This window comes from Asterias amurensis, chromosome 9, assembly GCF_032118995.1.
Source record: "Asterias amurensis chromosome 9, ASM3211899v1".
Classification (NCBI taxonomy): Eukaryota; Metazoa; Echinodermata; class Asteroidea; order Forcipulatida; family Asteriidae; genus Asterias; species Asterias amurensis.
This window is the reverse complement of record NC_092656.1, coordinates 20141300-21236185: the sequence shown is the minus strand read 5'-3', so window position 1 is coordinate 21236185 and position 1094886 is coordinate 20141300. Positions and strand designations below refer to the sequence as shown.

The 1094886-nt window shown below is 38.8% G+C and overlaps 39 protein-coding genes and 3 non-coding genes across 72 annotated transcripts; 22 read left to right on the top strand and 20 right to left on the bottom strand.

Annotated features, from left to right (window-relative positions):
* The first annotated feature begins 31775 nt into the window (after positions 1 to 31775).
* LOC139941856 (myotubularin-related protein 10-B-like) lies at positions 31776 to 85979 on the top strand. Of its 3 annotated transcripts, XM_071938486.1 has the most exons (15): positions 31776 to 32044; positions 32782 to 32826; positions 35963 to 36059; positions 40929 to 41068; positions 43997 to 44072; positions 45648 to 45784; positions 48500 to 48691; positions 49862 to 50070; positions 50563 to 50650; positions 65986 to 66074; positions 66484 to 66614; positions 74753 to 74831; positions 75354 to 75424; positions 79319 to 79491; positions 80363 to 85979. In XM_071938486.1, exons 1-15 carry the CDS (start codon positions 31985 to 31987, stop codon positions 81320 to 81322), a joined length of 2547 nt encoding a protein of 848 aa, XP_071794587.1. In that variant the 5' UTR covers positions 31776 to 31984; the 3' UTR covers positions 81323 to 85979. The 3 variants fall into 3 exon arrangements, with proteins under 3 accessions (XP_071794587.1, XP_071794588.1, XP_071794589.1); XM_071938487.1 differs by lacking the exon at positions 32782 to 32826 and having other exon boundaries at positions 80363 to 85978; XM_071938488.1 differs by lacking the exons at positions 31776 to 32044; positions 32782 to 32826; positions 35963 to 36059 and adding an exon at positions 37219 to 38353.
* A 2788-nt stretch (positions 85980 to 88767) lies between these two features.
* LOC139942249 (eukaryotic translation initiation factor 3 subunit J-A-like) lies at positions 88768 to 96228 on the bottom strand. The gene is made up of 8 exons (XM_071939040.1): positions 96204 to 96228; positions 95982 to 96070; positions 95046 to 95106; positions 93822 to 93919; positions 93083 to 93185; positions 92015 to 92182; positions 91207 to 91280; positions 88768 to 90410 (listed from the first exon to the last, which is right to left on the bottom strand). The coding sequence occupies exons 1-8, from the start codon at positions 96214 to 96216 to the stop codon at positions 90288 to 90290; spliced, it is 729 nt and encodes a 242-aa protein (XP_071795141.1). The 5' UTR covers positions 96217 to 96228; the 3' UTR covers positions 88768 to 90287.
* Positions 96229 to 96649: 421 nt separating this feature from the next.
* LOC139941599 (threonine--tRNA ligase 1, cytoplasmic-like) lies at positions 96650 to 110144 on the bottom strand. Its single transcript, XM_071938168.1, has 19 exons — positions 110013 to 110144; positions 108630 to 108722; positions 108028 to 108109; positions 107258 to 107357; positions 106913 to 107158; positions 106649 to 106766; positions 106413 to 106477; positions 106070 to 106148; positions 104815 to 104961; positions 104105 to 104203; positions 103643 to 103738; positions 102813 to 102883; positions 102173 to 102335; positions 101508 to 101645; positions 101215 to 101292; positions 100541 to 100641; positions 99952 to 100053; positions 99348 to 99535; positions 96650 to 98750 (listed from the first exon to the last, which is right to left on the bottom strand). Exons 1-19 carry the CDS (start codon positions 110085 to 110087, stop codon positions 98602 to 98604), a joined length of 2190 nt encoding a protein of 729 aa, XP_071794269.1. The 5' UTR covers positions 110088 to 110144; the 3' UTR covers positions 96650 to 98601.
* Positions 110145 to 212010: 101866 nt separating this feature from the next.
* Positions 212011 to 213051, top strand: LOC139942317 (vasopressin V1b receptor-like). The gene has a single exon (XM_071939140.1). It carries the CDS (start codon positions 212011 to 212013, stop codon positions 213049 to 213051), a length of 1041 nt encoding a protein of 346 aa, XP_071795241.1.
* A 25564-nt stretch (positions 213052 to 238615) lies between these two features.
* Positions 238616 to 278072, top strand: LOC139942210 (UDP-glucuronosyltransferase 2B20-like). Of its 2 annotated transcripts, none has more exons than XM_071938987.1 (6): positions 238616 to 238730; positions 270417 to 271062; positions 271512 to 271827; positions 273075 to 273306; positions 274221 to 274440; positions 274641 to 278072. In XM_071938987.1, exons 2-6 carry the CDS (start codon positions 270461 to 270463, stop codon positions 274927 to 274929), a joined length of 1659 nt encoding a protein of 552 aa, XP_071795088.1. In that variant the 5' UTR covers positions 238616 to 238730; positions 270417 to 270460; the 3' UTR covers positions 274930 to 278072. The 2 variants fall into 2 exon arrangements, with proteins under 2 accessions (XP_071795088.1, XP_071795087.1); XM_071938986.1 differs by lacking the exon at positions 238616 to 238730 and adding an exon at positions 255188 to 255368.
* Positions 245126 to 245200, top strand: Trnam-cau (transfer RNA methionine (anticodon CAU)). The gene has a single exon. It is a non-coding gene; the product is annotated as a tRNA-Met (tRNA).
* Positions 245267 to 245339, top strand: Trnam-cau (transfer RNA methionine (anticodon CAU)). Its single transcript has one exon. It is a non-coding gene; the product is annotated as a tRNA-Met (tRNA).
* On the top strand, positions 250583 to 250655 carry Trnam-cau (transfer RNA methionine (anticodon CAU)). The gene has a single exon. It is a non-coding gene; the product is annotated as a tRNA-Met (tRNA).
* Positions 278073 to 281482: 3410 nt separating the features above from the next.
* On the top strand, positions 281483 to 358713 carry LOC139941321 (scavenger receptor cysteine-rich type 1 protein M130-like). 3 transcript variants are annotated; one of them, XM_071937752.1, is made up of 31 exons: positions 281483 to 281716; positions 282141 to 282307; positions 286735 to 286957; positions 291484 to 291671; positions 292209 to 292376; positions 293078 to 293490; positions 294754 to 294889; positions 295739 to 295876; positions 299799 to 299840; positions 302663 to 302814; positions 314264 to 314416; positions 322436 to 322624; positions 328773 to 328907; positions 329463 to 329550; positions 335650 to 335826; positions 339995 to 340297; positions 340702 to 340921; positions 341683 to 341807; positions 342565 to 342814; positions 343512 to 343686; positions 344151 to 344458; positions 345134 to 345393; positions 346298 to 346479; positions 346654 to 346849; positions 347779 to 347961; positions 348341 to 348643; positions 349065 to 349331; positions 349676 to 349820; positions 350373 to 350500; positions 350671 to 350937; positions 351567 to 358713. In XM_071937752.1, exons 2-31 carry the CDS (start codon positions 282241 to 282243, stop codon positions 351866 to 351868), a joined length of 5883 nt encoding a protein of 1960 aa, XP_071793853.1. In that variant the 5' UTR covers positions 281483 to 281716; positions 282141 to 282240; the 3' UTR covers positions 351869 to 358713. The 3 variants fall into 3 exon arrangements, with proteins under 3 accessions (XP_071793853.1, XP_071793854.1, XP_071793855.1); XM_071937753.1 differs by lacking the exon at positions 299799 to 299840; XM_071937754.1 differs by lacking the exons at positions 281483 to 281716; positions 282141 to 282307; positions 286735 to 286957 and adding an exon at positions 290041 to 290120.
* A 1079-nt stretch (positions 358714 to 359792) lies between these two features.
* On the top strand, positions 359793 to 366086 carry LOC139942307 (flavin-containing monooxygenase 5-like). Its single transcript, XM_071939127.1, has 3 exons — positions 359793 to 359931; positions 362882 to 363517; positions 363714 to 366086. The coding sequence occupies exons 2-3, from the start codon at positions 362882 to 362884 to the stop codon at positions 364674 to 364676; spliced, it is 1599 nt and encodes a 532-aa protein (XP_071795228.1). The 5' UTR covers positions 359793 to 359931; the 3' UTR covers positions 364677 to 366086.
* Positions 366087 to 374633: 8547 nt separating this feature from the next.
* On the top strand, positions 374634 to 381047 carry LOC139942291 (flavin-containing monooxygenase 5-like). Its single transcript, XM_071939104.1, has 3 exons — positions 374634 to 374891; positions 378359 to 378994; positions 379635 to 381047. Exons 2-3 carry the CDS (start codon positions 378359 to 378361, stop codon positions 380595 to 380597), a joined length of 1599 nt encoding a protein of 532 aa, XP_071795205.1. The 5' UTR covers positions 374634 to 374891; the 3' UTR covers positions 380598 to 381047.
* A 2144-nt stretch (positions 381048 to 383191) lies between these two features.
* On the top strand, positions 383192 to 392359 carry LOC139941402 (maspardin-like). Its single transcript, XM_071937875.1, has 9 exons — positions 383192 to 383375; positions 384511 to 384659; positions 385558 to 385719; positions 386301 to 386381; positions 387409 to 387554; positions 387941 to 388049; positions 388402 to 388509; positions 389673 to 389813; positions 390515 to 392359. The coding sequence occupies exons 2-9, from the start codon at positions 384594 to 384596 to the stop codon at positions 390680 to 390682; spliced, it is 981 nt and encodes a 326-aa protein (XP_071793976.1). The 5' UTR covers positions 383192 to 383375; positions 384511 to 384593; the 3' UTR covers positions 390683 to 392359.
* A 212-nt stretch (positions 392360 to 392571) lies between these two features.
* On the bottom strand, positions 392572 to 396752 carry LOC139941403 (uncharacterized). Its single transcript, XM_071937876.1, has 3 exons — positions 396684 to 396752; positions 395803 to 395966; positions 392572 to 395669 (listed from the first exon to the last, which is right to left on the bottom strand). Exons 2-3 carry the CDS (start codon positions 395907 to 395909, stop codon positions 395357 to 395359), a joined length of 420 nt encoding a protein of 139 aa, XP_071793977.1. The 5' UTR covers positions 395910 to 395966; positions 396684 to 396752; the 3' UTR covers positions 392572 to 395356.
* A 28-nt stretch (positions 396753 to 396780) lies between these two features.
* On the top strand, positions 396781 to 405085 carry LOC139941401 (protein ABHD8-like). Its single transcript, XM_071937874.1, has 5 exons — positions 396781 to 396981; positions 398071 to 398950; positions 399371 to 399541; positions 400247 to 400457; positions 400963 to 405085. Exons 2-5 carry the CDS (start codon positions 398220 to 398222, stop codon positions 401170 to 401172), a joined length of 1323 nt encoding a protein of 440 aa, XP_071793975.1. The 5' UTR covers positions 396781 to 396981; positions 398071 to 398219; the 3' UTR covers positions 401173 to 405085.
* Positions 405086 to 406178: 1093 nt separating this feature from the next.
* Positions 406179 to 413549, top strand: LOC139942106 (DET1- and DDB1-associated protein 1-like). The gene is made up of 5 exons (XM_071938806.1): positions 406179 to 406587; positions 407982 to 408065; positions 409056 to 409107; positions 410192 to 410253; positions 411643 to 413549. Exons 1-5 carry the CDS (start codon positions 406585 to 406587, stop codon positions 411745 to 411747), a joined length of 306 nt encoding a protein of 101 aa, XP_071794907.1. The 5' UTR covers positions 406179 to 406584; the 3' UTR covers positions 411748 to 413549.
* A 2539-nt stretch (positions 413550 to 416088) lies between these two features.
* LOC139942104 (protein unc-13 homolog B-like) lies at positions 416089 to 586988 on the bottom strand. Of its 9 annotated transcripts, none has more exons than XM_071938798.1 (38): positions 586675 to 586988; positions 577840 to 577869; positions 540225 to 540324; positions 499912 to 500029; positions 497970 to 498093; positions 472522 to 472650; positions 468887 to 469194; positions 466106 to 466464; positions 461151 to 461334; positions 460547 to 460623; positions 458355 to 458415; positions 454695 to 454709; positions 452339 to 452413; positions 451479 to 451698; positions 450607 to 450627; positions 448493 to 448699; positions 442905 to 443025; positions 440981 to 441271; positions 439983 to 440110; positions 439124 to 439242; positions 437991 to 438151; positions 437228 to 437378; positions 436567 to 436635; positions 435974 to 436063; positions 435348 to 435616; positions 434082 to 434170; positions 433513 to 433639; positions 432896 to 433136; positions 432422 to 432499; positions 431880 to 432055; positions 431329 to 431490; positions 430575 to 430698; positions 428409 to 428477; positions 426850 to 426927; positions 426187 to 426334; positions 425381 to 425476; positions 424364 to 424523; positions 416089 to 423991 (listed from the first exon to the last, which is right to left on the bottom strand). In XM_071938798.1, the coding sequence occupies exons 1-38, from the start codon at positions 586694 to 586696 to the stop codon at positions 423706 to 423708; spliced, it is 5283 nt and encodes a 1760-aa protein (XP_071794899.1). In that variant the 5' UTR covers positions 586697 to 586988; the 3' UTR covers positions 416089 to 423705. The 9 variants fall into 9 exon arrangements, with proteins under 9 accessions (XP_071794899.1, XP_071794898.1, XP_071794897.1 ...); XM_071938797.1 differs by lacking the exon at positions 454695 to 454709 and adding an exon at positions 453830 to 453856; XM_071938796.1 differs by lacking the exons at positions 454695 to 454709; positions 458355 to 458415 and adding an exon at positions 459712 to 459835.
* Positions 586989 to 591656: 4668 nt separating this feature from the next.
* Positions 591657 to 655060, bottom strand: LOC139942353 (probable E3 ubiquitin-protein ligase HERC1). 4 transcript variants are annotated; one of them, XM_071939195.1, is made up of 74 exons: positions 654764 to 655060; positions 652842 to 653803; positions 651985 to 652080; positions 651437 to 651628; positions 651028 to 651195; positions 650198 to 650435; positions 649635 to 649778; positions 649297 to 649424; positions 648707 to 648851; positions 648338 to 648509; positions 647753 to 647887; positions 647182 to 647347; positions 646601 to 646726; positions 645962 to 646162; positions 645140 to 645292; positions 644210 to 644348; positions 643725 to 643916; positions 643046 to 643270; positions 641923 to 642096; positions 641121 to 641232; positions 640740 to 640999; positions 638878 to 639123; positions 637442 to 637521; positions 636816 to 636996; positions 636079 to 636233; positions 635329 to 635562; positions 633943 to 634063; positions 633498 to 633741; positions 632325 to 632527; positions 631695 to 631862; positions 630971 to 631080; positions 630159 to 630491; positions 629403 to 629642; positions 628923 to 629006; positions 627653 to 628298; positions 627057 to 627258; positions 625441 to 626654; positions 624691 to 624972; positions 623694 to 623789; positions 622837 to 623089; positions 621968 to 622110; positions 621024 to 621199; positions 619500 to 619797; positions 618106 to 618303; positions 617378 to 617552; positions 616598 to 616877; positions 615728 to 615926; positions 614915 to 615245; positions 614041 to 614252; positions 613152 to 613355; positions 612855 to 612985; positions 611827 to 612026; positions 610729 to 610852; positions 610365 to 610523; positions 609755 to 610027; positions 608589 to 608960; positions 607994 to 608119; positions 607146 to 607284; positions 606511 to 606692; positions 605756 to 605911; positions 605093 to 605215; positions 604334 to 604436; positions 603501 to 603670; positions 602660 to 602734; positions 602227 to 602314; positions 601292 to 601434; positions 599683 to 599855; positions 598649 to 598891; positions 597918 to 598089; positions 597074 to 597154; positions 596689 to 596841; positions 595996 to 596129; positions 594982 to 595153; positions 591657 to 594476 (listed from the first exon to the last, which is right to left on the bottom strand). In XM_071939195.1, the coding sequence occupies exons 2-74, from the start codon at positions 653781 to 653783 to the stop codon at positions 594288 to 594290; spliced, it is 15297 nt and encodes a 5098-aa protein (XP_071795296.1). In that variant the 5' UTR covers positions 653784 to 653803; positions 654764 to 655060; the 3' UTR covers positions 591657 to 594287. The 4 variants fall into 4 exon arrangements, with proteins under 4 accessions (XP_071795296.1, XP_071795297.1, XP_071795298.1 ...); XM_071939196.1 differs by having other exon boundaries at positions 621024 to 621196; XM_071939197.1 differs by having other exon boundaries at positions 623694 to 623786.
* A 27-nt stretch (positions 655061 to 655087) lies between these two features.
* On the bottom strand, positions 655088 to 659936 carry LOC139942354 (uncharacterized). Its single transcript, XM_071939199.1, has 2 exons — positions 659792 to 659936; positions 655088 to 658568 (listed from the first exon to the last, which is right to left on the bottom strand). Exons 1-2 carry the CDS (start codon positions 659813 to 659815, stop codon positions 657318 to 657320), a joined length of 1275 nt encoding a protein of 424 aa, XP_071795300.1. The 5' UTR covers positions 659816 to 659936; the 3' UTR covers positions 655088 to 657317.
* Positions 659937 to 660091: 155 nt separating this feature from the next.
* On the top strand, positions 660092 to 666178 carry LOC139941557 (uncharacterized). The gene is made up of 10 exons (XM_071938113.1): positions 660092 to 660262; positions 660568 to 660619; positions 660767 to 660825; positions 661254 to 661333; positions 661964 to 662040; positions 662216 to 662286; positions 662796 to 662902; positions 663605 to 663669; positions 664233 to 664324; positions 664535 to 666178. The coding sequence occupies exons 1-10, from the start codon at positions 660199 to 660201 to the stop codon at positions 664693 to 664695; spliced, it is 828 nt and encodes a 275-aa protein (XP_071794214.1). The 5' UTR covers positions 660092 to 660198; the 3' UTR covers positions 664696 to 666178.
* A 43-nt stretch (positions 666179 to 666221) lies between these two features.
* On the bottom strand, positions 666222 to 675187 carry LOC139941556 (BTB/POZ domain-containing protein 1-like). Of its 2 annotated transcripts, none has more exons than XM_071938111.1 (5): positions 675107 to 675187; positions 672974 to 674199; positions 672727 to 672814; positions 670829 to 670975; positions 666222 to 670407 (listed from the first exon to the last, which is right to left on the bottom strand). In XM_071938111.1, exons 2-5 carry the CDS (start codon positions 674161 to 674163, stop codon positions 670249 to 670251), a joined length of 1584 nt encoding a protein of 527 aa, XP_071794212.1. In that variant the 5' UTR covers positions 674164 to 674199; positions 675107 to 675187; the 3' UTR covers positions 666222 to 670248. The 2 variants fall into 2 exon arrangements, with proteins under 2 accessions (XP_071794212.1, XP_071794213.1); XM_071938112.1 differs by having other exon boundaries at positions 672974 to 674196; positions 675107 to 675183.
* A 1177-nt stretch (positions 675188 to 676364) lies between these two features.
* Positions 676365 to 684329, bottom strand: LOC139941688 (long-chain fatty acid transport protein 2-like). The gene is made up of 9 exons (XM_071938286.1): positions 683630 to 684329; positions 682756 to 682974; positions 681814 to 681972; positions 681022 to 681143; positions 680287 to 680487; positions 679688 to 679781; positions 678897 to 679095; positions 678341 to 678438; positions 676365 to 677822 (listed from the first exon to the last, which is right to left on the bottom strand). Exons 1-9 carry the CDS (start codon positions 684132 to 684134, stop codon positions 677515 to 677517), a joined length of 1905 nt encoding a protein of 634 aa, XP_071794387.1. The 5' UTR covers positions 684135 to 684329; the 3' UTR covers positions 676365 to 677514.
* A 630-nt stretch (positions 684330 to 684959) lies between these two features.
* Positions 684960 to 694614, bottom strand: LOC139942143 (peptidyl-prolyl cis-trans isomerase FKBP8-like). Of its 2 annotated transcripts, none has more exons than XM_071938871.1 (11): positions 694480 to 694614; positions 693218 to 693728; positions 691859 to 691946; positions 691587 to 691697; positions 690839 to 690913; positions 690412 to 690439; positions 689381 to 689464; positions 689014 to 689103; positions 688573 to 688650; positions 687970 to 688098; positions 684960 to 687227 (listed from the first exon to the last, which is right to left on the bottom strand). In XM_071938871.1, exons 2-11 carry the CDS (start codon positions 693708 to 693710, stop codon positions 687132 to 687134), a joined length of 1272 nt encoding a protein of 423 aa, XP_071794972.1. In that variant the 5' UTR covers positions 693711 to 693728; positions 694480 to 694614; the 3' UTR covers positions 684960 to 687131. The 2 variants fall into 2 exon arrangements, with proteins under 2 accessions (XP_071794972.1, XP_071794971.1); XM_071938870.1 differs by having other exon boundaries at positions 694494 to 694614.
* Positions 694615 to 694859: 245 nt separating this feature from the next.
* LOC139941982 (protein JTB-like) lies at positions 694860 to 702616 on the top strand. Of its 3 annotated transcripts, XR_011786638.1 has the most exons (6): positions 694860 to 694960; positions 695654 to 695815; positions 696672 to 696852; positions 697648 to 697730; positions 698155 to 698651; positions 700107 to 702616. XR_011786638.1 is itself a non-coding variant. In XM_071938637.1 (5 exons), exons 2-5 carry the CDS (start codon positions 695697 to 695699, stop codon positions 698315 to 698317), a joined length of 546 nt encoding a protein of 181 aa, XP_071794738.1. In that variant the 5' UTR covers positions 694860 to 694960; positions 695654 to 695696; the 3' UTR covers positions 698318 to 699709. The 3 variants fall into 3 exon arrangements, 2 of the variants coding, with proteins under 2 accessions (XP_071794738.1, XP_071794739.1); XM_071938637.1 differs by lacking the exon at positions 700107 to 702616 and having other exon boundaries at positions 698155 to 699709; XM_071938638.1 differs by lacking the exon at positions 700107 to 702616 and having other exon boundaries at positions 694860 to 695000; positions 698155 to 699709.
* LOC139941983 (small ribosomal subunit protein eS17-like) lies at positions 702442 to 705719 on the bottom strand. The gene is made up of 4 exons (XM_071938639.1): positions 705632 to 705719; positions 704241 to 704392; positions 703197 to 703368; positions 702442 to 702710 (listed from the first exon to the last, which is right to left on the bottom strand). The coding sequence occupies exons 1-4, from the start codon at positions 705632 to 705634 to the stop codon at positions 702633 to 702635; spliced, it is 405 nt and encodes a 134-aa protein (XP_071794740.1). The 5' UTR covers positions 705635 to 705719; the 3' UTR covers positions 702442 to 702632.
* A 1225-nt stretch (positions 705720 to 706944) lies between these two features.
* On the bottom strand, positions 706945 to 771041 carry LOC139941387 (uncharacterized). Of its 4 annotated transcripts, XM_071937853.1 has the most exons (5): positions 771032 to 771041; positions 716469 to 716499; positions 713747 to 713829; positions 712030 to 712163; positions 706945 to 710511 (listed from the first exon to the last, which is right to left on the bottom strand). In XM_071937853.1, the coding sequence occupies exons 3-5, from the start codon at positions 713790 to 713792 to the stop codon at positions 710272 to 710274; spliced, it is 420 nt and encodes a 139-aa protein (XP_071793954.1). In that variant the 5' UTR covers positions 713793 to 713829; positions 716469 to 716499; positions 771032 to 771041; the 3' UTR covers positions 706945 to 710271. The 4 variants fall into 4 exon arrangements, with proteins under 4 accessions (XP_071793954.1, XP_071793953.1, XP_071793955.1 ...); XM_071937852.1 differs by lacking the exon at positions 771032 to 771041 and having other exon boundaries at positions 713747 to 713842; positions 716469 to 716602; XM_071937854.1 differs by lacking the exon at positions 771032 to 771041 and having other exon boundaries at positions 713747 to 713842; positions 716480 to 716589.
* On the top strand, positions 717547 to 726798 carry LOC139941386 (lysosomal acid glucosylceramidase-like). 2 transcript variants are annotated; one of them, XM_071937851.1, is made up of 11 exons: positions 717547 to 717833; positions 718769 to 718908; positions 719774 to 719968; positions 720728 to 720880; positions 722083 to 722216; positions 723055 to 723227; positions 723684 to 723918; positions 724349 to 724573; positions 724754 to 724917; positions 725069 to 725188; positions 725631 to 726798. In XM_071937851.1, the coding sequence occupies exons 2-11, from the start codon at positions 718806 to 718808 to the stop codon at positions 725728 to 725730; spliced, it is 1602 nt and encodes a 533-aa protein (XP_071793952.1). In that variant the 5' UTR covers positions 717547 to 717833; positions 718769 to 718805; the 3' UTR covers positions 725731 to 726798. The 2 variants fall into 2 exon arrangements, with proteins under 2 accessions (XP_071793952.1, XP_071793951.1); XM_071937850.1 differs by having other exon boundaries at positions 717548 to 717810.
* On the bottom strand, positions 733027 to 754509 carry LOC139941384 (long-chain-fatty-acid--CoA ligase ACSBG2-like). Its single transcript, XM_071937848.1, has 17 exons — positions 754368 to 754509; positions 749388 to 749511; positions 748539 to 748774; positions 748111 to 748349; positions 747211 to 747299; positions 746373 to 746574; positions 745358 to 745507; positions 744448 to 744615; positions 742281 to 742462; positions 741672 to 741722; positions 740587 to 740638; positions 739991 to 740126; positions 739296 to 739405; positions 738438 to 738588; positions 735948 to 736087; positions 735305 to 735545; positions 733027 to 734094 (listed from the first exon to the last, which is right to left on the bottom strand). The coding sequence occupies exons 2-17, from the start codon at positions 749495 to 749497 to the stop codon at positions 734015 to 734017; spliced, it is 2337 nt and encodes a 778-aa protein (XP_071793949.1). The 5' UTR covers positions 749498 to 749511; positions 754368 to 754509; the 3' UTR covers positions 733027 to 734014.
* Positions 755393 to 759244, bottom strand: LOC139941385 (uncharacterized). Its single transcript, XM_071937849.1, has 2 exons — positions 758832 to 759244; positions 755393 to 758231 (listed from the first exon to the last, which is right to left on the bottom strand). Exons 1-2 carry the CDS (start codon positions 759051 to 759053, stop codon positions 756162 to 756164), a joined length of 2292 nt encoding a protein of 763 aa, XP_071793950.1. The 5' UTR covers positions 759054 to 759244; the 3' UTR covers positions 755393 to 756161.
* LOC139941383 (cartilage oligomeric matrix protein-like) lies at positions 759663 to 781893 on the bottom strand. The gene is made up of 24 exons (XM_071937847.1): positions 781659 to 781893; positions 781362 to 781452; positions 775866 to 776180; positions 775241 to 775512; positions 773599 to 773698; positions 773018 to 773100; positions 772675 to 772741; positions 771903 to 772045; positions 771229 to 771369; positions 770808 to 770882; positions 770072 to 770224; positions 769509 to 769613; positions 768923 to 769030; positions 768435 to 768597; positions 767713 to 767831; positions 767287 to 767339; positions 766520 to 766605; positions 766031 to 766126; positions 765581 to 765756; positions 764960 to 765205; positions 764255 to 764329; positions 764033 to 764130; positions 763667 to 763806; positions 759663 to 762492 (listed from the first exon to the last, which is right to left on the bottom strand). Exons 2-24 carry the CDS (start codon positions 781450 to 781452, stop codon positions 762452 to 762454), a joined length of 2946 nt encoding a protein of 981 aa, XP_071793948.1. The 5' UTR covers positions 781659 to 781893; the 3' UTR covers positions 759663 to 762451.
* A 10528-nt stretch (positions 781894 to 792421) lies between these two features.
* LOC139941579 (arrestin domain-containing protein 3-like) lies at positions 792422 to 814884 on the bottom strand. The gene is made up of 7 exons (XM_071938145.1): positions 814276 to 814884; positions 801128 to 801262; positions 798866 to 799101; positions 797521 to 797703; positions 795692 to 795892; positions 795353 to 795479; positions 792422 to 794715 (listed from the first exon to the last, which is right to left on the bottom strand). Exons 1-7 carry the CDS (start codon positions 814391 to 814393, stop codon positions 794540 to 794542), a joined length of 1176 nt encoding a protein of 391 aa, XP_071794246.1. The 5' UTR covers positions 814394 to 814884; the 3' UTR covers positions 792422 to 794539.
* A 2969-nt stretch (positions 814885 to 817853) lies between these two features.
* Positions 817854 to 823359, top strand: LOC139941570 (rhodopsin, GQ-coupled-like). The gene is made up of 2 exons (XM_071938131.1): positions 817854 to 817975; positions 820423 to 823359. Exon 2 carries the CDS (start codon positions 820546 to 820548, stop codon positions 821743 to 821745), a length of 1200 nt encoding a protein of 399 aa, XP_071794232.1. The 5' UTR covers positions 817854 to 817975; positions 820423 to 820545; the 3' UTR covers positions 821746 to 823359.
* A 7173-nt stretch (positions 823360 to 830532) lies between these two features.
* On the bottom strand, positions 830533 to 839177 carry LOC139942189 (cyclic AMP-responsive element-binding protein 3-like protein 3). The gene is made up of 9 exons (XM_071938956.1): positions 839045 to 839177; positions 838174 to 838369; positions 837422 to 837722; positions 835766 to 835896; positions 835415 to 835504; positions 834747 to 834922; positions 833855 to 833939; positions 833275 to 833371; positions 830533 to 832870 (listed from the first exon to the last, which is right to left on the bottom strand). The coding sequence occupies exons 2-9, from the start codon at positions 838312 to 838314 to the stop codon at positions 832515 to 832517; spliced, it is 1377 nt and encodes a 458-aa protein (XP_071795057.1). The 5' UTR covers positions 838315 to 838369; positions 839045 to 839177; the 3' UTR covers positions 830533 to 832514.
* A 162-nt stretch (positions 839178 to 839339) lies between these two features.
* LOC139942378 (ribosome biogenesis protein NSA2 homolog) lies at positions 839340 to 843606 on the top strand. The gene is made up of 9 exons (XM_071939245.1): positions 839340 to 839450; positions 840161 to 840228; positions 840609 to 840674; positions 840981 to 841034; positions 841208 to 841443; positions 841610 to 841704; positions 841920 to 842060; positions 842475 to 842526; positions 842891 to 843606. The coding sequence occupies exons 1-9, from the start codon at positions 839448 to 839450 to the stop codon at positions 842956 to 842958; spliced, it is 783 nt and encodes a 260-aa protein (XP_071795346.1). The 5' UTR covers positions 839340 to 839447; the 3' UTR covers positions 842959 to 843606.
* Positions 843607 to 843640: 34 nt separating this feature from the next.
* LOC139942377 (GON-4-like protein) lies at positions 843641 to 867150 on the bottom strand. 2 transcript variants are annotated; one of them, XM_071939243.1, is made up of 27 exons: positions 867037 to 867150; positions 865026 to 866206; positions 864316 to 864420; positions 863053 to 863115; positions 862726 to 862848; positions 861961 to 862272; positions 860969 to 861143; positions 860255 to 860374; positions 859958 to 859998; positions 859199 to 859420; positions 858198 to 858284; positions 857159 to 857321; positions 856373 to 856583; positions 855697 to 855859; positions 855259 to 855381; positions 853309 to 854709; positions 852789 to 852839; positions 852292 to 852381; positions 851344 to 851442; positions 850982 to 851125; positions 850161 to 850304; positions 849450 to 849671; positions 849126 to 849266; positions 848271 to 848904; positions 847041 to 847875; positions 845746 to 845848; positions 843641 to 845442 (listed from the first exon to the last, which is right to left on the bottom strand). In XM_071939243.1, exons 2-27 carry the CDS (start codon positions 866190 to 866192, stop codon positions 845293 to 845295), a joined length of 7089 nt encoding a protein of 2362 aa, XP_071795344.1. In that variant the 5' UTR covers positions 866193 to 866206; positions 867037 to 867150; the 3' UTR covers positions 843641 to 845292. The 2 variants fall into 2 exon arrangements, with proteins under 2 accessions (XP_071795344.1, XP_071795345.1); XM_071939244.1 differs by having other exon boundaries at positions 860969 to 861140.
* A 125-nt stretch (positions 867151 to 867275) lies between these two features.
* LOC139942375 (lysM and putative peptidoglycan-binding domain-containing protein 3-like) lies at positions 867276 to 872605 on the top strand. The gene is made up of 2 exons (XM_071939240.1): positions 867276 to 867874; positions 868382 to 872605. Exons 1-2 carry the CDS (start codon positions 867491 to 867493, stop codon positions 868973 to 868975), a joined length of 978 nt encoding a protein of 325 aa, XP_071795341.1. The 5' UTR covers positions 867276 to 867490; the 3' UTR covers positions 868976 to 872605.
* Positions 872606 to 872743: 138 nt separating this feature from the next.
* LOC139942376 (uncharacterized) lies at positions 872744 to 876323 on the bottom strand. Its single transcript, XM_071939241.1, has 4 exons — positions 876197 to 876323; positions 875384 to 875527; positions 874645 to 874801; positions 872744 to 874522 (listed from the first exon to the last, which is right to left on the bottom strand). The coding sequence occupies exons 1-4, from the start codon at positions 876201 to 876203 to the stop codon at positions 874438 to 874440; spliced, it is 393 nt and encodes a 130-aa protein (XP_071795342.1). The 5' UTR covers positions 876204 to 876323; the 3' UTR covers positions 872744 to 874437.
* Positions 876324 to 905101: 28778 nt separating this feature from the next.
* LOC139942161 (sodium/potassium/calcium exchanger 5-like) lies at positions 905102 to 920396 on the top strand. 3 transcript variants are annotated; one of them, XM_071938897.1, is made up of 11 exons: positions 905102 to 905278; positions 906334 to 906439; positions 908726 to 909103; positions 910811 to 911008; positions 912079 to 912162; positions 912526 to 912629; positions 914846 to 914946; positions 915139 to 915395; positions 916424 to 916645; positions 917443 to 917544; positions 918220 to 920396. In XM_071938897.1, the coding sequence occupies exons 3-11, from the start codon at positions 908851 to 908853 to the stop codon at positions 918561 to 918563; spliced, it is 1665 nt and encodes a 554-aa protein (XP_071794998.1). In that variant the 5' UTR covers positions 905102 to 905278; positions 906334 to 906439; positions 908726 to 908850; the 3' UTR covers positions 918564 to 920396. The 3 variants fall into 3 exon arrangements, with proteins under 3 accessions (XP_071794998.1, XP_071794999.1, XP_071794996.1); XM_071938898.1 differs by lacking the exon at positions 906334 to 906439 and having other exon boundaries at positions 905102 to 905293; XM_071938895.1 differs by lacking the exon at positions 905102 to 905278 and having other exon boundaries at positions 905347 to 906439.
* A 970-nt stretch (positions 920397 to 921366) lies between these two features.
* LOC139941930 (uncharacterized) lies at positions 921367 to 945204 on the top strand. The gene is made up of 27 exons (XM_071938575.1): positions 921367 to 921381; positions 922756 to 922830; positions 926072 to 926242; positions 926737 to 926859; positions 927327 to 927533; positions 928539 to 928718; positions 929019 to 929125; positions 929493 to 929656; positions 929980 to 930206; positions 930542 to 930727; positions 931227 to 931400; positions 931832 to 931951; positions 932460 to 932901; positions 933457 to 933730; positions 934036 to 934240; positions 934436 to 937595; positions 938409 to 938535; positions 938984 to 939130; positions 939816 to 940026; positions 940393 to 940578; positions 941023 to 941087; positions 941515 to 941583; positions 942059 to 942211; positions 942878 to 942985; positions 943539 to 943650; positions 944229 to 944371; positions 944764 to 945204. Exons 1-27 carry the CDS (start codon positions 921367 to 921369, stop codon positions 944987 to 944989), a joined length of 7377 nt encoding a protein of 2458 aa, XP_071794676.1. The 3' UTR covers positions 944990 to 945204.
* Positions 945205 to 945423: 219 nt separating this feature from the next.
* LOC139942163 (MFS-type efflux pump MSMEG_3705-like) lies at positions 945424 to 954854 on the bottom strand. Of its 2 annotated transcripts, none has more exons than XM_071938899.1 (11): positions 954781 to 954854; positions 953545 to 953626; positions 952932 to 953163; positions 952473 to 952570; positions 951677 to 951877; positions 950753 to 950852; positions 950156 to 950334; positions 949220 to 949437; positions 948686 to 948863; positions 948213 to 948302; positions 945424 to 947542 (listed from the first exon to the last, which is right to left on the bottom strand). In XM_071938899.1, exons 3-11 carry the CDS (start codon positions 953107 to 953109, stop codon positions 947294 to 947296), a joined length of 1491 nt encoding a protein of 496 aa, XP_071795000.1. In that variant the 5' UTR covers positions 953110 to 953163; positions 953545 to 953626; positions 954781 to 954854; the 3' UTR covers positions 945424 to 947293. The 2 variants fall into 2 exon arrangements, with proteins under 2 accessions (XP_071795000.1, XP_071795001.1); XM_071938900.1 differs by lacking the exon at positions 954781 to 954854 and adding an exon at positions 953731 to 953820.
* A 544-nt stretch (positions 954855 to 955398) lies between these two features.
* Positions 955399 to 960360, bottom strand: LOC139942289 (F-box only protein 33-like). 2 transcript variants are annotated; one of them, XM_071939098.1, is made up of 4 exons: positions 960309 to 960360; positions 958809 to 959321; positions 957745 to 958436; positions 955399 to 957386 (listed from the first exon to the last, which is right to left on the bottom strand). In XM_071939098.1, exons 2-4 carry the CDS (start codon positions 959309 to 959311, stop codon positions 957094 to 957096), a joined length of 1488 nt encoding a protein of 495 aa, XP_071795199.1. In that variant the 5' UTR covers positions 959312 to 959321; positions 960309 to 960360; the 3' UTR covers positions 955399 to 957093. The 2 variants fall into 2 exon arrangements, with proteins under 2 accessions (XP_071795199.1, XP_071795198.1); XM_071939097.1 differs by lacking the exon at positions 960309 to 960360 and adding an exon at positions 959994 to 960296.
* Positions 960361 to 961424: 1064 nt separating this feature from the next.
* Positions 961425 to 1018183, top strand: LOC139941463 (CREB-regulated transcription coactivator 1-like). Of its 2 annotated transcripts, none has more exons than XM_071937978.1 (13): positions 961425 to 961548; positions 961738 to 961866; positions 966885 to 966995; positions 984327 to 984385; positions 1003285 to 1003379; positions 1005766 to 1005824; positions 1006557 to 1006600; positions 1008793 to 1009036; positions 1010622 to 1010930; positions 1011038 to 1011175; positions 1011662 to 1011919; positions 1012980 to 1013202; positions 1016482 to 1018183. In XM_071937978.1, exons 1-13 carry the CDS (start codon positions 961438 to 961440, stop codon positions 1016691 to 1016693), a joined length of 1992 nt encoding a protein of 663 aa, XP_071794079.1. In that variant the 5' UTR covers positions 961425 to 961437; the 3' UTR covers positions 1016694 to 1018183. The 2 variants fall into 2 exon arrangements, with proteins under 2 accessions (XP_071794079.1, XP_071794078.1); XM_071937977.1 differs by having other exon boundaries at positions 1012980 to 1013217.
* Positions 1018184 to 1031607: 13424 nt separating this feature from the next.
* On the top strand, positions 1031608 to 1093866 carry LOC139941462 (ras GTPase-activating-like protein IQGAP1). Its single transcript, XM_071937976.1, has 43 exons — positions 1031608 to 1032095; positions 1036412 to 1036517; positions 1041695 to 1041851; positions 1051481 to 1051558; positions 1053537 to 1053613; positions 1054436 to 1054503; positions 1057919 to 1058010; positions 1058789 to 1058810; positions 1059615 to 1059793; positions 1060547 to 1060640; positions 1061021 to 1061184; positions 1061849 to 1061939; positions 1062184 to 1062347; positions 1062597 to 1062633; positions 1062988 to 1063157; positions 1063620 to 1063701; positions 1063868 to 1064031; positions 1064369 to 1064459; positions 1064817 to 1064981; positions 1065270 to 1065412; positions 1065885 to 1066055; positions 1066646 to 1066729; positions 1066936 to 1067007; positions 1067482 to 1067551; positions 1067909 to 1067995; positions 1068105 to 1068226; positions 1069383 to 1069675; positions 1076665 to 1076739; positions 1078827 to 1078976; positions 1079878 to 1080018; positions 1080494 to 1080578; positions 1080757 to 1080921; positions 1081586 to 1081653; positions 1082483 to 1082615; positions 1083692 to 1083794; positions 1085352 to 1085493; positions 1086009 to 1086096; positions 1086395 to 1086498; positions 1086973 to 1087087; positions 1087219 to 1087379; positions 1088005 to 1088121; positions 1089067 to 1089175; positions 1089611 to 1093866. Exons 1-43 carry the CDS (start codon positions 1032011 to 1032013, stop codon positions 1089722 to 1089724), a joined length of 4998 nt encoding a protein of 1665 aa, XP_071794077.1. The 5' UTR covers positions 1031608 to 1032010; the 3' UTR covers positions 1089725 to 1093866.
* The last annotated feature ends 1020 nt before the right edge of the window (positions 1093867 to 1094886 follow it).

Genomic DNA, 1094886 nt, shown 5'->3' with positions numbered 1-1094886 from the left:
ATCATTGTATTCTACTTTTACAACATCTTTCTAACCATACCGATTTTATAAGAAACGGTTACAGAACGCTTTTCAAAGACCAACTCGACTGATCCAAGGCAACGTGTTCCTTTAATCAGGGGTGGATTTCCAGAGAGTTAAGACTAGTCTTGTCTCGAGTTAGGACGAGTTCTAACTTAGGACTAGCCTTAACTTGTAATAATTATCTCCTAATTCTTTGTGAAAGCGACCCCTGGTTTGTGATAGGGTTGTACCATCTGCAGAAGATATAACCCTATCACATGTCGTTATTTTTTCTGGTTTTATTAATTGCCTTTAAACGGTGACATGAGCCGTGAAATTGGGAAACATTACTCCAGCAACCTGTGGCCGGAAGAAGCGAATGTTCAGTTCGTGCAACCTATGTGTGCGTGTGTCGCACTCTGGACGTTCGTTGCTACGCCTCACTTGAGTCATTTCATTTAAAACATAGTTGCAAAACAGTACCAGTAAAATGAATCAAATGGGTCCAGTTTTATGGCTCTGCTTACCGCAGAAATATGCGCTTACGATCACCATTCTCCGCTGAAAATCACAGAGCAATGTTTTCATAAGAGTCGCGTAAATCTGTTTTACATTTTAAAATAATTTTCGTGAAATTGTTTTACCAGTTTCTCAAAAACTACAACACCTCAGCAAATAATATTTGAAGAGAAGCTTTCTACCATCATTATCTTTGTAAGTCTAATGTAAATTTGTGGGCATCTGTGTCCTTGTGTCATACACATAATTACCCAAACCCTTTAAGGGATTTGGGTACATTTTTGTAACACAAAACACAATGTCCACAGATTTACATTAAACTTACACCGTTTGAAGATAATGATAGCAGAAAGTATACCTTAACATATTAGTTGCTGAGGTGCTGTAGTTTTTGAGAAATGAGTAAACAATGTCATGAAAATACATGCTAAAATATTTTTCGTCGTCTCATGATCACTGAGACGAAAATTATTTTCATGACACTGTTTTACTCATTTCTCAAAAACTACAGCACCTCAGCAACTAATATTTTCAGGGAAGCTTTCTACCATCAAACGGTGTAAGTTTAGTGTAAATCTGTAGACATTGTGTGTTTTTTTTTTGTCCTACAAAAAGTACATAGACCCTTTAAAGACAAGTCTACGGCCGTGATTTCTGGGAATCTGAAAATCATAGCGGTAAAACAAACCGTGCCCTGTCCATTTGAGTAATCGTCTAATTCATTACCGGTTGAAACTATTAACAGGTATTACCTAGACTCTGTGGAGAGATCGAGGTTGCTTTACGGTAGATCGTCACAGAGTGAAACCGAGAAAACAATGGGTGCGTTCGTTTAGCTTCCCTGGGTCGACCCCGATGTGGCGTATTTTATTTTTTTCCAGGACGAACGTGGGCACACATACCCCACGCTCGTCCTCGAACCTGGAAAAAAAACCCAGACACATCATCACGTGAGCCTTCCCTTGGTGACGTCGGTGCACCTCGGGTCAGCCCCAAGTGACCCAATTCACATGCGGGGCTCTTGGGGCTGGCCCGAGGTGCACCGACGTCACCACGGGAAGGCTCACGTGATGATGTGTCTGTGGGTTTTTCCAGGTTCGAAGACGAACGTGGGGTAATTGTGTGCCCACGTTCGTCCTGGAAAAAAATAAAATACGCCACATCGGGGTCGACCCAGGGAAGCTAAACGAACGCGCCCAATAAGCTTAGGCTCGGGAAACTCTGTCTCGCACGCATTACTTGGCCCACTGCTCGTACGGCGCGGAATGTAGACTTGTGGACAAGTCGTAAATGGTCTGTCGCGGTGAGTTAGTCAAGTCGTAGACTTGATAAGAATAGTTAGGCGCTGCCTATTTTGTTACTAACACACATTCTGCCATTCCCGCAACAGTCACAGTGCGATTATACACATGCAACGGTCACATGGTAGCGCGTGCTCACACACACATACTGGGATCGAGGATGAGTGTACCGTCCCCGTTACTACACCGCGCTATAACTACACCGCGCTTAACAATTACCGTCTTGACTTCAAGACTAGTCGTGGTGTTGGCGTAATGATTCAGGTTTTTTCGAGATGAAATACTGCTCTCGCGAGATCATTGCTCTCGCAAGATCACTGCTCTTGCGCAAAGCTGCTGGCTACTGCCCCCAATACTCTATTTGGACCGTAGTTTTGAGAGCAGGTCTACGGGCAGCAGTTTCGCGAGAATATCGCGATTGTCGCAGGAATCGCGCCGAGAGAGTCAGAAGTAACGCTATCATCGTGACACGTGACAGACATTTAACGACTTGCCAAGAGTCTATGCGGGCTGAGGGAGTCTAATTGGGTGTGAAATGGGGAATAAGTGTGTGGGATAATACACATCAAGTTAAATAATCTATGGTTTGTTACATTTAGTATTGTCTACGGGGGGATTGTGTGACGTTGTCCTGGTTGCCTCCTGACATTTCATCCATCTAGAGATCATCACTTGTCAAGGGGGGGGGGGGAGGTGGCTGGTGATCTTTAACATGACTGTAGCTCGGCCTGACGGGCCCCGTTTCATCGGATGCGTGCTGAGGCGTTTTTGACGATTACTTGTGCTCGATCTCTTTGGAGATAAGAAGTCAAGGAAGGCGCACAGTGCGATCATTTTTTTGTTTTGCATTATAAGTCGTTGATGATCTGATATTAATGTCGACGCGTCATTGTACGAACTTGAGATCTCGATTTTGCAACAACGTCTTTGTTTCTTCGCACGAAAATAACTCCGTGCAAAATAATTGTCGTATCTCGGAGCATGCTTTGTTTGTGTGTAAATCTGGGTTAACATGACCCACTTTCAAGTTTGAATGTAATGAGGTTGAGTGATTATCACCCAAAATCCTCGACCTACTCTGAGTCTAACCCATGTTTCGTGGTCAACAACAAGTTCCCGAATCGGATAATGAATGGTTCTGACTCAAAATGTGTCAAACTGACCCGGTAATGTGTCACAGTGCCACATGATATGGATCGGTAACCGCAGGAAAAAATGGCGTTTTTGAAGCATTGGTTATTAAGTTTTCGTTAGTCTGACAACATCGAATGATGTAGACATAAAATACAAAGACAGTACTTTAGTGTAAACACACGTCATAATAACATATTATGTCTTTCGTACCAAATGAAGGTTTTTAAAATAGGTTATTCTGAGTTGTTCAAACCTGTGTGCCGATATCAGTCTTATTATTTTGTTCTCTCTTGGCCACATTGTATTGATCAGTCATTGGGTGTTAAAGGAACACGTTGCCTTTGATCGGACGAGTTGGTATATAAAAGGCGTTGTAACCGTTTATTATAAAATGCACATGGCCGACCGTGTTATTTGACGAGGTCAAAGGAAAACCGTGCAATTTCGAGGCATGTTTGTGTGGATCATTGTATTCTACTTTTACAACATCATTCTACCCATATGCATTTTATAACACTGTTAAAAACACTTTTCAAAGACCAACTCGACTGATCCAAGACAACGTGTTCCTTTAACAATGAAGGTTCTTGGCGTGTCCCTTCCCATGAAAGACAATTCGGTTAGCGAAATGTCAGAACATCTTTTATTCAAGCCGCAAATCTCAGTGGGATGAACAAATAATAACAAATACAAAATCTCGGACTGTTTGTTTTCTTGATGTAAAGTGTTCTTTTGTAATGTGTTTTTTTAAAAGCATAACAAAAGAACACTATACAGAAAACTGGATGAAAACTGGTTTTCTTAAAAGAAACCAGTTTCTGCCGACGCTACTTAACACGGTTTTTGCCATGTGTCACGGTTGAAGCTTATAAATAGGTCTCTTCTTTAATAACAATTAAAGATACATTGGCGTATTGGGCCCTAATTTTATCGCGCTGCTTACGGTAAGCAAATTCCGTGCATAATGTAAATCATCAATGTACATCATGGCAACTCATGATTTCCATTTCATCACAATGAGATATGGAGATTGAGCCAGCAAAGATCAACTCCTGCAATGGTACAACTTTCCCAACTGCAAAGCGTAGTTTGCTAAACGTCCCCTGGGAGAAACTACAAAGCCTTGCAAGGCTATCTCTGCCATGCCTTGCGAGGCAATCTCTACCATCTCTGACCCATTTACTAAGGCCTTGCCTCTATCAGAACATCTAGGGGAAAACCAGGCATACGTCTTCATTTGCAAATCACAACGTCTGAATTGAATTCATTTATTTATTGACGACCACCTTTCTGTAATATCGAGAGAAAAAAAATCACTGTATAGCTTGGGTGGCCTAGATAACCATAACTTGCTCCTGTTTGATAGAGAAGTAAAAAGGAACATTCGCCAAATTATGCTGAGGGCGTGATACACTGTGAAAAAGCGTAATGTCTGAAGGAGCTTGAGTTTACGTTTAGATAAACAACTAGATAGGGCACCAATGTGGACCCACCTGACGCCATCAGTTCACGGGGGAAATATGAGGTCCCACTTGTCGTCACATTGCCATCTCCCTTCGGGTATAAAGAAGGAGAGATGGGGGTTTCTGGTGTCGCTTTGCGTCGGTTAAAGTGAAGGGTTGGGAGATTTAATATTAATGATATGTTACTGGGTGTCTCTATCGCTCGTAGCAGGGGGAGATCGTGCACACGGTGGCAAGTCGGATAGTCACAATTTCAAGTTTGGTGTTGTAATAAAAAATGTTCAAGAGTCTCGAAATGTTTACATGGCGGTTGTCAGAATGGACTCATTCGGTTGCTGTTGTTGTTGTTGTTGTTGTTAATGGTTGGTTGTGGTGTTGTTTAAAGAGTTGTTGTCTTTAAGTGACATGATTATAGTAAGTTGATTAAGTTAATTTGTGAAGAAAACGAATTGAACTAGTTAGATTGTAGTGTTCAAACAGTTCATGATATTAAAGGTGACTTCGATGACGAGTAAATATTTTCACAGATTTGTTATTTATTGCATATGTTGGGATACACGAGTGAAATTACTGATCTTTGACAATTACCAAAGTCGTCCAGTGCCTCTTTAAGTCACCTCCAGTTTATCTTATGTTACTCGATTATTGTTACCCTCAGATCACACACCTGTCGCGAATCTTTTGCCCCAATTGTCCCACCGTCCGCGTATTTCCCCGATGAGCGGCCGTTCACTCCTCCCCATCAATACATCCTCTTCCCGGTGTTATTCTGTCTCCTCTCCCCCTGGATCCAAAGAGAGCTCAGATGAGTCTCCTTTGCAAGGAGATTCAACGAGGAGTCTTTAAGACAGAAATTGGATTCGGCGTGAAGCAGTCGCTTCAGGCGCCGACTCCTAGACCAAGCTTGTTCTCCTCCTTCGGCCCTTTTAGTTTATTAATCAGTAAAACTACCAAATGCAACTGGTCGGTATCATGTTTTCGTTTTCTTCCAACGCCGCCAAGATATCCAACCTTGTTCCCAGGTGTGACAATCGGAATTGAAATCTGTAAGAACTTAATTACGGAACGTTTGTCACCGTGGTCTCGATTTCGCCGTTGATAGTCAGGGAGATGTGTATGTTCGTGTTTACGGTTGTTTGCTGTACAAATTGGAAAGCTATGTATACTTTTTTTTTTGGGGGGGGGGGGTGGTGATGTTACAAGACATACCGCTTATGGAACTACGCTGGGGTAAATGACCGCTATATATGAAAAGTATGAGCCTGGAGTTGTTTTTGACTCCCCTCTCTCTCTCTCGATAGACAGTGTATAACTTTCTTGAGGTAAACAAGGTATTGGTTAGGAATAATTGAAAATGAAGATCTTGGAAACGTGACCGTGGTTGTTGCGAAAACATTCGGATGTGCGGTGCCTTACAAGTAGTGTATACTCGCTACTCAGATGTATCTGAAACCGTACACAGATAAATGTTGTGAAATAGTATAAAAGGAACAATACAGAATTTGTAAGAAACCAAAATCGCGAAGATCACAGATTTACATAAAACTTACACGGTCTGATGGTGATGATAGTAGAAAACATCCCTTGAAATATTTCTGTCTGAAATGTCATATTTGATGAGAAATAAATAATCTAATTTCTCTTTTGGAGTCTATCGCTAAGTGAACGTTTTATTCGTTTTTGTTTTGGCATCGATGCAATGCAAAATTTGTAATCGGTTTTTCACTATTTTCTCGTGACCCAGATGGCCGATCGATCTCGAACTTCTACAGGTCTGTCAGTTTATGTTTATGGTGGATTACATAAAGTGCTTACACTGCCAGCAGCCTTTTGGCTAGCAAAACCAATTATGTAATGTTCCTTTAATAAAGGTAGCGCTGATACGATTAGTTGCAGAGTGTACATTTCTTTTGTGGAATTTGACACCTTTGATAATTGTCAAAGACCACAGATATTCCAATATTAATGCACACAATAACAAATCTTTGAAAAGGTGAATTAATTGGTCATCGCAGTTGTAAGAGATTACTGAAAGAACACACACAATATTTTGTGTGCTTCTAGATACATACTAAAAGGCTTCAGGTCAGAAGTCCTTTAATTGAGTGAGACATTTTCTCTTTCTCAAAAACTACGCCACATCACATGGAACCGTTTCTCACAATGTGTTATACTATCAACAGCTCTTTATTGATCGTTACCAAGTAAGGTTTTATGCTAAAAGTCATTATGAGTAAATATCAGTGCCTTTAAAGTCACCTGGAAACAGAAGTTTTTTTCTTTCAAACATAAGAGTATATGCTTACGAAAAATAAAACAATTTTTTTAGTAATTGTTTGTCACGATTTATATGTTTAAAAAATATATAAAGTTGTTTGGGGGCTGACTCCGCCTACCCCTTTTGTGACGTAAATCGAGGCAGACTTTGCCTGCAATGCGCGTATAGTAAACACACGTGCAAAGTACATGTACGTCCAAGTCGTGAGTTGGTACATTTCAAAAAGTGTTTTTCTGCATTCAGCAGCAATACACCTGGTCGGCATTGCCGGAAAAAAAACTTTTTTTTTTGAAACGTACCAACTCACGACTTGGTCCGTACATGTACTTTGCAATTGTGTTTACTCTACGCATTACAGGCAAAGTCTGCCTCGATTGACGTCACGAACAGCGCCCTCTCGGGTCGGGGTCTACTAAATAACAAAAGAACTGATTTTTTAAAACCTTAGTTAACTGTTTATTCACATTCCACTCATCAAAACACATATATTAGTGACAAAATCTTATTTTGAAAAAATATCACTTCCAGGTGACTTTAAAGGTATATCTGGATTGATATATGGAGCTGAAACAATTGTCACAGACAGTATTTATGTCTTGTCTGATCTAGCGTAAACACATGGCTCAATAAAGCTGTGAAAAAAATGTAGGTTAATCCGCTGTGTGACTCAAGAGAACTATAAAATAAAACTTTGACAAATATCCAGATTGTAAACCTTATTTTAGTTGTAACGACCAAAAACAGAAGCGTTGTTTAGGTCTTCTAATGCAGTTTTCTCGAATAATGCTCACGACTTCATTTCAGAGGGAAATATTTCACAGAAAATGTGGTTCTGAACTTCATAATCAGTAAGATTAAAACACTGTTGGTTTTTTTTTTTTTTTTTTTGGGGGGGGGGTTTGCTTATCCTGTAAAATACCTTTAAGATCAGACACAGAACTGTCACATGTTATGACGTCAGTCGCTTATTGTACCACAAAAGCTAAGACTTTTCGAAGGATATTCGCGGAAACTTCATCCTCCCTAAAGCTTTAGCCGATACCTAAGATGTTATTTTGTTTTTTCAATTTGAAACTCAAGAGAGACTGTACAAGTTCACCTGGATATTATAGTTTTTTTCAATTTCTCTCAGCATGAGGCCCTAATTCCCGAGAGAATATCTATTTACCATCGCGCCTCATCTTTCAAAATCAATGATGTTCACCCCGCTCTATCTATTCAAGAAAGAGTAATTATTTTCACTTGACAGCGATGACAGTGGTGGCACAAGAAAAAGGAAAACGATCTTGAAGGCCGGTTGTCGTGACGCGACCTCCCAGGTATCGCTGTTTGACTGAAATCAACACCCCCACGCCGGCATCAAAATGATATCATTTATTTCGGTATTTCGATGAGTTGGTTTCGAGGTCACTGCAAGATGATTTATATAGGTAAATGCGTTCACCAATTTCTCATCATGTCGTGTCGTCTTTCTTTACGTAAAGAGAGAGCGAATAAAGGAATACACAAATCGAACGGTTTATTCAGGGTGGGCGGCTCCCAACGACTGTCAAGAGTGCCATACAGCTGGGTTTTTAAAGGATTTGGGTACTTTTTCAAAATGTCCATAGATTTACATTAAACTTACAGGGTTCGAAGATAATGATAGTGGGAAGCTTCCCTTAAAATATTACTTACTGGGGTGCTGTAGTATTTGAGAAATGAGTAAAAAAATGTCATGAAAATACGTTTGTAAATGATTAAAATAATCGTCTCATGAGATGAAAATTATTTTCATGACATTGTTTTACTAATTTCCCAAAAACTACAGCACCTCAGCACGTAAGATTTTCAGGGAAGCATCTACTATCATAATCTTCAAACTGTGTAAGTTTAGTGTAAATCTGTGGACATTGTGTTTTTTTTGTCCCACAAAAGTTACATAGACCCTTTAAACGTGTAATGCGTCAATAGGAAAATATACCAAAATGTCATGAGCCGCATTCGACAGGTTTGATTCATACTTGGTAAGACACAGAAAGTTTCTAATTACAAAATTATAGCAACAATGACATGAATAAATAAATAAACATAAACCGGTATCAATCAGTTTGAAAAGGACAAATAAACCCGACCCAGACCTAAATGAAGTCCCAACCCAGTACCTAAATGTAACTGTAGGCCCACCCCTGCACCTAATTATATAGCCAATACCCAAATATAGCACAAACCCAATACCGAAAAAGAGCCGAGACCACAGTTTAGCTCCAGCCAACTCCGTATCTAGATTTAAACCAGACGGGATTGTAGTCCAACCCTGAAGCTATAGATGAAGCTCTGACCTTAAAGTAGCCCAAAATAATGTGCTTAAGTATAGACGATGTGACCTGTGACATCACGTGTTAACAAAGGAGCCACACAGAGCCTGGACATAAAATCTTATATTTCGCTGGAGATTGCACTGTCTAATTCCTGAACTTTGGATATGATCAGAGGGGGCACATCTCAAAACTTGTCCAGCTTTTACTTTTCATAACTCTTGGATTTAAGTGAAAATTATGACATCCCCCTATCTAAATTTAACCCAGGCGTAACTGAAGCCTAAACCTGGTAACAAAGTGGAGTCCAGACCTAAATACAGCTCTAGTATGTATCCCGATCTAGCTATAGCCCAACTCTGACATTGATGTAGCCATAGAGTAAAGAGTCAGGTTAAGGTCGGGCTACATTTAGGTACAATGTGGCTACATTTGGGTCGGGGCTAAGTTTGAGGCTCGACTGCTTAAAAAGTGGCGCATTGGTGTGACAATTCCCTACACGTTTTAACGTAAAAGAACTACAGCATTCGGTATTAACTTGTGTTTGTTATAGAATCAGTCAGAAAGACATATTCTTACTGTACGGGTAAGTATCTCACATTCCAAAGCGTTAAAAGATGAGAAATTGTGCACGCTAGATCATAATCATAATAGCTATACATTGGGGGAGTGTTATCTCACACCATTTTCAGGACGACGACCGGGATTTAACGGACCTGTGTAAGGAGAATCGCAGAAACCATGTCGAGTATAGTAGCTTTAGCTGTTGACACTCGCTGCCTGATAACTTGTCTCTAATGTACCACAATTCTATAGGCAGTTTCATTAAAGCAATCGCACAACATAGGTAAACAGTATTTTCCAAAGGCCCACACTTCGTGTATCAGACTTATATAAAATAACAAACCTGTGAAAATTTAGGCTCAATCGGTCATCGGAGTCGGGAGAAAATAACGGGAAAACCCACCCTTGTTTCCGCACGTTTCGCCGTGTCATGACATGTGTTTAAATAAATCCGTTATTCTCGATATCGATAATTTATATTGCTTTACTGTTTTCTCAAAAAGTAAAGCATTTCATGGAATAATATTTCAAGGGAAGTCTTTCACCATTACATTCTGTAAACCCTGTAATTAATTTGTAAATCTGTGAACTTTTAATTTTTTTTTTCTGTTCAGAAAGTGTCCAATGGCTTTAACGGCAGCAAGATTGCGTATAATAATGGGAAACTACGTTTAACTCTTTGTGCATTTGAAATTTAGTTATGACATGACGTACGGAAGCTGCAAGCGGGTATCCACATGCAAACGCTTTCGAACTTTAAAGCCATTGACCCTTTCGGTACAGAAAAAAAAAAAAAAGTTCACAGATTTACAAATAATTTACAGGGTTTACAGAAGGTAATAATGAAAGACTTCTCTTGAAATATTAGTCCATGAAATGCTTTACTTTTTGAGAAAACGGTAAAACAATATGAATTCTCGTTAACGAGAATTACGGAGTTGTTATAAACACATGTCATGACACGGCGAAACGCGCGAAAACAGGAGTGGGTTTTCCCGTTATTTTCTCCCGACTCCGATGTCCGATTGAGCCTAAATTTCCTCAGGATTGTTATTTTATATATAAGTTGTGATACACGAAGTGTGGGACTTGGACAATACTGTTTACCGAAAGTGTATAATGGCTTTAAAGTAGAGATACGTATAATAGTTATGACATCTCTCCAAGATTTCATCCCCCATTTCAACCGGAGTCCACAAAATATTGATTCGAAGCAATTAAATATATTTCCGTTTTTACAACATCAACAACAAACATCATTGGACAACCAATATATCGTAGGTAACTTCAATACAAGCGAAGCGATTGGAATCAAATTCAATTTAAAAAAAAAAATAACAATGAATTCTGCAACAATTATGTTAACAAACATTATTTGTTTGTGACCTTTACGTTATTTTGAATGATATGTGTTAGTGTCCAATATATTGAACACCCATCAATTTGAGCAGGTATAAGAGCAAATTCACACGCGATATGTCAATCAACCTGTCAATTAACATCAAAGATACGCCGCACCTGCACGCCTAAAGGGGATGATTATACGATTAAATGCAACAAATAAATAAAAAAAAAAAAAAAATGACACCTCCAGTTGAGAAGTGTTGTAAACATGAATAATAACTACCAAACTCCGGCGCCAGTTAAAAAAAAAACCTAACAACTTCTGATCAACAACACAACAGCAGCAGTAACACAAACACAAACGTGTGACTGATTTGTTAAAAACTATTGTTATTATTATATGTTTCAGGAGCACATTCGTTTAAACTGTATGAAGTTCTGAAAATACACTAACTATGACATTGTCCATGAGTTCTTGATAAAGTTTCTGACGTGTTTTGATGAGCATTGTAGCAAAGGGTAACACATTTTTTGGGGGTGTCTTATTTTGAACAACATTATATTAAGTACGATCGCAAAACCTTACCAGATTGTATCTCCAGCATGCAAGGTTTTGCTGAAAACCTTGTAGATTATAACTTTGAAATCCTACTTTATACACAAAGTGTTACCGCAAATCATATTAACTGAACGTTTGACAAATCCTTACATTTGTCACAAATATACAACCTATCGGCTGCATGTACACGATGAATAAGGTGACAGTAAATACAACATTTTGACTAAGATGCTTGCTTACACTAACTTACCTTCAAACTTTACTTGAGCATAGCAAGAGGCTGTTGACAGCTGAGAGTCATTCTTACGCTGTCGCCAGCTCACGTCAACTAGAAAAACTGTCTAAACGTCCTCCTAGATACGTAAAATCAACCTATCCCGCCAAATTACGTGCACAAAGCAACACCCGCTAATCGAATGAGAAACACCACGCGGTGAAACAAGCGATATCATTGGTTTACACACGGCGGTAATGAATATTCATGAGACGCGCTCTTCACCAATCAGAGCTCGTCATCTCAGTGGATTCTTTCCTTCTCAGTGCGTAATCCTTTAGGATCATAGAAGGGAAATGTTTTTAGCATAAGTAAAGCGATGGATACACACAAAAAGGCAGAATTCATCTCTGTAAATATTGCCATTGTTTAATGAAGGTGACAGTCTTCAATCAATAGAGTGTGCTATATTCTTCTGTTTGTTAACCCTCTCGCAAACTGCTCAAGGAGAATTATCGGAAAAGGGCTGAGCATCGTTCCCTGTGGAACCTGTTGTCATTTACACAACTACGTTGACGACCCCAAGTCGGTTTAAAGTGGACTCAGCCTCGGATTATTTAAACAGCATCCATACACGCTAAATTCTACTGATGCTTTTCTTTATCGATGGGCACATCTACTCTTTGCTTGTATATATTTTATAACAAATTTTTGATCAATAATTCTGCCTTTCGTTGCTGCGAGTACGGAAATAAATGTTTTTTGATTGGAGTGGATCTGAGACCGTGTCAATCAGGAAAATCTTCGTTTAATGCGACCAGTCCTCGATAAAAGTAAGATACGCACTGGGAATATCTATGAACACAGACCAAATTCAGACTGTTGCTTGATTTTCTAAGAATTTGCGGAGAAAACATACTCCACATCAAAAACTTTCGTATGAGGTCGTCTAAAAGTATCTTTTTTTTTTTTTTTTTTTTTTCTTACAAAAAAGGGGCGGCCTCTAAAAATTAGTTTTTCCTTTTTTTGTTATTAGGGGGGACGGGCCTTTAACGAAAATTAATTGGGGGATCAGCAGCTGAATACATACAACAAGTTTGCATCAAGTCTTCTTCTAATAAATGCAAGTGTCTCGACAGGAAGACTGTAACAATAGTAAAGGTATTCATGAGAGATATCAACAATCACAACGTCATCAAGGTGTCAAACATCGAGGTATCCCAAAAGATAAAAAACAGAGAAAAAAGGCGTCAGTTGTCTTTTTGTTGCTTTAGTGTACTGTATTTTGATGATGTTGATTTTGCTGTTAAGACACACACCGTTAACACAACTGCTTAAAACCTTCCTTGCAAAATACCTTCAACCGCAATTCAAACCAATTAATAATTGTGTTGTCTGAGAGCTTTAACGTATGTCAAGGGAAGTGAAAACAACAATCGTCTTTCTCGCTTTTAGGTCCTCCTGGGAGTTCCATGCCCAGCCGCTGACCCCCCTCTCATTGTTTGTTTTACAGCTACTTGAATGACTGACTCTACATTGAAACCTCTGCGGATCCTATTGAATAGGCCTACATCTCTCCCACTCTTTAGTCTCTTGACGATGACTAGAGCAAACTAGTCGAAACGTTGAAACCAACAGTTTGGAACTCACTCCGCGGTAGTGAAGTTTAAAACGAAAAGTCCACTCATCAATCCACTAAATATAAGTTGCTGAGGTGTTGTGGTTTTTGATAATGTATTTTAGCATAAACAACAGATTTACCTGTACTGGTATAACAAGAACTGGTAAATACAAAAAAAAAATACCGTGTACGCCCCTCTCCTGAAAATATCGCTCTGTAATTTTCACTTGGACAGAAACAAGAGGTATCAAAACCCGTTATTGCCCGCATATTTCAGTGTATCCGTACGTCTTATGTTAGCCGGAACGAACACTTTGCGCCTTTTGCCGCTTTTTCTTGACAATCCCTTTCTTCAAAGTGTCAAGGTACGTTTCCAGGAGTTTCTCCACAGCAAACTACGTCATTCCGCACAAACAAAAGCCCGCGAAAATTGGAACATCTGCCGCGAGATATATTTCCTGAAAACTGATAGCTCTTTTAGCATCTCACTGTAATATCTATGGGGCTATATATCCAACCGTTATGACCAACAAATCAAGCAATGGTTGACCCTGTGTTGACATTAAAGGCCCTGGACACGTTTGGTAATGGTCCAGTATTCTCACTAATAGTTGTTTCCCAGCAGCATACGCATGAAATAGCAAACCTGTGAAAACTTGGGCTTAATTGGTCATCAATTTGCAAAGTGTTTAATAATATCAACAGCTCTCCTTTGCTCATACCAATTTTTATGATAACAATTATTTTGAGTAATTACCAATAGTGTCCGGTGCTTTTAAAGTTCCTTTCAAACTTGTGATAAACGGGATGTGTCTTGTTCCACTTCGCACAGCATTTGTCTAAACTGCTTTGATGGTTAATTATAAATACATGGGCTCCAATAATAATGTCAGTGTTTAGTTTACGTACATCGAGGGAGGATTTCGGAATGTCTCCTGTGTAGGGAAAGCGTATAATAATGAACAGCGTGGTGTTGAGGGGCTGCCCACGCGAGATGAACGCCGTGGGTGAGAGCCTGGCAGGGGTGGTTTGTGTTGGAGAGGGAGGGACGAGTTGATCCTGTTTGTCCATTGGGACGAGTGTGTAGATTGGTCTTGGGTAAACGTCAAAGCCGCAAGTTTTGCCAACCTTGGCTGGCAAAGGGCAGGCGGCTATCGTCGCTTAATCACTACAACATACTTTTGAAATTAACCATTTCATTGACAGTTCGTACGTTTGTTTTGGGTTAAAACGTGTAAACAGAATGCAATGTTGTTGGTTTTTATCATAACAAAATTGGACTTTTGAAATTGAAAATGAAATGTTTCTTTTTTTTTGGGGGGGGGGGAGTTAAGGATTACACTTCAAAGCTGGAAAAGTTATTAAGCTATTATTAAGCTATAAAATCTTTTGTTGCACACAAACAAAAGTGAGAGATTATGGTTCTGAGTGAAAAAAATCGAATACTTCTAGCTCTGTGTACTAATGATGGGTACTGAGGGCCGTAAGAGATTCAGAATTGTTGATACCTAGGTAAGGTTCATTTTATTTGCAACCACATACGGTTGGATTCATTATAAAAAATACTAAAACTTACAAAATACATCACAGAAACTTTAAAATAAGGAGCGGCACCAAAGCAATAAGGATCACCAAAGTAACTTCACAAGAGGCTGCTGCTCTCTGGGACCGTCTTTCAATTCTTATTATATTGTAACAAATAGAGTGAACATTTTCCAATGATTAGTTTTCTCGTTTTCTTGTTTTATTGTCACAGTAATGTATAAGCGCTTTAGTTATTTTGGGGGGAAAGCGCAATATAAATGCCTACCGTAAATGTTGTTGAAATTCAAAAATGTCGGTTGGAGAATTGAGTATCCACCGCACATATCAAATGTGACACACATCAAATGATTTCCAGGAGTCAATTTACAATTCGGCCGGGTGAAGTTGTCCGTCGATTGTCCGAACGTATTCCGCATGTTGCAACATTATTGTCACCCGAATCTAAACCCTAACAAAATGCTTGTACAAAATGCATCTGTTATTCCTTATGAATATGTATTTTAATCAAAAAGTATCCTGGCTGTAAAGATTGCTTCCTAAAGAAAAAAGGGTGAATTCAAAATAATGTGTCTTTCCAGAAGTGCAGTTATGGGTCAGTGAAATAGTGTATCAACCAGTTGTATATGTATACTCCACGTATATTAATTTCCATCCTGCGTACAGCACGGTTCTATTTAGTATTCGGTGACAGCCCCAGCAAACACATTTCAACAATAATTTTAAAGAAACAGGAGTTTCGTGTGTTTGGACAAAAAATCCCCTCTCTGCTAGGAGGTGTCGTCGATACCTCCTTAAAAAGTGCAGTGGTGCTCTCTGGTAAACATCGCTGATTGTAGATTACCATGGCAACGCATCCCAAACGACTAGGAATATAACTGAGAAAGTAGCAGAGAGAGATGATGACGCCAGGGGCAGACGTTTTGCTGGCTCATTTCTTAAAGAATCGTATTAAACACGTGTCTGGGTTTGTCTCAAGTTTTAGTAATAATTCCTGGTGTAGAGTCTGACATCTCTTAATCTTGTTTTGATAGTACAACATACAAATCGAAAGCTAATGGTTGTAATGCTCCTTTGGACAAATATTATGACTGAATCACTTTCAAATGAAGAAAGACTCTCTTTGTAGAGGTTCAAGGGATAGGTTTACTTCGGGTTACCAAAGGTCAGAGTCATAACTGGGTCAGACTGAGATTTTGATTCGGAGTCTGCGTTAGATTTACATAGATTTAGGGTCAGTTTGACACAAGTACCGGGTCAGGTAGGCATTCTGACCCTATACGAGGTCGGGGGCCATTTTATTGTTGTTGTTGTTTTTGGTTTTTGGGTTTTTTTTTTTTTTTTTTTTTTTTTTGGGGGGGGGGAGTGTTGTTTCTGATGCTGTTGTTGTTGTTGTTGTTCTCATTGTTGTTGTTGTCGTTGTTATTTGCATCATTGTTAATGGTAGTTTTGTCTGTGTCTTATCTTGTTCGTTACTTCCCTTTTATTTTTTGACACGGCTAAAAATGGAAGACTCTAATTAAATAAAAAAAAAAATGTCTATCCGACCAAACACCTTTCTATTTTCATTGGCAGACATATGGATTTTAGACCTGGTCGTTGCGATTGGTCTTGAACCTCAGAAAAGAAAAACCGCTAGAGGGGGACAGATGTGTCGCTAATGCACGAGGGACAATTTCATTTCAGTCACTTTGTAAGATATAAGATGCATATAGGGGGTATTTTCCCCAATATTCATGTATATGAGACTCATTTTTAAAGTGTTTACGTAAGTTTTGTACGACAAAAAACAAAATGTCCACAGATTTACACTAAACTTACACAGTTTGAAGATAATGATAGTAGAAAGCTTCCCTGAAAATATTACGTGCTGAGGTGCTGTAATTTTTGGGGAAATGAGTAGAACAATGTCACGAAAATAATTTTCGTCTGATGAGACGAGATTATTTTAATAATTTACAAACGTATTTTCATGACCAATTTTTACTTATTTCTCAAAAACTACAGCACCCCAGTCAGTTATATTCTAAGGGAAGCTTTCCACTATCATTATCTTCAAACCCTGTAAGTTTAATGTAAATCTATGGACATTTTGAAAAAGTACCAAAAGTCCTTTAAGGGTTACTGCATTATAACGATTTGTTACATTCCTTAAAGACACTATAGACACCTTTGGTAATTACTCAAAATATTTGTTAGCATAATCGCTTACTTAGTAAACGGGCAAAGGAGAGTTGTTGATAGTAACATTGTCAGAAACGGCCTCCTCTGAAGTATCAGACATTTTGAGAAAGGAGAAGTTTCTTACTCAAATTTTAAAAGACTTCAGGCCTGAACCCTTTTATTAGCACCTGAAAGCACGCAATTTTGTGCACCAAGTGTGTTTTTCTTTCACTATTTTCTCACAACTTAGATGTCGAGCCCAAATGTTCACAGATTTGTTATTTTATGCATACTTTGGGAAACACCAAGTTAGAATAGTGGTGCTTTAACCATTACCAGAGTTGAAATCACCCCAACAATTAATAAATCCAATAATTATTCGTGAAACGAGAGAGCCCCCTCTATCACCATTTACGTGGCTTGCACAGTCACATTTACAATGGTATCCACCTCGTTACTTACTCCCAATCAAATTAAGCACGCTATTAAGCGAGCGTACAGCGGTCTCTATTAATATCCACACTGATTGCTGGCATTTCCAATTACAAAACCAATTATAAAGTTCTTACCGTTATTCTCAAGAGAACAAATGTTTAATTAACATTTCCAAATCCTAAACCATCGTCTCTTGTTTTGAATGCCGCGATCGACACAAGCACGTAACCGGGCACACGCCCATGACGTGGAGCAGTCAGGGTCACTAGACTCACGCTTCGGTGTTTCTGATCAACAGAGTGTGGGTTCCAGTCCCGGTCTTGACACTGTATCCTTAAGCAAGAAACTTAACAATTAAATCGTCCGTCGGATGGGACGTAAAGCCGTTGGTTCCGTGTGGTTGGTTCCGTCACACGAAGTTGCGTGCCTTCAGGCTTGATATCAAGACCTGAAATTCTAAATCTGAGGTATCGAAATCAAATTCGTCAAAAACTACTTCTTTCTTTAAAAATTCATTACTTCAGAGGGAGCCGTTTCTCACAAAGTTTTATATTATCAACCTCTCCCCATTACTCGTTAGCAAGAAAGGTTGTATGCCAATAACTATTTTGAGTAACTACCAATAGTGTCCACTGCCTTTAACAACTTTATGAAATTGGCTCCGTGGGTCAAGCTGTGACAGCCATTGTGTTATGTGCTCTACTGTTTGCAACAAGACAAAAACCCGCAAGTTCCCTCTTCCCATGTTTTTGTTTCAGTGCTGTTTGTTAGGTTGTTGGGGTGTTTGTTGGTGCGTTTTTCGTTTTTCTCCTCCCCCTTCCGCCTTGCACACTGAATGAAAATTCAGTGAAAACTTAGGCTCAATCGGTCATCGGAGTCGGGAGAAAATAACGGGAAAACCCACCCTTGTATCCGCGCGTTTCGCCGTGTCATGACATGTGTTTAAACTAAATCCGTAATTCTCACTATCGAGAATTGATATTGTTTTAATGTTTATCGAGAATTGATATTGTTTTACTGATTTCTCAAAAAGCAAAGCATTTCATGGAATAATATTTCAAGAGAAGTCTTTCACCACTACCTTCTGTAAACCCTGTAAGTTATTTGTAAATCTGTGAACTTTTTTTTTCTGTACCGAAAAGGTCCAATGGTTGTAATGAGATCTGGTGAGAAGTATATTGGGAATTAATAATCTAATTTAATTTCAAAAGGAAAGTGCAGACTAGATGAAAATTCTCATCCTTCTCCAATGTACAATTGCAGACCATTCGGGAAATGACCCTTTATATGTATTTGCTCGCTTTCTTTTGTCAAAAGAAAAACCAATCGGACAAAATTTACAGTATACAACATCCAAAGCTCTGCAACTCTTTTATTATGAACCAAAAATAAAACATATTCCACACAACTGTAAACAAATTTAGAAATCTAATAAAAAACATGAAAAACATACTGTTGACAGTGTAAATTCCACGTTAAATTTCTTTACCTTTTTATGTGGGGACTTCTGTTGGTGTCTGATCAACACTTTGTAAGTATTGCTTAAAGGCACGACACTATTGGTAATTTTTCAAAATATTTGATAGCATAAAAAACATACTTGGTAACGAGCAATGGGAGACTTTAGAACGCTAGGTGGCAGCAGACTTACCAGGTAACCTTATGTTGCTTACGTAGTTCTGAGCGTGCGCACATGATCGAGAACAATGGATTTTACCTGTTAAGTCTGCTGCCATCAAGCGTCCCAAAAGTCTCCCATAGAGAGCTGTTGATAGTATAATACATTGTGAGACTGAGAAACAACTCCCCTTAAAGTTACATATTTTTTGAAGATGGGCTGCCTATATGATATAACACACGTGGCAACTCAAACACTATCTCCGACCCCAGTGACGACGACAACCACAACAAAAACACACGCAGACAATCAAACAAAGAACAGCGAACAGACGAGCCACTAGAAGCAGACAGACACACGGTAGAAATTAGGGTAAAGCAATTCAGTTTAAGTTACAAAGATGATTTTAAGTTCACGAAGTAATGTTTTATGCTAATAAATATATTGAGTATGGTCTATAATTGCCAATAGTGTCCACCGCCTTAAATGTATCTCTGCGAGCAAACAGGTGATGAAACGTAAGAATTAGGACAATCGAACGATTCTAAAAACCAAAAGCATTAAAAGACACCCAGGTGTGTTTGTTTTTAAATAGATGGCCTGCATGGATACACATACGTCAGTCATTCAACTATCTGTAAAGATGACCAATCACCCAGAGTTTAGCATGAAACACGACTCTGTTTCAGCTGGAATTATAGCAGACTAGTAAAATAGCATTAAAGCCATTGGACACTTTCGGTAAAGAGTATTGTCCAATGCCTACATTTCGTGTATTACAACTTATGTATAAAATATAAACCTGTGAAATTTAGGCTCAATCTGTCATCGGAGTCGGGAGAAAATAACTGGAAACCCCACCCTTGTTGACGCACGTTTCGCCGTGTCATGACATGTGTTTAAAATAAGTCCGCAATTCTCGATATCGAGAATTTATATTGTTTTAATAATTTCTCAAAAAGTAAAGCATTTCATGTAATAATATTTCAAGAGAAGTCTTTCAACATTACCTGCTGTAAACACTGTAATTTAAAATTCTGTTCCGAAAGTGTCCAATGGCTTTAAACCTTATGTTGATGCTTCTGTGCACAGCATTGGCACACGCTGATGTGACACACCAAATTACTTAACAGAATTAACTTCCCATTTTTGTGCCCGAAGCTTTGTAATAAGTACGGCTTTAGTTCGCTGTAAATAGAGGCTTTAAAAAATGATGCCCAGACCTCGGTTTTTTCAGATGCATTACAATCAAATCAAAGCGATGCAATTTTAAAAACACGTTGCCTCAATCGCCAAGACACCGTTATAATAAAGGCTTCCGGAACTCGCTGTATAGAGCCCGCTTGGTTCACAGCTTAATGCCACGAGGGGTAACATACAGTTTCAATTATTGGGTGAAAAACTTGTTTATTTCGGGGGGGGGGGGGGTATCAGAAAACGGTACAGTAATTCTTACAAGTGAAACGAAAACAATTTGATGAATTTGGGTGAGACACGTTCCGTCTGTGAAATGATGGTGTTCGTAAATATCTCCAAGAGATAAGGAACATTTCTGAAGCACAGTTAGTTGTTATTGAAAAACTTGAGTAAAATACTTTTTTAACGGAATGTTGTCTTTCAAAACACAAGATGCATTTTTTCCTTCTGTTATTGAAGTCCGTACATGTTTCTTCAAGCGCTTCTATTAAGTTATTATAAATCTTGTCTCAAAACGATGGAAGTTGCCGTTTCTTGTTTAAGTACAGCCGTTTAAAGCATTTTGGGGCTAAGTGGAACATCTTGCAGACTCACTTAGTGTTTAAATACGTAAGTATTAGAATTGTGTATAATTATTATCATGTTGTGGTAGAATGTCACAACTCATTTCTCACTATCAATAACCAATAACTATAATAACTCATAACTCGTAACTCTTAACTCAGAACTCGTAACTCGTAACTCGTTGCTCGTAACTCGTAACTCGTTGCTCGTAACTCGAAAAACTAAAAACTCAGAACTTAAAACTAAAAACTCGTCTCTCAAAATGTGTAACTCGTAAAATTCGTAAACTACAACTCGTATGGTAACCAACTACTCGTTACTCATAGCTCGTAATTTAAAACTCGAAACGTAACTAACTCGTATCTCAGAACTGTAAAGATTCCCTTCTCGTAACTAGTAACTCGCATCTGCTTACTCGTGAATCGTAGCTCGTGACTCGAAACTCATATCTCATAGTTGCTTACTCAGTACTGGGAACTATTAAATCCTTACTTGTAACTCGTTACAACTCTCCATTAAAATAACTCTTATTCGCAACTCGTAGCTTATATGCCCGCCATTATTTCACCTTAATACGTCTTTTATACACCCCAAGAACTCTAGTTTTCGTCAGGCAGTCGACAAACAGAACTGTCTCGCGCGTGTGGCAGATAAAAGAAAGTGGAGGCTGGCTTACGGTAAATATTGCCTCGGAACAATGTTCCCTTTTCCCCTGTCGTGCACATTATATGTCCAGCTAATTTGTTTTCATCTCTTCTTTGGCGTTTGAATCGGTGTCGTGGACCAAAGGTAATGTTAAAGACACTGCCACGGAATTTACAAAGAGTTAAAACTAGTCTTATTTTGAGTAAGTACGAGTTACTCGTTCTCACTTTGGAGTTTTAATATTTCCTAGGACTATTCCTAAGTTAGGACTAATCCTAAATTCTTTGCAAACTCGACACCTGGACACATTTGGTAATTGTCAAACACCAGTTTTCTCACTTGGTATCCCTACATGTATAATATAACAAACCTTGTAAAATTTGAACTCAATTGGTCATCAAATTTGCAAGAGAACAATGAACGACAAAACATCCTTGTTCCACAAAATAAGTTGTGTGCTTTCAGATGCCTAATAAAGGGCTTCAGCTGTAGTACTTTTTATAATTGCGTGAGAAATTATCTATTTCTGAAAAACTATACTTCACAGGGAACCAATTCTTACAATGTTTTATACTATCGACAGCTCTCCATTGCTCGTTATATCAAGTAAGTTTTTATGCTTAAAAATATTTTGAGTAATTACCAAAAGTGTCCATCACAAAGGTAGTCCTAACTTAAGACTAGTCCTAGGCAATGCTAAGAGATCCTAACTCATCCTAACTTAGGACTGGTTCTATCTCTTAGCATTACCTAGGACTAGTCCTAAGTTAGGACTACCTTTGTGTGAAATCCATCCCAGTGCCTCTAAGGATAATTTACCACGATGGTAGTTCAGGACCTTTGTTAAAATCAAAGGTTGACAACAAGACAACATGAATTGATGTTCTGCAGCCGATTACACGAAACGCTATTAGGTTTAATCCTATCTCGAGTTAGGACGAGTAACCCGTCCTACTTTAGGATGGGTTCAATGCGTACTAACGTCTTCGAACACGGAATTTAACTCGTCCTAAGTCCTCAGATTAATCCGAAGTTAAAAAGAGTTTGGTGAAATCGACGGCTGGAGTCTAAGTGAACAACAAAATGGATGGTCCCTTGGGATGCAACAAAACAACTAAATGGATTCTTTAAAGAGAAACACAAACTAAGGTCCGCCACTGCGTGTTCTCATCCCGGTCATCGGGGTCAACTCTCCCGGGTACCAGTCTCTTTACACCTGGGTGCAGAGAAGCAATTACGGCAAAGTGGTCTTGCCTTCGGACATGCGTTAACCACACGGTCTCCCTCCGGTCAGAGTTTTATTAAAACCCACAAGCTCGCGGTGACGTCACTTCCCTTATAACACACGTACATTGCATCCGACTTTATTCATTTTCCTATGGTTTATTTTAAATTTACAAATCACGGCATCAGCCGAGTTGCAAGTAAAAGTACATTTAAAAAAGAAAAATTATATAATTAAGAAGGCTCATCACAATGGGAAAACAACAGTGAGTTAAAAACAAAGCACAACGACGATGTTGGTACTTTAATTACTCAAAATAATTATGAGCATACAAAACCTGTTAATGAGCATTGAAGAGCTGTTGGTAGAATAAAACACTGTGAGAAACGGCTCCCTCTGAAACTGTGTGCAAGGGGGTGTTTTGCTGTCATGTTTTCTTGCAACTTCGATGTCTTTCGAATTTAATGCATAATGATGAGATACACCTGATAATAGTCACACTGTCACTTGGACAATAAAGGTATACGGTGCCTTGAAATAACATTGAATAATGTATGCGACTCAGTCTATCATTGCGTATAACATCCGGTAAATATTACATTTCAAGATTTTATAAGTGCCGTGGAATGTTTTCATATGATGCCGCCTGAATAAAGTGCTTGCATAATTTTGTTAAAATTGAAAATACAGTTGGTTACAGATCTGCACATAAAATGCCCTATTAGTGAAAGTAGTAATTTAGAGCAGTTTTATGCATGCTTGGTTGGCCATTTGTGGCCGGTTGAGGGCGCACACTGCCCGCGAAGTACAAGAGGGATGATTTAGAACCTTCTTAACAGCATGGTTATAACGGTGCTATTATTTTATTTTAGCAACTCAAGACATGTACTTCTTGGTGCGTTGAGATTATTTCTATCGGTCAAGTGTACACGCCTAGTTTCTTTTCAAGACGTTATTTCATTGCCCTATTTTTTTTATTTTTTTTTCGCCGATAGAGGGTGTATTTTGAATTGAAGGTTCTATCCTAGTCTGGGCCCCTGTCTTTATCCGAGCATCGAAGAATGATGTCAGGCATTCAGGCTATCTATCCCGTGTTTACCAGCACTCACTACACCATGCCATCTCTGGCTGCAGTTCGTGTCAGCAGGGGGCGCTGTTTAATAAAAAATAAATATTAATGCCAATACTAGATTCCCATTGCCACGTAACATTGCTAAAGCCGATTCTGAGTACATTAGGCCAAGTCCGAAGTACCCTTGGCCGAGTCTAAGTAACTAAAGTCCGAGTCCGATTACCTGAGGCCGAGTCTGATAGAGCGTACAATAAATCTATACACATGACTTCTTTCAATTACAATTATTAGATCTTCTTTAAAGGCAGTGGACACTATTGGTAATTGTCAAGATCTAGCCTTCACAGTTGGTGTATCTCAACATACACATAAAATAACAAACCTGTGAAAATTTGAGCTCAATCGGTCAACAAAGTTGCGAGATAATAATGAAAGAAAAAACACCCTTGTCACACGAAGTTGGGTGCGTTTATTAGATGGTTGATTTCGAGACCTCAAGTTCTAAACTTGAGGTCTCGAAATCAAATTCGTGGAAAATTACTTCTTTCTCCAAAACTATGGCACTTCAGAGGGAGCTGTTTCTCACAATGTTTTATACCATCAACCTCTCCCCATTACTTGTCACCACGGTTTTATGCTAATAATTATTTTGAGTAATTACCAATAGTGTCCACTGCCTTTAATTATATACATTCATAACAATAAATGGATCGAAGTAATATAATTTCTTATTTTCTCTAGGTATTATACCATTATTTGGATCATTGACACCTCGTCTGAGGTTGGTCCTTTTGCCCCGCTTTCTTCTGCAGATAAATTAAATACAATCGAGGCATGTTTTTTTTTTTTTTTTTTTTTTTTTATTACTTATACCAGGCTTCATATTTTATGCATAATGTTGCGAAACATCAAGTGACGATACTGGTTTCTGACAGCTAAGGCATACATACCTTGCCTGTAAACAAATAATAGTTTGCAGTATAATTTTTCCTAATCTTGATGAGCGAAATGCGCAATCCTTGCTTTGCTATACGAGCGCGTAAGCGTCGCGGGTCGCTGAGTCTTTACTTCTGGCAAAATCTGTACACATTAATTAGAACAATGGTTGCCATATGTACCGCACTCTTTTCTAAGCACTTGCGAATTTAGCCATCAGTTTATTAAGCGTGACCCATTAATTAACGGCTTAATCGGCTCTGAGGGTCTCACTCGTTAACAACTTCCGGACGCCGGACGCATTTATGTATTTTGTTACTTCGCAGCGAGGGGTTTGTAAAGCCCTATTCACACGGCAGCATTTCAACAGGGATCCTTTGCTTCATCGTATAGCATGGCTGTAAAATGTACCATTATTTGTCAAGAAATTGTCATCATTTCACACGAGAAACATTTTTGTAAAAATTTACAACCATGCTTCAGTTAAGCAGGGGGCCATTGCCTTTATTGATGTATTGTATAACATTGTTATTTGTTTGTTCATTAATATTATATTTACAAACAATATTATTTTTGTATGATTGAAACAGCCGTATGTTTCAAAAAACAAAGATATGCTTTGGCTTGAAACACCTCGCATTCTTTATCGAAAAAAACTTTGCGCTCCATGATACACAGAGCTATTATAAAAAGATATTGACAACAATGTGATATGTTTGTAATGGTTTTATCTTATTATTTTTGCAAAGTTGTTAAGTCGCCATTTCTCAAGAATGCAAACACAAAAAAGAAGTTCCTTACCAGCACGGCATTTTTGTTTGAATGCAGAGATGGTTTTCTTGAGAAGCGAAGCTCCGTCATCCTTACCATCATTAATGGTCAAAACTCCACACGCATCTCCCTTCGCTTGAAGGAAACAAACCACGATCACTAAACCCAATACCGAGACCATGATCAGAATAATAACCGAGCTCTCTGTGTTGCAAATCGAGAACCTCAAGTAATGAATCTCTAATAACAGATAGTTTTAAAATCTCTAATGTTTGATCCAAAATCTGCAAATACTTCGACATGGAGACCTTTCGTTGTCTTTACAGGTCACCAGCAACTATTCATATTATCCGACAATCGTGTATACGCGCTTTACCGTAAGTGATGGTCAGCGTGGCCAGATTGTTTTCCAGCGAACTATTTAAAAAAAAAATCCCATTTTCGGTAACCAAGGTAACCTATAATGCTTGGTTTTTTTTGTATCGGGTAAAAACCCCGCTGCTTTTTTTTTTCTCTCTTTTTTTTTTTTTTTTTGTTGTTAATGATGGGTGTATTTTTGTTGCATGTCTTCAGTAAATTATTGCCTATTAATGAAGCAGGATGAGCACAATACAAATTATCTTAATGCTACCAAATAAAACAATGGGCACATTTAAAAGTGTATGAGCTTTTTGTGACTAGGTCTGTAGTCTGGTACAGAAATTGTCTTTGGTGGGAAACAAACAAACAAACAATCAAACAAACAAAACCAACAGATTTGTATTTTAACTACTTCGTCGAGTATTACATGAATGGACCATAGAGGTTTTAGCAGAAAAAAAACCCACAGGCACCTGTTGGTAATGCTAAGAATAAGACAATAAAGGTCGAAAATCTGTAACTATTTTAAAATTGTGAAAATAACAGCAGGGGGCGCTGTTAAAAAAGGATTTCACAGATAATGCCGATACTAGATTCGCAACTATGAACTATTGCTGTAACAAGACAGTCCAACTGTACCCAAACGTATCACTTTTGTATTACTTAATAGTGATTATTTAAAGCCATTGGACCCTTTCGGTAAACAGTATTGTCCAAGGCCCACACTTCGTGTATCACAGCTTCTAAATAAAATAACAAACCTGTGAAAATGTAGGGTCAATCGGCCATCGGAGTCGGGAGAAAACAACGGGAAAACCCACCCTTGTATCCGCACGTTTCGCCGTGTCATGACATGTGTTTAAAATAAATCCGTAAATTCTCGTTACCGAGAATGAGATTGTTTTATCGTGTTCTCAAAAAGTAAAGCATTTTATGGAATAATATTTCAAGAGAAGTCTTTCACCACTACCTTCTGTAAACCCTGTAAGTTATTTGTAAATCTGTGATTTTTTTTTTTTGATTTTTTTTCTGTATACCCGAAAGGGTCCAATGGCTATAAGTCCCACTGTATTTCAATAGGAACCTCTGACTCCCACGTAGTGAGTGTGCTAGCCTCTTGTATTCTTGTTGACTCATAAAGCTGACTTATGTATTCTTGACCATAGCTACATATACAATCACTTTGCAAGTTTTAAATGCTTTTACATTTATACTAACTATATATTAACGGGAATCAAGCGTAGACTGCCGGTGTGGCAGGAGATTCTGTCCCCGGAATTTCTGTCCCCTCATACGGCGAACTGTGCTCAAACTTCTAGATCTGATAGACCCTATTTGAATCCTTCTCCTCCAGCTCAAGTTAACTTTCCAGATATGGGGGAAAGAATCTCAGGCGGACCTGTTTCCCCGGGACACTGGTGTGGCAGAGGATTCTGTCCCCCGGAGATGCTAACGTACAAGTTTCCTCTGATAGCGCCCTCTATTGAATCCTCCTCCTCCCAGCCCATATCGTCCATGGGTGGACAGGATCTTCTGAAGACAAATTATTCCCTATACAGTTCACCCGCTATCTGTCCCTGGCTCCTCATTTTGTGTGTAAAGCCACGGGAGGGTCGTATCTAAATGCCTCGAGGCCGAGTCCGAGTACCTAAGACCAAATCCAAGCCCGAGTCAAATCATCTAGTGCCGAGTCTAAAGTGCCCAATGCCGAGTCTAAAGTGCCTAAGACCTAGTCTGGGTACCTCAAGCCGAGTTCGAGTACTTAAAGGGGGAGGCTGAGACACAAAGTCCAAGTGCCTTGGGGGGGGGGGGGGGGGGGTCAGAGAACCTGCCTTCAGGCCGAGTCCGAGTATAAGGTGGCGTTTGAGTACCTTACAGGAAGTCCGAGAGTTGAACACAATAAGTTATCTGTACGCAGTCTTATTTCAATTATACAACATAAAGTTTAAATTATATACGTTCATAATAATACACAAAATCAATGATTATGATTATTTCTTCTTCTTTTTTCATTGAGGTATTCTACCATTATTTGGGACATTGACCCCTTTTTTTGTCTGAGATTGTTTTATTTACCCTGCTTTCTACAACAGCAGATAACTTAAATACAATCGATAGGCCTACATGTTGTTGTTGTTATTGTTTTTTTGTTGTTTTTTTTTACATTGAGCAATATTTTACAGGCTTTATATTTTATGCATACTGTTGCGATACATCAAGTGACGATACATTTTTCTTGTATTAAATACCAAAGGTATATAACCTTGCCTTTAAAATAATAATTTTCAGTATTCATAATCTTGGTTCATGAAATGCGCAACACCCAGTGCATGGCTATACGAGCGTGTAATTGAATTGCACTGCGGTTCGCTGATGAGTGGTTTTTGTATGTCTGGCATACTCTAGACAATAATTAGAATACTTCTTAATGGTTGCCATAGGCACCGCACGAACTTCTGAGCACGTGCGAAATTCGCCATTTAAGCGTGACCCATTAGTTAACGTCTAATTTGGCTCTGAGGGTCTCTTTGGTGTTAAAAGAACTTCCCGGCGCATTTATTTTTTAATATCGACACCACAGCAAGGGGTTTTGTACTGAATACTACCAATTCCTGCTTTGAAATGAGACTACGTTTCTAATAACACCGTTATGCACATGTTACGTAACAACGCAGCAAATTATTCGCATTAAAACGTGTTCAACTTCTGTGAAACATTCGCAGCGAAAACAGGGCTATGATGTCAAAATCCGCATTTTGCGTTCGTAGGAAGTATGAACCAGGCTATACACAGAAGTGACTGGCAAATAATAGTACTGGGGTCCCCGAAAAAAAAAAATCAATAAACAAATAATATTGGGCGCTTGTGGCTTTAAAAAGTGATTGCTATGCTACGAATGGTTGTAATGATGGTAAAATGATGTTCAAATAAATATGCATCTAAATTTTATGGTTTTCCTTTCTACTTCGTGAACGTGACACGGTCCACCATTTTGATAGAACCAACAACATGGCGGACTGTATTAATTCGCGAAGTAAAAGAAAAAACGCACACATGTTTTGAAATGTTAAACCATAATTGAAGCATGGGAACTAAATTAACAGGAAACAGCAATCACAAAATATATAATTAAACACTTAATCATAGTAACTTAGAAATATAATAAATGTTCTATTTCAGTGCGACAAAAGTTCGTTCAGTTTTTGAAGATCGTGAAAGTTATAATCCCGGGAACGTTGGCTCCAATCTATGAAATACAAAATAAGACACACAAATTGTTATTTATGCATTATGTTGATATACACCAAGTAAGAAGACTGGTCTTTGACGATTACAAAGTGTCCAGCCGTCGATTTCGCCAAACTCTTTCTAACTTATGACTAATCTTAGGACTTAGGACGAGTCCCAACCATGCGCTGAAGCATGCAGAAAGTTAGGAGGAGTCCTAACTCGAGATAAGACGAGTCCTAAATCTTTGTGAAATCGACCCCTGTGCCTTAAACTTACAGGTCGAAGAGTCCGTGCCAATAGCACAGCAATGGTATTTATCGAACAGAACGGCTCAATCGGATGCCAACGAGTCACCCACATCCTTCACACAGTCGACAGCAGCGCACGATGGACCAACGGTCGTACAAATGCACTCGTCACAATTCTCCTCCAGCCATTTCTCATTCAAAGCGCGGGAGTTGTTTGCCGAGTCCACACAGTACCCTGTAAAAGAAGAAAAAAAAAAAAAAAAAGTATCATCGTACCAAGGTGTACATGTAAAAACAAATCTTGAAGGCCACCAATAATTTTTCAGATGGAAACAACAAATTATAATGATGGCATAAGTAGGACATAGAGAGCATATTCCACACGAATAAGAACTAATAAAAATAAAATTATAAAAAAAGGTTTCATTTTTGTGATTTGTTTTCTACAAAGTAACGGTTTTTATAATTTACAATTACAGCAATAACCTCTTAGTCTTACTGTCTTAGCCACTGAACAAGAAACTACATGTCATGTCATGTCATACTCTTATAATCTTATTTGCTATGCCCACTTTGGTCCATAAATTAATGCGGATTTCCACTGAAGTTTCTGTTTACGTTTGGTAATGTTGAGGAAACTAGTTGCAATTAAAACCTACGTAGCCTAAAAAGTACAGCAGCATTGGATAGTTGTATAGTTGCTTTGAAAGATTTCACTTCGAAGTACTGCAGTTTTGTAAAAAAAAAAAAAAAAAAAAAAATACTAATCGTTTTATCCCAAAATGATAAGAACCTTACCTTGGTGACGTTTCTAAGAAGACGGAGATTTCAGTTTATTATTTTTCATAGGTACACATAATTTATTTGCATATTATTTTCGGCGATATCTCAAACACGCGACCATGAAATTTCCTTTAATTTTTTTATTTATTAATATCTACATTTATTTATGATTGAAACATTCGTACGGTAATAAAAGATGTACGTTGCCGTTCGACATACGTTTGACTACTAAATTTGCATTTATCTAATAATGTATTAGCTCTCCATGAAAAATAAAGCTAATATTATAAAATAAATGCGATATTTGTATTGATTTATTTTGGTTTGTGCAAACAATTGCCCCTTTCACTTAAAATTTCACCATGATAAACAAAGCTATAAAATAAAAAAAAATATAAAAAAAGTGATACATTTGTGTTGATTTGTTTTGGTTTATGTGCAAAGATGTTTAGTTGCCCCTTTCGCTTTACTATAGCAATGACTGCAAAACAAAATAAAAACAAAACAATTTCCTTACCTGCCCGGCATTTTTGTTTGAACGCAGAGATGGTTTTCCTGAGAAGCGAGGCTCCGTCATCCTTACCATCATTAATGGTCAAAACTCCACACGCATCTCCCTTCGCTTGAAGGAAACAAACCACGATCACTAAACCCAATACCGAGACCATGGTCAGAATATAACCGAGCTCTCTGTGATGCAAGTCGAGCACCTCAAAATTTGATTTTTAATAATCAAAAATATCTAGTGTTAAATCCAAAAACTGACAATAATTCAACAACTATTGCGACTTTTCGTTGTCGTTATACGTCAACAGCAACTATTCCTACATCAGACAATTGTGTATACGCGCTTTACCGACAGATGTTCAGCATAGGCATATTTTTTTTCGAGCGAACTATTATTATTATTTTATTTATTTTATAATCTTTGGAAGTCTTTGGTAACCAGGGTAACCTTATGCCTTTTTTTTAATCGGTTAAAACCCCTGCTACTGTTTGTTTGCTTGTTTGTTCGCTTGGTAATTTGGGTTGAGTGGGTCTATTTTGTATAGCTTGGATGAAGCAGGCGGAGGGGGGGGGGTTACAATATAAAATAATATCTTATCTAAAATAAAAAATAAAAAATACATCTGGAATGTATCTGGAAACATAAAAAAAAGGTGGATTTCACAAAGAATTAAGACTAGTCTTATTTCGAGATGGGACGAGTTACTCGTCCTAACTTTGGACCAGTCTTAAGTTTTAATAATTTCTAATTAGTCCTTAGTTAGGACAATCTTTGTGAAATCGACCCTTGGACGGGAAACTTAAAATGTTTTATGTGGCCACGACGTCACTTTAGGTCCTCGTTATTAATCAAACAATAAGTTTTTATTGTTTTACCAAATCTGTGATATGCTTCAAATATAACAATATTGGTTTATCCAACCCGCTAAAATTATACGGTTTACTCTGGGTGGATAGACCTACACCCCCAAAATAATGTTTGACTAATAAAAAAATGTTTGCAAATCATCGCTTTCCTCTAACTTCCCACAAGGGGGCGCTGTGTTTTTATCCTTGAACAACATTCCACCACCCACAGAATGAGTTGATTAACACTTGTTATGTTTGTGTATGCACTGCTGCTGCTGCGGCACCCAGTGGGCAGTGTCACATTATCAAAAGTAAACACCGCTTGACTAGGAGCAAGTCTATTATTTGAAGTCTGGTTTCCCCTTTGCTTCGGTTTTATTCGCGTACATTTGTGTACGTTAGTCTGGTTCTCTAGAGGATCGGCCTTTTGTAAACGAGTATTATCTGAACATGGCGGTGCCCGATAAAGTAGCCTGATGTTGAAAATCTTGGCTCTGATAAGGTTTTCCGCTGTAAATTGACTGACTTCCTGGATACTGTCATGTCCAAGGGGACATTTAAGTCCTACTTAAACAGTAGCGTCTTCGTGAATGAAAAGAAGGTGAGAGCTTCAAGTTGTGTTGATCTAAATACGTGGGTTTATTTTGAAGGGTGCGGTATTATTTTGGTTTTCTTGGAAAAAAAACAATTTCACGATTGTGTAGTCGTCGGTCGTCGTGTGTACAAATCGCTACCGGTATACCGCGGCGTTTATTGGCCCGGGTGAATATCAGATCAAAGATGTTGGCTCTGATGCTGTCTGCTTTCCGAAAAAGTTGTGTGTTTTTTCAAGACTTTGAGAATTTTCTATAACATTACGCTATTTACCGTGTGTTTATTTGTTTAAATAATTGTGTATGGTATGACAGTACATCATGACTACAATTACAAATACAATTTATTTACAAATTACAATGTTTACAGTAATAGGCTAATAAAAATGAGTTTGTAAATTGGGTAAACAGAAGCTAGAAATTTGCTAGATGCTGAACTATCTTTCCTTTGCCAGAAGTAGCTGAACACTGAATATACGTAGATGTAGTTTAGTAGATGTATGTAAAGCAGTTTTAAGAAGTGCAGATAATTTGATGTTAGAATCCTCTTTTTAGAGTTTACATGTGTATGTTAAGAATAATACAAACCATTCAGTTTGATGAAAGAAATCAGTTCTTTATTTTTATATTATTTTTTTATGAACAAATCTCCCCCATTTTTTTTTTTTTTTTAAATTTGTGATAGTTTTTAAAAATTAAGTAGTCCCCCACCAGTGTTTGTTGTTTTGTTTATTGTCATTGGTAGTCTATATCACTGCAAGACCAATGTTCAGCAACAGAGGAGATAATGGTAAGACTTTTTTGTATGCTATCAACAAAAGCAATAAATTCATCATGACGTTAAGTTTCATTGCAATAATCCTGACCATGTATCCTATTTATTGTTTTGATGATTTTGACAAGGGCATTTGTAGACCTCTTGAAGGTTATGACGAACATTGGTTAAAATTTTGCAAATTTGTGTGCCCGTTTCTACATGTATACTGATATTTTGTAAATAGTTGCGATAACGTAACCCTCCTGCCATCGGCAGGAGGGTTACGTTATCGCAATTATTTTGTAACAAGACCAAGAGCTACGGTTACGTGTCAGCTTCAGTAGGCATTGTCACCACTAGGCGTTGTCATAACACAGTCATCATATATCATACATGTCAATGTCATTTATACGCCAATCGCATCTACAATAGCAATTGAGCCCAATTGATAGACCTTTACTTCATGCCATTGCGAAGCGAATTTGACATCACAATTTCACAACAAAAAATTTGCTAGAGTGCTCAACCCTTGCCCAAAAATCGCAGCTTAAAACAGAGTAGTGACGTCGAGCTTGGTTAAAATTCCTATTCACAGAAAGTATGATCCGAGCTTCAGACCTACTAAAACATGATCAATTACTCTGGAGAAAAAAAGGGAATGTCGGATGACAGTGACACTCAATTCCATCGTAGAAACTATGCTTTTTGCATCCACCTGTAGTGAATCATCACGTAGCTTTTGATAAAATGTTAATAAAACTATTGAAACCTGTCCTGCACATAATACATGTAGAAATGAACTTGACCTTTTTGTGAGGGTGATCAACTGCAATGACCTCATGTTTAGTTTCATTTCATGTGTTTATTGATTTCATGCAAGCATCATCACATTTTTTGTTGCCCTAAAAATGTATTCAGAGGAAAGGTCATGTCCTCCATTGCCCTGGTATTGGCCTTAGTGCCCCATCACTTTGAAATTGTCCAATTGGGGTGTGCCTTTACAAAATGGAAAACATGAACTTCAAAGCCCGCTTGTCACCTTCCATCCAGTTTCTGGCAATGCTCTCCCCACCTCCAATAATAGTCCGTTATACGTAGTATTAATTTGTGGAAGTTCCTCAACAAAAAGCCAAATCAACAGTTCAGCAATACATTATGCATGAAATTTCTGATGATCTTTTGTTGAAACATGGAGGAAGGAAAGAACAGATGCAGTCCTCATAACATTTAACTCCCATGGATAGCAACCTTGGAATGCAAATGCTAAATTATTCAACAAAACTCAACAAAATATTTTGATGTGTTCATCCTCTAAAAAACCTATCAATTATGTTTTCAGACAACTGTAAACCTCAGATTTCTTTTAATTTTTTGGGCAGGTCAGCCACCTCTATTGCATTTTGGCTTGTAACCCTAGAATCCCCTCCTCCACCAAAAGAAAATGGTCCCAAAGTTTCATAAACCACTCCTCCACTTCCCAAGCAAATTACCACATAGGACCAAATTTAGAGCCCTAAATCTATCAAGTGTCCTCAAAAGTTGAAGGTAGAATCACCAGGTTGTGACTATCAATCACACGACCCAAAACATTAGTTTAAAAAAAAAAATTGAGGGTATGTATAATGGTAGATCTATAGTCTTGCACACATTTTGTCTTTGCCCATAAATGTCAGTGTAGTCTGTGGTAGAATTTACATCCTTAATATTAGAAACATTATAGCGCCCTCAAGTGTTCATGCAACAGTCAACTTTCTTATTCATCCGCACTCATCATCAAATGAAAACAGTTTAATGCTTGCTTAACTGTGTCAGCAAGTTTTTTTTTCTTCTTATTTTGAAAGATCTGGTAAGATTGAAAACAAAACACAAAACTCTGGTTTGTAATTAAATTGAGCTACAAGCCCATGCGGTCTTATGGACCCCCCCCCCAAAGCTCTATAAATGCAGTAGAATGCACTCAGTTTATAATGTACGTAGAACAATACCCACCATGCTAATTGTAGACAACCCTCCACTGCACATACTACATGTAAATATAATCCAAATTTTAAGTTTTTGTTCTTCTGCTGAGCCCCACCCCGTTTTTAAATTCAGAACATGTACATGTAGTTCATGTAATGTAATCTACGTAGATCCATGAAACAACATTTTCACTTGTGTTCATCGTTTGACATTGTAGCATTTTAAAATTGTAGTTTTAACACATAGTTGATTTGATGTCATTGTGGCTACTCAATTATAAAATGGCTGTCAGTTTGGACTATGGAAAGGGAAAGTAGCCTACAGTGAGGAAAGAGTTCCTGGGAATCGTGTTTACTTGCAAAATGCATGCATTTTGACTCTAATTTGACTCATTGTTCAGGTTTTTTTAAATAAAAAGCAATACAATTTTACATGGGCAATATCAGTTTTCTAATCATAATATTTTTGAATGCAGGTTTGTTTACTTGACACAAACAGAACATCACAAAAAAACTTTAAAAACAACAAATAAATTGTGGATGACAGTTTGATATTCTGCACAGCTTCCTGCATTGAGCAGTGTTTATGGTTGAAAAAGTCCTGTGTGTTGGGAGCCTCAAGGCAAGTGTCCTGAAATGACACAGGCAATGGTCTCGGCTGCCCTTGTATTGGCCTTGGTGCTCTTTCACAACATTTCCAATGGATTAGAAGTGCCCTTTGCATGGCCTTGCCCAGCTCTCAATTGAAGATGAAATTCCATGCATGGTGCAGCAATACAGTGTACATGTAGTTTCCTTTATGTATTAAGCATTTAAAGATTCTCTAATGGGTGCCCTTTGTGAATTGAAAATGGCCTTGCTCTCTTAAAGATGAAGATCCAGGCCTCCCCCTTTGCTTTCCGAATCCATCTCATGGAGGATTCTCCATGGTTGCTCGTTGATCCAATAACTAAAGCAGAACCATGACAACATTGAAAAGCCACAGTTGATTTGATACGTATCAGGTAAAAAGAGTATTACTCATTGGTTTTACCCTTACACGGATGTGTAGCACTGTGTTCACAGTACTTTTCAGAGTTCTGTGAAAACAATCCCAGGCATACATGTACATTGTACTATTCGGGTTGGATTCAAACCCACAAACTTTACACAGTTGACTTGGTTCAGGCGTTGTTCCAATTCAAGCATTTCGGTCTTTGTTATTGCAGGAAGAGAAACCCAACCAGCCGACAGCGTTCAAATTGCATGTTACTGTTGATGGGACTGAAGATGATGTCAAGAACCCAGAGGCTCATGTACATGAAGGTAACTCAAAACTAGGATTTTATCCTAATCAACCATCCGTATTTCCCTTCCACTTCCACTACCCCTACCTCTTCCCTATCCCACCCAAGCCATAGACCCATTTCATCAACCCTTAACCCAGACCTTACCTACATTAGCCCACAACAACTCTAATCCCAAACCTAATCGCTAATCACATACCTTTAACCTGTTATCTCTTACCCTAATCCTTTGTTCGTGCTGCCGGCCCTGCTTTACCTGAAACCCCTATCCCTATCCCAACCTAGCCCTTGGCCCAATTTCATAAAGCTGCTAAGCACACAAATTTGCTTAGCATGAAATTAGTTCCTTGATAAAAACAAAAGTGCTAACCTCATTTCCACGTGATTTTCAGAATAAGCAAACAACAGCTGAATACCAGTAACAAGCAAAATGCATTAAATGGAAACTTTTGTTTATCCTGTTTTTATGAAGGAAGAAATTTCATGCTAAGCAAATTGTTGTGCTTAGCAGCTCTATCATGTCTATGAAGTTGGGCCCTGATCACAAACCTCTTGCCCATTATTCCTTATCCCTTACCAACAGCCTCTTGGACCACCCTGCATCTGGTCCCACCCACCTTAGCCCTTATCACTAGCCCCTTACCCCTTAAAGCCGTTGGACACTTTCGGTAAACAGTATTGTCCAAGGCCCACACTTTGTGTATCACAACTTATTATAAAATAACAAACCTGTGAAAATTGGTCATCGGAGTCGGGAGAAAATAACGAGAAAACCAACCCTTGTTTCCGCACGTTTCGCCGTGTCATGACAGTGTTTAAATTAAATCTGTAATTCTCGATTTATATCGAGAACTTATATTGCTTTAATGTTTTCTCAAAAAGTAAAGCATTTCATGGAATAATATTTCAAGAGAAGTCTTTCACCATTACCTTTTGTAAACCTTGAAAGTAATTTGTAAATCTGTGATTTTTTATTTTTTTTTTTCTGTTCCGAAAGTGTATAATGGCTTTAAAAATCATAATGTACTATTAGCCATTTCTGTGAAATATCATATATAATTGCTCATGGAGTCCATATTCAACCCTGTTCCGGAAGTGTGGATAGGAAGTAATAAGAAATGACGGTGGGTGGCTGGTGCCGGACTCACCATGTGAAAAGGAAGAGGATGTACTACTTATCAACGTTGTAGACCGGTATGACGAAGTCTAGTGTGTAATTTGTACGTAAAGACATTGGGCATTATTAGTCTGGTCCCACAGGGTGGCCTGTTTTTGTATTACTTTGCAGCGTTCAGAACAGCACTTTCCTTATTAGGTTTTACTACGCTGTGCGACTGTCTGGATAAAAGGGGTCGTCGATTGCTTGGTACAGTGCCACTCTGACTTGGAGCTTTGGTGCGGGGTGGCGTTTGTGGGTAGTAATCGTCTTCCCTTGGCTGGATGCAAATTTGAGGGTTTCGTTTCATATTCTTTTCTGATCATTCCTTTATCACACACCTGTTACCTGAAAAGAAAGTTGACCATTTCTGTGACCAGTGGCTGAAGTTTCGCCGAGTAACTTTCACTTTCAAGTTTGAGTGTAAAGTTTCTGATTGATGTTCGAGTAACTTGATTCTTCCGATTTGGATGCTTTGGGAGCGGAGTTAGGCTAATATTCTAATCTGGATGTCTTGGATTTTTACTCATGACTGGAATATTATTTGAGGAGTTTTGCTGGTCTACTTGAAGGAACAAAGTTACTACTTTTGTATTGCTCGGAAGGGAGAAACTAATGTACCTACTGTAGAATACAAGTCTAAACAGTAGTTTTGTAGTGGATACACTTCACTGTTGGAGGCCCTAGTGCACTGCAGTATCTTACACAGTGTGTGGTAGGAGTACGTTTATATAGTACACGTGTGCTGACTGGGGTGTTTTTTGCAAGTCTAAATCTACTCTGGTCGTGATGTCATTTCTGAGGCCATGGAATTAACATGTGGAAAGTGAATCACCATCAGAAACCATCATGCAGTCATCTGATCCCACTCACTGTTGCAAATCCATCTGCTGTGTGAATTAAACCACACCACACAAAAATAGGACTTTGTCATATTTCCTAAATTGGTCACGAGTAGTTGGTTTTCATCGTACAGCCCTGCAACAGCTGAACAAGGCCGTTGATAATAATGTGGTCGATTATAAAGGACCCCGCTTTTCGGACAAAGAGCGATGTTAGTTTGTTCGGCGCAGCTGGCATGGATTTGATGAATAATAATGACTATAACCATGGTAACAGGCTGAATATTGACATCAATGAACTAACCACGTATCCAGGTGAGTTTTTGATGCGGGAAATTCTTTTCAGTTGATTGGTCGAAGATTTTAATGCTTGAAAATCCTTTATGACTTGATTGGTTGAAGATTTGAAACTTTGAAAATCCTCTGATTTGATTGGTTAAAGTTTGTTTTTAATGATTTGGCAGGAACTGACTTACCGTAGGGCGAACACTAATTATTATTGTGTTTAAAAAACCCACACAATGAGATGCCCAATTTTGCAACAGAGTTGGCACTGTTTGGTGCATGTGTTTTAAATGCCCTGAAAAAGTGAATGCCCATTTCAACTCTTACATATGTACACAGGCCCGTATGCTTCGTTTTTGAAAGGGCAAGGGCACTAAGGCATTTTCTCTTTGGCAAAGGGCACCCTATGAGGAAATTGTAAATTTCTACTGGAGCATTTTAAGGGCACCAAGGCAATGACAAGGGGCAACGGAGGCAATCGCCTCCTTTGCCTCCGTGAAGTGTCAGGCCTGTGTACATGTAGCAGAGTCTTTCTCAAACAAAATAATGTTAAATTGTTTAGAAGACCTTGTTCCACATTGCATTGTAGGTTCAATGGTACACAATGGTACATGTACGTGTGTATACCACGCCCGGTTGGGGTAGACAGTCCCCCCCCCCCATGTTTCGATACTTTACCACACTATTTCCCTCTTCCACAGAAGTACCCCCCCTTGGACATGCCTGTCTTTATTCAGAATACAATGCACACTCTATGTATTTATAAACTTTGTTTCATTTTCAATCCTGTTCGCAGTGCAGTGTTGACATAAAGTACTCCTTGAATATTATTATCTTCAAGTTACTTTGCACACTACATTATGTGATACATTGTTCAATTATTATGACATGAGAAAGTTTCATAATTTTTGTTGAAAGCAACAACAAATGGAAAAAAAAAATTCTGAAAAAAAAATAAAAAATAAGAAGCAGCAAAAAGAAAGTAACTACCCAAACACCAACAACAAAACAATGAAAACCCAAAACAAAATTGTATTTACTTTGCTCATCTATGTGTCAGTATGGTCTGATTTATAATCTGTGAGATTGTAAATTGACTTTGGACAGTACTGTACATGTTTTAGTCTACTGTACAATGTACATAATTATCAAATCTTTTATGGCATGTTTGTTTTTGTCAAAACTCCTTGATATAAATGTACCCACATTTGTTTTGTGTATTACATTGCGCTAAATTTCATTGCATTTGTCTCTTGTCTGTTCAAGTGTGCATTAACAAAGTGGTTTGTATAATTTCTTATGACCATGATCGAAAACTGTGTACTTGTTTACTGACCATTACATACGTACACATGACACAAAACACTGCTTTGTGGCAATACAACAATGTCTGAAGCTGTAATGGCAATTTGCAACTTTATCAATGGCTGATTTGATCTTGGCGTTAATCAGACAGGTGCCTGGATTTCCTTTGGACAACTAGGCTGTCTTTAATTGCAATCGTTATTTTATCTCTCATTTACATGGAAAAGTATTTGAAGTGAGCAATTCAGATGTCCGTCGTTGAATATTACAGGAACTTTTATGTTGAAAGCATTCTATTTGTACCTCCATGATTCCATGGTCTCGATTTAGTGGGCCTACTTGCCTGTTCGGAAATTCCCTTTTGCACCAGGAAGTATTTTAAATAAAAGTAATAAACTAAAATGTAAATCAGCCATTTTTGTCAGCAACACTTTAAAAACTACATTTATAAATAATGCAGTCATGCGAGACCTGATTATGACTGCATTTAATGGAGTAAATTACTCTATGAAAATGTCAACTCCCTACATTTGTGCAGGTTGTGAATGGGTGTTTTTGTTTCACACTATGGCTAGACATTTGACCTATGACCTCACCTGTTGATAAGGAGGTCATTTCCCTTTAAAGTGACCTCTTTCAGTCAAGATTGCAATGACTGGACACTCTATGGCCTTAAAGATAAATCTGATGTAGATTATTAAGTAAGGTTTCACAAATTTATATTGAGGCACTGGACAATAAATTGGTAATTACTCAAAATAATTATTAGCATAAAACCTTATTTGGTAACGAGTAATGGGAAGCTGTTGATAGTATAAAACATTATGAGAAACGGCTCCCTCTGAAGTAACGTAGTTTTCGAGAAAGAAGTAATTTTCCACAAATTGATTTTGAGACAGGCCTCAGAATTAGATTCTGAGGTCTCAAAATCAAGCATCTGAAAGCACACAACTTTGTGTGACAAGGATGTTTTTTTCTTTCGTTATTTTGTCGCAACTTCAACCAATTGAGCTCAAATTTTCACAGTTTTTTTTTGGCATAATATGTTGAGTACACCAAGTGAGAAGACTGGTCTTTGACAATTACCAATAGTGTCGAGTGACATGCATTTTTTTAAAAGTTTCCCATTGACTTTTAGATTTTCCAAATGGAAGTGCCCTTTGCAAATTGAAAATGGCCTTGGCCTTTCAAAGATGGAATTCTAGATTTATAAGAGTCGATGTTATTCTCAAAGATGAAATTCTAGATTAATAAGAGTCAATGTCATTCTTAATTAAATTATTATTTGTTTATTTTCCAGGTGAGATTATCATTGGCCAAGCTCACAATGTGCTCAAGTTTGACGCCTTCAGCGGCCACAACAGGGGCATCTCGGGCTCTCTGTACTGCACTAACTTCAAGATCAGTTTTGTTAGCGCTAACAGACCCGCCCATCACATGGTGAGTCTTATAGGTGACAATGTTTGTTGAGAATGAGAGTGTCAACAAAGCTTTAGTGTGCTATGATCTTTCTGAGAAGAATGGTTCCTCAACATCTTGTTGACAGGAGACAAGATGAGAGCCTCAAGACTGTCTCTGGAGGAAGAACAGAGCATACATGATGTACAATGTACATTGTACTCCTTGTTCAGAATTGCAAAATGTTAGTGGCCTGGGCCCAATTTCATAGACATGCTAAGCACAAAAATTTGCTAAGCATGAAATTTCTTCCTCTCATAAAAACAGAATTACCAACCAAATTTCCACATGATTATCAGGATAAGCAAACAACAGCTGAATACCAGTAACAAGCAATATGCAACAAATGGAAATTTGGTTGGTACATGTAATCCTGTTTTTATCGAGCAAGAATTTGCATGCTAAGCAAATTTTTGTGCTTAGCAGCTCTATGAAATTGGGCCCTGGTGTTTCGACCCGCCTAGCAGAGTCTTTCTCGAAGGCTAAATGTTCTATTCTCAGAACCACTCATATTCCATGGTGCTACATGTACATGTTCGCGTACCGTACATGTACTGTACTGCAACAGACTTGGAGGCAACAAAAGGCAATGGGCTCTGACGGCTGTGGGCTTGGCATACTAAGTAAGTGTCACTTGAAAAATGAAAAAGGCATGTCCCTCTCAAAGATGAAATTCCAGCAGAGATGGTTTCATTAGAGTTTGTTTTATTATGAGTTGCTATTCACAATGAAATTCATTTCCATTTGGAAAGTGTATTTAAAAATGTTCAGAGGTTGTACTTTTGATCAAGTTTGTCCGGCGAACAACATGATTTGGCTTGCCCTAAATAAGTTTATGATCAAGTACTATCTCTGAATCATGTGGGGAAAAACTACCGGCCGGTGATCTATTCATAGCCTCAGCCTCTATTGCTGAATTCCCTGTGTGCACGGGACGATTAGTGGTAACAGATACTTAAAAGAGCCAGGCTAGCCCCACTCGTAGATTTAGACACGGCGTCCTCTCTCTGGATGAAAATGAGAGTAGAAAAAACAGACTGCAAGGTTTTTGTACACATACATATAGACCTCCACTCCAATATAGACTCTCCTCCCCCTCCCCCCCCCCCACCACCCAACAACCACGGTGGATGACCAGCCACAAGATCAACACAAACAGCGGCCTCCCACAGTCACGCCCGACGACAGGAAACGTCTGATTGCTTACTGATTACCGTCATCCCGATCAAAACTTCCTCAATACGCCGCTGAAGGGTGTTCCTGTATTTACTACCTACACAAATGGTCATGAACCTGTTTATTGGTGTAGGGCTTGGGGAGGGGGCTGGGCAGGAAAGGGGTGGGAAGGAAGGGTGTACCTTGCAAATAATATGAAACGCAAACCAAACCATTGTTTGTTTTAATTCCTGACTGCTATTTATTTTGGAAAGGGTTTTATTTTAATCGTGTGTTCCAGAGGAACTGAATAAGTAGTCAGGTAGTAAACTGAAGGCTGTACTTTGTTTCGAACTAAGCTTCGCTCAGTTTGTGTAAACGTAGCAAAGACAATTACTCAATTGTTACCAGAACCATTGTTATAAATAGACAAAGAAACATTTACAGGAACCATGGCGATGGTCACAGGACATAAAGAACTATGTAATTTCCCATCATACGACAAAGTTACACAACTTATGTGCACATGATTTTTGTCGGTTCTAGTCCACCCCCAAATAGTTACATTACTTTGCTTTGGTAACATTTCCTGGCGCATCAATCGAGGGTATTTCCCATTCCGTTGTTATTTTGTTACTATGGTGATTTTTGTTTGTAAGAACCGAACAATTCCTGTCAAACAGGAAGTTGTTACAGCACATCCTTAGGACCGCTACAACACATTATATTTTAATTTTTGTTGTTGTAAAAATGTTGAAAATTCTTGTGATTGTATGGTGGTTCAATACAATTTAACTGAACTAAAAAAAACAACTGTACATTTTGTTCACGTTTCCAATTCACCAAAATGAAAGTTGACAAAGCAATACTAATAAGGATAAACATCTCTATAAAGATCATGAATGTTCCTGTGTCTTAGTGACATTCACTAGTTAGATTTGTTTTCTCTTGTGTTTGACTCAAGAGAATCGTTCTTTTACCTCAATGACATTCGTCACACACATTTCTTCTTCAACCTTCCTCTTCTCTGCTGTCGGAAATGTTTGTGCCTGAGAGTCCAAAGTCATAAGGAAGTTAGTAGTTTGGGGCAATGTGAAGTGGTGTTGGAGTGTCTACCAAGAGCTGGTTGTAAATGAGTTTCTGGGAAAAATGTTAAAGCCATTGGACCCTTTCGGTACAGAAAAAAAAAAAAAGTTCACAGATTTACAAATAATTAACAGGGTTTACAGAAGGTAATGATGAAAGACTTCTCTTGAAACAATAGTCCATGAAAGGCTTTACTTTTTGAGAAAACAGTAAAACAATATAAATTCTCGTTAGCGAGAATTACGGATTTATTTTAAACACATTTCATGACACGGCGAAACGCGCGGAAACAAGAGTTGGTTTTCCCGTTATTTTCTCCCGACTCCGATGACCGATTGAGCCTCAATTTTCACAGCTTTGTTGTTTTATATATAAGTTGTGATACACGAAGTGTGGGACTTGGACAATACTGTTTACCGAAAGTGTATAATGGCTTTAAAGGCAGTGGACACTAGTAGTGGAAATTTCTCAAAATAATTATTGGCGTAAAACCTTACTTGGTAAAGAGTAATGGGGAGCTGTTGATAGTATAAAACATTGTGAGAAACAGCTCCCTCTGAAGTAACGTAGTTTCCGAGAAAGAACTAATTTGCCACAAATTTGATTTCAAGACCTCAGAATTAGATTTTGAGGTCACATGAGTTAATTTTTGTCTCATTCTTGTTTCAGATTGAGCTGGATCGAAAGAATCTACTTTTTAAGGAGAACGATATACCATTGACATGTGTGGATACTATATTCCAAAGTAAGGTTTATTACTTTTTATGTTTAAAAGAATTATTTAACTTATGATGTAAAAAACAGTTATCAATTTGTTTTTATGAGAAAATCAGCAAGTGCCGATCCACAAAGTGCCCCAGGCTTGAATCGAACCGATACAGACTTATTGGGGTGATTTTATTTTTTGTACTGTCCGCTTCGTTGAACTGTTTTGAGGCAATTTGGAAATTGGATTTCAACTTTTTCTTTTTTTTCATGGTTGAATGGTTTTAAAAACTAGTTTCAAAGAACCCAAACTAGTCATTGTACTCTGGGCTGGGCTGTGCCCACACTATTCTTCAATATCAGCTTTGTACATGTACAATCATGGAGGAAGAAAATGTAGTAGATTTGGAGACAAGTCACTATAGGGTTTTTGCATGAGTAATAGTCAGTCTTCCTTGACTAAGTTAATTATGTTGTGAGTGTGGTTAAGGCATGGTACAATGTATAGCCACGTAATTGGATTCAATTCACAGTTAATCTTTTAAGTAAGATTTGAATACTATCAGCTTCAGAGGTAAACACTATACATATGTACATGTACATGCTATAGACGATGTGACCTCTGACGTCACAGGAAAACCATAACATGATTCGCGCGCGTACCGCCGGGCAAAACCTTTGTGTTTTGGCAGCCAGCTAGAAAGTGTACGCAATCCTACTATGACTATGCAACTTAGTGCCCGGCGAAACATGACGTACATAGTGTTCTGTCAACAGAGGGCGGTTTGAATGTAAACATACATGTAGGTCACATCGTCTATAGGCCTCTCTTAATATTCATGCATGACGTCGTAATTCTTACCTAAAATGAGGCTATAGGCGCACGTCCGCCACCACTTGCAGTGACTGCGCCTATGGCCTCGTTTTGGGTTAGCATTGTGACATACTCATGCATAAATATTAAAGGCAGTGGACACTATTGGTGATTACTCAAAATAAGCATAAAACCTTCCTTGGTGACGAGTAATGGGGAGAGGTTGATGGTATAAAACATTGTGAGAAACGGCTCCCTCTGAAGTGCCATAGTTTCGAGAAAGAAGTTATTTTCCACGAATTTGCTTTCTTGCATTGCAAAGGTAACTTTTGAGACAATTTTTCTGTCTTCTACAAGAGTTCATTTACTCTGGGGTCAGGCGAAATTTGCACTGGAAGAAAAACAAAATCTTTCTGAGTTCATTAAAAGATCAAAATATCATCCTCATGTTTCATTTGCACTTCACACACTACATGTAGGCCTACCGGTTTTCCTTTTGTCATGTTTGTTTTGATTGCATACATGTAGAAAAAAAGTACCATGAAGGAAAGTGTATGTTTTTTGTTGTCTTTTTATTTTGGTATTTATTATTGCTTATAATGCAAGTTCACTCCAAACAAAGTTTTACATTTTAATAATATCAAGTAATAAACCAAGAGGGAAACTGGCTGGGTAAGTTTTAAACAATTTGGAGTTAACCCCAAACAACTTAAATGGTATGTTCATTCAGTCTATGTTCAACTTGTAAGGGTCAAAGTTTGTGGGTCATAACCTTTGTGTGATTTATCTCCGCATCTTCAGAGTCCTCTAGCAAGAGGAAGCATCTAGCACCAGGAGCCAGTGCATCTCGCAGCATCAAGATGGTCGAGATCAAGTGTAAGAACTTCAAGGTTCACACATTCAGCTTCAAGTTTACATCTAAGAGTCAAGTCAAATCGGTAAGTTGTCTCTTTTTGTCTTTGCAAGCAATAAATATGAATACTGGCACATATTGTAGTGTGTTAATCTGGAGGTCATTGGTTTAAGTCCTGCTCCAGTCATTTGTTCTTTTCTCAAACCTTACATTCAGCCTGACATTATGAGGAAAATGCAAAGTTGTAAAGGATCTTTGCAAATGGCACCACAGCAAAAGCACAGGGCATCGCGGCAATTGCTGTGGTTGTCGTGGGCAGTGTTTCAGCTAATGTACACCAATTTTAGTTAGGGGTTCTAAATCCAATTTAGTTCACCAAGGGCGAGCGGTTCCACAAAATTAATCATGGTTAGGGGCTATGATTAGGCTGTCATTGCTGCAGTGCAATCTCGGAGAAATCTGTGCTGGTCAGCAGAGTGTATTAGCTCAGAGGGCTGGGCCAAATTTGTTGTACAGTACATGTAGTTCTGGCACAGCCCACCGTGGCTACAACACTGGCCGTGTGTTACATGTAGTTCAAGACCTAAGTATAGTGCAGTATATGTTCTTCTATATTAAAGCAGTACAGTGTGTAATGGCTCTGGGGATCCTGTTCGGTCGACCCAAGATTTGGCGTTTGTGCTCTAGCCAGTACCTGGACTCTATAGGAGGAGGACCAGAGCACACTAGTCAAAACTTTGAAAATAAAACCGACTAGCTTTCTCAATGTATTCTACTCTCTGTTTGAAGCTAAATTTAGGTATGAGTTAGTTTGGACTTTCCAGGGGAAATACATTGAAAGGGACTTGATGATTGATAGAGTTACCTGTCTTCACCTTAAGGAATTGGTGACACACCCAGTTGAATTCATTACGAGCAAAAACATCCCCTTTAAACTCCCCTGTGTCCATGTTCTGGGACTACCCCCTCAACCCCCCTTTCAAGCCTCTCGTCGCCAGAGGGATGGTTCCCCTCAAAACCTCAGTGGGAGCCACTCTCAGGTGAAAGCCATGAAGGTGTTTTCAGATGGGGGTAAACAGGCTGGTTGGAAATAGACATGCCGTCGTCACATGGCTGTTACCGAATATCTTCAGCTATCATTTTATCATTGGAGGCAGGTGACAGTGTGTCGCTTTCCATTTTTGCTTTCCCGTGGAGAATTTTTTTTTTTGCTTACGTCGTGTACACTAGCATCCTCGTATTGACTTTGTGCACAATATTCCTTGCGTACATGTGTGTGTAGCATCTCCTCCTCATGCACAAGCTACAAGAAGCGAATGGGCTGATACGCACAAATTTCAGCGCATATTTTGGTTGGTACACCAAAACAGATTAATTAAAAAAAAAAATGTTTTGATTTTTTTTTCACTCTCACATAAAAAATCAGAGGAAAACCATACATGAACAATGTACTGCTTGTGCTGAAGGGCTTTTTAAAACCAAGATACGTGTAAACACAAAATAATGGGGTTCAGAATGCGCCACAGTTTTCCACCTGCTGCCTCCGTCTAAATGTGCTGGTGCTCTATGAGCTACGTTTCTTGCCCTGATGTTGGCAGTCTCCTTATACTTTGTTACAAGCAAGATAAAACTGATCATTTTTGAAGTGATGTGACGGTGTTCTGAGATCAGGCCTTGAATTTCATCTTTGAAAGGGCAAGGCCATTTTCATTTTTCACTGGAAAATCTTAAAGTCAATGGGAAACTTTTGAAGGGGCACCAATGCCAAGACATGGGGCAAAAGAGGCCATGGTCTCCGTGAATACATTTAAGTAGGTTGAGGTGTACAGGGCAACAACACAGTGGCCAACAGTAGACATACTGTCACCATATTGCCTAAGAAAACAGCGTCGGAATGTAGCCGTAGAAAAACATCCTGACCGACAGTCAGTAGCTTCCTGTTTTTGACTGTCCTCTCTCTCTCTGACACCACCCTCCCACAAGAGTCAGCCTTTGGGCATGGAGAGATCTTAATATACTCGGGAAATCCCTCTCTCTGGAGCGGGTTCCTTAAAGAAGGATAGAGGGAGACTAAAAATAGCCAGTAGACTTGGCACAATGCTTGACTCTTTTTTTATCTGGACGGTTGCCAGTAAGTTTGGATTTCCGTTTGGTATTTTGTTGAGATGTCGTTGATAGGCAGTGTGTTTTGTCACCACCTGAGGAGAGGTCTATGAGGGACTGAGATCACGAAGGGGGACTGCTGACGGTTTTGTATTTTTTCTGATTGCTGTGTCGGAATAAATACATTTTTGGTGCCCTGTTGGATATCGAGGTCTCAATTGGAGACTTATGGTGACACTAGGTGGCAGCAGACTAATTACCAGGTAAATCCATTGTTCTCGGGAATCTTGCGCAAGCTCAGAACTATGCAATGGGAAATAACCTGGTTAGTCTGACGCCACCTAGCGTTCCACAGTCTCACATTGATTATCAAGGGCCCAATTTAGTAAAGCTGTTTTCATGTAAGTGGCCAATACCAAAACCACAGCTTAGGGTTCGGCTCAGACTTAGGCTTCGGCTCCGACATAAGTTAGCCACAGTCTACCTGTTAATTAATATCTATTAAATCTTTGCGGAACCCAATGCTAAGGATTCAAACTGCCTCTAGCCATTGGACTAGCTCAGTGGTCCAGTGGTAAGACATCTACACTAACAATGCAAAGGTCATGGGATTTGAATCCCACCAAATTATAATGTTTGTCTTTTTAATAAACCATACACATGTTACATAACATTGTTCGTTTTTTTTGACCCACAGGTGATGAACACCATCCTTCACTATGCGTACATCACCAACCCTCAGCGTCTCTTTGCCTTCTCCTTTGAGCTACCCGCCTCCGCATCATCATTGTCCTCATCCAAACCGGCCAATCACTTTGTAGACGAGCTCAAGATGAAAATAAAGGGCAATGATCGGAAGAGTCTTATCACTATTAAGAAGAGTGCGAAGGTATTTCAATAGCTACAATCCAGGCCATACATGTATCTCGTTGGGCCCCCCTGCCCCCTTTCAATGTTGGTTCCAATTGCCAGTCTTCTTCTGCGTTACAGTCAACATTGAGCGGGGGGGGGGGGGGGGGGGGGGGGGGGGCAGGGGCCGGGGGGAGACAATGTTTATTGTCAGTCAGTGGGAAGTGGACAGGGAATGGTTTTATACATATATAGCGTTAGGACAGGAATGGGTGGCCCAAGCATTTGGCCGGGATTGTAGGCTCCATGTGTATTTTAGGAAACTCTCAGATGCAACATTACATGTACAATCTTGACCATATCTTGTCGCTGGGCCCCGCAACGAAACTATTTTTTTTTTGAGTACTTGTTTTCACGGCCTACTCTGCAAGCAATGGTTGTTTGTTGTGTATGTGCATTCTTAAAGCCTTCTGTTCAATTTCGGCTCTCGTTGCTTGGTCTTTGCTACAGCTACATGTAGGGGTTAACAACATTGAGAGGGGGAATGGGGCGCTTAAGTTTAGTTTCACATGGCCCAAGCATTTTGGGCGGGAATGGTAGGTGGCTATTAGTAACTATTTTAATCTGCTGATGAGCAGAGTACACTGCGAAACGTCAAAACCAAAGCAACTGTACTCTGAGTGCCAACACTCCTTCCTAAAGAGATTTACACGGTTGAGTGTAGATTTACTCAGATTGTTTCCAGGATGTACAGACTTTTTGAAGCCCCTTAATTGCCCCTCTTGAATTGAATGGAAATTTGTAACATTGGTGATAGGGGCTGTATTGAAATGGATGGTTGGACCAGTGTGTCTCAAGTTGAGATTTGAATTGTCTGTAAGATTTATGAATAATAGATACTTCTTGACATTCCCGTCCTCGACAATACCTTTTGTCAAGACAGTCACTCTAAATGTTGGTCAATCAATCCAAGAAGCTTGACATACGTCTTCAAGTCAACAAATTTACCTTACGTAGATAGAACAGAGGAGGGGGTGGGGAGGGGGGTGGGGAGTGGGGTGGGGCTTGTAACCCACAAAAAACGCAAAACCAAATATTGTTTTTGTATATTAGTTCTTTATTCCATTTAGTTCTTAATAACAATTTTGCCTTAAATCTCTTGTTAGTCTCCTTATTCATTATACCAATCATTTTTTTTTTATCGCATAAGAAATTGGAACCAGCGTACCGTCCCACCTCCCAGCGAATATCCTCGGTGCCCGCCGTGCCTGAGCTCCCGGAGAGAGTAGAGTCTACCGAGAGGGCAGGCAAGACGCCACAGTTCAGACGGTATGAGGACTGGCAGGAGGAGATGCAGAGAACCGGGGCCAGGAATCTACGAGTCACGGCTGTCAATCAGGACTTCAGAATATCAGACAGGTGAGTGACAGACACCCGAGAATGGATGAGATTTCCGTCAGCTTGAATTTCCGCTTTTGTTTTTGTAATTATTCTTATTTTTGTTAATATTACTGTTATTCGTCATATTCTTTCAGAGGCTCCATGAGCTGGGTTTACTAGGGTTCTCCCCATACACAAGATCTGGCCAGTGATATGTTCGCAAACAAAACTTGTACAAGTTTTTTTTCCGGTTTTTGGCAAATAAAAACAATTTAACGGGAGACTTTTGGGACGCTTGGTGGAAGCAGACTTACCAGGTAAAATCCATTGTTCTTGGTAATGTGCGCATGCTCAGAACTACGTAAACACGGGGAATTTACCTGGTAAGTCTGATGCCACTTAGCGTTCCAAAGTTTCCCATTGTCAGGCAACTGCCAGACCTGTGCAAGAATACTGGGTTTGTTAGCTTCTAATTGGAACAGGACATTACAGGGTTTTTTATATTTGTTTTTCACTTTTTTTTTCTTCCAGTCTTCCAGAGTTTTTTGTTGTACCATCAGTAGTATCAGATGGAGAGCTCACAAGAGCTGCACCACACTTTGAAGGCGGCAGAGTACCGGTGAGTTTTCCTTTATTATTATTTTGAACCGCCTTTCACTCTAGACAAGTTTCCTGTGAAATTCTTGCAAAAAACGGGCTGGTGAATTGGCACTTGGATTTGTAAGCCTGGTAAATTCTTGGGATTTAGCATGTTTAGCCGGGTTCCTGGTACATAAACTACTTATTAGCAGTAAGATTAAACGTGTCGTTTCTGAAATGGCGAGTCGTGTAATTCTGCTGGAAATTTAAAGCTTTTACTTTCAGGTGATTTTGCGCTGAAGCAGATGTATACAAATTGAATCCTGATTGTATTTGTTTGCATTAAAAAACTTTACTAATGATGAAAGTGAAAGTAGTTTCTATTTGTTGTTTCTATGTAATCGGAGTGTTATTCAGTTTGCAAAGTTGTGTATGATCTTGTGTCAACAAAAATTAGTTTCGATTGAAGGGTGGACTGTTATTTCATTATTTTACCCAGGGACAAATGTCATAAATCCATTTAGCAGATGCTTCCTGCTTATACTGAGTGACCTTAAAGGCAATGGACACTATTGGTAATTGTCAAAGTCTAGCCTTCACAGTTGGTGTATCTCAACATTTGCATAAAATAACAAACCTGTGAAAATTTGAGCTCAATCGGTCATCAAAGTTGCGAGATAATAATGAAAGAAGAAAACACCCTTGTCACACGAAGTTGTGTGCGTTTAGATGGTTGATTTCGAGACCTCAAGTTCTAAATCTGAGGTCTCGAAATCAAATTTGTGGAAAATTACTTCTTTCTCAAAAACTATGTACATGTAACTTCAGAGGTAGCCTTGATCAAGGCGCTACAGCCAGCCGCGACCCGCAAAATCCCAGTCCCAATCACTGAATTCCGCCAGCGCACCCCCATACATAACACAGTGCATATAATACGTGTACAGCGTATGTACACACCTATACCTACTGTATATACACATTACCATCTATATGGTACACGTACGGTACATGAGTATTTCTAAAGTAGCGCCTTGATGGTTCTGTAACTGCCAAAATTTAGGGCGGAGCTCATTATGCTAATTTTTACTAACAACCCGGTCTCATTGGTTGTTGGTTGACCTATAAACTCTCGCTGCGATGTCAATCACAACGTTCTGCAAGCACACGCACGTGCTCTCCGACGTAAACAACAAGCCTTGTGGCTGCTGTGCAAAAAATTGCAATGGCGGCGGGCGCGAGGGAGAAATCCCTACCCTAAAACAAAGTTGTGTACTGTATATCAATGGTACGGTGTATAATTTGCAACAGTACATCGTGGCACAGCTGCAGAAGCTTTCAATAAAATAAAACAACCAGGTTTAATGCACCAATCATGGATTTAGAAATAAGAAGGAAGAAAGTTAGACCATACATTGTGTGAAATGTGTTTGAGAAAGGTTAAAAAAGTATCAAGGTGTCATTGGTTTCCGGCAATGGCTACTTGGTTAGAATTCTTAGATGTTGGGCATACACATCCCCTTGAAGCACACACACTAAATAACATTACTGTTTTCCCCATTTCAGACCAGATGAGATAAGAAACCCAGCTGTTTATTTTGTCTAGACAAATTATTCGTTACGTTTCTCGCGGTAAATCAAAGTTGGGGATCGAAAATAAATTATGTGTTGGTCAAAAACATACCAGACGGTAGAAGATGGCGTGTGGCTTAACAACAACTACAAGTAAAGATCAATTTCATAAACTAACTCTTGCCATACTACTACACTACAACGTTACACTTATAGTAAAGCAGCTTCCCATTCAGGGACAAATCTACCAGCTACATTGTACTTATGATGCTAGTCCTCGTGTTATAATGAAACACAAGACAACGGGGCCAAGGAACCCCTCCTCTCTTCGAAGTTGTTCGACACTGTACGAGCGAACGAGGCTTGTCCGGCTCACACCGGTGGCCCGTATACCGTCCGGCAGCGCATTCAGACCCATTATACATCATAGCGATTCCCACTCATGTCCATACAGCTAGCGTACAGCGTACAGACACACATCAATGGGAAACTACACAACCATACACAAGTCAATGGGAAACTACACAACCATACACAAGTCAATGGGAAACTACACAACCATACACAAGTCAATGGGAAACTACACAACCATACACAAGTCAATGGGAAACTACACAACCATACACAAGTCAATGGGAAACTACACAACCATACACATGTCAATGGGAAACTACACAACCATACATAAGTCAATGGGAAACTACACAACCATACACAAGTCAATGGACACTTCACAACCATACACAAGTCAATGGGAAACTACACAACCATACACATGTCAATCGGAAAGTACACAACCATACACAAGTCAATGGACACTTCACAACCATACACAAGTCAATGGGAAACTACACAACCATACACATGTCAATCGGAAAGTACACAACCATACACAAGTCAATGGGAAACTACACAACCATACACAAGTCAATGGGAAACTACACAACCATACACAAGTCAATGGGAAACTACACAACCATACACAAGTCAATGGGAAACTACACAACCATACACAAGTCAGTAGGACACTACAACAATACACATGTCAATGGGAAACTACACAACCATACACAAGTCAATGGGAAACTACACAACCATACACAAGTCAATGGACACTTCACAACCATACACAAGTCAATGGGAAACTACACAACCATACACATGTCAATGGGAAAGTACACAACCATACACAAGTCAATGGGAAACTACACAACCATACACAAGTCAATGGGAAACTACACAACCATACACAAGTCAATGGGAAACTACACAACCATACACAAGTCAATGGGACACTTTACAACCATACCAAGTCAATGGGAAACTACACAACCATACACAAGTCAGTAGGACACTTTACAACCATACACAAGTCAATGGAAAACTACACAACCATACACATGTCAATGGGAAAGTACACAACCATACACAAGTCAATGGGAAACTACACAATCATACACATGTCAATGGGAAAGTACACAACCATCCACAAGTCAATGGGAAACTACACAACCATACACAAGTCAATGGGAAACTACACAACCATACACAAGTCAATGGGAAACTACACAACCATACACAAGTCAATGGGAAACTACACAACCATACACAAGTCAATAGGACACTTTACAACCATACACATGTCAATGGGAAACTACACAACCATACACATGTCAATGGGAAACTACACAACCATACACAAGTCAATGGGAAACTACACAACCATACACAAGTCAATGTGACACTTCACAACCATACACAAGTCAATGTGACACTTCACAACCATACACAAGTCAATGTGACACTTCACAACCATACACAAGTCAATCAAACTACACAACCATACACAAGTCAATGGGAAACTACACAACCATACACAAGTCAATGGGAAACTACACAACCATACACATGTCAATGGGAAACTACACAACCATACACAAGTCAATGGGAAACTACACAACCATACACAAGTCAATGGGAAACTACACAACCATACACAAGTCAATGGGAAACTACACAACCATACACAAGTCAATGGGAAACTACACAACCATACACAAGTCAATGGGACACTTCACAACCATACACATGTCAATGGGAAACTACACAACCATACACAAGTCAATGGGAAACTACACAACCATACACATGTCAATGGGAAACTACACAACCATACACAAGTCAATGGGAAACTACACAACCATACACAAGTCAATGGGAAACTACACAACCATACACAAGTCAATGGGAAACTACACAACCATACACAAGTCAATGGGAAACTACACAACCATACACAAGTCAATGGGAAACTACACAACCATACACAAGTCAATGGGACACTTCACAACCATACACAAGTCAGTAGGACACTACAACCATACACATGTCAATGGGAAACGACACAACCATACACAAGTCAATGGGAAACTACACAACAATACACCAGTCAATGGGAAACTACACAACCATACACAAGTCAATGGGAAACTACACAACCATACACAAGTCAATGGGAAACTACACAACCATACACAAGTCAATGGGAATTGACACAACCATACACCAGTCAATGGGAAACTACATGTATACAACCATACACAAGTCAATGGGAAACTACACAACCATACACAAGTCATTCGGAATATACACTTCCATACACAATTCAAATGATACACTACACAACCACGCACACGGACGTGGCATGATTGCTAGTAGTAATACGTCATTCTCAATCGCGCTTGTGATTGGCCAATGTTTAGAATGACATGCCCAGATCATGCACGCCCTTTTATCGAATTTCCGATAAAGCTGTTACAGACCCATCAAGGCTGTTGTTTGAGCCACGTGTGCGAGGTTGAAAGTAGAAAGACACGAGCGTACTCACGACTTCGCTATACTGTTCTCGCTGTACAATTTACTGTACAATGTACTGTATACATGTACGTTGTTCGTGTATGTACAGCGTGCAGACTGCCGAATTGTGCCGCACCGGGCCGGGGCACACTACGCCAAGAGCCTTGAGTCAAGGCTACTTCAGAGGGAGCCGTTTCTCAGAATTTTTTATACTATCAACCTCTCCCATTACTCTTCACAAAGAAAGGTTTTATGCCAATAAATATTTTGAGTAATTACCAATAGTGTCCACTGCCTTTAAACGTGTCGTTTCTGAAATGGCGAGTCGTGTAATTCTGCTGGAAATTTAAAGCTTTTACTTTCAGGTGATTTTGCGCTGAAGCAGATGTATTCAAATTGAATCCTGATTGTATTTGTTTGCATTAAAAAACTTTACTAATGATGAAAGTGAAAGTAGTTTCTATTTGTTGTTTCTATGTAATCGGAGTGTTATTCAGTTTGCAAAGTTGTGTATGATCTTGTGTCAACAAAAATTAGTTTCGATTGAAGGGTGGACTGTTATTTCATCATTTTACCCAGGGACAAATGTCATAAATCCAGTTAGCAGATGCTTCATGCTTGCTGAGTGACCTTAAGCACAGTTTCATAAACACTGCTAACCGTAAGCGAAGCTAAAGTCGCCCTAACTCAGTCCGGTACATTGCCTAATCAGGGAACATTTCGTTTGTCTCCAGATCAGGCAACATGCTCCCAAAACAGGAAGCAAATCACAAAAAACATATTTTGCTTATAATTTTTCAGTCATTATTATTATTACCTTTTTTGAAATTTAATTACTTAGAGTGACACTTATTAAACTAAAATAAAATATTTTTCTTACATGTTACCAATATTACGTACTTTTTTTTCAACAAAGAAAAATTCAAATTCTCATAACTTTGGTCTACAATGCCTAACGGCTTCAGGGCTTTGTCAAATTATTCAGTCATCCATTAAGCAAAAATATGAAATTGACACATTATCGTTATGTATTGTTATAAAAAGTTATGGACCATTAAAAATTGCATGTCAAAACAACAAGATGGGTTAACACAAACGTTTCCTAAAAAGGAAACACAGTCACTTTACATCTTGGATGTTGCCTGTTTTGGAAACATTGTGAAGTGTCTCCAATTTTGGAGACGCATAAATTGTTCCCTGTTCAGGAAACTATTTCCCGTCTCCAATTCTGAAGACACTACAATTGTTTCCTGATTTGGGAACAATCTTGATGTTTCCATATCTGGAGTCATCTTATTGTTTCCATTTATGGAAACATGTGTGCCATGTATCCTGTTTAGGAAACACCTTTTTTCTTGTAGCAACAATTTTGAATATTGTGTGATTTGGGAAGAAATTTTATAGAATTTTGTTGTTAAAACTTATTTATAGCATGGAGGTAGGATTAGACCTCCATGTTTATAGGGCCTAAAGATTTGACTTCAAAGTAAGGATGGCACACTGATTTTTGTGATGTGGTGTTATCATACCAGGGGCTGCACACAAAGAACTAGAAATGATAGTTTTTAGAAAGCGTAACATATTTTCCTAAGAACTGTATAAAGTCAACTGACTATTTGAGTAGTTCTCAAATAGAGGAAACTTTGCCAGGGAATTTCTTGTGTTGAACTGATGTGTGCTGTCTGTGGCTCTGCGCCTTTTACTACATACATGTATAGCAAGCAAACTGGTACACAGTTTATGAAAATAGACTTCTATCTTGGAAACAATTCGATTGGAGGACTGAAAAAAGGGGCACTTTTTGTGTTTGCATGGCAATCCACTGGTTACCTCAAACTACTTGAAGCACAAACAATTACCTTCTATCGGGAGCAGATGTTGTTGTTTGCTAAAGTTTCGTTGTTATTGCCGTTTTAAGTCATCATTCTTTTTTTCTAAACAATTGTTGTTATGGTGAAATTCAGTTTCTTTTCCATTTTGACCCTTCAGTCCAATAATAATTCATACGACTGCTGTTTTTGGTAGTATGTTCAAGTTGTTGTTTTGTTTACTTACTGTAGCTGGATCACTGCAGTAAGTTGATGGCTGTGGTTTTTAGCAGATGTGTTATATTACTCGCAAAAATACATTTTGTAGCTACTGGCCAATTGAATATACAATATTTTGCACACAAAATATTTCTGAAAGAACCAGATATATCTTTTTGTAGAATGGTGTGTGCGACTAAAGTTTTGTATTCTGTTTCAAGCCGTGCGGTTCAATCATACCTCCATGGTTCAACTTTGGTTATAAACAAACTGACCCCTTTTTGCCACCTTAGTGTGAATAATGGCTTTGACAAGATAAGCCAATTAGCCTTTGCAATCTACACCCAAGTTAGCAGACTTCATGTAAATGTTTGCCCTACATGAAATACTTTCACCTCAGGCTGACCATTGCAACAACTGTGATGTTAGATTACAGAACTTTTAATTTACTGAATGCTCTCTGCAATTGCCTTCAAAAAGGTATCTCCTGTTGCTTAGTTTTGGGTGATGGTGTTCACAGCAATTTCACAGCAAGCTTACTTTCCCATGGATGATTGCCCATGCTTTGCCCAAGAAAGACCACACTTGTGGAACAGTAAACAATGAATAATTCAATTACTGAACTAAGTGGATTTTATGTGTAATAACCCAACACCACAGGCACTCAAGTGACCTTCAGACCATGACCCAACTTGGGGACACTCACTCAGTGACTGGTACATACACACATACCATGGAGCAACTGCCACATCCACCTTAAAAACCCTAATGAATATTTTGCTTCAAATTTATTATCTTTAAAATCGTTTGCAGTACTTCTAGTTGCAGTAGTGTAGTCGGTATATGACACTTCTCTAGAATTGTAAGGGTCTTGGGTTTGAATCCCACCTGAGTAATATGCCTGTGAGATTTTTCACAGAACTCGGGTTCTGAGTCTACAATTACTGAGTATATAATACAGTGCTTACACACATCGCTGTATTAAAAACCAAAATGATATACGTACATGTACCTACTCGCCCATACTCGTGGTGTCTGATTAGACTTATCAGCCAAAGTTGTTTTAATGCAGGGAGGGCGTTCCATGGTCATTAGTTGTTTTACAGATCGCAGCAAAGTTCGGAAGAAAAAACAAAAACCTACTTTTTCAACTCGGATTACGGGATAACCACCCGAGAAAAAAATCTTTGTCCGGGACAAAAACAAAATCTTATTTTTTGGCATATAATTACTTATGGAGAAAAAAAAGAGTTTCAACGTGCATTAAAAACCTCTTCAGTTTGCTGGTTGATGTGGAGGTACCGGTACATGTATGATTGCGTTAGATTATTCCCCCCTAAACGATAAACTTTAGGCTAAAATGATGTCCCAATTAAATCCTCCGCTCACGACTTCTGCCTGTTGAGACTGCGCTCATGGAGCACATTTTAAGGAATTTGCTAGAAATCAGGACACACTTGTGCGCAATTCACGTTTTGCCCTACGCCGAATTGCCAAATTGTAGGCTGAATCTTCTGAGAGAGCAAAAAGCATGCGCAATCTTCAAATTAGCGCTTTGTTTGCATGCCAGCTCAAGTTGATAATTCTGAAAACTGCGTACAATCTTAAGATTTTTTATTTTTTCCCGGTCTGGCCCCAATGCGCAAGAAAATAGTTGCGGTGTGTGAGAGTATGAGACAGACCCCTAATGCCAAGTCTCACGCGTCTCAATTGTTTTTGTTTAGTGGCAAAGTGATCACTTACTTATTTGAAAGTTTTTTCGAAATTGCAACTTATAAATTATAATCAACTTTTAATGGTGGACAAAGTGACAGAAATTTCAAAGAAATCAGAATAAAAATTTCATGTGGTAGAGACTGTTAGTGTCATTCAACAAAATCTGAGCATAAAGTAAAAAGACATTTTTGTTTTAAACTACCACTGAGCTGATTATATTTGTAATCTTGGTAAAAGTTGTGTTGAATATAGGCAGTGTGATCCTGTGACCCACACAAAATATCCATCATGCCCATTATTAGCTTCATCCCTGTGTTTTAACATAGAGAAAGGTTAGGCCCCTGTACATTGTTTATTCTGCCTGACCACAGAGCTCCATTATATAACCTATTACTAACAGTCACTGCCCCCCTGTAGTAAGGTATGGTTATGATGGTCCCTGAAACCAAATCCCTGAATACTACATGTATTACCAGTGCCACACATGCCAGAGCAATACCAGCTGAATTTCAAATAAACTTAATGTACATGGCATGTACTGTACATGTCCTCTAGAATGCACTTTACCAACACAGTTTTCCAGTCTTATATTTCAGAATGATCCAAGTAGGAGAACAAAGGCCTAAGTCTGGCACTTCTTTTTAACAAACCAACAAGCAAACAAACATAACTGACAATAATTAGGGAAAATGATTAGTTTCAAGGGAAATGTTTCAGTCTTAAATGTAGTCGTTTTTTAAATTGCTAGTGCAAAATTCCTGAGGAAAGCCACCCTTTTGTTTCACTAGAGTTAGTGTGACCCTAAAAATGACAAATTTTGTTTGGAAAGGAAGAGCAAAATCCTACATGTAGCCACCCTGCAGAGAAATGTTGTGAATAGGGAAGACAGTGTAGCCACAAAGACACTGATTGTTTTGTTTTTCCAGGACATGGGTGCACCAAACAACTTTGTTAATGCAAAGAGGTAGTTAAGGTATCCGCGCAATCATTGGAAAATGAGGAGCACTTTTATGGGACAGGCAACTCTAAAACCGTTGGAGTCGTGTTTTTGTTTTGAAATGAAAATAGTGACTGAAGAGAGAGGGAAGGGCGTTAGATGGATGGTATGGGGGTAATGGGGGGGGGGGGGGGAGAAAGTGTGGTGAGGAACAGCATACATCTTCCATGAAGTTTACCATATATGACGTATGCCTAGAAACATTCCAACAACGATGTTGTATTTTCTCATAAGATGTGATATGTCATATTTTATGTATGAGAAGTACAAGGCATTAGTTCTTATTCAACGATTTGTTTTTATGACATGGGAGGTCAGATGATTAAAGGGACACGTTGCCTTGGATCGGACAGGTTGGCAGTATAAAAAGCATTTGTAACCGTTTGTGTATAAAATGCAAATGGTTGGAAAGTTGTTTTAAAAGTAGAATACAACGATCCACACACATTTGCCTCAACATTGCGTGGTTTTCCTTTTGCTTTGCGCACTAACACGGTCGGCCATTTACCAGAGTCAAAAATTTGACTACCATAAATGGCCGACCGTATGAAAACCACGCAATTTCGAGGCATATTTGTGTGGATCATTGTATTTAACCTTTAGAACATCTTTCCAACCATGCATTTTATAGCAAACGGTAACGCTTTTCAAAGACCAACACGACCGGTCTAAGGCAGCTTGATCCTTTAACCATGGAGGTAGAACACTCCTAGGGTTAACAGAAGGTGGGAGTTGGGGGGGGGGGGGGGGACAGAGAAAGACAGACAGAGTAAATTATTGTCCAGCCACAGGTTTGCTCAAACAGTCACTGGCCAACTAATGTTGAGTAAGCTTGTGTGCAGGAAATTGTTTCCACGGTGGCTAAAAAGAGGCTAGGTAGAAAATTTGTATGTAGATGATGGCCAAATGGCAAAAGAAGTTTAACCATGCCTGGACCGCATCTAATTGTTTTATAATGAGATATCATTCAAGACCTCTGTATGGGAATTGGGGTGTCCATAGGCTATGGTCATATACCGACTTTTTAGTACAAGAAAGAAAAAAGGGTTGGTTTTTTTGCCAAAGGAGAGATTTGTCCAAGTTTAAGTTTTGTTAAATAGTACATGAAAATAACAGATGTACATGTAAGTATCTTCAAAAACGAAAAGCATTACAATAAAAAATAAGTTGTAAGATATAGAAAAACCAAATGCTATTCAATCCTCAGAGTATCACTTTAAACTTAACAACTACTGATAACCTGACTGGACACTATTGGTAATTACTCAAAATCTTTATTAGCATAAAACCTTACTTGGTAACAAATAATTGGGAGAGGTTGGTAGTATAAAACATTGTGAGAAAAGGCTCCCTCTGAAGTGGAGTAGTTTTCGAGAAAGAAGTAAATTTCCCTGAATTTGATTTCCATACCTTGCCAACTCTACTGTTTTATGAACCAAGCTAAAGGCATAAACAAAGCTTCCTGTTCCCACATACACATCATGTAGCATAGTGCACAAGTGAGAGATGATAATTAAGATAAGAAAACTGGTTGTAAGAGAATCTCAGTGGGGGTGTAGTGAATCTCACCACATGCACATACAGTACAGTCCTTGCCCTAATGGTACAGTGTACACACTAACAATGATGCCTGGGGCAAACTCTACTCTGGCCCACACTAGTTAATAGGACTTTTAAAAGCATGTGAAACAGATAATATAAACATTAAATGAACCTATAAAAGCAAAAAAATAATCCAAACTTCAGTGAAATGTAAAGTTACAAAGTTGTTTGATGCACCCATGTCCTGGCAAAAAGGCAATCAAGAACTGTCTTTCTGGCTACACAACGTACACTGTCTTCCCTATTCACAAAATTTCTGTGCAGGCTACATTTCGCTCTTCCTTTCCAACACAATTAATTGCATCTCAACATCTTACAATGGATCTGGTTCATGAACCCACCTGCCCGCTTACTCATTGTAAAACGTTCAGTAAATTGAGACCATGGAACTCGATTTGAACTCGCTTCTGACTGGGACGAAGTTGGCGACCTCTCAAGCGCTCAAACCCAGCCCGACAAGCTTATAAAAATGCCCTTTAAAAAGAGAGCAAACAATGTGAAGAAAATGCACACACAGTTCAAACTGATCATGCGCAAAATATAACCATGAATAACAATAGTAAAAAACAAAGACATTTGTAAAGCGCCTAAACCAAAAGCCTCTTAGCGCATAAAGAAAACAATAAAGTATTAAAGTGAAATATACACTACAAGTAAAAGCAGATTACAAATAAAATAAGCAGCTTCAAAAAAATGAGTTTGTAACAGAGATTTAATACAGTGTAAAGAACTATGCACAGGAAAAACTATTCCAAAGAAAAGGAGCGCGCAGCGTAAGAAAATGATCTTCGACCATAACAAATGGAAGAAGCTCTTGTTGTGGTAAGGAATGACTTGAGAAAGAACGTTAAATCCAAGTAGGGGAATAGTGGTGAACAAGTTCAGAATGAGCAGGAGATTGACATGTTTGAGCTTTGAAAGTTAAACAAAAATATAAATAAATTATACGAAACTTAACCGGGAGCCGATGCAACAATTAGTATTGGTATGGGGAGAGCGAGGCAAGCAAGAAACAAGGCGAGCAGCAGTGTTGTGTACTGGCTGAATTTTAATTGTGGCGAAAGCGAGAACAAGATGAAGGGTAGTAGCTTCATCCAGGTAGCGGCGAGTCTTCTTCATCACTTAATTTATTTAAATCTAAGTTAAAAACCCATTTGTTTACTTCACCCATTTAATTCATTCTTGCTCTGTTTGTGTATTTGTTTTTTCATTTTTTCTCTGCATTTTTGGTATACCTTGTAATGCGCACTTTGCGCAGATGTATGCGCAATATAAATTTCCGTTTTGTTATCATTATTATACTCCTGATAGCCAGTAGAGCTCCTTTGCAAACATTATCAACACACTTGTCTACTCAATGCACAATGAAGAAGATCCATAATTACACCGAGGTTACAGGCAAATTCAGATGGTTCAATAATGGCAGACTGGGCAATGTGTAAGGGTGGCATAGAAATCGTTTTTATGAAACAAGATCTTAAAAAATAAAATCTCAGTTTTTGAGTTATTCAGAGAGAGTTTGTTGGGCAAAGCCCAAGATTTGACATCTTGCTTTAGCAATGGCAGAAGCGTGATCAGCTGGATTAAATGTAATGTAAAGTGAAAGGCTGAAAAGGAACCAAAGAGTATCACTCCTTACTTTTTTACCCACAGTATTACTTACTGTAGTGCTTTACACACTCTTAACCAACTGTGTTATTTTATATGTACTGCATGTTTTATTCTTATGTACTGCATGTTTAAACAAATCAAATTTAAAGAGACGGTACAAAACACAAACGTTACAATCATTTTTCTCCAGAGAGCATCTTCACCTTTGACTACTTGGGGGGCCCTCGGACCCAATTATTAGGTGTTCGGGCCAACAGCCCAGAACACCTCTTATTATTGTTCGTCTTTTTCTTAGTTTTCTTCATACTTCTTCTTCTTCTTCTCCTCAGCATCCCTTGTCCGCTAACAAAAGCACCATTTCCAAGCTCGTATGAACTTGAAACTTCACACATAGTTACATTTAGATATTCAATAGGAGAGGAAACCGTTGAAGTTACGTCATGATGACGTCATACATTAATGAGTTGTAAATATTAAAAGTTTATTATGTAAAAAAAATCATAACTTTTGATCTACATAATGGATTTTTACAATTAATACACATCATCGGAAAGGTCGTTAAAAGCTGTGTAAACGCTTCGCAGACATGACCCCATTTTGATCTTGTCTTCCGGTTCAAACTCGAGGTTGAAAATTCACAAAATCATGCATAAAGAACTACGAAATGTCCCCATTGGTCGTATGTAAAGATTGTACGCATACAACACGTGTAGTGTTTTCATGTGCTCATCCGGCCCCATGTAGCGCGTGATGTAAAGTTCGTTATTGTCTGTGTTCGAGGCGTTCAACATTTCCCATTCCGTTAGTTAGTCTGCTCTTCAGTCGTCAATACTTCATAAGTTCATATTTCCTCAACCACATTTTAAAAGCTATTTTGACAATCTATACATCATATGAAAGGGTTTTACAAACTTCAAAAAAATGGATATGTTGGTAACCTTTTCTTGACCTTTTGATCTGTCTTAACCGGAAGTGACTGTAAATTGCTTTGAACACGGCGTTATTTAATGGCTCTTAGGTTGAAGTGTGCACCTTTTGATGCTATACAATCACATAATACAAGTCTGGCAAAAGTTTTATTTAAATAAATAATACTGATCAGAGTCACCAAAAAATTAAGTGCGCTCTCTAGCGACAGATTAACAAAGTTAGATGGCTAGATGTTGTGTCAGAGTTAAGGACAATTGTTTCAAAAAGGGTGTACATAATCTCCTTCATAATAGCAACATATCTGTGGAGTCTTACGTAGCTTGATGAGGTCGTCATATTGCTTTAAAGGTGCACTTTTCAAAGCGAAAACCAAAAGTTCGACTGAGGTGAAACTTGGTGTATTGTAAGTCAAGAACGTTAACTTCTTGAACACGAAATGACGTCATGATGACATCATCATGTTGTTTTGGCAATATTTCCAATTTTGGTCATTTATTATTACAAATCTTGACAACAAAGCAAGGTGTAACATTTGTTTGTTAATTGTTTTTATATTATGATTTCATTTTTTAGTTTTTTACAAAACTTGCAAAAGTACTGAGTATACAGTGCTTCAAACAGATCGGGAAAGGGTTACTAAATTATAAAAACGCACCTAACACCTTTTGTTTGTAATTTACAAACAACACATGTCTAGTATTATTATTGTCGTTGTTTATTTAATTATTTATTCTGGGGCACTCTGGAGCACTTCCTAAAGATTTTTAATTTCTTTTAAAGAAATTCCTGATTGAAGGGGAATGTTTCCTAATCAGGATACTATTTGTTCCCTGATTTAGAAACACTACACAAGATGAAAAAAAGTTTCCTGATTTGGAAATGTTAGTAGTGTTTCCTGTTTTGGAGACACTGTACACTTTGACAAATGTTTCCTGATCAGGTAACATTTGAAGTGTTACCTATTTTGGAGACACTATGAACTTTGACAAATGTGTCCTGATCAGGAAACATTTTAAATGTCTCCATAATTGGAGACAGTTGTACTGGAGAATGAATGTTTCCTGATCAGGGTACATGTTGCCAAAACGAGAAAATTGTTCCCTGATTAGGCATTGTACCGGACTGTAACTACATACATGTACATGTAGTGGTTCTTTGAAGTGAATAAGTGAAGAAATAAGTCAATGTGAATGCGATGTCAAATCTTGATTATTTATGAACAAAACTTTTGCTTATGTGTACCGCAACAATACACATTTTTGTGTCCATTTTACGAAAAAGTTTGAAAACCAATGTACTTGTAGCAGTCAAGCACGGTTCATACTTCATGCGAATGCGAATGCAAAGCAAATTTGACGTGAATTTGACATTACAACTTTCGCAGCGATACTCGCAAGTGAGTTGAGCAGAGTTCAACTGCTGCAAATTGTTTGTTGCAAATTTGTCATGTCAACATTCGTGTTGCATTCGCATTCGCAGGAAGAATGAACCGGGCTTCAGTCTGTCAGTTGTGTATGAGTAATAACAAAGTAACATGCTTTAACTTTGATGCAAATTTATCATGTATTGAAATGCTGCTAAAATAAGGGAATAAAACTGGCTCTAGCTTTCGAACAATCTCGGTGGTCTATTTGGTACACTGCTCTAGAAGGGCAAAGGTTATGGGTTTGGATCCCTCGCAAGTAATAAGCTTGTGGACCTTTTTTTCCACAGGTAAGTACTGAGTGTACAGTGTACAGTGCTTTACAAACATCAGTGTAAGGGCCATGTCACACGAGGCAACTTACAGGCAACCAGTTCTACGCAATCTTCAAGAAAAAAAAACATTCACATGTTAATTTCCACATAACTATTCTGGGGACAGTACCACATATACATGTAGTATTGAAAAATGTCTGCTGTACTACCAAAGCGTTCCTTTATCCTGCAAGGCAGTTGGTTGACTCCAAGTTGCCTCCAAGTTGCCTGTCACAATGGAAACAAAACAAATAGTATGCTTTATCTCAGCTGCAAATTCAACATCTATTCAATCTGACTGATTGATTTTCTTTTGCCTGTATCTTTAAGATGTGGTGCTGGAGTCATGCCAATGGTAGTATACTCATGAGGACTGTCCCACTACGAGCAGACACTGTTCATTTAGATCATGAAATCAAGTAAGTATCCTACATGTATACCGTCTATTGACCCAATTCACCTGACGTCATCATAAGAATAATCTTGGATGCGCCATTTTGTTATTCAGAGAAGTGTGCATTTTAGGCGACGCGGCGTTTACACGTAAACCTATTGACCACCAACATGGTGATCGTGGCATCAGTCGCCACGTGTGACGCGCGTGCAAGGGGTATATATCAGAGCTCAATTTACACTGGACGAACAGATTGAGGCCAGTAGTTTTGGTGTTGGGCCAGTAAACTTTTGGCATGACAGGTCTGGCGATATTGCATTTTATGTTCTTGCGCTATAAAGAACAGAACATCTTTGATACGCCCCACTTTGATAAAGCGCTATAAAGAACGGAACATTATTATTATTATTGTTATTATTATCTTTATTATCCAGGATGTTGGAGAGCATCACTCTGATCCATCCATCTAAGGCTCAACCTCAGGTCGTTGAACTTGGCAGACTCTGTCCCTCCTTCAGAGACATCCAGAGCAGTTACCAGAAGCTTCACGAGCTCTGCATGCCAGGTATGGAATCCAGGCTAAGCCCTTTTTGCCTGTACAATTACTTTTACTAGTTTTGTTCTTCTTATAATTGCTGGTTATATGCATGCCAGGGGCCAATTTCATAGGGCTGCTTAAGCAAAACATTTGCTTAAGCACGAAAATAGCTCGCTTATTTTACACATGTTACTGGCCAAAATTTCATGCCATATACATTGCTTATGACTAGTATTTAGCTGTTGTTTACTTAGCATTACAATTGAGTGGAGTCTTGGCAGGTAATCTGATTTTACTAAGCAATGAATTTTTTGCTTAAGCAAAATTTTTTGCTTAAGCAGCTCTATGAAATTGGGCCCAGGTATGAATCACAGGCTAGGCTAGATTGTGTCCCCCCCCCATGCTAAGCGAACTGTGGGGCTTCAGTTGTCATGGTGCTTTTGGGGTAATAACTGACACTTAATTTAATGCCACAGAGTTTTGCATATGAAGCCTAGGCTAGACTGGATTATCCAGGGAGCCCTGGCTTGCTTTATTGCATGTTTTCTGTTACCCTAATGTAAATTCTGTAAAGGCCTGTGGAATCTAATTCCAAAAGCTGTGCATGTCAAGTATGGAAGCCAGCCTAGAAGCTTGGTGCATGCCGTTAAAGGGTCTATGGGATTTGTACACCCAAGTGGGCCCTTGACTCCAGTGCCATTTGGCCCCTTTGGTGTACAAAACACCATGAATCGGCCACATCACCAGCATGCAGCAAGCATGATTTTGTCAATGGGCCCAACCCCACCCTCCCCAAACATTTAACAGGTCCCCATCCCTTCTCTGCCGAAGGCAACCATCTTGATTTGGATGTTGAAAGCCTGGTTTCTACTCAATAAGAAAATAGATGAATGTTGTTGTTTTATTCAAGGAAATACGCTTTGCTCTCTGCATCTTGCTTTGATTCATGATGTGAGGTATTGGGCTTCCTTTTTTTTTTAGTAACTTGCAAATGTTACCGAGCTACGGGCTGGATCTTAAAGCGTATCCATGGGTTTGCATTGCTTTTGGGTGTAACGATTCGGTGATGCTTCTTTATGTGTAACTCAACCATAGCTAACATGACAATCATGGAATCGAAGAGGGTTAACTTGTACCTCTTTCTCTATGAGGTGTACTCATCAATCTAAAGCTGATTTAAAAAGACCATCGGACTGTGCTGTAACCCTGTCCCTAACCAACCTCGAGCCCTCCAGTGCTTTTTATCAAGTAACCTTTGATGGTCATTAACGTCATAGAGTAACACCATAATAATAATAATAATAATATAATATGAAAGTCTTTACATGTATATACATGTAGAGCTCGTATCTACCAAACAAGGTACTCAAGGCGCTGAGTATATACAAACTTTCAGAATGATAGGTTATTGCAGTGATGAATTCTGAGACCCAATTATTTAGCACCTTATAAGGGTTTACAAGGTGCTACGGCGCATACAGCAGCCACAACCAGGAACACCGGGGCGAACCCCTTCTCTTTTCATAAAGTGCACTGGGTTCTTTTACATGCATTACACAACACATGGGACCAACGGCTTTGCGTCCCATCCGAAGGACGAAGCAATGGTTAAGTGTCTTGATTAAGGACACAAGTGTCACGGCTGGGGATTCGAACCCACACTCTGCTGATCAGTAACACCAGAGTTTGAGTTTAGTGCTCTTAACCGCTCAGCCACGACACTTCCATAAGTATACCCTCCCTTTAAAAAGACGTCTGCCTTGAGTTCAGGAAGGAGTAATCTCTTGCTAAATGCAACATCCAGTTTGCCAGGTTCTTTTTTTAACACAAATAATTGTACAAGTACAAATGTTATCTGTCTGTCAAAGGTCAGTCCCTGTACACTGTAGAGCTTAGCTCATCATGTTTCATGATAAGAATAAACCCTTAATAGCGTCATGTGTTTGACATTCAAAAACATGGATGTCGTACCACTGCTTACGCACAGTCATATCCTGGGTAATCAAAGCCAATTTTTCCTTTTGCCCAAGGGGCGTCAAAGTTGAGCTTGCCATCATTGTGCACCATTGAACCCCAAATGTCTGGAACTTTTTTCTCCTTTTTTTTATTTAATATTATTTCTTTTTCTTTTTCTGTTGAGGGATTACCCATAAAAGCTTTAAACTTTAGCCGTGATTTGTTCTGATTGTTTAAAAATGTGAGGGAAAAAAATTATTTTGGGTTGCACAAAGAAAAATTAGCAATAATTAAACCAACGACCTCCGAATTAACGTGACGACGCTCTTCCAACTGAGGTATCTAGCCCTTTGTTGGCGGTCTCCCTATTTTGTGAATATCTTTAACCACGGGGTGTCGGTCAGAAGCCATGCATTCATTAACTGCCTATATTAGGCCAGGGATCACACTAAAGTTTATGAAGCAATCTGGGAAGCGGCAGACAGGGATCACCTTTAGGGGACGCAACTTCACAGAAGTACTGAATCTAAAGTTTGGTTTAAATCTAGCAGTGGATTTGTGTGGTGCGGTAACAATTTTAATATGCCAATCACTTCCCTTTGTAGTGGTTTTCCTTGTTGTTTCAGGTACCCTGTTCCCCTTTGAGGTTTCACATTGTCTGAATATTTTACATACATGTAATGAAATATTCATACCTTTGACATTATGTGGCTCTCTACATACATGGTTTTGGTTCTGTTCTGTTTCTTTCCGTGGACTTCATTTTTTACTCTACACGCTCCATGACTCATTTACATAATGAATTACTCATACCTTTGACATTATGTGGCTTTCTACATGGTTTTGGTTCTGTTTTGTTTTCTTTCTGTTTTGGTTCTTCTCTGTTCCTTTCTCTGGTCCTTTCTCGACACATGTGCCATGACTCATTTACATAAATCCATATTTATGCATTATTCATACATTGACTCAAGCTCATTCAATAGTCAATGCAAACATAAAACTACCTGGTTTTGGTCATCTCTGTTTCCTTCTTTGAACTTCATTTTACTCCACGTTCTCCATGGCTATTTACATTATCCATACTATTCATGGTGTGCGCAAATATTTTAAAATAAAATAAAAATTGCTTGACTCTTTCGAAAAAAAACTATAAATCTTTTTCACTCTTGTTTGAACAATAATATATAGTTTAAAAAAATAAATAAAAATTGCATGTAAAAATTGCATGTGAGCTTACATGCACATGTGTAACCCTCTTGTAAAAGTATGTATTTCGTAACCCCACTGCTTACAACATCATAACCTCATTAATTTAGCTCCCTCACTGAAGTAGAATGACTTGCCACATTCATGTAAGAGAATTACACACTAGGGGGCAATCTTGTTGGTCTGAGCCGTACTTCTGTTTTGCCTAATGAAATTATGTTTTTTCAGAAACGATTGAAGTGAATAAGAAAATCATGAATCATGTTTTTGTTTAACTTGCAAAAAAATGTGGTTCTGAATGTTTTTGTTTATTGTCCAATCACTTACGTAAACTCATTTTATCAAATCATATTTTAATTGTCTCACTCCACATATGTAGACGAGAACACCAACAAATCTATAACACTTATATATTTAGAAATAGAAAAGAGTAAGTATGAAAAGCATAGTTAGCATGAACATTTCAGCCAATGTAGATCATCAGGTTTCATCAGGGCTGGAATTACACTGAGGCCATGGTCTCTGTTGCCCCTGGTTTGGCCTTGGTGCCCCTTCAAAAGTGTCCCATAGACTTGAACATTTTCCAATGGAAGCTCCTTTTGAAAATGAAAGTGGCCTTGCTCCTTCAAAAAAGAAATTCCAGGTTTGCCTCATATTATTCTTGAGTGGGAAAAGCATTTTTTTTCTTGGTAAAGGGCACTTCAATAAAAAAATACTGGAGCATTTCAAGGGGCACCAAGGCAATGGCATGGTGCATTGAGACAATTTCCTTTGTAAAATGCCATGCCTGGGTCATTAGCCCTTTGAGGTATGTCAGACACTATATGAGTGCACTGTTTGGTTTGGGTGTATACAAACAAATTTACCCAAACTTAACAGTATCATACATGTATGAGTGTGTCAACCATTAAACAATTGCATTTGTTTCATGTAGCAGTCATAACTGTAGTAAATTCCAACAACCATGTCTAGTTTTTTGTTTTTCTTTTGCTGTTCTTCTTTCTTCGTTCTTGTTGTCCATCCCCTCTTTCCTGTCTTCTCTACAGCTTGTCTGAAAAGTAAGTGGTTCATTGGACATGGCTTGGAGAATTTGGAAGAATGTGTGCAGTGTTACTCAGTAATATTGTGTGCCATCAAGCGTTACGGTTAGTGTGTCTGGTCCCTGCTGTTTGTAAGGGAACCGGCCGCGTAAAAGGGCTACCACTCCACCAATAACCTACAAAACAATGACGAGTGTTTCGGTGTATATCAGGGTTTTGTTGGGTGTGAAGTTAATTACAAGGCTAACTTCTAATTATGTTATTTTAAATAAGGACTGGGATGTGGTGTTTGTGTTACCGGTTAATTGATCACTACCTTTCAGCATGGTAGGGGGGCTGACATTTTTTTTTGGGGGGGGGGGGTTGAGGATTTGTGCATATCCGCTTAAGTGGTACTGGCTTACATGTAAATCACGTCAGTATCAAATACATACAAGTACATGTATCGATAGACAAGAGTTTGGCAGTAAGATCTTGCTTAGAAAGCGTAAATGTTGAGCAAATATTTACAGGGAACCAGCCACCAGCCTGTATGCATGAGAGTATTTTGTCTGGTAAACCTGTTTCTATTCTGCTTAGCAACTTTTTTGCACTAAGCAGGTCTTGGGTCCTGGAGTCATATCCAGAATTTCATATGACCCTGTTCTCCAAAATCTGTACCAGAACGGAAACCATATCAACATCCCTTTCCTCGAATACTAATACCAAGAATAACCAAAATGTTGAACCAATTGTGTCACTCATGACTATTTACAATAGCATATTTATTAAACACAATCAGACAAGGGAATACTGAAGTGCACCTGCGGCAAACAACATGCCATATGACTTAATGCATCTTTGTAATTTAAAATTAGTTGCGACTATTGTCGCACTCGTAGTCGTGATTAGTCGAGTAGTAAATTGTACTAGTCGCCCATGCCTCATGTTGGTGCCGGTAATAATGATCTAGATTGTGAGGTCTGGTTCTAATCAGAGAGACCACCAGCCCCTCCCCCTCACTACCCCCAGGGAAATCCTGTTGACGACCCAAATCATGGTGCGCGAGGAAATAATCTTTGATAGCCAGTGGTAACTTTCTGACATATTCGTCCAGATGGTCGTAAAAACTCTGGATTTGCTTGGATACGAAAATCTTTAAAAGAGCTAAATGTACAAACTAGAAAAACAACAACAACAAAGTAAAACAAGAAAGCTTCGCAGCAATATCGAACCCTTTAGGTTGCAAACATCATCGACATATTTTCAGACTTGGGAACTTCTCTAGGTCAAAGTAGGTCAGAAATATTTGGCGACGTTTGTATACAGGAGTAATGGCCAGAAAAGGAGGGCAGCTTTGCTATTCTGACATGTCTGACTCACATATGGCATTCAGGTTTTCACTTTGTGGGTAGGCAGTGACTGTGGTCCCTCTGTTTTTGCAGTTCCACGGAAATTGCTGCCACGTTTTGGCCACGCTATTATTAAAACTGGTTCTACTTGGATTGTCTGCCATGATAAACTAATCTCACTAATATTTATATCTCATCCTCATGTTTATTTATGGTGGCTGATAGTATAATTTTATTCCTTTGAGGATGTGTCTTCCAAGGAAGACATTATGGTAGCTTCTGTGGTATTAATAAATTGAGATCTACTTCATCTACATTAATACCCTAATTCCCTTGAGTTTACTTGTATGATAGAGAAACTGTTTGGGGGGAGTTGTGCCCATTTTAGAAACCCCACAAATGTCAGGCCTGATACTTCACGGAGGCAACGAAGGCGATTGCTTCCATGCCCACTGGTCATTGCCTTGGTGCCCTTGAAATGGTACAGGAGACATTTACAATTTCCTCATAGGGTGCCCTTTATCAAGGAGAAAATAGCTCTATGCCCTTGCCATTTCAAAAATGAAGCATACAGGCCTGAACTTTTTCTATTCCAACAAGTATATCGTAATTATTTTCATCCAACGTCTTGAGCGCCTTTGAACACCTTTGGTTGATTTTGGCGCTATATAAATTCCCTCTGACCTGTCTGATTGATTGATTGATTGAAAGCTCACCCAACAGACTATTTACTGTGTATAATCAGTCTAACAGTATTCTTTGGGGTGTTGTGGATTATTAATAAATTGCTAAATTAATACAGTGACTGCAAGACAGAATGGTGTTCGTAGGAAAACCCCAAGCACATTGTCTTTTTAGCTGTGTGGTTACTGGACAACACTCTCTTTTTAGCCCCCACATGTTAGAAATTAAACCTGCTGTTTCTTGTCCAACAATCTGCTTGACATATTTTCCTGTTGATCAGTCTTACACCCCCCCCCCCTCGCACTCCACCCCCAGCCGGTTCACCACCCATTGACAAATGGCATATAAGCCAAAGGCCATTCAGTTGCAAGGTCCTTCCTGATAAGGGAATTCTGGTTCAGTCACTACCAATTTTTGATTTTGGGACGTTATTATCCAGGGATTTTGCTCTGAAATGTTGACAAGCTCTTCATACTTTTGAGCCAAACCCCACAGATTTGCTCAGAGTGATTTTTGTATTAATGTTGTAAGGGGTTACCGGTTAAAATCAATGCACATTACATGGCATTTTGACTGGTCATTTGCCAATAACATACCTGTAATCTTTCTCAGCTCCCTGGGGAGTATACAGCCCTGAGGTGCCGTGGCACTCCAAAGGCTTTTTCAAACAATATCAAACTCTGCGCTGGCAGGTACCCATTTTTACCCCTTGGTAAAATTATTTAACCCTGTAAAAAGTATTATTCTTTATAATTTTTTTTTATATGTAGGCCCTATTGATTTTTTTTTTTTTTTTTTTTTATTTTTTTTTTTTTTTTGTGGGGGGGGGGTTATATGGAAAGATGGGCGTGGCTAGTCAATAGTGTCAGCAACAAGCAATCAAAGAAACCAGCAACTGCATTGTGGCGCTAAACACAACAATTACTTTAGTTTTATCTAAGGTCAATCTCTGATTTTAATGTAAGGAAAAATAATTAGAGGACACATTCTGATTCTTGGGTGTGGTCCAGTGGTTATTAATAGAATCATCACGTCCAATGTCCTGTGCGACTTTATTACGGTGAAAGTTGTTATGACTGGCGTCGTTGCACATCCATTTACTAGTGGCTTATGACATGTACAGCTGTTGGTGTACTAAAATGACAGCTGTGGTCTAGGTGCACATTATGACATGGAAAACAAAATGCAGAGTACTATTTTTAAGGAAGCACTTTTTTGCCACCCTTGGCAGTGTACATTATTGATACGTGTTGTCGATAACCCCTTGTAGGATGTACATGTACTAAAACCAACGCTGATTGGCTCCCTTATAGGCAGTGGACACTATTGGTAATTACTCGAAATAAGCATAAAACCTTACTTGGTAACGAGTAATGGGGAGCTGTTGATGGTATAAAACATTGTGAGAAATGGCTCCCTCTGAAGTAACGTAGTTTTTGAGAAAGGGGTAATTTTCCACGAATTTGATTTTGAGACATCATAATTAGAATTTGAGGTCTCGAAATCAAGCATGTATGAAAGCACACAACTTCGTATGACAAGGGTGTTTTTTCTTTTATTATTATCTCGCAACTTCAACGACCAATTGAGCTCAAATTTTCACATGTTATTTTATGCATATGTTGAGATACACCAAGTGAGAAGACTGGTCTTTGACAGTTACCAATAGTGTCCAGTGTCTTTAAGTGACTGCTTTTCACGAAAGCTTGTTTAAAACATTTGAGTGCTTGTATGGCACTTGTAGAACGCACCATAATATATTCCCAAAACTTGTTTTATGTAACCATTAACCCCAACCAAATAATTGCCATGGAAAATTGATCTGGGTCAATATGTGAACTGGGTCAATATGTATTATGCAATCCTTCTTGTGAAGTAAACGCTCATTCATTTGTCATTTACATTTATTGATGTTTTTATCTCTGACATTCTGATATTTTTTTTACAGAAACGTTGAAAGAATTCTGCAACTCTGATGATAAATGGTACTCGAGTCTTGATGGCACAAAATGGCTTCAAAATGTCAGGTAAACATATATTTCACGATAACAATTTGAGACAAAAAAACTCTTTTAACACTGTCTTGGTTTTTTTTTGGCAAAATAGCTTATGTATCTCTGTACTTTTTTTTTTTTGAGTTAGGGCCGAGTCACACTGCAGCGATTACATCAATGATAACGATCACGACGCAAAGGGAAAGCATTCTATCGGATGAATGAGCGTGTGCGTATTCTGTGTGGAGCGTTTCAACCAATAGAATGCGTGCTCTTTGGGTCGTGATCGTTATTGTTTTGGTTATCGCTGCAGTGTGACTCGTCCTTAAGGCTGTTTTACCATGGACATGATGGGAAGTTCCTAACTCTCTAGGGATTAAGAGTTGATTCAATTCCACCTGCCAGCTCAACCAAGTCCCAAGCTAAACAATGCCATGTGTCAACAATGACCCATTGTGTGTAACAATGTTAGCTAGCTTCTAGGAACAATGACTGACAACTTACATTGTTCTTCTCTGTCTCTGACTCGTTCTATTGTTTTGATTTATTCGACAGCATGTGCATGGCTGCGGCAGTGACAGCGGCTCAGTTTATCTACCAGGACAAACAGACAGTCGTCCTAAGAGGTTGGTGTCTAGGGATTGTTGAATTTCCAGAATAATGTTATTACTATTAGGCATTGAACTTTGCTTTTGAAGTGGCGTGGCAATTGTTGCTCTGATAAGGGATATACCTTCAGGAGGAAAATGTAAATTTGTATTTGAACTTTGCAGAGGGCTCCACAGCAATTGTTTTGGGTGCCATGGAGTAATTTGTGGTCTTTCATGTCTTTCAAGTTAATGTCAATGCATTTAAAGGTCCCAAACTGCCTGGGTTAACCTGGGGATCCATCCACAGGCTAAGCGACTCATTTGAAAAAGCCTATTGAAACATCCCTGCCAGACAGTGAATCAGTGTGTTTTCTCCACTCCAAAACCTGGTCCAGATGTAAAGCCCTGTTAATTGTATAGTTTTGCAGCATAATTGCATGGCGTGTTCCTCAAAATGAGAGAACGGAAAATAAATGGACTCTTCCCGAAACCACGGATGTGTCATACCATTATTGCTGACACACACACAAAAGCCATTTGTAAGATCTCCACATGTCATGTCACAATTCAATCTCATTAACTTCGTAGCGTCCCAAATGAATCAGTAATAGACACGCTGTCTCTGTGTAGTAATGTACATATGAATCCCTCCGTATTTTATCAAATCCCAGCGAGCCCATTAAAAGATGGGGCTTTTTTATCCCCTCCCGTTTCACCCCCGTGAGGGGGGAGGGGGTAGGGTTAAACTTTCACACCCGTCTGGACAAGTGAACCTGACTCAGCATTTTTTCATCCCGTTTGTCATCACTTGAGGTGATTAGAGGTGGTTGCCCCAGGGTGGCGTCTCTGGGCCCAATTTCATGGGTCTGCATACCGTAAGCACAGATTTGGCGCTCACGAAAGCAGGGAATTCTGTGTTTACGGCAAGTGTATTTCTGGGGTTAGCGGTGAATTTCAGCTTCTGCATGCGTACTCCCTGCTACTAGGCATTCTGTGCTTACAAGGCTAGCGCAGAAATTCAGCGCTAGCAAGTAAGCAGGGAATCGTGCAGAATTCGCCGGGAGTTAGAGCCATGAAATTGGGCTATGGTCTCTGACAATCCTGGTTTGGATCAAAACACTTGGATGTTTTGGATCATACTCTGATCATCTTGCATGGTTTTAAAGCAAAAAATTTGACCTGGAAAGAGCGTACAAAAATTCACTACGATAATTGGTGACAATTTTTGATAAAAACTTTGGATGTTTTGATCACTTTTGATCATCTCTTGCATGGTTTGGGCAAAAAGTATGACCTGGGAAAAGAAGAAAAATGTCACTGCGATAACTAGGAGACCTTTGTGTTGACTTTGATCTATGTGTGAATCTTTTTTTGCTATAAGACCTTAAAAGAATTTTAAATCAAAGTTGGTCGGGAGCTTTTATAATTAAGATGTTTTTTGTTTTTCTTGTAATATTGATAATAATAATTGTGGCTTCTCATGTACATAGCGCTCATATAAATCCTTCAGTGGCGCTCAAAGTGCTTCAACATTCAGTATTTTCCTGCAAGGTTTTGCGGAGCTATGTTTTTGAAGTATGAGACCATATAATAACACCAGTTCCTTTGCCTAGCAACATATAAAGAAAATTCCAGAGTAAAATACTAGATACAGAGCCTGTGGCTGCACTTTAATGACTAATGTCCCTTAGTTCAAAAATTATTCAGAAAGTCAGTGGGTGTAGTATGGCTCCCTGACTTCTAGTTAGCATCAGATAAGCACTGCAAGAAATATCCCCAAATTAATTGAAGTTGTATAACATAATGTGCGTATGGGTCGTACATACATGTACATATTCAGTCTTCATCACCCAATAGGAGTTAAAGCACGTCAATAAAACAAACCAACGATCACTTGCCCAAACTCAAAAGGTCAAATTTTGGCGATTTAAAGTTTATGCCAAACCACAAATTAAAAATATATGTTTCCAGGTAATATTGAAAGACGATTTTGTTGGCAGAGTTGGTTCTTAGTTGTGCCAAGCAGAAAAATGTTAAAGCCATTGGACCCTTTCGGTACAGAAAAAAATAAAAAGTACACAGATTTACAAATAACTTACAGGGTTTACAGAACGTAGTGTTGAAAGACTTCTCTTGAAATATTATTCCATGAAATGCTTTACTTTTTGAGAAAACAGTAAAACAATATCAATTCTCGATATCGAGAATTACGGATTTATTTTAAACACATGTCATGACACGACGAAACGTGCGGATACAACTTTACAAGGGTGGGTTTTCCCCGTTATTTTCTCCTGACTCCGACGCCCGATTGAGCCTAATTTTCACAGGTTTTTTATTTTATATAAAAGTTGTGATACACGAAGTGTGGTCCTTGGATAATACTGTTACCGAAAGGGTCCAATTGCTTTAAGCAGTGTTTTCTGGGTGTTTAATTTGCATCGGGATAAAGGATAGAAGATTGTTTTCACCCTTACACCGATGTACACTGATGTTTGTTAGCACTGTATACTCGGTACTCTCTGTGAAAAAAATCACATGCATAAAATACAATGTTTTTCTGCTAATAAGCAGCTCAAGTAAAAGAATTTACATAATTGGTAAGAAAACAAAATCGCGAAGATCACAGATTTACACAAAACTTACACAGTCCGGATATTATGATAGACATGATAGAAGAAAACATCCCTTGAAATGTTTCAGTCTGAAGTTTCATTTTTAGTGAGAAATAAATAATCTAATTATGCGTTCGGAGTTTATTGCCCAGTGAGCGTTTTATTCATTTTTGTTTTGGAACCACGCAATGCAAAGCTTGTAATCGGTTTTTCACTACTCTCTCGTGACCAAGATGGCCGATCGATCTCAAACTTCTACAGGTTTATGGATTACATGAAGTGCTTACACTGCCAGCAGCTTTTTTGCCAGCAAAACCAATTTTGTGATGTTCCTTTAAATTGCGCCCAGGTCTTTGAAATTGAGCCCAAACTTTCAGGGGATATTGTTTAGGCGAGACAAGCGGTTGTGTTGAGTTTATATAGGGATCAGCGGGAGACTATCGAGGTAGCGACTGTCGTGACTCAGTGGTGTGACTCGTCATTTCCTGCGCTGCTGAGGAGATTAGCGTAACATCTACGGCGTTTCTGAAACACTGGCCTCTGCTGATAGGGAAACAATCTTTATCAACTGATGTCGGATTTGATTACCGTTTAAGGATGGCCGTCAGGGTTTAAGGGCATGCTAAATGAAAGAAATGTAATGCTGACTTAATGGGGGAGTTCTCTGTGTTGTTGGGGTGTGGAAGGGGTTACATTTGGGCAATGTCATGGTTTGATCGTGTTACATTGTGTATACATGTAGATATCCAAAATCAGTTTTCAAATTCGTTAGTGATTGTAATAAATGTCAGCATATCAAAGAGCAGAAAATCGTTCAAAAAAATAGGTGCTGATACTTGTTATAGTAGCTTGAGAAGCATGAGTGAGTGACAGGAGTAACGCCAGTGACTGTGAAATACCTGTTGGTTTAAGTTGGGGTTTGAATTTGGCATTTGAATAGGATAATGTGTTTGGTGTTTTGTTGATTTTTATTTGTGGGAAAATTGTGGTAATATGCATTCTTGCATCAAGGAGTCTGTTTAGACATTTCCCATCCCCTCGTTAAGAAAAGATTGAACTGTGCTTGTGTACATTTCCTCTCTTTCATTTTATTTATTAAATATTTTATCTTTTTTGGGGGAAAGGTTGCCAAAATTCTCATTTTCATGATTATCCTAAACCCTCCCCCCAAAAAAACCAAAAATAATAATAATAATAATAAAAAAGATAATAATAATAGTAAAAAGACATTTGTAAAGCGCCTAATGCAAAATATAAAAATTCAATTTGTTATCCCAATATGCCTAATTGATTTATCTCCATTGTTTTTCCCCAGAACCCAACGGTAAAGACACATCCTGCATCGTAGCGTCTCTGGTTCAGATCTTCCTAGATCCACACTGCCGTACCCAGTTGGGATTCCAGAGTCTGATTCAAAGAGAGTGGGTCATCGCTGGTCATCCATTTCTAGAACGATGTGGACACATCACGCCCAATGACGGTGAAGAGGTGAGATATAAAACTTTTAGGATTATCCATCGGAGATCAAGGCTGGGAATAAATCTGAATCATAAATTACTAGATCTTGTAATCTCTTAGCCCTTCATGTGGAGTTGTTGCAACAGTAGTGCAGTAGTACTGTAAAGTGCCCTCACATTTTGGGGGAATTGGGGTTTCTTTTTTGGAAGGTTTAACGGCTGTGGATATTATTGGTAATTACTCGAAATAATTATTAGCATAAAACCTTACCTGGTAGCTAGTAATGGGGAGCTGTTGATAGTATTAAACATTTTGAGAAACTGCTCTCTCTGAAATGACGTACATGTAGTTTTCGTGAATGAAGTAGTTTCAACAAATTTGATTTGGAGACCTCAGTTGGATTTTGAGGTCTCGAAATCAAGCATCTGAAAGCACAAAACTTCATGTGACAAGGGTATGTTTTCTTTCATTATTATCTCGCAACTTCAACGATCAATTGAGCTAAATCTTTTCAAAGGTTTATTTTATGCATATGACATGTATGTTGAGATACACCAAGTGAGAAGACTGGTCCAGGGGTGGATTTCACAAAGAGTTAGGACTAGTCTTATCTCGAGTTAGGACCAGTTCCTCTACCTAACGTAGGACTATCCATGCAATTTGTGTATCTCCCAGGACTAGTCCTAAGTTAGGACTAGTCCTAAGTTAGGACTAGTCCTAGAGCAGGATTTAAACCTGTGACTGTGCTCTTCCAGCCAAGCTGTTGGTGGTCTATTGTACTCCCTCAAAGTGATTATTATTTTTTTTTTCTGGTCATATTTTTATTTAAAGCCTAGCGCTATTGATATAAATGTAAAGAGTTAGTACCGAAGCTTCATGCTTATTTTTGTTCTCTTTTCAGGCCCCTTCATTCTTGCTCTTCTTAGACTGCGTCAATCAGATGATGCTCCAGTTCCCCTCTGCCTTTGAATTCACCGACACCTACCTCATGACGATATGGGACAGTATGTTTGCCGGCATCTTTGGTACCTTTCTCTTCAACACGGAACGCCAGCGTGTCCGGACCTGCCTGCGCGACACCGATAAACCAATCAGGCTAGCCACCGTGTGGGCGTGGACTCTGCAGTACAGCCGCGAGGACCAGGCGCTGTTCAACAACCCCATGTACATCGCCAAGCAGATTCTCGCCTCCCGAATCCCGGGAGTCAAGTTCTCCTCCAAACCAGAGGTGGATCACTCCAAAGGATGCAATGCCGCCCTCTACCGTAACAAAGTGAAGACTAGGCAAAGCGTGATGGACGCCAAGTATGGTCACAAAACTCGAGAGCCTTCTGCTAGGATGATTCCAGTACATATGAGAGACAAAAACCTGAATGTAAACGGAGCGAATTCAACGGGTAACGGACGCTCATCCGAAGTGGACCCCAATGTGATTATCCCCCAGACGGGGCCTCCCTTCATCAAATTCTGGACACAGTGTTACCTAAGATGGATCCCCAGTGTGCATATCTTAGACGGAGGGCATCCCTTAGTCTATAAGCAACAGTGCCAACTCGTGGATGAGATACAACAGCTTAAAGAGAGACTTGAGCAGCTGAAGTGTCGCAAGACGAATGAGGTGGTGCGTAGACCCAAACGGGAAAGCCGACTGTACTTCACCTACGAGAACACGCGGAACCAAGGCCTCCTCACGTCTGCGTTTCCGTTCTCCATCAGCGATTTGAGTTTAATTGGTGGGGATAGGAGGTCGTTTCTGGGCACCCCCTTGGCGAGATTTCTGCGAGGGCAGAGCTTGATGCAAAGTGAAATGGCACCGATTACTGTCAGTGATGTAGAAGCGAGTGATGAGGTAGAATTATAAGAGATCCAAACTTTGGGAAAAGGTTATTTTATTATCGAGGAACAATCCTCAGCTCCAAAACTGAATCGAATTAAGTTCAAATGAGTACATGTACCTCTCAGACATAGCAACTGTTTGAAACGTTTCAAAAAGAACTAGTCCAACACGAGCAGCGTCTCTTTAAACTCTTAACATTCCATTTTGAGCTGTTCCTTTTTGGAGTATAGCGTGGTTCACAAAATGACGGCACACTGTTCTGAACAGATCAGCAACTGGCCCAACTGGGAATGCTTGGTGTGCCTAGACGTGTTTCTAGAGTACTTCATATTTAGTGCTCCCATTTGGGAATACAAAAAGTTCCCCCGAGTGAGAACAGTCAAGTGCGCCCAATTTGGCGCTTGTGGCATTCCAAGTTAATACATGTAGCTGCTCCCTTGTACAAGGGTAATATTGAAGTTGATTTTATGAATATTACTTTTTTGTTTGTCTTCAAAAAAAGAGTTCATCATGTGAAGCTTAATTTCGACAGATACAATTTTACATCTGTGTGTAGTTATAGATTATGAATTAGGGGTTTTGTTAGAAATGGCTGTAGCAACTCTACAATTATGTACATGTACGTGTAGGAGTGAGCTATAGTTTGGTCCCGCTTGATATATCAAGGTGGAAATTGGGGCCATCTTTACAGGCAATCATGTCTTTACGCACAACAACGCGTTATGCATGAAGACCGCGTGCGGCACGCAGGACTCTTTAAATTCAGATTGTTTGGCGAACCACTTGGCAAAATAGACAAGTTTTAATGCTTGAGGACAGCTCTAAGCCAAAACCCAAGATAACCATAAAGTTGTCTTCTATCGGGAAATATTTTCATGAGTTTTTGTACAAAAACACTTTGAGTCAAACTTCCCTTTAAATTTGTTTACGTTGTTTTTGTGGTGCGTAAATATATGAGGAAATAGTCAAACATTTTTTGGGAACGTTGTTTCTTCACTTCAGGATATGTTTATTCCTCTTTGGAATGAAACATAGAACCCATATTTCCTTGTTTTCAAAACCGCAGTTTACAGTTTACAGATAAACTTTCTAAACTTTCCCTTTACTAAAAGGGATAACAAGCTGGAGCGGTTAGTTTCGCTGTTGTTTTTGTTTTGTTTGGTTTTATTGCTGACACGGCTTGCGCAGAAATTCGGCGCTTGCCCTGCGAAGAATGGTATTGTCGCAAGCGCATAGTTCGGCTGTAAACAGTGCCCTAAACTTGTACTCATACTTGTACTTAAAATACCTAACATGCCCACCAAAGCAGCAAAAAACATCACAATATTTGACCCTTTTCCATTGAACCACAAAAGTCATGGAAAGGTCATTTCCTGAATTGATATTTCCCTGATTTGAACTGGCTACCAGGCTAAAAACAAAACAACAAATCTGTTTTGCATCATTATTTTCCTGACATTTTCCTGGGGAAAAATGTCATTGGTAATCGTTGGAAATGATCTCTGATGCGTGAGCCATGGCTTTTTGCAACCCATGTAAATGCTTGTCCATAGTCGGTCCAAGGTGACTTAAGTTGACTTGTGAAATTGACATATTTCATGAGAAAGGTCTTTTGTTCAAAGTGCCTTTACAAATACCCCAAGGGTGAGAAGTATTTTGTACTGTAATCAGTGAATTCCATCGAGAGTATGAACATATTTTCATAATTATAGTGTGTTTAGAATAAAAATGTAAAAAAATATTTTCAAAGTGTAGATAACTTTGTGAGGGAGTTCAAATTTTACATTTGGAACTCCGAATCTATGAAGCGATACATTTGGAACTCCGAATCTATGAAGCGATATCTTTGGAACTCCGAATCTATGAAGCTATTTCTTTGAAATGAACATTTATATCTGAGAAATTTATTTATTATTGATGGTGATCTCATTCTCAATTGGGTTATTTTTTTAAATAAATTTGCAGAAGGAACTTATACACTGTCTTTTGGCAAGATTCATGTTGGTGTTTTTTTTTTGTAAGTAAATGTAAATTATGTATTTTTAATTATTTCTTGCATAGAGGCTTATTATAATTGCATAATTTAAGTTTCATTTGTTGTTGCATATTTTGGTTGTGAAATACTTCATTGTAGGTGCGTGCAAGCCTTCTGAGCTGGCCTCGTTACTGGGCATGCTCAGTGGTCTGTAAACTAAGACCCTTGGGACTAGTTTCATGACATTGCTTAACGCAGAATTCTGTGCATGCGACATTTTTTAAAGCGCGTGATTCTACAGGCCATTAGCACAGAATTCTGATGAAAGTGAGCCCAGGGCTCAATTTTGCTCAAAGCTGCTTAAGCAAAAAAATGAGCACCGCACACGATATTTCTGCTGACCAGAATTACATGTACATGTAGTTTGCAAGCAGACATACACATGTGCCTTGCCATGTCTAAAGTTTGCAAGTGTAACCCTGCTGTTTGTTTTTGCTTAGCGGCAAACTGCTAAGCTCTATCGTCTGCTTAAACAGCTGTATGAAATTGGACTCTGGAGTAGAATACTGAAACTTACGAGGTTCAAATCCCACTTAGGTGCCTTTGGGGAAAGATCTATCAACGATGTGCAAATTTGAATTTAGTTTGTACCATGGAGCAATAAGCTAGTTTATTGCTCCATAATTGTACGTGTACATACATTAAGTGTATCAACTCTGTTTATTTGTTTTTAAATTATTTTAAATCAGTTATGTAGTCAGATAAAGTGCTAGTAAACCACATCTTGTAAATATTTGACTCTATCAATCAAGTTTAAACGGTTGAATCGCGATTAAGTTTTAGAGTTTTAGACTAATTAATAGAAAAAGTATGATTTCCTTTTTTGTTTTTTGGGGAAAAGAACATGTTTTACAAAAAGCCATTTTGCTGCAAAAGGCTGGCAAAGATTGAAATCAGTTGAGAGATGTGCAATGCTGATTTTTTTTTTAATTATATTTTATGATGTATCGCCCAACTTACAAGGTAGGGCGGCCACTTCAAAGTGAGGGCACATTAACCAACTCCGGGGGCCGAACAGGGTTGCCCTCCCCCCCTTCACAGTCCGTAAGGATGTTGGCAAGAGTATTATCAACCATGTCAACTAGGAGCCTGCAGCCGATTTCACGAAACAATACGCAACTGCGTAAGTCCACTTGCGCAACGTTTATGGCGTAAGTTGCGCCATAAACGTTGCGCAAGTGGACTTAAGCAGTTGCGTAAAGCTTTGTGAAATCGGCTGCAGGTTGGTAAAACAGAATGCACAACTGTATCTTCTCAACTTCATTCAGCCGGTCCCTAATTTACCATGAAGGTCAACAAAATTTGAGATTGAAGTGTTTTTATTACTATTTAAAAAGAGTGCTTTTGCTACCTGGTTGTTTTTAATGGAGACAAAAGTCTGATTACAAGTTTAAGTTCAGCGTTATTTTTAGCAGCGTTTTATTTGCCAAAATGGAAAGTTTCTGAATTACTCGGTTATAATGTAAGAGTATTGTCTTCATGTTCATAGAGTGTTACATTTTGGCAGCCATTCTATCGCTATGTTTGATTTAACTGTTTCAGTAACGAAGTGGTAGCGTTTGGCAGCCGGTTTAGTTGATGACAGACAATCTATGGCCAGTCTGAATGATACAACTTTTGAAGCAAACACTGTATGTAGATAGAATCCAACTTAGATTTCCCGAAATTTAAATGGGTTTGCCATGAATTGTTAAAGTTAACACAATTTTTATTTGCTTTTATGGTCAGCACTCTGTAAACAGTGAATGATAACTATGATACCTTTTTAAAACCACGCCTTGGGCCTCCGGTTTAGGCTCTGTTAGTATTTATATAACAAAACGTGCTTTCAGTATCGTACTCGAGCAGGCAGACAAAGCCAGAGCCGAACCCCAAATCCTGGTTTCAAAAAGGGCCTATATATTGAAGCCCCAGGTCTGGTACCTAGAGACCTACTGTGGATTATGATTATTCATGTTGCCAATGAACCATCTATATGAAAAGACTTATTATCTTTGTTGGTGTACATATTATATAATTTGGTACAATGTATTCAAAACTAAAGAACATGGAATTATGAAAAAGATGATATCTAGAATCCGAGGAAAATTTGTATTAAATGAAAGAATTATTGAGGTTTGCTATAATTTAAAGTGTAATTGTTATCAGTCTGAAAAATGTATACTATTGTTTATTAAAGCCCTTTTTAAACCACAGTTTTGACAAATATTTGTAAACATGCTGAACTCAACCTTCCTTATTTGACTAAAAAAGTCCACAAAGCTACAACACATCAACACATACACTGTAATCTTGTGCACCTTTTAGAGCAAAAAGTACACAATACTATAAGTCTTGTGCACATTTCAAGCGAAAAGTACACAATGCCTTGTGCACATTTTCGAGCAAAAAGCACTACGGCTATTATAGCCTTGTGCACATTTTAGCGCAAAAAGTTCACATTTTCAGGCAAAAAGTTCACATTTTCAAGCAAAAAGTTCACAAGGCTATAGCCTTATGCACATTTTAGCGCAAATAGTTCACAAGGCCTTATGCACATTTTTGAGCAAAAAATTCACACGACTATAGCCTTATGCACATTTTAGCGTAAAAAGTTCACAAGTCTTATGCACATTTTCGAGCAATAAGTACACAAGGCTATAGCCTTGTGCACATTTTCGAGCAAAAAGTACACAAGGTTGACGACTTGTGCACATTTTAGCTCAAAAAGTTCACAAGGCTATAGCCTTGTACACATTTTCGAGCAAAAAGTTCACAAGGCTTATAGTCTTATGCACATTTTAGCGCAAAAAATACACAAGGCCTTGTGCACATTTTCGAACAAAAGTTCACAAGGCTATAGCCTTGTGCACATTTTAGCGCAAAAAGTTCACATTTTCGAGCAAAAAGTACACAAGGCTATAGCCTTGTGCACATTTTAGCGCAAAAAGTTCACAAGGCTATAGCCTTGTGCACATTTTCGAGCAAGAAGTACACAAGGCTATAGCCTTGTGAACATTTTCGAACAAAAGTTCACAAGGCTATAGCCTTGTGCACATTTTAGCGCAAAAAGTTCACAAGGCTATAGCCTTGTGCACATTTTCGAACAAAAGTACACAAGGCCTTGTGCACATTTTCGAGCAAAAAGTACACAAGGCTATAGCCTTGTGCACATTTTAGCGCAAAAAGTTCACAAGGCTATAGCCTTGTGCACATTTTCGAGCAAGAAGTACACAAGGCTATAGCCTTGTGAACATTTTCGAACAAAAGTTCACAAGGCTATAGCCTTGTGCACATTTTAGCGCAAAAAGTTCACAAGGCTATAGCCTTGTACACATTTTCGAACAAAAGTACACAAGGCCTTGTGCACATTTTCGCGCAAAAAGTACACAAGGCTACGGTCTTGTGCACATTTTAGCGCAAAAAGTACACAAGCCTTGTGCACATTTTCGAGCAAAAAGTACACAAGCCTTGTGCACATTTTCGAGCAAAAAGTACACAAGGCCTTGTGCACATTTTCGAGCAAAAAGTTCACAAGGTTATAGCCTTGTGCACATTTTTGCGCAAAAAGTTCACAAGGCTATAGCCTTGTGCACATTTATGAACAAAAGTTCACAAGGCTATAGCCTTGTGCACATTTTAGCGCAAAAAGTTCACAAGCTTTGTGCACATTTTTGAGCAAAAAGTTCACAAGGCTTTAGCCTTATGCACATTTACGAGCAAAAAATTCACAAGGCTATAACCTTGTGCACATTTTCAAGCAAAAAGTTCACAAGGCGGCTTTAGCCTTATGCACATTTTCGAGCAAAAAGTACACAAGGCTATAGCCTTGTGCACATTTTCGAACAAAAGTACACAAGGCTATAGCCTTGTGCACATTTTAGCGCAAAAAGTTCACAAGGCCTTGTGCACATTTTCGAACAAAAGTACACAAGGCGGCTTTAGCCTTATGCACATTTTCGAACAAAAGAACACAAGGCGGCTTTAGCCTTATGCACATTTTCGAGCAAAAAGTACACAAGGCTATAGCCTTATGCACATTTCGAGCAAAAAGTACACAAGCCTTGTGCACATTTTCGAGCAAAAAGTACACAAGCCTTGTGCACATTTTCGAGCAAAAAGTACACAAGCCTTGTGCACATTTTCGAGCAAAAAGTACACAAGGCCTTATGCACATTTCGAGCAAAGAGTTCACAAGGCTTATATGAACATTTTCGAAAAGTTGTGCACATTTTCGAACAAAAGTACACAAGGCGGCTTTAGCCTTATGCACATTTTCGAACAAAAGTACACAAGGCGGCTTTAGCCTTATGCACATTTTCGAACAAAAGTACACAAGGCGGCTTTAGCCTTATGCACATTTCGAGCAAAAAGTACACAAGCCTTGTGCACATTTTCGAGCAAAAAGTACACAAGCCTTGTGCACATTTTCGAGCAAAAAGTACACAAGGCCTTGTGCACATTTTCGAGCAAAAAGTTCACAAGGCTATAGCCTTATGCACATTTCGAGCAAAAAGTACACAAGCCTTGTACACATTTTCGAGCAAAAAGTACACAAGCCTTGTGCACATTTTCGAGCAAAAAGTACACAAGGCCTTGTGCACATTTTCGAGCAAAAAGTACACAAGGCTATAGCCTTATGCACATTTCGAGCAAAAAGTACACAAGCCTTGTGCACATTTTCGAGCAAAAAGTACACAAGCCTTGTGCACATTTTCGAGCAAAAAGTACACAAGGCCTTGTGCACATTTTCGAGCAAAAAGTTCACAAGGCTATAGCCTTGTGCACATTTTTGCGCAAAAAGTTCACAAGGCTATAGCCTTGTGCACATTTATGAACAAAAGTTCACAAGGCTATAGCCTTGTGCACATTTTAGCGCAAAAAGTTCACAAGCTTTGTGCACATTTTCGAGCAAAAAGTTCACAAGGCTTTAGCCTTGTGCACATTTTCGAGCAAAAAGTTCACAAGGCTATAACCTTGTGCACATTTTCAAGCAAAAAGTTCACAAGGCGGCTTTAGCCTTATGCACATTTTCGAGCAAAAAGTACACAAGGCTATAGCCTTATGCACATTTTCGAGCAAAAAGTTCACAAGGCTATAGCCTTGTGCACATTTTTTGGGCAAAAAGAACACAAGGCTTGTGCACATTTTCGAGCAAAAAGTACACAAGGCTATAGCCTTGTGCACATTTTAGCGCAAAAAGTTCACAAGGCTTTGTGCACATTTTAGCGCAAAAAGTTCACAAGGCTTTGTGCACATTTTCGAGCAAAAAGTACACAAGGCTATATACATGTAGCCTTCCTTGTGCACATTTTCGAGCAAAAAGTTCACAAGGCTATATATAGCCTTATGCACATTTTAGCGCAAAAAGTTCACAAGGCTATAGCCTTAATACATCATATAATAGCGTAAAATACAGCCATATTAAAAATAACTTTACAACAAAAACTGCGGGTGACTGTTGAACTGTTTATTCTTTACCAATATACCTCGTACATTGTCATCCATATTGTTAACCTACTTTTGCAATTAGGGGTTGAGTGCATGTATGGATGGAACAAATCATACACACCATAATTCAATCCCACCATTTAGATCTGCAACTAGTATGGCCACACTGCACAAGTTCAGGGCTTGAAATAAGCACTGGACCGCAGGACAGTGATTTCAGCATCGGGCCAGTAAAGTTAGAGTCCGGCGGTCTTGTGTTTGTGAATAATAACACCTCGCTGCATCTTTAATTTAAATCGATAAATACAAAATATCTTTTAATTCTGTGGAGTATTGAAGAGTAATATGTTTGTTGAGAACAGAAGGTCTGTCTTATTTTTCTTTTTGTTACGGGTAACGCTTCCCATAGGAAAAAAAAAATGAGACAAGTCTTCAGTTACTCCTTGTTCCAAAAACAGCTTTAAAAAGATTAAGCGGTAAAAACACTTGAGTATTCTTGAGATGTGTATCCGGAAGCCAGTTGGATCCTAGGCGTAAACAATGTGGAAGTGCGCCAGGGTAGTCGTGGGGTAAAAAGATTCTTGAGGCCTAGAGATACAGTTTCAAGTGGGCTATAGATCAAGTTGTATGAGACCATCCCCCTTTACACGAGGCAAGTTGACACGAGGTATAGTCTACCAGTACTGCTAACAAATCTTCCATGCATTAAAGGTACGCTACTTGATTGGTAACGAGCAATACAAATCAAAGCAGGATTGGCATACTAACTGGTTTTAAAGCCTGTGGCCCACATTGTCAAGAGGGACCAGCAGGATTTGTCCTAAACCTTTTCAGTGACGAGCGAGCAGGACCGAATTTCCTATTAAATATGGATACTTTTGAACCCTTCACTAGTCACCCAGACCAGTTGCAGAGAATTTCAACTGGTCCTCAGACCACTGTTAAGGTGGGATTGCTGACCAGTCTCCAAACTTCATGCGACCAAGATATACACAAAATGTGGATGTTCAAGCTTTTAATTGCTCATAGCCGCAACCAGAAAACACTGAAAGGAACCATTATAATGATTTCACTGTCATTCATCAAGTTTTCGACTACCAAGATCCAAACTAATTGCTTTACAAATATCTCAAAAAATCTAAAGCATTTCAAGCACAAATATTTCAAGGGGATTTTTCCACCATGACCACCAAATACATTATGTATGTATTCATATTTTCAATCTTACCAACGCTGTACATGTGACTCCCTAATTCAATGAAAGTTTCGCAACAAAATAAGTTTGAAGCTTTGAAATTTCTTGAATTTTGTCCCGATTGGCAACGTGGTGGTACACCGGACATAAAGGGTGGTCATTTTCCAAATTAATGACGTACCATACCTTCATTTAAAAAAATCAACACCAAGCAGAGTTAAATACAACCAGATCCCTTATATTTCTTGAGAAAAACAAAGAAAAAATCTAAGAGAGTTAATAACTTTACATATCTATATTTGCCTTAAGCTGCATGATCGGCCAGTGGGTCACATGAAGTCATCCATATCATTTCCATAGGTGTTGTATTCATCGTCCATACCGGGTCCTTTGCCAGCCTTGCCGCTGCCGGCTAAGACAGCCTTTTTGCTCTTCTTCTTGGCTTTGACATTCTGTAAAGACAAAAAGGAGTGATTCCTCGTAAAACTCAATAAATAATAATGATAATAACATTTAATTCATACCTGAAACCATCTTAGCTACCTGGGGAGTAAACAGCCCGTGCAACAAATATGCACTACTCGGCTAAATCAATCACAAGAACCTTCTCTGCCCTCACAGGTACCCAATTACCCCTGGGTGGAGAGAAGCAATTATAGGTGTCTGTCTTTGCTCAGGGACACGAGTATCACGACCGGAATTCTGAACCCACACTCTGTAAAACAGAAACACCAAAGCATGAGTTCATGGCCGAGTGGTTAAGAGCATCGAATTCAAGTTCTGGTGCTGATTCACCGGAGTGTGGGTTCGAATCCCGGTCGTGACACTTGTGTCCTTGAGCAAGATACTTTACTATAATTGCTTCTCTTCACCCAGGGGTATAAATGGGTACCTGCGACGGTAGAGGTTGATATTGTGTATGAAAAAGTCACGAGCTCCTTACAGGCAGCTCAGGGCTGTGTACTCCCACGGTAGCTGAGAAACATTACAGGGATGTTATTGGCCCCATGACCAGGGCACTAATGTAAAGAGCATTGATACGGTTACTGTGAAATGCACTATATAAGAATTTGTTATTATTATTATTATTAGTTCGGTGCTCTTATCTGCTCGGCCACGACATCCCACATTGGTATTGTAAATGTATTGTAAATGTATTGTAAATGTATACATGTATATGGTCAAACACATAATATGTGGGCCCTGGTGGTTAGTAAAAAAACATACAATCAAGAACTCTTATCTCACCTTTTGAGCCTTCGCCTTCTCATTTGCTATTGCTGTTAGACTTGTACCTAGTCTTTTCACTTGATCTGCTTCCACTGTCAAGAAAAAGAGTTGGTAACAAAAGAAGAAAGTTATAAGTATTCTTATAACTTGTATGAGTTGAAAAACTGTGCACTGGACAATGTAAAAGAAAATGATTCTAGCAATCTTGCACTTCATTTAGTAAAGATATACTATTAAAGTATAGTCAAACCTTCAATACTATTATAGTATATGATAACAGTTTTGAGTGATAAGAAAAAAACAATAAATGCAACTCAAAGACACTGGACACCTTTGGTAGTTGTCAAAGACCAGTCTTCTCACTTGGTGTATCTCAACATATGCATAAATTAACAAACCTGTGAAAATTTGAGCTCAGTTGGTCATCAAAGTTGCGAGATAATAATAAAGAAAAAACACTCTTGTGACAAGAAGTTGTGTGTGTTTAGATGGTTGATTTCGAGACCTCAAGTTCAAAATCTGAGGTCTCAAAATCGAATTCATGAAAATTACTTTTTTCTCAAAAACTATGTCCCTTCAGAGGGTGTCGTTTCTCACAATGTTTTATACTATCACCTCGCCCCATGAACCAAGAAAGGTTTTATGCTAATAATTATGTTTAGTAATTACCAATAGTGTCCACTGCCTTCAAACACAGGATCATCATGTGCAGACAACAAGTGCTTGGGTCCGGTAAACTAGACCGCTCAAACACGACATTCCACACCTTTAAACTAACTATTTTAAAGTCAACTATTAAACATAGCCTTGAGAGTGTACCACTTACAACTTAAACTGCAGGCCTGAAACAATGCGTCCAGCATGTCAACGTAGTGCGGTGATTTCTCCAGGGGTTGTAATTTCTCTTGAAGGAGTTTTCCTAATTCTTGGAATTCTTCTTCCGTTGTGGGATTTATTGAATCTAGCCTTGAGCTGTTGTCATCAGCGCTAACACCTGGATTCCAAGGGAGGGGGGGGGGGGGGTGAAAGTATTTATTCTGTGCAATTTTTGTCAGCCACGCTGTGGAATTAGCAATATCAATATCTGTAATTTTTTTAATAATTTGTCTGCTCGACAAAGCAAATTTCCATTTTTTTTAAGGACAATAAACATAAAATTAAATTGTGTGCAGTTTTCCAGAAGATGAAAAGACAACAATAACAACAGCAACAACGACGACAATGAAAACAACAACATAACAGCAAAACAACAACAGCAAAAAAAAAACTGCAGGTTGTCTTTATCATCATGAAATTTTGCCCTTTAGAAAAAAAAGTAGCAAAAACTTTATTGAGTTCAAGGGCTGACCTACACATGGTAGGCTCTAATATGCGTTTCATTTGTTTCCGACAGGCAAAACAAATCAAAATCATATTCAAGTAGGATGAATATCACGCCTGCTCTGTATTAGTATGTACTTTCCAGGCCGATGTGTCCACTGGTCTTACAAATACCTAAGATTGATCTTAGCTGGGTGTCAAGTTTTATTGCTAAGCAAGTTGGCTGTCACCATACAAATCACTTTCCTTTGGCAATACTAACAACTCATCTTAGAGGAACACGTTGCCTTGGATCGGTCGAGTTGATCTTTGAAAAGGGTTTGTAACCGTTTGTTATAAAATGCATATGATTAGAAAGATATTTTAAAAGTAGGATACAATGATCCACACAAGTATCACTCGCAATTGCGTGGTCCGCCATTTATGGGAGTCTAATCAAGGGCATTCTATAACAAACGGTTACAAACACTTTTCAAAGACCAACTCGACCAATCCAAGACAACGTGTTCCTTTAAGATGAATCTTAGTGCTTTGTGAAATCGAGTTCTGACACTCACATGCATGATGCACCTACCGAATGTTTCTCTTGCAAGCTGTAAATCTGATTCTTCTTGTAGTTTCTGCTGTCTTAATTTCTCAGCTATCTGTTCCTCTGGACTTAATTTGTCTTGCTCCGCCTAATAGAGGAGACAAAGAAAACACCTTTAAAGATCCTACTAGCTGAGAAAAGATTAAAAACCTGCAGATCTCATGAGACTTTACGCAACTGCGTAAGTCCACTTGTGCACACTTAAGGAGCAACTTGCGCAATAAACGTTGTCAGGTGGACTTACGCGGTTGCGTAGTGTTTCGTGAAATCTGGTTATGTCAACCCATCCCGGCGAACTAGGATGATTAGTAAAGCAGTGATGTAACAGAAACCTTGTGAGTTCCAAGGCAAAATAAACATAGGATCACTTCAGATGATATGTCGTATCCATCGACGTTCAAGAAGAGCGCATTAGAAATCCATGGTAAAATGTCTCAAAGGATTTGAGTAAGGAAGAAGGTTAAAAACCACAAATGTGTACATTGCTCTCACCAATGTTGTAGCGAGAACAATTTTAGTGGTGGGCTCTAAACCCTATTAAGTCCACCAAGGGCAGTTCCAACAAAATGACTCGTGTTTTAGATGTGGGGCAATTATTGCCGAAGTGAAATCCAGGGAAGCCTGTGTACTGGAGGACAGCACAGAGTACAGGGCGGAAATTTGTTACTTCTGGGCAGGGCCTCCCGGCGTCACCACCCACCGTGGCTACAACACCCACCCTTACCTGCAATCTCCTCTTTTCTAGTTCTTTTTTCCTCTTCTCTTCTTTTGCTTTCAGCGTCGCTTCAAGAGACTTCTTTTTCTTTACTTGAGTAGCCTTGGCTGTACACAAATTTAAAAAGTTTATGAATGGTTGGGTCTCTCTCTAAGCAGCGGCCATTAAATGATAACAAAAAATATTAATAATAAAAAAAAACGGTATTGTGCAGTTAGTTTTTACTTAGTGTTTGAATGTTTGTCAAAGACCAGTCTCCTCACTTGGTGTATCTAAATATGCATGTATGCATAAAATAACAAAAGTTGCGAGATAACAATGAAAGAAAAAACACACATGGCACACAAAGTCGTGTGCTTTCAGATGCTTGATTTTGAGACCTCAAAATCAAATTACTGTACGAGGTCTTGAAATCAGTTTCAAATATTTTAGTGAGAAATGACTTCTTTCTCAAAAACTACATTACTTCAGAGGGAGCTGTTTCTCATTAAGCTTTATGCTGTACCATCAGCAGCTCTCCATTACTCGTTACCCAAGTAAGGTTTTGTTCTAATATTTATTTTGAACAACTACCAATAGTGTCCAGTGCCTTTAAAGCCATTGGACCCTTTCGGTTCAGAAAAAAATAAAAAAGTTCACAGATTTACAAATAACTTACAGGGTTTACAGAAGGCAATGGTGAAACACTTCTCTTGAAATATTATTCCATGAAATGCTAAGTTTACTTTTTGAGAAAACAGCAAAACAATATAAATTCTCGTTAACGAGAATTACGGATTTATTTGAAACACATGTCATGACACGGCGAAACGCGCGGAAACAAGGGTGGGTTTTTCCGTTGTTTTCTCCCGACTCCGATGACCGGTTGAGCCTAAATTTTCACAGGTTTGTTATTTGATATAGAAGTTGTGGTACACAAAGTGTGTGACTTGGACAACACTGTTTACCGAAAGGGTCCAATGGCTTTAAGTACTTTCTTTCTTCTGAAATGTTCACCATTACTGCTACTTCTTTCTCAAACACTACGTTACTTCAGAGGGAGCTGTTTCACATAAAGATTTATACTGTACCATCAACAGCTCCCCATTACTCTTTACCAGTTGTAAGGTTTTATGCTAACAATTATTTTGAGCAATTCCCAATTGTGTCCAGTGCATTTAAGGAGTTGTTTTGAAAAAGCGCAAATGAACTCAAGTCGGCCACACTCATACAATAGCCTACATGTACATGTACCTGTTGTTTCTGTCCCTGTGGGTGCTTCTTTCTTTTCACTGTCAGAATCTTCCCATGTATCCTTTTTGGAAAAAAAATATAAAGCATGGTGAATATGGAGAGCTGTTTTTTTAATGTTTTTATTTATTTATAAAAAAATTATACACACCCAACAGCACCATTAATTAGCGCCATACATGTAACATGATGGATAGGAAACAAGAAGAAATGTTCAGTTTCAGATGTGGGAGGAAAATCCCAAATGGGGAAAAACCTAGACCAAGTGACTGGGGCGCTAGATTCCTTCAGATTCCTTCATCTAGCACCCCAGACCATACACATGTGTAGCTCTCTGGACCTCATGAAGTTGACATTTTCTACGACTGTCACACGAAAAATGCCCCAAAATGAAGAAAATACAAAACAAATTACCTTAAACATTCCTTACTTACTGGCCTCTCCATATGTTTAAGATGCAATTTGCTCTTTTCTAATAAAAGGTTTGTGGTGTGTACTGTAAACTAGTTGTTGTTGAACGGAATAGTCCGTCAGTTTTTCCTTCAACCATTTCAACTCAAGCCCATCCATTTCCATGAGCCGGTGCCAAGAAAAACTAAGACACTTTTCAGTTTTTAACACCACTTTGAACATAATTTTGACTAGACCCACATTTTCTGTCACAGTCATGCATGACAGAAAGTGTCAAAATTTAGAAAAAGGAATACAGTACTGAGTACATACAGCGCCCCAGGAGTTACTGGGTCTAAACTTTGACTGATCTTTTGTTTTAGCTCAGCGTAGCATATGTTCAGAAGACCACCACCAATGATGAACTAGGTGCATTGTTTATACATGTAAATGATGTATCCCCCCCACCTTCTCTTCCTTCATGTCCTTGTCTCAAAAACTTCCAAAGTCAACATGTCAAAAAAAGACCGCGTACCAAATCTTACTTACCTTGACATCCGGTTCCTCATCCTCGCCGTCCCATCTGTCCGTCGCGACTGGCTTAACAAAGCCTTGGTCAGGGTCAAAATCTTCAGATTCTGCAAAGAAGACAACAACAATTCAATACATGTATAGCTATTTTACCAATTCACACCATGTTACCTGGGAAAGGAAGCATACGAAAGAAGCAATTTGGATATTTTTGTCCGAAACGCACATGTTATGACTTACCCCAGTCCGCCATTTTGGTTATTGAGCAATACACGGAAGCGATGCATTGTGGGAAGTATTGCGCTTTTGCATATTGTCAGGGATCGCTCACTGGATAAAAGAGACAACAACGCCTCCTACACCACCATACCATGAACTATGATGACTAACTATTGATCATTGGAATTTTAGAAAAAATAATTTAATAATTAACTTCTTAAATGATGGTGCGCACACTAATCCATACAGCACCCTTTAAACCACGCCCCCATATGCAGCCTTCCCAAATGAGATTTTACAATAATTTTTTATATCTCATCATTCTTGGCAAAATATATTTATTTATTTTTTTCAAATTGGTGCAACTTATTTTCTTAATATGTAGGCCCTTAATATGTTCTGACTACAGCTTTGTATATTATTGAAGAAGAAAACAACACACAATCAAAACACACAAACAAACACTATTATTTTTCACAATTGTGTCCTTTTCTTTCAACACATTTTATTGTGCCCCAAACACTGACATTACATCATTACAGACATTATTGCAAGATGAACAACAAAAAAGGACTTTTGAAAGTTTTTACACTAACAGCCTTTGATAGATCTAAAACTGCAAAAAGCTTTAATTTGTACGTTATATTTTACTTTTTTGTCAGTAAAATGACATTAAGTTGCATTAAATATGTGGTTATGCTACTGTTTCCCACAGAAATAGACACTGTATTAAGTTAAAAACCCTGTGATGAGTCACAGATATAACAAGTTATGTCTTTTTCACCCAAAACAAGCACATAATTCTATGCAAAAGAAGGGTTTTTTCATCTTGCAAATTTGATGACCAATTGAGCCTAAATTTTGACAGGTTTGTTGATTTATGCGTACACCGAGATACACCAAGTGAAGATACTGGTCTTTGACAATTAGTAAAAGCATACTCTTCTTTAAGGAGTTTTCATATTTTAATTTAAAACCATGTTGTCATTTCAGAATTGTTTTTGGCAATTTTGTTCAGTTTAGTTGTTCCTTTTTTGTGCAGAACACTTTACTGTCCTCCAGTCTGTGTACATATCTGTTGTATCCTTCATGGGTAGTTTATGATTACTCAAATATCACAAGTGACAAGTAAATATTCAGGAAAATATTATTAATTTTGCAACAAAGTTTGATATTAAATTTTCTTTACTTTGTTTTATGTAATTACCAGGCATTTTGTTACTCAATTCAAAGATGGTAATTATGCCCTTTTCCCGTCTCCATTGTAAACTTCTGCCAATGATCCACCACATACAATGTAATAGATGACACACAAACATGCAAAAAAGGCACATTCATTTTATAATTGCTATTATTTAAGAATAACTTAAAAATTGCCACGCCCAATACCAAAATGTGATGCAGATCTTGCTTAATAAGTCCTATATTAACTTCTTTAGCGAGAGAGCTTCCTATAGGGAATTAGGGACCAGTTATTAATAATATTAACTTATTGTTTTCACTATTAAGTAACTTCCGCTTACATTGCTGAATATCTTGTGACTTTTGAGTGCGCTGGAAATAATCATGAAACCTTATAGAAATATACAGAAATGTTTCCATGTACTCCATTTAACTTTTAAAAATGTTCCCTCCTGAATGTATATTACCACAGACACAACCTCAACCCTCCAAATGCAAAAATGAGTTAGTTGTCTGACCTTCTTTACCTTAGCAGAGTCTTTCTTGAATGCTTAAAGAGCCTTAAGACTCAACTTTTAACCTTAGAGAAAGACTCTGCTAAGGTCAGACGTCAAATAACTAACTTTAATTTTGCATTTATACCATACATGTAAGTCCTTTTCGCTGGTAATCAGTTTTCAATAGCACATTCAATTATCTTTCTTTTCAAATGAAGAAAAAACAAAGTCCCACTAAATCTTGCCTATAAACTAATCCACCTTAAAAAGACATACAACTAAACATTTTCTTGCAGAGTCAGGGTGCCAAACAATGGCAGTTGCTAGTGCAATAAGTGGACCATTGTGACTACTTCTTTTTTCCTACTGCTGAACTTATTACATAGTCACAGCCCAACTTTTTTTTTTAGCACGATTGACGAATGAACACCTCCACCACGTACTGCTGTTTCATGTATTGTTAAATTGATTCTTCCCTTTTGGGAAACAAAGTCGAGTACATGGCCCTATATCACAAAGCTGTTTAGCAGAAAATACTGCTTGACAAATTTATTTGCTTAGCAAAAAATTAAGTTGGGCACCAGCCACAACAATACAAACTTTAATGTAATTTGTGCTGGGTAGATTGATTCTGTTAAGCAATACTATTCTGTGTTTAACAAGAGTTTGTGCTTACAGGCTTTTTGAAATTGAGCCCAGTTGAGCAAGGAAAAAATAATGCACTGCTGTTTCATGTTTGTTTAAAATGCATCTTCACTGTCGAGAGCCTTGGTGTCCTTGAACTTCTGGAAGCGTTCTATGACGGCATCTACACTGTGTTCTCCATGTACTTTGTTGTCCCTGGTGCGTACATTGACCGTGTTGTTGGCCTTCTCTTTCTCTCCAACAACTAAGAATAAAAGGAGGAGAAAAATAGAACTATTTGAAGGACGCAAAGTACCATGTATTACTGTAATAAAAAATCATATAGTTTTAACCAATTTGTTTGGGGGGGAACAAAGATAAACTGACTAGAGCAGACTTGAACCTACCAACTACGGATAAACCGATATTCAACTAACTGAGCCTCCTAGTAGCAATTTTGCAGCTCGCGATTTATGAGTCTCACATTTTCTAAAAAAGTCCACAACAATAAAACCTTGCACTTTCTCACAGAACCTTTGTTGTCTTGGCATTGTTTGGTCAGGGTGGCTGACAAAAACAAATTGTTTGAACAATTCCCAAAACAAGTCCACTATTTGGAAAAGAAATTACATGGGGATAACAGGTGTTAGTTGCCAGAGGAAAAAGATGCGTCTTTTTAGCCTCTTTCTTTAATGGAGCTTTCCCGTAATGTGGCTAAGAGCTACCTTAAGGGAACAGCTTGAAGCTAGGCCAGTAAGTCATTCACTTGAACCAGACAAGTGGGAATGTCACCCAGTTGCTGTCCCTGGTTTGAGTAAACTGGTTGGGAGACCGTGATGGGTTTTTAGATCTCATGCCTTACCAAAGATGAAGTTGAACTGGGCAAGCTGAGCATTGCGAATCTTCTTATTCATTGTATCACCAGCATCGACGTCAACCTCACAGCAGAATCCAGCCTCAAAGATCTTGTTCTTGACTTCTGTGGCGTACTCATTGAAGACGGGTCCGACTGGAATCACCATGGCTTGGGTCGGAGACAACCAGAAAGGCCTGTCGGAAATAACATAAGTTATTCACTTTATGAACAGAACCTTTATAATCATTTTAATAGAGCTACCAACGTTTGTATCATGCAATCAGGGAGATTTAAGACGACAACCACATCAGGGAGATATTCAGAATTACATTCAACATAAAAGGGAAAGAGTTTCCATAATCAGTGAGATTTTCAAGGACGGGTTTATCTTCTACACAATCAGGGAAAGTTGTCAGCTCTGCTGCTCACTGATGAGCAGTTATAAAGAAAGGTGCATTCAGTTTCAAAGCTTTGCACAGATACATGTAGGGTCACGGTTATAGTTAGGATTAGAAAATCATTCTAGGAGAGTCGAAACATTGAGGTGCGACCGTCTTTTTAGACCATTCAGAAAGGACAAACCTAGCTTTATGAAAGTCGAGTAACTTACCATTTGCCTCCGTGGTGCTCAGTCAAGATGGCCATCATACGCTCAGCAGATCCTAAGACAGCACGATGGATCATCACGGGCGTCTTCTCTGTCCCATCTTGGCTGAAAGGGGGTTAAAAGAAAATCAGTATTTACGTTATTAACAGAAAAAGAACACAAAACATAAACAAACTAAAAAGCTGTAATCTGGTTTTTCCCCTTTCACCGATGTGTATTCAGCACTATTTATTTCCGGAGTTCTGTGGAAAAAAAAATCTACAGGCAAATCACGCCGGTGAGATTCGAACCCAAGACCTTTGCATTGCTAGAGCAGATGTCCTACATTTAGACCATCAAGCTAGCCCGATGGCTAGAGGCAAATTAAAAAAAAATAAAATAAGGTCAACGGCCATGATTTCAAAAAGACCTAGGACTGAGTTGTCGGAATCTGCATTGTGATTTGTGACATCACACTTTGATTAGCTCAATTCGAGCCATTGTCTCAATATACACATCGGACCTAAATACAGAAGTTTTGTCACATGACCAGTAAATTCACATTCACACAGCAGTCTGGTGTCCTCCTGGTGTTGCCCTTTTTAGTTCTTACCTTGAGTATTTGAGATTGAATCTGATGGGCAGCTGAAAGTCAAGCTGGATCGTTGCAGTTTGATGAGATCGATTCATTGCATCCCGAATGTTGATATCAATCTGCAAACAGTGTAGAATATGTATTTTGTTACTTGTGTAAAAAACAGTATATAATAATGATAATGCTGGGGTCTTATATTGCGATTCATCAACCCAAAGGGGCATATCAAAGCGTTCAGTATTTTTTCCTGCAAGGTACATGTATAAGGAGCTAAGTTTTGAGGTGTCAGACCTACATGTATTTTTGTTTTATAGTACCACAAAATGGTTATAAGATGCTCCGTTAGTTCGCTGACCAAGACAACAATTTTAAGGGTTTGTTCTGATAGATGGAGCTTGAACAGTAACTGGGTTCCTTATTCACACCAAGAAAGTAGATGGGCAATTACATGAATAAGGAACTAGGAACTGATGGATGGGGCTTGAAATCAACTTGGTTTCTTATTCATACCAAGAAAGTAGATGGGTAGTGACATGAATAAGGAACTAGGAACTGAAGGATGGGGCTTGAAAACCAATTTGGTTCCTCATTCATGAGAAATAAGTAGATGGGCTATGACTTGAATGTGGAACTAGGAACTACTGAATGGCAGTAGATATGCTTCTCCCATTGGCCTACCCTCAAAATCTTACCTTTGGTCCGTAGAAAGCACCATCCTCCGGATTCAACTTCCAATCACTTGAGAACTCATCCAGAGTTTCTGCTAATTGCTGCAATGTTTGAAAAAGAAATTACACGAATAAAATGGTTAAAACCCGACACTCGCAAGTTCACACAGTGTCCACACCACTAGAAAAGTAGACCAAAAAGCAGGATTTCTATAAATTTGTACAAAAATAACATCTGATTTTCTTTCACGAGGCCGACATAAAAAGTCTGATATCGGATCAAAGTTTCAAAAAAATCGCATCCCTGTGAGCATTACCTTCTCAGCACTGTTCCAGACCTCAACGTCCCCAAGGAAATCCTTAGGACGAGTGGACAGAGCGAGTTTGTAGGTGAAGCCGAACGTGTCGTACACAGTCTTAAAGAAATCCAGACAACCTCTGATCTCCTGCTGAATCTATAATAATAATAATAATAATAATAAAAAATAATAACAATATTTATATAGAACAATATGAAAACAATATTCCTCAAAGCGCTTAACAGCAAAATGAAAAGCATTAAGAAAATTAAACATTGGGTATGATTGAAGAACAATTTTACTGACAAATCATAAACCCAAAATGGTGATCATTTATATAAACACAAAACTAAACCCCTGCAATCTGAAGGAAAAAACAACCCCAAAACAAAACACTTCTAATAGGTATGAAACTGTGAAGTATTATAGAGGAAGTATAGTTTCCAGGTATTTGTGACGAGACTTAGTAAATCTTTATTGGCGCTTTCCCTTTATGGGATGACAAGTGACGTCTGTTCCACCAATCAAATGACAACGATATCTGTGCACGGAATATAATAGGTTTTGTCCTTTAAACTCTTACCAAAGATAACCATGAAGAGAGAATCTGACTCATTCTACCAAAAAGCCAAGAGAAATGTGATAAACTTCTTTCAGGCACAAGATGTTTTATTGGTATTTACCATATCCGGGGTGCAGAATATATGGGCATCGTCCTGCTGAAAGCGTCTGACTCTGGTCAGGCCAGTGAGGGCGCCAGACAACTCGTTGCGATGCAACACGCCAAAGTCTGCCATACGGAGCGGCAGTTCACGCCAGGACCGAGGGCGGTGGTCAAACATAAGGCTAGGAGTAAACGGGAAATATATTAGATATTTAAAGATGCCTCCAGATCTTGGTCTGCAAACTACTCCGCGAAAAAAACATCAATGAATTCAACCATATCCTACAGCAGTTAGATACAAGTGGTCGACAACGCACATTGGCGAAAAAATGTGTCAACAAGTTTGAGGGAATAATTTTGCATGAAATGTAACCAAAAGGACATTGGAATAGAATCCACCGAGCATCTTCCAACCCTGGAAATTTGAGATGAGTGTTGTACACATTTAAAAAGGAGGAGAAAGTCAGATTTGTTTGTGCAAGGGAAACTGACTGTGTTTAATGTGTAGCTTGGAATAAAGAAAAATTGACTGGAGTGGGACTAAAATACTATCACACCAACTAAGCTATCCAGCTCTAAGTTGGCGGTCTCCCTAATAGTCAAAATCTTTGTCCATGGGGTTATTACTTGAAAATTAATTAAATAAATAATTTCTTCACCAGTGGCCAGGGCAGTTCATTGGCTTCAAAGCGTACGTTTCCTTCTCAACTTTGAAGGAGAAGAGATTATCCTAAAACAAAAACAGAATTTGTGACATTTCATTTTAATGGAGATACACGTAGCAACATAAAATACACACACTTTTGTAATTTATGTTTAAGTATGGACTGCTTACAGTAGGAGATAAATTAATGTGAGCCCTTGAATGCAACAGAGACTACTTAAAATGTTAAATTATTTTTCCTTTTTTGTGCAAGTTCCCCCCTTATCAGCCCAAAGTCACTCTTTTAAAGCCATTGGACCCTTTCGGTACAGAAAAAAAAAGTTCACAGATTCACAAATAACTTACAGGGTTTACAGAAGGTAGTGGTGAAAGACTTCTCTTGAAATATTATTCCATGAAATGCTTTACTTTTTGAGAAAACAGTAAAACAATATCAATTCTCGATAGCGAGAATTGCAGATTTATTTTAAACACATGTCATGACACGGCGAAACGCGCGGATACAAGGATGGGTTTCCCATTATTTTCTCCCGACTCCGATGACCGATTGAGCCTAAATTTTCACAGGTTTGTCATTTTATATACAAGTTGTGGTACACGAAGTGTGGGCCTTGGACAATACTGTTTAACAAAAGGGTCCAATGGCTTTAAACAAAACTAACTCAGGGAGTCTGAAGGTACAAATTGATATTCCTATAAATTGTAGGATGGAGGGAAACAAAGAGATGCAGTACATGGAATGAAGCTGTTGGACTGCTTCTTTGTTTTACATCTCAGCAAAGCAACATTGTATGAGTCAGAACCATGACTCGATAAGGCACTTACAGAGTAGTGTTGCCAATGGCCTGATGTCTCCCATAGTTTACTGTTGTATATGTTTGGAGTCATCACTTCCTGAAACCCTCGCTTCCTGTACTCAGTCTGGAAAGAATAACAAATCACACAAATTATTTTCTGCAACAAGAACATTCAGAAGGTATTTCACAAGTGGTGCCCGCGCAGTCAACACAAGCTGGCTGTATAACCTAACATAACATTTAAAATTGATTAAGGCGCTCAATCAAGACCACAGCACAGTTAAAAAGGGTCTTTAGAACTTTACGAAATGCAGATAGAGCAACAGATTCCCTAATGACAGATGGGAAGATTGTTCCAACTCATTCGCCCAGCTACACTAAAAGCTTGCTGACCTACCTAGAACTTTGTTTATTCGTTGAACATTCAAGCGAGTGATTTATTGAAGAAAAAAGACTGGGAGTAACTACCGAATTATAGTCCTAAACCAACCTTGATGTAGTCGATAAGCGTATTGTAGATATGAGCCCCTTTGGGTTGAAAGAAACAACTGCCTGGACTCAGCTCATGGAAGAAATACAACTCATGATCCTGTAAAAGAAAAACATAAATGTCAATGTTTTTTTTTCCCAAATACATTTCCCCCTGTAGAAGGCTCAAAGCCACTCTTGGTAAGAGGCTACAAGAAGAAGATGAATTCAAGTGAGTTGAAAGTAGGAACTCTTAAAACAAGTCAAGACTGTAGGGTGGAAGGAAGGTATATGTTCGATAGAATAAAGCATTTTGAGAAACATTTCACTCCAAGAAATGTGGTGATGTCCAAAAATTCTAAATTTGAATTCTTACAAGCTTCAGTACCAAGTCTCAGATGAAAGTGTATTCCTTTAGGAGATGTTCTTCCTGCATGGACATATTTGCTCTGGATTTTAGACGACGATATTTAAAAAATGCTATAACGTTTTGAATAGATATTTTCACATGTTAGCTTAATTGTATTATTGAGGATATAAACAATTGAACGGTTAAAAAAAACAACGGTATACATTGCCTTTGAGCTACGTTCATAAAAAAAAAAGTCAAAATTCAGTAGTAGCGTAAATGCTTTTTTAGGAAATGCAACATTTTTGCATTGACACAACAAAATCACAGACGTTGTGTCTCCACCCGAACCCAAAATCCTGAACTATGCCCCTATTGCTTACCCTTCCCAGTTTGCGATGGTCTCTCTTGGCAGCCTCAGCCTGGAAGTGTTGCCATTCTTTCAGTTGCTTGGTGTCGGGGAACGAGATCCCATAGATACGCTGGAGAGACTCTGCCGTAGCGTCACCGCCCCAGTATGTGGAAGAATTCTACAAGAGACAAGTCAAGTCAATTCATTTTGTTTTTCTGAAGCAAAACAAACTTAATCACTGAACTAGCCAAGAACCCCATGGAGAGAAACCAAAGGTGTAAGTTTATCCTCGCACCAGTATGTGACAGAATTCTACATGAGAAAAGTTATGTCAAGTCAAAACATTCATTTCATTTCATGTCATTTAATTATTCTAGTTGTGACGAAAAACAAACTTAATCAGTGTTCTAGGAAATAACAACACGCAGCGAAGATTTGGTTTTGTTTAATAATTCTTGTATAGAAAACTTAATCACTGTACTAGCCAAGAACCCCATAAAGAAATGATTTCATTTTATTTCCGTTGTTGATTCTAGTTATGAATCAAATAATAATGACGCCTTCTATAGCGCCGGTATCCACCAAAAAGTGCTCATGGCGCTTGCGTCAATAAAAATATTCCCCCTTGGTTGTTCTCCAGCAGTGCAAAAGACAAGAACAAATTCCAATGTCTAGTGAATGTTACTGAAATGTCTTTGAAAAAGATGGGTCTTCAGAGTTGATTTGAAAGTGTTTATTGTCTGGATGGCTCTGATGGAATGTGGTAAACCGTTCCACACCTTCCCTGCAGCTACCTGGAAAGAACGGGATCCCCATGAACTATTTCCAGCATGTACCACAAGACGAAACTTGTCAGCAGCTGAACGTAGATGATCACGTGCTGGTACATAAGGCTGGATGAGGTCACGGATGCAAACTTAATTGCAAACTTAATTGCTGCACTAGCCAATAATCCCATGGAGAGTAACAAAAGGTTGAAGTTTCAGTTTTAGATGTGTAAGGAAAACCCAAGAGAATTATTCCAGGGAATGCCCACGCAGTCAGGTAGGGACCACTGACAACCCAATCCATGTAGTGCCCCCTAGCATAATTTAACAAACTTTATATCACCAACAAAGAATGTCAAATTTAAGTAAAAAAAGTTAGTTACTGAATCACAATTTCTTTACTTGGGCAATTCCTATACAGAGCGTTTACATCCCATTGTGTCTGCTGAAATCCCTTGATGGGAAGCTACTAAACAAACAAACAAACAAACAAACAAACAAACAAACAATGAAACAAACCTTGACGACATCCATGGCCTTCACTTTGCCAGTGTGCCGTACATGAGGACCTCGACAGAGATCAATCAATGGACCACATCTGTAAAAAAAGAATCAAGAAATAACTCAAGAGATACAGTCAGTAACACATTGTCTAGTAAACAATTATGTTATGGGCAAGTAAACCCTAGTTTTCAATTTCCAGTACACTAACCAACATGTACACATGGTGAAGGCTACACTGGATGTTCCCCTAAGCCCATCACAAATTTGTTTGATCTTTCCAAGGGCCCCAAAAATCAGAAATTAGACTTAGGTCTAAATAATATCATGCCTGCAAGAAACTGAGAAATGTATTCATTACCTGTAAACAGTGGTAGTTGCAGTGGTAACTTTTTCATTCAGGATGCGTTTCTTGAAAAGATTGTACTAAAACAGAAAAGAAGAATTTAATTGTCATTAATAGACAATTGGATTAAGGGCAAGATATAAAAATGTTAGTGTTAAAAAGTTGCCTGGTTAAATTGGAAAGCATCTTTAAACTCTAAAAAAGGCCAGGAACCAACGAATCGTTGAGAGACATTTTGTTCGGACACTTACGTCAAACATCTTGAGTAGATCTTCTTTCTTCATCTCGAGTCTGACGAACGGTTGTTTCTCTTTCTGGATCTTCTTCACCACCTCCTGAACTGACTTGAAATCATTACTTGATACTTGTCTGCAAATGAAGAAAGGAGAAAAAAAAACATCTTAAGTGTGCTCCTTCCTTTGGACGAGACATAAAGCCATAGGTCAAAGGGGCCTTCGGTGGTGAAAGCTCTTTATAAGAACAGCATATTATTATTATTACTAAAATTATCTTACCTTCCCTCTAAAGACATATCGTAATAGAATCCACTTTCGATGGGTGGACCATAGCACAGGCATCCTCCATAATGGCGCTCCATGGCCTCTCCCAGCATATGGGCGCTGGAGTGCCAGAACACCTGTTTCCCTTCGTCATCAGTGAACTTCAACAACTCCACTTTGCTGTCCTCCTCTAGAGGGCGGTCTAAATCCCAAAGGACGCCATTCACCTTGGATACGACCGAGTTGTCTGCCAATCCCTGACTGTTAGGAACAGAATTTAAAAACGGATGATAGGTAAGTAAGAACAAGATCTGCTTGTAAACATTTGCAAAATAGGGCTTAACAAGATAATTGTTTTACCTGATGCCAGCAGCGATAATATAAGGAGTGGTCTCCCACGCCTTGCCATCGACTTCCTTCCCATCGGGTAGGGTCACTTTGATTGGAGTTCGCTCCTTAGCTGAAATGCAAAATAAGAAACAGTAGCTGAATAAAATCACAGGTAGATCATGGTTGTAATTTTATATTTTTTCCGCTTCCCTACGACAAGATTGTAAAACAAAAGATAAAGTAAAATCTGTCCACATACATGGCTAATCAAGCCAGTGTTTATATTTGGTTCATTGGCAACAACTGCGGATATTTCTATTCCTCCTGGACAGGATGCCAGTCCATTGCAGGTTTCTCCAGGCTCTCGCCTTGCCAAGATCATTGTGCCTTGCCCATGTGTCATGACAGACCAGACCACGACTTGAACCCCCATTCTGTATATTACAGAACTTGATACCAGTGCCCTAGTGGCCTGTTGGTACCCATTTGTACTCCTGGACGGAGAGAAGCAATTATGACAAAGTGCCTTACACAGTGTCGAGACTAACCAGGCCAGGATTCGAACCCACATTCTGTAAATTACAGAACTTGAGTCCAGTGCCCTAGATGAGTTGAGTTGGCCTCTCTCAATATTTCATTCTTGGGTGGAGAGAAGCAATTATGACTTGCTCACCGTGTTGTGACTGATCGGGCCAGGATTCAAACCCACATTCTGTAAGTTACAGAGCTTGAGTCTACTGTATTAGAGACCCCGCCAGCCAGAACACCCCCCCCCCCCCCCCTACCATAAGTAGACTCACCTGCCAGCTCAATGTCAGCCTCAGCTTTGAGTTTGTCAAACAGATCTAATCTCTCCTGGATGTACGCTGGCCATGGATCCAACTAATCAAAAGATAAAAAATCATATAACTAAGGGGCATTCCAAAGCATTCCAAATATGAAAGGTCACACAGTACCCCCTTATTTTTCAAAAAAAAAAAATATACAAGTAAAGAATAAATGACAATGGCAACAACAATATTATGTTTGATTCAATGGTCACAATGTGCATGGTAGCCTATTAATACAAATACAACATGGTTTAAGGGGGGAGAGCCAATATTTGCTCCCAGAAATGTTGGAACCGGACAAACAAGTTCTTGAGGCGATGCCATGCCGAGCTAAGAAGTTTGTCAACTTCCCGGCCTGGATTTCATCTTTGAGAGGACAAGGCCGTTTTCGCTTTGCAAAGTGAACTTCGAAATTGGAAAAGTTTGAAGGGGCACAAAGGACAACACCAGTTGCGGCAGAGAGGCCTTGTGTTCCGCTCCCATGACCGCTCGGTCACAACACACCACATTCATTGACAACTCATCTTAAGATAAATCTTAGTGCTTTGTGACATGTAGCTCAGGTCACCTACCTCCACTGGGTAACTCCCTGCTGCAGCATCAGGAACAGCTTTACTCTTCTTCTCCTTCTTCTTCTTATCTCCTTTTCCTGAAGTTTTCGCCTCCTGAAAACATTATTGAAGTATATTTAATATACATGACAGTTACAGTTTTGCATCAGGGGGTTATAAATAGTTTGTTTTTATACTTATCGTGTATTTTAAAACTCAGTAATTTCCCGAGTTCTGTAAAAAAAAAAAAAACTCTGCAGGAAAATCCATTTGGTTGGGATTTGAACCTGCAACCCTCAAGTTCATGACCTAAATTGCGTTTCACTTCAGATGTTTTTTTTACCAGATCTGTAAAGGATTCCTCGGCTATCAATAATAAGGTTTATCGCGATTCAAAAACGCAATGCATTGTGGGAAGGAATATGGGGCGGTTTCTATGCAGTTTCTACGACTCACGCACGCAACGCCTATACCTTTGTTAGGGTTCAACAGCGCCCTCTCTTGATATTTTGCTATTTGCGATAAACCTTATCAACCGATTGTATTACATGTCTACCTCCATATTCAGACGATAGTGGAGAAAAAGAATGAATTTTCTGGTACCATGTTCACGCTGGATTTTCCAACTTTACAACTACTGGTACTGTACACAATCACATTCATTCATCATGAACTGAAAAATTACTGATGAATGGAATCTGTTCTAATTCTAATCTAAACTAACATTCAATCAACAAACAGTACTGTAATGAGTAACAGTAAACACTGTATTCAGTAACAATAAATCATGAACATGATTCACAATTCTTAAATCATAATCTAACTAGCATTACGTTAATCATTTAAGGAACACGTTGCCTTGGGTCGGACGAGTTGGTCAAAACAAAAGCGTTTGTAACCGTTTTTTATATAATGCATATGATTGGAAAGATGTTTTAAAAGTAGAATACAATGCATGATCCACACAAGTTTGCTTCGAAATTGCGTGGTTTTCCTTCTACTGTGCGAACTAACACGGTCGGCCATTTATGGGAGTCAAAATTTTGACCCCCATAAATGGCCGACGTGGTAGTCGACGAGGTAAATGGAAAACCACGCAATTTCGAGTCATGTTTGTGTGGATCTTTGTATTCTACTTTTACAACATCTTTCTACCCATATGCATTTTATAAAAAACGGTTACAAACGCTTTTCAAAGACCAACTCGACCGATCCAAGGCAACGTGTTCCTTTAACAAGTTCCATCGAGCAATGGCTCCACGTAATTCATGAATTTACAATGTATGCCAGGTGGCTGGCAATGGCACTGAGTGTGAACACACTGCGCCACTGCTGCCTGGTAAACTACACACAGTGAATACTGAATGCAGAATTGTTGTTGAAATGAAGTGCTAATTAATTTACCGAGGACATGATTCTTTTGCATCTAGAAACGAGAGGGCGTCCTGAAATCCTTCCAAAAGCTCTGGCTAACAACATAGAGGAATGTGTATTGGGTCTAAATTACTTGATCTATAATTAAAAAGAATCTTTAGCATGCCTTTTTGCCGTCTTCCATCGTCAGGTTGGACACTCCTTTAGCCACGTCGTCCGCCATGCTGGATAATGGTAATGGTATGGTGTGAAGCGCCCTCAGTAGACCAAAAAGCAGAGCATAATAAATCAGAAAGTATTCGGTCTGATGCAAATTAAGGCCTCCTTTTTGAACATCAAAAGGAGAAAGAAGTGCTCCTTTCTCTGTCTCCGGACCTCTTCAGTCTTCACAGTGGCAATGGTGTATGAGTATGCGCTTTCTGATCATACAATTCAAAGTTCGTTGCGCTTTGATCACTTTTGATCACTAAGTTGATGATGACATACGAGCAAGGGTAATTCCGAGGGATGATGCAATCGTGCATGCGCCCCATAGTAAACATTGAACACCCACAACACATTAAAGATGCTATGTCAGACTTTTGGCCGATTTGGACCCAAAAATTTAATGTTCAATGGGTATTTTGATGGGGGTTGAGAAAGTTACAAGCTTTCATTTGAGCCATTGCTCGAAAAAGTCCGCCAATTATTAGAAGCAGTAAAATAAAGTGCTCAAAATTAGTCATTGTCGGGATTCCCGACAATATCACGTGACCAATTCTTATGTGTTTTATAAGAAACATTTTTTAAAAATTTCATGGTTCCTGGCCATTAAAAGTAAAAGTTAACCTATTTTTTCGTTAGAGCGGGTCACACTCTTTGAAATACCATTCACTCAAAAAATGTCAATGTTAATGTAATTTCTTCTAACATATTTGGTTCCACAATAGTTCCGTTTGTTTAATATTTCCCACTTCCAAGTAATGGTCGATAAACCTTGCGCGAATAGTGACATCGGCGGGCATTTTTTTGTTTATACCCCAAATTAATTCACTGAATAATTTTGACCTAAAAGGGCTTGCGAAGCTTATGTAAAAAAACAATTGCTCGCGATAACTTTATTAAGGTACACGCTTTAAAAAGTATGCATATGCATGTCATATTAAGAGAGAGTTGGTTTGACCATGGATCAGGTATACATAATTATTCATCCATCATATGGTCATACACCGCGCAACTGGGATTGTTGTCAATCTCATGATTCCGGCGGCCGCGGGCCGCGATTGGAAAATGGGATAAATTCCGCTTTGAAATTGAAAAACCCTCGTACTGGGATGCGGAGGGGTGGGGTGAGGAAGAGTCTGAAGATCCGGACCCACCCTATCGGACCCACCCCACCTGCCCCCCCCCCCCGCCCCCACACACACGCTTTGTATAGCAAAGATTCGCCCTGATGAAAACACAATCATAACTGTGCTTTTAGGCGTTACTTTTATCTAAATATTTACACACAAAAACTAGACAACTGGTGTTGATGTACAGGCAAGCTGTTGCCACTGTTTTAATTACAAACAATCCCTTTAAAGGTTTTAATTGGCAGTTTTCATTGCAGGCCTAAGCAGTTCAGTGAATGAGGAAGAACTCTCACCATATCATTGAATCCTCATCAACAGTGAATGCCCACAGCATCGGGAGGAAAATGAAATCATTTATCGGTGGATTGACAGTTCAACCCCTCAAGGTGCTAGTTATCTGTGCGGCCAATCTGGTCTTCTTCGGTAATATTGCCCTACTCCACTGGGACCCAAGGGACCCAGTTACCGGACAGAGGCTTATCTCCAATCAGCTACCCCATTCCGATGATTTGCCAGTCAAGCCGGAACACTCTGTGGGTCTCGGAGGAGTTCTACACGGTAGGCCTACCACCGGTGGTGGACGACGACGGACCAACAAGTCCGTGAATGATGTCGCAATTTCGGGCCGCCGCGGTGATGGTCGGGGGCCCGGAATGCAATACGTAAATGACCAGGGGAATACTAAGGATCCAGTCTGGCGGAGAAGCAAAGAGGAAAATCTCTTTCTAGAGAAACAGCTTAAGGTACTTCTTTCTTGAATTCATTCGCCTCTCGATCTAAAAGTCATACATCCATATTGATGGAAATAGTGACGATTGTAATAAATGAAGATGGAACATCGTACAACGCATTTTTGGAAAGTAAAACACAAACCGACTGTAGTTAAAGTCTAGTGGTACTCGTATTTAATTTGAAATAATTATGCCGAAATCTGTCAACAATCTTCGAGTGACTGGAAGAAGGCGTATGCGCCCTTCTTTCTGCCATACAAAGTACTTTTTCAAAGTGAGAAGACTGCAAAATTAAGCAAAACAATGCCCCTGACCAAGTTCAACTTAAAGACAGTGGACACTATTGGTAATTGGTCGTCGAAGTTGCGAGATAAGAATGAAATAAAAAACCACCCTTGTCACACGAAGTTGTGTGCGTTCAGATGCTTGACTTCGAGACCTCAAATTCTAAACTTGAGGGCTCGAAATCAAATTCGTGGAAAGTTACTTCTTTCTCGAAAACTATGTCACTTCAGAGGGAGCCGTTTCTCACAATGTTATATACCATCAACCTCTCTCCACTCCATTACTCGTCACAAATTAACGTTTTATGATGATAATTATTTTGAGTAATTACCAATAGTGTCCACTGCCTTTAATGACTAATGCATGCATGAACTAACGAGCGGTAGACAACCGCGCAAACTTTCACGCTCAGTTTTCTTGAAACCCAATTCACACATTATTGCTTTAGGCCCACGCCCATTCTTCTCCGGTAAAATTGCTCGTTGTGCTTCAGGGAACACAAAGAAATGTCAAAATGCAAGTTAGAACCACTTCAAGGCAATCTCCAACAAGCAAAGCCATTCACATTTCCAATGTTCGCCTATTTTCTCGTGGATCGTAAGACATATTATTCGAAAATACCTCAAGTGCCAATAACAAGTTGTCATTATTGGCATGCACTGTAGTGTTGCCTCCAAGTTGACTGTAAAAAGTTACCTCCGGCCAGACCCTATCGCTCGATAAAACTTTAAAACCTCGCCGACCATTTACTCCAACAAAGTACAGTGCTTTGACAATACCCTTGCGTAAAAGAGCTTTCAAGAAAAAAAAATGTAATCCTCTACAGGGAGAGCCAGGACCGACAACTAACCTTTACGCGAAACGAATTCTCAAATAATTTCAATATTCAAGTTTCAATCAAATAACCGGGGCTGCCCCAAGGGCCGATTCATAATTAGTTTGCCTGAGGCAAGGCGAATAGTGACGTCGAAATTCAGATTTCCAGGAAAGATTTGCGAAAGGTTGGAACGCGGGGCAACTCGATTGATTATCTTAACCGCGAAAAATAATGTGACGTCAACTTTCTGTTCGCATTTTTTGTTATTGCGTGAACTATAATGGATAGGACAGTTGGGTAAGGTATGCCTATAGTGTTGGGAAATTATAATGGATTAAGATACAAGAAATCTTTAAAATCTTTGTTTTTAATTCAGTAGCAATTTTGATGATCCTTTTTTAGACTGAAGACGCGAAAGTAAGCAGGACACTTTACCGCAAACGCTTTGTGAATACCACTATAGCAAGTAAGATTCGTCTAAGTTGGGTATTTGCTTATTATTCGGTGACTTAAGTATTTTCTCGAGTACGGCCCCTGTCACAGCAATTAAGCTCACTCATGAGGAACCCTTTGATCTCATACGGAAATTAAAAAATACCAAACATGTAATAAATTGTCCATCTTTATAGTTGATACGTGCTAATTGGTGATCATGTTATTTTATGGTAGCGGTGCCTACCGTTTACCGACTTGGGCACGTAGTTCACACAGCTTTACTCAACCCCACTCAACTCACTCGGAAGTAAGGTCTATTGAAACAGTACAACGTGACACGAAATCATCATTAGCCCACGACACGTATGATCAAACGATCTGCAATTAACGGCACTGGACTACTGGTAATTACTCAAAATAACATACAAACCTACTTGGTAATGAGCAACGGAGAAATGTTGCTAGTATAAAACATGAAGCTAGTTTATGAGAAAGAGAGTAGTTTCTCACTTAAATAATCACAGTTATCAGGCATGACGCCTTTTATTGAATGCATCTGAAGGCACACATGTGCAGCACTGGTGTTTTTTATTTCATTATTCTCTTGCAGTTTCAATGACCAATTGAATCAAAGATCTTCACAGGCTTGTTATTTCACGCACATATTGGGATACACCAAGTGGGAATACTGGTCTTTATAACAATTATCAAAGGTGGACAGGGGTTGGTTTCACAAAGAACTTAGGACTAGTCCTTGGTCTTTTTGGAGTTATTCAAAACTGAAAGACAGTGGACACTATTGGTAATTGTCAAAGACCAGTCTTCTCATTTGGTGTACCTGAACATGTGCATAAAATAACAAACCTGTGAAAATTTGAGCTCAATATTGGTCGTCCAAGTTGCGAGATAATAATGAAATAAAAAACCCTTGTCACACGAAGTTGTGTGCCTTAAGATGGTTGATTTCGAAACCTCAAGTTCTAAATCTGAGGTCTCGAAATCAAATTCATGGAAAATTACTTGTTTCTTGTAAACTCAGTCACTTCAGAGGGAGCTGTTTTCCACAATGTCTTATACTACCTACCTCTCCCCATTACTCGTCACCAAGAAAGGTTTTATGCTAATAATTATTTTGAGTAATTACCAATAGTGGACACTGCCTTTAAGGCTAGTCAAGTTAGGAGAAGTAGATCATCCTAACTCGAGTCTTACTACTCTTTGTGAAACCCATCCCATTGCCTTTAAAGTATCGTAAATATTGGCCGCAGAAACATACACAAGTGGAGCCACTCACTCGTGTAACTTCACACGTCACACAACATTAGAAAACAATAATGCCCTCAAATTTAAAACACAGATCAATCACACATAAAGTAACATCCACCATGTTGCTCAGAGATCATTTTTCAACACATAAAAAGGACGCGTGACTGATGAATGAGGCAAATTAAACGTCATGATCTCCTCTCCAAGTAGCTGTTTGATCGTTTAATTCACGGTATTACACTGTTCAAATCCAGCAAGCACGTTTTCCCTTCAGACAACAACACGACAGCTGTTTAGGCGGGAGATGGAAATCCAAACTTTGGTTGTCCAATATTTGGGGTATTGTCGGAGTGTTTTAAGGGACAATGTCACCGGATGAGTGTCCGGAATTGTAATGTTGGCGTCGTCTATTGAGTCGTGGGCGTAATTGCTCCGTTGTGTTTGTGAGATGGGTTTAAACTGAAAGAACTTTCTCGTATGTTGTTTGTCATTTGGGACAACAGCTAGACGTTTTGCAAGGGAAACTTGGTCACAATGACTTGGCAACTATTTTAGTAAACATTGTCTGAAGAGTACATTTTCTGCATGTTCATCCATTCCCACAAGGTGCTGGTCACCCCCACCCCCCCCCCCCCCCCCATGGTCGTCAGTGATGTGCATTTAACACAAAGCAACGACTAAAAACTTAGTCTCTCAAAACCAATAACTATACCAATAATTATAATCAATGACACATTTCGTTTTTAATGCATCGAACTTTGGTTTTTATGTAATGTGGTACACAACTATAAAACCGGCATAGTTTTACATGTAACAACTGCGTGGTATCCATGCAGTGGAAGCACATAGACCTACTAGATTTCCCAACATACATTATTTCTAGGATGGAGCTTGTGTGCACATGGACCATTTCTCTTCTATTAATATAAGATCGACGTTTCTTTCTAAAGAATATAACCCACTTTTGCACCCTTGGAACAAAATACTAATTATTTAACTATGTGATTATCTTTCAACAGATTCTCACCAAGACAACAATACACTCTCCAAGAACATGCGTCGGGGACGGTTCAACCAGCATTTTGACCAATGACGTCATTCCATCCAGCCAACCTTCTCGTCATCCTCGACCCCAATACATCCTCCCCGTCATGCTGGGTAACCAGGGACCCAACAACCAACTACAGGCTTTTCACTTTGTCGTTGCTGTCGCCATGAAGCGAAATTACACCGTCGTTTTGGCGCCATTTTTCAACCATCCTACCGTGGATGCGCTGGAAATGCGCTGTTTTGGGGACACCCTAAGTCCGGAAGCGTTTCGCAGTCTGGTGCCTTTCGGTGGTATGGAAGAGTTTCGGGAACAATGCAGTGGGAGTGTAGATGCTGTGTTGATTGGTACAAGGAGTCAGGGAACCGGACAGACTGAGGAGCAACGCCTAGGTCTTGAGTTGTACCTAGACGGTCAAACACAGATATTTGCGGAGTTGAACAATCTTACAATACCCAGCATAACGTTCAACCGCATCGATCCAGAAACCATAGTAGACCTACCGAGCGAAACGCCATCAACGCCCATTAAGCTGACAGAGTACCTAGACTGGTACCCCAAGGCCTTCAGGACTGAACGCAAATGCGTGGCTTTTGTGTACCCTTACGGCTTATTGGGCAGGTTTCCACACCATGACGTCATTACTTCTATGGCACGCCATTTGATTAGACCAAATCAAATAATAGAGTTGGTTGACGAGTTTCTGGAGAAAGTTTGGACAAATGGGAGTGACGTGACTTGCGTTCACTGGCGGTTTAATGCTGAATGGAGAGCTTTCTGGTAAATTGCGTAGTTCCAAATGTTTTCTTTTAAATTTAGGTTTTCCCGGTCAATTTAAACAAACATGGTATTTATTATACCCGGTTCATTATAATTCGTTTGAAAATTAATGACGCGATGGATAAAAATTCATCAGTCAAAAGGGAATAGGCCCTAGGCCTAATGTATAATTCAATTCAATTAGTTTGACACTCACTGGTCAAACCAGATCATTCAGAACCAATGGGTCGTAAAGATCATTCACATTTGCAAAAGCCAACAGCGAGGCTGTAACCGACCATTGAATTTCATCAGTTGTAATTGCAAGGGCGTCGATGGGTGGGGGACGGGGGGGGGGGACATGTCCCCTCCACTTTTCAGACTGGGGGGGACAGCATATCAGATGTCCCCCCCCCCCCCCCACTTTTTGATTGACTGTCATTAGAAAATATGCAACAAAGTATAAAATATACATAATTGTCTTGATATTATTACAATGTTTGTTCAAATAAAAGAATTGCGGACAAACGGTGAAATGTCTTCTTCAATTTCATTTTTATTCTGATCATGGTTCTGATGGACCACGCTCAGAATGGTATTTGGGGCCTGTTTCCGTTTCTTTAATACAGCCAGTCGACATTCAACTGAGGAATGGTGGGATAGTCTTGGATTTATAAATGAAATATAATTATACTGTGAAATGATTCTGAATGAGAAGAATGAAATCATCTGTGAAGAAAAATGAATTGAGTTTAAAAAATAAACCCTACGTTTGAAAGAATTACAGAAACATGGGAATGTGTTAATTCGAACTCGTGTGACAGCAGGGTATACTTTTGATAGTTGTCAAAGAACAGTGTCCCAACATGCATAAAATAACAAGCCTGTGAAAGTTTGGGCTCAATATTTGTCATCGAAGTTGCAAGAAAATAGCGAAGAAAAAAAAACACCCTTTTGTTGCATAGAATCGCACGCTTGCAGAGGACCGAGAAAAGCTTTATGCCCTGAAGCCTTTCTTATCTTCAAATTCTGGGGTGACAAATTACTTTATCTAAAACTACATTTCTTTAAGGGTGTCGTTTCTAACAGTATTTTAAAGTATCAAACAGCTTTCCATAGTGCTCTATACCAAATCAAATTGTATGCGTAATGTGTGTGTGTTATTACCATCCCTTTAATTAACTTTTGCTGAAATTGCCCGTGAACACCTGAACTATTTTGTCTTCCCTTCTCAGTTTTAATACTTAAAAGGCTATTATCTGTAAATGATTACAAAATTATTATTAAAATTCCGTTCCATTGCACACATTAATTTGTTCCGACAACATTATGTAAAAAAAAACAAAAAAAAAAACACAGTGCTATTGGGTTGACATTAAAGTCACCTGGAAATAGAATTTTTTTCTTTCAAACATAAGAGTATATGCTTACGAACAATAAAACAATTTTTTTAGTAATTGTTTGTCACGATTTATATGTTTAAAAAATATATAAAGTTGTTTGGGGGCTGACTCCGCCTACCCCTTTTGTGACGTCAATCGAGGCAGACTTTGCCTGCAATGCGTATAGTAAACACACGTGCAAAGTACATGTACGTCCAAGTCGTTTTTTTTTAAACGTACAAACTCACGACTTGGTCCGTACATGTACTTTGCAATTGTGTTTACTCTACGCATTACAGGCAAAGTCTGCCTCGATTGATGTCACGAACAGCGCCCTCTCGGATCGGGGTCTACTCTTAAATTTGTAAATAACATAAGAACTGATTTTTTTAAACCTTAGTTAACTGATTATTCACATTCCACTCATCAAAACACATATATTAGTGACAAAAGCTTTATTTTGAAAAAATACCACTTCCAGGTGACTTTAAGATAATTCACCAGGATTGATTGAACAATAGGGATGCCGGACATCGGGGTGTAAACCCAGCTACAATATACAGGCTTTTCTGTTTACAAAATATGAGATGCATCATCTAGACAGGTAGGCCTACTTTGAATTCCTTCTATACTGGGGAAAGATTTGTTTTTAATGTATATATACATGGTATACATAATATTGTTTGTCTTTTCTAGCGAGACAGATTCTCAAAGTGTCTAATCCAAACCACCACTGGGCCTAATTTCATAAAGCTTCAAGCAGAAAGTACTTCTTGTCAAATTTCTTTGCTAAGCAACGAAATGAAACATACAGTGTTTCTCCTGATCCTGTCACCAGAAGTTAATACGGAGTAGAAATCGGGGAGCCAGCAGTTCGCGCGAGAGCAGTGTTGTCGGGGGAGCACCGTCACAACTCGACTATCTCAACGCGTCGGGCCGATTTAACGACTTGTCCACAAGTCTATCACCAGAAAGGCTTGCCAACACCCTCAGTTTTTAATAATTCAAGCTCATTAGGTAGCCTGTTAAACTCTCTCTCATATATGCCCTCGATTTCAGGTGTGCGTCCCATGGGAGGGCGATCTGCGAGATGCTCGACACCCTGCCGCAGCGAGTAGCCGCCCAGAGATTGGCCAAGCTAATGGGTCCACAAGACGGTGTTATGTACTTTGCCAGCCCGCTGGGTGAGAAGGTACTTTTATTCCGTCGTACTGACACATTTTTTCTCATCAAAAACGCCATTAGGAACGTAGTGCAAAAATAACAACCCGTATTTGATGTGCTCTCAGAGTAACAACTGACAAATCATTATCACTGTGGTGGCCAATATCGGGTTTTTCGTGAAATGAAAAACAACTTTTCAGGAAAACAATACAAGGTCATTGGAGGAATAATCTCAGTTGTAGGTTCTATACGCAGTTTACTATTATTTTTTCATAAATCAATTTTAAAATAATTAATTGGGGTTGAACAACAAAGTTACAGAGCCGAGTTTGAACCAGCGACAACCATAAATACCTACTACCAACTGAGCTATGTAGCCCTACTGTTGGCGGGCTGCATTTTGTCAATGTATGTTCGGGTGCCGATCAAAAAATATTATTATATAATTACAAAAATATATAATAATTAATTTGAATTAAACAACAATAAAGCTACTTGAGCGGGACTTGACCTTCGACCTCTAGATTAACGCTCCAACAACTGAGCTATGAAGCCCTCCATGTTTACGATGCCAGTCAGAAGCCATTCTGATAAATCTGATAAATCAAATCGACACCATGCCTTCTCTTTTGACTTCATTACGGTCCCGTCAAGGATTCGATGATCGCCGAGCTTAGGGATACCGTCTCCTCCTTCTATTCATCGGTCGACATTAGCGAGAAGCTTGGGGCCTCGACCGATGGTGATCGAACAACCGATAGCTCCTTCGTGGAAGATGGGTATCACTTATCTCTGATGGAGCAAGAAATTTGCTTACGTAAGTATGCTGCAGACAGACGTGTGTTGTGCCGAGGGGCATTGGGGAAGGGTGGGGGGGGGGGGGCGCGTCCGGACGGCTCATGATATTGTCTCAAAGGTTGGAGGGTCACTATTTAACAGGGATCGTACGTTGGAAAGTCCACCTTTAAAACGAAGGTTAAAGGAACACGTTGCCTTGGATCGGTCGAGTTGGTCTTTGAAAATCGTTCTGTAACCGTTTGTTGTAAAATGTATATGGTTAGAAAGATACTGTAAAAGTAGAATACAATGATCTACACAAATATGCCTCGAAATTGCGTGGTTTTCTTTTTACCCTGTCGACTAACACGGTCGGCCATTTATGGGAGTCAAAATTTTGACTCCCATAAATGGCCGACCGTGATAGTTCGCGACGTAAAACGAAAACCGTGCAGTTTCGAGTGATACTTGTGTGGATCATTATATTCTACTTTTAAAACATCTTTCTAACCATATGCATTTCATAACAAACGGTATCAAACGCTTTTAATAGACCAACTCGTCCGATCCAAGGCAACGTGTTCCTTTAAACGTTGCCTCATCCCAAATTAGATTTTGATCAGTTGGATTATTTGACTTTCTGATTCGACTTCCAGGATCATCGGAATTAATTTTTTGTCAATACAATTAACTGCAAGCCAGACGCAAAACAAAAGGTTTCAATAAATCAAAAACAAACTCAGTTTGGTTTATGATACTAACATTGAACACAAAAATACAAAATTTGGTTTTTCTGATATTATCCAAGATCAAAGTTGTACTCGCTCATTCTTCTAATTGAGTCGTATTTTAGTTTAAATTGTGCAGAAGATTACAAATACTTCATCACAATCGGTACCCCTAAAATAGCTTTTATGTTACCTTAAAATAACAAAGAATATTCCAAACATGTATTATTGTTTTATTTTGTCCCTTTTTTTTCATTTATTAACTTATTTATTTATTTATTTGTTTATTTTATCATTTATTTATTTAAGCCTATTTATATAAATAATTTATTATTTTTCCACCAATTTATCTCTGCACTCTTCTTTAATTCAAAACTATTCATCATCATTTATTTAGGATCGAGGTTGTTTGTTGTGAGCGAGCTTTCCTCATGGTCTGCTAACGTGGTTACAGAACGGCGGGCACGAGGTTTAGCAAGCATCCACATCATGGACGTTCTTAACATAGGATGACGAGGTTGAGCTTGATGGACGGTAGCTGGCATGGTATCCCAATTGCTTCGCTGGTGTCCTATACACCGACCAGTCATCAACTTCTGTACTTTGAGAGACAGCTTTTTGTGCAGCGTCCGAATCAGTGGGAGACTTGTGAACGCTAGGTGGCAGCAGACTTAACAGATATGTTTTCATCGAGCATCCTGAACATGCGCATTTATCGATGACAATGAATTTACCATCATGTACGTTTGCTGCCACCTAGCGTCTAAAAGGTCATTGTCTATGGCTACGGCTATCTGCAACGACAGCGTTCATAGCCATATCAATCACTAAAGCCGTTCTGAAACTGACATTTAAAGGCAGTGGACACTATTGGTAATTACTCAAATTAATTGTCATCATAAAACCTTTCTTGGTAACGAGTAATGGGGAGCTGTTGATAGTATAAAACGCTGTGAGAAACGACTCCCTCTGAAATAATGTAGTTTTCGAGAAAGAAGTATTTTTCCACGAATTCGATTTCGAGACCTCAGATTTAGAATTTGAGGTCTCGAAAACAATCATATGAAAGCACACAACGTCGTGTGACAAGGGTGTTTTTTTCTTACAGTATTATCTCGCAACTTTGATGACCGATTGAGCTCAAATTTTCACAGGTTTGTTATTTTATGCATATACTGTTGAAATACAGCTAGTGAGAAGACTGGTCTTTGACAATTACCAATAGTGTATGTGACACTGTCTTGTAACTGAACACTAAGTTGAACATTTACTAATTTTGTTCAAACGATAGCTTCTGTACCTTTTCCATTTCTAAATAATATTGTCTGCCAAATCCATCTTTTAACAAGTTTGCATGTAATATTTTCCTGCCTCGGCATTACTATCGTCCTGACCACAAAACCAGTTTTACATTTTTCTAAGAATATAGAGTGTTGTAGTACAAATGGGCAGCTTTATATGAAACAAACTTACAAATAAAATACCCCAGAGGAGAATTGCTGATTTTTACAATTTAGAGTCTCAAACCTTCGAACCCGGTGTTCTCTGCTCATCTTCATAAGCCGAATCTAATTTCACCGACTATAATCACCTCCTTACATAACACATCGATAAATCGACATACTACAGAACGAAACGGTTGTTTGATTTAGCAAGTACACATTCTTAAACAGATTATTGAATACAATTTCAAATTAATTTTTAACTGAATGGAAAAGTATTAATAGCAAAAGCGTGTAATTTCGGTGTGTGTAAACAAAAAGTAAATGGTGCAAATAATATCGAATGTCTGTTTAAAGATTGAGAAAGGTATTGATGTTTACTGAGTTTGAAGTTCATGTTTGTACTTGTTCCTTTTCCTGGCATCCTGTGATCATGAACCGGTTGCCAGAATGCACACCTCTGGTTCAACTTCCTTTTGAACAATTTCATACTATAAATTATTATTATGAAATTTCAAAGACCGCTTTGGTATAATCAGCACATTTTCATACATCGTATAGGGTGTTAGAATGACACTAATGAAATTGTTTTGGCACACACTCGTCAATTTCAACACACCATTAATGTGTGTACAAATATAACTTAGGAAATTGCAAAGCTGTTCACACGAAGACACAATTTCAATGTTACTTGATATTGGATATTAGAAACTTGCAATATTATATAACCTGTAACATACATGTATATCGATTTACAGGTCTTGTATTAGCTTCTTATTGGAATAGCCAAAAACCCTCTTAAAAAAACACCTTAAAGCCTTTTAGGCGAGTTAAAGTACAAACTCAATGCAAACTCCCTTGCGATGTTTTCATGATAATTTCTGAGCTAAAAGGGATACACAGTGCAAATAAAACAAGATACCCTTCGTTTTGATTTTAGTGGGTCACACTCAGTTATTGAATTACGTGCATTGGATACCTAGCTTTTTGTTGGACCACTGGTCATGTGACGACCCCAATTCAAAACTCTCATAACCTATCGAATGCACTCACTTTGTGCTGGGTTCTGATTTTTGTACAAAAGCTTCATGATACATTCATTGAGGAGTTTGGTTGGTTTTATGTGAAACCTATTGATCGAGACGAAAATAGGGAACCGGTAGTTTTTATCGCAATTAAAGGCATGAAAAGGCAGTTAGTATTGGTGGGGTATTTATGTAAGTAACTTAAGCTTGAGGTTTTGTGTGTCAACATATATAAGTATTAAAACGAATAGGCTGTGTAAGTTGACCTCGAGAATGTACGAACTTTCGCGATAATCTGGGCTTTGGGCATCTCAAATAGCAACTGAAGCGATTAGTGAAGCACGAAGAGCTTGTATTACAGGGTTTTTTGCTTTTTTTTTTATCCCGTTGGTCATGTAGTGCCCAGATCCCATAAGATTTACATGGTTATACATCTATGATGCTGCACAAGCGGCTCAAATGTGTGAAAAACGCTAACATCTTCTTCCGATTGCTGCTAAATTGGGCAGTTATTTGCAATTTCCATTACCTGTTATAGTACCAACAAAAAATAACAACATATGAGTGGACAAACAGCAATAGAACAAACTATAACTGTACCACCAATGAAATAACACCACTCCGTTTTACATTTATTTTTTCTTAAAGTCCGAATCCGCTTTGCAAGTGTTCCAAAATGATGACAGTGAACAATGGTGGTAATCATAAACCTTGGGTTAAAAGTTATATTTAAAGTACCCTATGGCATTCTGTGGCAATAAAGCAGCCTACCTCTCGAAAACGGAGAACATGAAAAGTGATCGCACTGGTGACAACAAAAGTTTGTTTCACTGATATCTTGGTAAGGATTTCACGTCCCTCGAGAGAGGACATTCTGAAATGCATTTACGAGCAAAGATCTTCATCCTGGTAAACATAAACCCTGTCCTTCATGACTTTATGCAGTGTTTACAAATGGAACATGAGCCCCGCACCCGTAATGGGATACTCAGATTCCGGTCCCGGAATCCTAACTGCTTCCCATTTTTCCCGCCCCCAATAAAGCAAGAGTTCTTGAAAATAACAAGTCACCATTCTTGAAAACAAAAAGTCACTTTCAGCAGTGTGCATGAGAACAAAAAGTCACTTTCAGTGTGCATGAGAACAAAAAGTCACTTTCAGTTTGCATTTTGTTGCATGAGGTAGCAAAATGCGCGCACATGTTTTGTCTGTGCTATGGTTTACAGTTTTTGATTGTGTCTGACTAAATAGCGATAAAAGAAAATCCGTTTTGGTTTGCGATGAATTATAAATCAGACATTTACCATTTATCAATCAACACAAGCGATTCCGAGGTTCCTGTGGAATTATATACGTTTCAGGATTCCTAAATTACCGAAACCTTATGGTTTGCACAATGCTACAACTCCCTTGGGATTAATGGGTCTGAGTTTACTTTCATTAACAATAATTTAAAGGGAAGGTATAACGTTTGGGGATCACTCTTAAAATTAGCAATACAAACTTTGGTTAGAAGCCTATCAGCAGCTTTCAATACTATAAATATAATTTAACAAGGGACCCTTGCTAATTTGCTCTCGTGTGAAAGGGGCTATAGACACACGATGAAGGAGAAGAAGAAGAACCATAACCAATCGTTTAAGGAAAAAAGGATGGGGAGAACAAAATCATAGAAGAAGACACATCTTTGTTAACACGTGCTGTAAATCTCTGAATTCATGATTCGTTTCGTTCTGCCAACCGCAACCTGAATGTGATTGTCTAATGTTTAGCGGGTGGCATTTTTTTTTAACACAACTAATTTCAATTTGTAGTTTAAAAAAAAGGTGAAACATGGATCCGTTTTGCGAGGCGAGATCTCCTAACTCGGAAGCCCACCAGACAGACTTGTGTGTAAATTATCTCCTTCAGCAATGCAAAGCCACAAGAGAGAGAAAGAGAGATATCAAATGATATTTGTAAATAAAATACATACTTCGTGTCTCCCTCCCCGAGTTAAGGGTAATATTACCCCATCTTCTAAGCCCGCGGTTTTTCTTTCACTTCCGTAAAACGATGAAGATTTCATTTGTGGATGCTCCAAGCACGGCCGATGTTTTTTTTTCTCTCAGCTTATTCGCGTAATTGCAAAACATAATTCCCTTCTCATGTATCAAGATATCAACTTTGTTTTATTGCTAGAACACATACAGCCTAAAAGGGAGTTCGTATTATCTTTGAGCATTTTGTGATGAATTTCTTCAGATTGCTGTTAGTTAGAAGTGTTTTCTTTCATTTTGCCATCTTTCACACCTCGCGTCTGTCGTCCTCTGTCTTTATGTTTCCATTGTTTGCCTTAAATTGCCACCAGCGTGTCAAAGGATGTTTGAACGTGAAACCAGGCTTTCTACTTTTTCTGTCCTTTCTACATATATTTTCATAGTAGGCCTAAAATGTGCTACAAGTGTGTCTGACGAGGGCCCAATTTCATGCAGCTGCTAAGCACAACAATTTGCTTAGCATGGAATTTCTTTCTTTATAAAAACAGGATTGACAACCAAATTTCTACGTGATTTTCAGGATCAGCAAACAACAGCTGAATACCAGTAACAAGCAATATGCAACAAATGGAAATTTAGTTGGTAATCATGTTTTTATCAAGGAATAAATTCCATGCTAAGCAAATGTATGTGGCTCTAAATAGAGCAGCTCTATGAAATTGGGCCCTGGTTTCTCCTATCGGGATGTTTTTGAACCTGAAACCGGGCTTTCTGCTTGTTCTTATAAACCAGGCACTAATGCTTGGTGAGACGTTAAAGAACAAGGAACCAGCACAATAACATTATTCCACGTACTGCACCAACAACAAGCATCATATGACTTCGGTTTTCACAACAAAAACTATACAGGATTTGAGGCATTGCATGGTGAGGTATCAATTTGGTTTGCGGTAACACCATGTGTGTATCTACTTGGCAGGCAGAGTTTGTTCTTTAGACAACTGTCGTGCTATCATATTGCCATTCTACTTCTGCGGCGTAGATTATGATATTAAGGAAATTGTGTTTACAGGCTGAACATTAAAGGAACACGTTGCCTTGGATCGGACGAGTTGGTCTATAAAAAGCGTTTGTAACCGTGTTTTATAAAATGCATATGGTTGGAAAGATGTTTTAAAAGTAGAATACAATGATCCACACAAGTTTGCCTCGAAATTGCGTGGTTTTCCTTTTACTTTGCGAACTAACACGGTCGGCCATTTATGGGAGTCAAAAATTTGACTCCCATAAATGGCCGACCGTGTTAGTCGACGAGGTAAAAGGAAAACCGTGCAATTTCGAGGCATGTTTGTGTGGATCATTGTATTCTACTTTTACAACATCTTTCTACCTATATGCATTTTATAAAAAAACGATTACAAACGCTTTTCAAAGACCAACTCGACCGATCCAAGGCAACGTGTTCCTTTAAACTGTGTATTATTGTGTTTCACTATTTTCTTCTGACTCGCACAGCTCCATAGGCACAAATTGTCATGGTATCATGTATGCCTACACACTCTAGATGGTTTATCACACACATGAACACTGTCAAAGGCAACTTGTTAGCTGTACCAATCCTGTGATACCTTTGGGGGTAAATAAATACAAAGAACAAACAACGTAAACGAAATCAAATGTAAAACTTACTTCGTTCTTAAAATAAAAATCATTCGATGGTTACTTTACGATGTGTGATATTGGAAACTAAAGGCATTAAAAAGATGTACTCACCCTACAACAAACGATGTGTCCACACATTATAAACGATAACTATGTTTAGTCAAACTATTTTTTCTCCAGCTTCAAACCAATGTGTTTCATACCTGAATAAATAGTCCACAGTTGGAGAAAGATTTCCCGTTGTACACATATACCGCGCTTGTTGGAACAGCGGCCCTTTTCAATATTTTGACACGACGTCTAGTATTTTAATGGAGCAAAGTCAAAATAATGTACAACTAATTTCGTTCTCAAAAAAGAGAAAAACATGCAGTGGTTACTTATACGATGTGTGATATTGTAAACTAGAGGCATTAAATAGATGTACTCACCCTACAACAAACGATGTGTCCACACATATAAATGATAACTATGTTTAGTCAAACTATTTTTTCTCCAGCTTCAAACCAATGTGTTTCATACCTGAATAAATAGTCCACAGTTGGAGAAAGATTTCCCGTTGTACACATATACCGCGCTTGTTGGAACAACGGCCCTTTTCAATATTTTGACACGACGCCTAGTATTTTAATGGAGCGATACAGCTGCACATGCAATAGCATCATTTCAATCCGAGAACATTCGTCATGATGATATTTGCATTTATAGTTAATTGAGTTGGCAACATTTAAAAATAAAAAATACCCAGAGACCGCCTGCCGTGCTTATTAATATCAATACTGTTTCTATAGCTCTTTACAGATATTTTTATATTGTAACGTATAGGTAGAATAAACAAGCACTTTTCAAAATGTTCTTTCAAAATCTGTGATGGCCCTATATTATAGCTTATGCACTTTCAAGACATAATCTGACTGTGTGGAGTTCCATGTATATTATCATCAAATACAAACCCAATCACAAAACTGCCATATTCTATAGACGATGTGACCTGTGACATCACATGTTTACAAAAGAGCCACAGGGCCTGGACTTCCTGCAGGCACGATTTGTACACAACCTAATGGTAGAAATCATAAAATCTTGTATTTTATGGAGTTTGCACTGTCTAATTGTTATCAACTTTTGATTTTTATGATGAAACGGGGCATATCTCAAAACTTGTCCAGCTTTTACTTTTATAACTCTTGGATTTATGTGGAAATTATGACACAAAATGTCAACTTTCCCATAAATTATGACCTGTGCAGTATTGTGTTCATAATTTTTTGGTGTATACTATTGAAAAGGGCACATCCATTCCATAAATGATAAAGATATTCGTGTAGGCACAGCCAATTATTTTGTATGAATGAGTTACAAGTTTTCTTTGCACGTTTCATTGTTGGTACGTCCATTCGACATTTCCAAATTTTTGAAATTAACCATAATGCTATAATATAGGCTATAACAGAAATTTCAATGAATTTACAGTAAATTTCCTTTAAAGATGGAAATTGAAAAGGTGATCAAAAAAACATGTTGGTCGCATTTTCTGAATTATCCTTTCTGGGCGAGGCAGACTGACCCCAATCGGTTGTGGGACTCTTGAGCGTGTTCCTGGCTACATTATAGTTGCATAAAATGTTAAAATGTTGCTATAAATAACTTCGAACAACATTTAAACGTTAACTCCCCCCCCCCCCCCCCCCCCGCCAAAAACAAAAACAGTTTTCTAGAGTATGCCCGTCAGACCTTTGGTTGATTACAACCGCTCTGTAAGCGCCGATTCATGGCTGCGCCTCTTATCACATTTCACATGATTGGCCTAGAAAATTACCACCAAGGGGAACAAAAATAAAAATTGAAAATTAAAACAATACTGAACGGGGAGAAGAAGACGAAAAAATGTTTTCCCTGGAGTGAAATTAATATGGGAAAACCGACGAAAATTCACGCTGGCAGAAATAATATGGCAATATCGAATTCCTTTAAAGGAACACGTTGCCTTGGATCGGTCGAGTTGGTCTTTGAAAAGCGTTTGTAACCGTTTGTTATAAAATGCATATGATTAGAGAGATATTTTAAAAGTAGAATAATTATAATGATCCACACAAGTATCACTCGAAATTGCGTGGTTTTCCTTTTACCTCGTCGACTAACACGGTCGGCCATTTATGGAAGTCAATCTCATTATGGTCGACCGTGATAGTTCGCAAAGTAAAAGGAAAACCACGCAATTTCGAGGCAAATTTGTGTGGATCATTTTTAAAATATCTTTCTAACCATAATATGCATTTTACAACAAACGGTTTCAAACGCTTTTCAAATACCAACTCGACCGATCCAAGGCAACGTGTTCCTTCAAGTTTAAAGGCCAAAATGGCTCTTACTATTACTGTTATAATATGAACACTTTTGGCCAAAAGCGAAAGGCTAGAGCTAACTTGATGTTTATTTTTTGAATAAAATTCAGAATTATTTAGATTTTGCTCGAATGCTCCCCGGTTTGAATGTGAATGCAAACCCACACATCACACACACACACACACACACTGTCCCTTTGTTTCGGGAAAGGCGCCACCATGCGACTTGAATTTGCTTGAGTCTAAACAGACTTTTTAGCAATCTTTTGCTTTTGTTGGGTTTAACCTGTTATCCATTTCATTCTCGTGATGGTAGGGAAGGGATGGGGATGGTGATGATGATGATAATAATAATATTTACATAATACCAAACATTTCTATAGTAGCGCCAATTACAGTGGCACACGGTTATCCATAGCGATTGCAAAGAGCGCAAAGGATACTGTTATACTCTCAGTAACTTGGGGTAAAACTGATTATCAAGCCAGGTCGATTTCACCATTTTTAACTATCTCTGTGGAAAAACAATCGATTCGTCTACAGGCGGATGGACTGTCAAGGAGAAATGAATTTGGGGGAAATTATTTATTGTTCGATCGTCAGTGAAGACTAGGAAGTACTGGCTACGTGTAAGAGGGATTGCGTTGTGGACTATCGGTGGACACTAAAAGGCCCCAGCTGGAATATGTTATTATTTGAGTGAGAAGTAATACCCATTTCCCAAAAACTACGTTGCTTCAGATTGAGCCGTTTCTCATAATGTTTACTATCGACAGCTTTCCATTGCTCGTTACCAAGTAAGTTTTTATGTTAACAACTATCTTGAGTAATGAAATTAGTGTCCAGTGCAACAGGTAGAATATGCTTGATCTTCTCCTTCTTCTTCTTCTTTGATAATAGATACACCAATCTGTAGAGGTTGTAGTAAGGAGCCCCCCCCCCCCCTCCCCCCATAGGGAAATATGGCGAGAAAAAGTTAACGTACGGAGTAATATTGAAAATAATTAGAGTTCTTTACGCTATGCGCTCGAAATCATTTCGTGCGATCGAAATAACATATTTCTCGGACTCCAAAATAAATGATTTCTTTCACTGGATTATTTCTTCGTGGATTAATTTTAGGGGCTCCGTATTTATTTCAGGCTGTTTTGTGGTAATTGATTTTGCAGATATCACAGACAACACAAATGAGTTGTGCTCAGATGCCTTTAGGGATTGGCAGTTTGTGCTGTTTGTAAAAAAAAAAAAAGTAAAGCAAGAAAGGGTAGGCAACCAGAGGTATTTTTTCTAAAGGAAATCCCAAAAGTTGTGTAAGTTGTGTTATTTTTAATCGGCCCCGGGCGTTGGGGAAATCAGTCAGAATGCCAATTTAATATTTATATTTAATCAAAGTAAAACATAAAGGAACAACAGTTCCATCCATAAAACATGCAATGTGGCTTTCATTTTCTTACATGAAATTATTCGTTCGATTTGTCTATGCAATTGTGAATTCAAACGACCGAGGTAGGTGATCTTAACAGCAGGCATTCAAACGGTTTGATAAAATTCTAAGCTAGAACTCGGTCGTTCCTTACTATCCCCCAAAAGGTTACCTCCGTAAGTTGATTCCATTTTCAAAAACATTACCTAGTATTTATTATAAGTTAATTAATTTTTGTTGGGCGGCAATGGCAAGTAAATCATATCTGTCCCTCTCTATTCTTTTCCTCAAAGGATCAGCTATATATTACAATTTTAATGGGAGAATAACAGACATAGAAATGGGGTCAATTGAGTAAAAAATTAATACATGAAATGTGCGATACCGCAGAGGGCCCCATAAGGAAGCAGATGCGGCCCCTAAGTATTGTATGCATTGGTGTGAATTACATTAATAACCTGAGTAAAGAAGAACTAGAATATCTGACGACTAGTTTCGGCTTACTGCACACAATGCTAACAATGAAAACATTTGCCTGAAAAACAATAACACTCGCAACTAATTAAAGGTACTGGTCACTATTGGTAATTGTCAAAGACCAGTCTTCTCACTTGGCGTATCCCAACATATGCATAAAATAACAAACCTGTGAAAAATTGATACTCGATTGGTCGTCGGAAAGAAAAAATACCCTTGTCAAACGAAGTTCTGTGCTTTCAGATGCTTGATTTCGAGACCTCAAATTCTAAATCTGAGGTCTCGAAATTAAATTCGTTGAAAATTACTTCTTTCTCGAAAACTACGTCACTTTAGAGGGAGCCGTTTCTCATAATGTTTTACACTATCAGCCTCTCCCCATTATTCGTTACCAAGTAAGGTTTTATGCTAATAATTATTTTGAGTAATTACTAATAGTGTCTACTGCCTTTAAGACACCGAGAAGAACTAGAAAATCTGACGACTAGTTCCGGCTTAATGCACACACGACTAACAATGAAAACATTTTTTTTTTAAATTGCCTGAAAAACAATAACACTTGCAACTAATTAACGATGACAATATGAAAGGTAAGCAAAGCATTACACGAAATGGTGTCTGTTCTGAAAAAAGGGTGTAACAACTCAACCTTCCGATCGAGTTGCTCTATAACCAGCTTTGACGTTTTAAAGAAATAACTTTTAACTATTTGTTTTTATGTACTTGCATTGGGTTGTATAAGAGTTCTAGTTTGTTCAAATAGCATCTTGTTAGTAATTATAACATGAAAATATTACCAAACTAAAACAAAAATTACATTCTGGCTGCTGGCAACCACACCTTGTGAAAATTATAATTCTCTTTGGGGCTTTCTTATTTTGTCTCCGGGGAAACCCGTCTGAAACATCGGCGTTGTTTACCTACACGTCCCTGTACAATCTGAACCCCTTTTTAAATTACCAAGGTCTTCAAATGCATCTTCAAGATGCGTGGTTTGTTGATAAAGGGGCAAGCAGACAATAGCTGTCCTACATCTTGGCTTTTAAGGCTTTTGGGAAATTGTGGAACTGTAGTTTGTTTTGTTTGAGCTGAATGATGCATACAATAGAGACTTTCTCTGTTCTTAAAATGAAATTAGTGTAGTCTAGATATTTTATTTTCGCTCGCTCTAGAAACAAAAGGCCAGTTCGGTTTGAAGTGATGATGTCTTTTTACAAGAAGTTATTCCCAGTTCATCCTGTGTTACTCAGCTGCATTTTAACTTAAAGGTAGGGTCGATGTTTGGTCTCCTATTAGCCTTATGCTGTTTTATATGGTAATAGTATGATCAAGAGAGATGCCAGCCACCAGAGTGAACTTAACATTTCAGTTGAATGAAGTGTGTACTACAGTTGAATGTCGTGTGGGACCACACCGGCTCTTTTCAGAGCCAACACTCCCCATAAGACTAAGAGATTTACACATGGTTGAACCCGCAAGTTTACTATTTATTTACAGTTTATTTCTGCACCATGCAAAGCTTCAAACCATACTTAGTGTATACTCGTTAAAGAAAACAGAAACGAGACAACACTGTAACGGTATTTTATTCAACACGTGGAAGCCATGCACATTCAGTGAGGTGACAATGAGTACCAGACAGACGGCAACATAATGATTTACATTACCTTTTATTTGTGTGAATACCAACTAATGTTCACATGATGAAGGTGAAATTAAGTCACATGAACCCACAGTGCAGTTTCATGTGTCATTTACCTTTTGTCCATACCATGTGCATCGTAACACATACGTGCATGTAAATGTTAAGGTATCTGAAAGGATACCATTATTGAAGAAGCATTGTAACTATACATCCTACCTATATTAAATCTCTACACCCCTTGAGCTACAATTACCGCCTTCTATCCCATCTTCATACTGCCTTCTGGGTGTCATTTACGACTTTTAACTTCCCCCTTTATCGATGACTTAATTATTTACTCAGTAAAAAAATAATGTCTTTTACTGTGGACTAAGAAGCTCCGACAGTGAAAGCGGGCCTATAGCGTTTTTGACGCGGTAGCTCATTAGGCCTAAAACTCGCCAGTTTCAGCCGTTTGACTTCTACTTCATTTAAGTCGACGTGCACGTGGGAGGCCTACGTGCATCAATGGAACAAAACGAAAGGCACACGTGACAGCACGAACACTTTATAAAATGATCTGTTAATTTCATCTTGGAAATGCAAGGGTTGGTAAAGGGGAATGGTCAACCTGTAGCTTGTAATAATCGTCATTATTCAATTTCAATTCTGAATAATATGTGATTCTTTCCTTTTTGGTCATTATTGATTTGTATGTTAAGTTACACTAAGGTATATGGGTGTTTTACAACAAACCTTTAATTTGATGATATTGTTGGTTTATATTTGGTTCTTCAGTGAATATCAATGTTGTAAAAGTGAATGTTTTATTACGTATTTGAATACTTTTTAGCCATTAAATCCCGAGGACGACATCCTCCCCGTCCTCAGGATCGTATGTCTCGAACTCCAAATGTTGTTTATTTATTTATTTCCACTGGTTGACTATCAGAAAAGCTAACTTTAATCAAAATACTAGCCAATAACCCAATGGAAAGAAGACAAGGAAGGAAATTTCAGTTTTAGATGTAGGAGGAAAACCTAGTTCTGGGGACAACCCACACAATTAGTGGTGACTGAAAACCCAGTCACAGAGGTGGAAGGCGAAACTAATAGCCGGGTCACTTTGATTCCTGTACCCGGTCATAGTGACCAGAAAGGGGTCAGATCCCACGTGGCCCGGACTCAGGGTCACTTTTCCCCACGGAAGTTTGTTTACGCCTACGTGATACATGAGAGAATATTTTGCGTTGTCGTTTGTTTTGAAACAGCAATAGTTTTATACAAGGGAAGACATGAACTTGTTTTCATTTCAAAGTCCATATTTATTTCAATCCAGTATATAGGTTTTAAAACAACATGTGCAAATGCCATCGTGGTAAAACAATCAAAGACGAGGATGTTTTGTCTGGGGTTTTGTGCATGTGCACACACGTGCTTAATTATGTCTGGCCCCTACTTCCCCCGACTGTATTTTGAGTATAGGAAATAATTCTCTGGGGTACGTATTAGAAAATATTAGATTGAAAATAGCCATTTCCCCAAATGAACATAACTATTCTAACGGGAAAGGACTCCAGAACATTCCTTGTTTAAGTTGGGGAGGTAGTGATTTCTGCTCTACCAGCCATCCTTAATGGATGACACTCAAGCCTAAATCTGTATGTTCAGAAAGGGGGGAACCCTGTTTCAGCCAACGGAGTAGGTGGCAATGACCCCTGGAAAAATAGTTGAGTGCAGTCTAGCCCTATATATGACTCTTCCTCTTATATAAGGCCGCCAGTGCTAAGTGTAGCCCACACCTTGAAGTGGCCTTCAGGCCTTGTGTGTCTGGCACTCTGGCGACTTGCAAAAAAAAAAAAAAAAAAGCGAAGGTACATCATCCGTTGTTTAATTAAAACGATATTTGCAATTTATTTTCGGACAGCTATTTCACTTCATTAATGTCCAACTCGCCCGGCCATAAAGAGCGGCCGACCGTGATGGTCAGATCGCATCTCCAGATGATAATCAATGGCGGTTTATTTGAAAATAAAATGTATTGGCATGGTTGGGCAACTCTTTGACGGGGACATCGACCAGTGGCCGGTCAAGGAGAAAATATAAATCAGTTCACATTCTGAACAATGACCACCCTTCAAAATCAATCAAGAATTCAACCCTTTTAACATTGCATGAGGGTCCCCTGGATATGACACCACAAGCCCAAAACAGTCTTCTCACTGGTGTCAATGGAGACCTATCATTAGCTGAGAGTTGAGCGTGGCGCGTACACGTGCAGGTTTCCATTGTGGGCCAATTTGAATGGCCCTGCTTTGGTACAAAGGAAAGTGAAATATTCATGATTTTCTGAATGTTCATTTATCCTGGCCTATTTCGATTGCTACAATTACAACAAATTTAGGTCTTGGGATACAGTTAGGTATAGACCTAGATATTGGGCTCCAGGTCTTGAGCTGCACCAAGGTCTAGATTTAGGTCTAAGGCTACATTAAGGTATTGTGGCTACTTTTAGGTATATGTCTTGGGCTACGTCAGGGTCTTGGGCTATGTTTAGGTCTTGGGCAACATCAAGGTCTTGGGCTACATTTAGGATTTGGGGTAGATTGAGGTCCGTCTAGATTTTGGTTCGTCTATGATTTCAGGTATTGGGCTAAATTTACGTCTTGACTAGGTTTTAGGTCTTGACCTGCATTTATGTGCAGCACAAATGTAACGATATACATGCTCAGAACTTCCAAAATCACTCCCCCGACCAGTAGTTCGGATTATATCGCCCATACCTTTTGTTAAACTATTTTAATGTTATAATTTAAAGAACAAGGTCGAACTATCTCTATCCACAACACAATCCATGAAGGGAAATGTAATATTCAATGGTAGTTTCTAAAAACTAGGGCTGGGTCATGTCACCGAAAAACAAATTAAATCGAACTGTAGTGGAAAATGCTCCGCTGTATTTATTACATCTGAATAAAGCCATCTGAATTCATTAAAGTGCACATCCTGGCACTTTCACCTTTAATATAGAATCAGAAAACCTGTAATTGGGAAGTCGACAAGATCGGGACCCTTAGTTCCAGAGGTCAGAGGGCAAACCTTTATGTGTGTAATTCTTAAACTATTCATGACAATCATACGAACCGTAATACGAACCGTAAACCATTTCGACGATGACATGGTTTTCTAAACGTGGGTGGGGAGTGATAAAGAAATTCGAAGCAAAAGGTGGAGTTAAATATGGCATCTCAATATGATGAACAAAGGCGAAAGAAAACATGGCATTTACGCTTTAAAATTTGTCCCTTTTTAAAAACATAACAAGTCAGCTGGTCCACTTGGAGAAAACTAAGTTGGAGATAATTCTGCCTGGTATTTTATGACATTTTTAATTGAAACTATAACTGAGGTGGGGAAATATCATTTTGCATCAGTTTGGTATCTCATGTAGAACTATTACTATAGGGACAAGTTGTTTAAAGTTTCTGAATTTAGCTTCACTATTTTTGTCTTCTTCGATCATGAACCAACCATACCAACCATAAAGTTCGTTTTTATGAAAGCTTTTCCTTTCCGATTAATGTTACGGCCCAACAAGTAATTATAACGCTGAAGTATATGGGTCGCGTCATTCGTACCTATGAAGGCCAGTATTGGTTCCTAATTGGACACAATAATCGAACGGGTCTATGTCGGGTGTGTTTGAATCACATTCAAATTCTATTATAGACCTTGTCCTTCGTTTGGATTCAAACGGGTGGTTAAATGTTTGGGCACGTGACACTCTGTGCAAAGGGGGTGGAGCCAGGATTTCCAGATTAGGGGGAAGAACGTTCATTGTGAAATAAGTTTGAACATGTATAGTTTATGATTGGTAGCTGTTGCTGCCGATTTGGTAGCAAGAGTCAAAATTTATGAAGAACAATTTGAAGAACCGAACTCAGGTTGGAAAGCCCCCACCCCCCGTAATGATCCGCTAGTCTCCCTTCCAGTCGCTTGGGATAGCGCCTCTAAGAAGCTGTCCTAGCCACGAAGGTCTTGACAAAAGACTAAGTTTGGTCTTGCAATACATGTCAGGAAGACACACGTTTTGTGAACACTCTTACATCTTCTGTAATTGTATCAGAGTCCTTATTTCAATTTGTAGAAAGCCTTCTACAATGAGATGTTTTTTGTACTTCTTTTCTTGCCTGATGAGACGGGAAACGAACCAAGCGAAGTTAAACTGCATTCCTTCGGTGGATTCCGAAGGACGCGATGAGAATTCGTTTCATTTTAGCATGTCATAAAAAGGGACGTGAAGCGTACATGATTGATGAAAAAGGAATACCTGTTTGAAACTTTCAATTAATCATGTTTTGTATTTATGACATTGTAAGGCATGTAATCTTCGACTGAAAATAATTTAGATTATAAGTTGTATGTATAGAGCCTTAGATAAATACATATGTAATTATAGAAATCCAAGTCACAAAGGGGAAAAATTCGGGCACACAGAGCAGGAAAACAAAAATGAAAAAAAACATTTTAACCGGCACTTCATGTGTACATGTGTACATGACGTCATCGGCCGCCATCTTTTATGGCAAACAATTGAAAAGCATGCGCGCGTTTAAGCGAACTAAAAGCTCCACTTATACACGCAGAAACAAATCTTGAGCGCTTTTATACGCCCGTTGGGGCGTAATAAAGCGCTTTACATGAATGTTTAAAGGCACTGGACACTTTTGGTAGTTACTCAAAATAACTTTTAGCAGAAAAACTTACTTGGTAAAGAATGATGGGGAGCTGTTGATAGAATAAAACATTGTGAGAAACAGCACTAGCGTTATACTTATAAATTTACAAATTAAACACGGAAAACACTCCTTTAACACGGGGTCAAGGTATTCTAGTGCCATTATTAAACCGAGCTCAAACCGAACATCGAAAACTAAATCAATTTGAGTTAATTGCTCACGAAATTACTTTTTTTTTGCAACTCTCGTTTGTCTCACGAGAGTTGCCCTTATTTCAGGGTTTGGCCATAATTAAATCTTATTCCCTAAATGCAAAGAAGTTGAATGTATCATTAAAACCCGACTGATCATTAAAACCCGACGAATATTGTATGCTTTAACGGCGTTTGATACCTCTTGTAGATATAAAACGTTTTTGTTTTTGTTTGTGGGTTTTTACGCAAGTTCGCCTCAAACAAGGCTAAAAGCCACTCTAGATAAAGGGCTATACAAGGACACAACATAGAATGCAGAAACTCAGTGAAGCTGAAGGAATAGATATTCCTCTTAAAAGATGGCAGATCATAGGATGAAGGGAAACATGCACCAGGCAAGGAGTTCCAAAGAGATGCAGTACGAGGGAAAAAGTTACTGGAGTAGCTCTTTGTTCTACATCTCGGCACAGCCACATAAGGATGGAAACAAGAATGAATTCCTACTCTTTCAATGGAGATAATAATAATTTACCTGTAGACATTTCAGCTTCATGCCTATTAGTCATCAAGTTTTTGAGAAAACTGAAAAACCACAGAGGATTGTTTCAGGAGAGTCGCGTAAATCCGTTGTTCATGCCAACAATCAATTTTCGTCCCTTTCTTACCAGTGAAACTATTTTTAATCATTTCTATAAAACTACAGTACATCGACAGGTAATGATTTAAGGGAAGCTTTCTACCACCATTATCTTTACAAGGTGTAGGTTTAATGTAAAACTGTGGGCGTTTGTGATTTATGTCTGACAAAGAGGACCCAAACCCTTGCAATAAAAAACTCTCTTTCAAATGACATTATATATCGGATCACTATTAATGGACCCGACTGAAGGTCCAATATAAAGGCTTGTTGTTCACTAATGTCCTGAGAAGGAGTCAGTCTCATTAACTGAGAAGTGATGCATTCACAAAGCATAAACTAATGGCAAAGTATCTGTATTTCTGTCGCTGCAACATGCCAAGGAAAGGCTCCAAGTAATTTAATTTACTACTCATCCCCTTTATCTTGAAGCCTCCATTCCATAATAACAATTCCATCAGATATGATATTTCCTAATGGAACTTTATTCCTTTGTGATTTATATAAATACGAGATTTCTGTTGGCCTATTTTTTAAACCAATCACTTAGAGAAATTGTTGTTACCTGAACAGGAGCAACACTCTTTGAGATGTGACAAAGAGTGTCAAGTCATGTAGTAGTTGTTCACCCTTGTGGGGTATTCCTTATGGGGTATTCCCCGAATTTTGTCTTTCTGTTTAGTATCCTCGATATATATGACGACCTCCTTTCCAGTCGTTGATATAATCTCACATTGCGAGGGGAATATTTACATAAAAAGAAACCAATTTATGTTTTCGTTCCATGCTTGTTTTTAAACTCAACATCAACACTGAACCACCCACGATGTAAAAGATTATTCCTGTTTACATTCGTGTTTTCATATTTTGGGGGCCTATTCATTTGTTTGTGATGCTCAATGAGTGTCCTTCTTTTTGCTGTTCTATAGCCTCCCCTACAATGCTAATTCCCCAGAGACGTGTGCTGAAAGATTTATTCTGATGGCAATAAATAGCTAAAACAACTTTTGTTTTTCGGTTGAAATGTAAATTGCGCAGTGGGGCGGATTAGCCGGCCGATCAAAGCGCCCCTTACAACGGCAGCCTTCGGTTCCCCAACATCGCGTGCATGATGAAGCGATCAACAACACGAATGATGCTATAACTTTGGTCAACAGAAGCGCTAAAAAATTACGTGCAGTAAATTAGAGAGTGAAATAATAGAGGGTTTCTATTTCGTAGGGTTGTGCCCAGTGCAAATAATTAGTGCAGCACTCACCCTGTTAGTTGGTGCACGGTAGACTTTGAGTGTATGATTTGTCAATGTTTGGCGTCCGTATTTCTGAGTCTCATGGGGAAAAAGTAATTTATTTTCTGTTTGACGGGAAATATTGATTCTGCGTTTATGATAAATTGGGAGATAATTTGTTCTCTACTTTTTCCTGTTTTGTTTTCGCATACAGAGCGATGCTGGAAACGAATGATGCGCCGTGTATAGCTAAGGCCAGACAGGCTGAGGTCGGTCGTGATGACTACATCACCACAAAAATCCAATCGGTGAAACCTTACCCAAACCAAGAATAACCCAAAAAAATAATACCACGAAATGCTATAATAACATTATTTGCCACGCAGTTTTACTGAATGATTGTTTTTGTCTACTTCCTCAATCCCCCCCCCCTTTTCCGGGGGTGGGTGGGGGAAGTGTTTCCCACTCAGCAAACACATTTTTCGTGTGCTTTTTCAATCGCGTTTTTGTACTTTTTATTTTTACATACATATAATCAAGGATGCTTTTGAAACGGCATGGGTGGATAATCTCGAAAATAAAGATACGTAGAGGGAAATTTGAAACTCGAATTTTTAAGAGTAAGAAAAATAAGAAAAATAAGTGGTTAGTAATTATTGTTCGTATGTTTTCAGTTTAGTTTTAGTTTTTGTTTTATTAGACTTTACACTGGCATAAAATTATAAATATACAAATCGATACATAAAAAAACAAAGAAGCAAAATTGCTAGAATACCAAGCCAGTGATTGGCAGGAGGAACAGGTGACCAGCACCTCTACAAAGCCCTCCTGCCACAAAGAATGTCCCCTAATACCCATCCCACAGTTAAAAAAACACCTATCCTAAAAAATAAAATAAAAAGTGTTTCACAGCATGCTTAATAAGGCTAAAGACATGGAAGAGGTTGGCCTTTTAAACTTGAAAGTTACTTGCAAAGTATATGTAGTCAACCCGCTCCAATGTATGTTCCCAAAGGGAACAGAGACATCGTTTTACTTTCTCAACAAGGAAGGAGAAACCATGCCGTGTATGGGGCGCCGATTGACTTAAAAATCTTAACTTTGAAGGAATTGGTTTAAACTGAAGAGCAAACAACTTCGACTTCGTATCACTACGCGTGCTGTTTATATAAGAGGTAGTTCAGCTAAGGTTGTTTTTTTCTTAAGTCAATTTGTTACGATTAGTCGACAACCAAAACAACAAACTCTTATTGGAAGCACTCCTTACAAAACACTGAGATGTTACGAAAATATTTATTTTGCCAAATTGTTCATGCATTAAAAACAGTGGACGGTGAATTAGGACTGTCTTCAAGAGTAGTGGGCTAATCGTCCGGTCGGGACACAAAGCACGGACACGGATCGTGGCAATTAGCTTCCCGTTCGGCCAACCGAACCTCGCACTTTCCAGTCAGGACTTTCTCCATATTCTGTCCTTTTTTCATCTACTTGTTTTTTCACTTATTTGATCACCCAATTAAGCCGCGCTTAGCTACCCTCTAATGCAATAGAGCGGATTTGTTACGTTCTTTGAAAAGTAACGCGATGCCAAGTGGAGTATTAGCGGTCCAATAGGGGTCAACAATCGCGTCGATTCGCGGCAACCGTGTTTAGCAATCTCACGCTAGTTCTTTGTTTTTTGGCGGGAGAGTTCAACGAATGTTTTGTGTGTGTGTGTGTTGAGAAAACACTCTTGCCGCTTGTGTCTTTCAGTTACGTGGGCAATTACTTATGCAAATGCCGTGCACATATTTGATTAATTGGAAGGCCCTGTTGTACCGTGGTTGCTTGAGTTTCACTCAAACTACATGTATTTTGTTTTGTTTTCTCCCCAACACAATGATGTGGGTAGAAAGTCAGTTCACAGTGACTCTTGCCGATTGTGTCTTTCAGTAAATAGGTACACTTACCTATGCAAATGCTGTGCCCAAATTTGATACAATTAATTGAAAAGCAATCATTTTTCCACCGTGGTTGCTGGAGTTTCATTCAAACTACAGGTATATCTTGTTTTGTTTTCCCCAAACAAATTGATGTGGGTAAACAGAGAGTCGGTTCAGAGTGATGAAAACTGGATTGTTTTTGGCTGATATAGACTGTTTTGTGCATTTGAGAACGAACCAACATGGCGATTGCCTTTGTTGCTGCACGACGTGTTGGCTGCTTGGTGTTTGGACTTGATCGCTCGTTGGATGAAAGTCCCCTGACATTTCAAGTGGTATTGCAATGGGTTGAATACCCTCAGGTATTATCAAACTTGTGTGGTGGTACATGATAGCATTGATAACACAATATCAAAAAAGTTGTCTTCCTTTTGCGTAGTGGGTGTGTACCTTTTAATTTTTAAAAAGTTATGAGTGTAGATGTATACAATAAAACTAACATCTAACAAATCCCATTTGAAAGGGTTGTCGAGTTTTATGAGATTTCACTGGGGAAAAAATGATTTTTTTTCCCCAATCACTTCTTCGAAATAGAATGATTCTCCAAATGCTGTTCACATCGATAGCTGGTGTAGGCCCACTCGTAACCAAGTGTCCATTGCCATTACTGTTAGGGTTGCAAAACGTTTACCTTCCCTTTAAATCTAAAATATGCTTTAAACAAGGAATGCTCAGTAAACAACAGATCTTACCTGGGGTTTAAAGGCAGTGGACACTATTGGTAATTACTCAAAACAATTATTATCATAAAACCTTTCTTGATTACGATGGGAGAGGTTGATAGTATAAAACGTTGTGAGAAACGGCTCCCTCTATAAAAGTGACGTAGTTTTCGAGAAAGAAGTAATTTTCAACGAATTTGATTTCGAGACCTCAGATTTAGAACTTGAGGTCTCGAAATCATGGCATCTCGGCACACAACTTTGTGTGACAAGGGTGTTCTCTCATTATTATTTCGCAACTTCAACGACCAGTTTAGCTCAAACAGCTTTATTTTATACACCAACGGTGAAGACAAGTCTTTGACTATTACCAAAGTGTCCAGCCGTCGATTTCACAAAACTCTTCCTCACTTAAGACTAATCTTAGGATTTAGGACGAGTCCCAACCCTGCACTGTAGCATGCAGACCTTAAGATTAATCCTAAGTTAGGACGAGTTACTCGTCCTAACTCGAGATAAGACGAGTCCTAACTCTTTGTGAAATCGACGGCAGTGTCTTTAAAGTGGCTGTTACAGACACGCCTATGCGGAATAAACGCAGAGAATCGTCTTCCATTTTCTCCAGCACATGCCTCCTTTACAACAACACAACAATTTAATAATAATTTAAATCATTATCTTAACAATCAGCGGCACCATCACAGGGTCGTCAATGTCTAAATTAATGTAAGGAACGACCTTCTCTTACAGCGTGGAAAATCATTGTTCACTGTCCATACGAATGTCTTCAGCACTGATTGATTTCCGAGTTTAAGTCAGAACAAATTAAGTCCACCCTTTCTCAGGCATGTTTTTTAATTTTGTTTTATCAAATTAGGCTTTTTGCCTCTTGTAAAATGGTAAAGTGACGGTTGGTTTGCAACGGAGAAATGATGTTATGACTCACAGAATAATTATATCTATTTTGTTTTTATCAGTAGATGTTTTTTATTTATGTAGTTGCGAAGTACAAGTTAGGGGAGTTGAACAAGACGAGATGTGGGTAGTAAATATTCATTCGGCGTTCTTGCCCCCCCCCCCCCCAAAAAAAAAAAATAAAAAATAAATAAATAAATAAATAAATAAATAAAATAAAAAAAAATTAAAAAAAATATATATATATATAAATGATCTTCTTATCTTTGTAACTGAAAATGAGGGGGTTTGCGTACTTTTGAAAATACAAGACACAAATGTCCACAGATTGACATTAGACTTACACGGTTTAAAGATAACAATGACGCTTCCCTTACTGGGTGCTGTGTTTTTGAGAAAATAGACAGTCAAACAATTACACGAAAATCTTAGTGAGACGAAAATAACATGTTAGATACGCAACTTCATTAACAACTTGCTCTGCGACTTCCACTTAATTCTCAAAAACATGACGATTAAAGAAGCTGAATGATCTACATGAAATTTATATTACATATATCTTCATGCACAGTGAGTAAGCGATTCATGTCTTGGCCAATTACTTGATCTACAAAATGTATCAAACAGAGCTTTAACTGTGGATATGTTTGAATTCGGTGCACTGCGTTATTTTGGACTTTTTAATAAGCCTCATTTCATTTATAACAGGGAAAAGGTAGTATAGCTGTTGTAGACTCATGCTTGTCGACCAAATACACCTTTGGTATGAATGCAAACAATGGTTAATGGACTGACGTTTCGACCTTAGAAGAGTCTTTCTCCACAGCTATGACAATACACACAAAGCAGGTAAAGTTTACCTGTTTATGGGCATTGTGTTGCCATTAAGCATCCGCAAAAGACTTGAAACCAGACCAAAAAGACTTATGATATGAAAACAAACAAAATAGCCTGACGTATCGACCACAGCAGAATCTTTCTCTAAAGCTATGACAATACACCCAAAACAAGTATACTATTTTTGGGCACTGTGTTGTCAAAAAAGACTTGAAACCAATCTAATTTAGACATTAATTATTACATAAATGCAAACAAAATAGCCTGACGTTTCGACCTTAGCAGAGTCTTTCTCTAAAGATATGACATTGACAATACACACAAAACAAGACAAGTATAGCCGACTGTTTAACAGACATTGTGTTGTCATTAAGCATTCGCAAAAGACCTGAAACCAAACCAAATAGACATATGATATTAATGTAAACAAATGGTTGTTGGCCTAACTTTGGTCTCTTTCAAAAGCTAAACACAACACATAAACAAGTAGGTTGTGTGTTGTGTTGTGTTGTGTTGTGTTGTCATGTAGCCAGTGAAGGACTCTGCTAGGTCAAATTAATGCCAGGCCGTTCACAATTTGTTTGCATTTAGCAAACAGGGAGTACTGCGCACTGCTTGCTCTCTGTCGGCCAAATAAAACCTCATTTCATATTCAGTTTTTAAAATATTACCTTTAAGGTAATTTTATTTAATCTTAAGGGGTGTTTGATCGAAGACTAGTAACATAATCCTCCTTACCCATAAGATTGGCGAAATGTCACTCTTAAAAATAATGATTTGTGGTCACACATAAATCTTTACGCAGAGAAATGTATGGAAAAAACGTCGATATCCTGCCGACACTTTGTCATTGACTATAAAAAAAAGAAGTAGTACCTTTAATTGTTAACGACTCAACGTTTCGACCAGTAAACTCTGATCGTCTTCAGGAGAATGATGTCCACATGGTGTTACTGCGAACCTCTCTTAGTTTTATACTTCTAGCATGCTCTGTTTCGAATCCTATTTATTAAAGGAGCGTTGCAGAAATGGTAGGAAACAAAACCCGTGAAGATCACAGATTTACATAAAACTTACACGGTGTAGGCCTAAAGATAGTATAAAACATCCCTTGAAATATTTCAGTCTGAAATGTCATATTTTATGAGAAATAAATAATATAATATCGCATTTGAAGTTTATCGCTCAGTGAGCGTTTATTCATTTTGGTTTTGGCATCGGCAGTGCAAATTTGTTAATCGTTTTTTTCACTATTCTCTCGTGACCCAGATGGCCGATCAATCTCAAACTTCTACAGGTTTGTCAATTTATGTATATGGTGGATTACATAAAGTGCTTATACTGCCGGAAACTTTTTTGCTAGCAAATCCAATTCTGTAATGTTCCTTTAAGAGTATACAACTTGTGTGTCGGTTCGAATCCCGGTCGTGACACTTGTGTCCCTGAGCAAGACACTTAACTATTATTGCTTCTCTCCACCCAGGGGTAAATGGGGACCTGTGAGGCCAGAGATGGTTCTTGTGATTGATTTAAGGAGTGAATTAAGGCCCAGTGACCAGGGGTAATAATTTGAAGCGCTTTGAGACACCCATTCGGGAGTGAAAAAGCGCTATATAAACTCAAATATTATTAAACTCAAATATTATTATTAAAAGAATTACCCTTTGATCAATGTGATGAAGCACATAAGTGACAGGGGGAAAACAGAAGTATAAAAGGTGGAAGAATTTATAGATTTGACGGATTGTCATACGGAGTGATTTATAAACGGATTGTAAGCAGCTCAGAATTTTGCACGATTCATCATCATGCACATTCTAAACTCAAACCTGACAATTATTTTGTCTCAGACCCTATTTTGTTTATGCCTTCAAGAAAGAGGTCCCTGATTAAACATAACATCGGTTCCCAAGCCGTAGAGTAAAGTCCCATCGGTGGGACCTAGCAACCCATTTGCTCATTACTTTTTCATTTATTAAATTGGCAATAATGCAGATTCCATTTTCGCCCACACAAAATGCCTAAGAATAACAAGTTGAACTGAATGTAAACCTCTTTTTAAACATAGGAGGTCATTGTGTAGTGGGCAGCAAGCAATCTCACCTAAATTTACCGCAACAAATCTATATTAGGATCACAAACCGGTCAGCAACGTCTACGATAAGGCTTTTAAAAGCCAATTTTGTTAATTGTTTTTTTTTTAAGATGACATTATGTCATGTTTAATACATTGGTATAATTGCTTTCGTCATCGGCCACTTTTTTACAATTATTCTCTGTGCCGGTACGTTCTCGAGTCAGTAATGATCTCAGAGGTTATTCGCAGGATCCTACTCCCAAAAGTATCATCTTCTGTAACAGATCCAACCACACAGATGTGCCCATTTCATATAGATGTTTGCCAGTGCTTTCAATGTTAAGTTGCTGTTGTACACACGGGAAAAAAACACAAAAAGAAACAAACAAACATTGTGGGGTGTACCCTTTTAACAGGAGAGATGAATTAAAAGGGATCAAAGACAACACCTATATAGGGATAAACCCAAAATGACGCTCAAGTAAAACAATAGTTTCCTGAAGACGAGCAAAGTATACTGTTCGAAACGTCGAGACTATACTGGCTCTTCTCTCAGAGCCGACACTCCCACAAGAGAGATTCATACATGATTGTACCCGCAAGTTTACTAATTATTTATAGTTTCTTCTTATTTATCTTCACGATGCAAAGCTTCAAATGGTACCATCTGTTTAATACCAACAACATATGTTTTGGGGAGTTGTGACAGAATTTAAATAGAGAAAGACACAAATTGAAATTGAAATTGAAGTTGAAACTGAAAAACACATTTGCATCGCTCATAAAATACTAGATTTTGACTGACAGAGACCGTTTGTCAATGCAACTTTTAAATTGTCTTGCGCATCTGGGCTTCGATTTATAGCTTGCAATTATCCGGAGTTTCGTTTCAGTTACTTTTCATCAAACATGGACAAATGTCCCAGATGTTTTATATCCCCGTATTTTTTTTTTATGGACTCGATCCCGTTAAGTACTGAATTGCAATACTACGTATGTCGCTTTGAGTTAAAGGTTCATTTCATTATTAGGTCAAGTAAAAGTTGCAAAATAATATCATCTTGTGTGGTCTTTTTTGTTTCTTTGACAAAAATTGAGAGTAAAGGTCTTGGTTTTGCTTTGTCTGATTTGTTCAAAGGTAAAATTGCTTTTCGGAATTTAGAGTGGTTTAATGTGGATAAATCATATAAATTGTAGACAGAACGGTTCCAAGATGAACTGAAAATTGAATGACGAATTTAATATTTTGGGCGACAAAATGGAGAGAGAAAAGTGGGTGTGGCTTAAAAAAAGGAACTGTTCGGGACGATCAACTGGGTTTTGTTTAAGAGTGCGCACTCCTACCAATATATGTATTGCGCAGTCCTACATTTCCTTATAGAGTGCACAGTCCCACTCTGCCTTTAAGAGTGCGCAGTCCTAAGTGAGGCTCTGTTTATTTACCATTCTTGTGCATGGTTAATTCCCAATGCTTTTATACTTGTGCCTCCCGTCATATGCCATTATCGGTGCAATTTTGAGTTGATTTACTCCACGGTATGACCTCCCACATCCTGATGCTGACAAAATAAAGAAGAAGAAATAAACTGTCAGTTATAGAATAGGCTTCGTGGTTTACGCAGTAAGTATTTTATTTCAGAAGATCAAATATTGTCGGCTCTCGGAGAAAAGTGCTTGGCAAACACAAATCGAGAGGAAAAAAAAAAGTATGATTCAGAAATCCTTGGCTTGGCACGATCTGAGTCCGTGCCTAAAAATCAAAACTGTCCCGTTCTTTCCATTGCCTTTAGCCAGCTGACTTGTCCGTGTATTGTCCTCGGTAAATTCTGAGTCTTCTTCACTCATGGCTGCCCGTGAATCGGGCCTTCTAAGCACCCTTTGAGAGAGGCGATGCTCGCTGAGCATTTTCCCACAAAGCCCAAACATGCCTCCTAAAAGTTGAAGTGTTTCTGAGTGAAACCTAGTACACAAAACGTGAGTATTTATATACAATACAACTGTACGCTAAAGATGTTTTACTGAGAGGGAGTTTGTATAAGCATTGCCACTTGGCTGTAGCATTTTGCTAATAGCACCAATTTACCATGATCAATTGCGTAGTAAGTGGCGACATGGGAGTCGAGTAGACAGTAAGAGTTTCTTGAGACACTTCCGTCACTAATTTGGATCGCACTACTCATTTCTGGAAAATCTAAAGTATTTCATGTACAAATATTTCTACGGAATTTTTCAACCACGACCACGAGTCTTTCTTTCTACCTACGTGTAAATGTATGCACATTGTACTTGCGTTCTTGCTAATGCAATGTGCACCTTATCAAGAAGTGAGATGGGAGATTTATGGACCATTTTTAATCTAGTATCTTTCAGGACGAAATTGATACGGTTAATAAAATGATTAAGAATTCCAAAAGGATTTATATTACATCAGAGACCTGAGCTCGATTTCACAAAGCACCAAGAAGAGTCTTGAGCTGAGTTGTCGATATTGCCATAGTGATTTGTGACGTCACACTTTTGCCTAGCACTTAAGATTGATACATAATTAAGCTCAATCTATACCAGTTTGCGAAATCGGTTCCAGGACTTTTAAAAGGCAAAGTGTGACGTCACAAAACAAATCACTGTTCTAATATTAACAGCTCATCTTGAGATCGATCTCAGCTCTTCATGAAGTCGTCCCCAGGTCAACATTCCACATGGAAAAGTAACATGAAAATAGTTTCAGGAGAAACAGGTACGTAGATTCTTCGTCAGGATATTTATACTAATTTGTTTTATGCTAAGTTTTAGAAGCCTTACAACTTAAGCCCGGTTAAAACTTCCTGCGAATGCAGTACAAATTTTTACGTCAAAACCCGGTTTTCGCAGCGAATGTTCTTTAGCCCAAATCAACTGATGCGATTTATTTTTTGCGAACTTGTTTCGTCAAAAGGAAGTATAAACCAGTGGGCTTTTTCGTCGACTCTATAATGTGAAGATCGTTCTAATATACAGACACACACATGAGGCAGAACGGTAAATGGTTTTAATCGAGTATTTTTCCATTTGACCTATAAAATAAGGCAATAATTTGGCGTTGTATTAGATCTCTTATTCCCTCGGAAATTGTATGGCATACATGCAAAGCAAAGCGGTAACGGTAATCTCTCATTTGAACACGATATGTTGCGAAATCTCGCGGGAACACGGAGCGTGTGGAATGCGTACAGTAGGGTCCGCACGGATTTGAAATTGTGGACTGGAAAAGTCGCATGGGTACGATCCCATTTCACTCAGGTGACTTTGCGCGGTCGAGTTGGACCAGTCATTGCCAGCGTTGAAGCCAATGGGACTATCTTGTTGCGTTTCCTTTCTGGCGGCAGTGGTCAGGAGTTGAGTTTTGATGCGAGCTCTGTTTTTTTTTTTTTTTTGCAAACTTATATTTAAAAGGGTTATGACTTGAAACCCAATATGACTGCTAATTAGGCACATGGATTGCCTGCAGTTCAAGTTTGACCGCGTGAAACTGAACTTTGTAAGCACTATAACATTATGTTGAAACTTAAGTCGACCCAACACCGAAGCACTGCAAAATACATGCCATTTGTAATCTTTGGCTATTAAAATTACCGTTATTACGTGTCATGTAAGTTGCAATCCGTGTTGCCTTGTCGTCATGGTCCTCGGTTCGAACCAAACCCGGATCAGAAGCCTCAGTTCAGCCACTTACTTGTGTGTTTGTTCTCACTATACAAAGGTTAACTCCAATGATCACCCACCAAAGACTCATTGTCTCCTTTTCGCTGATATCATACGGATTTACGGGTTACAATCTTTGAGGACACCATGTTTCATTGCTGCTCCTATTACTACAATACACAGTTTTAATTGGGCTCTTTATCGCCATTGGGGGCGTCTGAAGGCGCTCGTTATTTAATATACACAAGGTTTGCGAATGTTTGAAACATGAGTCTCATGTACGGTTTACTATACACCTTTCTTTTGCAACGTCACAGCCCGAATTTTTGCCAACCCAGATTTTAAAACTATGAAAAGCCATAAGTGCAAATCAAGAAAAGATCGTTATTTTTCGTAACAATGTAACAACATCTGTTGATTTTGTTTAAAACAAACAACTAATTATGAGAGGTATTTTATTTAACTGAAAGTTTGCAGAAATTGTTGAATTGTGTTAATACTGTACATCTGTTTATACGATAAAGTGTTTTACTAACATTCGGTCAACCAAGCCAACCAAGACGGTTTGTTTATTTAACAAAAGAAAGGTCTATACATATACTATCAAAACATAACTCGGTTAACTACCCCCGCCCGAAAAAAACCCACCCAAGACATGTTTTACTACTGTACAAATAACACCCAGTTTTATAGCGCTCTTTATCGCACTTGGGGGCGTCTTAAGACGCTCATTATTTAAAGATGCTATGTCAGATTTTTGGCCCCAAACATTAAAAAAATAGATTTTTTATGAGTGAATGGTATTTCAAAGAGTATCACCCGCTCTAACGAAAAAAAGTTTAACTTTTACTTTTACTGGTCAGGAACCATGAAAAAAAGTTAAAACGTTCCTAATAAAACACATAATAATATTGGTCACGTGATATATTGTCAGGATCCCGACGAAAACTAATTTTGAGCCCTTTATTTCACTGCTACTAATAATGGGCAGACTTTTTCGAGCAATGGCTCAAATGAAAGCTTGTAACTTTCTTAACCCCCATCAAAATACCTACTGAATTTTTGGGTCAAATCGGCCAAAAATCTGACATAGCATCTTTAATGTCCACAAGGTATCCGAAGCAATGTTTGATACATACATTCCATGTTTAGGTTTACTAAGGAAATAACATGAAAACATAACTCGGTTCACTCCCCCGAAGAAGAAAAAACTGCCCCAAAACCCGATCCTGACATTCCCGGGGTAGCATCTAGGCATTACAAAAAGATGATTCTTCGCTTTACTTATATCTGAAACTAAGAAGGCGCATGCGATAGCTTTAACATTTCCAATTGGTTCCCACGTTTGAAGTTATGGTGCAATGTCCCCTGCGGCACTGTGGCAAAAACCATTCATTTTGACGCGTCACGGGGGAGCTACGATAGTTTTTAATCAGAAAACAAACTAATCTAAACGGGTCTCATAGCAGGCTTTAATGCCGCGGAAAAATTAATTTTCTGCCAGGGTAGAACAAGACAGAGTTCGGTGTCCCGAGGGAGCTGCCTCCGGGTTTAACCAAATAATGCTTCGTCAGATCGGGGTCCCCTTTTAAGAGTTGTATGTTAAGGACTTGACAAGAGAAAGTGCTTTCACTTACAGTGTTTTGAACAGAAAATTGTGATTTTTTTTTTCACAGCGCAAACCTCGGGGTACGGACGTATTTAAGGAAACTTAATTCTTGCGCACGGTGTGAAAGTATGTTGGAAATAGATGCACAGTGTCATGAAGCGTGATCTGGCATATCAATTTCCTTCGAATGAAGAAAGAAAAGTTGCAAAGATGATTTGATAAAAGTTTTGGATGTCCACCGCACAAACTTTTACTAGCTGATAAAATATTGTTCGAGCGCACTGGCTGGAAGATTTTCATGTCACGTATACCGGCCTACATGGTTATCATAATTTCACCGCAGATTTTAAAAGTTCAATTCATGCAGTTTGAAAACAAACTGCAATGTAGCTTCACTGGCTACTATGCCCCCTTAATTGAATGGTTTAGGGGGCGAGAACATCAGGCATCTTCCGAAGAAAAACATCAAAGTATTTCCCAAATCAGTACAGAATTACACTTTGTCAAAAACGGGTGCCCAGGTTTTACAAGCAAGCTTCGTACGGCATTTCTTTGTATAGACTATATGCATGTTAGCCATATCAACTCGAAACAGTACTGACCAGAAATGTTCGGTGTTTAGATGGAAAGGGAGTAGGCCCAAAAGTGACACAAGTGTTTATAAAATCAACCTCATCTAGGCCTGAGATCGTTTAGTGCATCGTTCGGGTAAACAGAAATACGATACATGACGTACATGTCGCGCACTTTTCTAAACAAGGTTTTTGTTTATACACAATAGATGCATAGCTGGTCTGTATAACGAGAATAGAGTATAATTGAACAGTAGTTTTTAAACAGCAGCCCATTGCTGGTTTATTGTTTCTAAACAATTCTCTGTTTGGAACTATCCAGAAACCAGTTTAAAATTTCTGGATTGTTATACAATGCTTTCGGATGTGTGAGCGAATCTATATCTAAAAAGTTATAGCATGAAATCCACACAACGATTCTTGGTGGGTTGAAAAGTTTTAGTCTAAAAGCTTACAAAGTTCCGTGAATTATTTTCCTGTAAAAGAAAATAAAGTCATGTACGAGAACACTGTCAATGAAAAACTAACAAGATGGCAACATTCTGATTTCAGTTGTTGCAACCAATTAAAGGCACTGGACACTATTGGTAATTGTCAAAGACCAGTCTTCTCACTTGGTGTATCTCAACATATACATAAAATAACCAACCTGTGAAAATTTGAGCTCAATTGGTCATCGAAGTTGCGAGAAAATGATGAGAGAAAAACATCCTTGTTGGACGAATTTGTGTGCTTTCAGATAAGAATAAAAGACTTCTAGCTAGAAGTCTTTTAATATTTTAGTGAGAAATTACCTCTTTCTCAAAAAATATGTTACTTCAAAAGGAGTCGTTTCCCACAATGTTTTATTATATCAAGAGCTCTCCAATGCTCGTTACCAAGTCAGTTTTTAAGGTCATATTTGTTTAGAGTAACTACCAAACGTGTAGCCTACCTTCCCTTTAAGGATTTTGTGTTAACATGTTCAGGAAATTGTGCTTGGTTTTTCACTATTTTCTCCTACGTCAGACAATGGGTAAGCACACAATCTTCACAGTTTGTTCATGTTTGATGGTTGATCACATAAAACATGAACACAATATCCAACTATTTTGTCAGCTCTACTAATCATGTAAAATACATTTTATAACGTCACTCAAACAATATTCGTCGAAGCTATACTTATAATAGGAACTTTGTTTATAGTGGTAGTTTAAACTTTGAATATTCTCTTATAAGCATATTTATATAAACATACCAATTACATCGCTGCGTAAAACATCCACCCCCAATTTAAACTGCAAAACAACTTTCACTTCGTAGTCAAATACATGTGCACCCAAGGGCCAGTCAAACACAAATTTAGATTAAACGATGAGACTGTCAATATGTTGACAAATGATGTGAGATATCCTGGTACTATAGCTTATGGCAAAACTTGAACATCAAAAATAGTCACCTTTGGCCAAATCAAATAAAGATCGAAAAGATTATTTGTAGAGAAATGGATCTGAGCTAGAAATTGCCCACGGTATCCATCCAGTAATGTTAGCACTTGCAGATATATTATTTATCTTCCAAACACCTTGGTCTGACAAAAAAGCTGCAAGTCACAGCGGATCCAACCAGCATTTCTCACCAGCACACGATATCAAATCAAACGTATGTAAATAGTGCGGTTACCATGGAAATAGCCTGTCGGGAAGAAAGTAAATATTCTGCTTATAATGCCAGCCCCGTATCAATTGGTTTTACATTGAAATGTATTGGTGGTCAGCAAAAATTAGTTAAGAAGCTGAAATGTATTTGTGCTTAGCAAAAAATTGCCAGAAACCTTATATGTATGGTGCTTTAATAGCACAAATTGGCTAAAAACCTGAAATGTATGGTGCTTAGCACAAGTTGGCCAGAAACCTGAAATGATTGGTGCTTAGCACAAATTGGCCGAGTACCTGAAACGTATTGGTGCATGCTGAACACAATTGGCGAAGAACTTGAAATGTATTGTTGCTTAGCACAAATTAGTTAAGGACCTGAAACGTATTCGTGCTTAGCACAACTTGGCCAAGGGCCTGATGTGTATTGGTGCTAAGCATAAATTGGCAAAGTACCTGCTAGTCGGTCTAAGTGCACTTAACCTTCAACGGTGAACTTGTCTGGTGAACTAATTATGCTATTTATATTTTCGTTGCTTCTGTCTGATAAGCAAAGCAATTAATTTTGCATAAAAGCTTTTGAACACTTTAGACCATTAGTGCATGTATAAGCCAATAAGTAACCACGCATGTTTGGAGGAGCGGAAACTATGAAGGAAACTTGCTCTTCGAAAGGCAATGAATAATGATTAACAGTGTTGAACAAAGTGTGTGCGATCGTTGAGGTGGTTCAGAAACTAGCAATAAGATCCCATAATTACTGGAGAGGATTTAAGCGATGCACACGTAGGACTTTGATAAACTGAGTGATGTTTGAAACTTTGCATGGTGTTGAGAATAAGAACAAACTATAAATGATAGAAAACTTGCGAAAACAACCATGTAATAATTCTCTTTTGAGGGGGTGTTAGCTCTGAAAGAGCCGGTTTGGTCTCGACGTTTCGAACAGTTTACTTTGCTCGTCTTCAAGAGAAAATTGTTTTTCTTAAAATTAAGTACTAACATTAAGTACTTTTCAAGCCCAATCTGTCGATTTACCTGAAAAATTGGTCCGTAGAATGCATCTGAGTATGTCCAGTGTATGATGTGTAATGATTTCAGCGCCAAAATACATTGCTCTTTACAGTACCTTTTCCTTTTTTTATTATTCTCAACTGCATTTACCTACTCCCACATACACACTTTCCTGACCTGGTTTTGCCAAAGTTTATCTTGCGTTGCCTCGCCAATACGTGCCTAGTTTTTTATTTTATTAAGCCTATGTATTGAGATCTACGTGCCTAGCTTTTCATAGCATTATGCCAATGTATTAAGAACTGCGTCATATCGAACTTACAAAATGGCCAGCTCTTAGGTCAACGTAATCCAAGAAAAGTACGCGAAACCCAATCCATCTAGGTTTATTAAAACCATTTCGAGACAGCGCACGTTTTGGTTTTCATAGGAGATTTCTATAACAGACGAACAATTTTTGTGTGTATTCCACTCTGAAAACTTGAAACGATTTTAGGATTTCATCGAGTTTGTTATAGAATTATGTTAGCTCACGCGTGTTGGACCACATTGCATCGAATATTGCGCCCCGTCGCTGATAAGCACGCGGGGCACCACTCCCCACGTCTTGTATCTGATGACTTTTCCAATTTGGGCGGTAAAACGCCGTCCACAATAATCACAAGTTATTCTTTGGGGCAGGCTTCAATTTAAACTCGCCGTCGTCGGAAGTGGGTGAAATCAAGTTACCAATAAAAACCACCGCTTTCCCTTTTAGACGAGAAACGTTGATAGCGTCGTGGATTTTGTACTTGGCTTTTCTTGTTCGAACAGAGGCGGTGGAAACTAGTACGGTCTGTGAGCGTTTGTTCACAGAGTCTGTGTTGAGAGTTAAACCAAAACAGACAACTTTGGATCGAGTCTGATACCTCATACATCAGAATAATGAACCGACTTGAGATGAACAAGAACTGTTTCAAAAAATGAAGTGATCCCGTTGACGCTTACGTCAGTACTAATGGTTTTAACGTTTGCAGTATTGTCGCGTTATTAAATCTGCTTTGCAAAGGTAAATATTGATGATGTGCCATTTTCTGCGGCAACATTTGGGGTTATTGGTAATGAAATAGCTTTAATAGCTAAATCTAAATAAAAAACTAAAAGCTTATTTATCTAATTTCACGTAAATGTGATGTTGTTAACGAAGGTACTTCTTGTATGTTTTCAACGGGGTTTAAAAGTTGGATTCTTATTGGTGCATTGATCTCGATAAACACAAATGTTCATCTGTTACTCGGTTATAAAAAGTCGTATACATTGTACTACGTTACCAACAAGTGCATAGTCATCAAACGGTTGACCGAAGACAACATGGTCGCTATACGACAGTTTTACAAGAACACAGTCATGATAAACTTGTCTCTCACGAAAATAAACACCGGGGGTAGACAAGTCCAGGTTTGTTCACGAAGGTGTTCCAAGGTTATTCTCGCAGACAACGTTTACTAAATGCGCACGTATTTTACGCAGTGTCCTCGTGAAAATAAATTTGGCGCCAGTTCTGTTAAATTTGGCGCCATATGTGAAGCTCGCTTATAGCCTGTGCGTGTTGATCGGGATGTGGAAGCTCATTTAAGGTGTTTGCCAATCATGTTATATGACTGGCTGCTGCCCGGGTGAGTAATTTGATGTAAATGGCTTTGGAACTCCAAACCCTGGGCCAGTTGTGTTGTGCCGTAAACCAACCATGATAGAGAATCATACAAAGCCATATGTGGATAACAAATCGTCTTCAAAAACCTGTGGCTAAACTATTATGGTCACAAGGGAAATCGTTTGAAGGAAATAGTTTGGATGTTTTTTTCTCCCTGATTTTTACTCAGGTTTCTTCTAAAAGCTGGGTTAAGACATTCAGGATGGCGTCTACCTAAATGAAATGCACAGACTTTTCCCGTTTTAAGCGATTGTAATCATGGATCGAGCCGGCTGCACTGCTAGCGTTATTTTGGGGAGGTTTTTGGAAGGGTTGCTTTCTCTTTGTTTTCCCCTTGTTCAGTATTCTATCTTCAAGCAGTATATGTCAATAAAGTCATTACGTATGTTTAAATGCCAAGCTCAGACTGATGATAGGTTTGAGACAAAGCCTTTTGAATAGCAAGCTCCTTTGCTCCGGGGCTCCACTATAAATAAGTGGTTTTAAGATAAAATTATATTCCCCTTTGAATGACCAAATTGGGCTGTGCCGAGCCGTTAGCGTATAAAACCAGGTGGGTAGAGGGACGTACGCTCTGCTCCGAGTCACTGGAAACATCCTGTCCCAAATGGCCATATTTTATAGGTCTCCATTTGGCGAAAAGAAAATTAAAGAATAAGAAGGCACCGCTTTGTTCCAATTTTCGGAATGAGGATGACTCATGGGGCAATTGTCCCCTTCGGTGAGGAGACGAGACAAAGGTGTTTAATATGCATACAAGGTGTCGCACTTCTGAATCCAATTTTGAGTCTCGAAAAAGAGTATATAGGCCTAAAGCTCAATATTAAACAAAGTATCTCTTCAACAGAACTCAGCATGTGTGTAACGGCACTGCATCATCAGACCCTGTTGTCATGAAATCGCCAGTACTTGGACAAAAATGCCACTGAAAAAGTCATTCATGCAATTGTGACTTATCGTCTTGACAAGCCTTTTTGAGATATGGCGGACACAATGCTACAACCCTATTAGGTTTGAGTATGTTTAACAACCGAACCAAACAGTGCACTCCTATCACATCCACCATACCTCAAAAAGGCTAATGGCAATGCCTTCCTTAAAAAAAAGGATTCTTCAAAACACCGCTGCCCGTATCGTGACACTGTCTAGAAAATCCTGTTCTATCACCGCAATTCCACATAAGACAACACCCATGGTGTCAAATATCAAAAAATTTGAAGTGTTACTATTTTTAACTGTTGAGAAAAAATGCAGATTTAAGTACTTTTTTACCACCCTGAGGTGTAATTTGTGTTCATTTTTTGTTACGTGACAACAGCTTTGGTGTAAACTTTATACTTAAGTTTGTCTGTGTATCATGTTTTTGAAAATAATGTTTAACCCAAATGTTAGATTCTGTCCAGAGCTGAGATCTACAGGTCCTTGCCCGCTTGTCCCTTGATATCATGTCTCAATTCCTAAAGGAGGTAAGTTTACCCTTCATCGAGTCAATAATCTTTTTCTTGGCTGAACTTCTTCGATCTACCACCCTGACTATGGTCAATAATACTGTCAGGGGAACAAATCCATCCTGTATGCCGAGGGCCCCCCCTCAAACTGATTTTTGTTTTGGATTTTGTTCTATAATTATTTGTACTTGCTGCGTTTGAGCGAGAATGACTACAATCGGTCCTTATCTTTGTTATGATGCTGTCATGCAAATGAAATAAAGAGTGTATATTTTGAGAAGAAAGCAACCCATTTAAGAGAATAAAAACACATCTTTGGGGCATTGGGCAATCAAGATCTTCTGAAGAGTCTATCGTTAAACGAATGTAAACACAGTTTTGGTTCAACCTCCGTCTATTGACCGAATATGCTTTGAACTTCTTTTTGTTTGTTTGCTTTAAGGATTGCTTTTACCAAACTATTTTGTCTCAAATCCAAACGTCAACCACTATCAGTAATAAATTGAAATTTCTCATTTTCCCGTTTTTCCACTCGCGCGTATAAAAGAAAACTTACAATTATTTCAGATTGTAAAGTTGTTTTCCATTTAAGACGGGTTGATTATTTCAACATTTGTATTTCTACCTGACAGCTCATTGGTTCAAGAGTTTGTATATAATCCAGAGAAACATTTGCATCCAGAAAGTAGACAAAAGAAAACGACGAACGACTCATGAGTACCATCGACACGCTACTCAAGTAGTACTCGAGTATGACGAACGAATACGAGCATCATCAAAACGGTAGTACTCAAGTAGGAGAATCGAGTGCGAGCACGAGGACCATCACAACGGTATTCGAGTAGTACTCAAGTTGTACTTGAGTGGTACTCAAGTAGTACTCGAGTAGTACTAAGTAGTACTCAAGTTGTACTCGAGTGATACTCATACAGTACTCGAGTGGTACTCAAGTTGTACTCAAGTTGTACTCGAGTGGTACTCATACAGTACTCGAGTGGTTCTCATACAGTACTCGAGTGGTACTCAAGTTGTAGTCGAGTAGTACTAAAGTTGTACTCGAGTGGTACTCAAGTAGTACTCGAGTAGTACTAAGTAGTACTCAAGTTGTACTCGAGTGATACTCATACAGTACTCGAGTGGTACTCAAGTTGTACTCGAGTTGTACTCGAGTGGTACTCAAGTTGTACTCGAGTGGTACTCATACAGTACTCGAGTGGTACTCATACAGTACTCGAGTGGTACTCAAGTTGTAGTCGAGTAGTACTAAAGTTGTACTCGAGTGGTACTCAAGTAGCACTCGAGTAGTACTAAGTAGTACTCAAGTTGTACTCGAGTGATACTCATACAGTACTCGAGTGGTACTCAAGTTGTACTCGAGTTGTACTCGAGTGGTACTCAAATTGTACTCGAGTGGTACTCATACAGTACTCGAGTGGTACTCATACAGTACTCGAGTGGTACTCAAGTTGTACTCAAGTGGTACTCAAGTTGTACTCGAGTGGTACTCATACAGTACTCGAGTGGTACTCAAGTTGTAGTCGAGTAGTACTCAAGTTGTACTCGAGTGGTACTCAAGTTGTAGTCAAGTTGTACTCAAGTTGTACTCGTATGATACTCATACAGTACTCGAGTGGTACTCAGTTGTAGTCGAGTAGTACTCAAGTTATACTCAAGTTGTACTCGAGTGGTACTAATACAATACTCGAGTGGTACCCAAGTTGTACTCAAGTTGCACTCGAGTAACACAGGAGTCCCGAGTACAAGCACGAGTACCATCAAAGCGGCCGAGCGCGACAGAACGGTACCCGAGTAGTCAAGATGACGCGTGCGAGTACTGTAACACTGTTTCTAATAACAAATGATATATCTTAATTTGAGACAATTCGATGTTTTGTGTTTGTTTTTAATCCCGCGCATAGTTCATATACAAGCCCTTCCGTTCCATGTCGACAGTTTCCTCCAAGTCAATCGTTTTATTTCCCAAATGTGTCCGTTTTCCTGTGTAAAATACTAAATGCAATTAAAAGAAAGGGGTGGCCTACCTTGGGGATATAATGAAAAACAGACAAAAAGGTTTCCGTATTAGTGGCGAACTACTTCATTAATGGTCTATCCTTGACTGTAAATTGTGTCTACTAATAAACATCTCTGCGGGGGAGATGCTGGGAAATTCTTAAGACTTGTCGAGGTCTTAAATACAACATGCGTAATGACTGTCCCACGGTCAAACCTTGCTTGATTGCCGTATTGCATTAATGACAATGCAGTGTTGGAAAAGCCGAACATTTTGTAATCCTCAAATAAATCTGACATTTCAAGATATTGAAATCCAATTTTCGAAAGAAGCTTCATTAAAAGGAGGTTTGTCACCTATAATACTCATTACCAATTCTGTACTTTTGAGACTTCATGAATTAATCAAGGCAAACATAAGTTTCTTCCTTAAACGGGACAACATTTTTACTATGTTTTAAATAATGTATCAGATGCATCAGTACTCAAATTAAAACTGGACTAAACTGATCTGAGTCGCAATACTGATGGCATATCCATTTATGGGATAGTTTTTCACCAATATTCGTTATTAGTTATGTGTCAAGTTCAATAACTATAAACCGAATGACTGTATATTTTGACGCGGAAGTATTTATTTACTTGAAAAAAATAAATTAAAAAAATAACAACGACGGCAACAGCAACAACAGTAACAGTAACTAACTGTTACAGCAACATTATTAACAGCAACAGCAACAACAACAACGGCAACATCAACAACAGTAACAGTAACTGTTACAGCAACATCAGTAACAGCAACAGCAACAGCAGCAGCAACAGCAACAGCAACAACAACAACAACAACAGCAACAGCAACAGCAACAACAGCAACAACAACAGCAACAACAACGGCAACATCAACAACAGTAACAGTAACTGTTACAGCAACATCAGTAACAGCAAGAGCAACAGCAGCAGCAACAGCAACAACAGCAACAACAACAGCAACAACAACGGCAAGATCAACAACAGTAACAGTAACTGTTACAACAACATCAGTAACAGCAACAGCAACAGCAGCAGCAACACCAACAACAGCAACAACAACAACAGCAACAACAACAACAGCAACAACAACGGCAACATCAACAACACTAACAGTAACTGTTACAGCAACATCAGTAACAGCAACAGCAACATCAGCAGCAAAAGCAACAACAGCAACAGCAACAACAACAACAGCAACAACAACGGCAACATCAACAACACTAACAGTAACTGTTACAGCAACATCAGTAACAGCAACAGCAACAACAACAACAACATCAACAACAGTAACAGTAACTGTTACAGCAACATCAGTAACAGCAACAGCAACAGCAGCAGCAACTGCAACAACAGCAAAAACAACAACAGAAACAACAACAACAACATCAACAACAGTAACAGTAACTGTTACAGCAACATTAGTAACAGCAACAGCAACAGCAGCAGCAACAGCAACAAAAGCAACAACAACAACAGCAACAACAACAGAAACAACAACAACATCAACAACAGTAACAGTAACTGTTACAGCAACATCAGTAACAGCAACAGCAACAGCAGCAGCAACAGCAACAAAAGCAACAACAACAACAACAGCAACAACAACGGCAACATCAACAGCAGTAACAGCAACAGATTACAACAACAATTACTAACAATGTCAAGACGACAGCTAATTGCTACTTAAAGATCACGAGTCACATATTATTTTCTTGTTCTCATTCTCGCTTTTAAAGCCATTTCGGAACAGAAAAAAAAATTAAAGTTCACAGATTTACAAATAACTTACAGGGTTTACAGAAGGTAATGGAAAAAGACTTCTCTTGAAATAGTATTCCTTGAAATGCTTTACTTTTTGAGAAAACATTAAAACAATTATCATAGATATGTTTTATATAATAGTTAACTTTCCCATCTTTTTGTACATAAATTGTTTAATACATATTTTTATTTTTCGTTTTATTACTTGTATTGCAACCATATGTGGGGAGGCAGGTCTATGGACCACAGTAATTAATTTGCTTTTGTTTCTCCTAGCCCATCTGGAAGTATTTTTGTATTTTCATGTATTTTTGAAATGGCTGAATAAATAATAATAATAATAATAATACGGATTATAGTAAACACACGTCATGACACGACGAAACGTGCGGAAACAACGGTTGGTTTTCCCGTTATTTTCTCCCGACTCCGATGACCGATTGAGCCTAAGTTTTCACAGGTTTATTATTTTTATATATAAGTTGTGATACACGAAGTGTGGGCCTTTGGATAATACTGTTTACCGAAAGTGTCCAATGGCTTTAAGAGAGAGTGAAGCCATGTCCCAATCAAGCGACTTCAGTTCTGGCTATGGCTTGCAGAGAAAACTTCATACAATGGGAATTTCCGGCGTTCTTGATGGGGGAGACATGCAGATGCCACTAGTTGGGACCCGGACTTGTAAAACTGCCGGTATGTCAACTGGAGTAAACTGCTTGTCATTTTCATTTCATTTATTAAAGGAACACGTTGCTTTGGATCGGTCGAGTTGGTCTTTGAAAAGCGTTTGTAACCGTGTGTTATAAAATGCATATGATTAGAACGATATTTTAAAAGTAGAATATAATGATCCACACAAGTATCACTCGAAATTGCGTGGTTTTCCTTTTACCTCCTCGACAAACACGGTTTGGCCATTTATGAGTAAATGGCCGACCGTGTTAGCTCGCAAAGTAAAAGGAAAACCACTCAATTTCGAGGCAAATGTGTGTGGATCATTGTATTCTACTTTTGAAACATCTTTCTACCCATATGCATTTTATACCAAACGGTTACAAACGCTTTTCAAAGACCAACTCGTCCAATCCAAGGCAACGTGTTCCTTTAATTTCACAGGTAAAATTTCAAGTACAGACAATAAGAACAGTAAGAAAACAAAGACATGTACATATAATTAGAAGAGAGAAAAAAGAAAAAAGAAAAAAAAAGGAGCACCCCTGATGGATTTAAAAAAAAGTAAACTTAATTACTATCGAGTTTATCTCCTGATGCCACAATTTAAGAAGTGACAATAAAGGACATCACAAATGGACATTATTAAAACATGGCATACAGGCATGTGTAGGTTACAACTATTGATTGTATATAAGCATCGTTTTCAAACTCTGTTTTCATATTACTGTATTGATTTTTCATCCATCAGACCCGGCGATGTCACTGTTGACGGATTCCACCTTCGCGATATTTTCAAAAGCCCTGTATCCGTAAAGTCACGACGAAAATCCTAGTAATGCGCTGTCAAAAAGCACAGTAAAACCCTTCTGCCGAAGTTAATATTACAAATTACAACTTTCAAATGAAGTATCCGTCTCGGTCTAGATCATTCATAAAATCCAGATCTCTGACTGAATTTTTGTGTTGTTGTGCTTCAGCCGCTGAGGCCGATCGCCCAGGATGTAGTTATTAAACAGAGTGATTTCGATCCGACGTGTGTTTTGTGTCTGCATCAACGAATCCCGGCTCGCGGATAATAACTTTCTTCGTGCTTGTATTTTTTCCTCTCCCCTCTCTTTCTTATCTCTCTATCTCTCTCTTAACGTTACGTCCACCCCCCCCCCCTCCCTATCGACTCGCGCACACGCTCGTGACTCGATATTATTATAATTACCCCACAAACATGGCAAGCCAATCAAGGCTAGGTAAACCTTGGTCACGTGGCTGTGAGCTTTCTCCCCCATTAAAAAAGTGTCCCGTGTGTCCGACAGTTGTCATAATTGCTCGGCGAGGACACAGTGCCGTTACGTCGGGGTAGAGTAAAGAGGGAGAGGTTCTCGCGTGAATGTCTACTCGGACAATTTTCTCGGAGTTCAAGCAAGATTTCTCAGTAATTCAGCGATAGATTTTCTTCTTGCTGCAATACCGATGTGATGTAATACAATACTGCTCTTATTTCTGACACCTTGTGACGGGGTTTGTGCAATGAGCATACCAGGAACCCGTTTTTCCAGAGTTTGAGAAGAAGAAAAACCCTCTCATCTGACTTTGTTTTTCTCCGGGATGATCTTTATCAAGTGCTTCGTCTGTGACTTCTGTGAAGAATGGAGAGCTATTAAAAGGTAAGACTCTTTTCAAGGAGTATCCGGTAGCTTTAATTCCTTTCAAGATAAACAGCTATGACCACTTGACTTGAGGAAGACGACCATTGAAAGACACAGACAAATGTTACTCAACTTTCAGTTATGTTATCAACGGTAAAAAAGTAGTTGGCACTCGCGTAAGTGCTTGATGTGGATTTTTTCTTCGCAACTCGTAGTGTTGAAAACTGGATTATCCCCCCAAAAACGTTAGAAAAGCTAGGACTTGCGTGATCTTATCACGAACTGAAAGCTGCAATTTGAAAGCGTGTCGGTTGTTTTGTAGCGCGGTTTGAAAAAAAGGTACTGTACCATGCAACAATCGTCGGAAAATTTGCAGAACAAAAATATTGAGGTGGTTTTGTTTTATATGTGGGTGGCATACTTCGCCTCCATGCAGGTTGTATGAAATTTTCCGATTAGTAGAATGAAAATATAACTAATAAATTAGCGATTGCTTGGAAAGTGAACGTTGTAAAGAAAGGGAAGAGAAATCACCCACCCACCGACCAAAAACAAAAGGAAACTGGAAAGAAATTTCGATTTGTTCCGTTTATTTTGGAACCAACATGGACGAGATATTATATGAGCGTAAGAATGAATGGGTGTATGCAGAAATTCTCGACATCCTCTTCATCGGTTGTTTGTAGGCACTGATGGACACGTTTGGTAGATTGTCAAAGACCAGTCTTCTCACTTGGTGTATTTCAACATAAATGCATAAAATCACAAACCTGAGAAAATTTTGGCTCAATTGGTCATCTGAGCTGCAAGAGAATGATGTAGGAAAAAAAACATTCTAGTTGTACACATTTGCGTGCTTTCAGATGTCAAATGAAAGGCTTCAGGCCGGTTGAGTGAGAAATTACTCCTTTAAAAAAGAAAACTATGGTTACTTCAAAGGAAGCCGTTTCTCACAATGTTTTATGCAATTACAGCTCTGCATTGATCATTTTACCAAGTAAGTTTTTATGCTTAAAAGGATTTAGAGAAAATACCAATATAGTATCTAGTGCCAAGGTCTTGTCTTAGTTTCAATATGAGAAAAACCTTGACGTCTAATATCGTCTGCTTATAATCTGCCTAAGGTTTGCATCGAGGCCGACTTCTGCTCGGATCATAATATCCTTTTGTCATTTTTGCGCGGGCAAAATTACATTCAACATGACATGTGCATTAATCAAGTCTATCGAGGCTATCGTAATATGCTGCATAGTTTGATGAGAGAAACATCGGATGGGAGTAATGGAATGATGTCTACGGGTTATGGCTCACTCGAAGAGACGAAGTACATTAAAGGGAGGGTTTTCCTTTCGTCCTTTGGGTGGGGACGTAAAGCTGTAGGTTCCGTGCATTGTAAAATAACCCACTGCACATATCGTATGGGTTGATGAGTGAAACGTCTTAAAGGGAGTAAAGGAATGATGGGCATGTTGTGCCTCACTCGAAACGAAGCACATTATAGGGAGGTCTTCATTTCGTTATATCTTTCAGAATTCTCCATACAACCAATTGTGCCCGAATGTTTAAAGATTGTTGTTCTTGTTATGCATACATACGTATGATGAATACACTCAGTGGAGATACTGGTTAACACTTGCCAACAGTATATCCCGTTCTTTAAAATGAAGATCGTCTCGTTTCAAACTGCGTGGTTATGCCTTAGACGTTTCAACGATCTCTCCTTTATATTTAGAGCTTTTTTTCTTTAAGTGATAAGATATGGATTTTGTGACATTCTAGAAAATATCCAACCACTCAAACGGAAAATGTGTTATTCTATTATGTGTCCCTAACAAACAAAGTGCTTCCTGAATCAGCACTAATCGTCTTACTACCGGGAAAGAAACCACAGAGTCTTATACGGTAAAGCAGGAAGAATAAATCATACAAAAGTGGTGTTTTGTTAAGCAAGTTGCTACACACAATTCAAAGTGTTGGCTATAATACAATTCTTCAGGAGCCATTGCCACCTACTCCTTGGGCTGAAACAGGGTTACCTCCCTTTTATTTAACAGTCCATACGGATGCAGACTTTGGTATCATCCATCAGAAGCCTGACTGGTAGAGCAGAAAGCACTACCTCCTCGTTTTTGTACTAATATATTAATATACTCTGATTGGAATTATACCCGATTGTAATGTTACGAAGAATGCATGTCTTCGTATGAATAATAAAGTGCTGTGCATGAATCGCTACAACTTTGTCCATTACACAAAGGCGCAACTGCCCAGCGGGAAAGCATCCACCCAGCGGGAAAGCATCTACATTGGTGTGACATAGGATTGGTTAATGAGCGGCAGGGGGCGTCCGGTGTAATTATGAGAGAAGAAATTGTCAATATAAATATTTATGGTACACCAGCACAGTGTGAAGGATGGATTATACGACTTTCGTTTATGAGAGTAAAGCCTCAGTAAAAGAGCAATGAAAAAAGGTAGAAAATAACTGATCTATTTTTTTTTAAGAAAAACCAATTTCTGAAATGCAATTTGCCGTGGGTTTGTTTAAGGTTCGAATGCTGTTTTCGACAAAAGGCAAAACCTTGCTCTGTAATCAATTCGTATTAAATTGAGTTGTGTTCACTCTTCAAAAAAAAAACACAACAAATTATAAGGACGGTTTATTTTCCGTCGACGTCATTTCTGACAACAATTTGATGAGATAAAAATTATTACACGCAACTTGGTTTTGCAAATGTCAAACGTCAAACCACCAACATGCAGTCTCTCTGGTAATCAACGTAAATCAAATAAGAAATTGTTTCATCAGGCAAAATTTAACAACTCGTCAGTTTGTCAACCGATGACAAAAGACAAATTTTAATATTTAGGGTACGGGAGAGAATTTCTACGTTGTATAAATGACAATTTGATTTGAAAAAAACATTGCATAGTGCATTAAATAATAAACACGTAGGGTGTTTTCGAAAACTAGATTATTTAACAGCAGCATGTTGTTCCCTTTCCTTTTGAACAAGTTTTGTTTATCACATAACTATTGTAAAATAAAATTCATTTGGTTGGAATTATATTGTACGAGTGACAAAAGTAACGAATTATTTATATAAGGTACTAGGGAAAACCAAATTCCACGTTGCATAAAGTGAAAATTCGATTTTAAAAAGAACCGCGTTATATGTGGTAAGGTACTGGGGAAAACCAAATTCCACGTTGCATAAGTGAAAAATCTATTTTAAAAAGAACCGCGTCCATAAACATTTATCAGCGGCATGGTCTTTATTTTACTCTTACAAATTTTTGAATTATGTAATAACCTGGAATGTCATTTGTTGTGTTATTCTTGTGAAATAATTTGTACGGGTGTTTTTCAATAGATGCATTACCACACAGGATGTAACCAGGTGCGCCTTTTACAACCACGTGGTTTAGTTTGTAATTTGCTGGTTGCCATGGTAAACTAATTTATGTAAATGTCAATTATTTCGGCAATTCCAGCGAAACGTCGAGGTTTGTTTTGTGTGAATAAGAGACGGATTTTGCTTTGTGATGTTGAAGGCAGCGTTGATTTATATTTCATTAGGATAGCATGCTGGACTTATCAAAGAAAACACTGGGCCAGAAATGTCATTGGTTTCTCATTAGATGCCACTGCTTTTAGTAAAATTTATCAACATTTTGTTTTGCTCGAAAATTGTCTTCATTATGCGTAACAAAGCGTGAATAATAAAAATTATTTCCAACAGAGAGATAATAAAACATTTCCCGAATATTTTTTCCGAAATATGACAAGTTCACCATTTTTGTTGGCAGAGAAAATAGAATTGGCTGTTGCAAACTGCCCACCAACCAACAGGATATATGATATAATGCTAAACATATTGAATGACCTGGCAGTCTTTCTCAAAGGCTTAACAGAAGCAGACTCAGATAGGGTCGAAACGTCAGGCCATTAAAGGAACACGTTGACTTGGATCGGTCGAGTTGGTCTTTAAAACGCGTTCTATAACCGTTTGTTGTAAAATGTATATGGTTAGAAAGATATTGTAAAAGTAGAATACAATGATCTACACAAATATGCCTCGAAATTGCGTGGTTTTCTTTTTACCCTGTCGACTAACACGGTCGGCCATTTATGGGAGTCAAAATTTTGACTCCCATAAATGGCCGACCGTGATAGTTCGCGACGTAATAGGAAAACCTTGCAATTTCGAGTAATACTTGTGTGGATCATTATATTCTACTTTTAAAACATCTTTCTAACCATATGCATTTCATAATAAACGGTTTCAAACGCTTTTAATAGACCAACTCGTCCGATCCAAGGCAACGTGTTCCTTTAACTTGTTTGAATTTGTATTAACCGTCACACGGGGAGATTGAGTGCCACCCACCCACCATTTTGCGATCTGGTTTAGAATTTTTGTGGAAAAATTCAATCACACTCTCCGTCAGTTTCACAAGATCAGTTTAAGTTGCCCCTTGCGACCCAGAAACTGGGTCAAATCTGAAGCAGAAGGTTTTGAACTATACCGCGGGGATTTTTTATTGAACCCTTTCCCACTTCCTTTTGAATGTACAGCCCTAAATCCACGGAGCCAAGTGCTAAATGATAATCAATTTATACAAAATCTATAGTATGTTTTGCTCTATCTTAAGTAAGTACAGCTGGAAATAATATCAAAATGCATGAAATTAATAAATTTATGTGATGGACCTGCACTCATCGGTCGCTCGCCTTCCTTCAACAAAACTCGTTTTAATGTTTAATGTGCAGAGAGCATGAAGAATTATTGCACCTCGCAGTGTATTATCTTTACATTCGATGGTGGCTTATACAGATACCGAGCTCGCTAGTGTAAATTAATGGGGACTTCACTTTCACCAGGTGATTAACAAGCAATGTCATAAATTCAACTTTGGGCGTGTTTCATGATTAGACTTGCACTTAATAACATGGATGTAGAGCTCGTGCCCACGAGCAAAATCCAGCACATCATGGCTGATGACTCCAAAAAACATCAATTTTTCATCATGTTAACACAAACGTATACAGTATATCTCTCTTGGACTTAGCCGTGACACCTCTCGTGATCTCGCGATAATCTATGAGACATGCTGGAAGGGAAGTAGACTCTGTTACGTCAATAGGTCTACTAGTGGATGCGACCTCATCTCTCGATTACACCCGAGGGGAGTCGGGACATGATCTTTTTCATTCATTCATTCATTCATTCATTCATTTTTATTAAAAAACCAACTGGCAGCATGAAGCTGAATAATGTGGCATTACAGGGTTCGTTTTACTCCTCCTATACTACCCTCCCTCTCACAACCACCCCACACCAAGCCGATGGCTTATTCAACATAATCTCAATGAAAATTGGAATCTGAAGCAATTATCCTATCCACAGATCCCGCAAGCCACTTTCCTTGTGTCTCTAATCTATGCATGACTTTTATCATTCACTGCATCTGCGCAGAGGGTGATGTTTAGTGCGTTGGGTTTTTCTATCAAGAGGTTCCCCTGGGAATTCTTGTTTCATTTCTTTCTACTCGTCGCATTACCTTCAAAGATCACATAATACATTTGTCAATCCTGTTAGGAAGAAAGATTGCCCGAGCGATAACACTAGTAGATGTAACGTATATCACTGCCGAAGGTAAAGTCGTATATGTTTGAATTTGTTAAATGCTTGATTTGTTGTTTAACCATGTTATCTACGCAATGACTATTCATATGATGCAGTTCGAGCGATAACAATTGATGGGACCCAAATTAATTGTGTCTTTATACAACAGGATGCGAGCTTAGATAAGGAGCTGAAACCTCAAGGAAGATATCAAGAAAACCATGAATAAATCATTATTGCCAATAAGAAAATATTCATCTACATGTTTTGGATAGTGCTCTCGATTGTATACACGGGTTCGAGATGGCGTAGAGATTTCGTGATGTCGCGACATGTTGTTTCGCACATGCACTAATTTTATTACACGTGCGATATTTCTTTGACATGTGAAAAAAGTATAACAGCCACACCCTCCACGTGCTCCGACGTCATTAATGACGTTAGCAATTAGTGCTGCGCCTTTTGGGGAACTGGAAGTACCCAGGAGCATAACAAGCAGTGCAGGTTTAAATGAAACCGATGACGGACAAGTCAAAACTTTATAATTGTATGGTTCCAAAGTGACGACCAGTGTGCCGCCAATGATTGTAATGCCAATATTCTTCTTTGACTTATATTTTTTCATGTAAATGCGATCACGTCTCAAAACAGTTGCAGGATGAACACACTTCTAGAACCTAGGAATAGTGGCTTCTTGTATGGCGTGCATATCCCCACTCAGTGACGCTCAAGGCGCTTTATCACACAACATTTCCCTGCAAAGTTTGAATAATGAGATCTACTCCTGATACATAGCACCATTGGTTTACAAGGTGCCGTGGCGCATTATGCTGTCAAGAAAAAGAACACCGGGCGAACGCCTTCTCTTTTCGATAAGTGCACTGGGTTCTTTTGACGAAAAGAGCACTGGTACTCAAACCCTATAATAACAAATAATAATACCAGCTCTTATATAGTGCAATTCCAAAACAAAATGATCAATGCGCTGCTCTGCTGATCATAAACACCAGGGTTGCTTTAATTAATATAGTGACATACTATTGGCTCGACCCATCGCGATGCATCGTCTCAACATTTGACACACCTCGAATAACAATCCATCACGCACAAACGTACACTCTTTGGCGTATGCAATGACAAGACGCAATAGCTTCTTTAAAAAAAGGGTCGGCGTTATACTCAACGTCTGAAAATTTCATCAAGTCCCCACAAGTGAAGTCAAAATAAGGATATTTTCCCGGCTGCAGAGTTGATGATGTCGAGAGGAATATTGACAAAGAGCCCCTGTGAGAGGAATTGGTTTATCTTTGGGAAACACGAAGGACTCAGAGGGAGTGAGTGTTGAACCATTTGTTTTGACAAACCATGCCTGAATACGGCACTCTCGTACAAATGATATAAAGACATCGCTCTGTGCAATAAGAGCCCTGTAGCATAGAAGGATAATGTCAGCAGATGTTAACATATTTTAGTATTTCAAATGCTTAAGGCCGTGTCCAGAAACAGCGACTTCGGGTACGGCTTCGGCTAGGTCAGTACCTGTGTGGGTTGAGATTAGGCAGACGCGCGCGATCTAGCCGTAACTGTGCGGCCTTTGACACATCTTAAACATTCGTCAGCTCTATGCCACGATACCCTAAGCTGGACTGTACCACACGTCTTTGAAGGGGTGTCAATCAACAAGGACAGTGGTTTGGTGAGAAGGGGAGGACAAACTTTGCCCCTTTCTTGAGTGAACGAAACAAGTATGTCAAATATTTATTAAAGATGAAAACAAATTTGCAAAACTCATTTAACTCAGCCAATTGATAAGCTTAAAATTAACCAATGGACAACAACACACTTCGAACCGTTTCTCGGATTTCTGAGAGTTGGTGTCGGTTTGTGCGAATATTGCGGCAAGAGAGATGTTGTTGGTAGCCAAAGGTTACCTCGCTAAAGGTGGATGAACTCCATGTTTTTGTGAATACTTCGTGATATGTCTGTGTTGTTTTTGCAGCAACTATACCTACCGTATTCAGATAAATTTCTAACTGAGTTTTAATTCAATTTTATTAATTTGGTTACCTGCAAATTAGCATTACGTCGACAGAAACATATTAAACGCCTCTACCTTTCAAACGTTGGGGTACTTTGTTTACGAAAACAATTTTCGTCTCAGCAGGCGACAATTATTGTTGCGACAATTATTGTTGCATGTATAGCGTATATATAACTCTGCTCTCCAGAAAACATTGCTTTGTACAGTGGTACCCTTTTTCCCAAAGAATGAAGCTACAACTTATACAGTTAAATTACCAAAATGGCCAAAAACTTGATCTAAAAAATTAATCAAACCCCTTTTACACATAGACTATATAGGGTTGCCTATGGTCGCTCTGAGTGAAACGCGTGAGAAATAATGTGTTCTGCTTTGTGAAATAGTCACTCCGGATTCCCAATCAACTGCTAGTCAATATTGAGCTGTAAATGAAAATCAACGGCAGACTCTCGATCGACCAGCCTCTAGCGGGACAACCATGGAGGTCGGTTCTAATAATATAAGAATTAATAGATTTCAGATATCTCAGAGTGTTTGGTTCATAGTGTACGTTGGTTTGTATAACCTCCGTAGGTGATAAACGGGATAAGGGCAAGTAGGCTACATGTTAGAAGAGAGTGTGGGTTCGATATTTCTAACATTGTCTGTTACAATGCGTGCAAAGGAGTACAGTGTTGTATTTTTTCAATGACATTTATATGATTTGATAATAACACAGTAATATTCTACTACACTTATAAAGGATTGAAACAGTCCAACGGTTCAAAAAATATTTATTTGCGACTTGTTGTAACCAATTCCAGTGGAAATGAGTTACAAAATCAACCACAAAAAGGTTCTGCAAATGGGACGTTAAAGGCCAACTGTTAATATCTATAAAACAAAATAAAAATATAAAAATAAATTGTCCTTCTAGCTTTTCCAGACGTTTCCGTCCATGTAAGTTCCTGTGTTTTCTTCCACATTGTACGCCTTTAAAATGCTCTGATCTGTAAAGACCTCATGATGAAATTTACGCAATTAATCAAAGCGTGACGGAGTTTTCTGCTCGTGTTATTAGTAATAACAAGCAATCAATTTGCAGGGGGCTTTTTGTCGTTTGACTTCAATCATTCACTGCGTTGCGGATTTGGGTCAGTCTTTACGGTACTCCAATCCCATTAAGACGTCGTTTGTTACTGTGGATACCAAATTGACGATTAGTCTAAAGTCAAGTCTGTCCCGAGCCATCATGGCTCATCAAGCTAGAGATTATATCCGGTTTCCTTAACATTGACACTAAGCGACTGGGAATATTTCTAATCCCTTATGGACAGGAAGCCAGTTCATCCATGGAGGGAAGTCCATCGTAGGTGACTCCCAGCTCTCGCAGGTACCCATTTGTACTCCTAGGTGGAGTGAAGCAATTATGAGTGCCTTGCTCGAGGAAACAAGTGTCGCAACTCACCAGGACATACCAGAATTCGAACCCACACTGTGTTAATTACAGACCGCACGGCTACGAAAAAATAACCAAAAAGGGAGATTGTCAGGAACCGGTTGCTTGTAAACTACCTCGTGTGACTTAGGGTTATATGAGGCATCCTGTATTAAATGACGGCAACTTTGTGTTGAACAATTTTTTTTTTTCACAAATCTTCTAATTGTGTTAATTTTAAATGTAATACTGAAAGAGTTATTACCGAAAATATTGCGCCTACATCCGGGAATCATTTGAAATATTTGTTTGTTAAATGTCAACTTGCGACCAACGGGTAAAATTATGCGAGTAGGATTGGATTTGGTTTATAATTCTATGATTGGTGGCCAAAGCAAATAACTTGGGGCAACAACATGCAAAAAATATGAAGAGTTTATTATAGCTTAAGCCGTAATTAACCACTTTGTTTATGTTTTCTTGTCTGAAACAGCAACAGTTGACATGCCCTATTATGTGTGGTACATTAAAGCTGGTCCATTGAAATGAAATTGCCTTTATTAGTCTGCCGTGTGTCAGGTTGTCGGCCCCACCCGTTTATTGGGAGGTTTTTCCTTTAAAAGGGCCATGAGGCTTGTCAACTGTAATTAAATTTCACGCGTTTTTATGAAGGAGGGCCTCCATCAGCACGGTGACATCACCTTAAATAATATTAAGGTCGCTCAACACCTTCCACTCTGTGGTTTTCCATATAATGCCAATGGTACGAACAAAGGTATATTTGGCCCTCATCGTGTAATACACGGGTAATTCTTCCCTTGTTTTAACCCGTTATGCCTTGCAGTCCTTTTAGGAACAGTGGTGTCTTAAAGACCTGACGGTACCAAAAAAAAAAAGCATACAGTGCAGTTGGTTGCCTCAAAGTTGCCTGTAAAAAGTTGCCTCTTTTGACTTATATGTCCCTTAGTCTACGATGATGAACAATAAATAGTACATTTCTCTATTTGAGATACGTTTTGCTAATAACCACATAAAACTCACCCAAGTTATCCAGCAGGATGGTGGGTACTGTACGCCAGAGCTGTTGCTTTCGGGTTTAGTTGCAACTACATTGAACTAAAAAAAGAAAGGAAATGAAAAAAAACGGAATCATTTTGCAGCTCTTTTGTGCAGCAGGTATCGCTCCAACCATTTGTTCCACGGCACGCAAGCAATGCACCACACCCTTCAATGGTTCACTGCGTTGCAGAATCAGAATTATTTGTTGTGGAAGCAACTTTTGCCAAACGTAATCGACTGACAAATAACTCAATTATACAGTCGCTGTTTATAGTTGATGCCCTGCTTTACTTTTCTTTGGCATAAATGTGCAAATCACGATGTTATTCCGAAGAAGAAAAAAAAAACAGTTAGTGCCAACCATTTTCATTCCGATTAGAACCCGTTATTACGCATTTTGATTTCGTGGTTACTGAGTCGGAACCTGTCAGGATTCGTATTAAAGGGATGATCCATTATTACGTATCGTGATTATGAATCAGTAATTACGAATTCTGAATACGTAGCCTAATAACGTATGACAGTTTGTTTGCGCTAATGGGCTATCGTAGAATTTGAGTCAATCTGTCGTTTCAATAAAAGATGTCACCAAGTAGTATGTGTATTATTGCTCATCAAGTGATCTTTATTCGCTTGTTTGTGCATGTTGTTTTTATATAAACTCCAAGATGTCACTTTCCTGGCGAGCTGCCCGAGTGTCCTCAACACACTCGTGACAAGAAGACGTCAGAAAAAAAATTCTTAATTTCGGAAGCAGACAGGTTCTTCCGCTTCTCCCTAATGTACTTTAAAGATGTCAGTAATTTATTTGCGCAGTGCTGGTTAAGGATGCATATTGGCAAGGCCTAACCTCATTAAAACTAAAAAAAACTGTGCCCAACGTTCGAGTGTGGTAAATAAGAATATTTAAAACTCAACCACCAATAAAGATTTGAAACGTTTAAAATGTGTCTCACGGTGATCCCACTTCTGCCACTGTGCGTCGATTACGTTCGACCGATCAAGCAGTGAAGATGAACACACATTTCCAACTCCGTGTCAAAACATAGCCCTATTCAATAAGCCCTCAGAAGAAGAAAAAAGTATATTCCAATGTTGTGTTGAACCACTGATATTTACACAGACTTCACTTTGCAAATAGTGAGCTGTCCGCAATACAGAGAGAGAAAACAAGGAGATGGGAAGTCTTTCTGATGGCTTGACGAGCAGCGACGAGTAAAACTGATATTATAGAACTCTCGGCAACAAAGTCTTCTTCGTTTTATAACCTCAGAGCGGCGGACCCTTTTTGAAGTGGTTTATAGATTCCCCCCCCCCCCTAAAAAAAAAATCTAAAAGAAAATTGAAGGACTTAGTAACGATGATCTTGTGCTTAAGTCCGAGAATCATTTTTTAAATATTTATTTCTGATTTGTCAACTTGCGTCCGGCAGGTAAAATGATATCAGAAGGGATTTGTATCAAATGCTTTTTGTTTTTTTACCGACGGGCGCAGGATGTTTAAAGTGGATGACAGACGAACATCGTAATTATGTTTGATTTATAGAGTAATCCATGCTAAAAATCCAGGCAATCGTTTTTTAGTCAACTCGCACAGATGTGCTATTCGTCTGGCAATTTCGTCTTACGTCAGAGTGCCTTGAGAAAACAAAAATCTTAAAAACATCCGAGCAAGGGGCATGTTTTTTTTGCAACACGCCCCCTCTGTTATGTTGTCATGCCATATGCTGGAAAGCTTTATCCATATGCTAAAATTGAAACAGATAAGCCGAAATTTTGACAAAAAAACTAATGTGTGTGCGACAGCTGTGTTTTGAAAGGAAACATTTTCTAAATGGAAAGCAAGTTTGTATAATATGAACAAGTGATGTTTATCTTTGTCTTCGTTACTATGGTAGTACAACTGTGCGTTCACGAAATCTGGAAGTCTTGTGCACGACGCACCGGTAAACATTACGAGGTCGTGACAATATACCAGAGCTTAAAGGCAGTGGACACTATTGGTAATTACTCAAAATATTTATCATCATAAAACCTTTCTTGATTACGAGTAATGGGGAGAGATGGATGGTTTAAAACATCGTGAGAAACAGCTCCCTCTGAAGTGACGTAGTTTTCGAGAAAGAGGTAATTTTTCCACGAATTTGAATTCGAGACCTCAAGTTTAGAATTTGAGGTCTCGAAATCAAGCATCAGAAAGCACTCAATTTCGTGTGACAAGGGTGGGTTTTTTCTTTCATTATTATCTCGCAACTTCGATGACAGATTGAGCTCAAATTTTCACAGGTTTGTTGTTTTATGCATATGTTGAGATACACCAACTGTGAAGGTTAGTCTTTGACAATTACGAACAGTGTCCACTGCCTTTAACTTATTCTAATGTTTGCGTAATGGTCATTGCGAATAATTAGTAGCCGTTTTGCAGTAACTCCGTGTTCCTGAATTGAGCCACAATCTATGTGTAATTATCATGGCGGGGTGTTCATTAACTCGCCGGTCCATGTCTAGCTAAAAACATCCTTCCAAACGTACTGCTAGCAGGGGGAGGGGGGACCTCTCTACAAAGAAACACAGTGACCGCGAGGGAATTTATTCAGAGCTATGGTGATGTTGAAACCTGATACACACATGAATTGATGCCGACTAATGCGCTCTTTGAGTTACAAGATAGATTCTTGAAAGCGTAGTTAGAAGAATGCTCTGGCGGGACTATATGGGGATGGGAATCCGGAAATTCATTATATGCTTTGGGGTTTAAACTTGTAAATATATCCCACATGCATGTTTTATAATGTACTCGGGTGTATTGTTTCTTGTCATTAGTTCTTTGAACTGACTCAAGACCTGTTTTACCCCTTGTTGTTTTTTTTTCCTTCCGAACTCTAAAATTGCTATGGCCATTACTTTATGGAGACTTTCTAAGTTGTTCTCCTGTCAGCGGAGTGTCGTGCTTATTAAATCAGAAAAGAACCGTGTATAAGTAGGCAATATAATAACCGATAGTGCAAGTACCTGTAACTTTGTTGAGACAGACCTGAAGTCCGTTCCGAAATAGCCAAGAAAAAAAAGACGGATCTATATTTCTGATTTTAAAGTCTGTTACAGGTTCAAAAACGACTTTGAAATAACATTGTTCGTCTTCGGATTATATATCTGCCTCGCCTTCACCAAATCAAAGATGGCGGCCAATGCAAGGCCTCTATTACAGTTTTGGCAATGGTTAGAGGGAGAGTGAAAAAGAAATCACAACAAAGCTGCAAATAGAGAACAAGGGCGAGGTTTACAACGATCCAAAACCAGCAAAGGCTTTCGTCAACCACAAAAAAACGTAGAAAGAAGCAAAACTACCTCCGATCAAGTCATGTCAAACACCACAGAACATGTATTCATTGGTGAGAAGTGTAGCTCTGAGAAGAACCGGTGCGGTACAAATTGACTGGTGTTCTCGCTATAATTCAAATGGAGAAGTATTTGGGTCAAATAAAGTTGTCCTCTTTTGCTCTCTTGAAGTGGACTACAAATGCCATAATTGTAACTCTCTGGACGCATAATTCATTGCCTAAATTACATACATATTCATCTTACATTATTTAGTCTTGATAGAATAGTCCAGAGGTTCGCCGGGAACCGAGGATGCCCCAGGCGACTGAGTTCAGATCTAGGTAGGCCTTCGTAAAAGTACTGCGTCTATGACGCCTGACAGGCTGCATGCATTTTAATAATACACAAGAGGACAATTGCGGACTGGAGACGAATATGGGCCCTCCAAAAAGTTGTCAGAGAGAGAGCAAATTGTAATTGTTTGACAAGTCACAAAAGTCTTTAAATAATTGACTTCATTTAGTGTTGAAAATAAAAAAATATGATGGCAAGGTCAAACAATTTATTTTTAAAATGTATTCATTTATTTTATACATTATTTTTGTGGGGGTGGTTTTTCTCGATTTCGAACACCAGAGAATATAGTGTAATTGCCAACTTCACATACAAGGACTTAGGATAAGGAAACTAAATTAGTGGATTTATTGACTGAAAACCCCAATTCATGGAAATGGAAGTTCTTTCCTTCAACCTATTTATTATCTGCAAATAAATGCACTAACTCCCCGCCGTCCCTTTGAATGTCGGAGCATGTTCGTTTTTTAGCGGCACATTAAAAAAGCTGCATTCAAGAAATGGTGTCAAGCCAGTACGCTAACTAGCTCGGCTTGAAAAACACCTGTGACATGAAGCGCTTTGTAATTGTCTCTAAACCCAAGGAAAGCTGCAGGTGGATTTAATAATAGGAGCTCATGAATAACAATACAATATGTCAGTGTCTGGCTTCCACCTGCGCATATTGGATGCAGGGTTTGAAGGAGGAGAGATGGACAAAGGCTCATGATGAGCGAACTCATCGATGGAGTTTCAAAGCAGATAAGTAGACCATATGAGTTGACAAAGTGTGCTGTTGGAGTCTTATTGTAGGGTTATAGACTGGACCCAATTTCATAGAGCTGCTTAAGCACAAATTTTGCTTGAGCAAAAACATCCCTGCTTAGTAAAATCAGATTACCGGCCAAGAATCCACTCAGTTGTTATGCTAAGTAAACAACAGCTAAATACCAGTCACAAGCAATGTATATGGCGTGAAATTCTGGCCAGTAACATGTGTAAAATAAGCGAGCTATTTTCGTGCTTAAGCAATTTTTTGCTTAAGCAGCTCTATGAAATTGACCCCCTGGACTCAAAACAATTTGTAACCATAAAAACTGACTTGGTGTTAGTTTTGAATTGGGGAGAAAAGATACGAATGAAGGAGTGAAAAGTAGAGATGATCCCACAGGCTCATTGAGAAGTGAATTGATGGAGCTTCGAAGCGAGGACAAAAAGTGTGCTGAGGGAACCTTAAAGGCACTGGACACCTTTTGTAGTTGTCCAGTATTCTCACTTAGTGTATCCCAACATTTTCAAACATAACAAAAAAGTGAAAATGTGAACTTAATTGCTATCGAAGTTGGGAGAGAATAATGGAAGACAAATACCCTGTTGCACAAATGAATGTGATTTCATTTTAGATGACTTAAAAGGGCTTTAGGCCTGAAGTCTAACTATTATTTGAGAGAGAAATTACCTCTTTCTCACAAACTACGTTACATCAGAGGAAGTCGTTTCTCGATGTGTTATACTGGGTGCGTTCGTTTAGCTTCCGTGTCGACCCCGGTCTGCCCCGATACGTTCGAATAGCTTTGACGGGGCTCGCATGGGTCAGCCCCAGTCCCCTGCGTGTGGAGTGGGTCACTTGGGGGGACCTGAGGTGCAAGCCGTCACCACGAGAGGGCGAGTTTGATCGTTCGATTAGCTCTTGTCAGGGGCTCAGCCGAGTGAGCACCGCGGGGTCGACCCAGGGAAGTTTATCGAACGCACCCACTGGCAAAAGCTCTCCATTGCTCGTTACAAAGTAAGTTTTTATGCTAACAATTTGGTTTGAGTAATTACCAACAGTGTCCAGTGCAGTGCCTTTAAGGTAGGGTCATAGACTGCTAAACTACTCAAACATAAATCACCATAAGCAACACCTCAGTGAGAAGCACAGCAGCTGTTGATAGTATAAACTATTTTTTATTGAAAGGATTCCCTTTGAAGTAATATAGATTGGATAATGTTTCACCCCCATTTGTATCTGAGGAACGATTCAATGCGCTACTCGGATTTCTGAATGTTGGTTTCCTTTTTGCGTTTGCTGGGCCAGAGATGTGAATGGTATGTCACAATGACAGTTGTTTGCTGCTTTCGCAGCAAGTAGACACTACAGTCAGCTGCACGTTTCACATTTGACTTTTATTATTTGGTCTATCTCAATAATAAACTATCGTTACGTTGAGACAAAAAACACAATTTATGGTGTAATATATGAGGTGTAATATTATGAGGTGACAAGATGCCTACCCTATGTTAAAGAGTACGTTTGTTGATCACTCCAATGACAATGTAAACAAAAAAAACAAAGAGTATTTTTACTCTTTAAAGCGAACTTGGGGTGACAAGTATGCTGATGGAATTATCTTTTACTCCGTGTAATTGAGGTCCAAAAAAAACCTCGGGCTAAACCAATACTTGACTTAATTTCACAAATGTACGGTTGAAATATATTATTACATTTCTGATGCCATGAAATTATCCACAGGTGCGAACAAAATATGGTGAAAATACATTTGTGGGATTCCTAGCCAAGAGTGTTTGAATTTTGTAACGGCTGGTCTTCACCGATATTGTTGTTGTGCACTCTGCATTTAGGAAGCAGGTCAACCCAGGAAATGTTGTAACGACACAAACATATGAGGTTTTTCAATATTTCTTTAGTATGACATATTTTGTTGCAATTTTTCAAAATGAAAAGTGACTTCTTAACGCACATGCACTCGTAGATATCAAATCAAACACTTACAGTCCGCACCGTCGCACATAGTCTAGTCTTCATACAAGGTGTTAACTTTGTGAGCTATATTAGATTTTATTTACGTTCAGGCGATTGGCTCTTTCGCACCTCAACTTACATGGCGCTGTGTGTAATTATCACGCCCAACACTAAATGTCAAGGTAGCCCAAGGTAGAATGCTTGCATACTACATTTTGCACTTGGCCGTAGTAGTTTTCAAGACGCTTAAAAACATCGGTAGTCACATTTTTTTCCTAGATTTTTACAAAAAAACTTTCAATTTATCCTATCCGCTGAATAAAGTGAATCTATGCAATTGCCGATATGCTTCCAGGTGAAGTCGTTCTTCTTTTACTCGTTTAGTTGTTGTATTCATATTTCGCATTTTTACTAGTTTGCTGTTAATGTTAGCCGTCGAAGTATAGTATAAGCTATTACATAGGGTTAATTGCTAGCAAATTGCCTCTTCTGGGCAGACTACCAGTGAAACACTTACACGCAAAGTGCATCTCACTGACCTATTGCCGTGTACCTGTGGTGAATTTCACAAAGAGTTTATCTTATCCTAACTTAGGACAATCCCTAAATTTTTAATAACTCATAGTTTTATGCATTAAGACTTTGTCTCCTGATGCAGAAGTAGCCGTGACACTTGTGTTATTAAGCAAAACACTTAAACCCCATTGCTTCGTCCTTCGGATGGGACGTAAAGCCGTTGGTCCCATGTGTTGTGTAACGCATGTAAAAGAACCCAGTGCACTTATCGAAAAGAGAAGGGGTTCGCCCCGGTGTTCCTGGCTGTGGCTACTCTATGCGCCGTAGGGTCTCAGAATTCATCACTGTGATAACCTATCTTTCGGAGAGTTTGTATATACTCAGCGCCTCGAGTACCTTGTTTGGTAGATACGTGCGCTATATAAGACTTCGATATAAGTATAAGTACCGAATGTTGTAGATATACAATAAAGTATGCCTAACCATACGCCGATTTTTTTTTTTTATCATGGTACCTTCTTCATCCTCTTTACTGCCAAAGCCGCAGCTACATCACGCCCCTCCCCTGCCCTCTGCCCCCTACGTGCCCTGACAACTTAAGTTGTTGCTGGTGTGCATCTTGTATGAAAATAGGTCAATGGACTCGCGACCGATTGCGAACGGCGGTAAATGTTTCATCTATTAGCGGAAACGGTTGCTATGTGCCTTCAATTCTAATACGTTTAACCTACATATGCTTGAAAGAAATAAGTGGATTTTCCTTTTTAAAAGGGCAATCAATCAATCAATCAAGGAAACTACGTTGCCATCATGATACAGACATTTGTATATCTTAATGTGGAACTTTTGCGCTTATTCGAATATCATTCTGTTGCCCTAATCGAAAGGGAATGATTTGGTTTCCTCTTTCACAAACTTAAAGAACCCAACGTACCCAAAAACCGGGTCAAAATTTACTCAGAATGTCCCTGTCTGAGGGGGCCTGACTCGTTTATGGGTCAGCTTGACCCGGAATCTGTGTAAAACTAAACCGGAATTGGGTCAAATTAGCGCAGGATCTAAGCTTTAAACAAATCTTTGTATTCAGTTTACTGCTCAGCCTGACCCAGACAGAGGTCAGGCTTTTTGCCACCCGGAATCCGGGTCAACCCGGGTCAATTCAGACCCGGGAGTATCTAGAGTGTAGTCTAGTGCGATGATTTTTGAGCAGACAGCCCATTCGCATTAAACTACGACCTTAGGCCTAGTGTCATCTTCCTTTTGAGAAGTAGGTATGACTGTTAATTGTCCAGGCCATTATTGAGCTTTGGTGTCAAAAAAATACACAATTTCGTTTCGCACTATCCACTGCCTATATAGGGAGAGTCCTATCTATCTACGATCTTAGTAAGGGTTTAAAACCAACTACAACAATCAGCATGAAACATGCCGCTTTTGTTGGCGTTGAAGTGTTGTCTTCAAAGAAATAAACCGTACAGACACGCCCGAAGCGCAAATTTCTTGAAGCGTCATTACAGTGTCTTGTAGACGACTTGAAGAGTCATTTCGTTTTCGTATCTATTTTACATACTCTCAAGACCCTTTTGGCGTCGCCTACATGTTGTAACTTCTCAGCCACCCTTCTTGTGAAATCAAACTGATGGTACCGTTAAAAAGAACATTCGTAAGTGAGGCGAAGAGCAGCGTGTAAGATATTTTGTCTTCGTCTTTGAATAATCAAACCTACTCTACGCTATGTCTTACTCATCAAGTGATGATAAATAGGACAGTACTTCCACTAGTACATCTTTTCATCTTCGTTGCTCGGCTGTCGACGGGGCTGCCGAACGTCTTCTTGAGTTACCTCGAGCACGCCTGGGGTCCTTCTTGCCACGTCCAAGTGTGTTAACTAGAACTGACTGGAATTAGGGGGAGGTCTCATCAAAATGTGACATAATGCTATCAGCCTTCTCCAACTTGGCTTGTCATTTAGAGTGATGTTTAATTTAACATTGCCTTTACCTGCTGTATGTAGTTATTCAAATTTTGCAAACAGGCAATTACATTAAACATTGACACTTTTTTTTTAATCTTTTTTTTTTTTTTTTTTTTTTTTTTACTTCACTGTGGCGCCGTGATGACACTAAATTACGTGACTCGATTTGAATCGGCAGGATTTCGTTCCCGCTCTCCCTTGAAAAGTCAAAAACCATAAAAATGTTCCGGGACGCTTTCCCTACTCTCTTCAAGTGGTTAAATTGCTGGGAGCCAAATGATGTTTTAATTTGGTCTGCTGCCTACGCCTAATAAAAAACGATTGCTTTTTCGTCAGGCAGGTGATTTCCTTCTTCTTCTTGTTTGAGGTCGTATTACAATCCGTGTATACACGCAGTGTTTTCAAGTCGCACTGCTTTTTTAGAAACCACTTTGGGAATAAAAACATTCGTTTAACAATCAAACATTCTGTAAACTGATATCAATTTTGCACGAGTTTAATTATTTCAGGTGGATATTTCTGTGAATTCCTCTGTCGTGTTTGAAATCCAAATAATATGTCGACCCAAACATTATTCTCTTTTCTTGCGAGAAAACTAAGCCGTTTATCCCCACCAGGTATGAGTAGATCTTGCTAACCGTCATCGTAATAGGTTTTAAAATGAAGACGAAAGTAGATCCTTTTTCCCTATGATGGAATTTCACGGAGCATCGATGAATCTCCGAGCTATATACACGTTCATATTAAAGAGATTAAATGCATGCATTACTGTAATCCTCCATCCTAATTGGAGTTTCAATTGCAGCTAACTTGAAATGGGTCAGATAAGTCTCTGCGCATGTGTGAATGTAATAAGCATAATGCGCGGGAAGGGTTAATTCTGCATGTGCCTGGAAAAAGGACCTAACGAAACGTTACCTAAGAAAAGGGGGAAAGCAAATCAGTATGGAAAATTGTGTTTCAGGAAAACTGAGTGGTAAAGTTTGATCATTTTCTGTCATGTGTAAGTAATAATAGAAATGTAAAATTTGGTATGGTGGTGGGGAAACGTGTCTTTGGGGGTCAGTCCATAGGAACACAAATTGTACCAGTTATTCCACATTTAGTCAGGAGCCGTTTTTATTACTAACGGCCTTTTTTGATGGGAACAGGTGCTTTGTGTTCCCTTTTTCCGGCTGGGCACACGACTAATTAAATGAGGATAAGAACTCCCACCCTGATGAAATCAAGAAATTCTCTGTGGGGATACCACTTTAGCAAAGAAAAACCTTGTGGGAAAACATACTGTTCCATTGTTAAAAGTACCCCCGCAAGTTGGCGTGTTGTGAGAGGGCACAGAGACTGACAAACACAACAACCAAATCGGTCCATAATAGACTCCCTTTTAACAGGCTACAATGTTCTTTGAAAGGAGTCTTTTAAAAAGATTAATAACTCAACTTTTGATAAGTCAGACCATGGTTTATTCATCTATCTATAATATCTCTGTAGGGAGTTCCTGTAGGATAGTCACCTTTTAAATTAACACCTACATCGAAGACTGGCGCAGTTGCTATGTGAACTTGATACTAACTGTGTAATAAGGGATTATAACTTATTTATTTTCCAGACTTCAACTTTGGGTTATTAGAAACAAAGGGGAAATGTATTTCAGTACTTTATTGACGACAAAGTAATCAATTATGATCATAAATAGAATGTTTTGTAACTCTAATTAAAGGCAGTGGACACTATTGGTAATTGTCAAAGACTAGCCTTAACAGTTGGTGTATCTCAACATATGCATAAAATAACAAACCTGTGAAAATTCGAGCTCAATCGGTCATCGAAGTTGCGAGATAATAATGAAAGAAAAAGCACCCTTGTCACACGAAGTTGTGTGCGTTTAGATGGTTGATTTCGAGACCTCAAGTTCTAAATCTGAGGTCTCGTAATCAAATTCGTGGAAAATTACTTCTTTCTCGAAAACTATGGCACTTCAGAGGGAGCCTTTTCTCACAATGTTTTATACCATCAACCTCTCCTCATTACTCGTCAGCAAGAAAGGTTTATTTATTTTGAGTAATTACCAATAGTGTCCACTGCCTTTAAACCCATGTAGGCCTACTTAAGCTTTCGATAAAGCTTTCAGTTTGGTGAATATTCACCCGCAGTAGTTGTGGTATAACATAACACCTTTTACGTAATAATGTTCGTTGGTTTTTTTTACTACGTGTGAAGTTATGGTTGTAAAAAGATACATTGTGTGGATTTTTTGTCCTTGTAACCTTTATTTTGGTTTTTTTTTTTTTTTAGTTTGTCCCTTCTTTTTACTACTCACCCCACTGTCAACCCCCCCCCCCCTTAAAAACGAATAATATTAATAAATAAAATAAAATCAGCCGAAGCAAAGGGCCCTTTATTAAAAGCTTTTAAAATAATGTCCACTTTCAGGCTCAAATAGAACAGCCAGTACAACGTCATTACAATCTTTATAGGGTAAACTTTGCAGCCTTGTCAAGCCAGGATGACCTCAACAACGACCGACCGGACGCTCTCTTGTGTTTTGCATGAAGCACGCTGGAAAAACTGACCTTGTTGCAATGGTCAAGACCCAATCATGGGGGTAAGATTCTGAATAAACGATGTATTAAATGTATTTTGAGAGAGTGGTAGCCAGGGTTACACTAGTGATGACTTATAGAGTGTTCGTGGATCGTCGAGACAATGCGGCAACAAATTTATCCTGAAATTTGTAAATACATCACTGTTTTTCCAGCAAGCTTGATAATGTAACCTTTAATATCATTTTTTTTTTTTTAGTATTTTGTATTAAACAGCAATTTAAAGGGCATTTAAAGGGGATGCAAAGCAAAAGAAAATAACAAATATTAATAAACAGAAACGCGCAGTACGTTTGATAAATCGATATGATAGAGCAAATGTTTTGTTAACAACGAGATCATTTTGATTCAATGCACCATTCCCGGATTTACCTCCGGGATAATTTCTTTAATGGGCAAACCCTTACGAAGGGCCCCTGGTACACCAACCAGCATTATTAACACGACGTAATTATCATAAGGGTGTTTCAAACAGATCTCCTCTCAAGTCGTACGACACAGAGAGAAAGAGACAGAAAAGAGTAAAAAGCTCTCCTTGTCATTGTCACATTTTCAGAAACTTGTCGAATGTGGCGAAAGCTAAAAGCTTTTTCCGTAAGCCCATTTAACACCCTGGTCGTTTCTTTCGGTTTTGGTTTGGCTGTAGTTTATAGAGAATCTTTGATCTAGGGGAAGGGAGAGGGAGACTTTCAGGTCATTAGGCCGGCTGTAGTCATTGACAGCGTTGAGTATCGAGTGTGTACTGATTTAATGCTACTTGTTTCTCTGCTCGTAGATTTAACTTTGGTTTAGGTTTTAATGTTTATTTCAAGTCAATGTAAAAGTTTTTGGTAGTTTATTCAGGCTTGTTTTCATGCTGTCTAAGTACTGCAAGTTTTTAAACAAAAGGATGAACAAATAAATAGTTGTCGCCATATTTAAGACATAACTGTAAAATCAGGCCTACACTAAGATGCACTGTGTGTGAAAAAAAGAACATTTTAAATTCATGCGGTCAAGTAGCTCAACTTAGCACTGTTCGAAACCATAGACATTGAAACTATAAACTATGGCCCTTAAAGGCAGTGGACACTATTGGTAATTACTCAATATTTTGGTACCGAGTAATGGTTGGTATTGAGTAATGGGGAGCTGTTGATAGTTTAAAATACTGTGAGAAACGGCTCCCTCCGAAGTAACATAGTTTTCGAGAAAGAAGTAATTTTCTACGAATTTGATTTCGAGACCTCAGATTTTAGAATTTGAAGTCTCGAAATCAAGCATCTGAAAGCACACAAATTCGTGTGACAAGACTGTTTTTCTTTCATTATTTTCTCGCAACTTCGACGACCGATTGAACTTAAATTTTCAGAGGTTTGTTATTTTATGTTTATGTTGAGATACATCAAGTGAGAAGACTGGTCTTTGACTATTACCAATAGTGTCCACTATCTTTAACAACCAGGGTTTAGGTTTGAGAATTGGGCTTGAGAATTAGGCCCCAGTTATTTAGAAAACGCAGTGCGTTTGTTACGGGGAAGGATTCAATCAGCCGTATGGAGCAAAGCCGGAGCCAAAGCATCAGCCGTTGTTTTGAAAACGGCTTGTGACGACATAATGGCAAAACGTACAGCTGTTATTCAGGATCCAGAATGAGCTACCTTTTTGACCTCGCCGAGAGAGGGCGCCCCAATTAAATTAAGTCATGTGCAAAAGTTCTATTTACGGATTGGGGTTAAGCACGAAATATAAGTATGCCTGTGTGTATAAAAAAATTCCACAACAGAGACTTTACATGGAGAGCTATAAATATAAATATATGTGGAAAATGTTGAACGTTGCAATTAATTTGGAAATATGAGGGTGAGCTACTCGAAACATTACATTCCTACGGTATGTAAAAATAAAAATCATCTTATTTTTGTTTCTGTTTTCATTAAAATTCATTTTAATGACAGTGACAGCTGCTGCAATACATTTCATGAGAAGAATGTATTAAAGAATAATTTGTCAAAACAAAACCCAAAGACTCAGTAAATGTCTCATGATGAACACACTCAGCTGCTTCGAAAGACATTCTCACACACAGGTGTAAACCGTCGTGAATGTCAGAAGATGTATGTTGATTTGATGAAGGAAGAGTTAGACAAGGCATTGTTTACGATGAGCGTTTTCCTCAAACAGAAGCAATCCAAAAGTAATCACTGAAGCTACAATTATAAGCACGGGTGAATTCCGCGATATCCTGTTTTCCGTAACCGACGGAGAAAAACAGATCATGTGTGACAATTTTGTTTGTCGTTTTGCGTTTATTATTCCACCCGAAGAGATGGCCAGGTTGTTCCTTGTTTTCCCGAAATAGCAAAAGGAATTTGGTTGAATGACCAGCTGGCCTTGCGTAAATGACGAGCATCCTCAATTGCGTGTGGTGGCAAGGAATTGCACATTTTGAGTGTCAGTTGCTCTCAGTTAAAACAACCATCATTATTTAGCCCTTGATTTATTTTTAAATGAGCCCTTAAAGCATAGATAGGATGGAATGTAGTACAGATAATAAACAACTTAAGTATGACGGAAGAAGTGTAGGATTTGCCTTTTGTTTTGTTTTACACTGTCTGCTGAAATAGTCGTCGTGGGTTATGAAGCAACGTTCCCGGCATTTCTGTCAATATTTCAAGGTTTATTACGAATTCCTGCTGCTTTTCATTGATGATTGATTCTACATGTCTTACTTCCTCCTCCTGCTGAACTTGCCATCGGATGTCATCCTTCGGTCTGGGGCATCTTTTTAACACCTGGATGACTTGTGCTCGGGGAAGGAATCAGGATAATTGCGAGTTTGCAGTTGCGGGAAATCTTTGTGGTAGATCTATACTTGATTTTTAAAAGGGTCGCCATTGATGTTGGTCGATAAAACAGCCTGCTGAATCAGTGTAGGAAAAAGTTTAATTTCTTTTTAGTTATTGATTATGGTTGTGTAGTCAAGGACTCCCAGAAAAGAATCTAATAGAGTGATGACAAAGAAGAAGTTTCTGCTTCGAAGATATGGGGAGGAAAACCCCAGATAAGGTGATGTTAAAAGCCTTTTACAGTTTGGATGATAATACAAACTTGAGTAGTTTTAAACTTGCGCGTCCAACCGTGTAAATCTCTTTGGGATAAATTTTTGAATCTGAGAAAGAACTAGACGAGTGTGGTTTCGACGTTGCAAACAATATACTTTGCTCGTCTTCAGGCGAATGCTTGCCTGCTGGAGTGCTGAGTGTTAAGTAGGGCTGGAAATAATGTAGTTAATGTACTGAACCTCTTATCTGGATCTTACACGCAGAACATTATAGCATGCTCAGAAGCTGATCGGGTGAACATTTTTTTCCGTCCGCAATTGGGAGGTTTATTCTCTTCACTTGACTTGTTGGTGGGATGGTGTGCTTCATTGCACCGATTCTCGTACTTAAAACGGAGTGGGCTGTGCTCCCATTTCATCCGGGGAATTTGATTAACATTTTAGGAAGTGCACTCTCCGTTAGAGCAGAAGACAAATTAAATAGAGCATCTACTTTAATATAGCTTCAAAATGCATGTTATTAATTTGAAGCTACAAATCCTCAAGTGGTGTTTTGTCTGTTTTAGCTTGCCTGTTTTACTGGAGCTGTAAGCCAAAAGTAGTTGACATGGTTGCTCTATAAAGTTGGCAAGACACTGCTCTAGAATTGCAAAGGTCATGGGTTACTATCCCATCTGAGTAATATGCCTGTGAGTGTATAGTGCCAGCACACATCGGTGTATGGGTAAACACCAAAAGTTAATATTCGTTATCCCCGAGGCAAATTTCTATCTTTTAAATGTTGCTCTAATTTCAAAACCTTTGAAAAACTCCATGTGTATGGAAAACTTACTAGAGGAAACTAAAACAGAAAAAGTCCCCGAGCTGTGATAAATAAATGATTGTAAATAGTTGTTTCAGGCAACCTCCTCCCACAATAGACTTATACCCTACGTGCTACACTCTTGGCACTGAAGCAGATTCTCACTTATTTCAGCCGTCGTTGCAAGTTCTTTTCTTGACGAGGGACTCACCAGACACAACCACCAGAGGGCCAGCTTAAATGTTAAGCATCCATAACAACCGCATGATTTCGGCTGCTCTTAGCTATGTACACCTTCCTTTATGAGCGTCTTGAGAGGTCTCTCGAGGGATGTAGGAAGCCACTCTGCGGAGCGGGAGTCCTGGAGTGGAAGACGGAAGTTGAGGTAAATCATCCTCAAGACACAGTTTTGCTTCTTCAAAGATGGCCCTTGTTGACGGTGATGGGTGATCGAGTGACGGCAGTAGTACCATTTAATTAATTGGGAAAAGAGGGTCGGATGCTTGAAGAAATAAGTTAAAACTAAAGTATTTCAATACAGTCCTTGTAAATTATGGATGATTAATATTAGACATTTTCAACACACTAAAATTTATCTATAATACTTCATTGATAATTACACCTTCTTTATCAAGTAAGTACACTACTGTTACAGTATTGCTTTTAGACGGCAGGTCATTTCAAAATGGATCGAGGAGGTTGGATACCCTGGGAAAAATATTGTGAATCAAATATTTAAAACAGCCCTTGTAATCTAAATAATTAATAGATGCAACACACACACTTGATAAGTATTATATTGATTAACACACGTTCTGTACGAAGTACGTGCATTACTCGTCCTAACTTAGGATTAATCTTAAGGTCTGCATGCTACAGTGCAGGATTGGGACTCGTCGTAAGTCCTAAGATTAGTCTTAAGTTAAGAAGAGTTTCTGTGAAATCGACGGCAGTATTTTCAAAAAGGTTTGGACTGGACGCTTTTGCAGTGTTGTAAATATTATATTAATAAACAAAACTTCTTTGTCGTATTGTTTTTAGAAAGTGTTTTTTTTTCCAAATGTAAAGATTACTAACTGAATAAATACCTGGCAGTCCAACATTTGGGTGATTCAAGGGGTTTGTGTGTTTGCGTAAAGTATACAAACGTTTAAACATACGACAGGCTTCCTATTTGAGGCTGTATGCATGCACATGTTTGAGATGTGTCGGACAAAATCAACATGTAAGTGGGTTACTTCTGTATAGAACCACTTAATATGTCTGTCCACTTCGGTGTTGTGTTTGATTTGAGCCCACTCGGATGTGTGACTGGTTTTCACTAGCCTTGATCAAGGCTGTTGACGTACTGTTCCCCGGCCCGGTTCGCTGCACACGCATGCAGTGCATACACAAATGTACATTACCATACATTGTAAAGCGAGAACAGTAGCGTAGTCGTGAGTACGGTCGTGTCTTTCTACTTTCAACCTCGCACACGTGGCTCAAACAACTTAGGAAGTACCCATGTACCGTAAGTGTACCGTATACAGATGGTACATTTACATGTACAGTACGTATGTGTGTACATACGCTGTATACGTATTATATGCACTGTGTTATGTATGTGGGCCGGGTGCACTGGTGGAATTCAGTGATGGGGACTGGGATTTTGCAGATCGCGGCTGGCTGTAGCGCCTTGATCAAGGCTAGGTTTTCACAAAATAAACTGCGAACGTAATCTCAATGTTCAATAATATTTCATTGCAAATTCGGAGCTCTAAATATTGTTTCATGATAGGAGGTTTGAGCTGACCAAGCATCAAATTAATGCTAGTGATATTTTTAGATTTGGTTGAACTCTCTGGTTCAAGCAACAACATCGAAACCGCGAAATAAAAAAAATAAACTTAACTGTGTTGCAGAGTGTCATTCCAAAATTATTCCCTAATTCTTCGCAATGTACTTTATCAGTCATGGTGATGACACACATACATACATTCAGAGTCTCTATTTTAAGAGTCACTGACATTATTTACATTTCAGTAATAGAATAATGTGCGGAATTGAGGTATCAACATTCAGACCTTTCTGAATAGTCAATCAGAAACTGAGATGGATAGATTGTGATGTCCGTCTATATATATATGCCCCCATCAAACCCATAGTCAGCCCACCACAGACTCCTCGTGCTCTATGCACAGATGATGCTGAAAATGGTATCCATGACTCGCCTGAAGCATGTGACTTCCCACTAGACAACCTCAGAGTATCAACCCACACTCTAGCCTTTTATTGGGCCAGGAATACTAGACCATTATTATAATTACATCAAGTAATCACATTAACATTTTAAGGAAAGGTTTCTTGAAGTAATGCCAATGGTTGGCAAGAAGGAGCAGGATATGAAACAAGAACCTTGCAGCGCTGAGTCAATAGCTTTAAGAGCAACAAACAGCTAGGGTCGGTCAAGTTGTATGCAGAAACCCGTATCTCCCACAGGGGTTAGCCTAAGGATGGACTGACCAATTCAGTCCCCGGTGTATCAGTCACCTTCTCAACATCCCCCAACCCTCCATGGTTTTCCAGTATGGTCATGCTCTTGAGCTTTAACTCATCCCATATTTTTATTATTTATTAGTGCCACTCACACGACAGGCGTGAACAAAACGTCAGGTGGATGGGAGGATGAAAAACGAGGACCCGTAACTTGAGAATCCCCCAGTCATCAAGTCAGACGGTGGGTGTGGATAATACAACCCTCAATCGTCTTGCCCTTTGATATATCATCGGGTATACTTGATACTTAGAAAGATAGTTTTCTGATATCCTTATTCAAGTTGGCCATTTGTGATTTTCTATTCTACAACAAAGAACACTGTGTGAGTTCTGCCTATATGAGAAATCCAGTACGGCGCTGTATCTTCTTAGCCCTTTGATATCATCAGCTATTTGATTCTTCATATAGTTTTCTGATATCCGTATATTCGAGTTGGCTATTTGTAGTTGTCTGTTCTATAACAAAGATCACCTGGTGTGTAGTTCTGCCTGCCTACTTTGAGAAATCTACCTTTGCGCTGTTGATGAATCTGTTTGCACTTTGATACTGTCAGGTATTTGATACTTCAGATAGTGTTCTAAAATATTCTTATTCGGGTTGGGTATACTAGTAATAGCATGTTTTCCTTTAGAAATCATTTCTTAATAATTTAGCAAATTCTCCGGAATCCACTTAAGCGCAGGGGAGATAACAGTATGAATCTGCTTTCCCTTTGAAGCTATTTGATGCTTCAGCATATTATCGTTTTCTTTTATCCTTATTCGAGTTTGGCTATTTTGTAGTTGTTTATTCTCTGACAAAGATCACCTGTGTGAAAAATCTACACTGAATGGCGCTGTGAATCAGACAGCGTGGACCTGCTTGCCTTTTGATATCATCAGCTATTATTTTGATACTTCAGATAGTTGTCTGCTATCCTTATTTGAGTTGCCTATTTGTAATTGTCTACTCGCTATAACAAATACCACCTGCTGTGCAGAGTTCTGTCTACTCTGCGAAATCTTCTCTGGCACTGTTGAACTAACATAACAAATCTGCTTGCTCTTCTTCAGCTATATTTGATACTTTCCAATATCTTTTTCTGATATCCTTATTCGATGTGGTGCTTGTATTGGTCTATTATATATTAGATCACCTGTGTATAAGTTCAACACACTCTGTGAAATCCACGCAGGTGCTATGGAGCTATTAGAATGAAAGAATATTGATACTTCAGAATATCTTTTTCTGATATTCTTATTCGAGTTTTGCTATTTGTAATTGTTATTCTAAAAACATGGCATGGATCACCTGTGTATAAGTTCAACACACTCCGAGAAATAACAGAATGAAAGAATATTAGAAAAAAAGCTACACTAGGGAAAATGTTTGGGGTAGATCAAGTTATTCATGTGATTAATTTTATATTATTATTATTATTATTATTTATAGCAATACAACCATCTATATTATGTTGAGATCGGGGTGGTAACTATGTTTCAACAACCAAGACACAACCCCTAAGGATACACAATGTGACATTGGATCTCGGCGATACTGTAAATCGACTCCTGTGTTATGATACATTCAGCAATATTATTGTGTGTTGGGTTCCATTGGCGTTGTGGCTTATGACACTTGATTCCACACAAGTAGAACAGTCCTTACTTAAACTACACCCTGAGTGATGAACTCAGTATCATCCGATCATGACTTATAAGAGGTTGCTCAACCTCAGAGCAATCTGACAGCAACTTAAAGGTACTGGACACTATTGGTTATTACTTAAAAATCTTACTTGTGGGGAGCAATAGAGAGATGTTGATACAACACTGACCAAGAGAGAGAGAGAGAGAGAGACAGAGAGAGAGAGAGCTATGCTATGCCACATAATGAAGGAGAAGAAATCTTCTGTATGATTTAATACTTAGAATACTGTAAGAATACGGTTGCATGTATTGCAATATCACCTGTCTATACCTCCGAGCATTGCAGCACCGTCTTTTCTCCTCGCGCTGTGGGGAGCTCTTTTTTTTCACAAGCATTGCAAATTCAACCGAGGTGGGCAAACTGTAGCCCACGCCCAACAGGTCGTACACCTGGAACCTCTGAGTCCTTACATCTATTTAAATACCGTTTGTTGCTCCTTCGTACTGTCAAGCAATAAAGCAACCACCCTCGTCTGAAACTTGACCTAAATACAGGCTGTTCACTTTGTTTGTACGCGCGCACTTTATTAAAACAATTGAGTTCAAGCCATTCAGAGTTTGGTGGTACTCGTATCTTCATTTTCAAATTTCAACGTTTTTTCAACTTCTCAAACTTCACGGTCAACTTGCAGTTTTCAGTCTCCTCAACTTTCAAATTTGTCAGTAAATTTTCAAATTTCACAGTCTCTTTCACTTTGCTTGCAATCGCACTTTATTATAAACTATCGAATTAAAATTAACAGAGAGAGCTTTAGCGATCGGTTCTCCATTTTCAAAATTTCACAGTCTTCTCAATTTCCAAATATTTCAAAGTAAACTCTCAAATTGTACAGTCTTGCTCACTTTGCTTGCAATCGCACTTTGTTCAAAACAATTCAATCTAACCCATACAGAGAGCTTTGGGCTTTGGTCTTCCTTTTCAAAGTCTTCTCAACTTCAAAGTTTCACACTAAACTCTCAAATTTTACAGTCTTGTTTACTTTGCTTGCAATCGCACTTTATTGAGAAAAAAATAACCAAAGCCATACAGACAGCTTTGGCGCTCGGGTCTACATCGTCAAATTCCCAGAGTCTACACTAGAGAGCCTGAGCACAACGAAACGAGGACGGGTTCACCGGGACGGGTTCGTTTAGGGACGGGTTCGTTCAACTGAGACAAGCAATTCAACATGTTCAGTGCATGCAGATAAAATCATGGAGACGGAATTGTCAAAATGTCTGTACGCTGCTTATAAACCTGCACCCGAAACAAAAACTAACTTGACCACAAAACAAAAGCCGGAGTCATTAGATTACTGCTTCAATCAAAACAGTATGAGGGGCCCCGTCCAGAGGAAATGAACGAGGTTTCAGATTTCTCATTTGCTCAAATCCCAATCCGCAGTGGCTACAGGGAAGAAGAAGATGCCGAGCGAAACGTACTATGCCCCGGCACTTTGTTAGTCGATGAAGCCGGCAGAATCACCCAACAGTTAATATTACCGTAACTTGATCAACCTGACCACATTTTCTTGACAGAATTTTTAGATTTGTCCCTTCCTGTTACTACAATGAAAAATGGTGGGAGAGACTGATAGTTACACACAAGTGTTTGTACTTTTTTTCAGATGGTCAATTTAATTTCGTATGTTAAGTTAAACTAACCTATAGTTACGACAGACGGCTATTTCATGAACGAAAAATGACTAATGTTTGTTTCTCCTCTAATGACTGTTTTCTTACGCTTGATTGTCAAGTGGTGATTGTCTCATCTGATTTGATTGGCTGTATAAATATTGCGTCACATCACCCTGTAAACCATTACACAGTGCCATTTAAAAGGAGTAGGTCTTATAAAACTCAAAACTTAGACCCACAATAACTTGCAGGAAAAAAATACTGAACGTTGAAGCGCCTTGAGCGTCACTGAGTGACGACATGACCGCTATATAAGAGGCCAGTCGAAAGTTATTATTATTCCAACTTTAGACGTGACGATACTTCAAGAGTCAACCTCAAGTTGAAAGAGTCGTCGGTCTCTTTCAGAAATCCTCTCTCTCCTTTAAATTTAAGAATGAATTACCGTAACTGTAGAAATTGTTTCGCAACAAAGTGAACGATGGAGACAGTCTAAGAGCATTGTTTTATCGACTTTGTCTTTTTTCCTATACAGAGAGATACTAGATTGATATGCCTTCACAATATCACTTCCTTCCAAATTGATTTCACCCAACCCCCGGGGGTGACTGGCCCATGTTAAAATGTTTCCTCCGGAGGTAACTGATGAGATTGTGTCATTCAGATACGTGTCTTATTAGACGCAACCCGCCAAAATACATGTATTAAAACGGGGGAAATGGAAAAAGCAGCTTTAATCAATTTTTATCCGATGAGAGTGTTGTATTAGTGGCATGTAATGAACTTAAGCTATTGTGTGCACGTCTTGGTTTTGGTAACCGGGTATAAAGAGTCATTTCTTGTGAGGTTTCCTTTTTCCTTCTCCTTCCGTTTTTTTTTTGTGTGTGATTGTGGTAAAAGGGTCCATAAGGCACGGACCCAGATTCCGTTTTCCCACTAAATTCAATATTACATTCTGCGTAAAAGGATTGCAAGAAGTCAATTTCGTGCTAAATTACAGTGATTGTTTTATGAAGAGAAATGCATCTGAAATCTGAAGCACTTGAAATCAATGGGAGACTTTTGGGACGATAGGTGGCAGCAGACTTACCAGGTAAATTTTCATTGTTTACGTAGTTCTGAGCGTGCGCACATGACCCAGAATAATGGATTTTACCTGGTAAGTCTGCTGCCATCAAGCGTCCCAAAAGTCTCCCATTGGAGGGTTATGTTTGGAGATATTGAATATTTCAATCAGAAAGGAACTTAGACAAATGCAGCTTTGACCTTGCACAAGAGATTCATAGTCAAATCCTACGTTCATGTACAATATACAAATGCAATGTGCAGCTGTCAAACATTTACCTCGGACCCATCAAAACATATGGACATCATGTCACTGTACGTTTATCCAATGAAATAATTGTATCCAATTAAAGCCATTGGATACTTTCTGAACAGAAAAAAAAATAATAAAAGTTCACATTTTTCAAATAACTTACAGGGTTTACAGAAGGTAATGGAGAAAGACTTCTCTTGAAATATTATTCCATGAAATGCTTTTCTTTTTGAGAAAACATTAAAACAATATCGATTCTCGATATCGAGAATTCTGGATTTATTTTAAACACGTGTCATGACACGGCGAACTGTGCGGAAACAAGGGTGGGCTTTCCCGTTATTTTCTCCCGACTCCGATGACAGATTGAGCCTAAATTTTCACAGGTTTGTTATTTTATATATAGGTTGTGATACACGAAGTGTGGGCCTTTGGGCAATACTGTTTACCGAAAGTGTCCAATGGCTTTAAATTACTGGTTAGTTTGTTAAGCCAGAGCCTAAAGACAGGGGACCAGTCTATGAAGGAATCTGCCAATGAAGCTATGGTTAAAGAATGGAAAGTTACAGCACACGTATATCGTGTGCCGTGGGACGTCTTGGATTGTTTGCGATGTGTTGCTTCTCAAAACAAGTATTGGGGACAAGTTTCTCCTGCAGCTTCGTCGTTTGTTTGGATTGCAGGCACTCTGGCCTACATAGTTAACCAAAAAAGGACTGACACTTCAAGATGTTGTGCATCAAAGGCACTGGATACTTTGGTAATTGTCAAAGACTATATATATTATTCACACTAAGTGTATCCCAACAAACTGTATGCATTAAAGGCAGTGGACACTATTGGTTATTACTCAAAATAATTATTAGCATAAAACCTTTCTTGGTAACGAGTAATGGGAACAGGTTGATAGTATAAAACATTGTGAGAAACGGCTCCCTCTGAAGTTATGTAGTTTTCGAGAAAGAAGTAATTTTCCACAAATTTGATTTCGAGACCTCAGATTTAGAATTTGAGGTCTCGAAATGTTCCATAACCAGGTCTCGAACCCATACTCAGCCTTGATCGTTCAGAAACACAAACGCTTGATATCATGTTGTGGATTTATCTACACAGTACATACATTCATGGCAAAAATACAAACTCCATTCAATAATACTGTAATCATGAGGAGGTATGTGCACTTTTAAACTTGCTCTCCATCCGTTTTCCAGCACCACAAAGATCTAAGTTTATACTACGGAGGCATTTTTGATGAAATGCAGTAGTGCTTATATTTGAACGTAAAGTTAAAACAATACCTCTAATTGAGATGGGCTTTAACCGTTCGGTACTGCGATATCTTGTTGAAAATACATCACTTTTGCAATCGATATTGAGGTAAACTTAGAGCCGTTTGAAGCCAAAGCTTGGCGACGAAATGGTAATCGGGAATTGTATTTCAGGGATTAGTTTGTTGAAAAAAGAGCAAAGAACTTCCTAGTCTATATGTGTGCGTTGTTTTGGTTGGGACGCGAGATGACATTGGGTTGTCAGCACGAATCTTTCCGTCAGTTTGTAAAACCAGTTCAAACGGCAAAGCTACCCTACAGGCAGAGAAGAATCTATGGGAATCTAATTAACATTCAAGCTTGCCGTACATCAAAGAAATCCAATCTGCTACACATTCTATGCTCGAGCAACTGGGATAACAAAAGCACCTGGCCAAGAGACATGCGGGGAATTTTCTGTCTTGTTTTTTTGTGTCCACTTAATACAAAAGTATCGGTTGGGTCTGATGCTTGGCTGTGACGGAATTCAAACAAAGTTCGGCTAGATGGCTACGGTTGGAGGAAGAGCATATAGACTAAGATCTTGTGCAGGTCGTCTCAGACGGTGCTTCAAGACGTAAATTCAATTTCGGTTGTGGGTTTCAAGTAAAGCCAGTATCTCTCTATAGATGTGGGTGCAGTTGAGTTGTCAATTTGCAGTTTCCTTGGCCGTATCCCAAATCAAACAGTTGCTGGTTTTGTTGTTTTTGTTGTAAAGTGAGTTCAGGTTGGCAAGCAAGAGAGGGATTTGAAACAAACAACATGAATATATCTATGGCTATCAAAATGAAAGCAAGGCTAAATTTCCATGCGGGTCAAGATTGTTATGTCAGTCAACAAGCGACCGAATCATTTAGTGTAGGTTTGGGGATTCGTCAATAAATAACATTTGGAAAAACATTCCTTTTGTAAAAGACTTTCATTTCCTTAACATACTGGTCGCAGCTCAGACAAAACAAGACAACATTTGAGAAATGATTCGTTTCCGTACTAAAATCACAAACATAAAACAGACCTAGTTTTTTTGTCATGTGTTGTGTAATTGTAATTTTAATTGATGTATATATTATACATACTCTTATCTGTTGTTTAAATGAGGGATATCCGCTGTTTGATATCGAATAAACAAATACATAGTAAGATACATTATAAAAGAACAAAACCTGTACTGGAGGAGCCTTTACCCCAACCCTTTAAACACTACTGCAATTTAAAAAATTTAAATAAAATGAAAGAACCATTACATTTGTGTTGACCCAGTGATTACTTGCCTACAAAATACAAAGTCTATGTCAACATAATCCGGAAGAGAATTACTTTTTAAAGAGATGAACCACTGAATTGGAGCAGTTTGGACTGGCTGTGAATCTATAATGACTGTGAGAGTCTTTGCAGGGCATGTAAAGTCTCAATCAAAAGTATTTACTTTGGCTCCCAAACAAAATATTCGCTTCCTGTGGATTCACTACTCAAGAGAACAAATATTGAACGATCTCCTTTGCAGATTTACTGTAGGGTACCGCAAACTGCCTGTATGGTTTTCCTTTAGTTTTTTTTTTAAAGATACGAACTACGATATCTTTTTCTCATTTGGTACCAAATTCCATACTCGCGTCATCAAATGCACAATTCCCCAAAAGGATTTCCCCTACTTATACCCTCTTTACCATAATTTGACACGAATTCAACTAAATAAGATGGCCTACAGGCACTGGATACTATTGGTAATTACTCAAAGTTATTGTTAGCATAAAAACTTACTCAGTTAAGAGCAATGGAGAGCTGCTGATAGTATACAAAATTGTGAGAAACGGCTCCCTCTAAAGTAACATAGTTTTTAAGAAAGAGGTAATTTCTCACCCAATTAATATTAAAAGACTTCGATGACCAGTTGAGTCCAAATGTTCACAGATTTGTTATGTTATGCATGTTGGGATACACCAAGTGAGAATACTGATCTTTATTACAATATTACCAAAGGCGACCATGCCTTTAAGTAGCGATAAGACTTGGCCGGCTTTCACCGATAAAGCTTTGCACTGATTTGTCTACACCGACGCACGTCCGCTTCTACGATACACAGCCCAGGGTGTGAATGGAAACGGGTTGTTACACTCTAGAGCTAATCCTAATCAAAGTCATTTTAAAGTTGTCCGACCTTTTAGTTTTCTCGAAACCTTGTTTTTGCAAAACATAAGCTCTCTTTTGTTTATCATCATGATGCAAATTGTTTGCCAGCATGCAAATTCTACTCCAGTAAGTTTCAAATCAAACTCGACTAAAAAACCTGCAGATGGTCTGATTCCCTCAAAAACGAGCGAACCATAAGAATGGTTGGGGTTTATTCCTGACAAAAAGTTTGACCGCGTTGGTTAGACACAGCACAGGAGACTTGTATTAAAGGCAGTGGACACTACTGGTAACTGTCAAAGACTAGCCTTCACAGTTGGTGTATCTCAAAATATGCATAAAATAACAAACCTGTGAAAATTTGAGCTCAATCGGTCATCGAACTTGCGATATAATAATGAAAGAAAAAACACCCTTGTCACACGAAGTTGTGTGCGTTTAGATGGTTGATTTCGAGACCTCAAGTTCTAAATCTGAGGTCTCGAAATCAAATTCGTGGAAAATTACTTCTTTCTCGAAAACTATGGCACTTCAGAGAGAGCCGTTTCTCACAATGTTTTATACCATCAACCTCTCCCCATTACTCGTCACCAAGAAAGGTTTTATGCCAATAGTTATTTTGAGTAATTACCAATAGTGTCCACTGCCTTAACATTTTTATGATGAAGGAAGACGGGACTTTGAAGATGACTTGATACATTGCACACATTGGGTTCCTCCATATACACAAATGATAATCAAAGACCAATATTGCCAACCCGTATAGACGCATTCCTGGCCACTGGTTGATGGTCTGTCACATCTTGCGTACAGTTTAAGATGCTAGCTTCGTGTTTGGGCCAATTAAACCCCAAAATGTAAGTTTAATTTTCAAATGGCCACATAACACAAATTCTAGAAAGTTGTTAGTTTGTATTTAAGGTGCTTTACGCAAAACAAAACTACCAATGACAAGTGTTCACTAATTAATAACCAAATGTTTAATTAATTCTATATTCTGGTTTTCCAATTTTGAGTTAATCTATCTCCGTAAACTAAACCGCTCCGCGATATATCAACAAAGGTATCACCTTCTTCGTGAAATGAAAGTTTCACAGATTCGTGTTAAGTTTTGAAACAATAGACAACCAGTTCCAAAACCAAACATTTACGTTCCCTTTACAAGCAGGCAAATGGTGATCTAAATTTTTCAATTTCAACATGAAACGCATTACACCCGGGCCAGAAAAGTAGGGAACTTAAGGTAGTGCTGTCTGCTCTACCAACCAGGCCCCTACATGCCTACATCCTATACGGAAAAGGGAGTGAACCTGTTTCAGCCCCAGGAGCAGGTGGCATCGTTTCCCTATAGTGACAGATTTTAAGGTCTATATCAGTTAAGTGTAGCCTTCACCTTGAAGTCGCCGTGCGGCATCGTGGACTTGGGCGATGTCTCATTAAAAAATACATACAAATAAAGAAATCAGATTTTACATGAAAAATAAAGCTCGTCTCTACACCTCAACAACTGCAGTACGAGAAAAAAACACAATTGGTTTATGGATTCTCTATAGTCAAACCCTTGTGCCTTCGTGCGAGCATTACAATACGAATTATACAAGATATTTAATTTAGAAGTGATCACGCAGTGTGTGGGCTTTTAATTCATTTGTACCTTTTCAATCAGTTTCCGCTCTCTTTGTGTCCACGCAGTGGTCTCCTTTTTAAAAAATTCAGTTTTTACGGTCAAGGCTTCTTTTTTGTTGCGTCTTCTGTACAGCGATTAAATTTTATTTGCAAACTGTGTGATTATTGTTTTGTTTCGAAGCATATTAAATATTAAGCATGACCTATTTTTAACAAACAGGTTATGAAAACGTTAATTGCATCCAATATTTATCTTATCAATATAAACCACAAAACTATTGCTCCATTTTGTTACAAAACTATTGCTCTATTTTTGAAGTACTGTTATTAACTAGGTTAGGTTTTGACAAATTCGTGTGATGACGTAGGTTTACTTTTACTGTAATTCCCCGTGTTACTGCTTGATAATTCAACCCTCTTGCAATTGTTAAATGTCGCTTTGTGTTGAATCTGAGATGCTTTCTTTGACGACGTGGCCATGGCGCAGTTCTAAATCCTTCCACAATGAACTTGTCAGGGTTTTCCAGAAAGGTGGTGCGTTTTGAAGGCACAGCTTGGTAATCCTTAACACTATTCAAAACGTCCTTAACACTGTTGAAACCTTTCTCTACAGCCTCGACACATTTTTCGTATAACCTTAAGCGAGGCTCAGTAAAACACGTAGTCACGCATTCAATAGCGCTATCCCTTTGGGGGATTATATTCTACGTGGTTCGTGTACATCAACAAAGAGACATCAATACAGGCCTACTTACGTTTTATCCTATACCCCAGTTGAGCCAGCGTGTTTTCAGCGTTCTGTAAAACGCATCTGCGATGTGGTACACATCACAACAATAGATAAGGTCTAAAAGATGGCTAGTTTCAAAGAAAGCTCACAGCTTTTTACGTGTATAACAGGAAAGGAGTTCTCAGTCGGGCTGAAAGATACATTATTAATCATACCCTTGGGATATTGCATCTTAAAGAGCGACCACTTCACGGCAATCATCTGAGAGATGGAAATCCGTAAAGAATCACACCCACATTAAGTTTTACAGAGAAGTGGTAAAAAACTGAACAATTGTATGTTATATAGGCCTATATGCAATTATAAACCTTGACTCTTTACTTAGATTAAAATAACCTTGAGAACCCGACCGCAACCCTCGTGGATTTTTGTCAGAAACTGAAATTTCTTCATGAACAGAGGACTAATGTTAAATTAATAATAAACCATTACAGCAGACATGTTAGGAACCCGAATGTGGGCATAGAGCTGATGTTAATGGTACCTCCTTAAAATATCAAAAAAACAAAGTTGTGTACCAATCTTATCGAGTATTCACACACCGTCCATGCAGGACAGTCAGCCACTTTATTGTCGATTTAAAATTCACAAGACGTCAACTTGCACAGAAATGCATTCGAAACTATAAGTTTCTTCTTGAACGTTATTTTTAGTTTGTTTACCCGAGTTGATAAGTTGGGAGAAGTTTCCGCAGTTGCATCGTGCTTGTGCTTAGGTTGTTGCACGCGTCAACTCTTTTTTTTTCATTTGTATAATAATGCATGCACACTGCTATAGGGAAACAAATAGGACTTTAAGAGGCAATTATGTCCACCACTGACGCCACGAACTGAAAGTCTAATCTGTACAAAAGCTCTTTCCGTTTTTCTATGTTTAATCATTATTCTTCAAAGCCTATGATTTCATGAAATTTCAAAGCTTCAGGCGCTTTTGGTTTTTAAATACGATGGTAATTCATAGCGACCTTTGCACAACAGTAAAAGTATTTTCGTTTTCAAGAGCTCAACTGTGGTTCAATTGAACTTTGCAATGAACTAAGCTCAAAGTATTACTCGTGCGCAAAATTTGGGGGCACTTTCATTCAAAAACTCCCGCGCTTTGCACCCGAGGCGCCCTCTGTTGACGATTCCCCCTCTGTTGACGATCCCCCGCGCGCAACTTCTAAAAATGAGTCTTCATTTTTGGCGAGTCGACGATTGCTACTCCAATGTGACGTAACAAATCAAATGCAATTTTTTTAGCTGTTGATTTTTTCACCGAGAGTTGCAGTGGTCATTTTGTGTCAAGAAATTTCTAAATTTTACAGCCACCTTTTGAGCAGTCTGCATCAAGGCCAGTGTAAGCTAGAAGCCCAAAGGAGGTATACATGGAGGGAATTCTGAAAAAAAACTTTGTAAATTTGAATGTTGCCGACCTTTTGGTTGTTTTTTATTCAGATTAAAATATTAAACCATTAATATATATTTTGCCTCGTCCTATCGGAAACATGTGCCTCTAATAATATAAGAAATTTAGTCAAACTGTTGACACTCTGTGTATTCTGTTTGGGTGGATGGTTTCTATGTCATAATAGTCTTGTCGTAGTGTAATGGAGCCAATGGTTCAATCAGAGTTAGGTAATATTATTTACACGAAATGAACCCAAATAAAGCAGATAGGCCAGGCGATTAAACTCTTAGAGCATTTTGTTTAAATGACTATCGCATCAAAAGGGTTAACATGTCGGAAGACTGCACTACACCGTTTCTTTGTAACACAATCCATCGTAGGTCTACTATCATAGTTTGAGTTTCGATTGATGTCTTTAAAAATGCATATCCCGGGTGACAACAAGTATAGGGCTATCTATCTTATCTGGTCACTGAGACAGTCTTCCTAAATTTAACGTAAATCTCACCTATAAAACATCGAGCAGGGTGGCCGTAAAGCCGACAGGTTGGACTCCTCCGCTGCATGCAGTGATACTGACTGACGTCCTACCAGGGCTAGGTGGACGTACTGCAGTTGAAGATAGTTCTGTCAGCTTGAGTTGCAACTGCTCAATTCGTGTGTTGAAAATATTGGGCTGGCCACCTCGCAGGGGAAAGGAAGTGAAACGGGGCTATTGACTTATTTTGCTGTGGCTCAAGCAGGAATACAACCAGCTAGACGTCAATTGTTCCACAACACGCAAGCAATGCATTTAGCTCTTCTTATGGTTCAGCGCGTTTCAGTTATTCGTAACCTGAAGATCGAATCCTAATCGGAATTATTTGTTCTGGATGCAATTTTGTGCCAAAAGTAAGTACGTGTTCGATCTGGACTAGGTCGGTCGGTTGCATAGCTTTGTGAACATGGGTTTTGATTGGTGTTGCCATAACCTATGCTGTGACGTCACGGACGGAATTCCTAAGTTGTGGTGGCAAATACAGTGTACTATCATCGTGACTTGGTTTTATTGTGTTATTTTTGTCAGAACTTTTGTTTGCATATTCAGTTTCCCTCGTGAAGTTGTGGTTTATTATTTGACACCTAAAGTAAGGTTTAAAAAGAGTCGCATCCCCTTAAGGTGATCCCCTGACTGCCGCTGCCCAAATTGTATCGTAAACTTCAGTTTGGTCCTGGCTACACGACAGCTAACGGTTGTGTGGCTTCTGACTACGATCTGGCATGGAGGTCATTGGTTCAATTCCGGCTCTAGTCAATTAAAATCAATTGTCTTTTTTCAACCCTTAATCTGTATTTGTGAAAAAATAGTTGTTATTGTTAAGATATACAAATTAAAAGGCTAAAGTTGTTGTGCAATGAAAATCCTTGACCGTAGTTTCAGCCCTTTGTAATTGCAATAAATTTGTTTGTATTATGAACTGAAAGTGTCCATAATTTCCATGGAAACTCTGAAGAGTCCTTTCTGAGGCAAAGTCATCAGCACTCTTGACTGTTTTGATGATTAAGTCATTTCATGCTAAGTGCTAAAAGGTGAAGGGATTTTGTGAGATGATAAAATACTAGAATTGTAAAATATAAAAAACAGTAATATAAACAAAAAGTATCTCTTCATTGCCCCCATTATAAAGACACTTTCTTTGCCATTGTCCCAATATGCCCTGATTTATCGTTCAAGGGCACGCTAAACTACCACAAATAAAAGTGAACTTATCGAATTAATTTCATAATTGCACACACTTGGAAATGTTATAAAATATTCTTAAAAGGTTTTTTGTTTTCCTTTCGGGCCGGCAATTTCACACTTTACGGTTACTTGCAAACCACTCGGCAGTTTTTGAATCTAGTTAATATTTTACCCGTGCATGTGTATTTTGATAAGGTGATTGAAAGCTGTGACGTAGAGACCTGGATGCACTTTTGTGGTGGGTCAGTTTCTGCATCATATTTCAAGATTCAGTTATTTGTATGGAAACGAAACTACGAAGAAAAAGAAAGAATAAAACGTCTTCGCGGGAAGTTTTTTCTGTGCAGCGAGAATTTCGATCGATCTATGTCGAGATTTAAATTCATGAGCAATTAGAGATGAGGGCTTTACACTTAACGCACTTTAGGAGGAATAATTTCTTGACATTTTGTACTTTGTGTTTTTGTATATTTTACTTGTAGGGAAATCACGGGAAATAATTGTAGGGTCATCCAGTTTCATTTTGGTGTTTTAAACGATGACTTGAACGGTAGGAAGTCGAAGCGAAGCCCGGGGCAATTGTTTTTCTTCTGTTTATCAAAAGTCTTGGTGTCTTTCCATTGGGGAATTTTGTTTTTCTAAATCGATTTAAAAAAGGGAGTCATTTAAACAAAATCAAGACAAAAATTCAGGATGGCAGTTTTGCGCCTGGGGGCACGATGTCACCCAAGCCGCGTAAGGGATAAACTTCAACCAGACAAAGTTTCGCTAAGACAAGCAAGTTAAAGCTTTGAAGAAGTTCAGTTAACATTTAGAACGGAACCTTTCGGCAGGAAAAACACCATTCTTTGCTCAATTTCACAGAGTTGCTTAATAAGCGGAGTCTGGTGCTTAGCATTTATTCGGCTAGCAAAAATGAGTAGGATACCAGTCAAAAATGGTGGATGTGAAGTGGTACTTTGACTGGTTACCTTATTGTGCTAAGCAAACGTTTGTTGTGCTGAGCTACTTTTGTGCTCATGAAGAAAGGAACATTGAGAAATTGGGCACTAGTTATAACTTGTTTCTATGTCTTACTGTTCGTTGTGTTCAACAGTCCCAATACATAGTCCCTATTGGAACAACGAGTGACCAGTTGGAATTATGGTTCACTGCAAGGTTACCAACTGTTTGTCTCTGTTTAAATAGTTTATAATATGAGAAAATGGGTAAAACTAAAATAAATGTCCCTTGGTTTCATTTCCAGCAAGATTTAAAATAATTATTAAACATGATCCTTAGGATATGTCTGCAAACATGGGTTCTGTTATTTTTCAAAATATTGACATGGAAAGGGAGCTCTTCCCTTTAAATCAAGTACAAACAAAAAGATGAGCAATGCAAACAAATCCTAATTTGAAACATATATCATATGTCGCGACATAGGGAACGACATGTCGTCAGACGTTTGTCAAAAATGCGATGTTGACCTAAATTCCAGTAATTGTTTTTCGATCCAATCTCATTCGTTACGCTTTGGCACGTTACGCTGTATATAGCAATGGGCATTTCATAATGTATTATTTTTTTACAAGCAGAATAAATAGCAGGTATTTATAGAGCACTCTTACACAGGGTGCCACAGCCCTTTACAAGAAACTGAACAATGCAAACAAATAATGACACTAATTAATAGAAAAACTGTCTGTCTTTTAGTAGCGTGTTCTTTGCCTCTCCATCAAAAGATACTAAAAATTGAACTTTATTAATAATCTATACGCATCTTTCCCCCATATCGTGTATACTTCTTCATGAATAATTGTGAGAGATAAGTTTGTTTTTTTACAAGATTCTTGAAGATATGGGTTGTTTTTGCAAAACGTAACTATTTTATAAAAACCAACTTTAATATCGTATGCAAATGTGTATTAAAAGGTTCTCCTCTTAATCAATCGAACGTGCAATTTTTCGAAATTTTCCAGCTCTAAATGCTGCCATTCATCAAGCTGTCATCCATACACTTCCATGTTCTTTGATTATCTGCAAGATGTCACTGTTTCAACTTGTTCACGATTGTAGACTTTCATTTTTTTTGACGGCAAACTTTGCTGCGATTGTGCAGTTAGGGGACCCGTGCCAGTGAACAGTCGTTGAGTGAGATGGCCACCCACCAGAAATGGGCCTTAAAAGCCGCGCTCTACGTCATTGCTCGAGTTTCCAACTTCATTGCAACACTCTGAAAAAATAATGGATATAATCCGAATCATCGATGTAAAACTACTCAGGGTTGACCTAAATATAGTTCCTTTTTCTTGCTCTTTCTTCATTTTTATTTTTTATATTTTGAGTCAATATCTTTTTGACATCTATAAGAGCAAGCTGCCACGATGTATACACGTTCATGATGTATTTATCTTCGATCCTGTTAGTGTGTTATAGCAACTGAAGTATTATGAGGATCACATCTCGTGAGTGTCCGGGCGTTACGTCGATATTAATGAACGATGGCTCATATTCGCCAACTCCCTAAGGGAACTCTTCCTGTGTGGTGTTTGGGGGCGGAGTTGCGGCGTTAAAAAGCCGAAGTTTGTGAAATATATCTCCGTGCTGTGTTTATTGATTTATTTTATAGCATTAAACCGACGTATTTTATTGCGTTATATCGCCGTATTTTATTGCCTTAAGTTCGCCGTATGTCATCACGTAATAGCGTCGTATTTCTTGCAGTAGTACGGTGATAGCAATAAAACTGTGCGATATAACGCATTAAAATACGGTTGTATACACTATAAAAACTTATACGTCATAAATGTCCCGGATCAGGGTCCCGTGGGGCCTGACCCTTTTCAGTGTCAGTATGGCAAGGAATTTATGACAAAATAACATTGATCCTTTGGACTATATAAGTCCAACGCATAACAACTTACTTGGTAACGAGCAGTAGAGCTGTTGCTAATATAACACATTGTGGGAAACGGCTCTCTTTGAAGTAGCGTAGTGTTTTGAGGAAAGAGGTACTTTCTCACTCAAATAGTAAAATACTTCAGGCCGGAAGCCTTTTTAAGTCATCTGAAAGCAAACACATTTGTGCAACAACGGTCGTTTTCCTTACAATATTATCTTTTTGCAACTTCGATGACCAATTGAGTCAACATTAATACAGTCACATTTGTTATTTTATTTACCAAGTTATTACCCAAAGTGTCTAGTGCCTTTGAGGATAGAACGTTCCGCCACTACCTGTCTAAGTTGTGACAAAAGCAAAACACAACAACCTTAATATTTGTCTATGCTGCGTTTTTATTTGGGTGAGGCACTTATAGCTCACAATGCGTACTGCAGGAAACACTTCTACATCTGTACAGTCCCATGACAGTAACACGATACCGACTTTGCGTCGGCGTACCGACCGGACGTTCAGCTGTTTGTACATGTACGACTGGGTGTTAATTGAGTGCAAAACGATACGGCTTTTTGAATATCTGTATCTCAACCGTCAACATTTAAAATGTAACCGGATACAATTTTTGGATTACCTATTGATGTGGTTTTCCATCAAATGTTTGGACAGTGTGTGGTTGAAGTTGGAGACCAATATTACAAGTGACTTTGTGTGTGTGTGTATTAGAACTGCGATTTTCAAAATGGTGGTTCTGGAATAGCATACTGGTATCTCATTGGATGGTAAACCGAATATTTCATTTCATGCGCCGTTTTCAAAGGCAGGGTCCACCTTTGGGTAATTACTCCAAAAATTAGGGAACACAAACACTTATTTGGTAAATAAAGTTCATTTGTGAGCTGTTGATATTATAAAACAATAGATAGGAACGACCCCCTTTGGAGTAATGTTGCTAAAAAAAAATATGTTTTTTTCAACCAAACTTCGAATCTGAGAAAGGCTTCAGTCATCAAGGCATCTGATGAAAGCACACAAGTCTATGCATCAATGATCTTTTTCTGAAACGATTTTCTTGCAACTTCGGTGGCGAATTGAACCAAAATATTGTCACGGGTTTGTCATTTGTATGCAATATGTTGGGATACTTCAAGTGAGGATACTTGGTTTTGATAATTACCAAAAATACCCCGTGCCATTAATGAAACTGACAATTTGCATATTCATTCCAAAACATTCATTTGCGCACAAAAGCATAAAATACAAATGCCCCCCCCCCCACTCCCAACGGTAGCTGAAGTGTAGCATATAAAGCACAGGATACTGGTATTTAGCAATGGTTGACAAAAAAGTTCAACTCATGTTACTGCTTTTAATGAGACTGGTGCGCATAGACCAAAGCACCCATTGCGCACAAAAGCACATAGTACAACCCCAAGGGTAGCTGAAGTGTGGCTTAATGCACAGTTTATGGAAATTGATACTTAGCAATATTGCCGAACAGTATATCAACTCTTGTTACTGCTTTTAATAAAACTGACATTGTTGCATAGTTGCGGACAAAAGAACAAAGTACAAATGCCCCCCTCCTAGGGTAATGATAGGTTACATTTGATGGATATTATTTAGCAATGATTGCAGAAACATCAACTCATGTTACTGCTCTTAATGAATCTGACAACTTGCATAGATGGAGGTAGAAGTGTAAAGACCAAATCAACAACTTGCGCACAAAAGCACAACGTACATATGCCCCCTCCCAACAGTAGCTGAAGAGCGGCAACTGCATCTAACAAAAAGAATATGGTCTGGAGTGTCTGCGAGCCCCATCTCCTCGGATCCCCACCTGGCAACCAGTCGTTTCAATCTCTTTGAGACAATCAGAGGGGACGTGTACAGGGGACATAAGGCGCCGCTTGCAGGCCTGACGTTCCAAAATGTCGGTACCATCGATCGTAAAACTGCATGAAAGATGCCCACATATAGTGTTGTCAAGTATCTGGCGAAGCCATGTTGAAAAGTGGGGCTGCGTGTTACATCTGCAGCTCTATAGCTCCCTAAAGGAAAGAAACACAAAAAATCTCTGACTAGTAAAAAAAGATCGATATGCATCTAGCCATTAGCTACAGTGTCATAGTAAGATATTTCGGGTTTCTCTTGCTGTGATTGAACATGCGTGCTGTGCGTTTTACGTGCTCGTGCATCCTAATGACTTGCCCTAGTAAGAAACACTTGATGGAGCCCGCAGGCCTGTGACTTATTTATATATTTTTTTCACATTATTCCCAAAAAAAATAATAAAAAATAAGAGAGTATAAATAAAGTGCATATGACCCCCACTCCATCAGTGGGGTTCAACGAGCCTGGAAAAGGACCAAAGTTGTGTCACTCAAATTTGAGTCGATAAAACACAAAAAGGTTCCGAAGAACAGACTTGTTCTTAGAGACAGCTAGACATTACTTTGATAGCGTTCGTGGGGAATGCAGTTCGTTCGTTTTCAAGTTACATTCGGTAGTGTCAGTAGTCGGGGACATTGACGGGAAGGGGCCTTAGTATAACGAACTTGTCCTCAATTGCATTGGTATATAAACTGCAAAAGAGACTTGGGATGTTCAATGTCGCATATAGATACCGAAGAGAGAACCGACATTAACATCACAGTGTGTTAAAGACACTGGACACTATTGGTAATTGTCAAAGACCAGTCTTGGTTGTATCTCGACATAAAATCACCCGATACTCCACATTTCTGTTGGTAGTTAACCACAGCAAAGGGTCAACGAAAGTAGGTACTTATCCAACACCGATTACTACCTCGTCTCCCATGTTACCATGACTGTAGGTAACTACCTAACACAATGACATCTATAAAATAACAAACCTGTGAACATTTGAGCGTCGGAGTTGCGAGATAACTATGAAAGAAAAAACACCCTTGTGGAAAATGACTTCTTTCTCGAAAACTACGTCACTTCAGAGGGAGCCGGTTCTCAGAATGTTTAATGCTATAACCTCTCCCCATTACTCGTTACCAAGTGAGGTTTTATGCTAATAACTATTTTGAGTAATTACCAAAAGTATCCCTTGCCTTTAAAATAACACTAAGGTAATACCAATTGCAGAAATTTGTGTTATTTTAACACCTTTGGCAACACCCATGGCTTCAATTTTAACACCCCTGTTTTTGCAGTGCAGTTCAGGTCATCCGAGGTTCCAAGCTTGCCTTGATGAAAGGCTAATAGCACCCTGGATTAATGACGTTTGGAAAGCCCGGTCGTGATTTATTTAACCTCATTATTTATTTATTTATTATTTTTGTTTGTAACCAATACAGGATGGAGAGATTACCCGCTCAAACACAATCTTCTCCGTGTGGATTGCACCCAGAAGGCGACTGAACATGCGCGGCTGACGTCAACGACAACCGACCAATTACAGACCGTGACGTATGGAGCCAGTGCTCGCAATCTTCACAAACCGCACCTGACTGTACGGGCACCAGTTGTTGTTCTACGGGTTTAACAGAGAGCATGTGCGTTCATCGATCTGCGTATGCGGACTGGCTGCGTAGCAGGCCTCGTCGATTCTAATTGCTGGTTAAATTTTTCAGGCGCCAAGTGCGGAGACTGATTTGTTGGAAAGCGCCTCGTAACACTCACACGTATCTCAAAGCGACAGAGGACAACTGTCTTAGACACTCTGTCTCTACGGAGGGGAACTTAGCTCCACCAAGTCTTCGGAAAGAGGACTTTCTTGATTATCAGTGAGCTTTGGATGTTGTTGCTGTTCGACCATGGATGACGTGTATAACTACAGCACAACACCGTTGTACACGGAGTCAAGTGGGGATGAAAAGGAAATATACGGACACGATGATAACGTACGCACAATCGTTATATCCATCATCTTCGTTGTAACCGTCATCGGTAACGTGCTAGTACTCTCGTGGTTGTTCGTGCATCGTCGAGAGCGCACGAGAATCCACGTGTACATGACATTTCTGGCACTCTCTGATCTTATGGTCGCCATGATACCGTTGATGTGCTCGCTGATCATGACGCTTAAGGGGAACGTGTGGAGTAGCACCGACGCTGCGTGCCGGATACGGATGCTTCTGGAGAGCATGGCACTCATGGCGTCTAGCAACATGGTGGTGGCAATCTCCGTGGACCGTTACCACTCAGTCATGTTCCCCCTGAGAAGACAGCTCTCAGAGTTAAGAGTCATCCCGATCGCATACACCATGGCGCTCCTGCTGTCTCTACCCCAACTCCACGTGTTCAGGAAGGACAGCGTCAACGGCACCTACCGCTGCAAGACGATCTTCAAAACTGGACATGACCCTTACCGCCAGGCGTACTTAGCATACATCACCGTTGTAGTGTTCATTGTTCCGTTCGTCGTTATAAGCGGTGCCTATCTGTGCATAGTAGCTAAACTCTATAGCGACGGTAAGAACTTGTTCCAGAGTAACTGGAAGAAGTCGACCCGCTGGAGGACGCTGAAGATGACATTCGTCATCATCGGCGCCTACGTCGTCTGCAATCTACCCTACTTCACCATAGAACTGATCAGAGCTGTAGCGGGGACATCGGTGAATATTGTAGCCTACAGCATCTTCAGCGTCTTTGCGCCGTGCAGCAGCGCGTCCAACCCGTACACATTCCTTTTCTTTAACGCCTGCAGGACTAAGAGGACCCGAAAACAGGGGCAGGGCACGACGACACAGACCGCCGTGCTGGAACAGTCCACGTCCCCGAGGAATACCCGGGATGCACGGCCGGGTGATTGTGCTTACAAGCCCTCTAAATCGCCCGTTAAGACTGCTATATGACATGAGAAGTCCGGGTCCCGCTCACCTGTTGTTGCCGATGATATCATTGAAATGGAACCAAGACCGAATACGGTGTCAAGCTGAGAGAGCTCAGTTTTGAGTGACTTCTGCGGGGTCTTTTAAAGAAATGGAAGATCATTGTAAATGTAGAAAATAATTGATCATTGTAAAATATAAAACAATTGTGTGTTGTGATAATCTGTTTTTGAGATTTCCCTTTAACCATTCAAGTATCATTATCAAGGGTATCAGTGGCCTTTGGTATCCAACTTTGAAAAGTCATTTGAGTATTCGTGGTGTGTGATGCTCCTTGTTATGATATTGTATTGTGCACGTCATTATAAACACTTCTATTTACAAATAAAAAGTATATTTGAAATTAAGAAAATATTTTGGGTTAATGTATAACTATTGTCTTTCTGAACAAATTTGAATAGTGGATATATCTGAAACTATTTGAATAGTGGATATATCTTAAACTATCAATAATGTTTCTATGGGTATTGCAGCAAAGCAGACATATTTTATGTCAATGTGCGATTGTTGGACCACCACATGTGTGAAGTAGTTTTTGTGCAACACGTTTGGTAAACTGACCCTTAAAGGCAGTGGACACTATTGGTAATTACCAAAGAGGGAGCCGTTTCTCACAATGTGTTATACTACCAACAGCTCCCCATTAGTCGTTACCAAGTAAGGTTTTATGCTAATAATTATTTTGACTAATTACCAAAAGAGTACACTGCCTTTAAGAAACAATTTATTGTACGGAAGTGTGTTAGTCCACATAGTGTTCAAAGGTCCCTACATCGTGTGGAACTTTGTTTGTTCTTTGGTCCACACTTCCTACGTACTCTGAAAAAAAACACTTAAGGTTAAGTTTGTTGGGGTTGTGCTAATGTTCCTCTATCATTACTTTTCTAAAGAATTCTTCTGTGGGTCCAAATTGAACACTGTCCATAATTCCATCCATCGGTGACAAACCCCACACTGGCCCGTGCGTAATAGCCCACACAAACATAATTCAAATAGACAAACAAAAATCGGTAGAAATAGCTGATTTACTTTCCCAATCTGCTGCTTTTCAGCTTTTCAGCATCAGTATGCCATGCAATAGTTGAAATTATAATAATCGGTTCTTGACCGATCGCGTTTTTGTTTGGTCAGTATAATTGGCCATGTCCGAATATGGCTCTGACCAATAGCTACATCAATAGCATTGAAGGAAACATGAATATTCATAAGCTACTGCGGAACTCATCAAATCGGACCCGTCCTTAAAATGCGTGTTTTTGGAACTCAAATAGTATATTCATTTGAAAACCACTTTGTATCATGCAAACCTAATCAGCAGTTAGAGACACGACGAAATATTATACTCGTGAGCGATGTAAAACGTATTACGATACCTTGTGTCATTTTCAATTCATGTCCAACTTCCCTGATGGGTGCATTGGCATTGTTCGCATTGGACTAACGTTTTACCGAGACAGTGGTTAACATTCCAAAAGGGGAAACTTACCAGCGTCCGCACTTGGATTATTGACGTGGGTAAACTAACCGAGACCGTGGGTAAACTAACCGAGCTGGCCCCCTGCGTAACATTGAATAGTAATCACAAAAATCACATTCTTCCATGACAAAACATGTCGGCTTCTTCGGGTCACGGACGGATGGGAGATTTAACCGAGTCGTCGCGTCCGCATTGGACTTTCTGGCTCGGTTAAACTGACCTGGTCAATCTTCCTGGGCACCTTTGGCTCGGTTAAACTACACATTCGGGTTGGGTAAGCTACCTGGGAGGAAAACCTCCTGGGGTGTTCGTATTGAACTTAAAATGGGTAGGTTACCCATTGGCTCGGTTAGTTTACCCAAATTAACTCGGGAAAATATAACTTTGTGCCAGTCTGTTAACTGTTTGCGAGTATTTGAAACACCCTTTTAGGGATCTAATAAAGATTATTGAATTGCAGTTCAATTTTGAAGGTATCGTTTGCACCCGTCATTGGATTTGTAAAGGCAAGATTTCTAAAAGTTGCAATTATAGAAAACGTACTCAATTTGCGGCCCCGTAAAGTGCATCTTTCTTTCCATGTGGCATTCATCTGTTTGGTTCACGATCACAACATCGTTTGTCTCGCGAGATTTGTCATTGGATCAAATTGTTTGACATGTTGGATTGTCAATTTGTAGTTACACAGTAGCGAGTGTTTGATAACTTAGTGAAACAAATTTCCGATGTCGTTCAAACATGTAAGAGCACTACCGTGTAATGCGCCTTAAAGGCAAAATGTACATTTTTTTCTAAATAAATGTAGATGTAACCTGTGAAATTTCATTTCAACAAACTGTCGTATTTTTTTTTTGATATCGCCGAAAGTCCTTTGCGATTTTGTCCACGCTGAGAGAATAATCCGTAAATCGTATACACAATCTGACAAATTCAAAGATTCAAATTTTTGGGCGGCCTAAAACTGATGTTTTTTCGTAACCAACATACTTTAAAGTGAAATGATTCTTAAAATGCTTATCCTAACTGCAAGCTGGCCGTATTCTTCCAACCAAACGTTGTTACTGCATCAATTTTAGAGTGATTACAAAACGTATACCTTCCCTTTAAAAGCGTATACGCACAACAACAAGACCGACCCATCTACAAATTGCTGGGACTGATGTCTCCCCCCTTTTTTGTTCTGATGTGATGTCTCCCCCTAGGCCAAAGAACGTGGGCAACCCTCCCCCGCAGCATGCTACCCTCACAAACTACCCTTTCATGGCTTAAATTTTTAAATTATCTTGGCGCCGTTAGGGGGAAGGTCTAATTGCATGTAAAACACGGGGGCGACTTGCTATGCTCAGGTTCTGATGTATGCGTCCAAGCCACGCCCTCTCTTGGGGGTTTAGGGCGGTGGGAAATATGTATTATCTATGATGTGTTTTGAGAAGAAGGTTTGGATTTTTTATATTATTCAATTCGTGCATTGGAGAGTTGGTTTACTTGTATCGTAATTCAAACGTGCTGATTCTTTTGTGTATTTTGTGCAAATATTGTATTTGGAAGCTATATCGCTTTGGGAAAATATATTTCGTTTTTGTTAGCAGTTAAATGCAGTATAGAACACTATTTTCATAAGGGTAATAGATTACAGAACGGAGTAACAAGCTTCGTTAACATACAACCACTAAAACATGTACATGCTAATCGTGAAGCACATAGTGCAACATCACACAGACCATTGCCATATACTATTTATCTGGTTTTTGACATGGATTGAGGAGATCTCGATATTCCCTCGACATAGATTTGACTGACGTGTCACAGTAGAGTTTTGCAGAAGGGAATGATGTCCTTACTAATAGCTGGAGGGCATACAACGCTATTAAATTTTGCTTTCTTTCTCGTAAAATGGCAAAAACAATCAACCGAAATTGTCATCAATTAAATTGTACATAATCATCCAGAAATGAACATGTTAATTGATATGGAGTAAAAAATACATGAATATTTCAAATCAAAATCACTTGTTTGGAGTTCATTACCAAATAATACGAAATTATGATCTTTGTTCCAACTGAAGGGGACGAAGAAGTTTACATCAAAATCTCCTAAGACTGTAAGTTAAAGTGACTTAGACGTATGACATTAGTAACACGACAGATGATAACATTTAACGACACGAAAATCGCTCAAGGTTCAATCTTTAAAGACGGTGACTGACTTATGCGACATATAATTATGACACAAAACTAAAATGAATTTTTGGTGGTTTGTTCGTGGGGTTTTTCTGTGGTTTTTTTTGTGTTTTGGGATTTTGTTTTTTTTTTTTTTTTTTTTTTGGGGGGGGGAGGTTCCGGGTTAACTTTGTTCAAGCAGTTTGGGAAAAGGGACGACTGACGGACAGACTGACGGTTACAATTGAATATTTTTTGATAAATGGTTTACCGCTAACACTGCACGCATCAACATTGTCCATTGTCATTTCGAATTCAGCAATGAGTGTTTGTGCATGAACTGTAAACACGCCTACACTCTGTTTGAAGCAATGTTGCGAAGATTTTTTAACGTAGGTGTGTGGATTTACTGAAAAGTTATTTTATTATACGACTTAAGATTTCTGTTAAAAAAAGTTCACGATTTTTTAAAAGCACCTGCTTTGCTCATGTGTAGGATTTGATATTTTGTATGGTGGGATTACATATACATCAAGTGAGATTTGCCGAGATACCATGATCACAATCTCTTTTTATTTTTATTTTTTATTTTTTGGCTTCTGGTGGTTGTGTGTGTTGTCAAACCACATTTTCTTCTCAGACCCATCATATCCAATAAAGATAAATTCTATAAATGGAGTCTTCGTACAATCTCACATTATTTTGTGAAAACAAATTTCGGGAATGGTTATTGATTCGATTATTGATTGAAACAAAAAGTACTAAATGTTTATTATTGTTGTATATTACATCTTAATTCTTATAAATAAGTATTTTGATGCATTTTAGAGCTTTAATTCACCAGAATCAAATATACATTAACACTGCCAGGTTTGTGAATCCTGCGATGATAGCTTACTCTAGTGCCCTTCACTTCAAAGTGTCAACGTCTCAGTTTCATGCAGAGCATCCTCTTGGCTGCTTTAGCATTGTCGACAGACCGTCCCCAGGGGGGGGATCAGAGTACATCAAACCCCACTATGCTTTACACAACAAGACAATTCGATCAATCTTGGATCGATCAAAGAGCTTGTGAGATAACGATCTATTGCCATCTTAGATCCCTTGATAACCCACGTATAATCTTGTGAACTTCGATCAGAGGTAGAGATACCGGGTGCCTGCATGTCTGTTTGATGTGAAAGGCTCAATGGCAGCGTGGTTTTCTGAAAACAGGCTGTCCAAAGTCCTAAATAACTCAAGAATTATTATTATGAAGAAGTGGATTTTACCTCTTTTCTTTTCTTTTCTTTTCTGAATTAAGGAGTTGCTATAGGTAGATCTCTTCTGTTTGGGTGTCTAACGTCTGTTTGATGTGAAAGGCTCAATGGCAGCGTGGTTTTCTGAAAACAGGTTGTCCAAAGTCCTAAATAATTCAATAATTATTATTATGAAGAAGTGGATTTTACCTCTTCTCTTTTCTGAATTAAGGAGTAGATTGGTATAGGTCTCTTTCTTTTGGGTGTCTTTAAAACACCCTTTAAAACTACTGATAATGTATATAGGAGCTACACTCTCAGAAAAGATACGGGTCAAAATAACCAAGTTCCGGGTCCCAGGGGGCATGTGACATGGATTTTGGGTCAATGGAAATGTGTCATCGGGCCCCCAGGACCCGGGATTTGGGTCGATTTTAAACCGAGAGTTTTGGAGCTTAGCGTCACCGCAATGGTGAAAAAAACTTACAAAAACACTCACCGGTCAAAATAACAAAGTTCCGGGTCCGAGGGGTCTGAACAATTTCTTGGTCAATGTGACACGGAATTTGTAAAATGGATTAAGGTCATCGCCCACAGGACCTTGTATTTTGGTCGATTTTGACCCGAGAGTTTTAGAGTTTAGCGGCACCTTAATGCAGCTCGGGATTTTGATGCAGTTTGTACATAAAGTGTAGCCATCGGCGAGGGAACCATATGTAGCCCTGATACTGCACCTAGATGTAGCCCCGATAGTACTGCTTTAGAGAAGGTAGTCCAGACCGAAGTGTGGCACCAACCATACACCTAATGTAACTGGTCATAAAACGGGGATACATAAATGCTCTGAATTACATTTACGTGAAGTGTTTTGGGATTCAATTTGGGGAATTGCATTGAACTTGAGTTACGGATTCAGTCTGGCAACAAATGGTCTCGGGCTACATCCAGATTACTCGCAGAGGGGAACGGGCGAGCATTGAGTAGAGTCAGTGTTCAGACCTTTACTATGACGTCACCATCGTTGTCATGTTCACTTCGTGCAATAGTATAATAACGGATACTTTCATTCCAAACAGGGGACCAGACTATAGTGTGCATTTAAACACCCGGTTGGGCTAGGCCGTATCCGAAATGGCGTCCATAGCTACGGCTACGGCTGTTGCTATGGCTGTTGCTAAGGACGTCGTATACCTCAACACATGATGACGCGGAAATCTAGCTGTAGCCTTAGCTGTAGCCGCCAATTTGAACACGGCTTCACGTAGATCAAAAACCAAAAGATCAACTCTATAAATGCAAAAGAGTGAAAAGCATTCTTTAAGAGCCATATCAGGGACAACTCTTTTTCGATTGGTCGTACACTCTTTTAGATTGAAGTCTGCATAGTTTTTTAGTGATTTTTCCCTGATTCCTGTAGTGAAACCCCTCTAAAAGAGTGAAATAACCACCACTTTTTTTGAAGAGCAATTTGAAGGACAACTCGAAATGTGGTGTTTTCACTATTTTACATTTAGAGAGAACATGACTGCCAGGGGATAAAAGTCTACAATCGCTTAATTTTCTCTAGAGTCCTGGCAAATTAAGAAGACCCATTATATGAAACTGTACATCGTGTTTCGTGTTATGTCTATATACTTATACATTATATTTAAAGACAAAAAAAAACAAATGAAAGATGTGAGATCACTTGTACATACAGGAAATAAATCTTTGTTTGATTGATTCAGTCACGCTTAACAATTTGGAGGTGTGTTTATTTCCCCCTCTTAGCGGAGTGGGTAATCGTGTGAGTTGATGATCAATTATTGTCTGGTCTTATTCATTCCCCGCTCTTCATCATTAACTCGAGTGATTCAATAAAATTAACAGGTCTGTAATTTGCGAGGAATTGGCGGGAAAGAGTTGGCGGGAAATATTTGGCGGGAAAGTGGCACGTGCCATCAATTTCGACGAGATTGTCACCTTAGTGCGTGTTATGGCCTGCAGTGATTACATGTTTTCCGCATTGGAGGTGTTTTACATCGTCGGTTGTTTGTTCGATCCAATCATACGCTGTTCCCTCAAACTAATTAAGTTCACCAAAGGAATTAATCCCAAATTTAATTAAATGAGGTGATGTCCATTTAAGAGCAAAACACCGAATCACAGTTCGGAGTTTTTTTTTGTTTTTTTTTTTTTTCTTTTTTTGACGTTCATAAGTAGTAAGTATTTCGATTCGCATCAAAATAAAAGAACGCATGTACGTAAAGACAACTCCTTGCATCGTTATCACAAACTGAAACTCTCTTCTGAAATGTTGTGCTAGCATTTTAGTTATAACATCATTTGTCAGCTTGACAGTTCAACTGGGCTTAAGGTACTCTGCAATGGATTATACTATTAAATTAATTTTTCATGAACGCCATCAGGGCATCATGAGCGTGCATCGCTGGGGAAATGTGTCTGCCTCATTTGCAGTTACGATTTTCATACTCGTTTCAACACTTCTAAAAGCAACTTCTAAGCAAAACAAATATTCACAAAAAGGATTTTTTTTTCTTGTAATTATCGTGTTTTCTGCACTGCGAAACCCGCGAATTGTTGGTACCACACCTTATAAAAAGGTGTTCTAATGGAGACTTTAATTCCAATAGTCATACTGCCTAAAGTGTCATATGCCATCTCAATCGGGCCTGTACGAGGATATAACTTAAAGGGTTTCACCTGTTCTTGCTAAAAACTGAACGAGTAATTAAGGAAAAATGTATTTTCGGTCAATAGGTTGCACACCTGTAGGCTATCAGATGGTGTGTGTGTGTGTGTGGGGGAGGGGGGGGGGAGTACCGTCACCAATCACGCCCAATCCCTTCTAACGCAACCGCAGTGGTAGGGCGTGATTTCGCTACACCTGTCGGATGTAGTCAACGCCTCTGGTAGCAGATACAACCAGGTGTAATGAAACTAATAGCGTACCGCTTAAAATTAGGATTTAGATGAACACCATCTACATGGAACATCGATCTAAACAAACACTGCAACTTTATTTTATTTTATTTGGAAAATGAACAGTACGTCGCATCCTTCAATGAAGATGATTCCGAACCGCTATAGTGTTCAGACAGTTACTTACCCAAATACCCAGAAACATCGCGAGCGGTGGACATAATTGGTAACAAAAAGGAAAAGAAGCACCAGCTTTGGTAAATTTGCTTTATCAATTAGGGCAAACAAGGCCCGACAGCTGTCGATGAAGAAATTATACGCTGTCACATCAAGTATAGAGAGCGTAACAGAACACAATGGCAACCTAGTTTTGTTTAATAACCGTGCATATCAAAACAAAGAACGGCAGTCTCTTCCGGTAAGCGAATAACGCACTAATAAAGCGAATGAGAATTGTTCATCTTTGAAAAATCTTATTTTAACTTTTGAACAGTTGTCTTGTTTATTTGATTTTTTTATTCAAAACCCAGAGCTTATAATTTTATATCGATGTAATCGCTTTTTGTATAATAACATCATTGAAAAAATGTGATCGGATAACATTTGAACGTTCACCTTTTTTTCTTATGGATCATAAAACATGTTTTCAGAACCCTTGTGCTACTCAAGTGGTCATGTGCTGCGTCCTTCGGATGGGACGTTAAGCCGTAGGTTCCGTGTGTTGTGTAATGCACGTAATATAACCCTGTACACTTATACTAAAGAGAAGGGGTTCGCCACGGTGTTCCTGTATTGGCAGCATATTGCGCCACAGTACCTTGTAAAAACATTACATGGTGCTGTAAAGGAATAGTAGGTCTCATAATTCAAACGTACTCCAACATACCTTGCAGGATATTCTGTAAGTTTACAGCGGCCAGAAGTGTCACTGGCTGACGGATATGCGCGCTATATAAGAAGCCACTTTTAGCATGCATCGAGTTGCCTCCCAGTTGCCTGTGTATAAGTTGCTTCGTGTGGACATCGAGGCCCTTATACCGTATATTTGTTCAAGCATAGAGCTATGTCCTTGCTCTAATTCGGCCAGTCAACCGTTCGATTCCGGGGTCATCTTTTACGGACTAATGGAATCCACTTCAGGTAAACTGTCATGGTGATTTACTGGGTTAGCTGCTCGTCACGTTCTCGGATTCTAACTCTGATTTTTCTCAGTACACTTCCTTGTTTCTTTGTGTATTATTCAATGGAGGCCACAAGGGAAACCAGGATTAGCCCGCGGTGTTTTGCTGCCAAAATTTGCTTTTATCAAAGTACAATATGTCCTCAGATTATCTCTCTTTCTATGAGTACTCTTCTATATATTTGTCAAGTGTCTTGCCTGTCACACAATCAGCAAAACCACTTTAACTGAGATTGTTCACTTCCGTCAACTAATGCAAAAACATATGCGGAATACTACAAGCAACAACAAAATGTTTTTTTTATCAAAGTACATTATAGAATATTTCTCGTCCTATGAACACACACACCTATTCTGTACATCTCCAAATTATTTCCCTTTTTTTAAAATGGTCAACGACCACTTTAACTAAGGCTGCTCAAATTCATCAACTAATGCAAAAACATACATAGACAGGGTACTACAAGCAACGGTAACAGAGAATCTAAATGCCTTTACCAATTCGTAAGCTCCTTTTGTACGTTAGCCTTCAACACGCTGACGTTTTTGGAAGTGTAAGTGAAATGGCAGTCACAAGTATTGTCGATTTTTCATTTAGCAAGTGGTAGAACGTTAATACACTTAATAAGTTCACGTCGCTTATTTTATAAAACCACAAACGTAGGAACTTTCACACCTTGAAAGCTTTCGGTCTGTAATTTGAAACCAAACGCGAATCTATAATACAATTATTACATTCGAAATAGAAAAATCTACGTTGGTTTTGTAAGAATCTTCTGCAAATCACAAAAGTGGAATTGCCAATCGTGGCCCAGTTTCATCGTTTTGCCCAAGCACAAAACACAGCTAAGCATGACATAGACACACTTACCAGGATAAGCTTACAAGCCATAAGCCATGTCACAATGCCGTGTGCTGCTTCTTGTTGCTGAGCAGCAAATTCGTAATGGTTTTGGCAATAGTGGTATGAAATTGGCTATGACGTGCTGTAGTCTGAAACTCGTGTCAATTCTCCATAACGCAAAGCTTTGCACTTTACATCATTTCTTAAAAAACTAAGTCGTTGTTGTTCCTTCCATGACTATAAAAGGCTTCACTTCCAACCACAGTTCTAAAATACCACATGGGTGATAGATACACGCGCTTATTCTTGCCAATCTCAACCTTCCTTAAACCGATAACATTTAAATTATTATTTTGGGAAAACGAAACTAATATCCTTTTTATAACAGTGACATCAACAAAACACGCCATAGTATCTTGTAAAAACAGACTGTCGTTTAGCAGACAAGATTTAGTGAAAACAACAACACCAACAAAAACAACAACAAAACAAAACAACACATGGTTTCGGGGAGTAATGTTTATCATCAAGGCTTGTTTAGCGTTGTATTTTGCCAATACACGAATTTACTTGCAAGCACTGTATAATCGGTCTTTACTTTCCCGAGTTCTGTGGAAAAAAATATTCGTCTTGGCCTTGGCCTATATTGGGAAGTCAGTTTCTGAAGATAGAAATACTTCTCTTCGGATTTTCAACTACACAATAAATGACATTGAGCTTGCACGTAGGCTTTTATATTATAAATACACCAGAATATAAATACGATGTTTGTGTCCATATTATCAATTGAAAACTTCATGAAATGCATGAAGCTATAGTTACCAGTTTTCTTGAAACTGATCCCGAATAACTCACTAAAAGCCAAGCTGTCACGCATCGCGTTTAGGGGCATTCATTGATCCATCTGATGTTGTCAAAAATTGATCCCTTACACTTTGTAAGTCCTATATCAATTTACATAAACAAAATATACACTAATCGATTCACGAATAACAAATAGCGGTCGTAAGAACATCATGTTTCTGCTGATGTGTCAATATTTGATCTAACAACGAGTGAACCTGGGCTTATATGTGTCGGTGAACAAACTTTGTATTATTAGGCCATTTAACAAATATATAACAACTTACTTCCGCTACTACTTTGGCAAACGATCAATGAGTCGTGACCTGAAGTTAAGTGGTAACGGACTAGTGTTTTGAGGGAACGAAAAAATGTGTCGATAAGCAGACTACGTCTTATTTTGCCATTTAAAAAAAATCACAACAACTTTAAGTTCGGCTACCACTTTGGCAAACGATCAATGAGTCATGACCTTAAGTTCAGTACTAACGTAGTATATTATTTCGAGGGACAATAATATTGTTTCGACGGAACACAATAATTTTGAGATTTTTTTCAAGCACGGGGACTTCTGTCTGAAGTGATACTTTTGTTATAAAACTTGGAAATAATGTCAAAAAACAGGTCTGCTCACGAAGATGCTAATTCAGAATTTTGTTGTATTCCAAGAATAATGCTGATGACGTCATCTTTTCATTTTTTCTGTTGTTTTACTTTTGTGTAGATAACGCTGTCAAAGCATGAACAAAAATGGTGGCAACAAACACAAAAATTCTCTAGAGTGAACCCACCCTTTTTACTCAAAGAAATGAGCTTACGGGAGTACCCTTGTGAGGACTTTGTAACAATGGAACAATGGACCCCACAAGGGAATGATGAATCAACCTGGACCGCACAATAGAATTCTTTAGAAAAGGTAATAAAATAGCAACAAAGGCAGGACCCCACAAACCGGATCAGTAAGGTTGTACGTTCATTTCAATGTAGCCATGAGTCACAAACGCACATCAAGGACGCCAATCCAGCTGATACCAGATCATCAAGCCGTCGACTTCTACAGGGACCCTACAAGGAATTTTTTTAGAAAAAAGGAATAACATTACACCACCAATACCAGGACCCCTCATACCGGTTCCGTGTGCGTTCATGTATATTTCAATGCAGCCAAGGGTCACAAACACTGATATTTCAGATCATCAAGGCGTTAACTGCTACAGGTCTCCCTTTAACACGCTCCGCTACCCCTATCTGTCTGATCGCTTGATTGCTTTATTGGTAGTCTGAACCACATCACCGGATCATTCGCCTGATACTACACCGTCATCTACGTCTAATTCCCCGGCCGACATCTCAGAGCGAAGCGCACAATCGATTTTGCTTCGGTGATGGCTTGGCCAGAATCCGCCCTTTTCCCCATCAAGTGTGTGGGTTGCTCTGCATGCAAAATGAGGACAAAGCTTCGATGATGAATTCAAGTGCAACCAGGTTGAAAATTTGGACAAAGTTTTTTAGATTGAAAAAGTCATTGTGTTAGTACATGCATCAGGCAACACGTAACGGTGTTCAATCTCTTGTCTCTTGATGCTGGTTTAAAGGAACACGTTGCCTTGGATCGGTCGAGTTGGTCTTTGAAAAGCGTTTGTAACCGTTTTTTATGAAAGGTATATGGGTAGAAAGATGTTGTAAAAGTAGAATACAATGATCCACACAATCATGCCTCGAAATTGCACGGTTTTCCTTTTACCTCGTCGATTAACACGGTCGGCCATTTATGGGAGTCAAATCTTTTACTCCCATAAATGGCCGACCGTGTTAGTTTGCAAAGTAAAAGAAAAACCACGCAATTTGGAGGCAAACTTGTGTGGATCATTGTATTCTACTTTTAAAACATCTTACCAACCATACGCATTTTATAAAAAAAAACTGTTACAAACGCTATTTATAAACCAACTCGTCCGATCCAAGGCAACGTGTTCCTTTAAACACTAAGAAGACGGAAGAGTTGGCAAGGATTGTGGGCGAGTTGATGACATTTCGTCTGTTGACACTTTAACTCGTGCATGTGATATTCCTTGTTGGGTTTGAGGAGGAGTCATTCATTTATGTAGGCCTATCTTGTAGACAACAAACAAAGTGCGATAACAAGCACACTTTAAAGGTTTCCGCGTAAAAGAGGAGTTCACGGTATATAGGTGAAGATGACAAATCTGAGTTGGCGTTAAAGAAAAAAGTGGCCCTCTTTTTTTATTTCCCGAAACTTGTTTGTTGTCAGTGTTTAATAATATTCAAGATTGATTGTTGTCTTTGTTAACTAAAACGTTTTAGTTTCTAGATTTTCTTTTAAATGAAACCGAAACGAACTGCAGAGATGTTCAGATTCTAGACCACGGGTCTAGGAACAAAACTAGTTTTCCAGCCATCTTTTTATTCACACCGTATGGCCCTATATCACTTACGGCAGTCAAGTAACAGTAATTTCTTACTAGATTTATTTTTTATTTTTAGGTTCTCTTACATCAGACATGTTTTGCTCTTTAACTGTTCGCGAGAACATTGTCACATCTAATGTCTAGATTTTTGTAAAACTCAAAGAAGATAACTCCCATTAATGTGAAAGAGACAGCACGTAATCATCGCTTAATTTAAAGCTTATCCTTTAAAAGGCATCCGGTTAAATCGCCGGGGGCAGTTTAATGGAGGCATGTGGAGAACACGTGCTTGCATCTCGCATTCAAACCTTAAAATGTAACCTCATTTTGTCACCCAGAGTGTGCGGACGATAGTCAAAATAGATTATAGTGTTTCTTCATTTGAAATTTGAAATATCTTGTGACAACTGAGACTTGGTAAGCAGTACGATATGTTTCCGTTAGATCCAAGTCATCATCATCATCATCGTCGTACGTTTATTTCATTACTAAATCCAGACAAGGAAAAATTTAATAATTCTCAATGAATGATATTGATCAGTAATACACGAAGTTAAGGGAACATTACAGAACTGGTTTTGCTTGCAAAAAAAGAATTGCTGGCAGTGTAAGCACTTTATGTAATCCACCATCGACATGAACTGACAAGGTTTGAGATCGATTGGCCTTCTGGGTCACGTGAAATTAGTGAACAACCGATTACACTTTTTGCAAAAAAAATTAATAAAACGCTCAGTGAGCGATAAACTCCAAACAGGAAATAAGTTTTTATTTATTTATCACCAAATATGACATTTCAGAATGTAATATTTCTAGGGATGGATTCTTCTATCATCATCACCAGATGGTTTTAGTTTTATGTATATCTGATGATCTTCACGATTGTTTGCCAGTCATGTAGGACAACATGTAGGTTTAGGTGAAGCAGAGGCTTTTGTGCCTACACCTATTGACATACAAATATCAGAAAGGAACAAAACCATGACACAGGCTATATACTATAATGATAGTCAAACCAGGCTAACTTAAAGGCAGTGGACACTATTGGTAATATATTTAAAGCATAAAACCTTACTTGGTATAACGAGTAATGGGGAGCTGTTTATAGAATAAAACATTGTGAGAAACGGCTCCCTCTGAAATAACGTTGTTTTCGAGAAAAAAAAGAGTAATTTCCCACGAATTTGATTTCGAGACCTCAGAACTAGATTTTGAGGTCCCGAAATCTAGCATCTGGAAACACACAGCTTTTTGTGACAATAGTGTTTTTTCTTCCATTATAATTTCGCAACTTCGACGACCAATTGAGTTCAAATTTTTACACGTTTGCTATTTTGTGCATATTGAGATACACCTAGTGAGAAGACTGGTCTTTGACAATTACCACTAGTGTCCAGTGTCTTATGGGAATAGAATCTTACGATTGATGCTTGATGCCTAGCATTGTGTGCCCATTCCCTCCTCTCGTTGAGTCATCATTGTTCTTTGAATGTCAGGAATTCTTAGGAGGATTTCAGGGTGTCCTTCTGCAACAAAGGAAGAGTATGGAAAGAGTACGTGACTATTAATTGCCACATATCAGGCATGGTTTTAGCCTTTTGTCGAGGCTTTCGTGGCTTGGACAGCATTATAGATTCGCTTAAACGAAGCTGTCAATGCCACGAAGGCTTTGACAAAAGGCTAGCATGGTATAGACTCTTAATCCATTGTCAAACAATCACAACAGTCAATGCTTGCATGTCTGGGGAAGATTTGTTAAATTCCTAATTTTCCTCTAAAGATCAGGGCCCAATTTCATAGAGCGGTTTAAGCAGAAAGTACTGATTAACAAATGTATTTGCTAGACCAGTTTCTGTAAAGCAAGACTTGTCTGTGCTTGGCAAGTTGGTCAGATTACATGCACTATGGAATCGGGCCCGTGCGTCAAGGTGAAGACACAATGAAGATCGCTATACACATATACAAAGGTAACTCAGTATTTATTGATCAGCTAGTCACGATTCGGCTCTCGTTCACAGTTTCAGTTCATAAGATTAATATCAACTGCTTGGCTTCACACTATTTTGTAGGCTGGTCCATCGTAGCGCTGACTAGTGACGCCGTGAGACGCACACCTGTCGATGCCTCAATGTGACATGTAAGAATAGTACAGTATTAGCTATAATATTGATGGCACGTACTCCATTGCGAAGTGTTGATTTTTCCACTTTACATGTTTTAGCTCTGCTCTCGTTCGGCCTCAAGACTCTTACAACACATTTTCTGTATAACATGAATGTGGGGGCTTTCAGTCTGCGCTATCAATCACGTTATTTGGAATGTTTAGGGTATGCCCACGCATTCGATGAAGGAAACATGAGCACACGAGTGTACTTTAAAAGTGTAATAAATATCTACGAATTGTAGCTAAAAGCTGTATTGTTACTTAGGTTTTTGGGGGCGGGTGGTCAGGGATTTTTTTTCTGCTAATAAGTAGCGAACTCTTCCGGAACAGAAACTGATTTTGCTAAAACCTTTCGTAGAAAACAGCTTAAACATTCCTCGTTCAAACTTTGGACCAAGTTTTACACTGCAAAACGGGGTTTTAAACTTGACACCTTCGGTGCTGTCACATAAAAGATACACAAAAGAGAATCAAAACGATCAACGTTGAGTATTAAAATAACACTTATGCCTGGGGGGAATTTGTGATATTTGACACTCTTTTCCTAAAATTTTGACTCTTTTTCGGTTATCTAAATTATGTGAAAACTAAGCTAACCATGCAATGCCTCAAATCCTATATAATAACTACATATTTTGCAACAATTTTATTTTGCTTAAAACCATTGGACACTTTGGGTTCAGAAAAAGAAAAAAAAAAGTCCACTCAGATTTACAAATAACTTACAGGGTTTACAGAAGTTAATGGTGAAAGACTTCTCTTGAAATATTATTCCATGAAATGCTTTATTTTTTGAGAAAACATTAAAACAACATCAATTCTCGATATCGAGAATTACGGATTGATTTTAAACACATGTCATGACACGGCGAAACGTGTGGAAACAAGGTAGGGTTTTCCCGTTATTTTCTCCCGACTCCGATGACCGACTGAGCCAAACTTCACAGGTTTGTTACTTTATGTATTATAAGTTGTGATACACGAAGTGTGGACTTTGGTCAATACTGTTTACCCAAAGTGTCCAATGGCTTTAAAGGGAGGGTATAACTTTGGCAAGCACTCCAAAAATCTTACTTTGGAAATCTTACTTTGGAAAGAAGTTATTTTCCACGGATTTGATTTCGAGACCTCAGAGTTAGAATTTGAGAGGTCTCGAAGCATCTGAATGCTAACAACTTCGTGTGAAAATGATGTTTTTTCTTTCATTATTATCTCGCAACTTAGATTATCAATTGAGCTCAAATGTCCACAGGTTTGTTATTTTATGCGTATGTTGATGTACACCAAGTGGGAAGACTGGTCTTTGACAATTACCAATAGTGTCCAGTGTCTTTAAGGAGCTATGTGAGACGGTGACCTGTTGTATGGAGAGAGATCTCGGGTTAACTTCTTATTTCAAATCAGCACGGTGGGTATATACCTTGATTTTGACTCAGCGGTCTACCGGTCTTTGATAGTAATCTAATAATCCTTCCTTAGATATGAACGTTCTTTAACAAAGGAATTCAATATAAAAAAAATTACGATAAATTGAACAAGGTTACGGGTTTCGACCCTGAATTCAGTTTGATCAGAAATAGGTGAAGTCTAACAAGATTATTCTTCGCCACCACTTAAGATTTCATCTTTTAGGAAACTTTTGTATACAGACAAATCTCGAGTTTGTATCCATCTCACTTCAGTTCCTATAGCCACCGGGCATCTGTATAATCATAAAATGCGGTAAAACAAATTATAAGGCATTAGGGTAAGGTCGTGTTAACAGCTTACCGGTTGCAAAGTTGCCGTGTTGTTATTGCAGGTGCAAACGTGCGTTTAACGCAAGAAGAGAAATCAATGAATACATAAACCCATTGTGAATCGGCGGGTGGGAGTGTCCAGTGCACATGGACCCTGTAATGTTTCAGCTGAGTTGATGCTCGACCGATATACAACAATCAATGCGAATATCTTGTGCATCTCTTAAACGCTGTCTCCTCCAATGAAAAATAGTTGAATACTATAAACCGTTTGCGAGTTAGATTTGAATAACTATCTGGTTAAACGACTTGCTAAGACTATAGAGACAGTTGCTATGCCATGATTTGGTCAAGATGTTGCCTATTTCATGTAAGAATAGCCGAACACCCAAACACTATAAGCAATTGAAAAATAGTTGTATACAATAGGCCATTTGCGAGTTAGATTTGAATAATTTTCTGGTACAACGACTTGCTAAAGTCACAATGTACCGCTTACATTTGAATTCCTCAGACTGTAGAGACAGTTGTTATGTTGTCACATGATTTGGGGCATCTTTTGGGCGTTTACATATTAAACGCCGATTAAGCCATTTGCGAGATGTCTGATGATACAGTGGCTTGCTTTTGAATTTTACTGAATGGTAAATGCATAAGCGGGAAGGGCCGTGCATATTATAGGCAGCCCTTTTTCAAGGTGGACTAATATGGCGACCTCATTTAGTTTTCACCGAAGATGCACAAAAATGTATCAACCCAGATACCGAACAAATCGCGGCGAATTTCTTTTGAAAAGGAAACTTGCCACAGACTCTAATTTGACCATGGAAAATGATTTGGTGACCCAGATCGCAATATAGATTACAACATTCGTTTTCTAACTCTAAACGTTATTTGTGATTTGTTTTGTTTAGTCGATGCATTTGCAAAATCGAAGGATGCTTTTAAAAGCCATGGGGGACTTCATGATGGTAAGAATTGACTGCTTATACAACAAAACAAAACTACAACCTTCATTGTGGCTATATGTTGTAGACTAAAGGAAGGTTGTATGCTAGAATATCGAGAATGTATTCAATTATCAATCGGACATGTGGTGTAGAATCTCTCTTCAAATAGAACAAACGGACAATTGGCAGAAATATATATCAATCTTACAAACTGGACAAAATTTAAATATACCAAATGAAAACTCTGATGTTAACGGAACCTTTTGCTGTCCCTTTGTTTTAAACTGTTAGCAACGTCTCCATTGGTTTTGTACACGGAATTACAATAGACAAAATACCTTGCCTTGCCACTTTGAAAAAGTTTGTAAAATACCCCTCATTTTGTGCAAAAACAAAATTGGACGGGGGTGTTATTTTAACACCAAATGATGTTAATTTTGATTCTCTGTTCGGTATCAATATGATGTGACGACACCTTTGGTGTCAATTTTAACACCCCTATCTTGTTATAAAACGTCGCATATCTTATACATTATAGTAACTACTGAATTTGTATTGCGCAATATCCGCAAGGATGCAAAGAACTCAAGGGAGAAAGACCAACGAACGGAACAACCAGCTGCAAGTTGGAAAACAGGTGAGCCTTGAGACCCTTTCTGAATATTCAAAAGGAACTCACAAGTTGTAATTGAAAGGATGGGAAGTGAAATCTGTAGTTACGTTTGTCTGTTTAGATTATCACCTGTTTCAGGAGAACAGCTTTGACACTGTGATGACACCTTCTAAAACGGGTATCGGCTTGTTGACGATGCCACATGAAAGACATGGTGGTTGAATGGTGTTAAAGCAGTTTGTTCGTGAACAATTGGTAAGAATATAGTCACCATATACATTGCCATTCCTGTAACATGTTATTTGAAACATTTAAGGTAATAGACTCCCTCGCGTTGGCCGCCATCTTTGATGAAACGTGCACGCGTAAAAGGCTATCATTGGCTGAGAGTCGTCCCAAGCTCGTACACGTGGGCACTTTTCCATCGTTTATCATCAAAGATGGCGGTCAGTGACGTCATGTGCAATCCATCTTTCAAAATAAGGACCATTCACTCTGTAATTTTAGTCTTAAAGATTCTTAAGTTTGTATTTCATAACACTTCACATGCATTGAACACATCGTACCCAGAGCACTTCGTACCTTTCGCAAGGTACGAAGTGACTATGGACACTTCGTACCTTCTTACAAGACTAGGTACCTTCTTCGTACTTTGTACACATTCGCGATTTCTACCTCATCTCTAGAGGGTCACACCAAGTTCAATTAAAGACCCGCAGTGACTAGACTCGAATGGATCTCGAGTTTTGTTGTGGTTGTTGTTGTGTTTTGGGCTTCGTCTTGTTGTTTACAGGGAGGGCTGTCGCCTTAAAGAGATTGCCCACAAAGGAAGGGCTCCTTCCCAGGGCTCCTTCCTTCCTCCTTTAAAGGAAGTCAGAGAAAGAACCTCACCCATTAGTCTCGCAGCCTACAATGTGAAAACAAGGGCCAGCCGATTTTTTTTTCTGTTCTTCTTATACGCTTTCAGTAGTTGCAATAATTGAACCCACGAGGGTTGCTTAATGCATAGGGTAAGGGTAGAGATGCAGTCTTCACGATCAATAATGAAGGGCGAGCCGAGCAAGTGGCTTAAAGGAACACGTTGCCTTGGACAGGTCGAGTTGGTCTTTGAAAAGCGTTTGTAACCGTTTTTTATAAAATGCATATGGGTAGAAAGATGTTGTAAATGTAGAATACAATGATCCACACAAACATGCCTCGAAATTGCGTGGTTTTCCTTTGACCTCGTCGACTAATACGTCGGCCATTTATGGGGGTCAAAATTTTGACTCCCATAAATGGCCGACCATGTTAGTACGCACAGTAGAAGGAAAACCACGCAATTTGGAGGCAAACTTGTGTGGATCATTGTATTCTACTTTTAAAACATCTTTCCAACCATGTGCATTTAAAAAAAAAACGGTTACAAACGCTTTTGTTTTGACCAACTCGTCCGATCCAAGGCAACGTGTTCCTTTAAAGATCTACACACGAACATCCTTGGTGATCTATGGAGGGATGGGAGGTGGGACGTGACGGGGCAGTCCAGACACCGGCTACAGCCTCTAAAACCGAACGGCGGCAACATTTTCACTCTAAAACTACGTCTTGACTCAAATGTATGAAAACTTCATCGGGCAGTGAAGGATAAACACGGTCAGTGGAGGTTCAAGGAAGTAGAGAAAAAAAAAACATTGTGACGTCACAAAATCGCTAAGACTAGATCGCAAAAAGCACGGTTCATACTTCAATATGAAGTCATATTTGAGAAAACTGTACCTGAAAAAAACTCGTTTACAACCAAAGTTAAGAACCATTCGTTTACACGCTGAAAATTGAGCATGGTTTTTCAATAATATTCACGAACTTTTGTACAATACCTTTTGTATTGTACATTTCGATTACATGCAGATGACATTGAAAGCACCACGTTTGAAAAACATACGTTTAACCATGGAGAAAGAAAATGTAACAGAAAATGGTTTAACAGACAAAACTGTATGACCAAAACTCACAGATGTTTTGCTTCAATTTTCCAGTAATCATCAGTTATAAGTTAGCCTAGATCCAGGTTAGACTAACACTCCCACATATGACACCTGCCCTTTTGACGTTTAAGCCTTAATTATTATAGTCCTACAATAACAAGTCGTGAACACGACAGGTGTAGCCGTCTTCATCGTGATCAATGCTATTTGCTTTTCATTTGCTCCGCTCTTTCAAAATCGGATTTCTTTTTTTTCATCCCTGCCCAAAATTTCTCAGAACCTTCAAAGCTGCTAATCAGATATAATAACCTTAGCTTAGCGGGGACGGAGTACTGCATGCCATATTTTGTTTTTCTTGTATGGGATTTGATACATTGCATCGGTAGTGTGGTGAGGTCAATGTATTATTTAGTTTGCGGATACCGTGTGATTTGAAAATTGTTCTTTTGAGATGTAAAGACCAGGTTATGTCTGTTCTTGTGCGAATTCGCAAAAAAATAAATTGTCAATAGTGCGTGCTTAAAGCACATGTGTAACATAGGTAACTTGACACACTAAATAATAATATGACCACTGTGGTATGACCGAATTTATAACCATGAAATTAAACGAACGTGTGAAAGTTTAAGCTCAATCGGTCATCGAATTCACAAACACCAGACTTAGAATACAACCTTAAATGTTTTCACTGTTTTCAAACTTTGAGTTTTCGACTCGCGAGATCAAAACTAAATGTTTTACTCTTTTCTCAACAACTACTGCACGTCAAAATTGGGGAGGTAGTGCTTTCTGCTCTACCGGCCAGGCTTCGATACCCAAGCCTACATCTGTATGGTCTGGAAAGGGGGTAACCCTGTTTCAGCCCTAGGAGTAGGTGGCAACGGCCCCTGGAGAAAATAGTTGTAGCCCACACCTTGAAGTTGCCTCTAAGGAAATTACTTTTAACGGGTTTCCCATTATGACCATCTTTAAACCATGTAATCTGTGGCAGAGATAATAGCATGCCCAATGTTGTGCACACCCTTTAACTTGTATTCCCTATGAAGTCAAAAGACAGCCAATGTTGTAATACACGTACATGTACTTAGTACTCTTCACTGAGTACCATTGTGATGGTACTCGTAGACCCATTACTTGTGTAACTAGTACTCGACAAGCAAAGTACTACTCCTCGAACTCTATACTTGACACAATACAAATCCATGTCATGCACTCGATACACGGACTCCAATGTTTTAAGTACCTGTGATAAAAAAATCCCTTCCGCTTTCATATGTGATAAAAAAAATCCCTTCCGCTTTCATAGCCGTGCTTATGCAAGTGATGGCGAAATTAAGGTCGACAAAAACGGGTAAAATTGAAGCTGTCGAGGACGTTGTCATATTTAAAGATTGTTATCATACAAACACACATAGTCGTCTAGAAACAGTCTTAAACAAAATAGTTTCTTCTTTTTGCACTTTTTTAAGAGTATTACTTTTTTTCACACTCGTATGGAGATCCAAGTACCTATGTGCTCGCTTGTAGAACTAGAACTTGGCTAGCAAAACACTCGGTACTTGACAATTGCACTGACACTCGATGGCCGGCCAGTACTCTATTACCCAAGTACTCCCCTCTTGGCATCGAGGCAGCGGCAAAGCCTGCAGTTTTGGTACTGTAAGGCCATTAAAGGAACACGTTGCCTTGGATCGGACGAGTTGGTCGTCGAAAAGCGTTTGAAACCGTTTGTTAGGAAATGCATATGGTTGGAAAGATGTTTTAAAAGTAGAATACAATGATCCACACAAGTTTGCCTCGAAATTGCATGGTTTTCCTTTCACTTTGCGAACTAACACGGTCGGCCACTAGCCGACCGTGTTTAGTCGACGAGGTAAAAGGAAAACCACGCAACTTCGAGGCATATTTGTGTAGATCATTGTATTCTACTTTTACAACATCTTTCTAACCATATACATTTTATATCAAACGGTTACAAGCGCTTTTTATATACCAACTCATTTAAGATGTTCCTTTAATACACAAGCAAAGCCTCTTGATAATGGTATCTTACGAAATGACTTACCGGGCCTTCCTTATACAAAATAAATGAGCACCGTCCAAAATGTGTGTGGGTTTGTTCTGAATTAATTTTGCAAAAAAAATTGTTAATGGCCTGACGTTTCGACCCAAGCGGAACCTTTCTTGGGGGCTAAATGACAACACAAAAAAACTTGAACAGGTAATAATCAGTGAAGTGGAAGAGGGTTAAAAGCACACAGAAAAAGCAAGAGGTGAAGGGGGTTAAGAAGGGTTTGGTTTGTCCACAACAGGAAGATGGAAATACAAAGGACAATATCAAGGTGGGAAGAGGTAGAAAAAGCAATTAATTAGTGAACGAGGCTGGCTGTAAAAGGAGGATAACTGTGGGGAAAAGTAGAAGGCAAACACAACGGGTTTATATTGGTCGACGTTTCCTTCTTAGCTTATCAGACAATGGGTTTGAATGGTCTGAAGGCGCCTTATCCATAGTTTCTCCCTACTCAAACGCACAGTCTCTCGGTGATTACCTAGTGCCTCAATACCCAGTAAAATCGTGTCAGAATTCATTTCGTTCTGGGATGTTCAGACCATCTGGTTGGTATGAAGGCGCCTGATCCACAGTTTCTCCCTAATCAAACGGACAGTCTCTCGGTGGTTACCTAGTGCCTCAATGCCCTCTAATATCTTGTCAGCAATCATTTTGTTCTTGGATGTTCAGACCATCGGGTTGGTATGAAGGCGCCTGATCCACAGTTTGTCCCTACTAAAGCGAACAGTCTCTCGGTGAATACCTAGTGCCTCAATGCCCTGTAAAATCATGTCAGACGTGGAGTTAATAATTGATATGCAACTCTGTGCCGCTGTAATCCCCCGGATACACCAGTCATTATACGGATTCTGGATTGCTAAATAACCTCTATTTGTTATCAATTGATGTACTTAAACAGGAGCTTCATCCCCCCACACAATCAAGTGAAAATTGGTCGGGGAGCCGTGCCAATCTAAAATGTCAGGGTCTACTCCAAGCTCCCTTTACCCCCAATCTACCGTTTGTCCTTGTGCTATATTTAAAAGCTCTTATTTAAGTCCCGTCGCCCTCCCCGTACGTGATTGCAATTTTTTATGGACACAACCAACAACAAAAAAGAGCCATGATTTACCCAAAGGAAACAGATGAGAGGGTGTTAAGCCCCCCGGGCCCCCTCTCATTTTGATTCTGCTGGGATATACAGTGTTGGTTTTGAAGGGATAAAGCAAGTCGCATGTTGGAGTGTCACGTCCCGTAAGCTTTTAACCGTCCACTACAAATGTTTGCCATGTCCACGGCATCAGCTAAAGAACTCTCATTTACAAGCAACGCCACGCTCCCCAGTCATTCAAACCTATTTGGGAGGGGATTTTTTTTTTTTTCTTCCAGCGTGCTCTTAGTACATTTCGCATTCTTTTATAAACCGACGGCATTCCACTTAAAATGGCACAGCGGTACGGTCTCTGCACTGAGGGAGGAGGGGGTGCCCAGGCGCGACAAGCCGAAGTCTCCAAAAGACGGTCAGGAATCAATTTAGGGAAGGCGTTTTACTTATTGAATGAATCATCACGGTTCACACCGTGAAAGGAAACACTCGTTGGTGATGGTTTACTTTCGATACAATACCAATACTACCAATATAAGATATTAAATCCAATGATATTATAATAACTTTATAAAAACATATGTGACTCAATCAATCTTGATTCAAATCATAGCGTGAGCCACCAGCTACTTAAAGGAACACGTTGCCTTGGATCGGTCGAGTTGGTCTTTGAAAAGCGTTTGTAACCGTTTGTTATAAAATGCATATGGGTAGAAAGATGTTGTAAAAGTAGAATACAATGATCCACACAAACATGCCTCGAAATTGCGTGGTTTTCCTTTTACCTTGTCGACTAACACGTCGGCCACTTATGGGGGGTCAAAATTTTGACTCCCATAAATGGCCGACCATGTTAGTTCGCACAGTAGAAGGAAAACCACGCAATTTCGAGGCAAACTTGTGTGGATCATTGTATTCTACTTTTAAAACATCTTTCCAACCATATGCATTTTATAAAAAACGGTTACAAACGCTTTTGTTTTGACCAACTCGACCTGTCCAAGGCAACGTGTTCCTTTAAACGATAGGATTTAATTGGCTCAGCTATCTCTAATTATTACTGGTACTTTATCTTCGCACATCACCCCCATAAATACAATCGTTAACCTCCAGTGTATACATAACATGACAAATAAAATGCATACGGCGCTATATTCCCTCAAGATCACAGCGCACTAGAAAGCAATTAAGACGGAGAAAGGTGAGCCTTTAGCACTTGCAAAAAGAGTAACAGATTCACTAATGACAGTATGGAGATTGTTCCAAATTATTGGCCCAGCTATACACTGAAAGCAGTGTTATTTCTTTAATATAACCATAACCATTTTTATAACTGATCTGACCTATATGCTTGAGCAGATCTTTTAAAGGGAAATTACACGTTTGGTAATATTGTCAAAGACCAGTCTTCTCACTTAGTGTATCCCAACATAAGCATAAAATAACAAGCCTGTGAAAGTTTCAGCTCAATTGGTCATCGAAGTTGTGAGAAAATGATGAGAGAAAAAACACCCTTGGTTGGACGAATTTATGTGCTTTCCTTTTAGTGAGAAATTACCTTTTTCTCAAAATCTATGCTACTTCAGAGGAAGCCATTTCTCGCAATGTTCCATGCTATCAACAGCTCTCCAATGCTCGTTACTGAGTCAGTTTTAAGTTAATATTTGTTTTGAGTAGTTACCAAACGTGTACCTTCCACTGGCCAAGCTATACACTGAAAGCAGTATTATTGCTTAGTATAACCATTTATAAATCATTGACGATGTTTGCATACCCGCTTAAATAATACGGTTCAACTGGTGTAGCAGCTCTAACGATTATTACTGGTATTTTATGTTCACACAGATCGCACAAGAATTATGCAATGTAAACTACCAATTGGCTTCAAAACATAACTATATACCGTTTTAACTCCATTGTGGTGTTTGCTGCTGTGCTGACTGCTGTTTGTACTCAACGAATTGTAAGTAAATGTTTCCAGCAGATAGTTACGTTTCCGGTGATTTATAGTCGATACATTATTTTATTGATGGTGAACAATTTGTTTATGATGGATTTTAAGTGAGTAGATGGTGGATAATCTTTGTTGCTGTTTTATTCTCTCGTTATACAATTTGTGTGTGAGTCACTTTTGGGTATTTTTTTGCATAGACGCCATAAAAAAAAAACATTTTATTCGTAGTAATATTAATACTACTCTAATGAACCAAATAAGTGGGTCTTTCATGTTGTTTCACTGTCGTACCGATTTGACGGGGGGGGGGCGATTTGACGGGGGAAAAATTCAAGCCGACAATTTTAAGTCAAATCCGAATCCTGAATCTCTAATCCTGCTTAGGATTAAATAAACTCTTTGGTTAAATAATCATGAGCGGCTCTCATAGAGCCCTTCAAAACAGGAAATTTAAAAAGAAGGACACCTTTTTTCTATCAAAGGACTTTCATTTATTCATTAAAAACCTGTGTGATCTGCAGATTATTGTAGATGCAGAGGTAAGTAGGGCAATGAACGGTTGGTTTCAGTTCTTATTAAGAAAAAGAACATGTCCAATAAGGTAGGGTTACCGTTTTTGAGGTTTTTGATGGTTTTGGGGTGTTTTTCCTTTTTTTTGGGGGGGGGGGGGTTGGGGTGGGAATGAACTTTGCTGTTGGTTTCGATTCTTCTGAAGAAAAAAGTGGGGGGGGGGTTGATGCTGGTTTACAGGCAAATTATCAAGAGAGACATACAAGAAAGGTAAGCTGTGAAAGTTCCATAGGCATGCATGCCTATCATAGGTGAGCGGGTGGTATTTTATTGTCGGATTTTATTCCTAAAATTGTCCAAATAAATTCATTGAATTCCAGACTTAGGCTTATACTCCTTGTTTTGAATACTTACTCCATATCTATCAGTCCCATTAAAGGTAGTGGACACTATTGGTAATTACTCAAAATAACTATTAGCAAAAAACCTTTCTTGGTGACGAATAATGGGGAGAGGTTGATGGTATAAAACATTGTGCGAAACGACTCCCTCTGCAGTGCCATAGTTTTCGAGAAAGAAGTAATTTTCCACGAATTTGATTTCGAGACCTCAGATTTAGAACTTGAGGTCTCGAAATCAACCATAAAGTTGATTGGTCAATACCTATTGCCTTGACTCCTTGACTATTGAGAGTGTAAACCATGTGTCTTCCAAAACCTTATTATTGGGAAGTTGTCTGACTTTCGGGTGGTTGCAACCGAGGGCTCAAACAAATATTGATTGTCACTGGTCTAGGCAAACCAGTTAGTTGTGTATATTTCGGAGGATTTAGAAGAAAAATTTATCAAGTTCATCAACAGAGAGGGTATAATGGCCGAGTGGTTTAGAGCCTGAAGTTCAAGTTCGGGTGGTTAAGTCATCGGAGCATGGGTTTGAGTCCACTGTTCGTGGCATTTGTGTCCTTGAGAAAGATGCTTTACTGTAATTGCTTCTCTGCTAACTACAATTGCTTCTCCCCAGTAAAAATGGGTACCTGCGAGGATATAGGTTGATATTGTGTTTGAAAATGCCTTCAGATCGCCACAGCAGCCCGGGTCGTTCTCCGCGAGAGCTATGAGAGATTGTAGGAATGTTAACGGTCCAATGACCGGAACTAATTAAAAGCCAATTGAAATTGTTTTGTAAAATGCGCTCTATATTAAGAACTTATTATTTTGAAATGTCAAAAAAACTTGCGATATACGGTGCAACCTTAATTATGCTGACCTCTATTCAGTATGTTGACTTGACCATACTAATCGGGCTTTATAAATAGTTCAATTAGTTGGGGGTCTATTTCGGCTGTACCTTGATGTCGGTAAGATGCCGTAGGTTTTATTTTTCGTTCTCCAAAACGGCAGCATGTTTTTTTTTCTAAAGAGGAAAATTCGTTTACAAATTAAAGAACACAATTTTGAAAAGAATGCTAGGAAGAGTGGACATGCAATTATTGGAGGTGGAGTTTCTTGGTTTTACTGCAGAGAGTTCCTCTTCTAAAAAAACATGCACGTACAAATGTACGGAGCTCTGGAGGTGCCATCCGACTTACCGAGATCCTGAGAAAAGGTACATCAATATCGTGATATTGATATTGCCGAATCCATTCATTCTACAAAATGTAGGCCACTCAGCCAATGTCTCAGTCGGAGTTCACGTAACTTTAGATAAGGCCACCAAACCTACCAACCCGACCCGCATCTCTGAGACATGATTATACCTTTTAGACCATAAACGTGTTGAATCGAAACTTACGGATGACTAAACAGCATACACAATCTCACAGCAAAATCATTCACAAGAGACGCAAGAGTTTGTTACAGTTACAAAAGTCAGCCAATACAATAGTTCATTAACGCTGAAAATTAATCCTTTTTCTTAGCTTGGACTGAATGGACGCCAGCGGTCAAATAGGTTAATTGTGAAAGTAGACCCTCCACACGGAAGCGGGCCTTTATCTTGTCCTCTCAGACAACATAAGTGAAACGTGAATTTGTGTATGGAAAAACGGAGTGGTTTGACACAAATAAAGAAGAGTGTCGTATGGTTGGCTTATTTGACTCTGCTGACAATGATGTGTCTATTATGTTACGATGGCACACAGAGACAGCCTTTAGAACATGAAACTCTTCAAGCGAATAATCTTACTGAGTCCAATACAAAATCAGGTTCAAAATGTCCTGAAGCGATATTTATAATATTCAATAAGTAATGACGGCACAATCCCCTAGTCGAAATAAACATCTTCTGTTCGTTTCTGATGAAGATGCACCTGTTTGAAAAAAGACTCGGCGATGAGTTTTAATATATACACAGTTTAGCTCGGGTGCTAATTCATTTTATTCTTAATTTCAATAGTTCAGCCAGACACCAAACTATTCAAAATACCATTCAAAATAAGGAAGCAAAAGTTTCCATCGGACACTAATTAGAGATTGGGTTTGACTATTGGATTTTGTGCACATTCAAAGTTGACTTCTTTACATCGAGGGGAAAAAAAATCAAGCGATGGGGGACGATGTTATGTAGATATCAAGTATATATACAAGTAAGCTTTCGTTGAAACTTTTGTTTCGCACTACACCGATTTGAAGTAAGCATTCGGAGCGCTTTTCGAGACATGCGGCAACATTCCATGAGTCACGTCCGGTGCGATTCGAACCCGCCATTCGAACCCACCATATGTGTTATACCGGTCGTCGGTTTGGGCCAATTTTCACCGTAGACCGTTTTCGAAAGCACGGCCATAGCTTTGGGTGAAAGGCTTCGGCTCCGTCAGTTATTAAAACAATGTGGGTATTCAGATGGGATTTCAAACAGAGGGACGGAGGCTCAGCCAGAGCCCAACCCGAAAACCCTGATTTCGAAAAAGCCCATGCACAAAATTGACTCCCAAGTCTATCCCAAATTTTTCACCAGTCTATCAGCAGGCATATGCATACACCATGGTACCAACTGAGTGTTAAGCATCGTCGATGTGCTAATTGAATCATAACCAACAATGTGCCAGTACCTTGACTTCCAAACACAGTCACCCGCCCCCGGCCAACGAGGCACTATATTGGCAATTTTTCCTCTGCCGAGTCCCGTTCTCATAATAGAATTTAGCAAGTTATATACTCTGCTTGAAATCATTATGTTCAGTTGAATGAGCTCGATTCAATATGGTCTTCATGTGCACTGAATGAAATTTGGGTAGATCAGAAATTAGAACTCTACGTCGGGTTCACTAGGACACGTTTTGCCCACTGTTTTGTCAGGTGAGATTTCACACCTCTTAGAACACTAGTAGAAAAAGTGACGAAGTTTAAGACGATTTTAGTTGACTGTATGCCGATGTTGGGATTCTAACCTGCACATACAAAAAAATCGACTTTACATTTTCCTTTAATGGCCCGAAATAATGATGTTTTATTTGAGGCCCAAATAATTAATATTTACGCAAATAATCACGTAAATATAAATGTTCGATGTCCCTTTAGGGCCACCATAGTTGTGTCATTATCACTGTATGTCTTCGTAGACTAGTAGGTTATTGTGAGAAGGTTAATTTTGTATAGGCTGCATTATATTTTCGTATCAAGATCTTTGTGTTCACTATCGTGGACAATAACTTGCTGGCGTTAAACTATGAAGCTAATAAACGTAGAACTGCACAACGCGGGAATTGTCATCATAAACACAATGTCTTTTTGAAATATGAATCCATTCCTCAAGAGCTTTTTCCGAAATCCATTGCATGTTTGATTATAACTTTCACAAATTATTTAAGATAAAACCTTGAAAGCAGGCGTTCGAATTTGTTGTTCAAACCTTTAGAATTGCCGTATTTTCCGCTAACCCTTTAAAGGCAGTGGACACTATTGGTAATTACTCAAAATAATTATTAGCATAAAACCTCACCTGGTAACGAGTAATGGGGAGAGGTTGATAGTATAAAACATTGTGAGAAACGGCTCCCTCTGAAGTGACGTAGTTTTCGAGAAAGAAGTTATTTTCTACGAATTTAAATTCGAGACCTCAATTTTAGAATTTGAGGTTTCGAAATCAAGCATCTGAAAGCACACAACTTCGTGTGACAATGGTATTTTTTCTTTCATAGTTATCTCGCAACTCCGACGACCAATCGAGCTCAATTTTTCACAGGTTTGTTATTTTATGCATAAGCATAAGTGCAAGTGAGCAGACTGGTCTTTGACAATTACCATTAGTGCCCAGTGTCTATAAATTGCGGTTATTTCCGCTCTAAGGTGGGCAAGAGTTCTTTTGGGTTCAATGCGTGTTGCTTCCAGCTGCATGGAATTTCACTCCTGAACTAGTTGGTTAATGTAATGATTAATGAAACACGAAATGAACCTGTTTGCATAAGAATGATGGAGTGATCTCTTGAGGGGCTGCCGCGGTGCTTTTTTGAGCGATTGAAAAATGAGGGTACTTAAAGGTCCAAGTGGTCATTTTTTTTCACTTTATAATTTCTCGGCTTATATGGTTTGAAGTTAATCAAACATGACAGTTAGTATTTTGTATTTCCTTTGAAGTGTCCCCTGAAATGTGTGTTATCCATAGGGCTATATTCTATCTAATTCTAAAACCAACTAGGGGGGAAATTTCGTGACGTAGGCACTGAATCACAATGCACACGCAGTCACAGTGTGCACCGTCTTGGTAGTGTTGCGTAATCAATGTCTGTAACCGTTTATACAGATATTATTTGGAGGTAGCGAGATAATTTTTTCAAGGGAACGAAATAACTTTTCGAGGAACTAATATTTCGAGGGAATAAAAAAAACAAATTAACCCCTAAAATGAAACTGTCCCTTAGTACGGGCTCCGTACTCCTTACGAGAAAAGAGAGTTGGCTCTCGCACGGTGTAATGAAGAATCATTCTTCTTCTTGTCTTAATGTGTGAATAATTAACTAAAACTTCATAATGTCCTAATAAAAAATTTAAAAAATAAAGAAACTTGCTTACAATATTATCACACACAATGCATACGGTTTTCCTCTCTTTATATCCAAAATACAATCCCTTGTGAATCCTTCGTAAGGATTTCCTAATACCCTCGCATTAGTCAGAATGTCAATTTTCCTGGGTGATGTTCTAACCTTTTCCTAGCTTAAAAAACCCGCGGCTTGTCATGTTTTTATAGCGCCAAAAGACAACTCGGCAAATTTCACACATGATACACTCTAGGGCACGTCATAGATGGAAACATGGTTCAAAAACGTGCCTTCTATTATTTTCTTGTTCCCTTCCCTGCCAGATGTTTTCCTCCTTCCACTTGGCTGTGTATATGGGACATTCAAGTATACAGTTTTGTGATCTTCCTCTTCTTCTTTACTAAAATGTTGCGTCCGTGTTTTATTTTCAGACCTGGGTATCGTGACAGGACTATTATTAGCTTTTACACAACTCAAACATTAAAGTGTTTGTTTCTTTTCCGCATACATTGTTAATGGAGAATCGATATGCCGAAACAGCATTCAGCTGCCATAAGATTATGTTGGTTTTTATGAGAACAATTTCACTTTGTCGTTATATCACTATTGACCCATTTGCATCTCACATTGATTATTGTTGGACACATTATTGGCGCTGTTTAGAACAATCGCTAAGACTCTGACGTCGTTGCATCAATGTCAAACAATAGGTCCTGCATCATTTTGAAAAAAAGATGCAAACAAAGCCGCTATCAGTTTGGTAATGTACATGTAGCACATACCAGTTGCTATATTCAGCAATGTGATGTCATACAAACTTTAACTCAAAAGAGCCTCACGCGGGGCATATCGTCTTTTTATCTTAACTTCTCTCCCCTTTTGTCAATTCCCTGGAGGGAATTCGAACCTACCAGGTGCCTCGTTGGCGCAGTCGGCAGCGAGTCAGTCTCATAATCTGAAGGTCGTGCGTTCGAGCCTCACACACGGGGCATATCGTCTTTTTATCTTAACTTCTCTCCCCTTTTGTCAATTCCCTGGAGGGGATTCGAATCTAAGTGCCTCGTTGGCGCAGTCGGCAGCGAGTCAGTCTCATAATCTGAAGGTCGTGAGTTCGAGCCTCACACGGGGCATATGTCTTTTTATCTTAATTTCTCTCCCATTTTGGCCAATTCCTTAGAGAAGATTCGAACCTATGCCGGGTGATGTCAAGGACGCTTTAAGTAAAGTGAATGACTGAGATTTTATTAAGGAGATTTGATTACGCCTATAACAGGGTGAATGCAATCTGGGTCAGAAAACGCGAACTACACAGTTTGTGGTTATTTCTTTCTGAAAACCCTTCGAACAATTTGTGCACGTAGCAATTCACGCCTGTATTCCAATTTATTATCAAATAATTGCAGGTGGTTGTCTTACCTGTCTAGACTCGACACTTAATGAAAGAAGCAAATTTCTAAATTTACTGGCCATCCGCGCTCCATCATTTAATTCACTAGCAGAAATGTTGAAAATAAAGCAATTTACGAAACTGATTCAGTAAACACGGTGCATGTTTTGAACTTAAATTTGGCGTCACAAAGTTGATATTTCGCGCTTCAATGATTGGGCAATCGGGGAGTCACGACCTTCTGGTCGCCTTGTTTAGCTAGGCTTCTTTACAGCCGTAAGTTCACGGAGCTTCGTGCGTGCCCTCCCCATTAATGGGGACTTTTCGTTTTCGACGACGGATGGTTCTGCGACGGTAAAGATGACATTTGGCGTCATCTGCGCATGCGTCGGCTTTGAGGACGGTCGTCCCTCAATTTCTACGACAGTAATTGGGATGAATTTTCGTAGTGCTGAAAACGACAACGTTTAGCTGAACAACCGTCGCAGAACCATCCGTCGTCGAAAACGAAAAGTCCCTAGTATCATGATAACGAGACAATTTTTGAGTCGGTTCTCTTACCATGGCAATACATCTTTGAACTCGACTTTACATCTTTAGTTTCGGTGGGTGGTCTTTGCCAAATAAATCACCACTGTAACTCAACAGACCCCATCATAGACTTTGCCTATGGTTTATGTTACTCTCGATATCTGCATAAAGTTGTATGGCATTCTCGAATCTCCGTAGGCCCTATACGTAGGGTCGCCTGAAATTTGACTTTAAAGGCAAGGTATACCTGTGGTTTTTAGAACCGTTCGATTGTTTTAATCATATAAATGTACACAATAAAACCAACATGTAAATATTGATTTTCATTTGTCGCCTTTTTTTAACATATCGCCGATAATCCGGAGCGGTTATCCCACGCAGAATAAACCATTCGTATGGAATACACAAACTGAGAAACGTTAGTGACAGTAACGCTTCTCCAGTTCAGTTTTTTGTGCATAAAAACTTCTTTTTCTATAACCACATTTAATTACTTCGAAGTAAATATTTTTTTTTCAAACTGCTTCATTCTATTGAAAACTGATGTGGGCTTCTAGCCAAAAGTATTTTTGTTAAGAGTGAATAATGCCAAACTTGTACCAGTCCTTCTTTCGAACCCTGCAGCAAGTGACCCGTTTGTTGCAACGCCCCTAGTGGTACATTATTCGCACGTGCTGACAAGCTTTTTCCATGTTCAAAATCTTGACGTGAGGGAAGCCGTCAGGAAATGCTGTTATTAGTTTAATAATTGTATTGTCTTAAAGGGACACACCGGCCGAATTGGGCTATTTTGGGCTACAAAATAGACTAAGAAATGTATTCAACGGGTTTCCAGGAATGAAGAAGAACAGTCCTTTAAAAAAATCATCAAATTTGGCTGTTTTTGAGCATTTTAAAACAAAAACGAAGGTCGCGTGATTGTTCTAACCAAAAAGTGGTACAAACAATCACGTGAACTTCCGGGCTAGTTTTACTTCCAGCCGTCTAAAAGTAACTTACCAAACCAAATTTAAATCTTTTTTTTACAAAATTAGTAACAATTGACGAAAAAGATCATGTATTCAAATTATCGCTACAAAATGTAAATAATGGTGAAAAATCTAACGTAAGATTCGCCTTCAAAGAGTCCGTGTAACGGAAGCTTGTTATATGGCCCCACAGCGTGGAGCAATCGGAACGTAAGCCTCGGGGCATATCACGTACCGCACATGCCGTGTCTCGTGGGGGGCTGGAGGTGTAATCCCGGGCGCTATGAACTCCTTGCTTGCGGGTCTCGCCGTGAGCCGGGAGGGGTTGGGAGCCAGACATCAGGGTACATGTTTGTCATCGTGGGTTTGTCAGTCGGTACACCTCGTGTCAAATCCGTTATTTCTTATGATCGCAATGTTCCAATATTATACTCTGTTTTGTTTCATGGCTCCTAATTTCTTTTTGCTAGGAGTTTTCAGGAAACAATAAAAAAAGATTGACGATGTCAAAACGTAGGAATACCGCATTTTGTTTATTGACAGTGTTATTGTGTGAGTAGCTGAAAAAATGTTTTATGAAGAAGAAAAAAAGGATTAAAAAAACCGGAGCCCCCGATCAAAAAAAGAACAGGTGAAAAATAGTTTTGTATAAAAGGTTGAAACAAATATGATAAAAAAAATTCCCTCACAGCATAATTTTGTCAAAAAAATATTTTTTAATTCTGTGAATGAAGTGTTATTTTTGAGATTGTTGAGGTATTATTTGGTTACGTTCCAAGCTACGCAGCTACTCAGCTACGCTTACGTTCCTTCAAGTTACGCTATAATATAAAAAGGTACCTTTTTCAAGCCCGAGTAAAGCTACGCTTACGTTCCATATGCAGCTACGTTTACGTTCCAAGATATCCAGCTACGCTTATACCTTCCAAAATATGACGTTCCAAGCTACGCTTACATTCCAAGTTTTGCTTACGTTCCTTCTCAAGTTACGCTAAATATACAAAAGGTACGCTTTCAATCCTGAGTCAAGTTACGCTTACGTTCCATACGCAGCTACGTTTACGTTCCAAGATATGCTTACGTTCCAAAAGATATGGTTACGTTCCAAGCTACGCAGCTACTCAGCTATGCTTACGATCCATACGCAGCTACGTTTACGTTCCAAGATACCCAACTATGCTTTCGTTCCAAGATATGCTTACGTTCCAAAAGATATGGTTACGTTCCAAGCTACGCAGCTACTCCATATCCATACAATCCATATACATCATTTAGGTTTGTTACGCTAAAATCCAATTACGTTTTCAATCCCGAGTCAAGCTAGGCTTACGTTTTAAGATTTGCAGCTACACTTACATTTCAAAATACATTCTCACAAGGACGCTTTTGAATCCCTCACGATTACCTCCCCCCCCCCCACCCCCACCCCCCAGCTGCGACGGGAGCCTTGCATGGGGACTTGGTTTCAGTCATTATTTAAAAAAAAAACTACTAAAACTGCACATTTCTTCACTGAATTCTCTTCACATCCTTAGGCATACTGGTTGCAGCGTTTTTGCTACCCGGAGGAAATGCTGTATTTAAAACTTAAATAACTCCTCACCTTAGGTACAAAAATACTGAAAAACCATGACAATAAAGCAAAATACAGACCTTGACACAATCATTTAAATCAGTCCCTTTTTGTGTTAAATTTCACAGTAGCTGTAAAAAGAGATGTACTTTTCTAAAGTATTACCATTTCAAATCTGTAGCCCGTTACGGCATAAGCACACAAGTGCCACCAACGGTCATTTGATGCCATTTAATTAGCCTGGCGCTCATTCGGCTAAGTGCTTGTGGTGTGTTGCCTGTTTAGAACTGGGCTAAAACGACGGCCTCAAGTATGTGTGTACTTCGTGGTTGAATTGCATCCCCGGACATTCCTTAAAAGACACGGTGCAATGTGGAGATAACTTGAGGAGGTAGGCCTATTGCGTCTTGTCAACATCTCCAGTTTGATTGAAATCATCTTGGCGTTTTCAATAGCTCGCGAGTTCTCAGTTTATTTTAGACACCTTTTAGCTTGGGTCCCTTTTGACGGGAATCCACTTTTTATTGGAATCTAGCAAAGAAGTGCACACAGTCAACGTGGTTCACTTTCTGATTCTTAATTGGATTGAGTCTAAGAGTAAACAGAGAGGCTCTATGGGGCTTGTAAAGCTTGGAGAAATGCATCATAGGTAGGGCTGAAACGGTTCTTTTTGTTATTCCACCAAAATTCTAAAATTAGTGTAGAAAATTTTGATTTCGGATTCGAATTGGCCTACCTCTGAGCACCGGGCGAGACATCGGTCTTCAAACCTCTAGGTCGTGGGTTCAAATCCCACGCGCAGAATATCTTTTCTCTCATTTTTGTCAATTCCATTAAAGGGATTCGAATCTAAGTGGATTCGAAGGTCGTGAGTTCGAGCCTCACACGGGGCATATGTCTTTTTATCTTAACTTCTTTCCCCTTTTTGTCAACTCCCTTAGGGGATTCGAAGCTACCAGGTGCCTCGTTGGCACAGTCGGCAGCGCGTCAGTCTCATAATCTTTTTGTCAATGCCTACATGGGGATTCAAACCTACCAAGTGCCTCGTTGGCGCGGTCGGCAGCGCCTGCCACGGGGCAATTTTTTCCTCTTTCTAAATCTTGTCCTTCCTTACCTTTTTGTTTTTACTTTAACCATCCACAACGTGACTTACTTGGCGCTCGTTGTCTCAGGCGTTGAGCTTTCCACCAGCCGACTTATTGGGCGTTGTTGTAATAGGAGACGTCGCCCACCCATTTATATCGAAGTTGGTGGGGATCGGCTAACACCACGACCTGCCTCACTCGTGTACTTGTCCGAGAAGAAATCGTCAGCCACCCATCACGGGTTGATTTATTGGGCACTACAGCCGTGAACCCGTGTACTTCCCCCCCCCCCCCACTCAACATCCCTACCCTACGCCATGATTAATATTAAGATACACCCATGGGCAACTCTATTTGTCTGTGGAGAAAAACATTATTTAGTAGATCGTCAACAATGAACGGTTTATCTAAAACAAATTCTTTCTTTTCATTTCGAAGGGTTGTATACCTCTCACTCTGACAGCCTGTATGGGGTTATGACCGTAGCAGCATTTCGGCCAGTGGTAAATGCATTACCCATTATTAAATTAATATATTCCAGGGTGTTCAGAAAGGAAAGATATTATCATCACTAAATGCTAGTGATTTGAATCTTGTCTGTGGATGTGACATCCGCCTGTATTGATCAGCGGTGTAGATCAAGAGTGCACTGACCGCTGTGTTAAAAGAGCACGCGGTCATGAACTTTTTTTAACGTCTTCTCAAAAAAACCGTTAGACGAAAGCTAGGGTGGCCCTGAAGAGGCATCACACGGGGCATATGTCTTTTTTTTCTAAACTTCTCTTCCCTTATTGTCAATTCCCTTAAAGGGAGTTCGAACCTACCAGGTGCCTCGTTGGCGCAGTCGGCAGCGCGTCAGTCTCATAATCTGAAGGTCGTGAGTTCGAGCCTCACACGGGGCATGCGATTTTTTGGGCAAACTTTGTTGAGAACGACTTTTTTGTCCGTGTATGTGTCACTGTTATGGTATGCACAGCCAGCATTGTTGTTGCGCAGTTGCCATTGAACACCGAATGTGTTTGAACCACAGACTCGGGGCACATTGTTATGGTTTTATTGTTTGAAACAAAATACCGAACCCAAAGAAAGTGATCGGACTTCTTTTATGAGAAAGGGCCAGTACGAGAGCTTTTAGACTTCGTGAACTCGTGTACAACACTACGTGAACAGAGATGACAGGAGACCCAACTCGTCCCAACTCTTCCCAATTCGTGCCAAACTGGGGCCTGGAATTTTTAGAGGCTGATTATGGACTCGCATTAATAAGAGCTTATTTGGGCAAGCCACAATGCTGCACATACAAAGGTTTTTGTCGTTCAACAGCCACATGTGGAATGTTGAAGTTCTGTGCTGGACATGGGCTTGAAAACACCCCACACAGTCTCCAGGTAAAAGTTCCTTTAATTATAGTTTAACGCTGTATGTTACCATCTTTTCTTCAGTACCGTAGCACTTGTATTCCCTTTGATGATATTATGCTAATATACTATAGTTAATGTACTGCGATCATGTTGAAACTTGGTAGGTTGTTGGACATTGACAAGTTCTCAAATTTGTGCACCTTTAAGTCATAAACTGCTATCATAAAGTCATAAATAGGCTGGATTGGTCATAACTGCTTTGATGCCCAGAGAATTTCAAATTCAGAAGAGAAATTTGGAAATGTTATCAACGAAACAGCTCTGCATTTGTGCACAAATGCAATCATGTCTAGTTATAGTTTAACACTGTATGTTTCCATCTTTTCTTCAGTACCGTAACACTTGTATTCCCGTTGATGATTGTGATGTGCGAGAGTTCACAACTTCCGTTTATAATGAGCATAGTATGGGTTCGAGTCCCGGTATTGACTTACGTGTGCTCAAGCAAGACAGTTAACCATTATTGTTTCGTCCTTCCTTTTATGGTACTTAAAGCTATAGGCCTCGTGTGTTGTAATAGAACACATTACACTTGTCAACTATACTACACTTAATGTGATGTGCGAGAGTTCATAACTGCTGTATATGTTGAGTATAGTGTGAGTTCGAGTCCCGGTCTTGACTTACGTGTGCTCAAGCAAGACAGTTAACCATTATTGTTTCGTCCTTCCTTTTATGGTACTTAAAGCCATAGGCCCCGTGTGTTGTAAAAGAACACATTACACCCATCAATATATAAGACAATGGGATCTGAGATATTGTCCAAACGTATATCAAAAGCAACAAACTTGTGAAAGCTTGAGCTCAATTGGTCGTCGAAGTTGTGTGCTTTCAGATGCATGATTTCGAGACCTAAAAATTATAATTCTGATGTCTCGAAATCAATTTCAAATATTATTTGAGTGAGAAATTGCTTCTTTCTCAAAAAACTACGCTACTTCAGAAGGAGCCGTTTTCCACAATTTTTCATACTTTCAGCAGCTCTCCATTACTCGTTACCAAGTAAGTTTTTATGCTAAAAATTATTTTTAGTAATTTAATACCAGTATCTGATTCCTTTAATGCCCTATTTATAAAACTACACTGTTATTTCAATATTTTAATCAATCAGTTCAATGCCATTGCTTGGCTTTCCGTACTTTTGGACTAATTTTCAAAATGATACTCTCTCTCTCCCTATCTCTATACGAAGAGAGAAAATAAAAACAGCTTACACTGAGCTGAACAATATTATTCCGTACACGCACAGACCTGAAATATAATCCAACGTATATCAATACAAGTTCGACGTAGAAGTGACAGTGTGCATACACACATCGTGTTAGAATTGATCATGAATGTAAATTGAAAAAGTGAGTGTGTGCTCCCGAGCGTGCCAAGAGCATTACCTTTTCATAATTGGGGGCTTGGAAATTTGGAGTACTCTGTTAGTGTATTATGACTGTATAGATTGTAAATAGCGAACTGAGCACACTTTTTTAAAGATCTTTGCAAACAAAAAGGGCTTGAAGTGTAAATCTGTAACACATGAGCCTCTGTATGTAAACCTTCGAGTGAGACATCTTGTTTATTAAAAAGCTAGAGATGTCTAACTGATTGTCAGGAGAACTATGTCAATTGCAAGAACATTGAAGTCAAAACACTTTTCGTTTATTGAGATCGAGGTGATAAATCAAATCTAAGTTGGGTACAAGTAATATGTAAAACGCCTCTGAGATGCTCTAGAGTGCATCATAAATCATCTGATGTTAAAAAGCGGACTCCTCAGTCCCATGCCGTTCAGGATCGGTGTTGAATCGAATTGAATGAAATACAATGTGTGTGTGTGTGTGTGTTCGCTACATACGAAGTGTGGACCCAGAGACAAAAGAAAATCAAATATTTCAGGGACTGAAGCACTAAGTGGACTTGCACACGTCCCAGTCCACTTAGGATTTTCCTTGAATGTACAGAACAAATAAATGTCCACATAGTGACTGCAACACAGAGCTGGGTGTACGGTCTCAAATCTACTCAAATATATTTCCCGCCCAAAATAATTCTGTTTCTTCATCCCTGTTTAAACACCGATGAATGGCTGGCCAGTGAACACATTAAAATATCACCTCGTAAGAACGTCATGGAAGGGTGCATTGCCTCATTTTATGACATGTTAGACCTGCAGGCGACATGCATAGGTTTTTTCCCGCAACATTACAAACCTAATATCGGTTAAATCCACCCAGTATTAGCCCAGCATGTAACAAAATCCAGACTGAAACGAACTCCTTCTGCCATTCTTTTGCATCACTCGTGACATTACAGTGTCCTTTTTAGAAAGGTGGCAAATCACATCAAAATGAGTTATTGTCCAAATTAATCGTGGGAGACAGTGTCAATAACTTTATAGGCGTCACTTTCGTACGGTCACATTATTACAACATTTATATTTGTTGAAGAAATATTAGCCCCTTCTCTCATTCTTTCTCAATTTTCTCTAATATCACTCGGGACATTACAGTGTCCTTTTTAGAAAGGTGTCAAATCACATCGAAATGAGTTATTGCACAAATGAATCGTAGGAAGCAGTGTTATAAACTGTAGTCGTCACTTTCGTATGGTCACATTATTACAACATTTATATTGGTTGAAGAAATATTCGCCATCCTTTCAAGAAGCGAAATCCCCTTTGGTCAAATCTCTCGATCGGTATTAAAACCAAATGTTGAATATTGGTGTTTCATTTCGTGGTTGTGTGGCTAAAAGTGCACGTAGAAATATACATGGGGTGGATTTCACAAAGAGCTAAGACTGATCTTAACTGCATATAAATCGTAGTTTCAAAGTAAAGTGGGATGTCACAATACAAATCACTATGGTAATACTGACAACTTTGTCTTGCGATGATTTTTATTGCTTTGTGAAATCGAACCTTTGGAGAGTGCAAGAAATAGTGCTCGTATTGTGAATCATTCATTTCATAATAACAAAACTTATGATGTAAATGCTGGATGGATATATAGGGAAGAGTTGGCCGCAACATGAATTAAAAAATATTATCGTGTACGTACACGATAAATCCAAAACGTATTGCATACGTACAGAAAACGTTATCGTGTACGTACACGATAATTCCAAAACGTATTGTATACGTACAGAAAACGTTATCGTGTACGTACACGATAAATCCAAAACGTATTGTATACGTACAGAAAACGTTATTGTGTACGTACACGATAATATAGAGACTTTTGTTTTGTTATTCATGTGGCTTCATGCCAAATAACATGAATAACAAAACAAAAATCTCTATCTTATCGTGTACGTACACGATAACGTTTTTCTGTATGTACACAATACGTCTGGACTATAACTGAGAAATGCCAGATTTCACGAGTAATTATGTTCAACGACAACCCCCGCTTAATATACACGTTGTAATTGATATGTAGATCCTTGTCGCATCTAAGGTGAAATTTGAACTTTTCCATTTCACAAATGGAAAAGCTATATTTCACGAGTGGTTATCCTTTGCGAAATGCATCCGAAATTACATTCTGTATTTGTTTTATATGTAGATCCTTGTCACATCTGAGGTGAAATTTGAACTTTTCCATTAATTTCATGAGGAGAACCCGAGTGAAAAGGAAAAACTATAATTTCACGAGTGATTTTATTTGGCGGCAATGCTTGGGCGAATGTACTCAATGTTTGTTTTATAATGACACCAACTTTTGTCATTGCACTTGTTCACAAATCATCATCCTTCGTCATTGGACTGAATGGTAAAGCAGCTTTGATGACAATTTGTTCATAAATGCACCCTTATTAAACAGCAGTATGTGCAATATTAGCTACCAGCACAAAACTTCGGTGTTAACACATTGCGAATGAAGTGACCTCATGAATGTGTTGATGTTTTTTAGCATCATGCACTAGCAGCTAACCTTGTACATGTTTACATGGGCGCGAAATGCAACAACAGCAATTCACTTTTGAAATGTGCATCAGCTGTTTTGGCTTAAGGACGCCATTTTGTTTTTAGGATTTGATACATGCAGTCTCGTCGTCTTCTCTTCGACTTTAAATAGTTATCGATTTATCAGATTTTCATTTTGGATATCAAGGAGAACCCTGAGTTACTAACACCAAGAACAATAACAAGTCATAATACTTCCTACTATTTACCGTATAGAAGTCTTTCATTATTAAGAGGTAAGTTTTCACAAAGCCTTTTTGAGATATGGCGGACACAATGCTACAACACTATAAGGTTTGGTATTTTTGTTTGTATACACCCAAACCAAACAGTGCACTCCTATCACGTCTGCCATACCTCAGAACGGCTAATTATGTGCTAGTACTGTAAACTTAAATAGATAAAAAGAATTGTTTAATATTTATTTATTTATGTATTTATTTATTTATAATTTTAAACTTGAAAAGCTACCAGTCTGTGTGCATTAAAAATAACCGTAAAACGGGATAAGAACCATCTAGACGTTAATGTGATTCATGGCTATACACGGCTGTTACAGGTTGTTAGCTTCTGACATGGTATTGACAAAAAATTATGGATACCGCCAACATTTGCGCTAGTAATTTGAGAGCATCGGCACGTCAAACCAGAGGGGCACAGGTTCAAGTCGCAATCTGGCCAAGTTGTCTTTGTTAAATTCCCTTTTTTACAATTGTCAAGAAGTCCGTTTCCCTTGTGGTTGTCTTGCTTGATTTTTGCAGCTTTATAGCACAAAACAAAACGACATCCCGAAACCTATCGACCGCTCCTACAATGGTGTACTTTAAGCCTAATTGAGGAGGTTTGTTTGTTTGGTGTGTTTATTTTTACCACTAATTCATAACTGCAAGTTTAAAACAAATCATTAGAAAGAGAATGTACAGGCTCGTACCAGCAAGTTTACTGTTTTTTCTAGTTTATTATTACCTTTACACCATGCAATGCTTTACACATCACTTAATTTATTGTGAATATTGTATTGAAAAAAAGGTACGGTCCTTTCCCTGGCAGCTATATAGAGTGCCTGTTAAACCCCCGTTAACTTTACTGTAGAAGTTTTGTAAATCGTGCCTTACAAACCTTCCACTGTGACGTTTACTGCACTTAACCTGGCACACTAGCTGCCATGTAAAGCAAAGTAAAATTTACGGGATTTTTTTAACAGTGTGTTTGGTTAAAGGAACACGTTGCCTTGGATCGGTCGAGTTGGTCTTTGAAAAGCGTTGTAACCGTTTGTTATAAAATGCATATGGTTAGAAAGATGTTTGTAAAGTAGAATATAATGATCCACACAAATTTGCCTCGACATTGCACGGTTTTCCTTTTACTTTGCGAACTAACATGGTCGGCCATTTATTGGAGTCAAGTTTTTGACTCCCATAAATGGCCGACCAGTGTTTTTGTCGACGAAGTAAAAGGAAAACCACGCAATTTTGAGTGATACTTGTGTTGATCATTTTCTTCTACTTTGAAAATATATTTCTAATCATGTGCATTTTATAACAAACGGTTACAAACGCTTTTCGAAGACCAACTCGACCGATCCAAGGCAACAGGTTCCTTTAAGAACCTAATTCTTTTTTATTGTTATTTTTGTGGGTTGTTTTATTGTTTGTGGGACGAGGAGAAATATGTTTTCCCAGCTGTACCTTTTACTAAATGCAACGGAACAAACTGATATGTTTACTTTAAAACATTGCATCTAATAATAATGCCTGAAACTAATCTACCCCGTCAACTTCAAACACTAGAGAAAGACACATCACACTTAAAGGCTGACTTTTATTTCCCGAGTATAGAGTCGACCCATCCTCCGAGGCTCTCTCCCTCCATCCCCTGATTGTCTCTTGTTTTATGGGGTATCTTCATCATCAGATGGAAACCTTCCGGGGGATGACAAGATAAAGCCGATGATCGGGCACGAGGGAGGGGAAGGAGGCGGGGGATGATGACGCATTACAACGTAGACGCTTTGATCTTGTTCAGGTCTCCCACTCGGCCTGAGAATCGCCCTTAGGTGGTACTCTGTATGAGTACGCGATAAGCTTTGATCTGGCGCGCAAAGTAGAGGGGCGGGAAAACTTTAGTGTGGGTTTGCTAGACTAATATTAGCTCATGATCAAAAAACCTTTAGGCCTCAGGGATTCCACCAATCAATAGCATCACTGAAGACCGTTGCGTAAAGTCAGGTGTGTGGGGTTTTTGTTTTCATCTTAAGCCGAAATCTCCTGTATTTAGATCGCATTGGAAGTGAATGGTTGTCCTATAGCAGTTCTTTCTGTATGAGTGTTAACTACAAAAATGCACTGAAGAGGCCAATAAGCCGTCAGGTCTAATGTACATCATTGTTACTTTAATGATGAAGATAACCGTCATTGACAGTCATTTGACCACGCCGGTTAGATTCATCTTCTGTGCATTATGCACATAAATGCGACAAATGAAGATGCATAATACAAATTGTTTTACCAAACTTCAGTTACACAACATTGGTGTTATATTTAAAACCATGTGTGAAAATAGACTTGTTTTCAACTATAAAAAAAACTATTTTTTTTTATTTTCCCTAATAATTTTTTTTCAACCAATAAGCTTGAACAGTGATTCATTCTACGACAAAACCGTAGACATTCGTTGAATTCATGGAAAGGGAAAGCTGTGTCAATTTGCACGGTCACCAACTGGCGTCACTTTATTCGAATGTAAACTGCGTTTCATGTACATAACAAATAACAGACGGATGTGATGTTCAATTTTTCGCGAACCTCAAAGATCTTAGCAATTTATCCAGATTTACGGAAATGGAAACTATATTTACAAACGTCTTTGTTGGCTCGAGGGAGTCGATAACAGACCAATTAAATGTTAGCTGTGAAAGCTATAGCTTCTTTATTTCTTAAACCTGATGAAATATTAGACATTTTGTAGTGGTGGTTATCTTGATTCAGCTTTATAAAATGCCGACATTTGGTGGAGGCTCTAGCGGGGCTGCCGACCACTTAGCAACCAGTCTCTCAGCCTCTTGCAAACAAACCCCTGTTTTTCTTTCCAAATTTTAGCAAGCTAGATACAGCCAAATACCCCTGAACGACGAAACTGGCCGAAAAAATTGCAATAGACCTTTTTGCCTGTCGTTCTATTTTTTTCTTTTTTAAGAACAAACTTGAAAATATAGGGCTAAAGCCACTTATCTTCCTCATCGCATAATATACACAGATTGTGTGCGTACATTCCACCATCAATGGGACAGTCTTGCCTTAAATTTTCCCCTATATCTGCCCCACTATTTAGCAATATTTTACTAGTTAGGGAACTCTCTGTGGCATTTTACACAGGTGTTTGGTGTCTCTCAGAGAGTTAGAACGGCCGTCGGAATTAAAATTCTCTTATAAATAGTGGTATTTCTTGTATGAAGCTGGACATTAACAAAGATGTCACCCAAAGACGATTTAGTACGAGCCATCTGTTCAAACTAGAAAACAAAATTGGGAAATGCTGAATCACAGAGTAAATATTTGTTGTATAGTTATAGAGTAAGACCTAATTCGATTACGATGGGGATTTATAAGCTCTTCGTCTCCCAAGCCTTTCATACTCATTGGTTGTAATTTTGTCAGCAAATGACAGTTTGACTGATTGAAGATAAGCGATATTTAAAGGCTGCATTTGTATAGCCTTGTCATTGACTGTTTTCTGAATTATGATTAAACGCATTTGGACTTAATTGATTGATGCAGCTGGGCGGGAAATGTATGCTTTGGACGATGAGATTTTTGGTGTTATTGTAAGGCGATTCTATGGATGTCCAGCGTAATTAAGGCAAGCTTGGTATCAGGTCGCGTGAAGTGAGATCTAACGCCACTGAGAGCGGCGAATAGCTCTCGACCATGCCGAGGAAGGGATAGTCATTCTGGGCAGCCAATCAGACGAGCTTAACTCAAAGGAGAAGTCAACTCATCCCTGAAGCTTGAAGTAAACCAAATGTCGGTCAGCAGATAGTGTGAACCGAAGGGTTCAGCCTTCCATATTGATTGTTAGTTGTTGGGCCTTTGAGTGGTTTGGTTGCATTCATTGATTCCTCTTCCACCATGGTTTTTATGAACACAGTGTGAACATGATAAATTGACACTTGTACTTCTCAAGCATTGACGAATGAGACCGCCTGGAGGCAGAATTTGAATGTAAACCTTTTTTGATGATACTCTATTGAGTGAGATTACTTTTACGACTGGACTACATTTAAAGGGAAGAAGGTACACGTTTGGTTATTGTCAAAGACCAGTCTTCTCACTGGGTGTATCCCAACATAAGCATAAAAATAACAAGCCTGTGAAAATTTGAGCTAAATTGGTCATCGAAGTTGCGAGAAAGTGATGAGAGAAAAAAAAACCTTGTTGGACGAGTTTGTGTGCTTATAGGCATAGATAGAAGTCTTTTGTTATTTTGGTGAGAAAAATCAAAATCTATGCTACTTCAGAGGGAGCCGTTTCTCACAATGTTTTATACTATCATCAGCTCTCCATTCCTCGTTACCAAGTAAGTTTTTATGCTTAACTCTTACTTGTAAATTCGTGCAATCTATGCACGAATCTAAACTTTCTCGACTCTTCTCCTGGACAGCTTTTAGCGGAAAAAATTGAATATTTCTCTACTATGGATTCAGAGCGAGTTTCTAAATGTATTGGCACTGTTCCGGTAGGGGTCACTCATCCTCTTTTATCTAGACTTTCAAGTTTTTCGGGATGGACTTGTGAGATTTACGGAAGGCAATCAGGGACTAGGGGAATTGCACCTGTGACCAGAATTGCACCCGATAAGGCTTCGTGGAAAGTGCATAGTTTCGTCAACATGGTTGAGAACTCTTTCAACTGAAATTGTACAAAAGTATTTTATTTGGAATGATCAGGCACCAACATGCATGGAATTTGGTCGAGTCTTGCAGCACTCACGCAGAAGTATTGTAACAAGATTTACATTAGTTCCATCAATGCCAAGTAGGTAGAACATGAACACATGGTAAATTGGTGGTTTAAAGACATTGTATACTTATAAGACAAGTTAGTGTATCATCCTTTGCCCATTTCCATCCATGTGTCGTTCGTGCAAAAACGTGGATGTTCAAATTGACACAATGGGTGTTACACCCTAATTCATTGTGTTAAAATAACAGTAATGGGAGACTTTGGAAGCATATTACCGGGAACAATGGATTTTACCTGTGGTAAGTCTGCTGCCACCAAGCGTCCCAAAAGTGTCCTATTCCTGCCACAAAAAAATAACATTGAGTTTACTTTATTAACACACTTTGATATTAAAATTGATTCTTTCGCCGGTATATACATGTGACATCACCAATGGTGTCAATTTTAACACCCCAGGTTTTGCGGTTTACATTTACCCACAAGTACGTACATGTACTCTGATGAACCCAGACTTCTCCCGAAACTATTTCCGTATCCCCTACCTTTATATTGACTGCCATTATGGATGACTTGTTATAACACTTACAAGTTCACTGATGCTTCAACACACTGTGAGCCCGCAGAATGTAAAACCTCGTCACTCGACCGACTGCCATACGTTCCTCAATCAACTTCTTATAGTTAGTGCCGTGACGAGATACCAAACAAACTTCGAAAAACCCTGGCCCTAACTTCACAGACGGATAGGTTAGTGTATTACTTTACTCTCTGGCTACACTTCGTTTTTCATCGCCGCTATCACATTTACAAAACAACAGCTCGTGGGTCGCTGTAATTAATTGGCTTTTTGCGGGCTGTCTGGCGTGTCCCGCAAAAGCATTCAACTGACAAGCACACGCTTGTGCCAAGTTCATTAATGCTCAGTTGCATTGGGTGCAAGATAAAGTCACCCAATGACTTTTAGGGGGTGTGAAGAAGGAAAAAAAATGGTCGGTGGGCCTGAAATCGAAGATTGAGCGAGAGAGAAGAGAACCGCATAGAGTTCCGATGACATCAGTGAATCCCATCTCAAGGGTATAATAGACTCTGTCCATGCCACTGAAGAAGTATAGCAATTCTCTCCTTCAAACCCATTGCTTTTCAGTTCAGACGACAGCCCATCGAACACGTCCTTTTTTCCTCGTAAAGGGTTTTTCCCGCGCTTTTTCCCCACCATTTTCTCATGAAGTCTTTTGGGATCGATTTGGCCTTTCGCCTCGCAGCCTACGTAATGTTCTTTTCATGTTGAGTTCAAACCTCTCAACACTCAGTTGTATGCCCCCTCCGATGCACTTCTTTATCGAATAAATGTAACACTTTCTGACCCGCCAAAAGTTCTTGGAAATGTTTTTTGTGGGGGATCATAAACAATCAAGCTGTTGATCTGTTTTCAAAATGACGTTACATCTGGTCCTTGCTCTATGATCTTATACAAACTACATATCAAACTTTGCTATACATGTACTTTAACAAAAGGGGAGAACGTTTTGCTTCTTAAGATCCAATTTCCGGCAACCTAAAGTGCACCGAGGATTGATTGCTTCGTTCTGCCTGGCTTGAGATAATGTTCTCTTTGGAATGTGGTTGAGACGAAGAGGTTGGTGAGAGGAGCTGAAATGTATTGAAAGTATAGGCCTATACATGGTAGAGAATGTAGTGGTATGGATCGTTCCGGCATTCCACTAAGCTCCGCCCACCGCGCACGTGAGCAAGACACGTGTACGAGTACTCCCAATGACATTCTGCACGATTCTGCCGCGCGTGCCAATATACGCGCACGCATGACCGAGTTTGTACCACCACAATCATTGCTGTGATTGGTCAAATGGGTGAACGCGCACAGTTTAATTGATAGGCCGGATCGGTCCATTGCAAATTATCCAGATAACCTCATTTTCTTATTATGTGTGGACTCATTGTTTGTTTTGTTTTTAAATGTATTCAAACTAAACTAAAACATCAGATAGTATATAGTGTACAACGTGTTGGGATGGGACGTAAAGCCTATGGTCCCGTGTGTTGTGTAACGTACGTACAAAAAAACGGTGCACTTATCGTTGAAGAGAAGGGATTCGCCTGGTGCTCCTGGTTTGATTGGCAGCAGCATATTGCACCACAGAACATTTTAAACCATTACATGGTGATGTAGAAGAAGTATGTAGGTCTAATTATTGAAACTTACTGGTCTTTGACAAACAACAAAGGTGTCCAGTGCCTTTAAATCGTCTGTAACAGAATATTGTGTTTTCATTATACCATTACACCTAAAAAAACATGAATTAAACATAAGCGGTGGCTAGTTTAAACTGACACTTCGCAATAAAAGGATCAATCAAAAGCTTTTAAGTGTAGCTGGTTTCTGAAAAATGTTTTCGATTGATCTTTAAAAACTCATTAAATGCTTCTGAATCGATGATTCCATCGTGGATAAAGAAGGTCTTTCCGCCGACGCCACGTGCCCTTGATGCACTACTTCGATGACCCACATAGTCTGTCGCCGGCTACATTAGTCCTGACTGGACACTGTGTGTGTGTGTTTAACACCTCCGCACTAATAACTTTGGAAACAAGAGAAGCTATTTCAAGCCTTTGTTCAAACCCTACTCCAAGTTATTGACTGTGTTTTGGAGTATGTTTGAGCAGCTATGCTAGGCTGAAGTGTAGATACAGCACGTATACTGTTTCAGTATATTGTATAATTCTCTTGCATTAGGGTCTGTTTGAACGGGCTTATTCTTGCGATGTACGTTCGTCACGACGCGCCACATGGCAACTTGAGTATCTTATCTTTAGCGACAATGTGTCCGAATTTTATATTGACATGTCTACTAGTCGCACTTTTCTGCATGTTTTTATGAAGAGGCTGCTTAGTCTGTCGTCGGTGGTTAGAGATTTTGACTTCCTGGAACTATGCAATTGAGTGGGCATAATGTTGCTGTAAGGTCAAAATCTGTTTTTGAACATGGCACATGAACTGAATAGTCAGTTGTAGACCAACCGTGTAGTGTTAGCCTACCGGTACCCGCCCATAGATAGATCTTAAGTCTTAAAGTTTACATCGGGTTCACCCCGGTGGTCCTGGCTGTAGCTGCTGAATGCGCCGTAGCACCTTGATAAAGTGCTACACAAGTGGGTCTCAGAACTCATAACTTTATAACCCATTTTCCTGTATAAATGTATATACTCAGCGCCTTGGGTACCTTGTTTGGTTGGTAGATACATTGTGTGATTCATTCACCCCATTTTTTGATTAAAAATTATTGAAATCGTTTCAGGGAAAATACTTGAAGGCAGTGGACACTATTGGTAATTACTCAAAGTAATTACTAGCGTAAAATTTTACTTGGTAGTGAGTAATGGGGAGCTGTTGATAGTAACATTTTGAAAAGCGGCTCCCTCTGAAGTGACGTAGTTTTCGAGACAGAGGTAGTATTCCACGCATTTGATTTCGAGACCTCAGATTTAGAATTTGAGGTCTCGAAATCAAGCATCTGAAAGCACACAACCTCGTACGTGTGACAATGGTGTTTTTTCTTTCGATGACCGATTTAGCTTAAATTTTCACAAGTTTGTTTATTTTATGCATAGGTTGAGATAAACCAAGTGAGAAGACTGGTCTTTAAAAACTACCAATAGTGTACAGTGCCTTTAACAGTAATTGTGTGTTCATCCTTACGAATCTTGTATACTTTTTTAAAGTTCGGAAACATGAGCAATGAGGCATGCCATGTGCCAGTGACCCCAATATAAGACTCCATGTGCTCGCAATGTTACAAACAAACTCTAAATGACTGAGACACATTGATCGTATCAGATGTTGACACGATCGAGTTTGTGAACAGTTTCAACATGTGTCTAATAAACTCACAGACTGAAATCTCCGGCACATCCTCGCCGAAAAGTATCAAATTTGCATCGACAACTTGAATCGCCCTATAACCGGGTGGAGACACGCGCGACCCTTAAAGGTACTAAACGCCTTTGGTAATTGTCAAAGACCAGTATTCTCACTTGGTGTATCCCAACTTATGCATAACATAACAAATCTGTGAAAATTTGGGCTCAATTTGTCATCGAAATTGCGAGAGAATAATGAACGAAAAAAACAAAATTGTGTGCTGTTAGATGCATAATAAAAGGCTTCAGGCTTGAAGTCTTTTAATATTTGAGGGAGAATTTACCTCTTTCTCAAAAACTACGTTACTTCAGAGGGAGCCGTTTCTCACAATGTATTATACTATCATCAGCTGTCCGTTGCTCGTAACCAGGTTAATTTTTAAGCTGACCATTATTTTGAGTAATTACCAATAGTGGCCATGCCTTTAAACGACAGAGGAACTCCACACTTTAAACTGAGGGTATCTACAAAGTTATAGCTATTTAGAAAGTTACATTTATACCCTGGTCAATCATAATGTCATTTGGTGGGGAGGGTATGGATTTGGTGAGTTTTGTAGGGGGTTTGTTTACCGAAAATTATGACACACGGAAGCTATTAGTTCTTCTCATGTTCACATGTCAACAGTTTGGAATTGGGTATTTAGCATTCAGCACCCACTCCTATAGACATGTATCATGCTGCCTCCATCTTGGCCATGTACCTCGTATCGAACAACAATAATGAATGCTAATAATGGTTTTGCAAATAGGAACCAGCCTCGGTTTGGTAACATTGATATCAATCATTGCTAATGGGAGAAATTCGAGATGGCTGCACCATGATAAAGGTCTATATAGGCTCTAAACAGTGTCATGTGTAGTTTAATTGACAAATACGATTAGTCGCACTCTCTTAAAGGGTGTATGTAAGTTTTGTAGGACAAAAAACACAATGTCCACAGATTTACACTAAACTTACACAGTTTGAAGATAATGATAGTAGAAAGCTTCCCTGAAAATATTACGTGCTGAGGTGCTGTAGTTTCTTGGAAATTAGTAAAACAATGTCATGAAAATAATTTTCGTCTCATGAGACGAAAATTATTGTAATCATTTACAAACGTATTTTCATGAGATTGTTTTACTCATTTCTCAAAAACTACAGAACCTCAGTAAGTAATATTTGAAGGGAAGCTTTCCACTATCATTATCTTCAAACCCTGTAAGTTTACTGTAAATCTATGGAAATTTTGAAAGAGTAACCAAATCCTTTAATGTAAAAGGGTGAAAAGGCACTCTTTGAAGAGCCATATGAAGGACAACTCTTTTTTGAGTGATCTTCCACTCTTTTAGATTGAAGTTTGTATCTTTTTGATAGCCTTGCTCAAGGCAGTCGAATTATTCGCTCCGAAAAACGACCGCCGCTGTATAAAAACCCACCCGTATACACTGCGTAAAATGTGTCACCACATCGCACGACACGATGCCCTTGTACACTATCCGCATGCGTCGGCCGACGGCTTCCGCATGCGGTTAGTGGTACGAGTGCGGTAAACGGGTGGGTCGTGTGGTGTGATTACACGCACCACGCACAGTGTATACGGGTGGGTTTACAACGGCGCCTTTTCGGAGCGAATAATGCGACTGCCTTGAGCAAGACTATCTTTTGAGTGATTTTTCATAGCTCGAAATGTAAAGAGTGGTGTTTTTCACTCTTTTACATTCACAGACCACCATTTCTCCGCAAAAGCAATCCTTTTTAGAAACATTTCGCTATTCCTGTATTTCCAATTCATGTTATGTTGTCATTCAGCCTTCGAGAAAGACTCTGCTAGGGTCGAAACGTCAGGCCATCAACTGTTTTTTGCATTTATACCAAATGTCCTTGTAGCTGGTACAAGGTGTTTGCAATGGCTAATAGTATTTTCTAGAAACGTATACACTCATAAAAGTGATTGTTGTTTGGACCACTGATGCTGAATATTTAAATAGCTACTTGTATGATCGAGCGGGGTTTTTTTTTTTACGGGAATGCTTTTTAGACTTGTGTTGATACTTGTACACGTATGCTTTTTGTTTTTTTGTTGTCGAATTTCGATCTAAAATAAGTTAGGCACAAACTCAGGTTTTCGAAAACCAGAACCACTTCTGACGTCGACGGCGTGCGTCAAAATGAAAACACTTTGTCGTCATGTGGTGGGATGTTGTGTAAAAAAAAAGTATCATTTTGAGTACCCTGGATGATGAAAAGCCTTAAATTCGGACAAGGTATTTTATTTTATTTTTTTTTTTTTTTTATTAGGAGATCAACCCTCTCTGCCCATCATCAAGTTATTTCAGAGCCAAGACATTCTGACATTTATCATTTATCATGTTGAGACGTTGTTAAAGCTTTTAGAGCGTTTCGTTCTTGTCCTCCCCCCGGATGGGGGAAAGGGACTGAGCATGATCAATCTATCCCCACATTAAGGATGTTTTATTTGCCTAAGTTAAAGATCTGTCTTAACAAAAATAAATGCACTTCATTATTTTCCGCGGCTTCTACCAATTCATCACTGTTACGCGTTCATTTATTCCTTGCAATTTTTAATGGACGTTCTTAACAAAATGTGGCTAGATGAGTCAGATTTAATTTTTAGTAACATTAACGAACTTTCTTCTCTTCCAGAAGACCAGTTTTCAACAGCATACGAACTTGATAAAAAAAAAGAGTTTTTACTTTTTTAAAAGATGTATGAATATTCATGTAAGTTTTTATTCAAATTAACTAAGAGACTCCGTGGTTTGTGCTTCAGTTAGGTACTAAACGTGCAGGGTTCGTTGTTTAAGTCACTGCCGTCGATTCCACAAAGAGTTAGGACTCGATCTCGAGTTCGGACGAGTAACCCGCCCTAACTTGGGAAGAGTTTTGTGAAATCGACGGCAGGACACCATTGGTATTATTGTCAAAGGCCAGTGTTCTCACTTTGTATATCCCATCATATATGGTTAAAATCTGTCAAAATTTTGACTCAATATTGGTAATCGAAAGAGAAAAAAAAAACGCCCTCGATGCATTTAGTTTGTGTGTTTTAAAGAGCCTGAAAACAGCTTATAATAATAATAATATTTATTCGGGCAATGACATTTACAAGCACATGTACATACATTAAACATATTTAAGAAAACAAAGTAAAACAACAGTGGGGTGCCCAGGAGAGCATAAAAGTAATTTTTAAAAAATTACTATCGCCAAAAGGCGTATGTCTCCTTAAGTCTTTTTATTGGGTGAGAGTTACCTCTTTCTTAAAAACTATACGTGACTTCACCATGCAGAGGGAGCCGTTTCTGACTGTTTTAAATGATCAACAGTAATCCATTGCTCGTTACCAATAAATTTAGAAATTTTTGTTCTTCTTCTTTTTTGGTATTTAGTGTCCAGGGGTGGATTTCACAAAGGTAGTCCTAACTTAGGACTAGTCTTAGGCAATGCTAAGAGATAGGACAGTCCTAATTTAGGACCAGTAACTCATCCTAACTTAGGACTGTCCTATCTCTTAGCATTGCCTAGGACTAGTCCTAAGTTAGGACTACCTTTGTGAAATCCACCCCAGTGCCTCTTACTTCGTACTGTGATTGTGTGATATGTTAGAGTATACCATGGCACTAACCTTGATTGTCTAGGCATTAAAGATGCTTTGTCAGATTTTTTTGCCGATTTCACCCCAAAATTTTGATTTAAAATTCAATAGGTATTTTGATGGGGGTCGAGAAAGTTACAAGCTTTCATTTGAGCCATTGCTCGAAAAAGTCCGCCAATTATTAGTAGCAGTGAAATAAAGTGCTCAAAATTAGTTTTTTTGTCGGGATTCCGACAATATATCACGTGATCAATTCTTATGTGTTTTATAAGAAACGTTTTAAAAAAAAATTCGTGGTTCCTGACCATTAAAAGTAAAAGTTAAACTATTGTTCGTTAGAGCGGGTGATACTCTTTGAAAAACCATTCACTCAAAAAAATCTGTTTTTTAATGTTTGGGGCCAAAAATCTGACATAGCATCTTTAATAGAAAACACAATGCTTAAAATATAACCCTGTCATTTATGCTCGAACGTTACGCTTCATTGGTCTCAAGTGTTGTATTTGTGGTCCATATAACATTATTAGTGGCGAGGGTCCAGCAAAATTTGCGGGTGGAAGCCGTTCGGACGCAGACATCTTCCGCCAGGTCACTGTAATATTGTTTTATTGTTTTATTTAAAATAAAATAATAGACACACATCGGCAGCTCTGTGTTGCTTGCAGTCACTTTGTAGGCATCCCTAACACTGTAAAACCACTGAGTGCGGTGGTGTGGAAGTCCACTTTGCAGGCCCAGCAACAAGTGTCGCATGAGGTCTTTGATGAGATCTCTGCTGACTAAAACACTCTTCTAAGAGTTAAAAGTGTTCAATTGAAGCAGATAAGTGGATAACATTATTTAGCTGGCACATTATCTTGCTGGTTTTTCTTTTCAAAATTCAAGCAGCTTTTGATGTGACAATAAATTTAGTTTGATAATGGATATTGGACATTCACACACGTTTGTACAGCGAATATCAACGCTGCCTTTTCAATATTGGACATTGGACATTAACGTGTGCGTTTGTACAATATTTAGTAGTATTAGTAAGCTGAGGTCTCGAACTCAATTATCTGAACACACAACTTGTGCGGGCAAGGGTGTTTTGTCTTTTTTATATTCTCTCGTAACTTCAACGACCAATTGAGCTCAAATTTTCACAGGTTTGTTGAGATACTCTAAGTGAGAAGACTTTTCTATTACAATTACCAATGGTGGCCACTGCCTTCGTACATAAACGACACAAAAGACAATGACCACATGTTTACACTGATTAAGCTATACACGGTTATAACGCTTCCCTTAAAATATTACTTGCTGAGGTGTTGTCGAAATGACAAAAAACAATGTCACAGAGATCATTTACGTCTTAGGAGACGAACATTTTCTTAAAGCCATTGGACACTTTCGGTAAACAGTATTTTTCAAAGGCCCATACTTGAAGACCCACACGTGTATCACAACTTACTAATACATAAAGTAACAAACCGGTGAAAACTTATGCTCAATCAGACATCGGAGTCGGGAGAAAATAACATGGAAACCCCACCCTTGTTTACGCACGTTTCGCCGTGTCATGACATGTGTTTCAAATAAATCCGTTATTCTCGATATCGAGAATTGATAATTGTTTTAATGTTTTTTCAAAAAGTAAAGCATTTCATTGAATAATATTTCAGAGAAGTCTTTCACCATTACCTTCTGGTAACCCTGTAGGTTATTTGTAAATATGTGATTTGTTTTCCTTTCTATTCCGAAAGTGTCTAATGGCTTTAACTTGTACAACGTATTTGCCACTCTCCTGAAAACATTGCTCTGTGATTTTATACCTTTTTCTGAACCAAAAAGACTCATGAAGCTTAAAATCCTGGTACGTATTTCTTCATTCACTTCCTGGCCAAAGATTTGATCGAAAAAAGGTACCAAAAACCCTGTAAAGTAAATCAATGTAGAAATTATTTTAAATTTAATCGAAATTAGTTTTAAATAACTTCACTCAAGATACGCCTGAACTGTAAAACATCAAATAGGGTCATAGTGCCTAAAAAATTTATTTTATGATAATCATAACAAGCTTATTTTCCCTGTCATAATCCCAATGTCCATAAAACCAGTGCTTTAATATATTCAGTCGGTAGCCTGCACTAAAAAAAAAGCCCGGGGATAGTAGTGCGCATCATCAAATTCAACGCTCATACCGTTTACCGTTGGTACCATGTTAACAAGTATACATTATAATTGTTGCTGGTATACATTTTTAACATGAAATCATTCTTTCAGTCATCAAGGATGTATAACGAGTAGGGATGTTGCGAATGTATGTGCAGTGTACAGCGCTGAGTGGCTTTTTCGTGTCTTCTCTCTTTGTATACCGTTGTGTGGCGTTGAAAGTGTCTTGTATGCAATTTAAGGTAGCCCTATTATAGGATAATAATTTGTTTTTTGTTTAAGTAATAATAAAAACGGAGTAATAAAATTACCACTTAAGATCATACGTAACGTGCGTTGCGTTACGTTTTACGTTACGGTACAGTACGTTACGTTTTACGTTTTACGTCACTTACGTTGCATCGTCGCGTTTACGTTACGCTACGAGTATGATACGCTACTATTTGAGATAGTAACGTCTTGAACCAAGGCTAGTCAGTTCGGCCTCGGTGACGAAATTTACAGCAATCCTACCGGACACAAAACAACACGTTAAAAGTGATTAACTAAGATATGCAATATCCCATCGATTGATCAAAACATAATATTTATTTGATTTGCCAACCCGAACTATCTTTTTCTTTGTTTTCGACAGCCCTTGATCAGAGCCTAGAGACCAACAACCACTCTCTCTTCATTATGGCTAACTCCTACGGGAAACATATCCAGTTTGCTATCGTCTTGGCTCTCATTATTGTTTACGTAAATTCCATGCCAACGGTACGACCCCAAAATAAGCTGAAGTTTCTATACTACACCGCGTCCGACGAAGGCAGCCACCACCTAACCAACACCAAGATTGCGGCCGCGCTGGTTCGACGTGGTAACGACGTCACTTTCCTGCTCAGCAACAGCTGCACAAAATGGCTGAACGCCAGCGACGCTGCCCTGTTTAGCTTCACCGTGCACCAGTCCAGGTTCACAGAGGAAGATCGGAGGGAAAACTTAAGAGAGTTGTCTCGTTCGAGTCTGCGAGGAGACACGAACGGCGTATGGCGCTCGGCTGTCTACTACTGGCGAAATAAATTCACAGCCAGCAAAGATATTATTAACGATTTTGCTGTGACCGAGTGTGAGAGTTTGCTTAGGGATAACGATACCATAAAGAGTTTAAAAGATGAGAAATTTGACATGCTGGTCGGGGAAGATCTGAGCAGCTGTCAACCTTTACTTGCTAAGCGATTAGGCATCAAGTTTTCACTCGTGAGTGGAACTGGTATTATTCCTGCTAAAGGAATGTGGTAGGTATATATAGAAACGTTACGATTTCTTCTAAAAAAACTGATCCCAAGTTGTTGCTGCAGGTGTGTTTTTTTTAGGGGGGCTATGAAACGTCGCAAGCATAGCACAGAATTTTATCCCAGACAATAATATTGTCGTAAGAAATAAAAATGGGATCCTTTGAAAATAAAGGTCAGAATCGTTTTATGCTTGGATTTTCACCTGTTTCATTCCATGTCTACGCCCAATTTTAAATTACATGCAGTGACTCCTGGATAACATGAGAAACTCACTCAGTCAGGATTTGTCGAAGTTTGCAAATTTTCGACTGCGATGCTTTCGCAAAATGATTTGTTCAGACTTAGTATATTATTAGCAAAGATTATACCCGAGCCAAGCATAGATTTGGTGTTTTCTGATAATGATCCAAATCATTCAAATCCAAATCAATGATCCGAATCCAACACAGGTACGGTTTAGCAAGCCACCCAGCCTATATACCGGAGCGCCAAGCCGGTCTGACCGACAGGATGACGTTCATACAGCGCCTGAAGAACTTCTATTTGTACGGCGTCCACTGGTTCATCCGCCGCGCAATGCTCATGAAATACCGTACAATCCAAGTTGCTTATGATCTTAGTCCAGAGAAGAGTATGGCGGACATGATGGCCGAGGCGCAACTCTGGGTGTTCTACGGGGGCTTCGAGATGGATTTAGCACGCCCTCTAACGCCGAATGTTATCTTCATAGCCTCTCCCATGCTGGGATTACCAGCAGAACGTAAGGTAAGATGATTGGTAAACTGGTCCCCTGCAAGGATAGGTATTGGTTTGATAGAACCAGTGATAATGTACATATACCTATTTGCAAATACCCATTGCGCAAGCGCTAACTGTTGAATAAGGTGCATGATGGTCTAGCTAGTGATCAAACTTGATCGCTAGCTAGACCAGCATGCACTTGATTCCATGCCTAAAATGCGCGTAGGCCTACCAAGTATTTGTGATATTGGTCTATATATTAAACTACATGTACATGCATATCATGATGTTTTATGTATACGTGTACTGTACATATATCATTGACTGCAACTTATGATTCGAGAATCTACGGTACATCCGTACCACCTGACCATCATGATGGCTCATGGCCGATCTCTGGCGTACTTCGGGCCTCGAAATGTTACGTCAGATGTTTAGGCTAGAGGCTTGTGTCCAAATTTCATTAGAGCTGCTTAAACAGCTCATATAGGCCATGACCAGGCCACATCCATGGGCTCGTAACTAAAACTTCATTCAAGCTGTACCTAAAACTTAACTAAAGCACCCCCCCCCCCCCCCCCGAGCATAGACCTTGATACGAGTTTAAAACCAAACCTCATCCCTGTACCTTTGAAGTCACCTGGAAATATACTTTTTTTCTTTCAAACATAAGAGTATATGCTTACGAACAATAACACATTTTTTTAGTAATTATTTGTCACGATTTTTATGTTTAAATAAAGTTGTTTTGGGGGCTGACTCCGCCTACCCATTTTGTGACGTAAGTCGAGGCAGACTTTGCCTGAAATGCGTATAGTAAACACACGTGCAAAGTACATGTACGTCCAAGTCGTGAGTTGGTACGTTTCAACATGAAGGAACAAATTCCTCCATGGTTTCAAAAAGTGTTTTTCTGCATTCAGCAGCAATACACCTGGTCGGCATTGCCGGAAAAAAAACAAAAAAATCTGTTTTTGAAACGTACCAACTCACGACTTGGTCCGTACATGTACTTTGCAATTGTGTTTACTCTACGCATTGCAGGCAAAGTTTGCCTCGATTGACGTCACGAACAGCGCCCTCTCGGGTCGGGGTCTACTCTTAAACTTGTAAATAACATAAAAACTGATTTTGTAAAACCTTAGTTAACTGTTTATTCACATTCCACTCATCAAAACACATATATTAGTGACACAAGCTTTATTTTGAAACAATACCACTTCCAGGTGACTTTAACAATAACCCATTTACTTGGATGTCCTATTTCATAGATACCAGAAGATATGCAAGATTTTCTAGACAATGCCAATGATGAGGGCGTCGTCCTGTTCTCGCTAGGGGGTCACGTGAACGAGATGGAGTCTGCGCAGGCTCAGATGTTTGCTAATGCATTGTCTAGACTACCACAGCAAGTACTTTGGCATTTTTCGGGGAACTTGACCAAAATCATAATTGGAAAGAACACGAAAACCTATAAATGGTTTCCACAGCAAGAAGTCATGGGTGCGTAGTATTTTCTTATAATCTACTTTATTCCACCAACTATATTCTTCTATTTTCAAGTGGTGTCCTCGGTCAATGATATTATGGCTGATTGGTTCCGGATCTCATTGTCCCTCATGCATGTAGAAATTTCTCAAGCCGTTACAAACTTAGTGTTCCTTCTTATAGACGATGTGACCTGTGTTTACATTCAAACCGCCCTCTGTTGAAAAAAACACTGTATACGTCATGTTTCGCCGGGCAAAAAGACACGTAGTCATGGTAAGATTGCATACACTTTCTAGCTGGCTGGCAAAACACAAAGGTTTTGCCCGGCGGTATGCGCGCGAATCATGTTATGGTTCTCGTGTGACGTCAGAGGTCACACCGTCTATAGTAGACCGACAAATATGCAAGCGTTTATACTGAAGAATAAAACTGTTTCTAATTGCCCATAGCCACTTTTAAATGTCTGACACCTAGACCACTTGCTAGTGGCAATCACTTAGACCATTGTTTGGCTGACTGTGATTTCAGGGATACTTTTTGGCACTCTAGGTGGCAGCAGAGAGCAAGTTGGGGTGGCGACTATAGACTTGAACTATATCGAACCATGCACTGGAGCATTATGGTCGATATGGTCTGTTCGAGAGCTATGTCACAGTTTCTGGGTCAATTGAAGTCGCTCCCCAGACATGTTTAGACTAACCATTGATCTTAAAAAAAAATACATGCTTAGAGTGATGAAAGCAACAGAAACAGACATTGTAAAGCCTGCTGCCACCTAGCGTTCAAAGTCTCCAAATTGTCTTCTGAACTTGCTTTCTTCAGTTCATAATATCGCAAAAATAACGCGGTTACCATTTACTCTTTGACAGTAAAGGATTAATTAAAAATGAAAAGAGTAACATTATTATTCTTCACTTTGTTTACAGGTCACCCAAACACCAAGATGTTTTTGAGTCATGGTGGTTTGAATGGTTTACACGAAGCGGCATGGTACGGGTTACCAGTGGTTGGTATCCCGCTCTTCGCTGACCACTTTGACAACATTCAGCGGGCCCAAGCTAAAGGGATGGCACTTAAGCTGGACCTTCTTACGTTGAATGAAGACGTTTTGTTTGAAGCTATCACTCGCGTTATCAAGGAACCAAGGTATTATAAGTGTTATAATCGTTAACGGAAAGAAATTTGTACAAAATTTAAACAAAATTTGTAATTTTCTCAAACGAAATCATTGTCTTCAATGAAATCACCGGTTCTGAAAAGCAAGTACATTGTCTTTTTATCTTTCCGGGTAAAGACAGGGTACCAATCTAGCTAATCTCCCAACAACTATTTCTTCTCTTTTCCAGTTTTCGCGAGAGGGCGCAACACATTTCCCGTATGATCCGAGATCAACCACTCATTCCATCCGAGAAGGCTGCGTTTTGGATTAATCACGTGGCCCGATTTGGCGGGAAACATTTACGTCCGCGATCAGCCGATCTCACATGGATACAGAATAATCTAATTGATGTGTACGCGTTCCTTGGCGCCATTTTAATTGCGGTGTTGGGGATAATCTACCTTGTTTGCAGGGGCTGCCTTGCGCTCTCATGTTACATGTGCAGAAAGAGGCAGACAAAATTGAAAACTACGTAATCAAATCAACTTCGATTTCTAAAATATTTTGCGTAAGTAAAATCGCGTACAATTTTTAAAATAGAAGGCATTTCAAACTAGAAACAAAATCCTAAATAGTGTTGGAAATCAACAGATATAAGGTTCGATACACTTTCCATCCCCAACCCCTATTTTATTTGCCCTCACTTGCCCAAAATTATGTCTGTAATACGCGTCTGCCTTTCGGCGCTTGGTCAATTGAATTTTTCCACTTCCAAACTATCATCGTGAAAATTGACTACTGCCCTCTGTCGACACTCAGTGGTACGAAGAAGTTGTAAGCTGTAAGTGTAACAATGCAACAGATTCAAGAATTAGAAGATTAACCTTTAAACTTTAAAGGCTTAAGGGCACTGAGAAATGTTTGGTGAGATAGTCAATTCCCACTTGGTGTGTCCCGACATTATGCATAAACTAACAAACCTGTGACAATTTTGACTTTATAATCATGGTCATCGAAGTTGTAAGAGAATAACGAGTGAATAACACCCTAATAAATATGCACAAAATGTGTGCTCACAGCTGAAGTCTTTAAAATATAATTATTTGAGTGAGAAGTTACCTCTACGTTACATCAGAGGGAGCCGTTTCTCAGTTGAATATTATTAATTATCAACAGCTCTCCCATGCTCGTTTACCAAGTAAGTGTTTATGCTGACAATTATTTTGAGAAGTTACCAATAGTCTCCAATGCCTTTTTAAAAGCAGTGGACACTATTGGTAATTACTCGAAATAATTATTAGCATGTGAAACCTTTCTTGGTAACGATTAATGGTGAGAGGTAGATAGTATAAAACAATGTGAGAAACGGCTCCCTCTGAAATAATGTAGTTTTCGAGAAAGAAGTAAATTTTTCACGGATTTGATTTCGAGACCTCAGATTTAGAATTAATTTGAGGTCTCGAAATCAAGCATCTGAAAGCACACAACTTCGTGTGGCAAGGGTATTTTTTCTTTCATTATTATCTCGCAACTTCGATGATAGATTGAGCTCGAATTTTCACAGGTCTGTTATTTTATGCATAATGTTGAGATACAGCATGTGGGAAGACTGGTCTTTGACAATTACATATAGTGTCCACTGCCTTTAATATTTTTTGATGAAAACAACTAGGCACATAATATTATAGATCGCTGGGTTTTCTTTAGTTATTGTTTACGTTGCAATTATATTCCTTTGCCATGCTTCCTTTTCCTTTTCAAGGGTTTTCCCCTCAGTTTCTCTGAAACAAACTATAACAAAAAACCGGACCACTTTCATATCCTGGAGTGATTGTCCAGATAAAACTGAGAGCAATGAACTTGGGTGGCTCAGCAGCTGAAAGTAAAATATAACTATTGTAGATTAATAATGTTTATCATTCTGTTTGAATACTCATTGTCGTTAAAGGCAGTGGACACTAATGGTAATTAGTCAAAATAATTATTAGCATAAAACCTTACTTGGTAACGAGTAATGGAGAGGTTTGATAGTATAAAACATTGTGAGAAGTGGAGTAGATTTCGAGAAAGAAATAATTTTCCACGAATTTGATTTCGAGACCTCAAGTTTAGAATGTGAGGTCCCGAAATCAAGCATCTGAAAGCACACAACTTCGTGTGACAAGGGTGTTTTGTTCGTTCATAGTTATCTCGCAACTCCGACGACTAATCGAGCTCAAATTCTCACAGATTTGTAATTTGTTGCATATGTTGAGATACAGCAAGTGAGAAGACCGGTCTTTGACAATTACCAATAGTGTCCATTGGCTTTAAGGGTTTTGATACATTTCGTGTTTTGGTCATGACATGAATCCCTTACTCATTGTGATTGAAGATGTATCTAGTATAATTCACCTGTAGTTTCACTTTCATTAGTCGTCACATTATTGAGGGGGAAAAAAAAGAAAATCACAGAGCGATGTCGAGTAAAATACGGTATTGTTTTAGTATTTATCCCAGTTACTAATTTTAGTATTTTTACTAATTATTCGCACCTCCGTAAGTAATATCGTTATTTTCAAACTGTGAGAGTTTAGTGTAAATAATTATGTGGATACTGTGTTTTGTGTCTTACAAAAAAGGACCCAAACCCTTAAAAAGAAAAAACGTTGGATCATCTTAGATATAGGACTAACATGGTTTTTTTTTTTTTTTTCGACTGAACCGAATTCATTCTAATAAATTAAGCTAAAGGTGCAAAACCATCCCAAGCTGTGTTTTAGGCAAAAAGTTATAAATTATGTTTGAGGATTGTGTTGTTGGTTCCCAAAACAGTTTTATTTCGTACTTTAAATAATGTGATTATTTTGCCACTCAATTATTTGTGTGCTGATTTGGTCGCTGTCTTGTTTGGACGGGGTGCCATGTGCGGCCGTCAGTGAGGTGGGATTTGTAAGTTTACTTGGGTATCTGTTTGTGCTTTGTTGTTGTTCTTATCCTCTCCGTTGATGGAACTCGGGTTTTGATTTTAAGTATTACAAAAAATATTAAAATGATAACAGTGACTGAATTACCATAGGCATACTTCCATATAAGGACACCATTGCACTTATTTATTTGGGTAATCAGAATTTGCGGATTCATAAAGCTGTTAAGCAGGATATTTTGCTAAGCAAAAAATGAGTGTGACACCAGTAGAGGAAATATTTGCTTCTAACCAGTTAGTTATAGTTTCAAGAATTGCCATGCTTAGCAAGTTTGTTATGCTTACAGGCTTTATGAATTTGGGCCGGGTTCTCTTCAATTTTTCATCGCTAGTGTTTCTTTATTGTCTTACGTCCACTTGACAATTGTATTATATGCACTAACCAGTTTGCCATTATGCCTTTCAACTTCCATTTTGTTTTTCCCTTTCAAAAAAATATCTGATGGTATTTTCTGTGCTATGAAATTTACAGCCGATTGCATATAACAAACGAAAAAGCATAGCAAAAATCTAATTGTTGATTGTTTTTATTTGTTAAAGTTTGGCTCGCAAAATGGCTTCGATCTTTTCGAAATACATGCTGAAAAAGTATGTCAAGCTCTTTTGAAAAATAAAAAGCAAAACCTTTGGAGTCATATTTATGACAACAGGCCTAATGTATTTGATTTAATATCTTTCTCCAATTTCAGGTGATTATTAAAAGTGTTATGATGACCTCTGGTGTCGGATTCGAAACCACCTACTTTGCAAACACAGAGTTCGGAATACTTTTATTTCTTAAACCGTACAATAATACTTTTATTTTCGCTACGTGGGAACACTTGTCAAATGTGCCAGTTTTCGAATGAATGAGTTTCTGTATAAATTTTGTTCTGGCAGTGCACGTGGCATGTACTATGCTGAAACTTTAAAATGTAAAGTTAAATCTAAACGTTTCACTTTTTATGGTATAATTCCAATAATTAGCCTCCGATTTATTCCATTAATTTTGATGGTCTTCATGGGATATAAGGTGATCTATTTCAAACTTGTACACTTTCGTTTCCTTGTGTTCGTGATGTGACCATTATGTGACCGTGACTAGATCCCGCACAATACCGTTTTACTGTGCCATATTAATTATCAGGAATTAAAATTAAAAGTGAAACTGCTTACTGATGAAAAATTTTTTGTTTCTTTCTTTTTTTTCTTTCGAAACTGTCTTACATTACAAACGTGTCTTGCATTGTACTACAAAATCGTCTTCCATTTGTACATGGCGTTAAAAAAAAAACTCGAGCTCAATCGGTCATCGAACTTGCGAGATAATAATGAAAGAAGAAAACGCCCTAGTCATACGAAGTTGTGTGCGTTTAGATGGTTGATTTCGAGAACCTAAGTTATAAACCTGAGGTCTCGAAATCAAATTCGTGGAAAATCACTTCTTTCTCGAAAACTATGGCATTTCAGAGGGAGCCGTTTCTCACAATGTTTTATACCATCAACCTCTCCCCATTACACGTCACCAAGAAAGGTTTTATGCTAATAAATGTTTTGAGTAATTACCAATAGTGTCCACTGCCTTTAACCAAAAAGTATCGTACAAGTGTACATGTATTAATCGGCCAACGAGACTGAAATGACTGATTGTAAAGTTACACATATTATCACAGCTTTTCAGTATGACTATGACTATTGAATTGATCATGCTTTCCTTTTTCTAGGTCAAAGCTTTTTAGATGCACTTTTTCCAATGTCAAACCCTTGTAGAAATGCCGTTCGGATCTGCGCAAAAGATCATAGGAAAATCATCACCCGGACGCAATTTTGTTTCATTGTATAAAATATAGATTTGCCATCCTCGAAAATGTTCCCTTTTTTTTAACAAGGACTCACTATTTTGAATCGATTTAGAAGAATAAAAGTTTCCCATTATTAAAAGAACACTACGACAGTGGCAATGTTAATACAGAAAAAAAGCATTGCGTCCCGGGCAGATTCTGTCCACTACAAGCATGCGCTGAAGGGGAATGATTCACAAGAGGGCGCTTTCAGAAGAAGTTTGTGGAAGACCCACCGTAATGGGGGACAGATTCCGGGCGGGGCGTAGGGGTGGTGGGGGGGGGGCACAATCTCCTGTCACCTTTTACACTGCGGAATTCTGCCCTCGCAACCCTAGGAATCAGGTACGTCACCAATGAGCGCCATGTTAAAGCGAAGAATTTTGTGATGAGCAGTGCCAAGAAATTTAGTCCTGATTTGGACTTCTGCCAACAGGAAATGAACAAAAAAGTTGAATATGTTTTACGATAGAAACAGAGATGAATCGGTCTAAATTACCATAGCCTTTTATGGGGATGTGTTTTATACCACCGGGTTGTGCCTGGTCACGTGTGGCCTATCAGTGGTATGCTACCATACACGAGTAGTCTAAACCCCATCTGTAGTCTGGTTTTGTGGTTAAATTTATGAAAAGATAAAATAATTCCCCGAAGGATGTTAAATTTCATCTACCCTTTAACAAATAAACCGCAAAACACTATCTGTTGGATTTTTGCCAACGAAAGAGGTATTTTTTTTTTACGTTAAACCCTGTAAACGGATACTTTCCAAGATCCATTTCAGTTCCCATGAAGTCTAAATCCGGACTTGTCTTTGTTAAAACGTGATAAATGGAATGTCACTATGTTTAACAACAAAAGGCTAGAGTGGGATACGGAATGTTGTGAGGTGTAGGTTTCAATCTGGGGAGTGATGCAAGCATTTTTAGTGTTGTGATTACGTCAGCATAATTGTAAACAGCGAAACTTGGGCAGCAGGCTGCGTCCAAATTGGCGCGATGGTTACCATCATACCAACCAGATCACGCGCAAACTTTGTGAGCAAACTTGTCAGATGAAGCATAAAGATGGAGACTGGTTTCAAATACTTCTGACCAGAAGCTTTTTATTCCTCTCTCTAAGCACACCCCACAATTAGGGTGTTTTTTCTTTCATCATTTTCTTGTATTGCCAATTTAGTCAAAATTTTTACAGGCTTGTTATTGTATATACCAAGTGAGAATACTGGTCTTTGATATTACCAAACGCGTTCAGAGTCTTTAAAGTTAAACATCATTTTATAGAGGACAACCGGCAGTGTCACTTGTGCCCTCGTAATTTTTGCGCGGTGTTTTAAACATTGTTGTCCGTTGTGTCACTTCGTCACTTTTCACGAAAAGGCAATTCTTCAAAAAATCACACATTTTGGCTATAACCGGTTTGGGTGTTATATTACTTATTAGAGACATCAACATTATCAACTTTCAAGTAAATCGTAACTTTTTATAATGATTTACACTAATTGTTACATTGTATTACATACTGGCACTGGGCACAAAAAAGACTACTCTTAATCTGTGCCCTTTTTAGTTTTCATAAAGAGACAATGTGTGACCTAGATAAATTTTAGTCTTCACGAACAGGCACTCGTTGGTTTTGCTGAAAAAATTATCCCATAACAAAAATCGTCTGACCGTTTTTCATTTTCTTCACACCGCAAAAAAAACAATAATTTTGTTTAGGCATATTATTATTTGCTGTGAAGCCTACAAAAACAAAATTTACGTGCGATAATCACCTATGCATACAGCAAATTCAAATTATTAACACCCTTTCGACCAATAATCAGTGCAAATAATGTTCTATGTTGTCTGGAGACTAAAAACTGTTCACACACACCCCATGCATGTTTCGGCTGATGCAATACTCCGTGTTGTATGTAGCCATGAGAGCTAGCTACCTCCATGGTTGTAGTATACTTGACCGCGCAGTGAACGTTGCGCGTACCGGCTAATTTGCCTCAACCATTATCCAGACGGGTAAAGAAAACAAAACCACGTGGTCATATAAAGAGGGGAGAGTTGACAAAAACTTCAGTGAAACTGAATGAAGTTGATTCAGAATTACGCTAATATCACATTATAATGATTTAGATGATTATTCACTACTTGTTAAGTTTCATGGCTTAAACATGGACTCGTATAACGCTTACGACGAAACTAATTTGGAATGTTACCACCCTCTGATTAAAATGGAATGCTCCGGCAACCAATGAATGAATGAAAATTCGCCGGTTTGTGTGAATGTAAACAGAACCGCTTTTACTATACACCGGCTAGTATTTCTCTTTCGCGCCACAAGATTGAGTCGAGTTTTGATGTAGCCCTCAGTGCTTTTAGACTTGTGATGAGCCTGTAAACATTAACATAAATAAATATTTTTGATTGTCGAGGATCCTAAAAAACGAGAGAAAAAAACGGACGATAATTACAAACGTGAAGGAACTGATTCTAAAGGAGTTTGACGACAGATTTGGCGATTATTTTTCGTGGAAAACCGGTAAGTAGTTTTCTTCTGTACGTTCGTGCCTTTGTATGTTTACGCTCCGACACATTTAAGGAATGTTTAGGGTGTGCCTTATTTAACTTTGGGGTCGTTTACATGACACTTTTTGTTGTCAACCTGAGTGAAATTTGATCAAGTTTACCTGATATACATGTAGGTGTGATTGCTTGATTTCTAAAACCCGTAGGCCTGTACCGTGACCTCCCCGTATTCCCATCGGTGAAAATATTTAAACGATGATTTGTTGGGAAGGGCAAGAAATGCAAGGAACATCATTGATTCGCTGAAGATATCAACATCATTGTTGGCTAACGTATTATGTTCCCTTTCTTGCGGTCCTACTATATTTACTAAACGCAAAGCTATCACTGCTTAATTATTGCTCACAATAATAATATCTCATTTGCTCAACTCGCAGTGTTTCGTGTGCCATATTGCACTGAGGACAACAAGGAAGCGGAATCCAACAGCGTGGGTGTCTGTGAAGAAGGCGGGGTTTCCAAGAGCGGGTCGTCAGAATGGAGAACATTTTACTACCCGCAGTCGTATTCGTATTATTAAGCAGTTGTACATCACAGGCCAAAGGTGAGTCTTTACGTTAAACACCTATAAACTAAATATCAACCACCCACCTATCCCCTCCCCCCTAATAAATAAATGATAATGTTTAAAGAGTGTCATTTATTGGGGTCTCATGCCGTAGTTTATGATTCATACTGTCGTACGAATTGCACACAACATCCACCCTTTTGATTGAAATGAATGAAACCTTTTCAAATGTGCCCATCCCCTGTAATAATATAGTGGGCAAAATATGCAACCATTTTCCGATAATGTCGTCGCAGATAGCACAGATTTTTGCCTCCCACGACCCGTATTTTTGTTTGTTTATAAAACAACTTGCAACACGAACACCCTTTCGGAACCCTTACAACATATCCGAGTATTTATGTTAACGCGAACACCCTTTCGGAACCCTTACAACATATCCGAGTATTTATGTTAACGCGAACACCCTTTCGGAACCCTTACAACATATCCGAGTATTTATGTTCATTCATGATGGATCGGCAAAAATGAAACTCATTTCTGTTTTGTAAGCACGGTGGCGCATGTGTACAAAATATGCAGATTTTTTTTCTTCTGAACCTGAAACTGATAGTAAAACCTATACAAAAATCATCACTTACTAAAGTGAATTATTCTTAGCACAATATTGGGAAGTCTTCCTGAACAAAAATTATACAATGATAGCTGTTTTCGTTTGATAAGGCCATGGCACAAATCGTGTGAAGATTTCACCTGAGCTTATAAATAAATTTTTGTTTTCTTCAATTCATTCATGAAAATGTGCAACTAGGCCACTGGTACTAGTAGACTAGTATTCTTAAACTTGTGCAAGTTGTAGTGTAAATTCTGAGCCAGTATGATAACAACAACAATGCTTTGTCCAGTCATTTTTTAACTCCAGGATGGGAAGGGGGTGTTCTCATCGAAACATAATAAACGCTGGTATGGGACTACTTTGTTTATGAGTCCTGTGTTGTGCACACTTCCGGCAGAGGGCTCAATGAAAACCGCATTTTGATTTTCATTAATAAATTACAGCTTCTTCTATTTTTATAAATAAATTACAGCTTCTTTCCAGGAGTTTCCCGCCAAAAATACATCAATACAAAGATTCGGCGTATCCGAGATCTTTGACCGCAAATGTTGCCATCCGGTTAGCGCATGATGCTCCACAACTTGCATCATGTTCGTGACCATACCATTTTCTTCGAGGGGAGGCAAATATAGCTCTCTTTCGGGTGGGTCCCTTCGAAAAGCGCATGGCCAGTTCTTTTTCACCTTATAATTCCTAAAATTACACCTTGGGGATGTTATCATTAACCACTAACTAATGTAAGTGTTAATTGTCAAAACAAAGTGATTGTTTACATTCCGAAAATAGTCCACCCACGCCCAATGTTTGTAAACAAACCCCTGTGAATGTAAGTGGACTGCTCCTCATGCGTGTGTTACGTTTTTCCAAGGATCAATAACAAAGCGCGCGCTCTTATATTGGTTTGACGTAACCACAGCAAATGCTACTCTGGGAGCGAATTCATTTTACTCTTCTCTTGGCTGGTTCCAATAAGCACAGATGGTTGAACTACGTTCATCTCTATTATATATTAATAGAGATCAATGGTTGAATACCAGTGACGTACATATTTCCCCAAGCAGACGCATAATAAATAGACACAAAAGAACGAAGATTTTTCCTGGAGAAGTTTTGTTAAATTTTCCAATTAAACGCCCAAACTAGTTCAACACATTGTTCTAACAAAAACATTGTAACAAACTTAGTATCTATTTTCTTGAATTAATTTGACTTTTGCTGTTGTTTATAATTATTCCTAATATTAGTTTTATTTTTCTGCTGTCGAAATGTACATACATATTTACGTTAGTTTTGTTTTAATCATTTTAAAGAAAGGGGATACACATGCGGAATGGAACGCGGAAACGCTCAGTTTGTGTTTGGAGACAAAATTCCGAAACAAAAACAAAACTCAGTTTGTACCAAGTCATTGGTACTTATTGGTCGAGTCAATGGTAACCCTTTATACAGGGGCCAATTTCATAGAGCTGCTTAAGCACAAAATTTGCTTAAGCACAAAAATAGCTAGCTTATTTAACACATAATACTGGCCAAAATTTCATGCCATATACATTGCTTGTGACTGGTAGTTAGTTGTTGTTTACTTAGCATAATAATTGAGTGGAGTCTTTGCCGGTAAACTGATTTTACTAAGTAAGGATATTTTTGCTTAAGCAAAATTTTGTGCTTAAGCAGCTCTATGAAATTGGGCCCAGATCATTCTTTATTCCACCCTCCTCATTTGATTTTGTTAACATCAATGGTGAGGAAATATTGTAACTCTTACCATAACACCAACCTTACTAATGTTCATCCAATAAAGCTATGCCCTTGGCAGATTTTATTCATGTATGACCATTTCATGTCATTGCAAAAATCCTTCAAAAAGTATTGTGTTCATTTTAATCTTCTAAAAAATAATTGGCATAACAATTACAAGACGTTTGAGATACTTATTGTTCCCTTGATGCTATTTATCTCTTCTGAACTTGAAAGAATATGTTATTCAAAGGCATCATTATTCAACAAGAACGTCAAAAGTATATAAGCCTTGGGTATCTTTTGAAATTGGAGCCCCCATTCTAGCCATTTACTGCAAATCTTGGAAACGAAACATCGTTTATGCAAATTTGCATATGTAGGGTTTAACACACACACTAGCAAAATCATGGCAAACTTCCGAAGCACATATTTTGTTTGTCCATCTTGTGGTATCAACCATTAAAATATGATGCGTCTCGAACATTTAGAAAACGCAGTCCTAACGCAATATCACACCATTTTTTTGATGAGCTAAAGGAAGCGCCATTGTGGGGCATTTCACCAATGGAACAATAAACCACACAAAGTTTGTCTTTGTTCAACTTTGACCGCAAGAAAAGTTTTTTTTTTACACATAAACTTGTTCTACAAAATATTAAATAATATACAAAAATTACTGTTGAAAGGGGCCTACGTATGTTCCTAAAGTCGAGTAGATCTTATGTACGCAACACGATAGCCTACAAACGTCACTGTTACCTCAATTACGTTAATGATTTGTGAATGCAAACTATCGAATTTTAGTTCCACTATTTTGCTTAAAATGTCATTCATTTAAATTCCGCAATAATCAATAATCCTATTTACGTCACGATATTTGTTCTTTTTATAGACACGTCAAAACAAAATATGTTTTGTTTACAACAAATTCCACAGCTGTCCGTACCTTTTATTCATATTTAAATAAATACTCGGGGTTTTTTTCTTTCTCGAATCCATTCATGGGGATCACATGTTTGATAATTAAACTGTTATAATAATTACATGCTAATTTTACAGGTATGATGATAACCCGATGATAATTTGGGAAAAGTGGATTTCAACAAAACTCCTTTCGTTTTCAAAATATTAAGACCGCTAATATTAGGGCTAGACAGTTAGCTCTGTTTTTGGTAGAATTTATTGCACAAGAGAATACACTACTTTCCATCTTGTTTTCGAAGAACAGTTAAAGATGGTCTCCAATGACAAATTCGGTTTTGTAATCCACTCATTCCCCGATATAGAATCATCATGATATGGGGAAAGATAACAAACGTCTCTATAACCTCACTTTATATTGGTTTAAAGGCAGTGGACACTATTGGTAATTACTCAAAATAGTTATTAGCTATTAACCTTTCTTGGTGTGACGAGTAATAAAACATCGTGAGAAACGGCTCCCTCTGAAGTGCCTTAGTCTTCGAGAAAGAAGTAATTTTCAACGAATTTGATTTCGAGACATCCAACTTGAGGTCTCGAAATCAACCATCTAAACGCACACAACTCCGTGTGACAAGGGTGTTTTTTCTTTCATTATTATCTCGCAAGTTGGATGACCGATTGAGCTCAAATTTTGACAGGTTTGTTATTTTATGCATATGTTGAGATACACCAACTGTGAAGGCTAGCATTTGACAATTACCAATAGTGTCCACTGCCTTTAAAGTGACACGATGATTGATACCCTTACTATGTAATAATGTGTCAAAATAAATAAAAGTCAAATGACGTCTCATTGCAAATGATCTGCTTAATGTTTCTCCAAAAAATGTTCAGCTCACTCCCAACTATGATGATATTCAATCAAAACAGATTTGAACTTGATATTTGGGCTGGCACGAACATTTCTGTATGGGATGTACCAACAGACCTTTCTGTGCGTTTCCAATTCGATTATTTCATCGTCGGTTTACCTCTAAGATGGCGGCTGGATGACGTCATGCATAAGACCTATTACCTTTCTTATATCAAATGTATGTCTGTCGCATCGTACAATGATGTATAAAACAAAAAATTGTTTAACCTTTAGTAATTTGTTCCCTTGATTTTGTTGAAACTTCAACAGAGATACCAAGTACTGGTCAGCAATCGCAATGTGTAAGCGGGACATACATGATGGTATCTTACCCGGACGAGGGACACCGTTGCGTCGCCGACTGCGGCCCGGGCTACTACGGGGACACGGTCACTAAGTCCTGCCAGCAGTGTGACTCGGTGTGCCTCACGTGTGTTGAATCGCCTACTAAATGCACGAGTTGCTCAGAGCCAAACTTTCTTCTTGGAAATGGGTAAATATTGTTCATGCTCTTTATAGAAAAGCTTAAAATCTTAAAAGATTTTTGTGGCAAAGTTAAGAGTTCAATCATTAAGTGTTTAGGTTTAGAACCTATGATGATATATTACCTAAAGGTTATACTTAAACTGCTCTATCAAGACACATCAGAACCGTCGCAAAAAAAAATCACCACCAAATCACCACCAACTGCGACACACATCACTCGATTCATCCCTTTCGGTTTTATACATTATTTTGTTAACGTTCCATTTTGGACAATATAGACCCCCTTGCATATGATGCCACAAGTTTTAAACTGATGAGGTCATGTTATTGGTTGAGAGTTGAGCGTGACGTGTACACGTTTTCATTGTTTGACCCCGGCAGCAATAAGCCGTTTTAAGATACGGTGATCACATTCATGTGACACTATTAGGTTTGGGTAAAAACATGTCTGTATACAAAAACAGCCAAACCAAACAATGCACTCCTATTGTATCTGCCATACCTCAAAAAGGCCAATGACGGCCTAAACAATGGGTCTATTTTAATAAACTGTCAATGAAATGCACCCTGAGTTCACTTAAAACTAACGATATATCAATAAACAATGTTGTCAACCTAAATGTTCTATTAAACCGTGGTATTAAATTGATCAGAGCAAAATGAAGTGTGAAGTTGTCCCAGATTAACTCATTAAAAAACACATCGTGACGTCAGAGTGAGAGATTCCTGTGAAAGCATGTTCGCATTTTTGTCACCGTGCGCAAATTAATGTTGGTGCAACAAATTTGTGACGTCAACTAATTGTGTTATCGATAGCCTTTTATTTCGGAATGGAATTTCAAACTACAGAACCTATGGATTTGACTCTCAGCAGGAAGAGCATGATGCCGTCAATGAAATGTGCACATAAATATGGTGTGTGTAGCTGGAAATATTTTCATGGATTTTTGGGTGGGGCTAAAAGTATATAGCTTTTGTTGAATTCACTCATGACTATAGAAGTTTATGTTTGGTGTCTGTATAATTTTAATAAGACATTTTCAAGGCGTAAGAATTCTGGAAAATCTGGGCTAGATTTCACAAAACGCTAAGATTTATCTTAAGATGGAGTAGCAATATTGCCATCGTGGTTTGTATTGGGACATCACATTCTGCTTTAGCATTTAGGATTGATACAAAGTTAAGATCAATCTTTGCTCTTTATAAAGTCGGCCACTTGTCTCCTTGAAAAACATCAGACTGCTTCAAATCTATAATTAGGTCAAAAGATTGTAATTACATACGATATTGTTTCTTCGGTTAACAAGCAAGATGGAATGAGTTCCTCCAGTCTACCACTTACTGACCTACTTATACGACTAACCCTCAAAAAACCATTATCACATTTTCATTATCTGATGCAATTAGATCTGATACAATTCACTTATGGTAATGCATTAGTTTCTTTGGAACCAGATTCCGGTAACTCAAGGATGCGAAGTGCTCTACGTGCACGGCGTGCAAGACGTGGGTGGGTGTAAGCCTATAGCTCTAATTAAAGGCAGGGTATACCTTATGGTAATATTGTCAAGGACCATGGCCTCACCCGGTGTACCATAATATCCAAACAATGCATAAAGATAACAACAAACCTGTTTGGGGCTCAATTGGTCATCGAAGTTGCAATGGCAAATGCAAGAAAATAGTGAACGAGAAGAAAACGCACTGGTTGTAATGGAACTGTATGCTTTGAAATGTTTGAAAAAGGCTTCAACTTGAAACCTTTCTCAAATTCAAATATTTGGGTAGAAATTACTTCTTTGATCTATTACTTCAAATTAATGGTGTCGTTTCTAACAATGTTTTGAAATATCAACGGCTAAACAGTTTTTATGTTCATTAATTTTTAGAGTGATAACCAATGATGTACACTCCCTTTAAAGAGACAGATTTTTATAAATAGCGAGATATTATAAGGAAGGTTGTAGTAGCTCCTAAAATAGACTAATTAATTACATATAAACTGCATTAGCTTTTGTAGCGTCTGGTGAAGTTGTTGTTGCTACAAAAGCTTATGCAGTTTTTACTGTAAGTTCAGTAAGTTCTACCATTTCATTCCTAGTAATGAGTACTGAGAAGAAAGTCGAAGAATTGTACTGACTTATATAATTATTCCATGTATAGTCAGACAGCTTTCAGATTGAAACAAATCGGATATGTCTGTTTGTTTGTTTGTTTGTTTGATTGTCTGTTTGTCTGTGTTTTTGTTTTTGTTTTAAGATATCGACTTTGATTTGTCTGCATTTCCGCTTTCTCAATGTGGATTTCTACGTAAAACCACGTGCGCGCACCTAAAGCCCGCCAAAAACACATGACGCGCACCAATAACCCATTTGCAGCATTTTCCCTCGCAACATTGATAACGATCCATCCATGAACAGACGACAGGGAACAAAACGGCGGTGGAGGAAACCGACCGCGTGACGTCAATACGGCTCTCTCGTCCCGTGACTACATGACGTCATAGCAAGAAAAAGAAATGTCAATAATTGACCGTCGTCTGAGAATGAGGACGTGATTTGTTTTTACCCTATACGGACATTGCGTATCATGGTAGTTGATTGCAGTTGTATTTGTACGAACGCGAAAGATGCAACGTAATGTTAGTACAATATTACATCAATATAAAACAAAATGGCCGTGTTAGTCAGATTAAGGAATGTATAGGTGTACAGTCGCATAAAACTGCAAAAGGTTTTGTTGACGTAGTTATTGCATACGAAAGCTTATGCAATTGTCTTATGTAATTAATTAGCCTTTACAAGTGCTACCACTACTTTTAATGTTACATAAGTAAACTTCAATTTTTTTCAACTACAAAGTAGTACAAATCAATACTTATTTTTCTTCTTTTCTGTTTCGTTGTTTCGTTGGGGGGGGGGGGAGTCGGGGTTGTATGTGTCCAACTGACTTACCGATTACCATTGATGACGTTTTGATCGGTCATGACGTTTCGTAGCCAGTTGACGTCCTTAGCTTCAGGACTACAACGCAACCATGGATCAAGTGTGGGCAGTTAAAGTGTAGGATATCACGGGATGGATGTCTGGCTGGGGTTCGCCACGGAAGTCCCGCCTGCATAGACTGTCTTGAGTCAATACAGGCATTAGAATACAAAAAGATTTTGTATCGTGAGCAGGTTTTCCTTTTACTTGCGAACTAACACGGTCGGCCATTTATGGGAGTCAAAATTTGACTCCCATAAATTGCCGACCGTGTATATAGAAAATATCTTTCTAATCATATGCATTTTATAACAAACGGTTACAAACGCTTTTCAAAGACCAACTCGACCAAACCAAGGCAACGTGTTCCTTTAATAAACATTCCCACTCTTTTTGCGTTGAATTTCCAGGTATATGACCTGTAAACAAACGTTATCATATTCCACTGGCACATTCTGGCACAATCCCGGCCCAATCGCGGCCATTTTGTCTTGAGTCAATACAGGCATAACAGAATAATAAAGATTTGGTGTCATGAGCAGTGAGCATTTATAAACACCTTTCCACTCTTGTTACGGCGATGTTTAAGGTACCTGACCTATATACAAACGTTGTCACATTCCTGGCACATTCTGGCACAATCCCCGCCCATAGACAGTCTTGAGCCAATACAGGCATAATAACATAATACAGATTTGGTACATGAGCAGTGAGGTTTAAATAACATTCCCACTCTTTTCACAGCGAATTTTAAGGTACTTGACCTGTACACAAACGTTGTCACATTATACTTGAACATTCTGCCGGCATAATCCCGGCCATTTTTGTCTCGTTGGGCCTTCGGCCAAGATCAATGTTTCTCTAATTGCACAAAAAACAGTCTGCGCTGCAGCTGAAGTTAAGAATATTGAGGGGGGGCGGGGGAGGGTAGGTTTATGTCACGTACATGTAGCCCCAGAATTTTATTTTGACCGGGATTAAAACAAATAAATAGATAGATTACATCTATACTATCCCTCACTGGGGAAATTAAAACGGCATTGACAAAGAACTTTGTATATACAAATGCAATTCAAATGGTAATAAATGAAAGGATACCAATAACAAAGATGATGGCATAATAGTTAAAAACCAGTTCAATTAGTTTACATCACACACACACAATAATAATAGTAACAAGAATGTCCAATTAAAGTTTTCAGATTATTTGTGTATCGCTTTAACAGTTCTTTTAACACTCAACTGTGTGGTTTTGAGTAAAGTGTCAATGTAATAATAATAATGCAATAAATATATAAATAATATAAAGTTTTTGAAGTATTGTTTTTGGCTTTCAAAAAGCAACAATAATGTATTTTTTTAAGATTGTCAGTGTGAAAATGCTGGACTTGTTTCCCAATTTTATATGAATATAATGTCTATATGACATTTCGAAATTTTTACGATTCGAATGCATTCTGTGAGTGGTTTCGTGGGTGAGCCAATAAGAACAGATCGTCGTATAGGCGCATTTCAAGACTCTTCGTTTTTCATTGAACACCCTGTGCAGGTGTGTAAAGGACTGCGGAAGCAAGTTTTCTCGTGGACCGGCTCGAAGTAGACTACGGTTGGCGGGAGGAGCTGATAAGTTTGAAGGACGAGTGGAGATACTGCACGAGGGAACTTGGGGAACGATTTGTGATGATGACTGGGACATTCTCGATGCTAATGTGGTTTGCAATGAGCTGCAGTTTGGTAGTACGTAGCTAATTGTTTTCGTAAATTTAATTATTTTCCAGCACATTTTAATGATGTTGTTTATTAATGCTGCTTGGAAACAAAATGGTCAACCTTGCTCATAATTGCCATAAGAAGTAGTCACACGTGTGATTTAACGTGATTCATACACTCTCAAAAGAGAGATGTCCACATGGCGTTACCGTAAAAATCACATAATCAACGGACCGAGGTTACTAATTATGTTTTAAGAGCTTTTCGAAAACGAAACTCGTATGTATTTTGAATGACATTTTACATATATAGCTATATACTGATCAAAGAAAATAAATCATATAATTGTCTTACCGTCAAAGAACAAAATATGAATGTTGTTGCAAATCAAAGTACATTTGTGTTGCGGTAACACCAATGTGTTTATCTACTTGTTTGGTAGATTATGTTCTTTTGAGAACATATATTATTATGAATGGTCACTTGATAGATTGGTTTGCGGTCCTTGATCAAACGAATGTTTCGATTTTCTCAATCAATTTCTCCTTATCGATTTACAAATAGGTTCCGCTCGGGAAGCTCTGAGCATTTCTGAAACAACGTTTGGCTTAGCGTCATCTCGGATGCCAATTCACTTGGATGATTTGAAGTGTCGAGGTGTGGAGTCCAAACTGGACTTCTGTCCGCATCTTGCTTGGGGAAGACACAACTGCGCTCACAATGAAGATGCTGGTAAGAGGCGTGTGATTTATTTGGGAAAGTGCCAGCAGATTAAATATTGAAAAGCAGGGAAGGTTTTCTTTAAATTATTTGCTCATTGTATTTATTTGATACAATTTATTATAGATTAAGTAAAGAAGGCTATTATTTTATTTAATGTGTTTAATTATTTATTCGTTTTATTTATTATTCTAAATATATGTTAATGTGATTTGTTTGCTATCTGCTTTACTTTACTTCACCAAAAAAAATATGCTATTAATTTGGTTTCATGTTTGGCCTATATTATATTAATTATTTTATTTTAATTTTATTGTTATATTATATATCTTTTGTTTGCTTATCTGTTTATTGAATCAATTCGTTTACAAATCATTATATTTATTTACATTTCCTCGCGTTGATTGATTGTCACACCGACCAGTTCCTCCAACCCAATTCGACATAAAAACATTGTTTTAACCGAACATTCCGGAAAGAATAACTTACTTGTTGCAATCATAACAATCCACAAACAATCTTCTACCACTCCGATTTTTTCAGCGATACCTCAAACACGCTACCACATTATGGAAGGAAATATTCGTAGTTAGTTTAGCATTATAATCTGCATTGATGAAAACAATCAAAGGTTCAAAAAACATACGTTCCCTTAAATTTAAAATATTTTGCTGGTGCACTTTCTAAAGTTGATGTTTTGATATCTCCAATAGCTGTCCGATGCGCTGGCCCGGACCAGTCCCGTCTCTGTGTGACTTCTTGCGGCGATGGTTTCTACCAAGTTCCCGGTACCAATCGGTGTGAGCTGTGTGACACTCAGTGCCTCACGTGCACCGATCGCCCAAACCTCTGCCTTTCATGCGACGCGCCAAGGTTCCTCCAGAAAGACAAATGCGTGGAGAACTGTGGCTCTGGGATGCATGGAAACACCTTGAGTAGTACGTGTGAAGCTTGTCATGAAAATTGCAACAATTGTTTTGATGGAGAGACGGATGATGTGTGCTCGAGCTGTAATGATAGGATGTACTTGAAGGGTCAAGTTTGCGTTGAGTCTTGCGATCAACTGGCTAAGAATTTGGCCATCAGACTGGTGGGAGGGGTCACCGAATATGAAGGTCGCGTGGAGGTAAGTCGCATAACTTTTTTCATTTTTTTTTCTTCATGGTGGTTCAGGTATGGAGAGGTTTAGCTGGTGCCAAATACCATGAAAATGCTTAACTTATTAGTTATACCAAGTCTATTAACCGGAATATAGTTACTAGCCAAAATAAGCTATGATGTCATCAGTTTTCAAATAAGTCTTGATCACTCCTGTTTCAAAAATGCAAATGTTACCTAAACCATAATTAACTTCATTACTTAAATTTTATCAATATTTAATTCCAAGACAAGTTTTCAATTTTATTTTTACATTTCACCAGCTCCACTTATTTAGACCTGTCTACACCGTGCAGAAATCCGCATTACTAACTTTTACTCCATGCTTTGACAAACCATAACAACATTTCAGACGGCTGTTTTATGATAAAACGGTCTCGAACATCAAACAGCAGTAAAGTATAACAGCCCTTGTCCAACATGGCTGCGCCCGTCAAACAACTTCGGTGAAGCATTCTTCACTTGTTTCTTGTTGCAGAACTTCTTGTTAACATCATATCTAAGTGCTTACATGTGGCAGAGTTTTGAAGCTTTTCGTCAATATGGGCGTTGTGGTTTCTTTGTTTGTAGAATTGTGCTCTATCATTATGAGTCTGACTTTCACTTTTTTGCAGTAACTTAACTAGATACTAGATAGTGCAGTTTGCACGTTCACGGTTTTTCCTGTGACGTGCATGTAATGCATGCATCTAAACTCTGTGTGTTGTACTTGCAACTTGGTTTGTTTATTTCCCTGACTGCCATTACAAACACATTGAGTTCAATGAGCTTGTCACTCCTGTGTTTTGTGATTTAAACATTGTCTTTGATTTAAATTCTTATTTAACTTGTTTTAAGTATACCTATTTTGCATTTGTTTTACTTTAGTTGTCAGGTTGTTTATATTTATAAACATAAATTATAAAGACAGTGTTAGTGAAAACATGGAGGTAGAAATAAATTAGTGAATCTACAGACAAGGATATTAAACCCTGCGGATTTTCGGCGATGCCTAAAAAAAAGGTTCCCTAAACCACATTTAATTTCCAAATAATTATGGGTTTTTTTTTAATTGATGATTTTAAATGCATAATATAAAAAATAATCTTTATGTTCTACTACAATAAAAAAGAATTTCATGTGCATTTGTGTCAAAAGTTTTAAAAAGACCGACTCCGAAGATAATAGAAAAGACACACCCATTGATCTAAAAAATGAAATAAATACAAATGTTCCTCTTTTTTTTTGCCAGGTGAACATCAACGGAGTTTGGGGCACAGTGTGTGATGATGAGTGGGATATCAATGATGCTGAGGTTGTGTGTAGAGAGCTGGGGTACGGCTCAGCCCTGGCGGCCGTTACGGCTCCAGGTTTCTCACCGGGAACAGGTTGGTAGTCAAATAATTCAGAGACAATGAAATCACCTCAAAAATGTACTTTATAGAGACCAAAGTGCTGCCCTTTCATAGCAAAAACAGCCTAACATTTCCAGAAAAGCAATTACTGAGCAGTGAGCTGCTTTGCCATGAAGATAAAAGTGTAAAAAGAAGCCGAGATAGGAAATGTAAGATTCACACCCATACATAGAAAGACTTTGAAACTTTGAAATGGAAAAAGGCCTTTAATTTACCCAGAAATTATGTATTGTAAGAAACCAGAGTAAAAAGCCATACAACCTTTAACTGCCGCGTCACCAGGGATTAAACCCAAGTTTAAGAATTTAATCTGGGAAGCGGCTGATGCAACTTTTTACTCCAAATATCAAGTAATAAACCACAACTCAAACTGACTGGGTAAATTTTAAAAGAATTTTGAGTAAACTAGAGCAGGACTTGAGCAGAACTAGACTAGAGCATTGACTTGACTTGTGACCTCTTGATTATCATGCCAGCTCTCTAACCAACAGAGTTATCTTGCCCTAACGCTAGTGGTCTCCCTTTTATTTATTTTGAACAAACAAATAGTACAGTTCTGAGAATGACAGACTTTTATCTGAATTCATAGTTTTGGAAGTCTGCCTGGTATTACCAAATAATTCTATATTTTCTCAAAATTATATGTGGCAGGCTCTTGAATCTATTTTTCTTTCCCTGAAGATACTTTTCCCAAAAGCTCCTCAATGTCTATAACTCCAATGTTTATCACACCTGGATCGCAGTTTCAGATTTTTTTTCGACGGCAGTTACTCCCGCCCCTGATTGTGCAGTAAAGAATCTGTTGTCCTTTTGTTTTCATAGGACCTGTTCTTATGGACCATGTCCAATGTAAAGGCAGCGAGGCGGAGTTGGTTCAATGTGAGCAGAATGATTGGGGCGATAATCAGTGTCGTCACACTGAGGATGCTGGTGTGCGCTGTGAAGGTAGCATGAGTGTCGGTAAGTCTTCACTTTCATTCAACACTTCCACTTTCAATTTTAACATTACAAAAGCTTACAGAGTTCATCGAAATCAAAATGTTACGGTATAATTTTGATGGACCCTGGCCCAGGCCTGGAATTTCATCTTTGAAAGAGCAAGGCCATTTTCAGGGCGCTTCCATTGGAAATCGAAAGTGCAATGGCCTACAGTCCCTTGGTAAAGTATCGAGCATGTGTGTTTTAATTCAAACTGCACTTTTGATGATTTGAGCTCGTAGAATTTAGAGAGTGTAGATGTGTGTAGTGCTTAGTGAATGATTTTCATTGTCGGCATAGCAAATGCTATACAAAGTTTACCCCCCCCCCCCCACAAAAAAAATAAAAAATAAAAATAAACAAATAAAATAAAACAAATGAATAAATATAAAGTAACATGTACCAAGTGCTACGCAAAACTTATCCATTTGCCACTCAATATGAGCATTCTTAGTTGGCGTAAAACATGCTCAGTATATAAATGAAGGTGTTTTTTTTTTTTGTTTTTTTTTTTTTTTCATGAGTGTGAAGCTTTAGGCCTACAGCTCCATTTATTTTACTTTTTAGTACTCTCAACAACAACAAAATATAATAAAAATATAAATTAAACACAAAACATTTATAAGGGATTAGTTTCCTATTAATTTGATTAAATACCAGTATGAATATTTCCTCTTCTGTTTGAGTTGGATGGATGGGGACTCTCAATAAAGCATCCAGACATTTGTAAAAATTATTTAAATTGACATTTAGTTTGACCCTGACACTGGACGTGTTGATGATTAGACTTGCAGGTAGAGATATTACCTGGGGGATGGTAATACCATTGATGGAAGATGTGTACTTTTTGGGTTCGTCTGTTACTTGTCTGTCACTGTCTATGTAACACAGCTAGACAAGTTCACGGCTGACTGGTTAGACAGGCTTTAGGGTATAAAGTATCATTTATAATAGATCGTTGCGGTACCTGCTGCCAAAACATAGGATTCAAACTGCCTCTAGCTACCGGGCAATCTCGGTAGTCTAGTTGGTAAGACACTGCTCTAGAATTGCAAGGGTCGTGGGTTCAAACGCCACCCGAGTAATATGCCTGTGATATTTTTTTTTTTGGGGGGGGGGAAGTACTGAGTATACAGTGCTCACACATCTGTGTATGGGTAAAAACCAAAATTAATAAAGTATCATCATGATCATGCCAGCATGGTATTATTACTATTGTTCTTTTTTCTGATATATATGTTTTTGTGTTTGAATAGCCATTGGATTTTGTGGTTGAGTTTTTTCTGTGATTGAAGTCCTTGCATGCATTCTAAGAAAATGCCACCTAAAAATAAAAGAAATACATTGTACACATCGTACTTTACTTTAAGTTACAAGAAAAAACACACAGCAACTGCTGTGGTGCTCTGCGAAAGTCGATTCCTGAATAAGTCATGTTATCATTCTCATGAGAAAAACACATGGAGGGTCAAAGTTCAGATTCTATTTGTATACCATGTGTGCATCATTTCCCTATCCAAATAAATCAAGACAAATTTGACAAAAAAAGTAAAGCATTTTTTCTCTACTGGCTTAAAACCACAACTCTGAGTCCCACCCACAAGGAAAGTTTCCAGCCTGCATCAGTTTGATCAATAAGACCATCTGTTACATGAAATGCTGACTACGCTGAATGTACACTTTAGGATGTACACGCTGAGCTGCGGAGCTCTGCTAAGCTGACTGAGTACCGGTTGCCGCATAGCAGGGGTTTGCTCGGTCACTTCACCGGTAACCTGTCCATGAACTCCAGCTGCATCCTCTCTCCGCAGCTTGTGTTTGTAAACAAACGAGAAACAAAAATCCCACGACTGGACTGGGTGGGAACGTGCTCATTATCATCCGGGCGGATAACCCTGAACAGGACAAAAATAATAATTGTTAGTAGAGGGGCAATAAAAAAATGAAAAGGATTGATTGTAGCTACAAGGCCGAAAGGATAAATATTAGAATCCATTTGTTGGAAAATTTAGATATGGGTGATTTAACTTGTTGAAAGGAAACTGAAACTATTCGGTTGTAAAATATGTCGGCATTGTTGAAAACTGACAAAACAATTCCTCACGGTTAAATGGTTGATGAAGGAAGGGCGGCTGCCGCTGCTAACAAACCAAAGAGGGAACAAAAGGCTTGAATTTGTCTGAACTATTTCCATATGACTTTGCAATTTTCTGTAAATGTGTACAATTGGTATATTTAGAAAGAAGGTAGTTTTTTTTTAAGTGAGGGCGTTGCCGTCAAACACTTAGGAGCTGATTGTGTGTTTAAAACAATAATAGTGTCACTAAAATTGAAGTTAACTTTTCAAACTTCTAATATCACTGAATTTTTGAATTTCCTAAAGTTAAAGTTGTCACTTGTCACATTAAACTTTACTAGAATAACTTGATGCGTTGAATTCTCTTTCCCCAGTTGCATTTATAAATTATAAAACAAACTCGTGAGTAATGATTGCATGCATATTTTTTTTGCAAAAAGTAGGCCCAAATAGTTCCAGGAAAAGCATGATACTGTCCTTGATAAGGGAGAGGTTTTGGGGCGGAAATTTTTTTTTACCCTTTTTGAAAAGGGTTATTTTATGGTTGGCTGTGTTCCCTTGCACCTGTATATTCACTGCAGGCTATTATAAAAATTCATCCTCCCGAGGTACATTCACAGGCGGGAAATAAGTTAAGTTCAAAGGCAGTCAACCTAAAAGAAAACCAGCTCTTTTGAAAGACTGCCAGGTCTTCTTTGTGATGCGATGGTTGTTCCCCCCAAGGGGTGTAACAGAGCGATAAACTAGATTCACTGGGGGAACAAATGTCGAACAATGACAGTAAAAGCTTGGAAATCCGGCGGGAACTTATGGAGCAGAACTCCTAGCACTTTAATTTATTCAATTGGAAGTTTTTTATCAAAATAGAACTACTCTTGCGAGAACTCTTTTGAATTATTCTCTTACCTCGTACAGGTTCAGAAACATTTTGCTTAGTGTCCACAGACAGGAAGTTTGTGATGAATACTTTTTTCTTTATTTAAAGAAAAGTGCATAGTCAGGGCTGAAACCTTACACTGGAATGTAGGCCAGAGTTCAGTGAGTTTAGTGCCAGGCCTGTTAACTCAAAACTGAGCAAGTCCGGCTCTTTGTCCGACTCTCAGTTTTACAACTGATTAATAATAATGTACCTCCTTGTGTAATTTGTTCCAATGTTGACTTTTAGTTTGATAACAATCTTTCAATTATGATATGTATCAAAGTATACCAAAACAAAGACGAGTAAGATATAACTGTAGGCTACAAATGGTGTCAAGGTGTCAATATAAAGCATTAAATATAAAATTTTGATTCTGATTTTTTAGTTTAATTTCATTTCATTTCATTTTATTTGCCAGCAAACATGAAAAAACACAAACATGTATTAAAAAATTTCACATCAAAGATTTACAAGAAAAAGCATATTCTGTGCTAGCTGTTCATGATTCAGTTTCATAATTTACAACAATTGCAAGAAAAAAGGAGCCTGATGTAATTTTTTTATGTTTTTTTTTTTTAATCATTGGTCACTCCTCAAGTGAAACCTTAGTAAAAATTGTTTTCTTTTCAGCTCATCATATCCATAATTTTCATTGAAACACAAGTAGTTTTTAGTTATGTTTATAGCTCGTTCATTCATTCTTTCAGACATGATTTCGTTAGTGTTTATGTTTCTGATGTAGTCACACAGAAAAATTAAATAGTTTTCTTGTGTTCTTTTAAATTCCAACCCTGCTCTCCTAAACCTTATCCTACCCACCCGATCCCATTATGTGCATGCTAAAAACCCACCTGGTACCTGTTTGTACCCGTTTATACCACATCCTGGGCCGACCAAAAAACCAACAGTCTCAGCTTGGGGTACTCTGGTTTCAACCCTCACCCATCCCGGTAAGTAAACGACCCCTTTCCACCAAACCCCTTTTTTCCCTTCCTCTTCTTTCTGTTAATTGAGCGTTTTCAGGTTTTGTTTTTGCTTATTACCATGTTCTCTTCGCATCTCCGTGTCTGTTTACACATGGCTACATGTGTGTTTTCACTTTTTCCTTTACACACACTTCTCTATGCTTACACAGACTTTCCTAACAAAGTGTCTTCAACAGCTTAAATACTTCACAATAGCACGCTCATCATACTGTTAACACTTACAAACTAGTTTTGTTCAAAAGCTTTTCACACTTTACTGTATTCTGCTATCGATTTTCCGAAAAATCCTGCAACCTCAAGTGTGTGGTAATCTTCAAGAGACCAGTAGGGCATTGCTCCCTACTGTATGACCATGATTATGTCATCAAAGGAACGTTAATCCTTTCCGAATACCAAAGCTCTTTTTGTCAACCCCCTCAAAACTCTATCACATAGCTGCCACTGCTGTGTACCCTCTCTTCAAATAAAAACGTCAATGATTTTGTCACTGAAGGAATTTCGAGTGGCTAAAGCTAATAAGTAGGTCTTATCTTGACAAAAGGCAATTGAGCTAATGGCCGGCATTGATCCGGAAATGAGCGGGATTTAAAATCTATTTTGAGAATAAACACGGATGTTTTCTCTGCGCACAGAGACGAGATAAAGTCCTCTTGTTAATTTTATATTAATGTGGTTGTTTTACGGTCAAGAGTTCCCACCAAGCCTTCAACTACTCTGTTTTACATTTGGATTTAAAGGGAAGGCTTATTTTTGGTTGTCACTCTGAAAATTTATGGCAATAAAAACTTAAAAGGTAACTGTGATTTGTGATATTCTTAAAGTTAAAACCTTGAGAAACTATCAGCTTTGAAAACAAGGTCACAACATTTACAAAAACGACGAGAAAGAAACTGAATCTCAAGAAAAACAAAAACTGGGTCCGAAGCAGATCTGAAACTGCATCGTCATAATTTGAGAATGAAGACTGAAGAGACGCACTTTCCTGGACATCCCTTGACATTTTATCGAGGCATAAAACAATACCCTGGGCTAGATCAACCAACTATTGTGCGCTGTGTGCGTAGCCGAACCTTGCCCATGGAGAAGGGGCTACTTCAAGGGGCAAAAAAAAGGGGCAAAAAAAGGCTTTGAGACATGATAACTTGTTGTGGTTCTTGGCCATCGATTTTGCTGCGAAGCCGTTGATTTTGAAAGCAATATTTTCTGCATACAAGCTGCACATTAGCAGTTGTCAAAGGTGATGCCCAAAGGGGGAACTGTTTAATGTAATTACTCTAACAAGATTACTTCAAGAAAATTATCAGTTTGTGAAAATCTGTGATCATTTCTCGAGAGAGAAATCATCAATGCATGGTTTAATGTTTGATGCATTTACGGGACTCGACAATGAGTAAAAAGTTCAACTTGTGAAATGTATCGTGGGCATAGGCTGTTGGCAGTATGCTTGGATAATTTCCTCCACAACTTAATAATATTTGTACGCATGCATTCCCAGGGTACCATGTAAGTATTATTTTTGTATTCAACACTTCGTAAAGATGTTTCGCTCACTGGATATAACTTGAATGAGTGAAACTTCTTCTCGTTCGAGGAAAACTGTAATTTGTGTAATTAATGTGCCCATCCTTCGTGCTTATCATTTAAGTGTTCTCTTTCAGCTTTTCATACAACCATCACTCCATTTTCTTGCTGCTATTTTCATACATGTTTTTTTAGTTCACCACTGATCTTTACTGCTCTCATTCTTTCGTGGTCTCACATTTCCATACATATTCATCAAATAATAATGAATCTGGTAAAAATTTAAAGAGGTTTTAAGTTCCTCTCACTTCTTACAGCCTCTCACTTCCATATTTGTTTGGTTAATTCTTTTACTCATGATGGATTCATAATTTCGCTGGGAAGAAGATGAGCCAAGGTGTATAACTGCATGCCCATGGTATATGAAATATCTAATAACATTTTTAATACCAGTAGATAAATCACAAACATTGTGTGCAAACTGGGTGGTTGCTGTCTTCTGGCTTGAATGATCACAAACTGCAATCAGCAACACACAAGTCTGCAAAAATTGAACTTGTATCTTCACATTTAAATTGTGCAAACTATTTTCACATGTTTATTGTTATTATTATTAATGCTTAACCTACAAACACTGCTGTGTTAATACTTTATACTTTCTGTGCTTTTCCGACTCCTGCCGTACAAAATTATACTGACCAGTTAATGGTTTTGCAACTCTTCAAAACACCTCAGGTCTTGAATTTCATCTTTTCAGTTTCAGAGGGCAAGGACATTTTCATTCTACAAAGGGTACTTCCAATGGAAAATCCTTTTGACTATGAGAAACTTTTGAAGGGGCACCAAGGCCAAGACCAGGGCAAGAGACCTTTGTGTAACTCCAGGCGCCACACCTGAGTAATTACTGTCCTGCAATGAAGTAAAAGGGGTGCAACTCCCGTTAGCCTAACGTAGCCTACGGTTGCTGTCAAATTCTTTGCCAATATTTTCAAGCATCTTCAATGCTTCTCTTTAAATGGCTTCTTCAATGTTGCGCGATTATCATAATTTAAAAAAAAATAAAAATAGCTTTTGCAAACTACTTACCAACCAAAAGGACCTATGGTATCAATGCAAAAAAATAGTTCATGGCATTGGCCTGGCGTTTCAACCCTAAAAGAGTCTTTCTCGAAGGCTAAATAACAACACAACATGAACAGGTAATTGTCATAACTTCTCAGCTTGATCACTTCTTGATGTCGTAATTCTTATCTTTAATCATCTAGGAGCGACAGGTCGATGCGTTGAATACTGTGGGATGGGCTACTACCTTCCGCCCACCAGTGATTATGACTGTGCTACATGCTCGGCTAACTGCCTGGACTGTGAGATAGAGGCTGCCCAATGCACAAGCTGTAAACCATCAAAATTCCTAAAGGTAGGTTTAAAGGACCACATTTGTATTTTTTCGGAGGAAGCGCAACTGTTTGTATCAATATCTTTGAATAGATGCATATAGCCAGTCTGTGAAAGTTTGTATGTTAAACGCCCAACATACTTTTTATGAGTCAGTTCAGGTAAATAGTTGACATACTTGCTCACGGTCAAAAAATGATTTTTTTTTATACTTTGTTGGTGGAAGGGCCTTGGGGTGCAAGTAAACAAAATTGCATTTTCAATTCTATATATAGCCCGTTGCCATGGTTACGGCTCATTTTGTTTTTTGGCCATTTTAGGCCGATTTTGGGGTCTGAAAAACTGGTTTTTAGCTCATATTTACAACTCCACCCAACCAAAATGCAACATTATTTCAAAAAACCTTTTATATCACTACAAAGTATCATCCTTGGCCTTTCTTGAGATAAAAAAATATTGCTTTAAATAACACCCTTGTGCTATTTTTGCATTATGCATTACAGTATGTTTTTAGAACTTGCAAAATCAACATTTTTACCCTATTTTTGGACCCCAAAATGTCAACTTGCCAGGGGTCTCAGAAAATTTCCCTTTCGTCTGTGATTAGGGCCAACATTGGTCTTTCCATATCTGGTGTCAAAAATTTGGGCAATCGTATCCTGTTGTGACAGTACTGCCTCAAAACTAGACTTTTTTCCCAAAAACATGAAAAATGCCTTTTTAAGGGTCTTTTCACAAAATATCGAAATACGTGTCCACGGTAAAAAAAAAGAAAGAATATTTTTCATTTTTTTGTGGATGGTAGGATGGTAGGGACTTGGGGTGCAAATAAACAACATTAACATTTCAAATCATAATATAACACGTTGCCATGGTAACAGTTCATGTGTGTTTAGGCCACTTTAGGCTGATCTAGGGGAATGAAAAACTGTTTTTTTAGTTAATATTTACAACTCCACCCCACCAAAAAACAAAATTATTTCATAAAACCTTTTACATCACTACAAAGTATCATCCTTGGCTTTACTTGAGACAACAAAATATTGCTATAAATTTCCCCCTTGTGCTATTTTTAGAACGTGCATTAGAGTATGTTTTTAGAACTTGCAAAATCAACATTTTTACCATATTTTTTGCCCTCAAAATTTCATTTTTTTCAGGGGTCTCAGAATATTTTCCTTTCGGTTTTGATCAGGGCCAAAATTTGTCTTTTTTGTTTCTGGTAAGAAAAACTTGGCAAGTGTATCCTGATGTTAACAGTACTGTCTCAAAAATATACTTTTTTCCTCAAACAGAAATGCATTTTGAATTGTTTCTTCTTCATATTGAATTTCTAACATTAAAAAGTAATAATTCTATCAATCTTGCAGCTTTTCCTTAGCACTAGTGGATTACCCAACATTGATCAGGAACTGTTGATGACCTTAATTTTACAATTTGCCCGGCCCAGCCCCAATCATATTTCTTGACATTGCATAAAACAATGTTTTGTGAATAGCGCCTCTTTTTGTGAAAGTGTTCGGTTGTTATTGGTGTTTTCATGTCTTCTGGGTAGAAACACTGTGTTTATTGTATCCTGTTGTGACTGATCATGCCTTAAGTACAGTAATTTTTCCAAAAACAATGCATGCTTGTTAAAAATCTGGCACTGTTTCCATGCTCTTTGAGTAATGAATACAAAGTTTATATTTAAACATAATGGTATCCAACCAAACCATAACCAATGCTTTGCCACTGAGAGTTCTTGATTTGGCTACTTTACCTATTGTACAGGTATGATTCCCATTGCAAGTAGAATGCGATGAGCATTCTTTACAAGTTGTCTTTAATACAGGGCCTACTCTCCTTGGTCCCTGCCTGCTACCAAATGTAAAACATTTCTTAGAGATAGAGATCATAAACAATGTAGTTTCTGTGCTTGCGGCAGATGGTTTGGAGCATCCAATCATGTCCAACACAAACGTGGGAAATTAAAAAGCCCGCTTAAAAGTGTTGGAAAAGTTTGCCAAGATCTTATTAAAAACAATGATACTAACGATTTGCAAGATGAGCGTAAGAGATTATTTAAAAGGAACACGTTGCCTGGGATCGGTTAAGTTGGTCTTTGAAATGCGTTTGTAACGGTTTGTTTTAAAATGCATGGTTAGAAAGATGTTTTTGAGTGATACTTGTGTGGATCATTATATTCTACTTTTAAAATATCTTTCTAATCATATGCATTTTTTAATAAACGTTTACAAACGCTTTTCAAATACCAACTCGACCGATCCAAGGCAACGTTTCCTTTAATGAAACAACATTGAAAGAAGTTGTAAAAACTTGCACCTGCTGAACATAAATAAGTAAGATGCATTTGCAGTGACAAAAGTCTATTCAGGCTAGTTTGATATTTTTTCCATTCATTATCTTACTAATTCATAATTATTATATATGTCTCTGAGAACGATCAACAAAAAACATTGAATTGTTTATCACGTTAAATAAACCAACTCTTTTATTGTTTGCAACAGTACAATTGAAAGGAACCCCACCATAGATGGGGGAACTGCTTACAAAAGGCCAAAGCAGGTGAATGGCCATTTAGCCCTTTAGTCCCTGCACCGCCCGAGTTTGCTGAAATCCAATTTCTCAAGAGTCTTGCAGTAAATTACTGGAATCATAGTTCAAACTTTAAAAGATAGCCATGGTTAATGTGTATGCACAATTTTTTACCCTTTCGGTAATATTTGTATAAAAGTTCTCATGGGAACAATAAATGCCTCTCGTTAAACGGCTACGGTAATTTTTATGGCGAATATTTTTGTGCACGGATAAAATGAACACAATAGCTTTTCAAGGCTTTTTTCTGGCTCAATGCTCATACTGATTAAATGCGAAGGCGTTAATTTTTGACAATATCATAAATGATGAACAGTTTCCTGTTTACTAATGAGCGTTTTATTTTTCGTAAGAGCTAAATTATTTCATCATCATTAGCTTCGACAAGTCAACTGTGAAGGGAGAATTAATAACGATCTATAACAACTAGATATATTAACAAATGCGTAGACCTACTAATGACTATCGAGTTTTCTTTTGATGTTCCTTTTTTTCTACAAACACAAGCTAGCGAGGTTTCCTCGTACCGCATACAGTGTATCGCTATAATGCGGCTGGGCGGTACAGCGGCTAAATGTTTAGATACTTTGGATACAGTACTTGCTCACTTTTAGAGCCTCTTTGTTCTGATAAGGATGATAAGGTTTAGTTTGGTAGCGGGCAGGGGACCAAGAAGACTGTTATAAGGCCATGTAAAGACAAGAACAGTAAAGATTGCTCATCGCACTACTTCTCTTCTTGCAATGTGAATCATACCTGTACAACTAGGTAAAGTAGTTATGACAAAACAAGAACTCAGTGGCTTAAAGAGCATGGAAACAGTGCCATATTCTTTTAACAAGCATGCTCGTTTTTGTTCTTTATCAATTCGAACTAAGGGATAACTTCAAAATGCATTTTTATTGTTTTTGGAAAAATTACCATTTTTGAGGCAGAAGTGTCACAACAGGATACAATAAACCAAAGTGTTTCTCCCCAGTAGACATGCAAACCATAATGATAGCCCATCAAAACAAAAAGGGAAATATTCCGAGAACCAATAAAACATTAAAGACAGTACAAACTTTCTTGATGTGCAAGGGGAATTAAAAAATGTGACTTTCAAAAAAGAGGCGCTGTTCACAAAACTGTTATTTTATTTTATGCAATGTCAAGAAATATGATTGGGCCAGGGCCGGGGTGGGGCAAATTATAAGATTTAGGTCATCAACAAGTCCTGATCAATGTTTGGTAATGCACTAAACTTACAAAGCGCCTATAAAAAGCTGCCAGATTGATGGAATTATAGCTAACTTCTTCATGTTATAAATTCAAAATGAAGCAAATATTTCAAAATGCATTTCTCTAGTTTTCGGGGAAAAGGGTCTATTTTTGAGACAGTTCTGTTACATCAGGATACAATTGCCCAAGTTTTTCTTACCAGAAATAAAAAGACAAATTATGGCCCTGATCAAAACCGAAAGGAAAATATTCTGAGACCCCTGAAAAAATGGAATTTTGAGGGCAAAAAATATGGTAAAAATTTTGATTTTGCAAGTTCTAAAAACATACTGTAATGCACGTTCTTAAAATAGCACAAGGGGGAAATTTATAGCAATATTGTTTTGTCTCAAGTAAAGCCAAGGATGATACTTTGTAGTGATGTAAAAGGTTTTATGAAATAATTTTGTTTTTTGGTGGGGAGGAGTTGTAAATATTAACTTAAAAAAACAGTTTTTCATTCCCCCAATATCGGCCCAAAGTGGCCTAAACACAAATGAACTGTTACCATGGCAACGTGTTATATTATGATTTGAAATGTTAATGTTGTTTATTTGCACCCCAAGTCCCTACCATCCACAAAGTATAGGAAAAATATTCCTTTTCTTTTACCATGGACACGTATGTCGATATTATGTGAAAAGACCCTTAAAAAGGCATTTTTCATGTTTTTTGGAAAAAAGTATAGTTTTGAGGCAGTACTGGCCCAACAGGATACAATTGCCCAAGTTTTTGACACCAGATATGGAAAGACCAATGTTGGCCCTAATCACAGACGAAAGGAAAATTTTCTGAGACCCCTGGCAAGTTGACATTTTGGGGTCCAAAAATAGGGTAAAAATGTCGATTTTGCAAGTTCTAAAAACATACTGTAATGCATGATGCAAAAATAGCACAAGGGTGATATTTAAAGCAATAATTTTTTTTCTCAAGGAAGGCCAAGGATGATACTTTGTAGTGATATAAAAGGTTTTTATAATTAATATTGCATTTTGGTGGGGTGGAGTTGTAAATATGAGCTAAAAACCAGTTTTTCAGACCCCAAAATCGACCTAAAATGACTAAAAATTAAAATGAGCCGTAACCATGGCAACGGGCTATATATAGAATTGAAAATGCAATTTTGTTTACTTGCACCCCAAGGCCCTTCCACCTACAAAGTATAAAAAAAAATCATTTTTTGACCGTGAGCAACTATGTCAACTATTTACCTGAACTGACTCTTATAATACATTCCATTTGTCAAAGTTTTTGAAGGAGTTCTGTCACTTTCTCTTTAAAAAAAGACAGACAAATATTTAATTTTAGAAGGATCATCAGGCAAAGAGATGCCTCCTGTATTGCGTTAGTGTTTAACTTCATGTACGCGGAACACATTGCACCGGCCCAGTCGTCAGGTTGCTAGAAAAATCAAATTGTTTACGTTCACAAACCTGTACGGGAAAATGTTGTCATCTACATTTTGTTTTCCTTATCTTCACCCATGGTACACAGTGTTTGTGAGCAAAACCTCTGAAATTACATACTAGGCACTTTGTGTGGCGTGCAGTTAATCCAGTTTCGTCAGTCTGTAATTTCAGACAGAGAGGTGAGAGTGTTGTTTGGCAAAAACAAAATCGTGGAATCATGCCTGGGCACCGAGGCCATGCTGTTACCTTGGTCCTAGCCTTGGTGCCCCTTTCATATATGCCCCTTTCATATCAGATTTTGGAAGTGCCCTTTGCATCAGTGTAAATGGCGTTGCTCTTTCAAAGATGAAATTCCAGGCTTGTGGAATGTAAATATACCCAAGACAAAACTTGATTTGTGAAGTTAACGTTTCTGCCGACTGTATGCACACCTTTGATGTAGGTTTGGGTTGTGTAAGAAAGAGACTTGTGTTTGTAAAATTATTACCAAAACTGCAGAAAATTATTTTTTGTTAAGTTGTTTCAGTGGAGATTTTATCAATTTAATCATACTAAGTGGTCTTAAAGCCATAATACACTTTCGGTACAGAAACAACAACAAAAAGTTCACAGATTTACAAATAACTTACATGGTTTACAGAAGGTAATAGTGAAAGACTTCTCTTGAAATATTATTCCATGAAATGCTTTCCTTTTTGAGAAAACATTAAAACAATATCAATTCTCGATAGCGAGAATGACAAATTTGTTTTGAACACATGTCATGACACGAGGAAACGAGCGGAAACAAAGGTGGGTTTTCCCGTTTTTTTTTCTCCCGACTCCGATGACCGATTGAGCCTAAATTTTCACAGGTTTGTTATTTTATATATAAGTTGTGATACACGAAGTGTGGGACTTGGACAATACTGTTTACCGAAAGTGTCCAATGGCTTTAAACAATGGCGTTAACAGTGGTCAATGTTAATTCTCCACATTTATTAACGAAAAGATTGAGCAGGGGGAACCACACATTTTTTTCTCATTTTGTAAAACAGCACAATGCACAGTCCCTGATGACATTATGGGATATCTAATTTCATTTTCTACTATACATCCAACACACACTGGGCGTCCTGTTCTGAATGTAGCTCTCATAGTAGCATTATGCAGGCAGTTGGGTCTCTTGCCTCCACAATGTGCATCAGAGACAAAAGTCAACAACAGCGATGACGCACATTGGTGGGGCACTGTGTGCCTCGAATTCAAAAGCCTTCAGGTGCAATGTTCCGCTTCGCGCTCAGACCTGCAACAAAGTTTATTGACCTTTAGGTAGCAGTCCCTCAGAGCTGTGTCATGTGTCTCATTTATAGACTCTGGAGTTGGCACCGTGCCATGGAGACGAAGCTGTCTGAGTTGGCTTCAAGGTGTCTTTACAGCAGCAGCGTATCATTCTTGGCAATGTTCCAAGGGGATGGATTTGAGCCGTTAGTGCATGACAAAGTCGTAATAAAGTGGTTGTAATTTTTCTTGTTCTCTTTTGTTGGGATGCATTTTAGTGGATGCGTGCTTGCCTGCGTGCGTAGTGGAAACTATATTTTGATGAATTGTGAAGATTGGGGCGATATTTGATCAGATTGCAATTTTTCGGTGGAGTGGGCAATGAAACATGAGAGAATTTATTATGTGTTATTAACCGAGTGAAGACTATTAAGCAGGAGAAAGTTTTTTAAAACAACTTTCTCCTTTTTCGATAATTAGGATGAAGATTTTGGAAAAAGCAAAATTAGCACTTTTTGGGTAACTTATTGATGGATTTATTGATTCGAATTTTGCGGTTTTTACTATTGTATTTTTTCATTTTATTAATTAAATTATTTATTGTTAGAATTATTATTTGTTTTATATATTTTTTTTATATACATTTTTATTGTATTATTTATTGTTTACTTACTTATTTGTATTATATTTTTTTATTTTTTTTTTTTGGGGGGGGGGGTTTCTGTTAAATGCTGTTTACCATTTATATTTAATCTTCATTTCCAGGAATGAGTTCATTTGTCTTCAACGATGCAATCAAATGGCAGAACTCATTCATAGTTTCCCCTTGATGAATAGTTAATTGTTTATCGTCCCATTAATCATTCTGAGTTACTGGGAAAAAACGCAGTCAATTCATTGATGGTATTGCGTGTTATTGTAATGACGGATGAATTTGTTCCAAACTATGGCTTTAAAATAGACTGCCTTCTGTTATGTAAATTACTTGCCTCATCAGTGGCAGCTTGAATCCTCAGTATACCGGCTATGACGTAGACTACTCGTATATAACCACACACATGTTTGTAAACAGATGAATGAATATATAGGAAGACAAATATAGTGCATGGGTTCTTAGTAAACTAACTGATAGGGGAAATTTATTTGGTGTTGAAGGCTTTGGTTGGTGTTAACATTCAACACACAAACCTAGATCTAATTTATAGAGCTTGCTTAAGCACACAAAATTGCTGAGCGCAAATGCTTACCAGAATTAAGGTTACCGTCCAGAATGCCATGTCACATGTACGGATCTGGATAAATATTATCAACACTCTTATAAGAGCCAAGCGAGAAGAGAAGATAATGAAGAAATTTCAACTTAAGATATGGGAGGGAAACCCCAGCGAATTATTCCGGGAATAAAACCAACACAGTCAAGTAGGGACTGAAAACCCAATCCATAGTGGCCTCGATGGGATTCGAAACCGGGCTCCTAGAGGTGGAAGGCAAGGCAAGACACCACTACACCAACCTGACTGCCCTGTAAAGAGCAAACTTTTAAGCAACATCTTTTTTATTGAACAACTCTATGCAGTTGGGTCCCGCTGAAGGAGGTGGGTGTATCTGTGTACACAATATGTCGCAGTGAAGCAAATTAGTAGTTTACAAACCTAATAAAGCAATTACTTCTGACCGGCATTTAAAAAAACAGGCAGCAGTTAGTTGTGTCTTTGTGACGTTATTAAATATACTGAGATGTGGGACAAGCACACTAATTAGCAAGACATGGAATATTTAATTACATGTAAGAGACACACCTGGGGGCATCAATGTTACACTGAATGTTTCACGTCATCAGATCAACGTAAACATGATAAACATCGCACGTAATCCTCTGCAGGTAGGACTAGAATAGGCCCCTACAAGATCGGTAGAGCAAACAAAACTGTCATAAACACTATTTATGTTTTGATCAACCAAAATTTGAAGAAAAAAATGCTTAAAATCTGTTGTGTAAGTTAAGAGAAAGTAGTGAAAAAGTATGCCAGTTCAAAGTAAAAGTCATAACCTAAGTTTACATTTTCCAATGTTTCCCATGTTAACATAGTACATGTATCTATGTTTCCAACAAAACTTATGTTTTATACCAATTTTATCAGACACTTGTGTGAAAAAAAGCTTGTTCAAAAAAATCAAGAATGTCAAAACCATGTCTGGTAGCCATTTAAAGACACTGGACACCTTTGGTAATTGTCAAAGACCAGTCTTTTCACTTGGCGTATCTCAACATACATGTACATGTATATGCATAAAACAACAAACCTGTGAAAATTTGAGCTCATTTGGTCAGTAATGCTGTAAGAAAAAACACCCTTGTCATACGAAGTTGTGTGTTTTTAGATGGTTGATTTCGAGACCTCAAATTCTAAATCTGAGGTCTCAAAATCAAATTTGTGGAAAGCTACTTCTTTCTCGAAAACTATGTTACTTCAAAGGGAGCCGTTTCTCACAATGTTTTATACTATGCTAATTATTATTTTGAGTAGTTACCAAAAGTGTCCGCTGCCTTTGAATACAAAAATTAATAGTCTCTAAAGGGTATCAGAATGATCGCAGTAGAGAACGCTGTTGGTGCGTGCTCTATGCGCTGCCCAGACATGAAACCTCCATGTATCGTGGGCCCAGGAGACTAATTACATTTTCATTCAATCAGTTGAGTACATCTGCTTCGCCAGTCTGTCTAGGAATGTTGAACTTTGCTTGAAACGAGTTCCTTGTCTTCGTACCATGAACAGAAAATTTAGAAGGTGCATTGAACTTTACTAACTGTGTTTATTTGACAATTGGTGTGGGAAGATATTTATATTTGATCATATTCAGGCATGCAACGTTTCCACGGAATTCCGCATTTTTTTATATATTTTTTTAGCGTGAAAAAAACCAAAAACAAAACAGATTGGTTTTTGTTTTTTGTTTTTTTGAATTTTGTTTTTTGAATTTGTTTGTTAGCCTAATATATGACTGGCAACAACAGTGTACAACTACAATCATGTAAAATAAGCCTAGTGCATGCTAAAAATTCACCTGAGAGCATAATAAACCTCAACATTTTCTAGGGTACCATTTTGGGTATCATGTCCCGTGGCGTTTTGGCTGCCTCGCTCCGCTCTTGCGTTGTGCCTTTGAAAATTTTCCTCTTTTTTTTCTAGGGGCAGTTGCATGCCTGCATATTGGAAAGGTTTTATATCAACAAAGAACTATGTCCACGAAACTTCTTAAAGAAGTATAAAAGAAAGTTAATTGATAAATAGAAGAAGGGCAATAGATAGAAGTTAAATAAGGGAATAAGGGGCCATACTACAACATTTCCAGGAGCACCAAGGCAATGACCAGGGGCATGGAGACAAGTGTTGTCTCAGTGAAGGCCTGAATCTGATTTGTGAAACTGCATTTTTCTAGTAGACAAATGTTATTTTTGTGGCACAGACTCGATGAAAAAGTCTAGGGAAAGAGCCCATTTCTTTGGAATGCCCTCAGAAAGACATTTTATAGGTCACACTTGGAATGTTCATGAATGAAAGATGTTTTGCGGAAAAAATACTTCCATGCGTAAAAATTATACAATTGCAGTCACAGGAACGGTCCATTTTATTGGAAGGGAAGGTTCGTCATCGTGTGTTTCATGGATGTTCCGTCTTGGACAATAGATTACCATGGCAACCGTGCTGTGATGAAGATGCTTGAGGACTATATTTAGACTGTAATTGACACAACTGAACTGATGGCGTAGTGCGTAAATGGAAAACAAAAACAAGCTCATGTGTGGATGTTTTTCTCTGAATGCATTTTCAAACATTGAGTGAATATGTAGACGGTCATATTATACATTTTCATGCTACTTCGCTGCCCTCATAAAGCATGAAAAGTAGTTTGGTTTACTTTGCTAGAACATGAAAGGACACAACAGACAAAAGGATGCTTTTCCGGAATATAATCAGTATTGATTCATTCAGACAGTATGGGATGTAGGCTTGCATGCACGATGATGCAAGCTGAATAGATGTGGTCATATTAATATACAGGCATGAGAGATTTGCTCTTTTGGGGTTTGAATTTTCCTCCTTTTTTCTTCACTGTCTGTATACAAAAGTGTAGGAATAATGTCTTTTCCTTTTTTTTCTTGGCGGTGTTCTCTTTTCCTCTTCTTTAATGGATAGTTACTCACATGTCTGTACGGTATGTAGTAACAGTCTAATCTGAAAGGAAGATGAAAGGCTTTAGGAAGCTGAAGTGGATGTAGTAAATCTCTAAATCTCACGATTGTCCGGAACATGACTCTTGCCATTGTTGGGTAGAATCATAATATGTGCAAGGCTCATGGAGTACTGAGTTCATATGTATGCTGGGTTATGTTACAATGTACTTTCATGAATATCAGAGCGTAAAAATCCATTATGTTAGTTAATTACATTTTAACGACTAAAGCATCATGAACCCTTGAACCCAACATCCCCCCCCCCCCCTCCACCCCACAGCTGCTGATGAAGTTGAACTGTTCCGGAACGCTGTTTAAACGGGACATGTTGCCGTCAAATTGGTCAATTTGTTGGGTTATAAAAAGTATATTGTTTTGAAATGAATATGGCTGGAAAGGTATTTTAGAAGTAGAAGTTATTCACAAAAATACCCCTTGAAATTTGTGGTTTTTGTATAATTTCACGTTAAAATTCAGTGTTTGAAGAACGTCATTGGCAATATATTGTTCAAACTGAAGAAGAAAAAAATACTGTTAAAAATTGTTTTTTTTTTAAATTTATTTATCCTTCAAGAAAGACTTTGCAAGGGTCAGAAAGTTAGGCCATTAAATACTTTTTTCATTAAAACCTTAGGTCCTTTTGATTAGTAAGCAGTTTGCAATCAGCTTATTCTATTTTCTCACTTATCTTCCTATGATGATGACAGGATTCAAGCTGCGTGGAGTCTTGCGGATCAGCAGAGTTTGGTAACAATGTAACCAATCGCTGTGAGTCATGTGATGTAACCAAGTGTGGATCCTGCTTAGATGGGACAAGGGATGACAACTGTAAATCGTGTCAAGCCGGCAAAGTTCTCAAGGTATGTTTAATTAAATAGGTGTAGTAGTGAAATTCTTTGTTTGTGTTTTGTTTTTGTATAATAATAATAATAATAATAATAATAATAAAGGAAACTTGTAATGGGCCGTGTCTGTCACAGGTGACACTCCTGGCGCAGGAACCCTAACAAAGCTAACAACTGAAGGAACTAATTTAACAAAATAAACAGAAGGAGCTAAGTAGCTTGTGTGAAGAGGTGGAGGTGTGAAGAGGTGGCTTTTGAGTTGGTTCTTGAAAGTGTTGTTTGCGGTAACACCATGTGTGTATCTACTTGTCAGGTAGAGTTTGTTCTTTAGAGAACTGTCTTGCTTTATTCTACTACCGCAGAGCAGATATTCGGGGATTCGGGAGACTTCTCAGTTCTGAAAAGAACTGTCCTGCTATTTAACTACTACCCGGGCGGATGGTATAGAAAATAGGCTGGGACTACTACTTTAGCTTATAGGATCGTGATTAACTGTACTGCCGCGGAGTCAGTTCTTAAAATTGGTCTCAACGTTTCGACTAGCTTGCTCTAGGTCATCGTCAGGAGACCGTTCTGTTTTTGTTACCTTTTTATTAAGCCAATTCGGAGAAACTTTTACCCAAACCACTCCTCAAATCCGAAAGAAGACACCTGCAGAGAGAACTGTCTAAAATTTTATGGATATATTTGATAATCTGTAGATCTCTAAAGCAGATTCAGTCTAATCAAGGAATCTAGCCTCATTAATTATCAAGGAATCTAGCCTCATTAATTATCAAGGAATCTAGCCTCATTAATTTTCCAGTCGTAACAACTTGGCCTTACTTTCCTTTTCGATCAACGCTCATAAAGCTCATAAAATATGCCATGAATGTTTTCCCAGACTCAGCATAACACATGAATCCCTTTGATGTAGCCGATATTATGCACAAAGTGGTGCCAAGTATTCATTCAGTAGTTTTGCACTACCATAATCTGCTTGGGCAATGGTGATAGCCCCCTAAAGAACTTTGGCAATTTGCCCAATTATTCATCCAAGTCAATCCAGGGTCCAGAGTCATAGAAGTTCATGTTGGAGTTCTGTCTGCACACAGGCTGTGGTACACAACAAACACATGTACATTTTGTACATGTCTAGATTGTAGATTGCCTAACTCAAAGTTACCACCGTCAATGGAAGAGTAACTTTTGTCAGTCAGGGGAGTGTTGCATTCATTGTAAACTTGAAATTATGCCAGAACTTGAACTGATGCCAAAACCGCCTGCTGTGGTTTAGTAAAAAAAAAAACACTGGTACTATTATTATTTCAAAATGAGGGGGAATGAAATTTGTTGATTGAAAAGCTTGCTATTTTAAGGAACAAAAGTAAAAACTTCTTGGATTCACCAGGTGCTTGGTTAAAGACACTGGACACTATTGGTAATTGTCAAAGAGCAGTCTTCTCACTTTGTGTATCTCATGATATACATAAAATAACAAACCTGTGAAAATTTTAGCGCAATCGGTCATCGAAGTTGCGAGATAATAATGAAAGAAAAAAACACCCTTGTCACACAGAGTTGTGTGCTTTCAGATGCTTGATTTCGAGACCTCAAGTAAAAGTTCTAAATCTGAGGTCTCAAAATCAAATTCATGGAAAATTACTTCTTTCTCGAAAACTACTCCACTTCAGAGAGAGCCGTTTCTCACAATGTTTTATACTACCAACCTCTCCCCATTACTCGTTACCAAGTAAGGTTTGGTGCTAATAATTATTTTGAGCAATTACCAATAGTGTCCACTGCCTTTAAGTGGTGTCATATCCATAAATTGATGTTTAACTTGAGGGTTTTGTGGTCACTGCACAATGAAACCCCACTGTAGCCCACAGCACAAAGTTAGTTGGAAGTGCATAACCCAATACTTTTATTATCTAATATATGTTTTTATAGTCTATCCTCATATACATGTATTAAAGAAAACTAATAGGAAAATTTGACTTGTCTGGAACATTTAAATCAGCCTGTTCAGCTAGCTGTGTGAATACTTGATCGGATCCCAATGCATTTTGTTCACAAACCTCTGTGAGCATTTACTGCAAAACAACATTTAAAAAAAAAATATTTATATTTGTTTCCTTTTTTGTGTGTTTGGTAAGTACAGTATGTTATACAGATTCTCAACAGAGAAACTGTGCATAACTTCCGAAGATGTACACAATATTTTGTTTAGATTTGTGCAAACAGTGCAATTTTTCAATTATGGTAACATGGTTCATGGTAGACCACGAGTCGTCGTAACCCTCTTTCTTTTTTGAGGTCTTACTCTGCTCTTTAACTGCTTGGATATTAAAACCTTGCGCTGCAATCGATCACGCTAAACAAACCCTGTGGCTTCGTTAATGTCAGCTCTTTTTTTTGCAAAATTAGGTCTCTGTACGCAAAGTCAATCAGTTGCTGCTACATCAGCAAAAAAAAAAAAGAGGACTGATGTGTGGTTTACCGCAGACCTGACACGCGATGGCACTGGGGTTTTTGGTAACATGTGCTGTCTCTTAAGCCTTAGTGTAAGAAACCCAGTTACGGAAATTGGTATGACGAGACTAAACTTTGCAGATTGTTTCTCTTTTTTTTTCTCGCCCAAGTTGTCTTGTCAATATTGTTAAGATCCCAGAGCTCAAAATGACCCAGGACGCCCACAGTAGTTGCTGTGGTGCCCTGTGCTTTTGCTGTGGTGCCCTTTTTACAGTTCCTACATTATACAGAATTACATTTTCCTCAAAGAGTGCCCCTTACATACCAGATCAGCCATTCCATGGTATTTGCGCTTCATAGTAAAAAAATTAAAATGGTTATCAGTGAAGTTTTTACATTTATTTTGAAACCAGAACACCTAGTGCTTCTATTTCTAGAAAGACTTTATAAAAATATTCTTTATTGTTTTTGTGACAGCCTTGGGAGTAAAGGGTAAAAAGTGTACACTGAAGTCTGAAAAATCCTTGAAATTCAGGTTTTGAAAAAAAAATCATGAAACAATAGGTGTTCAGATTTAATCATTATGTATAAACAACAAAGAGTCATTAGTAAGGACAGCCAAAATTAAATATACCTTTTTGAACTATTGACTTTTGAAAAATGGGAGTTAATTTTTACCCTCTTTTTACTGTCACGCGAGTCACAAAAAAAATGATTATAGTATTTTTTCTGTTATAGACCCTCAACATTTTTTTTCTTCTCTCTCATAATAGTGGTCTTTTCAAAGGGTCTTTCAAGAATTTATTAGTTTTTTTTTACCTAGGCATTCTACTTTAAAAAAAAAACACCCTCGAGTTTGTCACGCGAGTCACGGCAAATGCACTTAATGCACATGGTTGGCAAAAGCTACCAAAGTATTCTGGGGATGATGTCTACATGGAATGTTAAAAAAGCACCCCAGCCCACTGGAACATACTACTATGCCCCTGAATTTATAAATTTATGTTAGAAAAAGGAATTATTACAGTGTACAATTATGACTTGGCACACTGTCAGCAGATCATGTTGAACTACATGTACCATGTGTACACTGCATACTGCACTGTACAATGTATTCACATCTGCATAATTTAAATAATACAAGGAATGATAAACTTAAAACAAGAACGAACAAAAATATTTGATGAAACTGGGTATTTTAAGACAGTATTCTTAAGTTAGATTTGGAGAGGGGCATCAATAAAGAAATTACTTAACAGATGTACATGTACTCAGCCTAACACAGTCTAATGCCATTAGAACTTGACACCAAAATTTGTTGTTTCTTATCAACCTACTCTGCCAAGCGTAGTGAGAAAAAAGTCCTTCCCCCAATCACAAAACAATATAATAATTTCTAGTAAGGGTTCTCTCTATGAGTTTGAGTGGTTCTGAAAAAAACTGGTGGTTTCACAACTGTACGTTTCGATCAGACAGTGTTGTTGAACCACCAATTCTTTTCAGAACCGTCCCAACATTACCATGTTTAAGTCAAAGCCTCTTCAGATTCTTAATTTTCCTTTAAATGATGCTTCAGGTGTTTCTTCCTTTGATGAAAAGATTCAATTTCAAGTTCTAAGTGTTCTGAATGAAATAAATTGTTCTTGTTATGCAGTATCCTGTTTAGCTATTGTATATTTTCTCACTTGTCACGCGAGTCACAAACTTCTGTCACGCGAGTCACGTTGCATTTAACAAATTTTCAATTTGTTAAAAACTTTTTATTTTGTACTTTTTATTGTAAAGTATAGTGCTTCTCTTGTACTTAAAAAAAAAGTGATCCGGGACTAAAAAGTTTCTCTGAGTTCTCACGAATGGGCAAGGGCATACAGGGATACAAGACCTTTCATTTTTTGGCAGTCACGCGAGTCACATTTTTGGAACACCTATAAAAACATGATACCTACACAATTTGTGTTCGTTTTTTATTCTTTATTATAGGGCTCTTTACTAAGTTTATATAAATTGAGTTACATGAGAGCCACGTTTTATATTTTGGAGTATAGATCTTTCAAAAGTTGAAAAACCAGTGAGATTGTCACGCGAGTCACAATGGAATGGCTGACATGAAAAATTGCTGCGCCCAATCAAGAGCAAAGTTCAAGGCTTGATTTTTGCCAATAAGAATGAGCTCACATACATGTAAATGCAGGGGTTTGCTCTTTAGGAATTATCATCTCAAGACTCAAAACTAATTGCTCCTCTGCACCCGGGAGTGGGTGACTGTGACGGATGCACACAGTGTACCCCCTCCCGGGTGAGGAAAAGCAAACATTTTGATGAGTGCCCTGTCCAAGACCGTGCGGCTGGGATTCTTAACCCAAACATTCGTATGACTTTGACATTTAGAACTTCAATGCTATGTGCCGTGTTTTCCTTAGTTAGTGGACGTGACACTGCAGGGGGCAATTATAAAATTTAGGTCAGGGAGAAAAAAAAATGTAAATAGTTCATGCTCATGTTCTTGAACCCTAAACTGCCGTTGGTGATGACTGTGCGGTTTGGTCCAATTTATTAAATTGGAACTTGTCTACATTAATGCAGAAAAAAAAACCCAGTTCCAATGAAATGAGGAACTAATCAGTGTAATGGATCCAAAAAGGTCGTGCCATTTTCCGTGTCGATGTCTTCGACCAAAGCATACCGTGGGTTGCATACCATGGATGGTTAAAATACTTTATGCAGATCAGTTCAATCGTGGGCAGAAAATAATAAACACTATATTTGTTAAAGGCAGTGAACACTATGTAAAAGACTAGCCTTCACAGTTAGTGTATCTCAACATATGCATAAAATAACAAACCTGTGAAAACTTGAGCTCAATCGGTCATCGTACTTGCGAGATAATAATGAAAGAAAAAACACCCTTGTTACACAAAGTTGTGTGCGTTTAGATGGTTGATTTTGAGACCTCAAGTTCTAAATCTGAGGTCTCGAAATCAAATTCGTGGAAAATTACTTTCTTTCTCGAAAACTATGGCACTTCAGAGGGAGCCGTTTCTCACAATGTGTTATACATTACTCGTCACCAAGAAAGGTTTTATTCTAATAATTATTTTGAGTAATTACCAATAGTGTCCACTGCTTTTAAGAGAAACTGAGATTTATACTCGGTGCTCTTTAGTTCACAAAAAAAAAGTATTTTTGTCTGAGCATTCAGGGCTCAAAAATTACACTCGACGGCAGGCCGAGGCCAGTGCATTTAACGTCAGGCCAATAAACTCGTGACTGGACAAGTCCACCTCATCTTTAATTTAAAAAATTATGTTAAAATGTTTACTTTGCAAAGTGAACATTGCAAGACTCAAAGCTTTGAGTCTCATAGCTGCCTTCAACTCTGTTGAGTATAAAAGTATGTCCCATAAGATTACAGAAAAACAGTTACTTTGTGTCAATTTGTTTTTCTTTCTTTTAAGCCGAAATGTCGGCTACAAGCCCTGTGATCTTTTGAATTTACGTGTGTACTTCACCAAATTCAAGCCCTGACATTTCAATGAATTTGTCCATGGACCTAGTTTCTCTCTGCTGACAAGCAAAAAAAACATTAATGTTGCTTTTGGAAGCAGGCCATGAACATCAGTTCTGGTAAAAAACCAAAAAAAGAGAAAATGTTACCCCCAACAGGGTGAGTAATTGACATTCATTTTCTAGAGTCCGTTGTCCTTTCACTGAACCCTAAGTCTGGTACCCTGCGCTGTTGATAATGCCAATCTGTTAGAGTCTGATCCCAAGTGCTGAGTCACCCACGTCATGTTGCCAGATCGAATGACAAGACTGTCTGCGTCAATAAGTGCTACACAGCGTGCTGCCGCATCTCATGAATACACTGATCCCGGCGGCGAATCTTAGGTATTCACGATGAGACATTTATGCTATTTCATTCTCGGAGTCATGTTAATGCAGACGAGAGCAGTGGAGTAGATGATGCAATTGCAAGGAGGTTCATGGGTAGAAAGTGTGAAGAAAGTGTTACCCATACTTTTGCCTTACAGTTTTTATCAAATGAGTAAAATTGAATTATTCACACAAAAAACATGATCACAATATGCACGTTGAGACATCCATGCTATCTTGTTGACATTTAAATGCAGACGGGATTTAGATGATGCAGTTGCGAGGAGGTTCATATGAAGAATTAGAAAGCTATTGGCATTCCCTTTTTATACCCATATTTTGGCTTTACTGTTTTGATGAAATTGGGTAAACTAAAATCAGGTGCCTCAAATTACTTAAGGAAATGTTGTTTCGATCATCGATGATTTTTAAGTACCCTTCACCAACCATCTTAACATGTTTAAGACATAGGTTTTTGTTTTTGTTTTCTTAAAATCATAAATTCTATGGGAAACTTCTGAAGGGGCACCAAGGCCATGACAAGGGGCAACGGCGGGGGCGGCTTCCGTGTAATTCAAAGCCTACCGCTGTTTAGTCACTGAAAAGTGAAGGGTGAAAACCCTGCTAAGGGAAACAGGGCTGTCATGGCACCCGTTGGGAATTCTCAAGGCTTCAGTATCAGACCCCTTCGAACTCTTGTTTCCTTTAAGCCAGCATCAGTCATCGGTTAGCACGTTCAGAATGTTCAGTATAATGACTGTGGTTGAGAAGGATACAGAAAGAGACTTTGTATAGGGATTGGGGTGCGGTTGGCTTTGAGCATTCGCCACATTTCTGTGGTTTAGTCTAGGAGTGGGTAGAGCTCTTGAAATACCTTATATAGGGGTCTTTTTGGTCAAATAGAGCCTCTTTGTACCATTAGGGATTGGTGATGTTGAATGAAGTACAATACAATAGAAGGGTTAATGTATACATGTACCACTGCAGAGAGTACATTTATGCCTGTGGATTTTTTTTTACAGAACTTGTTGAAGTACTGAGTATACAGTGCTTACACAAATTGGTGTTGGTAAAACCAAATAATAGAGTACCATACATTCAGTTACTATAGTTCTGTACAATGTGTGCAGTTCTTGTTTCTAACAGATATCCAGTTCTAGAGAAGTACAAGGCAGACTTTCAAATAACTTTGGTGCAAACAATTTTACTAAGAACATGGTTTTGATTTTGGAGCAAGTTTAAGCAGAGAAACAGATGCAAAGTATAAACCCCTATTTTTGTTCTGTGAAGCAATAATTTTTTAAAATATTATTTAAAAAAAAACATATATTTTTTTGAAAAAGAGCACACCTCTTTGAAATTAAAAAAATGATAGGCACAGTTCAAACTTGACACCAGTAAACCTGTGACAAGGCATTTTCATTCTTCAAAGGGCACGTTCAGTGGTAAAAGTCTAGTAACATTCGAAAGGGCACAAAGACCAAGGGCAATTAACAGAGGTCATTGCCTCTGGGGTCTCCTTATAAATCAAGACCTTGTGTCAATGTATTTAGCATGTTAACCACATCAATGTACCCCTCAATATTGAACATACAGTGTACTTTGCTTTGTGTTGATTTTTGTTTGCTGTCATCCTGCACCTGGAAAACAAATGTTTTCCCTGCAAATGGTCCATACTAAACCTCAGTACTTGTTTATTTACTACAGGGGTCATCATGCATGCAAAGTTGCGGTCCAGACATGTTTAGCCAGGCCGGTGTCTGCCAAGAAGCTTGCGACCACGGTTACTATGGCAACCCAGCCTCCTTCATATGCCAGACATGCTCGGAGGAGTGTCTTACCTGTGAGTTCAACGCGGAGTACAGCATCGTATGCAAGACGTGTATCGCCCCGAAGGTATGGTAAAACAACACCCTTATGGGTACATGTAGCTCGGCCATTCCATGGCAAAACGGCTACCCTAACTTTTTGTTAAAAGCACTGGACACCTTTGGTAATTGTCAAAGACCATTGTTTGAACTTGGTGTACCCCAACATATGCATAAAATATTAAGTTTGTGAAAATTTAGACTCAATTTGTCATCAAAGTTGCAAGACAATAATGAAGGGAAAAACACATTTGTGTGCTTTCAGATGAGTACTAAAAGGCTTTTAAGCTGAATTCTTTTAAGCTGAAGTCTTTTATTATTTGAGTGAAAAAAATACCTCTTTCTCAAAAACTATGTTACTTCAGAGGGAGCTGTTTCTCACAATGTTTTATACTATCAACAGCTCTCCATTGCTTGTTCACAAGTAAGTTTTTATGCCAACAATTATTTTGAGTAATTACCGATAGTGTCCAGTGCCTTTAAGATGAGGGCCTTCTTTTTCAATTTCAAAGTTTCAAAGGCATACGGTGCATGAATGTGAATATAACATGTCCTATCTCGGCGTCATTTTACACTTTGATCTCCTTTTTTTACGGCGAAACAGCTTCTCTCTGTACAGTTTGCTTTTTGCAAATTCTCATTTTTTTGAAATCGTGTTTCAATTTTTGCTCTGAATGAGTATCAAATAAAATGGCATTTACACCATTTAATTGTGAGGTTGGGTAAATGAATGCATTTCAAAACTAGTTTTGACTTTTGAGCCTCTCTTTAAGAGTGCACCGGACACAATTTGTTTGCAACTTGTCCAGCTGGCTAGTTTATTATGAAAAATCATTTATCACCATCTGTATGAAAGTTGTCACCAAAGAAAATTTGCTGTGATAAAAATTTGATTTTTTTTTTTTAAGGTGTGCCAGCAATTCTAGGTTGGGTTATCTAACGTGTATTCCCAGTCAAGTAGAATTAAGTGGCCAAACAAAAACAAGGTACTCACGTTAGGTAAACACAGACTAGACATTTCCGTTTACACTGTTTGATTTGGTGGTTCACTACACGGTCAGCTTCCCCCCTTTGGTAAGGTGAACTTCGGATGCCCTATTGAGAATTGAAGGGGGTGCTGGCCTGGGGCTGGCATCCCCCCTTCTCGGTTGTAGTGTGAGGAAGCCCGCTTCAGTCTTTTGTGTTTGTGTAAAACCACAGAAATCTACCCAAAATACACCTGTTTGTAACCCCTGTTTGGGAATATTCCATGCAGAAAATTCAGTGTTGTTATTTTCCATTTGGGGAAATCCTATGCAGAAAACCTTTTCTTGGATTGAAAATGTCTTCTGGAATGGAAGCATGCTTCCTGTGCTGTTGTTCAGTGTTGTTGTATTTTTCCATGAACATGATCGCGAGTGAACTTGAGACAGATTTTTATTGTGTGGTTCGTTTGACCGTAAGGTTTGCCTTTAAACTTGATATTCTTCCTACTTCAAAATTCCATATTTTTTGTTGGTACCCTTAGAAAAGTCATACCACAGGAGGTAAAAATAACAAACGGACGAGAAATGTTCTGATTGTGCATGTGTGGGGGTGTATGTAAACCTTGTGGTTTGGAACATGTGTTTCATCCAATTGTTTGTTTTGAAAATATTTACAGTTTTTGTTGTCTGATATACGTATGAACACTTGTCCGGGCTTTTAAATGGCTGGGCTATGTCTGATCTAATTGTTGTATGTGTCAGAAGTTAGTGACTTTAATTTTACTCTTGGTAGTTTTCAAATACCACTATATCCTCACTTGGTTAACCCCACCCAACATATGCATAAAATAACAAACCTGTGGAAATTTGGGCCATTTGGTCATCGAAATTGCAAGAGAATGGGGGGGGGGGGTGAACACCCTTGTTGTGTGTTTTTATAATTGTGTGTTTTCAATTGTCTTGTGCAAAATAAGACTCACCTTATGACACATGCAAAAATCACAGGTCAGACAACTTTGCCCTACCTTTAAAATTTAAAAAAAAACTGACAATTTTGCATACATCAAACAACAACAACAACAACAACTGTAAAAAACTGAGTGAAACACATGTTCCCAAACCATGGCACGTACATACGCCCCCGCATTATGCATAATTAGAATGTCTATCTCCGGTTTGTTATTTTTAAACTCCTGTGGTCTAGCTTGTCAACTGTTAATAAAAGACAAATAATTCAAATCATATTAGGCCTGCTGTGGGGGAAGAAATATTTGTATATATTTATTTCAGTAAAGTATGCATGAAAAGTTTATTGCCTTTGGTCAACGTTTTGGCTAAACAAAATTATTTGAAGAACCTCCATCTATTAACTTTTAGAATAAAAAGACACTGTTAAATTTTAAATCGAAAATTTTTAGGCTGAACAAAATACTTTGCAGAAATGCAAGGAAATTTTAGAAATTGAATGACACAACAAATGTAAAGATTACACCCTTTGCAGAATTTTTTTTCTTTTTTGGGAGGGGGGGTGGTGGTCCTACCCATTTTTCAAAAAACATTTCTCACCTCTGTAGGATGATTCAAATGGGCAATTTCATTTTGAGAACGACAATTTATAAAGTACACGTTTGAAAAACCTTTAATGGGGCTTTGAGCGCGGCGTGTTTGGATTGGTATTTAGCATTTCTAAAGAAAAACAATCTTGACTTGAGGATTAACGTGATGACCTGCTTTTTCTTTAAGTAGCTTCGTGCTCAGCATTTATTGACTCGGGCATTAGGTGACTTACAGTCTCTGAACTCCTTAAGAATGAAGTAATTAACATTCTTGCTGAGAGGAGTACAGGATCTTAAAGGGTCTGCCTAAAGCGCCATGTCAGAATCTTAACTCTTTCAATGCCCGCTTTCTTTTTGCTTTTTATAAACCTTAAATGCCCAGCTTTTTGGGGGTTTTCAAAATTCTATACTAAAACAATTCTCACCAAACAAAATCTATCTTGTTGGTTTGTGTTGCCTTGGCACATCCCAAAGTCAATTTTTAAGTGGTTTTTTTTAGTGAAAATGCCCTCTTGTGATAACATATTTTGGGTTGTACATTTAGGATAGGTATCACTTTTTGAGTACATAAACAAGATTGTACAAGAAGGCTAATGACACTTTCAGATACATAAAATAGATTGTACATGTACGACATCGTCACTGAAAGGGTTAACAAATTTAAAGTCAAACGTGCACAATTTTGATTTTGGGACAAATAATCTATTTCTGTATTATTTCCAAAATGTGTTTACAACAAATTGTCCTTGGTTTTGAATTCAGCACAGGAAGCGTTTTGATCGAAGAAGATCTAGCCCTCGAACTCCATCCTGCATTTTTGTGTTTTGTTAGTATCTATTACGGTCCAAGTATATATAGCAGAGGCCCCATGGGTGGGAGGTAGAAGTAGAGTTGGCAAACTGCCACACTCTGTTTCTTGATGTTAGAGTTTAGAACAATATAATCCGTTGTTTACAGTTTACGCAAAAGACATTCCTTTCTTGTGGATTTGTTTTACATTAGCTTAGAAGCTTAAAGACAGTGGACACTATTGGTAATTGTCAAAGACCAGTCTTCTCACTTGGTGTATCTCAACATATGCATGAAATAACAAACCTGTGAAAATTTGAGCTCCATCGGTTGTAGAAGTTGCAAGATACTAATGAAAGAAAAAAAACACCCTTGTCACACGAAGTTGTGTGCTTTCTGATGCTTGATTTCAAGACCTCAAGTTCTAAACTTGAGGTCTCGAAATCAAATTCGTGGAAAATTACTTCTTTCTCGAAAATTACTTCACTTCAGAGGGAGCTGTTTCTCACAATGTTTTATACTATCAACCTCTCCCCATTACTGGTAATAAAGAAAGGTTTTGTGATGGTTATTATTTTGAGTAATTACCAATAGTGTCCACTGCCTTTAAAGGTATTATACAAGGTTGGTACAGCTGACAAAATAGCAAGTGGCATCCCTAAACAAAGATATCGACAAAATAGGGGCACCGCCAACATAGGGCTAGATAGCTCAGTTGGTAGAGTGCCAGGACGTTAATCCGGGGGTTGTTGTTTTGAATCCCACTCTAGTCAAGTCTTGGTTCAACCCCAAAACTCAAATGAGCAAGTGCTCATGTTTTTTTGCGATCAACCACCAAAAATATGAACCTGGGAAAGTTTGGGTTTATAATCCGTTGTTTGTGTCTTGGGGAAAAGCTGGCAAAAAGCCAGAATCTTTAATCAAAATGTTATTTCATCTCGGGCTTTTAATAATGACTGAATGGACTGAATATACGTGTATCATTGTATGGTTCAGTCTTTAGACTACATTACATATGTACTTTATGTTGGGTTCTGAGTTGTGGTTAGCTTGGGGTTTAATCACATTAACTTTGTGTCATTGGAAGCCATGCAGTCTAACCACACCGCGCCATTAATCACAGCAGGCATGTGAATTGTGGATGTTTCTTATTTCCGGGATTAATTGTGTTCATTATGCCTTCAACTTTATTTCAAGTAGTGAATTTGCAATTGGTAAAAACAATAATAGTAATAGTACAAGAATCTTAAATAATAGTAACTTTTTTTTCAAGGAAATTAATAATAAATAACTTGAAAGCCTATACAAACTTATGTGATGTGTTTATGTAGGCCAGCCCTTGTTCCCAGTAAAATTGTCCTCCTACTTTTCAAGGGCCAAATATCATACCTGTTATGAATAGCCAAGTTTCCTTGACGGGAAGATCATCTAAACAAACAAACGGGGCCTGATTTCATAGAGCTGCTAAGAAAAGCACATAAGAAGCTATAAAAGCACAGCAAAATTATGCTTTATATAGCCAAAATACCACGTCACATGCACCATTTCTGATTAGTACCTCGCTAATATTTACTAAGCACAAAATTTGTGAGCAATATTTTCTACTTTTAAAGCAGCTCTTTGAATTTTGGCCCAGGATAGTTCATTAATAAGATGCAACAATGCTGGATAAGAATTAAGGGTGTATAGTCCCTAGCCTACCAAGTCCCTGATGTTGCATCCAAGTGCTAGAAACTCATGGATGAGTTGTTGGTGATCTCGTCTTGAAGGTGCGGGTGTATCTAATCCCAGTCTTGCACGTCATGCGGGATCTCTGCCGTGAAAGAAGACACTCAACTGTAATTGCTTTTTTCGCTCAGATGGGACAATGATGCTGTTGTTGTTAGGTCTAGTGACATATATGTAGAAGTTCACACAAGATAAACTTGATCTTACAAGATAACTTATATCTTATCATGAGCAATTTTGTAGTGTGGTTGCCGAGTGTGGTATCCGGTAACATACATTAACCACCATTTTACAAAGATTTATAAGAGCTGCTATGTTGGGATTTTTTTACAAAAAATGGTATGCTACCAGGAAGACGAAGGTCAAAGAGAACTGTACAAAATAATTTTATACCACACACACTTATATATAGTACTTAGTATTTGATTGAGTGGGTTCGAGTCCCGGTCATGGCACTTGTGTCTAAGCTTGGGCGATATCACGATATTATCGAATATCGCGATATTAATTTGGAAACAATTTAGATATCGGATGGATTTGGTTTTAATCGAAATATCGATATATTGTGATATATCGTGATACATCGCGATATCGATTAAATATCGCGATGTATTTGCTAGCTGAGACATCTCACACCCCATAGGTTTGGAGTAAAACCAGAAGAATAGGTCATTAGAACACCTCTCTTATGCTATGACTGTCTCTTCTACAACTTTCACTTGGAGTTTGAAGACTGTAGATGTCAAATTTAATTAATCGCGATTATATCGAATATCGCGATATATTGTCGGCGATATATCGTGAATAAAATAAATCAATATCACCCAAGCTTACGTGTGTCGTGTCCATGAGCAAGATATGCTTCATACCATAATAGCTTTGTCCTTCAGATGGGACATTTAAGCTGTACATGTACATGTAGGTCTGGTGTTTGAGACTCGGTCATGGAAAAGTAGGGGTTAACCCCAGTGTTTCAGGTTCACAAAAAGCACCCTTGTTTGCAGGATTACAAGCTTTAGTGGTTAAGTTCAATTTTGAGGCATCCTTGGTCTCATTTCCAGATATATATAATAATAATAAAACTAATTATCAATTTAAACATCCTTCAACATAAATTGTTATTTTATTTTACTTACAGCTCCTTTACAATGGTCAGTGTCTGGACATCTGCCCTGACTCTATGCTGATAACGCTTATGGACCAGAGCCTTCTGCCCAACAGTGAGGTGTTACGATTGGTTGGTGGACAGGACCAACTAGAAGGCCGACTTGAGGTGAGTCTGACCGATCTATGGTCATTTTAGGGACAGCCTGCTTATTTGATGTGCCTTCAGTTTATGGAATAAATTGTTGACTGGAATGACAATTTGTGGGGGGGGGAGGGAAATGACACAACCCTTTCCAGTTACATGTATCACGTGAAGTTTACCATAGCACTATGTGTTAATCGCTTTTGAGTAGTGTTGATTCTGAAAAGAACCGGGAGTTCTCAACCACAAGTTCTTCCCAGAACCACAACCACTTTTCTATGTGACTGTGCATTCTCCTACACATAGCTAGCGCAGAAATTTGACAATCCCCTGCAAGCGGAGAGTGCCGATTGTAAGCGCAGAATTCAGCGGTAAGCAGAGCCATGAAACGGGGATCTGGTTGGTCTTGTTGGGCTTTGTCCGAAACTTCGGCTACAGCTATGGCTAGATCGGGCGCGTCTGCCTATTCTTCAACACTGGCAGAGGCGTTGATCTAGCCGTAGCTGTAGCCGAAGTCGCTGCCTAAGTAGCTTGAATAAGGAGTTTTAACGTGGATTTGTGTGAATTTTCTCTGAACAGATATTTCATGAGGGCCAGTGGGGATCAGTCTGCAGTGATCGCTGGTCGCTGAATGCTGCGAATGTGGCATGCAGGCAACTCAATCTGGGTAAGATTTCCTCGAGTCTGTTTGTTGTTTGGGGGTGTGTGTTTGTTTGTTTGTTTGTTTACTTGCTTGTTTGTAACAAAAAAAATTGTTTAACTACCAACTTCATGAAGAGCATTTACTTTACATGGTACCAGGATACCTGGCAGTATTGGAATGTCACAAGCAAATTTCAAAAGTGTGGGCATTATCCAATACTGTAGATACTTTTATGAGAATTATAAGTAATTTAATAGAGCCTCATTTTAACTGGTGGGTGTTCGTGATTGCATCATGCATTTTCTTGGTCTGAAAATATTGAAGATTGCATCATGTACTGACTATTTTTAGTTACTCCCATTGACTCACGCACTAGGGGATTATCGGACATATGTTTTTCCTTTCTCTTAGTCAGCGACATTAAAGTAGTGCCTGCGAGAGTAAAGTCATTAATTATCGTTATGGACTGCTTTGAAGTCCTTATAATTGTTAGAGCCTGGTCGTCTTTATAATCATTATGGACTGCTTGGTCATGAGGTGATAATTTAGAAGGCTTTGATGGCTTTCCTGGCTGATCAAGACTCTACCTGAAACCATAGAAGTAGAATTAAATTTCTGAAACTATCTAAGCTTACTTGTGAAGGTTTCTTGGAAATGAGAGGACTCTAGTTATATAGGATTTGAAACTTTGCGTGGAAGTATAATTAGGCGAGGTTTGTGGTAGCGACATGCATAAAGTCTCTTTTGAGAAGTGTTGGTTCTGAGAAGAACCGGTGTTTGACAGCTCAACGTTTCGATCAGGATGCTCTGATCGTCTTCTGTTAGACGACTCTAACTATAAAAAAAACATACCTAATGGTGAAATGGTGCAGCATACATTTTGCACTTGTGGGCCTCGCAGTACATTTTTTAAGATCAGATACAGGTATTTGTCTCAAACAACAAACAACATATCTCAAAAAGATATGACGTTCATGTCAACTTTACACAAAGTAAAACTTAAGACAAACCTCATATTTTCTGAATACCAAAACTGGGGGGAAGAAAAATGCTTTAATAGCATGACAATGCATAAAGCAAACTATTATTTTGTGTTTACCCTTACCCCAATGTGTGTAAAAGGACTGTATACTCAGTTTTTTTCTCGAGTCCTGTGAACAAATAATCCTCGGGCGTAGAAATCTGTGGATTTGTTTTCACAGAATTGGGAAAAGTACCGAGTATACTCTACTTTTACACATACCTGCATATAGGTTATACAAAATAATATTCTTTATCCCCGATGATATTAAAATTGGTTTAATAGAGTATGATTTAACAATAAAAGAAACCTTTAACTTTCTCTTTGCCCAAAAAAGGAAAGAGAAAAAAAAGTTTCCCACCTGTTCTTGAACCCTGGGTCGCTCTGTCTGGCTATTTTTTTTTTTTCATTCAGTGTCTCAGCCTTTGTGGACTAAGCAAATCGTGTTATACATGGGTACACATTGGTACAACATGTCCAAGGGTGCTTTTTTATCGTACAAGGTTTTATTGCATTGAATTAATCGACCGGAACACAATCAAGCGGTACCTCTTTTGTGTACAATCGGAAAGGGTTTATGGAGAAACATGTTTCTGGCGGGAATTTTTGTCATTGGAGTTCTATGTCGCGTAGCCAGCCACTTTTTATGATTGCATCATGCAATTGTAGAGGATGAAACTCATTAAAGGAAATGTATTTAAAGAGTGCTGGAACGATGCCAAAGTACCGTTTTGTTGTAATGGAAAACTAGACTGCAGAATTGCAATCAAAAATACCTTTATTAAAAATAGCCTGAACACGAACCTGTCACTTTCTACGACAACTATTTAAAGATGCTATGTCAGATTTTTAGACCCTAACATTAAAAAATAGATTTATTTGAGTGAATGGTATTTTAAAGAGTATCACCCGCTCTAACGAAAAAAAGTTTAACTTTTACTTTTAATGGTCAGTAACCATGACATAAATTTAAAACATTTCTTATAACACATAAGAATTGGTCACGTGATATATTGTCGGGATCCCGACAAAAAAAACTAATTTTGAGCACTTTATTTCACTGCTACTAATAATTGGCGGACTTTTTCGAGCAATGGCTTAAATGAAAGCTTGTAACTTTCTCGACCCCCATCAAAATACCTGGGGTCAAATCGGCCAAAAATCTGACATAGCATCTTTAATACAAACAACTAGGCATACAGACAACATATTAAAAACACTTTTTCAAAGCAATACACATTTTGTTCGCTGTGATTAAATAAAAAACAACCACATGTAGCCCTTTAGATAATCACCTTGAACTTGATTGGTTGCCCCTGATTCAGTGTGATTACATCGACCCATATTTTTAGTAGCGATGTGAAGGTTAGGTTTTGTAGCTAGGTGAAGGTTGGAGAGGTCTTGATTACTTCCTTAATCATCTTGGCTTAATATGATCCTTTCATCATGGCCTTCTCATTAGCGAGTGATCTGCTTCAGTTCGTCTCTACCGTCTGCCTAATGATATCAAAGACAGACCTCCCCTGGGGCCGATTTCACAAAGCAAAAAAATTCATCGCAAGACAAATTGTCAGTATAACCATAGCGATTTGTATTGGGACATCACATTTTACTTAGCAACTACGACTGATTTGCAGTTCCGATCAATCTTTTTAGATCTTTGTGAAATCGGCCCCAGAACCCCCAACCGACATAGTAGATTATAACATACAAAACTTCATTGATGAAACTAACAAATTCTCAAAGTTAAGGGCTGCAGATGACAGTTACTATGTGCAATGTTGCTGTAAGGGAATTTGTTTTGTTTCCAAATTGGCATCTCAGGATGACTACTAAATTTTCAGACTACAGAAATTTGCAACTTTTATTTGGGGTCGTTAATAAAAAAGTATTACCCCACCTTTAAAGCACAATTATACCATTGCTTTATACGATCCCTGGTCTGTACAAATCTGTGAACATATATTTTGTTCAATCTACCAATGTCGTGTATTCAAATTTTTTATTTTTATATCAGTTGTAACCACAATTGCAGTGGGGTATTTTTTTAAAGAAAAAAATGTATATTGTGCCACTTTAGACACGCATTATGTGATTTTTTTGTATTTTTTAATGAATAGTTTACTCAGTGTGTCAATTGAAAACATGCAGACTGCATTGCCAATTATCAATGGTCTTTTTTTGATTGGATAAACTTTGGTGAGGGCAACGACACCTCTTGACAATGGGGGAAGGTCACGATGTACTTTCCACTGGTAGACTCTGTGAACGTGATTGTGAACAGTAACAGGTGGGGATGCGGAATACATCCATATTCTAAAATGCTAGTTGTGTTTTATGCACACAGACTTTTAAATGCACTGGAAACTATTGGTAACTACTCAAAATAATTTACTTACCCGGTAACAAGCAATAGAGAGCTGTTGATAGTGTAAAACATTAGTGTGATAAACGGCTCCCTCTGAAGTAAAGTAGTTTTTGAGAAAGAGGTTATCACTCCAATATTAAAAGACTTCAGCTGAAGCCTTTTATTATGCATCTGAAAGCACACAATTTTGTGCAAAAAGGGTGTTTTTTTCCTTTCATTATTTTCTTGCAACTTCAATGACCAATTGAGACAAAATTTTCACAGGCTTGTTATTTTATGTACATATGTTGTGTTACACCAAGTGAGGATACTGGTCTTTGACAATTACTAAAAGTACACCCTGTCTTTAATTGTAGTGGAAAAGATGAATTTTGTAGACCTGTGTTTAAAACATATTGTGTGGAGAACGTGTGTGTGTGTGATGTACATTGTAGACCTGTATTTAAAAATATTGTGTGTAGAATGTGTGGGTGTAGCGAAATTCAGGACGTATTTTGCATATACTGCTCGCAACATATGGCAGTTAGTATTGACCACTGATGGCAAACAGTATTGGGTGTACATTGGGACGTGCTTCCAATATTATTTGTTGTGTAGATTTGTTGATGATACAACTGCTGTATTTCTGTATATAGCCAAGGTTTGGCCATGCGCAAGCTAGCGTATCAAGCCCATACCCTCAGTGAATTGCATGCCAGTATGCGCACATTTCAAACCAATAATAACTTCAAAACAATTACTGAGAGATAACCATTATAGAATGCTCCAGGCTGCACAGGGCTTTTAAAACCAAGATAGACACAAAGTTGAATACGTTCTAGAGACCTTGTTTCAATTCAGCGTGTTTCGGCCAAACGTCAACAAATTTGGGCCAAGAATGAACCATATTTTTGAAAAATACTGGGGAGAACCCCGATAGAAAATAATACTACCAGGATTTTCTGAGAGTGATGTAAAATGCACAAACCCACACGTGCTATATGGCGTGGGAAATCCGCCTGGATGTCAAACGACAACTTTCATTCTCATGTTTCAGGATGTAGAAAAGAAACTGGTGCATTAAATAAACTTTGCATATTCTTGTCATAACACCAAGTCTGAAAGGCCATGTTTGAGGAAGCGTTTGTCTTGGCCATAAGAGGGCGACATTTTCGGTCGGTGTTTTCTAAAGTTTCATTCCAAAAGTGTAAATAATTCCGCGAATCAGGCATGGTATCCTTCCTACTTCAGTATGATTTCTGATGAATTTGCCTTTGGGAAAAATTCGAAAAATTGTGATTATATAAAGCCTTGAGAAAAGTCTATAAAAGTCTGCACCATGTGTAACTACATTGTAAGTCCAGCCCTTGAACTTGATGAAAGTGTCCTACTTTTTGTCCCCCCCCCCCCCCCCCCCAGGACCAAACAGTGTGCCTGTAGAATTATTACAAACATATACACTTTAGTCTGAAGATTTTGCCATGGGAAAAATCTGAAAAATTGTGATTACATAGCCTAAAAAAAGCCGATAAGAGTCCACACATCTGTAGATGTAAGTCGGCACTTGAACTTGATAAAAGTGTTCTACTTTATTTTCCCACAAGGACCATACTGTATGCCTGTTGATTTATAACAAACATAATTAAAAAAAATGACACTTCTTCTTAAGAGTAACTTTAAAAATATGAATAGTAAACTTGCGGGTACAACCATGCAACACTCTCTCAAAATAGCTTCTACACATGGTTGTACCCGCAAGTTTACTATTCATGTTTATAGTTACTCTTTTTTTCCCACACCATGCAAAGCTTCAAACACAACTTACACTTTGTGGTGTTTGCCGTCATGATGTACCTAAAGTTCACTTAAAAGTTGGTCTGTGCCATTATATGACAGGGTTTTTTTTTTCGTTTTTTTTTTTTTGGGGGGGGGGGGGGGTTAACGAATTATGGAAGAACAACAAATAACAACTATCCCTATTATATAAAGACACATGTTGCCATTTCAATTTTGCAAACATTTTGTCCGAGGACAATGTCTATTGTAACGGTAGATGTAGGTCTGGGTCGTTTGACACCACAAGGTAACAGATTTGAGTCATCCTGCTTAGTAGTTCTCTATTGAACGAACTCTTCACTGAGACAAGTTCAAGCTCACTCTTACAAAGTGTATCATATGGCCATCTTATGCATCGATTTCATTTTGGGTTCGATTTCCCGGTCTTGACACCATAATTGCTTCTCTTTACACAGGTGTATAAATGGGAACCTTGGTGGGCTGAGACAGTGATGTTTTGGATTAACCCTGTAGCTTGAATTTAAGAATATATATAGTTTTAATGAACAGGGATAATAATGTTGTAAAGCGCCTTAATATAAGAACTAAATATTACAAAATGCCTCATCCTGACTATAGTTTATATGGAAAATGCTGCACACTCGCAAACTCGCAAGTTTGTCCCTATTTACATCTTTTTTTATGTGTCTGTTTGTATGTTTGTTTATTTCCATATATCAAAACAAGACAATCTGTCAAGAAAAAAATTTGATATAGGTGTAGTAAAACCAAAAACTTTTTCAAGAAATTATTAACTTTATTGACAACAAATTCAAAACGAGACAACAGCACTGGAACAACAGTCTATAAGTGGTGAGGCGATACCCTGGTTATATTTCTTGAAGGCCACATGGAAATGGATGACTCGTGAATATAATTAAGCTAACAAGTTTTTCTATTTAACTTGATCGTTTTCCAGGTCGTGCCGACTCTATATTGGGACTGGGTTCCTCGATGATCGGACCGGGTGAAGGCGTCATCTGGCTGGACAACGTCGTCTGCCGAGGAACGGAGTCAAACCTGGAGGACTGTCATCGAAATGACTGGGGTGTCAACAACTGTCACCACTTCAAAGATGTGGCCATCAGATGCTCAGGTAAAAGTTTATCATGCACAAGGCCTAAAGACCCATACATAATCGGGGCTAATTTCTTCTTGGGAACTGGTTTCCCGGTAATAAAAAAAATGGCTTTGATTTGGCGGAAGTTTTGACTAACCGGAAACCCCAAATCATAAAGACACTACAGGATGTGGTTTTTTGTAAAACTCTTTCAGATGTTGGGTGCCAGCATTATTATTAGTCAGATTTATTTGAACAAATGTTCTGTTATTTGACCGCCTGAGGTAAATCAAGTGTAAACAATAATAATCAATCAATCGTAATAGGAATAATTTAAGCGGGCTATTGAAGATATTTACTTGTGCTGTTTTGGTTTTTTGTTGTTGTTGGGGGTTTTTTGGAGGGGGTGGGGTGCAAGGGCTTTGTACTGAGTGGATTATGGGGTGGGGGTTATGCCACTGGTCATCTTACAATGTGTGCCTCAAGTTTCCAGCATCCCAGACTTTGAAGTTACTTTAGGTCACATAAAAAAAAGAAATTGTTGATCGTCCTTTTTTTTTGCGGATGGGGGAGGGAGGGAGATTTTTTTTTGTTTTTAAAGTTTTGTTGACATGCCAAAATATGAAATCAAGAATAAAGAAATCATCACAATCACTATAAAACAGAGGGTTTGTGTGTTTTTGATGTTTTCAATAGTTTTGTCGAACATATTTAACTCCTAGATGACATTTTCTGTAAACTTTATCAAACAACTAAGCACAGTGTAGCCCAAGTAAATATTTGAAGAATTGTTCTTGCTTCGCCAACATGAATAAAAACCTTCTTTAAACATCTTTTCAAACCTGTACATTTTGAAAAAAATATCAGCTGAAAAGGTTGTTTTTTATGATTAAAAAAAAATAAAAAATGGGGTCGGGGGGTAAATTTGGCAGTTTTACTTAGAATGATCTGGATGCCTTCAAATCGGATATTGATTCATTTGATGGGATTTAATACATCATTAAACACATGACAAGGGCATAAAGTACAGTATACTCTCCTTCCCGCCATTGGCATCAATTCCATTGTGAAAACCTAACCAGATATAATCACGTATAGACACAGCATGAGGCTGGCCGAGAGGAGGTATTCATCATGGAGGGGGGTCATTAAACATAAGCCATGGATGTATAATTCATGTGACCTTTGTTTACAATAAGTGACCGTGTACATTCTTGGGCCTTTTTACCAGGCAAGTAGTGCACTGGGCCCCAATATTCAGAGAGTTGCTTAAGCAGAAAATATTGCTTAGCAGGTTTATGCTAAGCAAAAATAAGCAGAATACCAGTTACAGATTGTGCATGTGAGACAGGATTTAGACTGATAACTCTATTCTGCTAAGCAGAAATGTTTTGTGCTTTGCTACTTTTTGTGCTTAAGCAGCTGATTTTACAGGAAAGTTTACTTTTTTTTTGCCACATAAATCCAAGATTTATATAAGTAAAAGCTTAACAAGTTTTGAGATGTACGTGCCTCCTTTCATCTTCTTAAAAATTGATAAAATTTAGACAGTACAATCTCCATTAAAGCACACTTTTGGTGGTGCCTGTAGTATAAGTAGTCCCGGCTTTGTGGCTCTTTTGTAAACATATTGTCTTGTCTTTACCTTCAACCATGGTGCACTGACCTAGTTTACAGCTCTGTGGTTACCTCCATGGTTATACAATGGTTATAGCACCACCACATTTTCTGCTGGCTAATCCCAATCCATTACCTTACATGTGATAACCACCAAGGCCAGACAGTCAACAAACTTTATTTGTTGACAAACAAAGGACACTTCCTGGCTGGAGGGGCTTCAGTATGGGGTTACTGACCCCTGGTCAGTGACTTCCCATGGTGTTGTGGTCTTTTGGTCAGCTTGTGTGCACATGTGGTATGCCACACCACATGTGGACTAGATCTTGGAGGTATACATTTGTACATACAGAAGGCAGTTTTGTAGCAGCATGGAGATTGGACTCTTGCTCTATGCATGGAGGTAGATCCTACCTCCATGCTCTATGGTAGCATTGACATGCTTCAAATGGAAGAAGCATGTGCAGACAGAATTCTTGTCGGATGTTCACTGCCCTTGTTGTCAGCAGCGACAGGCGAGCCTGGAATTCCACGAAAATTTAGGAACTTCCTATCTGGACTGCCACAGATCTGTCTGAACTTTTCAGTTCCGAACATTAAAACCTGCATCGTGGTAGTAGAATATACAGCAGGACAAGTTCTCAAAAGAGCAAGTAGATATACACATGGTGTTACCACAAACCATACATACTTTTGTACATCACCATGCAATGCCTAAAAATCTCATAACAAAATCCTTGTAACAAAAGAGAGACTATGGCTCATTAAGGGGCCTTTCTTGAGCCATCCTGCTGTAATCTCACTATTGAGACCTCAAACTAAATCCCTAAAATGAAAGTAGTGGTTAATCCGTGGACACCATGGGTGATTAGAGCCATGGTTAGCAAAGCTTTTCATGTATCAGTAATGTGGGAGCCTTTTGATAAGACCTTTGAACATTTCCCTAATTGTGTGTGGTGTAACAACAGAAGCCTACCACACAACAAATTGACCAATTAGTAGGAGTAGACAAGCAGTGTATAATCAATTATTTCTCGCATGTCCTTTTAGTCAAAACTTCCATGAGCGGGAGATTTTCATTGGAGCAGTTGACCTCTGACAAAAGTCAGCAATGCTTGAGAGTTTCACAAGTGGCCTTTTGGACAGCCCAATTGTTGTTGTAAGCTTGGGCGGTCCCTTCGGTTACCCGGTTCTACCCGGTTCCAAGTTGAAAACCGGACTTGCGGTTCCACTCTTCTGTGGAACCGGGTACCCGCTTTTGTCGGTTCCGATTTTAAAAGACCGAGTCCCAATTATAAAAGGCTCTGTGGAGCCGATCCTGCGACGAACCGGCTCTAGAAAATGAGGCTTGATGTTGAAAGCGGTGACCGCAGATACAGTGTGCAAAGGCTTCAAGCCGACATGAGTATCAACTATCACATGTGGCTGCTGCATACACAGTGCACACACATAGGCATCTTCTACAACCACCACATGTATGCATGTACATGTCATGCATATACATGTACATGTATAGACAGCACGTTGTGATTGGCTGCCGATATATCCATATTCATAAAAGCTAGCCCCGTGCACAAAACACACAGTGCTGTAGGTATGTATGTACAGGCATGTACAGGCATAGTACACTTGTATGTACAGAGACGACACACTGCATGCACTACGAATGTACTGCACTACGGATGTACTACACTACGGACATATGCTACACAACGATCATACTGCCGGCTAAATCAAAGACTTGTTTAAATCATAGAGTAAGGACAGAGCAGGGAAAATAGGTGCTCGGTGGCACGATGTCTGATCATTGGGGTGGGTATTCTGGTATTTTCGTTAAAAATAGATCGGCTCCAATTGTGTGTGTGTGAGCTCGGAACCGATGTCTGATTAACTTGGTTATTTTCAGTTCAAATAGATCGGCTCATTTGTGTGTGTGTGTGAGCTCTGGACGGGCGGCTTATGTTTTTTATTGAATTGGAACCGGGTATGTCTCAGAACCGAGCTTTTTTTCGGAACCGGAACCGAGCCCCAAATTTCTGGAACCGCCCAAGCTTATGTTGTTGGCTGTTCATGTTAAATGCAATGTGTAAAGTTTCGTAACGGCTTCAAAATTGCTGTTTTGTAAAAAAGGATTATGGTAACAAAGGTGTTCAGCCCTTGTTGCCAAGCTGCAGGGTTCAGTGGCCAGAGTGGGAATTTTTTCCCGCAAAGTCGTCCGCAATTTTGGACGGCGGGCATGTGACTTCTCAGAAATGCACAGAATAGTACCGTAAACCATGAAAGTAATAAAAGGACATCATACAAAAAAACACAAAGCAATGTTTTCAGGAGAGTCGCATAAATCTGTTTTTTGCTAAAATAATTTATTTGACATTGTTTTACTCATTCCTCAAAAACTACAGCACCTCAGCAGGTAATATTTTAAGGGAGTCTTTCTACTATCATTGTCTTTAAACCGTGTCAGTTAGTGTCAATCTTTGGATGGCTGTGTTTTGTGTCGTAAAAAAAAGTACCAAAACCCGTTAATTAATGATTTTTTTCAACTTTACCAAACCTGTAAATGCGCTGTTTGCCTTTTCTCTTAAAGGTCCGGGAATCCGTGAATGTGTAACGACATGCCCGCAAGGTTTCTACCCCGACTCTTTGACGGGCCAGTGCGTACTCTGCAGGAAAGACTGTCTTCAGTGTGTAAACGAGCCGGGGTACAAGTGCACCAGATGTAAAGCCGGTACCCTACTCGACGACGGTAATGACTGTGTGGACGAATGCAAGAGTGGGTACCACCCTGACAGTGCCACGGAGACGTGCGTCCCTTGTGATGACAACTGCGCAACATGCGCCTTCGCTCCGGGTAACTGCACCAGCTGTATTGAAACACTAACTTTAGAAGGTATGAAAACAGTTCCTTAAGTTTATCAACAAATAATTGTCAAGACTGAAACCATACTGAACTATCATGTTTCAAAAGCAACTCTGGAGGTCTGCTATACTGGAGTGTTTATGCACATGTGGGATTGATGGGCGTACTGCCATCCAGCATTGTGAAAACTTAAACTGGACTGCAGGTCTGAGGCCAGTGATTTAAGGTTTTTTTTCTTTTTCTTTGAAAATAATAAGCGTTTTTTTAAATGAATAATCATGTTCATGACATTCTGAATTTGAATTCAAGTTAGTTATTGTCATATTTATTTTGACGAATATCGACTCCAGATTTTGGACTTGAACCTGCAACTTCCTGTATTTGAAACTGTATTGCGTAAATTAAAATGTGGAATTTGTGAAATTTTTCTTCAGGTCACACTTGCGTTCCGGAATGTGACGGTTACACCCTGGTCCTGACTGACAAGTTACGCCTAGTGGGTGGATCGTCATCCCTAGAGGGACGCGTTGAGGTCCGGTACGACCAGGACAACTGGGGGACTGTTTGCGACGACCAGTGGGGGCTTGATGATGCCGATGTGGTTTGTGCTGAGCTGGGATTGGGGAGAGCTCTGAGGGCTGTTGAACATGCAGGGTAAGTTTCCATTGCAGGAGTCGTACCTTTTGGGTGTATGAAAAATCATACCATGTGTAGTTAACTGCTTATGAGGGAATGTATTATACAAGTGAACAGAACAGAATTTTCTGCAAACTTAGACAGCCAGTGATATAGGCCCCTTGCTTGCACATCACCAGACACACATTGTTGAAAGGTCCTAGTATTTTCACAACGTTTTTTAACAAAGTGACCAGGTACCAACCGCATCTCTGGGCGCAGCACTCACGAATGGACACCAGCTCTCAGAAGTGGAAGAAACGCTTCTCGGATTCAAATGTTTGGGGGTGAAAACATTTCCGAACCTCATTTTCTTCGGGTGGCCTGGTTGGCTTGTGCATAAAGTGCTCGCCTCTCACCAAGGTGACCCCGGTTCGATTCCCGGTCGGGGCCATATGTGAGTTGAGTTGTGCGTTGGTTCTCTGCTGTGCCACAAGGGTTTTCCAGACTATCCAGTTTTCCTCCGTGGTCAAAATGGGTTGATGTGGCTGGCAGCTGAATGCGCCCTTGCATGCCTGCTTCTCGAACACGTTTAAGCCGCCTCCTTCGCAATTCAGCTCTAGCTGCGAGTAAGGTGATTAGCACCCCAAATCTATTGTTATATTATTTTATACCATCAACAGATGCAGTGCTTCTCATGGAGTAAGTTTTTTTATGATTTGTGAATTAGTTGGTCCAGGTCATTTGAACTTGTCAGTGAACTAATTCTTTTGTTGTTTCCGACTCCCTCCTCGTCACAGTTTTGGCGAGGGCACCGGTTTGATAGTCTTGGATAATGTGATGTGTAACGGTGATGAAACATCTCTCCTTGCCTGCGACCATGCTGGCATTGGAGTCAATAACTGTCAGCATGATGAAGACGCAGGTAAGATCGCAATTTTACTTTTTTTTTTCTCTCTCTTTTTTTGTTTTGTTTTTGTTTTAGGTGATCAGTTTAACTTGATTTATCAAAACAATTTGGTATTTGAGAAGTAATTGTTAAAATTATTATAAGCTGCCAGTATTAGAGTGGCTCCTCCAGAGGATACAATCACAGATCAACACAGATCAGAAAACAAAATTAAACATGGCGGAAGGTAAAAACAAAAAAAAAAACACTGTAGATGAAACGTGTTTGTTTTCAGCAGTTTCTTGATAGATTCAAGTGAGTTTGATTTTCTACTGCTCCCAAGTTCATAAAATCTGCTGTAGCAGAGAAGTCTCACGAATTCTGAAAATCTACGCCACTGTAGTAGACTAAAGCAAGACAAGTTCTTAAAAGAACATAATCTACCTAGCAAGTAGATACACACAGTTATCGCAAACCAAATATACATTGATTTTTTTTTTTTTTATTTTTTTTTTACGCAAGTCGCCTAACACACAAGGCCTGAAGGCCACTTCAAGGTGTGGGCTACAATAATTTTTTCCAGAGGCCGTTGCCACCTACTCCTAGGGCTGAAACAGGGTTGCCCCTTTCACAATCCATACGGATGTAGGCTTGGGTATCTTCAATTCTAAGCCTAGCCGGTAGAGCAGAAAGCACTACCTTCCCAATGCAATGCATGTAATCCCATTTTTGGTATTGTTACTGATATTTATTTCTTTAGTTTTAATTGTGTTTATTTCCTTTTTTTCATCAGGTGTGGTTTGCTCTGGTCCGATCACCTCAAACATCTGTATCCGTCAAGAAGATTGCTCCGCAGGATTCTTCATTGCCGCCGATAACAAAATTTGCGGCAAGTGTTCCGCAAACTGCATGACCTGTGCTAGGTCAGCGGACGAGTGCACTGGCTGCCCAGAGGGGCAATTTCTCACCCAGGAGAAAGAGTGTGTTGACAAGTGCCCCGATGGTTTCTATGGTGATGTTGTTGGCAACTGCCAGGCTTGCGGGTAGGTTTGGATTTTGTTTTTGGTTTTTTTTACAATTGGTTGGAATAAAAGGATGAATGGTAACCCAGAAATGTTCAGTTGTAAAAATGGGAAGAAAACCCCAATGGGGAAATCCACACAATTAGGCAGGGACTGAAACCACAATCCACATGAAAGGCTCAGGGCACAATTTCATAGAGCTGCTAAGCACAAAGATTTGCTTAGCCTGAAATTTCTTCAGGATTACCAACCAAATTTCCATTTGTTGCACATTGCTTATTATTGGTATTCAGCTGTCGCTTACTTATCCTGAAAATCATGTGGAAATTTGGTTGGTAATTTTGTTTTTATCAAGGAAGAAATTTCATGCTAGAAGCAAATTGTTGCGCTTAGCAGCTCTGTGAAATTGGGCCCTGATCTTAATGTTGGATTCGAACTGGGGTCCACAGAGGTGGAAGGCATGGAAAGAAACCACTAAACAACCTGATCCCCTTTGTAAAAATGTTTCTTTGTAAATCTCCGAGGGCCTCATAAAATAGTATACAAATAAATAATGTTTATGTGTGCAATGGTCAGAAGATTTGCATTAGGCTGTTACATGATCAAAGATACATCGGTAGTTCAGTTCTTGTAAAATTATTCTTTGTTCAAACCCAATTTATTTAAAAATGATGTTCTATAGAATGATTATTTTGTTATCAATCTTTCCCCCCTCCAGCCCTGATTGTCAGGACTGTAGCGGCAGTGCCACTGAGTGTACAAGTTGTGCTTCACCACTGTATCTTCAGCTAGGGAAGTGTGTAGCTGTGTGTGACAGTAATATGTACGTCAAGAAAGGACCGTCTGATATTAGACTTGTGGGAGGAAATAACGTGTTTGCTGGACGGATTGAGGTCAGTTGATCCTAGACATACAATCATTATCAACAATGTTTTTTCATTTTTGTTAAATGCAAAAGAGAAAGTAGAATAACCTGTTACAAACTGCTTACCAACTAGAAGGATCTATGGTTGTACTGGCCTGATGTTTTGATCCTAGCAGAGTCTATCACCGGTTATGCTGGGGTTGGAACTTCGGGCAATTTACTACTTTTTTTTAAATGTTAATTATAATACTTATACTGATTTCAAAAGATGCCTGCGGTTTGATGTGTGTTTTATGTAGTTTGGTGAGAAGCAATTATAGTTATGGGTGTTGCCCAAGAACACAAGTGTCATGGCTGATTCTTAGACCGCTTAGCTATAACATGCAAATCTTTTGAAGGACTCTGTTTATAGAACTTCAATCTTAATTACCGGTGAAACAATTGCTTCTTTTGGTTTCTAAGATCTGTCCTCAAATAATCACTTTATCGCAGGTCATGTACAACGGTGCGTGGGGCACAGTCTGCGATGACGACTTCGACACCAACGACGGCAACGTCGTCTGCAAACAGCTCGGGATGGGCTATGCCATAGAGGCCTACCCCAACGCCCACTTCGGGGAGGGAACGGGCATAATCGCCCTGGACGAGCTCAGATGCAACGGGGACGAGTCCGACCTCATGGATTGCACCAGTCATAAGCATGGTGTAGATGAGGTAGATTGCCAGCATTATGAGGACGCCGGGGTGCAGTGTTCGGGACCAGGGTCGGCTCTTCACTGCCTTGAGGACTGTGGACAAGGGTGAGGGTGTTACAACAACTGCAGCCGATTTCACCAAATGCTAGGATTAATCCTATCACGAGTCAGGACGAGTAACCCGTCCTAACTTGGGATGGGTTCAATGCGTCCTAACGTCTTCGGATACGGAACTGAACTCGTCCTAAGTCCTAAGATTAATCCTAAGTTAGAAAGAAGTTGGTGAAATCGGCGGCTGGCCCTAAAGCCAAAGCAAAATTGTAAACATCGATGCCACTTGAAAATGTGCATTTTAAAGAAACTTAAGGTCATGTCACACGAGGCAATTTACAGTCGACCACTACCAGGCAATCCCCATGAAAGAAAGGCATTTATAGTATTTTGAGAGATTGTAAAAAACGACTCATGTGCTACTGTAGTGGTCCTGTAGCATGCACTGCAGTTGGTTGCCGCCAAGCTGCCTGTAAAAAAGTTGCCTTGTGTGACAGGGCCCTTTGAATAATGACAGAATGAAATAAACACATCACGTTGGCTAAGTGTCCATCAAGTCACCTGGTCTGTGGCCCTCTAGTGGTGGGCAATGCTAATGACCATGAGGAGTGGCCAGTAGTACCCACAGAAAGTGGAAAGTGATTGAAAGTGGGAGGTAATTCCACCGAAGTGTTTTCATAAAACAAAACCAATTTAACTAATGTGTATGCACAAACTTCCCAATCGCAGATATTATGCCACCAGTGAGAAAGTTTGCGAGCATTGCAACAGTGAATGCAAGACGTGTGCAGACAGCCCATCTCACTGTACGTCATGCACCGACCTCATGTTCCTCAGTAACGACACGTGCATCTCAAGCTGCCCCACTGGTCAGTACGGTAACTCAGCCACACACCAATGCCAACCCTGCGCTCCCGAGTGCCAGGAGTGCTTCAACGGGGTCGACGGCAGCTCGTGCAAGTCTTGCAAAAGGGGATTCTACTTGGAAGGTAAGTCAGAAACATGACCAGCGCCCCTCATTTCTTAGACCAGCAGCTGATTTCACAAAACACTAGGATTAATCCTATCTGGAGTTAGGATGAGTAACTCTTGGTAACTTAGGATGGGTTTAATGCGGCCTACGCCTATTGGATACAGAACTTTACGTGTCCGAAGTCCTTGGGTTAATCCCAAGTAGGAAGAGTTTGGTGAAATCAACAACTGGATCCCAATTTCGCTAGAGCAGCTTTGTAAGCAGAACTTAAAACATTGCTTAGAAATTTTCTGCTTCGCAAAAATAAGCAGGATACCGGTCACAAATGGTATTTTGGCTGGTAACCTAATGCTGGTAAGCATGACTTTGCAGTTTTGGGCGTTAAGCTGTTAGTTACAAAATGCACGTAAAAGAACCCAGTATACTTATTGTAAAGAGAAGGGCTGCGCCCCTGCGTTTCTGGCAGTGTCTGCCGAGTGCGCCGCAGCACCTTGTAAACCCTCACAAGGTGCTTCATAAATCAGTCTCATAATTCTTAAAGGGACACATTGCCTTGAGTTGGTCTATGAAAAGCGTTTGAAGCCATATGTTATGAAATGCAGGGTTAGAAAGATGTTTTACTGAATACTTCCTTTACTTTAAAAGTAGAATATAACGGTCCAAACAAATGTGCTATGAAAATTGCGTCCTTTTCCTTTTACTTTGCGATTTAACACGGTCGGCCATAGCGTACCGTGTTAGTTCATGACACTCATATATTGATACCTCACCATGCAATTCCTCAAATCCCATTATGCATTATATTATTATTATTAAATGGCACTGCTTTACAATTGTCTTTATGTATATTTTGTGCTTGTCCTCAGTCGGTACTGAATCCCTTCTTTCTTTCTTTCTTTCTTTCTTTTTGTCACCCCCAGGCTCGGCTTGTGTCGCTAAGTGTCACCATGGATCCATCTTAGAGAGTGTCCTTCCAGAGGCTACAGAGATCCTAGAGACCCGTCTGGCTGGAGGCTCGGAACTTGAAGGAAGAATTGAGATACGTAAAGAGGGATATTGGGGGACCGTGTGTATGGACGACTTCGATATGATTGATGGAGAGGTAAGAATCACAAATTGTATTGGCTCAGAGCTGCTTAAAGGGACATGTTGCCTTGGATCGGGCAAGTTGGTCTATGACAAGCATTTGTAACCGTTTCTTAAAAAACGATTTTGATTCCCCCAAACATGTCTAGTACTCACTGAAACTATCCATCTTCATCGTGTCCCAACTCAGATTGCCTGTCAACAACTCGGTCTGGGTAGTGTTGTAAACGTAATGAGCAGCGCAGGCTACGGAGGCGTGGCCATTGACACGCCCATCTGGATGTACAACCTGGACTGCCAGGGATGGGAGTCTTCGTTGAGTCAGTGCCGTCACCAAGAGAGAGGAACCTGCCGGTCTGGGATAACATCCGCCAATGGAGATGCAGGTAAGACGGTCATATAGGACACTCAAGAGACTTCATATGGGACTGTCATAGGACTTCATAGACTCTCAAAGGACCTCATATAGGACTCTCAAGGGATGTCATCGAGGACTCTCATAAGGGTTGTCATATAGGACTTCCAAGAGATATCATATCGGACTCTTAAGGGACGTCATATAGGACTCTCAAGGGATGTCATATAGGACTCTCAAGGGATGTCATATAGAACTTTCAAGAGAGTTCATATCGGACTCTAAGGGACGTCATATAGGACTCTTAAGGGGTGTCATATAGGACTCTCAAGGGATGTCATATAGGACTCTCAAGGGATGTCATATAGGACTCTCAAGGGATGTCATATAGAACTTTCAAGAGAGTTCATATCGGACTCTAAGGGACGTCATATAGGACTCTTAAGGGGTGTCATATAGGACTTCCAAGAGATATCATATCGGACTCTTAAGGGACGTCATATAGGACTCTCAAGGGATGTCATATAGGACTTCCAAGAGATATCATATCGGACTCTTAAGGGACGTCATATAGGACTCTCAAGGGATGTCATATAGGACTTTCAAGAGAGTTCATATCGGACTCTAAGGGACGTCATATAGGACTCTTAAGGGGTGTCATATAGGACTCTCAAGGGACGTCATATAGGACTCTCAAGTGATCCTTAAAGAGAAGTTGTAATTTCGAAAAAGTTCGGAGAACTTTAATTCCTAGGATTCACTGCAGACAAGAATGTGTAGATTCGTGGATAGAAAGTATGAATAGTGGTTTGTTGTTTTTCAACCTAGCAGAGTCTGCTTCCAAGGCTTAATGACAGGCTAAAAATAGGAAACATTTGGGGGGTTTTGTGGTACCTGTAGAGACATGTTCAGTTTGTCAAGTATTTACATAAAAAAGAACCATGTGTTTTTCGTCAACAGCTATTCGATGCGACGGCTCATCCTATCGGCGCCCTCCTAAGAACATTTGTCGTGATGTGATGAGAGGTCCATGCGAGGCAAACTCATGTAACTCGGGGGTTGTCTGCGTCAACCTGAACCATGAAACGTCTGCCTGCATGGAATGCCCAAGCGGACAAACCGGGAACGGAAAACAGTGTACATGTAAGTAATAATTGGATTTCCATTCTCCCATTTGTAGAGCATCAAATTCAAGTTCTGGGCAGATTTCATAGACTGCCTAGGCATAAAATATTGCTTAACAACTCTCTGCTAAGCAGAAATGAGCAGGATACCAATCACAAATGGTACATGTGACATGGTAGTTTGGCTGGTAACCTTTTTCTGGTAAGCATAGTTTTGTTGTGCGTGCTCATTGCTATTGTGCCCTTAAAATAGTGAAAATGTGCAATATCCCATATCCCCTTTTACCACGGAGAAAATGCCTTGGTGCCCCTTGCCCTTTTGAAAACGAAGCATACAGGCCTGGAATCTGAATGAATTTTTGTAATGCCCTGTGTGTTTTTTCCCCCTCCCTTTTCAGTGGTGGCAAATTCCCCTCCAGAGTTTGAACGAACCCCTGTAGATCGCATCTCAGTCATCGGCAGTCAGGCCAGCATGCCGTGCAGGGCGAAGGACGGAAGTGCACCCTTGGTCACCGCCAAGAACTGGTTGAAGAATGGCGAGCCCATACCTCAGGTCGATTTGGAAAACGGTCGCGTCAAAGCGCTCAACTTTGGCTCATTGTTCATCGATTCCGTACGTCGTGAAGACATGGCAAATTACACGTGCGTGATAAGAAACACGCAAGGAGAATTGAGTGCAACTGCGTTGTTGACGGTGGAAGGTAGGTTTTTCGGTTTTACTGTATGGTTGTGATGTTTAACCGGTTAACCTCTGTAAGCAAAAGGTGAAATTCAACGAAGCTAACTATTTTTCTGTGTTTTCAGCCTGACAATAATGCTTCATATATACTTGAAAACAGTCACCTACTACTTGCATCCCCCAGCAAATGTGTAAGATTGTAGGATTTGAAACTTTGCATGGTGGAAGTATAACTAAGAGAGGTTTGCGTGAAGACGATCAGAGCATACCGATCAAAATATTGAGTCGTAAACCACCGGTTCTTTTCAGAACCAACATATCTGAAAAGATTTGTTCACATTGTGTTCCCGTCAACATAGGATTTGTTTTTAGATTTTAAACCAATATAAGAAATAATAATAAAGACTTTTAAACAACTTTTGTATTCATTTCTTTCCATACAGAATCACCACAGATCATAAACAAACGTGACGCCACCGTCGCAGTCGGTGAGGATGCCACGCTTGGATGCCTCGTGATTGGTCATCCAGTCTCCGATGTGACCTGGAGCTTCAGAGGTCAAGTGGTCAGCGGTGACCGCTTCACTAGTAACAGCAACGCCGGTACCCTGGTCATTCAGGCGGTTACCATTGAGGATGAGGGAGAGTACCAGTGCTTTGCGGAGAACACGCTGGGGTCAGCGTTCACCGCGGTGAAGCTAACGGTGCAAGGTTGGTGTGGTGGTCCAAGAGATTGAAACATTTATGTCGAGTGATTGAGTTTACCGACTCTAAAATCACTGGCCTCAGGTCGGTGGTCCGGTGTTAATTTCAAATACAACTTGGCAATAGCTCATTTGAGTTCATCAATTTATGGTTTATTCTTTGATATTTAACGTTTACTTTTTAAACCTTCATCTTGTAAATACATGTATAGATTAATGATTTTAAAGTTTTGGTGATGTATTTTGTAAGTTTAAATGTACTTTTTATAACGAATTCAACCGTATGTGGTTACAAATAAAATAAACCTTACCTTTTCACTTACTGTATTTTTGAAATCTCAATCTTTGTAGAGCCGCCCAAGTTTACGATGACGCCGAAGAACTCAGAGGTCGAGCAGGGCCAAGGAGTTCTTATTCAATGCCAGGCGGAGGGTAAACCAAAACCCAGGATACACTGGAAGAAAGACGGTGGAGATCTTCCTCATATAGACAATAGGTGAGAATAAAGATTCACTCCATCCTGGTGCAGCCATCTTTATTTTTCTTCCATTAAACTCAATATAACCAAACTGACGCTAGAAGGAAAAATAGTCTGGTTCCTTTTTGTACAATGGATATTGGCATCCATTAATGTAACGGGATACAGGAAACATAACAAAGATTCCCTGGGATTCGGTTGTGGGTGTGCGTACTTCACGTTACTAGAAATTCTTCACTTTCATTGCTATCGCAGAAGTTTTCTGCAAGCGGAAAAAGGGTGATTGCAAGCACAGAATTCTGCGGCAAGCAGAACCACAAAAATGGGCACTGATGACTTTGTCAGCATCAGAGTTATAGTAAAGGACCAAGTGTAAAATTAAATGAGATATTTTGTCAAAACTGGCCGGGAAAACCTAAAACGATTTTAAGAATGGGGAGTTGAATTCTCCCATAGCATATAAACATTCTCCATTTAAAAAACATTTGAAATGGTGCCTCCCATCAGGGCTTCTGTTTTCAACTTATTAATAATTTTGTTTCCCTCTTGTGTTTTTTTTTCCGGGGTTAGATATACGATAATGCCAACTGGGGATCTACAGATTGTGAATGCCGACATGTCTGTTATGGGTGACTATTATTGCATCGCTATCAACCCTGTACAGTCAAGCTCATTAGTGGCAACGATACTCGTCAATGGTAAGTTTTTATATTTTATTTCATTTCACATTTTGTATGTTATGGCCTCATATAAGCCAAGGTTTGGGAAAAGCCCCAGAAAACGAGAGCATGGCTTTAGACCGCTTAGTTATGACACTCCCTTATATGTAATATGAGATAATTTAAATAAATAAAAATTTTCATAACAGGTCCACCAGCATTTAAAGTCAAACCAGCCAACCAAACTCTCTCATCGGGTGAGACCATTCTCCTCCAGTGTGAAGTGATCGGCACAAACAACCCCACTGTCTCCTGGGAGAAAGATGGAGAGATCATCAAGAGTGATGAGCACTATGTGATCAAAGAGGATGGTCTCCAGCTGAATTCAGTCACTACCAAGGACAGCGGGACGTATAAATGCATTGGAAGTAACAGAGAGGGAGTCGTGGAAAGCGTTGCGTATATCAATGTGGAAGGTAAGCACGGATACGAACTCTTGGTGGCGGTATACCTTGAAAAGTTTGCGCGTGGTGAGAATAGACATGACTTCATTACATTCATTTTCAGCACTGTACGATGCTTAATTGTAAAATTTTACTCTCCAAACAACACCGACAGAAACTTAATTTCTGATGTTCATGTATTGTTTTGTTTTGTTGTTAACTTTTATCTCTTGTTAAATTTCTTGTTCCAATGCAGGCGGCGAGTGTTTTAATGATAAAACATTTAATAAGAAATATCAGTAATCTTACCTTGATTGTGGTTTTGGGATGTGATAATCTTGATTTAGATATTACCATTTTATATTTATTTATGTTCTGGAAACTAAACATTGTTTTATTTATACACTCTGGTTGTCATATTATTGTTTTTGTTTTATGTTGTTTGATGTTCTTAGATATTTATTGCCATCTTGACACTTGCATTTTGGACTAATTAATTGAGTTTTGTTTTTGAGTATTTTAATAATGTAGTACTTTCTATTGTTTGTTTTGATAATTTTACAATTTTGGACATTGGTTTGTTGTGGCTAAGCTTATGGTCAAGTTCACTGGACTCGAGCTCTGATAATATCTGAGTGTATCTATCTTTGATTGTCCCACAGAGCCCGTTTACGGCAAGCAGCAGACAGTCGGCGTCATGTGGATCTTCATCGTCATCATCATTCTCCTTCTACTCATCGTTGTTGTTCTCGTTGCTTTGTTCCTGCGTCGTCGCTACCATCAGCAGGCCCTCTTCAACCATTCCAGGCTCAACCGGAGCCCCAAGAAGTCCGGCGTCGGGCTCGGGGTCAAGTTCTTGGAGCGGGGCAACGGGAGTAGTTACGTTGAAATCAAGAAGCAGAAAGAGAAGGACGAACGAGAAATGCAGATGCAAGGTATCATCGAGGACGTCGATCTAGTCTAGAGACGTTTCCTCGATGGTTCTTTAAAAAAAAAATATTTATACGATTACGTAAAAATGTGTTGTTTGAAGATGTGTGATTGGCCGGTTGCACAATGTTCTCTAATAAACCTTATGCATTGACGTCACCCACCAGCCCCCGTCTTAGAGGTAAAACGATGATGGACTATCGACACGCACAGATTTGTACAGGCGCGTGCAGGTTTGGCCAATGACTGGCCGCTTTTCACCTCCAGGTGAGGGCGCCTTACTGATATGACATCATGTGCGTAACGTCTATACAGGTCATTCGCAGTTTAGTTCACGCCCTATTCTTGTCTTTATCCATAATGCCAAAGTGACATGGTTTAAAAAGTCTCTTTAATGTTAAAGGAGGCTTAATGATGCTGCTTGAAAAAGTCGCAGCCAGGTTGCTCAATAGCAGTTGTGGCTTAATTTCCATTTTCTTGGGGCAAGGAAGTGTTGTATTTTCGGATATCAGTGAAAAGACAAGCCTGAACATTGTGCAACCGTATCCTAGCCATTCGGTCAGGATGTTAAAATCATAGTTTTATTAAAATTTTCACACTTGACAGCAAGAATATTTTACTTTGTTATCTAGCAGGGTAAACTTCTTCGGAGGTTCCTATTCCTTCGAAGAAAGGAGGATTACGTGAATTATTTTTACAACAATCTTGACATGTAAAAAGAAGAAAAAACTTTATTATTATTATTTCGTTAATGCTGCGTCAATCCGCAGCAGAATCAAAACTCAACTCTGCAAAATTTTGTTTCCTGCATAATAATTTTACTTAATCAGTGCAGCCGGGTCAAATATCAGGACAGATGTAATAAAGCCTGCAAAAGATACATTTTTGAAAATAATACGACATTGTCATGGCAATGTGTTCAATACTACTTTTGTAGATGCAATTTGTCTGCCATGTTGTCAGTGAGAAGTTTTTTTGACATTGAGAGAACTATTGTTTTGTACATACATAAGTTCCGTTTCTCTTAGTGTGTGTCAAGTGAATATATATATATTTTATTTTTTGATTTGTCTTTATTTCTTAGAAGTTCACTTGAGAAGTTTTTTTTTCCTGAAAACAAATTTGTTGTTGTTTTGTTTATTGTGTTGGTTTTGCGATTCTCTTCATTTTTGTGAGATTAAAAATCTATGTTTTTGTTTAGGTATGGTGGACACATTGCTACGGCACTTCTAAGTTTGGGTAAATTTGTTTGCATGCACCCAAACCAAGCGGTGCACTCCTGTTGTGTCCTTCATATCTTAAAAGGCGTATTGTCAAAAGATATAGTTTCCTGCAAAATCTGATTTTGTTGATATTTATGAATCTTTGTGAGCAAGCCAATGTCCGTGTCAGACTGGCATAATTAACTGAATGTGTGTGTGTGTGTTAAAGTGGAAGAGAAGGATTAAGAAACGGAACCCAAACTTCTTCCTAAAGCTTGCAAGCAGAAAATATTGCGTTACAGTTGTCTGCTAAGCAGAAATGTTCAGGATACCAGTTACAAATTGTACATGTGATATGATAGTTTGGCTGGTAACCATTGTGGTATGCATAACTAGTTTGTGCTTATTAATTTTGGTTTTACCCTTACACCGATGTGTGTAAGTACTGTATGCTAAGTGCTTTCCCGAGTCTTGTGAAAAAAATCACCGGGTTTTTTACTCGGGGTGGGATTCGAACCCACGACCCTTGCTCGAAATTGGGCCCAGATCTTATCACACTTACTGATCTCTACATCATCAGTGCAGTGGTGAAACTAAAATAACACCCAGTTGGTGTTTCAACCGTTAGGGTCAATGTAACCAGACTGGCTGGATTGATAACAGTTCGGCCCCTTTTGTATACAGGGTACCAGACCAAAGATGTTGAAAATTTGTTTAAAATGTCTTCTCCGGAAAATTTTTGAGAAGCACGTCATGTGGGGTTAATTTGTGCACAATATGGGTTTACTATATTGTGACATGTGATGCTTGTTCGCTCGAATCAAATACTACCATACTGCGCTGTGTGTGTGGGTTAAATGAAAAAGAAAAAAAGTTATAATAATTTATTGCAACTGCAAATATATTTATAAATGGAGAGCAGTTCGTTGTAGGTAATAAAATAAATTTAAATATAAAGTTCTTAATTGCACGAAAAATTATAAAAAATCACATAAATAAAAGAAATGAAATGTAATGTTGTGTGTCAGGGGGAAGGAAGAGGATGGTAACAATTTCAATGCAAAATTTATGTAAATTTAAAAAAAGAAGAGAGAAAACAATCGAAATGTTTGTATTTATTGAAATGTCATGCTTATAATGTGTTTCAATCTGAATGGTGATTGTGTACAGATTTCCAAAGAGTTATATTAAGGATAGAGTACGTACACTTATAGCTCTCTGAATTTTGTGCGACAGTCTGGAGATTTGATTTTTGATTCTTTGAGCCTTGCTTTAATCAGAGCCATATATTGAGAGAGTTGTGACAACCTGCGATTAGAAGCCATTTTGTGTCCGCCCTAATAGTATAAATTTGCGATACAGTGTGACCTTTTGAGTTGTGATACATTTGGATCATAAATGGCATCCAGTAAGTGAGCGAAGAAAACGGTGGATTTTACAAAGAGTTAAGACTCGTCTTATCTTGAGTTAGGACAAATTACTAAGGAGAATTGGTGAACAGGGTTTCCTCTGGTAGTGGAGTGAAACAGGTTAGACGACGACTCGTCCTAACTTAGGACTTAAAGGCAGTGGACACTATTGGTAATTACTCAAAATAATTAAAATCATAAAACCTTACTTCGTAACGAGTAATGGGGAGAGGTTGATGGTTTAAAACATCGTGAGAAGCGGCTTCCTTCTGAAGTAACATAGTTTTCGAGAAAGAAGTAATTTTCCTCGAATTTGATTTTGAGACCTCGTATTTAGAATTTGAGGTCTCAGTCGAAATCAAGCATCCAAAAGCACACAACTTCGTGTGACAAGGGTGTTTTTTCTTTCATTATTATCTCGCAACTTCGATGACCGATTGAGCTCGAATTTTCACAGGTTTGTTATTTCATGCATATGATGAGATACAGCAAGTGAGAAGACTGGTCTTTGACAATTAACAAGGGTGTCCACTGTCTTTAAATCCTTACATTTTTTAAAAGAGAGTCAAATGACTATAGTCACAGGACTAGTCCTAAGTTGGGACTATGTGTGAAATCAACTGTTGGTTCCTGTCTGTGCATCTCTCTCAATATACAACTCTGGCTTTAATTATTGTGTCGACCTCTGCAGCTGTTTCTTCTACTACTACTACTTCACTCTAGAAAAAGAGTCTAAAATTATATTTGTGTGATACTGTTAGATTTACTTCAACTTATAATCAGTGTCTATTATAGGTATGCAAGCTTGACTATCATTGGTAGATAGTTCATTGTCCGCCAGTTGGTCAAAACTGTTTTATGTAACCCACTCGTACACAACGAGTATGCAAATAACCAAAGCCTTTTTTTTTTCTAGCAACTGGAGCCCAAAGCCAATAAGCAGACAAATTGCTTAACAAAACTATTGTCTTGTTAGCTGGGAATCAGGGAAAAAGGCAGTTGAAATGGGAAAATAACAATTTATTTTCTTTTTAAATTGAAAGCAGTTCTCAAGGGAGTTGGTATACTATTTCCAATTTGTATGGACTTTCTAGTTTAAAGTATTAATAATCTAGCAGTTTCTTATGTATTGATAATATTAATGGCGGCTCTTATTACCTCGATTCCAAACAACTTGACGATCACTGCAGCTTCAAATGTTGTTACTCATGCTTGTCACTACAGGGTCATTTTAATCACAGCTTCCATTGGTTTACAGCCTGTGCAGCCAAGTGTTTAGAGCACATGTTTAAATCATTCACAAGAACGATCTTTATTGCACAGGTACTAGTCTTGGTGCAAGACGTTTCTCGTTTCCCTTTCACGCACACCGCGGCCAATTCACCGACAGCGCGCGCACCGACTCACCTGACTTATAGTCCACTCACCGCCACTCTCCGGGGCGCACCGCTGCTTACTCGCTGACAGTTAGTTTTGCGCATGTGCGAAGTTGTTGACGAGCGCTCTCTTGAGTCAAAATCGTTAACAAAACATAGCCTTTGAACCGTTGAAAACGATCTGGGGTCATCGCGATTTTTGACCAATTAAAAGCCAAGATGGAAAACTAAACATGAATATGCAATGAAGTTAGTTGCGATGGTCGGATTTTGAGTCGAATTGATCCTTCAAAATCTACGTAATGTGAATTTTTTTGTTGAGAAATAGACCTCACACGTAAGAAATATATAACAACGTTTTACACTCAAAATTGAGAGAGCAAACCCTTTGAAAACAATTCCCTGGTTATTTTTGTAACACATGACGACGTTCTGGTGAAGCATTTTTATCAAGAGTAATGTACACAAGCATTGGGCAATTGTCGCTTTTTGTGACGTGTGCAAACTGTAATAAACATTGTGCATTGTATGCGTTTGTTTAGTTTGTATGTGAAACATGTGGGCCGCGTCAGAAAAACGTTGGTGGAATCCCACTGATTTTAATTAATCCAGAGGGTTTGCTGCTATTTAAACGGAATAATTTGATAGAATAATAATTTTCCTCTACAACAAACATTGTTTTAATATCAGTGAAATTCAATTTTACTCACAAACGCCAACAAAACTCATCGTTAAAGTCATAGAAACATGCACAAAACAGCAATGGGGTCACTGCTGTGAATAATTTATCTAATGTTGGACTTTCTGAAAATCTCGCGCATGCGCAAAACTATTTGGCACTCGATTGTAGAGCTCTGAACAGCGGTGGGCGGTGAGTGGGGAGTCGGTGTGCGCGCGCTGTCGGTGAATTGGCCGCGGTGTGCGTGAAAGGGAAACGAGAAACGTCTTGCACCAAGACTACACAGGTACCAATACAAATCTGCCCTTTGGGTCGTAGACACATTTGTTATGAAGTGTCAAGGTTGTTAGTGTTATGACCGGGTCAACACACACCCAGATGACTTATGCTATATGAAGGAAAAATATGTCTTGAACCATTGTTTAATATTTCTTAAATTATAGTTATTGCATCGTCAGCAACATCACAAATGTGTTCACAGGTTGGTTTTTTATGCATATGTGGGGATACACTAAGTGAGAATACTGGTCTTTGATAATTACCAAACGTGTCAATTGAACCACCAGGGCTTCAATGCTCTAAATCACTTCACCACGTAACTATAGGGGAGAGTTCCTCTCTCAAACTCACTTTCGTCGAAACCGTATCTTTAATTTCAAGATGTTATGTATATATATTTAGTCGGGTTGACTTTGATCCGGCACACTGGACACTTTAAAAACGCTGTTCGTTCATTTTGTAAATACGTTTCATAAAAGTCATTTCAGAGCTATATATTTATATGATCTTTCTCATAAAATAATTCATTTAGTTGCTTGAATTACCTACTTATAAAATAGATGCATTTCTAAGGAACCAATTACAACATGACATGTTGTTTAAATAGACAAATTGGATAAAAACTTAATTCGATGTTCTTTAAAATTTTTGTTTAATTTTGTCTTTTACATTAACAGTAAAGTCATTGTTGTATGTCTGGAAACAAACACATATACATGTACAGTAGTATTTGTGTGAGACACCTCGCTACTTTATTTATCGGAGTTGTTTATTAAATGTTAAGTAGTCAAATCCAAATTCTTTACTGAAATCATCAACATGAGTTTATTTGAATGGTCTTCCGTTCTGTAAATAAATAACGCAACAATTTCAATGCAAATTCAAAAGTAGATTAGAGAAAAAAAATAATACGTAGTGTAGCACCGTAGCCTAGCTCTGCTGTATATTATATTCATCGCAGGTAGAACTTATAGCTGTTAATATTTTGCTTTCCTGATGTGTGGTTTTTCGTTTATTCAGTTCATGTTTCAGGCTTGTAAATAATATAGATACAAATTTATAATGTGCGGTTGCGTGTTTTGCCCGTGTACGACTCTTTTAGACAGGCCAAAATGATCAAAGGTTTTCCCGGCTTTTTTTTCGAAAGAAGCAGCCAATTTTACTTTCATTGCTTCTGCGATATTTACACTTGTCATTCAATTTCACCTTGAGGCATGTGAATTTGTTATGTAGCATTGTTCTCAAATAAACTAACACAACTAGGCACTCACTAGCCATGCGAAATCGGACTTCATTTCAGCCAAGAAGCATAACCTAACCAGAGAGATGTTGGTCATGCTAAACCAGATGAATTTAGCTTTAAATTGTGTATGCAAGTTCGCACCAAAACAAGGCTCAATGAAATCTACTCTTGGTATAAGGGGGCTCATCACAAGAAGAAACACTAGCTGGTGCAAAATGAATTCAATTCAATTCAATTCAAATCATCTTTAAGGGTCCTACCCATGGAGGAAAATTACGTTGCATCATGCGATACACTGAAAATATATGAGGGATAACCAATTCTGTTCATGTGAAATCAAAGGTTAATCCAGCCTTTTTAAACGCATAGGCCCTAACGCATGTTTTTTGTAAAATTGAATGACTGTTTTTGAGGAGCTTTCAGTTTCGCGCCAAATTGAATGCCTTTTCAATTGATCGACTCTCTGTGCAAAGAAATAGCGGGAAAACTTATGAACATTCACTGCACAGGCCTATTTGGACATGTGTACTATTCTCATATATTAAAATGTTGTACAAATAATAATATCATGTTGCCGTGCTTGTATACAGCGACAACTCAATTTCGACATTTATTTTGGTTTCAAACTGTTTTGTTGTGAAAACTGTCATTGCAAATGATTGAGAAAATAAACATGTAAATATTACGCCAATGAGTGTAGACTTTCTGAATTGAATTATTACCATAAGGGCATATATAGAGAGTACACGCATACTCAATACGTAGGCCTGGTATTCTGGGAAAGGCTGTATAAATATAATAAACCAGCCAAAGGTACGTGTAGATACCAATAACGGAGTATTTTTGTGGTTCTGCACAGTGGTCTTGCCATCAAACACTAGATTGGCTTTACAACAAATAAGGATGGTCGTGAAATGGATCCTGTGGTCGACCTATCGTCTTAAAGGCAGTGGACACTATTGGTAATTACTCGAAATAATTATTAGCATAAAACCTTTCTTGGTAACGAGTAATGGGGAGAAGCTGATAGTATAAAACATTGTGAGAAACGGCTTCCAGAAGACACTCCAGCACATGCCGCCCTCAAGCTGAGCGTCACGCTCGAGGGGGACTACGTCCTGGCCCTGCCTGGAACAGACCCAGAGGGCGACCGCGCAACACCTGGTTGCGCCAGCTAGAAGTCGACCACCACTCACCGGCACAGCAGCTGTGGCCGTCTGCAAGCAATCGTCTGGTGTGGGCGGCTCTACGTCCCCCTTGATGGTCCACAGAGAATATATCTCCTATAGGTTTTATATAATACGGACGCTAGTCCTATATATACTCGAGATAAGACTAGTTGACAAACATTCCAACGGTCGTAGGTTCGATTGGGTCAAGGGCAAAAGCAAAATAATAAATGAGCTATGGTTAAAGGCAGTGCCAGTGGACACTATTGGTAATTACTCAAAGTAATTATTAGCATAAAACCTTACTTGGTAACAAGTATTAAATGGGGGAGAGGTTGATAGTATACAACATTGTGAGAAACGGCTCCCTCGGAAGTGACGTGGTTTTCGAGAAGGACGATTTTCCACGAATTTGATTTCGAGACCTCAGATTTTTATCGTTATCGTTCTCGTTCTCGTTATCGGGGCCTTTAGAGGTCAATAAATTGTGCGCACGTTATAGTCCAGTTGGGCTGTTTTGCGCATAACTTTTACAGATCAAGTTTATGGTATACAATTTTGGGCGCAGTTTGGGCGTACAGATTGCGGAGGCAATGCCTGTTTTATAAGCTGCTGGCTGGATTGGGTATTGAAGAGAACAATAAATTCCTGCACGAGAGCTTTTCCACCATTTTCCAGAGTAAATTCTGAGTGTTATTTAGCGATTCTGAGCCTACGAGGAGACACCATTGCAGTGAAACGTAAGTGTTGATGTGATTTCGGAGGAAGGCATATTTTGTGCGGGCACTTTTGTGGCATTTTTTAATCAGCTTTAAGTTGATGCAAGGTTGTCACGTCTCACCCTTGTTTAAAGCTTTTCGGGGTCATTAAAGGGGTACAATACGAAAATGTTGGGAGCATTCAACAGAGTTCGATGTATCTTTTTGAGAAACATCACTTCGAAGTAATATTGTTAGTGTTTGTTCACAAAATAAAACGTGTATAGTTAATGTTACAAAATTAGAATAAATATGTTATAACACTCCACCCCACTGTTTGTAAAAAAAAAAAATAAGTGGCTTTAATTTTCCCGAATTTTTTTTCAGGAAACCAGTACTCGGTCCACTCGGTATAGTTTTATGAATGACTTAACTAATCTGTCTAAAGTTAACTCCCGTCACACAGAATTGCTCACTTTTCATCACCTAAAACCTAGGACGGATGCTTATTAATTTTCTACCATTGTTCGCTTTCCTAAAATGTTCTCAGAGCTCACTTTGGATACCAGGAATGTTTTGATTTTGGAGGGGTACAAGTCCTTTCGTATGAAGCTGAGGGGGAATTTTTAGTATGTTAAAAGTGCTAGTGGTTTTCATTGTCTAAGGGGTCTTTGTGCTTTTTGGGTGGTGTTTGGGGAGGCTCTCTGCTATCATTGTCCTCGGTTTTCCTTTTACTGTGCGAACCAACACGGTCGGCCATTTATGGGAGTCAAAAATTTGACTTCCATAAATGGCCGACCGTGTTAGTCGACGAAGTAAAAAGGAAAACCGTGCAATTTCGAGGCATGTTTGTGTGGATTTTTGTATTCTACTTTTACAACATCTTTCCAACCATATGCATTTTATAAAAAACGGTTTCAAACGCTTTTCAAAGACCAACTCGACCGATCCAAGGCAACATGTTTTATAGCCTTGCTCAAGGCAGTCGCATTATTCGCTCCGAAAAGACGCAGCTGTAAACCTACCCGCCGTATACCATGTGCATGGTGTGTGCGATCACACCGAATGACCCACCCGTATACACACTGTCACATCGCACGAATACTGTTCACACGAGTCATCGCATTCGTACACGTGTCGGCCTGACGGCCTCCGCATGCGGATAGTGTACGGGGGCATCGTGGTGTGCGATGTTACGCACAGTGAATACGGGTGGGTTTTACGCACAGTGAATACGGGTGGGTTTTTACACAGCGGCGGTCTTTTTTCGGAGTGAATAATTCGACAGCCTTGAGCAAGGCTACGTGTTTTAAGGAAATGTGTGCAAGTAGTGCCTACTCTGTCGTTACTCTATGAACGTATAAAGCACCACCGCATATCACATTATGTAACTCGCGCAGCATCACCCTGCTTGAACACACCTCGGTCCAGCCGTCGATTTCTCAAAAACTCTTCTTAACTTTAAAAGACTAATCTTAGGACTTAGGACGAGTCCCAACCCTGCACTGTAGCATGCAGACCTTAAGATTAATCCTAAGTTAGGACGAGTTACTCGTCCTAACTCGAGTTACTCGTCCTAACTCGAGTTACTCGTCCTAACTCGAGTTACTCGTCCTAACTCGAGATAAGACGAGTCCTAACTCGAGATAAGACGAGTCCTAACTCGAGATAAGACGAGTCCTAACTCGAGATAAGACGAGTGCTAACTCGAGATAAGACGAGTCCTAACTCTTTGTGAAATCGACCCCTGGTGGCACAACTAACGAACGAACGAAATGCTAAAACTGTTTTGTACATTTTCCATTTTGTTATCCGCCTGTCCCTTGTTACTTACAGCAAATTTAAGTTGTTGTAACCGTCCGATGATTTAAGTTTATCCTATATAAACGTATAAGATATATAAAATAAAACGAGAATAATTTCAAAAGGTGGTCGCGTTTTTAAGACATCGACGAAAATCCAGAGCGGTTTGACGCCCCAGCACAGCAAGAACAATCCCTAATTAGGAATACACATGCAATCTGATCATTTTCTTATTTTTGGGAGTATAAAGTTGTATCTGTCCGTTTTGTTTTTCTTTGATTAAATGCTGCAGACATTTGGCATACTACTTTCTGAAAACAATAAAACATGGCAGTGCAAGACAATTATGAAAATGACAAACAACAAAATAAAATTCTACGATAGACTCATACAGTAAGCCATGCGAGTTGTTTGCGTTGTTAATATTTGTAATATTGCTGTAATTTTAATAAATGACAATAAAAACCTTCCTGACTATCTGTATAATAACGGTGGAGTAATGACTAATTCGACGATACAAACTACAACTTAAAGCCATTGGACCCTTTCGGTAAGCAGTATTGTCCTAGGCATAATGCAGTTGTGTCCGCCCGGACACATTTGCATATGCAAATTGTGTCCGCCTCCGTGCAAAACCGTCCTTGCAGTAAATAAATGCCCTTGGTCGACGGAACACGTTCGCTATTTCTTTTTACAAGTGCATGTAATGAATGACATGGGAAATGTTCGGCCGTTGGGTATTCGCTGCAATCATAAAATACGTGAAAATTCATGCTGTATTCACGTATAGGTTCAGTGCATGCGCGGGACTCTCGCTTTAACGCGCCAACATACAATGTACAGTCATGTACAAGTCCGCCGGACGGTTTTTGCATAGCCTCGGACACGATTGCATATGCAAAAGTGTCCGGAGCGGACAGTATTGCATGGTGGACACAATTGCAATGATCTGACACCGGTTCTGCACAGTTACCCTTGCGGGTAAGTCAGGGGACTAGTCTATGACCTCTCTATGACCTGTCCTTACTCGATGTTTTACCATGGCCACGACAAGGGTACCGCAGGAGCAAACGCTTCCACGGCACGATACAGGGGTGACATACAATAGAAGTAAACTGAGACCTTGATTGGCAAACAGTCCAGGCAACAGCACTGGAATTTTAAATTGTTACCGTTCATGTAATTTCAGATGTCCGAAAGTTGCAAAACAGTTGCCATTCTCGGCGCAGGAGTCACCGGCCTAACAGCGATCAAATGCTCCCTTGACGAAGGCCTTCAACCAACTTGCTTCGAGAGATTTGATTCCATCGGAGGACTGTGGACCTATCGAGATACTGATGCCGAGTACCAGTCAGCTTCCGTCTACAAGACGACAGTCACCAATACCAGCAAAGAAACTTGTGCATTCAGCGATTTCCCGTTCCCAAAAGAATGGCCGAATTATATGCACCATTCCTACATGAATAAGTACCTCAACATGTACGCTGATGAGTTTGGCCTGAAGAAATGCATCCGTCTGTCGACCAGCGTGACACGACTTGAACAGGCTCCTGACTACGACATCAGTGGGCGGTGGGTGGTCACCACCAAACACAAGAATGAGATGGAGACTAGCCAAGAGTTTGATGCCGTCATGATTTGTACTGGGATGTTCAACAATCCGTTCACTCCAGATGTTCCGGGTATGGACGAGTTCCAGGGGAAGATTTCACACACTAATGGTTATAGGACCGCGACGGAGTTTGAAGGCAAACGAGGTGTCGTCGTGGGTATTGGTAATTCAGCAGGTGATGCTGCTGCAGAAACAAGCCGTGTAGCTTCACAGGTGAGTCAGGACGCCATACAAAGAAAAAGTAAGGTCAAAGATTGGGAAAGATCCAAACATGACCATAAAAAAGTAACTTGGTGAGAAGCTTTACACCTGCTGTTGACAGTATAAACTGTTTTGTGAAAGATTCCCTTCCAAATGATGTGGTTCGAAAAAAATCAACAATTTTTTTTTAAATTTCTCATTTCTTTAGGTTTTCTTGAGCGCAAGACATGGGATGTGGTTAGCATCTCGTCGTGGACCCAAGGGGTATCCAATTGAGTTAGCGATTATGCGAAGACGCTTCCTCCGTCCTTTGAGCATGGTCATGAGATCCTTGGAGAAATCGTTCGAGGAGCGATACGAGATGGTTCAAAAGCCTTTGAAACCCTCCTTCGGAATCTTGGCCAGTGAGTTACTGCTGAATGAAGACATACCAGGCTGTATCTTGAACGGTTCTGTAGTCGTCAAAGGGGACCTGGCGAGGTTTACCAAAACAGGGGTAGAATTTGTAGACGGTTCGCGCGAGGACATCATCGATTTCGTCATCTTTGCTACCGGGTATCGCTTCGATTTCCCGTTCAAGACCGACTGCCCTGCACTACAGGTCCTGGATCAACACGTCCCCTTGTACAAGCTCGTCTTCCCCCTGGGCCTGAAGCACAACACGCTCTCAGTCAACGGCCACATCAAACCCCTCGGCGCGGTTGGTCCATGCGCCGAACTGCAGGCTCGCTGGGCGGCGAGGGTCTTTAAAGGGTTAGCAAAGCTCCCTTCACAGTCAGAACTTGCAGCAGAAGTCAAAATGGCGGATGAAGAAATGGCGGCAAACTTCGCTAATCATCATCGTCATGTCTTCTCGTTACTGTACATGGAAAATATTGCGACTGAAATTGGCGCCAGACCAAATTTCTTGAAGATGTTTTTCACAGATCCAGAGATGAGCCTTCGATGTGTTTTCGGTCCGGCCGTATCGTTCCACTACCGACTGGTTGGCCCTGGAAAGTGGGCCGGTGCACGGGACGCAATCGCTACTGTTTGGGACAGGGTGCGTGAGCCGATGAAGACTAGAAAACCTACCAATCAAACCACTAAAAATGGTTCCCAAACGCTCTTCGTCTGTTTGGGTATAGCTGTGCTGGTAGCTGTAGTAGGCGTGCTTATGGTATGCAACTAACAAGCTTTTAGGCTCTTTGCGAATCCATGGCTTCGGATTCAGGCTCCGTTCTCTCGTCTCAAGCGCAAAGTTGTGAACAACCGCAGGGCCAAGCTAGCCTGAGCCGAACCTGCAGCCGAAGTCGTGGTTTCGAAAAGGGCCCGTTGACAACTAAGGTTCAGACTAGGTATTTGGTACAGGCTGTCGGTCCATTTGAAATTGGGTAATTTAGCCATTTTGAGAGTTAAATTTGAATAATGTCTGGTACAACGATTTGCCTTTATAAAATGCTAAATTTTTCTCCTGAAGACGAGCAGAGTGTTATGTTCGAAACGTCGAGACCCAACCGGCTCTTTCAGAGCCAACACTCACCCTAAGAAATTTATTAATCTGCATAAATACTGCTGCTTTTTTTTTTTTTTTTTTTTTTTGCGAGTCATGTTGGTGTGGTTGATATTAAATTTTTAAACCTTATAATAATTGTAAGAATGAGTAAAATAAATAAATCGAAAGGGCAAGGAGTGTGGTATATAATCAAAGTGTGTTTTCCGCCCCCTTGACTTTAGGGAAATCAATCATTCTTGGCTAGATCAGTTTGTAGACATCACAAGTAACTCATACAGGGTGAACATGGGGTATATTTATGATTGCAGCGAATACCCAACGGCCGAACATTTCCCTGGTCATTCATGACATGCACCCTTATAAACTCAAATAAACTAACACAACTAGGCACTCACTAGCCATGCGAAATCGGACTTCATTTCAGCCAAGAAGCATAACCTAACCAGAGAGATGTTGGTCATGCTAAACTGAAGTGACGTAGTTTTCGAGAAAGAAGTAATTTTCCACGAATTTGATTTCGAGACCTCAAGTTTAGAATTTGAGGTCTCGAGATCAAGCATCTGAAAGCACACAACTTCGTGTGACAAGGGTGTTTTCTTCTTTCGTAGTTATCTTGCAACTTCGACGACCAATCGAGCTCAAATTTTCACAGGTTTGTTATTTTATGCATATGTCGAGATACACCAAGTGAGAAGACTGGTCTTTGACAATTACCAATAGTGTCCACTGCCAGCTGATTTCACGACACTCTAGGATTACTAATCCTATCTCGAGTTAGGACGAGTAACCCTCCTTTAACTAACTTGGGATAGGTTCACTTCGTCCTACGTATTTGGATACGGAACTGAACCCGTCCTACATAAGTCCTAAGATTAATCCTAAGTAAGAAAGAGAGTTTGGTAAAATCGACGGCAGGGTGGATTTCACAATAACAACTAGACTTAAGTTTTTGTCATAACAAAAACAAGGTGTTCGGTTTCCGGGAGTACAAAAGTAAAAGCCTGGTGTAAAAAATAAATATTGCACTTTGCTTTGTTCTCAAGATTTGTAATAAAATAATGATCAAAATTGCAAAAATTGTCAAAACAACATGACTAACAATACACAAAGTTTCACCTCAGTCAAACTTTTGGTTTGGCAGACACACAGCTTTGAAAAGTGCACCTATAAAGCAATACCACGTGACACATGATGACGTCATCAAGCTAAGACTCCACAGATACATGTATGTTGCTAATAGGAAGGAGATTATGTTTACCAGTTTTGAAACAATTGTCAGAAACTCTGACACAGACATCTAGTAAAAAGTGTATTTTTAGATGTTTTTAATTTGCCGCTAGAGGGCGCACTAATTTTTGGTGACGGCATCGGTATTATTTTTTTTTAAACCAGACCTTTGTATTATTTGATTGTAAACCATCAAAAGATGTACACTTCAACCTACATGTAGAAGCCATTAAATAACACCTTTTTAAAGCATTTTTAAATGCTTTGAAAAACAGTCACTTCCGGTTTAGACAGATCAAAAGGTCAAGATAAGGTCACCAACATATCCATTTTTGTGAAGTTCGTAAAGCCCTTTCATATAATGTCGAAATATACCATTGTTATTCAATAGAGACGTATTGTTCAATTCAATTCAATATTGGTTTATTTTCATATAAAAATACAAGACCAAATAAAAAGTCATAGACTAATGGCATTTGGTTAACAATAAAATTACATCAAAAATATATGTACAAGTTTACATGATAAGACAATAATTATTATTAAAAATATTACTATAGTTAAACAGACAAACAGGAATTGGGAAAACAGCTATGGACGTGAGGGGGAACTTGTGGACACAAAATAAAAACAAAACAAGGGAGTTTAAAACAAAACAGCAACATTCTGTAGGCAAGGGAGGTTTGGACACAACATGAGCACAAGGGAAATGAAACGGAGCTGTTATCATGAACTAATTTCATGGCGAGTTTTTGTATCTCTGAGTTTTTATCTGAAGATGTTCTAGTTGCCTGGTGTTTCTTAAAGTATGCTCTGACAAATAATTAGATTTACGTTCTGGGGGAAGGAGATGGCGATGATTATCAGAAGTGAGCAGAGATTTGGCAAATTTAAGAACTAGGTGTTTACGCCTTTCATTCAATGATTCAAGTCTATAAAAAACTCAAGTGATCAAGATAAGACAAACTATTCGGATAAGCAATAATACGCAAAGCCCTTTTTTGAACTTTTTCAATATCATGAGCTTGTATTTCAGTGATTCCCGATGACCACACAGCAACACCGGATTCGAGTAATGGGCGAATGTATAGTTTATAAATAACAATGAGGTCATTGGCTTGAACTTGATTTTTCTTTAATTTACTTAGTATGTAAAGTCGTCGTGAAGCCATACTGACAATCTGTTGAACTTGTTGGTCGCATTTGAGATTATTTTGAATGGTAATCCCAAGAAGCTTCAGTGATGAGACAGCTTCAAGTTGTACACCATTGACATGCAGCTGAATGGATGAAACCGGATTTCTAAGAAAAGAAATCTGCATTACCTTACATTTGGAAGGATTCAGTTTCATATCATTAACATCACACCAATGCACAAGTTCATTAACACCAGATTGTAAGTTTGACTGTTCACCTCTGGGAACAATCTCAACCACACTGAGATCATCGACATACTTCCATCGATGTTTGATATCATTGGCAGCATCATTGACCATGGCCAAAACGAGGATTGTCCCAATTTTGTGCCCTGTGGGACACCACATGTCTGTCTCAGTGGGGTTGAGATTGCACCATGATACCGAACACTTTGGGTTCGACCTGTAAGAAAACTACATATGGTGGGAAGGATGGCTGGATTAACTTCCATTGTATTAATTTTTCAACAACAGTTGTATGATTGACGTGATCAAAAGCTTTGCTAAAATCAACAGTACACAAGTTGACTGATGTTCCACCCTTATCAATATTCTTATGTATTGTATCCATCATGTCAACAAGATAATGCGAAACTGAACTACCTTTCAGGTTACCAAACTGCTTTGGATCAATAATATGTCTTATGTCATTCATCATCCAATCAGCTAAAAACCCTTCAAAAATTATTGCCATAATTGGAGTTATAGAAATTGGCCGTAAATGATTGTAGTCACTTTGGTTGGGGAGTGAGGAAACTAGTAAAACACACACATAAATCACAGTGCTGGCTGGGACATAAATTTATGCACCTGACAAATCTATGCTTGGATATTCTTTAGAATGTTTTGTTTGTTTGAATAGATACACATGGTTCGTTGAATTTAAGGGGGTTGGTTGTGGCGTCAACAACATTTTTATCCTTTTGACAACCATCATATAATTATAATGTAACTTCACGGCTGATGGTTGCACTTTGGTATTGTCACTTTTCAACTCGGCTCCGTTACGTGCTGAGTCTGGTACCTTCCATATATACATTTTGTTGTGAAGGTTTTAATTGTGTAAAAGGCTTATAGTTTGATGAATAATATGACGAAAACAAACTTTTATCCTTTTGAAATGAATTCATGATTTATTGTCTCATTCTTCTCACGTAGCTATTTAGTAGGGTCAAAACGTGAGGCCAGTAACACTATTTTGCAAGTACATGTACACCATGTAATGTTAGTTAGACAGTAATTGTTAGTTGGAACAATAACAAAGAGTTGTTCGGGCTGTTGCCCGAGCACCTAAGAAGAAGAAGAAGTATCAATAAACAAAATTAAAAACCGAACAAAAATAGGAGGTGTTCCGGGAGTGCCATCCCACATAATTTATCTCATCAAGACGACTTATTTCGTGGAATAAGTTAACTTACCGACATATGTTATCTTGCTAAGTCGACTTATTCAAAACAATCAGTTGACTTTACAACATAATTTATCTCACCAAGTCGACTTATATAAAATGGTAAATCGACTTACTGACATACTAAGAAGTTTACTTATACACAGCCTGCACACGTTGCAACGTGTGTGTATTGAGATTGCGAGTTAGGGCCCGCGTGATCGCTAATAATGTGGGGGCGTTTTTCGTGCCTGAGATGCAGAAGAATAACCTCAATCTAAGACTTGAATCAAGTCTACGCCTCGTCCAATTCCGATTGTATTAGTCAATTCAGGCATCCTCTTCAATTTTATTTTATGTAACAAGCAAAATTATTAATTTACTGATTTTATTTAAAAAAGGTTAATGGCTGTTAGCAAACTGCGTCCAACTAACATTACATGGTGTACATGTACTTGCAAAATAGTGTTACTGGCCTCATGTTTTGACCCAACTAAATAGCTACGTGAGAAGAATGAGACAATAAATCAGGAATTCATGAAAATGTATGTATGGAAGGTACCAGACAGCACGTACGGAGCTGAGTTGAAAAGTTACAATACCAAAGTGCAACCATCAGCCGTTAAGTTACAACAGTTGTGAAAAGGATAAAAAGGTTGTTGTCGCCACAACCAACCCCCATTATTCAACGAACCATGTTAATCTATTTACGGAGCTCCAGGAGTGCCATCCCACATAATTTATCTCATCAAGACGACTTAATTCGTGGACATGGAATAAGTTAACTTACCGACATATGTTATCTTGCTAAGTCGACTTATTCAAAACAATCAGTTGACTTAACAACATAATTTATCTCACCAAGTCGACTTATATAAAATGGTAAATCGACTTACTGACATAATCCATCTCACCAAGTCGACTTAGATAAAATGATCAGTCGACTAACTGACATAATTTATCTCACCAAGTTGACTTACAGAAACTAAGAAGTTGACTTAACAGCCTGAACACGCGTTGAGATGTGTGTGTATCAAACCTTGTGCACCACTATGAGAGCACTCTATTTCCTAGTCTTTATATTGCTTTTTAACTTCACGTTTGCGGGCTAAAACTAAATGTAATACTGTAATGCCCCTTTAAATGATGTTTGACCAGGCAAAGATATAAAGTAGGTTCCAACGGTTACAAAATATTAGTATGATTAGCCCGTGCTTAGCCCGCTCATGGGGGTTCCATTGTTTGTGATTAAATTTACTTCATTATCATTATGTTTGACAACTTGAACCGAGCACCTCTGGGTCAAAAGATGTTAAGGAGTTTTCTTAACTTTACAAAATTATGATGTCACTTAACCATTGCTTCGTTCTTCGGATGGGACTTAAAGCCGTTGGTCCCATGTGTTATGTAACGCATATAAAAGAAACCCAGTGTACTTATCGAAAAGAGAAGGATTTCGCCCCGGTGTTCCCGGTCCGATCGGCAGCAAAATTGCTCCACAGCACCTTGTAAAGCATTACTTGGTGCTACCAGAATATTAGTATAATTAGCCCGTGCTTAGCCCGCTCATGGGGGTTCCATTTTTTGTGATAAAATTTACTTCATTATCATTATGTTTGACAACTTGGACCGAGCACCTCTGGGTCAAAAGAATTACGGATTTATTTTAAACACATGTCATGACACGGCGAAACGCGTGGATACGAGGGTGGGTTTTCCCGTTATTTTCTCCCGACTCCGATGACCGATTGAGCCTAAATTTTCACAGGTTTGTTATAGAAGTTGTGATACACGAAGTTTGGGTCTTGGGCAATACTGTTAACCGAAAGGGTCCAATGGCTTTAAGTCATGTTTGACGCCTTGGATCGGGCACCACTAGGGCAGGAGATGTTAAGGAGGTTCCAAACGATACATAATTAGTATGCTTATAGCCCGGTTTTGGGTTCCAGTATTTTCTTATTTTATGTAAATAACATTATATGCGTTAAAGGAACACGTTGCCTTGGATCGGACGAGTTGGTCTATAAAAAGCGTGTGTAACCGTTTGTTATAAAATACATAGTGGTTGGAAAGATGTTGTAAAAATAGAATAAAATGATCCACACAAATTTGCCTCGAAATTGCGTGGTTTTCCTTTTAATTTGCGAACTAACACGGTCGGCCATTTTTGGGAGTCATAAAAAACAGGATCTATGGAAAAGCTGAAAATAAAAGCCATGTCGAAATATACCATTATTATTCAATGGAGACGTAATGTAGTCACTTTGGTTTGGGAGTGAGGAAACTAGTAAAACACACACATAAATCACAGTGCTGGCTGGGACACAATTTTATGCACCTGACAAATCTATGCATGGATATTCTTTAGAAGGTTTTGTATGTTTGAATAGATTCACATGGTTCGTTGTGGCGTCAACAACATTTTTATCCTTTTGACAACCATCATATAATATTGTAACTTCACGGCTGATGGTTGCACTTTGGTATTGTCACTTTTCAACTCGGCTCCGTTACGTGCTGAGTCTGGTACCTTCCATATATACATTTTGTTGTGAAGGTTTTAATTGTGTAAAGGCTTATAGTTTGATGAATAATATGACGAAAACAAACTTTTATCCTTTTGAACTGAATTCATGATTTATTGTCTCATTCTTCTCACGTAGCTATTTAGTTGGGTCAAAACATGAGGCCAGTAACACTTTTTTGCAAGTTCATGTACACCATGTAATGCTAGTTGGACGCAGTTTGCTAACAGCCATTAACCTTTTTTAAATAAAATCAGTAAATTAATAATTTTGCTTGTTACATAAAATAAAATTTAAGAGGATGCCTGAATTGACTAATACAATCGGAGTTGGACGAGGTGTAGACTTGATTCAAGTCTTAGATTGTGGTTATTCTTCTGCATCCCAGGCACGAAAAACGCCCCCACAATATTAGCGATAACGCGGGCCCTAACTCGCAATCTCAATACACACACGTTGCAACGTGTGCAGGCTGTGTATAAGTAAACTTCTTAATTAGTTACTGTAAGTCGACTTGGTGAGATAAATTATGTCAGTAAGTCGACTTACCATTTTATCTAAGTCGACTTGGTAAGATAAATTATGTTGTTAAGTCAACTGATTGTTTTGAATAAGTCGACTTAGCAAAATAATATGTCGGTAAGTAACTGATTCCACGAAATAAGTCGTCTTGATGAGATAACGTATGTCGGTAACTCAATATGTCGGATGGCACTCCTGGAGCTCCGTATCTATTCAAACAAACAAAACCTTCTAAAGAATAACCATGCATAGATTTGTCAGGTGCATAAAATTATGTCCCAGCCAGCACTGTGATTTATGTGTGTGTTTTACTAGTTTCCTCACTCCCCAACCAAAGTGACTACAATACGTCTCTATTGAATAGCAATGGTATATTTCGACATGGTTTTTATTTTCAGCTTCTCCATAGATCCTGTTTTTTATGACTCCCAAAAATGGCCGACCGTGTTAGTTCGCAAAGTAAAAGGAAAACCACGCAATTTCGAGGCAAATTTGTGTGGATCATTTTATTCTACTTTTACAACATCTTTCCAACCATTATGTATTTTATAACAAACGGTTACACACGCTTTTTATAGACCAACTCGTCCGATCCAAGGCAACGTGTTCCTTTAACGCATATAATGTTATTTACATAAAATAGAAAATACTGGAACCCAAAACCGGGCTATAAGCATACTAATTATGTATCGTTTGGAACCTCCTTAACATCTCCTGCCCTAGTGGTGCCCGATCCAAGGCGTCAAACATGACTTAAAGCCATTGGACCTTTTCGGTTAACAGTATTGCCCAAGGCCCACACTTCGTGTATCACAACTTCTATAACAAACCTGTGAAAATTTAGGCTCAATCGGTCATCGGAGTCAGGAGAAAATAACGGGAAAACCCACCCTCGTATCCGCGCGTTTCGCCGTGTCATGACATGTGTTTAAAATAAATCCGTAATTCTTTTGACCCAGAGGTGCTCGGTCCAAGTTGTCAAACATAATGATAATGAAGTAAATTTTATCACAAAAAATGGAACCCCCATGAGCGGGCTAAGCACGGGCTAATCATACTAATATTCTGGTAGCACCAAGTAATGCTTTACAAGGTGCTGTGGAGCAATTTTGCTGCCGATCGGACCGGGAACACCGGGGCGAAATCCTTCTCTTTTCGATAAGTACACTGGGTTTCTTTTATATGCGTTACATAACACATGGGACCAACGGCTTTAAGTCCCATCCGAAGAACGAAGCAACAATGGTTAAGTGACATCATAATTTTGTAAAGTTAAGAAAACTCCTTAACATCTTTTGACCCAGAGGTGCTCGGTCCAAGTTGTCAAACATAATGATAATGAAGTAAATTTAATCACAAACAATGGAACCCACATGAGGGGGCTAACCACGGGTTAATCATACTAATATTTTGTAACCATTGGAACCTACTTTATATCTTTGCCTGGTCAAACATCATTTAAAGGGGCATTACAGTATTACATTTAGTTTTAGCCCGCAAACGTGAAGTTAAAAAGCAATACAAAGACTAGGAAATAGAGTGCTCTCATAGTGGTGCGCAAGGTTTGATACACACACATCTCAACGCGTGTTCAGGCTGTTAAGTCAACTTCTTAGTTTCTGTAAGTCAACTTGGTGAGATAAATTATGTCAGTTAGTCGACTGATCATTTTATCTAAGTCGACTTGGTGAGATGGATTATGTCAGTAAGTCGATTTACCATTTTATATAAGTCGACTTGGTGAGATAAATTATGTTGTTAAGTCAACTGATTGTTTTGAATAAGTCGACTTAGCAAGATAAAATATGTCGGTAAGTTAACTTATTCCATGTCCACGAATTAAGTCGTCTTGATGAGATAATTTATGTGGGATGGCACTCCTGGAGCTCCGTAAATAGATTAACATGGTTCGTTGAATAATGGGGGTTGGTTGTGGCGACAACAACCTTTTTATCCTTTTCACAACTGTTGTAACTTAACGGCTGATGGTTGCACTTTGGTATTGTAACTTTTCAACTCAGCTCCGTACGTGCTGTCTGGTACCTTCCATACATACATTTTCATGAATTCATGATTTATTGTCTCATTCTTCTCACGTAGCTATTTAGTTGGGTCAAAACGTGAGGCCAGTAACACTATTTTGCAAGTACATGTACACCATGTAATGTTAGTTGGACGCAGTTTGCTAACAGCCATTAACCTTTTTTAAATAAAATCAGTAAATTAATAATTTTGCTTGTTACATAAAATAAAATTGAAGAGGATGCCTGAATTGACTAATACAATCGGAATTGGACGAGGTGTAGACTTGATTCAAGTCTTAGATTGAGGTTATTCTTCTGCATCTCAGGCACGAAAAACGCCCCACATTATTAGCGATCACGCGGGCCCTAACTCGCAATCTCAATACACACACGTTGCAACGTGTGCAGGCTGTGTATAAGTAAACTTCTTAATTAGTTACTGTAAGTCGACTTGGTGAGATAAATTATGTCAGTAAGTCGACTTACCATTTTATCTAAGTCGACTTGGTGAGATAAATTATGTTGTTAAGTCAACTGATTGTTTTGAATAAGTCGACTTAGCAGATACGCACGGCCGGAGTCATAACAGCAGTGTAAAGATTACACCAAGTGAGAAGTCTGGTCTTTGACTATAACTGATACTGTCCAGTGTCTTTAAGTTTAGTCGTCCAGACACCCACCCGCACTTGCTTTGCTTGTTACACCAACAGTACAAATTAAGAAAGTTCGTGTACTAAGAGGTCAATAAATTGTGCGCACGTTATAGTCCAATTGGGCTGTTTTGCGCATAACTTTTACAGATCAAGTTTATGGTATACAGTTTTGGGCGCAGTTTGGGCGTCCGCGTACAGATTGCGGAGGCAACGCCTGCTTTATAAGCTGCTGGCTGGACTGGGTATTGAAGAGAATAATAAATTCCTGCACGAGAGCTTTTCCACCATTTTCCAGAGTAAATTCTGAGTGTTATTTAGCGATTCTGAGCCTACGAGGAGACACCATTGCAGTGAAACGTAAGTGTTGATGTGATTTCGGAGGAAGGCATATTTTGTGCGGGCACTTTTGTGGCATTTTTTAATCAGCTTTAAGTTGATGCAAGGTTGTCACGTCTCACCCTTGTTTAAAGCTTTTCGAGGTCATTAAAGGGGTACAATACGAAAATGTTGGGAGCATTCAACAGCGTTCGATGTATCTTTTTGTTCACAAAATAAAACGTGTATAGTTATTGTTACAAAATATAATAAATATTATGTTATAACACTCCACCCCATTGTTTGTAAAAAACACAAAAACAAAACAAAAAAAACTTTAAAATTAAGTGGTTTTAATTTTCCCGATATTTTTTTCAGGAAACCTTACTCTAATTCTTTGCTCCACTTTTTTACTGAACAATGATATGTTTTCTGAACGGGCCAGGTTACACTACGGGTTATGAACAATTAATTAAGGAAATATGTACTAGTAGTGCCTACTCTGTCGTTACTCTATGAACGTACCAAGCACCACCGCATATCACATTATTTAGCTCGCGCAGCATCACCCTGCTTGAACACACCTCGGTCCAGGTGGCGCAACTAACGAACGAACGAAATGATAAAACTGTTTTGTACATTTTCCATTTGTTATTCGCCAGTCCCTTGTTGTTTAAAGGCGGTGGACACTATTGGTAATTGTCAAACATGTCTTCTCACTTGGTGTATTTCAACATATGCATAAAATAACAAACTTGTGAAAATTTGAGCTCAATCGGTCGTCGAAGTTGCGAGAGAAGAAAAAACACCCGTGTCACACGAAATTGTGTGCTTCCAGAAGCTTGATTTCGAGACCTCAAATTCTAAATCTGAGGTCTCGATTTGAGGTATCGAAATCAAATTCGTGGAAAATTACTTCCTTTTCGAAAACTAAGTCACTTAGTGGGAGCCGTTTCTCCGAATGTTTTATACTATCAACCTCTCCCCATTACTCCTTACCAGGTAAGGTTTTATGCTAATAATTATTTGTGAGTAAATTTAACTTGTTTTTAACCTTCCGATTGTTTTAGTTTATCCTACATAAACGTAGATGTATAAAATAAAACAAGTCACGAGAACAATTTCAAAAGGTGGTCGCGTTTTTGAGAAATCGACGAAAATCCAGAGTGGTTTGACGCCCCAGCACATCAAGAATAATCCCTAATTAGGAATACACATGCAATCTGATCATTTTCTTATTTTGGGGAGTATAAAGTTGTATCTGTCCGTTTTGTTTTTCTTTGATTAAATGCTCCAGACCTTTGGCATACTAGTTCACTCAAAACAATAAAACATGACAGTGCAAGACAATTATGAAAATGACAAACAACAAAATAAAATTCTACGATAGACTCATATAGTAAGCCATGCGAGTTGTTTGCGATGTTAATATTTGTAATATTGCTATAATAAAAACCTTCCTGACTAGCTGTCTATAACGGTGGAGTAATGACTAATTCGACGATACAAACTACAACTTAAAGCCATTGGACCCTTTCGGTAAACAGTATTGTCAAAGGCCCACACTTCGTGTATCACAACTTATATATCAAAAAACAAACCTGTGAAAATTTGGGCTTAATCGGTCATCGGAGTCAGGAGAAAATAACGGGAAAACTCACCCTCGTATCCGCGCGTTTCGCCGTGTCATGACATGTGTTTAAAAATAAATCCGTAATTCTCGTTAACGAGAATTGATATTGTTTTATAGCCTTGCTCAAGGCAGTCGCATTATTCGCTCCAAAAAGACGCAGCTGTAAACCCACCCGCCGTATACCCTGTGCATGGTGTGTGCGATCACACCGAATGACCCACCCGTATACACACTGTCACATCGCACGAATACTGTTCACACAAGTCATCGCACTCGTACACCACTAACCGCATGCGGAGGCCGTCAGGCCTGACGGCCTCCGCATGCGGATAGTGTACGGGGGCATCGTGTCGTGCGATGTTACGCACAGTGAATACGGGCGGGTTTTACGCACAGTGAATACAGGTGGGTTTTTATACAGCGGCGGTCTTTTTTCGGAGTGAATAATTCGACTGCCTTGAGCAAGGCTAATTGTTTTACTGTTTTCTCAAAATTCCTCATGTAGCTCATGAAATGTCTTAAAGGCAGTTGACACTATCGGTAATTACTCAAAACCTTACTTGGTAATGACTAATGGGGAGCGTTTGATAGTACAAAACATTATGAGAAACGGCTCCCTCTGAAGTGACGTAGTTTTTGAGAAAGAAGTTATTTTCCAGGAATTTGATTTCGAGACCTAAAATTTAGAATTTGAGGTCTTGAAATCAAGCATTTGAAAGCACACATCTTCGTGTGACAATGATGTTTTTTCTTTCTCTATTATCTCGCAACTTCGACGACCAATTGAGCTCAAATTTTCACAGGTTTGTTATATGCACATGTTGAGATTACACCAAGTGAGACGACTGGTCTGACAATTACCAATAGTGTCCAGGTCTTTAAGTCTAGACTTTGTTCCAAGTCTTTTATCGTGGCTTTCAGTCGTCCTGACTTTTTAGCGCCCTCTTGTATGTATCAACCTCAGTCATTTTAATAGCCTACGTACAAGGGGGCGAGGACGTTTTTCGTGGCTGAGATGCAAAAGAACAACCGCGATCCAAGACTTGAAATGAAGTCTATCTTGGCGGTGAATTCTGATGCCTGCCGGTGTCGCACGCAAATATGTCCTCTATGCAATACTAGGGACGCATGATAGGGTCCAAAGGTCGTGATAAGGGAAGTGCGTGATTGGACGTCAAAATGAATAATTCATTTGCCTCACATCCTGTGTTGTCTGATAGGTCTGACGAACGATATACATATTCATGAGCTGCATACTAGCATATCCTCGAGCCCCCCCAATTTCGTCCACTATTGGAATTTTTTCAATACAACACATTAAAACGGGAAGATACAGATCCGACAAGGCTGTCGGCCTTACGGCCTCCGCATGCGGTTAGTGGTGTACGAGTGCGATGACTTGTGTGAACAGTATTCGTGCGATGTGACAGTGTGTATACGGGTGGGTCATTCGGTGTGATCGCACACACCATGCACAGGGTATACGGCGGGTGGGTTTACAGCTGCGTCTTTTCGGAGCGAATAATGCGACTGCCTTGAGCAAGGCTACAGGAGCAAACGCTTCCATTGCACGATACAGGGGTGACAATACAATAGAAGTAAACTGAGACCTTGATTGACAAACAGTCCAGGCAAAAGCACTGGAAATTTAAATTGTTCTAATAGAACAATAAACAAACATATCAGACGGATTGAAATGATACAAAAGGAATGAATACAAAATAGTGACTATTTATACACAAGGTTCAGTACGATAGTCCATAAAACTGCGAACTCGGAATAACAAAACTATTTTAAAACATTTGCAACACAATGCAGTTTGGACAACCATAAAGAAGCACACTTCTCTATAGTGTTACCATTCATGTAATTTCAGATGTCCGAAAGTTGCAAAACAGTTGCCATTCTCGGCGCAGGAGTCACCGGCCTAACAGCGATCAAATGCTCCCTTGACGAAGGCCTTCAACCAACTTGCTTCGAGAGATTTGATTCCATCGGAGGACTGTGGACCTATCGAGATACTGATGCCGAGTACCAGTCAGCTTCCGTCTACTCGACGACAGTCACCAATACCAGCAAAGAAGCTTATGCATTCAGCGATTTCCCGTTCCCAAAAGAATGGCCGAATTATATGCACCACTCCTACATGAATAAGTACCTCAACATGTACGCTGATGAGTTTGGCCTGAAGAAATGCATCCGTCTGTCGACCAGCGTGACACGCCTTGAACAGGCTCCTGACTACGACATCAGTGGGCGGTGGGTGGTCACCACCAAACACAAGAATGAGATGGAGACTAGCCAAGAGTTTGATGCCGTCATGATTTGTACTGGGATGTTCAACAACCCGTTCACTCCAGACGTTCCGGGTATGGACGAGTTCCAGGGGAAGATTTCACACACTAATGGTTTTAGGACCGCGACGGAGTTTGAAGGCAAACGAGGTGTCGTCGTGGGTATTGGTAATTCAGCAGGTGATGCTGCTACAGAAACAAGCCGTGTAGCTTCACAGGTGAGTCAGGACGCCATACAAAGAAAAAGTAGGGTCAAAGATTGGGAAATGATCCAAACATGACCATAAAAAAGTAACTTGGTGAGAAGCTTTACACCTGCTGTTGACAGTATAAACTGTCTTGAGAAAAGATTCCCTTCCAACTGATGTGGTTTAAAAAAAACTCCCTCTGGGAAGCGCTTCATGCATAAATCGTTTCTCAGATCTTTGGCTGGTGTCTGTTCGTAAATGCTACGGCCAGAGATGCGGTTGGTACCCACTGTCACCTCAGCATTAAACTTGATGGATTCGACCATTTTTTTCCTCCATGCAAGTTCGACGGTTTGTGAAAAATATTAACGTGGAATCTTCTTCATTATTTTTCTCAGCAAGACACTGTATTTAGCTGAAACTTTTATTGTCAAATTTCTTTACATTATTGTCCATAAATCACGATACCTAGAAAATTAACAATCCATGAACTCCATTAATTATTATTACGAAACAGGTAAAACCTATGGTGGCTTCATCCCTGATTTATTGTCCTGGTCAACAGCTGCAAACCGCTAGAGATAATTAACCCTTTGCTTAATAACTGACTTTATCGTTTTCTTCACGAGAATTTTTGTCAACAATATATCAAAATTTCTCATTTCTTTAGGTTTTCTTGAGCGCAAGACATGGGATGTGGTTATCATCTCGTCGTGGACCCAAAGGGTATCCAATTGAGTTAGCGGTTATGCGAAGACGCTTCCTCCGTCCTTTGAGCATGGTCATAAGATCCTTCGAGAAATCGTTCGAGGAGCGATACGAGATGGTTCAAAAGCCTTTGAAACCCTCCTTCGGAATCTTGGCCAGTGAGTTACTGCTGAATGAAGACATACCAGGCTGTATCTTGAACGGTTCTGTAGTCATCAAAGGGGACCTGGCGAGGTTTACCAAAACAGGGGTAGAATTTGTAGACGGTTCGCGCGAGGACAACATCGATTTCGTCATCTTTGCTACCGGGTATCGCTTCGATTTCCCGTTCAAGACCGACTGCCCTGCATTACAGGTCCTGGATCAACACGTCCCCTTGTACAAGCTCGTCTTCCCCCTGGGCCTGAAGCACAGCACGCTCTCAGTCAACGGCCACATCAAACCCCTCAGCGCGGTTGGTCCATGCTCCGAACTGCAGGCTCGCTGGGCGGCGAGGATCTTTAAAGGGTTAGCAAAGCTCCCGTCACAGTCAGAACTTGCAGCAGAAGTCAAAATGGCGGATGAAGAAATGGCGGCAAACTTCGCTAATCATCATCGTCATGTCCACCCAGTACTGTACATGGACAAAATTGCGACTGAAATTGGCGCCAGACCAAATTTCTTGAAGATGTTTTTCACAGATCCAGAGATGAGCCTTCGATGTGTTTTCGGTCCGGCCGTATCGTTCCACTACCGACTGGTTGGCCCTGGAAAGTGGGCCGGTGCACGGGACGCAATCGCTACTGTTTGGGACAGGGTGCGTGAGCCGATGAAGACTAGAAAACCTACCAATCAAACCACTAAAAATGGTTCCCAAACGCTCTTCGTCTGTTTGGGTATAGCTGTGCTGGTAGCTGTAGTAGGCGTGCTTATGGTATGCAACTAACAAGCTTTTAGGCCCTTTTTCGAATCCATGGCTTCGGATTCAGGCTCCGTTCTCTCGTCTCAAGCGCAATGTTGTGAACAACTGCAGGGCCAAGCTAGCCTGAGCCGAATCTGCAGCCGAAGTCGTGGTTTCGAAAAGGGCCCGTTGACAACTACTAAGGTTCAGACTAGGTATTTGGTACAGGCTATCGGTCCATTTGAAATTGGGTAATTAGCCATTTTGAGAGTTAAATTTGAATAAGGTCTGGTCACTGATTTACCTTTATAAAATGCTCAATTTTTCTCCTGAAGACGAGCAGAGTATACTGTTCGAAACGTCGAGACCCAACCGGCTCTTTTCAGAGCCAACACTCACCCTAAGAGATTTACACCTTCTTTTGTCTGAACACCATGCAAAGCTTCAAACAATACTTGCTCAATTTGTATTCCTCAGACCCCGCAAACATTGCCATAGCATGGTTGGACTACAACGTCTGCTAAAATTTATAACGCGGACAATTATGTTTTAAGACTAATGTATGGTGGCCCTGAAGGGACATCGCATATCGCAATGTCGTGAAACAGTTCGCATAATAATGTGCGCACACGTATGCAATGTCGTGAAACAATTCGCGAATATGTGCGCACACGTATGCAATGTCGTGAAACAATTCGCGAATATGTGCGCACACGTATGCAATATCGTGAAACAATTTGCATATATTGTGCGCACACGTATGCGATATGCGATGTCCCTTCAGGGCCACTTGTGTACTGAGTACATGTCCTAGGGAAATCTGTCCGCTGGTGGAGATTCTGCTGCCTACTATGGAAAATTAACGTTGGCTGAAGGAGGATGTATCAAAAGAGGGCGCTATCAGAAGTAGTTTGTACACAGTTCGCCGTATGGGGGGCAGAATCTCCCTTTATTTTTAATGAGTTTAAGGCATGTACACGTTTGGTATTTACTCAAAATATATATTAGCATAAAATCTTACTTGGTAACGAGCAACGGGGAGCTGTTGATAGAATAAAACATTGTGAGAAACGACTCCCTCTGAAGTAACGTATTTTTTTTATAGAAAGAGGTAATTCCTCACTAAAATAAAAGACTTATGGCCAGAAGCCTTTAATTCCTTTCTGAAATCACACTGTTTTTACAAGTGTTTTTCTGTCATCATTTTCTTGCAACTCATGACCAATTGAGTCTAAACTTTCACAGGCTTGAGTATTTTAATAGAATACTGGTCTTTGACAAAATAACCTTTAATTATATATTATTAGTGGCTTTATATTAATGGTGTTTTTATAAAAGTATCTGTTTATAATCATTTTGGTTTTCGGTGTATTGGTGCATGTTATAATGTCTGGCCAGAACACATCGTGTTCTCTGTATGCATGGTAATCTTTTAAATTTTTGTATTTAAGAATTTAATTAATGGTGTTTTTATAGAAAGTGTATTTTTGTATGACTGTTTATTCATTTTGTGGTTTTCGATGGTTTGTATTTAATGCATGTAACATTTTGTTTGCTCTGTTTAAAGACAGTGGACACTGTTGGTAACTACTCAAAATAATGATTAGCACAAAACCTTTCTTGATTACGAGTAATGGGGAGAGGTTGATAAGACATTGTGAGAAACGGCTCCCTCTGAAGTGACGTAGTTTTCGAGAAAGAAGTAACTTTCATCAAATTTAATTTCGGGACCCCAGATTTAGAACTTGAGGTCTCGAAATCAAGCTTCTGAAAGCACACCCATATACCCCATAACTCCGTGTGACAGTGGTGTTTTTTCTTTCTTTCCTTATTATCTCCCATGATGACCGATTGAGCTCAATTTTTTACAGGTTTGTTATTTTATGCATGTTGAGATACAGCAGTTCAGACGGCTGGTCTTTGACACTACCAATAGTGTCCACTGCCTTTTAAGGGGACTGCTCTGTTTAGTGGGGGGGGGGGGGGGGGGGGGTATTAATCTGCATAAATTCTGCTGTTTTGGGGGGGTTTTTTGCGAGTCATGTTGGTGTGGTTGATATTAAATTTTTAAACCTTAATAATTGTAAGAATTAGTAAAATAAATAAATCGAAAGGGAAAGGAGTGTGGTGTATAATCAAAGTGTGTCTGTTTTCCGCCCCCTTGACTTTGGGGAATCAATCATTCTTGGCTAGATCAGTTTGTATACATCACAAGTAACTCACACAGGGTAAACAGGGGGTATATTTATGATTGCAGCGAATACCCAACGGCCGAACATTTCCCTGGTCATTCATGACATGCACCCTTAGCTTGTAAAAAAAAATGGCGAACGTGTTCCGCAAGGGCGTTTAATTTACTGCAGCAGCGTCCGGGCGGACACGATTGCATTTGCAAAAACGTCCGGCGGACATTATTGCATATGCAGTAATGTCCTCCGGATAGTATTGCACAGAGGACATTATTGCATGCGACACCGGCTCCGAGTGAAAAAAGAGCAAGCATAATTCCACTTTTTATATGGAATAAGACTCCCTTAGACCCTTTTATGACTTAAAAATTATGTGAACATCATTCGTACCCCGGGATCAGGAGGGTCCGGTAGGCCTCCACGATTTCCGCGAATTAGAAAGGGAGGTAGCGGCAAGATTGAAGTGTGCAGCGCAAATGTAGTAGCGCCCTCTGTTGAACCAGTCAAAACGAGGTCTTGTGGTCTGGCGTCCAGCTTATTTTAATATGAAAACTGTATAAACCGTTTTGGGGTACACAGTCGACAGCAGTAAACACATCAAAAGAAAAACAGGTCGTGATCTTATTTTTTAAAGGTAAAGTAAAAGTGCAAACTTTATTTCACTAAAAACTTAATTTAGGTGTTTATTATTTGAAATGAAAAGTGCTTTACAATATATCCCATTAATAGAATGCTCCCGGAGCTTTCTAGTGGAAACAAATCCATTTAAAGGCTAATACTAGTAACCTCTTTCTAAGCTAAGTCAACATTTTTGTGGTGGGCGGAGCAGGTAGGATTCTGTGTGCAGTGGGAAAGTTCGTTGAATGGGAAGTGTTTTCCGGGGTTTTCGTACCTTTTCTCTTCAACATCAATTTCAATCCACATGCCTCCGCGTGCATGTACATTATATTATTATTATTATTATTGAGCATCTTTCTTATGTTTCTTATTAAACAGTTAATTTTTCAGGTGAACTTTTTTTTAAAATTCTAATCAAATCAACATGGATTGGCCTTCCAAATCCAATGGAAGGCATGATTATAAATTTTGATGGGGTTTGAAAAGGGGCGGACCAGTACGTAGTATTATCCTAAATTGTCCTAAACTTAAACTTACTTTGTAAAAAGTACAGCAGCAGCTTTGGATAGTATAATAATGCATTATTATTATTATGAGAAACATTTCACATTAAATGGAAAAAGATGCCCCTTTTTATTCTCCCCAAAAATCGTTAGAGTTCAAGTTACTGGGTCTAGTCTAAGTCTACTCTAGCTAGGTATATCAAGCCCTGGACTAAAGGCAGTGGACACTATTGGTAATTACTCAAAATAAGTATAATAAATAATATAGGCTGTTGATAGTATAAAACATTGTGAGAAACGGCTCCCTCTGGAGTAATGTAGTTTTTGAGGAAGAAGTAATTTTCCACGATTTCTTTTTTCGATACCTCAGAATTAGATTTTGAGGTCTAGAAATAAAGCATCTGAAAGCACGCAACTTCGTGTGACGAGGGTGTTTTTTCTTTCATTATTATCCCGCAACTCCAACAGCGGTTCAAATTGAGATCAAATTTCACAGGTTTGTTATTTTGTGCATATGTTGAGGTACACCAAGTGAGAAGACTGGTCTTTGACAATTACCAATAGTGTCCAGTGTCGTTAATGCAGTACCTTTCCAAATTTTTGTCTCGGACTAAATAAGTTCAAGTGTATTACACTTTTTTATTTCAGTTGTTTTGTCCAATGAAGTCATGAAGCAGAAACTGCATAGAAACTTCTTTATTGAATGAAGTTCAGTTGAAGCCGAATGCGTCATGGCGTCTGTACTGGCTCGCTCCCAGGAGTATCTCAGCTTCAGAAGTACAGTCTCCCTCAAAAAGGTAAATTTACGAAAATTGTTTATCAGAGTTCTCGTGAAATACTGCCCAATCTTCACATAAACTCCTCATCAATAGGTGGCAGTGAACGGTTGCCCTTGTATAGCAGAGCAAAATGCTATGCAAAATGTATCAGTTGCTACTCAAAAATTATCATTTGCTTCTCGATATTTCCATTCAGTATGCACAAATTTTTTTCAGTCACAGTATTTTGCTGTACAAATATGCTGGATGAAATCGTTCCCTGGGTGGCTAGTGAGTAACGCTCTCGCCTCTCACTATTGTGGTCCTGGTTCGATTCCTGGGGCCTTTCTCAAACTTTGGCTTGGGTTTCATCTCTGGCTTGGGCTTCGCACGCTGCGTACGCAGTGGAAACACAGCGAGTAATAATAATAGACCGTTTTTATATAGCGTTTTTCATGCCCGAGGGGTGTCTCAAAGCGCTTCCGACATTATTACCCCTGGTCACTGGGCCTTAAATCATTCCTTAAACCATCTCAGCTCCCAGGGGAGTATACAGCCTGTGCGCAATATATGCGCTACTCGGCTAAACCAATCACAAGAACCATCTCTGCCCTCACAGGTACTCATTTACCCCTGGGTGGAGAGAAGCAATTATAGTTGAGTATCTTGCTCAGGGACACAAGTGTCATGACCTCAGAGCTTGAGTTCTGTGCTCTTATCCACTCGGCCACGACACCCCCTTCAGGTCTATACATTTTTGGGAGCAGTGTGTATTTTGCTCGCTGTGGTGGTTCGAAATATCAGACTGCGCCTGGAGCTACTCAGAAGAGATTCTCACATGCTGCTATCGCAAACCTCACCTGATACTACTCCCACCATGCAAAGTTTCAAATCCTACCTAGAGTTTTTGTGTCCATTTCCTTTTGCAATTTGCCAGGTTGCAGTTGACGATGATGACAGCAAATACTGGACTGTCTACGATGCTGGACCTCGCTCCATTAAGTGTCCACTGGTATTCTTTCCCCCAGTCAGTGGGACAGCTGATATCTACTATAAACAGATGTTGGGTCTCTCTGCTAAAGGCTATCGTATCATCTCGGTAAGAAGAATTTGAAACTTTGAAGTCTCTTTCGGTTATTTTGCACAGAGAAATATTCATTGTGGCGTGTCGTGGCCAAGCGGATAAGAACACCAGACTCAAGCTCTGGTTAAATTCTATTAATTAACTAGAACACTACTTTGCCTAGCCCAAGTTGGAATCCTCCATCGCATACCACCAAGCTTGAACTTTACAAGACCTTCTGTTTGTTTGTTCCATCAATGATGACGCAAGCTTAAGGCAAATGAGGCTCGTAGATGGTCTACTTGACATTACGGCATTCCATGAATTTGATTTCAAGACCTCAGAGCTAGATTTTGAGGTTCCGAAATCAAGCATCTGAAAGCACACTACTTCGTGTGACAAGGGTGTTTTTTCTTCCATAATACTCTTGCCTTTTGGACGACCAATTGAGTTCAAAGTTTTACATGTTTTTTTTTGTGCATATGTTTAGATACACCAAGTGAGAAGACTAGTCTTTGACAATAACCAATAGTGTCCAGTTTCTTTAAAGCAGTTCATGCTTGACTTGACAAGTTCATATTGTTTGGATCTTGTTTTCAACCTTTTTCTCTGACCAGCTGGAATATCCTGTCCACTGGACGATAGAAGAATTTTGCATTAGTTTTCGGAAGCTGTTGGACCACCTGCAATTAGACATGGTAAGTAATTGAATGATACATGTAGTTATAGGTAGCGTTAGCCTATAACAATGTTTTGACTCCATGTTGATACGACTTTTGGCTCAAAAGTTGTGACTTTTGGTTCAAAAAGTTATGAGAGTGGAAACACTGAGATATGTGAGAGAATGAAGCAGAGAAAAGGGGTTTAAAGTCAGTTATTGAACATACATCTGCACTTTTTTCTTCAATGCTAATTTGAGCCCCTGTTTGATGTTATTTAACAGGAAGGAAGTTGTCGTACATAAAGTGAGATTTATTTTGGCATGTAAATTTATCCAAACAATTGTTTTTGATTTGTTTCATTGTTGGTCTCATTTATCCATAATGGTATTTCTGACAAATGGCCCGTTTAGCAAGATTGCATCACATTTGTCCAACCTGAGCTCTGATCTATGTGTTAAATCAAACAATACAACTCTCTTCACATTTTTACCCTTACACTGATATGTATTAAAGGGAAGGTACACCTTTGGTAATTGTCAAAGACCAGTCTTCTCACTTGTTGTATCCCAACACAAGCATAAAATAACAAGCCTGTGAAAATTTGAGCTCAAGCGGTTGTCAAAGTTGCCAGATAATAATGAAAGAAAAAATACCCTCGTCACACGAAGTTGTGTGCTTTCAGATGCTTGATTTCGAGACCTCAAATTCTAAATCTGAGGTCTCGAAATCAAATTGTGGAAAAATACTTTTTTTCTCGAAAACTACTCCATTTCAGAGAGAGCCGTTTCTCACAATGTTTTATACCATCAACAGCTCCCCATTACTCGTTACCAAGTAAGGTTTTATGCTAATAATTATTTTGAGTATTTACCAATAGTGACCACTGCCTGTAAGCACTGTTTACTTGGTACTTTCCCAAGCACTGTGAACAAAAAAAACAAAAAAAATCAGCCAGTAGTTTTATTCACAGAACTCGGGAAAGTGTACACACCAGTGTTAGGGTAAAAACAAATTATAATATTTTTCCCCGCTTTAAAATTGAACTCTCTGTTTCAAAACACAGGTTCACATTTTTGGATCATCCCTCGGCGGTTTCCTTGCCCAGAAGTTTGCTGAGTACACATACAGGAGTCCTCGGGTCATCTCTCTCATTCTCTGTAATACGTTTGTGGATACCGAGGTCTTTCAGCAAACTGGCTCAGCTCAGACGTAGGTTAAAGGGTTTTGATACCTTTTGTATATTCAGTTTTTGGCCATGACATGAATCCCTACTCACTGTGAATGAAGATGTTTGTAATATAATTTACCTGTAGAAGATTCAGCTTCATTAATTGTCAAGTTTTTGAGAAGAAAAAAAAAATAAAAATCTCAAAGCAATTTTTTCAGGAGAGTCGCGTAAAAACGTTGTATTAAATTCAATTCAATTCAAAAATGGTTTATTAAACACGCTAAAATAATTTTTGTCGCACTGAGATAAAATGTTGTGAAATTGTTTCACGGTCTCTAAAAAAATATTAATATAAGAATAAAAACTCTAAACCAAATTTTACATTCCTATATATGTTTGTAACCATGCTTTATTTTCTACTTTGTAGGTACTGGATGATCCCAGGATTTCTCCTGAAGAGAATGGTTCTGAATAACTTCAGTCGAGAGCAACATGACATTGAGATTACCGACTCTATAGACTTCATCGTAGAAAGGGTGAGAACATGGACAAATTGACAAGCTCTGGAAATAATATAGATACAGGGTCTTTAAAGGCTTTAACCTATAAATTTCACCCATCAAACATAGAGTAGGTCAAATTAAAGTGTTGGGCAAAAGTAAAATGTGCTACTAAAGTTGATAACTTCTCATTCACAAGCCATGTGCTTGTCATGTTTAATAATTGTTGTACATGTATAATTCTAAAACTGCATGGCAGGCGATTTTATTTGCAACCCTTCCTACTTAAGCCTACTTTCTAACCAAAAAATCACCATCTGTAACCCTGTTCAACGTGTGATCCACAGCCTCTTTTGCAAATTCTGAGTTGATCTTTGTTTATTTCTAGCTGGAGTCCTTACACCAGTCGGATCTTGCCAGTAGATTAACTCTTAACTGCATCAGTGCCTACGTTGAACCCCAGAAACTTCATGGTCTCGATATCACCTTGATTGATGTGAGTGTTTGTGAGACCTTATTATATTTGTATTTTAATTTTATTTTATTAAAACCACAAATCGTGGCCCAAGGGCCAAATTGCACTTGACTGTACAAACTTCAAACAGCTTGTATTTATATATTGATATATATCTGGTAATGAAACCTAGGATGTCTCATAAGTGAACTTAATCACTGTAGCTCACAAGCCTGAGGAAGCATGTAAACAATGGTGCTTGCTTTGTTTCTCCAGAAGACGATCAGAGCATACTGATCGAAATGTCGAGTTGAAACCAACAGTTCTTTTCAGTGGTTCTTTTCAGAACCACCCCAAGTCATTAGAGAAAGTCATTACATGGTGTTACTGCAAACCTTTTATATAAGAACACTGGTGGTAATCCCTTCTCTTCCGCGATAAGTGTTCTGGCATTTTTTATGTGCACTATTAATCGTCTGGTGCCCGAGACCTACAAAACTTAGGCCTACAGAACACTGGTACCTAGGGTCTACAGAACACTTTATCCCAGGACGCTTCATACAGGAGACTTCATATGGAAATGTCGTGGCTGAGCGGTTAAGAGCACCGATTTCAAACTCTGGTGTTTCTGATCAGCAGAGTGTTGGTTCGGATTCCCAGCTGTGACACTTGTGTCCTTAAGCAAGACACTTAACCATTGCTTCATCCTTCGGATGGGACGGTAAAGCCGTTGGTCCCATGTGTTGTGGAACGCATGTAAAAGAACCCAGTGCACTTATCGAAAAGAGAAGGGGTTTGCCCGGGTGTTCCTGGCTGTGGCTGCTGTATGCGCCATAGCACCTTGTGAACCCTTATAAGGTGCTAAATAATTGGGTCTCAGAATTCATCACTGCAATAACCTATCTTTCTGAAAGTTTGTGTATACTCAGCGCCTTGAGTACCTTGTTTGGTAGACACATGCGCTATATCAGACTTCGATATATATAATGAAAAGGGTAGGTGGCCTTAGCTTTCGATCCAAACCGGACCTTCTTCAGAGGCATAAAACAAGAACAAACAAATACATATCCAATTATAGAAAAAGAGAGGGGAAAGGGATTAAGGGATATATATATATATTATATATTATCCCTGTATGCAAGAAATAGAGAAAGCAAATCCTAGATGTAACAGATAATGAGCATTTATCATGGTCTATTTCACAGGTTTTTGACGACTGTGCAATCTCGCAGGTTGTCAAAGAGGAGACGTATAAATGTTATCCCAACGCCAAGAGAGCCCATCTCAAGAAAGGTGGCAACTTTCCTTACCTCAGCCGCTGTGATGAGGTCAATCTTCATCTCCAGGTCAGTTGAAGAGGGTGGGGCGGGAGGGGTCGACAGTTGTTATGGGCTCCCTTGGGTGTCGGCTGTTTTTTTTGTAGGGGGGGGGGTGGCTGGGAGTATTGAGGGGGATTTTCCTGAATTACCAGGCCAGGGTTTCTGTCGATCATTGAGAAAATTTTAGGAGACAAACGCCTTTTGGCTATAGTTTTTTTTTTAACTTTTATGCTCTCCTGGGCACCCCACTGTTGTTTTACTTTGTTTTCTAAAATATGTTTAATGTATGTACGTGTGGTTGTGAATGTCTTAAACAGTCTTAAACTGAGCTATCAATATTTAAGGCCTTTGAGTATGTTTTAGTGTGCAGATACACTGCAGGACCTCTTATCATTGCTTTTTACTAAATGTGTGGTTTTTACTAAATGTGTTTGATTGATTATTTATATCTGTTTACTTGTACTTGTACCTTTATTGTTTTATGATCATATTTTGTGGATCTTATTTTTGACCTTTTAATGATTTTGCTTTTTGTGGTTTAATGATAGTTTTTATTGTTGTAAAGCGCCTGGGAGCATTTTTTATGGATTTGGCGCAATATAGATATGTTTTATTATTTTTATTTCTATTCTTGATTGCTTTCTGCTCATGTTATATTGCCAATACTACAAGAGGAGGTCTGGAGGAGTGTGTGGAATCATTTATTGATTCTCGTTTTTTCCCCTCAGATTCATCTCAGAAAATATATGCAGTCGCGCTACGATGCACGAATACCAGTGGAGGACGGTGAGCTTGAAACAGAGAGGGAGGTAAGGGACCGTGGAGATTGTAGCGCAACAGCGCCCTCATCATCAAGGCACACCAGCGAGCATTGTTCCGATGAAGACAATCTCTGATAGCGATAGACCTGGTCTAATGTGCAGAGGATTTTCCTCATTCCATTCCCTGTAAACAAGATTGAAATCATTGTACTGATAATTCTTTCAAAAAATGAAGTTCGACTATTTTTCCCTACTGTTTCAGTTTAGTGAAATTTATTTAAATGTGGTTGGAACAGAATATTTTGAAAACGGATAAAACAGTTCAGCACACAAATTCCAATAGAGGGGGGGATTTTTTCCATTTCAGAATTCAAAAGGTGACACCTATTTCTGTTTGGGTTTGCACTACTAAGGCAGTGCATGTATTGACCCCTTGCACGCACGTCACACGCGGCAACTGTGTCATACACACTCATTATTTTGGTGGTCAATAGGTTTACGAGTAAACGCCACATCGCCTAAAATGGGCACTTTACTGAAAAACGTTCAGTGACATTGGCAACCAAAATGGCGGATCCAAGATTATTCTGATAACGTCAGGTGAATTGGGTCAATACCAAGATGTCCACAGGATGACATGATTTCCTGATGAGGAATTTCAGAGCCCCTGAGATTATTGAAAATTAGTTATCTGAAGATTCATTTTTATTTGGAAACCTCAACTTGTGGACTACAGTTGAAAGTTTTTAGTACTGCGATATTCTTGCTGTACATAGTCGGGCTACAATGACATCCCACCTCATGCAAAATATTAAAGGCAAGTAGGCGCATAAGGATAAACGTAAATTATAGTAACGTACATTGTAATATGCATTTGTACTACTCGCGTCATATATGCCAGATGAGCATGTCAAAGCGCTTGTTATTTAAGCGCCAGGCATTTACAATTCAATTCCTGATTATTTCCACAAACACATTTATGTTTGAATTAGCAGATTATGTTTGAATTATGAGACTCATTTATGTAAGAGTTTACAAGGTGATGTGGCGCAATATTTTGCCAACCATGCTAGAAACACCCGGGCAAAAGCCATGTCGTAATGATAAGTGTTCTGGGTCCATATAGGATTTGAGGCATTGCATGGTGAGGTATCAATGTATATTTGGTTTGCGGTAACACCATGTGTGTATCTACTTGCCAGGTAGAGTTTGTTCCTTTCGTAGATAGCTGTCTTGCTTTATTCTATTACCACGGAGTAGATAATCGGGGGTTCGGGAGACTTCTCAGTTCTGAAAAGTACTGTCCTGCTTTTAACTATTCCCCGGGCGGATGGTATAGAAAATAGGCTGGAGCTACTACTTTAGCTTATAGAATCGTAATTAACTGTACTGTCGCGGAGTCAGTTCTGAATTAGTCTCAACGTTTCGACTAGCTTGCTCTAGTCATCGTGAGGAGACTGTACTGGTTCCCTTTACCAGCTTTACACAACTCACAGGACCCACTGCTTACCAGCTTACTAACATCAGGCCCCAATTTCATAGCGCTGCTTATCGACCGATTTTGTGCTTACCGTGCAATTTCTATCTCATAGCGCTGCTGACCGTAAGCACACAAAAAGGCATGCTAACCTTCCGGTGCTTACCGCACGGAAATAAATGACGTCACAATGCAAATCCACGGTAAACTCGCAATATGGCCGCCTAATTTTTCTGCTAACCTGTGAAATATGCTAAGGCTTAAAGGAACACGTTGCCTTGGATCGGTCGAGTTGGTGTCTGAAAAGCGTTTGTAACCATTTTTTATAAAATGCATATGGGTAGAAAGATGTTGTAAAAGTAGAATACAATGATCCACACAAACATGCCTCGAAATTGCGTGGTTTTCCTTTTACCTCGTCGACTAACACGTCGGCCATTTATGGGGGTCAAAATTTTGACTCCCATAAATGGCCTACCATGTTAGTTCGCACAGTAGAAGGAAAACCACGCAATTTCGAGGCAAACTTGTGTGGATCATTGTATTCTACTTTTAAAACATCTTTCCAACCATATGCATTTTATAAAAAACGGTTACAAACGCTTTTGTTTTGACCAACTCGTCCGATCCAAGGCAACGTGTTCCTTTAAAGCAGATTTTTCTGCTACAGTAAGCACGCAGAATTGCTTAGCGTTAAGCAGCGCTGTGAAATTAGGCCCATGTAACAGGTTTTAGGTCTAGAAATTTCATGTAAAGTATACTGCAGTTAATGCATAAAATCATACATGTTATGTGGTACATTTGCAAGGAGGAATCATCAGTTTCCACGTTTGTTTTTTCTGGATCAGTTTATACAGATTTTCTTTTAGTGTTATTGCGCTGTCAATTCTTAGTGCACCCACATGAAATTTCAGCCTGGATTTTGTAGGAGAAAGAGCATCAACAATTTTATAGCAAGCAATAATATATTAACAAAAGTAATGATTATATACTAATGAATAAAATCAAACGTGTTATAATGTATAAAGTGTAAATACTATCAAACTCTTGGACTGGAGGATAATTTTTTTGTAAGATTTTGACAAAAACATGTCAGCTTTGAAGAAGTATCTATAACTGTGGGGAGAATTCCATAAAGGATCGTTTAGGTTTAAAAAAATGTTTTGAGATACTTTTGTTTTCTGAAAATTGATGGAAAGATATGGGAACCTGAGGTTCCCAGGTATGACCGATTGCTTTCGATACTTGTGGGGTTCTATTAAGTTGTGTTATTTGTATTATGACTTTGTATACATTTTGTTCTTACATAGGGCTAGATAGCTCAATAGACCGATCATTTAAGCTCCGCCCCATTGCATATTGACCAATCACAATGCAACGAAGGCCCGACAAATAAAGTCCGACATGCGTGCGCGTGGCAGGGTTGTGCAGAAAGGCATTGGAGAGGCTCACACGTGCATCGTGGGCGGAGCCTAATGGATCGGTCTATTGGTAGAGTCTCAGTGTGGCAGGAGATTCTGTGCGATTCATACGACCAACTGTGTTTAAACTTCGTCTGATACTGAGAGCGCCCTCTTTTGAACCATCCTCCTCTAGCCTATGTTAATATCCTATATGGGGGACGGAATCTTTGGGCGACAGATTTCTTTCCCTTGGACACTGGCACATGAATCCAGAGGTCATTGGGGTCAAATCTGGCCCTAGTATCAAAAGTTTGTCTTTGTTCAACCCCAAATAATTTGTAACTTTCCCAGTCAGTTTCTCATGTGGTTTATTACTTTTATCTGAAATTTGATTGTTATTTTGTTCTGAATGTGGACAAAAACAGCCGTTTCGAGCAGCTATATAGAATCATGTTCTTTCTGTTTTACTTATCTAGCACCGAGTATACTGTTCCCAGAAATCTATAACCAGGGGGTCAAACAAAAAGTTGGAAATGTTTATTTTATAAATGTGACACACCTAAAATTTGGATCGAAGATTCAAAACAATTATTTCAGCAATGACTCTGAAAACCAATATCAGTGCAAAAAATTGTTTGAATACTTTGAAGGTTTTAGTTGTATTACCTCACATCGACTTTACTTTATGAAAAATCAACAATGCATATTTGAAACATTTTGGGTTTATAAAGCATTTTAATTAAAGAATCAAACCACTCAACAAAAATGTTTCCTTTCAGTTTTTTCCCTGGAGATACTGCTTGGTTTTATGGAAGCAGAAATTGTGGAAAAATGTCTTCTTCTTTTTTAAATTCTGTACTATCTCTGTAATTATCAGTCTAATAATCAAGCGTCTATGAATGTTGTTATTACTGTTGTCAATGTACCTTTAACAAAATTGGCGTAAATTGAAATAAAATTATAATAATTTTTCTACATTAATTGTTTTACAATGTTTCCTTTGGAAGTATGGTTGTGGTGGTCATCAATTGGTCTACACTGTCAGATTAAATGTGGGGAAAATATCAAATACTTGAAAACATAAAGTATTATTATTAAGTTCTACAAGTTAAGTCTAAGTATCATTACATTTTAGGATTTAATCGTCCACTAACCTCCACTCTGTAGTCAATTAACATTGAATTTTTGGACTTGGATAATATTGGTTATGCCTGGCCCAGTGCTAAGCGATTGTTATTCTGGGCCTAAAATCCTCCATCCTCCACTCTATGGTGTGGTCACTTTAACTTTAAAACGTTTGGACTTTGATAATATTGGTATACCTGGCCCAGTGATTAAGCAATCGTTGTTTGGAGTTGTAGACCCTCCACATTTGGACCAACGCCTACTGAATCTGGCAGGGTAAAGGTTAAAGAGGGACTATCATTCTAATCATAGCAGGCCTGTGATTGTACTTCGAATAAACTCCCACCCAGTAAGGTACAAGTTCTGGCCATCACATCACATGATCACAATGTTATAATAGCACCCTTCTGATGTAATGGCCAGCGTGCCCGCCCATTATGCCTGTGCCGTTCCTAAATTATATTTCATAATTGCAAGTACAACCACATTATGGTTAATGACAGCAGTCTCTCTGGTCTAAAAGGGAACATTGCAGAACTAACCATGACTGCAAAAGTAAACACACTTTTTAAAGTTGACAAAATAAAGTCCTAAATGAGGTGTTGGCTAGACAGTTTCAGGCCTGGATTTTCATCTTTGAGGGCAAGGCCGTTTTCCGTTAGCAAAGTGCACTTCCATTTGAAAATCTTGAAGTAATACGGGGAACTTTTGAAGGGGCACCAAGGCCAAGACAAAAGAGGCAGTTGCCTCCAGTAGTTCCAGGCCTGAAGTTCAAAATCTCTCTTTCAAACAGTTTTTTTTATTTTAGTGGGTGAGAAGTCGTCTTCCTTTGAGCAGCCTCCTCCATATGAGCTTGATCCCTGAGGCCGTCTGCATCCGCTGGTGGAAGCCGTGCTTGCGTTTCCGTTTCACGTTGCTTGGCTGGTAGGTGTTACCTCGCGCTTTGAAACAACGGGGGACCAAGGAAGGGGTTTGGTGACACTGCAGTAACTCTGGATGCTGGGATCGGTTGATGATTGAGGAAAGCCACCAGTGAGGCGCCAGACTGTTGTTGGTACATGTTGACAGGGTTCTTTGTGTCGCTAGCAGAGGAGCTGGTCTAGAACTGATGATAGCACTGTAAATGTAAAACAAAAATTACAATATTATTTATTATCAATCCTTTTACTTCAAATTATGAATTTGAAGACAGGGCAACATATGAAGTACAATTGAAGCCACTTTGTCAAAGTTTTTAAAGTTTTACATACCGTTGGAGCTTCCTTATGCAGGCTCCAACACAGACGTTGTTCAGTGCTGGCCGAAGGACAACATTGTGTAGAGCAGATGTTGTACGAGCTAAGAATGACGCTGCCATTATTGGGGGGGGGGGGTTGGATGTACCTCCGCTCAACAGTTTGGAAAGGTGCTATAACTGTATAATGCAAACAAACATGGGAGAAAAAAGTGATGATGAGAAATAATACAATTAGTATAGTAATGCAATCAGATGTAACAAATATTCAGAAAAGGAGATTGCCTGCCCATGCACTAGACCCTGTAACTTGGGCGCTTTACCATGTTTTTGTTTACTAAAACTTAGTAGAACTCTACTTCAATTTTGAATTTGATTTTGGAAAATAAAAGCGAGCTTGCTAGAATAGATAGGTAAGGGGTACTCCTAGAACTATTTCGTTTCGTCCGCTATCGTCTCCCGTAACGGGAAACGATAGGTAGGCTACGGGGTAACCGGTAAGGTAAGGGATGGGGTTTAGAATTAGATTAGTTAATTCTAGTATTTTCTAAAACTTGTAGGGTTTAGGTAGATATAAGTGCCACACTTCAACTTGTGTATGCATTGGCATTCAAATAAAATTATAAATTCATAGTGCTGTATGGATGGGAGCGTATGGATCATGGATGGGTAATGATTTTATTTTGAGTACTGTATAGATAGTGTATATGTTATGGGATGGGTAATGCAATTCATTATTTAATGGATTGGATGGGTTGGAAGTTCTTGTTTTGTGTGGCAAAAGTCTGGCCCGGGCAGTTCTGTGAACTACAAGAAATAAAGTATATGATGACAGCTAACTCTAACGTAACTGGTACAACAACTGGTTCATAGTGACTACCGCCTCTGCATACTTACATTTCTTTTTAGTATTTACAATTTATTGGAAAATCAACCTCCGATCACTCACATTTCACCAGCCTGAACTATTTCACACTCTAGGTGGCGCCCTTCAAAAGAAAAGGGAAAAAGGTGTAGTCTGGTCACGGCCTCTTCGACAACCATTGAGTGTGGAATGTAAACACAACTGAACAGACTACTCGATTAATTTTCTATGGAAACTGCATAAATATTTGAGCTGCTTCTCCAATCGAGGCAGCGGACATAAAGTTTCGTACTGAAAATAGGCCAACAAAGTAGATGATTAGAATTTTTGGTAAGTATTATTGTATTAGCTTAGGGTACTACCAATTCATTGGGTAGGATTTTGGATAACTTTCCGTATGGCGCCACCACCTTTTCACTCATTTTTACAAAAAGGGATATATCAATCAGGTAAATTAGATACTATATTATTTTATTTCGAATGAAAAAGTGGTGGCGCCATACGGAAACTTTTCCAGGATTTTACAAACATATATAATATTTATATAATTATATGGATGGGATAATAATAAAAAGATAAAATAGGCCCCACTTAACTTCAGCAGACAGAGGTCAGAATCAGACTCAAACAGAGCCCCTGCCCAACTTAAGCAAAGGTTCGCTCGGCCCCAGCGGCTAGTCTATCCAGGACCGCTGGAATGGGCTAATCGCTTGCACAGATTCTTGTTCAGGAAATCCGTCACGTATGCAGTGCATAGAAATATAGTGCAGTGTGAGTGTGATGCATGATGGGACTGCGCATTATTAAACCAATAATGACAGTGCATGATACGTTTGCCCGTCCCAGCGCCTTTGGTTTAATTAAGAGCAAGGCACTGGGGACGAGCGAAAAGCCAAAGGGCGGCCAAACTGGCGTTAATCAATATCATAAGCAATAAGAAAGAGAGTAGGGCAAAATATAAACATGCTTATATCATACAACATGTGCTGCAATTGAGTCCCCAGCCCAGAGCACGACTTGTTTATTTGGTGAGAAATACAGCATTTTACCAGTCCAGTGTTGCGATAACGTAGCGCTCCTGCCGACGGCGCAGGAGGGTTACGTTGTTGCAAAACCAGTCAGACTTTGAACATTTTGAATTTGTTAAAAAGTTGTCAGATATAAAACTTAATTTCAAAGATTTGTCAGTTTTTCCGTACGTAGTGAGTGGTTGTATTGTGACATCACGTTTTACTCTCTAGCATCTTGTCAAAGTCCTGCGATTGATTTGGAGATCAATAATTACATAGCTCTTTGTGAAACTAAAATCAACCCATGTTCTGTTTGTAATGATTGTTAATGTTAGTGAAAATACATTCACAAAAGTGTTTTCAAGACTGTTTTTCAATTTGTTATTATTATTTTGTTTTCAATCATCAGGTTTAGAATGTAAGCCTACACTACACGTCTGGGGGTTTACTAGCCCAGGTTGGACTCCTCCGTTGCAGGCAACGCAGTGGCACTGACTGACGTCCTAACAACGCTAGGGGTTTACATGAACACCCAAAGTAGAATCAGTGCAATGAGAAATGACGACCAGACCAGCAGCGTCTTGCAGACCTCAGAGAAACCAACGTGTAGGCCCTGAGCCCTCCTCCTGTGAACCTCTCAACATCATCCAAATACGCAAGGGAAGATGGCTTCACATTCAGCATATCATTCCCGAAGTCATACTGAAGAAGCACAGTGTGGCTCTTCATCAACCGATAGCACCCTCAGAACTTCATGTGTTAGATGAAAAGACTGCCGATGAGGCTCAAAGAAACGATGACTCCATCCAGAACTTGGATGGTGATGCGAATGGTGCTGCATGCAAACCAAGCAATATGAATCCCAGTATTACATCCCTCTCGCAGGATAATCCACCTCAGAAGCAGAGACTATCATTGCATGATCAAGTCCTTGAGAAGCAACTAAGAAACAGTGACGACAGCTTAATAAACAATCGAATGATAGATTGGCCAACGGCTAATTCAGAACTGTCGAGCTTGGGTTCTCTTCGATCCGTCATGGAGGATGGGGACACCGTTTTCTTCTTCATCCACGGGGTCGGAGGGAGCTCAGATCTCTGGCAGTACCAGATGAGGTACTTTGTTGACGAGGGTTTTGAGGTGGTCGCTGCTGATCTGCTGGGTCATGGTTTGAGTAGAGCACCTCATCAGTCTCAGGCCTACACCTTTCAGGAACATGCCGACGACATGCTGGCCGTGTTTGATCGCTTCTGCAAAAAGCGAAATGTCCTGGTGGGCCATTCTTATGGGTGGGTTTTATCTTTTTTTTTACTTTTTCAAAGGACTGAAGTGTTTCTGTTTTTTAAGGCACTTGACGCGTTTGGTAATTAACAAAGACCAGCATTCTCACTTGATGTATATTTGTGTGCTTTTGTGTGTCATAGGAAAAACACAGGCCTGAAGTCTTTCTCAGATTCAAATATTTTGAGTGGAAAATTAACTCTTTCTCAAAAACTACGTTACTTCAGAGGGAGCCATAATCATACTTGGCCAGTGGTTTCCTCCCATATCTTAATCTGAAAATTTCCTTCCTTGTCTTCTCTCTAGAGTTAACAAATAAACAATAAACAAATAAGTGAAGCATCAATTGCAACCTTTATGAACAAATATTTTCTATTTCATAGCTTTTTTTAAAACATGATTTGTGAACTTTATTTTTCATTTTGCAGAGCCTGTTTTTGTGCCAAGATAGCCTCTGAACGTTCGAGGAAAGTGACTAAAATTGTGCTCATCAGTGGTGGTGGCCCGGTCTCGCTGCAACCTGAATTATGTCAACTGTTCTGTCTACCCAGCCCAGTATTGACTTGTATCAAGCCAGTCATCATCAATGGCTTTGTTAGGTAAGGAACCAGGATAGGTTTTTAGGGAAACAGAGATGGATTTTACAAAGAGTTAAGACTAGTCTTATCACAAGTTTAGTGTGAGGTACACGACCTAGCTTGGATCTATATATAGCCCAAAGTTTTTAAAAAGAAATCTGAAGAGTCAAAGGACTAGTCCTAAGTTAGGTCTAATTTGTTTTGAAATTGACCTCTGGTTAAATTTTACAAGGAGTGGAATATGTCCGAAGAATCTTGACAGATCCACTGCTACTAATAACAAACCTTCAACTATAACAGCTGGCAAAAAAATCTTTATTAGTTATCGTCAGAAAAATATAGCATTTCTGCATCTTATATCTGACGAGGCAAAAGGCCAAGTTGGTTAAGGGTAGGTTTCAGGCCTAAATCACTGCAGCCACTGCTGCGCCTGCGGGTGTTGTGGCCGAGTGATGAAGAGCGTTAGACTCAAGTTCTGATATGTACTGAATGTTGGTTCGAATCCTGGCCTAGTCAGTTGCTACAATTGTGTCCGTGAGTACTAAGGAGTACCTGCCGAGACCTTGGGAGTAACCTGCGATGGACTGGCATCCTGTTCAGGGGGAGTAGAAACATTCTCAATCGTTTATTGTAAATGAAGCCGGATACAAACACTGGCCTGATGAGCCATATTGGCTCGAGGCAGACTTTACTTCGTTAATGTTGCATTTTAAAACCTTATCGCAGCCAAGCTTTCCACAAAAACAGTCAGCACACAAAGCAAGACAAGACGCGCACCTTCGATGTCCCGGCGTATGTTCTGCGTGCAACGATGCAGGGCCAGCTGTGGATGGAAGGTAATGAGGACTACCACGCTGCCCTCAATGTTGGCGTGCTGCTCATCTACGGCATGCAGGACGAACTCGTACAACTCGATGATGAGAAATGGATGAATGAGGTTGGTGATGATTGTCTGATGTATCGCTAAGTTTAAATTTTGTTTTCACATAGTCTTTCTGCTGATGTTATTCAGAACTGTATTCTTGTATACCCTGGTAAACATCAACATTGTCTCTTAAAGCCACTTGACACCTTTGTAAATTGTATCCCAATTGATGCATAAAATAACAAATCTGTTAAAACTTTTGCTCAACTGGTCATTGAAGTAATGAAAGAAAAGAAACCCTTGTTGCACAGATCTGTGTGCCTTCAGATGTCTGAGAAAGGCTTCAGGCCTGAAGTTTTTCTCAGTTTCAAAGATTTTATTAGTGAGAAATTTACATCTTTCTCAAAAGCTACATTTCTCACAATGTGTTATACTATCAACAGCTGTCCGTTACCTATACCAAGTAAGTTTTTATGCTTACATATACTCGGATTCGAATCCAGCTTTAGTCAGTTTTTGTTCATTCACCCTAAGAATTAAATAATTTTATTTTGCTTTCCATCATTGACCATTTCAGACAATATACGCATCTCAGCTTGAGACACTCGACAATGCAAGTCATATGGTCATGATCGAACAGCCGGAGAAAGTCAACAGCTTGATTCATGACTTCGTCCTGAAGGACACGATGGTTAGACGGCGCCACGCCGGCTCACAACCACGGGCAACTTTGTCGGCTAAAGCTGGGCAGCACGGCAAGACCATGCCACATGTCACGATCACGTGACAGGAACAGTGTATGCGTCACTACATTGTCACGTGAATCGCAGATAGCACACCTCAGGTAAAACTTACACCATATGTCGCTAAAACATTAATCAATAGTGTCACATGACTGTCACATGACAACAACAGTTTGTATGGTACATGATCCTTATGTCTCAGAATTTTTTATTTTACAAATGTAATATTTTAAAAAAAGTCATCTCACAAGAACAGTATTTTGAAAGTAAACAGCATTCTACCTTTTTGTTTCATAGACAGATCTACTCTGACTGTTACAAATTTACAGATTTACTGTAACATGTAGTTACTTTTGCTTTTTTTAACCCAAAAAGCCAATTGCAGAGTTTATTGAAATCCTCAGGATGTTTTCTGACTTCAAAAAAATCCAATACCATTATAAAGGAATCGGATTTGTGTTTGTAAGGGGAGGTTTTTCTGATTTGTATGCAATGGTCAGAAACTCCATTTGGACGTACTTGAAACTAGCGTGCTTTCTGACGAAAAATAAATGCAACTGTTGGTGAATTTTCTGGGTTCTTGTAGGCGCTTTGGGTACCTTTAAGCCCGGTTCATACTTCCTGCAAATGCGAAGCGAATTTGACGTCACAACCCTCCTTTCGCAGCAATATTCGCAAGTGAGTTGAGCGGAGTTTAACTGCTGCGAATTATTCGTTGCGAATTTGTGACGTCAACATTCGTATCGCATTCGCATTCGCAGGAAGTATGAACCGGGCTTAACGGTGGGTAAGTTGAGAAAATAGAATGAATTGTTGCAAACTGCTTACCAAGAAATGGCACCTATGGTACATGTATTATACGTAATTTTCACTTATGTTCTATTGAGAACTATTACGCAGAGAACAAGGAAAATGAGTGCCTTTACAGCGTATTTCGCCTCATTCAAAGCATTTTCTTTTTAAATGCAATATCACACTAACCTTCCTAAGAGTTGTATGTTGGCCTGCCGCAAACTTTTAAGGCCTTATTCTTAACGGAAAATCGATGAAGAGATAATAAGCATTTTATGCACTCGATGTATTCTACTCTTTCACAGTGTATTAATGTACCTTTGGGGGTAGCTGTGAAAGTTACCTCTCACTAGTATTTTAACAGTTTGTATTCATGCAAAAGCATAGTTTTAACAAACAGCTTAATTTTTATACTTATTTTCTGTCACTGCCTGTAGTTACAGTTGAACACACAATTCATTTCTAGACATTTCCGTATTTTTTTTAAACTTTACATTTTTAAAGTGAACTCAGGTACATGTTAAAGTACACAGGGGTGGATTTCACTAAGAGTTAGGACTAGTCTTATCTCGAGTTAGGACGAGTTACTCGATCTAACTTAGGACTATCCATGCAATTTGTATATCTCCTAGGACTAGTCCTAAGTTAGGACTAGTCCTAACTCTTTTTGAAATCGACCCCTGGGATGTCACTGTGGTCCAGTGGTGAGACTGCAGGACTTGTTATTACAAGGTTTTGGGTTCCAATCCTACGAAGCTAAGAATCAAAATTGATTTGATTTGTGCAATTCATAACCCAATGTTTGCCATGTTGCCTAGAAGGACAGATATTCTAAACAGTCTAAACAAAATATTATAAACAAACAAACATTCTACAAGTATTTTCTGTTATGTGGTAGATTTTTAAAGATAATGTGCTAAATTGACAGTTAAAGGTCAAGTTGTACTTTGGTAAATGATGTGATATTTTTCTGATTTTGTTATAGCTACTTTTTATTTATATTTTATTTTATTTATATTTTTATTTATATTTTTTTGTGTGGGGATGTTCACTCACCATTTGGAAAAAGTTATATTTCCGCATTGGTCTCATGAGAAGAAGAATTATAAGAACATTTGATTTTTGAATGAGTTTTAATGTATACTTAAAACATAAATTGGTAATAGCTGTGTGTTATAATTAATGAATTGTATAATATATTTTTTACAAAATTTAAGATGTGTTAACTTATTTGTACAGATTTGATTTAATACGAAATTGATAATTGTGTTTTACAGGCTGTACCATTATCATAGACTTATTGAATTATAATATCCGCAATGCCCCAGTGCAGTTCGGGATTGTTGTTTTTGGTACTCCTTAAAAGAACAGATTACAACATTTTGAAGACAGTGGACACTATTGGTAATTGTCAAAGACCAGTCTTCTCACTTGCTGTATCTCAACATATGCATAAAATAACAAACATGTGAAAATTTGAGCTCAATTGGTCGTCAAGGTTGCGAGATAATAATGAAAGAAAAAACACCCCTGTCACACAAAGTTCTGTGCTTGCCGATGCTTGATTTCGAGACCTCAAGTTCTTAATCTGAGGGGTCTCATAATCAAAATCGTGGAAAATTACTCCTTTTTAGAAAACTTTGTCACTTCAGAGGGAGCCGTTTCTCACCATGTTTTATACTGTCAACCTCTCCTCTTTACTCGTTACCAAGAAAGGTTTTTTTGCTAATAATTATTTTGAGTACTTACCAACAGTGTCCACTGCCTTTAAAAGAACAGATTACAACATATTAAAGACTTTGAGTTTTTTGCTCTGGTCATGATGTGAAAATTCAGTGAAAGTACATCTGTAAAATTGGACTCAACATTGGATAAAAAGTTTTTCAAACATACGGTTGGACTCACAATCAATCAAAAATATTTCAAGGGAAGTTTTCAACCAATGCCATCTTTATACCATGAAGTTACACGTACATTATGACTAAATCTTATCACTTTATATTTCCAATCTTACCAATGTTGTGCCACTGTTATTTTAACATATTCTGTGAATGTTCTTCTCAAAATTCTTCCATAATTGTTGTCATTCTACGTGAACTTTCAGTGCTTTCCAGATACCAAGTAAAACTGTGTAAAGTCTCTTGTCAAGTCGTGCAGGTTTTTCTGGCCAAGTTCAACAAAATCTCATTCAAATTCATTCCAAAATGAAAGCTCTGTTGAATTAGCATTCTACAATTTTCTCAATGCCAGAAGCAAGTAGACTTGTGGACAAGTCGTTAATGGTCCCATGCAGTGAGATAGTCGAGTTGTGGCGGTGCTATGCAGGTACACTGCTCTTGCGCGAACTGCTGGTTGTTTCTACGACCGTAGTTGTGACAGCAGTAGCAGAATAACGCGGTCAGAACGCTAGAGTCAGAACGCTATCATCGCGACAGACAAACAACTTGTCCACAAGTCTAGATGCAAGAGGCTGCTCAACCATTCAGTTTCATCAATTTGAGAAATTCAAAAGAGTGTAGTCTAGCATGCCTATAACTAACTCACAGAGAATTACTAAATGACCTATAATGAAAAGAACAATGTATGCACAAAAATAAAATTGTAGCTAAAAGAAAGCATGTGGTTTTACTGTATTAGGGTAACATGCAAGAATTTGAATGTGTTTTGATGAAATTGAATAATTATTTGCTGAAATTGACAAAGAAAAACCTCACAGATTTGCTTTGATGTACAGTGCCTTCAAATGAAAGGAGTAGGTTTTTACTTTATTTTGATCAGTTTTACAAATATTACCAAAACCATACCTTATCTTGATTCTTTTTTTCCTCTCATATTCTCACCTTAACAATTACTTAACCTATTCACAAACACTTTTTTAGCTGCACAGTTCAAACTTGTAGTATCAAAATGTAGAGATTTGCACCAACAGGGTTTAGAAGTATAATTAATTTATTTTTTGTCATTGACTCATGGTATATACTGCACATTTTGAAAATTTGGTCTAAGTACAACAACTAGGTTTGTAAAGATAATTTTACATGTAAGTTTGTTTAAAACATTCCAACTACCTGATTGCCTTTTAAGTGTTAAAAGTAACGTAGACTTAAATCATGGAGCAAGCAGTGATTACATTACCAATTTAAAATAATAATCTGATGTAAAAGAGATTAAAAAAAAACTGCTTAGCACAGAAACCTTGCTTAGCAACAAAAGGTTACCATCCAACATTTCATGAATTTTACATTGTTGCGACTGGTGTCCTTTTGAATTTTCGCTAGCAAAGAAATTTACCATGGAGTCACATTAACTTCGTCAGGCCCTACACTTTTTTCAATGCACTTATTTTGTCAAACATGGTATTTAACAGGTGTATGGACTTCTAATCACCAACCATCAAACAAAAATACTTCTATTATTAGTTATTTTATTTTTACAAATTGCACTTATTTTGTCAAACATGGTATTTAACAGGTGTATGGACTTCTAATCACCAACCATCAAACAAAAATACTTCTATTATTAGTTATTTTATTTTTACAAATTGTAATTACATAAAGAGGAGAAGTCGCAATTAAAATTTAATATTACTGAAGACAAGTGTTTTGTGGAATGTTATGTTCCCTTGCAGGTGTATGGGTGTTTTATGATTATTGTTATATTTTTATTTGAATAAATATGAGACTTTTTTAGTTTGTTCTGTCTTTAAGTAATGAAATTAATGATAGGTGTACCCTTTCACTCTACAAAGTTAACCTTGTAGGGGATACATACAAAACATGTTCAGTTCAAGATGTGGGAGGAAAACCACAGCTGGGAAAAACCCACACAGTTAGATATTGAAAACCCAATCCAAATTCAATGAGATAACAGTCTGACGCAGGATTCCAACCAAGGTCCCACAGAGTTAAAAAGCAGGAAAAATTGTGTGAGCGCAATTAAAACTTCTTTTTTTCCCCCATACCAGGACTTTCCACCACAGAGAGTCAAATTGATGGAAAGGCACTACTAAAGCACATTTTCTTTTCGTTCTCTGTTCCAGTCAGGATTTAAGTTGATTACATTTACATTAATCTCAAATGATATCATTGGTGTAAAGTCCTAGATCCAACCCCGGGCCCACCCCCGGTTTAACCCCGGGCACACCACCACGCGGGGTGCACGTTTGTGTATACCGCCCCCTTCCGCCAAATTATGTGCAATGTCTAGTCTTTGCACTGGGTAGAGTGTAAGACCAGTGTGCGTGTGTACGCTGCCGACATTTTGCGCGTAAAAAGACTATGTCAAAAATCAACTCGGCCATGCACGTCCAAATTGTAGCGTAAACTTGACGTTATTTCTGTTAGATTAAGCAGGCAAGTTTGCAATTAGTTTACCCTAACGATGAACATCTATTAGGCTTAACATTGTATAGAAAATCATCGTCAGTTTCATGTGGCCATTGTTCGTCCAAAAAGTAGAATATTGAAGCTGTTTTCGGGTTGTTGAGTTACAACTGCTGACTGTTGCTGCCTCGATCGTCCATGTTTTTCGATTTGGACGACTCCCCCTGTGACATGTGTGAGTGAGACGTCGTGTGCAGTGTAGAAAGCTTCGAGGCATATCGTTTGGTGTTATCTGCTTAGCAAGTATTCCATGGTCCGTGAAAGAAAAGTATACAAAACAAGATGGTATGTTAGTTATTGTACAGTTTAGTTTAGTTGTAATGAAGTGATTAAAGTTATCTGGTATTATTATTATAATTATAAATAGTTATAAATACACAGCCACATTTGATTAATAAAATAATGTACTCAGAGACTCGGAGTCGGAATCAGACTGAGAGAAACAAACTAAAAACAGACAATTGATTTAGTTGACACTAAATTAAGTAGTACAACCTTTTCCAAGTTCTATCCAGCATTTTGGTTTTACAGAATATCTGCATGCAATCTCAAATTATGACAATACACAATACACAATGACCAATGTAATGTTGTTAATAATGTTAATTAAATATCTGGAAATCATGATATTGATAGGATTAGTTATGACCCAGTCTAGTAACTGGGGCGCTGTATTCATTTTTTCGAACTTTCGACATTATCGGTTATACTACTACTGACTGATAATAGCAAAATTTTGAATAAAAAAAATAAAGGATTAGCCTACCGGTAATGTCAAATTTTTTAAAAAAGGAACACAGCGCCCCAGTTACTGGGTCTAGGATTAGTTAATCATAAATGAAATTGGGCCATACAAACTTCTAGAGTCACACGTTTTACAGCAGCAGAATTCTGTGGTACTGTGCCATGAAGTAGTGCCATGAAGTACTTCATGGCACAGTACATCACTGATCAGGATCCCAGTTATAGTTTCTAGAAGTAGCCATGAAGTAGGTAGAACTAATGTCAATGAGAATATTAATTTTGGTTTTTACCCATACACCGATGTGTGTTAGCACTGTAACTGTATACTCAGTACTTTCCCGAGTCCTGTGAAAAAAATATCACAGGCATGTTACTCGGGTGGGATTCGAACCACATGGTAAAAAAACAAAATTAATATCCTTTAACCCCGATGCAAATTTAATGTCTATTATATCGTTGCGGTACCCGCTGCCAAAACATAGGATTCGAACTGCCTCTAGCTACCGGGCAACCTCAGTAGTCTAGTTGGTAAGACACTGCTCTAGAATTGCAAGGGTCGTGGGTTCGAATCCCACCCGAGTAACATGCCTGTGATATTTAGTCACAGGACCCGGGAAAGTACTGAGTATACAGTGCTAACACACATCGGTGTATGGGTAAAAACCAAAATTACTAATGTCAATGAGGTTCCTTGTTCAAGGAGACGATAGCGGAACGAACCTTGTAGTTCTATTAGTGTAAGCATGGAGGAATATTCCATGGTATAAGAGCTTGAAGAAGGGATCCTGACGATGAACTCTGCTCTCAGCAAAAAAAAAATGCATGTTCTACTTCTATTCTACACCAACATTCAACACTGACCAGTCTGCTGTCTTTTTGCTCTAAGGTGTGAGTTTTCTCTAACCTTCGTTCCTCATGTCTATTAATTCTTTCAGAGTGTCAGTGAAATGTTAAGGGGCTTACCAAGTCATAATGAGAACAACTTCAGTCGCTTCCACAGTGATGGAAGTAGAGGATCGGTGAGTTAACTAAATTTTAAAAGGAAGATAATTTGTCTATAAAAGAATCCAATGAACACACATTAAAGGGACACGTTTGGTAATTACTCAAAACAAATATTAACTTGAAAACTGACTTTGTATCGAGCTGTTGATAGTATAAACAATGTGGGAAACAGCTCTCTCTGAAGTAATGTAGTTTTTGAGAGAGAGGTAATTTCTCATTAACATAATAAAAGACTTCTAGCTAGAAGTCTTTTATTCCTTTCTGAAAGCACACAGATTTGTCCAGCAAGTTTTTTTTTCCTTTCATCATTTTCTCGCAACTTCGATGACCGACTGAGCCCAAATTTTCAGAGGCTTGTTATTTTATGCTTAAATGATGGGATACACCAAGTGAGAACACTGGTCTTTGACAATTATTAAACGTGTACAGTGCCTTTAAGACACAGTTGGCAGTCTCCCTATTTTGTCAATATCTTTGTTCGGAGGTGCCAGTCAGAAGCCATACAATACAATCTCTAATTGTGGTGTAACCAGGGATCACACTCAAGCTTCAGAGGGATCACATTACTTTTAAAGCCATTGGACACTTTCGGTAAACAGTATTGTCCAAAGGCCCACACTTCTTGTATCACAACTTATATATAAAATAACAAACCTGTGAAAATTAAGGCTCAATCGGTCATCGGAGTCAGGAGACAAAATAACAGGAAAACCCACCCTTGTATCCGCACGTTTCGCCGTGTCATGACATGTGTTTACTATAATCCGTAAATTCTCGTTGTCGAGAATTGATAATTGTTTTAATGTTTTCTCAAAAAGTAAAGCATTTCATGGAATAATATTTCAAGAGAAATCTTTCACCATTACCTTCTGTAAACCCTGTAAGTTATTTGTAAATCTGTGAACTTTTTTTTCCCGAAAGTGTATAATGGCTTTAAGGGACTTCTTTGAGCTTGTCACTCAACTAGATTTATAATTTCCTTAAATATTATTATTAATTTTCAGAGTAAGAAGCCAGCTGTGTATCTCCCAACAAAAGATTACCCTTCAGATCAAGGTAAGAACACTTCGCACTCTTAACTTGGGCCGTTGGGTTAGCCTAGTGGGTACCTTTCCCCCTCCTTCCACCTCTAGGACCTCGGTTTTGATTCAAACCCACAACCTTGTGATCGCAAGTCCTGCAGACTTCCAGTTGACAACCGGTGACCCTTGCATATTGACATCAAGAATGGTCAAACAGCGGCTCATTGAGCCACAAAAGGAAGCTTTAACCTTGGCTTAGTTGCGATGTAACGTAATCGCAACTGATTTAACGTAATCGCAACTGATTTAACGTAATCGCAACTACCATTGGCTGAGAGTGAGAGTGCGGCGTCTGTTTGTGGTGCGTGCGCATACTACCGATTATGTGGATTGTGTTTTCAGTCCCTACATGATTGAGTGGGTTTTCCCTGGAATAAATCTCTGGAGTTTTCCTCCGACGTTCTAAAACTGAAACATCCTTCTCTCCATTGGGCTCTTGTGCAGTATAGTATTTGGCTTCACAATTCAGTCACCCCAAAATCAACTAAAATTAAAAACAAAACGAGAAAAATAACCTTCTATAATACGGCTGATTCCATATAGACACAAACCTTGTCCACCATTTCACAACCTTGCCTCATTTGAACAAACGGGTGGGGATTGATTATTTTTGAAACGATGGCATTCTATAATTATCCATAATATAGGACTCCTATATCATAATATAGGACTCCTATATTAAAGTTTTTGAGTCTCGGGACAGTGCTCTAAACCACTCTGCTTTGACAACTTGGCTATGACATGCTACACAATAACGCACTACGCTCAATGTCATAGTCATAGTGTTAGCCAGTAGGGAGGGGTATCTGTGTGTCTTTTAGAAATCATGTTTTAGATTTGGACACCTTGTTTTATCCGTCATAAACATGTATGGTATTGTAATGGAACAATTTGGACGCCCAGTTTTTAAATTAACAGCAAATTTTGACACCCTTTTACAAAATCCTGGCTAAAACCTTGTTTGGTATGTGGCACATTTACTAAGCAAATATAGAAAATATCCCTCCATGATTACCTGAGGTATTGATTAATTCTTCTTACTCTAAATGTCATTGCAGTTATCACAACAGAGAAGACCAATATCCTGCTGCGATATCTTCATCAACAATGGGACAAGAAGGTAAGGTGATCTGTTATGACTCTAGGGTGTCGGATTTCTTTCTCTCTGGAAGTCAGAACTTTCCATTCAGCAGTAAATATCACATCCTTTCAGGGTGGTGCATTGAAGGAGGATGGCACAACAGTTTGGGAAGAGTACGTTCCACTCTGATCCACTGTTAAAGACATTGGACACTATTGGTGATTGTCAAAGACCAGTCTTCTCACTTGCTGTATCTCAACATATGCATAAAATAACAAAAATTTGAGCTCAATCGGTCGTCGAAGTTGCGAGATAACAATGAAAGAAAAAACACCTTCTCACACGGAGTTGTGTGCGTTCAGATGCTTGATTTCGAGACCTCAAATTCTATACGTAAGGTCTCGAAATCAAATTCGTGGAAAATAACTTCTTTCTCGAAAACTACTCCACTTAAGAGGGAGCCGTTTCTCACCATGTTTTATACTATCAACCTCTTGTTACCAAGTAAATTTTATGCAGGCCTCGACCTCTACAGCGGCCACCAGCGGCCATTGCCGCGATGCCCCAGGGAATTGCCGTGAAGCCCTTTTAAAAATCACGTACCTTTCAGATGAGCAGAAGGGAGTTTAATTAAGTCGATGAATAAGGGGAGGGGGGGGTAAAATGGGGTAAGTTAATTACTGGGGTAATCGTTTGCAATTTGAGTGCTGTAATTAATTCAGAAACAAATATTTTTAAACTTTTATTCAATTTCAGTTGCACAGCATGTAAACAGTGACAATGAAATAAATATGTGTTGGAAAGTTGACAACCATCTTGAAATCAGTGGATAGTATATTAACATAATCATCAACAAACAAAGGTTTGAAAATGACCTTGGTGCCCTTTCAGTTGGCGTTGGTGCCCCTTTCTTTTTTAGAGCTTTTGAGGCCAAGTGGCCTTGCCCCTCTGAAGCTAAAGATTGAGGCCTGTTTTATGCTAACAATTATTTTGAGTAGTTACCAATAGTGTCCACTGCCTTTAAGCCTCCTACATGTACGTGTACTCTCTTCATCTTTGAAGTAAAGCAATCCTGCAGTACAAAATTACGTACGTGTGCATTCTATGTTCGATAACACCCCATGCTTTAATAGATTCTGCCTTGTGATTGGTTTAGTGCGAGTATTTATTATATTTGTTTAGGTCTATCTACTTTGATAATAATCGATGGTGAATGTATTGTATTTTGGATCTTTTAAAAACTCTTTGTTGTTTTAACTTGTTAAAATGTGTGTACCATAATGGTAATTTGTCTCAGTGTTGTTTAGGGTTACATACATCTTTTTAAATTCATTCTATTTTTATTATTTGCATGCTTTTAATGTTTTAAAGCGCATCAGGGTTGTATCAGTAAATCTTATTATTTTGTTGTCATTCTTATTTCCTTAGAATAACCAAAAGAAGCGAGACACGTCAAGCGCAAACATGGAGTCCGACACTTCCCCCGCTCGCAAGATACCCAGGCTAGATTCCAATCCAGGGAACTGCGGCTGAGTGAGGTCTTTCATCTCTGTATATATAATATATTTATAGGTAATCTTTACAATTAACCTTTATTTATGCCATCTTGGATTCACGTGTCCTCAATTTAAAGAGTATGTCTTGAGCTTCATTCTTGAAGGGGCACCGACAGTTTTCCCCTTGGTAAAGGGCACTTTTAATTCACGTGTCCTCAAGTCCCAAGGACCTAGTATGGCATAACAAGCATTGAGTTTCCTTCTTGAAGAGGTGGTAATTTTCCCCTGAGTACAGGGGCACTTCTATGATGAAAAATTGTAATTTTTATTGGAACTCTGCAAAAGGCACCGCGGCAAAAGCTCAGGGCACTACGCCAATTGCTGTGGCAGGCCTGTATGCTTCGTTTTTCTAAAGGGACAGGGCACCAAGGCATTTTATTATTTTTATCCTTGGTAACAAGGGCATCCTATGAGGAATTTGTGAATTTATACTGGAGCATTTCAAGGGCACCAAAGCAATGACCATGGAGCATGGAGGCAATTGCCTTCGTTGTCTCCGTGAAGTATCTGGCCTGCTGTGGGTTAGTTCAAGGCCTGGCGTTGTTGGAAAACAACCCCGATGTCCATATGTTGCTGTCATTAAGTTTGTTGATGGCATTGCTGCATCTTGTAAATAGTCAGGTTCTTGTATAGGTTAATTGCTGAATGTTAATGCTGGCAGGCAGGGAACCGGTCCAAGATGGCGGATGTGTTTTATTCATAGAAAAAGAACCCGGAGACTGCTGAGCTCGGCCGCCCTCTGTGTCGTCGGTGGACGCAACATACCGATACCACACGACAAACGTTTATGGCAAAATGATCATCGCGTGACACGGATGGATGGCAAAATGAGCATCACGTGACACACATGTATGGCAAAATGGCAAGATTGCATCGCACATAAACCGTTTCTAGTGTTTTCGATGGTCAATGTGACATCTACGTGCATGCGTAAAAAAAATGTCATCTGAGCGTCCATAAAAATGGTCTCACAACAAAACCGCAGGCACAAAGAAACACTCAGCATTATGTGGGTTCTATTTCTATGGTTTTATTTGATCTACTAATGTAAATGATGTTAATTGCTAATACACTCAGCCATAATACGGGCGCGATGTATCTTCAGGGCAACCTCACTCCCATGGGTGACCATTCACGCTCACTTGAAAAAAACCTGGAATTGTGTCATTCATGAGCATTTTGAATTGCGCATGCTAAGTGCCGTAGCGGTAAAAAGATTTTAACAAGCGTGTCCGCAAAGCAGAATCTTTTGGGGAGTTGCAAGAAAACTAGGGGGCCAGCTTGCACGTATGCCGTGGAAATGCATTGTTGCGTCATCCATTTTCGTACAGTTAGCGCCAGAAGCATAACCTTCTGTATGCTTATGGTTAGCGGCGCTATGAAATGGAAACTCGCGCAGTAAAGGCCATAATGTGTGAGTAGAATTCTGAGTTGGTTCTCTCCGGACCCTCCTGTTTTCCTCCCTCTAGAAAAATCAAAAACTTTTGATCTGAGGCTTTGCTCTGTGGTCATATTTGGGTTGATGTGGCTGGCCGCCAAAAACACTGCCTGCGGCTCAAACATGTCATTCGCAATTCTGTTTCCCAGCTGCGAGTTAGCATGATTAGCCTCCCAAGTTATTGTTTATCTGTCCCACCTCTCTCAGTTTGTCTTGCGGAATAAACAGTGGTACAGAAAAACTGTTTTTCTATTATAGCTATTTCAATAATTCATAGTAGTTGATAATGTAACCATTAACTAGACAGCGCGACATACAGTGAAAGTGTAACTAATATAAAGGTGAACTTGGGGTTGAACAAATAACAAACTAACAAGGGTGGAATTTGCACCTGCGATCTGTGGATTAATGTACTGCTGTTAGGTTCAAATCCCGCTTGGTCAATTTGTCTTTGGTCAACCCCGAATTAATTCAAACTTATACCCTGTCAGTTTTCCCTTGTGAACACAAATGTGAACTACAAAAATGAATGTTTCATTCTACCATTGAACATGTATATCTTACACCGTCGTGTAAATATTTGGTTGCTTCATGTTGAAGAAGGTGTACATGTGTGCAGAGATATCTTTGAGCCTCAGAAACATATTGCATTCCAATCAAGATGCCATGGTTTTTGTCTAAAGAAAATCGCAGTTACGTGGAGGGGTAATTTGATATGAGACGAAACACATTTTTTGAAGTACGGCTGCAAGCACAAAGAGATGTATTCAAAACTTATCTTATAATCAGGTGTTTTTTCTTTGCAGCGGAGGTGAAATTTGTGAAATTTACAAGCAGACTTGTGTGCTAAAAAGCACACAAGAGAGATTTTATTTCATAACAACTACCACTTCAAGCAAACCAAATGACCTCGGCCAAAAAAATAGCTCAGCAAACAAAAAGTACGCTTATCACACTAAGGCTACCTTTCAAAATACCGTGTCACATTTGTGACTGGTATCCTGCTCTTTCTTGATAAAGCAGAAAAAGGGTAAACGATAGTGTTTCTGGTAAGCAGATGAGTTAAGCAATAATCTTCACAATCTTTTAATTAAGAAAAGCATGTACAGTTCGGTCGACATGAATAATTGCTTACCAATAAGCGGCTTTTCAAAATGAAGACCAGAATGTTCTCGAGATGCATTGTAAGATATTAGTTGTACAGAATGTCTTGAGTTATTGCAATAATCTTAGATTATCAGAATGAATGTAAGCAGCTTCTTGGAGGAGAATATCGATGATTGTTTTGGCTGTGGCTATAGACCCTTTTCACGCTGCCACCATCTTGATCATGTTCCCTGTTTCCATAACAGCAATGAATGCTAAAATTCATTGCACAAACATGGCACCAGACTATTATTTCGTCCAGCCTCAGTTTGGTTACATTGAGTTGGAATGGAGTAAAATCAAGATGGCCACACCGTGATAAAGGTCTATAATTGAAAATCTTCAGTATAGAAATAACATTAAAGTTGTTCCAGTTTACGGGAACACTTAATAAGGAAGTTGTGGTTGGTCAATATAGAGTCGGTTTATTTTGTCTTGAAGTTTTGTCTAGTTTGCTTTCAGGTCTTGGACTTTGTGTTGAGGGGGCAAAGGAATGGTCCTCTGGTGAGGTGTACTTCTACTAGGAAAATCTTTGGGATTTTTGGACAAATTCTGATAAAAATGCAAGGCTTACCCCTTGTGAATTTTATCAAATTTTGGTCCTTTTTTGACAAAAATGCAAGGTTTACCCCATGTGATTTCATCAAATTTACACTGTACACTTTTTCAGGCAAAAATGCAAAGTTCACAAGGCTATAGCCTTGTACACTTTTCAGGCAAAAATTGCAAAGTTCACAAGGCTATATATAGCCTTGTACACTTTTTCAGGCAAAAATGCAAAGTTCACAAGGCATAGCCTTGTACACTTTTTCAGGCAAAAATTGCAAAGTTCACAAGGCTATAGCCTTGTACACTTTTCAGGCAAAAATAGCAAAGTTCACAAGGCTATAGCCTTGTACACTTTTCAGGCAAAAATTGCAAAGTTCACAAGGCTATAGCCTTGTACACTTTTTCAGGCAAAAATTGCAAAGTCCACAAGGCCTTGTACACTTTTCAGGCAAAAATAGCAAAGTTCTATAAGCCTTGTACACTTTTCAGGCAAAAAATAGCAAAGTTCACAAGGCTATAGCCTTGTACACTTTTCAGGCAAAAATTGCAAAGTTCACAAGGCTATAGCCTTGTACACTTTTTCAGGCAAAAATGCAAAGTTCACAAGGCTATAGCCTTGTACACTTTTCAGGCAAAAATTGCAAAGTTCACAAGGCTATAGCCTTGTACACTTTTCAGGCAAAAATTGCAAAGTCCACAAGGCCTTGTACACTTTTCAGGCAAAAATAGCAAAGTTCACAAGGCTATAGCCTTGTACACTTTTCAGGCAAAAATAGCAAAGTTCACAAGGCTATAGCCTTGTACACTTTTCAGGCAAAAATTGCAAAGTCCACAAGGCTATAGCCTTGTACACTTTTCAGGCAAAAATAGCAAAGTTCACAAGGCTATAGCCTTGTACACTTTTTAGGCAAACATTGCAAAGTCCACAAGGCTATAGCCTTGTACACTTTTCAGGCAAAAATTGCAAAGTTCACAAGGCTATAGCCTTGTACACTTTTCAGGCAAAAATTGCAAAGTTCACAAGGCTATAGCCTTGTACACTGTTCAGGCAAAAATAGCAAAGTTCACAAGGCTATAGCCTTGTACACTTTTCAGGCAAAAATAGCAAAGTTCACAAGGCCAAGTTCACAAGGCTATGAGACTAGAGTACATGTACAACAACCATTAATACAAAGGTTCTATGTGTTACTTTTACAAATAAACAAGAATGACTTCCATCAGCTTGATCTGGGTTTGTCTCTTTATTCAGTTATCAACTCCAGTCAAATTACAATAAATACCAGAGAAGTAGAACCATATTTGGCTGTGAAGTAACAATATTGCTTAGAAATGAGTACACATACCGACACCAACGTGATTCAGCAATGGGTGTCCCAACCCCTTTCTTAAATTATGCACCCCCCTAAAAGCCCCCATTTGTCCCCTTTTTTAACAATTTCCTTAAGAAAGACTGAGTATTTGAATGTGAACAGTGTATATACAAGTATAGGTACCATAGGCTAAGTGTGGAGAATGATGGAATAAAAACTGAAGCTTGTTAGGACTCAAAAACATGCCATTCAAAACGCTCTTCTCGATGCTGTTGAGTAGAGTAAAACCGCTCTCTCAAGAGTTCTGTTTACAAAATGTGGAGAAATTCTCAAGTTAGAGTTGTTTTTATTTATAGCATTGAGTATACTGTTTTCGACTCGACATTTAGCAAGACACTGAGCAACAGGTAAGCTCATCTTTTTTTTTTTAAACTGCTGTATAGAACCAGGTACAGCAGTGTGTGTCAGAGGCCGTTATTCTTACGATCTTTTCAATTAGCTGGAAAAACTGCAGGTGCAGGCTTTATTTTAACAAAAACAACAACATGTTCTCTTGTTTGTGGTTTCCGTTTAGCAAAGAAAAGCAGAGACCGTTTTCATAGCGCTGCTAAGTACACAATGTTGCTAACCATAAAAGGAGTAAACACTACATAAATGCATGTTCATGAATGGTCCTCATCCATTTATGCTGTAAACTAGACCAATTTCTGCTGAGCAGGGTCCATGAGCTGATACGGTAAAATTGAATAAATTCTGATAATGTACTTTTACAATACTGTCCCTGCTCCAACCAACATCACAAATATGTGTAGATTTTTCTTAAAATGACACCTCCTTCTCATCTTAAAACTCTTATGTACAAAGCAACAAAAATAAACCATTAAATGAGAGGAATTGTGGGACAGACTGCCTGCAGTGTGGGATAGGAGTGACCATGCAGGCCATGTTGTGATTGAACAATATGATGCATAAACATTAACAAATTGATGCCAGATGTTAACTCGACTGTATCTTGATTTTGTACGCAAAGGTATAAGGTTGTATCATTATCATGTATCGGCAGATACATGTTTAAAATGAGTTTCCAAGTTTGACCACTTTTTAGTACAGCCAGCCTTTACTTTTTCATTGCCTTGCCAAGTGTAGAGTTAACAGCAATGCATTATAGCTACAAAACTAAAATCTAAATTAAAGTTCAATTTCAAATAAAACATACCTTTGTTTCTAATTTGAGGAACATAACAGATTTTGTTTTACAATACACTATAGTTATAAACGAAAGTAATTGACAACTGCTTTAAATAATCAAAACCTTTCTAACACTTGCGAAACTTCCCAATAAGGAATGACAGCATTTTGCGTAAAGACGCCTTAACCGACGTGACGTCACAAGTTTGTTACTGTCTGCACACAGTCTACCACGTTGTTATCAAATGGCATGTAATGATGGTAGGAGCCTAATTTCACACGCACATGACCTAATAAATGCAATAGAATTGCGCCAGAAAATTTACTCCCAAAATGGCGCAACCAGGATTTTGATTGCAAGAATGATGACGTTAGTTTTGAGTCCAATACAGTTTTTCTGTGAGAGAGAATGCAAAGCGAATGTTGCACACTTTTTCCAATTGTGACGCAAACAAACTTGCTTCACTTTCACATGAAGTAAGAACCGGGCTTAAGGATGGGATTGGTCAAAAGCGAAATAAAAACAAAAAAGCAAAGGGTGTTGCTTGGACCTGGAGCACACTGATTATGCGCATTGGGACATGGGCTTATGTTGGGCTTGCATCTGGAATTTGCAAAAACAATATCTTTTGCAAGAAACAAATTCCTTCACAGAGACATTAAACAGCGTTTTTGACTGAATAAATATAACAAAATAGAAGTCATAACAGATTTTACAGCCAAAGGAATGTGAAATTATCCTGATGCAAAAAGCTTTTTAAGGTGCTATTTTAGTGAAAATATAGAAATAACAATGCTAAATCACAAAATTCCACTTAAACAACTTTAGGCTCTGTTCTGATTAAAGGTTATACCAAGCCAGAAACTTTCTGACACCTGACCAAAATCCGAAACATACTGTTTTGGCGTCAGTCAGTGTAGCTAACCAGTACTGAGTTATGGACATCAGATAATAACACCAACATCATTTAGTGGTGGCGGTGAGGAGGTAGGGTACAAGACTTAATTGTACAAAATAAAATAAAAATTGTACCGAATAGTTTTGATCCTCAAAAGATGCTTGTCAATTATAGGCCTCAATTTGTTAGACTTTAATATTTTAAAACATTTTGATTTGCAGATTTGTAATTACATTATTATACATTCTCATTGGTCAGATTTCAAAGATAAAAATACAGTTTTTAAATCATTTAAGACTCCCATAGATTTGGTAATAATATTCTGCCAGCATAGAGCAAATTTGCTGAGAGGAATGGTGGTTTTAAATCACAACTGATACAATCATAATCAGATGTCGGAGGCATCCGTTACAATGAGGTGGGGAAAAGGCCATATCTGATAATTTTTTATGCTTTGATAATTTGTTAAAAAAACTTAAATTCTTTCTTTCACAACTTTTCTTTGATGGTTCGGTAATTTGTATTGCACATGATTCTCGGAAATACTTTGAGGGCCATTTAACATCATGACAATTTACCAATAATTGACAACAAAGCCTGTTTAATAATTAGTTTAACAACTACCTGGGTTGTATTTCATAGAGCTGCTAAGCAGCAAATACTGCTTAACAGATGTGCTAAGCAAAAATAATCAGAATACCAGTCCAAGATGGTACATGAAGAAAATCATTTTGGCTGGTAACATTGTTATGTCTGGTAAGCAAAGGTTTGATGTGCTTAGCTAAATGTTGTGATAAACAAGCTCGATGAAATTTGGCCCTGGTCAATTCACCATTTGATACCAACGACATACAGAGAATTGATGTAAAATAACACATTTTTAGCACCTTTATTGTGTACGAAGGACATCTCTAGATCTAGTGTCTGCATTAGTATGAAAGGAAGAAACTACTTTTATTTTTACATTTGGCCCTTAAGTCTTTCAACAAATCTGAGATAATGGTGGCCGTTATGGTCCGGTAGGCAAACATGAAGACCACAACCCACTACTTCACATCAGGTGAGCAGATGTAGAGTCCGTTACCAGACTTGTCTTCTTTAAACCAATTGAAAAGGAAAAAGAAAAACCAAATTGAATAATTTGGTCATATTTAAATATTTTCTGAAAAAAATGTACACTATAATATAGAATGATTTTTCTTAAACTCTGAATAACCTTTGCATTGTCCTTATATATAATAATACACACACCACTTCAGACCTTTGCATATTTATAATACAACATAACTATAACTTTCTCATTTTACAATCCTGACAACTCATTTACATTTTCTCTCAATCAAAGTATAAAAAAAACACGCAATAATAAGAGCAAATCAACTGGTGGTTTATGCATACAAATACATCTAGCATTACGTAACGCACACTACGTTATGCGTAGATTAGCCGTACTTTATCAAATCTATGAAATATTGATGCAGTAAATGGTGGTTGGTGCGATCTGGACCCATTTGCTAAGAAAACAGCCAAGACTTTGCAAAAACATTTCATGTTGGCTTTTTTGTCTTTAGTTTTTCCCCACCAAAATGAAAATGTGGACACTCTTGGACTTTACGACTAGCTCTGGGAAAACGTTTTCAGTGTAAAGAGCCAATTAATGAATCTTATAGCCTTGTGCAACTATCAGCTATTCTTAAAAAGAGTTTTTTTAGTACTAGAGGGTACCAGCATGGCTGCAACTTTAAGCAAGCAAGAGCCCAGGGAATGCTCTTCTCAATTTATAAAACCACAGCATGAATCTGGCTTGTTATAGACGATGTGACCTATGTTTACATTCAAACCGCCCTCTGTTGACAAAACACTCTACGTCATGTTTCGCCGGGCACTGAGTTGCGCAGTCACAGTAAGATTGCGTACACTTTCTAGCTGGCTGCCAAAACACAAAGGTTTTGCCCGGCGGTATGCGCGCGAATCATGTTATGGTTTTTGTGTGATGGAAGAGGTCACATCGTCTATACCGGTACTCTATAAGATGTTAAAGTAGACACAGCATTGTCAACAAACTCAAGCAAGTCAACCAATGAGTTCATTAACTCAATTGGTTTTTTTTTCTGCATCTGATGAAGAAGTTGTTGTGTGAAAGCTCTTAAAGTTTTGTATGCAATTTAGTAAGTCTTTAAGTGCAACTAAAATAATTGTACACCGGCAACTAAAATCCTTCTTCGGTTTTATCCTTTTTACACTGTGTTTGCCAAAGTGCGTTGTCGTTCATAAAAAAAAGTCCCCATGACTGAAATAGCAAGTTATCCTTTACACCTCCTCCAACCCTGGCTGTCTTCTCTTGTATCATATTTCATACAAATTTACAAACTTATTTTGATCTGAAAGAATGTTGTGACTTGACAACACAGTAAGAAAAAAAGAAGGAAAAAACCCCCAAAACAAACCAGAAACAAAATCAGACTCCCAACTTAAATTTAACCAACCACGTCTGAAATGCATCTTTTCCAAAAGACATGGGACACACAAATATGAACGATCTGTACAAAGAAAGGAGTGAACATGAAATTATTGCTACAAAATATTACATCATATACCCAAAAGGCCCTCAGACCTCATTATTTATGTTCATGAGGAACTCTTTAGGGGAAGTATTACAGGGTCTTTGGACACAAGTGATTCTCTTAGTTAGATGGGGCCTTTTCTAAACCTCGACTTAGGCACCAGGCTCCGACTCCAGGCTCTGTTTGACATTGGAAACAAATTGCAAGATGCATTGGCTTCCAAAATTAATGAAGAAGCCCAAGCCAGAGCCAGAAGCCAAGACTATAGTGAGCAGAGTTTAAACAGAATTATTCCTGCTGGTGTTTTTCTATTAATTTTGTTTCAATATTTGTTTTATATAACCCACTCAAAGATCTTTGTCATTTGAAATTTGTTTCACATTAACAGTGGTGGAAACTCATCCAGCACCCACTATGTTAAAACATTTTGCCAGCGTTCCAGGGAAACGATCAGTTTTGAAACAATGCATCCTATAACGCAGCCAAAGAATCCTATAATGATCCATATATGACTCCTATATTAAATATGGTCCCCTTGCAGATGAAGAACGCACCTCCGCAAAATGATTTCAAATATTTCCACTCCCAAAATGGCAAACAGGATATGTGCGTAAAAGTGTGTTGTGCAACGAGAGAACACATGACGCATTTTCCACCAATCAAATGACACGGAACTATGCGTGTGGTATCCAATTAGAAATATAGGTAGACAATGATTCCTAGTTATTCATATATTAACAATTGTACGTATAAAAAGGTAAAGATTAAATTGAATGCAATAACTTTACAGTATCACAAAAGATATGTGAATTCAAAAACAAAGTATGTGTCTACTCAAGGGAGTCAAGTTTATTTATTTATTTAATTGTGTTTCATGAACAAATGTTATCAATTAGTACTATTATTATCAAAAGTTTTTTCTCTTTTTTTTCTTGTATCAACTGCAACGTTTGTATCAAAAAACCTTTATTATTTATCGTAATTTTTTCTTCAGAAATCAATGAATTATTTTGTCTAATTGTGGTTACGTAGTAACAAATATAAATGTGATTACAATTTGAGAAAAAACGTTCAGATAGAGATGGCGGATTAACACGACCGAAGAAAAAAAAACCCAAACCTGTCGCTTCTCAGCTGATAAAGTGCACCATATTAAAAGCCAATCAAGCATTTATTTGTAATCAAAATTGCACTTGGTAAAAAAAACACAAAGACGTATCCAACACAGAAATCACAATAAATTTGTGCAAAAGAAGATAACATCCGCTTTGGATATTTTTTCTTTTTTTCTCTTTTTTGTACAATTATTATATATTTTCTCCTACGATTATTATGCAAATCTGCAAATAGAATAATTTAAGTTCATGCAACTGTACTAATATACAAAACAGCTTTTCAGGTTGCACAAGAATATGGAAATAAATAGGATCGCAGCTTCACATCAAACCTAGACGCAGTGTGGTAGCTTCACTCTAAAAACCTTATTTTCAGAAAATAATTTGAGGAATGATTTTGAAAATCGAACACTGATGTAACAGATTGCTGAAGATCAACGAGCTCAACTTACTGATGGCAACACTTCATACGCTTTTTGTCCTCGGAATAGACTCCTCCGTTAAGCCCCGCCCACTGCCTAGCAACGGCCGCACAAGTGTGGCAAAGTGCACTTTTTTTTTAAGTGGCGGCAACTTGTTTGTTCTTTTGAAATGGGACTTTAATCATGTCAAAACTTTTTTGTCAGACTTTGGGATTGCACAATCACGGCTTTTGAGTGGTCAGGGCATCATCATGGGGGGGGGGGGGGGTCTCAACGGAGTTGTCCACTGGACTGCGACCTGAATGTCTCTAAATGTTAACACTTGCCTGCAAATATAAAAGGAGCAAAGCTCATGCAGGTATACATGATATAATGCAACGTACTCAACACTCCATGTTTACCAATAAACAAGTAAAGATTCCTAAAAACCGAATAGACCAATCCATTAAGCTCTTTATCCCCCACCCTAAATGCACTGACCAATCACAACCCTTGATTTATCTGTGCCCCAAAATCCGACAAAATTCTGACATGTTAAAATTCCCAATTCAAAAGTTAAACAAGTTGCCACCATAAGAGTAAAGTGCTGACTCTAGGCCCAACTCTTGGCAAACAAGAGATGTACCTCAAGTTTATCTCAAGTATAGCTCCACCCCTGGCTATATAATGGATCGGTCTATTACGGCTTATTTCTGTTGTGTTATGACAAATATTAAGTGGCTAAAATAAAAGTAGTGCTTTGATCAACAGAGATAACACTACTGCGGGTTGGTTTTGAAAATAGAGCAATACTTACATGTAGAAAGAAAACAAGATGCAACAAATAATTATGTGACAAATTTGTTTGATTAAATCACCGATAAAAAGATGTAGCAACTACGAACATCGTTGAAGGAGAGACACAAAAAACACTGCCTTGATGAAGGTTTGGAAAGATACTGCGTAGCTGTACAAAAGTCACCTTCCCTGGTGCCATTCCCTGGTCCCCTTCTCTGGTGCCAGCTGTGTTTGATCCTGCGGATTATACTCTATGTGCGGTGATGATTCTGGGAGCAAGTCTCGGTCAATTGGTGCCTACTACAATCGGAGCCTTTTCAACTACATCCCTGAAGTGCGACAGTTATAAACATTTATTTTCCAACGGGGAAAGAAAAAAAAAGCTGAATCAAGGATTGATTTGGTTTCAGTTTGTTATTTCCTTCTGTATTATTTTTTTTGTTTTTAATCTTGGAAAGGAGGCACTTTATGTTAAAATGATGGCAGCTCATGAAATGGGCTCCCCAGCAGAGCCGTGGGTCGAGGCTTCAACCTTCACCTCCTTCGGATCTCCTCTCAGACTTGAGACGCACAAACTCACGGGCAACTTCGTCGTTTGTCCGTTGCGACAAAATGCGCAGTATTGTTCCGCCGGTGTCGTCCACGTGGAGTTTGCGGCCTAGCGCGCACCAGCAGGCGCAGCTACCGCACTCAACAATGTCCCGCAGCTGCATAACACTGATTCCGATCAAACGGTCCTCGCGAGCAAAGCAGTAATCCTTGACACAGATGTGAAGCTCGTATGCATCTGGCTCATCCTCATTACCCAGAATGCTGGATGGGGGAAAAAGAAACAAAGAACAAACAAATCAACTTTTTTTGTCCCTCAACATTACTTGTCTAACACTGATCGAAAAAAAGAAAACTGCAGTAGTAGACTTGTGGGTCTTGATGTTTCAAAGAGTATACTCTGCTCATCTTCAGTTTTACTTTGTTAAAATTGCTCTAAAGATATTTGTTCTTTTCATATGTGATTCAAAACTGCCATCAGTCAATACTTTTATCAAACTTTCCAAAGAAACCTTAAATTTATTACTGCCTTCTGCATCTAAAGCTCTGCAAAAGATATTAACACACCAATAATTCCTTCAAGCTGTGCATCTAGTAAAGGAATGTACAGAAAAGTTTGACCCAAAAAAAACTCACAATTGGAATGTTTCATTGTATTTCGGGGCCCAGTTGTTTCCTTTTGACTTGGTGCTGTGCTTGCGTCGTTTGTCGTTCAGGTGGGGTCCAATCATGTAGACTTCAACAAATGGCCGGAACATACTGGTAGTCTGCCACTTCAGATCATTAGCGGCAACCACTGAAGACAAAAAAATTGCAGTAAATTAATACTGGCTTCTGACTAGTACCCCCTGAACAAATATATTGACGAAAAACATAGGGAGACCACCAACATGGGGCTGTGGATAACCCAGTTTGGTAGAGTGCCGGTGTGGCGGGAGATTCTGTCACCCTGGAGATTGCCCGCCCCCCCCCCCAATGGTAAAATGTGTACAGACTTCTTATGATTAGCGCCCTCTTCAACCTCCCATGTTAGTTTTCCATCTGGGGACCGAATCTCCGGCGAACAGAATTCCCTGGGACACCAGCATGTAAATCAGGAGGTCATTGGTTAAAAAATCTAGTAAATTTGTCTTTGCTCAACCTCAGATCAAATTAAATAATTACTGTTAGGAGGGAGTTACACCATTGGTTTTGTGGTGTTTACATTGACTCAAATCCATCAAGCTGTTAGAAAAATGTCATGTAACTAACGTCTGCAACGCCAAAATTAACCTGCTTCCTGCCTCATATAACTTGTCCCCAAGACTGAGAACATAAGTGCGGTTTGGCGACCCCAACCACAGCCCAACCGACTCATCAAGTCAAGTACCGGTTGGTTTGAACAGCATCATCACCGCGCTCAACCGAACACGATAACGCTCAACCGATGAGCGTTCTGGTTAGGGTCGCCAAACGCACTCCATAACTGAGTTTACCAAATGCCACATGTCAACCAAATACAATATTGACAAAACAACTCCCATTTTAGCAACAAACAAATCCAGGAAAAACCATAAGGAAATCATGAAAATCAAGGCATACTGCGGGGCGTGTGTGGAGGGAGTACGGGGAGAGTGGTAGGGGAGTGTGGAGGGAAGATTGAACATCCTCTACCTTTGACAGTGACTTTGTGTTCCCCAGTTCCAGGATGGGTGAACAGATCAACCTGTATTGAAACTTCACCAACGGAGTCAGTCAAACTGGGCTGGTCTGTGGAGTTAAAAACGAAAAAAGAAATTGTTCATATATGTGAATGTTTTCATTTTGATATCACAATTTGCATTAAGAACTTTATGTCAAGAATAATATTTTTGTTTTGTGGGTTTTGTTCCTTGATAGCTCCTTTATTACTTTTAGATTTGGAGACTTACTTTCAAGAGAACGTTGTTCCAACTTGAGTCGACAGGGATTCAAGTTGGACTACGTCAGGGCTGTCTCATAGAAACTGCTACTGAGCTGCTTAAAAATAGTTGTGAGTTTTGTTTAAAATGCTCACATTTCTTCCTTTTCTAAATTGTTAACTTAGTTGTTGAGTATGTTAATGTAACTACAGATGACCAATAAACTGGTTGTGATCCATTGCCATTTATGACAACACAGGTTTAAAATCTGGGCTAGTGAAACTTCCTAGGGTAAAGTATATCGCACAGTTTACTAGCCTGCCGTCGATTTCACCAAACTTTTCCCAACTTAAGATTAATCTTAGGACTTAGGACGAGTCCTAACCCCACACTGAAGCATGCAGACCTTAAGATTAATTCTAAGTTAGGACGAGTTACTCGTAGTAACTCAAGGAGGATTAATCCTAGCGTTTGGTGAAATCGGCTGCAGGTGGGCTGTTTTATAAAAAGCCTAGACCTCTAGGTCTAGATTTATTATTAATCAGTCACTGCAGCCCCATACCCCCGGACCCTACATACCTTGTGAGGTTTGACTCTGTACGAAGGTCTTGATAAGCATATCAGTCGTCTGCGTGTACAGAGACAGAGCGTAGCGCAGTGATTGTAGCTCAGAGCTCTTCTCCAGAAACGCTTTCTTCAGACCGTTGCCGGAAGCGTGGAAATATTGCTGAAAACACACACACACAAAATAGTGAAAAATCGTTTACAAATTCTTGAAACCAACAATGCAGTTTTGAATAAGAATTCTTTAAATTTCATAATGTAGTTTTAATATGTACACTCTGTATTAGTCGAGTAGAAATACAAAATAAGTGTAAGAAACTGGATAACAATATTGATGCGGAGTCCAAGACTGATATTAAACAATACGAAAACCACAATAAAAGACATTCGAAAGCTAAAGGGCCTTCAAAGAAAAAGCTCACTATTTTCTGGTATGTAACTCATTTTAATGTCAGCAAAATGAAAATTGCTTAATGAAAAGCTGACCAAAGTTGCTCTCCAAGCACTACCAGATATGTCAGAGAGTGCCATAAGAAAGACATCGCAGATTTGTCCTTTCTGAAACAGACCTGCCCCTCACTACTACCTCACAAAAAAGGTTCCACGTGTCTGAAACCTATTGCAAGCAAATTAAGAGTATTGTTGAAACACAGAGCAGTGGTAGCCGAAATATCTTACCTTGATTTGATCGAGTGCCATGTCCAGGACGGCACACTGCTTGGGTGTCAAATTCTTATTCTCCTCTCGATTACCCTCCTACAAGGCAAGAAAGAAAGACGAGAGATAAAATCAAGATTTGGTCGGAAGGCTCGGGTACAAACAATCAAACAGAATTGAAACACCACGGCAAACACACAGGAAACTATTGCACCTATACTCTCCATGAGAGGTGTGTGGTTACAAAATGGAAGGGTGAGTTCGGGAAACAAGAGTGTGCGACAATGCGCCACATTTTTGACCGCGTGAGGGCGCTCTCAAGAGTATTTTTATCACTTCCAGGGGTATATGCGAATCGTCCTGTACAGTTTAAATAGGCCTTCTACGGTCACTTTTGTTGCGCCGTAGTTTTAAGTTGCTTTAGAGGTAGATTATAATGGCTCCTTTAAAGGTCTTATTGTCCGTGATGTGTCATAGGTTTGAGAGCGCACTCACTGGTCAAAAATACGGCCCATTGTCTATTACAACCTGGTTTTACAACACTTACCATCGGCTACAAACCTAAAATGGTCAACAACTATCTGAACAAAATGATGTCACTTGTTCAACCCTCGGTGGTTAGGAACACATTATTCTAAACACAATGCAACATATGACACAAAGTACAATTGACAAATTGTACACTGACAAATTCACCATACAATTTACTATCTAACATCATGCCACATTTAACTTGTGTTTTTTTATTTACAGCTTTTAATGACTATGTATCACAATTAACAATTTGATCAGTGAATATCTAACCAGCAGCTTGGCAAACAATTGTTGACACACTATCACGACATCAACACTAAACATAATTATGTTAGAACTCAGTTAGAGAGATATTTACAAAGACGAAATGGAAGAAGAACTCAAATTTAAAATTTTAACTAGCAATGGTCAAGATCTGTTATACATTGTTGTACTTTTCTGCCGAGTCTTCATTTTCTTTCTTTTTTCTTCAGGTAGTTTAATTTTACAAAACTGCATTAAAAGTATTACTACAACAAAATCAACAATACACTCACAAGTAGTCTAAACAACAACAACCCAACATGGGTTTTACACTAGACGATTGCTATGATAAGTCAGGGCACCAAACAGAATGAGTATACAAAGCCATAGACAGAGACACTGAGGATTTGGATACTTTTTCAAAATGTCCACAGATTTATACATTAAACTGTACAGGGTTTGAAGATAATGATAGTGGAAAGCTTCCCTTCAAATATTACTAACTAAGGTTGTGCAGTTTTTGAGAAGTGAGTAAAACAAGTCACAAAATTATTTCAGCATGTAAACTCACATTAACCAGTTATGAAAATTATTTATTTTACTCATTTCTGAAAAAACTACAGCACCTCAGTAAGTAAAATTTCAAGGGAAGCTTTCTACTATCATAATCTTCAAACTGTGTAAGTTTAATGTAAATCTGTGGACATTGTGTTTTGTGTTAGGGAAAAGGTACATAGACCCTTTAAGAGAGGGAGGGGGGGAGGTTGGGGCATGCAGGGAGTACAGTAGACCCTCCATGTTACCTTAGTAGCACCATGTACTTGCTGTAGTTTGACAAGAGCTGGGTTGAGTGTAGCCAATATTGAGCTCATCTTTATTGAGATAAATGAGCCCAGTGTGCAGCATGCAGAGAGAGAGAGAGAGAGAGAGAGAGAGAGAGAGAGAGAGAGAGAGAGAGAGAGAGAGAGAGAGAGAGAGAGAGAGAGAGAGACCCCGAAGGAAAGAGAGAGAGAGAGAGAAGTTCCGAGGAATGGAAAGAGGCAATAAGGAAGGAAAAGAAAAGGAATGGAGAAATATGAGAAATAGATGATTGAATGAATGAATGAATCGTGTATAAAACACAAATATTTTTTATAAAAAATGCGAGCAATGATTTGGCAAGAATTTTGACGAGTTACAGTCTGCCACCAACGATAACCCATACTGTTACTTTATGAATCATCTCAGTGGATAACGTGCTGGTATGCTTAAACTTGAGGTCGTTGGTTCAAATCCTGCTCTAGTCAATTTTCCTTTGTTTAACCCCATTTTATTTCTTTATTTATAGCACTTTGAGCAGGGACCTTGAAATGACGATTCTGATTAAACTTGATTTCAAAAGTATATTTTTGAGAAACAAATTTGAACATTGTTAAGATTTTTTTGGTAAATTTGTGCCTTAAACCCACAAATAAAAAAGCAATGAAATAAAACGACCATCCATTATCCCTTTTTTATTTATAAGAAATTGTTGCTTCAAACATTTTGTGTACACTTAGCTGGAGTCAGATGAAGTCACTCTTTCTAATAGCTGTATAAACAACTTCTCATTTCGAATTGCTTCTCATTTCAAATGTTTCTCATTTGTAAATGACTTTGCATTTCAAAAGGCTACTCAATTAAAATGAACATTTCATTTAAAATTACTTCTCATTTCAAAAAACTTCTCTTTTCAAATGATTTCTCAATTAATGTTGTCCTTCTGTTAAACAAATAATTCAAACCTGACTAATAAGAACTATCTTAAGGTCATCTTTGCATGCTATCCTACAACGGACAGTATTGTAATGATAGGTTGTCACTCAAACAATAGAACCAGACTATTATTAGTCCAGCGCTCTTTCTGATAGCGTTGACTTTGAAACTGAAAAAAAGTATAGAGGTCGGCTGGAAATAAAATTAATAGGTCAAAAGCCTTCTCTTCCAATGCTTTCCTTCAAGCTAAAACTGTCAGGGTTTTCAGATCAAAAGTTCCCTAACAACTGTTTATGTAGCAGTTGAGATTATAGTGTATATTTTGTGTTTGGTGAAGTTTGCACTATTTGAAAGGGAATTACATGGAGATAACAGGTGTGAGTTGACAGAGGAAAATGATGTTTTTATTCTGGCCTCTTTCACTGGAGGAGCTTTCCCGTAATGTTAGGACATTTCCCAAACTTAAAGTTGCAACTTCCTCAGCCCTAAAACATGCCCTTGAAGCTTAGGCTTCGCTCAGCAACACCCTAAACAACATCAGCCATAGCTAGCAATTCAGGCACAGCCTTTAAAGGCAGTGGACACTATTGGTTATTGTCAAAACAATTATTAGCATAAAACCTTACTTGGAAGCGAGTAATGGGGAGAGGTTGATGGTATAAAACATTGTGAGAAACGGCTCCCTCTGAAGTGCCATAGTTTTCGAGAAAGGAGTGATTTTCCACGAGTTTGATTTCGAGACCTCATATTTAGAACTTGAGGTCTTGAAATTTAACCATCTAAACGCACACAACTTCGTGTGACTAGGGCGTTTTCTTCTTTCATTATTATCTCGCAAGTTCGATGACCGATTGAGCTCAAATTTTCACAGGTTTGTTATTTTATGCATATGTTGAGATACACCAACTGTGAAGGCTAGTCTTTGACAATTACCAATAGTGTCCACTGCCTTGAATTCATTGGGTGCCTTTAAAAGTGACTAATTGAGTGCACATTCTGCACATTGATATTTGGTCCTTGGACATGTTGGAAAAAAGTAGGACCATTTTATCAAGTATATGGGTCGACCTACGTAGGTATAAGTTCAAACAGACTTTTTCATGACTATTAATAACAATTTTTTCCGGAAAACAGACTAAAGTAGGAAGAACATCATGCCTAATGTATTTGAAACGATCTGCCAAAAAGAAATTTTAATTTATTGCAGATCGCGTTTGATTTATCCTTAGACTTACCGAGGCATCATTCATGGGAGGTAAGACCACTACCTTCTCAACCTTGCTGACCACGATTCTCCACATCTCCTTAAGGAGACGTTTCAAAACCGTCTTCTCACAGTTCTGGGCCAGCTCCGTCAAACTGAAGAGAAAAAAAAGAGAACATGAAAATGAAAATCATTGATAAACAAATTCAACAAATCATAAAACTAATTTCAAAATGCAAGCAATAAACAATAGTTACTTTTAGAATGTCTTGTCTCTAGGGCTATAGTCAGGGCTTCATTGTGACAACGATATTAAAAGGAAGTGTCGCGGCCTAGCAGTTAATAAGAGCACCGAATTCAAACTCTGGTTTTTCTGATCAGCAGAGGGTGGGTTCGAATCCCCAGCCGTGACACTTGTGTCCTTAAGCAAGGCACTTAACCATTGCTTTGTCCTTCGCATGGGGCGTAAAGCCGTTGGTCTCATGTGTTGTGTAACGCATGAAAAAGAACCCAGTGCACCTTTTGAAAAGAGAAGGGGTTCGCCCTGTTGTTCCTGGCTGCGGCTGCTGTATGCACCATAGCACCTTGTAAACCCTTGTAAGGTGCTAAATAATAGGGTCTCAGAATTCATCACGGCAACTACTATCTTTCTGAAAATTTGTATATTATACTCAGCGCCTTGAGTATCTTGTTTGGTAGATACGTGCGCTATATAAGACTTTGATATTATTATTATTATGCCAAGCCAACCACCAAATCATCCACTTCTACCTTTGAATACTTACTTGCTGTAAAGGACATCCATGAGAGGTCTGAGAACGTTATCAGCTTCTGCCTGGACACTGGCCTTCTGACTCGGCTGGCTCAGGGCAACGTTCCCTGCACCCTTCACCTCACCGAGGAGGATGCTTAGCTGCTGAATGCTCTCCTGTAACCGTGGCTCCAAACTGTTGATCAACAACAACAAATACAATGTTTTATTATTTGTTATTGATGTATTAAAACCATTCAAAACTCACGGACAAAGGCCAAATTGAATATGAATAACGATAAAAGAAAATAAAGGTAACTTTTTTTTTTTAAGGCAGTGGCACAACAATCCTGTGAAAATTTGAACTCAATTGGTCGTCAAAGTTGCGAGATAATAATGGAAGTAAAAAACTATGTTACTTCAGAGGGAGCCATTTCTCACAATGTTTTATGCTTGTTATACCAAGTAAGTTTTTAAGATAACAATTATTTTGAGTAAATTTCCAATAGTGTCCTTTGCCTTTAAGCAAGTGTATGAATTGGTTATAAAACAACTGCAGCTTCTTAAGAAAATGATCCCTCTTACCTCTTGGAGAATATTAGGCTGAGTTGGTCGAGCACCTCATTTAGGCTTCCCTGTAGTTTCTTCAAGATGTCCGCTGCTATCGGGTCAAGGCTCTCTCCTCCCATGGACTCAAAGACCTTCTCAAGCTGGACTCTCAGTTGTTGGATGTTGTTCATCAGGATGCAGGCTTGTAAGGACTGAGGGATAAAAATCAAGTCAGTAAAAAAAAACAATTATAATTATACAATCCAAAAGTACCTAGACATGGCCGGGCAACTTCGTAAGATTTGGCAGGTGAAAGTGAAAGTAGACCCCGTGGTGGTTGGAGCACTTGGCACCATTCTGAAAGCACTGGGGAACGCTCAAGACGAAATAGGGACACATGTTTGGATCAGTATTAGAAGAGGGCACTTTTGGGAACAGCCAGGATCCTGAGTAAAACCCTTGAGATCTAAGGCTGTGAGACAAAGCCAGAATCGAGGAGTTACCAGGACACAGGAAAATGTAATAATTCTTTTGCGTACTGTGATTAGACTAATATTAGAAAGATCAAGTAAACTTACAATCTTATCACTGCAGCAGTACTTGGCAAACTTCTCGTGTACAACGTCAGCGTACGCAAGCAATACTTTGTTGATGGTCTAGAAAATAACAGGTCAAACAGAGCACAGGTAATCTTGGTAAGTAAATAAGTTCCTTATATTCCCAAAACCCTGTGTTGACGCCCCTATACTCGGACAATCCACGGTTCTGATAACCCATACAACACACTAAAGGTTCGGTTTTGAATGAGGAAATTGCTTTAAAGGGGCAACAGAACATGCATGTGTAACCCAGTAATGTTATGTGGGCCATAGAAAAAGTTTGATCATTTTATTGACTTTAAGGATTTTCAGGATTTTTTGAAGAACAGTTTTTGTTACTTTTTCCTAAGGGTAAACAAATCGTCAATAAGAATAAAGTCTAAAGAATATCGTGCCATGGTAACTACTACAAAGGGTTATGAAGGGATTTAGAGGACACTATGGTCATCTCACCTGTGAGAATCTGGTCATATAGCGATTGACAATCTCTGGATTGGGGCATTCCAGCTTCTTGATGATATTAAACCGTTGATTGAGCTGCGTGAAGACGTCGACGACGGAGCATGAAAACCTTGCATGCTCCGAGCTCTTCTGGAATCCTTCCTTCTCGTCTCGATCCAGAGCTCCGTGGAGAAACTCCATGGATAGCTCCTCGTTCTCACTCAGCCACTGCATCACGAACGGCTCGAACCATCTACAAGAAAGAAATAATAATAATAACAAAACAGTATTGATATAGCGCAATATGAATTAGCATTCCTCAAAAGCACTATAAGAAAACAAAAACTTGGGTATGTTCCCCAATTAAAGCCCATAACAAACTTAAATAACATTAGGCCAGACCAGCTGTTACTTAAATGAAACCATTAAAAATACTACAAACAACTAAATGATCTGAAAAAGTTACTCTTTAAACTAAAAAATTTAAAAATTACCAATATAAAAATCCCCCCAAAATAGTATCAACTTTAGCCAGTATAGTATCAACTCCTCAAACTGTATATTCTTCTCGTCCAAAACTCCTGAGGTTATTTCTTATCTTATTAAGAAGTAATCAAATAAATACATACGCTGGATAATCAGGAACGGAGTCCTTGTAAGGTGGTACAATCTCTATGTACTTATTGTACATCCATTTGACTTTGAAATGTAGATTCATGTATTCTGCGCTGGTGCATAACCGCTGCTGTTCGTGTTCTGTAAAGAAACAGATGGAATAATACAAAAATAAATACTGGCTTTCATATAGCACCCTCAACCCAAAACAGGGTCCTGAGGCGCTTTATAGTGACATTTTACAATCATGCACGTCATGAAGCCTTAAAAAGCGCACATATCCACCAAAGATGCTTAAGGCTTTACAACGGTTAGACTCATATTCCGTTGTTGTGTTCTGTGAAGAAAGGACAACAGATGAAATAATGACAAAAGAAAAGTTTGTTTTATACAGCGGCCTCGACCCAAAACAGGGTCCTGAGGTGCTTTAAAATGAAGCCTTGTATAAATGAAGACTTCTTAAGCGCAAATATCCACCAAAGATGCTCAAGGCTTAAGATTCATGTTCTGTGTTCTTGTTCTGAAATTTCAAATGTGACATGACCTTCAAATTTATAAAATAAAAACTAAGTCAAAATATTACCTTCCAAGGCGTACTTGAGGTCTTGATGGGCGAATAAACTCCACATCGTGGAGGCACTCAACTGTCCTACATTCAGCTCATTGGGAAATCTGTTCAAAATCACAAGAAACATTATTTAATCTTAACCGGAGTATTTGTCTGTGTGAATAATAGATCTTGTCAGAAGGATGAAGCAATCATGGTTATAAGAGTCTTACTTAAGGAGACAATTGTCACAACCGGAACCCCAACCAACACTTTAAATCCACACTCTTTGAGTCCATGTCTTCTTATTATCCTCTAGGCAACAACACGCCATAGCATACAGTAATGATTTCTTATCTAATTTGAAAACTCTTGATGATAAATAGATGTTTATACAAATTCTTTTCAGAAGTGGGCACACCTTGTATAAGCTTATGCTTCTTGTCTGACCTCCTCATACTATTATAAGGTTCCGTTAAAGGTTTTCTTTTTTATTGTACTTCATTATATAGAATGGAAATAAACCTGAAACCTGAAAATTAAAACCAATTAAGTTAGGGCAATAAACCAAACCCTCGGTCAAGTGGTTTATACTGCAGCCGTCGATTTCACGAAACGCTAAGATTAATCTTATCTCAAGTTAGGAAGAGTAACTCGTCCTAACTTAGGATTAATCTTAAGGTTTACATGCTACAGTGCAGGGCTGAGACTCGTCCTATGTCCTAAGATTAATCCTAAGTTAGGAAGAGTTTTGTCAAATCGACGGCAGGACTTGCAATCACAAGGTTATGGGTTTGAATCCTCCAGGCTAGTCAAAACATTGCGACCAATAGGAACTCACACTGTGGCAGTGAAGTTAATAAGGAGAAACCCCCTCAATCCACTCAGCGAAAGTAATGGTCTCGACTGATTTCCTAACTTCGGCCCAAATAGTAGTTTTATAAGCAAGATAGCTAGTTCTTATATAGGATTTGAGGCATTGCATGGTGAGGTATCAATGTATATTTGGTTTGCGGTAACACCATGTGACTGTATCTACTTGCCAGCCAGATAGAGTTTGTTCTTAGAGAACTGTTTTGCTTTATTCTATTACCGCATAGTACTGTAAATGTTTGGGGGTTCGGGAGACTTCTCAGTTCTGAAAAGAACTGTCCGGCTTTTTAATTAACCATTTCTTTTTTGAGAAGTAGTAGAGTGAATAAATAGGCAAGACTCAACTCCCAAAGAACAAAATAAACACAGCAAAGTTTCACATACACATGGTGTTACCACAGAACAAATAACAATAAGGCCAAGACTCACTGATTTAAGATTGCTGTATACGTTGTCTTATCCTCCTCAATGACGGACACGATCAGCGAGATTAGCTTAGTCCAGAAGTCTAAGCTCTTAGCGCTGGGTCCGTTGGCCGCATCCCCTTCACTCGGCCTCTCCGACGGGTCCGGTTGGAATTCCCGTTGGTAGAGATCGAAGCAGTTCTCGTAGATGTATTCGTAGGTAGACTTCAGGCAAGCAATGACGCAATCTTTGACGACGGTGGCAGCGCGCGGTGGACTCGCTAACTCTTGAACCTGAATCAAGGAAATTAACAGTTATGGGTGCATATTTCAATTGAACAAAGACGAATTGACTAGAGTGGGACTTGCAGAGATGCCAACATTGAATTCCGAAAAAAAAGAGTAGTACCGCCAACACTTAAATAAAGGTCTGACATACAACTCATAGAGCTTTAAAAAGAGGAAAATTATATTAATTTTTATTTAAACTGATATTTTCAGCAAAAATCGCTTAATGCAAAGCGACCTTGCTACAGAGGCCAAACAATTATGAATTTTATTAAGGCTTCATTAAAAAATAATTTAAAATAAAATTATATATGTTCTAAACATAGAACAGCAGTACACAGAACAATACAAGCACTTCCTTACTTTCATTCTGAAGAACGTTATACTCGTCAGAAGATCTACCATAGATTTCAGATCTGCTAGTTTCTCAGGGCTATTTGCGGGGAAATTATTCTGCAAATACAAACAAACAATCAAGGTATAAACCAAAAAATTAATAACGCAAATTAACAGAGGGTAACATTTCATGGAGTTAACTGCTTAGAATGCAGGGTTGTGACAATTTTGACCAACCCACCAAACTTTTTTTCAAAACATTTTCCTATGGTTTCAAAACATTTTTCTATTGTTTCTTTTCAAAGTTTTATGTACTTTTCAAGAACCTATTGCTTCTCATGGTTTCGTTTGGCGGCACAGAATCTATCAAATTTAGTTCTGGAAAAATCAGGGTGATTTAAACTGTTTTACCATGACAGATTAACCTCAAGAAAAAAAGCGGAACAGAAAAAAATAATAAAAAATGAAAATGATAGATCGAGCTGGGTCATCTTTCCATGCCCTTCAACTCTTTGGACCCAGGTTCCAATCCCAACTAAGACCATAGCCTTGCATGTGGAAAGTTGTGTGGGATTCCCGTTGGGGTTTTCAACTTAAAAAGAAATACTTAAATTACTTACTCTGTATGCGGAGAGGTCAATTCTCAATGAGTTGTGGAGTTGATCAAGCAGCTTAACAAACTTGTCTTTCTGTACATCACAAAAAAAAAAAAAATTATTACTTATTAAAATATGAAATGTCACATATGACCAGTGCTCAAATTCCTACTGCCCAACTTCACATACGGATCCACGGCATGAGAAAAAGTGTCCAAAACATCATCTACGTTAGTAAACTACCAGAAAAGCAGACCTTGAACTTTGAACTAGAAGGGGCACTGCAATTTTCATTTGGCAAGAGACACTCCTATGAGAAAAGTGTAAATTTGTATTTGAAATTTGCAAAAGGCACCACAGAAAAAGCACAGGGTACCACAGCAATTGCTGTGTGTGATGCAAGCTATAGCTTGCATCAATAAACATCCTTAAAAAGTGTTTTACCCTGTGATAGAATCTAGAGAGTAAGCAAATGTTCAAAAAAAATATCCAACTTTCTACAAAATTAAGGAGAAAGGCAAACAGGATAATAACAGGAAAGGGATAAAGAACATGTTGGCTTGCAGATTATGCATGGTCTATTATTTAAAAACAACAAGTGACACTGACAGTTTTTTTTCTCAAAAGGTATGCACTTCCTAAGAAGAAAACAAATACAATGGTCAAAATTATTTGTTGTACTCACACCAAAGTTGGAAGCAGCAAATCGGTCACTAGCGGACACTGCTGTTGAAGCTGTGGTATGTGCATAGAAGGCATTTATATTGGCTAGAAGTGTACTCATAACGGCAGGTACACCAGAACACATGTATTTAGACGATAGACAGGAGAAATGGCTGTAATAGGAAAACATAAAACAGAAAACTATAAATCAGCATATCATGTTGTTGAGCAAATCATTGCATGCCGCCGATTTTGCTTTACCTGATGAAAATTCAAATCAGACTGAAACAGGCTGTCATATTTACTGTGTGAGACAGCTTTCAATATAATGATTTACAAAAGGTCATCTTGCATTGCAGAAATCTGTTAAGCATCTCCAAAATTTTGGGCTATGATCAACAAGTTTGCCCATTTTATTGAAAAAACAAAATCACAAATATGTCGACTTCAAAAATACTTCATTCAGTTGAAATTTGACGAAATGCAAACAAAAAGTGGAAAAAGGTGGAACACACCATTAGTATGAAAGTCAGTCCAGCAGTTTTCTGTGTAATTGTTACCGAACAAATCACAAAAGAATAAACCAGTTTCAATTTCTCCAAAGGAATGCCAAGTAATCAGAACTTACGATGAGCAGCCATGCTTCTAGAGTTGCGTTGTGTCTTCAAATGGCATGCATCAACAGTCCAACAATAAGATACACATGTTGGTTGAAAAATTATCCGACTCGTTTATATTGAATAAAATTTAAGAGATCACGTGGCCCCTCCATATTTTTTACTTACGTCATTGCTTGATAGATTGACTCAATGCCGTATCTCATGGCAAACTCGTCAACAATTTCCTGAGGGGTTTCTTCAAAGTAGATCTTCCAGGCGTCATCTCCTCGGGCCGCTGGAAGCTTCACTTGGCCTGCCTCTCGTTCGCTCAAACAATGGAACAAATTCTGTCGGAAGGAAAGGAAGGGTTAACATAGAGGAAGGAAGCGAAAAGCGGTCTTTTGGTGATGGATTTCTTTTAAAGGGTTTTGATACCTTTTGTAGATCAAGTTTTCTGGCCATGACCTGTATCCCTACTCAATGTGAATAAGATGTATATTAAGAAGTGAATTAAGGTGTTGTAATAAAATTTACCTGTAGACATTTCAGCTTCATTTAGTCATCAAGGTTTTGAGAAAAAAAAGTTAAAATCAAACAGCAATGTTTCCAGGAGAGTGGCTCAAATCTGTTATAAATTCTCACATAATTTTCGTCTCACTGAGACAAAAAAATTGTTTTATTCATTTCTTTTAAAACTACAGCATCTTGAAGTTGTGGTTTAAAATGCGGAAATGACGTAAACAATCACCTTCAGGCCAGCACATAATAATAATAATAATAAAACACAGCATTTGTAAGGCGCACTATCTATTTTAAAACATTCAAAGGCGCCAGGTCCAGGTTGAAAACCAAAAAAAAAAAAAAATTGTGTTTTTAACTGGAATAACAATGAATGAGAAAGGTGCTTTATGAACATGACATCAATTGTGAAGGACACTGATGGGGCTACAAAATTTCAATCACCATCTCTAGCGCCATGCATTTACTCTATTGTCACTAAGTAGATTTTTTGAGAACTCAGGAGACTTCTCATCTGCCATGGAGTAGATTTTTTGGGAATAAAAATACGTGCTACAAAAAAACTCTGAAAAGATTAGCCCTGAATTTACTGTAGGCCAAAAAAAGGGGCCTTTTTATTTTACGGCCAGCCGAAACATCTTTTTTTAAAAACTTCTGAAAACTTAAAAATTTACCTTTTTTTTCTCTTAATATAAAAAGGGGGAAAAAAGGAGGAGGCTACCCCTAAAAAGGTAGCAGGCAGGGACACAAAACATGTTTTTTTTTTAAGGCACCCCCGTAGGATTTTATTTTCAACTCACCTCATGTAGACATGTATACTGTACGTGGTAAGGGGCAACAGACTTCTCTTCTCCTTTGATCTCTACACTTATGTGCAACCGAATGGCACCAGACACTGCTGACTTATCCGTTCTTTTCTCTGTCGGGGGACAACAAAAAATCACACAATAAACTGTCTATCATGGTGAGGTATAAATGTATGTTTGGTTTGCAGTAACACCAGTCGTCGATTTCACAAAGAGTTAGGACTCATCTTATCTCAAGTAAGGACGAGTAACTCGTCCTAACTTGGGGTTAATCTTAAGGTCTACATGCATGTACAGTGCAGGGTTGGGTTTCGTCCTAAGTCCTAAGATTAGTCTTAAGTAAGGAAGAGTTTTGTGAAATCGACGGCTTGGCCCAATTTCATAGAGCTGCTTAAGCAGAAAATGTTGCTCAACAAATTTCTGCTTAGCAGGAGAGAGCATGATACCAGTCACAATTTTGGTAAATGCAACATGATTTTTTGGGACGGTAACCCTGTTCTGGTAAGCAGAATTTTGTTGTGCTTAGCCACTTTTTGTGCTTAAGCAGCTCTATGAAATTGGGCCCATGTGTGTATCTACTGGCTGGGTTGATGTTTATTCTGCTATCGCCAACTCGGGCAACTTCTCAGTTCTGCAAAGAACTGTCCCTGTTCATTAACTACTACCAAGTGTACTTGGACCTTAAACATAGATAGTGCTCTAACAATAGTTTTTTTAAATTCGAGCACATATATCGTGTCTCCCCTCGATGCAAGATGTTGTTGTTTCCTGAATTTTGGAAGTGAAGTCACAAAAGGGAAACAAGCCCGTGAGGAAGGCAGAAGGATACGAGTGGGAAACCCAGACTACTCACCAAGGTTATACCATACGTCCATCTCTCCGCTAAGAGTGCGGACCTCAATGATTGTTTGTCCAAGGAAGTCATCAGACTCTCGTGTCAACTTCTGCATCAGCTTGGACTTGAGGTCATCGTCTTCGTCCCTTCAAAGTTGGACATCAGGAAAAAAACATCTCAGTTTTTATCTTGTCTAACAAAACAGAGTCTTGTTTTATAACAAAAAGGGTTCAAAATTGTTTGTTTTTTGTGCTGTTTATCTCCATATCCCTTCTCTTAAAGTGGTTCTTGAAACCAGAATATATCCGAATATACCAGTTGAAACCATAATAGACCACAATAGACAAAACAGTTATGTCAAATCCTTTTAAAGGCAGTGGACTGGACACTATTGGTAATTACTCAAAATAATTATCAGCATAAAACCTCACTTGGTAACGAGTAATGGCGAGAGGTTGACAGTATAAAACATTGTGAGAAACGGCTCCCTCTGAAGTGACGTAGTTTTCGAGAAAGAAGTAATTTTCCACGAATTTGATTTCGAGACCTCAAGTTTAGAATTTGAGGTCTCGAAATCAAGCATCAGAAAGCACACAACTTCGTGTGACAAGGGTGTTTTTTTCTTTCATAGTTATCTTGCAACTCCGACGACCAATCAAGCTCAAATTTCACAGGTTTGTTATTTCATGCATATGTTGAGATACACCATGTAAGAAGACTGGTCTTTGACAATTACCAATAGTGTCCATTGTCTTTGAAGTACTTTTCGTTAATAGTTTCATTAATGATTTTATATTCCATTAAGTGAATTTAAACTGTTTGTATGATTAAACTAATCTTTATCAGGTTTTTGTCGCCAGGAACTACAGTAAGACCAAGTATTTGGAGAAACAAATATGGCGAAAAAATCAACTAAAAAAGGTTAAGAAAAAAAGAAAAAAAAGGAAGGAAGGAAGAGAATTGTCAAAAGATAACATTCAAATAAAAAGTTAACTTGATAGAAACAAATCTCTTACCACACTCGGACTTTGATCCGGTCCGATGAGTTGTGACACTCAAAGAAGAACTTCTCGTTCCACTCGGGATTCAGGTTCTGCTGGACGGTTCGCGTTCTCTTTTTGACCTTGCCGACCTGAACAGTGACGTAGGGATCACTGGTCCCCGTCTTGTCCTTGGCGATCAGGCCCTGGGCGCTGACGACAGTGATGGCCAGCTTGGCCGACCACTTTGAGGTTCCGTCCAGGACGCTTTGTTTAACCGCCTTCATGTGGCCGGCGTGCTGCTGCTTCGGAATGTTAAAAACCCCCCTTCAAAGTTGAAACAAAACCAAAAATAATGTTTAGAATTTTTAGGAGTTTTAAGAGGAATATCAATTGCTGCCACCAGCTCTCCTGAGTTATTTTCACTTTTAATAAAAAAAAGAAGAAAAAAAATGATTGTAGTCCCTTACCTAGAGTAAGGCCTTTGTTTGGGGCAAACTTGCATTTAAATTTTTTTTTAAAAGGGCTATTTCACAATTTTCATGCATAAATCCTTCGGGATCACATTTCATTAAAAGGTAGTTTATCTTAAACTGAAGTTAGCGCACATTATGTACACATTCAACCTTCCATCTTGGGGAAAATTCAACAACAATAGGCAAGACTTAACAGTAATTACATAAAAAGTAAAAATCAAGCTAGTTTTCTTTTAAAGGCATACAGGATTTTTAAGGATGAAAAACATTGTTGTTTAAGTTTTGTCTGACAGCTTTCTGAAATGAAGTCATACTCAAGCAAAATGTGTCTGAAAACCTAAAACCAGACAGGCAGGAACACTTAGTTTGTTTGTTACAACCAAAATAAAGGACAATTTGTTTCAAGGCTAAACAATGTTCATGTTTTTCACTTTTTTCTCATGACTTACACAACGGAGACAGCCCAAATTTTCACAGGTTTATTTTTTCTCGTATGGTCGCACACCAAAAAAATTAACACTGCAACTATTTTGTCACCTCTATCAATCCTGCATTATACCTTGAATAAGTGTTGTCTGTTTTGCACAATCTAAATCCTTCATTTTGCCCCATAGCTTGAATCTTTTGTTAAAAACACTGCAGGTGTTGTCTAAAACTTGTGCACTGACTATGCCCCAACACCAAAATCAAAAGCACAAAGATGATTTGCTATAACAGTATGAATTCAAACCACTAAAATTAAGAGAGGTTAGTTGACTGTACAACTGATGCTAAACAAAGAACTGTGATTAGTACAAAGTTTGACCTAGGTAAAATGCACACCATTTGTGATTGGTTCAAAGTTTCACCTAATTAAGTGCACACCACCATTGTTTGAATGGTGGTGGTGTGCACTTAATTAGGTGAAACTTTGAACCAATCACAGATGGTGTGCATTTACAAGACACACAAAATGGGTAAATCACAGCTTGTAAATGTCAGAAAATGTAATGCGAGAAACCAATTTTCTGTGTCTTGCAAATTATAAATGACACATTTTTCTGGATGTCATCTTTGGTGCTGAAGTAGGTCTAGGTCTACCCTAACTTCAATGGGGTTAAACGCTTTCAGTAAGGTAAAGAAGTCTCAAACCTAATCAAAAATGCAAAGTGAGCAACCGTGGAATAGATCCTTCCCGTGAAATATGTAAATTGCACATAGCGCGTGCACACTAACGTTTTGGTTGGCAAAATGAGGGAACATCGCGCTGTTTTGTACACGGCTAATGAGTGTCTGACGCAGACACGACTGCGTGTCTGCTTAGTGCACAATTCTATGGTGTTTGCCAACCAACAGGGTCTGTACGCATGCGTGAATGTAATTAGCATATTTCATGGGAAGGGTCCATTGCCCATTGTGTGTTTGCTGTGCACACATTTGATTGATAAGGACGTTTTGTTTTTTCCCCTGGATAACACATTTTATTAAGAGATTGGGTTCCTTACTGAATCAGATCAAAGATCTCCGGTTTGTTGCGTTCCCTTATCTTCATCCGATCTCTCATGGCCATGATGATGTTCTGCGTCTTGTCTTCAGCGCCATGTTTGGAACTCTTCTCAGCCGCTCCTACGAATCAAAAACAACGCCACGCCGGCAAGAAATACTACAATCAGTAACAATTATTTAGAAACACAAAATCCATGCACAGGGTTGATCTGGGCCCAATTTCATAAAGCCTGAAAGCACAAAAATTTGCTTAGCATGAAATTTCTTCCTTGATAAAACAGGATTACCAACCAAATTTTCATTTGTTGCATATTACTTGATACTGGTACTCAAATGCCGTTTAATAAATCCTGAAAATCACATGGAAATTTGGTTGGTAATCGTGCTTTTATCGAGGAAGAAATTTCATGTTTAGCAAATTTTTGTGCTTACAGGTTTTATGGATTGGGCCCTGTTGAATGTGAGGAGGAAAAAATATTCCAATATGGCCATGGATGGATGTGTAATGGTGATGAATGAGTGAACCGAAAACCTCAAAATGTTCATTTAAAGAGAGAAGGTACAACATTGATTTGCATTTGGTCTTGAGTGGATCAGAAGACTTCATTTCTTCTCACCCTCCTCGCCCCCCCCCCCCCCTTGAAGCATTAGTGGAATAGCCCTAATATGTGATGTTTTTACAACAATATGTATTAAGGGAACAGTGTCAGTTATAATAGACTCAAAATGTAAAGAATTTTTAAGTTGGCTCTGTTTGCCAAAAATAGCACCCTTAACATTGATTATATGCTATGAAGTTTTGATGTCTTCTAAAGATATGAAGTGTCAAAAGGTGAAGAAGTTTCAGGGGCGAAGAATTTGTCATTGAGTGAAAACTTTGAAGCACTGCACAACTTTACTTGGGTAGTTTTTTAATCTTGTATCTCCCCTAATTATGGTAATGTTTCCAATGGTCCAAAACTCCATACCAACGATAACCTCCAAAACCACAAGAGTACAATTGTAAAACACTAAATGTTTGGAATGTTCAAACTTTGTTATTTTACCGGGTCCAATTTCATGACAAAGCTTACCGCATAATTCTGTGTTTTGGGCCCATACGTAGAACCAGGCACTTTACATGGTGCAATAAACAGTGGCATGAAATTGGGCACCGACGTCAGCACCCTGGATAATCCTTGGTTGCCATTTTGTGTATCTGAACCCTGTGAACTGTTGTGTGTGTGCTTTAGGCGGCACGCACATGGTGAGACCCACTCTAATAACATGCAATTTGACTCACAAAATGGCAAACTGTAACAATTTAGGACATCAGTGCAAGAGGACTGTACATACAACCAATGAGATTTATGTCAAATGGGAGATAAATGATTATTTTATAAAACCTGCTTGTTGGAACGGGAAAACGTGGTGAATATGGTGATTGTATCAATAAAAAGCATGCACAAATGTTGGTATGACACATGTGGAAACCAGTGACAAATGAGACAGCTATATAAGGTTAAACAAATATTATGAAAGTACAGGTGCTACATAAATACCTGCTACTATTATAAAATTTAAAAAATTGCCCTTCTTGAACATTTTTAAGAAGGTTCATGAACTATAAAATATATGAAAAATAAACTATAATAATCAATTATCATGCTGCCTTGATCATGTTCCTTATATCCAATAACAGTTATCAATGCTAATATTCATTGTACCCAAACGGCACCAGACTATTTCTCCTTCCAGCCTCGGTTTGGGGTACATTGATTTGAATAGGTAAATACCGAAAAGGCAGCACCATGATGAAGGACTCTATAATAATAATAAAAACATTAATATGAACTTATAATGCGCACTTCTCCAGAAAACCAATCAAGGCGCCTACACAAAAAGAAAAAATTATACAATTGAAAATGAAGAATAAACATAAATGTTTTTCGCAGGAGTTCAGCACAAGTCAACTGATGCGAATGATTCGTTGCGAATTTGTGACGTAAAAAACGCATACACATCCGAAGGAAGTATGAACTGGGCTTTATGAGCTCAGACAAATAGTCTGAAATACCATAACATCGTCAATACTAGTTTCCCGCCTTCTGTTCAACTCCACCCAGCCATAGGCAGAACTCGACACCAACTTCATTATCTACCAATCCAGGCATCACGAGACTCATTCAAACTTTCCTTCTTCATCCGCACCATTCCAACCTGGAACAGGCTCCCCTTGGAAGCAGTGACAGCACCATCAGTCAAGGTCTTTCAGGCAGTGGCCCTTCAGGCGAAGAGAGACATGCGTCCCACCACCATCCATCAACAGCTTTAAGATGATGAGGATGTTTTTACTCGCACCTTGTAAAATACTGCACCTTCACGACCGAACAACAAGAGCACCCCTCATATACCACACTTTGGACAAGCAGTAGCTTTCTAGGTGTTTACCCATCAAGCATCAAGGCTGTAAAAACTTATGAGTGGCGAAAAGGTGACAAACATAATTGTCCATTAGTCTACAAGTAACAGAGCCAACATGGATCTCAAAAAGCAGGGAAAGTTCCTTTGAAACAAAACTCTCTTCACTTTGAAGAAAACATGAGTTTAAAACTTACTTGAATATTCAAATCCACAATATCTGTGATTAAGAGTCCACATGGGGGCATCAATATTAATAGTCTTATAATGTTTTAAGATGAGCAATGCTTCTCATTGAAGAATAGATAGTAGTCTAGAGTTTATAGTCTGGTTGCTGGTGACATCTTCAGAGGTCTATACTTTAATTAACCATTTGAAATCTGATACCGGCATACAGGATACCAGTCAGGCCCTGCTGACCCTTGACCCTTTATTCAAATTTGTCCATCTCTCAGCAGTTCATGCAAATGTAACATGAATATTCAGTTAGTTAACTTTGAAATCAGGGCCCTCCCCTTTAGCTATGCAAGCAAAAAGAACCCATCTGAAGTTAGTTTGCAGACTACATGCATACATGTATTCATCAGGCTTGTTTTGAATAACTACTCATCTCACACAATGCATAGGCCAGTTCCTATCTTCATGCATATATGCATATTCATCAGGCTAGTTATGGATCTCACATATTGCAACGACATTCTCCAATCACCATGCATATTCATCAGGCTTGTTGTAGATAACTCATTTAACACAATGCAATGACCAGTTTCAATTACCAGGCATATAACATGCATATTCATTAGATATGCATATTCATTAGATTGACAAGAGTACAAAATAGCCCATATGCATGTCCCAATGTGTATGACCAGAAATGATCAACGCGCAAAAAGAATCTTGATGAAATCCAAGTCCAAACAAAATGGCGCGCTGATTCTGAAGCAATCCGGTGCAGATTTTGTAAAACAAAGCTACGCAACCTGGCATTGTTACGTTGAAACTACCAGCACGGTTTACATATTAGCAACATGGTTAATGTTTTTCGGTTGTTTTTTTTTTTTTTTTTTTCCAACTATTTTTCCAAAGATATATTGCTTTGTATTTTTAAGATGTGCATATATGGGCTATTCACAACCTTAAAATCCCCAAACCCCCTCCCCACAATCTACAAATAAACCACATCAAAATCACTAATATTCTTCAAGTTATTTTTTAAAAAGGACCCCAAAAATCCACTTCCGGGCCAGAAATAAAATATCTACCATTAAACATAACGAGTGGGTGATGGCAAGTTTAAGCATTTCAGAAAAACAGCCCAATTAAAATTTTGTTTTTATACATAATGATATTTTGAAAGAGAAAAACTGTTTCTTTCTGCTTGGTTTCCTCAAGCACAATGTTTTCCTAAATGTTGTTCCCAATTAGCGATTTAGGATAAACAGGAAGAAAAGAACCCAACACCTGCATGCGTGCGGGGGGCTTCTTGAAAGTCTTGACTTCAGCTTTTGACTTCAGTGATTTCTGTTCTGAGAAAACAAGATCAACCCTGTCCTCGAGGTTGCATTCTTTACACAATCAAGAAAATGAAATATTAATATCAGTAATGGCGAAAAATTCAAGACAATTCATATTTTCGTTTTTTTATTTTGGGGCATTCAAAAAACTAACGGCAAAAAATTCCAGAAAATGCGGATTTATTTTATTTTTGGGGGCCTTAAAAATCAATCTTTTAATGTTTTCTTTCCTTTCTTTTCAGCATTTTCTTTCACAGCTAGTATTTTAGACCCCCAAAAAAAATTCAGGAAAATGTGCAATTTGCGAGTTAGATTTACATTAATGTCGGGTACAAAGACCTGATTGTTCACAAGTGAGCACTAAATTGGAATCGCACCCCTAGCTGAAAGCCCATGGTTTTAAAATAAGATCGAGCACAAGTTGAAGGCCAAGTCAAAGCTGAAGACAAATTTTTTGAAAAAGTCCCCAGTCACCCTATAATTACCCCCAAGCAACAAACCGTCAACTGATGATAATAGTTCCTTGTTTTAAACTGTTTACAAAGTGACCACAGGTTAATTTGATAAGAGAGTTTTCATAATTTTTTGATGACCAAAAGTATATATTCTGGCGATATCATGTCAACTGGTAAACAAACAAAAATCCTCAATATTAGTTTTTAGATCATTAAAAGCATGATAAAAAGTAATACACTTTAGTATAAATAGTGAAATAAGCTAATAACCCTTTTTCAGCTAGAAAAACAGAGGTGTTCGCTTCAACTTTGGCTGGCAGTGAAAATGGCCATGCCATTTAAAAACAGTTACTTTTATAGGTGGATATTTTAGTATTTCTAAATGCAGGGTGGACAGAGTCATTAAAAGATGTGAATACTTACTATAGGAGAAAATGTTCAACAAGAATTGTGTTGATAAACTGTTGTTGTTTTTTTTGTTTTTGTTTTTTCCGGTGTTTTTTTTATGTAAATGGTTTGTAGCTTTTTCTAATTATAAAATAATAATAAATTAAAAAAATGTTGTATATTCAGTAAAAAAACAAATAGCTAATTTAGGTCTTTATGATGTGTGTCAGGACGCTCTTAAGGCTCAACTCTCAAACTAGCGTCGACTGTGGTACCCTTGTAACTAGTCTTAACAAGTAACAGTAACATGATGCTTCAAACCAACTTAGAGGCAGGGCTGACGGCAAACAAGTAGTTTCATGCAAAATACTTGTGGTATTTTTTGTTTTCCTTTCTCTATTCAACTGCGATGATCAATTGACTAGAAAATGTTCACAGGTTTGTTATTATGTGCATAGGTTGGGTTAGGGCTAGTGATAATACTGGTCTTTGACAATTACCAAATATATCCAGTGTCTTCAACAACAAATTTCAAACTAGAAAGCATGATGTTTGGATGAAACTCGGCAAAACTCTACAACGCTTGCGGTCAACCTTTCCTCTCAAAATGAAACCCTTGCATGATACCCATAATGATAATACTAAAATGACAAAAATAAAAAATGAGGTGATTTCATAACTCCTTCATCTATCAGCATGATAATCCATCACCACTGTGCTGCTGTGGTCACCATGACAACACCCATGGACTCCTCCACTGGTACCCTGCTACCTCACCGCCAAAAATAGCACAGAAACCAACACAAGGCAGCGTTATATAAAGATGTTTACCATCGTGGGGTTGATCGGACACAATTTTTTCCAGCGATGAAGTATATATTTCGATGAATTCGTCCTCTTCAAACTCTTCCTCCGCCAAGTGTCCATCTTCGGAGATGGTGTCGCTATTGTCCGACGAACAAATACTCACGCCAAAGAGCATCATGGGTAATGCCCGAAGGCGCACCATGAAACTGTGTACAATACCAGTTGCCTCTCCTAGTTGGTGGTTTGGTTTTATTCAAAGAATTTTTTAAGATAGTTACATATTTGCTTTGTATAGCGTCATACTTATGCTTGGGACAAAATAAATTGCGTCGTAAAATAACATTGGATCAAGCACTGCTATAATTGGACTATAATTTTCCCTCACTAACTTTACTGAAAATAATTTGAGTTATAAAATTAAATTGGGTGTGGGTTGATGGTTTTACAGATTGACTCTAATGGGATAGTACAGAAACAGAACAGCTTTAATATACCCACAAAAAAAAGGAAAAAGAAGTTATTTTTAACCCGAGATTCATTGCCACAAACCAAAAGTGACAGTTAAATATATTTTGCTGCCTCTTATCAGCTGAGCTGACTCCGTTTTTTTAATAAAACAAAAAACCTTTGCGGCGCCACTGCCCCAGTCCAGTTTGAGCTTAGGACAAATGAGTATGCATTTGAATGCCAACGTGTCTAGTCGACCATTAGGGTTTGCATTGCTAAATAATAGTTAATGCATACAGCTGAAAGAATAAATGTCAACATTGGCGATATTTCAAAAGGATTTGTATTCATTCACCACAGAAATAAGTAATCAAAGAGAAAAATCATAAATTTTGAGAATTTGGAAGAACGAACACTGAGTGGATATAACTCCATTTTTCTAAACAAAATCGTATACATAATAAAAACAAGTGTGAACAAAAAGAAAAGCATGATCGCCCAAAGAACAAAGACACACCCGAAAACAGAAAAGTAAAAAAAAACAAAAAAAAAAAACAAGCAAACAAACAAACAAAAACAAACAAACAAACAAATAAAAAACAAACAAACAGACACACAAAAACAAACAAACAAACAAACTGACGGGGAGCAGAGAATATAAAAAAACCCAATACATTTCTAACAGAACTGCATTCCAAGAATATAAAGCAATATAACCACCTTTACCAGTTGAATAAAAATGCACAGAGTAATGTGGGAACAAACAAAAACAAAAACAAAAAATATATAACAATTATCACATAATCCTAGATGAAGAATGAAACGAAGCAACAAAGCAGTTCCCTCATTACAGAACCAATGCAATTAAATGCAAATGCATCAATAAATCATAATTTGACATAGATGGCCTTTTTTCCACCATCTGTAACCCCTTCTTTGAACTTGATCACTTTGACATAATTTCTGTTGTAATCATTGTGTTTAACTAATAATTGTTTTATTTGTATGTGCCAATGGAAACTAAATTTCTTTATATTTATAAAAAAATAATGTGGACAAAATAAATTCTAATTCTAATTCAAATATTAATTCAATTTTATTATTAGTATGTAACAAATATTGTGTTCAATTTTGATAATTGTATTTAAACATCTGGATATTTGCAAGAGACCTGATACAAAAAGGAGAAAAAAAAAGACAGAAATGATAAAACAGACACAGATGAATAAAAAGAACGAGTCAGTTTAGATAATTCCAACCAGGCGTCCAAAAGTCTAAAGTCGGCCATCTGTACAGGCATTGACATTTTTTTTTTAATGCACAATTATGCGTTTTGCGTAAATACCATGTGTGGCACATGAGAGTTAAAAGGAGACTACTTTACAAACAAACAGACAGACAGTCAGACAAACCGAGGGACAAACAGCTGCCTTGTTCTTGAAAGAACGTGACTGCACAATACACAAAGCCGTGAGAACAGTGCAGACTATCCACAATAGACTGCAGTCATTGGTATTGTGTCTATATACCTTTGTGAAATACAACTTGAGCAAATCATACAGATACACTGACAATATGTAAAGCGTTCATGCAAGAACACAGATGCCCAATCATCCAGAAAAACATCAAGCGATAATAAACAAGAAATCAGCAGAGAGAGAGAGAGAAAAAGTTTTAAATAAGTCACTTACTGCTGTTCTTAGTCATGAAGACTGCATTGAGACAAAACAACCGAATAATAATAGTTTTACTCATCACAATTTTTTTTTCAAAATAAAGTTCATTGAAAGTTCTCTATCTAAAATGTTAAATCATTTTGGGTTGAGCAAAGACAAATTGACTAGAGCGTGACTTCAACCTGCAACCTCCATATTGAAGTGCCAGGGCTCTACTAACTGAGCTATCTAGCTGTAAATATTGGGGAGACCACCAGTTGGTGAAGTGGGAGACCAACATTTCATCCAACAGTCGTAGGTTCAAGTCACACTCGAGTCAATTTGTCTCAACCCCAAATTATATGTAATAAAATGTCTCCCCTTCTCCCAAATGGAATGACCCGTGATGTTAAAAGTGCTGGATGAAGAATGGCATAAGATATTACTTTTAAAAACATTCGAATATGAAAATAGTTGAGCCCATTCTATGTAAAAATTTAAAACTGATATGAAAAACTGGCATGATGAATCGTAAAGTATTAGTTTAATAACCAAATGAGTCCACGAAAAATGGGTTAGTATTTAGTTGCATGCTAGAACCTTTGGTGTGTAACACAGTTTCAGTTAAAAACAGTTTTGCCGCCATCTTTATTTTCACAGTGAGGCAGGTAGCACAAATAGTCTGGCCCTTTCTCACATATCAGTGCTATTTTCATAAACGTGGTACAGGGCATATGACTTTAAATTGGCAACAACATAATAAGGGCTTCGTCCATCGTAGAGCAAGGACCAGTAAAAAAAAAGAACACCCTTGTTGCCAATGCATACGTGCTTTCAGATGCCTCATAAAGAATCAGGCCTGCCTTGCTCTATGAAACAATCAACTACACACCCCCAAATCTACTTACGTTGCAAGCAGTCTGCATTCAGAAGGTCTTTGCACTTCTCGTGGCATTTGACGCCGCATTCGGCACAGCGTACCCCCTGCCTGGCGATGCCCCATAAGAGACCCTCGCACTCGTAGCAGTAGGTGGGTGTGGTAGCTGTCCACACCTCAAAGTTATGGGGCGTGGTGCTTGAGATGGGGTAGATGAGGGCCTGAAGGGTCTTCTTGTACACGTGGCTTTTCTGGATTAAAAGAAGGTGAAGGAAGTATAGAGATTGAACACCAAAACACCAGAGGTTGATTTGAGCCGTACAAATAAAAACTACAAAATGACGAAGAGTGCTCAATACAGAATGGTTCAGCAGAGCAGGGAGCAGAGTTCTCTGCCGAAATCTACACTTTTGGTGTAATTTAAAGCACATTATTCTATGGGCTGTGATTGCAGAACTCTGTGGTAAGCAGAGCCTTGAAATTGGGCACCAGTTTCTTTGGACTCTTGTAAGATAAGTTGAAGTTCATTCATTGGTTTACATATCCATCGGACTAGAGTACACAAAATAAATGCTTTTTCAACTAATTTTGCAGCCACTACTAGAAACACTGTGGCAAACCCCTTCTCTTAGCAATAAGTGTAACTGGTTTTTGTTTTTATGTGCAGTACACAACACACGGGACCAACAGTTTTATGTCCCATCTGAAGGATGAGGCATTAATGGTTAAGTGCTTATGGACACAAGTATAAAGACCGGAACTCGAACCCAACACTCTGTTGGTCTGAAGCACCATAGCTTGAGTCCCAGTGCAATCGACTGTCCGGTCAAGACAAGCCAGTAAAATGTACACCAAATTTGTATGCATATCTGGTTCCACTCTTCTACTTACCAATTCCTCATCATTTAGAGATTGCCTCGTGACCAGGGTGGAGGGACCGGACTGTCTCTTTATAGCAGCCAACGACTACATCGGGAAAAACCAGGTAAAGATTTGTCAATATCTGCAGTTAGGTGTGTAGATAAGTTACACATCAACCACGTTTACGACACGAAGATGGAAACACAACGACACTTTAAAAAAAAATGATGTCATCAAATGATGAGTGCAAAAACTGAACACTGGAGTAAATTAATATTTAAACTTTCAAACAGGAAAATTGTTTACAAGCTTTTAGAAAAATTTTGTTGTTAAAGAGTTCAAAACCAATTTTGTAAATTTCTCTTTGTGGGATTACAGGAAGGTACATTTGGTTTCCAAAGTCAAATCACTATCAAACAAATCTCAAAAATAGAAACAAAAATTTACTGTGAAATTTTGGACAAGAAAACTACAAAACAACAAGTTTGTCTCAGTTTTAAATTCAGCTTCTTTGTGCAATTTTGCAAATTCATCTATAAACCTTTGGGGCTATACTGCTAGTGTTCTCTTTCACTGATGCACCTTCCTTTCAACAGCTGAAAAATTGATGAGTTATTGTTGACGAAATTGAGGAAGGAATCAAAAATATGAAGAGCTACTGGAAATCATGAAATAAAGATTGATGGGTTTAGGTTGAAATAAGTGTTGGATAGAAATGTTAAAATGTTGACAAGTTGTGCAGGAAACGTGGGTGAATGTTTTGATTGTTTTCCTCAAAGTGTCATTTCTGGTGTCAGGAAAAGCAGTGATAGAAAAAAAAAATGGAATTAAACCAGTGAGAACTTTACCTTGCCCAATGGGCAAACAAGAAGACGTTTTGTAACCCCCAAAAAACAGTCAAAAAAATAAACCTATTAATAGTCAATTACATATTCAATTACATATGGTTGGATAATGCAGTGCATTCTGACATCATTTCTGTAATATGTTGCATCATTTATGTCCACTAATTAATGCCATAAATGTTGGTTTGGTTATTGGGTTCCATATTTTGTTTATACCATTTTACCCACACTGATGGTTGCTATAAAATGTCAAAATCTCCAATAATGTACTTGCAAAATTGAAAATTTTTGGGCTTTGTCTTTTACATTTATTGTACATTCACTCCATATAAAACATAAACGAAAAGTGATGTTTACAAACAAGTACACAAACACAATTCTTTAAAAATAAATCCATAAAATGGTTCTAAGTTTAAAACGGTAAAGTTCGTAAAAAGTTTTTAAGTATAGATGTGCCCAACATTCTCAATATAAGAACACTTTTAAAACTTGTTTGTTATTATCAGGCACAGCATGCCCCCTCATACACATGCCCCCTGACATACATTCAAGACGTGTCAAAGGTCATAGTTCAGATAAGGTCATGAGTCACAACATGCCCCCTGACATGCATTCAAGCAGTGTCCTAGAGGTCATAGTTCACAAAAAGGTCATGGGTCACACAGTGCTTCCTTACCCAACAGAAGCTTTTGACTCCAATCTCCTGAAGTAGTGAGGCATATCAGAGAGAGTGTAACATACAAAGAGATATTTTTAATAGAGAGGTGACGATCAATCAAGCAATGAATTTTTGAAAAGAAACATCAAAAAGAAGAGAAAAGAAAAAGAGCGAGTATATAAGCACGTTGTTTTAGCCCCTTTTTTTAGAGTGACATCACAATGCTATAGATTGTGATAAACTTTGTCAGAGAAATTTGTGTAAAACCACAGGGGAAACTGACTTGGTAATTTTAAATAAATTTAAGGGTTTTCAAAGACAAGTTGACTAAAATGAGACTTAAACATGTGACCTCCAGGTTTACATCATGATGTACAACCAACTGGGCTACCTAGCCCTGTGTTGGTAGAGCACCGGAACTTAAACGGGAGGTAGCAGGTTCAAATCCGGCTCTAGTCATCAATTTTTCTTTGTTCACCCCAAAAATTAGAATGCCTTCTATGAGTTTCAAATGAGATTCATTTCAAACAACTAGACAGTTAAAACTGTCATCATAGTTTGCTAGTTTTGAGAATTATCTTAATTTCTAGTTTTCAGCGTGCCAATACAAAATATGCCAGTTGAAAAAGAAGCCCTGCAAAGAATCCCTCCAAAGTTCAAATTATAGCCCAATTGCAAAAAGTAGTCAGTAGCCAATTAGTGCGTGCAGAATTTCCATTTCACTATTGGATATATGGACACCATACTTGAATTTCCCGACCCAATATTAAGATCGTCATTACTGCCATAGCATCACAGATAAGAACGCATTTGTTAAGTCTGCAAGAGTGTGAGAATTTACCGCAAACTGAACCGAAACAAAAATTACTGTAACTTTTCATACCATTAATGCGGCCAACTTCGGTCATAGATCACACATTCAAGGTTTAGACACAAAGAGGAAGTTATTTCAAAGTTAACATACAATAATCAACTTGAAAAACAGTAACGATATATTCAAAACAGTACAGTAGGACTTAGTCATGCAAATTTTGTTCCATGCATAATAGTGATATCTTGTCAAATTTCCCCCCCCCCCCACTTATACATTTTAGCGCATCAAATACTCATTCATATTTAACCCTTAAGAGACCAGGGTGCATTTTCACAACTGTAACCAATAAATGTTTTGATCATTGCCTAACCAATGGCCAATTCAATCGAAAGTTATTCATAAATACCCCGGACAGTTTCTCTACTCCTATTGGTGGAGAGCGCGTCACGTGGGGGTGTTTAAAGGGTTAATATGACCAGATGGAGCTGTTTATGACCGGCTGGCTTCCGCGTGTCGGGCGCATTGCTGTGCGATAAAGGCCCTCGCCTACGACCTGTATCACGCAACAACGACCCTGCCAGTTTTAAATGGCCGATTAAGAACTTGTCACTTCCCTTTTATTCCCTTAGTTATGACTGCAAACAACGTACCACATGGCAACTGCTAGTTATCAACAGGGTCAGAGCTACCATTTGCAAACGGTTACATCATTTGAACTAACAGTCCACATTACCTAAAAGGTCAGCGTTATGGGCGTGATCTGAATTGAAAATTTCAATTTTTGTCTAACCCGCCCTCAGTAAGGAATCACTCCAAATTCATCAAAATTCATGCCCTGAAATAAGTTTTGATGTTTAATAACTAAAATTTCATACTTATTTCGGGGCTATAGCCGAAGTGATTGCACTTGTGAGAATGTGAATAGATTCAAAAACATTCAAGCAATTGAACATTTGACATTAAAGTGATTGATTAGCTACCACCATTTCAATGAACTGTAAATAATTAATTAGTTAATGATTAACCAACATAAAAAATGACAGAAAGCATGCAAAAGGACAATAGAAATGAATATGAGAAAAAATGAAAAAATTTAGTGGGTTCGCAATTATTATGGCTACCTATATAACTTTATTTATAGGCACTTTGTATGAAATATGTTGGGTAAGATTTAATTCATAATATGAGTCAATAAAATTATGTAAAAAAATAAATTCTGTAACACTTTTAGGAGATAAGGATAAAGATTTGCACTTTAGCAAAATTTCGCAATTTTTTATGAAGCCCTTAAAAACAATGCTAATGAAGTGCCATTTCAGCATTGTTGTTTATAATTTTAAAAACAAACTAAAAAATTAGTGTAAATAAAAAAGAAACAAATAAATGTCCCACTCCAAAATCTATGCTGATCTGAATAAATCTGAATGTATTCAGCATAATTAAAGTATGTGAACCAGTCCATCGGAGCATAAATTTGGCTTGTTACCAGTTTCCAAGGCGCAAAAACAAAAAACCTGTTCTTTACAAATTTCATTGACCCTCATCTTTGTAAAAAGCACCATCATATATATTTTCCAGGTCACTATTTGCCTTTGCTGTTTGCACATGTTTTACTTCAATGATTTTGCAGTTGATGTACTGCTGTTTTGCTTCCATAAGAATCATCGTGCTCCCATTGTGTTTACAGCCGGACAAATGCTGGCAGTTGCAAATAAACATCATCCTCAATTTCGGTATTTAGTTTTGTCTGGAAACAAACACTTCTCATAGTATGGTCAGTGTTTAGTAATACGCTTTTAATCTGATCATAAATGGAACAGCATTGCAAACATTTACTGTCTTGCATTTTTTAATTCTTTGGTGGAATGTTTTTTAATCTTGCTTTGCGAATTCAAGTACAGCCCTGCATATACATGTAGAAAGATTAAGCAATTTGATGTGCCTATTGGATGTGATAGAGCACTATATAAGAACACAGTACCTAATACATCCAAAATGATTCCGAACTTAACCTAAACTCAAAGCCACAACTGGTGATTAATTCATCATTCACCAGATATCGTTGTTCTACAAAACGTTTTCTTTGCAGAATAGTAGTTTTTCTCAAGCCCAAATTCTCTCTTATTTCATTTTTTTTTTTTTTTTTTTTTTTTTTTTTTTTTTTTTTTTAAATATAGTAAATAGTTTATTTGATTTTGGGAGGACGGCTATTATGATGATGATGATTTTTTATCTTACTTCTCTTTGCATACATCTGTTTCTCACTATTTTCTGTGACCGTATACTTGTTTTGCCTGCCACAAACTTGTTGGCTCCTCCCTCCGATCCCTCCACACCCACTTAAACAATTTGAAAAAGTAAAGGTGAAATTCTTTTCAGCAAAAGTATAGTACCCTGTCTCTTTCTAGATCCCCCATTACACTCAGTGACGGATAGCTTAAAAATATCAAACTGAACAGATGGTCGGGTTTTGTGTACTGCAACCTCATATTGAAGGCACTCAAGCGTAGTGGCAATCATACAATTTTGCGGCTATGTTTTCGGTTTGACGGTAAGGATACCATAAACGCTAACGACCTCTGTGCGGCCATCTTGTTTGGATTTTTCTACAATTTGTTTTCCTGATTCAAATCAATGTATCTGTTTAGAATGGCAAAGATTGTGGGTTCTAATCACACCTGAATAATATTCATGGGGATTTTTTGTCCACATGACTCAGTGTGTATGGGTAAAACTAAATAACATTCTTTATCCGCTGCAAATTTGACATTTATGATGTTGGTGCTGCTTCTGACATTTTCAAGTTGACTTTCTGATTTACATTAGTGCTCTATATTTAGTGAGCATTTAATGAGCATACGTGACAAGTGACATGTAACACGCAGATGCCTTACAAGTTTGTCGAATAATTATAAATGTCATTCAAAATTGTTCACATCATGTATATGCCTAGGAGTAAAACATGCACAAACAAAATGTGTTTTTTGGGGTTGAACAAAGAATTGACTAGAGTGGGATTCAAACCAAAATGTGGATTTTTTCTAAGAGGGGAAAAAGGGCAGAAATTCATTCAGGTTTAGAGGTCATATAACAACCAATGGTCTCTGCTATTAAATTTATTTCATCCCTTTGCCTTTATTAAAACTTGCTTATTTTCAAACTACACTTTAGATAAAAACTCAGCATTTCTTATTGTTTCCTTTTCACCCTGTTTTTGGAGCTAATTAAGCTGTTGAATGTGTACTCAAAACAAATAAACAAATAAATAAATTCAGATTTACCAAAAAAATTACAAACATCATGAATCATGAATCAATCACCGAACATTTAAGAGTACAAACCAAATAGCTATTAACTTTTAGTAAACTACCACCTTTCGGAACATGTATACACTGACAACATAAAACTGTGATACACAAGGCATGCAGTATGTATATAAATTTTTAGTCACATCCAAACAAACACCCAACAACACAATCAGCTGCATGGCCTCTACACCAGAACGATTTTCTTCAAAAATGACGACGAACAAAAAAGAGATGTTGAGAGAAAAAAAAATGCAGTATGAGTATCGATTTTAGTACATCCCTACCATGCACCCATCAACACACAATCATGCAAGGACTCTACACCAGAATAAGTTCTTTAAAAATGACGGCCGACAAGAAAGAGACATTTACGTGCGACATCGAAAATTTTAAAAAAGAACGACAATATAAAAGATCTCACCAGAGGGATTGATTTTCGTCGTGGAAGAATCTCTGGCATTGAATTTATGTCCAGGTACAGACTAGAGATTTCATGAAGATGTGAAGAAGAGGAAGTGATGAAGATGGAGGAGTCAGAAAATTGACGGATAGTACATTTGTTTTTGTTTTTTTTTTCACGGCAAACGGAAGAGAAGGGTGGTGGAAGTGATGAAGTTGGAGTAGTCAGACATGTCGGACAATACAAATTTGTTTTCGGCACGTGGAAGATGACATTTGATACAGTAAAGAAAAAGTGACAATAAAGTAAAGGAATAATGACAGGGGAGGGAGGAGGGAGGTGGAGGGACAGACGGCGGGGCAAGGTTAGAGACAAACGTCCCACCAGACAAAAAAACACAGAGGGGTGAAAGAAAGCGGAAATATATCAACGTGGGAGAAATGAACGAGACGAGTAAGATAAGAAGATCAGGGAGGAAGTGAGAGGCGATGGAATCACAATAAGTAGAGAGGAGTGAAGGAAAGTTGAGATGGGAGGCAAGTGGAAAGATTAAGAGAGAGAGAGATAAAGAGAGAGTTCTGTTAGTCAAATAATGTTTAATCATCAAGGTTTTCTAAACAGATGTCTACTGATGTGGTTAAATGATGAACGACAGACGGGCAATAATCCTGAAAGCCTTTTGAAATCTCTTAAATGGCTTACAAGACACTGTGGTTGAAACAAAGATAAGCAGCTTAAAACATTTTGCAAATGTTACTTCCTCGCCTCTCACACTGCCAATTTTCTGAATAATACTTTAAATCACTTGGGGAAAAAAACTTTTACAATTTCCATGTAATTTTTTCAAAATGTTCAGATTATGCCAGAAAAAAAAAACATCTTTTTAAAAATCAGAACCAAATAAAACCTTTACCCTTAACTTTTTTTTACTTTGACGTAAAGCTGCTTTTTGTCTACTTCAGAAGAACTATAAAGTCCCAGTCACACAGGCCTCGATGAACGAGAATGAAAACGAGAATGTTATAAATGCACACCCTCGATTGGTTGAATGAGTGTGGGCATATTCTGTGTGGCGCAATTCAACCAATAAAATGCGTTCTCTGTGCGTCGTGATTGTTATCGCCTCTTTATCGCTGCAGTGTGACTCAGCCTTAGTGGGGAATAAATCCATAGTATCAAACTGATGAAATGAGTCAAGTTTGAGGTGACAGTTTGAAAATGTTCTGAGTTTCGGAAAGTTGTTACTTTTGTTGAAATGAGTCTAGTTTGAGGTGACCGTTGGAAAATATTCTGAGTTTCGGGAAGTTGTTACTAACTATCGTTGAAATGAGTCAAGTTTGAGGTGACAGTTTGAAATGTTCAGAGTTTTTGTTGTTACCATTAGCACTGAGATGCGACCCCGTTTCATTGGGGACAACGTTGTCTGACCAGTGTTTATATTCAGAGAAGTCAGGGTATCAGACTCCTCCTCATCTGCAACCAGACCACTAATGAGGCTCATGCTGGGAGTTATACGTACAGGGATTAAACACACAGAACTGTCATTGGATATCAGGGGGGGGGGGGGGGGGGGGGGTTGGAAACCCCCACAATGTTAAAATTGCAAGAGAGCACTCACGTTTGTAACAATATTTTTCCTAGCTACATAACATACTGCCGTCAATTTCACAAAGAGTTAAGACTCGTCTTATCTCGAGTTAGGACGGGTAACTCTTCCTTACTTAGGATTAATCTTAAGGTCTGCATGCTACACTGCAGGGTTGAGACTCGTCCTAAGTCATAAGATTAATCCTAAGTTGGGAAGAGTTTGGTGAAATCGACGGCAGGATGTACACACAAACAAGTATGCACTGAGATTAGTTATTTTTTGCACTGATGCGTCAAAATAGAAATTATGCAAAAAAATGATTTTAAAAAAAATAATAAAAATTAAAAAAATGTTTTGTTGTTATTCTGTGTTCATCATCCTGAATAATATTGTATTTAAATCTGCTATTTCAGGTTATATTTTAGGTACTTCTTTCTGGAAAGTTCATGCACACATGATATTTGGCAAATGTTTACTACGAACCAGTAAGGGCTAACTTACACGTTAAGGCTTTGATGTGTTTTCAGGCAATTTAATAACAATTTCCCAGATTTGTCTGAGGGCAAAATATCGGGAATCAGATTAAAGCGGAAAGAATATCTTGTCTGTTCTTCGAAACACTCACCCTCCATTTGCTATACTACTCCATAGACCTCTCCCTGAGAAGTCATTAGCGCTCTCCTCCAGGTACGCTGAGCGCTCCTGAGGGAAACAAACACAAGAAAAGGTCAATCCAGAGAAATGGTATTTGCACACTTTCACAACTCAAGTTCAATACTTTTGAGGACCCTAAATAAAATTTAATTAAGACCAAAGAACATGAATGCGACGAGGGAGGTACAGCTATACCCACTCACACATTATATTTTTTTTTTACATGCAGCTTAGTTCCGTTTGTTGGGAGCTGATAGGAACATTCATTACTTGCTTCATCTATTTTTTAAGACCTCAAATAACCAAATTTAATTAATTTTGAATGCTTCTTAAGGACTTAAACTTGGAAAGTTCAATTAAAATCTTCTCAGAACTACTTATTTCTTTCATTCCCCCCCCCCCCAAAAAAAAAGAAAAAAAAAAAAACAAACAAACAAAGGATCAATTAAATTAAATTTCCTCTTCCAAAAATGCACCCCCCCCCCCCAAGAAAAAAAAATAAAAGTAGAAGGTAAAAAAAAATTGAAAACTGCTAAAAAACTATCAAAATACAAAACACAGAAACCATATCTGACCTCTTCCATTTGCTGGCGTACTCGATGGAAGGCATTGAGCCAGCGAGCCTTGGCCGGGGTGATGTGGCTCTCAAAGCCACCTTCATCGGGCACCTCCTCACCGGGAGGCACTTGGTCAAGGCTAGGGTCCTCCAGCAGATTGTCACGGCTCATGCGTGGCGATGACATCTGGCTACTTACAAGGCTGAGGAAGAAGAAGGAAAAGATGGAAGTACGTGTCAATTATAACTGGGCCACAGCATGAAGAAATTGTATTAAGTTGTTAATAGCCTCATGTTTTATCTCTTTTTCATTTTTAGTTAACATCAGGTATTTTTGATGCCTTAGAAATTGAAAAATGCTAGTCTTCAGACTTGTTGTTTAGTATTTTTAACATAAAAAAAAAAAAATGAAATAAAACCAAACTGAAAGAATTATTGAAAAACTCCAAGAACTGGAAAAGAAATTGAGAAACTTAGGGCAAACAAATGTGTTTACATTTTTTGAAACAATTAAAACAATTCCATCAACTGCTTTGGAAAACAAAATGAGAAAGATTCTCCCAATAGTTTTTCAAAACTATCGCGGAATTCTGGATTCAAATTTATGGAGTTTTGCATAAGCACCCTGATTTGAAACGTGGTCCATCTTGATCAATTTGGGTAATTTTATCTCCAGTCCCAACCCTACTGAAACCTTAAAAATAATTTCAGGTTTTTTTTTTACTAGCCCATATTTCAAATGAAATGCTGAACTAGTCAGCCAGACCACTTGAAGAGAATTGTGACCGGTCCTCATCAGGTGTTTTAACTGGCATCGAGCCAGCAGACCACGGTTAAAGGCAATGGACACTATTGGTAATTACTCAAAATTATTATCAGCATAAAACCGCCCTTGGTAATGAGTAATGGGGAGAGGTTGATAGTATAAACATTGTGAGAAACAGCTCCCTCTGAAGTGCCATAGTTTTTGAGAAAGAAGTAATTTTCCACGAATTTAACTTAGAGACCTCAGATAATTAGAATTTGAGGTCTTGAAATAAAGCATCTGAAAGCACACAACTCGCGTTTTCACAGGTTTGTTATTTTATGCATATGTTGAGATACACCAAGTGAGAAGACTGGTCTTTGACAATATTACCAAAGTGTCCAGTGTCTTTAAGGAAGAACGCTGTTCATTTCAACCAAAATGATGGTATGCATAAAACGTTCCAACTTCCCAGGTACTGTTTAAAAAAACCAAAACTCCCAGATGATGCACTAGAGCAGGATTTCTTCACTTGTTGAAAAAAATAACAGCTGATTTTCTTCACTGACTATAAAAAAAGTCCGAATTCAGATAAAAGTTTTTCCTCCCTGTGCGTAATTACATAGACTAGCCTTCAGGACAAAGTCAATTCTTCCACCACGAGATACCTTCGCTCAGTATACAGTGAGTTCTGCATGGTATAAGCAGCACACTACGTAATACCTCCAAGGCAAAATGTGTCAATCCATGTCCTTTGCAAGATATTTTCCTTCCTCCGTTGATGGTCCATCTAAAATCACACTGGTAGTCGAGTTGATGAGTTAGCTCTGATCAATGTCAACAGGTTTAATGTGGACTTTTCACTGTATTAAGCCACAAGCAGTAAATGCTAGCGCTGTCGTCGTCGCAGCGTAGAAAGGCCCAGACAGTTTAATGAACGCCTTCAGGAATAATCCAATAGTCTAGTCAGGGTTGTGGTTTAATACATCAGTACATCTCAAGTCTGAAATTTGCCCCGGCTTGCTCAATGAATGGCTTTTTCAAAAACAAATTCCAGCAGAACTGAGAAATCTCCAGAATTCTGAGAAAATCTACTCAATGGTAGTAGAACATAAAGCAAGACAACGTCTCAAAAGGTATCCAAGATATCCAGATGAAAGCAGGTCTATCTGGTCCTTTCTCCATCTTGTGATGAGGGTGGTCTTGAAAAATTGCGTTTATAGTCTTGGCACACTTTGATACATGGTATATAACACAACACCAGAAATTAAACCTTTATTATTAGATGAAAAAAGTCCAACATGGCTCATCCTGATGCACCAATCAGGTGAAAGCTGGTCCTAGTGTTCCTTTCTCCATGTTGTGATGATGAGGGTTGTCTATAAAAACTACGTTCATAGTCTCGGTGTATTTGATACATGGTATACAACACCAGAAATTAAAACTCCATTAGATGAAACATGTCCAACATGGCTCATCCTGATGCTTTCAGTATAATGCACCAATCAGGTGAAAGCTGAACCTAGTGATTCTTTCTCCATGTTGTGATGATGAGGGTTGTCTATAAAAATTACGTTCATAGTCTCGGTGCATTTGATACATGGTAACACAACACCAGAAAGTAAAACTCCATTAGATGAAACATATCCAACATGGCTCGTCCTAATGCTATCAGTAGTGCATCAATCTACAGGTTCATTCTTCATTCATCCAAAGTTCTTCACTCATGTTAGTAACGAAAGTTGTCAGAGTAGACTCTACACTTTCCCTTCATACTATCTCCAGAAAAAGGACCTTCGCAGGTTTTCCCGCCAAAACATCTCTTCCTACAGCTCCCATTCGGGGACATTTTTTGGTGGCAGGTTCAGCCTGAGGATGCAGCCAACAAGAATTGTGTGATGCTTTCAAACGGTTACAACTCTATGCTGCTATTTACTGTACAAGGTAACGTCTGAATGTATATTGGTGTCGCAGTCAGTGTTTAGATGAACATAATCCGACAGGAGATGACTCTTCTATACGCTCTAATAATGTAGAAGACTGAAGAATTAATCGCAGAGATCTCACTCCACTCATCATTTGGCAACCCCCAAAAACCAGTGAAATCTTGCCGTCAGTAAAACATCCAAATCGCTTTTTACGATGAATTTAAGGAGGTGGTCCCAGACTACTTTAGATTCCAGACTCCTTCAGCTTCTTTCAACTGGTACCTATGGCCATTTTAAGTAGCTTCTGACCAACAGTGGGGGGGGGGGTGGGAGAAGGAGGGAACACTGTCTGACATGCGGCGGCACGTCGACCGCCCAAATCGAGGAAGTGCCACCATGTCACAGCCATCCTTCATGTACTTCATTGACTTGCAGAAATTGATAGTAAATCATTCAGTTAAGATTCAAAGCACTTCTGTGCTGACGCACATTTTGAGGTCCTGGACTTCAGAAACTTCCCTTCCTTTTCCTTCTACCTCGGAAACCCTGCTTTGAGTGCATGGCTTTGTCTATTTCAAAGTATTGGTTAGTAAAGCAGTTTTCAATGCATGATCATCATCGCTGTTCCCTCATGCACAAATTAACTCAACTCATTGGTATGGATTCACAATTTAAAAGCATTGGAGTACAAACAGGAGCACTGAACAATCCAGTGTTGCAAAAAGCAGCCGCATCATTAAGTGTAGCTAGAGTGCAGACGAAAACCGCACCCTTTATAAACCACGCCCTCATGTGTCCAGACCAACTCAAGTTTCCCCTCCACAAATCCCCTCAACCTCCTCCTCACCACCACTCTCAATATCTCCATTTATTTATTCTAACCTTTGACTCCGCATCTTCCTTTGTATTTCCAGAGACATCTCCCGCAAAAAAATATTGCAAATATGGTCCGTGACAAACTGAATAATATATCTGGCAACTCATTGAATCTAATGCAATATTACTACAAGAGAGCTACAACTCATAAAGCCTAGTAGGCTGGTGCACCTGAGATAATCGGACAAAATAAAATTATTTTTCATTATCAGATGATTTCTAATCGCCATGCCTTCACGGTGCAGTCATATTCCATGGGCCCTTTGATTGTTTTGACAGGGGATCCATCAAAAGGTTTAGCGGAGTAATGAATTTTAGGTTTTATTAAGTGGATCTGGGCGGCATGTAACAATGTTGTCAGAGCTACATTCAAAATCTCGTCGGCAGTTCAACTCCCAGCCCAACCCCCCCCCCCCCCCCTCCTTTTGATTTCACATCCTGTACTACAGTTCCCATCAATTTGTTATTAATTAGTCTGGTGCCGACAATGTTCGGGCTAATTAACAGTGTGGCATATTGTTTATTAGTGAATTTCGTAACTGAGACAGGTGGTTTATACCTGACCCCCAGGTGCATACAGGGGACACGCGCATACTGATTACCGGTCAAGTAACAGCTGTTTGACATCATTGAGCAACGCTGAGCTCCTTCAGAGGGGAAACCAGCGCACTCATAAATCAAAATTTGTCGGTCAAGTAGAAGTGTACCCCAGGGCCCAAGTTCATAGAGCTGTTTAAGCTCAACAAAATTTTGCTTAACTTATTTTGCTTAAGGATACCAGCCAAAATACCATTTCATGTCTGTCATCTGTGGCTGGTATCCTGCTCATTTCCGCTTCGGCAGAAATTTATTTCAACAAGTATTGGCTGCACACATAAAACAACTAACATATCAAATGAATTTAAGTTTCAAGAGAAGTAGGTCATAGTGTATTAAGTTTTGAATTATTCATTTGTTTTGACTTAAAAGGAGAACGGGTTTGAACGCACAGCCCTGCATTTGGCCTTTGGTATGGCAACTACAGACAACAAATTGACCTTTGGGGCAAAATCAGATCAAGATGGGTACAAGGCCTGTATATAGGCACAATTGTATGGACGAACACATTGGAATGGTCCCGCACCATGTTTTCTGCCAGTACTGGGAGGCAAATATCAGGCCTCGAAAAATATAAACAAGAGCCCGGGAGGCCACTGTTGCCCCCTGGTCTTGGCCTTGGTGCCCATAGACTTTAAGATTTTCTGATTGAAGTGCCCTTTATATTTTCTAAATTTTTTTTCTGTAATTTTAAAACTAGTATATATTTTCTTATGCTCTGTATGTATTTTAAACGCCTCTCAGCCTCCAGCTGCCAAGTTTGAATGTTTTTTTTTAATAAACCAATAATATTAAGATACTGTAGACAAACTTGAAATTGAAACTTACCTTTCTGTTCCTAATGAAGGTCTACTCCCTTGTCCGCTAAAACTATCCTGTGGGTACATATATCCAGGGCCGGGTTCATGGGGCGGCCCAACTCCGCTACTAGTTAGTGACTCTCCGTCACTCTGGGGCATATCAAAACTCTCCCCTCTCTCAAACTCGTCTCTACTGTACTCGTCGAAACTGTGCTCGCGATAGCGAGGGTCGTACTCGTCCGAGTAATAATCGTCCGGGTACGGCGGTCGGCCCTCCTCGATGCCTGGTTCCGAGTAACTTCCTCGATCGTCCTCTACATAGTCGCCCATATCCTCTTCAGCGTAGCGTTCCCGGTCACTTTCGGAGTATCCCTCACCATAGTATGCCTGCAGTGGTCACAAAATAATCATAGACTTATTCATTTTGGTTTTACACCTCCACTCGGGATTATTTCCTCAACTGTCAGTATGTGAGTAAGGCAATCCTTTGCGCTTGATGGTAATTCTGCGAATGCAATAACAGGTCATCACTAAATTTGCCCACACAGTTTACCATTGTCTCTATATGACCATGACAGAGCATTGTAATGTAACATGTTGTTAAGTTTTATGGGTCTAACAGAATAAAATCACTGACACATGTTTACAACTGCAACTATACATGCACATTGTACATATTGAAATTGTACATTATGCAGGGAGCTGGTGGGTAAATAATCATTAAAGGCAATATTGACATACCAGAAAGTGGTAGCTGAAAACTTAACTCTGGATGAGAAAGGGAAATGTACTTATTCCTACTAATTTTGATCTCCATAAAAATTTTGTTTTGGGTGAATGTGATTTTTGTTTTCCTTTCTGTGACACGACTTTTGACTTTGTAAGTCATGCAAACCACAGTACTATTAACTGCTTTAAAACAAATATTAACGTTTTTATTTATTAACTTTTGCGATTGCATATTATTTTATTCTTGTTTTCCTCGCTTATTTGAAATCCAAACTTATTTATTTATATCTGTTCTTTAATTTATTTATAATTAATTTCATTTGTTTGACTCGTTTATATTTTTATGCTTATGTTATGCTATTTATTATAAACTTATGTTCGTTTTTAATTAATTAATTAATTTATTTATTTATTTATTTTTCAATTGTTTAGTTTTGGTTTATGATTTGATTTTATAAGGCAGTCAATATTAAACCTAAGATTTTTTTTTTTTTGGGGGGGGGGGATGTCGCAAAAAATTAACTATTTGATATTTTGTTTTGATTTTTAACAAATTATCAGTTTAATTCAAATATGATTATCAAAACAAATATGTTATCCTGTCATTGTCAACATTATTTCTTGTTTTCTTTCAACAACAAAAAAGTAAAAAGGAGTGATAAATAAAGAAAACTTGACTTTCCCATTTTGGAGATACCAGGTTATTATACTGGTATCTTTAATTCGAACTCCAGGATCCTATAATGGCATGTCCTGAATGACAAAGGAAAAACTTCTGCTGGTACTTTCCCAATATGGCTGTATGTCCTTGAAGGCTAATCAACATCTCATGCATAGTCATGAGTCCAACAAATAGGATATAACATGAATATTTATGAGTTGTCAACAGACTAGAATATCTGCATATTTATGTGCTTATGCATAATGACCGAGTTCCACAGAAAGGATAAAAATGCATGCTAATGAGTTATGTTGATCTGCCATATCATTGTTCATTGTTCAACAACATTCATTCCATAATATGCCATATATGCAACTTGATTTTACAGAGACTGAAACTATATTTCAGCTCTAGAATGGCGAAAGTTGTGTTCAAATTTTACTGAGTATTTTACTCCTAGCCATAAGTGTCCTGCTTACCTTGTTGATGAAAAAAAACAAACGTTGAAGTGATACAAAAAGGATATTTACCTTCTAATCTCTTTTGAATTTTCCCCACCTCAAGCCAAAAGTGCAACAGGAAAGTTAATATCTACACCGTTGCAATACCCGCTGCCAAAAACATAGGATTCACACTGCCTCTATCGACCGGACAATCTTGGTGGTCTAGTCGGTAAGACACTGCTCTAGAACTGCAAAGATCCTGGGTTCGAATCCCACTCAAATAATATGCCTGTGATTTTTGCCCACAGAACTCAGGAAAGTACCGAGTATACAGTGCTAACACACATCGGTGTAAGGTTCAAACCAAAGATATTTTTGTGGTGTTTTTTTTCCTCTCCACGAAAGGAAATTATTTATTCACACTCAAACTCAAGACAACTCCTCATGTGTGACCCGCCCTGTGAAAATGAGTCAGATGTTGACATTTAAAATTTTTAGTTATATATGCATGGCTAGAAAGAACACACCAGAGCAGCAGTTATTTCGTATGTCTAAAGCTTTTGGATGTATCGCGTTGCTGAGTTACTCCCATTTGAAGTTAGCCAGTATATCATCTTTTGTTAAAAACGAATTACAAGTAAAGTGATGTTTTAAGCTACCATTTCCGCAAAAGGATACAAATTAGACTAAAGTATGATCACAAAATTGTTGTTTTCACAGCTTTTTTGCCTAAAAATAAGTATTCTAAAGGTTTATCATGCAAATATAAATCTTAAAAAGAAATAATAAAAAAAATAAAAAATTATATTTTTCCACATTAAACTGTCCATCATGTCCATACTCAATAATACATTGGGCGCAACTGACTCATTTTCACAGAGTGGGTCACATATAGCATCGTTAATCTTTCTCCTGCACTTCATCCAAACTAAACTTCGACAAGAACTAAATTCCGTTTGATTAATTCCCGACTTACTTCCATTTCCTGATCATAGTCAAGCTCATAGTCGGGATAATCTTCTTCGGCATGTAACGGGGAGCCGTCCAGCGGCCTCACCTCTGCCTGGAGATGATGAATATGTTCCTGATTATTCAAGTGATCTTGGTGATTCAGATGATCCTGGTGATTCAGATGATCCTGGTGGTTCAGGTGATCGGGGATGTGATCCTGGTCGTATGAGTCGTAGTGGTCGTGGATGTGCGGCTGGCCGTTCCTGTGCGGACTCAGACCCCCGGCAAAGGGTACATTAACATCGCTTGTATAATCGCTGTCTTCGGAGAGATCTACGTCGGGCAACAACAGAAGGGAGAACAAACCATAACAATCAGTTAACAGTGAACTGAAAACCAACGGTTCTTTTCAGAACCACCCCACCTCATTTAGAGCTTATCATAGGGAGAATCAACCATAGCAAAACAATACAATGAGCTGAAACTAAGGAAGGGCTCTTTTTACAACCACCCCGACTCATTTAGGCTATAGATTATCATTACATGGTGTTACAGCAAACCTTACTGTATCATATTTCCACTGTGCAGAATATCAGTATCTTACTGCAGTATATCAAAACAGTCAGACGCTTTACGACAACCCCCTAAACTGCACCCCTTGTTCAATCGGACCTAACCCCTGCCTATCTCTGCAGTAAAATGTTACAGCCCTGGTTGCATCCAGGTAACACATGAGTCTTTTTGGGGAATAACCTAACAACCTAAATATTGACTTAAGAACTTTTGTTGATATGGATTAGTTTTTACCTGGTGTCTGATAAGGCCAAATAAAAATTAAAACATGTTTAGCGTCCCCGCCCGCTTCCTTTTTAGAGGCAGCTTCCATTTTTTTTAACTTCTTTTTTAATGATAAGTTTTGTTTTTTTTTACCCCAAAAAGTTTGTTTAAACAATTAAAAAGGATCTCTTTTAACGATCTCAGTAAAATAAAATAAAAATTGTTCGGAAAAATAGCCAAGATGTTTGTATAAACAAAATGTGTCGGGGGTTTAAAAAAAAAATAAGGTCCTCCTCATCTTTTTTCAAAAAGGGAGGACGTTAAACATAATTTTTTAATTATTTGTTTGGCCTAATGATTTAAATACCGACATAGTGGGGAAGCTTTGTAGGGGTCCCAAGTGTGTAAAAACAGGTATGAGGTCATGCTATGTTTACATTAGGCATAATGAAGGAAGATACATGGCTCCGCTTCCAACCCTTTATCATGAATGACATCATATCTACCATAGGTTTATAAATAAGCAATAACTAATATAACGTCCGGCTCTGTTTAATTGTAATTGCAAAGCCACTGCATGGAAACTATTACTCAACATAATCTTTTGCAAAAAAAAACTTATTTGGTTACAAGCAACCGTAGAGGGCTGTTGATATCATATAACACATTGCGGGAAACAACTCCCCCTGAAGTATGTATATTTTGAAAGATAAAAAATCCTCACTCATTATATTCTCATTATTTATTACTTCTATTTTTTATTTGGTTTTATTTCACAGGGAGACCATTCAGCCTTGAGTAATGGTTTACGCCAATACACATTACCACCCCTACTAGAAACAGTTAATTAGGTACAAGAGGCGCTTTAATTAAAAACATCTAAATCTCAGGTCCCTAGTGGAGGATCGCTACCTTTACACAAGAAATCCCAATAGAGGACGCAATATTAAAGGCACTGGACATGTTTGGTAATTGTAAAAGACTAGTGCTGGGCAAATAGTGAAATTTTGTTATTCGGATACTGCTGGCCTACTATCCGAAATTAACCGGAAATTCAAATAGTTTTTTCGCTGCCAGAGGGCGCTATTTAAAAAAAAAAAATTGCCGCTTGAGGGTGCTGTTCGTTTGTGAATGAGATTTTATGGGCGGATTGATATTAGTTTTAGACAGTGTCACTCGGTTCATTCATAGAAATGACCGGATCTAATTTAAAGATGGCGATTTGCTTTTTCTTTTGATCATGATTGACTCTACGTGAAGGAAAACTTTTGTAATCTTTGAACAAATTACGTCAGAAATGTCATTGTTTCAACTTTTCACGGAGGTGAGCATAGATAAATACTTAATTTATGCTGTTTTATGCTGTCTTAATAGACGTTTCATAAGGATTCAGACAAACCGTTCATATCAGTTGTCGCCCGACGTCTGCGGATATTCGGATATTAAAGAATATCCGGTTACTCGGTTGTAATTGTTACGGATAGGAAATACTATCAAAGCTCTCCAGTGCTCATTACCAAGTAAGTTTTTATGCTCACAATTATTTTTGAGTAATTATCAAACGTGTCCAATGCCTTTAAACGTTCCCTGTGTAAAATACTCAAACCAAACATCATCCCTACACAACGCAGCCAATTAGAGGACTCCCTGCTCGACGCACATCAGTTCCACCCTCTGGTCACTGCGGACAATTAAATGCCTCTAAATCTGGCGTCTATCCCCGTGGAGTCTTCCAGCCACCAAAGGCTCTTCTCACTCTGTCCACACAAACTTTAAAGGCGGTGGACACTATTGGTAAATACTCAAAATAATCATCAGCATAAAACCTCACTTGGTAACCCGTAATGGGGAGCGGTTGATAGAATAAAACATTGTGAGAAATGGCTCCCCCTGAAGTGTCTTACAATGTAGTTTTCGAAAAGGAAGTAATTTTCCACGAATTTGATTTTGAGACCTCAAGTTTAGAATTTGAGGTCTCGAAATCAAGCATCTGAAAGCACACAACTTCGTGTGGCAAGGGTGTTTTTTTCTTTCATTATTATTTCACAATTTCGACGACCAATCAAGCTCAAATTTACACAAATTTAATGTTTTTTTGCATATGTTTTGAGATACACCAAGTGAGAAAACTGGTCTATGACAATTACCAATAGTGTCCAGTGGCTTTAAGAGCCCCCCACCCCCAACCCCCCGGGCTCACAAGATTGCTGTTTCTACTCCTGGCTGAAGAGAAGCAATTATAGTCCAAGCGTCTTGCTCAAGGATCCGGTCACAGCGGGGACTTGTTCCATAAACACTGATCCAGTCATTGGAACTGACATGTTAAGTAATCATAACTACTTGACCATAACGCTCTGCATGTCGAACTAATAGCACGGTCAAATAATGCTGAGAACGAGGGTATGTCATTCTGATCAGATTCTTACCATCTTGGTCATGTTCCCTGTATCCAACATCACTAATGGATGCTAATGTTCATTGTACAAAAAGGAACCAGACTATTCCTCCTTCCAGCCTCGGTTTTGAATGGGGGAAAAAACAAGAAGGCCACACCACGATAAAATTTCTTTGCTAAGCAAAAATTAAGGGAGGCACCAGTCACAAAAATGTTATTTTGGCTGGTAACCTGTTTCTGTTAAGCATTACTTTTCTGTGCTGAGCAAGTTTTTGTGCTTACAGGCTTTATGAAAGTGGGCCCTGGGGTCGATTTCACAAAGAGTTAGGACCAGTCCTAACTTAGGACTAGTCCTAGGAGATATACAAATTGCATGGATAGTCCTAAGTTAGGACGAGTAACCGGTCCTAACTCCGAGATAAGACTAGTCATAACTCTTTGTGAAATCCACCCCTGGAATACTTGGTTGATGGAAGGGGGTGACTTACAATGACTGTGGGCTGCAGCTTGGTTAGGCAGTTGGGCTTGTTGTTGGTCCGCAGGCTGACCGCCTTGCATCATATCCTGGAGGAGACGAAGTTTGCGCTCTAGCACCGCCGACTCTTGTTCTTGGAGCTCTTGAAATAAAAAGGAAACAAGCGGGAGAGTAAATCTTTTGAAAGGATGAAAGGTAACATGGGATAGAGAATTGGTGAATTAATTTGAGGTTAATTTTTAGAATCAATTTTCGGAGAGGAGGGATTCTAATGCTGGAAGCTCTCCGAGTACTTGAATCCCGCCCCCCCCCCCCCCCCCAAAAAAAAATAAAAATAAAAATAAAAAATTCAAAAATAAATAAGACCCAGATTCACAAAAGTTAAGAAACACAAACAAATTTTGAGTCCCAGAACTTTGTTACAGATCAGCCTATACCTGTCAACAACAATTTTTGCTTTAAAAAATCCCACTCAATACAATACAAGTCTTGTGCCTAAAATTCTTTTCTTCACTTTCTTGGACTTTCATCGTGAAAGTTGACCAAGTCCCTGGTGACTTAATACTTACTTAAAGGATTTGGGTACCTTTTCAAAATGTCCATAGATTTACATTAAACTTACAGGGTTTGAAGATAATGATAGTGGAAAGCTTCCCTTCAAATATTACTTACCGAGGTGCTGTAGTTTTTGAGAAATTAGTAAAACAATGTCATGAAAATACGTTTGTAAATTATTTTCATGACATTGTTTTACTCATTTCCAAAAAACTACAGCACCTCAGCACGTAATATTTTCAGGGAAGCTTTCTTCTATCATTATCTTCAAACTGTGTAAGTTTAGTGTACATCTGTGGACATTGTGTTTTTTGTCCTACAAAAGTTACATAGACCCTTTAAGGGTATTTACATTCTTACCACAAAAATAACAATTTCAAATTGCTCTTTTTGCCTACTCATCATTTAAGATTTTGTGGGGGATAAAAAAAAAACATTGAAAGCACTTCTAACAGAAGTCCCATATGAAATCTCCTTCAATTGAACAATGCTACAATCAGCATCTAAGATCTTGTCACCCGTGGGCAAGCTTAACTGTCTAGAAGTTAAATCCATCTCTAAACTATTGCGATTATGTGCTCAATTCCCAACTGAGTTATCCAGGACTTTCAGTTTTGTTTTTTTAAACAGATGTATAAATTGTCTTTTTTCTTTGCTTTTGAGTTTACAGTGCAATATTATACATAGGTGTGGGCCAAATGGAGAATTGAATTAAATAAATTATAAATTATAATCACTGTTCCCTGACGCACTGATAAAACCACCTTTAGGTACAAGCAAAGGTTTGTCGTTTTACAATGATGTGAAGATGTATCTAGACAAATTAAAAACAAATTCCCCATCATAATGAGGAACTCATCCATTGGAAATTGTTTGGTAATCCGTGTTTGGTAATCATTAGAAACAACGGGTCTCCAAAGCAGAATCTAAACAGAAAAATATTCCCAGAGGAGTTTTGTGAACTATGTCTATGGGAGGATGTTTAAAATAAAATAAAAGAAAAGAACAAAATAAATCTCATTTTTTTTTTATATTCATTTCTCAATTCATTTTTGATAGTGTGGGCCAAACAATGGGAGATTGCAGGGAAGTACTCAATTGACAAGGACGTCAAACATGTGTGACCGTGTGGGCAAGTATTCAACCTGAGGACTTTATCAAAAGGGATGGGGGGGGGGGGAGAGGTACACCAAGGACGTCCTCGCTTTTGTGTACAAAAACCAGGGCTGCCAATATTTTCATCCCACGATCACAGAGATTTCGTACAACAACCAGGGAGATATTTAGAATTACATTCAACATAATGGGGGAAAAAGGCTTCCATATCAGAGATATTTACAAACTTGTTTATCAGAATATGGAAAGATAAGTCTACTTTCAGAGAACTCATCTGCAGAACCAGGGAATGTAGGCTATACACACATGTATACTAGGCAGCTCTGACAAAACCAAAGGAGACGAAGCAACAACAAAAGTCTGAAACCTGGAACAGTGGAGTGGGGTAGGGTTGGAGTAACATTCTATTGATTCAGAAACAAACACAAATGGCTGCCATGGGCTGAGCATTTCTAGAAAGCGAGTAGTAGGGTCAAGTGTCGGACCGGGGGGGGGGGGGATTGTGTTCACCCCAAGTGAATTACAGAAACTAGATCTTCCTTCTTTTAAGCAGTTTGACGTGCCTCGTTGTAACCTTAGAGAACGTTCCTCAGCTGGACGAATCATTTGAAATAAATTATCGCTGGAAAACGAGCCCTCCGCTGTATGTCATTGCACGGTAACTGTTACAATAGTACAGCATCCAATACCACACTCAATACCTAGCAGTGCCTGGGTGTGCTTTGATCTGGCTTGATTTTAGGCTTTCACGGGGCCGTATACGTTTGTAGTAGCAGGATAAAGTGTAAAGGGGTGAATTCAAAAAAGGAAACACAACTTGAATTTTATCATAGAAAGTCACAAACAGATACTTCTATTTTGGGATAGAAAATGTAAAAACAATTGCCACAAACTGTTAGCTCTCTAAGCCCAGTATTTCGGGTAGGCGTACCCAGAGTTGTGAGGATCGACTTTTACAACATTTCTTCTTTGATAAACTGGGTACCAACACAGAGATTTGCCAGTGTTAAATTGTACTTGTACTGATACAAGGTTTAGACTGCTCATTTAATGCTGTCAAACAGTTTAACAATTAATTGAAGGAATAATTTCTACAGATCTTTTAATGCCATACAAACTACTTTAACCTTGTCTTATTTCTTTCTTTTTTATTTGGCTTAAGATTAATCCGTTTCAATCTGCCCTTCAGAGAGATTCAATTACTGCCGCAAAATAAATCACTTGAACATTAGTAATTGTCTCCCAATTAGTTGCGTAAACTCTGCCATTCAGTCATATTATAAGGGCATTTGAAAGACAGTTCTCAGATTCTATTTTTGAGGCATAACAACTGTTATCTTTTTACAAAACCACATTACTTCAAAGTTAAATGTTTCTCAAAATACATTATACTATCAAAATCTGCTGTACTATTTGAGTCATTACCAAATGTGTTCATTCCCTTTAAAGCCATTGGACCCTTTCGGTAACCAGTATTGTCCAAGGCCCACACTTCGTGTATCACAACTTCAATATATCAAATAACAAACCTGTGAAAATTTAGGCTCAATCGGACATCGGAGTCGGGAGAAAATAACGGGAAAACCCACTCCTGTTTTCGCGCGTTTAGCCGTGTCATGACATGTGTTTATAACAAATCCGTAATTCTCGCTAACGAGAATTTATATTGTTTTACCGTTTTCTCAAAAAGTAAAGCATTTCATGGACTGATATTTCAAGAGAAGTCTTTCACCATTACCTTCTGTAAACCCTGTAAATTATTTGTAAATCTGTGAACTTTTTTTTTTGGGGGGGGGGGGGTACCGAAAGGGTCCAATGGCTTTAAAGGGAAGGTACACGTTTGGAAATTACTCAAAACAAATATTAACTTAAAAACTGACTTGGTAACAAGCATTGGAGAGCTGTTGATAGTATAAAACATTGTGGGAAACGCCTCCCTTTGAAGTAACATAGTTTTTGAGAAAGATGTAACTTCTCACGAAAATAATAAAAGACTTAGCTAGAAGTCTTTTATTCCTATCTGAAAGCACACAAATTCGTCCAACAAGCGTGTTTTATCTTTCATCATTTTCTCGCAACTTCGATGACCAATTGGAACCAAGTGGAACACTGGTCTTTGACAATTACCAAACATGTACAGTTCCTTTAAGGGGGCTGTGCACCATTATTCTGAAAGGCTCTAGTCCCTCGGCTTCATATATAACCGTTCAGAGTTGCCCAAGCACATTTTTTTGGTTTTCCTTTAAAGTCCTTTTAACATTACTTAATGCATTCTCCTAGCTTGCTGGTTTTTTATGAAATGCTTTATTGCCAACAAACACAGTTTGTCATGTTTAACCCTAGCTGGCAGTAATAGGTTGTGTGTATTTATCAAAAAAAAAACATCCACAAAAATAAAAATGCTACACGAAACCTTCACATGTACTATTTAAAAAGTGCACACTTAAATATATGGGGAAAAAACAGAGTCAAACATTACCTGTGTAAGCCAATACTCGGCCTTTCAAAAAAAAACCCTGAAATATCTAGGCCAAACCAACGAGATAACAAAGCCCCTGAATAAGGCTTCAAACTGAAAAGGAATACTTGATTAGCTTATGGAGAAACCCTTTATCAAATCCATCCCCTTCTTCTTTCCTCTTCGAAATTCTCTTCCTTGGCCGGAAAAAAAAATAGCAGGGATATATTACAACCGGGTGAATAATCGATAACAATAATAATAGTATGCTGTTCTTATACCTTTATCACACCCCGGGGGCGATCATTATTTAGTCTAACTAGGTTCTCGGAGCTTATGTTCGAAATGTAATATCCGTTTATTTATATAGCACCATGTAATGATTTGCAAGTTGTCGTGGTGTAATCTGCAGCCAACCACACCAGGGCCCAATTTCGTAGAGCTGCCAAGCACAAAAATTTGCTTAGCATGAAATTTCTGCCTCGGTAAAAACAGGATTACCAACGAAATTTCCACATGATTTTCAGGATTCAGCAAACATCAGCTGAATACCAGTAACAAGCAATATGCAACACATGGAAATTTTGTTGGTAATCCTATTTTTATCAAGGAAGAAATTTCATGCTAAGCAAATTATTGTGCTTAGCAGCTCTATGAAAGTGGGCCCAGGTCTCAACGTCATAAGCACAGAATTTGCTAAGCAAAGAAAAGTACTACTGAACAGAAATAGGTTACCAGCCAAAATTACACTAAGTGTACACATGTTTTGACTGGTGCCCTGATCAATTATTGCTTAGCAAAGAAATTTGTCAAGCAGTGTTTTTCTGCTTAACAGCTTTGTGAAATTGGGCCCTCTAAACACCGGGGCAATTAAACCCCCTTCTGTTAGTGTTTGTGTTTTGGGTTCTTTACGTGCCATACAACACACAGAACCTAACACTTTACGTCCCCTACGAAGGATGAAGAACTAATAGAAGGGGAGGAAAGATACGACTATACATGTACCAATCAAACTACCCGGCCGTGTGAATGAGATTGGTTTTAATAATGTCTTTTTCTTAACAGTACACAATTGTACATTTACAAAAATGTGGACGTGTGAGTGATTCAGCATGCATAGTTCAGGGAGGAAAATAAAGTCCATAAATTTACAAATTACAAAAACCCTCAAGGAGACAAAATCACTAACGGAACATCTATTTTTAATTAGTAGAGAAAGTTGATGCAAAATGCTCGTTAGTCCAAATCGGTATTGGTTCTATGTTAGTTGTAATTAATCAAAAATTGTCACAATATTAATTACTGGTGTGTTTCAAGAGACGGCATGTCTGCGAAGGCTCACATCTGTTGAAGTTTGTGGTGTGTTTTCAGATCTATGTAACCGTTTCGGTTTAGTAACTTTTGCACTTTTGGCCGTTTCTAGGTCAAGAGAGACTCGTGTGCCTTGAAAGGAAAGGTATATGTTTGGTTATCACTTTAAAATTAACGGAACACTTTGCCTTGGATCGGTCGAGTTGGTCTTTGAAAAGCGTTTGAAACCGTTTGTTATAAAATGCATATGGGTAGAAAGATGATTAAAAAGTAGAATACAATGATCCATACACATTTGCCTCGAAATTGCGTGGTTTTCCTTTTACTTTTAGAACTAACACAGTCGGCCAAGGCAACGTGTTCCTTTAATGCCAATAAAAGCTTACTTGGTTAGAAGTACAGCAGTTTAGTATAAAATATTTTGAGAAACATTTTACTTCGAAGTTTGGTTAAGGATAAATATATCAGTTTTTGTACCCCAAAATTTGAATTTGAGAAACGTTACTGTGCAATCTAATTGCGGATTTTTCCGGCGTGGACATATCGGATTGTCCGCATATCTCAATAGAACGGTTCCAAAAACCAAAGGTATACTTTGCGTTTAACAAACAGACGTTCAACTGCAGTTTGTCAAAAAAAAAGAGGGGGGAAGAAACAAAGTTCCAATCCCCAAACAGACTTTGTAAAGTGCTGTGTTTTTCAATTATCAATTGAGAGCACTACTGAGAAGCCAAAAGTTTAATGTCATCACAACATTAAATTTGTATAACCTTTATCCTTGCTACGAAAACATCATTTCAGACAAGACAAAAGATCATTCATCGGTTTACAAAAGCGGTACCTGTCATTTTAAAGGTGTTCTCCTGGATTGGTCAGAATATTTTTTGTTATTTTAATCTGAAAGCTCACTGATAATGAAGTTCAATCTAGAACTAATTTTGTGTGTGAAATACTTCCCTCAGAAATGAAGTTATGTTAAAAAAAAATTTAAAACATCTGAAAACCTTACTTCAGTTGTTACAACCAAAAGTAAGACCACTATGTTCAAATGCTGAAGATTGTGCAAGGTTTTCCCTACTTTCTCCTGGCTCACACAACGCATTAAACCCCAAATTTTCCCAGGTTTGTTATTTCATACGGTTGATCACACAAAACATACACACCGTCTGCGACTATCGTGTCACCTCAAAACCAATCCTGTACAATACCTTTAAAGGTCGGCAAGTATCGTGTAACACCACTTACGTCATGGAATCAATTTGCCCAGTGTATCTGACTTCTTCCTGCTGATGCAAATGAAACTAAAAAAGACTGCCCCCCCCCCTCGGACTCATTACAATGCTCCTGTTTGCAATTGATCTTGAATATCGGCCAATTATCCCATGGAAGCACTTCCCTGGTTACCTCCCATACGCTGCTCGATTTGATAGCGAAAGAAAGATCTACTCTTTTCTCGTGACTGCTCTTGCAAATACAGATTATCGAAAGGATGCTAAGCATACCCACGGGCTTGCCTATAGTTACTGAATTATTTCTGCTGTTGGTTTTTGTTTCTTCATTTTCTTCGATGAGGAGGGGAGAGGGTGTCTACTTCTACTTCTTCTTTTGATCCATGGGGGATAAATGTCAGGTAGATTAGCCTAAATATAGCAATTGAAATCTCTGGATGCTGCCAAATTGACATGAATGAGGGACTGAATTATGGAATGATTCTTCAGAGAATCGCTGATCAAGTTAAGATTTCAGATGCAGCCATCGGCCAATGAAAACTGCTGACACGTTTCATGTGGATCATTAATAAATGTCAGAGTGAATTGTTAGATTGTGATTGATTGATTCTCAATGGAAGGGAAGGAGGGGTTGGAATTTGAGAATGAAGACCGGGTTTAGGTTTTAGGCACACTTTGGTGAAAAAAAGGCCTGTCCAAGATAAAGAGTCTTACATCTTGAAATCAGAACAACTATAAAGTGCTTTAAAGCACTTAATCGGAGCAAAACAACACGGAACAGCGTTCTTAATGTCTAGTTTTCTTTTGCAGTTCTTTGATAGCATATAGGGACGACTGCAACGGTCTCATAAGTTCTAATGGTTACGTCATCGGGATGTGGGTTCGACTCCCAGTCATGACACTACATGTGTCTTTGAGCAAGATGCTTTTACATACTATAATTGCTTCTCATCACCCAGGGATATAAATGGGTCCCTCCGAGGGTGCAGGTTAAGTTGATAATAAATTTGAAAAAGCCTTTGGAGCGCCACATCAGCTAGACTGAAATTTAAAAAATGCAAGTGTGCCCAAAGATTTCAACCAATACAAGATCAGAGAGAGTGGGAAATATTCAGGTGTTAGCGTAGCCTTCTCATGCAAACCTCCCACTGCAACAGTTTCCAAGGAGAGAAAATTACCTTTGGTGTGATCCCTAATTAAATGAGTTAATGGTTTAGAAGAAATTCCATTCCAACCGTCCATCCAGCCAGAAGGTGTGATTCACATGTATGGCACATATTTGAACTAGTGGGTAACTAATAGGGTACTCTATGTATCATCTCGGCAAGGCCGCGGCACAGTGAGTATGAGAGTAGGATACAAGCACGTAGGGCATACTTGTTCAGGGCCCAATTTCATGGCTCTGCTTACCGTAAGCACAGAATCGGCGCTTACGGAAGTAGGGAATTCTGTGCTTACGGCAAGCGTATTTTACAGGTAAGCGGCGAATTTGGGCTTCTGCGCGTGCGTACTTCACATTACTAGGCATTCTGCATTTACAAGGCTAGCGCAGAAATTCGGCGCTTGCACGTAAGCAGGGAATCACGATCGTAAGCGCAGAATTCAGCGGTAAGCAGAGCCATGAAATTGGGCCCTGATGGTAAGGCAGCGTCTTAAGACGGGGGGTGGGGGGGGGGTTGAATTACGGGAAGCAGTCGGCTCACTCTGGACATGGCGGTAGAATACCCCCATGCTTTAAATAAAGACACTTCACTTTGCTCCATTGGGAGACAAAATGGCAGCATCTTGAGTTGAATACCATATATTTTTGACTGCTATGGTTGTCAAGTGCATAACAGGGCTGGCCCCTTATCATGTATCCCTTTAGAGACCATAGGGGTCGACATTGAATTGCAACAAGCCCGCTGGCCCAGGACTACCAGATTTACAGCCGCGCAACTCATTCTTTCCAGTTTGATAGCCGGCCGGGCGGGCATAAAGTGTTTTTCAGGCTACCAAAGTCTCAACAGGGGTACTTAAGATTCTTGGTTACTAGCCCTGCTGACTACCATAAAAATACACTTAACATCGACCCCTGCCATAGTGGCAGCAAGCGGCTTGTGCCAAAATGCCCACAGCGAACAGCAGCAATATTTGACAAACTTTCGCTCAAACAACAGGGTGAAAAAAAGGGTATGGGACCATATTAACATTTTCTGATGTTTCCCATGTGAATATGTCAAAGGTTTAGTCGCCCGACACCAAAACTACTGGTCTCGGGCATGTAGTCCACAGTACAATTTGAGCCCTGCCAAAGGTAAATTGAATTTAATCACTTTCAAATCAATGTTCTACTATCTGACTATTGCTAAAATAACTATTTTGAAGCAAAGGACTGTCAGAAGAAAAAAAAACTTAGTCACTGTACTAACCAAAAAACCCATTAAGAGAAGACTTTGAAGTTTCAGTTTTAGTTGGAGGAAAGAACCAAATAGTTTATAAAAACAACAGCTGCAGTGATTCTCCCCAACTTCAGTTTTTATGGTCATTAATTTTTACAGTATTTATCAAAGCCTGGCCCTACCTTTAAAGTAAAGTCTGATGATGAAAATTAACAAACTAAAACATGTGTTTGTTCCCAGAAATCATTTGATTAATGTCACCTTGGCAAAAGTGTCCAGGGTTCTGAAAACAAACAGTTTATTTACTTTGGGCCTTTGCCTGCCACCTTTAAGGGCTACAGTAAATACGGCCAAATCGACGTATTATTAAAATAGCTGGTGATGACACTTATGGGAGCCTCCATAACAAAAGTTGAGGAAACCTTCATAAATGTTTATGTACAATTACTGTAGTTAGTATGTGTACAAGAACCACAGAGTGGTAACCATGTTATAGATTTGTAGATGTGCTGCGCTTGCTTTTTCAAATTAGATCTAGCTGGCGTGTCTAGACCAAAGGTATAAAAACACCGTACTCAGCTCTGGTGTTTCTGATCAGCAGAGTGAGGCTTCGAGTCCTAGTTTGTGACAATAGCGTCCTTCGGATGGGACGTAAAGCCGATGGTCATGTGTGTTGTGTAATGCACGGACAAGAACCCAGTGAACTTATCCAAAAGAGAAGGGGTTTGCCCCGGTGTTCCTGGTTTGCTCTGCTGCCTAATGCCCTGCAGCACCTTGTAAACCATTACACATGAGTCAGGAAAGTTTCAAGTACGAGCGTACAATGCTCAACAATACACTTTGGTGTATGGGTAAATTACAAGCAATATTTGTTTCTCTTTCTTTAGGTTCAAACACACTTTCTGTTACATAAAGAACTCTACACTGGTTGCCCGTAGATGAGCTTTGTCTCAGACACTCTATACATCAACAGAAAGAAAAAAATTATGAACAAAAAAAAGTGGACAATGGGATGTCAAGTGTCAACAGATGTATTTAGGTAGAATCATTGTTTTGTTTTTGAGGGATTTTTTCTAGGAAAATGCTCAGAACTGCGTAATGGCACTGTCTGCTGCCACCTACTGTCCCAAAGTCTCCATAACGTAATCCAACAAAACACGCAGCTAATATTAAGAAGAGCATTTATACAGCAGTTTGAATGTTAGGAATGTTATACAGCATGCAATTGCATAAAAGGTAAGCCCGGTTCATACTTCCTGCGAATGCGATACTAATGTTGGCGTCACAATTTTGCAGCGAAATTTGTACTGAGTTGAGTTGTGCGCAACTCTCTAGTGAATATCGCAGCGAAAGAAGGGTTGTGACGTAAAGTCCCCATCAAATTCACATCTCATTCGCATTCGCACGAAGTATGAACCAGGCTTCAGTATCTAACTAAACGTTCATGACACTGAGAAACAATATTTTGGGGGAAAAAAATAACAGCTACATTTACAGACTAATACACCATACTGAATAACCCTTTTTTGCATCTTGTAGGCCAAACCGTATGCGTGTCTACACGCGTACATCAAAGAAACACACAGCGTTCCCGGTTTGATTTCTACGGCACAAGCACGCACGCACACGTTCGCAGACGCCATCTTGTAGGGCAAATATTTGAACGGTGACATCATATTCAATAAGGTCTATACATATCAGTTGGAAGTGTTATTTAACTGAGGATTGAACAAAGTTTGGGAGTCCAAACGGTTAAATGGGGAGGCAAGCATAAGTTTATATAATATTTGGGGCAATAAATTGATACACTGTAACTAGACTTGCTACTTAGAGACACTGGACACTATTGGTAATTGTCAAAGACCAGTGTTCTCACTTGGTGTATCTCAACATAAAATAACAAACCTGTGAAAATTTGCTCAATCGATCATCGAAGTTGAGAGATAATGAAAGAAAAACCACCCTTGTCGCACGAAGTTGTGTGCTTTCAGATGCTTGATTTCGAGACCTCAAATTCTAAATCTGACTAGGTCTCAAAATCAAATTCGAGGAAAATTACTTCTTTCTCGAAAACTGTGTTACTTCAGAGAGAGCCCTTTCTCACAATGTTTTATACTGTCAACTAGACTTGCTACTTAGAGACACTGGACTCTATTGGTAGTTGTCAAAGACCAGTGTTCTCACTTGGTGTATCTCAACATAAAATAACAAACCTGTGAAAATTTGCTCAATCGATCATCGAAGTTGAGAGATAATAATGAAAGAAAAACCACCCTTGAAAATTACTTCTTTCTCGAAAACTGTGTTACTTCAGAGGAGCCCTTTCTCACAATGTTTTATACTGTCAACCTCTCCCCATTACTCGTTACCAAGTAAGGTTTTATGCTAAAACTTATTTTGAAAAATTACCAATAGTGTCCACTGCCTTTAAATCGAGAGTTTTGCAGTTAGGTTACAACCATGCAAAAGAGTTGTCTTAGGACAGAAAGGCTTGAGTTGGTGGAGGGGGGACGAAGATAATTGGCCTTGTATATATAAATAAATAAAAAGTTATGATAATCGAGACACAACAGAAAAATCATGAGATAGCGCCAGAACGTGCAATTTAAGCAAAAAACCAATGCACTTTACAATTCATAAGGGATACTTCCCATCACTTCTGCAAACCTCTTTAAGATTGCCTCCTACCCGCTGTGACGCTTAATGTATCTAATTTTGTTCAGCTAGCACTTTGAATGGTGGTGGTTGGTCCCCAATGATTTGGAAGACGAGTGTTTGAGAGTTCGTCAGCACTTTCACCGACGCAACATTGTCTCAAGTAACAGGGAATTCATCTACTGCAAAATTGGATACCTTTTGCAAAAGTCCACTCAGGTTACCTGAAGTTGTTTCTTTGCAGGCCTGTCTGCTTCGTTGTTGAAAGGGCAAGGGCACCAAGGCATTTTTCTTCATGGTAAAGGGCACCCTATGACGAAAGTGTAAATTTCTACGGGAGCATTTCAAGGGTACCGAGTCAATGACCAGGGGCATGGAGGCAATTGCTTTTCTACTGAAGCATTTCAAGGGCACCAAGGCAATGACCAGGGGGCATGCCTCCGTGGCCTCCATAAAGTATCAGACCTGCTTTGGGTGCTGAACCTTTGCAGAATTTACATTCAAAATTACCTTATAGTTATTGCTTCATTGGTTTTCCTAACCTTTTCGAAAAAAGTTCACTCATATCAAGTTATAACTATTGCATCATTGCTTTTTCAAACAATTGTACAACAAAATTACTCATATATCGCCTTACAGTTATTGTATCATTTATTTTCTAGCAAAAAAGAAAGTTCACTTAAATTACCTTATAACTACTGTATCAATGGTTTTCCAAACATTTGCAAAAAAAAAGTCAACTCATATGGTCTTATAATTTTGTTCCTAACCTTTGCAAAAGTCTAACAAATCCCCTGATATTGTACTAATAGTTTCCCAACCTTGCCCTTCACGACCTCCAGTAAAGCGTAACTTGAATGTTACGCAGTATGATCACGTCCAAACTTAGCTTCTCAGCCCCCCCATGATGAACAAACCGCAATATTTTCATGAAACTACTCTTAAAGGCACTGGACACTATTGGTAATTACTCAAAACAATTGTTAGCATAAAAACTTACTTGGTAACGAGTAATGGGGAGCTGTTGATTAAAACATTATGAGAAACGGCTCCCTCTGAAGTAAGGTAGCTTTTGACAAAGAGGTAATTTCTCACTCAAATAATAAAAGACTTTAGCTGAAGTCTGCTATTATGCATCTGAAAGCAAACAAGTTTGTGCAACAAGGGTGTTTTTTTCTTTCATTATTCTCTTGCAAATTTGATGGCCGATTGAGCCCAAATTTTCACATGTTTGTTATTTTATGCAGATGTTGTGATACACCAAGTGAGAATACTTGACAATATTACCAAGCGTGTCAAGTGCCTTTAGGGAAACATTCATGTTCCAAAATTAAAGCCATTGGACACTTTCGGTAAACAGTATTTTCAAAAGGCCCACACTTCGTGCGTCACAACTTACATATAAAATAAATAACCTGTGAAAATTTAGGCTCAATCGGTCATCGGAGTCGGGAGAAAATAACAGGGAAAACCCACCCTTGTTTACACCTGTTCGCCGTGTCATGACATGTGTTTTAAAAAATAAATCCGTAATTCTCGATATCATTATAATTGTTTTAATGTTTTCTCAAAAAGTAAAGCATTTCATGGAATAAGATTTCAAGAGAAGTCTTTCACCATTACCTTCTGTAAACCCTGTAGGTTATTTGTAAATCTGTGAACTTTTTTTTTTTCTGTTCCGAAAGTGTCCAATGGCTTTAACGGCTGTTTATTTGTAAACTTAGAGTTGACTCATCATTGAAAAACAATGTACTACAGATGGAGTCATGATACTTGATACCATATGTCACATCATTTCATGTCATTGTCATGTCAACTACTCCGAGATAATAAATCAAAGGTGACATCTCGTGCAAAAGTGTGTGTCCTGCATTCATTCATCACTTGAGGATGTAAAAACCATTAAAAAACTCGCTCCCAGCTTAAAAGATTATGCCTTTATAATATGTCAATCTATCAACATTTGACTTGGTTGAAAAAAAATCAACAAATTTCCTTTGAAAATAAACACTATATAGACAGGTAGCTTTTGTATACAAATCATGACCTTGGACATTTCAGGGCTTTTCTGGCAGGCAAGATACTATACATCGGTCAGAGGGGAAATTTTACATTTTGAGTAACAATTTGGACTTGACTTCAAGTGCTATAAAAGTTGAACAAGTTTTGAGATGTGCCCATTTTTCTTTAAATCAAAAGTTGATAAAAAATCAGACAATGCAATCCCCATCAAATATGGAACCCAAGTTGAAGCCCAAGACATGGTTTTCAAACTGGTTTTAGGTCTGACAACATCCTATTAAATTTTGGAGGATTTTGGACTACAAGGGTATACAACAATGCACTTCATGAGGAAAAACAATTAACTTTCTAGTGGAACCTATTAAGGGGCAACACTATCAGGCCTCCAATAACATGTTGGAACAAACCACACTACAGGGCAAATGTGACAGCTATATTTTGACATCAGTTATAACAAAAAAATGGTGTCACCTATTGGGATGGCTTAGGGCGGAATCAAATAATTCACAAGACAAATTGTTTTTCTAACAACATGGATAAAGTAGCAAGAAAGGAAGAAAGGGAAACAAATCTACATATTAAGCTACAAAGCAACGTGGTCCACATCATGCATTATGTTAAACATTGCCTTACCTACATATGGTAAACATCACTCATAAATCCATACAAACGCTGACAGCAAAAAGTATATTCCGAACACATGGTTTTCAGCTTTCAGTATCAAACTGTCCACACCCGCAGTTTTTTTCATTTTATCCCAGCTAATGTAAATAAGGCATTGTCGACTATAATAGAGTTAATACACTATAGCTATCTATTGGGGGAGGTATAAACACGTACTTTGGTTTGGGAAAATGGAATATTAATGATGCATTAATTACAAACGTTAATTATTTCTTATGCAAAGTATACCTTTGTCCTCTCCAGATGCTATGGAGATAGCCGTGGATTGAGGGAGAGAAGAAAAAAATTGAAGGGACACAAATGGAAGAAATCAATAAATCAATGAACCGTTGTGACGATGGTGGGCCAGGGAAGCACATAGTTTGACTTCTCAGATACATTATTGAGAGATATACATCCATCATCACTTTTTGTTTGTCCCCATCATGAATAAAGGTAAAGTATACTTTAGGTTTTGGGAATCAAACGATTGTTTTAATCCTATATAAATGTTGATTTAAAGGCACTGGACACTATTGGTAATTACTCAAAATAATTGTTATCATAAAAACTTACTTGGTAACAAGTAATGGGGAGAGGTATCAAACATTGTGAGAAACAGCTCCCTCTGAAGTAACGTACTTTTGAGAAAGAAGTAATTTCTCACTAAAATATTTGAGCAGAATTCGAGACCTCCGCTGATGAGGTCTCGAATTCAAGCAAAGCACACAACTTGTGTGACAATGGTGTTTTTTCTTCCATTATTCTGTCGCAACTTTGAAGACCAATTGAATCAAAATTTTCACAGGGTTGGTATTTTATGCATATGTTGAGATACACCAAGTGAGAAGACAGGTTTTTGACAATTACCAAAGGTGTCCAGTGCCTTTAAGTAAGCATTTCAGAGTGATGGCTGGTGCTCAAATAGACTGGTACTGGTGCGAATAGAGTGATTTGAACCACTTTAAGAAATGAATGATGACACTCGGGTTGCATCGTGCTTAGTACGGCTGTGGAGTGAAAAACATAATGTGTACAAAGACATACAAAATGATAGAGCAAATTATAATAATGCAGTTCAAAAACCGGTTGAAACTCAATTACAGTAACGGTATAAGTTATATCATTTAAAGCATTTAAAAAACAACCAAATTTGATTACTTTCAATGTTATTATAACTTCTACCCTTAAAAAACATAACATCAATAAAAATTCCTGCTGTCAATGTACAACAAACAAAACTTTTTTGTAACCAATTAAAAGCGGTTACATTATATTAGCATGTAGTACAAAGCCAAAGTTGAACGAACTCGTGTAAACAAGCTCGACTTCTGAATATTAATTTAGTCAATGACGAGGGTTTGACGAGGGTGTGCCGTCACGCAATGAGGTCACTTCCTGTCGGGGTCACGACCACCGACCTACTTGTGGGGACTTGCAAGGGCAGCATTTAAAAGGACCAGGCTGCTCCATAATAGATTAATCAGCAAAGATAAGGACTATATGTATACAGATTTAAGTCAAATTTAGCTGCGAATCTCCAGAACTATCAAAGCCATTTTAACTGATACAAGGTCAAAGGTTGTAAGTTGACTCAATGGCAGATCTCTGGGTAATTCACAACCTTGATTTGTGATGTCAGACGCAACTCTTTCAGTACGATCTATATTTTATGTATTCCAAAAGTGCAATTATCTTACATCTTTTTTATGTACTCCAAATTGTACACCAATGCTAAATAAGCAGCTCTATGAAACCAGGGCCCAATTTCTTGGCTCTGCTAACCGCCGAATTCTGCGCTTACGATCCCGATCCCGCTTATGTGCAAGCGCCGAATTTCTGCGCTTGTAAGCGTAGAATGCCTAGTAACGTGGAGTACGCACACGCAGAAGCCCATATTCGCCGCTAACCCGTGAAATACACTTGCCGTAAGCACAGAGTTCCCTGCTTCTCTGTGCTTACGGTTAGCAGAGCCATGAAATTGGGTCCTGTTGTTTAGGCTACAGGATTAACTCTTTCAGTACAATCTATTTTATGCATTCCAAAAGCGCAAATATCTTACATCTTTTTTTATGTACTCAAAATTGTACACCAACGCTAAATAAGCAGCTCTATGAAACAAGGCCCTGGTCTTTGCAAATTACCAAAGGTGTCCAATGCCTGTGAGCATGAAATTTCTAAACTAAGCAACTCTTAATTGTATCGGCCTTGTCACAGATTGTTTCTGTGACGGATCACCAGCATGAGTTCTCTTCATGGTCAGGAAATGAGCAAAAGGAATGGGTTCTTTTTCTTTTCTCATTATACGCCGCGACGACGCAATATGATGTCTTTTGTCTTCAAACTAATTTCCTAATCAAGGGTCATTAGTCATGTGCGTATTCAAGAGGCTGGCAATAGTTCCAAATTGGATTGAGCGCACTGAGGGTAGTAAATAAAGATCCCTGTTAAAAGGGTGTTCGCTATAAAAATAATATGAAGAAAAAACCAGGGTTAACCCCTACTCTTCCAAGATAAGTGCTCTGGGTTCTTTAAACCTTCACAACCAATTCTAAAACCTAGCCAGGAGGGATAATTTCCAGTCCCCCCCCCCCCCCTGCCCAGGTGCCCACACATGGAACCCAGATACAAGCCGTTTCCTCAAGAAAGGGGATAAAATGGCCCTTGGCCCCCTTCCCCCACTGGAAAACAAGCACCCATGCCCCCAATGAAAAAACATCTGAACACACAACTGTTTCATATTTACGGATAACTTTGGCCAGGTGTAAACTCTGCGTGAGTTGCAAATCTCTCTGATGAAGTTTTTGCTGTATATGCCCTCTCCAGCACTTTCTGACACTTGTTGGCGTTAATTTGTGCCTGTTTACAATACGTGAGTTGATCACCTACTTAGGGGAGCGTCATTACTGAGGAAGTAGTAGACCGCTCACCCATAACTCATCATGGCGAGGAAAACGTTGGAAGGAAATAGAAAGAAAGGTACAGACATAGGAGCGATCGCATCAAAGATTGGACAGAAAAGAGCAATGTACCAGGAAAAAATCTTGCGCCAGCAAAGAGCCCTGGCGGAAAACAGAACCTCGTGGAGAATGGTGATCAACAGGTCCCAATTTCGTAGTTCTGCTTAAGCACAAAGAGTAGCTTAGCACAACAAAATTACACTTACCAGAATAAAGGTTATCAGCCAAAATGCCACACATGTCAAATTTGTGACTGGAATGCTATTCATTTCTGTAAATGCAGAAAATTATTAAGCAACTGGTCTCTGTTACAGACGAGATAAAGTGTTGCATGTGTTCATTCAAGTCGGTTGACTTGATTTTAAAACTCGCAAATTTATCAACACGTGCCGTTTTTGTTTCGCAGCAAAACTTTCAAAGGAGAATAATCTTGTCTGAATTTCAATGAATCAAAATCATTTCCTTAATCCACAAAGTACATCCTGTTTTGTGTGTATTTAAACAGGTTTTTATGAGTGTAAAAATGGCCATCACTGTGTGACATTTTACGGTCTTGTGCGCATGCATGAGGCCCAACCCGGTTTCCAATCAGTATGATAGAGATCAGTGTGAAGAAGTCGTTAATTACAATGGCGATGATGATGATGATGTGTTTGTAAACGGGTCATTGCCAAGCGGTCTGGCACACCAGACTTAAGTTCTGATGTTCCAATCAGCAGAGTGTGACAGATTCAGGGCCCAATTTCATAGAGCTGCTAAGCACAAAAATTTGCTTAGCATGAAATTTCTTCCCTGATAATAACAGGATTACCAACCAAATTTCCACATGATTTTCAGGATAAGCAATCAACAGCTGAATACCAGTAACAAGAAATATGCAACAAATGGAAATTTTGTTGGTAATCCTGCTATTATCAAGGGAGAAATTTCATGCTAAGCAAATTTTTGTGCTTAGCAGCTCTATGAAATTGGGCCCAGGTCCCTGTTTTGGAGTTTGTTTATTTATTTAATCTGGTTCTGAAGTCGATGATTCACTGTTTTAGCTAAGATGGAGAAAAGAAAAGGAAGTTGTTTCAGTTTTAGATGTCGAAGGAAAACCCCTGAGAATCATTCCAAGGGAAAAGTCATGCAGTAAGGTAGGGGCTGAATACACAATCCACATAGCGCCCCTGGCAGGATTCAAACCAGGGTCCTAGAGTTGGAAGGCAAGAAAAGACACCACTAGCCCCACCTTGCCGACTGGACTGTCATCAGTAAGTAGTGATGTTAGCCACAACAGGAAAGCTGTTATAAACTCCACACAAATCACAAATAAACATCACACAAAATTTCCACCCTCAAAACTGTCGCTTGTTTACCTGAAGCGCTTCTCGATTTTGTTTGATCAAGCTGAACCAGAATAAATTAACAAAATAGCAAACTGTCAACTTTCAAAATTGCCATTAGATGTAAAAAGTTTGTGAATCAGGGCGAGCCAGGAAACTTCAAATCCTCGTATGAGACTAGGAGAAAGTCTGAGAGACTACCAAGCTAAAACCCTCTCTTATGTTCCAACATCATTTTAACAAACAAGCCCTTAATCATCCACTAATGCCCAGCTGTCCCCTCCATATTTCATACAAAAAAATATGAGTTGATGTATCCGAAGGCGTTAGGATTTACGACAACAAATCCTGCAGATTGGAAACGGAATCAAGTTCCACCTCGGGTCTTTCTTATAAAGCAGAATTTGCTCCAAGAACAAGGGGTCGGAGAGAAAGAAATGTCAAATTATAGGGGAGATAGTCGGCCGCTGGCAGGCAGGGACTGCAACCGGCTCTATACTGTTCCTCTTGAACCCAATTTCCTGTTGTTGCTTGACATGGCTAAAGTTAAGGCGAGGAATATCGGCTGTCCAAATGCCACAGGGAGTAACTGGATCCCTATACATCTTTTTCTACAGCTTCTGACATTTTTCTCGATTTGTTGTTGTCGTTTTCATTGTTATATTTTTTGTCTCTTCCCCACAAATGGACACTGCAGTTAAATGTGGAAGGATTTTTTTTCCAAACCTAATAAAATAATTCAACAATGTGGAAGTCATTTGAGCCTGAGGATATAGTTCATACAACTAATTTTTGCGTAATTTTTCTTTTGCTCAAATGCATCTGTCTCAATACTTTCAATCTGGATTAATTTCCCTGACGGGGAAACAACATAATTCTAGAATAAAATTAGCAGCTGGAAATATTGTGGAATATGTATGTCCTACAGGTGTAATGTTATTAAATATCTATGCCGCCTCAGACCATAGACTTCTTAAAAATATTTTATGACATTATTCATCCCTTTTTAAAATTGTACAGGATGTTAAATGTTTCTGTGATGATGACCCTTTGGCAGCCTACCATATCGCAATTGACTGTTTTGTTTTACGCTCAATTATCCATGGTATTTTCATACACTTTATTATTGTATGTAGGTAGAAATACTTACATGTTAATTAAATGTATGTAAGACTATGACAATACTCGTCGACTGTGTCCTTCGGGTCTACCAGCACTCAATTATTTTTTTTTTAAGTAAAACTAGTTTCCTTTTATAAATTTAAAGTGTGTGTTTAACATAAACACTATTAGTTGTAGAAGTTAAAGACACTAGACACTAATGGTAATTATCAAAGACCAGTCTTCTCACTTGGTGTATCTCAACATATGCATGAAATAACAACCCTGTGCAAATTTGAGCTCAATTGGTCGTCGAAGTTGCGAGATAATAATGAAAGAAAACACCATTGTCACACAAAGTTGTGTGCTTTCAGATGCTTGATTTCGAGACCTCAAAAACAAGTTCTGGGGTCTCATTATCAAATTTGTGGAAAATTACTTTTTTTCTCAAAAACTACAGAGGGAGCCGCTTCTCACAATGCTCTATACTAGTTGTATCAACCTCTCCCCATTACTCGTTACCAAGTAAGGTTTTATTCTTATAATTATTTTGAGTAATTACCAATAGTGTCCACTGCCTTTGAAGAGAACAAGTATTCAATTTGTGTAAGTTTTATGCTCATTTTGGCCGGGTGGCTGTGTCGGTCAAATCGTCCAAATCCTTTTCTATAAACTGCATGCTTTCTGCATGCACCTATTTGTTAACAAATAAATCTAACTCAGTATTTTTACATCACAAATGCTTCAGAAACTTTTAACAGAGATGCCTGTTTCATTGAACTTCCAAAATTTCAAAAAAATTTAAATTTTTACAAGGAATACAAAGCCATGTTGATTTGGTTAGAATAATGGATGTTGTATGACCAAATTTCATCCAATCAAACGACCAGGGATTTACCAAAGTGACCCGCTCCACATGCAGGGCACTTGGGGCTGACCGGGTTGGTCCTGAACGTACCGGGGGCAGACCGGGGGCAGACCGGGGGCAGACCGGGGTCGACCAGGGTCGACCAGGGGAAGCTAATCGAACGCACCCAATGGCTCATAATCTCATCTAGGAGCAGCTTCTTTGAGCATGTGTTGACTCGGCAAGAATCTGACTGTTTTCAGATAAAACAGTTTTTATTGTAATTTGGGTGTGATCCCTGGCTACACGGCAGTTAATGGTTGAATGGCACCCCCCGAACAAAGATATTGACAAAATAGGAATACCGCTAACATAGGGCTAGATAGCTCAGTTCGTAGAGTGCCAATCCAGAGTTTGTTAGTTCGAATCCCACTCAAGTCAATTCTTTGTTCAACCCCAAAAACGGTTTTTAGCTAAGACAGTGTACAGTGGTGTGGTGCTTCATCTACTGTGCCAATACTACAGTACACTAAAAGGAGAACAATTCAAAATGGTGTAAATGGTGATAACCCAACTATATGACACCACGCTCATCACATAGCCTAAGAATAAGAAACAGGCATGACTACACCAACGGCGCCGTGGAGTGTGAAAGACCAGCATTCAATCTGTCGGATTGGATCGCTAACGCATTATTGCAGTTTTGGGTCAGTTCCTCCTGATTAAAGTCAACCCCACACCCCAAACTCTGATGACACCTCAGACAGATACAACCACTGTCGACGTGCACTATCATCATCCCCCCCCCCCCCCCCACTGTGGACTAAGCCTCCGTTAATTACAACCCTCCGTGATGTCCCGGTGCGATACCATTTATAAATAATTGATTCTGGTTCCCTTTCATAATAATTATTAGGACTTGACAAATAACAAACCTCACTGGGTGGTGTGGTAATTGACAGGAGAATGATTTTGCACTGTGTTTAAACCCGGAACGAGGAATTTCTAGTGAGCTGGATGTCTATGGGCAACAGGGCGACATAACCCTGTGCAATAGCCAATCAGATCATGATCTGTGCTGTGAGATTTTGCTTGAGTATAAATGTAATAACTTTATTATCTTTGTTTGTAATTTTTTTTTTTTTTTTTTTCCATTTTATATTATCCATTTGTGAACGTCCAGCGCCTGCAGGCGGAACCAATCTTCCACTGTCTGCGTTTTATCAATTTCTTGTTATTTTTATTTTTTTAATTATTAGATCCAGGGTGACACATGCAAGCTGACTCCCCAATTTTCTTGATAACCTGTGAAATGTTGCTGCAATTTTTTTCTGCTTAAGTAATCAGGAAAGTTTACAAAAAAAAACGGTATGCAGCTCTAGAAAAAGAATTAATATAAAACGACTCGCTACTGTACTTAAAGCACATAAATATCATGGGATTTGGAAACAACCACTGAAAATATTGTAAAATTTTGTGAACTCTGAGAATTCCTCTGGGTTTTTGGTTATAATGAGTGTACGTCCTATCCTGGTTTGCAACACCAGGTTATACATTACTGTGTCACACCTCAAAGCTCCCAGGGACTCAACTGGCAAGTATTTTGCAGCGAGGTACTCCACTGTGTATGTTACTCGCATGAAAAGTGCAGCTGAAATATTGCACGTCAAATGAGGTCCCATGATAGCCATTGGTTTGAAGGAATTCAATGATGCATTTATAACTCCTAATAGCCTTTTAAAAATAATTTATACAAAATGTTTAGCTTTATTGAAAAGTGATTTCTTTGTTTTATTGAATTAAACTTAACAAGGTAAAATATTACTTTGGGGACTATGAGAATGACATTTTTCAGTAGTCTTATACTGTGAAAATGAAAGAACAGGTAGAAACATTGATTTGGTTTTAGTTTGAAAATGGAGTAGTATAACTCTCCCAAAAACTAAAAAATGAAAAAAATGGACAATAAACATGAAAAAAATGGACAAAACAAATATTCAAAAGGTCACAAGCTGTGCCGATTCACATCAACTCTGGCATGTTTGCACACAAAATTGCAACCACTATATGTCCTTCAGGCTTAACATCATAGAAACGTTTTTACATATTAAATGAATACCACATGACTTGGGTTGGATATACATCTGGTATGTTTCACTGCACCAAGAAGCGACTGTTGAAAGTTCAAAAGTGCAGCAAGCGACTGTCACTCAGTCGCCTTTAAAGCCATTGGACCCTTTCGGTTCAGAAAAAAAAAAAAAAGTTCACAGATTTATAAATAACTTACAGGGTTTACAGAAGGCAATGGTGAAAGACTTCTCCTGAAATATTAGTCCATGAAATGCTTTACTTTTTGAGAAAACAGCAAAACAATATAAATTCTCGCTAACGAGAATGACAGATTTATTTTAAACACATGTCATGACACGGCGCAACGCGCGGAAACAAGGGTGGGTTTTTCAGTTGTTTTCTCCCGACTCCGGTAACCGATTGAGCCTAATTTTTCAAAGGTTTGTTATTTGATATAAAAGTTGTGGTACACAAAGTGTGGGCCTTGGACAACACTAGGTTTACCGAAAGTGTCCAATGGCTTTAATGAACCAACCACTATCTCAGGGTGTAAAATTTGTTATAAACAATCCGTCTACAAACAATAACATTTTGTCAAATAAACTTTGTTGCGCGCTGACACATTCATGTTTAAATGATTGGCCTCCTACCTTTTTGAAACCCAAGTCGAAATTCCAGTTGAACCTAGTTAAACTGGGTTCAACTGGAACTAGTTGAAACCAGTTGATAAACTAGTTAAACACAGTTAAAACCAGTTGTTTTAATATGGAAAATGGACAGAGACCAACTGGTTTATAATTTCAACCTAGTTGAACACAGTTAAATCTAGACCAAACATGTTGGTTAATATGGAAAATGGACGAGTTTGGTCACTTTCCGGTTGAACCAGTTGACCCCAGTGAACAAGGTTCAATTAGAATTTTGACCTGGGAAGGAGCGAGGATGTGTGGTCTTTTCTGGTTCATCAATTTTGTATACAAAATTTGCCGCCAGGCCCTTTTTTGGGGAATTTTAATGGATTTTCTATAGATTTTATATATATTTGTATGGTATTTGATGTGCTATTTTCCAAATTTTTATGACGTTTTTTCTCCTTGTGCCCTTTTGTGCCTTTGTTATTTTTATTGTCTGGATCGCCTTTAGATAGTGATTATTTGCACTATTTGATTATCCGCAGGCTTGTTCTCTGTGTAGTCTTAATTTTTATTGCCTATTCTTTGTATCTACTGTTTGCCTGGAAATAAAAAAAATATAATAAAAAAATTCACAAATCATTTCTCTGATCCCGAGAACACCAATGGTACGACGGTGTAAAGTACCTCAGGGTCGAAAATCGTTGATAGTATAATTGAGAGAGCATTGGGCTCCATCTTTTATGCAATTTTGACTTATACATACTGCGTATCATATATTAATTTTGTTTTTTACCCATACACCGATGTGTGTTAGCACTGTATACTCAGTACTTTCACAAGTCCTATGAAAAAAAAAAACACAGGCATGTTACTCGGGTGGGATTCGAACCCACGACCCTTGCAATTCTAGAGCAGTGTCTTACCAACTAGACCACCGAGGTTGCCCGGTAGCTAGAGGCAGTTTGAATCCTATGTTATGGCAGCGGGTACCGTAACGATGTAATAGATGTTAAATTTGCATCAGGGATAAAGAAGATTAATTTTGGTTTTTACCCATACACCGATGTGTGTTAGCACTGTATACTCGTCATAAAATTACACACGATTTTGCTTCAACTACCTGAGCATATCATATAGTTAGCGTTTGTTGTTGATGATGATTTTGGTATTGAAACCTGCAGGCTGTTGACTCCCAGTGTACATGGTATATGGAGGCGCAGTCATGGGATTACCATATGGTGGCAATATGGACTGATGCATCTACATATAACGCTCTATAGGCTGATCCTGCCAATGATTAACGACGCTACGGCATCTCAACTCAAAATAATTATGCACATTGCAAAAAAAACAAAAACACCAACCCAAAACAACAGATCCATACTTTTGTTGCCCTTTTGAAATTTCTTTTGTTATTTCCTTTATACTTGAAAACATTTTGTCCCTATTGTCTTCAGTCTCTGTAAGGTAATAACACACCTATTGTCTTCAATCTAATTTAGGTAACAAATGTCAAACACTCCACATCATCAAATTACATATACTTACGCCTCAAACTCTAAAACATATTTTGTACAAAGTTATTGATGTAAAACCGACATTTCCAAAGTATAAGTTGAACTTTTGGATTTATTGTGCTGGTTTAATTAATGGTAAATACAGTCCTGCTGGGGTCAACATTCTTACAAATGCATTAACACAAAACAAGTCATAAAATTACATACGATTTTGCCTCAACTACTTGAGAATTGTTTTGCACCAAGAGTACTTGAGGTAAAAGCTACACTTCCAAATGTTAAGTTGAACTTTGGGTGTTTTTGCTGGTTAATTCAATGGTGTACCATACAAATCCAGGGCCCATTTTCATAAAGCCTGCAAGCACACAAATATACCTAGCACATAAAAACAAATTGCTAAGCAGAAACTGGGTGCCAGCTAAAATTCAATCAAGTTCAAACTGTTGAAACTGGTGCCCCACTCAAACTGGTACCTTAAATTTGTCAAGCAGAGTTCTCTGCTAAACAGGTTTATGAAATTAGCCCCTGCTGGGTTGGACATTCTTAACCATTCAGTATAAAGTGTCTATACTTGTCATATGTTGGTAATAAACGTGCTAAATAGTTTTGTACTCACCGAACGGCAGTTCAAAGCGGGCGTCAATCAGCACCTTATGTCCGGTGGGGATCTTGGTGCCATTCACCTGCCTGTTCTTCACCTCTACCTCTCGGTCCAGCGAATGCCAGTCGCCATCTCCCTCCTGTACATGCCGCAACGCAACAAAAATTTCAAGACAAGATTAGTAATAATGCAAAAGAGAAAAAAAGGTATAGAGCAGAGGGAGACAGAAATTACGAAGTGAGTACGTGGACCGTAACGTCCAACCAAGCATGCCAGAGCCAGAGCAAGCAGCACCTCCTTCTCTTCATAAAGAGAAATATTAGAAGTGAAGCTGCGCCGGGGTCGACTGAACAGCCATGATACAAGGTGAGGAGTTCCACAGTGTTATTACCTACTCAGAACGCTAATATTGCTCCTAGAAGCTGGCGATTACAACCACAGATCAGAAGCTTTACTCTCCATACACGAAAAGGATGAACCTGACTTTCCCGTCACCAAATAAAACCACAACGTCGCTGTTTTTACACTTGTTAATTGTTCTCCTCCCACGGTAATATTAAAGCTTGCGTCAGAGAATTCGTGTCTAAGGCGGCTTCCAAAACGTCCGAGTAAGTCCGTCCTGTTTGCTCGACTCATCCGAGGTGTCGAAAAGCTCAGCAGTTTTGGTCCCCACTCTTGTTTACATTGCATGAAATGACTAGTCCACGTATAAATCTAAACATACACCGGCAGATGCTGTCATGTATTGGAAATATAAGTCATCCAGGGTTTGCTATATGACTGCCACCAATGCCAAGTTTCAGGAACTTTATCAGACCAGTAATAATGAAGGTTTAATTGAAGAGCAGGTTGGTTTTATTTCCCTGGCATGTTGCAGATGTCGTATAGGGGGCTACGACGACGAGGTACGCAAGCAATCACATTGAAGAGCGGCAATTGAAGAGCGGCAATAAATATATCCAAGGTTTAATTCTACTGGAATGATTAATCAGGCGCATAAACCTAAAGGGACAGGGCCCAATTTCATAGAGCTGCTTAAGCAAAAAATTTTGCTTAAGCAAAAAATTCATTGCTTAGTAAAATTAGATTACCGGCCAAGACTCCTCTCACTTGTTATGCTAAGTAAACAACAGCTAAATACCAGTCACAAGCAATGTATGTGGCATGAAATTTTGGCCAGTAACATGTGTAAAATAAGCGAGCTATTTTTGTGCTTAAGCAATTTTTTTGCTTAAGCAGCTCTATGAAATTGGCCCCAGGTCAGACTGTCAGAAGTGTTAAGCCTGATCTTTTGATTTGGGATCATTACCGAGAGAAAGTAATTAAAAAACAGGTCAAGCACAAATTTGGTATATGAGGTGCCCTTTTGCTTCAAGACATGCAGTAATTTTTGTTTGCGCTTTGCTGTGCAATACTTTTTTCTGTTTTCTTCTGACAAATTATTTCTCATTTAAAGGGAATGTTTATGTTTGGTAACCGCTCCTAAAATGAATGGCATTACAAAACTTACTTGGTTAGAAACAAAGCACCTCTCAATTATTCAATAATAATTTCTCTACGCAGTTATGTGGTTATGGAACAAGATATGGGCACACCTTTAAAGTGTTGAGCGAGTGGAAATATGAACAAATATTATGGGAACAAACTTCATAGGGAAGGATTGTCAAAACATAAGTCATCCAAAATATTTAAGGTTTTGTGTCCCACTTTTTGTTGTGTCGGACTTGAAGGTATGTTTGTTTGTTTACTTATTTAGTTGTCTTGCTCCTCTGCCTAGGTTTTTATTTTTTATTTTTTTATTTTTTTATAGTTATTTTTTTATTATTTTTATATTTTATTAGTATTATTATTATTTTTTTTTTTTTTTTTGGGGGGGGGGGGGTTGTCTGTTGCTGAAGGGAGGGGCAAGTGGGGGTCAATGTCAAAGAGCTGAGTTCCAAATTGGTTCTGATCTCACCTGGTTTGAATGCTTGATATTCCGGAGTGGAATCCATGATGTACCAAGTAACGTGTCCCATATTAGCCCTTTGGTCCATAACTCAACCACAAGGCCACTGTCCAATCGGTTGGTCTCACTGCAGAACGAAAACACAGAAAAAATAAGTTTTTAGAGCAAAGTTATCCCTGAAAAGTATCCCACATTTACTGGTTCTGTACGATTAAGCTGCGACTGTCTTTTTATTGTTAGAATTTGTTATTATAATTACCTGTAAAATCGAGGTGTGCCCGGGGGAAAATATTTTAAAGAAATTTGTTGTTTTTGAAAAACAGTACAAGCTAATGCAAACTGCTAAACAAACAAAAGGATCTGTGGTATAAATGCAAAAGCTAAATTAGTTAGCGGCCCGACGTTTCAACCTAGCAGAGTCTGTCTTGAAGAAAGACTCGCGAAAGACTCTGCTAGGGTTGAAACATCCGGCAACCAACTACTTGTTGGCGGGAAAAAGTTTGATAGGTTTTCTGTCATACTAAGTCTATACAGGTAGGTTAAAATTCTCTATGGGAATGAAAAACATGTCTTTGAGGTAACTCTTGAAACAAAAATGTAACGGTAATGCCATTTTCTTTTTGCCGGAAGCCATTTTATTTTATCAGACCTTTTATCACTGGAAAGAAAAAGTGTGATGTGTTCCTGGAAGATGAGTGTAGAGCATAGAGTTATATATAAGAACTAGAGGGCGCACTGGCCTATATACGCGCTCCGGCATGCGTGCAGGCGGCCATTTTCTAAGTTGACAAAACTGGCATCTCACAGCATGTGTTTGTGTGTCCATTTTGTAAGTTGCACAAACAGCATCGTGTGAGCGTTCAATAAAAAAAAACTCAAAGGTGTATTTCATATTCAACGCGCGTGCAGAATGACGCGCTTGACATCTTGCGGTCCCATGGTGTTTGTGCACGAAGCATCACTCGTGCGCCCTCTGGTTCTTATATATAACTCTATGGTGTAGAGCCTTTTATGCCGCATATAACAAAGTACAAGTATCTATGACCTAGGCCAATTTCACAAAGTGCATACACTATTGATACTACAGCAAAATGTAACGGTATACAGAATGATGCTCATCTCAAGATTAAATTGTTCATCGATGAGGTTCCACGAAAATCCGGACAATTTATTGGGCAACAATCTCCTTTTGGTGTGAAATGAAGCGCCATGAGGTAGGTGCATGGACATAATGCTACATTTAAGAAGTTTACAGGCTGTCGGAGAGGAAATCACAATTAGACATCCTAATGTCTATAACTCAAGACTACAGCTTCCCATGCTGTTAGACGTCCGGGAAATCTCGTTTGATAATACACCCACTCATTAAAGGTCAAACACCTAGTCAGGAACTTTCAAGCCCTCTCAGGGTCTGATCCCTGGCTTTCGTCATGCACCTGCAATGATCAAGATTTTACAATCCCTGTCTATTATAGAGAAGTCAGTAACCAACGGTGCTTAAAATATACACCCAGTGGAGAATGCCCATCTTCTATAATTGAGTACATAACACCCTCCTATCTTATAGGATCCAATGGGTAAAGGTTAAGGTATATCATCCAATTTGCAGGGTTTGATCCTCGGCTTCTTGCCAGTGTGTCAGTCACCTGACAAGGTACTCCATGGGCACCCAGTTCATTAAACACAGCAAAGCGATGCGTGGGGGAGGACGGGTGGGGGCAAGAACATTTCATGCACTTTACCCCTTCCCTGTCAGAGTGAAGTACCTTAATGGGTGTTTGATCTTCCACTGATGGGGGAGGTGGGAGCATGGCAGGTCAGTTGATGTACTCTATGTATCCCTACCCTTGCCTTGCTGAGAGAAGCACCTTACTAGGTGTGTGATCTTCAACTGATGGGGGAGGAGGGGTGGGGGCAAGAACGTTTCATGCACTTTACCCCTTCCCTGTCAGAGTGAAGTACCTTAATGGGTGTTTGATCTTCCACTGATGGGGGAGGTGGGAGCATGGCAGGTCAGTTGATGTACTCTATGTATCCCTACCCTTGCCTTGCTGAGAGAAGCACCTTACTAGGTGTGTGATCTTCAACTGATGGGGGAGGAGGGGTGGGGGCAAGAACGTTTCATGCACTTTACCCCTTCCCTGTCAGAGTGAAGTACCTTAATGGGTGTTTGATCTTCCACTGATGGGGAAGGTGGGGGCATGGCAGATAGGTTGATGTACTTTCTGTAGCCCTACCCTTGCCTCACTCTGATCTCAGACGGGGTGGTAGGGGCATGGCTGATAGGCTGTACTCTAACCCCTACCCTTGACTTGTTGAGTGGAGCACCTTTAAATGGGTCACGGGTGTGTTATATTCAACTGATGGGGGCTGATGAGCTCGGGAAGGGGAGGTGGGGGCTTGACAGATAAGTCATTGTATTTTCTGTTCCCCTACCTTTACTGAGTGAAGTACCTCAATGGGTGTGTTATCTTCAACTGATGGGGGGAGGTGGAGGTGGGTGCATGACAGATAGGTTGACATACTTTCTCTACCCCTACCCTTGACTCGCTGAGTGGAGTACCTTAATAGGTATGTGATCTTCAACTGATGGGAGGGATGTGGGGGCATGACAGATAAGTTGTTGTACTTTCTGTACTCCCCTACCCCTTTCTGAGTGAAGTACGCAATTGCAATTTGACATTTAAGTGATGGGGAGGGGGTTAAGTTTGACAAGTTGATCAACCTTGTGCGTAAAAACATCATTTCTTAGGATCTCCTGAAGGACACCATCCCATAGTAAAGTACTCTAAAGGCTCCTTGTTTCTCAACTATTTAGGCGACAGGTCAGATGGGTTGATGAACTTTGTAGTGTACCCTAAAAACTACCCTTGGCTTGGGAGCTCCAGAGGGACCCCTCTCCTTTCTCCGGGGAGTACCTTAATGGGTATTTGACCTTTGACTAAAGGGGCGTCCGTTAGCGGAAAATGTACTTTGCGTGTACCCCTACCCATCGCTTGGGGCATCTAGAGGGATGACTCACCCTACATGGATCTGAGTATAAAGCACAACTATTTGACCTTTAAGGGTGAAACCAAAACGTGCTCTTTATCCCTGATGCAAAATTAACAGCTATTTTACATGTTTATGGGATTTGAGGCATTGCATGGTGAGGTATCAAAGTATATAAATTTTGGTTTGCAGTAACAACGTGTATCTACTTGCTAGGCAGATTATGTTATTTTACATGTTGTTTCCCCTTCAGTGCCAGTAATTGCAGCAGAGTAATGATACCAAACAAACTGATGTATACATTGTAAGTACGTGAGGACAGTCCCTTGTGATTCAAACAGGCAGGAGGAAACATTGGTTATTTGAATCCACTCAATAAACTAACAATAACTACTTTCTCTGCTAGCTACCTAATTGAACCTGAGCCCAAGTGGGTACTTTCCACCCAGATGGCAACCCACTTCATAGCCCCCATGAGGGCGTAATGTACCCATTGAGATACAGGTGTACTAATACTCCAAATCTAAGGGTATTTGATGAGAGGAATGTACATGCCACTCTCATCTCGTAAAAGGTTTTGTAATTACAAATGTAGGCCGACTTGAAAGAGATTTGTGCACGGATGTACAAATAGTCAGTCGTGCCACAAACTGAATATCTTGTATTTTGGCTTTTTGAGAGAGGGAAAAAATCAGTTTGAAGTTGGTCATGTTTTATGCTTGAATACTTTGTACATGTTTAGATCAGCTAGAAAAAAAATATGTGATATTTTAGCTCTGGTGTTTCTGAACAGCAGAGTGAGTGTTCGAGCCCCAGTCTTGACACTTGTGTCCTTTCAGCAAGGCACCTCACCATTATTGCCTCGTCCTTCAGATTGGACGAAAAGCTGTTGGTCCTGTATGTTGTGTATGCATGTAAAAAGAACCCAGTGTATTTACTGTAAAGAGAAGGGGTTTGTCCCGGTGTAACTACCTTAATCTGGCAGCAATATGCTCCACCTCACGACCTTTCAAGCGAGGCTGCTTCATCTCATGAAATCATTCTTAACAAGCTCAAATAAATTTGACACTTTGGCGCCAGGAGTGTCATTCAGGGCGGACATAAATGTACACTACTATTATCATAAATCTTTGTCAAATTGTAAAACCATATATACTCAAGTACTGTTCACATATTGTGGGCTACGTTTCATTGTATAAACCCAAGTACACTTTCAGATTGACGATCATGCTAAACATGTGCAGGGCTTGGTTTTTGTTGCTGTTTAAAGTCAAACGCTCACACGTCGATACACTACTCTAAAGGATCAATACCAGTGATTAGCGATATATATATTTGGCTTGCTGCAAGCGCAAGATTTATTTGTACTTATAATCTCATTTGGTTAAAAGCTTTTAACTTGAATAAACACCTTTCTGAAGTGGCCATCAGATGGTCTTGAAAACATAAACTACGTGCACTTGGTGAGTTGAGTTGTGACTCATTAGTAATGTCATCATCAGAGATCATGCACTTTATAAATTACTAATGTCCAAGCAAACCTTAACCAAGAAGGTGATAATGGACTAGTTACAACATCAGAAAGCCTGGCTTCAAACTAGAGAGAAAGTGATGGTGTGACCTGAGCTGATTGATGACTGTTTCAGGGTAGATGTGCCTATCTTCTGTACAAGTGGGGAAGTTGTGTGTTTTTTAACTTGAACGGTGTGCCATTTTGTGACGGCGCAGACTTTCTTTGCTGGATTTTTAAGTTTGTGCCGGATAGCTTGGGCGCAATCTTAGAACAGCGCGCGATCTTTGGCATTCAACCATAATTCTCACCACTTGTCACGAAATATACGCTATATGATGGTAATTTACGCCTAGAGGTTAACGTTGAAGGGTCAAGTTCGATGTAGTGTTCTGCTGGATCTTAACTTCTGTCTGAAGTGTATTAGAAAGCATCCCTGTTTCATTTTAAAAATTGATTTTTGTATTATTATTTTTTTAAGTGAAAAAGCGACAGCCCAGTGAAATGCCAAGTTGACTTGTCCTGCTGGCCTCTCACTAAAAAGGTTAAGGGAAAACCCTGTATCCATGGTGAGATACAGATATCAGAGAAAAAGAGCGCCTGCTAACGTTCGTTCATTACACATGTACAGTTTTTGCCGTGCGTAGATCGGAACGTTGGTTGTGTGTGACCGCGCGACACCAATGGTCTTGGAACCAAGACTACCAGTCCACCAGCTTATGTCACAAGAACACACTTCATGTTAATTGAGATTGCGTTCCAACACTGAACAAGCCAGCCAGACCACTTGGACCTTGGCCCATTTACATAAAGCTGCTTTCAAACAGGCATCATATTTAGTTCCTGGAAAAAAATATAGGAACATCTGATTGAGCACAAGGGCTGACCTAGATGTGCACATGGTGAAGGCTTCAAAAGACTTCTCAGTCCTATTTAATTACAATTGTTGAGATTTTTCCAAGGGCAATGCAATCGGAAATCAGACTAATGTAGGAAGAATATCATGGCTGCTAAAGCAGCGGGTATTGCTTAACAATTTCCTGCTAAGCAGAAATAAGCAGTGTATTAGCTGCAAATGGCATGGTGTTTTGGCTGGTAACCTTACTCTGGTAAGCAAACTTTTTGTGCTGAAATAGGGGTGGATTTCACAAAGAGTTAAGACTAGTCTTATCTTGAGTTAGGACGAGTTACTTGTCCTAACTTAGGACTAGCCATTCATTTTTAATATCTCCTAGGACTAGTCCTAAGTTAGGACTAGTCCCAACTCTTTGTGAAATCGACTCCTGCTCTATGATAGCTGTGCCCTGGCTGAAGCACCTCAACCTGGTCCCAAATTTCATTGCGCTGCTTGGGCGAAAAATATTGTTTAACAATTTCCTGCTTGGTAGAAATTATACCAGTCACAAATTGTTCATGCGACATAGTTTGGCTGGTAACCCTATTCTGGTAACCAACATTTTGTTGTGCTTAGCTGCTTTTTCTGCTTAAGCAGCTCTATGAAATTGGGCCATATCACAAATCACCACTCATCACTTTGGATCAGTCCAAAGAACGATGTACTGTCCCTTGCTAGAAACCCTAAAGCCTACACGTCCTCACCTTCCCCTTTCTTACAGAAAAAACACCCTAAGAATCTCATGGATTTGGTACAATCGCTAAATCAAACCCGCACTTTTGGATGTCTTATAAAAATGCAAGTGATGCCGACATTTGATCTGGATTAGAGCGTTTATAAAAACAAGTTGAAGTAGGGCAGGAGCTTTCTGGTGTCACACTGGACGGATTTGAATATATCAGTGAATAATCCTGAAGCTTGTTGCACTTGTTAAAGGTTCTCCGCAGTTCTGCCGAAAGTGGAAGCTCAGTACCCCGACGTGCATGTACATCTTAGTTTGAATGTACTGACTGTTAGTACTACTGCAGTTTAGCGTGCTGATAATGTGGTGATCGCAAGAGTTGTGGACTGTTTTCTCACAGCCCTTTTTTCGTTTTACGTAAAAGTTTTGTGTAATTTTTATTCAGTTGTAATATTTTTGAAAATAATTGTAAGAATAAAAAAATATTGACAGTTTTCTATGATTGTCAAAGTCAGCATTATTTTTTTAGTTAAATTTTTAAACAAAAATGGTTAACAGTTTTTTTTTTTTTTAATGCAATTTTCTCATAAACGGTTTTTAACGATTTCTGTAAGTGGCGGCTTTCCGCTGTTGGATGTCAATAAATAAATAAAATAAATAACGTGGACTTTGGGTTGAGGAAACTGCTTTAGGAAACCCACCACTTTGCGAAAACGGCGCAATTTGCTATGACAAAATTTAAGCGTTGTACGTTGACTTCGCAACAGAAAAACTTGGTTTTAATTATCTCTTAAGGGCTTGACACTTGATACCTGACAGGAGGTTACATACATCAACTAGTAGGACACTGTTGCCTGTGGCTACATCCATATCTTCCTGTTTAGTAAGATGGCGCCATGGCATCCCATTGAAAATGTGCATACGATACTGATTTGCCTTGCAAGGGGCGGAGGATGATCCGCAACGGTTAGTTATCTACTCTTAAAGGCACCGAACACGTTTGATAATTACTCAAAGTATATATTAGCATAAGAACTAACTTGGCAACGAGGCAACAGAGAGCTATTGATAGTATAAATAATTGTGAGAAACAACTCCCTCTGAAAAGGTAATTTCTCACTCACTGAATCTGAGAAAGACTTCAGGCCTGAAGCGTTTCTCAGGCATCTGAAAGCACACAAATTAAACTGTGAGTTAAGGTTGTTTAGCTCACAAAATTATTACTTATATATTTCCTTATTATATTATCTGTAAGTTTTCTTGTAAGACGGGACTTTATTTCCCATAAAACATGGACATTAGGGTTCAGTAATCAGTGACACTTTCTTTAAAAAGCCTCCAGTAAAGCATGAGATATAACCTTTTCTACGGCACGTTAGATTTCCACTGTTTATGTACACTCTTAAAACTAAAGAGTTGAATCCAACACTTGCATGTGTTCGGTGAGTGACTACACTTTGAAAGTGTTGGATCCAGCATTTTATATGTTAAATCCAGCATTTTAAAGTAGTCTGTCAACAATTTAAGTGCCAGTTTAACGTTTAAAAAGCTGATCCAACAATTCAAAGGAATTGTTTTGAGAAATGTTGAAATAACACTTAAATTGTTGAATTAACCCTTTTTGCGTTGGATCAAAAATTTAAAATGCTAGATTTAACCAACAAAATAATGGATTCAACACTTTCAAAGTGTAGTCACTCACCAAACACATGCAAGTGTTGGATTCAACTCTTTAGTTTTAAGAGTGTATGCATTTACATCACTGACAATAATCTACGCACTATTTTTGAGGCAATCGTCAATGTCTCTCATGCCTATCAGTCAATTGCATACAGAGCTTGAGTTTCAGATGAAAAATCATTTCCAGCTAGATGGATACTGATTTGTATTTAAAAACGGACGGAAAAACATTTGATTTGGTTAAAGTGCAGTCAATGAGACAGTCAAGTTGCAAGAGGGATTTCTAAAATTAGTTTTATAACAATGCTTAGTTTCTAAAACTTAACTAAACTACAGTTGCCTTCTGATGATGGAATTCTTTTGTTTGAAAGAGCTCTTTAAGCTTTTTCTGGCTAGTTTATTTCTAATGTGTTTTTTATGGTGTATACTCTTGTTTGTAGGGATATTTTCCTGTGGTGAGGTTTTTGTTTATTTGTCAGTCCGTCTCTCTTGTCCTCAATAACTGAAATAGAGCAGTTTTTAGCTCTTCTCGTATTTTTTTTAAAAACAGGGACCGACTTAAAGGGACACATTACCTTGGATCGGTCGAGTTGGTCTTTGAAAAGCGTTTGTAACCGTTTTTTATAAAATGCATATGGGTAGAAAGATGTTGTAAAATAGAATACAATGATCCACACAAACATGCCTCGAAATTGCGTGGTTTTCCTTTTACCTCAATAACAATAACAATAACAAGTTCTTATATAGCGCATTTCACAATAAACTGTATCAATGCGCTTTACATTAGTCCCCTGGTCATTGGGCCAATAAACATCCCTTTTTAATCTTTCTCAGCTCCCATTAGGGAGTATACAGCCCCGAGCTGCCGTGGCGCTCTGAAAGCTTTTCATTCACAATATCAACCTCTACCCTCGCAGGTACCCATTTATACCCCTGGGTGAAGAGAAGCAATTATAGTAAAGTATCTTGCTCAAGGACACAAGTGTCACGACCGGGATTCGAACCCACACTCGGTGAATTAGCACCAGAACTTGAATTCGATGCTCTTAACCACTCGGCCATGACACTCTACCTCGTCGACTAACACGTCGGCCATTTATGGGGGTCAAAATTTTGACTCCCATAAAAGGCTGACCGTGTTAGTTCGCACAGTAGAAGAAAAACCACATAATTTCGAGGCAAACTTGTGTGGATCATTGTATTCTACTTTTAAAACATCTTTCCAACCATATGCATTATATAAAAAACGGTTACAAACGCTTTTGTTTTGACCAACTCGTCCGTTCCAAGGCAATGTGTTCCTTTAAGAACTAATTGCTTGATTTCTTCACATATATCAAAGCCTTGTTCATACTTGGTGTTGCTTGTGACATTCACTGTCACTGTCGCAAGGAAACCATCGGGAACATTAATCACGGCACAAACATTGATAACAGGTCGGGGGGGGGGGGGGGGGGGTCGATTCCTTCCCCCTTAGATATATGATGCTAAATAAGCTGTCTCTTTTCGCCCCTCATATTACATATAAATCAGTCATTAGCAAACACTGAACCAAATACAGGGAATATATTGTTCAATTGGCAGTCGCGCCGCTTAATTCCTTAACAAGACTACAGTATTCATAAAACGACTAACACATTGGATCATTCATAAACAGTGCCATTAGCATTCGCTCATGTTTGCTCCTGCAATTAAAGGCTTGTGACCATCGGCATGGCAACCGTGTCTGCCAATCGGAAGACTAACTCTCTACGATTTAGCGGACACGTAAACTAAACTGGTTACAATGAGTGACAACATTAATGTGTTGAGATGGTGCACAGTCAGAATGAATTAGGGGTCATGAATTGCTTTGTGATTTATTTGGCATGCAATACCTTCATTACTTGGGGGAAGTGTCTAGTGCATCCATGCTTGGGACTTTTTTAATCTTCTAAGTTTTCTACAGCTTTGAAAAGAAGGACAAAAGACAGTGTATTCTTTTTAGTTGAACAGAGTTTGCCCAAGAAATAAATACAATTGAAAAAAATATATGAGAAAAAAAAAAGAAAAAAAAAAGGAAAAAAATAATTTTTATTTTAAAAATCTAAATTTTGTTTTATTATTTCAGTTTGTCTTGTTAGTTTTTCTCCTTTTGTTTGACTCTTGATGTGATCTAAGTATCAATGGTTTCTGCATCATTACATTTTTAGAAATTCAGCATACAAGGCTCAAGTCTGAGGTGGGATTCGAACCAGGGTCCACAGAGGTGAAAGGCTGGCTAAGAAACAACTGAGCCAACCTGATCCCAGATCTGCCAATTTAATCCCAAAATTTGTAGATGTTACTGTTAAAGATTCAAACATCTTACAATTTGGGTTAATAAAAAACAATAAATGGAACCCTCATAGTACATTTATTGTCTTCATATAAACAGCTGTATTGGAGTTAACCGTTGCTATAAAAAATAATAGTCTGACTAGCCTCTTTCAATAAATACTATCCTAACAAAACATTCCCAGAGCACTTCCGGATTCAGAACAATACTCCAGAAATAGAAAACAATATTCATAAAAGAGAACGTTTCCTCGACAAAAAAGCCTCAAGTAGGTTCATCTGACTCTCAAATGGGCTGATAAAAGTTCTCTCTGGCCAGCCACACGTATATTTGCGAGACTGTAAAGTGTTTTGATTGAATTCTGTGTTTCAATAAGCACCGTTTGGATCGAGATGAGGGTAGACTGCACTTTCACCAATTAAACAACCCACGGGGTAAATCCTTAGACTTTGGCGTTAAGCTTGCTTGATGGTTGGGTGTATGTGAGGGTCTTGATGGTTGGGTGTTTGTGAGGGTTATTTCTAGGTGGGACTTAATGTTAGGATGGATCCACCGTATGAAGAGACTATGCAAGTCTCTGTTTAGTTCTCAGTTTTCTGCTTACAGGCCCTACTGAGGATCAATGGCATAACCATGAGGGGGAGCGGGAGGCTGCAGTCCCCACTATTGCCCCATCCCCAATGAATAGATTTTTTAAAATGCACAAACGATTAGTTGTTTAAACAAAATCTCCCAAATAACATGTATGTCGTTACCCTTCTTGGAATCTTGTGGACCCCCCAAACAAAAAAAACAAAAAATAATAATAATAATAATAATAATAATAATAATAATAATAATAATAATAATAATAATAATAATAATAATAATAATAATAATAATAATAATAATAATAATAATAATAATAATAATGATTATAATAAATAAATAAATAAATAATAACACAAATAATACAAGAAAATAAATAAATATATTGATAAAAAATTTAAAATAAATATCAATAATAATAAAAACATTAAAGAAATATAATTCAAAATGAATATTCAGGCCCTGCAAAGTGTAATCACCAAATGACAATCTAACCTCCTCAGGATTCCTCAAACTACAACAAAATGTTAAATAATGTATTCAGGTTTATAGCATTATAGACACTGGCATCACAAATTGTCAATTAGGTATGGGTAAGTGGCAGAAAAAATGCTGGTATGATTAGGTTGTTTTTTGTTTAATTGCAAAAAACTCCATATGAAATGAAACACAAATAGATGGTACCACTTTGAATCCGTCACAGAAGCATTTTTTTTCTTCTAACGGTTGCAACTGGTTTTGTTATGTACTTAACCGTATTGAATAACCCACTTTTGCTATGCAAGTCGCCTTCATGTAGGTTGAACCGTATGCGCGTCTACACGCGTTCATCAAAGAAACACCCAGCACGCATCATTCCCCGTTTGATTTCTACAGCACAAGCACGCACACACACACGCACGCACACGCTCGCAGAAGCCATCTTGTAGGGCAAATATTCAACAATAGGGTCTATAGACTGATCAATAGACATAACATGTTTCAACATGTAAAACGTCATGAAAATGTCTTGAGTGGCTTCTTTTGATGTTTTGAACTAACTATTTATTTGATTACAAAGTCAAACAGCACAATCAGTGCCAATGACAGGATGATCAGGAAAACAAAAGAAACTGTTTAGTTTTAGATGTGGGAGGAATGTGGGAGGAACCTCAAGGGAAAACCCACAAGTTAAGCCTGCCTGTATTTCCATTCATATCATTTATGGATTGTCTAAAACTCAGGGTACTTAAAAAAAAACATAACAACCATTGGAAAAACTACTATTTTAACAGACGATAGAAGTACACTTTATACTCACTGAAGGACTTGAAATTGAAACTGGGGGTTCAAAAGAACTAAAAACCCATCTCTTTCAAAAAGTTGTTTCACTTTCTGTTTATTTGTATATGGTTCCCAGATGTCAACTTAGTTAGGGTTTTCTGCGCCAGGAGTGTCGAGCACTATGTGACAGAAATGGCATTGTCTCCATTTTATTAATTATTACTACTGTTATTAATCCTACCAAGCTAACTGCCGATTTCACAAATACTAGAATACTTTCATCTAGTTACTGAATCACAACTTCTTGATTTTTGCAGTTCATAATCATACACTTTAAACCAATGTTTGTATGAGAGAGATTGGCTGTTGCCAGCTTGGTGTTTATATCCCCTGGTGGGGGGAGTTTGCCGAGTTCCCTTGACAGGGAAATCATCTAAACAAACAATAGATAAATGAATTCATGAAACAATAAGCATACATGTAACACCTTGTCCACTGCGTTAAATGTATACATATGCCTCAGTACCTGGATTATTTGAATAGAGGTCACATTGGTGTCGAGTAATGCACACATTTTTTTTATCATGTTCATGAATTGTCAACAGAGGGGGCTATAACCCCTAGAGAAAGATCAGCTTAAGAGACAGTCTGCATAAACACATGCAGATAATTTGTGTATCATTGTTGCAGAGGTACATGTATGACAGCCCATCTGTAATGGGATCCCATTTTGTTAACAGCAAAGCATTGGGTTGGAATTGATAATTGAGGAAAACAATGACTAGTTCTAATTTGAAAGCTCACTGATTATAAAAGTGATTTATTATTGCTCCAGGGTTGAACCAGAACCAATCCTTAACAAAAACCACCATTGCTTAATGTTTGCTGCCACAGTTGAAGTTCCTGAAACTTATGGGGTCATGTTTGCCTTGCAAATTTGAGCCAAATAGTTGGATACAAAATACAAAATTAATTAACCTGCAGACCAACATAGATTGCGATGATTTTTCTTGTAAATTTTTTTCTTCTAAATCACCAGTTTGGAAAGGTTTGCCACTTTACACGTCACCCGACGTGAAAGTAATTTATACTGAAGGGGGGAATTAAAACATATAACAAACATTGTAATCTGAGTTGTCTTTAAAGTTCAGCTCATAATGCTCAAACTTATCCACATCTCATCTGCCAAATCCTGTGTTAAAGGTCTCGTTAGTATATCATAACTCTTTCAAACAAATTTCAATGCAAGTTTAGGCTAGGTGTACTTGCAAAAAAATGACCTTTCAGAAGCGTGCGACAAAATAACACCTCAACACAAAACATTTCAAAAGAGGTAGTCTTGCATCCCGAGGCAAAACGTGCCCACCATTGTGAAACTGAACCACCATGACTTTTAGAGATTGTAAAGGCACCCGATCAAACCCATCATTGCCCAAAGGCAGAGTGATCCGTGCCTGAATTTAGGTATGCAATTAACGAAACGCTGACGAATGGAAGAATAAAATATGGAGGGAAAAAAAAAATTTGTTTATTCTATAATTGTCAGGCTCATGTAAGTAGAGCAAAACAAAAGGGCAATACCATAAACTAGCTCCTAAAAGTACCAAAAAAAACAGAAACAAAATCCTCCATTAAGTACTTCATAAAACTGGACTTAAGAGAACAGCAGTGTTAAATGACCATGAGCAATAGCCAGAAAGCATCCCCAGAGATAATTGCTTTTCAGTAAAATGAGTCAATGTTTCTTTAAAAGCAAAATCACATTTGATTTTTCCCCAATAAATTTTGAGGCAAAAAGCCTTTGCAGATGCTTCAATGCTTGGTCATCCGAAATGTTGACGTCCCCCGCATATTTGTCCATTGATTCAACGACGTCCTTGTTATGCCATCAACGCAAGTGACCTAAATTCATTACCCTTGATACAGATTTTAAACAATAGAGCACCCAGACAACTGCAAGACTTAGCACGCAGCTCCCCCCGGCTTTGGGGCTTTCTTATAAATGCTGTCTGCCGTCCAACTCCACAAAGGCCAACGAAGCATGATCGTTATTATTTTTTTTCCTGCCATTATTATTGGGTCGATCAATAATTCCGTCAGTTGTGAAGATATTTCAGCATCTGTGAAGATGTTTTATAAGAGGATTGGATGGCGCATTAATTTGGAAATATCACCTCTTTGGTTTCAGGTAGTTTGAACGGCTGCTCCTCATTTCCTTGGGTTGTTTGGTTTATCGTTTAAAGGAACATTACAGAATTTAATTTTTTGCTAACAAAACAGTTGCTGCCACTTTATGTAATCCACCATATACATAAACTGACAAACCTGTAGAAGTTTGAGAATGATCAACCATCTGGGTCATGAGAAAATAGTGAAAAACAGATCAGAATTTAAGAAAACTGATCAAGATCACAAACCACTAACACATCAGAAATGTCCTTTTATTGGTAAGCAAGCAGCTTATTCTTCTTTCTCAAAGATTTATGGCAATAAATGTTTCAAATCAGGCTGTTAAAAAAACGTGGAGGCAAGTAAAATGCACAGGTTTATTAGCCCTTCGGGTGACTTTAAAGAAAGCTTGACCGCCAAGCCTACAAACTACTCTACATGTAGCTTCTTGCCAGTACTGATTCTTTTAAAGGCAATTATGGCCAGCGTTCCCAAAGGTGTACTCTTTGAGTTAATGGTATCTGACAAAATGCAATCCTAATTTTCTTGTTATCGGTTTATGCATAATACATATATCCTTATGAAAGGCAGTGGACACTATTGGTAATTATTCAAAATAATTATTAGCATAAAACCTTACTTGGTAATGAGTAAAGGGGAGAGGTTGATAGTATAAAACATTGTGAGAAACAGCTCCCTCTGAAGTGACGTAATTTTCGAGAAATAAGTCATTTTCCACGAATTTGATTTTGAGACCTCAGATTTAGAATTTGAAGTCTCGAAATCAAGCATCTGAAAGCACACAACTTCGTGCCACAAGGGTGTTTTTTCTTTTATCAATATCTCGCAACTTCGACGACCGATTTAGCTCAAATTTTCGCAGGTTTGTTATTTTATGCATATGTTGAGATACACCAACTGTGAAGACTGTGAAAATTACCAACAGTGTCCACTGCCTTTACCTACTGAGTGACCACATGAAGTACTGGACCGACAAGTCCACAACGACGAGGACAACTGTAGGTATTTTAAAATATTTGTCATCCGGGTTAACTCCATCAAAGTCCATTAGGAGATTCAGCGCAAGGCCATTATCACTGGGTTTGTTTATCATAGATTATATTATGTAAATGTTTCTTATAAAGCTCATCATTGTCACATAGTAACGGAACTTGCATGGAAACACTACTTGGATTAACCATGGAGGAATAATGTAACATCCTTCATCCCTTCCTCTTGAGGGGCGGATCTAGGATTTTAAGATGGGGGAGGGGCACAAACTTCAGGCAAGGAATTACTCAAGGCCACAGGAAGTCATGACAGTGTAGTAAAAACCATGAGAAAGCAGATACTAAATTGCAGATTTTGGGAAATTAAAAAAAAGGTTAAAATAACACCAGTCTGCAAAATTTAGTCATATTACATACTCTGCTTATTTCTTTTGAGATGTGTTCTGTATACCGTATGCCCAGAACTGAGCAGATTTGGCCAGTCTTTAATATTTGGTCTTTTTATGTAATGACAATTTAATGTCTGCAGTCTCTAGTTAAAACTAGGGACTGCGGATTTGAAGTAGACAGATTGTCAGCATTAGGAAGATAGGGAGCTGATCAAGACTTGAACTCCGGATGACTATGGTTGGACTGAAAGAAATCCATGTGAATAAAATAATCAGTTAATAATATTAACTACAAATTTCCAATGTTTTTTTATTTATAAAAACGAACAATGGCACATAACGTGATGGAAAATAGAAAATACACAAAAGTAGGTAGAATGTTATTGCATAGTTATTTTTTTAAATTAAAAACAAAATCTTTTTTCCATCCTTTAATTGGTGCTTGTGCTGTAGGATGTTGTAAAAAATAAAGAAAAATTAAAATAAATTCAGAGTAGATAGACTGTGTTGATGTGTTTAAATTTTCAAATGAAAAAAAAAAAGTTTGTATCCGTCCTTAAAGGCAGTGGACACTATTGGTAATTACCCAAAATAATTATTGGCATAAAACCTTACTTGGTGACGAGTAATGGGGAGATGTTGATGGTATAAAACATTGTGAGAAACGGCTCCCCCTGAAGTGCCATAGTTTTAGAGAAAGACGTAATTTTCCACGAATTTGATTTCGAGACCTCAGATTTAGAACTTGAGGTCTCAAAATCAACCATCTAAATGCACACAACTTCGTGTGACAAGGGTGTTTTGTTTTTTTCATTATTATCTCGCAAGTTCGATGACCGATTGAGCTCAAATTTTCACAGGTTTGTTATTTTATGCATATGTTGAGATACACCAACTGTGAAGGCTAGTCTTTGACAATTACCAATAGTGTCCACTGCCTTTAAACAATTAGTGCTTGCGCTGTACTAGGTGTTGCATGAAATAAAACAAAATAAAAATAAACTGTCTACGTTGCCAACATGAATAACTTAGTACATGACCTCCAGTTGGCTATTTGGTTTGACTAAAAGAAGTCGTTGCGCATCGCATGATCGGTTAAAAAAATGCGGTTTATCACCAGATGTGTTACATCAAACACCTAGTTCACTTCATCGGCCGTGAGAAAAAGAGCAAGAAAAAAACATTAGCAAAAGCTCACCATGTATTTCAGTTTGTGATTCTACTGCCTATCTGATCGTCCCATTATGTTAAGAAGCAACAACAACCCACACGTACTAAGTAAAAATCTAAACATTGCATTTATGCCTCGGACTATATCCTGTCCTAATATATTGTCGTTTCAATATAGCCAGCCGCCATTCTACAAAACAATGGTGCGAAATGAAATTCATCTCCCTGAATGTGCAATGTATACATCAAGTTCTCTCAAGCGCGTCTCTTCGCAACGAGCCAATTTTATTTTCTAATCTCATTTTTCGTCCCAAGGACATGCTGTGTTCGTCGTATAGAGACGAGATTGTGCGCTGCGGTGGTCAGACTATAGCAGGTGATGAAAATGCCTCGGCTTAAAAATCTTAAAGGCAGTGGACACTATTGGTAATTACTCAAAATAATTATTAGCATAAAACCTTACTTGGTAAAGATTAATGGGAGAGGTTGGCAGTATAAGACATTGTGCGAAACGGCTCCCTCTGAAGTGGAGTAGTTTTCGAGAATTTGATTTCAAGACCTCAAGTTTAGAACTTGAGGTCTCGAAACCAACCATCTAAACGCACACAACTTCGTGTGACCAGGGTGTTTTCTTCTTTCATTATTATTATATTTGATGACCGATTGAGCTCAAATTTTCACAGGTTAGTTATTTTATGCATATGTTGAGATACACCAACTGTGAAGGCTAGTCTTTGACAATTACCAATAGTGTCCACTGCCTTTAAGCACTTTTTGTCTACTCATTCTGAGCCCCTCCCCCAATCAAATAAAAAATGTGATTTAAATGCAAACAAATTCTTGAAATGTACTCATTTAACTTAGTTTTTACTCAATGTCAATATTATCGCCAACCTTGAATTTAGATGGGGAAGGGGATTTCACAAGTTTGAAGCTAATTTTTTATTTGAACAAGATTATTATGGATCAGAATAATGTGAAGAAAAAAAATACCCAGTTGGAAAAACTGCTTCTACATCAACAGCCTCCTGAGAGATGATTTCTCCCATTTGCACAAGGAGCGAACAAACTATGATACTCACATAAATGAACCTACAAGACTGAAAGTTAACGTTTAAACATAATTTATTTAATATCTAACAAGTGAGGTATTATTATCCGATTGAAAACACAAGTATGCCAGACTTGTCCAGTCAGGACCGTACTGACTCAAAACTAAAATGATTGACCTCAACTCTAGGCCAGTGGAGTGAAGCCTGACAGCCAAAACAGATGAACCATCCCATGCTTTACTCCACACAGATCCAACTTTGGAGGCTAGGCCCTCTCTTGAGAATTCACAACACATAGAACCAGAGATTCTTCTAATGTTTTACCCAAGCTCTAAATGCTTGCAGAACTATCACAATTTATTTCCATGGCATAACAAAAGATGTACAATCCTTTCTGAGCTGCAATCCAACCAACCAAGTTTCAATTCTAACAAAAAGAATCATCATGAACCAAACTTATACATGTACTACAATCGCTGTGCTACACGGAACATCAGCCCCACCCAGCCCTCCAGTTTGTGACATTCAAAAACCACATACACCCTAAGCGATAACTTTCCAAACCACGTACAGTCACACTTTTAGTGCATTTCTATCAACTCCTAGAGCTTTTCCCCCCGTCTTTTTTTCTGTATAAATATGTAGCAAGGGATGTTGTTTAACATCCCCCGATGTTGCCCCAGGAGCAGAATGTCACTGCGAATTTGTCTGATTTGAGTTGAGAGTATTTCCCTGGCAGATCTCACTTCCCGGGCACTTGAACCGTCCCTTCGGCTTGCGCACCTCCTCTAGGGAACCTAAACAAGAACAGGATATTTGATTTTTTCTTCTTCAAGAGTGTCTGTTTATTTGTCTGTATTTAAAAAAAAAAAGAATCAATACTCCATGGAGACAAATCCTGAATTGGGTCAAAGAAGTATGTCATACTGGTTTACTAACACTTGGGACTGTTGTTCTGCTGTGGTTGGATGTTTTGAGGGCAAGTTGACAACGACGCTTCTATTTATACAACAGAATTCTTCACAGGGGAACAGCTCGAACAGGAACAGGTATACAGAACATACATTATATCAAGCCTTTCGAGTAGACATCTTTTGTTCTTTCCCTTGTCCCTGTAAGAACCTCTAAAATACTTTGTACACAAAAATCGTTGTGGATCAACCCAGTCTTGAGAATTCCCCGATGGAAACTAAGCTTTTCTGTTCCCTTTGCTGTTTTGTTCACGGTCTCCATAATATAATGAATACGAAATCGAGTTGTCAACCGGGAAAAATCTTGTCGAGTGTTTTGAATTGTTAGCATCTTTCTGTAGACATTTTGGTGTAGTTCAGGAAATTTTTTGTTTTGCCATTTTGTAAAGTCTAAAAGCTCTACCCTGTACACATTTTATACAACTCATACGCAGATGGCTCCACTAACACACAGCATTTTATTTTTCTAGTAATGTTACCCCTCGTGACATATCTACGAGTTAACATCGAGCAGCCGTACCCACTGACTGACACTCAACGCAATTCCCCAAGACCCAAGGTGGGCTGGGCTGATCATTCCGCATGTAGAACATTCCTCACAGAGTTTCTCATGCAAAAAAAGGCCAATTTAAGCGAAATCTGATTAGCCACGCCAAGGACATCAACTGGAGAATCAAGAGCTTCGCAAGCCTGTCATCACGAAACGGAGTAGCGCATTGGAGATTAATCTAATGTTCTTTTTTTTCCCTCTGTGCCTTCACGAAAGAACGCTCCTCAAGTTCATACGCATGAAAAGCCCATGACGTATGGAGCCCTTCCTCCTGCAGGAACGGTAAAGTATTGAGACTACCCGAATAGAAATTTGTGAATCGTATTCTTGAAAGGTTACTTCGTTTTGCAGCGAATCACTTTTCAATCCACTTTGATTTTCCTTGATAATGCCAACCACGGGACATGTCGAACCATGATTGGAACTAAACTACTATATCTGATTCCTTTTAAAATGTGACTGTCATAATGATACTGCCGTCCTTTTCGAAAAACTCTTCCTAACTTAAGACTAATCTTAGAACTTAGGACGAGTCCCAACCCTGCACTGTAGCATGCAGACCTTAAGATTAATCTGTAGGACGAGTTACTCGCCCTAACTCGAGATAAGACGAGTCCTAACTCTTTGTGAAATCGACCCCAGGTTTCTTAGAAGCTAGAAGGTTTGTGAGACTTTCTGAGTATGCCTTTAAAGGTAGGGTCATAGATTGGTTTTTGTAAATGCAATGCTGATTTATGGGCAAACTTTCTAATAAAGATAAAATATAAGTAAGAACTAGCATGAATACAGTGTCTATTTGTTGAGAAAACATTTATTGATTCTGATCAATGGGGGCATTTCAGCAAAATAACTTTGCAGGATGCCATCATGTCCATACAGTGAAAATAAAAATTGTAACAAAATAAATCACTTAAAAAACCCAAATCAATCATGTGTGTATGTCCCTAATTCTATGAAAACAGTTCTTCAACATGGATCTTCAAGCCTTCAATGTCATCTTCGAGATGACAAGGCCATTTTCATTTTGAAACTTGAAACCTTAAAGTTTATGTGAAACTTTCATCAGGGGCATCATGCAAGGCCAAGACCAGGGCAAGAGAGGCCATGCCCTCTATAGAATCCCATGCCTTGATCTTTGCCAACTCTTAGCACAAGGATATGTCCTCAAATATAGGACTCAAACACAAAGCCCCCCCCCCCAAAAAAAAAAAATGTTTTGTATTATCCCTGATGCAAAATTAACATCTATTAAATCTCCATTCTCCGAATTCGCAATCACTGAATACTTTTACCTCTTAGCATACACTCTCAGTTAGCCTCGGTGACTGGGAAATTAAGAGCCATTATTTTTGGCTTTCCCCCGATACGCATCAGACATTTAATAGAGCTGATCCGTGAAGGGTATGATCTTGATCTAGATACGGGAGAAAAGAGTGGGCGTACTCAAACACCTTGGTGGTTTCTTTCTCAAGAATAATGTGTGTACACATTATTCTCTCACCACCGCACCAGGAGGGCATCCCACACATTAAGACTGCAAGCAAATTTGTGCGCTGATGTGAATGCTTGATTATAGACGGCGTACCTACATTGTCAATGTCATGCAAGGCTTTCTTCCGTATTCAAGCTCATGTTCAATGCAATCACATTTAACTGTACTAAAAGAAGATATATAAAACAGATTTCCACAATTTGAATAGATATTAGTTTTGCCTGTGGATTTTGTTTTCCCTTTTTTTTTTTCAGAACTCGGAAAGGTACCGAGTATGCAGTGCTTAAAACACTTGGTGTACATATATGGGTAAAAACAAGTTATTTAGATTTCAACAAGTTAACATAAAATAAACAAAAATGTTAACAAACTTCTTAAAAACACTGCATTCAATTGCTTATAATCACATGTTGGTGATGGGTAACTAAAGACTTATAAAACTACTCTTCTTTGTACTTGATGCTTTTATTGCGTCTATTTACACATTATAAAAGTTTCCAAGGCTCAGTTCATATGATGTACAAATGTAGCGGCCTGGTGTTACGTTTGTTTCTGTTACATAATGCCAGTTGCATCCGACTGTAGTCCTGTAAAGACTGCACTCGGGAGACAACTGGCCCCCAAGTACTGCCTTATTCCCCTGAGTTGCGAGAGCAGTAGTCTCGCAGGAGCCAGAAGTCTCGCGAGAATATCACTGTTGCAAGATTCGGCACCCTATCACCGCAACAAACATTCAACGACTTTGTTCCCGAAGACGAGCAGAGTATACTGTTCGAGGCGTCGAGACCACACCCGGCTCTTTTCAGAGCCAACACTCCCACAAAAGAGATTAACACATGGTTGTACCCGCAAAGTTTACTTATTTATAGTTCTTCCTATTCAACGGCTTGTTTGCAAGGCTACCAAGCTTCTTAAAAATGCACTGGTTCCCCAGAATCTAGAAAGGAACTGTGTACTTGCGAAACAACCCAGAAGCGCATGACAACTCGACGCCATAGTGATCACTTAGGCTTGACGGTAGATTCAGACAAGCACAGCTGATACTGAAGCAAGCTGGGATCATTAATAGAAAAGACTTAGTGTCTCCAAGCTCGGAAGATGCTTGGCAAGATACAACTACAGGGCTTTAGGACGTCATCCGTACATGTATGTTTAATTTAACTATACTGCAACCAACCCGTGCATACTTTTTACTTTTGTTAGATTAAACAACTATGACTGATTGCTGAAATAAAATGCTTGGATGCCGGAACAAAAAATGTTAAAGGAACGTTACGGAATTGGTAAGAAACAAAATCATGAAGATCACAGATTTACATAAAACTTACACGGTCTAATGATGATGATAGTAGAAAACATCACATGAAATATTTCTGATATCAATATAAACCACAAGGGAAACTGACTGGGTAAATTTTGGGTTGTATCGTAATTTGGGTGGATCCCTGGCTACACGGCAGCTAACAGTTGTATGGCTTCTGACTGGCACCCCCGAACAAAGATACTGACAAAATAGGGACACCGCCAATATAGGGCTAGATAGCTCAGTTGGTAGAGCGCCGGCACGTTAATCCGGAGGTTGTTGGTTTGAATCCCACTCTAGTCAATTCTTTGTTCAACCCCAAAAATCATGAAATATTTTATATTTGATGAGAAATAAATAATCTAATTTCGTGTTTGGAGTTAATCGCTCAGTGAACATTTTATTTATTTTTGTAATCGTTTTTTCTCTATTCTCTCGTGACCCAGATGGCCGATTGATCTCAAACTTCTACAGGTTTGTCAGTTCATGTATATGGTGGATTACATAAAGTGATTACACTACCAGTACCTGTTTTGGTAGCAAAACTAATTCTGTAATGTTCCTTTAAAACTTGGTTTACCAAAATTTTACTACTTGACTTTGTCTGATCTGTTGGTCAGAGAAATTGTGTTAAAAAACTGCTGTATTGCCCACAAACTGTCATCCGCTTGGGGGGAAAGCGTTATACAGAAAGGATAGCACCCACTAGTGTTGACAAGGTGTATCCATGACTTCACAACTGGGTAGCGTTTCGGAACCAAGACTAGGCTTTGCCTCAGTGAGAAATCCACATTTCAATTCAAGAAAATGTTCTCACTACTGCATTTGTAACATTCGTTATTTGAATACTAATCTACCCTGTTCCGAAATGGCAAGTAAAAAACTTGGATAAGTCGTCCTTTTGTCAGGGAGATTGTTTTAGACTTTCCACACAGAGTCCAATGACATCACACTGCTCAATATTTAGAAAAAACATTCTCCCTCCATCGGATTGTTTCCACTCAAAACAAAAGCCCATTGTTAATAAAAACACTTGTTGAGTATTACAATAACAATGATGCCAACTCCTACGACAGGCAGCCCAAGAGAAAAAAAGAAAAAAAGAAACACCGCCGACAAACTCCCTTTAAATGGTGATAACTAAAAACATTTAGGCAAAGAGTCGTCTATGGATAATTTATTCTTCATTTTGAAGGCTGCTACTGTAGAATGACACCGCGGTTTGTGCTTGAGCGGGAAATTATTGTTTGGGCCGCCACCGTCTCCCAGTCACTGTGACTCAATGCTTCATTAGACAGGATTTATTAACACACTGTAGCCAGGAGACAAAATTACGCCACTGCATTTTTATTTTTTTCCCGCTCTTTTTTTTCTGTTTTTTTTTCCATTTATTGCTGGTAAACTGGAATATCTCATGTAAGGTGGGGAAAATTTGCAACCGAATTGCTTTTCAAGTTCCCCCACTCACTTGGATTGTAAGTGGCAATGAAGGATATTATGGAATATTTTAAAGCTTCGTATACAAAAAAATAAATTGTGATGGCAATAATACACCGTTAATCGCAGACACTGCTGCATTTTTTTTAACTTCATGTTTATCTTTTTCATTATGTGCAAATGGCAATATCTTATTCAAGGTCGGGATTTAATTTTCAAACTGAATTGCTTTTGAAGTTTCCTAATCACTTCAGTGGCTTAGAAGGATTGTCAAGGCAGTTTAAAGGAACGTTACAGAATTTGTAAGAAACAAAAATCGTGAAGATCACAGATTTACATAAAACTTACACGGTCTAATGATGATAGTTGAAGACATTCCTTGAAATATTTCTGTCTGAAATGTCATATTTGATGAGAAATAAATAATCTAACTTTGCGTTTGGAGTTTATCGCTCAGTGAGCGTTTGATTCATTTTGATTTTGGCATCGAGGCAATGCAAAATTTGTAATCGGTTTTTCACTATTCTCTCGTGACCCAGATGGCAATCGATCTCAAACTTCTACAGGTTTGTCAGTTTATGTATATGGTGGATTACATAAAGTGCCTACACTGCCAGCAACTGTTTTGTCAGCAAAAACCAATTCTGTAATGTTCCTTTAAGCTCAACTAATATTATTAATATAAAAACTGTACAATGCTCACAAACCAATTATAGATCGTACAATGTTGTTGTAAAGCTCTTTCTTTCTGTGGCTGACGCCTGAACATTTCAGAAAGAATGTAATTGAGGCATCTGGGTTGGCTTGGTGGGTTCTTCCCTGCATGCCTTTAACCCGTATAGACCCTGGTTCGAATCCCACTTCGCACAAGAGCCTTGAGGTTGATTTGTTTTTTTGGTGCCTGATTGCATGGAATTTTCCCTGTTGGGGTTTTCCTGCAAAATTCTTTATAACTCTTTCTTCAGTGATTTTACAATTCAATATTGAATCCCTCTCATCTAACTTGTCATATTCTTAAATAATGGCGCCTGTGTTATTGCTCAGATCATAACCATTGCTTAAGCACCAGACATTTGGGATTTGGGAGTACTAAATCCTAGTTCATTCACATTTCAAAAAAGCGCCAGACATTTGGGAGTACTAAATCCTAGTGCATTCCTATTTTCATTTTTGTGGTTCTCCTTCCTACACTTCTCTTAATAATGTCCCGTTTCATATTGTTCACAGTCTGTAACCATTGTTAAGCACCAGACATTTGGGAGTACTAAATCCTAGTAAATTCCTGGGTTTTTTTTTCCCCGTTTTCCCCTCCCCTTCTACTTCTCTTCTCTCTTCCTCAGACTCTCCCCTACTCTTGATGTTTTTTAGATTTCCCCCAAAAAAAGTAATGCTCGTGATCCTATTTTACAAGCCTCCTGTAATTGATAATCAAATTTTTCCAACGTCACCTCAGTGATTTTGCAAATAAATATTGAATCCCTCTCATCTAACCTGTCATATTCTAAAATGGCGTCATTTTCATATTGTTAAATCCGTGACCATTGCTAAGCACCAGATATTTGGGAGTAGTAAATTCATTTTTTTTCTCTCTCCTTCATCTCTCTGCCTGAGTCTCTCTCTCTCTCTCGCTCTCACTGGCTCATTTGGCAGCCGTCTTAGGCAATAATTTGCCTGATCCATCACGTCAAAGTGGCTGCTTTGGGACGGTAATGTCAGGGGATCATTTTCAGATGGATTGACAATTACGAGCCTCTCGGTAACAGAACAAATGAAGAAAAATGAACGATTCCGGATGAACAAATTGGGTAGATATTGCAGGGAAAGGTCGGGGTTCAATGTGAGGGGCTGGGTATCTTGAGGGGGGGGGGGGGGGTATGGACCGGGACTGCTGTAGCTCACATCAGTGCAAATGTACGTTTAAATGCGTTCTTTTAGTTTGCACTTTATTACCCTGGAGATTATTCATTCCTATATAATCATCGAAAACAGTCAGACTGTGAAGCATCGTTTGAATCGAATGCGAGGTCAAACATAAGATCTGAGGTCGATTTCATAAAGAGTTAGGACTAGTCCTAACCTAGGAGGTATTGAAAGCTTAAGGCTAGTCCTAAGTTAGGACAAGTAACTTGTCCTGACTACAAATAAGACTTGGCTCATTTCTTTGTGAAACCCACCCCTGGGGTGGATTTCACAAAGAGTTAGGACTAGTCTTATCTCGAGTTACAATGTAGGACCAGTTACTCGTCCTAACTTAGGACTATCCATGCAATTTGTATATCTCCTAGGACTAGTGCTAAGTTAGGACTAGTCCTAACTCTTTGTAAAATCGACCCCTGGTCAAGCGACCATGCTGGTATCTTGCTTAAATTCACGAACCTCAAAGTGTGATGTCAGATGCTCAGGCTTAGTAAACTCCTGTACTGACAGCACTCATATGGACAGTGCCCTCAATGCCTGTGATCGAAGTGTACACGCACCGTGGACATGAAATCCTGACATAACCTGATGAAGTGCTTCCAACTACTGACCCATACCAACGAGCATCAAAGTACGTTTGCATGGAGCTTAATTGAGAAGCCAAACGTATAATATTGTCAGCTACTTCACGAGAAAAGTACTTTGTGGCAAGCAAACTTGGCGGCTGTAAAGTGTAACATGCTGCATTGGGCTTCTCTGACACAGGTGTTCCTTTGTATCAAACTAAACCTTTTTCATATTTCCACTTTAAATTTCAAATTATTTTCACAAAAAGAACCGATTGGCAATTGTTTGCACTTCATGTGCCCTTTATAATTTTGGCACACTATTTTTTTTTTGACATTGCACTTTTTTCAAAATCAGTGCTCAAGTTAATGTCATGTTTCTATATATAAAATATAGGGGCCCAGCGTTCTTCCTTAACGATGGTTTTCACTTTTTTTTCTTCTAAAAACTTACAAAGTGTACGACTATGAAGCGAAAACACACATGTCTACAGGTAAATTATATTGAATACATCTTCATTCACAGTGTGAATACGGATTCATATTTTGTACAAAAAACTTGATCTACAAAAGGTACCGACAAAAGTAAATGATCTTCAAAGACTCAGACATCTCCTACGCATATGATAACAAAAACCCCATGAAGAGATAACCACCTCTGAAATGAGTCAATCTGTGAGATGAGACTATAGCTCTCCTAACAGTGACCCATCATTTGTGACTGTTGTGGCAATGGTTAATTCGTGCAAATGCTCACCAGACAAGAGGATGCTCTAGAGCTATCGCCATTAGTGTCAACAATAATGCATTTGGCATGATTCAACCAACCCTAGAAATGAAGTACATCAAATACAAAGACGGTGTCAGCGACCTTTTCTATTTTTGGTAAATGCCGGGAGGGGGGGGGGGGAAGAGGGGGCAATGACATTAAGGCTGTAGCTGTGTCTTCTCACAACTACTGAAGTTTCTTTCAGTGTTAATGTTTCTAAAATGTGTAATTTCTTGACAGTGTTCAAATAATTGTTTTGTTTTGAGCTGGTCAGCTGGGCTGTTAAAGCCATTATACACTTTCGGTACAGAAACATTTTTAAAAGTTCACTGATTTACAAATAATTTACAGGGTTTACAGAAGGTAATGGTGGAAGACTTCTCTTGAAATATTATTCCATGAAATGCTTTACTTTTTGAGAAAACATTAAAACAATATCAATTCTCGATAGCGAGAATTACGGATTTAATTTTAAACACATGTCATGACACGGCGAAATGTGGGGAAACAAGGGTGGGTTTTCCCGTTATTTTCTCCTGACTCCGATGACCGATTGAGCCTAACTTTTCACAGGTTTGTTATTCTATATATAAGTTGTGGTAAACGAAGTGTGGGCCTTGGACAACACTGTTTACCGAAAGTGTCCAATGGCTTTAAAAGCAATGTTTGGACACTTATACAGATCAATACACTTGTCCCTGAGAAATCAATGTGATGGGTAAATCTGTCAATCCAGATTCTGTAACCAACAGTTTTAACTGATATATTTGTGACACCCAAGACTCTATGAGTGACAGGAATATATTAAATAATATTTTTTTGAATCAGAAAAGCACTGAGCTGTAATACACTGAGTAGACAATGCTTATAACACATCGATGTGGCATAAAATCAAAATAATATCGAATCATCTGGACAAGTCACTGGCCTTATTGATAAAAACAGGGGTAAGACTCATGCTGACAAAAAGTCTGAAATTATGATCCAAACTATACTAGGGGGTACACGATGGTGAAATGATGACATATTTCCCATTTGTTTGGTAACCCTTGGGGTTTAGATTTCACAAGCTTTTGAGAACAGTGTCTTATTGGATTGCTACCAACATCATTTAAAGGAACACGTTGCCTTGGATCGGACGAGTTGGTCAAAACAAAAGCGTTTGTAACCGTTTTTTATAAAATGCATATGATTGGAAAGATGTTGTAAAAGTAGAATACAATGATCCACACAAGTTTGCCTCGAAATTGCGTGGTTTTCCTTCTACTGTGCGAACTAACATGGTCGGCCATTTATGGGAGTCAAAATTTTGACCCCCATAAATGGCCGACGTGTTAGTCGACAAGGTAAAAGGAAAACCACGCAATTTCGAGGCATGTTTGTGTGGATCATTGTATTCTACTTTTACAACATCTTTCTACCCATATGCATTTTATAAAAAACGGTTACAAACGCTTTTCAAAGACCAACTCGACCGATCCAAGGCAACGTGTTCCTTTAAAATCAAGATTTTTTGGTGCACAAACTGAGGGTGGGGCAGGAAGAAAACAATAGCCTGGTTCCTTTGTATTAAACAAGAAAAGGAACTAACGTTTTCAGTGTGCTAATACAGGGAACCTGACAGCCCTACAACATCAGGGCAAAAAGCAATCTGACGAAAACCAGGTTTGGCTGTCGGCCAAACTCACAAGATATAGGTTGGACACTCCATAATTTATGAGATGGCAATCGCACAAATTCAGAGCTGAAGGCATTAACGTCAATTTTTCATTCTAAACCCCTCTTTCCTCAGTGACTTTTTCGCAGCTCTGCACCCAAAAAAAAAACAGAACAAGAAATCTCCAGATGGACCTTTTTTTCTTCTTCATCACCCTGCGTCAAACTCCTAGGGACTTCTAGACTATTCAGTGCTGAATCATTGTGAATCTGATCGGGATGTGAAGAGATACTGGTCAGGCTGTTCTGAATCAATCAACTTTCAGACCCCCCCCCCCCCCCCCCCCTTTATAAGATAGACATTTTGGGTGATTTTTAGGTTGGAACTGTACTATACGTGGGGGCGTAAAGCCATAGGTCTTGTGTGCAGTGTAACGCATGTAATAGGACCCAGTGCACTTAATTGCTAAGTTTGGGAGAAGGGGTGCGTCTGTTATTCTTGGCCTGATCGGCAGTATATTGCGCAACAGCAACTTGTAAACCGTTACCATGGCACTGAAGGGAAGGACACCCTCTACAAAAATGTAGCTCCACAAACCTTGAAGGCCAAAATACTGAGCACCTTCAGACACCCATCAGTATTATTATTAATTTGCTGACATCATGAATAACTGAATTTGTTAATTAAAAACTAATACAATTTCATCATCAAGCCAGTATAAAGTTAAGCCAGTGTGAATTAAGCACTATCGGCTCTGGCTAGTGTTGTCGCACAATGTTGACGAATAGGACTTTTCTAACCAATGTAGCCAGAGCCACTGACGTTAGTTCACACCTGTTTTTTCCCTTGCTGATGTTTCTTATGTTTTTAAAGATTCATTGCAACCAAACTTTATTTTGTTTACTTTCAAAGCTAAAACACTAACATAACTTTGATCACCGTGTTTAATATAAATATTGGTCTACCTGATTTAGTCATAATTTATAAACTACATTTACAATTCATAAGAATATGTCAACTGCTCCCGTAAAAATGAAAGCCAAGCCACAAATCTCAAAAATTTTGAAAACCTATAAAATATGCACTTTCTTATGTTGATACAGGTGTAGCCAGGTGTTCTTTTCAGATGGAAAACTGAAAATTATAACTTCAGTAAATCGCAGACTCTACACTTTCTCTTGCCTCCTTCCTTCATTTGTATTGACTTATTTTATTTATTTATTTTTTGGGGGGATGGTGGTTTGAATAATTGAATGAATGCATGGGAGTTACTGTTCAACAGATTTTCAGGAAAGTTAGGGTTTCTACAGCACAACATCAAATTAAATGTTCTCAATCTGCAATTTTAACCTAGCTCCAAAAAAAACGCGAGTATCCAGGGCTTGTTGAAGTTTTTTTTTTATTTGGGGGGAAGGGGGTGGGGTCAACAAGACCTCAGAGCTTGTAACTCAAAAAGTTTACTGGACCTACATTTTTGTTTACAAGACAAGAAGCAAGAGAAAAAAAATACTTCCTGACTCAGTCTGACGCGTTTTCATTTTAATTGAGTGAGCCAGAATTTGTCTCATACACAATGGGTACTAAGTATACTTCATGACTCGGTGGAATTAAAAGGTATTTTATCATAATCAAAGTCAACATTTTAAACATGACATGTTTTGTTTAAGATACCAAAATAGCGAAAATTATTAAAACAATTTTTGTGTCAATCTACAAATGATTAAATGATACTAGTTTTATTCACTTGTGCCAAAATACTTTTTAAAGTATTTTGGCACAAGTACAGATTTTTACAGTACAGATTAAAATCTGTACTGTAAAAAAATCCAATTTGATTCCTCAAACAATGTACGATTGTTTCTGTGTTTTTGTTTTGTTATGTTACTCCTCCCTCTTTCCAAATTGAATAAATAGACAAACCAACCGGACATAATTGCACTCTCAAGTCTCATTGTTATCAAGCAAAGTGTAATTGCACAACAATACTCCACTGAAAAAAAAAAAGAAATCTTCCCCACTCCCACGGAAAAAAAACACTGTTTGTATTGTGGCAATGAGGCGAGAACCATTCCCTCCAATGTTTGCTCAATATCATTATGCGGGGCATCCTTCCATCCGTATATTTGCACTACAGCCCACCGCACGCAATTTTTTTTTCTCGCAAGGATGAGGTGGCCGGCAAGGCACTGCCTGGGCATTCTCCACCTACATCCTCTATCACTGACCCCCTACTGCAACAAAAGCCAAATCTAACTATCATTTTCAAAATACATTTCTCAGTGCTCATAACAAAAGGTAATAATATATTCCAGTGTACATGTTGGACTAATCTGATGTTTCTACTGTTGAACCATCCTAATTTGCATATATATTAGAGTCAAGGCTCATTAGTATTCGGACAGCTATCCATCATATTTCTCTCTCTCTCTCTCTCGGTGATGTTTTCTACTCGGCGGTGTCGGCTGACATTGTCACCAAAGTGGTAATATCTTCTCTTGAGTGAATGAAAAGTGAGAGCGCAGATCAGCCGTGTTAACAGACAGCTGGCTAGAGTTTGGGGAAACATGGGGGTGAGGGGAACCTGTTTAAGAATCAGACCTGGATTCAATGAGGCAATGATCACAGGCATGGAGGCAACGCACAAGGGTAGGAGTCAATTACCAGAGGCATGGAGGCAATGACCAGGGGCATGGATGCAGTTGCCTCCATTGCCTCTCTGATGTATCCTGCGTGGAGAAAACCTACAATTTTACGCGGGTAAAACCCATCATATGACAATTATACAAAAACTAAATACAACATAATAGATAATCAACGGTAAATTCCGTTAATAAAAAATCTGTTCGGGTCATACTCAGTTGTGCTAGATTCGCTACGAATGAAAAGAAAACACATAGGCAGCTCCTTGAAAGCATCTGCTGTATGCATTGAGCGCTCCACAATATTGAAGCCAAGATTATTATGTTGAAGAAGCCTCTTTCTCGCGCGGATTAAATTATCAACAGAAAACATAAATGTACAGTCCAGGTCTGCATGCATATGCACGCACCGATGATGTACCAAAAGCTATCCATACACAGGGACCAATAATATAACCTTGCCCACAGCGATAGAACATCCAAGGATTTCCAACATTACAATTCAATTAACTGACTGCATGTAAAAGTAAAGTCCCGGTAATGGGAGAAGAAGAAGGAAAAAAATGAGAGCTGAACAAAAAATAAAACCAAATTAAAAGCAGCCGGCATTTTTCCTCTAGCGGGAATTCTGAAAGTTTGTCCACCCTGAGACGATTTGATTCACATTGTCAGGAAAATACAAAAACCGAGGACTATTTATAAGAAACTACTTTATTAGTCCAGTTGGAGTTGTTTTTTAAATTTGTTTATGAATGGCTTAAATACAGGTCTTTAATTATACATCATTAATGGAGCTAACAAAAAAGTTGCAGACATTGTTCGTGTTTTGTGTCATCAACCACATTATGTGAAATAACAACTTCACAAATTTGGGCATAATCCCTTTTTGATGAGTCAGGAGAAAATAGTATAAGCTTTCAGATTGATATTAAACATTGATGTTTTTTTATCCACAACAATTTGTTAGAATACTTTTAAAAACAAATCCACATGTTACATATAAATGAACAACTATCACACTGTTTTTGTCTTTGCTAATGAACCACCCACCAAAGAACCTCAGTCGGGATCTCAATTGAAGTACGCGTGTCTTTATACTGCAGGTTATTCCAATAAGATCACCTGTTATTATTATTATACAGCGTTCCCCTCTTTAAAATGCGCATCCAATTACAAAACTCGAGAGAATTCAATTGAATATGAAATCCCTTCTGTAAATGCTCTTTGACATCCAGGGGTTAACACTCTGAGAGTCGTCCAGGGAATCGCAAAGAGGATTTTAAAGCTGTTATCAAAAAGAGCATTGTCTTTGCCGACCATCTGGGATAATTCATAATCATAATCATAATCCTGAGAGGGAGAGATGAGGCCTGTAAGCACAAAAAACCTGCTAAGCACAGACAAATCTTGCTTAGCAGAAACAGGTTACCAGCCAACAACCAATATGTTCACATATGCTTTAGGAAATTGGTTCCCAGACCAGATCAAAGTCGAACCAGAACCATTTTTCAATGAACTATTTCACCTGAAATGAAGTCACATTTGAGAAAACTGTACATCTGAAAACATGCAACACCTGTTTTCGGTTGATACAACCAAAATTAAGGACAATGTGTTTACGCATGGTGTTTTTTTCTTTCACTATTTTCTCCAGACTCATACAATGGGTTGAGCCAGAATTGTCACAGGTTTATTATATATTTCTCCTTCCTCCATGTTTATTCCATATATGGTTGATCATATCCTGTATAATGTATCCTTTAAAGGGAAGGTACACATTTGGTAATTACTCAAAAGAAATATTAACTTGAAAACTGACTTGATAATGAGCGCTGGTGAGCTGTTGATAGTATAAAACATTGAGGGAAACGACTCCATCTGAAGTAACGTAGTTTTTGAGAAAGAGGTAATTTCTCACTCAAATAATGAAAGACTTCTAGCCAGACGTATTTTATCCCTATCTGAAAGCACACAAATTCTTCCAACAGGGGTGTTTTTTCTTTCATCATTTTCTTGCAACTTCAAAAGTTTTCACAGGTTTGAACACAGGTAAGAAAACTGGTCTTTGACAACTACCAGGCGTGTCTAGTGTCTTTAAAAAAGAAAATGTAAAAACAAAATTTAATGTATCCTTTTTTGTGCAACAACACCACAAAGAATATCTGTAAAAAAAAACAAAAAAACTGGAAGGATTTCAGAGGATGTACAGGTTCAGCAACAGTAGAGAAATCATCACAGGGGCATGTTTTTTTAAGGTTTCGCTTTTATGGGCAATTTTGTAGTACCCTAAGGTTTAGACCCAAGAAGAAAGACAGCAGGTCTGAAGAATCTATTCCATCTTCTCCATCAGAATGTAGTTTCTAATGTTAAATATTTTATTTCAAGTCCTTCCACTGTGTTGCGTTTCCGGGTGAAATCCACCGTAAAATTGGCAATTCCTGCTCACTGAAAGATGCATATGTGTGAACTAGCGGACGAAACTACCGGCACGGCACATAAAATTAGCGATTAAAAAAGTAGATCAGGAATGTATCCATGTGTTAAAAAGTAGACTGGCAATTTGTTTAGTGTGTGTCGGGCCGCTGGTCCACCCACCTGCTTAAAGTGAACGTACACGTTTGGTAATTACTCAAAACAAATGTTAACTTAAAAACTGACTTGGTAACGAGCACTGGAGAGCTGTTGATAGTATAAAACATCGTGGGAAACAAGTTCCTCTAAAGTAAAATAATAAAAGACTTCTAGCTAGAAGACTTTTATTCCTATCTGAAAGCACACAAATTCGTCCAACAAGGGTGTTTTTTCTTTCATCATTTTCTCGCAACTTCGATGACCGATTGAGCCCAAATTTTCACAGGCTTGTTATTTTATGCTTATGATGGGGTACACCAGGTGAGAAGACTGGTTTTTTTGACAATTCCCAAACGTGTACCTTCCCTTTAATATGCAAGAATGACTTAGCTAATGTTCGCATACAATGTTCGCTAATGCAATTTCTTCCCGCCATTGTTGCATTGAAAACTCGACACAATAGAGACTTCCAGGTTGTTGTCTCACATTTTATATGTCAATCAACTCAACACTGGGTGTGTAGAATTAAAAAATATAACAATGACCACAGGTTCTTCAAATGTTCTGCCGTGTAAAAAATGTAATATTTCCTAAATTGAACTTACCATCTAAAAAAAAATGCGAAAATTTATATATTTTGCTTTTATTGGTAAAATCTCCCAGCCCACACTCATCAGTAAGTTGGTATAAGTTCACTTTAAGTTCCTTCAAGATCAACACAAAAACAAGCTAACAATGTTCTAGGTTGGACTGTTTTTAAACACCGGGTTTTGGACTTGCGAGATCATGTCTTTGGGCTCACGACCAACCATCAACATTTTTAAGACAGTCCTTCAATTTCCTACGGCTAGATGGTTTATTTGGTAGTAGAGCACCGACACATTAATAAGGAGGTTGCTGGTTCAAATCCCACTCCTAGTAAGTAGCGTTTTCTTTGTTTAACCCAATTTTAATTAAAATCTACTGAACTGTTAACAAAACTGGTACTCACAAGATAAACTAATGAAGGAAACACTGTGCATGTCTTAAAGGAACTCGTTGCCTTGGACAGGTCGAGTTGGTCTTTGAAAAGCGTCTGTTATAATATGCATATGGGTAGAAAGATGCTGTAAAAGTAGAATACAATGATCCACACAAACATGCCTCGAAATTGCACGGTTTTCTTTCTACCTCGTCGACTAACCCGGTCGGCCATTTACGGGAGTCAAATTTTTGACTCCCATAAATGGACGACCGTGTTAGTTTGCACAGTAAAAGGAAAACCATGCAACTTCGAGGCAAACTTGTGTGGATCATTGTATTCTACTTTTAAAGTATCTTTCCAACCATATGCATTTTATAACAACCGGTTGCAAACGCCTTTTATAGACCAACTCGTCTGATCCAAGGCAACGTGTTCCTTTAAACATAATCAGCTAATAACCAATTGACGTCATTTGCACTGAACAATCAGTTTATCATCTACTGCTATTTATGGACATTTGTTCTGCAATTATCTTGATGAGAAGAGGTACCGAGTACATACACATGGTTTGGTTTGTTTACAACCACCGTTGATCTTGTATATTATGTTTACAGAAATGTAGTATATTCCCATGGATGTCAATGTTTACCCAATGCATTACATTCCGTAACCCTGCCGCTAAAAGCTTGCATCTAGATTACCGGAAATATACGGTTTTAACGTTCAAGGGTACTGCTTTATTGTTAAATCTCGAGAACGATCTAAAAATAAAACATCATGTGTGTCGGGGTAAAAAACCTTTTTAAGGAATGTATTACGAGAAACAGCAGTTTACATGAAAACACGCTTCTAGGAATGGCTTTTGTGATTTGTGACTGGAACAAAAGTACTAGACAATGGTTGCTCAGCAGAAAAAAAGGTTACCAGGCAAAATGAAATGAATTGTACATTATTTTCAACTGGTTTTCTGCAGATTTATTTCATTTGCTGGCACATTTCTCCAGATTTGTTATTCACAACTCCTTAAAGCCTGAGGAAATAGGAAATCCAACTCTACAGCAAAGCTTATGCTAAAATTGTTGAAAGATGGAAAAATCTATCCCCCAAAAAAGGAAAAGGGGAGAGTGGAGACAGAGGAACCCATGATTCAAGAAAATCAATAAAGGTGGGAAATATTTAAAGAAAATTGGTGGTGAAAAGGAAGTTAGGGGAATGGAAGAAAGGGGAGGCAGAATTTTAGTAGAAGCGATGGAAATAACCAGTTTTAAAACAGGATTTGAACTGCCTCTAGCCACCGGGCTATAGCTCGGTGGTCAAGTGGTAAGACATCTGCTTTAGCAATGCACATCTTGTGGGTTTAACACACACCCAATGATTTGCCTGGTGTTTTTTCTTCTTCACACAACTGTATTTTGAGTATACAGTGCTTCAAACACAATTAGCATCTATTAAAGCCATTGGACACTTTCGGTAAACAGTATTGTCCAAGTCCCACACTTCGTGTATCACAACTTATATATAAAACAACAAACCTGTGAAAATTTAGGCTCAATCGGTCATCGGAGTCGGGAGAAAATAACGGGGAAAACCCACTCTTGTTTCTGCACGTTTTGCCATGTCATGACATCTGTTTAAAATAAATCCGTAATTCTCGTTATCGAGAATTGATATTGTTTTAATGTTTTCTTAAAAAGTAAAGCATTTCATGGAATAGTATTTCAAGAGAAGTCTTTCACCATTACCTTCTGTAAACCCTGTAAATTATTTGTAAATCTATAAACTTTTTTTTTTTTTTTTTTTTTTCTGTACCGAAAGTTTCCAATGGCTTTAAAGTGAAGGTTCGCGTTTAGTAATCACTCTTAAAATTAGTGGCAATAAAAACTTACTTAGTCAGAAGTACAGTACCTTTCGATAGTATGAAGAAACTGATGTTATTCAAGAAAACGATTATGCTTATCACCCAAAATTTGGATTGGAGAAAACCTTATTGCATAGCGATTCTTATGTATTGCGAATTAGTTATTTGCGACTTAATCGCTTCGGATTTTTGGCGATAATCTCAAAAAATGCTATAACATTTTGAAATGAAATTTTTCACCAGTTTGTTTTATTGTATAATCTACATTTATATAGGATTAAAACAATCAAACAGTTCCAAAAACCAAAGACAGTCCTATATATTCCCTTTAAAACAGGCGCTTCATAAAGATACATTGATGCACAGAGGCAGCAGGAGGAAAGGAAAGAGGAAGCTAGGGTGTATGTCAGGATGATTGAAACAGAACCCACTATCTGACAGATGGGAAAGGAGCAAGACGATAATAAAAATAATAGTGTTCATTTATTATGCGGCGTGTCTGTTATAAATGACACTCCTAGTGTCAAAGTATCAAATTCGTTGGAGCTTGTTAAGAATGATTTTATGGGGTGAAGCTTTCGAGAAAGACTCTGCTAGGGTTGAAAACGTCAGGCCATTGACAATTTTTTGCATTATACCATAGATCCTTTTGGTTGGTAAGCAGTCTGTTTCCTCGATTGTGTATTTTAGGACAGGGCAGAAAGCAGAAAATTCTCCTTAGTAAATTGTTTGCCTAGGCGAGAAATGACCAAGGTACCAGTCGCAGCATAACTTGTGTCAAGCAAATTTGGTTTTTTGTGCTAAGCAATTTTTTGTGAGCAAAGCAAATTTTTGTGATTACAGGCTTTATGAGAATTGGGCCCTGATCTGGAATGGGAGCATTGAATGGTCATTGATGTATGAAACAGTCGTTCACAAATTGAAAATACAGATGGCTACAGTTTCCAGCTTGTCACGTATAATCCACCTCCGTGCATTTAAGACCTCAATCGACAACGTTCTAGAGTCCAGGACGGAGAGAGTGAACTGTATCTGATAGGATATGAGGATGGCAAGACAAGCTTAGTTGGGTATTATCAGGAGATTCAGAACACGGGTTCAAGACAAATCAATATACCATCGTTGAGGAGTGTGAATGCAGACTCAAATTTCACTTTTAAGTGAGGACCATGGTTTTTGTTTGCGTTTAAAAATATCTAACCTTTCTTGAGAAGAGGTGAACACCTCTTCCCAGATTAAATAAAATTAAAAAAATGTTTTTAAAGGCAGTGGACACTATTGGTAATTGTCAAAGACAAGCCTTCACAGTTGGTGTATCTCAACATATGCATAAAATAACTAACCTGTGAAAATTTGAGCTCAATCGGTCATCGAACTTGCGAGATGATAATGAAAGAAGGAGACACCCTTGTCTTACGAAGTTGTGTGCGTTTAGATGGTTGATTTCGAGACCTCAAGTTCTAAACCTAAGGTCTCGAAATCAAATTCGTGGAAAGTTACTTCTTTCTCGAAAATTATGGCACATTAGAGGGAGCCGTTTCTCACAATGTTTTATACCATCAACCTCTCCTCATTACTTGTCACCAAGAAATGTTTTATGCTAATAATTATTTTGAGTAATTACCAATAGTGTCCATAGCCTTTAAGCAGAAAGAAAATGTTGTGAATGTTGGTAAGCAACAGGTACCGGTAGTCATCTCAAAATAGTAAAATCCAATGGAGAGTGGAAAGAAAACTTTGACACACACAGGCAACCCAACGAATGCCTTTATCGATTCACACAAATGATGGAAAATGAAATTCTATCATCTCAACTGTCTCTGAGGTGACTTGCATTCAATTTGAAACCTCACAACCAAACAGCCAATCGTATTTTCCCCCATCCACATCACTATATAGGAGGCGCAGACACAACAACTTTTGTAATTATCGTTTTGACAAGTCTGCTTTGCAAGGAGGTGGTCAGTCTCTGAGGGAAACTACAATACAATTCATTTCTGCAATTAAATAGAAGAGCTCTTGGGGACTTGGCCTACACACACTGCTGGACAACAGCCAACTTTGGACTTAGTGCCAGCAGTCTCCTTTATCAAGTTCTACTCTTCTTATGTTATTTCTTAAAGTTAAAGGCACTGGACATGTTTGGTAATTTTAAAAGACCAGTTTTCTCACTACCTGGTGTATCCCAACATCATGCATTAAATAACAACCCTGTGAAAATTTGGGCTCAATTGGTCGTCGAAGTTGCAGGAGAATAATGAAGGAGAAAAAAAACACCCTTTACACAAAATATGTGTGTGCTTTCAGATGCATAATACAAGGCTTCAGGAAAGTGTTTTTACTCTCTGGAAATTTAGAAAGGGATTTAAACTTTTGCTTAAGGTTTATAACAGTTAAAAGCAGTTAAACATCAATGTGTTTGTTTGCTGTAACACCATGATGTCATGTGTATCTTGCTAGGTATAGATTATGTTCTTTTGAGAACTTGCCTTGCGATTTCTACTGTGGCGGAGTAGATTCAAACATCCCGACCCTGGTTCTAATTTTAGTTTTAAGTAGGACAATCGAAGTGAACCGTGAAAATATTCATCTATTTTAAAGATTTAAACCAGCGATAAATAAAGATATGCGAACAAGTTGAATACTCTTAAGAAACACCTGTTAACCCACTGTACAGCGACCTTTTCCAATAATTACAACATTTTTCAAGAGTGTGATTCTAAAACTAGGTTGGACAGCTTAATAACAAAACCACTTTTCCAATAATTACAACATTGTTCAAGAGTGTGATTCTAAAACTAGGTTGGACAGCTTAATAACAAAACCACTTTTCCAATAATTACAACATTGTTCAAGAGTGTGATTCTAAAAGAAGGTTGGACAGCTTAATAACAAAACCACTTTAGGCTTCTCAAAGTTTTCATGATACAGCTTTTTTGTTATACACCGTTTCTCTGTGAACTCAAGAAAAGAAAAAGGTTACAGAGCCAGAAACCCCTGGGGTTGTTATGAGCCCTGTCAACATGTCACATGTGCTCTCCTTTGTTTTGGGAGCATAACTAGTTTTTGTCAAATTCGGTTAGTTCTGTATTGATAACATGTAAAACAAATACAGGACCGTCTTCACCAGCCAGAAGGCATCTGAAACTCGACGCTAAAAAGACATTACTTTTTTTTTCCTTCTTTTTTTGGTCTCTGACTGACGCTACTGTTCAGGGAATCAAGTCAAGATTTTTTTTGTTTATGCGTTCCTCGGGCGATTCTTGTAAATCGGTGCTTTCCTGAAAACAAGTGGACAGCATCTTCAAACTCAAGAGCTTGAAGATCAGAAGACAGCCCACGTTTTTAGGATTGGGTTAAAAAAAAATCAGCTTATTTAGACGCCTACATCTTTAGATACTCGTGAGTAGAGCATGAGATCACGTTACAAATATGAAGCGTTTCTAAGATCGGAATTTTTTTTAATCCAGTGTAAATCAAGTTTCCATATTTTTTTCAAATGTGGTAAAGAAATGCTATCTCGTGTAATCTACATAAATTCTAAGAAGGGAATCGTTTCTGAAAATGTTATACAATATCCACAGCTCTTACCAAGTAAGTTTTTACGGCTTTTTATTATTTTGTAGTTACCAAAAGTATACACTGCCTCTAGAAGCAAATGTGAACACCAGCCCAACAGACATTAAAACAAGGAAACAGAACAAAGAAACAGAAAGTTCAGTGGTTGTTTAACCCCCAGCTCCTGTAACCTCATGAAACTCTACCAGAACAACAATTTACGGTAAGTATCGTTAAAAAAATGTCTTATTTTCTACTGGTGATCAACCCTGACAGCAAACCGTACCACGACAGCGCACTTACGAACATACAACGTAAACAGAAACAAGAATCAAGGGTTAAGTGTGTACTTACAACATGAAATCCTGCTCCCACGACGGACGGCTTCCTTTAACGGCCACCGTGGTCGACTTCACATTCTGGAGCTTAAGGGTCACGTAGGAGTTGAATTTATCTGTCAGGCGGAAAATGTAAGATGACGGTTAAACACATGAGGGGTAAGCATTACTACTGCAGAGAGTACAGAACAGACATGCATTTGCATCCGTCCCGGGATCAATTTGAGTGCATGCTGCGCAACCCGTATTGTGCGATAACAGAAAAGATCCCATCGGAGGAGTTTTCCTTGTTTTATTGATGATATATCCCCTACAGTTATAATGTACAACCAAGGAGACAGATGAATCTATTCTGATGGGAGCAACCGGTAATGGATGGATCACATTTTCGATAAAGTAAGGCCGAGGGATTTGTCTGTCAGAGAATGCAAAGCAATTCTTTCTGCATCTCTCAATCTCTGTCACATGTTTTGAAGATCATGGGCCTAATTCACAGAGCTGCCGATTTTTTGCTTATGGCGTGATTTCAATTTCATAGCGCTGCTTACTGTAACAACATGAACAGGCATGCTATCTTTCCGGTGCTTACCGCATGAAAAGAAAATGACGTCACAATGCAAATCCATGGTTAACACACAATGTGGCCGTCAAATTTGTTCTGCTAACCTGTGAAATACGCTTGCACCAGAGCAAATTTTTCTGCTATAGTTGGCACAAAAATTTGCTTACCGTTAAACAGCGCTATGAAATTTGACCCTGGTCGTGTTGTCACAGAACTGTTCAGTGAGGCCCTATCCGAATCTAAGGACTTCATATACTTAATTAATTCAATTCTTTTTGGCTTTATTTTCCAAACAAAACGTCCAAAAAACTATAACTATTTGCAGGACAGTTCTTTTCAGAACTGTAAAAGTCTCCCGAACCCCCGATTATCTACTCCGCAACAGTAGTGTAGATCAAGACAGTTCTCTAAGAACAAACTCTACCTTTAAGTAGATACACACATGGTGCTACCACAAACCAAATATACATTGATATCTCACCATGCCATTGATACCTCACCAATGCCTCAAATCCTATATATAACTAATTGGTTTACAAAGACAATAAGTACTCTAAAACATTTCAGACAAATTTCAAAATTTAAAGCCATTGGACCCTTTCGGTACAGGAAAGAAAAAAAAAGTTCACAGATTTACAAATAACTTACAGGGTTAACAGAAGGTAGTGGTGAAAGACTTCTCTTGAAATATTATTCCATGAAATGCTTTACTTTTTGAGAAAACAGTAAAACAATATCAATTCTCGTTAACGAGAATAACGGATTTATTTTAAACACATGTCATGACACGGCGAAACGCGCGGATACAAGGGTGGGTTTTCCCGTTATTTTCTCCCGACTCCGATGACCAATTAAGCCCAAATTTTCACAGGTTTGTTATTTGATATAGAAGTTGTGGTACACAAAGTGTGGGCCTTGGGCAATACTGTTCACCGAAAGGGTCCAATGGCTTTAAAGCATTAACAATTTTAGGCAAACAATGAATGGGAAAATTGCAATCTTTTAATTAACAATAAAAATAGTACATTTTATTGTAAAACAGGTTAATTAAGATTTTTATCTTAAATCAATTTTATTGAGCGTTTAAACTGATCTGGAGGTGGACCTTGGTATCGTTTCAAAATGTATTCTTGGGACAATAATTTGATTAGAGTTCCAAACATAACACTTGGATACAGATTGCAGAGTTCGAGGCAAAATGTTGTTTGATTTAAAAAGGTGGACAAATCTCAAATTTCATTTTTATTCACAAACTAATTAAATTCATGTCCGGAAATATCAAAAATGAACAGCATGGGAATACTCCCCCAGAACCCACACAACACCATTTTAAAACTCAAGAGCGGAGTCCGTTAAGTTAAAGAGTAGACAGTCAGTCCGACCAGGGAAGATGAATTGACATGTGTACTCGTGTCCACCCACGAGATCCGTGCTCTAACGGTCCGTGTGGGTTTATTTTCAGCCAGGAGATGACCCATGGACCGGCCAGTATTTACCGTAGTCTATCTGATGCTACAAGCATCCGAGTAGTAATTATACAAGTTCAACTATGGAGATACAAGTGTAAATTAATCACAAGTTGTTTGTGTATGTTTGTGCCATTTGTTTTTCGAGTCCGTGTTTGTGTCTCGCCAGTTAGTTAGGACTGGCCAATATTTACTGTAGTCTTGCTTGTCTCCTTAAGCCTCCATATAGTTTACAAGTAGTAGTCGTATAGGTTCCACCAGGTTCCACCAGGTTCAGCGTGTAAACTAATCACAAGTTGTTTGCAGTTGTGCCACTTGTTTTGAGTCCAAGTATTTTGTGTCGCCAGTTACTTTTTTTATAGGACCAGCCAACAAGTGGTTATCATATAGGTTTCACTAGGTTCCGCATGTAAACTAATCACAAGTTGTTCGTGTATGTTTGTGCCATTTGTTTTCAGTTCATGTTTTTGTGTCATTACTTTAGGACCGGCCAACAACTAGTATTCATTGGTTCCACTAGGTTCAGCATGTAAATTAATCACAAGTTGTTTGTGTACTACGTTTGTGCCATTTGTTTTGAGTTCATGATTTTGTCTCGCTCGGCAGTTAGTTAGGACCGGTCAGTATTTATTGTAGTCTGTCTTTCTCTTAAAGCATCCATAGAGTTTAAAAAGTAGTAATCATACAGGTTCCACTAGGTTTAGCGTGTAAATTAATCACAAGTTGTACGGTACGTTTGTGCCATTTGTTTTGAGGTCATGTTTTTGTCTTGCCATTAGTAGTTTCTGTCTCTCTACACTGGTTCTTCAAGGTAATTAATCATGTTCACTTTGTTTTTTGTTCGAGGGGGAAAACCGGGGAAAACTGCAACAGTCCCTTGTTTATTAATGTGGACCTGCCTCCATGGATGTTTTTTTACTCTAATTAATGTTTTGATACTTGCAGACTGATGTTTTTGTGCTGAGGGATGTGTGAGAGTTTCCATTTTGGCAGTGGACACTATTGGTAATTACTCAAAATAATTATTAGCATAAAACCTTTCTTGATTACGATTAATGGGGAGAGGTTGGTGAGAAACAGCTCCATTGCTCAACATTGTGAGAAACAGCTCCCTCTGAAGTGCCATAGTTATGGAGAAAGAAGTAATTTTCCACGAATTTGATTTTGAGACCTCAAGTTTAGAACTTGAGGTCTCGAAATCAACCATCTAAACGCACACAACTTCGTGTAACAAGGGTGTTTTCTTCTTTCATTATTATCTCGCCAGTTCGATGACCGAATGACATAAAATTTTCACAGGTTTGTTATTTTATGCATATGTTGAGATACACCAACTGTGAAGGCTAGTCTTTGACAATTACCAATAGTGTGTCCACTGCCTTTAAATTGTAATTTTCCGGAGCTAATTTAGAAAACAAACATTGAAATGTAATTAAAAGGAATAACTTGTGAAAATATAAACTGAATTGTAATTTGTTGAGATAAATCGTGGGGAAAAGACATTCAACTGTAATTTACAAGCTCCCGTTCCCTGCTGCCCCCACCTCTTTCCAACAACACTGTCTTTGGCATTGATCACCAAATATCCTTTGTACATTATAATCACAATCCATGTAGCGAATTAATTTTTAGAAAGATTAGTATTTAATTCACCACATCCCACCCCCCCCCCCCCCACTTTCATAGAAAGAATTTCATTTTCATTCACCCCATCAGGGACTTAATCCGAGCTTGTCATAACACAGAGTTGATTGCCTATAGTTACAACTAACTGATTATCAGCGGAGGAAGGGGGGGGGGTGTTTGCTCTCTGGTCAGCGGTCACAGCCAAGCATTATTATGGTGTCTAATCCCCAACTCCGAGTGTACTGCAATGACAGCAGGAGATGTTTTGGGGAATGAATTACGCACACAAGCACGCTCAGTGCATTCTCGGCCGCCATTCATCGCACCAATATATCATGCCTGGCCAAGCAAAAAGGGATGATTTATCCGTCCATGAGACTTTCCCATGTCCTGTGTCCACCATGGGGAGGTTATAAGGAAAGAAAAGAACTGAAGAAGTACGGTAAAATTACCTGCTAATACCTCGCACCCAATTTAATTACTGTCAGACTGATCGGCTTATGTAGAAGGGCATGTTTCCAGGGGAAAGGAGAGGGGGACCTCTAGGGGGGGATTTGAACAGCGATCATCGTGGTTGACAGCTTGCCACGCCCCCACACTGCTTACAGCGGATGACATCAATGTTAAACTGTAGTTGTCAACATTTTAGAGGGAAGGTACAAGTTTGATAGTTACTGAAAACAAATATTAACTTAAAAACTGACTTAGTAACGAGCATTGGAGAGCTGTTGATAGTATGAAACATTGTGAGAAATGGCTCCCTCTGAAGTAGCATAGATTTTGAGAAAGAGGTAATTTTTCACTAAAATAATCAAAGACTTCTAGCTAGAAGTATTTATTCCTATCTGAAAGCACACAAATTCGTCCAACAAGGTGTTTTTTCTCTCATCATTTTCTCGCAACTTCGATGACCAATTTAGCTCAAATTTTCACAGGCTTGTTATTTTATGCTTGTGTTGGGTTACATCTAGTGAGAAGACTTGTCTTTGACAATTACCAACCGTGTAACTTCCCTTTAACGCATAATGTAGAATGTCGATTCCGGACTACTAAGAAACAAGGTGTGCCGTTACGATGTTGTCGTTACACAGGGATCAATGGGAATCAGGAAAGATCACAAGGGGGGTATTATTATAGCATCTTTAAGTTGTTAATCAAGAATGGGACAGTTTATGCTTAACTGATAACTAAAAAACAATCGTGTACAAAGCTTTGGTAATTTATTTCAAAAAGCCCCACACTTTATTTTTGTTATTTAAATTTTTTTTTTATATGAATCCCTCATTTTTTATTTGTTCTTCCCCATCATGTTTCCACCATTTCTGCAGCTGCATCATTGACTTTCTTGTCAATACCTATAGTAGACCCACCACACTGCCAAGGTGCATCATTGCAGACATGAAAAGACATGTAAGAGGAAATGTTACGATTGTGTCGTGCGTTCTCCTCTTTATGCGTTTCTAGCCAGGTTCGAAATCAGGATATGGGGGTTCAATCAACACGTATTTGTGTCGTGTCTGTGCAAAAGGTGCCTCATGCGTCATGTCGCATACTGCATCAATTAGGGTTTAATCATCTCTTGAAGTTTACCCAGTTATAGTCCTGGACGCAATTACAGGTCGGGTCATAGATTGGCTTTTGTCACTGTGATGCTCACAGTGTACTTAAAGGCACAATTGATGCACTGGATAAAGTGTCTACTTACTGAGAAAACAGGAAAAAACTGTCGCAGCATTATCACACGAACGCTGAATTCATTCCTTTCTAGCGAGGTGCAACGGATACCAACCCCTGTTTGCTTCGTTTTTAAAAGGGCAAGGGCACCAAGGCATTTTCTCCTTGGAAAAGGGCACCCTATGAGGAAATTGTTATTTTCTACAGGAGCATTTCAAGGGCACCAAGACAATGACCAGGGGCATAGAGGCAATCGCCTTTGTTGCTTCTGTGAAGTACCAGGCCTGCGCATCTCTGGTCGCAGCATTTGCAAACGGACACCTACTCTCTGAAATCTGATAAACGATTGGTGCGCAGACAACAGGTGACTTTAAAGGAACACGTTGCCTTGGATCGGTCAAGTTGGTCTTTGAAAAGCGTTTGTAACCATTTTTTATAAAATGCATATGGGTAGATAGATGTTGTAAAAGTAGAATACAATGATCCACACAAACATGCCTCGGAATTGCATGGTTTTCCTTTTACCTTGTCGACTAACACGGTGAGTCAAATTTGACATAAATGGCCGACCTTGTTAGTACGCGAAGTAAAAGGAAAACCACGCAATTTCAAAGCAAACTTGTGTGGATCATTGTATTCTACTTTTAAAACATCTTTCGTACCATATGCATTTTATTAAAAAAACGGCAACAAACGCTTTTTGTAGACCAACTCGTCCGATCCAAGGCAATGTGTTCCTTTAAGTGATAGACACAGAAATTGCACCATTGAGTTTAGAATACATTACATCAGCAACTTCTTCTTGTGTCAGAATTCCAGTTTTCACTTTCTGTTTAGTTTGCAAATTAATAAGTATACATTGTTTTACATCAACATGTCATGCTTTCATGTCAGGAAAATTGTGTTAAATGGTTGAGAAAAGCACTTAGTTTGTATAAATAATAAGTTAGACATTAAAGACCTGGTTGAACGAAAATGTCAAGTCGTGAACTTTGCTGAAAGACATTAAAGACCTGGTTGAACGAAAATGTCAAGTCGTGAACTTTGCTGAATTCCATTTAAAATGTTTTCAATGAATAAGGAAATCGAGACATATGATTATAGATTTTGACTGTGTAAAAAAAACAATCATTTCGAATACCCTTATCCAGCGCTTTTCTGAGAAATTTGCGAAAAGCCCCGTTACGTTATCACTCTCAAAACATCATAGTTGGGAGCTCCAATTTGTAAAGCCGCTTTGTTGCAGCGTGGAGGTATAACAAAGCAAACTCCCACAAATGACGTCAGCGGCATTGTCCTTTGACGCGCGCTCTCAACGGCAGAAGTGTTTTTAGTTTTTGCAAACCTTTAGGTTGGGACCAGATTTTTTAATCGATAATTACGAACAATTCAGAAGTGTACACATATCAAAATTACATTAACATGGTCAACAAGTGCATTATAAACAAGTTAAAATACCATTTCCGTTAAAAACATTCCGCTCAGGTAGCTGTTTAATGTGTCCATGTTTTTGTGTACAAACCTAGAACTGCCAGCACATGCAAGAGTGAGAGTCATTGCAAACAAAAATGTCTGAAACTAAGAACCAAAATTTAGAAAGGTGTATGTTGAAATGTTGGCATTTCCAACATTGGTAACCTCCAGAGCTTCAACTTTACAGAGCTTTTAGGAACAGTGTCCCAGGCCTGTATGCTTTGTTTTTGAAAGGGCCAGGGCACCAAGGCATTTTCTCCTTGGTACTTGGTAAAGGGCACCCTATGAGGACATTTCAAATCTCTACTGTAGCACTTCATATGGCAAAAATGCAATGACCAGGGGGCATGGAGGCAATCGCCTTTATTGGCTTTTTAAAGTATCAGGTATGGACCCAATTTCATAGAGCTGCTAAAGCACAAAATTTTGCTTAAGCAAAAATATCCTTGCTTAGTAAAATCAGATTACCGGCCAAGACTCCACTCAGTTGTTATGCTGAGTAAACAACAGCTAAATACCAGTCACAAGCAATGTATATGGGGTGAAATTTTTGCCAGTCACATGTGAAGCCATTTTCGTGCTTAAGCAAATTTTGTGCTGAAGCAGCTCTATGAAATTGGCCCCAGGTGTCCTAGATCAAAGAGCAAAAATGAAGGGAAAAAACAGCTGAAGTTCTTCACATTAGACCAAGTTTAAAAAGTCTGCATTCAGATAAAAGTCTGAAATTTCGCATCCCTGCAAGGACGGCGCAGCATGCATGCTGCACTTGCGCGTACAGATTGCTCTATAAAGGAGAATTTGCATACTATTTCTCAATGCGTGCACCTAATACTAAACATCCACGGTCCAGCACATTTAATCAAAATACACACATCCTGTTGGGAACTGCATGAGAAATATCATACAAACCACAACGTGGGACATGCCCCAATACACAGTCTCAGTTTCTCAGAAAAATATATAATATAAATATTTGGTTTCTAACCGGAAATATTCCCAGCGTGAGATGACAAATTTGACACCAAGCGGTTTTTCCCTGCCTTGACCTGATGGCATGCCTGAATGCATGGTGTACGTAGTATTTCAAGTTAAATGACATTTGAATGTTTGAGTATTTGTTTTTATTTGTAGCCTTACAAAAACTATATCAGTTATAACGAATTTATCTTCCAGTCTCACGTGCAACGCGCAAAGTTAAAAATTTCAGAACCTAATCTCGCGACGAACAGCATGCACGCACACAAAGTTTAGAATGTATTTTTTGTACTGTCCGTACACGGAGTGTGACGCATTGACACTAGCAATACGCACTGTGCAATAAAAACAGAGGAAGTATAGTATATAGGTAACTTTTATACTTCCCTCCAGTTCGAGCATCTGATTGCTGGATTAGCGCGTACTGGAAGATAAAGTTGATTATTACTAATGTCCGTACCTTACAACTCTGTAAGCCCGGTTCATACTTCCTGCGAATGCGAATGCGATACGAGTGTTGATGTCACAAATTCGCATTGAATAATTCGCAGCAGTTCAACTTTGTTCAACTCACTTGCGAATATCGGTGCGAAAGGAGGGTTGTGACGTCAAATTCAGGATTGAACCGGGCTTTAGTCTTATCCACAAAGTCTCATAATTAATGCCCTCACACAGTCCAGCAAACTTCCTCTGACATGTTCATTTTCATAGAACAGCAATCCTTGTTCCTCTTCGTTCAAATAGACCTTTCTATTGCAATGTCACAGCCCAAGTTTTGTTGCCTAACGAGGTTGGAAAGCCAATGCAGACAAAAATAGGTAGCTACAGTTTGTAATAATGTTACACAAATATTAGAAAAAGTGACGAATTTGTTGGAAACAAAACTACAAATCAAGGGATGTATTTCTTTAGTTTGCAGTGTTGAATTTGGTGATATTACATGTATCTGTTAATGATTGAATGTTTCGCTAACATTCGAACGTCCATCCCAACCAGTACAGTTTGTTGATCAACAATGGAAGAGTCTATTTAATGTAACCCAAGGCTGGAAGGCCGAAATAGTCTAGTACCCTTCTCCAAACTGATGGTATTATGAGCATGTATTAGTACTGACAAAGGCGGTCATAGCATGACACCAGTCCAGTGAAGAGTGGCTTCAGCTTTAAAACATCAAGCGCTGTTTCATGAATGTCATTTCAAATCCTTTCATTTGTCTACACAAGTAATACAGTAGCCTTTCATGTGCGTCACAGATCCTGAAACTAAAACACACAGTAGTCAAATCTCCTGCTCTCTCAGTAATAAATCAGCCCCAGCCGCATACTGAACTGAAAACAAATTCAAATCAAATTTACAGGGTGGTCGTGCTCGCCGTTTCGTGACCCACGTCCGTCGTCGTCAGTGAATCGGTAGCACTAAACCACAGAATTGACTTTGGTTTTCCCAGAAAGCAATAAACACAGTCTAAAACTTGACAGTACTTTGTGGATGGCTCCAAATAAAATTAAAACAAATTGCACTTTGAAAATCATCCCCGGCCCAATCACACTCCCAGGGCCGGAGCTTTCTACTCTATGTCTACATACTTAAAAGCGCTGAATCGAGTCCATTCAGACAGGAAAAATTTTATCCCAGAAGAAATTAAGGATCTCTTCGCGTTTTTAAGAGCAAGACTCTACTCCTCATAACGGGTAAATGGTCCTTTTTCATTGTCGCTATAATGCACTTCGCTCTAGCAAATAGTAATTTTATCATATTATACTGTAATAAAAGTTCCTCACGGTTCCGTTAGGTGTAGCAAATGTTGTTGCCTGAACCCCATGGGGGTAAAATACTAGAGCCTCGACTTACTGACTTTGTATACTGACCTTATCGCAAATACTCAGTATGCCCACATTAGGCACGGATTGAGGTGCATGCTGGTCTAGCTAGCGATCAAGATTGATCGCTAGCTAGCGATCAAGATTGATCGCTAGCTAGACCAGCATGCACCTCATTCAACAGTTACCTTGAGCAATGGGGATTTGCGAAAAGGTCTATATGCACATGATGGCAAATCAGTAGGGCTCCCTCGACTAAAGGTCAAAAAACGGTTGCTCATTGGCTCATCCTGTGGGCCGCGCGTACATATTTTGCGCTTCCTATTGTAAATGCCTTGCTCAAGGGCACCATAATTGGAACCCACACTCTGATGATTCAACCATCAGTTTAAAGACAGTGGACACTATTGGTAATTGTCAAAGACCAGTCTTCTTACTTGGTGTATCTCAACATATGCATAAAATAACAAACCTGTGAAAATTTGAGCTCAATCGGTCGTCGTATTTGCAAGATAATAATGAAAGAAAAAACACCCTTGTCACACGAAGTTGTGTGCTTTCTGATGCTTGATTTCAAGACCTCAAATTCTAAACTTGAGGTCTCGAAATCAAATTCGTGGAAAATTACTTCTTTCTCGAAAACTACGTCACTTCCAAGAGGGAGCTGTTTATCACAATGTTTTATACCATCAACCTCTCCACATTACTCTTAATCAAGAAAGGTTTTATGATGATAATTATTTTGAGTAATTACCAATAGTGTCCACTGCCTTTAATATTAGGGTTCGATTTAGTAGACCGCTCGGCCATGGCGTGTATGGAAAACCTTTTTTTAGTAAGATGATCATGCAAAGCAACTTCCTTTTTTGCATTACTTTAGGATCTCCTATTAACAAAAAACAACATCTTTAACCTGCTAAGAATAAAGCAAAATGGTTTGCAAAAAACGGGTAGCATTTAGAATTTCTCTGCCCTTCAATAGAAGTGGCTCCATAATTTGGCCACTAATGGGTAGTTATGCAGCAGCCAGCTGTCATTCTATGCGGAAAATTGGTCTGAAATTAAATTCCAGACAAATCTATATTTCAGCAAATTACTGTAGCGGGCTGATCGATGCTAATGTCTGGTACCTAAGACAGCACAATGCTATAACATGCAGACTATATTTTAGACATTACATATTTTGCTGGTTATGGTTTGGCGTAAAATGATCAAGGAGTCAATATCATAGACCAGGGTCATCCTTTCGGCTGGTAACCGCAAGATTGTCCTCATAACAGAAATCTGTGCAGAAACGGGTTACCATCCAAAATAACATGGCATTCACATTGTTTTAACTGGTGCCCTCCCTAAATTTGCTAAGCAATAATTAAAAAAAACTTGCTTAGTAAAAACTGACACAAGAAAAAAAGGATTTTCTTTGCAGCTGTATTTCTGTTTAGTTTGAGCAGAATTTTTCCCTGATGAATCTTTCTCAGATCACCTTATTTTATTTTGACAGAATGAGATAAAAACGACAATTCAAGAGATAAAAACAACATTTTGAGTTTGCTATCATCCTTGCCTACCTCTTGACACCAAATACACATCTTGTTCTGCAAGCATTTCAGGATAGATTAGATCTTTCACTAACAGACAGACCCTAATCTCTGCTCACAACTCTAGCTGGCCCCAACGAGTGCTTCATCAACAGAGAGTTTGCATAATATCAAGATTCTGTGAAAACACGACGAGCTTGGGTAATTGCCACATGAAACCTTGAATCAAATAGAGCTTCTACAGAGGTTCTACTGGGAACAAACTAGCTACATTATCTCTGTCAGCTGCGACTTAAAGCAAGACATCAAAGGACTGACACTCCAAACTTAGAGGGAAAAGGGCACCAAGGCATTTTTCTTAATCAAAAAGGGCACAACTAAGAGCATTTGTCAATTTCTACTTCAAGACGATTATATAAGAAGCTCAAAAAAGCTCAAAAGTAAGGTGAGACATCACAAGTTTGATGCCACGTTTCTTGAAAGGGTAGGGCACCATGGCATTTTCTCTTTTGAAAAGGGCACTTTTGAAAAGGGCACATCTACAAATGATTCCTATTTCAGGGAGATTGTTCAAGAAGCTCCAAGAAGTTCCGGGAAAAAAAATACTGTGGGTTGGCAAGAATTGTTTTCATATTACCGATGTGAAGTTGAACAATTGGGGATATTTTGATCAATATGATGTGAACAAGATGGGAAAGGGGTTCCTCTTTGAAATATCAAGTGGTTACACAAAGAGTATGATAGGGGAACAGAAGCTGTGTTTAACTTGAAAGATTGTTTCAAATTAATGATAGTTCTAAAGTAGAATCAGCAGAGGGATAAAACAATATGAATTCCATTTGGACAATGATGGGTGTTATCTTAAAGTCAAAAAGTCAGAAGTAGAGAAAGATCAAATCTTTCCATTGATGGTAAAATTTATAATAAAAAAAGCTTATATTATGCAATCCCTTCAAATTGGAGTGCAACGATCTGAAATGCCAAACACTTATGAGTGCCATGTGTTTGTGTACAAAAATTGTTTGAAATTACAGTATCACACTGCGGAAGTGCAGAGCACTTGGACATTTATTGACCAATCTCAATGTTTTTTTATAATATGAAAGGGAATTCAATAAGTAGGACAATTTTGTGACCTCTTTAGCTGTAAACCTTTAAGATGATAAATGTTGTGAAATTGACATTTTGATCAAAAAGCTTTCTGTGACAGTATGTGACTCACGCTTCAGTCGCCAAACACCACGGTCACTCGGTAATGATGAAAGGGTTAATTAATGGATGCAAATCAATCATGGGTCATTAAATATGTGACCTCTAGGACAGTGGGCAGGGCTGGTTTCTTAACAGACAAGACGATCGAGGACAAGTGGTGGGCAGCGGGAAACGATCACAGAAGATCTGAAGTTACTTCTGCAGCTGCCCAGTGAGATTTAATACAAGCTTCAATTATCGGTTCTTCAATTCACCATGGCCAGGTTTTGTTTTGTCAATAAAAGCTTTTCCTTCTAAGAGAACCCATAGACTTCAGGGATGCTCCTCTGTTATTTGATTCCTACATGTAGGATGGAGGCTGTAGCGGCATTGATCGCTGCAAGGTTTATCGTCGGACTATAAATAGCTTTGTCCGAAGAGCGGGAAGGGGGGATGCTTTTGGTGACCAGATGCATGTCTTATATAAGCAGCTGTGCGTAGATTATGAGATTTAATTATAACTATATGATGTCATTGGGGACTATTATTATAAGATTGGGGTATGCGTTATAGCTTCATGGTTATCAGGTTATACTATATGTGTGTCTACTGTGACTAGTGGTTTCGAGTGTTCTCTGTGCCCAGGTTTTTGTTTTCTATAAATATTTTGTGTCTGTAATTGCCTGAGAGATGGGATGAATCGGAAGGATTTAAGAAGCTTTTGAGATTTGATGCATGTAAGTTGTATTCGGCATAATAAATGTAGCGGTAAGCCATCTGAATCTAGCCTCAACTCAACTGCAATGAAGTACACCGTGGTAAGGTTGGTCTGGTGAGAGTATTGACCCCTTGCACGCGCGTCACACGCGGCGACTGATGCCACGCTCCCCATGTTGGTGGGCAGTTAGGTTTACGTGTATTAACGCCGCGTCACCTAAAATGCGCACTTCACTGCATTACGCACAGCATACTCTATGCATAGAGTTATATATGAAAACGCACAGTGAAATTGCCCACCAGTATGGCGCATTCAAGATTTGTCTGATGATGACGTCAGGTGAAATGGGTCAATACTAGGCAATACAATAGAAGTTATAGAGAAGCTATACACTTGAGAACCACTTTTAAAAATTAATATGGCAATGAAAAGTTTTGATTAGAAGCCTTCATTAGCTTTCGATAGTAGAAAGCATTCTTAGAAACATTTCACTTTGAAGTAATGTGGTTATGTAAAAAGATTTCAGTTTTTGTGCCCCAAAATTTGAATCAAATTCGTGGAAAATTACTTCTTTCTCGAAAACTACGTCACTTCAGAGGGAGTCTTTCTCACAATGTTTCATACCATCAACCTCTCCCCATTACTCGTCACCAAGTAAGGTTTTATGCTAATAATTATTTTGAGTAATTACCAATAGTGTCCACTGCCTTTAAAAAAGGAGTTGTTAACGAACGTATACCTTTCCTTTAACAATCAAAAGTTACTGTACCTCTGACATTTCCAATTAAACTATAAAAAAAAATTCTTTCTTTCTTTACATTTGTGAATACGGAAAATCAATCTTCTCATAATTACCCAGTCGATAAAAAACATTACAAAACAGAATCTTTCTCAGCCTAGTCTTTCTTCAGAAAAAGTTGGCAAACTTAATAGAACACACATCAAGACATCAGGGGAGGGGGAGGCAAGTTGGTATGACGCAAACCAATGAACTCAAAGTGTCAAGCACAGCTCGTCCTGCTTGTGTACGGACATCGGAAAAACATTTTCAAATCAATAAGATTCAGTCAGTTGGCTTTTTGTCTCTTCTCTCTTCTCCTCTAAGAAGTTAATTAACTTGTTTTTCTGTGGCAGTACGCAATTTCAAGAAAGGTAATAAAATTAGTATGTTTTTGTCCCGTTCAATGGCTGGCCCAATTATCGTCATGTTCCAAGGTTTTTTTCCGTTGGCAAAGACACACTGGATACATCTGGATGAACTGCCCATCTTAAAAATTATCTCTCTTCTTCTTACTACTTTACTTCCGTAAGAACAAAAAATCTTGTAAAGGGAATTGTAGAGAGTAGGATAAATTTATAGGGGGGCACAAGGGAGGTGCACCCTTTGTTGTAGTGGGAAACGTCTGCCCAATTATAACTGTACTTTCCGTTTGCATTCCTCTGGACCAACCCCCTTTTCATCGTCATGTTATGACGTTTACTATGTTTTTTAAGATGATCTGAAGCGAGTGTAAAAACAAACAAAAACATTGCTATCCCGCTGCCAACTCAAAAATTAAACCATAAAGAACTATGACTTTGCCTTTATGTAATGCTCCACTGACGTCACAAGGTCCTTATATACAGTTATAGATGGGACAGCTTTTATACCAAGTTCTTTAATGCTTAAAAAATTTGAATAAATTACTGCAATTATTTATAACATTCTATATATACACTGTACTATAACAGTGCCTTAATTCACCAATCTTCAATTGAAGTTTATGTAATGCCATATTACCAACGTCAACAATGCATTCATAAAAACTTAAACACACAAATTATTTCACTCCTTTATTCTCCTCCTATACAAAAGACCTCTTAATCTCGGCGCTAATACAAACGGCCCCGAGGGTACAAAATATTAAATGAAATTGGTGTAGAAGACAATTTCGCAAAGAGAAAAGGGGTCAGGTCAACCAGTAAATATTTGCACAAAGGCAGAAATTCCCAAAAGGTTTCCAATTGAAAGTGGTCCAAATTGAATTTGGGTTTCCATCGGGAGAATATCAAGCAAGTGGGTTTAATGGCTTAAAATGACGGCGGTTGCACTTAAGAGGTTGGGAATCTTATCTCAACTTGTTAATGAAACAAGACATTTCCGTGTTGGTCGAGGCAGACGGGGAGGGGGAGGGGGGTAAGAAGGGGGGGTAAGAAGGCGAGAGCTTCATACAGATATTGAAAAGGTTGACATTGTAGGGGCTACGTCTTTGTAAAATTGGATTTCTTAAATATCAACGCCTGGAGTCTGATTATTTGCGTAGCTACAGGACGTATTCTTCATCACTTCTCTCTCTCTCTCTCTCTCTCTCTCTCTCTCTCTCTCTCTCTCTCTCTCTCTCTCTCTCTCTCTCTCTCTCTCTCTCTCTCTCTCTCTCTCTCTCTCTCTCTCTCTCTCTCTCTCTCTCTCTCTCTCTCTCTCTCTCTCTCTCTCTCTCTCTCTCTCTCTCTCTCTCTCTCTCTCTCGTAGATTCCAGGGGCTTTCTCTTTGGGACAAGACCCACGCATATCGCATTTTAAGACGTTTGAGACTTTACGACCCTCTGGAGAAAACAACTTCCCCTGAAAGACCCCGCTATTGGATTTGCCGTGTGAAAGACGTGTGTCCCCTGAGCTGCTTAATAACACTTTCTCTCCGATATCAAAATGTACTATCGCAAGGATTTCATTGCACTCAGATCAATCCCTAGTTGGGAGCCGCCGGCTTTAGAAGAAAACACTGATTCAAAACGACGAGAGACAAGAATGAAGGGGGAGGGGGGGGGTGGGGTAGAGAGAAACAAAACCCACAGTGTTGACTTTATATCCCCTTTCTGTTGACCGAGAAACATGAATGGTGCATGACACACGGGGATGAAAAGTAGGGCGGATTGGACTTCTTAAACATTCTTCAAGAAGTCTGTCACTGTCAATAAGATGTGGAAATTGAGACGGACTCCTCAGGGTCAAGGGGTTACTTAAAAGACTTGGAATTTGTATTATTACTTTGTTTTCTTTCTAGGTCTTCTATTGTGTGGCATCTGTGCTGACGTCAGTGCGACTTCTCAATGTAGTTATGAGAGGACAAAGCCGAACATGGTGCGTGAGAAGCCACTGAACAACGATGCTGCTGTGTATGCGCACACAGTCGTGTTTGACCATTACGTGAGAGGACACATATTGTACTTTCTGTTGTTCCTGTATTGAAGCAATCCCTATAGGAGACTTTCAGGGACGTAAGGTGGCAGCAGACTTACCGGGTAAATCCATCGTTCTCAGAATTATGCGCATGTTCAGAACTACGTAAACAATGGAAATTTACCCGGTATTAAGTCTGCTGCCACCTAGCGTTGGAAAGTCTCCCATTGGTTTTGTACACAAATGACAAGTGAGGACCCATGAAAACAAAGAACCGACTAGTGAGGGCCTATAATTGTCCCTATTGAAAAATGTCCTCAGACGGTAGACCATACAAACCCACGTTGTACACATGCACACACATACACAAAACCAATGCGTATTCTGACTTCTACCACAAGTAATGAAACAGTATTTTTCATTGGATAAGGTTTACTGTCTGTTTAACGCCTTACCCCTACTCTGGAGGAGGGGTACGGGTGGCTATATCCCGGGGTGTTTCCATTTGCCGGGGTACATGTAGATTAGGGGTAAAGGGATCCACGTGTGAAAGGTGTTGCTATCCGGGAATACAGTAGTGTGAAAAAGGATAATGTGAGGCGTTCAACTTGAGGCTTATTTTTCTTAATTCCGAGCGTAGAGGTAGGGGATATAGGAATGAAATGTGAGCCGTTGGCATTATTACTTCTTTTGATCAATTTGATTAAATTCTTCTCGGAAAAAAGTCTAAGCTTTGAAAGGAGTTGGCAAAGTTCAGCTCCCACTCACTTAACTGTTGACAGCATACAGGATAGGCTTTTCATTGCCGTGAAATACCAGGAACATACATGTAGTGGAAAATATAATGTCGAATGTCATGATCATGTTTCAAATGCAGAGACAATCGCACAATTCTTTTGGTATGAATATTTTCTAATCAAACCAATGTTTGTATGAAAGAGATTGGCTGTTGCCAGCTAGGCGTTTATAACCCCTTGAGGGAGTTTGCGAGTTCCCTTGATGGGAAGATCATCTAAATAAACAAACTTCTTCAAGTCCATGTGTGCAGTACACACACACCTGGGTCGAACAAAGAGGTTGTCAACATTATCAACAACCCAGAATCTTTTCTTTTCAAACCATTGTTTGCATGAGAGAGATTGGCTGTTACCAGCTTGGTGTTTAATATCCCCTTGTGGGAGTTTGCCGAATTCCCTTGACAGGAAGATCATCTAAACAAACTCAAAAATCCAAAAGACGGATGAAGGTCCAACATGTTGTCAACATTATCAATCGCCCGAGAAAATGTTCCAAACAATTGATGGAACGGGAGTGGGCGTTAATGCAAGAAGTTGTGGTTTTATGTTACAGAGGGGGTAGATTTGTCCAGGACAAAAACATTAAGAACAATCTCCACAAGGGAATAAATCTCAAGTAGCAGTGTTTTGGGTAATGGCCATCGGGGACAGTAATACACACTCACAATACACACACATAGAAACCAAAGATCTAGTAAATTAGTGATTTTTGTGTTTGCAAAGTGATGGACAAGAGGCTCTTGATTCAATTGGGTTGAACCTTAAGGCAATTTAACTGACTGGAGTGGGAGACTGAGAATGTCAATGGGACAGTTTGTTTGCCGAGGTTTTGAGATTTTTTTATTGGTTGCCAGTAGAGAAAGTGGGGAGTTTCTCAGTGACATACAATGTAACATACAATCGCTCCACCCCCCTCCCAACCCTGCCTCATCCCCGCCTCATCCCCTACGTAAGGCCAGTGACGTCACTGCAGTCTGGCGAATTCAAATTAAGCAGTCACTTGTGATAAGCGAGTCAGTGTACCAGACAAAAACCAAATTGCAAGTGACTTAATAGAACACCCTATCTTTTCTATAAAACATGCGGGACATCAAACTTGTATAAAATTGTCAAATCCTGAACCTCCCAACCCCCTTCACCCCTACCCCACTTATACATGTAAGTCATTATACAGTCACAAATGATGTCTTTGTAGTCTAGTGATATACAGAACCAATAAAGTCTCAAAATTGATGGATACTCTACGGCTAAGTGAACCATTACCCCATGAAACAACACAGGATGCCTCATCACCTTCCTCACGTCTTTCCAAACACTCATATTTTGATCCGATTGGTTTTAATTTATTGACGCCACTGCTTATGAACGAACAGACAAAAAGCAGACTATGAGTCAAGTTAATGATCATAGCAGATTTTGTTTATTGCTTTTCAGAATGGCGTAATTTAATTTATAGAATTTGGTTGAGATTTCAGTCTAAACAGTATATTTTTCAAAAATTTGGGGTTAAAGGAACACGTTGCCTTGGACAGGTCGAGTTGGTCTTTGAAAAGCGTTGGTAAACGTTTGTTATAAAATGCATATGGTTGGAAAGATGTTTCAAAAGTAGAATACAATGATCCACACAAACGTGCCTCGAAGTTGCACGGTTTTCCTTTTACCCCGTCGACTAACATGGTCGGCCATTTATGGGAGTCAAGTTTTTGACTCCCATAAATGGCCAACCGTGTTAATTCGCAAAGTAAAAAGAAAACCACGCAATTTCGAGGCATGTTTGTGTGAATCATTGTATTCTACTTTTGAAACATCTTTCCAACCATATGCATTTTATACCAAACGGTTACAAACGCTTTTTATAGACCAACTCGACCTGTCCAAGGCAATGTGTCCCTTTGAACAAAGAAACATTTACTAGTGTGGAATTTGAACCTGCAACCTCTGGATTAATGTAACGGCGCTCTACCAAGTGAGCTATCTCGACCACGGCACTCTACCAAGTGAGCTATCTAGACCTCATGTTGGCAAATCCTCAAAGTACTCTAGATGAACTCAATGATCAAAACCACCCGAGTCATCCAAATTAGCCAATAATCCAAATCCTCAAAATCTTCCAAATAATCAAAATCAAATGTAAATCATCCAACAACTAAATCATCTGAATCATCAAAATCATCCTCAAATTCGAAATTCTCCAATTCATCCAAACCATCCAAAAACTCAAAGATATCCAAATCCTCAAAAAAAAAATCCAAGTCATCAAAAATCTCCAAAACATCAAAAACTCTAAATCAACAAAGCAATAAGACAAAAAGTTCCATTGAAACAAAGCATGTTTTGACAGAGCTGTACATTGATGTAGTTTTATATATTATAATTTATCTCAAGTCGTATCTCAATTATTATTGACTGCAATGCCAAAACAGTAATACCCACCACAGGCGAGTTTACCATCTAAACCTGTAAAAAATACGCCAGCAGCATCTCAAAAAGACACATTTTCTGCTACAGTTAGCAGAAAATGTTGCTTGTCTGGCCAAAGATAAAACCAAGCAGTGGTTAAAGGTAGTGCTAGTCATAGATTGTTTTTTGTTAAAGTAATGCTGATCTATAGCCAAATTATAAAGAGAGATACTATAAAAGTCACATGTGAAAGTTTCAGCAGAATACACTGTTTAATTTGCTGAGAAAACACAAGAAGAAAAAACTGTCACTATTTTCACAAGACAGTCAAATCCATAATAATATATAAATGATAATATCGAAGTCTTATATAGCGCATGTATCTACCAAACAAGGTACTCAAGGCGCTGAGTATATACAAACTTTCAGAAAGATAGGTTATTACAGTGATGAATTCTGAGACCCAATTATTTAGCACCTTAAAAGGGTTTACAAGGTGCTACGGCGCATACAGCAGCCACAGCCAAGAACACCGGGGCAAACCCCTATTCTCCCTTTATAAGTGCACTGGGTTCTTTTACATGCGTTACATAACACATGGGACCAACGGCTTTACGTCCCATTCAAGGACGAAGCAATGGTTAAGTGTCTTGCTTAAGGACGCAAGTATCACGGCTGGGGATTCGAACCCACACTCTGCTGATCAGAAACGCCAGAGTTTGAATTCGGTGCTCTTAACTGCTCGGCCACGACAAATCCATACACAGTTACTGAGGTGACAGTGGGTACCAACCACATCTGGCCGCAGCATTCGCAAATGGTCACCAACTCTCATAAATCTGAGAAAGTTTCATGCAAGAATCCTTTCTCAAATTCAAATGTTTTGGTGTGAACAAAATATCCGAGCCTATTACTTTGGAATCCTCTCTCAAAATACACAATCAACGGCTGCAGTGCTTCTGACTAAGTAAGTCTTTCAGGCCATTAAGTTTTGGGGTGGTTACCAATCTAAAACCCTACCTTTAAGACACAACACTGACAAGGCACCTGACTTGTTCTTAGATCACGTTGCAACTTGCCGATAATATACGGAGAACGAGTATCATCGCCTGAAGGCGAACGGGGAATCATTTTGCAGAAATACATCTGTTGTATCCAGTAAATGTGTAAGGTGATCTTTATGTTAAATATATCCCACGGGGAAAAAAACACGGAATTAAACTGTTTATTATGAAAATAAGTTCCTTCTTGAATGAAAGTGCTTGGATTTGAAAAGGGGATTTGTTTTCAGACTTCTTTTTGACATGGCTGTTTTCCTGTTGAAAGTGCTTGGAGAATGTTTGCACTCTTAGAAAAAAGTTTTTTTGAGATTACTTTCTAAGCAACTTAAAAATTAAAGAGACTGACTCAAAAGCTAAACTATTTTTAAAGGTGGGTGACACTTTATCAGAATATGACTTCTAGCAGAATATATATTTTTATCCAAGGGCACTTTTGTATTTAAAGAAAGCAACACATCAAAGCATGTTCCCATTATTTACAAGAGTTAATCAGAAATAAATGTCGCTGGGCAGATACACAACAACTACAAAAATGAAAGCTAGCAAATCTCAAAGATTACTCACGACCATGTAAAAATCCAATGCTTTAACCTAGCTCTAATCTTCATATAGACTGCGCTTGTTAACAGTGTCCTTGTGACTGTTTTTGCACAATGGTTTTTTTTTTTCGCTTACAGCAAAAAAATCAGATGAAACTGAAGCACACAAAATTGACGAAAACTCTAATTGATAAAAAATAATTTTTTTCCAAATTAAAGAGACCGACTCCAAAGCAAAACAATTTTTGAAAGTGGGTGGCACTTCTCTATCAACAAATTAAAAGACACCTTTCATTAAAGAAAGCAACAAAAACATGTTCCCTTCGTTTTCCAAGAGTTAAGCAAAAATAATTTCCGCTAAGCAGATACACAACGACTTAAAAACAAGAGCTATAGAGAATCCCAACAAAATCTGACGCTATAAATTCTCCTTGTAAATCTTCATAGCCACTGCGCTTGTTATAACAGTGTCCTTGTGAGCGATGTTTTGCACAAAGATATTTGTCCGATGAAAGAAAAAAAACAAGATGAAACTGAAGCACAAAAAAACGTGAGAAAATCAAATTGATATTGATCACCACCTGCCTCCCATGAGTCTCAAAAATTCACTTAAAGGCACTGGACACCTTTGGTAATTGTCAAAAAACCAGTATTCTCATTTGGTGTATCCCAACATAGAAATATGCATGAAATAACAAACCTGTGAAAAATTTGACACGATTGGTCATCAAAGTTGCAAGAGAACATTTAATGAAAGAACAAATATCGTTGCTCTACAAATTCATGTGCTTTTTAATTAGTTGCCTTAAAAAAGGGCTTCAGGCCTGATGAAGTATTTTAACATTTGAGTGAGAAATTATCTCTTTCTCAAAACTATGTTACTTCAGAGGGAGCCGTTTCTCTTAATGTTTTATACTAACAGCTCTCCATGGCGCATTACCAAGTAAGTTCAAGTTTTGTTGCTAATAATTATTTTGAGTAATTACCAATATAATCCACTGCCTTTAAGAGAAGGGGGTGTGTCTAAGAGATTCTCAGGGTCAAAGGTAATACACAAGGCTCCACAGGCATATTTGTTATTCTTTATTTCGCTGGGCGAGGGGGGGGGGGACGGTAGTATTTTGTTTGAATGTTAGGTTGTCATGGAAATATCTTCTGGTGACTGCCCTGGGGGAATCATTACCATGGCAACATTGGAGGCCACGTGTAATTACTTTAATATAAAAAACGTCACGGCATCACCTTCCGCGATTGATGGGTGTCGTGCCTTTTGTTCAGGAGTGTGCTGTTATTTATATTTTTAAGAAGAGTCAAAAGAAACAAAAAATATGATTTCTGTTTACGCTTATCCAAATATGAAGAATGGTGGGCGCTAACAGAATTGATTAAGAAAATCGAATTTCATCGACAAGCATTATTATAGTATTCAGCATTCGTACGGAAACAGATTAAATTTTAATGAAGTTAAAAAAATAATTATATTTTGGGACAAATAATAGTAATTGAATAATCATTGTATGTAGGAATGTATTATATGCTTTTCTGTGTTATTGCAAAGGAAAACAGACAAAAAGAAGTTGAGTCATTTTGAAAATTCAAAATAAATTTTAACTGACGTACTTTATATTTTAAAATGATCAAAGATAACTGTAAACTCATTGAGTAAAAGCAGTACCTGCTGTCCATATTTACCTTATAAAGGGTATGTATACCTTTGTTAAAGGCAGTGGACACTATTGGTAATTACTAAAAAATAATTATTAGCATAAAAACTTACTTGGTAACGAGTAATGGGGAGAGGTTGATAGTATAAAACATTGTGAGAAACGGCTCCCTCTGAAGTAACGTAGTTTTTCGAGAAAGAAGTTACTTTCCATGAATTTGATTTCGAGACCTCAGATTTATAATTTGAGGTCTTGAAATCAACCATCTTAAAGTACACTATCTCGCAACTTTGACGACCAATTGAGCTCAAATTTTTCACAGGTTTGTTATTTTATGCATGTTGAGATACACCAAGTGAGGAGGCTGGTCTTTGACAATTACCAACAGTGTCCAGTGTCTTTAAATCAAAGATAACTGATGTAAACTCATTGAATGAGTAAAAGCAGTGCTTTCTGTCCACATTAATACCTTATAAAGGGGGTTTATACCTTTGCTAATAACTAAAAAAATAAATGACCATAAAACCGTGTGGTACAATATATCGGTTCACAGAGTAAGTGCACCAGAAGTCTCAATTGCTTTCTGACATAAAAGCGTCACACATTATCTTGACTTAAATTCAGCTGATATTAGCAGCAGTTTTGCCTCAGGCGTGATATTCAACCATTAAAAAAAGAATTCTGTAAATATACGTCAATCAAAACGACAACCAACATGTACCTGCTGTACACGTTGCACAAGTACGCTGTAAATTGTCACAGCAATTATTGTTTGGGTGTAAATTTTGCAGACCGTCGCATCAGGATATCAGGCCTTGACTCTTGCTTTGTCCTTTCTCCACAGGATGTTTTTTTTATCCAGAGGCCGTGAAAACGACTTTGCCTGATAATAAGGATGATACAGCTTGTGTATCAAACCTTGTGATTCACATCTCCATTATTTGTTTTCAATATTTTTTTCTACGACACACAATTCATTCTACCTGGGAAAAACACCACACATGTTCAGTCCTTTATTTTAATGGCACTGATGAACACTACTGGTAATTAATTAAAATAATTGTTAGCATAAAAACTTGCTTGGTAACAATCAATGGAGAGCTGATTGGTAGTATAAAACATTGTAAGAAACGGCTCCCTCTGAAATAACATAGTTTTTGAGAAAGAAGTAATTTTCCACGAATTTGATTTCGAAACAAGCATCTGAAAGCAAACAACTTCGTGTGACAAGGGTGTTTTTCGTTAGTTATTATCTCGCAAATTCAACTACCAATTCAGCTAAAATTTTCACAGGTTTGTTATTTTATGCATGTGTTGAGATACACCAAGTGAGAAGACTGGTCTTCGACAATTTCTAATAGTGCCCAGTGCCTTTAAGAAATACAAGGACTGAGCATGAACTGCCCTCCTTATATGATTGAGTAGAGCTCTTTGCACTTCTCATAACAAAATTTCACACAAAATTTGTATAAAAAAATTATTTGAAACACGATTTTATCAAATTTGCAGTCAGCGGCCTTGGATGAGGGCCCTTGAGTATTGTGGAAAGGGTGGACATGGCTAAGGGCCCATGAGGTATTTGTCACAGACTGTACATGGTAAGCAATGTTGTTTTGTGCTTAGCTGGGTTTTTTGTGCTTACATGTATAAGCAGCTTTATGAAAGCGTGCTCAGTAATTTTACTCTATGTGGTGTGTTGAGGCAAGTTGTCAAGAGCAATGGACTCAAGTTCTGGCATTTTGGATCAGCAGAGTGTGGGTTCGAGTCCCGGTCTTGACGTTTTTGTGTCCTTAAGCAAGATATTTAACCATTATTACTTTCGTCCTTTGGATGGGATGTAATCGTTAAGAAAAGGGGTTTGCCCCGGTGTATCTGGTAGTGATTGCTGAATGTGACCTGCATCACCTTGTAAAACTTTCATAAAGACTTAAATGCTACATAAATTGCTCTCATAACTCAAAATTCAAAAACCTGTCTTAAAATGCTTGCTCAAGCGTCTTGAGTATATTATTTGTCATGTTAGTACACAAGCACTTTACAATTTGGACACTACAAAATTTGTTGTATTTAGGCCTATAATAGGTACATTTTGAAAATTGTGCAACCTTGCTACAATTTAGCAAAGGACCCTTGCTTCAATCTTATTGAATGAAACTCCACAATGTGAATTTTCTCCTCTCAAGAGAGTCACTTCAAGAAGGAACAACAAAATGAATCCCCATCATCCAAGCAGCCGTCAGCAAATACAGGTCATTCTTAATTTTAGCAAGGGACCCTTGCTAAAAATGCTCTAGTGTGAAAGGGGCTATCTTATCCAAGTCAGTGATACTCCACGTTGTGAATTGTCTCTCTCCAGGGAGTCACTTCAAGAACATGAAGAAGGAACAACAACATGAATCCCCCATCAGCAGCAGCCGTCATCAAATACCACCCGTTCTTATAATTCCCATTCTAACATTATAAACCTTGGGCAACCCCCCAAAAAACATTTCTTATTGCATTCACCATGCAAATCATTCACAGACACCTGTGTCTGCTACACCAAGCATGACCCGATACGACAGGGGTGAGATGAGCGAATATAACCCCTGGGGCGGTGTTGATGATGCAGGGGAAAGAGAGAGGGGGGATGGGGTAGAGGGGAGGGACTCGGGAAATGTGCATTCACCATGGCCGCCGCCTGTGTACATGTTTGTGCATCATGTATTTCTTTTCATAGCATCTCATGTACATTATACATTTTATTCAGATGATTTGACTCCTCACTTTGAAGTCACACAGTTGACCACAGTTGTGTAGTAAAACATTATTGCAATATAGTCTATGACTAAGACACCTTGTGTCTCTGCATTGAAAGGGATGGTATGTGTTCTTTAAAATTAAAGGCAATTAAACCTTTGGCTAGAAGTCTACTGCAGTCCTATATTGCTTCGTTTGCGAAAGGGCAAGGGCACCAATGCATTTTCTCCTCGGTAAAGTCCACCCTATGAGAAAATTGTAAATTTCAACTGGGGCATTTCACTAGGGCACCAAGGCAATGAGCATGGGGGCATGGAGGCAATCGCTCTTCAATGTCTCCATGAAGTATTAGGCCTGGCATTCCATCATAGCATCTCATGTATTATACAACTTATTCAGAAGATTTGACTCATCACTTTGTAGTCACACAGTCTAACCAGTGTATAAAGTGGCCATAGTATAATATAGTCCATGAATGAGACACCTTTGACTGAAACATTATGCATTTAAAGCCACTATTGGTAATTGTCAAAGACCAGTCTTCTCACTTGCTGTATATCAACATATGCATAAAAAAATAAAACCTGTGAAAATTTGAGGTCGATTGTTGTCGGAGTTGCGAGATAACTATGAAAGAAAAAACACCCTTGTCACACGAAGTTGTGTGCTTTTAGATGCTTGATTTCGGGACCTCAAATTCTAAACCTGAGGTCTCGAAATCAAATTCGTGGAAAATCACTTCTTTCTCGAAAACTACTCCGATTCAGAGGGAGCCGTTTCTCACAATGTTTTATACCATCAACCTCTCCCCATTACTCGTTACCAAGTAAGGTTTTATGCTAATAATTATTTTGAGTAATTACCAATAGTGTCCACTGCCTTTAAAGGGAAGGTACATGTTTAGTAATCGCTTATAAAATTAATGGCAATTATTGGTAAAAAGCCTACGGCAGTCCTATATGCTTCATTTTCGAAAGGGCAAGAGCACCAAGGCGCTTCTCCTTGATAAAGCCAGCACCCTTTGAGAAAATTGTAAATATTTCAAGAGCACCAAGGCAATGACCAGGGGGCATGGAGGCAATCACCTTCAACGCCTCCATGAAGTATCAGGCCCGGCATTCCATCATAGCCGCTCATGTATACAACCATGATACCAAATTACAACTTATTCAGGAGATTTGACTCATCACTTTGAAGTCACGCACAGTTGTACAACCAGTGTTTTTTGTTCCACAATACATTCCATGACTAAGACACCTTGTATCATTCCCAGAAACATGCATTTTATAATGAACTGTCTGTATAATGATCAAACAAAATTTAGAAGACCAATCATCGAGGAACAGTTATTCAAGGAAACCATATTAAATACTCAAATTGAAAATGATGAACGGTGGTGTGTCACGCACGGAGATGAATGTTGCGCATAATGCGTAAGCTTCCTATGCAATACATCCAGGGACATTAGATAATACATAAGCCATGGATATGTATCAAATTTATATTTGCACATTGTAATATGCGAGTGTGTAGGGTTCAGAGGTCACAGTAGCTGTCGTGTATGCATTTGATATTTCACTTCCATTATGATGACGCGGGCGGCACAAATATATTGAGCCCTCACAAAAACACATACATGTAATTTTCAAATTGTGATTCCATTAGAGTTTGGTGTCGTGGGCACACCGCTGTGAAATTCTGTCCCGAGGCAAACCAAGAGAGACACCAAAAGAATCTACACCTTCTGCGTGCTTTTATTTCATCGCAGTCAGCGTGCTTCTTTGTTTTTTTCTCGCAGTCATCGGCCTTGTGTGCTTTGGCTGTTCGAGTCTTGTGGACTGAGTGGACATGGCTGAGGGGCGCTCGAGAGCTTATTGCCATTTTGTGTGAATTATCGTGTAGTCACTATTTTTGGAGGGAATTTGAATTTGAATTGGAAATTGATTGCATTGAACCAAACTGCGGATCAGGACGATAGATTAAGAATAAAACCCACGCCCACTCCGAGATATCAGTCAGGCTTGGAAGTTTGTAAGCCAATATGTCATGTTTGGGGGGAAATGGGATTGCGTTACAGTTTACATGTTTATTAACCATGTACCGGTCGGCAGCGTTGTCCGCAGTAGGCAAAAGTTATCAAATATTTTCATTTTGAAAAAGCATTCTCTCCGACTGATCAATTCACGACAACAACAGTATGATATTGATATAGGCTGCAGTTAGCTTGATTTTGTTTTCCATATTCCACTCACGCTTGGGCGCTAATATCATTCACACTTTCAAAAGAATATTTTAACAAAGCATGTTCAAGGTACTTAACTCTCATTATAATTTTTACATAATTTAATATAAATGCTATCGAAACATTGTACAGAAAGATTTCATTAATTAATGTATCTAGACTAATCTATGTGCAATTGCTGCACACTGCACTAGAGTACTGGGCCCAATTTCATGTTTCTGCTTACCGTAAGCACAATCGGTGCTTACTCCATGTTACTATGCATTCTACGCTTACAAGGCTAGCGCAGAAGTTCGTTGTAAGCACAATCGGTGCTTACGGATGCAGGGAATTCTGTGCTTACGGCAAGCGTAATTCACAGGTTAGCGGCGAATTTGGGCTTCTGCGCGTCCGTACTCCACGTTACTACTATGTATTCTACGCTTACAAGACTAGCACAGAAATTCGGCGCTTGCATGTAAGCGGGGAATCGTTATCGTAAGCGCAGAATTCGGCGGTAAGCAGAGCCATGAAATTGGGCCTTGCTGGGGTGCTGGGAGCACTAGGTTTTGTACACAGAGACAAGGAAAAAAATTTGCCTTTAAAAAAGAAAATTGTTAACAATGTGTCTTGCTCAGCGAATATACACAATATCACTGACAGGACAGCATCACATAACGATGAAGAACACTGACCATAAATATTGACTTCCAAAAAACATTAACTGAATCCTGAAAACGGCGCAGACTATCGGTGATTTTAAATAGATGCGGAAACTGACGGTCGGGTTTGAAACGCATTACATCAGCAAGGTTTTTCAGCATTGTCAGATGATTTCAGAATTCACTTTTTGTTTAGTTGCAAAAAATCCAATAAGTAGGCCTATGTTCTATACAATAATTTTGTTTCTGCACGGTCAGGGCTAATGTGTAAATCGTTGAGGAAGACGCTTAATTTGCATAAAACGAAAAGAAGAAAAAAAAACACCTTTGTGTACAAAACCTTGCACACGTTTGTGCTTGTATTTATTTTGTGCTGAGCAAATTTGTGTGCGCACAAGGGCAGGCTTTATGAACCTGAGCCTTGTATTTTATGAGTAATGACCCGATTCTGCAGCGAAGCAGCGGTTTTTTTTCAGCAGACAGAAAATTTATGAAAAAGCAGCTCTACAAAATTGGCCCCTGGTTTTTACTTCATGCATCATTGCTTTACAAATGTTAAAAAGTATGTCAATAAATAATTGGATTGTTTCATTATTAGCCAACTGTTTGGGCGCCTACATACAGTAAGACCAAATAAAAATTTTAAAAACCTCATCCTGTTTTAAAACTTCATCTGTTTTAAACATTATTTGTTTTCCTAAATAAAACACTATTTGTTCATGTATTTTTGCCTCATCTTGCCACAGTTCTTTCAACAATTAATTTCTTTATTAATAATTTAAAGTTTTAAGCTCTAACAGTGCCAGCAAATTTTTAGTCTGGCTTTTCCCTCCTTGAAAGAAATATATTTTGTTTAATAAATAAAAAATGCCCTCGTCCTCCTCTTTCAAAACAAAATGCACAATTCTATTTTAACTTTGCTTTATATTTCTACCTGAAAGGTCCTCATTAGAGAAAGAAGAAAACAAAAAAAATATGCCTACGGTACAAAATTGGCTTAGACTTGTGGGCTCCAATGTTTTCTGGTTTATGAGAGAGTCAATGTGTGCCACTGTTTGCCACTGCTACATGTATCTATAATAATAATAATAATAATAATAATAATAATAATAATAATAATAATAATAGTAATAATAATAAGACTTGTGAGTACATATCCACCCTGCTGGGTGTTCAAGGCACAGTAAAACCAAAAACAAAACAAAAACAAAAACAAAGAAAAACAGACACAACAAAACTAGCCCTTGAAAACCTGTGACATAAGTTTTGACAAGAGATTTGAATTTTGTGGTACAAAGACAATATCTAAGATTAAGTGGTAGAGAGTTCCAGATGCATGGCGCAGCTGAAGAAATAGACCTGTCACCCCATGAGTGTCGAGACTTGGGTTCAATAAGGAGAAGCATGGAACTTGATCTACGGTGCTCTACTTCTTTCTGATCAACTGAAGACCACAGCATTCTGTCTTTTTCTATCTCATTGCAAAGTACACCCAAACTTTGATTTGGCAAGTATACTACTAACATCTTATTACAAGAGGGTTAAAATATATTTTGACAGTAAAGACAGTTTGAGAAAGCAGGCAGATTGAATCAAGTCTAAGGAAGTACGGGTGTCCAAGCTTAAAAAGACAAGACCCCGTCCATAGAGTTATATATAAGAACTAGACGGCGCACGAGTGATGCTTCGTTCACAAACGCCACGGGACCGCAAGATGACAAGCGCGTCATTCTGCACGCGCGTTGAATATGAAATACACGTTTGAGGTGTTTTTTTTATTGAACGCTCACGCGATGCTGTTTGTTCAACTTACAAAATGGCCGCACAAACACACGCTGTGAGATAGCCGTTTTTTCAACTTAGAAAATGGCCGCCTGCTCGCATACCGGGGCGCGTATATAGGCCAGTGCGCGCTCTAGTTCTTATAATATAACTCTATGACCCCGTCACATTTGTTTTTGAGATCTCGATTAGACAATGGCTCATCTCCCACTCAAGTCTTACACAACAGAAGCCTCGCAACACTTCACCAAACCAATGAACGTACAGTACAGCCAAACCTCATCAAACGTCTTCGACTGAAACCTCCAAGCTTATTGAGTCAACATGTACGTCAACTCAATCTCTTCATTTCTTCGTTCTTCTTCTTGCGTAACTGTGTAGGTGTCTTGATTAGATTTTATAGCTATTATATATCATCATTAGATTTGAATGACGACAGTAATCACAGTAATAATAACAATAATAATATCTAGTTTTTATACAGCGCTTTATCTACAGGCGTCTCAAAGCACCTAATTATCATTATTTATTTCCAGACAGGTTTTTGAAGATTTTGATTTCTGAGACCCATTTATGTATTTGTAAGGGTTTACAAGGACAATGTGCTATAGTGCATTCAGCAGCACTGCCGGAAACACCAGGGCAAACTCCTCTTATAGAGATAAGTGTAACTGGGTACTTTTACGTGCATTACACAGCACAAGAGACCAACAACTTTACATCCCAAAGCAGTAATGGTTAAGCGTCTTGCTTAAGAACACAATTTAATGTCAAGACCAGAACTCAACACAAGAGTTTGAGTCAAGTGTGCTTGACCGCTCGATCACGACAAACACCAGAATTATACGCCATGCTGTTGTCCTAACAATCAAATACAAGCTAACTCCATTTCTGGTTTCTCCTATCAAACTTATAATTTCAACTACATTAAGCCTGAGGTTTATTTACCGATTTTCTGAGGGAGTAAAAGAATATAACGGTGTTAACACTGCAAGATTCAAATTATGGATTGAACAAATAATTACCAGAGCAAGACTGGATTAACAAACCCTCGCTCTACCAGCTAAGCCATCTAGCCCTAATGTTGGCAATCTCCCTATTTTGTCAATATCTTTGTTCGAGGTGCCAGTCAGATACCATTCAACCTGTAACTACTGTATAACCAGGGATCCTTGTGGTTAAAGGCAGTGGACACTATTGGTAATTGTCAAAGACTAGCCTTCACAGTTGGTGTATCCCAACATAAGCATAAAATAACAAACCTGTGAAAATTTGAGCTCAATCGGTCATCGAACTGGCGAGATAATAATGAAAGAAAAAAACATTCTTGTCACACGAAGTTGTGTGCGTTTAGATGGTTGATTTTGAGACCTCAAGTTCTGAATCTGAGGTCTCGAAATCAAATTCGTGGAAAATTACGTCTTTCTCTAAAACTATGGCACTTCAGAGGGAGCCGTTTCTCACAATGTTTTATACCATCAACCTCTCCTCATTACTCGTTACCAAGTAAGGTTTTATGCTAATAATTATTTTTAGTAATTACCAATAGTTTCCACTGCCTTTAATTACTTGATACTGAATATTATCACGGTTCTTTCCACACCCCTGTGCCACTGTCCTATAATTACAGATACAAGGACCAAGGCATGCATTACTCTTGCATCGACGTTGTTGTTGAGACCATGTAAGAAGGATATTAAATTTTTCTGTAGACAATGATCAAAACTCAATTCCCCCTTTTTTTTCCCTTCTCTTTTATGTGTGCAAAGTCTTCCCTGGGTCCCTCCTCCAAACAAGACCCCTGGATATTATCGAAAGTAATCAATTATTCAAGAATCGATATTCCAAACCGTACCGTTTCTCTCCTCCGTTTTGCTCCGATGGGTCGTGAAGGATGCTGGCACTACACCCAGCAGGGCCTGAAGCTATTTGTAGTGGGAAATTTCCCTTCAAACTTAATGAGCAGGCCTTAATGGGTTTACAAGAACCAACACACATTATGATAAACATGGCATGCCACGTTTTTAAAACTTTCGCATTTATTTTTTAGTTCAATTCCTTTTATTTTTCAAGGGTAGGGTGTAATTTAAAAGATAGCATCCAAAATTAAAACCCAGACTAACCTTAAGGGGGCTAGGACACCTTTTAAAGTATTGACGTTTTGACCCAGTTACTCACCAGAGTGTATTGGCCTCAAGTTGCATTTGGAAAAAGTACACTAGGAAATAGGCCGATGTACAAGCCCCTAAAAGCGGACAGGTTGAAAACACTTAGTCAAATTACTACAAGTAGATCGTGTCCTGTAAATGGCAAAATGTAATTCAGGTTTCAGGTTTTCTTATTTTTAGTATGATGTTTGTCAAAACTTGGGGGCATTTCACAATTCACAATGAGTACAACAAAATTTAGTTTTACATCAGAAAAAAAAGTATGCCTGTCTTTTCTTGTAAATGGCAAATAAACATCAGGGTTTCTAAACAAAAGATTTACTTTTAGTATGATGTTGTCCAAATTTTTGTTCATTTCATACTCCACAATCAGTAGAACAAAAGTCAGGGTTATTTTAGAAATAAGCGTATGCCTGTCTCTTTTCTCTCTTAGTATAAGGTGCCCTCGCAATTTTTCTCGTTTCTGCAAACAATGCGTTAATTACTCCTGTAATACAGTAACTACATTCATTATTATTCTAAGAAAATGCTTACAAAATGAACCAAAATGTCAGTGAATATAGGAAGGCAGAGCCTTACACATTCCATAACAATGAACTGTGTTACAAATGTATAGTCAGTAAAACTCAACCAGACAAAAAATTAAAAATCACAAAGTGTTTCATTCCGTAAAATAAAAAAAAAGAGCTTTTGACTCTCTCCAATGTTTTCGTGACATTTTTTTCCAGAGGACAGACTCGCTTTGCAAAAAATACCAAACATCAAATGATTACAGTTAAACTGCATTATGAGCACCCTCCGCAACAAACTCCTTGTCTTTAGTTTATATTAACCATGTCTAGAGTTTCCAAGACCTCTCAAACAATTGAGAGTGATCCTTTACGATGAATTGAACGCTGCCTTTCTTTCTTTTCCGTCTCGCTCGTAGCCTGGCGAAAAAATATTTTAAAAAGTGTCACTCTCATTTCCGTTGTCTGGTGCACGAGTGTACACAAAAGCGATGCTATCGATGCGGTTTTTTTTTCTTTGCGAGTGTTTGCGATCATGACTGTATTGACATTAGATGAGAGATTTCAATGTTCTGAGAGCGAGATTGCGAAGGCTGGGGTTTTAGTCTCTAAGTATTTCATAGATGTGGAAGTTCTGGGATGAATATGTAACTGTGTTGACTTAATTTGTTGTTGAAAGGGTGCAGCGTGAATGGTGTTGGAAAGTGCTTGAGCGATCAATATTTTGCTCATGTTCTGAAGGAGTTTTTGGGAGGTTGGCAATGGCCATGAGACTTTAATGCTTAAATCAACCAGAATAATCAGAATTCTCTCAATGATTGATTTAATTTACTCTCTTTTAAGACTTTACTAAGTTCTACGAAGCCAGCAAATATTTAGTCTGATCTTTCCTCTTTGAATTAAAAAAAAAAAAAAAAAATATAATGTCCCTCATCCTCCTCTTTCTGAAAAAAAAAACCCAGAACGACCAACTGGTGTATTTTTTCACTTGGCCTAAAGGAAGGATTCTAGAGGTAAAGAATGTTTACTCTCTCCATTGTTTTGAATAAATGTTGACCAAGAAACACCTGACAAAAACAAATAACCTCTTATAGGTTTCAAGTTTCCTTAAATTTTTTTTTAAAAAAACCCTTGTCGTGCAGTGGCCGCAAATATATTAACAATGTCTGAGGCTATTAATTGTCCCTCTGTATGAACATAAGGAAAGAATCTATTTAGTCTGTGCTCGGATGTACAACGTTTTGAATGTCTGAAACAAATTATCAGATGTGCGAATTTGTTTTTTGCAACAAAAAGGAGATTACAAACTGTGACAGTGTTTTTCAGTTTTCAACGGCACTAAAAAAGGAGGAATCAGCTGATAAGCTGAATGCATGAATTATACAAAGCAGGCTAGAACTTTATTCACCCATGATTGTTAAGATAACAATGCAAGATCCCAGTCTGACACAAAAATTAGCCAACAGGGGGAAAACCTGCTTAGCTCAAAGTGCAGGCATGCAACTGCCCGTTGAAAAAAAAAGAGGAAAATTTTCAAAGGCACAACGCAAGTGAGGAGCAAGGCAGCCAAACCGCCATGGGACATGATACCCACAATGGTACCCTAGAAAATGTTGAGGTTTATTATGCTCTTAGGTGCATTTTTAGCATGTACTAGGCTTATTTTACATGATTGTAGATGTACACTGTTAATGCCAGGCATATTCTAGGCTTTAAAAAAAAAAAATAAATAAATAGGGGTTTTTTGTGGTGTTTTTTGGTGTTTTTTACGTTTTGTTTTTTTTCTTCAAGTAAACGCGGAAGAGTTGCATGCCTGATAAGTGACAGGTTTAATCACCTACAGGGCATCACACTTTTAGTCCCAGCAAAATGGCTAGGGCTTCAATTTAGGATGAAAGACAAACAGCTCCCACCAAGTGGCTGGGTGTACAGTTAATCACAACAACACTAGAGCATGGGCCCTCCGATTTCCCCCCTTTCAAATACCCCCTTAGGGAATTTCACTCTAGATTTCTCCCCTCGCTCTCCCATGGTGGAAACAAGATTAGGCAAATCTTAATAATCGGAAAGAAAACCTTGGCACACACTTAAAAAAATTGTCTCTGAGAGCAACAGGCTCCGCTGACCGGCATCTTAAAACTGATAACAATATTTGATCGTCGTACGTTGCCGATATGACATGTCACCCTCCGTCCTCCCCAACCGACTTAAAGGCACCGAACACTATTGGTAATAACCTAAAATAATTGTTAGATTAAAAACCTACTTGGTAACGAGCAATGGAGAGCTGTTGATGGAAAGAAGTAATTTCTCACTAAAATATTTGAATTGACTTAAAACCCTCAGCTGAGGTCTCAAATTAAAGCATCTGAAAGCACACAACTTGTGTGACAAGGGTGTTTTTTTTTCTTTCATTATTCTCTCGCAACCTGACGACCAATTGAGTTCAAATTTTCACAGGTTTGTTATTTTATGTATAATGTTGAGATACATGCATGTACACCGAGTGAGAAAACTGGTCTTTGACAATCACCAAAGGTGTCCAGGGGTCGATTTCACAAAGTGTTAGGACTAGTCCTAACTTAGGACTAGTCCTAGGAGATATACAAATTGCATGGATAGTCCTAAGTTAGGACGAGTAACTGGTCCTAACTCGAGATAAGACTAGTCCTAACTCTTTGTGAAACCCACCCCTGTGCCTTTAAGCTCATCTTCTCTGAGGAACTCTTTTTCTTCTTCATTGTTGAGGACTGGGCGGTAAAAGCGTTGCTAGGGGAGTGACGTCGTGATATGTGTTGGGGCCCCTGGCAACAAGTGCAACGTCTTAAGTTACACTAGCTTTTAATTTGTGCAGTTTTTTTGCTCTCTCGTCTCGCGCTGATTCGGCGGTACCTCGGAAATCTTGTGACCTCTATGTGAGAGAGACTTTGAGGATGCTATACTGTGTCCCTAATGCAGGCTTTCTCAGCTTGTATACCATCAACCGAATCTATATTTAGTCCGTTAGATGAAAACATGCTTGCACTTTTACAACGCTCGAGGGAGTTATTTTTTTAAATGTTTTCTAGTGTAACGCTTGCAACATGAGGTATGTTTACAAATTGACAAAGTCAAGAAAACCATTGCCCAAATGGAAAAAACACTATCTACAGAGAGAGAGAGCCGTGGCTTAGGTTACAAATGAGATTTCACTGCCAATGCGTATTGAATAGCAAAAAGCATATTGTAATACACAGAGATACTGCAAAATAACCTGGTTTAGTTTCAGCCCTGTGGGAAGGCTTGTAGGGTAATAGATTGGTAACTCCTTCCAAAAAAAATCGACCATAAAAACTTGAACAGCTGTTGAAACTACTTTAAAAATGATTCCCTTCGAAGTGATATAGTTTGGATAACTTTTCACCAGAACATAAAGGCAGTGGACACAATTGGTAATTACTCAAAAGAATTATTAGCATAAAACCTTACTTGGTAATGAGTAATGGGGAGAGGTTGATAGTATAAAACATTGTGAGAAACATCTCCCTCTGAAGTAACATAGTTTTCGAGAAAGAAGTAATTTTCCACCAAAATATTTGAATTTGATTTTGAGACCTCAGATTTAGATCTCGAAATCAAGCACCTGAAAGCACACAACTCCCAACTTTGACGACCAATTGAGCTCAAATTTTTACAGGTTTGTTATTTTATGCATATACATGTATGTTGAGATACACCAAGTGAAAAGACTGGTCTTTGACAATTACCAATAGTGTCCAGTATCTTTAATGTGAGAAATGATTCATGTGTGATTGTTCCTTAGGTTTCTAAAGACTAGTGTCTGATGGCGAATGTGACCTCACTAAATGTGGATGGGTTCAACATTCTTATGAAAATAATGTGACAGTTTTTTTCAGCAGGAAGACACTGCATTTAGCAGAAACTTTCACATTTGACTTTAGTATTGTATCTTTCTTGATAATTGTGCCTACCAATCAAAAACCAATCTATATGACCCTAACTTTAACAACAACTTTACTAACATTTGACATGATTGTCAATAAAAGTTTGTGCCTGTCACACTATAGCTGGTTGTAACACAAAAAAAAAGTTTGCTCTTTGTGAAACTTTGGGACATTTTTGAAGAGGAACCAAGGCCAAGAGCAACAGAGAACATAGCCTCCAAGTAATTCCAGGCCCGATTAGGTAACAGACACTAGTGCTGGGCGAATAGTGAAATTTTGATATTCGGATACCGCTGGCCAACTATCCGAAATTAACCGGATATTCAAATAGTTTTTTTCGCCGCTAGAGGGCGCTATTTAAAAAAAAAAAAAAAAAAAAGCTAGAGGGCGCTGTTCGGATTGATATTAATTTTAGACAGTGTCACTCGGTTCATTCATAAAAATAACCGGATCTAATTTAAAGATGGCGATTTGCTTTTTCTTTTGATCGTGATTAACTCTACGTGAAGGAAAACTTTCGTAATCTTTGAACAAATTACGTCAGAAATGTCAGTGTTTTAACTCTTCACGGAGGTGAGCATAGATAAATACTTAATTTATGCTGTTTTATGCTGTCTTAATAGAAGTTTCATAAGGATTCAGACAAAACATTCCTATCAGTTGTCGCCCGACGTCCGCGGATACTCGGATATTAAAAGAATATCCGGTTACTTGATTGTAATTACAGAACTATCCGGTTAATAAATAGGTATTCGCGCCCTATGCGGATATCCGGTTAAGAAAAAAAAGGCATTCGCGGTTACGGATAGGAAAACCTATTCGCCATTAACCGGATATTCGAATAATTTGCCCAGGCCTAACAGACACAGTGTGGACTGGTTTTTAAAAAATTAGAAACACTAGCCCCATGCTTCAATTGAGACAAATATCAGTTTGAGATTCTTACCTGGGGGTCCATCCAGAATGGCCTTTTTGACTGCAAGAAGAAAAAAAGAGAAAATGACAGTAAGAACTACTTTATAAATAACAAATATTGTAATTATTGTAATAATAATAACAATAATACTTGTAATGCGCACGTATCCACCCTGCTGGGTGTTCAAGGCGCAGTAAAAACCAACAACAAACAAAACAAAACAAAGAAAAACAGACACAACAAAATTAGTCCTTGAAAACCTGTGACATAAGATAAGTTTTGAGAAGAGATTTGAATGTTGTGGTAAAAAGACAAGTTCTAAGATTAAGATGTAGAGAGTTCCAGATGCATGGCGCAGCTGAATAAAAAGACCTGTCTCCCCATGAGTGTTGAGGCTTGGGTTCAATGAGAAGAAGCATGGAACTTGATCGAAGATTCCTTGATGTGTAAACTTGAAGAAGTTCAGAAATATAGTGGGGAGCCTAGCCATTAAGTGCTTTGTGGACAATGAGCAATCATACACTTTGCCAGTGGAGCAACCAGGGGGAGGGGGCAGCAGCCCTTACCCCACCCCTCTTGCACAATTGAATGGTTTGTTCATACATTATCGCCCAAATGACGTCTTTACCCATGGAAACTGTTTGGTTACGCCACAGGACCTTGACTTATTCCAAATTTTCTATACAAATCTAGGCTTTGAAGTTATAAAGTTTTTCATCATGTCTACTCTTTTTGAACAAAAATCTTCATTTTTTTTTTTAAATGTATACAATATGACAACTATTAAAGTCATTTCCTGATATGTTTTTGTCCAGGCCTTCTTGCCTGGTGGACTTAATCCTCCCATATCATCCTCTCCTACACCAAATTGTTTGGACTTGGATAAGATAAGAAATGCCTCACCCCGTGATAAGCAATTGCTATTCTGGCTTACAACCTTCTGACTGGATCCTTCATTTCGGCAAAAATGACATTGAAGTATTTCGAAAAAAGGGGATGGGAAAATAGCTTCTCAACGCAGTACTATCTCAGCATCTACAGCATATACAGTAGCTCCAAAAGTGAAAAACCTTTATTTAATTAGCGCTACACTAGCTACAATCCAAATATTTGCAGAATACATTGTACAACAAAACAAAGAGAACTTTGTTTGCTTTGAGGGTGTGTTTTTTAGGCTCAAACAGTTGTTGTTTCACATGTTTCACAAGCATCAATCCCGTTTGGTATCAGGTGCCATTCCAGCTAAGTATAGCAGGGGAACTTTCATTTAGATGAATGTACTTGACCTAGTGAAGTTGAATGCTTTGCAAAAACCAGCTGTGGCCAAAGGCATTATGTATATTCTCATGTTCCAAAAATAAACTCACCTATTTTCTAGTGGCTAGCTGGTAAAGCCATAGTACAAAAATACTTTATTTATACACTGACAACTAAAATCTTTTAAATTTTTACTTTGGGGCATTGCTGCTTATACACAGGGCGGCCTATATGCCCAAAAAAAATCTGGTTTACACCTATTTTTAAGTGGCTGGCTGGTAGAGCAATCAGGGGTGAGAGTCAATACTAACGAAAAAGTCTGAAACTTGGATACAAATTCAAAGGTATGTTGAAATGAAGGCATTTCTACCGTTTGGTAACCCCTGGGGTTACCAATGAGCAGGATTTCTTTATTTGTAGAAACAAATATTGTCTGATTTTCTTCACCAGGTTGACATAAAAGCTCTGAGTTCAGCCAAAAGCCTGAACAATCTCATCCCTAAGCTATCCGGTTAATAGATTCTCAGCAACACATAAAAAGCAAAAACCAAATGGGATTTGAGTGGCGCTAATAAATATTACAGATCAAAAGTTCACAATACATGCCTATACACATTGTACTTATGCATTGCTGTGGCAACCGAAAGTGAGAAATATCCCCCAGTTTCAAAATGTTGGCAAACCATGAAGGGGATAGGTCTCCAAAATGAATTTTGGTCAAGATATAGAGTGGACTTGTTGTTACAAATGGTGTTAGTTTAATGTTGGTTGGTAACTGTTGCCAAGGTCAAAGGTTACAAAGAATATGGGTGTTTTTTATATTTCTGTCAAGAGCCAACTTCAGAGCCTTTTCAAGATTTTATTTAAAGAACAAGGGCTCTATCATTTCAGTTTGGGACAGCCACTTATAATATCTAGGCACATATGGTTGTCCCAAATTAATTATAGAGCCCTTCCTTATTTGATAAATGTTGACAGGGCTTCGAAGTTGGTTCTTGACAGAAAATGTATTACAAAACACCAAAATTTTCTGTGGAGAGCCAACTTCAAAGCCATGTCATCATTTTATCAAATGAACAAGGGCTCTATAACTAATTTGGGACAATCACATGTGCCTAGATATTATAAGTGGTTTTCAGAAAGTTTTCAAAAAATCTTTTGACATGCAAGTTGCAGAGATCCCAAGATTCTTTTTTCATTTGTCATTAGATGAAAACTGTTCCAATACCCAGTTGCCATAAAAACAATTTTTTGTTGTTGGCGCGCGAAGTTACGGAGGTGCGAAAACGCAACAGATTGGTAAAATTTGAACTTTGACCTCTATTATCATTCTGCGCCAACCAGATCCCACTCACTTTGCACTTAAATTTGTTTTAAGGATGCAAGCTCTTTCATTTGAACTTGTTCAATTCATGGGATCCTATAGGCGCGTTGAGTTATGAGGCGTTGAAAATGGCACGAGGGCACTGTTCGTCAAAGGTTCAGGTGCGCGTAACATGACGCGCCAACGAGATCCCAAATTTGTTTTTTTACTTTTGTTATAAGCCCAACTGGAGGTTTCAAAAAATGTTTTACTTTTTCTGGGATGACCTTGGCGCACGTTTTTGTGTTTACAGGGAATGTACTATTCGTTTCTTGAGGGCTTTTTGGCCCAAACTTTGATAACTGGTAACTCCAAAACAGAAAGCGTCGGCAAACTAAAATTTTGGATTTATTCGTTTGGTATGATGGTGTATCACTTTAATTTTTTGGAAGAAGATCTGCGAACCCATGAATCACACCCCCCCCCCCCCCTAATTTGGTACATTCTTACAGGCAGGGACTCTTAATTAGCAACACAATGACTGCAAGCCAAGTATTTGCGGGAGAAAACAAACAAGAAAACCTTGTTCGGGTATTTTTATTTTTAGACACACCGATGTTGCACAACCTCTTTCCAACCAGATGCAATTCCAGCTATTAGACACAATAGAATTCACAAATTATATTTGTTCCCACTTTAACAATGGTCGCTCAGTCCTTCAGAATCCTTCGGTTCAGCAAAGAGGATACAGGTTTTGGGAGGGTAAGGATTAAGAAAATAATGTTTCTCTATATGTACTTCAGCATCATCTAAATGACAAATGATACAGTAGCCCCAAAAGTGAATGGCCTTTACTTTGAATAGCAAACACTGGATGCAACCCAAGTATTTGCGGGTGAAAACAAACAAGAAAACCTAGTTCACTTTTATGTGTGTGTGTGGATTTTAGCCACACCGATGTTATAGACAACCTCATTCCCATTTCACATCAGATGTAATTCCAGCTGTATAAAAGGGGATTCATTTATCTTAATGTACTTGACCTGTTGAAGCTCAATGCCTTTACAAACACCAGCTGTTACTACAGGCATTATGTATGATCACATGTTCCAAAAATAAATTCACCTATTTTCACGAGGCTGGCTGTAAGGCCTACAAAGATTAAGATTCTTCCTATTGCTATATGTACATTGCTGATCATCTCGGCGAACAGGGTAGCTTGTTCAAAAGATTTTAGATTGAGTGTATAGGGCCCCATTTCATAGAGCTGCATAAAAGCACAAAAAGTAGCCAAGCACAAACAAATTATGCTTCCCAGAATTAGGTTACCAGCCAAACTACCATGTCACATATGTACAATTTGTTGTTGGTTTCCTGCTCATTCCTGCTTAGCAGAAACTTTGCAAGATATTTTTCCTGCTTTAAAGCAGTCCATGAAATTGAACCCTGATCGCAAGAAATCGTGTAAAGCATGATGGTCAATTAAACAGACCTCTTTTTTATACACAAAATACTTGTAAATTTTTTGTGTTTGACTGTGCTATATGGGGCTTTTAGATACTCTACGAATAAGGGGATGGTAATCGGTGCTGATTATGCATAATTGCATTAGTGATGGCAGAATACCGATGACCATTAGAAACCATTAGATGACTAATTATTATGTACATGGCACTGGATCGTTAATTACATACTCTGTGATTCATTGGGTTTCATTCGAAATGCACTACACAGGAGACAACAATGCTCACAGTGCCTGTAGGAAAGTGTTATGTAATACCATGCCTAGACACACCCACCTGGCTAGTTCAGACTAATTTTAATGATTTTTAAGGTACTGCAAGTCTAGCTAGAGCTGCACATGTATTCAATTCAAAAACTTCCGACTTGTCAGTATAAAATTGCAACAATTTAACCAGGACGACCCCTACTACATGTATGTACCACAATCTGGGATGGATTCTAAAGTTATGATGCAGTCATAGAAATTACAACCTCAGAGAATGCGGAGTGCACAATTTTGGTACGGTTTCACTAAAAAACCATCCACACATTTCATATTGTCAAATGTCAAACATGTATCGCATTAAATCGTGGATCCCAAACCGAGGATGATAGAAAATTGCGACCCACAGAGCGCAAAGTAAGATTTCATGCAGCTATTTTGATGCAAAATTTTAGCTTTCCTGCACTTCAGGAGGTTGATTCTGTACAGCTTGCCATATATAAAAAAATGTTTACTGAGCTTTTTCCAAACCTCTGCTTTGACTCTCTTTCAAGACTCTATTTTAATGTTGGAAACACCTTGCAAAATGCACACCGCTGTGCTTAAAAATTTATGACAGAGCTAAAGCTGACGCTATCGCCATGGAGCCAGAACCCAGCTTTGGAAAAGCCCATGGTGTCATCATGTCTACAACATGCAGCGCTTCTCCAAGATCTAGTTCTTGGTGCAATTAATTAGTCTCGACCTCAAGCCTGTAGAACCAGACTTGTTATTCCTTCAACCCATGGACTTTCGTAACACAGATTTAAATGGAAGACAAACAAACTGGCGACACCATGATGAATGACTATTCTCTGCACAAATTCAATAAGCTGTGCTTGAGAAGTGCATTTGAATATGTACAGCGGCTGTAATCTGTAGTTTTACCTGATGTCAATGTAAACAAATCTTCAACCCATATGTAAATCAGGGGAAAGTATTTTTACAATGATGATGGTCATCATGTTTGGACTTTTATTAGAGAGAGATAAAAAGTCAGGCCTGGAAATACACGGCCTGCTGTTGCCTCTGTTGCGCATGGTTTTGGCCTTGGTGCCCCTTCAAAAGTTTCCCATAGACTTTAAGATTTCCCAATGGAAGTGCCTTTTGCAAAATGAAAATGGCCTTGCCCTCTCATCAAAGAGGAAATTCCAGGCCTGAAAACCTCCACTCAAAACACTTCCAAACCACAAAAAAAAAATCAAAAAAAAAAAAACATTTTTAATTTAAAATTCACCCGTGGATACCAAACAAAAGTACATTATTTTCAATCTTTTTAATTTACTGATAGTGAGATAGTGTTTTCTTATCCAGATTTTTATAACTTAAACATTTTGGCAGGTCAGTGATGGGATTGTGCATGGTTGATACAAGCATGGAATTATGACACAGGACTTCACGAGTATGTCATGAGAAAGACATTTAGCTATAGGGCCATCAAATGCACAATAGGGCTATCAATATCTAGGTAAAAACAACAAGCAATTTCCACTTTTTTTTAAATGGCTGAAGTTGCTTGTTATTCCACCTATTTTTATTTATTATACATAAATGTTCAACATTAATCGCAGATTCGTCCAGCTGACTGTGTGCCAAAGTCTCTGCTTGTGAAGACACAATTTTCCAAGTATTTCCTCCACAGTACCCCTACTGCATCATTTTCTGGGCAAAAATTGTTGAAGGTAATTACTTTAGGTAATTTATGCATTTGTATTTAAATGCACAAAAGTGAGGATACTGTTCTTTGAGAATTACCAAAAGTATAGCCTGCCTTTAATTTACGTTGTCTACATGTCAACAACAACAAGGTACAATAACCTCCTGTACTGAAACAAAAAATAGTACACAGAATTTATAAGTGGGTCTGGAATTTTTATCACGACACACGAGCACTTTAAAAAAAAACATGACTAAGTATGACACTTATCGCATTGCAGCATCCGACATCAAGCATTGAGCCACCACAATAACGCCATTAGGGCAACTAATTATTATGCAAAGATCATTAGAGACGATTATGCCATCATGGCGTGCATATAAAACATTCTACACTCTCACTCATCATAATGAATCGTGAGTAGCTAGCTGATGGCATTCAGCTATGTCCAAATTAACTCTGTTTATAATCCAAGGTTTATCTTTTACCATTTTCAAGATAACGGCCTCTGTAACATATTATAATCAAATATTTGCCTTTCGGCTCGTTTAAATCTTGTTTACTTGGAGGGTTGTGGTGTACTTTAAAAAAACAAGTCACACAGTGTGTTCTGTACATAAACAAAGACATTTGTTTTTATTAACAGTTGCCATATGTTACAATTATGTTTTTTAATAATTTGTTACTACCATAGAATATAAATTATTCTTGGGCAGTAGGAATTCTGTATTGAATTCTAGGATTTCCAAATCATTGTATTTTTCATTGTAAACCAAGCACTGAAATTTGTATTTTGTTTTAAGAGTATTTTGGTCAACATACAGTCATTTAGTGTCAATTTATTTTCCCAGTCCTTTGTGTTGTTAATTTCTATCTAGATATTTTAAAAAGAGTCACAACAGCATTGTCTGTAGCAAATTTAAATAAGTTGAAATGGCTAAAAATGTATAATTGTTGCAGTTGTCAAAACAAAAAAACAAAATGTTAAATTTATGTAGACATATTCTTTTTGTGGTACAGTGTTCAAACTGGTAATATGAAAACATACTGTGTATAGTGTACTTAATTCATTGGTACTTTCTGTACAGAACTGAATTTCACACAAATTCATGCCAAGCATAAAAGTATATTAATCATTAAATATAATCACATTTTAGTAATTTATGTACGCAAGTGGCAAATGTACACCAGGTTTATTCTACAGGTTACCGACTAAAGGATTTGTATCCTCTGAACTTGATGCCTAGAATTTCATCTTTCGGAAGGCAGGGCCATTTTAATTTTGTAAAAGACACTTTCATTGGAAGATCTACGGAAAACCTATGAGGGGCACCAAGGCTAAGACCTGGGGCAACGGAAGTCATTAGTCCCCATGGCCTCTGTTAAATACCAGACCTGTAAACTGTGAATGATTCTATCTTAAAGGCTTTTTCATTTTGTAAGGACACTTCTCCATTGAAAAAGTCTATGGGAAACCTTTGAATTGAACAGGCACCAAGGCTAAGACCAGGGGCAACGGAAGTGAAAAGACAAAAATAATTAATTTATACATGTAGTATTTTTATCATGAAGAATTAAATATTAATTTAATATTTGGTACGTTCAAAATCAATTGAAGACATTCCACACTTTGGACCTTCAACAGTGAACACCCTCAAAATACACAAATCAATATTTCATTCCGTTGTTGGCTTCATCAGATATTCAGAATATGTAATGAGATTTTATTTAATCTAATTAAAATGTCATCAGCCTAATTGTCAGGTTGGCAATTTCAAGGTTCAGACTGCCAAATTTAAAACCATCTTTACGCGTTAGAGGCAGCAGGCTCCTATATTATGCGATAAATTTCTGGCTCTTGCATTTAATATGCGCTATATAAATACCTTGTATTATTATGTTTGTTATTTTCAATCAACATTTTATTATTTTAAATGCACTATGTTGTGCACCATGGGAGATTCAAGACAATTTTTAAGGATTCCCCCTTATTTGCCAGTTTACCACATCAGAATTATTTGTCAATGAAATATTAAAATGCATTTTTAGTTACTCGAAACTCCCAACATAACCTCCCAACCCCCTGGCAAACCCCGACATCTTCCACATTTACTTGTCACATACCCAAACAAGCTTCTTGGATTCTTAAATTTGTTTCAATGTGTAGGTGTTCTCCTTCCTCCCCAACTCAACTCCTTCCCAAACCCCTTTCCATCGTGTCCATCCATCCATGCTGCCCCCTTCCCAACCACCCCCCCCCCCCCCCCCACACACCCGTTATGTTTGACACACCACGATAGATAAGACAATAAATTATAGACTTATTTATAGGAAGACTACAGTTTTTTCCATTCATCCACTCCACATCCAATCAAGCAAGTCATAAGAATACTGGACTCCCCCCCCCTTCCCCCTCCCCAGTCATCGACTTTACATCAATCCATTCATAAAAACTACACTAACACTAACAACACTCAACAGTACTGTCTTCATTTAATTCATGCCACTCCCCCCTCCCCACCCCCATTCTCAATTCATAATCATACGAATTGAACAAAAAAGGCAAGGACCAGTGGACATCACACACACAGTCAGTAGAGGTCTGCTTCATTTTCAAGGGTTGAAGGTCAAAAGATATTGGTTGTATCGTCAGCATGTAGACATAAACATCAAGTAAGGGTGTGGATTCAATATGACCATGAAATTTGACAGGTGGTTTGCATCTCATTCAAACTTCCACGGCAATTATAAATACACACTATTCTGCCTCAATGATGTTACATATTGTTGGCAGAGATAACATTGTTAATTACTACTGATGGTTCTTAATATCATCATTTTCGTACAGCCGAGATGACTAGTAAAATGTAAAGAAATACTCACCGCACACACATAGCAATGACATCTTGGCGCTCCGTGCAGCAATATGCTGCCCCTGCACCGCACACAGTGGTAAATCCACCGTGCAGTTCACCGCTATGTGTCCCCAGTAGAAAGTGGTCGCCAATGCTCCTCACTTTTGTCAAATATTGCTGAATTTAGTCGCCGTGTAACACCATAACGCCTCCATGAGGTTCATCCATGCCCGCACATAGCACTCTTCATGATTTTGCTTAGTATGTCCTTCGGTTGAATCAAGTAAAAACACGTCAGAAACGTCGTTACATCTCGAATGGGAAAAAAAAGTGTCTTCTATTTTCATCCGAACGCTGACACTGGCTACTTGGAAATGCCCGTCCTTCAATATGTCCCATATGCAGTCTGGTAACGAGTAACCGTTCACGGGCTCAGATACAATAAACGCCCGTGAGCTGAGACGACTTCTGTTCTCGCTTGACGGGGCACCAGTCTGTTCATCATTTATTTTGTGCATGGTTTACTCTTCGTGTGGTTTCTGCATCTCAGGCAGTGTGATGACGTCACGTTGGGTTGCCAGACTCCGCATCATTGATTCATTCATTACAAGGTCAAATATTATTTTACAAGGAGCACCACCGTACGTATAGTAGTATGTGCTGAGACAAATGGGAGTGTCATAAGAGGATGAAAATGGGTTGACTTTTTATTGTAAACCGTTTCTGATAAAAGTGATTGTAGTACTAAAACACAACACAGGTTAAACTATGATGTCATTTTATAGAAAATGCTCTACTTTGTTATTAACAAATCACAATTAATAATGGTTTTTAACGGTGACTGAATCTTAACTTGGTGAAAAAAAATAGTGTTTTACAAAATTACAATGCTCTCATTCTTCAGCGGGTTTTCCTCCAGGCATTGCATTTGTAAAAAAAAAAAAAAAAAAAAAAATAGCATACAATGGAGGAACATCATGGGAGTGATGGAAACTGGGGTGACTTTTTAATGATTCAAGTGGTTGTAGCAAGCAGCACACAGTTTAAAAATAATGATGTAATTTTATAGAAAACACTCTACTTTGATTGCTAACATTTACGAAAAATAATTACTTTTAATGGTGGCTGAATCTTTACTTTATGAAACGAAAATGGTTTCAATAATTACAATGCTTTCATTATTCTTCCTGGCATTTTTTTGTCTATGATGTATATTACGTCATCAAAATATACGCAAAAGGACATCGGGTTTTATAATCTCGTGTCGTCGGCCAGTTTTATTTTCAAATAAAAAACTATTAATACAAAATAGTATTAAAACTATTAGGCCCTTATAATAACACGCTTGAAATACAAAATAGTATTAGGCCCTTATCATAACACGCTTGAAAGTAAAATATACACACACTCAAAAATGGTTGAAATCACGCTACATTTCAAATGACAGTGTTGGTAGGCCTAGCTAGATAAGCAAACCATACACAAAAACTGACTGATTTTTACATGTGAGCGGGTTTTTCTTTATGTGAACGACGCACCTACGCATAAAAAAAAAACAGCAACAACAACAACATGAAGATACTACAATTTAATTACCCAAAACATGAACTCAATTACCAAAACATTTTCAGATACCGGCTCACGAAAGGGCGATTTTTTTCTTCTTTTTTCAATTCACAAGAGACATTCGAAGAACAAATATCTGAACACCGAGTTTTATTATCTAAAACAGTGAACTAGTTTCCTTTAGTCCCCACAGGTTCAGAAGACAGCCCTGAACATTTATTGCAGGAAGGCGTGCTCTATGGATGTTTTGTTTCTGTAGGCGTTCTATTTTGATAGTTGGTTATATCTAAGTCTACGGGGAGAGCACGCGTCCTTTATGACTATTCCTTTCGGCAGAACACTGCAATATTTTTGACAAATCAGATTAAGACATAAAACAAATTACGTTTTGGTCACATCTCAATGCCATGATGTTTGAACTAGTGCGAAACCCAAGGAGCTGCAGGGCGTCCTCATCGAGTTTACGTCTAGTTCATTCGGGGAAATTTTACATTAACAGGGGTGGATTTCACAAAGTTAGTCCTACCTTAGGACTAGTCCTAAGCAATGCTAAGAGATAGGACTGGTCCTAAGTTAGGACCAGTAACTTATCCTAACTTAGGACTGGTCCTATCTCTTAGCATTGCCTAGGACTAGTCCTAGGTTAGGACTACCTTTGTGAAATCCACCCCAGACGATTCTCAAAACACCATTTTTAAAGACAGATGAATTCAGTGGGCCAGATAGGAATATCTTAACATCCTCATGTTCTTTAATCAAACACTAGAACAGTTGCGTACTCTAGGAGATGTCTTTACCAGAATAACTCCAAGAAAATATGTCTCACTGATGAAATGACTTTGTTTGTTAGTCTTTAGTTGTTGGTGCCCTTTTATACAGTGGTTTGAAAATGTTTTTTTCTTCTTCAAAAGTTGCCTACCGGAACACTATCGTTTTTCTACACGCATTCCACATATCTGCAAGAAACGTAAACAACCGTTATTGGCAGATCATAAAATTCATGTGTGCCAAATTCAGATATTTTCCTGTGCAAAATTTTTTGTATTGGGCTGCGATTTTCAAACCTGGCGGCCGTACGTGTGTCAGATTTGCATATTACAGGTATCCCCAACTATGGGCATTTCTGAAGGGGTTGTGGTAGCCGCAAAAGGTTATTACGATAATTAGGCATAAATGCATAATTAATAAGAAAATACATGCCCGGTGTGTTTCTACAGTGTGCCGTTTCCAGAGTTGTTTCGCGCGCTCCACTATTTCCTACATAACAGACAAAGCCAATCAGTTCAGCTGGCGTCTTTAAGTCCCAACGATAATTTAATTGATGGATGAATTAGTGAAGTGGGCCCAGTTTCATAAAGCTGTTAAGCAGAACATATCATATGGCAATGCTAAGCTACATCTTAGATGGGACACCAGTCGCAGCATCGTTGGTTGGGAAACTGTTACTGTTAAGAAGGATTTTCCTGTGCTTAGCAAGTGGTGTACAGTGCTTACAGGCTTTATGAAATTGGGCCCAGGGAGAAGACAGCAAATTATACATTTTATTTCTTAAAGCTGCTAAGAAGAAATTATTGTCCGACAAATTCTTATGCTAAGCGAACATTGGAACATTGAGTCACAACAAAGTAATTTTGGCTTGTATAACCTGTTTCTGTTAAGTTCTCTTTTTCTATGCTTAGCAAGTTTTTTTTGTGCATTCAGGCTTTATAAAATTGGGCCCAGGGAGACGAACCAAAATATCTACAGCTATTCGGTGCCACTTTAATAATGTTCAGCAGACACACACACACGGCGGCCATGGTTTGGCATTAATTCAAGCAATTTTATGTCACTCTATCCACGCCGCTGTCACTGCTGAACACAACGGCAACATCTGCGCTAATTTTCACAGACTCCTTGGCAATAATAAGTTGTTCGTGTTGGCAGGTATTAGGGTTGTAATGACTCCCCAACATACTACATACGGTTAGTTTCTATTATAGGTCCGTGTTGTTGGTTGTGCTGGAATTCTAACACGTCTGGCAGTTAATGCTGTACAGAAAAATGCAATTCAGTTTGAAGGAGATGTTTAAAGTGTTACATGTCTGAAGGAAGTTGAGTGACAGTTTGTTTGTTGGTTGATGTCCTCACTTTGGCGAAACATTCATGTAGGTTGTTTACTGAAATAGAAAATAAAAGTGACCGACTGTCTGTGACTGGTTCCTAACTTTTCTTTTGCAAAACAGAAAAATTGGCTAAGCACCATTTTCTGCTTATAGGCAGTGGACACTATTGGTAGTTACTCAAAATAATTATTAGCATAAAACTTTACTTGGTAATGAGTAATGGGGAGAGGTTGATGGTAAAAAACATTGTAAGAAACGGCTCCCTCTGAAGTGACATAGTTTTCGAGAAAGAAGTAATTTTCCACGAATTTGATTTCGAGACCTCAAGTTTAGAATTTGAGGTCTCGCAATCAACCATCTAAAAGCACACAACTTCGTGTGACAAGGGTGTTTTTTCTTTCATTATTATCTCGCAATTTCGATGACCGATTGAGCTCAAATTTTCACAGGTTTGTTTATTTTATGTATATGTTGAGATACACCAAGTGAGAAGACTGGTCTTTGACAATTACCAATAGTGTCCAGTGTATGTAATATTCTGGTCAGTTGAGTAAACATCTAAAGGTAATCAGCGTGTTGTGGCCGAGCGGATAACAGCACCGGTCTCAGACTCTGGTGTTTCTGATCAGCAGCAGAGCTTGGGTTGGAGTCCCGGTCTTGACACAATTGTGTCCTTAAAGACAGTGGACACTATTGGTAATTGTCAAAGACTAGTCTTCACAGTTGGTGTATCTCAACATATGCATAAAATAACAAACTTGTGAAAATTTGAGCTCAGTCGGTCGTCGAAGTTGCGAGATAACAATAGAAGAAAAAACACCCTTGTCGCACGAAGTTGTGTGCTTTCTGATGCTTGATTTCGAGACCTCAAATTCTAAACTTGAGGTCTCGAAATCAAATTCGTGGAAAATTACTTCTTTCTCGAAAACTACGTCACTTCAGAGGGAGCTGTTTCTCACAATGTTTTATACCATCAACCTCTTCCCATTACTCGTCACCAAGAAAGGTTTTGATGATAATTATTTTAAGTAATTACCAATAGTGTCCACTGCCTTTGAGCAAGACACTAAATTATTGCTTGGTCCCTTGGATGTGTCATAAACATGTAGGTTCAATGTTAAACACTATTAATAATGCACGACACTTGGCGCTAAGACAAGGAGTACGCTATGGTGTGTCTGGCATCCAATGCGTGTATGTCTAATCTAGATGATGAACAGGATTTTTGATGAGAATCATCATAGAAATAGAAATACCAAAAAAATAGAAAATACACAAACACAAAACAGTGTTACACTAAATCAAACAACACCAAATACAATTCCATAACATAGTTAGCTTGTTTATTTGTTTACCACACACTGAAGCAAAATTTTAAAATATCCAAGATGCGGATATTTCATTTTAAAAAATTAAAAAAATCATCTTTTGACTGGGTCTCGATAATATATATACAAAAATATGAAATAATTAGCTTCAGCTCATAAAGTGGGTGACTGATATGACCCACTTAAGGACCCTTTGATAAACCTTCATTGGGAGAGCAGAGCCTCAATCTGGGTATTAATTACCCCCCTTTGGGATAGTTTAGTTACACCCAATAAGTTCCTGATTGGGGATTATGATCTTCGTATATGGGAAAATGGAATTCCAATTGGGATTATACATTCTTTGAAACTTTTTGCAACAATATAAGGTTGTGAGCATTATTACAAAGTATTGTGAATCAAATTGGAAGGTATTAAAAAAAGTTTATTTTAACTTTTGTGAATATTTTTATTTTTTTAATGTTAGATTGTATACTCATTAGTATATCACTGATATTACAGATAGCGGAGGTAGTAACAATCAATGCAAGACTCTGAACCACTAGGTGGCAGCAGACTTACCAGGTACATTTCCATTGTTTATGTAGTTCTGAGCATGCGCACATTACAGAGAACAAAAGATTTACCTGGTAAATCTGCTGTCACCTAATGTCTCACAATCGAATATCTTGGGATATTTCAGTATGTTTTAATCACAGTGCAGCAGTGACACACAAGAACCATTACACATACAGTTTAAAGCATTTTTTGTTCTTCTTAGAATCAATTCAGGACCCAACTTCCAAGTACTTCTTACCGTGGAATTCTGCGGAATATGGGTACTGTAACAGCAGTGCCTAATTTCAAAGCTCTGCTCACTGCAGAGTTTTTTGTTACAGGTCACTTCAGTAGATGCTTAGTAAAATACAGCTTACAATAAATGTCACATTTTACCATATTTTGACCTATTGCTTTTGACTCATTTTCAGAAATTTTAGGTTATTGACAGAATTCACATTAATATTAACACTCTTGGACATATTCATACAGAGCTCTTAAAAACTGAGTTTGTTCGGTACAACTGGCAAACTGGATAACAAATTTTGTCTGAAACTGGATCCAGATCTTCGAAGGTATACTAAACTGATGGCATTTCCACTTTTTGTAACCCCTGGATTTATAGATTCCAAGGGGATTTTGGGAGAAGTATCCTACGCACGAGAGAAGTAGATCAAAGAGCATGACTTATCTTTGAATAAAAATACAGCATTTTTGTTTATCAGGCAGACTTGAATAAGTCTGAATTCAGATAAAAGTATTAAATTTTCGAACTAAAAATACGACTTCACACTCAGAAATTTGCTTGGATCAATGGTGGAGAATTTGACCTTCTTTTTGAATCATATTTGACAATATCATCTCGATCACATTATTTTCATACATTGTTTGCTGTCAACGAATAACAGTTACTTTTTAAGCCTGAATTTCAGGATTGTTCCCCACAGCACCATGTTCGGTTTGCACACAGTTCAACCAAAAATTTTCCTTATATAATTTGTGAACTTTGACCTCTAAATACGACACACTGTTGAGCCACCTGAAGGATGGATTAATAAACAGACTTATAAAACATAAATTCATTTATAATAACTTTAAATTATTACTCTTTTTTTTTATACTGTATCATTTATGTACATCAGCAAATTATTATCCATCAAATAACTTACGAATAAAATATTTACTTAAAAAATGCTTTCGAAGAAGACGCAAACTTGAAAGCAAACAAACTTTAAAATCAGAGTAAAACACCAAGACAACAAAATTGTTTTCAAACTTCCGAGCAACTTTCTGTTTAACATGTCGCCAACTTTCACTTTAAAATTGACTGTTCCATTCATTCTGCCCAATTAATGCATCAACAACTCCCAACCTTGACATTGTGCCCAAAAGTGCTGCACGTTAAAACACAATCAACAAAATGTGATCAATCAGTAGAAACATAGCCGATCAAGGGATTGGAGAAGCAAACGTCATTCCTCCGTGAGCACCCAATTTCAGCTTAAAGGCAGTGGACACTATTGGTAACTACTAAAAATAATTATGGCATAAAACCTTTCTTGGTGACATGTAATGGGGAGAGGTTGATGGTATCAAACATTGGGAGAAACGGTTCCCCATTGTTTTCGAGAAAGAGGTAATTTTCCACGAATTTGATTTTGAGACCTCAAGTTTAGAACTTGAGGTCTCGAAATCAACCATCTAAATGCACACAACTTCGTGTGACAAGGGTTGTTTTTCTTTCATTATTATCTTGCAACTTCGGTGACCGATTGAGCTCAAATTTTCACAGGTTTGTTATTTTATGCATATGTTGAGATACACCAACTGTGAAGGCTAGTCTTTGACAATTACCAATAGTGTCCACTGCCTTTAATTTAAAATATTAGTTTAGCGTAAAACTCTTAGCTTTGAGGTTGTTGGCGATAACTTACACTGTTTAAATATCTGGACATAAACTGCATTTAGACTTTACATTCACATATTTATTACATTCGTGAGCGATATAAATATTATTCATTAGAAATAACTTATTAGTAACAAATGCTGTTTAGTTTTGGGTTAATATCCATAACTTATTGACATCATAAGCTTTATTACACAGCTCACATATACTCGCTATCTGACAGGTTTCCTGAGTCAGTGTTGCGCGATAGCATGTAGTTGTCCATATCGATTGATCGACAGTTGTAGATGGCGTAGCGTAGTCGCTCAGCCATCAGGGGCTGGCTGGAGTAGGGCGGGATTCGTAGCTGAAAGAAACAGGTTTGTGCTGTTGGCAGTCCGTCAACGGTCTGGTGAGTAAAAATATGAAAACATTACATATTATTACCAATAGTAATAATAACAGTTATTACTAACAAATATGTACATAATACATTTTTATAGCACTTATTCTCCCATCAAGGCGCTTTACAAAACAAATACATGGGCAAAGGCAATAGTATGAAACAAAACGGAAACAAAATAAGAAAAAAAAATAAGAAAAAATACCCAGTTGGCCAAGATAGTCAACACTACAAAGTTTACATTTGATCTAAACTATCTGGAGCATTACTTTATTTTAAAGTGTGTATATTATATAATGAAGCCTTTTAATAGTTAGAAATAAAAAAATCCAAAAATAATAATATCATTTTTTTTTAACACCGACTATTCTGAATGGCCCATAAGAATAAGTTCAACACACTGAAATCCGATGACATCATTTGTACCATATCCAAATAGTCAGAGGGTGTATCAAAAACTTGAATAAAACTTCAAGACTGAGAAGCTAAAGCATATCGATATATGACTCACCCTTTCCACTCTCATGATCTGAAACCTCTGAGAGATATCGGCAATATTGGTTGGCAACCGGGATCGTCCTGAAACGAATCTCATGAACAACACCCTCTCTTCGTTACTGAATTCCCTCAGAGTCTGCCAGAGCCACTGGACCAGCTGGTGTGTCTTGTCTACCTCACGGTACCTGGGAAATAGACAGAAAAAACCAATATGACCACACAATTGTTCTCAGGGAATAATCTAGTTATGTACACAAATGCTGCCCCATGTCCTTAAAAAGCTGCTTCTGTCCTACAATTGCCGTCCCGCCCTACTCTTGCCGGTGTGGCAGGAGATTCTGTCCCCCAAATTTCTTCTGATATCACCCTTTTTTGAATCAAACTCCTCCAGCCTGTGCCAATATGACCACACAATTGTTCTCAGGGAATATTCTAGTTATGTACACAAATGCTGCCCCTGTCCTGAAAAAGCTGCCCCGTCCTACAATTGCCGTCCCGCCCTACTAATGCCGGTGTGGCAGGAGATTCTGTCCCCCAAATTTCTTCTGATATCACCCTTTTTTGAATCAAACTCCTCCAGCCTGTGCCAATATGACCACACAATTGTTCTCAGGGAATATTCTAGTTATGTACACAAATGCTGCCCCTGTCCTGAAAAAGCTGCCCCGTCCTACAATTGCCGTCCCGCCCTACTAATGCCGGTGTGGCAGGAGATTCTGTCCCCCAAATTTCTTCTGATATCACCCTTTTTTGAATCAAACTCCTCCAGCCTGTGTCAAGTTCCCATATGGGGGACAGAATCTCGGGGAACAGATATCCCTAGGATACCGGCCCTCTCCTACAAGTAGCCCCTGCCCTACAAATGACACTGGGTTAGGGTAAGGGCTTTGGTTAGGACTAATGGTAGCAGCCAACACTTGCAGGGGTGTCGGAACACTTGCAGGGGTGTCGGAACATTTGTAGAGGTGTCAGGACATAATGGTGTTGGAGTCCCTGACCAATCCAGTGTGCACCAGACTACCCTTACCTGACTACTCGCTGCAAGATGGCTACATCAATGTCTGGCATCCCGCATACCATCTGCTCTAAGTGTGTGGCAGTCAGAAGTGACATGAGGGGTACCGGTATGATCCACGACATCCCTTCTCGTACTGCAGCAACCTGTTCAGAGTAAAAGCTACCGTTAAAATCTTCACCTTCCATCAGTTACTTTAGGGTTTACAGTCAAACTTAGAGAGTTAAAACCAGGCTTGGAATTACGCAGAGGCTGGACTCAATATCATCACTTCACGGCCATTTTGTGCTTACTGCAAGATTTCCATTTCATAGCGCCGTAAGTACACAAACAGGCATGCTTACCTGCCGGTGCTTATTTTATGAAAACGAATGACAAAACAATGCAAATCAATGGTAGCACTCAAGCTGGTCGCCCAATTTTCTTGCTAATTTGTGAAATACGCTGAGACGCCCTTCAGGTGCCATAAAGCGAAATTCATAGGAACTCACTCAGTGGTAATGTGGTCTAATAACAATAGACCTTATCGCAAATACCAATGCGCAAGCGCAGACTGTTGAATGAGGTGCATTGTGGGATATATATGGATCAAATTTGGATACCAGCAAGACCACAATGCACCTAATTCCAAGCTTTACGCGCGCACCCCGGTATTTGCGAAAAGGTCTATAGTTTCATAGTGATAAAGACAAACAGCGCCCTCACCTGTCTGTCCATCTCTTGCAGTCTGTACGCCAGGGCACGATCAACGTACTCCATCCTGTTGTAATACGTCAGAGGGATGCTCCGCCCACCGGGGACCACCGGTACGAACCGCCCATCGGCACTCTGACCCTCAAAACACTCCAGTGGAATCACCTTCAAAGTATTATCGAGAAATAGTGTCACCAAAATATTAATAATTTTCCAACAAATTCAACACTATTTTTGAAAAGCTGTGTGACATTGTTACAAACTGTGGCTATTCGTTTTGCATTTATGGCTTTCCATAGTTTTCCAATCTTGGTTGGCAAAAAATCAGGCTGTGACATTGCGATAGAAATGTCTATAAGAAAGTATATCCAATGGATGGCGGACAATCTCAACTCACCTCATGAAAGTTGTCCTCAGTGACTCCACTTCTGTCAATATCACGAATATTCCGCAATGTTTGCACGTACAGAAAATCCATCTATTTACAAAGAGAAATTAGAACATCTAAACTGATATAATAATGTCATAAATTGGGGATAAAGAATTTCGTTTGGTTTCAACCATACATTGATGTTGGTAAAGCAATGTATACTCACATACTTTCCTGCGTCATGTGAACAAATCCAAAGGCACATTACTCGGGTTGGATTCGAACCCACAACCTTTACATTCTAAAGCAGATGTCATACCAAACAGCCACAGAGGTTGCACGGTAGCCAGAGGCAGTTCAAATCCTATATTTTAGCAGCTGCCACCGCAACAACTTACCAGACGTTAAAAGAACACGTTGCCTTGGATCTGACGAGTTGGTCTTTGAAAAGCGTTTGTAACCGTTTGTTATAAAATGCATATGGGTAGAAAGATGTTTTATAACGTAGAATACAATGATCCACACACATTTGCATCGAAATTGCGTGGTTTTCCTTTTACTTTGCGAACTCACATGGTCGGCCATTTATGGGAGTCAATATAAATGGCCGACCGTGTTTGTCGCAGGGTATTAAGAAAACCACACAATCTCGAGTGATACTTGTGTGGATCATATGCATTTTATAACAAACTGTTACAAACGCTTTTCAAAGACCAACTCGACTGATCCTAGGCAACGTGTTCCTTTAAGTTTACATCAGGGATAAAGAATATTACTTGGTTTGACTCACACACAAATGTGTGTAAAGCACTGTACTAAGAACTGTGTATTTGTACGTGAGATTACTACACCGCATCTTCACCCAGCTCACCTCTTCAAGATCTTCCACAGTAAGAGGCATCCCTGCCAGTTGCTTCCATACCATAGGGGCAAGGTGAAGGTCTAGTGGCTTCTTGGTGCGGACAGCCACTCCAAGGAGGATCCCAAGAAACTTGAAGAGTAGGAGGAGTTCATCATTGCACAAGGACGGGTTCAACAAGAATCTGACAAATGAACGGGAAATTTTGCGGGAAATCTATGGTTACAACACCCCTAACAAGGAGTCTGAAAGCCACTTGAACGCGACAAGCTTGACACCAAACAATGTATAATTCCCAATAGCCACCTACATGTATGTACTATACCCATAGCAGAGACACACGCTATAAAAATATGATTTATTATTGTTATAAGCCGTGCGGAGCTGGCGACAATTCCATCTTGCAATCAGGGAGATTTTGTCAAAAAAATCAGAGAGATATTTAGAATTACATTTTTTAAACATAATGGGAAAAAAAGATTCCATAATCTGGGAGATTTTCAAATTTTCTCATTAGAACACGGAGAAGTTGCTTTAAACTATCCAAGGAACTTTCTGCAGAATCAGGGAGAGTTGGCACCTCTGGCCTTGAGGTGCAAAGGGTCATTGACATCTAAACAAGTCCCCCCCAAAAAAAAAAAAAAAATTAAAAAAAATAATAATAATAAATAAAAAAATATATGAAAAATATAAAAAAATAATAGTAAGAACAAAAAAAAAGAAAACAAAAATCAGCGACTAACCTATCTCTGTTGCTCCCTGCATCAGCCGAGGCATTGGGCGTGGCAATCAGCAGCGGGACCACACCCGTCTCCAGCTCCTGACACATCTCAGTGATAGTATCGTCAAAGACCCCGCCCGCATCATCCGCCCCTTCCCCGACAAGCTTGACCTTCCAGGCCCTGGCAGGGAGGCGAAGGTCACTGGGCTTCATACGGACGACCTGCTTCGCGATTTGCGTAAAGATGGGCTTACACTTTCGACCCCTGAGGGCGTGAGACAAAAGATGGATACTATAAAAAAGAGATTCATTGCTGACGAAAAGGTCTGGAATGAGGATCAACCTTCAACCTTCAAAACTTCAACCATTTGGCAACCTCTGGAGGTAATGATTTCAAGGAGCTTCTTGGAACAGTAGCCTCAGTGCTAGAGATGCTACTTTTTGTCTCAAGGCAGACATAAAAAAAGTCTGAATTCAGATACAATTTGTGACCCGCTACGTGAAAATGAGTCAGATGTTGACAATTTCAAGGATTGAGTTATATGCATGGCTGGAAAGAACACACCAACAGCAGTAGTTTGGTATAATGTATTAGATTTGGGGTGTATCGCTTTGCCGTTTGAAATTAGCCAATACATCATTTTTTCTGAAAAACGAACTACAAGTAAAGTGATGTTTTAAACTACCGTTTCGCGCAAAAGGATACAAACTAGACTAGACAAACTAAAGTATGATCAAAATTGTTGTTTTCATAGTTTTATTGCCTACAAGTAAGTGTTCTAAAGGTTAACCATGCAAATATAGACCTTCACGTAGCGGGTCACATTTATCATCCCTGTATACAGGCCAGTTCTACACTCTGTTGTCTCTGGGGTTTTTTGGGTCAAATTTTCTTCTCCAAATGTGCGTTCATTTGTTGTCGATTTACCTTAAATTTCCTGTTCAACCCAATTGCAAATGTTTTGCTTATAGCCTGAAATTGGGCCGAGGTGTTCAAAAGATCGAGAGGGCTTTCATCAGAACTTGAAATGCAAAAACACAAGTTTAAGAACCCACCTTGTAGCTAGTCTCTTGACGGTCACTTGGGGGCCATAGTTCTTTCCCTGCACCATTGTCCGGCCGATCGACCTGACCATTGGTAGTGTGTAAACTCTGGAGGCTAGCAGCGGACGAAGAGGTCCATCGGTCAAGCCCATCACACCGGTCCCACAACAAGTTGATGAGGATTTCTGTTGGCCAGGAAAGGAAGGAACTTATACATGGCGTGTCATGGCCGAGCGGCTAAGAGCACCGGATTCAAGCTCTGGTGTTTGATCAGGCAGAGTGTGGGTTCGAATCCCAGTTCGTGACACTTGCTACTTAGTGCTTTCTGCTCTACCGGCCAGGCTTTGGACTGATGATACCCAAGCCTACATCCGTATGGACTGAAAAAGGGGTAACCATGTTTCAGCCCTGAAGTAGGTGGCAACTGCCGCTGGAGAAAATAATTGTAGCTCACACCTTGAAGTGGCCTTCAGGCCTTGTGTGTCTGGCGACTTGCATAACAAAATATATAAAAAACCCATACATGACACATTTTTCTGGATGTTATCTCTGGTGCTGAAGTTGGTCTAGGTCTACCCCAACTTCTATGGGGATAGGAGTTATGAAAGCTTTCCAGTATAAATGTAATTATAGCCCAAGGAATCTCAAGGGTACATCAATACCGTAACGTGAGTATCGCAGAGTTGCCAATATTTGCATCTTGCAATCAGGGAGATTTTGTTTAAAGGCAGTGGACACTATTGGTAATCACTCAAAATAATTATTAGCATAAAACCTTACTTGGTAACGAGTAATGGGGAGAGATTGATAGTATAAAACATTGTGAGAAACAGCTCGCTCTGAAGTGACGTAGTTTTCGAGAAAGAAGTAGTTTTCCACCAATTTGATTTCGAGACCTCAGAATTAGATTTTGAGGTCCCGAAATCAAGCATCTGAAGCACACAACTTTATGTGACAAGGATGGTTTTTTCTTTCATTATTATCTCGCAACTTCGACGACCGATTGAGCTCAAACTTTCACAGCTTTGTTATTTTATGCATATGTTGAGATACATCAAGTGAGAAGACTGGTCTTTGACAATTACCAGTGTCTTTAACAATCAGTGAGATGTTGAGAACTACATTCAATACCAAAAGGATAAAGTTTCCAAAATCAGGGAGGTGAAATTAGTTTAAATTTGTTCCTCGGAACGTGGACAAATTTGTTTGTTTTTAGGGAACTTCCTGCAGAATTAGGGAGAATTGGCGGCTCTAGTATCACGGAATGAGGATTTCTATTGGTCAGGAAAGAAGGGAACCAACCACAACAATGAAAGTATAGCCATCTTATGTCAGATTACCTGTGTTCTGCTATTAGCAGGACACTGGTATTATAAATATGTATCAGACTATTTTACACTTCCTTGATTTTACAAAGAGCGAAGTGTGAAGTCACAACACAAATCACAAAGTAAATATTTCACAAACATCTAAAAGGCGAGTATGTATGTTTTGTGAAATCGAGCCCAGTCCGACTGACTGCAACAGAATTGTTCCGGCAAAATAAAATAAAAAACCCTCAAGCCAAACTACGTCACCCGCAGTGAAGTAGTTAAAGGAAAGGGGATTGTCAGACCCTTACCTGTATTGGATTCAGATTGAGCAGCCTCCATGAGGCATAGATCATATCAGAGAAGTGATGTAATAATCTAAGCCGAGCTCGGATGGAAGCTGTGCTACATTCCTTCAGGGTGGTGTACTGGGCTGGAACACTCTGTGGTAATCCTAGATTCAGATAGTCACAAGAAGGCGACAGTCAGTGATTGTAGACTGTTAAAGGATTTGGGTACCTTTTCAAAATGTCCATAGATTTACATTAAACTTACAGGGTTTGAAGATAATGATAGTGGAAAGCGTCCCTTCAAATATTACTTACTGAGGTGCTGTAGTTTTTGAGAAATGAGTAAAACAATAACATGAAAATATGTTTGTAAATGATTAGAATAATTGTTGTCTCTTCATGACATTGTTTTACTCATTTCCCAAAAACTACAGCACCTCAGCACGTAATATTTTCAGGGAAGCTTTCTACTATCATTATCTTCAAACTGTGAAAGTTTATTGTAAAACTGTGGACAACTGTGGGTTTTTTTGTCCTACAAAGTTACATAGACCCTTTAAAAATGGTATTCTTGAAGTGAGAAGAAATCTTAATTCATGAAGACAAAAAATTGTGTCACAACCAAAAATGAAAAAGTATCTGCTTATTTTTTGTTGATCTTTCTTATGTTTCTAAAGTCAAAGCTTCAATTTGGTAGTGCAAACAAATCAACTGTGAAAAACATTCAAACGATAATTTTATCCTCTACAAAATAAACTCAACTTGTAACACAAGAAAATAATCACATCGACAGTTATCCAAGGTTTTCTAGGTACAGCTGGATATCATGTGAATTTCCATGGCGCGGTAGAGAGTGAATGGTGCATCAGTGCTAGGAGGTTAAATTCACAAGTTCCGTTTTAATCGTTTATTTGTAGATGCACAGCTCTGTTTAGTGAAGTAAAGTTTCAACTTACCGAGTTGGAGAGGTAGTGGTGTCCCTGGTGCTCTGGGAGGCACTGGGGAGGCAGTCCAGGCTGCAGAGTGGCTCCTACCGGTAGAGATCTAAAACATGATTCAGGGCAAGAGGCAAATAAGCACATAATTACGACGACTGGATTAAACTATTTGGGTTTGGAAAAGATCAAGACAAACAAAACGGTGCTTGATTCAAAAATTCAAAGATTTTCCAACATTTTTCCCCTCCTTTTTTTTTTTTTACAAGAAGGGCAATTAAGAATGGGAATAAAAGAGTAGTGACTTTGTCTTATCTAGTCTTTTAAAACCTTACAGGGCTTGGCCATAAGATAAAGGCCCTCTTCTTAGGCTCAGTCCTTTATCGCAGGACCACAACCCTGCCGGTTTTTAATGGCCACTCTTTTTATTCCTTTAGTATGAGATGGCCCTTACCTGTCGTATATTTTTGCCTTGTAGACTAGTGACTAGAACAGGTTCCCTCACAGTGTTGGTGTGGCCTAGTCCCAACTGTAATACACAAAGAAATAAACATTAATAAATAGACAAATTTGAATTCCAAATATAAATTTCTCTTGCCATATGAATATTTTTCTTGTTTAAAAGTAGGATTTGAAACTTTGCACGATGGACACACAATCAAATAGTTTTCTTTCTGTGTGGAATCGAGAACATTTCATCAACAATGACTTGCAAAAGTTAATAATAACAACTGTGTTCATATATCGCCCAACACCTTCATAAGAAAGTCTGTAAAGGTACAACAAAATATTACATACACGATGAATTGATATGTTTTGAGAAGAGTCTTGAAATGTAAGATGGTGGTAGCTTGTTTGATGTGAAGAAGGCCTCAGACTATAGAGACAGTTGCTATGATACCCAAGCCTACATTTGTATGGACTGTAAAAGGGGTAACCCTGTTTCAGCCCTAGGAGTAGGTGGCAATGGCCTCTGGAAAAAATAATTGTAGCCCACACCTTGAAGTGTCCTTCAGGTCTTGTGTGTCAGGCAACTTGAATAAAAAAAAATAATAAAAAAAATATATATATATGTCAAGTGGTTTGAGGAAAGCTCTTGAACAGCAACCTCCTGACGAGCAAACCCTGGTACCATTTCATTCAAAATTGTGCATGGGTGTCCGCCGTCTCTTGCCCTGAGTCATGTGACATACCAACAGTCTTGAAAGTCTGAGTATGAGGTAACTTGTGATCAAGCAAGTCATTTGACCAGACGTTAATAAAATCTAACTCGACTTTGGCTTATTGAATCTTACCTGTCCGTCCATGTTGTTACCCCACACCCACACATTGCCGCAGCTAGTTAACGCCATCGTGTGCTCCGATCCTACCATGATGTCCTCTATGAAGTGACCAGCTAGAGCCGGTACCTGCTGGGGGCGATTTGACAGTCTGGAACGGGCCTCTGGTAGACCAGTCAGACGGTCTGGGCAGAGAAAAACCATCTTTTGATTTGAGGGAAACTAGAACTATTCAACTACATCCCTTAAAAATAGACTTCAAGCTATGTATGGATGCAAGTATTAAGTAAACAATGCTCGAGGTGACACCATGTTCTATTCTTATGTGCCAATGGAAACTAAATTCATGTGTAATGATGCGTACAAGAAAAATCTTTAAAATTCTTATTGTCAGTAATCTCTTTTGTGACTAGTGGTGGCTCTGAGAAGAGCCGGTTGTCTGCATGATGTTTCGACCAGTATACCATCCACACTCCTGCGAACCTGTTCAAAACTGAAACCCACCCAACCCTACATAGGCTCATACACATAGAGCAGAGTCCATCATTCTCCAGAAGACAATCAGAGTATACTGCTCAAACCGTTAAGCACTTGACTTTGACTTTTCTCAGAGCCACCGCCACTCATAAGAGACTTCTTCTTCTTGGTATCACTGCAAACCTTATTTACTTCCATTCCTTTAGATCTTTATCATAGGCTCATTGTATTGGTCATGTTCCTTGTAAGATTTCATACAAAACTAACGCAAATAGTAATGCTCAAAATGTTAAGGGCAATCCCTGCATAAGTACAAAACTTGGAAACTAAGCATGAATGTATCCTGGAAATGACTAAAAAGCTATAATCACCTTGTCCACATGTGAAGACTCGCCCGTCCTTGGTCAGAGCCACTGAGAATTGCGTCCCACAGCAAACCTTCTTGATACCCATACCACAGTGACCTTCGACCTTCTAAAAAATGGAAAAGCACCAAAGAAAACAACTGTTAGGAAGAGGGCATTTGGCCAGATCCAAAGAGCTGTAACTCTCAGTTAGTTATGATTTCTCTTGAGAGCCTGTGGTGGATTTCACAAAGAGTTAAGACAAAGAGTTAAAGGCAATGGACACTATCGGTGATTACTCAATATAATTTTTAGCATAAAAACTTACTTGGTAACGAGTAATGGGGAGCTGTTGATAGTATAAAACCCTGTGAGAAACGGCTCCCTCTGAACTCTGAATTAGATTTTGAGGTCTCAAAATCAAGCATCTGAAAGCACACAACCTCGTGTGACAAGGGTGTTTTTTCTTTCATTATTATCTCGCAACTTGAGCTCAAATTTTCACAGGTTTGTTATTTTATGCATATGTTGAGATACAGACTGGACTTTGACAATTACTTATAGTGTCCAGTGTCTTTAAGACTAGTCTTATCTCACGATAGGACAAGACTAGCCTTAAGTTTTTAATATCTCCTAGGACTAGTCCCAAGTTCTTTGTGAAATCGACCGCTGGTCCCCAAGGTTTCCTAGTCATCGCTTTAAGCATGTTTTATGTTGTAAAGTGCCTCGGGGTTGGTTTCAGTGTGAGGCGCTTAATAAGTCTAGTTATTGTTATTCTCATCTTACCTGAGGTGATGACTTTGCTGCCGTGCTTCCGATGCCCAGTTTACCGTAGTCTCCATCACCAAAAGCCCAGACAGTACTCCCGTCTGCCGAGACACACATTGTGTGATTCAGACCACAGGAAACCTGACCAAAATGACAAGAGAAACTATTAGCAAAACAGCAACATGTAGTGGTGTGTCATGGCCAAGCAGTTTAGTGCACCACACTGAAGTTCTGGGCCCAATTTCATAAGCACAAAAAGTAGCCAAGCACAACCAAATTATTCTTACCAGCAAAAAAAACCCCGTAACCAACCAAAATATCATATGGCTCAAATGGTTCAAATATTTTAGATCAAAAGTCTATAACATCAGCAGTTTTAATGGCTTTCCAAATTATGCTTACCAGGAAAATGTTACCAACCAAAATATCATATGGCTCAAATGATTCAAAAATTTTAAAAACAAAAGTATATAACATCAGCAGTTTCAATGGCTTTTCCTGGTTTAAATAAACGACTTTGTAGTTTAATCAGGAACGCAATTTACGACCTTGGCCAGCTGTTGTACTTATCCATTATTTGATATCTATATAAAATCTGTTTTAATAAAAAATGCATTTCCGCTATTTCTTTTGACCCAACCACCCACTGACTATTCTGAACGTCCCCTAAGCTAAACTCACCTGTCTGACGGCCACACCTTCCAGAGCTCTGACTCTATCCGGAACCTTCTTGTTGGAGGTGTTACCATGGCCGAGACGCCCATAGTCACCGTTACCAAAGGTGAAGAGTTTACCATCTGCAGTCACTACGGCAGAATGCTTGAATCCACACGACAGCTGCAAACACAAATTTGTACAATTTGAACTAACTCTTTATATCAAGAACCCACTAATCGAAATAACTGATAATAATATTTGAGTCTTATGGCGATATCACACGAGGCAACTTTGTCAGGCAACTTGGAGGCAACCAACTGCAGTACACGCTAAAGGACCACTTTTGTAACAAGTAATTTTTTAAACATTGTCTTACGATTCCCAAGAAAGTTATGAGAACACTCAAATGTGAATGGATCCTTTTCTTGGAACCTTGAACTAGTTGCCTGTAAATGGACCCTTCCCATGAAATATGCTAATTACATTCACGCATGCGTACGGACCCTGTTGGTTGGCAAACGCCATAGAGTTGTGCACTAAGCAGACGCGCAATCGCGTCTGCGTCACGCACCTATTAGCCGTGTACAAAACAGCGCGATGTGCCATCATTTTGCCAACCAAAACGTTAGTGCGCACGCGCTATGTGCAATTTACATATTTTATGGGAAGGGTCTATTGCCTTGGGTGACATGGCCCTACGTAAACAAAATTGTGTTTGGTGTGCCCTGAAGAAGGACACAACGAAAAAGTACAAACGAGAGGGGGAAACAAAGACTGACCTGAATGACTTCTTCGCCTTGTAACGCTTCAATCTGTCGAGGGCGCCGTTGCCTGTCGCTGTTCCCGTGGCCGAGTTTCCCATAGTCCCCGTCTCCCCAGCTGAAGACCTCTCCACTCTCTGTCAGGGCCATGGAGTGACCGTCAGAGCCGCAGGACGTCACCAACTGGATCACCACAAACCCTATAAAATAAGAGCAGTTGTTAATGTCGGTTCTACAATACACCCATGTCCGTTAGCACTGTATACTCAGTACTTACCTGAGTTCTGTGAAAAAAAACCACAGGTATGTTACTCGGGTGGGGTTTGAACCCACGGATAAGGCCACCATCCAAAAACACCATACCACACATATCATCTGTGACTGGTGCTTCCCCCCTAAACAAAAAAACGAACCCAAATTCATGTACAGCTTAAGCACAAATATTTGCTCAGCACAAAGTAATTCTGCTTACTGGAATAACATGGCCAGTAAGAATGCATTTCCCCATTCCCCACCTGTGACCTGTTTCTTGCTTAATATTGCTTAGCAGGAAAATTGTTAAGCACAATTGTCTGTGTTAAGCAGCTCTATAAAAATTTGGCCCGGGTTTTAACCCTGCCATTCGAGCCACAGATTTGGGTGTTTGTACTCACCTTGTAATGCAGAGATGACCGTTGGTGAGTGAAGGTCGTCTGAGTTCCCCTGGCCCAGTCTGCCGTAACTCCCCTCCCCGCATGCTGTGACTGTACCATTACCATGAATGATGAAGCTACAATTCTGACCACACACAAGCTGCAATGGAAACAGAGTAATAACAAGTTATTTCTGAAACAACGGCATAAATTACCTCTTTATAACAGGAATGTTAGTATAAGAGGACAACAAAACAAAGAAACAGAAACAAGATTCAGGACTTCAGAATGTAACATAAGCAGAACCTCTTCTGAACTAATAACAATAAATAATAAGATTTGTAATGCGCACATATCCACCCTGCTGGGTGTTCAAGGCGCAGTAAAACCAAAAACAAAAACAAAAACAAAGAATAACAGACACACACAACAAAATTAGTCCTTTAATTATTAAACCAAAAACAAAAACAAAAACAAAGAGTAACAGACACACACAACAAAATTAGTCCTTGAAAACCTGTGACATAAGATAAGTTTTGAGAAGAGATTTGAATTTTGTGGTACAAAGACAAGATCTAAGATTAAGTGGTAGAGAGTTCCAGATGCGTGGCGCAGCTGAAGAAAAAGACCTGTCACCCCATCAGTGTCTAGACTTGGGTTAAATGAGGAGAAGCATGGAACTTGATCGAAGATTCCTTGATGAAGTGTAAACTTGAAGCAGTTCAGAAATATAGTGGGGAGCCTTGCCATTAAGAACTTTGTGGACAATGAGCATCAACTTGAAGATGATTCATTGAGAGATAGGGAGCCACTGTGCTCTTTATGACGAGAGCGTACTGTAAAAGTGTTTTTCTGAAATATTGACCAACCTGCTGCGCTTGAGAGAATGACTGCGTTATGGATGGTAGAGTAGCAGAGCGTCCTGTCTCAGCCAACTGGCCATGACGACCACTGCCAAACATGTAAACATCACATTTACCTCCCGGTTGCCAATCCTAAAATACACAAAAGTTGAAACAATCAATAACAAAATGAATAGTTAAAATAATAGAAGATGTGTCATCTCATTGACATAGCTGTGCCGGCGGATCAAAGATCAAGAATTACAAAGATTGGCAAGGGATCTTTGTAAGATGGGCAGTTGAAAGTGAAGGTAGTCCCTTTGGTGGTGGTTGGAACACTTGGAACCTTTTCTGAAAGCACTGGGGAAACATCTAGTAGATGAAATAGGGAAAAATGTAAGGGTAGATCTGTGACAGAAGGCGTCGCTTTGGGGAACAGCGAGGATCCTGCGAAAGACCCTTGAGATCTAAGGCTTCAGGAGTTACCGGCACAAAGGAAAAATGTGATCTGTGGAGATTTGTCAGTGAGGACATATAATTTATTTGAGGCCATAAAGGAATTACGTTAATTTAAAGGAGTTTCTTAGGCATCATTTTATGAATGTCTAGTGCCCTGTCTTACCTCAGGTTTATTAGTAGCCCAAGCCATAATCTGTTCGTCCATGGTCAGGTTCCACTGTCCGTTATCCCACGGCTTGATGTCCAGCCCTTCGGTCCCGCCTTCTAACAGCTCCATGTTAGGCACGACAAACTCCTTAGGCAGCGGTTCCCGCCTCATGAGGGCGCTAGCCGACTTGATAGCCGTGCAGAAGGCGGAGAGCCAGAGCCATTCAGTGACCACCATGTCGCCCTGGGTGGTGTCGGCATCCGGCTGGCTCTGGAGGGACTGGGGAGGGTAGAAGAGGGCCTTGTCGAGACGGAGGGCAAGGGCTAAGGAGGCCAGACACTGGAGGAAGTTACTGTGGACGAGCTGGTCACCGCATAAAACGAGGACCTAAGGTTTGGGGGTAAATCAAATGAAGAATAGTTTGAACAAATGCAACAATAGGAACTCAATAGATGGAAAATGAGAAAGACTAAATTTGTTTGGGATCATAAAGCATATGTAGATTGAATCAAAGAAGGCTTCAACTTTGGATGAAAATGTGAACAGAAAAAATAGTGAAGAAAATTAGTAATGAGCTCTGATCACTTACTTAGCCTGTGGAAAAAGGTAGGAATATTTTATCACTGTACAAGAGCTGATCAACATGTAAACATAGCTAGCGTAGACTTAAACGGACTTGCAAACGCCAACTAATAGGAAATCAGACTAAAGAGTGTGGGTTCGAATCCCCGTGACACTTGTGTCCTCAAGCAAGACACTCAACATTGCTTCGTCCTTCGGATGGGACATGAAGCCGTTGGTCCCATGTGTTATGTAACGCGTGTAATAGAACCCAGTGCACTTCTCAAAAAGAGAAGGGGTTCGACATCGGTGTTCCTGGTTCGATCGGTAGCAAATTGTGCCACAGCACCTTGTAAAACATTACATGGTGCTATTAGAATTAGGTCTCATAATTCAAACGTAGTCCCACATCTTGCAGGAAATACTGTATGTTACTGCGCCAGGAGCGTCACTGAGTGACGGACATGTGCGCTATATAATAAGCCACAATTTTTATTATTATTATTAAAGTAGGAAGAGAATCATGCAATCTGCATGAAGATAAGACAGTTATAAGTCTCTTGCTCAAGAACCTAAATGTCATGAGCAGGAAACAAACCCCGGAATAGTGATAAATTCACCTTTTCGTATGAGTACTGTTCTTGAAGAATCATAGGCAATCTCTCCAGGAATGCCCTGAGGCACGGTGCTTGGTGCAGCCCAACGATGCCCTGGTTCAGGAGGGTCATTCTAGCCGCAGCGTAGACGCGGTTCTGGGCACACAGCGAGTCGGTGTAACCGAGAATCAGAAGCTGTTTGGAGCGTTGGAAGCAAGTCGCAAGGCCAGAGTCACCGACCCAACAAAGCTGCTGCACTGGGCTGTCTCCCTGTAGTGTCTGCAGTACAGTGCTTTCCTGCAATTTGGAAAAAAGGAAAAATAAAAAATGATTATACAGGGCGAGTTGAAAAAAAAAAGTTGACCGAGATTTAAAAACAAAAACAACAACTGACACTCAAAACCCCAGTGATGCACACATTAAATGAGCTGATGTATTTTCGATAAACAACTCGACTTAAAACCCCTTTTTCTCAGTTTTATTCTGAGCATAGATTATGCTCTTTTTAAAGCATAGATTATGCTCTTTTTAAATATATAGTCAAAATGAAGAAATTACTTTGGATGACAAACGAATCATTTTGCTTCGTCCCATTTGCTTCGTCCACATTTACACAATCTTGAGTTATACTTACATGGAGTGCCAAGATGTTGACGAAGCCCCCAGCACAGCCTGATGCTAGCAGCATGGAGCTTTGATTGAATGCAAGCTGGGTCACGACCTCCTGGTGACCTTTGACCTGAAACAGCTCCACAGCACTGTCTGACTGGTTGGTGGCGGCAGCACCACGCCCCTTTGGATGTAAAAACATAATCACGATTTTAAAAAGAAACTGGTGAGGGGGGTAGGGATTGGTAATGTTATCTTCCATTTTTGTTGTTATCCAGATGTGTTTTCCAGAGAACAGCTCCCCATTCTGAGTATTGAGTTGATGTAGGCATGAGGCAGAAGATAAAGGCATGGTCGGATGTTATAAGATTAAGGACCAAGACACCTACCTCATGTTTGGGCAATGCCTGTTGCTGACGTCCCTCTTCTTGTTGCCCCAGTCTAGCTGGTACTGTCACATCGGCACCGGTGTATGGGATCCTCCAGACTCGCACAACGCCGTCTTTACAACCACTGAAATGTGGATCAATCAGAAGACAATAATGGAGACATTAAGTTATCAGGGCCCAATTTCATGGCTCTGTTTGCCGTAAGCACAGAATCGGCGCTTACGGAAGCAGGGAATTCTGTGCTTATGGCAAGCGTATTTCACTGGTTAGCGGCGAATTTGGGCTTCTGCGCGTGCGTACTCCACGTTACTAGGCATTCTACACTTACAAGGCTAGTGCAGAAATTCGGCGCTTGCACGTGAGCGGGGAATCATGATCGTAAGTGCAGAATTCGGCGGTATGCAGAGCCATAAAACTGGGCCCAGATGGTAGTTTTTGGCCAATGATTTTACAACCTTGCATTTAAGACCATATCACATTGTTCAGGCATTTTACAGACAACCAGACTCGGGTTATATTCAAGAAGACAAACGTGCTTAAGTGATTTTACTTTCACTGTGGGTGTAATCATTTGTGAATCTCTTTTGGGAAGAGTGTTGGCTCTTTTCAGATCCAACTCCTTCCAAAAGGAATTTACAACTAATTTTACAAAAGAGATTTCTCATCCCTGGACCTCACAAACATTTTGTATTATTATTTTGTTCTTGAAACACAGGCATGCAACTGCCCGTTGAAAAAAAAAAAGAGGAGGCAGCCGAAACGCCACGGGACATGATGCCCATAATGGTGCCCTAAAAAATGTTGAGGTTTATAATGCTCTTAGGTGCATTGTTAGCATGTACTAGTCTTATTTTACATGACTTTAGAAAAAAGACTTTTAAAAAAAAGCATCAGGAAAAAAAAAAAAAAAAAAAATCACATTTAAAAAAAAAGATAACGCGGAATTCCGCGGAAGAGTTGCAAGACCACTACAACTAAATATAATGGAAATATTTAACAAGATGACCTATAAAATTCCCAATTACGCTTCAAAGTTAAAACCTCATCATTATCTTCCAGGTAATTATTCAAACAACATAAGTTATGTAAGAGACTCACGTTGCAAGAAGCAGTACAGGGTTCTTCGGCTGGTTCACATGAGAGCACCAGTGAAGAACAGAGAGCGAGCTACCGTGGTGGAGGACGTGGAGGCACAGCCATCGATTGGATCTCTGCGTCCACACCTTGACCACTTCATCCTGGGAACAGGTGGCTAGAAGATGACCGGTAGGGTCCCATGAGAGGTGGTCAATCGCCGTCTGATTTCAAGAAAACAAGTTCGACTCAACTCAATGTTTGTTTTCATAATGCAAAATGCAATACAAGTAGTTACAAAGGAGGTAAACAACGGTGTATAAAGAACTTCTAGTATGATAGTTCTTTGAGACACTATGAAACAGGTTGGGATTTGAACCGATGACCTTTGCATTGCTAGAGCAGGGCCCAATTTCATAGAGCTGCTAAGCACAAAAATTCTTTGAGACACTATGAAACAGATTGGGATTTGAACCGATGACCTTTGCATTGCTAGAGCAGGGCCCAATTTCATAGAGCTGCTAAGCACAAAAATTTGCTAAGCGTGAAATTTCTTTCTTGATAAAAACAGGATTATCAACAAAATTTCCACAGGATTTTCGAGATAAGCAAACAACAGCTGAACACCAGTAACAAGCAATATGCAACAAAAAGAAATTTGGTTTGTAATCCTGTTTTTATCAAGGAAGAAATTTCATGCTAAGCAAATTTTTGTGCTTAGCAGCTCTATGAAATTGGGCCCAGATGTCTTACCACTGGACCACCGAGCTAGCCAGGAGACTAGAAGTAGTTTGAATCCTATGTGTTAGCAGTGAGTAACGCAACGATTTAATAGATGTTAGTTTTGCATCGGGGGTAAATAATCTAAGTTGTTTTTACTCATAGATGGATGTGTTTTAAGCACTGTATACTCAGTACTTTCACAAGTTCAGTGAAAAAATAAAAAATAATCCACAGGCAAATCACTTGAGTGGGATTCGAAACCACGACCTTGCATAAGATTGTATCCCGATGCAAAACTAACATCATTTAGGATTTCTAGTGTTTCTGACCTTATGGGCGTCTAGTGTTATGAGAGGCTCTGGGTTGAAGGTGTCTCTACTACAGAAAGCTAGAACGCCATCGGAGTAACCCACGGCAAAACGACGATCCTCATCATACCACGCCAGGCACGTCACCGCAACTGAAAACAAAAACAAAAAGACCAAAAGAATAACAATAGCTTGAGGTTGAACAAAGACAAATTTACGTGAACCTGTGACCTCAGGATTAACGTTTTCAAAGCAAGAACTTGTCAAACAAAAAGAGGTCCAACAAGAAAATTTTGAATATCCCCATAAGAGACTCACCCTCCTGCCTGTAGCACTGCTCTAGTTCCACCCTGTGGTAAGTGGAATGGTCCAAGACCTCAATCAATCCCAGAGTTCCATTGATGCGACCGACAACGAGCATATCGGTCGACGTGCCAGCCCTACCCTCAAGAAGACCCTTGTACCGTGGCCAAGCGAGGGCGGTAACAAGTTGGGGCTGTCGGTCCAGGTGGCCTCTTCCTCCTGAGTTGAGAAAACAAAATTTAAACAAAATAAAATGGATAACGATGAGTTTATGATACACTGACCACTAGTATCAGAAATATGATTTTCTGAAATAATTTAGTTATTGGAAAGTTATAGGGACTATTTTGCAGCTTTTGGTGCAAGTTGCTTGTAGCCTTTTTGATCCTCAATGGTTGAGCGTACACAAAAGTATCGTTCATTCCAACCGTGGTTAAAGCTTATTGCTTGAAATTGCCACATTGTTCCATTGGTTTAGTTCAAAATACCTTGGAACCTTTCTTGTGTTGACGAACAAAAGTAGGGGCATCAAGGTCACAAATAATTTTATGACTTTGTTGCACTCATTTATTTATTTGTTTATTTGAAATCTTTGGAGAATAAATAACATATTTACATTTAAAATTGTCTGTGTCGAGATAAGAGTAAACAAAACCTGTCACCATAGATATTTCAGACCAAATGAAAGATACCTATTAATGTATGTTGTGTTGTCATTTAGCCTTCGAGAAAGACTCAGCTAGGGTCGAAGCGTCAAGCCGTTAACTATTTTTTTGCATTGATACCATTGGTAAGCAGTTTGCAACAGCTAATTATATTTTCTCAAAAAATAAATGCGATAAAAATTTCCAAAATACTTTAAACTCGGAAGTTTGAATACACAAGCAATTGTAAACTGACTCACCAGTGACAAACCAGATATTGACCATGTGGTCTAGTGACGCAGCCATGACCCGGCCATTGGCGTTACAGCAGAGATTGATCAGTGAGAGACCACGGCGTTTGGGGCTGACGTAGGCTCCGTATTCCTCGTTGTCAATGAAGGTACAGGACTGTTGGAGTACGGGCTGGGAACGGGAGAGGGAGCCCCATAGTCTGACTTGACCATCGCTGCCACTGTCACAGGGAAGAGAGAGGCAGGGGAAGTCAGACACAGAGAAATCAAACACTGGAAAGTTTACTTTGAATCATAATTATTGTTCAAAAACTTAAATGCCACTCTAGGTGAGTTGGTTATAATAATAATAATAATAAAAAGACTTGTAATGCGCACATATCCACCCTGCTGGGTGTTCAAGGCGCAGTAAAACCAAAAAACAAAACAAAAACAAAACAAAGAAAAACAGACACAACAAAATTAGTCCTTGAAAACCTGTGACATAAGATAAGTTTTGAGAAGAGACTTGAATTTTGTGGTACAAAGATAAGATCAAAGATTAAGTGGTAGAGAGTTCCAGATGCGGGACTTGTTGACAAATGACTATGTCTTAGAAAAACACTTTCTCCTTTTCACTCTATTGGTCAGAAGGTAATACTTTAAATCAAATTATGTAAGAATGCTTTGTATGCAGATACACAAGTGTTTTATACTAAACCACTAAGTGCCAGAACATACTGATCGAAACGTTGAGCTGTCATCCAGCATTTCTTTTCAGAACTAACACTACTCAACAGAGATTTACATACAGTGCTACCATAAACCTCACCTGATATTACTCCCACTATGCAAAGTTTAAAATCCTACTGACTGCAAAAGTTTTTTTTATCAATGTACTCACCTTGTAACCAGTAGAGACTTCATGTGATTCCAGACGCATCCAGTCACGACGTCTTGATGCGCATCTATTCGGGTCACGCCACACGCTGGCAGGTCCCCCTGAACGTCCGCCGCTGAGACTGCCTGCTCTGGGGTTGTTCCGTTCCGAGCCTGGCCAGAGAGTGTCTTGACGAGCTGCTGTGCCGCCCATTCCCGGTGCTGACTGGCAAGGCGGCTTGACAGGCAGCATGCTGCCAGGGCGTTGGCCAGCTGAAGCGGTCCGGTACGGGTTGATAGGGGTGTGGTTTGAGGGGTGGAGCCTGGGGAGGGGTTCTTCTTAGGCTGGTCAGAATCTGCAGTAGAAAGTAATTGCAAAAAAAACAAACAGTTTTGAGATGGTCAGAGAAAACTCATTTCAGGCATTTCAACAAATTGTCATCCTTTATGCTACCAATAGCTTTGTTTATTTTGTTTTAAATAAAATGTTGTTTACCAATGCACCGATGTCTATTATACTGTAAGCTCTCTATACAAAATCTCTCCCCAAATCCAAAGGCAAGTCACACGGGTGGGAATCGAATCCAGGACATTTGCATTGCTGGAGCAGATGTCTTACCACAAGACGAAAAAAAATAACAACATATCAATATTTTTTGGAGAAAAGAATTTTTTTTAGCCAGTTTTGAAATTGTGCTTTTCAACATGTCCTCTGATATTTAGAAGTTCAGCACAGAATTCCATGGAAAGCAGCGCCATAACTCTTTGTAATTTATTGCAATGATCTTCATTTTGAATAAACCATTCCAAATCAAATCAAATAACATTAAACCCATACCTGAGGACACCTCTGACAGCTGTTCTTGTACATGCTGAGTCTTAGAGCTACCAGCGAGCAGTGACACTAGAGCCTGAGTGACTGCAAAGCTTGGTGAGGAGAGGGCTCTCTGATCAGAGGCTCCCTGATCCTCTCGGCCGGTCCCACGTCGAGTGTCGATGGCCGCAACGTTGAGACCGCACGCAGCAGATAACAAATCCTGTAGGCAGGATAGAAAGAAAAACCCAGTCAAACAGTGCAATCTAATAGCTGCTGTGTAGCCAGGGATCACACCCAAGTTTACTATTGACCCCTTGCACGCGCATCATACGCAGCGACCAATGCCACGCTCACCATGTTGGTGGGCAGTTAGGTTTACGTGTATTAAAGCCGCGTCGCCTAAAATGCACACTTCACAGTATAACGCACAGCATAGAGTTATATATAAAAACGCACAGTGAAATTGCCCACCAGTATGGCGCATTCAAGATTTTTCTGCTGATGATGTCAGGTGAAATGGGTCAATACAGCCTAGGAAGCGGCAGCCGCGGGATCACCTTAAAATGGTGCAACTTTTTAATTCAGATAACAAATAAACCACATATATATTAATTCTTTAGCCCTGCCTGATGCAGTTATTACTTCTAATAAATTGTCAAATAAAGTTTGTAAAACATTTGATGACATCAAGAGCATGAGAGAGCAAGATAACTGACCCCAAGTAGGAACATTTTATGAAGCACACGAGCTGACCTACATGTAAAGTTCATGATATAGGCTTCTATAGACTTCTCAGGCAATTTTCAAACATCTTTGATATTTCTGAAGGCAACCAAATCGAAAATCAGAATAAAGTAGGATATAATGCCTGATTAGAGAGTAAACTTATACCTTTGTACAGAGCTGTACCAGCATCTTAGCAGCGTTAGGGTTACACGACGCCAACGATCCAATAGCAGCACTCAAGTACGCCAGACTCGAGGACGTAGACATAAGACCTGTTGAGGCAAACTCCAGGGTGTCTTGACCCCCGTAGCTTAGGGATGATAAGTTTGTAGTGGCGGCAAAGTCTGTCCGTCCCGCGGCTGCTAGACACATGAGGCGTACCACTAGGCGGATATCGGAGAGGCCGAGCTGTTCAAGGCCCTCTGAGAGGTTGCAGGCTGAGCCACTGTAGAAGAAGATATTTCATGGACGAGATATTCAAGTTTAGGTTTGACATGAACAAAACTTTAAGATTTGAAGCTCAGCACGACAAGAGTGCAGCCTGAGCCACTAAAGAACAAGATATTTCATGGACAAGAAATGAAAGTTTAGGTTTGGCACGAAGAAATTATAAGATTTTGTCCCTTTAATGGCCTTGTCGCACGAGGCAATTTTATAGGCAACTTGGAGGCAACCAAATGCAGTGCATGCTGCGAGACCACTTTGATAGCACAATAGTCATTTTTCAAACAATGTTTTACGATCCCAAAAAATAATATGTGAACATTCAAATGTGAATGGATTCTCTTCTTGGAGATTGCCTGGAACTGGTTGCCTTTAATGACCCTTGTTTTTTTGTTTTTTTCTTTCTGCCTCCAGGATTTGCTGCCTGCAATCTCAACATTGCCGCCAGCGGACATTTTCACTAAGTACCAAACAAGATGATCCCCTTGAACGCAAACTCACCTAACAGACAGCAGTGACAGCGCCCTCATGACCATTGAGCGCGCTACGAGCACCTGAGCCGCAGCTGTAGTCTTCCTCAATGCAACCGCCCTCTCATGAGCAGTAGACAACAGGGCTACCTGCTCACCAAGACTCAGACGATGTAAGGAGCTGGAATCCTGCTGGCTGCTGCCATCTGCAGACATTTAGTCAAAGTTTTCCGTTTAACAAAGTAGCTATCGGTCATTGAGTAAAACGTTACTTTTTTAAAGAGTAAAATAGAAAGGTGCTTGCGATCAAAATTGAACTGACTTTATGGCTCTGCTTACCGCAGAATTCTGTGCTTACGATCACCATTCTCCGCTTACTGTGCAAGCGCCAAAATTCTGTGCTAGCTGTGTAAGTGAAGTATACCTATCAACATGGAGTACACATGCACACAAGCAAAAATTCACAGCTAACCTGCTAACCTGTGAAATGTGCTAGACGTAAGAACAGAAATCCCTGCTTCCGTAAACCCTGATTGTTTGCTTACTGTAAGCTGTTGAGCAGAAAATTTTGCTTGACTAATTTCTTTGCTAAGCAAAAATGGAGTGGGGCACCAGTCACAAGAATGTAAATGTAATGCAATTTTGGTTTGTCACCTGTTTCTGTCCAGCATTTTTTTTCAGTGCTTAACAAGTTTTTGTGCTTACAGGCTTCGTACAATTGGACCCTGATGTGTGAGAATTTGTGTAAGCGACACCCACCTAGATTCAAAAATCCACTTTGGCTTCTACCCACACCCGTAGAGGCACTCTTCGCCCCTAGGGGGTCAGGCTCAGGAAACTGTACGGGCTCGGGGATGGAGCGTGACTCCGTCAGGCCTAGACGTCCCATGATCTGCTCAAACGTCTCATGGCCTGAGATGGTGTTCAGGTCCTCCTCAGTCATTAGGTCATGCTCATCTGGGATACATTGAGATGAAATGAAATTGAGTATTAAAGGAACATTACAGAATTGGTTTTTGCTAACAAAACAGTTGCTGGCAGTGTAAACACTTTAGGTTATCCACCCTATACATTAACTAATAAACCTGTCGAAGTTTGAGATCGATCGGCCAGTCACGAGAAAATAATGAAAAACCGATTACAAATTTTGCATTGCATCAATGCCCAAACAAAAATGAATAAAACGCTTATTGAGCGATAAACTCCAAACGCGAAATCAGATAATTTATTTAACATCAAATAATATGACATTTCCGACAGAAATATTTCAAGGGATGTTTTCTACTATTATCATCATTAGACAGTGTAAGTTTGATGTAAATCTGTGATCATCACGATTTTTTTTTCTTACCAATTCTGTAACGTTCCTTTAACTGATTGGAATATACTTGAATGATGAACAATTATAAAGCACCGATATCAACACACAGACACAGGTATTCTGGTGTATCAGAAGCAGTTAAAGTGAAGGTACACGTTTGGTAATTACTCAAAACAAATATTAACTTAAAAACTGACTTGGTAACAAGCATTGGGAAGCTGTCGGTAGTATAAAATATTGTGGGAAATGACTCCCTCTGAAGTAACATAGTTTTTGAGAAAGAGGTAATTTCTCACTAAAATAATAAAAGACTTCTAGCTAGAAGTCTTTTATTCCTATTTGAAAGCACACAAATTCGTCCAACAAAGGTGTTTTTTCTTTCATCATTTTCTCGCAACTCCGATGACCAATTGAGCTCAAACTTTCACAGGCTTGTTATTTTATGTTTATGATGGGATACACCAAGTGAGGACACTGGTCTTTGACAATTACCAAACGTGTGAAAAGTGGAAATAAATAAATCAAAGTAAAGGGAATTATTTTGATCAGGTAACACCATGTGTGTATCTGTGTCTACTGGCAGAGGTAGATTATGTTTTTTGGAGAATTTGTCTCAAAAGTAGATTTTTCGGAATTCGGGAGACTTCTCTACTACCGCAGAGTAGATTTTATTAACTTCACTACTGCGGCGTGAGTTCTTAATTGGTCTCAACGTTTGAACTAGCTTACTCTGCTCACCGCCAGGAGAGATGATGGCCTATTTATTCTAAAATTATTGTAAGATTTTTTTGTGAAATAGCGCGTCTAAAATTGTAAATTTTTGATAACCCACCATCAGCAGTACCCTCCGCCGCCAGACTGAAGTCAGAAGAAATACTCAAATGACCCCTAGTCCCCAGCTGGTACTTGTCTCTGCAGTCCACACACATCAGATAGTACGGGTTACCAGTTCCGCAAGCGCCGCCGAACCATCCGCCGACGTAGGCGCCGTTACTCCGGTAACCCATGTGCCCGCAGCTCTGTTTGCAGCCGGGGTGCTGGAGACGCATGTGGCGGTTGAACTGGGAGGTTGTCACTCTGCAGAGGTCACAGGTCACTTGGCTCTCGCTGTTTTCCAGTTCACGACTCAGCTGGAATGAGAATGTGGGAAGATATTGTTCATAAGATCCGGATGCTTGGGCGGCCAGGTTGACACAGTGAGAATAAGAAGGCCAGACTCAAGCTTTTGTGTTTCTGATCAACAGAGTGTGGGTTCAAGTACCGGTCGTGACACTTATGCCTTTAAGCAAGACACTTAAAGGAACGTTACAGAATTGGTAAGAAACAAAAATCGCGAAGATCACAGATTTACATAAAACTTACACGGTCTAATGATAATGGTAGTAGAAAACATCCCTTGAAATATTTCTGTCTGAAATTTCATATTTGATGAGAAATATATAATCTAATTTCGCGATTGGAGTTTATCGCTCAGTGAGGGTTTTATTCATTTTTGTTTTGGCATCGATGCAATGCAAAAATTTGTAATCGGTTTTTCACTATTCTCTCATGACCCAGATGGCCGATCGATCTCAAACTTCTACAGCTTTGTCAGTTTATGTAGATGGTGGATTACACAAAGTGCTTATACTGCCAGCAACTTTTTGGCTAACAAAACCAATTCTGTAATGTTCCTTTAACCATTATTGCAGCGTCCTTTGGATGGGACGTGGGCCAAAGGTCCAGTGTATTGTTTAATGGAAACTTGACAAAGTTTGTATTTTTGATAGAATTTAGGTATGAGATGGTGCAAACAAATGAGAAATAACAGTTGTTTTGTGCTAGTAATAAATTAATGACAGGCAATAATCGCTTTGATTTTCTGCCAATGTTTCGCAATCTTTGGTTGGGCTTATATTTTCTGTTTGTAGTGTTTTTGTTTGGATTGTTCAATTATTTCAAAATCTTATGAGGTCAACCAAATATTTTATACAAAATGGCATTTGAGGTAGTAAAATGATCCATATTTCCAATGAGCTGCCTCTCCAATAAGGACACAAGTGTCACGCCCGGGACTCGAACCCACACCCCACTGATCAGTGGGGCCAATTTCATAGAGCTGCTTAAGCAAAAAATTTGCTTAAGCACGAAAATAGCTCGCTTATTTTACACATGTTACTGGCCAAAATTTCATGCCATATACATTGCTTATGACTAGTATTTAGCTGTTGTTTACTTAGCATAACAATTGAGTGGAGTCTTGGCCGGTAATCTGATTTTACTAAGCAATGAATTTTTTGCTTAAGCAAAATTTTGTGCTTAAGCAGCTCTATGAAATTGGGCCCAGAAACCGATATAAATGAAGGAAGAAATGTACCTCAGGGCACCAGAGGAGTAACTCTCTATCCGAAGCGTCATCAACGACTAGATTATCATCATCCTCTTCATCCAAGTCCATATCATCATCTTCAAAGACGACGTCATCGTGAGGAACCTCGGATCTCTGGATGTGACGATACGCCTCCCCAAATAACCCGTCTGTGTTGACGTCTGCTTAAGAAGACAAGAACAAAGGGGAGTTATTGAGAAATAAAGATATGTCAAATTGGGTAAGCATACCCAGAGCTGTAGGGGACTTTTACACAATGGTCTCCACAACGTTTTTCATTGTAAAACTAGGTCCCCACATCGCGATTCTTTCTAAAAGAAAAAAAACTGAACATTTCTTTTTGTATCCTAATCAAAACCTGTTATTGGCACATGCACAGTTGGATGTGTAACAAAGCCAAATTATTTACTGGTTTGCTAGACCAAAAACTACATTTCCAAGAAATCGCAGACAACAAAATTCATAAGAAGCAAGAGACTATACACCCCTTGCACGAATCAACTCCAAAAATGGCCAGCGCAAGTAGATGCATTGCCCGTTGTGCAAAAGGTCTGTTCAAATAGTTGTACAAAATGAGAGAAATGGCTGAGGGGATGGGTGGGGTAGGAATCACATTGGGGATAATTTATGCAGCGTATTGCAACATAACATATTATATATTTGGTTTGCGGTAACACCATGTGTGTATCTACTTGCCAGGTAGAGTTTGTTCTTAATTCTACTACTGCGGAGTAGATTGTTCGGGTGTTCAGGAGACTTCTCAGTTCTGAAAAGAACTGTCCTGCTTATTAACTATTACCTGAACGAATGGTATAGAAATAGGCTGGGACTACTACTTTGGCTTAACAAAACATATTGTTAAATTTCCCTAAGCATGATACATAATGTGTATAAGCCCCAAGTCCTTGGTAGCAACACTGTTAGATACTTACAAGGTGTCCTGTCCATGCTTCTTGCCATGGCATTGGCAAGTGACGAGAGGTCTGCTACAGCCCGGTAGCGCTCCAGACGAGAAGGAGGGCGCTCTGCGGAAGGCGTCGGTCTTGGCACCTCCTCGGTCTCCGGATAGGAAGAACTGCAGTAAAGATTTAGTTGGTTATTATGGTATCGATTTGAATGTAGAAAAACTGCAGCTTTGATTCGGGCCAAAAATTTTTAATGATCGAAAGGGTAAGTCATCAAATAAAACTACCCAAGGTAAATAAACAATGTGACTGCTTGATAACATAGGCTGTTGAAAAAAACTGAAACAAGAGCGCAAGCATGAAAGCTTCAAGGGCAAAGCCGGTTCATATACATTTATTTTAAAAGCCCACCTCTACAATCTGGTGCATTATTTGTGGTTTTATTTTCACATTTTTATTAACTTGATTTTAGTTACATAAAAAAAAAAGTAATAATAATTTTGTTTATTCTTTTAGTGGTGGTCGTTGTTGTTGATGTTGACTTAAAGGTAGCGAGCAAAAATACAACATAAGTAAGATTTTAATTTTGTTTTTTTACCCATACACCGATGTGTGTTAGCACTGTATACTCAGTACTTTCCAGAGTCCTGTGAAAAAATATCACAGGCATAGTACTCGGGTGGGATTCAAACCCACGACCCTTGCAATTCTAGAGCAGTGTCTTACCAACTAGACTACCGAGGTTGCCCGGCAGCTAGAGGCAGTTCGAATCCTATGTTTTTGGCAGCGGGTACCGCAACGATATAATAGATGTTAAATTTGCATCGGGGATAAAGAATATTAATTTTGTTTTTTATAAGTAAGATGGTTAAATCAGTAGAAAAATCCACACTCACTCTTCCAACTCATCATATCGCCCCGTTGAGTTCTCAGAGTCAGTGGCTCTTGACAGTCGGTTACCGATGGCCCCAGGTGGGTGTTGCCTACTACTACTGGTGGTAGCTGTCGAAGTGGCAGCGGTGGTGGCGGTCGGAGACTCTGTGACATCATAGGTTGGTATTGCGACATCATCATCCTCCTGGCTGGGGTGTTCTATCAGCCAGGTCGCGAGGGTGGTGATACGCTGGGTGTCCAAGTCACCACGAGTGTCTGGAAAGAAAACACCTCCATTATCGATTGTGGTTTACAGATCAGGGCCAAATATCATAGAGCTGCTTAAGCACAACAAGTAGCTCAGCAAAAATCTAATTTTGCTTACCAGAATCAAGTTTCTGCTTAGTAAACAAGTTTTAAGCACTATTTGCTGCTTAAGCAAATTCGTTGCTCATTCTGGTAAAAATTATTAAATGCTTTTGCGCTTTAGCAGCCCCATGAAATTAGGCCCAGCTGCAGGTCTATTTCCACAAATCTGCTAAGCAGCAAATATTGATCTCTGAATGTTTTTCATGGGTTTCATATTCGTCTGTCCCCTTTGAGGGGCATGATTTAACCCAAGCTTGCTTGAATAATAATAATAATAATAATAATAATAATAATAATAATAGTAAGACTTGTAATGCGCACATATCCACCCTGCTGGGTGTTCAAGGCGCAGTAAAACCAAAAACAAAACAAAAACAAAACACAACACAAAGAAAAACACAAAACAACAAAATTAGAAAAACCTGTGACCTGTGAAGCAAATATTACGATAAAAAACAGTAGTTTTGACAGAAAAATTAAACATTTATTATGAATGTTGACTAATACATACTTGTGGCAGCCATTGCTTTGAATATTTGCTGCATGCTGAACCCCATCTCTAGGAGAGGTGCAGCCATAGGCAGTGATGGAAGGGGCGACGGGGCTGCTGTAATGCAAACAAAAATTTACAGTCGTTCATTTAGTGTTCTAAAATTGTTGACAAGGTTTGGAGAAAAGGTTCGAGCAGATGTAGTGAATTGGCTGCTGTAATGCAAACAAACGAACACTATTCAGTATTCTGGAAAAAAAATTCTGAAGTTTGGACAACAATTTTGGACAGATGTAGTCCAAGTTAGGAAACTGCTACTGTAAGACCTCTTTGGAAAAAAAAATTTGGGGTCCGCTCTCACAATGGAAGACATTCTTTTGCGGGTGGCATGGTTGGCTTGTGCGTAAAGCGCTTGCCTCTCACCAAGGTGACCCCGGTTCAATACCCGGTCGGGACCATATGTGAGTTAAGTTGTGCGTTGGTTCTCTGCTGTGCCACGAGGGTTTTCCAGACTATCAGGTTTTCCTCCCTCAGGAAAAACCAAACACTTTCAATCTTGGCTGTGCTCCGTGGTCATAATGGGTTGATGTGGTTGGCAGCTGAATGCGCCCTTGCATGCCTGCTTCTCGAACACGTTGTAGCCGCGTCCTTCGCAATTCAGCTCTTAGCTGCGAGTAAGGATGATTAGCCCCCCCAAATTATTAGATATTCTTCAACCTTTTCACTTTTCTGATGGGACGTTAAGCCGCTGATCCCATGAATTGTATAATGCATGTAAAAGAACCCAGTGCTCTTTTTAAAAAGAGAAGGAGTTCACCCCGGTGTTCCTGGCTGTGGCTGCTGTATGAGCCATAGCACCTTATAAACCCATTGGTGCTACATAATTGGGTCTCAGAATTCATCACTGTAATAACCTATCTTTCTGAAAGTTTGTATATACTCAGCGCCTTGAGTACTTTCTTTGGTAGATACATGCGCTATATAAGACTTTGATGTCATTATTCTTATTGTCTATTACCTTCAGCTTGTGTGTCTTCCTCCGGTGAGTGCGGTGGAGAACTCACTGGAGAGATGGCCATCGTCGTTGTCGTAGTCGTCGTTGTCGTTCTCTGCAGCCCACGAGAGAAAAGCATCCTCATCCCGACCCCTCGGAGGCGGGTACGGGATGGGAGGGAGCAGGATGGGGTAGGTGGGGCTGAGACGGTCGTAGAAGAACTCTGACGGTCTTGGTTGTCTGACTGGGACGATGTGGCGGTGGAGTCACGGTCCAGACGGCGGGCTCGGTTGGCCAACATCTGGTCTGGAGGTGAGAATAGTAAAAGTTTAAAAATCATTATCACGATGGTCCACTTCCAATTTACTCCTTTAAAAAAGACGTTTCTAACAAAGGAGTTGTCGACGAGAACCATGGCCTAAGAACCAAGATGTATTGGGGCTGACTTTACTAAGCCTTGTTTTGCAATCGTCTTTGCAAGAACTTCCATCTTGAAGGGGGCAAGCACTTTTCATCTGATAAGGGGCACTTCTATGGGGAACTTTGCACAGGGCACCATGGCAATTGCTGTGGTTGTCGTGGGTTATTTCACGACCATGATTTGAAGTTGGTATTGAATCACAAACCAAGGAACATGCTTGTATGCCCTCAAATGGAACAACCATGGTTTAATGATCCTGCTAAGCATTTTTTGGCTTAAAAATGTTTAGCTTGTGTGTGGACACGATAAGAAGAAGTTACAGTTTCTTAAATATACAAAACAAAGGCACTTACCTATTTTAGATGCTGTATCTTTACCATCAGTGAATGGCGCCTGAGCAGTGACCTTCAACAGCATTGCATGGGCTCGCTCCAACTCCGCCATGCAGACCACGCGTCGGATAGGTGACGGCATGACGGCACGTTTGACTAGCTGCCTCATGATGGTCCGCATCGCTGCAGGAAGACCCTCGGAGTCTTCCTCAATTCTGGCAGGGTCATCTTGGTCCTTATAGCTGCTGAAGCTTCTTTTCCTCTGCTTCTTGGAGGAGGATTCCTTGTCCGATTTCTTGTCTGTCGACGTCTTCGGGACAAGAAGCATCTCGATGTACTTACTGCATCCCATCAGGACGCTGAGAGCCTTCAGAGCCCCGACTTGGAGATGAGCCAGCATGATGCTCCTCAGCTCCGCGTCGGTCTGCTTGTTCGGGTCGCCGAGCTTCAACTGGGGTTTGGGGGTTGTCGATTCTGGTCTGACGGAAGCCGAGATTGGCTGCTGCTGCTCTACTTTGGGGGTCTCCGCCGGTATAGACATGGTGCTGGCGTCGGAGAGATTGGCATCAGTTGGGCTAAGGATAGGTGATCCCACACTGCTGGAATCCGTTGATCCCCTCTCAATCATTAGAGCTCCAACAGCCTTCCTGGTGGTAGAGCTGCTTTCAGATCCTAAACTTTGAGACACACTCTCCAGGACCTCCTCTACCATTTGCTTGGTGATTGATGTAGCGAGGGTCTGCTCCTCTCCGCTCATTGCTCCATCAGCCGTGGAAGAACTCTTTGGTATTGATTCCGGTGACTCCAAATGCAGCTTTAAGGTTGAGAATTTAGTTAGCACCACAGGTGGTGCAGTGGCGTTGACTTGTCCAGCGACGCTATCCAGTTCTGTAGCTTCGCTGCTGGAATCCTCATCTCCAAGAGGAACGTCCACTCCTTCCTCCTCTTCTTTCATCGCCCTGGCAATGTCCTCATCAAGTGACTTCTCAAATTCCTTGCTCTTAGCAACCTCTTCTTGCTCCTTCTTCACCTGTGGTTTTTCTCCTCTCTTCTCCGACTCGCTAGCTTTTTTCTGAGACTGCTTTCCCATTCTCGAAGTGTCTCTCTGAGAGTTCTCATCTGCGATGCCGGAGAGCAATGCTAGATCGCAGAGCATGGAGGCCGTCAGACCCTTCAGATGAGCCGGCTCGAACCCCGCAGGTTCCATGGGTTCCAAGTTGGATATTGCACAATCGCTGTTCAAAGAGAGAGAAATTGGTTTCTAATGAGACATGGTTTAGTTAGCTCTTCTCTTTAAGACTGGGTGGCTCTACAAAATTAGAGCTTATAGAGCTTAAGCAAAAAAAAGAAGCTAAGCATCAGACAGTTATGCTTAGTAGAACAAGGTAACCAGTCAAAATACCGTATAAAATGCACCATTTGTTACTGGTATCCTGCTTGTTTTTGCTTAGCAGGAAATTGTTTAGCGATATTTTCTGCTTTTCTTTGAACAGTTCTTTCAAATAGACATCTCAAATTTATTATTATTAACAGCTGCATTGTGTCTCACCAAGTCAGTTTTTATTCTCAATAATCTTTGGAGTACTCACCAATCAATGACCCAACCTTAAAGTCTCTATAAAAAAAAACACTCTTACCTGATAGTAGAATCAGCATCCTCCCATTGCACCTTGGCCGACGTCCCTCCTTCCTTTAGCATACCAAGCAAGGTTGCTTCTCGACAGGTTTGTTTATGGATGCAACGACCTCCGATCTTAAGACCTCGATCCACGCCACCAATGATGGCTAGGATCGGCCAGATAGAATGGCAGAGCTGTCTCAGGTCCGTCGGTTCAGATTCTGAAATAGAATTCAACAAGGTTATTACAAAAAGACTTTCTTCCCACCAGAACAAACCCTTCTCTTTACGATAAGTGCAGTAGTTTTTTTTTTACATGAATTACATAACACAAGGAACCTACATCGTAAGGGCAAGATAGCTCAGTTGGTGGAGCGCAAGCACGCGAGTCCAGAGATCACTGGTTCAAGTCATGCTCTAGTCAATTTGTTTTTGTTTAACCCCATTATAACTTTTCTGACATTCCATAATATTTAATAAAAACAACCAATTATATCTTTTTGCAAATCAAACTTAACAAATTGACAGAACAAAAGTTTCCTCCCCCTTAAGTTCAAGATACAACTTTTTCAAAAGAAATCTACTAATTAACTAATTAGTTCTTTGATTACACACCTGTTTCCTTTGCATCCTTGGATCCTTTCTTCATTTTCTCTTCCTCGCCATCATCTTTCTTTTCTTGGATCGTCGCCGTCTTCTTGATCTTAGGGTCACCTTCCTTCTTCCCATCTTGGCCAGACTTCTCTTCTTTAGATTCACTCGAGACAGTTGCTTTCTTCTCTCCTTCTAATCCTCCCTTCTCAGACCTCAACGTTTCCTCACCATCTGATCTGCTCTCCTTTGTATCACCTGATTTTGTCTTTGATTTGTCTGACTGGGATCCTGTTTTTAGTGAATCACTGTCCGGATCGGTTGTTTTGTCGCCAAATCTTGCCTTTTTGCCCTCAGATTTGGGGCGGTCGGATTTCTTTCCGTCACTCTCTGAAGTTGTATCGGATTTCCTCGGCGCCGTTTCACTTTGATCGCGGCCCTTGGGCTGGGTGGTGTCTAGTCCCAGTGTGGCCCTATGCAGTCTACTGATGAATCCCAGTCTGGTGTAGATGATACTATTCAAGCAGTCTCTCCAGGCTTTCTGGCGATACAGAGATCTGAGGAGGGTCACGTGAGCCTCGGCTAGGACTGAGGAGGTTGGGGCGCAGAGTGGCTCCCCTGGCTGGAGGTCTCGGGGCGCACCTCGGACTTGCATCTCACCGATTCTCACCTGTCATTCAAAATCAAATAAGAACATTTTCACATTGAGTGTTAAACTTGGCACAATATAATGAATTGTTTTGCCAAAGGTCTTTGTTTAAAACGGTATATAAAAGTTTAAAAGATTTCCGCAAAAAAAATAATAATGTGATGACACAGAGAGCTGTTAATGACGGGTGAAATCAGGCTGTCAAAAAAGGGGCACATCTCATGAACGATATCTGGAAAACCATCCCATGTTTGAGGTGCCGCAAAACAATATATGTACATGTATATGAACAAGCTCTATACCAAACAATTTGTTTTTACAGCGGTGTTCTAACAGAAACAAGATTCTCATACAACCAAGAAACACAATGCAGAACTGGAGTTGGGGAGAGATCTATAAGACCACAGGGCTCAAAAACATGGAAGAAAATAGATACACAGTTTTACATTTGAAGAAGTTTAACTAACACAGAAGTACTCTCTAACAAGACAGAATTAAAAGATATTTTACAGACAAAAAGTCAACTTTTGAACAAAAAAAGACCACCAGACATGTCCAGTCAAGAGTTTACTGGCCCAAGACTTAAATCTCTGGCCTCCGGCGTGCAGACCAGTGTAAGTTTCAAGCCCTAGTCTGGTGCCATACCTTCTCTCCTGGGTTACTGCTGTAGAACATGACCACAGGGTACAGTTCAGGTGCTTCCACATCATCAAATGCCAACCGAGGTTCCTGAAAAAAACAAAACAGAAAAAGACTAAGATAATTTAATGTGAAGGGGGGAGGGGTGTCATGGTATCAGTCTTTACTTTAAACTATGAATCAGACATGTGCATTATACTAGAGGAAGATTACGGCCAAATTTCATGGCTCTGCTTACCGTATTATTTCACAGGTTAGCATGGGTTTTTTGCTTGTGCGCATGCATTCTTTGCTTACACAACTAGCGCAGAAATTTGGTGCTTGCACAGTAGGTGGAGAATGGTGATCGTAAGTGCATAATTCGGCGGTAAGCAGAGCCATGAAATTGGGCCCAGGTGCATTGCTACAGAAATATGTCATCAGCAAGAAGGCTTTATCGGATGTCATAAAACTTAAATAAAACATCAAAGTAAAATAAAGCCTTACCTCTCCATTTTTCCCGAATGACAGTGTCCTAGCCTCCATGTCGAGCACGCACGTCACGCAGTCCCCTTGGGTGAAGCTCGGCAAGGTCAGAGAGTGTTCCCCGTTGTGGTACAGGTTCCCACTGTAGGCTCGATACAGCCACATATCGGACGTGGTCCGGTGACTGAAGTCTCGTACTGGGTAGCGGGAGACACCCACACACGTTCCCTCGTTGCCCTTGTTCTCTTTCACGATGTAGAACTGTAATCAAAACACAAATCATAATATTTCATCAGAACATCTATTGAAATCATTGCAGTACCTGCTGCTTTCTGAATCTGAATTATAAAGTCGGCAAAGCATCCCAATGGAAACACCACACCAACTTTTTGTAAAAAACAATGAAGAAATTTCAGTTTGATGACATGGGAGGAAAACCCTTTTAGGGAAACCCACGCAGTCAGGTAGGGACTGAAAAACCCAATCCACAGGCAAGGCACTGGTCCGGGTTTGAACCAGGGTTCACAGAGGTAGGCAGAGTCATTCCGCTTTAATATAGGATTTGAACTGCCTCTAGCTACCGGACAAGCTGGGTGGTAAGACATGGCCGAAGATCGTGAGTAACAAGACTGTTCCTCCAACATAAGATTTGTTGTACACTTGAACCTATTCAGTGTTAACTTACTAAAAACCAATTGATAATTTAAGCGGTAAATTTTTTCATCAGTTTTTTTTTAGATCGTTACTCTTCCCCCAAACATCCCGACCAGGACTCACCTTCCACTGGTAACATCCAGCCGTTATCCCCGTAGCACCAAGACCGTACCCCCTGCCCCCAGAACCATGGACCAGGGTGCTGCCTCCCTCCACGCTGCAGCACACCGCCTTCTCCGAGTCAAACACCGTATCCTGAAGAGCGATGTCATCATCCTCATCGTCGCCGCTCTCCGAAACGGAGGAGGTTGATTTCTTGGGGTCGTGGTCGGGCGAGGGCGTGCTACCGGGCGTGGTGTTTGGGTCGAGGGGTTTGTGCTGTGATTTGTGGTGAGCGTATGCCTGAGGGGCCCGCCACATACACTCTGAGAGGTTGCTGAGAAGTTGCTGTACAACCTTGCGTTTACAAGATGGGAGACAAACAACAGGAATTAAAAGGGTGGTGGAATGCATTGTAACTAGAAAATCTTTCAGTATTTCTAAAACTTGTTTGTTCCCCATTTATTAAAAACAAAATAAACTTTGAGAAATCACCTTACATAACAAGGCCGGACATCCACTTCAAGGTGAGGGCGACACTGTTTACACTTGATCTAATTAAATGGTTAACCTGATCTTGCTGCTGGCTTTTATGCAATTGACTGAGTGTTGCGACCATATGAAAATTGAATGACCGTACTTGACCAGTGACTGCTGAATCGGTGGAATCAAATTACTTCTTTTGATTGTTGAATACTTATTCAACAGAGAATTCATTTTGAAACAAAATTGAGTGCGCCGGGTGTTAAGATGAATGGATTTGTCTTGAAATTGGCTGGGAAAACCTATAATTATTGAAGAAGAAAAAAACACCCATGATTGCTTGTGATTTGTACCTGAAGTTGATGACTCTGATGTTGAGTGTCAATTGGGCAGGATGGAAGGATAGCTTCAAGTAGATGGAGTGCCAGCAGTCTGGTACGGATGTTCTCAATCCGAGGCAAACCTTTGGAGATAAAATCTTCACATGCTAGTTTTATTGTATACACCTACATCTATATAGGATTAAAACAATTGGTCGTCTCCAAAAACCAAAGGTATACTTTGCCTTAAAGGGAAGGTACACGTTTGGTAATTACTCAAAACAAATATTAACTTAAAAACTGACTTGGTAACGAGCATTGAAGAGCTTTTGATAGTATAAAACATTGTGGGAAACGACTCCCTTTGAAGTAACATAGTTTTTGAGAAAGAGGTAATTTCTCACTAAAATAATAAGACTTTTATTCCTATCTGAAAGCACACAAATTCGTCCAACAAGGGTGTTGTTTCTCTCATCATTTTCTCGATGATCAATTGAGCCAAAATTTTAACAGGCTTGTTATTTTATGCTTATGTTGGGACACAACAAGTGAGAAGACAGGTCTTTGACAATTACCAAACGTGTACCTTCCCTTTAATTATCTTGGAAAAGTTGGTGTAATACAAGAAATGTGACGTCATTTGATGGTCTGGTTGTTAACAAAGTAGAGTATCAATTACAATAGCATTACACTGCTTTAGAATTTGGGCTCAAACTTAATTTGACCGTAGAGCCCCATTCCTTGGAACAGTTGGTACCTGACTTTGGATGGTGTCCTGCAATGGCGAGCAGCAGTGACGTCCAATCATTGGAGAAGATCTTATCCCTGACTGGTTGGCTAAGGGCCACACGGCGCAGGAAGACCAGTAGGTCACCGAGAGCAGTCTGCACTAGATGGTGGAACTGTCGGCTCTTACGCTGCTTGCCTAGGGAGAGAAGAGAAGAAAGTCTGAAGACACACTGAGTGAAGACACCCTTTCTCCTGAAGACGAGCAGAGTACACAGGCAACCCAGGTCAAAATTCCAGTAGAACCTAGTTAAACTGGGTTTCAACTGACACTAGTTGAAACCAGTTGATAAACTAGTTAAACACAGTTAAAACCAGTTGGTTTAATATGGAAAATAGACAGAAACCAACTGGTTTATAATTTCAACCTAGTTGAACACAGTTAAACCTAGTCCAAACCAGTTGGTTAATATGGAAAATGGACGAGTTTGGTCACTATCCAGTTGAACCAGTTGACCCCAGTTAACTGGGTTCAACTGGGATTTTGACCTAGGAAAGGTTGTGGGTTCGAATCCCACCTGAGTAATTTGCCTGTGATGGGACTGATTAACTTATACATTGAAATGATACCACAGATGTTCTCATGAATATGCAAATTCACCTTGTTGTACTCCACTGCCGCTCGATTTGTTATCCTTGATGTCTGTTCCCTTGCCTTTTGTTTTCCCCTCTGGTGATGAGTTGGGAACCGACTTCTGCCATTGTGTATCTCCCGTTGCCATGGAGAACAGAGAGCAGAGTTGTTCATGCAGGAGGTTGACCAGGGCTTGCACCACGGAATCACTCAGCTGATCGGCGTGGGTGCTTCGGTAGAATTTGAGAGTGGAAAACTTGTTAAGTTGATATAAAAAATAAAAAATCAAGTAATAAACCAAATGGAAAACTGACTGGATAAATTAGATAAATTGTTCGGTTGAACAACGAAAAAGTTGTACTGGTTTACCCAATCCATTTCCCTCGTGGATATCAGTTGGTATATGAAATTAAAAAAATGCATCCCCTTAAAAATACCCCTGTACTGCTGCTTTGCAGGTTGTATCAACAACTTTGGTGTGAAACCTGACTCTACAGCAGTTTTAGGTCGAATGATTGCTGACTGGCACTCTTCCAATCAAAAAAAATTACAAATTAGGGAGGCTGCCAAAATAGAGAGCTCATACTCAAGCCTGCCAATCCAGAGGTAGCAGGTTCGATTCCAGTTCTTGTAAATTTGTCCTTGTTCACCCCTAACTTAATATGCGTTTATGACACACTCAATGAGTACTCTAAACAAAGAGTACACTTGGGACTATTATTTGTCTAATAAATGTTAAAGACACTGGACACTATTGGTAATTGTCAAAGACCAGTCTTCTCAGTTGCTGTATCTCAACATATGCATAAAATAACAAAACTGTGAAAATTTGAGCTCAATTGGTCTAAGTTGCGAGATAATGATGAAAGAAAAAAACACCCTTGTCAGCTTGTCACACGAAGTTGTGTGCGTTTCGATGGTTGATTTAGAGATCTCAAATTCTAACTGTGAGGTCTCGAAATCAAATTCATGGAAAATAACTTCTGTCTCAAAAACTATGTCACTTCAGAGGGAGCCGTTTCTCACAATGTTTTTTACCATAAACCTCTCCCCATTACTCGTAACCAAGTAAGGTTTTATGCTAACAATTATTTTGAGCGATTACTAACAGTGTCCACTGCCTTTAAAGCTCTCTAAGTTGGCAGCCTCCCTTTGACCGAGATTCAAGTCTAGTGGTCTTAACTTTTTCTTTACCGGTACCTTGTTGTAATTGCCAGTATCTGAAGCAGCCTCGTGCTTGCTACTTGGAGGACTGAATGCATGGATGGGATACTACCACTCATTAATGGCTGCATGGGCTTGGCCAGGACGGCTTGGCTACCTTCGCCACAGAGTCTTGCCAGTAACGGTAGGATACCACTCGAGATGGCCAGGAGAACGTCGGCTGGTTGGTACTTGACGCTCAGGGCGAAGATGGTGACCAGTAAGAGACGGTACCAGGCCCCTGTAACAAGTAGAAAATAAGAATTCTTTAAAGAGGGACTTCAAAGTCAAAATGCGTGAGTCAAAAGAAAATAGAGAGGAAACCTTGAACAATTTTCAGCATGTTAAAAAAATTGTTCTTAATTTCGGCAAATTTTTGTTAGGTTTCTGTATACAGTTTTCTGAATATGGCTTCATTTCAGACACTTTCTCCACTGCATACCTTTACAATTTCTTGGTTCCTCCACTTTATCGGCCAATGTGGTGACAAGATGATCATAGATGTGATGAGCTACTGCTTGTATCTCCAGCTGAGTCATCTTATTAGCAGCTCGGATGCCGTCCTGGACAGAGAGGGAAGACGTTGCATAATATTCTTGAAACATTAACAGGAAAATTTTCTTACAATGATTTATAACAATAATATTAATAGGCATTACTTATTTAGCGCTTTATGTACTCCTAATGTTCTTATCAAAGCGCTTAGTGGTTTTCTTACAAGGTATGTAGAGCTACGTGTTGAAGTATGAGACCTGGGCCCAATTTCACAGAGCTGCCTAAGCACAAAATTCTGCTTAAGCAAAATAATCAATGCTTAGTAAAATCAGAATACCGGCCAAGACTCCACTCAATTGTTATGCTAAATAAACAATAGCTCAATACCAGTCACAAGCAATGTATATGGCATGACATTTTGGCCAGTAACATGTGTAAAATAAGCAAACTATTTTCGTGCTTAACCAAATTTTTTGCTTAAAGGAACGTTACAGAATTGGCAAGAAACAACATCGTGAAGATCACAGATTTACATAAAACTTACACGGTCTAATGATGATGATAGTTGAAAACATCCTTTGAAATTTTTCAGTCTGAAATGTCATATTTTATGAGAAATAAATAATATAACTTCGCGTTTGGAGTTTATCGCTCAGTGAGCATTTTATTCATTTTTAATTTGGCATTGATGCAATGCAAAATTTTTGATTGTTTTTTTAACTTTTCTCTCATGACCATGGTGGCCGATCGATCTCAAACTTGTACAGGTTTGTCAGTTTATGTATATGGCGGATTACATAAAGTGCTTACACTGCCAGCAACTGTTTTGTTAGCAAAAAACAATTCTGTAATGTTCCTTTAAGCAGCTCGATGAAATTGGCCCCTGTTTCTTTATAGCACCATGTAATGGTTACCAATGTGCGTTGGCGCAATAGGCGGATTTCAATTTTTTGTTATATTGGAAGTTGCCACTCACAGGGCTCTGAAACAGGACACTCATAGTTAGGGCTCCAAAAGTGGGGAAAGGGGATAAAAGTAGAACAATTACCATTGCTGTTGTGAAAGGTTCAATATGATATTCCCAGCTTGATGGCATGGTGTGGCTGAGCTGTTAAGCACAATTGACACCAACTCTGGTGTTTCTGATAAGCAGAGTGTGGGTTCGACTCCCGGTAACAAGGCGTTACACAAAATGTGTAACCGGGTTGGCACACACGTACATGGGTTTCATAATTCAATAACTTTGAAACATGTCTGGAAATAACTAATGATGAGCACTTCGAAATAAAGCGCTATACAAAAAATAGTTATTATTATTACGTTTCCTTCTTACCGTATAATGATGGAGCTGAGTCGGTAAGGTCCCCTCTCCATTAAGAGCAGGGTCCAGACAGCTCAGACCAAACGTTCCCATCAGAAACTGCAGATGTACCGACGCCAGGAGGGACATGGAGCTGAACGGCGCCACCACATGACCAAAGACGTCCAGTGTGGTAAGCTTCTTGCTCTCGTCTCCTTCGTGGCCGTTGAGGAGAGACAGGATTTGGTTGAGCGCATCGAGTCTCGTCTGTTAGGTGGAATAATTGAAGTCAGTAATGAAGTCAGTTTGATATGGAAAGGTTTGCGGTAACACCATGTAATGACTATCTCTAAATGAGTTGGGGTGGGAACCATTGGTTTCAACTCGAAGTCAGTTTGATTTAGTTTTTGTTTGTTTAGGTGATCTTCCCATCAAGGCAACTCAACAAACTCCCACAAGGGGATATAAACACCAAGCTGGCAACAGCCAATCACTCTCATACAAACAATGGTTTAAAGTCTATATTGTATGGCAAAACTGGATCACGTGTGGTGGAGGTGTCATGGCCGCACAATTACGAGCACTGGACTCAAGCTCTGGTGTTTCTGATCAGCAGAGTGTAGGTTCGAGTCCCAGCCCTGGCATGTGTGTCAAGGCACTTGCACCTGTGACCAGTTGGTCCAGTGCACCGGATTCAAATTCTAGTTGCAGAAGTGGGATCGAACCAAAGTCAACATGAAAGACAGGGACAGAAACCACTGAGCCAACTGCTCCTTGCTTTACCTCAGCCCTGCACTGCTGATGCTCCATGGCCATGATGATCGTAGCTGGCTCAGTACAGTACATAAACTGCTCATCCTCCGTCGGTACATGCGTATCGTTGAGCATCTCACCACAGGCAAAGCCAATGACATCACTACAGACATGCTTGACTGCACCTGGGGTGTCAAAGACGGAATTAAAAAAAATATTTGCATTCACTTCACATATGAGTTAACTACAAAAGTGACACTTTCAGTTTTAAATAAGTTAAACAACAGTTTGGATTACTTCTGGTAATATTTTAGTAACTTGGGGTCGAACAAAGAAAAGTTTACTAAAGCGGGACTCGAACCTACCACCTCCAGAATAGTGTGCCAGCGCTCTACCAACTAAGTTGTCCAGCCCTATGTTGGTGGTCTCCCTATTTTGTCAATACCCCTGTTCCAGGGTGCCAGTCAGAAGCCATACAACCTGTACATGCCATATAGCCAGGGATCACACCCAAGTTTACGATACAAACTGGGAAGTGGCAGCAGAAGGATCACCTGAAGGGAATATGACTTTGTATTTCATATAATCAGGTGGTATTGTAAACTAGATAGCTCAGTTGGCATGTTAATCCCGAGGCGGCAGGTTCAAATCCCACTCAGGTTATTTAAAATTTAGCTTGAAACACAATACAAATTCGTAAAGCAATTCCACACCATTTTGAACACGTTACAAGGTTATTCTTGCAGTTTCGACACATCAAATCTCACCTAGATGCTTATGATCATGGTGACTACTGGACTGAATGGAGGGGAGGGTCCCATCTTGGTCCTGCCGCCAGTGAAGGCGTCGCCAGGTTGCCCTGACGACCTCCAGTGAGTCCAGAGTGGGCTCAACTTGTAGATCAGGGAGAGGCTCACTACGGGATGATTTCAAGCTGCGTACAGACTCCTTGGAAAAGAAGAAGTTTTTTTAAATTATCATTAATATTTTATTTCATCACAATATGCAAAAAAGATAAAATTTTCCTTTGTGATGGCAACTCCTTGAGTGGGGCTTGGGTCAAACTTAAAGGGACATGTTGCCTTGGATCGGGCGAGTTGGTCTTTGAAAAGCGTTTGAAACCGTTTGTTATGAAACGCATATATGGTAAGATAGACAATTTAAAAGTAGATTATAATGAATCACAAAAACATGCCTCGAAATTGCACGGTTTTCCATTTAGGACGCCAGCTAACACGGCCAGCCATTTTATGGAGTCAAAATTTTGACTCCACAAAATGGCCAACATGTTCCTTTAGTCACTGTAGGTGGCAAGCCCGAGGGATTGGGAAATGTTCTTGCAGGGACATTCCAAGTGATCCAACTTATGAGAGGCTCTTTTAGATATGCTTACCCGATTGGTAGTTGGTGGCGTCTGTCGGTCCTCTGTCTGGCCGAGGTCTGGCTCACTCTGAGAGTGACTCAGTGATAACGCTGAAAAAAAATATGAAAGAATACTGCTTACTAACAAAACCACCTTTAAATCAGCCTCAAAATTAATTCTAAACACTCTCCCCACCAATAGAATTTGTGTGCTTGTTAGTATAACCCTTTTAAACAAATTAAATATAAAATCAGTTTAATATTTTGTATTGGCATGGCTGATAATTTTAAACTTAGAATAATAATAACATGCAGTTCTTATACAATGCTTCATCACACCTCAGGCCCTATCAAAGGGCTCATCATTTCTTCTACAGAGATACGTTTGAAATAAGACCCATATCAGTATGCAATTAATTACAAGTTGCTCTGATACACTGCAGCCAACTGTACTATGTTGAAACACCAGGGTCCAATTTCATAAAGCTACTAAGCCAATGAAATGCTTGCCTTAATAAAATCAGGATTACCAACCAAATTTCCACATGATTTTCAGGATAAGCAAACAGCTGAATGCCAGTAACAAGCAATATGCAAAAAAATAATCTTGTTTTTATCAAGGAAGAAATTTTATGCTAAGCAAATTGTTGTGCTTACAGGCTTTATGAAATTGGGCCCTGAAATTTCTTCCTTGATAATAACAAGATTACCAAAACTCCTTTTAAAAGTATGTGCACCGGTTATTTTGCGTGCATTACACAGTGCACAGGACCTCTGGTTTAACATCGCATCCAAAGGACAAAGCTTAATGGTCTTGCTAATGGTCTTGCTAATGGACATACATCGAGGCGTAACGACCAGTACTCAAACCCACACTCTGCTGATCAGAAACACCAGAACTTGAGTCCAGTAATCTTATCTGCTTAGCCATGACATGCCAAAGCCTTTTACAATGGCAAAAGGCTTCATACTGATTTTAAAGAACAATTCTGTCTACTGGTACCCCAAGTCCTTTCATTCTCGATTTTCTTTTTACCAAGGACACATATACCAAGTATTAAAGACAGTGGACACTATTGGTAATTGTGAAAGACCAGTCTTCTCACTTGGTGTATCTCAACATATGCATGAAATAACAAACCTGTGAACATTTGAGCTCAATTATTCGTCAAAGTTGCGAGATAATAATGAAAGAAAAAACACCCTTGTCACACAAAGTTGTGTGCGTTTAGAGACCTCAAGTTCTACACTTGAGGTCTCGAAATCAAATTCGTGGAAAATCACTTCTTTCTCGAAAACTACGTCACTTCAGAGGGAGCCGTTTCTCACAATGTTTTATACTATCAACCTCTCCCCATTACTGGTCACCAAGAAAGGTTTTATGCTGATAATTATTTTGAGTAACTACCAATAGTGTCCACTGCCTTTAACATCAAACAACTCCCAAGTCACATATGCTGCTATTACCTGCTGTCATGTCAGAGTCATTTTCCTTCTGCTCCGGTTCGGGATTGGCATCGTCTTTCTTTGATGGGACACTCTGTTGGATTGCAGAGCTGACGCCCAACAGCATGAACATGCACCTCTCGATGATGGACTTACATGTCTCCGAGAAGCTGTACTGCTCCCTCACCTTAGGCTTCTTCTCTGGGAGAGGTGTGGGGACGCTCTCACTATCACCCTCCCCTTCGGATTGGTCAATGTCTGTTGGTTCTAAACAAACCAATTTCGACTTTAATTATTAAGGGAATCAATGTGTGGTGAAGAGGTTTTCAACTAGTGGTTTAATCCCAACGAGGCCTGGTTCTTGATAATTTTACCGAGAAAAAGTCGAGGTAAATTATTAAGAACCAGGCCTCGGCAGGTTTAAACCACTAGTTGAAAACTGATTCAACACACTTTGATTCCCATTCATAAATACCTTTTCGGTCAAAAACATCATCACTTTTTGGTCAAACTTTAATTGTTAAATGATTTCTTTCAACACAACACCCCTCCAGCTATGAAATGGTAAAGCCCTCCGCTGCCCTCTGGTAAACAACTCCTTATAAGGGAATGCTGTGCGTGTCGCGCGTATCGCGTGATGTGGCACAACTGTTTCAGCCGTTGCTCTCGACCAATAGGAATGAAGAAACTGTCTTATAAGAACAGGTGCAAGGTCGCGTGTCACGCCCATGAATTAACACTTTTACCGGTCATGAACAAAGGTTTAAACACACCCACGTGATGCCCTCTCCACCAATAGGAATAGCGAAACTGTGTTTTTATTACACACCCAACAGCACAATTAGTGTCAATAGCAGGATGAATGGCTTGTGGTAACACCATGTGTATATCTTTTTGCTGGGTAGATTATGTTCTTTTTAGAACTTGTCTTCCTAAATATTCTACAATCATGAAGTAGATTTTGGGGGAATTCGGGAGATTTCACTACAGCCGTGGAGTAGATTTTTTGGAATTTGGGAGATTTTTTTCCTGTTTTTCAACTACTACCTCAACAGAAGGTAGTAAATCATGGAGTGTCATCGTAAATCGTAGAGTGTCATGGCCGAGTGGTTAAGAGCATCGAATTCAAGTTCTGGTGCGTTTTCACCGGAGTGTGGGTTCGAATCCCGGTCGTGACACTTGTGTCCTTGAGCAAGATACTTTACTATAATTGCTTTTCTTCACCCAGGGGAATAAATGGGTACCTGCGAGGGTAGAGGTTGATATTGTGAATGAAAAAGCCTTTGGAGCGATATAAACTGTTGCCCAGGTTGTATACTCCCAAGGGAGCTGAGAAACATTAAAAAGGGATGTTATTGGCCCTATGACCAGGGCACTAATGTAAAGCGCTTAGAGAATTAAGTGTTAATTATTAGGCGCTATATAAATCGAAAGTTATTATTATTATTATTATTATTATTATTATTATTAAATCACCCAGCCAGGACTACTACTTTTACTATTGTGGACCTAGGAGACTGTTTGTTATTAACTTCACTATTGTGGATCTAGGAGACTGTTTGTTATTAACTTCACTATTGTGGATCTAGGAGACTGTTTGTTATTAACTTCACTATTGTGGATCTAGGAGACTGTTTGTTATTAACTTCACTATTGTGGATCTAGGAGACTGTTTGTTATTAACTTCACTATTGTGGATCTAGGAGACTGTTTGTTATTAACTTCACTATTGTGGATCTAGGAGACTGTTTGTTATTAACTTCACTATTGTGGATCTAGGAGACTGTTTGTTATTAACTTCACTATTGGGGAGTGAGTTCTTATTTGGTCTCAAATAAAATGCACTGCTGTTCAGTTCCTTATAAACAAAAAATGGAATTCACCTTGAATGGCAACCCGGCTGAACGACTTCTTTGCCCACGGCCCTCTCACTTCTCTCTCCTCAGATTGACTTCTGAGCCCCTCTCTCGGCCCCTCTCGGTCGTCCCTGTGTTCCGATGCGGACGGGCCAGCGGTGGCGCTTGTTTCGGATGAGGTGGCTGTGCTCTGGCCCTGCATGATGCGTGCCGCGACCAGCTTACGACGCACTTTGTAGACGTTGCGGTAAGCTTCAACCAAGGCCCTCCAGTGTTCAGTTGAAGTCCTGAAAAATTGAATAGGTACAGGTGTTGAAGACAATCTACTAACAATTTAGCCTTGCTTGGGGCAAACTTGCAAAAACAGAAATGATAAACAAATAATGAATTCAATTTTTGAGAACTTACTCTTGCTTAGCGGCTACTGAGAGTAGATTGCAGTGTTTGAGCAGACAGGCTAAGAGACATCGTGACGCACGGTCCAATAATTCTTCCTGTACTTCCTCGCTAGTATCCCAATCTGTGGGTACAATAATCATATTAATAATAATTGGTTCTGATACATGTATAGCGCAAATATTCTTGTAGCTAGATTAAGTCCCTTTATAGCATTATTATCCCCATTCATTCACCATATTTTCGACCATTCTACATAACTTTCTCAACTCCCTGTGGAGCATACAACCCCAAGCTGCTTATCTTAGCGCTAAGCGATCAATCCAACATGAAACTGTCTCAGGCTTCTCAGGTGCCATTTATCAAACACCCAGATTAATAGAGACCGCTATGATCAACATCAGTTTCAAGTCAACTTTTGAAGACTGGTGATCTGCGGGTCTAGTCATGCAGGTAACTTTGCTCACATGCAATGGGCACAAATCTGTTTGGGAAAACTGCATATGATAGTCCAATAGACCTTATGCACATGACGTCATTTCAGTCGGGCGCCCTCACCTAGAGGTCAAAAGGAGGTTGTTCATTGGCCAATCCTGTGCGCCGCGCGTACAAATCTGTGCGTTTCGATTGTTTCATCACCGTTTTTCCACTAAGATGGCCGCTGGATGACGTCAATGCATAAGGTCTATTGGAAAATGTTTGTTGTATTTACTGAAGAGTGACCAATGAAATACGATGGGTCAGCAACATTGTCTCATTAGGCTTGTCGGGCCTTTTACGCCCTCTAGTTCTTATACATAACTCTTTGACCTACCTTTATTGCGTGCGTAGTCCTGCATGGTGTTCCATATGGACAGTGCTGGTTCCCGCCCCTTGGCCGTGGCTAGGTCAAGTAAGATGGCCAGGTCGGGGGTCAAGTTGAACTCAGAGAGGTCGTAGTCATCATCACCAGAGATTGCTGCCTCGGACACTTTGCTGACGAGTTTCACTGATTCGGGGAAAGAGATAAAAATGTCAAAATACTAAGTCTACCAACAAACTTTCAATAGAGAAACCAAACACTGTAGCATTTGTGTGTGACATGCATCCATAGAAATCTAAGAGTTAAGATGTACATGATTAAAGAGAAGGTACACGTTTGGTAATTGTCAAAGACCAGTGTTGTCACTTGGTGTATCCCATTATAATCATAAAATAACAAGCCTGTGAAAATTTGGGCTCAATTGGTCATCGAAATTGCGAGAAAAAGATAAAAGAAAGAAAAACCTTGTGGGAAGAATTTGTGTGCTTTCAGATAGGAATAAAAGACTTCTAGTCTTTTACTATTTTAGTGGAAATTACCTCTTTGTCAAAAAATACATTACTTCAGAGGGAGTCGTTTCCCACAATGTTTTATACTATCAACAGCTATCCAATGCTTGCAACCAAGTCAGTTTTTAAGTTAATATATGTTTTGAGTAATTACCAAACGTGTACCTTCCCTTTAATGCATAAAACTTGTCTTTGTAGTTTGCATGTAGATAAAGGAGCAAGGTAGTATTTCTCTGCTGTTCGCAGCACAAGGTTGCATTCTATGGAGTTATAGATTCAAATGAGCGTTTCGGAACAGTATCCTCAAAACAGAAGTAGATAGAAGAGCACAATAAAATTATGTATTTAGAAGAAAACAGTGTTTTTGTTCACCAGGCAGACATAACAAAAGTCTGAATACAGATAAAAGTCTCAACTTTCCCATACATGGTTAGTTGCCTTTGACCATAACAGGAATAAAGGGGATGGTGAGAAGCAACAAACTTAAAACTCTAGAGCAAACTTTGCATTTTGAGAATTGAGATATGTATTTGTTTGTACTTATTTTTTTCGTATGAAGAAGGTTTGGTTTGGATTGAAAGCTAAGGCCATCTACCCTATTCATTAGATTAACAGTTAAAGTATACCTAGGTGACTTGTCTCTTTGATCTCCAAACCATTGCTGAGTAGCCTGGACACCATCCAGCCACTGGTTTCCTTCTCCTCTTTGGACATCGGTATCCAGGCTAGCATGCCCGCCAGACAGCGTCCAATCACTAACGAGCAGCATCTCTCCAGGTCTACGAGCCACACCCATCCTTTGGCTGGCTGGGGGAGGGGCAGGGCACTCGGCTCGACGTTACTAGGGGCTCCTGATTGAAGGATTGGGAGAGAGGAATAGAATAACTGTGGTGAAGTGGTTCGACTGCAGTGTTTGAAATCCTACCAAGCTAACCACAGAGTTCACAATGAACTAGAATAAGTATTGTAGTTAATACTGAATATCACAAATAGTGATTTGCGCAATTCATAATCATAGACATTAAACCTATGTTACTATGGGAGTGATTGGCTGGTGCAACTGCTGTAGCTGAAAAGTATATTTTATTACAAATTGAAGTTTTGTGTGTTTAACAGCTCTACGAAAACAAGCCCCAGGTTGGAAAATCACATCAATAAGCCATTTGTGAGATTTGTATAGCGTCTGGTACTGACTTGCTTAGTCTCAATGATCACTTAAAATCCTCAGACTAGAGATGGTTTGAGGTAAATTTGGATATACAGTGCTGGTTTAACAGATATCAGGACATTATTTTGATCTCTTACCTTGCAGTGGCCATTCCAGTTCATGTTCATCCAGGAGAGCAGCGGCTGGTAGAAGCCTGTTCAGCTGATCCAGCTCAGGTAGTAGAGCTAGGAGGCACAGCATGAGGGGACGAGACACGCTGACAGGTAGCATTAAGAGCGAGTGTAGGAGCTGAGATAGCATGGCACCTGCAGCTGATGTGAATAAGACGTCTGGTGGGGAGGGAAAACGACAAAAAAGTCTCAAAGTTTGTTCATGTTCACAGTATCAACGTCAACCACAGCAGTTACCAAAAAAAAAATAAGTCCCAGCCGATTTTTGTACCTCCCCCCAGGTAGTAGTTAATAGCAGGACAGTTCTTTTCAGAACTGAGAAGTCTCCCGAAAACCCCAAAATATACTCTGCGGTAGTAGAATATAAAGCAACAGATTTCTCTAAAATTTTGCATTGAAACTTCTCTAGCTACTGTAAACAACAATTGGTCTTGACCGTCAGATTGTCTCACCTCTAAGTTTATTGCGTACAGCCGGAGTAGCCAGACCCCCACTCTGTTGTAGCAGCTTGATGGACCTCTGTAGAACCTCCACAGCGTGGGGAAGAAGAAGGTTCAGATGCTTGTGTAGAAGTCCCACACTTACTGAAATCTGTCATAAATAGCACAATATTAATCATCCAACACACATATTATAAGTTATCACACAAGCGCGAGTGGAATACGGAAAATTATAGTGCTTCTGCGAGTTGGATATGGGATGCAGACGCGCTATATTTTATGCATTTCCACGAGCGCGCGTGTGATAACGTATTTATCTTCAAGCAAACTTGGCGCGTGACATAGAACACACAATACGCATGGTAGTGATATTAGCCATGCAATATAGGTTTTTATCACCACTTCGTTCTGCGAATCTGATTGGAGGATTAGCGCGCACTTGAAGATAATGCCACATATTGCCACTAAGTACATGTACCACACCTTCTAAGCTTCCATTGGGTGCATGGGTTTGTACAGTTGGTATACATGTACATGGAAACACATGGATTGTGTACAGGGCCCAATTTAATAAATACCTGTAAGCACAAAAACTCGCTAAACACAGAATAGTATTGCTTAGCAGAATCAGGTTACCAGCCCAAACTACATATTAAGTTTGCATTGTTGTGGCTGGTGCATGACTCAATTTCTGCTTAGCAAAGAAATTTGTCAAGCAGTATTTTCAGCTTATAAATTAGCTTTATGAAATTGAGCCATGTAGACTTAGTCACCACAGTCTCGCAGAGTTCACTGAAAGTGGCGTGTGTACTGTTAACTAAATCTTCACAGTCTCCTGTGGCATTTTTACTATGTATCACAGACTTCCACAAATTACCATACCTTTTAGGCTAGCAGTGGGTGCATGGATTTTTCTGGCGTTGGATTCTAGTTTATACTAACCTCATCTTCAGCGTTGACATAACAATAAGAAACAAGGTGCTTCTGAAGAGATGAAAGTAGCTCTCGTAGATGCGCCGGGGGAGCTCCGTCATCGCAGGCCATGGACGTCTGGGTCTTATCGCTGTTCTTCTCTAGCTCTCCAAAAGCTTGTTCCTGTAACCAAAAAATAACAAGTAGGAAACAAAAATCACTTATAAATCAGTTATTTTTGTTTTCCCTTTCCTGCATTTGGTAATTCTTCCGCTGTTTGATTGGACAAAAAATTCAAATACAAATACAGATAATATCCTATGGGTTAAGTTACAGCCATTTCCGAAAGCCATGGCTTGAACGTTGGATAACCCCCCCTAGACTCCTCCTCAGTCGAACAAGAGGCAGTTTGCATCAATCGCGTTACGACAGAAATTACAGAGCTGCCAACAGTTGCATCTTGCAACTAGGGAGATTTTGTACAACAATCAGGGAGACATTCAGAATCACATTGAACAGGGAAAAAGTTTCGAAAATCAGAAAGACTTTCAAATTTGTTCATCAGCACATGGAAAGATGAGTTTATTTTCAGAGAACTTCCTGCAGAATCAAGGAGAGTTGCCACATTGAGTAATATTTCAAGCAATGTCTTACAATTCCCAAGAAAAAAAAACTCAAAAGTGATTGCCTTTTCTTCATGGAGCTTGCCTGGAACTGGTTGCCTGTAAATTTGCCGGTGTGACATGGCTTATAGAGTGTAAAGTATCCGAAACGACTTCTACACAGAAAAACATAGATAAATATGTAAGATGAACATTAAGACTAAAATTGAAAATATGTATAAAGACTTACAGTATGGTAGCCAAGGTTTCGCAACAGTGTCTTCATCAACACTTCGGCAAGATGCATGTCCTGACTGGGTGCTAGGGTCAAGGTTGAAGGGTCAGAGGTCTCAGGTTCTGGTTCCCAGTCCAAGGGGGATGTGAACCCTAGGAGGGAGGCAACGTGGAGGTTCTCCTGGAGGCTGGTCAGGATGATGCCAAGCTGCATCCTCTGTGACGGGAGAAGGAGAGAGAGGTGCAGAATGACGTCAATTGGACTCTTTTTTGAGTGCTCTGTTTGGTTTGGGTGTATACTGTAGGCATGATATTTGGTCCTTGAAAAAAGTAGTAACATTTTATTAAGTACAAAAGGGCTGACCTATATGTTCACATGGTGTAAGCTTGAATAGACATTTCAGGCTATTTAATGACAATTTTTTAAAGATTTTTCCAAGAGCAGAACAATTGGAAATCAGACTAGAAAGGCATGCCTGATATTTAGAATTACATTCAACATAACAGGAAAAAAGTTTCCATATTCAGGGAGATATCCAAATTTGTTCACCAGAACATGGAAAGATTTATTTATTTTCAGGGGAACTTTCTGCAGAGTCAAGGATAGCTACCAGCTTTGCCTAGAGGTTGAAAGAGATTAAAGATATGTTTGTACCTGTCCCTTTGATAGACTGTCCCAGCGATCTGGCCCCTGAGGGAGTAGAGATTGTAGTAGCTCCATGCGTTCCCTCAACGGTGGCAGCAACAGCGGGGCACCAATGGAAAGTGTTTCACTCACAGCCTGTAGTTAGAATACAATGGTAAAGGTTACCGTCTAACAACAATCTCTCTGAACATTCAGGGCTCCATTTGGGGGGGAAATGCCATAAGACCACATGGCTTGTGGGTAAATAAATTTAATGGATCAGAAAATCTTTTACGAGACAAAAATTTAAAATGAGAAAAACTATCTACACAGTTTACCATATGATGGGCAATAAGGGAGGCTTTATCTCATTCGTCCTTCGTATTTAATATACTTCGATATTCAACAGAATCGTAAGATATTTATCTGAGTCATTGTCCTGGCACGAATTTGCTGACCTGAAAAAAATTCACTGGCCTCTGACCTGCAGTCCTGGTAAAATCATTTTTGAATCGGACAAGTTTATAAAAATGCCCTTTCTGCTTGATTCAATACAACCCAAAAAAGTGAGAAAAAAAGTCCAGTAACAGAACATTTTGTATAGGTCTTACCTTCTGGACGGAACTGGGGGTCTTTGAGTCCATGAGACGAAACAATAAGTGCCTGAGGGGCCTTGCTTGACTGCCCAGGATGCTACTGGATAGTCCCCCTGCCAGAGCCAACTGTAGATGTGTACACAGCAGCTTCAGGCACAGCAACACAAAATGCTGGTGCTCCCTAGAATAGTAAGAATTTAGAATGTTTAAAAAAAGAGTTTTGGGTAGAAGGAAATTATTTTTTACTTATGCGGGATTTGAAACTGTGACTTCCAGATTAACGTGCCAACGCTCTACCAACTGAGCCATCTAGCCCTAATGTTGTTGGTCTTCCTATTTTGTCAATACCTCAGTTCGGGGGTGTCACTAAGAAGCCACACAACCTGTACTTGCTGTATGTCCAGCGATCACACTCAAGTTTACGATACCATGTATGTACTTGTATACCATCAAAAGAACTTCAAAAGTAATATGCTACTGGATGGGTAACAAGGGAAGATTTGTGATGAGAGCAGTGCCACAGTCAGTATAGTTAACTTCAAAAATTAGAAAAATTGAGGAAAAGATGAGAATTTGACGGACGTACCTTGACGTTGGGAAAGGCAGAGGTGGACTTGGATGATCAAACCTGTCACAGTAATGCTCCAGGAAGGACCTGAGATAAGAAAACGTTCCCTCTTGAAGATCTACGCAGAATGGACGATGCCATGCAACCACTTGCCTGCAAGAGAAAGATTTAGTACTGTGAGTGTCTGTGGTTCGTCAAGCTGTTCACAACTTTGCATAGACCACCTTACTCAGGCGGGATTCAAACCTACAACCTTCGCTCTTCTAGGGCAGATGTCCAACCACTAGACTACTGGAGGATTTGGACAGCAGCACCATTATTTAGAAAGACACTGTATGGTTCCTTGTGTTGGAGATCGGGGGACCAAAAAGAAAAAAAGAAAAAAAAAGAAGAAAAAAAATACGAATGTAGGCTTGGGTATCATCAATTCGAAGCCTGGCCATCAATCAGAAAGCACTACCTCCCCAAAATAAGTAGACAAGGGTAAGGGGATTGAAGCAGTGCCTGACATTTTAGATTGGCACGGCTCTCGACCAATTTTCACTAGCTTAGGAACGGGATGAAGCCCCAGTTTGCGGTTAGCTTCCGTCTGTCTTAACCTACCTGTCGGTTGGCAATGCAGTCCAAGCGATACTGTGTGACGTTCCAGCTGATATTTGGTGCAAGGTGATACCTTCAAGACCAAGTACTTTCTTGGGTCTTAGCACTGGGCTTGTAGTGTGGCCCTGCCCGCACTGCCCCATGGCATTGTTGCCCCAAGCGTACACCTCGTTGTCTATTGGAAGAAAATATCATTACATGTCAAACAGAGGAGCACAGCTAGAGTGGCAATTACGCGCTTGCTGTGCAATCAGAGAATATTGATCGTAAACGCAGAATTTGGCAATAACAGAACAATGAAACTTGGTGGTGTTTTACAGCTCTATGTTTGTGACTCATTGTTTGTGAATCTAGATTATTTGTTGGCCTCACCGTGACTGAGTGCAATGCAGTGACTGTCACCACATGCAATGTCCACCACTCGAGTATTCTGAAGATCTTCAACAAGTTTTGGTCGGACAGCAGTGGTCTCTGCCGACCCACACCCAAGGCAAGCACCATGACCCCAGGCAAACACCTGCAGAGATTTATAGAGAAAAACACCTAAACATTAGTATATTATTTGGTTTTACCCTTACGCAAATGTGTGTAAGCACTGTATACTCAATATACCTGACAATTAGCAGAGATGTGATAGGCCGGAAATTACTGGGGTGGGATTTGAACTTAAGAACTTTGCAATTCTTGAGCTAATGTCTTACCAACTAGAACACCAAAATTGCCAAAGAGCTTGATGTTCATTAGATGTTAAATCTTCATCCGGGATAGAGAATATTTTTTTGTTTTAACCTTACACCAATGTGTGTACTAAACACTGTAGACTTTCCCCGAGTTCTGTGAAAATTTAACAACATAACCCAAAGCAGTCAATATTATAATTTTCTAGTCCATAGTTACCAGTTATAAAATGCCATCTTTATAAAGTTCTGAATAGGTTTTTAGAGAAAGGAAAAATTACCTACCTGCCCTGTTGATGTGAGAGCCAATGATGATTGGCTGCCACATGCTATTTTGCGAATGACTAGACCAATCAGAGCTTCAATAATCTTTGATTTATACACCCGATTTGTGTCACCATGCCCCAATTTACCTGCAAACAAAATCAGAAAAATAACAACAGGTTTTAATTTGCTCCGTTTTGATAACCCAGAGCGTTATAGATTCCAATGAGCTTTGGGGAACAGAAGTAGATCACAAAGAACAACTTATTTAACTCGGCGAAAAACACAGCATTCTTTGTTCACCAGGAAGACTTTAAAAGTCTGAAATCAGTATGAAGTCTCAATTGTTCATCGCTTACCGTTATCACCACCTCCAAATGACCACACCGTCCTTCCGTCTTGAGAGATGGCTATAGTGTGTGAGCTGCCACAGACCACTTGCCCAGCGTTACTGATGTCTTTGACTAGAGTAGGCACATTGCGACTATTACTGTCTCCATGACCTGCAACAGAAAAAAATAATATGCCAGGTGAAAACAGTTGACTAGGTATTTTGAAAAAAAAAGTATTTTTGACTTGGTATTTGTACAACTGTACCTAAGTGTCTAGGCACAATATATTAATGTGTTTCAATGTCTGACCGGACTCAAGCTCTGGTGTTTCTGATCAGCAGAGTGTGGGCTGCTTTGTCCTTCTGATTGGACATTAAACTTTAGGTCCCCTGTACGGATTGGTAGTGCATGTTAAAAAAACCTTATCATGGAAGAGTAGGGGTTAACCCCTGTGGTTCTGGTTCACATAGCAAGCACCTATATTTACAGGTTTCCCCAGGCTTGCGAGCTACAGTGATAAAGTTCACTTCTGAGGAACCCTTGAATTCATTACCAGAAATATATAATAACAGCAACAATAAAAAGCTTACCCAATCTCCCATAATCCCCTTCTCCCCACGTAAACAGCTGCCCGTCCTCAGTGACGCAGGCGCTGTGCCGGTACCCTGCCGACACGCACACTACAACCTTGCTTGTGAGGATGCCCGGTATCAACTTGGGGTACTTCTGCGTTGACGTGTTGCCGTGGCCGAGCTTTCCGTAGTCTCCGTCACCCCAGCTGAAGATCTGACCCTCAGAGGTCAGGGCAAGAGTGTGTCCGTCTGAACCCTGGGCATAAAAACAAAATTATAGAGATGAAAACGTTTATCGTTCACACATAAATATTGTTCAGTTATTGTAAAAAAATAAGAAAGAAGCCTTAAATTTTCTATCCAGAGGCATATCTTAACAATTTGGGGTGGGTTTGCCGTCAGGAAATAAGAAAATAATTCATGCAGGATTAAATATACAAAGCAAAACCATTTGCAAAATAGCAAATTAATGTACTGGAACATACATTTTATGCAATTGTACAAGAAGTTTAAAGCACAAATAAAGAACAAAATAATATCTTTAATTGTGACAACCAATCACACAGGATTTTTGTCTTTAATATAATCATGACTATTATTATTATTTGTTTTCCTTGTTTTATTTCTTTAGTTGTTAATTTTTAGAGGAGGCAGGGGATGTGTGTGCCCAACAATCTGGTCTTCCCATTTTTGCCAACATAGGCAACAAATCAGGGAGATTTTGTACAACAATCAACGTAAGTAGGGAACAAGTTTCCATAATTTGATTTTCTAATTTCTTCATCAGACCATGAACAAATTGGTTTATTTTCTGGAAACTTTCTGCAGAATCAGGGAGAATTTTTTACCTTTGATGATGAAATCCTTGAGATGACGTGACTGTCAAAGTTGAGTTTCTTGAGCTGCGTCTGGTTGTTGGAATCCCCGAGGCCCAGCCTGCCGTAACTCCCCTTCCCACAGGCTCTAACGGTACCATCCGCTGATATGACAAAGGTGCAGTATTGGCCGGCCTCAACCTGGAGAGTACAAACATGATTTAGGAATACTAATAATAATTGTTGTTTAAAATGTTTTTGGAAATTGTGCATCACAGTATCCCAGTGGAGGTAATTAAACTATAAGCCACGCCCAATTCACATAGATGGCTCCACTGATAGTTGCTAGTTTTTTTTTATGATAAATGCAAAAAAGATCAAAGGAACATGTTGCCCTGGATCGATTGCTTTAAGTAGCTCTTTGACATTGTGCCCTACACACCTGTTGACTTTGAGCAAACAGTCCAGTCAGTTTGGGCTGGATGATCTTCTCCTGACTCCCTTCTGCTAGCTGGTGGCTGCTGTTACTTCCCCACACGTACACCTCGCTGTTTTCAGAGACGCTGATATTGTTGAGTCGCCTCTCGCTTGGGCAGACGCAGGTGCGGGCATACTCCATGGCGAGGCGAGATACCTGAAAGGTTCATTAAAGAGGAAATAAATAACTTAGAATTGGAGATACAAGGCCTGTAGGCTTCGTTTTTGAAAGGGCAAGGGCACCAAGGCATTTTCTCCTTGGTAAAAAGGTACCCTATGAGGAAATTGTAAATTTCTACTGGAGCATTTCAAGGGCACCAAGGCAATGATGACCAAGGGCCATGGAGGCAATTGCCTTTGCTGCCTCTGTGAAGCATCAGGCCTGGAAATATCACTGTGAGGTCTGTTTGTAGGATATTTGTGGGTGTATTATCAACACATGTAGGTTTTTTAATGCAAGAGTTGATTAGTTTAAGACATAACAGGCCTAAATAGTACAATATAAAGTCTTACTTCCTCAATAAGACACAGTGCAGCTTGGTACAAGGGGCAATGGCCATCGTGTTGTTTCAGCTCAGAAAGCACTGTCCCTCTGTCAGATGATGAACCCTGTGAGTAAAATATCAAGATAGGATCAGTTACTGTTAATTGTTATGAGGACAGTAATAACCTTCTCGTGAAAATATCTGTAAATTTACAGTTTTAATTAGGTAAGAGATGTTTTGCAAGTCTATGGAAACATGTGTGTTCACAAGACACATAATTGCAGTGTCTGATTGGTCAGCCCCGATTTCACGAAACTCATCGCAAGTAGCGACGCATCGTAGGGTTTGCGATACGTCGCAGACCTATAAGACACGTCGCGGCTGCGACGAGTTCGCAACTTTTGACGTGTAACCAGTCGCAACTTGCACTTGCGACGCGTCACAGCGCTTCGTGAAATCGGAGGCTGGTCAGCTAGGTCGGTCAGGTCACCCAGGTTGGTCAGTTTGTTCAGGTCGACTAAGCCGGTCAGGTCAGATCATTCATTCAGGTCAGTTAGGTCGATCAGGTCAGTCTGGTCGGTCAGGTTTGTCAGGTCAGTGAAGTTAGGTCGATATCGGTCAGGACGGTCAGGTCATTCAAGTGAAGTTGGTCAGATCGATCAGGTTGGTCCTGTTGATGTTGGTCAGGTTGGATTTGTCCGTCAGGTCTCTCAGGTCGCTAATGACCTGACTGGCCATAACGACCTGACAGGTTGGTTGGTAACCACTGACTACTCGGTCAGGATATTCAAGTTGGTCAGTCAGTAGGTCAGTCTTTAAGCCTTGGACAAGCTTGGGTCTAAAATGGCAGCTCAGAATTTTCAATAAAATCAGAGGTTTACTTACAGTGGCTCTACGCATCTGACCCAAAACATTGGAGAAAAAATCAAAAGAGATGACACTGTATTTTCGCATCTCATCCCCTTCGACTGTACCCACTCGGGAGATGCTACTGCTGGCAGCTGCCGAGGAGCCGAGAGCCATTTCTACCCAGTCAAGAAGATGTTGAAGAGACCCTCTTTGGGCAGCTAGACCCAAGACAAGCTGACATGCAAGCTGCTTGCCGTTTTGGTCAGCACCAGAGTTGGGCATCGTTGCCGATTTCAGAAACATTGTCACCTGTTTCAAGCATTCAGTACCAAGACATGGTATCTTACTCTCATTAGCGAGCGACAACGGCGGTAGAGAATCCAAGACGCTCATCGCTGTCTGAAGAACATCGTTACAGATGCTAGGGTTCCCTGCGGGCACTGTTTGCATCCAGTTCTGCCTTAGGAGGGCGAAGAGAAGACTAAGTCCAGTGCGGACACCCATCTCAACCAAGGCGTCTGTGCCGAAGGTAACCTGCTTCATGGTGGTTTTCTCATCAACTGTCCCGGCATGGGCCTGCTGAAGCCGCAGCTGCTGCTTGACCTTCTCCTTGTCGTGGAACTTGCTGGAGATGGCGTGGAAGATGCGGCGCAGGACAGCCAGCCGTTTCTGAAGGGCGGAGGCGAATGGGGACTCTGAGCATACTGTGCGGGCGAGGTTGAGCTGATTGGAAAGGAGGGCTTCCAAGAAGTGCTCCTGCTCCTCAGGCGAGGGTGGCTCCCTTTCATAGTCGGGCAACTGAGGTCCTTGGAGGTGCAGACTGGGGCGTGGTGCACTAATAACCTCCTTGTTTGTGACAAGGCGGTCATAAAGCTCAAGGGTACCCTCTCTACTAGCTACTAGACCCCAATCCTCTGTCACCCATGATGCATTTAGATGTTCCATCCATTTCAACTTCATAGACATGTTCGAGGACATGTTGGTGAAGTGTCACAGGGCTGTGGTACAAGGATAAAATGAAGGGGGAAAGAAATGTCCAATTACAACGCATTACTCAACCACAAGATAATTTCATTATTGGGCATCGGGATGAGGGCTTGTTAAAAGTTTGAGGACGTCTGTTTTAATGTAAAAATTGAAACACTCGACTCAGTGCTGCTCGTCTGGCTCCAGTCCTAGTCATGGATTGCTTGTCATTGAATGACATTGTCATTGAATGACATTACTAGGCTCCAGACTGTGTTTGAATCCTTTCAGGTTCAAACTATGCTTATTACACACTTAACAGATCATACATGACCGCAGATGTCAACATTTAATTATTATTTTTTTTTCAATACAACTGGGTCGAGTAAAACCATCAACAGACATTTAATCATGGTTGCAAATTCATGAAATAAAAGTATAAACAAAACAAAAATATGAATAACAATACCCAACAGTCAGACAGTTAAGTTCAGAAACGTTAAAACACAGTCTTGACACTTGCGGCCTTAATTAAACAAGACACATAAAATAAACCATTCTTGCTTTGTCCTTCAACATGTTTTGGTCAGACAGGAAGTATAAAAAGCCGGCTGGTGTCCTGTTGTACTTATGTCATGAACTAGCCTCAACGTATCCTCTTTGTTTAACCACGTTAGTGGTAAGTAGGACTTTAGTAACAATCAAACAAACAAATCATAATGCAAAGACCCCGTAAACAAACCCATGAAACTTATCCCCTTTGTTTAGTTACATGGAGGAAGGACAAAATATGGTTAAGATAGTAGTAAGAGAAGGCTTTGCACTGGAGTGTCTGCCAGTGCAACTTATCCTCACCTACAATGTGTGAGTCTGCACTCAACATGTTCAAATACATTTTAAAAAGGGAAAAGATAAGCTGAGGAGAACTTCTGCTGTAGTTGAACTTGAACTTTTGAACGTCGTTTTTGACCTATTTCATCACAACAACTCACCAAATAAATTGCCAGGTTTGCTCATTACTTAGAGTGAGATTCGGACGTTTGATCGATGAGAACCAAAGACTCATGAGTATGCGTTATGGAAACTCCCACTGTTTTTGTCGGCTTGTTCAAAAACGTCTGCATGATTTTTCTTCAATGCCCATTTCCAACCTTCTTTTAGACACAAGTAAAAATACAAACGACTTTTCAACAGCGCTCAAGACACCAATATTCGTGCTAGAGTCAATCAAAGTTTCGGTCAAATACCGCAAACGACCGTCACAGCCGGTTTGTTGTGGGGCGGGGAGGTGGTGGGGGGGGGGGGTTCTGTTATTATGTTCTTTTTATTATTCCATTTTCTAGTAGAGAATTCCCTTATGGTGTCAAGGTTGAACAAAGAATTATCTTGTGGGGTCCATAGTTCCATTGTGTAAAAGACACAACAAGGGCCCAATTCTATGTAAAGCACAAAAACTGCTTAACAGAAACAGGTTCCCAGCCAGCCAAAATAACAATAAGTTAACACATTGTTCTGACTGGTTCCCCACTCAATTTTGCTTAGAATTGGTTTCTGCTAAACAGGTTTGTGAAATTGGGCCAAGGGCCAAAATGAGCTCTACTTTGCTTGATCCCCTGAAAACCTTTCTGTGGCAGAGTTGAGATGACTTCATTGCATGAGGGACATTTTTCACATAATTGCGTCATAATTTCTACATTGATTGAAAAGTTAATACAGTTAACAACTAAATGAATTTCGAGATGTAGGCCTACCCACTTTCTTCTAAACAATCAATTTGATGAAAATCAATTTCTATAAAATCACAGGTTTATTTCTTGCAATGAATTGAATTGACTCTTTGGAAAGCTTTTTTGAACCGAGTCAGGGATCTTGGATGGTGCTTCTTTAGAGTGAGATGTCGATGTAAGGGGTGTTAAAAGACTTTACCTAAAAGTGACCTTGCTAGGGCTTCTCTGGCAGGTAAAATACAACACAGGTCATTGGAAATCTTACATTTACAAATGAAGAAAGGGGTTCATCTCAAAAGTTGTTCAGCTGTTTTTTTCATGAACTTCTGACAATAAATTTGATTCAAATTTTTGTTTTAATAAAACGCTAGGAAAGTTTAATTTATTTCTCATCAAATATTACACTTTAAACAGAAATATTTCAAGGGATGTTATCTACTATCATCATCCTAAGACTGTGTAAGTATTATGTAAATCTGTGATCTTAGACAAGTTTTATTTAACCAATTCTGTAGTTGCCTTTAATGTTCTTGTTATGAGCCTCTCTGGTGAAAATTGTTGTATTATTTACATAAATTTAACAGGATGCTGCAATGAAATAAAAAAAAACAGTTAATTTTGCTGTCATTTATTTCTGATATATGTATTGAACATCTATAAAATGTGTTTTGTTTTTTTCCTGACATCTCACTTGCGTTATTAGCAAGTAAGTCATGCCCTCTCTTTTGTGGATTGTTACCGCACCCCCCCCCTACCATCGACGTCACGTCGGGAATTCAATTATATCGTCGGCACAAAGAGTCTGGTCCCTAACTTCACGCGCCTAGGTACCAGGCCACACAGTGCACACGTCGCTATATGCACACAGCCAGGGGGCCCGACGGTTCAGGTTACCGACATGACGTCACGGTTATGCAAATGAAGGCTCCCTTTAAGGGGCGGGGTGGGTTCCCCTATCTCTTGAAAACCATTTTTTTTTAAATACTTGCACATTTAAATAAAAATAATAAAAAATATTCCAGGTTTAAAAAGTCATGTTTAAGCGTTTAAATTATAAAAAAAAACAAAAAAAAACAAACACTGCAGCCACCCTTTAAACTTAGGAGTGGGGGTTTTCTTGCAATCCACAGTAACTTTTTAATTCAACAATGTGCACTGTGCAAGGCAAAAAAGTAAATGTTGTGTAGTTATGCAAGTTGCATCTTGGTTTTCTGTTCTGATGGCTTGTCCAAGAAATACTTTGTTTCTTGTGAACACCGCGGCCCAACTTCATGGCTCTGCATGCTTACCGAAAGCGAAGAATCAGCGCTTAAGGAAGCAGGGAAGGGTTAAGCTAGGAATTTAAAAGCTTGTGCAACTGCATCCTCCTTGTTACTAGACTTCCTATGCTTACAGTTACACAGCTAGCAAAGAAATGCGACAGCTTCACATTAAGCGGAGAATGGTGATCGCAAGTGCAGAATTTGGTGGTAAGTAGAGCCATTTAAATGGACCCTGGTGACTGATCATCTTGGTTTCTTTTTCTGCTTCGCAAGATTTTCCTAATACTGTCTACAACTACCTGTGTCTTACTCTTTAGCGAATGAAAAATGTAGTCTTGGTGCAAAATGATCGTTATGTGCGCAGCGAGGAGAGTGCAAGTAGGGGATTGCGATAGGTGAGTGATAATGTGAATACATGTAGCAAGGTCTTGCACCAACTGCCAACCAAGACTACCAGAATGTAGTGAGAACAAGTTCAGTGTTCTTTGTCTCTTTAGGGTTCTCTGTCTGCAACGCTTCAGCCTCCTTGAAAAAGTTGGTGCATGTCAGTGGCGTCTTCAGCTGTCACTGTCACTGCTGACGTCTGGCATGACCGACGTGGAAGGAGTAGCTTTGGTTGGAGTGCGGAAGCTGGATTGTTCCACAGAACATCGGTCAACTGGGTAGATGCCCATTCGTCTGAAGGATTCGTGCAAGTTACTTGGCGTGAATGCAGCTGTATATGCCTTGCAAGCTAACGCACACAACGGGGAGTGTTTGGCAACACCAGGTGGTGCATTTTTCCGCAAATCATTAAGGATGTTTTCAAACGGTCCAAAACATCCAACGTCCATGGGCTGAAGAATATGCGAAGTGTATGCTGGAAGTACAAAAAGGATGATGTTTCTCTCCTCCCGTGCCCATTGAATTAGCGATAGCGAAACGTTACACTTATGTTCGTCATACAATACCAAGACAGGGTTTTCTGGTGTTGCAGGAACGCGGTATTTGCTGAAGTGGTCAAGGTATCTCTTAAAAGTGTCTGAGCTAGACTTGCCGGAGTCGCTGGCCGCCCCTGCAGTACCGGTAGTACAACCTTTCAAGAATTCCTTTCGCATACGGGGTCCCTTGAATATGAAAAATGGGGGTACTGCCATGCCAACAGCATTCCCACATCCAATTACTGTTGTAGTGGTTGATTCATCAATGGTATCTTCTGGAGGAGTTGCTTGATGTGAGGGTAGTACAATACATGATGGAGGTTTATGGTGCTCAGTGATGCTCGTTTCATCAACAATGTAGATGGCCTGTGGTCGATCTACTAGGTTATGTTTCTCTAGAATATGCTCCAGTTCGTCAAAGTATTTATTGACCGTCTCAAGAGAGGTGGCTTTAGTTCGCATTATCTCGAGAGATTTAGGTTTCTTTACCTTGAGCTCTGGCCAGCGTTTCATGAAGCTATAAAACCACTGCAGTGAGAGGGGCTTCTCGGACTTCTTTTTCAGTCCATGGCGGACAGCCAAGTCAGTAGCAAGTGATGTTACTTCAGTACGGCTGTACTCATAGCCAAAGGAAGCCATTAACTCAATGTACGTCACTAGTGTCTGTTCCTCTTCCACGCTCAACAGGGGATCGGGTCCCGACTTGGTGCATTGCAACTTTTTTATTCTTCCATTGACTCTATCATACACAGTAGAATATGGAACAGCATAAATTCTTGAAGCTTTTTTGACAGAGAAACCCTCATCAGTTACAGCCGCTAACGCTTTGTCCAAATTATCTGGTGAATACTTTCGGTAAGTTTCCTTCCCTTTCCTGGCCACGGCCATCTGAAAAAGAAAAAGGAAATAATTGTAAATTTAAAAACAAATCAAATGTGGAATAAAAAAGCTCATTTAATTAATGTGATACTGCTATTTGATTAGAATCCTAAGATTATCACAGGGCATCAGTACTTTCAGGTTCGTTCTGCTATCGCCTCCACAACCGTGGATTCAATAGCGGAAACAAACCTCATTCATAGTCTGTAGGAGTAAACATCCCCCCTCCCCCCTGTACTACTAGTAGTAGTTGCGATAACGTTACCTCCTCCTGACGGCAAAGGAGGTTTACATTATCGCAACTATCTCCCGCCCCCGCCCAGCACAAGAACATTTTCATAACATTCTGTTTCAGTGTTACTGTAACAGTGTTAGACATTTCAAATTTGGTTTCAGGAGAAAAAAAAAACATAGTAATAAATAATAATAATAATAATTAAAACTTATAAAGCCCATCTATCTAAGGCTAAACTTATTCCGAGGCGCATAAAACAATCAAAGAGAGTAACAAAAACAAAAATACAAATTACGAAGCTTAGAAAGAAATAAGGGTACGTTGAATAAAAATGTTGAATTACATAAACATGTTGGCAAAAGTAAATGGTTAAAAACAGACAGAAAGTCAATCATAAGAAATGTTTAATAAATAGGTGGGTTTTAAGCAGAGTTTTGAAATGTCCAGAGACCTTGTAGCTCGAATATGTAAAGGAAGAGAGTTCCAGATTGTGGGTGCGGATACAGAAAAAGCGCGAACGCCTTTGGAAGTGTTTATTTTAGGGACAGTTAAATAAAGTCGGTTAGTAGAGCGAAGATTGCGAGTAGGTGTATATGGTGAGAGAATTTCTTTGAGATATGGAGGAGCCCTTTCATTCACAGCTCACGGCCCTTCCCATTCATACTTGGCCGTAAACATCTCACTGTTAACACGTTCATTAGAACTAATTACATCAGTGTGCAGTTAATCAAAGAAAAGAGAAAAACACCGTTATTTTCACTGATATTTTCAATATTTTATACGCCATGGAATCCCAAGTAAAAACCATATCAAGTGATCTATCTGGTGACTGAAAGAGAATGCCATGATGCTGGCACGCATGACTGACTTTCGAGGTTGGATGTTTTTTTACTCATTTTCAATCAAATTTTGATCGTTTATATAATCATGCAGCTAATGCACAAGTAATCTATGAACAATAAGTTTATTATTTTATAAACAATTGAGCGTCACTTACGCCAGGAAACTTTACTTTCAGCATGATGAACTTAGGGGTCGAAAATATATGACGGTTCTGGATGGCACACCAACGTGTTTGAAAACACTCATGACGCTCGTTGACGAGTAATCAGTTTGGCACTCACAATGTGAGTCACATTCAGTAGATCAGTCTCTGATGGACAAGAGAGGGCGCTACTTGTATTTATTTATTTGATTAACCTCGACCACTCGTTTCACACTGACGTGCATGTTTGCTCGTCCCCCCGTTATCGGCTGGTGGAGGTTACGTCTGCGAAGGATTAAGTGTATGTGTTTGTTTACCTTTCAGTTTCCGGCTATCGTCTGCTAAGTAAAGGAGGAAGGGTGATCAAGCAAAAATTGCGTTTTTACTTTGCCAGCCAGGTAGCTGACCATAAAATCAGAATGTCGGCTGACCGTGTGTTACTAGAGAGGAGCACAGATACAAGCTTGACAGTTCATTTGTTTGGTAAGCTGATAATTTTACAGTTGTTTTTACAACTCAACTGTACACTGGCGGCACGCCCACTGTCACTCACTGTCCACACATCAACCTAGTTGCGATAACGTAACCCTCCTGCCGTCGGCAGGAGGGTTACGTTATCGCAACTAACATCAACCCTGAATGTAGTTGCGATAACGTAACCCTCCTGCCGACGGCGTAGCTCCGCCGTCGGCAGGAGGGTTACGTTATCGCAACTACCCTGAATGCTAAAGTTGACAATCATTTTGAAGCTAAATACTTATTTCATTGTGTTGTCTGTTTTGTTACAGGTGCGACTGTGATTTCATGGAAATGTAAGGGATCTGAAATTTTGTTTGTTAGGTAATTATTTTATTTTGTTGCTATAAAAAGAAAGAACAAAACGCAGACAGTCAGAGAGTATTGTTAAGTGAAATGCCACTTTCCCTTGTTGACATTATTTCTGTTTTTCTTGGACACGTTATTTATTATTGTGGGTTTTTTTTGCAGCAAGAAGTCTTTATTCAACAACAAGAAAGCCATCAGAGGAGGCATACCTGTGTGTTTCCGTAAGTTTCTTAAAGCACCCGTCAACAAATTGATACAAAAATGCTCTTGGGGGGGGGGGGAGTGGATAGACTAGAGACCCTGCCAATGGCTTGCTCCCCCAAATGGGAAGGGAAACTTGTTACCAAAAGGAGTGTTTGAACATTAGGCCATTAAAAGGAGAGGGGGTGGGGCTTTTTAGTTCACACCACCAAAACCAGAAACCAATTATTTTGCTTACGCAAAAAAGTAGCTAAGCGTATTAAGTACAATTTGTTACTGGCATCCTGCTAATCTCTGCTTAGCAGAAAAAATGCTCAGCCATATTCTCTACAGTAAAAAATACGGTCTTAAAGGAATAGTCACAAAGTTCCCTTACAAGTTTATGAACAATTTGTCACCATGTTTACAGAAGTTATTTTAACTGCTTTTGTAAAAATCACAATTTCAGCTCAATTTGGACCATGGGACCTTGGACCTCAACACGGCTTTGCAAGAATTACAACATGGACCCTGGAACAAGAACCAAAAGTAAGCTATGACTTCTTGGAATTGTTCAAATGTTTTTTTCATAAAATGTTTTTTCCCATCATTGGTTTTCTTTGTACGGCAGGAAGTATCCCCATAAATAGTGCTAAATATGCTGGACTAAGAAGCGGAGGAAGTCCAGCGTATTTGGCACTTTTTATGGAGCTAGGTAGGAAGGTGATGGGGTTGTGCCTTTGATGATACAAGCACAGAATTTTGGACACAGTCAGAGTAAATCATAAGTAGCAGGATATTCTTCCTACTTTCTGATTAACTACTTATGCCTTTGGACAAATCAGAGAAATTGTTAGTAATTAGCCTGAAAAGTCTTTCAGAGGCTTCACCATGTGTACATGTGGGTCAGTCCTTGTACTCTATGAAATGCTCCTCCTTTTTTTCCCCCAAGGACCAAATATCACTCCTGCTAAAGATCTTTGGCTTAAGGGCCGTAGCTTTTTTAAAGTCAGGTACTTAATTTACCTGTGCAAGGCTACAAAAAAGCATTTCCTGTGACAATACTGTTTTAGTTCTCATAGACAGGAATGGGTGAGCCTCAACATGATTCCGTCCCCGGTCGACTAGAGAGAGAGAGAGACAGTTCTCATTCTAATGCCTAAAAAATTTCTTCTCCAGACATTGAGTGGTGGCGATGTGTGTGCTGTGTTTACACTCACTGACAATGAGGAAACAAGAAAGATGTGGAACCATGGGTGAGTTATGTATGGACTCAACTTCACTGAGTTGTGTGTTGTTGACTTTTAAAGAAGGTGTTCCAACTTTTAAAGAAGGTGTTGCAACATTTAAAGAAGGTGTTCTATCAAGATATGAATTCCAGCAATTATCTCTTTTCTTTAATTTTATCTCTTTTCTTTAATTTTATTTCAGGTTCAAGGTGACGTATACTCTAACACTGAAGAAAACAGAGTTTGTCAGTGATTTTGTTGTGCACAACACAGGTAACTATATCACACATTTTATTTTGTGCATCAATTTGGAGACATTTTGTTGTGTCCTTTGTCTCTGTAGTTAATAACCTTTCTTAGACACAATTCCTTGTGGAGCGCCCAAGTCTTTAGAATTCCCCTATGGAGACCTTTTGGGTTCCTTTTTTTGTTGTTCTCGGCCTCCATAGCACACCTTTTCATTTAGATTTATCTGTTTTCATGAACAATCTTTATTCTTTATTCAAGTAAAAGTTTGTCTAGATTCTTTTTTTAAGTATGTCAAAAATAAGATTTCTTTCAACAACTTTCATTTCAATTTGACTGAGTTAAAGCCCGGTTCACTGCGAATGCGATAAGAATGTAGACGTCACAAATTAGCAACGAAAAATTTGCAGCAGTTCAACTCTCGTTGAAAGGAGGGTTGTGGCGTCAAATTCACGTCAAATTCGCTTTGCATTATTATTCGCAGGAAGTATGAACCAGGCTTTATGACCTTTGTTTTATCATTTTGATCCCGTCAGGTGAAGACCCATTTAGTTTCACAGCCTTGTTACATACCTATCTCAGTGTTAGTGATGTCACAAAGACAACTGTCAGTGGTCTGAAGGGACTCAAGTATGTTGATAAGGTAGGGAAACAAAAACACTTTGGTTTCTATGGCTTTTGTTTCCTTTCGCACAATGTTTATTGTTGCAGTTTTTACGCAGAATTTGAAACTTTGCATGGTGGAAGTAAATCTCTTTTGAGTAGTGATGATCGGTATGCTCTGATGGTCTTCAGGAGAAAGAAAATCAGAGAATACTAAATAATATCGAAGTCTTATATAGCGCATGTATCTACCAAACAAAGTACTCAAGGCGCTGAGTATATACAAACTTTCAGAAAGATAGGTTTTTGCAGTGATGAATTCTTTACAAGGTGCTATTGGCACATACAGCAGCCACAACCAGGAACTAGGGGCAAACCCCCTTCTCTTTTCGATAAGTGCACTGGATTCTTTTACATGAGTTACACAACACATGGGACCAACGGCTTTACGTCCCATCCGAAGGACGAAGCAATTGATAAGTGTCTTGCTTAAGAACACAAGTGTCATGACTGGGGGGATTCAAACCCACACTCTGCTGATCAGAAACACCAGAGTTTGAATGTTGTGCTCTTAACCGCTCGGCCACGACACTTCTACTACTAGAGAAAAACAATCAGTTGTCAACCACTGGTTCTTGTCAGAACCAACACTACTCAACATAGATTTACAGATGGTGCTACCCCAAAACTTCACCAGATTGTTGCAGTTTTGTTAATTTGTTTTGTTTTCTCATCTGTAAAGGTGAGAGATGGACAGACTTTCACTGAAGATAGAGAGTTGGTCAGCTTGGCAGAGAATTACGATAGGTGAGTTATGCAGAACCATAGGGGTTTGGGAGGGATGAATGCCTGCCTAGAAAAATTACCAAAACTCCACATTCGATTTTGCACTGGATCTGTGGCAACCCAGCCCACAGTTTAATTTTGTGTCCCAACATTTTGTGTAAACACCTGCAACACCCTTGCATGTCACGCTCAAAAAGCACCCACTTTGGGGTCAAAAGACCCACACTGGGGTAAAAGAAGGCAAATGATTGGACAATAGCTGTTCTTTGTGTTAGAAATCTTGCGCTTCGGTGTAGCGTTTCACGTTATGCAAGGGGTCTATTGGGGACCTCCTACTGTTCCTCTTTTGTTTGTACTCCGACTTTTTGGCAATAGCTCCCATTGGTTTTGTACACACTTTCAAACTGGTGACCTTCACAAAACCAGGGACCCTAAGAGAGTTGAGATGGTTTAAGGAATGAAATTTAAGAAGGCCCTGTAGCCGGAGTAATTTTGTGTCCTGAGTGTTGAAAATGGCAGATACCTTCACTATAAGTGTCCATTGTTATTTTAAAACTCTGTTTTAATTTTGTATATTTTTACAGGGTGTACATGGACACTCCATCAGGTCACATTGTCCACGATGTCGCTTCGGGTAAAACTGTCATCATAAAGAAAAACAATTTGCCAGACACTGGTAAGCAATTCCTATCTATTCAGTTCAGTTCAGTTCAGTGTAAAGTCTAACAAAACTAAAGCTGAAATGGTTGGACAGATACCCGCTCGTTTCCAAAGAGGGCAATAGGTTTCACAATTTGGTCACAATTAAACTGACGTGTGATATACTCGAGTCAACAAAATTGGCCATGTTCACAACTTCTGATTGTTTTGCTTGATTTGTTTCTAGTTGTTTGGAACCCATGGGAGGAGAAAGCCAAGGCAATGGGGGACTTTGGGGACGATGAATACCCAAAGATGCTGTGTGTTGAAGCCGGTCATGTGTCATCCCCTGTGACCCTTGACCCCGGAGCATCATTCATCGCGGGTCAAGTCATCGTTGCAAAATGACTACGCCTACCAACAAGCAAAATCATGCACCGTCTATGAAATTGTTTCAGTGCATCATGTACACTTCCTGAATCTTATTATGGGTACAATATTAGTAAAAAAGATTTTCTATTTTTCTATTAAGAAAATGTTTCAGATTATTAAGAGAATGTTTACAATCTTATTTGAGTCGGTTTTATAATGAAATGTTTATAATTTCATGAGATGTTTAGAGTACCTTCCATATAACTTTCCTGTCACAATATGCTTTACCGGGAACCAAGGGTTAACCCCTACTCTTCCACGATAAGTTTTCTGGGTTCTTTTACTTGCACTAGCAATCCTAGTTTATAGGACCTAGGCTTCATCCCCATCTGCGGGGCAAAGCAATAATGGTAAAGTATCTTGCTTAAAGACACAAGTGCAACAACTGGCTCTTGAACCCATACTCTGATGATGATCGGAAACACCGGAGCTTTTTACTCTGAAATATTTAGTGCAGAAAATCAATTCTGCAGGAATTCAATAGACTGATCCAGTAGGCTCCGCCCACGCCGTACGTGTGAGCAAGAACACGTGGGGCTCTCCAATGCATTTCTGCACAACTCTGTCGCGCGCGCCAAGATACGCACACACATGTCAGGCCTTATTTGTCGGACCTTCGTTGCGTTGTGATTGGTCAATACGCAATGGGGCGGAGCTTAGTGGATCGGTCAATTATATCAAGCTGCTTTGAGGAGGAATACCACAGGGCCCAACTTCATAACTCTGCTTAGCGGCCGATTTTGTGCTTACTGTGCAATTTCAATTTCATAGCGCTGCAAACCATAAGCACAAGAAAGGCATGCTAACCTTCCGGTGCTTACCGCACAAAAAAATACGACGTCACCATGCAAATCCATGGAAAACGGCAATATGGGCACCCAATTCTTCTGCTAACCTGTGAAATACGCTTGCACCTAAGCAAATTTTTCTGCTACAGTAAGCACGAAAATTTGCTTAAGGTTAAGCAGGGCTATAAAATTGGCCTTTGGTCTGTAAAAAGCACATCTGTGGTACACAAAGCTTAAGTTTCTAAGTTGTTTAAATTCCTTGTCACTTCAATTGTGTCAATTTCTTGAATAATTGGGAGACATAATTATTACATGCACTCCACATGGATCTGGTCAACAAAGCCTCAAGGTGCTAACAATTGTGTTAACATCATAGAGCATCAAATTGAAATGTCATAAATGTCCTTATTTTCTACTTTGGCACAGTATAAATTGTTTTGTTAAAATAATGTTGCAATCTTTAAGTATTTCAAATGTCACATTGAAAAGTACTTAGTGGTCTTACTTTCTAACCTAGCTAAGTTGTATACATTTATATTGAAGTTGTGGTCACAAAAGAGAATTTCAAATAAATCTTCTATGGATGCATTGCAATATAAATACCTTTGACATTGATTTTTCTTGGAGGTTTGAGTTGGATAATTGGTCTCCGCCCCACTACCTTTTTTTTTTTTTTTCAAAGCACAGATGGTTGCATAAGGGTTGCTAACATAACAAAATATAACAATTACAATTGTTGAGTCGCTATTCCAACAAGATCGTAGCCCTAAACAGATTAACATGGGAAAAGGTGAACCTTTAGAGCTTTACGGAATATAGATGAAGTAACAGATTCCCTAATGAAAGTTGGAAGATTGTTCCAAATCATTGGCCCAGCTTCACTGAAAGCTTGTTGACCCAGAACTTTGTTTGCTCGGGGAACATTCAAGCGAGTGATGTCAAGTGTGGACTGAAGAAATCGTGGAGGAGTGTAATGTTACAGTAAAGTAGAAATATATCGAGGAGTAGTTTTGTTCAAGCATTTTTAAAAAGACCAAGAGCAATCTTATCATTTACAGCAACAAGTACATCGCAAGTACCCTTTCACTCAATCCTGGGTGATGAGAAGCAAGTACAGTTCCAAGTGTCTTTTAAAGACACGGTACACTTTTGGTAATTGTCAAAGACTAGCCTTCACAGTTGGTGTTTCTCAACATATAACAGACCTGTGAAAATTTAAGCTCAAACGGTTGTCGAAGTTGCGAGATAATAATGAAAGAAAAAAACACCCTTGTCACATTGTCGAAGTTGCAAGATAATAATGAAAGAAAAAAACACCCTTGTCACACAAAGTTGAGCGCTTTCAGATGCTTGATTTCGAGACCTCAAATTTTAAATCTGAGGTCGCGAAATCAAATTTGTGGAAAATAACTTCTTTTATCGAACATTACTTCAGAGGGAGCCGTTTCTCACAATGTTTTATACTATCAACCTCGTTACCAAGATAGGTTTTATGCTAATAATTATTTTGAGTAATTACCAGTAGTGTCCACGGATTTTAACAAGGGACACAAGTGTCTCGACAGGGATTCAAACCCATTTTCTAATAAGTCGGCCATCAGGGCTCGAGTCTGCTACGCTAGAATTCTTGGCTATGACATGCAACTTTAAACTGAAGTCCTTACACCTAAAAAGATGTTAGCTTATTCCTGTAAAATCACATGTTAATTTTGCATCTTTAATCTACCACTAAATACAACAAGAAATAAATAAGCCAATCACTCGATGATTCTTCACTAAATTGCCATAACTTTTGACTTTTATAACAGGACATTAGTAACAATTTAGCTTTATCTTTAGTTTATAAACTTTCTTTTTTACGACTATCGTCATTATTTCTTTTAGTTTGTCTTTTTCTCTTTCCATATACAGGTATTAATTAAATACAATAGCGCGATTTATATAAAGCAAAGAAAATGCAAATACACTTGCTACAAAGGTAAACCACTGATAAATGAGTTGAAAATTTCTACCAAAGAAAACAGTTTCAGAGTCCTGTAAGATCATGGCCCCAATTTCAAGGCTCTGCTTACTGTAAGCAAATAATCATCGCTTACAAAAGCAGAGAATTTCGCGCTTACATCAAGCATATTTCACGGGTTAGCAGGGAATTTTTGCTTCGCATGTTGCTTTGCTTCTTCGCATGTTTCTTTATTATTTTTTTAATAAACATATTTTTTTTTATTAAGCAAAAGTTCAGCTTACACAGCTGGAGCAGAAATTCGGCGCTTGCACAGTAAGCAGAGAATGGTAATCATAAGAGCAGGGCCCAATTTCATGGCTCTGCTTACCTCAGAATTCTGCGCTTACGATCGGGATTCCCTGCTTACGTGCAAGCCGAATTTCTGCGCTAGCCTTGTAAGCGTAGAATGCCTGGTAACGTGAAGTACGCACGCGCAGAAGCCAAAATTCGCCGCTCACCCGTGAAACACGCTTGCCGTAAGCACAGAATTCCCTGCTTCCGTAAGCGCCGATTCAGTGCTTACGGTATAAGCAGAGCCATGAAATTGGGCCCTGACTTTGGTGGTAAGCAGAACCTTGAAATTGGGCCCCGCCCGTAGTCAGCATTTTAAGTTGATTCCTTTGTTGCAAAAAAAACCACATGCATGACGTAATAAGTTGTCGTAACCCTTAAAGACAGTGGACACTATTAGTAATTGTCAAAGACCAGTCTTCTCACTTGGTGTATCTCAACATAAACATAAAATAACAAACCTGTTAAAATTTGAGCTCAATCGGTCAACGAAGTTGCGAGATAATAATGAAAGAAAAAAACACCCTTGTCACAAGAAGTTGTGTGCTTTTAGATGGTTGATTTCGAGACCTCAAATTCTAAACTTGAGGTCACGAAATCAAATTCGTCAAAAAATACTTCTTTCTCGACAACTATGTCACTTCAGAGGGTCCCCTTTCTCACAATGTTTTATACCATCAACCTCTCCCAATTACTCATTACCAAGTAAAGTTTGATGCTAATAATTATTTTGAGTAATTACCAATAGTGTCCACTGCCTTTAAGCGAATGTAAGTGAGCTTGTACCGTATACCTTCACATTACCTGAACTGCACTACAATGGCACAGGGTTCAACAAGAATGTTCTCACTTGTAAAAAAGATACACTGTGTGCAAATGATAAGTAGGCCAATAAGACAACGACCTTCGATACTTTCTTGGAAAAGCTGATCTTTGGTTTTCAATTTTTGTGTTTCGTTACATTTTGTTCCCAGTTTTAATTCTAATCTTTACACTGTCGAGAGAAAAATAATAATACAAAAACTAAGCAAGTCCAGGTGCAATAAGGTGTAGATATATGGACAAGTTTGGTCTCTAAGAAACCTCTTTGAGAGGAAGTTTTCTAATTCCGAGTATCAATATTTTCTTAACAGAAGTATCAACAGCAAGCAATTTATCACACATAAAAAATAACTATTTAACTGTCAATCTCACAAGAAAGAGAGTCCTTTACAACTTGACACCAGGACTTAGTTTCATAAAGCTGCTCAAACACAAAAGGTAGCACAGCAACAAAATGATGCTTATCGGTAAAGGTTACCAGCCAATATCTCATCCCATGTGTACAATCTGTGATTGGTACCCTGCTCATTTCTGCTTAGCAGACAATTGCTAAGCAATTTTCCTGCTTCAGCAGCTCTATGATATTGTGCCCTGATCATGTCTTACTTACGCATGATTTTTCTCAAACTGAATTACGGTGGAAATTTATATTTGTTTCGGAACAGTTTCTGAATGTCCTCTTTTTTGGGGGTTGGACAACTTGGTTGAAGTATGTTTACATCAAAGCACATGTACTTCCAAATATTGTTTGAAGCTTTGCATGGTGTGGAGAAATAAGAAGAAACTATAAATTAATAGTAACCTTGCGGGTACAACTATATGTGTAAGTCTCTTTTGAGTGAGTGTTGGCTCTGAAAAGAGCCGGTTTGGTCACGACGTTTTGCGAACAGTATACTCTACTCGTCTTCTACATGTCCTTCTATTGTGTTGTGGCAATAGGAGGGCTCATCATTGTATACCACATACGGGAGGCACGTCAGAGACTCTTGCATGCCATGGCCAAACATTGGCTGTATATATGTGTCTTACTGCTCTGGTTTGGCCGATTTACGGTGCACACATTCCATATTTTTCTCAAAAGATGACAACAAAATCTGTATACATCTTATGAGAACGTTTATTGTCTTTACTTCGTTGAAATGACGATTTCCTTGTGACAACGATTTTCTCAGTAAAAATTCTGAAAAAATAAAACTACAGACAGGCATGGCATACTGTCGTGAAGTGGTTAAATCTATTTTAAATTACCAAATGAGACAATCTTGCAAACAACTTGTAATATCTCTAAAAACAAGTCAAAGATACTAACATAAAGCCCTCATTTGTGTGCTCGCACTATAAGTACAATTAATACTTAATCTCTGTGAAAATAATGACTTGTTGTTACAACTTATGGAACACACTGACAAACACGCAAACATGTACCAAGTGCAGGGAACACTAGTTTTAAATCTATCTTTTACAAAGCAGATATTTTTTTGTCTCTCTTTTAAAATGTACATAATGTGCTGTGTACATTAGTGCTTGCTATATCATACATATATGTAATACTCAGACCAAACTTTTCATACGTCATTAGTTTTTGTCTTTTGTTTACAACCGACCATTAAATTGTGGTATTTTATGTCATGTGTAGAAAATGACCTCCGGTATTTGTCCGTCCTCCACGGACGTACCGTTGTTGTTGCCAGATGCATATGTGAATTGAAACACTACTTTACCATTGGATACAGACTCGTGTACCACCTTCCTCATGCCCTTTGTGCCATAGTGGGAGTCTGGCCCCTGTGAAGGTAGAATAACAAAACAAAGACAAAATTAACAGACGAACTTCATAGACTCGTAAAGTCTGCTTGCCTTAGAATAATACCTAGTTCTCGTACAGCGCATTTCACAATAACGTCTCATTGCGTTTTACATTAGTGCCCTGGTCATTGGGCCAATCTTTTTCAGCTCCCTGGGGATTACACAACCCTGAGCTGCTGTGGCTCTTTCATACTCAATATCAACCTCTACCCATTTATACCCCTAGGTGAAGAGGAGCAGCTCAATAACAAAAGTGTCATGACTTTCGAAGCAACAACTACTCTCTGATCAAGTACAGTAGTTGTGCAGTTTTTATGTAATTAGTTATTCTTTTACTTAAGGTGCTTCTACAACCCCTGTTTATACTTCAGAAAACATACAAAACTCCTGCTAGACTTACCTTCAAGGTTGCACTAGCAATGTAACTGATGGAGGGCTGTACTTCGATCGGCTCTTTGAACATAACCCTGAAGGTAGACTCTGAACCATCACAGCTGAATCCGGTATCATTCTGCCCGAGAATGACGTCAGTATCGCCATGAATTATCTGTGAAGTGAAATAGTGGATGGTCAATTACCCAACTTAAAAATTCAATTCAATTCAATATTTATTGTCAATAAAATGGAAATTTTCTTGTCAAACATGATCATAACAGTACAAATTGGTTTTTCTTTAATTACAGAACAACAAATTATACTGAGGTAAAACAATATTTACACTATGAAACTTAAAACTGTACATTGTATTTATACAAGCGTATATAAAAAAAAATTACTTCATAAAAGACAACAAGAAAGGACAAGAAAAAAAAAGTTACTGGCTGTCATTAAAAATACGAATAGAATGTGGTAGAAAATAGTTGAAATATCTATTGGTTCTGCACATCAGACTTCCAGGCACAGCAGGCATGGAAATTAATCTTTGGGAGGGCAAGGAGATTTTCATTTAGCAAAGGGCACATCCATTGGAAATTCTTTTAGTCTGTGAGAAACTTTTAAAGGGGGCATCAAGGCCAAGACTAGGGGGCAACAGAAGCAATGGCCTCTGTTGCCTCTGTGAAATTCCAGGCCTGCACACAGTGGCTGCAAGTAATGACCTACTTCCAACTCAACCAAAAAGGTCAAAGTAAAAACATGACCTGAAATGACATTTTCCAATGTTCCCTTGTTTTAAAAAAGTATCTCAGACAAAACCAAATTTTAGTTTCATTATTTGTTCATATTTATATAAAATTCAAGAATTTGTTTTCATAAAAAATTCAGCAACACCATGTTTGGTATATGGTGATGTTTATACAGAATCCAATGGTCTCGAAAGGGTTAATACTTTAAAAGGTTATCTTCTCTATTTAACCTTTGAGTTTTAAACTAAAGAACATACATACATGTGTTTATCAGCTATGTCATTTGTCATTATCACTACAGCTGATAATTCTGTACAGTCTGTGTATATGGGGCCCGTGGTATCATATCCTTAAGGGATTTATTTATTTAGGAATAAAATGAAGTAAGACAGGCTTGACTTGAACTTTGCCCATCAAAATAATCATTTGGGCAGGGTGTGCTCAATGACATTTGTACTTTGTTTAGACTGTGCAAGTCTTGCATGTACATAGTGTATTCAACAACAACATTTATTTCCATTTCACAAAATTTATTACAAAGTAAAGATTGGGACCCAACAAAATGCCCCAGTTTGTTTCCTTCATGTGTTAAAGCAATGTATGTGGGAGCAAAGTGGTCGCAAAAAAAATGTTCAAATGAGTACGAGACAAAAACAAATCACAAGTAAAATCAGAGTGTATTCAGATTGATCAAGTTTTGCTTAAAGCCCTTTCATTCTCTGAAGTTATAAAATAAAAAGTTATTGTTTATCAAAGTCTCTCTCTGAACTGATCAGAAGATAGCAAAATTAAAATAAACAAATAGTACAAAGAATTTTTTTAAATATTATAATAATTAATAAACGGCTTTATATTGTGCTCTACAAAGAACACAGCGCCTCACAATTAACAGAAGTAAATCCAAAGAAATTACGAAAAATGTTAAGCTGGGAAAGGGGCGAATTTTGAGTTAGCAACTCGAAGGTCGCAGTAGATGCCCCTTCCCCGATAGCACACGACAGCTTGATCCATGATTTAGGGGCAACACAAAATAATGGACAGTCACAAGCCTTCCTTTTGGAGCTCAGTGACATCAGAAGAGAGCGACGTCTAAAACAAATCAACACTGGAACAATAACATCCCAGATTATAACAGCATCGTTGGAATGCAAAGAGAATTTGTAAAGGACTTTACCTGAATATTGACTGCATAATCTGCTGGGCCATGAATGGAGCCGTACAAACCAAACCCAACCACAAAAATACGTCTGTTTACCTGAAATCTAAATGATGGATTTAAGGAAACGAGATAGTATCCATTAATACATGTACTCTTTTATTCCCTTTTAACACAAACACATTATGCATACACTTGGTTTAAATAGCATTCTCGTTGAAAGTGCTTTCGCTCAAGTAGCTGTATAAAATAAGACGTTTCTTACCTAATCCTGTCGCTAGTGCCACTATACCCCCATCTACTCTCAGCCTGTGCGAATCGATTCACAGTCTGCTCCTTCCCTGTCAAACAACATCTTGGGTTGGAAGGAAACTCGGTGGAGGGTTTAGGGTTGACTGTAAAATGAAGGAACAAGCTGACGACTTCTCTATCTGTAAGAATTCCCGACTGGGCGGGACCGCTCGCAAACTCCTCCACAGTCATCAAGGGAAACCGAATCAACTTCAGTGCGTTCCCGAGTACTTTGCGTTTGTTCTCAGAGGTGGCCGGGTACTGCTGTCTGATGGCTTCATGCTCAGCCCACCGCGAGATTGCGCTGAACAATTTGCTCTCGCGTATACCGAGGGTGTCGCGCTCAAGGACAACGGTCAGTGTATCAAGGTCTATGTCAGTGAAGCCTTCGGCCTGGAGTCCCTCTGTGGTGTTCTTGTCGATGGTCTCCAGACAGAGGTTTGCAAGCTGTGGTTCGTCAAAGAGTCGCGCCTGCGTCAGGAGCATGAAGGCATTGTCCGCGCTCAGATTCTTCTTTAAGAATTCAACACAGGCCGATTCGAGCGCTGGAACGGCGTATTTCTTGGCGGTGTACAGAGTGGTCATCACGCTCTCCGGGCCGATTTGTACCTCATCCGAGTACAAGAATCGCAGCAATGCGAGAAAAGCCGCCGGTTCAACGTCGGGGAGCTCTACCTCGTTTGATGTGGTTGCCATCCCTCCATTGAACATGGCATCGAAGACGGCACTCCCAACGGACAAAACAAACTTGTGGGCCGGGATCCGCTGAGTATTCATCCCTTTACCAACGAGGAAATGAACATCGCTGAGTATCTCATTGTTGAACATGAATGCAAAGCGTTCTTTCACAGACGTCTTGCTTGACTGCCAGTTGTACTGGATGGCCTCTGCTCGTGGCCTGACTGTAGGTAGAGGAGCGACTGGAGGTTGAGAGGGGACAACTGCAGCGGATGCCCACTGCTGTAGGGGCTGCTGAGGCAGTTGCGGCAGCTGCTGTTGTTGGGGTTGCTGCTGCTGCGGTTGCTGCGGTTGCTGCTGCTGCTGCAGTTGTTGCTGCTGTTGTTGTTGTCGCTGTTGCAAGGGATGGTTATTTCCGTTTAGTTGACCATTCACCTGACCATTAAACTGCCCGCTAAGATTCCGATGTGCACCAGCACCAGCCATTCTAGCCTCAGATAAACATTAGCAGACAAACTTCTTCTGAAAGTAAAACACAGGAATATTAAAACTCATTGATAGCAAACTTACAAAAAGTATTTTATCTTATTTACTCAACAAGTAAAATGAAAATCCAACCATCCTTTAATACTTAATATTATTATGATGGAAAAAACTGTCCTCTACTGATGATCATATTGAACAAAAATACAAATAATGTATTGGGAAGAATTGGACTCCCATCCCAGTCCATGTCAATGTTATTATTCTGCACACATGAAAAGCATAATGTGAGGTCTTTATTTATATTATCATCACTTCAATCAAAGGAATTCTTACCACTATTTGTTTAAGTTTTATCACTCGCTCACAATTCACTGACGACAGCCTTTGAAATTGAAGTTTAAAGTCAAGTCAGTGAGTTGGTGAGTGGCAGTTTACTGAGTGTTACTGTTATTTTGTGGGTCCATTTTGTGTTTGAGTTTTGACTCTTGCTGCTTGCCGAGTCACCGAGCGCGAGGAAAGTGCTTGTTTACAATATTATTTTATTTTGTTTAATTATAATAAAATTTAAAAATATAATAATTGGATGTAGATTTAAATATAAATTTAAGTGACTACTGCGGTTACTCAAATCTTACATGTTTCTGTTGTCGGTAAGCTGTAATTAGTAGGCTGGTGAGAGTGGCTCCAGGGATTGCAACTATTGAATCCCGATACCGAGAAAATAATTGCCCTAAAATTTATCACGGAATGAATGCAGCCCAAAATACCCTTCTCTATTGGAAAGACAAGTTAATCAAAAATAAATGTCCCATAAAACCGAGCATTCCTGTGCCTTTTCTAGCCCTTTTATTATCAATATGCAAGTAAAAACTCCTGTCAACTCTATAACATAATTAGGAATGATCAAAAATTTGTAAGTTAGAGGATAAAACAAATTACATACTTGTTATTCAGGAAAATTCCCGACTTAATCTCTGCACTCGGTCCGGATATGTTGAGATAGTGTCTACGAAATACGCATGCGCAAATTCATTAACCTCATTCTCACACAGGTCGATTAAAATCCTAGGCTGTAGAACGTATACAATAAAATAACCCGACTGGTGAAAAACCGTAGGGCATTGTGTAGCGGATCCGTTCTAATTCTACGATAGCACGAATGCATTTCGGACCCCGCGAAGTGTTCACAATATTATGAAAGTATAAGTATGCAAAATCGTTGTCATTATACAAATATTATGACAAGCTATAGATTATTAATATTATACGAATTTGGCTTCATTACTGTAATGACAGTAGAAACAAAATAAACCCATGATTTTTTTTTAATAAGGCAGGCGTAACATTATTTTGTGTGACAACTTACCCACACTTCAGTTTAGAAGCCCGATATGTCGATTAGTTAAAGCTGATGTGTGTTAGCACTGTATACTCAGTACTTTCCCGAGTCCTGTGAAAACATATCACAGGCATGTTACTCGGGTGGGATTCGAACATGATTGAGTAACATGCCTGTGATATGTTTTCACAGGACTCGGGAAAGTACTGAGTATACAGTGCTAACACACATCGGTGTATGGGTAAAAACCAAAATTAATATTCTTTATCCCCGATGCAAATTTAACATCTATTATATCGTTGCGGTACCCGCTGCCAAAAACATAGGATTCGAACTGCCTCTAGCTGCCGGGCAACCTCGGTAGTCTAGTTGGTAAGACACTGCTCTAGAATTGCAAGGGTCGTGGGTTCGAATCCCACCCGAGTAACATGCCTGTGATATGTTTTCACAGGACTCGGGAAAGTACTGAGTATACAGTGCTAACACACATCGGTGTATGGGTAAAAACTAAAATTAATATTCTTTATCCCCGATGCAAATTTAACATCTATTATATAGTTAAAGCTGTATATACATTTCAATGATGTTTAGCTTGTATCATCGGCAAAAAGACATAATGATCTTATGACTATCAGATGTGTCGTTAATGCGGGGAATACCTCACACTGAGATACGAAGATGCGTCACCATGCCTTGAAAGGTTGCCGGTGTCAGATGCAATTGTGTCCGCCATGCAATACTGTCCGCTCCGGACACTTTTGCATATGCAATCGTGTCCGGGGCTATGCAATGCATTATTGCATATGCAATACTGTCCTCCGGATAGTATTGCATAGAGGACATAATTGCATGCATAACCGGACACGTGTGGTCATTGTAGGTAAGCATACACCGCGCAAAACTCTCAGCCAATGACTGGTCTTCTTTGACGGTCCCGTTTTGGCCTGTGGCATCATTTGCGAGGGGTCTATAATTAATTGCGTCAGAAATGCAATGACGATTACCCATTTGCCGATTATACACACACCCTCTATAACCCAAAATCAAAGGAAACTTTTCTAACACTTAATTCAGATCTATAATGAATGGACAGAACCATCCTGAAAGACTCTAGTCTTGCAGCGGAACCCCCACATTCCAAATCATAGAGTTCTTATTGGTAATACATTTTTATTGAGAACAAAGATTGTGGGTGATATTTCTAGAAGTCTTTATTGATCAATCTCTTTCTTTAGGTAAAAAAATCAAAAATATTATTTGCACAATCATTTTTAGGAGTGTGGTGTAATCAACGATCTTAAAGTATTTCCCCAGATTATAGAATGTTCACTTTTTACATTTTGCATCAATATTGTGGATTATTTCAAACCAATAAAACTGCTTTTTTTTTTACAAATATACAAGTTATCCTTCTTCAGGTCTAAGTTTGAAAACTCATCTAATCCGGGAGATATTAACAAGGTTAAATTCTTCCCAGTTATAAGTTGTATACATTTTAAAAGTTGTCATTAAGTTTTTTTAATTTATATTATTATTATTCTTTATTTTATATTATGATTATATAATTACATTGATGTTTCTATTTATTTTATTTCTAATTTTTGGGCGTGTCAGAAGCCATAAAACCTTAGGATTGCACCCAAGTTATACAAAATGATCTCTGGGCTGCCGCTTCTCATCAGGTTGTTTCGAAAACTTGATGTGATCCTTGGCTACACGTCAGCTAATGCTTGAATGGTTTCTGCTGATTGGCACCAAAAACAATGATACTATTAAAACAATTATCCCCCCCAATCCTGTCCTATATGCATATCATTATTTTTTCATACTTCTGGTATATTGACTTTACCTTGTGCAGTGATCAGGAATACAATAATGGTGATTTAAAATAGTTAAACAAAATTAATGCACATTTGATCTGTTAAAAAACAATTTATATAGTCTTTTATAGTATTAATTTTCAAATTTTCAATAAGCCACCCTCTAGCAGTGTCTTTAGACTTCCCCTGTTTCTACAGCCTCGCCTGGCCAACTACAATCTTAAGCACAACGTCCTGATCCAGCGGCACGTAAGTATTGGTCTCAATATTCATAAAATACAGTGGGTCAGAAATGACATTGAGGTCAAACCCCTGTTTGGCCAGGTCAGTCTTCTTGTGTTTGTACGTCCCTGTGATGTCCATCTCTTTCAGGATGCGCAAAAACTTTGGACACGCGTAGAGCGGCAGTGACTTGGTCACGTGATCGTATAAGCTCTTCAGGTCTAGTTGTTGGTCTTTCCTGAGTACCATGGAGGTCATGCCTGCTCGGCCATCATGACCTTTCACAAAGTTAAAGAATAGAAAACAGACAAATTGACTAGAAAATTACATTTTGAACCGGAGTCGCATCCCCTTCTAAGTGATTCCAGCCTACCATATAAAGAACCTCGAGCTTAATATGAGTTGTAAACTTGGGTTAGAAACCTGTTTTTTTTTATGACAGGCATTCTGACTGGCACCCCCCTATAGTAAAGGATTTTGAAAACAATAACTAGGGAGATTGTCAATATTAGGGCTATATATAGCTAAGTTGGTAGAGCAATCGGACATTAATCCGGAGGTGACTGCTTAATCCACCTTCTACGTGATTTTGTTCTTCACCAAAACATTAATTTTTTTTATTATTTCACACATTGAACATTTTACCTACATCAAATTCATAATGTGAACTATTGATCATTATTAAATCGCCTTCGTGAAACTTGTTAGTGAAGATAAAAATTAATTGTCAAACAATACTCCAAATTCTAAAAAAAATACATTGATTGCAATTGATGTAACTTCTACTTAGACTTACCTGGGACCTGCACACCATAAACATTCGATTCTTGAACATTTGGGTGTAGATTCAACACATGCGCCACCTCCGTCGTTGCAATGTTCTCACCTTTCCACCTATAGAACATACCAGAGTAATAATAATACTACTAATAATAAAATAACATTTATAAAGCGCCTTATATGCAACGCCTCAAAGCGCTGTACACAAATAAAACACTCATAACAACTTACAAGTTTTATTAAGTGTTTGGGTAATTTTTGTATGACAACAAACATAACATCCACAGATTTACATTAAACTTACACAGTTTGAAAATAATGATGGTAGAAAGCTTCCCTTAAAATTGAAATTATTACTGGTTGATGAGGTGATGTATTATTATTATTTTTTTTATTATTTTTTTTATAGAGCAATGTGTAAAACAGTGCGCATTTAAACAGTGTAATAAAATGTCCTCACAGGAGACGAACATTATCTCAGCATAAACACGAGCGTAAAAATACCAGTAGGCCCACTATTATATACGCGACTTTCTTAAAAACATCGCTCTGATATGTGATTTTCACTTTACCTGAATGTATCTCCAAGTCTGTCTTTAAAATACACATATCCATCTTGGTCGATCATCATCAGATCACCCGTGTTGAAAAAAACATCTCCAGTTGTCTTCACATTCCTCACAAGTTTCTTCTCATTTGTCTCTTTATTCCCCAAGTATCCTTCAAATGTCAAAGTTTCAGTGACTCGCAGCAACATTAATCCTGGTTCACCTATAGGAAATGAGAGATTTGTAATGAAAATGTAATCATCGTTTTGAGTCAAAGACCACATCCCTATGGCCGCCATCTTAGGTAAAACAATGGAACTGTGCACGCGTGTACCAGCTACACACAACTCTCAGCCAATAGTTCTTCATTGACCCCAAAGAGGGCATTATTAGAGTTTTTGAATGGCTTAAAACTGCATAAAGACTGGACACTATTGGTAATTGTCAAAGACCAATCTTCTCAATTTGAGCTCGATTGGTCGTCGGAGTTGCGAGATAACTATGAAAGGAAAAAAACACCCTTGTCACACGAAGTTGAGTGATTTCAGATGCTTGATTTCGAGACCTCAAATTGTAAATCTGAGGTCTCGAAATAAAATTCGTGGAAAATTACTTCTTTCCCCAAAACTACACGTCACTTCAGAGGGAGCCGTTTCCAAGTCAGGTTTTATGCTGATAATTATTTTGAGTATTTACCAATAGTGTCCACTGCCTTTAAGTAGTGCTGTGAAGAAGGCTTGTGCAAGATATAACCTAGAGCAACTCATTCCTGAAAGGAACTCTTTAAGGGTTACATAAAGTTAGGTCTATTGTACCTGATGGTGAGATGAGGCAATGGCCGTTTGCGCCCCGAAGTGGTTGAGACGTTTGCAAATCGCACTGCACTATTACAATCATGTCCGTTAATGCCTGTAAAAAGATTTGACAAAGACATTTGTCATAAGACAAGTTGTAAGACAAGTTGACAATTCAATGTACACAGAGACCTATTAGATTAACGAACTGTAGTAAAACATAATAAGCTTTCAATCGACAATCAACTAACACTTACACACTTCCGGGTAATTCATTCATTTCATTCATCCATCCATTTTATTCCCACATCAATGCAAAAAATAAGAAGTAACGGTACATTCTTTATTCTTAAACAATTAGATAAGACTCAACAAAGATAGAAGTATACTTGTTTGAGTTACCTTTAAAATACCATGATATCTTCAAAAAATAAGAAGTCATGGTACATTCTTTTTTCTTAAACAACAAGATAAGACTCAACAAAGATAGAAGTAAACTTATTTGAATTACCTTTAAAATGCCATGGTATCTTCAAAAAATAAGAAGTCATGGTACATTCTTTATTCTTAAACAATTAGATAAGACTCAACAAAGATAAAAGTAAACTTGTTTGAATTACCTTTAAAATACCATGATATCTCCCCACTGTGCCTTCTTTGCCGTCTCTATTTATCGTTATGTACGTTCCTTCAGTGGCAGCATAGAACTCATTGATGTGAGGGAGGTTGAAACGTCGTTTGAATTCTCTCCATATGTCAGGACCGAGACCGTTGCCAATTAAATAGCGGATCGTGTGACTGTACTTCCCATCATCCTCACGCTATATAAAAAAATAAAATAAAATTCTCCTTCAATATTGTTTTCGTTTCAAAAACCATGAAAAATGTGGATGTCTAATAAGCCTATATTCGGAGTTCCAACAAATTGCGTTGTCAGCAGTAACAAACATGTGCAGCTGGAACTCCGAATAGGCTTATTCAGCACTGTATGTGCGTATGGACAAACTTCACAAAATTTATAATTTTGATACAACAGCCCCCCCTCCCCTAAGTAAAGTATATCTTTATTCTCGCTTGACTGTTGCCACTCTCAGATGAAAATTTTAATGGTTTGCCACTGCTACTGTTAATTAATTTACTATGTGTATACATGTTTATGGTGAGTAATAATTTTTGACTTTATTGCCGATTATTTGTCAGACCACGATTGTGTCAATCAATGTATACAGTAAAGAGATGTTAGATTCGCATCAGGGACAAAGAATATTATTTGCTTTTAAGCTACTGCAGTTAGAGTATATAGATCGTTTTTGCCACTTTGATCTTTTTGATGAGTTTGTCTCTTTAATTCCTACCCTTGGTTGTGCTAGGAGGTAGCGGCATATTTCTCCGATGTATAGAATCACTGTGGCTCGATATCTTCTGACGTCATCCCAGAATCGACGGGCCGAGAAGTTGCTTAGAACGATTGTACCACCTGATTAGGAAAGGGAAAGGCTTTTCATAACTAATTAAGCTAACAATTAAAGTTATTTAGATGTGATATAGCTTTGAGGCTTTCCGCAATTGAACAGGCCGGCATTCTACATTTTTAGTGACATTTTTGGTTAAACGATAGAATGTCGGTTTGTCAGGAGACTTCTTTTAGCCAAATGAGATTCTCACCAACAGCGAATACAACATCAAGATAATCTCATAATGTAGATATAATAGCCCTCAAATAAAATGAACATGTGGAAATTTCATTTAAAAAGGTTGTAGCGGGTTTTTTCTTCTTACTAAGTAAGTTTTTTATCGTAAATTTTTTTAAGAGTAATTACCAAAGGATACCCTCCATTAAAGGTTTAGTTAAACAAGTGTTGCTGGCAACTTTATGTTAGGGCCTAGCCTACGAGCAGCCGATTTCACAAAACGCTATAGGCTTAATCCTATCTCGAGTTACTAGGATGGGTTCGATGCGTCCTCACTTTTATGGATACGGAACTTAACTCGTCCTAAGTCCTAAGATTAATCCTGAGTTAGGAAGAGTTTGGTGAAATCGACGGCTGACAACATCTCAAATCCTATATGACAACATCTTCATTCAATCTTTGTGTGTGGGTGCGCGTGGGTGCGTGTGTGTGCAGAAAGTTTAACTACTTTCTTACCAACTCGCACAACATTACAGAAGCCAATGTTACAAGCCGAGCTATGGTACAGAGGCAACGGCGCATAAATGACGTCATTTCCACGCAGTTCCAGAGGTGCTTGTATATGAGCTCCTCTTAGCTGACGATAATATGGTATCCTGGCTGCCTTTGGAAGACCTGTAAAAGGATTGAAAAGATAAGCCAACCAAAACAATAAGCATACTAGAAACATTAAATGATCTGTCACCCAAAAAATGCTCGCAAAGCAATGTCTGAAAAATTGCAAGAACCTTTTACCACAGGAATAAAAGACTTCTAGCTAGAAGTATGTTATTATTTTAGTGAGAAATTACCTCTTTCTCAAAAACTACGTTACTTCAGAGGGAGTCGTTTCCCACAATGTTTTATACTATCAACAGCTCTTCAATGCTCGTTACCAAGTAAGTTTTTAAGTTAATTATTTGTTTTGAGTAATTACCAAACATGTACCTTCCCTTTAGACACAAAAAGTAGCTCATAGTACATGCTTATACCAGAACAGGGTTACCAGCCAAAATACCACGTCACTTGTACAATCTTTATTTGATTGTGCTTCCTGCCTAATTACCTGCACTTGAATTTGGTTTGTACTTTTGAAGGGGGAATTTTGAACGCCAAACTTAATTTTGATCTTTCATTGGTTTTTGTTCATTTCAAAGCTGTATTAACATTCAGAGTACCTTCACAAAATCCTTTTGCATTTTATATGCAATCATCATAAATTTGTTATTGTCTTGTCTTTTGCGTTTACCGTTTAAAAGTTTGCAATTTTTCTCATTAATCAATGCAAATTTGCTTTTGGCAATAAACCATTATAATAATCATTGTAATAATAATAATATATGGTAAATTAATGTGATGGGTACCGACGCATTATGAATATTCATATTATTTATGACCTCTCTCATAACAAAAGCCTACCTGTTGTCCCTGAGGTAAACACGTACAGTGCATCGGTTTCGTTTGGTACCTCATCGCGTAGACTTTTTGGTATAGGGTCGCTACATGCATTCAAAGTGTCGACATAAACCATTCCAGAAGGAAGCTCCACATTCAAGGTTTTCCCAAGAATCCAAACCTGTACCCCGAGTGCATGTAGTTCAGGGAGGATGGCCTGTAAAGCTTCAATTAAGCGGGAGTCTGATAATTTAAACAAATCAAGAATGATTAATTATTGAATATGAATAGATTGAAATATTATTGTTAAAGGCAGTGGACACTATTGGTAATTGTCAAAGACTAGCCTTCACAGTTGGTGTATCTCAACATATGCATAAAACAACAAACCTGTGAAAATTTGAGCTCAATCGGTCATCGAACTTGCGAGATAATAATGAAAGAAAAATCACCCTTGTCACACGAAGTTGTGTGCGTTTAGATGGTTGATTTTGAGACCTCAAGTTCTAAATCTGAGGTCTCGAAATCAAATTCGTGGAAAATTACTTCTTTCTCGAAAACTATGGCACTACAGAGGGAGCCGTTTCTCACAATGTTTTATACTATCAACATCTACCCATTACTCGTCACCATGAAAGGCTTTAAGCTAATAATTATTTTGAGTAATTACCAATAGTGTCCACTGCCTTTAACAAAACTTTTGTTTGAATAACTTAATTAGAAACCATCGATGTCATTTTATTTGAACTGATAAAGATTTCAGCTTTTCTCAGGTATCTCAAAACACACACAATATATGAATCAATAATGTTAATCCTGCCTTTAGTCTCACTTCTTCGTAATACAGAAACGCCTCTGAGTGGCAGATCGGCCTTTGGTAAAGTTTACTCCCTCTTACCTGTCCCGCAAGCAACCGCCTTCACATTGCATGTTTTGATGCAATGTAGCAGAACATCTCCTCTGAGATTGTAGTTCAAGAGTGCAGTCGTCAGCCCGAGTTTGTTGAAGGCCAGCCATGACAGAACAAAATTTGGCTCGTTGAACATGAAGATTGCTACCGTGGGCTTGCCGTCTATCGCCCCGCTCCTCAGGGCGAAATTGGCGAACTTGTTGGATTCGTCGTCAATTCCTCCGTACGTGTGGACTTCATCTTTATACAACACAAAAACCTTCTCGGGGATTTCCCTCGCGTGGGATTCAAAGTAGTCGATCAGCTTGACGTTTTTCTTTCTCATTTCAGTTAAAGTCTTCCTTAATGCTATTTGCCTCCGTATGGCTTTCAGATCCTCGAAGACCGTGGGACCGTACTTCATGCGTAGGGCAGCAGCGGTCGCGATGGGCACGCATGCCAAAGTTGCAGCGGCTGCACCAACAATTTGAAGCCCTGACGGGTTCCCGGGCATTTTGCTGGATTCAAATCAAAACTAAAATACCCGGCGATTTATGTTGCTAGCCTCAGTACCGTTGTTTTCACTGAGCCGAACGAGTTGGCCTACTTTGTTTATAACAGTGGATGGAACCGACTGTGCTGTTTATCTAAATATCGGTCTGTGCTAATCTCACAATGGTTTAGAGCAAGGACACCAGTAAACCTGTATGTTTACCAGATAATAAAACGAGTGTTGAGTTGTAAATAGAGGCAATAGATCGTACTAAATATGCCCACTGCGTAGGCATACGATCGATGTACCATGGACCTAGAGTTGGGACCTTGATTCCAAGGGTTGTCGCAGGCTACCCTTTGCCCAAGTCAACCCCCATATATTCAGTGAATCACCAAGTAAGGATTATTGTTCAGCGCACATTGATTATGGAAATTTCGGAAGGCCTGTGTTTTGTAACGCAATAGTTGCTTATGTCGAAAAGACTGGCAACCTGTTAAATAAATGCGCAATTTCTAATAGGTTCTTGAACTGCAAATTCTGAACTAAATTACCTGCAAAAATGCACAAAATTTCTAAAAAGGTTCTTGCCTTCGAAGTCTGTTTTGTATTACCTGCAGAAATGCAAAATTTCGGAAAGAATTTTTGTTCTGGAAGTGCAAATTTGTTTGCACTGCGAAGTCTGTCTTTTACCCAACGAATTCACACAAAGAGCAAGTACAATTTTTGAAATATTTATTTGTTTGGAAAAAAATTATTGTATACGGTGACCAGAAGGAGCCAATTACGGATTTCTACCAACGAATTGTCCAGCTATAGTATATTAGACAAAAGTTTCGGCCATGCTCTAAACTTAGACTCGGAACATCTGTTTTGTTAACATTCGGCCGTCCATGCATGTTCAGCATGTTGGAACGTGAAATGGGCATGGGCGCGCATTTTCAAGTTCCACGAGGCCGTTCGACCATAGAGTAAGGGTTCGACAGATTTCGGAGGGCCACCATTTTTAAACGGCCGTACGTACGCAATACGGCATGATACTAATGCGTTCGAATGGTTAATTACAATTTAAGAAGCATCTAATCCCTTTTCTCCTGAAATAAAATTTGATGATCTTGTTATTTCTATCTATTTAAGCCATTCATGGACAAGAGGTTTATCCTCATTTTCATTAAATTGATTTTTTTTAGAGATTGTATTATTCCACGTTTATATAAAATACGTCCATAAAGTGGGTCGAGTATGGGGGGAAATCGAACATACGTAACAGTTCCTATTAAGTCGCAAAAAGGACTCTTCTTTTCCATTCGGTCTACAAAACCAATCGTACTTATCTTACTTTATTCCTTTTCTAAAAGTTCAGTACAAATCGAACAGCAGACAATTGCTTTCTCCAATTCCAAAGTTTAAGGATAAATAATCAACATTTTCATACATTTGTGGAGTTAACAATAATACTGCACCATATTAAGCTGAACTTAGAACACATCACTGCTTTAGTCTGTGCCAATACAAATATTCATAATTTTTTTTCTAAATTGGTCCATTTTCTTTTCAGTATTTTAACTGGACCTTGAAACATAACAAAAACTACAACTCATAACACAATCTGACATTCCCCACAAAAAAAACCCATAATTTTTAAAACCTCTGACCAAAGATATTGACCACTAGGGTAACAGCCAAAGTAGGGCTGAGATAGCCCAGATGTTAGAGCACCTGCACGTTAATCCAGGCTCGTTGGTTCTAATCCTACTCTAGACAATTTTTTTTTGTTCCAATACAAAATAAAAGTGCATCCCTCAAGCCATACATAAGCCCCACCCACCACCACCAGTAGTCCAGCATTCTCCTGAAGACGAGCAGAGTATACTGTTCGAAACGTCGAGACCAAACCGGCTCTTTTCAAAGCCACCACTCCTTCAAAAGAGATTTTACTCATGGTTGTACCCGCAAGTTTACTATTCATATTTATATTTATAGTCACTCTTACAAAATCATTTGTTGAACTTGCCAACTTAGTGCTTCATTCATCAATTGATATGTCAAGCTGGCTCAACACTCTAGTAGAAATATAAAATGGGCTTTAAGAACATTATATTGTTTTAATTGGTCCCATCTTTTGTTCATAACTGTACATAAGGCACAGTTGTAGCATTTTCAGCAGCAATGAGAAGGTGCCCTCTCACCGTGGTCCAGTGGTTAGACTACAGGACTTGCAATCACAAGGTTGTGGGTTCGAATCCTACCAAGCTAAACACTGATTTCACATTTATAACAAGTATTGTCATCTCGTTACTTAACCACAATTTCTTGATTTTTGCAATTCATAATCAGATGTTAAGCCAATGTTTGAAGAGGGATAGCTGTTGCCAGCTTGGTGTTTATGTCCCCTTATGGGAGTTTGCCGAGTTCCCTTGATGGAAAATCCATCTAAATTAACAAATAAACAAACATACAAACTGTGCTGAATCTGTAACTTATCTAAGATCAAAATATCACCACCAATGACTCCAGTCAATGCACCCTAGGAAAAATGCCTTACAAAACAAAGATAAAATTCTGCAAGAAAACAACGTGTTTAACATTTGTTGTAGTGAAACTTGATATAAAAAGTGTTTTGTTTAAAGGGACACAAAAGTGGGGGCTAGCATTTACATGCTCAACTTTATTTTGCAAGTGCAGTTTGACTCCCAAAATGGCAAGGGTGGAAGACAGTTGCCACGTGTGACAATGATGCAAGGTGTCAGTCAAGTTGATGGAGTAAATTTTATCCTGATAAATATTTCAGCATGCATTCGTTTTTGTTCATCCCCTTTCTAAGAATGAGGCAAGGTTTTGCTGAATTAAAATTATTTGTGCATTATCTAAAACATATTATGTTCACAGGTGAATAAGTTTTAAGAATAAAAACAAATTTGAATAAATCTAAATATTTTCAAAGATTAATGTTGCACTTTGCCGTCTTCCGAGTTCAAATCACGTCCTTTTGAATGAGTTCACCACCCTTTGTCACCATCACCAGGTTAGTATCTCAAAACTTTTGGTGGAAATTGCGGCTGCGATTGCGATAATTACAACAACGATACTCAAAGTTACCACTAACCACATACTCTGTAGAATAAAAACAAGAGACACTACAAGGGTTAGAGGAAGAAGCATAGAGTTATATATAAAAACTAGACCGCCCACTGGCCTATATACGCGCCCCGGTATACGGAAGGTGGCCATTTTCTAAGTTGACAAAACAGCTATCTCACAGCGTGTGTTTGTGCGGCCATTTTGTAAGTTGAACGCACAGCATCGCGTGAGTGTTCAGTAATAAAAAACCTCAAAGGTGTATTTCATATTCAATGCGCATGCAGAATGACGCGCTTGTCATCTTGCGGTCCAGTGACATTTGTGCACGAAGCATCACTCGTGCGCCCTCTAGTTCTTATATACATGTATAACTCTATGGGAAGAAGTAACTGCTTTTAGGCACCAGTCATTTCGATGGCGTGGGTTCGAATCCCACCGCTGCCACCATGAAATGAGTGGATATCTTCACAGAGTATAACTTCCAGATACACGTTTATTCATCCGAGTAACTCATGACTAGCTTACAAGGGTTGCGGAAATAGCGCCCTCTAGTGTTGATATATTACACTGCACATACTGATTTATAACAAATAATAATATTATCAGACTTTTGTACAAGCATGGTGGAAAATACCATAGAGGAAATACTAAGTAAGTGAGGTTTGCGGTGACACCATGTAAGCAATTAACAAATAAATTGCATTCACTGAGCACCAATAAAAAGAACCATTATATCGGACGGACGTTATTCTAAAAGAAAGGACATCAAACTTACGATGGATTTTTTGGAGTTGACCTGTGTGACGCTGGCCATGTCTCCCACCATACGCCGATAGAGTTGTCTCTCAGACTGCCGCTGTTTGGACTCTGAGCTTGTGAGGCGGGATAACTCTTGATGAATGACCTACAAGAATAGCAACGTCAGAAGTGAGATGTCTCCAGAATTTAGAAAAATCTACCCTGCGGTAGTTCCGCAAAATCTACTCTGCGGTGGTAGAATATGTAGCAAGACAATTTCTCAAAAGAACATAAGCTACCCAGTCAGTATGATAATAAAAAGCCATTTTACTTGTAAGTTCATGGATAAACTAGATGTACACTGCTAATAAAATCATAACACAAAATGGTGACACTTGTCATAAATTTGCGATAAACTTACACGTTGTGGCCACTAACGAGTCATCGCTAGATCATCATCGCTAATAGTTTGTGTCTGATGAGTAAATTCACAGCAAAGATTTGGTGAAACCATTATCTAAAATCCTTCTCTAAGCCGAGATGGATTTTGAATTCAGCGATCGGTTTCGGCATTTCAGATGATCAAAAAGGCTTTCGTGAAATCTGCCCAAGCCTGGTCTCGTATATCTGAGGAGCTTACCTTATTTGAAGGTTCTTTTGCTAATGCTTCTTTCATCGTCTTCACAGCATCTTCATATTCGCCAAGACAAGCCAGCACCTGTGCAAACACAGAGATGTTAAAATGGCAACAGATAGAGTACAAATCTTTACTGCTTTGAGTCGCAACTAATCTCCCACAAAGTCTACCTCAGGGAAAAACAAATGCTCCCAGATCACTAGATGAGGAAGTGAACAAAATATAGGCTTGTGAATTTACCGAGTATATTTGTTTCATTTTTACGGCTGGCAGGCATCTCACTTTTGCCGTGTCCAACTCATATGATTTTCGTACGCCATTTTTGAAATTTTGTTGCCAGAGGAGATACCCCAGTTTATTTGAGTTTGACACGGTATAAGTGTGTAGCTCAGGCCCAAGATGTTGTATTGGTCGGGTTCCATACTCAACTGACGAAGATCTTACCTTTCCTTTTCTGAAGAGTGCTTTGACATTCTCAGAGTCCAGGTCCAAGACACTGGTGCAAGACTTCAGGGCTGGGTCGTAAGCATCGATCTAAACAATCAAACAACAAAACAACTTCTGAATATGTTACCACTTGAGTAAAGTTTTTTTCAGTAAAAAAAAAAAAAAACCAAAACCCAATCATTAAATTTGAATGCAGAGCATACTTTTGGTAATATTGTTAAAGACCAGGGGGTCGATTTAAAACAGAGCTAAGATTGATCTTAAGTACGAATCAATCTTAATTACTAAGCAAGGTGTGACGTCACAATACAAATCACTATGGTGATAACGACAACTCGTTCTAAGATCCGTGAGGCAATCTTACCTTGAGTTGGGCAGCTGCTAAGTTATTGAAACATTTGATCTTCAGATCCGATACGGCTTTCCTTGAAGCTTCCTCCTCAGAAGCCTGTCAAGAAATATCTCAGATGTCATTCAATCAATCATTTATAAAAAAACAACTGGCACCACAAAGCTAAATTATGTGGCGTTACAATATAGAAAAAAATAAGTAAAATTGCAGATTAAAGATATGAAAATAGCAATACCGTAATACAAGGATACAGATTAGGCCTAGTACAAATATTAAGTTACAACCTCAAATCTGGCAAAATGGCACTAAATGGCAGATTAATGTAGAAACCTTTCAATACTAAACATTAATTTTTTTTTCATTTAAAACAAAACAAAACTATAATACACTTACAAAGCGAATACTGGCAATATTGATAATGATAATAAGAATGCATTACATATTTATATATTCATATCAACCAGTTAAACAGTGAGTCTATTAATTACAAAGCTAAGAATTCTATCACTATCTCTAAAACGATACAAAACACTCCCAACAAGTTACACCAAACACACACTTATACAGCAACAAAAAAAGTAGGCATTAAAAAGTAGACGTAAAAATTAAGTCTGTTGTTATATGCAACATGAAATGTTCTTGATTTCAAATGGCTGACATTGCTTGTCACACACAAAACAAATGAGATGAAAACGATGCTCTGCTGAGCTTTGTATTCAAGTTAGACAATGACCAAATTGGCAGCTACGTCTATGGCTGGATCCCTGCATCATTACGCGAAGTATAGGGCATCCTTAGCAACACCCTTAGAAACAGCCGTAGCCGTAGCCCACAATTTGGATACGACTACACTCTTTGATTATCCCCGAGTGCATCATGAGAACAAGGAGGATGCAGGAATATGAAGTAGTTTTCAAAACTAATGTTATTATCCCTTTCAAAATGTTTAATCACTCGAGTCACTTCACGCTGTTATGACCTTTTGCAAACAATATTTATTTTAACCTTTGAACTTGTTGAAAACAAACTCTCTGAAATCTTACCATAGCACCCTCCAGAAGCTTCAGTGCCCTATGATGAGACAACGAAAAAGAATATAGGATGGTTAAAAAGAGGTTTAAAAAAAAATCAGAATGTAATAGTACTAAAGCACAGTATACATGAGCACTAGAACAACAGCTATGTTACAATGGGACATATGATTAGCATAAATTTGAATGTGTTTTGGTACCTGCCAAAAAACCAGGGGAAAAAAAACAAAAAAAACATGTATAACGAACATGAGTTTATAATAGATGTCAATGGCTCTTTTCGAAACCCTCGCTTTTTTTCTCTTTTTTTATAGCTGTGTAACGCGAGCAGTTTTATCACTAAAAGCGTTGGGCACTGATATGACAAGTCTCACGCCAGGGGTTAGTCAACTGTGTATTCAATCACCCCCTGGGGATGAGGTTGAGCAATGATACTTACATTGTGTACGAGTTGATGGCACCAGAGTAATCTTTTCTTGAGTACAGTTCGTTCCCTCGCTCCCTCTTCTTGTCTCTTCAAGTAAACATGGAACAATATTGGTTTTTAAAACTTCACTGGCAGACGTGGGGATGGTTAGGGTTAACATTTTGAGAAGTTCTGCTTTGGTATAGATTTGTAGTAAAGCAATCATGAGAAAAAGAGGCTGAAGAAGGACATGTTATATTCACACCCGTACATAGTATGCCTTGGAGACTTTGAAATGGGAAAAGCTCCCTCGACTTACCAAGAAATTATGTTGAAAGGCAGTGGACACTATTGGTAGTTACTCAAAATAATTATTAGCGTAAAACCTTACTTGGTAACGAGTAATGGAGAGGTTGATGGTATAAAACATTGTGAGAAACGGCTCCCTCTGAAGTGACGTAGTTTTTGAGAAAGTAATTGTCCACAAATTTCATTTCGAGACCTCACGTTTAGAATTTGAGGTCTCAAAATCAAGCATCTGAAAGCACACAACTTCGTGTGACAAGGGTGTTTTTTCTTTCATTATTATCTCGCAACTTCGATGACCGATTAAGCTCAAATTTTCACAGGTTGGTTACTTTATGCATATGTTGAGATACACCAAGTGAGAAGACTGGTCTTTGACAATTACCAATAGTGTCCACTGTCTTTAATAGAAACAAAAATTTCGCCAAAATGTCATGCTAATACTATACTGAGAATTAAACAAAACTTTTCTTACGCCACCGAGCACAGATCAACTCCACTCATCTCGTCTAGATCTGGAGCTTCTTCAACTTTCAACAACTCCAGCTCATAAGTAATATCTGCATTGGGCGGAATATCTGGTGTCCTAAAATAAGATTCAAATCAATGTAACATTTAATCTCTGCACTCACAATAAGAATAGTCAGAATCAATATCTATGGACAAAAATATATAAGTACAAAACAAGCAAAGAGTAAACATGGCAAACGGCACTTTGAAAAGCCTACAAAAGGGAAACTTCTCTACCTTCCGTTTTCACCGTAAGCAAAGCGTGGAGTTGTCTTGAGGACGGCAACTTCACCAAGTTCCATCAGAGATAGACACAAATCCCATGCTGAAAAGTCAACCAAATAAAAATAAAAACATTTACTAAAGCAGCAGAAAACTTTCTGGCTGGTCAGGGATGAGCAGTCAAGTACACTGGACTCAAGCTCTAGGGTTTATGATCTGGGCCCAATTTCATGGCTCTGCTTCCGCCGAATTATTATTAAATTGGTTTATTTATTTATTTATTTAAAAAATGCCATCGCAGCATACCGCTGTATGCGGCATAATTTACAATAATTAAAAAATATTACATTAGTTATTAAAAAGCTTTACAATAGAAAATACATAGTGAACATTTGATAAAAAAAAATCACAAAAGCAATGACCTGCCAGATATGTACAAACAGGTTCACTACATTTGTATACATTTAAGACCAGAAAATTAAGCAATTACATGTTAGGAGTTCAGGAGCTTGGTGAGGTAGGGCAAGGGGCTGTTTTGGAATCTTTTGGTGTTGCAGTGAAACATACCAAACTGTGCTCGTTGGCGGAGTTGCCTAGATGAGTTGTTTACAGAAGCAGGGAACCACCTCGAAAATCTCACAGAAGCGCTTGCCTTCTCTGCAAATTGGTGGCAGAGTTTGTGTCTTCGAGACTGGAGGGAGTCCAATTGAAGAATAGAAAGAGAATCGTGGTATGTTGTGTTCTGCGCTTACGATCACGATTACCCGCTTATGTGCAAGCGCCGAATTTCTGTGCTAGCCTTGTAAGCCTAGAATGCCTAGTAACGGGGAGTACGCTCGCGCAGAAGCCAAAATTTGCCGCTAACCCGTGAACTACGCTTGCCATAAGCACAGAAGTCCCTGCTTCCGTAAGCCCCGATTCTGTGCTACGGTAAGCAGAGCCATGAAATTGGACCCAGCAGAGTGTGGGCTCCAGTTCTGGGCTTTACTTCATAAAGCACTAAGATTCACATTAAAATGAGTTGTCTGTATCACTGTAGTGATCTGAATTGCGACTTGACATTTTGCTTAGCAATTAAGATTGATACACAGGTAAGATCAATCTTAACTCTTTGTGAAATTGACCCCTGGTCTTGAAACATGTATCTTCATTGTGTGCTTGAAATCTCAGGAATTTGTTGGAGGAATGTAAGGGGAGGGGGAAGGGTACTTCTTTACCAGAGAAAAATAGTGTATTGGACATGGGGGGGGGAGACGGGGTGATACATGTACCATCTGTCCGATATCGGGATCAAAAACATTTAAGACTCAGATCCTGACTCAATGGACTTTAACACAAAACACTTTAAGTCTGGGCAGAATGATTTCTACCTACCACTCACTACGTCTCCTTCTCCGAGGACAAAGGTGATGCTCTCATGACAATCAACCTCTGACCCATCGTCCAATGACCCTTTACTTCTCAAGGTCACTAGTTCACCCCTCTGGGGTCGAGTGGCTGCCCCCTGACCAGCCTTCAACACTTTCTTCTTCAGCGCTCCGTTCCCGAGCACATCCATCCATTCAGGATCCTCCTGCTTTGTAGTCGCTGAGTCACTGTCATTTACTGGAGATGTTTTCTTATTTGTGTCTTCCGTTCTTCCGATTTCTTCAATGTTTGTCGCTGCTTTTGGTTTTGAGTCTATCAGCTCAGGCATGTCGCTATCATCGTCGTCATCATCATCTGGGTTTTCATGATCGTCACTGTGACTATTTGGGGTATCTTGTTTATTTTCATCACCATGATGATGATCTTCTGTCTTAGAGTCACTCATTGGGTCGTCTGCATCACTAAGTCCCAGGTGTGAGTTGACTTTCTCTTCCTCCATCTTTGTGACAGGTTTTACCTAAATACAAAGTAAGAAAACAATCAGTTTTTAGTCAGTGAACGGTTGTCAACTACACTCTTTTGGAATGCTCAAATGCTATCAATTTGAAGAGTGTGTAAAGTAAAGGTAGGATCATTCTTTGGTAAAGACCCCTACTCAGGAAAGTGTGCAGTTTTTTTCTTCAAAAGCCTACGTACTTATTTACTCTTCTCATTAATGGACTTTCGGGTTGAACAAAGCAAATCTTACAAAAGCAGGATTTGACTTTGAACCCCCAACCTGGGTCGAGATTTTTCCTCCTAGGTAGAACTATGAAGTTCCGAAGTTTGTTCTGCTGCTATTGTGGAGACCTATAATAATGACTATGTTATGCGATATGTTGCGTTCGGTCCCACTATTCTTTTCTCCAATCTATCTATCTTATTATCTCTACATGAGTACATCCCTCGGACCCATCCCTCCAGCCCAGAGGAGAATAGTCGTACACTCCAAGTCCATGGTCCCGATTTATTTTCCAGGCATGGAATTACACGATGGCCTTCGCTTCTGTTGCCCCAAAGTTCCCCGCAATAGACTTCACACAGTTCTCCAAGTCAATGGAAGTGCCCTTTAATTTGAAGGCTTTGGTTTGCTTTTTTTGCATAATTAATAAAACTAAAAATGTCACAAATTTAAAAAGATGAATGAAAATTGAAATCAATACTTGATCAAAACGAAGGGGGCCTTTTTTATTGGTTATTAGGATCCTAATTAAACGCCACAAATTAACCAAATCATACTCACGCCAACATGCAGTCAGGACTCGACGAACGGTTTTCCTTTAGATAAAATCTATTTCCTTTTTTACGGGTACTACGAGCTCTGCAAAAAAAACAAAGGTCCACACAAAAAGGTCAAAAGTGTCGGTAGTCTAGCGCCCTCACGTGGGTTATATTTTAAATACAGGTATGGCTCAATATATTATATATTTTTCACTGTGTAACTTAATTCTTAAATAACTATGCTTTGTCCACAATATCAATGAGTATTCATTAAAACTTAAGTTATTGTGTATTTTCTTTGGAATTAATTATTTTATTCGGAGCAATGTCTATTTATTAAAGTTGCGGGGAGGTGGTAGTATGTCACAAGAGGGCGGTATTCCTTTAACACAGATGGATGGATGAGTCAGTTCATGAAATTGTGTCATCTTATTTTCAGGATACGTTTACGTGGCTCTAGTCGTGTCATTTGCTTTAATTGACAACTAAGTAAGTATCTCTCGAGTTCTTTAACGTTCATCTTCGAATTGTAAGTGTATCCCTTATGTAGTAATAGTGTAGCCACAATATTCCAGTTCAATCAAAGTTGTATTGTATTGCTAATAATTCAACAACAATAAATTTTAATGTTGTTTGTAAAAATTGTAGCGCTCATCAGGCTCGGCCTTGAAAGCAGAGTCAGTCGGTCAGTCCATCATCATGTCAGTTTTGGTTTGCGGGCACTTTAAAGTTTCAAGCCCACATTTATCCTGGATGTTGTTGGGTTGGGATAACTTTCCGTATGGCGCCACCACTTTTTCACTCATTTTTACAAAAAGGGATATCTCATTGAGGTAAATTAGGTACTATATTACATCATATCGAATGAAAAAGTGGTGGCGCCATACGGAAACTTTTCCCCAACTCTAACTAACTTGAACTTACTCACTGCTGACTCCTAAAAGAAAACATAAAAATAAAACTTATTTAAAATACTACTAGACCATTTGGCATTTTGGATTTATATGCTTACAAAAATCCTGGTGAGCCTCAAATCAGGAAAATGTACGAGGGTCGTGGTTAAGTTGTTTATACTATAGCGTGAAGTAAAACTATAAAATGTTTTTAAAATAGAAAGCATTTCAATGTTGACATACTAAAACTTGGCGCACCAACTTAAAAGTTAAATCATTTCTCTTGCAGGAAGTCACGATTTACATTTGTAGGCCTACGGCCGGGTTACAAAATGGATGAACTTATGGAGCCATTCTACCTCCAGCACAGCAGTTGGATGAAACGACCACACCTACAAACAGTACCTTTGCTTGTTACATTTCTACTGTGTATCGTCACAACAACTTGGGGGCAAGTATAAGAAATGTTTTAATTGATGGAACAGGCTTTGCTACTAGACCCAGTAACTGGGGCGCTGTACTCCTTTTTTCAAATTTTGACATTATCGGTCGTACCTCAGAAAATATCAAAATTACGAAACCCAGTTACTGGGTCTACTTTGCTACAGACTTTTTTTTGCGATATGACAGATGCTTTACACAGGGCTAAAATTTTACACTGGACTTCATGCCTGATGAGGCCAGTGATTTTTAACGCTGTGTTTTTAAGACGTACTTCTAACTAGCTCTCACAATTTTTCACAAGCCTGCATAATTCTGTTCCAGTAACACTTTGAGCCCTGATTTACATGGCACAATTTTGTGGTAAATATCACACTCGAACCGGGCCCACGGCCCAATTTCATAAGCCTGTACGAACAGAAACTTGTTTTAAAGCACGAGGGGGAAAAAAAGTTACCATTCAGAATTTCATAGAGTTTACAATAACTCAAGTTATGTCATAATAAATACAACTGTACTCTTAAAGGCAGTGGACACTATTGGTAATTACTCAAAATAATTATTAGCATAAAACCTCACTTGGTAATGAGTAATGGGGAGAGGTTGATAGTATAAAACATTGTGAGAAATGGCTCCCTCTGAAGTGATGTAGTTTTCGAGAAAGAGGTAATTTTCCATAAATTTGATTTTGAGACCTCAAGTTTAGAATTTGAGGTCTCGCAGTGTTTCCTGATTAACATGAACAGCTTCATGAAATTGGGCCCTGAACACTTGGGACTATTTTCCTTTCGATTAAGCAACATTTTTCTACTTAATCAGCTGTGTAAAATTTTATTTTTAACAAACACTCTTACCTTTCATTGCAGAGATGATTTGAATAATGTCGGCGGTGATATAGCGGAAAAAGTATTGAATGAAGTTTTGGGTGACGATGATGTGAAGTTAGTGGATACTGACAACAAGTCGTATGGAGACGGTGTTCCGTGTTGGAAGACAGAAACCTTTACCACACAAGGCCCTTGCCTGGCCTGTGACAAAATAGCTATGGTATGTACAGCATGCAGTGTTGAAGTTTGTAAAGTTTTTTTTTTTTCTAGAACGTTGTATATTATTCAAAGCTCTAGAAAATAAAAACACAAACTCTGCAAACTTCAAGTATTTTTTATTAAAGATTTGGTTTCCTAAAGTTGTTAGGTCTTTGCAAGACTTGCACCAGGCCTCTGATAACCCACAACACCCACAGCAGTTGCCCTGTGCTTTTGCTATGGTGCCCTATGCAAGGGGCCTGTAAGAATTTTCCTTATAGAAGTGCCCCTTCCCAGTAGAGGAAAATTGCTGTGCCCCAAGCTTCAAGAGCGAAGTTCAAGTATGTTGCACAGTCTATAAACTTCTGTTATCATTTGATGGATTTGACATTCTTCACTATGATTGTTTTACAATCCTGCTACCAATGTTAATCATTTCTTATTCAATTCAATTCAAATTTCAAGTCGGCATTTATTTCATACTAGTACTTTTTTCAAGGTATACATGTGTACAAAATATTACACAGACAAGCAAAATATTAAGCACAGGAGATGAATGGAAAGAGATTATCTATGTATACCAAAATAAAGAGAGCATGCGGCTGTCAAATTAAGCCAAGGCTTGTAGAAGACAACCTAGACAGAAAAACTACAAACAATGAGACAAAACAAACAGGTCACAAGAAAGCATTAAAAAAAACCTGGCTTGCAATGAAAAATATGTCACATTTTAATTTACCATTATTTACAAAGTGTGTGTACTTTTGAAAGTTCTAATTTCATTAGATTGGATTTATGTTTTTGTTTTGTCCCCTAGCAATATGCGAGTTACTGCTGTGGTGAAACGGGATTCCGTCAACTTGTTCAATGTCAAGCATCTAATTTCAGAATTTATAAAAGGTATGGTGTAAATGTTTTTTTTATTGAATAAGTTTTTAAAATTATTTTGGGGGTGTTAGACTTCATGATAAATATCACAGCTACCCACCACTTTTGATAAATATTGTTTGCGATGCAGGTACATCAGTAGTGTACCCGACATTGACTTTGAACGTAAAATTTGATTGTACGTGTACTTGCAATTTGATATAAAACGTTCACTGTTACCCTCCTACTGTTTGACCCTTTAATATCATCCACATGGTTTGATTGATAGTTCTCCTATTCTAGCCTGCAATATGATACCACTTTTTGTATGGATCTAATTTGTACATTTTGTACCATTCACTCAAGTAACCCATCAAATGGGTCAGTTTAGTGTATGAGATCCATCCATCTTTTGTCTTTTACCCATTCATTTGTTTCTTGCGTTTATTTCTTGCAGTTGTCCCAAGACCAAGTGGGCCTTGGAGAAGAGTTTCTGGACATTTGAGGGAATTATTCTAGCGATATGGATTGTGTCTTTCCTCGTTGTTTCCCTAAGGAGGCGGTTCTTGGATTGGGAGGCTCTTCAAAGAGTTAGAAAACAAATCGCAAACTCTGTCTGATAGATCGAACAGACCAAGAGACTGAGAAATCCTATAATTTGAACTACAAGTAGCTGACTCAAATTGAAGGGATTTCTTCAGAGTTAAAAAACAAATTGCAAACTCTGTCTGATAGATCAAACAGACCAAGACACTGAGAAATCCTATAATTTGAACTACAAGTAGCTGACTCAAATTGAAGGGATTTCTTCAGAGTTAGAAAACAAATTGCAAACTTTGTCTGATAGACAATGAATAAAGGAGAGCGTTAGTGGACTAAGAGAACCTACAAGTAGCTGATTCGAATTGAAGGGATGGATCGAGCCTGAACATCTGAAGTCACACTTCGAGGCTCGTGAGTAGCGCCAGATACCACCAGCCTTGAGCATCTGGCGGGATTCTGCCAGATTAACTTTTGACCTTGCATCCCTCGAGTACATACAAACATTGTACACACGCAGCAGATAATGCATGCATGCATTTCAAATATTTAGATTTGGGAAAATCAGTTTAATATAAATTGAACATAAATTATTTTGTTTCATGACAAGTTCTAAAATGGATTATTTTCTCAGGGTGAGTTCGAATTTCAATAACTAAAACACTCGTATGCAAGTCTGGAATTTCATCTACATGCGGTCAAGGCCATTTTCATCTTCAAAATAGGAAAAATTCCCATAGGAAAATCTCAACTTCTGTGGGAGGCTTTGGCCTCAGTACAGAAACAAGTTGGTGGCGGCTCACTTAAATACCCAGCCGTCGATTTCACAAAACTTTTCCTAACTTAAGACTAATCTTAGGACTTCGGACGAGTCCCAACCCTGCACTGAAGCATGCAGACCTTAAGATTAATCCTAAGTTAAGACAAGTTACTCGTCCTAACTGCTGAAAATACTGCTTAACAAATTTCTTTGCTAAGCAAATACTAAGTGGGGCATCAGTCACAACAATGTAAACCTAATGTAATTTATTTTTGGCTGGTAACCTGTTTCTGTTAAACTTTTCCATGCTAAGCAAGTTTTGTGTCACCCCCAAGAAGGTGGTTGGACATATGACATGCTTCTTAAATTTGCAGTACGCTGCCAGTATTTTAATTGGAAAGTTTCCAAAACCCAAGAGATATGGTGGGCACAAGAGGGCACTATTATGTATTCGGTTTGGGTAGTTAATCTGCTTGTATACCATGTGCATGTAAACACCCAAACTGAACAGTCAAAAAAGCTTATGGAGAAGTGTTTTTATGTAATTTTTTTAAGTCTGTATTTTGTAACTATAGATATTTGTGATAAATTAATATAAAGAGATCGTTGGATGTATATATTACATTGTGTATTATTGTATATTGGACCCTGAAAATGGGATTTTAATAAACTGATATCTTGACTTTCATGGAAGTAACTTTCTATGACAAAACCAAAATGTTTTGCGTTTTAAAAAATAAGTTTTTAAAATTATTTTGGGGGTGTTAGACTTCATGATAAATATCACAGCTACCCACCACTTTTGATAAATATTGTTAGCGATGCAGGTACATCAGTAGTGTACCCGACATTGACTTTGAACGTAAAATTTGATTGTACGTGTACTTGCAATTTGATATAAAACGTTCACTGTTACCCTCCTACTGTTTGACCCTTTAATATCATCCACATGGTTTGATTGATAGCTCTCCTATTCTAGCCTGCAATATGATACCACTTTTTGTATGGATCTAATTTGTACATTTTGTACCATTCACTCAAGTAACCCATCAAATGGGTCAGTTTTGTCTTTTACCCATTCATTTGTTTCTTGCGTTTATTTCTTGCAGTTGTCCCAAGACCAAGTGGGCCTTGGAGAAGAGTTTCTGGACATTTGAGGGAATTATTCTAGTGATATGGATTGTGTCTTTCCTCGTTGTTTCCCTAAGGAGGCGGTTCTTGGATTGGGAGGCTCTTCAAAGAGTTAGAAAACAAATCGCAAACTCTGTCTGATAGATCGAACAGACCAAGAGACTGAGAAATCCTATAATTTGAACTACAAGTAGCTGACTCAAATTGAAGGGATTTCTTCAGAGTTAGAAAACAAGTGCAAACTTTGTCTGATAGACAACGAATAAAGGAGAGCGTTAGTGGACTAAGACAACCTACTTTATGAACTACAAGTAGCTGATTCAAATTGAAGGGATGGATAGAGCCTGAACATCTGAAGTCACACTTCGAGGCTCGTGAGTAGTGCCAGATACCACCAGCCTTGAGCATCTGGCGGGATCCTGCCAGATTAACCTTTGACCTTGCATCCCCACACTTACAAACATTGTACACATGCAGCAGATAATGCATGCATGCATTTCAAATATTTAGATTTTGGAAAATTTGTTAAATATAAATTAAACATATTTTGTTTCATGACAAGTTCTAAAATGGATTATTTTCTCAGGGTGAGTTCGAGTTTCAATAACTAAAACACTCGTATGCAAGTCTGGAATTTCATCTACATGCGGCCAAGGCCATTTTCATCTTCAAAATAGGAAAAATTCCCATAGGAAAATCTCAACTTCTGTGGGAGGCTTTGGCCTCAGTACAGAAACAAGTTGGTGGCGGCTCACTTAAATACCCAGCCGTCGATTTCACAAAACTTTTCCTAACTTAAGACTAATCTTAGGACTTCGGACGAGTCCCAACCCTGCACTGAAGCATGCAGACCTTAAGATTAGTCCTAAGTTAAGACAAGTTACTCGTCCTAACTGCTGAAAATACTACTTAACAAATTTCTTTGCTAAGCAAATACTAAGTGGGGCATCAGTCACAACAATGTAAACCTAATGTAATTTATTTTTGGCTGGTAACCTGTTTCTGTTAAGCTTTTCCCATGCTAAGCAAGTTTTGTGTCACCCCCAAGAAGGTGGTTGGACATATGATATGCTTCTTAAATTTGCAGTACGCTGCCAGTATTTTAATTGGAAAGTTTCCAAAACCCAAGAGATATGGTGGGCACTATTATGTATTCGGTTTGGGTAGTTAATCTGCTTGTATACCATGTGCATGTAAACACCCAAACTGAACAGTCAAAAAAGCTTATGGAGAAGTGTTTTTATGTAATTTTTTTAAGTCTGTATTTTGTAACTATAGATATTTGTGATAAATTAATATAAAGAGATCGTTGGATGTTTATATTACATTGTGTATTATTGTATATTGGACCCTGAAAATGGGATTTTAATAAACTGATATCTTAACTTTCATGGAAGTAACTTTCTATGACAAAACCAAAATGTTTTGCGTTTGAATTGTGATGAATGCAATCAAGTGCACCACGTCTTTGAACGACACCCACCAGAGACATTAAAAATAATTACAGTGTATAACAAGTAATTGAGGCTCCAAACCATTACACAACAGTGCAGGCATGATATTCTCCTACTTAATTTAGAACAATTTTCAATTTGTTTGCCTACCCAAACAATATTAGATAGCCTGACAGCTTATACATGACATGCTGTATGTCCCAAAAACGGTACTTTTTTTACGTGTCAAATATGCTTGTCAGTAATACCAGGCCTGGTGCCGTTTCTCAGAAGAGCACCTTTATGAGGAAAATAAAAAAAAATTGGGAGGAAAATCCACAAAACTGCAGGCTTGTAGTGCAAAATATTTCATAAAATGAGAATTTGCAACACTAGAATCTAAATGAGATGAACAAGGTTAAGAGAAGATCTACTCATTCTTAATGTGCAATAAGTGTACTTCGATACTTGAAAGCATTGAAGGATAACTATCACATTCATATATTATCAAATTCAGTATTTGTTTCACAAAGATATATTACACAATAACGTGTTTTCTTCAATCGCAAAACACAAGACAACCTAGCTTATCCCGTCATGAGGTAAATGGTCCGACGCTAAAATCTCTGGATGTAGGAGGGGGAAACTACACTAGTTGCAGCACCCTCTATGTTTTACTCATCACGAGTACACTAGCAGTTTACATAGAGATCTAGACATTGGTTGTGCGTACGCACAAAAACACGGTCTTGAAACGTGGAACCACGAATAGGGGCAAGGTTGCCTCCACTCAGTTTCAGGCCTCTAATACTCAAGGGCAATATCAAATACAAGCAGAACAACACTACACACAAGAATAACCACAAAAGCAACTCTGATCTTAGTTGATATTCTGTTTTTATTGATCAACCATTACCTGCGCAAGATTTTGATATATGAGAATGTACTGAGTTTTCAATCATATTTCACCCCTTCCCAATTTGACTGGAACTTGTTTACCCCCGATGAAGCATCCCTCGTCCATTAGATGATGGTGTGATACTCAGTTGAGTAAAGCTGAAGCAAGATGACTTAGATTCGTGGACCAGGAGGACGGAAGCCTGGTGCTACAGGCTCGGTGACCTGCAGGTTTTGGATGGCGCCAAAGTCCTGAAAAAAAAGAAGCGACAAACGATAATAAGAGATGAGATATGACGAATATGACAAGCTTGTGGGCCTGGGTTGCCCCATAAGTTATAAATTCAGAAGGTTGTACTCAGAACTACAGATTTGTACACGTGGCCTTTGAGCTTCGCTCTTGAAGCGGCACAGCAGTTTTCTCTGTTAAGGGGCACTTCTATGAGGAAATTGTTAATTTGTAATGGAACTTTGCAAATGGCAATGCAGCACAACAATTGCTGGGGTGGTTGTGGGTTAAATCAAGGCCTGTGTACACAATGTGTAGACCGCATGCAAGACGGGGGATTTTTTATCAAATTTTGTGTGTAATTGGTCGGTGAAGCACTTGGCTGTGTAGATCAATTAGAACACTTGAAGCAGCTCAAAGCAAAACCCAAATTGCTCGTAAACCCAAAATGCTCGTACAGATGGCGTCTAATGGGAACAATCCTCACAGCAAGTAATACATGAACTTACCAGGACTTTCAACATTTCCTTGGTGTCTGGGTCGACTTCAATGATGTCCTGCTCGATAGCGGAGACATCAGGGACGTAGTTATCTCTTCGTTCCCTCTCCTCCTCCTGGAGTTTGATGGAGATACCACGTACGGGACCCTGCTGGATGCGCTTCATCAGATGGGTCACGAAGCTGCAATCAGACAGGTCGATGATGGGTTTCATTTATACGGTCAATGTAGCATTAATGGGTTTAAAAGCTGAACAATCGGTGATGGGTCTATTCAGAGCTGATATTCAGCGAGTTGCGACAACTTGCAATAAGAACCCAGTTTGTAGGATTTGAAATTTGGTGGGAGTATAATTAGGTGAGGTAAAAGAACCGGTGGTTGATAATTGACATCACCGGTTTTTTTCAGAACCAACACTACATTAAAGAGATTTACACAATGTGCTGCTACCGCAAAAGCCATGGTGTCAGACTTTTCTGCTTAAAAAGTTGTGGTACATTTCGACCGAAAATGGCGTGCAGCAACTTTGAGTAACAATCAGGGAGACATTTAGAACTACATTCAGCACAATAGGGGATTTTTTTTTTGCAGAATCAGAGAGATTTTTGTTTGTCGTACGCTGGAAAGATTGGTTAATTTTTCAGGCAGAACTTTCTGCAGAATCAGGGGAGTTGGCAACTCTGCAGTGGTCCTTAGCTGTTTATTTACAATGTTTGCAGGAAAACGGAAAAAAAAAAAAAAAAAAAAATCACTCCTATTTGGAGTAACTGCAAGTAATTAAACTGCCGCAGGTTATTTGTTAATAATAGAGGTGTGATCAATGACTTCAAGAACTATGAACCAAGAACTATGAGGTTCACTCCGCCATCATTCGTGGAGATGATAGTGTAACAAACCTCAGAGTAACTAAAGAATACGCAGCCACACTTGGCGACAGCCCTAACCCTAACCTTAACCCTGGAGTGGACCTGCTTTCTATAATTGTACCCAAACCTCATACATAGTTCTAGGAGCTATCAGTGATCATGTGTTTTCAATGATGACTATATCTTACCCTGCGATCTTGTTGCGCAGCTTCTTGCTGGGTATGATGGCGATTTCCTCACATACTCTCTTGTTGGTGTGGAAGTCTAGCGTTAGGCGGGTGTAATACTTCTCAATGATCACCCTGGCGGCCTTCTTAACGGTCTTTGTCCTTACGCGACCCTGTTAAGATAAATGTAGACCAAGTTAATTTTTAAAAAAGTTAACATTAATGTCTTTCGGTTTAGCCAAATTTTCTGAAACTTCAAACAATGTTTTATTTATACATGACCAACAACTACTTTCGGGCCAACCAAACTTAAAACACTGTTTGTGTTGTTTTTTAGGGGGAGGGGGGGGGGATGTTGGTCAATTTGAAAACAATTTTTCTTGTGAATAGAAATCGTAGACTTTGCCGTGACAGTATTTGATTTTGATTCACACCCAGGAAAAGAGGTTGCATTCCCAATTAAAGTATATAAAAAAACTGCATTGGTGAACAAGCTTGGCCTGTTGGGATAAATTATATATATTAAAAAAATAATAGAACTCGAAAGAGGGAGGGGGGGCCTAATAAATCATAAATGGAAAGTGGTGGTCGGATCCCTGAACATTCTTTCAAATAAAGTTATTTACGATGACATTAATAAAAATAATATTAATAGGCCCTATTTATTTTCATAATGTAGGCCTATTAAAATCGCATATTTACGAATGAAGGCCTACTAGTACTACTTGGACTCTGGTCTGAGCTTACGAAAAACTGAGATTACACTCAGTTACGAATGTCATTGACATTCATCAACATTAATTACATTTACAAACACATCTCAAGTTCCTCAGTCAGTGTCATAAGAAAAGAAAGGAAGACCACCCAGTTCTATTAAATTTAACTTCTTGTTATAGTAAGTTGTATTAAATTAAAAATAAAAGTAGGTAGGCATGGTAGGCTTTCTCATTATTAAAAAAATATTTATTTATGAAAATTAAATTAGTTTCTTTTGGAAAGGAATTTAGGCCTAATCAAATTCAAAAATCGAAAAGTAATCAGTACAGTAAATGTTTTCAATTAAAAATATAAATAATAAGTAGGCAGTGCCGTTTTATTTTTCACCACTACCTGAAATTAAACTTCAATTTGCAGCTTAAAATCAGAATGAAACGAGTTGTCAGTAACTAGAGTAGATTTTATAAAGACACGCATTAAAGTATAGGAACTGCTCATTGCCAATAAATAGGAACGTAAACGCCACTATGATTCGAGACTCTTAAACATCAATACAAAGTTGATTTTAATGAAATAATTATTAATGCATATTATGTGATATTGTAGCATTTCATTTACGTTAGATTAAACGGGTAAAGAAAGTTGGAAAGAAAGAGATGGAAGGGATTATATTCGCCCTTTTTCCAAGTGCTCACCATCTTGATTCGTCAGCCATGAAAGAGGCAGAACAATTTGTGCATGGTAACTAGACGACGAATACAGTTATCGCGAAGCAGCATTGCATGTCCGGAGGGGATCTGACTATCTAAAATATACCGAAGTTTGCAAGTTGAGGGCGCTATTTTAAATTGAAATTACTGGAAATAGTTTATGGTTGGGTTTTATTAATTTAGTTTTGGTCCTCCATGAACCACAAGGAAAATTCATTATTTTTTAACATTTCTTTACTCTACAATTAACCCCCCAAAAGACGATAAATGTATGTTCTTTTAGCTACAGGTTTTAACAAAATGCCATCATTTCAACATACCTCCTTAAGTCGAACCTTAGTTTCAAAACATTGATGACATATTACCACCACCTTTTGGCCCAATTTCATGGAGCTGATGCTTACACAAAAAGTATTGCTAAGCTGAAATGAGCAGGACACCAACCACAAATTGTAGATGCGACTTGGTGTGCATGGCTACTTTCTATTAAATTTGGCCAAGGATTTGATAGAGTTTGAGGTGCCCTTTTCAGGTCTGAAATTGTTTTACCATCTTCTATCCCAGGTCTAAATTCCAGTTGAACCTAGTTAAACTGGGTTTAACTGGAACTAGTTGAAACCAGTTGATAAACTAGTTAAACACAGTTAAAACCAGTTGGTTTAAAATAGAAAATGGACAGAGACCAATTGGTTTATAATTTCAACCTAGTTGGACACAGTTAAACCTATTCCAAACCAGTTGGTTAGATCACTATCCAGTTGAACCAGTTGAACCCAGTTAACTAGGTTCAACTGGAATTTTGACCTGGGTAGTTTCACTATATTATGGACATAAAAAGTCAGACCTCTGACAACATTTGGAAATTTCTCATCACCATTTGTTGAAATGGACATCTTTGCATGTCTGTCTATTGCCTATTAAATTGGTAAAATCTGGACTTTTTAAAGTGATAAATAACAAATCAAGCTATAAATGTAATTCAATGTTTTAGAAAGTTTTGTGTCCATTTACACCAGAGCTTAATAAAACTCTATGGTTCACATGCAGAAAATGCATGTCTTTACCCATGTCATCTTATCTTTTAGTAAATGGCATAATAAGAGTGGTAAAACATGGGCTTGAGAAATGCAAACAGAAACTAGAATTTTAACTGCCCAGAAGTGTCCCCTGAAAAAAATGGAGCACCCCTTGCACCGCTAACATTTTACCTTGCTCTTTAAGGTGTATAAAATTATGTTATATTATTTATTTCAATGGGGTTTAATAAATCATTAAATAAAACAAAATTAAAAACAATATTTATTTATTTAAAAATGTTTATTGATCAGACACTGAAACACCAGAATACAAACTCTTATACAAACTTGTGTGGAAGACAAATAAAATCAATATAAGGCCTAATGTGTTATACATGTAAAATGTTTAAATCTAATAAAAGAAAAATTCTCTTTAAAGTTAACAAGGATATATTCCAGTCATTTACTGAGAAAAGAAAAATCATGTTCAAATAGACTAATATTGTTAAGACTAGTTCTGAATAAAGAAATGATCATGGAAAGCACATAATAATAGTGAAAGTAAAAAAAGGAGTTATTTTCAGATGGATGCAAACAGAATTGTGTCATACCATAAACATTTTCTCACAAGAAATGACACCGTTACACAAAATTCAGAGACCATAGAAATTAAAATGAACCGCCAGCCAAAACAACTGGTGACCGTTTTTAGTTTCACTAGAAAGAGTGTAACAGCATAAAAGTGGGAATGGGTTTCAATGATTGTTAAAAAAAGTAGGCTCTACACAAATTGTATTTCTTGATACGAAATTCTTAATTTTGATAAAAGACTGTTTGAAATGAACATTCAGAAAAGGTATCCATCAAATTTTAATGTTTCATGTTTGACAAAATCACAACAAATTCAACACTTTTTTTCAAACTTTGATTTTTCTTAAAGAATTTATCCATTTGCTTCTACCGTTCTGAAGTCAATGTTAGATCAATGATTTACTTTAAATGTTACAAGAATACACACATCAGAAAGACCGTAACTTTTTCAGTTCTTAAAAAAAAATAACAGGCTCGAGTATATACAACTTTTAAATCATTCTTACAAAATATAGAGTTTGCATGTAAAAAAGCTGCAGTATTGTTTATTGCCAGTACAAAACATAGTTGATAAAAAAATACATTTTGTTGGATTGGATGCATCAGTACAAATACTTGAGTTTGGGAGAGTTATATTTGTTACAATCATGCACCAGGAATACAAAACTCAGGTTCACACACAATTTGGACTATTTCTTCCTCTCTTTTTGGCGACTGCTTTTTCCTTCACAAAAATCTGAAGGCTACATGAGGTTTTGAATGACCCTGAAACCAGGAAAAAATCCAGATACATCACATGCCTGAAACTGATCTATGGAACTGAATCTAGCCAGCTTCATATGACAGAGCAATTTAAAAGAAACCTTCTGAACGATGCCAGTAACTCTCCAATACTTCTAGTACTTTATATTGTCATTTTGGTGTAATTATTTATAGCTCAAAATCATGAAGAGATTTGGACATGCACAACCTTAAAAAACTCTTTTCACTTCATTCATACAAAAGTTGCTTTTACACTTAAAGTTCTAAAGATAGTGAAAAAATACTCTAATTAATAAATTTACTATTGATAATATACTTGGTCATAATACAAACAAAAATCATACCAGAAGTTTAAGGAACACGTTGCCTTGGATCGATCGAGTTGGTCTTTAAAAAGCGTTTGTTATAATATGCATATGGGTAGAAAGATGCTGTAAAAGTAGAATACAATGATCCACACAAACATGCCTCGAAATTGCACGGTTTTCCTTTGACCACGTCGACTAACACCGTGGGCCATTTATGGGAGTCAAATTTTTGACTCCCATAAATGGCCGACTATGTTAGGCGACGAGGTAAAAGGAAAACCATGCAATTTCGAGGCAAACTTGTGTGGATCATTGTATTCTACTTTTAAATTATCTTTCTAACCATATGCATTTTATAACAAACGGTTACAAACGTCTTTTTATAGACCAACTCGTCCGATCCAAGGCAACGTGTTCCTTTAAAAGAAAACGAATAGTACTCTTTACCCCAAAACAAACAATGAAAGATCAATAAAAATATACACACATGATATAGCCGATCGTTAAATTCAAAGCTCAAGGCACTAGTGTTATTATAACCATAGAGTCAATCACCATTATTAGTTAAATTTTCATATCAAACAAGAAAAAAGAACTGGGAGAAAAAAAAAAATGTTGATAGAAACGAGGGGCCAATTTCATAAAGCAAGCAAAAAATGGTGCTGAGCAAATTTCCAGCTAATTAGGGAACCAGTTACAATTAGTACAAATCACATGGTATTTTGGCTGGTAACCTGAGTCTTTCTCAAAGGCTAAATGACAACACAACACAAAACAAATTAACACACTCATTGTAATGGCCATTTAGCCTTTCGAGAAAGACTCAGCTGGGGTCGAAACAATAGGCTTTTAACTATTTGTTTTTGCATTTATACCATAGATACTTTTGGTTTGTAAGCAGTTTGCAACAGCTAATTCTATTTTCACATTATTGATGTGTGCTTAACTTCATGAATTTAGGCCTCTATGCTTGTTTAAGAACATTTATGTAACCATTCTTGAGTCATTCAGAATGCAGGTACGTTTATAGTCAGCTTAGGGTTTGTGGGTGTGGATATAGGGAGACTACATCAAGATGTGTGTCTTAATAGATGTTAAATTTGCATCTGGATAAAGAATATTGATCTTTGGTTTAAACCCATATACACCGATGTGTGTACCACTGTATAGTCAGTACTTTCCAGAGTCCTGTGAAAGTACCGAGTATACAGTGCTACACACATCGGTGTATTTGGGTAAAAACCAAAAAGTTAAGATATGTGTCTGTGTATGGGTCAAATGGTTTTGTGTGTTTAACAAAACTACAACATACATACATCTTCATTCCTCTTGGGATGTTGGCAATGGCAGTGCTTTCAAAAACTCACCAAGTGCATAAGTTTGTAACAGTTTTTCTTAGACCTGAGCACCAGGCATAAAATAGGGATACTTGGCATTTGTGAGAACAAGTCACCAATGACAAAGAAGCAATAACAAACTGATACATCAATCTTCAATTTCAAATGTCTTTGTTCTTGATAGTTAAGGTCATTGCCGGCTACAGCTATGGCTATATTGCCGCGCCATATGTGAAGTACAGGATGTCTTAGCAAGAGTCACAGCCGCAGCCGACTTAATCGGATACGTCCTTAGTATTCTTTTGACATGAAAACTCCTACAAATTGCAACAAGACCATAAGCCTTCTAAAAAAATCACTTGAATGTTGTTTGTCAATCCATATTGTTAATGGTTAACAGCTTTTAGGGGAAGTGATCTTTTCTAAGTACAAGAAATTTGGCACATACAAGCTGCCATGTGTCTGGTTGGAATTGGACACTGGGTTCAGAATACATAGAAGTAGTACAAACATCAATGGTAAATTTGCATTTTTGGAAAGACTCTTTATTAAAAAAAAATTAAACCAACCCTTAAAAATGTCCTCTCAGATGTTTGTTAAGGAGCTGCCATTTAAGCAACCCATTTGCCAAGGATGGCTGCCGCTATCAGCATTAGAAGGCTGACCTTAACGACGTTGGAGCCACTGGGCGAGTCTACGTTACATTTTTCACCTGTGCAGCACCTGCGGCATGTCCCGAACGCCTTGTTTCGGCAGTTCTCGGTTTCGACGCAAACGTCGGCCGAACATCCCCGACTGATGTACCAGATGCTGGAGTCATTCAACAGGCCACCTGACTGGAAGGTCTCAGACTAGAAAATTGTCAAGAGACAAAACACAAGAAAATTAATATTTGATGAGAAAATTTTATCTTTGAAAAACACAGGCTATTTTCATTTTTCATGAAGATCTTATCTTATGAGAGTCTATTGAAGTGTCACAATGTTTAACACTTCAGAGACCATTTATAAAATTTATATATAAAGTCACATTATCAAATCCTACTTACTATCAAATTTAACAAAAGTTTTGAAAAGAGACAAAAACAACAACTGAATAAACCTTACACTTTAAATAAGTTGTAAAAACGTGGCTTTAGAAAAACCACGGCAACAAAAAGAAAAGACCATGTAACAACAAAACATCCATTAACCAATAGTGAGAGATGAACATGTTGGTTTAACCATTGTAAAGTGTTTTAACTAAAACAAGAAAGAACAAAATAATCAAAAGTTTTACTTTTCAACCTTTTAAAGACTGAACTAAATGATGACATAAAAAAAGAAAACAGGGTCGAAAAATCTCCATTCTAAATCCTTTCTTTCTGACAATGATTCAAGGAGTAAATGAATAGCAGTGTCAAATTCCCACATTTAGGATTTTAATTAAATGATCCTTTTGCAAGCATGTTATGGATACCCAAGAATACTCGACCTGTATAACAAAAACGGCCACAGTCACACCCCACAAACCCAATGGCCTTGGTGAGTAAGAGAATAGGCTATAGGGTATAAAACTCCAGCCACCACAGCGCACACACACAAAAGGCAAGCTTTTATGATGGGCATTGATGCATAGCAAACAGTCTTTAGAAATCAGAGCCCTTCAACCATTTGTCAACCATGGTTTAACAATAGAGAGTTGGATTGTGTGATGCACTATAACTGTGTACACAGGCCTACTCCTGACTTATGAAAAAAAAAACCTGTTGACCTGTTTTATTGCTACCTGAACTTTTAGTGGCAGCCATTTTGCTTATATTCATGATGCGTAGCTCTGCCAATGGTTCAGTTTCCACATTAAAACTAATGATGATCTTCTTTATAGTGAACGTTTCTTCATGGTTCATTGGTAAAACAATTAGTTCATAGGTAAAACAATTACAACATAATAATGTATGGTATTATACTAATATCGAAGTCTTATATAGCGCACTAATCTACCAAACAAGGTACTCAAGGCGCAGGGTTGGTTAAAATAGTCGCAGACAGTGTTCATGTTTTGTTTGATCTTATAGAATGAACTGAAGTTGAGGTATGGTTTAAAGAACATTTTGTTGTTGTTAAAGAACAAAGTCATCTTCAGTTTTACTCTTTACCATTGTAAATCTGAACTAAACACTGAACTCATTCAAAAACTAAGTATACAAACCAAAACTATTCACAGAGCCAGGATATGTATGTTGTTATTTTATAAACACTTTTACTTTGGTTCAAATAGCTGGCAAAAAAAACCCTGTAGCCTTCAATGTCCCACAAAGCACAAATATTTTGCCCTAAATGTATACAGAATAAAAGTGTATATAATGATGATGTGAAGTTGATACTCACGTAGCATTGTGTTTCACAGCCAGTCACAGTATTTTCTCCTGTCACACCATCAGGATTTACCCAACAGTCCGAAGCGCGGGGGTTTGTTTCCTCTCTGCACTCATAGCAAGTAACCTGAGCTCTGCAAAGTGTGCCTAAAAATGCAAAGACAATGTACAATACATTTCATTTCAAAGATAGAAATTTGCACAGTTAATGAATACAATTTCCCCCAAATACACCAATGTGTGTTAGCACTGTCATGGAGGGGTTATTCCTCCATGGCACTGTAAGCTCTGTACTTTTCCGAGCCGTGTGAAAAAAAGTTAATTTATTAATTTTGGTTTGAAGCCAAGGACTCTCGGAAAAGCGTTTCAGTTTTAGATGCGGAGGAAAACCCAGGCTGGGACTGAAAATCCGATCCATAGAGTGCCCTCGATGGGATTTGAACCGGTGTCCCAGAGGTGGAAGGCGAGGAAAGAAGGCATATGAGATCAATCTTCTCATCGTGCTTATTTTACTAAAAACATCTTACATTTGGAACTTTGTTGAGAGCTATTTTCTTGTTAAGATTCTGCCGTCAATTTCACAAAACTCTTCCTAACTAACGACTTAGGACTTAGGACGAGTCCCAACCCTACACTGTAGCATGCAGACCTTAAGATTAATCCTAAGTTAGGACGAGTTACTCGTCCTAACTCGAGATAAGACGAGTCCTAACTCTTTGTGAAATCGACGGCTGGTCTTGTAAACTAAATTCTGGTTCAGTAAAAATGCTGAAAATACAAGCCAAATGGTCTTGCAGAATATTAACCCCAAATTTGAGGTCATGTATGGCATTGGCATTTCCATCAACAAGATAAGTACCCAGTGTCAAGGCTGATGTCAACCAATTCACTGCAACAGAATCCTCCAATGCATTTTGCTGCATTCGAGTGGTAGTTCAAAATTGTAAAAATTTTCAAAAAAGAATTCTCAAAATTGTGGGCGAGTGTAAAAAAATAAATAAAAAAATGAGGAAACATTTTAAAGGCAGTGGACACTATTGGTAGTTGTCAAAGACTAGCCTTCACATTTGGTGTATCTCAACATATGCATAAAATAACAAACAATATGTCATCGAACTTGCGAGATAATAATGAAAGAAAGAAACACCCTTGTCACACGAAGTTGTGTGCGTTTAGATGGTTGATTTCGAGACCTCAAGTTCTAAACCTGAGGTCTCGAAATCAAATTCGTGGAAAATTTCTTCTTTCTCGAAAACTATGGCACTTCAGAGGGAGCCCTTTCTCACAATGTTTTATACCATCAACCTCTCCCTATTACTTGTCACCAAGAAAGGTTTTATTCTAATAAATATTTTGAGTAATTACCAATAGTGTCCACTGCCTTTAACAATGGGGAAACATTTTAACAAGATTGGCTGTCTGAATGGCCCCTTTATTAGCGGATTACATAGAAAATAATATGATGGTTGTAATGTAATGTAAGGGTTAAATGGGTTGTGTCGTTCTGATCAAAAAGAGTCTGTGGCCAGACAATGCATTCTGAACTCTCACCCAATTACTGCACACGCACGCAAGATAATAATGATGACGCCCCTTAAAGCTAGACACGGTCTGCATGCGGGCATTAGTAACTGGGTAAGACTTCATGTTCCATGCACAGCCACAAGCAGACTATGATTATGACGCCACAGCCCCTTTAAGATTCATTTTGGTGAGCCAGGATTACATACCAATGCAGGCCAGAACAGCGAAGACAAGGTATACTGATGAATTCATCTTTTTCTTTGTAGTTTTACAGGCAAGACGGTTTCTTCTGAGATGGATATCTATAGAACAATAAAGATCAAAATTAGGACTTAAATCACACTGCAAAATATATGACACAGCACTGAAACTCCAGTGGAATGCCCAAAATATACAAGTGATTAAAACAGGCTGCCGTCAATTCGGGCAAGTTGCAAGTTTTAACACCTTGTAAAAGGAAGAATAAAAATCTTTCAAAGCATTTCATTGCAGAATGTATAAAAAAGGATAGATAATTCCCCACACTATTTCAATAAATGTTCATAAAGGCCAAGTAAAACAAAATTACCAGTTGATCGTCCAGGTTTTTCCAAAAAGAGGAGGATGAGGGCCTTTTTGTTTTTTATTTCTTCGCCAAGCATTTTAATTCAAACTGGCGACCAATTATTAAGTTTAGAGTCACCAGTTACTTTTAATGTAGGTACAGGTTCTTAAAAGATTAGTAAGTTTTGATGAAAAATACACAGAAAATTGGTCCTTTTGAAAAAAAAAATTCAAGTTATTTGTGAGGGAGGGGACGACCAATTGGTATTTTTTTTATTTGGCCCAATCTAGCTTCTTGACAGTACAATAAACATGTTTATAACAAGGGAGAAAAACCTACAGTTCAAAGAAAAGTCAAGTCATCATATCAGTGATCACACCTGGCTTATCTTAGACAAATATTTACTTTCACAGCTGAAGCTGAAGGTTTGCCACTATCATTTCCCTTCACATTCAATAAAGAAAACAGTAAAATTGGGTCATAAACAAAGCCTTTACTCCAGTCTAGAGCTCTGTCCCTTTGATTATAAATATAACTCCCAAACTATTGACCACAAAAACTTACTAAAAGTAAGATTAAGAAACACTGCAGCTTTTTGTTGATAATTTATAACATTTTGAGAAACAATTTTCTTGGTTTTAGAGAGAGAGGAGTTAAGAAATAATTCAATCTGAGAAATATTTCTGCATGAAACATATTCATATTAATCAGATTGTTTCAAAATGCTACCAACCTAGGCCTAACACTTTTTCAAATGAAATTTTCACAGGACGTAAATTTAATTGTAAAATACCGGACTAACAAATCGAACGGTTCCAAAAACAAGAATGTCCCTTTTAAGAATAATGTGAACAATAACATTTTTCTGGTGGTGTAAAAACAAAACTTTTAGTGTTGTTCAGTGTTCCCTGTTACTGGTTGTTGCCTCCATGGCGTGGTTTTATAATTCATTCATTCTTAATGGTTTTAGTTGTACTGGCTTTTGTGAAGCAATTAAATCATTATAATACCCACAAGCTTGTGAAACTAAAGGGGTGCCTTTCTTAGAATTTGTCAGATACTAATTTAAAAAACAAAATCACATGCAAATTGTGTTGAAATCAAAAATCTGTAAAGTTTTATTACTGTTTTATTACACCATAATACACATGTATTTTAAAATTGTTAAAGCAAAAAAAACAGGAAGGGGTCATCCAAAGTATAACATTTTAAAGTTTGTATATGTACAGAGACGAAACAGGTCAACTCGTACCCAAGTCAACTCGTACCCAAGTCAACTCGTACCCAAAATATTATACCCAAGTCAACTCGTACCCAAGTCAACTCGTACCCAAGTCAACTCGTACCCAAGTCAACTCGTACCCAAGTCAACTGGTACCCAGGTCAACTCGTACCCAAGTCAACTCATACCGTATAACGTACGTTGTATGCCGATACGGAGAATCCGTGCGGCGTGATTTTATAAGCGACGGGAAATAAAATTGATGTTCTACTCACTTTTATTTATTAAAAATAATACCTTCTCACGAATTTCGTTTTAAATAATGCTAGATGTTCATCTCTCTTCTGACTTTTTTTCCTTTTTTCGGTGTTTGGTGCTTATAAAGACATATGAGACATAAAAAGGGTTAACTTTTTTTTAAGTTCTTTTCTTTTTTACTAAAAAACAAACTCATTCAATATAAAACCATACAATGTATAGTACGCAAACGTTCCGTGTTTTTCTTGTTAAAGGGTTCCCATTAGAAAATTTCATGATAAAAATTCATTCAATTCATTCATCTGCGTATGTTCTGATTATCTTTTTACATGTATCTGCAACATGAAAAAAAGAAATCATTACAATGAATAAAAAAATGTATGATTTACATAACAAAAATTAAATAAACCACAATATTTATCAGTACGAGTTGAAACTCGTAATTTTGTAAAAATTTATTTGGGTACGAGTTGACTTGGGTACGAGATGACCCGAATTCTACAGAGACTAGACTGCTAGCAGATATAAGAAAAATCGATTCAGAAAAATGGTTCGGTATTCGTGTAAACATTGACTTATATACTTTGAAATAGTTCACAATCACAGCGCATGTTCATGTACGTTCTAATCCAACTTTATGGACAGGGCAAGGTTGACCTACATTATAATAATTAGGTAGATAAAAAGTTAGTGCGCAGCGGATGTACAGCGCCACTGCACCCTTGTTTTTAACATTTTGATAACGCCTAATCCTAATTATCTCGTAAGATACACGGGCAGGAAAACCTCAGCAGTGATAAAATAATGTTTGGATTATCAAGGTTAACTTAAGATAATATCAGTTAATAATAAATATTGAGATTGGTTCAAACAAGTCAAAATTAACATCCTTTTTAGACCTTACCTTCAACTTACTTTAGAGAGGTCAGCAGAACTAATCGCACACTCACACCACACCAAAACGGATAATGAACTACGACAACGAAATTCGCTGGTAAACGCTTACAAAGTTCACCCTCACACGTATTTTACAATACGAGCTGGTAACCACTCTCACTCATTCATAAACAAAAATTCTTCAGAGCAGAAGAATGCATGGAAAATTCCTCTTCGTGGTGTCGTGAGGATGCCACATTACAATTTAGGGAGACAGTTAATATAGGTTTGTTCGTTAAGTTTATATCAATAAATAAAAAGATAAAAACAAATAAATTAGAATAATTTTAAAATAAAGCATGTGTTTAATAACAATAACGTTTGTAAATATTATGTAAAACAACCACAAAAATAGTTGTGTATAAACCGTAATTATTTATTAAACACCCCTATTATAAAATGGGTTTTACCGGTGGCGTTTTATGATGAATGTTGCGAACAATGGATGGGCCTGACCTGCGAATTATTCATATATTATTATTGTAACGAATTTGGACAAAAGAAGAAGAATAAAAGATGAAAAGAAACCCCATAAGAAGAGATCAATAAATTCAAATTCTGACAATGCTTATCTACTTGCAGGGGGAAATATGTTGGAATAATTTCGGTAGATATTTTTTTTTCAACCAGCCCCAGTCAATCAGTCCCTTTTTCCCGTGTGTCATTTTGTAATTACTTGACAGCTTGATAATTTGAATTATTAAATTTTGCTTTTCGCTGCCAGCTGAGTGTGAAATGCCTAACCAAGCAACTCGAAAACACAAGTATTACGACATCCTGTACCCTCAGAGAGATATTTTTCATTGATAAAATTTACCACAGTTGATCGATTTGTTTTACTCTTCTACAAAAAGAGATTTCTATAATTGCCTCTTTGGCGTTCAATACCTTTTACACCCGCCCACTTGCGGTCACATAAATTATAGTCTTGTTAAAAGTCGGTAGTATATGCAATTCTACCGTCATGGTATATGATTGTTTCAAAACTGAATGACGTGAATGCAAACTGTCCGTACAAAACAGTTCCAAGCGACTCGGGTGCAAGACCAGCAATGACAGTGGCGTGATACATTGTTTTACATAATCAGCATATAAAACGTGATGTAAATAACAACCCCCACACACATGTGACTAAGCCTCATGATCAAAAACGTCGAAGAATTCTTCGAGCAGCAAGTGACATTCATTCACAAAGTGACCGCCCTGCGCCCGAAGAAGTAGAATAGTATTATTCATTTTGACAAGACGGAAGGAAAGCTCATCCATAATCTCTACGTACATGCTCTAGACTAGAGTCTAGTTTTAGAAGAGTAAGTGTGGTAAAACCATGGAGGTATGTTTCTCACGAGAAGAATTTTCCGACGTAGATTTGAACACCATTGGTTCTGAACGCACTACTAAAAATGTAAACAATGATTTTTTTTGTAATTATAGGAATGGTTATACTCTAGTCTCTAGTTTTAGTAGTACTCAACATGGTCAAGTAGAAGTTATTATAACGGTCGATTGCAGATGTCAATTTTGTTTTAAATATTGTTCTGCTATGTAGTTCATTTTTTCTTCTTTTTTAGAGAGCCTTATTTAACAGTTGCCATATAACACAAATGTACATCTGTTTAGTGTGTTTCCATGTCCATGGTATGGTGTTATAATTTCTTTTTAGTTCATTTATTAGGTAACTTTTCTAACACGTAACACTACCTACAGCAGCAGAGCATTTTCTCATCTTTGTTTTATTTCTTATGATAAGTTAATGTTTAATTAAACCTTTTTAGGGCAAATTGTTTTAAATATTTATTTAGATAAACTACTTCTATCCTATATTTTGTCAAACGATTATCACAACTATTAGTTTTCAGTGATTCTCGGATTTTTGGTTAAATTTTTACTCAAGTTTAAAAGTAAAAAAAAAAAAAAGAAAAAGTTATACAATAGACATTGTTAAATTAAATACCCTGTCACCCCCCCCCCTCTTGAACTAAGGTTAGTTCCGCTATCGTCTCCATTTTTGTTGAGACGATAGCGGAACGAACCTAGCTATCGGAATGGACCACATAGTTCTAGGAGTATCCCCCCGCCCTTCCCCTTAACCCAACTCTGGCCCTTTACCGAATCATCACCCCTGTTTCTAGAACTTAGAAACCTAGTAAGACTCTTATACAAGAGGTATAATTACTTTGCTGTTTAAAATTTGTGCAGTTTGCCATTTTTTTACGACTGAAACTGGAACCGAAACCTAATTTAAAGTCTGTTTTGTTTTTCTTGCAGAGATTGCTATCACCTGGGTGTCTTTCATTATTTAACAATGGCTTGCAATTTGCCACGAATAGTGTTGATGGCTTGGATGGTTCATCTCCTACTCTTAGTTCTCCAGGGATGCGATCAAGTTGAAGCTGTTTACAATCAAGGTAGAAAGACAACTCTCCCTAATCCTACAAAATCCTTGTCAGGAAGTTTTATTTTGAAGAGGATCGAGAACTTTTGGCCCAAATAATAGTATCGAAGTCTTATATAGCGCACGTATCTACCAAACAAGGTACTCAAGGCGCTGAGATATACAAACTCTCAGAAAGATAGGTTACTGCAGTAATGCATTCTGAGACCAATTATTTAGCACCTTATAAGGGTTTACAAGGTGCTACGGCGCATACAGCAGCCACAGCCAGGAACACCGGGGCTAACCCCTTCTCTTTTGGATAAGTGCACTGGGTTCTTTTACATGGGTTACACAACACATGGGACCAACGGCTTTATGTCCCACTTGAAGGACGAAGCAGTGGTTAAGTGTCTTTTGTACAAACATGTGTTTACCATTGCATGATTAATCAGTCAATGTGCATTTTTACGTTGATATATTTCAATGGTCATGATCATTGCTCATGGCGCCGTTCAGTGAACAGGTGAGATTTGAGTTTGACTTCCTAAGAGTCGGTATTGTAGGTGATTGGCTGATGTTGTAAGGAAAAATTTTCCATTTCCTGGGGGCCGCAACAGAAAAAGGTTAGGTATGAAAAGAATATTCTGGATGGATATAAATGTTTTTAAGTGTTTTTAAAATTAGCCACAATAATATTTCTTGTCATGAAATCTCTAATACTGAAGTAGCCAGCAGGAACACTTAAAGAGAATTGTGACCACCAGGCCTCACGTTAAACTGGCAATTTCGCCAGCGGACCACTGTAACGCTGATTAATGTCGTGATTAAACAATACATTCTGTAATCAGTTGAAAGATTTTAAGACACAAAATGCTAATACTTCTTTCCTGTTCCAGATGAAGTCGAATGCAAAAGAAAAACTATCCAATACGCAACCTCCTTTGTGTGTGAGTGTTCAGCCACATACTGCGATACAGTACAATCGGTTGATAACATCGAAGCCGGCACGTTTGCCATGATCACCAGCAGTCTGGCCGACCACCGATTTTCTAAGAGCCAACATGTAATGGCAAAGAAATCTAATCTTACAGGTAAAAATGTGTTTATCTTGACATCACAAGGTTATTATTGTTTACTGTGATTTTTGATAAGGCGCTGCAAAGAGTTGATAGTACTCTGTGTCATTTTAGGCAGATTTTCTCGCTTTATAAATACTGTTTATTGTTATTACTATTTACTCTGTCTCCGGTGACTGTAAAGATAATAACAATAAAAAGCATGTATTTATTATGCATTTTTTAGAACTGAGAAGTCTCTCTAGTTTTCCCCCAAAATCTACTCCACTGTAGTAGAATACATAGCAAGACAAGTTCTCAAAAGAACATAATCAACAATCATCAACAACAACGTTTATTTCAATACAAACTTGTATAAACAATGTGATTTTATAATAGATGCTAAATTTGCATCGGGGATAAAGAATATTAATTTTTTTTTTTTTTTTTTTTTTACCTATAGACTGCCTGTAGCTACCGGGCAACCTCGGTAGTCTAGTTGGTAAGACACTGCTCTAGAATTGCAAGGGTCGTGGGTTCGAATCCCACCCGAGTAACATGCCTGTGATATTTTTTTTCACAGGACTCGGGAAAGTACTGAGTATACAGTGCTAACACACATCGGTGTATATGGGTAAAAATTTGTTTTTTTAATAAATTTGATTTTACAATACTGAACATTTAAACATAGTCTACCAAGCAAGTAGTATACACTTGGTGTTACCACAAACCAAATATTTATTAGTATTATCATTATTGTGGAGGGTAAGCATGTCACTTATGATTTCCTTACAGACATGTCTCAACTCCTGAAGATAAACTCCTCGGTTGAGTACCAGACGATTCTTGGATTTGGAGGAGCATTTACCGACTCGGCGACTATTAATATTATGAACCTCTCTAGTAAAGCACAGGACAACCTGCTCAAATCTTACTACTCTACAAATGGTAAGTCTACGTGGACTTTTCATGTTGCCAGGGTTTGCCCTTAACATGGCTGTATGCTTTGTCATGGTTTTTAAAGGGCTAGGGCACCAGGGCGTTTTTACTTAGTAAGGGCATCTATGAAAAAATTATATATTTCCATTGAAGCATTTCAAGGGCACCAACGCAATGACCAGTGGGCATGGAGGCAATCGCCTTTGTTGCCTCTGTGAAGTATCAGCCCTGCCTTAAAGTTTTTGGTGGCTGGCCAACATGACTAGTCAGCCTGTCATTTCACTGGTCCACAGACTTTTTCACTAGGCCATTTATAACTAAAATAACCACTTGAAGATAATTTTGACTGGTTCTAAGGTGTTTTAACACACCAACCCAACCCAATTTCAGAAAAATTAATATATACCCTGTACACCAAAGAACAAAAATAATGCCTCATAAATGAAGGAGATATTTTGGATACATGCTCTTGAGACCAGCTCTGGAGTTTTCAAAATTTAAGAAGGTGTCCTACTTAAGATTTTACCCTGTTACCAAGACTCAAGAAAAACTCTGCCAAGGACGAAACGTCAGGCCATTAACTATTTTTTTGCTGTTACAAAACCAGTAAGATCTAATAATACGCAACCTTCTTTTAGCCCACTCTTGGTTTTTCTTTCTGACTGCATTACTTTATGTTACTGGAATGAAACTGTTTCACCGAGCTGTTGTCTTTTCTTTTAGCCCTATGTAATACAAAACATTAGGTTTTTGTTTTCAAGGCTGTTTCCTGCTTTTTTAAAGTCGTGGTGAGCAGTGGTTTGAATGTTGGACCTTAGTCAGTTATTTTTAATTATCCTATCCCTAAATGACACAGACGTATTCAGAAGTACGTTTGTAAACATTTGTTGTCCAAAGTTCAATGTTTTTTATCTGGAACTAGCTCCATTGCAATTCTTTCACAACTGCAGGCCTGGAATTTTATCTTTAAGAGGGCAAGGTCATTTTCATTTGGAAAAGGGCACTTCCATCGGAAAATCTTAAAATCTATGGGAAACTTTTGAAGGGGCACCAAGGCAAAGACAAGGGCAACGGGAGACCATGGCCTTCAGGGCCCTTTGTGAAACTCGCGGCCTGCAACTGCACTTCTTTAACATGTGACAACAACTGGATAGAAACCCAACTTAAAGTGACTACAAAACAGTTATGCAATTCTTGAATTTATTTTGCAGGTATTGAGTATACAATTGGTCGGATACCCATGGCAAGTTGCGACTTCTCGCTCAAGGAGTACTCCTACGACGATGTGCCAAATGACTTTGATCTCAAACAGTTCTCTCTAGTAACTGAAGATATCAAATTCAAGGTATAAATAGCATTTTTGTCATGAACTTTCTTGAAGTACTGAGTATACAGTGCTACACACATCGGTGTATATGGGTAAAAACCAAAAATTAATATTCTTTATCCCCGATGCAAATTTAACATCTATTAAATCGTTTGCAGTACCCGCTGCTAAAACATAGAGATTCGAACTGCCTCTAGCTACCGGGCAATCTCGGTGGTCTAGTTGGTATGACACTGCTCTAGAATTGCAAAGGTCGTGGGTTCGAATCCCACCCGAGTAAAATGCCTGTGATTTTTTTTTCACAGGACTCGGGAAAGTACTGAGTATACAGTGCTACACACATCGGTGTATATGGGTAAAAACCAAAAATTAATATAACTTTCTTGAAGTTGTATTTTGGGTTTGGTACACAAAAGTGAAGCAAGGACATTCCCTCTCTGTCAAAACACTGTGAGTTGGATCACCCGTGTTTAAATAAGGCATTGGTGTACAGGCGGAAGCCTTCACCCACACTTGTTTTCAAACAATTCGAGAACAAAAAGAAGTTTTTGGAGTACCAAGTTGACAAACCTGGGTGTTTTAACGCTACATGTACATACGAAGTATGGACTTGATCACTAAAGAAGTCAACTTAATTTATGAACTGGAAACTCTATGTGGACTTACACAGTGTTTTTCATTGTGTTGGAGGAAGGAATGTCATCATTACAGTGACTGCAACATAAGTAAGTTTATATAGAGCAATAGAAACTGGAAAACACCGACCAAAGTCTTTTGTTCTTGCATGGTCACTTCCTGCTTTGTATTTCAGCAATAGCAAAGTTTCATGTTAACATTCTTGGTTTTGCTCTTTTAGATTCCAATCATCCAGAGATCTCTGGCAATGTCCAAGAAGGAAGTGAAGTTATTTGCCTCACCGTGGTCGGCTCCGGCTTGGATGAAAACAAGCAATAAAATGAGCGGCAGAGGTCAGCTGCTCGGTCAAGCTGGTGACAAATATCATCAGACGTGGGCCAACTACTTCGTCAAGTAAAAATAAATCAACTTTTTTTATTTACACTAAAGTTGCGATTTCTAAATTTATTTTCGTAAACGGTGACACTCAGGGCCCAAGCCTGTAAGCACAAACACATGCTAAGCACAGAAAAGTATTGCTAGTCAGAAACGGGTTACAAACCAAACTTGTTGTAAGTTTACATTGCTTTGACAGGTGCCTCATCAATTTTTGCTTAGTAGAGAAATATGTCAAGCAGTATTTTCTGCTTAACAATTATGACAAGGATGGATCTGGTTACAAATACAACACGAAACCTAGTCTTCAAGAAGAAAGGCATTCGCATTTGAATTTTCAATATAACACATTGTTTGGAAAATTACCCATGTGCTGCTAAAGGTGTCCTTTAGCATGCACTGTTGCCTGTAAAACTTGCCTTGTGTGACAGGTTTTGTGATTGGTCTTCTCGTGTGATTTCTCTTTACTTTTAGGTTTCTCGATGCCTACAAGTTGAATAACCTGACAATGTGGGGACTGACTATAGAGAACGAACCCTCGGCCGGTGCCACAGACAATGCATGGCAGGCTATGTATCTCAGCGCTGAAATGGAGAGAGACTTTATCAAGAAGGATCTTGGACCTGCATTGCATCAAGCAGGTTATGCTGATGTTAAATTGATGGTACTGGACGATCAGAGGCTGTTTCTGCCGAGTTACGTTCAGACGGTAAAATTCTGTTTTTTTGCAATTTCTTTCCAAGGCTATAAGTCACTCTTTGTATGGGGCTACAAGAAGACAAGTTATTAAATGTGAAAAAAAAATTAGGGGAGCTGAAGGTAGGATTCGATATTCCTCTTAAAACAGTCTAGATTGTAGGATGGAGGGAAACATGCACCAGGCAAGGAGTTCCAAAGAGATGCATTTTGTGAAATAAAGCTGTCGGAATGGCTCCTTGTTCTTCGTCTCACTGTTTATGACTGCATGAAGCAAAAAGCCTGGTTTCACTCTTGAACATCCTGAAAAGACACTGGAGTCTAGTTTGATTTTGATTTTGTATTCTTAAAGATAAATCTTTGTACTTTGTGAAATCGACCCCTGAGCTTACTGGAGCCATCAATTCTCACTGCCTTGATTCTTTTTATCTGGTGTCCATTAGATTTTATCTGATGCCGAGGCAGCGAAATACATCTCCGGGACCGGAGTTCACTGGTATGCAGATTTCTTCTTTGACTCTCCGTCTGTCATGACCGACACTCATAATTTGTTCCCGGACAAGTTTATACTTTCTACCGAGGCTTGCAACGGTTACCTTCCAGACTCGCCTGCCGTGGTCCTCGGGAGCTGGGAACGTGGGGAAGAGTACAGCCACGATATCATGCAGGTAAGTGACAAGTGGCAATGGCAATGACAACATCATCAATGACAATTACAATGACAACGACAATGAATTTTATGTCCCTATTATACAGCCTCCACTGAGTCAAGAGAGAACCTTGTGGTTAAGTGCCTAGATGGGTGGTTGAAATGTTAAATAAATGAAATTTGTTTTTTCTCTCGTCAGGATTTAAGTAACTGGGTAACGGGCTGGACAGATTGGAACCTTGCCCTAAATCTTCAAGGAGGTCCTAACTGGGCTAAGAACGAGGTTGACAGCCCCATTATAATAGATGCAGAGAAAGACGTCTTCTACAAACAACCAATGTTTTATCATCTTGGTCATTTTAGGTGAGTGTAACCCTAACCCTAACCCTAACCCTAACCCTAACCCTAACCCTCACCCTAAGCCCTTAAAAAAAACATTCCAAAGCCACCCTGCTGAATGATTTGCACTGCAAATCGTTGTTCCTTCCCTGATGAACTGCTTTTTCTGTTACAGTAAATTCATTCCACCGGGCTCTAAGCGTATTCAGATGACAGCCACAGGGAAGGACTCCCTAGAGAAACTTGCCTTCAAACTTCCAGACGGAAAAACCATTGCAGTGGTCGTTTTGAACAGGTAAGATTAGCTACTAGGGAGGGCTTGATATTTACACTGGACCACTGAAGCCAGCGAGGTCGGTGTCAGGCCAGTAAACTCAAGACAGGACAAGTCAGTTGGTCTGTGGTTTTCCAATTCAACATCGTTGTTTCAAAAAAATGTTAAAATGATGTTCAAAATATCGTGCAATCCTGCTGCGTATCACCCATAAAACAGGGGAGATATTCTTCACTTTGTGTTTGTTCCAATAAAACAGTTTAGATGATAAAACCTTGTTCTAATTTTGACTCTAGTCTCTTCTCATTTTGATTCTGGTCTCATTAAATAAAATCCCGGTCTAGTAAAGATTCTGAGTTACCAGTCCTGGAGTCTTGTTGAATTCCCCCCAAATTAGTTAAGCCATGTACTCACTGGGTCTTTTCTATAGAATGTTTACTGATCAAATTGATTTTTCTTTCAGGTTGGACGAGACCAAGCCACTCAGCATCTATAACCCAGCTAGTGGATACATCAATGCTTTGGTCGCCGGCCGCTCTATCAACACTTATTTATTCTCATAAAGGATAGTGATCAGAATCCTCGACTGTGCTTCAAATCAGACATCCGTCTTTAAAGTGACAATCTATGCAGACTAAATACTTTAAAGAGTTTAAATGGACATTTTTAGTAGTGGTGAATGCGCCAGCGTTTAAAGTGACTGTCTGCAGACTGAACACTTCAAAACCTAAAATGACGCTCCCTGTTTTGAAAACTGAGCTCGTTATAACTTTAAAGGAACTTTGTTATGAGTGGTTGTAAGGAAGACTGCATCAGAGTTTAAAGTGAATGCGTCTTAAGTTTTAAGTGACACTCTTTATTTTGAAAACTGAATGCACAAATTTGAAGTGAGGCTAAGAGGTGGATTGTAAAAAGGGACGATTAAAAGTTTAAAAATAATTCTTCAGCAGATGGGATTTATAAAATACAGAAAGCTGAAAACTCCAGTGATTTGAAGGCAAAACCTTTTTAGACATTTTGAGGGTGTACAAATTCTCTGGACCCCATCTCACATTGGCAACAATGTTTTTTTTTTTATACTACGATAGTAGATTGGAGGTGATTTGGGCCCAATATCATCGTGCTGATTATCACCGAATTCTGCGTTTGGGATCGCCATTCTTTGCTTAAAGAGCAAACGCTAATTTTATGCACTAGCTGTGAGCACAGAATCCCGAGTTCTCGACCCCCAAAAAATTCACAATCTATTACCGTGGTATAAAAAGATGTCTGCATATTTTTGCTGATGACGACCACTGGAGAGAATCTGCTCTAATAAGATTGAAACTTCGTTCTTGAAGGGGCACAGCAATATACTCTGGTAATGGGGCACTTTCTAAGAGTAAAAATGTAAACTTGTATTGGAACTTTGCTAAAGCACAGGGCACCACGGCAATTGCTGTGGGTGCAGTGGGTTATTTGGAGGACAGGATTTTATAAATGTACTATATCAGTATTAATAATATCAAGGCCAACAAATGCAACTGTTGTATTTGTAAATACATTGTAGAGATGTTATCTAGTCTTTTGAAGTAAGCCTTAATTCAAATCTTGAGTCCAGTCATTACAGGATTGGTAACGATTAAAATAAACAGGTTTCACCACGCATCATCGAGTTCACTTCCCGCCTACATTTCCCGCCTTCGTGCATCACCGCTGATCCACCGCCTAGTACTTAAGCAGCATGCAGCATCAGAGTCCAGCATTCTCCAGAAGACGATCAGAGCATACTGATCGAAACGTCGAGTTAACCCAACGGTTCTTTTCAGAACCACCCCAACTCATTTAGAGATTGTTATTACATGGTGTTACCGCAAACTCTTCTATATCTTATCTCCACCATGCAAAGTTTCAAATCCTACTTCAAATCCTACTTAAAACAAATTGTTTAACGTTAGTCTGATAGCTTACTGATTATGAAGCTCGGATAAGATTATCTACTGTGCTGCAGTTTTTTAAAGCATTGCTTTTATGCTCCTCATGCAGTTGGAAAAATGAAAGAACAAAGCCAACAAAAATTGAAGTAATTGGTTTGTTTACATTGCGTGCTTGGAAAGCAATATTTTGTAAACTGTACATTCTATGGTGTTGGATTCTTTTATAGCAATATTTATAATACTGTTGATTTATTTTTTAAGAGAACGTGATACTTCATGTGGTGACCACAAAAGACCATCTCTTGGCAACTGTCTCTTTAGTCTGAGGAATTCAAATGTAAGCAGTAACTTGTGACTAAGCAAGTCATTGTACAATACTTTATTCAAATCTAACGCACAAATGGCTTATTGGCAGCTCAGTTACGGCTATGACTGTTGCTAAGGATGTACTATACCAGTCATTCTAGCCGTAGCCATACCTAAAGCAGGGAGGATAATGTCTACTAAGGCTTAGATATCTGCCAGGGCTACAGAGGATTCTGTTACAGACGATAGGAATTTTTTTTTAAATAGGTACATTCTTTATACTGTGAAGGAATCTGTGAATCATGTACATATAATATCAGGTAACCAAAGTTACATACATAAAATGTGTATTTTCCATGTAAATATGGCGTCGTAGTATTGTACATTGATGATCGCACAAAATGAAATTAAGATTGAAGTTGTGTCCGGCCTTTTATTATCTTAAAACTGATAAAACCTCATACAGTATGAAAATGTCACTGAAATTGTTATGATAAGTGTTTGATATTTTGTAATTTTATCAGGACTGATTATTAAAATGAGTTTTCCAGCTTAAAGGCATAATAAGTCTGCTTTTATTAAGTCTGAGTCGGAGCCCAACAATATGAACATGAGTTACTATCATGTTATTACCATAACCACCAGTCTTATTGGCTGTATTGACCCAATTCAACTGACGTCATCATCAGAAAATCTTGGAACCGCCATACTGGTGGGCAATGCGGACTGTGTGTTATTCAGTAAAGTGCACATTTTAGGCGGCGCAGCGATTACACGTAAACCTTTTGACAACCAAAATGGTGAGCATGGCACAGTCGTCGCATGTGGCACAGTCGCAGCATGTGGCACAGTCGCCGCATTTGACGTGCGTGCAAGGGGGGGGGTGTTGGGGGAATGGCCTCCCCTGCTCCAGAGTAGAGGTAGGAAGTAAAACCCAGGGGTATTCATAAAACATGCAGTCGGAACCCTTAGGAGGTACTTTGAAATGAAGGCATTTGTACCTTCAAGTAGCCTCTGGAGTTATAGATTCCAAGAAGCCTTTTTCGGAACGAATCTCAGCACTAGAGAAGTAGATCAAATAGCACAACTAACTTTAATTTGGCGAAACACCCAACATTTCGTGTCTACCAGGCAGTCTTAAAGTCTGAATTCAGATAAAAATCTAAAAATTATCACTTGAGCAGCAAGTCACCAGTATCAGGTATATACAACAGGTGACAAATGAATGTAAAATCACCACAACAACTTTTGTTCTTCAAATTGTTATATTTAATTTTTTTTATTTTCCTAACAAATGCATAACAACCATTTTTCTGAGTTAATTGAACACTTTAAAAGAGAATCAATACCAATCATTAAAATAATCAAACTCGACCCAAAATATTATTTTTCACTGACAACAAATTCTACTGTACATCGTTAGGATACACTTGACCCTAATAAACAAATGAAAGATGAAAGGCCTTTTCCAAACATCGGTTTAGGCTATCAGCTCTATTTGATGTTGAAACACCATACCAATACACTGCTCCAATACTGATGATAGAGCCCAAACCTGAGAATGAAACCCATGTTTGGGAAATACCAAAGGTAATGCTAAAACATCAATAACAAAACGTCCAAAATTTGTCACAAGATCTATGCCTGCCCTTTCTAAGGTTTTTGTGCGTTTGGGTAATATTACTGTGATAAAATATAAACAAAACCACAATATTTAATTGCAGCAGTTACATAATCATGGAGGTGTATTCAGCTATTTGACCTCCAATGGACAGTACAAGATTAAACAAGATTATTATTTTTCAAAATACTAATTGTGCGTTAGCTGAGGTTATAACACCCCTTCGGCAGGAGTCTACAACAAGAGTAGACTAAATTCATACAATTATGTGCCACAAAGGTCTACTTAAGACACAATGGTGTGGGACAAGAATTCAAGTGGACCACCATGACACTCCATGACACTTTTAGTTGGTAATCTATTTTTTTCTGAGCTTAGCAAGTTTATAATGCCTGTGCTTTACGAAATTGGGCCATGCTATGTGCATATACCGTTGACCAGACGAGTAAACAATTAGGGGTGTTGTACTATTGTGACATCTATACTGGTAATAATTTCTACATATTTTGGATGCAGCATTACGAAACATTTCAACATTTTGGGGGAGGGAATGAAAGCTGTGTCCAATATGAAAGTACAACAAGCAAGTGCGCTAACCGACTTTCTAAAGTTAAAGTTCTAATACTGAAGATACATTAATGTGAAATTTTGCACAGGACATTGCAAAAATACATATAGCAGCTCAAAAAACTGCAAGAATTCACACACACTTGATTTAACCCCCCCCCCCCCCCAATATACAACCAGAGACTGTGCTGGGTAGTGCAACGACATCAAGAATCGGTAATAATTAAAAAAAGAACAAAATCTTATTGTGCAAATTTAGAACAAAAAATGTTCAATGACAGATAAATACTGTCCAAAATCTCCACAAAGTTTTCAGATCCAGGCATTTTTGAAGAAAATGTGAAATTTAAAGAGGACCATATTAGGTGATCTACTTCAATAAAGAACTGCCTAAACAGACTTATAGACCAAGTAGCCCTCGTTTACAAAAAGAGTAACCTTGTACATTCCTGGTCATTTTCTGGCAGGCAAGATACCACACCCATCAAATGGGACATTTTAACATTTTGTGTCATATTCCCACACCAATTCAAGAGTTATAAAAACAGCAGCTGAACAAGTTTTAAGATGTGCCCCTTTCTTCAAATAAAAAGTTGATAAAAATCAGACGGTACAATCTCAACAAATTCCAAGATTTTCCGTGTACCTCAAACGAGTTGTGTACAAATCGTGTATGCAGGAAGTCCATGCTTTAAGACACCACACTTTACAGGGTACACTGTATTTTTATGCTTTTGCAAGAAGTTTATACATGTACAATGACAACTTGAGAGATATTGCTTCATTTAAATCAAATTTACCGAAGTTGTGCTTGATTTTGCTTAAGAAAATTCTTTACAATGAGGTAGGAATTTAAGGCTCAAACAAGAACAAAAAACTGGAAAATCTTAAAGAAAGCACTATAAACATCATAATCAGTAAGCTTTCAGACTAACATAAATAATGCATTGTTATCCTTACAAATCCTTGATAATACCTTAAAAAAATCACAGCATATCGGCCAGTTACAGCTTCTTTATCCAACGACAGAATACCAACCAAAAACTGTAACAGCCTCAAGTCGTGAAACATTAAGAAACTTAACGATGAGCACGCAATGAAATAATATAAGGTGTGACTGTCAAAATTAATATTTATAAAAGAAAATTATTTAAATATAGTTGACAGAGGTAGGTAGTAGATTTTTGTTGTTGAATGGATTCCTCTAATATTTTTGGGTGACAATTCCTGAATAAGTCAAATTAAAATTGCTGTCATCATTCCAAATGTGTAAACTTAATTTATTTTGCAAACGATTAGCACCTTTTCATTTTTGCTTAAGGGAGCACGTTGCCTTTGATCGGACGAGTTGGTCTATAAAGTGTTTGTAACCGTTTGTTATGAAATGCATATAGGTAGAAAGATGTTGTAAAAGTAGAATACAATGATCCACACAAACATGCCTCGAAATTGCGTGGTTTTCCTTTTACCCCGTGGACTAACACGGTCGGCCATTTATGGGAGTCAATTTTTTGACTCCCATAAATGGCCGACCGTGTTATTTCGCAAAGTATAAGGAAAACCACGCAATTTCGAGGCAAACTTGTGTAGATCATTGTATTCTACTTTTGAAACATCTTTCTAACCATATGCATTTTATAACAAACGGTTACAAACGCATTTTTATAGACCAACTCGTCCGATCCAAGGCAACGTGTTCCTTTAATAAGAAATTTGTATTTGTAAAACTTGAGAATTGGTATTTAGTTGTTTCCCCTAGAAAAAGTCCGAACACAAAAAAATTTAATAGAGCGGGACTTGAACCAACAACCTGTGGATTAATGTGTCGGTGCTCTACCAGCTGAGCTATCTAGCCCTATGTTGGCAGTCTCTTTGTTCTGCAGCTGATTTCACGAAACGCTAAGATTAATCCTAACTCGAGTTAGGACGAGTAACCCTTCCCAACTTTGGAGGGTTCAATGCTTCCTATGTATTTGGATATGGAAGTTAAGTCCTAAAATTATTCCTAGGTTAGGAAGAGTTTGGTGAAATTGACGGCAGGGGTGTCAGTCAGAAGCCATTGAACTTGTAACTGCTGGGTAGTCAGGGACTTTATCCAAGTTTAGTGGCAGGAGAGGGATCACCTTAAGGAGATGCAACTTTCAACAAAAAAATAATCAGTAACCTAAAAAACAATCCACTTGGAGAACTTTGCATAGCAATGGACAAAAAATTAACCATTGTGTACCATTTACTTATTATTTATTGTAAGAGAATAAATGGATTAACAGAAAAATTATATATAGAAAACAGTAATTCTTATATACGCACATATTGTTCCCTAATCATTAATTGTTTTAAACTTATAACATCTTAATACACATTTTCTTTTTTTTAAAGCCACTGTTTAACAGGGAGGGGGAAATATTTGCTATATCCAATTAATAACTTTCCAAATGAATATTTTCAACGATAAGCAAAAACACAAAAACTATGTACAACTCTGCAGTGGTCACATTACAAGCTCCAGCTATCTAGCTGGGTTCCCCGCGAGTCTGTTTTAATTCTTTACAAAAAGTGTGGACCCGAAAACAAAAGAAGTTCACATGTAGTGTAGGGACTTGAAATATTTTGTGCACTTACACACGTCCACACAGTGTTATTTACAGTGTTGAAGGATAGGATTTTCCTTAAGATTATAGAACAAAGAAATGTCCACATAGTGACTGCAACACAGAGCTGTGTTTGGTGCGTGTGGGCACAATCGCAGCACAACCTAACCCTCCTACCCTGAGTCCATTTGCACGGTTCACTGATCATTTATGGTTGGGTACACTTTGATACAAGGGTACAGCTATAGTGTGTGCACAACGTCTATGATCAAGAGCGAGGACTGTTGAATGGTTTCTATTGGTCATTCAAGACAAAGAGATGTATACATGGCAAGATGAAATATGCACTTCAATCAACACACTTCAAACACTTCGGTTTGGGGCACACTTCAGTGTTGGGTATGTAGGTCACAGCAAATGAACAGCAAATAATAGTTGGGTATATTTTACTTCATAATCCATTGTAACTTAACATGCAATCCATCGACACATCCAACCAGTCACTGGAAAATGAACTTTATTGGTTATTGGTCAAATAACTCCTTTGAAACCCCCAATCTTGATGAACAAAATAAACCCGCAAACCGAACCCCAGTATATAACCAAATGCCTGCATCACAAGGCATTTATTTTAGTTTCCGCTACAAGTGTATATAAAACCTTGCTCTATGGTACAACAGAGCAGTGTTTTGACTAAAACTTACTTTTGGTCATGAATGAGGTTGGGTTTAATTAGTATAGCACCCTAGCTCCATGGTGGGTAACTTTGGTTCGATGGGGAATGCTACGGTGTGGGTATCAGTCTAGACACATATTTTCTCACAAGTTATTACAAACTTATTCCTCTAACAATGCAAGTGAGTGGTATTTACGCAGATGTATTTTATTGTTATGTAATACATATCGTCACATTCAATGATAAACTGGCCATAATAAGCAAAGGCCAATCTCTGCGTGCTTGTGAGTTCACACATGTTTGGCAGGGAACCAGCTATAAGTAACACATTTTACATTGAGTTTTGGTTGGTAAACTATTCCTGCCACATCACTTTTTTTTAATATGGCTAACATTTTGGATAAAAGCCTGCTTAACTTCACCACCATTTACTCACTTCAGCCTATATTTAGGAAACACGTTTTGTACAATCTCCGCTTGACTTTTAGGATCACAGCTATTTCTGAAACATCTTGTTTTTATTTCATTCACAGTAATTTTTATTGCATTGTGGTGCTGACAATTGGTGGAGTTCCTCTACATTGACATTGAGTTAAATACCCTGCACACTGGTTTTAATTTCCTATATATATATATATAAATGTTAATTCATTGGAACTATTTGCTCAATATGTATCCACGCGGTTAATGTTTAGGTAAATTGACATAATTTTTTAACTGGCCTGGCTGTTCTAAAACTTTTTTAAACAACAATTTTGCGAACATGAGAGTACTCTCGTTTTGTTAACTTCCCTTAATTATTATTTTGATAACGGCCATGTTGTAGGATATTCACTGGATTTATGGGAACGAGTTGGTTGTTCTGAAATTTCACAGAACTGCTGAAGTACAGAACACGCTCATCAAGTTTCTTCGCAGAAAAAAAAATAAGCGGGGCACCAGTCACAAACAGAACACATGGCATCGTACTTTGGTTGGTAACCACTTTCTACTTAGCAAACTTCTTTCCATGCTAAGTAATTTTGTTGAACTTAAAAGTGGTTCAATGAAATTCAGACATGGCCCATTCTCAAAATGAGAATGTTGATGCAAAGTAAAATCATGACAACAAAATTGAGAACAGATCGAACCGGGTCGCTTCGACTTCCATGAATTTGACGGAGTATTAAACTAACTCTCTCCGTAGATTGAGTCAATCAACTCGGCATACTGCTTGGTTACTATCGGTCGTTTCAGTTTCAGCGTCGGACCTGCAAAGTAGAAAAAGCATTTCATCCAGTTATTATTACTACTTATGGTTCATTATTAAAGATACGCTGCAATACAGCGGCTTCAAGCTGAAAGGTACAGTTCACAAAAACAGTAATTAAAATTTTATTAAAAACATTACTTAGAAATAAATTATTCAGAAATAAATCAAAATGCTCTTAAAAAATTGTGACAAACATTAATAAGTACAGTATAAGCAGAATATTACCAATACCCACAAAAATAAATTATTTAGAAACAAAAATTAAAAGGCTCTGAAATAAGAGTCCATTGCTTGTACTACCTAGGGACTGACAACAAAATAATATCTCAGTCAACAAATAAATAAATACATGGGCAAATGAAGGATGTCAAGTGAAGCATATTACATCAATATAAATGACAAGGAGTGGGTTTCACAAAGAGTTAAGACTAGTCTTATCTTGAGTTAGGACGAGTTACACGACCTAACTTTGGACTAGCCTTAAGTTTGAAATATCTCCTAAGACTAGTCCCAAGTTAGGACTTGTCCTAACTCTTTTTGAAATCGACCAAAGGATCTTTATGTGGCATACAAATAGTTACATGTACATGTATATATCAAACAGCCATGTATCATTACATATGAATCTGTCAATACAGTTATTTCACAGGGTAAGAAAAAGCAGTTACAAAACATTCAAATTACAAATACGATAAAATGATTGTACAAGGTAAAACCTGCTGACAGTAACCCCCACTGGGTTACCAAATAACAATCAATAATAGACAGGATATTTATAAAGAATCTTTAAAGGCAGTGGACACTATTGGTAATTACTCAAAATAATTATCGGCATAAAACCTTTCTTGGTGCCGAGTAATGGGGAGAGGTTGATGGTATCAAACATTGTGAGAAACGGCACCCTCTGAAGTACCATAGTTTTTGAGAAAGAAATTATTTTCCACGAATTTGATTTTGAGACCTCAGATTTAGAACTTTAGGTCTCGAAATCAACCATCTAAACGCACACAACTTCGTGTGACAAGGGTGCCTTTTTTCTTTCATTATGAAAGAAATGGAAAGCGAGATACGGAAAAAAATGCCAACTAAATCACAATCAAGTGGATCTCCTTTAACTACTGCCAGCATAAACCGAACAAAGAAATAATAAAGTAACTTAACTGAAAACAAACTTTGTGTAAACCATACACAACAAAAAAACGTCTTACCTAATTCTCCGCCAGCGACTGTGAAATCCTTTCTGAGTATCTTCCACTTCTGTACCATCTGGGCTCTGGACGCAGCCTGCTTATTGTAGGCGTCGATGCCCTTCTGGATGTGCTGTGAGATCTTCTCGTCTGTCTCTGCCTCAGCGACCGTCTTGGCCTCACTGCCGAGTTTCTTACAGATGGCTAGGGCTTCCCCATTCAAATCCTCCGTGGACTCCTGGCTCGCTTCGTTGATTTTAACCTACGAAACACACACATACAAATACATTCTTAAATATGAGGACATGTGGCTCGCTTCGTCTATTTTAACCTACGAAACACACACATACAAACACATTCTTAAATATGAGTACATGTGGCGTGTCATGGCCGAGCGGTTTAGAGCACCGGATTCAAGCTCTGGTGTTTGATCAGGAGAGTGTGGGTTCAAATTTCAGTTGTGACACTTGCTACGTAAAGTTGGGGAGGTAGTGCTTTCTGCTCTACTGGCCACGCTTCGGACTGATGATACCCAAGCCTACATCGGCATGGACTGTAAAAGGGGTAACCCTGTTTCAGCTCTAGAAAAGGCCTTCAGGCCTTGTGTTCGGCGACTTGCATACAAAAAAATTTAGAAAAAAGAAAGAAAGTTTCTAAGGTGTACCTTCAATGTTACAATGATCGAGAGGAACTTGCGCTGGTCACCAATCAACATACAGTTACTCAGTATAGCAGTCTCATTCAGGATGGAGTCCTCGATGGGTACCGGTGGTACATTCTCACCGCCTGCTGTGATGATTAACTCTGTGAAGATACAAAAAACAAGGCGTTTAGTGACATTGTTGGTACAGAGACAAGGTGGGTATCCTATTGGCCCGATTTCATAGAGCTGCTTAAAGGGTCTGGGTACTTTTTGTAGGACAAAAAACACAAATTCCACAGATTAACATTAGCCTTGCACAGTTTGAAGATAATGATGGTAGAAAGCTTCCCTGAAACTATTACTTGCTGAGGTACTGTAGTTTTTGAGAAATGAGTAAAACAATGTCATGAAAATAATTTTTGTCTCGGCGATCATGAGACGAAAAATTATTTTAGCATGTAATAACGTATTTTCATGACATTGTTTTACTCATTCGTCAAAAACTACAGCACCTCAGCAACTAATATTTTAAGGTACGCTTTCTACCATCATCATCTTCAAAGGGTGTAAGTTTAATGTAAATCTGTGGACATTGTGTTTTGTGTTACAAAAAGTACCCAAATCCTTTAAGTAGAAACAAAACTATGCTTAAACCAATATCAGATTAAGGTTACCAGGGGTCGATTTCACAAAGAGTTAGGACTAGTCCTAACTTAGGACTAGTCCTAGGAGATATACAAATTGCATGGATAGTCCTAGAACGAGTAACTGGTCCTAACTCTAGATAAGACTAGTCCTAACTCTTTGTGAAATCCACCCCAGTATCATTAGTAACATCGTACGACAATAAAACAGTGGCACATATTTGACCTTACTCACCTGTGTTCATCCATAATAATAATATTGTACAATTGAGATCATTTTTTTTTAACTGAGTATAACTATACAAATCTCATCTCTGTTAAAACTAATAACAAGAACTATGGACACTTAAAGACGGTGGACACTATTGGTAATTGTCAAAGGCCGGTCTTCTCACTTGGTGTATCACAACATATACATAAAATAACAAACCTGTGAAAATTTGAGCTCAATCGGTCATCGAAGTTGCAAGATAATAATGAAAGAAAAAACACCATTGTCACACAAAGTTGTGTGCGTTTGGATGGTTGATTTCAAGACCTCAAGTTCTAAACTTGAGGTCTCGAAATCAAATTGGTGGAAAATTACTTTCTCAAAAACTACGTCACTTCAGAGAGAGCCGTTTCTTATAATGTTTTGTACTATCAACCTCTCCCCATTACTCATTACCAAGTGAGGTTTCATGACAATAATTATTTTGAGTAATTACCAATAGTGTCCACTGCCTTTAATGTACACTAGTATTGACAAACTTCAACGCTTATACATGGGGCATAAATATTATCACACCAGTCACTGGGCCATTTATTTCAATCCTTTTAAACCATTTCAGCTCCCTGGGATTATACAGCCAGTCCTGCCAAGGTACTAGACTCGCACGTAGAGCTAAATCAACCAAAACAACCAACTCTGCGTTCAAGGAAGGGTACCCCTGGGTGAAGAAAAGCAATTAAAGTTAATTGCGTCTTGCTCAAGGACACATGTGTCATGACATGGGACCAATTTCATAGAGCTGCTACTAAGCAGAAAATGTTGATCAACAACTCTCTGCTAAGCACAAATGAGCAGGATACCAGTCACAAATTGTACCAGTGACATGGTTGTTTGGCTGGAAACCTTATTACAGTAAGCATTATTTGGTTGTGCTTATAGTTAGTTTTGTGCTTAAGCAGCTCTATGAAATTGGGCCCAGGGTTTCAAACCCAGGCCCCGATGACTTGCCACCAGAACTAGTGCATCCGGCTGCACTCTCAGGGCAAGGTTAGGGCAAGGTCAATCAATTTCCTGTGGTAAACATGAATCACAATGTCAACCTTCAGATGGCAGTAACTTAGTTACTTGGACACCATATCTCTCGTTGAAAGCATATTTTGATGCCTTATTTTAAAACTCTACATGAAGGGAAGTCATTAACCCTGGTCAAATTAACAAATTCGTCAGATTGTTTGTCCCCATCCTGTGTTTGTCACCCACTGTCATGCCAAACTGGCCTCTGAGCTGGTTTTGTAACCCACTTGACTAAAATAATTAAGTCTCACTCAGTGCTGGTGTGGCAGGAGATTCGGTTCTCCCCCCCCATAAAACATTACCTTTGATTCATCCCGTAATACAGAGGCACCCTTTGTCGAGACTCTACTGGCCCGACACTAAAGTTACTGGCCTTATGGGCTTGTGGTCCAGTTATGAGTTTACTGGCCTGCCAGGTTTAGTGGAATCTTACCTTTGATTCTGCCTGTAAAATAGAGGAACCATTTGTCACGAGTCCACTGGCCGACGCTAAAGTTACTGGCCAACACTAAAGTTACTGGCCTTATGGGCCTGTGGTCCAGTCATGAGTTTACTGGCCTGACAGGTTTAGTGGAATCTTACCTTTGATTCTGCCTGTGATATAGAGGAACCCTTTGTCGTCCACATAGCCGAGATCACCAGAATGTAACCATCCGTCTTCATCTAAGGTTTCTCTGGTCTTCTCCTCCATGTTGAGGTAACCCATGAACACATGGCGTCCGTTGTAGCACACCTACAAATGCAATACAACACAATGATTGAAGAAAGTGCCATTCACAGGACAGCAATGTAACTGGGATCCCTTGCTTAAAGGCAGTGGACACTATTAGTAATTACTCAAAATAATTATTGGCATGAAATCTTTCTTGGTGTCGAGTAATGGGGAGAGGTTGATGGTATAAAATACTGTGAGAAACGGCTCCCTCTGAAGTGCCATAGTTTTCGAGAAAGAAGTAATTTTCCACAAATTTGATTTTGAGACCTCAGATTTAGAACTTGAGGTCTCGAAATCAACCATCTAAACGCACACAACTTCGTGTGACAAGAGTTATTTTTCTTTCATTATTATCTCGCAACTTCGATGACCGATTGAGCTCAAATTTTCACAGGTTTGTTATTTTATGCGTATGTTGAGATACACCAACTGTGAAGGCTAGTCTTCGACAATTACCCATAGCGTCCACTGCCTTTAATTTTAGCATGGTTGTAAATTGTATCAATGTTTGACAAGACTTTGCAAGAGAACTTGGACCGTATAACAAAATTGATGTCCTTTCACGCAAGGTACACTTTGAAAAATTTTACAAGTATGATACAATTTAGCAAGGGACCCATGCTAAGTTGCTCTCGTGTGAAAGGGGCTCAAGGCCAGGGACACCCAAGTACAATGTAAGTAAGTAAGTAAGTAAGATAGATTGAAGATTGTGAGAGTCATCTTACCTCACCGATCCCATCCTTGTCTGGATCATGAATCTTAGTCTCAGCTCCGGCAAGACACTGACCAGCACTTCCCATCTTGTAGCAGTCCGGCATCGAAATGGTGTGTGGACCTACGACAGTCAATATTCAGTCAATATCACTCAAACGTTTGTGACAATGTCGACTTGAAAGTCAGTGGAGATCAGGGCCCAATTTCATGAAGGTGTTTAGCAGATAATGCTGCCCAGCAAATTTCTTTGCTAAGCAAGAAAGGAGTGGGAAATGGTGGCAGAAGTATATCTGTTTCTGCTAGGCAGAATTTTTCTTTGCTAAGCAAAATGTTGTGCTTACAGGCTTTGTGACATTGGGCCCATGTTGACTTGAAAGTCCTTGGAGATCAGGGCCCAATTTCATGGAGCTGCTTAAGCACAACAAGTAGCTAAGCACAACAAAATTATGCTAACCAGAATACGGTCACCAGCCAAAATGCCACTTCTCGTGTGCAATACGTGATTGGTAACCTGAGTAAGTATTTCATTGAGTACAAGAGCTGACCTACAAGTATACATGGTGTAGGCTTTAATATACATTTCAGGCTACATAATTAAAGTTTCCCTGTTTTTTTTCAAGGGCAAACAAAAAATCAGAAATCTGACTCAAATTGGAAGAACATCATGCCTGAAATTTGAAAAGAAAGTTGAATTTTTGTTAATTACCTGAGCTTTCACTCATGCCATATATGTCATAGACTGGTATGTTGATACTCAAGAAGTAGTTGAGTGTATCTGTGGCTATGGGTGCGCCCGCCGAGAAGGTCAGAAAACACCTGTCTAGTCCAAGAGCCTGACGAACCTGTCAATCAATTAGAAAAAAAAACCTGTCAATTTCAAATCTCAGTAAAGCATGATCTGTTTACAAGCCAACAAAATCTAACAAAACATGCGGCTGGATTTTGAATGGTTTGGGGTTGTAGGAAGAAACTAAGAATAAATTGTAAACTTCTGGGTACAACCATTTGTAAATCTCTTTTGTGTGAGTGTTGGCTCTGAGCAGAGCCGTGTGGTCTCGACAATACAAAAAGTATACTCTGCTAGTTTGGGGTTGGTTAGGGTCAATGCACAGGAACAACAGGGAATATGCAAATGGACAGTTTGTTTGTTCTAATGCAGGGCTTGCCCATACATGTAGCTTTCTTAATTGACTGTAATTAATTTCATGTAACTGTCTTCAACGCCTTTTCTGTTAATTTTGGCGCTATATAAATGTTTTCTGATTCTGATTGTTCTAATGATCAGCAAAATAGTCAACGCACCTTTCTGAAGACCAGTAGATTTGCCAATGTCCATCCCCATGGTAACGGTTCACTGTAACAAACACAAGAACAATCCTTTATCAAAATCACATAAGCTACAATGCTTTTTTTTTTAAAGAGAAACACAACAAATAATACCAATGGAACATTCAGAAAAAGAGAAAAAAATAAAAAAATAAAAGATGAATTCATTCACCTTGAAATCCAACATCAACATGACCACACAGCACAAAGCTCAAGACAACTACACACACGTTCATTTTGAGACATCTTTCCTCGTGCATAATACCCTCACCAATCTAATCTACAGTGACTCATAGTCAACAATTCCTCCTGTTTTTTTTATAATGGTGATACATCAAAAATATATGCCCCTAAAAAGACAGGCCTAGAATACACAGAGGCCATGCCCTGGTCTAGGCCTTGGTTAGTGCCCCTTCAAAAGTTTCCCAAAAACTTTGATATTTCCCAATGGAAGTGCCCTTAACAAAATGAAAATGGTCTTGCCCTCTCAAAGATGAAATTCCAGGTCTAAAAAGGACTATAAACAACCTTTTTTAAACAGCCTAATTTCAACAAGGATACCCGGCTTCTTTTCCATGTGAGCTCATTATTTCAAAGTTGACATCTGAAGCCAACACGGATAATGGGTTTCCAAAGCTTACTTTCCATCTATTAAAAAGCTTACTTTTCATCTATTAAAAAGCTTACTTTTCATCTATTAAATCATTGCGGTACCCGCATGCTTCACCAAATTTAAGCTCTGCCACGTCATCTGATTCAAATAAAATTCAATTACATTCATTGCGTAAACACTCATCAGCCTAATGTTACATCTGCATGACATGCCGCTAAACAAAATACATGAACAAATTGACAATAGTGTGCAGCTCCTCCACATGTTATTAACATAATACAATTAACGTAAATTATGCAGGATTTTTACAATACTAGATATGCAACAGTAACACATTATACAGTAAAAAAAGGTGCAAAACAGTGCATGCTACGAACATTTTCAGTCGAAAGAGATTTTAAATCTCCTTCTGGTTTGGTGACTATATTATAGTCATCTTCACGTATACCTTATCACTCCCCAAAAATATTGCCACCAGCCCTGGTTGGACTGCATTGCACTAAATTGTAAACAATGAAACGGACAAATTAAGGAAAAAAAGTACTTTAATTATAAATACAATCCATAAATTTACATATTTAAGATTTTCAAAATCAATAAATTCACAATGTTCACAAAATATTATATCATAGATATTATATTAATGAATAGGGTAGATGGCCTTAGCTTTCGATCCAAACCGGACCTTCTTCAGAGGCATAAAACAAGTACAAACAAACACATATCCATTTATAGAAAAATATCTTATATATTTATCGATATTAAATTAAATATTAATATTAAATACAAATGTTTTCCGGATTTCCCCCCAAAACCCAAGAGAAAACCACATTCGTGATAACCTTTTACAATAATTTTAGGGGTTGAACAAAGAATTGACTAGAGTGGGATTCGAACCAACGACCTCCGGATTAACGTGCCGGCTCTCTACCAACTGAGCTATCTGGCCCTATGTTGGCAGTGTCCCTATTTTGTCAATATCTTTGTTAGGGGTTGCTGAACCTTTTACAAATGACATCTTTGGAAAAAGACAAACCAAGGTTTAAAAATGACTCACCGTTTCTCCAGGGCAGCATGTCCCCTGAGCCCGATATCCTTAGCCCAGTCACCTATCCTCTTCTTGAAGCCCGTATTACTAGCTCCGATGGATTTCATTTTCTCTTGAATCTTTTCCCACACTCTTGGCACTCCTATGAAGCCGGTCGGTCTGACTTCCTTCAGTGTATTGACTAACGTACCCTATTGAAGAAAACATTTTTTGCACATCAGCGACCGATTTCAAAAAGAGCCAAGATTGATTTTAACTGCAAATCAATCATAGTTTCTTAGTTAAGTGTGATGTCACGATACAAACCACCATGGTAATACCATGGAGCAATAATTGCTCCATGGTAATACTGACAATTTGTCTTGCGATGAACTTTATTGTGAAATTCACCCTAGGGTCCAACTTCATATAGCTGCTTTTATAAAGCAGAATTTTATGCTTGACATCTTTCTTCTACGTAAAACTAAGCAGGATACCTGTCACAGATTGTACATGTGGCATGGTGTTTTAGCTGGTAACCTTATTTTGGTAAGCATAATTTTAGAGTTGAAACCAACGGTTATTTTCAGAACCACCCCAACTCACTTAGAGATTATCATTACATGGTGTTACCGCAAACCTTAACTATATCAGATTTCCACCATGAAAAGTTCAAAAAATCCTACTATAGCATAATTTTGTTGTGCTTAGCTACTTTTTGTGCTTTAAGCAGCTCTATGAAATTGGGCCCTGAACAAGTTTTGACCAGAAGACACTGACTGACTTTGAAAGTGGGACATTATCATTCAATTAAAATAAAAACTGTTTGGTGTTCTGGCTGATAACCTATCTTTGCTTAGCAACAGTTGTTTATGCTAAGCAAGTTTTTGTGATAAAATAAGGCCCAGGGCTATATTTCATGTAGCTGCTTAAGCAGAAAATTTAGCTAAGCACAACAAAATTACACTTAAAAGAATAATGTTAACAGCCAAAATACCACACCACATGTATATGTATAAGTATATCCTACTTATTTTTGCCGAGCAGGGAATCTTTAGAGTATGTCAAATTGGTAAACAATATTTATTGATCTTTCATATGTGAGGCCTGTGAACACATGATATCACATATCCTACAGTGATTTATTTATTTAGGAATCACATTAAAGTTTGGACTTAAGATAAAAACAGTATGGTTTGATTTGAACTTTGCCCATCAAATAATAATGATTTGTGCAGCGTGCACTCATTGATTTGTGGACTTTGTTTAGACTGTGCTTGTCTCGCACGTATTCGAACATTGAGACCCGTTTAAATGGGCCCTTGTCGGGACATTCCGATCTTATCCAAGTCCAAACATGTTGGTGTGAAGTGACTAAATAGGAGTGGAGGGTGTTGGTTGAGTGAGGTCTAAGCTTGGGCGATATCGATTTATTTTATTCACGATATATCGCCGACAATATATCGCGATACTCGATATAATCGCGATTATTGAAATTTGACATCATCAGTCTTCAAACTCCAAGTGAAAGTTGTAGAAGAGACAGTCATAGCATAAGAGAGGTGTTCTAATGACCTATTCTTCTGGTTTTACTCCAAACCTATGGGGTGCAAGATGTCTCAGCTAGCAAATACATCGCGATATTTAATCGATATTGCGATATTTAATCGATATTGCGATATATCGCGATTATCGCGATTATCGCGATATATTGCGATATATCGCAATATATCGATATTTTGATTAAAACCAAATCCATCCGATATCGAAATCGTTTCCAAATTAATATCGCGATATTCGATAATATCGTGATATCGCCCAAGCTTAGTGAGGTCAACTAAGGGGGAAAATCAAAATTCCTGAGTTTTTAATCAACGCTGGAAAAATTAAAAACAGTTTGTAGCCTCACATTGTCCGCAATTTTAACAATAGTTGATAATGTATGGGCGTGTCTAAGACGGCGACTTCGGCTACAGCTACGGCTAGATCAGCCTGTATGCCAGTGTTCAAGATCTAACCATAAGTAGCTGTAAGGGACCTGGCCCATGGGTGAGACTCTGGAAGTCTTCCCAACATTGCCCGCTATTGTTCGATAGTAATGTGCGCGGCGCGGAGCAAGGCATCGCGATAGTTGAGCGATAATGAATAACAACGTCGTGCGCAAAGACTAGTCTGGTACGCGCAGCCAGAAACTCACCTTGAGGGCGTCGTGTTGGGCAAAATAAACGGCTCCACAGGTAACCAGAGGGATGTAGATGTCGAACAGCTGAGCGAGTACATGAGACACCGGTAGATAGCTGACTACCAACTCGCAGCCTTGCTTCAGGTGGGCAGCTTTGGCGCAGCTTTTCGCTTGCCACAAAAACTGCAAATGCAATAAAACACGCTATGAAAATCACAATACCAAATGGTTCACATCTAAGCTTAAGACTTAACACAATGGAACAAAGGTCCCCATAATGTTTTTCTTTGTTTTAAAACTGGGTTCCCACAACCTGTGTGTGCTAAAGACATGGTGGACAGGCATGACAATAGACCGATCCAGTAGGCTCCGCCCACGACGCACGTGTGAGCAAGAACATGTGGGGCTCTCCAATGCCTTTCTGCACAACTCTGCCGCGCGCGCCAAGCATACGCGCACGCATGTCGGACCTTAGAGTCAGACCTTCGTTGCGTTGTGATTGGTTAATACGTAATGGGGCGGAGCTTAATGGGTCGGTCTATTGACCCTTAGAAGATAGTAGGACAACTTTGGTATGGGTGTTCAGCCTATTTGAAAATAGTGTTGCTGATTTACAAAACAAATTGGAAATCAGACTGAAGTAGGAAGAACATCATCCATGCTTTAAGCTAACCTGAAAATCCTTCATGTATATTTCGTTGCCCTGGTGTCCCTTGAAATTTTCCAGCACAAATTACTTCTCTTAAGGAATTATCACCCACTAGTGAACAGTGCTTTTAATACATAACTTTGTTCTTGAAGGGGCACAGCAGATAAAAGTTTTATTTGAACTTTGCAAATGGCACAACAGCAAAATTACAGGGCACCACGGCAATTGCTGTGGTTGCAGTGGGTTAATTCAAAGCCTGACTTGACCATTACTCACCCCATCATGGCTGACCATGACCCCTTTGGGGTTACCCGTTGTTCCTGATGTGTAGATAAGCGTACAGCAATGATTGGGCGCCTGAGAGTTGATGATGTCATCCAGGTCAGCGTCCGGAACGTCCTGACCGATTTCCATAAATTCTGACCACTGCAAAGAATACAATAAAGTAATTAATGCATCAACACGTTACAATTTCTTTGGTTTGCTGGCAGTACTTTAATTGAATGTTAATTTTTGTTTTTATTCCAGCTTGATGGTTTTTAAAATTGTTCTTTGGTACCAGTTTTATTTTGGCTTTTAAAAGTCAGCTGAAAGTGCAAGTGCATTTCATTAAATTGCTTGGTATAAGTTTCTAATAGCACTCCCCACTAACTCTTAAAATAAAAGCAAGTACTCGGATGTCAGACAAACAAGTCCAATTTTACTAACATAATATTCTAGAGATCATCCTAAGGGGATACGACTTAAAATAGTTTATTTCATTTATTCTGGTAGTGAGGCCAAAGACTCCCAGAAAAGCAAACCTAAACATTGTGTACTAGCCAAGAGCCCAATGGAGAGTAGACAAGGAAGGAAGTTTCAGTTGTAGAAATTCGGGAAGAAAACCAGAGAAAAAATTCCAGGGAAAAACCCACGCAATCAGAAAGAGAATGATAACACAATCCATGAAGTGCACCGACATGATTCGAACCGGGGTCCTAGAGGTGGAAGGTGGGGAAGGACACCACTATGCCAACCCGAACACCCCTAGTTACAAAACAATATTATAACATAACATAACAATTAAAATTGATCTTTTCCATCAAGATCATAGCGCACTTTAAAGCAATCAAAATGGAAAAAGGCGAGTCTTTAGAACTTTACAAAATGCAGGTAGAGTAACAGATTCCCTAATGGCAGTAGGGAGATGGTTCCAAACCATTGGCCCAGCTACAGAAAGCTTTTTGACATAGAACTTTGGTTGCTCGGGGAAAATACAAGTGACTGATGCCTAATGTTACACTAGACTTACTGTGTATACATTATCTCTCTTCTCTTCCAGTTTGCCCGAGTATTGTACAATTGCCTTGAGGTGCGGAAGCTTGTCCCAAACTTTCAGGATCTTGTTCAGATGTGTCTTATTCTCCACCACGATGACGTTGGCCTGGCAATTATCAGCGACGTACTGGCAAGCCTCAGCTGAATTGGTTGTGTAAATACCTGTTCCTAGACCGCTGGAAATTATAAAGACATTCCATTTTATTTTCATCACATTTCATTTTACTTTTATCACATTTCCTGGCCCACAGGTTAAATTGCATGTGATCTATGTTCTACGGCAATTTACGTATAGAATTAAAACAACAAATATAATTAATTTGAAAACAAATGTTACCCAAGTGTGGTACATGTAAGTTAATACAAATATCAAGTCATAAATGACAGGCGGAACTGACTGAGAAAAAAAAAGAAGCCCCATCTTGTCAAAACCAGTGTTCAGTTTTTAATAACAAACCCCCAAATTATAATAACACAATAACCTTGAATTCTTAACAATATGAAAGTGAAATGCAAATGGAGACAGGTTGTACGGCTAATTGCACAAGTTGAGTGTGTGATTTACAGCAGTTATCAGTAAACATTTGTTCAAAGAGGTTTCACAGAATCCAAACACAATTGTGTGCGGTCCATGTAAATATGATTTTAAATGTTACTCTTTCAAGAACATGGACCATATTTCATAAATCTGACGCGCACGAAAAAATTAGCTAAACGTATACGGGATTCGCTTAGCAGAAATAGTTTACCAGCCAAAATACCCCACATTGTACTTAAGTCATTCCTGGTTCCCTGCAAATTTACCAACTTACCCAGCAAACATTGAGCCCATGGAGCAGATGAACCATTCCGGAGAGTTGAATCCAATTATACCAACGCCATGGTAACGTTCAAGACCAAGCTGGCAGAAACAAAAATGATGAATGTAAATTGCAAACGGCTGTTGTGATGTACTTTTTACAAACCTAAATGACTTACAAATGCAAACCTTTGTTATTGTCTGACATTAAGGCAAACATTACGAATATGTATTATATATAGGATTGGTAAGAATAAAAAAACGGTTGCACAATTTGAGGCTCAGAGAATTAACAAGCTTTAAAGGAACACGTTGCCTTGGATCGGTCGAGTTGGTCTTTGAAAAGCTTTTGAAACCGTTTGTTATAAAATGCATAATGATTAGAAAGATGATGATTGGTTTTTATAGGAAAACCGTGCAATTTTGAGTGATACTTGTGTGGATCATTATATTCTACTTTTAAAATATCTTTCTAATCATATGCATTTTATAACAAACGGTTTCAAACGCTTGTCATAGACCAACTGGACCGATCCAAGGCAACGCGTTTCTTTAACTGTCTGATACACAGTGAACTCCATACAGGATTATCCTGTAAAAGTTAGACAGGATTAGTAACGATAAACAACATCATTTTTGAATTTTAGTCTGAAGGCTCATTGATTATGAAATTCAGTTTTTCCTTTACATTGTAGAAAACTGCATCTGAAAAACCTTAACAATAAACAGCTGGTATTGGCTTTTACAACCAAAATTATGGACAATGTGTTTACATGCTGAAACTTGTGCATGATGGTTTTTCACTATTCTCTCTTGACTCACGCAACGCATTAAGCCAAAATTGTCACTGGTTTGTTATTTCATGTACTCACACAAAACAAGAACACTGTACGCACACTGTACTGTATATTACCTTGAGAAATCCCTTGGCAGCACTGCGTACATCGCTGTAATACTCCGTATAAGTCCATTTCATCCACACGCCATTTCTCTTCGTAGCCAACGCAGTATTATTTGGGAAATTCTTCACAGCTCTCGCAATTGCCGAATGCACCGTCTCTGTGGGTATCTCTTTATTGGTATCGGAGATCCGAGATTTAACCGCACCACCCGCCTTAGTGGTCCAAAGACAGTCTGCGGGTGCAAGCTCGCCTGAAAAAGACACAAAACACTTTAATTAACCCTTTTATACCAGGTTTACTTTAGTGATCAATTATAATATGGACACACTAATTGTCATCAATTTTATTGCAAATGACAACCCCCCCCCCCCAGGGCACTAATACGGTTATTGTAAAATGTGATTTAAAAGAACTAGCTATTATTATTACTATCATTTACCATCCTTGTAAAATGTTTTCGGAAGGAGCGGTTTGATGTCTTCGACATCTGCCACCTCTTCTGCTGCATCGTCGACTGCCTCTTCTACCTTCTCCTCCACTGTCTCTGCCACCGCCTCATCTACTGCAGTCCCATCTTGGGCTTCTTCCTGGTTTGTGTCTACGTGACTCACGTCACCGTTAGCAACTTCACCGTTAGCAACTTCACCGTTAGCAACTTCATTGTTAGCACTTGCACTATGCAGAGATAAGAAAAGATAACACACTATAAGCAAGAATCAATTATACACAACGAAAGCTCTTACAGATGCAGGCCAGGAATTTTCGTCTTCCAGAGGGCAAGGTCATTTTCATATTGCCAAGGGCACTTCCGTCTGGGTTTCGTTAAGACTTTGGAAGAGATGACAAGATTCAGACGTCATTTTCTAAACCTTTGCTCTTGCTTGGGCTTCATCATTAATCATGAAACAGTGTACATTTTGCATAATGTTTCCTACATCAAACAAGCAAATACCAGAGCAGGGTGTCATAAACCTGTACAAGCAGAAAAGTCTGATTAGAAAACTACCAGGCTAAGTAAGAAATGACCCAGATACAACCCAGATACAACCCAGCAATGGTAACTCATGTAACTGTATGATATTCTGGCTGGTAACCTACTTTTGCTAAGCAAACATTTGTGGGTGCTACAATAAGCAAGTGTTTGGGCTTACAGGCTTCATGAAGTTTGGCCCAGAGCCCAAGCCAAGGGTTTGGAAAAAGCACCATATAATTTTCATGTTTCACACATGCCCCCACGCAATCAACAAAACTGTTTGTGAATTGGCTTCATTCAACGGGCGAAACTTACCTCTTTTCTGGTGATAAGACGTCATCAGCATTGGGCAAGGTGGTATCTGCTGATACTACAGAGGAGTTGATGGTATCATTAGGATCGTAAGGTGCGTCTACATCTGCCATTGTAAGGGATAGTCCTGCAAAGGATGAACCAACAAAAACAAGTGTAAGTGTATTTCACAGGTTCGCAAGAAAATAAGGCAGGCTTGGGCGTTCACCAAGAATTCGCATTGTTACCTCATTCATTTTCATTCAGTAAGCACTGTGTGCTTATAAATGGTTGGCAGCACATAAGAAAATTGAATCTCGTACAGTAACTAGCCGGTTTGTTAAGCGGCTGCTCTATAAAAATGGGCCCTGCTGTCAGATGTAAAAATTATGATTTAACAATTTCTAGTTGTTTAGATACATTGTTTTTAAATTGTAACTTCTGATTTGCACCTGAAGACAGGGTCAAATTTGGGTCATGTTTGTGTAACATTATTTTTTTTTTCCCCAAAACCTTTGGGATTATGTATCGATTGTTAAAATCCATAATGTATAGTTCATGAGTTTAACATTTTTAAGTTTGTACCTCAACACACAATGACATTCATCAAGAACATTTTCCAGTTTATGGTCTGTTTATGCATTCATTCAGACTAGACAAAAAAAGTACAAAAAACATAATAGGTTTTCGGGCACTGGCATACTCAGTTATCAAGTTGTCTACCGTATACAAAACACTTCTGTTCCAAAACACCTATAAATCAAGTAAAAAAGTAGAATAACTGATTGTACAGGTACCTGTATTTACATTCAATGATGCATAATAAATATTACTGGTATATCCGGTGGGTACTTGCATATATCCCTATCCCGCATTTATACTCACCCACTGATGAACTATATAGTTTTCAAAATTAAACCTATCTAAGGTACATTGTATGTATCTACGCTGTCAGCACAAAGCTTGTTACAATACAGACTGGTAGCACTGGCCCAAAATTCTGGAAGTTTTCCGTTTTTGGTTTTGCATAACACTGCAGGGCTTGATAAGTTGTAGCTCAAAATGTTAACCATGTTTGCATATTTTTTAACAAAGAACACAACCTAAATTAGTTGAAAAAGCACCAAGAGATGATCCTAATCTCCTTTTGGTAGGCATATGTACTTCAACAACACCAAACACAATTGAAAGATACTTGTCAGATATCACGATGAGAGATTTGATTAAATTTAGAAACACAAGATCACCAGGCTTGTCCTGTCAAGAGTTTACTAGCACGGCACACAATAACCACTGGCCTCAAACCAGTGGTCTAGTGTTAATTTTGAGCCCTCTATACGCTTACTTGGGGGAACAGTCTTTTCTAAAACACTAAACTTGGGACAATTTTGTGTCTGGTTTATAAAACGTAAGCTCTCTCTCAACTTAAAAACATTGATTTATTTTAATTTATATTTATTTATTTATAGATTGCTGTTATCACTACCAATCATGTAATTTTATAATACCATTGAACAACAGGCTTCTATTACTGTACCCTTGAACAGAGTTTAATTCCAAACTACACAGATTAACGTTTGAGAAGAGATATCTTTATTGACAAAGTTCGATACAGTATCTATTTTCTACCTCCATGGACACAGTAAATAGTCCAGGGGTGGATTTCACAAAGAGTAAGTACTAGTCCTAACTTAGGACTAGTCCTAAGAGATATCAAAAGCGTACAGCTAGTCCTAAGTTAGGACTAGTAACTCGTTCTAACTCGAGATAAGACTATTCCTAACTCTTTGTGAAATCCACAAATCTCCCTAATGTCATAGCCAATGGTGTTGGCAGGGCTCAAGTTTTAAACGGACCACAGCACGAGGGCAGTGGTTTAAATGACGGGCCAGTATTCATAATCTCAAAAGTTAAGACATGAAAAGATATTTTTTCAACATCTTTGTCTCAAAATAATAAGTCTCGCAAATATCTGTCAATCATGTGGTGTTGAGTATCACCCATAAAAACAAAAGAGGTTATCTTCTCTTACCTATGTAGTTAAAGGCAGTGGACACTATTTGGTAATTGCTCAAAATAATTATTACCACAAAACCTTACTCCGTAACAAGTAAAGGGGAGAGGTTGGTAGTATAAAACATTGTGAGAAGCAGCTCCCTCTGAAATGGAGCAGTTTTCGAGAAAGAAGTAATTTTCCAAGAGTTTGATTTAGAGACATCAAGTTTAGAATTTGAGGTCCCGAAATCAAGTGTCTGGAAACACAACTTCGTGTGACAAAGGTGCTTATTTCTTTCATAGTTATCTCGCAACTCCAATCGAGCTCAAATTTTCACAGGTTTGCTATTTTATGCATGTGTTGAGATACACAGCAAGTGAGAAGACTGGTCTTTGACATTTACCAATAGTGTCCACTGGCTTTAAGTCGTGTGTTGTTTTAAAAACTATGCAGTTAAGATTAGATAAGACTGTGTTCTCATATCCTGATTCTGAGCTACAAGTCCATCAGTCTTGTGGATTTTCCCCCATATTCGAGCCCTGGTGGGAGAATGCACAGTTTAATGGGTCTAACGTTTTGTTTCTTAACTTGTGTTATAAAACGGTAAAAGATAAACCTTGAAGCTAGTCAATAGATTTAATCACATAAATATCCGATGTTTTTATTTCTATTTAATTTATTTATGCTGGTACACCTTGAAAGCCGGTTCAGCAACTAACTGAAGATTGTGGTATGGAAGCTTAACTGGATAGTTTTGGCTCTATTTTAACATTGGTCTTTATGGCGACTACAGAGAGCCATATCAGACAGTGTCTGATTTACCGCATGTGCACACGCACGAATTGCATGCAACTTTTAAAAGCTCTTTGCCTTTATCTTTCTGGTTGCAATAAGGGAGGGTTACCTTATCGCAACTAGTATCTTTCCTAAATTCATTCATTTTGTACAATTCTTTTAAAGTTATAATATGCACAGATGCATGCAGGCCTAGAAATAACCCATGCACCAGATGCCGTGGTGCCCTATGCTTTTGCTGTGGTGCCCTTTGCAAAGTTACATTACATAAAACATTTTCCTCATATAAGTGCCCATTACCAGAGGAAATTTCCTGTGCAAAATACAAGGGAAAAGTTTCCGTTTGGCGCCACCACTTTTTCATTCGATATGAAATAATATAGTATCTAATTTACCTCAATGAGAGAACCCTTTTTGTAAAAATGAGTGAAAAGGTGGTGGCGCCATACGGAAAGTTATCCAATTCAAGACCTGTGCATGTGTGTGTTTTTTGTAAGCCGCAGTGACCGGACACAGATAAACAGCGCATCAAGTGGCTATCTTTAAACAACATAATGTTGTACGTAAAAAGTTGGTGACTTATTGGCACTCACTTGAACTGTTTTTAACTGTGGGCAGTTTGTTTGATTTGTTAACCGGAGATTTGTAAGGTCCAAAGACCAGCCTCGAACCAAGCCACAAATAAACAAACCTGGGCTTATCATGTTGTGATTCAGTACGATTCAGTACATACACCCACAATGCCTGATACTTCAAGAAGACAATGATGGTCATTGCCTTGGTGCCCTTGAAATGCTCTACAGTGGAAATTTACAATTGGAAAAGTTTCCGTATGGCGCCACCACTTTTTCATTCGATATGAAATAATACAGTATCTAATTTACCTCAATGAGATATCCCTTTTTTGTAAAAATGAGTGAAAAGGTGGTGGTGCCATACGGAAAGTTATCCTTACAGTTTCATCACAGGGTGAACTTTACAAAGTAGAAACATTTTCTACTTGGTAAAGATTTTAAAATGCCTTGGTGTCTTTGCCCTTTCAAAAACTAAGCATACATTAAATATTACAAGCCTGACCCACTATTTTCAGAATTTTTTTAAATAGTAATTTAATAAAAAAAAATTAAGAAAATGGTTAATTGTGGACAAATTCTGAGCAAAATAGACTGCTAAAAGTGCTGGTCGACTGACTGTACAAACAAGTCTACTCACTTGGCCAAAAAAAAAAGAGAGTAAAAATTGCAGAAATTGAAAAAGTAACTCTCTTCTATTGTAAGTATTTTTAGTCTCTCAATAAACATGGCTTTTTACTTAGTTGGACAGCAGTTGGACTATTAATTGTATTGTATGTTTATAGATCAAGTAGGCCTACATGTAAATGTGGCGCTGTACTTTTTTTTCTCAAAATTTTGACATAATGTCAAATGAATTTGCGGTTCGACTGCATATGTCAAAATATCGACAAAAAAGGGACTGCAAATAATCAACATTTTGAAAAAGGAGTTACTTTGAACAACATCTCCTCAGCATATATAGAGCAAGGTCTAAGTTTCCGGCTCTTACTTTTTATTTTAAGTATAGCCTGTTAGTTAGGCATATTAAGTGGCAAACGCAACAAAAATAAATTTGAAAAAATATGTAACAATATTATTGTCATTGTCCTTGAAATAAAAAAATTAAAAATAATTTCCAATGATTTTCTTCAATTTTCACATTTTCTTCATAATTAATAATTAATTATGAAGAAAATAATTTGTTTATTTTAAATTATTTTTTTTATTTTAAATTATTGTAAATTTCAACATTTCAAGTGTGCATTCACTGAGTGAGAAAGCGAAAGTTTTAATACATTCAGTATCCAACAAATGGCAAAATACAAAAACATGGCTATTGAGAAAGTGAAAGTACAAATGCAATATTCACGGGGAAAACACCCAAAAACACGCTCCAGCAAGACTATCTTTCAATATCACATTATGATAATGGTGGTATTCCGTACATCATGTACATTGTACATGCCGCGTGACCGGCTTTATGTTGTTCCGCTGAGCTAGCTCTCTGAGACCACGCACACGGTACGTTTGAGAAGCAGCAACAACAACAGCATCCACACAAATATCCTTCCCAAATTTTAACCATGGTGCTGTTTTACACATTCACAAGTCTATTCTACCAGTTAATTATTAATATCTTGTTCTTAACTATGCACTTACGGTTTTCGTTTAGTCGACACAGAATTCACACACCAACGGGTGTTTTTGGCTCTCTTTTTTACTCTAGCTCTAACAAACAGCGTCATCCATGGCATGCAGCCAAGGTCACTGAAATCGACTATCACGTGTTATCGTAGTAGCACGGAAAACGTCGTACCACAAACCCACGGTACGCCCACTTTGCGTCACTTATGGAAGGCGAAGAGGGCAAAACATGAAGAAACACCATAAAAAGGCGTATAAAGACACGTGACCGAACCGGTTATCGCATTTTTAAAGGTTTGAAACAGTTAAAGAATAATAGATTAATTTGTATATCAGTGGGCACATTTTCCGAATAAAATGGGCTTGAATGAAAGTGATCCACGTTTCCAGATGAAAATAATTAAAAATAGTGTGCATCAATTTCGCTCGATGCATCATCAATGTGCAAAAAAGAGAATAGAGGGCGCTATTTCGTAAACTAAGGCCCGCGTCAAAAGCTGGAAGGGGAAAGCTTTATAAGCACTCAAAACAGTCATGGGGACAATAATATAGCTCCATGTTGGCGTTCTTCTCTAACAAACAATGAAAAGGTTTACCAACAGTTATTGTTTCAACAAAAATTGTATAGGCTTATAAATGTTATTTTTATTGTTCAGTCGCTTGCGATATTAAATACTAAAGATTAAAACAAAAGAATATTACATGCATGGGGGAAAAAATCTAAATCCAAACCTGACCCGCTCTGTGAAAATGAGTCAGAGGTTGACATTTTCAAGAATTGAGTTATATGCATGGCTGAAAATAACACACCAGCAGCAGTAATTTGGTATATTATGTCTAATAATAGGGTGTATCGCGTTGCTGAGTTACTCCCATTTGAAATTAGTTAATACACAATTTTTGTGAAAAACGAATTACAAGTAAGGTGATGTTTTTAACTACCATTTCGCGCAAAAAGGATACAAATTAGACGTAAGTATGATCACAAAATTGTTGTATTCATAGCTTTATCGCTAAAAGTTGAAGTGTTCTAAAGGTTAACCATGCAAATAATTATAGATCTTTAAAATAAAATAAAATAAAAAAATAAAAGAATTGTTTAATTATTTTTATTTTCCCCATTAAACTGTCCATAACTTAATAATGCATTGGGCGACATCTGACTCATTTTCACAGAGTGGATCACATTATTAATATATTGAAACGCAAATTACTATAACTTGTGCATGTACATCGGAGACAGGATTAGCCAATGGATGGTAAATGAACAACCTCTTTTTTTATTTATGCCCGACACGTCATTTATTATTCTAAACAGAACAACCGCAGGCCTACACTTACATTATACCAAGAAAGGGGGAGGGTTAGGAGATGACTTTGAAACTAATAGAAAATAAATATATGTAAAGTGCATGGTAAGGGACAATTTAGACAAAATGCCAGCAGCTAATTTTAACAGTGTCGATAATAGGGTCTTGTCACACCATTCTTTCTCTCGGGTCACACGAGGCAACTTTTACAGGCAACTTGGGGGCAACCAACTGCAGTGCATGCTACTAGCACATGACTATTATTTGTCTTTAGTGCGATCCCCAAGAAAAATTATGTGAACATTCAAATGTGAATGGGTTCTCTTCTTTGAGGTTGCCTGCTCCAAAAATGTGTGTGCAAAAAATTGTCTCTTATTGAGAGAGTATGCGATCTCTAGCAACATTCACATAAACTATTATTACACTGGGAACAAAATTGCCTAAAATTGTCTCCAGCTGTGACATGGGCACACGTTCGCTCGCGTATCCACCTTGATTATTAGAGGATTGAACTTAAAGAACACTGCTGTTCACTGCGGAAGTTGGTCTGATTGTTGTTCAGTCTGTCGTACAGACGGTAGACTTCCTTCCGGACGAGATTGAACTCATCGACGGACCTGAGTGCGTCCTGTTGCATCCTCTCGCACCGCTCCTTCTGCAGCGTCACTTCCCGTGTCATACGGTACAACTCTCGCCTGCGGAGTCGCTCTACTTTCTTTGACGGGGAGCGAGCAGCGCTTGCTCTGTTGGTCAAAGTGTTGTCGTGTTTTGGATGCCCTGATTGATCGAAAGGTCTTGGGCTCATTTGTGGTTGCGTCTGGTGGTCTTTGGTAACTTGGCTGTTCTCGTTGTCAATGTCATCAACCTCCACATCTAAGGGTTTGTTGCTTAGTGGTTGCAGCACACCGAACTTCACTTGTGGAGGGATGTTGAAATCCGAAGACACAATCTTTTGACTACCAGTATCCTGTTTGCAATGCTTCCCTTCGAAACCATTGCTTTCCTGGATGTGCTGATCTTTACCATCACATTGCGTAATGATTTCTTTGTTGGTTTCATTGCTGTCTTCCAACCCGCGTTTGCCAAAGTCCTGACGATCTTCGTTCTCTTGAGTGTGTCCGTCCCCGGAGTCTGGTGTTAGGTTTACGGTTACCTCTAGTGTTGTAAGATTGTCTGTTTTGTCCAGGCTCACGGGTCTTTTTTCGGATCCCTCCTCTAATTCAACATCGTCTGCTTGATTGGAATTAGAACATGGCGAAGTCTCACTCATTTCAGATAAGGTTTCCTCATCTGAGTGTAGTGACTCTTTCAAGATATCGTGGGGTTTCTGAGAGGGGTCTTGTTTTGCTTCTCCTAACTTGGCGACAGCGTCGAGATCGTTCGCTCCATCCTCAAATGGTGTGGAGTCCGGCCTCTTAAAGATGTTTGATTTCTGCCGGTTCCTGAGGTTCATCGCTTCGACGAACGCAGCACTCGATGTCGTAGACTCTGATGAGGAGGTGTGCACGGTATGGTCACCGAGTTCTGGTTCTCCAAGTTGGCTATCTGAGTGGTATCCTTTTGCCTCTATAATGCGGGGAGCTTGACGAAGAGATAAACACAGAGGTGATAGAGACTCAATGAACTGTGTGTTCGTGCTGTGGCTCGCTGGTTTGTTTGCAGTGGTGAATACTGGACGGAATACTGGACGAAATAGACAGGTCTTCACACTATCAATTTCGTTGTCCAAAACTTCCTCCTCAGCGTCCCATTGTACAGTAGTCGGCTGCTGGACGATTGGTGTTGCCATCCATTCTTCTTCATCGAAGATAAATTTGTCTCTAGAGTTTTGATCTGAGGGTTTATCACTGACCCTTGTTTGACTTTCTGTGTTCTCATGGCTACCACCGAAGGGACAGTCTTTTGACTTTGGTTTGTTTTCCCTCTGCTCGTCAACCAATGTGGGCAGTAGGATAGAATACTCGGCATTGTTCGATAACACCTCAGAATCATCCTCTTGAATTGCGTCCACTGGAAACTCATTTGGGGTTTTTGAAGATTCTATGGATAGTATTACTATGTCTTCCTCCTCCTCATCCTCTGGATGGAAAGATGACTTAGGTGAGCAGACGTCAGCTGTGATGACATCGCAGTTGGCGCGCTCCCTGTTGATTGGTTGAGTGTCCCAACAACACTCATGTTCTATTGGGCATGAAGGAACAGTCTCAATGGATTGGCCACTTGATGCACTGGCGTAACACCCTTCCATTGCGTCTGATATGAGCTCTACAATAATCTCCGTGTTATGATTGCCGTCTACCAGTAACGGAAAATCGTCGGTTGTCTCCTGTTGAGCTTGTGTGGCGCCCTCTTGCGGTACCTGAATATCAACGGTCTCGATTTCGGCAGCTGACGACTGGTTGCATCTACTGCATCTACCAAGGGTCGAGTCAGACAAGAATTTTTCAGAAGTACATCGTTCCTCCTCTTCGATTGGAGCTGGTTTGGTTGAGGTCGAATTTATTGAACCGTCGGTGTTGCAAGGCGAGTCATCATCACTCAACAGCAGCGGGCATTCGAACGGCAGACCCTGAAAAGAAAATACATCGATGTAAATTTGTTGTTCAAAATGTCTTTGTGACAAACAATTTTCCCTTGGCCTTGCCGGTGTACCATGGAAATCTGTCCGCTGGAGATTGTGTCCCCCATGGTAAATTAACATGAGCTGGCGGAAGATGATTTAAAAGAGTGTGCTATATCAGTCAGAGGCCGCGGTTACAGAAAATCCTGTCACACCAGCAAGAACTCGTCATCAGGGCAAGGGGTTGACTTACGTCATTATTCGGCAAAGTCCATAGGTAAGGACATGAACGCCAACTAATTATATAGTGTCTTGCTCACAACCCTTACCCTTATATAGTGTCTTGCTCACAACACAGCCCAGTTGTACTCCTTTTCCGGAGATTGGGGTATCCGAGGTTAGGTCTAGGGTGGACCTAGCCCAGGCTGGACACCTCATTGCATACAACCATGGCGTCCCATCCAGGCTAACATGTCATGGACCCCCAAAAACAGAACCCTGAGATTTCAGCAGGGGAGGCTAAAGCGTGTTATGGAAAACTTTATCATTTCTCAACGCCTGATTCTGTGTTGTGATGCCTCCCCTCTTCGTGCGGTCACTTGAACGTACCTCAACAATACGAACTGAACTGGAACTTGATTGACACGATGGTGTTCCAATCTCTTGCTGTTGGTCCTTATCAATCTTAGATAAATCTTCATCTTCTCCGTTCGACCCCACCTCTTCTCTCGACGTATCTTCACTCAGCATAATTGGCCGATACTCAAGACTTTCGACCCCGTCACGGTTGATCGGGCTCTCTGATCGGGATGTTTGCCACGTGGAAGTCATTAGGTTTCTCAACCCGAACTCTAGTCAGTCACTGAACATTCTTCAGGTAGAATGTTGAGTTGTAATCTCAGTGTTATCGTCAGTTATAAAACGTCTGTAATTTTCAACCATTGATCTCTACTACTTTTTAACCATGAAATTGATGATTCCATGAAATAATTTTAGGGCACGCATGGATGCACGAAGATAGTGAGGCATTCGATTGGTATCAACGCGCGGACGCAGATGCACCTTTTGATGCCCGCGTGCAGCGCAATGTGGTGGACAAACAGTGTGAGTTCAACGCTGAGTTTTATAGCAACATCATTCCAGTGGTTCAATAAAAAAAAATCAAACGTGTATTTCATATTCAACGCGCGTGCAGAATGACGCGCTTGTCATCTTGCGGTCCCGTGGCGTTTGTGCACGAAGCATCACTCGTGCACCCTCCTCTAGTTCTTATGGTCAGCACTTCGTCAAGGACTGCTGGGAGAGGGCTAGCCTAATGACGAAAAGGGAACTATTTATAATCACTGAGAAGTTGAAGAGTAGGCCCTGTTACTGGAAATGACATCCACGCTAAAATATACACACACTCGACTTTTCTGTTTTCATCTTTTATTATTTCTTTTATTTTCTATATTATTCAAAACGGTCGAAATAATAATCAAAATGGGCAAATTTTGGAATATATTTGAAAAACGAAACTTAATACGTTAATTCCAATCGTATCAAATAAAAATAAACAATATAATATACCAGCTGATATTAAGACAACAAATAGGAAAGGAACAAATAAAACAACAACCAAACAAACAGACACACAAATAAAACGGAAAATACCAACCAGATCACTCGCTGATAATTAAATTAACAAAATAGCATATACATAAATATCAGAACAACATATTTTGCTGGGTGGGGTGTGGAGCGTTGTAGTGTTTTTTGCTCTTCTACAAAAAAAGGTATTCGTGTAACTATTAAAATTATCTGCAACCATTTTGACGTTGGAAAGTTATATGGAACGCCAAAGTGTTCAGAAATTCGACACCCCCGCGCAAGAGCTTAACAGGGGATACTAACACATTGAAACCCCGTAACAATAAGCGCTTTAGCATAGGCACTTCCTCTATACGCTGATGTTCATTCTTATGTGTTTTTTGGGAGACACAAATTATCGCAACTTTACAAGAAATTTACAAAATTTGAGATAAAATATTTTTAATTTGTATTTAATGAGAAAAACTTGCAGAACTTTTTTTGCCGGAAGCGCATAAATAAAATTGATAATAAACATTATAATAGGCTTAGATATGCAAACTCAATTGTAACTATTATTCGAAAATGGTATCCCTCTGTTCATAAAGCAAGTTGTTGTTGTTTTTAAACTATGAACGGAGGACATTTTCTAAGAAAACTTTCTTATCACATCAAAAATTACGAAAAGTGGTGGTACATCTTTGGTTTCCGGAAGAGTATATTTCATTCCAATGTTGTTTTCATAGCAATTAGTGATAATTAAAATGTTTGTCTTTTTGGTGTGTGTTACCTTGTTTCAAAACCACTATTTGCACTTAGATCATGGATTTGCAAATTTTGCATTAGCTTTCTATTTTATTGTTTTTTAATTTTTAATCGTTCGTGAATACATTTTCATACCAATGTCGTGCCACCCTTTTGATAATTTCGATAATAATTTCCACATGATTATTGAAATAATAGAGATAAACCAAAGTTTTAAAGAAAGTATTCTACTTTTAATCGCGGTTTATACAGCTTTAAATATAAAGATTTACTCTAAAAAACTCCCAGGTCAAAATTGTATCAAATCCAGGTTCCGGGATCTTGCGTCAACTCGGCCCGTGTTCCTGTCACCACAGACCCGGAATACGGGTCAACTCGACCTGTATTCTTGCCACTACTGACCCGGAATATGAGTCAACACCACCCGTGTTCCTGCCATTTAATAATGACCTGTAATCTATAGGTTAGTGATATTGGGGTTTATTTTCAGATTCTCGGTTAAAACTATCCAAGGAATTCGGGTTAAATTTGGTCCAAGACATTTTGGTCCAGTCTAGTGGGACACTGCCCTTATCACACTATGGACTCTTGGCCAATATTCGGACCCGGATTCTTGGTCAACAATTCTGGCGCCTATTCTGTGTCGCTATTCTGACACAAATTCTTGGTTAACATTCTTGTTATCCTGTAAATGATACCCAATCAATGGTGGCGAAATATTATGTAACACTTTTAACCTAGTACCTTTTGTTAACTTAGACCTGGGAGCTATTAGAGCGTAACGGAGCAGTTTGCTCACTCATGTATATCATTGCACAAATCTGACAGCTTTAACACTTGCTTGGACCACTCCTTTCTTAGATCGACAAAACAGCCACACTATTGTGGCATTTGAACATCAGTTACCTTTCTAGTTTTTGTTATAACGAGAGGGGTTTACCTTTTGGCATCAGCTACTTGCTTCACACCACGTCGTGCAAAAGCCAGCTCATAGTTTCCACCATAGCGAATGGTTTTCTCCAAAAAATTAGCAGCACATGTTTGTTTTCCCCACATGCAATCTCGTTCTCTAGACTGGTGCTGACTATTATGTTACAGCATGGTATACAACGTTTAATGAGGTGCTGTACTTGACCCGACTTACAACCTCGTCACCAAAGTGCAAAAATTTAAAATCCTTTATTTTAAAACGAAACAATTTGACTCTTTGCCATCACATCATGCGTTGATAAACAAAGTGATGTTATAATTAGCACACTAAAATTATGTATATTTAAATATACAACCAAGATTTAATCTAAACCAATTTTCCCCCAGTTTATAGACACAATTGAATCTGATCCTTCGTTTTGCGTATAAACTTGCATTGAGGGCGCTGTGCTGAAAGTCTATTTTGTTTGTCAGAGTAAATTATGGTTATATTATTTCAGTAATTTTGGATTTCGAGGGCTTTCTTCTAATATGTGACGCCAAATCAAATAGTGACGTGATTTTGATAAGAATAAAAAAAATTGAAGTACTTCTTTAGAACCTTTTTTTGTCGAGGTCAAAATAAATAAAAACAACTGTCAAAAGGTTATGGTTGCTATAGCAAACTTAAATTTTTGTTTTTACATGTTGGCTCAGATGCAGTATTATTAACATTGTCACCATTAATTGGACATTGTTCAACATTGAAACATTGTTGTTTCTGGAGCGTGGAAAGACTACAATTTATTGGCAGAGTCTCTTTTGGGCGAAAAAAAAAACCCTCATTTAAATGCCGAAAAATCTCCACGAAAATGTATTGAATAAAAAGATGTGAATATACAATATGCCACTTTATTGTTGGTTTATTAATGTCCAGCACCACGTCTTGAATGGTATACATGAGCCGGTATGCGCTGTGACGCCTCTCATCCCCTGTTCTGGTAGTTGTAGTCGTCTGGGATTTCATCTGCGAAAGAAAAAACAAAAATCATTCATGGATACTTGTCGAAAGTCCCATCTTAAGAATTCATGCCACATAAAAAGATTTGTTTTTCACACAAATTGGCAGGCGAATTGGAAGCAATGCACAATCGTCTGGGATTTTGTCTGAGAGAGAATTCTTGTCTACAAGTTCCATCTTAAGAAATTATGCCGCACAAAAATGGTGGGAAGAAATTGTAGCAATGCAAGTCATGAAATTATTGGCGGGGAAATTGCAGTAATGCTCAATTATGATATTAATACTGACATCATTACTAGGACATCATCAGGGCTCGTGACTACTTGTTACATATGTTTTTGAAATGAAATCCCCAAATAAACTGAACTGAGAATTATATAAGAAAAAAAAACACATAACCCCTTAAAAAATGGTACAATTATCGAACTGCCCACATTGGAGCAGTTTAAGGGGGTGCCTAAAGCCACTAACGTTTTACTTGCACAGCAATAGGTTAAGAGCACATTGCACCAATAAAGGCACCATACCATAGTGTCCACCATTAAAGGCACAATCTTCAATACTTAGCTCAACTTGCTTTCAAGGAGTACCAGCGAAGAAATGTAAATAGGAACATACTGTTGTTCATAGTAATTATGTGACTTTATTACGCAGCCTATTTGGAAACAGTTTGAGAATTGGTGGAAAGGTTTGACGCAAGAGGAAATTACTTTAAATTTTAAATCCATTCTGTTTGGTCAAAACACTGACCAGCCAGATCTTTTATTAAACCTTTGCATTTTATTAACAAAGAAGATGATATCAGAAGCAGGTTTAATCAACAGAGGCCTAACTTTCATTCTGCTGTTTATTTAGTAAAATTTAACTATGAATTAGAACAAAGATTGCGACTAGCTCAAACACTATGCATAAGTTTAACGGTAACACAAAGTGGAGATTTACGGTTTAATTAGTTATTTATTGTTTCTTGATAAGGTTTTTTATGTTTTGTCCTCCAATTTTGGTTTGTATGTTAGTGAGTTGTTGGGAGTGCATATTATGTATGAAATTAAAAAAAAGTGTAAAAAAAAAGATTATGTGACTTTAATCATTTAAAGAAAATGTACACAAAGTACAACCTTGAATGTAAATTGCTGACAAAAATACCGTTGAGGGCGTTGTCAGTTTTGGTTGGACTTACTGTTGCATTTATAAGACAGCCTTGCCCAGATGATGCTTTCTTGTGAGAAACAGAAGAGACCAAGACGTCCCCCTCTCAATGTCGTATCGATGAGGTATCCAGAATCGGCTATAATATCAGTTCCTTCAAACAATCTCACCCTAGAAGAAGAAATGACTCATTACTCAACAATAAAATAAACCATAATGGAAACAAATAATAATAAAAATAATATTTAAAAAAATATTTAAAAAATGAAAATGTCGAATAATACCAATGAAATTGTGTTTGCTGTGATTTGTTTATTATTGTATAGGAACCATCCTCGAAAAAATAAAACACACACAACATTGAATAAACAATCAAAAACAGAACAGGCATGGCTACCTGATGAGACCAATAGAGGGTCTATGGTTTACAATCCATCTGTATGCTTGGTTGTCTTTCCAGCCGTCTTTAAGTGGATCTTGCCAAAGGAGAGTAACCTACAAAGAAACAACAATAAAAGCACAACTAAATATAAATGAAAAACGTCTTGAAAAACGTCTACTAATAACGTAACCAAAACAAAGCACGGAGTAACGATCAAGTTAATGGCACCAAACGTACCTGGTTGGTCGTGTTCCCTGTGTGCCACAATGCATTACGCATCATCTCACCGGGACCAGTCTCAGACTTGACAACCTGCCAGAGCAAACAAAAAGTATACACAACATAAATAAGTTAGATATTGCGGAAAATTTGCTCTAATTATGTTTCAGATACTCTAAAATGGTGCAATTTCTGTACAGTTAGGATCTTACATTGATGGAATGTTGTGGGCAGCACATTAAAAGTTTGCAAAGGAACCTTTTACACTCGTTCTTCAAGCTTCGTTTGTTTCAAAGTTGTTTCCAATCCTTGCCCCTGTAATCCCATACCGGCAACGGAGTTTTGTTTGGTATTTTCCGTTTTCTTTAAAGGCATAATTGGTGATCTTTGGGTGCGTTCGTTTAGCTCCCCTGGGTCTACCCCGGTGTGTGGCGTTTTTTTTCCAGGACGAACGTGGGTAATTATCTGCACACGTTCGTCCTGGAAAAAAAAACACACGACGGGGTCGACCCAGGGAAGCTATTGAATCGGTGTATAGATGAATTGCACTGATCTTTATATTCACTGATCGTTATGATCGCCATCTTTGATGACGAACAAAAGTAAAGCGCAATTGTGTACGCGCTGCGCACGACTCTCAGCCAATGGTAGCCTTTCACGCATGCAAGTTTCATCAAAGATGGCGGCCCATGACGTCATTGAACATGTGTATTGAAGTCATACCTTAAGTTGAAAGCCGGGTTCAGCAACAGCTCTGAATGGCGTGGCCTCCCAGTACGTCTGCAGGCCCTGCTTCCACATCAACGTGTAGAAACTCGCCGAGTCCTGGTAGGCGAACACAAACCCAGCGTAGTCATCATCGGTGTTGGTATTCACGAAAAATGTCCCCTCAAAATCGACACCGTCGAAGGCTTGGTAGGAGACGGCTAGACCGGGGTCGCTGTTGATTGTCTGCATGATTTGCTTGCCCTGAAGTCGAGGGAAAAAATAAAATCGATTTGAATTGGTTTGTTTAAGAATCAAATTCGAAAAAAAAAATAGCTCGAAGACTGATACATTACGAATTAATATAGTACAGTTTATGAAAAGAATAATTCTCTGTTTCGAAATTTTGAAAGTTCGTTTTTTGCAGACAATATTAAAATGAGTTGCCAGTTTCACAGTATCATATACAATGAATTTACCGCCCAGTTAAAGATAGGCAAACACGACTCCTCAACCTTTCTCTCCAAATGGTAGTAGTGAATGGGAGAAAACAGGGAGCAAACTTTACTGTTGCCTTTTGGGACTTCAAATATCTTAAATGTGAGTAAGTATAAGCAGGGGCGGGGGGGGGGGCATTACCTCATCAAAGACAACCCATTTCGGGTCAACTTGTGATGTGCCTTCTGGATCCAGAACAATAGTCTGGAAGGATCTGAAGTCGGTACGTTGAATCTTTGCATCCTCTGGACACGAGTCATCCTCGTCTGGTACCCCGTCTTGATCGAAATCGGCACACGCATCTCCAATACCATTCTCTGAAACAAAATGAACATAAACAGAGAGCATGACTACACGCAATCTCGTTCCCAGTTGTGTACTATCCCCAAGAATCCCTTAATACGAGAGGTATCCGTGCTGCGCACTGCCAATGGTAGCGAGGCTGATGTATGCAGTATCAAATAATATAAAGCGCCACCATGAGCTTTCCAAATGCCAATGATCTCAGAACACTTCTCAGATTCACAACAATATTTCATTATGCAGGACTGTTAATAAATTAATACAAAGATAATAATTATTAAAACTTACGGTCAGTATCTGCTTGATCTGGATTGTAGATTAGGCGACAGTTGTCATCGACATCAAGTATACGGTCATTATCGTCATCATCATCGCATGCGTCACCTGTTCAAAGAAACAATGATTACGTCATACTAAAAATATAAAGTGTGTTAATTCAAATTCTATGATTCGAAATATAAATCAAGCTGACTCCTTATTAGCCTTTGAAATTAAGAAAAGTTAACTTTCTGCAACAAGAGAAAGTGAATGCAAACTACTTGTGCCAGAACGAAATTGGGTGATCACAGAAATCAACGACTTGATCCAAGTGTACTGGTTTCGCCATTAAAAACGAGTCCTAGTAAAGCCACTAATGTTTGACATTAATATCGTAAGACAAATTTTAGTTTTTGTGCGGTTGTGAAGAAGGGTTGTGCACACCAAGTTCTGCCGTACTATTAAACTATTTATACACACAATCGAGAAAGGGTTAAGAAAAGTTGTGGTCTAACCTACCGAAACCATCTCTATCAGTGTCGAGCTGTGGGTTGTTTGCCACGTAGGGGCAGTTGTCTTCATTATCCTGGATACCATCGCTGTCACTGTATCAAAAGAAAACGAAAACAAAAAACCCCGATCGGATCATTCCATGAGGTTACATTATCGATGAGTTCTAGAACCCGTTTCCTTCACTACAACTGATTTGCAAGTTGGTTGGGCGGAAGACATTCAGTTGGATGGGAAGACTATCAGGCAGTTCAAACTGCTTCTAGATTCAGGGCTATCTCGGGGGTCTAATTTAGTTTGACATCTGCTCTAGAATTGTAACGGTCGTGGGGGTCGAATTCCACCCGACTAATGTGCCTGTGAAGTTGTTCACACAGAACTCGGGAAAGTACTGGGCCTAATTTCATAGAGCTGCTTAAGCACAAAAGTTTGCCTAAGCAAAAAAATCCTTGCTTAGTAAAATCAGATTACCGGCCAAGACTCCACTCAATTGTGTTGCTAAGTAAACAACAGCTAAATACCAGTCACAAGCAATATATATGGCATGAAATTTTGGCCAGTAACATGTGTAAAATAAGCGAGCTATTTTTGTGCTTAAGCAATTTTTTTGCAGCTCTATGAAATTGGCCCCTGATAATACAATTATTACACACATCATTGTAAGGATACAACCAAAAGTTAATAATGTTTACTCCCGATGCAAATTTATCCTAAACATAAATATACGATTGTCAAACTTGTGACATCAAAAAGTCAACAATGTCTATTTTACTCACGTGTCGATCCCCGTATCGCATTCATCTCCCAATAAATCGTCGTCTTCATCACTCTGAAAAATAAAAGTGATAATTCGTCACTCACTAATCGACCAGAAAGTTCTTTCTGATTCAGTTTTAGCAAAAACAATGTTTACCAGCGATTTTGTGTGCACACCAATACTTTATGCGACAATGTAAATACGAAATTTTCTTTTATTGACTTACAATATTTTAGACCTATTCCTAACTCTCTGCAGGATTGGATTTTAGAATCAGTGGTCTGTTAGTTTTTAGCTTTTTATGGTTACCAGTTCTGAAGGCCTACTCTGTAGTTGACAGTGTAGTCTAGCCACTGTTTATGGGTGTGTTGCCATTTTATTGTAGATCAGATTGTTCTGAACAGTATAACTCTTGTTTTTGGTGAGGATAATTAATTATTTGTACCTGGGAAGGATTAAAAATGTAGCGACAGTTGTCACACTCATCTCCGACGCCATCAACGTCGGTATCCCATTGGTATTGGTTCTGATTGTAGACGCAGTTATCATCACCGTTCGGAACACCTGAGCAGAAAAGGAACAGAAAACACACAATGAGTCCACACTCTTAAAATACACGGGGTGAAATTGTCACGGACTCCGGGTACTAGGGGGCCTGACCCTCTTCCGGGTCAACCTGACACGGAGAGGGGTTTTAGAATGGATTTATTAGCTGTGATTCTGCGTCATTTTGACTATTGTTCCTTTTGACGCAGGATCCAGGTCATTAAATTGGTTCAGAAATGGGCCAGCCGATGCCACAGCCAGATAAACCCTTTCACGCTGGGGCAATGATTTAAGATGTGTACATAATTTGAAACTTCGCATGGTGAGAATACTATTGAGAATGTAGTGAGGTTTTCGTTAGCACAATTGAAATATAACACAATGAGTTGAGATAATTCAGAAAATAACCTGACGTTTCGATGGTCTTTTTGAGTGAAATCGAGTTACTGCCATGATCGTTATCAGTGTCGTATCACAGTCGTATCACAAGTATCTCACACGCCATCTCATTCTGGTGAGGCTACCATTCACACAAAATTGAACTAAAGAGATAATTCAGAAATTACCCTACGTTTCGAGTGGTCTTCATGAATAGATATGATTAAAATTGAAATGGCATACCGTCATTATCGATGTCGTCATCACAAGCATCTCCCATGCCATCTCTGTCTGTATCAATCTGATCTGGATTGAACACGCGTATGCAGTTGTCGCACTGCGTACCTACGTCATCCATATCGTCCGTTTCTTCTTGCGTTGGGTTTCCAACCAGAGGACAGTTATCCTAGACAAAAAAATCAACACAATTCACAATTGGGTTGAGGATATCATCGAGGCACTCCATGTACCATGTAAGAATCTTACACGATGTCCATGTACGAATTCCCAATTCGTCATTATTCCCAATTCGTCAAAAACTCCAATACCCACACAGCTCTACGCTGCAGTCACTGTATGGATACTCTTCTGTTCCTCAACCGACTATAAAAAACACTGTGTGGACGTGTGTAAGTTCACATAGTTTTTAACAGCAAAGTCCCTAAATTATGTGGACCTCTTTTGGTCGCAGGTCCAAACTTCGTATGTTGCGTTCAAAAACAAATACTTACCGGTAAGTTGAAGACGCCATCACCATCTGCATCCAGATCGCAGATATCACCAATACCATCCCCGTCCACATCTTCTTGGCCACTGTTGGGAATCTTCACGCAGTTATCCTGTTGGCAAGTCATTACAGAATTAAGTAAGTGTTTCAAAAGGGGGGTTGTTAATTAAGCCAGTACTGTGCACCGCGCGTACAAATCTATGCGCTTCGATTGTTCCGTTGCCGTTTTTCTTATAAGATGGCGGCTGGATGACGTCAATACGTAATAAGGTCCGGTCTTTAAGATGTCACTCACTAAAACAAAATTACTATTTGTGCTCAAACCTTGTGTCATTTATTTTGGGTCAGTGGAGGTTCCTCGTACGTAGTACATTGGACTTCATTATAATATTATGTTTTTACGATATTACGATTCTTGACTTAAAGAAATTCTTCAATTTTCGTTTTCGAAGGTTCTTAAAATAGCAATACGAATGTCATTTCCGAATGTCTGGCTTTTTGCATTGGTTATGACTGGATCTATAAAATGCCCTTTCTTCAACGTTAAGCAGCCAACAGCCATAGCCGCTTGATTCTGACGTGTTCCTCACCTTCATGCAGTGTTTGTCCATACAAGGTTGCTTCTCATCAGGGAACCCGTCTAAGTCAGTGTCGATTCCGCATACGAAACCACTCCCAGCCCATCCAATGTCACACTGTTTCGAAATTAATATGAATGGGAAAAAAGAGATATCAATACAGTATAATGGATGATTAAGTAAAGTTAAAACTTATATGAAATCAGCCCCACGACCAGAGACAAAGAATTGCCAATAGAGCTTTATCATACTGCCACCATCTTGGACATGTTCCCATTATCCAAATACAGAAATGGATGCTGGTATACATTGCACTGAAAAGGAACCGAACTATTTCTCTTTCCAGCCTCGGTTTGGTTACATTGATTTGAATAGGAGAAATACCAAATTACTTCTTTCTCGAAAACTACGTTACTTCAGAGGGAGCCGTTTCTCACAATGTGTTATACTATCAACAGCTTCCCATTGCTTGTTACCAAGTAAGTTGTTATGCTAACGCTTATTTTGAGGAATAACCAATAGTGTCCATAGTGTATTTAAGAACAAAGGAATCAAGAAAAGATGTAACAATTTACCTCGCAGAAGTATTCCCCGTTCCTCTTGATCATACACTCCGCGTGTTCATGACAAGGAAACGACGCACCGTCTGGACACACCCTCTCTCTTTTACATCCTACTGTTTGGTTACCAACGTAACCTTCGAAGCATTCGCCGCAGAAGTAGGACCCCTGTAAGATCAATCAATTAAACAAATTTTTTCAGTAATTTGCTTGCATGTTTGACATGAAGGAAGTAATGTCTGTAATTCGATCAAAGTTGGCCCCCAAAGCAACTTTTTGGTGCGGAGACAATCCCCATGCCATATTCGCAATACTTAAGGATTTCCAATACTTCGACGAGTAATGACGTCATCAGTTTGCCTTAAAAACCTTGATTAACATGGAAAGTATAAAAGTTCAAATTCTTCACCAGACCACTCGGCTGGGGTTAAAAACCTGGAGTCAAATATATTTTTTAGGGTTGTAGAAAGTAGGCGTATATGGGATTTAAGACATTACATGGTGAGGTATCAATGTATATTTATGTGTAACACAAGCCACTTTGACGCTATTTGGTTTTGGGTACATTTTTCTGTAGACTTCCAAACCAAACAGTTCACTTCTATAATGTCCACCATACCTCAAACAGGTTAATACTACTTGCTGTGTAGATCCTGTTCTTTTAAAAACTTGCCTGTGGCTATACCGCGAATGTATTTTTTTAAGTTAATTATGAAAAGAATGTTTTAGAAAGGCCCAATTGATTACTTACGTGAGTATTGACGCAACGGGAATTCTCTACACACTGTCCGTTATTGATGTTACATTCATTGATGTCTCTGCAAAACTTGAGGTCAAACATTAAAAAGAGGAAATTAAAAGAGGTAGCGACAGAGGTGTAAAGATAAATATTTCCAAGTAAAATATAATCTTGACCATCAAACCCCACTAACAAGAAGCTCCAAAATATTCAAAAGCATTTTTCTGAAAATCATACAAATCGCACTAATGACCTTATGGTCCCAAGCAGAAGCTGTTTAACATTGCGCATGTATGAAATCTCATGACATAAACTGTTAAATGCGGAACCAGACTATCATTCTTCCTTGCCTCGGTTTGGTATCACTAACTTGAATACAAGAAAAAACAAGATGGCCGCATCAATAGACAATTATAACCCATCAGCCGCTTACCTGTCGTGCTCTGCGAGCTGCCTGCAAGCCAACACCTTCTATTGCATTGCCAAAGAAACCGTTGGGGCATTCCGTGCATCTAAACCCGGGTACGAGGTTGACACAAGTAGCGACAGGTGAGCAGGGGCTAGCCAACTCGCACTGAAAGACAATCACAAAACTAGTCAAAAGCCGTCTTAAACCGCTCATACTTTTTCCTAAAAAGAAGAAATGTTCGTCTAGTCGACCGTACTCAATTAAACGATGACATTGACTTGGAACTACAACACTACAACAGGTCAGGGTCGACCTATACCTGAGTCACATGTTGGCTATACTCATCATTTTAGGGTGTTACAATGACTTGCAACCTGTGTTTAAGAAACAAAATTGACTGATCTGTATTTTGGGTCACTTTTACACCAAATGGATTCACAACGACCAGAAATAGATGAAGCGTGATTTAGTAGGACACTTTAGTTTGAAGTATAAGTTATGCATATTCTTGGAATAAAGCCTTCTTGGCTTTGTCATTTGAAAGTCTCTTTACAAATGTTTTTTCTTGTGTCCATTTCTTTCCATCAGTTCGCCTCCCCTCCCAATTTCAGGAACAATTGGTGGATATGAACCAATAGGAGTAAAGTGGTGGTGTTATAACATAATGTATAAATAAATGCAAACATTGTCTTGTGTACCTCATTGATATCAGTGCAGTGTGTGCCGTTGCCTTCGAAGCCGAGCGGGCACGGACCGCAGGAGTAACCGGTTGGTGTGTCGGTACACTTGACGTTCTGGAAGCATGGATTGGAGTTACATCTCTCGTACTTCGGAGGTTGAACTGATGATATGCAACAATGTGATGGATTCGAAAGTGATTCAATTATAGATAAGGAATACTATAAGCACAGAAGACGAAGGCGAAACAGTTAGACCAAAATAAAGAGATTTTGAGGCGTTCGGAGAGCTATGCCACATTATGGAAGTAGATAAATTTATTTATTTGTATTGTAAAGCGCATTGAGAGAACCTACTTGCAGTGCTGAATTCCTATAAATATTTCTTATTACATCTTATTATTTTTAATAATTTGAAGTAAGAATACTCAATGATGTAATCACGATAAAAAAATGCATTTGAATTAGTTGTATAAAATTGTTTCTCACACGAGGTGTACACAGTTTTTGTATGAGAGTTATAATTATGATGTACATGTAATTGCAGACCAAACTTTGGTATGAGCATACAAGGTTGGCTACTGTATTTGGTCAAAAAGCACTGTTGAAAATGCACCATATGGACCTTTTCGAAACCATGGTTTAGGCTTGGGCTTGGGGCTTTGGCTTCGTCAGCTAAATAGCAGATGTGTGCTTTCCTTACGGAGTTTCAATCAGGCAGATGGAAACCAAGCTGAAGCCCAAGCCTAGGCCGTGCGTTCGAAGACGGTAAAAAGATTGGATATATTCTTACTTGGGTTAACGGTGTTGCACATTGCACAGTTTTGCATCACTGCACGAAGTCGTGTGATTTCCTTTGTCTTGAAGTAAAAAGTAAAGGGAATATAAATTAAATTCAACATTTAGCCGTTGCAGATATTGAGTGAAGTTTTCTTCTTGTTCTTTGACCAGCGCCTTTGAATGTTCCACAGATTTAGTGCGCTTTATAAATGCTGTATTACTATTATTATTTGAGTTAACATTTAAAATGGTATACTACACTAAAGTCAAGTTGTGATCAGTCATTGACCATGAAGATGGAGGCAAAATATCAAAATGTAGCAAGACAAAAAAAAGACAAACACATTGTTAATTACCTGTTCGGTTAGTTCATTTTTTAACACGTAGATGGAGTCAACCAATGAGTTCAAGGCGTCCATTAAAACTACGGAGTCCGAAACTGCAAGCAAGAACAAATACAATAGATATATAAACTCAGGAGCCACATTTTAGTTACCTACTTAAACTTTAAAAACGCCCGGTCAGAATTGACCCGGATCAAAAGCCCCAGGGGGACTGACCCGTATTTGGGTAAGACTGACCTCAAACAGAGTTTTAAAGGGTTTAAGCTCTGATTCTGCTTCAGTTTTAGCCATCTCAAATTCTGGGTCACATTGACCCAGAAACGAGTCGGGCTCCTCCTGTGACCCCCAAACGGGTCAATTGTGATTCTGCATGACTTTTACTTCTGAAAACTATTTATTTATTAAAATTTATGTAAAATTTATGTAAGTTGAGTAAGTTGATTGCTGAGTTTATCTCAATCAACAAAAACATTGAGAATTGTTGCTATACCAATTTAATTTTAATGATAATTTAGCTTCATCCAGAATACTTCCAGAAAACTTTTCCAGAAAAAAAAATTATATATCAGAGTATATTCTGGGTCACTGCTTACCGGTATCCCTCTCCCGTTCATCCAGCGGCTGGCATCCCATGGAGCCCAGAGCCTCGCCAATTGAGCTTCCAAACAGGAACTTCACACCCTGGACCGAACCCTAATTGGAACGTTTAAAGTTGGGAAACAGAGTTGGTTTTGGGAAAAGTAAATTTATCTCAAACCCTCCAATAAATACACAGATCAACAAACATTTTAAATTATCAGCAGGCTGTGTAATCAATGTTTTCGAAGAAAAAACATTGCAACAAAAGAAGAAGAAGAAGATGAACAACAACAACAACAACAAAAGCGAAAGAATTTCTAATGTAGTGAGTTTTAGTGATGTTCGTAAAAAATGTTCTCATTTTTAGTTGGGGAAAAAACAAACAAGAGAATGCTGGTTGATTTTATACAACGCAGTACTTCGCCATTAGTCATTAATTCATGACGATCTTGAGAGACACAAAGCTAGTCTCCAGATCGTTAAATACTTCATTTTTTGAAGATCATTTCCAAAAACATAATCGTGCCTTTAAGTATAAACCATTATACCAGATACAAATTAGGCTTCGGAAAACCATCTCTTCTTATTATAGAAAAGCTTAATAAAATGATTTGATGCGACTGAACAGATGCGCTTTGCAGTGTAATTGGTCATTGGAGTTAGGAATGTTTCTTGCAGTAAAGGAATAATAAGTAAAGGGCAATCCCACATATAGCGTAGGCTCCTACTGTAAACTCACAGTAACTTGTTTGTTTGTCGATAGACGTGTTTCAAGCCGGGATATGCCTTATAGATGACTTTATCGTGCTGGAAATTCAATTTACGTCTAGCAATGTTGACTTATTGAAGGAACTTGTGTTCGACATTTCTTGGCCGGTCAGTCTAAAACAGGCATTATAACTAGGTTAACCCTATGTAAAGAACCCTGTCTTCTAAAACAAGTATGCATATTGATATCGCCACACCAAAAAGGGGCCAGACTATTTTTTCAGTTTGGCTGTAATGGTATAAAAGATTAGTTACGGGAGCTTCCGGGTCAGAATTGACCCTGATTCAAGTTTCGTGGGACCTGACCTACTTCCTAGTCAGTTTGACCAAGAGTCTGATGGCTGTACCACAATAAAGGTAGTTGTGAGGCTTCAACAAGTATTTTACACTATACAAACTTTCTAGTCAAAATTGACCCTGATCCGGGCCCTATTGGGCCTGACCCATATCTAGATCAGTATGATCCGGAATGTGTATCAAAATGACCCGGTAGTGGATCCAATTGACGCTGAACTCGAGTTGAAATCCCATCTCTTTACCACTTTCCGGTTCAGCCTGACTCACAAAGGAGTCAGGGCCCCTGCGGACGCAAATTACGGGTCAACTTTGACCCAGAAGTTTTTAGAGTACAGAAGACATTCGACAAGGAACGTTTCAGTGACACAAATTATTTTTTTCCTGCCAAGAATTGGGAAATAGATATTATGATATATTCATGGAGATTGCATAGAACTATAGGCCTAGTTGCCTGCAAATTTGCCAAGACAAAAGTGGAAATATTTATGTTAATGTGTTTTATATTGTGGCGATTGCATTGGAGTTACCAGTAAATGTTGGTATCTGTCCCTTAAAAGGTGAATGGGATAGAGGGAAATATATCAAACGTACTTGCAGTGGTTTCGGTGATGTGACGAGACCGCCTTGTCCTACCGTCATCTTGGCCAAGTTCAGGGCCTTCTTGTTGAAGGTCTTTCCCAGCCGTCCGGCCAGAGTCTGCGGTTTGCCAACCAAGTCGCAATCCACGTACAAAGACATCTCGTTGTAGGGGTTTTTCAGTTCGTGAAAATGCAAAATGAAGGTGTGCCACTGACCGTCCGTTAACTTGACGTCAAGGAATTCCAATGTTCTGCTGTCTTCGCCTATCATGTAGCTGAAGGACACTGAAAAGTAAAAGGAATACAAAATGCTATAATCCACCTAAAGGGAAGATATACGTTTGGTAGTCACTCTTAAAATAACTGGCAATAACAACTTTTGGTGAGAAGTACAGCAGCTTTTCGATAGCATAAAGCATTTCGAAAAACATTTCGCTTCGAAGTAGTGTGGTTTTGTACACAGATGTCAGCTTTTACTTCCCAAAATGTTCAGTGAATTTGAGAAGCGCTCCGGACGTGCGAAACGTCCATAACACACCTACTCTTTTCAGAGCCAAAACTTCTACACAATACGCATGGCTGTACCCACAAAATCACTAGATACAGTTTCAAAATCTTATCTAAACAAAAAGTCTTACCTTTACCATTTGTAGTATCTCTCCCATCAAACATAACCTGGAAGTACGGATACCGGTTATTCAACGAGTACACACCGGTCAGAATGCTCTGAACGCCCGGTGTTAACATCACTCTAGCCACCAAGAAAATCTCCCCCTGGCTTCGGATTTCCTTGGCAAACGTCTTCAGATACACCTCGTCCGCAATGAGGGAGTTGTACTGCAAATTGCCGTCGAACTCGTAGGTGTCACCGAAGAGAGTAGAACCCCAGTCTACGACGGAAACCCCGGGGATTCGAAGTGTCTTGATGGGGAACATCTCGAGGAGGTTCATATCTGTGGAAGTAAATTTAGAAAAATTAATGATTTATAAAGGATTGTACAAGATTGGTAAAGATACAAAAAATACCATTGTTAAAATTTTAGATATCAAATAATAAATCACAAATCCTTGTTTAATTTTGGCATGAAAGCTTTTGATTTTGAAAATCATACAAGAACCATTTTGATAACCATTTTGAAAATGAAGTCATATTCGAAAAAACTGTACCTGAAAACTTGAACGAAAAACCCCCACCTGATTTTGATTGTATACAACCACTGTACTATATGCTAAAAAACTGTGCATGTTTTTTCACTATTTCTCCAAGATTTACACAGAATTGTTACGTATGGTTGATCATACAAACATGAACACTGGGTGCGATTATTTTGTCAGCTCTACCAATCCTGTGTTATACCTTTAGTGTCATTTTGAAGAGAACTGTGTGCAGACACGTAGGCAAAATAAAACACATGGTAAAAACAACAACCTATTATAACCCAATTTGAAACCTTAATTTAACACCTTAAAGTCGCTGTTTTAGACCACATGAAAACACATTTCATGGTAAGTACCACAGTGCGTATAGCCCTCATCCACAGATCTCCTTAAGGTAAGTTTAATAGACCGGTACCCGCGCTACCCGCTGCTCCCCGTTAGACTTTCTTTGGCCTCGTGCCACAAGTCAAGCCCAGAGTCAAGGAAACAGTTTTGTATCTTCTCATTTGAGTTGCTCCCGAGTTGCATTGTCCTTTTTCGCAGAACCATGTAAGTGCACACTGCTCGAAATGTCACTAGCTCATACTGAATCTTTCCAGAACGCACCGGTTCAAGTTTTCATCCGCACCCCAAATCAACTATAGGCCTAAATGTCCCAAACCAAATCAGCACGTGTTCCATAGTTGTATTTGAAACAGAATTATAGACGTGTAAAGCCGTATCTGTAGCCGCCAATTTGGTCACGGTCTAAGTTGAGATGAAAACCAAGCAAATGCTTCATTCTCACGAACAAATCAAAAAAGGTCTAGTGGTAGCACTTAAAGACTAACTAATACATCAAAACTAAGCTTTCGCAGCAACAACTATCATCAAATGCAAGCACAATCAGATTAATATGTATAATTTGTGAAAACATGGTGCGGATTTAGTATGTCTCCATGCAGTCCACTCTTCTTGCTCGTGGTTCATCCTTTTCACTTTCCTGTTATAGGCCTATATATACAGAATAAGGGTCCTGTATAGGACTATGTTTCTCAACTCCAATGGCTGAGTCTCCACAAATAAAAAGAACGAGGTCGAGTGCCAGCCATGCCGGTCATGGTACCCCGGTGTCCTTGAACGAGACACCCAGACGTAATTTGCTTTTCTTAAGCCACAGGTGTGTAAATGGGGGAGCTGTCAGGGTTCTAGGGGCGGTGCCGTGAACCTACGATTGAACTCGGGGCGTCGTCTAATGGAAGGTTGTGTATGCTCCACGGGGAGTCGAACAAGTCGAAGAATGGTCGAGAATTGGCAGACCTAGCGGTCGTAATAGTGTGGACCAACGATGCTGTGTGGTATTTGTATAAAATCTAGACCGTGGTTGTGTTCAAACGTGATATTTTGTCAAATTTTAAAAATGACCGCCGGCTTAAAAATCGTTGCGAGCATTAGAATATAAATCGGGATGTTGAAGTTATAACTGTTGAATTGCAAGCTGTGTTTGATGTTTGTTTGTTTGTTCAAAATTATGGCTTCGTGTATTCTACTGGGGTCGAGACAAGGTGAACGATTGTCATCATTACTGAGGTGGGGGGGGGGGGGGGGGCAAGAGCAATTTTTTTTTTAAATTTGCAAGGCTTTCTATATTTGATAAAATAGCGCATCACAAAACTTATATTTGAGCCCCTCTTTAAGCTGTTCTGTCGACACATGTGCGCAGAATCAAACTACAAGATGCGCCCACCCAGGTGTCGAAAGTAGATCGCACAAGACGAGACCAGGGCCAAATTTCATAGAGCTACTATAAGCACAATGATTTGCTTAGCATGATATTTCTTTCTTGATAAAAACAGGATTACCAACCAAATTTTAATTTGTTGCACATTGTTTATTACTTGTATTCAGCTGTTGTTTGATTATCCAGAAATCACCTGGAAAAAAGGTTGGTAATCCGGTTTTTTGTTATCAATGAAACAAAATTGCATGCTAAGCAAATTGTTGTGCTTAGCAGCTCTATAAAGTAGGAAACATCGCAAATGTATTGAAGACATGTCTAGGATCTTTGCACTATACTTTGTGCTCAGTTCTTGTGAACAGAAATAAAAGCCTGGTCATGGATCAAATGAGATGTGAAATCGAATACGCAAGGTTAATATTGATCTAAAATTATAGCTGAGCAGTCTAGCCATAACAATTTATCCAATATTGGTTATATGAGATCTTGCAGAACAATTTATCCAACGTTGGTTAAGAGATCTGCAGCAATGTACAGTAATGCAAACATGGGTTACTTCATCAACCAATGGAACAATGTACAGAAATTAAGGTTTGGCTATATTGGCTTTAAAGACAGTGGTCACGATTGGTAATTGTCAAAGACTAGTCTTCACAGTTGGTGTATCTCAACATATGCATTAAATAACAAACCTGTGAAAAATTGAGCTCAATCGGTCATCGAATTTGCGAGATAATAATGAAAGAAGAAATAAAAACTCGTGTCACGAAGTTGTGTGCCTTCTGATGCTTGATTTCGAGACCTCAAATTCTAAACTTGAGGTCTCGAAATCAAATTCGTGGAAAATTACTTCTTTCTCGAATACTACGTCACTTCAGAGGGAGCTGTTTCTTACAATGTTTTATACCCTCAACCTCTCCCCATTACTAGTAATCAAGAAAGGTTTTATAATGACAAATTATTCGAATAATTACCAATAGTGTCCACTGCTAAAGTAGATGCAAATAAAAACTCGGCACAGCCACCATACACAATTATGTCGTAGCAAGGAATAAGTAATTACCATGCGCAGCCGACATCAAAAATACGTCGTAGCAATGACTGATAAGTTTTTCAATAAGGAACAAGTAATTACCATCAAAAGGTTCTGTCTTAAGTGGTTCTGTTTTGCAGTCGCTGCAAGGGTAAGCATTGACCTATCTAATAAGTAATTAACAGGCGCAGCCAACATACAAAATTACGTCTTAGTAATGAATGATGTTAAGTTTCTTACGAAGGAATAAGTAAATACCATCAAGAAGGTTCTGTCTTAAGTGTTTCTTTTTTTTGCAGATGTCTGCGAGGGTAATCCTTGACCTATCTAAGACTCATAATTAACTACCTTAGTCCTTAGCACTCTTAACAATCTGTTTGAGGTCTGTTGACTTTATTAATGATGAAATAATTTAGCAAGTTAAATGTCAATTTTCAAATGGATCTTACGTTGTGGTTATTATGGAAGTGCACGTGTACCTTTGCACTATTAGGTTTTATAAATGGATAATACCAACATACCAATAACTATTAGGTATTTTAACTTTGGTATTGATTTGAATTAAATATATAAAAGCTACCTGTAGGTCATCAAATTGTTTTTTTTACTTACATTTTGAACAGTAGCATAGATACACATTAAATGTAATTATACAAATGGTGAAAGTGAACTTTCCACATAGAAGTGTCTGCAGTGACGCAGCGGGGTTCACAAGAAAATTCAGCCTTAAAAGGGCCATGTCACATAGTCTACAGGGCAATCGTTCAGGCAACTTGACATAACCTGGCCCCAAATTCATAAAACTGCGTAAGCGAAAAAATGTTGGTCAACATGTACTCTCCCACGCAGGATACCAGTCATAGAAGGCACATTATTTTCGCTGGTAACCCTTCTCTGCCGAGCATTGTTGTTATGCGTTGATACATTTTCTGTATATAGAGCTTTGAAATTTGAACCAGTTGGAGCAACAAACAACAAACCATTTGAGATAAACAGAACTAGTTATGGGAATGTTGAAAACCAATCGAAAATTAAATTATGTCACTTTGTAATGTTTTAGAAAAGTACTTGAAAAGTACTTGTAGAATTTCAGCTCAAATAAGTTAAGTTGTTTCTATACTTAGGATGGTAACTCAATACAATACAATTAATCTCATGTATGTGTCCTACATTTAGTTCACGTGAACACATAATAAGATGCATACCAAAAATCCAAGTGTATCAACAACATTTTATAGCCTGCGAAATCCAACTAATAATTCCCCCAAATTCGACGGAATTGGTCGAGGCTATATCAGCATGCAATGCCAAACCATCCCCAGTAATCGCATCTGCCGGCTCCAACACACACGTAACATCTCTGCCATTCTGCGAAGTCCAACAAATGATAACGCGCACCCAAAATTAGAAACCATCCACTAACAAAGTTAGCAGCGTTTCTTATACACATCTTCACACATCAATAAAACTTTCCAACATTGATATCTATTTTTAAAGTAGATCGCCGCGTCTCCCGTCGAATGTTTCCGCTGGCGGAAATATTTCACGGTAGAAAATCCAATTACCCCGCAGCAGTAGACCGCATTTTTAGTAAGGAGTAAAATGAATGCTATTCGTCTGTTAATAATATATAGTCTAAGGTCTGGTGTGAGTGAGTGGAACAGACAAGGTATTTTTTTACAGCCAATTGTTGCAACAAGAAATCAAGCAATCGGAAGAGATTTGCGGGAATTGTGAGTGATGCCTGCGGAGGGATGGTATATAGAGAGACACCGGCGACCGCCAAGCAGCAAAGTGCGTCTGGAATGGGGAACCGACGCACAGGCGCGCCAGATACCCCACTGCTGTTGGCAGATTCACCCGGACTATTCCTGGATCCCCGTTAAATTCCATGAATATCTTACCCTAAAATAATGAATTCATGTTATTTCTATAACTGGTTAGTCGTTTCAGTTTTTTTCAGTTTAATTTTTTTGTTTAAATTGCATAGACATTGCAAGAGAAATAAATACTTTGTTCTCGTCGATGCATTCCAAAAAGATACACAATTACTGCATGCATTGTTCAAGAAATTTGATATCCCAAAAGAAATTTGGAGGCAAAACACCTCAAAGTGAAGATTTTACTCTATACAGCATTAATTTAAACTTCGACCACAAACAAAGCATGATATACATTTCCAACATTTCAACACAGTTTACCATAAAATTAAATTTCAACACTTACCTCCATTTTTCGCATCGACTACATCCACAGTAAAAAGACAAACGACGCTCAACGCTACAACAACCGTCAGCGGAGTCCACATTCGCCCCATCTGCGAAGTCAAAATATCAAAATTAGAAACGTGCATCAGAATTGTTATCAATGTCAACCAAAACGTCAGCGAGCCAAAGATGTAGCTAGTTTGCTGATCTTGTCAAATTATAATAATTAAGTATAGGTTTGGGGTATCTTAGATTGAAACACATGAGAATAATTTATGTGTGTTCCAATATGCGTTAACTTATCAGACAACGATACCTTAAAAGAGCAAGAACTCGTCTGAAACTTCTTCCTTCCTGATGATGTACTCCAATTTGTTCTCAAAGCTGCAATCAACTGGTTGATTTTTACATCCGCATTAGCATACAATAGGTTATACACAAAAAACGAACTACGCCAATAAGTGCCCTATGAGTATATGCGTGAACAACTCCAATGGCAGATGAAGCTCCACTCGTCATGACATTCACTTCTAAACTGACGCAACTATCATATCCCTTCCAGCTAAATATACTACTGCGCCTCAGAGGTCACGATGTGTAGCTATACGGCAAGCCTTACCTTTGCCTGCCTTAATACTAGTCGGGTATCCATGGGGTGGAAATATTCTGGTCAGAGTTGAAGAAGCCTGAAGACTTGAGGCTCGCGTGTCTCCGCATCCGATGCATACCAGCACCACAGGGTGGCTCCTGAAGGGGGTTGAAAGGCTCTGTATAGATGATACTGCTTTACTTGGCATGGGTCGTCAAAACTACACATACACGATTATATCGAATGGCAAAAATTGCCAAACAGGCAATTTGGGGAGAAATTTTTGGAATGGCAAACATTTTCGTCCCAAGTTTGTCTCTTGTGTATGTCTTAATGGTTTGAGTTTCGGAAATACAAATGGCATACCATGATTTTTGGTTGGTATCACTGCCAAAACGTGGGGGTGTTGAATTGATTATCTTGGTATTTATAATTCGATGTGATAGACATTGTTTTAATGATCCCTATAAGTATATCGTTTGTAAAATTAACACTGTCAGATACCAAGAAATACAATTTAACACATAATAGGCCTTGGCGGGATGTTCAAACGGCGTCACGTGGAAACGTACGAATTTTGTTAAACCATTTTCAGCCGATTCTTATTATCGATACTTTCGTTGATCTTTTTATCGACTATTCTACCTTTATAGCGATACTATGTTGGAAATTGGTACTGTCATATATAGACCTTTTAAGATAACACATCTCTACGGCTTGAAAACTGCTCCTTATGGAAAATATTTAGCATAACAAGTTCTCAACATAATCTACACAGCAAGTAGATATTGTGTTACTGCAAACCAAATATACATAGATACATACATCACCATGCAATGCCTCAAGTGCCTTACACGCTTGGACTTACTATCAATGTTGACCCATTTTATTCTAAACACAGATAAAAATGCTGAGATTTTACAGGCTGCGTTTGAGGTTGGCTCCCAAAATATATGGATAGTATTTTGTTGCGAACATTTTTCTCAGCTATAAATGTTACACTAAAACGTTTAATTTAACGAACTGTTAACTAAAGTTAAATCTACCGGTTATTATATGAATAGAAGAGTTTGCGGTAACATCATGTAATGACTATCTCTAAATGAGTTGGGGTGGTTCTGAAAAGAACCGTTGGATTAACTCGACCGGTTATTGTTTTATTCGGCCTAACAAGCAGCCATGCTGGAGGGCATAATGAGCTTCATTCATATATTTCTTAGAAATCGTCAATACTTATTCCATTATCAAGCTACCATCTATTCAAAGATGTTGATGTTTCAGAAGTTGTTGGCACATCAACTCGTGGTGACATTGTTGTAATTTGCTATTATTGTCTGTAATAATCCTATGGGATGAACTTTGGCAGTTTTTCAATGCAAAAACTGGGGTGTTAACATTTACACCATATGGGTCGATACTACATATATCGATACCTAAACAAAGAAACAACCCACACTTTACCAAAGGTGTTAAAATAACACTAAATTAAGGAGACCGCCAAAATAGGAGGTCGTTTGGTTCAAATCTTGCTCCAGTTAATTTTGCTTTGTTCAACCCATACTTATTAAATATGAATATATGTTCCCCTTTTATGGCTTATTTTTAGTTGGCCTACCATTCTCAAATTCATATTGAGAAACTGAAATACAACCATTTGAGCATTCGAAAGTAGGTCGAGCTGACCAAGCCTATATATGGTGTAAGGTCATAACATCTTAATGACATTAATTCCCTTTCTATGTCTAATCAATAAGCATATCGAACAAAACGAAATGCGTCTACAAACAGACCATGCAAGTCTCGCACATATTCGAACATTTTATTGTTCCAATTTGGTCCAACATACATGCTTTAAATAGGAGGAAACAAACTCGCGCCAGACTTCTTGGGCGCAAATAGAGGGTATCACAAGTTGAACCATCTGTAGTACGCCTATAGCTACAGGTGGACGATGTACACCTCTTTGACCCATGAGAGACAGACAGGCTGGAGGTTCAAAGAGTGCAATAATTATGAGCAAGCCATTGACGTCACAACGCATTGCTGTGTGTTTTGCGGTTGGTGCCTGCATCAGGTGGTATGTTATGTTCACAGGTGTGGTACCGTGGAATGTGGGGTTTCAGCTTTTCCTAATTTGCTTATTCGTTTTCGAATAAGGAATTGAAGCTGTCATAATTCATAGATCTTACTCTGTGCACGCATAGTGGGTATATTACAGGTAGTCTGATGGTCAAATGGCGTCCTGTCATGTATTCGTTGCAAATAAGAAACTGAGGATGTCACAACCACCAACAGTTTAGCTTCCACTAAGTGCACTCATATAATGTGGAAATGACAGGCTAATAATCAAATAACACCATGTCATTATACCACTCTATCCTGCAGCTGACAGCCACAACACCCTCCCTCCACAGCTCTCAATCTTTACTGAGTCCCAATGTCATTCCTGGCACACAAAATAATTAAAGAACCATTGAGACACTTCCGAAATATCAATAGTCAAATACATTTGACGCATCATGTGAACTTTGTATACCAAACTAATCCCAACAAACATACCACTTGTTATCCCCGTACCATTTCGGGATCGTAGCTAGCAAACTCAATTTCCGATTTCTATAATTGAGATTTCCAAAAACTCAGTGATGAAATGAAAGTAATAGGATGTGAATCAAACTGGTCTCAAGCAGAGTTATTGGTAAACCACTAATATTGCGGTTTACCGAGAACTATCTACTCCCGATATCACTGCCTTATACTGCATAAACAAACAGAGAATAAAACAAAGAAACCGAGAGTTTTTGTTTCAATTACCGCCCACATTGTCTAGACACTAATGGTGACTAAAAATACAAGTACTGTGCAAAATCCTCACAACTTCTGCAGCCGATTTCACGAAACGCTATCGAGGTCCCATCGAGGTCCTATCTAGAACTCGTCCTAAACTTAGGATGGGTTCAATGCGTCCTAACGTCTATGTATATTATAACTTAACTTATCCTAACTCCTAAAATTAACCCTTATGAAGAGTTTGATGGAATCAATAGCTGGGGGTGTACAATTCCTTAAGGTTTGAAGTATTGGCCTATACGTGTGGGTGGGTACATAAGAAATTGGCAACCACAACTCTTGTTTTGATCACATTGTTAGCTCTACATGATGTCGAAGAGGTATGTTCTGATGTTGGGTTTGAAACAACAAGATCAAGGTGACCCAAGGATCGAAGAGGCGTCTATAGGTAGGCCTATTTATAAGTAAAAGTTAAAGGCACAGGGGTGGATTTCACAAAGAGTTAAGACTAATCTTATCTCGAGTTAGGACGGTCCTATACTATGGACTAGCAATAAGTTTTAAAATCTCCTAGGACTGGTCCTAATGTAGGACTGGTCCTACAAAGTTAGGACTGGTCCTAAGGTAGGACCAGTCCTAAGTCTTTCTAGAATTGACCCCCTGGACACGTTTGAGTATTGTCAAAGACCAGTATTCTCACTTGGTGTATCCCAAAATGAATCAAATAACAAACTGTGAAAATATTGGCTCAATTGAAAATCGAAGTTGCAAGAAAAAAAATGAAAAAAGAAAAAAGAAAAAAACCAACCAACAAACTAACAAACCAACAAATAAATATACAAACAAACAAACCTTTTTGCACAAATTTGTGTTTCCAGATGCCTGGGAAAGCCTTTCTCAGATTTGATTTCGTGAGAAATTATCCCTTTCTCAAAACCTACGTTACTTCATTAGAGGGAGTGGTTTCTCATAATGTTTAAACCATAAACTGCTCTTCGTTGCTCGTTACCAAGTAGGTTTTTATGCTGATGTATTTCGAGTATTTACCAAACAGTGCCTTTAAAGTGGGCAAGCAATTGAAAGGAATAACAACTATGTTTTAAAAGGTATAAATAGTCAGGTATGGACAGTTTCGAAGCTAGAATATGTCTATTTTGAGGGGCTTATTTGTCTCTATCCAGCTGAGTCTGTCTGGACATGCTTTGGGGATGGCTGCTTGGAGGACATACTTGTCAAAGGAAAATCCAAGCTCTTGAACTGAGTATGAATATTCATTCTTTCCATTCTTTGCATATTTACATATATCCTATAGTGCCACAACCCAGTGGCCGTGATTGCAGAGTCAAATGCATTCAATCCAGTAATACCTGACCCAGGTTTGTATGGTCTCTAAGTATGTAGAACCTCCTGTGTCAGAATTGACCCATATCATATTTCCTATATGGGGTCCTTCCTTATAATCTAGGTCAAGCTGACCCATAAAACTGGTTTAAAACGGGACCGTGTCTGTGACAGTTTGACAGGGAGCGTAAGTTGTTTCACCAAAGTTCTGAGTGAGTATTTCACTCCATTTCCACATCAAGCACAGTATCATTGGTCACTTATTGTCATATTATGTAAGTAGGTCAAAAGAAATCATCAACGGTAAGATAACAAAATGGCAAACTCGTGAAAAAGACTCAAGAAAAGAACAATAAAAAAAGTAAAGAAAACACAACTGCAGGACAAAATCCCATCAGCTCCCTTTCTGCATATATCCCTTTCTTCTAGTCTTATGGACATAAATAGCATACTCGTTCTTGTAACTTTGTGCCGCGCCTGGCTATTGTATGACTGCCACATGGTTGTTTCGTTTCAGTTGCCAAAACGTCAAAAGTTGTGGTGCAAAAGTGTCAGCTTGCGTTTCCGCTTACTTGTTTCGGTTTCAAGTTCATCGAGTAATTTAAAACAAATATGTGGAGGTTAAATGCGTCTATTCCTCCTTTTCCAACCATCAACTCATTCATAATTATTGCTTAGACGTACAAAAATACTTTGAACTCCGAGAAAACCGGAAAACATCGATTGGTGACGTCACAACTTAGTGACGTCAAGATGTAATTCGGGGCTACGTCTGAGTCGGACCGGCGGGGGGCACAAATGTACAGAATGCTGTAGAAGAGGTCCACAATAGACTTTCTGTTATTATCCAATTTGTGTGTGGTTGATGCGCTGCATACCGAAGAATTTATACTATGACCTCCACTGCTTTGTATGCACCCTCAATAGTCAAAATGGATATCGCTTTTTAACGCAGTCATGTTACATTGAGAATTAACAATTACTTAAACTAAAAGAACACAATATAAATGTGCTTCCTGTTTTTGTAAAATTTAACACTTGAAATAAATTCAATAATAAAAGTATCACCCCTTGCCAAATCAAAGATATTAACTGAAGAAAAAACCAAGTTTAGCTTGCAGTTATTTTGTATTAAACGTAAATTCCAATAGGTTAAACCAGTAAAATAAATTCTTTGAGAGTCCGTAATTGTAATTTGATAAAAAAACAGGCAGTAAAATAAACGCAGTATAGTCTGGACCCAGTTTTGGGCGGCTGCTACCGGTACCAAAAAACTGCTGCACGCAGCGAAGAATTGTTTGCCAGCAGACAAAAGTGACATTGCAACCTTTTGATGTTTGTGACGTGGTGGACGTGCATTCAGTCGACTCTACTCTAAAAGTGTGATTAACTATTTGAAGTGTGAAGATATTTTCATGTAATTCACCGAATACACTTTGCAGAACTCGATTTCATTCGTGGTTTTTGTCTTGAATTTGGTAACTTGTTTTTAATTGATGACTTCTACAATTGCATTGGTACATTTAGGCCAGCTGGGAGCTCCTGCCTCGTTTCGGCTCAACACTCTAATCATGAAGTAAGCGATGATCACAGTTCTGAAGCTAGGCCTAACACTAAAAACCGAAATCCAAACCCAAACAAATCCACCAATCATTTTGCCGTCTTTGCAATAATAAAATGAGTAGGATTTGAAACTTTGCATGGTGGAGATAAGATATAGAAGAGTTTGCGGTAACACCATGTAATAACAATCTCTAAATGAGTTGGGGTGGTTCTGAAAAGAACCGTTGGGTTAACTCGACGTTTCGATCAGTATGCTCTGATCGTCTTCTGGAGAATGCTGGACTCTGATGCTGCATGCTGCTTAAGTACTAGGCGGTGGATCAGCCACCCCAACTCATTTAGACATTGTTATTACATGGTGTTACCGCAAACTCTTCAATAATAAAATGGTACTAATTTTCAGAAAAGCAGCTCACACAGGCTCATCAGTTTAGGCCTATACTCGTTAAATTGTACACTGTTTGAATCCTGATGTGCGCAATGAAGCTCTCGGAATTTAAGAATCTTCTTCTAGATACAATGACCGTTGTTGCTCCCTTGTATTTTGAATACAAAGACTACACAGAAATACAAATGACAACCTGCGATCTTGAAACTTCCACGTCTCATGTAATGTAATACTTGAATTGGAACATGAGGACAAAATCCTTGATCTGGTATAGTTACAATGGTTTATTGGCCAAAATAACACGCACATGCCACAACTGAAAGTACTTCATCTAATATGACACATACCTTTGTTACCGTTCAACCTTTTGCAATATCCCCCGGACAGCTTTCCATAGTTTTGAGTTATCAGAGGAAACAATCGTGTCCCATTTTGAGGTCCTCGGGGCAGATTTATTTTTGACATTGAGGCGGTCCATCCATCTGTCTCCCGGAAAAAAAATCGGACAGAGCGGAAACGCCCAATTTGACATGCCGTCTGTCCGCGCTCCAGACAGGGCGGCGCTCTGGTCACTGCCTCCGCTACCCCTCATCCCATTTCTGGCATGTCTTCAGAGAAAACCTCACTGAAGTGACAAAACTCAGCACTGATTGGAGCAACCTTGGCACAGCATGAAATGACTCCGTAAATGATGGCGGGTCTGTTTACTCGAACTTCATGTCAAAACAAAATAATCGTGACGTCACGTGTCAGTTAAAAGTGACAATCGCAACTTGTTAATCTGACAACAATTGGAACGGCACGGGATACGACTTAATAATATTTTCGGCCTTATAAGGTACATTGGGCTTTTTCTTTTTTTGAAAAGCATGCGTAATAATGTCTTAAAAAGGTTTTTGTTTATTAGTTTTTCAAGGGTAAAAATTCATAAGAAATTTGGCAAAGGTATACCTACGCCAACTTCCTTATTGTCTGAACACAGAGTTTGAACAGACGTTTATTTTTTATTTTTCGTTAACTCAAAAGCGTACACTATAACCATGTTAAGTTTTAAAAGATGTTTCATGAGAATAGGAATGACAGTGCGCACATTCAGAACAATTAACCCTAGATATGTTGCATTTATTATTCTTTCTTCATCCTTTATCTGAAAAAGCCTCAAATATCCTAGATAACTTTCAAGTCAAAAATGAAGACTTGTTAACCCCCCAAAATTTGATACAAATTTGTTGTCTGAGACTTTACAGGTAAGTGCGAACACTAAATCGCTTGTAAATTATCCAAAATGGACAGCTACACTGTCAGGGGGTAAAGCCCTATTATTAAGGTAAATCAACAAAAATTGCTTTAAGTGTCCATTCAAGTATCGAGTGTTCTTTTTTGGCAATCGCCTTAGGAACCAAAACGCTCAAATAAAATAGACGGCCAATCAACAATGTATAGCGCCACAAAACTGTAAAATATATATAGATTGCACTAATGCGAAAATAGTTCCACTGTAATGAAATACTGCTCAAATAATGCTCGACCATGGGAGGATTAGCAACAGCCTCCCCGCCTCGAAAGGAATTCAAATACGGCAGCCAAATGTCAGTCTAAAGCGGAAATATTTGACTTTTTTGGAACAGAATCCTTACAACGCATACCTATACGTCTCTTGTGACGTAGACTTGACTCAAGTCCCAATCCCGTTTATTTTCATTCCCCATCGCCTAATCGTCAGAAAACTCTCCCAACATGTGCCACAATAGCTGCAGTTTGACGGCGGATAAGCTAAGGGACCCCGCACGCGACCGGGACTTGAATCAAGTCTATTGACGTGGCATGTCAAGGTGCTCACTACTTCCATAAGATGGTAGAAAAGTGGAGAAGAAAATGAACAGAGGAAGGCAACAAAAAACAGATATGACGAAAGGCACTTTGACGGCGGATATGCTTAGGGACCCTCGCACGAGAACGGGACTTGAATCAAGTCTACTGGTGACGTGGCATGTCAATTGGTGCTCACTGCTGCCACTAAAAGGTAGAAAATGGAGACGAAAAGGAAAAAAAAAACAAAAAAAAAACCCAGCTATGACGAAATGCACCTGGGTCCATCGTGGTTAGTCGCTGTGGGACTCTGTGAGATTGGAGAATATTGGAGGAGTTCACTGAACAACATCTGTCTATTTGAGTTACGTGTTACGAGCAGAGACGGGTTCGTGGGGAATTCACCTGATAATCATGTGTTTGTGACTGTTTGAAACCACCATGTTTTTAAGTCGTACACTTGCAGAAAACACCGTGTGTGTGACTTTTTTTTTAAGTCACTTAAAAGTGTCTCCTGTGTATTTTAGTCTCTTTGATTGAATCTTGGAGCTGCCACACCTCGAGTATTGTCTAATCGTGCAATAATACTATTCCAAAGGCTGCGTTGTGATTAGAAGAATTTCAGGAATTGCAAGACTCTGGCGTTCAACAACTTCAAAGTGAACAGCTATTTTATCACTAAAAGCAACTTTTTTTAAACAAAGTTGTTCGTTCATTTTGGTGTTCACTTGATAGACCATAAACACGATACGATTAGTTTAGATTAGATTAGATATATATTTTTGAAGAGACCAATTCCTTCCAACTGTCTGATTGGGAGACCGTCAAAGAACAACCTGTGGATTTTTGTCTGTAACTATTTTATAAAACACAATCGGCCTAACGGCTTGGGCTATACGTTTGTCAATTAGTTATGATTATGTCCTTTCATGTATGTTTGTTTCGACTTAAAAACAAAAAGGGAAACGAAGCGACTGTTTGGGACATCAAAACAATTTCAGGACACAATTGACAGTGTTTCGGTGAAATATTACCCTAACCCCGCTGCTGTCATGATCTTGAGAGCTTTCAGATGGAATTTAGTTGTTTTCGTTCTGTCAAAGCGCTGGATAACAATATGTTACAATTCGAAATGTATTGTCATTTCATTTTACATGTATTCTGATTGTGAAGCCAATGACTCCGTCACTGTACTAGCCCAAACCAAATGGTGAGAAGACAATGAAGAAAATCACCATTGACAGAAGTGGTTTTCAATCTGTTGAATCCTTGGTTATGGCTTCAGATGCAGAGTACACGTACAACACACACACTCACAATTAAAATTGGGTCAACCTCCCTATTTCTCTCAGACAATGAGCTAGCATGGTGGCTTTACAGACTCGATCGAGATTGTTCTTGGCAGGGAGCCCACCTTGACATCAAAAAGACCACAGCTTTTAGTATGCGCGGACTCCCCTTGTCAATTGCCAGCTTTGTTTTCTGTCTCGACAGGTGTTTGAGGTATGAACAAGCAACCCCCTTTGTCAATCAAACCAAACCGCACTGGATAGTGTATCAAATCACTTTGGGGAACTAGACCACTTGAAAAGAGGCTACCTCATCAGGTAACTGGACTAATGAGAGTCGATTTTTGGTCGATTATAATTGTATTCCTTTTAGCGTCATGTTATCAGACATTATGGCTTGCCTTCAAAATAAAGAAGCGCAAGTGGAAATATCGAAAGAGGGCGCTCTACGTGTAAAATAAAATCCCCATCGAATTTACCACTTCATTGTCCGTGTGGTTGTTTTATAAATTGTTTAATAAGTTAATAATAAACGCCCGAATTCAAAACCAAGTGAAGCTTTTGAATATATTGTTCGCTCGAAGGGAGTGTCGAAACAACCAAGTACATTGAAATTTATTTACACAAAGTGACAGTGGTTTTGTAGAATGATTTAACATTTTTATGATTATGTAGAATGATAATGAATATAATTATGATAAGCCCTTCATTATTCTCACCACGACTTGAGGAGCCTCAGAAACACTTGATAGGTTTGCATTTTACTTTATGCCTCCATTCTCTGCTTAGGCATATGCGAGTAGTGTTAAGCCGAATAAGAGCAGCACTATGATTTGGGGTTTGAACTATCGGCAGGAGGTTTTGTATCCCAAATACGGCGAACCGTGTACAGACTTCTTCTGGTAGCGCCCTCTTTTGAGATATCCTCCTTAGCCCACTCCGTTAATTTCCCCAAAATTATAGAGGACAGAATCTCCAGCGTGAAAGCTTTCCCAGGGACATACGTCTCACATTGGATGAGTTCAAAGTCAGGGCCCTGAGAAAAACACACCGAGTAGTTAAGCAGGGAAAAATATTAGGTGTACCGGCATATAAGGTTACCAACAAAAATACCATGTCACAAGTACAATACGTAACTGGTATTCTGCATATTTTTGCTTAGCAATCACGTTTTAAGCAATATTTTCTGCTCGAGACCGTAAAAACTACTGCAGCAATGAGACAGTGTGAATTAATGTCACTCTTTGAGAAACGAAACTCATTGCTAAAGATATAACTTTTATTGCTAAATCTGAAAAGTTTATTATATTATGAGAATGGAAGTTTTAGGTCATGTACAAATAAAACAACCACAAATTGGTCAGCATTGCAACCATGAAAACTTAAATAATCATCTCAATAGTTACATTTTTATTTCTCTTGAAATGAAATTCAAGCTGTTAAAAACTCAAAACAAGCTCCACTATATAAAAACTATTTGATTGTCTGATTTTTAATCAGTATTTTGGTTAAAGGCAGTGGACACTTTTGGTACATGTCGAAGACTAGTCTTCACAGTTGGTGTATCTCAACATTTGCATAAAATAACAAACCTGTGAAAATTTGAGCTCAATCGGTCGTCGAAGTTGCGAGATAATAATGAAAGAAAAAACACCATTGTCACACGAATTTGTGTGGTTTCTGATGCTTGATTTCGAGACCTCAAATTCTAAACTTGAGGTCTCGAAATCAAATTCGCAGAAAATTACTTCTTTCTCGAAAACTACGTCACTTCAGAGGGAGCTGTTTCTCACAATGTTTATATTATCAACCTCTCCCCATTACTTGTAATCAAGAAAGGTTGTATAATGATAATATTTTGAGTAATTACCAAGAGTGTCCACTGCCTTTAAAACATCATCGACACAACTGGTCATTAAATAGTGGGTTGATACACTAACCAAGTCAAGTTTTGAATAAAACTATTTAATTTCAATAAATATGATTAACCTCCTAACTGAAAGAAAGACTAACGTTTAAAATTCAAATTTGTTTTTAAAAATCTGGTAAAAGTATCATCAGCATCAACATCACGGAGAATCATTTCCACGAGTTCAATGGCCTTGCTTGCTATCTTTAATAAATATAGCCCCATATGTTTTTCATGACCAACATTCGGTGGGGCCTACTTTATGAAAACGCTATACTGGTGATTAATATGTCTTACTATTATAGCAGAAAACTGTTCGAAATAAACTCACCAAAAAGGGTATTTTAATGAAAATTCTCAAAGCTTGGATAAAATGGGACTCTCTATATACAAACCTTTTGTTATCAATAGTCAGAAAGATAAATAAACAAATAAATAATACACCTTTCCAATAAATATGTAACTATTATAATATATCAAGGTAAAAAGTACATATACTTTATGGCGGGAAAAAATATCAGAGCGGGTGTTTACCAATGGACTAAAACACCGTGTTCGAATTAGCGGCTATTGCTCCGGATGTGGCTTGATCGCCATTGTTGGCATGCTTTGACGCATGTAGGAAGCCCGGAGCCACATCCATAGCAACAGCCATAGCCAGTTGCTATTTTGGACACGGCCTTAAAGGAGTATTCTAAACAATGAATTCACTTTCTTAAAGCCAAATGACAGGTTTGGTATCTATCTATATTCCAATCTGTACATCCCTCCAGAGGAGTATTGTTGTACTTGGTATTTGTCAAACACCAGATCATAATTGATGTATCCCAACATGCATAAAATAACTAACCTGTGAAACTAGTGACTCAATTGGTCATTGAACTTGCAAGAAGAAGATGAAAGAAGTACACCCTTGTTCCACAAGTTTGTGTGCTTTCAGAAGCCAGAGAAAGGCTTCAGGTCTGAAGTCTTTCCCAGTTTCAAACATTTGAGTGAGAAATTACCTGTCTCTCAAATCTACGTCTCTCCAGAGGGAGCCGTTTTTCACAATGTTTTATACTATCAACAGCTCTCCATTGCTCGTTACTATGAGTAATTACCGAACGTTTCCAGGACGGATTTCACAAGGAGTTAAGACTAGTCCTATCTCGAGTTGTGCCTATAAACGATGTAATCTATGTTTACATTCAAACCGCCCTCTGTTGAAAAAAAAACACTGTATACGTCATGTTTCGCCAGGCAAACAGACACGTAGTCATGGTAAGACTGCATACACTTTCTAGCTCGCTGCCAAAACACAAAGGTTTTGCCCGGCGGTATGCGCGCGAATCATGTTATGGTTTTCGTGTGACGTCAGAGGTCGCATCGTCTATAGGACGAATTAATACTCATCCTGATTTAGGACGAGTATTAAGTTTTTTAATAACTCCTAACGAGTCCTAGGACTAGTCCAAAAGTTAGGACTATCTTTCTGGACCCCAGTGCCTTTAATGTTTGGCAGTAAGGCTTGCGTACTTAATTAGACGGTTGTTGACTTTTCTATAGCCGACTGGCGGTGTGTTTGTACGGTAGACGTTGATCGGTAGAAGGTGTAGAATGGCGTGAAGACCAACTTGCCGAAGACGTATTCATTATCGTGTTCGTCTCGGATCTCTTTTTGGATACCGAACGCTGCCTCGTACGACGGTGGGGGCGCTGTTTCAAAATGAGATTAGACGACAAAGGTACATTATTTTGAACAAAAAAGTGAAAGTTTCTGTAAATGACTGGTCCATATTGTGACAGAAGATTCTGTCCTCCGGATATTCTGTCGCCCCCCCCCCACCCCACTACGGCGAACTGTGTACAAACTTTTTTCTTACAGCGCCCTCTTTTGAGTCATCCTCCTCCAGCCCATGTTTAATTTCCCATAGGGGACATGTCCTGGGAAATTGTTTTCTCTGAAAAAGTTCCATGTTCGAGTAAACTGTCTCTTTTAAACTTAAAACTTTCTATATTATGCATATTATATCAAATATTATAAAAACGTTTCTGGCTGTCAGACTTTATCTCATCCCATTATTTGCATGCACAGGGCTGTCTACATGTATGTGTTCACTCTTCCCTTCACGACACACTCGGTTCCTCATTTCGATTTATTCTCAACAATGTCACGAGGAATGATTGTTCCGTTTCAAAACCCATTATCCATTACACAAAGTTGAAAATGCACAACGCACAACTCTCGGCCAAAGACAATTTTGTTTCCTTTGAACCTCAATGAGGGCGCTGTTTGAGCTTGTGATATCATAATTATTGTAGAATATTGTATTAAGACAAAATAATGACAAACCTCCAGAGGAGCCGGGCTGGTCAGACGACAGACTGTCGTAGCAATGGCCCTTCAGTGGAATAGTGCCTATGATGATCTCCAACATAATATCCACGTCAAAAGGTGTACTTGCTACATCGGCAGTAAACTTTTACGAGAAAAAATACCCATTAAATATTAGACAGTGTTGAACACTTCAAAACATGTATGGTGACACTCAACGCGTAAAATATTTATGGGCTAAACTTTACTTCTTAAATTCATTGTTTTCCTAACAACAAAAGTACATGGTTTAAAGATAATTGAAAAATATTTGAACAGCATGGGATGTGGCGATAATCTAAATATTTTGGTGATCACCTTAACGTAATATCGTATGTCAATGAAGTTACATCCTTGTAGATTGCATGGTGGCAGCGGTGGGATGACCATTGGTTTTCTGTCCCAGTGAGCTGTGCCATAAGAACCACAGGCTTCTGTGACGACACTGGTTACCACGTGAGATGTCGTACGGTACCCAGGCGACCCTACACCATCCCGCCTTGCATAATAGTTAACCGACTATTAAAGAGTGAGAAGAGAACGCAAACTTATGATGACCAATGGGTTAGCTCTGTTAGTCGATTGTTACAAAAGTTGTAAAAAAAGAACAATACATAATGCAATTGGTTATCAATAAAATCGTACAAGTTGTGGAGAGAACAATTATAATATAATGCAGTTGGTTATCAATACAGTCTTATATATGGATGATTGACTGTTGAACAGAAGTTTTGAGAGAAAAGAACAATAGTCAAACAAATAATTATCAATAGTTTCTATCAATAGAATGTGGCAGACAAATAGGCTACGGAATGGCCATACATATTTATCATAATTGCTATACTATTAAATATTATGTATAATTATACGAGAGATCGTGCGGTACCCAGGCGATATACACCATCCTGCCTTGTATAATTATTAGGCCTAATTACTGACTATAAACAGTGAGTAAAGGATAATAGTAAGCTAAACTAATGCAAACAATGTGTTCATTATTTCTCAATATAAGTAATCAATATTGTCAAACCAAAGTTGGGAAGAAAAAAAACACAATAGTTAAAAGCAATCAATAAAGTGGTATTTATTCGACAGCTAAACAGAAGTCATAAAAAAGCAATATAGTCAATGGAAATGATGAGCAATATTATTATAAGTTAACTGATTTTCTTGCGCCCGCAACAAACCGTCAGAAACGCACAGACAAAATATGCCCAGGTCACGACTGAGAAATCGTGCGCCGTCGATTGGTTCCCAAACGTCGGGATCACGTCGTACAAGTTGAAATTGTTGTACTTTGCGACTGTTAATTTCTTTCGAGCGGCGACTGTTTAAGATTGTCTTCAAATCATCGCAGTTACGCCCAGGTCGTAAATAATTGCGACTGAAATGTTACCCATGGTCTTATCTCAGGCGCAGTGTGATCATGAAAAGTCAGTCGCCGACTTAACTGTTTTTTGTTGACGCAAGGTCGACCGAAGCCAATTTAATGTTAACTGGCTCAACAGCACAACGTGGGAGAAGAGGGGAGCTCCATATAGTCATACAGTAATTGTATATTCCGGAGCTGATTAGGTGCAAACACTTTATATCAAGGTTATAGGATCAACTAACAGGGTAAAGTGATTTGCCAATTAGTTGTTTAAAGGGGAATGCAAAGCAACACTATTTAGCATGATTAAACTTCTCATTATTGCACAGCCAACATGAAGCTAACAAGAGGGAAAACAGGTATGAACAATTATCATGGGCTGGGGGAGTAGAATCAAAACAGGGCGCTATCAGAAGAAGAGAGGAGAATCTTCTGCCACAACGGAATCCCAGTCAATTTGTGACCGTTTTTTATTATTTTTTTTATAGTTGATTGCTGGGAGCGTTTATACGATTAGGTAAACTAAAGACAAGTTGGACAGTCATAGCCTGAACATCATGTGCACATACTTGTATTACACGGTGAATAAAACAACATACACGTACGCTGCATGCAACCGGTCAAAAGTGCAAGCTGGCACTACATTACCTCGGACCAATCATACCACATGGAAGGCTCACGTCACAGCACGTTTATCCAATGAAATCATTGGGCCTGTAAGACCAGTGCCTGTCTTACGGATAATGACAGGGGACCAGTCTATAGACAGTAATACCTGAATGAGCTCTGCTTCCAGTGAATGTACACTTCGGTTGCTCTTGTTGTCTAGAGATGCCGAGATGTAGATGGTCTCACCCGGTAGATATGCTCGCTTGTCGGTACTGGCACTGACTGAGACGGGGCCGGTTGCACAACACAAACAACACACAGTCTTCTCGTCTTCATTGTATACAGGTGCCTGCGAGAATGGGAGAAAAATGAGAACCAGAGCGTCGTGTTTAAGCATCATAGCCTCAGTTAAAATTTATGTTAAAGGGAAGGTACATGTTTGGTAACTGTCAAAGACCTGGGGTGCGTTCCACTCGCGCAAACGTTGCCAACAGTTGCGCACGTTCGCCAACAATTTCAAGTGGAACGAGTTGTTCGCCGCCACCGTTGGCGAACGTTGGCAACTTTAGGCGAACATACTTCTGAGGTGTTGGCGAGTGGTTTTTAAAATGGCGGACAAGCATACGGTATTATTTCTTTGTCACAAACATAATTACATTGTATTTTAGGTGGATGATAATGCAGATTTGGAATAACAAAGTTAATTAGTTGATGTAATGATGTCAAAAAGAGGACTATTGCAGCAAAAACGAAGTTAAAAAAAAACCTACGTATGGTGCGCGCCATCTTCATTTCAGGGCGCCGCCATATTGACATCGCGTATACGCACCAATCGTTCAAACGATAAAAAAACGTTTGCGCGAACAGTTGCGAGTCGTTTGCGCGAGTGGAACGCACCCCAGTCTTCTCACTTTGTGTATCCCAACGTAAGCGTACAATAACAAGCCTGTGAAAATTTGGCCTCAAATGGTCATCGAAGTTGCGAGAAAATGATGAAAGTAAAAATACCATTGTTGGACGAATTTGTGTGCTTTCAGATAAGAATAAAATAGCAAGTTTGAATTATCACTTCACCCAAGAAGTTATCAACACTTTCAAAGTCTCATAAGACTAAATTAGTATACACTCTAACAACTCATCGTTCAGAATGGACCTGACCCCAGGTCTTATGACCCGAAATGTCAAAAACCTGAAATGTGTCCAACTGACGCAGAACCCCATTTTTAACACTCGGTTTCCGGGCTAGCCTGAGACCCTAGGCCCAATTTCATAGAGCTGCTTAAGCAAAAATGTTGCTATTCAAATTTTGTAATTAGCAAAAATTAGCAGTATACCAACCAGAAATGGTGCATGTAACATGGTAATTTGGCTTGTAACCTTAATATGGTAAGCATATTTAGTTGGGCTTAGCTACTTGTTATTGAAATTTTGCCCTGTAAACTGAGTCATCCGAACTGGGAGTTTTTTGACTGCATCATTCTACAATGTTATACTAAACACAAGAAACTTACTAATGGATTTTGAACTTTATTCAAGTCGTAGGGTATTCCCGAAACGGTGAAAGCCCTTTTCGTGACGTGATCAAAAGTCCATGGACGGTCTATAACGGCTCTTGCCACGTAGCGGGAATAGCCCAAGGTTCCCTCGAATGAACACGGGAGCTGTCTGGTCGGAAGCTGGAACTGAAACGGGAGAGAGTGCTGCCCGGCCGGTAGCTCCAACTTGGTGTCGTCGATGTCACTCCGATCTGTAACACGAAAAAGTGGTACAGTGATTGACACACTATAAACGGTATCAAGAATGGTTTAGTGTTCCGACACACGTATGTTTAGACAGTCGACACTCCTATGTTCCGACACTCCTTGTGTGTTTTCCCATAACTACACCCTAATATCCTAACCGTAGCATTTAAATTACGACGGGGTTGTCGGAACATTGTGACGGAATATAAGGGTGTCGGAATACAGAGCAGTCACCTCAAGAATGAATCAAACTCGCATTTCAAACAACTAATCATAAGGAACATAGGGACCACTTTGGTCCCACGGTTGTTTTAACGCATAAAGAAAACAAACTTGTGCACTTTTTTAAAGGCAGTGGACACTATTGGTAAATGTCAAAGACTAGCCTTCACAGTTTGTGTATCTCAACATATGCATAAAATAACAAACCTGTGAAAATTTGAGCTCAATCGGTCATCGAAGTTGCGAGATAATAATGAAAGAAAAAACACCCTTGTCACACGAAGTTGTGTGCGTTTAGATGGTTGATTTCGAGACCTCAAGTTCTAAATCTGAGGTCCCGAAATCAAATTGATGGAAAATTACTTCTTTCTCAAAAACTATGGCACTTCAGAGGGTGCCGTTTCTCACAATGTTTTATACCATCAACCTCTCCCCATTACTCGTCACCAATAAAGATTTCATGCTAATAATTATTTTGAGTAATTACCAATAGTGTTCACTGCCTTTAAACGGGTCCATAAATTCAAATACGCGCGAGACTTGCACCATGTCTATTACTTCCCTTTTCAATTTCTTTATATGAGCGAACTGTAGATTTACAACCAGTTGATTGGCCGGCAATCTAGTCTTGGTATCCATGTCGTTGGACAAAATGAAAACCGTGCAGGAGATTCAACCGAGGCTAAACAACAGACTGACATCAGAATTATGATTTGATATTCCAGGCAGGCACTTCGTGCATAAACAGCACCAGACGATTCCATATTGTAATAATTTCATGGCGCCAAAATAATATAAAGATTCTCTAAGCGTGTAAATCTGACCTTGAATTATACATTTTCATTAATTACATCCGGGCTCATTCACTAATTAAACCATCTAGTGCAATTTCCAAGATTGTATACCCAGTTATATAGCAACAAAACCATCCACTTATTACAACAAACCATTCTTTGCGATTTGCAAGTAGTATGCCTATACCCTTTTTAGCCACACAGCTGAACGACTCAGACCATCGCGCAGTAATTATGGCTCCCCGCTGACCTTTGTCACGGTTTCAGACCGAGCGGAGATTGAGCACAATTAGAGCGGTCATGCAGGCAGATTGGTTGCAGTTAAAGGAGGGTTATATTCGTGTGCTCAGAACTATACCCATTCGAACATATTGTATAATTTGAATGTTCAGTGCCTACGCCCAATTTCGCGCGTTTTACCCATTTGAGGTTTTCGGCGTCTACGTGTGTCTTCAGGTGTACCGGTTAAAATGCTTTGATCACTTTTAGATATCACTCGGTTCCATTACCATAAAGACATAAACAAAGTCCAAATGTAGTATTCCCGGAAGAAGAAAACACAAATAAGATTACTGACATTCTGAAAGCCGGATGGGCGTTTTCATAAAGTAAATAACTCAAGATTACAGCAAGAAGCTCGTCTTCCCAAAGAAAAATTGCGCGAGGCTTTTACGATATCGTTATCGTAAGATAAGTTATCTGAGATAATACGAAGACATATTTTAAGGATACCGTCAACCCGAGGGGAAAAATCTAGAGCAGACGCTGAGAGTCTTCTATGGTAAATCACGTTCGTATCGTTAATAGGACCATGCCACATGAGACAATTTACCCGGTTCCAGACAATCTCCACGAAAAAAATGTCATTCGCATTTTTCTTGTTGATCGTAAGACATTGTTCGAAATTAGAGTTTGAATTTCAGATGGAGTAGTGTTATATGTAACTGTTTGAAAGCCATTTTTTAAAATTTGCATCAAATAAACTGGTTGAGAGATATAGGCTGTTGAATTGTACCTTTGCCCCAGATGGTGATGTAATGGTCGAAATAGTCCTCGCCGGCTACGTACAGCACCGTCACTTTAGATTTACCACGTGACTCTATCTCAGTCCACGTCACAACAGCCCTGCCCTTCCAGTGCATGTAGATTCCTATAATAAGAGTAGAACAGATAAAGTTTATTATCACGGCCGCATCTGTAACATAAAACATAACATAGACTGGTCCCGTGTCTTTATCCGCAAGGATCATCGAAGTGTGACGTCAGATGTTCAGGCGAAATATAACATAACAATGTGGGACTTTCCAAGTCTGCTGCCACCTAGCGTTCCAATGTCTCACATTCAAATGTAAGGTGCATGCTATCAAGATCATAGCGCACATAATACAAATACACATGGATAGAGGTCAGTCGTGTGAGCTTTATTAAAACAGAGATAAATCCCCTAATGACAGGACAGAAGATTATCTAAATCATTGGTCTAGCTACACTGTATACTTTTTGACCCAGACAAAAAGGGACTAAAATGTGCATATTTATTTCTGTAATTCCAGCCAGGAATGGGGGAGAATGTGACCAACTCCCCTCACCCTCCCTCCTCCCCCGGCCGCGAATTTTTGTTTCCCCAAAACGACATTGCAATATTTTTTCCCCTGGTGCTGTGATTGGCTCTTTCCGTCAGGTTACGTCATAACGAAATTGGCCTGCTCTTTCACCATTTCACTCATTGCAATGTCGTTTTGGGAAAAAAACCGCCACCTCCAGCAATGGCATTCACATTAATATTATTTATTTCTGGAGATCGAGGAAGAATGAGACCAACTGAACTCCCTGCATTCTCACTCGCCTCCTAGTCCCCCGGTTCTCTCTCCTGCCTTGCCGCGCCCCTTCCATCCGCAGCAACCCCCCCTCCTCCCCTCGCCCCATGAGCTTCGCCAAATGACTTGCCCTCTTTTTCTCCCCATCAAATCAAACCTTGCACTCGATCCATTGACTGTAACTTTTCAGCATCAAGACCCCAGGATTCAATGACAAGTTTGTTATCCCTGATAATAAAGTGACACAGTTCTACTGCACCTCGCGCGGATGTGCCTTCAAAAATAGAATAACAGGAGCTAATGCTACACATTAGTTGCCTTTACACTATAATACATTCTCAATGCATATCCCGCTGGGCTTCATTTGCCATCGTACTTTCTCTATGGATAAAATGATTATGAATTGGAAGCCTAGGAGCAGATGCAGTTTAAATTTAAAATCTGTATGTAGGGCAAGTTTTGCCATGCTGTGCAGACGATAATTATAGTCACTGTAGGTTTATCGCGGTAAATCATTATACAAAAAGGAAAGGGTCTTCTGTCTTTGGTTTGACTCGATGGTTAGGTTGTATCGGGATGCTATAGACTATTATGAAAAGGTACCGTCAAAAGAAAAGCCGTTTTTATGACAACGTTTAAATAAATAGTGATACCTTGACATCGTCACTATACATTCTCGGTACTGGCAGATCATTATAAAGGTGACTTTTATGTGAATTTACTGTTGAACATCACTTTATAGAACCAGCCTCACTCAACGGGGCATAGCGTAATTGATTAGTCTTTAAGGAACACGTTTGCCTTGGATCGGACGAGTTGGTCTATAAAAAGCGTTTGTAACCGTTTTTTATAAAATGCATATGGTTGGAAAGATGTTCCTTTTACTGTGCGAACTAACACGGTCGGCCATTTATTTTATTATCGTAAAAAATTTGACTCGCATAAATGGCCGACCGTGTTAGTCGACGAGGTAAAAGGAAAACCGTGCAATTTCGAGGCATGTTTGTGTGGATCATTGTATTCTACTTTTACATCTTTCTACCCATATGCATTTTATAAAAAACGGTTTCAAACTCTTTTCAAAGACCAACTCGACCGATCCAAGGCAACGTGTTCCTTTAATGTAAATTTGTGGCAAACTGGAAACAAAAAAGATTTTTGTTTTTCTTTTAAAAAAACTACAAAAGAGCTTTTAGCAAATTCTTTCTAAAATACATATAATATTAATTGGTACTCGACTGTCAAACAGTGCTTTTTCTATATCTTTCTTTGTTTTTGTCTGATCAATAGGAACAAACCTTTTTACTTCACTAATTTTTCTACATGAACTTTTGAATATATTTGCTTTATTATTGTCCATGAATTGATGTAAAATGTTAACATGGAATGTTGTCAGTGTGAAATAAATTTATTGTTCGTCTATTTATCTTTTTAGATCTGTTTTAATAATGGGCTAAACATATATCTAAGAATCATGGTGAGAAAATAACATCGTATAGACAGAAATACGATGTTGTATTCTGAATCCTGAATCTACAATCTTGGAATTATGTTCAAACATGGAACATGTGGCACGAGTAACTAATACAATCACGATGTAGTCTTTGTACAAGTCGTTACTTTTAGCACATAATGATTCCCAGGGTTTTGTATCCATCAATAATACTGTACTCTATCAGTTAACCACAGGTCACTGTTAGTTCAGGTATATCATATTATTTTATTAGAGAACAAATTATTTCATCAAAAAGCATGGTTCATAGCCGGAGGCTCTTCTTCAGGAAACCTGGTGTGACTATTATCGGTACAAGGTAAAGAGACTGAACCTGATACAGTAATCATGTTGGTCAATTGCGGTGGCTTTTAGGAGATATCAATAACTCATCAACGTTAGATAGTTTCTCAAAGGGAACGTATACGTTTGATATATTTATACTCTTAACATTTACGGCAATACATTTGTACATCCTTTCTTGGAAGGTAGTAAAGCAGCTATTGAAAGTATGCAATTTGAGAAAAATCTTACTCGAAATAGTAACACCCCCAAAAAATTGAATTTGAAAACATAACTGTTTTAATAGTTGCAGTCTGAATGCTTATTTATTATGAAATTCAGACTGGAACCGTTTTGTTTGTGAAATATTTCCCTCTGAAATGAAGTCATATTCAAGAAAAATGTATCTGAAGAACGAAAACTGAAACCGCAACAGCTGATTTCGGCTAGTTTTACATGCTGAAAAATGTTTATTTTTGCACTACTTTCTCGCGACTCACAATATTATTTCATGGAAATATAATTGCTACCGGTTTGTTATTTCATGACTTAAAGGAACACGTTGCCTTGGATCGGACGAGTTGGTCTATTAAAAGCGTCTGAAACCGTTTGTTATAAAATGCATATGGTTAGAAAGATGTTTTAAAAGTAGAATATAATGATCCACACAAATACCACTCAAAATTGCACGGTTTACCTTTTACGTCGCGAACTATCACGGTCGGCCATTTATGGGAGTCAACATTTTGACTCCCATAAATGGCCGACCGTGTTAGTCGACGAGGTAAAAACAAAACCAGGCAATTTCGAGGCATATTTGTGTAGATCATTGTATTCTACTTTTAAAATATCTTTATAACCATATGCATTTTATAACAAACGGTTACAAACGCTTTTTATAGACCAACTCGTCTGATCCAAGGCAACGTGTTCCTTTAAGGTTGATCACACACAACATGTACACTGTATTACAGTGTCAGCGACTATTTTGCCGGCTCGACCAATCCTGAATAATACCTTTAAAGTAGTGTTTTAGATTAAAGACGTGTCATTTTCCCGCAATCGTTTGATGTCAATAACCCACCATAACATCCACAATATGGTTTAGCAATTATTTTGTAAAGTGTGACCTCAATCTTATAATTGCGCTATGGCTCATTGCGCTAATTGCGTATTATTGCGCTAATTGCGCATTGTAGCCTACAAGAGTTAAGTAAATTTACATGAGTGTAAATAATTGTTATAATTGCGCTATGACTCACTGCGTTAATTGCACAATTTACAAGAACTAAGATGGTATACATGGCATTTAATGAGTGTAATAACAATTGTTAATTCTACCGTTATATTTCATGGGGAATGAATCCCCGAGCAGTTTGCCATTTCTCTCCAGCCTTTAATTTGATGATCAAACGTCTTGCATTAAAGGCTGTCATCACGTCTGGAAGAATGGTCAGCTTTGAGTAAATACGGCATAAATTAACCCTAACCTGAAAGTATAGACGCACCAGTCTGTTCTGCCGTTTTAATATCTTTTTTTTTTAAATCTTATAACGGTTAACATTTCTTACTGAAGTAAAAGTAATAAATTACAGGGGAAACTAACTTGTTAAATCTAAATAATATGGGTTGGGCAACAAAGAAAAAATGACTAAGAACGAGATGTGAACATGCGACATCCAGTTCTGTTTGTATCTTTTATTTAGTATTGTGAAATGTGACTCATAATGAAATATGAACACTGGCCCCTAAGAAATACATTTTTGTCTGAAACATTGTATTTTAAGTGCCCCCCACCCTGAGGTGAACATTAAAAACCCTGTCAAACATTGACCGTTTTCGTATAGTTTTCACTATGAACGGGGATCGAATATTTGGATGGCGTTATTTTTAAAAGATTTGGTGGATGTGATTTTATCGAGAGCTGGAAGATAAACATTGTTTACCCCGTTAAATTTGATTAGTAAAATATAGCAAGTTGAAATATTTTTTTCATCTAACATGTTCATTTATGTCAGATCCCTCTTTCCTAAATACTTAATTTGCTGCACTCTCTTCATGATAATTACTAAACGTTATTCAGGTCAAGCTATATACCAAGCCATTCTGCCAGGGACGACCTTTGGTATTTTAACTAATCTCCGTGTTGCCTAATGGCAAAATGAGGAAGACTCATCAAACGCCTACGGGATGAGTTCACACAGTCTACTTTCAATGGACCGATCCGGCCTGTCAATCAAACTGTGCGCGTTCACCCATTTGACCAATCACGGCAATGATTGTGGTGGGACAAACTCGGTCATGCGTGCGCGTATATTGGCACGCGCGGCAGAATCGTGCAGAATGTCATTGGGAGTACTCGTACACGTGTCTTGCTCACGTGCGCGGTGGGCGGAGCTTAGTGGAAAGCCGGAACGGTCCATTAATCCCCGGGTAGAATTGGCCTTGGTTTGGTTCTCGGGGGGTCAGACCTACGTCTTGGTCAGCATATTTATTTTGTATTGCTTCGCCTTGCATTGATCTGATATCTTTTCGTCAATGAACGCGTTGTATTTCCTCTGATCTTGTGCCAGAGTATAGCTGTCATATAGTCTGTCTGTCCTTTTGTTTGCATGTCTGTCCGTTTGTTTTGTTTCTTTGTTTGTCTGTCTGGATGTTTTTTTACAAGCTTCTGCTCAGCAAAACATACTAAATTTTTACATTTATCCTGTTTTTGTTGTTGCTTTATTCCATGTACTTGTCGATACTTTTCATGGAAGTATGGAAATAAATGGCAATTGAATTGAGTTGAATTGAAAGCATGATAATGTTTGGAACACTTGAATCGGAATTTACAGACTCAAGCGCACACTAATCATAAATTATGGTAACCATTCAGACTAGTTTTGTCTTTTCGCAGACATTAAATTGGTAGGCAATGTTTTGTGTATTTTTGTCTTTTTCACTGATGCATGATAGGGTGGAAGCTTCAGAAAAGGTGTTTATTTTCACAAATCCAATTTATAGAATTGCATCCCTGTGCTCCAATCACAATAATGGGGTACCGATTATCATCTCACCAAAAGGATACCCGACTATTTTTTCCCCTCGCAGCCTTGGTATCTACAGTGATTTGAGCGGGTAGGACAAAACAGGGTTCGCCATGATAAAGGTCAGTTGATTTAAACCGTGGTTTTATATCTGTGCCCTCCATTGGCCTCTAATGACTGTGGAGTCCATTTGAACTTACCTTTTATCTGTGGGAATTCTAAATTTGATAATCGCTCTAAATGCTTTCCAAATACTCCCGTGAAGGTTTCGATTTTACTTAAGTAGGATTTCCTGAGCTACAGTGTGCACCGTTAAGCGTCTTAAGACTGAGGTAATGGACTTTGGGGTTTGACGATCGAAACGCATCATCGGAGCACTTAATGAAGATTGAGCGAAAGGGTTGTGATGAGTATCGCGGTTTGTACAAAACTACAGCATGAAACATGACTGCTCCAAGGCCAGATGCATATTCGTGGGATTGAATCCAAAAAAATGAATCGCTCAGATTATGGGTGTACGGACGCGTATGTTGTTAAACACAGTCACAAAACAAACCCGATTTGACAAGACACTGTCACTTATACAAAGTAAGACTATCGAACATTACCACATATTTGTTTTAAAGAACGCTCCTACACTCTAGAAAAAACATAAAAACAAACAAATAGACAAACAAACAAGTAAATAAACACCGAAGACCTGCAAAAAACAAACAAACAAATCATAAACAAACATACAAACAAACACCCAACACCGCCATGTACTGATAACACTGTACTGGTAGCACGTGTATATGGCAAATATTTCAAATCTTTATAACGGTTTGTGTTAAACTCATAACACCAAACAAAATGGTTAAACTTTTAAAACTCTATGTGAAAAGGCACGTGTACTTTATCTTAGTTCAAAGACAGGAAGCCGTTTGGCAAATAAAAACTATATTTGGGCATGCGATCTTCTTTAAATTTACATTTATATTATTGTTTGCGGCCTTGTAAGTAAAATGCAGGTATCACGGCTATATTCATTGCCTTGGATAATGTATACAATGCCTCAGGTTCAAACACGTGTTGGAGTCTTGTTCCATTGTGTAACATACCCCACAAGGGGGCAGGTGTAAGCCTATTGCTAAATACACATGAAAACAAAATGGCGGCAAACGTTAACATTGTGCCTTCCAGAGCTCAATGATGCTGGCGAACTAAAGGGAAGTAGATATACGGTGAAACAAACAACACGCGACTTATTAAGGGGTGAAGAGTCGAGAGCTCTCCTCGCTATCTTTACTTTGAATCAAGATTAGAAATATCACTCCAATTTTTTTCTGATGCATACCGTGTTTGAATCGAGAGAATGTAGACAAAACATTGCTGTATTTTGCAAACTGCTTCTTTGTGAAATTGATATGTCAATACGAGACGCAGTATCACTTGCTCAAGATATTACACAGAAATGAGAAACGTCCCCAGGTCAATTCTTAACATTCCTGTTTGGATTAACTCAAATCTACCTCGTACTCATCCCCTCGAGGGATGAATGCATTTTGTCAAAACAAATTAACGCGATCAAACTTAATATCGCTTTGTCTTTCTATGGAAATATGAAAATGTCAATCAAGCCTGCATTAAAGGGGTGCTTATACCGCAGTAGATTAAAGGGGCTATGTTGTCATAATCAAAGCATGCCTGTGGCTTGTACATGAAATTATGAACCTTTCCCCAGTGCACCCGCGTCCCCTCCCTCTCAAATCTGTGGATAACGCCTATAAGGTCCTCCATTTCGGGAGTCAAAGTCGTACAAAAACATTATGCCCATAAAGAAGATTTGACTCTCAAAATTATGATAGACGCGCATTGTTTGCGAAATAGTGTAGTAGTCCAGTGAAATGCATATTTTCAGGCCTGATAGATGACGCTTTTTGAGAGTGTGACGTCATTTACATAATTCCTTGTACAGCCATTGGCCTGCTTCGATCTTGGCGACAAAGCCCTTTAAAATGGACAGTGCAGAACATTGTTGTTCTGTTTGATTTCAAAAATTACATTCATGGAAATGTCACTGCCCACGTTTCCGGTCAAATGATAAGATTTTCTGTTTTCGACATGGGAAGTTTATGTGCTAAGTAACAGTGCAATTTTGTTTCTGCCCCTCAAAAGAAACTCGTGAACCTGAGCCCCCCCCCCTCCTTTGAATGTAGGAATGACCCAGTTTAGGATATCAATGAATATGACCTCTTATAGGTCACTACGCTTTACAGAAATTGATTAATCAATCATTAGAAGATTGATTAATACCGGCATATTTTAAGGGGGTGCATTGTATATGTTTGTAAACCTAACTTATTTTAGGCACGAGGGGTTTATCTTTTCATTATACAATAACTATGTCAGCCCCCCCCCCCCCCTCCACACGGGACGATTTGTAGTCCTGCCATTACCAAGTTCATGACAGCGACAAACAGCGTCGTCAACTATTATCCGGTACAGGTGCGATACTTCACGCCACCGGGGTTGCATTGCGTTGATTCCCTTGGTGCCCCTAGTGCCCTCTCGCTGTCAGGCTTTTCGATTCAATTGACATTTTATATTTCCATACAGTCACACTACATACAAAGAAGTACAATACTTGATAATGCATGGAATAAAGACTGAGTTATTATAGGCTTGAAAGGGCAAAGACAGGAAACAGTAATGGATGCTGATTTGGAAGCCGAGACTAGTGTGATCAGCACTTCAACAAGTCACGGTTTTTCCAATTCAATTTACATTTATTTCCACAGTCACAAACAAAGTGGTATAGTACGAGGTAATCCTGAACATAAAAGACTGAGTACTACAGGCTTGAAAAAGCAAAGAAATTTGAACATTATGGAGGCTGATTTGATGAGCCGAGGCTTGTAGTAATCATCATGTGGACGGACAGAGAGACAAGAAAAAACGGACAAACATCAGACAAGACAACGGATTAACAGAGACAGTATGGAGGTTAATTTTATAATTGGCCCCTTAGCAAAGTCGCATCCTAACAAAGTCGCCCACAGGGTCAGATGTAACTTAGCTCTCTTTCAATTGACTGAAGTACATCATGATCATCCCAAAATTGTAAGTCACCCCTTATAAGTCACCCCCTCATACAAAGTCATCCCTAACAAAGTCACCCCTTACAAAGTCACCCCCTACAGAGTCACCCCTTACAAAGTCACCCCCTGACAAAGTCAACCCCCTACAGAGTCACCCCTTACAAAGTCACCCCCTGACAAAGTCAACCCCCTACAGAGTCACCCCTTACAAAGTCACCCCCTGACAAAGTCAACCCTAAAGTCGCCCCCTTGACAAAGTCACCCCCTTATAAGTCACCCCTTACCAAGTCACCCCCTTACCAAGTCACCCCTAACAAAGTCACCCCCTTACAAAGTCACCCCCTACAGAGTCACCCCTTACAAAGTCACCCCCTGACAAAGTCAACCCCCTACAGAGTCACCCCTTACAAAGTCACCCCCTGACAAAGTCAACCCTAAAGTCGCCCCCTTGACAAAGTCACCCCCTTATAAGTCACCCCTTACCAAGTCACCCCCTTACCAAGTCACCCCTAACAAAGTCACCCCCTTACAAAGTCACCCCCCTACAGAGTCACCCCTTTACAAAGTCACCCTTTACAAAGTCACCCCCTGACAAAGTCAACCCTAACAAAGTCGCCCCTGACAAAGTCGCCCCCTTACCAAGTCGCCCCCTGACAAAGTCACCCCTTACAAAGTCGCCCCTGACAAAGTCGCCCCCTTACCAAGTCGCCCCCTGACAAAGTCACCCCTTACAAAGTCGCCCCTGACAAAGTCGCCCCCTTACCAAGTCGCCCCCTGACAAAGTCACCCCTTACAAAGTCGCCCCTGACAAAGTCGCCCCCTTACCAAGTCGCCCCCTGACAAAGTCACCCCTTACAAAGTCGCCCCCTGACAAAGTCACCCCTTACAAAGCCGCCCCCTTACAAAGTCGCCCCCTTACAGAGTCACCCCTTACAGAGTCGCCACGTATAAATCACCCCCACCCGTTTGGAAAATCTTGAATCCGCCCCTGGATAGGGATGATGGATCTTTTGAAGGAGGCTTTAAAAAGGAAGTTAACAGCTGCATTTTTTATGCACCATCTTACAATTACGAAAGAGGAATAAGTCAATTGAAGATTTATTGATTTTTAAACCCCTGCAAAAAAAAGGGCTACAACTAAATGGTTTACGTGGATTTTAGGGTTAGAAAACCTTAGACCCCGCCATGTTTATAAGTGATACTAACGTCGAACGTGGGTAGTAGATACAACGTGTCCTTCTAATAAGAAAAAATATACCCTTAGAAAACACAGGTCAATACGGGTAATATTACACGCTAGAGAACTATTAAGTTCAAGCGAGGTTTTTTTTATGGCCATTTATTTTAATTGCTCGATACATCCAGTAGTAGGGATTCCATCTATGCAATACAAGCTGGTGTCCTTGCACTGTTAAATTAAAACAACCGTTGGCTGATAGCAAACCGTGTAGATATTTTTCACAAATATTTTGTTTATAATATAAGAGACATCGTGTAGTGACGTAGGCCATTAAAAAAGTACATGCACATGAGCAGTGTTTTATATAACGGAGCTCGGACGGATTCGAACAGATGGTACTGCTTCTAAACATCAAAACATACTCCGATCAAGCTAGCCGCCATTTTCGCCATGCCAACATGTTTGGAATAACATTAAAGGGAAGGTACACGTTTGGTAATTGCCAAAGACCAGTCTTCTCACTTGGTGTATCCCATCATATGCATAAAATAACAAGCCTGTGAAAATTTGGGCTCAATCGGTCATCGAAGTTGCGAGAAAATGATGAAAGAAAAACACCCTTGTTGGACGAGTTTGTGTGCTTTCAGATAGGAATTAAAGACTTCTAGCTAGAAGTATTTTATTATTTTGGTGAGAAATTACCTCTTTCTCAAAAACTACATTACTTCAGAGGGAGTCGTTTCCCACAATGTTTGATATTATCAACAGCTCTCCAATGCTCGTTACCAAGTCAGTTTTTAAGTTAATATTTGTTTTGAGTAATTACCAAACGTGTACCTTCCCTATAATTTTATGAATGCTGGTTTTTATTTCACCAAACGAGAGGGAGATTTGTTCAAGTGACCTCAGCTTGGTAAATATGTTGATTTAAATGGGGGAAATGAACAGCTACATGTACAGCACCTGTTCTTCAATCTGATAGAACAACAGTAGGTCCTCTAGAACAAAATGGAATCCATTACTGTTCAAGTGCTTTTCCCAACATCTCGTTCTTCTATTGACACACATACATTTATTTCGCTGCCACTAAAAGGCACCCCACGCGTGTTGGTTTTGCAGTTGATGTGTTAAAGGAACACCTTGCCTTGGATCGGTCGAGTTGGTCTTTGAAAAGCGTTCTGTAACCGTTTGTTGTAAAATGTATATGGTTGGAAAGATATTGTTTAAGTAGAATACAATGCTCTACACAAATATGCCTCGAAATTGCGTGATTTTCTTTTTACCCTGTCGACTAACACGGTCGGCCATTTATGGGAGTCAAAATTTTGACTCCCATGAATGGCCGACCGTGATAGTTCGCGACGAAAAAGGAAAACCGTGCAATTTCGAGTGATACTTGTGTGGATCATTATATTCTACTTTTAAAACATCTTTCTAACCATATGCATTTCATAACAAACGGTTTCAAATGCTTTTAATAGACCAACTCGTCCGATCCAAGGCAACGTGTTCCTTTAAAATGCGGGAGTAACCTCAGGAATAGCCTTGCTCAAGGCAGTCGCATTATTCGCTCCAAAAAGACGCAGCTGTAAACCCACCCGCCGTATACCCTGTGCATGGTGTGTGCGATCACACCGAATGACCCACCCGTATACACACTGTCACATCGCACGAATACTGTTCACACAAGCCATCGCACTCGTACACCACTAACCGCATGCGGAGGCCGTCAGGCCGACAGCCTTGTCGGGTCTGTATCTTCCCGTTTTAATGTGTTGTATTGAAAAAATTCCAATAGTGGACGAAATTGGGGGGGGCTCTAGGATATGCTAGTATGCAGCTCATGAATATTTACATCGTTCGTCAGACCTATCAGACAACACGGGATGTGAGGCAAATGAATTTTTCATTTTGACGTCCAATCACGCACTTCCCTTATCACGACCTTTGTTGGACCCTATCATGCGTCCGTGGTGGTGGTGTGTGAGGTAAACATGTCTCGTCTTTCGCGGGCATTATGGTAATGAGCTGACCGTGGGAACTCTTCGCTTATTATAGTAATGAGGTCAGTGGCTTCAACACAGATCCTACAAGGCTGTCGGCCTGACGGCCTCCGCATGCGGATAGAGTACGGGGGCATCGTTTCGTGCGATGTTACGCACAGTGAATACGGGTGGGTTTTACGCACTGTGAATACGGGTGGGTTTTTATACAGCGGCGGTCTTTTTTCGGAGTGAATAATTCGACTGCCTTGAGCAAGGCTACCTCAGGAAGTACACACACACACATGCAAAATGTCCGATTATATATTTATTATAAGAGATGTTAATTTTGCATCGGGGATAAAGAATATTAATTTTGGTTTTTACCCATACACCGAAGTGTGTAAGCACTGTATACTCAGTACTGTCCCGAGTCCTGTGAAAAAAATATCACAGGCATGTTACTCGGGTGGGACTCAGGAATGTACTGAGTATACAGTGCTAACACACACATCGGTGTAAGGGTACAAACCAAAATTAATATATATTTATTGTCTCCCCAGTAACAAAAGTTTAATTGGCAGGGGGAGGGGTTGGAAACTTCATAACCAAAATCAGACCCAGAACAATGAGGCTATACGTCGATGGTGCAATTTTGTGCACGAAGTAAAAGAGTTAAAAATAATGTTCACATCTCAAACAAAATTGTATATAAAAAAACCCTACACAAATGTTGGTTCTGATCCCCCTCTTAGATAGTGGGATGTTCCAGGCTAGGATATCAATACCCCCATGCTCCTCGAAGCGACAGGCCAACTTTGTTTAGATACTATTCCCGTCAAGGTGCATTGAGGAAGGAGGGAACATAAGCAAATTCCCATTGAGGGGATTTTAATTCCAAGATGGCAACAGCCAATCTATCTATCTTTTATCGCTCTCATACAAATGTTGGTTTTACGGTCTTTGAAATTGCTCAAATCTAGAATGTGTTGTTTAGTTACTATGAGTTCCTAATACGACAAATTACATTATAGTCATTGTGAAATGAGCGGTTAGCTTAGGGAATTCAAACCCACAACCTTGTACCACATGTTTCTTCTCTACACCTGTTCTTAGAAAATCAGCGGTTCGCTTTGGGTATTCAAACCCACAACCCTGTTACGTACACACATGTTTCTCTGCATCAATATTCTCCATGCTCTAACACAGAGTGAAAAATGCATCAAACGGGTTTCAATACACTGTTATTACACAGAGTGGAAAATGCATAAAATTGGTTTCAATACACTGTTTATACATACCTCTGAACTGCTTGGTTTCCTGTAGTTCCAGACGGACCTGGCCGCGAATAACATCTCCTGAATTATACACTTCTCTGTCTCCATCGAACTGAATCTGGAATGCACTCACTTTCCCCATGACCGGAAACTATGCAGCTAGCATATCACGTACAAGCTGCAAAGTAACACTCACAGTTTTGCTTAGTTAGTGCACAATTGTCCCACCAGTGTTTACAGCAAGCAATCACTCAAAAATATTATAACAAACTGTAGTATTAACGAGGCAGATGCGAACGAGTTTGTTTACACACAACAGCGATGTGTTGATGCTGTTGAGGTCTCGGTCACCAATAATGTGTTTTTTCTAACGGTTTTGCAATGCAGTTCTCAATCGTACAATACACATTATCGACGCATGCTGTCTGCTGTTCCTTTCTCTTTATAGACTTATTATTATTCAGTCACGGGTGAACCAGTTTCATCAAAGATGAACCCCGGTCACGTTGTTGAGCTTGATGCTGGCTCTGGGATGGGACGCGTGCTGTGCTTTGACTCTATACGTGATAATCATATGGTAATCGCTGAAAGGATGCGTTCCATAATAACGGCGACTGATGATCGGACATCATCTTCACAGCTACGTCAATTATGCTTGGAATGTCCCACAGAGATGCGGCTATTCTCTCTCAGTAAAAGCATGGTAAAAGCAACACATGCAATAGGATGTTGGGCTGGCTGGCGTTGGCGTAGTCTTGGTCCGAGTCGTCACTATCTCATACTCGTAACGTAAACGTGATAACACAGTAGAGGGCGCGCTTTTGTTCTTGATTTCATTTCGGTTGACGACTCTGTGTTCACGGAAAAGCTGGAAATCGAATCAAGAATATACTTTTGCAAAGCTATAGCGGGCGATACGGCGTGCTGCCCGTGCATGCGTGATGGGGAGGCTGGGAAATAATCAATGCGAAGGTCTAGGAACCAAGACTACACATAGTTTATATTTTGGGTTGGCCTGGCTGTGGCGTTGCAGAGCAAGATTTTACGTTATCGACTCCAAACCTCACCCTCGCGTGAACGTAGGCAGGACGGAGGTTAGTCTAACAGGAGGGCGCTATTTCAGCAATAATGTATTAGCTACCGGGTAGACTAAAAGATACGATCGCAGACTTGCAACCAAGTCTATGTTTACGTAAATGGGTCGACAGAGGACAGAGGCGATTTGCAATGTACAGCAAGAAACTGGACTCTCTACATCTAGCACTGAAAATCATTGATCATTTGTCATCTTAAATTGAATTGTGTGTCAATATTATCAAAGTATGCGTGTTCCCACAAACCGTTCCGTTTCGCGGCATTCGCAAATTAACAGGAATAAGAATATATTCGGGAATATTACATTTCGGGTAAAAACGTCCGGTAACGGTTACATTCGAAAGCTGCTGATGGAACAAAATTACAACAAATCTCGGGGTGCACTATATATAGGCAAAAATGTGTGACAAATAAGCATTACTTATATGCACTCCTTTAGAATAAGAAGCCCTTTTTTTTGGGGGGGGGGGTCTGCAATAATTAATAGATCGTGTATTTGTATAGCAAGTTATTACCACATTCTGTTCTTCAAAATTGTTAGGAGACTTGGTCAATTTAGGCTTAAAGGAACACGTTTCCTTGGATCGGACGAGTTGGTCTATAAAAAGCGTTTGTAACCGCTTTTTTAATAAAATGCATATGATTGGAAAGATGTTTTAAAAGTAGAATACAATGATCCACACAAGTTTGCCTCGAAACTGCGTGGTTTTCGTTTTACCGTGCGAACTAACACGGTCGGCCATTTATGGGAGTCAAAAATTTGACTCCCATAAATGGCCGACCGTGTTAGTCGACGAGGTAAAAGGAAAACCGTGCAATTTTGAGTCATGTTTGTGTGGATCATTGTATTCTACTTTTACAACATCTTTCTACCCATATGCATTTTATCAAAAACGGTTACAAACACTTTTCAAAGACCAACTCGACCGATCCAAGGCAACGTGTTCCTTTAAGGCCTGTGAAGTAGAGTGAGTGATCGGTGAAGAGTAGCTGAGATACTTTAAAATATATTTTGGGGTATGTTTTGAATATTAAGCATTTGGTTGCTTTGGTATTTAGTGGGGTGCATTCATCCCTCGGTCTTGGGCGTTGCCGCTCAAGTGATATACCGCCCTCATGTGACTCAAGACTTCAACGCGTTGAAGCGGTCAGAGTTGAGTAAACTGGTCCCTGGCATGTCCCCTGTTCTTTTCCGCAAGGATAAGGACATGTATTTTTTGTGTAAGATGTACACATACACGTCAGATGTAACTGCGCATCTACAGAACCATGAAGGCCATATGAAATGATGCGAGGTCAAAAGTGATTATGTACGTCGGCTCAACAGCAGATATTTCGCGTAATTCACGAGCCTCTGGCTACGGCAGGAGATTCCGTCGCCCCCATCCCCCCCCCCCCCCAATTACTGCGAAAGTGTACAAACTACTTTTGATAATAGTCCCCTCTTTTGAATCATCCTCCTTCAGTCCATGTTAATTTCCAATATGGTCGATAGAAGCCCCGGCGGACAGATTTCCCTGCGACACCTCGAAGTGTGACGTCAGATGTTCGGGCTAGGACATTGAGGGCATAGTTTTATTTTGTCACGTGGGTTGCTGGACACCCAAAGTGCAGCCTATGAGTTGTCACCCAATGTGCTGAGAGAATCTTGGCATGCAGCACGTACCACGCGTACCCGTTTCCATTGTTGGTCATCAAAGATTGAAACCAGTGACATCACGGGCCATCCATCTTTTGTGAACATTCTTTGCCATTAACATTCTCCTTACATACATTTCGGTTTGAGAAGATCATTTTATTCCTTGGACCTCCATGCATCGTGTGTATACAACATCACATATGGGCATATTGTGTGATTGCATCACTATGTTGCCATTTTAAATTGCTGCTTATTATTTGAACAATGTATGTTCGTCTAGGTCCCAAAATGTTGGAATACACGCTATATAGACTTGCAAGGTCTCTTCCAAAGAAAAAATAATTTCGACCATGTATATAGGAAAGTCTATTCAAGTCAAGAAATTTACTATTTTGCCAAATGTATAATACACCAGGTTTTAAATACAAGGTTTTACCCTGGCATGTTGCTTCTTTTGCACACAGCCGTTCGTGTATACATTTTCAGACAGTACACTCAGACTGAAGCCCGGCTCATACATGTACTTTCTGCGAATGGGAATGCGATTGACGTGAATTTGACGTCACAACTTTTTTTCGCTGCGATATTCGCAAGAGATTTGAGGTCAACCCCCCCCCCCTGCGATTTATTCGTTTCGAATTTGTAACGTCAACATTCGCTTCGCATTCGCTTTCGCAGGAAGTATGAACCAGGTTTACAGGTTGTCAAAGTCAATTTACTTTCCTCTATTGTACAGTGCGCATGTACACAAAGGCGTCAGTAAACGCTACCATATTGCCAGACTCTCATAAAGGAAGCTGACGAACCATGACCTACATGGGTTTGTTATTTTTTCCTTCTGATTAATTTTTTAAAAAAAGGAAACACACTTTCCTAAACCTCAGCCGAGTCAATATGCATTGATGTCAGTGCTGTTCGCTTTCATAGCATTCACATTGTACGACACTCACAACAAGTTTGGACCATGGGGGTATTGGACTATTAAACTTGGTAAGTACCACAGTAAAACCCATGTGAGAGCTTTGCTTGCCAGAACTGAAAAGTCTCACAAATTTCACGTATCATACTCTGCGGTAGTAGTCTCCCGATGTCGAAAAATCTACTCCGTGGTAGTAGAATATAAAGCATGACAAATTGTTAAAAGTACATACACATGGTGTTACCGCAATTCAAATACACATTGGTACCTCACCACGCAATGCCTCAAAACCCATTACAATGTACTTAGTATTTTCAAACTGGGCGCATACATTGTACATGTATATAGGCCGTTTCATAGAAAAGAAAGTGTGTGAAAAATATCAATTTTGTTTTTATTTATTAATGATAATTTCTTATAGATACATGGGATTGAGGCATTTGCATGGTGAGGTATCAGTGTGTATACTTGGTTTGCGGAACACCGTGTGTGTCCTTTCCAGCTAGATTATGTTTTTTTTTTCTTTTCTTTTTTTCTTTTTCTTCAAATACCACAATAAATATTCATAAAACATACAAGAAAAAAGAACCAAAGAGGAATACAAGGAGGGCACCAGGAAAAAGCCTAGGCTTATACAGAGTCTGGTCCCTTTAAAATATAAATTGAACACTTGTCTTGCTTTATATTCTGCTATACCGTGTATAGGACTATTTTTTTCGGAGTTTGGGAAACTTCTGAAGAGAGTAGATTTGGGGAATTTGGGAGATTTCTCAGTTCTAAGAAGAGCTGTCCTGCATGGTAAGCATTCATAGAGTTATGTTATAGCCATTGGCCAAGTGCATATACTCTTTGTCGAACTGCAAAGAAACATTGGTATCGGTTTTTCTTTTCTTACCCCAATGGTTTCACGTACTGAATTTACCTGGCTGATTCTCGAATCGCTCAAACTAAAATTTTAAGGATGCGTTAATGCCATTGGACCTTCTATTTCCCCTTCCTGCTGTTTTTATTTCTTTCCGGAAATGGTTTTATCGGTAGTGTCAAAACAATCAATATTAACCTTGTTGAAATAATTATGGTGGCCACTATAGTGCACTATAAAGTTTGGTTGTTAACAGACAGATTGACCAATACCTTACCAGTGTGAATCCATATGTTATAATGCTTAAAATGCTTCGCTGACTACTGAGTATTGTTCAGATTCAGATAAATGGCGAGACTAATAGGGGTGACAAAAGAAGGAGGACAGTGCCATGAACGCGCCCTACTCCACTGGTTGCCCTTGTAATACATTAATACTTGAAAGTTTGCATGGTGGAAAGATAATAAACATATATAGGGTCGAAGGCTTGAGTTGACACAAGGTGGATATATATTATCTCCATTGAGTGATTGGTGGTTTTGAAAAGATGTCTCAGACCATGGATACATTAATTTAAAGGCAGTGGACACTATTGGTAATTGTCAAAGACTAGCCTTCACAGTTGGTGTATCTCAACATATGCATGACATAACTAACCTGTGAAAATTTGAGCTCAATCGGTCATTGAAGTTGCGAGATAAAAATGAAAGAAAATAACACGAATAACACTTTAGGGGGCACAAGTATACTTATGCGTCATTGCATGTACATGGTCGACGAGCGATTTCGTGAACACATTTATAAAGCAGAAAGGCTAAACAAATATACATTCTTTGTTCCACAAGGTTTGCCGAGAAAATTGATTAGTTATGTCAACACGGAAATGTTATATAATCAAAATTGTTGACAACAACCAACAGCTCTTTCCTGCAATCTGAGAAGGTTCCTTTCTACTATTTGAACAATTTTCCCCAAACAGAGCCAGATAATCGAAGTTAGCCTTTTGTCAAGGCATTTGTGCCTGGATAGCTTCGTATAAAGCCGATATCCTAAGCGACTGGAAGGGGAGACCACGCACCCAGTGGCGTAGCAGCGAGGTTTCGCCACTCGTCTCGCTCGCCTCACGGCTCTACGAAACTGTCAAAGCCCCCGAAAGGCCTTGACAAAAGGCTAAACCGAAGCAGGGTTGAATGGTCGTAGTGAAAGGAGTGTCTAAAGTAAACGACTGTTAACTGTATGCATAAACCTACCTACTGAATATGGGCCTACACCTTGTTGTAGGCAATAGATATATGTACATGTACTGAGATTCGTGTCTTTAAATTCCAAGGTGAGGTTATTGTCAACAATTACTCCTAGGTAACGAACATCATTTACTTTTTCAAGTTAAGTGCTCTTAAAATGAATATTCAGGTTGTCGGTATAGTGTGAGTATGGTACGCCCATAGAGGTAAGAAAATACCTTCATATAAACAGGTGGAGTTCCTTGCTCTGTGGTTTGACCATGGAGGAAGGTTTGACTATGTTTAAAAAGCATTGCGTAATACAGGGGGGGGGGGTGCACCCATGAGACGACGAGACGAGAATGTATTACCACGGGGGTTATATATTCAGTAGCTTGACATTTTGATGCGTTTCTTTTTACGTTATCAACAGATTGAATCGTGACCATGCAGTGATGGGCTTTACGACGTCTGGCATCACAAACCAATTACTTGAAGATATTAGTGTTTGGACAATATATTAGTATATTCATTTGTTAATTATCAAGTGAAGTACATGTATATCAGCATGGCTTCGACTGTTGATCCCCTCAGTATGTTTTCTGTCAACGCCACGAATGACAACGCGACAACACTCGGGTTTACTACTGAAGGAGTATCTTCAAATGACGATATGACATCACTCAACGATACCATGGATGAGATGGGGTTCGTTTTTGACGACATGGTCCAGAGATATATCATCGGTGTTGTCTTTTGCCTGGTGTCTCTATTTGGTTTCACCGGGAACTTCATTGTGATTCTTGCCGTGGTTCTGTCCAACAAGCTACAGACGAGGACCAACGTCTTCGTTGTCAACCTCGCCACTGCCGACCTCCTCACTTGTCTCACCTCCCCCTTCAACGCCGTGGCTCTCTTCAGCTTAAACGGCTGGCCTTTACCGGAGATCATCTGCTCTTTATCGGGGGCTCTTTTCATCGTGAGCCTGTCATGCAGCATCACAAGCCTGGCCTGTATCTCAATCAATCGTCTTATCCTCATCACGAAGACATTGAGTACCTATCAATCCATCTACACATCGAAGAAAATAGCGGCAATGATTGTGTTCACCTGGCTGTACCCGCTACTGATATGTTGCTTGCCACTCTTCGGCATCGGTAGGTGGGGGTACTCCTTCAAGTTCAAAATCTGCACTCAAGACAGTAACGTGCCAACCAGTAGAACCTTCTCTCTAATCGGGGCGCTCCTGGTCTACCCAATACCACTTCTCATCCTCTTTGTGTGTTACTTCAAGATCTACCGCCACGTCGACGCTCATGTAAGGACGCTGACGCAGAAGCGGGCGTCGGAAGTCGAGATGCATGACGGACCGTCGACGTCATCCAGTCGTGCCACGCCGACGTCGTCAGGCCGTGCCACGCCGAGTAGCCCCAAAAGTCCGAAGCCAACGCTAAAGAGGAGCGCAACGCAGGCGAGCTTGAGCCGGAGGCAGACGGCGATTACGAAGAATCTTTTCTTCGTGATGTGTGCGTTTATCGCGTGTCTCGCTCCGTACGCCGTGTCACTCGTCATCAGGAACAGCGATCCCGTTGTTCCGTGGACCTTCATGATTGTCATCTTCAACAGTGCCATCAACCCCGTCATATACGGCATCAAGCACCCGCACTTCAAGAAGGTATTCCTGCACATGTTCCGGTGCCAGTACCACCAGATTCCGGAGCCTTCTAACTTTTTGAAAAGACTGTCAAAACGCTAGCAACGGCATGAGATACTTTTGTTCCAAACGCTGTGTGTAGATTTCTTTTGATATACATGTAACTTAAAGGCACTGGACACCTTTGGTAATGTTGTCAAAGACCAGTATTCTCACTTGGTGTATCCCAACCTATGCATGAAACAACAAACCTGTGAAAATTTTGACTCAAATGGTCATCGAAGTTGCAAGACAATAATGAAAGAAAAAATACCCTGTTCCGCAAATTTGTGTGCTTTCAGGTGCCTATGTAATTGCAAGGCTTCGTGCCTGAAGCCTTTTAATATTTCTCAAAAACTACGTTACTTCAGAGGGAGCCGTTTCTCACAATGTTTTATGAACTATCAAACTGCTCGAAATTGCTCGTTAACAAGTAATTTTTTGTTATGCTAACAATTATTTGGAGTAATAACCAATAGTCTCCAGTGTCTTCAACTTAATAGATGTTAGTTTTGCATCGGGGATAAATTGTATATTTTACTTTTGTTCTACCCTCTGATTTGTTTATTCAGTACTTTCCTGAGTTCTGTGAACTTCATATTAATTTGCCGTTTATGGGACACATGGGTTGAAATTCGCTTATGACCACAAGTATCCGGCGTAATAGATGTTATATAACTATTTTTACGTGCCTGCGGTTATGTTTCTTCAAATACTTTTGTTAAACATAATTTCCGCCTATCAACAAATATTATGCTGTTGGGAAAGAACAATTTAACGATGAATTATTATGCATGTATGAAAGTAAAATGATTTGAACAACTCAACGAAGAAAACCCGAGAAGGGACATTGCCCGATTTTGTTTGTATAATTTAAGAATTTTGCCAAACTTAAACGTTCATGTTGTCATTATGTAATAGCTGAACTCATTCGGGCATGATTCGCAAATGGGTTTTTAAAAACATTATTTACGCGTGGTTATTAAAATATTAAATACTTTAAAAATGTTAATTTGTCTGGTAACCGGTTATCTCGCATAGGCCCTACTACGTTTTAATTTTGTTTCAATTGTAATAAATCATTTGTATTGTATACAATCTTAAAGTATATTAATGAATGTTTAAACTTTCAAGGATTTTGTATAAATTTTTACTCAGATTTGATTTTAATAAAATGTAATATTTTAAAATTTATTCAGCATGCCTGAAAGTGATACTGTCATGCCACACGAGGCAACTTATAGGCAACCAGTTCCAGTCAACTCCCAAGAAGAAAATACATAACCAATTTCTCCGTGAAAACCATTCACATTTAGTAGCTACATGCAAATATTTGACTATTCTTATCGGTTTGGGTATTTTTTTGTACGACACAGAACACACGGTTTAAAGACAATGATGGGACTCAGCAAGCTTCCCTTAAAATATTTCGAGCTTTGCTGAGGTGCTGTAGTTTGTTTTATGTTCGAGTAAAAACAAATCATGAAAACGTCTCATCAAGACGAAAATTATTTTAGATAGGTGCAACGAATTAACGTGAAACCATTGCTCTGTGATTGTACCCCTTTCCTCTCTCAAAAATGTGACAACTAATGAAGGCAAAAAATAGTTAATGGCCTGACGTTTCGACCCTAGCAGAGTCTTTCTCGAAGGCTAAATGACAACACAAAAAACATGAACAGGTAACACAACAAACATGAACAGGTAGTTACCTGTTCATTTACCTGTTCATGTTTGTTGTGTTGTCATTTAGCCTTCGAGAAAGACTCTGCTAGGGTCGAAACGTCAGGCCATTAACTATTTTTTTTGCATTTATACTCTCGGTCCATTTGGTTGAGTTGTTTGCAACAGCTAATTCTATTGTCTCAACTAATGAAGCTGAAATTTTTACAGGTAAATTATAATTTAATGCATCTTCATTCACAGTGAATAAGGATTCACGTCATGACCAAAATGTACAAAAGGTATCAACACCCTTAAAATGTTGGATAGTGCGTTTATTTTACAACTATACATGACAAAATCGTGTCTTAATTAGTGACATGTTGAAGCGTAAATAAATAGATTGTACCTGGTATAATTATACATTGCAGCGCTGCATGGGGCGTCAATTGTCTACATGATAATTAATGAATGCTAATTATCCCCAGTAGACGGAGTACCAATTAATCAATCATCCAATGACTAATTAAACCATTTCTCCAAAAAAGTACATTGACCTGGGGAGTCATATTCATTGATACCCTCAACTAGGCCCTCCTCAGAGATGTTTTTGGTGGACAGAGAACTATTTTCACTCATGCACTAGATCATAAAGGATTCTTGAATGTGTGTACGATTTTTATATTTTTATTTACGGTCATAAAAGCATAAATAAAACCATATTCGTTCACGATTTCTGTCCATTATAATAAACAAAATTGATTCCAATATCACACTTTTTACAGTAAATAATACTTTGACTAAGAGTATAGTCTATTGAAGAAAAAGAGAAACATGTTCGCTTTTTATATAAGTATTAAAATTAAATCGATGTGTTTTGTTACTTCAACCAATTTTGACACAGTCAGACGGCATGGACGGGTGACACTAATAACGGTGACACTATTAAATTTAGTGTTTCCCGCCATGTTCATTTACGTACCATCCGGCTCATTTATTTTAATTAGAAAATGATTACTTCTTCGCTTTATCTTTTAACAGTAAAAAGAAGCAATTAAATTTCAATTGACTAGTCAAATAAGATCATTCAAATGTATTAGGTCGCACATAATCGTTAAAGGCACGGGACACTTTTTGGTAAAATTAATTTCAAAGACAAGTATTCTCAACATAGGCATCTGTGATCGAAGTTGAAAGAGAATAGTTCAGAAAAAACACTCTTGTCAATCAACTTTGTGTGCTTTCATGTGGCTAAAAAGGCTCAGGACTTGAAGTCTTTATCAGTTCCAAATATTTAAAAAAATTCGTTACATTACCTGTTTTATTTGGTTGCAAAATATTGGCTGGAAGAGTAACTTCATATAAATGTAAAGAAAATATTTGATAAAATTTTAGGAAAAATTTGTGAATTTTAATGTGCTTTTAATAAAATAAGTGAAGGAAGAAGCTATAATTAATACAGTAAACTTGCGGGTACAACCATGTGTAAATCTCTTGACTGAGAGTGCAGGCTCTGAAAAGAGCCGGTGTCAGATGCAATTGTGTCCGCCATGTAATACTCTCCGCTCCGGACACTTTTGCATATGCAATCGTGTCCGGGGCTATTCAAAAACCGTCCGGTGGACATGTACATGTGCGCGCGAAAGCGAGCGTGCATGCACTGAGCCTACGTATATGCAGCATGTGATATTCACGTATTAAATTTATGATTGCAGCGAATACCCAACGGCCGAACATTTCCCATGTCTCATGACTACACTTAGATAGCTTGAAGAAAAAAAAATGGCTAACGTGTTCCATCGACCAAGGGCGTTTAATTTACTGCAAGGACGGTTTTGCACGGGGCGGACACAACTGCATATGCAAATGTGTCCGGGCGGACACAATTGCATTATGCAGCAGGGTCCGGGCGGACACGATTGCATATGCAAAACCGTCCGGCGGACATTATTGCATATGCAATAATGTTCTCCGGATAGTATTGCATAGAGGACATAATTGCATGCGACATCAGCGTGGTCTCAACGTTCCAAACTCTGCTCGTCTTCAGTACATTGAAATTTAGTTCACTGTTGTACATTGTCGTACTACTTACTTGATATTTTCTTCCTAATTATCCACACCATGCAAACCTTTAAAAGTACTAAAAAATAAGTGTATTTTTACTGAAATGTTAAATTTACTACGAAAACCTATATATTAAAAACTCAGAAGAGGTCGAAGATCGTAATTCGACGACTACTGAAGGGGCCCACATTATTTCTCGACATTGTTTTCTGCTAAACTTGCCAACTTTCTCCATTGTATTTTCTTGGTTTTTTTGCTGATATGATTTTTTTCACTTGATTTGTGTTTATTGCTTTTGTGTGCACTTTGTTGTACAGGATTATCTTTTTGAGGCAGTAATGATTATTGATTGCTATTTACGATGTACTTGATATAATGTTCCGTAGTGGACATCATAATGTCCTCTGCTAAGCTGGTCGAGTATTATGCGGTCCTAGTGACCAATATACCTCTGCATGCCACCAAAGAGCAGGTACAGCATTTTTTGTCTGGAGCGGGCGTGGTCCAACATTTGAGTGAGCTGCAGTTCTCGAGAAGCTATGGCAACTACTTGTATTGCCATTACCGCTTTTCGAATAAGTTTGCAGCACGCGCTGTCCGCACTTTAGATGATGTACCATTCCTCGATGGTCATCCACGGGTACTGCCATCACTTCGTCAACCTCCACCTCCTGGGACTAACCCTAGTCCAATGGTTTCCCTACTCCCCTCTCCTACTGATGTCCTTCAGACAACTTCAGCTATTCCTATTATCCTTCCCCCAACACCATTCTTCAAACCAATTCCTCTCCTCCCTCAACCATCTCCTTCCATTCCTTTCTCCCAAACCCCACAGTCTCCCCCTGCAATGTCTCCTAAACCGCAAGCATTTTTTGCAGCACAGCAGCCAGAGCAATTACAGCCTACTGCAGCACCCAAGATGCCTCACTCTCTGTTCCATCTCCCCCAACTGATGGTCCAGCCGCCTGACAAGCCAACTCGTTTCAAAGCGTTGTCTTCCAAGACACCTGGTTGGTACTTTGACCACACTTGGCCTTTCAAAGATAAATTTCTGCTTAGTGATGCTGCGAACAGTAAGAACATGCAGATAGCGATGAGTACCCGCTCAATGACATGCAAGATGGATAGTTTTGAGCACCATCTCCAGCTCCTACTGTATGATGTTTGTAGTTGGATTGACCTTCCTTTGGTCAAGAAGGGGCTCAACTTTTTTCCTGGCCCTACTCACTTTGTGGGCGCAGGTAAGCACAACCTTTCCCAGATTGGCATGTTCGAACTAAGGATGCGTGCATTGCTGCAATGTTAGGCATTATTAGTGCAAAATAGAGCAATTTTTTCTTTCTTTCTTTGTTGTTTTCTTGGCATTTTACTTGCGCGAATGGACATGCGTAGCGATTGTTTAAGCTAATGTCGGGACGACATTCAGAAAGCAGGCGCGCGTGTAATGGGATGAAATTGCAGCCCCCTTTTTTTTGTTACCCCTAGTTTACCTATGTCCTGCTCGGACTAGGGCGAGTCTAGGGGTGGGTGGTTGCCTGGTGGTGTGTGATGAGTGGGTGATTGGTAGCAGGATTTGCAACCAATCAGGGCTATTGAGGAAGGGATGTCTAAGGGTCAGTGACCAAACCCAAGAAAGTGGTTTGACACTTGGCCACTGGACACCGACAGAGGACGGATAGTGTTAGAATTAACCCTCCAAGTTCCTTCAATAATTACACTTTGCCTCTGTCGGACATCTACGTTGGATTGCGCCAGCCCAGCTTTATTACCACAATAATTGTATATTCATCCCCTGTCCTGCTCTAGGTGAGTTTGATTTTACTTTTATCTTTCTTGTGAACCTAGTTAGGTTTAAAAGTTAAAGTAAAGATCGGCGTGTCGCTTAACACTTAGTTTTAACAATCACTGCTACTTTCTATTGTGTAAGGATAGTGTTTCAGATTTTGATGATTGAAGTTCTAGAAAAGAAGTTCCTTTTTACAAGCTCTTATTTTGAATTGATAATTGTTGACTTGTTGTTTTCCATGCTCTTTCGACTTTTTATGCTTACAAAATGTGAATTGCCAGATTACATTTTGTCTCAGTATTATTTTGCTTTGAACTTGATTTATTTAATGTTGATTAAGTTTCTGCATTATTCAGTACTTATTTGTTTCATGGTTTAATTTCATTGTCTACTTTGTTCAAGACCAGATACTTTAACTAGAGTCTGTTTTATTCAGTGGTTGATTTATTTGATTACACCTGTTGATTATTAAAACAACTTATTTCTAATAGACCTTTTTGATATGAGTTTGGCAACAGACAAAGACTAGTTTCAGTTTTGAAGTTTCTTTGGTTTTAGTTTTATGCATCTATCTTTCTTTTATTTACTGAAACTATACTGTTCAGTCAGTAATCATTTTTATCATAGTTTTGCTCTATGGTTTCATACATATATCTTTGCTTTTTAACTTCTCGTTTGGATTTTAATGTTTTGCATTTACTTTTATTTTTACTTCTTTTAAGTTTATCATTGTATATAATTCATTGTAGTCAAAACCAATTCCCACGGTTTTTCATTGTTTATTGTAAACATCCTGGTTTCATGGCACCAATGAGTCATTGTTCCATGAAATGTCTTATACCACACACTATGCAAGGGGTGTAGTTTCCCTTAATTGGCTTTTAAATACCCTGTCCATCATTTTGCCTCAGGCATGCACTGGTCTGGGGAATAGTGTGACCTTTTAGCACCCATACTGCACTGGCTAGTGTAACAGTCTCACACAGCTGTTATTGTTTCACACTTAATTTACTTCCAAGATTAGTGATTTCTGTTAAAGGATTATAAGATTTATTATTAGGTATTTAATTTTAGTGTAGTTTATATTTGTGAATGGCATAGTATTAATTTTAAACTTGGCCACTGGACACCGACAGAGGACGGATAGTGTTAGAATTAACCCTCCAAGTTCCTTCAATAATTACACTTTGCCTCTGTCGGACCATGGTCGGACATCTACGTTGGATTGCGCCAGCCCAGCTTTATTACCACAATAATTGTATATTCATCCCCTGTCCTGCTCTAGGCCGAATCCAAATCAAGAGAGCCAGCAGGACAGCGTGTCATCAACTGTAGCCTATTTATCTTCACTGCATTTTCGTCATAACCAGTCGTACCAGAAACAGTAATCCTGTCCCCTGATCAAGGACGAGGACCTGTTTCTGAAGTCCCCATCTCCAAGTTTGTCATCATCTTCACAGCCCAATATCTTCAACTTTGCTGGAAGAACTTTTACATTGTTACACCGGAATCTTCAATTCAAGTTATCGTCCGTTCCAGTCCACCACCAACAGATAGGCCATTCATTTATTTTTGTTTTATATTTCCATTGTATAAAGTTTCATTGTTATTTTCGTTGCATTTATAATATTGTCGAGACCCGCCGGGTTTACTTCTCTCTTTTTGTTTCTGAGATTTTATTAGTATCTCATTCACATTGTTTAAATACAGCGTTTTAAAGTCGCCTCTCCCTTATAGTAGTCGGGATTTGAATAAACCTTCCTTTATATTTTACAACACCACTAAAACAGCGTGTCCCTTGTAAAATTTATTATGTTTCAGCACAGAGTGCGCTAGCCGCACTCAAACCTGTTACAAATATACCAGCAGTAAACTCTGCTTTCCATGCAGTTTTTGTTGAGTGTACCGTAGGTGTTTCATACACGGTAATTATAACCGAGGGCAATTTATGAAATAATGAGAATGACTAGTAATGTTTCATTGCACAAAACAAAACCCACAAAAGATTTCTCAACTCACAAATCAGTTTTCGGAAGAAACGAAACATGGGTTGAAAAAGGGAATTCCCCGAGACATCACACTTCAAGCACATTTTCGATTTGGGAGGTGTGGGCTATATTAAACCACTCATTTTGTTGTGCATTTTTTCGATCTTATTGGGTAACTTGAGGGGCAAGAGTTCTGAGCGGCAGAGTGGGGGGGGGGGGGGGGGGCGCCCCTTACTCAACCCCCTGGTTTATGCTTATGCCTTCTCCCATCTGGGGCTATTTATTGCGTACACATCATTATTAACTTTATTTTGAGGCCAGTCGTATACGTAAAGTGAAACCATGTTTTGTTATGAAAGGTAATTCTATTTTAGGCCTAGACCCGGATTAGGCGGTATTGTGTACAACAACAATAATATGTCGACACTTTCGGTACACTATGATCCGTAATGCATTCCTGAAAGGTTTCAATGCATAGCGAAACTAGAATATGCAATAGGAGCGGCATTATGCCTTACAATTAGATGTAAGCCCACTACTGCACCATTCTCAGGGGTTCAATGTGAAACCAACTTTTCATTGTTAGCATTTTGTACACATAAACTGCCTGTTTTTTTTTAATGTATTGAAATGTGCACATTCATTGAATAGAGGTAGCCCTACATGGTAAACCTACTTCCTCTAACGGCGATGTCTCAAGCTCACAACGTTTATTTTCAACAGAATACATTCTTATAAAGATTTTGACTGTTGACTTTTGTTGATATATGTATGATTATTGATGTTGGACTCCACTATTGTTAGCCGTGATTTAAACTTCAAAGTTGTCCTCCGCCAAATCAGACAAAACAGACATAGTGCCCTCTGTTGAAGTCGAAAGGGGAGGGGGGGGGGGTGACTGTGAAAGCTCTAGTCCCTAGGTTGAAACTGTACGTATTATAAACAATCATTTTTCACCTTAATTAATCCTAAAATTACGCAGGTAAAACAGACTTCCAAACAGTGCACTCGCACCGTATCTGGCAAGGTCTTGGTACATGGATGTCTTCTATTGTACATAGCTCACACCAAGTATTATGTGTACAGTCTCCTGTGGTATTTTGTGCAAGGGGCCAGCTCGAAAGGAAAGTACACAGTCTCATGTGGTATGTTGTGGAAAGGGCCAGTTTGAGTTATGTGGTTTGTTGTGAAAAGAGCCAGTTTGTCAAGCAAGTGTACTGATAGTGGCTTGTGTACTGTGGACTTAAGTTTCCTGTATAGTATGTTGTGCAAAGGGCCATTTTGGTCGTGAGAGTACACCAATAGTAATACTAAAATTGTTAACTTCCAATCACAAAAACAGGACACTTCGTTTAACATCTCCTTGAAGTAGAGCATTTATTTTACATAAAATAATAACCATAATATGGTATATTACAGTAATCTACACATCTCAATTGTAGAGTTTTTTTGTACACAATATATAATTTGAATCCCTCAGCTGTCGCGTTGTTAAAGTCTCAATATTTATTACAAGTTTTTAACTTATGGGGGGTTTACCCTTCATTTCTTAAAGGAACACGTTGTCTTGGATCGGTCGAGTTGGTCTTTGAAAAGCGTTCTGTAACCGTTTTTTTATAAAATGCATATGGATAGAAGGATGTTGTAAAAGTAGAATACAATGATCCACACAAACATGCCTCGAAATTGCACGGTTTTCCTTTTACCTGGTCGACTAACACGGTCGGCCATTTATGGGAGTCAAATTTTTGACTCTCATAAATGGCCGACCGTGTTAGTTCGCGCAGTAAAAGGAAAACCACGCAATTTCGAGGCAAACTTGTGTGGATAATTGTATTCTATTTTTAAAACATCTTTCCAACCATATGCATTTTATAAAAAACGGTTACAAACGCTCAGTTATAGACCAACTCGTCCGATCCAAGGCAACGTGTTCCTTTAAGTATTAACTTTGCACTGTATTATTGTTAAGAGCTTACATGCATCAATGCCATAAACCATTGTTGTGCAGATTTCTGCGCTTGGTAGCTTTATTAACATTTTTGTCATTTGAGTTAAGTAACGACCCAACAATTTTTTTTTTTTTTGGTCAAAGTAAAGTAACTTCCCCTCCCCCAAAAAATGTTTTAAAAAAAGGTAAATTGTTTTTGTCTTGGACACACAAGGGCCCCCTCCCCCATTATCACAAAAATACTCACTGAGAAAAAAAAGAATAAACTCTTGCAAAGGATCAGTATGCAAAAAATAGAAAACGACCACGAGTTTCGACCCTAAAACTTAATAACTTAACTTTAATGTCTAGACCTAAGCTGTTCAGTTTAAAACTTGCTTCAAAACTCTGATTGGAACCATACTCAAAGTCACCATCGCCTTGGGACGATCATAATTTCTAATAGTTCATTGTTTTTCCAATGGTTTAATATTTACATTATAAAAACACAATTCAGGTCCATTGTTAAATGTACATGTGACCAGATAGGGGATTAATTTTTGTAAAATAGAACCCTCTAATAAAGATTGCCATTTTTCTGAAAATATTTACAGCCTTATTTTATTTATTGTTTCCTCAGCTACGATTAACTTCTTGTTTATTATATCTGTCTCCATTCACATAGACACATCTTATCAAATCAGAAATGAGATTTGCAGAATGTGGAAATTCCTGAAAATGGTTCCCTGGCTTGAGTTCCTCGTAGCGATTAATACTGTCTTGGCAGATGAGTGATTGGGCTGTGTATGTGCAGACAACTGTTCACAGAATTCTAAACTGTGTACATGCATTCCCCACAAAGCATCATAATGCAAGCTGCCATTAGTCAAAACCATTTTAGTGAATCAGTGATATTCATGAATTGTGCGCTATTTAAATTTTCTGTAATTTGCAACATCTGAATAAATATCTAATACAAAAATAATGCAAACCAATTATTTCCAAATAATCTATGACAAACCATAAAAACAGCATTAATTCGTTGGTACACAATAAACACAGTCCATTCATTGCTCTATGGGTTGAATGTACGTATGGTAAAAAGCAATATGGTAAAATGCAATACCATTACAAGCCAAATACAGAAATAACCCACAGCGCCCAGAGCAATTACCATGGTGACCTGTGATTTTGCTGTGGTGCCAAATTGACATTTTCCTCATAGAAGTGCCTCAAATCAGAGAAAAATTGCCGGGCCCTTCAAGAGCCGAGTTCAAAGTTTGCCTTTACTAAACTGGAGTACATTGATTCCCACTTACTCTCCCCCAACCATTTTGATAAAAAAAGGAAAATATTTTTTACAAAATAATACACTTACATTAAAAAGAAATTGCTGGCTTCAAATTTCCCCTCCATGCTTGGGTGTGTTTTTCACAGCCTGATGTTGTTGGACAATATCACCGGTATCCACCCTCGACTGGTTCACGTTACTGACTTTCACTTCCTTAACGACGACTTCGTTATCGCTGTTTAAAGATTGATCCGTGGATGGAGCGACCTCATTGGCTGGTGCAGGCTCCGTCATAGTGGCCCCTGAATCTGCATTAACATTGTCCATGTCTTTTGCTACGACTTCCTCATTTGGCAATGCTTCTCCTGCTTGGTGGTTGGGTATCTTTCCGAAACGACCCAAGTTGATTGGCCCATGTTCAGTATAATGTGTGTCGTCGGCCTTCAGAAGGGTTCGTGATACAACTGTAATGGAAGAGGAAAATATTTGCATTTTATTTTATTTAAAAAACCAGAACAACCCTCACAACACAAAGAAGGGCTTTTATTAGTGTATAAAAGGCTCATTAGTTAAAAGTAGGGGCACAGATTGGTTTTTGGAAACAAAATGATTGATTTATTTTTTACAAAAGCCTGAACTCTTAACAAGAAACAATGTCTCCCTTCGCCCCGCGAAAGGCCCGGTCACACAGGCCTCAATAACGAAAACGAGAATGCTAACAATGCATGCCCTCGATTGGTTGAATGAGCGTAGCCGTATTCTGCGTGGAGCATTTCAACCAATAGAATGCATTATCTTTGCGTCGTGATTGTATCGTTTTCGTTATCACTGCAGTATGACTTGGCCTTAACCCATAACTGCTTCTTACCTCCTTGTGGTGTTTGAGAAGGCGCCTGGCTGTCTTTTGATGAAGTGAAGGGGTTGAAGCTTGGTGCAATCAGAAGAGCAAAGGACAGCAGTAATACCTGTTTACAAGAAAAAGAAAAATTAAGTTATGAAAAACTGCATAAAGCAACAGGACACAGTATAAGGCAAAAACAAATAAGCATTTAGTAGATATTTTTTAGGATTGAAACTTTACAAGGTGGGAGTATAATTAGGTGAGGTTTGGGGTAGCACTTTGGGTAAATCTCTTGCGAGTAGTGTTGAGTGCGGAAAAAATCAATGGTTGACAACTCAACATTTCGACCAGTATGTATTCTCTGTACGTCTTCAGAGCATACTGATCGCAAACGTTGGGCTGTCTATTCAGAACCAACACTACTCACAAAAGAGATTTACACATGGTGCTTCTGCAAACCTCACCCTAATCGTATAGTTTTAAAACCACATAGCAAAGTGCTATACACAGGACAATAATGGCGTGGTGAGATCGTACACCACTGGGAACGAGGTTCACTGGGAACAAGGTTGCTCTTGAATGAAAGGAAAGCGCGTTGGACTCTTACCATAACACAGGTGCTGGACTGAGCTGCTTTCGATGTAGACTTAGTCACAAGGGATTGTAGTTTCTTTAACTGCTCCATCAGTGTCCTGTCAAAGGCAAATTGTTGTATAACACAATCATTGAAATGTATGCACATTAGAAATAAGAAAAATAATACTTTATTTATTCATTTATTTATTTATTGTTACCATATGCAAATCTTTGAGTGAAACACACTCTTCAAACATGTCCAACAATGGCAAACATTCATTAATATCAAACTAGGAAATGGTTCCAGAAAATACATAAACAAATATTACAGAGGCAAGATTAATTAAATCAATACATTACATTAAAAACCAAAAGAACAATTAAATACAAAAATCTGGGCCAGCCAGAAGAGATGAACACATACAAATATTAAAAATTGCATCTATATAGGCCTACATAGACAGTAAAACAAGCCCTACAGGTACCATACATTAAAATCAACATTTCGAAGAACACATAACAGTACTGTTTCTGACGTTTTCCTAAAAACACAGAGTCAAATATCAACAAGATTAGCAAAGTCTGGGCATATGATGACAAAGATATGGTCGGTAAATTTTATATGTAAGCGCACTTTGATACTAAAGAGAGTTGAAAGATTCATCAGATTCGAAGTCAACATTTTTCTCACAAAGATATTACACAGTCAGGTAGCCTATTATTATATGATTACAAAACACAAGACCAACAGGCTTGTCTGGTTGTGAGGTTACTGACCTGACACTGGTCATAGGCCTACAGTCCAGTGTTACTTTCGAGCCTACTCTTTGAGAAGTTTATGGGAAACTTCTAAAGGGGCACCAAGGCTAGAAAAAAGGGCAACTAAACCCATGGCCTCTGTGTATTTCCCAGTCTGGACTTACTTGTTCTCATTCTCAAGCTTAGCCATCTTCTTCTGCATGTCTAGATTCTGTTTTGTGCAGAGATGAACGCGATGCTCCAAGCCGTCGACGTAAACCTTCTTCCTCTTCCTGCTGTCCATAGCCGAGATCTTGTTGCGGATCTTACGCCTGACTGTCTTGAGTGACCTCTCCTCCTCCTGAACAAATAAGTTTGGGTTGAACAAAAATATTTCTTAGAACAAACTTTCAATTAACATGTCGATACTCTACCAATTGAACTATCTAGCCCTATGTTGGCGGTCTTCCTATTTTGTCAAAATGTTTGTTCGGGGTGCCAGTCAGAAGCCATTTGACCCCAGATAGCCAGGGATAACCCAAATTTATCCCAGTGCAGTGTTTCGCCAGCCAAGAAGGATTTGGAATGTACAGTTACAAGATTCTTGGTTCTTGGTAGTTTTCCCGCCAAAATACTCTGTGAAAGAGTCTTGACTTGAGTTGGGTTGGTACCTTAGTGAACGAGAGGGCCAGGGGTCTGGAGCCAGAACCAAATGGTACAGCTGTTATTTTTTTTTACTTTTACGGGAAATTGTAAAATATCTCAGTGCAGTATCTTGCCTACCAGGAAGAACTTTGAATGTACAAGTACAAGGTTACATGGTTTATAGGAGGAAGAAAACCTAAAACTGTACCTTAGTGAGTGGCATGTCTGCTGGTAGATTGATGTTCATCTCAGCTAGTAATCTCTTCTCTTCATCAGTTAGCCTCAGCTTAGGATAACTCTGAAGAACAAAAAAAAACAATGTTTAATTTTTGTAACCACTCACGCCATATGACATGTACGTGTAGATGTAAATCCACTTAATAGCCACAGAATGGGTGCCATTTCAGCAAGCAAATGCTAAGTAACACCAGTGATAGCAATGGTAATTTTCTGCACTGATCTATTCTTGCATCAAAAGATCTGCTTACTGAAATGGCATCCAGTGCACATTACATACGTCAGTCTTCAGCTCTCTATATAATCTTTGGTTAATACTCACCGAGTCTGAAGTTGAGATGGTTCTTGTAGACATTGTGGCACTGAGGACTTTCACATCTTGGACGGTCATGGGAAGGGAAGACTTCTTACTCTCACTTGGAGATAGCTTGTTGAGATCCCATTCAAAACCAACTGCAAATTACAAAACATGTTTCAAATATTTAACTGTATGATCAATCGCTCGTCACTTTTCTTTTATAATGGAGCATTTGTTGGATTAAAATATGCGATGGGATCAAGCTAAACAAGTCGTTTGTTGGAAATATCAGTTTGGAGAAACAGGGGTGAAATTTCCCCCAAACAGAATTTTGTAATTTAACACCAAGATATATCTTATTTTGCAACTTCCTTATGATAAAAAACATCAAGAAAGCGGTTAAAATTAGCATTTAAAGAAAATTTGGCAATGTAGTTTCAATAAACAACTTGACTTTAAACACACGTTGCTCAGTTTCATTGCCATACAACCAAAGGTGGTATCAATGTGGGGTTTTAAAAGTAAGCAAATGCTCTTTTCAAATGTAGAATATTTGTTCAAATGATCTCGGTCGACAGATGACTCATTTGGCTTGATCGCATCCCATATGTTTGGTACTGTCTTGTAATGTACATGTCAAATTGAGTTTTTGTTCACTTGTAAGGACTGCCGTCTCATGGATAGCTGTATTTCAAAATTTTGTTTGTACAGATTGTAATGTAATTTGAACATGTTTATGGTAATTATGCGCACACGATTAATTTGTTAGTAATACAATTATTATAATCACTGGAGCGAGTCACATTTACAGACAGAAATAAACAAGAGATTCAATGACAGTAACATCTGTCAACCGTTTGTCAATATGTTTCCGATTACTCAACGCTTCTTTACAACTTAGACTCACAGCTGCTGCTGAATAATCAACATAATGTACATAATGTTTTGGTCCTGGGCCCAGCATTCTCTGCTGTAAGGCTTTGCAGTGAATATATGAGCTAACTGAATTTTCCTTTCTAACCTATGAAATACCTTAGGCTGTTTCATTAAGTGCAGATTTTGGGGTTAAAGACAATGGACACTATTGGTAATTACTACAATATAATTTTTGTTACATGTGGTACCCTGTGTAGATTTCCTGTACAAATTTACAATTTCTTCCTAGAGAGAGAAATTGCTGTGCCCCTTCAAGTGCGAAGTTAGATAGTGTGGTTTGGTTTATTGTTTTTAAACTCGTGGCCAGTGGCCAAATTACAGTAAAAATTATAATTTATACAAAAATAGTTTACAAACAAAATAGTTTACGAACAAAAATATACAGTTAGCATATAAAAAATATATAGCCATTGGAGGCTATTGAAGTTGAAGGCATTAGGTTTAATAGACCCTTCCCATGAAATATGTAAATTGCACATAGCGCGTGCGCACTAACGTTTTGGTTGGCAAATTGAGGGAACATCGCGCTGTTTTGTACACGGGTAATGGGTGCGTCACGCAGACGCGATTGCGCGTCTGCTTAGTGCACAACTCTATGGCGTTTGCCAACCAACAGGGTCTGTATGCATGCGTGAATGTAATTAGCATATTTCATGGGAAGGGTCCATTATGCCACTGAAAAATGTAGTGTGAAATATGGAGGAGAAAATAACCAATGATGATCAATGATTGAGTTTCACTTACTTGATTCAAGATCCGAGTTCTCAATAGTTGCATCCTCCATCAGCATTGTGTCTGGACCAATCAAATAGCTCGACATATCTGGTACTTTCATGCTCATCTCGTCCAAGTCGTCGATGTGTTGCGGGCTCCCCCCTGATTGGCTGTCACTTTGGTACTGTGATGGGGAGCTGACATTGTCTGAGATACCGCTGTCGCTGTTGCCCGGGGACGCAACCTGGGTGTCGTACGCTGTCTGGGAAATCGTTGACAGGTCGAAGCCTCCATTGAGAAGGTTTGAAAACAGATCATCGGCGGTTGAACTCTGGAGAAAGGGTAGGGAAACGTTTTGCAAAATATCAGCCCCATAGTTAAACCTACGATACATTTTAAATTTTGAGTGATGGAAGAACAACTTCATACTACATTCAAACAGAAAGTTTAAGTCACCTCTGAAATTTTCTGAAAGAGGTAAGATTTTAAGATTTGCAAAAAAAACAGTTAATGGCCTAGTTGTTTTTGACCCTAGCGTAGCTTTGAGAAAGACTCTGCTAGTGCTAGGGTCAAAACATTAGGCCATCAACTATTTTTTTGCACTTATACCGTCCTTTTGGTTGGTAAGCAGTTTGCAGTATTCTATTTTCTCAAGATTAATAAAATCTTCCTGAAAGGACCTCATTTCAACACTCAACATGCTCAGTTAAAACTCTCAAAATGTGGGTTTAGAATGCCCCCACTTTTTGGTGCAGTTGAATAATCTGTTTACAAAATCTTACCATTGCATCTGCCTCGTTATTGAAACTGATGAATGTATCGCAGTCATCCATGAGGATTCCATCTGTTTGGTTGAAGAGAAGATCCAAGTCGCTCGATCCGGACTCGTTTCTTTCTCTTAGCGTTTCTACCTTCAGTGACATCTTGAGCTGTGTATACTGTCTTATTGTCTTGTCCAGTCACCTGATATTATTATACCTGAGATGGTAAATAAAAAGCGAAAAATTGGTAATGGTGGCCTGGTGTTAAATAGTCCTATATTTATAGTCCTGTTTTGGTTAATTGTTGATGTTTTCAATCCAGTGAAAATGTTGGCAGGATGTAAAATGGGTTTTAAAATAATTTCATGACAACAATTGGACAAATTAATTACCAACTCGATAACATTCAACAACAGAAAATGGCAACAAAACAATGTATTTTATTGTAACACTTGTTAACTTATGTATGCAAAATTAACTAATATTGAAAAAAATAGAGAATGACACAGTTTAATTAATACTTTTGACTTTGAAAAAAAAAGCTTGTAAAAAACTGCCAGGCATACAAACAAACAAAACACGCAATCAAAATGACAGACAAACATCGGAAGTTCCAACATGTCCAACCATGGAGGAATAAATTAAACTAATTTATTCCTCCATGGTCCAACCATGGAGGTTATTCCTCCATGGTCCAACTATGGCATTGCTTATTTGCTGCCCCCCCCCCCCCCCCCCCCCCTCTTCCTGCACCGGTCTCTTCCTGCATGCACCGAATTTTTAATTTTAGCCAAAATGTAAAAAGGGTGAAATTTCACCACAACAATTGAGCAGTTACTAACTACCACAACAACAGAACAGTGCTACAAATTAAGTGAAATAACTCTCTCACCTCCTCTGCCTTAAGTCCGTGCGGAGCTTTTGCTGACAAGTTTGTTTCACTCGAGGAAAATGCGGCAATTCTGGAGAGATAAATACTTCGTAGAGCTTGGCAACAATGTGATCTAATCTGTGTTTCTATTTTTGGATCATGAATCATGTTTACAGCCAGCATTGCAGAGATGACGTGGCCGCTTGATATAGCGCCACCTTGTGGTCATTATTTATTTTTCTATTTTAAAATATTATATTAATCTTTAAATTCAAGTACACAATACCAACAGAGGGCGTTGTTTCTTTCTGCAAATGTTTGGTTCTTTACGTCGTGGATCTGGACCGCATGCTTGGTGGTGAAATTTTTTTCATCTAGTATTTCTGGCGTTTTTGCATAGAAAACAGACAACAAATCATCCAATATGGTAAGGTATTTCACATCTCAAATGAACTAGCTTTTGATGGCTTTATTGTTAATATTTTGAAAGGAATTGTTAGTGTTTATTACCGATTTAAAACTATAAAAAGTGAACCAACTCGATCGTCCAAAAATCCAATGCAAAAACTGAACACACAAGTAAATTACATGAATAGCCGGCCCCACATCATGTTTTACGCAGGAAAGTACTTCCACCGCAGCAAGTTGAATCGTGATGTGTGATGATCTTTTGAATGGAAACTTGCCCTTTTTTCGACAAATTTCCCCCAAATCACTTGTCTAAATTGAATTTATGTTTATCATAGTTTCTTAAAAGTTAATTTGTTCCTCTGACTCTGCTGAGTCCGAGTCCTGCCTGCAAAACCTGCAGGTCAATGCCGGTCATGCCACTCAAACTAGGCCTACCCCTTGTTTTATTAAAAATTGAGGATGCAAAGCATCACCATAGTTTTGCCATCACAACACAACAGAAAAGTTCTGTTGTTATATGTTTAACATTAATAACATTTTTTAAAACAATAAACAGCACTGTTCTGCTCTACGCCTATGCGCCGTAATAACAAAATCTTTGAAACGGTGAAAAGGGCAGAATAACAAAGTAATCTTTGATCTGATTAATCTTTGATCAGTGATGATAATTTTACAAACAATTATAATTTATGAACTTTTTTTGCTTGAATCTTTTACCCTCCACAGCCTCAGAATGAGTATATGGAACTGCATAGAAAGCGGTATGGATACCGGCTTGATTATCACGAGAGAAAGTGAGTGAATCATCTTGAAAATATAACTTTATTAAAAACTGAAGAGTTTGTTCTTAGACATGCTAAAACGAAAAATAAATAGATTCATGTTTTGTTGCTGTCGATAGATGTGCTCAGAGCCTACTCTAGAACTATGAGGTTATTTCCGCATGGAGACGATAGCCGAAGGAACTTCATAGTTCTAAGAGTACTCAGAATTAGTGTTGTAACATAAAAAAAATGACAGGAAACTTAGTGTAAAATGCGCCTCAACTCAATGATGTGCAATTCTTTATCGTTAGCGAACCAGTCCACACTGGATTGTGCAAACCTACTGTTTTTGCATGTACCCTCACATTTTTTTATAACATTTCGGTCTTGTTATTTGTTGTGTCCCACAGGAGAAAGAAGGAGGCTCGAGAGCCCCACGAGAGAGCCAAGAAAGCCAAGATGCTAACGGGAATTAAGTAAGTAGAAAAAAGAAAGATCGGCAACATATTTTAAAGAAAAAGGAATAGCATTTGAATACCTGGACGACTAGTGAAATTTACTACTCGACTAGTCACACCAGTCGCCCAGGCTTTAAAAGCATTTGCAGACAAATAATTTTTGACAGTTTGACAGCTGCATTATTGTTTATTTAAAAACATGAGAATGGATATGAAATTACTTTTCAAAGAACAAAAAGTGTCTGTTTTTATTGCTTGATTAAAATGAGAAATCAAGATTTACCGTGTGTGAAAATTAACGTATTTATTTCTTCTTTCCTTCAGAGCGAAATTGTTCAACAAGAAGAGACATTCAGAGAAAATACAGATGAAGAAGACGTAAGTGTGATCAGAACAAAACTTGTTTACATTCTTTAAAATTATTTATTTCGTATTATATGTATGATTGTGTTATTTTGTATCCCCAGGGAACAATTTTATTTTCAACCTGTAATTGTCAATCTTTGGGAAAGAAAGATGAAAAAACCCAAAATATTCCTTCTCACTTTCAGGATCAAAATGCACGAGGACAAACTGAACAAGAAGCGCAAAACCGACGAGGTTCCAGAGGGCGCTGTTCCTGCGTATCTCCTTGACCGTGAGGGTCAGTCTCGAGCCAAGGTCCTCTCTAACATGGTCAAGCAGAAGAGGAAGGAGAAAGCTGGAAAGTGGGACGTCCCGATCCCGAAGACGAGGGGTGTGTCGGAGCACGAGGTGTTTAAGGTGCTGAAGACGGGCAAGAGGAAAGGTAAAGAAATCCGCGATAGTGACGTTTATTAAGAGGATCCCCTCGATCCACTAAAGCGAAAGCATTTAGTCCAGGTGTCCCAGGGAAATCTGTCCGCCTGAGACATGGTGTTACCTCAAACCAAATTGATTAATCATGCTCTTTTGTATTTGTCGTTTTCTTAAAGGCAAAGCTTGGAAGAGAATGGTGACCAAAGTTTGTTACGTCGGTGAAGGATTCACAAGAAAACCACCCAAGTATGAAAGATTCATCAGACCGATGGTAAGTAAAGCTTTCATGGCAACCGGAGAGTTACAAAAGAAAAGAAAGCAATTAATTTGAAACCTCCTGCCACAATTTTATCCAAGTGGGGCAGACACAGTTTTCAAGATTGCATCAGAAAAAGAAAACAAAACAAGGCTAAAAGGAATGAGCTGGTTGTCAGGGACATCAAAGAGATTGTTTAAAGTTTTAGCAATACTTTCATTTATTTCCAGGGTTTACGTTTCAAGAAGGCCCACGTAACACATCCAGAACTGAAGGCTACATTCTGCCTGCCACTCATCGGAGTCAAGAAGAACCCCAACTCTCCTCTGTACACACAACTAGGTGTCATCACAAAGGGAACCATAGTAGAGGTGAGAGGTCATAGGTTATACAGGGTGACCTAGTTTTTTGTTACAGGTGTATGTCATGCTCGATATGTTCCTAAACTTTTATCACGCTATTTTCCTCTGAAGAACAACTGAGTTTCCAACCACACCATGCCCATATAGAGCGCCAATTATAAGGTGCTGTCTTGAGCTATTTTTGAATAAAAGGGGCCGAATCTACCCCTGAGTTGAGGATGCAAATTTAGTGCACATTTTATTCTAAGTGGAATATTGCAAATTCTATCAGCGTTATTCTACCGATTGTGATTTGAAAAGTACCAATTATCATGATTAACCTGGAAGGCAGAAGTCTTAAGAAATAGTGTTCCCTATAAATTTTGGAAGGATTGTGTTGTAACTGCCGTTTCTTAACTGTGTTTATAAATTTTTGCTTTTTAGGTGAATGTGAGCGAGTTGGGTCTAGTAACACAGGGAGGAAAAGTTGTATGGGGTAAGTGCCATCAAATACACTCCAAAGGATTTTGGAGAAAACTATTTTGGGGTGGGGAGATTCAAGTTTTATTGCCAAAATAGTGAAGCAACACAATCCCCATGGATTGGGCACTTTGGGCTATTTTAAAAGTGCTTGTTATGACAATGAATTTGGTTGGAAAGATGTTTTTAAAGTAGAATATAATAATGCACAAAAACATCCCTCAAGATTGTGTGGTTTCTTCACTCGGTGAATTAACACCGACTGCCATTTTGTAAAACTAAACTTTGTTGACTCCACAAAATTACCGACCCTGTTTCTATCAAAGTGCAACTAACAATTTGACAGGAACATAACATTTTTTCCCATTTTTTTTCTTCAGGTAAATATGCACAAGTGACGAACACTCCCGAGAATGATGGCTGCATCAACGCTGTATTACTTGTATGAAAAGAAACAAACTGTAGAGAAATGACCGTTATTGAGTTGAACTTGAGAATCCAAAATGGAATCCTGTGTACTTTATCAGTGGAGCTTGAGGTTGGCGTTGGGATCGAGTGGTTACGACTGCCTGGCTTGTGTTTGTTTAAATGTGGTGCAAATCCCACATAGACCACCCCACACACAATTGCTGACTGCCTGTTGATGAATACATCAGCTCAATATCGGTTTTTTAGAACTATATTTATGTGAAAGAGATTGGCTTTTGCCAGCTTTTCATCCATACATAGTTGTCGTTTTTGTTTCGCTTCACCCTTTTCAAAATGTACCTTATTTAGTCATATAAATTATATGACTGGGCCGAGGCATTTAATTGGCAGGTACATTTCATGGGCCTCAACAAATAAATTTTAGAAGAGGTGACATTTGAAGAAGAAACAAATAGGAAGGGTACCTCATCTTGTATGATATAAAAACTGCTGCCATATCAGCACAAATTTTTACTGTTAAAAAGCACAAGTAATTTTGAATTGTTTACCTATTCTTAAGTCAAACAATATTACTTGATAACTGATGATGTGCTATGGTAATTATTTTATAATAGAAATCCAAAATAGCCTCCACAACGATAAATAAAGATTTTTTGAAAATATGAAAGTAACGAGAGTGTTTATATTTTGTTGAAAATCTTACTGTCGGACAATTATAAAAGTCAATTAATTAATTAATTAATTAGTTAATAACAGAATTTATAACGCGCCTTTTGCCAAAGGATACAAAGTGCCAGGTATTACTACTGCAAGGAGTGGGACGAATTTTGAGATGTAAGCACAGTGTAATGGTTTACAAGGTGCTGTGGCGCAATATGCTGCCAATCCAGCCAGGAACACCGGGGTGAACCCCTTCTCTTTTTCTATAAGTGCACTAAGTTCTTTAACATGCATTTACACAACACATGGGACCAACGGCTTTACGTCCCATCCGAAGGACGAAGCAATGGTTATGTGTCTTGCTTAAGGACACAAGTGTCACGGCTGGGGATTCAAACCCACACTCTGCTGATCAGAAACACCAGAGTTTGAATTCGGTGCTCTTAACCGCTCGGCCACGACACTTCCACAAAATTCTTATGTGCCAGAAGTTAATCACATTCTGGCTATGGCTGAATTACTAAAGCCAACAACGGTCTTAGCCGTAGTCACTCGATTTACACATGGGCTTTAGTTCTTGTTTGACATGGGGAAAAATTACGTCCCTTCATGAAAAAGAGAAACAATGATTGCACGTTGGTAAACCAACGTGCGTCGCCTGATGTATGTACTACACAGTAAAAAGCACAGGGGAATTGGCATAACCAAGAGAAGACGAACTTCAAAGAATTATTGGTTTCAATATTGTTATTTTTTATTCACACTGCTCTTAATCTGAGCTGTGTTCAAATCTATACAAGTGGCAAGCATTGCAATTTTATGTTATCAATATTCACTTTAAGTTAAATTTCATGCAGCAAAACACTAGATTGTGTTTCCAAACAGTCTGTCCATTGCACGGTTAGCCATTTGCGTCCAGTAGTCTTGAATTGGGGAATAGCATTAAATAGAAGAATTATATACATGTAACTCTGTACTGTCATGACTCGTCCAAACATGACCTGCTTTCATAAAGCCTGTAAGCATGAAAACTTGCTAAGCACAGACAAATATTGCTTAACAGAAACTGGTTACCAGCCAAAACTCCATTACATGAAGTTTAACATTGTTAAAACTGGTGCCTCGCTCATTTTTATGAAATGATGGAATGGTGCCATAAGTTGTTGGGTCTCGTTTAGATTGACTGGTTGGCCAAACTTCAGCACTCGTAGCCAAACGCATGCTGGCGCGCAAGCTTACGCAAGCGCTAATAACACACCATGCAATAAAATACAAAAAACAATACTCAATTCAAAGTCTACACGCATTCGCACAAAGGCTGTGCGTTGCATGCAATTTAACCCCTCGCTAAACGGAGCTCAGGATCTAACAAGAATTGGAAAATAACAGAATTGTGATCGGTATAAAAGAGAAGTGACTAAAGTCTGAAACGGCTGTTTATAGCCTTGTTATCACTTTTTTATTCCCCTATTCAAAACTTTAAATAAAAAATAAATAATAATTATAACTGTGTCACACTTATTTTAGCCTTTAAAAAAGACTTTGCCCAGGTTCGAAACATCAGCCCTCAAACTATTTTGTTGCACTTTTTATAAACATCTGTTAAATAGACCAACGAGAATCTCATGAAATTTTATGCAATGGGTGACTTTAAATACAATTTCTACACATTTCATTTATCTTGTTGTGACCTTTAGCCGTTATCGTCAACATCTTGACTGTCTGATTCTTGTTGATCATTTTCTTCATCCTCCGATGCATCTTCTTCACTTTCCTCATCCTCTTCTGAGTCCCGAGACGCAGATTGAAAGAGTTTCATCAGGGTATTGAATCTCTGCTCCACCTTCACGATAAAAAAAAATAAAAAAAATTAATACACAATTCTTATAATAATAAATAATAATTAGATTTATTGAGCACCTATGCTGAACCCACCCTCGAAATGTTTTTAAAAAGTTCTTGAAGAGTATTTTTATATATTTTTTATACGAGATCGCCTTACATCACAAGCCACCGACAGCCAATTCAAGGAAACACTTAACTGTACATGTACCAGAGGCATGTTGCCACCTTGGATGAAACCCAGTTACCCCTTCACAGTCCATAAGGATGTAAGCATGGGTATCATCCACATAAATAAATGTACCTGTTCAGATGACTTATCAGTGAGAGTTTTGGCAACCTCTTCAAAGACTTCTTCCGTTGCTCCTTGATCACGGCATCTCTGCAACAACAGCCTATCCGCATCCCTAAGACATGAATCAAGAGATAACTACGATGAAGAATGTTGTTGCTACAAAAGCTTAAATGCATTTTCTTTTATGTAATTAGTTTAAAATCTTTAAGCCTACCACTACTTTCCTTGTTTTATCTAGCAGACTAAAAAATAGCTATTTTTTATTATTTTTTAAAGAAATAATTAGTCGGGCACAAATATATAACTCAACACCTGCACTATTATCTGATTACCTTTATATTTCTTTCATTTCTCAGGCAGATAAAAGGTACAATAAAGCACATTGGTAAAAACATTACAAGATCAGCAACAGCAATTAAAATACAGAGGAAGGAAAGAAAAAAGCTGTAGCCCGAAGGATTGCCACAAAAAAAAAACACATTTAAAAACAAATATATGAAATAAGTAGGGAAGATGGCCTTTTAGATCCAATCCCAACCTTTGTGAGAGGAATTTTAAACAAGTGCAGACAAAAACATCCATTTATAGCAAACATAAGAGCAAAGGATTATTGGGAAGGTATAAAAAAAAATCGGGAAAATTGTAGCCGATAATCAAAGTCACCAATTTATAAAGAATTGGGTTTCTAAGAACAGTAAGTGGACAGAGGTTGGTCAGTATGAAAGGGTATAAAAAGAGCAATGACAAGATTACAAATACACAATAAAATATAATGTACATATACATCTACAAGATTGAACACAACATAAATACAAATTTCCATCAAAAAATTATTCTGATTATGGTGGGTATACCTGTACCCATGATGTAAATCATAACCAGTCTTCAGTTTGACAAAATCAAACGCAAAATACAGTTGAATTTTGTTAATATCAATAATATTTAAGTTCACAAATTAATTTACCACACAGGAGGTGCACACATCAATATTCTCAAGACACAACAAATGCATACCCAACAGGATAGACTGGGGAGGAAATTAAAAATTAATTATCCGATTTAACCAAAGGGTTCAATCTGCCAATAAAAAATCTAAACCTTACAAAATGCAGGGGAGGACTTGGGCCATAAGGCTGTTATAAGCAGAAAATACTGCTTCACAAAATTTCAATAAAATCATTGGTGGTGCATCAGTCAGAACAATCAAAGGTACTTTTGTTACAGGAAATGTATGCAAAAACAGCAAACTCTATCTCCACCCAAACACAAAAAGAACTGAATTTCAGTTCGTTATTTAACCGTACCTTGTCCACACTACGACCACCTCTCCATCCTTCCTCCTGGCCACATTCGCGGCTGATAACAACGACGATGCCCCCGATGCTTTCTCTTGCTCCGCCCTCGAGTCTTCTTCAGTCTTGGGCATCTCCGACAACCCGGCAGAGGCTTCTGGCGCTGGTACTGTTCCAGACAGTTCAGTTTTACATTCCTCTGGGTTCCGTTTCTCGGGAACAGGTTCGTTAGATTGATCAGATTCTACAAAATTATTTTTACTCTCAGCTTCTGGTTCTGTTTTCAAAATTTCTGTTTTGAAAGGATTTTCCAAAGAGTCATCTTCCGTGGGAGACGGCCTACTCTTTGCCAGACTCTCAAAGAGTGAGACTGGTTTGCTCCGCTGGCCAAAGGGCACATCAGGGATGTGGGTCGGCCGGACGGTTTTCACTCGCCGAATGGTGGGTTTTGTTGGTAATGAAGTTACGCTCTTCTCGCTAGCACTGACCTGAGCAGGACTGCCTGCTGTGATGACACTGCAGGGAGATTTGGAATCCATCCCTGATGAATCAGACTGTGGGAACAAAACATTATCTTTCTTTTCCGAGTCCGATAATGACACCGATCTGCCCGCCTGGCCCGATGATTCCCCAATAGCGCTGAAATGTCTGACCGGGGAATCGGACAGTATCTCATGACACGTTAAGCTCCGGACAGACGATGGATTCGACATTGTCTCCTCGTCCTTCTCCTTAGCCAGGCAAGATTTCAGCTCCTTCAGGTGCTCCTCGGTGCTTCGTTCATCCTTAGCGTACGTCACAGGAGAGTTGGCACGACTACCGTTTCCTTCAAGACCGACACCTGACCCTGAAGAGCAAATCGAAATAACAGTATTTTGTCATTTTTAAATGGTTTAAATATATAAAACAATGACAAAGAAAGTATCAAAAGATTAGACAGGGCACAAAATAATGCATTTGCACAGGAATACCCAGTATGTCTTTAGAAACAAGCTTAACTTGGCTGGTTCTGAAAAGAACCAGCGGTTGACATCTCCACGTTTGCTCTGCTCATTTTGCTCTGATCCTCTCCAGGAGGATGCTGGAGTATTCAGTGCATACTGATCGAAACGCTGTTAACCACAAAGAACCAAAAATACTCAAAAAAGAGATTTCACATGGTGTTACCGCAAACCTCCCCTTTATTTACATGCAAAGTTTCAAATCCTACGAACATTAGTTTCACTTGACTGGGTTACATACCTAGCAATGTAGTCTGTGAGCTTGGTAGTTGCGCTGGCTGCTGTGTGTTCCGACTACCACTACTATCCGACAGACAGCTCTCATGGCTACCCTGGCTCAGGACGGGTGAGACGGAGCTCTCAGGCGTCGCCCCATCAACTCCGTGACTCTCCTCTGAGGTCATCACCGCATCATCTTCTACATCATCCTCGTCCTCATCTTCGGGTTTATCCTCATCCTCATCTTCCAAGTCTTCATAATCGTCATCTTCTTGACCGTCTTCCGCATCGTCGTTTCCATCATCATCGTCAGATTCCTTCTCCTCCTCTTCGTCTTCCTCCGATAAGGAAGCGTTCTCGTTGAGATAGTCGGCGAGATTGGAGCAGATCTCGGATAGATGAGCGACGGCGTCGCTGTACGGATTCTGTTCTTCTTCTTCCTCCTCTTCTTCCATTTCTTGGTCGTCTCCAGCTTCAGCCCACTGGACCTTTAAGGCTTTCCGCCCCGAGGGGTTCCGACCTGATCCTCGCTTGGAGTTTCTTTGGGGGGCGTCGTCGCTTGTTCCCGGCTGCTGGGAGCCGCTGAGGAGATGCCCTCTTCGACGGTTGGCGATGGTGAGCCCTCTGAGAGAACTTATCAGTTCTGTCCGAGTAACCTTAGAATAAAAATCAGTGTATCAAATGTAAAAACAAAACTGATTGATCTTTCTCTAGAACAAGACATCTTTTCTTTCTTCTTTTTTTTTCCCACTGAACTCGGGAATGTACTGAGCTTTCTTTTTTATTATTTAGCCCGATGCAAAACTAACATCTATTAAATCGATGCGGTACCACATTTGGAAAGTTGTCATTTTCACAAGAAATTGAAATGTCTTACCATAGCACTGCAGTAGGCACAGTGGCGGACCTTCCGTTGTACTCTAGTGTCATGTGACTTCTCATGGCAGTTACATTTACATCCCTGGGTACCGTACTGTAGATGGGCATTCAGCTCCTGCCAAGGGTCTAATGCCGGACTCTGTAAAAGGAACGAAAATTAATACTGTAGTCTGGGCAAACATATTACCAATCACGTGTTATCGTCTTACATTTGGTAATCACTTTTATAATTAATGGCACTAAAAACTTTTGGTCAGAACCTATCAGCATTTATACACCTGGATGAAGGGAAGCACGTTATGGTTAAGTGCTCAACTCATACCTTCTTCTTTCCTCCTGAGGTAGACTTCAGTATGGATGGGAGTCGTCCTTTGAGAAGGGCAGCCTTGGCGTTGGGGAGGAACCCATGGAGGGCAGAGGCCCTAAGCCCTGGGGGAGGTTGGGTGCTAGATGGTGGTTTGTTGGGTGGTCGGCCGACGCGGGACTTGGTGATCGGAATCTCCTCATCACTGTCTGGGATTTCAATCTCTTCGAAGCTGTCATACTGAGAGGTAAAAGACAAATATTTCTTGGACAATGACTCTGCTTCTTCTGTCCTTGTTTTGATAAAATGACAAGTCAGGAATGGTAATAACCTTTTGCTCTAGAGCCGGAAAAGAATAGTTGCCACCAAGGGACAGCTTACTTACTTCGTGCCCACGCTGATACATGAGAATCCTGTCGATTACAAAACGTTTCCTCTGTGGTCTACAAATCTGGGCCCAATTTCATGGTTCTACTTACTGTATGCAAAGAATCAGCCCTTACGGAAGCAGTGAGTTCTGCACTTACAGGAAAGCAGGGAATTTTATCCTTGTGTCCACGTTTCTATGCATTCTTTGCTTACACAGCAAGCGCAGAAATTATGCGCTTGCACAGTAAGCAGAGAATGGTGATCGTAAGTGCAGAATTCAGTGGTGAGCAGAGCCATGAAATCGGGTCGGTACTTTTGGGGTCACGTACAAAAATTTTTTTTAGCAGATAAGAGTCATACCTCCTTCTCTTTCTCATCGTCTAAAACAATTTCCTCAAAGTCCATCATGTAATTGTCCGGAGGTCGCTCATCCGGGAATAGAAGAGAAAACTCCTGCTCCAGGTGAGGCTGGCCCTTCAGAAGAGGGAAGATGTTTTCCTTCAGCTGTAAGGGGCGGTTTGGAGAGTAGACCAACAAATCAATTAAATATGCAAAAGAAGAGACCTATTCCTGTTTGAAGAAATTAAGTTAGGATCCCGAGCAGACGATTTCTTGAAAAAGGATTCATCCTATCTCAAATTAGGACGAGTAACTCATCCTAACTTAGAATGGGTTCAATGCGTCCTAACGACTTCGGAAACGGAACTAAACTCGTCCTAAGTCCTAAGATTAATCCTAAGTAAGGAAGAGTTTGGTGAAATCGACGGCTGCCCACAGAGTACAGAGAATAAAGTACTCATGTCGGTGCAACAATGCAAGTTTTAGAATATCAAAAGTTCTAATCTCGCATAAACTTACCCGGATGTCAATTATGTTGCTGCTTCAAAATTATGACCTGGTTGCAAAATATATCCTTGGTGCACAGACACGACAAGGTGTTTTGCATGTGTAACTTTTTTTCTGGTACAGAAAGTCTTGCGCAGATTAAAAAGAAATTGGGACCAATAACATCCCATGCAAATTGCTTTAACTCATGAAGGAAACAACCTCAGGCACTTAAACGGGTCCCAATGTTTGAATACGCGCAAGACTTGCCCAGTCAATGGAAACGAAAAACATTTTTTTAACTTTTTTAAAAAGAGTCTGTGAAACTGACACAAATGGCCGCTAAAGACACTTGCCTCATTATTTGTCCTGTTCTCTTTGCCAGCCCACTCTGTGATGCTAGTAAGGACTTTCTGGAACTGGGTGGGATTCTTCTGGAAATGAACTTCAACCTGACGGAGGAAAAGTCTCGCTTTAGCGAACTCCAGGTTCTCCATAAGCTGAAAAAAAAGTGGAAATATAAGATATTTAACGGATTCCGAAAATGTGTAGAGGGAGATTGTTCCACAAATGAGGTGAAGCAATCTGAAAACTACGTTGACCATACGCTTTGGTGGCAACTTTAGGGATAACGAGGGTGTCTTTGTTTGCAGAACAAAGGTTTCTAGTAGGAGTGTATGGAGTTATTATTGTAATTTATTAGTTGTTTTTGACTCACCACTCCACAAGCGAGGGCCACATCAGGAGGAAGAAACGCTGTGAAGTCCTCAATGAGATCGGGGTTGCCGTGTAATACTTCACATATCTTATGGTATAACTGTGAAAATACAGACCAGAGAAGAAGAATAATACACTATGTAACGGCCCCTCTAAACCTGACACTTAATGGAATAGAAAAATGGTACCAAAGTGAAGGCAAATGAAAAAACAGCTATGATATTACATGGGATTTGCATGGTGAGCTATTGTATCAATGTGTATTTGGTTTGCGGTAACACCATGTGTATACATATCTACTTGCTGGGTAGATTATGTGCTTTTGAAGTAGATTTTTTGGTGGCAGATTTTATATTTGTTTTACCCATACAATGATTTGCAAACACATATGTATACCTTGTACTTTTCTAACTCCAGTGAAAAAAAAAACATACACACGGTGTACGGGAACAACAAAATAATATTCTTTTTTTCAGATGCAGTTTTATTGTTTATTTAATTGCTGTGGTACCTGATGGTAAAATATAGGATTCAAACTGCCTAGAGCTACCAGGCAAACTAGGTGGTCCAGTGATAAGACACCTAGGCCCAATTTCTGGGCTCTGCTTACTGCCAAATTCTGCGCTTACAAGCACAATTCCCGCTTACGTGCAAGCGCTAAATTTCTGAATTAGCCTTGTAAGCGAAGAATGCCCAGTAACATGGAGTACGTACACGCAGAAGCCAGAATTCACCGCTAACCCTTGAAATACGCTTGCCGTAAGCACAGAATTCCCTGCTTCCGTAAGCGCCGATTCTGAGCTTACGATATGCAGAGCCATGAAATTGGGCCCTGCTCTTGATTGGCAAAGGTCGTAGACTGCAATCCCACCCGAAGTAATATGCCTTCAAAGAACTCTCAAACAAACTACCAGACAAACACAGAAAATTTACAAGAGGAAAAAATAACCTCGTCTACTGGTAGCTCTGCACTCGTTGAGAATGAGTTGAAGATCCCAAGGAAGTCAATGTATCGGTCCGGCTCGGAAGAAAATCTCTCCTAATGCCCAAAACAAAGAAAAGTAGCATTTGAAACTTTGCACGTTGGACCTATGACATGGAAAGGTTTGCGGTAACACCACGTAATGACTATCTCTAAATGAGTTGGAGTGGTTCTGAAAAGAACCGTTGGTTTCAACTCTAAAATCAAAGAAAGTAAGTCAAGCAAGAAGAACTCAACTCAACTCAATAGAAAAAGCTTTCTACTGAAGAGGAGCAGAGTATACTGTTCGAAATGTCAAAACCTAACCTGCTCATTTCAGAGCCATCACTCCCTTTAAAGAGAATTATTACATGGTCGTACCCCCAAGTTTACAGTTTTTTCTTATCTATGCAATGCTTCAAACATCACTTAGTACTCCAACAGTTGTTTTGTCATGATACATGGTGAAGAGAGACTTTATTTACCTTGACTTTGTTGAGGTAAGCCCTTGAAAAAGATGTCTCCCTTTCTTCTCTCTGGAAAATAAAGACATCAAAAACAAAGACAATAATATTAAAAACACGCAATCTTTTAAATGGCGCTTTGTATCTGAAAGCTAGTCTAAAAGCTAGAGTATCCCATCTAAGTTTGCGGTTAAATGGAACTTCTGGTAATCATTCTCAAATTTTTATGAAGCAATCATGGTTAAGCGCCTTGCTTAAGGGCACAAGTGTCATGACCGAGTATCAAACCAACACTCTGCTGCTGACAACACCAGAGCTTGGGTCCAGTGTACCAGACCACCCGGCCACGACAAGTTACAATTTCTTTTAAACTGTGCAGGATGTCTTAAACTGTGGTTTTACTTGGTAGACTCTTCCATCAAAGATATTGTAATAAAGTCACCACCGTTTTTTGGGGGAGAAGCACCAATGACTCTTTAAAATAAAACACATTCTTTCAAATTGTCTACACTTCAAGAAACTTTTGAATCACCCGACTCACCTTAGGATCTTTAGACACGATGTTTGAATCCAGAAGTACCACCGTCGACTCCAGATCCTTGCGTAGCTTGCTCTTCATGCGCTTGGCAGCCATTTTCGTGTTCAGCATTGTCTTCTCCAGCTCTTCCGCCATCTCTTCCGTCTCGCCTTCCCCTTGAGCCAGACTCTGAGGACCATCAGGCCTGTCAACAGCATCCACAAAGTCTTGACTGTTAGAGTTGCCACTTTCTAAGACGTCGACCGGTGAAACTACTTCCCTGCTGGTGGTATCCTCATCCTCCTCTTCGCCAGGTAAAGAGTCTGGAGTTTGACTCTTGCTCCTGGACGGGGGTTTTGGTAACTCCTTCTGGGCAACCGATTCGCTTAAAGTGTTTGAACATTTCTTATCTGTCTTTGTGACAGTTGTTGAGGTTGTAGCGGATTGAGTTGCGGGACGTGCGGAAGCTGTTGATGATGAGATGCTCTTAGTAGAATCCGGCTGCTTCATAGCATCTGGGCTATTTGACTCAGAGACAGGTTCTTTTTTATTTTGTCCAAGCGAGGAACTGATTTTAAAAGCCGACCTCGAGTGACCCTTTAAAGTCGACGGCCTTACTTTTTGTCTGGATGCAGACTTTTTTTCTAGTTCAAAAGATTCAGATTGCCTTTTGGAAATGTTTGTAGAACTATTGTCCTCTTCATGACATTGAAGATCCTTTTCTGGCGGGGGTTCTGGAGAAACATTATCGAGCCTACGCACCTTGAAGTTCGAGAGGGCTGAGATGCCACTTGGAGTGACACTGGTTGGCGACACCTTGGACCTGCTTCTGAGTGTAGAGGTTAACGTCTGAGTATCTGGAGATTTGGTGTCAGAAGCGGAATTGAGCAGAGTAAAGGATGGGCTCGGACAACCTTGTCGCCCTTTTACTGGAGTGAACCCTCCAGTGGTTGTAATAATCTGTACAGCATTGCCCCTGATAGTATTCAGGACACCCTGTTGTGGGTGTAGCATCAAGACGGGTTGGTTAGCCGAAGTACCTTGCAGAGTCACACAACTGAGGGCCTTTGGAGCGATTCGACAGCTCTGTGTCAGCATGGTGCTAGGTCTTTGAGGACCTTCTGAACTAGACTTGGGCGATGAGGAGTCTGTTTCTGACGGAGCCGCCTTACTAGTGGAATTACTTACGGTCCCCTGAGTAGTTTGTGGACCCACTTTCGGAAGGATCGCTCGTTTAGGAAGTGCTAACGGAGTTGGAATGGAGCGAACCGTGATAACGGTGTTGGTCAGAGTGTGAGGTTTATCCCCTGGGGGTTGAAGCTGTTGGACCGGAGGGGGTGGAGTTGAGGACGAACAGGAAGGAGTAGCTGGGGTTTCAGTCGCGGTGGTTGTTGGAGGAAAGAACCCTGCTTGGTACATGAGTTTCTGTGTGGAAATTAATACAAATAAAAGAATCAGATGTAGGCTGTTTAAAAGAAACATTGAAAACTTGTATAGACCCCTCACACAGTGTGCAGCGCACTTACACACACCTATCTTGCATGCCATTTTGGTAGACAAAATTGTGCACAAAGAAATTGACTCCCTAAACGATAGAAATGGTAGAGGCACATCCTTAGAAGGTTGAAGTGTTGTGCAAGGGGCGTATAGACTGGGCATGTCTTGTATATATTAAAACTTTCTGGACCAACCACATAAGCCTTTTTGAGATATGGTGGACACAATGCTACAACACAACAAAATGTGTGTGTATACACCCAAACCAAACCAAACAGTCCACTCCTATCACGTCCGCCATACCGTCCGCCATACCTCAAAAAGGCTGATTGAGTTTTGCTTGTGAAGGTGATTCTGTTTCTTCAAATATTTTAGTTGAACGCAGTCTATAATAATGATATCATATCGTTGATAAAGCAAATTTTATATCTGAATGAATTATGTTCAGCTTATCATAATATTGCAATCAAGGCTTACCTTTAACCACTCTGGTTTCTTATCATAGATTTGAGATTGCTCTACCGGAGACTGCTCCGTGCCGGGAAGTATAGGTGCACAAAGCGGGCTCAGGTCTGGCATGATGTTGTGCTTACGCCAACGCTAAACAAAATAAAATCTCTCTTATTATCAAATAAAACTACTTCTTTTTCCCCCAAACAATGTATTATATTACAATAGACCTTTATCACAGTGTGGCCATCTTGATTTAACTCCATTCCAACTCATTGTAACCAAATTGAGGCTTGACGAAATAATAGTCTGGTGCCATGTTTGCGCAATAAACGTTAGCATTCATTACTGTTATTGGAAACAGGGAACATGACAACATGGTAACAGTATGATAAAGGTCTATAAAGCTGTTGATGTTGTTTTAATTTACGTGTATTTCAGTGTATTTTCTGTGCATTCCCTTACCCTAATGATGTTGTCGGAGTTTCGTTTCTTACAGCACATATTCTTAACATGAATCATGACCTGGCGATTAGTCTTGATGGGTAACATGTTCTGGCAGATCAACCTGTACTGAGATTGACGGTCGTTGCCGAGTGGATACTGCATCAATCCCAACAAAATCAATCTACACAGAGATAAAAAAAGAGTCAAGACTCAAGAACTTAAAAGTAAGGTCATAGATTGTTTTTTGTCAAAACAAACTAATTTATAGGCACACTTACGAATACAGATACTACTAATTGTCACATTGGAAAGAAAGTTTCTACCAAGAGTATAGCCTATGACTTCCTGCGAATGTTTTGTGTGAAGCGAAGTTTCTTGCGACACAACAGGAAAAACAGCGCATACCGATTATTGCGCTACCAAATTTCGCATCTTGTTCGCATTGGCAGGAAATATAAACCAGGCAGAAAGGAAAAGTATAAAGATGTGATAAATTATATCTGACCTATTGATAAAGCTGTTATGCAGAAAATACTGCTTAGCAAATATTTCCTTGCTAAGCAAAAAAGTAGTCGAGTACCAGTTGCAACAATGAAAAACTTAATAGAATTTGGCCAGTAACCACTTTTCTGCTAAGCAAGATTTTGCTGTGCTTAGCAAGTTTGTGTGTATATTAACTTTATGAGTTCCTTACCTGTCTTCAGCCTTCTCGAAGTGGATTTTCTGGAGAGGTTTTTCCGTCAGACTGACTGTCGGTAACAGCTCCGAGTACATGAAGACTCGACTATGAGCGATAATATTTTGGGCACCCTCTGTAGGCGGACTACGGATAGTATGCGATTTCGATCGGGTCGTTTCATTGGCTACGGTTTTCCAGGCTTCGTGCGCATTCATAATAGCCAATTCTACAAAAGGAAATTATGTGTTTAATTAATAGAAACTATGGGTGTGTTAATGGAATGTCATCGGCTGGTGAAGATAAGAAATACAGCCCATTGTTTTGTTTTGGTTGATTCACAGGATTTTGAAGAAGGGTCTAAGAGACATTTATTAAGAAATGTGTAAGTTCCTACTGTCATTGATCTAAAAATTCTTATTTCATAATGTGGAAATATTTATATTTTGATTGAATAAAAAGAGAAAAAAATGATACAAAAAAATAAAAACTTTGAAAAAAAACCCAAAACAACAATGGGAGACTTTCCAACGCTAGGTGGCAGCAGACTTACAGGGTAAATTTCCATTGTTTACGCAGTTCAAACCATGCGCATATTTCAGAGAACAATGGATTTACCTGGTAAGTCTGCTGCCACCTATCGTCCCAGAAAGTCTCCTAGTGTTGCTCCATTATTTCCTCCAATCAATTCATGACTCTGGACAATACATGAAAAAAAACAATAATAATAGTAATAACAAGCAGTTCTTGTACAACGCATAATACAAAAGAGTCTCTACTGACTTTGTTGTTACTTCAACCAACCTTTCTCCGTGACAACAAATTCTTGTTCACAAATCGCCAGAGCACCAGCTAGATTGCATGGTCTAAAGGCTGAGCAAGGCCCATAAGGCTGCTGGACACCAACTATCATGTAGTTCGCCAATACCGTCTCCTCGCTGCGACCAGCAAGCATGTCCAACTCACTCTAACGGAAAGACAGAAAACATAAAAATGATTATGAGGTTCAAGTTATTTTTAAAATCCAAATAAATGTACAGGTTACATACATATTATTTTGGTTCAAATCCCTGTCAAACAAATTAAAGTCCCCCCAAAATTTGGTAAATTAAACAAAGGAAAAAAATTGTACCAAAATTAGGCAATTTTTTTTGTATGCAGCATCAAAAAAGGATGAGAGTGGGGATGATCAACTGTTGGTTTTTTTCTTCTTAGCCTAAACACCTAGACTTGTGAGAACTTTAAAGTTGAACCAACGGAAACAAAGACTTTAAGGTAAGGACTTCCATCGTTCTCTGCAGCTTGTAAAACCATGGGGGACAATATTGTTTTTATCCCTAATGAAAAAATAACACTGGTAGAAAACTTCTACTTCTTGCTCAAAAACATTAGCGCGAGTTGGAAAGATAGTATGCAGTTCTTCTAAAGAGGCTTTATCACGCCCAACAGGTATCTTAAAGGCAGTGGACACTATTGATATTACTCAAAATAATTTTTAGTCGAGAGCTGTTGAAATTATAAAACATTGTGAGAAACGGCTCCCTCTGAAGAAATGTTTTCAAGAAAAAAGTTATTTTCACGTAATTGATTTTGAGACCTAAGATTTAGAATTTGAGGTCTCGAAATCAAGCATCTGAAAGCACACAACTCCGTGTAACAAGGGTGTTTTTTCTTTCATTATTATCTCTCAACTTCGACAACCAATTGAGCTCAAATTTTCACAGGTATGTTATTTTATGCATACACGAAGTGAGATGACTGGTCTTTGACAATTACCAATAGTGTCCAGTGTATTTTAAAGAGATCATTATTTTGTTGACAGGTATGTAGTGCGAGAACTAACCAGGAACTGCTTGGCTTGGTTTTTGTGTGGCTCCATAGCCGGGCTACCCCTGCAGAGAAGGTTCAGCTGACAAAGCAGCTGCACATGCTGAAAAGGTAAATAATAAAAGGAAACGGTGATAGTCCAACAAATGTCATGGCCAAGCGGTTTAGAGCACCGGATTCAAGCTCTGGTGTTTGATCAGGTGTTTGAGTGTGGGTTTGAATCTAGGTTGTGACACTTGCCGAGTAAAATTGGGGAGGTAGTGCTTTCTGCTCTACCGGCCAGGCTTCAGACTGATGATTCCCAAGCCTACATCCGTATGGACTGTAAAAGCGGTAACCCTGTTTTAGTCCTAGGAGTAGGTGGCAACGTCCTCTGGAAAAAAATAATTGAAGCCCACACATTAAAGTGGCCTTCAGGCCTTGTGTCTGGCGACTTGCATAAAAAAAAAAAAAAGAAAAAAAAAAAAGAAAAAAAAAAAGAAAGGTTGAGCAGAAATGAGCAGGATAAACACAATCACAGATTGTACTCATTACATAGTAATTTTATTCATCATCATCATCATCATCATCATCATCATCATCATCATCATCATCATCATCATCATCATCATCACCATCAAGTCAAGCGCCATGTGGAAGCTCGAGCCTGCCCAGTGATTTTTTCCCCAGATGTTCCAATCCAGCATGCAGGAGCGTAGTTCCTCAGCACTGGCCGAGCCGGTGTCTCATTTCAGGGTGTCTACGAAGGAGAGACATCTTCTCCCACGAGAGGCCTTGCCTTGCCCGTGTGAAGGCAGCCGTCCTAGTAGATAGACAACTTTAACTTCAAACTAACCGTCTTGGGAGAGGAGTTGCGACCACCTCCGCAATTGAAAAGCCTAAACATGATGTTGTATTTGTGTAAGCATAAATTGTTGTGCTTAGCTACCTGTTGTGCTTTTGCAGCTCTATGAAATTTGGCACAGAAATGAGAAACCAGACACCAGAGGAAACTAAAAAGATTTTTGAAATTATTACTTGTTGCATTTGCTGCTGCAGTTGCATCCTCTCATGGTGGTTGAACACCATGACTTGCTGCTGCTGCTGCTGCTGCGACTGCTGCTGTTGAACGTTCTTCTTCCCCTTGCCGTCTTTAGGGTAGGTCATCTGCCGCTGTGCGATCATGTCCGACAGGGTCAGCTGTTGAGGCTTGTCGAAATGCTGCATGTCAAAGTCCGCTGCCCAGTCCTCATTCTCAAACTGTGGTGAAATAATATGTGGATTTTTTGTTTATGATACGCAACATCTATGTTGTTATTCTTTAATCATTGTGCAGTGTTTCTTGTGCTATTTTTGTATTTGACTGTTATTACTTTCTGATATTGTGGTGCTTATTAAACTTGTGCGAGCATTGTATCTTATTTAAACCTCAGCAACAACTTGTAAACATAGATTAATTTTTGTTTAAAGTTTATCTGATGTATTTGAAGCTTTGAATGTATTTTTTATAATGAATCCAACTCGATTATTGTTGTAAATAAATGATCTTTAATTACTTTTAAGTAAGTAACGAAAGTAAGTAAGTATATTAAAATGTCTCCTTTTTGGAGATTAATACAGTTCTAATGTCTTATGTCTATGGCCAGTTTTCAAAATTAGAACTTATACTTCAGGTTTTCATTGTATTATGCAGGTTAATTTGGTGCTTGATTTGAGGCACGGTGTACCTGAAGATAGTGGGGATGTAAATTCAACACTTCCCTTTGGGGGAGAAAAAATACAGACAAATTCACTTACCGCGTCTATTAGTTCATCTAAGAGTTCATTCACTTCTTTCTCTGTACAGATAAAAAGAACAAAAAAAAGACTCTGAATAAAATGTTCAAAACTGTTCATGATTTGAAAGCAATGGCACAAAGATAAACAAAGCTACTTGTGGAAAAATAACAAAGTTGGGGTAGATTTTTCAAAGAGCTAAGATTGAATTTAAGCTGAATATAAAATCTTAATTGCGAAGCAAAGTGTGATGTCACAATACTACTAAAACTACTGGCCTCCAAACTGCAGTTCTGTTTTGATTCAATGAAGACTTACTGGTTATCTCGACAGTCTTATCATTGCGGAAGTCTTCTTCATCTACGGCCTCCTCCTCGGCCAAGAAATTATACTCTGGATCGTTTTGATCGTCGTCCCCCACATCGCTAACCTCTGGGTCTTTCAGGTAGAAATATAGAAACATACAAAGATAATAAGCATTTTTTATTATTTAATTTTTATTGAGTGATCGCTTAACATCACGGACAGCCCCTTCTAGGTGAGGGCTACACTGGACTGATTTGGGTTATCGACCCAAATCAACTACCACCCGAAGCCCGTTGCCACCCACTCATGTGGCTTAAACAGGGTTACCCCCTTCACAGTCCGTAAGGATGTAGGCATGGGTATCATCCACTAGGGAGCCTGGCTGGTAGAGCAGAATGCACTACCTACCCAACGTTTATGAAGCAGTTTTGGTTAAGTGCCATGCCCAAGGGCACAAGTGTCGTGACTGGGTATCGAAATTACCTCTTTCTCAAAAGCTACGTTACTTCAGAGGGAGTCATTTCTCACAATGTTTTACTTTATGAACAGCTCTCCATTGCTCGTTACTAAGTAACTTTTTATGCTAATATATATTTTGAGTAATAACCAAATGTGTCCAGTGCCTTTAAGAAGTAAAACTAGAACACTGTAACCAAATACTTGAAATAAACAATAACGATAAAAAAAACCCCAATAACTTATCAATAGTAGATCTAGAGATCTTACCAGTGGTCTTCTGGAGGCCAGCGAGCCACCTGACCCATTCGTTATCATCTTCACAGTCATCCCACGTATCAAACATGTCTGCAGTGATGTCAGGAGCCACGAAGGATGCCTCAATTTCTTCTAAGGGTATGTCGATGGGAAACTTGGAGCGGGTGCGATGGGCGATCGTATCCTGCTATTTGATATCATGCAAATGGTTATCAGAGGTTATGAAGGTTGTTACACAGCTTTTGATAAATATTCAAATTTAAATCAGGGAATCAATGTGTGGTGAAGAGGTTTTCATCTAGTGGTTTAATCCCAACGAGGCCTGCTTCTTGATAATTTTACGGAGACGAAGTCGAGGTAAATTATAAAGAACCAGGCCTTGGGGGGTTTAAACCACTAGTTGAAAACCGATTCAATACACTTTGATTCCCATTCATAAATACCTTTTTCGGTCAAAAACATCATCACTTTTTGGTCAAAAAGTAAAATAAATGCAAACATTTTAATTGTTAAATGATTTCTTTCAACACAACACCCCTCCAACTATGAAATGGTAGAGCCCTCCGCTGCCCTCGCGTAAACAACTCCTTATAAGGGAATGCTGTGGGCGTCGCGCGTATCGCGTGATGTGGCACAACTGTTTCAGCCGTTGCTCTCGACCAATAGGAATGAAGAAACTGTCTTATAAGAACAGGTGCAAGGTCGGGTGTCACGCTCATGAATTAACACTTTTTACCCGTCATTAACAAAAGGTTTATGCACACCCACGTGACGCGCTCTCCACCAAAAGGAGTAGAGAAACTGTCTGGGGTATGCATGAATGGTTTTCATTTCTACATTAAGAGAAACAGGTTCTATAAACACACTAAGTGGAAGTGAATTCTATTGAGATCCAGTGACATTTGATTCAACCTGTGAAGGGCAAAAAAGTAAAGACCAGGAGGCAACAGAACCCATGGTCTCTGTGTAATTCCAGGCCTGTATAAACCTCGTCAGCAACCTACCTCAGATTTTTCCAACTCCATGTTAACTTCATCCAGCTGTTTAAGAAACTTAGCGTCATCTTTAATCTTATTATCAAACCGCACCTTGGGCGGGGGAGGTCCCATGGGTACAGGCACCGCCCGGAGATGCCCCCCTTTGGCAGGTGAGGGGGAAACGCTAGGGGGGCGTAAGGGGCTGTGAGGGGGTGCTGACTCTACATCTCCTTCTTCTTCAGTGTCTTCAAAGAATGAGGTGTTGAGGCTGGAGCGAGGGGTGCTTGGGCATGGAGACCCGAAGGATGTTATGCTCTCGTAGTCACTCTCGTCTTTTTGCTGTTAGAAGATGAAATTTGCATAAATTATTGTAAGATATTCTATATCTCTCTTTATATTCTAATATACAATTATTCCTTGTGATTTTGCAAGCATGTGTTATTATTTGCCCAAATGTTAATGATCGGTGCACAAAGGATTTTGGTAGAAATCGGAGTCACTGACAACCATTATACGACACTGATGTTGTAAAAAATTATAAAACCTAGCATAGTTTCATGTACACTACAGCATTGCATCAATGTTGGCAGCTTAATTTATTTCTTTAAATGTGCTCAGTGTCCAAAGATACATTGCGGTATAGTTTTCAAGATGCTGTTGCACGTAAGGGCTGTTAGAGAAAAATTTTGGCAGTGTAGATACAATTTTTTTTCCTGTTTTTGTGAGAACTGTCTTACATACAGAGTTGATCAATCTAGGCTATTAAAATGAAATCTTTTAGTTAGACTTTACCAAGTCTTCTTGGCTCGGTTTGTAGTCCTCATCGTCGTCATCAGAGTCCGAGAACATCAGGTCAGTGAACTGTGGCACCTGTTTGGATTTCTTGATTGGTGATACGGGCCAAACGAACGGCACCTAGAAAAACAGAATCAAAGTTTACAAACAGGAGGAACAAACAAACAAACATATCACTGGTTTAGAACGCCATACAGCATTCCAATCATTCTTACACCTTTTGCATTCAACAGCCACTGCCAGAAACACCGGGGAAGAATTTAGACAGGTCTTCAGGTGAGTTAACTATCGGACCAGCAAAAAAATGAAAAATAATGAACTTACATTTCCCATGTTTCCTGACTTCTCAGAGACTTCTTTGAGCTTCGATCTTGTCATCTTAGGCTCCTAAGTTAAAAAAGAAATAACATAATATGTTATAGTCTTTTATTTTGTTTAAAGGCAATGGACACAGTTGGTAATTGTCAAAGACCAGTACTTACAATTAGTAACATGCATAAAATAACAAACCTGTAAAAATTTGGGCTCAACTGGTCATTGAAGTTGCAAGGAAATAATGAAGAAAAAAAGGGCTTCAGGCTTCAAGTCTTTCTCAGATTCAAATACTTTAGTGAGAAATTAGCTCTTTCTCAAAAAGTATTTTACTTCAGAGAGAGTCGTTACTCACCATGTTTTTTACTTTCAACAGCTCTCCTTTGCTTAAAGGGAAGGTACATGTTTGGTAATTACTAAAAACAAATATTAACTTAAAACTGACTCGGTAACGAGGTTGATAGGATAAAACATTGTGGGAAACAACTCTGTAACGTAGTTTTTGAGAAAGGGATAATTTCACACTAAAACAATAAAAGACTTCTAGCTAGAAGTCTTTTATTCCTATCTTTCATCATTTTCTGGCAACTTCGATGAACGATTGAGCCCAAATTTTTATAGGCTTGTTATTTTATGCTTATGATGGGATACACCAAGTGAGAACACTGGTCTTTGACAATTACCAAACGTGTACAGTGCCTTTAATACCAATTTAGTTATTAAAGGCAGTGGACACTATTGGTAATTGTCAAAGACTAGCCTTCACAGTTGGTGTATCACAACATAAAGCATAAAATAACAAACCTGTGAAAATTTGAGCTCAATCGGTCATCAAACTTGCGAGATAATAATGAAAGAAAAAAACACCCTTGTCAACTGAAGTTGTGTGCGTTTAGATGGCTGATTTCGAGACCTCAAGTTCTAAATCTGAGGTCTCGAAATCAAATTCGTGGAATATTACGTCTTTCTCTAAAATTATGGCACTTCAGAGGGAGCCGCTTCTCACAATGTTTTATACCATCAACCTCTCCCCATTACTTGTCACCAAGTAAGGTTTTATGCCAATAATTATTTTGAGTAATTACCAATAGTGTCCACTGCCTTTAACTTGGCCTGTGCCTTAAGAAATTTTTTTGAGGAATAGTGGGATTAAACAAACTAAAACAACAATCAAAATTCAGAGAGGTTGCAGGCCCGAGTACATCATCCAAAACATCACTGTGAAAAAAACTATATTAAATGCTTTTCTAACATACACTTTAGCAGCCTACTTACAAACACAACAGCCGGCGAGCTTGGAGATTTAATATTGTCCCCCGGCGTCCCATCATCCATTGTGTTACGTACCATTGCTAAGACGTGCTCATTGGTGATCACATGCTGCCAAAAAGGAATACCAATGACATTTTATAACAATGAAGGTAATACAATGTAATTAGTTTCTATATAGTACATACAGTGTACAGCACTTTATCTAAGGGATTCTCAAGGCCCTAGAATCATTATTCTCTTCAAAACAGCTTGTTGAAGTTTTGAATTATGAGACTCATAAGGTGCTGTGGCCAATTCCGCAGCCACGGCCAGAAACCCCAGGGCAGAATTTTGACTGGTCTTCAGGTGTTTTAACTAGCATTATGCCATCAGGCCAATGTACATGTAAGGGAAAATGCTGATCTTTTACTATCTTTAAATATTTCCTTTTTATATTAAGGAGGCTCGGAAATGAAAGTAAATTTGTGAATCTGAAAGTTATGAAAAGTTCAGAAAAAAATAATACCGTGACCAGGGGTTGATTTCACAAATACATGTAGTTAAGACTAGTGTAGTAGTCATATCTTGAGTGGTCCAACTTAGGACAAGCCTTAAGCTGTTAATAAATCCTAAAGAGTCCTAGGACTAGTTGGGACTATCTTTGAGAAATTGATCCCAGGCTCAGTAAAGATTTCTCAGTACCGGAAGTGGTTTTAAAAAAAGAAACTGCTTACATGTAGAATGTTCTTCACATTAACCACAGAAAGGTTATTCTTGACGGCATTCTCTTCAAGTCTCTTCTCCAAGAGATCACACGCTTCATTTGCGCGCTGAACCTCATCAGCATCAAGCGAGGGCCCCTTTGATCCTTTCTTCCGACCTCTTGTCTCCTTCCTCTCCCCGCCCGCCTCAAACATCCTCCCAAGTTTCTTCTTTGCTTTCTTCTTCATCATTGCACTCCAGGGTTTCTCCTTGTCCTCCTGCGCTGCTTGTCGCGCTGACTTTCTCGTCGGTTGCATATCAATCACCATCCTGCTGGGTGACGAGGAGAAGCCTTCCTGTTGTCCCTCGGAGTCTGTTTCGTCGGACCGCACCGGTGTTAGCTTTTTTTGCGAGTTCTTTTTAAGTTTTTGTTTTGCAAGGGAGCCCTTTGCGAAACCTTTTCTCCTGATACTTCCGGTGTACAACCTCGTATCGCTATTTCCTTGGTTTGACAAAGGCCCTGATAAGACCTTTGTTGGTGATGCAGACTGCTTTAGGAAAGTCAGTGCTTGAACTGCTTCCATATCGACAGTGTCCAGTGAAGCCATGCTTGTGTTTGTGCCTTCAAAACGGGGCGAGTCTGGTATTTTTTCATGTGTGCTCTCATTGTTAACATTGTCCGTTGATTTTCTATCCTCACCCACAGTTGTGTGATATTCCTCGTTTGATTTTCTGCTGCATTCATGACTACTGTCTTGTGACGACTGCTGCAATTCTTTTGGACTTGTGTCTGAGTTTGAATGTTCATCCTCAACATTTTGGACATCAGTTGGTGGACAAGCATCATCATCTACAGACACTACTGCCTTAGGAAAATCTTGTTCACTGGTAGAATCCTCGAGGGCAGCTTCTCTAACTATTTGAGTAGATTGCTCTTGATCGGAGAGCACGGACTCAACTGAACTAAGTCTCTGATCATCACTTCCACCACTTGCTTTAACTCCATCTTTAGAGATGGCTGGCTCCAGGTGTGGGTTTGACGCCGTTTTTTCAACAGTGCTATCAGATACCACATTTCCACTTGAGATTTCTCCAGGAATGTCTGGAGAAAGTCGTGATCTTTTTGAAGCGGGATCTTGTTCACATTCTGGTGAAGAACTTGATGAACTTCTTCGCTTCCTTTTACTTGTGTCAGCCATTATGATGATGCGGCCTGCATAACAAAATGAACAAAAACACATGTGTAAACTGCAAAGTACCTTAACATAAATTACTTTGTAATGTTTGATTAAATTTACCAAAATTATCGCTCAAGACTTAAAAATACCCTTTTGTTCACCTATCACATTAAAAAAAGAAATGTTCTTCTTTTTAATTGAAATTAAATTTTGGCGATGTGGTACACCGATAATACTTCTAGAAACTATATATAAGGCTCCCCGTGAGCTTATATATAGTTTCTAGAAGTACACGAATAGTAGAACATCTTTGAAGTTGTAAACACGACCGTTTCTTTTTCGAAATTGTGTTTTTTTGGTGGCTTTTTATGATTTTTTGTTTAAAATAATGAGGTAAATACGACAATCTGAAGAAAAAAAATCCTAAAACAATTCATAAATAACAATAATATCAATATTCCTAGGACTAGTTTCAGGTATAGGTAGGGTTTAATAAATTGGATAATTTTCTGCACGTCGCCACCAATTTTTTGCGTGTTTTAAATTATCTGTTTTTCCATCTGGAGGTTTGGTTGAAACTTAATTTCTACCTCCATCTGTTCGGTTTTGCTGGCACAGAGAGTGTCGGACAGTCCGTCACTGGCGTCAGTCGAGTGTGGATACAGTGTGTCGAGTGTGACTAGCCTACTACTACTACAGTATAGTAATATATATAACAACACTCAGTTATGAGTTAGTCAGTGAAAAATGTCAGACACTGACTTGAGCTTGACTTGTCATTCTATAATTTTTAAATTCATAAAGATAGATAAAGAGTATACACGATACAGTCCAAACAATGATAACATAACAATCTTGTACTCACATTTTTCCTTTTGTGCTGTACTCCTTATTCATTTGTCGTATTTTGCGCTTTGCCTTGAGGATAAACAGTTATTTGCTTTTCAGTTCGTTAATTTTATTATCCTTCAGATTCAGCGCCTATATCCTCTATGTATGCCGCCCTCTAGTGTCCGTTAGTAAAAGGGAAAAGGTCAAGATAACTGGTTCACTGACCACGTACTGGTATTTTTAGTTCATGATATTTTGGGACCAGTGCCTGAATCAAACGTCAAAGGGTAACCGGAAGTTCCTTCGTGTCATATCGGTGAAATGTGTGGCGGATGGTGAAACACAATTGCTGTCTAAATGTTGGTTCAATTTTTATTATTTAACAAAACATAAGTAACAAACGAAGCTCTTCTTATGATTAAACTGATTCTTGACCGTAGAATGTATGTCTTGTTAAACGTCCAGAAGAGAGAGTCTTCAGTTTTATTATGACCAGTGCCATTGCCGGTTTTCGGACTTCTGAAAAACAACGGGACAAGCATGAAAACACGCGTTACACGGCGGCAGTCGCCGCCGCTCCACAACAAACAGCAGCCCGCAACAAGTTGTTGCCGACAACAGGACAAGTGCAAAATGTGGCAAACTCCCGTGTGTATGTCTTCGGAAATTCCGATTTGGCAGAGGACGAACTTAATTCTGTCCCTTCTTCGGAGGACTTTATTGAGATGTCTGAACTCCGGCCGAGAGCCGGAAAAGTTAAGAACAAAAAGAAGAACGTTGATCAACGGAAGGAGGCGGAACCCATTTTTATTGAACGGGAGATTGAGAGCGGAGACTCCCTGCAGATTTTTTCTTTGCAGTACGGATGCCCGGTAAATATTGTGTTGTTTTTTTAGCCGTCTTGTTTTTCTCTTCCTTTTCTCTCCTTCTTTCTATCTATCTTCTTTTTTTTTTTTTGGGGGGGGGGGGGGAGGATGTAATTGACTTTATTCGAATTTTGTAAGCCAACTAATTACTAAGTTAAATTCTGTTTTGGATTGTTTTTGTAGTGTGATTGTCTAGTGGTAAAACAGTGTTCCTAGCGGCAAAATTAAAAGACCTGTAATTTGTGACATATTGTCACCGACGCAACAGCGTATTGATTGAAAGGAAAATTTTCGGTATGGCGCCACCACTTTTTCATTAGATATTAAATAATACAGCATCTAATTTAATGAGATATCCATTTTTGTAAAAATGAATGGAAAAGTGATGGCGCCATATGGAAAGTTATCCTTATTGAATATTTATTCTCACCGACACATCGTACTGAGGTATACTATCCGTGGGAGATTTTTGATTTTAACGCCTTTTTTTAACAAACTATTTTACATTCACAGGTATCAGAGCTGAAGCGATGCAATAATCTCATGAACGATCAGGACTTTTTTGCACTGAGAAGGATCAAGATTCCTGTCAAACAGCACGGTCTTCTCACCGAGACAGAGGAAGAGAGACGACGGAGACCAAACGCCACGCAAGAAGCCAAATCTACCGGAAACAATCTCACAAACGGCTTCCTCAGTGGTGATGATGACTTCGAGAGTGACGACGAAGAGGATCAGTTTGTGAGGACAATCAGCATCAGGGACTCCATGAGGGACAACATCTCCACTCAACAATTCCTCAAGAACATGGACCGCGATCTGGAGAAGATCTGCCAGGCGACGAAGACTCAGAAGGAGTCACTCGAGGAGGTCACCTCCGTCCTAACGGAGACCAGGATCCATCCGTTGCTTCTTCCTTACTTCCAGAGGAAGAAGAAAAGAACATACTGTGATGAAACATCGTGCGGAATGACGTGGAAGTCTGTCTTCATGGTTGTTATACTTGTAGCTGTTGCGATTCCAATTCTCATCGGAATTTACTTTTACTTTGAGAAAGGTAACGATGATTCTTCAGGAAGTACTTCGTCTTTGTGGAAGCCTTCGTAAAAGTAGAAAATTCAGCATGATGCTGCCTTCATAATTTAAGTAGCAATTCAGTATGATGCTATGCAGGATACAAAGTGGGCAGAGGTTCTCTGTTAATTACAGAATAGCACCCCGCACTAATGATGTCACTTTTGCTTAAAATACCCGGCTGTCAGACAAACATGCCAAACCACCTACGCGATCGCTGCATCATCCACGCCCAAAACAACTGCACTAGTAGTAGTGTAGTGTACATGTAGTTAGTCGCGGGTTATTATACAATTTTGACAAACACCTGTGTAAAAATTTGACACTTTCGTCTGAGATCTGGGTACTTGGCTTCTATTTTTAGCATTAGTGCGGAATGCTATTATGGGCACAGCATACATGTTGCTTTAATTTCTACAGCTGCACTTTCTTTGAAAGAAAATGCAATCAGAAATTGTATTGTTGGACCTGTGGTTTAATTATCAAATGTCAAAATGTATTTTTTTAAATTGTAACTTATGAAAAGCATTGTACTTGTTGTGAATTACAAACAGAAGCAACTCTAAATTCAAGTTGCTGAACACTTTCAACTGTGTGCTCAGTATGCAGTATTTGCAAATCCAATTCTTGTACAGTATTTTTCTTACATTTCAATTTTTTTCCAATGCATGCAAATTATTCAAAAATTCATTTTTTGGTGCTGGGTTAGGCCTATGTTTTTGAAAAGCATTTTAAAACTGCATACTGTGGAGAGTTTCTGTGCTCAAAATTTGACAGGCATGTAATTTTTATTTAATACGCACGTATGCATGTATGTACATGTAGGCAATGAAACAAATCTTTAAACAGCCTGCAGAACTTTTAGCTTAAGTCCTTAACACGTGAAAGCTAAAAAAGAAAAACAGAAAATGTTTACAACAGCCTCTGCTTCCTTGTAAAATGACGACATGTTAGGTGAACTTGGTTTGAATCTCGCAATCAGTTGTGTGTTACGATAATAATTTTTAAATTAGGCCGATACACGCAAATATCTATCCATCGATACAAAAACAAAAATGTACAACTTAAATTAATCTTTTGGTAAGTAATTTCACAAAAAACATCGGGAGAAAACTATACAGAATGCTCCAGCTTTTACAGGTTTAGAGTGCCCCCACAGTTTTGAAAAACCTGGTAGAACCCTACAACATGCAGGTTCAATCGTTATTAGACACAACAAAATAATAACAAATTGGGTACAACATATGGTGCGTTATTTTCTAAGTACTGTGTAAGTGGAAACCAGTCTCAATTGTTTATAATCTGACAGTATGATTCAACTTGATACGATATGGAGTCTTGGTGCAAACAATCGTTGAGAATTGATTTGTTTGTTTTGCATGAACTGCACATTGAATGTTAACACACCTGGAAGGCTAGTATAATTGCATGGTCGTGTTCCTTATACAAATACATTGTATAAGCAGGGTTCACTTTTGGGGCACCTCAACTATAGAGTTGGCTAAACTATAGTCGACACTTCACAGAGGCAATGAGGCCTGGTCATTGCCTTGGTGCCCTTGAAATGCTCTGACAGTAGAAATTTACAGTTTCCTCATAGGGTGCCCTTTACCAAGGAAAAATTTCCTTGTTGCCCTTGCAATTGACTACATGTATTGGCAAAAACTACAAGTGAAGACTACACATGGTTAATCTATAATTCGCACAGAGATGATTGAATTGTCAAATATTACATCTCATTATTATATGTAGCCTTTTTGAGGGATGGTGGACCTTATGCTATGGCCTTGTTAGGTTTGGGTAAATCTGTCTCTGTAGACATGACACGCAAACCAAACACTGAAACGGCTATCAGAGTTGTGAAACAATAGTAGAGGGAGCACCTGTTATTCCCAACATGCGAGCTGCTCCACCATGGGAACAATTCACTAGGGGTAAATAATAATGATGTCCACTTAAACAAATTGCAAAATATTGTGTCAGCACCATTTTCTAAATAGAAATGCTTCCTCTAGTTCTACTTATTGAAAGTCTCATTAAAGGAACACGTTGCCTTGGATTGGACGAGTTGGTCTATAAAAAAGCGTTTGTAACCATTTGTTATAAAAATGCATATGGTTAGAAAGATGTTTTAAAAGTAGAATATAATGATCCACACAAGTATCACTCAAAATTGCACGGTTTTCTTTTTACGTCGCGAACTATCACCGTCGGCCATTTATGGGAGTCAAAATTTTGACCCCCATAAATGGCCGACCGTGTTAGTCGACGAGGTAAAAAGAAAACCACGCAATTTCGAGGCATATTTGTGTAGATCATTGTATTCTACTTTGACATCATCTTTCTAACCATATGCATTCTATAACAAACGGTCACAAAACGCTTTTCAAAGACCAACTCGACCGATCCAAGGCAACGTGTTCCTTTAATGTTACTATAGTTGTTGGCACTAACTACAGTTGGGACGATCTAAACTTTAGGTGGGCACTGCCTAACAAATCTTTAAGCCGATTGCATATTATGGCATGTAACAAAGTTCAAAAAGCTGCTTAGCTAAAAAACTGTGCTTAGTGTGTTTGTTGAGAACAAAATCAACAAGAAACTGGTCACATGGTAATCGGAGAAGCTGTTCTATGACAATGGGCAACACAGACAAGTATGTGCAGGCATAATAGTGTGTTAAAATGTTTTCCATGTCATTTTTATTTCAAAGCGTAATGCACTGTCATGTATTTTTTAATGTGTACCTTTTGTTTTCAGTCTTTGTCTGTTAAACAGCCCTGTTAAATCATTGTTTGTAACAAGGAGAAAGGCTAGGCAACTTTTAATTCAAGGCAACCTCCCCCCACCCCCCCCCCCCCCCCTTCCCCCAACGTTGTACGTTGAACAGTAGCCACCTCATATTTAGAATTGGGCTGTGTCCGAAACAGCGACCTCGGCTACAGCTAGATTAGTGCGTCTGCCAATGTTGAAGAATAGGCAGACACCGTGATCCAAAGAGAATCCTTTTTAACTTACAATGTACACAATTTAGCACTTCTTGGGGAGTAAAGTGATTGTATTCTGTCACATACATGACATACCAGACTTTTAACTTAAATTCAGGTGATCAGGTTTTTGTCAAAGTGCCTTTTTTAGATCTTTTGCAGACTTGGAAGTTAAATTTGTGTAGCTTAGGCAATCCATTTCACCCCTTAGTTTAAAATGGAATTATGTCTTTGTGGGTTTTTATGTGGGGTAAAAAGACTGATACAAGTAATTGTTATCACATGGTAATATAGATTGTGATCACTTCACAAACCCCCTAAACGACATATTATTTGCACCAAATGTTAATACATGTATTTCTAAATCTTTGATCAAATTTAATTGTATGATATGTTTTAAAAGATAAGGATGGAACCAGGGTCCGATTTACACAAAATGAGCCTAAGATTTAATAGATGTTAATTTTTGCATCAAGGATAAAGACAAGCTTAAATAACCAACACCAAATGTAAATTAATTATTTTTAAGTATTTAGTATACAACAGAACTCATGACCTTTTTTGTTTTATTATAGAAGACCCTGCTAAAGTTACAATGTATATTTAATAGACTCTACATAATATAAGCGAAATTAAAAATGTATCCTTTAAAAAAAAAAGACACCATAATTATTGTCAGTTGTAAATAAAGTTGTGATTATAATGAAAAGAATACTTTCTGCTTATGCAATTTCTTCCTTTTTCAAAGCAGTCTTGTGTGGGTAGAATAACGTTTTTCAGAAGAGAGCATTGCAAAACTTCTTTACCTATGTACTTGCATTTTTGTTTTATTTCTCAAATTACCCTGAAATCTATAAAAGTAACAAATTGTTGCTCTACACATTATTGAGAGACTTCATCTGCACCAGACTAAGTTTTATTTTTCCAAGATTTTGGGACGATGAATTTGTACACTTTTGTTCTTTGAAGGAGAAAATTAACTGATGTTGCAGGCGATTTTGTCCCCATGCGGCAAAATATTGTGTAAACATTTTGCCTGATATAGCGCCCTCTTTTGAATCAACTTAATTCAGCCCATGTTTACCCTACGGCCGGGGGGGGGGGGGGGGGGGGAGACGTGGACACGCCCGTCACAACAGCACGAGCACACCTCTAATCGCAAAAAGGGAACAAAATAAGAAATAAAACATTAACAAAATTCTCGTCAAAGTTACCAAAAAGTTGGTCCTGAATTTGCAAGCCAATAAAAAACAAGCATCATGAATTGTCAATACACATTTTGAAGGATTTCGTTGGTGTCACTATTAAAGGCAGTGGACACTGTTGGTAATTACTCAAAATAATTATTAGCATAAAACCTTTCTTGATTACGAGTAATGGGGAGAGGTTGATAGTATAACACATTGTGAGAAACAGCTCCCTCTGAAGTGATGTAGTTTTCGGGAAAGAAGTAATTTTCCACGAATTTGATTTCGAGATCTCAGATTAATTTACAACTTGAGGTCTCGAAATCAAGCATCTGAAAGCACACAACTCATGTGACAAGGGTGGTTTTTCTTTCATTAATATCTCGCAACTTCGACGACCGATTGAGCTCAAATTTTCACAGGTTTGTTACTTTATGCATATGTTGAGATATACCAACTGTGAAGACTAGTCTTTGGCAATTACCAATAGTGTCCAGTGTATTTAAGTGGGTACTCTGTTTGCGCCGTTGTCTACTTTTGAATGAGGAAAGAGGCAAAATGGCTGAGTGATATCAACAGGTTATCGGGCAGCATTTCTGGTCTGTCCATGAAGGTAAAAGTTCAATGGTTGGCTTACAACAGGTATCAATGGCTCGTTGTACGGTAATAGGCCCTATTTGTACTAGATACATTTACAGATCACATTATTAATAAAAAGTATCGATGGAAAAAAACCCAGATCGTTTTACTCACTCGCACATTGGTTCATGTACGCCCTCACGCGGCCAAAATACTGATAAAAATAATTAGCGGGAACGGACTTTGATAATAACATACAGCAGTGCGCTAGTGTAGCATCTACGGCTACGGCTGCAGCTAGCTGGATTGCCGCTTCATCATGCGTTGAAACATGACGTCATTAGCAACACCCTTAGCTACGGTCGTAGCCGTGACTGTGGCTATAATGGGCCTTGTCACACGAGGTAATTTTTACTGCAAGCAACTTGGAGACAACTAACTACAGTGCATGCTGCGAGACCACTTTGGTAGCCCATTAGTAATTTTCAATAAAACAGTGTGTCTTACGATTCCTAAGAAAAATATGTGAACAGTCAAATCATGGAGGTAGAATTCTACCTCCGTGGTCAAACTAATGTGACTGCCCTTTCTTCATGGAGATTATCTCGAACTGGTTGCCTGCATGCCTCGTGTGACAAGAGTCACGCAACCTTTATGCTTTATATGATGCGGTAAACTGGCTGGTCATTCGTTCATTAGTAAGCGATAAGACGCCCTATTTTCGGCATAATTTTTTGCCTCTTTACGATACGTTGTTGTTTCCTCCATTTAGGATTTCGGTGTAACGTTTGTATTCGCCATCAATCAGCTTCCAGATCACCAGGTATCTACCCCAGAAAAACAAAAGAAAATCTGAATAAATATTCCACAAAATCAAATGTTCAGAGTGAAATTTAAGACATGTCAAAATGAGGGTCAATATGGGTATGGTTTTCAATGCTTCACGTACTTGCCAATTTTCAGGGTCACGTTGTCTGCGTTGTTAAATGAGTAGTCTCCCCGCTCGTATAACAGTTCCTTTCCTCCCATTGGACCAACCTCGATGGCGCCTAAGGATACAGCAAGAGCGCCCTCTGCCTTCAATGTGCTCAGAAGTTTCTTCGCATCTAGTTATACATTATAGATAAAAAATCGAAGCTACAAATAATTACTATTTGAAACATACGTTTCACAAAATCGGATAGTATAGTGTATCAATAACATAATTATTATGTGTAAAAGAACATCAAACGCAAACAAAACCAGGCCTAATAATGTTGCCGTTTTTATTTAAAAATCCTGCAGTGAGGGCGCTGTCCTGTCAGCACGTGCTGAAATTTTATCTTAATTGTGTAATGTTTTTTCTTAATCACATCGTACACACCAGTCAGCATCCTTGAACCGTCCCACAAACAAGAAAACAAGCAAACAAACAAACAAACGAGTGTGGCTTCAAGGCACATTTATTCTTTACAAAACACATTATATTAAAATTTTAAAACATAGAAAAATGCACAAAAACCATCTTTACCCGCGGAAAGGCTTGAAATCATGTGCTGACAACGTACCACGGGCAACCAAACAAGTCCCTAGCTGAAATACATTTTCATGTTGTCAACACATGAAAAGACTGCTCATTTCGCAGTCAATTACCGGTATAATTTGAAATTCGGGGGGGGGGGAATAGAAATTGTACAAGTGCTTTTTACCTTGGTTCCCTTCTGTAGTCTTCTCTCCAGGCACCATCATCTTGCAATCCGGGGCATAGAGAGAATCAGCCAGTTTATCCATGTCATTATTGTCGAACAGCTCCTTGAACGTCTTGTTGCGTTTGATGATCACTTCAAGTAGTTCTAGTGGTAAAAGGGGCAAGAGTGATGACTGAAATGTCTACCAACTATAATTAAAACATGGAGGAAGACACTAAAGGAGTTACAACAACGTTTAGCGTTAGGGGGCACGGTTCGGCGTGGACAGCTTCATAGAGCAGCTATCCTGCAATCACGAGCGTGGCCTCCCCTTCTAGTTGCTTGGGTCCGCGGCTTTACGAATTAAGGCTAGGTACACCCCTTTTGTGTGTCTTGTGCTTGGCATATCTGTAATTCTGGAGAGGATTTCGGGAGGTAACTTCTGTACAGGAGGACAATAGTGTGTGAACATAGGGGGTTGCCTCTGTCAATATCGAGTATAGGAAATAAAGAGAGAAGGGGCAACTATAGCCTAATCCCATCGCAACACTTTCTACATTATGTTGAGAAAGTGTCTTTAACGGCGGTGGCCACCTGCAGGACTTGCAGTCACAAGGTTGTGGGTTCGAATCCTAACAAACGAACCGCTGATTTTACAATGACATGGGGAGTATTGTCGTCACAGTACAATTTCTTGATTTGTGCATATCATAACCAACAGACGTTAGATTAGTAGGATTAGGTTGGCGTGACAATAATAGTATTATGTGCATAACATGGACTGCAATAGAGAATGACATGCACTTGTGATTGATTGATTTGATCAAAACTCACCAGTCATTTTCGTGGTTTTCCTTTCTCAACTTGAAATCACAGATGAAGTGGCAGTGGAGAACTTTTAGGTTACCGTTCCAAGCTCTAGAAGACAGACTGTGATCGGGGTCTCAGTCGCAGTTCCAGGGGGCAGAATATGTAAGGGGAAACCCTGACACATCGTTCCTTTATATCCGTCAAAGTACAGTCCTCACTCATGTTTGGGCAATCCTTCAAGAATATTTTGACCTCTAAATTTCTTAGGGGGCCATCAAATATTTCTGCCTTGTTTGTCGTTGTGCTCTTTCTTCTACGCGGACGAAGTTGAATTTCTTTCCTTTCCTAAAATTTTTCATCACTTATAAAATCTTAAGGACCCCAATGGAAATAAGTCTATAAGTCAATGACTTTTGCGGTTTTCCTTGGATAATTGTGTGCAGCATTCTATCTTGTGTTCTATTTTTGGTTTATGTTATTTTCTCATGTTGTAGTGTATGTATTTTGGCATGTTCTTGTTGTATTTTAATCCGAATAAATTCAACCAATCAATCAATCAATCAATCAATCAATCAATCAATCAATCAACCAAAAGCTTATTCGATAAAGAAAATACATAACCGTTTCAAAATAGAACATAATTACTTTCCAGTGCGAGTAGAGCAACATTTTGGTTTCAGTGGTATCGGTTCCGTAAAAAAAATCAAAAAAAAAAAAAAATCATAAAACCAGAGTATTCTTTAAAAAAGAAATCCGCATAAGCCAAATCTTTTAAACAAAGTCAGACTCCGAATCACCTGTTATTTCCCCCCATACAGTGATGACTGTTATTGAAGTCTCAATTAGAGACGTAACTAGGCCGAAGGACTGGTTCCTTCTGTTGTTACGATGACTGACGAACTCAGCTTTACTCATTTCCGTTACAGACATTTTATGATTGACAACGGTTCTATTTTTTTTTTACAGAGCTGTTCGGGCAACCATGTTATTTTTCTGAGCTTAGACAAATCCTGTGGATAATGTGGTAGACTCATGCATGTTTACGCATGCTGTTTCGCACGGTGTGGTCCCGAAGTTTGGCTAAGATTTTTACATTGTATGTTGAATGTTCCCATAGGCCTAATAATTGAATGAAGACCCGAAGTGAATTTTGCACACTTTGTCTAACCGAAGGGTCGACCACTGCCGTGGGTTTGCGGAGGGTTTGCCTTAATCAGACCGAACCAGTGGTCTCCTCCCTCCATCCAGGTTGGCAAGTCATGGCAGATGCCTCCGTATAGTGCCACCAACATATCTCAGCTCCGTGTCAAAACCAATCGTTTTCAAAATAGCCTAATTCCTTATTTCATTAATTTGCTTAACACCCAATGATTATGTTGTTTTCTCTTTCTCTGGTTGCATTTTGTATTCCATGTTTTTAATACATTAATTTTGTTTGTGCTAGTCTTATTGATTGCATTCCTCATCCAGTCCGGTTTCCGTGTGTTTGTGATGGCGTGTTTTAATCCTACCTACTATTTACTTTATGTTTTGAACTGTGCTATTTTTTAATATTGCAGTTCATCATTGTTTGTATGCCACCTGTCCTGTACGTGTGTGTTTTTAAATATCTTTTAATAATAGTTATAATGTTTTTTTTACTATTTAATAGACTTGATTTCAAGTCTGAGATCGAGGTTTTCCTTTTCATCCACAAAACGCCCCCACAGATGGCTATCGGGTAGACTATAAAAGACACGATCGCAGACTTTGAACCAAGTCTAAGTAAAGTCACGCGTAACATTCATCAACCATTACAAAATCTAAAACTGTTCTGTCCTTACTCTATGGTAAAATCTATAGCGACGTACTGCACTTTTTGTCCAACAGTATATTGAATCCAACATTATGTTTTGATAGCCATAGTCGTGACTATTATGCAAATTTGTGTCGGCTGCTCACCTCTTACAAATATACACAAACACACGGCGAAGTCAGGAACCCAACCAAAAATAAAAGTCATTCAAAAAATAGGCCCGGACAATTAAAACTTTCAGCAATGCTCTGCAATAACTCTGGAACTAAAAATGCTAGAGAGATGCAGTTTGTACCTAAGTCATCCTGGCATGTCCCTGCATCATTTTTTTAAAGAATAAGGGCGACTTGCACACTGCTTGATAGAAAAAAGCTCAAATAGGCGGGGTTGCTCAGAAACGATTTCAACAACCTCCACTATGGGAGTTTTGTGCACAGAGCTGTCGGAGAGAAAAAAAACACAATATACAACGGGTAATTTCGATCCCAGTATCATGCTCAATCTTCCAAATTTTACCACCACAGGATTGCCATGTTCAAGGGCTTTCCTCTCGTACAAAACTTAATGCTCTGACGATTTTGAAGGCGGGGCCAGATGCGACGGCGTGAGCAGGCACCCATTAGAAATTGACGTACACTGTGCGTGTATACAACGTATACAAACACACGGCGCAGTCAGGATTCCAACCAAAAATAATAGTCATTCAAAATATAGGCCCGGACAATTAAAAACTTTCAGCAACGCTCAGGAATAACTCTGGAACTAAAAATGCTAGAGAGATGCAGTTTGTACCTTAGTCATCCTGGCATGTCCCTGCATCCATTTTTTTTAAAGGTTAAAGGTTTAGGGCGACTTGCACACTTCTTGATAGAAAAAGCTCAAGTAGGCGGGGTTGCACAGAAACGATTTCAACAACCTACACTATGGGAGTAGACCCGACACACCCCATAAATTTGGGACATTTAATGCATGATACACACGGCATGTGGTGATTATTGGAGAAAACAAATATATGAGTTTAAAGTAGGCGGCTGTGCTCCGAAACGAACCCAACAAGCCTCCCTACGGGATTTTTGTGCACAGAGAAAATCAAAAGTACAACGGGTCAATTTGACCCCAAATCATTGCTCAATCTAAACAAGATTAGCGCCATTGGATTGACAATTTCAAGAGCTTTTCTCTCGTACAAAAATTAGTGCTATGGGGATTTTCAAAGCGATGCTAGAGGCCAGGGAGTAGACCCGACACACCCCATAAATTTGGGACATTTAATGCATGATATACACGGCATGTGGTGATTATTGGAGAAAACAAATATATGCGTTGAAAAAAATCCCGGACTTATAAAAACTTTCAGCTATACTTTTGAATTATTCTGGAACTAAAATCGATAGAGAGACGCAGTTTGTACTTGCGTCATCCTGGCATGTCTCCCAATTCAGATTCCAAAGTTTTAGAGCGGCTTCCAGACTTCTTGATACCGAAAATTAAAAGTATGCGGCTGTGCTCCGAAACGAACTCAACAAGCCTCCCTACGGAATTTTTGTGCACAGAGAAAATCAAAAGTACAACTGGTCAATTTGACCCAAAATCATTGCTCAATCTAAACAAGTTTAGCACCATTGGATGGACAATTTCAAGGGCTTTCCTCTCGTACAAAAATACTGCTATGGGGATTTTCAAAGTGAAGCTAGAGGCCAGGGAGTAGACCCGACACACACCATAAATTGTGGATATTTAATGCATGATACACACGGCATGTGGTGATTATTGGAGAAAACAAATATATGCGTTGAAAAAAAGCCCGGACTTTTAAAAACTTTCAGCTATACTTTTGAATTATTCTGGAACTAAAAACGATAGAGAGACGCAGTTTGTACCTGCGTCATTCTGGCATGTCTCCCAATTCAGATTTCAAAGTTTTAGAGCGGCTTCCAGACTTCTTGATACCGAAAATTAAAAGTATGCGGCTGTGCTCCGAAACGAACTCAACAAGCCTCCCTACGGAATTTTTGTGCACAGAGAAAATCAAAAGTACAACTGGTCAATTTGACCCAAAATCATTGCTCAATCTAAACAAGTTTAGCACCATTGGATGGACAAGTTCAAGGGCTTTCCTCTCGTACAAAAATTACTGCTATGGGGATTTTCAAAGCGAAGCTAGAGGCCAGGGAGTAGACCCGACACACACCATAAATTGTGGATATTTAATGCATGATACACACGGCATGTGGTGATTATTGGAGAAAACAAATATATGCGTTGAAAAAAAACCCGGACTTATAAAAACTGTCAGCTATACTTTTGAATTATTCTGGAACTAAAAACGATAGAGAGACGCAGTTTGTACCTGCGTCATTCTGGCATGTCTCCCAATTCAGATTTCAAAGTTTTAGAGCGGCTTCCAGATTTCTTGATACCGAAAATTAAAAGTAGGCGGCTGTGCTCCGAAACGAACTCAACAAGCCTCCCTACGGAATTTTTGTGCACAGAGAAAATCAAAAGTACAACTGGTAATTTTGACCCAAAATCATTGCTCAATCTAAACAAGTTTAGCGCCATTGGATGGACAATTTCAAGGGCTTTCCTCTCGTACAAAAATTACTGCTATGGGGATTTTCAAAGTGAAGCTAGAGGCCAAGGAGTATACCCGACACACACCATAAATTGTGGATATTTAATGCATGATACACACGGCATGTGGTGATTATTGGAGAAAACAAATATATGCGTTGAAAAAAAGCACGGACTTTTAAAAACTTTCAGCTATACTTTTGAATTATTCTGGAACTAAAAACGATAGAGAGACGCAGTTTGTACCTGCGTCATTCTGGCATGTCCCCCAATTCAGATTCCAAAGTTTTAGAGCGGCTTCCAGACTTCTTGATACCGAAAATTAAAAGTATGCGGCTGTGCTCCGAAACGAACTCAACAAGCCTCCCTACGGAATTTTTGTGCACAGAGAAAATCAAAAGTACAACTGGTCAATTTGACCCAAAATCATTGCTCAATCTAAACAAGTTTAGCGCCATTGGATGGACAATTTCAAGGGCTTTCCTCTCGTACAAAAATTACTGCTATGGGGATTTTCAAAGTGAAGCTAGAGGCCAGGGAGTATACCCGACACACACCATAAATTGTCGATATTTAATGCATGATACACACGGCATGTGGTGATTATTGGAGAAAACAAATATATGCGTTGAAAAAAAGCACGGACTTTTAAAAACTTTCAGCTATACTTTTGAATTATTCTGGAACTAAAAACGATAGAGAGACGCAGTTTGTACCTGCGTCATTCTGGCATGTCTCCCAATTCAGATTTCAAAGTTTTAGAGCGGCTTCCAGACTTCTTGATACCGAAAATTAAAAGTATGCGGCTGTGCTCCGAAACGAACTCAACAAGCCTCCCTACGGAATTTTTGTGCACAGAGAAAATCAAAAGTACAACTGGTCAATTTGACCCAAAATCATTGCTCAATCTAAACAAGTTTGGCACCATTGGATGGAGAATTTCAAGGGCTTTCCTCTCGTACAAAAATTACTGCTATGGGGATTTTCAATACGAAGCTAGAGGCCAGGGAGTAGACCCGACACACACCATAAATTGTGGATATTTAATGCATGATACACACGGCATGTGGTGATTATTGGAGAAAACAAATATATGCGTTGAAAAAAAGCCCGGACTTATAAAAACTTTCAGCTATACTTTTGAATTATTCTGGAACTAAAAACGATAGAGAGACGCAGTTTGTACCTGCGTCATTCTGGCATGTCTCCCAATTCAGATTTCAAAGTTTTAGAGCGGCTTCCAGACTTCTTGATACCGAAAATTAAAAGTATGAGGCTGTGCTCCGAAACGAACTCAACAAGCGTCCCTACGGAATTTTTGTGCAAGAGAAAATCAAAAGTACAACTGGTCAATTTGACCCAAACTCATTGCTCAATCTAAACAAGTTTAGCGCCATTGGATGGACAATTTCAAGGGCTTTCCTCTCGTACAAAAATTACTGCTATGGGGATTTTCAAAGTGAAGCTAGAGGCCAGGGAGTAGACCCGACACACACCATAAATTGTGGATATTTAATGCATGATACACACGGCATGTGGTGATTATTGGAGAAAACAAATATATGCGTTGAAAAAAAGCCCGGACTTATAAAAACTTTCAGCTATACTTTTGAATTATTCTGGAACTAAAAACGATAGAGAGACGCAGTTTGTACCTGCGTCATTCTGGCATGTCTCCCAATTCAGATTTCAAAGTTTTAGAGCGGCTTCCAGACTTCTTGATACCGAAAATTAAAAGTATGCGGCTGTGCTCCGAAACGAACTCAACAAGCCTCCCTACGGAATTTTTGTGCACAGAGAAAATCAAAAGTACAACTGATCAATTTGACCCAAAATCATTGCTCAATCTAAACAAGTTTAGCACCATTGGATGGACAATTTCAAAGGCTTTCCTCTCGTACAAAAATTACTGCTATGGGGATTTTCAAAACGAAGCTAGAGGCCAGGGAGTAGACCCGACACACACCATAAACTGTGGATATTTAATGCATGATACACACGGCATGTGGTGATTATTGGAGAAAACAAATATATGCGTGAAAAAAAGCCCGGACTTATAAAAACTTTCAGCTATACTTTTGAATTATTCTGGAACTAAAAACGATAGAGAGACGCAGTTTGTACCTGCGTCATTCTGGCATGTCTCCCAATTCAGATTTCAAAGTTTTAGAGCGGCTTCCAGACTTCTTGATACCGAAAATTAAAAGTATGCGGCTGTGCTCCGAAACGAACTCAACAAGCCTCCCTACGGAATTTTTGTGCACAGAGAAAATCAAAAGTACAACGGGTCAATTTGACCCGAAATCATTGCTCAATCTAAACAAGTTTAGCGCCATTGGATGGACAATTTCAAGGGCTTTCCTCTCGTACAAAAATTACTGCTATGGGGATTTTCAAAGCGAAGCTAGAGGCCAGGGAGTAGACCCGACACACACCATAAATTGTGGATATTTAATGCATGATACACACGGCATGTGGTGATTATTGGAGAAAACAAATATATGCGTTGAAAAAAAGCCCGGACTTATAAAAACTTTCAGCTATACTTTTGAATTATTCTGGAACTAAAAACGATAGAGAGACGCGGTTTGTACCTGCGTCATTCTGGCATGTCTCCCAATTCAGATTTCAAAGTTTTAGAGCGGCTTCCAGACTTCTTGATACCGAAAATTAAAAGTATGCGGCTGTGCTCCGAAACGAACTCAACAAGCCTCCCTGCGGAATTTTTGTGCACAGAGAAAATCAAAAGTACAACTGATCAATTTGACCCAAAATCATTGCTCAATCTAAACAAGTTTAGCACCATTGGATGGACAATTTCAAGGGCTTTCCTCTCGTACAAAAATTACTGCTATGGGGATTTTCAAAGCGAAGCTAGAGGCCAGGGAGTAGACCCGACACACACCATAAATTGTGGATATTTAATGAATGATACACACGGCATGTGGTGATTATTGGAGAAAACAAATATATGCGTTGAAAAAAAGCCCGGACTTATAAAAACTTTCAGCTATACTTTTGAATTATTCTGGAACTAAAAACGATAGAGAGACGCGGTTTGTACCTGCGTCATTCTGGCATGTCTCCCAATTCAGATTTCAAAGTTTTAGAGCGGCTTCCAGACTTCTTGATACCGAAAATTAAAAGTATGCTGCTGTGCTCCGAAACGAACTCAACAAGCCTCCCTACGGAATTTTTGTGCACAGAGAAAATCAAAAGTACAACGGGTCAATTTGACCCAAAATCATTGCTCAATCTAAACAAGTTTAGCACCATTGGATGGATAATTTCAAGGGCTTTCCTCTCGTACAAAAATTACTGCTATGGAGATTTTCAAAGCGAAGCTAGAGGCCAGGGAGTAGACCCGACACACACCATAAACTGTGGATATTTAATGCATGATACACACGGCATGTGGTGATTATTGGAGAAAACAAATATATGCGTTGAAAAAAGGCCCGGACTTTTAAAAACTTTCAGCTATACTTTTGAATTATTCTGGAACTAAAAACGACAGAGAGACGCAGTTTGTACCTGCGTCATTCTGGCATGTCCCCCAATTCAGATTTCAAAGTTTTAGAGCGGCTTCCAGACATCTTGATACCGAAAATTAAAAGTAGGCGGCTGTGCTCCGAAACGAACTCAACAAGCCTCCCTACGGGATTTTTGTGCACAGAGAAAATCAAAAGTACAACGGGTCAATTTGACCCAAAATCATTGCCCAATCTAAACAACTTTAGCACCATTGGATGGACAATTTCAAGGGCTTTCCTCTCGTATAAAAATTAGTGCTAAGGGGATTTTCAAGGCGACGCTAGAGGCCAGTGAGCAGACCCAACACACCCCATAAATTTGGGACATTCAATGCATGATATACACGGCATGTGGTAATTATTGGAGAAAACAAATATATGCGTTGAAAAAAAGCCCGGACTTATAAAACTTTCAGCTATGCTTTTGAATCATTCTGGAACTAAAAACGCTAGAGAGACGCAGTTTGTACCTGCGTCATCCTGGCATGTCCCTGAATTCAAATTTCAAAGTTTTAAAGCGGCTTCCAGACTTCTTGATACCGAAAATTAAAAGTAGGCGGCTGTGCTCCGAAACGAACTCAACAAGCCTCCCTACGGGATTGTTGTGCACAGAGAAAATCAAAAGTACAACGGGTCAATTTGACCCAAAATCATTGTTCAATCTAAACAAGTTTAGCACCATTGGATGGACAATTTCAAGGGCTTTCCTCTCGTACAAAAAATAGTGCTATGGGGATTTTCAAAGCGACGCTGGAGGCCAGAGAGTAGACCCGACACACCCCACAAACTGTGTGAACAAGGCTTTACCAATGTATGTTTTTTGTTATTAGTTAAAGGAACACGTTGCCTTGGATCAGTCGAGTTTTTCTTTGAAAAGCGTTTGTAAACGTTTTTTGTAAATTAGATATGATTAGAAATATATTTTAAAAGTAGAACATAATGATCCACACAAGTATCATTCTAAGTAACCACTAATTGCGTGGTTTTCCTTTTATAACTTATCGACAAACACGGCCGGCCATTTTTGGGAGTCAAAACGTTTTGCTTCCATAAATGGCCAAACGTGTTAGTTCGTCAAGTATTAGAAAAACCACGCAATTTTGTGGCAAATGTGTGTGGATCATTGTATTCTACTTTTAAAACATCTTTCTAAACCATTTGCATTTTATAACAAACTGTTACACACGCTTTTCAAAGACCAACTCGACCGATCCAAGGCAATGTGTTCCTTTCACACTCCTTTCCTTATGACTTCTTCACTAATTGTTATTTATTATTACAATGTTACCCTCCCCGTTTCGGAATAAAATAAAATACATTTAAAAACAGTTAACTTAGAGTATAGACAGGCGGGGGTACGGCTTACAACAGCTTACCACTTGCTGAGTTAGACACGTCCTGCCGTGTTCAGACGCTATCACTCGGCGCTCAAAATGGCGGCAAACTTCACTGTTTCAGCTCTCCTTCAGACGCATTTCCTGATGGTATATCCATGCATGTTCTGCATCAGTCCATAGACAAGTTTTGGTGATCATTGCTACCTTCTTGTGACGGATGCTAAGACCTTTGATGAAGCTGAACAGTATACTGTTACAGTTTGTCTCGCCTTGCGGGGTTGCTCAGAAACGATTTCAACAACCTCCACTATGGGAGTTGTGTGCACAGAGCTGTCGGAGAGAAAAACAAAATGTACAACAGGTAATTTCGATCCCAGTATCATGCTCAATCTTCAAAATTTTACCACCACAGAATTGCCACGTTCATGGGCTTTCCTCTCGTATAAAACTTAATGCTCTGACGATTTTTAAGGCGGGCCAGATGCGACGGCGCGAGCAGGCACCCATTAGAAATTGACGTACACTGTGCGTGTATACAGCGTATACAAAGACACGGCGCAGTCAGGATTCCAACCAACAACAAGGGGTCATTCAAAAAATAGGCCCGGACAATTAAAAACTTTCAGCAACGCTCTGGTATAACTCTGGAAAAAAAATGCTAGGGAGATGCAGTTTGTACCTTAGTCATCCTGGAATGTTCCTGCGTCCATTTTTTAAAGATTTAGGGCAACTTGCACACTTCTTGATAGGAAAAAGCTCAAGTCGGCGGGGTTGCTCAGAAACGAGTTCAACAACCTCCACTATGGGAGTTTTGTGCAAAGAGCTGTCGGAGAGAAAAACAACATGTACAACGGGTAATTTCGATCCCAGTATCATGCTCAATCTTCAAAATTTTACCACCACAGGATTGCCATGTTCAAGGGCTTTCCTCTCGTACAATACTTAATGCTCTGACGATTTTTAAGGCGGGCCAGATGCGACGGCGCGAGCAGGCACCCATTAGAAATTGACGTACACTGTGCGTGTATACAACGTATACAATGACACGGCGCAGTCAGGATTACAACCAACAATAAGGGGGTCATTCAAAAAATTGGCCCGAAAAATTAAAAACTTTCAGCAACGCTCTGTAACAACTCTGGAACAAAAATGCTAGGGAGATGCAGTTTGTACCTCAGTGATCCTAGCATGTCCCTGCATCAATTTTTTAAAGGTTTAGGGCCACTTGCACACTTCTTGATAGCAAAGAGCTCAAGTATGCGGAGTTGCTCAGAAACGATTTCAACAACCTAATATTCTATAAGACAGATTTCAGAGCCCCCAGAAGGTGTTTCAATGTACAAAAATGTTGCCCAATTGTGACCTGGGGGTTGTTGACTTCCAGCTTGAGGTATTTTGGATGACTTAGGGCCTGAACTAAGTGATCCTCTTTGCTGAGAGGTGTAGGGACATTTTTCAAGGTTGATGTTCGGACGTTTTTAAAATTAAACTTGTGAAGGGGTGTTTTTCTTGGAGGGAGAATAACTCGACGGGCCCAGGGACTCCCCATATAAAATTGAGCAGAGAATAAAGATTTCAAGAATCTATCAATAATTTTCCCTTTCAAGGCTGTAAGACTTACTAAGTATTTTTTGTGTATTTTTGAATATTTAGCAATTAGCATTATGTGCTATTGGAGATTTTTTGGTGGGTGGCACCCTTAACTTTTCGGTGTGTTTTATTCATTTTTACATGAAAATGTGCAGTTATACACTTTGAACAACAGTCAAGATAGTGTATACAATTTTTACCCGGCGAAAGTGCATTTTTACGTCAAAAACAAAGTGGCCGCCGTTTTCCCCCTGAAACCGTACACAAATCTCTCATTGACATAACTACAAAGAACAAGCCGACTGCCAAAATTTTGCTAATAAAGTTAGGTTGGTACTTTTTTACACTTAAAGTATTTCAAAATTCAATATGGCCGCCATTTTGCATAAAAATAGGGGGAAGAAAATGTGGGCAAATTTTCAAGCAAATTAATTTGGTAAGAAACAAAACTAGGAATCTTAGTTAAAAATCACGATCCAGAGCTGTGCACAGAGCTGTCTGACAAAAAAAACCAAGTTTCAACGGGTTAACTCGATCCCAGTTTCATGCTCAATCTTAAGAATTTTACCACAATCGGATCGCCATTTCCAAGGGCTTTCTTCTCGTATCAAAGATAAATTAATGACGCATGAACTGTATTTCGTCATCATCAAACCTTGTTTTTTGACAGAAATTATTATATTATTTCCGCAAACAAACAATATAATCCTGTATTTCTTTCAATATTCTCAACACGGATCCTTAAAACAAATGAAAACAAAATTGTTCCTTTTAATATCAAGGGCCCCCTTTTGATCTTAAAATCAAAATAGTTGCTGGCAGTGTAAGCACTTTATGTAATCCATCATATACATAAACTGACAAATCTGTTAAAGTTTCAAACTGATCGGCCATCTGGGTCACGAGAAAATAGTAAAAAAAAACGATTACACATTTTGCATGACATTGATGCAAACAAAACAATTAACAAACGCAAAGTTAAATTATTTATTTCTTATCAAATATGAGATTTCAGACATAAATAGTTCAAGGGATGTTTTCAACAATCATTATCATTAGACCGTGTAAGTTTTATGTAAATCTGTGATTTTCACGATTTTGTTTCTTACCAATTCTGTAACGTTCCTTTAAACAGGATACTATTCTATACAAAAAAAACCAAGAGTTTCCAACAAGATTAGATACGAAAACAATGTCTTTTCACTAAGGCAGTAGCTTCCTCCTTTTCAAACAAAAGTGAACCCGCCTTCGTATTAGAGAGAACAAGTCTGACCTAGTTAATTAATGTAAAAACTGTTTAAAACAATTACCAGATACATACCAGTTGTACCAGTATGCGTGATAAATAATAACAACAATAATAACAAAAATAAATGTTATAGAGAAATTTAATTTTGTTTTTGACCCATACACCGATGTGTGTTAGCACTGTAAACTCAGGATACTTTCCCGAGTCCCGTGAAGAAACAAAAATCCGTGAACAAAATATCATGTTCCTCGGGTGGGATTCGAACCCGGAACCCCTGAAGTTCAAGAGCAGTGTATTGTCAACTAGGCTACCGACGTCGCCCGATAACTAGAGGAAGTTTGAGTCCTAATGTTTTGGGAGCGGGTAAAACAAAATGAACAATAAAGAAATTGAAGAATGCAAATTTAATCTGGTGGAAAAATATAAAAGGTTACGCTCCGGAAGTGTCAGGCATTCAGGCGCCGGTTCAGTTAATGGCACACACTGGCCCCTCCCCTTTGCCATATAGAACCCTTCAGGATTTGCATCCGACCCAGAGCACATCCCCCCCTGCCTCGAACCCTAGCCACCACGCGGGCCCTGTCCCTTTAGGGGAGAAAACAAGGCAGATCCCAATCACACTGTCCCATCAGGGGCAGCAAAAAGCCTTGAATCTATATTAGAGACAGACGGTATTCGAACCCGGACCGGGTGATCCGAGTTGCTGAAACAGTCCCAGCACCTTACGCACTGCGCTACAGTGTTGGTGCTTAAAAACTGGTGTTTTCATGGTCATAATCAATAGACCGATTGCGCTCCGAGCCTCACGTGACATAGTGGGTAAAATGTAAACAAACGCGGCGTACTGCATATAAACGTGCTATAAGAAGACACGATTACTGTTGCAATTTCTGGCTCAATAAACACTCAATTCGAAGAGTATTCCGGATTTTGTCATTTGAGACCTTACGGATGGCTGAACAATGCCAGTCACAGGTAAAACAAACAGTCGCCCAACTAGGAAATTCCACGAGAATGTTAACGCGATGTCATGTGTTTATGCACGGAAAGTGTGGTTTCATTGCCCTCGTTGTAATGATTTTGCTGCTAATATTGTAAATACAAATCTCCTGAAGAAGCTGCAAATTCATTTATTTTCACCCTCAAGTTATTTTAAATTGGAAGGGGTAGCTAGAGTCGGACGCCTTAAAAATTGCGGTCTCGGCCATTGGTCTAGCCCGACTTCACGCCGTGTACAGCACAAAATCCACGGCGCGTGAGCTCGCTCTAACCTCAGTAATTTACGTAATCTAACAATACTCTCAAAAGAACCCGTTTTGTAGAAGAATACTTGAAATATCAAACAGCAAAAGTGATTTAAATCAACAGCACAACAGGGCTTCGTTTTTAGTCGAAAATACAGCCGATTATGGCCCATCAGCGCGCGTTTCCCCATATCTTTCCTGTGCAGCTTTGTTTTTCTATAACAAAGTGAAAATAATATGATAAAAAAGTCACAAAAACAAAAAGCCTGGCAGAAAGGTACAAACAGTTTGACTACATATATTTAAAGGGTCTATATACTTTGTGTAGACCAAAAAAACACAATGTCCACATATTTACATTAAACTGACACAGTTTAAAGAGAATGATAGCAGAAAGCTTCCCTGAAGTTATTACCTCCTGAAGTGTTGTAGTTTTTGACAAATGAGTAAAACAATGTCATGAAAATAATTTTCAGTGATCATGAGACGAAAATTATTTAGCATGTAAAAAAGTAATTCCATGACATTGTTTTACTCACTCAAAAACTACAGCACCTCAGCAACTATTACCATTATCTTCAAACGGTGAAAGTTTAATGTAAATCTGCGGACACTGTGTTTTGTGTACAAAAAGTACCCAAACCCTTTAAAACCAGAAAACTTAGCAAGACATTTAAATGGTTTTAGGTGTACAGAAGCTTGGTGAGGTAGGGCAAGGGGCTGTTTTGATATATGTTGGTTTTACAGCTAAACAACGCAAACTTGGCTCTCTTGCGCAATTGCAGGGACGAGTTGTTTTCAGACGCAGTGAACCACCTCAAAAATTTCACAGAATCTCACATAATTGTGTGCTATGTGTAATCATTGATGAAGACATTTTAACTCGCACAACAAGTTTAAAATGCGACAATTGCCATGCCCTCACGTACAAAAACATAATGCCGTATTGCACTTGCACCCTTCAGCATCTGTGCGCCCCTACCCAGCATCTGCGCCCGTCCCAGCATCTATGAGTGAGACCAGGAAGCTTGAACCCAGCAAACTGTGTCCCTGGTGTGCCAAAGCAAGGGCTTGCTCTGTGTCCAAATGAACAGAGGAAACTTACCAAAGACAAAAAAATTGATCCAGTTGAATATTGGAATAAGGACTTCACATCATTCGGCCATCACAATTCTGTCCACTTGGGTTGCCATTCTGACCGTGATGTTGCCTTTGTTCCCTCGTAACGCAAATGTACAGGTTTTACGAAGAATACCATCAAAAGTCAACCCACGGGCTGGTACAGGGAGACTGTAAACAAACTAGTGTCGGCACTGAAAGCTTTGTCTTAAAGAACTGGGAAGCTGACCGTAATACATACAGTGACTTCGAGAGCATTCACCCACCTGAAGTACGGTTTAAGATGACCAAGTATTGTAGTAAATTAACTTCGCAATTCTTTGTATGACAAACCAAGAATGTTCTTTTGTTAAGGTTGGCATACTGCACAGCCATTTGGTGTTTGAGATGTATGTATACCCCCCCCCCCCCCCCCCCACACCCTCCTCATGTGTCTCCATTGTGTTTTGGGATCTCATGAATGAACTCCTTCGAGGATTTTTTAGAGGGTTTGGTAGTTTGTGTACAAATGGGAAATAGTGTGAATTAGAGCCATAAGGTCACCATCTGTCACATACCAGCAGTGTTCAGCGTTTGGTTTCTTGCCAAAGTGGTGGCAATTCAATGGCATACGTCAGCACAAAATTTTCATGAGTGGTGGACTCCCTGTGAAAGCAATCGCAAGCCCCCCTTTCTTCTTATTGTGTTTTCATTATGTTCTGTGTATGTCGATAATTAATTATTTCCATGAGTTTACAGGTTGTGAATAGATCTGTAAAAGAGTAGATAGTACGTTAACTTATGAGGTCATTATGGGCACACCTCCTGCCAAATTTCGGCCAGTGCAAAGTGGCGGCATTTCGTGTCAAACGCCACCACCAAATCATGAAACAGTTATGGTCGACTCATTGTAAAAGCAATAGCAATTACCCCCACCCCTTCAATGCAGAGCCATTCGTTGATCGAAATATGTGTTACCCCCCCCCCCCCCTCATATTTTGTCTTCGTTGTGTTCTGTGGAACTAGAAATTAATTCTTTCGCGGATTTTAGAAGGGGATTGGGTAAATTTGTACATGAGAAAAATAGTGTGTTAAAGATTTTGAACATTGTGGACACACCCCAAGGCACACCCCACCACTTAGGCATGTCGGGCAAAGCTCAACTTGGTTTCGGTTGCTTGCCACAGTGGAAGCAATTCGTGGAAAACGCCGACAATTTTTTTTAACAAAAGTGTTGAATCAGCACAGGCGCGGTTCTAATGGGGGAGGGGGCTTTAGGCCCCGCCCACAAAAAGTTTAAGGTTAAGGGGAATACGGGTAAAAAAAAAAATCAAATTCCAGCTGTTTAAAATATCTAGCAAAATTCAATATGGCCGCCATTTTAAGTCCTAAATACGTTTTTCCTTGAAGGTTGTGTTTAAGTCGGTTTCAATGCGCAAATGTATAGTACACACGGAATGGGATACTTTCGTAGCTGAACTGCTGATGCAAAGTTTCACGCATAAATATTACCTATAGCAATTAGGTAAATGTTATGGAAAACACTCGAATATTGTCATTACCTGGATGCATGTCCCAACATTTGATGTATTCACTTTTGAATGTTTTTTTTAATGAATACGGGAATAAAACTCAGACAGAGAAAATGAAATTCAATCTATCGCTCTTGCGGGTTGCTCAGAAACGATTTCAACAAACTCCACTCAGATACCGAAAATTAAAACTAGGCGGCGGTGCTCCGAAACGAACTCAACAAGCCTCCCTACGGGATTTTTGTGCACAGAGAAAATCAAAAGTACAACGGGTCAATTTGACCCAAAATCATTGCTCAATCTAAACAAGTTTAACACCATTGGATGGACAATTTCAAGGGCTTTCCTCTCGTACAAAAATTAGTGCTAAGGGGATTCTCAAAGCGACGCTAGAGGCCAGGGAGTAGACCCAACACACCCCATAAATATGGGACATTTATTGCATGATATACACGGCATGTGGTGATTATTGGAGAAAACAAATATATGCGTTAAAAAAAAGCCCGGACTTGAAAAAACTTTCAGCTATGCTTTTGAATCATTCTGGAACTCAAAACGGTAGAGAGACGCAGTTTGTACCTGCATCATCCTGGCATGTCCCTAAAGTCAAATTTCAAAGTTTTAGAGCGGCTTCCAGACTTCTTGATACCGAAAATTAAAAGTATGCGGCTGTGCTCCGAAACGAACTCAACAAGCCTCCCTACGTGATTTTTGTGCACAGAGAAAATCAAAAGTACAACGGGTCAATTTGACCCTAAAGTTTAGCACCATTGGATGGTGATTGGCTTTCCTCTCGTACAAAAATTAGTGCTGTGGGGATTCTCAAAGCGACGCTAGAGGCCAGGGAGTAGACCCAACACACCCCATAAATTTGGGACATTTAATGCATGATATACACGGCATGTGGTGATTATTGGAGAGAGAGACAGATTGGATTTGATTTTCCCAATCTGAGTTTTAATCCCGCCTTCATTAAACAATTATTAAAGTTAAATGCAGCAAATGTTGGAACATCAGGTAAAATCAGTAATGTGTGTGTTTTCACAACATTCGCAAATGGGATCCATAACTTGGCCTCTGCCCCTGACAATTCAAAATTACAACATTTGTTTATACATTCATACATGGGAAACTTGGTCTAAAAAACACCATGGTACTGTGGCGAATAGAAAGAAAGACAAATATTCACTGGAAAAATGGCCCCGGTAAAATATTTCTTTCAGCAAAACTCTTTCATAACTCTGGAACTAGCATTGCTAAAGAGACGCAGTTTGTACCTGCGTCATTATAGCATGTCCCTGCGTCATAGTTTTAAAGTGCTAGGGCGACTTCCACACTTCTTGATTGCGCAAAAGACAAGTGTGCGTTCTTGCCCCGAAACATTCTCAACAGCATCCCCAAGTGGAATTTTGTGCACAGAACTGTCGAAGAAAAAACTCAAGTTAAAACGGGTAAATACGACCCCAGTTTAATGTCAGAGTATAGAACTTATAGGCTTTCACATGATTGTTGTTTCTTAACAGGTATAAAACAAGCCCACCTTATTTTTTGGTTTAATCAACTTTTATAGTTTCCTCCTTTAAGTATTTGTTTTTGTTAATCGAGCGCCCCCAATGTCTGGCTTTCGGGTGCTCACATAATTCCACTGAAGACAGACAGAAGTCTAACAGTATTTTTTATTGTCTTCATAATTTCAGATTGGTGTTAAAACAGAGCCGAAATCCCCGGAAGTCTAATGAGTGTGACACATACAAAAAACACCTGTGAAAATTTGATCAGAGGGAGCCGGTTATTTTTTTTTAACACATTATTTTATACTATCAACAACTCTCCATTACTCGGTACCAAGTAAGGTTATAATTATGCTAATAATTATTTTGAGTAATATTACCAATAGTCTCTAATGCATTAAACTGGACACGTAACTAACTCAAACGTACTTGCTGTCTGGCTGCAGTACCAGTGGGTCATCGTTGGGTTTTAAAAAGACGGACTCGTCTACGAATTAATTGCCGCATTATTTTCAATAGCATAAAACCCTCCCAACCGTCTGGGCATTAGAACGTGGTGCCGTATAGTACAAGAAGAGTCGTAAATGCATGGTTTGGAGTCGCATGGCTTGGTTTCAGTATCACAGTCATCCCCTACAAAAAGAAAACACGATATCTTTCACAATTCAAACCAGTCGACTAATATTGGCGAATATAAACGAGTTCTCAATTTTTGCCATCACGGACAAGTACCCTAAATTTTGCAACGCCAATTTCACTAATTCGACGGTTCAGCTTACCGAAAGCAAAAAAAATTGCGGAGATTTGTTTTTATGGGGTATATTTATTATCATCACATACAAATTCAAACAGGTAGTCCAAAAGCCAAAACTCGATTCAAAGTACACCGTTATAAGAATTTTAAAAATTGCATTAAAGACAGTGGACACTATTGGTAATTGTCAAAGACTAGTCTTCACAGTTGGTGTATCTCAACATATGCATAAAATAACAAACCTGTGAAAATTTGAGCTTAATCGGTCGTCGAATTTGTGAGATAATTATGAAAGGAAAAAGCACCCTTGTCACACGAAGTTGTGTGCTTTCTGATGCTTGATTTCGAGACCTCAAATTCTAAACTTGAGGTCTCGAAATCAAATTCGTGGAAAATCACTTCTTTCTCGAAAACTATGTCATTTCAGAGTGAGCTATTTATCACAATGTTTTATACCATCAACCTCTCCCCATTACTTGTAATCAAGAAAGGTTTTATGATGATAATTATTTTGAGTAACTACCAATAGTGTCCACTGCCTTTAAGTTATTACAAAAATACAACAGACCCAAAAGGCTACAGCAAAGTACAGTAAATTAACAAGAATTTGGCAACAAAAGAATGTATTTAGGGCGGATAAATTGGTGGCGAAATGCGGAAAAATATCCTTAAGTTCAACAAAATGTTTCCGTCTGTGGTGTGAAATGAGTTCATATAACAACACATAAATTGATGTATGGTTATTAAATAAACAAAACTGTCAGTTTCGCAAGATCCTCAAACTTGTTGGATGAAAGTAGGTGCTAATTTGAAAGGCGTTTTGATTTTTGTAAAGCCATTTTAGATAAATACGTACCTTGCCAGCCTGGTTTACAGATAACACCCCTGTAGCCTGGTCACACGTGTAATGCCCATACCCGTCGACCCGTGGAAAACACAGTACACGCTTCAGTCCGAGTTGTAATAGTTGATAATTACAATAGACCTTCAACTGGATACAAAGCTGTTGGGAAGAGGACAACTTAACCGCAGTGTTTTTCAGCATTCCGTGAAAAGGTTTTAAGTCTTTGTTCATATGTATGTTCCCGTAAAACAAATCGCCTGGTGCTTGAGGATGGCGTGGTAACTCTCTCCTCTCTCACTGTGTATTCATTGTCATCTTGGAATCTCAGGAATTCTTTGGGAAGTGTACCATGGGCGTGCCTCTATACACGGGGGGAAGAGGGGGGCTCCCTCTTCCACATAACGGGCAATAAAACAAATGCAAGACGTTGTTGAACTCAAATTAGATTTGACAAAATAACAGCAGGCTGTTTACCGCTGATACTTGTCGAACCAAGTTATGAAGTACTTCTGTGCAAAATGTTTTTACATTGTGCAGAAGGATGTTTTCAAATTATTGCCTTGCTTTCTACAACAAAATTCATACAGAAATCATGTATGCAAATGTAGCGTCCCCGCAACCGTCCGATGTGAGTCGACGTTTGCAACAAAAACCAAGTCTCACCCGCAACTGCCTCTTTGGCAATTACCAATAACATTATTGACTATTAATTTGCTGTTGTTAATTAACATTCTCGGGCGTGTGTAAACCGTGTGTAAAGCGAAGTAGTAAGGCACTTATCTAAAATGCCCGATATGTATTTTTAACATGCCGAGAATTTAACTACTTCCAAGTTGCCTTTGGCAATAGCAATACCCGCCAATATGTAGCAGAGGGTGTCCCCCAATGTTCGCATCAAACACAATAATCCTTTTGTAGCGAAGAATGTGTCCTCAAGATTCCCAAAAACACTACAGACACAAAGCCCACTACCATAGTTGGGCTAAAATGGCTCTCTTTTAGCTTCTGTTTTATCATGGTTCAGGCGGGTTCTTAAAGGCAGTGGACACTATTGTTAATTACTCAAAATAATTATTGGCATAAAACCTTACTTGGAAACGAGTAATGGGGAGAGATTGATGGTATAACACATTGTGAGAAACAGCTCCCTCTGAAATGACCTAGTTTTGGAGAAAGAAGTAATTTTCCACGAATTTGATTTAGAGACCTCAAGTTTAGAACTTGAGGTCTCAAAATCAAGCATCTGAAAGCACACAACTTTGTGTGACAAGGGTGTTTTTTCTTTCATGGTTATCTCGCAACTCCGACGACCGATCGAGCTCAAATTTTCACAGGTTTGTTATTTTATGCATATGTTGAGATACACCAAGTGAAAAGACTGCTCTTTGACAATTACCAATAGTGTACACTGTCTTTAATCAATCCAAAAAGGTATTTCTCCCAAAATGGTATGACACCATACCGGTGGCTGAACAGTGGGTAAAACCAACAGTCCACAGTAGGAAAATCCACGAGAATATTCACACGATGTCATGTGCTTGTGCACGGAATGTGTGGTTTTACAATGCCTTTATAGTGATGATTTTGCTGCCAATATTTTCAATACAAATCTCCTGAAGAAGCTGCAAATTCGCTTTATTTTCACCCTCAAATTATTTGATTAGAAGGGGTAGCTGTCAGCTAGAGTCGGACACCTTTGCGGTTTCCCTTGGCACATCCCGACTTTACGCCGTGTACCGCGCAAATACCACGGCGCGTATCAAATCTCAGTAATTTACGTAGTCTAACAGCACTCTCAAAAGAAACCTTTTTATTGTAGTAGAATACTTGAAATATCAAACAGCAAATTATGATGTAAATCAATAGCACATTATTCAACTGTACAAAAAGGGCTTCGTTTTTATTTAAAGGAACACGTTGCCTTGGATCGGTCGAGTTGGTCTTTGAAAAGCGTTTGTAACTGTTTTTTATAAAATGCATATGGGTAGAAAGATGTTGTAAAAGTAGAATACAATGATCCACACAAACTTGCCTTGAAATTGCACGGTTTTCCTTTTACCTCGTCGACTAACACGTTCGGCCATTTATGGGAGTCAAATTTTTGACTGCCATAAATGGCCGACCATGTTAGTTCACGCAGTAAAAGGAAAACCACGCAATTTCGAGGTAAACTTGTGTGGATCATTGTATTCTACTTTTAAAACATCTTTCCAACCATATGCTTTTTAAAACAAACGGTTCCAAACACTTTTTATAGACCAACTCGTCCGATCCAATGCAACGTGTTCCTTTAAAAGAGTTATTTTTCCCTGACTTTATTGAATGTGTAGATTTACCTACGTGGGTAATTATCTGCACACGTTCGTCCTGGGAAAAAACCGTCACACACCGGGGTCGACCCAGGGAAGCTAAACGAACGCACCCATATTGAGGTGGCGCGCCCAAGTAAATGGGGAGAAAATGTTTGAAGGCACTGGACACTATTGGTAATTACTCAAAAAAGTTGTCAGCACAAAAACTTACTTGGTGTTACTAACAATGGAGAGTTGTTGATAGTATAACAAATTGTGAGAAACGGCTCCCTCTGAAGTAAAACGTAGTTTTTGAGAAATAAACAACACATCAAAAACACATCTATAATAGTAGTGCGAGTGATATATATTGAACTTGATTTTCCTAATCTGAGATTTATTCCAAACTTCATTAAACAATCTCGTAAAGTGAAACACAGCAAATGTCGGAACATCAGGTAAGATCAGTAATGTGTGTGTTTTCACAACATTCGCAAAGGGGGTCCATAACTTGGCCTCTGACAATTCAAAATAACAACTTTTATTTATACAATAATACAAGGGATACATAATTGTTTAAACAAACACACGGCACTGTGGCGAATAGAAAGAAAGAAAAATATTCACTGGAAAAAATGGCCCCGGAGTAAACTCAGTCACCTCTTCAATAGAATATGGAACTAAATTTGCTAAAGAACAGTCTACCCGCAGTACACTAATCTCCTTTGTTATTTATCTGCGGGGATATGCATCGTTTTTTCATGCGTGACCTCTATGTGAATATTAATTAGTCAAAAGGGCTTCTGGAATTCGGTCATTTTCAGCCTTTTCTGAAAAGTCTCAACCCAAATAATCTACCAGTAAATTGAAACGAAGAGCATATCTGTCGTTTTGTATAAAAACAATCGGTGCAACTCAAATTTTAAAAAGAGAAATTTGTACGTAAAAAAAGGCTTCAAAACAGAGAAAACAAGTCACAAAAACACGGAAAATGTTCCCACTATGAATGTCGGCAACAGTCCCCAATTAGTATGTATGGATAGATTATTTCATATTCTATCTAGAAATGTTAAAAGCGAGACTGGATCGTACCTAGTCCAGTCAGGATACTGTGATTTCCACCGTTAATCCAAATCTCACATTACGAAAACGTCAACTATTAGACAGAATGGCTTTCCTGCACGGTGATTGGCTGACGTTGAAATCATCGACTGATATGGCAGCATGCTGATTGCTGAAAAACAAAATGTATACAAACACAGGACACAGTCAAGAATCGAACCAGAAATAATATTCATTCAAAAATTGGCACGGAGAAATAAAAACTTTCAGCAATGCTGTGGAATAACTCTGGAACTAAAAATGCTAGAGAGATGCAGTTTGTATTTTAGTCATCCTGGCATGTCCCTGCATCCAATTTTCAGGGCGACTTGCACACTTCTTGGTAGCAAAAAGCTTAAGTAAGCGGGGTTGCTCAGAAACGATTTCAACAACCTCCCCTATGGGAGTTTTGTGCATAGAGCTGTCGGACAGAAAAAGAAAAAAAAATTAGAACGGGTAATTTACATCCCAGTATCATCCTCAATCTTGAAAATTTTACCACCACCGGATTGTCATTTTCAATGGCTTTCTTCTCGTATAAAACTTAATGCTCTGACGATTTTTAAGGCGGGGCTAAAAGCGACGGAGTGAGCACTCACTCCTCAAACAATATTGACGTACACTGTGCGTGTATACAATGTATTAAACAAACACACGTCACAGTCAAGAATCGAACCAAAAATAATATTCATTCAAAAATTGGCCCGGAGAAACAAAAACTTTCAGCAATGCACTGGAATAACTCTTGAACTAAAAATGCTAGAGAGATGCAGTTTGTGCCTTAGTCATCATGGCATGTCCCTGCATCCATTTTTTAAAGGTTTAGGGCGACTTGCACACTTCTTGATAGAAAAAAGCTCTCAAGTAAGCGGGTTTGCTCAGAAACGATTTCAACAACCTCCACTATGTGATGACTGTTATTGAAGTCTCAATTAGAGACGTAACTAGGCCGAAGGACTGGTTCCTTCTGTTGTTACGATGACTGACGAACTCAGCTTTACTCATTTCCGTTACAGACATTTTATGATTGACAATGGTTCTTAAAAAACAAATGACAGAGCTGTTTGGGCAAGCACCACATGTTTTTTTGAGCTAAGACAAATCATGTGGTAGTCTTGGTCCCAAGACCATTGGTGTTGCGCGGTCACACACAACCAACGTTCCGATTATGCACGGCAAAAACTGTCCACGCTTGTAATGAACGAACGCTAGCGGGCGCTCTGTTTCTCTGATTTAGATCTCACCATGGTCTTGAATATTTGCAGCGACGGGTCTTAACTTTTTTATTGTTTTTCGGCAAATCTCCCCCGACTTTCCGGTGGAGCCAATCAGAGGCTGCGTTGCGGCTGGCTCATGAATAATTCATCAGTGTTGTGCATGTAGTGTACAATGCATGCAGTAATTCCGTTGCATGACTTTTGCTTTACTCTGTGTGTGGGTATATATGTTTTTATCGGAGTATAATAATGTCCAGATCAGTAGGATTTGAAACTTTGACACAGGGTGGAAATACGATAAAGAAAGGTTTGTGGTACCAGCACAAACATTTCTATGTATAATGTCCAGATCCAGACTACTGCATTGCCATGATATGCAGCTTGAAATGCGATCGTGGCGTTATGCTCCCGACGTGCCAGGGCCCACACTGATGAAGCCTGTATTGGCTAAACAATTTGCTTATAGTTAGCACAAAATAGTATTGCTTAGCAGAAACTGGTTGCCAGCCAGTTTTTAATTAAATTTGAAATTTTGTAGTGCCCAAGTAAATTTTTGGATAGTAAAGAAATTTTGTACAGTATTTTCTGCCAAACAGATATTAACTGGTGGGCCCTGTAGTGTTATTCACAGTGAAAGTTTTTTAATCTTGGGGGGAAGGAAATCTTGAGGGATTCAAAAGCGTCTTTGTGAGAACGTATTTTGAAACGTAACCGTAGCTGCATATCTTGGAACGTAAGCGTAGCTTGACTCGGGATTGAAAGCGTACTTTTTGATATTGTAGCGTAACCTATTAGTATCTTGGAGTGTATAAGCGTAGCTGAGTAGCTGCGTAGCTTGGAACGTAACAGTATCTTTTGGTGGAGCGTAAGCATATCTTGGAACGTAATTCGTAGCTGCGTATCTTGGAACGTAAGCGTAACTTGACATGGGATTGAAAGCGTACCTTTTGATATTATAGCGTAACTTGAAGGAACGTAAGCAGATCTGTAAGCGCAGCTGAGTAGCTGTGTAGCTTGGAACGTTGACATCTTTTGGAACGTAAGCATATCTTGGACTGAAGCGTAGCATCTTGGAACATAAACGCAGCTGCGTATCTTTGAACGTAGGCATAGCTTAACTCGGGCTTGGAAGCGTACTTTTTGATATTATAGTGTAACTTGAAGGAACGTAGACCTAAGCGTATCTTGGAACGTAAACGTAGCTGCGTATCTTGGAATGTAAGCGTAGCTTGACTCGGGCTTGAAAACATACCTTTCGATATTATAGTGTAACTTGAAGGAACGTAGACCTAAGCCTATCTTGGAACGTAAACGTAGCCGAGTAGCTGCGTAGCTTGGAACGTAACCATATAACATTTTTTTGGAATGTAGTCGTACGTAACAATATCTTTTGGAATAACTCATGAGAAATTTCGAGTTTTGATTGCTTGTCCAGCGGCGACTACTGCTATTCAACTCCCAGTTATTTGAGGCGAATAGTCGGGTCATTAAATTCCACTAGTTGCCCAGTTTAATCATTACCTCAAAAATAACTCTTCATTCACAGAATTAAAAAAATAATACTTTGTTTGACAAAATTATGCTTTGAGGGAATTTTGTTTTAGCATTATTTTTATTTAAACCTTTTATAAAAAATTCTCATAATTTTTTTAACCTACTCACACAATAACACTGTCAATATAACAATATGCGATATTCCTACGTTTTGACATCATCAAAATTACCTGAAAACTCATAACAAAAAGAAATTAGGGGCCATGAATTAAAATGGAGCATATTGGAACGTTGCGATCATAAGAAACAACGGATTCGACACCCGCAAGCTGGGAGTTCATAGCGCCTGGGATTTAACACCTCCAACCCCCACGAGACACGGCATGGGCGGTACGTGATATTCCACAAGGCTATGGTGGCCCCGAAGGGACATCGCATAACGCAAACGTGTGCGCACACGAATGCAATGTCGCGAAACAAATCGCGAATATATGCGCACACGTATACAATATCGTGAAACAATTCGCGAATATGTGCGCACACGTATGCAATGTCGTGAAACAATTCGCGAATATGTGCGCACACGTATGCAATGTCGTGAAACAAATCGCGAATATGTGCGCACACGTATGCAATGTCGTGAAACAAATCGCGAATATGTGCGCACACGTATGCAATTTCGTGAACCAAATCGTGAATATGTGCGCACACGAGTGCGATTTGTTTTGCAATGTCGTGAATTTTATTGCATACCATGTTGCATACCATTAGGATGATGTCATAGTTGTGGATAATTTGTTACCGATCTAGGGAGTACTGTGGCGCTACAGCAGGCTCCCTCTGTAAAGCATGTGTATACCCAGGAACTTGGCACCAGGTCAAGGACGACCACACGCCTCGCTTGCCTCACAACAAAGACTACTGCTGCAATGACTACCGCTTATCTCACTGTTGGAAAGAAACCCCCCACATCATTAGACATTTTATTCAAAGGTATGCAACATGGTATGCAATAAAATTCACGACATCGCAAATAATATTCGCAGACGTGTGCGCACATATTCGCGAATTGTTTCACGACATTGCATACGTGTGCGCACATATTCGCGAATTGTTTCACGACATTGCATACGTGTGCGCACATATTTGCGAATTGTTTCACGACATTGCATACGTGTGCGCACATATTCGCGAATTGTTTCACGACATTGCATTCGTGTGCGCACATATTTGCGAATTGTTTCACGACATTGCATACGTATGCGCACACGTTTGCGATATGCGATGTCCCTTCAGGGCCACCATACAAGGCCTATTTCACGTTCCGATTGCTCCACGCCGTGGGGCCATACAGTGTCCGATACACGGACTCTCTGAATGCTAATTTTACGTTCGATTTTTGACCATTATTTACAATTTCAAATCGTCACGTATCCATAATCTGAATAGGTACCTATACTTAAAATTTCACTGTTTTCCTTTTAATAGGCCTATAATGACCACGGAATCACTCTTTGAGCAAAGATTATTAAAAATAGACCGCCGATCATATTAACCTTTGACTCGATCTAGTTTGAATAGTCATCTTCAATTCGTCACGTGATATGAATATTGCATACATTAAAAGTAATTTACATAGTCTGGCCACGCCTTCAATTTGCAAATATCCAAGACCATGGTGAGCACAGGACATGGTGAGATCCGTAAATCAGAGAAACAGCGCCCGCTAGCGTTCGTTCATTACAAGCGTGGACAGTTTTTGCCGTGCATAATCGGAACGTTGGTTGTGTGTGACCGCGCAACACCAATGGTCTTGGAACCAAGACTAATCATGTGGATATTGTGGTAGACTCATGCATGTTTACGCATGCTGTTTCGCAAGGTGTGGTCCCGAAGTTAGGTTAAGTTTTGTTTACATTGTATGTTGAATGTTCCCATAGGCCTATCGTGTAATAGGCCTATAGTATACTGATAAAACAACGTTCGTTTAGACAGGAACAAAACAAAAAGTATTTCATGCAGTTTTTAAAATAAATAGAGCATATACAGACCAGATTGTACCCCAAAAACGCATACAGCAAGGGGAAACAAAGAGTAATAAATAAGTAATTTGGATACAAGACTTTAGTGGGCCTAGTCGTAACGTTTATGCCATTCAATCAGATAAAATCTTAGACAATGTTAGAAATTGAGGTCTTTATGGTTTTTTTGAAGCTGTGCATAGTTAAGAAAAAAAATTAGGGGTAAGCTATTCTTAATGGGTTTTTCGGTGTCTGTCTGTGACCGCCTTTGGCTGTCACAGTATATGGTGTATGGTACAGCTATTACAAAAGGTAGGCCCTTTAAACAGATATAATTTGTGGTTGAACCTGTAAGAATTGACCATTATTGTCTTTGATAGTGTATTCTTATTATTCACGCATACAAACCGTCAAAACATCACTATATGGTTCACTTGGTAAGGTGTACTTCTGAAGCATTCACCATTTACAGAGGATCGGCGGTTCTGAATCTAAATGGACATAAACTTGAATCTGAATGGACGTAAACCTGAGTCCAATGACCGTACTGTAGATAACGATGGGTGACCATCAATCAATCCCCAGCACACCAAAATGCCTTTCCTTTTATCTGAAAATAATTATTCGTCGATTTTCGCATGCGTGACCTAAGACGTTTCTGAAAAGGCCGAACATTCCAGAATTCCAGAAGCCCTTTTGACTAATTAAATATTCACACAGAGGTCACGCACGGAAACCGAAGAATAATTTTCAGATAAAAGGAAAGGAATTTTGCGTGCTGCGGATTGATTTATGACCACCCATTTAACAGTCATTTGTTACCTCAAGTTTGTTCTTTCAGATCAGAGCCGCCGATCCTCTTTGTTATTGGTCAATACTTCAGAAGTTGACCTTACCCATACAGTGAACCTTAGTGATGTTTTGTGAAGGTTTGTATGCGTGAATAATAAGAATAAACTATCAACAATTGTAAATAGGTTACAGGTTCAACCGGTCACGCTCTATGGTTCAACCATGGATACATTATTCCTCCATGACTTTGTATTATATCTGTTTTGAGGGCCTACCTTTTCTAATAGCTGTATACCATACACTATATTACTGCGATAGCCACACTGACTACGAAAAAGACAACGTAAACCCATTAAGAATACATTCAGACACCAATGCCCCTACTCTGGAATCAGCTTACCAGTAAACCTTTTTTTTATTTTTTTACTGTGCACGGCTTAACAAAATATTTGAAAAACCAATTTCTTTCTACAAAAATTCTCAGATGAATATCCAAATCATGGATACCAAATCTTGTTTGATTTGACGTTGCATTTAGTGGTATTCAAGTCCCCTTTAAGTAACAGTGACGTCTTTTCATTATATACTGTATAGGTCACACAACTCAATCAAAACAACTTTAACACAATTTCTTCTGTTTTGTTCACAGTCACAATCACATGACTGAACAGTCATTTCCGTCAGTGATAAACAAGGGACTATAGTATTACATTCCTCCATGGTAAATTTAACTGTTATATAGACGAGTCAAAATCCTAATAGGTCGACACATGAAGTATAGACTTGATTTCAAGTCTGAGATCGAGGTTATTCCTCTTCATCAGCCACACGAAACGCCCCCACAGATGTATTGGCTTTCGTGTAGACTATAAAAGCCACGATCGCAGACCTTGAACCAAGTCTAAGTAAAGTCACGCGTAACATTCATAAACCATTACGAAATCTAAATGTGTTCTGTCCTTACTCAATGGTAAAATCTATAGCGACGTACTGCACTTGTTGTCCAACAGTATATTGAATCCAACATTATGTTTCGATAGCCATAGTCGTGACTATTTTGCAAATTTGTGACGTCTACTTCAGCTGCTCAGCTCTTTCAAACGTTATACCACCGTTGTTTGGACAGTAGGTCAGTTCATAAAAAGTCAGTATTTACAAATGGGTTCAATTTTGTTTAGTTTGACTTAACAAACGCTTGTTTTACCATTACAGCATGTGAATATCTCTTTTGAGTAAGTATTGGTTCTGAAAAGAACCGGTGTTTAAAAAGACTCGACGTTTCGATCAGTATGCTCTGATTGTCTTCAGGAGAATTCTGGACTCTGTTGCTGTTGAGTTGTTAACCACCGGTTCTTTTCAAAACCAACACTGGTTTCGACAAACTAATATTTGTTATACTTAGGCCTATTCCACCATGCCAAACCTCAAAACCTACAATTGACTTCCTTTTATATAGCAATTTATATAGAAATATATAGCTACATGGCTTTTTCACTGCTGGACTACCTCTTCATTGTGAACAGAGATTAATCTACTTTGGCTAGTTAATTATATGCGTTTCTGAAATCAAGGCCAAATAAAAAATTGGAATTCCATTACTTTGAAACTGAAATCGCATCAACATTTTGATTATCGATGTGATAAACATGCGGGGTCGGTGTGGGATACGGGTGGAACCCGTAAATAGACTACTGTATGCGCTGCCTTTAAAAGGTTTAATACCAAATATTGATAAAGGGTACCAAAAATACCATTGTCAATTTTTTGTCTGAAACCTTACTGATATGAAGTTCACACTTGAACAGTTCTTTTCGGCAAAATAGTTTTGTTCTCTGAAATGAAGCTTAACTCGAGAAAACTGTACCTCAAAAAACTGTACCTCAGGTGATTTCGGCTACAGTGTGAATAATTGTCAAGGTTTCACTCTTTTCTCTTGGATTTGGAGGCTGGTAATATTAGTTTTTTGTCCAAGATTCAAAGGTTTGTTATTTCATGTTTATTATTGGTCAGTGGTGACACAGTGAATGAACACTGCCTGTGGTTGTTCTGTCAGCTCTACCCAACCTGTATATCACCTTAAAAGTACCAGCAGTGACCAGATTTAATTGTATTCATTTTTGTTTTCTCACGTGTGATTGATCTTTATACGGGCATGTATTCATAGCACAAATTTCACTCATAAAGCTTTATCCCTGCTGGTTGAGTTCACAATCCAACTGCATGCTGCCCAGACTGGTTTCAGGGTGCGCCTTTGCTTCAACCATTTCCTTCCATTGAGTCACGCGTTTGGGTAAGTGTTGGCTTGAATTGCTGTAATGTTTACTTGGGGTTCCATTCATGGTCAATTTCTTTTAAGTCCAAAATTCAACTCACCCCAAATATCGATTTTTTTTTGTTATCCCATTTTTACTAAGAATAAAATCCTTTCTCTCAACATCCACCCATCGGGTCACGATTATGGGTTAAGTATTGAATTGAGTCGCCTCAATGTTTACTTGGGGTCAATTCGTAGTAGATTTTTTCCCCCAAAATTGTTTTGACCCACTCACCCCCAAGTTTCAAGTAGTGTATTGAATAAGCTTTAATACATATACAGTGTACATGGAACTTAAGGCATTGAATGGTAAGGTATCAATGTAGGTTTACGGTAACAACATGTGTATCTATGGCTTGACTATTGTTAGTTTTATTTTCTCCTTTTTCGGTTTTTCACTATTTTTCTTGCACCACCCAAATTTCAATGAAAGGTTGGTTAATTCATAAAAAATATATAAAATTGTTGGGGCCTACCCTTTTTGTGACGTCAATCGAGGCAGACTTTTCCTCGATCGAACACTGAATGAATGAAGCAAAACAACTAAAGATGGGGTCAGTTTGCGAAGTGGTCCGGTCCGACGTCTTTTCAAGCGCTGTGCAGCAAAACACTCTTGGGTCGGGCAACTTTTAAATTTGTGAATGAAATGGAAACTATTTTTTTAGAACCTTAGTAAACTGCTAATTCATACATTCCACTCATCAAAACAAATTAATTGATAAAAGCTTTATTTTGACAAAATACCACTTCCAGTTGACTTTACCAAAGAAGCCCAGGAAAAAATTCCCATTGAGTCCCATTGATATTTTGAATGGGATTCAACGGGATCCCATTGTTTCAATGGGATTCAATGGGATCCCCTGTGGATCCCATTAGATCCGGTTGAATATGTCCCAAATTCCACCCCAATCCCATTGTATCCCATTAATCCCATTCAAATTTTCAATGGGATCCCATTAAATCCCATTGATTTTTTTCAATGGGAATTTTTTCCTGGGAGAGCACATGACAAAACGGGCTACTTTTATAACTTCCACAACTGCTGTTATAGGCAGTTGCCACTAATGGTAATTACTCACCATAATTATTGGCATAAAACCCTTTCTTGCTGGCGAGAGATGGGGAGAGGTTGATGGAATAAAACATAGTGAGAAACGGCTCCCTCTGAAGTGCCATAATTTTCCACGAATTTGATTTCGAGACCTCAGATTTAGAACTTGAGGTCTCGAAATCAACCATCTAAACGCACACAACTTCGTGTGATGACAATGGGGTTTTTTTTCTTTCATTATTATTTCGCAAGTTCGATGACCGATTGGGCTCAAATTTTCACACGTTTGTTATTTTATGCATATGTTAAGATATACCAACTGTGAACGCTAGTCTTTGACAATTACCAATAGTGTCCACTGCCTTTAAAGGCATGGACACGATCGGTGTCGATAGTACAACACACTTGTGAGAAACGGCTCCCTCTAAAGTAACGTAGTTTTTGAGAAAGAGGTATTAATTTCGCACTCAGTGAATAATAATACTAATAATACACTCAGCTGAAAGCCTTTTGTGTTGCATAGAGAGCACACAGAGTTAGGCAACAACGGTGATTTCATTCTCTTGCAATTTGTTGACGAATAAGACTCTTATTATGTAAAAAACAATTTTCATGTTTGTTAAAAAAGGGATAGGCCTACAAGTAAGAATAATTGTATTTGGCATTTACCAAACCTATTCAAGGCCTATAACTCATGGCTATGATAACACAAAATACTCCCTTTGACCATTTTGTCCGCTCTACCCCCCCCCCCCCCAAAAAAAAAAAAACACACACAAAAAAAAACACACACACACAAAAACAAAAAAACAAAAAACACTTTGACATTTCATGCTACTTTCATAACTTCCACAACTGCTTTAACAGGTGTCAACAACCTTGACTACAGGTTCAAACCTCGTACTTCACTCGAACTACTACGTCACATCCCTTTGAACACTTCGTTTGCCCGATCAGAACAAAGTCAACAACGTGACCTATTCGCTCATGTATACCGTAATAAACCAATTAAATATTTGAGCGAGTCTCACAGTTTTTTTTCACGGTCGATTGTGTTCCTATTATGGACACCATAGAAATGCAAATGTTTTTATTGAAACCAGTAGAGTGGGGTAAAATCACAAAACAACAACAACATATAGAGCGTTAAAGAAATGCACATTATAAAAAAAACAGGAAGCAATTATGCAGAAGAGTTTGACTTATTTCAGCTTGTAGGAGGTGGGCCTGTTGAAGCACTTACTGGGCCATTATTGGACAATCTTGCATCACAGTGAAGTCGTCACCCTGGATAAACTACGGTAGTTACACAACCCCAACCCACCCGAGCAACAACATGACTCCCACCGGGGGCTCCCCGTACCGTGGACTACGGCGGGGGAGAACTGTCTGTGGCATGGTGGCTTTCTCGGCAAGTTTTCTCGCACTGTTGCTGGCTGCGACTGCTATTTTGATAACATTGTCCGTGGACACTGATGCGGTTCTACCAGATGGGACTAAAGACGACCAGAAGGCACGCCGTGTTTCGAGGCGTGGAGTGGGCGGTGAGGCCGCTACTGGACTCTTGCAAACGACTGGACCAATAATCGGTAAGAGTTATGTTATTGTATAAGTCCTATTTTATGTGTCCTTAAAGGCATGGACACTATTCGAAATTACTCAAAGTAACTGTTAGCATAAAACTTCTTGGTAAAAAGCAATGGGGAGCTGCTGATAGTATAACACATTGTGAGAAACGGCCCCACTCTGAAGAAGTAACGTAGTTTTGTTTTCTTCAGAAAAAGGTAACTTCCTATACTCAACTATTGTATTACTCAGGCTTTTTTTAGGTATCGAAAAGCACAGATTTGTGCAACAAGTGTGCCTTCTTTTCTTCGACGACCAATTGAGTTCACATTTTCACTGATTTATGATTGTATGCATGTGTTTTTGGATACACCGAGTGAGACTATGGTCTATGACAATATTGACCAAAGGTGTCATGTGGAAGCAAACATGGCTGCCGCTTTATCTCCGTTATTTAAGGTCAAAAAGGTTGACTGGATGTATACAGGACAGGTATTTTAAAACATTTCCGTATCCTGGTAAACCACTTCTTCATTCGTAATATATGTAATATATTTTGGCTTTTATAATCTAATTTACTCAAGACGATATAAATTATTCCTTTTGGGTAAAACTGGGTGTGAGGGTGGTGGCAGGGAACAGGCACCTGGAACTATTAATGTGTGCGTTCGTTTAACTTCCCTAGGTCGACCCCGGTGTGTGGCCAAAAACAAAATCCAGGACAAACGTGTGCAGATAATTACCCATAATTATACAAGGGTGTTACATAATGTGAAAAGGTCATACACCATGAAAAGCCATTTTCGTGACTATAAAAAGCTAGCTATATTAGTGTCCGTGCTTGAGTGCACAAGAATTCGTGACTTCCCTTTCAACTCTGTACTTTTCAGGGTTACTTTAGCGGTTGAGGGGATTTTGTTGTTCGTGGATTAGATAGAATGTACCTATCGAAAGCTAGTACACTGTAGTCACGATTCTACACTTAAGAGTCTATTTATTCTCTGACTTAAGGTACACTATTGGTAATTGTCAAAGACCAGTGTTCTCACTAGGTGCATCTCAACATATGCGTAAAATAACAACCCTGTGAAAATTTGAGCTCAATGGGTCATCGGAGTTGAGAGCAAATTATGAAGAAAAAAAACATCCTTGTTGGATGAATTTTGTGTGCTTTCAGATAGGAATAAAAGACTTCTAGCTAGAAGTCTTTTATTATTTTAGTGAGAAATTACCTCTGTTTCAAAACTTATGCTACTTCAGAGGGCGCCGTTTCCCACAATGTTTTATTTATATACTATCAACAGCTCTCCAATGTTCACTACCAAGTCAGTTTTTAAGTTAATATTTGTTTTGAGATATTACCAAACGTGTACCTTCCCTTTAAACTAATTCCCCCAATGATTGTAATTTGTCAAACGACGTTTGGTCTCATTTATAACTATTTTCGAAATATATATTAAGCATAGCTTGCAGCATTACCGAGTACTATAATGTTCCGTTAACATTTTGCTTTATACTAAAGTAAATTGTTTAACTGGAAAAGTTGGTTTGAACCAACTGCACTGCATGCAAATAATGAACACCAAAATTTAGTAGCATACGAGAAATAACCTCGTTTGTGCACACATACAAGAACATTGACCAAAAAAAATATTTTCAAGCGAGATTTGTTTTCCTTTGCAACAAGCTACCCTGTTTTAACATATTTATTTTTCTTTTCCCGCATAAAGCAACCACGCTCTCTCCGTCATATGATTTCAACTGCACCCCGCCCAGCATCGACAACTTCCCGCCAAATGTGATGAGCTTAGACGTGTTGCGTCACGGCGGTTTGCTCATCAACTTTGCTGTTGTCTGCTACTTGTTTGGTGTCCTGGCGTTGGTGTGTGATAGCTACTTCATGCCTTCACTAGAGACACTGTGTTCAGGTAATGTATAATGAGCCAAAGTCTAATGAGCACCAGACTAAAAATTTAAGATCAAAATAAAAATTTAAAAACTCATTTCTTTTAATCCAAAATTTTAGTATATTAAATAAAGTAAGGCACTTTGAAAGATAGGGCAATTTTTAAGCTATATAAAGGCAAGTTCCACTTGTTAATATTTACTGCAGAAAATTGAATGTTGCAAGTTTGAAATCCTATCCGGGTACCTGACCAAATATTTGGGCCCTCGCTAAAATAACTGCATGTGCCGCACCCACGTCCACCCAGAGGTTAAAAGTACCTAGTAACAGAACAATAAGGTCAGAGGAGACATTCAAGTATAAAGAGAAGTTGTGTGGATTTTCCTGTACATGAAGAATTCAGTTCAGTATCCAGACTGTCAGGCTGTTTCGGTGTTTACTTTAAAATCAAAGGTGTGTTCCACTGAATTACAATGGTTAAACAACTGTTTTATAAACATGTCACCAGAGTGCTGATTTGCTTTAAGAACAGACTAGCATGCTAGCTATGATTTTTTTTTTCTTTTTTTTTCGAATAATACTCAAACAAATTGTTGGTTGGTTTTGTTTTCTTTCGTGTGTTTTTATTAACGACTTTATGTATAGGCAGTTTTAACAACTCTTTAATAGGGGTGGTGTACTATTATGTGGACTGACTCCAGAGTCTGTTGTCTACCTTCATGGTTGTACCAATTTTGTTTTCCGTATACAGTACCTTCATTCAAAGGAAGCAAGCAGATCGTTATCATTAGGCCAACATTATTATTGTTGTCGCCAACAGGCCTTGGCTGTCATTTGGTGAGAGGGCAAGGCCGTTTTCATTTTGCAAAGGGCTTTGTATGGCCTGTGAACCAAATCAGGAATATCTTCCACAACAAAATCTTAAATTCTGTGTAACACTTTAAAGGGGGCAGCAAGGCCAAGACCAGGGCAATGGAGGGCATGGTATCTGTGTCCTCCGATGTATTTAAGACATGCACAAAATAAAGTGCCTCTTCAATGAAATTGTCATATTTTTTATTTTTCTGCTTCTTCTATTTTACTAAACTTCAGCTCTTAACCTATCGGAGGATGTTGCTGGTGCATCGTTTATGGCCATTGGAGGATCGGCTCCAGAGCTTTTCACTTCCATTTTTGGTGAATATATTTTTAATTATGTTTTCACAGTTAATGCCCTAGCTGTTGAATCATGTTAAAATAGCTATACACTTCTGTTAAAATATTGTATTATGTTTATAAGGCGTTTGTATTTTTCCATAGATTCGCACACATATATTATTCATTGTTAAATGAGCGATTAGCTTGGTATGATTCGGATCCACAACCTTGTGGTTGTCAGTTCTAGACTGACTAAATGTTTGTATGAGATATTTGTTGTTTCCAGCTTGGCGTTTATATTATCCCCTTTACTTGTTGGGAAGATCATTAAGACAGACAGATAGACAGACAGGCAGACATGCAAGGTGTAATAACAGCAATTAAACCATTTTCATGTTATAGGGGTGTTCATCGCCAAAGGAAACATTGGAGTTGGTACAGTGATCGGCTCAGCTGTGTTTAACATCCTATGTGTGGTGGGGCTTTGCGGCCTTCTAGCGGGACAGGTGGGTGGCTCCAACGTTATTTATTGCAATATCTTAATCTTGAAAATGGCCATCAGTTAAATTACAACTGAGTTTCTTTCTGGAGATCATTTTGAAAATCCCTCAGTGCCGAAAATCACACCACCAAGAAAGAACGTCAAATTACAAGATGCTTTACAGGCTTGCTTTATTGATCAAAGACCAGCTCTTTTTGTATTTTCTGTTTAGGTCGGGGGTGTGTGAAAAACCGGACACAAGCTCGATGAAAATTTAAATGCAGGGCCCTGATTACGACAACAAAATAGTGGCCTTTCTATTTTCTTCTGTTTCATTGCAATAGTATAAATAATGTGTACATATTAACCGGAAACTAGTTTGATGAGATTTATAATATAGGCCGTGTTTACAAAAAAATTATTGACCTTTCTATACTACTGCATTTCCTGTCAGGGAACTTCCTGTTCTATAGGATATACTGTCATGTGAGACAACTTACATGACATCATAATTACCAGAAAATTTAAATTACCGTAAAAAAAACAGCTGACCAAGTTTTGAGTGCGCCTTTCTTCCTACAGTATAACAAGTGCAATCGTGCAGTCTCAAATAACGGTTTCTTGTTGTCTTCATTTGAATTGTTTTCACATTGTGCACGTGTGGGTATTTTTGGCAAATGGGAGTATAAATATTATTGTAGCCTAACCCTTATCACACGACTAGAACGCACTTGGCTAGGTCTACTTTACTTAACATGTGCTGGTAGGCCTATATGGCAAAAAATGAGTATTTCAAGTGAAGGAAAATGTATGATTAATTCTGTATGATGCAGGTACACACAAAGTCCTTTCTCTTTGGGTTTAGCGTCATATATATTTAAATAGGCCTATAAATAGGGCCTACTCCAAAACTTAATTACTGTAAATAAGGCTATGAGCAATGCAGCTGTGGATGTTAGTAAAATCTATTCTGAGAAAGGATTATTGTCGAAGTAATTTAGTTTGGATTTATATGTTTCACCCCAAAAACATTTGATTAAAAAATACAAATTACGCATGAATCCTTTCTTAGATTTCTGAGTATTGGTGGTCCATTAGCGAAAGCTGTGTCCAGAGATGCGGTTGGTGGCGCTGTCAACGGCCTCGCTAATTTTTTTTTCTAAAAATATCGCGACAGTTTCGTGCTTCAAAGTTTCCCAGCAAGTCGATACTGTATGTAGCTGAAACTTTCACATGTGATGTTGCTTGTATCTTTCATTATAATATCAATCACCATTGATTACCCGGCTTTTAAGCCTTACTACGGAGTGTGAAACCTCATGAGAAAAAGAGGTCCATGTTATGTAGGAACTTAAAACACTTGGCAGAATTACCGAGATTCGTGGGACACAATGAAGAAAAACGGGAGAGGGGGACACACCATGACACAAATCGAACACCAACTAAAATGGAGATATCAAATTATACACATGTATACCGTGGGTTTGTATGGCCTACCCTCCGAGGGAGTTTTTCAACAGGGACAGTCAAGTCCTCACACTAGTCGGTTCTTTGTTGTCATGGGCCCTCATGATCACTAGTTAGTTGTGTATGTTTCAATATATGGATGCGTTCGTTTAGCTTCCCTGGGTCGACCCCCGTGTGTGGCGTGTTTTTTCCCCTGGACGATCGTGGGTAATTATCTGCAAACGTTCGTCCTGGGAAAAAACACACATTGGGGTCGTCCCAGTAAGGCTAAACGAACGCACCCAATAGGTGTCCTCTATGGGTGCGTTCGTTTAGCTTCCCCGAGTCGACCCCAGTGTGTGGCGTTTTCTTTTTCCAGGACGAACGTGTGCAGATAATTACCCACGTTCGTCCTATAAAAAAATCCACCACACACCCGGGTCGACCCAGGGAAGCTAAACAAACGCACCCATGGTAATGGTCAAACACGTGTGTGGAAGTGTCCTGTTGTAGTAAGTCTCGGCATCAACTTCCACGATATTATGGTATGCAGGTCATATATTATGGTATGCAGGTCAGATATTATGGTATGCAGGTCAGATATTATGGTATGCAGGTCAGATATTATGGTATGCAGGTCAGATTTATGTTTAGGGTGATATTTAATCAGGTGATACACAATCATCAAAAAGCGAACAATCTGACTTTACAAAAGGTGTGTTACACTTAGCAAAAACAGCTTTATTTGATAAGCGAATTGATTATGTCTGTTCGTCCATTTTGTTTTACTTTCAGACCGTCTACCTGACAAAATGGCCGCTTGCTCGTGACTCCTTGTGGTACTGTGTATGCATTTTTTGCCTTGCATTGGTTATACTAGACAATGAAGTTCACTGGTAAGTAAAGGAGCGGTTTATCCCTGGGGTACAAACTGTGATTTGTGTTAACGAAATTATAAGAGGGTGAATACTTGCCTACGTCGTGACTATTTTGCGCAAAATGTCCGTATTTTACGAGTTGAGCCCCTTTAATACGCTAACGCTAAGATTAGATTATACATAAAATAATGTCCTTTACCCACTCTATAGGTACGAGTCCATGGTTTTTCTCATAGTATACACAGCCTACCTCGTCTTCTTGTACTTTGACCCAGTGATCAAGCGACAAGTCGAAAAATTTTCAGCTTGTGTTACGAGACACGAAGATGACGAGGAGGAGCAACGCATCGTGAATGAAAAACCCACCGAGAAACCTACCGAGAAGACGGCAGTAGGCTCGTCTTATGAGAACATCAACTCTTCTCAAGAGACAGACGGGCAAGAAGGTAGCACATCAGAAAGCGAAGGTATATGACAAACCAGGAAACTAACGTTCCCGTTTCTGCATCCGCATGTGGAGACATCTATTGTTCTTTCCTTTGTCCATGTAGTTACTATCCCTCAAAGACTTTGTACAAAAAACTCCTTGTGTAGCAAACACTCCCTTTAAAACTTCCCTATGGAGACCTAGATCCAGTAACTGGGGCTCTGTATTCCTTTTTTGGAATTTTGACATTCTGGCAGAAAATATCAAAATTTCGAAAAAGGAATACAGCGCCCCAGTTACTGGGTCTAATGGAGACCATTGTTCGTTACTTTCCCTTTTGTTATAAGACTCCATAAGGCAGCAAATATTTGAGGGCGTTTTACCCTTCCTCTGTTTTTTTATCCAGAAGACGATCAGGGCATACTGATCGAAACGTCGAGTTGAAACATACGGTTCTTTTTCAGAACCACCTCAACTCAATAGAGATTATAACTACATGGTGTTACCGCAAACCTTCGTTTTTCCACCATGCAAAGTTTCAAATCCTACTTGTTTTTACATCATTACTATAAACATTGTCTTGACTATAAAGGCACTGGACACCTTCGATAGTTGTTAAACACCAATATCCTCACTTTCTGTATCCCACCCCAACGTATGCATAAAGTAACAAATCTGTGGACAATTTTGACCCGATTAGTCATCGAAGTTGCGAGAGAATAATGATGTCTGTTGCCTATAAAAAGGGTCTCAGTCCCGAAGTCTTTTATTTGAGTGAGAACAAACCTCTTTTATCAAAATACGTATAACTTCAGAAGGAGCCGTTTCTCACAATGTTTTACACTATCAACAGCTTTCCATTGCTCGTTATCAAGTTAGTTTTTATTCTAACAATCATTTAAAAAAAAGCCACAAAGAACATTGACACGGGGGCTTGTTGAAGACACATCTTTTAATGACAGTTTTTAAACTTGTATACTTCCTTGGGCAACCCCGGGTCTTGTTCGAAGATTTTATATTAAAAAAAATATATATTCTTTTAAATGTGTTTTCCCCTTAATTTCATAGGAGATGAAGAAACGAACACCCTGTCGCCTTTCATCCTACCGTCCGGAGGCCCGCAACGATTCATCTGGGTGATGGGCTTCCCTGCCTCCCTTTTGTTCTATTTAACAATACCCAATTGTTCTCTGAAACGATGGCATAGATGGTACCCTTTGACCTTCGTGTTGGCCCTGGTCTGGATCGGTTTAGTGACTTATGTGTTAGTGTGGATGGTGACGATACTTGGTGAGTTGTACTAAAACAATAACAACATGCTCGCATCACTTGCCTTCTAAAGCAAGAACGCACACATTATAAGAACACGCCTTTTTAATAAATGATTTGCAATAGAATGCAGCTTTTTATGCGCCCTTTGACTGTGCCAGCAACATTTTTTATCCAGTTTTTTCCCGCAACTTTCAGAACAAAACAATAACAACAACATGCTCGCATCACTTGCCTTCTAAAGCAAGAACGCACACATTATAAAAACACGCCTTTTTAATAAATGATTTGCAATAGAATGCAGCTTTTTATGCGCCCTTTGACTTTGCCAGCAATATTTTTTATCCAGTTTTTTTTCCCCGCAACTTTCAGAACAATTTATTTTATACATTGTAAATATTTGTCTTCCCTTAATCAATTATTTCTCAAATAATGTGAAATAGTGTGATTGTTTCTTATTTTTTAATCTCTGTATATTTTCCTGTAATTCGACCTCCGGTCGCCATGGGAATTTGTTTTTAAAATAATAAACCAATTATGAATGAATGAATGAATGAACAAAAAAGGCAAACGAGCAAAACATGAACTTTAAAAAGCCAGTCTATACATCAAATTGGTTTTTGAGCTTAGATAAAAATTCCTGTAAGGGGGCACATATGAAATCGTTAACAAGGTCAGTAGGCAAGTTGCTCCAGCCACGAGCAAAACGGCAGGGGATGGAAAATGTATCATCTCCTGTTTTAAATAACTCACCGCCATCTACATTCAGAACATTTACAAAGCTCTCCAGACTAATAGTAGTGTACATTCTCTCCCAGGTTATGTGCTTTCATTGCCCGATGCAGTGATGGGGCTAACTCTACTAGCAGCCGGCTCCAGTACGCCCGATACTATTCTCAGTGTCATTGCAGCAAGAAACGGTAGGTTTTATTCAGTTCGGTTTGGGTTTAAACAGAGAAAGATTTGCCTTGGATCGGTCGAGTTGGTCTTTGAAAAGCGTTTTTTGACCGTTTATTATAAAATGCATATGGTTAGAAAGATGATGTAAAAGTAGAATACAATGATCTACACAAATATGCCTCGAAATTGCGTGGTTTTCTTTTTACCTCGTCCAAAAACACGGTCGGCCATTTATGGGAGTCAAAATTTTGACCCCCATAAATGGCCGACCGTGATAGTTCGCGACGTAAAAAGAAAACCGTGCAATTTTGAGAGATACTTGTGTGGATTATTATATTCTACTTTTAAAACATCTTTCTAACCATATACATTCCATAACAAACGGTTTCAAACGCTTTTTATAGACCAACTCGTCCAATCCAAGGCAACGTGTTCCTTTAAGGGATGCGACTTTCTATTATTAAATATCAATAAATAAACCACAAGGGCAACTGGATGGGTAAATTTTAAATAGTTTTGGTTTAAACAAAGTCAAATTTACTGGAGCGGGACTTGAATCAACGACCTCCGGATTAACATACCGGTTCTATATTAAAAAAAAAAAAATCCGGCATACGATTCCGGCATACATTTCTGTACATCTCTTTGTTTGTAGTTTTAAAGAGTATCAAGTTTTCTCGAACTTCTTCCCATAGGCTACGGTGACATGGCAATCTCACACTCCATCGGCAGCAACATCTTTGATATCTTACTTGGCCTCGGGCTCCCGTGGTTCTGTCACTCTACCTTTGTGCACCGCGGCAGCCCCGTACAGACCTACAGCGACGGCCTGACGGCGATCGTCGGCATGCTGCTCGTCACTGTGGTTGCTGCACTCCTACTTATCAAAGTCAGCTCTTTCAGGCTGAACAAAGCGAATGGTGTCGTGTTTATTGTTTTGTATATTGTCTTTGTGGTTCCTGCAATCTTACTTGAGATGAATGTCATCATTAAGGGTCTTGTGCTACCGCAATGTCCACGCTCTGTGATACATGTATAGACATTTTATAGAGATATAAAGATGGCCTTTTTCTGTGGGCAACTTGAACTGGAAGGATGGAGACTAATAGACCTTCATCACGGTGTGGCCGTCTTGATTTTACTCCATTCCAACTCATTGTAACCAAACTGAGGCTTGGCGAAATAATAGTCTGGTCCCATGTTTGCGTTATGAAAGTTAGCAATCATTACTGTAATGGGAACGGGGAACACGAACAAGACGGTGACTGTGTGATAAAGGTCTATAGCAAGTATAGCAAGCCGATGAGTAGAGCGATGCCATGTCTGAAGAGTCAATGAGTGGATTAGTCTGGCTGGGGCTGTGGCAAGCTAACTGCCTTAATTCTAATACTACCATTGCAGCCGTAGCCACAGTGGATTGTTTATCTTTGCACTGAGTGCGTTCATGTGCCAATCATTTGGGAACCTTTGGGACGCTAGGTGGCAGCAGACTTACCAGGTAATCTCCAGTGTTTACGTAGTTCTGTGCATGCGCATATTACCGAAAACAATGGATTTTACCCGGTAAGTCTGCTGCCACCAAGCGTCCCAAAAGTCTCCCGTTAAGTTTTGTATTCCTTTCATTATATATCTATTTTTTTACACCTATGTTTTAAAAGTACACGGACAATATTATATTTGTAATGTTTCCCACCCACTGTATGTATATATTATGTTTCAAACAAAAATAATTGTTTACACTTGTTGTTTAGTTATGCATTCCAAGAACTGCTATACGAAGTCCAACGAAGTAACTTAAACTTTATGAGGGGACTTGGCGACTTCTTGTTTGTGTTTATTTGTTTATTAAGTCAATTTTCTTTGTTCAATCCCATATTACTTTTAGGGTATTTTTTTCCTCAAACGTTCTTCCATAAATTTGGCTTGTTTCGTTCTTTAAAATGTTTCTGTTTGGACATATTCACTTTTAAGTTTGAACAACTTTTGTTATTTTAAATAACTTCTGTATGTGATTTGTGGGGAAAAGGTTTCTTTAACTCAGGACTCACCAGAGAAATGTGTTAATCCACAAACACTTTCATAGGGCAGGAAGTTTGATTTTCAAAAACCACCAAGTTGCAGTTATTGCTAATATTTTGTCTTGCAAATGGAAAAAATACAAGTAAATGGTAAACAAACACCTTGAATCAACTGTAAACCTTTCAAAATTGTGTGCACTCAAAGCTGAACTGTTTGGTAGGTTACTCTGATGTTTCTGATCAGCAGAGTGTGGGTTTGAATCCCCAGCCGTGACACTTAACCATTGCTTCGTCCTTCGGACGGGACGTAAAGCCGTTGGTCCCATGTGTTGTGTAACGCATGTAAAAGAACCCAGCCGTCGATTTCACCAAACTCTTCCTAACTTAATTAGGACGAGTCCCAACCCTGCACTGTGGCATGCAGACATTAAGATTAATCCTAAGTTAGGACGAGTTACTCGTCCTAACTCGAGATAGGATTAATCCTAGCTTTTCGTGAAATCGGCTGCAGGGCACTTATCGAAATGAGAAGGGGTTCGCCCCGGTGTTCCTGGCTTTGGCGGCTGTATGCGCCGTAGCACCTTGTAAACCCCTATAAGGTGCTAAATAATTGGGTCTCAAAATTCATCACTGCAATTACCTATCATTCTGAAAGTTTGTATATACTCAGCGCCTTGAGTACCTTGTTTGCTATATAACACTTTGATATTGTTAATATTATTGTGTGTTCGGTTACAAATATAACCAGAATTCTTTTGGCAGTGTTTCATAGTACATCCAATCTAATTATAAACAAGCTTGTTTTGATACCCCCTAAAAACCATTATAATAATTGTTATTATTAATAATAAAACAAAGAGAAATACAACTTGTTTCATCTCGAATTTATCATCTGTTTTAATTTATTTGGTTTTGACAAGAAAATTGACGAGAGAGTGGGACTCGAACCAACAACCTCCAGATTAACCAAAATTAATCTTCTTTATCCCCGATGCAAATTTAACATCTATTATATCGTTGCGGTACCCGCTGCCAAAACATAGGATTCGAACTGCCTCTAGCTGCTGGGCAACCTCGGTAGTCTAGTTGGTAAGACACTGCTCTAGAATTGCAAGGGTCGTGGGTTCGAATCCCACCCGAGTAACATGCCTGTGATATTTTTTCACAGGACTCGGGAAAGTACTGAGTATACAGTGCTAACACACATCGGTGTATGGGTAAAAAAAAAAAAAAAAAAAAACCAAAATTAATCTTCTTTATCCCCGATGCAAATTTAACATCTATTATGTCCAGTGCTTTACCAACTGAGCTATCTAACCCTATGTTGACGGTCTCCCTATTTTGTCAAGATCTTGGTTTAAGTTATTCTCTTTTTCTGAAAATTATTCCTCCCCATAAACCAACAGTTGTCACCCACTTTGTTTTCAAATCGTTCCATGAACTTGAAGTATTTGTTTTTCCTCAAACAAACCGTATAGATAATCTCTATTCAGCCATGAAAATCTGATGTTATGTTGTTGAAATAGTTTCAACAGAACAGCAATTAAAAGCTATCGCGCATCACTCAAACTGCGTGTGTGGTCTGCAAGCCAGTCAAGGCCTAGGCCGCAGCCGTATGTAGCAGCTATTACATTCTACGAACCATATCAATCACCTAGGAGCTTGTATACACCCCATTGTAGTCATCTAATAATAACTCTGTATGGTTATATTGCATTGTTGGGTGATGGTGTGTGCGCATAGTCGGCTTACCCATGTACCTAGAGTAATTTTCTACGGATATTATTTTGATGGTGGAGTCTAAACTTGGAGTCTAAACACACCATGGTGGATTCGGAGGTAAGTCTGGAATTGTTACTTTTTTAAATTTGCGTTTCTTAAAAGCATTGGATTTTGAGACTATTTTGAGGTTTTTTTTCCATTGTGATGGATTAGCAGTTAATGAGCTAATTCTCTCCAATGTTGGTTTCCTGTATCAACTACACGGGGGAAATTTTGTAGCTGCCAAAATTCTTCAGGTCTTTAAATTTGATGCTGTGGTATATGTAATTATTACCCCCAAATTATCCGGTCTAACCGATTGAAAATCACTGTAAAATTGTGCAGGCCAATACCAAAATGTCACTGTATGTAAACAACATTCACATTGGTCCATGCAGATTTATGTTTACAGTTAGTTTCATAATGAAGGTTCTAAAATGTGGTGTTAAATTGGCACTATGGGTGATGGGGCATATAGATACCAAAAGGAGAATCAAAATTAACATCATGGTGTCAAAATAACACCAATGTTACTGAGTTGGTGTTATTTTAACACCCTATATTGTAAACTTTTATTCCTTTCGGTATTTTATATTAATATGCCAAATTATGGAATCAATTTTAACACCCAGTTTATGCAGTGTAATTTTGTACCATAATATTAAACTAATTTTGTCTGTACTTTGAATTAAATAAGTTTTATAAAAAAATTGTTGGTGTATTTACCTGTCCTGAAATGTGTATTTGATACGAAATTAAAATATTACAGAAATTTATAAACAACACCACATTCACCATACTTTATTTTGTTCTCTACAAAAAGTACAATGCGTTTTGTTAATAGTGTTCTAATTTACTCTAAATTGTAAGGTTTTTTTTAATTACAGTGCCGATGCCCTGCTCATGGGTAAAACAAGTTTTGTTAAAAATACACGAAATTAACAGATATTAATATTGAAAAGCAAAACTCTTTGCTGGTCTTGTATTTGACAAACTCAGCACTTTTTTATTCATCACTGGAACAGCGATCAGTTGTTTTCATGAACTGTTGTTCAGAAAATGAACACGGAAAATAGTTGTGCTCAATGTTGTCGTCAAAGATGAACGCTTTCAGGTTTGCTTTCTTTCTTCTCGAGGCAATGTGAAACACTTTCCCACACAATCACGCTGGAAATAATTTTATGAGGTCACGTATAAACAAATTTACCCTTTCATAAGCCTTGTTTTGTTCGTTTCATAACTAAAGTGCAACTCATTGCAACAAATCTCTTGAAAAATACAGACACATTTTGTGGAGATCATTACTAACATAGTGAAAATGATCAGCAATTGATGTTTCTTTCTGTGTTTAAACATCGTGTTTCTTTCATGCTTGCACAAATTATTATCATACTTCTCATGCATTTTAAAGCATATTTTTATTACGCCAATATTGATCGTCCATGCCATTAGCTTCATCTGGTTGCCATGAGCAACGCCGTTGCCATCAAACTCAAAGATGGCCCCCTTAGCAACCAGCATTACGGGGTTAGCCTGTGACAAGGCTACACAATGGTGGTGGAGTCCAGGCGACCATTATTATTAGCCGCTTGGGTACTGTTTGTCTTTCAAAAGGATTCCGTGTATCGGTTTATTGTCAAGGACAACAAAAACTGGCAACAATTCCCGGGAGATTTATGGGTATTTGTTGCTGAGCTTGTATGACGGGTTGAATGATTTATGTGGAACTGCAGTAAGTTTTATAAATGTCAATTTCTCTCTGCTGTTGGTCATAAATGACTGTAGCCAATAATAGGTGTTTTTTCCGCCGCATTACTGTGTTACACCGCAGTATTTCATTGCGTTTAAATGGCGAAATAACGCATAGAAAGGCAACAATTACAATGCAACAGTACAGCAAAACTTCACCGCAAAGTTACCTTCTTTTGTCCATTGATTGAAATAAGTTTAGGTTTATTGGTCACAAATAAAAACACAGATTTGCTTTTATGTTTCACAAAGAAGTTGAGATCCTTCAGGGACGTCCTTCACAGTCAAATCACTCCAAGTTCACGGTTTGCAAATGTCAGTGCAATAAGTGAACAATAAATCGCCCTTGATCATAGAACTTGCACATTTGAAATAATAGATATCCGGTCTTCACAATTCAGACAAAAACACCACGGAAACACGTAAGCCTACGTTATTGCAAACTTATTTCGAGTTGTTCGCGGATATACACGTTCGGTTGAAATCAAGTTTTGTCAAAGTTTGAGGCATTGACTTTTAGTTTCTGGAACCGTTCACGTCGATGTACAAATACAATAAAAGTAACAAGTGAAACTAAAGGTTTTTGTTTAAAGTAGTCTCGTTTTGTGATATCACCGAAAGTCCGGAGCGAATTCTGTCCACGCCGGAACACTAATCCCTAACAAGAATACACATTTTGAGAAACGTTACTGTCAGCAACCTTTTTCAGATTTAACTGTGTGTGCTTAAAAATTGTTTTTTATTTTTTTTATTTTTTTTAAATAAACACTTACTTGAAATTGAAAAGTTTCTCAACATGTTGTTTACTATAGAAAGCTGGTATCGGCTTCTAAACCCAAACTTGTTATTGCCATTTATTGTATGAGAGACAAAAAGTACAAACGCAAATAAAAGTCGGGGTATGTGTCTGCTGTTGTGCTGAACATCATTTATTGCATTGCACCATTCGTGGTATTCGTGACTGAACATTGAATACATCATTGTGCACACAAAGAACATAAACGTTAATACCACGCAGCTTTATTCTTTGAAATAACGAGTTTTCATGCAAACAGCAAGGGGTGGGCATATACTGGTAACGAGTGGTTTGCCCCACTGATATCCAATCTCTACAAAAACACGAAATTCATTGTGTTCTCCCAAATTTAGTTTTATAGTTTCTTTTTCTGTGATGTTGTGCTTTTTTTCCGGGGGATAAACTTGAAAAGGTATTATACGCTTATTGGTGATCGATTAAAAAATGCTTCATTGATGCAAGGAAAGTTTGTTTAATGGCAGGTTTTTTTTTGTTCGATTGGGGTGAGTTTTGAGGCAACGTCTGGGTATTTATTTCGTTGAACTGCTCTATTCACTAGCGTGCTCAGGAGGGCATGTATAAACTAGTCTTTCCCTAAGGGGAAGCATTCTGGCTTGTGATTTGGGGATAGGTTCTTTTGTGTGTGTCATTCACCATTGCACTGTTTGGGTGGTGGAATTACGTGGGGATTAATGTCATAATTGGGAGGAATCGAGTTCAATTTTTTGGCTCATTGAATCGAATATGGGCGTAATTATATAGGTGGTCGGTCTAGGTATCTTTCATCGCCTTTACCACCTCTAGAGTCCCGGTTCGAATCATGGCGGAGGCACTTAGTGGATTGGGAAGTTCAATTATGCGGATGGCGACACTGACTATTCTATGAAAGATATGTTACCTTTAAAGACAAAATAAACATTTGGTTACTTTTCACCATTTGGTTGTTTTAATCCTAAGAAAATGTAAATATAACCTGTAGAAATAAAACTGGGGGATAAAAACCGGTTGCCTTTACCTTTTTACAAACAAATTACTTTAAGGTAAAAAACAGAGGCTTTGTCATACTACTGTTCAAAGCTGCTACTTCTAACCAAGGTGGTTTTTACTGCCACTGGTTTTAATAATAATTACTAAATTCATACCTTCGCGTGAAGGCAGGTTTTTGAAGCTCAGAAATTATTACAGGGAGCGGCAAATCGATAGTCGTTCCATTTTGTGCAAGATCCATCAAGGTCACTTTGACATTTTATGGCGCGCCGAGAGTGAAGTGTCGATGAATAATAATTGCTCATTTTAGTGTAACCAATATTTGTTATGTTCAACCTTCTTAATTTATAGATGGATGTTCTGTTGCATGTCACAGTACTAATTATATATTCAACTACTCAATGCAAACCAAAATAAATTATAAATATTTGAGTACCGATATTCTTTGTTTTCTTCTCGACAATCATAACATTTGATTAATGTATCATATATTTTAATGCCCAATGTGTTTTAAATTAACGACTATGTTGTTTTGTTCGTGTGCTCACCATATTTGTTTTGTTCTCCCGAGGGGACTTTAAGTCATAGTATAGTTACCGTGTACTAGAAATTGCAATGCACAAAAAACACAGTGGTTTATATCACTAAGTTAGGACGAGTCCTATATGAGATATTAAAAACTTAAAGGAACACGTTGCCTTGGATCGGACGAGTTGGCCTATAAAAAGCGTTTGTAACCGTTTGTTATAAAATGCATATGGTTGGAAAGATGTTTTAAAGGTAGAATACAATGATCCACACAAATTTGCCTCTAAATCGCGTGGTTTTCCTTTTACTTTGCGAACTAACACGGTCGGCCATTTATGGGAGTCAAAAATTTGACTCCCATAAATGGCCGACCGTGTTAGTCGACGAGGTAAAAGGAAAACCGTTTGATTGACAAACGATTACAAACGCTTCTCAAAGACCAACTCGACCGATCCAAGGCAACGTGTTCCTTTAGTCCTAAGTTATGACTAGTTACTCGTCCTACATGTAATTAGATATAAGACTATCGTCTCATCTCTATGTGAAATCCACAGCAGAAAATTGAGGAGTTAATCCCGGTTGTGGTTCACGTAGCAAGCACCCTTGATTTCAAGCTACTGTGTTAAGTGCACTTATGAGACATCCTTGGTTTCACGAAAAAAAATATAATGATTTTAGTTTAATTATGCAAACATTTTCGATCTTAAGGGTGAAGTGGCGGGTCTTCGCTCACTCCTTGAGAAGACGAGGATGCAGTTGCATATAGAGCTGGAACACAAGAAGGAAATCATTCTTGAGAACAGCCATCTCCGCCAAGACATAAAGAAGATGGATAAGATCAAAGATGACTCGAGAGACCACGCAGAAAAGTCGAGGAAGGTAGGCCCCTAATTATTGGTTTAGACTAACAAGAATGTGTGTTGACAAAGCAAAATTTAAGAGTAATCTCATTCTTCCTGAGTTATCGATTGGACAGGATTCCTTTTGTTTTAGCCATAATGACCTTGATATTTTACCTACGGAGTCCACTGAAAACAATAGGCTTCAGTGGATACGAAGACCAATCCACACAACAAGTTTATTTTGGAGTTGATGTATGCCCACCATATACATGAAATGACAAAACAAACACTGTGTTCTTACCCTTTACCTCGATATGTATGAAGCACTGAATACACAGAACGCGGGAAAGCACTTATCATACAGTGCGTAATACACATCGGTGTAAGAGTAAAATAAATAATATTTTATCCCTGATGCAAATATAACATCCATTAAGACGAATATACTTTAAGACAAACACTATGCCACTTAGAAGGAAATACCCTCTTGACAGAGAATTAAAATGATTTTTTTGTTCTCCCGGCATCCAGATAAATTTATTGGAAGAGCAAGTGCAATATTTGGAGCGAAGACTTGAGGGGTGCAGGCAAGACAGCGCGTTGACGCTCTCCTCCATCGAGGGACAGCTTGGAAACGAGAACGGAAAACTCAAGGTTAGATATAGAAGAGTTTGCGGTAACACCATGTAATGACTATCTCTAAATGATTTGGGGTGGTTCTGAAAAGAACCGTTGGTTTAATATCAAGGTTGGATATTACGTGAAGTGTTTGGCTTAATTCCAGATTCGTTCATAATGTTCCACATTGTCTCCCAATGTCTTGGGCAATGTCACACGAGGCAATTTACAGGCAACCAGTTCCAGGCAATCTTCAAAAGAAAATCCATTCACAATTTAATGCTCACTTACTTTTTCTTTGGGACCGTAAGGCACTTAGGCCTACTTGTGCTACCATTGCCCGAACCTTGAACTGCAGTTGGTTGCCTCCTAGACTGGTCCCCTGTCTTTATCCGCAAGGATACAGACATGTGTTTTTTTATAGACACAGCGATTTCATTGGATACAATGATTTCGCTGCCTCCAAGAAAGAAGCTCAAGTGTGATTTTTGTTCCGTGTAAAGGCCAGAGAAAAGGATCTTCGTCGGAAGCTACACAGAGAGAAGGAGAAGAGCACCAGTCTATCAGACCACATCAAGACCCTGACTACCGAGCTTAGGAGGACCAGCGAGGAGATGAAGATGAAGCAAGTGAATCACACGGGGTGGATGAAGCACGTCAGACTACCAGCGAAGGGGGAGTGGCATGCAATTAAACTGGATACTGACCAGGTTGGTACAATGCGTGGAGAGATGGACTTAAGAGGTAGAGCTGGTTGACTAATGCCCCTTTTTGAATAGTATACACATATTGACTGGCAACGAGGTAACTAGTATACGTCTATTCCCACGAGGGACTTTGAGGCCGAGGGAAATGGGCCCCTCTTCTGGTCACTCACAGGCCCGAGGGGAATAGACGTACACTAGTTACCGAATTATGCCAGTCAGTATGTGTTTTATAACACAGCTCGGTCTTAAAAATGTCAAATAAGAACAGAAAAAGGAGTTTGATAGTTGTTGTTCACGGTTCAAGTCAAGAGAGGGCGCTGTTACCGCGGGCACTATTTGCAAAGACTAGTGCCCGCTCTGGTACTATTCCCACAAAACACGCGCGCGCGATCACTAGTCTATAATAGTTCATCCCACGTGACCGTGTTTCAGCCAACCAGAATACAGAACACGCAAGAGGTGTGTTATAATGATGGTTAGAGTTTCTCTGAAGAGTATGCCTGCAGTGCAAATACGTACGTCGCCTTTTACATTTCGTGGATTGGTTTTCAGATACCAATAAACAATATTAATTAAGTCTAGATTTATAGTGTGCCTCTTGCATAAAATGAGGTACATAATTGAAGAAAAGATAAACAAACAAGACCGATCACCCATTTCATAAAACCTGTAAGCACAAAAACTTGGTAAGCACAGACAAATATTGCTTAAATTTGGTCAAAACCCAAACCAGGGAACTATGATTATGAAGGAACACCAATGTTATTTAGGCCTCATACATAAGCCAAACCATGATTGACAACAAGCTAAGTTCTGTTATAGATAATAAACTAACAATCTCACATTGTTCTCATCATCATTATCGCATCTCCCATCAATCCCGCATGGACATCCTTTCACCATAGTATCCATAAACATCCTATCACCATAGTAACCATATACATCCTATCATCATAGTAACCATCCTCATTCCCATCCATCCCCACAAAACACCTCTCTTCCTTAAAGAATAAGAAAGCGCTGAGACACGTTTTCCAACAAGTCGAGAAGGAAGGAGGACCACCATGTAATCTCGACCCCGCCATCTTACTACATTGTGTCGTCCTGTTTCTCTGGTGGAAGAGAGAAGCAACCTTCAAAGCGATGGAGGAGGATGAGAAAGGAAAGCTGAAACATCCTGAGAACGAGGTGAGTTTAACAATGGGGCCTTTTTCAGATCATATATTTGACAACGCGAGATTTTGCTGTTACTGTTATGCTGAGATAAACAGGCCTTTTGCACATGACGCCATTTCAGTTTAAGGCGCCCGCTCTTGGCAAACCCATGTGCGCCGCGCGTACAATATTAATCCGTACGTTTAAATTGTTTCGTCCATTGATCTCTATGGTTTCGTTATAGTTTTACCTCTAAAGATGCATAATGAACTCATTCGCTTTAGTGACAACATATTTTAAGTATAATAAGACTTATAACTATTATTTTTCCAGGAGATGGTAAACCAAAACGTCATTCTCCAAGAACGCATCAAGACGCTGGAGGCAGCGTTAGATGACAGCAGAGCAGCGAAGTCCACGTTGGAGTCAACGATGTCGACGTACGTAATAAAATACCAGTGTTTTATTTTACATAGGTTGCCGAGTTGGAAAAATTAGATAGTGCTGGGGAAATTTTAAAGCGACTGTAGACGAAAACAACTGACGAACACATACTTCGGAGACTTTTTTAAAAGGAAGAAAATTACATTTGATACACGCGACCGATTCAGATTGACAAAACAGATGTGTTTTAAGTAATAATTTAAAAGTATCAAAATAATTCTATAATTCTATAATTTGTATACACGTGTAATATTAATTTAATCGGTTGTCACATTATGTTGTAATAGTTATTAAAAAAACTGTGTTCCCCAAAAAGTAATGCCTATTTATGTATGTTTCTTACCTTCTCTGCCCATCACACAGAAACTTGAATCAGCTCTTGAAAGACAAGTACGACCTGGACAACAAAGTTTCCCGTCTTGAGGACACCGTGTCAGCATTGCATCTTGACAACAACCTACTCCGGGGAGTGCTAAATGATCGGTCTGCAGGCAAACAAACAAACAGTCAGCTGGACGAACAGACAGGTATAAACATGCGGTCATTATCAAAATAAGGTTGGACTGAATATTAGTTGGAAATAAATTAGAGGCAAAAGCAAAATAATTTAAACAATCAGTTCTGTTCAATTAACAATACCAGAAACCCAATTCCTTCAACCAAATAATGTGTTGGTTTAAACTTTCAATTTGTTTTTTTTTCTTCAAATTGTTGCACATTTGAAGTTAAGTTTAAGCTTTTTATTGCTGGATAAACCTTTTTAAACTTGTGTCAAAATAGTTGTTATCGCACAAAACACAGAGCGTACCTTATTAAGTAATTGGCCCTGTTTCTTGTCAAATTTATACAGCTGAACTGAAAGCTCAATTTCTAACTTCAGAATCCGAGCTCAAACAAACCGAGCTACATAATGAGCATTTAAAAATTGACCTGGGTCGGGCATCCAAACGCCTTCAAGTGTTAGAGCAAGAGGCAAGAATTCGGGATACTGTCTGTAAAGAACACACTGAACGATTGGAAATGTGTGACGTCAGAAGGGTCGAGCTTGAGAAGATGACGTCAGAGTTTACGGCAACGGTTAGTAAAATCATTACACTTGTATAAAGGTCAAATTGTGAGTTTTGTGGCAACACAACCCATCAGACCTTGCTGGAAGCGCCTTATGGGAATTTGTCAACAACCGCTGAGTTGCGAATAGCAAATGGTTAAGTTTTAAAACGTGTACCTATTGGTCAATCCCTGGAGTTTGACTTGCCTGTCAGATTGTTCTGATTTATAAAAAAAAAATGCATTATGGCATAACAATTTTTGCTGCACACAATTTTTAAAAAGCAGTGTTTGGATGCCGTATGGTATTCCTAAATAACCATCGGTCTAACAAAATGTGAACGTATATTTCTTTTCATGTTTAGATTTGGTCGCTGGAAAACGATATCAAAAATCTCGAAAAATCACGCGGTACCACCGAGAAAGAACGAGAGGCGTTTTTGAGCCAGCTCTCCAAGGCGCTTGGGCAGCTAGAGGACACCAAGGAGCAAGTTCAAGAATATCAACGTGAGCTCAGGAGAAAAGCTGATGAACAAGCTCAATATACCAAGGTGGGCACGTGTTTTAAGGTTAAATTTAAATAGCAAATTTGCATAGCCGTTCAACAATCACACACTCAAAATATCTTGAGCCAGAGTTGTAGAATTCTGAGTCTGGGGCCTGACCCGTCTCTCGGCCAGATGGTTAAACTATGGAATTTTCTTTAATTTAATATACGAAACTATGGATTCTGCTCCAGGTTTACCCAGATCTGTGTTACGTCTCTTGGCGCAGATTCCGTGTCATACCTAGAAAGTCAGTTCGGCTAAGACGTTTTAGCCTGTAGTGTCGTCCAAATTGTTTGTCAAAAGAGATACTTGTTGTACCTTGATACAAGTATAAGCTGTCCTGAAAATCTTTCCATCTGACTAACAGACACATAAGCGGGGTAAAAATTTTCCCATAACGCTCAAATTTTCTTTCACGACATTCAAATCTACACGCATAATTTAACCTACACAAAACATTCAACACAAAAATGTTTGAAATTCCCCCCTGATCTTGTGACAGACACTTCAGGAACAAGACCAGCTAATCGGAAATCTTCGTCGAGATCTGACCAATCAGAAGGAAGCTAAGACAAGACTGAAGGAGGAGAAAGAAAAGAGGCGGAGTCTGGAAGTCATCTCGACCAATCACGAGAAGCTTGTCGTAGAACTACAGGAGAGAATGAGAGTAGAGGAGGTAACCAAGTTATCGGATTTGATTTTATGTACCCGGATGAGTGGGGAAACGGGTGTACCCAGATTTTATGCGATTGTGTTTTCTTGGTTGTTATTAAATATATTTAATTTAAGCATTTTTTGAGAGGATTGTTTGGGGGATTTGTTTCTGGTTTGTTGAAGTAATTGTTTGGGTGTATTTTGTTGGGTTGTGTTTGTTTTTGGTTTGTTTGCATTAAGTTTAATTTTGTTTTTGTGGAGGGGGTATTGTTATTTAGTGTCGCGGTGATAGCGAAACGGCTCCCACGAGACTATAGTTGCGAGAGAGCCGTTACATTTAACGACTTGTCCACAAGTCTAAGTTCATATTAGATACATTGGATTCCGAACAACTAATATCAAAAGAGATTTCCGGGTGAAAATATTATGTGCACGAATTTTCTCCCACCATAGGTGGACAGCGCCACCATGCTGGCTGAGTTCTGTGAAGGCCACGCCCATGAGAGGATGCGATTAGAGAGGCGGATTGACATCCTTGAAGCAGAGAGGGAAGACATCGAGGATGTAGTGGAGGTAAAGATTAGACTTGGATGATCTCATCTCTTGTTGAGTTCAACAAGAAGTTTACTTTAATGAACACTTTAACAAGTACTTTCAGTCTATTTATGTACACGTCGTTTTCAAAAACAAATATGAGCAGTGTTGGGTAAGAGGTGGGCGCCTCCTCACCACACCTATTTCCGCTGAGTGTAAAACAAATATTTTTCTACGGCAAATAAATCAAATGCATTTTACAATGGGTAAAACTAACTGTTAAAATGCTTCTGAAATATCCTAGATTTCACCAGAGAGCATAATGCATAACAGTTTGACAGGGCCATAAAGTGGGTCGCGAACGTGCCATCACGCCGTAACCAGCTAATCCCAACCAAAACAACAACAGGATTACTGACAGTTTAAAACTTGGAAGTTAGCCCTCAAAGTTTGCGCAAAACCCTTTCTGAACACCCTGGATTCGCTCTTGGTGAATTCATTTCGAAGAACAAACAAATAAAGATTTAAAAAATCTTCTTAAATCCAGACATTGTCAAACGACAAGGCGACTCTTCGCGCTGAAAACCAGAGGTTGAAGTCGGACTTTCAGCGAGCAACTTCGAAGCTCCACGACACACTGAAGAGACAAGCACTGCGGGTGTTTCCGAGAGCCCGTCAATCCACCGACGCATCGACATCAACCGACCCGGCCATGCGACGCTCTTCCCCCATCGGGGGAGAGGGTGAGGACGGCATGAGTTACGGAAAAATTAAAGAACTAGAGGAATTCATTGACTTACTTGTGTCTGTCAAGGGGACTGTTTTTTCTCGATATTTGTTAGGAGTTGATGGAGAAGCTGTGAGTTTACAAGACGTTAATGATAATCTGGATGGATGCGTGGATTTGGAGGAGTTGAAGAGAGGAGAATGGGAAGATGAGGCAGAGGAACTTATGGATGGGGAGAGCCATTCGGAACATCACAGATCAGGTCTCGATAAATTTAGTTAAATTCCATTTGTATTTGTTCAACAACTTTTTGTAAACTTGATACGGATTCCGAGTCCAAGGGGGCACGACGCATTTTCTGAGCCGGACACTTGTCAAAATATGGTATTATTGCTCCAATTTGTGGTCAGTTTGTCACATTTCTGGGTTATTTTAACACAGATTCCGGGTCAAATTGACCCAGAAATGGGGCGGGTCACACGAGACCCGAAATCATGGTCATTTGACCCAGAAGTTACTTGAGTGTAGGGTGCCAACCAAGACATCAGGATAGCTTAAAAAACCAACGCCACATAGGCATACCATCTTGACTATCAAGAAAATAATATTTTCCCCGTATAACAACATTTTAGTTTTTAAAGACACTGTTGATACCGTATAGAATTCGTTTAGAATAAACACTTAAAAAACAAATTGAGGCAAATCAATGGCAATCAAAAAGCAACTGCCACAGTGAAAATTAGGTAATTCATTTTGAATTGAGGAACTTTTAAAACAAACAATAACAACAACTTCCCAAAACTATCATCCCTTTTAGTCAAGAGTAACACCAAAGGAGACGTTTTTGCAAAATTTCGGGCTTTGGCTCTTATGATGAAAGCCAGACAGAAGCTTCGGAGTGTAAAACCTGCCACAGAAAATGTCAAACAGACCGGGCAGAGGCCAGGCATCAACCGGGGCCAAAGGAGAGTTCAGACGGGTAAGGATGGCACTATGAGAACATCCAAAGATGTCACTCTTCGTGATTTTGGGGACATGCTAAGAGAAGCGGAGGAAGCTAGACACGGAGCAGAATCACAATACACTGAAAGGTAAATTCTCCTACCATACCCGATACCTCATTATATTTGTCTCATGTTGCCATCAATCTTTTTATATACAGCACCATTTATTTATAAATACTTTCCATCAACTATAAAATAAATGTATAAGTCTATTGCCAATTGCGGAAATTATTCTGGTTTAAATAACATGTCTGGTGTATTCGTTATCAAAAGCTTGGCCTTTGAACATTTGAAGAACCTTTCGATCAGATTTTCGCCTTCTTTGCACCTATATGGTACTATTTGTCTTGCAAGTGTTTGTCTCACCTGTTTCAATGTTCATTTCTCTACAGCAACCATGATTCAACTGAGATTGTTGACGAGCCATTGGTAACAAGACAGGAGCAACGGCCGTTTTATGCTCCTGTCAATCCCAGTGTTGCAGACGAATCCCAACAAACACGAAGAGACAAATCGGGGACTAAACTATTAAAGCCTTTGAGGCAAAGCAATGGCAATCAACGCCCATCACCTCCACCGACAGTTGCACCATTCCAGGTATTTTTTGACACATTTATTTATGATTTTTAACCTAATTTGTTAACATCAAAACAAATCATTTTAAACCGTGTCGGCTATATTCTGTACCATTCTACGGACATTGCACCATTTAGACAGAATGTTAAATACATAAACTGTTAAACAGAGACTATAGCGTCTTATTGTTTGTTTCATCTATTTAACTCTCCTCAGGAATCTGACACTGATTCTGACTCCGAGGTCGACGACGACTTGATGTCTACACTCGAGAGGGAGCAACAACAACTGAGAAGCGTCTTGAAGACGATCAAAGATGAAGAGACTCTGGTTGAGGAAGAGCTGAAACGGGAGCAGGAGGCACACATGATGTCTCTGAAGAAGGTGACTGAATACCAGGAGCAATGCGTCATGATGCAGCTTGAGAAGGAGACCCTACTCCAGGAGCCACAAGATGGCGTCTCAGATGATGGCGAAGATGACTCTAAGAGATCCACTCTTGATGTGGAACTAGAAAAAATGCTGTTGGAGGAACTGGACAGCTTGAAGGAAGAGAATAGGATGTTGATGGCGGAGAAATTGAAACAAAAGAAGTTTCGCGAAGACCGTGGCGAAGTTTTAGCTCCAAACTGGTCGACAACAGAAATTAAAGCACCGCTTCTTTTGAGCCCTCGAGAGCCGAGAACCACATCACCTCAGAGGGAATTGTTGGCAAGTAGAAGCCCAGTCAGAAGCCCCTTTAATCCCAAATTCAAGTCAAGAGATTCAAAACCACAGCGAGCCGGAACGTGGCCGGAATTTGAAAGTCCAATTCATCAAACTTTGGTTAACATGGACACGGCTTCAATCCAAACTTCACTTGATTCACTCAAATTTTCACACTCGCAAACAAAAGAGCAGATACCCGACAAGGGTGACAATTCCTTCTTCTGGAACCACAAACCAGGAGATGTACAGAAGGCAGAGCAAGACCCTTTCAAAGCAGAAGCTAAACGACAAGATGGGACTCATGACAGAAGATCCCCGAATGATAGCGTCGATAGACGGTGTGGTGAGAGACACGAGGCCCTAGCCAACCCAACCTTTACTCATCACACACCCGAACAGAGAAATCCAAGGTTGGCCAAAGCTGCGAATGTTTTGGAAAGAGGCATCCAATTTCAAGAGGAAGCTCGTCAGCAGAATGAACCCAAGAAGCATCTCCAGAAACAAAACCCCGTTCCTGAAGAAGTTGAACTAGAATGTACAGGGAAAACAAATCATAGTTCAACCGTACCTCGCGGTAATTCAGCATCAAAATACCAAGGAAATGATGGTTTGGTGGGGAGGAAATGTAGAACGACTTCGACATCAGGTGGTAACGAACAAGCAGACACTGAAAGTACAAATACTAGTAGAGTTTCATTTTCGTCACGTCAACGTGACACAAATGACAAGCAGCCTTCAAGCATCCAAAATGGCGGGATCGGAGTGGATACACCAATATCGAGAGGATTGGACATCAATGAGAAAGCACTGCGAGCAAAAAGGGTCCTATACACACCTGTAAGTTCTCAAAACGACCTTGATCATGTCGGCTTGATGTCGACTTCATATTCCCTGGGTGACACATACACTTTGCAACCAACCAAGCCGTCGCTCGAGCAGGAACTTGCCTACGCGAGAGCTGAAAATAACGCAGAACATGCAGAGGGTCTTGAGATGGAACTTCTTAAATGTCAGACAGATCTGCTGGGATCGCATCGAGATCGGCAGGATCTCCTGGATCAGTTGACAATGGCCCTGCAGACAGAAGTGAGACTCCAGAACATGGTGGATAAGCTACAGACAAAAGTAGGGTATCTCCAAACTAATCTGGACAAGAGTGCAGAGTTTGTGGAGTCTCTTAAGGAGGATAAGGAATACCTTCATAATAATTATACAGCTGCTGTGGAGGAGAGACAGAGTCTTCAAGTAGATATACAAGATGCTGTAAGAAGCAATAAGATGCTGGAACGGGAACTGATGACGTGTAAGAAGCATTCTGATCTCCTGGAGCAAGAACTAAATTTGCTTAATCAGAGGTCTGAGTCCGAAACCCGCAGTGGAAATAGAAAAGTACCAAGGGAGATCGGGAGCGAGGAATCTGTGTTGGAATCACTGAGTGGTATTCACGGAGTGGTTGTAGGAAGTCCAGGTTTTAGCAAATATGGCGGCGATAAAGTTGGTCATGACGAACCTCGAGAAGTGGGAAGGAAACAAAGCAGCAACCAGCGACATGAAGTGGCTCTGTCTCGAGATGAACTTAAGTTACTCCACCATGAGACGGCGCAGCTAAGAGATCAACTCACCGAAGCCAGACAGGCAGAGGACGTTCTGCAGCTTGAAATAAAGAAGCTGCAAGAGGAGGCAAACACACTGCACTCATGTCTTAAAGACAACATTGAGTTTGTAGGACAAGCCCAGAAGGAACGGGATTCGATGAGACACAGTCTAGTTGCCGCTAAGGAGGAGCAGCAGACAAGGCAGAAAGATAGACGAGAGTTTGAGGCGGACCTAGAAGCAGCTCATCAAGTGCAACAACAAACACTACACCAGATTAAAAAACTTGAAGCTGAGAACAAAAGACTGAGGACAAAACAAGCATCAACCATCGACAAACTACATAATGATATTGAAACACTGAAGAGACAAAAACTTGATTTACAAAATCGTCTTTCATTGAACACTGAGACAACAGAGAGTCCATTTGAAGAGAGGACGTCCAGGAAAGCATCGGAAAGGTTAAGGTCTCAAATAAATGAACAGAAGGACAATATTTTCGAGCTAGAGAGTCAACTTGATGAGAGCCGAATCTTAGTTGGCGAAATCGGACGCGAGAGAGACATCTTGCAAGACGATGTTACGGAGGCTTTGCAGACGCGCACACAGCTCAAAACACAGCTTGGGAAATCTCAACACGAGTGCCACAGTCTTGAAGACAAACTCCAAGAAAGCCAAGCACGGGTCAAGTCTTTGAGGGAAGAGTTGGAGGAATATTTGCAGCAAGATTACCACCAGAGGGATAATGAAACCCGCCTCTGGAAGAAGAAGCTTCGCGAGTTAGACCTAGATCACCAAACTCTGCTTGAGGAATGCGATGAGAAGAAACTTCGAATTGAGAATTTGGAGATAATTTGTAAGATGCACAATGAGAAGTATCTGAAGGAACAGAACGAGAAGATGAAACTTGGGAATGAGTTGGAGGTATTGAGACAGACAAAAGGAAGACGCCATGTTGTGTTTGAGGAAGAGGTACCTGAAGCAAGACATGAAGAGAACAGAAGGGGAGAGAGAGGATCTTGGAGGGGAGGTCTTGACGATCAAGAAGCAACATTGAAAGCTTCATACCATCAAGGTGAGATATTACAATTACAATTAATTTCCCTTCACTATTAATTAATATACTTCAGTGACACTCCTAATGTGAAATGATACCCAAAAAACTATTTTGTTCACTCCAACCAGATTTGGAGATTGAATTAGTTTGAAAATTGCAAATCATAAATAAGTTAGAATTCAAAAACAGGACAATTTCAAAAATGACTGCATGCAAAAATGTCCTGCTAAGACGATAACATTTTTCTTTTTGTTTGACTTATGTTATTTATGCAAGAATTGTTTGTATGTATTTCAGTATTTCTCATCTAAGCTGCATCTCATGTATACACATTACACATTCATGTTTAATAGGGTTTGTTATTAGTTTTCCTTGACTCAACCTCCATACTCTTTCTACAATGTTTAACTTGATTTTATTGTGTTATTATTTTACTATATTTTTTTATTCATTCCAATTATTTTCTAATATTAATTTATTTTTAATCTAAGCACTCTCCATTTGATTTAGCTAATTGCATTGATTTGCTCATTGAATAGAGTACATAGCCATCATTTCTCTATTAAAGTCACTATAAACAAACCGAGGTAGGTCAAACAGAAACCTTTGGTATAAAGAAAATTATAATTCACTTAGAAAACATGCACAGACGAAACAAGACCAAAATGTTTGGGTAGCAGTAAACCCAGTAACTGGGGCGCTGTACTCCTTTTAAAACAATTTTTGACGACAGATGAAGTCAAAAATTGTTTTAAAAGGAGTACAGTGCCCCAGTTACTGGGTCTAGGGTAGCAGTATGTTCACTGACTAACACATGACTCACAATTGCAGGTCTGAAGACGGCAAATGAAGATATCCAAAAATGTTTTGACCGTCTAGGGAATCTTGAAGACACAGTCGGCAACTCGGTCACATCCCTGCAGGAGGAATTAAATACACAAATGAAAAACATATCCAGGTACAACTATTATACATTTTAAAAAACTAGGGTCTATGTGTTTACATTCTTGATTTTTTTCATGAGCTTTTGTTACCCTAAAGAGATACATTGTTTGTGTGGAATGTGCCTCTGATATGTTGCCAGCGCATGTTAACAAGCTTTTTCCGGTGGGTAAAGGGGTTTATTTTGCAGTTTTCAAAGATTGTTCATCAAAGTGTAGGCCTCGTTATTTACAACAACATGGCAGGTATTCTAACTTGGGGAGAACTTTCCGCACCTTGCCACCACTTTTTCACAAATTTGCTCAAAAGGAATATCTCATTTAGTTGAATTATATACCAATTTTTATTTCTGAACGAATGAAAAAGTTGTGGCAGGATACGGAAAAATTGTCTGCAATTTTAAGACTCAAAAATGTACCCAGTATTCCAGTAACCAAATCTGGCACATTGTCATTTTCTTGCAGAATGAGGGAGAGTGCCGAGGTCACCCTACAACGAGCGGTCACCAAAACCAAACAGTTGACCGAAGAAAACCACAAAGAAATACTCACCATGATTGAAAAGGCTGTAGCTCTCTGGGTAAAGAACTCCGAAGTCACTGCTGGACAGAGGTATGAATGAAATTGGGCGTAAAACTGATAGAGCATGGTCAAGTTTGAGCGAGGGACTAAAATTGACCATTGAGCGATTTTGCCTGGTACCCATGATGTATTGAATGCATAGGTAACCATGGAACATTGACTAGTTGCCGCTCGAACTTGCCACATGTTGAATGAATCCAAAATCCTATGCATGAAGAGAAATAGTCTGGACCCTTCTTGGTTACAGTGTAGATCGATGCTTTATGCATCAGGGAACATGACTAAAATTGTCCTGAAAAAGAACCGGCCAATCTCAACATTTTGACTAAAGTAGTTGTTAACATAAGAAAAACAAATACATGTTAAGCTCTTAATTTACATTAAGATGACCACAAAATACCACAACATTTGACTATTAAGAATACCTTCCCTTCTCTTTGAGACGAAAGTTGGCAAAATTATATGGTGATAACCTTTTTTCCTGAGTGATATCTTCGTGAAAAATATTGAGAGAATAGAACTTGACTTTCGAACAAAACAACAAAACAGCATAGCGAAAGCTCATGCAAACACGTATATTTATTTATTACTACTTAGTCATTAAAGTGCTAAATTTTAGTTTACATGTTTATGTTTGTTGTGTTGTCATTTCGCCTTCGAGAAAGTCTCTGCTAATATTTGCGTTTTATTTTCCTCTTAACATTTATAAAATCAGACTGGTTGAGGCAAGAGAACTTCTTGAGCGTTCCATCACGGAGCAAAGAAAACAAGCTGCGTCGATCGTCATGCTGAGACAGTCTATGGAGAAAACCCTCTTACAACATGGCGCTTTAAGGATCCGGTTAAGACAACAGTCAGATAAATCAGCGAGAGTCTTCTCGTGTTGGAATAAGGAGAGATTGTCTCTTAAAAAACAACTTCATGAGGTAAATGTTATGGGTGAGAAGGTTGTAGTCGTCGTCGTTCATTATCATCACAGTTTAAATCATCACAGTTTGAAGAAAGAGAAGAATATTACTTAAAGAATCCCAAGTCGAAGAAGAAGCAAATTAATAGAAGTTAATTGGCTTGTACCCCCCCCCCCCCACCCCAAAAGAGACAAGTGAAAAATAAAAAATATCATTAATTTTACATGCTTTTATTAGAAGAAAGGGAGTTTCTTTATGAAACAATGGACTTCATAAAGAAATGTTTTTGGAGTTAATTAAATTGTTAAAATTCCATAATGATCTAGGGACACATAATATGACAGGAAAACAACTCAAACAAACGTTTTAATCTTAATCACAAAGGCCAACAAGAGCTTGAAACATATCGAGAGTCATGTGACCTCTGCAATCAACCAATCACAAAGCAGCTCTTCTCCTGGAGTCACTAAGGATGAACTTCTACAGCAACAAATCATCCAGACTAGAGAGCTGAAGAAGATGGTCAGAAATTGCCTCTGCCAAAGGGAGGTTGCAAAAACTGAGCACAAGGTACAATTACTTATCTGTTTGTTCTACCCCCTCTGCTTGAGTTGTATATGGGGCAGTTTGATTGGACTTGTGGTTTTTAGCAGGGACCGTTTTACCTTTCACCTCTGTGAACCCTGGTTCGAATCCCTCATTGATGCACAGGACTCGAGCTCTGGTGATTCTCACCAACAGAGTGCGGGTTCGAGTTCCAGTCGGGGCACTTATTAGTGTCCTTGAGCAAAATATTTTACCACTATTATTTTGTCCTTCATATGAGATATTAAGCGGGCTTGTGAGCTACAGACAGTGATTAAGTTCACTTATGAGGCATTCTTTGGTTCAATATCTTACAGTAGAAACAGTTACTTGTACTGTTCATGGACAAAGAGGGCGGACGTAAAGTAAACTAAATCAAAGTCTATGCATTCCAGTAAAACTTTTGATGATTTGTGTTCTGTATTTTAGCAGAGAGAAGAGATGACAACTTTACAGCTTCAGATGAGAATGGATGAAGCTAAACAGCACAAGACGTGAGTAACCAAAACCATTTTCAAGCCAGCACCATAATTGTTGGATCGACTTATTTAAATAGTGTTTAAAACCCTTTTAAGAGTTTAAACGAGCAGGAATAAAGGAGTTACACAAATGCAGGGGAATTCAAATAGTTATACTGCAATATAACCAGCTACTGGCTCCCCAAGTATGATCCAAAATTTGATTCACTAACTAACCTGTTAAAAGAAGATCTTTTTAACAACATTGCATCGATATCATGGCTTGTATTTTAATTGTTTTTCAGTGCCATGATTCTATTCCCATTTTAAGATTGGATTGATAGGCTTTAGAGTCACAGGGGGTAGGTTCACTTTTATTAATCCTGGTCATCTTAGAATGGGCTTGTCCTGTCTATTTTTATAATTGTCTTGCTTGATTTTTTTTTTATTCTTCTTTGCAAAGATATGAGGAAACTTTGAAAGAGCTAAGGAAGAAAAACATGCAGTTGTCACTGGATCTTCATCTGGCGAAGTAAGTTCAGAAGTTGACTTGATTCATTTATCTTTAACTGTTATTAACTCTCTCTGAGAAAAACCAGTGGTTAAAAACACTGGTCACTTGTGGTAATTACTCAAAATAATTTTTAGCATAAATAATTACTTGGTAACGAGTAATAGAGAGCTGTTGAAAGCATTATGAGAAACGGCTCCCTCTGAAGTAACAGAGTATTTTTTTTAGGAAGAGGTAATTTATCTCTCAAGTATTTTTTAAGACTTCAGGCCTGAGGCCTTTTATTAATCATTTGATAGCACACAGATTTGTGCAACAAGAGTGTTTTTTTCTTTCATTATTCTCTTCGATAACCAATTGAGTCAAAATTTTTACAGATTTGTTAGCTTATGCACATGTTGGGATACACCAAAGTGAGAATTACAAAAGGGGTCCAGTGCCTTCAACAACCTGGATGTGTTCTCTTTAACCTTACTTGCTCCCCACCTCCTAACAGTGAGTCTCTTGAGATGAAGAAGCAAGAATGCTGGAGATTGGGAGATGCTCTCCAGGATGCTGAGATGCGAGAGAGGGATGTTACTGGGACCTTGAAGGAGGTCAAAGATCAACTCAAGATTGAGGTTGAGATGCAGTCGCAGCTAGCCATGAGGTACAAACAGTCTCAACAAACTTCTTGAGTTTTTGTTTTAAACTGTCCCAACCAGGATATTGTTTTACCGCTAGTGGGACACTCTTCAAAAATTAAGCAACACTGATTATTTGTACGTATTTATTTTATTTATGTAATTCTGGTTGTGGGGCAAATAATACTCCTACAAGCGAACCTAACAACTATGAAGGGAAGACAATGAAGGAAGTTTCGGTGTTGGATGTGGGAGGATAGCGATATTCAAGTGAAAACAATCAAGGACAATGATAACCTGATTGCCCCGGGTGGGATTGGATTTGAACCAGGGCCCTAGAGGTGGAAGGTACGTAAAGGTACCACTACAACCACTTAATTGACCTGGGCCCAATTTCATAGAGCTTCTAAGCACAAAAATTTGCTAAGCATGAAATTTCTTCCCAGATAAAAACAGGATTACCAGCCAAATTTCCATTTGTTGCATAGTGCTTGTTACTGGTATTCAGCTTTTGTTTGCTTATCCTGAAATTTCATCCTAAGCAAATTTTTGTGCTTAGCAGCTCTATGAAATTGGGCCCAGTTGGTTTAGTCATAATCAGGGTCACAGGGTCACTGTCACCTAAACTATCACAACCAGGAGCCAGGACAGTATCACGTTCTTAATTGATTTATTTGTTTATATTTCATCAGATCAGAGAAGCAAGAAGAGGAGATATTCAAGTTGAGGAAGGCAATGGGCAAAGAGGCCTCCAAAGAACAAGAAACGCCAACTCAATTAAACAAAGAGAAGAAAACAAAGTAAGATTCCATTCCCATTTTAACCAGAAGTTTCCTTTGAATTGTAGATGTCACTTAAATGGAGCCTGTCGTTTATTAATAATAAAAATAAACAACATTTTGGATAGCGCTTTCCAAAGGCGTTTCAAAGCGCTTTAGCATTGTCTGAAAAGGTGTGTTTTTAACTGAGTCTTGAAGGAGCTGATTGAGGATGAGTCACGGATGTGAAGAGGGAGCTTGTTCCAGCAAGTTGGTGCAGCTACTGAGAATGCTCTATGACCATAGCAGGTTTTCGTGCATGGACTGTTGGAAAGTCTAAGATGAATGTTGGATGTTGATCGGAGGTCCATGGATGAAGAAGGCAACTTTTGTGAGATGTGAGACTATTGATGTACGTGGGAGCGAGGCCATGTATTGCTTTGTAAACAAGGAGAAGAATTACTAGTGTTTTTGTTTGTAACTTTCTTGTGTAAAAAGAACAACACTTCCTTCCACTGATAGCACTCTCCTTTGTTGCATTTTATTACACAAATTATTTTGAAGTTTTTCACATTGTTTTTTCTTTAATTTGAAGTGAGCCTCGTATGAATGACATGTTATCCGAGTTCAGTAGGGAGATTAAAAGCCATCTGGAAGATCACATGGAGAAAACACAGTTGAATAATGAGACAGACGATAGGAAAAAGGTACATGTTTTTTTTCTTAGTCCTACTCTTATGGGTGTCAAAGTGCACTTGATGCATCAAAATAAAACCAAGCACTGGCTTTTATAATGAAAGGCAATGTTTGAACGCGTGTAGCTTTACAAAGTGAAGACTTTAAAAGCAATACAAACTACATGTTTGGGTTTTAGCTATGTGTCCCTCATATTATGGCTTAGCATGGAATCGCACCAGGGCAACATTGGTGAGAGATGAGTGCTTTACACATAGCCACCACAGCTTTCAAACTAAAAAGCAACACTTTAATTTTCATCACCAATGCTCCTATGTCGCTCACTGGCGGGACATCCTACGGTGAATTTAATCTTATCTACTCCCTATGCAGGCAGACAGGACAACTGAGGACACTGACATAGCTCATTCTCTGTCTGCCCCTCAGTTTCACACCATGAGTTGGCTCCCACAAAACCAGTCGGCTTGCTGGCAGCTCTGGCATATGCAATACATTTACTGTTGCTAAAGATCGCTTGATCACAAGTTCAAACAAAGCACAATCATAATTTTTATATTAGGACAATTGTATTATTTTCAATATAATGTAGATTCAAGAGTTGGATTCCAATCGTTCCAGCATGGAAGCCCAGCATTGTATTGATAAAATAACCATACAAGCCTTAACTGATGACAACCGACGACTGAGAACGATGGTGTATAAACTCAGAGAGCGGTTAACAAATAACCAAATGTAAGTGTTAATTTCTGTATTTCAACAAATTTTTGGGGTTGAACGAAAAACAAATTGACTCGAGCAGGATTTGAACCTGCCAACCATACTAATGTGCCAGCAGGCGATTTCACAAAACGCTCGGATGGGTTCAATGCATCCTAACATCTTTGGTTACCATACAGAACTTTGCTCGACCTAAGGCCTAAGATTAATCCCATGTTAGGAAGAGTTTGGTGAAATCGATGGCAGCACTCTACCAACTAAGCTTTCTAGCCAGGTGAACCGCTACATAAGGAAAGAATTTTGTCTGGACCTCTTGTGTTTCAACTATTATTGGCTACACACTACTGCTAAGTGAGAACTGCACAATATACAGGATTTCATGACAATGTTTTTTTACATTATTTTAGGTCCGACCACAAAGACAGCCGAATGGACGGTGTGTATCAAGCCTTAGCCAGAGCGCAAGTCAGAGTCATAGCCAGATCAATGGCTGATGGCTCACAGTCGGTACTAACAGGGGCTGCCAGTATGTTCACCGACAACATACCGAAGACTCAGTTCACTGCAGGTCGATTGGTCAGCAGACATCACATGGGCAGTGTTGGCAACAGTTTAGGGGATTCATTTGATTAGACTTTAAAGGCAGTGGACACTATTGGAAATAAGTCAAAATAATTGTAAGCATAAAAACTTACTTGGTAACAAGCAATGGAGAGCTGTTGATAGTATACAACATTGTGAGAAACGGCTCCCTCTGAAGTGACGTAGTTTTCGAAAAAGACGTAATTTCAAGAGTGGTTTTTTCTGCCATAATTATCTCACCACTTTGTGCATATGTTGAGCTACACCAAGTGGAAAGACTGGTCTTTGACAATTACCATTAGTGTCCAGTCTCTTTAAAGAGATGGTGTGATCACACAAATTCCCAAAATTGGTAGCTAGTCTGGGATGGTACGGTTGATTGCAGAGTATACTACAGCACCTTTAAACCATAGCCTGTTGCCAGTAGCCGAGTACATAAATGGGTCTTGTAATTTTGAACATTAGAAAAGACAAAAATCAGGAGAACATTGATGTGTTTTGTTTCAAAACTTTAATTGCTGTTGTTGCTGCATTAGTTTAAAAAATAATACATGATACTTTTTTTCTGTACACGGAATTAAATAGCACAATGAGTATCAAGTGTTTGTGTTCAACTATGGTTTTTCTAACTGCTTTTGACAAACTTTTATCAAGGAGGTAGAAATTGTGTTAGATTGCATGAGTAATTATGTGGAGAATTCTTTTTTTAAGTAAATTGAGTGTTGACCACTCTTTGCTATTTACATAAGTCACATTAGTTAGGTTAAATTCTGCATGGAAATGGAAAAACCTCTCTTTGGGTAATTTTCTTGCAACAAAAATGTAACAATTATGCCATATTTTTTTTATCAGGAGCCACTTTATCAGGAGCCATTTTATTGCTTGACTGTGTCTGTTACTGGAATAAGTACTTTGCACACTTGGAATTTACATCATGATGTTTCATTTTTAAAAAAATAAAAATTATCATCAATATTAAACACTTGCTCAAATAAATAAAAATATTTATGAAATCTTTTTCAATTTGACCATCATTGGTCATTGACTCATGCTAACTAAACTAGTATTATTGCAAATAAGATCAAACCTTTTCATATTTTGGGACAAACAATTTGTTTTCTTTTGATTTATAAGTAATATACTTTGATCGGACCTTGTGTGAAAAAAAAAACTGAAGTGGTAGTTTATTTATTTTTGTATGTAGCTTTGGACAATTGTTCGCCTTTTCTCTGAAATACAAAGATACTTTTCAAGTCAGTAAAATTACGATAATATACAGATATTTAATATCAGTTTGTGAGCAGGAACAAATTTAATATAAATTTATATTCTTCTGAAACAGAATAATTTAAATAACCTTAAAAACCCTTGCTTATATAATGTTAATTTAACATTTAAATATATGCCAGTTAGAGTTATAATGTGCAATCTTAAGATTAGTACTGTGGTAATATGTTTGCAATTATTTTTGTTAACCATAGCTCAAAATGTTGTTGAAAAATAAAGTCATGTCGAACAAAAAATTATGAAAATCAGATGGAATGATTTTGAACAGTCAGACAGAGAAAAATTTCTAACATTTGCTCTTGTATCAGTAATACATATATTGCCTTTGTAAACATTAAGCGCTTATGCAAAGAAAAAACATTTTTATAATAAAACAATATCACATTTATCTAATATGAAATTTTATTTAAAATAAAAAACGTTTACTGGCCAAGTACTGTTTAATAGAATGTGCGGGAACTAATTTCAGCAACGAGTAAATAGAGATTTAACCAATTTTAAAAATCAGGCGGGGTTTCCAGTGTGTAAACCTCTTTTGAGTTGTGTTGGTTCTGAAAGGAACCAGTGATTCCAAAAGATTGACAAAATGTGCTAACTTTTTGGAACACAACTGCTTTGAACTCTATAAAGCTTGGATTCATCACATTTTGTTTAGTGCAGAAACAACTTGTTTGGCAGAAACAGATCACCTTTCTTCACAGTGACATGCATTTCGTACCATTGTCAAGGGATCATTGTTGCTGATCGGTCAGGCATGACATTAGCATGATTTTGTTCTACAACGTTCACACGATTTCTCGGTAAAAGTGACCTTGCATTTCTGCTTGATGCCGAGGGTCAAACTTAAAAGATTGGCTTCTTTAGACCTACATGTAGACCCAGATTCATAGAGCTTCCTATGCAAAAATAATTGTTTAGTAGCTTTAGCGTTGCAAAAATTAGTTAGCACTTTGTTACAGATCTGCTCATGAAGAAAATATTGCTTAGCAATTTAGGGTAGCTAATGGAACGCACCCATGAAAAAATTGGCTTGTCTGGCATGACCTTAACCTTTGACCTGAAAGACTTTCAGATGGACAGCGATCCATAGAAGAGCGTTTCCCTCTCGGCCTCGCTTTCGGCGTCAACCTCACTCGTCTCGTACTTCAGGTAGATCGTCTCTTCGTTGAGGGCCTCCTCCGTGGGCATCAGGAAGCCAGTGATGATAAAGAGGAGGCTGGAGAGGAGGTAGAAGGAGGGTACGACGATGGCTAGGGCCACGTCCACTCCCTGGCCGCATGCATGCCATGAGAGATGGAGGGATGTGATGGCCGGGACCTGGTGGGGAAATGTTGTTTCTTCAAGTTATTTTCCCCCGCGGGTTAAAGGCACTGGACACTATTGGTAATAACCATAGAGCTATATGTATTGACTAGAGCGCTAACTTGCTCTGCGTTTCGAAGCCACCCTGGGCGCAGACATGTTTGATGTGTTGCGTGAATTCGGAATTTTAAGAGAACACACATTGCCGCAATTATTTTACATTCTGCTTGGTACGCAACTGTCCACTCGCGTACGTCCGCGCTATTAAAACCGTAACTTCGACTTGATTGCCGTACTAAAAAAAGTAAAAGCGCTTTTTAATCATGATGCACATGATGCTCGCAGTTTGTGCGCTGATCAGCAGATTGTGCGTTTACATTTGCTGCATTCTTTGTTTCGATGACACATAAAAAAGAACAAACGCACTATCATGCAAATAGCCGTACAATTGCCGTACAAAATGTCAAGCCTTTGTATTGGTTTGTACATAAACATGGATGCGCCCACACGGCTTCAAAACCTTAGTGCGTGTATAACGGGGTGTTACCGCTCTAGTCAATATATATAGCTCTATGGTAATTACTCAAAATAATGTTTTCAACTACATGCCAATATTTCAATAACTGATGCGACATACTGCAATAACATTTTCTTAAGATTGTTTATCACTTATTCAGTCACTTACCAATATTGGTCCCACTGCACTACCTACGATGCTACCGATGGCAACATATGCAGCAAAGGCACTGGATCGTAGATTCGCTGAAAACAGATCCTGGAACAAATTGAAATAATCCTCTGTCAACAGGCCCGAATATGATAAACTTCAAATCAGTTTTACCTTTTTCTCCAATGACCAATTGAGCTTAAACTTTCACAGGTTTATTATTTCATGTATATGTTGGCAGGCCTGATACTTCACGGAGGCAATGAAGGGGATTACCTCAATGCCCCCAGGTCATTGCCTTGGTGCCCTTAAAATGCTCCAATAGAAATTTCTCATAGGGTGCCCTTTACCAAGGAGGAAATGCCTTGGTGCCCTTGCCCTTTCGAAAACGAAGCATACATGCTTGTGTTGGGTCATATCAATAGAGGAATAGAGGATACTTGTCTCTGATAACTACCAAATATTACACATGTGGTTTTTTGAGAACTGACCTGGACAATACTAGAGGCTGGACCAGGGGCCATCTCAGCGACCAGACAGTAGAGAAAGAGTAAACCAAATGAGACTGATGGCGATATAGTCAACAACGTCCCGATCATCAGCGAAGCTGCAGTGAGATGACTGATTGCTATCACGTAGGTCTTGTTCTGTTTATGCCGCCTTGATATCCTGAAATGAATCAACCAATCAACCAAGCAATCAATCACTGATTCAATCACTAAATCAATCACTAAATCAACCAATAAATTAACCAATCATTCAATATGTCAATACACCAATAAACAACCACTAGACACCAAATCAATCACTAAATCAATCACTAAATCAAGCTATCAATCAATCAACAAATCAATAAATAAACAAACCATTAAATAAATCAACCAAACATTAATCAATAAATAAACTAATAAATTAATCAATCAAACCATCAATCTATCTATAAACAAATTATTCATTAAGTCAACCAAGCAATTAATAGATTACTCAAATCAATCAAGCAATCATTTCCATTCATAGTGTTTTACCTGTTGGTTAAGATGCCCCCAATTGCACAGCCACAACCTCCCCCAAATAGAACAACGAGGGCGACATTCACACCGTATTCCTCCGATGGGATGGAGAGGACCTTGGAGTAGAAAGTGGGCAGCCACGCCCAGAGAGCGTACGTTGAGACGTTACGCATTGAAGAAGCCAAACAGAGAAGGACGTATGGTCTGTTCCTTATGAGTCGCTGAAATACTTCCTGAGAAGAAAGAAAAGACCAAGATGAGTAATTAAATGAGCTGTTTTGAATTGTAGGTATTTGGTCGTGAAAAACAGTTTTGAGCATTTACAACTGAAACAGTTAAATCCAACACTTCTCTTGGCAAGTTTTGGCCAAGTGGTCTGGTGCATCAAATCGAGTGTTGGTTTACCGAGTTCCCAGCCAAGAAACCTATGTCCATAATTGCTTCTCTTAACCCAGGTGTAGAATTGGAGCCTGATACAGGGCCTAGTGCTAGTGATAATTTAAGCAGCTTGGGGTTGTTTTCCGTGCTCCTAGAAGACCGTCTTTCCACCAGGTCAGGGCCCCACCCCCCAAGGCAGCCAGGCAAAAGCCCCGCCAGCCTCCTCAACGTACTCTAATAACGGACCACATCTTCACCGCATGCTCGTGGGGCACACAGCGCAGCCGACCCCCCCAAGAGGCATCTCTCCCACAAATGCCTACCACTCTGCACTTTGCCGTGCTCCCAGTAGACCGTCTTTCCACCAAGTCGGGGCCCCGTGCCGGGCCCCCCAAGGTAGCCGGGCTAGAAAAAATAGGGAGACCACCACCGGTCAAGTCTTGCACTGGTAAATTGATCATAGTTCAACCCAAGTTGTCAGTTTCCCTTGTGGTTTATTAATTGATATATGAACACAAAAGTTACCATTAAAGTTACAATAATAAAGTGACTATAATAATGCATAAAAGTTACCGTAATCGTGTATAAATCCTGACTGCTCATTAAGGAATCTGAAGAATCGTACGGCGGCTCTCGGATGAAGAAGATGACCAGAAGAAAGACACACCCTCCAGCGATAGCTAAGCTAAGAAACACCCATCTCCAACACACATAGAAGTTTAAGAAGCCAAGGCTGAAGGCTGCCGCTATACCTGCAGGTCCAACAGAAATGATTTATAAACGCTTTGAAAATTCAACAAACAAACTACAGTTTTAGTGTACAACTTCCACACACAGATATAAGGCATTACTGATGAGCCATTTACAAGTTAGATTTGAATACTGTCGGGTACACTGACTTGTTTAGTCACAAGTTACCGCTTCACTTTGACTTCCTCAGACGTTAGCGAGAGTTGGTATGCCCCTTCAAAATTTTCCCATACACTTATTGATTTTCCAATGGAAGTGCCCCATGCAAAATGAAAATGGCCTTGCCCTCTCAAAGATGGAATTCCAGGCCTGATATGGCTGGCTTTACAAAACAACACAATGGCAAATCTGCATACAAGAATTGACCTCAAAGACAAATTTGTGAACATTTTTAAAACCTGACTGTTGTTTGTATCTTACCTATATTTGTGGCAAAGTGGTAAACGGACAACGCTTTAGCGTGATTCATGACAACAAAGTAGTCTGAAATAAGGGAATAAGCAGCCGGGGTACATGCAGCCTGTCACAATAAAAACACAAAGGAATACATTCATCAGGGAGACAACTACAACACTAATCTAAACCAAAAAAAAGAAAGTGTATGGGGAAAGTGACTAGATGCATTTGTACATAGCCACAATCACAGATACACTTTTAGTTACAAAAACACCATCATGCAAGTTCACCCCCAAAAAAGACTAACGGCAACTCTTGGTAAGGGCTACTTATGTAAAAAGGGGGAGCTGAAGGTAAACATTTATATTCCTCTTAAAACAGTCTAGATTGTAGGTTGGAGGGAAACATCCACCAGGCAAGGAGCTCATAAGAGATGCAGTATGTGGAATAAAGCTGTTGGAATGGCTCTTTTTTTTCAAAATCTCCACAAAGCAAGAGTGTATGGGTGAGAAAAAGCATTAAGCCTTGTTTCATGCTCAAACATCTAATAGGAGGAACTATTTCGGACACGCAATAAATAAATCTTTGCAAATGCTGTGTTTGATATTAACTTAAAGGTAGGGTCATACATGTAGATTGGTAAATACTCAACAAATCAATGACTGTAAAAACTTACTTGGTGAGAAATAGCTGTTGAAACACTATTTTGAGAAAGGATTCCCTTGGAAGTAATATGGTTTGGGTAATGTTTCACCACAAAACATTTCATCTGAGAAATGATTCACGCATTAAACAATTCATGCATATTATGTCATGTGTACCATTTGAGACTGGTGCCCTGCTTAGTCGCAGAACAAACCCTCCTCTTCAAGAAAAAAACTATTGATGGTTAATGACATCCTCACACTAGTTTCCTCTAGCAATTCTAATAAAAATAACTCAGTTTACCTCGCTAAGGCCAGCACCAAGCCTCGCCAACAAAATAATAAAGAACCGACTGCTGGACGCTGTCAATATGGCCATTCCTGTCAGGATGAGTTGACCGATTGCCAGAACCGGAACACGGGAACCAACCCCGGTAGCCTTAGCTAACGGGATACCAGCAATGAGGTAAACAGCGGTGAGAGTTAAACCTGTTAAGATACCTTGCTGTAAACAACAACAACAAAATGAAAGAGTTGAGGCTTTGCATGGTATGGTGGATGTAAGGTTATTATATAGGGCTAGATAGCTCAGTTGGTACAAATGTAGAGAGCCCGCAAGTTAATCTGTAGGTCATTGCTTCAAATCCATCTCTAAGTAAATGTTTCTTTTTTTAACCCAACATTATACAAGTAGGAATAATATCATTCCTCACATAGTCAGTAGTTCCAAACTTGGTGAGCTCAACATTTAAGAAAAATAATAAGATGGAATAATGAGATGGAAGACACATCTTCTTCATCTTTATCTTCCTTTCTAGTGCAACCTTTATCATGATTGAAGATAGTCGTACTGCCAGACACACCGGGGCGAACCCCTTCTCTTTTTGATAAATGTGTACTGTGGTCTTTTACGGGCCTTGATAGTTTTTATAACAACACACGGGAACTACAACTTTTCGTCCCATTCAAAGGACAAAGCACAAGTGTAACGACCTAGACTCAAACCCACCCTCACTGATTAGAAACAGCAGAGCTTGAGTTTGATGCTTTACTCGCTCGGCTACGACACTTCTGGGCGTAAAGCTCCGGCATTTTCTTACCTGAGTATCAGTGAATTCTATGCAATCTACCTGGCAACCATTCTTAGACTTGATGTTCATATCACAGGTGCTTGTGTAGTTCTGGTAGCATCTAAGACCTTAAAGGGAGTAAAAAGAAAATATGATCCATTAGGCCTGGTAATTCACGGTGGCAATTGCACCAAGGCAGTGACGAGGGGCAACAGAGGCACGATGCCCCTTGTCACTGCCTTGGTGCCCCTTAAAATGTTCCAATAGAAAAAGTTTCCTCTTAGAGGTGCCCTTCACCAAGAAGAAAACTCCTTGGTGCCCTTGCCCTTTCAAAAACGAAGCTTCAGGCGTGCAGTAACTTAAAATGACTGCTTTCAAAATATTTGTGCAGTATGGTTATACCAGTTCTGCATAAAACTTAAGGAGTTGTTTTAGAAATGGGGGTGTCCATTTGTCTTTGGGTTACCCTGTTTGAAATAAGCTACGCACCTGCTGGAAAAAGAACAGGGTACGCAAGGCTAACGATTTGCACCCCTACGTAAACAGCAAAGATAATCAACAGAGACAGTATGGCCTTTGGTGTTGAGACTGTCGGTACATTGACATCGCTGACATCGCTGTCCTCCCTCTCCCGGTACCTCGACTTCTTACAGCAAAACTGACCCATGACAGCATGCACGGTGGTTGTTCAGGGATACCCGGTACCCGTCTGGTAAATATTCTGTAAGGAAAGTCAAGAGTCAAAGGTTACCAACAAAAAGGCACCATTTATAGCACAGATTATTGCCAATTTGCTAGTGGTGTGTTCTGTGTATAAAGTGGTGAATCAAAATTTGTTACTTTGTGAAAACACAAAAAAGCAAACTATGTGCAGAGTGTGACAAATTATTACTCAGGTACTGAAACTTGGTGATAATGTTAAAAACAATGATTTCATCAAGAATGTGTACAAAATGTGATTTACTCAATTTTCGACTTATATGACATTCATGCCTAAAGACAGTGAATTGAAATACGACCAAATATTCCATGGCTATATTGAATGACAAGAAAAATGCAGAAATTTGACAGAACTTTCTTCCACTGTTTCAAAATCACTTACAGCACTCATAGGGTTGAAATCTATGCTCTGAAGGCTACCTCAATTGATATTGAGTTTGATGCTCTCCTGTCGTCGTACTGGCCTGGAAAAGAGAGAAAAAGTACATTGTTTATTTCGATTAAATCCTTTACTTATTCATGTAACACTACGCCTCAAAGTAACCCATGGCAGGTATAAAGCAATTACCATGCTGCCCCGTGCTTTTCCTGTGGTTGTCTTTTGCAAAGTTCCATCACAAATTTACATTTTGAATTGAAGGTACTAGAGGTACTAGAAGCAGAGTTACTCTAGAAGAAGTAGAGTTACTCTAGAAGGTTACTCAAAGAATAAATTGTAGGTTACCGTCCACTTGATTTCTATAGTTTTATCAAAAAAGGGAAATGGAACGGTCGGTATGATCTCCAGCGTTTTTCCTAACTGTTTTCTTGTCTGGACTGTCAAGTTGCAGGTGTCAACACCGTTGTCTCAACTCAACTACTTAGTTGTCTTGAGTCGTGTGAGTCTAGTCGGTCAACCGTCAAGTTGCCTGAATTCCTCTGGTGCCGTCCATTCACGAGCCTCAACAAAATGTAATTTGATGTTCATCATTACAGTTAGCTTCCTCAAACTTGAAGCTGGGGAAACCCACTAGGACTATAAATAGGTTGAGGAAGCGCACTATCAATGACCTGATGACTACCCGGGGCATGTAGCTGAAACTAACTACAGATAAAACAAAGGTAGAACCCCCAGCTGATCACTTGGCACACAATCCCTGCCTGTCTGTGTTTAGGTAGCCACCGCTGCACTAACAACACTGATTGTTGTCCTTCTATTTTATTTATATATATATATCATCCCATGATGATAAAAAAATAGTATCAATTGTATCATTGATATCATTGAGTAGTACTCAAGTCCTTATTGCTACTGTCATACATAGATTAAGGTTCCTCCATGATCGTAGACTACAAACACAAAGTAAAAACGTGGACCTGTTTGATTCTGAAGAAAAAAAAGTTATCGGATTCTTTCGGAATATGGCATGCACTGCAGATTATATACCAGAACTAAGGCTAGCCCACACACAGCAGGTGGTATGATTTCATATTTATTTTGTCATGATCGGCAATATCCATGTATTTTTCCCCTTGAGTCTCGAACCACAAGAATCAATGTTCTGATAAACGAAGCTAATGCATCAATTGCTGAAAATGACAATGATTTTTTAATCAATCAAACAATGATCAAACTTACATGCATGATGAGTTACATTTTCACAAACACGTCCGATGTGAACAGTTGGATTTCCCCCGATCTTGCCGATTTACCGGACCCATGGATCACCAACAGAGGGCGCTCGACCTTATTAACAGCACATCACTGAACAGAAAACATTGTTGTTTTTAGAGCTAGGAAATGGGATGGGTTGATTATGTGTGTTGGGAAACAAGAAGGAGATGGGGTCGGGGTACTTTTGGCCGACTAAAACTGTAGTTCGCATTACGTTTTTCCTTTAATATAATGAGTGGATTGATTTTCCTTTTCAGCACTCTTGCTAATCTGGGTTCAATTTCATAGAGCTGCTCAGCAGAAAATAAAGGTCCAGATTTCAAAAGGGGTGGGGCAGGGGAGGGCACCTTCATCAATTGTGGGAGGGGCAAATACCATATACCATAGTTATGCCACTGGGTGCAGTTCAACTTCTTCTAATGTGTGTGTATAACTTGTACACAAACATTAACTTTTTTCTTCTCCTAAATGATTTAACTATAAACAAAACATAATAAATAACTGTTTACCAAAATAATTAATTGTGAAATCCATACAAAAAATAATAGGAACCTGGACAAATAATTTTTCAAAACACAACTGAGAACCTTTTTATTTTACTACTTAACAATCTATGAATTTTTGTAAGTTCCAACACACAGAAAGAATTATTTATTTAGTACTTACGAACATAATAACAGGTTTACAGTTAAATAAACCTCAAACAGTAACAACTTTGTGTGCATTCCTCACTGTTTAAAGGAACACGTTGCCTTGGATCGGACGAGTTGGTCAAAACAAAAGCGATTGTAACCGTTTTTCATAAAATGCATATGGTTGGAAAGATGTTTCAAAAGTAGAATACAATGATCCACACAAGTTTGCCTCCAAATTGCGTGGTTTTCCTTCTACTGTGCGAACTAACATGGTCGGCCATTTATGGGAGTCAAAATTTTGACCCCCATAAATGGCCGACGTGTTAGTCGACGAGGTAAAAGGAAAACCACCCAATTTCGAGGCATTTTTGTGTGGATCATTGTATTCTACTTTTACAACATCTTTCTACCCATATTCATTTTATAAAAAACGGTTTCAAACGCTTTTCAAAGACCAACTCGACCGATCCAAGGCAACGTGTTCCTTTAATGCAAACTAACAACAAAAATAATTATAAGATCAAATTTGTTTTGAAACAAATAACAAATTATAACCCTGATTATAAAAGGCATAATAAATATAGGGCACCACAATTTAATAATTTAACATAAAGCAAGTGTACCATTTTCTAGTACATAATTGTAACAGGGAAAAAAGGCATGAAAAGATGTGTTGGTACTTGAAGGAAATAATGTATTGTGCGATGACCCAGACCAATTTCATAGAGCTGCTTGGCTACTTTTTGTGCTTTTAAAGACGGTGGACTATATTGGTAATTGTCAAAGACCAGTCTTCTCACTTGGTGTATCTCAAGCTATGCATGAAATAACAAACCTGTGAAAATTTGAGCTCAATTGGTCATCGAAGCTGCGAGATAATAATGAAAGAAAAAAACACCCTTGTCACACAAAGTTGTGTGCTTTCAGATGCTTGATTTCGAGACCTCAAATTCTAAATCTGAGGTCTCGAAATCAAATTTGTGGAAAATTACTTCTTTCTCAAAAACTACATTACTTCAGAGAGAGTTGTTTTTAGTAATTACCAATAGTGTCCACTGCCTTTAAAAGCAGCTCTAATTAAAGGGCCCAGCAGTCGATTTCACCAAACTCTTCCTAACTTAGGATTAATCTTAGAACGGGTTCAGTGTGTCCAAACACATAGGACGATTTGAACCTTAATTATTTTTGTGACATTGTTTTAGTATTTTCTCAAAACCCACAGCACCTCAGTAAGTAATACTGCTTTCTACTATCATTATCTTCAGTGTAAGTTTAATATAAATCTGTGGACATTGTGTTTTGTGTTAGAAAAAAGTACATAAACCCTTTAAGATGAGTTGGCAATATCACTATAGTGATTTGAATTGTAACAGCACACTTTTCGTGTCCATTTTATGAACAACAGTTTGAAAACAACTGATATAGCAGTTAATCTCATTGTTACTTTAATGGCTTGAATAAAAAAGGTATTGAGATTGTCGAACACAAGATAAAGAGTAACTCAATATTTATCTGTTGTTCGTTTGGTTTCTTTGTAACAAAAAGAGTACCCATGATTGCGACTGTGCATTTTAGCCATTCAAATTAGTACACAGTTAAGTCTTAACTCTTTGTGAAATCACTGCATGAATTTCATAACTTGTCAAAGATCAATACCGAGATACAGATCATGCGAGAGGAATTTCTGTCTCGTCATGCGTATCCTCTCCACAGGTCTCCAAGGTCGCTTCAAACTACTACTAATGCCTCGTATCTTTTCTTCAAAGTAGAGGGTGACGCTGGCCACGCTCTCCGAACACTGACTATCGTAAGAGGTAGGCGTTTCTTCGTCGAGTTCATCACAGTTGTGACAGATGAGGTCAACCTTAAAGACGGCTAGACTTGGTCCTCGTAGTAGAGCTACTGCCTCCATATCGCAGGCCAACACTTTATATCCTTGAAAATCATCACATAAATTAACCGTTATTTAACAGGCTTGTTTTCTTTGTTTATGGAAGGGCAAAGGCACCAAGGCATTTTCTCATTGGTAAAGGCCCCTATTAGGAAATTGCAAATTTCTACTGGAACCATTTAAGGGGGCATGGAGGCAATCGCCTCCGTGAAGTATCAGGCCTGCGTTAACTTTTCAAATAAAGTTGCTATTGTCGAATAAAGTTGCTATTGTGTTTTTTTACTTTGAATTTTGGGATAAAAAAGAGAGGGAGGGGGGTAGTGGATGGTTAAAAACTGGATTTCTTGTTTAAAAAGGGAGAAATCATATCCCTGTACTTTAAGTGATTCCCATTTGGCATACCTGAGACAACGAGATGTTTCAACTTCTTGCAATTCCAGCTCAGCATCACCAGCGGATCTTCTTCTGTATTGTCACCAAACAACGGAACCGCTCTGTCAGAATGCAGCTCCAGTTTCTTCAGCACGGAGCAATAATTCTTGGCAACCGTGTCGAGCAACTCTGGCGTCAGGGAGCTGGGATAGCACACTAGAATTCTAAGTGACGTTAGCGGAATGCTCGGTAAAAGTTTGTCGGTGAGATCGTCCAATGTACAATCGTCTGAAACGACCACGGATGCGGTGACTTGAACGTCCGGGCAAAGACGCGACAGCTTTCCCCAGGATGCGTCAGTGGACCATGCGATGGCATCGTTGCCGAGACCCGTGATCATGTTAAGTTGTCGGAGACTGGAGGGCTCAATAGTTGAGATCTTCTGCAGTAGCTGGTCTGTGATGAAGGACATGTTTAGGGTTAGGACGGACAATGTCTTAAACTGAGGCAGATTTGCCAAGAGGGTTGTATCATCTGTTGGTGGCAAGACTTCTGGAATACCCTGGAATGTTGGTAGGTGGAGGACCTGAAGCTGTTTGGCAAACTTCTCAGCGAGCTCTTTCAGGAACTGCGGTTGGACGGAAGCACTGATGCCATGCCCTAGTGCGAGGTACTTGAGCTTTGTTGTTCCTAAGACGACAGTCATTAGGCTTTTTGTTATCCTAAGGAAAAACAAAATTAGAAATAGAGAGTATTAGTTTTTGAGAGCGTATCAAATAATTCACATTTCTAGGATCTTATTGATGCTGACACAAATGACCATTTCTACTCATACCCACACGTCACTGCATTACCATGTGGTACAACAAATAAATGCACAAAGACTCTGCTATGGTCAATACAAAAGGGCTAAATTTCATAAAGCTGCCTCAGTAACACATTTGTTGAGCCATATTGAAATTGCTCCACAATTTTCTGCTTAGCATAAATGAGCAGGATACCAGTCACAGATCGTACACGGCAGAAGTGTAATTTGGCTGGTTTCCTTATTCTGGTGTAAAGCAATATTTGGTTGTGCTGCAAACTGAACTCACTTAGAATCAAGCTCTTCATCCGGGGACAGTGTACATTTACAATCCTCATTCTGTGGGAACAGAACAAAAATCAGTTTCTCTAATCCTTGATTTCCTTTAAGACCATCCAGAGTCTTTGGGATCTCTTGGTATAAAGCCTTGTACTTTGGCAAGTCATCCGGCCGCATTTCATAGGATTTGTCCTCTGAGGAAGTTGATGAGGGGATGCTATCAAGTGCCTCGTTGTAACGCCAGCCGCAGCAAATCCCATGATCTGGCAGACGGACTGTCACCGTCAATTCACGAACAAATTTGCCACATTTTTCGAGAATCGACCTGGCTGGTTCACATCCAACTTTGATGGACAGTGTTATGTCCATGCTGCGCCAGAAAGATGGGTGGAAGTAACAATCTCGCCAGCGTTTGCATGTTGAAGATGCTTGGGCTCTGTCTTTCCGAAGCAGATAAGAGAAGATGTTGATAACAGCTGTGTCCGGGAGTTGGTGCCAGTTGAGCGGGTCCATGTTAAAAATCCTGATACAATGGGGAGAAAAACAGACAAAAGAAGAACTTTTAATTTGTAGTTTACTCAACACTAGCCTAGACTAGAGACAACTACCTAAGCTTGGATGGATTCCCCAGAACAGTCTATGGTATTTCAATCTGCAAAATAATTTGGTTGAATTTTACTAGATCAGATCTTGAATTCACACTAGCCCAGGTTGGACTTCCCCGTTGAAGTGTAACGGAGGAGTCCAACCTGGGCAAAGCCAAAACAGGCACATTTCACGTGAAATGGGGAAGTCACAGCAGTGTGATGTCATATTGTATTCATTGGTCATATTCAATTCGTAGTTAAATGTTTGTCAAAATGGCTTTCATCGATTTAAATCGTTTGTACACTTCATGGGTTTTTTTTGGGGGGGGGGGATGGTGCCAATTTGCTGGACTCCCTACTGGCATTAGATTGGGTGTAGCATGGCCCCACTTGTGACTGTCAATACTGTACGGGTGGGTCTTCTCTACAAAATACAAATCACTTATATTTTATACAAAAGACAATCTTTATTCATGAATTTAAATAGCCCCACTTGTGTGGCCAAGGATAGCTGAATCCTTAAACTGTTTGCCAACTCAATAAAACCTCTGCATATTTTATATAGTAAATAATTAATAGTTGTTTTATACATTGGCTGACTGAAATACCTGTTTCACACCTAGCACTAGTGTTTTACTTTTGGCAGTTGTCGAACTGAAACACGTGATTTTCAAATTGAAAGAAGTTTGTTTGTGGGCCGGGTGGTGTGATGAGCCGAGAGTGCTAACAAGTGCTGGTCAGTCTGTTCTGAACTGCTCACTGCATGCTGTGTGTGGAGAGCAGCAGGGAAGGAACCAAACAGTAGCCCCTTGCCAGTTGCCACTCTGATATTCACAGATCGTGCACTGTCTATGGCGATTATTATTTGGTCAAAGTATTCATCGATATTTATTTTTGACTGCGCTCATTGATTAACCACCTACCTAGCACATAGCACATAGCAAAAGCATGCATGCACTGTCCGACATCATCTAACGTAAACATTTCAGTGTGAATTTGCTGTACGGTGTCTCATGTGCACAAGGGACTTCACAGAGATGTCCAAATAACACTTGGGAACCCGACTACTGTAATAAAACAACAACAATAGACTTGTTCCCAGTCCCACTGTGCGGAAGGGGCGGGGGGCGGGGTTAAGACAACATTTTCGACATTAAAAAGGGAGATTTTTTATTGTTTTTGTAAAGCTGAAATACTATAAAGCAGACATATTTCAGAAAACGTTATTGCTGATTATTATTATTGTTGTTACTTTTATTTTTGAAATCAACCTATGTAATTATACCTCCATGGCATAAACAACTTTGCAAAATGGGCCACATTATTTTCTACCGAGTTGCCTGTTTTGGCACGGGTTTTTGGCTCTTGTAAAGGGGCACTTTTCTGAGTTGAAGGACTGAAAATAAGGTGTCCCATTGTGAAAGCGCAGATAAAGGTACAATAATGGGATGTGATTATAAGGCGGTAGGAGGTGTAGGAGGTACATGATGGTACAGACTGCCGCAGGGGTGGGCGGGGCTAGACACCCCATGATAAGTCCTCTCTTCTTGAATTCAAATCAATCAATTGACATTTATTCTATGTTGGCAAGTACTGTTTCATATAGATATCAATCCCAATTATGCACATTTTAAAAACGTATTCAGAAACTTCAGATGCCTACATTTTAAAGTGGGATAGCTATAGCCAACTTATGGTTACAGACTTAGAGGCGGCCCAGGAAATACAGCAAGAGGACATGTACAACTTCCCTCTTTCAAAATTGTTGCTCGCTCTAACTTGTGTGTCTGGGCTATATTGATTGATAAATATAGTGTGTTTTATAAATAATAATATTATTAACGAATTGCTTTCATAAAAATAGAAAACATGTTGATTTTTATGATGCGCAATGTGTATGTATTTGTTCACCATCTTCAACTCCGGTGAATCACATGGACAATATGGCAGCCGTTGATTGGTTTAGAACTGACCCCCCGCGATGGCTAAATGACAACACACTCTCTGCTTTCTAAAAATTTTATAGTAGCCATCCAGGCTTTACGTTGCAAAATGACGAGCCCGCGGAAATTTGCCGAGAAAATAGCCCTTCACAACCAAAAGCAGGCCGAAGAAACGGCTGCTTTTGATCAGATTATGAAAGAGGTTTCAAATGTATCAAGGGTAAGTTTATTATGGTCTCTTAAGGTGTTTTTGTGGGTCAAAATGTGGGAAATGTTTAGACGGAGTGAAGCAAACTCTGTGTGGCTTCCTCCATTACAATTACATGTGTTTTCTGTGGGTGCAAAGCAGTCGCTATCGTTCGTGTATAGTTACCGTGCGTTTTATAAATGGTGTTTTTCTTCATTTCAGCAACCATCACCACACAGCCATATAGGACATAAATCTCACCATTTACAGCTTGCTCCAACGTTAGGAGCCTACAGAGGAGGTTCCTTGCCGAATGTTAACCAATTAGGAAATAATTCTATAGATTTACAGGTAAGAAGATTTTTGTGCTATGATAAATTAAAATCCCAGTCCAGTTATGATTGTCAGTGGCAGAACTGCTCTGGCTGTGCGTGTGTTTTATGTGTGTGTGATGGTATTGATGGTGGTACCATGTTAAAATGCCGGCCATGACTGCATGGCTGTGTTTAAATCTAATTTATTCCTCCATGGTAGTAGTGTGTATTAATACTTAGTGTTGGTTAATCATATTGACATGTACAGTATTACAAACATGTAGCATCGTCATTCATTTCGTGAAGATTCATCACATGTCCAACAGCACGCGCTGAATCTATGATTTTATGAAATAATTTCATGCATGGCAGTCCAATGTCACTAGCGCACTATGCGCTACGTGGGTTTAATGATTAAAGTGCATTATGTTATAGTCCATAGTCGATAGAGGATAGAGGTAGAAACTAGAATACTGATTGAGTGATTCAGTCTCCGCGCACGTGTGAGTAAGAACACGTGAGCCTCTCCAATGCCATTCTGCACAACTCTGCCGCGCACTACTATAAGGTTTATCGCGAATAGCAAAATATCAAGAGAGGGCGCTGTTGGACCCACACAAACCCGAGCAAACTGCCCCATATGCCTTCCCACAACGCATTGCAGTTCTGAATCGCGATAAACCTTAGGAATACGCGCACGCATGTCAGACTTTATTTGTCAGACTTTTGGTTACAAAGTGTAATGGGTTGTGATTTGTCAATCTGCAATGGAGCGGAGCTTAATGGATCAGTCTATTGTACACAGTCCATAAAGTAGGTACCTGATACTCTCTCTTCCTGGCTTCCTTGTCCTCGATTATAAAAATTTATCGTCAACAAGCACAACTGTCAGAAACCATCACTTGTCTTGACCTGACTTGTCTTATAATTAATAATATAGTCTGTGTGAATTTTAGTTATTATATGCACTGCACTTTGCAGTTTACATTTTCCATTTTATTTATAACAAAACGCACCAGGAGGTGTCATAAAACCAGAGGGTTGTTTTCCTATTAAAATTATAAAATATTTTATTCACTAAAATTGGGCTGATCAAAGTGAATCAACAAGCAACTGAATATTAATACTACAAAAAAAGTAAATAGATAATGGCTATGATACGATTTGGCTGTTGGCTGAATAATTGCAGTGAAGTGCCAGTTTATTTCATAATTGGTCTTACCATAGGTGGACAGTTATTGTCAGGGCTCAATTTTAGGAGGAAAATCCACCTGATGGATGGACATTAGGTGGATTTAGCTAAAAAAGTTTACTGAACTATAGTTTCATGGAGCTGAAAAATTTTTTTAAACATTTTCTGCTTTGCAAAAATAAGCAGGATACCAGTCACAGATGAACATGTGACACTGGTATTCTGGTTGGTAACCTATTTTCTGCTTGGCAGCTGCCTATGGTTTTAAAGCAGCTTTATGAAATTGGGCCCTGAATAGAAATGAGGGGCGGGGGAGGGGGGGACACCAATAACATTATCAATCTTCAATGCTCAACAGAATTGAAAGATGTGTGTTAGACTGAAAGTCAAATGTTCATTTCATTCTTTGAACTAAAACACAAGACTTTTCTGGTTGTGAGTTACTGGCCCAAGGTTAAGGTCATTGGCCTTGGGCCTGGGGTCCTGTGTACATTTTGAACCCTGGATCTTGGTGTAGGTCAAGTAGTGTACCAAGTACACAAGTCACCGACGTTGCATTAAAAATGTTTCTGTAAAATTTCACTTGTAAATGTTGTGGACTTGCTAACTTGTTTCTCACCTTTCTTGAAGTTCATTTTACTAACAATACATGTACATTTAATGTTTGGAAGGACATGTATTCACAATCCATGAATGTGTGTCAATTGTACTCTGAGGTGGAGAGAAGCAATTAGTGTTGTGCACGTTCAAGTTCAGTGCCAGCTGTGATAGAATTTCAAACAAAACATTCCAGCAAAATTAAACATGACTTGGGGTCAATGATACCCCTCGTGGTCAATTAAGTTAGGATTTTATTGTTCTTCTGTTCAGTGACACAAATGTGTAATACAAATGTGGCCACAAGTAATAATTTGCACAGCCTGATCTAAGCTTGGGCGGTCCCTTCGGTTACCCGTTTCTACCCGGTTCCAAATTGAAAACCGGACTTGCGGTTCCACTCTTCTGTGGAACCGGGTACCCGCTTTTGTCGGTTCCGATTTTAAAAGACCGAGTCCCAATTATAAAAGGCTCTGTGGAGCTGATCCTGCGACGAACCGGCTCTAGAAATTGAGGCTTGATGTTGAAAGCGGTGACCGCAGATACAGTGTGCAAAGGCTTCAAGTCGACATGAGTATCAACTATCACATGTGGCTGCATACACAGTGCACACACATAGGCGCGCATCTTCTACAACCACCACATGTAGGCATGTACATGTCATGCATATACATGTACATGTATAGACAGCACGTTGTGATTGGCTGCCGATATATCCATATTCATAAAAGCTTGCCCCGTGCACAAAACACACAGTGCTGTATGTATGTATGTACAGGCATGTACAGGCATAGTACACTTGTATGTACAGAGACGACACACTGCATGCACTACGGATGTACTGCACTACTGATGTACTGCACTATACGGATGTACTGTACTACGGATACTACACTACAGACATACTGCTACACAACGATCGTACTGCCGGCTAAATCAAAGACTTGTTTAAATCATAGAGTAAGGACAGAGCAGGGAAAATAGGTGCTCGGTGGCACGATGTCATTGGGTTGGGTATTCTGGTATTTTCGTTAAAAATAGATCGGCTCCAATTGTGTGTGTGTGAGCTCAGAACCGATGTCTGATTAACTTGGTTATTTTCAGTTCAAATAGATCGGCTCATTTGTGTGTGTGTGTGAGCTCTGGACATGCGGCTTATGTTTTTTATTGAATTGGAACCGGGTACATGTATGTCTCAGAACCGAGCTTTTTTTTCGGAACCGGAACCGAGCCCCAAATTTCTGGAACCGCCCAAGCTTAGCCTGATCACTGTTTTGAATATAACAGTGTACATTACCAGTGATCATTGTTATTTGTATGCAGCTCCAATGCACAGTGCAGTGTCTACTTAATTAACAAATGAAAAGATGCATACAGTAGATGTAGGCCTACATACATGTGTGTGTAAGTATACATTGTACCCAAGTACAATGCCTATGTACATCATGTACAATGCCTATGTACATCATGTACAATGCTTGCACACATGACATGTACAGTGTATCTCATGTACATTGACATTGTAATGTAAGCAGACCTGGTGCTTCGTTTTTCCAAAAGGGAAAAGGGCCAGCCTATAAATTATATGTTTTCTCTCAGATTGTACAGGGCATCTCTAGGATGAGGAAATTTTTCATTTCCATTGGAACACTTTAAGGGGCACCAAGGCAATGACCAGCCCTGGGTATATGGAGACAATTGTTTTAATTGCCTTTGTGAAGAAGCATCAGACCTGTATTAAAGCCATTGGACCCTTTCGGTAAACAGTATTGTCCAAGGCCCACACTTCGTGTATCACAACTTATATATAATATAACGTACCTGTGAAAATGTAGGCTCAATTGGTCATCAGAGTCGGGAGAAAATAACGGGAAAACCCACCCTTGTTTCTGCACGTTTTGCCGTGTCATGACATGTGTTTACTATAAATCCGTAATTTTCGTTGTCGAGAATTGATAATTTTTTTTAATGTTTTCTCAAAAAGTAATGCATTTCATGGAATAATATTTCAAGAGGAATATTTTACCATTACCTTCTGTAAACCCTGCAAGTTATTTGTAAATCTGTGAACTTTTATTTATTTTTCTGTTCCGAAAGTGTATACTGGCTTTAAAACAAACATCGAATTAGAAGGTTTACAGTCAATAAGTCAAAGCTTTGAAAGCTTTTGTACTACACAGTGTGATGATCCAAAACAAGTTGGATCCAAGCGTAAATAATTATCACAAGAAATAATGTATAGTCACAGGCCTGGTTTGATCATGATGACACAGCCTCTTTTATCTACACTAATGCTCCAGGATCCTCCTAAAATAATGTGAAGACAAAAAACATTTGACCCCCCCCCTTCCAGCAAATCAACATCTCTTACATCATTAACATGCTGTAGTCTAGAGCTTATTGTTTTCAGTAAAAATAGTACAGCAATGTGACCTTTTTGCGTTGATTGGATTATATTTTTAGATGAATGTGTTTTAAAGGATGGAAATGAAAGTGTTCTTTTCTGTACCTTAAAAAATAAATAAAGATGCTCTAGAGTTGTGTAGAAATGTAAAAGGCCATTTTGTGACGTAATTTTGTGTACGTAATGTAAGTGTATACGCCATGTACAAAGTAGATGAATACAGTTATGTGTAGAGTACTGTATAGGCCTGAAGGTTTAAAGAAAGTGAGTAAAGCTGCACAAAATTCCATTCTCAGTAAACAAAATTAGACAGGGCCCAATTTCGTACAAATTCTGTTAAATGCAGAGATCGACCATAGTTGGCCGAATTATTTGATTCAGCTTGTAATGTCATCAATATTGACCAGAGTGCACAATTATAAAGATAATTCCCAATCCACCATGCTTGGTTAAAGGCACTGGACACCTTTGGTACAGTGATTTTCAAAGACCAGTCTTCTCACTTGTTGATCCCAACATTTTGCATAAAATAACAAATCTGTGGAAATGTTTGCTCAATTGGTCATGAAGCTGTGAGAAACAGTGTCAGAAAAACATCCTTGTTGCACAATTTCAGATTTTCGGATAATTAAAAAAAATATGATGCTCCAGTTAGAAATTTAAGATTTATTCATAGGGTGCCCTTTTCTAAGCGGAAAATGCCTCGGTGCCCTTTCAAAAATGATGCATACATGCCTGTAGCTGTAGAGATTCTGACTGTCACAGAAGATTCACAAATGACTGAGTTGATTTTGAGACTGTAACCATGGTAACAAATCTACAAGTCGCTGTTTAATCCCTCTTTTTTCCTTCTTGCTTTCAGAATGCATTACATAGTTTAGAAGATATAAAAGCTGCAACGACCAGGTCACCTGTTGGAGATAGAGTTTATCGTTCACATCAACGGAGTGGTAGCGGCCATAGATCAAGGCACATATCCTTTTTAATATGAAAGTAAAACGCAGTCCGACTTCAATTGAGGTACAGATTTGTTCTTGTAGAGTCATAACAGTAATTTTTGTTTAGGTACAGTATTTAAACCGTTTAATTATATTTAGCAAAAAAAATATTCCTGAGAAGGGGATGGGGCCATGAGCTTGACGTTGTTCAAGTCAATGCGTTGATCTTTTTGTTTGCAGGCCTGGAATTTTGAGATGGTTTTGAGGGCTGAGATGGTTTTGTCTTGGTTGTTTTTCTTCACAGATGCTTCAATCTTGTTGGGCACTGTTTGGTATATCTTGGCATTTCTTGGCTGAGCGGTCTAGAGCATTTAACGGAAGTTCTCATGACGTAGTCATGAGTATTATGCAAACGGCATTTAACTTTTTTTCATTTCATTGTTTTGAAGGCCTTATGTTGGTGATATGTGGGTCCAAATCCAGGTCACACTTCACGATGGTAAAAAGCCCTCCATTGAATTCAATGCACAGCACCCATGTTTGTTCTGTGAACACAGGAAATTGCCCTGGCCACACTGGGGAAACAAAAATACTCATGTTGATTGCACTTAGGGATTTGCACAATCTGAAGACTGAGCTGCACAATCTGCAGATTGAGCTGCACAATCTGCAGATTGAGCTGCACAAACTGCAGATTGAGCTGCACAAACTGCAGATTGAGCTGCACGATCTGCAGATTGAGCTGCCAAATCTTCAAATTGAGCTGCCAAATCTTCAAATTGAGCTGCCAAATCTGCAGAGCGCAATCTGCAAATTGTTCAAATACGTTAAATGTGCTCAACATTCATTCAACAGAAGTCACGTGCAACCATTTTGGACATCATTTTAGTTGGAATTTTTTTCTTTTCTTGAGAAACATTTACATCTGACACAATCTCCATCAAACCACCATGCCAATGGGAAATATCCCCTGGCGTACCCCATATAAGTTAAGTATAGGCCTACAATTCTTTGATGGATTTCAGAGCAGCTTTTTGTTGCTTACTGTTTTTTGGGTTAAGTTGAACTGTTACATTTTGACACACAAAAAATCCCAACCTACCTACCATTTTTAAATGACATGTTACCAGAAACAGAACTTCATTTTTGGGGGCCTTTTTGTAAACAAGGTTGACCACAACCCATGTACACAAACTTTTACAGGACTGATTTCTCCTTGTTGTAAGGGCAAGGCAGTTTTTCCTTAGTATGGGCGCCTTCAGGTGACAGGTGAGAAATATAAATTTCTGCTGGATCATTTCAAAGGGCACCAAGGTACTTACCAGGGCCATGGAGGCAACTGTCTATGTATGGCAACTGTCTGTGTATTGCCTCTGTTTAGAATCGGGCCAGCCTCAAATTTTGTTCATCGAAACTTGTAATTTTACAACTGAGAAGTACAATTTTGTCGGGATGCAGGCTTTGTGGAAATGCCAATATCCTCTTCTTTAAAATCGTTTCTTCGTCTTTTCTGTAAGATACACGCACACCTGTCCCATAATTAGACGTTGTAACTGGGTTATCAGAACAACTTAGAGTGTGGTTACAATGAAGAAGTATTTCATACACACCTACATCAACACCACTGCAAACGCGCTGGATCTAGTTCAGCAGTTACATTACACAGAAATTAATTACACACTCTCCGTTTGACCTGTGAAAAAATTTCTTTTGTTTGAGGAGACTCATTGTAGAACTTAATCAAACCAACTAATTAAACAGTCTGCCTAGTCACTCACCACCATCAGGAGTCGTTAAATCATAGTTTTTAATTAGCCGATATCAATTACTGATGCTACATAAACTGATAACGAGCTCATCTCAGTATTATAGAAAAACTTGCGGAGCCCTTTGGAAAATCTCTTAAGATTGCTTGGGCGGGTGTCCGGTTAAAAGGTTTTCGTATTTAAACTAGAAGTATTTAGTTGTGGTTTTGAGAAACAGTAGTGATTGCGCGGAGCTCTGAGGAAAATCTTTAAGGTTGCTTGGGTGGCTGTCTAGTTCAATGGTTTGCATGTGAAGCTTTTAGTTGTGGTTTTGAGAAACAGTAGCTATTGCGCAGTTGATAGTATTTTGTTTATGGGGAGTTCACATTGCATTATGAATTTAAAACGAAAGGGCACTGTACTGTTGACAAGGGTCATCGCACATGAGTGGATTTATGAATTCAGATCCTTAAAAGTGGAAGGGTCTTGTAGCTTTGACAGCCTACATTGCCTTTAAAGGTGACAGAAGTGTGTAATATTAATTAAGTTTACGATAATCAAAAAGAAATGATTGCATTTGTGACTGAAATATTTTGATCGATACTACGTTAGCACACACTTTTGATTATATTATACAAATATTGGGTGCTTAGAGTGCATTGTTCTAGTGATATAATCACATCGTGAAATCTGGACTATTCCATTTTATGAGGTGAATGGAAAGTTTTTGAGCCAGATTTTATGAGTGGTTATAATATTACAGTGCGTGACAATGTATGAATGAAATGTATTCAATTATTTGTTTTATATGACTCATACAGTACATAGATCCTTGCCAGGTTCCAGAATTGATTAAAGCTGTGGGGCTTTCAAATGTTAGGATGTTTGGCCGTAAAGCACGCTGAATTGAAACATGGTCCTCAGAATGTTGGGTTTTTTTTCCGGGTGTTTTTCTTACCAAGCCTGTACTGTGCAGTACATGCAATGGTTTTATCTCGACGATTTTTGTGAATTTATTCAGAGTCTTTCCCAAAGGCTAAATTGTACTTTAAAGTCATATAGCTCATGGTGTTATTATGTAAGAGTCATGGTGCAGATGAAATTTAAGCCATCACATTATATCATCATGTATGTGTACATAGATTCTGATAATGATGTGCCATCTCTACATTTAATGTACGAATGGCACCTGTTTAAACAACTATATACAATTACATGTAGACTAAAAAGTTTAAAACATTGAAACTTACGACAATCGACAAATCTGTTGTGTGCAGTTGCCCTCCTTCGCTACAATTTTATCTATAATTTGTCCTCTATCGATGTAATGTAAACACAGCTAACATGTATCATATCTACATGTGTAATAAGTATGGATTTGTGAAGGAGTTGCAAATAGTTCGCTAAAGAGGGTATTTTAATCAAAGAAACGTGTTATAATCACATGGTTAAGTTATGTTCTGACAGATGTTAATTTCACTTTGGGGATAAATAATAATTTGGTGTGAATGTAAAACCCAAATTATGATAGTTATCCCCCATGCAAAACTACCAGCATTCCCCCATTTAAACGATTGCAGTGCTCACTGCTAACACATGGTATTCTAGTTGCCTTTATAACACCCCTTGCAAGTATTGTGCCTGCTCATTGGTTTAGAGCGCGTCACATGACATGTCTTAGTTTTGCTAGACGACGGCCGTGTGATAGAGCGTCGGTTTGCCATGCGCTAGTCCGAAGACTAGCACATGGCGCCGTGCGCTAGTCCGACAGACTAGCACACGGCGTGCAGTACCCAGACGTCAGTTGCGTGTACGAGGATGATAAATTAATAGTCTGTAACCATTTCGGATTGTCCGACACTACATGCAACACAGTAGGTAAAAGTGTTTGCAATCTGTGTTCGCGTCGTCCGTGGATTGTAGCATTCAGGTCTGTAACTTAATAATAATAATACAGGTTTTAGAAATGTTTGGGGTGTTATAAAACAAATATTGACTGCTTTTACTCGTGCAATGGTTAAAAACTATGACTCCCTCGGTGATCCCCGGAGCGTTCTATTTTCCCTCGGCTTCGCCTCGGGAAAATAGAACGCTCCGTGGATCACCTCGGGAGTCATAGTTTTAACCATAGCACTCGAAGCAGTCAATATTTGTATACTAGCCACTGGGCTAGCTCGTTGGTCTAGTGGTACATGTAAGACATCCGCTCTAGTAATGTAAAGGGCGTGGGTTTGAATCCCACCCAAGTGATTTGTCTGTGTAATGCAGATGTGTGCCGATTGGAAATCATATGTCATACTTAAACGATAATTTAAGACTGAATACATACAACATACTACAGTAGACATATTCAGAATATTATATATGCCCTTGTGAAATGCACACAGCGGACATAACATTTTTTAAATTAATGATACACGATACAGTGTAAATACATACATTTAGTGTAAATATTGTCTCAACAAGTTTTTAAAAGAGTTTCAGAAATTGCTTTTGATGTTGCCAGACAGTATCTAGCATACCCATCAGGCTCTGCTACATGTCATTCAGAGATTTGTAAATTAAAAAAAGAAACCCTGGTTTTATTTGTGGCGCCTTTATCAATTGCCATTTGATATTTGGGTTACTCCATGTACTCAGTTGGTTTTTTTTTCTTCTTTCTTCTTCTTCTTTCTTTTTCCCAAGTCATTCACTAAACATCATTTAATTTAAAGTCTGTTAAACACTTAAAATCATACGAGGGAAAAAAATTTCTCCGCGCGAAAATAGAGCCAGAATCGTTCCAAGATTCAGTGTCTTACATCATGAATAGATCCCATCCAGTGAAGGTGTTTATGAAACCGGCCGAGTGAATGAAGATTCATGAATCCGCCATTGTCCCTTATTATTTTGCCTTGGTTGCAATTCCTTGCCGTCCCCAATGTCCCTCATCGCCATCGCGTATCTCGTTACGAACGAAGGAGTGATATTGTTGTCTAGAGTTTCAACTCTCTCTCGCCCTGTTCTCCGCACAAACAAAAAGTCGAGGCTGTGTAACTGAAGCCTATGGTTCTCTTGGTAAAGCACCATACAAAACCTGGGCCCTGCGCAAGGTTTTTTTTTTTTTAAGGGATGGATTAATTTCACTTTGCTTTCGCCCTCCTGTGGGACGCAGATAATCAGTTTCCATGGCGACGGGTTGTGTATTGTGAATGAATAATTGGCAGTATTTGCTCGGTGCAATTTTTTTTTTTTTTTTTTTCGCAATGTCCCTCATGTGCGCTATGTTTTCACGTCACGTTGATTGAATGCGACTCAGTCTGTTTGATGTCGGTAATCAATTTTGATCATGAATTTTGATCATGTTTCATGATCCATTTTGATGTTTTTTTTTTCTTTAACTTCTTCTAATGTGCTAACAGAAGAATTTGTCTGGTGTTTGTGACAACTAAATTCTATTTAGCCCTTGAGAATTTAAGTCCCTCGATCAGAAAAACAAAAGTTTGATGGGTGTTACATGTTTCTTTTTACCTAAAAGCCCTATTGTGCAATTTCAGTTTATCCTTTGATTTTTGTGCATGTGATCTGAAATAATTAAAAATATTGCTAAAAAAACATTGCATTTTAGGAAACAGTTCCTGCACATCAACCCTCAGTCAGCCCACAATACGCACTTATTGACCCACAATTCGCATTTGTATCGGCACACAAATTTCTTCTACATTCTTATCCTACCTGTGTACCATTTACATTGTACACAAAACATTTGCTATCCACATACATCGTTTAAATATACAATTGCTCTTACATTACAACACTGAACATTGCTCAAAACCAAACCTTCTCTCCTTACAGAAATAGCAGTCAATAGATTCATAGATTCCGGAATAAACTAGACTTGTCCTCCCTTTATGGTTCAACTAATTTCAGAGCAAGTGGTTTAACAATCCACCATCGCAGTACTAGCCGCAATCCTGTCAGCGTGAAGTCAACTAATTATGCAGGGATGACGGTGATCATGTGTGACAACATTCAGTACATACACATGTATACGGATCCTCCTCCTGTATGAAGGCAGTGGGGATCTCTCCCTGGTTATTAGTCAGTGGTTCAATGTGTTTGGAATATACTCTCTTAAAGGGAGGGTATGTGTTAGTGCTGGGCGAAGAGTGAAATTTTGTTATTCGGATACCGCTGGCCAACTATCCAAAATTAACCGGATATTCGAATAGTTTTTTTGCCGCTAGAGGGCGCTGTTCGTTTGTGAAAGAGATCTTATGGGCGGATTGATATTAGTTTTAGACAGTGTCACTCGGTTCATTCATAAATATGACCGGATCTAATTTAAAGATGGCGATTTGCTTTTTCTTTTGATCGTGATTGACTCTACGTGAAGGAAAACTTTTGTAATCTTTGAACAAATTATGTCAGAAATGTCATTGTTTTAACTCTTCACGGAGGTGAGCATATTTAATAATTAATATATGCTGTTTTATGCTGTCTTAATAGAAGTTTCATAAGGATTCAGACAAAACATTCATATCAGTTGTCGCCCGACGTCCGCGGATATTCGGATATTAAAGAATATCCGGTTACTCGGTTGTAATTACAGAATTATGCGGTTTGTAAATAGGTATTCGCGCCCTATGCGGATATCCGGTTAAGAAAAAAAAGGCATTCGCGGTTACGGATAGGAAAACCTATTCGCCATTAACCGGATATTCGAATAATTCACCCAGGCCTAGTATGTGTTGGGTGACCACTCTGAAAATTAATGGTTAAATTTTTGGTTTGAAGCCCACAGCACATTTGATATTATGAAGTATTTGGAGAAACATTTCACTTCAAAGTACTGCGATTATGTGGAAAGATAAACAGTTTTTATGCCCTAACTTTTGAATCTGAGAAGCGCCTCAGTGTAACACTTGTTATGGGATTAAAACAGCTTTACATGTACTTAGCAACCCAAATCATTTTTTTATTGTTTTTATTTAGTTTTCTTGAATATGACTTCATTTTTTAGAGGGCAATATTTCACGGGGAAAAAAAATGTTCTTACTGTTTTATCTTTCATTTACATGTAAATGTATTGTAAGTGAACAATTTGGACACCTTTTTTTTTAAATTTCAAGCAAATTTTTGTCACGTTTTTACCAAGTACTGGCATAACCTTGACTCCTCCTGATATTATTATTCATAGGATTCAGCAAAGCAGTCTCAATGTTAATTGGATGTAGAGTATCACTCACTTGTGTACACACATTGATAAAAAACAGGGTGGTTGTTTGCAGCTGTTTTCTTTCAGTGGTCGACATTGACTTAAAGAGGAGCTTCAAGGTCGAATTCAGTTTTGTCATCCACTCATTTTCCAACAGACAAAGTTCTTATGAAAATGGGGGGGGGGGGGGGTATTTGTCCTAAACTCCAAGTTTAAACAATGTAAAAGGTCTTTTTGTATACCCTTTTCGAGCTTCATTTGAAACTCAATGCATTGGAGATCAACAGCGAATGGGTGTGCGAACAGGAATTTTTGCGTTAGTCAAAAGGTTAAATTCAATGCTGTTTTGATTAAATATCATCAATATTTAGGAATATATGAAATAATTTTACATACAAAAATGCTGAGATCCCTATATTTGGAATGTGACATTATTGGATTGTTTTTGAACTGGAAAAGAAATTTGCATAGGTAGGGTAGAGCCTTTAAACACTATGTTGATGCCGCGAACAAAATATACATTAATACCTCACCATGCAATACCTAATATCCGTAATGATAGAAGTCTAAAAAACTGCAAGGTAAAACTTGAGCACAGGAGCCACAATATCTTGAGCCTAGCTTAGTCCTTAAATGCCCACATCTTACACTTGACAATGGTAAGACGTCTTCCAATGAGCCATGACCCGTCAGTTTCTAAGATGTTACTGTATGATTAAAAAAGGCATGTTAAAAAAACGGTTGGGATCCCTTTCCAAAGATAAAACACACACAAATTTGTACATCACACAAAACTGTGTCACATTACCATCTGTATTACATTCAGGTAGTATTTTTGACAGTATTGATGTTTTGTTTAATGTTGCGCTGCACCTTTATTGAACAATTAATTGATTAGAGTGGGCGGTATGCAGACACAAAGTGAACGCTCTGGTCTGGCATTCAATGCACTTGAACAACAATATTTTGATTGATGTTTCAAGCATACAGTAATGACTATAGATTGCTTTTTGCGCATGTACAGGCAAATACGCATGTACCGTGTACTGTGCTTGCACACGTACAAGTACCATGTCATGTGTGCACGCATACATACATAGTACATGGTTACACGCATTGTACATGTGTGCCATACCTACATATTAAGCATGCATACATGAAACCTTGGTAACACACGTACACATGTACCATGGTTACACGCGTATGTATACCATGGTGACATGCTTAAATGTGAACCATAGTAGAATAAGCTAGTTTTGTCGTGTTTTGATCCAACAACTTAAAAATCGCCCTTTATAAAATTCTTTTCTCTATAGTCTTGAATGTGAAATTCTAATTATCTCCCCAATTGTAGAACAAAATTTCCCTGATTGCAAGATGCAAATGTGTGCAGCTCCTGCAACATGTGCGCTTGTAAACTGTCAAAAATGTGTTAAGATTTTGATAAAAGTTTTTGAATCCATTTTCCTGGATTGGGTAGACTAAATCTTTTGGTTTGTGAGTTGTTAACATTTTCTCCAGAGTCATATAGTGGCAGACGTACATTACTTCCTTTGTACTCTTACAGGAAAAAGTTTTTTTTTAGGGAGAGAGAAAAAAAGATTGACAAATATTATGGGTTTTGTTATGTATTGATATGACTTCCATGGGGGTAAACGATGCTGATTCAGATAAAACCAGGCATGTAACTTATCCTGTGTTCCGCTGATTTCTGTTTTGTTTTATTCTCAGTTTTACCATTCAAAATGGAAAAGTACTATACAAAATCATTCAAATTTTGTAATTTCCTCTTTTTTGGGTTTAGTTATAGTTGCATGCCTGTAAAATGGAGTGCAATTTCAATGCAATCACACCCTTAAGGAGAATTGAAGGCACACAGGATCTTAAGAATAAAGTATTGACTCGTACTTTGACGTGTGTTTGAAGAAAGCAAAGGCAAACCTTGGAGCTCTAGACGTACTTTCATTTCCTGGAAACTTCAGAGCTCCTTTTCAAGTACTTGAAATCTTATGTGACAGCCGTCACATGCATCACGCTGGGACAATACAGTGGCTAATGCGTGCACCTCACTGTTCAAGAGTTTTCTCTTTTTTAATACAGCATGCTTGGTATCAACTTTATTTAATTTATTTTATTTTATTTTAAATCTTTGGACACTAAAATGAAGTACAACAATGTAAAAACTGACATCAGAGAGATGTGTCTTCCACAAAGCCCAAGTCAAAAAAAAAAAATTAATGTATTTAAATAATAATACAAAAAACATGTAAATATAAGTGTTTTGGGAACATTATTACCAAAACAAACACGCATACAAGACAAACAGACAACAACATAACAATATTATACAAATATTAAAACAACAACTAAATAAAAAACTCAACATACACAGCAAACAAACCCATATTAAACAAACAAGCCAACACAAAACATACATACAGAAGACAGAAAGACAGGCAAGGACACAAAAGATAGACAGACAGACAAACAAACAAAAACCCAACCAGCAGGAATATCCCCACAATACACCAACATGACCAATGAACTTGTGTCTTATTTGCTGGTAATTTTATCCCTAAAGCAATTACACAAGCCTGAATGTCAAGCTTGTTGTCAAATAATGCTTGCTTTGAGAATCAGTAGACAGCGCTTTGTAACGGTTAACAGCACTAGCTCTGGTATATTTGAGCAGCAGAGTGTGGGTTCGAGTCCTGGTTGTGGCACTTTTGTCCTTGGAGCAAGATATAGACGATCTGACCTATGTTTACATTCAAACCGCCCTCTGTTGACAAAACACTCTATACGTCATGTTTCGCCGGGCACTGAGTTGCGCAGTCACAGTAAGATTGCGTACACTTTCTAGCTAGCTGCCAAAACACAAAGGTTTTGCCCGGCGGTATGCGCGCGAATCATGTTATGGTTTTCGTGTGACGTCACATCGTCTATTTTACCATGGATGTACATGTATGTATGTCCTTCGGATAGGACAATAATGAGCTGATTTGTATCCTTGGGTTTATTAACATTACAAGAAAATATTTTATCTAATAATAGAAAATTCATTATGACGTAAATTTATGAAAACTTTCCTGATTATTGAAACCTTTTTACTATTATGTTGAGTATAATTCTTAAATTGCCCGCTTGTTGCATAAGATCTTCCTAACTGCAAGATGCAAATGTTAGCAGCTCTACCACCTTAGTTACATAGATTGATAAGAAAAGAAATAAGATGGTCACAGTAGTAAATTCTCCAGATGCATGTAAGTCACCACCCTCAATTCCAAGTTTACTTCATTACCACAAACAAGTTAGGATCCCCCCCCCCCCTGCTTGCATCTATCACCCTCTCTTCATTCAAGGAAAAGGAGACACAAATGGCAATAAACCGATCTGCCCTTTAAAAGTCGACCGTATTTACGGATACATCTCGTCAATAATTTAGCCTAATGTACCATTGCTCCTGTGTCAATCAGCAGGCAGAGAACAATGTTTAAAGGAACATTACAGAATATGTACAAAAAAAATTGTGAGGTTCACAGATTTACATCAAACTTACACTGTCTGATGATGATGATAGTAGAAATCATCCCTTGAAATATTTTGGTATGAAATGTCATATTTACTGAGAAAAAAATAATTTAATTTCACATTTGGCGTTTATTGCTCAGTGAGCATTTTTTTATTATTTTTTTTTATTGCATCGACTTCACTCAATACTTTCTCGTGACCCAGATGGCCAATCGATCTCAAACTTCTACAGGTTTGTCAGTTTATGTATGTGGTGGATTACATAAAGAACTTACACTGTTGGCAACTGTTTTGTTAACAAAACTAATTCAGTAATGTTCCTTTAAGACGTTGGAAACACTCTCAACACCTTTTTCTATCCCTCGTTCTTTCTAAAGAACCACCCACACATCTCCAAAAGAAGAGTTTATTCAATAGCAATAATACTTTGATTTGTTAACGATGCGGCGACCATCTCTAAAGCAGTGGAACATGATAGCAAACAAAACTGTATCACCTGAAATCTTGTTGTTCAACTGGTAACTATGCACAGCCACAATCATAGGTACACTCGTAAACTTTTTGTTACAAAGACAAGCCTTTTTGAGATATGTTACACAATGCTACAACACTGTAAAGTTGTGGTAAATTTGTGCGTATTGACCATAGAAATAGAACGTATGTTATTCAGTGAAGTGCGCATTTTAGGTGACGCAGCGTTTACACGTAAACCTAATGACCACCGACATGGTGAGCGTGGCATCAGTCGCGGCGTGTGATGCGCGCGTATAATGTCCGCCATACCTCAAAAAGGCTTATTGACAGGCCTGTTCGTTTCGTTTTTGAAAGGGCAAGGCCACCAAGACATTTTCTCCTTTGTAAAGGGCACCCTATGAGGATTTCAAGGGGACCAAGGCAATGACCAAGGCAATCACAATTGTCCCTGTGAAGTACCATGCCTGCATTAAGTGAACAACAGATAAACACTGATTAAAGCAATGAAACCAAATTTTGTTGATTTTGTTTAAAACAAGACAACTAATTATGAGAGGTATTTTATTAAATTAAAAGTTTGCAGAAAATGTTGAATTTTGTTAAAACATCTGTTTTTACGATTTAGTGTTTTACTAACATTCGGCCGACCATGCCAACCAAGGCGGTTTGTTTATCAACAAAAGAAAGGTCTATATATACCATCACAATAAGCCTTTTTGAGATATGGCGGACACAATGCTACAACACTATAAGGTTGGGGAAAATTTGTGTGTATGCACCCAAATCGAACAGTACACTCGTATCACGTCTGCCATCTCAAAAAGGCGTATTACCCCCCCCCCCCCCCCTATGTGTTGATGTACCAGCAGTGAGTGGGACCCCGGCAAGCCTGTGTATGAAAGTCATGTTTCCATAAAAGGAAGGTTTCTGGGTTGTTGTTTTTTTGGTCTCTTTCTGTTTTGCCCCATATTTTTACTGTGTGCTCCATTTGAAGCCATTGGACACTTTCGGAAACAGTATTGTCCAAAGCCCACACTTTGTGTATCACAACTTATAAATAAAACTAACCTGTGAAAATTTAGGCTCAATCGGTCATCGTAGTCGGGAGAAAATAACAGGAAAATCCACCCTGTTTCCGCACGCTTCGCCGTGTCATGTTAGTGTTTAAAATAAATCAGTCATTCTCGATATCGAGAATTGATATTGTTTTAATGTTTTCTTAAAAAAGTAAATCATTTCATGGCATAATATTTCAAGAGTCGTCTTTCACCATTACCTTCTGTAAACCCTGTAAGTTATTTGTAAATCTGTGAACTTAAAAAAAAAATTCTGTACCGAAAGTGTCCAATGGCTTTAAAAAAATATTTAATCTTCTAAGTGGATTGTGATTTTATGCAGAAAACACCACACAGATAACGACTGTCAGGAAATGCATTCTGATTGGTTGAGGACTGGTCACAGAAACTGGTTAGAAACCAGTTAGGACCAGTGAACTCTTGTTCACTCTTTTTTTAGCCTCTGAAACAGAAACTAGATTCTGAACAGGGATATTTTTAAGAGTGGTTTACAAAATTGTAGCGCTTTGATCTTTTACACATGATAAAGACATTAGGGTCATGGCCGGGGGACTTGCCAGTACTTGGAAGTTGGCATTTCATTAAGTGTTCACTTCGCAAGTTTTTTACCCGATTATGAACCCAAAACTACCTGTGGAACGTTTAATCCGGTATTTCCTTGGATAATACTTAAGAGAGAAAAAAATAGTTCTTTGATTTCTTTGATCGACTGTATCTGGGCTAGACAACAAAAGCAACATTGGGAACAGTTTGACCTTGGGGACACACTGTGATAATGTTTTTGAGGCATAAGAACAAAAAGGAGCCCAGCACAGCAAAACTATGCTTACCAGAATAAAGGTAACCAGCCAAAATACTATGTCACATGCACAATATTTGACTTGTTCCTGCTAACATCTACTGAGAAAAAAAAAATTGTAAGCAAAATTTCATAGCAGAAAATTCTGCTTAAACCATTTCTGCTTAGCAAAATTTAGCAGGATACCAGCCACAGATAATACATGTGAGGTGTTTTTTTCTTGTTGCTGGAAACCTTTTTCTGGTAAGCATAATTTTGTTGTGCTTAGTTACTTTTGGGGCTTCAAAAGCACCAGCTTAATGAAGTTTGGCCCTTGTGTAAACTAATGCACAGAGTATTAAACTGTCATTGCACTTACTATGTTGTGGGGGAAAAAAATCACATGTTCGACAGTATTTAACTACACAATGTTTCAGAACTGCAGACTGTGGCAAATCCCCATGAGAGACAAAGCGTATTATAGTCTATCTTTAGTTATGTGTTTCTTGGTCCCGGTGGACGATTGATGGATGAAATGTAGACGTCTTTGACACGGTGACACATACAAAAATATTCACCAATCTCTTGGCCAGGATTGATTGTCTACTTTCGAAGGAGACAGTCATTTGTGATGTTGTGTTATTAAACAAGAGGATGATTTGATCAACCTCGCCGATTGTTCCAACACTGCTTTAGAAAAAATCACCTCACAATGAACAAAAAAAGTCACTATGAATGAAATAAGACACGTGTTTTGATGATTAAGTACGCGGACAAATGTCAAGCACTTTCACTGTTGGATAATAGAGATATTAAATGATGCCTTATTTGGATAGTGCAATTTGCATATTCATATTGAGAAATAGGGTATTCATCTTTAAGAAAGGCGAGGCCATTCAATTCTCATTTTGGAAAAGGGCACTTACTTCCAGTGGGAAAACCTGAAAGTCTAGGGGGAAACTTTTAAAGGGGCACCAAGGATAAGACATGGGGCAACTGAGCCAATAGCCTCCATGTCCTCTTTGTAATTTTAGGTCTTTACATTGTAAATCATAGGTCAAAAAGATTGACTTTTGTCACTTCTACATGTATGAAAGTTTCAAGAGGTGCTCGACAAATTTCTTTGCTAAGCAAAAAAAAAATTGAGTGGGGGAACCACTTGCTGTAATGTCAACTTATGGGAATTTTGGCTGTTAAGCAAAATTTATGCTTACAGGCTTTGGGTAATTAGTCCCTGATGTTTGGACCCCAGCAGAGTCTTTCGCTTCTAAGAAAGTTAACAAGACAGCAAAATTAGTAAAATTTATGCGTATAAACTTTAAGAAGAGATGTTCAGCTTGTTGTGGACCATAACACTACATGTACGTGCCACTCATACAGGGGGAAAGGTTCTTGTAGGGCATTGAATGTTGTTTGTACCCTGGCTGTATTCCGTCAAAATCCCCATGATTTCAAACATTCTTATCCGATCCGCTTTACTCACTGTCGAAGACCCTTGTCGAAGACCCCAACGCTAGTGCGTTTAGCTCTCTGTACAGCTTGACTGTGAGCTCTGTAAGTGGTTTTGCAGGTTCTGGCTCAGGGACAGTCAGGGAGTGTACAGCCGTAACATGACAAGAGCTCTCCTCTCAAACTCAAAGTACATGATGCGGTGATTGCCGGACATAAATTAGGGATTCCTGATGGTGGGAAGGGGGTGGGGGAGAGCATCAGGTGAGGTAGTGTTAGGGACAAACTGTCTGTTTTATTAAGAAACTGCAAAATAAATCATGGAGAAATGTGCGTTTTTGTAGACACTTGTAAGGATTTGATGGGTGGGGATTTGAGTATTGAAAACTTTTTCAACAATATAGTGTACTTTATACATGTAGTTTAGGATATGAAGACATTCTTTCCACCTTCTCTTTGCAATGGGTTATTGGCAGTGGAATTACTGCCATGAATTTCAATTGGGGTGGGGGGGGGGGAGTCGGAGAGGTACAAAATGTAGGCTTACGGGGTACAGATTTGGGGAGCAGCTTTATAGTATATACCTTACCCAGAGAAATCATAAATTGCAAGAAACGTGCGACAAATGCTCTACCAATAGATGTAACTGTTGTTTTAGCTGAATTAGTTAACATGGTATTCATGATATTATTAGGTCTGAAAAACATAGAAATTTAAAAATATTATTTTTTCTTTTAATCTCATTAAGGAGAGGAGAGGAGAGGGAGCAATGACTTGATTTAATGTCAAAATGCTGAACATTATTGTTGTATGGTTGTGTAACCTGCACATTTTGTACATTGTATAAAGGAGTTTTTGTTTATGTAAGCCACGTCGGGGGAAAAAAAGCCTAGCAATAAGGAAAACAAAATAACGAAACAAATAGTTTAGTGACATTTAGGTCTACTGAAATGCATTGTACGGCACAGAATTCAGTGACACCAAAGCATACAGTGTTTTGAAATGCCAGAAGGCTTCTCGTGTTTGATAATGCTCTGTGCACACAGGCTCACTGTCAACCGTGCTTTAATCATGGCGATGACATCTTAGGTGCAAACATGGCATAGGAAATGAGTATGGCCAAACTGAGGCTTGGAGGGCATAACAGTCTGGTGCTTTGATTATCTAGAAGTATGAACTGTGATTGTTTAGATAGCGAACTAAAAATTATTATTTTTATTTATTCGGCCAAGTTTTCGACAAATGTTACCGATAACATGCACAAGACACAACAAAATCATACCTAACAAATCTTGTGACGCCTACAACAATAATAAACCAATGCTGAAAAAGGACACTGGATTTGTGACAGCTGAGGAAGTGTCCACATGCTTGGGGGACAGGAAGACCTGGGGAAATCTCAGCCGTAATATCATTGACCGAGGACACCACTCGAAATAGAAGAAATGGAAACAGAAAACTGATAAATCAAAGTCAAAACGTGCAAAAAAGATAAAATTATAACTTCTGGATAAAAACAATGCACATAATCAATGCGTTTAAAGGCACTGGGGTGGATTTCACAAAGGTAGTCCTAACTTAGGACTAGTCCTAGGCAATGCTAAGAGATAGGACTGGTCCTAAGTTAGGACCAGTAACCCATCATAACTTAGGACTGGTCCTATCTCTTAGCATTGCCTAGGACTAGTCCTAAGTTAGGACTACCTTTGTGAAATCCACCCCTGGACACCTTTGGTAATTGTCAAAGACCAGTATTCTCACTTGGTGTATCCCAATATACATAATGCATAAAATAATAATGCATCATGCCTGGAATGACACGAAAACCATGGCCTCTGTTGCTCTTGTCCTAGCCTTGGTGCCCCTTCATAAGTTGCCCTTAGACTTTAAAGACACTGGACACTAATTGGTAATTGTGAAAGACTAGTCTTCACAGTTGGTGAATCTCAACTCAGGCTTAAAATAACAAACCTGTGAAAATTTGACCTCAATCGGTCGTCGAAGTTGCGAAATATTAATAAAAGAAAAAAGCACCCTTGTCGCACCATGGTCACATGAAGTCGTCTGCTTTCAGATGCTTGATTTCGAGACCTCAAATTCTAAATCTGAGGTCTTGAAATCAAATTACTTCTTTCTTGAAAACTGCGTCACTTCAGAGTGAGCTGGTTCTCCACTCCCCATTACTCGTAATCAAGAAAGGTTTTATGATTATAATTATTTTGATTAATTACCATTAGTGTCCACTGCTTTTAAGAGTTTTCCAATGGAAGTGCTCTTTGCAAAATAAAAAAGACCTTGCCCTCTCAAAGATGAAACTCCAGGCCTGAAACATTTACAGACTACATTATGCAAATAATTGCACACAATGACCAAGTTTTCCTTTTCTTGCTACGCATACATAAACTAAAATTAAAAAGAATAAATTGTATTTGTACCATCATTTCTTTTGTGATGCTATGCGTATTCACAAAAATGCATTGTGCTTTCAAAGCGATGGTTGCTGAAAGACTGCATCAATAACTCTCCAACGGATGTAGATCTAAATTATTCTTGCCAAATTGGGAGTCATGATTTCTTAAGCTCCTTTAAGGTATTTTCTGCGAGTAAATAACCTGAACCATTGTATTGTCACAGTCGACCTATTTTCATTAGGGCAAATTCATTGTGATTCATGTCATGCAGTTTATCAGAACCCCTCAATGACTACAATGTAGCATAGCAACGCTGAACAATTGATGGATGAATTTATTTTGGGGATGCTATTTGTAGCCGCCTGTAAATTTTGCTTTGCAGTACATGTACGATGCCCGCAACTTGCACAAAACTAAGTTGACATTAAACTCTATGTTTGTACTGATATTTTCTGATTTGGAATTATAGGATTGTTGCTGATTTTGTTGTATTCGTGTAAACAAAAAATTTTAGTGGATTTTTTCCAAAGGGCGCTTTAACAAAACCACAGGGCACTTCAACAATTGCTGTAGGTACCATAGGTTAATTCAAAGCCTGCACTGTGAGTTAGGTTTTATATAATGAATTAATAACAATGAATTTTGTTTTCTTCGAGTTTTGATTGTTACACTACACATGTATATCTTCCTTAATTCCCATCATACGACACAGCACCATACCAGACCCCTTATCTGTCACCGCCAAGTGATACAAGTTGGAGAAGGTAAGTCAACTTATGCTTTTTCATTTACTTCAGTTTTTCCTAAAAATTTACAATTTTTATGAGTGGTTTAAGTTATTGGTTATTTGTACACTGTAATGTGGTCAATTTTGTAAATTATATTTGTTGAATTTGGTCATGGTGGGGAACTCCCTTTGAAATACTTGTGCTCAGATGAAATTAGAAGAAAAAAAGATTAGTTTTTAACTTGAGACAATAATATGAAAACATTTAAGATTATTTCCACTTTTTTCTTGTGACTCCAAAGACCGATTTGGCTGAAACTCTCACAGGTTTGTTATTTTATGTGTACGTTGGGTCACATCAAGTGTGGAAGGCAGTTGCCAATGTGACACAAGTCCTTCAACATAGCTTTTCTCATGAAGACGATCAGAGCATACGGATCAAAACGTTGAGTTAAAACCAACGGTTCTTTCCAGAACTACCCCAACTCATTTAGAGATTAATTTCTACATGGTGTTACCACAAACCTTACTAGATATGGTTTAGCCGCCAAAGTTTCAAACCCAACAAAGATAGAAAACAATTTTTTCTTCAAATTCAAGGAAAGTGAATCTATTTAAAACAACAAAAATATTATCATTGCACAAGGCGCTTGTCAAAGTACCACTCGACGAATACAAAGTGCATACTTTAACTTTAAAGGTCATCTCGACTGTGATTCTGTCTTCATTTACGGTGAACAATGGACGCTCATTGTTCACCGTGACAATGCTGAACATTAAGAATCCTTTAACTGAATCAGTCAAAGTATTAATACACAACAAGGACTTAGCCAGGTTTACACGCCCCATTAGTTGTACACCTGAGTAATGTTCACAAAGGGTTGTGATAAAATAAGGTCATCTTGATCTATTATGCGCCCAAGAGGAAGGCTGTGCACTGCGATTTTTTTTTTTTTTTTATTTTAATTTTTTTTTTATACAGCGAACAAGGGATGGGTTATGCTCAAATCAGTGTAATTTTGTTTATGTGTGAGAAAATGAAATAATACACAATTTCTGCCTTAAATTTGTAAAGAGCATATTAAACTAAACTTTAAAAGACTGCAAGTTAGAGACTCGATCCAGCTAGAGAGATGTACTACACGTTATACAACAATTTTTCTTGTGTGTCATGTACATTTATGTGCAGCACAGTTGCCGGATGTGGTTGTAAATTGAAGGATTACATTCAAACAGTGTATGCATTTTATGTTTTTCTATGGAGAAGTAAATGTTTAATAATATTCATGATCACACTACAATTCTTGAGACAAATTTTCTTGACATTTTGCATTTGACATGTTCCAGTGTGAAAACATTAACTATAGTATGTTACTACATGTATACCGATCCAACAAGTAAATTGTAGACAAGACAGTACCAGGCCTGAGGGCCAATGAAGGCGTAAGTCTCCATGCCATTTGATAATTGCCTTTGTGCCCTCAAAATGCCCCAGTAGAAATTTACAATTTCCTCATAGGGTGCCCTTAAAGGCAGTGGACACTATTGGTAACGACTCAAAATAATTATCATCATAAAACCTTTCTTGATTACGAGTAATGTGGAGAGGTTGATGGTATAAAACATTGTGAGAAACAGCTCCCTCTGAAGTGACAAAGTTTTCGAGAAAGAAGTAATTTTCCACGAGTTTGATTTCGAGACCTCAAGTTTAGAATTTGAGGTCTCGCAATCAAGCATCAGAAAGCACACAGCTTCGTGTAACAAGGGTGTTTTTTCTTTCATTATTATCTCGCAAATTCGACGACCGATTGAGCTCAAATTTTCACAGGTTTGTTATTTTATGCATATGTTGAGATACACCAAGTAAGAAGACTGGTCTTTGACAATTACCAATAGTGTCCACTGCCTTTAAAGAGAAAATGCGTTGGTGCCCTTGCCCTTTCAAAAACTGTATGAGATGTACTTCGAATTACATGGATCAAGGTCATCCAGTATTTTTGTTTAGCTGAATGATCATTATTGGGTAGTGATGATTCTTCATCAGCCACTGAGCCTTTCTGAAAAGCAATTTGCTATTGCTATGCTAAACATGTACAAGGGAATTACTCACTGGAATTGCCTTGTATACTATGGAAAGCTGCGTACCTAGCCAATTAAGTTTGTATTGCCTTCCCTATCAAAGCTTCAGTCTTGGAAGGGCAAGGTTGGGTTTTCCTTAATGGCACCTCTTCATGCATCAAGGAACAATAAGGCAATGACCATCAATTTCATAGAGATGTTAAAAACAAATTACACTTAGCAGAATAAGGTTACCAGCCAAACTACCATGTCACAAGTACAATCTGTGACTGTGTCTTGCTCGTTTCTGCTTAGCAGAAAGTTTTAAGCAATAAATTCTGCTTATAAAGGCAGCTCTTTACTGGGCCCTGTGGCATAGAGGCAACTTGCTTCATTGACTTGGTATCAGGCCTGAAAAGCAACATTTTGAAGGTGTCCCAATGCCCCTCTGGCTAGAAAGATGAATGGTGTCGTTTAGATGAGTCGACCCATGGAGCTCTATATGAAGTGTGTATCCAGGGGTCAAAAAGTCAAAGGTCACCTACATTTGTATGTGAAGAGCATCCAGCTCGGTGTGCATGGATGAGACATTTCTTTCGTGTAAAGAACTGTGGCTCTGTTACTCTGCTCTAATAATGCTTAGGAGAATACTCTTCCTAAAAGCTCTTTAAAATTGAAATCGAAATCGATATCCCCAGGGGTTATCAACAGGTGGAAATGCCCAGATTTCTTACAAATTGAATCCTCGTTTCAGACATTTTTTTTTGGTTCAGCGATGACTCTCACCCCTAGCCTGGTCCCAATTTTATACTTATAAAAGGAACACGTTGCCTTGGATCGGTCGAGTTGGTCTTTGAAAAGTGTTTGTAACCGTTTGTTATAAAATGCATGGTTAGAAAGATGATTTAAAAGTAAAATACAATGATCCACACAAATTTGCCCCTAAATTGCGTGGTTTTCCTTTTACTTTGCGAACTAACACGGTCGGCAATTTATGGGAGTCAAAAATTGACTTCCATTAACAGCCGACCTTGTTAGTTGACGAGGTAAGAGCAAAACCACGCAATTTCGAGTGATACTTGTGTGGATCATTATATTCTGCTTTTAAAATATCTTTCTAATCATATATGCATTTTATAACGAACGGTTACAAACGCTTTTCAAACATCAACTCGACCGATCCAAGGCAACTTAAAGGTCGACTTTAAGCACAAAAAGAAGCAAAGTTTAACAAAAGCATGCTAATCAGAACAACCTTGCCAGCCAAAACACCATGTCGCGTGTACAATTTTTGAATGGTGTCCTGCCCGTTTCTGCTAAGCAGAAAGATGTCAGGCAATATTTTCTACATTAGCAGCTCTATGAAATTGGACCCTGGTGTTGTAATATTTCCATTCATAAATAAATCTGCATGTAATGCAAAATATTGTTTATCCCAAGGACCTGGCAGGTCCAGCTTGAAAACAGCTCATATCGAGTCACTCTGCGTCGTGTTTATTTTGAGCTCACTCCAAATAACCCATTAATTGGATAATTGTGGGCCATGCGGGACTAATTATAAATGCAGAAACTTAACAAAGATTAGAGGCCAGGTGATCTTGACACTTCATCAGCTTCCTGGAGCCCCAATGTAAACAGCTACTCGCCAAGGAAACGGCGGAGGACATTTGCAGACCCGAACGACATCGTGTGTCATGACAGTCGTTTTTTCCATACAAGCCTAATGCACATGCAGCACAATGCACTGATTTGATGGTCTAACAATATTACTTTTTTGATTTATTATTCATTTACATTTCCTACCCACAAAAAACACCATATTGACCGTGATATTCAAATATTCAGGATTGCATGTGATTGTGAGTAAGGATCTGAAATCGAATACAAGCTTTCAAGAAAGCTGTTCATGATTAACATTTCTGAGGATTTGATTTTTGATCAGTGCGACATTTCTTTTTAGAACTGAGAAGTCTCCCAAATCAAATAAAAATCTACTCAGCAGCAGTAGTGAAGCAAGACAAGTTTTCAAACGAACAATCTACATCATGTGCTTAACAAGTAGATAAAACACAAATGGTATCACCGCAAACCAAACATACATTGATACCTCACCATGCAATGTCGCAAATCTCACATGATTTTACAAGTTGTCCTCCCATATTCCATACAGTTGAAACAAATTATAAAAGAGTAAGGATCTGAATTGTGAGTAAGGATCTGAATTGTGAGTAAGGATCTGAAATCGAATACAAGCTTTCAAGAAACATTTTTTTTTAAACCTGTAGAGAACTACTGCATAGTGTAAAACCCTTGCACAGCCGCGGCTACTTCAATGCAATTTGTTGTTCTTTTAAACAACTACCGAGCTGAGCGTGAAAACCAGCCACTGTTTTGAGCTGCCACTTTCTATCACTATCAGTGAATGATCCAAATAGTAAATTAATCACTGACAGGAGTTGCACTTTCATAATTACGGCTTGCTATTTATTTTAATTTTTTTTTCCCCCCTCTCCCCATTCCCAGCAAGTGCTTGATCATAACATAGACACTCTATGGGTACTCCATACGAAAGATCCGTGGAGAGGATCTAAGAACAGGTCATGCATTATGTATGACTGGAGACAATTTTATCAATCATTATGCTCAGTAGACTGCGGATGCTGTGTTGTATGTCCGAACATTTACTACGTGTACAAATGGCGTACATTGGGAAATACTCTGTGTATCATTGCAGTGGGGATAGTTCAAGGGAAAAATTAATTATGTACACAGTAGGTTAGTTTGCGATATATCGTACCTGAAGCAGACAAATTGTGTTTTAGAAATATTTTTAAAATTTTATTAATCATTATACTCAGTAGACTTCAGATGCTGTGTAGTACATGTACATGTATGGAGGAACATTTAGTTACTGTGTACAAATGGCGTACATGTACATTAAGACTCTGTGTGTTATGCAGTGTGGGATGGCGATCTGCAGTTCAAGGGAAACAATAATTATGTACATTTAGGTTAGTTTCTAACATCGTACGTGAAGCAGACAATTTGCATTTTGTAAATATATTATAAAATTTGATCAATCATTATAATCCGTAGACTACGGATGCTGTGTAGTATGTAGATCACATTTACTACGTTAACAAATGGCGTACATCAGAAATACAGCTCTCTGTGTATCATGCGGTGTGGATAGTTCAAGGGAAAAAATAATTATATACATTTATTTAGGTTAGTTTTTAATAGGCCCTACCGTACGGGAAGCAGACAATTTGCGGTTTAGAAATATTTTTAAAATTTGATCAATCATAATCCGTAGACTACGGATGCTGTGTAGTACATGTATGTAGAAACATTTACTACGTTAAACAAATGGCGTACACCAGAAATACAGCTCGAGTGTATCATGCAGTGTGGATAGTTCAAGGGAAAAATTTATTATGTACACTTAGGTTAGTTTCTAATGCCTTAGGTGAAGCAGACAATTTGCGTTGTAGAAACAAATTTAAATTTGACAAATAAAAATGCTCAGTAGAGTAGGGATGTTGTAGTGTGGAAGATTTACTAAATTACTTTGTGTACAAATGGTGTACAATACTCTCTCTGTGTATGCAGTGTGGGATGGTGATCTGCAGTTAAAGGGAAAAATTAATTAGGTTAGTTTTGCGATATTGCATACATATAGCAGAGAATTTGTTAGTGATGCTTGAAGATGAGCAGAGTATACTATTCGAAATGTTAAGACCAAACCGGCTCTTTTCATAGCCAACACTCCCACAAAAGAGAATTAGTACATGATTGTACCCGCAAGTTTATTATTTATTTATAGTTTATTCTTATCAGAGAATTTGTGTTTTAGAAATACATTGTATATTTCATGTGCATAATGTTCAACTATAAATCATGCAAACCTATTTTTGTCTGGCTTGCTTGAAAGGGTGATGCGTAACCAGCAAAACGAATTTATAATTCGTTTGTGTTGCCTTTGACGTTATCATTATAGATTTTTGTTATTATTATTTTTTTTTTCGCCGAGAAGCTGCTAGCTATTCGTCCGAAAAATAATCCCAGTTCTCATCCAAGTGTCTCCCTCGAGCCAGCCAGCATCGGCAGAGAGAGACAAAATAAAAAGTTCTTTGCCGAAGCAATATTTTGCCAAGATCCGGTCGGTCGACTTTAAAAATGAATGATCCAATTTGATGAGGAAGTCCCTTTGTGGATGTGGCTCCCCTTGCCTTGTATTAGACAGGAACCCGCCGCCTGAATAACGGTGCCCCGAATGCTAACAGCACTGACGGGCCAAGAAAAACGCCAAGGATAATAAAGACGCTGAATAATTTATCACATCCTCACAGTCCAGGGGCCTCGGTGCAAGATTACGGAGAAGAGACATGGGGACAGTTTTTATAATAATGTGAGGCATGGAATATTTTGGGGCGGATATCCGGCAATATTCATAATATCGCGTTCAAGTACAGATTACAGAATAACACAAAAACAAGGTTTTGTTTGCCTGAGTGCATAAATTTTCACAACGGTGAGAAAGATCAGCGTTTTTGATGGCTGTCTTGTTGGCTTAATAGTTGTTGTTTTCTCCCGAGGAGAATTTCAGGAAATTGGAGGGGGTTTAAATGGCATTTCTAGGGTGAAAGAAGATATAGCTGGGGATGTACATCTATAGGGTTTAATTGAGGCTCTGCAGCAATGCTTAGATGTAAACATCAAGCAATTTGTTTTATTTTTGGGTGAGGAGTAGAACTTTTAACCTAGGGCCATTTTTATAGGCCTAGAGCTGCATTCAAAGAGCATTCCGTGTACCAGCCAAAATTATACAGATCCTTGTCATTTGATTGGTTAAACATGTGGCATCCATTATTTTGCCTTGTATTGACTGCCGAGATGCTCCAAAATTATATATTGGCTAGGCTTGTCCAATAGTGATAATTATTGGACGCTTTACAGGTTTTTTTTTTTTTTTTCTCTGTTTGTCCAAGCGAGGCAAAGTTGTGTCACAGCAGACAATGATGACATACATTACATGGAGTCATCCACGTTATTTATAACGTTGTGTGGGGGTGGATGGGTTTCTGCGTCTATTTTGTGTTTATCGAGAACAAAATTAATGTCAAATGACAGAGGCTCTATGTGTGAGATGTATAAAACAACTTATATTCTTATAATATATTTCATTTATGCGTTGTCTCAGAATATAATCATTGAGAGAAATCTTGCTTTTCAATTTTACTCGGCTTCGCCTTGTGAATTGAGTTTAAGTCTGGATTTCACCGGGTGATTATATGCCGCTCAAATTATGTATGTAGTTCACATGCTTGACGCAACGTAGCAAACAACGGCCATTGTAAAAGAAGGTTTGTTATAAATTCATGCAACAAAGCCATAGACTGCTGGGTGAGGAGGCAACTGTGTCATGCATTGTTTTCAGTTTGTGTGTAGTTACTGGACTTCACTATAAGTGATGAATGCAATTTCAGTGTAAATTTTGTCTGTGGGGGTTTCAGTATGGTTCATCATGGATTCTTAGTGTGCATAAGGGCCGAGTTGATTATGCACATGTTACCGTGTAACATACTGTAGATCATATAAATGTCTGTTGGACATGTATGTACATGCATGGAGGTACATGGTAAATGTACACATTATACCTAACTTGAGTCAGTGAATACAAATTTCTCGCTTAGAGATGATTTAAGGATTTTTTCATCACTGGTGGTTTTCAGCTTTCAAAATTTGAATCCATTTCAGACATAAATGTTCATAGCAGTTATTTATTTTTTTTAAACCAAAATAGACACAATTTATTGTTGAATATTATATTTTTATTTTTAAATTGCTCGAGCAAAGTAATTGTCTTTAAAAATGATCACAAATACTAATTATCACAACTACTAATTGCCCACCAACAAAAACAAACAAGTAAATGAAGTAACAAACTACCTATTTGAAAGCATACTTTAAACAATTCATAACACTGCAATGTGCTTCATGTGTATCTATCTCTTTTCACAATCATTAGAAAGACATTCATGAATTTGACATGTACAAATTGACATACAGGACGTTCTAATGAAGCTATTGTATTGTTAGAACAACACCAGGGATCTGACTTAAAAGTACATGCATGCAGCCAATGTAAAATAAACAATTGGGAAAAAAATTGTGTTGAATTTAAAAGCAGTGAATAGTAATGTAGGGGCATCAATATTCAGCCGTAGAATGTTGAATCAGAGCAGAGAGAGAGAGGTCTAGGGTAGAGTGTAGAGGAGAGAGACTGCTGCGGAAGACACACTTAACACTTCCCTCTCATCCTGACTGCCATCCTCAGAGTGTACATTAAAGGGAACTGTAGACATTTGGTAAATCACTCTTAAAGGGAAGGTATAGATTTGGTAAAAGGCTTCAGGCCTGAAGTCTTTTAATATTTGAGTGAGAAATCACCTCTTTCTCAAAAAGTATGTTACATGTACTTCAGAGGTAGCTGCTTCTCACAATGTTGTTATACTTTCAACAGCTCTCCATTGCTTATTTTGAGTAATTACCATTAGTGTCCAGTGTCTTTCTGCCTTTAGAGAAATGTACTATCATCTTATTGTTTCATGAATAGCGGAAGCTGCGTACATGTTACGTATAGGATGTATACAAGAACTCATTGTTTTGAATCTAAGACTATTATCAAGCTGAAAGGTTGGGTTGGAGCGGGGGTGGAGCAGGGTCATTAGTTTACATTCATGTTACCATGGAGTTGATGGGTTTTTATGGATCAGTGGAAGTATGAATACTGTATGCGTTATGTGTTGTGTATTCGATTTATTGCACACCTTGCAGTACATTCCAATTTCATAGTAAGACGGGCTGTATGGCAGTACAAAAACATTGCCGTGGTGAAAAATTGAAGTGTACACACCAAAAGTTAACACACATACGTAGAAGGCCCTTTTATACTAAATGTTACACATTTAATTATAAGCAAATAATTAACAGTGGATGCTAAAATCCACTCAATGTAAGGATTTATGAAATAGAAAAATTAAATGGAAACACTTTTAAATGGTTAGGTCTCCAGGGGTCGATTTCACAAAGAGTTAGGACCCGTCTTATCTCGAGTTAGGACGAGTAACTCAATTAATCAGTCTTCGACCATGTTTCTCCAAAACGTGGGCCCAGAACGTCTGATATTGAAATTGCAGCAATCCATGCAACTTATAATCTGGAGGAATCGCTGCGATGTACATGTACATACAAAGCAGATGGCAATACACCTGCAAGATATCATAGTAGTGGACGATTGAGGTGGACAGGGGCGGGCAGTGGTCAGTGACCTGTATCTTTTATGGACCGGTCACTCCCTGTAAATGTCCAGTCATTGCATTATGTCCACATCTAGTACTGAACGTCGGTTGACTGTTATAAATGAGGTCAAAAGGGACGGGGCTCTTTTGTTTAGGGAAAGAATAAGAATGAGAATTGAACAAATTATTTTTGAATTTGAAATTGAAATACAAATCTAATCATCTTCGATTTGGAATTTTTCTGAGGTTTAGACGGAATGTCTTACTTTGTAGCAGCTGTTTTATTGCAGACTGCATTTTTTTAAAATATTTTCTGACTTTTCAAAATCGCTTAATGTTTTTGGTGAATTTTATTGGCATGTACTTTCAATTGTATGCACTCAATTACATGCTTAAAGGCAGTGGACACTATTGGTAATTACTCAAAATAATTATTAGCATAAAACCTTATTGGTAACGAGTAATGGGGAGAGGTTGATAGTATAAAACATTGTGAGAAACGGCTCCCTCTGAAATGACATTGTTTTCAAGAAAGAAGTAATTTTCAACGAATTTGATTTCAAGACCTACCAGATTTAGATTTTGAGGTCTCGAAATCAGGCATATTCGTGTGACAAGGGTGTTTTTTCTTTCATAGTTATCTCGCAACTTCTACGACCAAGTTATTTTATGCATATGTTGAGATACACAAAGTGAGAAGACTAGTCTGTGACAGTTACCAATAGTGTTCAGAGTCTTTAAGGAGATGGTTTTCAAAGAATTGAATATTCATAAACTGTTAATGCCATTGCTTAAAAGACATTTTTGATAACTTTTATTAACATGATAAAATAGAACTCCTGGTTGGACATATTTGCTCTGGATTTTCTGTGTTATCTCAAATACTCAACCACCTTTTGAAATGTTAATGTTATTGTATACACCTACATTTACATACATATGTAGGATTAAAACAGTTAAATGGTTCCAAAAACTAAAGGTATACTTTTCCTTGAACAGCACTTTAACATCAGCTGAAATGTCCACGAACATGTAATGTGACTCAAAATATGACTCAAACCAATGTTACCCAACTACAGCCCCCAAGCTCCCCAACTCATATTCATATTAATGCACATGATGCACATTCATTTCCGATTTTCTCCTTCTCAACCCTTGCAAAAACAAATTTTGTTAAAGTGGTCAGGTATTGCAGATCGCACCACAGAGCGCCCATCATCTTAATTGTTTTGCCGAAGTTGTTAGGGTGCGTGTTTTACTACACTGTACAGTCCCCCCCCCCCTCAAGCACCGCAACTCATGTTCATGAAGCACATTCATTTTCGATATGTGCACGTTTTTCTTCTACAGCCCTTGCAAAAACAAAATTGATTAAAGTGGTCAGATATTGCAGATCGCATCACAGAGCACCCAGCAACCCAACTGCTTCGCCCATGTCGTTAGGCGGGCCTGATAATTTACGGAGGCAATGAAGGCGATTACCTCCATCTGTCCCCTGGTCATTGCCTTGGTGCCCTTGAAATTCTCCGGTAGAAATTTACAATTTACTCATAGAGTGCCCTTTACCAAGGAGAAAATGCCTTGGTGCCCTTGCCCTTTCAAAAACGAAGCAAACATGTACAATGTACAGGCCTGGTTAGTGCTTTGTGTTTTACTACAGCTCCCCTTCAAGTTCCCCCAACTCATGTTCATAATGCACATTCATTTCCGATATGCAAACGTTTCTTCTTCACTCCAAACCAGTTCACTGGCAGCGCCACACAACAACTCCACTGTCTCCTTTTCATCTCTCTTGCTTTTTACCTATCCCTCTTGCCGGAAATACCCCCAAGGGGACGTTGACCCCCAGCCTGGAGTCATTGTAATTTATGTTAGTGGGCTGGGGGCAGGCAGGCTCAATATCGTCAACCAACTTGAGTCTTTTTTAGACATTGGATACTTTTACGCCCACGTCTGTTAATATGCATTTTGTGCTCATACATGTATACATATAATTCATGCTGTGTTTGTTTTATGTATTAATGATCGAGGAATGGTTCAAATGTATCTCCCCCTATTGTATTTCACATGATTTGACTGTGTTTGTAAAAGTGGAAAATATAATTGTGCCGTACATGTATGTGTGCAACCTTAATAGATTTCATGTATGTAGCGTCAGGCCTGTATGATGAGTTTTTGAAAGGGTAAGGGCACCAAGGCATTTTCTCCATGGTAAAGGGCACCCTAATGAGGAAAGTGTTTATTTCTACTGGAGCATTTCATGGGCACCAAGGCAATGACCAAGGAGGGCAAGGAGCCAAATACCTTAGCCCATTGCCTCCGTGAAGTACATTTATCAGGCCTGCTCTTTGTATGAGATAAATGTATAATACTTCATTAATTACTAAGGGAATAAAAGGGTAGCGACGAGTTCTTACACGGCCGTTTAAAGCCGGCAGGGTTGAATTGCCGTGTGATAAAGGCCCGAGCCTAAGGCGAGGGCCTTTAGCGCATGGCAACAACCCTGCAAGGTTTTAAACGGACGTTTAAAGACAAGTCAGTACTCTTTTATTTCCATTCATAAATGCCTTTTGTTAAAAAAACGTTCAAAAAATACAATTACAGACACTTTGACAGTTGAAAATTTGAGGTTTGAAATATTTTTTTCAAAAACTTTTTGAAGAGTCTGTTGCGCGTGGGTTGTGTGTACGCGCATGCTTAGATTAAACTAACTGCTATTAAACTATAGCTACGAATTGCGTTCCGCGTGATTATCTTGCGCGCCCGACACGCAGAAGCCAGCTTGTTATAAACAGCTCCAGCTGGTCATTATCAAAGGTTTAAACACTGCCATGTGATGCGCTCTCCACCAATAGGAGTAGAGAAACTGTCTGGGGTATTTATGAATTCTTTTTTATGCCTCTGAAGAAGGTCGGGTTTGGATCGAAAGCTAAGGCCATCTACCCTACTCATTATACATGTACTTCATTAAATTTAATGTATTTTTGTATTTGGATTGTGCATTTCATACCCAAGCATTACTAATGTTCAAATAAAAATATTGGATGCATATTGAATACATGTACAATATGTATATTGTCACATACAGAATATTAGCAATGAGATGAAATCTGGACTGTTCCATTTCACAAGTGAAGGCAATAAAGCTGAGTGAAGTAATTTTTTACCTCCGCTTCCCTTTATGAAGTATCAAGACTGAGAACTCATTGTTCACAAAATTGTCAGGAAAATTGTTTCCTTCATAACAGGTACTTATCACTATGACACTCATGTTGAACATTTACATGGTTGTTTCTATTACATGTGTATCATTTTCAAGTGAGGTTTGCGAAGACACCATGTAATAAATCTTGTCATGAGTTGTGGTGATTCTAAGATGAACCAGTGGTTTATTAACAACTCTGATCGTCCTCAGGAAAAATGTTTCATTTTATTTATAAAAAAATGCAGAATTGTCATTCCTGTGTTACATTATGATAATTTGGATGCAAGTGGAAATTACCCGTAACCGTACACACATGTTGAGTGTTTGTACTGTATCAAATGGAGGCACTCAAGGGTCAAAACCCTCATTGGCAATGTGTGGCTTGCTGTAGGCCTGGGCAACTAGTGAAATTTACTACTCTACTAGTGACGCCTCAAATAGTCGCAACTTCGACACTAGTCGCACCTAATTTTTAATTCCCCAGATGCATTGCCGCATATTGTTTGCCGCAGGTGCAATAAGTTAAACTGATGCCGAAGGGATTGTGTCACTGACGTATGATTGTGTTGCTTAAGTAAATAACATGTATGTCGTGAATAATTGTGAGCGACACAATTGGTTCATCGAGCTGGTAGTCGGGACTATTTTTGTAATAGTCGTGGCGGCACGATTAACCAAGTAGTCACGACCTGACTAAGCATTCAATAGTCCTGACTTTGACGCTATATGTAGTCGCCCTTGTCACCCATGCTTAGTGTGCTGCATGTGTAACTGTCCCATATTGTCATTCCCACTATTGTTCATGGGGGTTCTTCATAGATCAACTACAATCCTGTATACAATGCGAGGGGAAAACCCTATGGTGCTGAGCTTCCTCTTTCATACAGAACTGATCGGCTTAGAAGTTGCAGTGATTTACATTGTCCAAACAATCCGCCTTATGATAAAACAAAAAGTACTTAGGAACATGCACATGGTCTGTACAAATATTAAAGGTACATGTATTAAAGGATTGGTAGAGCTGACAAAGTAGTCGCAGACAGTGGTTAACAAATTTACTACATATAACAAACTTTTGAAAACTTGGGCTTTAATCTTTTGTGTGAGTGAGGAGAAAACGGTGGAAAGTTCTGCACAATTTGCAGAGAAAAAGAAACCCTTTTTCCTTGGTTGTAACAGCCGAACTCAGCTTCCCTTGTTGTTTATTATTTGATACCCAAACTCAGCTGTTACTTTTTAAAAATAGGTTTTCAGATATATAGTTTCTTCATTTCAGAGTGAAAAACCGATTACACATTTTGCATGACATCGATGGAAGAAAAAAATGAATAAAAATTCTAAACTTGAAGTCTTGAAATCAAATTCGTGGAAAATTACTTCTGTCTAGAAAACTTTGTCAATCCAGAGGGAGCCGTTTCTCACAATGTTTAATACTATCAACGTCTCCCCATTACTCGTTTACCAATTGAGGTTTTATGCTGATAATTATTTTGAGTAATTACCAATAGTGTCCACTGCCTTTAATAATTTGACGCCACATTATGTTATTGTTCATGGTATCAGAAAAGCAGTCTCAGTGGATTTAGAATATCACTCAATCCTCTAATACCAATACTGCAATACCTTTCACTGCAATCATTCTTTCACAAGTACAACCACAAAAACAAGTCTGTGAGAATTTGATATTCAAAACTCACTCTCCAATTAGATAGGTCTACCTTTTTTTTTGTCTTCCAGTTGAGCATGCATGATTAACTGCAGCCCAAATGCAATAAGGCTGACATGTTCTGTAGATTGCTTAACTTGCTCTGGGCGTTCTGACATGAATTCATTTAATGTGTAGCCCTGGGTAAGTTTAGTAATTGTCAAAGTTTTCTTTATCCTGATATGAACTTGTTAGGTACGTGTACACAGGGTTTTTTCCCTGTTAGCTTGCGGACTAAGACATACTACACACGCATTTATTTTGGCACATTTTGAAAAAGCGTAGACTAAAAGTTTAAAGACCAACATACACATATGATCATAGACATGGCAATTATACTCTGTCCTGATATGAACTTGTCAGGTACGTGTACACAGGTTTTTTTCCCTGTTAGCTTGCAGACTAAGACATACTACACACGCATTTATTTTGGCACAGTTTGAAAAAGCGTAGACTAAAAGTTTAAAGACCAACATCACAGACATGTAGTAGCTCTGTCCTGATATGAACTTTTCAGGTACACAGGTTTTTTTTCCCTGTTAGCCTGCGGACTAAGACATACATACACACACGCACATATTTTCAGGCTTTTTGAAAAAGTGTAGACTTGTTATTCTCTTAATTCTATACCCTGCTTACTTTGAATTTGAACCCAGGTTCACTCATTATACGTTGGACAAGCATACACCTACAGTCCTTGAATTTCGTTCCTGGAGGGCTCAGCAAAGTTTCCTCTGCTAAGGGGCACTTCTATGAGGAAAATTTGTATTGGAACTTTGCAAAGGGCACCACAGCAAAAGCACCGGGCACCACAGCAATTTTTGTTTACAATTGTCTACTTTAGGCAGCGACAGCTCTACATTGTATATGAAATTTGGCCGTGGCTTGACACTACGAGTCACCACATGCATACCCAATTTTGATTTACATAAATTCAATATTGTAATGATTTTTGTGCAGTCAGTCCCGTAAATATGTGAAAAAATCACATACTTTTATATGATATAATTTGCTTGTCACTACGGCCATTGATTGGACACATAATGTTCAATGAACAATGCAGTCAGACAATAGACGTGAGCAAACAAGCGATGAACCTCAACACACACACTAGACCTATACCTGCATTGTTATCAAGGACTTCACAATTTCCAGCAGGTTTCCTAACAGTATGTTAATCTCCCTATTTATTGCCATTCATAAAGAGAGAGCGAGAGACTAACAAAAAAAATCCGCCCATGTTAAATTAGTATTTTGAAGTTCATTTTATTATGTAGTTTGGAAGATTAATCACTGTGTAGCATTGCTGTGTACTTTTTCAGCGCACACTCTTGAATGTATACGGTTCATTGCATATTGACTCCGAGCGGAAAATTGTAGCTGGAGTTTTGGCAGTTCTTGCTCTTCTTGTTATTTAAAATGCTGATGGGGGGTCAACGAAAGTCTGAAAACTGTACAAGGAAATCGGAAGGTTGGATTCATCTAAGATGCATCTTGCATTTCTAGTGAATCAAACACAGTTTTGCTCTTCAATAACGTATGTTAAGGAACAGTAATGATACAGGGAAGTGTGATTTCCGACATGCTCATAATTAATACACAAGTGTACGTGGACACTGTTTTGCATAATTTTGCATTATGTACATACTCGTACCTGATTTGACAGGCACGATACAAGTACATACCAAAATTTGATCAACCTTGATTACCGTTAGTGCACTATATAAGCTTGTGCGGATAGATGGTATTATCAAATATTACCCCCAAAAATTATGTGTGGATAGTGAAATATCGGTTGCTTTTTTTTCACTTTTTTTTTTTTTCGAACGATATTTCTAAGTGTGAAACTATTAACCTGATTTCCTTTATTATCTGAGTTAATAGAAGAATGGGTACTTTGCCACTGAAGTCCACACAACTACAGTCTGGTTTCTATTTTTAGCAAAAACAACAATAGACCATGGGATATCATATCATGTTATTTGCAAGATCACACTGCACATACCTGCCTCTCTACTATTAAAGCCATTATACACTTTCGGTAAACAGTATTGTCCAAGTCCCACACTTCGTGTATCACAACTTATATATAAAATAACAATCCTGTGGAAATTTAGGCTCAATCGGACATCGGAGTCGGGAGAAAATAACGGGAAAACCCACTCCTGTTTTCGCGCGTTTCGCCGTGTCATGACATGTGTTTACAACAAATCCGTAATTCACGAGAATTAATATTGTTTTACCGTTTTCTCAAAAAGTAAAGCATTTCATGGACTAATATTTCAAGAGAAGTCTTTCACAATTACCTTCTGTAAACCCTGTAAATTATTTGTAAATCTGTGAACTTTTTTTTTTTTTTTTGTGTACCGAAAGGGTCCAATGGCTTTAAGCGACATCTGATAAACAACACATAAAAAAAAAAAATTTTATTAAAAAGGTTTTAGGTTTTTAATTTAGTTAGAGTCTTTGATATATATTTTAAAGGGTTTATTTACAGTAGCTCTATTTGCATTTTTTACAGCAACTTTCTCATAATAGCCGTCAGTTGTCGGCTATTAGTGCGACCTGCCCAGGTGGCGTGTTGAAATTTGACGGGCAATCTAAGGACAATTTGTGTTCTGTGCTACAATTAAAAATCAACAGCCAAGTGAAAAATTTGTTACGTGCTGTAGACTTTCAGCCAACATGGAAATCATAAGCACAGGATAAACAAGGGGGGACACTTTGTTTCCTAATTGACAGATCGGCAAACACAAATATCTGGAAACAAAATCACCTTTCTTCCGCTTATGAGGTCTGCTTTTTCCTTCAGCAAACACACACTACAAATTGAATGACTGTATAAACACAATTATGACTATTAGGACAGAACACTGCATAAATTGTTGGGGAAAAAGACGATAACATCAAATATCGCCAAGTGTTTTGGACGATAAATCACCATGGTTAATTTTGATATTGTTACAAGCTTATTGCACAGAAATCTAAAATATTGAAAAGGAAAAGAAAAAATAGGACTGTTGTATTAAACTAGGAGTCCACCTCAATGGGAGACTTAGGAACTCTAATTGACAGTACTTTTACTAGGTAAATTTTCATTGTTATGTGGTAAGTTTGCTGCCAAGTGTCCCAAAAATCCCCAAACTCTTTAGGATTTTGCTTTTTACACTTAATTTTCATACTTATTCCCCGTTGCTTTTTATATTTAGAACACTTGGCTTTCATGTAGCTGATATGAGACATGTAGATAACGATTGTACACTGTAATAGTCTGAAGCTCACTCTTAAAATTGTGCACTGTAGCATAGTTATTTGACCCATATACAAATGAGAACAAGCATCAAAGTGGAACAACCTCCTTATAAAAACATTTTTTTCAGGATGGAACACACAGTTCTTCAAAACAAATGAAATTGCCAAAAATAATAATGGACATCAGAGGCCACTGATCTGCAGAAACAAACCAATCTTGAAACTCTCCCCGATCATGGAAACTCTTTCCCTTGTAGATTCATTTCTAAATACCTCTCTGGTTGTTGTATAAAGTCTCCCTCGATGGATCTATTATGGATAATTATAATGCATAAACTGTAAGGTATGCATGGCTTACACAATAATAACACGCAAAATCATTAGATTGTGAAAAGTTAGGATTATTTTTCTTCAAATATATTATCTTTGTTTCCATTTATTGCTTAAAGCCATTATTTACTTTCGGTAAACAGTATTGTCCAAGTCCCACACTTCGTGTATCACAACTTATATATAAAACAACAAACCTGTGAAAATTTAGGCTCAATCGGTCATCGGAGTCGGGAGAAAAAACCGGGAAAACCAACTCTTGTTTCCGCGTGTTTCGCCGTGTCATGACATGTGTTTAAAATAAATCCGTAATTCTCGCTAACGAGAATTTATATTGTTTTACCATTTTCTCAAAAAGTAAAGCATTTCATGGACTAATATTTCAAGAGAAGTCTTTCACCATTACCTTCTGTAAACCCTGTAAATTATATGTAAATCTGTGAACATTTTTTTTTTTTTTTTTCTGTACCGAAAGGGTCCAATGGCTTTAACTGCCAAAAATATCACGACCCTTTCAGTCAAGCATTTGACAAGTTGCAGTCTTCGGTGCTTGAAATAAACACTTGACTGTAGGCCCGAGGCCTGTGATTTCAGTGTTGGGCCACTAATCTCATAACTGGACATGTCCAGCAGGTCTTGTGTTATTTCAATTGAATAATAAAACCTCACTGTGTTAGTATCTTTTCAGTTCTGTCGAGTCGGGTGTCAAAGTATACCCGCTCATTGTGCAAATGAGAGAAATCTTCCCTTTGTGTTCAAATACATTTAAAAACAGTTTATTTATGTTAAACTGTGTAGGTTTGGTGTGTTTTTTTTCTTAGTTAAATTCTGATCCAATAAAAATAATTCTGGTCCTTTAAAAAGAATTCTGGTCAAGAAACTATTTTGAGCTATATGCAAAAATGTGTTCTGGTCTTAGATTGGGCCCAGCATCTTGAAGAAATAATTAGAAGTAACATACAGCTCTTTCCAACTTGAAAGTTTTCAAATGGAGAAGTCAACTAAAAACATGGCCTTGCCCCTTCAAATATTTTTTTAAAAATCTATTATGTTTTTTTATATTTTGTATTTCTTTCTGACAGAACGAACTCTGATTCAGCGCTTCACACGAGTGTGATGGCACCAATTGATCCATTCCAGAGTCATGGAAGTATGTCGCCTGGCTCCCACAGAAGAGGTTGGTAAACATTATACACAGCCAGAATTTTGTCCGCAAATTCTGACCGTGCCAAATTCTGACCGTGCCAAATTTTGACCGTGCCAAATTCTGACCGTGCCAAATTCTGATTGTGCCAAATTCTGATTATGCCAAATTCTGACCCTGCCAAATTCTGATTGTGCCAAATTCTGGTCGTGCCGGTGCTGCTTTGAAAAACTCCCATCAAATTTTGTTTTCAACATTAACATGATAATACATGTAGTTCTTCCTAGTTCCTGACTCTCTCTGTTTTATTGTTCCTTGTAATACAGTTTGCTCCACTCTTTGAAGAGAATAGGTTCATTTCTTCATTCGTAAAAATGCAAATTAGCTCATAGTAAAACCCACCCTGTGACCTCTGGTCCGTGTATCTTTTCTCATGGCACGGTTTTGGCATGTTGCCTTTCAGCGAAAACATTTCTTCTTCAAGTGTTATATATTTTGGTAAGGTTTCTTTTCAAATTATGTCTTTCAGTTCGGCCTCCCCCCAGGAATTAAGATGGCAGCTTGTACAATACTGGCTTAGCTGTATTCAGTCAGTTAACCAAAGACCTCTAGATTTGCCAAGTGGTGTATTTTAAAGCCAAAATGCCAAAGAAATCGTAGTGTTATTCTATTCTGCTCAAAATGTTTTTCCAACATTCAGAAAGAAATATCAACAATGATTTTCTCAAGATAGATGCTATAAGAAGCCGTCTGAGCACTTGAGCAGGATCAGGCATCTTGAAGTACAATGGAGCATCCAACGAGACGAGCTTTACGGTCGCTGCGAGAGGGTGGCATTCAAAAAAAAGCTGCTTCCCTAAGCTTATTAAAACCCTCAGCTGTACAGTGCAAGATTTACTCTACAGAAGTCCGGATACTGCTTATAAGCAATTTAAGTGCTGCTGCAGCTTATAAAATTTCTCAAAAAACTTTTGTTGCTTTTCTTTAAAACAATGAAGGCGGGAAAATAACAGTTATTTTAAGTTTGTTGTTTTGTACAATTTAAAAGCAAGTGCGATGTTTTGTATTTTTTTCTTTTTCTTTTTTTCTCTAAAGATAGACTTCTTTCCATTTGGAATCCCCTTTTGGAAAGGTTAAAATTCATAAATGCAAGACTCAAAAACGATGCAATACATCCAAATGATATCGTCTTCCAACGTTGTGTTGGCTTACTGATTGGGAAGGTGAACTGTCTTGTTTTGACAGAAGAGCTTGCGGTGCAGGGAAAAAGGACCCTTGCTATCGCCTCAGAGGACTGTGAAATAGGAACCCTAATAAAAGTGTAGGATCACACGTGCATGTACGAACATGTACGGGTACTTCTAGTGTACATGTACACGTACATCAACTGCTTGTAATTGAGGGTCTACTTCACTCTACTTACCTGTATAGCGAATACTACCTTTGCATCGGTCCCGATACATGTGGGCATCTCATTTACATGTTTTTTGTATGCCCCCCCATCGATGCTGATGGATTGACGGGCAAGGGATTGGTCTTTGATTCGCACAGGACTGAATATAAAATACCATGTGAGAGACCGTGAAACATGAATGATGTTTAAGCGTTTGAGATGTACTGCACGACACATTGTAGTCAGGTGGTGGGGGGGGGGGGGGTGGGCGATATCTAATATAAGCCCCCGTCTGTGCTGATGGATTGACAGGCAAGAGATTGGTCTCTGATTCACAAAGGACTTACTGAAACTAACCTTGATAGAGACCGAAAAACATGAATGATGTGCAAGCATTTGAGATGTACAGCTTGACACATTCCGCGAGGGGGGGGGGGGGTATCTAAAACTATACCCCATCGATGATTAAGGATTGACAGGCAAGGGATTGGTCTTTGGTTCGCACAGGACTGGTATATAACATACCTTGAGAGAGACCAAGGAACATGAATGATGTTTAAGCGTTTGAGATGCACTGCAAGACACATTCCAGCAGGTGGCAGCACACATGCTCAATCGATGTGACAATGACAACAGCTTGAGATGTCATCAAAGCGTTGCAAGGTCTGCGCAAATTGGGAAATTGCCAATGTTTAGTTGGCGTGGTCTATTACATGTATGTGACTAGGTACACTGTGTTTTCAGCCTATATCATGCCCCTACTCCTACATGATGTGTGGTTCACCAGTTTGCACACCACTGTTTAACCACTAATGAAACAAAGAATATGAAAGAAGTTGAATGCACACCACGATGATCCAACCAACTTTTTTCATTGTGATGATATAAATGTCAGCCGTCCAGATGTCAGTGATTTTTTGGGGGGAAAAATGCTAAGTTTTGCGGATTAAAAAACTTTGAAATTCTGTCCCAGAAAGATTGGATTTAGTAACCTGAAATTTTGATTGTCTTTTTCTTACCCTTCAGAAATGGTATTGGATCACTCAGGTAACACGTTGAAAAATCCCATGTGGGATGCAAAGAAGGTAAGCCTGGAAAACAAATATTGAATGGGTTTTTTTTTGCCCTTGGACAAATGTGATTAAATAGGCTGAACAGTTTAATTAACCCTATATCATACACTGATATGTACGAGGCCCCTGCGCTCAATAAATTTGTTGCACTTTTGTCCAAGTGCCGAGTATCATGTCTTTTACAAGTGCTGTATTTCTGTACTCTCAGTCATCTTGTACTGGTTGTCAATCTTCCGTTTGCAAAATGTAGTGACAGGAATAGAACTGGCAAAACGTACCTTTTGTCTAAACCTTTTCTGCACATTCTGTAAAAAACTGTACATTTCTGTCTCTGTAGTATCAGTTTACAGACATGGATCAAATGGCATAGAGGTGGTTTAACACAAAAAAAAGTAGCTTAGAACAACACAGGTTTGCTTACCAGAACAGGGTTACCGGCCAAAATACCATGTCACATGTACAATTTGTGACTGTTACCATGCCCATTTCTGCTGAACGGTAAATTGGTAAGCAATTTTGGTTGGCCTAACCATTTTTTATGAAATTGTGCCCTGGAACCAATTTCATGGCTCTGCTTACCGTGTAATTCTGCGCTTACAGCCCATAGATTCATATATGATTTACAGGGTGTTTCATTGCAGAATTCTGCTGCAAGCAGCGCCCTGAAAGAGGGCTCTGATGTGACACTGCGGAATGCTCTCTCATTTCGATTTTTCTTCTCTCTGTTTTTGTTTTCTTGTTCAGCAAATGCAGTCGAGGCCCAGGTCATGTGAGGTACCAGGAATCAGGTATGTAGACATCCCTTGTATTGATTCAAGACATGTCACGACATGCGAGGACTAGAGGGGGGGAGGGGGGAGGCGATAACAAGACAGCGCGACTCTCGTTTTAAACCATGCTAATTGATAAATCAGCTTACTTCCCCGTCGCAGATTGCGTATGGTTTTGCACTGTCTCTGGGTTGACTGGAGGAACGATTCTCATGAATAATGTGATCAATGTCCCAACTGCTTGACATCGTTCGGTGACTGAATGTTGTTAGTTGCCGTTCTTTCTTCTTCTTCTTCTTCCTTTAAAGTTCTGCTTCAATAATTGAAGATTACCACACTGCGGCTGGGCGCACGCGTGAAACCATGAGACCGTAAGCCATTAAGGTTCAAAATATACATTGTGCAAGTAAAAAGTTTCATAGTTTAAGAGAAGCTTGGTGTGACACAAGGCCAAGCTGCTCGATGAGCATTGTGAAAATATTTGGACATTAAGATATCTTGTCCTTAGGAAAATCACATTTCATTTCATTGTAGGGTCATACTTTGGTTATGACCCTGAACAAAATTGTGTAAGTTCTATCCGAAAGCCTACTTGTTATAAAGATGGTAATGTTACATGTAGTAACCATCATGAGAAAGTATTCCCCCTTAGAAATCAATACAAACAAAATTGAATCTGAGCATTGATTCAATGCGTGAATTGTTTGCCAGATTTCTGTTGGTTGGTGTCTATTTGTAAATGCTGCAGTCAAAGATGCGAGTCACCTCTGAAGTTTTTGCTACTTCAAGGCCATCGTACAAATAAAACAAAAGCAGTTACTAGACATGACTGGAACATACTTTCCTTTAAAAAAACAATGAAAAAACAACAACTGGGGTTTCATTTTTTTTCTATTTTTTTTTTTACTGCTGTCTCCTTGGTCTTTAAAATTAATTCCTAGTCATTTTGCCGGGTTGTTACTTTTTCTTTCACGAAGACAAACCCACTGCCACTTTCAACTAAATTGCATTCCCTCAAAGCCATGTGTACATGTAGTCCTTCAACTCAACACTGAATTTGTGAGATTAACTAACCAACATCCAAGCCTGTGTATGCCCCCCTTCCCCCTACTCCCATAATGAAGGCTGAATCAAACTGGATTTGCCTCTCACCTTATGGGTTGTGACATGTGTCATTGCACCTGCCTTGATGTACATAGTCCAGGGTTTTAACTCTGGCCATGTGGCGCTGAGTATTCCATTTATTATGTACATTGCATGATGTCATATGCCTCTGCATTTGCAGATGTCACTCACATCAGACAAATCAGGGGCTGATAACTTTACCAAAAAAGCCAGGGGGATAATTCACCCGGCGGGGCGTTTGCGATCACAGGAAATATATTGGTGCGCTTAAAGTGCGTTGAATGGTACACTGTGGTTGTTTTCATATATATCTTAATTCAATGGGCAATAGTGTTTTACCTTTAGAGACCATAGCGGCTGTAGACGGCCTGTACCGAAATGGCTATAATATAAAGGCCCCAAGATTTGACAGACTGTAAATCAGAGAATGAGGGTCAAATAATTTGTTGCACAAATTTGTGTGCTTTCAGATGCTTGATAAAAGGCTTCAGGTCTGAAAATTTTCTCAGATTCAAATATTTAAGTGAGAAATTACCTCTTTCTCAAAAACTACATTACTTCAGGAGAAGTCATTTATCACAATGTTTTCTCAGTAAGTTCTAATGCTAATACATATTATTTTAAGTAATAACCAAATGTGTACAGTGCCTTAAAGGAACACGTTGCCTTGGATCGGACGAGTTGGTCAAAACAAAAGCGTTTGTAACCGTTTTTTATAAAATGCATATGGTTGGAAAGATGTTTTAAAAGTATAATACAATGATCCACACAAGTTTGCCTCGAAATTGCGTGGTTTTCCTTCTACTGTGCGAACTAACATGGTCGGCCATTTATGGGGGTCAAAATTTTGACCCCCATAAATGGCCGACGTGTTAGTCGACGATGTAAAAGGAAAACCACGCAATTTCGAGGCATGTTTGTGTGGATCATTGTATTCTACTTTTACAACATCTTTCTACCCATATGTATTTTATAAAAAACGGTTACAAACGCTTTTCAAAGACCAACTCGACCGATCCAAGGCAACGTGTTCCTTTAAAAAAAAAATTAAGAATTAATAAATTGCATTTTGTTATCGTGTACAGTATCTGCATGTCGTCGGACCAGACAGAGACTGAATCCAGCAGTGAACCCATTCCTATCTCAAACAATACCGGTTCCTTGCCAGACCTCACCAACCTGCACATCCCTTCACCGCTGCCCACCCCTCTGGATCCAGAGGATCAGCAGGTAACCAGCTTCAACCACGGAGGGGGTAGCCCCACTAACCTCTCCAGCAGTATGCCATCGCCGACACATCTCAGTATGGCTCCTACGAATCACACACAGGTAATCACTCTTTTTTTTCTTTTTTCTTTTTTTCTCTTTTTTTTTTTGCTCGAATACTGTCTCAGCTCTGAGCCCTGGGCCCAATTTGATAGAGCTGCTTAAGTACAACAAGTAGCTTAGCACAACAAAAATAATGTTAAGTAGAATAAGGTTACCGACCAAAATACCATTTCACATGTGCCAGTTGTGACTGGTATCCTGCTCATTTCTGCTGAGCAGAAATTTGTTTTGCAATATTGTAAGCTTAATCAGTTATATGAAATTGGTCCTTATTTCATAGAGCAGCTTAAGCAGAGAATTTTGCTTAGCAATTATCTGCTAAGCAAAAATAAGCAGAATACCAGTCTCATTGTGTACATGTCAAATGGTATTTTAGCTGGTAATCTTATTCTAGTAAGCATAATTTTGTTTTGCTTAGCTCTATGGAATTAAGTATCTGAATCCAATTTCATAGAGTTGCAAAAAATATTTCTAAGAAGAAATGAGCAGCATACCAGTCACAAATTATACATGTGATTTAGTAGTTTGGCTGGTAAACTTATACTGGTAAGCAACATTTGTAATGTGCTTAGCTACTATTTGTGCTTAAGCAGTTCTATGAAATTTTTCCCAGGTTAAATTGAGATGACTTGAACACTTCCAAGAAAAAGCAAAAAGCTTTGCATTGTGGAGAACCGCTATAAATTCCTTATGCACCCCGTTAAATCAGACATTTATTTGTAATATGAATCTCATTTGCATATCAGACATCCGGTCTGCCAGTCAATTCTCTAGATACGAGCTTAAATCTGAAGCCCCTCGGCGGTCGTGGTGCACACCTCTGGCTTCATTCCGACCACGTTTGTCTCTCTCATTGTTCTTGAGTTTCGACACGTTCCTTGGGCTGGGGCATTGACGCTCTCTGAACGTCGTGAACTCTAGTTGAAGTCACACCTTCCTTGTTCGGGAAATTGTGAACTGGGAGATGGGGAGGTGATTGGGAAGCAGCATTAAAATGATTGCTTCTCACTAGCTAGAAGGCGGGGGGAAGTCACTTTGTGTGAAAGATGAGCTGCTCTGAAGGAACGGTTCAGTTGAAGTCATATTTGTACTTTAGTAGCCAGATATAAGAGATGTTTTAACCGGTTCTTTATTAAAGGGAAGGTAAACTTTTGGTAGTCACTCTTAACCCTAATGGCAAGTAAAAACTTACTTGGTACAGCAGCTTTCGCTAGTGAAAAGTACTTTGATAATCATTTCACTTTGAAGTAATGTGGTTACGGAAAAAATATATCAGGTTTTTTTCCTCCAAAATTTGAATCAGAGAAGCGTTAGTGTCAGTTACGTTTCTCAGATTGTGTGGTCCTATTAGAGATTATTCTTTATAACTGCTCCGGATTTCTGGTGGTACCTCAAAAAGGCAGCCACCTTTGTAATTAAACTTTCACGGGTTATTTTATTGTATAAAAAAAATACCACACTGTCTGTGCCAACATTCAGAATCAGCTTAATCAGCTCCAACGTTTGTTCGTTTGTTTGTTTGTTTGTTTGTTTGTTTGTTTGTTTGTTTGTTTGTTTGTTTGTTTGTTTGTTTGTTTGTCCACAGGTGGTAGGAAGTCCACACAGTCCACAGATAAGTCCGCAGGTCAGTCCACAAATGCAGAGGAGACACATGAGCAATCCGGGCAGTCCCTTGGGGATACATGCACCCAATGAACAGCAGAGGCGGCAACATCAACAACAACATCAACAACAACATAGACAACATCAACAACAACAACAACATTTACAACAGCAGCAGCAACAACAACAACAAGCACAGCAGGTACAACAGCAGCAGCAGCAACAAGCACAACAGGTACAACAACAACAACAACAACAACAACAGCAGCAGCAGCAACACTTCATCCAGCAGGTATGTTCCTATGACACTAACTCATACAGTTACCCTTGCTATAAAGAGCATGGCTATAGACGATGTGACCTATGTTTACATTCAAACCGCCCTTTTGTGACCTGCAGGGAATTTCATTGGACCATCAGACACATCATCAACAACAACAACAAATGGGGAAATATTCTCAGCAGATGTACCAACAGGGCCAAGCCCAGGCACAACAACCACAGGCAACTCCTACTCTTACCTTGGATATGAATAAGGTAAAGGTCCTGTCCCACTGCAGCGATAACGAAAACGATAACGATCATGGCGCAAAGAAAACGCATTCTATTGGACGAATTGCTCTATACAGAATATGCACACGCTCATTCAACCAATGGAATGCGTTCTCTTTGCTTCGTTATCGTTATCATTCTCGTTATCGCTGCAGTGGGACCGGGCCTTTAGGTTGTAGAATTAGGAACAAGCTGTAAGTGGAATCTGGTTCACAATTTATTGGAAATGATGGATCGCAGTTGCAGGGTGCTCTGGGCGTGCTGTGTGTACATACATGTAGTTGTTGTGCACGGGTTTGATTTTTTATTCATACGAACGGCCACTCTAATGTGAGGGCCACACTGTTCGGCTGGTAATCTTGTTCGGCTAAGCATAATTGTCTTATGCTTAGCTACTTGTTGTGCTTTAAGCAGCTCTATGAAATCGTACCTAGGTATAATGTACTCTGCTTTTCCTCTTCTTCCCCTCAGGCGGGCCTGCAATACAGGGAGGGTAAAGTAGTGGTCAGCACCTCCTGCACCTCACCTACCTCGCCCGTCTCCAACCCCCAATACTCCCCGTCCCCCGCCCACTCGCCCTCAGCCACAGCGCCCCAGGCGTCGCCCACCAATAAAGCGCTGACGGACGCCTACTACCAGCAGCTGCAACACCAGTTTGAGCAGTGCAGCATGTTACCGCAGGATGCAGGGTCGCCCACGCCGGGGCAGCAGTTAACGTATAATCCACAGGTGAGGGTAGGACTTGTCTGTGGGAATGATAAGCCCAGGTCCAAGGGTTCGCATTTTGCGAAGGATAAGTGGTGTAGATATCCAGTCGTAAATTTATCTAAGCGGGCAAAGTCATGATGTACTGGTAGTGTTTGTGTTGGTCATCCTTGAGATTCATCAATATAGTTTTGAGGAGGCAATAAAGATAAATTGTGCCGTGACAGTTCATGGTTGTCACTATTGAGGTATTGTAAACAACAAAAGCTAAATTCTGAAAACTTACTCTGTGGTAGTAGAATGTAAAGCAAGAGAAGTTCTCAAATGAACATAATCTACCCAGTGAGTTAATACAGATACCTCAATGCCTTGAATTCCATATTACAGCTAAATGGTTTACCCCGTGGGTTTCAGGCAGTGTGCTCTGTTCCATTTGTGTATAATTATCTCCTTTTATTTTGAAACAAAATTTTCAATATCCATTTGCCGGAGTTGACATTGGGCATTGAAAAGTTGACCTATTCATATTTGAGTATGTGAGTAATGTAATTATTTTATAAAGGGCATGGCAGATTTTTCCTTAGTCAAGGGCAATGGTTCGATAAAAACCGTAGAGTTATATAGAAGAACTAGAGGGCGCACTGGCCTATATATGCGCCCCATATGCGCGAAGGCGGCCATTTTCTTAGTTGAACAAACAGGCTTTGCTTAGATTGTGTTTGTGCGGCCATTTTGTAAGTTGACAAAACAGCATCGCATCAGCGTTCAATAAACACAAACTCCAACGTATTTTTCATATTCAACGCGCACGCAGAATGGCGCGCGTGTCTCCTTGCGGTCCCGTCGCGTTTGTGCAAAAAGCATCACCAGTGCGCCCTCTAGTTCTTACATATAACTCTATGATAAAAACTGATACATTTTTCCATAACCACATTACTTCAAGTGATTTTCTTCATACTGTCAGAAGCTGCTGTTCTTCTAACCAAGTAAGTTTTTATCGCCATTCATTCAAAGAGGGATTACCAAACATATACCTCACCTTTAACGCATCACCTTTTTTCTATGTATCCTTCACAAACTCCAGGATCTGTACTGCCAGGGTTTAACCAACCATCAGCTGAGCGAGGCCGAGCAGGCGTTATTTTTCCCGCAGGGCGCGTTCTACAGCCAGGCCTACATGCAAGACCTGACCGGTAGTCAGGAGCTGCTCCAGCCAAACAAGCCGCCCCCGGCCTACCCCCAGTCCCTGTTCATGCAGCCCACGCACTCTCCCAATGCCGGCAACATCCCCGACATCATCCTGACAGGTGGGTTGACTGACGGTAAGAGACCTGCGCCTAATCTTCACTTCTGCTACTACGGCTCCAATCTTGTGGCATTATTTTTGTGGCAAGATGTGCTGTGATATATTGTCTGCCTAGGATGAGAATGAGCATAGGCCTGGAGCTTTCAAAAAGCAAATCTGTCTCGTTGGTTATTGTCAAAAGACCAGTTTACCAGTCTTGATGTGACCCAACATTTACCCAACATACCCACCCTTGACCAATCCACCATTGATGTTTTTTTTTTTTTTACCCTTTGAGAAAGACTCTGCTGGGGTTGAAACATCATAGTTCATTTTGGTTGGACAGCTAATTCTATTTTCCACACATATACATGAAATAACAAACCTGTGAAAGTGTCAGCTCAATCGGTCATTGAATTCACAAGAAAAAATGCTTAAATGTTTTCACTGTTTAAACGGTTAAACATAATCTACCTCACATGGTGTTATCGCAAGCCATATATACATTGATACCTCACTATGCAATGCCTCAAAGAGTCCCATGTTTGATCAAATTTGCAGATTTTTCTTTTTTTGGAAACCAAAAAGTAACACATTTTTCTCCAATGGTAAACTTTGTCACAGGGATCATTACAAAAATGCAAATAAATTGTCTAGCATATTGCTGTACATTTTATAGCTTAATCTTTTGCTGCTGGCCAAACATATTCAACAATCTTGCTAAATTCTCAAATTCAGACGTTTGTTGTAGTATCCGATCATTTATTTGTCTGCCGTTGCCTTCGCCGACTTGTTTTTCACTATTTATAATATTCTTGTTCCCTACCTGAACCTTTGGGCTGGTAGATTTCATTTGCTGATCGGACACATCAATATTTCATCGAGTAGATTCACTTACTGATCAGAAGATCAAATTTTAAACTGTCCTCTCGCGTTTGGAGACAAACAAGTTTTTCCTTTTGACATGTTGTGGTACTCAGGAGGCCCATCTAATTGGATAATTTAATTGGATGGTCAGCATTATGATAAACTTGTTTCTCCTTTTTAGTTAAAAAAAAAAAAAAAAAAAAAAGCCAAATGAAGGGTTCATGCTTTTTGTTCATTCTCATTGTAGGTTTGTGAAATTGGTGGCAGTGTGCTTATCGTTGTTAATTTTTTTTAAATGTTTATGGTTATTTTAGCAAAAATTATTCAATGTCTTACTTGATGAACTATCTACAATTTGTGAATGACTCCTACAAAAGGCTTTTACAAGTTTTTGATTTGCATGCATTTTTTGTATTAATTTTTTTAAAGCAATTTTTTATTAGTTTATTATTATTATTACATTAAAGGGAAGGTACATGTTTGGTAAAGGTCAAAGACCAGTCTTCTCACTTGGTGTATCCATTCATAACCATAAAATAACAAGCCTGTGAAACTTTGGGCTCAATTGGTCATCGAACTTGCGAGAAAATGATGAAAGTAAAAACACCCTTGTTCTCAAAAAGTATGTTACTTCAGAGGGAGTCGTTTCCCACAATGTTTTATACTATCAACAGCTCTCCAATGCTCGTTACCAAGTCAGTTTTTTAAGTTAATATTTTTTTTGAGTAATTACCAAACGTGTACCTTCCCTTTAAAGAGATACTTTTGTTGTCTTCCAATGTTGACTTTGAACCGATGAAATATCAAACAAGTCTGTTGAGTTTCGAAGAATACTTACCCACAAGACAAAAGAAATAAATCTCTCTTTACGCATGCTCAAATAAAAACAATTTGTACAACTGTGTTGATAATTGCAATTTGATTTGTGTAATCATCAAAAGGCTGGTAAGTGAAGTTTAAAAAATAAATCAAGACACCGAATGTTTCTTTTTTCCAACAACTCCTTTAGAGACCACTCTTGACCAATAAACTCCATTTGGCAGGAGCTCCAAAAAAATGCAACAGCAATTTTGTGAAAAGCATACAAACTGCACAATCGACATTATAGTCCTGTAGCCCATTTCACGAAGCTTTACGCAACTGCGTAAGTCCACTTGCGCAATGTTTATGGCGTGAGTTCGCCATAAACGTTGCGCATGTGGACTTACGCAGTTGCGTAAAGTTTTGTGAAACTGGCTGCAGGTCCAAAGAGTTGGTCTGATTTCTAACTCTGGTCTTGTAAAACAGTTTCTTGTCCAGTGAAATTGTTGAGACACAAACATTGCTGACTTACGGAATCCTCTCCCAAATTCAAGCCCCGTTCAATGAAAAAAAAAAACATTTTTAGTATAAATGTAGGTAGCGTACAATCAACGTATGTATGAAAGTAGCTTGTGTGTACGTGTGTACATTGTACATGTTGTGTAAGTGTGTCCGATTACCACACAGTATTCTTATCACTACGAGACGACTATGATGTGCTGAAATGTATTGCGTATGGTAAATGTTCAGTTTGATGTTTTATAAGTATTTATTATTGCACATTTTTGGGGACTCAAAATATCTATGGATTGATGTACTTTATAAGTTGTAAATGATTATTGAAACAGTTATTTTTGTCATAAATTCAGAGTTGACAAATTTTGAAAGTACAAAAATTGTTACTTTTTTATAACAGTTTTGTTCCTTCGCCAAAAGCATTTTAAAAATGTTTTTCATCAGAAATTAAGTATTCCTCTCCAACCTTGTTTTTTGTTTTTTTTCACAAACTGTCTCAATTTGTGTGTATTCTGATGCCTACTGGGCAGCAAACACCCGAAAGGGTCGATTGTGTTTAATTAAAACACAGATTCAAATAAGAATTTCAGGTCATTCACTTTCAGGAAATTATTTTTTACCAAGATTGAACTGTTTGGATATTTTTGGGAAGATATCTCAAAAGTCAAGAAAATCACCTTTAAAAAAGAGATGAAGTTGTAAGCAGTTAGTGCAGTGGATGTTAACCACAGAATTAGACATTTCTGATTGAAAAGAATACTCACATTTTGGTGCTAAGGTACAACCTTAATGAACGGCAATTTTAAATTCATTTCAGATTTTCAGCAAACAAATTTTCAAAAGGTCTTTAGATATTAAGTGCATTTAAGGTATAAACCCGTTGCATATGCGTCACACTCTCAAAGAGTGCCCCCCCCCCTGAGGTAAAAAAAGACCTCACTGAGGCAAAAAAGCACCCTCACTGAGGCAAATTATTGGGCGATACCTGTTCTTTGTGCGTAAGCAATGTGCGCGTGAGGTCGGCGTCCCTGTTGCGTTTGGCGTTATGCAAGGGGTCCATATTTACAGTTTTTTTCATAAAAGGTTTTACTAAAACATCTTACTTTCTGTCTCCCAGGAACCGGTGAGTCGCCACCCCGTCAAGACTTTGCCAAGGAAATAAGCAATGCCATGGCTGGCGTAGACAATTTTGACCCCTTGTTTTCAACGGACGGCTTCAAGCTGGACCCCCTCGATCTAGACAGCCTTCAGATGCTGACGGACAATGATATGGTCGCTGATCAAGCCACAGAAGATTCATTCCGGCTGGACAGGCTGGATCGGCTCTAGCACTGACCGCCTTGGCGGTCAGATGGCGAAAGCCACAAGACAGTTATAGTTTGTTTTTTCTTTCTCGGACGGCGAGAGTAGTGAGCTGTCGGAAATCAATCCAAAGTATTGGTACAAAAATCACAAAAGGAGGACTGCAGTCGGGGAGTTTTCAGTGAGAAGTGGAAAGAACGACTCCAAGGGCATTCATGCAGGTCAGCTGTATTAATTGGGTGGGGGCAACAGTAGCGACATAACATGGAGCGTTTCACTACTACACAGACAGGCTGCTGGACCAGCTTGAGCACTGATTGATATAGTGGGCCGAGACAGATTCTATACAATCAACAATCTTCAGAGGCTTGTCAAGAATGCTCTCTCCCAAGACAGTGCGGATGAATTCACACCAAGTGCAGCAATGAAAAACCGTCAAAGAATTCAAAACCTTCAGACTGGACGTCACGCGGCAGGCAAGGAATAAAGGATTCAAGCATTGTTGTCCACAAAAGCACTGTCGTCCACAGAAGCACCGTCGTATGCAGCCAACTTGGTTTGAACAGACAAGATCATAAATTTGCGAATCACATTTAAAGTGTTGCTTGGATGAAATTGGTTCCCAAACTCAACATTGTGTTTGGGATGTTCCGGATCGTAGAAATGTAAGCACATAATTGTGGTAAGCAAGGTTTTTTTTTACCATAGCTGCTCTTTGACCTCAGGCACTGGTTGTAACTTTAACAAATCTCTTGAGCTGTGCTTTTTGGGGGGATTCGTAAGAAGTAAGAACATACTTTAGAGGTTTACGGTTCCACCATGTGAAAATCTCTCTTGAGTAGTGCGCTGGTTCTGAAAAGGTTCTGTTTCGATTGGTGTGCTTTGATCGGCTTTGAGATCATCCTTTGTTAAGACGGTACAATGTAGTTTCCTGAACCAAATGACTTAAAAGAGAATGGGAGGATTATGGAAGATGTTTCTCAAGATTGTTGGAAAGGGAAGATGAAAGGTTAGTTAAGATGGAGAAAATCAGGAGGCAAGCTAGTGCGAGGTTTAGATCGAAATGAAGAGTGCCTGAGGCGGATCGACCAGGAGCGTAGAACGCCCATAGTTTTTCAAAAGAATCCGGCGTTGACATTCCTTAGTTTTGGTGTTCGGTTTAGAAAGTAAAAACAAAAAAGAATATCCGTAGAACTGAGTGGGATTTTTTTGAACAACTTTCACGACAACCCAAAAGCTCAGGAGAATGTTTCTGTAAATATAAAAAAAAATGGAAAAGTGTACAAAGTTTTTTTTTTTATATGGTAGAGTGGAGAAATGATGGTAAACCTACGATTGAAAAAAACCATTGCCAGATTTTGTGATATGTTCATTCCAAGTTTAAACCAAGATACTGCTATTCTTTTTTCTGTGTGTTTTTTCGTGTTGTGGAGTCGTAAATCACATTGGTTTGGATGACTGGAAAAATGTAACTCTCAGATTGATGCATGGGATGTACATGTAGGACACTAAATGAAGTCAAGAAAATTATCTCCTTCCATCAGATGGAGTCTGCATAAGCCAAAAAATAGTGTTGTGGAGGGTTTCCAGAGTCTTAAGTATTTAGAATGGATCACTCTTGGGGATCCAGTCCTCATAAGGAAGCAAGAGTTCGTTATGTGAGCAAAATAACCCATCCAATCCAGGCTTAAGTATTATAGTTAATTCCATAGATAATCTCTCTGTTGTATGACCGTTCCATGTTTCATCCTGCAATACAATCAAGGGTTGAATGCAGTACAACATTTGGACTACCACACACCACCAGAGCCCAGTTTCATGGCTCTGCTTACCAGAAGCTCAAAATCAGCTCTTACGGAACCAGTCAATTTTGCGCTTACGTCTAGCACATTTCACAGGTAAGCAAGGAACGTTTTCTTGTGCGCGTGCATACTGTACGTTACTAGAGCTTGCGCAGAAATTTGGTGCTTACATAGTAAGCGGATTATGGTGATTGTTAGTGCAGAATTTTTTGCATAAGCAGAACCATGAAATTGGACCCTATGCAGCTGAGTGGTATGGGAATTGTTAGTCAACTTAACAGCAAACATCGGAAAGTGGGATGGTTAACAACTATACCGAGGAGCAAGTTTGAGTGCGCACCATGGTAGGTTAACTTAAGGTCAACTATTTTGACTCAAACCATTTGTTGACTACTGTGGTCGATCATTTGGAACCAGCCTCGTGACCGTGGTTGCATCCATGGTCCCAATAGCCTGTTCCATGTGTAAAACTCAGAAGGGAAGCAGTGACACTAGTGAAAAGGCTGAAAGCAATGAGAGTGTTGAATACTGTACCCATGGTTGACCGAACGAGTCAGTGGAGTGTGTACATCACTGCGCATGTACGTTGCTAGTCATTAGTCAATCGCGGGTCGACTAAAAAGTGCGCACTCCAACTTCCTCAAGGCTGGACATCTAGATCTCATTTGTCGCTATCTCTTCATGGGTTTCTGTGTGAGCTGCAGTCGGATTGTTAAAAAGTATTAAGTGGTGTAGCTTTGAAGCACAGCACCGTGCGTCTTTCAGTTGTTTTTATTATGCTGTGATGAGAATAATAATAATAGTAATGGTAAAGACTTGTAATGTGCACATATCCACCCTGCTGGGTGTTCAAGGCGCAGGAATGTCTCGGTCTAGAACAGGGGCTGGTTTCAATACGTTGGTGTCGAGGTTCCGACCCTTGAGTTGCCAGAAGGTCGACTCATTCTTCACTCGAGCAGGGACACAAAGTGAAAAACTATAACCAGGGTTTGCTCTTCAACTGTTCAGTGACTACAATCCTTGCCATATCTCGTTGGGCCCCCACCGCTAGCCCCCGTTCAATGTTGGTTCTAATGGGATTAACAACATTGACATGGAGGGGGGGGGGGTAGTTTTTGTTGTCACGTGGCCAAAGCATTTTGGCTGGGATTGTAGCTAGGTGGTCTAGTTAGCTTGTCATTTAACTTATCCACCAGCTTTGTCAGTGGTCCCTATTTCATATTAAACAGGGATTATTTCGATCTGTGAACTGGCCAGCTGGACCGCCTGGGGGGGTTCTTGACTGGTCCAGGGGTGGATTTCACAAAGAGTTGGGACTAGTCTTATCTCCATTTAGGATGAATTACTCATCCTAACTTCGGACTAGCCTCAAGTTTTTCATATCTCCTAGGACTAGTCCTAAGTTAGGACTAGTCCAAACTCTTTGTGAAATCGACCCCTGGGTGTTTTAAACTAGAATTTGGCCAGCGGACAACTTTTAAGGGATAACACTGATGACATTGCATATTCATGGTAAATGTTTCCTCACAACTTATACAAAACGTGGGGTTTTGATTTTTTTCCAAACCATTTGCGTGGACCACCATCTCGTAATATTGAGCTTTGCATTTGTGCCAGGGTGAATAATGGGTCGGACTTTACACCAAGTTTGCATCACTGTGACTGTTGGGAAAGGGTAGAAGGGTAACAGCAGTGTTACAGTGCAGTGTATAACCTAATACTGTCCGAGACCTTGTGAACCAAAATTTAAAAAAAACTCTTAACTAAAATTACAGCAGTGTTTGTGTATATGTAAAGTATTGGCTTTGTTCAGTTGCAGCTGTGTGACGGTATACACACCATGAACCTTTAAGTCGGAAGTGGGCATAGTGCACAAACTCATAGCAAGCTTTGTAAAAAAATAAAATCTTATAGATATTGACATTTCATTGTAAAAAAGAGAGAGAGGTGAAAAACATATTATTAAAATAACATCAAAATATGAGTAAAGCACTACTTTGCATGCATAAATTAAGTATTACTCCAGTATGTGCGTGTTGTTTTCTTAAATGTTTTTTAAAAAGACTTTAAAGCAAGCTGTGAAACAGCTTGTTTGATAGACACACTCCTTCAGATGACGATACTTTATGCTGTTTTAACGTTGTACAGGAAGATTACAATTATATCAACCATGGTAACAAGTTATGTTACATCATAACATTGTCTCTGTTTTTTTATTGTTTTTTTTTTAAAGATGCTGCATTTTTTGTTTTCCTATCACGTAGAATTTAATACGTTGAATAGATTTATGTCGAGTGTACACGGTGTGCCATAACTTAATTATTATTGTTTATAATTTTTACATTGTTTAAAGGAACACGTTGCCTTGGATCGGACGAGTTGGTCAAAACAAAAGCGTTTGTAACCGTTTTTTATATAATGCATATGGTTGGAAAGATGTTTTAAAAGTAGCATACAATGATCCACACAAGGTTGCCTCAAAATTGCGTGGTTTTTCTTCTACTGTGCGAACTATCACCGTCGGCCATTTATGGGAGTCAAAATTTTGACCCTCATAAATGGCCGATGTGTTAGTCGACGAGGTAAAAGGAAAACCACGCAATTTCGAGGCATGTTTGTGTGGATCATTGTATTCTACTTTTACAACATCTTTCTACCCATATGCATCCGGTTACAAACGTTTTTCAAAGACCAACTTGAGCGATCCAAGGCAACGTGTTCCTTTAAAGGCACTGGACCCGTTTTTTAATTGTCAAAGACCAGTATTCTCACTTGGTGTATCCCAACATATGCATAAAATAACAAATCTGTGAAAATTTGGTGGATCCATTGGTCATCAAAGTTGCAAGAAAATAATGAAAGAAAAAACATTCTTGTTGCACAAATTTGTGTTCTTTTAGATGCATGAGAAAGGCTTGAGGCCTGAAGTCTTTCTCAGATTCAAATATTTTAGTGAGAAATTACCTCTTCCTCAAAAACTATGTACTTTAGAGGAAGTCATTTCTCACAATGCTTTGTGACATCAACAGCTCTCCGTTGCTCATTACCAAGTAAGTTTTTATGGTAATACATACTTTGAGTATTACCAAACGTGTCCGGTGCCTTTAAGGCTTAGACAGTTCAGCTCGCTAAGAGAGTTAGGAACACAACAGTCTGAGGGGGTCAACCATTTTTTTGCAAAGTCGAGTGTGCTTAGCAGCAAATACAAATTTCTGAAGGTTTTTTTAACAGGTCGATTCAAGCTGTTGCCAAGTTGCCTTGAGGTTAAGGCAGCAATATTTTGGGTTGTGAAAACAGCAGAAGCAATTTGTGATTTCCAACATCTAGCAATTGAAAGGACTGCAAGTTTTCATATCAGAGACATATTGCATTTATAGTCTGTCCATAAACCGACAAACACCCACGCAAATTGGTTCAAACATCAGCTGTTGTGCTGCACAGTGCTTGAGTAATCTAAAGTGTCTAACTAAGATTGACCTTTCTTTCTTATATTTCTTTCTTTGTTTTGTCCTGACGAGTTTTCAAACACACGCAAGGTCTTCAAGTATTACACACTGTACATCTCTTATCAAATTTTCCCAATACTTCAAATAACGGACTGAGCAGGTATGTCTAGATTTGGTTAATTCGTGGGCTTGGCAACTTGTTTTTAATGGACTCAAAACCTTCTTGTGGGATTTTTTAGATATCGATTCCATGTAAAAGGGCTTTTCAGCATGTAATTTTGTCATGTGTCAAAAAGTCTTGCTTATCAAAGTCTGGGATCCTGACAACTTGCCATGTCATGAACGTTGATTGTGAGTGATACCCATCGTTTATCTGTTAAGCAAGTACAGTTGGTAAGCAACTTTATAAGACTGGGGCCCCCTGTCATGGTGCATAACAGAGCACTGTCCTTACTCTATGATAAGATTCAGTCATCTTTCTCCCATCCACTGGGACTTGAATGACTTTATACAAGACCAACAATGAAAAGAGAAACAAAACCTACACAGGTTAAAGGCAGTGGACACTATTGGTAATTGTCAAAGACTAGCCTTCACAGTTGGTGTATCTCAACATATGCATAATAAAATAACAAACCTGTGATAATTTGAGCTCAATCGGTCATCAAACTTGCGAGATAATAATGAAAGGAAAAAACACCCTTGTCACACGAAGTTGTGTGTTTAGATGGTTGATTTTGAGACCTCAAGTTCTAAATCTGAGGTTTCTAAATCAAATTCGTGGAAAATTACTTTTCTCAAAAACTATGGCACTTTAGAGGCAGCCGTTTCTCACAATGCTTTATACCATCAATCTCTCCCCATTACTCGTCACCAAGTTGGGTATTATGCTAATAATTATTTTGAGTAATTACCAATAGTGTCCAATGCCTTTAATTTGAACAAACACCAATAGTAGATTGATCTCAACTTTGATATGAAAAAAAGTATTCTTCAAAAATAATCAGAAATACAAAATTTAAAAATTCAGACAGAAAGTCAACATTTGAACAAAATAACAAGACAGCACGACTTGTCCAATCATTACATTACTGGCATATTGCCAAAATTACTGTAAATTTCTCGCCCTTTGTCTAGAACTTGCTTCATCAGTACTGCAAGGTAAAAGAAGCAGGTCATTTTGAACAAGAACATTTGATGCTAGTTTTTTTTTCCCGTTTTGTTTCCCCCTTTTCCCCAAATATGTAAAACTTCTGCTTAAATGATTCATGTCCATGTCTGGAAAGATTTCTGCGAAAAACTAACCTGTTACATCCTCTTTCTTAATTTCATCATCAAAAATGGGACTTTCCCCTTAGAATCATGATCCATCCAATCCCATGACTCGCCGATTCTTAAGAAATGACTCCCAACCTTAAAAAATTCCCAAGTAAGTCATTTCCTTTAACTACAGGGTATCGTATATTTTTATTTCAATATTCTATATATCTGTTTTTCGAAAATATAATATATATTCTGTGAGGATATTTCGTTGATGTTGTGGATTGCAAAACTCTTTTAGTAATTTTTATTTCAACCTGTCATAAGAAATTATTTTAAAAAAAAAATCATGACAATTCTTCAGAATCTAATTGTAACCTTTCTTATACTTGAAACTATGGAAAACAATTAAACATCATTAATTTAAATATAGTCACTCAGGAAAATTATTGTTTTGAATTTTCTGACCATCCCATTTTCAAGACATGATCAATGAATACTTCAAAACAAAAGAACTTTACCGTGCAAAAAAAAGGAGGAAAACAAAATTAAAACGATCTTGATTAGCACACTACTAAAAAGTAGTTAGTTCTCTTTTTGTAAAAGTTTGGAAAGTTGCCCAAAACTACTTTTGGATTATGAGTGGATCACATAATGCTCACCAAAAAAAATTCAACTGCTGGGAAAATTGCAGCGTAAAAAATTAATAAAATATTTTAGTGTTTTTAATTTGTTTTGTATCATCAGTTACATTTTCTAGATTTTTACTGAAATAGACAAAAAAAATAAACTAATTTTACAGTTTTCTTCCCTTATTGAGGTTTTGTTTCCGGATTGAATTAACCTGCGGGACAGGTTGCTTCCCTTTGGAAGGCTTAAAAATGGAAACTTGTATTCATATTTATGGTTGGCAAGTATGTCCCAGGCTAGGAAATGAAGACACTGCAGAACTGTCGGTAGATGTGCACAACAAAGTCACCTGTATGTTTTTCCCACTTGTCTTATGCTTTGCATAAAATACTTTATATATCACACTAAAAAATAATGCACCAAGTTCACTTTATTGTTCAATGTGTCTGAAAAGATGTTTGGTTTATAGATTTGTTGTAAATCCAAGATGTTGATGACAATTTATTTAGTTTATTTTAACAATACTGTAGGACACCTAAATTAAAATAAATTCTCAAATTTCATAAGTAAGTGAATAGCTAGCAAACAAATGAACAGATTAAAGTCCTACAAAAACTATTCATTGACTTTAGTATTGATGCATTTCGACCTACTTCAATCATACATTCAAATGTAGACAGTTAAACTTTCCGAACAGACAGCAGAAGTTGTGAAAAGAATAACACTAATAATAGTTCAAACTACCATGCTTAAAAAGACAACACAGAAAAGGCTGAATAATGACAAAAGAATATCTTCATCTTAGACAAAATTGTAAATCTTTCCCATCACAGCTTGCCCCGTCCCCTGCCCCAAAAAGAAAAACCTACATTCAAACGTTAGACAGTTCACCTTTCCAAAGAGACTCAGACAACAGAAGTTGGGAAAAGAAAAACACTAAAAGTTCAAACTGCCATGCCTCACAAGACAAACCCCAAAAGTTCAGAATTTTTACCAAAGGATACCTTCATCTTGTAAATCCTTCCAATCACAGCTTGCCCCTCCCCTGCCCCCAAAAAAAGAAAAAAAAAAAAACAAAAAAAAAAAACATCAACAAACCTCAAAACAAAAACCTTAGGCCTTAGATGGATTTGGATGGATATAAAGTGAAGTTGAGCTGTTCAGCCTTAGGCAAGTTCCATAAAAGTCGTGAGCAAAATTTGCTTAGCGGAACTAAGTTTCCAACCTCTTCTTGTTAGTGACTAGTCCATGTAACATGGTATTTTTGGCTGGTCACCTTATTTTGGTAAGTGTCATTTTTATAGGAAGAAACTATAAATAAATTTATAGTAAACTTGCGGGTACAACCATGTGTAAAGCCTGGTTCATACTTCCTGCAAATGCGAATTTGACGTGAGTTTGACGTCACAACTCTGTTTTCGCTGCGATATTCGCAAGAGAGTTGGGCACAACTCAACTGTTTGGGATTATTTGTTGCGAATTTGTGACATCAACATTAGCATCACATTCGTATTCGCAGGAAGTATGAACCGGGCTTAATGGACCCTTCCCATGAAATATGCTAATTACATTCACGCATGCGTACAGACCCTGGTAGTTGGCAAACGCCATAGAGTTGTGCACTAAGCAGACGTGATTGCGCGTCTGCGTCATGCACCCATTAGCCGTGTACAAAACAGCGCGATGTTCCCTCATTTTGCCAACCAAAACGTTAGTGCGCACGTGCTATGTGCAATTTACATATTTCATGGGAAGGGTCTATTCTCTTTTGTTTTGCTCGGCTGCTTGATCAGCAGCTAGTTGGCTTGAGCAGCTCTATGATGTTAAGCCCCTGATCTTGAGCGAACTTTTGATTATTGATGAACATATGAATTTGCTTACCAGAACCAGGTTACCGGAAACAGGTTATTAGCCAGAACAATCATGGATATCTATATTGTTTTGAAATAATTTAATTCTTCTGATATATTTGCTTAGCAGAATAGCTGGCTTTGTGAAATGAGTCCCTTCTTGTGTGTGTGTGTCACAAATTTTTTTTTTTTGTGGTAAATTAAAGATGATCCCCAAACAGCAAGGCAAGGAAGTTTGTCAAAATTGAATTATCTAAAGGATTTTTACAAGAAGAACCGAAGATAACCAATACCTATAGGACTTTTTAAATGGGAATTATTATTATTTTTTAAACGAGTCAAAAACACAGTAGTATTCCCGCAAACTAAACTAAGATTTCTCTCCCTCTATGCACCTGTAATCATTATCGGTTAAGGGAACGTCCGAAATTGTCAACATTTTTACAATCATACAAAGAGTATTAAGGGGTTTGGTTGGGAGGTGGGGTAGTGGGGACCAGCCCAGGCCTGTATGCTCTAATTTTGAATTGGCAAGGGCACCACCCGGCGATATCACTAAACTCTTCCTAACTTAGGATTAATCTAAAGACTTAGGACGCGTTCAGTTTCGTATACGAAGACGTAGGACACTTTGAACCCATCCTAAAATAGGACGGGTTATTCGTCCCAACTCGAGATAGGATTTATCCTAGCGTTTTGTTAATTCGGCTGCAGGTCATTAATCATTGGTAAAGGGCACCCTTTGAGGAAATTGTACATTTCTAGCCCTTCAAGGGCACCAAGGTAGTGACCAGGGGGCACGGAGGCAATCTCCTTCATTGCCTCCGTGAAGTATCAAGTCTGCGAGTCTATGTATGACTGGTGTGTACAACTTTGATATTTTATGTTTTGTTCATCAATTTTGAAAGACAAATATTGATGGGGGAAGGAGGTGGTTTTCAGAAGTACTACTCTCTGTACAAATTTAAAAATGTTGACATTTTTGACGTTCTCTAACAATGTACATACAATGTACAATGATTGATACACGCATACACTGTCTGTGATAGTTTTTCTCAGTCTGTATTTGGTGGCCTTTCTCTATTTAGTGCTTTCACATAATCCATTGTTGTTCATAGATTGTTGTGACTTTGATGACTGACAGTGCTGTATCGAAAAATCAAACCTTTTTTTTCAGATATTTGAGAATAAAATGTAAAAAAAAGTATTTGAAATAAAGAAATTAATCATGTACAATCTCTCTGTGGCAAGATATGTATTTCCTTTAGATTTTTATTTTCTTATCTTTAAGAACTAAAACAAAGGTCAATTGATAGTCGGTGTGTTAATTTAGACCCCTTTTGAGCTGCCATCTCAGGTTAACTTTACCCTGATTAGAAGCTTTATATCTCAATTGGGCTATAACTCACCTGATCAGGATCGCTGTATTCCAATTGGGATTTATCCATACCATGGTTCGAATCATCATATGCTAATTGAGATATAACTCCTCCTGATTGGACCACGTTTATCCCAATTGGGATATATCTATACCCTTGGAATCTTCCTAGCCAAATTTGGATATAACTGATTGGAATCCCAATTGGGATACATGTATATCTATACCCTGATTGGAATTGTCCTATTCCACTTGGGATATATCCACACCCTGATTAGGTAGCCTCTTATCCCATTTGGGATATAACTGTTAGAAGCTTACTATCTCAATTGGGATATGAATCCACTTGATTGGAAGATTTTTTATCCCAATTGAGATATAACTCGACCCTGATTGGAAACTTCCTTTCCCAATTGGGATATAGCTTTACCCTGCTTGGAATCCCTGTATCCCAATCAGGATAAAGGTAATACTATCACAATACAGTTACCAAAGCTGGATATCATGCTGTATCTATGCTATAGGAAATTTGCATAAAGAAATTCTGTAAATTTTATTTGTGCAAACTGGTAAAACTTATAAGTTGGAGTAAGTATGAAATCTTTTTCTCTGTAAAAGCTGTTATGATATGAGAGGAAAAAAAACTACCAAAGTTTGTTTGCGTCAAAGAGTCCACAGAGATGAAATATACAAATCAAACACCTGTAGTCCAATACGAGAATTTTGATCACATGAAATATGACAAAGTTTTGTACTGTGCAACAGGAAATTCATTACACGTCAGGCCACAGAGCAGATATGTATTTTTCAATAATTTTCAGATTCATGTGTATAAAAGATAATGTAGAATATCAAATATCTATTGAATAAAAAAATTGTATAGGAATTGTACAAACTTTATTGTAATTATTACGCCAGTATAGCTCAACCTTTGTTGTGGAAAATCTATACATTTTGAATTTTTATGAGATGCAGTATTTGATGAAGTAATTTTGTTGTTTTTTTGATAGATTTTTCAAGCTTTAGCAATTTTTTTTGGTCATGTATTTGTGTTTGCTGTTTCTCTTTACTTCAATCAGTGGGCATCTGCTTTAAATACTTTTGTAATGTACTTTTGTCAAACATTTTTCTAAACCATGCTAATCATGGCATTTTGTCTCTGCCCAAAAGTTTGCTCACCTGTTAACAAGATTCTGACATCATTCGGTGATCTGCTTTCAGAGAGTTTTTTCAATTAAGTGTGCTTCTAAAAGATTGATATTGGTCAAGTCATTAATAAAAATGCATAGAAGAGACAATGTTGAAATGATTGGCTGATTGTGTATTTTTTTTTCTCAGACTGATATGTCAAAGTTTTGCACCAAAAAGAAAGTTTCCCATCAGGAAAAAAAAATAGAGACTGAAGTCAAATTTGGTGATAAATTCTTAAAAAGGCTGACGTGGCCATTTGAAATGCTTAGTGCTAGTACATTATCAATTTTGTATTTATTCCAACTCCTTCGTAATTAGAATATTGGCAAGATAGGATTGGCAAAAACTGGTTTTCTTGTTTTCAATGTGTGCCTAAAACTGTTCCAACAGTCTCAGTAACCAATGTTACACAATAGCTTTAACAACATTTTATGTTTCAGTTTTGGTCTGTCCCCAAAAAAATAATTGTGCAATTTGTCTCTCTTTTCAAATTTGAGTATTAATTAAGAGTGTAAAGGAAAAAGGTGAATTAATATGAAACATGTTTTCATCGTTTGTATGTGCCCTTACAAGTGTCACTAAAACATGTAATTATTTTGATTTTTTCACAGTAAAATGTCTTGGAACTGCTCATGTAGCTGAAGCAGTTTCAACACACCTAAAAAAAATTGAAAAAAGGAAAGGAAAGTTTGACATTTCTGGTATTAAATTTGAAGGTGATTCCAAATATCGCATTTGCAGGAAATATGAACCGGGCTGAAGTCAAATGGAAAAGCAGTAAGTGTAGTGAAAAGTACCTTGATTGTTCTTCCCTTACTCATATTTCCAAACCAACATTTAAAAAAAGATATAATTATCCAACAGGGCTGTACATCTTCAATCTATGCTTCTTCTACTATTATGTGCTGCTTGTTTAATTATTTCCTTGAACCTCCAAAATAGTCTGGCTACTTTAATTGTTTGGCACTTAATACACACCCTCTGTTTATGCTAAAGTCGGGGCGTGTGCAGACTTTACATTGGAAGTCTTATCATTTACATATTTCACTTTACATTCAAGTCAATTGCTTCAATGTTTTTTTTTGTGACTTGATGTTAGATTTCATCTGAAGCGAAACAAAATCCCTGTCAATCAAACTGCTCTGGTCAAATAAGGGTCAACGATTGCCATGGTGACTGTTGCTATGGTCAGGCACCTCGGGCAGTGTCCTTTTATGGTGTATACTTTTTAACTTCAGGATCAAATTTCATAAAGCTGCTCGGCTAAACGTAGTGCTTCAGGACGTTTAGCAGGGTTAGCATAAATTTGCCTGGTAACAGCCAAAAACGATGCATGGTTTTTCGGCTGGTAATCTGTTTCCAGATTTCAGTTCTGTGCGGCTTAATGAAAGTAGTTCTTGATTGGATTGTAGGCCTACGTTGCTTGTAGTTGTCCAAGAAAACGAACTTCACCTTTTTCAGTGCTGGTACAATCCTATAGCACAACTTGCTGCTCTTTGCGTACGAGTAACTTTTAAAAACTAATTGCTCTGCTGTGTGTAAATATATTATACCTCCTGCAAATATGTTTTTAAAGTGACGTGGCCAATATGAATTGTCCATTTTATTTGGCAACATTTGTAGATATTTAAGCCAGATTAAATGGCTTTATTAGAGACTTGTTTATTTAGAGAGAATTTATGTATTGTAAAGCAGAATAAAAAAGATTGGAGAAAAAAAACAGAAAGAAAAAAAATCAGATAATGAAAAAAAAAAAAAAAAAAAAAAAAGGGGGAAATAATGAGGATCTTTATATTACTTGTTATTGTTCTAAAAAGAGGCACTTTAGTACGTTATTGTAATGGTGTGTAATATTGTTCAAAAGAACAAAAAAAAATATGAGAAAAACTTATTATGTAATTAGTTGACAGTATTTCACCAAAACATGTGCTAAAAGAGTTACCTAAAAAAAACTTATAAATACAATGCTTTGTATTCTGGCTCACATGAAGACATTTATTCCTTTATTTTTTAAACAAAAATTGGTAGTTTTAGGGTGTAGCATCTGGAATGTGTGTATTAATTAAATAACAATTTGATATAATTCGCCACTGGGCCCCGAGTCTGGTGGATTGTATATGATGTTTCTTATTTTATTATGTTTTGCTTTTTAAACATTACAAATTAATGTGTATCATAAAACTCCCTGCGTCAGCTGTGTTTTATTTGCTTGTTTTAAGAATGTTTGTTTATTTTTTTTCATATTTTAGTTTGTTTGTGGCCTTGTTTGTTTGTTTGTTTGTTGAAGTTGAGTGTTGTTGTTTGCAGGTACTTAAATGTCAACATGGAGGCCTCCATGATGCAGTTGGTCTATATAATATGCCTGTGAAGAAAACTAATTTCAAGTTTCACTGGCAGAAACTTTCCAAAGACTAAAACAATCATCTACAAACATTTTAAGAAACAAGTGTTTGATGTAATTATAAAGCGGGTCCCATAGTGCTGCCAACACGCGGTCAGGTCAGATGCAGAAGGCTATCAGGATGCTCAACATGTCTGCTGTCCCAGGATAGGTCAGGTCAGGTCAGGTCAAGTCAGGTCACTGAGGTCAGGGTCATGTGGGAACAGCAGTGGTAGTAGACCTTTAGAAGAACCATTCATTTCCAAGCAACAACAAAGAAACAAGAAAGAATGAACAAGGAAAAAATGAAGGAAAAAATGAAGAAAAAAACAAGTAAAGGGGAAGTCATACAAATCAACAATTGGGCCTAAAAATGTTAAGAAGCATAGAAATGAAGAGACCAAACGCAGTCACAAATAAAGAAGGAAAAACGCAGTCACAAATAAAGAAGGAAAAACACAGACACAGGCCGACTTAAACATTACAAAATAAACTTCAACATGGATTAATAGGTCCCCTATATGCTAATACAAAAAAAACTTCATGAACAAAGAAATAAAGACACGGAAACAATTAAGATAGGCCTATAGAGAGTAAAGAATAACATAATATTCAAACAAATAAATCGGAATGGTATATACAAATACAGAGAAACGCAAGAGAAAACAAGGACATACATGTAGGCTTACAGATAGTTCAACACAAAATACACATTTTAGAAATAAAGAAAGAAACATAAATCTGGAAATAAATAAACACAGAACATTAGGAAAACATAAGAATCATAAGGGACCCACCCATGAACTTCTGGAATCTGAAAAGTTCATAAAAGTTAAAAGTGCGCCCTCTTTCATCCATTTTGACTTTTCAGCAGTTTTTTAGCGACTCCAATACAAAGATGGTACCCTGTAAAAGTTGCACACTCTTTCAACGGCAAGACTGGATACCACGTACAAGTAGGGAAAGTCAATCAAACCCACGGGCGCGCATTACATTACAACGTCAACGTTAGAAATGGGTTTGGCACCAGTCCAATGCAGTCAACGTTAAAAACCACCTGCATTATAATAGGCTAAACTTTTCTGACGATTTGGGCTCTCAAAATTTCCCCATTTTGAGAAATTTCAGTGTTGGATACCTCTTGGATGTTTAGGAGGAAGTGATGAATCGTTGGAATCTGTAGTGACTGGGCATCTTTGGTGAATAAATAACGCACAGACTGAAGAGAAGTAGACAGAAGTTTGCAGTCAGTCAAGTGCGGAAAACTGTTCTAAACTTGGTGCTTCGTATTTGCAGGCTATTGCTGGTGGGACAGCGCGTAGGGAGGCAAGCCTGCCGTACATTCCAATTCCTCTGATATTTTCTCGGTTCTCTACAGTTTCTTAAACTGTAAATGCTAGACTGAAGATGGCAAGCACCGAAGATGGTGTGCCCAATGGGCTCAATGGCTCGGCAGATGATGCTGATGGAAGAGTCAGCACGGAGTATGATCGTAAGTCACGAAAAAATGCTGACCTAAAAATTGGATTGTTACTGAAAGATAGGGTATTGTGATATTGATAAAATTTACATTGAACAAACAGTACAGTAGTTAGTAATTAACATTTCTTTTATTATTATTAAAACTTAAATTAGACTTAGAGAATAACAGTTAGAATTATTTATATACTAAGAATGACAAACGGATTGCTAATGCAATGGTGAAATTGATATTGTATTCAAGTAATTTGTTCTATTCAACAATGGACACTTTAAAATTACAGAAACAATTAATAAGTGCAATGTTTACACTTATATTTGTTTTGTTTTCATTTCCTCATTTAAGTTATTCTGCTTAAAGCAAAATTGTCGCTCGGCGGCTCCAGGCCTAGGTATTCTTTTATTAAATAACTCCACCCCAAAATACCCTGAATTGAAAGGTATAGGCTATTCAAATATTAACTTTTTAATCGACAGTCTAAATTGTGAAAAATCCTGTAATCAGTCAGTCTTAAATAATCGGCTTATTATTAAAGTTTTTAAGCAATGTACCCCTTGCACAACGCTTTTTGACCCCAGTGTGTGGGTGCTTTTTGACCCCAGTGTGGTTGCTTTTTGTGTGTGTCGTCACATTCAAGGGGTCCATACAGCATGATATCCTTCTTGATACGTTACAATAATAGTCCTTTCCAATTTTCTACCCCTGGAAAAATCTGAACAATTGTGATTGAATAGTCTTAAATAAAATGACATTTTAAAGCCTACTACACCATGTGTATGATGGTCAGCCCTTGTATTGATAAAATATTCATACTTTTTCCCTGCAAGGACTATCATGCCTGGATCATGGCTACAGGCCGAGTCACACTGCAGCGATAACGAGAACGATAACCATCAAAACGCAAAGAGGACGATTTGTATTGGTTGAATTGCTCCACGCAGAATACGCACACACTCATTCAGCCAATAGAACGCGTTCTCTTTGCACCGTTATAGTTATCGTACTCGCTATTGCTGCGGTGGGACCGGGCCTTAAGCTCTGCAAATTAGTAGAGCTCCCAGATCAGCAGATACTATAACAAGGTCACTCTTTATTTCAAAACTTGACATCTTTTTTGTAATGAGAAAATCACACCTAGTCCGTGGTCTTAGTGAGGTATACCTTTGGGAGTTTTGTGATGTATTACTTGATATGATTCATTCATCTTCAAGGACATGCTTCATTAACCATGCACCTGTTTAACTTGTCTGTGTGTACAGCTTTAATCTAACAATATATACAGGAGCCTAAAATGTATTATGATGTACAGTGGCACACCATGTATCTGGTAAAGGGAAAATTTTACACGGACATTCTCTGGATTAAGTGCAGAGCATTCACACTACATGTATACTTTTCAGGGCTTATAATACCAAAGATTAATTGACCTAAAACTGGCTTAATCCCGGTTAAATTTAACCCTGCCCAGGACTAGGGTTAACCAACTTATCATGTTGCTTCAGTTAAAGGAACACGTTGCCTTGGATCGGACGAGTTGGTCTATGAAAAGCGTATGAAACTGTTTGTTATGAAATGCATATGGTTGGAAAGATGTTTTAAAAGTAGAATATAATGATCCACACAAGTATCAATCAAAATTGCACGGTTTTCCTTTTACGTCGCGAACTAACACGGTCGGCCATCCATAAATGGCCGACCGTGTTTGTCGACGAGTTGATACGAAAACCACGCAATTTCGAGGCATATTTGTGTAGATCATTGTATTCTACTTTTACAACATCTTTCTAACCATATGCATTTCATAACAAACAGTTTCATACGCTTTTCATAGACCAACTCGACCGATCCAAGGCAACGTGTTCCTTTAAGTATCGGGCCTGCATTTGCATTTGACACCATGATCGATTTGTAAACAAACTTTTTCCATGGTAAAAACCATAGAGCAAGGCAGTCTTTACCATAAAGGGTAAACAAACACTTTTAGTGTTTTACTCATTTGGGACAGCTTCCAGCTTTTCTGATTCTTTAATTGGCTCCATCTTCTTTTTCTCTTTTACTTGGACCCCTTTCAAGGGTGAGTGCTCTGGAAATAGTTGCTGTCTGTTATCTCAATTATTAGGAAGTGCTGGAATGTAAAGGAATTCCAATGACTACAAGAGCGCATCAAGAATTTCACTAACTCAAGAAATCCTTGAGGTTCACAAGTTGAATTTAACACATTCTAGCCTGGTGATTTTATTTAGGTTCACAAGTTGAATTTAACACATTCTAGCCTGGTGATTTTGTTTAGGCAAATCATTTTGCACTTGGTCTCGGTTAGAGGGTCTCTGTGATGGAAATAAAATCTTGGACTGGAATATTTGAAGGGCATAATAGCAATGGCAAGGGGAATTATTGGCCGCGGAATTGTGGAAACCTTTCTTTTTCGGTTGGAACTTTTGTTAATTTTTACCAAATTTTTACCAGTATGAAATCTGGTGTGTTCAATTGTTGTACATTGTATATATTCCATACTGGTGGCCCAGTTTGGACTCCCAGTTGCATACAAGACGAGACACACAAAGCAAGACACAGTACAGTCAGTGTGCTTGTTGTACCATACGTGTCTAGTTGAACCTTTTAAAAGTACAATTGCAACCCCACTAGACCTAGAAAGATAATGAGTTCTGAGTGTTGCCCATGGCGATAGTCTTTACCAGTTTGTATCTGGTTAATAGATAATTTTCTGTCTAAATGAAAACATTTATCATGGCCATTGGAAGCCTGAAATACAGGAAATGCCAGCAGTTCTACATGTTCCAGCTGCAGCAACACACGTATTTTTACCTCTTTAAATTTGGTCTATAAACTGACAACTATATTTATTTTTAAAACAAATTTTACATCATAGGCATTCTTTTAAACTAAGTTTGCCAAACATAAAGTGTTTTTCTTTAAATTTCAGGAAAGGAATGACTGTGCTGTGCATGTATTTTTCCCTGACAAGCACTATTTCTCAAAATTAAGTCTTAAAAACTACTTCTAAATGAATGGTTCAGAAGGACTGTGGCCAGAGACCCAAGTTTTGGATACAGTGATACTCCAAGTGAGAATACTGGTCTTTTTGACACTTACCAATGTGTCCAGCGCCTTTAAATAACAAGTTCCATCATCACACCAAAGTCCAAACACTTTGGGGTGGAGTGACATTTGAGAAGAGGTAATTAAAGGAATTGTGCCACATGCTAGCAAAACTACCTCATGCGTCTGTTCAAAACTGAATGTTTGTACAATTTGAAACCATATGGTTTAAACATTGTGAGCAAAATGGCCTGTTTTTATGAAGTGTTTATATTCCATTTTTTTTAGTGTAAATATGTTGTAGTTAGTAAAAGGAGGTAGTAAATATTAGGGTAGAGTCACGTATTCAACCTGACAATGATTTGAACTACAGGAAGTTTATGTTTTCCCCATTGCAGTATACACGTAGGCCTAGTATCCTCAAAAACTGTCTGTTTTGTACACAGTGTAACACCTTCACTGTTCCTGTGTCTACAAAATACAAGGTTAAATCGTGTAGATAATTAAACAATAGTAACATTGACTTAAAGCCATTATACACTTTCGGTAAACAGTATTGTCCAAGTCCCACACTTCGTGTATCACAACTTATATATAAAATAACTATCCTGTGGAAATTTAGGCTCAATCGGACATCGGAGTCGGGAGAAAATAACGGGAAAACCCACTCCTGTTTTCGCGCGTTTCGCCGTGTCATGACATGTGTTTATAACAAATCCGTAATTCTCGTTAACGAGAATTTATATTGTTTTACCGTTTTCTCAAAAAGTAAAGCATTTCATGGACTAATATTTCAAGAGAAGTCTTTCACCATTACCTTCTGTAAACCCTGTAAATTATTTGTAAATCTGTGAACTTTTTTTTTTTTTTCTGTACCGAAAGGGTCCAATGGCTTTAACCAAGTCATGATGTAGTTTGTTTACAATTTCAATGTTAGATTTTCTGGACTATAGTGAGGGTTGTGAAAGATCTGCATTAATGTTTGAGAATTTTAGCCTTAAAAAAAAATAGTGAGAGTCAAGGCTAAATGACAATACAACAGAAATACGCAGGTATACTGGTTTAAAAACAAAAGCAGTCAAGTTTAACTTTTTACACATGTGGTGTGTTTCTCTAAAAACACACTTTAATAGGCCTGTACACACAATGTTTTTTTGTTATTTAATTGGACTATTAGTTATTTTAAAAAGTACCAATGCCTTGGCAACAGTTTAAGTGCTGAAAGTTGGCTCTGTTTACCCGTTCAATTTTTCTCTCCATATTTCCAGATGAGTCTGAAGACATGCCTCACCGGGCATCCGGAGCCGAGATGGATGAGCAGAGAACAAAGAACATTGCGTACCAGTATCTGTGTCATCTTGAAGAAGCAAAAAAGTAAGATGGAGTTAAAGGAACACGTTGCCTTGGATCGGACAAATTGGTCTATAAAAAGCGTTTGTAACCGTTTGTCATAAAATGCATAGTCGACGAGGTAAAAGGAAAACCGTGCAATTTCGAGGCATGTTGTTTGTGTGGACAATTGTATTCTACTTTTACATCTTTCTAACCATGCATTTTATAACAAGCGGTTTTTACAAACGCTTTTTATACTGACCAACTTGACCGATCCAAGGCAGCGTCTTCCTTTAAGAAAAACGAGGGGGGAAAATGGTCGCTGTCCTTGCACTTTTGAGTCCTTGGTGTTCCTATAAAAAAATATCCACTTGAGATTTTCATTTTGCAGCTGGAACATCTGTGATCTGCCCAGTCAAAGTAAAGTACCAGGGTTCAAATTCATAGAGCGGCAGTAACACCATCTCTTTTGAGTAGTGTTAGTTCGGAAAAGAGATGGTGGTTAAAGATCCAATGTTTCGAACAGTATGCTCTGAACGTCTTCAGGAGAATGCTGGACTCTGTTGATGGATGCTGCTTACATGGTGTCTACGACACAAGTTAATCCCCCAAAAGGCAGTAACAGTAAAAAGCAGCATCCAGCAACAGATTCCGACATTCTCCTGAATACGATCAGAGTATCAAAAACTTTGAGACGTTAACCTCCGTTTCTTTTCAGAACCAACACTACTCAATATGTGACTTATTTTGGCTGGTAACCATATTCTAGGATATTTTTATAGTGCTTAGCTACTTTTTTTTGTGCATATAAGCAGCTGTACAAAATCGTCTTTGGGCCAGAGGAAGGTTCAAAGAAAGGGATTAGAAAATTTCAGTTGGTAACCTGTTTCTACATAGATCTGTACAAAGTAAGACATTTTGGTGTTAATTATGTTGAACAAACTTTGTGCTGTCGAGCTTTGTTAAGCCCAGTTAAAAAGTATTGGCCATGGGGTGTTTTTGCTGGCCTCAGTGAACTGCAGGGAGCCCATACCAACTTCAAGGCAAAATCCGAAGTTTACAAACTATTTTACTGGTGACCTCATCAGGGCAGACCACATGGCCTTGCTGACTGTGTGGTGTTATGTTATGACTCGTGTCAACCCAATATGCAAATACTTTAGGGCTCAAAGGTCAAACAACAAAATGGAACTGGTGGTTATGGGTATCATTATCAAGGACAGAGATGTACATGTACATGTACATAGCCTAAATGTTTACTATGGTTCATAGGCCCATCCTTGCTCTATGATAGGCTGGATGTTTTGTTTTTGGAAGGGCAAGGGCACCAAGGCATTTCCTCCTTGTTAAAGGGCACCTCTGTTTTGACCAATTAATTGATCTCTAGTAATCGGAACATTTGAAGGGGCACGATAAAAAAAAAAACATTAAAAATAAACATTTTGGAAATTTCCCCTTAAATTTTTTGTTTTAAAATGTTATTCCTAATGTTTGTTACAAAACTTGCGAGGAGTTTTAAATGTTTCACCTGAAGTACATTATATGACAGCATATTTGTGCACAGTAGATTGCACTGGTTGAACGTTTTTAGAATTATTTGTGCTCATTTTCCTTTATCAATAGGCCTACAGTGTAGAATTATTTATCAATAAAAAGTTCATTTAAAGTCGAAGCTCAAAAGTATCAGCTCCTTACCAGAAAGAAATGGAAGTACGTGTATCATGTATCAACCCAAGTGCTATTCCACATTGTCTAAAGTTAAGACAAGCGCTACAAAGTTTCAGTAACATGTTTATATCTAGGCCTATATACACAAGGTTGCTCTCAGTCTCAACACAGACTACGTGCATAATTCTGCAGATTAAATAATAAAGGAAGTACATAAAAGAGAGGGCATGACTTGGGCGTAATCTCCCCAGGCACTTCCAAATAGAATTGACGACATAGCTTTGTGGGTTTGTACATACGTAGGTCTATGCTCTGTGGTGAAAATGGCTACAGACAGTTTTTTAGCATGACATTTGCCCGAGGACCTTTGACTTTTTGTGGCTAAATCCTACTGTACGTTACATGGCATCAAGATCAGTGGTTTTATGTTGTTGTGGTATGAACAATGAGTGGTTATTATTATGTTTGTTTTATTATTAGCTACCAGCAATTGTATCAGACAATAGGTTCTGTCAGTTTTAATGACGGGCCATGGAGGTAGAAAAAAAGAAAGGTTCATGAGTTGTACCATAGATATATAGGACAGTTCTCTACTCTATGGTCCTACAGGGTGACCCAGACAAACTCTCACAGCTTGTTTTCTGTGTGGCCTTTACTGATCAAACAAGCATGCAGATTTGTAGAGATCAAAACCACATTGCATCATGACCTTACATGACCTCTGACAATCTACCAGCAGTGTGCACCTGTAACACACACACCAGACAACATGTTACAGGTCTACCACGGTGTTTTTGTTCAGTCCCAACTTGATAATCGTCCCAACTATAGTTGGGACTGGTCCCAACTGGAGTGTTAAAGTTGGGGCGTCCCAACTGGGACGATTATCAAGTTGGGGCGGAACATTCTCAGTACTACCATACACACATGCACCCATGAAAAAGTTTGTCTTGTATTTTATATTTTATACAAAAAGTACTGTTTAAAAGATAGATTTTTCATTGAGATACATTAATGCCCTCTGTTGCTCTGTTTGTCAAGGTTCCCCCCCCCATACGCCCGACATTTTGGGCTGTGACTTTTTAAGATCAAACTCACAAAAATCCTAAAGATAAAACCATATTAACTTGCAAACTAGGGCTTTTAAGATCAAGATTTTAAACACAAGGTAAAACATTTCTGAGGACCTTGTTTCAATTCAGCATGCTTGCATTGGGTCAAACTTTCAAATTTTTGGTCCAGAACGCCCAACAGTTTTGACAAAGTGTGGGGCAAACTCTGCTCTTAGTTTGGTACCCCCTTTCCAACTTACTGCTGAAGTACCCTTTATTCAAGTTGCATCGTTTCAAAAAGCATGATACCCCAAGGCTGTGCCAGTAGTGTCCATTTTTAAGATTGCAAATTCATCCAATTTATTTGAGGGACACTTGTTTGTGGATTTTTTTTTTTGGAGGGAGGAGGGAATGCAACCTTCCATTCTTCTGGTGATTTATTGCCAATAAAGGATGGGCGGACTCATTGATTATAGTTTTGTTATGGTGATTCTTCCAGTCAGTCCTTCTTGGCAAGGGGAATCTTAATCTCAGCTAAGTTCTTTCATCATCATGGTATCTTGTTCAGAAAACTCTAATAAAAGAGGATTATATTTTGCATTGCATTTCCCTATGTCTTGAAGTAAATAAAGCTTACACGGTTGTCCGAAGAAAAAAACACCCTAATTTTATCACTTTTTCACACTAGCTGTGTAACTGGCAACCCTCATTTTCCCTGAGGCAGTTTGAAATGTATTTGGACAATACAGTAATCGATCACATCTTTAGCACCCACTAAATAAAGCTATCAGGATGTTTCTGTAATATTCCCCAAACACTTGACCGTAGTTATAGCAGCAGCACTCAAGAGCTCCTGAAAATGCTGCTACTGGTATAAATTCTCAAAATAAACCGACTCCGCTTCCCGTTGTCTGTAAAATATTCATTTTGGTGAGGGTAAAGCATGCCCGTACACTTCGTTTTTTGAAAGGGCAAGGGTACCAAGGCATTTTCTCCTTGGTAAAGGGCACCCTATGATGAGGAAATTGTGAGTTTCTATTGGAGAATTTCATGGGCACCAAGGCAATGACCAGGGGGCATGGAGGCAATCGCTTTCATTGCCTCTGTGAAATATCAGGCCTGGTAAAGGATGTGGACATTCTTCAGGCTGTGTTTTTGTGTAGGAGTTTTTTAGTCTGGGTGTGTCAGCCCACACTGTTTGACCTTGAACCTCCTGTTCTTGGCAGTAGCTGGGGAACATGTAGCAGAGTCAACTTTCAGAAACAATACATTGATCAGAATTCCGTCGAGGGGACAGTAGGCCTATTGGGGCTGTTTTGTAAAGCAGCCAATCATGCTAGTATTTAACCCTATAATTTACTCACTCCTAGTAAGTTTTTGTAGCCCAGTTGAACATTGTCATAAATACGTATCTTTCTTATGCATTTAAAAATGTGCATTAAAAATAATAATAATAAAATTAAAAAAAGAGGAGGCGGCCTGTAAAAAGGAAGCGGGTGGGGACGCTAAACATGTTTCTTTTTTTACTTGGCCTTATACATTGTAGCACATGTTTTTACACGTACCAGGAACCCTGTCAGTAATTAGGCCTACCCATCATTTAACTACAACTTCACCTTGCACTGTTTCACGAGTTGTGAAGTGAGACATTGACAACTGAGCACATGCTTTAAATCAAACAAATTTGATTACCCGCCAAAATGCTGTGATTGCAAATTGAGATCTCGTTTCTGTTTTAGTGTAAAAAGCAAATTAATTTTTTGATTGATTGGACTTCTACAGAGTCTCTGTTAAATTGATCTCTTAAGAAATCTGGATCAAAATATTCAGTAGTAATTTTAAGTAATATGAAGAGACCTACAAACTGCTCTCCCTCAATTATTGAGGGTTTAACTCCCCAGAGGCGATTTTGGGCCCAATTTCATGGCTCTGCTTACCGCCGAAGTCTGCGCTTACGATCACGATTCCCCGCTTATGTGCAAGCGCCGAATTTCTGCGCTAGCCTTGTAAGCGTAGAATGCCTAGTAAGGCGGAGTACGCACGCGCAGAAGCCAAAATTTGCCGCTAACCCGTGAAATACACTTGCCATAAGCACAGATTGCCCTGCTTCCGTAAGCCCCGATTATGTGCTTCTGGTAATCAGAGCCATGATATTGGGCCCTGACTGTTTTATGTTTTTTTTATGTCTATAATACGTTTAATTTACTCTTGCAAGTACCTGGAATTTAATGTTCAGTGGCCTCTATTGTCCTGGGCTTGGCCGTGGATTTTCCAAAGGAAGTGACGTTTGCAAAATGAAAATGGCCTTGCTCTATCACAGCTGAAATTCCAGGCTTGAATTTGAATTGGAGCTTTGCATTTATAAGGGCACCATGGCAATGGTTGTGGGTGCTTTTTTTTTTTTTTTGAGGCCTGCATTCAGATTTTTCCTTTTGACTGAAACCTTTTACAGTTTCTTAATTAGTTTACCCCTCCCCCTTGTTCCTTCAATCTTAACAGGTGGATGGAAGCTTGTATCACCGAGGAACTCCCACCAACCACAGAGCTAGAGGAGGGACTAAGAAATGGCGTATACCTCGGGAAATTGGCGCATTTCTACGCCCCGAAGAAGGTTCCCTACAAACGCATCTACGACAAAGATCAGACAAGATACAAAGTAAGTCCCATGGGGTAACATTGTGTAGATTGTATTGTTATGTATATTACGAAAAGAGAAAAAATAGCTATTGAACAGCTAAATTATGCCCTAATATATTGTAAGATGTGTCCACAGATTCCATAAGCATTTTTCTTGTTTAGACTCCTAGTTTGTTTAGATGATCTTCCCATCAAGGGAACTCGGCAAACTCCCACAAGGAGATGTAAACACCAAGCTGGCAACAGCCAATCTCTCTCACATACTATTGGTTTAACATCTACGATTATGAATTTCACAGATCAAAAATTTGTGATTCAGTAACTACATCTAGACAACATCGCTTATTCTATAGTTATTGTGAAATCAGTGGTTACCTTAGTAGGTTTCGAACCCACAACTTGTTGATTGCAAGTCCTGCTGTCTAACCACTAGACCACGGTGACTTGAATATGACATTATGACCTCAATCAGTGCCCTCACAAGGGTCATCAGAGGAAGACCTCCCATTGGCCGATGGGTGTGAATGGCATGTAAACACGTCGCACTTCCACGTTTTCTTCGGCGAAAGCGATCTATGCAAAGGGGTCTATTGTGTTGGGTTTATCAATCAAATGTCACGATAAAGTACAGAATAAGTTCATGTGGGCATTGTAGCAGTAATAATGTGATATGGTGCATTTGTCATCAAGGCAAATCGGTCAAGTTGCTTGCCGTACAACTAAGACGAACATAGTTGCACAGCTTTTTTAAATATAACTTGAAAAAAAGAATTCCAGCTGTATTAAAGTGCCCATTGGACATACCCTAACTAAACATATCATGCCAGTTTGTGTGTGTTGGGGGTAGTAGGGGGTGGGGGTGTCACCACAAAGTTACTGTCTTTGTTTGATCTCTACACCATGCACAAATACAGTCAAAATGCACTAGTCATGTTCAAGTGTATTCCTGTCTATGTGGTAATTTGTGTTTCAAGCATTGACTTGGATGTAGACACAGCATGCATTCATTGTTTACCCGTTTTTATTCTGGAAATGTATTTTTAGAAATGATAATAATAGTCTGTACTGTGCAGAGTTTTCAAAGCTGCAGCGCGGTTTGTGTAGTAACAATGTTCTGAAAAAGCAGCTGTTCAAACTACGAGTCAAAACAGTGTAGTCTAGCCACCTGACCTGATTGAAGGAAATGTTCATTGTTGAAAACAGAGCCATGCTCTATAACTTAATTTGAGAATAGGGTGTGATTACTGACTTTCCTTGTCACAAGTTGAGTGATAAATGTTTTGAATTTCTCAGACTAAAAGAGAGTGTTTCTTTACCACACGGTTCAGTCAAGCTTTTAGATCGTTTGTACACAGACTTCCTTGTCACAAGTTGAACAGGTTTGGAATTACACGGAAGCCACAAAGGCCCTAGTCTTGGCCTTGGTGCCCCTTCAGAAGTTTTCCATGAACCAGTTTCCAATGGAAGTTCCCTTTACAAAATGAAAATGGCCTTGCCCTAGCCCTCAAAGACGAAAATCCAGGCTTTATTGAATTTTCAATTTGCAAGTCTCAAGACTAAAAATCCCTGATGCAAATTTAACATCTATTATAAAAAGGATGAAATAAGTGTAAAGACTGGTAGACTTTTCCCATCTGGAGCTTGCTTTGTAAAAGGCCTGCCCCAAATCCATGTGACTAAGCAACAAAGTCTGGAATTCAAATTGGACTTCGGAAGTCGTCATACCAGACATTGTTTTAGTGTGAACCCAACAATGAATACTATCTGAAGGCCCACTTACCCAACAATGGCTTATCAACAGAGGCCAATAAGATTGAAAAAGTGGGCAATCCATATTTTTTTTTCCGCCAGAAAAGTCTGAAGGTCATGTAGGGGGATACTCACTTCAAAACAGCACAATGTATTTAATACTTCTTTCAATTTGTTTATTTATTATAATTGCAATATAAACCACAAGGGAAACTGACTGGGTAAATTTTGAAATGATAATTATAATTGCATACTTTTTTTATTTAATGCCCTTATTTGAGTATGGTTTTACTCTGTACACATCTGTTCAATCCAAACGAAATGTGTTTATCGTGTGAAACCTTTGCAGTCGAGCAATTACCGAGAAGTGATTTCAAAGCTATTAAGTGACAACATGTCTGGATCATGATGTTGATAAATGAGTGGCAAAATTAAGATTACAAGGACGGAAAAGGAATTGAACCAGATAATTATGCTGGCAGTCTTGTTCAAAATCAATGGACATGTTTATTCATCTGGCCTTGCTGTCTGCGAAAAAGGAAAGTCAGGGGGAAGCCACTTTCATAAATGTGTTGTCCAGATAGTACATTTATCTCTTTTCACTATTGGAGATGAGAAATTTCAGACTATTTTTATATGTCTTCTTGGTGACAAAATAGCTGTCGTTTTGTTCAGATATTATAAATAAATCTGTTCTTGGGTCTACAGGGGCCAATTTCATAGAGCTGCTTTAAAGCAAAAAATTTGCTTTTAAAAGCATGAAAATAGCTCGCTTATTTTACACATGTTACTGGCCAAAATTTCATGCCGTATATACATTGCTTGTGACTGGTATTTAGCTGTTGCTTACTTAGCATAACAATTAAGTGGAGTCTTGGCTGGTAATCTGATTTTACTAAGCAAGGATTTTTTTTTGCTTAAGCAAAATTTTGTTCTTAAGCAGCTCTATGAAATTGGGGCCCTGTTCTAGTGCTGCGGATACTGGTCCCAGAAGCTCCTTGAACTAATTCTAGGGGTTATCAGGGACGTCTCAACATATTGTACCTCCTAAATTTAGGATCCTCACAGGCCTGGAATTTCATCTCTGAGAGGGCAAGGGCCATTCTCATTACGTGCAGGGCACTGCCATTGGAAAATGATATTAAGTCCAATAGGAAACCAAGGCCAGGACCAGGGCCAAGATCAGGGGCAGCAGAGGCAACTCCGTGTAATTCCAGGCCTGCCTCATTTCAGACCTTTCGTCAGCAATGACTCTCACCCCTGCAAAACACATTATGGACTTACTGTTTTCCCCTAACCTGTTCATGAAGCAAAACATTTATTAGTTTATGTAGCAATCAGTATGGCCTGTTACAGTTTCAATTACCTTTGTGTACAAAAACAGTCTAGACTTCACAAGTACACACTTTTCCTTTTGAATTGATGGGAGTTGTGAACGATACCATTCGTGCTCTTTGACAGTTTTATTGCCAAATTGCATGTAAATTGGGATGTCAAGTTTGCATTGAAAGCTGTGCTGTACCATTTCCTGTATATTATAATAGTCTCTCAAATGGTCCAGGGGTGGATTTCACAAAGGTAGTCCTAACTTAGGACTAGTTCTAGGCAATGCTAAGAGATAGGACTAGTCCTAAGTTAGGACCAGTAACTCATCCTAACTTAGGACTGGTCCTATCTCTTAGCATTGCCTAGGACTAGTCCTAAGTTAGGACTACCTTTGTGAAAATCCACCCCAGCTGCTATTGCTAAGGCCCATACTGGGAAAATTCTCAAATTTTTTGGGGTCAATTTATTTAAGGTCACTGGTCAATAGCAGGCCTTGAACTTCCCTCCTGAAGAGGCGCAGCAATTTCCCTCTAGTATGTAGTATGCAAGAGGCACTTAAAAGGGAAAATGTAAATTTGTATTGGGATTTTGTAAAGGGCACCACAGCAACAGCAGAGAGCACCACAGCAATAGACCCTTCCCATGAAATATGTAAATTGCACATAGCGCGTGCGCACTAACGTTTTGGTTGGCAAAATGAGGGAACATCGCGCTGTTTTGTACACGGCTAATGGGTGCGTGACACAGGCGCGATTGCGCATCTGCTTAGTGCACAACTCTATGGTGTTTTCCAACCAACAGGGTCTGTACGCATGCGTGAATGTAATTAGCATATTTCATGGGAAGGGTCCATTGCTGTGGGTGCCATGGGTTAATCTGAGGCTTGCAATGGGATATTTTGAAGTTCAAACGCAATTGCAACATCAATTAAAGTTATAAAGCAACAGCTGGAAACAACTTTTGAAATGTGCCCTTTTCTTAAAAAAAATGTTGTAAAAATCAGATTACAATCTTTGTGAAATATTTAGATTTGATGTTTATCTTCAATTGCTCTCTTTAATTGGGTTGTGCAGGCACAAATCCTGCCTGCACTTGCAGGAAGTCCAGGCTCAGTGGCTCTTGTAAACATGTGATGCCGTGGGTTTAGTCTTGTACACTGTACAGGTATCTGTATGACAGTAGGCAGATCAAACCAGTTAGCTTTCTCTATGGTGAAACACACCCATATATAGTTACACACTGACCACAAAGTACTCATGCATCCACCTGTATGTTGTCAAGGTTCACTCAAGTGTGACCTGAAGCCAAGCAGGAATTCCTTTTCTACCAGTTTTTTATTTCCCAATAGCTTCTCATATGACAGAAAAAAAGGCAACTACTGGACAGTTTTACAGAGTGTATAATAATAAGCAAGGCAGGTGTGATGTGATTGCATTGGAAACTGAGCAGGAAGGATGCAGAACTTCAAGGGTGCACCCATGCCCATTGGCCAAAATGCACTTGTAGCAAAACTGCATTTCATTTCCATGGTATAAACATGGAGGTAGAAATAGACATGGTTGGTGGTGGAATAAACATTGAGGTAGAATTGCATCCTTATACACAAAAGTGTGTGATTTTTATGCTCTAGCAAACTTGAACATTCCCTGGGGTTAGGAAACCAGCATTGGGGAATACTGTGTTATTGTTGCTATCTGTGAATTCCTTCACTAAAATAAAACGTTTTTGGTACGATATTAAAACTAGATATTTGTGTGTAGGCCTACAGGTACCATTCATTTTAATAAATGCTTTCAATATACAAGGAAATCAACAGCATCACAATGTACAACAATGCAATGTGCATGTTGCCAGGATCATTGACGCGTAGTACTATACTGGTAGTATGACCTAATGACAATCGTACATACAAACAAAATTTATTATGCATGTTTAACATCTATTAAATTGTTGTGGTACCTGCTAAAAAGAACGATTCAAATTGCTTCTAGCTACTGGGCAATCTCAAATCTCAGTGGTGTAGTGGTAAGACACTGCTCTAGAATGGCAAAGGATCGACTCGTGGGTTCGAATCCCACCCGAGTTATATGCGTGGGTTGGGTTTTTTGTGTGTTTTTTACAGGACTCGGGGGGGGGGGGGGGAATGCTGAGTGCTTTACACTCAATGGTGTGTGAGTACTTCAAAATAAACACACGTAAACCCAATTTACATAGATTTATTAGACCCATGTAGTTATTAAACTACTGAGTGTTACACATTATAATATTTTAACCTAGTAAATTCCATGTGGTTCCAGTTGGAAGGAGTTGAGTTCATAGTGGTTGTCCTGTAATTCACACTCCTGTAGTGCCCTACAGAATGTCATATAGATTGATCTCCAACCGGGATCAGTGGCCGGCTCAACATGGTATAATGCTTACTCATAGGTCTATTTATTAAATGACTACGTTTGACTTTAAGTTGTGCTTAAAAGTGCATGGTGAACTTTTGTAAATTCAAAATGGAAAAATTATGTTATGGGTCCATTTTGAGTTTCTCTGACCAAAAAAAAAAACAGTCTGAAAGTCTGACATAATTAATTATGTTAAATTAGAATTGGGGATACATAAGTTTTGGTACACCCATACACCATTTTTGTGTAAAGAACACACACTGTAGTCTTAGGAGTACACTATACCTGCACCAGGAATGCACACACTATCATCTCTGCAGATGTTGTCACTTTATAAAAGCAGTGCTTACTTGTCACAGAGTAACAAACTATCCCAAACCAGAGATATATTGTGTGTATCCCAATTAGAACCCTCCTCCCCCAAGCTGGTTAACATCTTCAGTCACAGTGGCCAACCTGTAGTGTTGGTCAAAGATCTAAACTATCCCAACTGGGATACATATCGCCTCAAGTGAATGAATGTTCTCCTAATCAGGATACCAGTATTCCTGAATTGAGGAACCCTTTGGGGTAGTATTGCTAATGTGATTAAAAGCTTTTCAATCAATACCCAACCCCTGCTCATTGATGATCCATCTATTGTCCTCCACCATTCCTGCCCAGTGGTTTGTTTCCAGTGAGTGATTCTTATCAATAATTATTTCCTTATTTACTCTGGTGACTCATAGGTGGCAATGATCAGGGTCCAATTTCATAAAGCTGTTAAGCAGGAAATTCTGCTTAGCAGATTTCTTGTCTATACAATAAATGAGTGGGATACCAGTACTTAAGTTATAGAAGAGTTTGCGGTAACACCATGTAATAACAATCTCTAAATGAGTTGGGGTGGTTCTGAAAAGAACCGTTGGGTTAACTCGACGTTTCGATCAGTATGCTCTGATCGTCTTCTGGAGAAGATCAGATCAGAGCATACTGATCGAAACGTCGAGTTAACCCAACGGTTCTTTTCAGAACCACCCCAACTCATTTAGAGATTGTTATTACATGGTGTTACCGCAAACTCTTCTATATCTTATCTCCACCATGCAAAGTTTCAAATCCTACTCAGTACTTAAGTGTTAGCAATGGTAACTGTTTGGTATTCTGGCTGGTAACCTATTTTTGGAAAACGAATGGATTTTTGCTTAGCAAGTTTTTTTGTACTTACAGGCTTTATGAAACTGGGCCCCGGTTGCTCATGTAGGTGTTCAGAGAAACAATATCGCATTATTGCTTACAAGCTATTCCCGGGTGAGGAAAGACTGAAGCATGCACTATTTGTATTCCAAAACAAACAGTTCTAAATTATAAAGTTGTCATGTCAAACTTTTGATCACATCACTGGACATTTTTTTTTAAACTGTCATTTTCTACAATTCGTCAAACCCCATCACAACCTTTTCCTGCAAAGAATATCTGCTCATTTCCCCACGAACCATTTAAGGTTGTTTCCTAAAAGTGCATGTAAATTTAGGACTCATGGCACATTTTGGAGTACATGTACGCACATAAAGCGTCAAGGATGAACAGTGACGAGTGGAAAGGATGGCATCGTCCACCACGCCATGCTGTTTTTGGTGTAGTACAAATTTACAATGGGGAAATGACTGCACTTTGTGCAAGTTGTACACACATTTTTAAAACACTTCCACTATTTTTGGTTGAACAATGAAAAATAAAATAAAATAAAACCTGTGACCTCTGAACCTGTGACCTCTAGATTAAAGCGCAGGTGTTCTATCAACTGAGCTGTAGAGTGTATGTAGCCCAAACATTGGCGATCCCCCTATTTTGTCAATATCTTTGTTCATGAAATTTGTGTCGCGACAGCACCCCCAGCCAAAGTCCATAAAGTTTACATTATTTACAGTACCCCACCCATATGTTGCTTAGCATATTGGGCCCAGACCTGTACTTCATGGAGGCAGCAGAATCTGTTGCCACTGTGACTTACTTTGGTGCCCCTTGACAGGTTCTGATAGAAATTAACAGTTTATTCTTAGATGTGCCGTCACTTACTAAGAAAGAAAAGATCCCTGGGTTCTCACCCTTCACGCCTGACGTACAAATGTACCTTACTTTTATTTGTCCGCCAAACACTTGACAAGCAAAGAAGGAAGTTGTTTCAGATCCATCACAGTGCATTCATGTCAATAACTTTGGGCATGCCATTTCCATGTCTCCTCCCACTACAGGATTTCCAGGGTAGTCTGTACCCAAGGGAAGTTTTGCAACTTGTTCAGGTTGTTGGTACATATGTACTGCAAGAATATTTAAATGTAGATGTCGAGTAGATCAACATGAACTGAAACACTTGGGGTGTTGCAGCAAAGGCACTTTGTTTGTTTTATATTTTTGTGGCGGTTGTGGGAAGCTGTGTCAATTTGTATGGAAGGCTTGGAAGCCAAGCTGACATTGTTTTCCTTGTTTTAGTACGATAATTTCCGTGTTTGTCTACAGTACATTTTGAAACCTCAAGAACCAGAATGACTCAGAACGCTCAGAAACAATTGATTTGTAAGACCAAAACTTGGCTCTCGTTCTCAACTGGGGACCAAACAAGGCCCCTGAAGTTTCGACCCTAGCAGAGTCCTTCTTGAACGCTCAATTACAACACAACAATTAGTTTTATATTTCAAGTGTGTTCTGAATGCCAGTTGATACATATTTTTGATATAATATTTGTCATTGACATGGGTGTTATTTGGCCTTGACGCTATTCACAAAGCAAGGCCTCGTGGTTTGGTTTATTAATCATGCATGGGAATAATATCATTTGTGATTAGAATACAAGGCTACATGTTCTTATGGAGTCTGACGTGTTCGTTTAATCACAATTGATTTTAAACCTTGTCACAGTGTCAGACTGGGTTTTTTTTTCTTTCTTTTCATTCACAATGATGTACATGTATGTAAAATTTATGTGTACGTCAGAAATGGACTAATTTATAAATTCTTCCTTTATACTGTATTTTTTCATACTATAATTCCCTAAATAATTGCCTGTATACTCCCCAGGGAGCTGAGATGGTTTAAGGAATGAGTTAAATGTCCCAGTGATGACCAGTAAGCTTGGGCGATATCGATTTTTTTTATTCACGATATATCGCCGACAATATATCGCGATATTCGATATAATCGCGATTAATGAAATTTGACATCATCAGTCTTAAAACTCCAAGTGAAAGTTGTAGAAGAGACAGTCCTAGTATAAAAGAGTGTTCTAATGACCTATTCTTCTGGTTTTACTCCAAACCTATGGGGTATCAGCTAGCAAATACATCGCGATATTTAATCGATATATCGATATATCGCAATTATCGCGATTATTGCGATATATCGCGATATATCGATATTTCGATTAAAACCAAATCCATCCGATATCGAAATCGTGTCCAAATTAATATCGCGATATTCGATAATATCGTGATATCGCCCAAGCTTAATGACCAGGGGTAATAATGTGAAGCTCTTTGAGACGCCCTTCGAGTGTCAAAAGCGCTATATAAAAACTGGTTATTATAAATTGTTTTTTTTGCTAACAAAACAGTTGCTGGCAGTGTGAGCACTGCATATAGTCCACTATTGTACATAAACTGACAAACCTGTAAAAAATAGTGAAAAAAAAAGGATTACAAATTTTGCATTGCATCGATGCCAAAATAAAAATGAATAAAACGCTCACTGAGCGATAAACTCCAAACGCGAAGTTAGATTATTTTTTTCTCTTCAAATATGACATTTCAGACAGAAATATTTCAAGGGATGTTTTCAACTTTCGTCATCATTAGACCGTGTAAGATTTATGTAAATCTGTGATCTTCACGATTTTGTTTCTTACCAATTTCTGTAACGTTCCTTTTAAATTACTATTTCAATATCATGGGCTTTATCAGCTGTACTATCATTCATAAAGTACATTTCAGGTTGTACCTGTAATCATGTAAGTAACTCTTTGTTCTACTTGTATATTATACCATCTTGAAAGTACAGCCAGTTCAACATACTGGTATTACTACTCAAATAATACCAGCATCAATGAACAATTATCTTCCCAACAATACCCATTATAAAAAGTCAACATCCACCGTACCCCTTCGCTAATTAACTTAATTGTATTTTTTTTCTTTCCCCTCCATAGGCAAGCGGTCTTCATTTCCGCCACACGGATAATATCGTCCAGTGGATGAGATCAATGGAGTCAATAGGATTACCAACGGTAGGTTTGTTAATTATATGCACAGTTTTCATTAATTATTAATGGGTTTTGTGATGGGGTAATGGGTTTAAAGAGCTGGACTAATGTCCAGGAGGTTAAGAATTTAAGTCTTGGAAGTGATGGGTGTCATTTTGAGTGACTGCCGGAAAAGTATAATTTGGCGTCTTCGTTTGTTTTCTGAAACGGTGACTGGAACCAATGACTTCCAGGTTTAACCAAATTGTTTCTACCAATTCCAATGAAAACTATTAGCGGGTCAGGGCCAAACAATTCTCTGCTTAGCAGGAATGAGTAGGATACCAGTCAAAAATTGTATTTGAGACAAGATAGCTTGACTGAGTGATAACCTTTCTGGTAAGCATAATTTTTGTCGTGCTTAGCAATTTTTGGGTGCTAAAACAGCACTCTGAAAATGGGCCCTCAAGAAGAAGCATGTGAACACACTTTCCAACATCATTGGCCGTCCCTTAAAAAGTGTGATATTAACTATAAAGCTCTGTTTTGACAACATGTGCATCAGTTGGACTTTGCTATTTTTATGCGCATAAATTACTCACCTATTTAGACTGGCTTTAATAAATTATTCATGGTTTAGCTTTTCGGGGTGTAATATTGTACCATTGTCTTTGTCTTGGACAAGGGTAATGTGCATTGTCATTGGACACGCATAAAATCCCTGATGTACTTGCCTTTGTGTTATATCTTTGTGATTGAACATACATGTAACACATTTCACTTTTTTTTTTTCTAACCTGTGTCAAGTCATTCAATTTTGACATTTCACTTAGACATTTGGAGGGAAAATTTGTTATGCATAAACATGACAAAATAATAAAAAATAATGACAAATGAATTCCTCAGATGTGTTCTGTCAACTTAAACAGCCAACAAAGGATGATCTCAAATATGTAGATATACCAGGTTTCTAATAGCTGCAGTCCAAAGGAAACATTAAAAAAATATATAACGAGTCTCTTACCTCACATTAAAACATGGTAAAAATGGGTTTTTCTCCAGAACGCTCCAAGCCAAATTTCTGAAAATCGCAGGCGACAAAGGAATCGTGTTTCAGTGGCGGCTATTTGATGTGGAAAATAGCGCCCTAAGTTTGCCAAAGCTGGAGAACTGTGTTATTAATATTATTATTATTTATTCAGCTCAAAAATACATACAAAGTACAAACATTCAGTACAAAACAAAAGCCAGCCTGGACATATGCCTGGAATTAAAATAGTTTACCTAAAAACTGTAGCCCGAAGGCCTTCAATTCCAATATCCCTGGCCAGATAGGGGAAAATCGTCACTGGCGTCAAGGGGTCATTATATATTAGATAAGCCGTTTTTGACTCTCGGCTGAAAAAGCCGCGCAGCCGGGTGCATTTTTGACTCGAGTTATTTATTGCTAAATGCAAATTTTGAGAGTAAAATGGTTATTAACCGGTAACTACGATGTCTATTTGGCCATAAAAAGGTAATAGTTGAAGTATTGAGATCATCCTTTATTGGCTGTTTAAATTTCATTTTTTCCTGTTAATGCCATCAGAAATTTTTTTTTTAATGAAATCTCTTTAGCCTGAACAGTCTATTAAAACCCTTCTGTACACACAAAGCTCTGTGTTGCAGTCACTGTGTGAACACGCCTTCATTCTGTACACTTACTGAAAAGCCTGTTCTTCAACACTGTAAGAACACTGTGTGGACATTGTGTAAGACCACATAGTGTTTCAAGTCCCTACATTATTTGAACTTCGTTGTTATCAGGTCCGTACTTCCTATGTAGTGTTCAAACATAATGTATGTAGATCAGCCCTTGTTCTCAATAACTAATTTACTTTTTTTTCCAAGGACCAAATATCAAGCCTGCACTCCCCCAGGAGTCTGTGTATGTGTTAAATTATGAATGGCCCCTTACCGAAGCTCACAGTCACAGATTGCTTCTTTATCCAGTCTTATTTTGTAAATTGTAATATCCTTGCAGATTTTCTACCCTGAGACGACAGATGTTTATGACAGAAAGAACATGCCGAAGACGGTCTATTGCCTGCATGCCCTCAGGTAAAATTTGTTACACAGGAACTACAAAAAGAGTGTCCAATTTTGCTGTAGTAAAAAAAACACCCCAAAACATCAAAATTGCTTACTCACTAAGCTTGGGCGATATCACGATATTATCGAATATCGCGATATTAATTTGGAAACGATTTCGATATCGGATGGATTTGGTTTTAATTGAAATATCGATATATCGCGATATAATCGGTAATTATCGCGATGTATTTGCTAGCTGAGACATCTTGCACCCCATAGGTTTGGAGTAAAACCAGAAGAATAGGTCATTATATGCTATGACTGTCTCTTCTACAACTTTCACTTGGAGTTTGAAGACTGATGATATCAAATTTAATTAATCGTGATTATATCGAATATCGCGCAATATATTGTCAGCGATATAACGTGAATAAAATAAATCGATATCGCCCAAGCTTATTACTCACAATGTGTTAATTGGAAATAAAATACATTGACTACATCTACAATGTCAAGAGGGGGTTCAACAGAGATGCACAGGCCTCGATTTCAATGGAGGCAATGACCTCTCTTGACCTGGTCTTTGCCTTGGTCTTGACATCCCTTCAAAAGTGTCCCTTAGACTTTAGGACTTTCTAATAGAAAAGCTCTTTGCAAAATGAAAATGGCCTTGCCCTCACGAAGATGGATTTCCAGGCATGGAGTAAAACAAGCTGAATGAAACAATTTCAGGGGATCAGGTTGGCTCAGGGGTTTCTTTTCCTTGCCTTTCACCTTTGTGGACCCTCGTTGAAAAATTTGTGGACAAATTTTGTGACTATTTTGCGTTGGTTTTTTATTTGTGTTCAGCTTGTATCTCTTCAAGTTGGGTATTGCACCACAGATCGAGAGTCTGTACGGGAAAGTGGACTTCACTGGTAAGTAAGGGTATTTGGAAGCCAACTGTTAGGTGCATGTACTAGAAGTAGAAAATAAAGTTTCCTTGTTACCTTGGTCCAACACAGAGCTGCTTAAGCAGAAAGTATTGCTTAAAGATTTTTTTCTCCTTAGCAAAAGTAAGCAGGAGACAGTCACATTTTGTGGCATAGTACACAGTCACATTTCGTGGCATAGTAAGCGTATTTGGTTGTGCTTACAGGTAGCTACTTTTTGTTCCTGAGCAGCTCAGTGGAATTGGGCCTGTAGTATGCTTTGAGGTCTACCCCCCCCCTACCAAGCTTTCACAGATCTGAAAAGTGGATGAATCACAAGAATGTGTATCACACACCAGTGGTGCCTCATTAAAAATGCTAGCAGCGGCTTAATTTATAAAAACAAACTCCCAAGATACCTGTACAGTCATGATATCCCGCAATGCTACACTCTTGAGTCAACAACACACGCAGTGTTGTGGTCCGTACATACGCTATTTTAGGAAGAAATCAAACCTACCATTCTAAATACAGAAACCTTTGTCTCTGTGGATAAATTAACTATCCCTACTCTAAACCCTTAGGTGGTTTAACCTTCAATGTTTAAAATGCAAGAGCATTATGACGTCTGATGCACAGGTATCGATGACTGAAAGTTGATTTATAGAATTGAAAGTATGCAAGTTTTCATGAATGAATACGTGGTTGACCAGGGGCGGGGATGCTGGGTTGAAAATAGTATAAAGAAAATTTGTGGGAATGCATTTTCTTGATTTGGGAGGACAGTGTCCTTCAAAATAGTCATGGGGTTATGACTGATGCCCCTGGGGCCTTTAGCTGTGTTGCACTGGTCTTTAGTAGGCCCTAGTGTCCCTGTACAAAAATGTCTCGTAGCTGGACACCTATTGGCATGATGCTGATTCCTAAATAGCAAAAAATATTGCCTAACAATTTTCTGTTAAGCATAAATTAGCAAGAAACCATTTACAAATTGTACTTGGTAGTTTGGCTGGTAACCTTATTATGGTAAGCATAATTTTGGCGTGCTTAAATCTATTTGAGCTTGAGCAGCTCTGAAACTGGGCCCAGGTGTTCTTTATGTTAATCCCGTTCATAGTCCTGACCCGAAACAAATTACAAGTAAACTGCAACTTGACAGGGCAGTGACTCTTCCCCTAGCCACGGTGATTTAAGACATTAATCTTTCTAAGGTCGCTGATTGATCACTTAGGAAGCTGATCTCATTAGGAACTTTAAATACACAGATGATGAGAAACATAATTCACAGCTTAAGTCTGTGCTGACTGATTGATGACCCACCCACTGAACACATTGTTCGTTATCTTTGTTTTCATTTTTCTCCTCTTCTTCTTTGCACCATCGTGGCTTGAGTTTCATTTATCTATAAGACAGGGTGTTGGCTCGTAGAGCGTGACGCAGATTGGGTTTTAAGCTTTGAAGCCTAAGATGGTGTAGGAGTGGATTTATTAAAGGGAACTTGTTTAGTGTGGTTTAAAGGGTTCTCGGGAATTTCCGAAACTGGCGCAAATTTTTGGGGGAGTTTGGCCTGAGCGCGCTGAGTTGAAATGAGGCCCTTATGAAGTTTTTGACTTGGTGTTTATCTTTGGGCAATTTATTTGGTGTTTGAAGCTTTGCATGGTGTGGTTTTCTCCCGCTCGAAGAGTATACTGCTCGAAGCGTCGAGAACACATAGGCACTTTTCAGAGCCAACACTTCCCCAAAAGCGATTTTACACATACCCGCAAGTTTACTATTTATGGATAATTCTTATCTTATTTTGACATTTTTGTAATTATTTTTGAAACACAAAAATAATGAGAGATCAGCAATACTGTTGTTGTTTTGGACACAAATAAATTATTGTTAACTGACAAAACATGTTCAAACAAGTTACTGTGTTGCACAGCAGATGTGTGTGTACTGTACTTTTGTGTTACAAAACATGCAATCCAATTCCCGAAAAGATAAGCCCCACCGCGGATATGATACACAGTCTGTGTATGCATCGCTGGAAATATTTTGGGATTCTGAACTGTGTTATGGGACGTGTGTTTTAGACATTAAATTCTCCGGAAAAAAAACTTTTTGAGATTGTGACTCTCAGCATTGTAGAGAAAACAATTCAATGAGGAAATAGAATGGTTGAACAAATTAATGTTATTAGCCTATTTGATCAACAGCTTCTAAATTTAGTTATGTAGATAAAAAGAAAACTCACTGATGATTACTATAATTTTATTAACATATAATTGATATTTTTGGCATACTTTGCTGTTTCTGTTTAATTAACATATAATTGATATTTTTGGCATATGCTGTATTGTTCTGTTTAATTAAAACATATAATTGATGTTTTTTGACTTATTTGTTGTTCTTGGGAACAGAACGTTCTCACTAACATTTATTCAACATACATTTAGAGAAAAAAAACCTACACAGCCAGCAAATGGTTTTAAAGGGGCTATGTAACTTTTGTAGGGCAAAAAACACAATGTCCACAGATTTCCACTAAACTTACACAGTTTGAAGATAATCATAGTAGAAAGCTTCCCTGAAAATATTACGTGCTGAGTTGCTGTAGTTTTTGGGAAATTAGTAAAACAATGTCGTGAAAATAATTTTCGTCTCATGCGACGAAAATTATTTTAATCATTTACAAACGTATTTTCATGACATTGTTTTACTCATTTCTCAGAAACTACAGCACCTCAGTAAGTAATATTTGAAGGGAAGCTTTCCACTATCATTATCTTCAAACCCTGTAAGTTAAATGTAAATCTATGGACATTTTGAAAAAGTACCCAAATCCTTTAAACATGGGAAAGTCCCAAATTGTTCCAGTCTGAAAGTTTGCTATCTTAACAGTGACATTGTTGGTTTTGGGTTCACAACACTAGTGTATCAACAAACACAGAAGTTTTAATCATTAGTAGTAGTTACTTGTACAAACATATTTTAACAGGAATTTCTATCGCAATTTGAGAAAGTTTCCTCCCTCCCCCTAGACCTGACTGAAAAATAATATGAAGGAATGAAAGACCTAGGCCCAATTTCATAAAGGCTGTTACTTCGTATGCACTAAAATTTGCTTAGCATGTAATTTCTTCTTGATAAAAACAGGATAACCAACCATATTTTTATTTGTTGCATATTGCTTGATATTGGTATTCAAATGTTGTTTGCTAAAATGTGTTTGCTAAATCCTGAAAATCACCTGGAAATTTGGTCGGTAATCCTGTTTTTATCAAGGAAGAAGTTTCATGCTAAACAAATTTTTGTGCTAACAGGCTTTATGAAATTGGGCCCTGTAACAAACAGATGAATCAAAATGAGATTTTGGTGGCCTTCGTTTTCAATATTTTTCTTTCTGCAAGTTACTCTTGTGTTTTTACCTCCACAGAGGAAGAAATCAGTGCTATGCAACAGGAATTGGATAAATACGGAATCAACATGCCTGCATTTGGCAAGATCGGAGGCATCTTAGCCAATGAGGTAATGTTTCAAAATCTCCCAAATTAATTTGTTGTTTCTAAAGAGGTCTTTAGATAAATTCAACATTTGGTTTAACTGATAAACTGATGAAGTGTGTACAACACTGTTTACTCTGTACTTTCCAGAATAATGTAGACAAAATCGACAGCCATTGTACTTGTGTGGGATTCGAACCCACAGCCTTTGTCTTCTAAAGCAGGAGTCTCACCACTAGACCACAGAGATTGCCTGGTAGCTAGAGGTAGTTCGAATCCTGTATTGGGTTTTTTAGAACTGCCTCTAGCTACCAGGAAATCTTGGTGGTCTTGTGGTAAGAATCTCGGCTCTAGACTGGCAAAGTTTGTGGGGGTTTGAATCCCACTCGAGCAAATTTGCCTCTGGATTTCTTTTTTCACAGGACTTGGGAACTACGTGAACTGAGTATACGTAATACAGTTAAGCATTTGTTGATGTAAGGGGAAAACCAAATCATATTCTTTATCCTACATGCAAATGTAGCATAAATGTACTTTCCTTTCAGAGACAAAAAGAGAAGTGAATGGCTAAAAAAAACAACATCAATGGCAAAGAGCAAAATAATAAACAAAAATTTTAATTCGGTTTGAGAGAGCCCTGTTTTTTTACTTCCTTTTGTTGTTTCTGTTTTGTATTAGATTTGGAACATTCAGAAGAATATTCAAGAATTAAATAGCACTTTAAAAAAAATTGTTCCTCTTCCTTTATTTTTCTTCTTCTTTTTCCTCCTCTTCTTCGCATGTACATCGTGTCTTGGCAACAGCTTTCTGTTGATGATGCAGCAGGTCAGTACAAATTTAATTTTTGAGATCTTCTCTTGGTAATGTGTGGAATTTGGTAAAGGGGGTGCCCCTTGGCTGACATTGGTGTAACCAGACATTTTCATTTGGCTTTTAGGGGACAAGCAGTGGCGAATACAAACAGTTTTTTAATATGATTATTTTGTTTACATATTGTTTATTATACATTTTGATTTTTGGGTGGGCTGTTTAATATATTGAACCATTCATTTGTGCCCTATAGACAATTATTTTATTTTTGTATTTTTTTTTTTTTGGGGGGGGGGGGTGGGGGCAAGGTGTCTTAGTGGGGAGGCTTCTGTCCTGCCCCCCCCCCCCCCCCCCCCCCCCCCCCCCCCCCCCCCCCCGTCAAAACAAAACATATTTAACATAACAAGCAAGCTCCATAGTAACTTTTTTTATTTGTTTTTATTATTATTATTATTAACTTGAGTGAGACTCCATTAAATAGCCTCCCAAATTGACAGGCCACTAGACCGTTAAGCTGTGACTCTCATTTCCTACTCCAGCTGTGTTTTATTACACAGCTGTTTGATGCGCTTCAGTCACGTGTGTGTAAAATTCAAGATGCAACTTGACTTCTTGGGCAATTTGTGGAGTAGTTTTCAGGGCTTTTAAGGGCGGTTTAATGAGTTATAAGCAGGGTGGTTTGGGGCTGTTTGAGGAGTAACAGGCAGGATGTTTTAGGGGAGTTTGAGGAGTAACGGGCAATTTGGGCGGTTTAGGATTTTGATTTTTTTTTTACAAACTTCACAATGAATTCATTATAATTGATTCGTCCAAACATAGTGCATGCTGCAGTCATCGCTATCAATGACGCCATTGAGAAACAGGTGTCTGAGGACACATTGAAAGCGCTACACAACCCTAACGCCATGCTGGTCACTCTCATCAACGACAACCAAGACCTGTATCAAGAGACGCTGTACAATGCTAAGCAGAGTAAACAACAGAGTGCTCTAAATAAGGTGTGTAGGCCATCAGAATCTTTCAGGTCTAATTAATTTTCAGTGCCCACTTTTTTTTTTTTCAGTTTGAACCTAAAATGCCTTGCTTTTGAGGTTTTTAAAACTGCTTTAAATAAATAAGTCTTTCTCACCAAATAATTTTTGAGCTGAAAGCCCAGCAGTCTCGTGAATTTTTCTCCCACATTTGAGCCCTGGAAGCTACTGTGCAATGTGTGCAGGAACTTTGTTTGGTTTCTGTTTGTTCCTTTTCTTTTTCTTTTTCTTTTTCTTCTCTGGAACTCGAGATTAGAACTGAATTTAACCCTAAAGCTCATCAGACAATTGAACCTCAATATGAAGACTTCTCAATTTTCATGACGTCATAATGACGTCATCAGATGTCGAATTACAAGGTCTCTAAAGTTGATAAAATTGTCATTTGCAGGGGTGAGATTGTTCAGACTTTTGGCTGAATTCAGACTTTTTATGTAGGCCTGGTGAAGAAAATCAGGCAATATTTTGTTCCACAAATAAAAAAAATCCTGCTCATTGGTCTACTTCTCTAGTGCTTTGGATACTGTTTCCAAACACTCCATGGAACCTTTAACCCCAGCAGGGGTTACCAAGCGGTAGAAATGCCATCATTTCAACTTACCTTTGAATTTGTATCCAAGTTTCAGACTTTTTCGTTAGTAATGACTCTCACCCCTGCATTTGTTATTCGCTGCATGTATATCAAGACGAACCATTGAATTATTCTTGTTGTATTTACAGAGTATGAGAGAAGGAGACGATATGACTGAGAGAGAGATTTATGACATGCTTCTCACACAAGCTGAAATACAGGGGAACATCAGCGCTGCTAATGGTACGTTTCCTTCTGTTGGTTTTGTAGTAAATTGTGTTTTGGCAAATTAAAAACTGAGTGGGCGCCAGTCACAACATTGTAAAGTTATTGTAATTTTGGCCGTTTTTGTTAAGCAACACTTTTCTGTGCTTAGCAAGTTTTTAGGCTCGCAGGTTTTTTGAAATTACGCCCAGGGCTCAATTTCATTGAGCTGCTTAAGAAAATGATGCTTTCAGCTAAGCAAAAAAAGCAGGATATCAGTCAGAGATTGTACATTGGACAAGGTTTTTTTGGTTGACTTATTCTTGGAAGTATAAGTTGGTGAAATTGGGCCTAGGTGAAAGTCATGGCGAGATACTCGTATTTGTAAACGTTGTTTTGTTGTATCGTTGTTGTTGCAGTTCAGAATCAGATAACTGTGATCAACTCTGTGTTGGACGCTGGCGATGTGAACGCCTTGGTGCGAGCCCTGGAGAGTCCGGCCATCGGAATCAAGAATGTGAAAGCAGAGAATGGCCGATGGTATCTGAATGCCCTCAACCAGGCGAGGAGACAGAAGATACAGGTAAGAGAAACAAGGTTTTGGGTTCAAATCCTACCTAGCAAGAGAAAACTACCTATGGTCCAGTGGTTTGACCGCAGGACTTGCAATAACAAGATTGTGTGTTCGAATCTTACCAAGCTAACTGTGGTCCAGTGGTTTGACTGCAGGACGTGCAATCACAAGCTTGTGGGTTCGAATCTTACCAAGCTAACTGTGGTCCAGTGGTTTGACTGCAAGACGTGCAATCACAAGGTTGTGGGTTCAAATCTTACCAAGCTAACTGTGGTCCAGTGGTTTGACTGCAAGACGTGCAATCACAAGGTTGTGGGTTTGAATCTTACCAAGCTAACTGTGGTCCAGTGGTTTGACTGCATGACGTGCAATCACAAGGTTGTGGGTTCGAATCTGGTGGGCTAGACCGCTCAGCCCCAAGCAATTTCTTAGGCAGTACATAGGCAGCATACAGCAACAGAGTCCAGCATTCTCCTGAAATTGATCAGAGCACACTGATCAAAACATTTAGTCGTTAACCCACCAATTTTCTCAAAACCAAGACTGCTCATAAGGAGATTTATTACACATTCCAGAAAACCTCACTTGATTGACGCTAAACGAAATATTGGAAAGTGTGTAACTGAAGATGCACACATAATTAAGTCTCTTTGTTTTCTTCATTTTTTCTTAGAATGAGGGGTCTGATGATGCGTTCTTGGACAAGGATGAGCTGCAAGTCGGTGTAAACATGGCCAACTCTGAAGCAGATGAACGCAAGCAAAGTAAGTCAAAATTATTTTGTTATTTCCAATTATGATGTCATGTGGTGGGATATTAATAAAACATAAGATCTATTGGTTTTAATGTATTTGTTCATACAAACTGCTGTTGTGTTTTACCTTTAAATGTTAGGGGTTCCCTTTTCATTTGTTATCCTCACAGTGTTGAAAGCTGTTTAAAAATGCTTTGAAAGTGTTTTACCTCTAGTAATTGGGGGGTTTCCCTTTTTATTTGTTATCTTCACAGTGTTGAAAGCTGTGCGTGATATCAACGGGGCGATTGATTCAGGAAATGCTAACGAGACAGTGTCTCTGCTGAACAGACCCGAGGCCAAGCTACCCACCTTGGAGCCGCAGTGGGCAGATCTCTATCAGGAGGAACTAGGCAGACTCAAGACGACCAATGAAGCGGTGAGACACAAAAACCTCTCTCACATGTCAATACTATATGAGACGTAAAACTGTTGGTTTGAGTGTGTTGTGTAATGCACCTAAAAGAATTCAGTACACTTATCGTTGAGAGAATGAGTTCACTCCAATGTTTTACTTTGCTGCTTAACTTTGCTGCTTGTCTTTATTTAGATTTGAATTTTTCTACAAGTTTTTTTTTTAATTTATTAAATTTTTTATTATTTACTTTATTTTTTTATTTTTTTGCAGGATCTTACACATGACCAGCTCTCTGAAGCTCTCCAAGGTATGATTTATTCCAAGTACTGCATCTCTTTGGAACTCTTTGCCTGGTGCATGTTTCCCTCCATCCTACAATCTAGACTATTTTTAGAGGAACAGCAATTCCTACCTTCAACTCCCTCAAGTTATTTTCATCTTACCAAGAGTGGCTTTTTAGCCTTGTTTGAGTCAAAGTTGCATTACACAAACTTTGAATTAGGGTTCATTTTTTTAAATATGTATATAAAAATTATTTTAAAATATTTAAATATAGATATAAAAAATGTAAAATAAAGTATAAAAAACCCCAGAGGGTTCAATTCCCCGTTATATTGACACAAGACTTTGACACTCTATCTGCCGCTTTTCCCTGTCACAGTACTAAAGACAGTAGCAGGCATCAATCATGCCGTGGATGCAGGAGACCCTACTGCTACTGTGCACCTCATGTTGCTCCCCGAGGCCTGCCTGACTGACATAGAGGAAGACGAAACCGTCTGGCAGAGGTACCAGGATAAACTGGCATCCAGAAAGAGAAAAAATGCATCGGTGAGTGATTTTGTGTTTTAAGGCTACCAAACTGTCGACCTGAGAATTAATGATTTTCCCTTAAGTGTACAGTACAGAGTGTCTGCAACATACAGGTGTGTATATCGGTTGGTGTTCTAACATTTTGAGTTTACCGACATCCCTAGTGGATCCGATTTGATTTTGCTGCTTACTGCAAAGTTCTGCGCTAACCAGGGCCACAGAATTCTGCAGTTTATTGGGTGCAGTGTTGAAGCGGACAATTTCTGTGGTAAGCATTGCTTTTAAACGCAGTACAATTCTAAACTTAAATTGACACCAGCAATCGTGTGTAACCTGCACCAAAGTTCAGATTACCAATTTGGATTGAAATTGGTGGAAACGGTTAAACAGAAGTCACTAGTTCTGTTTAACTGTTAAGGAAAATAAGCGTTGAAGCACAACCTGTCAGCGGCGCATTAATATTTTTGTCTTTCCTTACAGAGTGGTGCTGACTATCTACTACAAGAGCATGTACAGGGATGCGTTGAGATGGTTAATGCAGAGCTGCTTGAAGAACATGAAAGTAAGTCAAAAAAGCTTCCTCTTGACCCACGACCTTTGCAATTCTAGGGCAGTGTCATACCAACTATACCAAAGAGATTGCGCGGTAGCTGACACCTATCAAAAATAACATTTATTAAAATAATTTAAATAAATTAAAAGCATTTTGATTTGTTTACCTTGTTCAGGGATCATGGCTGTTGCTAAGATCAACGAAGCTCTTGATACGGGAGATCCTAATGAGACCCTCCAGGCTCTGCAGACTCCGGCCGCTAAGCTAAGAGAAGTAGAACCAGATCTTTATATCCTCTATCTGATCACACTACGAGGAGAGAAAGACCACAAGGCAGAGGTGAGTTCTTGGTTACTAGTTTGTTTTATTTTTGTTCTTTTATCAAATAACAAACCACAAGGGAAATGTACTGGGTAGACAGGAAATGTTTTTGGTTTGAACAAAGAAATAATTACTAGAGGATTTGAATGAACGACCTCCGGTTTAACGTGCTGTGCCTGTGCTTTATTTTTACCTTTCCTTGTACTGGGTAGACATGAAATGTACTGGGTAGACATGAAATGTTTTTGCTTTAAACAAAGAAATATTGACTAGAGGATTTGAATGAACGACCTCTGATTTAACGTGCTGTGCTGGTGCTTTATTTGAACCATTCCTTGTTCTGAATTTTTTTTAGTTGACTGAGGATGAGGCGGCAGTGTTGTGGCTAGATGAGATCCAGGATGGGATTGATAAATCCAACAACAAGAACACCAATGCAAACAAACGTAAGTTCAAATCCCTAAACTCAAGCTCTGATGTTTCTGATCAGCAGAGTGTGGACCATAATAATAATAACAATATCAAAGTCTTATATAGCGCACGTATCTACTAAACCTTGTAAATCATTACCTGGTGCTATCAGAATTAGGTCTCACATTCAAAACGTAGTCGCAAATCTTGCAGGAAATTCTGTATGTTACAGCGCCAGGAGTGTCACTGAGTGACGAACAATGTGCGCTATAAAAGAAGCCACTATTATTATTTTTATTATTATGAAAAAATAGGGAGCCCTTAGGGATGTGATAAAGGGCTATAGAAGTATAAATTATTATATTATTAATATTTTGCTCTATGCTATCCAGTGGCTGTGACTGTCGCCAATGTGAACATGATGATAGAAGACAAGAAGTCAGCCCCACTCCTTGAGGCGCTGCGTCAACCTGACTTGGCTCTGAACTCTGTCGTCCCTGACTGTGAGGAGATGTATCTGGAGAAACTCACAGAGGCCAAAGAGAACAAAACAAAGAGTGAGTCAATCTGTGAAAGCCATCACTTTCGGGGAATAGCTGCTGGCCTTTTCAAACTTTTTGTCTAGTCCAACTCTCTTTTTGTTTACCCTTGCCTAGCAACTAAGATTGATACACTTCTTAAGATCAATCGTTTCTCTTTGAGATTTTGAGCTTTACGACTTAGGATTGGGCGAGGGGGGTATTTCTGGTAATTGTTTTACAATCCCTGAGTGAGATTATTTGTGACTAGCTGACAGTCATCAGTACATCATGAATTTAGCTCTGTGACCGGTCTCCTCATTTTAGGTGGTTCCCCTGGTAGCTGGGTGTGCCATAAGCTTAGGGATGGAAGTAACTTCTACTTCAACTTCTTAACCATGGAGTTCAATTGGATGGAGCCAGAAGACTTTTGTGATTCCAATCTGCAGCTCTCTAAAGAAGAAATTCAGGTAAGATCTTTTAGGTAGACGCTTAGGTTTTGCGTTATTACTCAGTAGATCTCAGTACTTGGCCCAAGTTCATGGCTCTGCTTACCGCAGAATACAATCACCATTCTCCACAAATTGTGCAAGTGCAGAGTTTCTGTTCAGCAGAAGTTGGGAGTCCCAGTCGTGAAACTTGTGTCTTTAACCATTATTGCTTCGTCCTTCGGATGGGAAGTAAAGCCATTGGTCACATTTGTTGTGTTATGCACTTATCGAAAAGAGAAGGGCTTCGCCACTGTCATCCTTGTTTAATTGGATGCACATTGCGCCACAGCACCCGGTAAACCATTACATACTTCAAAAACGTAGCTCCTCATACCTTACAGGAAAATACTGAATGTTGAAGTGCCTTGAGTGTCACTGAGTGACGGATATGAGCGTTATTTTTATATTATTGAGTATCATTTTACTTTGAATTTTTTTGTGTGACAATCAGAGAGTGGTGACTGGGGTAACAGCCGAGTATGACCGCGCTCTTCTGTTTAAGTCCAACGAGGGTAAGATAGTGACTCTTCAGTCTCATGTGAGAGGAACCATCGCTAGGAAGGCCTACAAAGAGAGATTAGACTTCATCAGGAGGCAACTGCCTGCCATCATCCGTATACAGGTACGTCTTCTGGACAATAATAATAATAATAATAATAATAATAATAAGACTTGTAATGCGCACATATCCACCCTGCTGGGTGTTCAAGGCGCAGACAACCAAGGAATGAATAGTAGTATGAATGTTTATAATGTGGCGTCTTGTGGTTGAGTGATCTAGTTCGTCTAGCCCAATCTCTGGAGTCAGCTGCAGAGTGTGGGTTCGAATCCTGGTCATGACACTTGTGCCCTTGAGCAAGGCACTTAACCATTACTGCTTCGTAAAAAGTTGGTAAGGTAGTGCATTCTGCTCTACCAACCAGCCGTCGATTTCACAAAACTCTTCCTAACTTAAGACTAATCTTAGGATCGAGGATGAGTCCCAACCCTGCGCTGTAGTATGCAGACCTTAAGATTAATTCTAAGTTAGGACGAGTCACTCGTCCTAGTAACTCGAGATAAGACGAGTCCTAACTCTTTGTGAAATCGACGGCCGGCTCCTAGAGAATGATATGCAATATTGGAACTGTGTAGTTAGTGTGAAGCTAGTATTTCTTATGGCGGAATGTCCCTTGATTGATCTTTCTTGTTTTGTTTTTTTATCTTCATCAGAGCTGGCTCAAGGGCTTCCGACAGAGGCATGCTTACAAGGAAAGATTGGACTTCCTCAACGGTCAAGAAGAAACCGCAGTCAAAGTAAGGAGCACCATTCTTTGTTGTAAAGGATCGGTCAAGATGAGGGTTTTACTACACTGTTACCTTAATTCTCTGAACTGCATCTCTTTGGCACTCCTTGCCTGGTGCATGTTTCCCTCCATCCAGAAGATTAGATGATTTTTGAAAATGATGGTTTAAGTTTCCATAAATGCAGTTTAACAATCTCTTTTTTTCAAATTTTGTAGTTGCAATCCTACGCGCGGATGCACGCCGACCAGAAGAAATTCCAAGGAAGACTCAACTTCTTCAAGAAAAATGTAAGTTTAACTCGCATATCAAGTGATAAACCACAGGGCAAACTAATTGGATAAACTTGGGTGTTATCCCTGGCTCTACAGCAGTTACAGGATGAATGGCTTCTGACTGGCACCCTGAACAAAGTTATTGATGAAATAGGCAGACCACTAACAAAAGGCTAAAGAGGAGGAAGCAGGCGCACGTTAATTCAGAGGTCGCCTGCTCCAGTATTTTTTGTCTTTGTGCAACCCAAAACTGTTTTACTCACTTGATCTGTTATTGCATGAAATTGGTATAAATCAGTATTGTTACAATTTTTGACTGAATTTAAACACCCACAATGTTGTCTTGGTACTTTGGATCGGAATGCTGCCATCATAGGTCTCATCAGCTCAGTCGGCAGAGCACCAGCACATAAACCCTAGAGGTCGCAGGTTCAAATCCCCCTCTAAAACCTTTAAATTGGTTTCTTTGTCCTGATTTCTTTGTTGTAGGTTGACTCTGTGGTGAAGATGCAAACATTCTGGAGATCCAACAAAGCCAGGAATGATTATTTCACACTCAGTAAGTTTCTTTCTTTCATCTGAGCATGCTGTAGAGATAATTGACATTTAGTACATGGAATTTGAAAAGGAAACACAGTGATTTTTTTTTATGTTATTAAAAATTGACTATAAGGCAAAAAAAAAAAGAGGAAAAGTGGAGTTGTTTTTTTTTAATGGCCAGTCGACACACTTGGACAACCAGCTGGGCTATTTTTCTCCCAAAAATGTTGTTGTCTGAGATCTTTAAAATGTATCCTCTTTTCGTTTTTGAGGCCGAAAAAAAACCCCAAGCAGGCGTGGACGCTCAACTAGTTTGGGGTGTTTATTTTCCTAAAAGCTTATGCACTGATCCATATTTTTCTTGTTCCTTCTACAGTTAAGTCGGACCATCCTCCTGTCAGTGTAGTGGCAAAGTTTGTTCACCTCCTGGAAAGGAATGAAAGAGACTTGAATGAAGAACTTGGTAAGTAGAACATTTTTAGTTTAAGTAGAACAATTTTTAGTCTGAAAAAAAAACATGAAAAGTGAAACCTTTTTATAATATTGTAATTGTGATGTGAATTTGTTGACAGAACTCCAAGAGCTTCGTGAGAAGGTGGTGAAGAAGATCCGATCCAACCAGCAATTGGAGAGCGACCTGAACGTCATGGACATCAAAATTGGCCTGCTGGTCAAGAACAGAATCACGCTGCAGGTAGGCAAACTGACGAGGGCCAACAAAAAAATAAGAAATCAAGTTCTCAAAAGAACATAATCTACACAGCAATAGACTGTGCAAGTCTCGCGCAGATTTGAACTTCCGGGACCATTGTGGTCCCAACCTTATGGAGTTTTACGTTGGGGAGATTTTGTTTCGTCCATTACTTTAGTTTAATATAGTTTATGACCATAAAAATGACATATGTTGTTAAAAATGTAATACTAATTAACAACATATATAAAAGTAAAAATAAAGTCAACATAATAACGAAGAAAAACCGATATTTAAACTTGACCTCAGGTCAGGTTACTTGTAAAAAATTAAGAATTTGTGCCCATCTCCGATCACGAAACTTACGCAGACGCTTGTTTTGGCCGCGCGGGGTGGAAAGCCTTTTCATTGGTCGCTTAGGCGTCGGCTTCCTCTTTAAAATGTGTCACGCGTTTATCTAACGCCCTTGCGACCATCGTGCGTCCGCGTATAAACCAGCTTTCAGTAGTTTCACATTCGGGCGTAGATTTACAAAAGGGGTTTCAAAACATTTCAACTAAACATCCTTGTCCCAGAGTTTTACTCTTGTCTATATATAGACTTTAACCGATAATTGTGTATTAGTTTAAAAAGCTAAAACTAATTTAACAAGCTTTAATGGGTATTTTTGTTCAGATTCGGCATTAAGAAAAAAATTAAGCAAAGATTTGATTAATAAAAAAATTAAGTTCTTCAGTTGTCGTGTTTTCTCGCTCCGGTGCGCGCGAGACTTGCACAGTCTATTGGATACACACATGGTGTTACTGCAAACCAAATTGATCTATTGGTACCTCGCCATGCAAAGCCTCAAACCCTATACAGACTTAGGTAGGAAGAATATCTTGCCAGTTTCTCCATGACCATTTTGAGCCCATGTTTTTTGGGTTATTTTTGAGGGTGTAACTGTTTGTGAAACAGTTGGTTGGAGGTGTAACCGTCTGTTTCAGAAATCATGATTCTTCCTACCTTGAGTCTATTAGAGTCTACACCATGTGTACATGTAGGTCACCCCTTGAACTAAAAAAAAAAAAATTACTACTTTTCACCAAAGACCAAATATCAATACTTGGTTTGCCATTTGAAATTGTGATTTTAATTTCATTACTGCGTTAATCACTAGGATGTGGTGTCTCACGGTAAGAAGCTCCGACACAACACAGAGTCGAGCCGCACCTCCGGCCTGAAGGCCATGAGTAAGGAGAAACGTGAGATGCTGGAAGCGTACCAGCATCTATTCTACCTCCTTCAGACCGACCCACACTACCTGGCCAAGCTTATCTTCGCCATGCCTCAGAGTCGCACCACTAAGTTTATGGAGTCCGTCATCTTGACGTTGTATAACTACGCCGCCAATCAGCGAGAGGAATTCCTGATGTTGAAGCTGTTTAAGACGGCGTTGGAGGAAGAAATTACGTAAGTTTGGTTTTCTCTCCACCTTTTTTTTTTTGCGGGGGAGGGGGGAATTGACTCACAAAATGGTGCAAGAGGTCAGTAAAGTAGGTGGAGGTTGTGTTTAAAACAAAAAATCTTACATACAATTTTTTTTTTACGAAGTGAATTTTATAGTGTGATTTCAATTTTTGATATGTGTTTCCATTGCTCGTTATTGTTACACTACACCTCCACACACACAAATACCTTTGCAATGTGATTTTATATCCTTCCAAAGTTCATATCTCGTCATCATTCCTTTTTTAATTTTTATAATAAAACCAGCAGCAATTAGATGCCTACTTGCATTTAGAGATGCCTCGGTCACACTGGAGCACTTAATATACAAAGCGATTTGAGGCAGTAGTGCTGGAACAAAGATAGCCTCACTGCCACTTAATATACAAAGTGATTGAGGCAGTAGTGCTGGAACAAAGATAGCCTCAACGCCACTTAATATACGAAGTGATTGAGGCAGTAGTGCTGGAACAAAGATAGCCTCACTACCACTTAATATACAAAGTGATTGAGGCAGTAGTGCTGGAACAAAGATAGCCTCAACGCCACTTAATATACAAAGTGATTTGAGGCAGTAGTGCTGGAACAAAGATAGCCTCAACGCCACTTAATATACAAAGTGATTGAGGCAGTAGTGCTTGAACAAAGATAGCCTCAACGCCTTGGTGTAGCGATATGCATTTGTTTAGTATATGAGAATGAGCATCTTTTATTTTGTTGCTTGTAGATAAAGACTTTTGACCCTGTTTGCACGCCTTGCAATTCATTGCATGCAACTAGATTACCCCCCCCCTACTTTTTGCATCGTGTCTTCTTTAAGAATGTGTGTTCCTATAAAGGAAAGCAAAGTTTTTCAAAATGGCATGGCAGATTTAACTGATTTTGATTATGGGGTTTGTGTAAACTACCATCAACAGGGATGTCAGTTTTCCGGCTATTGCCGGAATTCCGGCTTTTTCAAATTTTCCCCGATTTTTTCCGGCACTCTGTGTTTCATCTGGCCGGAAAAAGGAAAAAAAAAAAAAAAAAAAAACTTTTCCAGCGCTCCATATTTCCGGCGCTCCGTCAGAATGTTCTTTTTCTTTATGTTTTATTAAAAAAGTGCTGTTTTGTTTTTTATATTTTTTGGGGTCTGAGGGAGGGGGGGGGGGGGGGCGGTGACCCCTTTTCCTTCAAAAAAAAATTTCAGGCTCTGAAGGAAAGAGCCACTGGCATCCCTGCATCAAAGACCAAACGGATTTTAGACTAATAGTCTTGAAGGCACTCAGTATGATCCTAACATGTTCAGCTGCGAAAGTTTAAGGAAGGGAGCGTCTCAAATGTGAGAAAGTTTTGTGAGAACATTCTACCTGGATTGGTGAAGCCATTCCAGAAGGTGTTCTGGAGGCACACTCTCATGGGAGCCGGTGGAGGTTTGTACCCCACCAAGTGCCCCCGATCTGGTCCCTTGCGCAAGGAGGCCTGATTAAGTTTTGCTAGATTCTAGCATTTTTAAAGAACCAATTTTAGGGTTAGGCCACATAAATAAAAAAATTGTTGATCGTCCCCGCCCAACCGTTCAAAACCCCCCGACCCCATTTTTTTTTTTTTTTTTAATCATAAAAAAACAACCTTTTCAGCTGATATTTTTTTTCAAAATGTACAGGTTTGAAAAGATGTTTAAAGAAGGTTTTTATTCATGTTGGCAAAGAACAATTCTTTAAAGTCACCTGGAAATAGAATTTTTTTCCTTTCAAACATAAGAGTATATGCTTAAGAACAATAAAACAATTTTTTTAGTAATTGTTTGTCACGATTTATATGTTTAAAATATATATAAAGTTGTTTGGGGGCTGACTCCGCCTACCCCTTTTGTGACGTCAATCGAGGCAGACTTTGCCTGCAATGCGTATAGTAAACACACGTGCAAAGTACATGTACGTCCAAGTCGTGAGTTGGTACATTTCAAAAAGTGTTTTTCTGCATTCAGCAGCAATACAACTGGTCGGCATTGTCGGAAAAAAAACAATTTGTTCTTTTTTTGAAACTTACAAACTCACGACTTCGTCCGTACATGTACTTTGCAATTGTGTTTACTCTACGCATTACAGGCAAAGTCTGCCTCGATTGACGTCACGAACAGCGCCCTCTTGGGTCGGGGTCTACTCCTAAATTTGTAAATAACATAAGAACCGATTTTTTAAAACCTTAGTTAACTGTTTATTCACATTCCACTCATCAAAACACATATATTAGTGACAAAAGCTTTATTTTGGAAAAATACCGCTTCCAGGTGACTTTAAATATTTACTTTGGCTACACTGTGCTTAGTTGTTTGAAATAGTTTACAGAAAATGTCATCTAGGAGTTAAATTTGTTTGACAAAACTATTGAAAACATAAAAAACACACAAACCCTCTGTTTTATAGTGATTGTGATGGTTTCTTTATTCTTGATTTCATATTTGGCATGTCCACAAAACTATTTAAAAAAAAAAATAATAATCCCTCCCTCCCCCATCCGCAAAAAAAAAAGGACGATCAACATTTTAAAGAAATTTTTTTTATGTGGCCTTATGAGCCAGCATTTCATGCTGGGAAAAAATGTCTTGGCAAGAAGATCGATCATCCCTTGGAACTGGGGTAAATGCTTTATGTCTGTCTTACTAGGCAGTCAAGTTTAGTATAGTATCCTGACCTTATTTGTTGCGGAATAATACATCTTGGTTTGGGGCTTGGGTATGACTGTTGCATTAATTGCATGGCATTTTGTTCAAAGGCAGTGGACACTATTGGTAATTGTCAAAGACTAGCCTTCACAGTTGGTGTATCTCAACATATGCATAAAATAACAAGCCTGTGAAAATTTGAGCTCAATCGGTCATCCAACTTGCGAGATAATAGTGAAAGAAAAAAACACCCTTTGTCACACGAAGTTGTGTGCGTTTAGATGGTTGATTTCGAGACCTCAAGTTCTAAATCTGAGGTCTCGAAATCAAATTCGTGGAAAATTACTTCTTTCTCAAAAACTATGGCACTTCAGAGGGAGCCGATTCTCACAATGTTTTATACCATCAACCTCACCCCATTTCTGGTCACCAAGAAAGGTTTTATGCTAAAAATTATTTTGAGTTATTACCAATAGTGTCCACTGCCTTTAACCATTTCATTTAGTGCAGTGGTTCAACATGATTTTTATTTCAGGTTGAATCAAATGGAATTTTGTGATTCTGTTTGATCTCAAATCCTGATCTCAATTTTTTATTTGCAGTACTTATCAGAATTATAAATGTCAGAATCAGTCAAAACTAATATATTATAATGACCATTCCTTGAGGGTGGCATAAAATGTGCTAACATAACTCATTTTTATTATTTTGTAACAAAATTTCATCCAGTCATAAACCAAAAGGGAAACTGACAGGGTATAAAATAATTTTGTTTGTTCAACTCAAAGTTATATACAAATAACTCTTCAAACTGTGTTGTTTCTTTTTTGTGGAATTCATTCAAAAATGAACACATGTAAAACCCTTACAGTCCAATTTTTTATATTTTTTGTAATCAATCTTAAATTATTTATTTTTTCATTAAGTGATGCATGGTGTTCTTGGCTTTCTGAGTTTGATTTCCCTGAATTTTGCTCCTTATTTTTTATTTTAATTTTATTTGCAACCTTGTGTTGCCCTCTTTTTACACGACGTCACTGCAATATTACTACTGCCAATCATTCTTGCTCCTTCGTCATTCTTCAATTCTTTTTTGCTTCTTCCCATCACGGATTGACAACCTTCTACCCTGCAGGATGATGTAAGTAGGGATCACCTCTTTCCCAGAAAGTATAACCGGTCATTTTACAGTGAATTATTTTGTTTTAGTTGCTGTAGATTCAAAGAAGTAACCCGTCTAGTAGTGGCTACATGTACACATACTGTCATACTTTATTAATAATTTCATGCTTAGATTGCACATACCATGTGACCCTGCCCCACAAAATTGATTTCATTGATGTTTCTATAACCTATTAGAAGAGCTTTCAACACCCATGAGCAAGTTCGAGTGTGCACAATGGTTAACTAAAGGTTGACCATTTTGACTCGAACCCAGGCTGGTCGACCATTGGTTGACTTCTGTGGTCGACCATTTGGAACCAGCCTCGAGCCCATGGTTTCTTCACTGGTCCCAACAGCATGTTCCATTCTAACATGTGTTTAGCGCAAAGGGGAGCCAGTGACACTTTAGCGCAAAGGTGGAAGATTGACTAGACTACCAAACGAGTCGTTTGAGTGAGTACGTCACTGCGCATGTGCGTTGCTAGTCTGTGGTCGACCACTGGTGGACTAAATATGCGCACTCGAACTTGCTCCTAGCTATATTACTATTTACCCTGGGATCGTTTTCACAAAGATCGTCTTAACTTAGGACTATTAGAAGTTATTAAAAACTTAAGGTTAGTCCTAAGTTAGGACGAGTAACTTGTCCTAATTCGAGATAAGACTAGTCTTAACTCTTTGTGAAATCCACCCCTGGATCCATTAAACTTAAGGCTAGTCCTAAGTTAGGACGAGTAACTTGTCCTAATTCGAGATAAGACTAGTCTTTACTCTTTGTGAAATCCACCCCTGGATCCATTTTTCAGACCTCATTAACCCTTTTCACACTGTATCTCTTATCCCCCATGGCGAACACAGCCCTGGGGAGGCCCAGGGGGAGGCCCAGGAGTTTATAACCCCACGGTTACCCCGGGTGCACTTTCACACAATGTCCCCACCCGAAGGTCCCTCACCAAGAAAATTCCTAATCTTTAGGGGGCAGGGTCACACATGTGTGTACATCTTGTAGTAATTTGTAATAGTGGTGTTCGGTTTACTAATAAACATGCGGATAAATGCTTTATATGCTTTCCAGCTTAACCCTTTAAAAGTGCTAAGTGCTTTAAGGAGTTGTATAACATCGGGTTTCGGAAGTGTACTTTCATTCCAATCTTCTAGTTTTTAAGAAATAACCGGAGATGTTCATCCCAATGAAGTTACCTAATCTGCTTCAAATGCTAACTGTGATTTCCTCCCATCCATTCCGTTATGTTTCCCTTTAGATTTTATTTCTGGGGGGGGGGGGTTTCTGTAAAGAAGTTTTCAAACCTAATGTGATTTCATTTTAGACATTCATTGTCAGCTAGTTTGTTATTCCCAATCCTGCTTATAATGATGTTATAATCGCTGGAAAAAAGTTCTGGAAATGTACATTATTGTTTTCTTGAACTCTTTCTGTGTTTTTAGTGGTGTCCTCCTACCCTACAATACAATACTCTCACCTGCAACTGTTTTCTCCCACCCCCCCCCCCCACCCTGCAGCAACTTCCTCTTTCACTGTGGTTGTGCATGTGTTTGAAGTACAATGTATATGTACAAGTGGTTGTGCATGTGTTTGAAGTAAAATGTACATCTGTGGTTGTGCATGTGTTTGAAGTAAAATGTATATCTGTGGTCGTGCATGTGTTTGTCGTACAGTGTATTGTGGTTGTGCATGTGTTTGTAGTACATTGTATTGTGGTTGTGCATGTGTTTTAAGTGAGCTGTATGTTATTTTGCATAGACCTTATCGCAAATACCAATGCGCAAGCCCAGACTGTTGAATGGGGTGCATTGTGGGATATATATGGATCAAATTTGGATACCAGCAAGACCACAATGCACCTAATTCCAAGCTTTACGCGTGCGCCCTAGTATTTGCGATAAGGTCTATGTTGACTATAAACCCAGGTTCATACTTCCTGCCAATGCGAATGCGATGCGAATTTGATGTGAATTTGACGTCACAACTCCTCTTTCGCTGCGATATTCGCAAGAGAGTTGCCCACAACTCAACTCAGCGCGAATTTCCTTGCGAATTTGTGACGTCAACGTTCGTATCGCAATCGCATTCACAGGAAGTATGAACCGGGCTTAAAAGGCTCTATTTGAAAAAGCAGGCCTGATACTTCACAGTGGCACTGGAGGTAATTGCCTCCAATTGGTTTAATTTTGACACCACCAAAGTTGCGTGTTGGTGGTTGTTTGCATGCTGGAATGTTTTCAATTCTTATCTTCCGGGAAAGAGCAGCACATTTTGCTCTTGCATGTTTGGGAAAAAGGGGGGAAAGTAAGTTGTGTATCCTTCCTCTCTGAATCTTGAGTTTCAGTGGTCATCAAGTAAAGTATATAATTCTTAGCTATCAAATGTGCTGATTTTTCCTTTCTAATTTGTATGCTGTTTATGATCTTATCACCTTATCTGGTCCATATCAAATCGATACAAACATGTTTCTAGGGGTCTCCCTGTGTAGGCTGATGCGCATACATGTAGGTGAACTGGCATTGGTGACTTCTGTGTGTTGGAATATCAATCATTTGTACAAAAAGAACTTCACCACCGATAATGATTTAGCTTTACCTACAGACAGCGTAAAGCCCGGTCACACAGGCTTGATAACGAGAACGAGAACGAAAATGTTATCAGTATACGCCCTTGATTGGTTGAATAAGCTCAGGCTTATTCTGTGCAGAGCAATTCAACCAATAGAATGCCTTCTCTTTGCATTGTGATCGTTCTCGTTATCGCTGCAGTGGGACCGAGCCTTGACGCAGCAACTACATCTGACTTTTTTCAGCCTAAATATATCTTTTCCTTGTTGAAAATGAGTTGTTGCTTGATTCGTCTCGGCGAACACCACTATCCTTCAAAAGAGATTTCCACAATTTTACTGAAAGTTTTCTCAAATCTGATAGTTTTCGTTCTGTTGAAAATGAGCTTGATTTGTTCATGGCAGTTGGAAACTTTCCCTCTTCCTGCGCACTGCTGATAAAAAGTAAAAAAGCTCTATAACCAGACCACGCTATGGTTCTTATTCGGGGTAAGCAGAGCCGTAAGATTGGGCCCAGGTGTTGATCATGTATCTTCCTCTGACTCTTGTCTGTTTGTGTTTTGTATCGACAGTTCTAAAGTGGACAAGATGATGGAGATTGTGACAGGAAGCCCTATGGTCATCAAAATGGTGGTCACATTCAACAGGTAAGACAGCTTGGGAAACGAGCACAAATTGTAACCATTGCTAGATTCTAGGCTTGTGATGTTTAGACAAGCTATGTTTCAATAGGGGACTTTCAGGACGCTTGGTGGCAGCAGACTTACCAGGTAAAATCCATTGTTCTTGGTAATGCGCGCATGCTCAGAACTACGTAAACAATGGACATTTACCTGGTAAGTCTGCTGCCACCTAGCGCTCCAAAGTCTCCTATAAACCAAGCTACTATGGCTTTTATTTTTAGTCTGAGACTTTTTGGAACACTAGGTCATTGCCCAAGCAGTAAGTAGTGCTTAACTTTCTGTTCAGCAAAAATGAGCAGGATATCGGTCACAGAGGATACATAAATATTTGTTTAGCAAGATCTACAACATTGTTGTTTTTTTTTGTATTTACACGAATGTACTTGCTAATTTCTTAGGAAGTGGTTTTAAACTGGAAAGCTTATTAAAGAATAATCTGAGAAATAGTTGTCAAAAATGCTCATTTGCGCATTACAAAAACTACTCCAAACATGCTCAGTGAGGGCCCTTATGCAGCTGATCCAGAAAGTGTTTGATGCGCAAAACACACCCAGGAAAATTGTCATGAAAGAGTAGTTTTTTTGTGATGCGTATTTGAACTTATTCAAAAGAAACTTGAGCCCTGGGTTGTGGTTTTTTGGGATCAGTATTTACTAACAGTTAACTCTTGTCTGTTATACGGGAATGCTGCCAATGTTTAAACTTTATGCAGAACAAGGAGGTATGAATCACTGGTACTCTGCATGACTGTGCTTTCATATAGGCCCCGATGTAGTTTACCACTGTGGTCACCCGCTAGTGATTGCTTCTTACAGCTCATTTCAATCTTAACCATATTAAAGAGAGGATGGAATATTCATATTCGTTTTGGACCCAAAATGGTTTCTAATCGCAAGTTGTCGCAACTTTCCCAATATATGGCTCTGCTCCCCACTCCCATCCCGACTACCGCCCTCTTGTGTTCAAGCATTATGTCTCTTTTAGATATATCTTCCCATCATTTGTATTGTACCGACCTCATTTGAGGTGCCTGTCTTCATTGGTTCACATTTGACATTTGAAATGCATGATATTTCAGAAATTTAACTTTGCATGATCTTTGACTCCCTCGTTCTTTCTTTTAATAGACAAAAGTAGTTGTCTTTCATTTTGCAAAAATATTGTTGAATTAGATCTCAAAAGTAGAAGGCCTGGAATTACACTTAGGGCACAGAGGTCATGACCTTTGTGCCCCTTGTCTTGACCTTTGTGCCTCTTATATATCTCATATACTTTTTAATGGAAGTGCATAATAAAAATGGCCTTGCCTCTCAAAGATGAAATTCCAGGCCTAAAGTAGAATATTTGCTTTAAAATTCATTATTGTGAAATTTTCCATTTTATCATCTTTCAATTTTTCCACAGTGATCGTTCTTTGCGCTTTCAAGTCACACTGAAATGTATATTGAATCTCAGTTTAGCTCTATAACCATTTTCAATGTTAGCATGTATTATTAAAGGGATGGTACACGTTTGGTAATTACTCAAAACAAATATTGACTTAAAAACTGACTTGGTAACGAGCATTGGAGAGCTGTTGATAGTACAAAACATTGTGGGAAACGACTCTCTCTGAAGTAATGTAGTTTTTGAGAAAGAGGTAATTTCTCACTAAAATAATAAAAGAGTTCTAGCTAGAAGTCTTTTATTCCTATCTGAAAGCACACAAATTCGTCCAACAAGGGTGTTTTTTCTTTCATCATTTTCTCGCAACTTCGATGACCGATTGAGCCCAAACTTTCACAGGCTTGTTATTTTATGCTTATGATGGGATACACCAAGTGAGAAGACTGGTCTTTGACAATTACCAAACATGTACCTTCCCTTTAAATAATAAGTCACAAGGGAAACTGACTAGGTAAGTTTCAACAAGTTTGGATTTGAACAAAGAAACACTGACTGGAGCAGGACTTGAACCGACGACCTCCGGATTAACGTTCCAGATTAACATATTATTATTGTATTACAGATTTGTTCTCTTTGATCATCCTTGTACATTTATCTCCTACCAGGGGGACCAAAGGTCAGAGTTCACTGAGGGACATCCTACAGCCTCTAGTGAAGGGCGTGATGGACGATAAGAAGATGAATATTAACACCAGCCCGACAGACGTCTACAAGGCATGGATTAATCAGATGGAGTCACAGACTGGTGAAGCAAGGTAGGGATAAAGATGCGGAGTGGGTTTAGTGGTTTTATCATTTTGTTTAACTTTATAGGGGTCGAGTTGAACATTAACACCAGCCAAATAGGGCCCAATTTGATGGGTCTGTTTACCGTAAAGAATTGGCACTTACTGAAGCAGGAAATCCTGCGCTCACATCAGGCATAGTAGTCTAGCTCACTGCACCCAAGCTATTGTGTTGTCAGCAGCAGAGTGTTGGTTCGAAACCCCGTCATGACTTTATTGCTTCGTAAAAAGTTGGGAAGGTAGTGCATTCTTCTCTACCAGCCAGGCTCCTAGTGGATGATGACCATGCCTACATCCATATTGTCTGTTAAGTGGGTAAACCTGTTTCAATAGGTGTCAGCGTGTGCCCCTTGTGGCAGTTGAATTAACTCGATAGCTCACATCAGTGGCCACGAGTGGTACTCTTGTTACCCATAGTGAGGTATTTCATTCACTCGATTTCTTTTTTAAAGGCAGTGGACACTATTTGTAATTCCTAAAATAACTATTGGCATTAAAACCTTACTTGGTAACGAGTATTGGGGAGAGGTTGATGGTATAAAACATTGTGAAGTGACGTAGTTTTGGAGAAAGAAGTAATTTTCAACAAATTGGATTTTGAGACCTCAAGTTTAGAACTTGAAAGCTCAAAGTCAAGCATCTGAAAGCACATAACTTTGTGTGACAAGGGTGTTTTTTTCTTTCATAGTTATCTCGCAACTCCGACGACCGATCGTGCTCAAATTTTCACAGGTTTGTTATTTTATGCATATATGTTGAGATACGCCAAGTGAGAAGACTGGTCTTTGACAATTACCAATAGTGTCCACTGGCTTTAACATAGAAGTGAAAGCTTTTTTATGACTTGGTTTTGCTTGATTCCTTTCTACAGTAAGCTTCCGTACGACGTACCTACAGAGGTAGCTTTACAACACAAGGAGGTACTAGAGAGAATAGAGCAATCAGTCAAGAGCCTTGGTGCCGTAGCTGAACGATTCCTCACTGCCATCATATCCGCCATCGATAAGTTCCCGTAAGTACACAAGGCATAGAGGCAAGGCAACATGCTCCCAATGCATTTTCTCTTTCCACGTTTCCAACTTATTAGAACCAGCCGTCGATTTCACAAAACTCTTCCTAACTTAGAATTAATCTTAGGACTTAGGATGAGGTAAGTTCCGTACCCATAGACGTTAGGACGCATTGAACCCATCCTAAGTTAGGACAAGCTACTCGTCCTAACTCCTAGCGTTTGGTGAAATCAGCTGCGGGGCCAGGAAGTGCAACTTACGTTATCTTGGTAACTGTAATATTCCCCGAACCACGAGATAGCTGAAACAGGTTACCAGCCAACATTCCCAAAAAAATTTTATTGTTACCTCTGGCTCCACATTCATTTTTTGCTTTGCAAGAAAATTAATTAAGCAGTGTTTTCTGCAAAAGAGATTGTTTAGTTTATTTGTCTTAATTGTACTTATTTATTTGTTTGTTACTCTGAATTCTTGCAGGTATGGTATCCGCTACATTGCCAAAGTCTTGAAGTTGTCGCTTCACAACAAATTCCCTAATTCCACAGATGAGGAAGTACTGAAGGTGAGCTTGGGGTCTAACCATTTGGATTAGTCAATGAAAAAAATGAAGAAAAAAACTTGGTGGACCCACCCACCCAAAATTTTGTTTTTTTTAATATTGAATGGCTTCTCCGCAAATTTATTATCTACAAAAATACTGAACCATCCCTTTAAAGAAGTTTTTTTCTTTCTTTCTTTAGATTGTTGGTAATCTGATCTACTACCGTTACATGAACCCAGCCATCGTTGCTCCAGATGCGTTTGATATCATTGACATCTCGGTAGAGAAAGGAATGACCAATGACCAACGGAGAAACTTGGGATCTGTCACTAAGGTCCTGCAGGCTGTTGCATCCGGAAAAGCGGTACGCAAGATTTTTGTCTACAAACCCCTGATTTGTTTTCCTTTTTAAATGGTCTCTATTCCTTTGGCAAATTATTCTTTTGTTGATGGTAGTTTTGCTACGCTGTTGGTGTTTGTGAACCAGATGAAACTAAGAAGGAATTATTTTGCTCATTGTCTTAACTGGTTTTGAGGCTATCCCTTCCTGTGGTAAGCCCCTAACCCACAAATTTGCCGTACAACCGTTGGCACATGGTTATCCCACTCATTTTTTATTTTATTTAAATTTTTATTTATTATTATTTTATTTTTTGTGGGGGGGGGGGGGGGGTGGGGTGTATTTCAAATGGTACAATTGAGGGCAGTCAAGGCGGCTCAGTGAGTTATGTCCCTGCCTTCACCTCTGTGGACCCCAGTTCGAATCCCACCTGAGACCAAAGCCTTGCATGTGGATTGATTTTTTTTCAGTCCCTACCTGACTGCGTGGGTTTTCCCTATGGGGGGTTTAAAACGTTCTTCATCGTCTTCTTTACAAAACAATAGTGTGATGTATCCATTGGGATGCTTTGCCGACTATAACATTCAGAGACTCCCGTTTGTCACCCCCCCCCCCCCCTCCCTATCCTGCTCGATGTGTTGACGCTATGTTTGCTTTTGTTTTCCTTATTTATTTTGCGCTGTTGCAGTTTGGTGGTGAAAGTGCTCACCTAGCTTCCCTCAATGGATTCGTCAACGAGGCGTTTGGACGGTTCAAGTAAGCATTCCTTTAGAGTGAGGGTTACAAACATTGGTAGCTACAAAAAACTCTTATCAAGATATACACATACATTAAGCTCTGTCCACCATTACTACATGTTTATTCATAAATACCTAAGACAGTTTATCCATTCTGATTGGTCGAGAGGGCATCACGAGGTGTTGTTTGAGCGGATGATATAACACCAGTAAAAAGTGTTATAACATGGGCATGACACATGCGCTTGCACCTGTGCTTATAAGACAGTTTCTTCATTTCTAAGGGCCCTACCATTTCATGGCTGGAGGGGTGTTGTGTTGAAAGAAATCATTGAAGAATTATAATTGTTGCATTTATTTTACCTTTTGACCAAGAAGTGTTGATGTTTTTTTAACAAAAAGGTATTCATGAATGGGAATCAAAGTGTGTTGAATCGGTTTTCAACTAGTAGTTCTTGATAATTTACCTCAACTTCGTCTCGGTGAAATTATCAAGTCCAGGCCTCGGCGCGGGTTTAAACCACTAGTTGAAAACCTCTTCACCACACATTGATTCCCTTATTGAAGTTTTTGATTGTAATTTTTTACTGATTATTAGCATTTGACATACCCTCCGAATCACTAGCACCACCCAAAAACATGGCAGAATAGTGTTTTCCCCCACCCCATCCACTTTCTCTGTTCTCTCAAATGTATATGTATCATAAAAAAAATATTGGAAACACAATTTCAAAGATCAATGTTATACCTTTCCTTTTGAACCTTTGCTTTTATTTTTTTGATATTATGTTCGATGTCACCGCTAGGAAATGTTTAAACCATAATTACATTTGTTTTCACTCTTTAAGGAACTTCCTGCTGAAGGTGTGCGATGTACCGGAGCCAGAAGAGCGATTTAATATCGATGAGTACGCAGACTTTGTCAACCCTTCCAAACCCATAGTGTACATGTCAGTCAAGGAGATCATCGACACACACGCTGTGAGTTGGCATTTTTAGGACAAGAAAACAAAATAAAAGTAGCAAAAATACCCCTGTTTAATATGATTTGTTTTTAACCTTACACAGAGTTCTGTAGTAATAGGTACTGAGTAATAGACCGATCCATTAAGCTACGCCCCATTGCGTATTGACCAATCACAACGCAACGAAGGTCCGACAAATAAGGTGCGACATGGGTGCGTGTATGCTTGGCGCGCGCGACAGTTGTGCAGAAAGGCATTGGAGAGGCTTACGTGTTCTTGCTCACACGTGCGTCATGGGCGGAGCCTAATGGATCGGTCTATTAGATGCAAAGCTAACTTCTATAAGGAAAAGAAAACAAAATAAGAATAGCTCAATTGTTCTTGTTAATTTGTCCAATTCCTGGAATGAAGTGATGAAAGTGTTTCAAGAGGCATAGTAATTAAAATAAAACTGAACATTTTCGTTTGGTATTCAACTTTCTCCCTAGGTTCATTTTTAAAATAATACATTTTGTTATTATTTGTTAAATAAAGCCCACCACTGAGCCAGTTGCTAGGAAATAAAATCACCGGAAATTGTCATGGTATTTTAATCCAGCCTCTACCACCCAGCATGTGATGTTCCTGGGGTAAATGAAGTGATCTGCCAAGCGGGGCAGCTATTTCCCAGGAATTTTTATTTTTTTATTTTTGTTTTATTACAAAAGATAAATGATTAATTTATTAATTGACCATTGTTAGTTGCATCATGATGAAACTTGCTCTCTAATTCTACCCTTTCATGTTTCCCTGCATTGTTATCGAACAATGCATTTACCACTTTTATACTAAACATCCTTTGTCCTCGCCAATTTACTCCTATTGGTTCATAGTCATCAATTGTTTCTGAAATAGAAACTTTGATTGGCTGTTATTTTCCTGCTTCTTTCTGGATCCTTCCCTTAGTCCCTTTCCCCTCTCTTTTTCTATGAATGGATATGTATTTGTTTGTACTTGTTTTATGCCTCTGAAGAAGGTCCAGTTTGGATCAAAAGCTAAGGCCATCTGCCCCATTCATTATTAAAGATAAATGATTGGTATTTTGTCTTTCAGTTGTTACTTGAGCATCTTGAGTCGTTGGCACTAGAGGGAACCGATCCTCTCCACGAGCTGCTAGAAGATCTTGGGGAAGTCCCCTCACCCGAAGACATCTTAGGTAAGAAGAAAACGTCAATCCTGTCTTTCTGACTATCTCTCTCTCCCTATTGATGTAGTTCCACTTCACTGCTTATGTTACACTTAGTCACCTGTTCATGTTTGTTGTGCTTAGCCTTTGAGAAAGACTCTGCTAGAGTCGAAACGTCGGGCCATTAACATTTTTTGCAAGTCTTTCACAAGGTGTTACGCAATCAAATAATTTATGAATAAATAAATGAACAAAAATATGAACAAAATTGAATTGATTTGTTTGTACATGTGGTGTATGTCCTAGGTGTTTATATAGATCCAATGATGAGTCGGAAATATCACCAGGCTCTTAATTTGTTCAACAGAGGTAGAGTCTTGCATGGTTGCATGGTTCCTGCACTTCAATAGCTTGAAATATATGTTGTATTTTGAGCCTGAGAAACCATTTTGACACAGACCGCTTGATATGGTTTGTTGGGTCGAGTGGTCAAGAGCACTGGATTCAAGTTTAGGACCCAATTTGATAGAGTTGCTCAAGCACGAGAAGTAGCGAGCAGCAACACGTTGCTTACCAGAGTAAGGTTACCAGCCAAAGTGCCATCCCAAATGGACTATGTGACTGGTTTCCTGCAAAATGTTTGCTAAGCAGAAATCATTAAACACACCTTTTACTTGATCAGCTTAACAATTTTGTAACAGTACTCCAAAGATCCAATAATAAGTGCATGGAGATGTTTGACACTGTACCCACGGCCTCAAAATCTCTCTGACAGAATTATTTAAAGCACTATCTTAAAACTTTTTTTGTGCATTTTAATTCGCTTCTGGTGCATGGTAAGTAAAAAATTAGTGCATGAAGTTTTGGAGAAACAGGAGGCCATCTTGCATCTAGACAGTTTGCTGTTTTCATAGAACTTAACAGCCTACCAATCAAAAGACATGTAACTATTTCAGCTGATCAGCTAATTTTCTCATTTTTGGTTTGGGAGCTGTGCCATTTAATAAGACAGTACTTTTTGACAAAATGCAGTCTCTTCTTGCCTGATCTAAAGAATGTGATGAGCATGATTTATTGTTTGAATCAACAAATCCAAATTATCTTCAAGTACGCGCTGATCCTCCAATCAGATTCGCAGAATGGAGTGGTGATAAAAACCTATATTGCACGGCTAATATCACTACCATGCGTATTGTGTGTTCTATGTCACGCGCCAAGTTTGCTTGAAGATAAATACGTTATCACACGCGCGCTCGTGGAAATACGGAAAATATACCGCGTCTGTGTCTCATATCCAACTCGGCCTTCGGCCTCGTTGGATACGGGACACAGAAGCCCTATATTTTTCCGTATTCCACTTGCGCTTGTGTGATAACTTGTAATGTCTCACACACATTTTGTGCTGGATATGTAGCATGATGTACGCCCCCCAATACAAGGTTTACAGGTTTCCTCAGGCTTGCGAGCTACAGTGATTAAGTTCACTTATGAGGTATCCTTGGTATCATTACCGGAAGTATATGATAATAATGTGAAACTATTTTACTGTATTGAGTGTGAACTTTAACCCTGACCTTTGACCTACAGGTGAGATACCAGGTGAGGCAGGGGATGCTCAGTACGATGCGATCCTGACGAGTATGGCCAAGACTGAGATGTCACTCACACTCACTAATAAGTTTGAGTTACAAGAAGATGACGATAGCGACAAGAAACGACTCTTCATCAAGTGAGTTTTTTTTTTTTTAAATCTCTCAATGATTTTGTTACATCCCACTTTTTCTTGAATGAAATTAGATGGAGGCCTTAAAGATACTTATGGTAATTGTCAAAGACCAGTCTTCTCACTTGGTGTATCCCAACATATGCATAAAATAACAAACCTGTGAAAATTTGGACTCAATGGGTCATCAAAGTTGTAAGAGTATAATGAAAGAAAAAAAACGTGTTGCACAAATTTGTGTGCTTTCAGATGCCTTTCTCAGATTTTAATAATTTAAGGGAGAAATTACCTCAAAAACTACGTTACTTCAGAGGGAGTCGTTTCTCACAATGTTTATACTATCAAAAGCTTTCCAGTGGTCATTATCAAGTAAGTTTTTATGCTTATATATTTTTTTAGTAATTACCAAACACGTCCAGTGACTCCAAAAAGGAATTGTACAATTTTTGTCCGAAAGCCTTCTTGTTTTAAAATTTTTTAATGCAAAATTATTTTTCGAAATCTGTTTCTGTTTTAAATAGGACCAAGAGACTACTTGTTGACGTGATACGCTGCCAGTCTGGAGACAACGTCACACAGATCTTAAATACTACAGCTTCAGATGAACAGGTAACAAAGAGAATGAGATTTATACAGACTTTACATGCACTTTGGTTATTCTATACACAAACTCCTCGAGGTTACTCTTGGCCAAAATGGAGTCAATATTGTATTTTAGTACTAAGGCCCTTTCCAAAATATGGCTTCGGCATAGTCTTGGACCCCGTCACTGATTTTGAAAAATGTGATTTTTCGGTGTGGGACTTTAACTAGCCTTACCCCAAGCCAAAGTGATGGTTTTGAAGGGGTGTACATTTTTTTTCAGTCGTACATTATTTGTCTCTCCTTTTTATTTGTTTATTTGTAGGAGGAGCAGCATTCCGCGTTGCTGCAGCAGAGAATGAAGCAAGATGAGAAGGCTGATGGTAGTCAGAAGATGAAACGGAACACGTCGGCCATGAACGATAGCACGTATGTCATATTCTCCACTTCTTAAATTAAAGGCCAGGGGTCGATTTCACAAAGAGTTAGGACTAGTCCTAACTTAGGACTAGTCCTAGGAGATATACAAATTGCATGGATAGTCCTTAGTTAGGATGAGTAACTGGTCCTAACTCGAGATAAGACGTGTCCTAACTCTTTGTGAAATCCACCCCTGGTCACACAGGCCTTAAGAACAAAAAACGAGGAGAGAACGTTAAAAATGCACGTCCTCGATTGGTTGAATGAGCGTGGGCGTATTCTGCATGGAGCAATTCCACCAATAGAATGTGGTCTCTTTGCGTCGTTTTCGTTATCGCTGCAGTGTGACTCGACCTTAAGTCGTGCCTGTGGAGTTAGACGTTTCGTATATCTGATCATTTGTTTGTTGTTTTTGGTTATGAAGGCCTCCGATTTGGGGAGTTTGTGTTTTGATCATTTGTTTGTTGTTTTTATTTATGAAAGGTTACCGTTGCAATCCAAGAAGGAGAAGATTCTACGAAACCTGAACATCCTTGAGAAGGCAGGAATGGTTGAAAGTGAAGACCACTATCAGATCATGGTCAATGCAATAGCACAGGTATGGACATGTCATAGTCAAAGTTTTAGAACATTTGAGTCTTTGAGGAAGACTCTGCAAGGGTCAAAATGTCAGGCCATTGTCTATTTTTTGGCAAAGTTTAAGAAACTTACATTTTCTAATCCTTATAGGATATAAGGAATCAACGTCGCTATCGACAGCGAAGGAAACAAGACATCATAAAGATGAAAGGTACGATGGGTGCCCTGGAGTCTAAGGCTGAGTTCTATGAGGACCAGACAGATTATTACAATCAGTACATACGAACCTGCTTGGACAACCTACAGGCAAAGTAAGTAGGATGCCAACTCTCTCTGATTCTGCAGAAAGTTCCCTGTCGTCGATTTCACAAAACTCTTCCTAACTTAAGACTAATCTTAGGACTTAGGACAAGTCCCAACCCTGCACTGTAGCATGCAGACTTTAAGATTAATCCTAAGTTAGGACGAGTTACCAACTCGAGATAAGACGAGTCCTAACTCTTTGTGAAATCGATAGCTATAATTTACACAGACTTTATATGCGTTGACAGCGGCAGACAGCTCCATTTTGTCAAACCTTGACCCGATTTCAAACAGCTGCTTAACCTTTTGGCTGGTAACCATATTCTGGTAAGCCTAATTTTGTTATGCTTAGCTACTTTGTTTTGCTCTGTAAAAGTTTTGCTCTTGTAGCTATACAAAATTGGGCCCTGTTTTTCAGAGCTGCTAACTCTCCTTGACTTTGCAGAAATTTCTCGGAAAATAAACCAATCTTTCATGTTCTGATGAACATATTTAAAAAAACTCCCCATATATGGAAAGTTTTTTCAACCATCAGAACTTGCGTCTGATGCAGTAGACCGCTCGGCCATGACACACATAATTTACCACTCTAATATCCATTTATTTATTTTTTATTTTTTTTTAATAATGCAGGAGGTCGTCGAAGGCTAAAACCAAGACGGATAAGAAAGCAGCCACAGTGACGTACAACGCAGCCAGACTCCATGAAAAGGGTGTCATACTAGAGATTGAAGGACTAGAAGATACACAGTATGTTATTTTATAGTGCCAAACTAAATATAGAAATGTGTTTCAGGCCTTGCGCTTTAAACTTTTTTGTAAAGTAATTGGGCTAGTGAGTTTCATTATACTTTTTGTCAACCATTTGCAGTCCTTATTGTTTACTGCTGCCCTCAACTGATGTTATTTGCTCTAATCTGATGTATATAATTACTGTCTTCTTTTTTAGTGCCAGTTTGTGTCTTTCATAACTTTAATGTTTGGTTGGCAAGTAGTTAGTCTTCTCTGGAGGACTAAGTAAAAATACTGGTTGTGATTAACCGTGTTTAAAATGTTCTTCTTCCCTGCTAAATTGTATGTTGTGTTTGCTTGGGGTTGAATACATGTGCGTTTTATCATTCATGTTTACTGCAATGCATTTTAATACTTTTATGATAACTACATTTTCCCAGTTACTCTTCACTATATCCTTGCCACAATGTGGTGTTCTATGATTTGAAATTTAATGTGTGACGTATACTCAAATGTTCACTGGCTGGTCCAGATTTTTTTCTAACTGCCTTGGACATATTTTTGTTTTTGTCTTTTTAAATTGTATTCATGGGAAACCCTCTGTATTGTTCTGTATTGTAATGTTGTAATTTGGAAATTGCTTTTCACCTTTGTATTTAGCGCTTTGAGGCCATTATGGCAATTTGGCGCTTTAAAAATATCTTTTTATCAATATTATTATTGAATTGTTAATGCTTTAGGGCTTAGATTGGCTTAGGGCTTTAGATTGGCAATAGATTGGCTTAGATTGGCAATTTGACGATTGGTGGTTTTTTTTGGGGGGGGGGGCAAGTTGACGCCTTTATAAAAGTCTTTTTATTAACATGATTGTATTGTTATCGCCTTGATAATGTGTTTGTGTCTGACTCCAAGCTACTAATACCTCAAAATATTTTGAATCTTATTTGTCTGATTCCTTTCTAGATTCAAGAATGTGATGTTTGAGATCCGACCGTCCTCCTTGCCGGGTGGATTTGACATCTCGGCTAAGTTCCTTGGAGTCAAGATGGACACAGTGCAGGTTGTATTCCAGGTAAGTAACCCCTACCTGTTGGGTTTCTAAACCATAGAAATTGGGGCGTCGTGGGCGAGCGGTTAAGAGCACTTGACTCAAGCTCTTGTGTTTCTGGTTCTCTTGGTTCAAAAGTTCACAACAATTTTGATTGATTTAGCTTTGCTGAGATCGTTCAAGGATTGAAATAAATGGACCAGTGACCAGGGGTTATAATGTACGAGTGCCATGACTGTCACTGAGTGACGGATTTGAGCGCTATATATTAGAAGCTACATTATTTATTATAAACTTCTAAACCTCTCTTAAAAAGTGTCTTTCTTTGTTCCAGCACCTTGAACATTGCATTAGTGGATCTGGGCGAAATAAAAAACTTGAAAGTTGTTATATAATATTAACAATTCCTAGATTTTGAGGCACAACTCTTTTTAAAGTTAAGTTTCTCTTCTTCCGCAGGATCTATTGCAGCTTCAATACGAGGGAGCGTCCGTCATGAACATGTTCGGCCGAGCAAAGATCAACGTCAACCTTCTCATCTATCTACTCAATAAGAAGTTTTACGGCAAATAGTTTGGAGTCAGAAGAATTAAGTTCACAATGCCGTGTCCGCGTGGGGACTTCAGCTTGATTTTCTGAGTCCAAGGCATCTAAATTACAAAGCTGTGTCTGAATGTCGTCTACGACTAGATTTCTGCTAGATTTCTGCGACACCATGCGTTGAAGTATAGGACGTCCTTTAGCAACACCATTAGCGAGAGTTGTAGCCGTAACTCGGAAACAGCTTAAGATTTCTTCAGGGGATGGTTTAAACAAGTTGATTGATTGTTATTACCAAGCAAGTTGGGATTACCAAAAACCAATCACTATTAAGGCGATGGTGGATACTTGAGAAGCTTCGACAAGATGAGTTTTGTGGAACCAGGCTCAGTTTACGTAAAGAGTTGGTACAGTTTTTGTGATCCGCAGAAAAAAATTAGTGCACGAGTTTTAAACTGGAAAGACTACCAGGTATAAAGTTGATTACAAACATAAACCCTGGTCATTTGGTTGTTGTAACACTTGTCATGTGTCATACCATATTCTGCCATGTATTTACTGCCACGACATGTGACACATAAAATATAGGAGTCCTATATTTATCTATATACCTCACGTGGATGTTCAAAGCATCGTTTCCAAAATAACCGTTGCCGCCGTGTGTCCAAATGAAGAAAGGCCGGGTAATGGTGAGTGTACTTGACCACCAAAAGCATTAGCTGTACCAACCCTTCAAGTGCTTGAAGGGTTTCCTTTGAAGAAACATTTTGACCAAAATTGGTTGCTCTGTCCCAAATTTCAAGTCATATTCTTTACATGATGACCAGTAATAATTACTAGCATCAAAATGTATATAAATTTCTACTGTAATCTCTTCCATTGTAAAATTAAGTTGGTCTATTCTTTAAATTTTGTACAACTTTCATATATCAAGTAAGCTAACAAAAATGAAAGGGGGAATAAGTTAAGATTTCGGGGAAGAAAATATAAATTGTCAAGCATCGTGCCGTGTTGTATAGTTGAAATTTAGCCAAATGTCAATTTAATTTTGTTTTAATGTGTATTGCTTGATTATTGGTACACTTGGTTTATATGCAAGTGAGAGCATAGTGTGATAGGTAGACGTTTTTTCTGATCGAGTGATGACCCAACAAACTTTGAAGGTCATTACTCACTCATAACTCATAACTCAAAATGATTACACATGTTTTTTCTGATCGAGTGATGACCCAACAAACTTTGAAGGTCGTGACTCACTCATAACTCATAACTCAAAATGATTACACATGTTTTTTCTGATCGAGTGACGACCCAACAAACTTTGAAGGTCATTACTCACTCATAACTCATAACTCAAAATGATTACACATGTTTTTTCTGATCGAGTGATGACCCAACAAACTTTGAAGGTCATTACTCACTCATAACTCAAAATGATTACACATGGTTTACCTTTGGTAATTACTACAAAAAATAACAATGATAAAAACTTACTCCCTGATTTTATTTTTTATTTTTTTGTAAAGATGAACCTTATTGCAAATTTAGAAATGCATAGCTTTGAAAATTGTTGAACGAGGTGGTAAAAAACGTTGTACATAATTAATTGTCTTGTCTATAACCCTTCTGAATAGTTTGCTGCGAGAAGAGGTGACAAAATTTATAAGCACAGGAAATTATCCAAAATAATTATGTTATAAACAAGCCATAATTTGTTGTCGGGTTCAGTGTATTGTTTAAAGGTTTTTAAAAAAATATTCTTCCGCTGTTTTTGTTTAAATTTTTTTTAGCTGAAATGTTCATGGTGTGTCATCAGGTTGTTAAACCACTGTTAAAAAAATTACTCTTTTCTCAATATTTTGTTGTCTTGAAAGCAGGAATACTGGCAAAAAAATAAAAAGTCTTGAAATAAACTTAAGTTAAACACAGCATGTCAACTAAGTTGTTATCCAGTTAGTTGTGGTATAGAATTCATGTCTTTCTTTTTGTGTGATGTGTGGCAGTTTTAAGCAGCCCAGTTTCAAAACATGTAGTTCGTGCATTATCGCACTTCAATGCATGCAACATGAAAGACTACGTCGCGAACTGTGAGTGTAATGTTTAGAATCTCTATGTTGTGAAACAATATTTGTTTTTGTAAAGATTTTGTTTTAAACGCAGATGAAATTGAATTCATCAACTACCAAAATATATTCTTGCAACTGAATGTTTTGGGGTTTTTTCTTCCAAATTTCATTTATTGCAGGGAAGTAGATATTGAGCACTAGGTAGAAATTTTCCGGTAATTTTTGGCCTAAAAGAAGCCTATTTCACTTTCTTTCGTTCATATTTAAATAATGTTGCCCTCTCAGTTGAAACAGTCATTCACTTTGACTTTGAGGTAGGCAAATTTATTTATAATCTGATTACATGCATTCAATATTTGTTTAATGTTACTAAAAAACTTCCAGCGAACGCTGCCTCGTAAATGATTAATCAGAAACAAGTATCCCTTCGATCTAGACCTCTGTGAAATAAACACTTAAGTTATCTCAAATAATCTTTAAAATATTAGCAATCACTACAAACACTAAAGTAATTGTTTTGCAAAAAAAAAATGTGCCTTAGTAGATATTTAAAACAAAATCACCATCCCAAAGTCAACCCAGTTAAACTTGAAAAAAAAAATGCGAATTTTTGTTGTGCCTCTCTTTTTTTCTTGTAAAGAGTTTTACTGTGCCTTATTGTCATAATCTATTCTCTTCCAATTTATTTATCAAAAGCTTGTTTGATTTTATACTATCTGATTTTGAGTGTTAAGTGTGCCTTTCTACTGTAATTTATATTTTACATATTGGTTTGTAGTTATTGTAATGCATGAAATATGATTAACCGAATGAAACCAAGTAGGAGAGATGTTTTAGTCTTTTGAAACAAACTTTAGGTCGACCTGCGACCTCTGAATTGTTTGACTTTGCTACTTTCGTTGTGCTCAAGCAGCTGTATGCCTTTAGGACCAGCAGGTAATTTGCGAGCAGTCTTCCATTGATCCTTATTAATATTTAGATGTCATTGAATCTGTGTTGCTCCTTGTTCTGTTAATAGACTCAATGAAAGACAGCACCTTACAAAAGGTTTGGGGCCAACCAGCAAAAATAAACCTGTTTCTTAAGTGCATCTAGGAAATCACCTACTGTTCACTCAATTCAAACTTGCATTATAATTGGCTCTATTTTTATGTTTTCTATTTTTTTCTTTTGTGGGTGGGGGGGAGAGAAGTGTATATATATAGAGTTACAGTTCTGAAATTTCCCATTTTGGGGGTTTGCTTTAGTTCTTTGAACTCATTTCGCATATTTAAAAGGAGCGGGTTTTTTTTTATGTAACTTGTGGCTCGGATGTGCCAGTCAAAAAGAACAGCCAAAGTAATGAAACAGTGCACGCCCCAAATCATAACTTTGGGTGCATGATGTTATCAGACACACATATGCATGCATTACCTTCATGGGGCCTAAACATTTAATATTGGAGTCCAATATAGGAGGCCGAAAGTCTTATTTGTTAAACACTTAGCGTTTTATATCCCTCTCATTTGTTTGGAGGAACACTTGTCGCATGTCAACCTATATTTTGCCATGCATTACTTTCATGGGACCTAAACATTTAATATTGGAGTCCAATATAGGAGGCCGAAACTCTTATTTCTTAAACACTTGGCGTTTTATTAACATGAAATAAAAACCCTAGTTCTCCTTAGCTCATGCATGGTTGGACAAGGGACCTAAAAATTTAATATTGGAGTCCAATATAGGAGGCCGATACTCTTATTTGTTAAACACTTAGCGATTTATTAACATGAAATAAAAACCCTAGTTCTCCTTAGCTCATGCATGGTTGGACATGACACAAAATGTAGACATCTAAATTGATTTACAACTTAGTTGTCAGTCTATATTGAAGCCAATGCTGGCCAATGTTTAGTTTTGATATATATATATATATATATATATATTGTTTTAATTTCTTATGCATTTATTAACTAATAAGCACTATGTTATTAGCATTAATAAACCATAACTGCATTTGCTTATTAACATTAGATGGAGGCATGGTGCTAAAAATAGAATATGGATGAACTATGACCTTTTATGAGGGAATGTCAAACAAAGTCCATCTGCAAAATAAAATTTTGCATCAACGAAATCGAGTGAATTGTATTTTATTTCCCTTCCAAAGTAGTATTTTTGTTGCCGTTTTGTAAATGTTATCGCTGTCATTATTGAAAGGACGATTTTACATTGGTAAGATTGAACAAATAATTGTTCTTAGGTTTGCACATAACTCAGGATGGGACAGAGACGGTCATAGTGAGAACCTTAATAATAAATAGTATATAGGATTTGAGGCATTTGCATGGTGAGGTATCAATGTATATTTGGTTTGCGGTAACACCATGTGTGTATCTACTTGCCAGATAGAGTTTGTTCTAAGAGAAGTGTCTTGCTTTATTCTACTGCCGCGGAGTAGATAATCGGAGGTTCGGGAGACTTTTCAGTTCTGAAAAGAACTGTCCTGCTTTTTAACTATTACCAGGGCGGATGGTATAGAAAGCAAGACAGCTCTCTAAGAAAAAACTCTACCTGGCAAGTAGATACACACATGGCGTTACCGCAAACCAAATATACTTAATAATAGTGTTTTTTTTATATGGTTCTCAAATCTGTTACTCAGTAAAGCCCATGGTGATTAAGCATTCTCAAGTATGAGACCAATTCCTTTACATTGGACCATGATATGGTTTTACAGGGTGCTGTGGTGCAATATGCAGCCAATCAAACCAGTGAATCAAATTGATTCATCCAAGATTAAAACCATAATACTTAGAAGGGAATCCTTTCTCAAGATATTTGATACTTATCAACAGCTGCAGTGCAGCAATTTTTTGTCATTAATTTGTTTATTATTTACCAATCTATCATGATTCTACCTTATAATGCAAAATGTTGCAAATGTTTTGGGTGAACAGTATTATCAAAACCATAATACTTTGGAGGGAATCCTTTCTCAAGATACTTTATACTATCAACAGCTGGAGTGCTTCTCACCAAGTACATTTTTATGGTCATTAATGCTGAGTTTTTACCTGTTTATGAGCCTACCTGTAATGCAAGGGTTGGAGGGTCATCAAAGTTCAAGCTGATCAGTGTAAGAGGGGA

Bases quoted from the DNA above. Each gene is read 5' to 3' on its own strand.
- LOC139941856 (XM_071938486.1), top strand. From the start codon at position 31,985: ATGTCCAAGGGGACATTTAAGTCCTACTTAAACAGTAGCGTCTTCGTG. The intron at 44,073-45,647 runs GTAAGGTTTATT...CCGCATCTTCAG, and splicing joins TGTGGATACTATATTCCAAA to AGTCCTCTAGCAAGAGGAAG. The intron at 75,425-79,318 runs GTTGGTGTCTAG...GTTTTTCCCCAG, and splicing joins ACAGACAGTCGTCCTAAGAG to AACCCAACGGTAAAGACACA.
- LOC139942249 (XM_071939040.1), bottom strand. The intron at 93,920-95,045 runs GTACATGTACAT...ATTTGTGTACAG, and splicing joins CACAGGGACAGAAACAACAG to CCAAGGCTACTCAAGTAAAG. The intron at 91,281-92,014 runs GTAAGTGGTACA...TTTTCTTGACAG, and splicing joins TCAGGCCTGCAGTTTAAGTT to TGGAAGCAGATCAAGTGAAA.
- LOC139941599 (XM_071938168.1), bottom strand. From the start codon at position 110,087: ATGTTGTTAGCCAGAGCTTTTGGAAGGATTTCAGGACGCCCTCTCGTT. The intron at 101,646-102,172 runs GTAAATACCAAT...TTATTATTATAG, and splicing joins TATTCTGCACCCCGGATATG to ATTCAGCAGGAGATCAGAGG. The intron at 98,751-99,347 runs GTAAGGCATGAG...TTTTATTCTTAG, and splicing joins CCAGTTCAACTTCATCTTTG to TTGTTGGAGAGAAAGAGAAG.
- LOC139942317 (XM_071939140.1), top strand. From the start codon at position 212,011: ATGGATGACGTGTATAACTACAGCACAACACCGTTGTACACGGAGTCA.
- LOC139942210 (XM_071938987.1), top strand. From the start codon at position 270,461: ATGGCTAACTCCTACGGGAAACATATCCAGTTTGCTATCGTCTTGGCT. The intron at 271,063-271,511 runs GTAGGTATATAT...AATCCAACACAG, and splicing joins ATTCCTGCTAAAGGAATGTG to GTACGGTTTAGCAAGCCACC. The intron at 273,307-274,220 runs GTGCGTAGTATT...CTTTGTTTACAG, and splicing joins TCCACAGCAAGAAGTCATGG to GTCACCCAAACACCAAGATG.
- LOC139941321 (XM_071937752.1), top strand. From the start codon at position 282,241: ATGGAGAACATTTTACTACCCGCAGTCGTATTCGTATTATTAAGCAGT. The intron at 294,890-295,738 runs GTTGGTAGTCAA...TTGTTTTCATAG, and splicing joins AGGTTTCTCACCGGGAACAG to GACCTGTTCTTATGGACCAT. The intron at 299,841-302,662 runs GTAAGTAAACGA...TTAATCATCTAG, and splicing joins TTCAACCCTCACCCATCCCG to GAGCGACAGGTCGATGCGTT.
- LOC139942307 (XM_071939127.1), top strand. From the start codon at position 362,882: ATGTCCGAAAGTTGCAAAACAGTTGCCATTCTCGGCGCAGGAGTCACC. The intron at 363,518-363,713 runs GTGAGTCAGGAC...TCATTTCTTTAG, and splicing joins CAAGCCGTGTAGCTTCACAG to GTTTTCTTGAGCGCAAGACA.
- LOC139942291 (XM_071939104.1), top strand. From the start codon at position 378,359: ATGTCCGAAAGTTGCAAAACAGTTGCCATTCTCGGCGCAGGAGTCACC. The intron at 378,995-379,634 runs GTGAGTCAGGAC...TCATTTCTTTAG, and splicing joins CAAGCCGTGTAGCTTCACAG to GTTTTCTTGAGCGCAAGACA.
- LOC139941402 (XM_071937875.1), top strand. From the start codon at position 384,594: ATGGCGTCTGTACTGGCTCGCTCCCAGGAGTATCTCAGCTTCAGAAGT. The intron at 384,660-385,557 runs GTAAATTTACGA...GCAATTTGCCAG, and splicing joins GTACAGTCTCCCTCAAAAAG to GTTGCAGTTGACGATGATGA. The intron at 387,555-387,940 runs GTAGGTTAAAGG...TCTACTTTGTAG, and splicing joins CAAACTGGCTCAGCTCAGAC to GTACTGGATGATCCCAGGAT.
- LOC139941403 (XM_071937876.1), bottom strand. From the start codon at position 395,909: ATGGCAGCGTCATTCTTAGCTCGTACAACATCTGCTCTACACAATGTT. The intron at 395,670-395,802 runs GTATGTAAAACT...TTACATTTACAG, and splicing joins TGCATAAGGAAGCTCCAACG to TGCTATCATCAGTTCTAGAC.
- LOC139941401 (XM_071937874.1), top strand. From the start codon at position 398,220: ATGACGACCAGACCAGCAGCGTCTTGCAGACCTCAGAGAAACCAACGT. The intron at 398,951-399,370 runs GTGGGTTTTATC...TTCATTTTGCAG, and splicing joins CTGGTGGGCCATTCTTATGG to AGCCTGTTTTTGTGCCAAGA. The intron at 400,458-400,962 runs GTTGGTGATGAT...TGACCATTTCAG, and splicing joins ATGAGAAATGGATGAATGAG to ACAATATACGCATCTCAGCT.
- LOC139942106 (XM_071938806.1), top strand. The intron at 409,108-410,191 runs GTAAGAACACTT...ATGTCATTGCAG, and splicing joins AGATTACCCTTCAGATCAAG to TTATCACAACAGAGAAGACC. The intron at 410,254-411,642 runs GTAAGGTGATCT...TTATTTCCTTAG, and splicing joins ATCAACAATGGGACAAGAAG to AATAACCAAAAGAAGCGAGA.
- LOC139942104 (XM_071938796.1), bottom strand. From the start codon at position 586,696: ATGTCATTGCTATGTGTGTGCG. The intron at 540,325-577,839 runs GTAAGAATCTCA...TCCGCCTGACAG, and splicing joins CATTCTGGATGGACCCCCAG to ATAAATTCAACTCCTACGTG. The intron at 452,414-459,711 runs GTAACAACAAAA...TTCCCGATGTAG, and splicing joins GTCGCATCTCAGTGCTAATG to TCGTTGGCTGCTATAAAGAG.
- LOC139942353 (XM_071939195.1), bottom strand. From the start codon at position 653,783: ATGTCCTCGAACATGTCTATGAAGTTGAAATGGATGGAACATCTAAAT. The intron at 649,425-649,634 runs GTAAGCGATGAA...TTTTGTTTGCAG, and splicing joins ATTTGGAGGTGGTGATAACG to GTAAATTGGGGCATGGTGAC. The intron at 605,216-605,755 runs GTGAGTTTAGCT...CATTTTGGTCAG, and splicing joins AAGGTGTGGCCGTCAGACAG to GTTTCCTGTGGTCTGAATCA.
- LOC139942354 (XM_071939199.1), bottom strand. From the start codon at position 659,815: ATGCTGAAAGTAAAGTTTCCTGGC. The intron at 658,569-659,791 runs GTAAGTGACGCT...TTTCTTTTTCAG, and splicing joins TGAAAGTAAAGTTTCCTGGC to ATGGCCGTGGCCAGGAAAGG.
- LOC139941557 (XM_071938113.1), top strand. From the start codon at position 660,199: ATGTCGGCTGACCGTGTGTTACTAGAGAGGAGCACAGATACAAGCTTG. The intron at 660,620-660,766 runs GTAATTATTTTA...TTTTTTTTGCAG, and splicing joins TCTGAAATTTTGTTTGTTAG to CAAGAAGTCTTTATTCAACA. The intron at 664,325-664,534 runs GTAAGCAATTCC...ATTTGTTTCTAG, and splicing joins AAACAATTTGCCAGACACTG to TTGTTTGGAACCCATGGGAG.
- LOC139941556 (XM_071938111.1), bottom strand. From the start codon at position 674,163: ATGGCTGGTGCTGGTGCACATCGGAATCTTAGCGGGCAGTTTAATGGT. The intron at 672,815-672,973 runs GTAAGAAACGTC...TCCATCATTTAG, and splicing joins GGCACTAGCGACAGGATTAG to ATTTCAGGTAAACAGACGTA. The intron at 670,408-670,828 runs GTAAGTCTAGCA...CTACCTTCACAG, and splicing joins TTGCTAGTGCAACCTTGAAG to GGGCCAGACTCCCACTATGG.
- LOC139941688 (XM_071938286.1), bottom strand. From the start codon at position 684,134: ATGCCCGGGAACCCGTCAGGGCTTCAAATTGTTGGTGCAGCCGCTGCA. The intron at 681,144-681,813 runs GTAAGAAAGTAG...TTTCCTAATCAG, and splicing joins CTGTAATGTTGTGCGAGTTG to GTGGTACAATCGTTCTAAGC. The intron at 679,096-679,687 runs GTACAATAGACC...CATTTCCTATAG, and splicing joins TTGCCTCATCTCACCATCAG to GTGAACCAGGATTAATGTTG.
- LOC139942143 (XM_071938871.1), bottom strand. From the start codon at position 693,710: ATGGAGGAAGAGAAAGTCAACTCACACCTGGGACTTAGTGATGCAGAC. The intron at 689,465-690,411 runs GTAAGATTTCAG...ATTTCTTGACAG, and splicing joins AGCTTCTGGAGGGTGCTATG to GCTTCTGAGGAGGAAGCTTC. The intron at 688,651-689,013 runs GTAAGATCTTCG...GTGTTTGCACAG, and splicing joins CACTCTTCAGAAAAGGAAAG to GTGCTGGCTTGTCTTGGCGA.
- LOC139941982 (XM_071938637.1), top strand. From the start codon at position 695,697: ATGGATGAACTTATGGAGCCATTCTACCTCCAGCACAGCAGTTGGATG. The intron at 696,853-697,647 runs GTATGTACAGCA...TTTGTCCCCTAG, and splicing joins CCTGTGACAAAATAGCTATG to CAATATGCGAGTTACTGCTG. The intron at 697,731-698,154 runs GTATGGTGTAAA...TATTTCTTGCAG, and splicing joins AATTTCAGAATTTATAAAAG to TTGTCCCAAGACCAAGTGGG.
- LOC139941983 (XM_071938639.1), bottom strand. The intron at 703,369-704,240 runs GTAAGATATAGT...GTCTGATTGCAG, and splicing joins CTGCGCAACAAGATCGCAGG to CTTCGTGACCCATCTGATGA. The intron at 702,711-703,196 runs GTAAGTTCATGT...CTTTTTTTTCAG, and splicing joins AGGAAATGTTGAAAGTCCTG to GACTTTGGCGCCATCCAAAA.
- LOC139941387 (XM_071937853.1), bottom strand. From the start codon at position 713,792: ATGAATTCATCAGTATACCTTGTCTTCGCTGTTCTGGCCTGCATTG. The intron at 712,164-713,746 runs GTATGTAATCCT...TTGCATTTTTAG, and splicing joins CGCTGTTCTGGCCTGCATTG to GCACACTTTGCAGAGCTCAG. The intron at 710,512-712,029 runs GTGAGTATCAAC...ACAATTTTCTAG, and splicing joins GCTGTGAAACACAATGCTAC to TCTGAGACCTTCCAGTCAGG.
- LOC139941386 (XM_071937851.1), top strand. From the start codon at position 718,806: ATGGCTTGCAATTTGCCACGAATAGTGTTGATGGCTTGGATGGTTCAT. The intron at 723,228-723,683 runs GTAAAAATAAAT...CTTTACTTTTAG, and splicing joins TGGGCCAACTACTTCGTCAA to GTTTCTCGATGCCTACAAGT. The intron at 725,189-725,630 runs GTAAGATTAGCT...TTTTTCTTTCAG, and splicing joins GCAGTGGTCGTTTTGAACAG to GTTGGACGAGACCAAGCCAC.
- LOC139941384 (XM_071937848.1), bottom strand. From the start codon at position 749,497: ATGGCAGATGTAGACGCACCTTACGATCCTAATGATACCATCAACTCC. The intron at 744,616-745,357 runs GTGAGTAATGGT...TTGCATTTGCAG, and splicing joins TCATGGTCAGCCATGATGGG to TTTTTGTGGCAAGCGAAAAG. The intron at 741,723-742,280 runs GTGAGTCATTTT...TTTACAATTTAG, and splicing joins CATGCTGCCCTGGAGAAACG to TGCAATGCAGTCCAACCAGG.
- LOC139941385 (XM_071937849.1), bottom strand. From the start codon at position 759,053: ATGACTTCCACGTGGCAAACATCCCGATCAGAGAGCCCGATCAACCGT. The intron at 758,232-758,831 runs GTACGTTCAAGT...TTTTCTTTTCAG, and splicing joins GTTCAGTTCGTATTGTTGAG to GGTCTGCCGTTCGAATGCCC.
- LOC139941383 (XM_071937847.1), bottom strand. From the start codon at position 781,452: ATGGGGCGAATGTGGACTCCGCTGACGGTTGTTGTAGCGTTGAGCGTC. The intron at 776,181-781,361 runs GTAAGTGTTGAA...TTACTTCCACAG, and splicing joins AGTCGATGCGAAAAATGGAG to ATATGAACCTCCTCGAGATG. The intron at 773,101-773,598 runs GTAAGCAGTGAC...TCTTGCTTGCAG, and splicing joins TGAACGGGAGAGGGATACCG to TTTCGGACTCCGTAGTTTTA.
- LOC139941579 (XM_071938145.1), bottom strand. From the start codon at position 814,393: ATGGGGAAAGTGAGTGCATTCCAGATTCAGTTCGATGGAGACAGAGAA. The intron at 797,704-798,865 runs GTAAGTTTCTTG...CCATTCTCGCAG, and splicing joins ATAAAGTTCAAAATCCATTA to GCACCTGTATACAATGAAGA. The intron at 795,480-795,691 runs GTGATCACCAAA...TTCTCGTAAAAG, and splicing joins ACATACGATATTACGTTAAG to TTTACTGCCGATGTAGCAAG.
- LOC139941570 (XM_071938131.1), top strand. From the start codon at position 820,546: ATGTATATCAGCATGGCTTCGACTGTTGATCCCCTCAGTATGTTTTCT.
- LOC139942189 (XM_071938956.1), bottom strand. From the start codon at position 838,314: ATGTCACTGAAGGTAGAAACGCTAAGAGAAAGAAACGAGTCCGGATCG. The intron at 837,723-838,173 runs GTAAGATTTTGT...CCCTTTCTCCAG, and splicing joins ATAACGAGGCAGATGCAATG to AGTTCAACCGCCGATGATCT. The intron at 833,940-834,746 runs GTAAGTCCAGAC...TGCCTTTGACAG, and splicing joins AAGCTTGAGAATGAGAACAA to GACACTGATGGAGCAGTTAA.
- LOC139942378 (XM_071939245.1), top strand. The intron at 840,675-840,980 runs GTAAGTAGAAAA...TCTTTCCTTCAG, and splicing joins AAGATGCTAACGGGAATTAA to AGCGAAATTGTTCAACAAGA. The intron at 841,035-841,207 runs GTAAGTGTGATC...TCTCACTTTCAG, and splicing joins AAAATACAGATGAAGAAGAC to GATCAAAATGCACGAGGACA.
- LOC139942377 (XM_071939243.1), bottom strand. From the start codon at position 866,192: ATGGCTGACACAAGTAAAAGGAAGCGAAGAAGTTCATCAAGTTCTTCA. The intron at 858,285-859,198 runs GTAATAATTTCA...TTACCTTTTCAG, and splicing joins TGCAGCAGCAAATGCAACAA to CATGTGCAGCTGCTTTGTCA. The intron at 847,876-848,270 runs GTATGTAACCCA...TTTGCTCTTCAG, and splicing joins CTCACAGACTACATTGCTAG to GGTCAGGTGTCGGTCTTGAA.
- LOC139942375 (XM_071939240.1), top strand. From the start codon at position 867,491: ATGACCAGTGCCATTGCCGGTTTTCGGACTTCTGAAAAACAACGGGAC. The intron at 867,875-868,381 runs GTAAATATTGTG...TTACATTCACAG, and splicing joins CTTTGCAGTACGGATGCCCG to GTATCAGAGCTGAAGCGATG.
- LOC139942376 (XM_071939241.1), bottom strand. The intron at 874,802-875,383 runs GTAAAAAGCACT...ATGTATAACTAG, and splicing joins GACTACAGAAGGGAACCAAG to ATGCGAAGAAACTTCTGAGC. The intron at 874,523-874,644 runs GTACGTGAAGCA...TTTCTGGGGTAG, and splicing joins GTGACCCTGAAAATTGGCAA to ATACCTGGTGATCTGGAAGC.
- LOC139942161 (XM_071938897.1), top strand. From the start codon at position 908,851: ATGACTCCCACCGGGGGCTCCCCGTACCGTGGACTACGGCGGGGGAGA. The intron at 911,009-912,078 runs GTAATGTATAAT...ACTAAACTTCAG, and splicing joins ACTAGAGACACTGTGTTCAG to CTCTTAACCTATCGGAGGAT. The intron at 915,396-916,423 runs GTATATGACAAA...TTAATTTCATAG, and splicing joins TAGCACATCAGAAAGCGAAG to GAGATGAAGAAACGAACACC.
- LOC139941930 (XM_071938575.1), top strand. The intron at 930,207-930,541 runs GTTAGTAAAATC...TTTCATGTTTAG, and splicing joins CGTCAGAGTTTACGGCAACG to ATTTGGTCGCTGGAAAACGA. The intron at 941,088-941,514 runs GTGAGTAACCAA...TTCTTTGCAAAG, and splicing joins GAAGCTAAACAGCACAAGAC to ATATGAGGAAACTTTGAAAG.
- LOC139942163 (XM_071938899.1), bottom strand. From the start codon at position 953,109: ATGGGTCAGTTTTGCTGTAAGAAGTCGAGGTACCGGGAGAGGGAGGAC. The intron at 952,571-952,931 runs GTGCGTAGCTTA...ACTCCCTTTAAG, and splicing joins CCCTGTTCTTTTTCCAGCAG to GTCTTAGATGCTACCAGAAC. The intron at 948,864-949,219 runs GTAAAACACTAT...GATTCATTTCAG, and splicing joins GGGGGCATCTTAACCAACAG to GATATCAAGGCGGCATAAAC.
- LOC139942289 (XM_071939098.1), bottom strand. From the start codon at position 959,311: ATGGACCCGCTCAACTGGCACCAACTCCCGGACACAGCTGTTATCAAC. The intron at 958,437-958,808 runs GTGAGTTCAGTT...GTTTTTCCTTAG, and splicing joins GATGAAGAGCTTGATTCTAA to GATAACAAAAAGCCTAATGA. The intron at 957,387-957,744 runs GTATGCCAAATG...ATGATTTTCAAG, and splicing joins GAAACATCTCGTTGTCTCAG to GATATAAAGTGTTGGCCTGC.
- LOC139941463 (XM_071937977.1), top strand. From the start codon at position 961,438: ATGACGAGCCCGCGGAAATTTGCCGAGAAAATAGCCCTTCACAACCAA. The intron at 1,011,176-1,011,661 runs GTAAAGGTCCTG...TCTTCCCCTCAG, and splicing joins TTACCTTGGATATGAATAAG to GCGGGCCTGCAATACAGGGA. The intron at 1,013,218-1,016,481 runs GTAAGAGACCTG...TCTGTCTCCCAG, and splicing joins GACAGGTGGGTTGACTGACG to GAACCGGTGAGTCGCCACCC.
- LOC139941462 (XM_071937976.1), top strand. From the start codon at position 1,032,011: ATGGCAAGCACCGAAGATGGTGTGCCCAATGGGCTCAATGGCTCGGCA. The intron at 1,080,922-1,081,585 runs GTACGCAAGATT...GCGCTGTTGCAG, and splicing joins CTGTTGCATCCGGAAAAGCG to TTTGGTGGTGAAAGTGCTCA. The intron at 1,087,088-1,087,218 runs GTATGGACATGT...TAATCCTTATAG, and splicing joins TGGTCAATGCAATAGCACAG to GATATAAGGAATCAACGTCG.